This window comes from Hippopotamus amphibius, chromosome 6, assembly GCF_030028045.1.
Source record: "Hippopotamus amphibius kiboko isolate mHipAmp2 chromosome 6, mHipAmp2.hap2, whole genome shotgun sequence".
In the NCBI taxonomy this organism is placed as follows: Eukaryota; Metazoa; Chordata; class Mammalia; order Artiodactyla; family Hippopotamidae; genus Hippopotamus; species Hippopotamus amphibius.
This window is the reverse complement of record NC_080191.1, coordinates 57,298,176-58,451,608: the sequence shown is the minus strand read 5'-3', so window position 1 is coordinate 58,451,608 and position 1,153,433 is coordinate 57,298,176. Positions and strand designations below refer to the sequence as shown.

At 40.0% G+C, this 1,153,433-nt stretch overlaps 7 protein-coding genes and 2 pseudogenes across 18 annotated transcripts; 6 read left to right on the top strand and 3 right to left on the bottom strand.

Annotated features, from left to right (window-relative positions):
* The first annotated feature begins 238,369 nt into the window (after nucleotides 1-238,369).
* On the top strand, nucleotides 238,370-238,942 carry LOC130854900 (BTB/POZ domain-containing protein KCTD5-like; annotated as a pseudogene).
* Nucleotides 238,943-241,773: 2,831 nt separating this feature from the next.
* On the top strand, nucleotides 241,774-299,789 carry NOX3 (NADPH oxidase 3). Its single transcript, XM_057739548.1, has 13 exons — nucleotides 241,774-241,818; nucleotides 242,443-242,538; nucleotides 242,656-242,766; nucleotides 243,763-243,847; nucleotides 251,847-251,992; nucleotides 254,465-254,646; nucleotides 258,192-258,321; nucleotides 263,250-263,342; nucleotides 265,296-265,549; nucleotides 271,872-272,034; nucleotides 284,198-284,344; nucleotides 289,050-289,174; nucleotides 299,663-299,789. Exons 1-13 carry the CDS (start codon nucleotides 241,774-241,776, stop codon nucleotides 299,787-299,789), a joined length of 1,704 nt encoding a protein of 567 aa, XP_057595531.1.
* A 54,157-nt stretch (nucleotides 299,790-353,946) lies between these two features.
* On the top strand, nucleotides 353,947-417,906 carry TFB1M (transcription factor B1, mitochondrial). The gene is given in 8 exon segments (XM_057739338.1): nucleotides 353,947-354,129; nucleotides 357,496-357,647; nucleotides 372,854-372,962; nucleotides 374,351-374,502; nucleotides 382,356-382,475; nucleotides 414,392-414,519; nucleotides 417,542-417,727; nucleotides 417,729-417,906. Coding segments are annotated over 8 exon segments (1,026 nt in total). The 5' UTR covers nucleotides 353,947-353,996; the 3' UTR covers nucleotides 417,775-417,906.
* On the bottom strand, nucleotides 400,596-401,322 carry CLDN20 (claudin 20). Its single transcript, XM_057739339.1, has one exon. The coding sequence runs from the start codon at nucleotides 401,304-401,306 to the stop codon at nucleotides 400,647-400,649; it is 660 nt and encodes a 219-aa protein (XP_057595322.1). The 5' UTR covers nucleotides 401,307-401,322; the 3' UTR covers nucleotides 400,596-400,646.
* On the bottom strand, nucleotides 417,907-633,332 carry TIAM2 (TIAM Rac1 associated GEF 2). Its single transcript, XM_057739331.1, has 29 exons — nucleotides 633,277-633,332; nucleotides 571,396-571,469; nucleotides 554,766-554,859; nucleotides 527,460-527,566; nucleotides 525,094-526,257; nucleotides 519,243-519,678; nucleotides 512,766-512,938; nucleotides 510,217-510,441; nucleotides 498,929-499,114; nucleotides 498,093-498,239; nucleotides 495,600-495,671; nucleotides 487,650-487,811; nucleotides 486,180-486,284; nucleotides 485,916-485,994; nucleotides 483,735-483,827; nucleotides 482,539-482,802; nucleotides 458,477-458,580; nucleotides 433,085-433,264; nucleotides 430,432-430,500; nucleotides 429,762-429,887; nucleotides 428,797-428,905; nucleotides 426,547-426,726; nucleotides 424,734-424,852; nucleotides 423,577-423,685; nucleotides 422,918-422,976; nucleotides 422,246-422,351; nucleotides 421,212-421,299; nucleotides 420,680-420,834; nucleotides 417,907-419,017 (listed from the first exon to the last, which is right to left on the bottom strand). The coding sequence occupies exons 5-29, from the start codon at nucleotides 526,249-526,251 to the stop codon at nucleotides 418,422-418,424; spliced, it is 5,100 nt and encodes a 1,699-aa protein (XP_057595314.1). The 5' UTR covers nucleotides 526,252-526,257; nucleotides 527,460-527,566; nucleotides 554,766-554,859; nucleotides 571,396-571,469; nucleotides 633,277-633,332; the 3' UTR covers nucleotides 417,907-418,421.
* On the top strand, nucleotides 479,270-479,707 carry LOC130855493 (60S ribosomal protein L26-like). The gene has a single exon (XM_057739210.1). It carries the CDS (start codon nucleotides 479,270-479,272, stop codon nucleotides 479,705-479,707), a length of 438 nt encoding a protein of 145 aa, XP_057595193.1.
* Nucleotides 633,333-638,409: 5,077 nt separating the features above from the next.
* SCAF8 (SR-related CTD associated factor 8) lies at nucleotides 638,410-842,714 on the bottom strand. Of its 8 annotated transcripts, none has more exons than XR_009054339.1 (26): nucleotides 842,204-842,714; nucleotides 813,825-813,908; nucleotides 810,269-810,313; nucleotides 805,802-805,963; nucleotides 803,451-803,604; nucleotides 802,340-802,470; nucleotides 799,508-799,684; nucleotides 794,224-794,303; nucleotides 792,747-792,864; nucleotides 786,710-786,841; nucleotides 786,318-786,430; nucleotides 784,652-784,845; nucleotides 781,423-781,523; nucleotides 780,840-780,953; nucleotides 779,476-779,632; nucleotides 777,431-777,564; nucleotides 775,665-775,809; nucleotides 772,911-772,979; nucleotides 770,300-770,518; nucleotides 768,125-769,589; nucleotides 669,564-669,649; nucleotides 665,042-665,180; nucleotides 663,307-663,450; nucleotides 654,806-655,028; nucleotides 641,942-643,164; nucleotides 638,410-638,843 (listed from the first exon to the last, which is right to left on the bottom strand). XR_009054339.1 is itself a non-coding variant. In XM_057739336.1 (22 exons), the coding sequence occupies exons 1-22, from the start codon at nucleotides 842,696-842,698 to the stop codon at nucleotides 768,139-768,141; spliced, it is 4,014 nt and encodes a 1,337-aa protein (XP_057595319.1). In that variant the 3' UTR covers nucleotides 767,474-768,138. The 8 variants fall into 8 exon arrangements, 5 of the variants coding, with proteins under 5 accessions (XP_057595316.1, XP_057595319.1, XP_057595318.1 ...); XR_009054341.1 differs by having other exon boundaries at nucleotides 641,946-643,164; XR_009054340.1 differs by having other exon boundaries at nucleotides 669,564-669,644.
* Nucleotides 842,704-864,300, top strand: LOC130854899 (40S ribosomal protein S3a-like; annotated as a pseudogene).
* Nucleotides 864,301-1,006,563: 142,263 nt separating this feature from the next.
* Nucleotides 1,006,564-1,115,049, top strand: CNKSR3 (CNKSR family member 3). 5 transcript variants are annotated; one of them, XM_057739940.1, is made up of 13 exons: nucleotides 1,006,565-1,007,241; nucleotides 1,065,751-1,065,914; nucleotides 1,072,504-1,072,706; nucleotides 1,073,210-1,073,297; nucleotides 1,078,632-1,078,673; nucleotides 1,081,531-1,081,650; nucleotides 1,083,640-1,083,699; nucleotides 1,088,707-1,088,775; nucleotides 1,089,015-1,089,161; nucleotides 1,094,801-1,094,925; nucleotides 1,097,509-1,097,714; nucleotides 1,098,198-1,098,287; nucleotides 1,100,625-1,115,049. In XM_057739940.1, the coding sequence occupies exons 1-13, from the start codon at nucleotides 1,007,190-1,007,192 to the stop codon at nucleotides 1,100,921-1,100,923; spliced, it is 1,665 nt and encodes a 554-aa protein (XP_057595923.1). In that variant the 5' UTR covers nucleotides 1,006,565-1,007,189; the 3' UTR covers nucleotides 1,100,924-1,115,049. The 5 variants fall into 5 exon arrangements, with proteins under 5 accessions (XP_057595926.1, XP_057595923.1, XP_057595925.1 ...); XM_057739942.1 differs by lacking the exon at nucleotides 1,006,565-1,007,241 and adding an exon at nucleotides 1,031,180-1,031,289; XM_057739941.1 differs by lacking the exon at nucleotides 1,006,565-1,007,241 and adding an exon at nucleotides 1,051,284-1,051,359.
* Nucleotides 1,115,050-1,153,433: the final 38,384 nt, after the last annotated feature.

Here is a 1,153,433-nt window from a genome sequence, read left to right as displayed (position 1 = left end):
AGGTCTTTCTAGAGCCTTATGTCCTAATGGATTCAGTAATTGTGTGTCTTATACATGTATGTGTTTCCTAGACTTAGTATTTGTTTAACCCAATACTTGGACATTAGTCTGAGGCTTGGACAGTCTTCTATAAACACCTCTATCACCAGGACAAGCAACCCCAAAAGTTTGGACAACCATGAGGAAACAAAGAAACACCATGCAGGCAAAGAAGCAGGAAAAAAACCCACAAGACCAAATAAATGAGGAGGAAATAGGAAAAATGCCTGAAAAAGAATTTAGAGTCATGATAGTAAAATGATACAAAATCTCGATAACAAAATGGAGAAAGTACAAGAAACAGTTCATAAGAACTCAGAAAAACAAACAGCCATGGATAACAAAATAACTGAAATTAAAAATACTCTAGATGCTATAACCAGCAGAATGACTGAGGCAGAAGAATGAATAAGTGAGTTGGAAGATAGAATGGGGGAAATAACTGCCACAGAGCAGGAAAAAGAAAAAAGAATAAAAAGATTAGAAGACAGTCTCAGAGACCTCAGTGATAACCTTAAATGTACCAACATTCGAATTATAGGCATCCCAGAAGAAGAAGAAAACAAGAAAATGTCTGAGAAAATATTTGACGAGGTTCTAGTGGAAAACTTCCCCAACATGGGAAAGGAAATAATGAACCAAGTCCAAGAAGCACAGAGAGTCCCATACAGAATAAACCCAAGGAGAAATACACCAAGACACATATTAATCAAACTAACGACAATTAAACACAGAGAAAAAATATTAAAAGCAGCAAGAGAAAAGCAACAAACAACATATAAGGGAAAACCCATCAGGATAACAGCTGACCTTTCTACAGAAACTCTGCAGGCCAGAAGGGAATGGCAGGATATACTGAAAGTCCTGAAAGAGAGAAACCTACAGCCAAGAATACTCTACCCAGCAGAATCTCATTCAGATTGGAGGGAGAAATCAAAAGCTTTCCACACAAGCAAAAGTTAAGAGAATTCAGCACCACCAAACCAGCCTTACAACAAGTGCTAAAGGAACTTCTCTAAGGAGGAAACACAAGAGAAGGAAAACACCTACAAATACAAACCCAAAACAATTAAGAAAATGGTCATTGGAACACACATGTCAATAATCACTTTAAATGTCAATGGATTAAATGCTCCAACCAAAAGACACAGACTGGATGAATGGATACAAACACAAGACCCTTCTATATGCTGCCTACAAGAAACCCACTTCAGACCAAGGGATACATGTAGACTGAAAGTAAAGGGATGGAAAAAGATATTCCATGCAAATGGAAGCCAAAAGAAAGCTGGAGTAGCAATCCTCATATCAGACAAATTAGACCTTAAAGTAAAGACGATTAAAAGAGACAAGGAAGGACACTACATAATGATCAAGGGATCCATTCAAGAAGAACATATCACAATGGTAAATATCTATGCCCCCAATATAGGAGCACCTCAATACATAAGGCAAATGCTAACAGCCATAAAAGGGGACATCGACAGTAACACAATAATAGTGGGAGACTTGAACACCCCACTTACATCAATGGACAGATCATCCAAACAGAAAATAAATAAAGACACACAAGCTTTAAATGACACATTAGACCATCTCGACTTCATTGATATTTATAGGACATTCCATCCAAAAACAACAGAATACACCTTCTTCTCAAGTGCACATGGAACATTTTCCAGGATAGATCACATCTTGGGTCACAAATCAAACCTCAGCAAATTCAAGAAAATTGAAATCATATCAAGCATCTTCTCAGACCACAACGCCATGAGACTAGATATCAATTACAGGAAAAAAAACTGCAAAAAATACAAACACATGGAGGCTAAACAATTCACTCTTAAACAACCAAGGAATCACTACAGAAATCAAAGAGGAAATCAAAAAATATCTAAACAAACGACAATGAAAACACAGCAACCCAAAACCTACGGGACGCAACAAAAGCAGTTCTAAAAGGGAAGTTTATAGCAATACAGTCCTACCTTAAGAAACAAGAAAATGATCAAATAAACAACCTAACCTTACACCTAAAACAATTAGAAAAAGAAGAACAAAGAAACCCCAAAGTGAGCAGAAGGAAAGAAATCATAAAGATCAGAGCAGAAATAAATGAAAAAGAAAGGAAGGAAGCAATAGCAAAAATAAATAAAACTAAAAGCTGGTTCTTTGAGAAGATTAACAAAATTGATAAACCATTAGCCAGACTCATCAAGAAAAAAAGGGAGAAGATGCAAATCAACAGAATTAGAAATGAAAAAGGAGAAGTAACAAAGGCCACCTCAGAAATATAAAAGATCATGAGAGACTACTACAAGCAATTATATGCCAATAAATTGGATAACCTGGAAGAAGTGGATAAATTCTTAGAAAAATACAATCTTCCAAGACTGAACCAGGAAGAAATAGAAACCATGAACAGACCAATCACAAGTACGGAAATTGAGGCAGTGATTAAAAATCTCCCAACACACAAAAGCCCAGGACCAGATGGATTCACAGACGAATTCTATCAAACATTTCGAGAAGAGCTAACACCTATCCTTCTCAAACTCTTCCAAAATATTGCAGAAGGTGGAACACTCCCAAACTCATTCTACGAGGCCACCATCACCCTGATACCAAAACCAGGAAAAGATGTCACAAAAAAAGAAAACTACAGACCAATATCACTGATGAATATAGATGCAAAAATCCTCAACAAAATACTAGCTAACAGAATCCAACAGCACATTAAAAAAATCGTACACCATGATCAAGTGGGGTTTATCCCTGGGATGCAAGGATTCTTCAATATATGCAAATCAATCAATGTGATACATCATATCAACAACTTGAAGGATAAAAACCATATGATCATTGCAATAGATGCAGAAAAAGCTTTTGACAAAGTTCAACATCCATTTATGATAAAAGCTCTCCAGAAATTGGGCATAGAAGGAAATTACCTCAACATAATAAAAGCCATATATGAAAAACCAAAAGCCAACATCGTTCTCAATGGGGAAAAACTGAAAGAATTCCCTCGAAGAACAGGAACAAGACAAGCGTGTCCACTCTCACCACTATTATTCAACATAGTTTTGGAAGTGTTAGCCACAGCAATCAGAGAAGAAAAAGAAGTCAAAGGAATCCAAATTGGAAAAGAAGAATTAAAATTGTCACTCTTTGCAGATGACATGATATCATATATAGAAAACCCTAAAGACTCTACCAGAAAACTGCTAGCACTCATTGATGAGTTTAGAAAAGTAGCAGGATACAAAATTAATGCACAGAAATCTCTTGCATTCCTATACACTAACAACAGAAGAGCAGAAAGAGAAATTAAGGAAACTCTCCCATTCACCATTGCAACAGAAAGAATAAAATACCTAGGAATAAACCTGCCTAAGGAGGCAAAAGATCTGTATGCAGAAAACTTTAAGACAGTGATGAAAGAAATCAAAGATGACACAAACAGATGGAGGGACATACCATGTTCCTGGATTGGAAGAATCAACATAGTGAAAATGACTGTACTACCAAAAGCAATTTACAGATTCAATGCAATCCCAATCAAATTACCAATGGCATTTTTCACAGAACTAGAGCAAGAAATCTTACAATTTGTATGGAAACGCAAAAGACCCGGAATAGCCAAAGCAATCTTGAGAAGGAAAAATGGAGTTGGTGGAATCAGGCTTCCTGACTTCAAACTATACTACAAGGCCATAGTGATCAAGACAGTATGGTACTGGCACAAAAATAGAAAGGAAGATCAATGGAATAGAATAGAGAACTCAGAAGTAAGCCCAAACACATATGGGCACCTTATCTCTGACAAAGGAGGCAGGAACATACAATGGAAAAAAGACAGCCTCTTCAATAAGTGGTGCTGGGAAAATTGGACAGCAACATGTAAAAAATGAAATTAGAACACTTCCTAACACCATACACAAAAATAAACTCCAAATGGATTAAAGACCTACATGTAAGGCCAGACACTATCAAACTCCTAGAGGAAAACATAGGCAGAACACTCTATGACATACATCAAAGCAAGATTCTCTTGGACCCACCTCCTAGAATCATGGAAATAAAATCAAGAATAAACAAATGGGACCTCATGAAACTTAAAAGCTTTTGCATAGCGAAAGAAACCATAAACAAGACTAGAAGGCAACCCTCAGAATGGGAAAAAATAAATGCCTATGAAACAACTGACAAAGGGGTAATCTCCAAATTATACAAGCAGCTCATGCAGCTTAATACCAAAAAAGCAGATAACCCAATCCACAAATGGGCAGAAGACCTAAATAGACATTTCTCCAAAGAAGACATACAGATGGCCAACAAACACATGAAAAGATGCTCAACATCACTTATCATTAGAGAAATGCAAGTCAAAGCCACAATGAGGTATCACCTCACACCAATCAGAACGGCCATCATCACAAAATCTGGAAACCACAAATGTCGGAGAGGGTGTGGAGAAAAGGGAACTCTCCTGCACTGTTGGTGGGACTGTAAGTTGGTACAGCCACTATGGAAAACAATTTGGAGGTTCCTTAAAAAACTACAAATAGAACTACCATATGATCCAGTAATCCCACTCCTGGGCATATACCCAAAGAAAACCATAATCCCAAAAGAAACATGTACCATCATGTTTATTGCAGCACTATTTCCAATAGCCAGGACATGGAAGCAACCTAAATGCCCATCAACAAATGAATGGATAAAGAAGATGTGGTATATATATACAATGGAATATTACTCAGCTATAAAAAGGGATGAGATGGAGCTACATGTCATGAGGTGGATAGACCTAGAGTCTGTCATACAGAGTGAAGTAAGTCAGAAAGAGAAGGACAAATATTGTATGCTAACTCACATATACGGAATCTAAAAATGGTACTGATGAACTCAGTGACAAGAACAAGGAAGAAGATGCAGAGAATGGACTGGAGAACTCGAGGTTTGGGGGGGCGGGGGGTGAAGGGGAAGCTGAGACGAAGCGAGAGAGTAGCACAGACATATATATAGTACCAACTGTAAAATAGATAGTGAGTGGGAAGTTGTTGTATAACAAAGGGAGTCCAGCTCAAGGATAGACGATGCCTTAGAGGACTGGGACAGAGAGGGTGGGAGGGGGACTCGAGGGAGGGTGGGGGGGGAGTTGAGGGAGGGAGGGAATATGGGGATATGTGTATAAAAACAGATGATTGAACTTGGTGTACCCCCCAAAAAATAAAAAAAAAAAAGTTACAAGAGACAAGAAAGGACATTACATAAAGATCAAGGGATCCATCCAAGAAGAGGAGATAACAATTATAAATATATATGCACCCAATATAGGAGCACCTCAGTACATAAGGCAAATGCTAACAACTATGAAAGAGGAAATGCAAGGCAGAAATAGAGACACAGGTGTAGAGAACAAACACATGGACACCAAGTGGGGAAAGCGGGGAGGGTTGGCGGGGAATGAATTGGAAAATTGGGACACCAAATTGTACACTCTAAATATATGTTGTTTATTGTCTGTTAACTGTATCTCAATAAAAGTTCTTAAAAAAAAAAGATGTCTAGAGCACCCCCCTAGACACTGCAAACATAAAAGTTTGCATGCTATTTTAGGAGGTACACGGAATCCTCAAATCCTTCCATGGGTCAGAGTTTAAGAGAAAATGACCTTCTGAACAGACAAGGAATGAAGATGAAAACTGATTTGATTGACATCACCTACCTATTGTAAGATATTTCTGAAATTGGCCCCACTTCTCCCCACAGAAGAGAATTATAGTTCCCTTAATGGAAGAACAAGAATTTCAAAGCAGCAAACTTGACCCGTTTTGCTCTATTTTTGTAACATAAATCTATACACAGCACTATTAGAGGAAAATGTTTTGAATACTGTAAGTTTAGGAGGAAAGCTGATAAAAACATACCCAAAAATGTAAATGGCAGTTAAGAAATACAGATGCTTCTTCCCTCTTCCTATTCTTCCCTCTCTCAGGGCTTTTCAGTATTTTCAAGTTTTATATTTAATTTGGAGACCTCTGTGTTTAAAATGCTTGCTGCTGAAGCTGGGAAAATTAAAAGAAATTTTTTTCTACCAGATGTTACCAAACAGTAAGAACTACAATATGATACATTGTCAAAGCCAAAGGCATTCCAATAGAGGGGTAGCTTCTTTGGGTAGCTTCTTTTTAGATTTTAGGCTTCAAAACTAGTTGGATTTCATCTGGGACACCAAATAGAGTGTGATGAACACTGGAGTGTCAGCTGTTTATTTCTAGATCTTGCAGAATAAATCAGAGATAGTTAACTTAAGAGCTCTAGAAATAGTGAAGCTGTTGATATTAACTAACCTAATATGCACATATTATGCCCCGCCTTTGCTTAATGTTGTCTCCTTCAACTAGGATGCCATGAGAGTTCTAGGATGATGTGTTCTATTAACTGTGCATACACAGTGATGTCTTGCTGGATTCTTGCTTTTACCCTTAGAATGGGATGCATCATGCCTTGAAGTCAGATGACAGCAATCTGCACCCAACTAACTATGACTGAGAAAGAGAAGCAGCACTTTCGCCATAAAGCAGAGTTTCCAGACCCAAAAGCTCCCCAGAGCTGCTGTGAAGTCCAGCCAGTCATCATGAGAAAGGAAAAGAGCCCTTCATCCTCTTTCTGATGTTTCCTTCCAGTGCAGGAAAAGCTACCAGTTTAATACTCCTGGCCAATCCATGTCCAATCCCCTCCCCATCTGCAGGGGAAAGAGGAAGGGAGAAGGAAGAAGTAAGAAGAATTTAGGGCAATGGGGGAGGAGCAGGTCTCCCAAACACCGATCAGAAAATTTCCCTCCATATTTTTTCTCATTCTATGTTATGGACTTTGACCAAGAAAAAAATTTTAAAGATTCACTTCATATGCACAAAACACCATGTATTATTAAAACAAATTCTGGGATGACCAGAACCAATACGTTCTCCAACGTAGTATGTAACCTATTTTATGCATAATCTCAGTTGAATTGCCTCCCCTGCCCCAAATCATGTGCCTTATTCTTTTTTATTGTCACCATATCTGACTCTTCACTCTATTATAGACTATGTATGTTAATGGCCAGATTCCGAAGGCAAATAGCAACTTGTGAATATGTAAGATGATAGGAGCCTACTGGTGCTGATTCTGTAAATCAACAGCCGCTGCGTCTAAACAGCCTCTGCGCATCTCAGCATTACATTATTTCTGTCATGCAGAGATTAAGCCAAAAATGGCCAAAACCATTTGGAATAATTAGATATTGAAATAGTTGATATTGAAATAGTTGATATTCTAAGATGTTTAATAACAAAATAGAAGCTATTTGCTATTTTGCATGAAAAAATAGATATTACAAGATAGTGAACATTATGGCCATAGTCTGATTCGTCTTTATATGCTCTCCAATTTAGTATATTGATCTAAAAAGACTATACATTCAATAAATGTTCATTAAATTGATTTGTAGAGATGTTAAGAAATTGTAATGTGAGATGTTTTATAAAAATAATAGGTCAACATTGTAATAGTGGACCATAGCACAATCTACTCTTTTAAATCACATTTGCTGTCATTTTGTTGTTCTAATAAAAAATACAAGCTTAATTTATCAAAGTAGGAAAGCTATGCTAAAGGGTAATTTTCCAAAAAGGTAAAATCATGATTCTCTTACAAATATAAAATGAACACTTGTCAGATATTTTATTTAACCTATTAAGTGAGAGAACCAGGAAAAATGTTACAATCCTTCAGAGGAAAAGTTAAAGAAGCACACATTTATCTAGAGGAATGTTGAAATGAATTTACAACCGGATACCGAATTGGTTTTACCAACAGAAAGAAGGGATGGCAATTGAATCTCCACTGAACAGAATTATTTTTACGCCTAAAGAAAAAAAAAATTTTGCATTGCTCTCAGTTATCCACAATTAACAGAGTTGTAAAATAACTCAAAGCCAATGAAAGGTTAAAAATCAGATAACACAGAGAAGCATGCTCTAAACAATGCATCATTTTGCATTGTAGATACCCAATGGAATAGGGTATTTTGTTTATCTCAAATTTCCTCACAATACAGATTATGAAAAAGGAATCAAAAGATGGGAGGGAAGGAAGGATATAAAGAGGAGAGAAAGAAGAGAAATAAAGAAATTAAAAAATAAAAAAGCCCATCTGAAATGTTCTACACAGATAAAACCACTGTAACATTTTGGTATATTTTTTTTCAGAGATATATCTCACATCATAGTGTGATGACTTGCACAGCATCATACTATGTACTGTTCTATGGACTTCTTTTGATTCAAGATACTGTATAAATGTAGTGAATATCTTAGTATGTCCAGGACTCTTGTACAACCTGATTTTAACATAATACAGATGTACCACAGTTTGCTTAACTAATCCAAGATTACTGGGTATTTTTATGTTTCCTTACTATAAATAACTGCACAAGAAAAAGCTCTGAACAAATATTTTTATACACATCTCAGATACTTTCCTTAGGAATTCCTAGAAGTGGTGTTTCTGGGTCAGAAGCTAGGTGCATTTTAATATATTTTGACAGATGTTGCTAAATTGCTCCACAGACATGCTATACCAATTCCAAAATCCTGCCAGCTGTGTGTAATTATGCCCATTTCTCCACAACCTAGCCAACACAGAGCATTATCATTCTTCATAAGCTTTGCCAATCTGATGGGCTAAAACTGGTGTTTCTTTGTTGTTTTAAATCTCCTTTTTAAAAACTATTGAGGTTGAATTTTTGTATTGGCTAAAATAAACATTTTTTAAAACTTCATAGGAATATGGGTGGAAGGGATAAAAGATAAAATTATTTCTTCCCTCTTTTTTGTCTCTAGTTCGGAAGAGCTGAGGACCTTTGACAACCAAACGAACAGATATTCTCATTTTGAAAAGAACCAGACTACAAGTATGACATTTGCATGCCATATAAATTTGATTTCAAGAAATTAAAAAAAAATCAACCATACTCAATAAGTATCCATGAAAATAATTTCTAACTGGTGGAAGTGAAAAGTAGCATCAGCATTTAATAGGGAGTTGGGGGGATTTGGTTAATAATGAAGCTTTAGCACTTTTTATTGAATTCTGATTTAGTGAGATAAAAAGCATCTGTGTACTGAATTATACATAAAGGGAACAGTTTGTAGATTATTCTTGCCTGTGTCTACTTGTGGGTGCTGTATAATTTAGGCTTTAATATATTTGGAGTCCTTTTTCTTTCATTGTTCAGAAGCTGAATGAATACCTTCCTCCCGGTAGCATTTGGTCGATTTTATTTGTATGCGAAAACTGACCCATGGAGGGTTAGTTTCCAGTTTTATGTATATAAGAAAGACACATAAGTATTTTTCAGATCTGTCCCTGATGCTGTGCAGTTTCCAGGAAGACGAAGGAGAGTGATATGAAAATATATTATTTTATTTTAAAAGAGTGGAGAAAATCTCTAGACTAGATCCAAAGGGAACAGACTTTATTTCCATTACTTCTCTTGCCTCATATTATATTTTCCTTCCTTTTGGCCAAGCCAAGGGTCAGGATGAGGGATGAAAACCATAGGAGGTTCCAGCAGGTCCCTGGATAATTGGCAGAAGATAAAATTAAGGAGGTGATGAGCATGGCAGAGACCATGTCAGCTCAAGACTCATTCTGCCACCCAGATTTCATTCAACTGATATCTACTGGTGATCTTCTGCAACTCATTTAACTAGTCACAGTCCCCATTGCCTCTTCTGTAAAATGGAGTCCATAGCTACCATGTAAAGATGGCTACTGAGATAATGGACATACAAGTCTTTAGCAATTTAACATACTAATAAAACTCTAAATTATTATGAGATATCTGACACCTCTATATCAGTCAGGAATGGAGAAATTCCTCATTTAATTGTTGGAAACACAGTAATTTCTCTGTTCAAATAAAGAAAAATACAAACTGAGACGTGTTCTCAGTTTGAGAAGAAGTGCTCCTATTTAAGAATTAATCAAAACAGGCTGCAAATGTAAAAAGGAGGTTATAGAATTGTTTCATATAACAGTGAAAAAATAAATTCCTCATGATAAAAATAATCTCCTGAGAAAAAGAAAAAAAATTATGCCAAAAGGCTCTTAGTTGGAGGGATCTGATACCATTATCATTAATTTTATGGTAATAGGGTTTGTTAACTTAAGTTTCTACTATCACATATGCTTTGTGGATTTTTGAGTTGAGGGCTCAGCTCTGGCCTATGGACCCTAATTGGATATTGTCTAATTATTAATATTCATTTTTCCAGAGAGATTTGCTTCACGGAATTAAAAAAGTTGATGAGTCGACCGTAGCTCCTAGTCCCCTCTGATTTATGAGCATAAAAGAATATGCAATTCAAACATGACCCTCATAAACCACCCTGGTATCATTTTTATAAAACAAAGCTCAACGCTCTGCTTCTAGGCCTTACTTTTCAGAATATCAGGTAAAATAAGAATCACTGACTCAGTAAATCCCATAAATTCTTTTGGTAAGTGTGTGGCTTAAAGAGTTTCAACTATCTATCAGTAGACCTATGTTAAAGTTTTTCTGTATTAAAATTGGAGTGGGAAGAGAAGGAGCTATGTTTTTCTTCTCTTAATGGAAGAGGCAGTTCTATTGAAGAAAAATTATCCCTTCTTAACCAAAATACAAATGGGCAGTCCCCAGTGTTTTGAAGAAGAAATACTCCCTCTAAAAAGGCCAGCTCTATAGAAATCCACAGCCTTTTGTCAGAACTGATTTTTAAAAAGAAGGAAAAAATTGGTAGTCTGGGCAGAAGCCTTCAGACTTGACGTGAGAGAGAGAAATGAGAGGGAGAAAATCAACCGGGAGAAAATCAAAATTGTCACAATGAATGATGGACAATATATTAGCGAGAACTTTATCTGTGGAAAGGCAAATATACACGTCTCTATACATCTATATATCTCATTGTCCATGATCAAATACAGTGAAAGAAATAGAAAGAAAGATGACCCCCATGATAGAAATACTGTGCCTGGTTTTTATTTTCACATGGTTTAAGTAAAGGTCTGTGAATTTCTGAGATCAGTCACTTAGAGCAAGAAGGAGATGGCTTCATAAATTCTAGCCGATAAGATGAAAAGAAGACGTCTTTATAACTTTTCTGCAGTTGGTTTTAAAATGATTTTTAAATGACCTTTTAAAAAGCTAGAAATAATCTAATAATGATGGGGGAATCAATTTATATGCTATTTATAGAGAAAATATTGATGAGGCTTCCTATTAATACACATGTACCTTTTTCCATGAAGTATTTGCATCTCTGGGCATCTTCATTTCGCTATGGGGAGACTAACAGGTGTCAAGTTCAAATATATTTGCATTCATTCCTCAAATATGTACCAAGAGCTACCTGTGATCTGTGAGGGACCGGGATCAAGGGACACCAAACCTGGGATTTAGGGTCTGGGATTATGACTTTCTTACAATAAAGGGGCTGAAATTCCCTCGAAAATCTTAGAGAGTTGTTGTAAGTCTTTTAAGAACATGCCTATCAACTGTGTAGAAACACACCTCCAGATTTAAATATTTAAAGAGAACGTAATGTGTGTCTCATGGGACCCCAGACATGCACTTGTATGTGTGTCTGTAATCAGATTTTCCTAACTTCTTGATTTTCCTATTCTTCTGAATCATAAAAGTCTAAGAATAAAATAATCACCCTAGTAAGAAATTTCACCACTGAAAATTTAGATTTGATTTTCTATAGATAGAGCTGAATCTTCCCTTGGGCAGTTAGAAGAAACTCACCCCTCTTCACCCTCAAGGGTGCTTGGGGGTCAGTGGCTTGGTTTCTGTGTGCTCCCTAGCCCCAGCCCTGGTCACAGATTAATAGAGAGAAATGTGAATTTTCTTCCCACCTGATGAGGACACCTATAAATAGATTTACACCAACCCAAGGTTTGAACTCACAGAAAACAGTTTTCTATTTAATGGCTCCATTTGGCCTGACAGGAGGTAAGAACCAGCTCTTACTAAAAGGTTTAATATAATGGATTATTCATAATGAATTTTAAATCACTGGAGCTAGAACTTCTCATTCTTAGGTGTGTGAAGACCAATCTAGATGAACTGTGGCAAATGAGGTTCCATTTAATCTCTGAGTAATGCCCAATTTTTCTCACTTAGGCTGACCTTGAGGATGTCATATAGTGACTTTTTGCTACCATCGTGTTCTCTTTAAATATCAGTTCAAAAATAAAGAACCAAGCTTTAACATGACTGTAGTGTTTTCTTCTTAACACGAAACTTTAGAAGAAAGTATGTTATTATGTATATTGTCTCTGAGAACTTGTTTTGAAATTGTGTACTGCAGTATGAAATTGTAAAAACAATTATTAACTAATAAAGTAGTTATGTTTTACATTCTCAAATTACAGATTTAATTTTTAAAAAACCAAATGGCCATCATGCGTGTAACTCAATACATGTCAGCTAAATCCATCTGTAAATGTCTTGAGATATGCAAAAAGTCAAATATTTAAAAAATCATTTGACTTTTCAGAGAATTATTTTAAAAGCCTTTCCAGATTCAGAGATATTTGCTTATTACACCCTTTGGTTTAATTTGTATGTTTACTCCTAACACATCTACTCAACAGGCTGGTTTATTTACAGAGTTACATTTTTGATCCATGGCTATGTTCCATAGCCTCTTCTTTATCATAAATTCTTATTATTCAGATGAGATTATATATATATTTACAATACTGAAGCAAAGCTTTTCAGTATAACTTAATCCATCCTCTAGGAGTTCTCTCTGGCTGCTTATAAATAGTGCTTCAGGACATCCTTGTCCACGAGGATATAGCTGGTGTCCTCCATGGCCTAATTGGAAAGGTCCTGTACTTCTGTCTACTACTTACTTAGTGCAAAGATGCATAGCAAAGTGACTTAGAGCAAGAACTCTGGAGGTTCTCTGCAATTTCCTCACTGGTACAGTAGAGGTAATATAGAACCTGTCTGGGAGTATTGTTTCAAGGATTAAATGAGTTAGAATCAGAAGCGTTAGAGTGGTGTCTGGCAAATAGAAAGTACTTTATAAGTATTCACTACTCTATTTTCTAGTGGTAAAGGACCTGCAATTCCAGGTTGTATTTGCTTAAAAGCATCACATGTAATTATGAAGAGCCAGAACTCTGGAGCTGGACTGTGTTGATTCAAATGCCACTTCCTTTATGAGCTTTGTGGCCTTGGGGAAGTTATTTAACCTCTCTGAGCCTCAGTTTTCCCTGGTATTAAATGACACATTATAATATCTACTTTACAAAATTGCCATGGGGATTAAATGATTTATTACATTCAGTGTCCAAAACATATAATAAACTTGAGAAAAGATTACTTACTATCACTAGAAATATTAGCATTAGTTCTATCATTATTTTTAACTTTGAATAATGCTTCAGCTCTCATCCAAACTCTTTATTTTCTAGGGCAGCCTCCACTGACCACGCCCGCATTACTTGACTACTGTGTCTCCTTCTCTCCTTCTCTTGGTTATGATTCTACATTTCTGTCTATTGCCGGGATCAACTCGGCGACTCGAGGTGAGTGACGGGTGCTGCAAGCTTGAAGAAGACACAGACACAGACTGAAGAGAAAGATGGGACCGGAGGACTCAAGACCTCTAGGATCAAGAGCCTCGCTGATTGATCCCACGTTGCTTTTATTGAGTTCTCGGCATAGCCTAAGGGTCTGACACTCCCAGGTTAATCCCATAAACAATCAAAGGCCTCACATGACTGGGGGCAATGATCTTTGTTTGCCTCCTGGGTCCTGATTTGAGCAGGGTGTGGATTTGAGCTGGGTGTGGATTTGAGCTGGGTGTGGATTTGAGCTGGGCGTGGCATGGGTTTGAGCTGGGCGTGGAGAGCAAAGCAGCCCTGGGGGCAGGAGACCTCTCTCAGAAGGATTAAGGGTCTGTGCCCCACCCATGTTGGCCCCTCTGCGACTGTGCCTGTCTTAGGTTGTTCCTCCCTTGAGGAATCTTACCCGTCTCTGGCTAACCAGTCATCCTCCAGGGCCAAACACGGTGATATAAGGAAGGCTCTATGCACCACCCCTGTTGGCCCCTCTGCAGCTGTGCCTGTCTTAGGTTGTTCCTCCTCTGAGGAATCTTACCCGTCTTTGGCTAACCAGCCATCCCTCAGGACCAAACAGGGTGATATTAGTCTCCACGCCCCGCACCCTCAGCTCCTCCACTGCTCAAGCAGGACATTCTGAACCCCATCGCTCGGCCCACATACTTCAACATTTTCAATGTTTCAAAAAGGTTCCAGAATGTCTTCCCACAGTCTATGATACTTTGATGAACGTCTCTTTCACGGAGTTCCATGAAGGCAGGGGGTAGGTCTAGCCTTTGCTCTCCATTTTTTCCCAAACTCTTAGGTCATGGCACATGGTCAGGCCTCAATAAATCTTTGCAGAATGAATGAATAAATTGTATCAAAGGCTCTAATTTCTGCAGTTGGTCTTGTTAACTTGAACACAGATCTTGTAAGATAAGTAGGGTGGTGCCAACAAGGGCATGGGGGTTATGAAGTATGAATTTGCCCTGGGCTTGAAAATTTCACTGGTCATTATTTTCCAACGTGGTTGATCTTGGAACATCACAGGCCCTGAATGAGCCACAGCTAATGGCTTCTGTGCCCAGTTCAAAGAATATGAATCTTCCTACAAAAGCAGGATTCCCACACCCCCGTGGCCACATCATTTCCCCTCATGCTATAGATTCAGGTCATTCTAGGATCCAGGATCCAGAATCCATCCATCCTTTCTCATTACGCAGCTATGTGAGTTCTCACAGCTCCCGAGAGCTGCCCAGTTCTTAAGATCTCATTGCAGCCAGCAGAGGACGACTAGCAGATTAGAAAATCCAGCTTAATTGAAATTGTGAACCTTGTCAGATTCAAATAACAAGGCTTAGGCAGAAATGTGAGTCTCTTTCCACCCGGCCAAAGAAACCAAGGTTAAATAATTAAGCTAAAAGTTTTTTAAATAAAACCACAATAGAGAAGGGGAAGAAAATATTTATTGAAATATTGTTCAGCAGAGAAGCAAGGAGAACAGGCCTCTCATTTTCACGAGCATCAAAAGTGCAGTCGGCATAAAATCATACAGTTAAATTACAGAATACCAACACTTTAAATCCTGCATACATACATACAAACAAGATGTTTAAAAAATAAATGTAACCTTGTTCAAACCGTCAGGGCTTCCCTCCAGAATAAATTTAACAATTTAGTCCTTAAAACCTTGGCAGAGCTTCTATAAAAGTATAAGCAATTTTAGCCTCAATTGTCAGATGCTAAATATATAAACTATATTTAAAATGTCTATATTTTAAACATTAAAGTGTTTCTTACTCTCACAAATCAAATAAATGTGAAATTATAGCTCAGAACAGGCTATTTTGGGCCCATTGGTCATGCTTGTGTTGTTTGGCCAGATTTAACATCTCTGATATAGCCATTTTCTAAAGCTAAGTTTTTTTAAAAAAATCCAGAAAGCTTGAAATTATCTGCAGCAATCTTGCCAATTGAGCACACAAACTTGCTTTTGTCCAATTTTTCTAGGTGGTTTTATTTTTTATTTCCACAAATGTTTACTCTTGCTTCACTCCAACACATGATTTTTGTCATCTCCCATTGCTCTAAGCTATGGCTAATGATCTAGCTTAACATATCAGGAGGAGTAACCTGAGAGCTGTATGATAAATAACAGGTAAAGATAAAGTTCAAACTGATTACAACTCCTCTTCTTAACAATAATTAATTGAAATCGTTTAAACAGACACTGACATAGGAAAGGAAATGAATTCTGGAGTATGTGTTAAAAACATAGATTATTGACTTGGGAGAGCATAATGGGCCTTTCATTATCTTCAGGGGCTATTGTATGAAAACACTTTTGGAGAGTTTTTTAAAATGAATATTATTGACCTGATAGACCACAATAGTTCCAAAGAGAGCATTAGTATCCATCTTCAAGCAAGTATTTATATTATTTAAAACCTTTATTGGCATTTGTGCAAAGATCTCTTTCAACTTGAGTGCAGAGGCTGCATGAGAAAGTAGCCCAGTAATATCCATTTAGAAAAAAGCTAGACCTACTCTTCTTTACATCCTCAAGGCAAAGCAACTAGAGACTCTAAGAGATTTATTTCTCATTAAATTGGATTGAATGCTTTAGTTCCTTTGACTTAAATTATCTTTTAACGGAATCAAATGCCAAAAATAATGTAAAGTAGATTTTTTTGATAAGAAAATTAAATTTATCCACACATTAACTTGTTGAGTGGTTAGATTCAGTCTTTGTGGTAGCAGATTACATCTGCCATCAATTACTTAGAGCTCAAGGAGATCTAAGTCATTTTAGTGTTAGCCCTGACCATGGCTATGTGGATGAAGCCATCCTTGCTTTATGTTTTAACTGTGATACATCAACTCCCCTTAAGCAGCAGAGCAACTCAGAGTTACACTGCTGGGCTCCTACTGGGTAGTGAGTAAATGGAGACTGTGTGTGCTCGTGATATCTGACAAGTATGGAATGCTGGTGGCTTGAAAAATAGAGTGCTGAAGGGGACGTGACACCCACTGTCATTCAAAAGTATTCTGATCAAAAATCTAGCGTGTGGGGACTTCCTAGGCGGCGCAGTGGTAAGGAATCCGCCTGCCAATGCAGGGGACACGGGTTTGAGCCCTGCCCTGGGAAGATTCCACATGCCATGGAGCAACTAAGCCCGTGCACCACAACCGTTGAGCCTGTGCTCTAGAGCCCGTGAGCCACAACTACTGAGCCCGTGTGCCACAACTATTGAAGCCCAAGCACCTAGAGCCCGTGCTCTGCAACAAGAGAAGACACTACAATGAGGAGCCTGCGCACCACAATGAAGAGCAGCCCCTGCTCGCAGCAACTAGAGAAAGCCCGTGTGCAGCAACGAAGACACAACACAGCCAATAAATAAAATAAATAAATAAATTAATTAATTAATTAAAAAATCTAGCGTATGCTTACTGGACTATAACCTCAGATTTACGGTTTGTGTCTTTATTAACTTGGATTCTTTGACTGCAAGCATCAAAAATGAATTCTGGCTAAATTAAGGGGAGAAAGGAAGTCATTGGAAAAATAAGGTACTTACAGAAAGGACAAAAGAGAAGGCCGAAAGAGCAGATTTGCTAATAGGCAGGAAATAAGAAACACTGGAAGGTTTCAGAGACAGGAAATATGTAAAGACTGTCCCCTCTTTTTTTCCTGCCACCAACACTGGAATGAAGGGACCTGTTCTAACCAAATTTCTGTTGATGCGTTACTCTTCTCAAAGTTTATCATTCCAGGAGAGAGTGTGTGAGCAGCCAAGTTTAGGTCACATGTCAGCATATTGGATCCTCCAGGATAGTTTAAGGAAAGACATGGAGAGAGAATCCTTTGTGGAGTCCTTGGGCTTCTGTAGTGGAACAGGGATGATTAGATTTACCACCCAATCAAGGTTTCAAACAGTGGAGGGAACTTAATGTTCTCCCAAAGAAATCTGGGGGCTCTTCAAAGGGGAATGCTTGTTGGGTGGCTGGAAACATCCACGCATAGTTGACACTCAAGATCTATTTCTTAAAGAAATGAAAGAATACATGAGCAGGTAAGAGAAGAAGTGAATGGTTATGAAGAAGACATAGAATTCTTACTTCCTTCTATTTCTTTCCAATATGTCAGATAATGGCAATCACAGTTACAGCAGACTTTCAGTTATGTCTTGCCTTTGGTGCAGAGGCATTCCAATAGTTTTCAGTAAAGCAAATTTAGGCCAAGAAAAGTATCTTCTAATTCATTTTCATTATAAAATCAAAGAAAATGGACAGCTTATGACACTGATTCCTGGATATGTTAAAAATGAAACAGATTTATAATAATAATATATTTAAAAGAGACTATAACTTTTGTTTAAAATGTTAATATCACTCGCAATGTTGTGCATTATGCTTTTCCATCACATTCAAATAAAGTGAGCTAGTATTCTTCATTTCTTTTTTAAATAAAGATGGTAAAATGAGACTGGCATTTATTGGTAATGCTATTATTAAAATTATACTTATAGAAAATCACACCTTTTAAAATCTTTATATTTCTTTATTGCTGAAATGTCTTAAGTCATTTTCTTATCCTGATTGTGATACCTGGGTATGAGTTACAGAAGAAAAAATGGTGCCTATGTCATATAAGGAACTAGCAATTTTTCTCAAATCACTGTCCAACAAGTGAGGTGTGATTTAAATATTTAGAGTGTACAGTATCAGAAAGAAAATTTGCATCTTAATATATGAGGTACTTACCAATTTATTTAATAGAATTTCTACTGTGTGCTAAAGATTTGTTCAGGAAAACAGACGTAAGTTAAAATACAAATGAAAGAAAGAGAGAGAGAAATATGATAGGAAAACTGACAATACCCAGTGGGAAAGGAATGAACCAAACGTAGAGAGAACATCAGAATTTTACTGACTACCCGCCACATCCCCACAGGGGACACCACATAAATTGGGTAGGGTTCCCTATGCTTTAAGAACTTACTCTTCTGAGATTTTTTTGCCTCTTTCAATATGATGAAATTCTACTTTTGCTATACAATTGCATTGTGCTATCACATAAAGAGATTGGATATCATTGTCCATGCAGTTGCTCAAGTCATCTTAGATTTCACTGTGTCCCCACTGCTAAGCACTCCATTACCAATTTGGCTTCGTTTTGCATTTCTTAAAACGTTCATTTTTTCCACCCTTCTTCCCTAGTTCATGCTTCCTGCATCTCTCCCTGCTCTGCTGCATTATTTGCTTGTTTTCAATCTTGTTCTCTCAAGTTCATTCTCAAATATAAATTTGCTTATGTCATTCCTCTAGGGGTTTCCAGTACCCCTAGATTCAGGTTCAAGTTGCCTAGATGCCCAAGGCATGACTTTTTTCCACGATTTTTACCTTCAAAGTCTATTTCATACTCAGGACCCACTGAAGTACTTTCCAGAGCTCCCAACATTCATTCTTGACAATGATTCTTATGAGTGCTTTCCTTGTTGATTTTTATGGGATGGGAATTAGCTCAAATAGATTCTGTGACAAGACAAGAAAAAGCACTTAGTCAAACTCTTTGGGGTCAAGGAATTTGGATGATCTAGCTGATGAACTTAAGTTCAGTTATTCATTTGGCACTACATTGTTGGCATTGATTTGAGGATTGCAAAGTCCCTTCTGCTGGGTGCTCCATGAGGTGCTACTGATTCCCTAAATCCCAGAACCTAAATTAACATAAGTTATTAGTGGGGCCAACAGGCCACCAACTTGTGGCATTTTCTTTACATAGCAAGTTAAATCAGCAGTTGAGCAACAGTCTTAGATGTCGTGGGGAATAAAGGAGTGGACAAGGTAAGATCCATTATATTAAAGAGCTTAAGCCTCATTTATGGTACTACCTTGGAAGCACAGAAGTCTAGATTACTTCCTCCTGTAAATCTTTTAATTCTAACTGTAAGCAAACAGGTATGTAGGAAATAAAAGAAGTAAAATATCTAGACTCCACCAAGCAAAAGCATTTCTATATCTGTGCTCAGTGGCCATCTGTCTACTCCACTCCCATATGCAGATATTATGATGGTGAACTTAAGAAAACAATAATTTACAATATGAACATTTACTCCTTTGGTGGAGGACCTTGTTTATGTTTACTTCTAAACCAACAAGCTTTTCAGAAACAGAGAGAATGTAACTTCTGAGAAATTTTGCTGAACTTTCTGAGCTATATGCAAAAAAAACAACAAAAAAATCTGACAGATCTATTTGGGTTTAAAAAGGTAATAACAGCTCTTTGCTCAGATAAACTGTTAAAAGTCCTGATTGCTAGAACTTTCTTTCATGCTAAATAAGTGCATGCCTTTTCACAGATTTTCAGGTCTCTTTCCATAAAACTGCTTGAGAATCAGAAAATAGAGCTTCTTAGTTGTAGTTCAGAATTAATTGTTCACACTAGGTTTGAAATAATTTGCATGAATTTCTTTCAATTTTGGGCCAGTGTAGTTATTGTTCATTTCCTAAAAATAATATCTCACCATCATGGAAAACACAAAAACAGGTTCAATCAGAAACTTCAATTTTTAGAATAATCAGGGTCTTCATTGATTCATCTCCCCAGAACTGAGAAAAACAGTTCAGTGTTTTTTGTCAATGCAGCGAAGTGTGGATTTTGATTGGACATAGAGGGAACTGTTCTGTTTCAAGATCTCATTAAAAGCCACCTGCCGCCTTAATAATTATGGCATAATTAAAATGCTATTCCCCAAATTTGATATTGCTTAGACATTGTGGACAGAAAGAGAAAGCTGATTGAGACTACTTAATTTGAGACTAAGGTAGCAATTTGCAGAAGAGGTGTCCTGAATATGTTTGACAAAAGCAATGAGAAAATACCGAAGGTGCATTCAGAGAAATGAATCTAATTATCCAATGCATGAACCCAGAAGCTGGCATCACTCACCAAAGGGTCCTCACTTCCCCTGCTCTATCCTTCCTCTGGACAGGAGATTTATCCTGATTTTTAATTTTGAACTAAACCTACTAATGAATTTCTAGAAATGATTTTTCTTAGAAGAACTGAATTGGCAGTGTCCCAAGATAATTATTTCAATAACAAAGATGTGGAGTCATGAAACAGGAATTAATTAGGAATTAAGTAGGAGAATCATGGGAGAACTTGTCCCCAGTGAACAATTGCACTAAAACTTCAATGAAACCAACTTTTCTTCTGTATTAAAGTAGCAGACCAGATAAGCCAGAAGCCATAATCCATGGATTGCCAAATCAAATATTACAATATTTATTAAGTACATGGCACTGTTTTAAATGCCATGAGTATACAGAGATTACTTTTTCCCTCTATCTTGAAGCCTTACTGCCTTCCAGGTGATGTCTACAGGCACGTGGCTGACTCAGCACCATAGTCTGGAATTTTTCTGACCTCCTTGGCTCAACTAACTTGATCTCCTCTGCCAGCCAGCCACACAGCCCTCTCATTTATACTGTCTACTCACTTTGATTTCTTTGCTTCTGCCCATCAACACGATGAAGTTACTCCCAGAAAGATGCAAACAAACAAAGAAACCCAAACCATCCAGCCCCCAGTCAGCCTCCATGAGCTTTCTCCCTCTTCTTCTACTTCCTCATCACTTTATTCTTCAAATATAACTTGGCTTCTTAGACGACCATGACAGATTTCTTTGTTGTCCTTCTAACTAGCAACTCTAATGAACCTTTCTTAATCCTTAAGTTATAGGACCTCAGTGATGCATTTTAGCTAAGCCTTTTGCTTCTGAGACATCCCTCTGACCACTCATTCTTGGCTTCCTTTAAGAATTCCTCTTCAGATTTTCACATTTCAGAATTTCATCTTTCATCCATTACTCTTTGCCTGTCTCACATGTCCTAAACTTATGGCTCTAATTTTTACCTGTATAAACAAATGAGTGCTTAATTTCCCCACAGCCACAATACCACATTCTCAAATTATTTGGATAAGAGCTTTCTCCACTACTGTATTATAAACGTCACAAGAATCAACATGGTGTTACTCTTAACCTCTCCTCTATACCCAGAGAGTGTGGCACAAAGTAGATGCTCAATAAGTATTTTTACATGAATGACAAGTGAATTAAAACTGATGCATGCTCTATATTTTTACTTCAAATGCCTCAGTGTGTCTTCTCTTATTTGGATCATTGCAAAAGTTTCTCTGTTTCCTTGATCTTCCACCTTTCACGGAGCCAACCGCGTGATCAATCTGAAATTTTAATTCACCAGGTAAACCCTTCAAGTGTTCCTGATTATTTGCAGGATTAAATTCTCTGTGACCATACGGTCCTCCATGACCTGGCCTCTGCCCCCAATTTTGATCTCGTTTCCTGTCCCTGCCATCGTCAGACTTGAGGTTCTGGTGTTTACAGGTCTGCACTCCTTTGGACTCTGGAAAATAAAGTGCATCCTATTGGTCCCCTCCTATCCACTTCCTTCCACTTTGCCCAGGCTGTTTCCTCTGAGCGTCCCCCCTCCCTCTTCTTCCTCCTCTGGATAAAACTTTTGAAGTCTTCAAGACTCAACTCAGATGCTGTTATCATCTCTAGGGACTCCTTCCAGTTTGGGAATAGTGACTCTGCTTTGTACTCCCACAGAAATCTACACACAATTCTCTCATTATAGCTGATATTTATTAAAGGTTTATTATGTGCTGGACACTGTTCTAAGTGCTTTACATATGTTAACTCATTCAAGGAAATAGTAGTCTCATTTTAGAGAAGAGAAAATGGAGGTATAAAAATTCTAAGTAACTTACCTGAGGCTGCATAGTCAGAGTGACCCTTGAGCCTACCCTGTTAATGGCCAGACTACCCAAAACACATGGGTACATGTACCCTGAGTCTCTATGATTATGTGAGTCTCCTGCTCACTCTCTCCATCCATATTACAAGAAACTCCTTTAGGGCAGAGTCTGTGTCTAATATATCTTTGTATCTGTAGCACCTATGGAACAGTGCTAGGTCATAGTAGGTGCTTAATAAACATTTCTTGAACTTAATGGAAAACAAAGTCCCTAGATTCAAGCAAAAAGCAAGACATACATATGAAAGATGAAATAGTTATTATGTATTTAATTCTCAGTACACCTTTTCCTTTTCTCCTTTATGACAGGGTCACACATATGCTAACAAACTATGATCCAAACCTCATCCCAGGGAGACAGATGCCACATTGACTAGCCTTTGGCATTCCTGGAATATGCTCTTTGCTTTGGTCATCCACAGTCACTTTGCAGGTAACTGATGCTGAGTGGGGATGTGTTGGAGCAGAGGTGGTCTTAGCCATTTCAATCACTGTCAGAAGTGAAATTCAGGGAACTATATTCCGTATCAAGCAATAAATTCAGTGTTGTGAAAATTGATCTCTAAATGCTTTGACTTGGGATGAAAGGAGCTGTATATCATAAAAGCAGCCTTACAAATATCTTTTCAGGCAAAGGAAGTAACAATTTTCAATGGGCAAGTAGGGAAGAAAACTTATCTTTATTTTATGATCTTCGGCCATTGGAGTAGAAAGCAAGCTGGGGAAAGAGTTTTATTTATGTTATGATCATTCATTTATCTGGATTCCTTCTTTATCTTGTACATGTTTCTATGATTTCATTCATCAGCAGCTCACTCATGTACTCCCTTTCCAGATTTTAATGAGTCATGGGAACAGGGATGATGAGCAGGGAAGCCCTTGGCATAGAGTAGGTGTGTAATGCACACCTGGAAGGAAACTGATGGATCCGATATATCCTTAAATAATTGCCGGTTGCTTGGGAGCAGCCTGAAGAGCAGGCCTAGGGGTTCAGTTTTACTTTAGATAATAGAGTTTTTCTCAGCCCCTGAGATCATATTAGGGGAAGACATTGAATTGGGAGTGTTGTGATTTTTTTTACAAGTTTTTAATTGAAGTGTAGTGAATTTACAGTGGTGTGTTAGTTTCAGGTATACAGCAAAGTGATTCAGTTATATATATATATATATATATATATATATATATATATATATACACACATATATATATATTTCTATTTCTATTCTTTTTTCAGATTCTTTTCCATTATAGGTTATTGCTTGATACGGAATATAGTTCCCTGTACTATACAGGAGGTCCTTATGGTTTATCAATTTTATGTATAGTACTGTGTATCTGCTAATCCCAAACTCCTAATTTATCTCTTCCCCCAAGCCGCTCCCATTCCCTTTAGTAGCCATAAGTTTGTTTTCTATGTCTGTGAGTCTATTTCTGTTTTATACTTTCACTTATATCATTTTTTTAGATTCCACATATAAGTGATATCATATGCTGCTTGTCTTTCTCTGTCTATCTTCCTTCACTTAGTATGATCATCTCTAGGTCCACCCATGTTGCTGCAAATGGTGTTATTTCATTCTTTTTTGTGGCTGAGTAATATTCCATATAGAATTGAGAGTGTTGATAACAAGCCTGAAGCTTAGAATAAAATTCACATGCCTGGATCTTGGAGTTCATGCTAAACTGAATTTGGAAGGAGATGAAGCTGCATTTAATAAGCAGCTGTGCCACATGATGTTTAAATCCAAGAAGGCCTTTCCAATGACTGCGTTTAGAATGGATAGACAACAAGGTCCTACTGTGGAGCACGGGGAACTATATTCAATATCTTGGGATAAACCGCAATGGAAAAGAATATGAAAAAGAATGTATATGTGTATAATTGAGTCACTTTGCTATACAGCAGAAATTAACACAACATTGTAAATCAACTATACTTCAATAAAATAAGTAAATAAAAATAAAAAATAAGCACCTATCCCAGGGAAGACCTTGTGCTAAGGATTAATATCAAAGAAGAGTAAGACCTTGTCCCTCACACCACATTGACTCTGGCTGAGCTAGGCGAGGAACTATCCTTGGGACTCAATTTAAGGGGCCACCAAAAGCCCTCTCTAATCAGGATAAGTCAGACTTGAATGCAGTATTTTTAAAAATTCAAAGTTAATGCAAAAATCAATGATGGAAAAAACATCAACTTTTTCAATAAAGACAGAATCAGTAACAGGGTTGTACCAAGCCATATTGGAGCCTGAGGCAAAAAGGAAAACTCAGTAATGCAAATCCTGCATTTCTTTTAAAATGTTGATATTTTGCTTATCATAATTTTTTGCATGAGTTTTGATTTTTTTAAAACACTGCACTAAAATATTCTTTCTTTTGATTACGGGGGGGTTTGATGCCTCTTTAATGTTGCTCCCAAGGATGTTGCCTCACTCTCCTCACCCCAGCTCCTGAGACTCTCACAGTGAAGTTGGGAGCAGAGTGAACACCTGAAAGTAAGTGAATTTATTAAAATGGAATCTTCTTACAGAGGAGTCCTGGAGATGCTCCAGGTGCTCACAGCGCCTGGTCCATCAGGATTCAAGAAGAAAATGATAACTCTGGGGATTGTTAGTGAGTGAGGAAGAGTTAGCCCAGTGTATACACGAGATGATGGCTTGGTGGGTGGAAAGGAATGAACAAACCATGACAAGATAAGATGGGACATCATGGTATGCTCGGGGAAGCACCTGCAGGGTGGTGACATCAGAGGGGAGCCCGTGCAACAAGACAGCAGGGGTGGACAAGGCTGGAGGGGAAGGTGAGGCCAGCTCCTGGATGCCTATTTGCTACATGAAGGTGCTCAGACCATCCTTCTTCCTGTTATCTCTCATGGTGGCCCTGCTCCCTCATTGCCCTTTAGTGCCTTAGTGTTCCACCTGCAGGACCACTGGGCTGTAACCCAACAACTTCTATGGTCCACATTCAGAGATAGCCAACCCACCTGACAAATAGTCCCATGCTAAAGAATCCTATGTTTGGGCTAGCTCCATGTTCTTCCTTTCCACTAGAGAGGATATTTTCCCTGTGGCTTTCTAAAAATAATGCTTTAATCCAGAAATATGAATCTAGAAGTGGAAAATGTGCTTAATGTGGCAAACCTGAAGACAGGTGGGGACTGAGTATATCCATCAGAAGACATGGTCCAGAGAGCTATGCAAAGGCCCTGTGGCTGCATCCAATGTTCTGGAGGCAGTGGACACTTCAGAGTCAATTCCTGTAAACTACTACCTGCTGAAGGAAGAGTGTATACTCAATGCAGTCCAGGGTTGAGAGGAGAATAGGAAAGAAATGTAAAGTATAGAACACTCTCTTCCTTTTGGGAGATGTCAGGCACACTAATTGGATATTATGGTTTAAGTGATAAGGTTACTGATATGGATAATGAGGGCTACCGTATTTGAGGGATAGTTAAAAAAAAATTAGCAATGATAATTTATGCTTTTAAAACTCGCAGTGAATCACTCAAAGCCTTTTTCAAGTGGTTCCCAACCCCTCCTTACTAACCTCATTTCTTAAAATACCCTACAGTGCCACCTGCATCAGCTCCTCATGCTCCTCCCCTCTCCCCGCTTCCCACCTGGATCACCCATGACTTTGTTCATTCCCTTCCTTATGCTCGCAAAGCAATTCTCTGTTCTCCACAAGGGGAACTTTGCTTATCCTCCACGCCCACTGTCACTGGCCCTCTTTCGGGAAGGTTTCTAGTCACCTCCCCTCCAACGTGCCTACACTAACCACTCCGTGCTCTAGGGCAGTATTTTAGTATGATTTTTCATCTCAGGAATGTAGCTATTACAGACATTACATGCTATTACCCTTTGTTGTCTACATGACTCCTCCTTTTCTTATGCTTTTCATGTACTACATGCCTAGGATAGCACCAGACTTAATTAAAATAGTTTAGTGAAATTAATCTCTAGACCTTAGCAAAGAAAATAAAAACTGATTAATGTGTTACACAATGAAAAAATGAGAAGGGGTTACATTAGTGGGAATGGTTTCATCCAGAGAAGAGAAGGTTAACTAATTTACTAATAACTGTTTTCAGAATGTCAAGTGGAAAAACCATGACTGGTTTGGAATCTCTCACAAAACCAGCAAACTCTTCGTGGAGAATGCCACTTTCACAGTCCCAAGATAATTTCATAGAAAATATGTTAATATATATCCTAAAATTTATTTTCAACCATCCACCAAAATCATGAGAAAGCTCACAGTAGAAAAACAGGTTGTTAGGAATCTAATGGTATGAACACCAAAGCCAGGAAACAAAAACAACAAAACAGACAAGAAAGAGTTAACAGAATATAAAAACTACATTTTAGGTACTATCTTTCCCCCAAACATCACAAGCCAAGGGCAAAATGTGTCTTTATTTGAAATTTTCAGTCATTTGTCACTGTTTTAAATATTAGCATTATTTGAAACACTGATGTATTTTGGGGGCCATGAAAATGACTGTGTAAGTGCAGAAAGACCATGCATATGATTAGCATAATAATGGGAAACGGACACAAAGCTTTGGCTTGTCTTAACCTCTCTGACCTTCAGCACTTCAGCTGGAGTTAGAGATGGCGAAGGGTTTTTAGACTTAGTATGCAAAGGTGGGTAGAGATGGCATAATTTCTTAAAATCATTGCCCTCGGAGAGTGACAAGGTGTAAATTTCCAAAATGCTTGAGATTTCTGTCCACCGGTTCTGATGTGTTGCAATGCAGAGAGCCTGGCTCTAGTTAAGGATTTATCTCAGGCTCCGAAGCCCCAGGCCAATGAAAGCCGTGCGCACTGTGAAGGTGAAACGCACAGTCTCCAAAGCTAAAGAGCCATCCACATCAATTTGCAGCCCGCTAAGTGGCATCAGCGGTGGGAGAGCTATTTACACTCCCTTCTTGGCCGAGAATTATGGTGCTGTAACCAGGAGGAAAGCGATGGGAATTGAAGGGGCTGCTCAGAAATATAATGGTCATTTATGGCTAAAGTACCCCCATAACAGTAGGCCCCTAGCTCTCCTCTGCAGCAGACTTGAGGAATTTGCAACGAAATGCATGCACAAACCAAACACAGCCCCCTTGGAGACCTTCTGTGACATACCCAATCATATTGAAGCACAGGATGGCATTTGCTTTGCTTATCCATTTGGACAAAGCCAAGGGACCTTCCTGAATTCTGTCCTCACCCGACAGATGCCAATGGAGAGACCTTGACCCACCACTGACAACTGGACTCTTATCTAACCAGCAAAACAAATGAAGAAGGAGAGAATCAGGAGGAAAATAATTACACAATATTTATCATGCAATGGGTAGAACTACTGTATTTTGCAGCAATGTAAATTATAGTATTGCATTATCAAGATAACAATTTGTTTTTGTGACAAGAAATCACACCATGATGTGTTGCATCTGTATTATTTTTTAAATTAGGCTTTTTAATTACAGGGATAAATTATGTATGTAAGAATCCCACTTTGAAAATTTTACACAACACATCATCTTCTAGCCCGTTAAATGTTGGAGTCTGTTCCTCTCTTATTTAAATGTTCCCTGATAGTAAGAGTTTACTCTTTCCTAGGTGACCAGGGTGCCCTTCTGTGTACTCTCCCAGCCCCACAACCCTTTCAACCAGAGACAACTCTGTTCAGTTACAGGAACAATGACACCTCTGGGCCCATCCGGGTTCTGCTCCCAAATGCTGCCATTCTAACTGGCAAGGAGCTTGGTAGCACCCATTTGGCTTTATTGTGTATGTCCTGGGAGAAAGCTGCTTTTCTCTCCCAGTTATAACTGTGTGAAGGTTTACAGATGTCCCAGAGCTCAAAAAAAAAATGAATTCAGAGTGAAGTCAAGGTTATCAATATAAATGGCCCTCGTGGTCTAATGTGACATTTGGGAGCCCTGTCATACCTGCTTCAAATCCTAGCCGGGTAAATAACCTTCCCTGGGTCTCAGTTTCTTCATCTACATAAGAGGACAATAGTAATTCACATAAAGAATGGAAATTAAATGAAACCAAGTCTGTGAAGGGCCAGAGCAGGGCCTGGTACATAACTAGTGCTCATTACATGAGCGTACATATTTGTATCACATTCATATTCATTTTCTCTTTCAAAGCAATGATTTGAGACTGTTCAATCAGAAGCTTCTCTTTGGATTTCCATGATTTCCAAATGGCCCATATCATCACTTGATGCTATTTATCAACAAAGAATGAGATTCACATGGCTCCCCCTTTTGAGTCAAGCAAGAGAAAGAGGTAACTTGAGAAAAGGTGTAAGCTTAGCGGCCGGTGAGGCAACCTGAGCCATTCTGTCCTTCATTTATTATTTTACAGCAAAGGATATGCCAATTCCATCTACGTCTACCATCTAGTCACTGTTTATTTGTCTCTACAGCTGGGATATCAAAGCCCTGCAGTCAGCAAGGAATGGAACAAAGAAAAGATATCTCCTGGAAGATGACTCAAGTGGAGAGAGTAAGCCTGAAAAGAAAGACTGTGGATCTTCCAACACACTCTTGCCTAATTCCTCACGTGGATTATGGTTGACCCTGCACTTGAAATGTCTTCGTGGACTTTTCAAAATGCATGGTCCAGTTTGAAGACCATTGAAAAACTGGATAAATGAGATGGTAAAATGTAACTTCTACCCCTGCCAAATATTCTTCCAGTTAACAAAGGAATCTAATTTCTTTTTCAGTCATGTCTTTTCTAGTAAACATAATATGCCCCAAATTAGTAAAGCTAAGATGAATTGCATTGCTCGAAATAAGGAGCAAAAGAATAAGTTAAACTTGAGAAAAACATAAGCCAAGGAAAGTACACATGTTCAGAAATAGTTTCTTCAGGCCTGAGTAAGTCCCAAGATTTGGCATTCAAACAAATAAAAATGTAATTACACAAGGAAGTGAACAGGAGGTGAAAGGCAGAATGTCCAACAATTCTCATACTTGCTTTTCAAACAAGAAGAACAAAATCTGAAATAGTGATTTTGAAAGGAGAATAAGGGAGTGAGGATCTTTGTTTTGCTTCTCATGTTGGAAGTTCATTACTATGGAGGAAGGTAGACTGTGTCATCCTTAACAAGCAGATTGATTCTGATACAAGAACCAGAGTTAAAATGGAGCTCAGGTATCTAGGGAAAAGCCTTGACGTGCGGGGTCAGGCTTCACCACAGAATGACAAAAAGGAGAGGAAAATATGCTGAGTGAAGTGAGAAAACAGAGCTGATCAATGTATGCCTGAGGAGACGCCCCAATTCCAGAAGAACCATCACGCTAAGAAGTAAGTTTGTAATTAAGTTAATTTACTGTTAGAGGCTCATGGAGAAGGCATCAAACAAAATCTGTGTCAACACAAATGACCAGATACAGACTCAGGTCAATAGTCAAGGTGCAGTCCTGCAAACTTCTGTGGTTTGCTATATTTCTATCTCTTTCCCCACCCATCTCTCCCAGAGGTCTATAGCTCATGAGTCAAATCCAGCCTGCCATCTTTTTGTACTCCTTGAGAGTCAAGAAGAGTTTTTATATTTTAAATGTCTGGAAAAAAATCAAAACAAGAATAAGATTTTGTGACTCATGAAAATTATATGAAAATCAAATTTCAATGTCCATAAATCTAGTTTTATTGGAACACAGCCAGGTTCATTTACTATTGTCTATGACTGAGTTTGCATGACAGAGCAGAATGAAATAGTTGTGACAGAGACCATATGGCTCACGAAGCCTAAAATACTTACTATCTGATCCTTTCCAGAACGTTTGGCAACCCCTGACCTAGAAAAAAAGCACAGGCTGTAGAATCAGGGATATCAGATTCCATTTCCAGCTCCCTCACCTACTCTGCTGTTGTCTGATCTTGAGCAAATGAGCCTCTCTGAGCTTCAGTTGCCTAATCTGTAAACTGAGCATGGGAAGAACTGCCTCATAGGTTTGCTGTTTATGGAACCTGAGGCAGGCAGTTCTGGCTCTGGTCCACAGCAGGTTCTCAGGAAAGACGTTAAGCATTTCTCCCCATTGCCCTCGCCTCCAGATGAAGTCCTTCTTTCTACTCTCAAAATTAAGCATTCCTTAAACTTCTACAGTAACTCTCTGCCTATGATTGTTCCCTCAGGTTTTTCCTCATTTTTCTCACTTATAACTCTTTGTTGAGGCAGACGACTCCCATATCGATATGCTAGTTCTACTTCTGTAAGTTCTTTTCTGTTTGTTGTTTGTTTGTTATGTTTAAATTTTTTTATTTATTTATTTTTATCTCTTTGTTTTTTTGGTTGTGTTGGGTCTTCATTGCGGTGCATGGGCTTTCTTTAGTTGTGGCGAGTGGGGGCTACTCTTCATTGTGGTGCACAGGCTTCTCATTTTGGTGGCTTCTCTTGTTGTGGAGCATGGGCTCTAGGCACGTGGGCTTCAGTAGTTGCAGCACACAGGCTCAGTAGTTGTGGCTTTGGGGCCCTAGAGCACAGGCTCAGTAGTTGTGGCGCACGGGCTTAGCTGCTCTGTAGCATGTGGGATCTTCCCCCACCAGGGATCGAACCCATGTCCCTTGCATTGGCAGGAGGATTCTTAACCACTGCGCCACCAGGAAAGTCCCCACTTCTGTAAGTTCTGAGCAGAATTTTCCCACTGCCCTCAGGATATCTCCACTTAAGTGTCGGCTATAGACTGAACGTTTGCATCCCTGCAAAATTCATGTTAAATCCTAACCCCCAGTGTGGTGATACTTGGAGGTGGAGCCTTTGGGACATGATTAAGTCATGAGAATGCAGCTCCAATGAATGGGATTAGTGCCCTTATAAAAGAGACCCCAGAGATCTCCCTTGCCCTTTCCACCATGTGAGGACACAGCAAGAAGACCAGGAAGTGGGTTCTTACCAAACACCAAGTCAACTGGCACCCTGATCTTGAACTTCTAGCTTCCAGAACTGCGAAAAATAAATTTGTATTGTTTTTAAGCCCCTCAGTCTATTATGCTATCCTGTTATGGCAGCCACAAAGGACTAAGACAATGTCCTATGAACACCTCAACTTCATCTTCCACCAAACCCAATAAACATATCCTCCCTCTCTAAAACTTAAACAAACAAACAAACAAAACATATAAAAAGCCAAGATCTTGTCCTACTGATGTCATTATTTGTCTGTCATTAAATTCTTTCAGTCATTCAGATTCACAAATCTTAAAGGCACATTTCACTCCTCTCTCTCTCGTTCTATTGCATATCTGCCCTCACCTTTCCAGCTTTACTCCTTTGGATTAACCAATATGTCCCTGACCAAGTTGGCTCCTCTAGGCCATCATACCATTCCTAGATTAACCTGGCTAAAGCAAAGCTGTGATCATCCCATTCTCTGCTTGCAGGACGTTTGGTCTATCCAAAACATTGATAACACATTTGGTCCACACCAAAAAGTCTTTGATAGTTGGTTATATTTGGTCCTATCCAAAATGTCCATGGAGACATTTTGTCCATGACAAAAAGTCTTTGATATGTAGTCCTTGATATTTGGCATGTGCCAAGTATGCTCATGGAAATTTTGGATAAGACCAAATATCAAGAACTTTTGGCATGGACCAAATGTCTTATGGTCATTTTGCGGAGCACTGAATGTCTGCTAACCCATTTTCCTACTTGAAAACTTTCTAGAACTCTTGATTGTGTCTCAAATTAAGTACAAATTACTCAGCCAGAAATGGAAAGCTCCCAACAATTACAACCAACCTACTTTCTCAAACTCACCTCATACTACTCTCCTTAATATCCACTATACTCCTGCCAAATTTGATTATTCACTTTTTTAGAACATGTCTTTCCCTTCCCCTCAGTACCTTTTCCTCACGTAAGCTATCCCATCCACCTAGAATGATTTTTTACTCCAACATGGCTTAAATCTACCCATCCTTTAAATTTTTGATTAAATGCCACCACTGCAGTGAAATTCCCCTGATTATTTGGAGCCACAAGTAAATCTTTCCCTCCTCTGAAATCCCATCATAATTGATTCAATCATCTCATGACATTTATTATCTTCTTTCTTGGATTATAACCCTATGTCTGAGTGTTTTATATATAGACAAGAGCAATGTATTACAGTAATCTCATTCCTGCCACTCCCCAGTAGTAAGACCCTAGGCAAATTATTTAGCATCTCTCACCTCAGTTTCCCTACCTGTGAAATGGGAACAATCACGCCTAGCACATAAGACATAGAGGGGGTTAAATAAGGTAATACATATAAGGCACTTGGCACACAATCTGCTCAGTGGCTATTTTTATAGTGTACCTTTTTAATTCTATTTTTTTTCCATCTTTCTTAAAAGATGATGTGTCTTTACGTCGCTGACTGGAAATTCAAGCAACTGAGGGCAGGTCTTTGTTTTATTCATGGTGAAATCTTCCCTGAAAATGGCCTTAAAGTAGATACTCAAAAAACTGAAAAAAATTGTTCTAATGAACTAAAATAACAGTGAGATTATAATCAAATACAAAATGGTGTTTATATGAACTCTAAAGTACAAGTTGAAAATAAAATTAAATAGCTGTGGATATAGAACATTGAAAATCACTCAGGAGTATTGTGTGACTAAAGGTAAGGTATTAATTCTTTCTGATTTCATGAGCTCCCTAATTAACAAAGGAAGATACTAGACAGTAAATTAATGAAATACAATATGACCTTGGCAGAAAATTGACAATTAAATTGATCAAAACAGTTCTTCCTTGGTAGGATGCAAGTAGATCATTTGAGCTTCAAATGATTGTGTGGCACTTTAAAGATCAATGTGTTTCTCAGGTCCAATGGGGAATCTTGACAGATACTCTCAGGCACAAAGCACTTCATTCCTCAGCCAAAAGGGCTCCATCTTGCAGCATTGGGGTTACAGCTGGCATGTTTTCTTGGGCTTACTCTCCTTCTTTCCAGAAGACAGTGAGACTGATTGGAGAACTTGACACAGACTTATTAAGAAGCATTGTTTTTTAATTAAAAAGGCAGAGAGTTATTTATTTACTCAGAATTACATAAGAGCCTCACACCCAACATTAGCCTGAGGGGCTGTCTAAAGACTGTCAAAGAGCAAAACATATAATCCAGAGTCTTAAATATGCATTCAGTTGTGACTGTACCTTTTTCATAGTTGACCTTGTAAATTAAAATTCACACATCCAAGTTAGAATTTTCTGATATTTGGGTTTATGTTGAATATTCCATTGTCCAAGTTTTTAACTGTTTGCTGGCTAATATCCTGCCATTCACTTACCATTGATCGGTAAAGACAAGGAGCCTGAAGAGAATGGCATTATTACCTGTTGGGAAATCTGAAATGGACAGGAACTCCCAAGGGAATCTGGAATTGCTTAAACTTTTAAGATCTTAGCCCTAAGTGGTCTTTCGATGTCTAATGGGGAAAAGTTGATGTCTTTCAGTTTAGAAAGAAAAGAAGCATTGCTGTGTTTTGGACATAGTAAGAGCGGGAGTCAGGACAGCTGGGTGTACAGTCAACTCTGAGACTGCAAGGAAGATCCTGTTATGTCCCTCGGAGACCGATTAGATTGTATGGGAGAAATGTCATTGTTTTGAGGAGGATTTATTTTTTTTCATATTATATTTCTTCTTCAAAAACTTTTATTGAAATACAGTTGCTTAATGTTGTGTTAGTTTCAGGTGTACAGCAAAATGATTTGCTTACGTACATATAACTGTTCTTTTTTAGACTCTTTACCATTATAGGTTATTACAAGATATTGAGTATAGTTCCCTGTGCTATAGAGTAGGTCCTTGTTGTTTAACTATTTTAAAATATTTTATTTATTTATTTGATTGTATCGGGTCTTAGTTGCGGCAGGCAGGCTGCTTAGTTGTGGCATGCGAACTCTTAGTTGCAACATGCATATGGGATCTAGTTCCCTGACCAGGGATCGAACCCAGGCCCCCTGCATTAGGAGCGTGGAGTCTTAGCCACTGGACCACGAGGGACGTCCCTGTTTAACTATTTTATGTATAGTAGTGTGTATCTGTTAATCCCAAACTCCTAATTTATCCCTCCCCCTCGCTTTCCCCTTTGGTAACTGTAAGTTTGTTTTCTATGTCTGTGAGTCTGTTTTGTAAATAAGTTCATTTCTATCATTTTTTAAGATTCCACATACAAGTGATATCAGATGATATTTGTTTTTCTCTTTCTGGCTTACTTCACTTAGTATGATAATTTCTAGGTCCATCCATGTTGCTGCAAATATCATTATTTCATTCATTTTATGGCTGAGTAATATTCCATTGTGTATATGCACCACATCTTCTTTATCCATTCATCTTTGGTGGACACTTAGGTTGATTCCCTGTCTTGGCTATTGTAAATAATGCTGCTATGAATATTGGTTTGCATGTATCTTTTTGAATTATAGCTTTCTCCAGATATATGCCCAGGAGTGCGATCACTGGATCATATAGTAACTCTATTTTTAGTTTTTAAAGACATTTCCATGTGATTCTCCAAGGTTCTTGCTCCAATTCACATTCCCAGCAACAGTGTAGGAGGGTTTCAGGAGGACTTAAAAGCCAAAGTGCACTTGATTTAGAGGGGAAAACCCCACAAACATAAGAATAACTGATTTTTTATATTTTCTAGGAAGTTTCAGTGGTTCATTGTCCCAAGAAGTATGCCAAAAGGCTAAGAAATGTACTATAATAATGAAAAATGAGGTTGTTAAGCACTCACTAAGCCTGGCTCCAGGCTAAGTATTTTATATATAATGATCAGTTCATCCCCACAACTTGTAATGTAGCTCCATTTTACAGATGAAGCAACAGATGCTCGGAGGATTTATTTGCTTAAGGTCGCAGAGCTTCTAAGTGGCAAAGCATAGATTCATATCTAGATGTAATGGTCATACAATATCACCTTTTTTTGTAAGTGGATACATAACATTTATTAAACACAAGTGTATATTTAATTATGAAATAGAAAGGAAGAGGTCTTTTCTAATTACCAAAGCTGTCCATGCCCTAAGATTTTACAGGATGAAAGATGAATGTGATGAAAAAGAAAATTGTTCATATCTGAAGCTATATTTTCCTGAGAAATAAAAAGTCAAAAGTAGGGGACTGTTACCAGTTTTAAGCACAAAATATATTTTGGAGATTCAGCTTGTTTTTGTGTAACAAGAGGTATTATTCCGTTTATTTGGTTGTATAGAAACATAAAATAACAATACTCTTAAAATCACTCTCAACTCAAAGGAGAAAAGAGAAGGCAAGTGAAAGCGTAGTTTAAACTGGATGAAACCCCAGTATCATGGTGCTTAACAAACTCTGAAAGTCATCATGTACCGACTTTCATCTTAATCATGCATCCTTGTGTCTAAAAATACTTGAGGATGATTCTTAGGACTGTTAAAGATGCCTCTTGAAAGAATACTAAGGATGTTTATTAAGAATTCACATGTCTTAATCAATGCATACTCCATTAATAAATGAGACTCCTGTTTACAAAAATGGCCTTATGAGGATATAGATTCTATCCTTTTTCTTGTTAGAGGCTCTGAACACTTTCTTCTTCAGTATTTAAAAAGCAGACAAGCAAACGTTTTAAAAGCAGCTAAAGTGATCTCCCTTTCCACATTCTATGCCGATAACAATACCTTCATAATTAAAGCACTATTATTACTATTTAATTGTCTGTTTCATTGTTTAATGAATAGGAACTAGTTAATTATGGTGATGGGGAAAGACAAAGGACAGTTTTCTAGTGGGGGATGCAAAGCTCTAGTTTTTACAATGTGGGCTGCAAATTGCTTTATTTATACTTCTGAACATCAGAACCTAGATTCACACATCCTTGTCAAATTATGAATATCTTTCAACATGATTTGAAAATGTGTTTAACAATTTTGTCTAATTTTGCATATTTAAATGTTATTGCATTTATCTCTTGATAGATTAAAGTGGTTATTCTGGATTCATTCATCAAAGAATGCTGAGAGTCAAAGGGCCACAGCATCTTTTTAACCACTTCTCGTAAGGACAGTTTTCAGGTACACAAGGGCAAGGACTCAAAAAATACACTGAAAGAACAAAGTAAATCCAACACTATTAAAACACCCTGGCCGGCTGTCTACACTGTAGCTTAAACCTCACTGTTGCTTCCTAGCCCCTGAATAGAATTGGATCTTAATGCAAAGTTTGCCTTGCTGCCTCCACCATGAACACCACAGTTATACTCATGGGATTTCACATTGCAGGCTCCATATTGAATGACACCTCACATTTGTATAGTGCTTAGCAGTTTTCAAAAGCACTTTTATATCTATCACTTTATTTGATTGTTACAGCCTGTGAAGCATGCAGTTCAGGTATTATATACATCTCACAAATTAGGAAACAGAGTCAATGAGACTGAGCGACCTGCCTTGATCTTGTGGCTAGTAAGTGGTAGAGATGCTTCTCCGAAACCTCTAGAAAGATGGATAATTACATAAAGGTGTTGTCAGCATGACTTTGTTGACATTAACATTTTACCAAAACAACAAAGCAGAGAAGGAGCGGTCCCTGATCTGATGGAGTGCCTACTTCAGGAGCCTAATCATCTCTCAAAGAGGTGTCGAAAATTCTCTGTGTAGTGATAGACAAAAGTTTGCTGAAATTTGCAAACATATCTCAAGGCAAAACTGTTTTCTGATGGAGACTCAACCCAAAATAAATGAGCCTAAGCTGAATTTTTGATCTAACTTAATGTTCAGATACACAAGGCTACATGTGGCTAGGAGATGGGGAGACAAGGAGACATTTCTGAAAGATACTGAAGAAAAACAAGTATTAACTCTATTATTCAGGGGAGAAATATATCCTGTAGGATAAATAAAATTATGTTTCTCAACTTGTTTCCCTCAGTGACACATTAGAAATGTCACCAGTAAATATATGCATCCAAACCTGTCACCCTCCCTACTCTGTCTCTTAAAGCTGCCACCACTGCCAACTCACACCTTGTAGTCTTCCTATACCCAAGCTGAAAGTAACACAAGTCATACTCACCAGGTGTGTCTGCATCTCCGACATGAGCAAATGCCAAAAATGGGCAGAGAGAGTTTGGAACAAGCCCAACAGTACAACAGGCACATAAAGCTGGACTTTAATGAGGGAATCTTGCACATTGTCAATGTCACGAATATGAATTTCTTCATTTAGCAGCAATCTCACAAAGAAAATATGTGAAATTTTTGTCCCTATATCGATCTCCACAGGGTTTTCATCTGGCATTTTCTTTGGGTCCATATGTACTTGTGCTTAATATTGATTTTAATATGTTTCTTTGCTGCTAAAAAGTTTGGTATGTGTTTTTCTGTGTCACAGTAAGTATGAAACTGGAGGTTACATATTGATTGTGCTCCACTCCTGCCAAATACTATCTGTAGAAAGTGTATTTCTATCAATTTTTGCTCCCTCTGTACTGACCCCATCCTATTAAACAGTAAGAATTCAGAGATGCTGTTTCCAGAAATCCTTTAAGTCCTAGAAGAAGTGAAAAGTAGGTTGTATGGCTTTTTTTCGAGATTTAAGGAATAAAATATGATCGTGATGACTTACGGGCACATCATGACAACATGAAAATCAATTTTAATGGCATTATTATAACTTTTCTTACATTGTACAGTTTGCTGTATCCTACAAATAACTTAGGCAAATAAAACGAGTTAACATAGTGGAGATATATTAGGTTTATGGAGATGGTGGGCATTATTTGATTTTTTTGTTTAATGACACTATTATGTGTCAAAAATATATGTTCCCTAAAAATGGATGTTTCTAATTACAGTCATACTTTTAACATAGTCATATCACCCATTACCAGATGCAGTCGTATCTGTTGCCCAAAGCATTGGAATATTGACTCTGTCAACCCAAGATTTAAAAGCAGAGATAAAAGAGTTACCTGTCTCCAGTTATTGTAACTGCTGTATCTTTATTTAATTTCCTGACGATTCTAACAGTTTTAGTAACCAGCTTGGTGATAAGTGGTCTTTGATAAGCAACAGCCCACATGAATACTCTGCGAATCAAAGAAACAAGTAAACTCAGACAATAGATGAATATTGAGATGTGAAGTAAGCTATCAGGGGAGACCCAAAGTCCTAACAAAAGGTAAGGAAGACAGGCAGCTTCAGGGGGAAGCAACAACAAGAATCCATATGGATGAGACTCTCCCTAAGAAAAATGATGGGTAGCAGGCCATCTAGGTGCTGAGTCAGAGCCAGAGGCATGAGAAGAAAAGAAAGAATGAAAATACTTTAGTTGCTCAAATTAGCATGCAAAACAACACAGTAAAAGAGACTGAGAGAGAGGGTCTGCTTGGTGCTATGCAGGTGGAACACTGCTTAGAGCTCCACATATGCTAACATTGAAGTTCAGGATTGATCCTTGGGTTTGGCAAAGTGTAACACATGCAGTTGGGAGTGAGGTGATCCTAGAGGCTGCAGGAAGAGAAAGGCAGACAAATTGTTAGCACAGCGGATGAGTACCTGCTTTTATGAAGGCTCTTCCTCTTTTCCTTTAATGATTTTGTATTAAAAGAAAAGCATTGATTCACCTATCTGACCCTAGGGAACAAAGCCAAGACTAATGAAAGCCAGACTTTTGGAATAGAAGACATTTAGTCTGCTTTTAGTTTAAATTTCATGGATATTTATGACTGAGATACTTGCTGCCCCAAAGATCTTGTTGTTCTGAAGGGATGAAATTAAAAACAGAGTAGACAAGGGTTAGAAAAATAGGAACTGGGAACAGGGAAGAAGCAGAGGCAGCCTCCAGGAAGAAAGATCAAGTTAGCAAGCCAAACACGAGAACCATGCAATGTAAGACACACTCACAGCATGATCCAAAGTTTGGCAGAGATGAACCACCAATTAATCAGCAAATATTCCTTAAATGCTAACTTTATCCAGCATATTGTAAAGATCATGAAGGATATACAACTATAAAGACGTGGTCCCTAACTATAGAACCTTACAGTTTAGTTGTAAAGAAAGCATATGTGTATTCAATCCAATAGAGCTTAGGAAGGGCATCATTGTGGTATGAGCAATACGTAGTATGGCATTGGAAGAGGAGAGCGCATCCCCCAATCTGGAATGATGAAGATTTCCCAGATATGTATAAGGAAGGTAGCCATAAATACTTTGCAAGATGTTTTTCTACACTATCCTAATGCGATATTATCTTAGGGTACAGATTAATGTTGGGAGTGGAAAGAAAGAAAACTAAAAGAAGATAATGATGGAAGTTTTCTGGATAAAGGTGTAAGTGTTGCAATGAAAAAAGGATATTTTAAATTCCAATGCTTTTTGTAAACTATTTGGATAAAGCATAACTAGGGTTTTGATAAAGACCCAATAGTTCCCTCCCCCAAACCTCTTCATCTCTAAGTTGGTTCACTGCTCCAGAAGGTAACTAACTCGAACTAGTTAATGAGATAAAAACCTGGAGCTTAAAAGTAGTTTAAGATGCCCAGGGCTGATGATGCCCCAGATACCTTGCAAATACAAACACAAAGCCTATTGGAAGGAATGCCCCCTCCAGCCAAGCCTCAAATAATTCCCACAAATAAGGTTCTAATGAAAACAGTGTATTATTTTTAAAAATTACAACACACATCAAAGACAAAGGCACATAACCAAGAATCAGGAGAAACAACTCAACAGCATATTAAAATCTGAAGAGATGTCAGATATTGAAATTATCAGACATGGAACATGAAACACATATATAATATATTTTAAGAAATACAAGAGAGAATTTAAAATGTGAGAAAAGAAGAAATTATAAATTTAACAAATAAGATTTGAAAAATAACCAAATAACATTTTTTAGAAATAAAACATAAATAAAAATAATATAATAAAGCAGAAATATTATAAAATGAGTGAAAATGTGACATAAAATAACAATAAAAAGTATAATTTATGTATACTTCTCAATTTTATAGATATGAAAATTGAAATGAAAACATCCACTAATTTTTTTTTTTTTTTTTTTTTTTTACTGGAAGTTATCTTCCATTTTATTTTATTTTTTTTGGCACACGGGCTTCGTTGCTCCGTGGCATGTGGGATCTTCCTGGAGCTGGGATCGAACCCGTGACCTCTGCATTGTCAGGCAGATTCTTAACCACTGCGCCACCTAGGAAGCCCCCATCCACTAATTTTTAAACTATACTAGATCCTGCTGAAAAGATAACAGTGAGCTGGAAGACAGAGCCGAAGGAATTATTCAAGACACTACAGCATAGACAATCCAGATGGAAAATAGGAAAGAAAGAATAAAAGTCACAAAGAATGAGGGGAGTCTAAAATGTATACTCAGATTTAGAGAAAAAGGACAGAGAGAAAAAGAAGGGTAATAGTCAAAGAAAAATATTAATTAATTAATCTATAATTGATAAAACACAAATGTATTAGTCATTAAGCTCAATAAATATCAAGCAGGATAAATAAAAATAAATCTAGCCACTTTAAAGTAAAGTGGAAGAAGGCAAAAGGCAAAAAGAAGTTCTGAAGAATAGTCAGAAGAATAGATTGCATACAAAGTAATGACAAAGATCTTGTTTCTAAGCAGAAACAATGGAAACCATAAGGCAATAGAATAATAGCCTCAAAGCATAACAGAAAAATGACGGTCAACTTAGATTGCAAAAATTCCCTTAAAGAGCAAGTTTGAAATAAAAACAAATTTAGGCAACAAAGTAAAAGCTTTCTCTACAGAAACTTCTAAAGGAAGTAGGAAAAAGATCCCAGAAGGAAGGCGTGATATACAAAAGAATGGTAAGCAGACAGATTGACTAACATGTATGTGAAATGTGTCTAATTTGTGGAGTTATAAAAATAACACATAGCTATCTAATGGGAAACTAAATATAGTATTGGTGAGGTAGGAGAGTTAAAGCATTCTGAGCTTCATGTATTATTCTAGAGACAGGTAAAGTATTCTGATCAAGTTTGGATTTGTTAGCATAGGTATGGATTATAAAATTTTAAGAGTAATCATGAAATAATAGAAATTGAAACAAGGGTAATAATATGATTGATTACAAGAAACTCAACCAATGATGAATGAAGGAGAGAAAAGAAAGAAAAAAACAACTATAAAACACAAAATAACATTCTAGAAATAAATACAGCAATAATAATCAATGTAATGGGAGTTTGGTTGTTAGACACAAAAAGGTACAGAAATAGATGTAGCTATAAACATAGACATAGCTCTCTAGCTGTATCCTGTTTACAAGATGCACATGCAAAACATTAAAACACAGAAAAGGTGAAAATACAAGGATGGAAAAACTTATACAAAGCAAATACTATCAAAAGGAAATCATTAACAATGATTAATATTGAATAATGTTAATATTAACAATGTTAATATTGCACAAAATACACTTCAAAGCAGAAAATATTACTAGAGATGGAGAGAGGGCAATTACTTATTTACAAAACATATATCGCACTCAGACGTGATTCTAAGTATTTTACAAACAAAAGTACTTCAGTTCTCATTAGAACTTGGTGAAATACAGTCTTATCCCCACTTTGCAGTTAAGGAAACTGGGACACAGAAAATGTTCAATGAAAGTTCAATTCATTGAGGAGATATAATAATTTTGAACTTGTAGTAAACTAATAGAAGTTTAAAATTACAGAAAACAAAAATTAACAAAATTAGAAGTTAAAAATGTCACCCTTATTGTGACATTTTAATGTACATCTCTCATTGTCATTAAACTGAAACAAATATAAAAGATTTGAATGATATAAAAGCCAAATGGTATAAAGGATACATGTCAAATATCATATTTAAACAAGTTAAGAATAGACATTCTTTTCAAGCATACTTTAGCCGTTTATATAAATTAATCATAGGGCAAATTTCCACAAATTTCCAAGAATTGATATTTTTCAAGTTATATTTTCTGCCCACATACAATCAGGTTTGAAATGAACAATAAAACAGGTAACTAAAAACAACAAATGTTTGAAAACTATGTCTGTATATCCTAATGGACATTTTAAGACTCTGTTATCTAAATTATAATGAAAATGCTACATAGCATGAATAGCAAAATTTGTGGGATGCATCCATCAAATGACATGTGTAAGAATTTCTTACCAGTTTTATTCAAGATTGAAAAATCCTAGAAGAAAACAAATGCCCACTAACATTAGAATGTTAAACTAGAACATTAAATAAAGTATGATACATTCATACCAGTAAAAAATTATGAGTCTCTGATACCACAACAAGGATAAATATCACAAGCATTGTTTGGAGACAAAGAAGCCACACACGAAAAAGAAAACCTTGTGTCATTCCATAAGACAGTAAAGAAAGAGCAAAACTAATCCATGGGGATAGAAGTTGGTATAAGTGTTTATCTCGGGGTGGGATGTTATTGACTGGGTTGAGATATGAAGGAACCTTTGAGTGCTTGAAATGTTTCATACCTTGACCTTGGTGTAGTCACAGGTGTATGAACATAGAAATTCTTCTAAATATATGCTTAAGATCAGTGCATTTTATTTACTTCACTATATTTTTATTCTCAATGAAAACTAAAAAAAAAAAAACTTATTGGATGTAACTAATGGAGTTCTTAGAGGAATGTATAAATCCTCAGAAACATTACATTTAGAAAAGACAAAAGCTAAAAATTTGATGAGCGAAGTATACTACCTAAGAGGATGGAAAAAAGCAGGGGGCAAAAGGCAAAGTAGAAAGAAAGAGTTTTTAAAAATCAAAGCAAACATGTAATGAACCAGAAAAAGAAAATTAGCAGGGAAAATCAAGTTGAAAATAAAAAAAAAGATTGTTCTTTTAAAAACTGATGAAATTTATAAAGCTCTGGAAAGTTCGAACAAGTAAAAGGAAGATGGGACAAGTATTAGAAATAAAGAAGGGGCTATAACTCCAAATAGAGCAGACATATAAGAGCTAATAATAAGAGTAATGACAAGTAGCTAACATTTTTTTAATATCTGTTATGTATGAGGCTTGTTCTAAGTGCTTTGTACATTTATTACTTCATTTTAATCCTTGTGGCAATTCCTTGAAGTAGGTATTTTATTACAGCCATCTTTTAAAAGTAGATTTATGCCAATAAATTATTTATTTATTTATTTATTTATTTATTGGCTGCGTTGGGTCTTCCTTGCTGCACGCGGGTTTTCTCTAGTTTTGGTGAGCAGGGACTACTCTTCGTTGCGGTGCGCAGCCTTCTCAGCACAGTGGCTTCTTTTTTTATGGAGCACAGGCTCTAGGCATGGGGTCTTCAGTAGTTGTGGCACATGGGCTCAGTAGTTGTGGTGCATGGGCTTAGTTGCTCCACAGCTTGTGGGATCTACCCAGACCAGGGCTCGAACCCATGTCCCCTGCATTGGCAGGAGGATTCTTAACCACTGCACCACCAGGGAAGTCCCTTACACCAATAAATTTTAAAACCAAGACAAAATTAGTAAATTTGCAGTAAAAAATTATGTAGCAACACTGTCTCAAGAGAAATGAAAAAGTCTTAAAATATTATATAAGTTGAATAATTAGTTAAAATTCATCTACCATACAATCAAGAAGCAAGTCATTCCAGTTTTCAATAAACTCTTCCATATAATAAACAAAAATAAAACCTCTCCAACATTTTTTATTAAATAGCAAAAACATACAATATGAGAAAGAAAAACTAAAATCTAAATTAATTCATAAATAGGGCTGTAAAGATTCTAAACAAAATATAAGCAAAACAAATCTAACAATGTATAAAAAGATAATTCAACACGCCCAAACTGAACTCACACTAGGAATGAAGGTTTGAATTACTATGAGCATATCTATTGATTAGGGTCATCTACCACATTAATAGATTAAAGGTGAAAAAGCATAGTATTTAAATAAGTGCAGGAAAAGCGTGTCATTTATATCACTAATCTTACTAAAACCCATGAAAGATAGATATTATCCTCATTTTGTCAATAAGTTAATCAATAATAAGTAATAATAAAAACAGCCAACTTTATCAAGTGCTTGTTTTGTGCTAAGTAACTTGCAACTATTATTTTATCCCTCATAGCGAACCTAAAAGCTATATGCCGTTATCTGTATTTTACAGCCCCGTTATTTTTGCACTCAATTTTCACCAGCTTGAGTTTGAAGCAATATTGTTCTTGTACTTTCCCTGCCCAATTAGAATCACTTAATTAAAATAGTTTGCTTCAGTTATATCTAATACAGAGCAATGAACACCAAGATTTTTTTCATTAGCCATGGGTCTAATTTAAAACTTTTTTTAATTATGAAGAGAAGCTGAACATGTATATTTGTCACATGTGTGTATACTGTCTTACATTTAAAAGATGGAGTTTTTTTGCTATTCTTGTTATCTTTTAAGTATTTCTGCAGAGCAGGTTATTGATTTCCAAAAAAAAAAAAAAAGGGACGCTTTGAATGATGCACAAACAGAGGGATGAATTTCATCTCCCTACACTTGTATCCTATTATAATCTTTCAGTCCATAAAGTGAATGCTTTCAAATGCAGAATATAAAAGTATTTTACTTAGATTATTCCTTCAATAATATCCTAATGTGAATTACAAAGGATAAGAAATAAAACTAATATCCATAACATTTAGAGAATATAAGACCTTGAGGAATTTATCAATGTTTGAAATCGAAGATTTTATTTTAAAGCTACACCGTAAGGACGTTTCACATGCATAAAAAGTAATATGAACCTAGAAACAATGACCACACTGTATTTTTAGAAATACAACTTAAATAGCTATTTCCATATTTGATCATGTTCCCAGGTTGCAGAGAAATCTTGGCATTAAAAAACATTCTTTCAAGTGTTCTAGAGCTCACTTTTTTTTTTAAATGAAAGCAAACTTGAAACCTTTCTGAAATTGTTTCCTTTGTGTGTGTGTGCACGTGTATTTTCCAAAGTGGTGACTAATCTTAATGCATCTACTCTGCCTTCCGTGTCTGGTGAATGCTTTTATGCTTTTCTTGCTCCTGGGATGTTACCAAGCTTTCAAAATCTTACTCAGGTGATGTGAGGAATTAAAAAAAAAAGTTGTATATATATTTCATGGCTGCCCTTGTAATGTGCAACACAGAACATCACTTAGGATTTAAGGGCCCATAAAATAGAAAGCTTGCTTAACCCCTTGACTGCTCGGTGCGCATAAGTTGCTGCACCCTGTGAAATTGGAATTTTATGAGTGTTCAAAGCTGAGGTATTTCGAGCTTCAGTAGCATATATTCGTTCTGTTATAGTAACCGAGGTCAAAAGCAGCAACAGATTTTCTTCCCTGTATTTTCTTTGTCTTTGAAACTGTTCATGGAGTTTCCAATTTTGAAAATCAGAATGCCTGCAAACAGATAATAATCCAGTAAATCAGTTACAAGAAATAGAAAGTATATATTTTGTTTCATGGAACAAAATAAGAGTGAATTCATTTCCAAAGAAGTCAGAAGTATCAGAAATAGGGGCATATTTTTTTCTTAAAAATGGTATGAGCAGCATGTAATGTTTGGAACTTAAAAAGGAACAGAACTCAATCCCATTGTGTGCTTAGTGCTTTACAGTTCCAGCAGCGCAGCACTGGCTAGAAGAGAACCCAGATATGGGTACGCCAGAAACATCAGCACGTTCAGACAATGTGGGCTATTCTAAGAGGGAAGGAAAGCTGAAACTGGCTGACTGCGGAGATGGAATCATGAGAGAAGATGAAGCTGGGAACGAGAGCGGCTCCGGTAGCTGGGGCTCCTGAACTGCCCCTTGGAATGTGTTGGCCTCCTCTCTGAAGATACAACTTGATTACACAAAGGCCTACATGACCTGAATTTGTTTTGTTATTTTTAAATATAGTTATTTCCATTTAAAAAATCATTGCTCTGGGCTTCCTAGGTGGCGCAGTGGTTGAGAATCCGCCTGCCAGTGCAGGGGACATGGGTTCGAGCCCTGCTCTCAGAAGATCCCACATGCCATGGAGCAACGAAGCCCGTGCGCTACAACTACTGAGCCTGCGTTTTAGAGCCCCTGAGCCACAACTATTGAGCCCATGTGCCGCAACTACTGAAGCCCGCACACCTAGAGCCCCTGCTCTGCAACAAGAGAAGCCACGGCAATGAGGAGCCCGCGCACCACAACGAAGGGTAGCCCCCACTCACCACAACTAAAAGAAAGCCCGCACACAGCAAAAAAGACTCAACACAGCCAATAAAATAAATAAATTTATATAAAAAAAATCATTGCTCTATTCTACACAAACCCATAGTGCTAAGTGGTGTGTGTGTGTGTGTGTGTGTGTGTGTGTGTGTGCGTGCGCTATGAAAAAGAAACAGTGACTACCCCCAAGAAATTTGAGCACTCTGATGGGAGGGGTATGAAAACAATGGAAGCAATTACAATACAAGACAAAACTCAGACATAAAATATAGCAAGAGCTGCATTTGGACAATGATCATTTATGGTTTATGAAACGCTCCAACCTATATCATTTTATTTGTGCTTCATGACAATCCTGCATGTAGATTTAACGTCAGGGAGAACTGAAGTTCAGAGAGGTTGAGTGACCTTTACGAGATCACACAGTTTGTAAGCTGCAAAGCTGGAACTAAACACCATTCCTCTTATTTCAAGTCCAGTTTTCATTTAATTACACCAAGTGGCCAACATGTACCTATTACATATTTGGCACTTCACTTTCCTCACAACAAAAGCATGCCAGGCTGTGGAATGAGGGGGAGGGAGAGAGAATAAAAGAGAGAGAGAAAAGGTAAGTAGGGGAAAAGAGAGGGCATGGGGATGAGAAAAATGAATAATGAAATCTGCGCATAGAACAGGAAATGAGTTTCTCATTATACCCACCCTCCAAATTTCCTGGGACATCTCAGATTCTGTTAGATTTCTTATTCTATTTAATTTCATGTGTATTTCATCCTTGAAAAATTCTCCCCTGCCTAAAATTTCAAAATTTCTAGATGCATTCTTTGTCTAAATTTGTTTTTTGTCTTGGACTACCTGAGGGCTGGATGAGTCTTCCATCTTATCTAACTCTATTCACACACTGAGTGATTTTTATCCCCTAGACCAGGGATCCCCACCCCCCCAGCTGCAGACTGATGCTGGTCTGTGGTCTGTCTGGAACCAGGCTGCACAACAGGAGGTAAGTGGCAGGTGAGTGAGGGAAGCTTCCTCTGCCGCCTGCCTCAACCCTCCCCACCCCCACCCCCATCTTTGGAAAAATTGTCTTCCGTGAAACCGGTCCCTGGTGCCAAAAGTTTGAGGACCACTGCCCTTGCCCTGGAATTAAGTTGCTGAAGGAGACATATAAACTCTTCCAGACTTTTAAGCCTCCATATCCCTATTTTGAAATTAGAAAGCCTCATATTCTAACTTCCAAAGTTTTCAAAAGAGATGATTGTTAAAAAGTTATACTAGTCATGGCTTGTTTATAAGATCAGAAGCTTTGATCACATAAAGTAATTGATGGTTATGAAAACTGAGTAGTTTACTTTTATAAGCCTTTTATTTAATAAACCTATGACAAAATTAGAAACTACACAATATTAATGCTTGCAACTTTTAAAGATAATAAACAAAACACTGAAACCTCATTTTAATTCTTAAACAATTTAATGACAGCAATACACATGCCCCAGTTTTATTAAATAGATAACAAACGTGCTGTGAAAACTGGAATCCATATTATAGAAAGTGAACTAAATTCTGAGTGATGAATTCTCTTTCTAGAAAGTCTTTGACTTCAGGAGATTACGTGGTGCATGGAAGATGTTGTTTCAGAAGAATGGCTTTGGGTTAGGAATGTTCAGCCCTGACCTCAAGTTTAAGAGTTGTCTTTATGAATGATGTGTCACTGCTTGGAAGGCATTTACAGCTTCTTTATCGTGGGAAAATTCTTTGGTTCCTGGATTACCTTTTAATAAGAAATAGCTTACTTCTGATTGGAATCAATATCTCAACCAAAGAGATCAACAAGAGTTTAATTAGTCTTCATGGTTCCACTTCATGATTTCATAGCACAGGTCTCTGGAAGTCAAGTCAGTGGCTATCAGTTTACTGCTGGGTCAGCATTTTGTGACTTTCAGATCACATTTATCAACGACACTTCCAGAGCCACTCCGTAGTCACTACTCCTGAGAAAGCAGCATTGTTGGAATAGCAGTGCAGGACTGTGGTGGAAAGGCACATTCACAGAGGGAAGAAGAATATAAAACCGGAAGCCTCTTACCATAGCAGACCCTTGAAGACTGTGTCGCTTTGGCCAAGCCTTTCTTTTGCAAATAGTTAGTTGAGGCACATGCTCTGCACTTGACAGCTGAGCTAGAATAAGTGGAAACAAAGCCTTCATTTGTCCTTGTAAACAGAAGAGCAGGAAAATTCTCCTCCCTATATTTTCCTGTTGTTTTTGTTCACCTAGCATGCATGCCAAGCCACCACTGGAACACAATGGAACATTGTTCCACTGGATTGAAAATTGAACTGAAATTTATTTGAAATGATAATTTGTTGTCCCTCATGTCCAAGATACGGGAAGCTTTACAACTAAATTTGCATTTTTCAGTTTTTTCAGGAAATATGTCTGGATACAATACTCAATCTAGAGCAAGTCTGAACAATGATGTTACTAGACCAAGAATAGTTGTGTCCCTAAACAGGCAAATAAATTACTCAGAGCAAATCAATCAACATTAAGAAAAAAAAATAAAGAGGATGATTTAGAAGTAAGTTCCTTAACATGATTGTATAAATTGACCTGAAAGTAAAACCCTATGAATCAGTTACATTATAAGAGAAAACTGTTATAATTATTATTATTATTAATTTATGTGCCAAATAAAAAGAGATCGATTACTATTTCTTAAGATTCTGCCAATATAACTAACATCCTAAACCTTTGGGCAACACACCAAAAACAGACAAGCACAAAAGAAAACAGTCAAAGCGTCTGAGTGTTCATCAGGCAGATTTATTTTAAAACTCTGAAAAAATGATTGCACTTTTGAATCTTAAGAAATGTTTGACACCCTGTATTTGAAACCTTTGTCTCAGCCTTATTGCACGTGCTTGTGGCATGTTCCTTTTCAACTTGTACCTGCTATTTTCTGGATGGATGACTTGCAGAAGAGAGTATACATGTACTTTTACCTTTTAAATGTACTTTTACTTGATTACTAATGTTCTTGTGCCGAGACAATGTTACAAACCAGAGAAGTTTAAGTGCATCAGGTACTAATGCAGGCTTGCCGAGGTTGTGGCAGAGTAATACAGAACAAAGATCACCACGTCAGTCACACACTGCATTCTAAGTGATTGTATTATGCTGTATCAGAATATGTTTCTATGTTCTTAGGCTGTTAATAGTTAGCTACTATTTCAGCGACAAAGAAAAGCATGAAAGAAAAAGAGAGCAGCTAATTAAAATGTCAATACCATTAGCTTATGAATTTATTACATATGACATAGTAGAATATATTAGACATACCAGACTCCACATTCAGATATTTTGTCAATACTTTTTGGAATGTACATTAAAGAACATGGTACTGTTTGAGTGATTCAGTTTTTGCTTGATTTATCCAATATGTTCATTGGCTTGACAAGACTCCCAAATCAAAACTGTCCAGAGAGAATAGCAGAGTATCTATTGCCTCTACCATCTTAAAATTTGAGTTGTCAGATATCAAAAGGGTATAGGCAGTCCCTGCTGTTCTATATGGTTCATTTTCCCACTCAGCTCATTCAAAGTGTCTAATTAGCAGCCACTCTTATTTCTCATTGCCTTTAGCGCCTCAATCAAGGGTTTCTGCTCAAGAAACCCTGCTGCTGGTGCTAGAATTAAAAAAAAAATCATAAAACTCATATTCATGTAATCAGCCTATAACACCACCCCTTCATCACCAAGGGAAAAAGTGTGATTATCCTTTTTCTCTTCCACATGCACTACTAAGACTACCCTTATGTTACTTTCTCTTTTATGTCCCATCTTGGCAATTCTTGGGTCAGAATGAACATAGGGGAGAGCATAGAAAGAAGAAAAAATGGAAAATCTTTAGGGGTAAGTGAAGTTTCTATTAAGTCTGGAAATATGGGCAAATATCCATCTGTTCTCAAGGACATTTTCAGTCTGTAAAAGTACAAAATGTGTCCAAAACAAATTACCCTAAAAACTTAAAACTTTGAATGAACCAAGCAAAGTTATATCTGTTGGATATTTAATTGGTTATTTAAGCTTACACATTTAAAGAAATAGGGCAGATAGATTCATTTATTTAACAATAGTTAGGAGAGTCTGTGTGCCAGGTACTTTTCTAGGTGGTGGGGGTAAAGAAGTGAGCAGGACATGATCTTTACATTTAGAAGCTTATGAAAGAGACAGATGAGAAACAGGCAATTGAGAAATGTTTGTGAAAAGCACAAGGTATTCTGGAAGATCTAGGAGAGACACAAATCTTAAGAGCACATAGATATCCTAATAGAACTGACAGCTAACCTGTGTCCTAAATGATGAATAAATTTTAGTAAGGCAGAAAGAGAAGTCCTTCTGGAATGATAGAGCAACGACCTCTGAAAACCCACTTTTCCATTAAAACAAGAGGAACATTTGCAAAGATAGTCAAAACTTACATTTTTATAACTCTGGAAATTAACTAAAGGATTGCAACAATCTAAGGCACATTATTCAAGAAAAGTTGTTGAATCTTGGTAAGAACCACAGGTGTCGTGGTGTTTCAACCTGGCCTATCCCCATCCCCATCTCTGCAGCTCTGCAGCTCTGCAGCTCTGCAGCTCTGAAAACCAACAGCCTCACAACCACTACAGCTGTGAAAGCCAGCAGCCTAGCAGCTATTAGGTGGGGCTGAGTGGGTTTGCACTCAGAGCGCACTCTGTGCAAGTACTTGTAGAAAACAATCAGCAACAATTGTTGAACATCACAGCTGCCTGAGGCAGTGATTCCAGTTGGAGCTAACAAGAAGCTGACCAAAACATTTAAAAGAAACAAACGGGGGAGTAAGAAGTTCATAGAGGGCATTTAAAACTTCCAACATATTCCTGGAAATCTAGAAGGCCAGGCATAAGCATAGGATTGTGCACATGCTCAGGAAAGATGTGGAAGTATCCTGATCTCTCGTCTCTGATGGACCATGAGGCTCTGAGCAAGCTAAGGCAGTTGTCAGCTGCCTGCAAGAGCATTGTAGGTGTGCCTCAACACAAAGAAGGGACCACTCTGCAAAGCCTGAGAGACTTACTGGGTCTGACCACTAGGATAACCAAGCAGAAACATCGGTGGCCACAAATGACAAAGAATACAGATTATACAGAATTAGTCCAGGAAGGTCACAGAACAAAGAAACAGTCACCAAACAAACAATAAACAAACCAAAACACCTAATGGGGTGGGGAATAGATATGGGATTTCCAGATCCAATATCTGGATTATCATATTATATTATTTAAAATATTCAATTTTCAACCAAAAATTTCAAGATGAGCAAAGAAACAGGAAAATATGACACATAAACAGAAAAACAAAAGCAGTCAATGCAAAATGTCCCTGAGGAAGTCCAGATGTTAAACATATTAAGAAAAAGATTTTTAAATCAGCTATATAAAATACGGTAAAAGAATTAAAGGAATCCACGTGTAAAAAAATTAAAAGTAAGTGTGAGAATTCTGTCTTGCCAAATGGAGGATATTGTTAAACAGATATAAATTATAGAAGTAACCAAGTAAAAATTCTGGAGGTGAAAATTACAATAGCTATAAAAAATCACTAAAGGTGTTAGCAGCAGATTTGAAATGTCAGAAGAAAGAATTAGCCAATTTGACTATATTTTAATTGAGATTATACTGTCTGAGGAACATAAAGAAAAAAAATTAAGAAAAATGAACACAGCCTCAGAGACCTATGAGACAATATCAAATGTACCAATGCACATGTAATGAAAGCCCCACAAGCAGAGAGAAAAAAAGGCAGAAAGAATATTTGAAGAATTAAAGACCAATAACTTCCCAAATTTGATGAAAAACTTTAATCTGGACATCTGAAAATCTCAATATACACAAATCAGAATAAACTGAAACAGAGCCATACTTGTATCTCTCATAGTCGAATTGTCAAAAAACAAAGACAAAATCTTGAAAGCAGCAAGAGAAAAAAAGGTTCATCAAATTCAAGAGACATCTCATCAAAATCGTGGTGGCCAGAAGGCGGTGGTGAGGAAATGTTCAAAGTGCTGACTGTCAACCAAGCAGCACTGTCTTTTAAAAAGGAAGGAGATATTAAAATATTGTCAAGGTAATAAAAATGGAGAGAATTATTCATTAGCAGACCTACACTACAAGAAATACAGCCATTCAGGCTGAAATGGAAGAAAACACTGGACAGTAACAGAATCCACACAAAGAAATAGAGAGCCCTAATAAAGTAACTGCATAGTGAATACAAAGACAGTAAAAATGTACTTTTGGTTGTAATGCTTTCCATCTATCCGATTTAATAAAGCAGTACTCCCAAAACTGTGTTGATAGGTACATAATGTATAAAGATATAATCCTTTTGACAATAACCATACAAAGCAGGGGGGAGGGAACAGAACAAAGTCTCTATACACTATTGAAACAAAGTTTGTGTCAATCCAGATTAGATTGTTTGAAATTAAGAGGTTAATTGTAATCCTGAATAACAATTTAGAAAATAACCGAAGACAATATAGTAAAAGAAAAAAGAGAAGTTAAAATGGTACATAAAAATATCTCATTAACACAAAGTAGTAATAGAGAAATATCTGTATGTTTTCCAACCACATTGAAATGAATTTAGAAATAAATGCCGAAATGAATTTAGAAATAAATGCCAAAATGAAATTCTAGAAATATACAAATAGGAGAAAATGAACCAACATTCATGTCTCTGAGGGGAGAGCTGAGAACCCAGCCGGCAGAGCCATGATGCCAGAGAGCGGAGTCCTGATCCTCAGAGGATTATTTCCAACATTGAAACCTCATGAAGTTTGGCCAGTTTGGATTTCTAAATTGCCTGGGACCAGTGACATGAATTTCCTTCCATTTTCTCCTTCATTGAACCAGAATGTCTATAACTACCATCCTACACCCATTCTAGCGTTGTATTTTGAGAGCAGACAACTTTTCCTTTTTAGTTTCACAGGTCCACAGATAGAGAGAAATTGTGCTGCAGAATGGATTGCATCTAGAACCTTACCTACATTAAATTTAGGTGGTTTCTATGATTAGACTTGGGACTTTTAAGATGATGATACTTAGATGAGATTTTTGGACTTGTGTTGATATTGTAATGAGTTGAGACTTTCAGGGAGCTTGGGGTAAAGTTAATACATCTTGCATTTGGGATGCATGTGAATCTTTGGAGGTGGAGTGGGGGACTGAGGTAGCTAAAATAATAACCGCACAAAGTTTTCCATGCCCTAATCCCTATAACTTGTGGACATGCTATTTAACATGGCAAAAGAAACTATATTATTAAGAATATGGTATATGCTATACTGGCATTTCCTAGTAAGCTAAGTTTCTATGAAATGTAGAGCATCTGTATATCAATTTTGTAGGGCTTAGAGAATAATTTTGCTGATAATTGCTAATAAATTGAAGTCGCTAGTTTTTACACATTGACTTTTGTGTATTTTAACTAATTTCTGTAATTTCTTTGAGGCTGGATTCTTCATCAGGAGCACAACTAACTGTAAACTGCAGTGTTTGGGGAGAGATGAAGGGTTATCCCTTTGGTAAACATGGGATGATTCATGTATCTGCTGATTCAATTATCAGAGAACGATAGCTGAAAATCAGAGTCATTCTTTTCAGAACTGTTGCCTAAAACTTTTAAAAGTTAAAAGGTTTCTAGCATAAATATATCTCTTTTTTACTTACAGAAAAAAAAGGTAGGTAAACAGATGTCTATTCTTAGAGGGGTCAGTTGGCCCCAGCAAGATAGAATTCTGGGTTGTGTAAATAGGATGAACATTGCTTAACTACAAAGTCAGGAGACACAGCTCTACCAACAGGATGTGTGTCTTCACAATTTCTTTTCCTAAAGCCACACCACCAAGAACTTTGAAGGGTTTGAGATTTTATCCTATTTTCAAGCTAACAAGTTATCCTGACACAGACTCAGGATGCTGATGGAAGACAAAAATAATCCTGGGTCACAGGCAAAGGGCTTTATTCTTCACAGCAAGAACAGTAGCCAGAGTATCAGCCTTTGCATCACTTCCTAGAGTCCTAATTTCCACAGAGTGAGGCGGTGAAGTCCGGGTGATGCTTGCACACTGTGGGTTGCATTCCAGAAGAACCCAGAGTTTAGCCCATTACAAAAGAACCCATGGTTGCATTCCAGAAGAACCTAATTCTTCTCCAAAGGACAATAGGCATGCTTACCCTTTATTCCAAGGGAAATACGCTCTCTATCTTCCAAGGTCATAAAGAGACTTACTCTGCTCCAGCCTGGGACACTGGCTCTATCTTCTGAGACTGTTTGCTATACGAACATCATTGAAAAGACACTCTTAACAAAAGCAGTGAGTCCTTCATGACAAGCTATTCTCATTATGTGCACTGTGGGGAATCGTTTCCCAATGCACAGGAAGTGAAATTTTGTCTTGAATTTACATTTATTATTTTCACTCTAACACCTAGATATAGAACTTTCCTATAAAGTCTATCATTGCATGGTTTAGACTTAATTATAGAATAGTTTAACACCAGTAACTTCTGGCTTCTGCTGTGCCCTGCTTCAAAACACCACTGTAGAGCAAAGTATTGTTAAGCCTGGAGCAGTAATGTCAGGGGCCATTAACACTAGAGATGACTCCTTCGGGGTCTGCTTTATTTATTTATTTATTTATTTAATTTATTTACTTATTTCATTTATTTTATTTTTGGCTGCATTAGATCTTCGTTGCTGTGCATGGGCTTTCTCTAGTTGTGGCAAGCGGGGGCTACCCTTTCTTGCAGTGCGCAGGCTTCTCATTGCCGTGGCTTCTCTTGTTTCAGTGCATGGGCTCTAGGCACACGGACTTCAGTAGTTGTGGCTCGCAGGCTTAGTTGTCCCACAGCATGTGGGATCTTCCCGGACCAGAGCTTGAACCCGTGTCCCCTGCATTGGCAAGCAGATTCTTAACCACTGCACCACCAGGGAAGCCCCTTCAGGGTCTACGTTAAATGTTCCCTCACATGGAGATAATCAGGTATGTGTTAGCTCCAATTAATGTATTGCTTTATTCCTCCATTAGAGTGGCAAAAGACCACCTTGTCTAAGTATCTCTGAGGTGGTCAAATAACAGTATTAAGTCATTGTTACAAATGTATTTGAGTATATATTTCCACTTTTGATGAAGATATCTTCCCTAGAAACATGGCTAATCAGAAAATGATGATTATTTCCCCAATGTATTAGTTTCCTGTGGCTGCTGTAACAAACTATGACAAATCTTTTGGCTTAAATCAACATAAATTTATTCTTATTATTCTCATTTTTGGGGACATGAAAGTCCAAAATCGGTTTTATTGGGTTGAAATCAAATTCCTGGCAGGACTGGAGTCTCTAGTGAAGAACCCGTTCTTGCTTCTTCCAGATTTTTGTGGCTGCCGGCATTGCTTGGATTGTGGCCACATCACCAGACCATATCTGCCATCACTGGGGCCTCACAAAACCCTCCCTGATGTTTCAGTTTAAAAGAACCTTAAATTTCTGATTCTATACATTCTTAGCAGTTATCAAGTTTGAATCAGGCAATTACATAACCACATGTACCTTGACAGTGGAGTTGTCAACAAAATACACAGGATGACTTTTAACAATGGATTCCAACAATTAATCACTTAATAATTAAAATATAAGTAATCATTTTGCATATAGTATCTTTTGATGCAATATAAAAATTTTAATGATATGACTCCACCTGAAAAATTCTTTATTTTGTGAATAAAGAACTTCACAAAAGTCTCACCATCACAGAAATATCTACATCAGAAAGATATTTTGACACAAGACTACATATCAACATCAGTAGTAACAGTCTGCGCAGTGGTTCTTAAATTTTCATGACCACACAAATTACCTAGGCAACAGAGCTTGTTAAAATACAGATTCCTAGGCTTCCCAACAGATATTCTGGTCCAGTAGGTTAGGGACAAGAACGATGAATCTGTATTCTAAAAGGTACCCTGATGCAAGTGATCTGACCATGATGTGAAAATCACCAGTGAAGTGAGTCCTGATCCTAAGTGCGATTTCTCATTTACTAGAGATGATCCTCAGGGTGTAGATACTTGGGCGATAGCAGTACCAGGATTGCTCGTACTAGGATGGCCCACAGAGCAAGCTCTTACTTACAGTGCTATAAGACCCTGGCTACAACTCTGCTGCATTCCGCATGTAGTAGAAGAACAGGAAAATCATCAAAACCTCATTCTTGTATTCATCAGTCCTTCAGTATCATTTTCTACCATCAGTAGTTTGGGCTTTTGAAGCTACTAAGCAAATTTAACTTCGCAGATAAATGCAGCAAAACTACGCTCTGATGGTGAGGCTGGTTAGGTCAGAGTTTTATGCACCTCTGCTTAAGGACACAGCAAGAGACCCGACAGCTGGTGAGAGAACTCTCTTGGACTCCTTTGAGAAAATTCCAACTTCACAGGCTACGAACATCACTAAAAGCCACTCAGGCTACTGACAGGGGCCAGTCACGAGTGAAACTGTGAAGTGTCAGAAGATAGGTCAGAGTTTCCCTCTCTAGGTCTGCACCTTATCCTGTGCTCTCATGGGGCCAGGAATGCGCAGCACAGCTTTGGGGTTGCTTTGAAGTCTCCTTCAAATGACACTAGGGACACAATGCCTTGCGCTGCACCTCTGTGCCACACCAGTAACAGGGCTCTCCCCTGCTGAACGTCTGTCAGTTATTTTTCTACAGCGATTAAGTCTAAACACCATTGTCCTGGCTGACAAGACCCTGTAGAATCTGGTTCCTGCACCGTACTAATCTTTTTTTTTTCCTACTACCACACCAAAGCCCCATGTACAGCTCACAGACACAAATTTCCTGGCTCCATATTGACAGCTTTAGGGGCGTGGCAAACACCAAATTCTCCCACAAACCCAGTTTCCCTTATCCCTCGGCAGACTGAGTAGACTGTGCACTGAACATTCTTGGGAAGTGTCATTCACTCACCCTGCAATGTGAACGGTGTCCACTGGAGGTGGGCATTGTGGCTCTATGCTGTTTTTGCACTGATATAGGAGTCTTTCCTCAGGGGTCTCCAGCTCCCTGTTAGCTATTTTCTCTCTCCACCTGTTACACTGAACTGTAGTCCTCATCTTACTGGTCTATCTTCCTCCCTCAACTGTGACCTCTTGAGTACAAGCAAAATGCATGGCTCTATCATACAGTAAACGTTCAATAAACACTTGACAGATGGATGGATGAAAGAATGGGTCCATGGATGGATGAAGCAATCAATCAATCAATCACCAGGTTTCTAAACAGGTGCTTCCATATGCTGAGAACGGAGCCCTCAAGACATTTGAAATTAGTCAAAATATAGTATGAGACTAATAAACTAGCAGAAGACTTAAATCGTAATATCATGCCCCAGGGACGCTTTATCCTGAGCTAACTATCTTTGTTGGCAATGAGAATGAGAAAGCTGTCACTGGACTCCATTCCTGCCAATAACGAACAGAATTAACTTTCCAGCAGTTGGCAAGGTTGAGAACTGAGTGAACAAGCCTACCGTGTCCTTTAGGAGCCTGGCAGAGAGAGCGCAGCTGAGATGGCCCGGCTCAAGAAAGAGCTGCTGTCTGGTGGTGATGTCTTGTTTTCACTGTGGCCTTGACACACAGGTTTGTGGAGCAAACTCCGTTGTCAGTGTCTTTAAGCTGCTTGACATGAAGCTCCCAGCAGGGTCAGAGTACTTTGTCCTTGGACTCGCACCATCTAGCAGATGCAGGACCGCGTTTTTTTTGCAGGGCGGGGTAGTGGGGTGGGGGGTGGGGTGCAGATACTTTATTGGGTGGCTGTCAGGATGGCAGACAGCAATCCTAAGAGCTGCTCTGAAGCTCGTGCTGCGCTTTGCTAAAGGCAGGCTGAAAACTTCACCTACAAGAATTCCCTGCTGGCAGCACCGCTGGAAAGCATCCCCCTTTCCAAACAAAGGCTTGTGGGTTGTTCTACATGACTCCACCCTCTGTGCAGTCTTTGAAAAAGTGTAACTTAAACACACGCTCTTCTTCACCTCCAAGAAACTGTTACTGAACATTTTGTAAGAGAATTTAATAAAAAAAAAAAAAATCACTTCATCTTTCAGACTCTCTCTTTCTTCCATTTGACTTTAAAACATGCCAGAATATGCTCTGAAGTATTATATGTGAAAAGAGATGGCTTGAAAACAACATAGAAATGCACCGTTGAAAGCAGAAGGAGCTAATTAATAAGCTGCCTTCTTTTCTTCTTTTCTGCCTTTTCTTCCCACTGAGCAGCTCTAAATACTTGATGCGGAGTTGCGATTTTATTTTTATTTTTTAAATTATAGCCTATGCATCGTGCAGACCTCTCCCTGAGACATATTGGCCTGGTACATAAACAGCTGTGTGCTCCAGGGGCCGTATATATTTTACTCTGGATGGAACCCATGATAAGAAACTGAATTTAGAAAGCATTTTGTAGGCAACTAAAGTCAGCTACTGAATAAAATACAAAGAAAGGCCTTTAAAATGTGCTCTTATTCATTAGAATGTAATGCATCAAAAGTTATTTTATGTCTCAAGTGAGAAGGACAAGAGTAAAAGAATAGGCTTCACAAAACTAAATCCCCTAAAGACATTTATATTTTTCTTCCAGAATAAAGTAAATGCTAAGAGATAAATAATTTCACATGAAGGAAATGTACTGCGTGTTCAAAGAATAAACACAACGTGTTCCATTCTTGTTCTATCCAACCCACAGCAGTGTGTGTTTAGCCTCTTCTTGGAAATGGAGTCTTACAAAGTTTTATGTTGTGGAGGAAAATTGAACTTTAACTGATTGGAATTGCTGCTTTATTACACACTTTACCCTGTGGTCCCCTAACAAAGAATACATAGCCACATAAATGTCTAAGTAAATGTTACCTTTCCCAGACTTTAACTCCAGAGATCACAGCTTTCCACCCTGCCCAGCACCCTGGGTCTAAGCTGAATTATTACGTGAAGGTGAAGAGCAGGTTAATCAATAGAGTATAATCCATTATGAAAATATCTGCATGCTGCTTGTTGGTAAGGGAAAGGTGAGTGAGGAAAGGGGACATTTTCAACCAAGTCTAAACACCTTTCTGCTAAAACAAAACCCATGGAACAGCAGCACCAGCAGCACCTGGGAGTTTGCTCAAAATGCAGAATCCCAGGTCCCACCAGCTACTAACACAGAATCAGGATTTAGCAAGAGCCCCATGAAGAGCTTATACAAGTTAAGTTTGAGAAGCACTGATTGAGGACACAGTGTCTTCCCTAAAGGAGCTCAGAGACTCCTTGGGATTGCGAGGTACACAAGGCTAAAGTTAGAGGATGATACAAGATCTTAAAGAAGTGGTGAAGACCTTAGATGTTTTTGAAATTCATAGGAAAAGGAGATCACAGTCAAGGACAAGACATTGCAAAGGCCTACAGAGGTGAGGCTTAACATGGATAGGAAGGAGATGGGGCAAACCAGAGGTAAAGAGGAGAGGACATTGAAAGAGAAAAGTACACTGGCTTTCTGCATGGTGCACAACAGAAGCAAGGCCACAGAGGGGAACAGGTGAGACCTGATCAGGGAGCTGCTTGTCAGACAGAAGGGAGAATTCATGCTCTCGTTCACATGTTGGAGTCCTTGTAATGTCTTCTATGTGTTGGGATCGTACAGAGCTTCTCTCAATACACTTAGAGTCATGTAAACAAAGAGTGGATGTTAAAGACTGAATTGTGTCTCCCCAAAACTCATTGACACCCTAACTCCCAATATGACTATATTTAGACACCAGGCCTTTAAAGAGGTAATTAAGGTTAAATGAGGACATAAGGGTGGGGCCCTAATCCAATATGACTGGTGTCCTTATAGGACCAGGGAGAGAAACCAGGGATGTGCGAGCACAGAGAAAGGGCCATGTGAGGACAGGGTGAGAAGGTGGCCATCTGGAAACAAAGGAGAGACCTTAGTAGTAAACAACCCTACTGACACCTTGATCTTGATCTTGGACTTGTAGCCTCTAGAGCTGTGAGAAAATACATTTCTGTGGTTTAAGCCATTCAGTCTGTGGTATTTTGTTATGGCAGCCCTAGGAAATTAATACAGTGAACTTATAGGGTTGAAAAGCAACATTGATGCCTAAGTCAAGTTTGAACTTCAGCTTTTAATTTATAAATAATGTTTGGAGCTAATAATTTAAGTAGGATGGACTGAAGTAGGTAAGAAAAAAATTACCATCAAGTAATTGGGCATTGCTGTACCAGCCAGGTGGGAAAGGAATAAGGCAGGGAACCAGGAGCTGTTGCAGAGAAAGGCAGCTTAGAATTACTGAATTTTAGAGTAGGATGGGATGTCACCTTAGAGATCACATAAGTCAACCTCTTCAATCTAGCTGATAGGGATGCTTCCACCCAGGAAGATAAAATAAATAGCAAGGCTGGCATCATGGGCTTGTGACTTGTGAAGTCATACAGGGCCCCATGCTTAGACTGACCCCACCTTTGGTTTAATGCCCTGCTGTTGCACCCTAAAATTCTTAAGAATTTTTTAACAAGGAGTCCTGCGTCTTCATTTTACACTGGATCCCAGCAATCAAATAGCCGTTCCTGATCAACAGTATGGTGGCCGTCATACCCACAACCTTCATTATGAGAGCTCTACACAGCTAGCCTGACCTCTAGTCCATGCTTATCCTGTCTTCCCATGTGGCTTCAGAGGCTGCTTGACTAGAGAAGGGAGGAGCGGGGGAACCAAAAATCACTACCTCCATTAAGCTAAACAGCCTGAAGGAAGTACTGACAACAATATCAAAAATATGTTCACCCAAAGTAAAGAGACTCGTTTCAAAGTAAAAGTAACAAGTTCTTTAGAGTTGGGGGGGATTGTTTTATTTGTTTTTATTTTGCTCTGCCTTGGGTTTTTGTTTGCTCCTTTATTCTGTTTTCTGTTTTTGTTTTTGATTTGCTTTGGGAATAAAGATTGGCCCTTCAGGTAAAACAGTTCAACAAGAAGAAGCAAATTTGAATTGGGGATCGGGAGATATTGTAAAATACATATTTGTATTGATACCCAGAATGGTGGGTGAGCTGTAAAAAAATGAAGCCCTGGAAATGGGTGAAATCTCTCAGGAAAGAACTTAAAGAAGAGAAAAAGGGAGAGTATTAGTGTTAAGAAATTAATGGTATAAGGAGAAAAGGAAAAAGGAAAAGAAAATAAGCAGACTAAGAATTGAGAAGGAAATCAATGTAAAGTAATATGAAATTCAAGGGTAGAGAGTTTAAGAAGGAATGGTCGATGCTTGCCAATAACAAAGAAAAAGAGGAATGAGAAAAATATCAGAATTGGCAATTAGGAGGTTATTGGCAAACTTGACTCATATTCAATATTATCAGAAAGGTTAGACTAAATTGGGTAAGTTTAAGGTCAGAATTTAATGGTTCCAAAAAAAAAAAAGAAAAGAAAAAAAGCTAAGCTAGCTTATTTGGATCAGCTGGAGTAAAGCAGAAGAGTCAAGTAAAAAAAGAAAAAAGAAAAAACACAGTTCCTAAATGTGTGTATTTGAAGGAAGAGAAGAAACAAGCTATGAAAAAAGAGAGGTTAAAATATTAGAAGGAAAATGAAAAAGAAAGAGAGTGAGGGCTCAGAAGAGAGTGGATGCTGAGACCTGAATCACAGATAAGAGTGGTTGGCATAGGAAAGGTGAAATATTTGTTCTTTCTGTCTGAAAAGAAGTAGAAAAGCAAAAAAAGGTAGGTATATAAAATATAAAATGAGTCATTTTGAAGGAGATTGGGGAAGTTGATTCCTAAAAGTCATCATCCAAGTAAAATGGAAACGAAAGCCACTTGCTGAAGTGTTTTGTTATAATCTACAATTTAATAGTTTTCTACAAATGTTGGGGACTGGATGGGCAGTCTATCAGAGGCAGGTTATGAAAATGAAATTTTTAATCATCCCACATAAACTCCTCTCCTAGAAACAATGTTATGCAGCATACTTGCCAAGGGAGAATAAACAATCTGCTTATTCAGCAGTATGAAATATAGCATCTTTTGAATATTTCATAGCAAGGCTTCAGGTATAAAATTCCAGGAGTTGAAATCTGTAGAGTAATAAGAAACTGAAAAAAAATTATCAGCAAAAATATTGTGGAGGGGGGCCAAAGCGACTGAACTGACCAAATTACAGAAAGAGAATAGAATCATTTATTATGAGCCTTAGAGTTAGAGGCTCCAAGAACAACCACAATCACACACACACACACTCACACACACCGTCACTCTCACAACTTGACATTTATATTTCTACATAAAGTAACTAATAAAATGTGTTTATTTTGAGAAACACAGATAATCCAACATGATTAAAATCAGTCACTTGCTATTCTTATTGGATACTAATGAGTTCAACATATCCTATTAGAGATGGGCTTTAGGTTAAAAAGTTAGAAGTATGTTTCTAAGAATTTCTCATTCATTTATTTATTCATCCATAATGTTTACTCATTGAAGTGGAAAAAAAGGACATCTGCCTAGGAACTTTCTCTAACCTCTCTGCTGAAAGTGCATGGACTCATACAGCATCAAGCCCAAAGAAAAACCTATTGCCAGAATCTGGAGGAATTTCCAATGACAGTAAGACCAATGCGGCTGAATTAAGAAAAGTAATCAGTGACCTACATTTCACCACATGAAGAAAGACAAAATACATTTGTCCCTCATGCTTTTGACTCTCTGATACACAGGTCCCTGTTTCTGTATTAACCACATGTTGTCCTTTAGGGGGAGCATATGCCATCTCACTTCTCCTGCATGCTCCACCCCATTCGACAACTAAGCTCTTCACATCTAAGAAAGGGTAGATCTGACATGTGTCACTAGGATTTTGGGAAAACAAGGTGTGAGGACTTAGGTCTTTTAATAGAAGAAGTGTAGAGTTTGAAACTGTTTTCCTAAGCAGATCTCCTTTGCATTTTTCTCCTCCTGTTAAATTGCTTCAAGGTGTTTCCCTCCTTTCTCTCATGCCTGTACCACATCAAGGAACTTCCTGAAGGATCAATGACACCTGGGTGGAGCTCAAGAGAGAGAAGACACGGAGTGAGCACTGAAACCTGCTTTTATTTGTAGCCCTTTACATCTCAGCTGTGTACTTTTTATTTCTGAGAAAGCTTGTGGAATTCTCTCCTGACTTCCCACACAGCCTCTCCATAATTCCTCTTAACTCCCATTAGATTTATTTAAATTTAATGTAGTAACAATTTGATGATTACTTTTAAAAGCAAATAAATAGTAGCTTTTAAATGAATAATAATATATGTTCATAATATTACAAAAAACATATTTAGCTAATTTTTAGGAGATATATATGTTTTGTCATTTAAAAAGAATGTCACACAAAACTCTACACCTTAACTGCCTTGTTGTCTCCTTTCTATATCAAAGTCCAACGAATATATTTGGCATTAGTCAGAGAGGATATGTAGATATGGTCAGAGCGTAGATGCTTCTATAACACCAAACCAGGGAAAATGTGAGCAGTGGTAGCATGGTTGAGTTACCAGTTAGCAAGATAGTATAACATATCAATAACATTCTATCAAATTCTTTATGTTCCTCTCTCTTATAGTCTGTCCAATTAAAGAGAAATGAGTTCAATAGAGTCTAGAGAAGTGAGAAGTTGTAAGGTAGCTATCTGTAGAAAATATGACGTTTTATTATACAGGCAGATGTGACAGGCTCATAAATATTTTATTTTATTTGACCATGGAAGTTCGTCAGTATATATTTGACTATGTCCTCAACCAATACAACTACAAATGAGGTCCAGCAATGCCATTCCTGATTAAAATCATTGCATGATTTTAAGAAATTTATTCTGACGTGGTGCCTAGACATTTTCTCCCACAAATTAGCCCCACTCGTAAGAATCTAGCAAGGGAGAATATGGTCTTGACCATGGGCTCAAATGTCAGGCAGAGTTGGGTCTGAGGCTTCCTCATGCCATTTACTAGTTGTGTCATGTTGGAGAAGTGAACTGTCTGCCCTAATCCTCTAATGTGTCAAATGAGGCTAAGATTCATGCCTTTCTCATTATGTGGGCATAAGAATTGAATAGGATAATGAGTGCTTGGCCAGGACCTGTCACAGAGCTGGTTCTTGGTAAGTGTTGACCTTGACCTGTTGGCTCCTCTTTAGAAACATTTATGATGCAGACCCATTCACAAACCTCAGGCAGAAGAGTTGCCACGCTTGTCATGACATCCACAAAGACTAGAGCCCTGGTGAAAAAAAAAAAAAAAAAAGAAACGACTTCACAGAGAGGACAGGCAAATTCCGGAGGTTATGGAGAAATGGCACAGATTTGAGCTAGTTGAGAATCCGCGCCAAGAGAGAAATTTTGTTGTCCTTAAAATTGCAAAAGCAGTTGTTATTTTTGAGGTCATATTTCTATAAGAAAAATACCATTGTCCTGCACTGCTGATTGCTGAGGTGCTGTGGACAAAGCTACAACCAGCACTTACAATATTGATTATTGGGGCACTTATCTTCAAGAAACTATTATTATTCCTATCCAAATACTTTAATTGTGATCAACAAATATTAGTAAAAGAGCAGCTGTATATCAACTGTATAGCGTGACCTTAAAGGCTTTTGTACTTTTGAGGTTTCCTTCCAACCCAGCTGCAAACCATCTTTCCATATCCTTTAGCTACTCCCAGAAACAATAGAGTAAATGGGGGTGGTGGAGGGGAGTAAGTTATGAGTTATTGCAGGTTAGGTTATTTAGACCTTAAAAGTATATAAATTGGGTAAGTGGCAGAGGAATAAAGAGCTAGGAGGAACTCTGTGAGAAGAGCATTCAGTATGGTGTGGTTTTGCCTAGATTTCTTCAGTCCTGATTTTAGAGAAATGCAGAGATGTGAAAGGACATGGCTTTGAGGCACTGGAAGCAGAATACCTTATAAAAGGGAGCTCATGATGAAAACAAAGAAGGGTGAGCTGAGGAGGGATTCCTTGAAACGGAACAATGAGTAGGAATACAGTAAGACCCCCAAAATTCAACTGCATAAAATGTAGAGATATGTTATGACAAGGAAATCAAGCTGCACAATCCAAATCGATGCTGCTCTTGGCCACTGATTGGCACCAGCTGGTAAAGGCTATCCACTCCCCTTGGACAACAATAGGGACCACTCTGAGTCCTGTAGTTGGCTGTTTTCCAGTACAGTGGTGGCAATTCCAGGAGTTTCCTAGGTGGATGATACTTTTTTTATCTGCCCAATTCAGCAAAATTGAACTGAAGTAATCCTGAGAACAGGGTACCCTCTCTTCTTCCATACTTCCCAAGAAGCCCACTGTTTCTTTGTTGGCTTTGTCTTCCTGTCATCCCAAGAAGATAAGAACTTTGCTTCCAATTGAGAATTTGGCTACACTGAGGAAGAGATATGAAAATTAGCATTATTATGGAGTAAATTATTGTGGATTTACAATGTTTATATTCGAATTGGTGGCATTAAATAAAAAGATCAATCTACAGAAAACTGGATTAGTGATTTCGAATAAGTTCCAAAACTCTCCCAGATTAGAAACAGAGGCAAAAGACAAAGAAACCAGACCAAGGAGAGAAAAGATGATCAAAAAATTCATAGACAAAATTAGACAGGATCAAAATGAAATTTTCGAATTAGAGTTGTTTCTGAGGAATATAGAATAATTAGAATAAAAGAGAAATTCAAAGATATAATTAAAATATTTTTATTAGCCCAATGAACACATTTTCTCGTAGATTTAAAAAATTCACTGTACTCAAGACAGAATCAATGAATCCCAATCCTGAAGGAAAACTGGAAAAAAAATTGTAATTAGAATAAAAAAGTGGAAAAATATCCTATTGAATATCCTATTCAGCCATCAGATAAAATTCAGAAAGTTTATATATTATGCACAGATTATCTAAAATTAAGCATGTTTCAATCATCTCTGCAATACTACATTTTAGAAAAAAATGGAATAATAATTATAGACCTTTGAAAGAAAAATGTGGATACTCAAGAATGCTATGCCCAGTCAAGGTTTTGATTTTGGGTGTGTGCTCGTATGTGAAAGCGATAGAAATACATTTCAGGTATGTATGGCTCATAAAATATACCACTCACTTATCCCTCTAGGAAAAGAAGATACTTAAAAGTGTATTCCATCTGACCAAGATTCAACATAGAAAAATGGAAAATTTGTTGTATATAAAGATTGTCAGAAGAAAGTTGATAACCAGTTAAATATAGATTTGTGTCTAGGAAATCATAGCAAATTAATTGTAAAACTGAATTCACATGACAAGAATTATATTTGAGGAGAAATAATCTAGTAAAAAAATTGTAAAACTAAGTTTATAAATAAATTTAAAAAGTGCAAAAATTTGGGAAGAAAGAGCTTTTACACATACATGCAAAATTCCTATACAGAAAAGCAAGTCCAAAGATTCCAATTTATTCTTGAATTACAGACAAAAAAAATAGTATGAGGAAAAGTAAGAAGGTAACTCCTAGTAGAATTAAAAGCTGAAAAAGGTAACAGCATAAAAATAAAAGTTGGTACCTCAAAACATAGAAAACAAAGTTAATATTAAGGAAGTATAAAAAACAGAAAGTAGGAAACAAAATGACAGATGACTTAAGTTTTGAGAAAGTAAATACTTTAAGCTTCCTGTTAAACAGCAAAGACTGAGATTAGGCTATAGCAGAATGCAACAATATTATCCATGTTTTCCAATATATTCTAAATTCTAAAATTCTGAAATTTTAGAAAATTCTAAAAGCAGGCGAGTAAATCAGATTAATAATATGATTGTATCACTTTATAAGAAAAATGTAAACATGAAACAAGAAGGGTTGATAATATTATTTTCAGACTAGATGATATTCAAGTTTAAAAGATAAGTATGTAAAAGATAGTAAATTCATATTGATAAAATGTAAACATACAATGAGGATATAATAGTGAACATTATATACCAAAACCATTTCATTAAGCTGTTTGAAACAAAATTATTTGATGTATAGGGAGAAACTAACAGAGGCAAAACATAAAAAAATTTAATAAGACTCTAAAGAAGTTAAATAGTTTTATTAATAAACCTGAATTGAGACAGATATTAAAATATACTCCTTACAGAGCATATATCTTTTAAAATGTCTAAAAATGTAGATATATCAATAGATGTAGATTGTATAATGCACATCAGAGAGAAAAGGGAGAAACCACACTAGCCTCTGACACAATACAATGAATCAAAAGATTATAAACAAACTTTTTACATCTCCAAAAATGACTTTGTAATTGAAGCAGGAAAAAAAAATACAGACTATTTAGAAAGTATCTAAAGGATGTATATACATAACCTTTCTACATGTAGCTATAGATATGTATGTTTTACAGATAGAGAGATATGTATGTAATATATCTCTATCTCTATTAGATTGCTTATTCATTCATGGCTTACTTCATATTTGGAACATAGTATAATTAATGATATCCAATGAGTGAAATGATTAAAGAAAAGATCATCTTAAAATGTGTTTAAATTAAATTAGCATCTATTCCTAATTTAAATGAAATAAAAAAAGGAAAACAGACTTCTCAGAAAGTCCTTCTTAACATGGTCAAAAATAATTTTAACCAACAGCAGGCATTGCACCTAGTGGTAGGAATACTAGGTACATTCTTTTAAAACAAGAGGAAAAAGAAAGACATCTACTAGCATTATGATTATTTTTTTATCTGTCTCACCAATGCAATTGGATATAAGATAAAAGTAGGAGATACCTCATCAGAAAAAGATTAAAAAGAGTAATCATTATTTATACATTATATATATATTTTTTAACTTAGAAAATGCAAAAGATGCAAATGAAAACTATTAGAACGAACATAGGGACTTCACTGTTAGTGCAGTGGTTAAGACTCCATGCCTCCACTTTCAATTGGGCAGCGAGAAGAAAACAAATATACTTTTGTTCAATAACTGTCAGTAACAAGTCAGTAATTGTCCTATATGTTAATGTGTTAGAAATATAATGTTAAAATAGAGCTCATTTACAAAAGTAAATACACAGAAAACACATGCTATAATGAGGTGTGTCAACATTGCTGATGGACACGAGAATACTACTTAAATAAATGGGAAAATGATCTATATTCTTTTATTGGAAGCTGAATATTTTAAATCTATTCAAATATATTTACAGAATTTTTGCTCTTCAGTATCCTAATGGAATATTGAAGGAGGGGTGATAGTTCTAGTGTTCACCTAAAAAATTTGAATGTTAGGGATAACTGAAGAAATGTTTGAAAGAAAAACAGAGAATAAGGTAGAATGTGCCTTAAGATGTATTAAAAACTACATAATATAAAGCTGTGATAATGAAAATAAGACAGGAATAGACAGAGTAATATATTGATGCTTGAAAAAATAATAAAATGGAAATGATACTACAACCTAGAAATATCGTATCAATACATTATTCTGGAATAACCAATTAACTGAAAATTACAGGAAGTGAACTAAACCAAAATAAACCTCAGAAAGCTTATTTATAATAAAAAACCTAGAAGACATTATAGAGACACAGCTATCTGATCTTACTCAAAAGAAAATGAGATACATAACATAGGGAGAAAAATTAGTAGATTTTGCTATGAAAAACTAAAGCTTTTGTGTCTCAAACAATAACACCAGGCGTCGACTTCCAAAGGTAACGCTTTGGCTCATCTGGTTTTGAGCTTTGCATACATGGAATGATTCAGTGTGCATCTCCTAGCTGGGGCCTCTTTTGCACAACATTATGTCTATGAGATCAGCTGTGTTGTTGTGGACTATTGTAGTCACTTCTGCTGTATCACATCTCAGGGTGACTGGAAGGGGGTAGAAGGGGAGCATCTGCAGACCAGGGAATGGTCTGTACTGACAAGAATATGTTCACATTGTAAAACTGCATCATGAAGTATGCTTACAATTTGTGTACTTTTTGTATGCATATTACAATATTAAGATGCAAAAGTAAACTTTGCAAAGAACTCTTTGAAAGCAAGGTTAAGCTGTAATAAAGTAAGATAGACAACCGGAAGCCATAAATGATGAGTAAGAAAAATCCCTCCAGGATCTGGAGATGCTCTAAGAAATCTACCAATCCCTGGTGGCCTAGAGCCTGGATCTGAAAAGGTCACATTAGCATAGGGGACAAGAGACAAAGCCTGGGGCCCAAGCTGAGTGTGAGGTTTGGGTCATAAACTGTAAATCTAGCACTTCTGCAAAGTGACACTTTCAGAGGAGGAACCAGGGTAAAAACTAACCCTGGAAGTAGGCTTTCCAATTTCACCCTTAACTCAGAATAAAGGGAAAGAAAAGAATGCATGTCCCCAAGAATTCCTAGCTATAAGCTGTGTTTGGGGCTAGAATTCACACTACCTTTGTGGCCTGAAAAATCCAAACCAAACATTTATTTTCAAGTGGTCTCCAGGCACCAGACAGAGCAAATGTAAGTCATTTCTAATGTGCCACTCATTAAATTTCATTTCCAAAAAATTCTACAGATAAATTCCCAAGGACCATCATCTCAAAATCAAAAAGATACATAAACAAGGAAACAAATGACCATGATTTAAAATCAAGAGAAAAAACATCCTACAGAGTCAGATCCACACAGAGAGATGAAATTGGAATTATCAGAAACAGAATATGAGTATACTGACACATTCAAAGAAATAAAAGAGGGGCTTGACAGTATAGCTAAGGATAAAGAGACCACCAACCTTGACTAGGGAAATATAAAGAAAGAACAAAAATGTTTAGGAATAAAAAATATGATCATTAAAATTAGAAACTCAATGAATGAATTAAAAGGCACATTAGATTCAGATGATAAGAAAATTGATAAACTAGAAGAAGAATAAATATCTAGAATGCAGCGCAGAGTCAAAGTCTTAGAAAATAGTGTATGTGATATGGGTAGAATAAAAAAGTCAAAAACACTTTATTCTTTCCAAGAGGAAAAAATAAATAAAATAATGGAAAGGCAAAATTCAAGGAGATATAGGTGGTCAAGTATATTCCAAAACTGGTAAAAGACTACAACTCTCAAATTCAGAAATCTCAATGAAACACAAACAAAATGAATTTAAAAAAGCCACACCTTAGAAATATTTTCATGAAACAACACAATTCCAGAGACAAAGAGAAAAATATTAAACTATTACTGAATGCAAAAGAAATACAATTACCTTTGATACTATTTCTCATATGTCAGATTAGCAAAACCCAAATGTTTGACAAAATACTCTGTTGAAGAGGCTGTCCTCATACATTGCTGGTAAGATGCAAAATAATACAAACTTTGTGGAAGGGAATTTGGCCATATCAAACAAAATTATATATGCACATGTTCCTTGATCTAGCAACCTTACTCTAAGAGACAGCCCTCAGAGATACACTTGCAAAAATGTTAAAAGGTTTTACGCAGGCTACTCTTTAAAAATTAATTAATAGAAAATAAGAGAATTCAAATACCTACTCATAGGAAATTAATTACATAAGTGTGGTACATACACACAATGGAATGCGGTATAGCTGCTTAACACAATGAGGAGTATCCCTATGTGTGAATATAGAGTGGTCTCCAGGGTATTTTATTAAAAAAAAAAAAGCAAAGTGCTGAAAAATGAGTACAGTTTGTTATCATTTATCTAAGAATGTAAGAGAGATTCTTTTTTTTTATTAATTTTTTTGGGGGTACACCAAGTTCAATCATCTGTTTTTATACACATATCCCCATATTCCCTCCCTTCCTTGACTCCCCACCCCTCGAGTCCCCCCACCCTCCCCGCCCCAGTCCTCTAAGGCATCTTCCATCCTCGAGTTGGACTCCCTTTGTTATACAACAACTTCCCACTGACTATCTATTTTACAGTTGGTAGTATATATATGTCTGTGCTACTCTGTAAGAGAGATTCTTAAAAATAAAGATAAATTGAAAGCCATATATATGAACAGAAGAAGGATATTGATTTCTCTAAATATTTGTTTTGGAGATTTGACCTTGGACCCAGGTATATGTTTTAAACAATTATAAAACAAAAATTAAATTTAAAAGCAATTCTGAAAAATTGAAAGCATTATTTGTATATAGTATGATTATCTATGAAAAAGCTCCAAAATAACCCATATAATATAATTAATAAGAAAGTTTAGGAGATCAATAGAGAGAAGCAACAAACAGAAGCAGACATCTAAAGGTGATCAAATTTATAGCAGCAACGAAATAATATAAGCTACCAAGGTATAAATCTAACAAGAGATTCTTATGCAGAAAATAGAAAAATTCAAGAAAACATAAATAAATGGAAATACATTGCTCATGGATAAGAAAGTTATTATTGTAAGATTCAATTTTTCCTAAATTGACTCAGGCAATTCTAATTAAAATTCCTATGGGTTTGGGGCTTTTTTATTCTGTTTTTTGTTTAGTTTTCAAAACTTGACAAGATGATTTATAAATTTATATGGACGAGTGAAAAAGGCCAAGCCAAGAAAATGCAATTTGTCCTACAACACAGTAAGACTTATCATAGGTTTAAAATGTAAACCATATTGTTTTGGAAGAAGGAGGGACAAATAGACAACAGGAAGAGAACACAGCACCCAGAAGTAGAGACATATACATGCGGAAACACAAAATGGGGCAGAGATGGAAACGTAGATCAGTGGAGAGGCTACTTAATAATTTGTGCTGGAGCAAATGTTCATCACATAGAAATTTTTTAAATAAATCCCTTCCTCAAACCATACACAAAAATTAATTCTAGGTGGATAAAAGACTTAAATGTGAAGATTAAAACTATATTTTTAGAAGATGATATAGGAAGATATATTTATAAATTTGGGGTAAAGAAAGAATCCTTAAGCCAAACAACCAATACAAACCACAACAACCATAAGAGCAAAGATAGAAAGTCCCAACTACGTTAAAATTAAGATTTTTCTGGTCAGAGAAGGTACATAAAAACAAAAAGATGATATGTAAAGTAAAAAGAATAGCCATAAACTGGAAGAAGATTTTTAGACAAACCTTGTCAAATAAATATTATTCAGAATATGTAAAGATCTTATGTGAATTAATAAGGAAATGTACACAGTAGGAAACTATTCAAAAGACACGAACACAGAAGAGGAAACATGAATGACCAACATACACAAACTGAAATCACAAGAAAATACCAACTCAGATGCACCGCATTGGCAAAAGTTAAATAGTTGGATAATAACTATATAGCACAGATGTGGAACAGCTGAAATTCTTATACATTGCTAAAGGGAATATACATTGATATAATTAGTTTGAAAAGCAATTTGATATAACTAAATAAAACTGTACCAGAGCACATAGGGAAGCCCCAGCAATTCCATTTTTAGTTACAGCCCTAGAAAAGTCACTGGTTTTTTTACCAGATGAAAAACACTGGGGTGGCATGTGTTGACAGCATTGTTTATAAGAATATAACAATGTTAAGTATTCCAAATATGTGTCAATGAAGTAATGTAAAATAACAGAAGTGAATGAACTACAGCTTCGTGCATTAGCATGGATGAATCTCAAAAAAAAAAAAAAAAAAAAAAAGAAAGAAGAGTTGGGCAAAAGTAAATAACAAGCCACAGTACAGTACATACAGTATTATCTCATGCATATAAAATTAAACAATCCATGGTTAGTATGCAAATATTTCTAAATTATTAAAAAACAGAGGAACAGTTTACACAATTTCAAGTTAATGATTACCTTTGTGGTGGGGAGAGGGAAAAGTGATGATGAAGGAATGTAAACAGGGCCTTAATGTGCTAGTGACTTTTTATTTCTTAAGGCTGAGTTTGAGAATCATGGGTATTCATTTTATTACTTTTCTTTGAACTGCATATATCTACGCAGTTTTAAGTATAATATACGTAATAAAAAACATTTGTAATGTATATAACAATTTTTAATATCTTCACCATATTGAACCATAGAAATCACTATGAAAACCTTTAAAGTGCCCTTAGAAAAAGGTGAAAATAATTCATCTTTACTACCCTTCTAAAATGCAAATTAAAACAAATAATGAGGTAGCATGTTTCACATATGAAATTCAAGTTTTTGTTCTTTGTTTTTTTAATGAAACTGCCTATGGTGGTTGAGGGGGTTGTACAATAGGTTTTCTCACTATTCATGGGATAATAAATTGGTACAAACTTTCTGAAAATAGTATATTTCTGTGGTTATATTCATTTACTTCTGACTGTATTTGTATGTACAAGAATGTTTATTATAGCATTATGTATAACATTTATAAGAGTAAAATATTGGAAACAATGTAAGCCTGAAAATACGGAGAGGATTAAATAAATTATGTTATAGCAATGTGATGGAATAATGGATAACATAAAAGTCATAAATTTGTAGAATAAAGCAATGGCAAATTCTAAAGATATATTAAATTAGAAAAGTCAGATACCAAACTATTTTGCAGCAATATATAATTAAAAAATAATTCTTCAATACTTAAATGTGTTTGTATATATAATATACCCACAGAAAAAAATGATGAGAGGAAGTATCTATCATAAAATAATAACAGTAATTACCTCTGGGTGATTAGATCTTAGATAACTTTATTATCGTCCCCTCAAAATTTCTGTAATTTCTCTTTCTACAAGAGCAGGTATTATTTTTTTTAATCAAGAAAAAATTAATGTACTGTATTTTAAAGGTTCATGAGTGATTCCAATGTTCAAAGACTTAAAAAATGTGACGATGGCTATGAATATGTAGCAGGCTATCTCGAGAAGCCCACGGGCTAGATGTAAGGATAAAACTAGTGGAGAACATTCACAGTTTCAGGATAAACACACTGCATGCTGCAAGAGAGGCACACGTGGAAATCTTGGGAAAAGAGAAAACTCAACTGGTGGAGGAGGCTGAAGATAGGGTGGGAAGACTCTGCTTTGTAGACATTTAAGCATAAAGCATACATAGCTGGAGAAACACATGCATTAACACATTCTGTGCTGTGTCTGTGCACACCTGCGTGTGTGCATGTGTGTGTGTGTACACTCAAATAGGGAAGGAGGTTTCTTGGAAAAACTAAATAACGATACGAAAGAGTGTCCTTTCCATTATTTATGGGCCTCATTCCATACACCTAGCTTATTTGATTTTAAATTAATCCTTCAATCAGAACTCTGCATTTTTAAAAACTGAGAGCCAAAACAAAATTTTTCACCTTGGAAAAAAACTGCCTTCCACTTTGACAGCAATAGAGATTGCTACTTAAAGTTAAATATATTATACGCAATACTTTTGCATGTTAACTATAAACATCGTATAATAATTAAACGTCCTAATCAGTCTTGGTGGTTCTGAGAAATCTAATATATTTTCACTGTTTATGCTATAGGAAAAACAAAAACAAAAAAAAACAAAACAATGACTCTGAGGTAACAAATACCCTTAGGTTAAAAATAGAATCACCCTCTTGTAACTAATAAAAGAGGAGTCATGCTTATTTTTATGAATGTGATAGAATAATAAATAAATGGAAGGCAGCCCCTTAGTTTTTTACACAAACAATAATGTACATCAGTATATTGTTTATCAGTTGTAAGGTTGGTCCACAGCCAATTTTCATCCTTTGAATATTTATCAGTCTACTGTGTTAAACATGTTATGCTAGACCCTGAGGGTGGGGAAGGAGTTTGGGTCAGATGTTTCAGGTCTGGGGGTGGGGAAGGTCAGTTTCTCAGAATAGGATTCATGTGCATATGATTTGTTAAGAAAATACTCCCAGAAAAATAAAACTACAGTGATGAGAGGTCAGGGGAACAGGAATCTGAAGGAATGAGCAAACGCACATATCTGGCAGTCTCAGCGCAGGAGGGTGCAGCCTGACTCCTAGAAGGACTCTGGAAGGTAAAGAGCCATGCCCATCTGAGGCAAGAGTGTTGTCAATTATCCCCAGTGGACTTAAACTCCCTGACACCTCTTCTCACCTTCTTTCTTTGGGGCAAATCTGCTGCAGTAGCTTAAGACTATTGGAAAGAAGAAAGAAGAAGAAGATTCATAGAGGGTTGTTGGAAGCAAATAGGAAATAGAGCAGGGGTCTGGGTGGATGTCCAGCAGGGTCCAGTCCAGAAAGCACAAGGCAGAGAAGAGGGTGGGAACAGAGATTCAAACGCAGCTACATCCTCAGATTAATTTGTCAGAGGTGGTGGTGAGAGCAAGAAGGCAGCAGCTTAGAATGGAGATGATTCCAACTCAGGCAGAAGACCAAGATTCTGCTTCTGGGGCCTCAGTTCCAACTGTGAGCTTCCCTGAAATGTTCTTCCTCTTCTACCCAACAAGGACCACAAAGATATCTCCTTTACAGGTTAGTTTTGACCACTAATGAAGATAATGTACGTGTAAGTACTTTATAAGCTGTAAAATTCTATAGAAACAAGTAATTTAAATTATGATACATGATGGAATAAGGGAATTCCCTGGTGGTCCAACGGTTAGGACTCAGGGCTTTCACTACCGGGCACCCTGGGTTTGATCCCTGGTCAGGGAACTAGGATCCTGCAGGCCATGGGGCGTGGTAAAAAAAAAATAAATAAATAAAAATAAAAAAAGTTGGGGAGAGACTGGAAAAAGATGACAGAGGAGTAGGATGTGGCAATCACCTTCCTCCACACGAATACATCAAAAGCGCATCCACTTGGGAATGGCTCCTGGAGAACACCTCCCAAATGCCAGCAGGAGACCTCAGACCGCCAAAAAGGCAAGAGAAATTCCACATAATTGGGTAGCAGAAAGGAAAGAAGGGAAAAAAAGAGACAAAGAATTCTGAGGAGACAGCCTCTCTGGGAGGGAGCTGTGAGGGAGGAAGGCTCTCACACATGGGGGAGCCCCCTCACTGGCGGGGAAGAACAGGGGAGCCTCGGAGACCCCAGAAGAGAGAGCAACGGCAGGTCTGCTGAGGGCAGAGTGGAGAGAGCCCTGCACAGAAGAGTCAGGCAGCACTCCCCAAACAGAGAAGCTAATCTGCTCACCCGCGGCAGAGGTGGGGGCTGGGCACAGAGGCTTGGGCTTGGGATAACAGTCCCCAGGGAGAGACCTGGGCTGGCTTCATTAGAAAGGCCTCGGGGGCTGGTGCACCAGCAAGATAGGGAGTTTGGGGAAAAACCTGGGCCAGACGGAGAGGCAGGGAACTTTTGTTTCAGAGTGTTCAGGAGGAAAATCCCTCTCTGTGAACCCACAGGTGGCCAAGTGGTGCGACTCATGGCTGCTGGATCAAAAAGCCAGCAGTCCTGCACCCCCGCCCCATTCGCCACTGGGTCCTTCTGAACGCCCGCTCACCAGACTGCGCCCCCACCACCAGCCCATGGCCCACCCACCCACAGCCGCCAAGGGTCCTGCGTGTAAGGCAAGATATTGGCCACACCCTCCTGGCAGCAGGAGAAGCCCACCAACCCCAGGGTCCCACAGTCAGGACCAAGTTCACTGGGAGAACGCACAGCACACCTCAGGCTCACACTGACCTCTGCTGCTGCAAGTAATCCTGGAGATTTCAGTTAGACTGCCATATCCCTCCCTACCTCCAACCTGAAGTTGCAAGTGAGCCCCAACCACCCTCTTTCACCCTCTCTTGTCTGGGTGGGAAACCGATTCCTGAGGGCAACCCACATGCAAAGTAGGGACTAAAACCAAAACTGATCCCCAAGGTCTGCAGGACCAAAGAAGAGAAAGAGAAACAGTTGCAGGAGGAGCAGATTTAATGCCTACAATAGACTTGAAAGAACATGCATCTGTGGATCACCTGAATAGATGAGTGTTTCTGCACTAGAGACTGCAGACACAGGGGACAACTGGGGACTGTGGGGACAAATACACACAGGACTAATACCAGATCACAGTCTGAGCTCTCCACAGTCCTCTCCACAGCAGGGGCAGAGCCATACCTAGAAATATTAGAGGACTTTTTGGTATGCTTATCTTGTTTCTGGTTTTAGGTATTTGTTACTTAAACTTTTACTGTATATATGTGTATGTGCATTTGCTTGTAATTAGTATGAGTACTCTCTCCTTTCTCTTCTTTGCTCTCTCATTTCCTCTTCTCACTGGTTTCTTTTCCTCTTCTCTTTCTGTAAGTGCAAATGTGCGCATTTTCTTTTGTGATTTTGACTGATTAGAGCTGCTTTTACCACCAATCTTGAGGATCTGTCAGCCCTTTCCCTTTCTTCCCTTTTTTCTTCCTATTTCTCTTTGCTCTCCTTCTACGTCCTTTTTCTCCATGCCATGCAGCTTCCAGGGTCTTGGTGCCCTGGCCAGGGGCCAAACCTGGACCTCTGAGACAGCAGAGTGGAGTCTAGGACATTGGACCACCAGAGAACTCCTGACCCCATGGAATATTAATCAGCAAGTGCTCCCCCAGAGTTCTCATTCTCAACAACAATCTCCAAATCCAATCAAAGGCCAGCAAGCTCCAGTGCTTGACACCTCAAGCCAAATAGAAGAGAGATAAAAGGAATTTCTACCAAGTAGAATAGGGAAAGGAGACAGCAAATACAATAGATTAGACAAAATGAGAAAACAAAGAAACACCTTGCAGGCAAAGGAGCAAGAAAAAAATCCACAAGATCAAATAAATGAAGAAGAAATTGACAAATTGCCTGAAAAAGAATTCAGAGTAATGATAGTAAAGATGATCCAAAATGTCAAAAACAAAATAGAGAAAATACAAGAAACATTTAATAAGGACCTAGAAGAACTAAAGAGCAAACAAACAGTAATGAACAACACAATAACTGAAATTAAAAATGCTCTAGATGGTATAAACAGCAGAATAACTGAGGCAGAAGAATGAGTAAGTGAGTTGGAAGATAGAATGGGGGAAATGACTGCCACAGAGGAGGAAAAAGAAAAAAGAATAAAAAGAATGGAAGACAGTCTCAGAGACCTCAGGGATAGTATTAAGCATATCAACATTCAAATCATAGGCATCCCAGAAGAAGAAAAAAAGAAAGGGTCTGAGAAAATATTTGAGGAGATTATGGTGGTAAACTTCCCTCACATGGGAAAGGAAATAGCAAACCAAGTCCAAGAAGTGCAGAGAGTCCCATACAGATTAAACCCAAGGAGAAACACACTGAGGCACATATTAATCAAACTAATGACAATTAAACACAAAGAAAAAATATTAAAAGCAGCAAGAGAAAGGCAACAAATAACATATAAGGGAAAACCTATAATAATAACAGCTGATCTCTCTGCAGAAACTCTGCAGGCCAAAAGGGAGTAGCAAGAGATAATTAAAGTCTTGAAAGAGAAAAACCTACAGCCAAGAATACTCTACCCAGCAAGAATCTCATTCAGATTTGATGAAGAAATCAACAGCTTTACAGACAAGCAAAAGGTAAGAGAACTCAGCACCACAAAACCAGCCTTACAACAACTGCTAAAGGAACTCCTCTAGGCAATAACACAAGACAAGAATTAAGAAAATGGTAATAGGAATGTACATGTCAATAATTACCTTAAATGTAAATGGATTAAATGCTCCAGCCAAAAGACACAGACTGGATGAATGGATACAAAAACAAGATCCTTATTATGCTGTCTACAAGAAACCCACTTCAGACCTAGGGATACATACAGACTGAAAGTAAGGGGATGGAAAAAGATATTCCATGCAAATGGAAATCAAAAGAAAGCTGGAGTAGCAGTACTCATATCAGACAAATTAGACCTTAAAGTAAAAACTATTACAAGAGACAAAGAAGGACACTACATAATGATCAAGGGATCCATCCAAGAAGAACATATAACAATTGTAAATATCTATGCCCCCAGCATAGAAGCACCTCAATACATAAGGCAAATGCTAACAGCCATAAAAGGAGAAATTGATAGTAACACAATAATAGTAGGAGACTTTAACACCCCACTTTCACCAATGGACAGATCATCCAAACAGAAAATAAATAAGGAAACACAAACTCTAAATGAGACATTAGACCATCTTGACTTAATTCATATTTATAAGACATTCCATCCAAAAACTACAGAATACACTTTCTTCTCAAGTGCACATGGAACATTCTTCAGGATAGATCACATCTTGGGGCATAAATCAAGCCTCAGTAAATTCAAGAAAATTGAAATCATATCAAGCATCTTCTCTGACCACAATGCCATGAGACTGGATGGCAATTACAGGGAAAAAACTGTAAATAATACAAACACATGGAGGCTAAACAATATGCTATTAAACAACCAAGAAGTCACTGTGGAAATTAAAGAGGAAATCAAAAAATATCTAGGAACAAATGACAATGAAAATATGATGACCCAAAACCTATGGGATGCAGCAAAACCAGTTCTAAGAGAGAAGTTTATAACAATACAATCTTACCTCAAGAAACGAGAAAAATTTCGAATAAACAACCTAACCTTACACCTAAAACAATTAGAGAAAGAAGAACAAAAAAAAAACCCAAAGTGAGCAAAAGGAAAGAAATCATAAAGGTCAGAGCAGAAATAAGTGAGAAAAAAATGAAAGGAACAATAGCAAAGATAAATAAAACTAAAAGCTGGTTCTTTGAGAAGATAAATAAAATTGATAAACCATTAGCCAGACTCATCAGGAAAGAAAGGGAGAAGATGCAAATCAACAGAATTAGAAATGAAAAAGGAGAAGTAACAAAGGCCACCTCAGAAATATAAAAGATCATGAGAGACTACTACATGCAACTATATGCCAATAAATTGGTTAACCTGGAAGAAATGGATAAATTCTTAGAAAAGTACAATCTCCAAAACTCAACCAGAAAGAAATAGAAAATATGAACTGACCAATTACAAGCACTGAAATTGAGACTCTGATTAAAAATCTCCCAACAAACAAAATCTCAGGGCCAGATGGCTTCACAGGCGAATTCTGTCAAACATTTAGAGAAGAGCTAATACCTATCCTTCTCAAACTCTTCCAAAATATAGCAGAAACAGGAACACTCCCAAATTTACTCTACAAGGCTACCATCACCCTGATACCAAAACCAGACAAAGATGTCACACAAAAAAGAAAATTACAGACCAATATCACTGATGAATATAGATGCAAAAATCCTCAACAAAATACTAGCTAACAGAATCCAACAACACATTAAAAGGATCATATACCATGATCAAGTGGGGTTTAACCCTGGAGTGCAAGGATTCTTCACTATACACAAATCAATCCATGTGATACATCAATTAACAAATTGAAGGATAAAAAACATGTGATAATCTCAGTAGATGCAGAAAAAGCTTTTGACAAAATTCAACATCCATTTATGATAAAAATGCTCCAGAAAGTGGGCATAGAAGGAAACTACCTCAACATAATAAAAGCCATATATGACAAACCAACAGCCAACATCATTCTAAATGGTGGAAAACTGAAGGCATTCCCTCTAAGGACAGGGACAAGACAAGTGTGTCCATTCTCACCACTATTATTCAACACAGTTTTGGATATTTTAGTCACAGCAATCAGAAGAAAATGAAATAAAAGGAATACAAATTGGAGGAGAAGGAGTAAAACTGTCACTCTTTGCAGATGACATGATATTATACTTAGAAAACCCTAAAGATTCTACCAGAAAACTGCTAGCACTAATCGATGAATTTAGTAAAATGGCAGGATACAAAATTAATGCGCAGAAATCTCTTGCATTCCTGTACACTAACAATGAAAGAGCAGAAAAAGAAATTAAGGAATCTCTCCTATTCACCATTGCAACAAAAAGAATAAAATACCTAGGAATAAACCTGCCTAAGGAGGCAAAAGACCTGTATGCAGAAAACTATAAGATACTGATGAAGGAAATCAAACATGACACAGATGGAGGGACATACCATGTTCTTGGATTGGAAGAATCAACATTGTGAAAATGACTATCCTACCCAAAACAATTTACAGATTCAATGCAATCCCGATCAAATTACCAATGGCATTTTTCACAGAACTAGAACAAGAAATTTTACAATTTGTATGGAAACACGAAAGATCCTGAATAGCCAAAACAATCTTGAGAAGGAAAGACAGAGCAGGAGGAATCAGGCTCCCTGACTTCAAACTATACTACAAGGCTATAGTGATCAAGACAGTATGGTACAAAAAACAGAAATATAGATCAATGGGACACAACAGAGAGCTCAGAGATAAATCCATGCACATATGGGCTGCTTATCTTTGATAAAGGAGGCAAGAATATACAATGGAAAAAAGACAGCCTCTTCAATAAGTGGTGCTGGGAATATTGGACAGTTACACATAAAAGAATGAAATTAGAACACTTCCTAACACCATACACAAAAATAAAGTCAAAATGGATTAAAGACCTAAATGTAAGGCCAGACACTTTAAAACTCTTCGAGGAAAATATAGGCAGAACACTCTATGACATACATCAAAGCAAGATCCTTTTTGACACACCTCCTAGAATCATGGAAAAGAAATGAAGAATAAACAAATGGGACCTAATGAAACAATAGCTTTTGCACAGCAAAAGAAACCACAAGCAAGACAAGAGGACAACCCTCAGAATGGGAAAAAATAGTTGCCAATGAAGCAACTGACAAAGGGGTAATCTCCAAAATATACAAGTAGTTCAGGCAGCTTAATACCAAAAAAGCAAATAACCCAATCCACAAATGGGCAGAAGACCTAAATAGACATTTCTCCAAAGAAGACAGGAAGACAGCTAACAAACACATGAAAGGATGCTCAACATCACTAATCATTAGAGAAATGCAAGTCAAAGCCACAATGAGGTATCACCTCACACCAGTCAGAATGGCCATCATCAAAAAAACTAGAAACAGTAAATGTTGGAGAGGGTATGGAGAAAAGGGAACTCTCTTGCACTGTTGGTGGGAATGTAAATTTGCACAACCACTATGGAAAACAATTTGGAGTTTCCTTAAAAAACTAAAAATCGAACTGCCATATGACCCAGCAATCCCACTCCTGGGCATATACCCTGAGAAAACCATAATCGAAAAAGTAACATACCATAATTTTCACTGCAGTACTGTTTACAATAGCCAGGAAATGGAAGCAACCTAAATGCCCATCAACAGATGAATGGATAAAGAAGATGTGCCACATATATACAATGGAATATTACTCAGCCATAAAAAAGAATAAAATTGAGTTATTTGTAATGAGGTGGATAAACCTAGAGACTGTTGCACAGAGCAAAGTAAGCCAGAAAGAGAAAAACAAATACCGTATGCTAACTCATATATATGGAATCTAAAAAAAAAAAAAAAAAAATGGTACTGATGAACCCAGTGACAGGGCAAGAATAAAGATGCAGAAGTAGAGAATGGACTTGAGGACACCGGGGGCCAGAGGGGGTGAAGGGGAAGATGGGATGAAGGGAAAGAGTAGCATGGGCATATATACACTACCAAATGTAAAATAGATAGCTCGTGGGAAGTTCCTATATATCATAAAGAGATAAACTCAATGTTGGGTGATGTCTTAGAGGGCCAGGATAGGGAGGATGGGGATATGGGGATATATGTATAAATAGCTGATTCACTTTGGTGTACCTCAAAAACTGGTACAAGAGTGTAAAGCAATTATATTCCAATAAAGAGCTTTAAAAAAAAGACTCATGAGAAAAAAATACACCATTTAATTAAAAAAAAAAAAAGATACAAGAAAAATGTTGCACCATATATGTCCCAAAAACCCAGAGGAGGGCAGTGAGGACAGAATTTGAGTTGATTCTTAAAGGATGGATAACATTTTAAGAACAAATTAGGGGCAGAAGAGAGAATTCCAGGCGAAGAGAACATTATCAGAAAGACCTGGGATATGGAAACCCATTGCTTTGACTTTCCTTCGATGTTCTCATCTGCTTCATCCTGTGTGATGTGACCATGGCTCTGGTCCAACAATTTGTGCTTTTGATGGATACAACAATGACATTTTAGGTCTTTGTCCACCCACATTTCCCTTCCAGCTAAGAGCTGAGAATAGAGACCAGTTACCAGGTCAATTAAGAGATTAGGTCTATCATGCTGACTTTTCTTTGTCCCTTTGCTTACAGTGAAATCTTATTCCTTGTGATTTTGGATCTAATATCATCTAAACATATTAAATGTATAACTATGAAACATGTAAAAATATTTGTACCCTTAAATGTGAAACTTGATGACACCTCTCAAGTTAATGTAACTTGCATTTAACATAACCAGGTATATTTTAAAATCAATTTTTAAAATGTATGGTATATATAACACATATACTATTCAGGTATAACAGGAATTTATGATCCCAAATGACAGGTATTACAGAAATGTAACTAATATGGTACATAAAATTTTTCAATTATAAAGTTATTTAATTATGGTAATAACTGATAACTTGAATATCTGAATGGTGAACATTTGAATAGCACCTTACAAAAGGCCATTCTTATTACTTAATTCTCAATACTGCCCTAAAGGGAGTTATTAACATGAGGAAACTGAAGTTTAGAGCATTCAAGTATAGTACCAAAGGTTAGACAGCTAATACTTACCTAAATCAGAACATAAACCAAATCATCGGATCCCCAACCTGGGCTTCTTAGATTATGTCATATTGTGCCTTTTATAGTAATTACTTTAAAATATATATTCATCTTCCAGCAGTTTTATTAATAGTTCATAACCTAAAATGTGGAAGGCAAAGATCAGAGCAAAGTATGGGAAGCAGTAATTCTCCTTGTCCCCTACTATGTTAGAAGAGCGAATACTTTATTTTATGATATCCTTCATCTTCAACCATCTGCTTCAACATCTTTCATTAGACCAGTCATCTATTTCAGACCTAGGCCTGCTAAGCTTTTGTCATCAACTGCTCAGAGGATGACTTGAGATTGTCATTTATTTGTTCATTGCCCATTTGTCTAGAATTTATAACAACTGAGGGGGAGGTCTCATAAGTCTTCTTATTAAGCACTGTGGCTCCAGCTCTACCAACTATTAGCACCCGGACTCTAGATAAGAGAAAAATATCTCCTCTCATTCTCCACCTTCAAATAGGTAACAAATTCCAGGGTGAGGAAGGGGATGAATTAACAAATTCAGACAATTTCTGACAGTGATTGGTTATTAATCACTCCCTCTATGCCAGTAAGTATTCATTGTGTAACCTACATTATCTCATTTTAATCTTCAAAATAACTCTGTTTTAAGTTTATTACCTTCATTTTACAGCAGAGAGCACTTGTAACAGAGTTCTGAGACAAGACCTGTCTAACACCCATGATAATGACCTATCCTGTAGATTCTAGACTTGACTTTCAAGTTTAAAGTTGAAATGTTGTTCGTTTATCTCTTCCTCTATTCTTTGGTAAATATTATCATTGGTAAATGATGCCAGCACTGAAATTGTAATAGAGAACAATATTCACTCCTGAAGATTAAAAAATACATCAGAAAAAAATAAGTAGAGTCATCTTGAAATAGAATGAATATCAGATCTGTAAAACTTAATTTAATATGATTAAATATATTACCATATATTAAAAAGGTGTCAATCAAAAGGGGAGGTATCTGCAAAGTAAGCCTGACTAATATAATGTAATATATTATAACTCAATGTAATATCTGCGTCCCATCCAAGAAAGGGGGTGCTTGACCAAAACAAACATCTAGCATAATTCCAACCTCATAGGTGATAATATTCCTATTGCAGAGATGAATATGTCAACCTGTCTTAACCTTGTGCCATTAAACTTTTGAATTGTCTAATTCTTTGTCCTGATTTCTTGCTCACTAAGCTAAATTTTGATTATAATTTGGCCTCTTAAGTATATGTGCCTCTACGAAGGGAATGTGCTGGTCATTCCAATGCAAGTATTCAATTCCCATGATAGGTGTACTTCAGGTTCACAAGCTGGCATTCCCATTTAACTATTAATCTTATGAGCTTTGTTACTGTGGGTCTTATCTTGAAAGGCAGATGCCTCTCAAGGTGTTGACAAAATCAACTTTCTAAATCTCCTAGGGTAAAGATGAGACCATTGCCTGGGTGGGGTTGAATTTACCAAGATTGTCTATTGAAATAGTCTCTTGGCAAAACTCTAGAAGCCTACTATGATGACTAATTTTATTTGTCAATATAGCTAAGCTATGGTGCCCAGATATTTGGTCAAACACTAGTCTAGATGTTGCTAAGAAGGTATTTTTTTTTTAGATGGGATTAACATTTAAAGCTGATTACCCTGGTAATGAGTGGGGCTCATTCAATCAGCTGAAGGCCTTAAGAGTAAAGATCAGAGTTTCCTGAAGAAGGAGGGATTTGGCTTCTAGACTCCAACATCAACTCTAACCTGAATTTCCAGCCTGCCAGCTGACCTACATATTTCAGACTTGCCAGCCCCCATAACCACATGAGCCAATTCCTTAAAATTTCTCTTTCTCCTGTTGATCAGTTGATATATAGATGTAGACGTAGATATGAAAATTGACTTTGTTTCCCTGGGGAACCCTGACTAATATACTACCACTCTCCGTCTCCCAAGGCGGCCATCTATCTTTGCCATTGAAGATGTCTAAACAAGCGTATTTTTCTCTTAGTGGCTTCACTGAATCATAGAATTTAGGGGAAGAGCACACTTTCCACACAAGCAGACAGGGTGGTGGCTTTCCTTCAGTCAAACGTGGATATAATACATGTTTCTAGATTCTCAGTCTGGTACTCTTGTGATGACTTTCTTTTTAATCAGTTATCTCCAACCATACCTTTTTTGTTGTTCTTCAAACTGCTAATTCTTAGCTCTACATTTACAATGGTTTTAATGTTAACTCGTAGTTTGTGGTCTTGCTGTCAGTGGCCTTTGACTTTTGATTTGAACATGAAATCTTCTAATCTCAGCCTTAGGCAGAAATGTCCTGCTGGGGCATTTTTATTGAATAGTGCATCTTACCTTTAAAAGAAATGTAGGTGGCATTTTAAATTTTTTCTTAAATGCCTTCAGGGATGCTTCAGGAAGAAAGCTGCTGCTAAGCCACTGGTAATGCTCTTCAATAATTCTACATTACATGTGGAATCTTTATAAAAGTCCATTAATTTTTTGCATTTTTCAGGCAGTGGAGATTGTTAGCTAATCTGCTAATTGAATTGAATGAAAAAAAGAAAAAAGTTTGAAAGCCTTCTTTGGGTATTAAAGTCGTATTCTGTAATGGATTCCAATAGGGTTAGGATTTTCTCCAACCTCTTTGACATATCCAGAGTTGCACCTCCTTAATTAGACTGTTATCTTTTCTTTTTACATTAAACCAAATACAATGTAGCCTCATCTTCCTGCATATTTACTGCCATGGTTATGAGGTTGCTGCATCCACGTGGAGTCCAGACTTATAGCCCCTTGAGCACGACTCATGAGTCAAAACTGGACTTTGAAAGAATTTAATTGATTGGTGAGATCTTTCTTTGAAAAGGAATAGAAAAGAGAAATAGTGACTCTTACCTAGATCCAGAATCTCACTTATTTGCCAAGTCTGTGCCTGAATCCTGAATGTTCATTTCAGAAACAAAAACATCCTGCAAGCCAAATAAGCCCACTGTGGCCTGGGAGTCACACTGTTTACTTTCAATGGCTTTTTGGGGAACTTTTTGGCCTTTCCCTCAACTCTCATCAAATGTTCATCTACCAGCAAAAGTAGATTTTGTTTGAAACCTGATAATATTTATAAGAAATTTGAGCACTGGTAATGTATTTATTCATTTACTCATCAGGCCTTCAGTGGTCTGTGTGCTTTGGATGCAACTAACTTCATGGAACTAACAATCTATCTGATGATGCTGGTGACATTCTGTCTGAGAGACATAAAGGATGTCTTTTCAGTCACTAACAGACATTTTCATGTGAATGAAGATAAAACATCTAAAGCAGCAGAGGAAATTCAGAATAGATTATAGATTATAGTCTCCTGGCTATGTTCAGTGATGTCTGACCTAAACTCGATTCTCAATGAACAGACAATCTCTTGAAAACTACTACCCTGTGCTCAGTGGATATTTATGAGCTGTTAATCATGTGTTCAATTATTTTGGTATAATGCTTAGCATGTATTGATGCTAAGTATAATACGACTGTTTTCCCCCTCAAAAAAGCTAGCAATCAGAATCTTAGCATAGACCCCATTCATATAAGAAAGGACAAAAGATTGATTAAATGCATTCCCAGAAGCCATTTCTGAGTTATCATGTGATACAAGACAGTACAACCACAGAATTCCCTAATCACTTTCCCAGATTTAGCTGGGGCTGCTCTTAGAGTTTACAGGAATGTTAACCTGAATTCACAATTTCCTGTATGTCTCCTCTACCATGGCAAACTTGAGAGTTTTAGAGGTCAAGGCTTACCAATACAATTGGGGCTCATTAGAGCTGTTTGAAAAATGTTGGCTTGCACAAGAATCTTCACTCAGGTCTAATTCTAATCTATATGTTTAACAGCTGGTGAATCCAGACTGCTTGAGCCTCTTTTTCCCAATACAGGGAAAATCAACTTCTTGCCATGCAAATGTAAGTTGTTGGTAGTATTACAAGGAGGGCATAGGCAGGGACCTTTACCAGGAAAATTGGAAGTTTCACTAAAAAACAAAAAACCTTCCTAGAGATGTTGCCATAAGTGACTTTTCCTATCCCTGTAAGATGTAGAGACCTGGAAGACAGACCTTATCCCCTTAGGTGATCCCAGCTGAATTTTAAGATGTGGTAGCCAGCAGGGAAGATTAGGAAACCCCATTCTATATACTAATAAGCCAAATTAAAACATTATTTGGAAAATAAAAATAATGTTTCTCTTCAGAAAATATATAGGGAGCACTTGGTAAAACAATACCACATCTCAAAGTCAAATAGTAATACTGTTGAAATTATTTAATATGTATTGATCCAGCCAGAGTGTTTTCAGCACTACACAGGTAAAAGAGTGGCATCTTACCAATCTTCTATTAAAAAGTCAATTGCTGTGTTAATTGCTGTAAGAAGTTTCACTCACATTCCTCTTTATTGTGTCTTAGTGTTAGAAGGGAATGAAATAGCAATATATATATACCATTTCAAGTCATGTAAAACTCTCCTTTTATCTGGAACAAAGTGGATAAATACCAATGAGGCATCTTTCTTTTCCATTTGTACATTATATGGTGGGTAAGAGCCTTATTCTGAGTATAAATGGACAGAATTATCCCCTATACCTAGCAAAGTCTTTTAATTCTGTCTCTAGGAGGATCATATTCTCCTGGATAAAAAGGGAGTTTGTCATCTTTTACATTATTTATCTGGAAATAATTTAACTGCGGAATTTCTGATGAGACAATCACAATATTTTTGCTTATGACTGTGCAGGGTTATATAAAAAAATAATGACACAATGCAAGTTTTCAATCCAATATCATTGCAAAAACCCCCTCCAAAGGCTTTTGGAAATAACCCTTTTCCAGAATATTCTTTCATGATAAGAGGGTTAATCAAAAAGGTAGAGAATTTTAACTCACTAATATTTATCTCAGTGGTACGAATCTTAGTGACAAGTTGTCCCAGCAAACCTTAAAGTGTAAGTCATCAAAACAATGACTCCGATGAAGCCTGGTGCAGAGTTTCTGCACTGCAGGCATATAAATTGCTGTCACTGGGACAATAGGAAAGGTCTCTGGGGCAGGACAATCTTACTACGCCCTTGGAGAACACTAGAATGTTAACAAGATCACTATTGTCCTCTTTTCAATGAACATTCTGGTCTTTTGTGTGTAGGGTCCAGAAAATCCCATGACATTTTGTGAAGGTTGCAGGGTGTGTGTGTGTGTTTGTGTTCATTCACTGCTGATTTTATATAGACAGATGACCAGAGTGATCTGTAGGTGCTATTGACATATATTGAAATTGAGGAGAGCTATAACATAAAGAATGAATTTTACTGTATGTAAATTTTAAAATAAATTTTAAAATCAGGAGAACCAGTTTGACATTTGAATAACAATAGTTGTTCCCTTTCAAAGCATCTTCTGAATCTGATTGCTGTTGCTTGTATACACCCAGCTTCTCTCCATCAGTGTCTGTTTATTGAGCTTTTATTGGGCAATGACACTTTTTTCTCCATTCTCTTTCTTTGCTTCCTTGCTCTCCATAACTGCTGATGCATTTTATTTTTTGCTCAAAATATCTTCTTCATCCCATTGCCTGCTCTAGACTTCGATGTTCAACTTTTCACTCATTGGGTCTTGTTTGCATTATAGTTCCCCAAACACTTCTTCGGAGAAAAAAAAATCTATATTGCAAACATGACAGTGGCATTTGTTAAAGCTAGGGAAATTAAAATTATGTAAACCTTTTGATGATGAAGGAAACTGCAGTTCTTTGGAATTTTGCTTCTGGTTTAATATTTGTGTTTGAATTTTCACAAGATCAGCAATGAATTCATTCTAATCCTGTATCTCAGTCTGTCTATTGCCTGATGCAGAATAAGTAGGAGGCAAGAATACAACATAAAACTATTGCTATGGGAAGCTTTCATAAAGTTTAGAACTTTCTCTACTGATTATGGACTTTGAGCAGCAAGTGCCATTAAGAATCTATTTCATACATTATGCTACATTAGGTATGTTGTGGATTTCCATACCATAGGAAAGATGGATTTTTGGCCCTATGGAAATTGTTAACCTAAAGAAAACACTAGATAAACTGGTAAATATTTCCCATATATATTCATAAAATGGCTTTCTAAAGGGCTCTATAAAGGAATATTAAAACTTCTATGTAAGTATTTTTAAAAAAGAAAGGCTGATATGAATGTATATGGGAGAAAAGATGTGAGAGAGAGAGAGAGTGTGTGTGTGTGTGTGTGTGTGTGTGTGTAAATGAGCTTGGATTACTGGATATGAGAATTTCCTTCATTTCATAGTCAATTGTGCTGCAGTTACTTGAACACACTTTCAGTTTTGTAATTTTGTAGGTATGCTACAGTGGAATAATGTCTCATCAAGAATATCAATAAAGCCTGAGTCAACAGTGTAAAATATAGGGATTTTACTTTAAATTGGAAGAAAGGAGCATGAAAGCAAATTTGTGAAACTCCTTTGAACTATGGAAGCTCGGGTACTTCCTATGCATCTGAGAGGCAATGAAACATGTAACATCAGGACTGTCAAAATTCTGTCTTCTCTTCCCCAAATCTTCCCAATAAGCCACCTCACTTTCTCTAGGAACTTAGTACTTTAGTATGGAACTTGGCTTTGAGATTTGACGCCCAAGGCCATATGTATGGTCCACACAAAAGTCAATCTCTAGCCATCTTAGAAAATGAGAGCCATTGCTATTGTATTATAAATGTCAGTGTTACTCCCCCGCTGTGGGTTGGCCAATGCATTCCTCATTTTAGTTATTACTATTTCTCTAAACACTCAGGCTAGCAAGCTTCAGGTGAGATGACAAATACCAACTGCCCTTCTGGATACAGGCGAGGTATACCACTCTCTAATTAGGTGCCCGTCATCTGGAGTCAAATATATGCTTGCAAGTATATCTTGACATCCCTCCCCTGATTTGGACACAGCATCAGCTCTGTAGTCATCGTACTTGAAAAGGTTTCATCTCGTTTCACTCTGCATTTTCTCCTGTATTGGCTTGCTTTGCTCTCTTCTTTCTCACAGTGGAGAGTTAAACATTGTACTTTCCTAACAGATAACATATACAGCAACAATAGCATATGTAGGAATAAATATAACATAAGACCTTCATGGTGAAAGTTATGAAAATTTCTAGAAAGTCACAGTAGAAAATATAAATAAAAAGAAAAGTCAAGAATCAAGATTGTAACATTCCCCCAAGATTAACCTATAAATTAAATGAATTCCAATCAAAACTCTATTTGTGATCAAAATTGATAAACTGGTCCTAAATCTATATGAAAAAATAAAAGGCGAAGAATATTCAGGATAATTTCAAGAACAAAAATGGAGGATTTTCTATACTATATGTCAAGACCTAACTGTAAAGCAATAGTAATTAAAATGGAGAAATTAGTACAAAGATAGACAAATATTTCATTGGTACAAAAAAACACAACATAGAAACCAATCCACATATAAATGAGATCTTTCATATGTGGCAGAGACGGCATTATAAATCAGTGAAGAAAGCCACAGTCAATAAATGTCAATGAGACAACTGCTCGTACAGAAAAGGACAAAATTTAATCGCAACCTCATACCATATACTGAATTTTATCTCAGAAAGATTAAGACTGAAGGATGCATTGTGTTTTTAATAAGTACACACTTTAATAATACTTTTAATAAAAAGTAAAACTATAAAACATTCAGCATAGTTTAATGGCATTACAGTAGGCAATGATTTCTCAAGTAAAACATAAATGCATATCTAATGAAGAAAAATTCATTAAATAGGACTTCATTGAAATTAAAACCTTGATTTTGTAAAAGATAGCTATGGAAAGGAAAGCCATTTGTGAGAAAAGATATTTGTAACCAACATAACTAGTAGAGGATAAAAGAATACCTACAAGTCAATAAGAAAAATGCAAAGAACCTACAGGAAAATTAACAAAGGATATTAACAAGCAACCCACAGAGCTAGAAATCTGGATGAAAATTAAAAATACATTAGCAAAGTTTAAAGTGACAACACCAAATGCTGGTGAGAGTGTAAGACAGTGGGAGTTGCTGGTGGAAGTGTAAACCAATAAAACCTTTTTGAAGAAAATTTATCGATATTGAGTATACCTTAATTTAGAAATATTCTATTATCATGCAATTTTATTTCTAAATAACTATCTTGGAGAATGTATATCTGCAAAAGAAAACATACAAAAAGATGGTTATTGTCACACAATTTGTAAAAACAAATTTAGAAATAAACTGTCTTGTAGTAAAACATTCAATGGTTTACTCATACAATCAAGTACCATTTGGAAGTTTAAATGAACAAAAAAGATACATGAATATCAACACATATAATAAACCTAAAATGTTAATATTAAGTGAAAAAAACTATGCATAACAATGTTCACTTTATGAGAAACTTTCGGAAATTTAAGACACAAAACAACAGTACTTATTGATTTTTGATATATAAAATTATTAAAAATCATAGAATGATACACATCTATCCTATTAGCAAGAGAAAGGTGACAATAACTCATGAGCTTTGGCTTTATCTAGTTTCATTTTTTTAAAAAACTAAAACTGAAATGAAAATATGACAGAATTCTGGGATCTATTAGTACTTAATCTTTATTGTGAGCGTTAGATAAGCATGCCATTTTCACTATTTTTCCATACATGTGAACATTTCAAAACTTTAAAATTTGCATTATAAAGAGAAGAAAACAAGACAAGATTTTTTATTTAGAAATAAGTGACAATGAAAATTTTACCTCTCAGAACCCGTGGGATATTGACCAAGCGGTATTCAGAGAAAAATGATGTCAATGCATACTAAATTGACAAAATTAAATTTACTGATAGTAAATGAAATAAACATTCAACTCAAGATGATAGAAAATGAACAATAATTTAAATTCAAAGGAATTAAATAACCATAAAAGCAGAAAATTACATGGAAAGGCAAAGAATGAACAGCAGACTTACTAACAAAACTAATTATTTTTAAACTTCAAAATATCAGTACAATAAGCCAAACTCTAGCAAATCTAATCAGGAAAAAAAGAATAAATAACTGAGTTTAAAAAAAGAAAAAGAAACAATATGAGTAAAAAAGGAGATAAAATGAAGGATTTGGGGAATATTTTTTAAAATTTAAATTTCATTAAACAACTTTATATAAATCAGTTGTAAAATAATAAAATTGGGTCAAGAAAAAGTTAATTCCCACATTCCCATAGCATAGAAATGTGCAACATCATTAACTTATTCTACAAGCCCTTAGAACATAGAGTATAACCTTATTATCACAATTCACCATACACAAGAGTAAAACCAACCTCATTTGTCTTTATAGAATACAGAAATCAAAATCCTAAATAAAACATACACAAAATATATTCAGCAATGTATTGAAAGCCAGGAAAATTTATTTCCAGACATGAGAGTACAGATTATTTACCCTGTTACTCTCAGATACATTCCTACCCTTTCCTGTTCTGCTGTTTGAAAGCATTCTAAACCTTGCAAACTCCACCTCCTTGATTTGATGTTGTATTGGCTTCTGGTTAGGTTTGGCCCATGGAAGCTACTGGCAGAAAATTGGATGGCAGAAGTTGCAGAAAATCTGTGGTTAGTTCTCCAGACCCACCACTTCTGATGGTATCTCCAGCAGTTGCTGCCCCTCTTCTGAGGTCCCAGCTCCTGCTGGTCTGAGCTCCTGTGGCCTCAGAACTCTCTGCTTGTCTCTCCAGCCCCAGGGATGCATCGGTAGTGACTCCAATCATTGCAGCCTCTATGCAATTTACCATGCCCAGCCATCCCTTTCAGCTCTCCCAAAACCTTTGTAAATAACTAGTTCCCCAAGTTCAATTCATATTTTTGATCTGCCAGGAATAATATCCATTGTCCTGACTCTACCATGACTGATGCAAAAAAAAAAAGAAAAAGAAAAATGGTTTAATCAGGTCATCTCTATTAATTTATTTGCTAACTGAGTATGGGAGTAAGTCAAGATGATCTTAACAGAGGCTGAAGAAGTATTTGACAAAATATAATATTTGATAATGATGAAATAAAAATAAAACCCATAATCAGAAATGAAGTCTAAAGAAGAAAAAGGGATAACATTGTAAATATTTTAAGGTTATATGAGTGCCCTCTGCAGTAGTATAAATCAGTACTCTCACTGGCAATGAATATCAGATTAGATACTTTTTCAAACTTAGGTATTTTTTCCAATAGGAGAAAAAAGAACATTTTAATGTAGTTTAATTTCCATTTCCTTACTAAGGCTGAAACTGACTTCTTGTCGTATGTTGATAAGGGTTTTTTTTTTTGTAAACTGTCTTCTATATATTTTCCTTTTTTTCTGCTGATGAATGAGGGGTTTTTATAGATGCTCTTTGTCTAGTATATAAGATATGTGACTTTATCAATCTTTTCTGTTATAGCTTCTGAATTATGAGTTATGGTTAGAAAAACTTTTTCACTTCATTTTTAAGGACTTATTCCATGTTTTCTTCTAGAACTTTTATAGTTTTCTCACATTGTTTTTATTTAAAATTTACCCTAGTGAAAACTATGAAGTATGGGTTCAATTTTATTTTTTTTCAGGTGACCACTCAGAGGTCACAACGCCTTATGTTGAAGAACTTATTTGTACGCATTGCTTTGTGATGCCATTTTGTCTTATTTCTTACATTCACTATATATTTGGTGTCTATTTCTAGGCATTCTATTTTATTTCTCTTTCTACTTTATATTAATTACTGAGGAACATTTTTATGATTTCATAATTGTTGTCAAGTCTAGAATCAAATGTTATTATAGAAAAATCTGAAACCAGGGTAATACCTTCCCCTATAATCTGGTTGTAGATTTCTTTCCTCTCCTTTAAAAATCAAAACTTTGTTAGGCTACATCTCAATATTGACTATTCTGGTGTTCTTTCCTTTGGCATGCAGTGTGTCTTTAAGTATATTTTATGTATATATATATATATATATACACACACACACACACACACATATACATACATACATACATACATATATACATACATACTTTTATTTTAAAAAAATCTGTTTTAGGGACTTCCCTGGCAGCCCAGTGGTTAAGACTTCCCCTTCCAATGCAGGGGGTGCAGGTTCAATCCCTGGTCGGGAAGCTGAGATCCCACATGCCTCATGACCAAAAAACATAAAACAGAAGCAATATTGTAACAAATTCAATAAAGACTTTAAAAAATGGTCTGCATCAAAAAAAATTTTTTTAATCTGTTTTAATTATATCTTTAAATATTTGTTCTACTCCACTTTCTTGTTTTTCTTTTTTCAGACTCCAATTATGTATATGTTGCACCTCCTTTGCCTCATACTATATTTTGAATGTTCTCCCTAATCTTTTTATACTTTTCCGTTTTATTATGATCACTGTTCTTGGTCAAGCCTTTTAGGTCTCTGTCTGTAGCTATTACCCTCTATGTTCTCCTTTGAATTTCTCATTATTTCCTGTCTGTGTTTCTACCAGTAATTTTTATTCCATTGCATTTTTCCTAAGTTCTGCCAGGTCATGCTTCAACTCTCCCTATTTTCTCACCATCTTTTCTTTGAGTTATTGTGGTTTTGCTTTGTGGTATTTTTATTTTTCAGCCCCCTTTTAAAGCTTTTTTGTTAAATGGCAAAATCTGTTTTTTAATCTGGCCATGGCAACCTTTTCTAGTGAGTGTTCCTCAGGGGTTAGTTGTGCTATTCTTTCCAACCTACCTCCCTACAGTATCTGTGAGTCAATGCTACGACATCTCCTTTTTATAAATCTAGATGCAGCTTTATGCTAGTATTTTCTTAGACCCGCCACCTCATTATTCTCTGAACTTCCTCCCCCATGTACCTTCTGCTCCAACTCCCTGTGATTCTCTCCCAGTTATGCAGCTTTTGTTGTATGCAAGTGATATCAGCTTATTACTTTAGAGTGATTCCTCTTCCCACTTTTAGGAAATATATTTTTCCTGATTTTTCTTGAGGTCTGCCACCATTGGGTCATCTCAATTTTACTACTTCTAACATTATTTCAGAATCACTCTTGTGATTTCTGTACTAATTTTGATTACTTTTGGTAACCTTTGTGCATTTTAATAAACTCTCAATATATTATAGCACAATATAGTAAAATATAACATAATACAATATCCTATCTCCTAGTTTTGGTGAAGATGGAGCTTACAGAAGTTTTATTATTATTATTACTGTTATTGTTATACCTAATCTTTTGCTTTTGTATAATACTCATGACAGAAATTGGTGTGTTGAGCTGCCATACCCACACAGGAGATTATTCAGGACTCTGGATCCAGACTCCATGGATTGAATTCCAGTTCTGCCATTTATCAGCCGTGTGACTTTAAGCAAGTTACTGATTCTCTCTCTACCACAGCATCTTCCTTTGTAAAGTAGTGATAATAATGCTATGTACCATTGGAGTTTGTGATGTTACTATTTGCAGATAACAAAATCCACTGTAGCTGGTTTAAGCAGAGATGGATCAATTGGTCACAATTGTAACTCCCTTGTGCTAGGATGATATATCCACACATTTGCCATGGTCTCATACTTTTCTACCCCATGACTTTGGGCTTAGCCATTTGACTTGCTTCTGCAAATAAAAAGTTAGTGACATGACAGAAACAGAGGCTTGAAATGTGATTATACATATGGCCTTTCTCTACTGGGCTTCTTCCATTTCTATGAGAATATATATCAGGTAGCCAACATTCTTTCTACCTGAGCTTCAAGGTAAAGCATACCCAAATCAGACATGACACTTTCCTAGTCGACTTGCAGACTTGCAAGCCTAAAACAGAGTCCCCCAGCCAACTTAGAGAAAAAGATAAGATATGAATTTCTACTATTTTAGGTCCTCAGCCACAAAGATCACATATGGTAGATCAGGACTTGAGACATAGAATTTAGCATACCTTTCCTGTTGCTAAATTTCATGTACTTTATGATGAAAATTGAAGATCTATAACCCATGAAAAAGAATGTTCGTGTTTCAAGAGTAAGATTCATGATGAATTTGGAATAATTTAGAAACTCCTGTCAGTTAGTTCTGGTTTGTATTTAGAGATAAAATTAATCCATTTTCATGATTCTAGAGACTAAAAAATGAGTCAAAATGATAAATCAAAGGAAATTCTGTAAGATAAACTATGAAAGCTGACAAATTTACCCCAGAAGCATCTGAGTTTTTCATTCATCTATCCTAACCATAAAAAAAAAGGTAGGGAGCAATATTTGTGAAGGAATTGATAATATGAAGCAGTGAATAACTTACTTAGAACTGCTTGCTGACCACAGCTTGATTTGTCATCTAATTCCTTATCTCAATCTTTGGGAGATTAGAAAAGTATACAGAGAAAACATTTGTATCCTACAGTGACTTAGTAGAACCAGTCAGATGAATAAAAAGGTAATATAAAAGTATAGATTTTATTTAATAAGCTACCAAATTTTGGTTGCATTGTTTAGAAAATGGCAGCTTTTTCTTAAGGAAACCATAAGTGGATTATGTATCTGAAATTTTAAAATTCTAACACTGATCTCCAATGTACTGTACTATTGTGTCTATAAAAAGCAAAGTTTTATAGATACGCAGTTCAGGAAATCCCCTCGACATGCACATGGGCATTGTTAATTATCAATATCATTCACTTGGAATAAAAAAAGAACAATCTGTTTGACAAACAATCAAAATGGAAAAACATGCTTAAATGTTAGAAAGATTGCTATACTGTCAATATAAAATACCTATGCTGTATCTTGTTTTAAAAGAACAGTGACCAGTCATAATTCTTAGTCCCTACAAAGTAGACTTGCTTTATAGTACTTTTATTTTATGTAGCAAAACGCTCAGAAGTTCTGGTTAGGATCACATCCCGCCATCACACAGCAGCACGAAACTCATTGCCATCTGATGGAAGTTTCACATTTGGAACAATGGTAGATTTAAGACAATGCAAAGAGTGTAATATTCTTCCTATAAAAAGCACACAACCTCTTCCTGCCTGTCAGCGTTCAGGGCTACACTAAAGGTTATGTTTGCTGCTGCTCTCTGTTGTCCTTAACCACTGACATTTTAAAAAGTCCAAATGCCCTGTGTCTTGGGACTCCTTTGTAAAGGGGGCTTTATAAGTGTAAATGGTTGTTGGTACAACCTCTATTTGACTTCTGGCTATCACCTCCAGTTCCAAGTAGAACAAGTTTTGCTGCTTTTGCAGAGTCCTCAGCAGTCCTCACATTTCCTTGGGGAGTCCATATTCCATCTGGCAAAACCATCATTGTAATTTGTCAAAGTAAGAATTGTGCCCACAAAAGCACGTGTTCTAAAGAAATAGAGAGTATTGTCTGCCTGCCTTCTCTTGCATAAGCACATTCAAAAGCCTTCAGTATATGAATGATCAGCTGGACACAGACAATGGCTTGGGGTAAATATGAGCTTATGCTGTTATATTGCAGGAGGCTCCATTAGAATGGAAAATGGATGGGGCTTTTGCTATGCAAGAGGCATATTCCATGAAGTAACATTAGTGCAGGCGCTAGAGGATTGTTTTAATTTGGGGTGAAAATCTATGCTGCTAAAGAAAGGGTCAAAGAACGTGATCTGCATCACTAATTTGAACCTTTTCTTTATAATAATCACCTAAAAGGAACAGCCAAATAATGGTAACTCAATGTGTGTAAGTAAAACACTGTTCTGCGCATTTCCACACAGTTTTGATAGAATCCAGCAAGTTGACCTCTTTCCAAAGAGATAGGGTGTTTATCTCTTTTTGAAGTTGAGTATTTTCAATGACTACCTCAGGAGATAATATCTGAGGAAGTTCCAGGTAGCAATCCTCTGCCACTAACATCACTGCCAACTTCAGTGACAGATGAGCCCAGATATTAGTCCTGGTTCTGCCACTTACAGAAACTCTGAGCCTCGGGCAAGCTATGTATCCTTTCTAAGTCTACATCCCCCCAGACTGTGAAATATTATCTTCCTCATAGAACGGTAACACACGTCAACATTTAGCACTTAAACACTTAGCACTTAGTATGCTTAGTACGTCAGTGAATGTTAGGTTTATTGACACCCCTTGAAAGAATTGGAGACCTTTTGTAATGAAAAACAAATACATAATAAAAATAAAAGAGTAAAAAAAACTTATCAGACAGAAGTGGAAAAAATTATACCGGAAATATAGTAAAAACCATAGTTCCTGACAGCTAAGGGCAAAGCCAAGTGCGATAAGTTTATCAGGACTCCTGTACCTTATGACAGGACAGGAACGTTGTCTCAGCCACAGGGCTGCCCAGACACCCCCACCACTTCCTCCCTTCTTAGCTGTTGCCCCTTCCATTCCAGAAGTATTGCAGCTTCACAGTGTTTTGCCATTAATACTTCTCTAGACATCAAAAGATAAATGAATCACAAAGATCAAGAGGTTAGCACCAAAATGTCATTTTGTTTTTCTTAGAAAGTTTGCGAGAAAAACAATTCACCTTGTGTAAATAAAAAGATGTCAATCTTTTCCCTTGTATATACAGCCTACAAAAAAAAGGGAATCCAGAATTCTACCAGGAAAATTTCAATATAATTTTTATAGTTGGGCTGATATTCTGACTATAGAGAATTCTCAGTCTTTTTTTAATATAACTTCTCAAAACTCAAGCTTTAGAGTCTACTGCCTTCATGTAATAATAGCTGATTCTGGCCTGTTCTTGCCTTTTAGCCATTGAATGAAGACCTACAATTCCTGAGCTTAAGATTATGTAACTCTCCTTCAAGATGAGAAATAAGCCTATTATATCTGTGTAGAAAAGACTTCCCTCCATATGTGCTGAATAGGTGGAAGGGTTTATAGATAACCTGATAGATTCTAGAAGTAATCTTACCGCCAAAATTCTGCTCAATGATTACTTTTATACTGCACATATCTCTATCCACAGTGAACAGAATTTTCTGTCATTGAACATTCATTTATATAATTTCATACAAAGATAATAGATTAATTAAATGATCATGGAAGATAATAGATTGAAAGTTTATTTCATAAGATCAGTCATGTTAGACCATGCTCAGGAAGCATAAGATACATCACAACAAACGATTAAGTTCCAAGTCTAGAAACAATACATTTCTTATCTCTTCTCCCTGTATTATTAGTCTGCTTCTGCTTCCATAACAAAATGTCATAGACTGAGTGGCTTAAATAACAGAAATGGATTTTCCTGGAGTTCTGGAGACTGGGAGGTCTAAGATCAAGGTGCCAGCTGATTCGGTTCCTAGTGAGAGCCCTCTTCCTGGCTTGCAGACAGCCCCCTTCTTGCTGTGTCCTCATTTGGTGGGGTTGGGGAAGAGAGAGGTGCAATGGGGAGGGGGGAGGGGGAGGGGAAAAGAGAAAGAACAAGAGGAAAGAGAACCAGTGAATGCAAGTGCTCTGGTGTCTCTTCTTGTAACTATACTAATCCTTTTGGACCAGGGCCCCACCCTTCTGGCCTCATTTAAACTTAATTACCTCCTTATAGGCCCCATCTTCTAACAGAGTCACATACAAGCATAAAGCTCCAACATATGATTTTGAGGGAGACACAATTGCATCCACAGCACTCCCAGATGCAAAATAGAAAATGACCCCCTTGGGTCTGATCCCCTTTCATGGTAGGTAAGTAGGCCAGCTAAACTATGAGTTGACCCAGCCAGTCAATCTGGAGAATCCAGAGTTAGGAGTCTCTCCTCTGATGTTAAAGTGCCAGCCAGTCTTTATTAGATGGTACCCAAAATGAAATGCCTGGCTCGGGTGTCCATTATGCTTGGAGAAATCCAGGGACATTGGATATCTGGAAATACACATTTTCAGTCAAGTCAGAAGGTACAACAAAAGCCCAAGGCTCCTGAAAGAGGTATTGGGGTGGGGTTTAGGGCAGGGAACAGTACAAGCCTAACGGATAAAATAAAAAGTGATCTGAATGGATTCCAGAGACCAGGCAATGCCCTCAGGTAGAATTGCACATGCTTTTCTGTGTTAGAGCAGCTTAAGGGCACCAGATGTAAGCAGGCAAACAGATAGCTATATTTCCATCATTAAACTCCAGTACCAATCATCCTTGAAACATCTTAGGTAAATAAGAAGATCATATGCATTTTTAAGCAGAAGAAACCTCCTGATGTTTCTGTTTCGGTGAACAGTATATCAATGGGGTAACACACATTACCTTTCACATAGTTGGAGCAAAATAGTTCTGCACTGCATTAAATTGTAAATAAAACCCTCCAATGATAATGGTTGAAAGCAGTAACAAAGCATATTTATTTTGGCAAGATAAAATTTCCACAGCATTAATTATATCCTGATAAGATGGCATTTAACTTTCACCAAATTAAAGAATCCCAAGAGAGGGATTTCTAAGAAAAATAAAAATTAAAAAAGAAGCATTTCCCATCCTTTTGAGTCTCCATTTGTCATCTTAATGGTTTAATAAATGCATATTTATAGATGTAATAAAATCCCTTTCAAAAATTTTGGATAGTACATTTCTTCCCCATTCATTTTTTTCCCTCAAGTTTTCTGGATTCATTTTTATAAATATAAATATCAGGGTAAGACTTCTATACTAAGACTCTGCCTAAAATTTGTCAGTGCCACCGATGAAACTGCCACCTTTGGTGATTAATCAGATTTTGTCTAAATGGGATTAATTCAGGTGGATGGAAGAAAAAGATTGTCAGGGTGCATGTCCCTCTTCCTGTCTGTCCTCGGGTCTTTTTTTTCCCTTGCTGAATTGAAAATGAAGCTGAGCTATAATCTTGTGTGGCAGATACTGGATCCTTCCTTTGATAAACATCTAAAATGCTAATGAATGCAGGCTGCAGTTCTGAAGAAGCAAGCAAACGATTTGACAAGAATCTGGAGGGTAAAAAAACGAAGAACTTTCTGGCTTAAAAGAACTCTTTTTGTTCACATTCGGTATTGTTTCCTGCAGAAAAAATTTTGCTCCGTGGAAAAACAGAAAAAAATTCTGCTACATCAAAATGTGGAAGCATGAAAAACTGATGAGCTTTCAGATTGTCCTCTTTTGCATGCAAATCATATCAGAATTTCTCATTAGCATAAATGCATGAGCAACTCTAAATGCTTTTAATTTCCAATCTCAGCCAGCAGAGGAGTAATTTGTCACTGTCAGGGTGAAAATCTAAAAAGAAAAAAGGAGAGAGAGAAGGACTCCATGCTAAATTGGAATCATATAAATTTTTGATTTGCTAATTGACTGATGCTACAGTTCAATCAGCTGCCTTGAAGGTGTAAATAATTCAATGTACAGTCAGAAATAAAAGCATAATGTGCCTCTACTGAAGGTATATTAGTATTCAGTGCAGCGGGACATACCTGACCATATCTTTTTCACAGATACCCCCTTTAGTCGAATTATAAGTCTTCTGAAAGCAACTGCACTTATACAAACCAATAAAAACACCTCTCATATACCCCAAGCTTTGCAAGAAGAGACATTAAGACCAAGGAAACAGAACTCAGCAATCTTTTACCTGTAAGCATCCCAGCAGGTTACAACCAAGGCTTCATCAGTAGCTCACAAACACAATCATAAAGAGAAAGGAGAGAAGATACCAAATACAAATCTTATCTCTGCTCCTGCTCACTTTCAATCTTTCCTCTCCTTTAATCAACTGCTTTAAATGTCATATGCAAAATGTATTTATTGCAAAAATCTCTCATTAGTGCTGGCATGGTAGGGATATTTGAAAAGCTACTCCCCGTGGTTTATTTTTATCATGTGGTTCTAAAATATTGATATCCTTACCTTCAAATGTTATCATTTGCACCATCCAAAAGTTAGCTGATAGGGACTTCCCTGGCTGTCCAGTGATTAAGACTCTGTGCTTCCACTGCAGGGGGCATGGGTTCAGTCCCTGGTTGGGGAACTAAGATCCCACATGATGCACAGTATGGCCAAAAAATGATCATAATAATTAAAAAAAAATAAAGCAAAAGTTAGCTTATAAATATTTTGGGAAATATTGCTTAATTTAAAATCAAATGGAATAAACATGACTAAAGCTCCAACTTACTGGGACTATCATTTATCTGGTAACCTGTATTTTATTCAGTAATAATCTTAGAACAATGCAGGACATATGCTATAATCATGCTCTGGCACTTGCATTACAAAAAGTGAACCTGATGCTAAAATGAAAATGCCAGCGCCCTGTGAGAATTGCAAGTAGAAGTTAAGTTTAGACTAATCACCCTGATGAGAAATTACAGAGGGTGCATGTGTCAGCATTCAAGGAACTCATTGAACTACCTTTCAGTTTCAGGATACAGAAAGCAGCTTTCATCAGTATATGCACTCAAAGATCTATAACAAATACCACAAGCTGTAAGACAACTGACCTCTACATACTGACAAGTATGCCTGGAAAGAAGATACAAAACTGAGTTCAATACACGCAAGTCAGAAATTAATGTATAGCTTTTTAAAAAAAGCCAATCTTCTCTAACCCATTTATCACCAGGTTTCATTCTAGACTCTGATCCAATACCCTTGCTCTAAAAGTTTGTTCTTCAACAATCCTTTCAATCATTCGAGGTTTGTTTGGAAGTTCTATGGAGAGCAACTTAATATTACATAATTCAGATATAGTAAGTCCTATGTCATATGTGTTTGTGTTCCCAATTCCTTGTTATTGTCTCTGGGAAGACAGAATAAGAACCAAAACGTGCAATTCTTAGCTTTTGAATGTTGAGTCAAGTCTCAAGAATCTGAGCATCAAAATCATTAGCCCTTTACATTATAAAATTTGTGTTAGAAACAATAAACCTAAATGAATACGTGATCAATTAAAGACAGTTTTTTGGGTTTTTTTTTTTTTTTCTTTCTGCCCTCAGACCAGCAAAAACAGCTAGAGCTTAGAAAGGAAGAGATAATGAAAGGAAAGCAAAGTAAGAGACTGAATCTGAAGATACAAATGAACGAAGTCTGGGCCCTATATAAAAACAGAACTTTGACACACAAACTGCAGCTACCTGACCAGGAAACCAACACCTTATCTACAGTAAATGACCCAAGAAGCCAGTCTGTTTTAAGTCACACTTGCAGGAGGCCATGTAACCATCTTTAGTAATAATCCAGGAAGACAAAGAAAAACATCTGTAACTATTGGCCCCAAAAGGCCAGGGCTTGACTGATAATGAGAGCTTCCCTAATTTTTGTCTCCACTTCCAACTCAGGACCAACTACAGAAAGCCAAATGCACACCCCTAAGTGTCACATGGATCCCCTGCTCCTAGGCAGTTGTCTCCAGCATCTCTGTGCCCACAGCCTCCATCAGGGCACAGCCTAGCCTTCCCACCCCTCTGCCTGTCATTGGATCTCTGCCAATGGCTGACTCTCTTGCATAGCAAGCTCTAATTGACAGTCTTTGCTTTTCTCATTTAGGTGGGCTTTGTTTATTTCCACAAAGGGATAGGCTACCCAAGGGGAGCCACTTCCTCCTTGGAGGGTTGCAGTTCAACTTCTAGGTTCATTGTGAACCCCAAGAGCATGGAGAACTTCTGCCTTATTTCTTAATGTCTCCCAGAGCTGAGATGCTTTACAGAGAGTCTGCCCAGGATGCGGGGCAATCAGAATAACATCTATGACATTTTTGAGCACATTCTACCTGCCAATACAAAAGACCCTAACTAACTTCCACCCTGCCCTCCGGTAAACTTAGCCCCACAGCTCTTCCTCCTTCTTCCTCTTCATAAAACCTGAATTGCTCAGCTAACAGTGGCTAGTTCAAAAAAACAACTCCTTCCCCTCTGAGGACCCTTTTTCAGCACAGAGTCCCAAAACTAGCTGAACTTCTGCTGACCTCTCTTTGCTCAAGCTCTATAAAAATTCCACCCTTTTTCCGGAAGGCAGAACATTCCTTCAGCGCCTTCTCTGGCTCTGGCATTTTGAATAAAGTCTCACTCTTCACAGCGCTCTGCTAGATTTTCTTCCACACTGGTCTAAATTCTTTACATGTTTTATTTAATCTAATTTTCATAACAACTCTCAAGGTGGGTGCTATTACTATCCCCATTTTATAGAAGGAGAAACTCTGGCATGAAAAATTTACTTGGTGGTAATTTCTAGCAGGCATGAAATGCAGAGAAATATGCTGAATATGTTAATGTGACGCAGGGGTTTCCTAACCTCATCACTGTTGACATTTTGGGTGGATAATTTTTGTTGTGAGGGGGCCAAGAACTAGAAAGAGGGAGAGGATTAGCATTTCCTTTTTACATCCTTTTAGAATTTTGTTTTGATTTCACTTTTTAAACCAAGCATTTCTTAGTTTTGTAATTTGCAAAGCATCAAAGAAGGAAAATTTCAAGAGAAAAGAAAGATCACCTTTGTTTTCTCAGCAGCCAGACTGCATTATTGGTTTATATTGAGCTCATGATTAATTAAACTTTACAAGCCTTCTTTTATGTAAATCACTTTGTCTCCTCTAACCTGTACTCAAAAAATTGATTTTTCAAACAAAATTCAGAGCCTTATATTTAATCTGTGATAAATTTCACATTCTGTGTTCTGGTCTTTCATTGCGAGCTGGCAGTTGTTTAATTTTGACTCTTTCACTCAACGTCCAATCTCTCTTCCCAGTTATTTATCATCTGTAATTTTGGTCACTGCCTTTCAATGCTAAAAGAGTGCTGCTGAGACAGAACAAAAGAGTCCTGCATTACTTCACTAGAGATTTCTTGCCCAGAAGTGGAAATACATTCATAAACAGCAATGTAAATTGTTTTACCAGTGGACTGTCTCTGCACCTAATCATTCCACCTGCGGGGCCCCAGCATCCCATGACTAGTACACTATGAGGTTTTCACACCTTGCATGACCATAGATGGTGGCCCTGATCACCCAGTTCACGATCCTCCAAGTATACCCCACCAGAATCAGTACGTGCCATAAAGTGATTCTACTCAGAGACAAGAAACTCTGAACCTAGAAGTATCCTGCCTAGAGCCAGATGTGGGAGAAGGAGGAGACCCGGGACCTCTTCCATCTTCATGAACAATCCCACCTGTGAAATAGGCCTCTCTTTTATTTTGTAAGTGTCTGGTGCAAAAAGTATTAAATATATGAGTCAAACAGTTAAGATTTGAATAGGAGGACCAGTTATTCTGTATTTTGGAAAATCAACCTTTTAATCACTTCCAGTCGTCCAGAACCACTTCCAGTCACCATGGTTTCTCAAAACTTGCCGACAGTTGTTGTGTGGTCAATAGGCAGATTTCCTCAGGAGCCCATAATGTAATTTTTAGCTGATGAACATACATTGTCCTCTATCAGCAGCATCCTCTTCCAGCCCTACTCTTCACTTTTCCACCTTGTTAAATCCTTCTCATTTGGGAGGGGACTCTGAGAAGACCATGACCTAACATCCTCCCTTCTTCACACCAGGTTTGGCCTCCATTGAATCCTATACGTGCCCTAACGTGGTACATGGAACATCAGATGTACAAGGTATCCCAGTAAATTTCAGTTGCTTATTTCCACTAAAATGCAGGCACTGAGAATGACCACTTCTCCCTTGCTCAGCCCAGTGTATGAATGTGTTGGTGAACATTGGATGAATGAATGAACAAAGATGAAACTGAATTTTAATACATTTGAAACAGGTGCTTCATGACTTCTTCAGTTTCTTAGACTTTGATTTCTTTCAAAATATTTGTTCTCAAATATCTTCCCCATTGGAACACGATTTTCCTTGAAGGAACAGGCTGAGCAGAGCTGAAGCTGAAGGGCTGTGCTTTCCCTCTGTCATCTGTTAGCATCATGCCATCTGCTCCAGGCAGAGGGGCTCTCTATTTCTCTCTTGCTCCAAATGTAGCTTTAAAGAGTCTTTTTGTTGTCTTTGGCATTTTTTTTTTTTTTTTTACAAGCCTCAGTTTATTCCCTGGCAGTCCAGTAAGTCAACTACAAGTTGGCACTCACCATTGGCACTTGCCATCTATCCCTACAAAGATTAAATCATGTGTTGCTGCAGCTGTTGACTTTCAACACCCCCTGAAAGGAGTTCAGGGTGAAGAGCAGAAATGAGGCACTCTGTGCTCTGGGAAAAACTGGCAGAACAGGTCTTCAGGTAGTTAGATATTTTGAGGAGCTGATTTTATGAGCCCAATTCTTGTATCTCCTCATATCTAGAAAAGCTCTAAAATCCTTCATGGTGATCACTGCTCCTCATGACTAGCAGAAATCTTCTGCAAAAAAAAAAAAAGCTCCATTGCATGTACTCCCCTTCACCAAAATCACATGTATACTGACATTCCCCCCTACCACTTTGGAGCAGTTTCTTAGAGCTATCTGAAATGCTGTCTCCTGGGCTGCAGTCCTCATTCTGCCCCCGATAAAACTTAACTCACCACTCTTACATTGTGCTTTTTTTTTTAAGTTGACAAAGTTTGGTTAGGACTCCATGTTTCCACTGCAGGGGGCACAGGTTTGATCCCTGGTCAGGGAACTAAGATTCTGAAAGCCACACTGCATGGCCAAAGAGGACAATTTTTTTTAATTAAAAAAAAAAATTTAATTTAATTTAATTTTAATTTTAATTCTAATACTTAGAAAGTTCTATGACAAAAGGTAACATGTTCTTTCAAAAATGTGTACAAAACACTAATGCAAAATTTATTTTAGCATGAGATAAAAGCAAAACATTCTGTGGACTACACCAAGTATTGAGCATCACCTCCAGAAATCACTTTTATAAATGTACCTTATTCATCACCACTCAGGATCAATTCCCATCGTGTCTAGGGCGTGTCCTTGTCCAACATGAGCCCATCTGGAAACCCCTAAGGAGTCACACAGTCACATGAGGTTCAAACAATTCCCCTTCCCTTTTCATCAGTATCCTTTGCAATTATACTGTTAGAATTTTATTATAGAAAATCTGAGCTTTATTTACTTCCATATGGTCTCTGGCCATAATATAAATACCCATATTTTTAATAAATATTTAAAATTCCTTTCCTTAATCTATGACCAATGTTGTTGCTCTTGGCCTTTAACAGTTTTTTCTAAGTTTGTACCGTTTCTAGCCACCTAGCCAATTTTTTTCCTGATTTCAGAATTATTTGTAAAGTCAAGAAGACATGAGTTATAATCCAACTGACTACTTTTAAAAGATGTTTTACCCAAGTGATTTCTTACTCTGAGTGCCTCAGTTTCTTCATCTGTAAAACAGAGCAGACAATTGTAAATATCTATTTAAGTGCCGGCTCCCTCAGACAACTAGCTTCTCTTAAACACTATAGTTGTTTACCATAGGGGCTCTCAACCAGAACAATTTTGTGCCCCAGGGGACATTCGGCAACCTGGAGACATTTCTGATTTTCACACCTGGGGGGAGTTGCTACTGACATCTAGTGGACAGAGGCCAGGAATGCTGCTAAACATCCCACAGCGGGGAATCAGCCAGTCCAAAATGTCAAGAGTGGCAAGACTGAGAACCTCTGGAGATGTAAACCCTATGAAGACAAGAGACATGTCAGTCATAACTATGGTATCCCTGGCACCAAGCACCGCACCTGGCACATGGTGGGTGTGCAGTAAATACGGAATGAATAGTAGTGCAGAACAAAGGGCTGCAGACTGTCTAAATTCAAATCTCAGGATGAGAGTTACAAACAGTTAAATAAAATCATGGACAAGAGCACACATATTCATCAACCACAATTCAGTTCCCTGTGCATAGAAAGGTCCATCCAAAATATGAAAGAAGAAAAGCAACTAGGTAACTTCATACTCACCCAGACATGTGCTGGTAAAAGTGTAACAGTCAGCTCTCAAGCTGGTAGGGGTGAAGGGTAGAGGAAGCCCTGATTTGCAGTGTCTTCCAAATTCTGTCGTACAGATACTTTCACCATGGATGTTTCCAAGTAACCAATGTGATATCACTAAACTGAGATTTGGGAAAAGTTGCCCACAATCAGCTCATATAAGCAAGTTCAAGCTAGTTCCAATATACCACTATTTTTATCCTGAGCTTTCCCTCTATCCTCTGCCAGCATTGTATCATCACCTTTACACTATGACTTATAGCTTACCTTCAGCTGCTTTCATTACTCCCTCAGGTCCTCTGTAAATCTAATATTAAAGAATCCAAAATAACTCTGCCTCACCTATAGGTTTCTTGTGGGCACAGGAATTCCACAGCATTTTTCCATCCTGAGTTAGAAGAAAACCATCCTTTGTTCTGGGTTCATTGACATCCTGATGGCAAATTCCAAAAAAAAAAAAAAAAAAAAGGTTTTTTAACCAAGAACATCTTTAGACCATCCCTTAAAGTCATGTTAAACCTATACAAATCATTAAAAGTACAGTTACAGTAGTGGATTAGAAAACAAACAAGTACATACCCTAAAAGGACCAACATGGTTCATAAAACTCCTCCCTTTACTTTCTGTGGTGACTAGTTCAAGCTCACACAATGAGAGCATCTGACTTTGGGGTGGGAGAGGGATTCAAGGGAAAGATGAAGTTCACGTCTTGATGAATCACACAAATAGACATCCCCTTGCCATTCACATACATTATACCTAATCACATAAAACCTTGGTTATTCAACTCCATGAGAAATTAAATATTTTATTAAAATAAAGATTAATTCAGAGGATTATTTCAGTCAAGTATCTCTAAACTTGCAAGAGCTTTTAACTTTTAGAGCTAAAAAAAATTAGGAACTATCAAATTTCTCTATCCCCTAGATTTTATGAATATATTGCCCTTCTGAGGGAGTAGAATTTAACCAATAGAATATAGATGTGGTGGCTTTGCAGCCTGTGAACTTAGTGGAATGCTAAGAAATCTCTTCTCTTTATTGTTTGGGGTAAGAATTGACCACAAGAGAGATTTTTGTGAGATTTGGAAATCGGAAGATAGGTAGTGGCCACTTATTCCTGAAGGCTGATAACAGGGCACCAGGCCTGCACGTGTTTGCTGACCTTCCGGCCACATCATTGGTGGGATCCAGCAGTTGTGCCCACAGCAACCTGACCTGCTGCTGCATCTCCTCCTTTAGCTTCTCTAGTCTGGAGCCGGACTTGTGTACTGCTCTTCGGCAAAGAGCACCAGCTTCTTCTATGGGTCACCTTTGTTGTAGAGGTTGCAGGTGGTGACAGTTTCCCATTTGTCCTCACACCAACAGTGCCCTGTTCCATACAATGCCTAGCGGTTCTGTCTTCTTGATTGAGCCCTAATCCATCCAATGGATCTATAGGAGTATGAATTTGTAGGTGTTCTCTCTCCTTAATAGACAGCAATAGACACCTGTTGGTACCCTACCCACATCCCTTCACCCCAAGCCAGTGCTAACATGCACATAACTCTTTTATACACCATGGCTCCATGCATCTACTTCCCAGAATGATTTTGCTGGTGACAGGAGTGCACTTGGCTCACACCTGGGAGGGGCCAGAAATAAGATGTTAGCACCATAGAAGTAACTGTCAAACCAAGAGAGATAGGAATTGGTGGACAAACCTTCCAGCTTCCTCATCGTACACAGGAGAATTCGCAGGTGTGTTCCACAGTTTTTATGAAGGTCCCCATTGCACATGAGCCCCCATTGCCTACAGCCATGATGTGCTCCTTAAAATATATTTGATTGGCCCCATTCTATTACTACGTTACTTCTTCAGCACAAAGCAGCACTTTTGGGATCACTTTCCAAACTATTTATTCCCCAAAGCTTTCTTTCAGGATCTGCATTTGATGAAACTCCAACTAATACAACCTCTGAAAGTCTTTATATTCTACTTTAAAAAAGGACATTCCCGTGTGAAATGCAAAAAATGTAATAGCCATCTTACAGTATCTCAAGGTCGTCATTTTATTATAGCTCCTTGTAGAAAATTTAAGACAAGGTTCCCAACATTTCCCAAAGGAGAGCGAATTTTATTTCTCCCAAGGCTCATAGTCCATGTATTCCTCTCTTATAGCTGACTCTGGAGTTATAGGCAGTGAAAAAATAAGCACCTCACCTTCTTCCAGGTGGGAGATCATGTTACAGCCATCAGCTATGCCAGGACCTGACAAGGTAGGCATGAAAGTCGCCTAGAAAATGAAGCAATAGATGTCCAGATCTGCTACGTCATAACCAAATTTGTTCAAAAGCTAAGTAGACAAAATCAGCCTGAATATCTACTTTCCCATTAATAAACCCTATACAATGTTTTTACAAATACTTTTACTTGCTTTCTTTACCCATTTTTCTAAAAAAAAAAAGTCACCATGCGTCACAGAAATTTATGTTGGGTTTCCAAGTAACTAAGTTCTTATTGTTCCAAATATAGAACAAAAATTGGAATTATTTTAACCAGTTCTGTTGAATACAAACTAGTACCACACAGAGTATTACCACGCAGAAGTCTATGCTGAAGGCTAGGTTTGAGAGGAATATTTAACAAAAAATAAAGATCCATGCTGAAACTATTCTCTTATTAATTCTTTATTTTCTTCCTGGTTTCTCTTTTTGAGTCAATGACAATGCTAACAATTTTATGAAGCCAATAAAGGATGGCTGAAGGGGAAGCAGCCACAACGGCAGCTGATGATCCAGAAATTTGTGTGTGACAGGGGTGCTGGCCCAGTACCATAGAATCATGTTTTAAAGATCGTATAACATCCTGGCCCAAATGAGTCAACACTTCAACTTATACATGAAAAACTGAAGTCATCATTTACTTAACCACCACACACACCAAATAATTTCTTTGTAAATAGAAGGGAAATATTGTTTTTGCATTCACATTCCAACAGAGTCAATAGAAACTTTAGAATGGAAAGCAGAAATAGGTAATATGAATTGTCAATATGCTTATTTACTCTTTTTTTTTTAACTGATTGTAAAAGTTTGATTCTGTTTCCCAAGAGAGAGATTCTAACATTCCTTAAGCAAATTCCCCTGTGGGTGAATAATTCAGCAGAGAACTTCAGAAAAGTTCAGTTTTAATCATTAGAAGAAGGTGTGCCACATTAGCCATCCATGAAATTTAGAATAAGTCAACATGGGGTAAAAGTAATGGCAGAGAGGCATCCAAATGTATTTAGATTAAATGAACTGATACTTTTTTCTGTGGAGAGCTAAAACAGCTGTTTCACACCCCTCTGACTTCTTTTTAACAATGGCTATTACATCCTTCTCTTTCATGAAGTACAACTATACTTTCTAACCACAATAATAGGAATAATATAAATGTTATAATGAGTCTCGGTTTAAGTGCATCACTGGGAAATCATTTGAATGTAGAGAAAGAGAGCTTTGTATGATAAGAGAAATTCAGCTTTATTGTATTAGATTGTGTCATATTAGGAATATTCCGATTCTCTATTTTGCAAAAGACTTAGAGTCTTAATTCAAAAGCCCATTATAATCGAGCACATTAAAAATATTTTCTTTAATCTGGAGAGTAAAATTTGTTTTGCAAAACAAAAAAGATCTTTTAATACAACTAGAATGCACTGTACGGAGAATTATTTGTGGGATGTCTCCTTGTAATTGCACCAGTTTTAATTTATAGTATCCATTTATTATTTCCACTGTTTTGTTTTCTGATGAAAGTTTTATGCTCTGCAGAAATTCAGTGCAATGAGGCAGGTCTAGTATTTTTTGTGGTGTTGTGTTATATCCAATCTTTTTTATTTATGCTAAGCTATTGTTTTAGATGATTCTTAGTTTTTCTTTAGTGCTATGGCTCACTCTTGCAGAAATGTATACAAATTTTTTTATTTTGTGAACAATGAAAGGCAAAATCATGCATTATGCTGGTCTTGCAAAAAAAAGAATCATTAGCTCTTGCCAAAAGCAAAGCAGTTGATCTCTTGCCATGCTGTTGTATATGATTATTAATTTTCTATCAAGCATTGTCCTATGATAAACAAAATGGCCCATCATTGATGCCAAAAGGCAGACGATTCTTTGATAACTCAGCAACACTACCTCTAACTATTTCCCAAAAGGGTCTTTTCAAGGAAACCACATCTATGGCTTTTTCAGGAGCGCCAGGGATGTGAGCATTCCTTGGGCAGATTTAATTGCAACACTAATTAAATGATTCTCTCATTCATTAATTAATTATAGAATTATGGAATGATAGGGTTGAAAGGGACCTTGAGAGATCAAAAGAGTCAGCATCTACATCCTCTGTAGGGATCACATATAAACTATTCTAAACTCACGGAAAACAATCCAATTTTTCAAATCTTAGTAAAAAAACAAATTGTTTACAAGGTCTTTTCATGATCTACTCCAAGGATGAATGCATGCAGCATGAAAAAAATCCTTCCAGTACACCATTTAGTTGCCATCTTCAGAGTAGCCTGAGAACACACCTGGAGCCCATCCTCTGGGTCAGCCAGTATTGTTTCATTTCCCTCGGGGACTATTCCCTGTTCAGGCTAAACAAGCCCACTGCTTCTAACTTATACGCAGCACCTTCTTTTTCTCTTTTTCAGTTGTCATTTATTATTGTAATTTCTTTTCAAGTTTTCCACATTTTCCTTTATTTCTGGAACTTGTACTTGGAGAATGTAAAGATCTGACCAATGTAGAATGAAACAATACCCTCTGACAAAACCCACCCTAGACCAGATTATGCAACAAAAGAAATTTCCTTCGCTGGTCTCTTCTGCCCACCACGGACAGCAGGGGAGGCTGGCTCTACATACCAGTTCCATTTCAGAAGAAAAGAAAAAAAATGGGGCAGGAAAAAAAAAGTTTAAATTTAATATGGCCAAGCAGGTTATGTAAATGTTTTAAATTGATATATTCAAGAAGATCAGAAAATTCCCCAAAAAGGACAATTCAAAGAAAAAAAATGCCTATTCATATCAAAGTTCAAGCTACAAAACACCAAGGGTAAGGAGAAAAACTTGAAAGTAGTCAGAAGAAGAAAGATGCAGTACATACAGCGGAATCCCAGTGCAAATAGTCAGAAATCTCTCATTAGAAACCAGGGAAACTAGAGACAGTGGAAAAACATATTCAAAGTGCTGAAATTAAAAAAAAAAAAAAAAAAGTCGTCAATGCAAAATTCTATGCCAAGTGAAAAATATCTTTAGAAATGAAGGTGAAACGAAGAAATTTTAAGATAAAGAAAAACCAACAAAATATGTCACCAGCAAACCTTCACTATAAGAAATGCTTAATACATTTCTTTAGGCTAAAAGAAAAGTTCCCAGAGAAAAATTTGGATCTTCAGGAAAAAATAAAAAGCATTGGAAATGGTAAATATCTGACTATTTTTTCTCAATTTCCATAAAATACCTATGACTGTTTAAAATAAAAATTAAAACATTGTTTTCTTATGTTTTCAACGTTTGCAGTTGTAATATTTTACCACATATATACATTGTCATTGCATAAGTATTAAAGAGATCCACATGATTGCAAGTTTTCTAATGTTACATTAAATGATACCAACTAACTTTAAGTCATCTGAGAAAGATTAAGGATATACATTGTTGTCTCCAAAACAACCATTTAAAAAACTGCAATAAGGTACAGATAGAATGATGATGAGGTATAGCAATATATAAATTAAAATGGAATGCTTAAAAATATTCTAATGACCTAAAAAAAATTAGGAAAGGAAAGGGGGAACATAAAAACAATAAAAAAAAAAGGAATAAAAAAAAGTAAATGGGAGAAAAGATGGCGGCGAAGTAGAGAGACGTGGAGTGCATCCCTCTCCACAGATGCATTGGGAATGCACGGAAGGATGCAGTCATTCCCACAGAGAACCAGCTGAACACCAGCAGACGGCCTCGGACACCAGAAAGGGCTGCGGGGAGCCCGACATAGCTGGTAGGGAGGCATCTGCGAGGGCTCAAAGAGGGTGAAGCGGCGGAGCTGTGGCAGACGGGAGGGAGTGAGAAACATACGGAGGGTCCGCAGCGCAGCTCAGCGTTCCCGGACCGAGACATCAATCCGCGGCTGAACAGAGGGTCCAGGAGCGGGAGCGTGGGAACCGGAGAGCTGGTTCAGGGGGAGAAACATTGTTGCCGGTAGGGTGACGGACCGAGAGGACAGGAGGGAGGAGGTCCGCGGAGAGGAGTGCCGGTCCCTGAGAGCTGCCCGGCCATGATGGCGGCTGGAGGCTGCAGGCTCCCGGGCGGGGGGGGAGGAGCCGCGCGCATAGCCTCTCCCTCTCTTTCGGTGCCTCTGCAACAGGCAGTGGAGAGACGCCCTGCGGGCCACCTAAGGCGCTCAGGGATAACAAGCACCCTCAGGCACTCGGGCGGGGCTAGATTAAAACTCCCTGCAACGCCAGCAGCAGGGAGGCTGCCGAGAGGAAAAAAAAAAAAAAACCAGCATCAAAAAGAAAAAACCCCGAGAGAGGCCCAACTCTAAGACTTTCTGTGTACGCCTGAGCCACCAGCGCCCTCTGCAACAGGCACCTCCACGCCTGACTGAAACAACAGTGCGCCACTGCTCACTCACTCCCAGGAGAAGGAGCCACTATTGTACCCTCTCCCTCCCCACACACCTACGCTTACAGACGAACAATAAAGGAACCTCTGCTGGTCACAGAATAACGCAAAAAAAAAAACAAAAAACCCAAGGCAAGGAGAAGGACACTTACAGCTGAGACGCTAAGGACACAGAAATAGTAGTATCAATACCTATTGAACTGGTCCATTCTGGGATCAGTTCTGGATTTTTTTTTTTTTTTCTTTCTCTCTCTCTCTCTTTTTTTTTTTTTTTTTTTTTTTTTGATTTATTAAATACGATCTTAGCCCTAAGGGATCTACAAGTTTTATAACATAATTTTTTAATGATATTTTTTATTCTTTTTTTTTTTTTTTTTTTTGCCTTTTTATATACTTCAATATCTAGCTAAGTTTTTGGTAGTACGGACAAAATATCTCTCATACTTTCCTTTCATCCCTATCTTTTATACATTTCTATTCCTTTCTTTTTATTTGCATATTTCCAACCACATTACGCTCTTCTGTTCCCCTTTCTTCCAGCCTTTTTAAGTTTATTTTATCTTAATGTACTTATAAGCAACACTAGCGGTCTGCTCAGACTCCTTGCTCTATTCTCCAGATGACACACTGCCTTGGTATTTAATATTAGGCTTTTGTCTTTATCTTAGTTCTTAGTACAGTTGTCTAATTACATTCTGAGAATCTCCATTCTCTCTGGTGGTACTCCAGCTCTTTTCTATATTTGATCCTAGCTTACAAAATCTCCTTGGATTGATGTTTGTATGTGTAGGGTGTTATTTGTTGTTTGTTTGCTTTTGCTTTTGTCTCTGATTTGTTCTGTTTCAGTTGTCAATTTCTGCTGGGTTTCTCTTTGAATATCTGATAGCACACTGGGGTTCTGTCAGGTCTTTCTAGAGCCTTATGTCCTAATGGATTCAGTAATTGTGTGTCTTATAGATGTATGTGTTTCCTAGACTTAATATTCGTTTAATCCAATACTTGGACATTAGTCTGAGGCTTGGACAGTCTTCTATAAACACCTCTATCACCAGGACAAGCAACCCCAAAAGTTTGGACAACCATGAGGAAACAAAGAAACACCATGCAGGCAAAGGAGCAGGAAAAAAAAACCCACAAGACCAAATAAATGAGGAGGAAATAGGAAAAATGCCTGAAAAAGAATTTAGAGTAATGATAGTAAAAATGATACAAAATCTCGATAACAAAATGGAGAAAGTACAAGAAACAGTTCATAAGAACTCAGAAAAACAAACAGCAATGGATAACAAAATAACTGAAATTAAAAATACTCTAGATGCTATAACCAGCAGAATGACTGAGGCAGAAGAACGAATAAGTGAGTTGGAAGATAGAATGAGGGAAATAACTGCCACAGAGCAGGAAAAAGAAAAAAGAATAAAAAGATTAGAAGACAGTCTCAGAGACCTCAGTGATAACCTTAAACGTACCAACATTTGAATTATAGGCATCCCAGAAGAAGAAGAAAACAAGAAAGGGTCTGAGAAAATATTTGAAGAGGTTCTAGTGGAAAACTTCCCCAACATGGGAAAGGAAATAATGAACCAAGTCCAAGAAGCACAGAGAGTCCCATACAGAATAAACCCAAGGAGAAATACACCAAGACACATATTAATCAAACTAACGACAATTAAACACAGAGAAAAAATATTAAAAGCAGCAAGAGAAAAGCAACAAACAACATATAAGGGAAAACCCATTAGGATAACAGCTGACCTTTCTACAGAAACTCTGCAGGCCAGAAGGGAATGGCAGGATATACTGAAAGTCCTGAAAGAGAGAAACCTACAGCCAAGAATACTCTACCCAGCAGAATCTCATTCAGATTTGAGGGAGAAATCAAAAGCTTTCCACACAAGCAAAAGTTAAGAGAATTCAGCACCACCAACCAGCCTTACAACAAGCGCTAAAGGAACTTCTCTAAGTAGGAAACACAAGAAAAGCAAAACACCTACAAATACAAACCCAAAACAATTAAGAAAATGGTAATTGGAACACACATGTCAATAATCACTTTAAATGTCAATGGATTAAATGCTCCAACCAAAAGACACAGAGTGGCTGAATGGATACAAAAACAAGACCCTTCTATATGCTGCTTACAAGAAACCCACTTCAGACCAAGGGATACATATAGACTGAAAGTTAAGATATGGAAAAAGAGATTCCATGCAAATGGAAGTCAAAAGAAAGCTGGAGTAGCAATACTCATATCAGACAAATTAGACTTGAAAGTAAAGATGATTAAAAGAGACAAGGAAGGACACTACATAATGATCAAGGGATCCATTCAAGAAGAACATATCACAATGGTAAATATCTATGCCCCCAATATAGGAGCATCTCAATACATAAGGCAAATGCTAACAGCTATAAAAGGGGACATCAACAGTAACACAATAATAGTGGGAGACTTGAACACCCCACTTACATCAATGGACAGATCATCCAAACAGAAAATCAATAAAGACACACAAGCTTTAAATGACACATTAGACCATCTCGACTTCATTGATATTTATAGGACATTCCATCCAAAAATGACAGACTACACTTTCTTCTCCAGTGCACACGGAACATTTTCCAGGATAGATCACATCTTGGGTCACAAATCAAACCTCAGCAAATTCAAGAAAATTGAAATCATATCAAGCATCTTCTCAGACCACAACGCCATGAGACTAGATATCAATTACAGAAAAAAAACTGCAAAAAATACAAACACATGGAGGCTAAACAATTCACTCTTAAACAACCAAGGAATCACTACAGAAATCAAAGAGGAAATCAAAAAATATCTAGAAACAAACAACAACGAAAACACAACAACCCAAAACCTATGGGATGCAGCAAAAGCAGTTCTAAGAGGGAAGTTTATAGCAATACAGTCCTACCTTAAGAAACAAGAAAATGATCGAATAAACAACCTAACCTTACACCTCAAACAACTAGAGAAAGAAGAACAAAGAAACCCCAAAGTGAGCAGAAGGAAAGAAATCATAAAGATCAGAGCAGAAATAAATGAAAAAGAAAGGAAAGAAACCATAAGAAAAATAAATAAAACTAAAAGCTGGTTCTTTGAGAAGATTAACAAAATTGATAAACCATTAGCCAGACTCATCAAGAAAAAAAGGGAGAAGATGCAGATCAACAGAATTAGAAATGAAAAAGGAGAAGTCACAACGGACACCTCAGAAATACAAAACATCATGAGAGACTACTACAAGCAACTATATGCCAATCAATTGGATAACCTGGAAGAAATGGATACATTCTTAGAAAAATACAATCTTCTAAGACTGAACCAGGAAGAAATAGAAACCATGAACAGACCAATCACAAGTACGGAAATTGAGGCAGTGATTAAAAATCTCCCAACACACAAAAGCCCAGGACCAGATGGGTTCACGGACAAATTCTATCAAACATTTCGAGAAGAGTTAACACCTATCCTTCTCAAACTCTTCCAAAATATTGCAGAAGGCGGAGCACTCCCAAACTCATTCTACGAGGCTACCATCACCCTGGTACCAAAACCAGGCAAAGATGTCACAAAAAAAGAAAACTACAGACCAATATCACTGATGAATATAGATGCAAAAATCCTCAACAAAATACTAGCTAATAGACTGCAACAGCACATTAAAAAAATCATCCACCATGATTAAGTGGGGTTTATCCCTGGGATGCAAGGATTCTTCAATATACGCAAATCAATCAACATGATACATCATATCAACAAATTGAAGGATAAAAACCATATGATCATTTCAATAGATGCAGAAAAAGCTTTTGACAAAGTTCAACATCCATTTATGATAAAAGCTCTCCAGAAAATGGGCATAGAAGGAAATTACCTCAACATAATAAAAGCCATATATGAAAAACCAAAAGCCAACGTCATTCTCAATGGGGAAAAACTGGAAGAATTCCCTCTAAGAACAGGAACAAGACAAGGGTGTCCACTCTCACCACTATTATTCAACATAGTTTTGGAAGTTTTAGCCACAGCAATCAGAGAAGAAAAAGAAATAAAAGGAATCCAAATTGGAAAAGAAGAAGTAAAATTGTCACTCTTTGCAGTTGACATGATATTATATATAGAAAACCCTAAAGATGCTACCAGAAAACTGCTAGCACTAATTGATGAGTTTAGTAAAGTAGCAGGATACAAAATTAATGCACAGAAATCTCTTGCATTCCTATACACTAACAACGGAAGAGCAGAAAGAGAAATTAAGGAAACTCTCCCATTCACCATTGCAACCAAAAGAATAAAATACCTAGGAAGAAACTTGCCTAAGGAGGCAAAAGATCTGTATGCAGAAAACTTTAAGACAGTGATGAAAGAAATCAAAGACGACACAAACAGATGGAGGGACATACAATGTTCCTGGATTGGAAGAATCAACATCGTGAAAATGTCTGTACTACCCAAAGCAATTTACAGATTCAGTGCAATCCCGATCAAATTACCAATGGCATTTTTCACAGAACTAGAGCAAGAAATCTTACGATTTGTATGGAAACGCAAAAGACCCCGAAGAGCCAAAGCCATCTTGAGAAGGAAAAATGGAGTTGGTGGAATCAGGCTTCCTGACTTCAAACTATACTACAAGGCCATAGTGATCAAGACAGTATGGTACTGGCACAAAAAGAGAAAGGACGATCAATGGAATAGAATAGAGAACTCAGAAGTAAGCCCAAACACATATGGGCACCTTATCTTTGACAAAGGAGGCACGAGTATACAATGGAAAAAAGACAGCCTCTTCAATAAGTGGTGCTGGGAAAATTGGACAGCAACATGTAAAAGAATGAAATTAGAACACTTCCCAACACCATACACAAAAATAAACTCCAAATGGATTAAAGACCTACATGTAAGGCCAGACACTATCAAACTCCTAGAGGAAAACATAGGCAGAACACTCTATGACATACACCAAAGCAACATCCTTTTTGACCCACCTCCTAGAATCATGGAAATAAAATCAAGAATACACAAATGGGACCTCATGAAACTTAAAAGCTTTTGCACAGCAAAAGAAATCATAAACAAGACTAAAAGGCAACCCTCAGAATGGGAAAAAATAATTGCCTATGAAACAACGGACAAAGGATTAACCTCCAAAATATACAAGCAGCTCATGCAGCTTCATACCAAAAAAGCAAATAACCCAATCCACAAATGGGCAGAAGACCTAAATAGACATTTCTCCAAAGAAGACATACAGATGGCCAACAAGCACATGAAAAGATGCTCAACATCACTCATCATCAGAGAAATGCAAGTCAAAGCCACAATGAGGTATCACCTCACACCAATCAGAATGGCCATCATCACAAAGTCTGGAAACCACAAATGTTGGAGAGGGTGCGGAGAAAAGGGAACTCTCCTGCACTCTTGGTGGGGCTGTAAGTTGGTACAGCCACTATGGAAAACAATTTGGAGGTTCCTTAAAAAACTACAAATAGAACTACCATATGATCCAGTAATCCCACTCCTGGGCATATACCCAAAGAAAACCATAATCCCAAAAGAAACTTGTACCATAATGTTTATTGCAGCACTCTTTACAATAGCCAGGACATGGAAGCAACCTAAATGCCCATCAACAAATGAATGGATACAGAAGATGTGGCATATATATACAATGGAATATTACTCAGCTATAAAAAGGGATGAGATGGAGCTATATGTAATGAGGTGGATAGAACTACAATCTGTCATACATAGTGAAGTAAGTCAGAAAGAGAAGGACAAATATTGTATGCTAACTCACATATACGGAATCTAAAAATGGTACTGATGAACTCAGTGACAAGAACAAGGATGCAGATACAGAGAATGGACTGGAGAACTCGAGGTGTGGGAGGGGGCGGGGGGTGAAGGGGAAACTGAGACGAAGCGAGAGAGTAGCACAGACATATATATACTACCAAGTGTAAAATAGTCAGTGGGAAGTTGTTGTATAACAAAGGGAGTCCAACTCGAGGATGGAAGATGCCTTAGAGGACTGGGGCAGGGAGGGTGGGGGGGACTCGAGGGGGGAGAGTCAAGGAAGGGAGGGAATATGGGGATATGTGTATAAAAACAGATGATTGAACCTGGTGTACCCCCCCAAAAAAAAAAATGGAATGAAACAAATTGTATCAGAATACATCACTTGTTTTAAAGGTGAATATTGTTTGTAAAATTCTCTGTGTGTGCCTGTGTGCACATGTGCATGTGCATACTAGGTTTTGATATAAAATATATTTTTTAAAGGTGCTACATTAAAAAATTTGGAAATTCTGTATTATATCATGGTTTAAAATTTTGTTCTTCAAATTTACTATAGACTTACTAATTTTTTGCCTGCTTGATTTATTTGATTCTATCTGTCTGATAGAAGTGTTTGCAATTTTTGGAGTCTGATTATGAATTTATCCATTTCCCTGTAATTCGATTTTGCTCTATATATTTTGAAACTATACTTTTAGATGCATATAAATTCACAGTTTTTATATCTTCCTGGTAGATTGTTTCTGTTATTGCTATGTAATTCCCCTCTAAATTCCTATTAACTTTTTGCATTAAACATCACCTCACTAGTTTTATTTGGATATACAGTATCTTTTTCCAACTCTTTACTTTCAGTCCATTCAATCCAATATGTTAATCTTTGTTTTGTAATAAATGCATTTAATACAAAAAAAAAAGTAAATGGATGACATAATCCACCCATATAAATAATTACATTAAATGGTAATGATATAAACAGTCTAATTACAAGTCAGATGTTGCCAGAGTGGATTAAAAAGCAAAACCACCATAAAATACTTCCTATAAGAGATACATTTTAAGTATGAAAACACAGTTCAAAAAGAGAGAGAACCTAATTACTAATATCAGAATTTAAAAAAAGGGATTATCAATTCAGATCTTACAAATACTAAAAAGAGAATTTCTTAATGTCAATATATTTGACAATTTAGGTAAAAAGGACAAATACCTTGAAAAATACCATTCTAAGAATGACAAAAAACAAAACAGAAAAATTAAATATCCCTGTATCAATTAATAAATTGAATTTGTTATAAAAAAATTGCAACAATGACAAAACAACTAAAATAGTTTTACTGGTGAACTTTATTAAACATTCAGGAAAAAGATAATACCCACCTTATATATTTAAAAAAACAAAAGGAAGAAATACTGACAAACACTTTCTGGGGCTATAAACCCAAAATTCTGCAGAACATAGATGTAAAAATCCTTTGCAAAATATTAGCAAATAGAATCCAATAATATATTTAAAAATATATAATACATTATTACCAAGTATATTTTATCACAGAAATTCAAGGTTGGTTGAACATTTTTTTAAAATGTAATTTATTCTATTAAAATAACAAAGGGAAACTTCATATAATTGCAGTAGGTGCAGAAAAAGCAGCTGACAGAATTCAAAACATATTCACATTAAAATTTTTAACAAACTAGAAATAGGAAGATATTCATCAATATGACTTTACAAAAAAAACGTATATAGCTAATATCATAATTAATGGCAAAAAAAAAAAAAAATTCTCCCTAAAATCATCAAGGCAAGGATGCTCAAATTCACCACTTCTAGTCAACATTATAATTGAAGTCTTAGCCATTGCAGTAACACAAGAAACAGAAATACAAGCCATATCAATCAGAAAGGGAAAAATAAAACTGTTCCTATCTGTAAAAATCCTAATGAATCTACAAATCACTTGTAGACCTAAGTGGATAAATAGAACACATTCGTGGATTAGAAAACCCAAGATCAGTAAGATATTAGTTATAACAAAACTGATCTATGAATTTAACACAATTTCAATTAATGCTTTTTTTGTAGAAATTATCAAACTAATTTAAAAGTATACATATGAAAATAAAAGAACCTAGAATAGCCTAGGAAATTATAATATTTAAAAGAAGAACAAAGTTGGAGGACTTACTATGACACAAAAGCTTTTACAAAGCTAAATAATCAAGACAGCTTAGAATTAGTAAACATGTAAACAGATAATAAAATGCAATAAAGAATGCAAAAGTGTATCCATACATATAGTCAATTAATTTTTCATAAAGATTCCAAAGTAATTCAGTGGAGAAAGGAGAGTTCTTTTCATTAAATGGCACTTGAACGACTGGATAATCCATATCTTTAACATTAACATTGAACTTTACTTCCCACAATGCATAAAAATCAATTCAATATGGATCCTAGACCTAAATGTAAAACGTAATAGTATGAAGTTCTACAAGAAATATGGGAGAAGATATTTGTGACCTTGGGATAGGTAAAATTTCTTAGGTCACGAAATCCACAGTCCTTAAAAGATTTTTGAAAAATTCGCACTATTCAAAATTAAAAGCTTTTGATCTTTGAATAAATGATACTATCAAACAAACAAACAGGCAAGCCACAGTCTTGGAGAAACTATTTGGAAACCATGTAGAACAAATGACTTGTATTTAGAACACTATATATAAAGAGCACTTACATTCAATAATAAATTAAACAACTCAGTTTAAAAAAATGAGCAAAAGTTTTGAAAAAGAAGACATGTCCCCAAAAGGCAACATAGGAAGAGCCAAGAAACACACGAAAAGATATTCAACATTATTAGTCATCTGGAAAATATAAATTCAAATAAAAACATGATACCACCTAAAACTAAAAGTTAGCTGACAACGTAGATTGAAGGCAGGCAGAGGGAGCAACTGGAACTCGCACAATTAAAATACACATAGTTTATTGCATGTAAAACGAACCTTCACTCAAGTTGGAAAACACCTGTTATCTACGTGTCCCGAACAAAAAAGAGTCCAACATAACCAAGATAACAAACGTATATATTAAAGAGTCTGATAAAATAACCAAAACAAATCATCATGAAAGGGAAATAATCTAAATTTGCTCAGCTATACAAACAAAATAAAGCCACGTGGCTAAAAGATTCACATCAGTGGTTTACTGTCTTGGCTCAGCTTTTACTCAGAAGGTCCATTCAGTTTATATCTCCAACAGGAACACTGCAACCATGACTCATTTTGCAGTTAAAATCTTCAATGTGAGTGTGGCAAAGCTAAAGAACTTGGCATCATTTTCCTGCAGGAAAAAAAATCCCTGATAGAAACAACACTTCTATTTAGTGTCCAGATGTTAACTTTACTAAACTGAAAACATTCTCCTCCCTCTTCACATTTTGTGAGCAGTGCTTTGGCTCTAATAAATGGCCTATTTTACACTCACAGCCAGACAATTAAATATATCAAAATCCTGTAATAAAATAAAATTTTCAATGGTGAATTCCGGCTCCCTTTGGGTTTTTTAAAAGAATTTAAATTGTTTTTTCTTTTTGCTTCACAGATATACAGAGTTGTTTGTATAAACAAAATACATTTAGACAAATGTTATAATTTGTATTAATAAAGATAACGGGTCTCCCGAGAAAATAGTGGCTAAGGATCAAGCAACTTGAAATTTATTTTTATTTGCATTCTTCTGGAAAAGGCAGAAAAAACATTTCCATATCAGTTAAGATTCAGTATTCACTGGTCAGACAAACAAATTACCTTATATTGATATGCTAATTAAGTCCTTAGTGCATACTACTCATACCTAGGGTGATATATAAATCTTGTTAATGAAGAGAACAGAAAAAAAGCGTAAAGATTGAGAATAAAGTAACAAAAATATTGTGACAGTAAGCATATCATAGAATATATCATGGTGGATCTAAGGCTGTGAGCTGCTTTCCTACCTCTAATAGTCACCATTGACCTCCCAGGTATGGCTTAGATGTTATAATCTACCCTTGTAATTTGAGTAAACGCTGCATTACAGGAAGGGTGGAAATGGAGTCCAAGCATCAGACATCCCAGGCAGTGAGGGGAGCTGGGGTTATGCAAACCTGAGGTGGTGGCACAGGCAGGGAGAAGACAAATAGGAAAGGCCCTTACATCTTCCAAACCTGAAAATTGTGTCCACGGATGTAAGAAAATAAAGAGAAGGAAAAAAAAAAACAATTGGTCCAATAACTGAACATAACCCCATCCCTAAACGGCCTGAGAGGATGAGTCCTAAGATTCAGCTTCAAGTGTAACAATAATTCAGAACCAAGAATAAGGCAACTGACAGAAAATGCATTCTTCCAAATTAATGCCTGGACTTTCTTCAGCAGAACAGTAAGTTTTTATTCCACAGTTAGAAGTTTAATGCATATGGCAGAGACAGTTATTTATCCCCCAATATCTATTTGATTTTCTTCATTTTTCTGCTATAATGGAATCCCTGGTTTTTAGCTGGGAGCCTCCCTTTATTTTTTTTTTAAAGCTCTTTATTGGAATTTAATTGCTTTACACTATTGTGCCAGTTCTTGCTGTACAACAAAGTGAATCAGCTGTATTTATACACAGAGCCTCCCTTTAGATGTAGCCACTTGGTGAAGTTCTGGACAATGGGACACATGCAAAATGGGTGTGTAACTACAGGAAGGTCCGAAAAGAGAGGCTTGTCCTTCTCCTCCCCTTTCCTCTTTCCTGCTGACTGGAATGCATATATGACAGCTGGACTCGGAGCAGCTGTGTTGCACAGGATGTGCCCGTGGAAATGGCCACAAATAGCAGAGGAAGGAGAGAAAAGGAACCAGGGTGCCTGAGGTTTTCACGGAGCAGAGGCTTCGAAGCAGCCCTATGTGCCTACATCCAGTCTTTATAGCAAAAGAGGAATCAAAGAAGCTCAAATAAGATAGGAGCTTATTTGGGGGATTACTCTTATTTGCAGCCAAATCTAATTCTAAATAACAAAAAGCCTAGAAGTGCAATTACTTGGAAGGGTTAATAGACTGGTAGGTATGAGTTTCACAAAACAGCACAGTAGATATTTTTACTCTTTCAGGTGGTGGAGGGCAGGAGAAGAAAAGCTTTGGGCACTTTAATAAAAATTGGAAATGACAAGGAGAGAAAAGGAGGAGTGTAAAAGAAAAGATAAAAAACTCTAAAGACCAATTTCTGGGCTGTTGAAGCAGGAGTCCCCAGTCCCCTGGCCGCAGACCCTCAGCAGTCTGGAGCCCGTTAGGAACCAGGCGGAACAGCAGGAGCTGAGCAGCGCAGGAGGGAGCAGAGCTTCCTCTGCCACTCCCCGTCGCTCCCCATTGCTCGCATGACCCCCTTAGCCCTCCCCACCCCCCCTCCACCCCCGTGGAGAAATTGTCTTCCACGAAACCTATCCCTGGCGCCAAAATGGTTGGGGACTGCTGTGTATGTTGAGACAAAGAGTGGATATGAACAAAGGTCCTTTCCTCTGTCCCTTCCTTGTCTCCTGAGGGTCTTTAAGTGTCGTCTTCCCCTGAGGCTGTATTCAGACTGTTATTCCCAAGGTTGAATTCATTCAGTTTAGTTTCAATGATGGCCACAGACAGGCATGACTGTGGACCCTGTAAATACTCATAAGGTTATTGGCGTATATTATGGAGGCACCACGGTGCAGGAGTTAAAAAACAGAATCTGCAGTCAGACTGGCAGGGTTTGCATCATGCCTCCACCATGTACATCTGTGTGACCTTGGGCAAGTTTCCTAACCTCTCTGATCCTTGGTTTTCATTGTAAATGAGGTTAATAACAGTACCAACTATTTCCAACTAAATAAGACAAATACGCTGTTACACATAAAGCACTTTAGAAGTATTGGTATTAAGTGCTTTAAAATATCTCAACATTATTTGCTGATAATGATATTGAATTACCAATACATTTCGGAGCTCCAAGGGAAACTCATGGGATCCTATTTTCTGTCCTTAATCAAATATAACTTTTCTCCCTTCCATACCCCTCCATCCCCACCACAGCCATGTGGATACGGAGGACCCAGAGAAAGACTCAAGGCTCTGGGACTGGTGAGACATAGCATAGGAAGAACAAGGGCCTCTGAATGTCTGTGGAAGGCTGTCCTTCAGTCAAAGTCATTAGTATCTGCATGAGCAAGAAACAACTTTTCACTGTGTCTGTGCACTGAGATTTGGAGGCTCGTCTACTATACCATCTGACATTACCCACCCTAACTGTATGAGTTTGCTAGGACTGCTTTAACAGTCCCACAGTGGAGTGGCTTAACAGAAAATCTATTTTCTTACAGTTCTGGAGGCTATAAGTCTGAGATCAAGGTGCTGGCGGGGCCATGCTCCCTCTGACGAACTTAGAGAAGGGTCTGTTCCAGGCGTGCCTCCCAGCTTCTGGAAGTTCCTTGGCTTGTGGCTTCTGATCTTCACATGAACTCCTAGCTTCATGATGCCACGTGAAGATTGTGTGTTTGTAACTCGAAGTTTCTCTTTTTATAAAGACACTGATTATATTGGATTAGGGCCCACCTTCACGACCTCATTTTAATTTGACTACCTCTGTAAAGACTATCCCCAAATAAGGTCCCATTCTGAGGTACTGGGGGTTAGGACTCCAACCTTTCTTTTCTGGGGGACACAATTCCCTCAATAGCACTACTACAAATAGCTAACTTTTCATTCTCACTTGCACCTAATTCTTCCAGTCAGCAGGATGTGAGATGCCAGAAATGAAACCTATCGTATTCTTCTCTGGTTATTGTTAAACTAGAGAAAACTGCTGTTATCATAACTAGTTGTTTTCCTGTCAAAGTCATTATTTGGTTATATTTTATTCTCCATGTTAATACTTACCCATAGATTTCTCTTCACTACCCTTATATACATAATCCTATAAGCTTTTTGGTGTAATATGGACCTGCCATTTACCAGTCATTTCAATCTCAGAGAATTACGAATAAGACTTTGAGAAATAGTTCAGGAAATATTTTTATAACAATAATTAGGATTGCCTTTTATATCTGTTAGAGAAAAAGTCAGACAACTAGCAATTTCTATACACAAATAATAACAAGGGAATAGAGTTCTAATAAAATCACTTCAAGTCATAAGAATAAAACAGTATTAGAATGGGTAAAATATGACTAATATAATCACTCAAAATCACTTACAATTGCAGGTGGCATTGGAACACTCTTGCATCCATGCTGTGTGTTATATTTTACACACTTTGTAAGGAGAAAAAGAAAGTTTCTGGAGCGTAAGACACATGTGTTTGTTCACTTCATCTCCCTTGCTCCCACCAATAACTTTAGAGTCAACTTTTTTCTCCAGGGACTGATTTCCTTGCAATCTATTTACTCTTGAGGTAGTTCGTTGTTTAAATGTTCATTTTTAAAACATTTAGTACTCCCCCCAAAAGCTTTATCTTGTCTTTATCTTAACATTTAACAAAAATCATAAGAGCTCAGATGACTGCTTTACCTAGCAGCACACCAAAGAAGACGCTAACACACAACTTATTCCTATAAATTCACTTCAGAAAAGTCCAAGTGAAGAAAATTCAGGCCTTAGGCAGGCTATTGCATGCATCCATTGTATTTTAAGTCTAATAACCTTTTCAGAAGCACGGTAAAAGAACAGCAAACCATTTTTATTTAAATAAAATCTACTCCCACAAAACTCAGAATTACCAAACTACTTCAAAGGCCATTCACTGAATACCCCAAGGGTGGTTTTAAGTTAAAATTTTGCAAAGGACTTGAATCAATGGTTCAGAGAGAAAGGCAAAAAGAATTTTATTTACAATGGGAAACATGGTGAAGAAAGAAAAGGAAAAAAAATCACCTTACTTATTTCTAGAAAGGAGGTCAGAGAACCCAGCGTACCACACAGATTAGAACTTGCTAAATTTAGATCTTGAGGTTATAAAGGCACAAGTTCCAAAATTATCTCTTTGTTCCACAAATTTCTTAAGAGTAAATTAACTATGAACACCTTAAGGCGCAACTAATTAGTGTCTCTCTTGATGGAAGATCTGGGTTGGTTAACACGATGCTCACTCTGAATGGGGTTAGAAGATTGGAAAGAACAACAGGATGGAGGGACACCATCAGCATCAGAGCAAAGGGTGGACCACAGTGGAAGGAGAGGAAACATGGAAAGTGGCAAGAGCCCTGAGAAATCTCCCTTTCTGAACACAGGGACTCATTTTTCCATCCTTTCTATGATACTTTTTAGTTCCTAGAACTTATGAAAAAAGAAATTAGTTTGAGAATGAACACAGGATAATCCTACTACAAAAAACACCATGAGGTTAAAGAAAATATCAGTTGAAATTATGCCAAGCTCACTGATTCCGGGCAAGAGGGAAAACCATCTCACAAGCTGAACCGACATGGGTTGATTTGTTACAACGAAGGCAGCTGAAATAAAAGTGAGACCTGTTCAGATATTCTCATTTTCCACACAACACAAATAAGGACTGAAAAGGCAAAATTCTAAGTACATCAAACTGATTTTGTTTATAAGAACTATCTTTAGTTTCTCTCTATGTCCTGCCCCCTTTCCTTCTGTGGACTGTCATGTACACCTTTTCTAGTCTAAAAATTTCTTCCAGAGAATTCCCTGGTGGTCCAGTGGTTAGGACTCCATGCTTTCACTGACGAGGGCATGGGTTCAATCCCTGGTCGGGGAACTAAGATCTTGCAGGATGTGTCGCGTGGCCCAACATACATACATACATACGTACGTACGTACGTACATACCTACATACTTCTTCCCTTCTTGAGGAGATTCCCTTGGTTTTCAGTCTCTCACTTTGTGTTTATTAACATCATTTTCAAATGAAATGGTCACATTTGCTATTTTCACTTGCAGCTCGCCTAAGTCCTCCTTAACCCTTTGCAATCCAACATTTACCACCATTCTACTCTCAGGAGCCACAAAGACAGTTGCCATCCCAACAGCCTTTTCTCAGGAAACCCTCTCCTTGACCTTTTTGCAGCATTTCATGGTGTAGCTCTACTCCGCTTCATTTGTACCTTCTTCCTCTTCCCTTTCCTGGTTTTAAAATCCTGGTTCTCTCAATAGGTCTCTGATTATACTTTTTCACTGATATAGTTTCATCTCCTCATTCTCTAAACATAGACATTTCTTCCTAGCTCCCATACAGATCGTCTTCCAGTCTCTCCTAGATGACCACAAGCTTCCCCAAACCCATCTCTCTGCCTTCATTACTCAAGTTCTTCGTTACCAGCTGCTGGCTGCACACCCATCTCCATCTAAATATCCTACCAACCCTCAAATTTGATATGAAAGCAATATACCTCACTTAACTTCTGCCTTGCTAATACTTCTGTTTAGTCTTGTCATTCTCATGGATGATTTTTTCCCCAACCAGAAGATGCCAGCTTTGGCTCACCACTGTTTTCCTAGAGAAACATAACCTTTTGAAGCTCAGCTACTTCAGACAAGTCCTTGCTTTTTTTTTATTTTGGCTGTGCTGGGTCTTTGTTGCAGTGCTTGGGCTTCTCTCTAGCTGTGGCACGCAGACTTAGTTGCCCCACAGCATGTGGGATCTTAGTTCCCTGACCAGGGGTTGAACCCGCATCCCCTGCATTGGAAGGTGGATTCTTAACCACTGGACCACCAGGGAAGTCCCGACAGCTCCTTGCTTTATTTATTTATTTATTTAGCAGATATCTATGCAGTGTTTACTATGCACCAGATATTCCAAGCGTTGAAATTACAGTATTAAACATACCAGGTGTGATCCTTCTCATCACTTCTTTGTGATTGATTAAAAATAGATAAACACTTATAACTGTAGGCATATAATAAAGGATACGTATGTGACGCTGTTAGAATAATTAGGATATTTATGTAATCCAGAAAGTCCGGGAAGGCATTCCTGGCAAAGAAGACTGAAGCAAAAGGAGAGTCTAGGTAGGCTGGCTTCTCAGACCCCCAGAAACCTCAACTGTAACCGCTCCTCGGACAGTAACATTTAAGGTAAGAAGATTAGAATATTCCTTCATTTTTTCTTTCAGTTCTCTGAATTCTTACAACCAATAGGTTATTGTGATGGTTATTGTTTTGTGTCAACTTGACTGGGACATGAGGTATGTAGATACTTGGTCAAACATTATTCTGTGAGATTAACATTTAAATCAGTAGACAGAGTAAAGCACATTGTCCTCCCTAATGTAGGTCGGCCTCATTTAATTAGCTAAGGAGCTGCATTGAATAAAAAGGTTGACCACCCCCCACCACCCAACCCCTCATAAAAGAATTCTTACTGACATTCCTGACAGCCTTCAAACTGGGACATCAGATTACTCTTGCCTTCAGACTGGAACTGAAACACGAGCTCTTCCTGTGTCTCAAGGCTGCTGGCCTTGGGACCAGAACTACATCATCAGCTCTCCTGGTTCTCAGGCCTTCAGACTCAGACTGGACCTTACGTCATCATCTCCCCTGGGTTCCCAATGGGCCAACTCACCCTGTAGGTCTTGGAAATTTCCAGCCTCCAATCGTATGAGCCAATTCCTTATACATGCAGTATATGGTTCTATTTCTATGAAGAACGCTGACTAATACAGTTACAAAGATTTCTAATAAATTTTTCTAGTGCAGATTCTCATTCTGTTTTTATATTAACCCACTATGTAAAGAACAAGAAAAGTGAATTACTATACCAGCTCACACTGAGTACATTTTTAGGAAACATTCTGTATCTGTTTGGGAAAACATCTTAATGAATTTCTACAGGGAGAAAGTGAGACCCTATTGGAAAATACCAAGGTGACAAGGCATTGTGGGTAAATTGCTTTACATGAAAACAGGAGATTACTTTTGCTTCTGGGAGGGAATGTTGGAGAAGGAGAAGAGAAAGGAGAAGGAGGAAAGGGGAGTCAAGGATATCAGGGAAGGGAATCTGGGCACCTTGAGAAATAAAGGGACCAGAAGAAGACTCTGGTCTAGAAACTGGAAACTGGAATTGGCCAAGTTCAATACTAAGTATTTATGTGATTCTATGGCAGAATCCTAGGTATTCCCTTCTCTTCCCAACAGAGCCCCCTTCTGTTCATGTAACTGGTAGTCCTGCATTTCATGGGCCACTCCCAAGACTCAGGCAGGAAATGTTAATAATAAGCCCATCACCTTAATTATATTTCTTTGTTCCTGACTAGTTTAGATGTAAGAATAAGTGTGTGCAAGAATTATGGCTCCTGAACAAATGATTAATAAAGAAATGCTTAACAGAGGACTCACCACTTCTTGCCTACACATCGTTTGGATGTTGACAGATCTAAGGAAAATCTCACTGATCCTGCAACCATCTTACCATTAGGACTTCTTATATGAGAAAAGAATTTCTTTTCGTTTTTCATTTTTACTCAGATTTCCTGTTATTTGCGTCCAAAGGCAACATAACCGAAAGAGAGTGACTTGTCAGCAAACTGATGAAAGAAATATATAAGAACGAGTGAAAATAAACTCAATTAATATATTCTAGACTAAAAATTTTATGACTCATAAAACAATTTTTCCTAGCAATTCCCCCATGTTATCTATCAGACCATAATTTGTTAATCTATTTAAATATCCATTAGATAATAAAGCTGCAAGATACTTATGCATGTTTTTTAATGTTCCTGAAAAGTAAATAATGAATGGTATAAAAATCATTTTACATTGGCAACTTTATAATATTCTGTATGTTGGCAGCTAATAACATCTTCTGTATAATGACATGAACCTTGTCTTAACCCATTTTACTCCTAAAATTGAGTAGTTTGTAAGACTTCCCAGAATTCCCAAAGCATTCTGATTTAATCATTCTATACTTCTAAGTACTATTTCTCATTTTATTAGGAGCAAAGTGTTGTTCACATTCTACAAGCATTGTATATTTCCAAGTGTTATTAGGTCTTAGAAAGTAATAATAATTAGAAAAATAATAACATTACTGGGTTCTAAATACCGAGCTAAATAATTTGCTTATAGCATTTCATTTCAACCTCATATCTTCCAATTTTTCAGATGAGAACCCAAGCTTTAGATTTAGAGTAACTAATTCCAGGTCCTAAAAATATAACCCAGGTCTATCTATGTGAAAAATTATGAGTTACTAAAACAGCTAATCAATTAATTTTTTAAAGCCTCATAAACCCAGTGTTACTAGAGTTTTCTCCCAAATTGTTTTGTAAGAGAATTATAAAATTTTTTACCTTGGAAAAAAAAATTTAAAAAGATGCATATAACCTAGTCTCTTTGAAACATTTTACTAACATCGATTTGGTTGTGGAATAAATGTTGGACAAACATAATTCTAAAGTTTATTTAATATCAATTAAAATATAAAAACACTGCAGAACTAAGATGCAAGTTGTTATAGTTATAAAGCACTATCCAGCTCCTCTGAATATCAGGAAATTCCATAAGGTTCAAATTTGATGTCGTCTGCAGAAGTTCACTTAGATATTTGGTGCACTGTTCATTCAGAATAGTTTTTCAACATTTTCTTTGAAATCTCTGGACACTCAACTGTAATTCTCAAACAATAAGAGGATACTTATGTGGAAAGAATACAAAAAGAAAAACTCTCAGCCTTTGTGTGAATTCTTAAGAAGAGGTATTACTGTGAGCTGTTTTAATGAATGCCAACCCTATTGTCTTCCACTGAGATTTTTCTCTAATTATCAAATTGATTATGACAAAACTCAACTCTGTAGGAACATATTTATTGCAAAGTCACTTACATAAATGGGTCCTGAACTATTTGTGTTGATGACGTATAAATGTTCCGTATGCAAGAATGCTCTCTTCTTTCTGCAATAGTAAGAACGATTCTGTTCATCTGATTCAAAATAATTTTTGTGCTAAATGCATAGAATCCGAAGTTAAAATTGAGTTCCCAATTTTTTGTTTCAACATTTTTAATAAAAGGAGCAGTACAATTTTATCAGAAAAAGAAAATTTTGACATAGGTATAGGCCTGTCAAAAGAATCAAATAAAGTTGGTTAGATAGAAGTTGTATATAGCAAGTGTATGCTGGTTATTAGAGATCATTATTTCCTTGTCCAGGTTCTCACAATTAACCCCTTTACTCTGAATGTAAAATCTTGCTCATATTTAACCACCAACCAAAAAGATTACAAGAAACCACAAAATAATACAACATATAAATTCACAAAAATAAATTTGAAAATAGAGAGAAAACCTGATGATATCAAAGCAAATGATCATAGGCTAGAAAACCACACACATATTTTGAAATATGTCTGGGACCACATACTTTCATCTCTTCTCCCTCACAGAAACTCAATAAAATGACAGTTAAAGGCATAAAAAGCTATAAAACTACAAGAACCAAGAGAACAAGAGAAGACACAACAGTAAATAAAACTATCATTTGGAAGACAAAAAGTAGATGACTTAGTAAAATCTAGGGATCTATAACCTAAGAGCTTACAAAATAGAATATCAATGAGAAGTGTGCCAATATACCCCACAGGAACATGAAAAGCTCAGAGTCTGAAAGAACCAGGAAATGTACAGGGTAAAGATGATGATGCCTGTCTGTCAAAACTGGGGCACTAGTTAAAAGTGTATATATAGTATAGTTAGACCCCTAAGTATCCCCTCATTCAGGGACAGCCCCTTTCTGCATATGCACAAGGGAACAGAGGAAACTAAAATTCAACTAAACAAAATCAGAGGGTAACAGACTCCTGTATATCAGACATGGCAAAGAACAGTGTTGAGGAGTGGAGAGCAAAATAGAAGGACTAAGTGAAATTCTGAATATGGGACAGTAGAACTTAATCCCTGTCTTCCACACTGCTCTAAGAAATGGAATAAGACAACAAGAAAGAGCACTTGGAGACTGAAAATGTACTGAAAATAAATTCTCAATAGTAAGATAAAAACAAAGTTTTGGAAATCTGCCATAAAGGAAAACAAAAAGACATATGTAGACAATAAGACAGAAAAAGTGAAAATTAGATGATCACACTAAGGAATCCAAAATTTGACTGGTAGAATTCTAGAAATAAATAGAGAAAATGCATGGGAAGAAATTGTTAAAGAAGATACAAGAAATTTTCCTGCACAATTGAAATAACTTCCCAATATAAAGAAAAATGAAGCCCACACTAAAGGTACATAATAAAATTTTATAACACTGAAGGAAAAAGCAAATATTCTAAAAGTTTCTAGAGAGAGAAACAAAGACATACAAAGAACCAAGAACTTTAAAAGTCTGCACAAGAATCTTCATAGCATCTTTATTCATAAAAGTAAAAAACTGGAAATAATCCAAATGTCCATGATGTCACCAACAACAGCACTAAATCCAACAAATAGAAAAGTGAGTTACTGCTACATGCCACACGTACTGATACATGGATATGAGAAACATAATGCTGTGCATAGTAAGTCAAACACAGAAGACTATGTGCTATATGATTCCATTTATGTGATGTTTAAAAACAGGCAAAGTCAGAACAGCATTTAGGTTCAGGTGTCAACAATGATTTACTGTGAAGGACACAGGGAGCCTTCTGGCATGGCTGGAAATGTTCTGTGTAACCTTGATCTCAATAGATGGCTCTTTTCATATGTAAAACTCCATTTAGTTTTACATTTAACATGAGTGTACTTCATATAGTACATACCTCCATAAACTTGTTTTTAAAAGATGAACAACCTTATTTTTTTTAAATGAACAAAAACTAATAAGGGCATTGAAATTTGATACATCACTGAAAACTGGAAGGTGGACTAGTGTATTCAAAATGCTGAGGGAAAGAAATTTTCAATTTAGAATTCTATACCCATCAAAACTATCAATTAATATAAAACATGGAAAGCCTCAATATTACTTCCCATGTACCTTCACTTAGAAAAAATCAGGAGGATGTGCTTCACAAAAATTTAGTAATTAATCACAAAAGAGAGAGATTCAGAATCCAAGAAACAAGGTCAACATAGGAGAAAGTTGAGGAATTTCCCCAAATGACAGAAAAATAAAGTATTAGAATGAAAACTGTGTCACAGGTCTGGAAAATGCTATTGTCCTGATTGGAATGGGAGGCTAGGAGAAGTAGCCAGAGAAAGGACATGGAAGAGAGAATTGTTCTGATGTGTTGATCAAAGAGCATTGGAGAATAATTGGCAATAGGTAACCAAGCAAAAAAAAAAAGTTTTAATGAGGCAATAACATTCCTCTTTCTTCCTTACAAAAAGAACTTGGAAAGAAAAAGGCAAAAATACAGTATACAACCTGGATCAGAAGTAGAAAATACTAAATAGTCATAATATTAATATTAAACATTGATTTAGATGAAAAAAGATAACTGCATTAGTAAGGTAAGCAATGAGAAAATGAGTGTGAGAGTTAGATCTTCACCTACTTATTGATTATGGACAATCAATTGGTAGTAACTAAATAAATGAGTAAAAGTGGCAGTTTAAACATAATATTTTGAAATATTAAGATAAAAGCAACAGAAAAATTGAAAGTAGTTGCTTTGGGGAACATGCTTAAAGAATTATAGAAAAGAATTGTTGTTTTTGCTTATTAGCCTTTAAGTATTATTCAACTCTTAAAATATGCTTAGTTATCAGAAAATAAAAATAAAAATGAAAAAGTTAAAACTAATTTTGAAAGGGGTAAAGAAGGTTTTACCAGGTGGTTTTATGGGTGTTATATGTAATTCTGTTGGAACAAAGCCTTTTGTTATTTGAACTATTTCAACCATTATTTGAATTATTTCAAATACAGTAAGAAAATACAGTAAGCTTCCTAATTCATCCTGATAGCAAAACCTCCAAAAGAAAATTATAGAAAATTTCAATTATGAATATAGATACAAATTTAAAATAAAGTATTAAAAAATTAAGTCCAGAATTACATAGTAATAATGTTCTATAACTAGAAAGGATTTATTCTAAATAAGTCAGCTTCAGCATTTGATGTTTATTTCATTTAAAACTTAAAGGGAAAACTCATGTGATTATAACCCCATTAACAAAATGTATTAGGTAACAGCCCCTTCTTAATTAAAAAAAAAAAAAGTAAAATAAAAGTCAAAGAATACTTTCTAAACACAATAAGGAATATTTTCCAGAAACTAATAGCAAATGTTTTAAAAGAAATACATTGCTGTGAAATCAGAAATCAGAACAGGGATACCCATTAAGCAACCTGATTATTTAACATTGTTTTAGGGGTGCCAGTTAATTAACTGAGATGAGGGGGGGGAAAGTCCTATAAATATAGTAAAGCTAGAGGAAAGAATAATCACTATTTGCATCCAAGACAATATCTAGAAAATCTAACAGACTCAAACTCTATTACTGTTAATGATATGGTTAGTAAGGTGGTAATTGGGAGACAGGTCTTCATGGGTCTCATGTTTTTGCATGTCTTGCAAACAAAGGCTCTGATAGCTCTTGTTCCAGACTTTCTTTCCAAGGATGTGTGTATAGCAAACAGTCTTGGAAGACAGAGATGGTATTTCTCTGGCACAGAGAGCAGGTTTACTTACTGTCCAGTAAAATAAAAATAACATCTCTCTAGAGCGCAAAGGCCAAGTAGGTTTGCTTGCTGCTCACTAAAAAGATTTGAGTTCCCTAAGCTCAGACTTGCTCAGCTGTGATGTAAACCCACTGTGTGCAGCCTCCACCTGGGCCAATCCAGTTCTCCGCTGTGGGACTTGGGGAGAATAGAGAACTGATGTGCATAGGAAGCTCACGCTGCTTGCTGTGCTGTGAATAATAAGTCCTTTGCCTCTGATCCAGGAGCTCAAGTTGGAGAGACAACCAGTGTCCTCAGTAGTGGTGACACCTGGAAGAAACAGACCACTCATATCCAGGAGACTAACCATCAAAACACCAGCAAGGCATCTTTTCTCCCACTTTCTGAAGGTGTTTCAGCAAACCTAAGTCAGATAGACTGCCCTGCCTACCCAGCAGTGTGTGAAAACAGATAAAACAAGGGTCTGACAGGGAATCTCCAACTAAAAGCTGAGCAAGTAGCAAGAATCACCAAACAGTTTATAAAAACCAGCTCCATTACGGAAGACATCAATTTCAAGAAAATGAAAAAGTATACCCAAGAACACATTCTGTAAGGCAAACAGAACAGTCCTTTAGAACAAATATACTAAAGAGCCTCATATCTGTGAGACTATTTTTATTTATTTATTTTTAAAAAATCAAGTAAAGTGAGTTAAATTTGAAATTTGACCATGAAAAGAAAATTCAATTAGGCTCAATTGAGTTTGAAGACAGGGCCAATAAATTATTTTGAAATGCCAAATTAGAGAATTAAGAGAATAAAATTATAAAGTATGAGGCAAGGAACATGGAAAATAGGTCCAGAAGTTCTGATATCTATCTCACAGGAATTCTGAAAGGGAAGAATGGAAAGAATAGAGGATAAAAATTCTAAGAAATAATGGCGAACACTTTCCCAGTACCGAAGGAAAAAATATCCTCAGATTAAAGTAGTTTCTCTAGTCTTGAGTAGAAATTAAGAGCACACACACCTGCACATACCCTAGACATATCATTATTGAACTTCAGGTTATTATGAATGAACAGAAAAATCTTAAATTCTTTAAGAAAGACAAAAAAATTTTAAATCAGATTAACAATGTCTTCTCACCAGCAATGTAAGAAAACAAGAGAACAATTATCTTCAAACTCTTAGGAAAAATAACTTAGAACCCAGGGATCTACACCAAACAAGCTGTTAATCATGTGTGGATGAATTATTAAAGATAAAAATTTATGATATAGAAAAAAATAAAAATTGATCAATAAAGCCTAGATCTGTATGGAAGATATGATATTGGGAGTAGGTCTGTCTTTTGATCTCCCCAAACCACCACAAAAGCAGAGCAAAACTAAAAATGCATAAAGCTGGGTGATAAGTTATCCCATGAACTCCCCAAATTCAAGTGATAGGGACAAAACACTGACAACTAAGTGACTACAAATGCATCTGTGCAGGAAGAAGCGGTGGAAACATCACCAGGCTTCTTACAGGCCCCCAAAGCCAGGAAAGACTCACTGTAAAGCTCCCCAAGGTAACCTGAGAACAGCAGCAGAGACCAGAAGGTGATGCAATTCACAGGTGTGTGCAAAGAACCACGTCACCACTGTTCTGATGGTGTTGGGACCATTCAGACCTTAAAACTAGCAAATCAAAGCTCCACTTCAAGATAAAGCCTTGTATTGAAGAGAAATAGCTGGAAGTAAAATCCAAATTGAGCTAGGCAAGGAGATTCAAAACAAAGGAAAGTGAAGGGCCATAAACAGCTAGGAAGGAAAGCAGTGAAAGCAGATCTCAGAAATCACGAGGCAATTTTTCTTACCATTTTTTAAGAAGACAGATTTCCAGAGCTGTGAACTTAGAAAAAGACAAAAAAATTTTTTTTTATCTTTGCCCACATCCCCATTTCCCTTCTATAAGGAAAGAATACCCATGTTATATAATAAATGAGGAACAGAAAATAATCAGTCAAATGCAATAGAAAGTTACTATAAGCAAAATAAAGAAAAGGGACAGAGTAATACCTTAATAAGCAATACAAGCATGCTACAGATGAAACTGTTACCTCACATTTTAGCACAAGCTATGTCAGATGTTATGAAAGAACAATATAGGGCTTCCCTGGTGGCACAGTGATTAAGAATCCGCCTGCCAATGCAGGGGACACATGTTCAAGCCCTGGGCCGGGGAGACCCCACATGCCGAGGAGCAACTAAGCCCGTGTGCCACAGCTACTGAAGCCCACACGCCTAGAGCCCGTGCTCCACAACAAGGGAAGCCACTGCAATGAGCAGCCTGAGCACCACAACAGAGAGTAGCTCCTGCTCTCCACAACTAGAGAAAACCCATGCACAGCAACAAAGACCCAACACAGCCAAAAATAAAATAAATAAATAATAAAATACATCTTAAAAAAAAAGAACAATATAAATCCAAATTAGAAAAAAAACCAAAAAAGTCAGCAATGAAGATATTAAGGAAAATAGTGTTGTGAAGAGGTGACATAATTCAAGAAAGAATTTTTAAAATTTCTTTAAATCACATCAAAAATGAGTAAACTAAAAAGAACATAAAAGCTAGTGAACATAACAGATAATGTCTTAAGAAAAATAGATGGAAAAGAAGAAATTCTTCAAATGATGAGAGAGATAAATAGGCATTGAAAGAAATGGATGGATTTGGGCTATGCTTAAAGAAAAGCTAACATACATATGAGTCCCCAAAGACTAAAACTAACACTAAAACTACTGCAAGAAAAGTTTTCTGAAATAAAACATGACTTGAAACTGTGTATTATAGAGCCACCATATGTCTTTGAAGATTGGCCTAGAAAGGCCAACATCAAGACATGCTAGCAAAACTATCAAAAAGACAGAAAGACAGACAGACAGGCAGGAAAAAAACAGAAAGAAAAAGCTGTCTGTGCATCCAGACAAAAAGGCCAAATCACTTATATGAAAAGATATTAGACTTTTGACAATATCTACTTATCTGTAAAATTAAGGCTAAATAATGATTATAAGGAATATAGTTATATGCTGATTTAATTTCCTTTTTATATCTTTTTTTTTTAGTTTTGATTTTGAAACCAGGTAAGTATTTAAATTTTTACTTTAAAGTTATCGTTATAAACGCATGATGAATTTATTATAAAAAACATTTTCTAGCTCTTGCCCCTAAAGGGGCCTGGAAGTAACCACCAACTCAGTAGCAAAGAACATCTCTACCACCAAGACTGTGATCCCTACGTCTATTTCCCACTAAAAAGAACCAGGGTTCCCTGGACAAGTGGCTGATCCCAGGTAAAGGGCAGAAAATGTACGTGATGAGGATCCTTATGCTAGAAAGTAGAAAGCCATCAAAGACCACAAAGGTCATGTCAAGAGGATTTAGAATCCAGCCTGGATAAACTCCCTCTGGCAGGTTGGTTAGCACATCAACTAGGATAACAACTACAAACAATTGAAACACAAATATGTTTAAATCTATAAACTTATAAGGATATTTTTTAAAAACTCATTGTTCACATTCACAAATTCGTTATTTTGAAAACTGGTAAATAAAGAGAAAGCATCAAATATTTATCCTGCTTTTCCTCTTGGATCTAACCTCAGATCCTATGGGGATTAGATTGTATGGGATCACCAATCCAGATCAGCAGCTGATAACATCACAGAAAGAGATGAACCAGTACTGATGGGAGAGCGCACCACTTACCAAAGCTTAATAAATAAATAAAACTGAGCCTGATCAAGCTCTTAGATCTTACCTCGATCCACAGGATTTAAAGGGACAGAGAAGTGTGAAAAGGCAATGAAGTCTGCAAAATTCAAAATGTGAGAAACTCTATCGGAGAAATCGTATAGGTTGTTTAATGAACAAATTGCAGAGAAAGAAAGGGAGGGAGAGACTCTGTAGATTAAGATTTAAGATACAGTCAAACGATTGCAATGATAGATTTATTTGGATCCTAATTCAAACAGTGTGTGTGGATACGTGCATTCGAGATAATATGAAAACATGAACACAATATTTGATAGTAATAAATTCTTATCAATATTTAGGTGTGATAGTATTGTTGCTATGTATTTTTTAATGTAACCATTGCTTAGAGATATACACTGAAATATTTACATTAAATATTCATATTTGAAATCATATGATATCTAGAATTTGCTTAAAATAATCTGGGGCGTATGGTAAGGGGACATGGATAGAGGTGAGAACGAAGTAAGACAGCCCATGTTGATAATTGTTGAAGCTGGATGATAGATATATTGGACTATTAACCATTTTCTCTACATTTGTGTATATTTGACATTTGTCCCCAATAAAAATTTATTTTAAAAAAGGCCCTTTAAAAAGCTAGTAAGCACAATAAAGACTTTTTTTTTCTTCAAAACACAAAGAAAAGAAAGAATTAAAAGAGAACACTACATGAGGGAGATTTTTCAAACTATAAGAACAAATGTATACTAATAAATCTTTAAACAACTTAAAGTAATAAATTTCTCAAAAAAGGCTCAAGAATAAAATCTTTAGTAGACCATCTCTGTTGAAGGAATTAAAACCATAGGTAAATATACAACCCTGGAACTACTAGGCATGGATAGCTTTATGGTAGAATTCTAACAAATTTTCAAGCAACAAAAATTTCCCATCTTATATGAGGATGAGTCAAAAATTATCCACACTCTGGTTATATTAAAACATCTGTTGGCTGCATGGCAGAGTGCGGATAATTTTTGACTCACCCTTGTACTATCTTTTCTAAATCAAGGGAAAAACTGACAACTTCCCAAATCAATAAATTTCCTACCATAAATATGATATATCATAAAATATTAGGACTCCAATTAAATCAAAGACCAAAGTGCCCAGTCATTAGTACTATTCAGCAGTGTATTGAAGTTTCTACAAGTAAACAAACAAACAAAAAACCCTAAAGACATATATATCAGAAAGAACAAATGTCATGATTTGACAGTAATATAAAAATCTTATAAAGTCAACTGTCAAACAATTAGAATACAGAGTTCAGAAATATAGACAACTGAAAATCCACATAGCCAAATAACTACTTTGTCACTGAGGGCAAAATTGGAAAAGTGGGGGAGAAATAACTACTTTCAACAATTCAAATTGATTGAATCATTGCCTGAATATGTATTTCTTAATAATACAAAAAACTGATTTTTTATTCAAAAACAAAGCAATCAGTGATATCAAAAGTGAAAACTTAGAAGTCCAAAGCAGCAGAAAAAACACTTAGGTGACACTGATGCTAAGATCACTGGTGTATATTTATGGCAAGTACTTCTACCCCTTTCTGAAAATCAGAGCTGTGTTTAACCGTTTCTTCTTTTCTTCTACTCTTACCCATTCTCCTTCCTTCTTAAACTGGGCAAATAGCCAACTTTGCCTAAGCTGTGCCCACAGACTTTTGATAATTAACGTTCTCCTTTGTTCTCCATAAATAGTAATTTTCAAACTCTCCCACCGTGTCCAGTAACAGACAGCCAAGAGACTGATGGTAATGTTCTAAGGTTTTACCACAATAATAAAATATCTTTGAATCTCATATTTTATCTTCAAGTACATTCAAGTTTTGTATTATGAGACATACATCCATTTTATGAGTGAGTCAAAAATTATCTGCACTCTGGCAGTGCGGCCAACAGAAGTTTTAATATAACTGGAGTGTGGATCGTTTTTGACTCACCCTCGTAATACAAAATACCCCAACTACTTAGAAATTGTCTCCCCAAAAACTGTTACAAAGGACCACTGAGAAAACTTGCACCTCAATCCTGTAGCTTCCTGCACCCATTTTGCAAACTCCAGAGTCAGAACCCTTGCTTTTGTTTCCAGACCTGAACCTCTTATCAAAGAGCATATCCTGTTTTCTTCCAAAGTCTTTCTCTGTTCCTCTCTCCTCTTTCTAAATGTTTTTTAATTGGTCTTAAATAAACTTTTGTTGGATTTAATTTAGCAGAATTTCTTTTCCTTGCTTTTAGTGCTCCCAACAGACTGATTATCCCAGCCTGTAAGAAATTTAGTCTAATTTTTAATATTTTGGGTAGTTTTGGGTGTTTTTTACCCCCCAGAAACAGCCTCATCTGTAGCTAATTAAACAGTAAGTTGGGGCTAGAGTCCAGATCTCCTAACTTCCAATCCAGCGCTCTTTATACAACACTGAAAAACCTTCAAAATCGTTTTAATAGGTAGGGGGAAGCATAGCACAGAAGAGAAGGGCAGTTTGACCAGCTCTGGAAACTTTGAGCAAAAGAGGATTATTGAAAGGATATTAAGAGTTCACAGAATTGACAGGAAGTCTGAGGATCCAAGCTTGAAAACCAGAAGGGTGAAGGAAGGCCCTGGGGGCTGGAAGTGAGAACTGCAGGGCAGCTCCATCTCTGGGCTCCAATGGAGTAGCAGAATTGCTTTTGGTCAGCACATTCCAGAGAGGGAGCACAGCCATGTGTGGACTTGGAGGCGTGGACACGTGGAGGCGTGGCACATCTACTTGGCTAGCAGAGGGCCACCTACCTGATTCAGGGTCCTAACCCACAGCATCCAACAGAGGAGAGGGCAATTCCCCATAAGGAAATAAAAATGCAGGTAGCAAGATGGAGATTAAAAAGTGCGGTGAGGAAAAAAAAACCCACCCCACTGACCCCATTCATCTGACAGAATTTCTATGATTAGGTAATATATGTAAAAATGCTTTGTAAACTATGACAAGCTCTACAAAGGCATTTTGATTAAGTGTTACTTCTTCTTCAAGGTAACATTTTAACAACTCCTTTTAATACCTCTCTCTAAAGGTGAAATTTTCAGGCAGGTTAATGAAAGAAATGTTTTTCTCTGGAGAGGAAAATTCCATTTGACTCTTTTCAGATCATACCATGTAAATATTTTAACCCATGGTCATCTTACTGCTGAGGTAGAATCTTAATACCACCACCTTAAGGGCAGTTCCAAAAATAGTGTATTACAAATAGTGTTTTATGGGTGCAACTTCCATCAGAATGAGGTCTTACGAGTTTTAATTTACACATATCTTTCTATATGGTATTGAAAATTAACTTCAATTATAAGCCACATTTTGCTCTATAACAAAGTATATTAAAGCAAAGCTTGAATTAGTCACCCATGGAGTACTGTAAATTTCAGGATGGTGCCTGCAAGGCCCCACCCCAAAATGAGTTAATATTTCCCCTGTAAGAAGGAAAGAGTATAATAACCCTTGTTTGTCTTTGATATGTGTACTAGTATTCTATTGCTGCTTTAACAAGTTACCACAAATTTAGCAGCTTAAAATAACACCCATTTATTGTCTCACAGTTTTGCAGTCAGACATTCAGGTTGGTGTGACTGGTTTCTCTACGCCAGATTTCACAAGGCCAAAATCAAGGTGTCAGCTGGTGGGGATCTTATTGGGATGCCCTGGAAAATGATAATGCTTCCATGCTGATTCAGGAGTTGGGCAGAATCCAGTTCCTTGGGGTTGTAGGACTGAAGCTCCTGCTTCCTTGCTGGCTGTCAGCTGGGAGTCACTCTGATCTCCTAGAGGCCTCCTCCAGCCTTTGCACTTAGCTCCCTACATCTCAGAAGCAAAAACAAAAGGTAGAACCCTTCAAATGCTTGGAATCTCTCTGCTTTCCTCATCTGCCTTATCCCTCTGGTTCACTCTCTCTTCTACCTTCCTTTTCTGCTTTTAAAGGTTCATGTGATTACATTGGTCCCCTCTTGAGAATATAGGATCTTTTCTCTTAAGGTCAGCTAATAAGTAACCTTAATTCCATTAGAAAGTGCCTTCACAATAGCACCTGCTTAATGTTTGATTGAATAGCCAGAGGTGGGAATCTTGAGTGGACATCTTCAGAATTCCACCCACTACAGTATGTCTTTAGGGAGTAACTGGAAATTTTTAAAAAACGGGAGTGATGAAAGCCATGAAATTTTTATAAAACATCACAAATGAGTACCTCAGGGTGATTGTTTCATGAATAATTATCAGAATTAGCCCCAAATTGTTCACAATTTTCAAAGGCCATCATGTGACCAATATCATAAAGTCCCTTGCTGTATTAAAAAATGATGTGATCAGTGATGAAAATGTTCTAAATATTTCTTTATATTTCTGATATGTAAGATACTCCTTGAATTTTGAAAATGGACATATTCAGTCCCAACTAACACATTTTTTAGATACTAGTTTATCTCTAAATTCCCTTTCCATTGGATTTTATGAGATGTAGTTTCCAAGGATTTGAATATATTCCAAATTTTTTGTAACACAAATTCAATTATATTTTCATTCCAGTCAGAAACAACAATTAGCGTATGGAGAAGAATCTAGATGCTTCATTTTTCCCATGTGGAATCCTCAATACAGTTACAAACACATAGATTAATCACTAAATCAGCAAATATTTACTGAAGACCCATGGAGCAAACACTACCATTTCTAACCACACAGTATATAGAAATAGGGAAATTGTTCCTGTTCTAAAGGATTTTATAAGGCAGGAAAATATACGACCAACATGAATAGTGTGTTCAAATAAATATCATTTTTAAATGAATTAAGAAGAGTATTGGGGTGTTGGAGAATACTGCTGTAGATTGCAAAAGAAAAATATTTAATAGCAAGAAATTTCCTTGAGTAGCTAAATCCGCAAATGATTCTGATACAGATTAATGCTAGCACTGCTGATCTAAGGCTGTTTTTGTTTGTTGAGGACTTTGAAGAGGAGGAGAACCACGGAGAGGTAGTCCACCACAGCTGATTTATAACTCTCTGAGAGCTGGCTTGGAGAAGGAGCCTGTGTAATGGAAAACCTTCAAGGCTATTATTAGAAGACTATATTTGATTCAGAAGACAGTGGGACTCCCTGAAAGAGTTGGAAAGAACCAAGAGATATAATCAAGGCATCAGTCCTGAAATAGAGATTTATCACACAGTGCAAAATAACTTAAAAAACCTGGGCTCTGAAAGCAAGCAAGGAGGAAGATAGAATAATCTAGTAACAATTTACCAGTGGTCAAGAGAGTCTGTTCGGTGATAGTGGCAAATGATTTGATGGTTCCAAGTAGAAACAGTGAAAGTAGATAGAGAGGTGGAGATGGAATTAGAACACGATGCTAGAAAAATAGCCTGATTACCCTGTGGTTTCAGGAATGTTTACTTTGTAAGATGTTTAATAACTTTTACTAACTCTGAGACAAGTTCTATTTGTTCATTCAACAGGCCTAACATATAAAGAGAGCTTTTTTAGCACATTCTTTTTCATGTAGGATCCACACTTTAATGTTTTAAAAAACTACTTTCCATGAATAATTCACACTTTTCATATCTAATCCACAGGAAATCACACAAGTCTTTTCAAAGTAAATGACTTCTATACTGAGACTGAAGGATGGATAGGAGTCACCAGATCTGGGTTTTAGAATAATCCTCTGGACTGAATAGTGGACAGGAACGAGGAAGCCTGAATTTTCAGTTTGATGACCTATTAAGCAAAATCAAGGCAAAGACTGATAGCAACTTGAACTATGGTAGCAGGAGTGAGAATGGAGGGCAGAGATTGAATTGAGAGATATTCTGAGGAGAGAATAAAATAAATAAAACAATGACTGGCTGGAAATGGGGGACAGATGAGGAAGAGGGAACTTTCAAGAATAAACCCCCAGATTCTGGATTTTACTACTGAGGTCAGTTCTGTTGGAGAGGAAGTTTGGAGGATAAAATAATAAGCTTGAGAAATATTAAATTTGAGATGCCCATGAGACATGCAAAGGGAACTGTTTCAGTTGGATATATGGTGGGCAGTTGGCTGAATGGAGTGGGAATTCCAGATAGAGGCCCTGAGTCTTGAGCAGAGACTGTGATTGACACCAAAGGAGTTGCTATAACCACACAGGGAGACCATGGGGAGAAAGAAGAGATGAGACCCCAGACAGAATCCCAAGGGACTAGTACTTAACGATGCCATCTCTGTGCTGGACAAGAAAAGCAATAGGATAGGTAATGGGTATCTCAATGTGGGAATCACTGGCTTCTTCAGATGACATTTCGTGGGGTTTTCAGTAAACGAAGACAGAATTAGCACATTCATTCAACACATACTTTTGTTCCAGACACCATGCAAGGCCCTAAGAATAGTCTCAGAACCCCCGAACTGAAGATAAACTTCTAGAGTGTTGCCCTCAAGACCCATTTTATGAGGCTGTAGGTTAATCACATAGACACCCCAAATTGAAAGTTCTGTTTGGGACAGGTATTCTTAAAGTCCATTCTGAATAATGGGGGACCTCCACTTGGGGCATAAATTTGCAACGTACTTCAAGGTGTATTTTGCAGTTAATTGATCAGGAGGCAGTATTATTTAAAATTAACCATTCTATGGAGGGTTCTTTGTGGCTGAGGGAACTGATTGGTAATATTTTTTTCCTAACAATGTCTAGGCCACTTTGGCTTTTTCATATTTTGTGGTACTGAGCTCTGGAGTCTCCACTTAGTATTTTACTAGGAATTTTCCTTTCGGGAACATTTGAACCCTGAGAATAGGCACCCCTATGGTCTACCTGGGAGCAATTGAATTACCATTATTGTTGAAGGAAAATATGCATTAATCTCTTCCTAATTCATGCCAATTTTATTACCCACGTATTTAATATGATAAGCATATGGATATTGTTTCCCTCATAGTAACATCTCAGATGTGTGTCTTTACAAAACATGTACACATACAGAAGCTCTTTTAATCATCATGGTAACATCAATACTACCTCTATTTTACAGATGACAAAATTGAGACTCTAGAAAAGCCATTGCCAAGGCCACTGAGCTAGCATATGGCAAAGTAAGAGGCTGATTCTGGATATTTAGATCTCAAATCAATTATTTTTCTAACTAAACAAATATTTTAGGCACCCAACATATGGCACCCTGCAATTTCATTCTCCACAGTAACTATATTATTCTAATTTTGGTTATAGATTTTTTCCCTTCTTTTATGTGTTTCTAATCCTTCTTCCTGGCCTTTTAATTAATCTCTTATGTGGTTTAATTATGTTTGCTTTAAATCACTTTTTGAAAAAGGTGGGGTATCATAAATAAATAAATAAATTAATAAATAGACAGACAGATTATACATCTGAGGCTTGCTGATTCCCTTGGCAATAACAAAATTTAAATCCCATTTAGGTAACAAAGTAAAACAGCAAAAACTATCAATATGAACCAGATTTTTCACACATCTTCAATAAAGCACTTGTTCATTTCTGCTAATGAGGACAATTCCCCAATTAAAATTAATCCTAATCAAGAAAATAATCCTTACTGCTCCTGCTTATAACCCCAAGGGCAGATGATCCATCCATCTCCTCTCTCTATTTAGAAACACTTAAGCAAACTATTTAGAGGGTCTAGTGAATCTGTAATTTCAAAACAGAAGAAGGGAGGAAGCTATGATAGCAAAAGCTAGGTAGGGAATTGATCCAGAGCCTGCACTCCAGCTATGAACGAAACAAATTATTTACTTACTTGTCCAAAATCACTCGTCTTACTGATGCTGTATGTCCTGCTATACGTCCTTTCTCATTTCACTCATTTTCACTATCCAAATGTCTACCTCTAACAGATGATCAGTACTTATTAATACCTCTTTTTTATACATGCAAATATTTCTAGGATTCATTCATTCAACAATTTATTGATTGAAACCTACCAAATGCCAGGTGCTGTGCTAATAACTGGCAACATAGCAGCAAAAAAAAAAAAGACACATTTGGGGATGATGATACATGATCAGTCCTTTACAATTAGTAAAAATTATTTAAATTTATTTGATTTTTCTTAACTGGCATACATGTGAAATAATTTTCGATGAGGAAAAAGACTACTGGATATATAGGTAAGGAGGAAAGTAGATGGTTTAGGAATAAGAATGTCCTCCACTGATTAGAAATGGACTACTTATCAATATTGCCTCTTAGGTCCAAATTCACTCCTCACTACCTGCTCTGTGATAATGGACTAGACTCTAAGCGTTTCTCCTTCACAGTGAGTATGATGTGATGCTTTGTCAGTAGAGGCACCGCAGGGATATTGAAAGAAGGGGCTCCCTGTCCTGGTTCTGTGTGCTGTTTATTATTGTTATTGTTGTTGCTTCTACAGTGTTGTGGGTCTGTGTGACACATCTGGTGTAGCCCTGCCTCAGAGCTCACAGTCCCTTGGGGACCTCACAGCCCTGGCCTGGATCCAGTGACCACCTTCGTTTAGTCGTCCCAATGCAAACACCACACACTCTTGGGTGGTGCCCACAACAGCACTCTGACCCCCTCTGAATACCCACTGCCAATGGCAGCTCACTCACACCCCAGAGTCACAGAGCCCTTGAGTTGCCTAGACCTCCCACAAGGTTTCTTCCTGATTTCCTAGGACCTGGACCAGCTTTGGCCGGGGCAATCCAGTAAACTTCCACAACACCCAGTAGGTACAATCATACCTTCCCCAACAAGGTTGGAAACCCAGCCTGGAGTAGGGGGCACCCTCTTCTAAGTTTGTCCTTTCTTAGATACTCTCCTTCTATCTGTACCAGGGTACTTTTTTTTAAATTTCTGTTTACACCTTTATAATTACTTTCTTATCATAGCTTATTAATACTTTATAAACTTCAAGTCTTTAAATTACTGTGTGATTTCTGTCTCCTGACTGGACCTAGACTGATATAAAGGGCTTTGGGGACAAGATACCAGAAGAGTAGCCAATGGTGACAGAAGAAAATAAAAAGCTGCCAACAAAAATTTTGCCAATTGCAATAGTCTACACAGAGCTAAGTCCAACCCCAGGACATAAAAAGGGAACTCAACTCTTCTTTTCCTTTTCCCCATCTACTTTTTCCTACCCCAACTGGCCGCCTGATTTTAGGACCCCAACCTAGAGATTAGGAGGGGGACTCTAACCCCATTTTTGTATCCCATTTACTTTGCAAACCCTGCTTCAAGTTCCATACAATCAACTTATAAATAAACTTCTTAAGGAGAGGTGAGGGCATTAAAAGATGAATATTCCCCATAACAACATGTTGAAAATTGGATTTACATATTAAATTCTTAAAAAAAAATCAAAGCAAAATAAAATTAACAAGATAGTACGGGCCAGTAGAAGGAACACAGGCTTCTGCATCACATCAAAAGTCTTAAACCCTGATTCCCCTTCTTACCAGCTGGTGATCTTGAGCGCATTAACTAAGCCCTGGAAACCTCAGTTTCCTCAACTGTAAATGGGAAGAATAATGTCCACCTCATAGATTTGCCACAGAACTATGTATTACCATGTATGTGAAGCCTACCACACACCATAGGTGTTACTCAATAAACATTATTGTACTTTCCCTTGTATCTTATTTTTTAAATGAAATTTATTCTTTTCTGTCTGAAAGAGACTATCTCTTTTCCAAGAATCTACTGAAAGGCAGGGACTGCTTGTGGCAGTGTTTGCACCTTGCAAGTTTGCCCTGTGGGATTCAGTCTTGAAGAGCAGCAGGTTAAAGAGTGTGAGCTCCTCACTCACAGCCTGAGCCAGCTGGCTTTGCCATGCTGGTTCTCCAGCCTTGAAAAAGCTATGCAAGGAGGTCCTCTTCACACACAGGGCTTTAGGTCTGACATTATGTCAATGCTCTAATCACAGCATTATGCATATTTTCTTTAAGTGTTTTGAGTTTAATAAGATCTCTTTGGCATATAAGATTATATAATTCATGTGATAAAGAAGTTCAAGTCTTTCCTGCATGAAATCTGTTTAAGGCAGAACCCATTCTTCTTTTAGGGTAGAAAGGAAGGCTGGGAGGAGTTACAATGAAGTGGCAATAAAAAAAAATATGTCAGAAATGTTAGTCAAGAAATGCTAAGAGACCTGGCTAGGAGCCCAATTAGGATTGAACAAAGATATGTACATAACCTAGTTAAGCTAAAGAATCCTTAATTAAGCTACTGGAAAGCCAAGGGTTTTAAAGTTCAAAGAATATGTAGACCTCTGTCAAATTCCTTTCAGAGAAGGCGACAAGAGAACTTACTAGCAGTCATAGAGAGTGACAGACATAAATAAAATTCAGAAGGAAACTTTAACATAACTGAAGCAAAAAAAAGGTTTTGTATGATATTCTTTTATGTTTGTACATTGACTTATTTTTGTGCTGAAGGAGATTGCATTGAGTATTTCTTCTTTAAAAGCACATACAAATATCATTTATTAATAATTGTCTTTGAGCTTGAGAAGTTATAAATAATTACATTTCTCAATGACAATAGTCCACAATTGCTTTGAATTCTTTCAGGAAATCTGCATCCCTCAGAACACCCAATTCTCAAACTGCTCTGACATCATGACAGCTGCTCCTGGTACCAATTCACATATTCAGATTTGATTGGGCAGGGCTTTGTACCATTCTTAGAAATTTTTACTTTTTTACAATAAGTATGCAAATAGTAATAACAATAATAAAATAACCACCTCCTGTATCTATATGGTCACCAAGTTTTCTAGCTGCTGCCCTTTCTCCATTCTTAAGTCTAATCCCTTTTCATCTACAACAACTGACTTATTTCAGATGCTCATCCTTCAGCTCCCGGATGGTCTCAAAAGCTTCCTATAGTATTTCTTGCCCCCAGGCCCCTCGAAACCAGAGCCATTTTGCTAAAATACGAATCTATTTACATCATCTCCAGCTTATAGTCCATCAACGGCTATCCATTGCCTAGATTAAGTCCAGACTCTTGAGCATGTGTCTGAGGCCCTTCATCCTATGGACCCATCTGTTTCTCCATCATCACTTCCTGATACTCTTCCAGAAGTTTTCATGCTCCACATTGAAGTATTCTACCCCCCTTGCTTATGCACTCCTGCCAGAGGAGAACCATATAATGTTGATTCAAGGCAAGCTAGCAAGAGGGACTCTGTCAAATTAATAGTAATCTAGAGAAAAGACTGAAAGCATCGTGGGCTAAGAGCTCATCCAAATAACCATCTAGCAGTTAAGCAGACCTGTATCCCAGGAAGCCACTTAGTGACCATCTGTTGTTACATGAGCACAGCCCTTGGGAGTCCCCCTCCTCCACTCCAATCAGCTTTTCATCGCATTCCTCACAACTACAATCAGTGCTCTCACTGGGAGGAGCTCTAATAAATACAATTGCACCATCTTTTAATTGTCAAGTGATGTTTTAGCACCCCATATAAAGTGGCACCCTCAAAAGCTTCCCATCTGATCAGCCCCCTTGTCTACAATGACAATTCCCCACCCATCCTTCAAGATTCAATTAATACATCACCTCTGTGAAGATTTCCCTACCTAACCTCCAACTCTAGCAGAATTAATTAAACAGACACTTTCAGAACACATACTATTATAAGTGCTTTATGATTTCTATTCTAAGTGTTTTCCAAATATTATCTCACTTTTTTCCATACAATAACTCTACATGTTATGTGCTATTATTTGTGCCTCATTTATAGGTAGGAGATTGGTCATGTAGCTAGTAAACGGTAGAATTAAGATTCAAATCCTAATAGACTGGTTCCAGAGTCCTTGCCCCTAGCCAGTTTTCTTAGCTGTATGCTTACTTTTCCACTCCACAGCCAGTACCTCTTTTGTTTAACTCGATTACAGCTGGTATACAATCATATATTATTTGTTTACAGTAATGTTGGTTTTTCCTCTAGATTTTGAGATTCCTAAAAATAGGGCTTTTATCCATATGTATATCTCCAGGAACTTGCTTGGATTTAATACACAATAGGCATTCTCTAAATATTTGTTGAATCATTAACTAATCAATCAGTTTTCATAAGTAAAGCCTGTGTTTGGATATCTATGCTAAGAACCTAAGAACTAAACTTATGGCGATCATTTTGAAATGTATAGAAATATCAAATCACTGTTGTACCTACAATAGCATTGTAGGTCAATTATACTTTGAAAGCAAACCAACAAACTCATAGAAAAATATATCAGATTTGTGGTTACCAGAGGTGGGCAGTGGGTGGAGGGAGGATTGGATGAAGGTAGTGAAAGGTACAAACTTTCAGTTATGAGATAAATAAGTACTAGGGATGTAATTTACAACATAGTGAATATAATTAACACCACTGTACATTATATATGAAAGTGCTTAAGAGAGTAAATCCTAAGAGTTCTCATCACAAGGAAAAAGTTTATTTTTTTCTATTTCTTTAATTTTGTATTTACATAAGATAATGAATGTTCACTAAACTTTTTGCAGTAACCATTTCATCATGTAAGTCAAATCATTATGCTGTACACTCTAAACTTATACAGTCCTGTATGCCAATTATATCTCAATAGAACTGGAAGAAAAAAGGGGGGAAGATGATGTGCCTAACATAGGGGTGGCACATTCATTGTCTGAAACCCATGCTTCTATGTCCAGGTCATGTCATGGACTGTCTGTCAACTTTATCGTGTTCTCTGTTGCCCAGAAGTCGATGTGTGTGACTAAACTAAATGGTATATTTTTGATACTAAAAAAAAAAAAGAATCCAATAAGAGATACCCTACATATTCCAAAGGAGCTGCATTTCACGTGGTCATGGTCACATATTTCAAATACATGAGTATTTGGTCATTTATGTCTTCAAAATCAAAGCAAATGGCCAAATTATCCTTGCTAAAGTTAAATTCAATTACCAAGTTGCATGTGCACTAATAGGATCTTTTCAAAGCAACTTTAATAATATAACCTATAAAAGCATAGTAGTAAAAAATATTTTCAGTGTCATCAATATGATGAAAAAAATAAAGATGATTTTCTGATAATCACTTCTAAAATAATTACTACAACACTAGGATAATTAAGGACAACCAGGGAGATAAAAACCTTCAGATTCAAGATGTGAAGAAATGTCAGAGGAATGTCAGAGGGTGTGAAACAATTGTTTTAATTTTTTCTCATTTGTAAATTCATTTTATGCCTCCAAGTGCAATATAAATTATTTACCAAAATTAGCTGTAATCACTTACAGGGACAAGTACAAGCAGTTCACACATAAACCTGTATCGCTGCTTTATTTGCATGTAAACTGTGCAAATGTCTAATTAGAGAGGTAACTATAGAAGTAAACAATGCTTAATGTTGTAAAAAAAAATCCCTACTCCCTCCCTTCTTCTGATTTAAGGAAGAGGTAAGAAGAAAAGAGCCACTGGCCCAAGGGAAAAAAAATTCTTATTTGAAAACACCTTCAGAAACCATATTTCAAGATAGAATTCTGTATGACTTTTATCCAGTTTCTAATTCTCTGCCTCAATTGTCATTCGGGTTTATTAAATGTGCTAGAAATATTATTTTAGACTTGAAATACACAGTCTGTGAGACGTCTGACCACAGGCTCACACACTTGATCTTATGAGGTTGAGATCTTCCCTTTCCCTCTGCCTGAGCTACGGTCCCGTGTCTCTCCCCGGACATTAGTCATGCTCTCAGTCCTTATGTGATTCTCTTGGACAAGGACAAGGACAACTTGCTCACTTTTCGATAAGATAGTGAAAAGTGTCTTAAATTAACCAGCTGAGCACTACAATTCATAATTTACTAATTTATCTTTCTTGTTCTGATTTTGATGGACCTGCCCCCCTTTTCTAACCAAGGATCAGTAGGAACAGGACCCTGCCTGGGCCTGCCTAACCCTCTGCATTCCTTACTTAATTGTTAGTGCGTCTTTTATGTGAATATAAATGCAAGGGACTTGAAATGATGGATAGTTGTCCACACAGTGTTGGGAGGCAGACCTATAACAAGATGATCCTTTCTGAAATCAAACTGGCACCTAACCACATTGCTTCATGGCCACAACCATAAATGACACTGGACAACTGTGATCAAACCTTGGAAATCAATAACAACAACTACCTTGCCTGTTTCTCAGGGCAATGTCCTGCCACAAGGGAGTCAGTAAAGATGGCATTGGAGAGATTGCTAGCATATCCGGTGCACTTTTGCAGATGAGAAACTGAAAGTGCCCAGTGTGTTCCTGGCAAAGCCTAATTTCCATTCTCAGATGCAAATACAGAAATTTAACCCTTATTCCGCATCACAAATGCCTTCCACATACTGGAACTTGAAGGTTCTGTGTTAAATGAGTCAACAAAAAGAGTTACTATTATTCATATTTTTGCCCTTGGACATCCATTTTTCGTAGCCATTACATCTTTGTGTGTATGCGTGCGTACACACACACACAAACGCGTACTCGGAACAGGTATAAATGCATAGTTTATATTGGTGATTTGGGGGAAGTCTTTTGGTTGTTAAGCTCTTCCAGGTGAATATCATTCTCAGTATAACCTCAAGTTCAGGAAGCCACATGCAAGGATGGTAGACACTCCATGGAGCCAGTGGTAATAGCTAAGTCAATTTATAAGCATCGCCATGCCCACGTCTTTAACTTTGCCTGTAGCTGTAGGCGAGGCTGCATTTCAATCAGTTCGAGCTCAGCTGTCTGTTTTATTACACCCAGGCCAGTAACACTTTGGGGATTTTTAGTCCCTTCAATGACAAATGTATATTCAACCACTGCTGTGAGCAGCAGCCCACAGTGCAGGTCACCAAAGGACAACAAACTGAGCAGGCACGTGAGAGGAATGTTCAGAAAAATCTCTCTATAGGTGTCTGCAATTACCTCCACCTTCAATCTTTTCCATCTTTGAGAAGCATATAAAGTTGTTTTCTTCAAGTCATATATATTTTCAAAAATCTACATCTCTTAAAAAGAAATAGCTAGATTGCCTAAGACACGTCTAACGAAATTTTATACAAATTTAACTCATTCAGATGACAGACAGCGACAAGATTTTTACACTGCCTCATGTGGTGGTTGGTTGGGTGTAATGTTTTTTAACAGAGATCATGAAGTCTATTCACAGATGCTACTCCGAAATTCTTATTTCACAAAGCGAAAGTAACTGTCCTTAAATGGTACAATGCACCAGCTATGCTTAGCAAGAACCTGGGAGAAATCCTCCTCCACTGTGCTGTCACTCAGCCAACACAATTGAGAGAAAGGGAAAAAAAAAAAGCCTTCCTATGGGAAAAGTGTCAGCAGTGCTGATTCAGAACAGACACTGAAGTGGCCCTAATGTATTTTCACCTGGATGCCTGTGCTCAAGCTACACTGATGGACACGAATTATCTCTGTACAGTTCTTTTATTCTATAAAGGAGGTAAGAAATTTTCATCATCTCATCAATCAACTGAAAACTTTCTTTCTGCTGACCCTAGATCTGGCTCCATCTGTTATAAAATCCAATTAATTTGTGCAAGATGCAAATTTTATTTAACTGAAAGAAAGTCTGTGAAATTTTAATTGTTGGCTTTTACTTGTGGCTCTCCCACCACCGAATTCCACAACCTAAAATCTTATGAGAGGGTTGAGAGCAACAGTAACTTTATTTGCTTTTCTCAATTCTTATGCCTACACCACCAGGAGCTAATCACTTGACAATCAATACCAAAATATCAAGAAAAGAAATGTTTTTAATGACTGAAGTCTTTTTTTTTTTCACTAGCTTGTGAAAAAATATGACACTTTTTCCTGTCCTATACTATCTCCTGAGCCTAAGAAATAAAGCAGGGTATTTTCCACATCGAGGTTTACCTCTTCAACTGCTTGGCAAAAGCATGTAACCAGATTTGTCTTAATCAAACCCAGGTAAAAATCAGTCTCCTCAGAGAGGAAATATGGTCTGATTCTCTTATATAAAACTTGCAAAGAACAGTAAGATGATGTTCAAATCAATACTCATTTAATATCACATTTGTTCCCAGAAATAAACATTAAAAGGAAGCATTGAGTATTAATATGTCAGAGTCCAAAATGAGCATGTATATATTTGGAAGTGTTATAAATATGTATACTGTGTGTGTTTTGTTATTCAGTGTTTCCTTTTCATGTTCTTTTTGCCGGAACTTGGCAACACTTCAAATAATTAGGAAAAGAAAAAAAAATCTTTAGGGAATATCCTTCAATAATATTTTGTTTGAAGGTGCATCTATGTAGTGGCACGGTGTCCCTTCTTAAAACCTCGGCTGGACACAGCTCACCGAGCACCGATTCCAGTGGAAGATTTTGTCTCTGTTCACATAGAGCTATGTCATTTAAAATGTCTCTCTTTGTTGTGAAGTTAGTTAATTTAACAAAAATTAACCTGTGGATCTACTGCCTTAAAAGCATGATTAAACCTCTGAAAACTCCTTACCTTTCCATTTCAGGGTGGGATCCTCCCCAAAGCCTCTTAATTCTCATGAACCAGGCATGCAGAGGTTGAGTTATACTAGACTTTCGACTTCATTGCCGTGTATGTCCCCTTACTCCTATCCTGTCTCCCCCAAACCACCACCTTGTTCCTTAGAAAATTTCAGTCTTCCTCACCTGTCTCTTGTCATGAAAAAAGCAATCTAATAAATTAATTTGTCCATAAATTAGTGGTTAAGATTCACAACTGTCAAGGACATTTGCCTGGTCCATGTAGTTGCTCAACAAATATTACTGCAGTGCCCACTGGGCAGGGATTTTGCTGCTCATGGAAAACACAGCCTGGAGCAAGATACATAGGGTTTATCTTCCTCTGAAGCTGTGGTTATATGCCCTTTGTCATTCCTAATATTTTGGTTTTATTTTTTAATGCTTCTTTATTTTCTCTTGATCATCCTTACCCGGGGGGGGGGGGTCTTTTTTTTTTTATTTGAAGTATGATTGGTTTACAGTGTTCTGTTAGTTTCTGGTGTACAGCAGTGTGATTCAGTTATATATATACATATTCTTTTTCATATTCTTTTCCATTATAGATTATTACAAGTTATTGAACATGGTTTCCTGTGCTATACAGTAGGTCCTTGTCATTTATTTTATATATAGTAGTGTGTATCTATCAATCCCAAACTCCTAATTTATCCAACACCCCCCCCCCCTTTCCCCTTTGGTAATCATAAGTTTGCTTTCTTTGTGAGTCTATTTCTGTTTTATAACTAAGTTCATTTGTATCTTCTTTTTAGATTCCACATAGGGGTGGTATACGTTATTTGTCTTTCTCTGTCTAACTTACTTCACTTAGCATGGTAATCTCTAGGTCTATCCATGCTGCTGCAAATGGCATTATTTCATCCTTTTTAATGACTGAGTAATATTCCATTGTATACATATACCACATCTTCTTTATCCATTTATCTCTCTGTGGACATTTAGGTTGCTTCCATGTCTTGGCTACTGTAAATAGTGCTGCTATGAACAGGGCGTGCAAGCATCTTTTCAAATTAGAGTTTTCATCTTTTCTGGATACATGCCCAGGAGTGGGATTGCTGGATCATATGATACCTCTATTTTTAGTTTTTTAACAAACATTCATACTGCTCTCCATAGTGGCTGTACCAATTTACATTCCTACCAGTGTAGAAGGGTTCCCTTTTCTCCACACCCTCTCCAGCATTTATTGTTTGTAGACTTTTTGATGATGGCCATTCTGACTGGTGTGAGGTAATACCTCACGGTAGTTCTGATATGCATTTCTCTAATAATTAACGATGTTGAGCACACCTTTTTATGTGCCTGTTGGCCATCTGTATGTCTTTGGAGAAATGTCTATTTAGATCTTCTGCCCATTTTTTGATTATGTTGTTTGTTTTTTTTGATACTGAGCTGTATGAGTTGTTTATATATTTTGGAAATTAATCCCTTTTCATTGTATCATTTGCAAATACTTCCTCCCATTCCGTAGGTTGTCTATTTGTTGTGCTTATGGTTTCCTTTGCTGTGCAAAAGCTTTTAAATTTAATTAGGTCCCATTTGTTTATTTTTGCTTTTGTTTCCATTATTTAAGGAGATGGATCTAAAAAAATATTGCTGTGATTTATGTCTAAGAGTGTTGCACCTATGTTTCTCTGTAGGAGTCTTATAGTGTCTGGACTTACATTTAGGTCTTTAATACCAGGGGGGTTTCTATGTTGTTCATCTTTTAAAGGGAACAGTTTTTACCTCCATCAGTGCTATTCATTAAACCTTGTTTTCTATTTAATTAATTAATTTTTGGACTTTATTATTTTTTCCTTCTCCTTTCTTTGCACATACCCTACTGTTTCTTTTTCTAACTTCTTGAGTTGCCTGCTTGGTTCTTTAATTTTCAGGTTTTCTAATAGACATATTTGAAGGTTGTCCCTGTCCTTCTAAGAGCTGATTGATTTGCATTCCACAAGTTTTGATGTGTAACATTTTCATTATTTTTTTTATTTTTTGAGTTATTTAGAAAGGCATATTTTATTGTCTTGTCATCTTGATTCTGAGTCCCAATTTTATCAGTCAGGAAATGTGATCCCTTTCATACTGACTCTTTGGTTTTGATGATTCTGTTTTGTAGGCCAGTGAGTGATGTTTTCCCACATGTTCCATGTATGTTTGGAAGTACATCCTGTAACTGTGGGCTGCAAGGTTCCATACGTGCCCATTAGATGAAACTTGCCTGTTGTCTTTGTTTCAACTTCTATGGCTATATTAATTTTTTGCCTTACACATTAAAACATCCCAGATACATGCATGCCAGTATGTCTGTAGTTATGTAAGCTTGCCCTGGAAATTCTGAAAATTTTACATTATGAAATTTGAGGCTATGTAGCTAGATATGTACAATTCCAGAATCATGATATTTTGTACAAGATTTATTCCTCTTACCATTATTTAACAGTCCTCATTATTCCTAATAAAATTTTTGCCTTAAAGTCTGTATTGTTACATGAATACAGCCACTCTGCCTTTTTTTTTCTGGTTAGTGTTTTCCCTGCATGTATTTTCTAATCTCCTTTACTCTCATCCTTTGTAACAACATTTTAGATATACTGCTTGTAAACAGCATATTTGTGACTTTTTGAGAGAATCTCTGCACTCTGACAATTTTTGTCTATTTACATTTACTGTGATCATACAGGAAACGATATTGGTGGCTAAAGAACATAACTTTCATGTAACAATGTAGAAGTAGCACAACAAAGGGGGTAGAAAAGGAAAGAAGGTGAAAAGGTAAAATAAGTTTGCTAACAGCCTCGTATTGTTCACTCCAATGGCCTAGAAGGGTGGTTGCCACGGCAGTAATGAATTTTCTTATTGCTCAGATTCTCATCTTTAATAGAATTCATGACGAAAAGAAACAAGGGCCCCTGGGGAAATGGCTGAGTACAGGTCTGAATAAAGAAGGTAAAATGTAAGCCTGGAATATCTTGTCCTGCCAAAAAGCAAGAACATTTTCAGGATTAATGGTGTCTGTTAAAAGGACACAGGAGCCAACCTAATGGAGGTCTTCTATGGCCAGAATTATGTCAATTAGAGAATAAAAAAATAATGATTGTAATTGATTGAACCACTGTTCCATCTGTTTGAACCACTCAATCCATCTGTTTATAATGATACTAAAAAAAGAGAAAGCCAAAATTCATTTGTGGTCAATTGAGGCCACTCTTAAAGTAACTCCTTACTTCAAAAAAATGTTAAGTAAAGGGAAGAAGCTAAGGATTTATTCTGCCTTTCAAGCAAGAACTTTATTTTAGGATAACCAAATAGTCTCAGTTGATGAAACAAATCAAACTGATGAAAAAAAATAGTACTTTATAGAAAATGTAAGGTAATATATCTAGAAGAAATGATGGAATTACAAAATCATCACATTACAACCTTAATTTATTCAGGAGAAGATCATCAATTGTTGTTAACATTAAGTAAATGGTTATTGGACAGCTGAACATCTCTGATACCAAAGAAGCACCACACCTTCATAAGGAAATGGATTCTACTTGGGGATCCAGCCTTGAATTCTACTTAGGAAAAAATATCAGTTCTTAAGGATTTTTTGTACAAGTAAGCAAAATAAACATCAAGAGATATTAAGGAGTTATTACCATATGTGACAATGTTGTTTTGGATAGATAAGGAAATGTTCCCCATTTTAAGAAACAATTTGAAGTAGAAAAAATAATAATAAAATAATGGCTGTATAAACAAATGCATTTTATCCCTCATGACTTTATTTTTCTGTGATATCAATCTTCTCTATTATAGCAGGAGATCTAAATTTAGGTTAAAAAATGGTTATTGTAAGCAAATATATAAATATATAATACATACACATACAATATATTTCTTTTCTTTATTGTTAGCCCTTTATTTTTTTTAACCTCTTTATTGGAATATAATTGCTTTACACTGTTGTGCCAGTTTTTGCTGTACAACAAAGTGAATCAGCTGTATTTATACAAATATATACATATTTTAGTAGAGACAATAATATGTGTTAAATAAACATAATAAAGTCTAAAGTTGAATCAGTTTCCCTACATTCTTCACAAACAATATAAGAGAAAGCTTTAACACTCATTTTACTCCTTTTATCTTACATATTGTTGCTCTGCGTTGTAAATATCTGTTTATATCCAATCAGTTGTCATCGTGTCATCAACTTAATCATCGTCACCATCATCATCTTTAGATTTCCCACGTCTGCATTTTGCCGATTAGTCATTGCTTCTTGTATCCCATGCAAGATAAGCTCACAGTTCTTCTTCCTATACTTCAGTCTTTGATAGTTCTTTCAGTATTGTTCTGTGATTGGTAAAGTCTTTCAGTATTTTTTGTCTGAAAATGTCTTTAACTCCCATGCTTAAATCATAGTTAATCTGGGTATAGGAATCTAGTTGGAGATTATTTCTCAAAGCCTTTCAAATCTTATATGTTTGTTTACTGCTTGTTTTTGTTGCAGTTGGGAAGTGTAGAGACAATCTAATTGTTATTAATTTGTAGTTATTATTTTTTGGTGTTCTGCTTTTTTTACTAGATATTTTTTGATCTGAAATTTTCTTTATCCTGCCATGAATTCATTGTGCTCATTAAATCTAAAAATGCACGTCTTTCAAAAATTCTGAAAAATCTATTTCCTGATACCTTTGAATATCACTTCTCCTCCATCCTCACTAGTTTCTCTTTCTGCATCTGCTATTTACTATGTTGAAACGTCATTCTGTTCTTCATGTCTCTTAACTTCTCTTCATATTTTCCATCTATTTATGTCTCCATGATGAATGTTGCACAATTCCTTCAAATATATCTTATAGTTCACTAACTCTATTTTCAGTTGCTTAACCTGTCTACTAGATTTTTCATTTTGAAGACTGTATTTTTAATTTCATGAAAATCCATTAGTTCCCTTTTCTAACAGAATCAGTCTTTGTACCCAATACACCTATTTATTTTATATGTCATATTGCAATCCTGTCAAGTTTTTTATGTTTAATATTCCTGTTTATTTTTTATGCGGACTTTTACCCACGCTAGACTGTTTGATCTTGAGTTTTGAAATATTGTATTGTGAGCTTGTTATTTGGAAGATGGAGTCTTTATCAGTGAAACCTCTTCTGATTTGGGTTATAAAAGTATTCCTAGTGATTTTTCTTCTTCTAGGAGCACCAGGGCTATCAGTAGCCCAGGATAACTTGCTGTTACTCTCAGTTTAAATATTTCCAGACAAGTCAGAAAACATAACTTTAGTCCTCAAATTATGGTGAGGCTGTGCCTGTGCTTATCAACTGCCAGAACCCAGGCTGAGATACCCAATTATTTTTGTCATCTTCCCCCAGCTGATATGCAGAAATTTTCCAAGATTCCTTTTCACCGAGTATGTAGCCCTTTGAGAGTCCTGGCTTTATGAAGCTATAAGCCATATCAGTTCCTCCTCTCTTCCTTGCTAAGCCCCAATTTCTCTTATCTTTATGTGAGTGTTTCTATGACAATCAAACACTCCAGAGTTGTACAGTTTCAGCTCACACACTCACAACAGTGGCTTTCATTTCTCTCTTCCTTTTTGGCTCATATGTCATGCTCCCTTTGTAGTTCATTTCTATATTTCTAAGAATTTTTGTTATATTTTATCCTGCATTTCTAGATGTTAGTTGCAGGTGAATGTTCAGATTACCTAGTCTAACATATTGCCAGAAATGGACATATTAATTTTGTTTTTTTTCTTTTAAACTTATGTGATATAATTTTTTCTCATTGCCTTTGAACATTTTTACTTAAATTCCAGCAGAAGGAAAAATAATGTATGTATCCTAGCATTGGAGTCTTCTTTCATGAACATCTCCCAGGATAAGTTATGTTCCTCTGAATTTCCTGTATAAACCTTCAAAATCTGCTCCTGTTACTTCATTGACCTACATGTGGCCAATAAATTTATTGCTGAAAATGGAAATTAGGTAAAGGAAGTACTGTCTTCTTTCATTTGAAATGCTCCTGGTTTTCATATGTTCATCTTTATTATTGTCAGCTTTAATAGCCCTGATAGTGCTGTCTTTTTTATTCCTTGGGAATTATACTTGATTTGTCTTTGATTTCTTAGCTTCTTCTCTACCTGTATGTTCTCCTATTTTTACCTATTCCACCGAAAGATAAGCCTTCTATTCTCTTTTAAGTCAATGATCCAGGATGCTCTTTTCCTGTCCTTATTCCACTAGTTCACCTAAATGACCAGGTCTCTTATTACATCTTTAGCTACTCTTCCTAATCCAGCTCTACTGGATGTGCTGCCTTAGACTCAATATTTGTATCTTTTACAGCACACATTGTACTTTTTGTTTATCATGATATATTCAAAATCCTGCTACAGAATAGTATATTGTCTCCCTATCCCACTTTATGGCATCAAAAAATTCTTTTTTGGAGACAAAGGATCTTCTGATGCTTGAAGTCCTGATATCTCCATGCTCCCTAATCTCTTCTCTTCAGTCTCTGCCATGTGTATGTACCAATGGACATGATTATTATTCCCTCTATTAAATTTCCCGAACTCTGAATTCAAGATTTTCCATCTATTTCAACTTCTTCCTTTCCCTCTTTTTCCCTTCCCTTCAAATTCAGACTTATAAAACACCTGAATGTAATGGTCAATTTGATATTGCCAAATAAAAAAAAAATTTAAGCTAGTGTTTGGTACTTCATTTAAAAAGATGTCTCCAATACCAATCATCAGCTCCATTCCAGAGCCAAATGGGAAGGAATAAAACATGTGCAATCACCTCTTCTTTCCCACAGCCTATCATAATTAATATGCAGGGTTATTCCTCCTCATCCCCATCACATGTGCAAGATCATTTTTATTATCTTTTTACTCCATCAGAGAAGCACTGTCTAGAATAAAAGCGATATCTATATCCTTAGTTGTACCAAAGGAGTATCTGTGAGAGCCTTAGTAGAGGGGGATCGCAAGATAAATCAGTTAATAAATGTAAATTATTAATTAATATTTGACCAGCACCATGTTACCAAGGGCAGAATTCCTGCCTTAAAGGGTCCTACAATTCTTTTAATGAGAGGAATATGGAATGGGAAAAAGGAAAATGAATTACTACAGGGATATGTGTGCATGTGTGTGTGTTTGTATAAGTAAATAGACTGTGGATAACAATCAGAAACATTTTTAGAAATTTAAAATAGAAATGAACAGGATTTCCCAGGTGGCACAGTGGTTAAGAATCCACCTGCCAATGCAGGGGACATGGGTCCAATTCCTGGTCCAGGAATATCCCACATGCTGCAGAGAAACTAAGCCTGTGCACTGCAACTACTGAGCCCTTGAGCCACACCTACTGAAACCCGTGGGCTTAGAGCCCATGCTCTGCAACAAGAGAGGCCACCAGAATGAGAAGCCCATTCACCGCAATGAAGAATAGCCCTCGCTCACTGCAACTAGGGAAAGCCCGTGTGCAGCAACGAAGGCCCAACACAGCCAATAAATAAATAAATTAATTAATTAATTTTAAAAATTTTTAAATAAATAAAAAATAAAATAGAAATGAACATAGAAAGATATATAATTTCTTTTGATTCAAGAATCCTGAAAATTTCTAGCTATGTGATTGTATCTGCTTTTCCGTGATATTTAAAGAAGTAAAGTAAGACACTGGGTAAATTTTTTAAATGGTTTATTGCAGAAAGGAAGCAAAATAAAAGTCCGCACCTTTTTTATTCAAAATCTCACTGTTATGGAATTCAGATAGTTACCTGAACTCTATCAGTCATTCAAAGCTAAAAGATAGTTTTTCTAAAATCGATTTGTGTCATGTGGGTATTCTTTGAGGCCCTGTGACTATAATTCACACTACCACATTCAGAAGATTCAACTTAAAGTCTCTTGTGAGCACCGCCTCAGCCTTATAAGTCAGCTGCTCGGTGAAAACACATTCTTAGACTCTGCTGTCCCGGCACCCAGAATCCACAAGATGGCATTAGTGTTCACTTTTTTTTTTTTTTCCTTTTTAGGGAAGTTAATTTTACAACAGTCATTTAATTGTCTTTTTTTTTTTAAGAAAAAAATAAAGATTTTTCCTCTCCTGGGATATTTTTAATATGATTAACAGTGATTAACTTTATATTTCTGAAAATACTGCAATAAAAGAACAGCACTTGCCTACATCTTCTTTGCATCTGTGTTTCAAAAGCTGATCCCCTCATTCCTTGGGCTTCTATGTCTCTCTTCTGTGATAAGCTTCTGAGACTGTGCTGTCCAGTCATCAGTAGCCATGCGTATAATTTAAATTTTAATTAAATTAAGTTAAATAAAGCTCAAAATTCAGTTCTTCAATAGCCCCCTGAAGTTAATGGCTGCCATATTGCATAGAGCCATACAGAGCATTCTCATCAGCACAAGGAGTCTTACTGGACAGCACTGCCTGCAGGATAGTGACTCAAAGACCTGGATGTATTTCCAGGAACTGATATATAGAAATCACATCCCCATCAGTGTCTTTCACTGTGACACATACATTCTGAAATGGAAATAGAGGTGATAGAAGGTTGAAATGAAAATACAAGCTTTCACACACCTCTGTGTACAGTGTGTACACAGGAACGTTGCTGCATCCTGTAAAATATCCATGCATGGACTATGTGTTTAGAGTGTAGAATTTGGGACATCTTCAGAGCAGCCATTGTCATAATTATTTTTTTTAACTCTACTTATATTATTGAAACCCAACATGGTCATGGCTTCAGAAACACAAAAACAAAATAGTAGAGCTGAAAGGAAACCTGGAGATCATCTGATCCAGCCTCCTAGTGTGATTCCTTACGAGATAGAAACAAAGAATGAGGCAAACAATGTAACAGACAGTCTCTTAGCACAGGAGACCAGAAAAAAATTCTGTCTTGGGTAATCTTGGTTAAACTTTTCTGTACCTAACTTTAGTTACCTAGAAAAGAAAGGATTGAGAAAAGTTATATGGAAGTTTGCTTTCAGCTCTAAATTTATCTCTTGTATCACATTTAGTGTTAGGAATTCAAGGGATTACAAAGTCACAAGATAAAGGATAGTACATCCACCTTGAGTATTAATTTTATTCAAAGATGTCAGGAGGAAAAGTTAAGTACTTTGGCTAGAAGTGATTTTAAAATTATCCTTTTATCTTTAAAAATGCAGATGTGTTATGGAGGAGGTAAAACATGAAGCTACAAAGGAACATCATGCCTGTCATGGGCTATTTTAGATACACCCAAATCCCTTCAGGAGTTCTCATTCATTCTTTCTGCCTTTAAGGACAGTTTTTACACATTTGAGAAATGCTTCAATGGGCAACTGCACAAGAGTGAAAGGCTTCCAATGGCAAGTTTGGAGACTCGACCACGGTTCAAAGTGAGAGAGTAGCATAGACATATATACACTACCAACTGTAAAATAGATAGCTAGTGGGAAGTTGCTGTATAACAAAGGGAGATCAACTTGATGATTGGTGATGCCTTGGAGGGCTGGGACAGGGAGCGTGGGAGGGAGTCACGGGAGGGAGGGGATATGGGGATATGTGTATAAATACAGCTGATTTACTTTGGTGTACTCCATAAGCTGGTACAAGAATGTAAAGCAATTATATTCCAATAAAGAGCTAAGAAAAAAAAAAAAAGATCCCCAAGTCCAGAAATTTCATTTGGTTAAATACATAGTAAGGTTAAACTTAGTTCACAATAAAATACAAAGTAAAAATGTAATGGTTAATAGTGATGATGATGCTAATTATACCAGAAATCTGGGCTAAGTAATTACTAAATTGTATAAAAAGGTATACTCTGAGCTTACTGGAAGCTAAGTAAAAAGAAAATAGAATAACTGATAGCATTCTCATTTTATACTAAATGAAGGATAATATTGTAAAGGGGAGTAGACAAATATATCCAAATTCAGAAAAATCAGAGGGGTCAAATGCAGGTGTGTTTTTATAAGGAACATTAGGATTATATAATGAACATTGTATATAATAGCAATTTGATAAGGTATGGAGAAGTACCCTTTTTAAAGTCATTTCTTAGCTTGACCTTGGATAAAGGTGAAAATCATGTCACTGTATTAGAAATTTGTCAAATCACTTCTGCAGAAAGTTGAACACTAATGTGTTCCAGGCATGTAGCATTTCAGCAACTTAACTTGATTCAAGGGTACATCTTGGAGAAAATGGAGAAATGCCCATTCTTTTTCAAAGGTAAGTACTTAATTTTTTAATTTTGCATATTAAAATGCCACTAATTCCACAAGAAATCCATGTTATACTAAAAGGAGTAAGTTCAGACGTATCCTTAAATAGTAGTTGTTTAAAACAGAGACCATACAAGAGACATTTTGTATCCCTGAAAAGAAACAACCAACAAATATTCATCCAAGAGCCCTGGTAAACTGGCACTGGGAATACATTGTTAATTCTTCTCTTAAATTTTCAAACTGTGATGGTGATTAAATACTGATCTGTAGATGACTTTTTTCTTGATTTTTTTAATTGTCGTTAAAAAAACCACACACACATAACATTAAATTTACCTTCTTAACTATTTAAGTGTACAGTTCAATGGTGTTAAGTATATTCACATTTTTGTGTTACAGATCTCTAGAATTTTTTAAGCTTGCAAAACTGAAAAATTCTACTGATTAAGTGTTGATCCCCTCTCCCTCCTGCCCTTAACCTTTGGAAACCACCTTTCAACTTTTTGTTTCGAGTTTAGATTCTTCATATGAGTGGAATCTTACAGTATCTGTCCTTTTCTGACTGGCTTGTTTCATTTAGCATAAAATCCTCAAGGTTCATCCATGTTGTAGCATATGACAAGATTTCCTTCTTTTTTAAGACTGAATAATATTCCGTTATATGTATATACCACATTTTCTTAATCCATTTATCCAGCAGTGGACATTTGAGTTGCTTCCACCTCTTGGCTATTGTGGATAATACTGCAATGAACATGAACTTGCAAGTATCTCTCTAAAATCCTGCCTTGAATTCTTTTGAATATACACCCAGAAGTGGGATTGCTGGATCATTTGGTAATTCTATTTTTAATTTTTTGAGAAGCCTCCATACTGTTTGCCATAATGGCTGCAACATTTTATGTTCCCATCAATGGTGCAAAAGGGTTTCAGTCTCTCCATATCCTTGTCAAGACCCGGCATTTTCTTTTGTTAGTAGCCATCCTAACTTCCATGTTGCCAGATCAAATAGCAACTGTGCCAGCCAGTCTGTTGACAGGAATATTGTATAGCAAGCAATTCAAGATGGAGGTTGTTTGGATGCCCTGAATTACAGAATTGTAAGGGTTACAACAGTCTTAAATCGACACATTTAATTAATTCAAAATGGTGTAATGATGGTGGGTAGTCAAATAGTGGTGCCCACACTATACAGTAGTGGTCTTTGTTGATGCAGTAGTCTTCGGCGATGTGGTATAGTGTTGTCAGAAGAAGACAGCTTGAGTTTCGCAACCCGGCTCCTACCACTATCAAGTTATAGGATGTGGGGATATATTTAACCACTCTGAGCTCATTTCCCACATTTATGAATTGGGAATAATGATATCTAGTGCATTGCACATTGTTGGCATGAGGATTAAATGAAAGGATGTATGCAAAGTGTCTGGCACATAATATGCTATCAACAAATGTTAGCTTCTTTTTGCTTAATCCAAAATCCATTTCTCATGAAAGTTGATACATTGGGAGATTAAGACCTGAGTTTTTAATAAACGTCTGATAGAAAGTTTCAGGAGACATTCAACAGCTACTGTAATTTTAAGAAAGATTTTTTTTATAGCGGTCTACACCAGACACTCAACCTGAAGATATCCTACATAAGAAGGAGTCTGTCACCCAAAATAAGATTTAAGTAATGCTTTCTGGAGAAGAGTTTCCTTGTCTTTATCATTAATACAAGATGTTAAATCAAAAGGGTTTTCATGAGTGAGTTGTCTTAGGGTCTAGGAATCCATACTCACAGGCCTGGATGAACATGGAGAAGGCCTCACACTGACATCTTTGGTAGTTCACCAGTCCATTCTATTTAATAAATGCATCATAAATCTATTTTCATCAGATCAGCCAGAGGGATGTTCTTAAGTTATAAGCTAAATCCTGTCACACCTCCAATGGCTTCCTACTAGAAAGTTATTAAGCCATAGATGTCAGGTATCTTTGTCCATTTTGATCACTGCTATAAATTTAGTACATAGAATAGTGCCTAAAAGATAAGAGGCTCTTAATAACTACTTATTGAATAAATACATAAATGAGTAAAGTAATAAATGAAATAGTCAAATGGAAAGAATTCCCATACAGTATCCCCAGGTTCTTATTAAATCTCCTACTTATTTTTTGAGGCCTTCCTTGACTTCTAACCAAGGTCTCTGAAATGGAGTCAGGAAACCAGTCAATCCCTGGTGATGGAAGTGTCACTTCCTCTCTGATGTTTGAAATTACAGTTAGTACAGACATCTCTCCCTAAAGATTTCTGGGCCTGAACGTTGTAAATTATTTTTAGCTCCTCCCCTAATGGAGAGACCTCACTCCAGCTCAGGCTCCAAGTCAGCATAAAGACTCAGGGCATTAGAGTGTGGGGAGGAGCAAGTCTAGGGCACCATTACTACTTGCAATTCTACCTAAGATGTTCTTCTCACAGCTGTAGACAAACAAGGATATGATAAATAGTCAATTATCAATAATATTTTGCCCCTTCTATGTAAACAAGGTTACCCCAAGACTTATCTTTGTTTCACTTAACTATATTGAGTTGTAGTTGTAAGATTGATCCAACATTTCTCTTGCGGAATAGGATATCGTTGTAAGAATAATGGCCCATTGGGAAATAATTTTCTTAAGCCAGGTAATCTAGCAATAGAATTTTATTAGAACTGTTTCTATTCTTGACATTCGGACTCCTAAAATTACTGTGTAAAAAAAAAAGGTGCCTCAGACATATAATGTTTAACCAGCTCTTTCCTTGGGACCAGAAAACTGGACTTTCACAGGGCCACAGGCAGTGTGTGTTTATCACTGGTTTGCATTCAGGAAATTTAAGCATGATCTGACTGATATTAACTACACTCAATGTGACCAAGAAGTCCTGAGCTCAACCAAATGTATGTGGTTGGGTGATGTTCTGTCAAAAACACAGAAAGAAAGAAAACAAACAAACAAACAAACAAACAAAAACAAAAGGAGAGAAGAGGTTACTAGGTTAAAGTATCAACAAGTGAAATTTAGAAAAATGGACTTAAGGCTTTAGAATATGTTTCCAAATTGAAAGTGCACACATATTGCTCGAGGATCTTGTTAAAAGTGCAAGTTTTGGGCTTCCCTGGTGGTGCAGTGGTTAAGAATCTGCCTGCCAATGCAGGGCACAAGGGTTCAATCCCTGCCCCAGGAAGATCCCACATGCCACGGAGCAGCTAAGCCCATGCGCCGCAACTATTGAGCCTGCACTTTAGAGCCCATGAGCCACAACTATTGAGCCCACGTGCCCCAACTACTGAAGCCCACGCACCTAGAGCCCGTGCACCGCAACAAGAGAAGCCACGGCAATGAGGAGCCTGTGCATCACAAGGAAGAGTATTCCCTGCTCGCTGCAACTAGAGAAAGCCCACATGCAGCAACAAAGACCCAACACAGCCAATCAATCAATCAATCAATTTATTTAAAAAATGCAAGTTTTTGCACAGTGGACATGGGTTAGGACAAAGATTCTGCATTTCTAACGAGTCCCAGGTGATGCTGATGCTGCTGGTCCACGGATGGCACTTTGACTAACGATGTTTGCAGACATGCTAACCAAAGGCCTGATTCCCACAAGTGTGAAGGAAGCCATCCACGCAAGCTAGGTGGATGCCAAAAGTGATTTGAGAAGGCCCTTGAATCATTGTTAGCACATTGATAGCATGATTGCGTTATGGGAAGAAATCAGTATGTCATTAGTGTGTTATAGGTCAAGCTCCCTCCTGTCACATGCATGAATCACTGATGCTTAGTCTGGGGTTATTCTTGTGAGTCTTTATTGCTTGAATTCAAGAGCTACACAATGAGTCTTGTCTTTAGCACTATCCACATTTATAGGAAAAGGAAACAGAATCTTATGCAGCAGCACTGTATAAAATCAGTGATCAGAATGACTGACACCAATAGGGAGAAGCTGAGACCCACTGGGAGAGCAAAAGCTGTTAGACATTCATCTGTAGACACGATTTGCCCACTTAGCCTTGAACTGTATGAAAAATCTTTAAAGTCTGATGAGGCACATCAGGAAGGAAGGCCTAGGGAAGTTCTGGACCACTTTGGAGGCCTGCAGCTTGCTGCTGACTTGCCTTCTGGGGGCGCTGTGGTCCTCTGCCTTCTCTAAGCACCCGTGCCAAGCACCACATTGGGCCATTATGAACATTCCTGCCCCTCTCCGGCACATTCAGCATCAGAGGCTATGCATTAAACAACACAGAACAAAAGAAAGGAGACAATGATGTGAAAAACCTGGGTGGAAATACAAAATAAAACCACTCAAAAAAAGTTCTTCAACTTGCTAAAAATTCAGAACTGCAATAAAATTCTTTTACTTTTGAGCCTTCCCTACAGAATTCTCTGGTGTGCCCTGTTGTGCTGCACTGAGAAACAAAAAAAAGTCAGAGAGTTATTTTCCTAAGTGACTGATCAGAAATATAAGTTGAAGTAGATGAGGATATATTCGGAAACAGCAAAATCATCCGCCTACAGTAAAGAGAAGACTCATAGACCTTTGAATTTGGCAGTTTCAAGGTTTGACTTCCCTGTTCAGATAACAAAACATAATTTATGGGCCTTATATTATGATAGTTCTAGACAAAATGATTTTGGCTGTGACATATCAAATTGAATACTGAGGAGAAAAAATGACTTATTCTTTAACAGTTATCAGGGTCAGTGTGACTTGCTTGAATATTGAAGCACATGTTCTGTGGGTGGGTAGGACATTATAATAGGTTGAACCCTATGGCTATCAGAGTGAAATGGGTGGGAGACACTGAGGGCCTAAGGAATGTGTTATGAAAGAAAGTATAAAGAGAGACAGAGCCAAGGACTTAACTTCAGGGAAATTTTATTCTTAAAGATGGGAAGAGAGAGAAGAGCCATGAAAGGTCAATAAAAGGAGTAGTCAGACTTGAATGTATTAGCACCGAAGCCAGAGACAGTAGAATGACTTGGGAAAGGGATAGAGGTGCCTAATTGCATTAAATATTCAAGAAAACTCAAGAACTCTGAGCACTGACAAAAGTTATCGGATTTCACAAGTGGTTGGTCATCATTTTACCTTGAGTACATAGCTTAGAGTCAATGTAAATGACATTAGAAAGGGTTAAACTTAAAAGATGATGTGTTGACAGAGAATTGGAGAAGTTTAACCTTGTATGAAAGAAGATTAAGGGGGAATAACACGATGATGTGTGATGCCTTAGCGGGCTAGGACAGGGAGAGCGGGAGGGAGTCGCAGAAGGGAGGGGATGTGGGGATATATGTATAAATATAGCTGATTCACTTTGGTGTACCTCAAAAACTGGTACAAGAGTGCAAAGCAATTATATTCCAATAAAGAGCTTTAAAAAAAAAAGAATACAGAGAGACCAGCAAAACAATTTAAAAAAAGGGGGGGGGGAATAACAAAATTAGTAGATTTTGAGAACAGGATGGAGAAAACACATTTATGCCCATACAACACGGAGAGGATCCATGCCAGACAGCTTCAGTCTTCTAATCATAGTAGCTGGTGCCCTATCATTTCTGAGAGGAGTAAGTGGAATGGAGCTATAGCAATATAATGGGCTTTTTTCTGAAATCACAGGAAAATTAATATGAAAAGGTTACAAAGACAGCCGAGCAAAAACATAAATACATTTAAAGATGATATAATTTAGCGCTAAAATGATCTTAAAACTCACTTTATAAAAAACAGTGCTCATTTCTTTGATTTCTCAGAGTTAATAGTTTTATCCATTGGTAATAATACTATCCTTTGATAATAATTTTTATAGAAAAAGCTTTCTAAACAAATTTATTATATTCATATTTTCTGTGCACATCTCTGCTCAGTCAGAATCAGAGTAGTAAACATGGATATAAACATGGCAGAAAAGAGGCCTTGAGAATGTCCTGGTCCTGTCTGAGCCCTCTTTGTTGCCTCCCTGAGTGTACAATACTGTAATTATCACTCACAGTTGTTATCTACTGCCTTCCCTACTCTCCATTCTTCAGAGGAAGGAAAACACATAAAGGTTCTGTCATCCTCCTAGCATTACACAGCCAACTAGTAATAGACAAAAATTGCCAAATCTCTGTTTTAAGACCTGGTCCTCTGTCTGTACATCAGGCATATCTCCCTATTTAGCCAGAACTCTTAACCTCTTAACAGAGACCTTGAGTTCACTCAACATTTGATCTATTTGGTAATCAGTTGTCTTAATAGTAAAATCTAGGAGGATTCACTAAAGAAATGTGTTATCATTGAAAAATATTTGGTATATTCAATAACAGTCCTATACAAAATGACTCAAAACATTATTCTATTGATTATTTTATGAGACATAGTTATGACATACAGACTCTCCCTGATTGCCAATTCTCCATGCACTAATTCTTCACAAGTAACTTGTATGTGTTTATATTATCTGCATATAAAGATGTGTCCCTGCCCCATAGTTACCAAAATATGTATTTGTATGTGAGAGTCAATGTCGGTATCATTGGCCCTGGGGTACCCACACTCCTTTGCTTAGAATTCTTTGTGATGGAGTGTATATTCATGGAACGTTTGATCTGCTTAAGTATATCACCCAAATAAAACAGTCATTATTTCTTTTGTATAAATATGTGACCTATATGGAAACTAAGCCTACGAATTTGGACTCATTCACAGAATATTCAAACTGGCTTTGTTAACTTCCAGGAGGCATTATTACCCTGAAATACTTTTAGTTACAAATCAGAATACAACCTCTTGATAATATATCAGTATTTTTGGAAAGGGTAGTGCCCTAGGAAGATTTCAAAGATAAAGCAAGGAGACAGGATCAGGTACCACAACACAGGGAAAGACACAGGTACACACCAAACATGTACATAGGTAAACAACCAGAATCCTGGTCAACGAAGAGCTGAGGGTCAGAAGCCAACAGTTTAAGGTGATTTGTGCTGGTTGATCACTCAGAGTAAAGCAATGAGGAAATGCACAGGCAGGAAGGAAAGTCAATATGAGTTAAGAGAACCACATGGGCTCCACAGGAAGCAAGGGGAACCCATTGTGAGGTCAAGTTCTACCAGAGCCAGGAAGTTCTTCCCACAGAGAGAATCAGTTTTTGTTGCAAACAAACCACCTTAGAAATGAATGGTTTAAAAGTGTCCACTCTTACATATCATGGGTATATGGACCCACTGGCAGTTACTTCTGATGATGCGGGCCAGGCTCAGCTGATCTTGGCTGAGCTTCCTCACATGTCTGTGGTCAGCTGGGGTGTTGGCTGGGGCTGGCTGGTCTTGGAGGGCCTCACCTCAGAAGACTCAGCTCTTCTCCAGGTTAGCCTACGTGGATTCTCACAGTGAGGGTGCAAGAAAAGAGGTTATACAAGCACCTTCTCAAGCTTTTGCTCACATCTGGTTTGCTACCATCCCATAGGCCAAAGCAAGTTACATGGTTAAGCCTGGAGCCAGTGTGGAAGAACACAATCAAAGAAGATGGTATAAATTCGAACCTTTCATACAATCCATTTACCACACTAAGGAGCCAATATCAGGACATTGGTAGTTCGGAGCTAAATGATAAGGACAGGTAAGTGCACATACCTTCTGATGAAGAAGAGCCTGGGAACTGATGCAGCAGAGGCATTTTGCATGTAAATACTTGCTCAAAATTAACTAAAGGAAGAAAGGCCATTCAAATCCTGGCTGCACATTTCTACCTGCTAAGGTTTCAAAATGCAATGTAGGAGACTTAGGCTAGATGTAAAGAAAATCTTACTGACAATGAGAGTTGTTAAACACTGCAATGGATTACTAAAGGAAACTGTAATTTTCTTTTCTTTTAAAGTACTTAAAATCAGACTAGCTACCTAGTTATCTGGTATGTGCTCTTGGACAGAAGGAGAAAGATGAACTAATTGACCTTTCAGAGTAGCTGCAGACCTATTATTGTCACACTGAACCTATTCACACAGTGGAAGAAAGACTCTAACAGCCTGCCTTTTATTCCTACACTTAACACACATTTATTACAGACCCTCTCTGTGCTTGGCACTCTGCTTGGTGCTAGAGATATAATCTCAGCCTTTAAGGAGATCACAGGCTTTGGTCAAAAGGTGAAGCAAAAATGCTCCATCTACATAAGTGTTAACACATGGGGTGATAGAAGATGCTATTTAAAACAGTGAATGTCTTCAAAGGACAAAGGCTACTGTGAAGGGGAAGATCCTTTGCCCTGGGCATCTGCCTATCTTTTGAGCTGCCCAAGAGAGCAGAAGTCTCTTTTGTTCAACTGAGCCCATTGATGGGTTTGAGACAGACAAAGGGACTTAGAGCAGAGTTACAGGTTTGGGGCTGGAGAGAGCAGAGCTCTCTGCATAATTAAGTGAGAATTTGTGATTCACTGGAAAACCTAGGTGACAATGGGAACAGAATAAGGATGGAACAGGGAAGGCAAGAGTGCAAGCGTTGCATGGGGCAACATGGCCAGTGAGAAAGCCCTTGGTCTGCAGTGGCTAAAAGCAGATCTATGAACCAAACAATCTCACTTGAAAAAAGCTAACAAGAGAGATTTCTGTCCAAACAAGATAACTGGTATAGACTGATGTATCCTAACTTCTCCCTATTGAGGATAACAATAAACACTGGAAATAATGCAGGAGAAAATCAAAGATGCACTCTGAGAGGTGGTAGGCAGAAAGCAAACTGATTAAGGAGCCCAGGACCAAAGAAACAGCATTATGTCTGGGCATCTTATAGAAGGCCACCCTGTTGGCATTTCCCAACCCCCAAAACTAGACAGAAGGTGTCCAAGAAGTCCACAGGAGATGGATCGAGGCCCCAGTGAAAATAGGTTGCCCAGGGAAATGTTCTCCTTCCCAAAGGTCCCGGAACTCCTCTCTTCCACTCAGAGACACTGCTTGGTGGGTCACTGGACACCCACAAAGCAGATTCTGCCACAAGAACCCACCCAGGAGGTCTGTTCTGTCCTCACATGCCGGAGACCTCATTTTCTCACCATAGAACAGGTGACACGCCTGGTGACATGCCTTCCACCCCTTCAAGGAGCACCAGCAAAAACAGTTGGAGCGCTGTGGCTGGCCCTAAAGAATGGCTAAAGGAAGTTCTTTGAACAGAAATGAAATGAAAAAGATCTGCATGCCACGAAGAAGGAAGAAGAAAGAGCGAGAAAAGCAATGCAATAGACTGCCTTCTTCTCGTGAGTTTTCTGAAATATGTGCTATGATTGAAATTAAAATTATAATACCATCTAATACTTAAGACAATGATATCTAAAGTGGAGATAGTAAAGGGTAAATGGAAGTGAGGTTTCCACCTTTAACTGGAAGTGGCAAAATGCTGACACCAGTAGTCAGTGATGAAGAATGTATGTATATTATAATACCCAGCTCAGCCACTGAAAAAAATATACAAAGGCAAAATATTCAAAAGTACTAAAATTACATCAAGGTGGAATCTTTAAAACATGCTCAAGTAACTCACAGGAAGGCAAGGGGGGCGGCAGGTGGACAAAAAACAAGAAACAGAGGAAATAAACAGAAAACAATAAAATGTTAGATTTAAGCTCTAACACATCAGTAATTAACGCAACTGGAAGGCAGAAATTGGCATACTGGATTTTTTTCTTTAATGATCCAACTACATGCTGTTTACAAGAAATTTGCTTCAAATTCAATGGCATAGGTAAGTTGAAAGAAAAACGATGAAAAAAGATGTTATTTTGTTTATAAAAAGGGATTGAGATACATAAGCTTGTATATGTAAAAAATGTTACAGAAGACTACAAAAAAAAAACTCAACAGTAGTTAGTTCTGATGAGGGTAATCGGGAATCTGGTATGAGAATATTTTTCACTGTTACCCTTCCATGCACTTTAAAAAAATTAACACATGCACTGGTAATGTTTATGTAAGTGCATGTGAAAATAAACTGAAGAAAATAACTTTGGTTAATAAAAAGTAAGGACTATCTAATAAACAACGTTATGCTATTTACTATAGTAGTGGAATAATGGACCCCAATCAAGGCAAACCACAAACCATTAGTAAAAGGCCCACATTACGTGATTTATCTGCATTAATGTTGCTCTAGAGTTAAAGGAGAATCATGGAAAAGGATCCATGTTCCCTCTTTGTGTCAACACCAGGACTGAGATGTAGGAATAGCCACAAGCTGAAGAATGAAGAACAATGGCTCAGCAGAGGCCAGAGAGGGTCAAAGTTGCCCACTCACCCCCACCCACCAGAGAGCCACAGAAATCTTGATGAAGCTATTGAACTTTTAGATGCCATGTGTAGTTGTTCAAGCTAATTTCATTTTCATCTCAAAGAATAGAGATTTTTAGCTGACCATTAGTTGACAGTAACATAACCTATACCTTGGTCTAGGCCACTTGTGTCTACTTGTAGAAAGACAGTATTAAATGGTTTGACTAAAATCTATGCATCCACAGTTCTCAAAATTTTTCAGTGGTAATGCCCATTGACAAGATTTATTATTTCAATTATTTAAGTATTACTTCTAAATTATAACAAAAGAATCATGTTCCTTAGACACAAGCTACTTAAAGCATCTATGCCATGTTTGCAAGACACCTACATCCATTTTCAAATTCAGGAGGAAAAGGCCCCGTGAGCTGAACCCGATGACAAATTCTGTTCCCTCTCTCATGTCAGTAGTGGTGGGTGAGATAGATGACTCAGAGCTTTCATATATTAAGATTTTCCCCATTAGATATTTATAGGGGGATCTTTTAAAAATGTATATGCTTAAAAGTTTAAAGTGTGCTACTCAGGATGTTACATTGACAAATAGATGTGCTGTAGGTTCTTTTACTCCAGGCTAAATTTTATTGCCAAAGGAAACAGAAGATGCAGAACGGTTCAAGTTCCTGATCAAAACTCTTAAGTAAAAAGAGAATTTTTTCCTAGATAAAAAAATAATAGTATTCAAAAATCTTTAAATTTAAAAAACAAAAACAGGATTTTTTTCCCTAGGAAAAATACAACAGTACAAGACAATACACTTGTAAGATTGATTCAGACCTAGGAAACAGGTGATATTTGGAGGTACAAGAAGAGTGTTTAGATTCAATGGAAGAAATGACAAGAAAAACCCCCAAAGAGGAATTGGTCTTATGGACCCCATTATCTATCCTTGCACCTGTCTCTGCTGTCTAGTGGCCTTAGAAGTGGCACATTTCTAAGTGAAGAGATGAAGAAATTATTGTAATGGTCACCATATACTAGAATTCTATCTACCTTACTAATAAGTGGAGTTCATTTGATTCCTGTGGATAACTAAGGTGCATTAGTAGGCAAATTAAGATGGAGAAGTTTTTTTATATAATCAAATGATCTATTTAATTGAAAAATCATCTGCATGTCTTCTTTGGAGAAATGTCTGTTTAGGTCTTCCGCCCATTTGTGCATTGGGTTATTTGCTTTTTTTGGTATTAAGCTGCATGAGCTACTTGTATATTTTGGAGATTAACCCTTCGTCAGTTGCTTCACTGGCAAATATTTTCTCCCATTCTGAGGGTCATTTGTTTAACCTTTTTTTTTATAAATTTATTTATTTATTTATTTATTTATTGGTTGTTTTGGGTCTTCGTTACTGCACACGGGCTTTCTCTAGTTGTGGCGAGCGGGGGCTATTCTTTCTTGTGGTGCATGGGCTTCTCATTGCGGTGGCCTCTCCTGTTGCAGAGCATGGGCTCCAGGCGCATGGGCTTCAGTAGTTGCGGCACATGGACTCAATAGTTGTGGCTCACGGGCTCTGGAGCACAGGCTCAATAGTTGCGGTGCACAGGCTTAGGGGCTCTGCGGCATGTGATATCTTCCTGGGTCAGGGATCGAACCCGTGTTCCCTGCATTGGCAGGTGGATTCTTACCCACTGTGCCACCTAGGAAGTCCCCCATTTGTTTATTCTTGATTTTATTTCCATGATTCTAGGAGGGGGGTCAAAAAGGATCTTGCTTTGATGTATGTCATAGAGTGTTCTGCCTATGTTTTCCTCTAGGAGTTTTATAGTGTCTGGCCTTACATTTAGGTCTTTAATCCATTTTGAGTTTACTTTTGTGTATGGTGTTAGGAAGTGTTCTAATTTCATTCTTTTACACGTAGCTGTCCAATTTTCCCCACACCACTTATTGAAGAGGCTTTTTTCCATTGTATATTTTTGCCTGCTTTGTCAAAGATAGGGTGCCCATATGTGTGTGGGTTTACCTCTGGGTTCTCTATTCTGTTCCATTGATCTACCTTTCTATTTTTGTGCCAGTACCATACTGTCTTGATCACTGTGGCCTTGTAGTATAGTTTGAAGTCAGGAAGCCTAATTCCACCAACTCTGTCTTTCCTTCTCAAGACTGCTTTGGCTCTTCGGGGTATTTTGCGTTTCCATACAAATCATAAGATTTTTTGTTCTAGTTCTGAGAGATGCTGTTGTTAATTTGATAGGGATTGCGTTGAATCTGTAAATTGCTTTGGGTAGTGCAGTCATTTTCACAATATTGATTCTTCCAATCCAGGAACATGGTATGTCCCTCCATCTGTTTGTATCATCTTTGATTTCTTTCATCATGATTTCATCTTGAACAAACTACTTTTGGCCTATGCATGCCTAATAGTACAAAAAAAAGACAAAAACAGACCAGATCTTGCACTACCATTCACCAGTAGGCATCTTGGGATCCACTCAACTTCCTTAAAGCCAAGGATACAGTTTTCCACTTGACTTGCAACCAGAGACACCAAAACTCATTGCCTAATGTTGCAATTTATTTTGAGTGACAGCCCTCTTCTTATCCCATATTTAAATCCCAACATCAAAATAGATATAGAAGGCACTTGGGATTTCAACTCTTATGGATCATATTGTTTAAATCTAGAAGAACAAAATGCCCTAAACTTGTGCATGCAAAACATGTATAAGTATTTTGAAGATCCAAATCTTAAGTCAATGTATTATTCCCTTTCTGCTTCCACTACAGTAGTAGGCTGCATATGTGAAGGACATAGGCAAATCTGCAGAACCAAAGTCTGAAAGATTTTAGGAGAGTAGCACATAATAAAATTACTTTTAATTCAACAGAATTATTAGGAAAATCTAAAGTTCTGTACCAGCTTTTTAAAAAATATACAAAGCTTAATTCATCTGATTCCCCTAAATATTTCCCTGTATTCAAGGAATTTGTAACTGAACAGTGTAACCATCATAACGAATTGTTCAGTGATGCAAAGGATTATAAAGAGAAGAAGAGAGGAAAAAGAGAGAAGAAAAAAGAATCACCATTAGAGAAAGGAAGCAATAATTTACATGTAATATTTGGTATGGAATGTTTTACCTTTCAAGACTTACTGTGCACTCTAAAATCCTATTTAGAAACTATGGCACTATATTAAGGAGATTTAGCGTTATGAAAACAAATGGGGCACTAAGAGTAATAAAATGAAGTTTCTCATGTCGACTGACACTAAATGTGTGACCTTTAGCAAGTCACTTAACTTTGTTAGTCTTAATTTCTTCATCTATACAATGAAGGCCTTAAACTGAATTATTTCTGAGCTCTACACAATAGGAAATATGTTTTTAAGTCAAAATTTTAAAACATATACTTTGGAAGAAGTAATACGTTGACTAAATATTGTTTCCTTTGAAAAAAATTCTTACATTTGATATTTTGCAAAAATAATTTCTATTAAAAAAAGACATCTATGATGTCTTTCTCAAGAATTTTGCGTTATTAAAGGTTGGAAAGGTAGGTGGAACCTTAAATGTTTCTGAATAATAATTATCTCTAAAAAAATTTTTAATTATTCAGTCTTCAACCAAGTTGGTAATAGTTTATTTTTAAAATATCTTTGAGATATGAGTTAGAAGACATGATGTGAAAATCTTTTGTCAACTGAAAGGCAATACAAAATATAAATATCACTGTTATTATTGTTAGTGCTAGAAAATTCTACATATGCTGCTGAGTTCTTAAGTTTATGTCTTATTCCTTTACTTTTTAGTGTCAATAAAGTCCAGATGCTAAATTCTAAGCAAGTTTCTAAGATGAACAGCTCATTTGAATGTTCTTTTTCCTTAGCTTTTAGAATATTTGGTAAACCCAGATCCTATCTATGATTCTTCAACAATTTTATTCAAATACAGAACTAGTACTGATTTTAACTTAAGAAGCTATCTATTGTCACTCATGTAGCTCTGGATGAATGAGTTTTAATTTGACCCTCAAGAGTCAGTCTAGCCAAATAATAACAATGAAAATGCATGAGAACAGCAATTTCAACCTGGCTATTTCACAGACAAGCTTATTTTATGCATCAATAGCAAATAAATCAAGAAATTGGATGGACTTGCTGAATGTCTTTCACTGCTCTAAGTAAATCCATCTAGCTAGCGTAACAAGCAGTTCTGAAGATTGGAATGTAAGCAGAGAAGAAATATTGATTGATTGCTTTATTTAGAGTAGAACCGTAACACCACCTATGCAAGGCATTTAGCATATCAAGCTAGGCAGTACCATCTTGTTGCTATAAACGTAACTGCAAGACAGGTTAGACACTGGTGTGTGGAGCCTGGTCCTGTAACTTAGACCCATCTCTAATAGCAAAGCTGCTCCTACTAAAGGCATTAGCTTTGGGGAGACGCAAGTGACTGCTGGCTGGCACATTAGATTTCCATAATGCAACACTACAGGGTAGCTGAGCATCTGAGGGAATGTCAAAATTCACTTGTAGGAGTGAGTTGTTTCCAATCAACCTTGTAAACATTTTAAAAAGGAAGAATGCCAAATTCGTGCGCCATTTTGGATGTTAAGACATTCTTATGGACACATGACAACAAAGCACCCTCTAGAAAAACCTCTCCTTCCCTATCAGCAATTTTTAGTGTTACTGTAATTATTATTTCACAAATAGAAATAATACAGATAAGCCCTGACCCATCATCTGAGACCTAGTAGATGCCCTACTGGGCCTGAAAGAGCAAAAAAGAATTAAAAGAATGGGAAATATCTGCATTAGCAATATAACTGCCCTGGTAGAGCTGTATTTAAGTGCTCATTGTGTGATCAGCAGCATTGTAATAACAATGCCAAGCCTGAGAAAAACTGGGGAAAATATTTACCAATCTCATGGATTTCTAGCTAATCAGCAAGATTATCCAGATCACCCACATTTTCCAGTTGATGTTTCCCTGGAATTGACGCATCTATTTTGATCCCTCACTTGAACAGCTTCGGCCAAGGCTACAGTCATGGGCATTTGAAATGCTTGCCTATCTCTGGTGCCTGAGATTTCAGGGCACCCCTCATGCTCCAAGCTCCACTTCCCACTTGTACAGTGTTGATGCAGACACTCCTTGAGAAACTTAACACATGGGGGAAACAAACTTTAAAAGGAGACAACTAGAAATTCAATTAGTTACCCCATATCGAGAAACCTAATTGTCCTAATATAGTGACTCTTGACATTCAGGGAGAGCTAAATCCTAAGAGTTTTGTGCACTACAAATTAATACCCAATAACATAGCTTATAAATTCTTCTATACAATAAAGTTATATCTGAAAAACAAACTTGAATGATGTCTTCAATTGCTCCAAAGAGAGTTACTTTGAATATCATAACCAATAGAGAGAAACAAAGCAGTATTCAAATTTAGGGTGTTCAGTTAGACTTGCTCCCTAGCTACAGTACCAGCCCTGCAGAGGTAAGAATGCATGGAACCCCAGTGCATGGAACTCCGACTGCTTTTTCAGGAAAATGACAAATTGTTATAGATTCCAAGCCTTGAGGAGGGTCACTTATAAATGTGACTGCTCAAACTTAATTTATTACTGTGTAAAACCTTATAGGCATTTTTATCAGAAGAAAGATGTTTGTTCTCACAAATAATTTGATATGATCAGTTGTAATGTGATTCAGAAGGAAAATCATTGGTTATATTTGATATAAACATCAAGGGAAAGTGTTTAAATATATTTGTAGTGCAATCAAATGCACAGTAGTAGTTTGTTAACTTTAAGAGAACAACACGATTATCATTCTTTTCAAAGGCTTGGTTTACAAAGGTCTGGCCCAATAGCCTTCAGAGACCCTCCTGTGAAACGTGTTTGTCTATCTTTTACTCTACAGTTACAATACTCCAGCAAATCCATCACTGCAAGCCTTCTCTAAATACCACAGTTCCTACACTGGAGGATTGCAGAAATAGATGATACATTCTACTGAATTTTATAGCTTTCACTCTGTTGCAGTGATGTCACACAACGTGAGCATTATTTGTATGAAGATTCTGGAGCGACCTGACCTGGGCATCTCCGTGCTCATCTCTCCTCGGTGCTCCTGCAGTTCTCTTTACCTTGATCTTGGCGCATAACACACTGTATTGATATTAATCCAAATATCACATAAATAGACAATAAGCTCTACAAGAGTAGGAGCTTTCTATTATTCATCTTTGGGTCCCCAGCTTCAAGCAAATAGTGCATGCCACCCAAAAGTTCACATAACATGTGATTACTGGTTAAAGAGGCATTTGACTATGTCAGCTTTCTTTCTTCTGTGGGATTTGTGTGTGTGTGTGTGTGTGTGTGTGTGGAATCTTAAAAACATCATACATATGAACTTATTTACAAAACAGAAACAGACTCACAATCTTAAGGAATGAATTTATGGTTACCAGAGGAGGAAGGGAAGGACGAAAGGATGAATTGCAGGTTTAGGCTTGACATGTACGCACTGCTGTATCTAAACTAAAATGCCTTTCGATATGTCAGCTTTCTGTGTCTGATGACTGATACTTTCATCTGAGGCCCCAAGAAACATAACCAACGAACCTCCTGACAGCAGCTCAAAGAACTTTTTGGTCCTCCGGTGACAGAAGAGAAAGCCAAAACAGAAGGTTTTAGCAAACAAGCTAGTGTAGCTCTACACAGCAATGCCGAAGGCCAATCTAAGTGCATCTCTGTGAGATGAAGAAATGGGAATAGTTCATCACCTACTTTAAGTAGAAAAAAATGAGCATGTTTACTCTCTTTTCTTGTAGTACAGTATGAGAAAAACTTGCTTAAATATCTTTGATGCCAAAATCATTAGGTGCATTCTTGAAATGATTGTGTGAAAAGAGAGAGTTTCAGAAAAGCTTTTCCAAAATGAGCCTGTTTAAGCAACTTTTTTCTCAAGTCAAATTGCAAATTTTGATTTACAAAGTACAAGCAGTTGTGGAAGCACCTTTGAAAAGGCTACTTATACTCTTGCAGGTAGGAATCTGATAGTGCTAGTTGGTTATTTTTCTAGAGAAAATGCTGTCTTCCAATAAATTGGGCTTGCATCGTCACATAGGAAATTACCTTTCTCCCATCAGTGAGATCTCCCCACTGAAAAGAAAAGAGAATTCAGTTCTCCTGAGCCTTCCTTCTGCCATATCAGAGAAGAAATACCTGGAAGTTTGCACTTCCAGGTATTTCTTGCCAAGAGTTGAGCTGCAACAGCGTAAGAGGACTGGTAAACTCCCCACCCCTCCCTATGGGCACAGTGGTGTCAGCTTTTGACTCCTGTGGCGGGTGTCACACACTCTATCACAGAAGACAGACCCTCTGTATCTGTTCCAGATTTCTCTAGCAGTGATTTTATTGTTCCTGTTCCTATTTGAATTGCCCCTTCTCTTTCTTCACAAAACATATCACAGTTTCATTTTCAAGGCCAAGGGGGAGAGAATTTGTCTGTTTATATCCAAGGGTGATTTTGATTATTAGTCAATTTATCCCATTTCACATTTCCAATTTATTTCATGTATGTTCCAGTCCCAATAAAGGACCATATGAGCATTTTTATTTTTTTAACAATATTTTGTAAATGGAAAAATAAAAACAGTTTTAAAGTCTCCTCTAAAATTGTCAGGAACAAAATAGAATCCCTTTATAATACCAAAATCAACTTAAGGAAGACCAGATTAATAAGATTTCAGAAAACCTTTTTTTATTTCCTTAAACAGCTCCAGCTAAGAAAAATATAAATCCAACTCAACAGAAAATTATTTCATAAGAAATGATTAAGGTTTGGAGCATGAGGTTTAGGAAGGAAAGAAGGAGGTCATTCTTCCACAGTGGGGACTAATATCTAAGGTTAACATCATTCACTTACATACAAAAGTGTTCTGAAAATTTATGTGAACAACTTACTGTATCTACAGAGTAAGGAAACCATCATGAAAGATTTCACCCATGAAGGATTAACTGCTATGAAAATTGCCACACACCTATAAAACCAGACAATATATATAAAAACAAATGTTTTCAAACAGGACAACAGGCAATGTGGGTCAGTGTTTCCTAAGAGAAGGAGAAAATGAAGTAAGTTCTACAATTGCCCTTGCAGTAGCCTGGGGTCAGTTTCTAGGACCAAAACAGTGAGGCAGAAAATAAAGAGAGGCTAAAGTTCTCACTGAGTTGAAGAGATCAGTTTTGGAGTTTGACTGTCTAAGCCAGATTGTCTAAAATTTACAGAACAGAATAGCAGAGAAGAGGGAGCTGCACAGAGATAGCTCCAGAGATCTGCAAAAGTGTCCACTGAAATCACTGCCTAAATACTAACCTACACATGCATATGGTAAAACTCCTGAATGCTGGAGAAAGAACCAGAAAGCAGTAGGATGAAAAATTAATTGAAGACAAGACAGGAAAAGCAGGAGAAAACAACAACAAAAAAACCCCAGATGGGACAAATAGGTAACAAGTAGCAAGATGGTAGATTTAACCCAAAATATGGCAATAATTACCTTTAATATAAATGGTCTAAAAACTAATAAAGAGGCAGAAATTGTTAGATTTAATTATAAAAAGCAAAACCAGCTATACACTATCTTCAAGAAACCAATTTTAAATATAAATACTCAGATAAATTAAATGTAAAGGATATGGAAAAGATAAACCAAGAAAAATAACTTAAAGAAAGCCAGAGTGGCTATATTAACATCAGACAAACTAGATTTCAGAACAATAAATATTACCAGCAATTTAGAGGGAAACTTCATCACAATAAAGAAGTCAATCCATCACAGTCTTAAAGGTATACATACCTAATAACAGACCTTCAAAATATGTGAAGTAAATATTGATGGAACTGAAGGGAGACTTAGATAAATCCAAAATTATTGTTAAATATGTCAATAATGTTTTTTTCAGTAACTGAAAAAGTAGACAAGTAACTGACAAGTAGAGAGAAATTCATAAAGATATTGAAGACTTGGGGAACAACACTATCAATCAACTTGACCTAAATGATATTTATAGAAGACTTCACTCAAAAACAGAGGAATAAATATTCTTTTCAACTGTACATGAAACATTTACCAAGATAGACCATGTGCTGAGCCATGTCAGTAAATTTATTTATCCCAATAATTTAAATCATATAGAGTATATGCTTTGATCACAGCAGGATTAAACTAAAATATTAAAAGATATCTGGAAAAATCACCAATTATTTGGAAATTAAATAACACACTTTTAAATAATCCATGGGTCATAAAAATTGCAAGGAAAATGAGAAAGTATTTTCAACAAATGATAATGAAATTACAACATTCAATATTTCTGGAATGTAGGAAAAGCAGTGCTTAGAGGGAAATTCATAGCTTTAAATAGTTATATTAAGAAAGAAAAATGGTCTAAAACTAATTATCTAGGAAATTAAACCCAAAGTAAGCAGAAGAAAGGCAATAATAAGAAAAGGGACTATGAAATAGAAATGGGATAAACAATAGAGAAAAAAATCAGTGTAACCAAAAGCTGGTCATCTGAAAAAAAGAAAAAGAATATAAATTGCCTTTACCAAGACTAAAAGAAGTGACATCACTGCTGATTCTATAAAAATTACAAGAATAATAAGAAAATACTATGAACATATTTATACTAATAAATTTGACAGCTTAGATAAAATAGAAAAATTCCTTGAAAGAGAAAAAAACAAGTTCACTCAAGAAAAAATAATGGATCTTTATCCTATTCAAGAAATTGAATTTATAGTTTAAAAACCATCCCACAAAGAAATGTTCAGGCTTAAGTGACCTTATATGTAAATTGAACCAAACATGTAAGGAAGGAATAATGCCAATGCTTCCAGAAAACAGAAGAGAAAGAAGTATTTCCCTAAGACCAACACTATCCTGATTCCAAAACAAGATGAAAAAAAAAAAATTACAGGAAGAGAAAACTACAGTTGAAGATCTTTCATAAACATAGGTAAAAGCTTTTAACAAAATATTAAGAAAGCAAATCCAGCCATATATTAAAAAAAACAATGCACCACAACCTAGTAGGATCTATTTCAGGAATGCAACACTTAAAAATCAACCTAATTCATCATATTAAGATATTAAAAAAAGGAAAACTACATGATTATTTCAATAGATACAGAAAGAGCATTTGAAAAAGTTCAACACATACTCATAACAAAAACTGTCAATAAACTATGAAAAGAAAAAAATTTCCTCAACTTGATAAAGGACATCTACCAAAAAAAATCTACAAAATACACTGTAAAGAAGGTAAGCCACTCTTGGAGGAAATATTTTCAAAACATATATCTGATAAAGGGCTTGTACCCAGAATATCAAAATAATTCATAATTTGAAAGAAGATAATCCAATATAAAGACTGGGAAAAACATGTGAACACTTCTTTAAAGAAGATATACAAATGGCAAATAAGCACACAAATAGGTGCTCAACATCATTAGTCATTAAATAAATACAAATGCTACTAATGCTCACTAAATTGGCTAAAATTAAAGACTAACTCTACAAAATGTTATTGAAGATATGGATTAACTGAACTTTCATACATTGCTTCAATGTATAAATACAATGAAAATTGCTATAGCTACTATGCAAAACAGTTTGGCAGCTTCTTACAAGTACTGAAAGTGCATTTACTATACGACCCAGAAATCCCACTCCTCTATATTTACTTAAGAAAAATGAAAATATATGCCATCCAAAGGTATGTCTGAAGGTACATAGTAATTTTATTCATAATAGCTCCAAACTAGAAACAAACCAAATATGCCTCAAGTAATGAATGAATAAACAAATGGTATAAATATACAGGGGACTACTGCTTAGTCACTAAAAGAAATACTAATAGACTTGAAGCATAGATGTTTCTCAAATGAATAACGCAAGTGAAAGAAGCCAGACACAGAGAACCTACATGCTATGTGATGAAGACAAAACTAATGTCATAGAAAAATCATGAGTTTCCATGGTACAGAGCAAAGGAGAGACTGAATGCAAAGTGTCATAAGAGGATTTTAGGGATGATAAAAGTGCTCTATATTTTGATTATGGTGATATTTATTTAGCAGTATACATTTGTCAAAATTATACATTAAAATTGATTAATTTTATTGCTTAATTATTCATCAATAAAACTTATTCTTTAAAAATATTAGAAGGAAATAAAATAAAAAGAAGCCATCATCATTTATTTAAAATTCTACATGAAAATATATTGCTCTTTTTTTCCTACTATTGTGTGTCCTGAGGTGTGTTTTATCTTTTATTGAATGGGGGAAAAAATCAAGCTATTTAAATCTGAGATTAACTATGTGGAAAGAGCTTCAAGTGGTATAAGTATATTTATATTAAAATTAGAGCACTTTATAATAACTAATTGCTGGTTTTTAAGATATATTTCAGAAGTGCAAAGAATACACATGGATACTTATCTTTTTTAAATTAATTTTTATTAGAGTATAGTTGATTTACATTGTTGTGTTAGTTTCTGCTGTACAGCAAAGTGAATCAGCCATACGTATACATGTTGGGTGCTTATCTTCATTGTGATTTAATAAGTAGTTTGATGGATCTACTCAAATTTCAATATATACTACTTTCAGTGCTTCATTTGAATTACAGTATTATTTAGAGCATTATAATTTTTTTTCAAATTTGTGTTTTCATTTTCTTTTTTTCTTTAAGAACTTTTATTGAGATACAATTGATATACAATAAACTGCATATATTTAAAGTGTATAATTTGATTTTTTTTCTTATTGGTAATGTATATATGGCAATCCCAATCTCCAAATTCATTCCCTCCCAACCCCCTCTCCTCCCACTTTCCCCACTTGGTGTCCATATGTTTGTTCTCTACATCTGGGTCTCTATTTCTGCCTTGCAAATCGGTTGATTTGTACCATTTTTCTATAGTCCACATATATGTGTTAATATACAATATTTGTTTTTCTCTTTCAGACTCACTTCACTCTGTATGACAGTCTCTAAGTCCATCTATGTCTTATAAATGTCACAATTTCATTCCTTTCTACAGCTGAGTAATACTCCATTGTATATATTTACCTCATCTTCTTTATCCATTCATCTGTTGATGGACATTTAAGTTGCTTCCAGAAGGCTATTGTAAATAGTGCTGCAATGAACATTGGCGTACATGTGTCTTTTTTTTTTTTTAAGAACTTTTATTGAGATAGAGTTAACAGACAATAAACAGCATATATTTAGAGTGTACAATTTGGTATCCCAATCTCCCAATTCATTTCCCCCCAACCCTCCCTGCTTTCCCCACTTGGTGTCCATGTTTGTTCTCTACATCTGTGTCTCTATTTCTGCCTTGCATTTCCTCTTTCATAGTTGTTAGCATTTGCCTTATGTATTGAGGTGCTCCTATATTGGGTGCATATATATTTATAATTGTTATCTCTTCTTCTTGGATTGATTCCTTGATCTTTATATAATGTCCTTTCTTGTCTCTTGTAACATTTTTTATTTTAAAATCTATTTTATCTGATATGACTATTGTTACTCCAGCTTTCTTTTGATTTTCATTTGCATGGAATATCTTTTTCCATCCCCTCACTTTCAGTCTGTATGTGTCCCTAGGTCTGAAGTGGGTCTCATGGAGACAGCATATATATGGGTCTTGTTTTGGTATCCATTCAGCCAGTCTGTGTCTTTTGGTTGGTGCATTTAGTCCATTTCCATTCAAGGTAATTATCGATATGTATGTTCCTATTACCATTTTCTTAATTGTTTTGTTGTTGTTTTTGTAGGTCCTTTTCTTAAGTTTCCCTCTTAGAGAAGTTCCTTTAGCATTTGTTGTAGGGCTGGTTTTGTGGTGCTGAATTCTCTTAGCTGTTGTTTGTCTCAACTTTTGATTTCTCCTTCGAATCTGAATGAGATCCTTGCTGGGTAGAGTATTCTTGGTTGTGGGTTCTTCCTTTTCATCACTTTAAATATATCATGCCACTTCCTTCTGGTTTGCAGAGTTTCTGCTGAGAAATCAGCTGTTAACCTTATGGGAGTTCCCTTGTATGTTATTTGTCATTTTTCCCTTGTTGCTTTTAATAATTTTTCTTTGTCTTTAATTTTTGTCAGTTTGACTACTATGTGTCTTGGCATGTTTCTCCTTGGGTTTATCCTGCCTGGGACTCTCTGAGCTTCCTGGACTTGGGTAGCTATTTCCTTTCCCACATTAGGGATGTTTTCAACTATAATCTCTTCCAATATTTTCTCAGGTCCTTTCTCTCTCTCTTCTCCTTCTGGGTCCCCTATAATGCAAATGTTGGTGTGTTTAACATTGTCCCAGAGGTCTCTCAGGCTGTCTTCAGTTCTTTTCATTCTTTTTTCTTTAGTCTTTTCCACATCAGTGATTATCACCATTCTGTCCTCCAAGTCACTTATTTGCCCTTCTGCCTCAGTTAATCTGCTATTGTTTCCTGCTAGTGTATTTTTCACTTCAGTTATTGTGTTGCTTATCTCTATTTGTTCTTTAATTCTTCTAGGTCTTTGGTCAACTTTTCTTGCATCTTTTTGATCTTTGCATCCAGTCATTTTTCGAAGTCCTGGATCATCTTCACTATCATTACTCTGAATTCTTTTTCTGGAAGGTTGCCCATCTCTACTTCATTTAGTTGTTTTTCTGGAGTTTTATCTTGCCCCTTCATCTGGTACAAAGTGCTCCTGCTTTTTCATTTTCTCTGTCTTTCTGTGGCTGTGGTTTTCAGTTCCACAGAATGAAATACTGCTGATACTGCTTGATACTGCCTGTCTGCCCTCTTGTGGAGGAAGCTATCTAAGAGGCTTGTGTATGCTTCCTGATGGGAGGGACTGATGGTGGGTAGGGCTGGGTGGGTGGAGCTCAGTAGAAATTTAATCTGCTTTGGTAGGTGGAGCTCAATAAAACTTTAATCTGCTTGTCTGCCAATGGGTGTTGTGTTCCCACCCTGTTGGTTGTTTGGCCTGAGGCTACCCAGCACTGGAGCTTACAGGTTCTTTGGTGGGACTAATGGTGGAGGAGGGCTCACGCCAATGAGCACTTCACAGAACCCCTGCCACCAGTGTCCTTGTCCCCATAGTAAGCCACAGCTGCCCCCCACCACTGCAGGCAACCCTCCAACACCAACAGGTAGGTCTGGTTCAGTCTCCTATGGGGTCACTGCTCCTTCCCCCTGGGTTCTGGTGTGCACACTATTTTTTGTGTGCCCTCCAAGAGTGGAGTCTGTTCCCCCAGTCCTATAGAGGTCCTGCAATCAAATCCCGCTGGCTTGCAAAGTTTGATTCTCTGGGGATTCCTCCTCCCGCTGCTGGACCCCCAGGTTGGGAAGCCTGATGTGGGGCTCAGAACCCTCCCTTTAGTGGGTGGACTTCTGTGGTATAACTGTTCTCCAGTTTGTCAGTCACCCACCCAGTAGTTAAGGGATTTGATTTTATCGTGATTGCGCCCCTCCTACTGTCTCATTGCAGCTTCTCCCTTGTCTCTGGATGTGGGGTGTCTTTTTTGGTGAGTTCTGGTGTCTTTCTGTTGATGATTGTTCAGCAGTTGGTTGTAATTCCAGTGCTTCTGCAAAAGGGAGTGAGTGCGTGTCCTTCTACTCCATCATCTTGAACCGTCTCTCATTCTAATTTTTATAATCAATAAGTCATTGCTTCTCACATACAATTATAATGAAAATAGCATTGGGATAACATCATATTTACCCTTTTGCAGTTTCACTTCTAGACTATTTTTTAAAAATTTGAAAAACAAATTCATTGATGGGAATAGATTTCCTCTACTTGGTTTTCAAATTCATTTTAATCAATCCTGTAACATTAAGCACATTTCCTCATCAATATGAAAATTAAACTTCAGGGACTGACCTTATAAATAGACCAGAAAAAGCAGAAGGACACTGAGAATAAGTTAATGACATTTCCAGATAATCAAGCCCAATAAAAATGTAGTGTTTGAATGTGCAATGTGCAGAATAAATCAAATTCAAAGGTATGTTCCCAGACTTTAAAAAGCTTATGCTGAAAGAGAAAAGAGTAACCTGGTAAATCTTGATTGCTTTAAATTGGCAACACCTTGAGTGCACTGCAGAAGGTTTGTGTTGCACGCACACACACATGCACACACTATAAGTTTATTATCAAACCAATCGCAATAATGTAGAATTAAACAAAATAAAACCAAGTTTCTCATATCAGGACATCTCAGAACCTTTAATATGCTAATATACATCGGGATTCTTACTGGAGAAAGTTACACGTAACCCAAATTATTTGACTATGAAATCTTTTATCCAGGATCAGCTACTGGAGTTTGTTTTTGAAAAACAAACTTTGGGAAAGCTGGTTTAAAGTGGTGTTTATTTTCCCAGAGAAACTCTTACATATGTGAGCACAGTTCTCTAAACCACATCTCAGTTAATCTTTTAATAGGTGTGTTGTTTTATTTGTTCTGTTTGGTAAATGTCAGAAATAAATAATTATTTTATTGCTTTTTTTAAAAAATATTTATTTATTTATTTATTGGCTGTGTTGGGTCTTCACTGCTGTGCATGGGCTTTCTCTAGTTGCAGCGAGCAGGGGGCTACTCTTCATTGTGGTACGCGGGCTCATTGTGGTGGCTTCTCTTGTTGTGGAGCATAGGCTTTAGGCACGCAGCTTCAGTAGTTGTAGCATACAGGCTCAGTAATTGTGGCACACAGGCTTAGTTGTTCCACAGCATGTGGGATCTTCCTGGAGCAGCAATCGAACCCATGTCCCCTCCATTGGCAGGCAGATTCTTAACCACTGTGCCACCAAGGAAGTCCCCATTGCTTGTTTTTTAATAATCTCTTAGAAAGTGTTTATTTGTATACATTTTCAATAAGTAAGTAATTATAAAATGTATGTATATAATTTAGCTCGTTATGAATAGCTCTAACATTTTCTAAACCTAGGCAAAGCTAGTCTGCTTTATAGTAGATAGGCATACCCACTTATCTACAAAGGAACACTTTTTAAACAAGAGCAGTTGTTAGAAGACAATCCTCCATGGATCTCTTGCATTTCTGCATATCTTATGACCAGAGGCATTGACAGTTTTTTCAGTACTATATTTTGAAGGACATGGTCCAGCAAACAGTCTTGGAAGATATAGAGTCTCCCTCTGGGGCGCAAGACTCCAACCAGAGTTGGCTAGCAGTCCCCTTCAAAAGAGTGATTCCTTTAAAGTTTGGTCCCTGAGCTCCCTTTAAACACTCAGGGCTTTTCAGCCATGAGACGAACACGGTGCATTGGCATGTCCACCTGGGCTGCTGCACATCACACCCATGGTCCTCGTGGTGCAAGAGAAACACTGTGAACATGAAGTTCATGCTTCCTGCTATGCCATGAGTAATAATATCCTTTGTCTCTGACCCAGGAGTCTTGTATCTTTGCAAGCATCCATGAAACTGTGACAGGCTAACATTAGCTTTCAAATAGGATAAAAGCTCAGACTTTTTGTAGTTCTTGGCAGCTGTAACATTTACACCAAGGTGACAATTTCAGGTGAATATCTTCCCATATAACAGCAAGAAGAATTTGAAGATGTCAGTGGAGGATTGAACAGCACAAGATGGGGGAGGAGTAGGAGGCTTAGTCTTATCGAAAGAACCAAATACAAAGCATTGGTTCCCGGGGATGGTCAATGTAAGACACAATGACAAAGTCAGAAAGAAGATGACAGAGGCAGAATTTCAGAACACAGTAATTTTGTTTTCTTGGTCCACCGTACCTTCTACTCAGTTTATGGGGCTTACAAACAGAAAACACTGACAGGAAGCTAGAATCTGGGAGAATCAGGACAAGTATATTGCATAGGTCTTCAAGAAAAAAATCTGGAAAGCTAAAATAGTTGCATGTGTAAACTATAGTACATCTTATTTTGGTTGCCCTGGCATGACCAGAATACATACTTCATGTTTGCAATTCTAGAATGGAAGAAAGGATTTGAAAGGTAACTTAGAACAAGGACAAACTACAAAGCAGAACATTCCAGAAAAAGAAATGCTCTAGAATTAGAAAAATAAGATCCTACCATCTACATTCGTGGTTGGCAACTAACAATGTATTGCTATACCATTTTGTTCATTTTATTCTTTTAGGACCAAAAACCAAAAATCCCAAAGTTTTGGATGATGAAACTCTGGGTCTTCTTATTCAATGATGTGGTAGGCAGAATAATAACCCTATAAATATCCATGCCTAATCCTCTCAACTTGTAAATAAGTTGCAATACATGGCAGAAGAGACCTTTCAGATATAATCAAGGTTACAAACTTGAAAATGGGGAGATTATTCTGGATTATTTGAGTGGATCAACTTAATCACACAAACCCCTGAAGTGGAGAATTTTTTTCCAGCTAGAGGCAGGAAAGATGCAGGGAGATTTGAAACATGAGAGGGACTCGACCAGTTGCTGCTGTAGGGGCACCACATGGAATGCATGAAAAGGAATGTGGGCAGCCTCTAGAAGCAAAGATCAGCTAGGGGCATAGACCTTTGCTGATAGTCAGCAAAGAAATGGAGACCTCAGTCCTACAAGCACATGGAACTGAATTTGGCCAATGACCAGAATAAGCTTAGAAGTGGATTCATCCCAGAGCCTTCAGAAAGGAGTATAACTTCATCACATTGATTTCTGCCTTATGATCCTTTAAGCAGAAGACCCAGCTTAGCTAAGCTATACCCAGAAATTCTGACCTATAGAACTGTACAATAATAAATGGGTGTTAAGTGCTAAATTTGTGGTAATTTGTTATGGCAGAAATAGAAACTAATACAACACGAAACTCCCTCTGTAACCAACGATGGAAAATTTGTCTGAAGCTTTTACATTTGAGGATTCAAGCAATGATGGCCCGGTAAGCAAATCTATGGAGATCTTGCCAGTTTTTAATTCCAGTGTCATTTATTTGCCTACAGACATTTGTCTAGTAAATGAAATAACTTGATGAATAATTGAAAGTTTGCTATTTGATAACTTTTCCATTATTCAATAACAAAAGAGAATAACAGTATCATTCCCTGAGAGTTTAAATAAATATTTCTCTCCTGAATTTATTTAACTCTTACACTGTGACCACAATGTCAAGGCTATCAAGCTGACAGTGAATATTGGAAAACTTCCTTTGAATTACTCTTTCAGGCATGCATGTGAGCTTGCTGTAGGTTACTGAAGCACATAGGTTTGTATTTACATCTTGCCCAGTAAATGACCTAATCCTTCTAAAATGATCTTTCTTGTTCCTTTGAGCTAAGGAAGCTAACTTTTCTTTGAGAATAAAATTCTCTGACAATCTAAACAGCAGGATTGGAGTGTTATAACCTGTGCTTCAGGGAGATGATAAATATAACTGATCGTTGGTTAACTCACAGCAAGATTATTAATAACACAAGAATAGTACTAAAGAACTGCAAAGAGAGGTGGGGTCTCTCTAAGATACAGTGAGGGGTTTGGAAAGATCACAATTACTTATTTGTAACTCTGAGTCTGATACTCCAGAGGAATGAATGCTTTTCAGGATCATTAACAAGTCTTAACTCTTCACATGGCTTCTCCCCAAACTTTCATTTAATATTAAGGTACATTGGCTAACAATAACAAATTACCAATTACCTCCTTCCAAATGTAAATCTCCAAAGTAGAAGACTCTATTTTCTGTATTCTGACATCAACAACAACGAAAGTAGAACAGAAAAAGATGCTGGCACCTCCCTAGAAAATGTCCTGCACAGCAGAACTTTGTAGAGAGCATTGAACCCCTGCCAGGAGAACTTTCACTTTGATAATAAGAATACATGCTATCTCACTTACAATGTATGGTCTCCAATAAAGGAGTATCAGAAAAATTGAGGGAAAATTCTTCTAATTGAGTCAACATTTATTTTTTAAATTGTATCTGGACATTTGTAAAGGGCAAACTCAAAGTGGAGCTTAAGGACTAAATGTCATGTGATTTGTCCTCTTTTTAAGGACAATACCATCTCAAATGTATAAAAACTTTCCTGATTTGAAAATGTCCTCTAGAAAGAGCAGTTTCCCAGTGTCCTATGGCAACTCATATTGATATAGCATCTTTGGAACATTTATTGCCACATATAACTCAGCTGTTGAAGTCTGCTTCTTCTTGAAAAATCTTTCAGTCAATATTTATTAAGTACCTACCATGGTCTGATTCTTCCTGTCTCTTACTTTAACAAAGTTATTGAGCCATAATTCACAAACCAAAAATTCACCCATTTAAAAAGTTTTTAAGGTGGTTTTAGTATACTTAGAGTTATATAACCATCACTCACACTCTGTTTAGAACATTTTCATCACTCCAGAAAGAACCCCACTGAAAGTCTTTCCAGCATTCTTTATTCCCCCATCCTCTGGCAACCACTAATCTGCTTTCTGTATCTATAGACTTGCTTATTTTGGATATTTGATAAATATATGGAATCATATCTTTTATGGCTGTTTTATAGCACAATGTTTCAAGGTTCATCCACACTATGGTATGTATTAGTTCATCATTACTTTTTATGGCTGAATAATATTCTATTCTATGAATATATAACATTTTATTTATCCATTTACCAGTTGATGGATATTTGGGTTGTTTCCACCTTTTGGCCATTATGAATAATGCTGCTATAATCATTTGTCACACAAGTTTTGTGCTGTTGCATGTTTTCATTTCTCTTAGATATATACTAGCAGTGGAATGATGGATCATATTATGTTGTTAACATTTTGAGGGACCACCAAACTGTTTCCCAAAGTGGCTGCACAGGGTTACATTCCTACCAGCAACGTCTTCTATCTTACACATCCTGCCCACATTTGTGATTATTGTCTTTTTTCTTATAGCTATGCTTGTTGATACACAATCATTTTTTATGTGCTAATTAGCCATTTATATATCTTATCTGGATAACTGTCTATTCAAACACTTCGTCCATTTGTTAATCGGATTATTTATCTTTTCCGTTATTGAGTCGTAACGGTTCTTAATATATTCTGGATACAAATATGTTATCAGATACATGATTTTCAAGTATTTTTTCCCCTTCTGTGGGTTGTCTTTTCATTTTCTAGATGGTATTGTTTGTCGAAAAATTATTCTTTCTCTATTGAATTTTCTTGACACCCTTGTCAAAAACCATAAATGTATAGGTTTATTTCTCAATCCTGAATTCTATTTCATTGATCTGTATGTTTATTTTTTGCAAGTACCACACTGCCTTGATTGCTGTAGCTTTGTAGTAAGTTTCAAAATTGGGAAGTGTGAGTCAACTTTTTCTTTTTCAAGATTGTTTTTACTACCCTGGGCCCCTTTACATTCCATATGGATTTTAGAATCACTTTATCAATTTCTACAACAATAAAAGAAAAAGCAGCTAGGATTTTGATAGAGATTGTGTTGAATCAGAAGATCAATTGGGGAAGTATCGCTATTTTAACAATACTAAGTCTTCTGTTATGTGGTTTGCACTTACATGTTTTGCACTTCTTTTGTTAATTTGTTTTATAATCAGTCCCATGAATTAACTGTCACTGTGCCTATTGACCAGGCAGTTTGAATTGTTGTGTATAAAAGCTCTTTAAAGCTGTGAATTCTCTTTTCTATTGACTTTGAATCTCCCACAGTACCTGGTTAAAGTATAAGATACTCCACAGAAAGTTAATTTGTAAGCATTGAATAATAACTTTTACCAAAAGTTAATTTATTACATATTGTGGGATATAACTGATCAAATGATCGTGAATGTGGAAACGAAGACAATATGCCAAAAGATACTGGAGAAAGTCACCCCAAGAGTGGCTGCTGAGGACAAAATATGCAGTCCTTGAACTTACGAATGATCTTAGGCTTTATAGGAAATTCTGTGGCTTATCCATTTTTTTTTTCCACCTCCAGAAACCCAGACAACCATAAAGGCCAGGGGCTTAGGCACAAGCAGATTCTTCAGTCAACAGCAGTGGTCAAGAGTTTTTTTCTATAAAGGCTCAGATAGCAAATATGTCAGACTTTTTGGGCTATCTGTCCTCTGTTACAACTACTCAGTTCCACCATTGTAGCACAAAAGCAGACACAGAAGATACATAAACAAATGAGCATGCCTGTGTTCCAATAAAATTTTGTTTATAAAAACAAACAGCAGACCAGATTTGGGCAGCAAGCTGTACATAGTCAACTCCCGGTCTGTCATGATGTACCTCGAGCACAATGCTATCCTTTAGACCTGTTGAACTAAGCAGTATAGGCAGAGGGTGCTAGTTCAAGGAGAAATCTTTTTCATTATTACAGCCTAAAGTATTAGAAGCACATCTCCATCAGGCATTCAGCTGACCGAGAGGAAGACAGATTGCTGACTCTATACCTTCGGTGGTTACTGACACCTGAGGAGGGAACTGGGTTCATGCAGCCAGAGAATGGGGAGCTACAACAGCCCAAGACTTCTGGATTAGTTTGCCAGGGCTATTGCCACAGACTGGGAGGCTTAAATTTATTTTCTCACAGTTCTGGAGACTAGCTATCCAAGATCAAGGGCGTCAGTAAGGTTAGTTCTTTCTGAAGCCTCTCTCCTTGACTTATAGATGGTTGTTTTCTCCCCGCGTCTTTACATGATTTTCCCTTTGTGTCTGTGTCCAAATCTCCTCTTGTAAAAACACCAGTCATATTAGATTACAGCCCACCGTAATGACCTCAGTTTAATTTAATCATTTAAAGACCCTCTCTCCAACCAAATACAATCACATTCTGAGCTTAGGACTTCAACATATGAATTTGAATACTATTCAGTGCAGAATACCTCCTCTCAGAGACAACCCAGAAACACTTACGTGTAAAAGGAGCCCCTCTATTTTCCTTTTCCTTTGTTTTGCCTGTCTCAGGACCTGTACTGCCCACTTCCCTTTCCATGGCTATCACCAGCTATATAGGATCTGGACTTCTTCCTGTCCTAGTCTATCAAAGAACAGATAAAATCTCCCAGCTTCTTTCTTATTTCTCCAGCCCATAAAGCATGCTCATAGCCACCTGAAGATTTTTACAAGTTTAAAGTAGTATGTAATAAATATTCTTTCCCTTTTTCGGAACTTAAATCCTGTTAGGACAGACGTGGTTATACTAGAAGAAGTTGTTGTATATATAATGGAGAGAAGAAAGATTTTTCTATTTTACTGTTAATAACAGTAACTCACATTAACATTGAACTTTGCCACCAAAATATACATATACTACATATATTATCACTTTTGATTTCCATGGGAACCTGTGAGGAAAATAGGTCATCCTCAATTTACAAATGAAGAATCTGAGCTTTAAAGAGTTTCAGGGATTTTGCCTAAGATTATACAACTAGAAAAATCCCATGGCTCTGACAAAGACTTGGGGTTATTTTTTCCTGATATTACTCAGATTTTCAAAGCTAGTACCTACCTATTTGAAATGAAAAAGAAAGTTTGGCATTTCCATTAGAAAAAGAAGGTAAGGGTGGAGGGTAGATTTGCCCAGGGAGTGACGAGCAGATTCAGTCTTAGGAGAAAGAAAAGAAAAGAAGTAAGGTAAGTAGCTGCAATATTCAGGAAGTACAAACCCCAACTGAGAGGGGAAAAGGTGCGCTTCCCCTCCCCCACCTCTGCTAGGCTTATGTCCCCAGAAGAAAGTCTGAAGTGCTAGCTTAGGGGAAAGGTGAGAGGAAGCTAGACAGAGTTGCCTGGTCTTCCCGAAACCATTTTCCAAAAGGAAAGATGGCAGAAGGCTATCCCAAGAGGTAGCTGCTCCCATGACCACAAGGGAGCAGGTTTGCAGACCTGTTTCAGATGTTCCCTGCCAATGTTCCTTACTATGCAGCCTGTGTATGTCAGACACAAGTAAGCCTGGGTCTGCCTGAAGCCTGTTGACAGAAGAAATGGTCTGTGGGGAATAAACCTAAGGAGAAAGCCTCACATCGGAATACTTTGTGTTGAAAAGAAATTGCACAATCCTTCCCTCCCTGTCCGCCAGAAAAGGCTTTTTATTTTCTAAAGGGCATGATGCTTAAATCATTCCAACTAAGGCTGTGCAGACCTCTTCAAAGGGGCTTCTGTGGCTGCCCTTGGGAGACAGTGCCAAAACACATTAGATTTTGAAGCTCTAATTTGAAAATATGTTTCTAATTCAGCTCCTCCAGTTTTCTTTAGTAAATTTCACAGTATTATTTCTCGTTATACTTCCTCTTGGCACTATATATAATCCTACCCTTCTTCTTACCCTTCAGATGGCAGTCAGGAGTTATTGCATCTCTCCAATTCATCACTTAGCTAGGACGTATAAAGCATAGTGAGTTATTTTAGCCACCTTTCTCAGGCTTAAATCCTTAATATGATCTCTTTATCGTCTCCAGCACTTTTCTGGCAGAAGATCTCAAAATTGGGAGGAATTTTAAAGATCACCTTAGGCCAGCCATCTAATTGATATCTAAATCCCATTCACCCAGAAGACCAACAAAAAGAACCCCAAATGGCTACTCAGCCCTCAGGTAACTTAGTAACTTGTGAAGCAACTCTCTTTGGACAATGGAGATCGGTTTTTTGTGTGTTTTTTTGTTTTAGTGGGAAAAAAAAATAGTTGGAAGCCTCCAACTATTGTTCCATGCTCTAAGCACTAAACAAAAATCTGTTCTTTTCACATGCAGCCTATCAAGTATTGAAAACAAGTTTCAAGCTCTTTGAATATCCCCGAGACTCTAGCTAAGGTCAGGTAGTAAGGGCGTACATTAGATTTAACTATGAAGTAAGCAATTTGTTCAGCTGCTTACTCATCAGCTGGACCAGAAAAAAACATAAAGCATCCAAGTGCTCTTTCCCCAGTTTCCACCCTTCCCATGCCTTCTTTTTGTCAGTGTCCTGCTGGTTCTCCCTGGAGAGTCCTAACTCTATGTTTTTCCCCATCATTTACATATATTTTCCTTAAGTCCCTACTGGGTAATTGCTTAAAAATCTAACATGTGAATTTGAACTAATAAGTGAATGTGAAAGAATGATAGCCTTTTTTGATAACATCATTTTATGAAAGACCACCAATATTTAACACAAATCAGTACAGGATGTTGCAAACACCAGATGACCTAGTAGTTTGAAAGGAGTGAGACCCTGAGCTCTGGAAAGTAATTTTGATCCTTTTAAAAGTAAACTGTTTGTCTTGCCTAGGGCTCAGAGCTGGAGAATAATAGTAATGTGTTTTAGATTCTAGAATAAATTTCCATTTCAGCATTGAAAGAATTGCTTGTTATTTGTTTGGGGAGATGACTCAACACTTCTGGCATAAGCTGCAAATCAGCTCAACTGAATTTCATTTGCATCTAAGAAGTAAGAAGCTTACCATAAGCATTCTCCTGTGATTACTCATATATTCAAGGGAAGAAAAGTCTTGACTAAATCTTTACCCTCATTTCTAGAAATCCCTTCATTCTATAGATGGAGAGACCCATTAGCTCAGCTGTCTCTCTACCAAGGCAGAACTCCTGCACCTTGTCTGACTGATGAGAAGTTAGAGGTCTCCCAGGAAGGAGTGCCATCTGATCCTGTGGTTACCTTTGCCAGTGTGGCACTGAAGTACGCCCATATGTCCCCTGCTCCTCCCACCCTGATCCCAAACCCTCTGAATTTCCCTGCCTTTTGCTATTCCTCCCATGAAGTCATTTTCACTCTTCTGGCCCTGCCATATTAATCTTTGCCAGGCCAGCTCTGACCTCAAAGAACTCCAGTAGTTCCATTTTTTTGCAGAATAAAAGCCAAACTCAAAAAAAAAAAAGAAAAAGCCAATCTCTAACCAGGCATTGCAGTTTCTTTATGAGTCAGCCTCCTCCTACCTTTCTGGACTGACCTCCCACATTCCCTTCACAAATCCTCTGACTTAGGCAGAGCTAAAGATTGGGCCCACCTCCCATAAACACAGACACTTTCATACCAGCCCTTGATGGTCTTTCCGCCTGGAATGCCCTTTGCTATTTGTTTTCAAAGGGATATGTTCGCTGCCCTTCACAGTCTAACACTAATGCTTCCATCAAGGATTCTTTGATACTTCTCATAACTCTTCCTTCTAAACTCCCAGGGAATTGGCTTTATTACTTTTTTGTGGTACTTACAAGTAGCCTAACTTGCACTATATTATCATCTTCCTATCTGCCTATAATAATAATAATGTCTTACACCAGCACCTAGTACAGTGTTTGAATCCAGTGGCACTCAATAAGTGCTTATCAGAAGGCACCAAGCTTAAGCCAGTAACTTGAGATTAATCATAAACTCAAATTCCAATGAAAAGCAAATAAGAAAGAATAGATATATAAATGGCACATATACATGTTCATTTTAGGCCCAAGACCAACTTTTTAGAATATTGACCTTGGGCACTTGATCCAAGGCATTTTTGTGGTTGTATCACTGAGTCCTTTGTTATTTACATATTTTGCTATTAGAAAAAAAATGAAAAAAGCTCGTCACTTGCTCCCATCAAGTTTTAGTACTGATCAAGCACTCTGGAAACTCTTTTGCATTTCATTCAATGCTGGCTCCCTCACAACGCTGTATTCCAATGCTGTATTACATTGGTGCTCTTGCTTTCCTTTCAACATTTCTGTATTGTTCTCTTAACGTCCTTGGAGTTGGTCGCAGAATATCATTGTGACTTGCAATCACTAAGAAAAATGGAACAATTCAATTTCCCACCAACAAAACTCTGGGTAATCTTCCTTTGCTGTTAATTCTGGAAAAGACCAGAAAACACAAAAAAAATCAAAGTGCTATTTCCCAAAATAATTCCATTCTCCTCAATGCCTTCTCAAAAGCGACAGCAGAAGCAGAAGAAACAAAGTGCAGCTTCCAGACGCTACTGACAGTGCCACCATCCAGGACTGCAATAATTGAGTTTTAATGTCCTGAGCTGTTGCCGGTCATAAATCCTCTATATGTAAAACTTCAGCCTCTGCTAGGCAAGATGAATGGTTAGCAGTGTATATAATATTTATTAAACCTCTTTTTATGTTGCTTGGCAATCTGTGCTACCATCAACCAAGCTGAAATAATTGACATTTAGCACATCAACCTGCTTTTGACTGAGAAGCATGACATTCATGTAGATAGTAAACATTTGGCAATTGCTTTAAATGTCTCCAAATTTAACGTCATGACCTTTTCTCAGGTAAATGTTTTTGGATAAAATGTAAATAATGATTCACTGTATGTCAAATACCACAGTATGTCAAATACTGTGCAATGTCAAGTTTACTGTCTTGTTACCCTCCGGAGGTTCATAGATTGGTTGACCTGTTGCATCTTTCAGTGAGTTTTATATTAAAACTCACCATTATTTATTATAATTTATTGGCTTTCAAACTTTTTTCCCCACAATATTTCTGATTAAGAAGTGTGGTTTGGTTTCACTGTTTAATTAAATGAAACTTGGCATTTTAAAAATCCATACTCCAGCATGAAAAAATTAATTCTATTTCAGAGGCTTCTAAGCACAAGGATACACACATGCCTCAGAGTCTCTGGAAGTAGTGACTGCAAATTATCAAATAGAGAGTAAGACTAACGGATTCAAGGGGCCCATCTTTTTACCCTCCAGCATCTTTAGGCTCTTCTCCAATCAGAGAACAAATGCTAATGTTATGAAAGTATAATGTAACTGCATCTAATTGTGCTGCTTTATAAAAATTCATCCTCATTCATCACCGTGAAAAGGATCACTCTAGTTAATAGTTCATAGGTCCTTCCTTACTGCATTTAAGTCCTTTCCCTAAGAGGAATTCTATTTTTCAGATGGTGTTCTCTTTGTACACGCTAAGTGCACATGGAATTTTTTTCACGCATCTTCCATTCCTTTAGTTTAACAAAGTATTCTAGACACAGTATTTTGCAAGTGTTAAAGAGGTTCAATTAGACTATTTTAATGTAGCGATAGAAATAGATATGCATTGACATGCTAAGAATAAAATGAAATCTATTTAATTTTTTTTACTGGTGCTGAAAGATAAGATAAGCATTTTGGTCAAATTTCTAGAGAGATTGCTACAGAGGAACTCAGATAATCAGTTAAAGAAGAAATAGGTATGAATTCTTTTTTTAAATTGAAATTTAATTGATTTACAGTGTTTTAGATGTACAGCAAAGTGATTCAATTATATATATATAATACATATGTATTATATGTAAGTATGTATATATACACATATTCAAATATATATGTACATATTCCAAAAAAAGAATTAAAAAAAAAAAGAAATGGGTTTGAAGGTCCATAGTGTGCCTGATATTCATTTTCATTTTGAGCATCCTTTATTAAACAATTTTTTCAACAGAATTTTATTAAGCACCTACGCTGAGCAAAAAGTCACACTCTAGATGTTGTGACTTTCACTCTGGTTGAGGCATTGGGGTGCCTTCCTTCACAGAGCTTACACTCTGGGGGAAACTTTACATTACATGTACCCACCCTCTTTTTGTTGCCACAATACCAAGTCACAGTTAAAGCTGTTGAAACCTTAGAGATCACTTCTTCCAACACCTTCTTTTCCACATGGAGAGCTTTAGTTCCAGGATTTCTCTCTGCCTTGTCCAAAGTCACACCTTTCCAGCAGCAGAATGAACTGAGAATCGAGTTCTCCCACCTCTTAGGGGGCTCGTGATCCTCCCACTGTCCACCTAATTCATCCTCTAGTCCATTTAAAATTAAATTCAAAATGGCACCTCATACAAAAGTTTGGGGGAAATTATCTGATCCTTGTGCAATTGCCATTACGGGAAAACACAACAAACTCTGTGTAGATATTTAAATATCTCTTAGGAATACTGTCAGATTGTGGTTAAAAATAATAATTATGACGATAATAATATCAAACTCCGTTATCATGTCTCTTAGCTTCCAGATATACTTCTAAGCCCTTTACATGTATCACATTTAATCCTCCCAACACAATGAGGTGGTGCTATTATCCCCATTTTGCAGATGAAAAAAAAAACTGAGGCACAAAGAAGTAAAGAAACTAGCTCTTAAAATGCTCTTCATGTTAATGAGTCAGTGCAGCCATTAAAAAGAATAAGCTGACAATGTGTATTGATACTGTAAGATTTCCACAGTATATTGTTAAGTGAAAAAATACACATTTATGTATGTGTAGAAACACATATATGCATATATATACACATATGTACCTACATGTGTGTGTTGCTATTGTTTGTTTTCTTTTTTTTCTTTTCTTTTTTTTTGGCACACGGGCTTAGTTGCTCCGTGGCATGTGGGATCTTCCTGGAGCAGGGAACGAACCTGTGTCCCCTGCATTAGCAGGCGGATTCTCAACCACTGTGCCACCTAGGAAGCCCTGTTTGTTTTCTTTTAATCACCAGGGAACTTTGTCAAAAATATACTTTCCATACTACTCAGCCATAAAAAAGAATGAAATAATGCCACTTGCAGCAATGCGGATGAACTTAGAGATTATCATACCAAGTGAAATAAATCAGAGAGAGAAAGCAAATACCATATGGTATCACTTATATGTGGAATCCAAAATATGACACAAATGAACCTATCTATGAGACAGAAGCAGACTCACAGACATAGAGAACAGACTCATGGTTGCCAAGGGGAGCAGGGAGATGATTTGAGAGTTTGGGATTAGCAGATGCAAACTGTTACATGTAGGATGGAGAATCAACAAGGTCCTACTGTATAGCACAGGGAACTGTATCCAATATCCTGTGATAAACCATTATGGAAAAGAATATGAAAAAGAATGTATATACATCTATAACTGAATTACTTTGCTGTACAGTAGAAATTAACATATTGTAAAACAACTATACTTCAATAATGTAAATTAAAAATAATATATATGCATATATATTATTATATATTTATTTTATACATCTGCTTTCCAGTGTCATAACTTTAACCTATCAAATTAGAATATCTCTGGATGGGGTCTACACCAATGGATTCATAAATAGATGATTCATCTGAGCATTCTTGCTTAAGATTGCCTGCCCTAGTGCAACTGAACTCAGCAGGGAAACAGCATTCTAATTAACTGATTAGAATAAGTTATATTAAGTTATGAAATCCAATAATCTTAAAATTCTCAACACTTATTTACATACATATAAATATATCCCACATCGTGTACAAAGAAAGTACACATGAGCAGGAGCAAGAGCTTTCAGCCCATCGCTGACATTGGGCATCTGTGTAATCTTTCCTGTCACCAATATGCCAGAAAAGCAGGGTTCAGAATTTTAATTGTTAATCTCTGGTTTAGACCATTGAACTGCAATGCCCTTTAAGGCTAAACTAAATTTTAAATTCAATTCACTTGGAGGAGTTCATTGGTGACCTTTGAGAAATCAATTGCGTAGTATCCCCGGCAAAAAGATTATCTCACTTCCCTATAAATTGATGACCTTAAAAGACATGTGCCATCCCTACCAACCATATGGGGAACGCACTTTCATGGTTCAAGTTTGATGACAGCCTCTTATGTCCTGATGGGAAACTTTGAGTCTCCACAAAAAGAAGGATGAACACTGAGAGCCAGCTCTGAGTTTGGTTCTATGGAGAAATATTTAGCAATTTTTATAAACACTATTTTGGCCTTACTCACTCATTGTTTTGATTACTTAAAAATTAAAGTCACTCTTTGATTAAGATCTTTATTTTAAAAGTAATAAATGTTCTGTTTTGGAAAAAAAAAAGGTAAAAGTAGTTTGTCTCTAGACAAACTTTAGAGGTAGTCATGGAGACACAATTTTCAGTATGTAGATACAGAAAATGGTAGCTGTCACCACAAATTGTCAAAACGATCAAATGAGTCCACCTCCCACAAGTGGCCGTTGCCTCACCACATGCGTCTTCTCTCAGTGGCCCAAGATCCTTGAACATCCAGATTCAGGAGTTCCCTTCCTACGGCTGAACGTTGTTTCTGTTATATTCCATATCGAGACCAGTGTACTCCCTATATGATGTACAGCCTATTGCTGAAAGTCTCCCTCTCCAAGCATCCCTAGTCCCATGGAAACCCAAACCAGGCTCTGGTATGTTAGCCGGGGGTGGTGGCTGTCCCTTGAGATAAGTCCATGATTGACTACAACCACCAGTTCCTAATTTTAGTGGCATTTATTAGTCCACTAATGAGGTAAACAACTGAGTACAATGTTTAGACAAAACAAGGAGAGGATCCTTGTTTTGTGAGCTAGGCAGAAGCTTAGAGGAAAATTGAGAACTGGTCCAGAAGACAATGACAGAAGTGTTAAGATGCCCCACGTTTCATCTGTTTACAAGGAGTGTTTGTCAGCTCCCCTCTGACTCTCAGTAAACAATGGCTCAGGTCCCAGTTCTATCTGTCCAGCCAGCAGAGTTAAACACTGCTTCTCAGGACAGCCTTATATAAATAAGTTATGGACAATATATTGCCAGCTTCCACCACCTAATAACATCATGTATTTTTTATGTATTGTTGGGATTCATAAGTTGGAGGCATATCCATTGAGATGGATAATGGCTGTGCTCTTTTATTTTATGCACTTAGCCTTCTTATTGAGAACTGCATTAATCTTGTGTTTTATAATGGTGAATGCCAAAGAGGTGTCTCTCCTGCTCTGATAAAAAAAAAATCCTGTTTTGACTTCTAATGTACTTGCTACTTCTGTTCATCCCCTGCTTAGACATTTTCTGTTAGTATAATTGTTTTCAGAAGCAAAAACCAAAAGCTGGAATCTAAGGAGATCAGATTCCTATGGAGTAGATTTATGAGCCAATATGAGAAATTCTTGTTCTTTGAGATGCAGTCCCCAAAGTCAAGAAAGATTTGATGTCAGAATGTTTTTAAATCATTTCCTAGAAGAGATCTAATACAAGTGCCTGGAGATGCTAGGGCTCCAACGAATGGAGTTAAATTTCAGATTAATGTGCATTGATATCAAGGAGTATTAGGTGATTTAACCATCATTAGTTTCAAATTGTTATACAGATTAAGTAACTATTTTATCCTAAATGCAAACACAATGGCAAAACACAGAACTATTATTTAATTGTTTTAAATAGGCTGTGATTCTGAATATTTCTAGTATGAAAGATTTTCTCAACCGCTCTGAAATAAGCAATGCTGCAAATGTGTGAACAAAAATCTAAAGGGCTTTTAGACAAGTTTACAGATCATATACATGATTTAAATTTTCTGTCTTACTCAGTATTTGGATTTCTCAAATGTTGCATTAAAATACCATTTTTGGAAAGCAAAAAACAACAACAACAACAACAACAACAACAACAACAAAAAACCAGTTAATGAAAACACACTATTACACCATAGTAAAGAAAGCTTCCGCAGACACGGGCTTTCTCCAACTGCAGATCTACACGGACTTTCTAACAAATTTCTTAGCTTACAGGACATCAGAGATCAAAGGGACCATGAAAGGTAATCTAGTCTAGCACCCTTATTTTACACCAGACGTATCTGAGTAGTAAGTGGATTATCACACAGCTGTTTGGAGGAAGAGATTATGTAAGAATACAGTACTCTGTCTTCTACGACAATACTCTTTCCACCAGACCATCTCATGTCTACATGACCATAGAAAATCAAAGAGCAGTGTTTGTGTGAAATTATTTGCCATCCTTGAGTGACAATTTGAAGGACTCCATGATTTCTATAATATTTTAAAAAATAAAACTACATAAAAACCAAATTCTTCTTGTGTGTTATGTAAAATACCAACCACTTTTTTTTCTATTTTTGTTATTCTGTTTTCACTGGTGGTTCATGGATCCTATTTTTACTGTTTCTCTAACCTTGAAACTTCTAGAGGTGTTTTTTTCTAATCTTTGTTGTTTTCACTTAGGGTGCAGTAATTGTGAACACTTTGTTAAGATTTGAAAAGGAATATCTGAGGCATTGTGACAAAGATATTAAGAGCTATTACACCTATACCATCAAATCATTCTATTGAACATGCACATTTCCATACTAAGCCTAAGAATGTGATTAAGACCATCAGAATGAGCATCAAGAGGACAAATCTAATTGTTGTACTTATATCAGTATTAAAGATTGCACTGTTGCACTGTTGAAATGTTGCACTGTTAGTGGAAATGTAAATTGGTACAGCCACTATGAAAAACAGTGTGGAGCTTCTTCCAAAAATTAAAAATAGAACTACCACGTGATCCAGCAATTCTACTTCTGGGTATTTATCTGAAGGAAATAAAATCTTTATCTCAAAGAGATATTTGCATTCCCATGTTAATTTCTGCATTATGTACAATAGCCAAGACATGGGAACAACCTAAGAGGCCGCTGACAGACAAATGAATAAAGAAAATGCATATATATATATGCATTTATATGATGCATGAATATATATATATATATATATATATATATATATATATAATCAGCCATAAAAAGAAGGAAATTCTGCCATTTGTGATGACATGGATGGCCCTTGAAACATTATGCTATGTAAAATAAGACAGAGAAAGGCAAATCCTTGTATGATTTCACTTATATGTGGAATCTTTAAAAAAATTCAGAGATACAGAGAACAGATTAGCAGTTGCCAGAGGCAGGGATTCAGGGGTGGGCAAAATGGGTGAAGGTGGTCAAAGGTGCAAACTCCCAGTTATATGACAAGTCCTGATGATGCAGGGTACAGCATGATGACTATAGTTAACAATAGTGTATTGTATATTTGAAAGTTGCTAAGAGAGTAGATCTTAAAAGTTCTTACCATAAGAAAGAAAAAATTTGTAACTATGTCTAATGATGAATATTAACTAAAAATTATTGTGGTAATCATTTCCCAATATATACATATATAAAATCATTAGGTTGTTCATCTCAAACTAATCCAGTATTATGTCAATATCTCAATTTTTAAAAATTAAAATATATATATGTAGCAGTAGTTAAAATTTATTGAGTACCTATTGTGTGCCAGGCCCTCATGAAGGGCCTTATATTTTTTTTCTCCATTTAATTCTCAGCACAGAACTATAAGGTGGATAGCATTATTGCTCCAGTACACAGCTGAAGAAAGAGAAGGTCAAAGAGAATTTGGTCAAGATCATATTGCTAGGGAGCTCGAGGTTTTTGAGCATAAGCCGCCCATTCTCCTTGCTTGGCCCTGCAATAAACCTTTCTCTGCTCCAAAAATAATAATAATAAATGCCATATATACATTACTAATAAGAAAAAAATCAAATTGTACACTTTAAATATATGCAACTTATTGTATGTCAATTATATCTCAATAAAAGTTCTTTAAAAAAAAAAGATCATATTGCTAGCCAAAGATCAAAGTTCAGATCCTGGCAATCTGGTTCCAGAGCCTTTGCACTGAAGGAATCCAATGGAAACTTATTAAGAACTTCATTTGGAGCAGATTCAAGACCAGTCTATCTTCTACTATGCAGATAACTTCAGGAGATGCAAAAGCTTTTTTTCTAATAGTCTCATCAATTGCTTTCAATTCCTTATGCAAATGAATTTACAGATATGTAAATGCCAACTCACAGCAGAAATGCAAACCTGATAAATCTGCCATTAATGCAACCCTTATTAACAGTCTATGGTTCCAATGAGAAATCTTCTTGTAATTTACAGCAGTGGCATAATTATTCTATTTCCCCTAAATGCCTACCATAGTGATACCAAGTTTGTAGCTTGTTACATGGATGACAGCACAAGTCATATATAGCTGATTGTTTTTAACAAGTCAGATACATTGTGGGTATTCCCTAGCAATAACGTTATAAAACATATTTATGAATGTGTGGGGACATTTATTTAATGGCATAAATTAAAACATTAAATAAGAAGTAAATATGATAGACAATGAACTGCAGCATATAAATAAAATGTTGTTATACATTTTGTCATTTTTGCCTTGCTATCTCTATGTTTATCCATTTGTGACGTTTTTAGTTAATGTCTGAGTGACAAATGTTACCACAATTACCCCTCCAGTGAAGAGAACTATTTCTATCAATGTAGTTATGAAGGGAAGAATGATATCTGGAAATACTTTGGAGTCCTATTTCTCAAATATTGGTATTAAATACCAAAGAATGGCTTAATTATCTGATGTCATTATTTTACTTCAAAGTCTAAAATACTGATAATGAAGTAATTCATAGAGAGTGATAAAAATATCCTTCTACCTTTGTTATATTTTGAAACGTCACTTGGTTTTATGGACTTCTATGGGCACTTGTTTCAAGTAATTGCGTACTATGTATCAGTGAAAGCAGATGTATAATGTCAGAAGAGATAAAGATGCTCCAGCCTAATTTTACCCTATGTCTTCTAGACTGAAGGTCACAATGATGTGTTTTCACATTCACTTAGTATGCTCAAACAAGTAGATCTTGGATTTCTCCCAGATGACAAAATGGTTTAATGAATCTTCAGTTTGTGCTCCTCATGTTTGCCACATAACATTGTATTTTCTTCCATTTTATTGCTCTGCAATTGTCTATTTACTGGTGTATCTCCCCCCAAGTTATAAGCTCCTTAAGATGGTGACTGTATCTTCTTCCTCTTGGAATCTTCATGTCCTTCTTTGGATTTTCAGTACTGGCACAGTGCCTTGAACATGGTAGGCATGTGATATCCATTTGCAGAATGAAAAAAGGAAGAAAAAGAGGGAAAGAGGGAAAGAGTGATGGAAGGGAGGGAGAGAGGGAGGGGAGAAAGGAAAGAAGGAAGGAAAGAAGGAAGGAAGGGAGGGAAGGAGGGAAAGAGGAAGAGGAATGAATTCTGCTGCATCCTCTTTATAAACTTAAACTAAGAGACTCCACTTTTGTAGTCCTAGCAATGACATACATATGAAGGAAATGTGAATTCTAGATGAAGATATTCACACAGATACAGTTGATACCAAGAAAAGACAGCAGCACAATGTTCTGCTACTATGAAGCTTAGAGAAAATTCCTCTGGTTACAGTGTACTTGGAGTTCTATTTAATTAGGTTAATCAAGCATGAGATCGTACAGATCACTGTTTTTTAATAATAATTTTAAAATGCTCAAGTAGTGTTTATTAAGTGTCTAGCATGGGCCTGATATCATGCTATCCACTGAAAGAAAAGCAAAAGAAGTTGTGCAATCATCCATTCCTTCAGTGTATATTGAGTATTTAGTAATTTGCCAGATGTGTTGAGCACTTTCCCTGCCCTTGAAATAATTACATTGTTCCCAGTAAGCCAAAGCCTGTAAGTGTAAAATAGAACACTGAGAACACTGGGATAAATATAAGCATTTAATGATTAAGGTAGTATTAGCCAACATTCCGTAAGTGCTTACTACGTGTCAGTCAAGGTGCCAAGCATTATACATGCATTACTTTATTTAATGTTCACTGTACTTTATACTCATGTCATTGAAATACCCATTTGATAGCTGAGAAATCTCAGCCCAACACTGTTAAATAATTTGCCAAAGGCATCAGCAATTAATTTGAACCAACGGTCTTACTGGCTCCAAAATTCATGCACTTAAACATTATGCTCTACCGTCTCTGATCACCTGGTTAAATTTTTGGATGTAGATAATATACTCTAAGGAATCGAGATTCTGTTTTGGCTGAAATTAGTTTTTTAAGTTTCATGGAAAAGACAAAACTTGAAATACAGATCTTGAAGTGTGGGCATGATTTATATTATTTGAATAAACAGAGGAAAGAATTGGTAATATCTAAGTGAAGGTATGAGATGGTAAATCCAAAAATGCCAATACAAATTTATGTGAAATGATGAGATCTGTCTAGGAGCAGATAATTTAATGGGATGAACGCTTTTGGGCCATGAGTCTACCAAGACCAACGGATATGCTCAAGACAGAAACCTGGAGCTAAGGAACCACCATCCTTCCCTCCCCCATCAGCCCTTTCTTAATGACACCAAGTTCTGTTCCCTTAGCTTTTGAATTAGTTTTCTCCTTTCCACATCCATCACCAAAACTTTAGTTCCCAGCTATACAATCTCTTCCTTGGATTTGTGCTCCAACGTAACTTAGTTTGTGCTGCCATGCAAAGTATTAAATCTCTCTCTAATCCTCAGTTTTCTTATTAGAGAAGTGAACAGGAGAATAAAACCTATTTCAAGGCTAGTATGTGCATTGAATAAGACAATACATGTAAAGTACATAGCTCAGTACTATTTGCCTGGCACATAGTACGAACTCAATAAATATTGCCTTTGCCATTTTCTCATCTTATCATCTTTTTATAATGTTTCCTCTGTTATCTGTCTCCTAAAATATGGCTTGAGTTAATGTTTCCCAAAATGCACATCGCATCATTTCAGTTTGCTGCTTTAAAATTTTCCAAAGATTTCTTGTTGCATCAAGGATGAAATCCAAACCACTTCGTCTGGTACTAGCTTTGTGGGCCATTCATTCATTGGTAGATTAATTTTAAAGACAAGTAAGCCCCACCTATGTGCCAGGAACTATTCTAGATGTGCAACAAAACAATGACACACTTGGTAATTCAAAGCCTAGAGCTCAAGATAAAGTTCTGGTCTAGAAATAGTTTGGGGTTCATCATCATTAGAATGAAACCAAGGTCATGGTTGAGATTGTTGATGGAGAATATGAAGCTTGAGAAGAAAAAAGCTTCAAGAATAAAACCTTTGAGATCATCAGCACTCGGTGTTGATAGGGATGGACAAAGGAAGAAGAGTCCATGAAGGAAATCAGAAGGAACAACTGGGAGAAGTAGAATGAAAACAGATGAGGCTGCCATTAAAGTCAAGGAGGAGGAAGCAAGGAAGGAGGGAGTGGTCAACAACATAGGTAAGTAGACCCTGAAAAGAGCCGTCGGTAATGTGTGCCCTGGCAAGGATGGAAATCTAACTGTTACAGCTAGAAAAGAGAATGGCAGGTGAGAAAATGACAGCAGGATTGTGGGCTTTATTCTTAGGTGCTCCTTGGTGGAATGAAAGAGACACATCCCTCTACTCCCACCCCTTCATCTCCATGCAGAGCGCTGAATCTTTTTAAAGAGACTTCATTTGCCAGTGGCTTTCAACCCTGGCTGCAAATTCGAATCACTTCAAGATATTTTAAGAAATAATGACACCTGAGCCAAGTGCCAAAATTCTTATCCAGTTCATTTTGAAATAGATCTGACATTGATATTGTTTTAAAGCTTCAAAAGGGATTTGAATTTGCAGCCAGGTGTAAAGACCATTGTCATAGGCAGCAAGGAAGAAACCAAGTACAAGCCTCCTGGCTCTCTCATGAAAGAGATGGGGAGAATCCCATTGCATGGCAGGGACTTTGAGTAATAATAACTAATATGTTTTATGTGTTTATACTGCACTGTGCCCAGGAATTTATGTACACCATCTGAATGTATCCTTACAATCACCCAATGACCGTGATAATCATCCCCATTATATGACTGTGGAAACTGAGGCTCGGGAAGGTTAGGACTTTAGCCAACATTAGGCAGCTGGTAAGGGCAGAGCCAGGATTCATAGGAACTCAAGCTGTTGACTCCAGTTTACTGTATGCCTAACTCTGCTCAATCCCACAACAAAACATGGTGGCTAGCAACACAGAATAATCAAATAATTCATTCCTGTGACTACAAAACAGAAACAAAACACCAGAAGTGAAAATTTAAGACTAAAACCACAAACTAACTCTATCGTAGGTTCTACTAGAATATTCAGAAGTACCATGTTGTCAGTTTCCAAAGTTATCCCTACATCATTTACTTGGCTAACTCCATACCACAGAAATTTAATTAGCAGGTCCAAACACAATCTAGATAAACCACTAGACAGATAATTAATTTTGCTTAAACTAACCCTGAACCTGAATGGCACTTCTATTCTACCTTCCTAAGTGACCCAAAATCGAATGGATGCAATGACATAAACCTAAACAGTGATTTAGTAGAGCAATTACCAAACGTTTAAAATCTTCTTCTAAATGATCTGCATGATAGAGAGTCCTAAATTTGCATGTAAGTAAAAGTTTGTGAATTATTCAAGACAGGTGAGCAGAAGAGTATCCCCAGTTTCCCTAAACTGTAACTCATAGTGACTAAAATTCAGTTCATGGCACACACACATACTTCATGCCTGTCCTCAAGGAGTAGACATAAATACGTTAGCTTGTGTGTGCACGTGTGCAGTATTCATATGTTCCCTAACATGGAAGAGCTTAGGTCAATCACAGCATCAACAGTTGCACTGACAGCCACAGCATTTTAGGGGCTAAGTAAACAATGGATACTTTTTTAATTTGTAAGTGACAGGATGAAGAATATTGTGGCTCTTCCCCACCAGACTGTAACAATATTAAGGTAAATCAAATTTTGCACCTCATTTATTTAACAGTGTCGTTTTTCAGTTGCTATCAGGTGTCTTAGCTTCTCAGAACACAAGGCTGCACAAATTTCCCAGAACTTATTTTTGCAAAGAAAAAAAAATTGTTAGCTCTTGAACACTTAATTATAATTGGCTACGCTTCTTTTCTTTTATTAAGCGATAATTTATGAAAGACTACTTCAAGATCATCTAAAACGCTGCCTTTGGAAAGACTGAAGCAAGGGAATATGTAATCACTATGTAATGTAATCAGAATATGTAATTAATACATAATCATAAAAGAAGAAAATAGTCTTACAGCATCCGTGCCCCAAAGTCAACAACAGGACTGTATTTAAAAGGCTGTATATGCTTTTTAAAAATATTTTGAATGAAGATAATAAGGGTTTATAGAAAATATTTTCTCAATCATTTTTTTTTAAATTTCAAGCAGAAAATTTAAAACTTTGACCTAGAGCTTAGTACTGGAAGGATACTGCCTCTGGTTTTCAAATCGGTTCACACCACCCTCCATATTCCCCAGCTCCTGCCGAGCTCCCAATCATCCTCCATCCCAAAGGCTTCTCCAGTCATATCCTCCTCCACCTGCCCCATACATTTCTTCTTTCTCTTGAGTCTTTATTTGCTATTGAGGGCCATCCTCCAAAACCAAGGCTTTGTCATTTTTAATTTCTGGACAATTTTTTTCCTAGTTAAGGATCCATAAGAACATAGAGAAATGCAATCACAGAAAATCACAGAGGAGTGGGAGGCCACATAATTTTGGACCCCAAATCAATGACAAAACTCAGGGCAAGAGATGAATTTGATTAAGAGTGATAAAGGTAATACTCAGAATCATAGTAGCAAACATAGTTCAGAATCAAGAGCCTTTTATACATTCTCCTAGTTGTAGACATGGGGTGGTTTAAAATTTATCACATTTAAAAAAAAAAAACTGCAACAAAATTCTTGTACATATCTCTTTGGATACATGTGTGAGAGTTTCTTTAAGGCAGGTACCTAGCAGAGTTGCTAGGTGGCAGGGTGTACAAATATTCCAGACAGCTACGTACTACTCAATGGCTTTCCAGAGTGGTTTTAACAATTAAATGGTTGGGGGAATTCCTTTTCCTTAGTGCTTGCCAACTCAACAGGCTCTGGCATTTCCATTTTTGCCAATAAAATGAGTCAGAAAGGGTTCTTTGTTTTTTCAGTTTGTATTTCTCCAATTATTAATAAAGTTGTTTCCTTTTATAGGTGTGTTGACCAATTTGATTTCCGCTTCTCATTGCTGTCCAGTTTCATGGGTTTAGTTTTCTAGAGAGTCTTCTGTCTCTTATGAATTTCTAGAATTTCCTTCTATTTTCCTTATATTAAAGATATTAATTACATATCATTAATATATGTTGAGAATTTTTTCTCAGTTTTCACATTCCTTTAACTACATGTCATGTTTGTTATTGTATAAATTAAAGCTTTAATTTTGATGTGGTCAAATTTATAAATCTTCTTTTTGTACCTTGTTTAAGAAATCCTTTTTTATTGCCAGGTGATAAATCCATCTCCTATATTTTCTTCTAATAGTTTGAAATTTTTGGTTTTCATCTTTAGGCATTTAATCCACACAGAATTCATTTGTATAGATACAGTAAGAAAGGCAACCAATTCTATTTTTTCCATATTGAAAGCCATTTATCTCCTTATCACATATTAAATAGTCCATCTTCTGCCCAATGAGTTGTAATGGCACCTCTCATATAACATAAATTCCCACATAAGACAAATCCGCTACTAGACATTACATTCTGTACCATTCAGTAATTTATTCTTATTCCAAAACCACATCATTTTATATTGTTTTATATTGTATTATATTTTTAATTAAGCTTTATATTATCTTGGTATATAAAATTGTATTTTCTTTGTACTACTACCTTTGTTTAATTTTGGTTTTAGAATTATCTTAGATATTTTTCAATTTTTTTAATTTTTCCATTTTAATTTTTGAATCTCTTTCTCAAATTCCAAAAACTTAGTGATGAGATTTTAATGTTAATTGCATTGAATTTTAAATTGATTTGGTGGGGAAATGGCATCTTAACTATTGTGAGTCTTACTCATGAAAAATACAGTTTATTACTTTAAGCAGATTTCAATGTTCTGCAACAAAGTTTCATAATTTTTTCCCTAATAATCTTAGGTATCTTTTGCTACATTTGTTCCTGACTACCTCATAAATTTTATTGCTATTGTGAATAGGATTTTCTAATTGACTGTATTTTAGAAATAGAAAATCTATTAATTGTGTATGTTAGTCTTTTACATACTAACTTTCCTAAAATATTGTAGTCTCTATTATTTCTGTCAGTTGATTCTCTTGAATCATATATGTAGATAATCATTTGCAGTCTGCCTTTTTCTTTATAATTCTATAAACTGTAGTTCCATTTCTTGTATTATCTTGTTGGTTAGGTCCATGAGAACAAGGTTGGATGATTATAATGAACACCCTTGTTTTATAAAGTACATTAATGGAAATGCTTTTGAGTTTTATCATTAAGCATGAGGTTCATTATAACTTTTTGTTAGATGACCTTCTTTAGCTTAAGAACGCTATCTCGTCTTTGTAGTTTAATAAGAGGTTTAATCATAAATGAGTATTGACTTTTAGAGAATAATTTTCTCCAACCGTTAAGACAGTTATATTGATTTTGATCTGAATTTGTTAATACAGTGAATAATATTTAGAGATGTCTAATCTTCTTTTAAGACATTCTTGAATTCCTTAAATAAACAGTAATTGGTCCTAACAATTTTTTCTATATACCCTTATAGTCAATTTGCTAATATTTTACTTAGGAATTTTATATCAAGTTTCAAGATAAAATTTGTCTATAATTTTCTTTTCCCGTACTTTATCTAGATCGATTATCAGGATTATACTAGCATACAATTGTTTTTAAAAGAGAGAAATCTCTTGTAAAGATTCCATGAAATTTTCTTCTAAGACTTCCCAGGCCCTTTGTCCTGTCACTGCTTTGGGAAGAACAGGGTAGGATTTTGACTAATAATTAATTTCGTTAATAATTACTTTTCCACTCAGGTCTTCTATTTCTCCTTGAGTACATTGCACTAACATATATTTTTCTTGAAAGTCATATATTTTATCTATTTTTTAAAAATTGTATTGAGTTATTCATGGTATACTCTGATGCTTTAAAAGAATCTGTGTTGTTGGGTTCATTTCTTCAGTTTTGTCTTTATTTTTTTGTTTTACTTATCTTTCATCATTTCATGTAATTATTGAATGATCATCTTCCTCTCTTAACTCTTTATTTTAAACATTTATTTTAAAGTCTCTCTCACGTTTTTCTATTATTTCTATTTATAAACCATTTTTTACATTAACTTGTGGCTCTACGTTCTATTGCCTTTCAGAAAAAATTCAGGGTTCCAAATCTCAAGGCAATCATTTCCTCCCACAATAAGGTACAAACTCTTGTCTTCCAGGATTACAAGCAAAGATCTGTCACTTCTTATTGATAGACAGGATAGTGATGTCACAGCTTCTTCCTTTGGGCAGGGAGCCTGTACCATCTCTTGGGTGTGCATGGGGCATCTTTCCTGACCTGTAGGTCCTGAGGTGAGTTTCCACACTGGAACCCGCCTCTCACCACTACTTCTTTGCATACTGTGCCCTCTTCATTTGGCTACCTGAAGTTTTCTATTTTTCTCATAAACCTGGTTTCTTAATATTTAAAAATGAGTGGCATTTTGTGTATTTTAAGTAGTAGTGGAGTTCCCTGCATCTATGAACACCACAGCCTTGATCAGAAGTCACAGAAATCAACCTTGTGCAGATATGTTCACACAGTCCAGAAAATCCTGGTGAAACCTGGAAGCTTTCTTCATCCAGATACTTTGATATTTGTAAACATCTGAATGATTGAATTTTTACCTGTACACTTGAGTTCATGTAGGTATAATCCAGTTTATTTTCTGGTACTCATTTTAAACAGTTCTTAACCTTTTAATCTACATCCTGCAATAATTTGACCTTGAGCTTGATACTTAAGCTCTTAGTGATCAGTGGGGATGCTTCTGTGCCTTCTAGATCATGTGACCTTAACTGATGCACTGATGCACTATAGCCTAATAGATCCTACAAACTTGAAAGTTTTTTCTCTGGGTATGCACCTAGCACTGTTTAGGAGCACTATATTTTCCAGTTCATCATTTAGTCAATTGTTCTGAAGGAGACTTCATTTGCATTTGTTATTAAAAGTTTAATTTTTCAAAAGAGAATGAATCATATGTTTTCAGCACTTTCTTCTTCTATGTCTTAAACATATCTTAACACGATTTTTAGAAGTATTTTAAAATTAAATTTATCCCTTGGCAATTTGATTTGTAGGCTAAGAAGAGCAAAGTTTTACAAATGGAATACTTTTAAATAAATCATAATTAATTAACTATGCAAATATATCAAATAAATGTAGATACATAGATGACTAATTACCGTTCAGAAAGGTTAGAAATTGTAACACTATTTTTTAGCTTGGTTAATATAATATTATAATTGGGGTTGCTTTGATCATGGGGAATGTCAGAGACAATAATTTTTCAAGCTTGCCTGATTCTGAAATCATATGGTTATGAGTATTAGCAGCTTAATATAAAATGTGGTGCTGTCCACAAAGTTAAAAGAAAATTATTTTTGTCATAATAAGCTGTATTAATTTAATTAGTTTTGTATATGGCTATATTTTTCATTTGAAAATGAAAGCAGAATGGTTGTTGATAGATCTAGTACTTAAAAAAGAGAAAAAAGAATTCTTTGATATTTTAATTCTATAGGAAAAAATTTTCATTTCAGGTTTTATTATTTCACATGTCTTAGTTTCTTTAAATGCCTATTAATTCCTGTATCATTCAGTAAGTGTTCATCGGGGCTTAGTGATGCATGAGGGTTGCCACTCCTTGAGTTAGCTGAATGTGCTCTCTCCCAGCCTATTGCAATGACCTCTTACTTTGCCTTCTGGCTTTTAGGATCACTCCCTCTGATCCATCCTCCACCCTGACACCAAGATCATCCTCTGATGCAGTGATCTGGGGCCTGTAACTTGTGTTTCACACTTTTCCAGGGCTGATCATCCCCTGCAGTGACAGTCTTCAACCAAGGGTCCATGAGCCATTCCCAGACAACAGATTCGTTTCTTGGGGTCTCACTGTGATGTAAGTCTTGGTTTTGTTTTCATTTAAATTCATTTCCTTAAAATAAGGAGATTTTTATGTAAAATTCTAGAAATCTGACTTTTCTTCAAAAATCAAAAAGTTGTAATAATGTTGGCCCAGGTTCCTACAGGAGCACAGCAGCGGCGCTCCTCTCAGATGAGGTCGGTCACAGCAGGTACCTTGGGCCCCAACTCACTGACGTTAACCACCTGGAATCTTAATCTGTGGTCCCTGAAAGCAGGCTCAGATCCAAATCTGTTATTTTTCCTACAAGGCTGTAGTGGATTAAACTGTGGCCCCCAAAAGACAGGTCCACCTAGAATGTCAGAATATGACTTTATTTGGAATAAGGGTCTTGTAGATATAATAAAGGTAAGTATTTGAGATGAGATTATCCTGGATCAGGACAGGCCTTAAATATGATGATGGGCTGTCTTAACAGGAGACAGAAAAGAAGACACAGAGACATACGGAGAGGAGGGCAAGTGAAGGCGGAGGCAGAGATTGGAATTACCGAGCCCCAACCCAAGGAAAGCCAAGGGTGTCAGCAGCCACCAGCAGTGTAAGACCACAACTTTCTGTTGCTTTAAGCTTCCATCTCGTGATAATTTGCTACAGCAGCCCTAGGAAACTAACAACGCCCCTCTGTGTTCTGGCCCAGGCCTGCCTCTCCAGTCTCCATCCTCGTGTTCCTGTCTTTACCTTTACTCCTCTGCAGGTGCTTGCTGCTTCCTCACAGCCATGTGGTTTTGTGATTCTGTTTTTGCACCTGCTTCTCCCCCTGCCTGGACAACTCTTACATCTCTTTCTTCCCGTTGAATTTCGATTCACTGCTTAAGGCTCACATCAGAAGGCAAACTCCTCGGAGAACCCTTCCTCCTTAGCTGGGAAAATGAGCAGATTGCTGCCCCCTAGTGGCAATACTGTTCCTTGACCTACAACACCTTTTAGCACTAGACTGAACTATGCCAGGGTAGGAAAGCTTCCAGAGGCAGTCATCTAGGAACTAATCCTTGAAGGGGGTGAAGGTTACGAGGCATGTGATGGTTAATTTTATGTGTCAACTTGTCTAAGCTATGACTAAACTGTGACACAGTTGTTTGGTCAAGCACCAGTCGACATGCTGCTGTGAGGGTATTTTTTTTTAGATGTATTTAACATTTAAATCAGTAGATTTTGAGTGAAGCCAATTACCCTCCATGATGTGGGTGGGCCTCATCCAATCAGTTGAAAGCATTAAGAGCAAAGACTGAGGTTCCCCAAAGCAGAAGAAATTCTGCTCAAGACTGCAATGTTAAGAAACACTGCCTGGGTGTCCAGCCTGCTGCCTTGTGTATTTTGGACTCCAGACTACAACATCACCTCTTGCCTGGCTTTCCATCCTACACGACAAATTTCAAACTTGCCATTCCCCAAAACTGTGTGAGACAACTCCTTCAAATAAAGAAGAAGGGGTGTGTGTGTGTGTGTGTGTGTTTTCCATTGGTTCTGTTTCTCTGGAGAAACCTGATTAATACATAACAGAAAAGAGAAAGAAGAACATTCCAGAAAGCAGGAACAAAAATAATACAGATTTGCTGGTGGAGTCACGTGTGGCTGGATTGTGGGGTATACTGAAACATGGTAATAGACAAAGCTAGAGGGGAAGCTGGGGGCCAGCCTCTCGTGGGGGTCATTTCAGACACATAAGAAAGAATTAGGATGTGCTTCATTCTGTGCTTTAGAAAGGCAGCTACTTTGGTGGCAGCATTGGGACGGAAGCACAATAACTACAGGCAGATATATAAATTACGGACTGTTGCAAAAATGCACGTAAAATGTAGTAAAGGCATGTGGTGAGGGAACTGGAATAGTGGGGGTGGGGAGACAGATTAAGAATCAGAGGAAGAATCAAATGACACAAACTGATGCTGGCTTGCTGCATTGTAGTTTCTTGAAGTCAGCTTATGTCTTATTCCTCTTGGCACCCCAGGGCCCAGCACTCCTGGGACAGAGCACACAACAGTTTGTTAAATGAGGGATAAATGGAAGAATATGCAGGAGAAGAATGAAGAAAGGTTTAAAGACAGCCCTGATGCTTCTGCATCAGAATATCCATTTGTTTCCCTTTCGGCATCTTTTTAAAGCTCTACTTCTTGTCACCCACCCTCAAAATCTGTGTAGTCTAAAAGTAATCAGGAACGGTGTGGATTTAGCTTCACAAGAAACGTCTTCTTCCTTGAGCCTTACCTTTAACCTCCTCCTTTTTTCCTTCTTCCAGTTTGCCTTATATCATTTAGAGCCATGAATGTGTGAGATATGACCGATGGGTATGAGAGCATGGTGATCAGTGAGGGGATCTAGTTTAGTGAAACTGGAATCAAGGTTGGTTAGAAATACTGTTGTGTTAGCAAACTTAGGGGAAAATGTATAGGTAGTCAATGTGGAGGGGCAGAAAATTAGGAGGATGTCAATACCATTGGGTATTTTGCTGTCATCTGACAAAATCATCTGAACAGAGTCAGAAGGTGACCAAGTAGTTTTAAGAAAACCCAAATTGCGTTTTGCACCACCTTGGTCACCTTGACAACAAATCCTCTTTCTTAGGACAATAATATCATACCAAGAAAAGCAATTGCAAATTAAGTATTAATTATAGATGGAATATATATGGCTAAGCTAGCTCCACCTGGGGAAATAAGTGGGAAGGTTTCTGAAGGGAGTTTGTACCACTAACACAGGATGGGGTAAGGAGGGAAAATTGAAGTCATGTCATAAAAAGGATAAAGTACGAAGGACAGACGGGCTTATTCACAACCAGCATCAATCAATCAAATGACGTGCAGCCAGAATTTTGGACCCATTGGTCTCATCTTCCGAAGGGATTTTAAACTGAAAAATGGAACAGTTACAATAGGAGACGGTAGCGTTGTAGCACCTGCAGCTTCAACTGACACTTAAATCAGCTGGGATGATTGAGGCCACATAAAGAGGAAGAGAACCAGACGTCAAAAGCAACAATAGACCAATATACTGATTTTCAACATACTTACAGGAGTTCATTGTTCTTACTGAGGATTCATCTTCTAAAAAGCACTCTAACATGGATTCTGAATAATTATTTTGTTTTCCCCTCCTGGCCAAAAGTATTGCTAAAGATATCACAATGGGAAAAGTAAATTTTACTTTTAAATTATCTACAAGTAACAAAGTACTTCTTCAGGACTATTGTCCTATTAAGTCGTACTCTTCCCAGGAAAATTTAGGTTTTAATTATAAACTTTTAAACTTTCACATACAATATACACTCTCTCAAGAGCTATATTATCACTGAGGTAGCTCAGAGCAGCACTAGATGATGGACCTCATCTTTACATGTACCAAAAACACAGCTTAATGGCTCTAGTCAGTTTGAATAATATTTTTTCTTTATTGGTCAAGTTCATTAGCCAGACCATTGTAAAGTGCATCTAGCTCTAGACACCAATCAAACAGAAGCATCCATGCACATAGGGGAAGTTGTTATTGGTGATTTGGGAAGTGCATCTGTACATCTGTCTTTAAAGTAACATGGTCAGACAGGCAGACCACAGGACCAGGGGTCGGGCACTTGCATCTTAGCTATATATACTAACTAGGAGATATTAGGATGTTTTCTGAGCCTCTTTGCCTTGCTAGATCCTCCTCACTACGAAACATGCCTATATCATCCTCCTGAGTCTGCAGAATTAAGTATCATAATGTATGAAATGCCAGGCATTTGGGAGGCTCTCTGGAAAAATCCAGCCTCCAGGCTTCTGGAGAGTAAATAGACTCTCCCTATTAGCACTTCCAGGCCCCATTGTGTAGGATCCAGGTTTCTGAAATGAGCTCTTTGATGCTGTTTTTGCTAATTCTTTCACCTCTCTATATTCTAGACTGCAAAAATATGAAAACAGAGGTGTAGTGAGTGATGTAATGAAATAGGCAGTGAACTTGAACTCGTGGGCTCTAGTCCTGTTTTTCCACCAACCTGAGATATTACTTTAAGCTAGTCCCTTAAGCTCCCTGCCTCTATTTTCTCCTTTGTATAATTGCTCTACATGATCCCTAGGTTTCCCTCAGTTCTTGAGTATTATGATTCTAGGCAATTTTTATTATATAAGTTTTGGGTGTACAGCATTATAATATGACATCTGTATACACTACTAAGTGATCACCACCACAAGTCTAGTCACCATCCATCACCACACAGCTGACTCCCTCCACCCATTAGCCTGGCCCCAACACATTTCCCCTGTGGTAACCACTAGTCTGTTCTCTATATCTATGAGTTTGTTTATGTTTTATTTTGTTTGCTTGTTTATTTGATTGTTTTTAGATTCCATATATGAATGAAATCACAGTGTTTGTCTTTCTCTGTCTCATTTACTTGATTTAACCAAATACCTTTAAGGTCCATCCATGTTGTCACAAATGGCTGGATTTCATTGTTTTTTATGGTTGAGTAATATTCCATTATATACATATGCCACATCTTTATCTGTCAATGAACACTTAGGTTGTTTCCATATCGTGGCTATTGTACATAATGCTGCAATGAACATAGGGGTACATATAGTTTTTGTAATTAGTGTTTTCCTCTTCTTCAGATAAATACCCAGAAGTGGTACTACCTGGTCATATGGTAGTTCTATTCTTAATTTTTTGAGGAATCTCCATGCTGTTTTCCATGATGGCTGCACCAGTTTACAGTTCTACCAATAGGACAGGATTTCCTTTTCTCCACATTCTTTCCAACATTTGTTATTTTTGTCTTTTCAATAAGAGTCATTCCAACAGGCATAAGGAGGTATCTCACTGTGGTTTTGATCTGCATTCCCTAATAGTTAGTAATGTTGAACATCTTTTCATGTACCAGTAAGCCATCTATATGTCTTCTTTGGAAAAATATCTATTCAGTCCTCTGTCCATTTTTTAATCTGGTTGTTTGTTTTATAGTTGTTCACTTGTATGCATTTTTGTAAATATCTTCTTCCATTTCATAAGTTGCCTTTTCATTTTGATGGTGGTGCAGAAAGGTTTTAGTTTGATGTAGTTCCATTTGTTTATTTTTGCTTTTGTTTCCCTTGCCTTTGGATTCAGATCCCTAATAATATCTCTAAGACAGATGTCAGTGAGGTTACTGCCTATGTTTTCTTCTAGGAATTTTATGGTTTCAGGTCTTACATACAAGTTTGAAATCCATCTTGAGTTAATTTTTGTGTGTGGTGTAAGATAGGGGTCTAGTTTCATTCTTTTACATGTGGCTAACCAGTTTTCTCAACACCATTTTTTTTTTTTATAAAGTTATTTATTTATTTATTTTATTTATTTATTGGCTGTGCTGGGTCTTCGTTGCTGTACACGGGCTTTCTCTAGTTGCTGAGAGTGGGGGCTACTCTTCATTGTGGTGTGCAGGCTCCTCATTGTAGTGGCTTCTCTTGTTGTGGAGCATGGGCCCTAGGTGTGTGGGCTTCAATAGTTGCGGCACATGGGCTCAGTAGTTGTGGCTCACGGTCTCTACAGCACAGGCTCAATAGTTGTGGCGCACAGGCTTAGTTGCTCCGTGGCATGTGAAATCTTCCCAGAGCAGGGCTCGAACCCATGTCCCCTGCATTGGCAGGCAGATTCTTTACCACTGCACCACCTAGGAAGTCCCTCAACACCATTTATTGATACGACTGTCCTCTTTCTTTTGTATGTGCTTTGCTCCTTAGTTGTAAATTAATTGTTCATATATATGTGGATTTATTTTGGGGCTCTCAATTCTGTTCATTGATCTGTGTGTCTATTTTTATGCCAGTACCATATGGTTTTGATTACTATAGCTTTGTGACATAGTTTGAAATCAGCATGATATCTCCATCTGTTCTTTTGAATCTCTGCAGATTCTTTTGACTATTTGGGATCTTTTGTGGTTTCATACAAATTTTAGTATTATTTGTTCTAGTTCTATGAAATATGCCATTGACATTTTGATAACAACTATGTTGACTCTAGATTGCTTTGTGTAGTATGGGTATTTTAATATTAACTCTCCCAATCCATGAACATGGAATATCTTTCCATTTATTTGTGTCTTCTTCTATTTCTTTCATGAGTGTCATAGTTTTCCATATACAGGTTTTTCACATCCTTGGTTAAATTTATTCCTAGGTATTTTATTATTTTTGATGAAATTGTAAATGGAATTATTTTCTTAATTTCTCTTTCTGATAGTTTGTTATTAGTGCATAGAAATGCTACAGATTTCTGTATATTGATTTTGTATTCTGCAATATTGCTGAATTTGTTTATTAGTTCTAACAGTTTTTTGATGGAGTCTTCAGGGTTTTCTAAATGTAATATCCTGTCATCTGCAAATAGTGACAGTTCTACTTCTTCCTATCTGATTTGGATGCTCTTCATTTCTTTTTCTTGCCTAATTGCTGTGGCTAGGACTTCCAATACTATGTTGAATAGAAGTGATGAGAGTGGGCATACTTTTCTTTTTTCCTGATCTTAGAGGAAAAGCTTTCAGCTTTTTGCCCTTGAGTAGCTGTGTGTTTGTCATATATGACCTTTGTTATGTTGAGATACATTTATTTATTTGAATCCTCTCTTTTTTATTAAGAATTTTTATCTAAATAGATGTTGAATTTTGTCAAATGCTTTTCCTGCAACTATTGAGATGTTCATATAATTTTTATCCTTTATTTTGTAATGTGATGTATCACATTGGTTGATTTGCAGATGTTGAACCATCCTTGTAACCCTGGTATAAATCCCACTTGATCATGGTGTATGATCCTTTTACTGTATGTGGGAAGACATTCGGGAACCTTTCTGAAACCTTGAAAATGTTAAAGTATGTGGGCCGAGCGATGGGATTCAGAATGTCCTGCTTGAGCAGTGGAGGAACTGAGGGTGCGGGGCGTGGAGACTAATATCACCCTGTTTGGCCCTGAAGGACAGCTGGTTAGCCAAAGACAGGTAAGATTCCTCAGAGGAGGAACAACCTAAGACAGGCACAGCCATAGAGGGGCCAACAGGGGTGGTGCATAGAGCCTTCCTTATATCACCCTGTTTGGCCCTGGAGGATGACTGGTTAGCCAGAGACGGGTAAGATTCCTCAAGGGAGGAACAACCTAAGACAGGCACAGTCGCAGAGGGGCCAACAGGGGTGGGGCACAGACCCCCAATATCTGAGAGAGGTCTCCTGCCCCCAGGGCTGTTTTGCTCTCCACCCCCAGCTCAAATCCACACCTGCTCAACTCGGACCCAGGAAGCAAACAAAGATAATTGCCTCAGTCATGTGAAGCCTTTGATTGTTTATGGGTGTAACCTGAGAATGTTAGCCGAAGAACTCAATAAAAGCAACCTGGGATGAGTCAGCAGGGCTCTTGATCCAAGAGGTCTTGAGCTCCCCGGTTCCCACTTTTCTCTTCAGTCTGTGTCTGTGTCTTCTTCAAGCTTGCGGCACCCGTCACTCACCTCAAGTCGCCGAGCTGGTCTCGGCAACTGTATTGTTGGATCTGGTTTGCTAATATTTTGTTGAAGCTTTTGCATCTGTTTACAAGGATATTGGCCTGTAATTTCTTCTTTCATGGTATCCTTGTCTGATTTTGGTATTAGGGTAATACTGGTTTTGTAAAATATGTTTGGAAGGTTTCTCTCCTCTTCAATATTTTGGAAGAGTTTGATAAGGATAGGTATTAAATCTTCTTTGGATATTTTGTAGAATTTGCCAATGAAGCTGTCTGGTCCTGGGCTTTTCTTTCTTGGGAGATCTTTGATTACTGTTTCAATCTCCTTACTAGCAATTGGTCTATCCAAATTTTCTGATTCTTCGTGATACAATCTTGGAAGATTGTATGTCTCTAGGAACTTATCCATTTCTTTTATTTGTTGTCCAGTTTGTCAGTGTATAATTGTTCTTATAGTCTCTTATGATCCTTTGTATTTCTGTGGTATTTGTCATAACTTCTCTTCTTTCATTTCTGGTTTTATTTTGAGTCCTTTCTCCCTGCCCCGATTAGTCTAGCTAAGGTTTGTCAATTTCACTTATCTTTTCAAAGAATCAGCTCTTAATTTCATTGATTTTTTCTATTGTTTTTTTCAGTCTCTATATCATTTATTTCTGCTTCAATCTTTATTATTTCCTTCCTTCTACTAATTTAGGGCTTTGTTTGTTCTTCCTTTTCTACTTCCTCTTGGTGTAAAGTTAAATTGCTTATTTGAGATTTTTCTTATTTCTTGAGGTAGGCTGATATTGCTATGAACTGCTTTCTTAGAACCATTTTTGCTGCATCCCATAGGTTTTGGTATGTTTTATTTCTGTTTTCATTTGTCTCTAGGTATTTTTTAAATTCTTCTTTGATTTCTTTGATTACCCATTGGTTTTTTATGAGCACGTTGTTTAATCTCCATATTTTTGTGGCTTTTCCCATTTTTTTCTTGTGATTGATTTCTAGTTTCATGCCATTGTGATCAGAGAAGATGTCTGATATGATTTCAATCTTCTTGAATTTATTAAGACTTGTTTTGTGACCTAACATGGTATCTACCCTTTAGAATATTACATGTGAATTTGAGAAGAATGTATATTCTGCTGCTTTTGGATGGAATGTTCCATATTAAGTTCATCTGGTCTATGTGTTGTTTAAGTCCAATGTCTTCTTATTGATTTTCTGTCTGGATGATGTATCCATTGATTTAAGTGAGGTGTTAAAGTCCCCTGCTATTGTTGTATTGCTTTCAATTTCCCCGCTTAAGTCCATTAATATTTGCTTATATATCTTAGTGCTCATCTGTTGGATACACATACATTTATAAATGTTATATCTTCTTGCTGGATTGACCCCTTTGTCATTACTTAATGCCCTTCTTTGTCTTTTGTTGCAGACTGTTTCAAAGTCTGTTTTGTCTGATACAAATATAACTACTCCAGCTCTCCTCATTCCATTTGCATGAAATATTTCTTTCAACCCCCTCACTTTCAGTCTGTATGTGTCCTATCTACTAAAGTGAGTCTCTAGTAGGCAGTATATAGGTAGATATTTTTTAAAATCCATTTAGCCATTCTTTTTTTTGATTGGCAAATTTAGTTCATTTACTTTCAAAGTAACTATTAATATGTATGTATTTATTGCCATTTTTGCAAACTTTTTTAAAAAATTAATTCCAAGACTTTATCTTTTTACTCCCCCTTCCTCACATTTTATATTTTTGATGATACATAGGTGAGGCTAGCCCTGGACCAGCTGCAGGGCCTGACCATGGCTGCTATGGCATATTGGTGGACAAGGCTGGCCCCTTGAATGGCTACAGAACCTGACCACAGCTGCTGTGAGGTGCTGGTAGTGGGGCCAGTTGCCAGCTGAGTCTAGGTAGGTAATTTTGATTCTAAATATGAAGCTCTGCAAACCATCTTTTAAAAAGTATTACTTGGGGATTCTCTGGCAGTCCAGTGGTGAAGACTTCTCTCTTCCATTGCAGGGGGCACAGGTTCGATCCCTGGTCAGGGAAATAAGATCTCACATGCCGCAGGGCGCGGCCAAAAAAAAAAAAAAAGTATTACTACATCTTTTGTGTTTGCTATTGGATGATAGTTAGATGATGACTGTGGACAGGTTTGTCTCTTTTTGCCAGTTTCTAGTTTAGTGTTTATTGAATATTCACAGAAATTTTGTTAAGGTACCAAGCAAACATACCTCTTTTCTGTGCTTACAATTTTCTTCTATTTTCCATTAAAAAATTTTTTGTATTATTATGGTTCAGCTTCCTGAGTCCTTTGTCAACAAAATGAATCTTCAAAGTTGTAATAATACAAATATTGATAGTTGAGCAGAGTAATAGCAAATTGTACATAAGATGACAAATGAACAGCAGATTATTTCATCCTAGAAGAGAGATACCATTGAGCCTGTTGAGTGACATTGGCATCCTTTCGTACAAATGTACAATGCTTTCTCCAGTTGATACTTTCTTATCTGATGGCTTTATTTAAAAAAAAAAAATACTAAACCTTTGTTTGATCTTTCTGTTCTTTTCTGAACTCTGATCAAACAGTCCCACAGTTTGGCAAACTACCTCATAAGGTACTAGAGGGCTTAAAAGTAAACTTCCCAGCTGTGTAAATGGATCATGAAAACAGAATATTTCAATACATGTTCATTTGCTTTCTTATTTGCTACCAGAAAATTCATGACTGTTACAAAAAATATTTATTTATAGGAAGCTTGTTTTATGTTATTTCACCCCTCCCCCTGACTATTAAATCAAATGGATGTAATTCACTGCTTGATTCCTCAGAACCTTCCCCTGCAGCACACAAGGGATTAAGGAGGGTGTAGTGTGAAAGAGCAGCGGGAGAGATGGTTTGGAAGTGCTCTCCTCATCACAAATATGTGTCTTCAATATTTAGTTGTTGTGGCAGGAAAACAGCAACAAATACATGAACTGTAAACCATCTGGCTTGAAATATGTTCAAATATGAATGTTCATCTTGAAAAATGAAATCTATGGAATTCTGGCATCCACTTTGACTTTTGAGAGATGAACAGCTTGGATATGCAAAGAAGGGATTTCTAGACTAGCCTTCTAAACTTTAAATTTTCCTGAATTCAGAAGTTAAATAATTCACTACCTAGACAGGAAAACTTTCTTCTCACTTTTTAAACTTCAAGGAAAAATGCTGCTTGAAAATCGGCAACTGTATCTGCGTAGGGATTTGTACAGAATTGTCATGTTTTAAGAAGCAGAGAAATGAATGTGGTTCTGTGTTTATTATTTAACATTTATTAAGTTTTGATGTATGCTGGGCACAGTATAAAACACATAAAAAGCATGCTAATTCTGACTTTCACCAGATTCCTAAACCAAAAAGTTAAAACTGGCAACACAGGAGACTTTGAACTGTGCCACTTAGTTTGGTGGTAAGAAAGGCTGAGTTAGTCACTCTGCTCACTTTTGAACTATGATCCTGAGGCTACCTAGCATCACTGCCCTGTAAGAAGTAGCTCTCCAAATGACTCTCAGAAAGATTTTAGGTGACATCAATAAATGTAAAGATGAAACGTGCTGCAAACATATGTGAGCAATAGGAGAGATGAAGGCAAGAGAATGGGCACCAAACAAAGCACAAAGCCCTCTGGGCTTAGCAGACCGGATCAGAGGCAACCACAGGAAGAGGACGAGAAGCAGGAGCCATTTTTGCTTGCTGTGTGATGTTTTGGGAGCTTATCAAATTGACCCTTTGAAAGACATAGAAATTCAAACTTATTTCCCACCTTCTCTTCTTCACGCTATATAATTTTTGACAAAACCCAGCTTGATCCCCATCTAGAGAGAATTCTCTCTACAGTAAATCCTTCAGCTAGATCTCTTTGTGCTTCAGTGACCCTCAGGTGGACAATCTCTAACACTCCAGGATGTGCTCACCTTTAAATGATTCTTTAGTTGCTGCACATGTACCTGTCACTTCCCTGCTATATTGTAAGCTTCTAAACAGTGGAATCCAGACTCTAAGACCCTCAGTGCTTAGCATCATGTGATACGTGCAGTGGTCTTAGTAAGTATTCATTTGAAATTCTGAAACTTAGATAAATGAAAGAATTATGCGTAGGTGGGAAAAAAGGCTTGAACTGGATGTTCAGCAAGCTTGTGAAAAAAGCCATTTTTATATGATATTAATAGAGCACAATGTTTCCTAAAACAAAAACACAGTATACTTAATTCAGCAAAAGGTAGGGTATTGGTGATATATTTAATTAAATTTTATTTCAAAATCATAAATTTCAATGTATGGCATTTCTTAACTTTTTTCTTTTATTCTACTTTTTCTTTAAAAAGTTGAATTTATTCAACATATGATTTATCGAATAGAATTTCATAATTTTCACAACAAATGTTCCTCAAATAATAATGTAAAGACTTGAGATTATATGTGTTTGTACTTTTTAATTTATTTTTTTTATCTCTTTTCACTTTAATACTTACATGTTTATAAAAGGGGGCAAAAACATGTTTAATGCTTAGAAGAGAAAATTTGGCAATGCTATTTTTATGCTTTGTGAACTCTGCTGTATCTACAGGGAACTTAGATTTTAGTATGCAGCAGCAAAAGCTGCTAGATGATCAATCTTGCCCTTGAGGATCAAAGTGTTTCTTTGTTGAGTCAACTGTTCAACTAAGAAACTAAAAAGAACCAAAAATATAATGGAGCAAATCCAGTCCAGAAATGTAGTGTGGGCAGCATGGAGTTTGTGTCATATATACAAGCAATTAACCTGCCTTTGTAAACATATTTGTTTGGTTTCCATCCTACTTTTTCAATTATAACAAGTTTGTTATTGGTGATCTTTACAAGGGAAAAAACCCACATCTTTTGTAGTGAGCTGGAAGAACCATTTAATTTAAAAGATTGTATCTGCCTTAGAAACACACAATGCAAATTTCACTTCATTTGTTCTAAGAAAATTCTGGAAATGAAATGGGCACAACTTTTTAGCAATGGAAAACAACTAAGTGAGACTAAATCAAATTCTGAGCATTTATATCATTTTAGTAGATTTTGCACAACTTCCTCTCCTTAGATGCAACTCCATTCACTTGGCCCCAATTCTTGGGAAATGGTTCAGATAGTTTTGATTTAAATTCTGATCTGCACAGATTTCTTCACTGAAATAAAAACTGAGGCAGACATTTGGGGCATGATAGGCATCCTCAGACTTCACCAGGTAAATTAAAAATAAAGAGGGCAACCACAATATCTTGTTTATCAAAACTGAGAGCTTCTGAGGAGTCCAGAGGCTGAACTAAGTTGAATTTGGGTGTGTGATACAGGGTATGATATCATGCGTTTTACAAAATCTGATTTCAATACTGTAAACTAACCAGAGGTGTCAACAGATTATTCTTATATGTGAATATAGAAAAGTTGAGAAGAAAAGCGATGTCTGTCAATTGTACAAGTGTCAAGTTCTGAATGAATTGAATATAATTTGAAAGTCATATATTTTTTAATACTAGTAAACTAAATATCATGGCAAGTTCTACAAAAGATAAAATCTATAAAGAAAAATTCTGAGGTTGTCATTATTTATACTTTCATAATACAACTATGAACCATTTTTTACTCTATAAATGAATAATAGCTTCACTGTAACAAAGTATCTTTACATATTCAAAATGAGAAGCAAGCACATCACATTTTAGAAATAAGAATGGAGCATGCAAAGATGTGTTTTTAAACCTAAACCTTTAGATTTTATTTTTATTATAGCACTAGAAATAGTCTAAGCAACTAACAACAAAAAAATGTGACCACAAATTAATATTCAGCAATATATGCCTCTCATTTGTAACACTGTGTGAAGAATACAGAAGGCTAGAAAACCCCAACTCTTCCTCACACTCATTGAATCTAAAATAGACAAGATAGTATAAAATTCTGGAGGTAGTCTCTCTGAATTAATTTTTATAACCCAACTGAATAATGCCTCTAAGATATGTAAATCCTAAACACTTCAGAAATAACAAATCATTTCATCATGGAAGATTATTGGCTTAAAGAAGTGAATTTGAAGACTTTACATCTTTATATTTCTCACTGTTAAAAAAGCTACTGAGGATATTTCACTAACTGCACGCAGCTCAGGTTAATGCTGCCAAAATACGTGTACTTTTATATATTTCTAGAGGCGAAATTTCCTTTAAAAATGATATCTTTTTCTAAAGAGAAGCAAATTTGCTAATTTTTGTGGCAAATCTAAAACTTCTCCCAAAGAGACATCATCTCACATAAGTGTGAGTGTGTTGTAACCGTGTAGATGTATATGCTTTGGTTGGGGGGACTGAAGCTGGAGGAGGAATGAGATTGAATTTACTAGGTAGATATTACAATTAGCCTCATTAAGCAAATGTAAAACTGAGGCTCAGAAGAGGTAACACAGCCAGGTCTGGGTGACAGGTAGAAAGTTCATCCATCCATCAAAATCCTTAACTTATGATACCACAGTTCCAAATGGTTAGAAATATAGGTGTTTTAAAATGTACCTGGGATTTGTTCCAGCCAAGTATGGGAAGATGACAGACATGGAGACATCTGCCTTGAAAGCAGAGTTTATTACCTAGAGTTCCCAAGAGGAGGGGGCACGCGTACCACGCAGGGCCGCATAGGGGAGCACCAGTGTCAGTCAGGAGGCAGAGGAACCAGGGGGAGAGCGTGAGCCAGAGCCTTTATTGAGGTTTTTGTGGGAATGAATTGGTGAGACAGGGCAGGCAAGCTGAGCAAGCCTAGGATTGGGTAGTTTGAATAATTCCAGGAGGCTCTGGGCTGGAAAAGTGGTGTTTAGTTGTCCAGTACCTGGCCCTCAGGTGACTAAGGGAAAACAGAACATTAGACTGGAGTGTGGCAGTTTGATCCAGAAGGCATTTGGGGAATGGACTCGAGATTGGTTGGTTTGCATATCAAAGGCTGTTCTCTGCAAGGTGTTTTCTATCACTAGGAATTAACCAGTCCTGGAAGGTGCAGTTCCTCCCCTGAGTCTGCAAGTCTCCAACATGTCAAAGGCATCCTCCTATATACAAAATTTTTTTAATACATGATTAATACAATAGGATAACATATATTCCTTTCTCTATAATCAATTGGCATTATGTAGAAATAGATGACATACTTAATCACATATAAAACCTATAGTCAGCCCTCTGTACCTGCAGGCTCCACAAACATGGATTCAACAACCATCGATTAAAAAAAAAAATTTTTTTTTTCAATTTAAGAAAGTTCCAAAAAGCAAAACTAGAATTTGCCACATGCTGGCAACTATTTACTAGCATTTTCATTGTATTAGGTATTATGAATAATCTGGAAATGATGTAAAGTATACAGGGTGATGTGTGTAGGTTATATGCAAATACTACACCATTTTATATACGGGACTGGAGCATCCGCACATTTTGGTATCCCAGAAGGGTCCTGGAATCAATGCCCTGCAGATACTAAGGGACCTCTGTGTTTCTTCGCAGTTAGTTACTAATTAAATGAAATGAATTCCTATGACTTAAATATGTCCAGTTACAAGAATGCAATTGATACTGTATGTTAAGTGTGTCTGATGCACAAAGCCATTTATTAGTACTTCATAAAAGGAGATGTTTAGGGAGCTGTGGCAGGGCTTGCTGGGATCTTGGTGGATGTGGAGAATCACCGCGCGCTACTGGGATGGAGGGAGGGGCGCCAGGGCAGCAGGGGGGCAGAGCCTTGCAGCAGCACCCCCACCCCGTGTCCAGGTGGGTCTGGCTCAACCTCAGCGGCACCTTACTTCCTCACCACTCGGTAGGCATTGGGCTGGAATCTGAAATCCTTCCTGTACCCTTTGTGTCAGGCCGACCTGAACAAGGATGAAACAGGTGCCTATTGCATCAACAGAGACCCACCTAGTTTGGGCCCATGCTGAACTCCCTGAGACACAGAAAGCTGGTCATTCACAATAACCTTGCAGAGGAAGCAGACTTTTACGAATAAAAGTTGTGAAGGACAAAATTAGAGGAGGAGACAGCAGGACATCACAGGTGCCTGTGATGCACGTGAACGAGTGCTCCGGGGTCTGGAGGAGGCGCTCCCGCAGACTGGGTCCATCGCGGTGACGGCGGGAAGTCTGAGCAGCTGGTCAGCCGCACCGGCTCTTCCTACAGCGATGGGACTGAAGACCAGGCCGGGCTCCTCTGCAGGGTCTCCAAGGAGGTGCACAACAAGAAGGCCGAGAAGTTCCAAGAACCAGGTTCCAGGATGTGAGGAGCACCGTGCCAACAGCTTTAGAAACATTGTACCTTCTCCCAAGATACCACGATCCGCCATGGCGAGGAAGGTTGGCCATGAGGAGAAACCTGCTTTGGACAATTTCTCTATAGAGGTCTGAGTGTGACTCCATTTTGCCCTCGAGGTGGGGGGTTGAGAGACGGGACCAGCTCTCCAAGGCCAGGCGTCCCTACTCAAGATCCCTCCTGCCTGGGTGGGCATCCCCATGGGGACCTTCTCTTGGTTTTTGCAAGGGTCCACTCTGACCTGAGGCAGGATGCTTCTGACTGACCCCTTTAATCACCAAAGATCATTGAAAGCACAGCGTTCTTGGTGCTACATAAACAGTCTGTAACAGAGCCTGGGCCTCTCTTGTAGGAAGTGGCCACAGCACCATGGCCCTGGGCTCTGGGTGCTTGCTGGCCACCCTGGCAGCACCAGGCCTTGGAAATTGGTGCAGGGGGTCTGCTCTGCCTCCTAGATGTGATCGGTTGGTGGTTTCTCCCTGCCTTCACATGTTCAGTGCTTCCTGGACCTCCTTCTGACCCAGCCTGGAATGGTCAAGGCTTCTCCATTTGTCATTTCCAGGCAAGAGACCTGTACATCGTTTCATTCCCTGTGTGGACAGATCACCCAGTGCTTTCACCTCTTGGAAATGCCTAGAAGCACTGCTGCCTTTGTGGCTGATCTGTTATGTCATTTAAAGGGAGGTACAGTCTTTCCTCATCTGACCCACCCTGGGGCTCGGGGGCAGCTGGCGCCCATCCTTCGGATGCCTTGTTCTTCCTTCGGATGGAGGGCGGGGCGGGGTACTGTGTACCCGGCTTCTGGAGCCGAAACTCCAGGTCACAGTGCACTTTGGATGTTTGCAGCGCATCACAAACATCTCTTTCCAGCTGACTCTCTTGTTCTCTTGTGTAACTATGCCCATCTCTCTGGCATTTCTGGGGCTTTGGGGAAGCAGCCTGCTCGGGCCCTGCCCCCTGACATGACATTGGCATTACTAGGATTGTTTTGAAAACCACATCTGCAGGTTTTGAGAACACACCTTCCTGGGCTGGCCATGGGGCCTGTCAGTCTGGGGGGTCTGGCTTGGCGGGCACGTCTGCTTCTTGACCTTGGGCTTCTAGGCTGTTCAGGCTCCAAACGCTTCCAGAGGCTTCTCGCCTGTGCCCTCTTCTCCTTTGCCAATATTACCTGATGAACCAAGTTCTCCAGCACCTAGGACTTACCTCCTCCTTTCTGTAAGGTCTGTTATATGTTGCTAAATGTTAGGCTTAGCCCTGATGACCCATCATTCCTGTGGAGCCCGCAGTGGGGCGGCCCCTTCGTGGCCAGTGGGGCCCTGCTGTGAGCATGACATAATACATAGGCTTGTGGCTTTTTTTTTTTAATTTAAAGATGTCAAGACTTTATTCACTAAAATTTATTCTAAGGGGATATTTTTACTTTTGTATTTTTTTAAGTATCTATGTTTTATCAGCTTATGGTTTCATGCCTAAGTTTCCCCTGAAAAAAGTAAATAAATTGTGTATCTGTGAGGAAACAAGAAGGAGGTGTTTAGGGTAATGGTTAAAAATGAAGATGCTAAAATCAGAGAGAAATGGATTGAGGTCCCAGCTGCTCCTACCACAAGTTACTTCATTAGGCCTGTCTCCACTTTTGTGTAACGGTGCTTATGATACCTCCCTCACGGAGTGAGTCAATGTATGATTTCATTGGACACCATTGCAAAAGTCCTTAACCTGGTGCCTGGATTGCTTATTTAGGATTTAGAATTACTCTTATTATTTAGGTTAAGGAATACTCATAATTATTATTCTTGACAGGTTTTTTAAAAGCTTTAATTTTTTGAGGACAATTAAATAGATTCATCGTATAAAGATGCAGAAAGCTTAAGCAATTATTCAAATGATACAAATAGTCTCCCGTTTTCATCTTTATTGTCTGAAAATTTTAAATGAAATATTTGAGCCAAAACTAGCCAGAAAATTGCTTCAACTGGGCCAACTTTGCCTACCAGAGCAGTCATAGTCACTGTATTTAATAACTATAACTTACACAAAATCGAGAAAAGGACCAGGCCCATCCACAGCCACTCCTGGGATCACTAAGGTATGAAAGAATATTCTCACTGACCTCATGGGTGCACCAAGTGGGATTAGGGAAAAAAATAAGATTTATTCCATCAATTCCACAAAAATGTCTCCTTCATTCTTTATAGCAACATTTTAAATTTATGAAAGTTCTTCCATCTATGTTTTTTTAAGATCCTTTTCCTTTTTCTTCACCATCTTTTGAAAGATTGTTTAACTTATATTTATTTACCCATTGTTCTATGTCTTCTATAAAAAGTTTTTTTCAAAGAGGAAGGAAGGAAGTAAGGAAGATAAAATAAACAAAGTAGTGAAAACTCTATTAGAATGTTTTGCTGTATCCAGCCTTCAGCAGTTAGATTATTTTCCAAATTTACATAAGGACTTATTATCATCTTGACTGCAATCATGTAGAAAATGAATGGGGTATAAAGTACATGAGGCTAATTTAATAAAATGAGCTTTCTTTTCTTGTGAAATCTTTGAAGAAAGGAATCATTAGACAGAGACTTGCCTTGTTTTCACCCAGGTCATGAGGCATGTCAACTTGGAGATATGCCTTTGGCAAGAAGTCCTTAATTAGAAATTCCTCGAGAGCTTCTCCCAATAGGTGCTTCCTAAGACAAAAAGACAAAATAACTTAGCAGAAAAGCCCTTACTAAGGATACAACATCCAGGCTCAGGTGAATGAAAGAGAGAATTTGCCCACAGCAAAAGACCAAAGCTGTCAGGATGGGGTGCTGGATTTTGAATGAAAGTCTCTCCATCATGTTAGTAGTAAGTATCATTTTTGTTATTCAACTTTAAATATATACTTTGTATATCTCGATTCTTACTGTAACTTGTATAGGAATACTAAATAACTTGAAGTATTGCTTTGGTTAAAAGACTAAAACTTGTTACAGAACATTCAGTAGATACATTTAATTTACCCTTGCAGAATCATGTAAATCATTATTTTTAAAGTCAAGTAGTTTGCTTTTGCATCATGTATGAATGTTTCTCTAAATTGAATGAAGTCTTTGAATTTGACGGTGAAATTGGAATATTTCTAGAGTACTTTCCGAGTTGTTTTTAAGGATTTCCTCCTTCTTGACATCATTGACTTAAAACATTACAGCAATGTTGATTAGGATGGTTTTGTACTTTTCATTAAGCTCCTTAAAGTATACCCATGTGAGTTTAAAGTCTTTTTTTTTTTAATAAAGTTAACAATTTCTTACCATTATGATCACTGTTAAAAACTAATCTATGAGAAATAAGTGTATGGAATGATTCTGCTTGATACTGAGAAGCTCTTCATTTCACTTTAAAAGAAGAACCCCAAGAACCTCAAGTGATTTTGAATAGAAGAAAAAGTTGAAGGCAGTATTGATTGGTTCTTTTTTCATTCTGCTCTAGCTCTCATGGCTGGGAGTGAATTTATATCTGTTTATCGACACATTCTGTTGGTATGAAGAGGAAGAGTCTTTCCTTTATACACGAGTTATTCTGGGTGTAAGTAGATTTGGAGACTATTCATTAATTATCATTTCAGAAAAGAAAATGCGTTCAATTTTCCCTGCCTTCCTTGTTTTCACTGTATCTCTTTCTTGTGTGTTTATATATGAACAGTCAACACTGGCTTGGGCTCGAGCATCTGCAGTATGCCTGAATTTTAACTGCATGCTAATTCTATTACCAATCAGTCGAAACCTTATTTCATTCATGAGAGGGACAAGTATTGTAAGTACTAAATTCTTTGAAATAATTTCAGTTGTTATGATCTACAAGTGCCATTGAAAACAAAGTTGTACTTCAGTATGAAATTCCCAGTAATCCTGTTTAGATTGAGATTTGTTTCTTTGTGGTGAGAACACAATGACTAAAGCTGAACATCTGAAATTGGTGCGTCTGATTTGTCTTTTGCTTTTGCCGTTGACTCCCTACGTGACATTGGACTCACTGCTCAACCTTCCCCTAATGCACTTGCTTCATTGGAAAAGAAGAGCTAATAAGATTGACCTGACTTATGAAAATGGAAGTATCCTAACAGCTTGAACTATTACCATTTCTGATTAAAAGGAGATAAATAAGTAGATGGGCCAAATGCCACTAGAGAAACATCTCTCTGAGTTTTCAGCCCAGGAAAGCACAATCACTGTACATGGATTTTAGCATGTAAATTTTAACCCAAACCAGACACAATGGAGCATTTCCTAAGTAGATTTCACTGTGTTAGGTTCTTACCTTTGTTTCCTGACAAACAGAATAATGCACTGTATAGAATAATGAGACCTTCAATAGCCCTTCTATACTAAATAATTTATTGTATAATCATCTTCATAATTTTATGAATATTTAGATGTAGATGAATATAGAGCCTTTCTCAGTGTAATAAGGAATAATTTATAGACTATTGAAACCACATCACTGAGGCCATGGTCATCATCTTCATTTTCTAAATTAGCGGAGGCCTGATTATTAGCAGGTTTATTCTAGAGTTTTGACGTATAGCCAAGGAACTACTAACTCAATCACTTTTATTGAATTGAAATTTCAGCAAAGCCAGTAATAACCATTTGATTTTGCCTTTTTAATTAACGGCCACTAATTTTTGTATCATGTAGCCCCACCTTCAGTAATTTAGAGGCCGAGCCTGAGTCTTGCTCTCTTAACTCTCTTGACACTGTTATTGCTATGATTTTCCCTGAATAAGACTTTTAATTTTTGTTACTCTAGTGCTTCAGAGGACCATGGAGGAGGCAATTAGACAAAAATCTCAAATTCCACAAACTGGTTGCCTATGCAATAACCATTAATGCAAGTAAGTGCTTATTATTAATTGCCTGATTCATTTTATAATACCTCATGTTTACTTTATAGCTTTGTTTATTTCCTCCCTGCCAAAGACTCATCCTTAGGTAAGAGAAATCTTTGTCTTCTATCTGACCATGTAGAACCTTATATAAATGGATTTTTAAATATCTGATTTACATCCATGCAGTCTTTCCTACCAAGCCATCAATTTGTCAAGGAAAAGTTTATGAAACTTCATTTTCATTTGTGAATATAAGCTTGTTGATGATACCGTGGTAAAAAGCCACTTGAAGGATGAACACTTTGTTATGCAATGTAACTCACTTCGGAAATAAAATTGACCTATACTCAAAATCCCATTCAGCTGTAGGAAAATGACTATCAAATGGCATCATGGGCAATAAAAAGAAAAGCAAGATCATGTGAACAAGGTTCTCAATAGTATTGAGCTAGTGGATATAAAATGATCTTGAAAAGATATGAAGCTTTATAGGCATATAAACTGTTATCGCTATTTCTTGAATTCGAAAACAAGGGAATTCAAGATAAAGGCACTAGAAATTAGCATCCGAGGTCAAGGTTAAGCTCTGGAGAGCAAGAAAGGAAGAAGGGCAATAACCAACTGGCTTGAGGTTTTGTTGGACAACTAAGACCTTGAAATAAAAGTCTATCTGAGCAATAAAGAGTTATGATTCAGGGCTCTTTCCTTCAAACTAATTTAACTATAAAATGTTTTTCTCATTTGTTTTTATCCTCTCATGCATAAAAAATAGCAGAGTAAAAAGAACACTCAAAACAAATGTAGATTTAATTAAGCAACAAGACATGACAGACGGTGCCCCAGTGCCAATTAGCACAACTTTGGGTGTGTGTTGAGACAGGTGGGAGAGTTCCCCACGGGTTGTCTTCAATGCCAGATAAAACCAACTTGGGAAGGGTTTGCAAAAGGTCTTTGGAGTTTGTTAAGAATTAAGGGTAAAAATACATCATGTGCTAGAGAAAACCAGTGAAGGGATGGAGGAAAAAGAACAGGGCTAACTCATCTTTGTGTTCCAAGGCCTGCGATAGTGCAGAGTATATGTAGGTGCCAATACCCTTCGATGAATGAGTGAATGCAGGAAGGAATGAAGACTCTGGGAAGCAGTTTTCAGCTCAGAAATGGAAGTCTTTGCCAGCCCTTGAATATTATCTAAAATTAGAAGGAGGGTCCCCTGAGAGTGCAGAGTTCCCTGTCGGGGAGGTGTCTGAGTGGAATCCAGATTACTCCCTGGAAAGCACTTCAGATAAGGAATTCAAGCAATCTCTAGGCTCCCTCTAAATCTTAAGAATCTTTAATTCTGTATTAGAAGAGGAGATAAAACACAATGCAATAGCAGGAAGAATATGATCACTCTGCAATAGTTTTAGGGCAGAATTGGACTCTAAGAGAAAGTTATAAAGATATTACAGAGAAAAGGAACAAAAAACCCATAGCATTGAAACACATCAGAAAAGGAATCAAAGAATAAAGGAAAATATGTGTTATGCAATAGTTTTCTCCTTATACCTTTGGGTATGTATATTTCTTCATATGGAGTCATATATCAGTAGTATACTGCATCAGTGATATGTACTGAATGTCTCCCTCCCATGTGCAAGATACCCTGATAGGACCTATAACCTTCTGAAACTGGTATAGTCAGTAATGTTTTCAGGATGGAGTATAATTAATTCATAGGGACAGCAGTTGACTAGGATCAGATGACCAAGTTATTTTATACCCCTGCTACTGATGGGTTGCATAACCTCAGGTATGTTCCTTATGTCCTCCTCTGTAGAATTAAAAGAACAATAATCCAATCTCTTCATCCTTACGAGATGTGCAGACTAGTTGTCAGGAGTGGACCTCTTGGAAACCTACTGACTTCAAGGTCATTCACTGCTGCTAGTGCAAAGAGAATCAAATCCAAGTTTAGTATGGCAGGCAGGCCCCGCCCACTAGTGCTCCACCTAACCTCTCACCACACCCCCTTGCTTTTTCCCAGCTACTGGTGGTCCCTGAGCAGTCTGTGCTTTTGCTCTTGTTATTCCCTTTGTCCAAAATGCTTGTCCTCTGCTTCTTCATTGGGTGGTCGTTGCTGTATCCAGGATTCCGTGGCTGGCCAGCTTCCGCCTCAGCCACCAGATCTGGGCTGTTGGCCCTCCTCACCTGCGGGCCACAGCCACACCTCCTACCACATAGTACTATTTCTCAGACTCTGATCACCTTAAAATTTGAGATTGTGCCTTACATCTCTTGGCTTTCCTGGTACCAGCACAGAATAGGTCCTTAACAAATTTGGTCAAACCTGAGGATGAGTAGAGAAGTCAGCCAGCAGGCAAAAGAGATCAAGTGAATCAGTGGGGAAAGGTACAAGATGTGAGCGTGCAGGAGTTGCCAGGGAACCAGCAGTCATTTGGGGTGGACGAAAGATAGAATGTGGGCAGTGAAGAGATTCAAAATGATGCCAGTCATCTGAGATAATAAATTCACAGTCTGCTAGGACGGGACAAAGCAGGATGCTCTTTCTCCCTCTTTGCCTCACAAATCCCTGGAGAGAATCAAATATTCTCTCTGGCCCTCTTCTGCTTGAACCCCTACTGTTCGCCAGGCTCCCAAACCTCTCCCGGGGCTGTGCCAGCAGGGTCTGACTGCTTTTGAGCGCAGAGCGCTCCTCATCTCCCACCGCCATGGCAACCAGCAGTGCTGCGGTTGTTTCCATTCCAGGCAAAGGCAGGAGGGTGGGGAGAAAGCTCTCTGTTTCTCCCAAACCTTGACAAAGCAATTATTACATTTCACATTAACTAAGAAACGCAGCTGGCAACTGTGCTTTTAGAGAAAAAAAAAATGCTAAGCCCTGGTTTCATAGATATACCTTTGCTTTTCACATTTTGTCCTTCTGGTGTATTCGCTTGGGAGCAGCTGAAAATGTCCCTGTGCTTATTTTATTAGCATCGCCCATTATGCTGCTTTTCAAATAGCCGACTGGCTTAATAGAGGTGTGTAACCTTGGAAGAAGTGCATCCACATCAAAGTTTGCGTGCCAGCCTCTAATTTCTCATCCATTCCCCTATAAGTTGAACTGCAGGCTTTAATTGGTCAAATCATTAAAGGATGTAATTAGAGCTTGGTGAAAGTAGGCTGGGGAGGAGGAGGGGAGAGGCAGACAATGGTATCTATAATCAAGGGCATCACCGAAAATGCAGTGACAGGAACTCTTCTTTTTTTGGCTTCCTGCCTTCCTGCATGCCTGCCTATGATAAGAGCTGCCGGAACCTTCTTCAACCACTATTAAATCATTTTCAGAGCACTATAACCTCACTGGCATAAAAATCATAGTTTTGCAGCCTCTCCATTCTTATTAATGCAGATCTTTGTGGACTCTCTTGTCCACAGTAGACCTTGAGCCTTCCAACTGAGTAATAGTTCTTTGAGCCCAAGTTTCCTTCAAAGGGGCTTTGAATAGTGACCGAGGCAGCTCTCTCTGGCAAATTCAGCACCTTGCATCTGCTAGCTTCCAGGGATGGACAGTGACCCACCTGCAGTTCCTGATGAGTTGCTGATGAGTTTGTAAACCTCAAGAAACACAGCAGAGACAGGTTGAGAGAAGCGACCTCAGAATCAAGTTGCTCAGAAAAAATGATCCAGAGACCCCAGCACAGAGAACAGTCCCGGAGGCCCAAACTCTTCAGGACTTGATCCCAAAGGAATGGCTACTGATATAGTTCTGCCTGAGACACAGGGAGTTCCAAGGAGGCTCTCCCCCATCCTGCCTAACGTGATTTAATATGATTTACAAATGAGTGGCATGCACAGGGTGCCAGAGAACATGCGTATTCTTGCAGAAATTAGACCACACGTTTGAAAGTTCAGGGCAAGATTCTGGCTGCAAGAAACCTGGCCAGGATTTGTCCCAGGGTCCTTCTTTCTAAAGGCTGCTTAATTAGGAGGTGACTAACTCCAAAATGACTGTTATCGCTGACAGGCAGGCAGAAAGATAGCAAGAACTGACCATACTTCCAAGATTCTCCCTCAATTATACTCCCTTTTATCTCCTGAAAAAGAAAAAGAAGGAAAGAAAGAAGGAAAAGGAACTTTCTCAGGGCAACTGGCTCTAATTGCACCCTTATGATTTTTTTTGTTCACTCTTCAATAAAAGCTCCTTATTTGAACTCAGAAGTTCACACACCAATTAAATGTACATTGTAGTGTGTCCAAGATTGCGGCTCTCTTTTAACTGTAAAAGTACTTTGGTAAGAAAATAAAATGGTGGAAAGACCCAGTCATAGCATCTTCTAGTCTGGCTTTCGGGTGGGTTCTGAAATGTGTACCTCGGGCTCTTCCAAGGGCTTGACGGAAAGTCTCCAGAGGCACCATAAAGAGAGAACTCGTGTTGCTGGTGACACTGGATTTGCCGTAAGACTTAAGAAGCCCCTTTAAGACAGTGTAGATTTTGAAAACATATTAACACCTAAGTTTCATGTTTGTATTACTCTCATATTGGACTACAGCTCCGTTTTAGATGACAAATGTTCCCAGTTAATTTCAGATGGAGACACAGGGGCCAGACAGCTGGAAGGGAGCCTAGATATCACAGTTTAGTCCAATCCACCCATTTTACAGGTGAGAAAACAGGGACTGAAAGAAGTTAAGTAACTGAGAAATATCCTCTTCCTTATTCTCTCTCCTCCATGTTCATATCAAATCTAGTAACATGATATGATTTTGATGACTAAGAAAGACAAAAATAAAATCATATCACTATTTTATCACATACTTGAAGCAACTGTCACTGTAAACATAGCATGGCTATTCATATTAAAATAACGAAAATGTATAAAGGGAAGAATAGAAAATATGATGTCTGGAAAAGAACAAAATCAGTATCTCCCCTGGTATCTATCAAGGCCCAGCATCTTTGGATTTGGCAACTGAGATGCCTTTGGTTCCAAGCCAAGATCACAATAAAATTGGGGTCTGCTCTAAGAGGAAATAAAACATTTAGACAAATAAAATGGGCATAAGCAGTATTCTTTCTGAGAATTCCTGAGATAAGTAAAATAAGATATTCTACGTTTTATTTTCTACTTGTGAAAAGAAAACAAAATGGAGGTAGCTGGAGCAAAGGAACATTTAATACATGAATTTTAAAGTACACTAAAAAACTGGAAAGAATAGTTTTCAATATATTCCCTCAGGAGCTACCTCTTGAAAAGCATCTTAGGTTTTCTTATACTACTTCATTAATTTCTTCAGCTCTGTTATGGGAAACCTGGCAATAGGAATAAATAAAGAGTTCGATATCTTTGCTCATTCAATAAATGTACTTAAATTTAGCTTATCAGTGTCAAATTCTCATGTGGAAATCAATCTAAGAGCAAATAGATTGTGATCAACAACTCATTACAGGGGAGAAAGAAGTTATAGAATGTAAACTACAAAATACCTAGAATTTATTCTGTGTTCCCTTTCTGACCATCACGTGTGGATTATGTAACGGTAAATACATCACTTAATTTTTTGCTTGAAGCTTAGTATCTATTTCTGTAAAACGGGCACAGCTCATCTCTGTCTGGTGTGCTTTAGTTCACAAAGGGAGAATTGAAGAAAACTCAGAGCAGAGGAATGAGATAAAGGGATAAAATGTAAAAGGAATATTTACACCCACCTACAAAGAAGACTCCAAAGGTCATAAGTCGTCAAAGTCGTATAACTTAAGACTAAGTCATGTCTTAGGAGCTATTTGACTCTAGATTAAAGATGTGAGCTTTTCAAAGAGTCTAGCTAAGCCCTTAGGAGAAATTCATTTTCAGTAAACTGTAAGGTATAACAATTATCAATTTGTGAAAAGAAGCAATATAACTTAAAGGTCAAAAGATGGGGCCCTGGAATCAAGCAAACAGAGTTTTATCCTACCTTTGCCATTAATGGACGACAGGTCCCTCAACTTGTCATATACGGGTCTGTAAAATGGGAATGATATTAATACCTGAGGATTACATGAGATCACTTGCCTAAAGAATTTATAACAATGTTTACAGGATAATAAGTATTCAATATATGTCAGCTTTGAGAAGTATTACCTGTTTTTCTAAAACTTTAAGATACTTATCAGAAAATAGCAATTTAAAATACTGGACACGGTTTATGTTCAATTTAGCAAATTTTATATACAGCATATTGTAAGAGACTGCTGCCAGGTAAGCTTTTCTAGCCCTGTGGATGCTGAGGCCAAACAAGGCAGCCCCTTCATAGACATGGCCGCAGATATTGACAAATACAAGGAACACATGTGCAAAGACACTGCCTCTTGGGTGCTAACCTCACCAAAGCCGTAAGGAGACAGTCAACATCATCATAGACTCAGAAACACTATCATGTGCTTTGCCTTCTTAAGTGAGCTTCAACCAAAAGTATATTTGAAATAGTTTCTAACTAAAAGGCTATAGAAAAATGCGCAAAAGCAGGGAAAACACTACTCCAACAATGTTGCACACAGATGGACGCTCTGGCCCCTTCTCCCTCTCTGTAACCTCATGGTCCCTCGGTGAGTCAATGCTAAGTCCAGGCTGGTGTTATGCATGTTGCCAGGCATTGAGGTTTCAAAATGAAGGAGTCTTGAGGGGTCAAAATCCATCAAGAAACGTAGGTATAAATAAATACTCAGAACCATAATTTACCATATTATCTGGGACATGTCAGCAAGGTATCATCCATGCCTGTAGAATGGAAGAATCCTTGAGAAAACAACTTTTGAATTGGGTGTTAAAGCATGAGGACTGCTTTGCAAGGCAGCAAAGGGAATGGCTCTGTTAAAAGAAACTTAGGTGGCAGAGAAAAGCGACTAAATAGAAGACGGCATTTCTAAGTATATCTTCTACTAGGACCACAGGAGTCAAATGCCACCAATATTTACAGAAATTTCTGCTCTTCCTTCTTCTCTCAGCCCTCACGCTTCAGCCCACAATGTACAGCCATGCAGGACTCCAGAATTCACCCACGACTGTAGAGACTTATGATAGTAGTAGCCTCTGCTGTTTTTTACTGTGGGTGCAGAAAAAAATATATCAACTGGGAAATTATCTATATTCTGGGTAATGAATTCTCATTTCACACTTGAATCTGATCCCAATGGCAAGTATCAACTGGCCACCCAGCAGGGCTTCCATTGGCAGGAAAAGCCTCAGGATGTCTTCATCTGGATATTGTGACTGCTGGCTTCCCTGCAAATTTCAGAAGACAGGGAAGAGTAGCATCCGGCACAGACTCCTTAGGCTAGATAATGCTGTGATCTGAGCTTGTTCGCTTCATTTGGAATTTAGACATCACCAGTTCCCAGAATTAAAAAGCTGAATTGTCTTCTTAAGAATATACAGAGAGGTTTAGTTCCACAAATACTGACTTACTTCAGTCCGCTAGGAATAATACATGCAAGTATATGTGTGTACATGTACATGTAAGTGTATATATATATATACATATACACTAAAATGTATAAAGTAAGAATAAAAAATATAAAGTCTGAAAGAGAACAAAAACACTATCTCCCCCGGTATCTATAATATACATCATATGCATATATATCAACATGTATGATATACAGTATTCTAGAAAAATGCTTTCTGATTTCTTGGGAAAGAAGATGTGTGTGTGTGTGTGAGATCTTATATATATATATATATAGGATGGAATATATACATATATATTTAGCTTATATACCATAATATGTTTATAATTAAATTATGGTGAATTGAAATTTACTTTATGTCTTAATATAATTAAAATGAATGTGATGAATCATACAATATCTTTGGGAGTATTCAATTCACTTCATTCAAGACACTAGGAAAGATGCACAAATTACTCTTCCTTAGATATTACAAAAACCAGAACAGAGACACTTGATGAGATAGGCATTGAGTTTTTGAATAACTGCAAAGGAAGAAATCCACATGGCATGTGTCCCATGTTGTGCCCTGACCTGCAGCCATCCACATCGTGGCACATTTGTGTAACCTGGAGCGCTACCACTGGAGCCAGGCGCCGGAAGCAGAGGGACTTGTGGCTGCCCTTTCCAAACTTGATGACACCTCAAATGAGACCTACCTCAACCCCATCCGGACCTTCCACACAGTGAGTTCTCCTTGCATGCCACCTTGTTTCTCATCCCCCAGATTCTTCCTTTTCTGATCTCTTTATCAGGAATACTGTATTTCAAAAGCTTTTAATAAAAAAAAAAGCTAGAGAGATGTTTTTGCCAAATGCTAACATTAATTTCACCTTTTAAAAAAAAGTGTTTTTTTCCTGCCATCAATGTGGGTAAGAGGTTATGAGCAAGAAGAACAAACTGATGCCGCTTAATTAGTTTATAGCAAAAAATAATAAATACACCTAAACGAGAAATGCAATAACCTGTTAAAACCCTAACATTTACATTTTGTAAAGTAGCTCATGATCAGATATTTTTTGGCTGATATTTTAGAATCATAAAGTATGTGAAGTGCCATCTAAATTCAGGGATGATGAGTTGGATGTCTTCATTTTCAATTTGCAAATTGTTTTCTGGAGCCCTTCTCCTGTGTCATTTTTGGCACACAGGTGACTAGCTAGTTTGCCAAATCTGATGCTGAGCAGAGCAGCTAATTCCATAATGAGACCTGTGTGGCCAGTGACATCATTCATGCTAACTAGCTGTGTGCATATGTGGGAAACAAAAAGAAAACCCAAAGTGTAGGCGCAGAAATCCACCTGTAAGGATTGACATTTCTCATCCTCTATCTCCTTCTTCCTGATTGATCTAAACTTTTGCCGTGTACTACCTACTGTATTGGAATATGTATTCAGCATATTGACCAAGCTCACAAATCTCTATTGCCCAAGAAGAGCTTAAGACAATACTCTCTAAAATGGAAATTTCTCCATTACCATCTGGGCCGTCTCTTTAAGTGACCCTTTTGCCCACACAGCCTTATTTGAAGAAGAAAAATTCAAAGTCTCTTTTTGGGGAAATTCTTCCATATCATGTCCTCTACTCATCCTAAGATGATTTTGAAAATCAGCCCATTGATCAGGTAGAGATACATCTTCTTAGCTGACAACAATTAGAAGCTACAGATGCTCTAAGCCTCTGGGAATGGATTGCTTTTGCTGTACTCATTTGAGCTGTAGGATTTATCTGGGCACCTACTGGGGTTAACTCTTTTCCCCACTAAGGCTCTGGAAAATTCATTGCTATACATACCCGAGAATGAATCTCAACATTTTGAAGAGACTGTATAATAAATAGCATTTATTATAAATACTTTTAAAGCAATTTAACAAGATGATTTAGCTACTCCCCATATGGTTATTTCAAAATTTTAGAAGCAATATACCATGTAAGTACTAATTAAGTTCAGGAAAACCTCTAATTTAGGATATTTAGAGAAAGATGAGTATCAATAACACAATGTGTACATTACATTATAGAGTATTTCTAAAGAGACACAGTGAAATTGTTTTAGATGAACCATTGCAACCAAACCAGTCTATAAATATGTCACAACAGGAGGGAAGGGGGATTTGCTTTAATAAGCAAAGAAGAATGATTTGAAATTAGCACATCATATGATGTAAATGGATTTCTAAAATGCCTGAGTACACTTGAAAAAAAAGTCTTGTAAATGTTTTAGACATACCCCTTTCAATTTTATTTTCCCCGTTTGCCCTATGAAGAGAAAATAAACAAGAGAAGAGTCCCTGTCCAAATTACCTTGAGACCTCAAAGCAGCCAAAATTAATGAGATTTTACTGACAAAAGATGTCATGTGAGTTTATTGAGTTCATGGCTGTCTCAAAGATAGTAACACAATGTGTGAGTACTAATGACTTGGCCAGAATATGGGACACTCACAATAAAAACAAAATGCTTTGTGATTCATATTCTAAAAAGCTATTTAACCATCCTCTACCCTCGCAGGGCAGAATTCTGGCCTTTTGGCAGGGTCTATCTGATAAGAATAGCTGTATCTTTATTGATCACCTAGGATTTACAAAGCCTTGTTCCAAGCCTCCTGAGGTAGCTTGAAAGAAATGCAAGTCATGGTCCTTCCAATTAAAAAGCGAGAGCAAGGAATAACTGCCAGGGGAACAAGTGTGCAGCTGCTTTATTAGGAATGCCCCTGAGGGACCTCCCCAAAAAAGTGTTTATTAATGTTAAGATACAATTAAGCATGGCAATTCTCGGTTTTATTTTAAAAATTAAAAACTTGAAATTCGGCTTTATTTTGCAGTGTTGTATCTTAACATGCATTTTCGTATACTGTGCTAATCTCAACTGAACATAATAAATTTGACATGTCAATTGATTTATACAGATGGGAAAAAAATACAGTTAATGAAATGGCATTGGACAAAATTTGAGCATAGTGAATTTCCACCCTCAGGTGGAGCAGAGGGAAGGGCAAGCAAGTTCCCTTCTTGAAGTGCATGTGTACCCTTTTCAGGGCTAATGTGCTTCTGATTAGAACATTCTGAATTGCTCCCTGCTTGGACTCTCAAATATTGATCCTAAAATGCAAAAAAATAGGACTGAGACGTTAATGTTCTGGTGTTTGTGTCTTTCAGAACCTAATCACTGAGTTGCTAATGACAATCGCGGGCATTACTGGCCTGTTGATCTCTCTGGCTTTGATCTTGATCATGACCTCTTCCACCGAGTTCATCCGGCAGGCGTCCTATGAGTTGTTCTGGTACACACACCATGTTTTCATCATCTTCTTTATCGGTCTGGCTATCCACGGGGCAGGGTGAGTCTTTACAGCACTCAGTGTATAAGATTGTATCTCTGGGACCCTCAGAATAGTCTAAGAAAGTCTTTTGGATGGAGGAACGTAATATGCAGGACTAATGGACACACAGAACGTATGAAAAAGCACATTCACTATGCCAAACACCTTTTTAATAACGCTGAAAATAAGCAACATAGATGGTGAAGGACTATATTTTTCCTAGCTAACCCTGTTTGGGAGTCGTGACACGTGTATAAGAATTTTAATGAATGCTGGATAACAATAGATCTATGTTTCATTCAGAATCTATTTCCACAATCCAGTTTATATGGGATTAATTGGCATATATATTTTTGACATCCAGATTTGACTTCTGCTTAACCAAAATCATCCACTAGGAAACCCAGTGTGGGGGAGGGGACAGTGTGAGATGGCCATTCTGACCTAGGCTGTGCCACTAGTCATTAGCGTGACCACGTGCAAGCCTTTTCAATTCCCAAACCTCAGTTTTTCCATGCGACCTCTAGGATTCCTTTTTGCTCAAACATCCTATTAAATGCTGCTCTGGCATTCAACACCTGCCTGATAATCTTAATTCCTTCATCAGGAAGCTACAGCAGCAGCATCTGAAATACAGCAGCTTCAAAGATAATGTTGTCATCAAAATGGCTCTAGACCAATTAACCAATTGATGTCTGCAAATTAGTTTGTCCCATATTAATTATTTCATAAACTGATGCCTTTTTTCCCATGTTAAATTTTCAAACCACACTTATATATATGCATGATCAATTTGACCCCAACGACAGTCCTGTCCAATAGAGACGGTGCTGTTATCCCCATTTCATAGGGAAGGAAATAGATGTTCAGAGGGTTAAGAGATTCATTAAAATCCCAGGACAAATACATGGCAGAGTCAGACCCAAGACATCGATCTTCAGACAACCAAACTTTTTACTCGTTTGGTAAAGGGGCTTTACACAAGCCCCAAAGATCAGGCCTCTACTTTAGTGGATAAAATGTTCCTCGACACTTACAAGAATGTGGCTGGTGATACTGCAAAGCCCTGCGCGGCTTGCCAGCAGCTCTTCCTCTGCTTCCCACATTCAGAGGATACCTTGTCCTGTATCTGTTCTCCCACCATAGCAGCTGCTGAGGGCAGGGGGGCCTGGTCTCAGAGGTGGGCTCTGTTTCTGCCCAGACCTGGAAGGGCAAACACATGGCCCAAGAGACTGGATGGCCCAGCAAGTCACACACCACGTGGTGACTGTGGATCCCACGAGGGGCGCTCTGTCAGCTCTTCTCAATGTGCACCTCCCAGCAAGTCAATTGCCTCCTCCAACCTCCCTCCCTCCGACACTAGACGTGGCCCCCATCTCTGCCTTCCACTTCTTGAAGGGAATCCGCTTCTGCTGCAGCCACTGCCTCTGCCCGGTTAAGAGCTACCCCACCATCCGTCAGCTTGTCTGATACACAGATATTGTAGAAGGAAGAAGTACCCTGGGGGTATTTTACCCTAAAAAACTGGCCACCCCTCAGCTAATCTTTAGGAACCGAGTCAGTCAATGTTCACATAGATGCTGCTGCCTGGCTAAGGGCTTTCTAGTCTCTTTGAACTTTAAAATAACTGCAATTGACTCTTCTGAATGTGTCATCACCCACCCTGACTTTTTCTATTTGAGAAGTGGGGTGGATGGCAGGTAGCCCCCAAGCCTTCCACCCCAAAGACTGTGGGGCCTTCCTTTCTCTGTGGGTTCTTCTGCCGATGCCAGAGTGTTAACCCCTGGGGTTCATTGAAGAGGCTCTTCATAATCCACATGTGTCTAGAAGACCTCTTCACAAAAATTATGCATTCATCATCCTGCTCCTTCCTCCCCAGCATTCACACCCTGGTGCATTGTAGAAGCACAAGAAGATTTCAATGGGCAGTGTTTCATTGGAGATATTTTTTAATATCCAAATAACATTTCATAAGATGAAATTTTTTGAGTCATTTTAACTTAGTTGAAAGGCTTATTTTGGGATAAGGGCCTCATTTAATCTTCTCAGCTTGAAGTATTCTACAGCTACTGTTTACAGCAAAAAGTAATTTGCAAATTCTTTACAAAAATGCCAAGTAAAGTAGGATTATTGGAATGTGCTAAAGCCCACTAATCTTCTTATTATGGGATGGCGTAGATGAAGACATAAAAAGTTTAAAAATTTTTTAAAAGATAGTGCATTTGAGAACTGTTCTGTGGTTCCTTTAGATCAAGCAAGAAATGATGTGCAAGGCTTGAGAATGAAGGTGTTAAAATTTACAGAATCTATTCCTCTGGCTCCTGTTTTTTATTCACCCTTCCTATGTCTGGGCATCATTTGCTCATGGGAGATTCACAGATAGTTTTGCTTATCTAACTCAGAGGGATGTTATCAAGTTTGGATGACTTCCATAAAGCAGACTGGGACAAAGGCCAGGGTGGCAGTTCTTCAGGCTGCTTCCAAGGGCATTGCTGCGCCCTCCCCTCAGGCCCTATGATACAAAAGGGGATGTGTTACTCCACAGGCTACCCAGAACTTGAGCTGTATGATGCTAAACTTTCTCTGTGAGGACCATGTTCCTCGAAAATAAATCCATGTAATTTACTTACAAACGCCTAGGAATTGAGCAACACCTAGATTACGTAACCTTAGCATCGCATGCTCCGCAGCCTGGGCACCCGTGGGTAAGGGGAGGCATTTGTACCCAAGCAAATTGTCCAAGGTCAATGGGTACTGCATCTGTAACAAATATAATATAGCAGGGTCAGGACTTCCCTGGTGGTCCAGGGGTTAAGACTCCATGCTTCCACTATAGGGGGCATGGTTTTGATCCCTGGTTGGGGAACTAAGATCCCACATGCAGCCAAAAAAATGAAAAACAAATCATAATAATATAGTAGGATCACAGGACTCTTGATCCAGTGCTCCATTCATGAAGGCCAGCGTCCTTTTTCATTCTCCAATTCAGCAATATCATCTTGAAGGTACATTTCACACTAACCTATTTTGACCCTGTCAAATACTAAGCCCGCTATCCATCACTGGGGTGGGGGAGGAATACCATTATTCAGGACAATTCTTTTGACTTTTTCACTGGACAACTTCTAGGTGCTCAGAAACAAATCAGGAAGGTTAGACGTTCAATAAATTTTCAGAAGACCCAAATAGTACAAAGTTAGCCAATTAGCCCAAATCAGCAATCAGGACAAGATGTAACCTAATTAAATTCAACAGTCTACAAAAGGATGTGTTCAAATAATTTCCCTTCATTATGAATTCTCTAATATAGACACTTTCAATTTAACACAGGATACCACTGAGGGGCCCTTCGTTTCTGGGATCATCAAAGTTACTCGAAGCTTCTTAAATCCTATTTTTAAAAATGCTCAGGGAAATGCACCCCAGCCCAGATTTCAAGACTATTTCAAGTGTTATTGCAGAGTCCACCGTAGACTATGTATCCATGTTATCACACGACTGCACAAAATCAATTTCAAATTTGGGGGTTTTGTTTTGTTGTCTTTTTTTTTTTTAATGGCAAGTCGGATTGTTCGAGGCCAAACCCCTGAGAGTCTCCTGCTACACAACGTCACCTTCTGCAGAGACCACCTCACTGAGTGGCAGACAGCTGCCCCGTGTCCCGTGCCTCAATTTTCTGGCAAGGAGCCTTCGGTAAGAATGAGCCCAGGAGCTTTTAAAAATAGCTGTCGCCACAGTTAAAATAGCTGGAGCTTTTATATGCTTGAAAAAAGAACAGCCCATGTCACCACGAGACAAAGCCAACTCTTTATTAAGTGTGCTAATGGAGAACTCGAGTTATGGATAATTTTAAGAGAGATTTCCTGCCAAAAGCACTCTGTTCATTTTGAAATGTGTTCTTCCACTTACATTTAAATATGGATGTCTGAGAGGGTGGGAATTCAGAGCCCCGCCAGCACAGGCCTGTCTCTAGAGGAGTCAGGAAGCTGTTTGGCTCACCACCCTCTGCTCTCTGTACACTCAGCTCCCTGCCCTCCTGAGCAACTGCCTCCTCCATTCTAAGAATTAATAGCATCCCTTCCCAAACCAATGTTAGGCAATGACCCAGTGAGAATCACACCCTCTTTATAAGCATGCCTTCTCTCCTTCCACACTTTTCAAGATGGAAAAAAATTGAGTTTACATGCATTTACTTCCTGTTCTAATTAAGCATCTACTAAGGAAATAATGACAATAGTAGCCCAAAGTAGACAATCAGAGTAGATGAAAATGTCCATAAGGTCTCAAAGTAAGATTTCTTGGGTACGCTGTAAGCATGACAGTTGGTGGCAGAGAGAAATAAAAATAATAATTCTCTTTGGTCTCCTCACTTGTCTTAGAACAATGCAAACCTTGGGACAGCTGCGTAATTCATGAAAGAAAGTAAATGAAACCAGCATATTAAAATGAGGAGGAAAGAAGTGCCAAAATGTGGATCACAAAAAAATGGATAATAGTATATAGTACATAAATGGTGAGGATTCAGGAAATTAAGTCATCAGCATATGAAGAATGTAATGATTGACTTTTTTGAAAATCCTCAACTCTATTAAATTAAGCACTGGATTTTAACAGTGGAAACTGCTAGGAGAAATGTTTAAAACCGAGAGAAGTGGAATAGATGTGCCCATTAGACTGTGGTTCTTTTAATGGCCAGTATAGATTGTCTCTGTCTTAAACTCAACTATCGGGAGCCACTACCCAGCCTGCATATTAATGAGAAGCATGAATGCCTCTCTAAAATGTTCAGCTACAGTGTCTCCATAAAAAAATCAATACTCTCCCACACCTCATGAATACAGACTAGAGCCCGCTCCCAGCAGCGTATGCTGACATTAATTATCACGAAAGGGGGGAATGTACCCACCTCTCTGTTCACTCTCCCCTGCTATACCTCCTTGCACACCCAAACTCATGTTGTCACTCTTTCCCATTATTTTTAATGGATCCTGATTCAAAGCGTGTGTGGGCTGTGCAATTACCGCTTGGCTGAACTGTACAATATTCTCTCTGATGTCTTAGAGACACTGAATCCAAAAGGCATCCCAAGGACAAGGAAGAGTTCCTATGCTTCACTGCACCATACCTACCCCATCTTCGCAGGACTCCATCTCTCCCTCTTTGCCTGTCTTAACCAGGTGCATTTTCATGGTGTTCTTCTCAATAGAATATTTATCAGTTCACCTTTAGGGGTGAACTACTCCCATGGTAAGGTGAGGATGCTTTGTACATCACCTCATATAAACTAAACTGATGAAAGGAACCAATTATACTTTGAAATCCCCTTTTCCCCACTTGTCTCACTCCCCCCTTTCTGCTCAAACTCACAGACACATGCAAGACTCCAGACTCTAGAATTTTTCATGCAACCCATCTCAAAAGATACCTGGTCTTCCTTAGCCAAAGAAACACCTTATTTCATTTAACTGCAACATTAACAAATAATAATAATAAGATGGGCACTTTTTTAATTACTAGAGAATGATGTCAATGGAAAAAGCTTTAACTGAGGTAGAGTCAATTGAGCAAACTTTTGCCAAGTGGCTATTATATACTTGGCATCGCACTAGATGCAGGATTCAGGGATGTGGTTCCCTGGAAATCTTATTGTCTAGAAAAAGAGGCCATTTATAAATACGCACATAAAATAAAATCAAAGCCAGCATGTTCTTATTTTCTGGTAGGAATGAAAAACCTGGAATGAAAGTGGAGGAAACAAGTTTCATTACTGCAGCTTTTAAATCAACATGATTTTATTTCTATCATAAAATACTCACTGTATAGTGACTTTTTGAGTATTTTTAGAGAAGAAAAAATAAAGCTAAAAATGCACAGAGTCTTTTAACATTAAAGAAACTTAGATACTAAATAGCTCTAGCCCTTTATTTAATAGGTAGAGAAATTGAGGTCCAAGGCGTTTTCATTTCTTCGCTACGGTCACAAAGGGCATTCCAGGCAATATCCCATCAAAGGAGCCAGAGCTCCTAACTCTGTGGCCATGAACTTTCACCTCTGTATTCTTCAAGATTCATTCTGAATCTCTGGCCTCCTTCCACTCCTCATTTTGTTAGCTCTCCGCTGCTCTCTACAGGTATATGCCCCCAACATTGTATTTATTCTGTGAGTAAAGCTAAAACATTTAGGAGCTTGGAGGGAACCTAAATAATAACTCCCTCAAACCTCCCATTTTACAAAACAGAAAATTTGAACATAAAAAGACCCAAGATTTTCCTAAAGGCATAGGGTGAGCGATGGTAACCCCAAGACCAGAACCCAGGTCTTCTGAGACCCAAACCACGTTCTACCTCCCCACACATCCCTCCTGCTCTGGGCTGTGTCTCCTTGTTTTCTCTTGCTCTTGCCTATCCTGGTCATCACTGCTGGGATATATATCTTTGAATATTCATCTCTGGCCATCCTCTCCCTCCGTCCCTACCTTCCAGGGGCTCCAGGAGTATCACAGTGTAACTAAACTGGGCTTTCTCCTCCTGGAGCAATTTATATATTGGATAGAGATAGAGCCGAGGGCTAATAGCTTACATTCGCCTTCCTGACTAACCGTACAAAGAAAAATAATCCATTTCATTTTATCAACATGGAAAAAGCAGAGACCATGACTGACTTGACACCAACAAAATGAAGTGTGTGATGTCTCAAACTTTCTAAAATGGGCGTGGAAGATTATTTGTGAAAACACGTTGAGACTATGGGAGTGTTTTTGCAAATCTCTCTCTAAGCTCATATAGAAAGAATTGCATCCTTGCTATCATTTCTGTAAATATCCAAGCCAATTCCCAAAATACTTTCTGGTTCATTCATGCATAAGAGACCTAAGGATTCACTGCTTTGGTCCAACCCCATCCTTCATTTCTACCCCTTCCTGCCTTTTCCCTTACTCTGTCACCATCGCCGCCTCACCCACAGCATAGGTGGACAAAAGGTTTTATTCTCTCTGCTATTCTGAACATGTTGCTGAACCCCACTGAGGCAGAAAAGAATAAGTGGGTCAAATTGCTTTGTGTTACCTACATAAATTGAGCCTTTATCAGGCAAACAAGAGGCTCCCAGGGAAGAAGCACAGAAGGTTGATGTAGGTGAGAAAAGGTGCCATGCAAACAGACCCAGAAATAAACAAAAGAGATTTAGGAGAAACAAGAAAGATAACAAAAGCAAAAATAATGCTGAAGGGCTTGTGACCTGTCAACAGAAAAGGCAGAGAAAGATAGCGGGAAGGGGAGTAATGAGGGAGGAAGAGGGTATGTCAGTTGGTTAGGGTTTAGTGAATATCTGAGTTCAAGAGAAGGGGACGCCCTTCCTGCTCCTGAGATAGGATTCGAAGAGCAAGGTCCAGTGGAGTTAGAATTCCAAGGAGGGAAGTTGGGGAAATTAGGAGAAGGCCTTGGTTCTAGTCCTGGCTCTCTGTGACCTTACTCTGTCTCTCTAGGCAACACATACCCATTCCCAGAACGTTGTTTTTTCTTTTAAAAGAATGAGGCTAGATTTCCAAGAACGCTTGTCATCCTAAAATTCAATGAATTAATGAGTCTCCAATATTTTGTAAAAGAAGTATCCTTTCTAATGTCAGCACCAAACAGAAAGAAGCATGATTACATGGGAAGAGCACAGGCTGGGTGGTCAAGGCCGTCTGGGTTCATGTCTTCACTGTGCACCTTTTTTATCGCCTTTGTGACCCTGGACAGTTTGTTTCATCTTGCTGAGCCTTAGTGTCCTCTTCCGCAAAACTAAGAGAATATCATATGCCTCCGAAGGTTGTTGGATATCAAACCTAGTATAAATCTTCAAAATTTTTAAATTCTCCTTCCTTCCCTTTTAGGGGAAGCAGATGTCTAATGTTGTAACCCAACCCGTGGTACAAGAGTAGCCCGCTGGTAAACTGAGCCTCGATAAGGCAGGTTACACTCATACAAGGTTAACACAGAATGGAAATGTTCCCTGTGATGATTCTCCAGACAAGTGTTGAGGCTTCTGTTCTGATTCCGTAAACCTACATTTAAAGCGCTGAGAAACTAGCTTTGTTTTATTCCAGATAACACTGACAGTGCGCACACGTGTGTGGCTGTGTGTATGCGTTTGTGGGTGTGTGAGTTGCTTTAGGCAGGCTCCCCAAGTTGTGATGTATTGTTGGCCCTCGAAATTACTATTCAAAACGTTTCTTATTGAATTTCTCATGTCCTGCGTTGACTCGGTAATGTAGTTTGTAAGCCTTTGACTTTGGCTGAGTTTGGGAGCATTTATGACCCTATCATATATAACATAAACATCAATCTGCTTTCTATTTCTTTGCAAACTCAATTATTTCTAATTACATAAAGGCATCATTGATCAAGTAAGCATAAAAACCAATACAGAAGAGTTTAATCTCTTAAATAAGCTTGTAGACTTCAAGGAATAATTGAATGTTATTGTATTTAATACAAGGAGACATCTTTGTTGTTGATAACTGGCCCAAAGTTAAAGGAAAATGTCTAAACCCCATCTTGTTATATATTGATTAGTTCAAATTGAAAATATTTGGATTCTATTTTCATTTCCTTTTCCTCTCTCTCTGCTGCTCTCTGCAGGCTTGGAAATGGGTTTTAGGCCCTGTGGTCTTGTATGCGTGTGAAAGAATAATTAGGTTCTGGCGATTTCAGCAAGAAGTTGTCATCACCAAGGTATGCATGTAGGTTTATGTCTGAATAAAAACCTGAGTGTAGATGAAAATTTTTTATTAGCCCAAGTTTTTAATTTGCCATTTTTATTGCAGAACCATCTGTAACTTAGAGGCTCATCTTCTGTTCTAATAATTGCTTGTATCCTGTGCATCTTTTAGTGAGACTAATTTTACTGAAGACAGGGATCAGGGTTCCCGACTGGTACACAGAATTCTGATAAAGGTTACAGTACAGCCCTGGAATCATCAGTATTTCTCTTTATTTTGGTGCCCCACTGCGGGGAAGAGGCAGGAGGGCTGAGTATGCTTTACATGGATCATAGCAACTTAGAGTATAACCACTTGCTCCATCACATAAAAACATGGATGTTGCAAACACACAAATAATGTACATATATTTTCAAGTACACACACTCACACTTGGAACCACTAAGCAGAAGATGGGGGAACAGTCACCCTTAGGTTCAGAGGGAGAAAGGGCACTGGGGTGGGGGGTTCAAAATGGAGAGGAAGGGTGCACAAGGAGCCCTGCCCTAGTGAATGAAGGCGTGGTGGTAGTATTTTCCAATCTTGCCATCCTTCCTCACAGCTATCCAATTTTTACCTCCTTCTGGAGGAAGATCTCAGCAGGTAGATCAAGAATATATGCCTAGGAGGACCTTCCTGGGGGTCCAGTGGTTAAGACGCTGTGCTTCCACTGCAGGGAGCACAGGTTCAATCCCTGCTCAGGGAACTAAGTTCCCGCATGCCTTGCAGTGCAGCCAAAAAATTTTAAAAAAGAGAGAAAGAAAAAAGAAAAAGGATACATGGCTAGGAGAATGAAAAGTCACCCCGAACTCTCCCCCCAGTTGTTTAAATATCTTAGAAGAAATTCTCTGCTAACCAAACCCGTGCAGCTTTGCTAGTACAGTATTAACAGAATACTCTATCTCTTTAACTGTCTTCATAAGAGCAGATGCACAGAAATTGCTTCATATTTCTGTTTTAAGCTGCTTCTGTGTTGCTGTTTTTAAGTTAAGCACCAAAGGATATCAAGCTGTATCAAAAGACAGTAAAACTTCTGGAAATCTACTCGAGCTGTTACTAGGGAGACCATTTAACAGCAAAATCAGAACGAATATCAGTAGGGAGAAGAGAAACTAATGATTAAAATGCTGTGAAATTCTCTTCTGAATGGAAAAATACTGTCACAAGATCTAGACACTAGATTTTACTCCCTTATACCTCCTGCCACAAAAGAAGACCTGGGGACCTGGAAACAAGAAGGAAGTCTAAGAAAGGAAATTAGTTCTTTGTCTCTGATAAGTAGCGAGTTACAGAGCTCTCTTTAAAAAGCAATAGCCTTTGCATCATGCTTTCTTACATCTAAAACTCAGAGCCTAGCTAGGAGATTAGACAAGACTTGACTAAAACCAAACCAAACAAACAAAATGTTTCAGAGGGTGAAGATTGTTTTGTACTTAGAATAGAGAAATACCAGGGTTAGTTCACCAGGGAGCAAGAAAAGATGCACATCATTGAAAATGGTAACAAACTGGACCAACATTTTAAAACATGAAGTTAATTCTGTGGCTATTTTAATAACTAAGCATAATTAAGTGCTATGGATGATATGCTAGCTTATATTCTCTTGGGCCTGAAATTAACTGTGCTATCTAAATCATGGCCACTTAAGACAAACAGTCACATGCTGGACACCACTTTGCCCCTGGATGCAGCTACCCAGATTTCCAGCCTAGCACTCTGAAGGAGATCAATGCCGTTCTTGCTGGAGTTGCCAACCAGGACATGAAAGTGATGGCAACGATTCCTGGAAACTCATAACGAAAGGTCTACGTCGGTTATACCTCAAAGAAGTCGATATAAAAATTAAAAAACCTTTGATGGAATGAAGGCCATTGTCTTATTATTTAACATGAGTGAAAGAACCAACCACTCTCTTGCTGTGATTTAGGTGGTAAGCCATCCATCTAGAGTGCTGGAACTTCACATGAAAAAGCATGACTTCAAAATGGCGCCAGGGCAGTACATCTTGATCCAGTGCCCATCCATATCCTCGCTAGAGTGGCACCCCTTCACCCTCACCTCCGCTCCCCAGGAGGACTTCTTCAGTGTGCACATCCGGGCAGCAGGAGACTGGACAGAAGCTTTATGTAAGGCCTTTGGGGCAGAGGGACAGGCCCTGAAAGAGCCCTGGAGCCTGCCAAGGTGGGAGCCCATTTCTTTTTTATGTATATGTATAAGTTAGAACATTATAAAAAGTAAGGTCCTTTAGTGCATCAACACGCTAACAACTTCAGCAATATCTTTATTACATATAGATTGTCAATTTGAGTCCATATTTAAAATTTGACCATCTCTGTTTAAAAAGTGTAATTCGGTAGATTTCCAGCAGGAGCAAGTATGTTTCTTTAGAAACACAAACGTTCAACAAAGGCAGGTGATGATCCTGGGAGAGGAAACATTTTGCTTTCACAGGTCCAAAACATCACTCTGGGAAATTATAAGCAGCTTGTGATGAGTCAGGCAGCCTTGTGAACTTTTTGCTGTCACTGCCTGAGGTTTTTCAATTACATTTGCAAAGTGTGTTCTCCATAAGGAGGATGCTTTAATCTGGCAGGCCCCATACCCTGGAGAAAGAGCTAAGCCATTAGACTAAAGCTCAGAAAATGACAAAATAATCTGAGAATCAAGTAAGTTGGTGGTGGTGTGCATTCGCAGTCCCACGTGTGTGCAAAAAGTATTCATTAACCTCCACTGTGTGCCAGCAATACAGAGATGCAAAACAGTGCCTCCATTCTCTAGGACTTCAAGAGGTCTAGTGAAATCAAACTAATGTGTGTGCAAACTAATGCTTTAACTTTGTGACAAGGAAGATGGGTAGACCTGAGAAAGCTGGAAGAGTATTGATACCGTCCGCAGTTTCCTAGAATTGTCATAACAAAGTACCACTGGGGGGCTTAAAACAACAGAGATGTGTTCTCTCGCTGTTCTGGAGCCCACAGTTCTAAACCCTAGGTGTCAGCAGGGCCATGCTCCCTCTGAAAGCTGTAGGAAGGAAGGCTTCCTTGGCTCCTCCCAGCTCCTCTTGGTTTATGAGCCATCCTAGGTGTTCCTAGGCTGCAGCTGTGGCAGTTCAATCTCTTCCCCTGTCATCATGTGGTGTTCTCCCCTCTTGTGTCTGTGTCTCTGTGTTTCTGGGGTCCCTTCTTACAAAGATACCAGTCATACTGGATTAAGGGCCCGTCTTCCTGAATGACATCATCTTACCTTGATTACATCTGCAACAACCCTATTTCCAAATAAGGTCACATCCTAAGGTACTGAGGGTTAGGATTTCAACATATCAACTGGAGGACACAGTTCAGTCCAAAACAACATCCTATTCAGAAAAGCCCGGGCACGATACAGAAGTCCCAGCCTAAATAACCACACCTTAGTTCCTTTCAATAAGCAATGGCCTAAAGTCAATTTCCACTCTTGCTGTAGGATTACCCAGTAAGCACTCAAAGCCCACATTTAGGGCCCCAGAAAAAGGGATACACAAAAAAAAATGTTGAAAAAAACATTGTGAAAGAATTGATATTTCAAAAGAAGCATCAAGACATCCCCTCTTCTGCCATCCTTGGAGGGTATCAAGAACTGCTAAGCAGCGGCCACAGCTACAAGACATCGGGTGGTGAACACTGTAAGAACACACTTAGAATGGAACTTCCTAAGGGCGGGAGGTTGTCTGTCCTCCTCTGTACATCCTGTGCCTAGGACAATGTCTCACAAATAGTGGGTACAGAGGAAATATTTGATGAGGAATGAATACCTGGACCCAAAATGGATACTTCAGCTCATTTAACTTAACACATATTAACAGGTGGTAAACTAGACACCAGAACAAAGTTAAGGCACAGAATCTATTCAGCTTATTGTCCCTCCTTCTGTCTCCCCTTGGGACACTGAACTGTGACTACATAGCACTGGGCTGCTTGTGTTGAGTGGGTGGGAAGAGTCACAGCCTTCATTCCAAACACTGGTACTAAAGAGCAGTGTGATGACAAACCAAGTACAAACATCATCTGTTCAGACCAGAGTCCCAGGTCAGAGGACAGCATCTGACTATTCCATTAAGATCTAAACTTTTTATCATGGAAAGGAAGCTATGTAACAGAATTCTGAGGTTCAGAATGCAGTGTGAATACTTAAAATCAGGAATGAAAGTAGACACACACACACACACACACACACACACACACTGGTCCCAGCCCTCCCTCGGCATTGCCAAGGTGGATACTGTCATCCTATTTGCTAACCTGGTTTCTGTTCTGAGTGTATACAGTTAACCAGCCCATCAACCAATCTTCCCCTTCACAAACCAGCTTGCAATTCAGCCAGTTGCCCAACAAGAGCCCAGGATGTGTTTCTCTGTAGTCAGTATGCTTTCTTTTTTTTTTTTTTTATTGAAGTATAGTTGATTTATAATGTATTATTTTCGGGTATACAGAAAAGTGATTCAGTTATACATCTATACATATATCTATTTTTTTTCAGATTCTTTTCCCTTATAGATTATTACAAAATATTGAGTATAGTTCCCTGTGCTATACAGTAGGTCCTTGTTAGTTACCTATTTTATATATATAGTAGTATCTATTAACCCCAAACTCCTAATTTATCCACCCCCCACTTTCCGTTTTGGTAACCCCACATTTGTTTTCTATGTCTGTGGGTCTGCTTCTGTTTTGTATATAAGTTCATTTGTATCTTTTTTAAAGATTCTAGGTGTAAGTGGTATGGTATGATCTTTGGCATGCTTTCATCTCTGGAGCACATCTTCAGCTCCAGGCCTGGCATGATCTGCCGCCCAGGCCTCCCTGAGCACCCCTGCTCCACCTCCCACTCCCTCCCTGCACTCAGCCATTCTTCCACCTCTTTCTTCTCTCCCACACCGAGCACACTCTCCTCCGTGCCTTTGCCACTGCTGTTCCCTCTCCCCCGCACGCTCTTTCCCAAGTCTGTGCTCTCTGCTGCCTCACTGCCCTCAGGTCTCTGCTCCAACGTCTCCTAATGAGGCCTTCCCCCACCCCTCCTGTGACAGGACAACCCGGACGGACACTCCACACTCGGGGTCGCTCTGCCCTGTGCCTTACTTTCTTCCTCTCCACCTGACGCTAAATACCTGCTTGGTTATTTGTTTACCATTTATCTCTGCACACCAGAATGGGGACTTTATCTCTTTGATTCACTTTGTTATCCTCAGTGCCCAGAACAGGCCCTAACTCTCAGCTGGCATTCAATAAATATTTATCGAGTGAATAAAAATGAGTCGCTGTACACAGTGCGGCTTCCCTTCCTTTGTTAAATTCGTTTGACCTCTGCCTCTATATGTGTGTAGGCATACGTATTAGCAGTAAACCCCTCAAAAACCTAGATTTGTTTAAATCTTCAAAACATGAAGAATCAGAATTTTATTGAACTTCCTTTGATGATTTTGCCTCTCAACATTGTTTTAATCTTGGATTAAATGTAACACTTTAGGGAGAATACCATAATTTTCACTGCTTTGGACGGGAAAGGATTTAATCCAGCCCCAGGAAACTGTGAGACAAGCAGTGGCTGAGGAGCCCAAGAGGAGATGCAAAGCTTAGCGAAGAGCAGGGAAACTCTTCCTCTGAACTTGGGAAAAAGGGAGAAGGCAAGCTCTTTTAAAAGACTTCGCATTAACAGATACACATTACTAAGTATAAAATGGATGAACAACAAGGACCTACTGTATAGCACAGGAAACTGTATTCAATACCTTCTAATAACCTATAATGGAAAAGAATCTGAAAAAGAATAGATATGTATGTAGGTATCACTGAATCACTTTGCTGTACACCTGAAACAATGTAAATCAACTATACTTCAATAAAAATAAATAAAAGACCACCTTCTGAAGTAAAATGGAGGTATTTCTCAGAGTCAGTGTTAGAGTTTTCAGGGATTTAATCTACTGCCTAGAGCCAAGGGCTCCAGCGTCCGATAGCCTGGGTTCAAAATCCAATTTTGCATGTGATCTTGGAGGATGTGTGTAACACCTGCCTCAGTTTCCTCATCTGTAAGGTGAAGGTGATAATAATAGTGTGTAGGTTTTGTTCAGGATTAAATATGACAGTCCATATGAAGCCCTTAGCATGATTGCATAGTAAAAAATAAAAGTTAGCCACTATTGTTATTGGCAAAATCAGAAAGGTCACATACCACAGAGACGACAATGAAAGTGCTGATGAAACAGGGAGGACAGCATGGATGAATAAAGGTCATGGGTTCAGAGAAACAAGACGGGAGGTTGATGAGGAGGTAGGAGATGCTGCTGATGAGAAATGTCAAGGGCCAGTGTGATGTGGCTGCTGGAAAAGGAACTCGCTTCTAAGCTACTTTATTGGAAACTGTATCCACGTCAGACAGGAAGCAACTGAGTGAACCTGATAAACAAGAATCTGTGCAAAGGAAGGCAATTCAACATTGTGAGAAATGTAAATAGTTTGGTCCAAAAAAGAACAATTGGGGTGTCATGATAGCTAGATCAACTAGTTTAAGGCTTGAGAGACAGGAAAGGGAAAAGACCTGGTTTGTGTTTCTCAGGGAGACAAAAGGCATGAGTTGTCATGAGGCAGATCCCAGTGAGACAGGAGAGAAAACTGTCCAATACTTAGACCTGCCCCTCGAGGGAACAAGGGGCCCTGCAATTTCACATGGGAAAGTGATCAGCCTTCAGGGATGTGAAAGAAAGGATCTGTATCACCGGGCAGGTTGGACTCAATATTTCCTCCTGCTGCTTCCAGCTTAGAGTCTCAATTTTAATTATGTAGACATTTGTTTATTAGTCATTTCTATTATGCATTTCTAGAATTATATGACACAATTCTTCTTTGGGTTTAATTGTTACCTTTTAAAATCAGTGTCAAATAAATCCAAAATACAACTAATTATAAAAACGATTAACAATAAGACATTTTAATCATGGACAGTTTCATTTTTTCTCTCTTTCAATTCCCCTTATCTAATTATTTATAAAAGAATCTACCATGGGCTGAGATACTGACCCTTTCTGATTAATGACCTTTTATTTTTATTCTTCTATTTCCATACATCAATATGTAATAAAGCCTTATTAATTAAGATTAACTTGAGGAGAGTTAATTTGAATTGTTAGGAGGCCTGGCCTGTGGAATATTTTAAAATAAACCCAATTGAACTTTCATGAACACATAGTAAGCCCAAATGGGCCAACCTCGGGTGCCTTCAACAGACACTCCTTAGGGAATGGTTGTGAATAACTTAGAAGCGTTTTAATTAGCATATCTTTGTTCATATGTAAATGTGTGCTTTTGGAATAGTTGAGGTTATTTAACACATTCCGTTGACTGAACTATTTTAAACATTCCCTTTACAATTTATTCAATAAATTGTTATTGAACAACTCCACGTAATGTGCTAGGATGCAGCGGTGGGCAAAAACAGACGTGGCCCCTCTATCTGCAGACCTTACGATCTAGTGACCAAACAGTCAGTAATCAAGTCACAGACACACACACACACATACACACACACACACACCACTGAAAACAACTATAAATTACAACTGTGATGAGAACTACAGAGGAGAGATACATGGTGTTATAAATGATCTGAGAGGGGATTTAACCTAGTCTAAGAAATCCTTGAGGACTTCCCCACGGAAATGATAATTGGGATAAGATCTAATAGAAGGGTAACTATGTACCAAATAAGAGAATAGGCGAGAACTTGGGACAGAGTATTCCAAGCGATTAGTTGGATTATCAGTGCAAAATCCTCCTGGCTGAAGAGGGTCCTGTGTACTTTAGGAAATAAAAGAAAAGCCAGTGTGAAGAACTGGTCATGAGAGAGCAAAATCCAGGGATCAGTCCATTTAGAACCATGTTAAAGACAACTGCACTTACTCAATGAATATGCATTATCCTTATAAAGAAAAATTTGCTAAGCATAGACAAAACATCAGTGCCGCCCCTGGCCTAATTATCACAGATTTTTGAATTTGCATATTCTAAAATAATGAGTTTTAGAAATTCCACACAACTGACAAATTATTCCAAAATTGTTTATTCCAAATGAATGGCTTCCATTAGACTAAGATTATGTAAACATACTAAGAGGGGGGAATGCAAGAAATAAAAACAGGGAAGAATTATATTAGCAAAAGGACAGATAAGGCTTCTAAACCATCTTGATGACTCTGTTTTTTCCCTCTGATGGCAGCTGGGGGAAAAAAGGAAAAGAAAAGGCATCTTATGTCAATCTTCAGGATGCTTGAAGGCAAAATAGTCTTCTAAGAACTGTAAAAAGAGCCGTGCCCTGAGGCCAGCCACCAGATCGCTACACTAGGTTGTGTCCAAACAGGGCATGCTCTAGCACACTTTTGCCAACGCTTCCTGTACAGAGCACTGGTTTAGGATGGCTTTGTTTTCGAGAGCGGAGTGTTCTGAATGTCAAACTGCACACTTTGTGATTGCAGGCTGGCGGTGGATGGGCCGTTTGGAGCTGCACTAACAGATGTGTTTGACTATCCAGTGAGCATGTGCATCGCCGCGGGAGTAGGGGTCACTCCCTTTGCCGCTCTTCTGAAATCTATCTGGTACCAATGTTGTGAGCCACAAACCCAGCAGAAGCTGAGCAAGGTATGGAAAAAAATCATCAGCTCACTCTTCCATGAATTCAAAGGTGCAACGTCCTTCTATCTATCATCTGCCAATTCCTGGGGAGGGTTTTAATTAACTAGGAGGGATAAACTCAAGGATCCTTAACTACACTTACATTCTTAAAAATCTCCATTCGGTATTACATTTATGAGAAGGGTTATGTCTAATCTTGTTAAAGATGACAAGACAAATTTTATTGCTTCATTGCCATTACAGGACATGTAATTGCTCATGTCAGTAAAATATGGACAGCTGCAAACGGCTATGTGACTGGGCTGCAGTGAGTACTATTAACAGGCAGCCTCAGACTCTTGAGCTTGATACTATGTTTGTAAGCGTACAATTCAATATCTTCATCTCATGGACTCGGGGTCTTAATTGAGGAGCAAAAATGCCACAGTTGGGATTCATTTGTCATTTTGCTTGGTGTTGCCATCCAGCTCCAAATCTCCCTTTTGTCATTTCTCATATGTTCTCTGACTAGCTGCCTCCATGGTTACCTTTCTCCCTTTGTCCATCCGGTATTTTAACCCTCTTAGGACCAGCAACAGACACCAGAGCAGCTGGAGAAAGAGATGTCAAGTTGAATGGTGTCAACTCAGGAAAGCCAAGGACATTAGGTGAACCCGGTTCTAGTCCTGGTTCTGCCACTTCTCTGATTAACACTTTGGCTGCAGTGTTCTCATCTATCCAAGGAAGATGCTGGATTAGGTCAGCATGTCTACAGAATGTTAGTCATATGAGAGGGTCCACTAAAGAGAATTCTGTAGTTAAATGACTTCTCAAATGCTGTGAAAAGTCCCCCTTTAGAAGATCTTCTATTAGCCTATTAAATAAGTTCTGCAGAACCTAAGAACCTCATTTAGTTTCATTTCACCCACCCTTCCCAAGCATATTTAGCTGTGGAAACTTTCTTCATCTCTCAATCTTTAAGAAATGGCACTTTGTGAAGCACCGGGGCAAGCCCAGACTGAAAGATCCCTACAGGTGGGCTTTCTCAACTAAGAAGTTAGAGTAAAATGAGCTATCATTTCGTGAGTTTCCAAGTGACAGGTGCTTGACATATGTTTTCTTATTTTATTTTTATAATCTTCCCAACAACCTTAGAAAGTAGATGACACAAGCTCTGTGTTCCAAATAAGGATTCTGAAGCTTTAGAGAGACTAAAGTTACTTTCCTGAAAATACACTGTTAATGAAAGGCAAAAAAATCAGGATTCAAACTCAGGTCCATCTGGCTCTCTGGTTTGACATAACCAACACATGGTAGACATGACTCCCACATAGTGTATTGTAGGAAGACTGTGGGTCAGAGAATCTACCTTGGCCTCATTACACCCTCACTAGAAATATCACCCTGAGTGCATCAGTTCACCTCTCTGAGCCGGGTTTCTTCATCCACATAATGGAGAGATGGGTCTGTATTCAAGTTTTAATACCAAATAAAACAAATAAATAATGTAGAAACATTACTGTGTAAACATGTATAAGGTTATATTGTGTTCATTATAGCTGCCAAAGATGTAAATAGATTAGTAGTACCTCCATGAATATTCATAGCCTAGATTAATGAAGCATTGATTACCTAGAAAGCAGGGAGTTAGACATTTTACATATACCATCTCACATAATCTTTTTAAGGTACTTACCACTTTTATTCCCATTTTACAGATGAGAAAACTGAAGCTGGATCACAAAGCTAATGTGAATGATAGAGTCATATTATTGAATTGTTATAATACCTCTCTCAGATAAGTAGTATCCTCAGTGAGGAAACGGAAGCACAGAGAGCTAGTAAATATCAGAATAAGAGTTTGAATCCAGGTCCTTACTAAGCTAAATCCCATCTTCTTTCCTTTATACCACAATAAGTTTAACCAAGTATTTCAGTCTGCTTGGGCTGCTGTAACAAAATACCATAGATGGGGTGATTTATAAACAACAGAAATGTACTGGGTTGGCCAAAATTTCGCTCAGGTTTTTCGTTGCATCTTACAGAAAAACTCGAACAAACTTTTTGGCCAATAGAGTATTTCTTACAGTTCTGGAGGCTGGGAAGTCCAAGATCAATGCACTGGCAGACATGGTGTCTGATGAGAGCCCAGTGCTTGACTTATGGAGGGTCATCTTCTAGCTGTATCTTCCCAGTGCAGGAGGGAGGCAAGGGAACTTCTTGGACACTAATGGGCATGAATCCCATTCAAGAGGGCTCCACCTTTGTGACCTAATCACCTCCCACAGTCCCCACCTCCAAATACCATCACACGGGGGATTAGATTTCAACATATGCATTTGGGAGAGGGGGGACACAAACATTCAGTCTAGGGCACAAAGCAAGCAAAACAGACACTGTTTTATACATTTGGACCCCACTGCAAAGCTTTGTTATGGTTTGTGTAGATTCTCAGTCTCCTTAAGCTCTTCCCTCTTGCTGTCTACCCAGTCAACCCACTTCTAGAGGCGGCTCATTGCTTCATGGTTCTCGTTGTACTGAAGGTCACACTGTGCTTTGCGTGGAGATGGTGAGGGGATTACGTATCTCACTTTCATTCATTTATTCACTCGATGGGTATTTATTCAACAATCCTTTACCCCTGTGCTGTTCTCCTATATCATTTAACTTTCTTTTTTGTATTAAGGTTCACAAAGTACCTTATTTCCCTTAACAGATTCTGAGCTCCTTGAGCTTAGCTTCTGTGGATATCTTCGTAATTAGAGACATATATATATTTATACATGCACCATAAATTTTGAATAAATCAATGAGTGAATAAATGTCCGCATGCCCAAGAGAATTAACAAATGGCTTCTTCACAAATTTCTGTAAGAGTCTAGGTTACTAAGATTACTTCTTTTTTTATTTAAACAAAAAGACTATTAGTCCGGTAACTTTATAATTAAAATAATACATTTGAGTTATTTTATCGCAAATAGGAAAAATTCTTCTAAGAGCCCACAAAATCTTAAAGTCCATGTCGGAACCCACAAAATCTTAATACCACTTCCCCTCTCACCATTCCATTGTTATTCCTGGGCTCTGTTTATGGGTTTTCTCAGGGCTGTTTCAGTGGGAGGGCTAAGAAGTTACCACAAAACTATAAAACAGGGGCTTTGATCTCTAGTCCAAAAAACAGAAACCATAGAATTGGAAATAAAACACAATGGCTTTCATGACTTATAAAAGTTGGGAGAAATAATGAGACAACCCTCAACTGAAAATAAAGGTAGGAGTTACCGTACATGGGAGAAATGAAACTAAAAGCATAGATTCACAAAACTGAAGGGGCAGGACCTCCCAGTTTTGCATAGGACAATATTTAGAGTGGGAAGTGATTTGTCCAAAATCCCTACCAGGCTAGCCATTGAGCCAGCACAGGAGCCTGTGTTTCTGGTTTCAAAGATCTTTCATGAAAGAAGTGAGGTTTCATGCTATTGAAAGTTTAAGCTGAAAATCACACTTGAGATCCACTCCCTCAGCATCTGCATGCTTGAGAAAAAGTTTAGGAAATTTCTCTGTTTTAAAGCAATTTTGTGTTTATTTGAGTACAGCTATCATTAGGCTTATGTAACTAATATTTGTCAGGGCCACCCACATGCTTTTGAGATATAAATACTACTCCTTCCACTAAACTGTCAGCATCTCTATAATTTTTTAAGTGCAGCAGAGCAAAGCAGTACTTTCTTATCTAACAGCATCTTCACAATTATAGATCTGGGTTATAGTTTTCAGAGCGTCCTCTTCTATAACAAGGAAAGGGGAGAAAACAGCATAGGGGTTCAGATTTGGAATTTTAAGCTTAAATGGTTAAATGCAATCAGCTGGGACTTTCTCTCTCCTGTTTAAAACACCGGTTGGCATAAAGGCAGACATTTTTACATACAAGCCTTCTGTTGCAAGTCCACAGTCAAAAATTTGCACCAAAGTTTTCTTAGTGGTGACCACTGCAACTACATCTCTTTATCCTTCTCCTCAGCCACACTATTCTAGAACACTTCTTAGTAAAACGCAAGAGAATATCCAATAGGACTCCTGCCTCTTCTTTGGGGTCATATGAGACACTTTCTGTTTAAAGCTGGCATTTTCCAAATTTCTTTCTAGCTATGTTTTATCATTAAAGATAGTGGGGAGGAGGGGTAGAGGAAGAGAGAGAAGTGGTTAGGAGGAGACTTCCCAAGAAGGCAAAATAACAATAAATATAAAGATGCCCTGCTGTGAAGAAAATGGGAAAAAGTTGTAATATATTAAAGGGATTATTTTCAACCCAAGAGTCAGAGCCAAACTTCACTGAGTTGGAGGCAGATGGGAACACAGCGCTCCTTTGGAGTGAGGGAAGGGGTATGTGAGCGTCTGGGACGTCCCTGTGATACAATATGCCGGAAACCGAGGGTAAAAATGCCCTTTGGCGATGGACGTCCCCCAACTCCTGCCTTACGGGGATGATTAATTCTACATCACCCTCAATTTGTGAAAAGAGCCCTTGAAAAAGATTAGGACAGTTTGCTTGTGCAAACTGTCAAAATGATGAATGGAAATAGGTGTGTACAAACGGGTCGGATGGGGGCAGATTGCTGACATAAATGTATTGGCCTCCACATTTTAGTTCTCTAAATATCACAGCCGTGCAGTCAGAACCAAGAGAACGGCCAACTGGATGATTTGGTTCATTTTCTTAACTGCATATGTAATCTTCAGACGATAATAAAATAGATTCTAGAAAAACTGAGATAATCTAATTTCTTCATAAATTGTCTTCCTTCATCAGCTCAATAATACATAACCGTGATAATGGGTATTTATAGTGTGTCCCGTGCAAAATGGCCTTTGGGTTCTTAACCTAATATAATAAACAGATAATTCAAATAAAAAGACAGCATGGGCCAGTGGGAATGAGGCAAAGAGGCCAAGAAAGGCAAAAATCCATACTCTCCTTAAATATATTAATAAAACAAAGAAGGACCTGCTTTCTTTTCTAATGAATGAAAAATGCATTTAATTTAATCCGTTTAGTTTGAGAAATTATTTACTTTCACTTTCCCTCACCCTGGTGCTCTGGCTACTCCCGGAATTGATCATCTCTAGTAACCACTGAGAGTGTCCTGATAAATTGAACCTGGGCGCACGAGGCCAGCTTGCGTCTCCGGGAGACACACGTGCTTCTCATCTTTCACTAGGTGGCCTCAAAAGACTCCAGTTCCCCATGAGGCCTCCCCATTGCCCTGTGGGGAAGTGACCAGTATTAATATTTTTAATATCTTGGTTTATTAACCACACAAGCCATACATGACTACAGGGTCCTTGTAAAAGATTCAGATAAAACAGTCAAAAATCTCCCTTCGGAACAGACTTGTGGTTGCCAGGAGGGGGGTGGGGATTGACTGGAGTTTGTGGGTTGGCAGATGCAAACTATTACACTTAGAATACATAAACAACAAGATCCTAATGTATAGCACAGAGAACTATATTTAATATCTTAAGATAAACCATAATGGAAAAGAATCTGAAAAAGAATATATATGTATAACTGAATCACTTTGGTGTACATCAGAAATTAACACAACATTGTAAATCAACTATACTTCAATTAAAAAAAAAAAAGAATGTGTAAGCATGGCTTTACAGAGAGGAAAGTGCACTGTTCTGGGGACCCTTGTAATGAAACACAGCAAGACTTCATTTAGCTGTTTTTTTAAAACCTCATTTATGTTTAGAAATAAATTGATTTAGCAGTTTGGAAAAAAAAAGTCTCCCTTGATTCACCTTCCTTCCCACACTAACCACCACCACCACCACCACCACCACCTGGCCCTCCAGGCTTCTCACCTGAAACAGTTGAGCACATCCATTCCTTTCCTGCACATTTGTGTACACAGATGCACCTACACACACCTGCTTTTTATTTTACTTTATTTTATTTTTACATAAATAGGGATGTGGGATGGGGTGAGAGGGAAAGAAAGAAAGATGTGCAATTTGTGGTTTTGGTTTTCATTCTAACTTGAAGGCCTGGAGCTCCTTCCAGTGTTGATGCCTACTTACTGACTTTATTTTATTTAGCGCCTTCCATGAATTCTGTAGTGTGACTGTCTCACAATTGATGTAATCATTCTAGTGTTAATGAACAGTCCAGTTGTCCAATAATTATTATTAACTATAATTAGAACAAACTGAGGCACAATAAAGTTCAGGGCAAAGAAGCAGCATAGCTGTGATATAGTCAGCATTAGGGATAATGGCTTTAAGAAAACGTCTTACTGACCAAAAGTGATCGACAAAGGCTGGTCTTAGTCTTATGATGAACAGTGGGAAAAACAATTTTATAATTTTATTTCTGTAAAACTGGATGTGGAAGAAGCCATGTTAGGGAAGGTTCTCAATAAGAAGAACTAGTTGCTTCAAAATCTGTTCCTTATTGTCTCTATCCAGGATGACCTTGGCAAGAGCAACCACAAAATAAAAACCAGGACAATAATAGTTACCACTTATTGAGGAGGTATTATGTTTTCTAAATATCAGTCTCAGTCTTTATTTTTTTAAGAGAAAAATTCTCTTTTTGGAAAATAGTCACTATTCCCGTGGAAAGTCTCCATCACCAGCCCTGTTTGGGGCTTCTGTCAGTTCTGTTATCATGTTTTATAGGGAGTATGGAATCTTAGCTCAGGCTACTATGACAAAATACCAAGGCTAAGTGGTTTAAAACAACTAACATTTCTCAGAGGTCTGGAGGCTGAAAGTCTGAAATCAGGGTGCCAGGATGATTGGGTCCTGGGAAGGACTCTTCCTGACTTGCAGAAGGCTACCATCTTGCTGTGTCCTCACATGACACAGAGAGGGAGCTCTGGTCTCTTCCTCTTCCTATGAGGGCACTAATCCCATCATGGGGGCCCACCCACATGACCTCATCTAAATCTAACCACCTCTTAAAGGCCCCATCTCCAAAGCATCACATTGGAGGGTTAAGATTTCAACACATGAATTTAGAGGGGACCCATTCAGACCATAACCGTGGGGAACATAGGATGCTGCCCAGGAGGAGGCAAGGTCACAGTGAAAGTCCACTGGCCTCCTGGGGGGAGGTGTCAGTCAAGGTCAAGGTCAACCCTGGAACCTGTAAAACATCTGCATGTGGGTTTAGCACATGGAGCCTGGGGTACCTTTCACTAGTAAATGGGTTCCTTTTTCAGAACTACATCTTTATGATCAATGCTGAGGTTTTGAAACTGGTGCTAGAGATAAAATTTGGTTTCACCTCCTGTCGATGACCACCATCTCTATAATTCAGGAGTGATGATATGGACACAGACCTCCAAGTAAGGCAAGTAACTCCCTTTGCTCTCTAATATAAACATGTGGTATTTGTTCTGTAAGCTCCTCCAGATGACAATGAGGTAGTAGCAATAACCCAGCTAATATCTCAGAGCACTTAATGCATCTGTTAGACTTTGAGCTAAATGCTTCCACAAAGCCTATCTTTTCATCTTCAAAATAATCTCATGGGTTATTGTTCTGTGTTTTGGTTTTTGTTTGGGGTTTTTTTGCCATTCTAATATGTGACAATCTAGGCTCAAATTACATAACCTGCTCCCAGTTACACAGCTTGAAGGTGGTGAAGCCAGGAGACTAGGACAGATTGCAGGACTTCGGGGTTCACAATGTTTAATTACTATGTTATATTACATCTTCAACCTGCACCCTCACGTGCCACTTCCTTCCTTGGAAAGGAAAAACCCCCTTGGAGGGCTCTGGGAGATAATGATAGATAGATAGATAGATAGATAGATAGATAGATAGATAGATAGATAGATAGATGATAGATAGATAGATAGATAGATAGATGATAGATAGATGATAGATAGATAGATAGATAGATAGATAGATAGATAGATAGATGATAGATAGATGATAGATAGATAGATAGATAGATAGATAGATAGATAGATAGATGATAGATAGTAGATAAACAGATAATTTTTGTCCCCATTCCATCCTGAGGAAATTGATTTTGGGTCTAAAAAAATGCAGGTTGTATTTGAGGATGTGCCTTCCGTTGTGTTTGTGGGTACCAATCCAGGCCATGGCATGGAAACCTCTGATGGAAGAGTCTGGAGCTCTGGTAGTAAAATAGATAAGTAGCTTTTCTTATTTCATTTTCTGGAATTGCTATCCAAAAATAGCACAGGGACATTTCCTACTGGGCCCAGATGACCTGGTCCACACACTCTTAGGCTGCGGGAAAAGTGGGGATGAGCTGGAGCTGAGACCCAGGCCCCTCAAGATTGGCCATGGCTGAGTTTGTCTGGTGGTTCGTGCAGGCAACGATGTGACAGCAAAGTCCTGTGACAGGCCACATGCATATAGAAGTCCCTAACCCCATGACAACTTTCTGGAGTGGTCCCCTACAACATCTGGGGATCCGTTAGATCTACAAAAATGTGTGGGCTGAGTCCTGTAAAAGAAAGAACTTCATTACTACAAAAGTTCAGAACTTTCATCATTTTACTGAGGATGACTTTCTGTTTAACAAAACCTTTTAAAGTTACCTGAGGTATTTTAGGCCTCTGTCATCCACTATAGAATTCTGAAAGCCATGCTTTATACAGGTAACCGATTTTAGGGTGGTTTTATTTTTGGAGACTGAGGCGGGATGAGGGTTGGGAAGCACAGATCACAGATGGGTAGCCTATTGTTTGGGACATTTGTTCTACCATGGACCAGACCCTTCTTACTGGAGGAAATGCAGAGGTGGGAAGCCTCTGTCCCTTCACAGTGAGCGTCCCTCACCATTAGAAAGATGAAAGGGAGTCAAAGTAAATATGCTTTTTTCTCTGTTCAAAGTCCGTTTTCTTCTTTTTCTGCCTGAAGCACTTCTCTGGAGCCCATTCAGTGCCCCTCCATTGCCTCTTGCACCAAAGCTGCCCAGTGTCACCTATAAGTCAATTACAGAGGGAAAAACACACAAAGCCATTACAAGGAAGCAAAAAGTATAAAAGGCTTGGCGAACCCTCAGAACACTGACACACAGCTAAGCCACAAGAAAGTAAGGACAAGAATGATTTCTGTTTGAAAGAATAAGGGTCAGTAAGTGGAGGAAGCTAAGATGTGACTGTTTTTCAAGTAAGGGTGATTGGGACTGGATTTGAAATTGACAAGTTTAAAAAAAAAGTGATATTTGGTCAATTTTTCCTAGATGAATATATTTTTAGCATGTGTCTTAAAGAGTGAAAATAACAGAAAATAAGTCAATGACGTTTGTTTTGTACCAAATGCATTAATATACATTAATGTTCTTAGATAAACAAACCTATGGGGGGCGGGCAGAAAGGAGAGGGAGGAGCATAGGTGATAAGGGCATTAAATTCAGGCAGCTGGGTTTTTTTGTTTTTTTGTTTTTTAAAGCTCTTTATTGGAATATAATTGCTTTACACTGTTGTGCCAGTTTTTGCTGTACAACAAAGCGAGTCAGCTGTATTTATACATATACCCCCATATCCCCTCCCACCCGCATGACCCTCCCACCCTCCCTATCCCAGCCCTCTAAGTCATCACCCATCATCGAGTTGATCTCCCTGTGTTATGCAGCAGCTTCCCACTAGCTATCTATTTTGCATTTGGTAGTGTATGTATGTCAATGCTACTCTCTCACTTCGTCCCAGCTTCCCCTTCGCCACTCCCCGCCCCTGTCCTCAAGTCCATTCTCTACATCTGCATCTTTATTCTTGCCCTGTCACTAGGTTCATCAGTACCATTTTTTTTAGATTCCATATATATGTGTTAGCATATGGTATTTGTTTTCCTCTTTCTGGCTTACTTCACTCTGTATGACAGACTCTAGGTCCATCCACCTCACTACAAGTAACTCAATTTCATTCCTTTCTATGGCTGAGTAATATTCCATTGTATATATGTGCCACATCTTCTTTATCCATTCATCTGTTGATGGGCATTTAGGTTGCTTCCATGTGCTGGCAGACAGCTGGTTTTTATTTCCACAGGGAGCACAGTGAGTTAAAGGGAGGTCTAAGGTTTGGAAAGAGTAATTTAGATGAGGCACTACACAAGGTGGAAAGAAAGAGGATGGCAGTAATCATCACCCACATAGGATATACGAGGCTGAGTCAAAAGTTATCCGCACTCCGGTTATATTAAAACTTCTGTAAATTCTATAGCCAGAGTGCAGATAATTTTTGGCTCACCCCTGTAAAATCAGCCTCTGGCCTCCATTCTTCCTCCCTTCCCTTTCCCCTCTCCCATACACCTCCCCCCCCCCCCCCAGTCCACTTTCAAAATGCTGCCTAAGTGATCCATCCCCAGATCCTTTCTCAGATGATGTCATTGCCCTGCTAGGAACCCTGCAGTGTCTTCCCCCCTCACTCAAAGCAAAAGTCAAGGTGGCCCCACAGCCCCCATCTGCACCTCCCCACCTTGGCTTCCACTCAGACCTCACCTCTCACTGCTCCCCCTCCTCACTCTGCTCTGGCCACACCAGCTCCTGGCTCCTCGCTGACAGCTCCCACCCCAGGGCTCTCCCGTCTTGTTCCTCCCCTAACCATTCAACTCTCTCCACGTCTTGGCTTTAGTGTCCTCTTACCTTGACCATTTGACTTAATATTGTAGGACTTTCCAGCCTGCTTTATTTTTCTTCCCAGTACCAATCACCCTCTGACACAGTCTATATTTTACTTTGTAATTTATCATCTTTCTTCTCCCTCTAAAATGCAGACCCCATGAGGACGGGGAATTTTTGTCTCTTTGGTTTGTTCCTCTTGCCGAGGACAGCCTTGACAGAGTCAGTATTCAATACATTCCATACATTCAGGTCAATGCTTTGAATCAACCAGGATGAACAGGATCATGAGGAGGGTACCATTGACTCAGTTTCACAACTGGGAAGAAGCTCCTTTTGAGGTGGGAAAGGGAACACACCTAGGGATTGTTATTTGTCGTGAGGTTAATATTCCAAGTACCCCTGCAAGCAACAACTGTCCGACAAATATGTAGGCTCTAAGCTTGTGTTCTTCCTAACTGTTAATTTCATAAATTCCTGCACAAACCTGGAGAGAACAGGCAAGACACTTAGCCTTGAAACACATTCTGATTTTTTTTCCTCATGTATATGATCTGTTAATTAAATCTTGTCCGTGAGTTTCATTATGTGATGATGGTGAGCAGCCAGACTGGTGGGGGAGGGGAGGGTGAGAACACTGGCTATTGGAGGTGATACTTCCTGGTGGAGATCAAGGGTGGGCCCCTCCTCTATCTTGTCAAGCAGCGTCTCTTTAGGGAGGGGGTGCAGGAAAGAGCAGAGGGGAGTAAGGGGGTGGTAGTGTGAGAAAAATAGGAGAATTAATAGACCTATCTCTTGTGGTTTCTTCTGGATATAGTTATCTGAAATTCAAAGCACAAAATCTAAGCCTTTATTTTAGCAAACCCAAACTACTTCTTGTCACATGCCATTTGCTAAACACACAGAGAAAGAGAGAGAGAGAAAGACAGACAGAGAGAGGAAGGGAAGAAGGGAGGAAGGAAGAGAAAGAAAAAAGAAATGTTCCTCAATGTAATTTCATTATAGCACTTGACCCACGGCCACCACCACCACCCAGCAGCTTCCTGGGACACTGATACATCTGGCTGAGTGGAAACTTCTGGCCTGTGTTTCTTGATTCTGCAGTTTCCATCATCTCCACCCTCCGGAGGTCATGGCTGATGAAGTGGCTTAGTGCACAAGCCTTTGGGTCTCTGGGGAAGAAGTTTCAAATCCAGAGCTTAGGTCCTAAATAAAGATGAAGGGGTTGGCCTAACGGTATGCCCCTCTTTGGGAAGAGTGAAAGGCACACTAGTGGTGAGTGTTAACCTGGTTCGGAAGCAGCACAGCCAGGAACGGGGTACATGGAGCCTCAATCAGAGAGACTGGCAACAACCACAGGCCCCTGACTCTGAATTCATTCCGGGCCTTTTCAAACACGATGTGAATTTTTTTCAAAAGAAAGCACAGTGTGACTGTTTGTTCACTGGCCGAGAGAAGCATGTTATTTGGCAGAAGTGCCCATTTGGGCTCAAATAATTTAATGGAGATAAAGTAGTCCGCGATTATCAGCACATTATGAAAAGAGCGACAGATCCATTCTCTTGCCTTCTCTCTTGACAGGTGTATTTCTACTGGATTTGCCGGGATCCAGGAGCCTTTGAGTGGTTTGCAGATCTCTTACTCTCGCTGGAAACACGGATGAGTGAGCAAGGGAAAACTCACTTTCTGAGCTATCATATATTTCTTACCAGCTGGGATGAAAATCAGGTATTGTTAAGACTCTGAGAATGAGTAATGTTATATAACTTGTCTAATGATGGAGCAAAAAGAAGAGGGATAATTTCAATAATGAGCTATACGGTTATCTGGTAGCATGAAAGTATTATGTTTATGTTCTTTAAAAGAAAAAACAGAATCAAATAAAACCAGATTAGAAAGAGCTATTCAAATTGTAGCAATAAAAGAACCAACCATTAACTTGCTGAGGAATAGAAAGATTGGAAAAGAGGTTGGTTAAGGGGAGAAAACCCCAAGTTTGGAAACCCAAGAAAAATTATGTCACTAAAAGTTCCATTTGTCGTTTTAGTAACATCAGGTGAATATTATGGGTTGGCCATGTTGTCTCATTGAGCTTCCAACTGGTTCTAATTCTATGCTTTGAGTTGTTCAGAGTTAAACAGAAAAACTTCCCAGGTGTTGACATTCAGCATTATGTATTGTAAAGTATGTGCGCTCCTACCGAAAATAATTACTGTGAGTACATGATTTATCTAGAGATTTATTTTTCTTAAGGCAGTGTTAGAAATCGTGTGCATGTTATGATCTTCTGTTGGGGCAGGTGTTCTGCTGTGTCCTGTATTAATGACATATTAAGGTTGAGTTTACCGAAAATAATGAATATCAAATTATTGCACTGTGGTGGTACTTCAGTGTTATTAGTATTGAATGATAACTATTACATTTTAAATCTTTTTTAACTCCTCAAGTGTGGACTCTAACAATGCAGTGATTACTAGGTTATGACATTTATGTTCTAATCAGCACTTCTGTGACAGCTACTATATATATTTACTTTGAGGAAAGTATGTTGGAGCCAAAGAGATTTGCATTAGTCACTAAATTTACAAATGAATGAGCTCCTGGGCCCCCAGCTAGCTTGTCTCTCTCTCTCTCTCTCTCTCTCTCTCTGTCTCATGTTGGCTCTATAGAACATCACTGTAATTTGACTCTGTGCTTCTGCAATTGAATACAACTTTGCTTGAAATTCAGTAGCTAAACAATTTTTAGGGTCTTATTTGCAGTCGGCCTTAAATATTTAATCCTCTGGGATACTTTGAAATAGAGATTTCTTGGGAACTAGGCTCAAAACATCTTCATGAATTAAATAGTGTTAATTATATTTTCCAAACAAACTTTTTTTTCTTATTCAAATGGGATTTCTGACTAACGATCCATTTGGTGAAGGACAAACACAGCCTTTGTCTTCTGCTTTCAGGTCCTGTGCTTGCTCTTCTGCTTCTAAAGTGAATCAATCCTGAGTGTCCATTTAGGCAACCCCAGTCATATGGAAGTTGCCAGATGGAGGCTGTGTTTGATTTTGTAACAACACATCTCTGCCACTTCTAAAAGTACACTAGAAGAGATACTTTTCCTCTGAATACAAGTAAATTAAAATAGACATGTTCTTAAATTTCTGCCATGACATGTTGGAAATTCTTGAGACGCTTAAATTTCAGGACAAAATAATTGGTACATGCTGTCAGTCAGGAATCAAGAGGCTGTTTTAGAAACAGCCAATTGCTAAACTGAATTCAACAATCTCAAAGTGGCAGAATGACAAGAACAGAAGGGACAGATGGAAAAGGTACTATGAAGGGCAAATCAACAGGGTTTGGAGATTAATTGCATATTGGGCTGAGAAATATGGAGCAAATATAATTCCAAATGTTGGAACATCAGTGATTGGTAGCTGGACGGTACCACGGATGGAAGTGGGAAAGCTCTTTTTTCCATTGAATAATGCCCAAACTCCTTAGCAAATACTTCCAGGCCCCTCCTGACCTGACAGCAACCCACTTGCTCTGTAGAATTCCTGTCCTTTGCCTCTGGCACCAATGCCACCAAACGCATGCTCTCCAGTCACGCCAAGGACTCTCTTGCTTCCATCTCCCCTCATGCTGTTTCCTTTCCCTGACATGTCACTCAGTGCCCTCTGTCCCTCCTGCTACCTACTGCATGGAATCATCCTTTAAAGCCTAGTCCCCACTGAGGCCTTCCCCAGTCCTCTTAGGCAAAATTACTTGGGGTTTCACCAGAGCAATATGCTTACTTCTCCAGTGCACTTTGGGTGGTGGTCTGACTCTGGTCAAAGTAGTTGCACTCGTGGTCTGTCTCTCTCTCCAGTGACCAGCTCCTCACAGAGCAGAGACCTTCTCTCTTTCTTCTTTGTACAACTCCATTCATAGCACCCTGCCTGCCTATGGAAATCACTTAACAGTTGTATGTGGAAGTAACTTGAAGTCACAAATTATTTGGAAAGTGAGAAGATTCATTTTCAGCTATGATGGTCAATTTGAAGGAACAGAAAAAATTCTACATAAAAATATGTTCGGGGAGTTTGAGATGCAGAACTCTACTCAGACAGAAAGACGAGACCTTGGGAGAGAAAGTTTGAATCCACCTTTTTGTAGGTTATGTTAACTGGGTTGTGAAAATGGGAACTCTTTGGGGAGTAGTGGTCCGAAAGAGATGCAGAGAGCTGAGCTAGAGACTGAAGAGGCAGCTACATATCGAGGCAGGAGAATATGATAAGAAAATAGCAGCTACTGTTTCTTTCTTGAATCAGAAGAAGAACCAGAGAGAAGTAGAACTAGGATTTTGTAATGCAAATAGACTCAAGAAGAAGCAATGTTTAGCCACACGGTGGAGCAGCCGAGGAAAATAAGGCCTGAGTTGGCACTTAGAGGACTCCCCTGGTGGCGCAGTGGTTGAGAATCTGTCTGCTGATGCAGGGGACATGGGTTCCATCCCTGGTCCGGGAAGATACCACATGCCGAGGAGCAACTAAGTCCGTAGGCCACAACCACTGAGCCTGTGCGCTATGGCCTATGTGCTGCAGCTACTGAAGCCCGCGTGCCTAGAGCCTGTGCTCCGCAACAAGAGAAGCCACCACAATGAGAAGCCCACTCACCACAACTAGAGAAAGCCCCAATGAAGACCCAACGCAGCCAAAAAAAAAAAAAAAGACTTTTCACTTTTAGTCAAAAGGGAGTCGACTGTCTCTGCCTTCTTATTCCACCCACTGCTAGAACCAGCTTCCTCTAGGGCACCAGTCCATCCTACTGTTAAGCAAGAGAGCTCTGGGGGTGCAACACTGCCATTCTAATCTGGAGGCCAACGCAATTCTGACCTTGAGTCCCAGGTCCGATAAAAGGGCTTCTGCCAGTTTCCAAGGCTCAATCCTCAACTACCGTCTCCATTCTTATCCCTGAACTCCTGTCTCATATTTCGTGCTTTACTCTCTGTCTTGATAAACCTGCCTATAAAGAGGGTGCAACCCTCGTCCTGCCTGTCTTGCCTGGAGTCCTATTACCAAACTCAATTCCTGTAGTAGCCCTGCTACCTGGGTTCAGACTTGCCTGCTGGCAACTTCCTGCAGCCTGGATTTCTGCAACTCCACCAAAGTCTGCCACCATCTACTGGCCTGTTAGGGCCCAGCCTCCCTATCCCTGGCTGCTTTCCTAGACTGATAAGAAGCCCAGCCGGGAAAGCCAGGCTTGCAACACGATTGTGGGGTAAGAATTGGGCCCAGCAGGGTTGTTGCCCAAAATGGTCAGACAGTGTGAGCAAATGAAGCACCAAAGGGTAAAACCCATGAGCTCAAGCGCTGTGGAGGGATCTGAGCACAGCGGCCACACATCCCAGGAGGAAAGAAGCAAAAATCCTTCTTACCTACCAGAGTTCAGCAGAGGCTGAAACAAATGATAGCAACTTCAAAACTCATCACTGGGACTCCCTAAGTGGTGCAGTGGTTAAGAATCTGCCTGCCAATGCAGGGGACACGGGTTCGATCCCTGCTCCAGGAAGATTCCACATACCATGGAGCAACTAAGCCCATGCACCACAACTACCAAGCCTGCACTCTAGAGCCCGTGAACCACAACTATTGAGCCCATGTGCCACAGCTACTGAAGCCTTCGCGCCTAAAGCCCATGCTCTGCAACAAGAGAGGTCACAGCAATAAGGAGCCCCGGCACCACAGCGAAGAGTAGCTCCCGCTCACCGCAACTAGAGAAAGCCCATGTGGAGCAACGAAGATCCAACACAGCCAATAAATAAATACGTAAATAAATAAAATAACTCATCACTGGGCATGGCGCTGCCGCAGGCTCTTATTTCTTGACCACTCAGTGCCTGGGTGATTTCATGTAATTTGAAGGCAAACTGTTGGCCACAGAGCTCCAGCCATGTCCCTTACTAGGCTCTGGCCACCTCTGCCTGCCAGATTCAACATACTCCCAGCACTTGAACCTGGACACAGGCAGTTTCACTCAGTAGGCAGATCTGACTGTAAAATCCAGCTTCACCTTGGGCATTTTCTATCACTATATCAGGGCCCTTCCCGAATCCCCAAGGTTTACTATGCAGTGAATGGGGACAGGGCTAGAGACTACTTTTTTAGAAATTTGGCAGGAAAAAAAAAGGAAATAGCTTAGTGCTTGTTTTCCCTTACCCCTTTTTACTGTATAACTCGCATCCTTTCAAGAAAAGTCTTCTTTCCAGGCTTACGTTTCTGTACATCAACCACATAGAAGGCACTTTGTTTCAATAGTGCCCAAGGGCGAATACAAAGAGATTCCCATAAAAAGTTGTGTATTAAATCTACAAATGAGCATAATTATTTCATCCTTCATTTATTAGAGGTTCTTTTTTTTTTCTCTCTAAATGTCATCTAATACAATTCTTACTTTAGGCCTTTCACATAGCTTTACACTGGGATGAAAATACTGACGTGATTACGGGATTAAGGCAGAAAACCTTCTATGGAAGACCGAACTGGAATCACGAGTTCCAGCAGGTAGCCTACAGTCACCCCAGGTAAGGCAGCTCTCTCCTCCCCCTGCTGGGGGGAGCCTCCGTGGAGAGACACAGGCTCCATTGCTGCTGGAGTGGAAAGCTCTCGGATACAAACTGGTCAATCTGCAGCAGTGGGCAACTTGTTTAGAGATAAAACAGATACCTTAGAAAAGGTGGTCATGGGATATCTCAGGGACCACAAACCTCTGCTTGACCAGCTTATAACATCTGACAAGGATCAATTGCATTGAAAGTTTTCACACTTAAACTCAATTAAAGATGACATTCTTTTTTTTAAATTTTATTGAAGTATAGTTGATTTACAATGTTGTGTTAATTTCTGCTATACAGCAAAGTGTCTCAGTTATACATATATACATTCTTTTTCCTATTCTTTTCCATTATGGTGTATCACAGGATACTGAATATAGTTCCCTGTGCTATACAGTAGGGCCTTGTTGCTTCTCCATCCTCAATATAATATAATATAATATAATATAATATAATAATATAATATAATAGTTTGCATCTTCTAATCCCAAACTACCAATCCTTCCATTCCCCACCTGCCTCCTCTGAGTCTGTTTCTGTTTCTTAGACATGTTCATTTGTGTCATATTTTAGATTTCACGTATAAGTGATATCATATGGTATTTGTCTTTCTCTTTCTGACTTACTTTGCTTAGTATGATAATCTCTAGGTCCAGAAGGTAATCCTTAAACTCCCTATGCCTCCAAGAAATCTTGGGCGAGCACAATTGATCTCTAATTACTCGACTGGAGAATTCACTTACGGCAAACTGTAAACTGGATCTAGCATATCTAGCAAAGCAGGCAAAAATATTCTAAAACCAAGCAGAGATTTGGGATGGTAGTAAGGACCCAGGACCTGAAGTCTGAGTACTGGCTCTGCCATTAGCACCAGTTTACCTTGAACAGGTTGTTTAACCTGGCACTGACTTAGTCCCCCTCTCCGTAAATTGCAAATAGTAAAACTGTTTACCTCCTAGGCTTCTGTGAGGATTAAATGTGTGAATACTTAACAACATGCCTAAACAGTGCTTTGAGTTCAGTAAATGTTAGCTGTTATCATGAGTATTATTATGTTAATTATTACTATTATTATTATTATTATATGATAAACTTCAATGTAGAGGAAGAAGAGCATTTGTTCTGGGACTATAAGACAGGAGTGAAGGCTGTGCTTTCTGATTCTAGAAGATTCTGGTTATGTGACCTTAGACAAGAGTGTTTGTTTGAGCCTTTGGACCTCACTGTAAAACATGAATGACTCTATGCATCCACAGTGTTATTTTCATATTTTAAAAATGCGTAGGACATTGAAGAGCTTGGTAAAGTGCCAAGCACTAATACTAAGTTGTTGTTATTATATATCACTTAAATCAGTCTTAGTTTTGAAACCCCATCACCTAGAGCTGTTGAAAGTAGCATGTCCTAATATCGTCATTGTTAAAGAATAGTTTCCATATTTGAGGAACGTCCTAAAGGGGGCAAGGGAGTGTGCCACGTGGACAATTGGGAAAGAGCAAAGGGCAGCACATGCCAAGGCCCTTAGGCAGGAGACACTGTTCCTGGTGTGATCCAGGAGGCCAGTGAGGTTGGAACACAGGGGTTGAAAGGAAGAATAGCAGGAGAAGGCATTTAGGAGAGACAACTGGGGGACAGTTACAGATCATTTTATTTGGATTTTACTCTGAGAGGGAAGCTACTTGAAGAATTGAGCAGAAGAGTGAAATGATCCATCCATTTTATGTTTAATTGGATCCCTCTGGCTGCTGTAAGAGACAAGATTATAAGAGGCCTTGAGCGGAAATGGAGAGGCCAGTGAGGAGGTGGCCTGCATTGGGGGGGATGGCAGTGGAGGTGCTGAGAAGCCTTTGGATTTTGGATATTTTTTGAAGGTAGACCCGGCATGACTTGCTGATGGGTTGGCTGGGAGACACAGCCCAAGCTAGAATGGGGTTCCCACTGACTGAGACGAGGGTGACTGTGGGAGTGGTTGGTAGGCATTGGGTGTCAAGAGTCCAGTTTATCAACATGTCTAGCTTTAAGATGCCTGTTATGCATCCAGGCAGGCATGTCAAGTAGGCAGATGAATGTGAGTCAGAAGTTCAGGGGGGAAGTTCAGGCTGGAGATACATGCCTGGGAGGTGTCAGCAGATAAATTGTGTTTGGAGCCACGAAATTAAATGAGATGGATAAAGAAGCAAATATAGATCAACAAGAGTTCCAAGAACAACAATATTTGGAGGGTAGGGAAATACAGTCTCTACTTGCAGGTTATGGAGTTCAGTATATATCATTCATCACTATTTTATTAATCATGTCATTTAAGTCTTCTATAGGACACTTTTACTATCCACTGTATCAGTAATGAACCATTAAAAGTAAATAAAAATCTACTAAGATATTTCTGACTAATTCCCTATTTCCTGTGATTTCCCCATTCTCTTCACACCTTTCCCCCCAGTTCTGGCACTGCAGCTTTGTGCTCTTCCTTCTCAGAGGTTATTCCTTCATTAAACGTTTTATAGTTCCCTGGTATTTTTTCTGCTCCGTGGAATACTTCTCTGGTGGATATTATTCATCTTTTGGTCAATTTGACTGTTTTGTTTTATATTTTTTCTTATATTCTGTTTGTGCCAGGACTATTCCTTTGTTTTAAATTTATTGTCATTAAATATCTTAGACTTCCCTGGACCAGCTATTTGAAGGAGGTTTGGTGAAGAGGGAGGTATGGAGGAGGGACCAGGTAGCTGTCCAAGGTTCATAACCCATCCAATTTCAGTGGCCTCTTCTGTGCTCTGTGAGGCCCCCAGCCAACCCTCTCTGCACCCTGCACCCAGGCAGCCTTTGTGAGACACCCTGGACCCAAAACAATGTTTGTTGTGGAGGTGCCAGACCCTTGACCACATCATACCAGTGCCAGCCCAGGGAAGAGATAGTTAGGGGTGCTTGTGGGGGAGTTACTTCTGATCTTGAATTGTCCTGAGAGTAAAAGATTTCCAATAGAAAAGACCAAGAAAATTTTAACCTTTGGCTTCAGAGTTAAGGGCAGGAGCTAGTGGACCAGCTTCACTCTCTCTTCCCCACCTTGGGCTCAGCCTCAGATGCCCTATAAGAGCTGGCCAAGCCCCATGGAAAGTGGTTTTGGAACTCTGCAGGCATCACTCCTGAAACCCATTTACTTGCTTCATTTCACCTTTTGCCTTGACTCATGCTGATGCTTGGTCTAGAATCCAGTTCTCACCCTCCATCTGTCCAAATGTGCTGCTTTGAACCCATCCCAGCTTCTGGAGCCTCAGAATCCAGTTCCTCTGTGTCCCTTACTCAACACCCAGTCCCAGCTCCTAGATTCCCAGCCTCCTCTGAACCCTGAAAGTCACCTTTCTTCTCACACCCATCCAGTACTTCTTGTCCAGAGGCAGAGACTGGGTTATTTTATCTGCTGTTTCCTTAAAAAATTATAGATAGAGAACTAGCAAAGCATTACAAACTTCTATGTTACAATCACATTGCTATTTTATCATTTTGGAAAAAAGTCTATTCATCTGATGGATGTTTTACACTCAGTTTTCAATTATCATGGGATGAATGTTCCCAAGTTGCAGGCTGTTGACACGGACAAATATATCCAGGTTTTTAAGTTTTTGTAGATGTCGGCTCTTTGCTGTGACTGTCCCTTGTTGACGCCTCACGTTGTATTTATTTATTTGTGTTACACATGAAGTTTGCAGCCCACTGGGAAGGCCTTTCAGACCAAACCATTTAATTACCTCCCTTCCCTCAGAAAGGTGTGAGCCAGAAACACAGCATCAAGAGACCAAGAGTGGAACTGAGTTTGCACAAACTCTGCCTCCAAAATTATATTGTGTCGTGCTGAGAAGTGAGTTCATCTGATTTTGCAGGGAGTGAGGAGTAGAGAACAGTTTGAAGGTGGGGAAACTATATAGCTGTCACTTTTCTCATTGCCCTTGTGAGGATTGTGTTCATTCCTTTTCAGAAGCCATAATCAAATTGTAGTACATACATGTATTAAAGCCCAATTGAATTTTTCAGCAAAACAAACATGGAAACTCTCTCTTCCTAATGGATGACTTCATCTCTCCCAGAGTAGAAGAAATCCATCAAGGTTTGGATGTCACTGAATCAAGACTCTGTATCATGCTTCCTTGCCCCAAATTCTGAAAACAGTGTATTTATAATAGCCTTAGACTCTAGAACACCACAACTTATTATGTGGCTTCAACTATCAATGTAATTAATATTAGACACACGTAGGCAAAGATCAATTATCATTTTATCCATGGCATGCCAGATCCCTGGGAAAAGAGAAGTCACCAGTAAAAGGCTTAGCATTACTCTTCCAAAAGACTTTTTAAATGACCTCCTTAAAATAATTTTGTTTTCTGCTGTGTAAAAGAAGATTTATGTTTAATGAAGCTTTTAATGAAGAAATCTCAGAAAGAGAATGCCAATAGAATCTAATTTTTAAACAAGAAAATCTAATATTGAGAAGTATTTCAATATCCTGGCCTTTGTCCAGATATAAATAAAACACACAATTCAATTATTGTTCTGCACAAAGGACAAAGTCACATTAATTTTCCTCAAGATGGTTATTAAAGAGATAAACAGTATGTTTACCCCTGATTATGTCAAGGAGATGTTTGTTCCCAAGCCTTCTTGGCTACTCTTATAAGTCAGGTCTGTCCTGTCATTAGCTCATATCTTTTGGCAAAGATGGGCCAGAAAGAATTGGTGGATTTGTTCGTGGCCTCAGAAAAGATTCTTTGTTCTTGAGGGTCTTTGAAGTAGGCTCTCAACTATTTCTATTCATCAGCGCGAAGCCAAGGATTCTTAGGGCTTACTCTTTTAAAAACATTTACCTGTTCACTTAAAGCTGGAGTCTGTTCTTGTTCTAAGAAGAAGGAGTTAAATCAGAGGAATAAAGGGAAGAGGGGCAAAAATATTTTTTTATAGAACATGAAAAACAGCACCAAAAATAAAGCTTGAAGGGAAGCAGATCAAAGGGAACAGTGCAGGCTATAAAGGAAGCAGAAAATTGCAAAAATAACAGTAATAGAGAAGCAAATTGATGGGCATCAAAATGAATACAAATAAGGAAAGGGAAAGACAAAATTGAAAAGAGATCAAAGACCAAGAGTAGAAAATAGGAAAGTGTATTCTGTTGTTTTTATGTGCAATTAATTTTCATAATGGTATCAACTGTATTACAAAAATACAAGCATAGTTTTTGTTGTTGTTGTTATTTTTACAAGTATAGTTTTAAAAAGAAGATCAATTGATACGGCCAAACTCACATGCATGTGACAATTGTATTTTTTTTAAGTTAGACAAGCACAGAAAATTACTCTACACACACAAACAATGGAAATTATTGTCCTAATTAAAATATAGTAGGTTAATTATATACATACACTGATATCTATGTCTTATTAATCTTTAGAAATATGTATCTTATGTAAAAATGGAAGCTGTATTTAATTTTTTGTAGATGTTCTCAATATGCTGCCAAGTTTTAGGCAAATGTTCAGAAAATCAGGAATTTATTCCCAAGAAGGTAGACAGAATGAAAATAAATATATCTTTATCACATCTAGCTACTTTTTTGATAAACACACATTATGCATGTACCCAGCCTTCTCAATTTGTAGATCAGTTGTTTTTAATTAACTGAATAAAACAATATTCCATAAGACTTCAATCTTTGATCTTACGTTTCACATAATATTTATAGCTTGCCACTTTTGACTTATCTACTAACTTCACCATGCCTTGTAGGCATAAAACTTTATGTAATTAATTATCATAAAAACCTTGAAGATTTGGCCCTTTTTTTCCCATAATTTCACTAGAAGTGTTTCTTTTCCCTTGAAGGAAAAAATAAAGAATAGAAGAATACTACCATTTGTTAGAACAGCACAACCCAACCCAACAGTGAAGGAAGGTGCCGACTTCCCATATGACTGGGAACTTCTCATCCATGTTGCATGAATGTATTTTAGACCACCCCTTGTTTTCAGAAATGTAAAAATACCTTTGTACTAAATTGAGTAAATGTGTCCATCTGGAACCACATTTGCTTGTGTGCACACCCTCCGGTTCTCATTTGTACGTGCATATGTGCAAAATGTTTTCAAACGATATTTTTAAGAAATTAACATTCTGATTATAGCACACAAGTCTGCCTATCTAAAAGGATATCCTAAACATTCCTTATATGACTAAATTGTTCAGAAAATTCAAAGAAATAGACTTAAGTGGAAATCCCACACAGAATAAATTGTAGCTTCCTGAGAAAAAGAAAGCCACCATAAACTTATGACTGGGTATTGTTAGCATATAATACTTTTGCACCAGGGGACATCCAGCCCTCCAGTTATAATCAAGTGAAGATTCAACAAAAGTTACTGGCATTATTCCACTTGTGGTGGGTGAGATTAAGGAGATGGGTGTACACGAGGTGGATTTATCATTAATCTGCAAATTTTCTTTGGTGATATTATCTATTAAATTGTTACATATGGCAAAGATACTAGGATATTTCTGTGCGACATATTTCTGTGTGAAGGTGTATATTTTTTAGTGTTTTTTCAGAGGGGAGACGGGACAAGATTGGCAAAAAATGTCCCTACCATTCCCAGGGATCCAATACTATGAGTCACTGCTTTCATTTCTCTCCCCTATTTAACCATGATGCCCTCAAGAGCAGCAACTTTATCTGTGCTCTTCAGAACCAAGCACAATCACCAGCTTCAGCAAGTGAAGGGACCATGAGAAGGGTGAGGAAGCTGGGACAAGAGTGCTGACTCTCACCTAAGAAGGTGGAGCTGGTGGGACGAGCAAGAGAAGTGTCTCGGCCATAAGCAAGCATGGTTAGGGATGCCTGTAGCCCCTAATCGGCAACTGAGTAATTAGTACGCCAGAGAAAAGTAGCAGAACGGCCGGCTACAAATCAACTGGGAGATGGGTTTAAAAACAAAATGGCCAGCACAGTTAACAGCTGTGGTTACGAAAAAGAAGGTGTGTACAAAATATAATTCTGCGTTGAATCATTTGGAGGCATTTCTAATGAAAAACATTCTCCCGGAAAGATTAACCAGACATTGTGTCCACTGTCTGATACCAAGCTTGTAGCTCTCGTTGTCTTCTTCCTAAGCCTCCATAAATCCACGGAAAGCTTCTGTTTATCGATTGTATTTGTAGAATGCACTCAGGGCATACAGTAATTTGATTTTTTTTAAACGGGGTTTAGGGTCTGCCCCTACAGGGTTATAACTTACCAAGCATAAAAGCCAACACATAAAAACAAACATACAATTTAAAGAGAGCAGGGCTCAAAGCAGCAGAACCTGGGAAGCCAGCAAGATGGTGGGATTACTCCTGGGTGCACCCACTCTCCCATATATCTGCTGGGCGGAGATCTCCTGGGAGGTGACATTTTGACTGCCTTTCAGGCGTGGCATCGCTGAACTGTTCTGAAAAATGCATCAAGCCCACAGAAAGGAGCACAATAGTTGTTTAGCAAATAAGAGGGGGACAGGAGGCTTTTCTTTATTGTTTAATCAGAGCTAAAAATAATGCCGTTAATGTTAACCATCTTTGCATCTTGTGTAAAATTTGTCCTTTTGCCATCAAAGTCAGCAGCCCAGACTGATCAACGCCGCTCATGTTGTCCCTGATCCAACGCCTCCCGTGTGTGGAAACTGCAGCTTGCAGGCTGTAAACTGAAGAATAATGCCTTGCGTTTTTATACTTCTTTTACAGAGAATCTCTTCTTTTCATTCTGAGCAATCGTGGGTAATTAACTTTATAGAAGAATTTTTTCCTTACCAATCCCATTAGGATTCTGTTGCACTTGTCTGTTGCCTCATAAAGGAAAAAAAAATGCTGCTGCATCTGTGCCTTAACCACTTTGTGGGGCTTCTCGGCTCCATGCTTCACAGTAAGCCTTCGTGATGAGAAAGGTCCATACTTCAAGTCACAAACGCTGAAGCAGGGAAACAAGGCAAGGGAAAGAATGCCGTAATGCCCAGAGAGCTGGTGAAGGACTGGCCTTTCCGCCTCAGTGGAAGGTAGATGATGAATGGCCTTTGTGAGACTTTTTGGTGATTGTATAACCATGCCAGTTACATAAATACAGAAGCATGTGTGCTCAGCTGTGCGGTGTAAGCACCACAACTTCAAAAGAGGCCGGGTAGCTGTGAACTGCTGGGGACACCAGTGGTATACCTGGCAGCCGGCAATCAGAATCCTTTGAAATCGGGTCTTAAAGGCAGAGCATCAAAGAGCATCTTCGCCATCTGCAAACAGTCACCGTAGCTGTAAAGGAGAAGGGCAATCTTAGCCTATTGGGAATGGGCCAGTGGGCAATCTCTTTAGTGACACCTACACTAATGGAAAAATATCACCACCCATAACTGTGTCTTTGAACATAGATGCAAGAATACCTCTGAGCAGCAGACTCCTCACGGGGAAGAGTTTTGCCTGACCTATCATTCAAAATGTTGCAGTCCAGAGCTCAAAAAACCTGTGCAAGAGTGCTGACCCAGAGAATCTGTAATCAGTGCTGGCTTAACAGCCCACGTCACATCTTGTGGTCAGCTTTGCGGAGCAGACAGACATCATGAGGGTCATAACATAAGACAACCGTTCCCGAGAGCCCACCATGTGCTAAGTCTGCTTTAACCCCCACAAAGGCGCTAAGAGTTTGGTATAGAACTGTCCCCATGGATAAATAAGGAAAGGGGGGCTTTGAGGAAAGAATTAACAGGCCCTAAAGTGTGTTAATTCTTCATGTTTCCCAGCCACAAAGTAATGGAATCAACAGCACTCTTAATCATTGGCTGATATTTCCATAAACACCTTAAAATAGCTTCATTAAGTCATAAACTCACATTTCTTTCAGTGGGCAATATTTTCTGAAAAAATATTTTCTTAAATTTATCCATGGGAATGATGTCTTTAAAAATAATACTTATACATTTTAAACATATTGTCATTACAAATGAATCCACTTGATAAGTTCCTTTGAAGCTAGAATTTGAAATGTAATTGAACCATCAATTTCCAACATGGATATTATGGTCCTGGAACACATAATTAAATGTGGATTCAATACATGGCAAAGAATCATGTTAATATACAAGCTAAGAAGAATGAGGTTAGAGAGGCATTTCCCAACAAAAACCGTGTGAGGTGGTAAAAGTGGTGCACTGGGCTGGTCCCGGAGTCCGAGGAGTTTCTCTAACACAGTGTTTGTCAAAGTGTAGCTCGTAGGTCCATGTGCTTTAACATCACGTGGGGGCCTTGCTAAAAATGCATTTGCTGGATTCAAGCTTGCGACTCTCTGTTTTAATAATCTGCCTAGATAACTTTATGCACAGCAAAGTATGAGAACTTTTGATCCGGACTAGAGCAACTAATTAAGCTTGTGTCAGAGATTGCAAAAAAAACTACAAGGAACAGTACGATGCAAGATAAGGGGAAAACATGGTCTCTACAAGTCCCTGTAGAGACTGGCCCTCCCACTTTCCAGAGACACCCTGAATCCTGGTGCAGACTCACTGTTTACATATAAGGAGAGCCGGCAGTTGTGTTTACAAGGAATTAGAGCAATCCTGGGACAGTCACTATATGCAAAAACACCTCTTTAACACTGTTTTCAAAAAAGCCATAGTTAGAGATGACAACTTTGGGGTGACTTCATTTGCAGCAATGTGATTTTCCTTTCCAACTCTTCTTTTTGGCCTTCTTTGGAAACTAAAGTAATTCCAATGGGAGAAATAAACTAAGTTGCTAGGACTTTTGCATAAATGTTATTAACTGTGAAAAGGCAGGGTTGAATAATAGTAACAAATAACTTTTAAAACCTTTTGGAACGCATTTTCTCATTTTGCTTTGGAGAAAACCTACCTCGTAGTCACTATTATCTTGGCTTTACTCGTGAGGAGATTGAGGTTCAAAGTCTTACTCAAGACCAGGCAGATAATAATGAGCAGGGCCCTTTACATATTCCTCCAACAAACATGTATTGATTGGCTGCTGCGTGCTGGATGCTGTTCTCGGTGGTAGGGTTACAGTGATGGGTAAAACAGACCAGGTCCCTGCTCTCAGGGAGCTTACATGCTAATCACCAATCCAAGAGGATGCTAATCAAGGTCACCAGACGATATCACCTCTCTATCAAGACATCCTCGCCTGTCATCATGGCCCCTGCCAGCCTCAGTCTTCTTGGCATCACCTACCTGTGTGATGCAGGGCATAACAGGACTCTGGGAACCTGTGGGAGAACATGGTGCTGAAAGTAAGAGAAAAGAATCTAGGAAAAAAGAAAGTGGGTGGAGAAAAACAAACACATAAAGCCACAACAGCAGCTGCTCACTAACTGTATCATTCTGTCTTGGCTGCTGGCTGGCCTTGCCCGGTGTAACACGTTCTCTTCTTGTCTTATCTCCACTGCAGCAGCAGCATTGGAGTGTTCTTCTGTGGACCCAACACTCTCTCAAAGATAATTCAAAGAATGTGCCGCTTGTATTCATCAGCTGACCCCAGGGGAGTTCATTTTTATTACAACAGAGAAAGCTTCTAGACTTCGAAGAAAAAAAAATCCACGTGTCGTGTAAGTGGCTACAATCATATAGGTCAAGAGTCGGGCAACGTTTCCCATAAAAGGGCCGAGTAATAATTATTTTAGACTCTGTGGACTGTATGGTCTCAGTTGCAACTATTCAACTCTGCCATTGCAAGCACTACAGTAGCCCCAGATCCTCAACAAATGGGCGTGGCTGTGTTCCAGCCAAACTTTATTTAGGGACACCAAAATCAAATTTCATAGAATTTTCCTCTGTTATGAAATATTCTTCTTTTAATTTGTTTTCAACAATTTACAAGTGTAAAAGTCATTCTTAGTTCATGCGCTATCTGAAAAACGGGGAGTGGGCCAGATTTGGCCTCTAGGAGGTGGTTTGTTGAGCCCCGATTGTAGGTCATCTTTCCCAAGCTTGTGTTCACGCTTAGCAATGCTCCAAATGGAGACCAGAGCGGCCGCTTGGCTCGAAACCTCCTTTAGAAGTCAGTTCAAATTTCATCTCCCTGATGGCAGAGACGTCTGCGTTGTATCCAAACCTGATCTTTTCTGCTTTAAACTTAAGCTCTTTTGTGCTTTTTTTCATCCTCTATAGATCTGAGAAATCACCAATGGGGGTTATCTTTCACAAAAATCCTTTCTATACTTGAAAATGATAATAAAATCATCCTTTACCTATCCCTTTTCTAGTCCAAACAATACTGAACTCTCAACTTTTCAGCCTAGCACTTCAATCATTCTTGTTGCTCCTCTTCAAATCCATTTTCATTTCTTCACATCCTTTTAAAATGTGTTGACTAAAATCAGACAGAACATTCTAATCGAAGCATGACTAGTAGTGGGTAGAAGAGTGATTTTTTTGGAGCTTGTGTGACATATGCTTTTCAATACAATTAAATTCTATGTTTGCCTCTCTTTCTTTCCTTCCCTCTTTCCTTCCTTCCACATTTCTTTCTCACTCTCTTTTAACAAATACTTTTTATTACTATCATGTTTTGATCTATGATCATCTTGACACTTATACTCCAAGTCAACTTCTGCCCCACAAACATACTAGGAATTTTTTTTTAATTTTATACTCCCATTGAGCTAGTCTTTCCATGCCGTGCAGCTGTTTTACCCCCAAAATGTTCACAAAATAATCCTCATATCATAATTTTCTCTACTGGTATTGATTTTTTTTTTAGAATTTTTCTTTCTAATATTTCGAGATTGTTTTGAAGTCTAGCATCAGAGACTAATACTAGTATTTAGCTCAGTAGTATCTACAGATTTAATTAGTGATATCTCAGATCTCTTGTTTAGATGTTCAAGTTTAGATTCTTTTGTTTAGACTCAAGGTCTCAAATGCAAAGAATTCTATCAAGAATCCTTGTAACTGCCTGTTAACATGAGCACCCAGTTGGGAACATATTAATGACAACTAGCCATTGAGAATGACATCACCCCATACTTTCTTAGCTTAAAAATAGCATCATATACAATAAAACAAAAACGTTTATTGAAATTAAAATAGACTATATTTTACAAATGCTTCTTATCTTTGTAGATGGCCATTCTGCCATAGAACAGATTAAGTTGGTCTGACCTGATTTGTTTTTACAAAGTCAGGCAGCCGCTTAAGCTCTTTCAGGTATTTCTAAAATACAAATTGATCATTTCTTTTACTTTATCCTCAGATATTAATGTTGATTCTATAATTTCTGGGATACATACTTAGCCATATTCTAGGAAAAAAGTTGTACATGTTCCCTGATGTCTCAAAAGTATTTCTACTAATTCTGCATTGGAATTTATTAATATCTTTAAGTATTCCTTGGTGAATATCATTCAAACTCTACTAATTTTAATACACCCAATCTTTCTATTTATTTCCCCATTGAAATATGATTCAGCCTTTACAACTAGGAATTTCTGCAGTCAACTGTGTATATCTAATCTTTAGCAGGAAAATTAAATGTATTAAAAGATTTTCTCTTGATCATATTCAATTACTACTTTTATTTCCCTGTCTATTTGTAAATAAAATGCACCCTCGGGTCAACTAATTTCATCTAATAAATATACTTGTCATTAAAAATATATTTCAATCTCTGTACTTAAAATTTTGTTACAAACTTAAAACTGTTCAAAAAAATAAAGCTTTTTTTTCAAAAAAAAGATTTTGCTGCACTTTTTAAAATCTTTGCTATTTGCATTCCTTTTTCGTTTTGAACTTTAGGTTACTTCTCTACATACTGTGTAGAATCTGACCTATCTAGATTAAAAAAATAACAAAAAATCAGATTTCCTTTATGCAGCAATAATTAAATAGAAAATGTGGATTTTTAAAGAAAGGAAATAGTCTATTCAAAGTAGAAACAAAAATGTAGCAAAGATAAATTTAACAAGAATTATGCAAAATAATATGTTCCTAAATAGGAATGTTAAACATACTAAAAATATTGATTTGTTCCAAATTAATACCTTAAATAAAATTACAATTGAAATCTAATTCTCTTTAAAACTTTTTGAAATGGTAGATGTGCTAAAGCTGACCTAGGAGAATATATAAGCAGAGAGAAGCCAAAAAAAAAGTGAAAAAGAAAAGAGAGGAAACAAAGGGAAGAGGAGAGGAAGGAAAGAAAGAGGAAAAGAACAGAACAGAAAGGAAGGGAAGATAAGGAAAAGAAAATTCAACATCTAGAGCATCATCATAAAACAGAAGACCATAAAGTAACCAGAGAGAAAACTCTGTTACTTACAAATAAAGGAGAATACATTGGACAGCTGCCTTCTCAGAAGCATCAGTAGAAATCAGATGATAATGAAGCGGTATCCTCACAGTGCTGAAGGAAGGCAACTATCAACTGAGAATTTTGTGTTCAGTGAAATTATTGGTCAAAAGTGAAGGCAAAATACAGATATTTTCAAACAAAAGAAAATTCTGAAATTTATCTCCCTCACTGAAACAGCTATAAAAGGATAGTTTTAAGGAAGGAGGAAATTCAGTTAATGAGATACAAAAAGCAGCAATGAGCAAACACAGTGAGAAATACTTTGTCAAAATCTCTAAGCACTGGCTGTAAAAGAAATAAATGATATTTCAGAAGGAATAATTTTAAAAAGCAGAACTAAAATACTGGATGACAATCGTATGGAAAATGGGAAGATGACACTAGAATTGAGGGATCCTAAGGTCCGTATAGACTTGTTCAGGAGGATCAAAGAAATATTGATTAAATGTAGGCTTTTATTAAGTTTCATAAATAATTTTAAAAGGGATAACCTTAAATGGATTCCCTGCTCATTCCCATTCCTTGAAATATAATTTTTTTATTCTTGAGGTTTTTTTCAGCCTAAATGACTAATCTGTTGAATTAATTCTCAAGCCATATGTTTTAAGAAGGACCCATGAGTGTTACATTCCCTGACATAGTTCATATTTGAGAATGTCAGTCTGTTGCTTTCTCACTCAACTGATATTTGGCTGTATCTAGTGCTCTTAGACCATATTCTTTTCCCCACAGAACTTTGCAGCTACTACTCCAGTGTTTTCTGTCATCTAATATTGCTGTGGTGGAGTATAGGTCAGTTTCATTCTTTTCCCTTTGAAAATAAATTCCCTTTTTTGCCTGAATGTCTAAATAATTCTTCTTCATCTTTGAAGTTCATAACGTTCGGATATTGAATATTTCGTATTGATTTTTCCTATATTACAGTGTATTTTTTTGAACATTTTTCCTTCATCTCAGGAAAATTTTCTTGTATTAGGTCTTTAAATACACTTCTATTTGCTTTATCTTTTTATTTCAGAGACATCAATTATCCCTATAACTGGATCTTTTTTTCTTGTATATGAATTTTTCTAATTAATCTCAATATCTTTTTAATTTACTTGTAGCTTCTCCTATTTTATTACTGGTCCACAACTCTTTCTGAAATGCTTAGAGCCATATATGTTTTGGAACTCAAAATTATTTCATATTATAGAAAATAAATGTATATTTTATATATTGCATAAACTCCCAATAGAGTCAGGGGCAGCACCCAGTACTCAAAAGCTGTAACGTGTTTTCAATGAAAAGTATAAATATTAATATTTAAATTAAGTGGGGTAAATAAAGATTTATAAGTAACTTCATATCTGCTCAGGACAGATTATGCTGCCAAGTACATTACCAAGAAAAGCCTCTAAAATTCTTCATTTTTTAAATTTTGAAATTTCAGCTTAGGGAGAGATTATGGGCTTGGAATGCAGCTTTCAGTAGTAGATCTTACTGTTTACAATTTTTTAATTAGTTTCATAAAGATGTTATTCGGAGCCCTGATTCGTTACCTTAGACCAGCAGTATCTCTGTTGATCTCATTTTGTTGTTTTATGTTTGTCTTTTTTTTCTATCTTATTAAATTAATGTGTTCATCAAGTTCTCCATTATACGAAGGAATATTGAGGAATTACCTGAGTTATCATTTCTACTAGATTGGGTTAATTTCATTCTTATGGTTGTTTTCTCTCTTTTCCCGTAGTAACTCTGCACAGTTGCTATGCCCCTTGTATATTTTTTTACCTTGTTCATGTTAGTTGACTCTGTCCAAATGTTTTATTGATTCTTCCATATTATGAATACTTTCTTGGGTTTTTTTTTTCCCATACCATCTCTGAAACCACCTCTCTCTGTCTCTGTCTCTCTCTGTCTCTCTCTCTCTAGTATAACATCTTTATTGAGGTATAATTCACAGCCATAAAATTAACCCATTTAAAGTGTACTGTTCAGTTGTTTTGTATATTAACAGAGTTGGGCAAGCATTACCACAGTCAATTTTAGAGCAATTTTACCCTTACAAAAGAAAACCCATACCAATTAGTAATAACTGTTCAGAATGCATATTGTACATTCATGTATGTGTTTTTATGTGAATCATATTTTCTTCCCTAAAGCTTGGTTTAGCCTGAGTATTTCATGTTTTATCCACTTTTCCATCATCTGAGAGAACAGCAGCTGGGATAGAGCAGTGTATAAGAGAGGAGGGAAGCTCAGCTTGGGTGGTGTACAGACTATCTTAGATTTCCTGGGCTCCGTTTTATCTTCTGAGAGTATACTGACTGTCTTGTATCTTGGTTTACTCCAACTAATTGGGTGAGAGAGGGTGTAGTGTATTTCCACGAGGAGATACTTCCAGGCTTCTGATTCTTTCAAGAGAGGCAAGTGTGAAGCTTGGATCCAGCAGGAAAGTCAGCTCTGTTGATTTCTTTCCCTTCGCAGTCATAACTTCCTAGCGGAAGAAGAAAGAGAGAAGAATACCCTCTCTCTTCACTTCTTTCCAGAAGTAAGAGTATTAGTGACTCAGGAATGGAGCTGCAGAGGAGTAGAGTGAGGTAGAAGCCAAGTCATATCGTTGGTCTCCTTACTGCTCCAGAATCATCTGTGCCTTCTGCACAGTTTTTCAAATTTATTAGATTAGATTTGCCCTTTATTTTGTCTATCAGTGAATGTGTGTGTGTCCGTTGCAATATCAATCTACTCTCCGTGGTTGAATATCCACACCGTCTCTCTTAATGCACTCCAAGTGGATTGTTATCTCCACAACTATAATTGTTTTCAAGATACATACCTGCAGAATGTGAAATTCTGCTCCTTTTTATGGTGAGCAGCCACTGAAACAGTTGACTACTTCTCCCTTCTTTTGACTCTGGTGACATAGCAATCCCTTAGTTTCCTTCTCTGTCTAACTTTAAAATGTTGGAGTCTCCTGGGACTTGATCATAGTTTTTATCTGTCTACCCTCTCCCCTTCACAGATAGCATACATTGTCGTGGCTTTGAGCACTGTTTGTTTGCTGATGAGTTCCAGCATAGACTTCTCCTTCAAATTCCAGTATGATATATCCAACTGCCTACTCCCCCACTGGAAGTATAATAAGCATCTCAAATTTTATCCAAAACCAAACTCTTTATTTTTCTCCTCATAATCCTGCACTTCCTCCATGTTGTTGTCTCAGTTAATGCCACCATCATCTACCAAAATGCCTATGCTAAAAATGCTAAATACATCTGAGTCATCTTTAATTCTTCTCTTTTCCTCATCATGCCCTAGAATCCCTATCCCAAATCATTGTTTCATCATCTTATTTCTTCCATCTTTTCCTAAGAACATTTCAAGAAAGCCTATGTAGTGCTTTTGTGACCTTGAATATATACAAAAGAAATTTCCAGGTTAATGCTTATGGGTAGTCCAACTTCAGGCAATCTGTCCATACCTATAGGCAAAGCTGATCCACATATAGGCACAAAGAAAGGCCTGATCATCAGGTTAACTGGTCTTTCCCTTCACTAAGCGGTGAATGACATCCTAGTTGTGCATTTCATCTACGCAGTTCACCTCATTACCAAATAATCTAAAGTGTTTTCTTAAACAGCTACCAGCCATTATCATACTGGATTTTTTTTTTCTCTCTTCTCTTTTTCTTTTTTCTTGTCTTCCATTCTTAAATTGCTTTCCCTATCAATTTTCGTAAGAATTCTGCATCTCTCTAAGTTGTTTTTTCTCAGTTCTCTCCCTCAGATTGAATAGAAGAAAGGCTGCTTTAAGAATTCTTTTTCAATTCCAAACACCTTCAGATTATTACAAAACTTCCTGATTGATCTTAAAGAAAACAAACAGCTCAGTAATGATCCAGTCTTGATTTACTGATTCAATTAAGTAATCTGCTAACTAAGGAAAGGACAATCACTGTTACATTTTTTAAATGACAATCTTGTGCCACATCCTCCAAATCTCTAGCCAATTTACCTCAAAATTCAAATTTATTTTTTGATGTTTGGAAGTATAGGAAAAGCATCAATAATATGTGGCACCAATAAATAATTCTGGCAAAATATATGAAAACTTTACAAAGAAAATTATAAAACTCTATGAACCATATCTTCATCATACTAACATGAGCAGAGATGTTACTCTTTTGCTGCCCCAACTCCACCTTGAGGCTGTGTGGTGGGGACCTATCAACTATTCTTTTTTTGGGGGGGGGGGATTCTTTGGATCATACAGAGAAGTTTTTCCTTGTTTGTTTGTTTTGGGTTTTTCTTTTTTTCAGCTCTTTATTGGCATATAATTGCTTTACACTGTTGTGCTAGATTCTGCTGTACAACAAAGTGAATCAGCTGTATTTATACATATATCCCCATATGCCCTCCCTCCATGAGTCCTTCCCACCCTCCCTATCCCATCCCTCTAAGTCATCACCCATCATCAAGTTGATCTCCCTGTGCTGTGCAGTAGCTTCCCACTAGCTATCTATTTTACATTTGGTAGTGTACATATGTCTATGCTACTCTCTCACTTCATCCCAGCTTCCACTCCCCCCCACCCCTCCCTGTGTCCTCAAGTCCGTTCTCTACATCTGCATCTTTATTCTTGCCCTGTTACTCAGTTCATCAGTACCATTTTTTTAGATTCCATATATATGCATTACTATCAACTATTCTTGCCTGACCCTAAACAAATATCTAGAAAATGTTGAGAGGAAGGGCCTAGAGAGGGGGCGGGGGGGTGGGGGGTATTACAGAACTAAGATTGCTGAAGAAAAGGATTCTTAAATCTATGTATGAAGTCCTGGCCAAATTCCCAAGAGGCCAGCATGTAAAACCAACCAGAATCAACAGCAAATGATTTGAGACTCGACCTCTGGTGAGGAATATTATCCAGGTTTCGAATTGGCCTCTGGGTTGCACACAAGTGAAACATACCAGAATAGCATTGCAAAGGCTTTAAAAACTAAATTGATATTGGAACCACAAACCACAAAAGTGGGCCAGGATGTGTGTTTTGAACCCAAACCTGTTAACTGCCAGCTAAAATAGAAGATCTAAATAAGAACCAGAGTGTCATAACATTATACTTAAAATGTGCAGGATACAATCCAAAATTTTTGTCATACGAAGAACTAGGAAAATCTCAACTCAAATGAGAAAAGAAAATCAACAGATGCCAACACCAAGATGACACAAATGTTGGAATTATCTAACAAGAATTTTAAAGTAGCTATCATCAAATGTTCCAACAGGCAACTGCAATACTGTGAAATAAATGCAAAAGTAAATAGTCTCAGCAAAGACATAGGAGATACAAAAAGAACCCAACGCAAGTTTTAGAACTTAAAAATACAATAACCTAAGAAAAAACTCACTAGATGGCTTGTGGTAGGTAAGATAAGGCCACGAAGACGTGTCTATCCTAATCCCTAGAATTTGTGAGGTTCTTTGGCAAAGGGGAATTAAAATTCTGGATGAAATGGTGGTTGTTTTGAAATGATCCCCTTGAGATAGGAAGGTCATCCTAGATTGTCTGCATGGACTCAGTGTTATCATAAGGGACTTTAGAATTGGAAGAGGGAGGCAGAAAATTCAGAGTCAAGAAGCAGAAGTTGGAATGAAGTGATGGATGGCTTCAAAGGCGAAAGGGGCTATAAGCCAAAGGATGTGGACAACCTCTAGCAGCTGGGAGAGGCGAGGATACAGATTCTTCCCTAGACCTTTCAGAAGGGAACACAACCCTGCCAACACCCTGATTTTAATCCAGTGAGATTCATGTTGCGGTTTGACCTAAAAAAAATATAAGATAGCAAGATAGGGTTATGGAATGAAGAGATTCAAACTGTTATGTATTGATGTAAAATAGATAAACAACAAGAATATATTGTGTAGAACAGGGAAATATATCCATTATTTTGTAATAACTTTAAATGGAGTATAACTTAGAAAAATATTGAATCACTGGGACTTCCCTGTGGTTAAGACTCTGTGCTTCCACTGCAGGGGGCATGGGTTTGATATCTAGTTGGGGAACTAAAATCCCGCATGCCACGCAGCGCAGCCAAAAATCAACAAACAAATTGAATCACTAGGTTGTACACCTAAAACTAATATAATATTATAAATCAATTATAATTCCATTTTTTAAAATTAATTTAAAATATATATACACGAGATAATAAATGTGTGTTGTGTTGTTGCAAGGTGCTAAATTTGGGGTAATTTGTTATAGCAGCAATGGGTAGTGGATACAGATGGAAAGGTGCAATGTCATCAATGTGTCAATTCTCCTCAAAACAATCCACAAATCCTAAGTAACTTCGATCAGAATTCTGAAAAGGTTTTTTATGAATCTTGATAGGCTTATTGAAAAAAAATATTTAGAACACAGGCATAAGAATAACCCAGACAAAATTAAAGAACAAGAATTGTCAAACATTTTCCTGTATAGGGACAGAAAATAAATATTTTAAGCTTTATCCATCTCTGTCATGTCTACTACTTTGATTTGTTTATTATTCAATCCTTTACAGATGTAAAAACTATTCTGAGCTCAACGGGTTTATAAAAACAAACCACCAGCTAGATTTGGTCCAGGGGCCATAGTTTGCTGATGCCAGAATTAGAACATGAATAAGCCTCACAAGCATACTGAGGGAAAAAAAGTTGTAGAATAGATATAGTGTGGAACTACTTGAATAAGATTATAAAACACGCAAAACATTATTTACTCATACACACGCATAATCACATGCATGTAACTGTACAGAAATGCACAGAAATTAAATTACACACCCCAAATTCAGAACACTCTTTGTTTCTGATAAGAGGAAAAAGACAAAGGACCTCAGTAGTCTCAGTAATATTTATTTGTTAAGTTGGATTTTTTAATATGTATTACTTAAGCTATAATTTTGTATGCATCTGATATATTTCATAATTTTAAGACATTCTTGGCAGATTTTTTGGTCTTGTTCAGCAAGGGACGACTTCTTGACTTATCAAGGGACATATAGATTGTCCTCAGAGGATGGAGGTTTCCAGGTTCATCCTTCTTGAGGGTTTATGCACTTATCCCATATATTAAAAGTGAGGGTTTGAAAACACTTAGTTTTCTGGAACCCAGGCAAGCATATGCAATTCGTCATTGTGCCTGTGTCAAGGAAGCCTGGCTTGTCCCTCAACAGTAGATGTCTAGAAATTTTCCAAAAGTCTGTGACGAAAGAGACCCAGGCTGTCTTAGCCTCTCCCGCCACTGCCATCTCCCAACCCACATGATCACCCACTCAGTCGCTGTGAGATTTGGATGTTCAGGACGACAGGCCAAGATCCTCCAGTCCACAGAGATGTCCTTTTCTAACATTACCTGTCTTGCCCACCATCACACAGTACTTTCTTCAAAGCTTGGAGTGAGGGTCAGAATATGGTAAAAACACAACATGGAAAGAAAATATGAGAAGGGATCAGGCACAAACCTCCCAAACTACAGCAGTTTGGGGGCCGGGGGAGAGGCCCAGCCTACGTGCAAGAGCAGCTGGGCAGGAAGACAAAGTGTGGTGCCCAAAAGAGGGCTGTGAGTTAGGCAACAGTGGACATTAAGACTTACAAGAGATCGGCACATCCTGGGAAGGAAAGTAGACCAGGGTAGTGGAAATCCCAGATGGGTAGCGCATTGGATTGAGGATGGCAATTGTCATCAAGGGGAAGCTTCAAACCCGGGAATCAGGGCACGGGCTGCAGGACTGTGTGTCAGAGGCAGAGATGCCTGGACTTGATTGAGGATGGCAGGGTAGAGAGAACCAAAACAGAGCTCGCTTCTCAGCAGTGGAACACGCAGGATCCCCAGGGACATCACAGGGCTCTGGGGTCTGGGAGGCTGGCATATTCAATTCCGTGGAATGAAGCGATGGAGCTGTTTAAATTTTGCCCATCTGTTGTCTGAACCGGTCCAGGAACCAGGGCAGAGCTCAGCCTTGCGGTGTATGGCAAGACCCGGCCCAGCTCCTGCGACCTGGGGAAGGTCATGGGAAGAGAAAGGGAAGGGCAGCCGCCAGCTCCTCTTCTTTGTAAGCTTGTCAATTTCCTCCCACCTCTCCCTGCTGTCCCCACCCAGGTATTAATTATTTGTACTAACACCTGCAGCACATTTTCCAGATTCACTGCGGGTACAAAGAAAGTGTTACAAAATAAAGTCGTGTTATTGTATTTTTTTAAATGGTGCATCTTGGTTTGAAAAGTGCTTAAGTTTTGGAAATGTCTCTCCATCCAGCATGATTAATGTGATACATACAGGAAAGCAGCAGAGTGACTGGAGAATTAGAGTTGGTGCCAGTTCACCTCGAGGCATTTATCTTTGCTTTTTTTTTCCCCCTGGTGCCTGTGCTGAGCCTGAGGGTAAGCTGACACTTTTTTTTTCTTTTTTTACAAATTAAGCTTCATTTTCCTTTTTGCGTGTGTGTGAAGAACCTTGAAGGGAATGAGCAATGTCTGCAGCCTCCAATACCAGCTGCTGTGGCAGGAAAGAAAGAGGTGACAATTTCCTGCAGATTCAGAATGATTGTTTTAATGGGGCTGTGGCGGAGGTAACAAGCACGAAGATATTGTGCTGCCAGGAAAAAGCAGGTTCTCTCTTCCCCCAGCCTCGCGCTACATAATGTAACATTTAGCTTCTGGCTTAACGCGGCATCCCTTCCCTGCTTTGATTTATTCCCACTTTTGCAAATCACGGAGGTATGTTACAGGAGATGCATTTAGAGCTGTTGTTATAATTCATTGAGGAGCCAGGCTGTTATCCCCACCAGAGGAGAATCTCCTGCATAGCAGGGTGAGTGACCTAGAATAAAAGGAAAAAAGGAGAAAAAAAAGATACGGAGAGAGAGCAGGGATGTAGATGTTATGCTGGGATGAAATTGTATTTACCTTGATTGAAAACTCTTTTATTATGAACATAATTTAGATCAGAATGGAAAATAGAATGACTGGGCTCCTTGCCTGGCCAAGAGTGTTGCTGAGTACAGTAATGTAAGTGCATATGTGATGACTGTGTTATTGTGTTTATATACGAAAGCATTATGCTCCATCAAAGGAAATGAAAAATATCTCCATGGCTTTGCTCAGTCAGCGTCTTTAGCAGAAAATGCTTGGAGGTGTGGAATAGTAACAGTGGTCAAGATGCAGAGTCTCGAAGAACTACGCAGACTTCTGTGAAAGTCACTTATCCATCAGAAATAGTAAAATGCTGACCAGACCCTGGAATCCTCAGAGCAGTTAATCCTGTATTGAGATTTGGGCATAAGTGCTCCTTGAGCACAAATTATGCCCACAGCTGCTGAGTTGGGCAAAATGATGCATAAGACAGCAGTGCTGTCTGCAAGGAGCTTACAATCCAATCAGGCAGGCAAAACAAATAAAGATAGAGAGATAATTAGAATTGCAGGGTGGATTTCAAATGAATTGCTGAAACGATCCAAATTCTAAGGGAAATATTCTAGGAATTTAGCCACTCTCTCCAGAATGTCTGTGAGTATGTGTATTTATCTATATATTAACATTTTATTTACATGGATAGTATATATTTTTACCTTTTTTCCATAACACACTTAATTAGGAAGTCTCCGTTTCCTTATTTCTAAGACTTGGTCTCCATGTCAAAGCTACCCTCTGAATCACAGAACTGAGAGTGAAAGCATTTATGTTCACATCCCACTCCCAGCAAGTGTAGAGGAGCCTCTAGATGTTTTCCTTGTCAATTCAACTTGTAATTGACTTCCCCCCATCTCACCCCCTCCACTCCTACACTGTATGGACTAAGGCTAGTGCTAGACAGGGAGTACAGGTCAGAGGAGGGCAAAGAAAATAATCAGCTCCGAGCTTCACTCTATGCTAGAACCATGGAACAATGCTAAATGTTTCACCTGTTATCACATCTGATTCATGGAATTTCAACAAGAGCAGTATCCTTGTCTTATTGTATAATTAATACTGTATCACCTCTACCTAGAGCAGGGCTCGGCAGATAGAAGGTGCTCAGTAAATATCTGTTGAATGAATGAATCTTTATAGCAAAATCTGTGAATCATGTGTCATTACCCCATCTTACTGATGATGAAACTTCAACTCAAAGATTGACCCATCTGCATGTGGTCACACAACACATCGATACAATTACCCATATTCAAGACTAGTTAGGTCTGACTCCGAAGACCAGCTTCTTTCCACAGGAGCATTATGGCTGAAAGACAAAAGTTCCAAGCTCTGACCTCAAAGGGCTTACCATCAATTAGGGAAACAACACTTAGCATGTAAATGACAAGAACAAATGCCCCAAGGCAAGATGTGATTAAGAGAATGAGATGTTTGTGCAATGCTGAGCCCTCCTCACACACCCAGCCCCAGCACCCTTTCTCTGGCAGCAGCTATTAACCCACTCACTCCCACATCTATACCATGACCATGAGGGGGAAGGAAAGTAACTACAAACACACTTGGTTTTGTCTGCCCATGTTTGTCCAGGACAAAATAACCTAAGAGTAAGAAAGTAAACAAAAATTTTTAAGTTACAATAACAGTTTACACAAACATACTTTTTTTTTTATTTTGCTCTCATAAATTTCTATCAGATGGGTCTGGAATGCTCAGAATCGTTCTCTGTCATTTTACTCTCTTGCACCAGCTCACTGTGGTGACATCTACTAATTACAAAAGGTCAGCCATGACTCTGACCTGCTGATAGGAGGCAGGAGGAGAGAGGCTTAAGCACATAGAATCTGGGGTCTGATGCTGCAGACTAGATGCCAGTCAAATGTGTAAAATAACCACAGTTGTGAGGCTCAGATGATAAATGCCACCATAGGAAGATCAGACTGTTACCACTTTAATCCAGTGATAAATTTTAGTGTCACCAATGGTGTGACAACCAGAAGTTAGGTACCTTCCGATGTAATGTGAAATGAAATACACAGCAACTCCTGTGAAGTATTCTTGCCAGAATGTTTAACCTAAATCTAATTGGGCCTTTCAATATAGGTGATAGAGGAAAAGGGTAAGATGACATCACAGAAAATAATCAGACAAATGCAGAAGGAGGGACATTTTAAAGGATAACAGATCTGGTCTCTTCAAGCCAAACTCATGATTTAAAAAAAAAAAAAAAAAGTAAGGTAGTGCTATAAAAAAAAATGAAAGGGAGGATTTTTCTAGATCAAGAGATATTTAAAGAGACATAATAAATGTGACAATTTAATTCTGGTTTAAACAAATGAGCTATAAAGACATTTGTGGGGAAGAATTGGGGAAATTTGAATATACACTAGGTTTTAGACATTGGAGAATTGTCAAGGATGATAATAACGTTATGGTTATTTAGAAAATGTCCTTACATCTTGGCGGTGCATAATGAAACACTTAGGAGTGTAACATCGTGACATCGGTAACTTAAAGTACTTCCACCAAGATAAAAAAGACACAAATACAGAAAAGTATGAATAACTATTAACTGTAGATGATGGGTTTATGGGTAATTCTAATTCAGAGTCTCTAATTTAGCATGTAAATTTTCATAAAAAAGAAAATTTTAAAGGATGATATAGTGCATGTGAATTATTTAACAGAATTCCTGGCACTCCATAAATGATTATTAATATTGGCTTTTACAATGATTATTGTTTTTATTATTTCCAGCTGTCACTGCTGCTACTGATGCCTGCCAACATTACCATGAAGGCTGCTGTCCTCCAAAGGCCAGAGCACTAGTGTCAGTGTAGACTGCTGTTTCCAGTCCCTGTCTAAGCACAAAGGCCAGTGTTACTGAGGCCTGCGCGCTCAATAACCCCCATTTTTTTTTGTTTTTAAAATTTTGGTCATTCTTAATGCAGCCTGTTCCCTGGAAACTGGATCAGAGAAGAGTCCGTGTGGTAGGTGCTGGACTCGATTCAGAAATAGCTATGAAGGTATTGATGAGCCAGCTGTGTTGTAGGGGGTGCAGGTTGGAGGAGGGAAGGTGTACAGGACACATTATGTGCTATATCTTCCAGGTGCCAAGGCAAAGGCTCTGTGCCTACAGGGGGAGTCTATGCTGTTACCTGTGATTGGGTATATGTTTGTCCAGTTCTGAGATTCAAGATGGAAGTCCGCATTGCCGCTCCTAAGCCATGTTCTCCAGTATTATAAAACAACAAACAACAAAAAACCACCAAAAACACTACTGTTTTCTCCTCCTGCTCCTTATTCCACTTTATTGTTTGGTTTCAAAGCAGATGGAAGAGAAGAGGAGTATTATGTGTCCACTTCCTCAAACCCCAACATCCTGGGACAAACACTTGAGTTTCTAATTTTTCTACTGAGATAAATTCTTCCCCAGATCCTAGATACACATTCTACACTATAAGTCATGCAGATATGCCCAGTAATGCCTGAATATTAAGAAAACACAGTTAGGGCTTCCCTGGTGGCACAGTGGTTAAGAATTCGCCTGCCAATGCAGGGGACACAGGTTCGAGCCCTGGTCCAGGAAGATCCCACATGCCGTGGAGCAACTAAACCTGTGCAACACAACTACTGAGCCTGTGCTCTAGAGCCCGCAGCCACAACTATTGAGCCCACATGCCACAACTACTAAAGCCTGCACACCTAGAACCGGAGCTCCACAACAAGAGAAGCCACCGCAATAAGAAGCCCGAGCACTGCAATGAAGAGTAGCCCCTGCTCGCCACAGCTAGAGGAAGCCCGTGAAAAGCAACGAAGACCCAACGTAGCCAAAAATAAATTAATAAATAAATAAATTTATAAAATAAAAAAAGAAAAGAAAACAGTTGATTTGGGATTTCTGTTCTATGTGTTTCAACTAAGCTCAATATACTAGTGATTACTAGTTATCAAACTTGAAGAGCTGAGCAAATGGGTTTTATAAGAGTTATAAGAAATTTTCAAGTTGGAGAACATCCTGAGTGAAGCTGAGTGAAATATGAAATTGCTGTTAGTTCTCCAAGATATTTTAATATTTTAAATTAAAAATAGGAAGAGAACAAAGTTCCATATGCTCCGCACATGGAATTAGTAAGTTCTTCAGTAATTAATTTTTTCTATGGGTTTGGGAAAATGCTAAAGTTAATCTAGAAGTTGAAATGTCTGTGACATACTGGATGCCCTTCAGTAACCATCTCAACCTCTTCCTTGTCTAGTAATTTCAACTATCAGGAGATATATTTCCTAGGAGAATATGTCACCAAATTCATAAGGTAAAACAACTGATACAATGGACTTTGATAAGAGCAGAAAACACCTACACATAAGCCAAATAAACTAAAGACAATGATTTTTAATACATTTTTAACTGTGGTAAAATACACATAAGATGTATCCTCTTAGCTGTTTTTAAGGGTAGAGTTCAGGGTTATTAAGTACATTCACATTATTGTGCAACTATCACCACCATCCATCTCCAGAACACTTTTATCTTGCACAACTGAAACTCTGTACCCATTAAACGACTCCTTATTCCCTCCCCTCCCACCCCAACCCCCCCTCCACCCCCCCGCAACCATCATTCTACTTTCTGTCTTTCTGAATTTGACTATTCTAGGCATCTCCTATAGGTGGAGTCACACAGAATTTGTGTTTTTGTAACTAAAGAGAATTATTTTTAAGTGGCTTCTTTCCTATCCTCTGCCTATCACTTATGTAGGCTTTGGCATGGGTATTTGCTCACTAACCCACCCAGCAATTGCACCACATAAGCCAGGCAATTTTACATTCAGAAGACCGCCTCTTTCCATTTGATTTTTGCACCTAGCAGTCACCGTGTCAAATGAAGCCTCTGTACCATAGACTGTTTTCTTTGTTCAAAGTTAAATTTGTAAGATCAGAACACTCTCCAATTTGTCTGCACCAATCTCTGGAAGCCTCCCCAACGTGGTATCAGCCTGGGTCATGGGCAGCAGACACCAAACAGAGCAACCAAAGCCAGACTCAGAAAGCAAAAACAAGCAATCAGGAGTCTAGAGGCAAAGCCATTAACAAAAGATGAACGTCGGGACTTCCCTGGCAGTCCAGTGGTTAAGACTCCATGCTTCCACTGAAAGGGGTCCCAGTTCGATCTTTGGTCAGAGGACTATCCTGCATGCCGCATGGTAAATTTTCTTAATTAGAAAATAAAATAAAATAAAAATAAAACAAAAGATAAACATCAATAGGCAACATCACAAACAAAGAAGTCTCAACTGAAATGAGACTCCCTGTGCGTTTTCAGCAGCACCGTGGAGTACTGCAAGGTGCCACATGTGGCACAAGCTGCCCTCTACCAGCAAAATGTGTCCAGTGTATGAGTCATATTAAGAAAATATTCTATTGGGTTGGCCAAAATGTTCGTTTGGGTTTTTCCATAACATCTTATGGAAAAACCCAAACGAACATTTTGGCCAACCTCAATATATTCTCTACTTTTATTGTTTAATATAAAATAAACTAAATCATATTTCTTAATTATCTCATTTCTACCAACAGAGATACCAAATCCAAAAACTGAATGGAATCTTACTTAATTCAAGTGTTATTTCTTTTACAAAAACATCTTGCTTTATATTAAAAAAAAAAAACCTGAGTCTGAGGACCCAGAGGAAAGAGAGATCTTTTGTCCTAGAATAGTTGCTTCTCTTGTGAAAAGTGACCCTGAGAATAAGAAGTCAAAATCAATTTGAACTTTGGCCCTGAAATAGCATACATTGACTATCAGGAAACCATAATTAGAAATAGTATTCAGGAACTAATAATAATGTATTTTTTGAACTGATATTACTGTATATAAAACTTTGTAATTAATTCTGGGTCCTAGAAGAATTATTTCTCATTATGGGAAGAGTTTGCCTTTCTGTGCCTCAGATTCTTCATATACTTAGTCCAGGCAGTAATTTTCAAAATTCAAGTTTCAAAGTTCAAAGTTGAAATCCTGACAAACATAGTCATTTTCATAATCACTGAAAAAATCTTCCATTAAAGAATTAAGCAATTAAAACATAAGACCTTACTTCATATGAAAGAGTCATGGTCCTGAAAATCGCATCTCTAGATGCCAATTCTTATGTCACTTGGGCACATCATTGTTACTAGTATACAGTTCCTTGCAGGACCTCAGAATGTTGGAGAGAGTCTTGGAAGCCAACTACAACACATTCTTCATTTTTCAGTTGAGGAAACTTAGGCCCAGACTGGTTTAACTCAGTTACATTCAGGTAACTAGAATAAAAATTCCCATCTCTTGAATCTTATTGTCAATGCTGTTTTCATCACACCAAATAAAAATATCTAAATAGTGAGAAAAGAAATTGATCTTTAGTTAGAATCCAACTCCTAAGCAATTTCCAGAGTCATCTTGCCATGACCAAACTTCTCCAAGAGGAAGGATGCTAACTGAATAGATAGGAGCCAGTTTCATTAGTTGATTAGATAACTGGCTAAAAAATAGATTGTGCAAGCCATGATCCGTGTACTGAAATGCCCAACATAACACCTATGGTGCCCTTCGTAAAACAAGCTGCAATTTCTGGAGACGATAAACAATTTCCAATTTTAGGGACTCAATTTGAATCAGGCCTGGGTCAAATTTAAGCCAAACAGCTTCAGTCCAACCTCCTGAAGTAAGGTAGATTCTATGACGAATTTTCAGGAGAGAAGACTTCTAGAGTCTGAATAGATAGAGAAGATAATGGTAAAAGGAAGAGATTTATAGATTTACCAAGAACTAGGATATCTTTTGGAAAATTAGAGTCCATACAGGAAAAAAAAAAAAAGTAGGTTACCATCTGAGGTAAAATAGCACCAGACTGTTCAGGATTCTTTTCAATTTTCAGAAAGTTTAAAATTAAGAAATGGGAGGTGGGGGGAATGGCTGAAAACATAATATCTGAGTTATCCAAGATTCAAATAAAGCAATCAAGGAGGAAGTGGAGAACATATCTGAGAAAAATATGGATGATAAAATGAGGATGCTGTAATCTAAGAGCTAATGGATGGGAGAAGTGGTGAAAGACCAATTCAGTGTGCATAACTGCTTCAGATGAACATTAAAGACTTATCAGACCAAACAGCCAGATGGAAATACGTGATGACAAATGAGGGCTGTGACATTATTAGCAAGTAAGGAACCAGATAACCCCTTGCTGCCAAACAAAACCTCTGTACAGGAAGAATACGGATGTGACTTTGTATTTTAGGGCCTCTTAAACAACAAGTTGCAGAACTTTATGGGCAAAGGAAATATGCTAGAATCACTGGGGGTACAAAGTGTCACACTTAAATACCTAGATCAGAGTTTAGCAGATTACAGCTCTAGACCAAATCTAGCCCACAGCTTATTTCTGTATAATCTTATAAACTTCTGTGAAGTTTAGAAAGAAAACTTATTGTTTTAAAGGCATCATATTAAAAATAGGGACTTTCCTGGTGGTCCAGTGGTTAAGAATGACATCCAAAGCAGGGGACGTGGGTTCGATCCCTGGTGAGGCAATTAAGATCCACATGCAGTACGGCAGTTAAGCCCATGCACCACATCTGGAGAACCCGTGTGCCACAACTACTGAGCCTGTGAGCTCTGGAGTCCGCGCACGCTGCAACTAGAGAAGCCCGTACGCCACAACAAAAAGCCCCGGGAGCTGCAATGAAGACCCAGCAGAGCCAAAAAATTAAAATAAATGAATGCATCATATTAAAAATAAATATGCCTGAGTAGAAAAATATAAGTGATGTCATATATAGCAGAAAAGATGCAAATTAAAAACTTTTTAAGCTAAAAAAAATATCAGGGCACATATCTGAGGAACCAACCTCAGTATTAAAATACTTGTTAGAAACAGGAGAGCCAGGAAGATAGCAAGGGAATCAATGAGACCAATTGATTGATGATCACAACATAAAAAGTCCATGCAGGTCTGAAAAGGAGATAGCAGAATGAATCAGCTTATAAAGGAAAGCGTTAGTGACAGTCTCGCTCCTAAATTAACTTTTGAAGCAGATCAGTCACAGGTACAAAATCAAATAGCAATAAATAAACTAGATGTCTTGGCTGAATCAATAATGCATTTTGTCACAATTTTCTTTCCCAAACTTGAGTAATCACTGGAAATAAATGGGCTCTACCCAAGAGTTTAGAAGACGTTCAAGGATGAAATTTGGGATCCACTGAAACTTGTGTAGACAGATCAATTTAATGGAGGCCTGGCAAGCTGCTAATGGGACAAGCATTCATGAGTAAGGACCAAAGGATATGATTCCCTGTACATTTAAGAATTAGGTAACCTACAGAGTAAGGCAACATAGCTGCTGAAAGGGAGATTACACCTCCCTAACATTTTGAAGGAAGCATGCAATAAATGTCCTCTATTTAAATACTCAGTAGGCCTGAGTGGGATATGATTCCATGAGAAACTATGCATATTTAATAGTTCTAATTACAAAAGCAATATTTATTCTTTGTAGAAAATGTGGAAAATAGAAGGAAAATGAATTCAACTAAAATCATCCATAATCCAGCTAACCAGAGATAGCCACTGTTGATATTTTGCCATATATTATTTGGGACCAAACACAGAATTTAATTAACTGTTTTATCTTAGAAGAGAACTGACACTGCCTCCCGAAAAGGAGAGAAGGGAGAGGAAAAATATTTTTTAAATTGTGCCAACTCACAAATGAATGCTAAGATCTTAACAAGAGACTGTTTACAATAAAATCCTCAGGTTTGCACATGACACTAAGTTCTTTTTAATAATGAAATATTATGCCACTTATACAGAGGAAGCTGTGAAATTTTCACAAGACTGCATATGGGAGCAGAAAACTGGCAGATGAAATTCCTTATAGGCAAGTATGAGAGAATATATTCAGGGGACTATAAGACCAATTATCCTAGAAAAATGATAGATTCCAAGGTTTTAGTCACCATCTAGAACACAGAGCATGCCATCATTATAGACTATACCTTAAAGACAATGTACCGATTCAACTAAAAGATTAAAAATGATTTAGAAACCAATATTATACTCTTGAAAAGAACTGCATATCCACAGCTAGAGTACTCTGCGCATTTTCAGTCCTGCCTTAAGAAGGGCTGAAATAATTCAAAGAAATGATCAAAGCAAGATGAGGGTAGGGAATTAAGAGGTATATTCTACTAAGAATAAAATAAATAAGCTGCAATGATGTATTGTACAGCATGGGAATATGGCCACTATTTTATAATAACTATAAATGAAGTATAATCTATAAAAATTTTGAATCAGCACATTGTACACCTGAAACTAATACAGTACTATAAATCAACCATATGTCAATTTTTTAAAATGCTCAAAAAGGTCAAAAAAGTCAAGATACTTGCCTATGAGAGTCGGTGATTATAATAGGCCTTCTTCAATCTACAAAACCTAATTGTGATAGCTGAAATCTAAATGAAATGAAGTCTTTAGAATAGTGATATTTCTAAATTAGGTGATACTTCTTAACCTGAGGTGCATGGACTTTAGCATGGCATGCACATTTTTTCATATATATGTATTTACATATTTCTGTATATAAATATATATAAATAAAAATTGTATGTATTTATGATACATATATATTTCTTCTGTTGATTAGATTCTTAACAGTGGTCATAACCCCCAAGAACTAGTGGTCTAGATGGTAAGGGTGTGGATTCAGTCGCTAAGTCCTGGGAGTAGATCTTGAGGCTCGCATGAGAAAGCTTTAGAATAAATTAAGTTGTGTTTACCCCATAAAAAATAAAGATGAGGAACTCATTTCCCTGAGAAAGACTGCAGAAGAAGAAGACATAAAGTTATGAGAACTGTTTAAGGGAGATGTTTTAGGTAGATCTCTAAGTTTCTGTTATTGGGGCTCCATGAGGGCAAAGACTGACGTCTCTTTTCTTTGCTGCTCTATGCCTAGTACTTAGAACAGGGGCCTGGCACATTGTAAGCACTCACTACATACTGGATGATCACTCAAGAGCCAGAGGGGTCTTGGGACTTCCCTGGTGGCGAAGTGGTTAAGAATCCACCTGCCAATGCAGAGGACACAGATTCGATCCCTGGTCTGGGAGGATCCCACATGCCACGGAGAAACGAAGCCCGTGTGCCACAACTACTGAGCCTACCTGCCGCAACTACTGAAGCCCGCACACCTAGAGCCCATGCTCTGCAACAAGAGAAGCCACCACGATTAAAAGCCTTTGCACCACAACAAACAGTAGCCCCTGCTTGCCGCAACTAGAGAAAGCTTGCATGCAGCAATGAAGACCCAACGCAGCCAATAAATAAAATAATTAATTAATTTAAAAAAATCTAACCACTGAAAAAAAAGAGAGAGCTTGCAGGATCTTGGGGGCGCCATCAGAGGCAGCATTGCCTGAATGCAGGGTCTCTGGGTGGCATTTCTGATATTCACAAGGGTGAGACTCTTTCCCTCCTTCTCTCCTTCCCACATTCTCATCTCATTTTCTCATTTGATCATCTACTACCATGAGGGCATCTAGATTGTGGAAGAGGATGGGTTCCATGTCAATAAAGAACCTCACTAATTTGACCTTGGCAAAAGACAGGGAAAAAAACTTAGAAATGAAATATCAAAGAATTTATGAACATGAAACTTGTACCACTGTTAAATGGAACACTGTCAAGCAGATTAATTAGTTAACATTTGGAAAGTGCATTGAAGGTGAAAATTGCCAAACAAGGGCTCTGTATACTGAACGAGTTTCTCATTTGTTATAACTGGGTGGCATAAGAAAAAATTCTACTAATAGCTGAGACGAATACTATGCCCAAGACAGGCTATGGGAGGTCTTTGGCTCTCAGAAGACAGCCCAGCATAGCTCTGCTTTAGGATTTTGGGAAAGCATCTTCCTGGAGTGTCTACAAGGTTACAGCTCCAGAGCTCCTGTACCTGCAGTTCTCTGCTTTTGTTTGCCAATCCCCCTGCTACAGACCCCTTGCAGGAGGCCTCTTAAGGCCAAGTGAAGACTTTATAAATAGCTTTGTTAGAAGCTTCCAACCCAAATTTAGATTCTGTTAAAATGGGATTTTAGCCAGCCTTCCCTGGATGAATGGAATTCCATTCTTCTACAATATTGCGCTACTGAGCTATCCAGATATTCTTGAAACCCAGTAGGACAAGAGCCAGAGCTCAGTACCAAGGGCTTGTTCAGCTTGTGCAGTCAGAACAGATACTCTCCCTGGAAGCGGCTGTCATTGAAGAGAGAATCCCAAATCAGAAATCATCTGAACTGGGTAGCTAATAACACTTGAAATCAAATTCTTTCAGTATAATTTGTCTCTGAAAAAAAAGGGTTCTACCTGTTTGATGTAGTTTTATCTGTCTATTTGTACAGGATTTTTATTTTGACCAATATTTGTTTTGATTTACTTAAGTTTTAAGATGCCTCCTACTTCTAAAAAGAGCTGAGACAGCTTATAGATTAAAACAAAGTACAAAAAAACTAAAGCAGCCAGGGAGAAAATAGGACAGATAATGCATTCCTATGCTGGAATTCTTAGGACACAGTGTATATGCTTTATTAAAAAAAAAAAAAAGTATTGGAACTGAGGTTAAAAAAATCCTGGGCTCTAGCCATAACTCTGTCCCTAATGAACTGTGTGGTCTTATGCAATCATTATTCCATTGGCACAATAAAGTCTCTCGAAGTCCTTCAACATAATCTCTTTAAGTGTTTAAAGAATAATGTTCTGGCATTAGTAAGTCAGGCAAAATGAAGTGGGTGAGGTCGTATAGAGAACCGTTAAGAGACTGAATTGTAATCCAAGTCCAGCAGGGATTAACAGTAGAAATGGACAGAAAAAGAAGAAGAAAAAAAAAAGCTGTTTAAGGAAAACTTGACAGAACTTGGAAATTGACTGGATGTGAGAATGCACAAGATGACTCAAAGATGACTGTGAGCGTCTGTGGCTGGGCGTGTGATATCGCTGTGAATAGAGAGAGAGAAATCCTTCTAAGAGAGGAAGTGCAGCCAGGACTGAGCAGAGTGCGCGTGTCACGTGGAGTCTGTGATGACCAGAAACCATCCAAGGGAAATATCGTGGAGTGATGTCTGGTGCGAGCTGCATGCCTGGCAGGAGACACTCTCTCTGAAGTCATTAGTACTTTGTGCAGATGAGCACAAACAGGAAGTGTCCAGGGGAGTGGAGGGCTGAGGGCTGAGTCCTGAGTTAACCTGGTTGCTCAGAGCCGATCATTTCTTCCTGTCATTAAATAGTTTTAACTTTTTCTCTTCTCAGGTGTCTCTAGTCCCATTCAAAGAGAATGCCTGCTGGAGAAGACAAGCGGAGAGATGAGAAACTGAGTTTCTGATGGATGTTCATGTGGCCTGATTGTCTGAGCTGCACTTTTCTAACTTGCTTTCATCTTTTACTGGATGGCGTCACTTAGTCAGAGGTCCTCTTCTGAATGCCTGTCGACTCCAGGAAACCTGGGATTTCCTGAACTATGTAGGTAGACTCAGTGTGTCTCATCCAACTGCGTTTTATTATCACTTTCCCAGAACTGCCCGTGTGCATTCCAAGCTTCTGTGCTTCCAAGAGTCATCTTTTGTCCAGTATTCACTGCCAACCTTCTCCAGAAACCCTGAGCAAGTTAAATCATGAGTTAGTTAACGTCTCTTTCCTCCCATTTATCAAGGGCAAGTGCGCAGATCCTGTATTCAATCCCCGGGATCTCTTCCCCTACAATAGTACCCAATGTTGTTAATCCTCAGATGCAGGTAGATGGTTCTGGAGTTTTCCATTGCAGGATATATGCTACTACCCACATAATAAATTATAGAACAATCTTCTAAATTAACAGAATACTCATCATCAGAAAAGAAAAACATTTTTATTTTCCTTTTTGTCTTTCCCCTTCTAATCTTTGCATCAAACGTGTCATAGTGAAAAAGAGGTAAATGTGTTTTATGTTATAATAATGAGCTTCTCTGAATACAAATTGGATATGTTTTTCATATAACACACTTATAAGTAATATATATGCTAATATATTATTATCAATATATTATAATGGAGTATTTTCCTGCGGGGTAGGCTGTAATATATATGTCTTAGTAATTGTGAAACTTGATGTCACTCAAATCTGAAACATTTTTTCAATAACAGAGTTATAAATGATAATATCAATATAGTTGATGCTAACATTTGCTAAACCAGTTTTTCTAATGATATTATTTTATGACACAAACACAGCAATAAAACCAAATGTGGGAAGAAATAAAGTGTATAGTAGAAAAGAAAGGGACACCTAAGGATATAAATTTGACGTGATTTTGGCTTTCTTGAGAGTTGTCAATGGTAAAAGATTATGCCTGGTAGCTCTGGTGATCTAGGAAGGAGATTCTCCCCTCTGTGGCTCTCAGCTACTTATGAACTGAAGTCAGTCTCAGATTTAAACAAGCAAACGCTCAGGACAGCTGGAGAACAGAGCAGTCACGACAAACAGTTCTCCCTCTGCACACTCAGAGGGCAGAGTCAGATGTATGAGTCCAAGGGCAGAAGACAGAGGTACGGAACTCCACCCATGAGATAAAAGTAAAAGAGAGAACGTGTGTGTTTGAGACGAAAAAAGAACAGAGTTGTCAGAGTCTCCAATGGAGAAGTATTAACTTTAGGAAGAATGAGATCCCTGCATTTCCTACTGCTAAGAATTATTTGCACCATCTCGTCCCTGACATATCATCAAATATTTATTTTGAATGTAAGTGGAAAGCTCTAAAGGTATAACAGGAAAATTGCTAGAATTAGAACCAGAGGGTTCCTAGCTCTGTGGCATGAAGCAAGTTTAACCTCTCTGAGCCTGTTCTTCTAATCAGTAAAATGGAAATAATAATTACAATGTGTCCCTTACAAAGTTGTTGTTGGGATTCATAAGATAGCGCAGCTAAAAAGAGTTTTGTAACATTTTAGTGCTGTGCCAATGGCAGTTATTAGCAGTTCTCTAAGACCAGTGGCATATACTTATCTACGTGTGATTGAGATTGAGCTCAGTTCACTTGGGGTTGAGCAGGCTCACTCAGGCAGGTGTGGGGGTGACTGGGGAGGAGTCCTGCCCAGCATTTTGGGAGACAGGGTCTGTGGAAGAGAGCAGTGTGACTGCAGGAGCTGCACAAAGGCCATCAGCTCTGTAGAGAAAGTCTCTGTCTGACCCTGGATTCCACTGGCCTTCCAGAAGTTACAGTGGTAGGGGTTTGGTGCCTATAACAGATGAACCTCCGGGTCTTCCTTGCTGGAGAAAAGGGGGTGAGAACCTCACTGATAAAGCACCCCCCCCACCTCAACCTCACCCTAGCTGTCCCTGGGTGTCATTGTGAAGAATGACTGCTGGAGTCGTCCCACCCAGACCTCAGGTGTCCCTGAAGGTATGTGCACAGGGCTCCTTGGTCATCACTGGTTCAAAGGGCTGTAGACAAGAACGATGGGAACTTCATTCTGCTGACTCTGCCTCTCTCTCTCTCTCTTCTCTTTTTTTTAATCTTTCTTTCCTTGCTCCAGGCCTTTCTTCTCCATGTTTCTCCTTTTTGCAAACTCTCTTCCTTCCTTTGGACTTCCCTCCTTCTCTCACTCTTTTAAATCATTCCTCTCCCTTTCCCTTTAAATTTTCATTGTATTAAATCAAAACATTTCAATATCTCTTATGCAAAATAAATAAGCTTTTAAACTCTCTGTTCCTAAAACATATAAACAAATATAATTTACAAATCTCTCTTTAAAAAAAAATGAAATTAGGTTGATTTAATGTAATGATCTTTTTTTTTTTTAATGTCAGAGGCCCTTGGTAGGAGTTTGAACTTGAAGCAGTTTTAAGTGTAAAAAGCCCACAACTGTCACCACACAGAATTCCTGGAAAACTTCATCATAAAACATATCATTGTAAAGCAGATTGTATTGTCCCAAAGAAACCAGATTCTAACTAGGGTTGTGTTCTTGCTCAAGGACTTAAATTCAATAAATCATAGATAGGACCAACAATAAGTCATAAAGGAAAAGACACAACAATAAAATTTTATAGGCATTTAGAATAGTAAAATTAGGCCCCAGGTCTTATAAAATGAGCAAAATTAGAGCATGCACCATGACTATGAAAGGACCCTCACCTGCTATTAACTACTTTGATCACATAAAATTACAACTCTACCTTGTCATAAATTTGACTAAACATTAATATATATATATAATGGATATTAAACATTTAATTAACAATACCTTTATTTGCTGTCCTTGACTTTAGAAAAAGAAACTTTCTAGGAAGGCCTTGGGTGAGTTGAGCTTCCTTACAAGGCCAGCTGGTGAGAAGGGACTAGGGCAGAGCACGGTGTTGGCCTGGGATGGGGTTCTTTTTTACACTTTTACTGGTCACTGGGATAAGTGAACTGAGAGCATGCTAATTGAATTTGTAGGAGACGGTCCACACTTTAAGATCTTGGTTAACATTAACAAGGATCACAAGCTGGAAAAGTGGACAGACCTCAACAGAGTGCGATTCAGTAAGAATTTGCGATGAGATTGTCACCTCGGTGGGAGAAGAACAAACCGCATGTAATAATTATCAAAGAAATATTTCCTGATGTCTCATCAAGCTAGGGGAAATACAGCTGTGGTATCAAAAGGTTTCAAAGTAGTAAAAGGGCTGATTATCCTAAGTTAAAAGACAAAACTAAACATAAAATAGGCACATTTTGTTACGTATAACACATAGATATTAAACAGTCAATAAAAGAAATAACTGTAAGGGCTTGGGGGGTCCCCTAGCCCCTGTGCCTGCTGTAGCAGTATGTGCGCCGTGATGAGCACATCTGTGATGTCCCCGCCCCGAGCCACCCTCTTTTGAGTAACGTGCTTGTCTTCCTGCTCAGCTATGTGTTCCTCAGGTCCTCCAATTTTCTACCCATCTGACCTACAATAAGCACTCAATCAATGTTTGCTGAATAAAAGGACAAATTAATGCTCTGCTCTTCCATGAGAAGCACTTGAGTAGGAGTCCAAAGCCTTGAGTTCTAACCCCTCCCCCCCCAACCACTCACTGCAATGGATCTGGAATAAGTTCCAGTGAGGGGGTCCCTCACCTTTTGAACACAAAGGACCACATTTGTTACTCCTTCCCATATTGGGCTCATGCCACGAAAATGTTGACTGCCAAATCCTCTTCATTAGGGAATCCTTTATAGTTTTCCCTCGAGACAACCAGTGTTAACACACTAAGTCAATATGATTATTGCCAAGAGCTGAAAAATTACATTTTTATATTCCATACAATTTATCATTGGTAAATAGTCCCCTTTTTAAAGATGAAAACAGATCATTGCTACCCTTACATTACTATACTCAGAGTCTTCAAGGTGAAAGCAGTCTTGATCCTACATGTGGGCCCTTCTCATTCTAACCTTGAAATCTTAATCATTTGGGGTTAGGACCTAGAGAAGAAAAGGCTGGGAACTGTTAACAGTCTACACCCAAACATATGTAACTATGGATAATTATTTGTGAAATATAGGAAACGTGAAAACAGGGAAAGAAAATATGAAAGGAATTTTATTCTATTTAAATAGAAGTAAGAGGCATGTACCTTTGTTTTTAAATCTCAACAACAAGCATGTCCACACACAACACAGAATTACCCAAAGAGACATCGATGAATCACATGGTCCTCTAGAAGGGACTTGAAAAACACATGGTCCTCCCTCAGCAGCCAAAGGGTCAGGAATCCATTCCATGGTGTTTCTGACTAGAGGATGCCAGCCCAGAGATTGATTAGTGAGACCCCAAGGTAATGCCTCCCAATCCAAGTGTACAGATGGAAAACTACCTTAATCATTAGCTGTGTTCTCAGAGGATGAAACGTAGAGGGGAAGAGGAGCACAAGAGAAGAGGGGAAGCAAAGCCAGAAACACTGTCTCCTGGGAGAAGCGGGAGGAAGGACTGAAAATGCCCCCCTGGAATCTAGCGGGAAAGGCCTAGGACCACAGCACACTCCTCTATGTCAGCGGTTGCCAACCTTTTTGGCACCAGGGGTTGATTTCGTGGAAAACAATTTGTCCACAGACGGGGACAGAGGGAGTGAGGGGATGGTTTGGGGATGATTCAAGCACATTCCATTTATTGTGCACTTTATTTCTATTATTATTACATTGTAATGTATAATGAAATAATTATACAACTCACCATAATGCAGAATCAGTGGGAGCCCTGAGCTTGTTTTCACTTGCCTTTCACTGATAGGGTTTTGATATGAGTCGGCAAGCAATTGATTGATTATGGTCTCTGTGCAGCCAAACCTCTCTGCTAATGATAATCTGTATTTGCAGCTGCTCCCCAGGGCTAGCATCACCACCTCAGCTCCACCTCAGATCATCAGGCATTAGATTCTCATAAGGAGCACAACCCAGATCCCTCATATGAAGAGTCCACAGTAGGGTTCGCGCGCCTATGAGAATCTAATGCCGGCTGACCTGACAGGAGGCGGAGCTCAGGCAGTAATGCAGGCAGTGGGGAGCGGCTGTAAATACAGATGAAGCTTTGCTCACTTGCTTGCCGCTCACCTCCCGCTGTGCGGCCTGGCTTCTAACAGGTCACAGACCCACTACTGGTCCGTGACCCAGGGGTTGAGGACCCCTGCTCTAGGTTGTTCCCAGGTGCGACACAGCCGCTGCAAGACTGGGAGATCTCAGGAAACACACTCTTCCTTACACTGCCTCAGCTGCCCCAAGATGAAGATGGCCATCTTGCCTCATTCAACTGGGGTACAACGAGGTGCAGGTACTTTGAAAAGTTGAAAAAGTTGTTACGCTATAGTTTTTAAGAAAGGAATAAACAGCTCTGTATATCTGGGATGAAAGAGCACTTTTGCCTAAAGGCTGAGGTGTGGGCTCCTGGCTACTCTTCAGCCCTACGATGCTCTGATCACAGGACTGGGGAGAGCAGGTTCTCAAACCCATCACCTGCTATGTCATTGCTGTGCTTAGGGAGGCAGGCCCGGAAAGTGTACCCTTTCCTGACAATAGCTTTTAAAAAAAAAGAAAAAGAAAAAAAAAGTTTCCAAATTGTTCTTCCCTTTAAAGCACTAAGTAAGAATGAAAGAACTGAAAAAAGGAAGGAGGAAATAACATAAGAAAATAAAAAGATGAGGTTATACTGGAAAATTTGAAAAATGAGGAAAGAATAAGAAGGGGAGAGAGGAAAAGATCAGAGAGAAAAAAGAGATTTATTGAGAAGGGGAAAAAAAAGAGAGAAACTGAGAGCAGATAGAGGCCAACTTGAAAAGAATTGGAAGAATGTGTAAAAAAAAAAACTAACTTGACTGAGCACAGGAATAAAAAGCAATGCCAAATAAAAGGCAAAAGAAAAAAGCACTAAAATGAAAGAGCTATCAGAAAGGGAAAATGTCATGTAGAGATAAAAGAGATTTTTTTTTTAATGGGGGTAAAAAAATCCTCCAAGCATTTTTATCTAGTTAGTCAAGGAAGAATATGAATTCAAGAGGGTAGGGAGATAAGAAAAGGAATGACAAACAGTCATATAAGAAATTAAATGATATTAAAGAAAAGAACAAGGAAGGAAGGAGACAAATGATTTTGGCAAAAGAGAAACTCTTTTATAAGAAATTTCAGCAGCTAAATTAGGTTAAAAGCCCTTTGTAAACATCATCCTCAAAAAAAAGGCATGTATCGAACTCACTTTGAACCTGACAAATATAGGTAGGGAGAACACAGAGGCTCTTTAAAGAGGAAACCAGACAAACCAGAAAACAAAAGTAGTTAACCTGGAATAAAAAACTCCAGGGCACACAAATCAGGTTTTTATCCTGTCACCTGACACAGAGAAGGCATTCTAAAAGTATCTGTGGAATGAAAAAATGGGTGGATGGATGGATGGATGGATGGATGGCTAAATCTTCAGGAGCTTCCTGTGTGTCTATGACTCCTGATAACACAGAAAACATTCTCTGCTTCCCAATGTTATTCCCACTCCAATGTGGAAACTCCCCCTTCCCCCTTGTTCTGCCAGCAAAAAATGACAAAATCCCTGTGATTCATGGTCTACTCACCAGGGAGTCATCCCAGCCCCATTTCCCATTAGCGGGGGAGAAGGGAAATTGTGAAAGTTTTTAACTTTTCAAAGCATTTCTAGAACAGCTCATTTTTATCCCTGGCAAGTTGAGTGAGGCAACCTAATTATCTTTCATTAAAATCAACTTTGAGAAGTCTAATGGTCATTTTAACAACCCCAGAAAAAGGGAACAATACAGGTCATTGGATGAGAAGGGTTAAATTGTAAGGTCCCCTGACACCTGAGTGAGAGAGATTTCAGAACTACTGTGAATGGAGACAATTTAGCTTCACTCAGGATGCCTTTGAAAAAGTGAGATGTTAGCTTGGTTTTAAAATTTGAAACAAAACAGGGCTTGAGGACATCAGACTAGGAAATGGAAAACACGCACATGTGCACACACAATTATCCTAAACTTAGAGTCGAAATCAACACTGAGAATTCTAGTGCAATTTAAGTGACCTTGAAGGAGGACCCAAAAACTCTCTCCACTCACTTCAACTGTTTTCATAATAGAATTTACTTCCTACCTACCAAAGCCTATTACTAAATTTAGAGCATTTTTTTTTCCTTTAAGGGATACCCTTTATAAGACAAATACTGTGATAAACCTAGGGAGACACTAGACAATAATTTAAAATGATTAAATGTGTATCAATCTCAAACTTGAAATTATACAACTGCAAAAGATAGTTACAAATAGAGTTTGCATTGCAGCAAGTGATTTCCCGGTAAGACCTGGGGGATCTTTCATCATTTCCTTGAGTCAGAAAAGCAAGACCAGGAAGTATGGCCAAGCTTCAGAAGTGCACATCAGAGCTAGACAAATATGTTTTTATGTCATTCCAGAGATTTTCAAGTTGCATATTAAGTATGGCATACTTAAATAAATGTGTTTAAATTTATGGCATGGTAAGTCATGTTCATTTCAAATTGTCAAGAAATCCATTAGATAAATAGCATAGACTTGTTCTTCTAAAAAATATTCAATAGGGAAATAGTTGAAATAGTATTTTAAAGAGTTGCTCATATTAGTGGGATTAATTATTGGAGGTTGCCGTGTATACTATCAAGTTTCTTTTTTCTGAAAATAAATGGATTTCCTTTCATGTCTGCTTTCTTCAGATCTGAAGTAATCCAGGTGTTGAGAGAGCTAGTGGTATATTGTTACTACCCTAACTTTAAAACAAAAATCAAACATTAGTATCAATTTCTAAAGTGAATACAGTTATTTAAATTATGTAACATGACATTTTTAAGCTTATGCTACTGGAAATGGATATTATTATTCTCTTTAATTGAGCAGAGTTTAAATTCAGACTCACATATGAATCAGGGTCACAGAATCAGAAGTGAAGATGGTTTATACAAGAAGAGAATAATAGAATGTTCTTCGAATTGAAAGGAACATTGGCAATCATTGTAGGTTCTTAATAAATATGTCAATTGGAAAATGTCACCAATAATCAAAAAAACTGGATTTTGGAAAACGGTGCCAGTTATATATGAATCGATTCTAATTATTGGCTATTTTTAGCAATTCCTTTTTAAATGGTCAAACTCTTTTTTTGCAGTATAAGACAAAGAGGGACTGCGCAATAACATAACCATGAGTCTGAATGAAATTTTGCTGTTGAATTCATTGCTGGAAATCACTTGTTAGTGGCCATGGTCTCCTTGAGGAGCCTCTTAATGAGAGCTTGGAGGAAAAAAAAGATCAGAAGATGATAAAAAATGATACTGCAAATGGAATGCAGTTAGGCTGAAATGGACCAGAAACATTGATCTACTCACCTACCTGAAAGGTAAAACATTCCCTGCTACAAAGTGGACCTTTTCTCATCAACATTTTAAGAGCTCTTTAGGGCACCCTTTAGTACCACATAAAAAGTGTTTGCCAAAGGAACCCTGGTGTAAGGTTGTAAGTGCGGAGCTAATTCTCAGAAGAGATTTTGGCTATTGTACATCGCCATAGGACCAAGTGAAGAGTGCCACAGAACCTCAGAGCCCTTTTCCTGCTGAAATTTACTCATTCGCTCATTTGCCTTTATGATCATCCTATCATTTTTTTTCCATTAAAACAGAAATAAGTAAGTTGGAACATTCATCCCATACTGGGAAGCCAAACTATATTTATTTATATTATTTTATTATTCTTGGTCTAGTTGGCCATGTCTGCTTCCTGTTTGCGTAGTGATTGGAACATACTGACAGATGTGGAAGCATGATTCAAAACTCAACGGGGGCAATTTTTCCAAAAAATAATTGAAGCCTGTGTTCGAGCCTGGCATATACATAGACACCTGCTGTATTTGCATAGCCCAAGCTTGCAGGAAGTTTTAATCAATCATTTTCTGTGCGTAGAATTATCCAACTAGAAAACCATCACTTATTTCACCAGAAGAAAAAAAAGTTTGTTTTTCTTTGCTGCTGGATTAGTTACATCGCATTTCCCACTCACCTCCCTCCCTCCACCAGCAAAAAAAAAAAAAGTTTATATCAAAATATATGGATCGATGTCCCAGTTTACAAACAACCTTTGCTTATTTATAAATCTCCAAAAAAGTAGATTCTATCACTTCTTTTGCCAATATGCATAAAAATTCCATCTTCTGTCACATACCTCTTCATTATACGAGGGTGAGTCAAAAATCATCTGCACTCTGGCTGCAGAATTTATTTTAATTAACTTTCAGAAAAAACAAATACATCATTTTTCAACATAATCTCCTTGCTTTTCAATACACTTCATGCATCTGTCAACAAGCTTTCATATTCCCTCATTAAAAAATGTTTTAGGCTAAGCTGCATGCCATGAATGCACCACTATCTTCACTTCTTCATCGGAAGTGAATCTTTATCGTTGTAGGGCTGCTTTCAGGGGACGAAACAGGTGAAAGTCCAATGGAGCAAGATCAGGACTACAGGGAGGATACTTTAACACCTCAAAACAAAGTTTTCACAGAGTGTCGACAGTGTGGGCAGAAGTGTGTGGACTTGCACACCCTCAGACCACAAAAAAAACGAATCACTACACACTTCTTCTTTTGTGCAAATCACAAGTGGGGCATCCATTTTTGCTTGCACCACAGTTACAAATGAACTGAGGTCACACATTCACATCTGCACAGCAGTGACTGGGGAGACAGTAGCCTTAAATGGAAAGCGCTGATAAGACAGTGCAGCCAGCAGAAGTTTTAACATAACCGAAGTGCAGATAATTTTTGACTCACCCTCGTATTTACTGAGTGTTCCTCACTATGCCAGGTGCTAAGAAACTAGTAAACAAAAGGAGAGATGTTGATTAAATACTCAAAAAAGTATGAATTACAAAGCATGATGACTGAAGAAGGTGCTACATAAAAGGATAAAACAGGGGAACCTGATATAATTGTAGGACTTGGGTGGTGATGGGTCAAGAAAGAAGCAATATCTGAGTTGAGATTTTAGTAAATGGACATTAACCCAGCAGAATTTTGGAGGGAGGAGCAAGAAGGGGAGGAGAAATCTGCAGGCAAGAAAAACACAACACATGCAAAGGCTTTGGGCCAAGAGGGAGAGTGCACATTGAAGAAGTAAAAGACGTAAGAGAATGTAATACAGAAAAAGAATAAGAGGGTTGAATTAGCTGAGGCTGGAGGGAGCTGGACCCAAAGTATGTGAGTCTTTGCAGACCTCCTAAGGAGTTTAATCTTCAAAAGCAATAAGAAGCCATTCAAAGGTTTCCAGATTCACATTTTTAATAGCTCATCCTGGGTACAGTGTATTAGAGTGAGGAGGCCTTTCAGTCGACCTAAAGCAGTTGACAGTAGTACCTGCTATAAGGATACCAGTGAGTTGGAGAGGGGTGTATGCATTTTGGAGATACTTAGGAGGTAAAACCCACAGGATGTGGCTTTGTTAAATGAATACATGAATGTATTCGTAAATCAGTCCTCAAAACATTTCACATTTATTTATTCTTCCCACTTACCACACTGAATGGATTTTAGAAAAATTCTCTAAACAAATGGTAATTTTTTTAAAAAGATAGTATAAAGTACATCCAAGATTAATGTTTTATGAAAAAAAGGCATGAGTCCTTATATCTTATGGGCCTTATTTTAGGTTACAGACAGTGTTTTTTTTTTCAATTTTGAATATTTTTGCAAGAGATTTTCCCAGGTTTCTAATTTATTCCCTACATTTATTAATATGTAAATGTTAACAGCCTTCAATTTTAGAGCTAAGCTACAGATCGCTCTTTCCTGAAGTATGTTCCCCAGAACCAGCCTTTGTGGAGGTAATAGATATTACTTTAAAATATATAGTTTTTAGTAAAGAAACAATGGTTAAGCAATATTCAACGTTTCTTTACTGAAAGCCTTTTCAGAGCCTTTAATGTGCCAATATGCATTATGAATTTCCAAGAGAGAAATAGGTAACACATCCCAACTATGTGTCCATGGATTGCCTTCCACTGAGCATCTCAGGGATTACATAAGAGACTTTGGGTAAAGAGTCATACACATATTGACTAAGTTCTTTGAACAGGGTTTTGCATGAAACAGGTCTTTATAATTTGTTAAATGAATGAAGATGTAGCCTCTTACTACTCAGTTTCCAACCAACTTGGTGACATGAGATATTCCGTTTTTGGGGGGAAGCCAGAATTCTCTATTTCTGTATGAAGTTTCATATTTGAAAAAAATTTTAATGCCGCAGGTCAAACAGAACATAGAGGCAACCAGTTTTCAACTACAAAGGCATTTTAATACAGATAATATTTCTCTACTTTAAAACAAAATTACAACGAACAGTCAGGACAAATGGCTCTAATGGAGCAACCAAGAATCCTCCTGTGAAATCCGCAAGCGCTTTCCTCCCTTTTAAGGAACCCATGGTGTCCATTTGAGGAACATTAACTTCTTCATTGCCTGGAGGCATCATCAGAAGCCTGAAAATAGGTAACTCACAAAATGATATTGTCAGACCCTGAAAGAAAGAATTTCATTTAAATAAAAGCACATTTTCTCCCTGTTGAGGAAAGATCAGGTCATTCAGATATAAAGAGCAACAGAAGAGCAATCCCATTTGAGAAAGCGCGTTATTATACCAGAGGCAACACTTAGATACAGCAGCATACCCAGACCAGAGTTAAATTACAGGTGGGATTGTTTGTCTGTTTGGCCTAAAAAAAAAGTAATGTCACTACTTAAAAGATAGTCAACTCTCAGGTATTTAGGATCCGATTCATCATTTTATTGGTGACCCGACCCCAAATTTTGTCCTTTCTTGCTTAGAATACTTGTCCATTTCGATAGTAATATGTGCAGGCAAATGCAGACTTATCAAGTTTATATTTCTTAAATTGGCCCCAAAATATACACACATACACCATAAACACAGCATTAGGTATTCTAGGTAGGGGGGCAGGGAGGGGAGGAGTTCTTATTTGTGTTATTGCAGTAATGGGAGCTTTATTACTTGTCCATTGCTTAAAATTCTATTTGTATATCTTCATCAGTTAGCAGTCCAACATGAATAGTGGGGAAAAAATTATAGCACTAGCATGTTTCTATTTTGTAAAAATCAATTGTATTTTTAAATGAAGTGTTAACTTGAAAAAATGAGAATTTTTTTTAATGCTAATGGAACCATATATGTAATAACACCTCCCTAACTAGAGATAACTTGTTCCATGACCTCAACAATCTAAAGCATATCCAAGAAAATGAAATTGAACTAATAAGTCTGTGAGAGCCAAAACAGATGATAACAAAAAATAACACCACCACCTCATGTTGCCAGAGTGGGTTTTCTTTAAATCATTTTGAAACACCTTTGTAAATGTAATCTCATTTGGTTATTCTTAACAACATTGTAAGAAAGAAAGGGTTGGCAATATTATCCCCATTTTTCAGATGAGAAATGGAGGGTTACCATATAAGATTTCGTCCAAATCAGAACACTGATTAGGGCCCTATCAATAATGATGCCACAACAACAAACCTGAACTGGGATAATCCCAGGCAAACTGGAATATAGAGTCACCCTAGAAATATGGTGGCTTAAAGCCATGTCCTTATGCAGGCAAGCCCCTCAGTCCTTCTCTCAGAGCTTGTTTGTTCCTTGTAATAGCTGGTGTGACTCCCCTGCGAGGCAAGATGCTACCTGTAGTTGACAGGTGAGGGGTGCAGAGTCATCCTAGAAGGGCAGGGTGGGACAGGGAGTCTAACATAGATGAATTAAGCCAATGGTCCAAATCACAGACACCAGGGCACTTAATGAACCTGTGACTAATGTCCAATTCAAATGTCAAATCAGTCCTAAGGTCAAATGCAGTGCCCAGACTCTGAGTCAGGAAATGGAAGAGTTCTGATGTCAGGGCTTTGTTCCCCAGTATTTCCAGTGAGTAACTACTCTGTGTTTGGGCTACAGGGATTGATCAGGAGGGATAAGAAATGATGGAGGAAAAGACAGCAGAAGTCAAGAATGTAAGTCTGAGACAAGAGAGGTAAAATTCAAAAGCAGTCCCTAATAGCAACAGAGAGGAACAAAGCTTAACAATTAGGGATACAGATGGGACATGTAAGGTGGGAGCTGACAGTGAGCAGCAGCTCCTGGGGTTTCACCAGGGCTAGGGACCGGAGGACCAAATATCAGACTTAGAGCACGAATACTAAACCCAGAATGAGCTTTCTAATTTCTGCTAGGCTGGCAGCTAGGGGAAGTCTTCAGAAAGAAGAAGGGAAGAACAGAGGCTCATAGGAACCCCAGTTGTGACTAGTTCATCACCTGATCATCCTGGTTATCTACAGCAAGGAGAGAATGGGATGCTGCTGGACCCACGCATTCTCACCATCAGATACCTGCTGACCAACTGACATCTGGGAAAAGGCAGATGCCCTTGAATGAGTGAACAGAGACCTGTATGTTTTGAGCAGGAGTCTGAGTCCCAACAGTTCCTGAGAGCTATCTAATGGGCTTCTTAGCTCTAAAATTGGTTTTAAATGGTGAACCTTAATCTTCTTTTTCACAAAGGTTAAATTATATGCTGTTTAAAAAGGTGTGGCCATATGTAATAGATCTTAGAAAGATGATCTGACCAAAACAATTAACATGGAAAGACTTTTTGCTTCAAGAGCAAGACCCTCAAGTTACTCAGAGGTTTCAGAGTGAAGCGTTCAAACATGTCTGAGAGCCCAAATTCCAGCACAACTGAGTATTATTTTGCTTTAAAAGATTAGGATAACCTCCAAAATTAGCATATACCTAAACATTTCTTAGTCTCCATTTGAACTCCCTACTGCCGAGTTGTGATGCTTGGGGTAGCCTCCTGAGATGCTCTGGATCTCCTATTTTCATCTGGAAATGAGGGTATCAGACTCCTAAGGTCAGGGGTCAACATACTATAACCCACAGGCCAAATCCAGCCCAATATCTGCTTTTGTAAATAAAGTTTTATTGGAACAGAGACAACTTCAGCCTTCGACCTATTGTCCTTGGCTGCTTTAAGTCTACAATGGCGGAGCTGAGTAGTTACAACACACACTGTACAGCTCACAAAGCCTAAAATATTTATCATGTGGCAGAAAATTTACTATTCTGCAGGAAAATGTTTGCCCTTACCTGACTTAATCATTCTTGATTTTAAAAGTATAGACAGACAGATATACAAGTATGGAAATTCATATATATATATATATATATATATATATAATATAAAAAAATGTTCCTATTTTTGGTGATTTCACTTCCTCAGAGCTTAGGTTTCTCATGCCCACCCCCAACCTCCAACCCCACTTCTCTCTAGCAGTTTTCTTACTCATCACAGCAATCACCTTTCACCTTCCTTGAAAGAGTCTTCCTGTTGCTTCACTTTGTGTCTACTGTTCTCTCTCTCTTTAAAGCCCATATTTCTTAAAAATATGCTTGTCATTAACCCTAGGTAACTAACGATGCCTCCAATTGCTTTAAAAGGACAAAGGCCTTTGCAAATACTGTGACCTGGTCTTTAAAACAAAGTAACTTTTTAAAAACAAAGCAAGCAAAATGGAGGAACTCTGTCTCCCTTCAACTAGTTCTCTTTCCTTTCCACACCCCTTCCCAAATCCGCGCCCACCCACCTCAGCGTGTGGAAATGTCATGATTGCCTTGAGCAACTTGTTTCTGTGCTTTCACCTCATTCTTACGTCTCCAAACTTAAATTTCAGCTTTCAGTTTTCACATCTATCTGCTGCACTGCTTCCCAAACCAGTGTCCCTGACCTTTCCCACATCACTTCCTGCTGCTTCCTTTCCTCCACATTTTCATAGTCTCCTGATCATCATGGAAGTATTTTGTCTAAATCTTTTCTATCTGAAAATCTCTCCCATACCTTTGACTCTTTTTTTTCCTCCTAAATCATTTAAAATCACATCACAAAGTTCTATTTTTACATTTCCTTTAAATATAGTTACCTCTGAGCATTAAAGGACTCCCCCTTCTTTTCCTAGAATATCCCTGTATAGAATACTCCCTGGGGCTACTAGTTATTTATACTTTTGCAATCAGCATTGGGGCTCCTTTCCCAGCCTGCTGCCATTAGGAGAACTAAAGCAGAACATTGAAACAAACCACAATGTGAATTTTTCTCTGTAGTGAATCTGAGAACAAGCAATCAACTTCCACTGATAACAAAACACCACATATTCCATAATTATAATCATACCTGCTGTAATGTGGTGCTGGTGAAGGGAGGAGGTGGAGTCGACTTTGCTCAATTTAGTTGAGCATCACTCTTTAAACTGCTTTATCCACACTGACGATGTATATTCAGTACTTATCAAAAAAGAACTAAGGCTTGGGCAGGAACATTTTAATCCTGCAGCACCTCCAATATTGTGTAGGTTAAATAACTGAAAATAAAAAACTAACATTGACCACTCAGTGTTTGATAAGTTCCCATGAATGCTAAGTCCTTTCTAGAATTATCTCTTGTAATCCTGCCCCAAACCACTGCCTATGTGGTTTAGGTTGTACACTGCACAAACTTAGCAAATCTAAGGAGACTGTCACATCATAGCCATCTTATGATACTGTAATTTTGCTGTATTTTTATCATAACTTTGTTAACTTCAGAGATGAGTGAGCTATATATTTATTAAGGCAGTTTTGTGGCAGATGACTATAAAATGTCTTTTTCAGTAGGATTGGTGTGTTATCACTTTCTGATTGGACTTATAAAAGAATATGTTTGATTATTAAAATATTTTGATGATCTAACAACATTCAAAATAACCTATGTTTCTAAATAAGAAGCTACTTCTCTCACTGAAGTACTGATTAGCATCTTAACATTAAAAAAAAAATCTCTATCAGTGTCAATACACTGCAGTTCACGTACTCTGCCATGTGTTTTTTGTACCAAGTGGGATTGTAGAGTTCCTATTTTAAATACACAGGCACTGTCATTATGATACAAATAACTAGGTAGTAACTAATATTAATGTAGCATTAATAATATACAAAGTGAGTATTAAATTGACATAAATCAGAGATTACTACGTAATGATCTGCTAATTACATTAGAGCACTTGTTTATTTGTTGCTATGGAAATTTCATAATTAACTGCTATTAAAATTTTGGGCTTGTTACATAACTCTTTTTTTTAAATTTAATTTTCTAATTATTGTGATTAAAAATTTAAATCATGTTTAATTTGATTTCTATTATTTATTCAGAATTATTTTATGTTTAATAATTTGATTTCTATTATTTATTCAGAAATATTTTATGTTTGCATCAGTGTAATTAATGAGAGATATATAATATACTGGCTTCAAAAGGATGTTTTACTTGAGAATATAATTCATGCCAAGGCATCCTGTAAGCTAGCAGCAGCCTTGATTCCTCCACCAACCCTGTGATGGAGAAGATACTATTATTTTTCCCTCTTTACACATGAGGAAAAAGAAGCTTAGAAAGGTTAAATAATTTGCTCAGTTTCAGAGACAGCAAGTTATGAGGGCAAGAGTCAAACTCTGTAACACTTTGAGCCAGAGCCTTCCTGCCTAACTGCTGAGCTGCAAGGAAATGACAGGTTTCCCCTCTCAAAAAAGAGCCTCCCTTGCATTCCTGTCTGGATGGACACTTCTTTCACTGATGTCAATGACTGGACCACAAAGGCGAAGTGCATTCTTCCAGAAGGTGACACCGATGGCAGTGGAAGTTGATCACAAATAGCAAGCCAGAAATGCAGTTCAACACTGGATTTCCAAAAACACATGCATGTTGTGGGGACAGAGCATAATTTGATGAGAAGCAGATTTAGATTTCAATTCTGCATCTGTCACTTACTCAAGAACTTCTCTCAAACCTTGGTCCCCTCCAGTATTGCTCTCCAATCATTCACTTGTCCAAGTCAGGACCCTGGGAATCAGCCTGGACACCTGCCTTTCCCTCACCACCCCACCTCTTCCCACCCATCACAAGAACTGTGCACTTGACTTTCCAAATATCTCACAAACCAGCATGTTTACTAATCATCTCTACCACTGTCACCCTGGTCTCACCATCATCTCACACCAGAGTTACTATAAGCCCCTCTTACCCAGTTTCCCTTGTTTATACTCTGGCTCCTCTTCAACTTATTCTGCCCACTTTAATCTCATGAAGGCCACACATTTACTTAAAACCCTGAATACATATTGTTCCTAAACATCAGATTCTTCCCTAGCCTACAAGGTCCTTCAAGGTTGGGCCCCACCTCCTTTCCCAGTCAACTTCCTCACCTTGACAGGTCCCCCCTCTCCTGCCCAGCAAACCCGATTCAGACTCTCAGAGGCTCCCATCTCCGTCTCACATTAAGCCTCTGCAAGTGCTGTTCAAAGCATGTGTTTGACCTACTTAACACCCATTTACCTTTCAAAACTCACCTTAAACATCAGAGCCTCCAGGTATGCCTTCCTGACCTTGGCCTTTGCCCCATATCTGTCCCCACCCCCACTAGCAGCTAGCAGATCAGGTCACCCTGTGCTACTTTCTCCTATGTTACATGTTTTATTTTTCCTTCATAGACTTTACCACAGGTTGGAATTACCTGTTGATGCACAGGGATTAGCTGATTAGTGCCTGCCTCCGCAGTGAGTAGAAAGCCAAAACTAGGGAGTGACCATGTTTTGCTCACCATTTGGATCCCTGAGCTTAGCTCAAAGCATAGGTCACTAAATTCTTTTTAAATGGCTGAAAAAACCATGTGCCTTTGAGCAAATTACTTAAAGTTTCTCAGTCTCTCTTTCCTCAACTGTTTAATAAAAACAAGGATAATAACAATACCTGCCTCAAAGGCCATTGTGAGGCTTAAGTAAGAGTGGCATTGTAAAGAATTAAGCACTCAGGACATGTTAGCTATTCATGCCATTATTTCCTGCAATGGCTACGGGCTATAAGAATTAGTCCCTATTTTCAAAGTGCTTGTAGTCCTATTTAAAAAGGAAGACATTCACACAAATAATTAAAACTGCAGAATATGACTTTATCAGATTAGCCAATAGATGGCCAAGCCTAAGACCAAAAAAAAAGGAGGGGGAGACATAACCAACATTCAGGACACCTTATTTACATCCTCTTTCCCCTGGGGTCCCTCAGGATCCCTACTGCTTAAATAGCAGGCAATATGACGGTTGGCCGGAAGCACCTCCTCAGTGTAGTCCTTCCTCCCTCCACAAGGGGGGCTGTTCTTCCTCCTCCAGTGTCCTCCAGGAGGGTGTGTGGGGGTGTGTGTGTGTGTGTGTGTGTCCCTGCAGCACATTTGGCCCTGTGCAAAATGTCTGTAAGACATTTGGTCCATAAGACATTTAGTCTGCACCAAAGGTCCTTGAAATTTTTTCCTATCCAAAACATCCTTGAACATATTTGGTCCATGCCCAGAGGTTTTAGACAGGATCAAATATCAAGGACCTTTTGTCTCCATGGCCATTTTGGACAGAACCAAATGTCTGCAAACTGTGTGTGTGCGAAGGCAGGAATCATCTGAAGAGTCCGCTGTTGTTCATTTCCATTTTTCCTTCCCATCTCAACTACACTAAGTACCTGATTAAGGTTCATGAACGAATGAATGAATGAATGAAAGGGGAATGAAATTACATACCAAACAACAGAGATGCAGAAAAGACCAGTACACAAGAGGAACCACGGGGAGGCAGTACACAAGTCCAGAACATAATTCTGTTCAGAGGGTTTTCAAAAGATAGATGAAAGGAAGTAAAACCTCCACCAGGGGCAGCTCTGGTCTGTTTCGCCTTCGGCCACTTCATCAGTTACCTGCAGCCCCCACCGCTGGGTCTGCTTTGATGTGAGATCTTTAAATGTTGGGGGGAAATCACTTAACTGCTATCTGATTCTTAATCTGTAAAATAGAGCTAATGACACTGACCTTCCCCCTAGAGCTATTGTGTGGGATAATTAATTAATAATTGCAGAATCCTTTGAGAGTATAAAGTGCAACATAAATGCTAAGCATTATTTCCATACAGTCTCTGCTGGCTCTTCGAAAGTACATTCTGGTCTACGTGCCTTTGATCTGCTGTCTTCACCTGAAATAGAGCAAACAATGCCTTTGTATCATTAAGCAAATGCATAATGAATGCTGTTCATTGTTAAAGGTTACTTAGCGATATAACTTTTTTTTTCCGTTTGAATAGGGACATCCTCCTGTGAGAGGATTATGTAAGCTAATAGCTAATGTATCAAAGGAAACGGGAGAAAAGAAGCAGCCATGGCAACCGGAGCCAGGAGGCCCATGCTTCGGCCTTCAGAGGAAGCCTGTGTCCACCTCGCAGGAGGATAAGGGAGAAAACCAGAGGGGAAGGTGGGCAGAGGAGTCAGTGGTGGCAAATGGCGGGCCAGGGCCTGTGCCTCTTCCTCCCATCATCTCTTGGCTTGTTGTGTTGAATCCAAGATGCCATGTGCAATATTTGGGACGGTGAAGGACTCACACATGAGTCAACTTTCTCCATCGTTGCCCTCTTCCACAAGCCCCTCCTTGTTCACTGGTGCTTTACTGGGGTGATTGTTTTTCTTTTGAATACAACCTTTTCTAGAGACAGAGGTGGGCAGCGCTGTGATCGGAAAGCCTTTCCCCTCCCCTGCATTCCTACCGATGCTCGTTTATCTCCGCAGAAACGGACCTCGACTTGAAGCCCTGCAGGTATCAGTGCGGTTCATTTACTCCAGAAGCAATTATGCCAAGGTTTAAAAGGTAAGCTAGTTGGCCTGATAGAGACACATTCTCCTATAAATTGTGGGAAAGCTCAAAACTTGTAGATTGGCTCCTTTTATTTAATATTAAAATATTGGAACAGGATTATAATCCGCTTATGTTTCCTTCGGATTCAGACAGAAGAAAGAACATGTTCATTGATTTGCTTTAGATTTTGTAGGTTTAGACTTTTATGCTCCAGCAGAGTTTTAAGGCATTTGGTTATTTTACAAGTTAAATCTTTAAATGTGAGGGTTAACTTTTAAACCATGTTTTTCAAAAACTACATAAATTTACAATGTACTCCCCTCCCTCTATTCCTTTAAATAATACCCAAAACACAACTCTCACATCCCCCTCTATGTTTTATTGCCTTGACTACAGAGACTTTATGTCTCTTATTTGGTATTGCTGTTTATTGTCATTCCCCCATAATTCTGGGGGTTTTGCTGACCTGATTTTATTTCAGTACCCTTTGGAAAATCTATCTTCACTATGCTCAGTTAACGCAAACTCTGGCACTCTTGGAAAAAGCTAGAAAATCTTTCTTAATGTGGAACAAGATCACCACCAAGTGGCCAGGCTGGGCTTCCGTCTGTGCATTCTTCCAGATTTTTCCCCCACATTTTTTATTTTATTGGATTATAGAGAGCAGAGATATCCCTAAAGATAGCTAACCCTGCCCCTTGGTTCTTCAGATGAGAAAACTGAAGGTCAGAAAGGTGAATTTCTTTGATCAAGCCCACAATGCCTCACGACATGCTACAGACTTCATTTTTTCAATGACAGTAACTCAAACCTGGAACTGAACTTCAGGGTCAACCAATCCAACCCTCTATCATACAGATGTGGAAACTGAGGCACGGAGAAGAGAAACGGCTTCTCAAGGTTCACAGAGCTGATCAAATTTGGACAAGACCCCAGCTTTATTAACACTCAGCCTGGCGTTCATTCTCCCACTAGAGCAGCCCCATGTAAAATGTTTTCTTTTGATCCCTTGATTTATTATAACTCTAGTCTTACTAGGTGACCACAGTATCTGAGGATAAAGTGGTCAAGTTTTCCCTTCTTCAGAACGAGTAAGTCCACACCAGAGGAACCATCTGAAGGGCGAAATTCATTCTCTTGAACAAGTTGTTCCTTTGGACCGACAGAGAAATATTTCACCACTTTTGTGTATATTTAGGAGGTGATGGATTTAGGTGAAGGGAATTAGAAATTCCAACTATACCCTTTCAGTTTAAGGAACATACTTATCTCTAGCTCAGAATGTCTTGATTCTAAGTTGGATGGTGTGGATTAGAGAACTTTCTTTGGCAAGTTAGGATGGCTCCTCGTTGTCTGTGAACCCCCTTCCCTCTAACTTCAAAGTCATTGTGACAAAACAAGAAAGGATCACAACCCTGAAGATCCCTCATCACTCTGAATGACTCTGAGTTCCTTAGTTCTCAGGGGGAATAGGATTCGCATAGGGCAGCAGGTCCTGCAGGTTCTTGCCCCACCCCGTGTCCCTGTGTCCTCCTGAGTTTACCTGCAGCTGTGATTCCAGGCAGACTGACAGCTTCCCCCCTCCTCTGCTGTCCTCCATTCTCAGGGCTTTGGAGAGCCTCCCCAGCTTCCAGTGGGAAAACTCCGAGTTGGGTTTCACAAAGTTTTTCAACAGGTCCTCAGCAAGCTTGAGGCTTCGTTGTCCTAAAGTCCCAGCACTGAACTACTCTTTAACCACATTTAATTAACTTTTCTCCCTTTTCTACCACAAGTTTCCCATTGTCTCCTCTGTGTTTCCTGGGATCATCTTCCATATAAACTACCTGCATCCACATCCTTGCCTCAGGATCTGATGTTGAGGCAATACAAGCTATGATGCTCATACTGTAAAGAAGCCCCGGTTCTGCCTTGGTGACAGGACTGGTCCTCTAATAATGGTGTCTTCTGGAGGTGGTTCATCCTGACCCTCATTCCTGCACATGGGCAGGTGAACTGTGAAGCTTGGGAAGTTGAAGCAATAGGCCTTCACTTGAACAAGCCTCTTGCAAGGCTCTGGGAGGGTTCCTGGTAATAGGGTTGTATGTTTTTGTAAAATTTGCAAAAGTAGGGCATTTTAACCACAGGACCATTGTCTCTGTCTATGTGATATTCTGGTGGCAGAGACCACTTTGGAAGTCTGACGAAGATGAAAACGGAGTTAGGAATACAAATTCTAATTGAACTTTGGAAAAATATTTTAGAACATTTCAGTAAAACAAATGCAAAATTATAGACACCTGACTTGTATGAATATAGAGTACGCTTTCTGCTATTTTTAAATTTATGTATTTAAAGAACTGAGAGAAAATTTAGATTAAAAAATAATGGGTAAGAAACTAAAGCAGCAGAGTGACAAATGGAGCAATAAAGTCAATAGAAACTATTCTTATATGAAGAAGTGAATTGCAACCAAAAAATTCATTATATCAAATGCAGTAATTTATTAAGAGGAATAAATAAATTGAGTAGAAGTAATGAATAGGCTTACAGACTGTTTGATAACCTAATTAATAAAGAGAAGTGAATCATATGAAAACATTGGAAAAAATTAAATATCTTGATTCTTTGACACCAAATACTGACATTAATGACTCTAATACAAACTCATAATACATCACTACAATGAGGATGCCTATGACAAATTGGTTAATGAGTGTCATCAATTCAGAGTATTTAAAATTAGACACTGCACCAAAAAAACCCTGAAATGCCCTAAAAATTTACAGATAAGATATGCAAAAAGCTTAAAAGAGATTTTCCAAATTTGACAACAATTCTAGCAATTTATACGACACTGACAATAATGAGTTTGAAGTTGCAAGAAATGTTTCTAAACTGTCAAAAATAAAAACCAAATTTTAATTAACGAGTAGAGGAAACACCAAATTATCTTTCTAGTCTCTCTATGGAAAATATTCTCCAAACATCCTCATGTGAAAAAACAACCAAAGAGTTTGCTTCCAAAAATGTCGGGGAAAAATTATCAAAGGAGTTAATTAATAAAAACATTACATTACTTTTCCAGATGTTATGTGATGTTTGTCATGCCTTGTAATTTCTTTCCTTATTCCAAATAAATAATGACTCTCGTATCTAATTTTGTAACCATAATTTTGTATTCTTTTTCTTAAAGAAAGCCTCCCAAGTTGTGTAAGCTTCTCTGTCTTCCCAAGGCTTGCTCTAACAGTGAATGTGACATATCAGACCTTAATCCTGCAACAGAAAAGAAGCAAAATGCTCTGTCTTCCAGTTAATATACCAGGAATGGATATGTACCATGACACTTCCAAAATCAATACATGTATGAGAGTGAGAAAACAGTATATGATCTTTCTGATACAATATGAATCATTATATTTTACAATAAATTAAGTTGGGAGTATATATATTTATTCAAGAAAAGAATTAGCCACCTACTATATTTGATAGTGACTTAACCTGCTGGCCTTTCCAAAACTTAGAAAGAAAGAAAAATGTCACAGAGAGTGTCATCACAGGGGAATGAAGGAAAACTGACAAGAGACCTTGGAAGAGTAGAGCCCATTCCATTTGTTAGGCTTAGGGGCCAATAAGAAAATAAGACAGTGTGTTATAAATTGCAGGTCTGAATCCATTATTAAGCAGTAAAAATTAATATATTGTAACAATTATTTTTTTAGAAAAAAGACGATTAAAGAAAGAATAGTTTAGAAAATAGATTGGATCACATCTAGTTAGGTTAAGTGCGCTATGCAAATCTGTGTGTGAGGGTGTGTGTGTACAGGGTTACAACGTAAAAGGCATTTTTTACTGTGGATCGCAGTCTAAAAAGTTTGAAAAGTATATATAAGGAATATGGAGTGGCTGCAGATTTCAGCATAAGAGAGTAAGAATGACAGAAACAGCTACCAGAGTTCAGGTTGGCAATTTGTGGCAGATTATTTGTAAATTCACTGGAATTTGGGAGGCATTTTTAAACAGAAATAGTAGTTTAAGTCATGATTGGCTTCCTGAGTGAAGCCGCAAAAGCTTATTAACTCAAAATATAATACATAAATTATAGTATATGGTACAATGTGATAAAACATGATATGATTAATATAATGACATGATGAAATATAATGAACACAATACACTATAAATTAACGATTGTAGTTATTATGGCCCTAAGCCAGCACTCCCATTTCCCGCCCCACTGTCTCTCCCATTTGTAAGTCTCATGAGCAAACTGTTTAGATAGTCTACGATTACAGGATTTCAGTCACAATATTATGTGCATACATTTCAAAACATGATTTAACATTTTGTAATGATAATTTAATATTTTGTTTTGCACTGCCACTTGATTTGGTTTAATATAACTGTTACCTAAACCTTTCTGCCTAATTAGAACCACTCACCCTTCCTTGCTCTCACCTCCCCCAAAAGAACAAGAGAGGTATTGAGATAGGCTAAAAGGAATACTGTTTTTAAACCGGGTAATAGTAAGATCAAGTGACACATTTTGTTTTAAGGTGTAACATTTGTAATTCCAGCCTTAAGATAATCCTCTGATGTTAAAATTGTCAATGTCTCTAAATAATGAAGTAAAAGAATAAAAAGTCAATATGCAACAGCCAAGCTCAATAAAAATCTGCAGAAGGGAAAGTCATCTTTCATGAGAGCCACAGAATAATAAATGGGCAGGTAATCCTCCGAGCTTACTCTGTCATATGTTACAACAAGCATAAGGGAACTACATTCTAATGGTTATTTGAGTTCAGTACCATAAGAATACTAACAATTCACATGTTGATTACATATAGGTAGATACAGATCCTCTCGGTAAGTGTGTTCAGACAGGAAGAGAGAAGAAGAGTATTAACATTTATGAAGTATCTTCAATGTGTTGGGCACTATATTTGGTCCATTATGTGCATTATCTTATGAGGTAGAATGATACATAATATTTTATAATATTTTAATATCTCAAAAATTTTTTGTAACGCTATACATTATCTATTACTATCCTTGTGTTATAAAGAAACTGTATTAGTGTTCTGTAGCTACTGTAACAACTTACCATAAATTTGTTGGCTCAAAACATTTGTCTTCCAGTTCTGTAGTTCAGAAGGGTGAAATGGGTCTCACTGGCCTCAAATCAAGATGTCGCCAGGGCTGTGTTCCTTTCTGGAGGCTCTAGGGGATGACCCCGTTCCTTGCCTTTCCATCTTCTAGAAGCTCCTCACACCTGGAAGGTTTTACCCTCTCAGCTCTTGACCTTCTTCCTCCATCTTCAAAGTTAACAATATTCGACCACATGCTTCTCATGCTGCTTCCTCTCTGGTTTTCTTTCCATTCCTTCTTCCACTGTTCAAGGCCCTTGGGGTTACATTGGGCTCACCCAGATAATGCACGATTGGATGTTTGAGGGGAGGGGAAGTAGAGTAGGACAGAGGAGTATGGTAAATCCAGCAGCAGTCTGAAGGCACTGGGCTCCAGATGGGCCACAAGGGAAGAAAGAGGGTGCCAACAAACCTGCTCTGGCCCTCCTCCTCTGACCAAGCCTCCCCATCCTTTTTCCTCTGTCTTCACCAATCCCTCCTCAACTGGAGGAACAGGCAGCCAGTTGCTGTGAATAAATTACAACTCACTAACTAGTACCGACAAGAATGTGGATCCCAGGCCAAGTGTGTGCCCAGGAGCATGATGACCTCGGACTATACTCTTTGATCTTTGGGGCTTGAGCTAGAGACAGGCAAGGTGAGGGGACCTAGAAAAGAGAAAGAAGGAAGAGATGTGGCCTGAATGTCTGGTCCACTCCATAGTCCTTTTGCTGGGGAGGGACAGGGAACTGTCAACAAGATGCCCAGGGAGACCTGTTTACTTGTTGAACACAGAGTCTTCCCATTCACAGAGCAGTTTGTTCCCACGTAAATTTTTAAATGCATGGAAAAGCCTTAAACACAAATGTTTTCATATTCACAGTTTTATGTATTCTTAACCTTTTTTTCCCCCAGTTAAATGTTGAGACTTTAATAAACTATTGATATAATAAAGGTGAATTATTTTTACAATTCCTTTAGCATGTGTTGACTTTTTTCTTCATTCACAAAAAGATTTGTTTTATTCTGTAGGAACAATCCCTACCCCCAGCTCTGAGTCATTCTGAGTGGTAAGGGTTGCCTGTTCTCACCACCTCATTAGGATACTTGACGATAACGCACAGATCTTTGGGGATAATCAGCAGGCTCTCATATACTGCCTGGAGCAGTGATAAACACTATATTTAAAAATAACGTAACTCTTACATGGTTCCCTCAGACAACTAGCCTGTGTTGCTTGCCACCACTGCCCTACTTCCATCCTGAAAGAATAAGCATTTTGTCTGTCTGCTCAGAATATCATGTACTTCCTTCTTCCCTCTAGGTAGGTCACTAGATTCCTTTGTGAACAGCGGGCATCAGTCATAAAAAAACAAAAAACAAAAAAAACAAAAAAAACAAAAACCAACTAAAATAGTGCAAAATGTATCTCAATATTTCTCTAGAGCAGTGAGCCATATTACATGGAATTATAAAGTACTGTCAGAAAAGGGCACTTTACATACCATAATAGTTATTTTATAAAGTTCAATTTGGCAATTCCAAGCCACATTTAATTTTCTCTGAAAATTCCCACATGGCAGAAAGATATTACTCTTTGTGGCTTTCAAGTCTCTTTTGGGGAACTGTAAAATGACAACCTTTTAGAATTAGCAGTTTTTCTATAAATAGACACTAAATTACTTATACCAAATAAAGTCACCTATGCATTTCCATTAAAATAAATACTAAAATAATAAGTAAATTTCCTATATAACCATTCTGGGATTTATAAGGATTAGAATTCTGCATTTTAGTTTAGAACAAATCACTTGTAGTTCTTCATCTCCACTGATAGGTGGGGCTAGGAATTTCTGTATTAATTATAATATTTTAGCATATTAAAATTTATATCTAGATGAAGCAGATACTTCCAAGTTTCAAAACTGATGAAACTGCATACTTCTCTTTTAAGGAATAAAACTATTTGCATTAATATGTGACATACACTACTAAAACACCCCCTGCTGATTTCATAGGCTTTGCAGGGAGTTATGCATAATTTTCTGAAAATTAAAAGACTGAGGATCAGATATTCATGATGATAAAAATTACATCTCAAGAACTATTAAAAACTTGGAAGATTCTCTTAAGATGGAATTTTTAAATTCAGTTCAACAACTATTTAACACATACCAGAGGTGAAAGAGACTAGTAGAGTCAGAAGATTGGAGTCTGAGACTCAGCTGTGCCCTTGCTAGCACCGTAGCAGCGCACACTGAGTATCTCTGTAAACCACGGACTTGAAATGAGACTTAACTGAAGTACTGTTTGGGGAATAAAAGGTCATCACCTCTTCAATATTGATTATTGAAGATAGCATGGTATAAGACAATAATTCTCATGTTTAGATGTGGAAACAAATCTTTAGGAATCCACCAGTTCTCCACGTAAATGTGTTTTTGCCTTTCATATTTTTGTGTTGTTTTTATGTTGGTGTTAATCTTTTAAAAAGTTCACGGGAGCACACTGTGGATCATCTGAATACCCTCCTTCTAACTGCCATGTAACATGTTATTCATGAGAGTATTAGTGCCAAATAATTTGACTTCATTTGTTTCCAAGCTAATGAAAACAGACACGAGCTGACTTAACATGTAGCTTTCATGTTCCTCCAAGAGAAAGGCAAGTGACAATGGCAAAACTTCTGAACAAAGATTTGGTGGTAGTTTGGATCCAGAAAACTGATGAGAAGATTCAGTCATTACGCGGCACACTACAGCACTGATAAGCTGAACTTAACAACAAAGAATCCTGCCAGTCTGCATTAAGAGCAGTGATTTAGCATCGTGCATCATCTGCATTGGTTTTGTAGCTTTAAATACGTATTTATTGTAATTGTTTTAGTCATATGAGAACTATAAACGTAAGTTTATATTCAGATTCAGATTCTATACATTTAAATAAGATTATAGAAATTAAAATTAACATACATTAATTAAATAACTTTAAAATAATTTAATACTTGAGGGGTGTGGCCATGATCTTTAAAATAATTTAATACTTGAGGGGTGCGGCCATGACCAGAACTCAGAAAAGAAAGAACGGGTTAAATCTTCTAAGTCAAATAACCTCAACTCCTTCTATTTCTTCACAGTAAAGTAAGGATAATAATCTTATCCACACAGGACTGTTGTGAGGAATAAATGCAACAATGAATATAACTGTGAATGAATACCTTCCCAGACCTTATTGTAGAAAATAAGGCTCTGAATCAAGAGTCTAGACTTTCAACCTACATTTCTATGCCACCTTGGGTAAATCGCCTTACCTTTATGGGAGTCACTTCCCAATTTTCTAAAGCTAGGGAGGTAGATCAGATCAGATTATCTTACAGCTCCTTCTAATATAGCTATAACAGCAGGTGGTTGGGTTTTCCATTGGGATTTAAATGGACTCATTTCCAAATCATACTCACAGTTACTTGGTTTTCCATTAGTTTTATTTTAAACTTACTATTGTGAGAAATATAAAATGTTATGACTCACTTGTGACCAATGAGCAATTTGCAAAAAACAGGGTTAGAAAAGCTAAATTCTCCCACCTATCAGAGAGATTTTTAATATCTTTCTTTGCTTTGTTGTCTTCCAACGTGGGCAAGTCATATGACCTCTCCACTGCACTGCTTAAAAAGCAGGCTCTGGACACAGACTTGTGAATTTAAATCCTGACTCTACCACTTATTAGCTGTGCAGCCTAGGGCAAATTGCTGAACCTCTCTGAGCCTTTATCTTTTGTGGCAATTAATGAGATGATGGTTGTAAAGCACTCAGCTGTGAAGCCTAGTACTTCGGAAAAGCTCAAAGAATGTTAGCTATGATCAGTATTATCATGTTTATTTTCCTTCCCTTTCATCCTTAGCTTGCAGTTGCTACAAAGAGAGTCTTGGAGGATGAAGGGGCACTAAGAAAACTTTGGGAAGCTAAGCAAGAAGTGACAACCGATACTCAATGCATAGGCAGATTAGTAGGACAAGCAGCCTCCACACACTTCAGAAATCTTAGATTGGATCTGGGTTCCACAATTTTCTAGCTTTGTGAATTTCATTAAGGTATAGCACCTCCACTTTGTGTTTCCTCCACTCTAAGCAGAAGCTATTTACCTTATTTCACAATACTGCTAGTGAAAGCTTCAAAAACAAATGTTTGATATATACAAGAAAACACTTCCTAGCGCCTAAAGTACTAAACAAAGCGGCGTTTCTCACTGACTGATTACATTTTGAAGGGCTTCTACTCTGGCTCTCTCACTAACAAGCTGTGCTGATGTCGTTTAACCACTCTGGGCCGCATTCACGTGCCAGATAATTATAGCAGTAACGGCAAACTCTGATTGCGGGTTTACCACGTGACATGCATCTCACTACGTTCTGGATTTACACACCAGGTGACCTCTCTCACTGCCACAATTTTAAAGCAGACATTATGTTCACTTAACAGATTAAAAAAAATAACAGTAAGGCTAAGAGAAGTTAGAAACCTGCCATTCCGCACCTGCAGGGCGGACGTTCTAAAAACACGTAACCATAAGAGAATTATTAGCAATCAACAGTTCTGCCGCTAATAACCTGCCATCCTTCACCGGGGGCTTTAGGAACGCCCATTCTCCAGAAGAATTTCATCCACCAATCCTTGGCTCCGCCCCTCCCCGTTCCTGCCCAGGCCCCGCCTCGCCCCACCCCCTGGGCCGCTCCGGCCACCGCCCACCCACGAGAGATCCGGCCCCGTGGACTCCTCCACCGCCCTCACTTGAGGAAACCAGCTTGTACCCATCCCGCACCGCGCTGACCAGGGTGGCGCGCAGGCGCTCTGAGTGCGCCCGGATTTCCTGGTCGCGTCCCATCGCTTCCGGCGGGGTAGGTCTGACCAATGAGGTAGGCTCAGAGGCGGGCCATAGTGCTCCCAGGCTCCTCCCCCGCCCTTACTTGAGGAACAGCGGGGAAGGGCGCGTGTGAGGCCTCTACAGCCCGGCCGGGGCTCATGGCTGTCTCCAGGACGCTCGGCACTTTCCGTCTGCCGCCGTTGCCCACGATTCGAGAAATCATTAAGTTGTTTAGACTGCAAGCCGTGAAGCAGCTATCCCAGAACTTTCTCTTGGACTTGAGGCTGACAGGTGGATGGCTTAGCAGTGCTCCAGGATGTCTCCCCGCACGTCCCTGGCGGTGTGGGTCGAGGGGGCTCGTGGGGACCCTGCTCGCGGGTGAGGGGGGTCAGGCGTAGGTGTGCGGTGCACTTAAGTCAGGCCCTCCTGCCGCTTTGTACTGAAGGAACTCCGGAGTCCCGCCGCCCGGGAACGTGTGGAGTGCGTGGTTTGCTCAGGGGCGTTTGCCGCGGCCTCTTGAACGCAGGCTGTGCGGACGCCGAGCAAACACTGGAGGAGGGAGGGTTCGCGTGTCCTGCAAGGCAGTTGTGGCATTCGAATCTCGGTGTGTTAACAATACCTAATACACTGCTCGTGCTGACTAGATTGGCTTTTTATGCAGTTAAATTAGTGCAGGGATTTTATCAGTAACAGCGTCGAAGGAGTATCAGTTTCATGGGATTCGGTATTTCAACGTTTACCTGTTGAGTCTAAAATCCTCGCGGGTGCACATAGCCATTGCGTAAATACATATTGAACCAGCTCCTATGTGCTAGAGCTGGAGAGGGGAGATGGGAGTGAACAGGCAGAGTCTCCCTAGGGAGCTTACATCTTTGTTTACATTCCCACTCCTTAAGTCACGTTTTGTGAAGTAAAACTGACCTGTTTGAAGTGTACAGTTTGATAAGTTTTGACAAATGTATACTCGTTTAACCTCTACCACCGTTTCTTAGTGGTGGTCTTCCTAAAAGACGACACTGTAAGAAGAAGAGGTATTACAAATATGTCCACTAATTCACGATTGCAGTACTTAACGTTTCTGAGGTTTTGATATTTCATTGTTTGGCCCCTTTTTAGAAACTGAAAGGATCAGTAAATCACACCCCAAAAGTTCACTTTCTGTTATACGAAATACAGTCCACAAAGCACGGTTAGGTTGATTTATTTCTTGGACATAGAGTAGCAGTGTGGACAGGCCAGTATCAATATAACTCAGTAAAATAACCTGGTTTCAGTTTTCTCATCTTTTAATTGGAGGAGAGCTCTACTACCAGAGCTTTGAAAGCTTACCCACCTCTAAAATTCTTTGGTCCTGCTAGTAACCAGAACCAGCCTTTTCTATTAGTCATTAGCCGTATTCTAGGTATAAAGCACCATTTTCAGGACTGAAAATACAGGTCTGTATATATTTTTTAAAAATCCCTAGACATTTTCTCATGCGAGTCTTTATTCACCTTCAGGAATAAATTCTAGAATCTAGGTACTACTATCCCATCTTCTACGGGTACCAAAGTGAAGGGAAATAAAGGTACTCATGTGAGATAAGACACTCAGGTGGAGCAGAGCAAGATGGAAACCCAAGCTTCGTGAATTGACAGTGCTTCTTTGATATTCAATTGTATTTGAATTTTTTAAAAAGATTTATTATTTTTTGGGCTGTGTTGGTTCTTCGTTGCTGAGCACAACACTTTCTTTAGTTGTGGTGAGTGGGCCCTATTCATTGCAGTGCGCGGGCTTCTCATTTTGGTGGCTTCTCTTGTTGCAGAGCATGGACACTAGGTGTGCAGCTTTCAGTAGTTGTGGCACGTGGGCTCAGTAGATGTGGCTCTCAGGCTCTAGAGCGCAGGCTCAGTAGTTGTGGCACACCGGCTTAGTTGCTCCAAGGCATGTGGGATCTTCCCAGACCAGGGATTGAACCCGTTTCCCAGGCATTGGCAGGCGGACTGTTCACCACTGCACCACCAGGGAAGTCTTGTATTTGAATGTTTCTGAAAAGTGTAAGGTGGAACAACTGTCCTACCTACTGTCATAGCTTTCCACTAAAAAAAAAAGAAAGAATATTAAATTTACTCCATGATACTTGTGCTTGATGTAGCATCTCTGTTCCCTCTGAAAGGCATCAGTCTTTAGTCGAGGAAGGATTCGCTTTAGGATTTACACCTGAGGGCTTCCCTGGTGGTGCGGTGGTTAAGAATCCACCTGCTAATGCAGGGGACGTGGGTTCGATCCCTGGTCCAGAAAGATCCTACATGCCATGGAACAGCTAAGTCTGTGTGCTACAGCTGCTGAGTTCATGTGCCACAACTGCTGAACCCCACGTGCCTAGAGACCGTGCTCTGCAACAAGAGAAGCCACTGCAATGAGAAGCCCGCACACAACAAAGGATAGCCCCTGCTGTCCGCAACTAGAGAAAGCCCACGGGCAGCAACGAAGACCCAACACAGCCAATAAATAAATATTTTAAAAAAAAGGATTTACACCTGAGCTAGAGTCCCTTCTCTTCCCTTTGCTTTCTAGGTGACCTCAAAACAAGGATACAGGAAAGTTTAGAGAAGTTAAATTGGAGTAGTAGTTCTTAGTTAATGTGTTGTAAGGATTTGCTGTGAGGAAGCATGTAAAGCACCTGTAACAAATAGATGGTTCGTGGGTGCAAGTTTTCTCCTGGCATCCATTAAAGAGAAAACTGTTTTTGGATGATTGAGAGACTGTTTTTTCCTTTAAGCCTACAAAGGTAGGTTATCAATAACAGAAGCAAAAATGAGACTGTACAGTATCAGTGAGCAATGCAAAGAAGTGCTGATATATTTTCAGTGGCTAAATTTCCCTATCCCAAGAGGCCCAGTTGCTTGGATTTTAATCTCAATCAATAAGACCAGTCTGTTGTTTGTTTTTCCAGAAGTGATGGTTGATTGCGGTGAATCCTCAGTAATCTGCTTTTCTGTGATTTCTTAAGGTCTGCTAACTTAGAAAATTAAATTTTTAATTAACCTCATATTAAAATTTTAATTTTCTCATATCAGCTTGGGTGTTTGCAAAGCTTAAAAAACCTCCATTGCTAAATTTCACATTTTCCTGAAAATAACCAAGAATCCAAATTTTTGCAAGTCCTATGAGCTAGGAACTCGCCGCCATTGCCATATTGACCACCACCCAGATGTCTGTAGGTAAAAATAGAGACAGCCAGCACTTTTTGCTTCTGGATTTTTAACTAGCAACATTGGAAATTCTGAATGTGAAACTAGTCTTGCTTATTCAAATGTTCAGTGTTCAACAACTGTAGAGAAGTGTGCATGCTTATCCAGGCAACCCTTCTCAGGAATTGATTGGTTTCAAGGAGGAATAGGTAGAAAATACCATATTAGCTAAATTTAAATTAAGGAAATTTGTCATGATAATCTTATTTTTATTAAGGGTTTGGTACAACTCAAGTTATGTGGTAGAATATTGAATGGCCACTATATGTTGGTTTAGGTTGAGAGTTAAATCGGATAAATATTACATATAAAAGATTAGTTGATTGAGTAATGACTGATAAGAATTTGTGTAGATTATTTTTCTTTTTAAATTACATATTTTGAAATTTGCCAAGGTAATCGACTGACACTTTCTTTTCTCTAGATAAAATCGTAAGGAAAGCTGGCAATCTGACAAATGCTTATGTTTATGAAGTGGGCCCTGGGCCTGGGGGAATCACAAGATCCATTCTCAATGCTGGTATTGCTGAACTTCTGGTGGTTGAAAAGGATAGTCGATTTATTCCTGGATTGCAGGTGAAATACTTTGTGTCTTTTTTTTTTTTTTTTTAGGAGGCAAAAACTCAATTTAAATCTTCAGGCCACGATTCTTAAGCCCCAGGGTATCCAAGGATTCTATAGCTTGCTGTTCAAACTGCAGCTCTCCAGGCTTCATTCTAGAGATTCTGATTCCATAGTCTGGAGTGGTCTTGGAATCTGCATTTCTAACCAGCGTCCCCACGTGAACTGTTGGCCACAGCTTGAATAAACCTGCTTTATGCATTGATACTAAACAAACTAATTGCTTTGTGTGACCTTTTTTTATCTACTAATATCTGTGCAGGTCATGGCCCATTCTTTCAAAAATAAGTAAAACTAATGCGAATAATGACTCAGTTATTGGCATGACTCCTGAGAATCTCATTTAAATTCAGAAAATCATTTCTGCAAGCAAAGGATGAAGACATACGCCTCATTGAGAGAGACTAGTTGTTAAGCTTAGGCGTTCATATAAGGATTTTTTAAGTGAAGAGATTAAGTTGTACCATTGTACATATAGATTTAAGATGAGGTTTGAATGAAATGATACATGAATCTTTAAAATAGTAGACGATGTCATATGAGAAATGTTTGAAGGAACTGGGTGTGTTTCAGCTGGAGAAGAGAAGCCTTGAGTGAGGGGCTTCACAGCTGCCTATCAAAGGTTGTGGTGAGGGGGATCAGGTTGTTTTTGTCTTTAGAAGAGAGCTAAAATAGGTAAAAACTGATGGAGTCAGATGCGGATTTAAATTGAGGAGGGACTTAAATTTTTAAAACAGTGGAACAGATGGTATCAGGAATCTTGTAAAGGGAATTGTTCATGGGGGGCACTTAATGGCTTAAGGGCCTTTGTTTGATTCCTGCACAATTCTGAAACTTTAAAAGAGCCCTTACTTAGCCTTTGGTTCATATGAGTAGCAATTTATTAGGGGAGTCCAAAAGAATAAAATTATCTGCATTGTTTCTTTCATACAAGAGGACAAATTGGTTTAAAAGTAGTATATTCTGGTACTTTTGTATGTATTAATGGATAAATGTTTAATTTCTGCCAGAACAGATTGAGAAAATTTGTTTGAAAATCTAGGGCTTTGTGTTCATGCCTCTGAATTTTTTTTTTTGAAACCTAGTGATTTTTTTCTCAATATTTTGCTATATCCAGTTTTTATGCTTTAAAAAATATGTATTTAGTTTCATCTAATTTTGCCAGCCTTTATTGATAGAATTTGTTTCAGATTTATAACTGAGGATTATTTGGTGCATATTCCTTGATCAAATGTGGGGTTTAATAGTGGTTTTTGTTCTGAACCACTTACTTCTTTTAACTGTGTATCAGTGGGAGGTGGAAGTGGTAATATTGTTATTTTTGGTGAGAGCATAAGATGATAAAAAGAAACTGAATAACACCTAATTCCCTGCAGGTTTATTCATCTAGCCCTTTTGTGGGCAAAGAGAGGAAGACTCATCTGACTTTTTTCCCCTTAAAGGGACATCTTAACGCTAAATCTCACCCTCTATTATACGTAATTCTTTCTTATTAGGCAGGGAGGTGAATCACATTTCTCATTGCCAGCTTGATTTACATACTCTTCTCTTTTATCTCAACTGAAGATCTTTGAAGACAAACTAAAAGACAGCTGCACTCTTCTCACCTGCACCCCTTCCCTAAGTTCCTGCCTTGTTTTGTTTCTCTCATCAGATTTATCATCACCTGACACATTGTGTGTTCTTATTTGTTGTCAGTCTCACCCCTCTGGAATGTGAGGGCCATGAGGGTAGAGGTTTTTGTTTGTTGTGGTCCCTGCTGCATGTCTATAACATGAGTGCCTGGCACATAGCAGGTGTTCATTAATGTCTCACATGGGAGATAGAATGGTTGACTCTCTGTTTTTGTAGGTATCTATCTAATTAGCTGATTAAATGTGTCATTTAATGGTGAAAGTGAATAATTGTGTAGCATTGATTATCAGAAAAGTTTGGTGTTTCTTTTTCTAAATGTGAAGGTTGATTTCAAGGTAAATTATTGTGCGGGAAATGTATATTTGACTTCTTTTCTGTAGAAGAAGCAAAATTAATTTTTAGTGTCTTATATGCAGGAAAGGAATTTGCCTTAAAAAAGAAATGTTGGGTACTAAAATATCAAATAGACTTCTTTTTCCTGTAAAGAATGTTTCAATATGTAAAACCACTTTCTTCTAGAGGTACTGAATTAATCATAAAACTGAGTAAAGGCAGAAGGAGAGTGATCTATTTTAAGGATTCCATTTTAGTGTTATCTAAGCTAATGGAATTACTTTTTAAAGAAATTGTAATAATTTATAAAATGTCTGCTAGCTGAAAGTCTCATTTGTAGCTTAATTTGATTCTTAAAATATTATCACGCGGCAGCCTAGGGGAAGGAACATAGTGATAACATAGGTTTCACTATCAACATGTTGAAATGACTATGTTCAATGCTTTCACATATCTAATATGTGAAAGCATCATACTACGATTTTGTAGTGAAGAACAGACTCTTAGCATCAGATGGCCTGTGTTTGACTTCAGGCTCTACCACTTACTATTTATGTGACTTTGGGCAGGTAACTATCTCTCTGTGCCTCAGTTTGCTCATGGGATTGCTATGGATTGAATGAATGCCTTATCTTAGTGGGCACTCAATACAGTTTTTGATATAAGTAATCAATTAAATTATCATCCCCGTGCCTTGGGCACCGTTGATAATAAAGGATTGTTCAGGAGACTGCTCATCTGGAAAGAGGTGTAGGAGAAAAGTAATGTTATTGCTTTGGAGCACTAGAAAATCCCCAGTTCTGTGGAAACATTGGGACTTTCTCCAACTCATCAAACTAGCATTGAACATCTGGGGTTTCTTTCTCTTAATGTTGTAGCATTTTCTTGTGATTGTGCATTTCTAGGGTTTTTGTTTGTTATGTTTGGTTGTTTATTATTGTTATGGCTGGGTAGATTCTCATTGCCTTGGAGGGGAGTGAGATTTCCTGACACCTTGGGGAGCTTGAGGTCTTGATAATTTTTTCCCCAACATATGAATTGAAGATCACATCATTGTAAGTAATTTGTTCTGCTTCAGATAAGTAGTCTGGATTCTTCTTTTTTTTCTGTTTGTTTTAAAGATTTTTATATTCATAGCAATCATAACTAATATTTATCGAGAGTTTACTACACTAAGCGCTTTGTTTTACAGCTTTATTGAGGTATAATTGTTTCAGTAAACTGCACATATTGAAAGTGTACAAAATACTTTTTTTTGACAAATGTGTAATCACAAGAAACCATCACCACAATCAAGATAACAACCATCTATAACCTTCAAAATTCCTTATGTTCCTTTATGACCCACCCCTCCATCTTCCCCCTCCTCAGACAACTGTTGATCTGCTTTGTCACTATAGATTATTTTCCATTTTTTAGAATTTTATATAAATGAAATCATACAATACGTTTTTTTTTGTCTGATGTCTTTTACTGAGAATAATTCTTTTGAGTTTCACCTATGTTGAGGTGTTTTATGAGCTCTTTCTTATTGCTTGCCTAGTATTCCCTTGTAAGGCTTTACCAGATTTGTAAATTCATTCACCAGTTGATGGACTTTGGGTTGTTTCCATTTTTCGGCTATCACACATTAAGCTATTAGGAACGTTCACATGCAGGTCTTTGAGTATACTGATACATACTTTTCTGTCTCTTGAGTAAAGAACTAGATGTGGAATGTCTGAGTCCTGTGGTAGATGTATGTTAAACTTTTCATGAAACTACCAAACCATTTTACAAGGTGGCTGTATCATTTAAAGTACCCACTGGTCATGCGGGAATTCCAGTTGCTCCACATGCTTGCTCATATTTGGTATAGTTAGTCTTCTTAATTTTAGCCGTCCATGTGTGCATGTAGTGGTATTTCATTGTGGTTTTTATTTGCATTTCCCTAACAAATAATGATACTGGACATGTTTTCATGCGTTTGCGCAAATATTTTGAGCAGTTTTAAATTTTTTTGTCTTTTTATTGTTGTAAGATTTTTATACAGTGTAGACAGGTACTTTGTCAGATATGTTTTGCAGTGCTTTCTCCTCAGTTGTGACTTGTCTTCATTTTCTTAGGCATTTAACAGTGTCTTTTGAAGAGGAAAAACTTAGTTTTTATCATGTACAATTTATCAGTTTTTTTTAATTTGATGCTTTCTGCATCTTAGTTTTAAAATAATTGCCAAAAACAAAACTAAGAATTTCTCCAGCATTTTCTTCCAGATGTTTTATCTGGATGTGGAATGTAAAAAAAAAAGTGAACTCGTAGATACAGAGAACAGGTTGGTGACTGCCAGAGGCTGGGGTTGGGCATGAGTGAACTGGGTGAAGTTAGTCAAAAGATACAAACTTCCAGTTTTAAAATAAGTTAAGTCCTAGAGATGTGATGTATAGCATGCTGACTATAGTTGACAATACTGTATTGTACATTTCAGAGTTGCTAAGAGTGAATCTTAAAAATTCTCATCACAAGAAAGAAAAATTTGTGTGGTGATGGTTTCACAGCATATGTATATAGCTAATCGTTATATTGTGCCCCCTGAAACTAACATAATGTATATGTTAATTGTATCTCAGTTTTTTTTTAAGTTGAATGCTAATTGAGTTGACAGCTTATTTCCTGAATAATGTACAAATTCTTAGAATCATAAGCAACATAAGATCCAGTGGTTTTCAAAGTTCAGTTGACTGTTGAACAACATGGATTTGAACTGCATAGGTCCACTTACATGCAGATTTTTTTCAGTAAATATATGCAGTACTGCACGATCTGAGGTTAATTGACTCTGATGTTGAGCGGGTACAGAGGGCTGATTATGGGACTTGAGTATCTGTAAATTTAGGTATCCTCAGCAGGTGCTGGAACAAATCCCCTGCATATACCAAGGGGTGATTGTAAATGGGAAGGAGAAAAATAAAATCCCTCTCCAGTTTTCCAAGGGTCAGTTAAGTAGAGGCCTTAACTTGGTGGTTAGAGTGCCTCCTTGTTGGTCTGTTCCAGGTGAGCCAAATTATAAAACTGCCAGGACTTGCTCTCCTCTTGTTCTGAATATTCCATAGCAAAAGTAATAATAATGAGAGGCAGAAGTCTCATTTTGATATTTTTTGCACAATGAGAGGAACATGAACCTTGATAGAAATGTATAATTTGGAGTAAAATATTACAATTAATCCCTATAAATCACTAGGTAATATTAGTTCCTTACAATGAGCAGAAAAATTATGAAGGTATCTCTAAAATATTTTCAGTAAGGAGACTTATTTAGACACTGATCTTAGCGAGATCATTCTAACTCTGAAGTCTCAAAATGAAGTCAATATAATTTGCTTCCACCAAATAAGTGCATGAAATTTTAGCACTTAAATTTTGTGCAAGTTTCAGAGTCACAGTACTTTGAGAAATTTTAAAAATTGCCAAAACCCAAACTAAGAATTTCTCCTGTATCCTAGAAGTTTCATAGTTTTAACTTTTACATGTAGGCCTATTGACACATTTTGAGTTAACTTTTGTATATAGTGTGAGGTAAGGGTAAAGATTTGTGGCAGTTTTTTTGCACCATTTGTTGAGAATATTATCTTTTCCTCATTGAGTTGCCTTGTTACTGTTGTCAAAAATCAATTAACCTTATGTGTGTTTGTTCATATCTTGACTTCCAACTCTGTTTTATTGATCTGTAGGTCTGTCTTTTCACCAATACCAATTGATTCCTGTAGCTTTATAGTAAAACTTGAGAGCAGGTAATGTAGGTCTTCCAGCTTTGTTCTTTTTCAAAATTGTTTTTGCTATTCTAGATTCTTTGCATTTCCATATAGTTTTTTAAAAAATTTGTTTTATTTATTGGCTGCGTTAGGTCTTCATTGCTGCACATGGGCTTTCTGTAGTTGAAGAGAGCGGGGGCTACTCTTCATTGCAGTGTGCAGGCTTCTTTTGTTTTGGAGCACAGGCTCTAGGCATGCAGGCTTCAGTAGTTGTGGCATGTGGGCTCAGTAGTTGTGGCTTGCAGGCTCTAGAGTTCAAGCTCAGTAGTTGTGGCGCACGGGCTTAGTTGTTCCGAGGCATGTGGGATCTTCTCAGATCAGGGCTCGAACCTGTGTCCCCTAAATTGGCAGGCGGATTCTTAACCACCAGGGAAGCCCTCCATATAGTTTTAAAATCAGATTAGCAATTTCCACTTAAAAAAAAAAAAAAGCCTCATGTGATTGGGGTTGGATTAAAACTGTAAATCACTTTGGGGAGAATTGGCATCTTAATGGTATAGTCTTCTGATCGATGAACATGATATATTTCTCCACTTATTTAGGTTTTCTCTAATTTCTCATGGCCATGTTTTATAGTTCTTAGTAGACAAGTCTTGGCACATCTTTTGTTAAATTTACCCGTAACTGTTTCATATTCTTTGATACTGTTGTATATGGTATGTTTTTAATTTTAACTCCAAGTTGTTTGTTGTTATTAGGTAGAAATACCATTTAGTTTTAGATAGTGACTTTGTATCCTGCAACCTTGCTATACTCACTTATTAGTAGCTGTTTGGTAGATTTCGTATTAGTATTGTCTGCATATATTAATATTTCATCTGCAAATACAGTTTCACCTCCTCCATTTCAGTCTACTTGTCATTGTTTTTCTTCTTGCACTTTCTTTTGTTTCTCCAGTACAATGTTTAACAGAAGTGGTAAGAATAAAACATCCTTGTCTGTCCCTAGTCTTTGTGGGAAGGCATTCAGACTCTTACCATTGAGTATGATGTTAGTTGTGGGTTTTTCCTGTGTCTCCTTTTTCAGACTGAAGAAGGTCCCTTCTGTTCCTAGTTTGCTGAGAAGTTTGTTTTAAATAATGAATGGATGTTGGATTTGCAAGGATACTTTTTCTGAGTTTTGGCGATAATTATATGGTTTTCTTTTTTAATTTGTTGATATGGTGAATTATACTGATTTTTCTAATAGTAAATAAACCATCTGTAGAATCTGTAATGATGTCACCTCTCTCGTTCCTGATATTGATAATTGGCATCTCTCTCTTTACTGATCAGTCTGGCTACAGAGTAGTCAACTTTATTGATCTTAAACAAAAACGGCTTTGGAATCACTAATTTTTCTCTATTTTCTGTTTTCTTATTTCATAGATTTATGCCCTGAAAATTTTGTTCCTCTTGCTTTGGGTTTAATTTATTCTTTCTGTAGTTTAAGGTAGAAGCTAAAGTCATTGATTTGAAGCCTTTCTTATTTTCTTACAGGTGTTAGTACAATAAATTTCCCTCTCAGTACACCTTTAGCAGAATCCCACAAATTTTGATGTGTTGTTTCATTTTCATTCCATTCAGTATAGTTTCTGATTTCTTTTTTCTTTTTAGTATTTTTTGAGATATTAAAGACTTCCAAAAGAAGTTTCAAATTCGCACAACCTTTAGTTCCAATTTCCTTGTAATTTCTTATTTGACTTGTAGATTATTTAGAAGTGTATCATTTAGTTTGCAAATTTGGGGGCTTTTCTTATCACTTTCTGTTATTTCTAACTTAATTCCATTGTGATCAAAGTCATACGTTGCATGACTTGACTCAATTTTTTATTAATTCAGACTTGTTTATGGCATATGAAATATCTGTCTTGGTAAATGTTTCTTGAAAAGAATATACATCTGCTGTTGTTGGATGAAGCATAAATTTCAACTAGGTCAGTTGACATTACTCAAGTCGTCAATCTCAGTGATTTTCTATCTACTTGTTAGGTCATTTGTTGAGAGAAAGGTATTGAAATCTTGTACTCTAATTGCAGATTTGTCTGTCTCTCCTTGTAGTCCTGTCAGTTTTTGTTTAATCTATTGCAAAACACTGTTTTTGGTACATAAACATTTAGGATTGTTTTATCTTTGTTGTGGATTGGCTGCTTTATCATTTTGAAATCATCTTCATGATCCCTGGTGATATTCTTTCCTCTGGAATCTGCTGTGTCTGATATTAATATAGCCATTCCAGCTTTCTTTTGATTAGTGTTAGAATGGTATGTCATTTCCATCCCTTTTACCTATTTGTGTTTTTATATTTAAAGTATGTTTCTCACAGGCAAGTATGTAGGGGGCCTTGCATTTTTCCCACCTGTCTGGCCATCTCTGCCTTATGTATTAGTTTTCTATTGCTGCTGTAACAAATTACCACAAATTCAGTAGCTTAAAATGACACAAATTTTTCTCTTACAGTTCTGGGGGTTAGGAGGATAGAAGCAAGGTCAGCAGGGCTGCATTCTTCTGGAGGCTTCAGGGGAGAATCTGTTTCCTTGCCTTTCTCAGCTTCTAGAGGCCACCTGCAATCATTCGCTCGTGGACCTCTTGCTTCTACATCTATGCTGTTGACTCTGATCCTCCTGCCTGTCATCACCTTTGTGATTACATTGGGCCCACTTGCATAATTTAGGCTAATTTCTCCATCTTAAGATCTTTAATCACATCAGCCAAGTCCCTATTACCATGTAACATAACATAGTCACAGGTTCCAGGGAATAGGATGTGTACTTTTGTGGGACCAGTAGTCAGTCTACTCCAGTTTATTATCTATAACTCTTTATTATTTGAGTGGTTTATTGAAGGTGTATAGTATACATATGTATTTAACACATTCCAATCTATCTTCAAGTAATTACATATACCACTTCATGTATAGTGTACAAATCTTACAATAGTATACTTGCATCTCTCCCCACCAAGCCTTTGTGCTATTGTCATATTTCTCCAAATGTTATAAAGTTCACAGTGCAATGCTATTTTTGTTTTAAAAGTCAATTCTATATTAAAGAAACTTAAATAATAAGCAAAAATTCTTACATATTTACCCATGTGGTTACTATTTTGAGTGCTCTTCTTCCATATTTCTGTTCAGTATCATTTTCTTTCCTCCTGAAAGACTTTCTTTAGCATTTCTTGTAGTGTGGATCTCTTGGTAATAAATCTTTTTTAGTATGTCTGAAAAAGCTTTTTATTTTGCCTTTGTGTTTAAAAAACTGTCAGGTTTTTGATTTTTATTTTTCAGTGCTCTTAAGGTGATGCTCTGCTATCTTCTTGTGTTGTTTCTGACAAGAAATCTTCTGTTGTTCTTATCTTTGCTTCTGTCTTTTTTTCTCTGGCTGTTTTTAAGATTTTTTCTTTATCACTGGTTTTGAGCATTTTCATCATGATGTGCGTTGGTGTTATTTTCTTGCTGTTTCTTGCCCTTGGGGCAATGAGAGCTTCTTGGATCTGCAGGTTTTCTTGCACTTCCGGTTCTCCAGTGTCTGAATATTATTGCCTCAACTATTTTGTCCATTTCTTGTTTAAGGCAAAAGAGTGTATCTGGTCTCCTATATTTCATCTTCTCCAGAGTAAGAAGCTCTAGGATTCTTCCTAACCATTAAGTTATGTGTTTATTTCATTAAATTTTGGCAATAGTAAGGCATTGATTATTGTTAGTATTGTTAGCTGGGGTTTTATAATAGGTAAGCAGAGTGATTATTTCTTACTTGATAGACAAGGTGGAGAGTTCATGGGATTGAAAAAGAAATAGGCTGATGTTCAAGTATCATATATGGCACTTACTAGCTTTGTGACCCTGAGCTTGCCTTTGGATCCTTTTTAGCTTCAGCTTTCTCATCCGCAGTATGGAAATAATAGTTATTGTTTGTGGTTGTTACAAGGATAGATAGAAATTTATGTAAAGAGCCTGGCCTATTGCCAGTAGTCAATAAATGGTTGCTATTATAAGTATTCTCCTTCCCCATCATCTTGTAAAGGGACATATAAAGTAATCTAGTCATCCTGACAAGAGGAGCAGTTTTTAATCAGAGGTACAATTTTGAAATTCTTTCCTTGCTAGCAAATTTTAAATAAGGAGAACTTTCTGTTGTGATAATTACATACTTTAGATATGTAACTTAGTCGATATAGATATAATGATAGTTAATCATAAGATAGACAACACTCAACCAATTAGCAAAAGGTGACTTAAAGCCAAAGTGATTTCCTAGTCCACTGCAAGTCGTAAGGACAGAGATCAATGCTAGAAGCAGACCCACTGACAACAGCAAGAAGTAATAGTTACTACTATGGCAGAAAAGCTGTAAAAAGCAAACATAAAACTGAAAAAAAGCAGAGCAGTAAGGGATCATAGCCACTGAGGCCGTTGCTCTACAGACAACAGTAACCGAAGTCATCAAGGAAATGGTGAAATTGGGTTCATTGTTCTTGGCTTAGGAAGAGAATTGTGCAGTATAGTTTAGAAAGATTTCCATCTGTATGTTTCCTTTTAAGAAATCTTAACACTTAAAGGAGTTACATTGGTTGAATAGAAAATTGATTAAATCAAACATCTAATTCCTTGAGTCTGAGTGAGTTTCTACTATACATGTTCTGGTCCTGTTTAAAAAGCAAAGCACACTGACTTTTTGAAATCATGCTGTAATCTTCACCCTAAAAAAAGTCATTTGTAACATCTTAAATTCCCTTTGAATAATAGCATTAGTCTTTTCTGTGTATTCTATGTAAGAAAAAAACCTTTTTTTCACCTATTGTGTTCCATAGTGTAGATTCATCCTCATATAGTTTGCCTAACAGTTTTGTCCAGACCTTATTTCAGCAGCATCTGGGTTCCTACTTTGTGGCAGGTTAGAAAAAAGGTAATATCACTGGGCTGTGTAATTAATGCTTAGCCCACTGTGCAGTGTTGGCTGCCATGAGCCCCTCCCTAACCATGGGAAGGTGGCGTAAAACATACAAAATGGCTATTTGATATGGTTTTTTGCTCTCAAGGAATTTATAATTGGGTATAAGTTCCAAGAATTGCATAAGTTCTTTCCTCATCAAATTAGTCACCAGCAGACTAGTTAGACCATAACTACTTGCCCCTCGACAGAAAGCATTCACTAAGACCTTGACTTGTTAGAGGAGAAAGATATTTAGGTGACCTTGTGAAGAATACTTGTGCATTTGTTGTCTCACTTTTATTAAAGGCATTCTCTATTTGTTCCTTGTACCCTTTACAAAACTTAATATCAGAAAAACATAATCTCTTGGAAACTGGGTATAATTACTCCCAATACTGAGTGAAAATGACATAATTCAGTATGTCAGCTGTGAGATGTGACATCCCTAGGATTGTTATGATGTAAAGCTCTCACGGTATACATATATGCTTCTCTTACCATGGTTTGGTTTTCTTTCTCTTTTATAGCCTTATTTAAAATGAATGCTTTTTACTCAAACCTTACTCATGTCTCATTGTAGAAAAAATAGGGTTAGAAACTAAAATAAAAATGATAGAACAATTTGAGTGTCTGTAAAAATACTCATTTGGCTATAATCAAGTGCATGCATTCCTAGTCAGCTGTGCCTTTGAGCACATTATGAGGCAACACCACCAGAGTTCTGAAGTGTAAAAGGCACCAGTGTTACTGTTGAAGGGCTGTAATAGTGACCCTTCCCACCCCTTGGTCATTCCCCAAATATCATTATGATAATGAAAACATTTTCCTCTATTAGTGGTTGGTTGGAAGGTCTTTCTGTGTCATTGCTGAACATCATTAGGTGTTGAAATGGCTGCTGTCTGTAATCATACTATCATTTCACTTTGTATAGCATTTTTTTTTTTTTTTTTTGCCTCCATGATTGCTTCAGGGCCTTCACGTAAAACTGTGAACACCGGCATTCATTCCTTCTGCAGTGGGGATTGGGAAGGGGGAAAACAAAGCTACAGGGTAGTCCTGGAAAAGGTAGACCTTTTAAAGAACAGGAGGACTTGATGTGTCATTGACTGACACTTAAGCCTGAAAGGGAATCCAGAAAAAACCAAAAAAGCAACTTTAAACGTAGGAAAGGAAGGTAAATGTGTATTATATGAGGTTTCTGGTATGCAGCTGTGCGTGTCAGTATGGAAAAAATTAACATTGCAAACATGGTTGAGTTATCAGAGCATGTAAATTAATGCCAAAGAGCCAAATTTACATTGTTTTGTTTTAGTCTTAATTTCTAATTACTTCATTACTTTCTATATATTGACATTGTGAAACAGAAGCTTTTAGTTCTGCCTCTTTGTTTTTGGTATGCTTATTTGTTTTGTTTTAATTATGTGAAGCATAATTATAGAAAAAAAATTTAATGTTCTTCACCAATGGTAAATGCTATCATTAAATACACAGTTTTTATATAGTAAGAACCTGTCCCATAGAGAGCTATCTCCTTTTTTATTTTTATAGTACATTGAGGTTATTATATTTTCTAAGGTTAGTTGTCTGGAACTCATCAGATTAAGTTTTAGCAAATCATGGTAACTTAAAATAATCCATAAGTACATTAATATCAGAGGTACACAATTATTTTTGCTAAACTACCATAGCTAAATATATCAAATTAGATGATTCTCAGACTTAAAATGTTTAGCCTCTAATCAGTATATGCATTTCAGCTATGCATTTCTCAAATTCTAATTGATTTATCAGTGAAATCTTTGCAAGTTTCTGGACCCTACAAATTTTGGGAGCTCCAGATCTCTCAGGCTAGGAGAGGAGTTTCCCAGCTTCACAGAAAACCGAATGCCATTTGATCATTCACTTATTCACTTATCAAATACATATGAAGCGCCTACTATGCACTGCTGCAGCTGCGGTGGATATTAAGATAGATAAGAAACAGGTGCTCTTAAGGGGCCTACATCGTTACCGGGGAGAAAACCTATATGTATGCAGTTGTAATACGCAGTGCTATAAAGGAGCATGTGCGAGGCACATTGTTGACTCGAAGTGTTGAGTGATCTACAGCTGGGTGTCTTGGTCCATGTCTCCTCTCTGGCTTTTGTGATGGTGCTTTCATCCTTCCTCAGTTGCCTGAGTTAGTGAAAAGAAGAGTTAGGAGGGAGAATCAGCTTTAATTGTGCTAGAGAAGGTCCAAAGGATGCTCAGGGCAAAAGTTCCTTGAATTGGAGCCAAGGTTCTCTGAGCTCCCTGAGCTGAGATTGAATGTGAGAAGAGGGTATGCTCTTCCTTTGTGACTGACTTTAGATGTGCTTGTTTTCATTGATTTTACTCACTGCTGCATGTTGAGCTTTATAAGCTCAGGGATTGCATCTGGTTTTTGTTGTTGTTTTACTAAGGACTTCAAAAATCAAGTTTTGTGTTGGGTCCAGAGCACTTAACGCAATGCAGATTTATAGATGGCTTAGCTGTAAGGCTCTTTTTAGTTAGGTGCCAACAATTCAGTGCTGTGAGAGCATTTCTTAAGGTGTGATACTAAGGTGGATGAGCTAGAGGAAAAAAAAGATAAACGAAAGAGTACTTTTTTCCTTTTTTTTTTTTTCCTTTTTACTTAAAAACTGAAGGGAGAGGAAGAAAAGCAAATAGTGGAAAGCAGAAATAGGCGGGGAGGTAGCTTGTGTTAAAATGTGCAGGATAATTCATTAGGGTGAAAGTGCGTGTGAATCAGAAATACTTTAGAGGTGCCTGGTCAAGGGAGTGTTTCAGGTGCCATGTACAGCTTGGTAATGACACATGCCTTTCTGCTTGGTTGACTTGACTCGTAGATTAAATTAAAGATCTTGGTAATATGTAGAATCCTTTGTATATACTTAGGCTACAACGATTTAGTTGAATTAAATTCATCTTTCATATGATTTGCTCCTAATTAATTCTCAGTGTTTCATTATAATGTCCTTAGTCTCTATTTTTTATCAATATTTTTTAATTGAAGTATAGTTGGCTTACAACGTTGTGTGAATTTCTGCTGTACAGCAAAGTGATTCAGTTATACATATATATACATACATTATTTTTTATATTCTTTTCCATTATGGTTTATCATAGGATATTGAATATAGTTCTCTGTGCTACACAATAGGACCTTGTTGTTTATCCATCCTATATATAATAGTTTGCATCTGGTAATCCCAGACTCCCAGTCCTTCCATTCCCCATCCCCCTTGGTAACCACTAGTCTTTTCTCTGTGTCTGTGATTCTGTTTCTGTTTCAAGATAGGTTCATTGTGTCATATTTTAGATTCCACATGTAAGTGATATATGGTATTTATCTTTCTGACTTACTTCACTTACTATGATAATCTCTAGTTGCATCCATGTTGCTGCACTTGGCATTATTTTGTTCTTTTTTGAGGCTGAGTAGTATTCCATTGTATATATGTACCACATCTTCTTTATCAGTTGTCTGTCAGTGGACATTTAGATTGTTTACATGTCTTGGCTATTGTGAATAGTGCTGCTATGAACATTAAGGTGCATGTATAATTATAGTTTTGTCTGGATATATACCCAGGAGTGGGGTTGCTGGGTCATTATGGTAATTCTGTTTTTAGTTTTCTGTTCCATACTGTTTTCCATAGTGACTGCACCAACTTACATTCCCACCAACAGTGTAGGAGGGTTCCCTTTTCTCTACACCCTCTCCAACATATGTTATTTGTAGACTTTATGGCCATTCTGACCGATGTGAGGTGGTACCTCATTGTAGTTTTGATTTGCATTTCTCTAATGATTAGCAATGTTGAGCATGTTTTCATGTGCCTATTAGCCATCTATATGTCTTCTTTGGAGAAATGTCTGTTTAGGTCTTCTGCCCATTTTTTGATCGGGTTGTTTATTTTTTAGTTGTTGAGTTGTGTGAGCTATTTGTGTATTTTGAAAATTGAGCCCTTGTGGTTTGCAAATATTCCCAATCTGTGGTTTGCACATATTTTCTCCCATTCTGTAGGTTGTATTTTCGTTTTGTTTATAGTTTCCTTTGCTTTGCAAAAGCTTGTAAGTTTGATTAGGTCCCATTTGTTTGTTTTTGTTTTTATTTCTGTTGCCTTGGGAGACTGCTTCGTTTCTAATTTAAAAAGATAGGAGTTGAGTTTTTACTAAATCTATAAAAAATTCAAGTCATTCTGAGGGTCAAAATTATGTTAATGTATTATTTGTGATGTTATATGCTATTGTTATACTATTATCTGCCACTGTCCCCAGTCATTCTTATGTATTGAAAGTCAAACATCACAATTGTCTTTTGCAGTGGACACAGCATGCTATTAGTCATTAATGATTATTCTTAGTCTCTGACTTTTCAGATTGATTCAGTGATGTACAGACTTGAGGGGAAAAAAATTAGTTCCACTATTCTCCAGTGTGTATGAGCTCATTTTGACCTTTTTGTAAACTAGATGCTTTCTGATGCCGCACCTGGAAAACTGAGAATTGTCCATGGAGATGTCTTGACGTTTAAGATAGAAAGGGCTTTTCCAGAAAGTCTCAAAAGACAGTGGGAGGATGGTAAGTGACTTTGGGTTGGTTTTCTTATTTTCTTTTGTAATTATTTAGATTAAAAATATTTATATTATTTATTATACATCACAAATGTTTATTATATATTTATATTAAAAATTAGATGTACAGAATTAAATAGGTAATGTACATTCCAATTTTTTTCCTGCTTTTCCATTTCCTTCCAATGTAAGATAAAGTAATTTGATTTTATAATTCTAATTTATCTGATATTTTTCATATATCTTGGGTTCTTTTCAAATAAAGCTGCCATTTTTATGATGCCATATAAGGATAAGTGAACTATATAAAGTGTTACTTTTTCCAGATGGTGAGAAAAGAAGTATCTTAGTGAACCAAGCCATACTCACACCTTTCTTTTAACTTTATTTCCATTGTCTTTCATGTTCAATGACTAACCAAGGCGCTCTTCATTCACGGGTGGTGTTTATTGGTTACCTGCTATGTGCCAGCTCCTTGAAATACATAGATAAATGGGGTGTGTTTCTTGCCCATAAAACCCCTCAGAATGCCTGGAGGAGCGATTGTGGTGCGCCACCACAGCTGCCCCCCTTGTCCCTGGCCGCTCCATGCCAGGCTCCTTCAGAGATGCTGGCACTACCTGTCTCCCCCTTCCAGCCTGCTGTCCTCCTCAGCACCAGCCTTCAGGTTTCTGCCTGCCCAGCCCATCCGACACACGGATGAGTGACCGAACTGCCTGCTTCAAACCATCTCTAAGTTCCCTGGCATTAATCTGTTACTCTCTTCTAGAAGATTTCTCTGCTCCTGTCTTCCCTGATACCAGGCCCTCCTATTCTTTCTTTCACATCGCTGTGAGCTTTCTCTAACTATTCTTTGCTGGTGGTTATTTTTCCACCCACATCTTACATGTTGTTTCTGAGATTGGGGTGTAGGAGGGTACGGGGGTTGTTCTCAGGCAGCAGAGGTGCCTGGATTACTCCTCTCCTGTGGTTTCACTTACCACGCATATATTGCACACACTTAATCTTCATGTCCAGCCTGTATCCCCTTCCTGGATATCTGACAGCTTCATCTGGGTGCCCCATAGGAACTTTGACCTCATCATGTCCAAAGCAAATGATCTTTTCCCTCAAACCAATTCTTTTTCATATTTTTTCTAAGCCAAAACCTGAGGACTTTGACTGACTGACTGAATAGTAATTAGGTAGGATTTTTTTCCTTGATAATTCAAAGCTGGCTGTGAGAAAACATTGATTCTGAAGAGTAAATTCACTGAAAAATACTCAGCCATATCTTTTTGTATATTTTTGTTTGATGCTGTTAATATTCAGTTTGATTTTACTCTTAACTAAAATTGTATTCAAAATGTATTGATGAAATAATCATTCCAAGTTTTTTTTTCTTATGCCAACCAGATCCTCCAAATGTACATATTATTGGAAATCTGCCTTTTAGTGTATCAACTCCACTGATTATCAAATGGCTTGAAAATGTTTCTCATAGAAATGGACCTTTTGCTTATGGCAGAACCCAGATGACTTTGACTTTTCAAAAGGAAGTGGCAGAGGTAAGTTTGACCTTTTTCTGGCTATTTTATCAAATGATCAAATTACCAAGTAAAGCAAAAAGAAGGTGATAATCAGTTTGGAGTTGAGAAAGGGAAGGGAGTTCGGTGTCTCATTATTCAATACATAGACTGACTCAGCTAAGCCTGCTAGGCATTCCCATGGCTGGCGTGTTCCAAGTTTGTCTCTCTAGAAAATAAACCCTCAGGGCAGGTGAGAGCAGTTTTTGAAGTGCAGAGGTTTAAGGAGGGAATCTGCAGACTGTAAGCATTTTTTTTTAAATTGTATTATGACATGTAAATACAAAAGTGTATATAATGTATATGCATGGCTTTTGTGTATGTATGGCTTAATAAAAAGAACATCTGAATCCCCACCACCCAAGTCAACTTAGTAATTAAAATACACACATCTTTGACACCCTCTGTATACCTCATTCTGATTGCACCCCCTGTCCCCCACCTACTACCAGGATAGTCTATACTATGAGTTTGCAGTTTGTTATTCCCTGCATAGTTTACCACATAGATTCTTACCCATGTAATTAATATATTTTAGTTTTGGCCATTTTTAAACTTTATACAAACGGGTTCATGTAGTGTGTATTCTTTGTCTTCTTTTTATCCTGATCTGCTCATCTTCAAAGCTGTAGTTTATTTGTACAGCTGTTTACTACCCCCTTTGACTATTTATCTGTCAGATTTATCTGTTCATTTTCCTGATTTGGGACCCTGCATTAGTTTCAGTGTTTCGTTATCACAGACAGAACTATAACCTGTTTTGATGTCAACTGGTGCACATAGGCAAGATTTCTCTAGGGTATAAATCTGAAAGTGGCAATGCTGGACCATAAGGTCTGCAGCTTCAAATTTACCACTCTTTTCTGCAGTGTCTCATCTGCTGTTAATTTTCCTCAATTTATTTTTTATTTCATATATTGTATTTTTGTCTCTAGAAGTTTAATTTGATTATCATATCTTCCCTTTCTCATTATGTTCATCCTTTCCTTGGCATCCTTATACATATGTATAATGGTTACAGTAGCTATTTTAAGATCTTTGCCTACTAATTTCATTACCTCTCTCATTTCTGTACTGTTTTACCAGTTGATTTTTCCCACACTCTTTGCTTTGGGTCCCATTTTTCTGTTTCTTTGCAAGCCTGATAATTTTCGACAAGATATTGGATATTGTGAGGTTTTTGTTTTTTTAATGTTGGGGATGCTCCTGGCATCTAGTGGATAGAGGTTAGGAATGCTGGTAAACATCCTCCGGTGCACAGGATAGGCCCCCACAGCAGAGAATTACTCAGCATTAACCAGCCCCAAATGTCAATAATGCCAGAGTTGAAAAACTTTGTTTAGAGTATTTGGCCATAAAATCCATCACAAAAAATGTAGGACCCTTTTATATTCGTTAGAAACTCTAAGATGACATCCTCTTTTTCTTAAGGTCCCAGTCATCTCCTCCTCATGACTATTAATTCCCTTCTGTTGGTTTGAATTGAGGTCATGCTAATAGTTCTTTGTTTTCTTAACTTTTGGATTTGTCCTTGGATTTTTTTCTCAGCTGACAGGATTATTATTGTATTTCTGTTCTTCAATAACACAATAGAAATACAAAATACTATGTACTCTGATTCTTTGGGGGGAAGAGCAAAGAAACAGAGGCTGAAGGGGTGGAGTAACATTTTCAGTGACTCAGTGTCAGTTGTGCTTATTAATAATAGTGTTGCTTCCGCTTAACCATATGCAATTATTTTTCTTTAGCAAAAAGCTGATTTTAGTTAAATTTTAGTATGAATATTGAGGAGAGTTTATATTGAGTCCATAATTTATGGAATGCTTTAGAAGTGTAGATAACACTGGTCCTCTGACTGATTTTTACATTTTTGCAAGTGAAAGTTTCAATGGGAGACTGTATAGCAGCATTCTCTTATATACCCTGTTTGTTCTTGACAATGTCATATTTGTAATTTTGTATTTTAGCCATAGAAAACTTTTAAACATTTGCTTGGCTTGGCTTTGTGAGTTACAGAACAGAAATGAGCACGTTCCTCTTATTCCTTTCTCTCTAAGACTACAGGGTGTATAAAGGTAAGAATTCAGCTCATACACATTAAGGGGCGTGTAGACAATTTAAAGTTACAGCTCATAAAATAGAATCAGACTGTGTAGCAATAAATGAGACCTTAATGAATTTCATCTAACCTCGTTTTATAGATGATGAAACTGAGGCTCAAAGTTGTTTAATGTCTTCCTAAGGTCGTGGAGCTAGTTGCAGGGAAAGCTGAACTTGAACACAGGTCATATGTTTTCTGCTGAAGTCATGGTGTTCAAGTTCTCTGCATGACTGGACCTACGGTCTTTTCTTTATGGGTCCAGCATCAGCCTCTTCATCTCCTGCCATCTCCAGGGGACCCTGCCATCCTTGGCAGGGAGGGAATCGCCTCTCCATTAATTATCTAGTTCTCATTGTCCCTGATGTTTGGCTCTGCAGCTTCTCAAGTATAAGCCTAATTTTTCTACTAGTACTTAAAATTATTTTAGATGAATAGGAAAATAAAGAACACTGTCCTTGTGAATTCTTTGACCCCCTTGTTTTTCTTACACTCAATCAGAATTTTTTAAAAACTCAAGGGTTAGAGGTTTCCTTTTACTGAAAAATTACCTGGCTTGGTTCCCTGGGCTTTTGCTTTTCAAATCCATCTTGTAATGGAGTTTGAATTTTCATAGCTTTACCTGTAGTATATCTATCAAAGAAATATCAATTAATGTTTGAATGGTTGATCGACCATTTCACTCTTACGCTTGCATTTAATGAAGTCTTTTGCAGAGCTTTCTGGTCTGTGGCTTGAATTTTTCCTTAATAAATTAGGGACACGTATGCTGCTTTCTTCTAAGTTATAAGATAGGATTCACATGTTTTCATCTCCACAGCCTGTGTGTATTTTCTGCAAAGATTGGATGGGTTACATTAATGGGTCAGGACACCCCTTCCCCTGGCAGAACAAGATACATAGCACTCTAAGTGAAATATATTGTACTTAAATGTGTCTTTATAGCAAATAGCTTACCCACCATGCCTCCCTGGTTTGCTTTTTGGTTAAAGTGATTTTTAAAATCTCTTCCTTTCATCAGTGCAAACACACCTTTCAGTTGTAAAATAGTGGAAGAAAGTCCAGGATGAAATAATTTTTTAAGTTTGGGCATTTCTTTTGGTATGTTTTCTAATTTTGTGATTATGTTCATGCTAGATTTTAGTTTTACACAACTGCTTTGAATTGTGCCAGTTTGCACAATGCATTTTAAAAATGTTGAATTGTATGCCAGTGGTAAAATTAAGTTCCTTTTTTTTTCTTTATGAAGAACTAGAAATGTTTTTGACCATTTCATCCATAAGCTTTATTCTTTAACTTAAATCTATACTTCCATTATTTGTTTTTGATATTTGCTTGAGAATATGTACAGTTCTTGGTATTACATTTTAGGTAGAATTTATTTTGTTATATTTACTATAGCAACTCATCGCTTGTCTTGAACCTGACTTCCCAATAATTTTAACTGTCCAAATACAGACAAGAGCCAGGTAATCTAAAGTAAAAAGGGCTGAGATGAGGGATGGCTTCTGAGTAACAAAATATGCTACAAATCTACAGTTAAATTTGCCCATAGGAAATTTTCTCAGCATCTCACATTAAAGCATATTTTTAAGTCTTACTTAAGGCAAAGCTTTTATAAGCCAAATTATGTGGTTTTCATGCCCACAGCTGGTTAGAAGCAGCAAAGTAAAAGGGACTATTAGAGGTTGACATGTGACAGTGAAGCAGGAAAGAGAGCACCCAGCACAGTAAATATAACTCAGAAAGCGCTCTGTTTTGACTGTTCAGTAGTAAGACACAACCACGGGCATGGCTGCCTCAGGATTATTTCAGTAATCGTTGGTATTTGTAATGTTGACTCTGTATCATTCAAAAGAGGTTTAGAATGTCCGGGGAACTCTAAGAATGTAGAGAAGCAGAATACATTTTAGAAAAATAAATATGCCTAATTTTTTCATCCACCACTCAGCTTTGTCCAATCTTAATATATTGCCATATTTTTCATATTTTTTTCATCTTTATTGGCGTACAACTGCCTTACCATGTTGTTAGTTTCTGCTGTACAACAGAGTGAATCAGCTATATGTTTACGTACATCCCCATATCCCCTCCCTCCATCCCTGTCCCACTCCTCTAGGTCGTCACGAAGCACTGAGCTGATCTCCCTGTGCTCTGCAGCAGCTTCCCACTAGCTATCTATTTTATGTTTGGTAGTGTGTGTATGTCAGTGCTACTCTCTCACTTCATCCCAGCTTCCCACCCACCTCCCCACCACGTCCTCAAGTCCATTTCTATGTCTCCGTCTCTATTCATGCCCTGCCACTGGGTTCATCAGTACCATTTTTCTAGATTTCATATGTATGCGTTAGCATATGGTATTTGTTTTCCTCTTTCTGAGTTACTTCACTCTGTATGACAGACTCTAGGTCCATCCACCTCACTACAAATAACTCAATTTCGCTCCTTTTTATGGCTGAGTAATATTCCATTGTATATATGTGCCACATCTTTATCAATTCATCTGTCGATGGACATTTAGGTTGCTTCCATGTCCTGGCTATTGTAAATAATGCTGCAGTGAACATTGTGGTACATGTATGTTTTTGGATTATGGTTTTCTCAGGGTATTTGCCCAGGAGTGGGATTGCTGGGTCATATGGTAGTTCTATTTTTAGTTTTTTAAGGAAACTCCATACTTTTCTCCATAGTGGCTGTATTAGTTTACATTCCCACCAACAATGCAGGAGGGTTCTCTTTCTCCACACCCTCTCCACAGCATTTATTGTTTGTAGATTTTTTGATGATGGCCATTCTGACTGGTGTGAGGTGATACCTCACTGTGGTTTTGATTTGCATTTCTCTAATGATTAGTGATGTTGAGCATCTTTTCACGTGAAGGAGGCAAGAACGTACACTGAAGAAAAGACAGCCTCTTCAATAAGTAGTGCTGGGAAAACTGGACAGCTACATGTAAAAGAATGAAATTAGGATACTGCCTAACACCATACACAAAGATAAACTCAGAATGGATTAAAGACTTATGTGTAAGACTGGACACTAAAAAATATAAAACTCTTAGAGGAAAACATAGGCAGAACACTCCATGACATAAACCATAGCCAGATCCTTTTTGACCCCCCTCCCAGATTAATGAAAATAAAAACAAAAATAAACAAATGGGATGTAATGAAACCTAAAAGCTTTTGCACAGCAAAGGAAACCATAAACATGACGAAAAGACAACTCTCAGAATGGGAGAAAATGTTTGTAAATGAAGCAACTGATAAGGGATTAATCCCCCAAATATACAAGCAGTTCAAGTAGCTCAGTATCAAAAAAACAACCCAATCCAAAAATGGGCAGAAGACCTAAATGGACATTTCTCCAAGAAAGACGTACAGATTGCCAACAGACATATATCTTTTTTAGGAAATAAAATATTATAGATACGTTTGGAGCCCTCTTCTATCCCCCCTTTTTCCCTCCTATGAATTGAACTGTCTTGAAGTTGATATTCATTATTGCCATGAACGTATTTTGCCTGCTCTACAGATACAGATAGATGGATATACACACACACATAGAGAGTAAACAGTAAGAAATAATGAAAGTTTTTATATGACTGGAGTCATACTGTACATATTTTCTGTCAGTTATTGTTTATTTTGGAATTTATCTTGGTAACCCTTGTTATTCATTGTAACTGTTACTTAGTATTCCATTGTAAAAATTACCACAGTTTAGTTATTCATTCATCTATTGATGAACCTTTACGTTTTTCCCCCCTTTTTTGGATACTACATATAATGTTGCAATGAATATTCTTGTATGTATCTCCTTGTGAAGCAGGTCTCTAGGATATATTCCTAAAGGTAGACCTAAAGGATCACAAGGGTTTACTCAGCTTTAGCTTTACTCTACATATATTGCCAGATTATAGTCCAGAGTGCTTCTACCAATTTCCCCTCCCACTAGCAGCATATGAGAATTCCTGTTGGTCCGTATACTTGCCAGTACTAGGTTCTGTCAGGTTCTTCTCCTGTTGTTCACGTTTTGTTCATTTCAAGGATATGAAATTGTCTCATGTGGTTTTAATATGCATGTCCCTAATGTGTAATTTATTTGAGCGTAGTTTATGGTCCATTTGGGTTGCTCTTACCGTATTTCTCATGTTTTCTATTAGTTGTTTATCTTTTGATTATTGATCTATAGGAGTTTCTTCCATATCCTGAACAGTAATCCTTTGTCAGATAAGAGTTTCAAATACCTTCTCTCAGTCTGACTTATCTTTACAGTGTTTTTTTTAATAAATTTATTTATTTGTTTATTGGCTGCATTGGGTCTTTGTTGCTGCGTGTGAGGTTTCTCTAGTTGCTGAGAGCAGGGCTACTCTTTGTTGCAGTGTGTGGGCTTCTCATTACGGTGGCTTCTCTTGTTGCGGAGCATGGGCTCTAGGCACACAGGCTTCAGTAGTTGTGGCAAGTGGGCTCAATAGTTTTGGCTCATGGGCTCTAGAGCGCTGGCTTAGTAGCTGTGGCACATGGGCTTAGTAGCTCCTCGGCATGTGGAATCTTCCTGGACCAGGGTTCAAACCTGGGCAGGCAGATTCTTAACCACTGCACCACCAGGAAGCCCTGTAGTGTTTTTATTATATAGAAGTTTTTAATTTAAATGGAATAAAATATGTCAGTGTTTTATGACTGCTGTTTTTGCATTATTAAGAAATTCTTTCCTACCATGGGGGTCATAGATACTTATAAAAAACTTTTTAAGTTTTACTTTTCACTTACTGTTACTTCACTTGGAATTTATTTTTGGTTATGATATGAGATATGGAACTACATTTTCCTCATTGTAGATTACTACTTATACCAATATCGCTGAATGATCCATCCTTTTCCCACTAGCAGTCGCTACATCACATCTGTCACATTTCAAATGTCCACATGTGCTTGGGTCTCTTTCTAAGGTTTTTTGTTCCATTGGTCTATTCGTGCCTCTAGCAATACCATACTACCTTAGTTTTGATGTCTGGCAAGGTGAATCACCCCCACCTCATCTCCACACTGCACCCCCCACCCCCTGTCGTTGGTGTTCTTCAGGAATGTCCTGGGGATTCTTGGCCCTTTGCTTTTTCATATAAAATTTATATAGGAATTTAAAGTTCTGTTTAAAAATCCTTTTGGGATGTTGGTTGAAATTGTACTTATGAGTTAATTTGAATATACCTAGTTTTAAGATAAAAATGTTTGGGTGCTGAAAAAAATAAATTCTTAGTTTTTTGTAAAAATTAGTTGTCAAAAACAGCAGGTCTTAAAGAGTTCTGAATATTCAAGATTTTATTACATTTAAATAAAGAAAAGCACATCATTGAAAATGTTCATTCAGATATTGGGGTAGTTCCTAAAACTAAAGCATCTTTAGTTCTTCATTATTCTTGCTAATTTCTTCATTTATCAATATTTATAGATTACTTGTTTCATACAGTATCTTCTACATAATATAACAGTGGTTTGAAAATCCCAGCAGCCTGTGGTAGGAAAATTTTCTTATTTGATTTTCTGAGTGCATTATATACGATATAATTCACACTTTTCAGATTTGCCTCAGTTAGTGTTGGAGAAGAATGTTCTCCATGTTGACTGTATATCATGTCAGATAGCCTATACTTTTAAAATTCACCTCAGAAAATCTACCTAGTGTTCATAGATAATGAATTAATTATTTGCTAAAATTCCTTGTTGTCCTTCTACAGAGACTTACAGCCAGTACAGGAAGCAAACAGCGGAGTCGCCTTTCCATTATGGCCCAGTATCTCTGCGACGTTAAGCACATCTTGACAATTCCAGGTCAGGCTTTCATCCCCAAGCCAGAGGTGAGTTTCTGCTTATTTGTTTTAGTATACCAGAATTAGGATTTTAATAATAATCTTTGCTCTTGTGAGGATGTGTCATAGGAAATTATCTCTAGAATCTGATCTTATACACAAACTGTACCATAACTTTTTCTTTACCTCTCCTAAATAAGAACCATAAAAATCACAGTATGAATAATTAGTTCTTACTCTAATTTTTCTTCTCCTTTGATAGTATGACCAAATGTCTAGGTTTATCCATGTTGTCCTGGTGGTGGTATTATTATTATCCCCTTTTAACCTTAAAAGTATCCCAGTATAGAAGATGAGTTATTTGGTCACCCAGTCCTCAAAAAAAGAAATCGGTATTTGTTTGTGGTTTCTGATGGAGACTTGTAACTAAAGTTACTATTTATCTATTTATTTTTATTGAAATATATTTGACATTTAACATTGTATAAATTTAAGGTATACAACAACATGTTAATTTGATACATTTATATATTGTAATATAGTTGCCATTGTAGAAATAATTAGCACCTCTATTTTATTACATAATTATCCTTTCTGTTTAATAGCTGAAGTAAGTTCTAGTCTCTCAGCAAGTTTGATGATTATAATACAATATTATTTATATTCACTGTACTTATATTCACTGTACTGTGCATTATATCTCTAGGGTTTATTTACTACTCATTGTAAGTTTGTACCTTTAAACATCTTCCTGTCCCCCCCTCCCCTGGTAACCACCATTTACAAGTCTGGCTTTTTAAAATTCCACATGTAAGTGATAACATACAGCACTTGTCTTTCTGTCTGACTTATCTCCCTTAGCATAATGTGTTCAGTGTCCATCTATGTTGTCACAAATTGTTGTGTTGTCAGGGTGTCTTCCTCTCTCATGACTGAATAATATTCCGTTTTTTATATATATATATATTATATATATAAAATATACACCACATTTTCTTTATCCATTCATCTGTCGATGGACATTTAGGTTAATTTCCATATCTGGCTATTGTAAATAGTGCTGCAGTGAATACAGACATGCATGTATCTTTTTGAGTTAGTTTTCATTTTCTTCAGATAAATACCCAGAATTTGAATTGCTGGATCATATGGCAGATCTATTTTTAATTTTGGTGGGCAATTCCATACTATTTTCCATAGTGGCTGTACCAGTTTACATTCCCACAAAACAGTGCACAAGGAACTCTTTTCTCCACATCCTCACCAGCACTTACCTCTTGTCTTCTTGAGAGCATTCTGACAGGTGTGAGGTGATACCTCATTGTTGTTTTCATTAATATTTCCCTGATGATTAGTGACATTGAGCATTTTTTCATGTACCTGTTGGCCATTGGGTTATCTTCTTTGGAAAAAAGTCTCTTTAGTTTTTCCTGTCCATTTTTTAATCAGATTATTTGGGATTTTGTTGTTATTGAGTAGTGTGAGTTCTTTTTGCATTTTGGATATTAACTCCTTGTACAGTATATGATTTGTAAAAATTTTTTCTCATTCTGTAGGTTGCCTTTTCATTTTGTGAATTGTTACTTTTGCTGAGCAGAAGCCCTTAAGTTTGTGGTCCCTTTTGTTGATTTTTGCTTTTGTTCTTTGTGCTTTTCTTGTTATATCCAAAAAAATCATAGCCAGGACCAAGTGGAGGAGTTTATCCCCTACTTTTTCTTTCTAGGAGTTGTATAGTGTCAGGTCTTGTGTTTAAGTGTTTGATCCCAGAAAGGGATCCAGTTTCACTGCTCCACATGTGTTTATCCAGTTTTCCCAACACCATTCATTGAAGAAATTTTCCTTTCCCCGTTGGGTGTTCTTGGCTCCCTTGTCAAATATTAGTTGACCATATAAGCAAGGGTTTAATTCTGAGCTCTCTATCCTGTCCATTGATCTATGTGTCTATTTTTGTGCCAGTAATATACTGGGGGTTTTGGGTTTTTTGTGTTTTTGTGTTTTTTTTTTTAACTGTAGTTTTGTAGTATAGTTTGAAATCGGGGAGTGTTGATACCTCAGGAAGTATGATACCTCCAGCTTTGTTCTGTTTTCCTCAGTATTGCTTTGGCTATTCAGGGACTTCTTTGGTCCATACAAATTTTAGAATTCTTTTTTCTATTTCTGTGAAGAATGCCATTGGCTTTTTCATGGGGATTATGCTGAATCTATAGATGGCTTTGGGTAGTATGGATATTGTAATAAAAATAATTCTTTAAATCCATGAATATAGGATGTCTTTCCATTTGTGTTTTCTTCGATTTCTTTCAGCAAAGCCTTGTAGTTTTTACTGTACCAATCTTTCACTTCCTTGGTTAAATTTATTCCTATTTTATTGTTTTTGAGGCTATTGTGAATGGAGAGTTTTATTTCTTTTTCAGATGTTTCATCAGTATATAGAAATGCAGTTGATTTTGTATGTTGATTTTTGTGTCCTGCAACTTTACTGAAATTGTTGATTATTTCCAAGAGTTTTTTGCTTGAGTCTTTAGGATTTTCTATGTACAAAACCATATCATCTGCAAATAGTGACAGTCTTACTCCTTCTTTCCCAATTTGGATGCCTTTTATTTCTTTGTCTTGTCTAATCTAGCTAGGACTTCCAGTATCCTATTAAATAAGAGTGGTGATAGTGGGCATGCTTGTCTTATTCCTGATCTTAGTGGAGAAGCTTTCAGTTTTTCTCCGCTGAGTATAATGTTAGCTGTGCACTTGTGTTATGTGGTCTTTATTATGTGGAACTATGTTTCTTCTATACCCAATCTACTAAATGTTTTTATTAGGAAAGGATATTGTATTTTGTCAAATGGTTTTCCTGCATCTTGTGAGATGATCATGTGATTTTTTTGTCTTACATGTTATTAATATGATGTATTACATTTATTGATTTGCATATGTTGAACCATCCTTTACATCCCAGGGATAAATTCCACTTGGTCATGGTGCATAATCCTCTTTTATGTGTTCTTGAATTAGGTTTGCTAATATTTTGTTGAAAATTTTTGCACCTGTATTCATTAGGGGTATTGGTCTATAGTTTCCTTGTGGTATCCTTATCTGGCTTTGGTTTCAGGGTAATGCTGGCCTCATAAAAGGAATTTGTAAGTATTCCCTCCTTCTCTGTTTTTTGGAAGAGTTTGAGAAGGGTTGGTGTTAATTCTTCTTTGAATGGTAGAATTTTCCAGTGAAACCATCCAGTCCTGGGGTTTTCTGTTTTGGGAGATTTTTGACTACTGATTCAACCTCTTTGCTCACTATTGGTCTGTTCAGATTTTCTGTTCCTTCCTGATTCAGTCTTGGTGGGTTGTGTGTTTCTAAGAACTAAACCATTTCCTCTAGGTTATCTAATTTGTTGGCATATAAGTTTTCATAATAGTCTCATATGGTTCTATGTATTTAGTCTCAGTTGTAGCATATCCTTTTTCATTTCTAATTTTATTTATTTGAGCCGTCTCTTTTTTTCTTGGTCTGGCTAAAGGTTTGTCAATTTTGTTAATCTTTTCAAAGAACCAGCTTTTAGTTTCATTGATTCTTTCTATTGTTTTTCTGGTCTCCATTTCATTTATTTCCACTCTGATCTTTATTATTTCCTTTCTTCTGCTAATTTTGTTCTTTTTCTAATTCCTTGAGGTATAAAGCTAGGTTATTTTAGATCTTTCTAATTTCTTAATATATGCATTTATTGCTGTAAAATTCTAACTGATTTTGCTGCATTCCATAGGTTTTGATATGTTGTATTTTCATTTGTTATTTGAGATAATTTTTTACTTTTCTTTTGATTTCTTCTTTGACCCATTAGTTGTTCAGAAGTATGTTTAGTTTCCACATATTTTTAGATTTTCCAGCTTTCCTCTTGCTGATTTTTAGTCTCATACCATTGTGGTTGGAATAGATAGTTGGTGTGATTTCCATCTCTTTAATTTTCTGAGGTTTGTTTTGTGCCCTATCATGATCTATACTGCAAAATATTCCATGTGCACTCGAGAAGAATGTGTATTTTGCTACTGTTGTGTGGAATGTTCTTTATATGTTTAAGTCTGTTCTAGAGTATGGTTTCCAACATTTCGTTGTTGATATTCTGTCTGGATGATCTATCTGTTGCCAACAGTGGCGTATTGAAGTTCCTTACTATTATTGCATTGTTGTCTATGTCTCCTTTTGGATATGTTAGTACAGTAAGTCCCCTACGTACGAATGAGTTCCATTCCAAGAGTGTGTTCGTAAGTCCAGTTTTTTCATTAAGTGCAACAAAGTTAGCCTAGGTACCCAACTAACACAGTCAAGTATATAGTACTGTATTGTAATAGGTTTATAATACTTTTCACACAAATAATATATAAACAACCAAACACAAAAAATAAACATAACTTTTTTAATCTTATAGTACAGTACTTTGTTGTAGTACACTACAACAGCTGGCATACATGGGCGTGTTCACATCTTTGAATGTTTGCAACTTGAAGGTTTGTATGTAGGGGACTTACTCTATTTGCTTAATGTATTTCATTGCTCCACTGTTGAGTGTGTATATATTTACAATTATTATATCTTCAAGATGTATTGGTCCTTTTATCATTATATAACAACCTTGTTTGTCCCTTGTTACTTTTTGGCTTAAAGTCTGTTTTGTCTGATACAAGGGTGGTTGTACCCGCTTTCTTTTGTTTTCCACTTACATCCCTTCGTTTTGAGCCAATGGGTGTCTTTAGAGCTGAAGTGAGCTTCTTATGGGCAGCATATAGTTGGGTTTTGTTTTTTTTATCCATTGAGTCATTATGCGCCTTTTGATTGGTGAATTCAGTCCATTTATATTTAGAGTGATTATTGACATACAGGGATTTACCACTGCCATCTTGTGTTTGCCTTCTGGTTGTTTTGTATCACCATTGTTTCTTTTCCCTCTCTGTTTCCATTTACCTTTGTAACATGGTGGTTTTCCATAGTGATTTGCTCAGTCTTCTCTTTTTTATCTTTTGTGACTCTAGAGTTTGGCTTTGTTGTTACCATGTGGCTTACATAAAACATCTCAGAAATAAAACACTTCTTTTTATGCTGATGCACCTTATCTTTGTCTATAAAGGTTCCACCCTTTCACTCTTCCTCTTTTATATCTTTGATATCACAACTTACCTCCTTTTACTGCTGTCAATTCATTGAGAAATTGTAATAGCTTTAGTTATTTTAATATTCTTTTCTTTAAGCCTTTATGCTATAGTTAAGTGGTTAACACACCATTCTAATATAAAGTTTTCTAATTCTGTTTATTTTTCACCTTTGCAAGAGTATTGTGTACTTTCATTTGCTTTTATGTCGTTAATTAGTGTCTTTTTATTTTAGCTTGAAGAATTCCTTTCAGCGTTTCTTGCAAGGCAGGTCTAGTGGTGGATTCCCTCAGTTTTTGTTTGTCTGGGAAAGCCTTTACTTCTTCATCATACTTGAAGGATAACTTTGCCAGATAAAGTATTCTTAGCTGGCAGTTTTTATCTTTCAGCACTTGGAATGTCGTTCCATTCTCTCGTGGCCTGTAGTTAGTGTTTCTGCTGAGAAATCTGATAGCCTAGTGAGTGTTCCTTTGTAGGCTACTCCCCCTGCCCCCTGCCTTTAAGATTCTTTCTCTGTCATTGATTTTTGACAGTTTCATTATAATGTATCTTGGGTAAAGGCTTCTTGCATTGAGATGGTAGGGTGTTCTGTTAGCTTCTTGGACACGTATGCTTAAGTCTTTCCCCAGGTTTGAGAAGTTCTCAGCAATTATTTCTCTAAATACATTCTCTGCTCTCTTCTCCTTTAGGTAGACCAATTATTCTTATATTTGTTTTTTCTCATCATATCTGATAGCTCTCCTAGGGTTTCTTCATGTTTTAAAAATCTTAGTTCTCACTCCTGAGTCATTTCTAAATTCCTGTCTTCCAAGTTGCTAGTTCTTTCTTCAGTCTGATCTGCCCTATTTCTTAGGCTCTCTAATGTATTTTGCATATCATTCATTTAATTCTTCAGCTCCAGAATTTGGTTCTTTTTTTTTTAAATTTATTTATTTTATTGGCTGTGTTGGGTCTTTTTTTTGCTGTGCGCGGGCTTTCTTTTTAGTTGCGGTGAGTGGGAGCTAGTCTTCATTGCGGTGCGCGGGCTCCTCATTGCCACAGCTTCTCGTTGCGGAGCATGGGCTCTAGGCTCGTGGGCTTCAGCAGTTGCAGCACATGGGCTCAGTAGTTGTGGCTCACAGGCTCTAAAGTGCAGGCTCAATCGTGGTGCACGGGCTTAGTTGTTCCTCGGCATGTGGGATCTTCCTGGAGCAGGGATCGAACCCGTGTCCCCTGCATTGGCAGGCAGATTCTCAGCGACTGCACCACCTAGGAAGCCCTTTGGTTCTTTTTTAAAATTTCAATCTCTTTGGTAAAGAACTCCTTCAGTTCATTAATTTTATTCACGAGTTCATCAAATTGCCTGAGTTTACTTGTAGGTCATTGAATTTCATCATAACAGCTATTTTCAATTCTTTGTAAGTTAGATTACAATATTCTGTGCTCAAATTACTGGAGAACTGTCATTTTCTTTTTGTGATACCATATTACCAATCTTTCATCGTTTTGATGAAATGTGCCTCTGCCATCGCATTTGAAGTAGCACACTTAGTTGTTTACTTTGCTTAAGTTTAATAGACTGGCAAATAGAAACCCTTCTTTTGTTTTCCAGAAGGTTACTCTGTGGTTCAAGTTTTTGGTTTCTCTTTACCTGATTTAGCTTTGGGGCTGCACTCTGAAGGGGGTATTTAAAAAAAAAAAAAAGTGCTGTAGTAAAAATTGGTGGCAGAGTGGAGGGAGACTTGGGTTTAGCACCTGAGGCATTGAATGCTCACAACCCAGTAAGGACAAGTCCTTGAGTGGGTGTGCTCCCAGAGGTCCATGGCAGGCCTCCTGCTGAAACCCCAAGGCAGACCACAGGGAACAGTACCTTCCATACCCTCTGTTATTCTTGTCTGCCTCTTTCCCTTTCCTCTCCCTGCCCGCCCCCCCCCCCCCCCCCCCCCGCCAGTTGTGGAGGTCCCTCCTCAGAAATCCAGATGCTGCTGGAGAGAAGCAAGTCCCTGCAGTTGTGATCTGTGCTGCTGGGAGGTCAGTTACCCCTTTCTCTTTCCACCTCCTCTGTGAGGGAGGTCGCCACTGTCCTGCTGAAAGCCAGCACATTGCTCTGTGGCTCTAGGGAGGCAGGGGGACTAACTCCTGAGTTCCTCCTCCTCACCTCCAGGCTTTTCTTTATCCTGCTCCAGTGGCGTGCCTGGTTTTCCCTCTGTCTGGCTGGACCTCCACAAGTTCTCTATCTCCCTACGTGTCTGCCATGGTTTTCAATCTCCAGTTTCACTTCCCCACCCCCATCAAGGCATTGGGAGTGGGGCAGGCTCACCACCTTCCTTGGGTCCACAGCCCCCTCCAAGGTCCTGTCTGTCTACTCTCTGAAGCACAGGTGGGTGGCAATCTCCTGGTTGGTCCTGTGTAATGTGCGGAGGCACTTTTGTCTGGTTATGAATGACGAATTGTGTATAAGAGAGGAGAGAAAAAAGACGACTCATGCTGCCGAGATGCTGATGTCACTTTCAAAATCCAAACATTTTATATTTATCATGATTTTTTCCCTCACTTTTTTGATAGACCTCGTTTTGACAGTATTACTTGTGATCAGTCATCTGCGGAAAAATAGTTGGATATTAAACTAGCCTCTGACTATTATATGCTAATTACAGAAAAGTAAGTGCTAATTACAGAAACAAAGCTTTTCTGCCAAAAATACCAACACAAATCAATAAGCCAGTGTCTAGTTTAGCAAAGCCACTGCTGGATGAATTACTACAGGACACATGTACTATAAAAATTTATTTCTTCATTGAAGGCACACTGAGCCGCAACCACATGAAAAGCCCTAAGCTAGGCAGAGAGGGGGTGGCGACAGGAATGGGAGCCCAGTCAGACATCTACCTTCAGGGAGTTCACAGCTAGTGAGGAACAGATTTCTTCTTGCTGAAACACTCAAGTATAAAGTCTTGCAAAGTTTCCCTTCCATTATTTGACATTCACTAACATAAGTAGATATCATGGAAAAAATTGTATTATGTGGTTTTTAGATTTAGGTATAGACATAAGTTATAGGTTTAGAATAGAGCCCCTGACCAATAGCATTTGACCTGTTTGTACAAATTAACTGTGATCTGAGCCATCTCCATGACCTTTGCTGTCACCTTCCACGTCCTCTGTCACATTGTCGACCACAGTTAGCTACGCTTTCAGGTGACTTTAGGAATTCAGTCCATCCTCCACTTTTTATGACAGATTTAATTGTCAGCTTTTTCTAAATCAAGCTCAGTATTACCTCCCTTCAGCATCTCAAGCTTTCAGACATTGTAGATGACTTCTTCCAAAATAATAGATCCTATTAGATCCTAGACAGAATTTGGTAATTTGAGATATAGGTTGTGATCAGATTTAACACGGTGGTGCTCTTGGGGATTTTTTTATCCTAGAACAGATGGCCGTTGTAATAAAGAAAACCAAGTTACCATATAGCTTTCTCTCTTTTTGTAACGCGTATATATGTGTATATAACGTTTTCAATAGTATAAGACCCAGTTATATCTTTACTTTTAGGCTTTTGTAGTTATGGTGATTACCGTAATCCAAAATCTTCAGGCTATCTAAATTTTACGAAGGGTTTCTCAGGGTAGGTATTAGAATATTTTTAGTGGAAAGTTTCTGTTTTGTTTTAGTTACCTAGTTGAGAGTAATTGACGGTGTTTAGAGGTTATTGTCAACTTTATCTTTGATTTAAGGATAAGATCCACATGTAGTTTAGAAGTACTTTTCCTCTGCGATTAAGGTCTCATGAAACTATTATTTGTAAAAAAGCTAGCTTGTCTGATTCTCTATTTATTGAGGATGTTTGCTTTTTGGTAAATTAAACATACAGCAATTCTCTTTACATGCTTTTCATCATGTTGTATTGGGTTGGCCAAAAAGTAAGATGTTACAGAAAAACCCAAACATACTTTTTGGCCAACCCAGTAAATACTACATGTAGAGGATTTATTTGTAATCTAGGAAAGCAGTCATCAAGGAGGAAAGTGAATATATTATGATAAAACATAAATCAAATGATTAAATTTTAGTTGTATGAGATTACACTGTTGCTCTGAAGTAGTTTTACCATATTAGGGCAAATCAGAAATACTCTGAGGAAAGCCAGAAAATATTTGACTGATAGTTACATTAAGCATATTTTTAAAAATTCATTTTATTAAGTAAGAAAGGGGAAAAGCTTTTACAGAGATGATAAAAAAAACAGTATGAGGTTGTCCCTCTGGCTAAACCCTTCTAAATGCAAGAAGAGAAAGTCCCAAACAGAACACAGGTAAAATATGTTCAGTGTTAAAATATATAGAAATATAGGCAAATTCCTGAAAGAGCTGAGAAAGGGAGGTTAATTCTCTGTAGATGCTCAGAAAAGATTTTCTAAAGTTCAGTACTTATTCTCAACCAAAACTCTAAGAATAGGTATGGAGAATTTCCTTTGTGATATAAGAAGGGCTTATTTATAACCATCTTAGGATTTTTCCTGTGAAAATCGGTTAACCCTTCTAATTATCGATCTTTAACTTAATCAAGCTTTAATGGCAGAACTCTCACTGCTGTGGAGCTATTACAACTACACTCTGCTCCAACTAGTTGAGCTCAATTCTTGCCAAACTCTTCCCTCTCGTTATCTTCTCTAGTGCAGTCCCCGAAGTTTGAACCCCAAATTCTTTTCTGTTTACAGAAAACACAACCTCTTAGGTTCTTAAAATTAGACTAATTGGTCTACTCTAATGTTTCTTAAACTACTAGAGTTTGTAGTATATGGATTTTTAAGTTAAATTATTTTAATTTTGTATTTTTATTTCACTGTTGAGTTAAAATAATTTTACCAATTAGAAGACAAAATGTCTCTTTTGTAGTGCAGATTCACAGTTGAAAAATGCTTCCATGAGAACATAAGACTTGTTTCTTAAGTTTCTCAAGCTGGCATCTGAAGGCCCCTGAGAATCCATATATTTCCGGGGCTCCATAGTAATTTTTATTTCAGCTAGTCTGCACATTATAGTCAGCCCTCCATATCCACGGGTTCCACATTGGTGGATTCAACCAATACCCAGACTAAAAATAGTCAAGAAAAAAAATTCCAAAATATTCCAAGAAGCAAAACTTGAATTAGCTGTGTATTGGGGACTATTTACATAGCACTGACATTGTATTAGGTATTGTAAGTAATCTAGAGATGATTGAAAGTGTACGGCAGGATGTGTGTAGGTTCTGTGCCAGTGCTATGCCACATTATATAAGGGACTTCAGTGTCCTCTGATTTTGGTATCCATGGGGGTCCTGGAACCGATCCCCCACAGATACTGAGGGACAACTGTACTCAAGTGTGAGAAACCCTGAGCCATTAGCTAGTCCCTCACAATTATGTGTCATCTTTTTTCTTTTATAAATTGTGGTCATGGATCTGGTGATTTAACATCCTTCTGACACCACCATCCTCCAACCTGGTAGAAAAGTCACTTAGATACAATCTGAGAATTGCAACAGGCTCTTCTGATTGATACAACAGTGGCAGCACACACTAGTGGAAGAACTAGAAGTACTTTGAAGTCAGCTGGACCTCCTGGAATTCCAGCACTTCTAGTTATGAGAACTTGGTCATGTTAATATGCTGAGTTGTTTTTGTTTCTTTATAAATTTATTTTTATTTATTTTATTTATTGGCTGCCTTGGGTCTTTGCTGCACACGGGCTTTCTCTAGGTGTGGCGAGTGGGGGCTACTCTTAGTTGTGGTGTGCAGGCTCCTCATTGCGGTGGCTTCTCTTGTTGCGGAGCACGGGCTCTAGGCACATGGGCTTCAGTAGCTGTGGCACATGGGCTCAATATTTGTGGCTTGCAGGCTTTAAAGAGCAGACTCAGTAGTTGTGGTGCATGGGCTTAGTAGCTCTGCGGCATGTGGAATCTTCCTGGACCAGGGCTTGAACCCATGTCCCTGGCATCGGCGGGCGAAATCTTAACCACTGTGCCACCAGGGAAGTCCTAGGCTGAGTTTTAATACATCAAATTGGGGCAGTAATGCCACTCTTGAAGGATTGTTGGTGAGAAATAGAAACAATCATCATAAAATGCCTAACAGGAGTATCTCACACAGGAAGGCAGTCAGTGAAAGATAGATCTTACTGTTATGATTATAAGCAAATATTTATGGACTAAGTTGTAATATCCTGATATAATAATGTGGATTATAACTTTTAAGACATACATATAACTTATGTATAATTTTGCCTATTTAGAAGTATGGCATATGGAGCAAGTAACTCCCAAACATGGTACAGATTTAAAGCATATATTGTGTCAATACAATCTTAGATGAATTAATGATGCTACACCCATAACATAAAGAAAAGGTTAGCACTGTGGGGCATCCACACCTGACCTTTGAGAACAGCATTCTAGAGGCTTTCAGCTGGGCTTGCCCCCAGCAATTGACACCTTGACCTCTGGTGAAATAAGCTTAGTAAATGGATGGGTCCACATAAGAAACAGCCATTTTTCATACCTTTTTGTTTTTTGAAATCTGAGGTTGAGGCTGTTACTTCTGCTGAATATAACCCTGTATTTGAAAATCCTTTGGACATAAGGTCAGAAGAATAATATTCTTCTGCTTAATTAATCTTCTTTTGTATTTGGTCTGGCTTCCTAGAATCAGAGATTGGGATAAGGATTTTTGTGAAAATGATGTATTGAGGAGAGCTCTGAAGAGGAGTGAGGGAAGCATGCCAAGGCAGGGGAAAAAATGCTAAGCAAGGATATTGTTTTGTTTTTCTTTGAGGCTAGCTTCTGCTTGATCCCACAGGGGTCCTGGGATAGGGCTTGAAAGGGACCTCTGAGGCACAAATTGCCCCACAGGGTTAGCTCTCCCTTGAGGCAAGGGAGTGGTCTGTTGTACCCCTGTCAGTCAGTCTGGCTCCTGGCCACCACCAAGGAGCAGTGGTGCCCTAACCTTGCAGTAGAGGCAGCTCCAGATCTGTGAGCCATTAGCACCCAGCACTCACAATAGCTGGGGGAGTGGGGGAGGGGCTCTGGCACCAACAACAGCCTCTGTTGGTTTCTTCCAATAGATAAAGCTATCAGATTCCTTATGTGGCCTTCTCTGACTTGGTTGTGTGGGAAGTTCTAAACTAAATTTCATATTTAACTGCTTTAGCAACCTTCAACCAGGATTATTTAATGGCATTCTTTCTCACTTCCTTTTCTTTGTAATTTTAACCTTTCTTCTTTATCTTTTGATTTTGTATTTATCAGGCCAGCATTTTTATTTTAAGTTGCCTCAAATGCCTTTTGAAAGTGGATGAGTGTAAAAGAAAAATAAATATGTAAACTAAAAACCAGTTTTATAATTAGAGAAATACCTGAGTCATCCTCCTCAAAAATCAGGTAAAATAAGTGTTGAATAGAAATGAGAGTATTTACTATTATAATCTAATTTAACATTAGTTATGCTTTCATGTGTACTCAAGAATAAAATAAGCAATAAGTATTATAAATCCAAGGAAGAAAGAGTATTGCATTTTTGCAGATGACACTTTTTTATATGTATAAAGTGCAAGGAAATGAACAAAATTATTGGCGGTAACGAAGAGATATGCAACAGGGTTCTGCAAAATTATAGGCTATGATGGAAATCCTCAAAAGTCAATAAAGTTAGTATATTCTCAAGTCATATAGCTAAAAATATAGATGACATTTGTTTAGAAAATATTTTGATCACTCAAAAGAAATATATACTTTCATACACAACCTGTGAGCTGAGGTGTCAGTGCCATTTCTCACTAGGAACTCTTGGTCTTAAGTACCAGGTGTGAGGCTTCCATACATGGCACCCTGTGAGCAAGTGAGATTAGATTAAGCACAAAGGAAAGGATAAAAAGACTTCTCTGACCTTCTCTGAGAATGAAGCCTAGGTAGGTCAGAGATTGGTTCAAGATGGCAGAGTAGAAGGATGTGTGCTCACTCCCTCTTGCAAGAGCACCGGAATCACAACTAACTGCTGAACAGTCATCGACAGGAAGACACTGGAACTCACCAAAAAAGATATACCACATCCAAAGATAAAGGAGAAGCTGCAGTGAGATGGTAGGGGCGCAATTGTGATAAAATCAAATCCTGTAACCCGCTGGGTGGGTGACTCACAAACTGGAGAACAGTTACACCACAGAAGTCTACCCCAGGAGTGAAGGTTCTGAGCCCCATGTCAGGCTTCCCAACCTGGGAGTCTGGCAACAGGAGGAGGAATCCCTAGAGAATCAGACTTTGAAGGCCAGCAGGATTTGATTACAGGACTTCCACAGGACTGGGGGAAACAGAGACTCCACTCTTGGAGGGCACACACGAAGTAGTGTGTGCACCAGGATCCAGGGGGAAGGAGCAGTGACCCCATAGGAGACTGAACCAGACCTACCTGATGGTGTTGGAGGGTCTCCTGCAGATGCAGGGCATAGCTGTGGCCCACCGTGGTGACAAAGACACTGGCAGCAGAAGTTCTGGGAAGTACTCCTTGGCATGAGCCCTCCCAGAGTCCGCCATTAGCCTTGCCAAAGAGTCTGTAAGCTCCAGTGCTGGGTCACCTCAGGCCAGGTGAGGGAACTCAGCCCCACCCATCAGCAGACAAGTGAATTAAAGTTTTACTGAGCTCTGCCCACCACCAGTCCCTCCCATCAGGAAGCGTGCACAGGCGTCTTAGATAGCCTCATCCACCAGGGGGCAGACAGCAGTAGCAAGAGGAACTATAATCTTGCAGCCTGTGGGAAGAAAACCACAATGACAGAAAGACAGACAAAATGAAAAGGCAGAGGGGGGCTTCCCTGGTGGCACAGTGGTTAAGAATCCTCCTGCCAGTGCAGGGGACACAGGTTCAAGCCCTGGTCTGGGAAGATCCCACATGCTGTGGGGCAACTAAGCCCGTGTGCCACAACTACTGAGCCTGTGCTCTAGAGCCCACGTGCCGCAACTACTGAAGCCCACGCTCCTAGAGCTCATGCTCCGCAACAAGAGAAGCTACCTCAATGAGAAGCCCACATACTACAACTAGAGAAAGCCTGCGCAGCAGCAAAGACCCAATGCAGCCAATAAATAAATTTATTAAAAAATAAAAAAAGGCAGAGGACTTTGTACCAGATGAAGGAACAAGATAAAACCCCAGAACAACAACTAAATGAAGTAGAGATAGGCAGCCTTCCAGAAAAAGAATTCAGAATAATGATAGTGAAGATGATCCAGGACCTCGGAAAAAGACTGGGTGCAAAGATGAAAAAGATGCAAAAAAATGTTTACAAAAGACCTAGAAGAATTAAAGAACAGAGATAAGCAATCCAATAACAAATGAGAAATACGCTAGAAGGACTCCATAGCAGAACAACTGAAGCAGAAGAACAAATAAGTGATCTGGAAGATGGAATGGTGGAAATCACTGCTGCAGAACAGATTAAAGAAAAAAGAATGAAAAGAAATGAAGACAGCCTAAGAGACCTCTGGGACAACATTAAATGCACCAACATTCACATTATAGGGGCCCCAGAAGGAGAAGAGAAAGACAAAGGACCTGAGAAAATATTTGAAGAGATTATAGTTGAAAACTTCCCTAACATGGGAAAGGAAATAGCCACCCAAGTCCAGAAGGACAGAAAGTCCCAGACAGGATAAACCCAAGGAGAAACACGCCAAGACACATAATAATCAAACTGACAAAAATTAAAGACAAAGAAAAATTATTAAAAGCAACAAAGGAAAAACAACAAGTAACATACAAAGGAACTCCCATAAAGTTAACAGCTGATTTCTCAGCAGAAACTCTGCAGGCCAGGAGGGAGTGGCATGATATATTTAAAGTGATGGAAGGGAAAAACCTACCACCAAGAATACTCTACTCAGCAAGGATCTCATTCAGATTCAGTGGAGAAATCAAAAGCTTTACAGAGAAGCAACAGCTAAGAGAATTCAGCACCATCAAACCAGCCCAACAACAAGTGCTAAAGGAACTTCTGTAAGTGGGAAACACAAGAGAAGAAAAGGACTTACAAAAACAAACCCAAAATATTTAAGGAAATGGAAATAGGAACATACATATCAATAATTACCTTGAATGTAAATGGACTAAATGCACCAACCAAAAGACACAGACTGGCTGAACAAAAGCAAGACCCATGTATATGCTGTCTACAATAAACCCACTTCAGACCTAGGGACACATACAGACTGAAAGTGAGGGGATGGAAAAAGATATTCCATGCAAATGGAAATCAAAAGAAAGCTGGAGTGGAAATACTCATATCAGATAAAATAGACTTTAAAATAAAGAATGTTGCAAGAGACAAGAAAGGACACTAACTACATAATGATCAAGGGATCAATCCAGGAAGAAGATATAACAATTATAAATATATATGCACCCAACATAGGACCACCTCAATACATAAGGCAAATGCTAACAGCTGTAAAAGAGGAAACTCCCTAACACCATACACAAAAATAAACTCAAAATGAAGTAGTGACCTATATGTAAGGCCAGACACTATAAAACTCCTAGAGGAAAACATAGGAAGAACACTCTTTGACATAAATCACAGCAAGATCTTTTTTGACTCACCTCTTAGAGTAATGAAAATGAAAACAAAAATAAATAATGGAATAGATGATTGAACTTGGTGTACCCCCAAAAAAATAATAATAAAAATAAATAAATAAATAAATAATGGGACCTAATGAAACTTAACAGCTTTTACACAGCAAAGGAAACTACAAACATAGATGAGACAACAACCCTCAGAATGGGAGAAAATATTTGCAAACGAATCAAAAAAGGATTAATCGCCAAAATATATAAATAGTTCATGCAGCTCAATATCAGAAAAACAACCCAATCAAAAAATGAATGGAAGACCTTAATAGGCATTCTCCAAAGAAGATGTACAGATGGCCAAGAGGCATGTGAAAAGCTGTTCAACATCACTAATTATTAGAGAAATGCAAATCAAGACTACAATGAGGTATCACCTCACACTGGTTAGAATGGGCATCATCAGAAAATCTGCAAACAATAAATGCTGGAGAGGGTGTGGAGAAAAGGGAACCCTCCTGCATTGTTGGTGGGAATGTAAACTGATATAGCCACTACGGAGAACAGTATGGAGGTTCCTTAAAAAACTAAGAATTGACATATGACTCAGCAATCCCACTACTGGGCATATACCCAGAGAAAACCATAATTCCAAAAGACATATGCACCCCAATATTCATTGCAGCACTATTTACAATAGCCAGTTCATGGAAGCAACCTAAACCATCAGTAGACAAATGGATAAAGATGTGGTACATGTATACAATGGAATATTATTCAGCCATAAAAAATAACAAAACTGGGTCATTTGTAAGACATGGATGGGTGTAGAGACTATCATACAGAGTGAAGTGAGTCAGAAAAAGAAAAAAATATTGTATATTAATGCATATATGCGGAATCTAGAAAAATGGTACAGATCAACCGGTTTGCAAGGCAGAAATAGAGACACAGGTGTAGAGAACAAACATATGGACCCCAAGGGGGGAAAACAGGGTGTGTGGGGGGGTGGGGATAGATTGGGAGAGATTGGAATTGCCATATATACATTAATATATATATAATAGATGACTAGTAAGAAAAAAATATCAAATTGTACACTTTAAATATATGCAGTTTGTCGTATGTCAATTATATCTCAATAAAATTCTTTTTAAAAGGAATAAAAAGAAATACATACTTTAAATGTCTTCCAAATTCCCATGTGAAAGCGTAGGTATTCTATTAATATCTAACGATGATGATACAGAAGAGAATGATCTACAGAATAAAATAGGTATAAAATATTTGTACATCTATATGAACAATTCAAAATTATTTACTCACATAAAAGATAACTTCCCACTTCCTGAGTTATTAATGTTCAATGAAGTAGCCTTTTCCCCCTTTACCACTGTATTATGAACAACAAATAAGCTTAAATGAACAAATAAATTATTAGAAACAAGTGTGCAGTGTTTCCTTTGCACATTAGAAAATCCAATTTTCATTTTCTTGTTAAAGTATTTGAATTATATATCATAATTTAACATCTTTTAAAGCATCCTTTATTCTTTAAGAATTATTTCCACATCCATTAATTAATTGAAGCAGCTCATTTATAAAAACGTGTAACATTAATCAAACTTGAGAAAAAAATAACAACTTGAAAGTAACTTTTATCATCCAAATACTAAACCAATGCACTAAATGATAGGGGTAAATCAAAAATGACAAAGGTAAATGAACTTGATCTGGAGAATTCTCTTACTAGCAGCCAGAAGAGGGCAGTTCTTAAGCATTTTAAAACAAACTCTTCTTGTTTTCACTTAACTTGTGCTTAATGCTTTAAAAGTCCTAGAGATTTCAGTTTGGGTTTGGTTTAGTTTTGCTTTGCTGTGATAGCATGTACCGATTTCTTTATTTCTGCCTAATCTTTGAATGCCATATTATATGGAGATATTTTTCCTAAAACGTAAAAAGAGCCAGGAAGGTCACAGTAGGTGGGGACTTGGGGTGGCTGGTTTGGGCAGCCTCTGAAAGAAGTGGACAGCTCTTCTGTGCGTAAGGTGTAGTCACACAATAGGGCTTGAAGATAGAAGCAAGTGACTTGGGGTTGCCAAGCAGAGGTAACAAAAGCAGATGTTATCCTGGATCGACACCAGGACAAGCTGCTTTTTATACTTGGCAATTTAGTTCTTTTATAAAATCCAATTAAGTACCAGTTAGGAAGATGTATCAACAGTTTATCTTAAAAAGACAAAGCCATCAATTAATTGCCTTACTAATATAATCAGAACCTCTTTCCATTCTAAACCATTAGATAAAACATGGTAATGATAATGGAAAAATAGTCTAAAACAGATACAATTGTACATGAAGTTTGTTGGCATTTTGATCAACTTCATCATTCTTAAAGTATTTCACATTTCTTGCAGAGAAAGTTAAGCACAATTCTGGTATTTAATCTAAAATAAAGACAGAAGTCACAGCAGGCACCTAAAAGTTCCATGTGGATCACACAGTTATTCACACATAATCCTTCAGGTGGTATGCTGAATTGTCCTCTGGCTGTGTGGTAGAGACGTGCTGCTGCTTGGATGGGTGCAGCAAAGCTTCTGAATTCTTTTTTATACAGGGTGTGCAAAAAATCATGCCAGAGATAAACAGCAGCATGGCCGAAATGAATCCAATGTAGATGGCTCCTCCAGGTTCATGTTTGTTGCTTTCTGAAACTGTCAGATCCAGAAAGTTCGCTATGATCTCCTTCGTGTACCACACGGTCGGTATTAAACCAGAGATCCCCGCAGACATGAAACAGACTCCCCCTGCAAGACAAGCGTGACTCTTGGTTTCCCTGTCCCCTCCTAAGCGTGTACATTTCATCCCGACTATGGACGTGCTGATCCCCACGGCAGACAGGACACAGGCCAGGACCATGGTGGCCCGCGCAGCCTGCACGTGGGTGGGGAGGGCCAGGACGGAGTACTTCAGGGTGCAGCTGAACATCCCGGTGCTGTACCACGTGCAGTCCATCCACAGCCCTTGCAGCTGCACGATGGCCGTGATGATGTTGGAACCTGCATCCACATTCACCTTCCAGTTGGGCAGCAGGGTGGCCGTGAGTACTCCAGAGACCCCAGATAAGGCCAGGGTGAAAGCAAGGAGCTGCAGACCCGCTGAAGCCATGATGTCACTGTTTGTTCTCCTAGAAAATCCTGATGGCTGTTGGTCAGAATTGTAGCTATTTCTGTACGGCAGAGAACCAAGTAACAAAGGCTGGGGAAAGAAGACAAAATCAGGATTGAATGAAGGTACAAAACACACAAAGACGTCTGTGTACAGTGGGAGCTGAGAACACATCTGAATAGGCCCCAGCAGTGGCTGAGGACACGGCTTCCCAGGAGAGAAGCTCACACCAGGCCCGCAGAGGCTGCCATTGTCCTGAATGCTTCTGATTGTACGGTGCTTGATACATGGCATAAAGGAAAGAGCTGTCCACTTTGCTCTTGTATTTAAAATTTAAACTCTGCTGAAGTTGTCTGTGTACCTTGTTAGGAGATTTAGACATATTGTACTCCAGCTGTAGGATAGCTGATATAGAACTTTAATAGTATTACAGGTTTTAAAAACTTTATTTCTAATTTTCTATAAGTAATAAGGAAGAATAGTTTAAACCCACCTGTTAAAATTGATTTATAATATACACTAGAAAAGATTTAAGTATTCAAAACATTATTTTATTTTAAAAACTTACTCAACACTGTGCCACTTCACATGGCCCAGGTGAATTATTTAAGAAGAAGAAGAAAGTAGTAGAAATCAAAGTCACTGGCATGATTATCTCTAATTTCCAGTTTGCGAAATCCTTACTTAGGTGAGCAGTTGTTTCCTTTCAGGTACAAGTTACTCAAAACTGAAACAATTAAACCACTGTCTTTTGCTTAGTAGAATGTGAGATCCTTTCTAGTTGGACCAGAATCATTCCTGACCCAAATGAAGAAGTCTGCTGCAAAACCGGTTATTCAAAACAATTCAGAGGTAGTGACATAGAATCTTGAAAGTACATACCAGAAGTAACCACATCATTATTTGTATGAGAGTGTATCAAAAGTAATTTACACTTTTTTCCTTCTTCCCTTCCTTCCCTCCCTTCCCTCCCTTCCTTCCCTCCCTTCCTTCTGTTAAATAAGAGGGAAAGAGCATTTACTTTGTGACTTGGTATGTTTTAATCAGGAGATACCTGCTGCCTTCTTTGAAGAAAATATAATGGTTTCTGAAGTACAGCAATACTGACTTTTGTGTTTCCAAATTACTTTTTGAGTGATGTATTAGAATGCCTCTATCATGAATTATACATATTTCACAAAAGGCAGTATGAGCTCTGAATCTAAAGCACTTGGGTCATACATAGGCTTTCCAGAACCTCTCTGTGCATTAGTATCCTCTTCTGGAAAGTGGGGAGGATTATAGTATCTATATCATGGAGTTAAATACTTTCATAGATTTTAAAGGTTTAGAACAATATCTAACCTGAAGAAAGTACTCAGTAGATTACAATTGACATTGTTATTAGTATTTTTAAAATTTATTTTATTTTGTGACAGTTGATATTTAATGACATTTGGGTTTTTTTTTTTTTAATTCTCTTCCTTCCTTGGGCCAATTTATTTTCACAGGACATTAGAGCTGAAACCATAGATATAATCTTGGCCATCATTGTTTCAGATCAGGACACTTAGGTAGTGGATCACCCCAGGCCAAACAGGCCGCAGCAGCAGATCGGCAATGCCCACTTTGCCGCCTCTTCCCACCTCACTGCATCCTGCATCCTCATCCCCCTTTACACAGAAATCCTCCCGTGTGCTTCCCATGGGAAGCAGGGAGAATGCTACATCTAGAGGCAAAAAGCACCATTAACTATCAACTTCACCCACTCCCTTTCTCATCAAGAAAAAAAAAGACTCCAGAGGGAATTAATAGGACAAATGAGCAAATGGTTTAGCTTCAGAGACTCACCAAGGTGGTCGATGCCTGGCTTTTGTGAAATATCTGCAGTAATGAAAATCCATGCCTGTGTTACTTTTAATACAGTTGTATAGTTTCATATAGTTATAACATTGATTCCCTAAGAGGTTAAATCCTGGGCTGCCTGAATTCCATTGTTCTATTTTCATGATCTTAAAATGTAAATTCTTTAGTTTCAGGAGATTTCCCTGAGATTTTGAATTCTTAGTTTCACTATAAGCATCAGTGCCTAGGCTTTGCCTGTCATCCTACAGTTCATTCTTTTTCTGCTTTCCAAATTTCTTTTCATATCTGAGATGAAAATAGAACAAAAGTTAAAGTTCCTAGAAAAAAAATATGAAGCACATGTTTATAGTTTCATAATAGCTGTTTTCAGGTTTGGGTTTTAACATTTCAGACTCCAGCCAGCTTACTCAATTACTGCCTTCTCGGACCATTTTCAGCTTAAGGGATTTTTCAAGAGGGAGACTGCTGTTAGCATTCTCTATGAGCATCTCGTTTCTTTCTTTTTACTCTGGTTGAGTAACCTTTATGTGTTGATCAGTCTATGCTCAGCTTCCCAATTATAACTCTTTTCTTCCCATTAACCAATACATTTTATAAATTCCAGTGTAATTCAGACTTGCAGACAGCTTGTTCATCTTAATTAACAAGTGCTGGCAGTGATAAATTACAGATGACCAAAATCAGTGTAAACAATATGACATAGCATTCAGTTAGCATAGTGCTCACTTACTATTGAATATTGGACTTTAAGTGCTTTCCTCTCATAGGGAACTTATGCAGAAAGAGTTTGTTCTCCAAAATGAAGGTCATTCTTTTCCTTTTATAAAAATATACTGGCATCTTAGCTATATTGCTGTGAAATCTTTTTTTTTTTTTCCCTCTGCAGCCACAAGCATGGTACAGTTCGTGGCCTGTTCTCTCAAATTTCTGTCTTGTAGAGAATAAAGGCATACTTTGTTTCACTGGTTGTGGTGCTGGTAGTGGTGAAATACTGTGAAAGTAAGCAAAAGCAGAGGGGTCACATATAAAAACTTAGTTCTAAATAGAGAACTCTCTCATGCTTCCAGAATCTGTTGCATATAGAACAGAACCTCTAATGTTAAATTTATGAGCTATTTCCCAAAGAAATTCTAAACTGGATTTCATTAAAATGTAAAGTCAGTTTTCCAGACAAGATTATTTATATCAAATCTAGTATTTAAAAACAGATTTACAACTTACAGTTCAAACCAAGTTATACTTGAAGATCTATATTTAGGTCATGAAGCATTATGGAAGCTTCTCGTTTTCCATACCTTTTGTCAGTAGCCTTCAGTGTCTTAACTCTCTTCTGTCAGTTGTCTTCAAATGAACCCCAATAAGATATGATGACGAGAAACCACATACATGAGGCTCAGTTCACAGCTTCTGAATATTAGTGATAAAGCTGCAACAAGTTAACTTGCAAATAGCAAATAAAGAGCAACATATAAATCTGAGAGGTGAAAACTGCTGATGGTGCTAGAAGATAAATACCAGGTTCTCCATCTCATTTTTTGAGCTGTGGGAGAATTAAGAAAAGAGAGGCGGGGAAGGGAGGGAGTTGTTGTTACAACAGGATTTGTCGAAACCTGAAAGCTGAAAATGCTTTTGTGTCACTATATACAGAGGAGGAATTATTTGGGTGCTCACAAAAAGACTTTCTTTTAACATTATGTTTTAGTCCATAGTTATAACTTATTTTTGAATTTTTATCTGTTGGAAGATACAGTTTATTATTTTATGTCCCTAGTTAAAGAATATGGTCTGAAATATTTTTAACTAGACTGTGCTTTGCAAACGATAGTTACGTGAGACTATCTTTTTATTCTGATTCTTTTGACTTGTCTGAAATCAAGATTAACAAAATTGGTAACTTTCAGACTAAACATTCAAGAGAGTTTTTTACATATATTTTGATAAAAGTTAAAAGAAAACCCAACAACAGCTGCTAGCTAGAATCTGATCAGTAAACCTACAAGTATTTTTTGGGGGGAGGGGGGAATCCTGAATTTTCTTCTGTGAGTCTTTCCACTGAGAAAGATTTCTAAAGTATAACTTAATAAATTAGAGAGTTTAGAAAATGTTTTAAAGAAATTACACCAAAATCATGTGATGAAACAGATGAAACAAATCAAATATTTAGGTTCTAGACCATGAATAATGAAAGACATATTTCATCTTCATCTACTTTGGGTTCTTATTTTTTTCTACCTCAGTAATTTTAATTCTACAAGCTATACATTCGTAGCCACTATAGAGAAAGAAAGATAATTTTATGATTGGATGTTTAAAATTTTATAACTGCTAATAGCCATGTTAGATGTTAGCCATTTCTTAAAAAGCAATAAATTAAAAAAATGCATGTTTCAGTTATCTGGATTTCTCTAAATTTTTTGTTGTATTTTGTTCGCTTGTTTTAATCTTTTCTGAGTCTGGCATTTAGCAAGATACTGTTTTCTCCTCTTAGAAATCTAATGTCTGTGGATTTGTTTTTTAGCCATAGTGTTGTAATTTTGATATATAAACTTACTTTCTTCTTTTATTTCATGGAGATATATAAACAATTCTTTATATAAGTTCTGGATGAAGTAGAGTTGAATTTCAGGCACTAACACTACAGCATTGTTATTACTGCTGTATGAAGAAATCCACCAGACCCCTTCAGTGTCTTGGCTTGTTTTGCTCCTTGCCGTGGTTGTCGTGCAGACTCACCTCTGCTGATCCTGACTGGTGGCCGGTGGAGGGACCACGCTGTGCCCTGCTCTGACCTCCAGCATAGTGTAGCTTGCTGAGGATAAATGGGTTAAGCATGCTTTAATGCAGCGGTCCCCAACCTTTTTGGCACCAGGGACCAGTTTTGTGGAAGACAGTTTTTCCACGGATTGTGGTGGAGGGAGAGTGGTTCAGGCAGTAATGCAAGCGATGGGGGGCAGCAGATGAAGCTTCACTCGCTCACCACTCACCTCATGCTGTGTGGCTTAGTTCCTAACAGGCAACAGACAGACCTGTACCAGTCCGTGCCCGGGGGTTGGGGACCCCTGCTTTAATGTACATTGCTGTTTTCGAAACCTTTTTGATTATTTCTCTGCCTTGATGAGAACACTTATCCTCTAATATGTTACCTGCCTGTTTTAAAAAAAAGCAAACTTCTTTTGCAAATAACTTTCATTAACTATAGACCTTTAACCCAAGGCAGAATTTCTTGTATAAAAAAGGGGCTAGAGGAACTTCCCTGGTGGTCCAGAAGTTAGGACTGGCGCTTTCATTGACTCTGACCCGGTTCGATCCCTGGTGGGAGAACTAAGATCCTGCAAGCCACCTGGTATGGGCCCCCCCCCCCCAAAAAAAGGAGCTAGAAAGTAGAGGTGTATAGAGAAATATAATTCATTGACATTATTATCTATTTCCAATGTGGGTACTAAAGAGAATTAAATCTTTTAAGTCCAGAGCCTTCCCTAGATAAATCTTATCTTTATCTTTACCTTAGTTTATGTCTCTTCCCTGAACTCTGACCTTCCCCACACTAGTTCTCCCCAGTTTCCCAATGCCCATTAATGGCAAACTCATCCTTCCATTTGGCAGACCCTAGATCTTAAAAGCACCTTTGATTCCATGCTCAACATCCATTCAGTCAGCATATCCTTTTGTTTCTGAACTTCGGAATATTGGGTTGGCCAAAAAATTTGCTCGGGTTTTCCCTTAAGATGTTACAGAGAAACCCAAACGCACTTTTTGGCCAACCCAGTCAAGAATCCTACCATCTTGAGCCCCTCTACTGCTTACTCTGGCTTAAGACCTCCAGAGTGTAAACCTCACAAGAGCAAGGATTTCTCTGTCTTGTTAACTGCTGATTCTCCTGTGCCAGGAATGGTGCCTGGCTTATCGTAGAGACACAATAAATATTTGTTGAATGAATTCAGAAACTGATTTTGAGTATGTAAAATAATACATTACCTTTACATAATTAAAACTAATTTTGTCCTTTTTAAATGACTGTCATTTTAAGTAATTTTGCAACTCTTTAGTTTTATAATCTTGATGTAATAATAATGTTACCATTTATAAACTGCTTCCTATATGCTAAGTACTATTTGAGGTATTTAATTCTTTACTTTTAAATTAATTAATTTATTTATTTTTGGCTGTGTTGGGTCTTCGTTGCTGCGCACAGGCTTTCTCTAGGTGTGGTGAGCCAGGGGCTACTCTTTGTTGCAGTGCGTGGGCTTCTCATTGAGGTGGCTTCTCTTGTTGCAGAGCATGGGCTCTAGGTGCTTGGGCTTCAGTAGTTGTGGAGCTCAGGCTCAGTAGCTGTGGCACCCGGGCTTTAGTTGCCCCCCAGCATGTGGGATCTTCCCAGACCAGTCATTGAACCCATGTCCCCTGTATTGGCAGGCGGATTCTTAACCACTGTGCCACCAGAGAGGTCCCTGTTTGAGGTATTTAATTCTTAAAACAAGCCTATGAGATAACAGAAATCATCATTTTACAAGTGAGAAAACTAAGCTCCAGAGAAGTTAAATAACTTAATCAAGGTCCATAAAATGAGTAAGTAGCAGGAATGTGGGATTCAGGCCCAGAATATTGTGATTTTTGAAGCCCTTGCCCTGCCCACATTTAGAACCAAATGTGTTTTTAAGTCTCATTATGAGTCATTCCTTTCTGTGGTAGTCTGGATTAAGCTGTGGAAACAAATGACCTCTGACATCTCTGTAGCTTTACATATAAACACTTCTCACTCACGCCAAGTCCATGAGTGACTTTGCAGAGGAGCTGGCCAGTGACCCATCTCTTTGCTTTAACATTTTTTCATTTATCTGTTTTTAAGAAAAAATTACATGTGATTCTTAGTTTTTCTTAGTTGATGGTACTCTGGATAGTCAGACAGGCTTTTCTTTTCTTTCTCAAAGAATCTGTAGTTTGACTGAATATTTCAGAAATAATAAAGATACCAAACCTTTGTGGGAAGTAGTTCTCCAGATCTGTCTCTCTCACCCCTCCCCACACATGAGCATCATCTCCCTTTAGAAAAGCCCTGAGGCCCAGGTCCTGCCCAGTGGCTCTTAATTCAGTTGTCAGGGATGATGCCCAGTCATTGTATGCTTAAAATGCTGCCCACTTAATTCCAGTGAAAAGCTGAGTTTCTGATTTTTAAAAAAACAACACTGTCTCTCATTTGCTTTTTTCTCTTCAACCTTGAAAATAATTAAAGTTCAGAGTAAGATTAAGATAGTTACCTGTTCCGGTCCCACAAATTTAAAGTGATTGACTTAATCTTAAAATAATGTTTCTCTTCTGACTCAGTCATGGGAAATTAACAGTATCAGCTATGAGTACAATCAGTGCCTTATTTTCCCCATCTTTATGATTACTTTAGTTTTAAAATAATGCTTTAGGCTGCCCTGAAGACTTTATCTTTTAGAATTGGTAGTTTGTAGCCTAGCTGATTATAGTGAGGACTGTGTTAAAAACGAAGATGCCTGTTCTGTGGTTGATGTGTGTTCCCAGATGTCTGAGGAGGCCATCCTGGCTCCAGTGGCTCTGTACAGGTCGAGTATATGTTTCTGCATGTACGTTGCCCTGCCATTTGCTCTATTGTTATTACCTTATTTCTGCAGCATTCTGTTGCTCCTTTTTATGTCTTCATGTGAGAGGATCTTGAGAATTTGTTTTCTGTCTGTATCACATTATTTTAAAATATTGAGACTGTCTTTGGATTTTGTGGTGACACTTGCAAATCATCCTAGTTTTTTCAGTCTCATAAATAAGTATATATTTGTTGTGACCTTGCTGTTGCATACTCTTTGCACATTATTTTGAAGAGCAGGACATTTTTTAAAAAAACATTCTCACTTATTGGTAGTAGCTCAGATGTGGGCTGGACGCCCCTTGTATAGGCCTGGCTCTCAGCTCACCGCCCCTCCTCCTCTTCCCTTCTTCCTCTTTGCCTTCCTTCCCTGCGACTCTCCCTCCCTGCCCACTGGGTCTCCTACATTTCAGTCCCAGCCCACTCCAGGGTCCTGGGTGGGTTTGTGTGGACTTTGTGGTGTTGCCAAATTAGAGAGCTTGCATCAGTTTTAATCATTTCTTTTATTGTTATATCTCCAGTTACATACATAAGGGGTCCCCCAAACCTCCATGAGTTAAACTAGTGAAGTCAGCATGTAAAGGAAGAGATCCGGTGGCTACGGAATCCATCTTTAAAAAGACAGAATGTCTTTCAAGTCGGAAACAGGAAGAGCAGGACAGCATGAACACATTTAAAGAAAACCTCCGGAAATGGAGAAGCCGGTCTGGGTGCTGAGAGCACAGGGACTAGGAGAATCTGGTTCCCTGTACCTTGTGCTGATGAGTGGCCAGCGAGCATCACAGCACCATCTGTGTGCGCTTGCTCCCATTCCATGCCTCTGCACAGCCTTCTCCGCGTAGCAGAGCTTGCACTTTAGGTAGTTTTTATAGGAAGGGAATGTACTGACAAGTCAACTTTGAGTGTCTCTGGCAGTTATGACTCATTACAGATTAATATATTTGCATCCATATTCTTTTATCAGTCTTCATAATAGTAATAATGACATTTATAGCAGCAGCAGTTATTGAGTACCTGGTGAATTTGCTTAGACTTAGGCCATCCCTGAGAAGCTGATTAATTCTGAGGTGCGAGAGTTTCTCTGGACCCATGAAACGAAACCAGAGGTCAGGCCCTGGCTGTCACCTGCTCCGCTGCCACAGCACAGCCCCTCCCCTGGCAGGGACCTCCTCCACACCCACCCCCGCAGGGAGCGGGTGGTGGGCACAGGCCTGGCGCAGCTCATACAGGTGCCTCCAGGTGCCGCCCTTTCACAAACACCAAAGTTGTGGTTTGTGGGAAAGGTTGTGGGTTTAGAAAGGTGTTTCCCTGTCATCACTTGGAAACTCCAGGCAAAGAATAACAGAAAATCCTTATCTGATATTTGTGAGTTCTTGACTCTCTTGTACTTTGTTTAGGATTAAGTGTTCACCTCCCTGAAATTGTTTCCTTTCTTGCGACCAAGAGACCTTCAGTCATCTTGTTGTTGCTGCTAGTAGGGATAATTTACATACATACATATATTTACATAGATAATATACACAATAAAAAGCCCTCTCCATCCCCTCCCCTCACCCTGGGCACCTCTCAGGCTTATTTCTCACCGTGCTCTCAGCTCAGCCTGTCATTCTCTTATATGCTTGTGCTCTGAGAGGGAACACTGTGACTGTTTAAAATCTGTTCTTTTTGTATGATTCCAAAGAGGAAAAAGAGAAAAACCATTCAGACAAAAGGTGTGGTGGAACATCTGCAGAAATTAATATTGTTTCAATAACAAACACCAATTGTAAACTTTAAAGAAAGAACTACAGGACCTAACAGTATGTCAGTCTTCGTTGAATACCTTGGTTTGGAATACCTGGAATGTTGTTGGAGTGTTTCACTTGTAAAGTTTTACAGTGGAAATTCTGTCCTTAAATTGGGCTTAGGACAGAATTATGGGCAGAATAAAACAACTCTAGGAAATTTGATCTACATATTTATAATGTTTTTCTACAAGATGCACAAGTATAATATATGCAGTAATGACGTGTGACTGCAAGGCCCGGACGTTCTGATGGGGGCTGTCCCTAGCTTGGCATCGGAACCTGGGGAGCAGGCAGACACGTGCTCACCCTACCCTCGCTTCACCTGACACCGGACTTGACTCTCCCAGATCCTGACCCCATGTTCCCTCAGGTGGTGCCAACCACCTCGGAATCGCTAACCTTACCCATTTTTGCCTATACAAGTCTGTTGGAGACACCACCGCCTTGAACTCTGAATCCTCCTTGTGTTGTTCCTGGAGTCTTTCTGATTATTCCCCGCAGTCATTCTTTGTTCTCATCATTCCTGTGTCACCTCCCAGTTATGGTTCTATCTTGGCTAAGTAAATTAGAACTTTCTAATTGTTTTCCTCTCCATTGGCTTATCCTTTAATGGTCTTGAACACCATGGGAGCTATTGAAGACCTTTCCTTAGATAATGGCCAGTATTGTTTCTGTACCTTTTTGTATGGTAGTTACTGAGCTCTTGGGCGTATTATGACCATCTCCAAGTCAGAAACTGGGCTGTACTGTCTTTGGTGTTCCCAGTACCATGTTGATTCAAGATCTGGGTTAGCAGTATCTAGTATTTAAGATTTAGTAGCTTCTTACCCCAGTTCTCTTATGAGTCCACAGTGCTGCTCTGAGCTCATAACCAGTCACGTCCTAGACACCCTGGTCTGGGAAATGGGACATCCGTCTCCAGCTGCTGTCACCAAGGCTGCTGATGTTGAGAGGCATAACCTCAGCTTTGTGCAGCACTGACATTACAGTGGGTTGGAGAGGCAAATATTTAACGTCGTTATAAATGCTCTAATTTGAAATTTTAGTAGGTCATTTTGTTATACTGATAGGCCATGTTTGGAAAGGGGCTGGCAACATTTAAACTAGAATTTCCAAGTGCATTTAGTGTCTGTGTACTGATTTCTTTTTTGTAATCAAACCCTTTAATAGACTTAAAACTGAAGGAGGGAAAAATAATGGTTGTCATATTAAATAAGTATTCATTTATAAGTGAAAAGCATTTTTGTACCTGTTACCATAGTTACCAAGCAGCTTTCCTGTGGTGCGAGAGAAAATGGGCTCCATCATACAAAGTAATCCTGTGAAGTGCATTTGGAGGCCGGAGTAGAAAAGAGGGTGGTACAGGTTTCCTGGAGAAGCAGGACATGTTATAGGAAGAGCCTTTTTGACACTGAGTTTTATGTGGTTCTCCCCTAAATAGTAACTGTATTTGATTGTGATGGAAATTTTTTCTTATCTGAAATACACGACTAGCCAACTTAACTGGGTATCAAAATTATATTCAAAGTTTAGAAGTCTACTGCTACAGTTTATTTGGGGTGCTGCTATATTTATACAGGGTTTTAAAACTTTTTCAAATAAAAACATTAGACATTGCCTGTATTTGCAAACACCAACTGTATCTCAAAGGAATACGAACAGGCAAATAAAGATGAGGCCAAAATTTTAAAATCCAAGGATCCTGGGAGTGTCAGTTTCTGTACTGGAAGAAGAATGCATCTATCCCTGTTTTTGTGCCTTTGGTCTTAATAGTATTTGAACATTAGAGTTTTGATACTATTTCATGGGTTTAGGGTTGGGTAGGGTTTAATTTTATCTCATAATTTTTACTAAAAGATTATTTTCTCTGGAGTCTGGCAGGCTGCTGACTGTGGAAGAATCCTGCCAGAACTGACTTAACTGGGAAGGATTGGATTGAAAGTGTTGAAGGACCTGAGTCATAGAGGGTTGGCAGAATGAGAGGTGGGGACAGGAATGCCAGTGTGCGCAGATGGTGGAAAGGGGTGGGGTGAAGTCGAGAGAATGGTCTAGAACAGTTGAATTCACATCTGTTTTTCCTTCCACAGACGTGCTCTCAGGTGAAGCATGTCTCTTCCCTCTGTAGAATGGTGCTTTTTTCCACTTAATCCCTGAGTCACCTCCCCAGTCCCATATGCTTTCCAGGGACTCTCTTCTCTGTGTTGACCACAACCCTCTCTGGGACCCCTGGACCCTGTTCCATGGGGTTTTTGTGAAGGTCTAAGGAAAATCCCAGCCTTTTAACCAAAACAGTTTCCTACAGGAAGTACTTGTTAGTGAACTTTGAGGAACACATAGAACACAATTTGAAAAACTATTAAAATTTAATAAGAATGTTGAGGTAGGCACTCTCTGCAGTGGAATAACTGCTCTTCCACCAAAGGCATATAATCGTCACTAAAATAGTCTGAAGGCTGAGGAACATATCAGGGAGCATTTTCAGTTCGCAAGTCCTCTCCATTGGCAGTTCTCGCTTTACTGCTTAGAACATTCTCAGTGTTTGCCAGCGTCAGTGACTGACGAGGGGGAGGAGGTCTGGTGGGGCAGCTCGTGGTGAGGCAGCTCAGACCCCGCAGGAGAAGCGCCACTGATGCCTCTGGAAGCCCATCTGGGTTGGTCATCTTTGGTCTTTCTTGTCCACACAGTCTCATGTCATATGCAAGTCTTTTTCCTCCAACCTAAAAACAAAAACAAAACAACAACTTCCGCATCCTCATATATCACAGGCCTATTTTAAGGAGGTAGCCACAAGGATCTTTAGGAGCAAGTCATCCCAAGACAACATGACAGCCCCTAGGGAATTTTAAAATATAGAATTCCTTTTGAAAAGCAGTGGTACAACCCACACTTCAAAATTGCTGTACTTTCTTAGCCTTTGTAGAGTCTGTGTGATGTTCTAAGTGGCAAGTTTGGCAGTAACCCTTTAGAGACTAAAGCTTTTGTAAATTACAGATAGCCTTCCCATTTCCCAGACCATGGTCTCTGTCAGGCTTTTGTGTGGGCGATAACTGCTGACTCCATTTCTCCCTTCGTCTTTATTTTCAGTATTTTTCCATTGTTGTTTTGAATATATCCTTGTGAATTACCATGAGTCCATTTTTAGAATAGGGCAGGGTATACATTTCTTATCAGATATGCCTGAAAAGGTTTATTTTCTGATAAAGAATCTCAACAGCTCGTAGTAGCTTAACACTTAAACAGTAATATTGCTGATGGTTTCCATTCTGTTTGGATCCTGCCTGTGCCCCTTGGGACATTTAAAGTTGCTACCAGACAGTTACGTGGCCGTGCAGATGCCGAGCCTGAATTCAGTCCAGCTGAGGAGTCAGTGTCTGTGTCCCAAAGAAGCGCTGTCCTAAGTGATTCCCTTTCTAGGGAGTTTAGCGCTAAGTGTCTCTCTGTTTTGAAGTCTAGCCTTATAGTCAGAACTGCTGCTGCAGCTTACTTTTTACTCATTCAAAAGCTAAATAAAATATTCTAATGTTATCTGTTATCTGCCTGCTGACTTTGATTATTTGGATTGATCTTAAAAGGCCATTGTAAAGCTGCATTCTAAAATTAAGTGACCATCAAGCACAGGCCTCCTGGATGTCATCATAGAACAGATGCAGCCAGTGTGAGTTCTTTACGGCAGCTCAGATGCAAGTGTAGCATCTTACGTGTCTGGAGAAAAGGAAAGTGAAGTCCACGTAACGGGTTGTTTGTGAAAACCATGCTCTTGATGACCCATCCTCCTGTGTTCTACGAAGATAAATTGTTTAATATATTACACCAGGCAGTAAAATGATGTTTGTTTTCTGACAATGAAGGTGGACTCGGGGGTGGTGCACTTCACCCCTCTGACCCAGCCCAAGATAGAGCAGCCATTCAACCTGGTGGAGAAAGTCGTTCAGAATGTCTTTCAGTTCCGAAGGAAATACTGCCATCGAGGGCTTGGGTAAGAATGCCTTCTGTTCCTTTTCAATAGCACTCTTTACAAACTCCTCAGTCGCCTTCGAGGATTATGAACTTTGTTTTTATGATTGTTCTGCCTGCCTATAAATATTACTCTTAGTTCAGATCCTGCGATAAACAAAAACTTGATGGCCACTGAGAAGAAAGCAAAACGTTGATTTAACCTCTGATGCCACTGAGAGGTTTTGTTTGGTTTGATCATAAGTACAAACTAAAACTGACATCACACAGTTTACAGTGACCCTCTGCTGGGCAGGTCATGACCCCTCACTCAGGACTCAGACCACCTGAACGATTCTTACTCTCGACACTTCTGATAGTAAATGTGCGGTGTGTTTTCCAACACCAACAAATTCCCTAGTTCTCCGGGCAGCACTTGGGTGTCCTACAGTTTAATTCAAGTCTGATAACTCGCTACCTGGGGTTGGCTCAGCCCCTTCAGCTTATGGGCCCAGTGCTACAAGACTGTGCACACTTCAGACACCCATCATGGGTCCCAGGTTGCCACGTGTATTTCTGACTGACTGGCTATAAACTGGCAACTTCCATGATCCCGTCCATCTTCAGGTTCGATGATTTGCTAGAATGGCTCACAGAACTCTTTCACGTATCGATTTTAAAGGCTGTAACTGAGGAACTGCCAAGCGGGAGATGCACCGTGCTCCATGTGGGGGGCGGGGTGCACAGAGCTCCGTGTCCTCTCAAGAGTTCTCATCCTCCCAGTACCTCAGTGTGTTCACTGACCCCGAAGCTCTCTGAACCCCACCATTTGGGGGTTTTATGGAAGTTCCATTACCTAAGCAGGATTGATTAAATCATTGGTGATTGAGCTCAGTTTTCCAGCCCTTCTCCCCTCCAGAAGTGGAGCTGAGGGGGGCCATCCTTCAGTCACATGGTTGCTCCCTCTAGCGAGTGTTCCCCAGCCTTAAGCTTTCCAGGGGCCACCAAGAGTCACCTCATTAGCACACAGCTCAGTTGTGGTTGAAAGGGGGGCTTGTTATGAATAACAAAAGATGCTCCTATCACCTGTATCACTCAGGAAATTCCAAAGATTTTTAGAAGCTCTGTCTCGGGAACCTGGGACAAAGACCAAATATATATTTCCTGTCATCACGCTATCTAGTAGGTTTTTGAAATGCTTTCTTTTCATCAAGTTACTATATAGCTCTTGAAGATTTTTAGGACATACTTAGTACTAGGAAGCAAATATAACCTCTGAGTTAGCCAAAACGATGTCTTGAAGTATCCACGTGAGCATGTTTTATTTAACGGAGGGCCCCTGTGTTATGCCATGTGTGCTGTCTGCCTGGGCCCGTAGGCACCTCCAGAAACCCAGGCAGAGAAGGCAGTTTAGCGTCTGCATGCCTGATAAGCCCTTGAAGTCACCACAGTGATGTTTTATATCCAGTGACAGTCAGGAAAATGTGTAATTCATCCCAACTATAGTCTAAGAAGGCAGGAAAGTGTATGTGTATTTTTAAAAGATTTTCATCAAATATAGTCAACTTTTAACTGTTTAAATGGGTTCAGTTTTAGAGGCATGTATTTCTTATTCTCTAAGAATAGCTGCATTTCATTTCTTTCATTCTGGTTTTGTGATGGGTCCCTTTAGCACATGAGATTTCTTCAGGCACAGCTACACAGCTGTATCCTGAATCCACTGGAATCCACAAAGCGCACCCTTGAGGATTTGGAGGGCTGGCGGAAACCTCACCCTGCCGTTTGTTGACTGTAGCTAGGCCAGTGTTCATACTTCCCAGAGAGGTACTGCTTATCTAGTTAGTGACAGGGATGCCACTGCCTATCTTGGTGCTAATTAGAATGAAGGCACCCCTCTGGTACCTGCACTCCCCCACCCCCACACTCACCCTACACCCTGCCAGGATGCACTACTTGGCAACTGGAACACAAGCTGGATTTCACACAGGGTGTGACCCATAGAGTTGTACGTGATAGCCCTAACTCATAGAGGGAAAAAATTACAGAAAGTACATCCTACTTGTAGAAACTCTAGAATTGGCCTGAGCCCAGAGTGTTTCTAAGACAATCCCCAGCTAAGTGATGGGCCCCATTTACTTCACATCCACAGTCCCCTGTGCTGATATGGGCCAAATGCTGTGACCCACTTTGACCTTTTGGTGTCCATCGGTCCCACCACACCACAAATCAGTCCCAGGTCATAGTTAGAACTCATGATCGGACCCCTGCTTGCCATGAAACGGAACTCAGAGATCTCAGTCCACTCACCCTGAGAATGCAGGGACACACAGTTCCTGGTTGAGAGGACCATCAGCCTGTAAGACAGAGTCAGTCGCCTCCTGCCATGACGTCTTCCAAGCTGTTTGAGATGAGCTCTGTAGAGCCTCTGAGACTTGAGAGAAGAAAATAAAACCCAGGTGTAGCTTTGCAATATTTCAGTCACTTTCACTATTCATTTTTAAAACAATTATCTGATTTAGTTAGATGACAATTAAAATTTATACTTTGAATTTTAAAGATGCTTCAAATATCTTAAAGAGGAAACTATTTCTATTTTCACATGAACTGTTTTCTGACTTTTCAAAGAAAGGTCATTCTTTTGGGACGAAGATTTCCAAAGGCTGGTAAGTTCAAGTTCTAGGAATCAGAACTGCGCTAGAAATAATATGCAATTTTTATATTAAAATGTGAGGCACATCAAACATATTTAAGAATGCAACGAAGCATGTGATAAATTTACCTTAAAATTTACACCTTTTGGGTTAGCTTTTAGAAGCTCTTTTCTCACGTGGACATACCTTGCAGGTCAGATTAGCTCTGCCTTCAGTGGTTGTGCATACCTGTTGCCTGGTGGTATAAGCAAAGTCCTCCTCCCCTGGCTTGGGGTCCCGCAGGACTCTACAGAGGCACCTTTCCCACTCCCTAACGTTGTCAGTTGTCAGAACCATTCTGGTTTCAAATGAGGGTAGAAGGAAAGCATCATGATTTGCAGAATTTAAGGAAAAATTGATTTTTTTCTCTTTCAGAATGTTATTCCCTGAAGCTCAGCGGTTAGAAAGCACAGGGAAACTGTTACAGTTGGCAGACGTGGACCCTACTCTTCGACCCATCCAGCTCTCTGTGTCACATTTTAAGAGCCTCTGTGATGTATACCGAAAAATGTGTGATGAAGACCCACACCTCTTTGCTTACAATTTCAGAGAAGAACTCAAGCAAAAATCAGGAAAAGGGGGATGACAAGGAGAGTTACAGACTGTAGCTGCTACTTCAGGGGCTGGCAGCCTCCTGAATGCTGATTTTTACAATGTTGAACTTCTCATATGTGTGCTCACCACATGTGATTATTCCCCTTTTACAGCTTGGTAAAGAGAATAAATATCATCAAATAAGATACAGTTACAAGCTTTCTTTTAATATATATACTGCATAGATATGACAATGTGTAGTATAAACAGCATCTATTACAACCTTACAAAAATGAAATATCTGCACATTGTACCCCTAACCCACATTAGAATAATTTAAATATGCTTTAAATAAAGCAAAAGCTAATAGCTCAAAGAAAATGCCCAGAGGATTGGAAAAAAGACCTTTTAAAAGCTATTAATCACAACTTCCCCACCTTTTTCCACATAAATTAATTAGAATGCAGTTTTATTTTAAGGATTCTTAGTCATTTTGATACCTGCTCAAAAGGGATATAAACTAAGTAATTTACAAATCCTGACCAGTTTAATCTAGTTTTCTGATCCACAATAAATTAAAATAACTTAAATCTTTACAACTATTTGTGGGAAAATGTATACTGCACAAAACCCAAGAATGAATAGTTTTTCTGCAATTTCCATTTTACCACCAGTTTACAAGTGAATCCAGCAACTTCACCCACATCTGGGTTGAGCTGTCCTATGCCTTCCCATGGCTCTCTGCTTCGTAAAAACACTCCTCGTTCACAACTGACGTCAAGCTCTGGACGCTGAATTCTCGCCCGAGAACAGAGCTGAGGTCAAGGTTGGCATTTCCTGATGGACTGTCCAGGGACTGGTGACGCGTCTGCGCCTTCAGCAGAGTTCCCCGGTCCCTCTTGGTGCTGTTGGCCTTTCGTTTGATGGCGCAGAAGTGCCCGCGGACCAGCTTGGGCTGCCCGTCCTTGCCCGGCGGCTGTTCAGCCGGCTGAGCATCCGGGTCCTCGGAGATCCTCAGTCTCTGGAACTGAATCTCGATGTCTTTGGTGGGGCTGCCCTGCTTCCGAGTCTGGTGGTAGTCGTCCTCGTCATCGCTCAAAATGTCGCTCTCTTTGATGAGACTGTCGGAGAAGTCGGCCAGGCCTGCGTCGCGGTGTTTCTGGGCGTTCTGCCTGCTCCCGGCCGGGGGGCAGCCACTGCTCTGGGTGCCACTGCTCAGGCTGCCCTCGTCCGAGTCCAGCGAGCTGCCCTTGCCTGGCTCCCCAGGCCACTCACTGCTGGAGGAATTCTTAAGGACTTTTAAGGACCTGGATGAAGCTGCAATGAGAAAAGCACATTTTCCCTTATGATAGAGGAACCGATTCTATAATATGTAATTTTTGCCTGGTAGGCTATCAGATTTAACATCTTAATTAAAATTTTTTCACCTCATTTCAATTGCCGACTATCCTGGGACTTAGGTAAAAAAAAAAAAATGTACATACTGCAAATATGGACATTTTTTATTTATGTTTATTTGAAATGTTAAGTTGGGGAATTTGGCATTTTTAGATAACCAATTACCAGAGCTTAATTACTGACATAGGACAATAAGCTATAAACTATCATAAGAGCTAGGATTCTTATTTTGCTAAGGAATAAATTTAAAAGTTGCTAATATAGGGCTTCCTAGGTGGCACAGTGGTTGAGAATCCACCTGCCAATGCAGGGGACACGGGTTCGAGCCCTGTGCCGGGAAGATTCCACATGCTGCGGAGCAACTAAGCCCTTGCACCACAACGATTGAGCCTGCGCTTTAGAGCCCGTGAGCCACAACTATTGAGCCCATGTGCTGCAACTACTGAAGCCCACGCGCCTAGAGCCCGTGCTCCGCAACAAGAGAAGCCACGGCAATGAGGAACCCGTGCCCCACAATGAAGAGTAGCCCCCGTTCACCGCAACTAAAAAGAAAGCCCGCACACAGCAAAAAAGACCCAACACAGCCAATAAAATAAATAAATAAATTTTTTAAAAAAAAGTTGCTAATAAAATCTAGGTTCCTTTCTTTCATTAAAGTACTTTGGAGTTTGAGAACTAAGATTATACCATATTTCTCTGCCCACCTTCTCACCTGTTTATTTCCCTTGTTGCTCAGTCAAAAGTAGAAAAATGCTTTTTGTCTCTCATGAGAACTGTTTCTGCTAGAATTTCTAGCCAACTTTGAGATTTAATATGAATATTGAAGTGTGTGTGTGTAATTCCTTTCTCTTGGGTTGAAGGGAAAAGAGGGAGCTCAGCTGTGTTTCTGCAGACAGCAGCGTATTTTTGATGCCTGTAGCTTATTCTGCCAGTGGAGCTAAAAACAAAATATATGGGAAATTTGAGGAGGTCAAAATGACCAAAAAGAGATGCATTTTGTAAGGCTAAAAACTAGATCGATGATATTAAGAAAACAGTTAACAGAGAAAGAAGGTTCTAAAAACTTAAGCTGAAATTTTAAAAAGAGGCAGAAAGTCTAAGAATGGCATGATTTGGAATATTTACCTGTGGACTTACTAAGAATGAGTATATTAGGTTTCTTGACTTTAATTCACTAAGTATTGACCTCCTAGAGGTCTTGCATGTTCTGAGCACTGGGAATGAGGCAGTGAGCAGAACTAAGTCCCTTGACTCCTGTATGTCTCAATGGAAAAAAGACAGAAGACAGTAAGTGTAGACTGTGTCAACAGGTGGAAGATGAGGGATTTGGGGTTAGGGGTGGTTATGTTTTATAAAAGGAGGTCTGGGAGAGAGAGGCATGTTTAGGTTTCGTAAAAGCAACTAAAATTGCCACTACCTTCTCACGTCACCCTAAGTATTGAGTGTCTGGTTTAGAATTTACAAAGCTACTGCTAATAATTTACAAAGTGATGACTTGCTGTTCTATTCTGAGAGCATATATCCTTGCAGAGAAGCTCGTCATGTTTTCCTGAATAAACCCAAGGCTAGCAGAGTTCTCACCTAATTTGGCTGAGACAGGAATGCGATTCTTAAGGGGTACCAGGCGATCCTTACATGTTTTCTCCAGAGGTAACTCACACTTTATGTGACGCCTGAAGTTTTCCCTCAGGATAGATCGAATTACCTTGACGATGTTGGTTTTGCTTTCGTTGTCACTGGTGGGGAGAGAGGAAATATCAGTACTGTCTGCTGTCTCACCCTGCTTCCATTCCGTGTCCCCTGGTCCTCCAGTGGCATATGACTGCTCTCAGGACAGACTGACAGCAAGTCACCCAGGCTCTGTGTGCTTCAGTCTCCTGTCATTTACACAAGGAGTGAGAGTTGATAGTTCTTCAACTTCCTTCAGGCACTAAGATTTGGATGTATATTTAATCAATGTCTTATTCTACTAGAGCCTCGGTTGCCAGTTTGGAGGGTGGGTGTGATCCTGAAGTCATCAAAATTCAGGAGGGCGCTAAAAATACACCCATTTTTAAGAGAACATAATGCTATCTTATTCCCATTGGCTTTCATTTTTGGAAGTCAGTAATACCTGCAGCACAACTGAAAGATGGTTTCTGGCCGTCCTTCTATTTCTGACTTTGTGTGGATCAGCTCCCATAAGGAATTATTTTCCGTCCCTGTGTAAAAAGAAACAAGGGGTTGCAACTCTGCCAACGATGCTGTGCTAAAGGACACTCGCAAAGCTTAAAACCCATGATTTAGTTACTTTTTGAAGAGTTAAATATTCCCAATCCTGACTCAGCATTTTCTCCAGTGGCTCATTCTTTGTGCGACTTTCACAAATAGTTATGAAAAGTTAAATATGTTTTAGTTACTTTGTATATTTCCTGGTGACATTTCCCATCCATTTTAGTGCTTTCACCCTACCCCGTGATTCCATCTCTCTGGGAAAGAGGTTAAATGGATCCCATTTTTCAACCCCATTCTTTGGAAGGAACAGTAGGATGTGCTCAGGCGCTTGTGGTAAATGAGGCCAGCCCCAAATTCAGTCATGGTCCAGGAAATGGGAGCGCTTCTGACAAAAACTGAACAGGGACCCAGAACATCACTGTGGGCCTCAGCCTGTTGGTCCTTTCCTTCACCAAAACAGGGTTATTCTAGAAGGATTTTTGAACATTTTCCATGGTGGGAGATTTTTGTCTTTATTTACATCACCTGTAATACTGCTTTCTTAAGGAATTTTATGGTGTATCAAAATTTGTAAACATTTAAATTTGTGGACCTTTTTTCCTTTCACAAACTTTACAGATAGATATTATCCCTAAGATTATTAGGATAATTAGAAATATTAGCTATTAGGATATTAGAAAAATGCTGAAAACCATCAACAGTGAAAATAAGGAAACAAGAAGAGGTATTTGGCAAAGAAAAGCCATCCACTAGCATTGACTTTCTCCAAAATCTGTAAAGAAAGAACACAACAATCTCTCGACCTCATTTTCCTTGCCTATAAAATAAAATACCAAAAATTATTCCCAGGTTCTTTCCTACTTTTTCATTCCACAGTTTAAAAATTCCCTTAACATGTTTTTTCCTGGCATTTGTACAACACACAACAATTACCTGCTGTATTCCCCAGTCTGACCTGAAGCGCGGATATGGGAATCAACCAGCGAAACTTAAACGGGTCCAGGTCAGCAGAGCTGTGAGCAGGTCGGGAATTCGAGGGCTGTAAAGTGAAAGCCACCAAGAACCATGTTAGAGCCAGCTCGCTCCCGCGGGGCGCGTGCACGGCAGAAGCTGTGAGCTCTCCCTGGTGCAGACCTGCCGCTGTGTGGGCTCCGGGTGCAGCAGGGAATCAGGTCGGGTGTGCTCCCAGCTCTCAGGGAGCTCACTGGCCGAGAACAGGGCAGTGTCATGGTTTGGGGAGCAGAACGTTCTAGGTTTTTAAGCAAGAATGACAAGCAAGGCTTCCATGACCTCATGTTATCCCTAAAAAGAAACCAAAATTACATTGACTCTTACGTGTATGGAGCAAACATGGGCCATTTTTAGGGACAGAAAAGCTGGTTTTCTATGTAGGTCCCAGCATGGGTGTTTGTCTACATCTTCTTTTAAAACAGACGTCTTTGGTGGGGAGGATATGAAATACCTTGAGTATCTGATTCGTTAGTTACTGCAGGAATAAGTCACCTCGGTCAGCGAGGCCTTGGTCCTTAGCAGGCTTCCCAGTTCAACAAAAGGAAAATACAGTCATGAAAAGGTAGCTTTAATTAAAATTAATTCATGTCTTACCAATTTCTTTTTCAATTTGCAGTTTTCTTTATAAACCAATATGACAGCTCTCTTAAAAACTAAAGAAAGGAAAAGAAAGAAAAGTCTTTCATTATTTGATACAAACTCTCCCAAGGTTGAACTACAACTGAATATTTTAATAGAACAAAGCTCTTCAAGATCCCACGATGCTGACACGAGTGAATAAATGGTACTTCCTCCTGTTCATATCTGAATTATGCACAAGTACCTGCTAATTTAAAAGCTATTATCTAAAGGAGATCCTGGCATTTTGTTTTTTTGAATTCCTGTTTTGTTTTATTGAAAGCTGAGGACATGGCGTTCGTCTCAGTGAGAATACACGGTCTATACCCGCACTCCTGGATGTCGGGGAGCACTGACATTTTGAAGTGCAGCACAATACTAAGATAGCAGGTTTCCAAATAGCCTCGGGAGCTCTGTTCCTGCAACACGTGGTGCGATCCACTGAGCCAAGCAGCCCAAGGGAGAAGAACATGCAGGCCGAGCGTTCTAAAGAGCTGGAAGCTGGCCGTGTTAAGTCAAAGCCATGAGAGCATGATTCTAAGTCCTTCTGGAAAGCAGGAATTAGCCAGGCTTAGTAGGTTCTTCATTCTTCCCATCCTCTTTCAAGTTTACATTCTTTTGAATGGAATACTAACCAAATACTGTGAGCTCAAGGTCCTTTCTGGCTTTTCCTAGAGACAGAAATGGATTCAACCAGGACACTGTTGAGTGCATCAGAAGTTCCCCCATTGAAAGTTCTGTGACCTAAATGGCAAAAACAGGAGATCAAGAAGATGTGGAAACTCCGGGGGGAGGCTGTCTCGTGTGAGAGAAGGGTCGCACACACGTGGTCATTGCTAAAATGCAAGTATGTTCACTTCGATTTTTATGGTTCCTATAAACATGGGGCCTTAAGTAGTGGTGGTTTTGAAAATACGAGCTAAGCATCAAACTGAGAAACAACATAAATGTGAAGGCATTTGGTTCTGATGAACACATTATACATGGGTGAGACATGCCTCCTGACCTGGGAGATGGCACTCCTTGCACCTCAGTGTCAAGGTTCATCCCAAGTGCCTTTTGTTAACATTTCGCCCAGGACCTAGTACACGCACCACCTCTAATCTTGAAACTACACTAGGCCTGTTAATAAAAGAGGTACCAACATTGAAACTGACTGTAATAAAAAACACTACTCTCCAGCTGTTTTCTGTTCTTGCATTTTTCTACTTAAATTATATTGCTTCTTATATGTAGACTTTTTAAAGCTCAAGATTCTAAATTTAGGAATCCAGCCAGAGAAGAAAAATAGAGAAACTGTCAGATTCCACTTAAACTACTTTTATAAGTAAGGAGGTAGCCACCAATATCTGAGGTTAGAAAAGAAAAAAAATAAATAAATAAAAAGGAAAAGCCCTCAAATCTTTCCACATGCTGAGTCCCACTGCCTTTCTCCATCCTACCTCCACCAGCCCCAGCTCTCCACATATGTTCTAGCCTCTGGGATCTATCTTAACCTCATGCCCCCCAGGGGAAAGGAGGAAGAGGTAGGGATACGCGCTCAGTGATATTTCTTCTTTTTTTTGTACAATGTTAACAGGACATACAATTACATCTTTAAACCAATGTAATCAATTTCCTGTTACACTTATACCTAAATTGTGTGGCTTATTATAAGCATTAAGATCGAGAAGAAAATTTTAGGCCTTTTCTCCCGCAGGAAAGCCCTAACAAGGTGGCCTGGTCTGGAGCTCACCTCCAGACCCAGTGCTCACAGGCATTCAGCCTCTCAGAATCCAGAAGTCCTACTGACCTCCTTCTCTGTTCCGCTCTGCTCTGCTACCAGCTGGTCAAACACCGTCCCATAATCCTCATATATCTTCTGCATCTCATTGATGTGGGTTGCCACTTTTTCCATTGCCTTTAGTGCTTCTGCAAAATATACAATCATATTTATTTAATAATTTTGGTTTGTTTGAAATCCTACCCAAGAGCAATAATGAAAAAGCTCAAGATTCAAGCCAGAATTCAAGACCAGATGTTACTGAGAGCAGCAGCATCGAGGTATGGGTCAAATAGCCCCTGGTAATCTAGTTACTATAATGAAGAACAGTAGAGTTATCTTTCACCTCAGACTCGCTTTGAAATGAGGCAGAGTATAAGTAAAAAGTATCACTAATAATAACAGCTAGCATTTATTGAGCACTATTTGGCATGTTCTATTAGGTGATTTATGTGAAGCATCTCATTTAATCCCCACAAGAATGATGACTGTAGGACCTGTTATCAATCCCATTTTATAGATGAGAAAACTCAGGGGCAGAAGGGTTCAGCGTTTTGTCAGACTTCCAAAGACAGACATAAGGAGCGGAGCCAGAATTCATACCCGACGCCGACTGGCCACAGGATACCTGCCCTTGAACTTTGCCTCTCCTCTTGGACCACTTACCAGGATAAGGATCGACAACAATTTAACAAGAACTTACAGATGCTTCTGTAAATGCCCAACTGCCAAAGCAATTGTTTGCATCTATGCATGCGCATGGGAGGGACAAAACGATTTCATCAAAGGCAAAAAGCAAAATTTCAAGTTACCTCTAAATTCACTAGCTTTCATACTTTGTTCTTCTGATTCGGTATTTTAACTCAGTTTGGAGGGCCTTTTGGAAGGCAATTTTTTAACAGACCCCTTTTAAAGATCATCTCAATGCAAAGTGAACTATTCACACAGTATTTGAATGCTAATCATAATTTATATCATTTATGTATTGATATAAGCTTTAACTTTCATGCAAAAAAAAATGTATCCTTATTACTTATGATACAAAAGTATGCTTGTCACAGAAAAACAGCTAGTTTCATTTATACCATTCTTGGTGTTTGCTATTCAGTAATACTCATATTTATCAATACGTTTGTTTCCCTCTCCATGTGCTTTATTACATGTAGAGTAACTGACCTCCTAGTTTTGACACGTGGAGAACAAATCGCTCTTTCTCTCCAGATCCAAACAGCATCTCTTTAAGGGATACTCTACTCACTATCAAAGTGAGGGGCTTTGTGTATCTGACAAATTTGTATCTTAGGCCAATAATTTCTGAGGTTACAAAAGAAGGCACCTCCGCGTCAGCTGTAAATCGTCACCTGTCCTGGGGGTTTGGTTTCGGCCTCAGGCTCTGCTCAGAGCTCTCCACCAGGTGGAGCCTCACGCAACAGATGTGATCAGCAGCTCCTGGGCAGCCAACAACCCAGAACCTGACAAAGTTGTAGGAAAACAGGCTCGGTTTTTGGTCCTGTCAGCACTGTTTGTGAACCACGTGACCTGAAGTAACTTATTTCAACTCACTGAGCTTCAATTACCTTCTTTGAAAAATGAAAATGGAATCATCCCTCCAGAGGCTATTCCAGTGAGATCATTTTTGCCAAACTCTCTTGCCCATCTGTAGGGAGGGCCACACTGTCAATATCGAGTTATTGTCACATACTGAAATATCTCAGGGTAGCACTCACAGTACTGAGAAATGTTCCAGAACGTGAAACGCAGCAGGGGAAGAGGGGAGCTCGCAGGCCTGGGGTGGGGTCGGGGGCAGCCGTCACATCACCAGCCGGGCCCCCTCACTCCTCACCTGTCAGGTGATAGTGCTCTTCGCTTTCGTGGTCCGTCAGGGACACGAGCTCCTTGAGCAGCAGCGGGTATTTGAGCACCCTCTGAACCGGCTTGATGAGGTAAGACTCCAGCGTGGAAGAGTGCTGCTTGGTCGGGTTCCGGGCGTCCAGAAAAGCCTTGAAGGCTTTGTCGGTTTTAGCTACAAGCGGGTGGATTAAAAGACCCTTAGGAGAGCACAGCAGGATGAATTAAATTCTACTTCATTAAGGTTGTAATGGAATTACAGATGACCCACTTCTACCGTCCTCCTAATGACATCCTTCAAGAAAAATCCAAATCCTCCAGGGGGTCAAGCACCTGCTGTCAATGCAGATTCAGCCTCACCGCTCTATGATGAATCCCACAAGCAAAGGGAGCTTATGAGGCTTGCGGAAGAGTCCCAACCACACACGAAAGAGGAACCTTGAGTCCCAACGCAGGAGTGTCTGACTTCAAAGGCACGTTTACACGCAGACCCATGAGAGACTGATACAGTGGCCGAAAAAGTGAGTCTCAAACCAGTCATAAAGCCACAAAACAGTGTTATCCAAACCCTACACCATACCCCCCAAAAGATTCATAGAGTAAAACAAACCACTATTTTTTTCCACTGACCTAGCACAAATTGTTACTTATTCTATACACTGAAGGGCTATTTGTAAAGCAAGATTTTTTTTCCCTTTGAAAATAAGTTGACAGGCACACAGCATCCTTCATCTCCACAGCTCCGAGCAGTTTAAACCTTCTACCAGGTTCAGACCCCCCGGGCAGTGAAAACCACCTCTGTTACATGTCACGAAGCTACACAAGTGAGCCCAAGTGCATTTGGTTTTGAGAGTGCCAGTGGACATCCCAGCTGTTGTTTTGGATTCCACGTGCTGGTACTCGTTGACCAGCCATTCTGAATGAAGACAAATCTTTATTTGGGGTTTTGTACAAAAGCCAATACAACTTGTAGGAGATGCAGTACCATTTTGAATGTGGCTACCAAAAAAAGTGGGTGGTGCAATGATCCTTCATGTTTGTGGCAAAGAAGGAACTGAGCAAACTAGAGGTATTTTTTAATTTACTATAATGTCAACAAGAAGGTGTTCCTGGGAGGAAACTAGGTCTTCCTGGTTTAAAGAATTAGAGAAGACAGATTGGGCCAGGTCTTATTGACCTGAAGCACTCCAAGACTTCACTTTTCAACTCGAGCCTATTCTAGGATACTGTGACGTTCTAAATTTAAACCAAATGGCAGAACTGCATCAGTGGACCTGGCTAAACACTGTCTGTGTCTGGATGAAACCTGCACACCCTCTACGAGAGGACAGAGAGGCCGTTCCCCGGTTCCGAAAAAGAAACACATAAGGGCAAACTCCAGATTCTTTATGGCAATGCCACTGTGGAGATTTGATGAAGGAGAGAAGGGGCTTGGAACGTAGCTTGGCGGCTACTGCCCTGTGCACACAACTAAAACAGTTTCAATACAGGAGCCCTCAAACACTTGCCATCATCACAGAAGGCAGCCCTGATTCAGTGGCTTCATGAGAGGTGGCAGATCACAGTGCGAGTGAACTACACGAGGCCAACCTTGACTCTGAAGAAGGCAGTCACGTCCTGGGGAAGCCATGTTTTTATCCCAGGGGTTTATATCACAACATTTCAAGCTTCAGTAGGTTCAGGTCCTATTTCCGAGTACACTTGAGAGACTGCAGGTAGCCTGGTGACCATTCCTGGACACAGTTCAGATGGCCTTAAACAGGATTACACATATTTTCATAGGACACCTTCCAGTGTAGGACCCATGCAGAACGGGAGCAAACCCTGGGGACCTGTATTTGTTTGATGTTCTCCATGTAGACTGAATTACTGCTGCTCATGACCTTGAGCTTAAAGGTCTCCTCTCACTTCTGCCACCAGAAGTGAGAATTCCAAAGAATGGGATAGAAAAACATCTTCTGAGAGAGACAAATTTGAGAATTCTGGTCTCATACCTAAAGAGGTGTATGATGACTGAAAGGAGCCTTTGGTAATAACATGACCTCCTGAAAGCATTCCTGGCTGAGGGTATAATAAAAGACATGTTCACATCTTGAGGTCTGGGGAAGTCATTCTGGCTTATACACAAGTTAACTTGAATTTTATGCTAACTAAAACAGCCTGTTTGTGGTCTATCAAACATACACTGCACATCTGCTTTAATTATTAAAGAAAAGTCAAGCTATAAAAGGTATGAGCAACTTACCCCGCTCTAGAACCTTCTGTACTTTAATATGATTAGCACAGAATCCGCTATACAGTTTAAAGTGGTCCGCGTAATAAAGGAAAGAGCCTCCGAGGGAAAACAGTAGTTTCTAGAAGGCAAGCGGAAAAGTGACATCAAACGTGATTTAATCAATGTCTGCTGGCTCTGGCGTGGCGTCTGACCGCTTTGCTGTCTCCATGGCATCCGTCTTTCAGACACCAGAGCACTAGTGCCTCAGGGAAGGCACTGGCTGAAAGCAGCCCAGGGTGGCCCCATTTGCCCAGTAGATGGAGAACAGCCCAAGCATCCCCCAGCAGAGCGTCAGTGTGATTGAAAAGTTTCTGGCAGCAGAGCCTATCAACAGTGTACAATCAAGGACAAGAAAAAAATTTCTGTTAAAAAAATACATCTGACACAGTGGGATATAAATAATCTGAGAGGCTAATTAATAAAGCCAACTCTGCATTACTTGGGACAAATGATGCTCACTGCATACTTCCTTGGTCCCTTTCTACTGCTTTCCGCCTTTGCCTCCCTGGAAGGACCTCCTGCCAGTCACCAACGCCCACAATGGAGACAGGCCTCCCTAGAGGAGGAACAAGTGAAAACCTAGGCTTTCCTCTCAGCGTCACATTACCATGGAGATGCAGAATCAGATGCAGTAGGTGCGCTTGCCTCAGAAGCAATCGCCCTACAGATCCTTCTGTAGAGCTGAGTAAGGACCGTGGACGTGTCAACAGCAGGCAGACTCCATAAAAGCCATGCTGCCCAGATAAATGATTCCCAGAGCATTCACTCTAAGGGAGAAAGGGAGCCTTCTTTTACCACCTGCCAGAGGAAAACCATGCAATGAGAGCACTAAACCTATGTTTTCAATAGTCAAGGGACAACACATTCTCTTCCAAGGGAGACCTTTGCCCTGTCCCCACCTATTTTTTCTTTAAAGCTAAGTCTAAAATACTTACTCTAAACTGCGAGGGGGTTTCAAGCATGTTAAAGTCAGATGATGCTGAAATCCCATCTTCCAGAGTCTCCAGAAACACCTTTTGAAATTCAAGCATCTCTGGCAAACTTCCGAAAAGTGATTCCATCTACGTGAAGACCGGGATTTGAAAAGAGGTTGTTAGTGATGACCATTCTAACTCCCAGATTCACAAATAAATCACCAGTCATTCACCAAGATGGAGACAGAAGTAAATCCTTTAAAGGAGACAGCGTATTCATTAGGGGATATAGCTTAGACACAGAGAGTTTTATAGCTTTGGTCCCTGTAATTCTAAAATAAGTTTTTAAGTGGATGTCAAGTTCTCAGAATTCAAATTGGGGGGGGGGGGCAGGAATGGAAGTCAGTAGGAAAGAACTAATTACTGTGATTTAACATTAGAAAGTCACATATTAAAAAGTAATTTTGGTCACACCTTCTACTATAAAAGGGGCACAGTCGTTTATAACTCTTGCCACTGTGTTTCAATGGAGGCCACAGTGGCTTTGGAGGGGGCCACGCTTGGGTCCCTCTGAAAATCCTTAAGTCTCAAATGCTCTTTGGGGATCAATAGATAAAATCTAGGAGGTCTGCTGAAGGCCAAACCTAGACTAACCTATGGGTCAATACCCTGAGGGACGGTGAGTATTTACCTCATCCTGGGTGAGAAAGGTCTCGCTTTGAAGTGGCTCCAGGTATATGTCAAAGAGGCAGCTCAGATCCTGAAAGACACAAGAAAGTCTTTAACCCTTAAGCCTCCAAAATACCCAAATGTTTCCAGCAGCCCTGGCCACAGCTCAGAGTCGCATTAGGAATGATGAAGTTTATGTCTGGTTGAAGCACTCAGCCTTGTAAGCGGTGGTCCCTGCTCACCTAATTCAGAGAGGTTAACAACACAATACGACCAGCAGCTGGATTCCACATCCTTCTTTATAGCTCCATCACCTACTCTGTGTATTCGACTGTCTTATTGGAAGAACCAGGATCTTTCTTTCTGCTGCTGCAGCAGGAACACTCATTTCGCCCCAGAGAAGTGAGCTCTGGCCAGGCACCTCTGTCAGCTGTGGCCACATCTGCTGGCCGAGCTGGCTTTCTGCTCTGCTCAGGGAGCATGGCCACAGCTCCAGAGTGGACAGCAGAGCTGAGAGGGACAGGACAAGGCCTGGGGGGCTTTTCAGCTTTGGAGCAGAATTTCAAACTCCCATACTCAAATGCAAGAAAAAATTCCCAAAGATGAGCAGTCACAATGTCTACAACCTAGGTCATCGTTGAGCCTCCAGTAAACTCGGCTCCGACAGCACAGAATAGTGGAGTTGACTGTATTTACAAAACTCTTTAGATAAAGTTCAGTTTTTTTTTTTTAAATAATTTAAAGCCAAGACCAGGATACAATTTAGTAATAGAAAAGATTTCTTTTTCTTGTTTCATTTCTTCTGAAGAATTTTGAGTCCCAAAATACTAGAAGTAGGTGACTACTTCTGCCTCATTTTACAATGGAGAAATCCAGCTCTGAAGAGCTTGGTAAAGCCAGAAGCCTCTAGCACCTTGTGGTATAGGTCCTGAGAGCAATTGGACAGGCCCGTGGCACCAAGTGTTTCACAATCAAATCTGCCCCGGCCTTCCCAACCTCCCTGGACCTCACGGTGGCTGCTGCAGAGCCGGAAGATGTGAGAAGGTCCTGAACCATATCTCAGGGAACGTGTGAATGCTGAAAATGCTAAGTTGTATGAAGAGGTCCACGTGACAGAACAAGTAAAAGTCTATGTTCGATGTCAGCAACAAAAAGAAATTAAAAAATAAAAGTGGTGTGTGTGTATGTGTGTGTGCGCGAATCACAATAGGTACCAGGCTCTGGCTATTTGGTCAGAGGCAGAGGCGGGCTGTGGTCACTCCCCGTGCCGGTCATGGCCACCCAGGAGCAGTGACACACCGAGGGAGGCTGTGCTGAGCCACCGAGCCAGAGCTGCAACACTGGGGCCCTAAGGAGACAAAGGGCAGGACGCTCGCAGAGAGAAGGGAGAGCCGTCCTTCGTATCCGCTTCTCCCGTATCATCCATCTCAGTCCTAGACCGGTGTCACAATGCAGCGACCCTCCCGGACAAAGCGGACTAACAGTAAACTATAACAACAAGGACAGTAATAAAAAGGGACTTGGGTTCCACTCTCAACTATGCCCTCGACCCTGCGGGTGAGAGTTCCACGGCCATCACCCCGCTGCCACAGTGCACAGAGCTGCTGGGCAAGGTCACTGCTGGAAGCCCCTGAGAGTTCATCTCCCCACATGCGATGCAGGACAAGATGTAGTGAGAAGTGAAAGGAAACTGCCAACTCTGTGGCTTCTCTCTCCCCTACAGGACCAAAAGAAGGGGCTTTGGGCTGTTCTCCTGGGCCGCCCATGAATGAGGCTTTTGGCAAAGTTCAGATAAAACGACAGCGATGTTAAATGAAGGGGGAAGCTCAGATGTGTCTTGTGGAGAAAGAAGGTGAGAGCCGTGTGTGTGCGCACGCATGTGTGCCAAGGACTAATTCACCGACTCAGTGTGTTAGAGCTGCAACAAGAGCACCCCTGTCTCAGACCCCAGGCGAGGGGCTTGGAAGGGACCTCCCAAGGCCACACCGGCAGGTAGAGGCAAGGCCAGGCCTGGATTCTGTGCCCTCAACGCTACTGCCAGCAACTGGCTGATGAAGTGAGTTTAAAACCTTTCTAAAGCGTCAGCAAATAATTAAAGCAAAAGAACTCTGTCTTCCCAGGCACCTGAAACTTTTGCAAAATGCTTCTCAAACTACAAACTGAAGCCTCTGAGATAAATAAATGAACTCCCCGGGTAGTGGCAGGCTCGGCCGCTGCTCCGTGTGATGGCTGGGGACCACCTGTGTGATGCCCGGCGCCTCCACCACAAGGCTCTGTCCTGCACGGTGACCACCTGTGCTCCGGGGCCCGTACCAGCAGCGGCTTGCGAGCAAGCTGTTCCCTGGTTCCTCCTCACCTAAAGTGATCTCCGTCCCCCTTTCCCTAAACCAGTACAGGCTCCCTTCCCACAGATTGTAAATGACAAACCAGAACATCTGTTTCCATAGTGAAAGCTACCTTGGTAACAAAACGAACAGGGAATCTAATTTTTGCAAGGCCTCTCAGCTCTTCCACCCTCTCACCCTCCCCTGCAGCAACTCGCCACTTCGAGGAGCAGGCATCTCCCTCATGAGTGGCAGGGTCCTGGGAAGACACAACCTGGAGACCCCTGCCAACATATATACAACTGGCCATCACAAGAGGAGAGCAGGAAATTGTGACAACATCTTCATTACCTTCACATAGGACTTCTCTGTATCCATGAGCTCCTGGATGACTTTTCGGAGGCGATCTGCGTCAGAGAGGTGGCGTGCCAGCGGCCTCGGAGGCGGGTCCTGACTCTCCCTTGGTCCTTCCATGCCTTTGGTCTGGGTGTCGCTGTAACTCCTACACAGCTCAGCGATCTGCTCAGCACTCTGGGGAGAACAAGAGGCACAGGACTTTCTCCATTAATATCAACTGCCCACCAAGGACACAGGAACTCTCCCTTTGCCCAGAGCCCTCTCAGGAGTCTCACGGGGCATTTATCTAGGGCATCCGGCTTGATTCATCTCAAACCACGCTGGCTACCATTCAAGGTTCTGGTCGTGACGATATGAACTTACACTTGTTCAGCACCTACCCATGACGCTTTTTCACCTGCATGCTAGCTGTTCGACAGATGCTTCTTTAGTGCTGAGACTAGAGAATAAGGCACAGAGCAAACCCTCTGCCGTACAGTTGAGGTTGCTCTAAAATCAAGGTCATGGCTGTGAGCACACAAGGAGAGACAGACTCATGTGGTCCACTCTGTCCCCTCAATGGCTGGCCTAACAGAGCTTAGTCCCCACACTAAACAGCCCTGAGAGACTCAGGAACAGGGCAGCAGGGCAGCAGTTTTAGGATGACTTGACTGCAAGGGTCTTCGACCTGCCCCCAAATCCAGCGCTGGAGCTCTGCAGCCTCAGGCCAAGTAGCAGCATTAGGAGTGAGAGCTTGAGCAGCTGCATCAGCTAGGAATGGGAGTAGAGGTCGGGATGTGTAGGAAAGATAAGGTCCCCACCCTGAAGGGGTGCAGAGCCCAGCGGAGGGCACAGACAGGGAGCAGATGACACAGCAAAGCCTGGTGAGACTCTGTGGGAACCTTCATGGAGGAGGGAGCCTTGAGCAGGTTCTTAACAGGAAGCAGCCACGTGCCAGACCCAGGACATGAGGGAAGAGAGGGTTCTCATTCCAGGTAGTGGGAACAGAATCACATGGATTAAAGGACAAAAAGGAGCAGGAATGTCAGCGGGGACCAACAGCCTTCTGTGCAACTTTCTGCTTAGATTTAAGCACAGCGTGAAAAGCCTTCTCTGGGAGAACCCATTTGCACACTCCTGCCCAAGGCTGGTGGTCTAAAGTCTTAACTCTGTCTCCTCCTATATGCCTCCACCTGCCTGGAGCATCATCAGACTACACTCAAAGTATCTTTTTTATTTCTCTTCCTTGCCATCCCCCACCCCCGTCCCCCCTCCACACACACAAGTTCCAGCCCATCTTACCACCCACCGGCCTGTAAGCCAGTCAAGGGCAGGGCTCTGCCTTTCTTTGTCATTGCCCCCGAGTGCTCAGTGTTGAGCCCACATCTGTTGTACTGACATTATTATTGAATAACAAAGCAGCTTAGTCCCAATATGAACGACCAACATCCAACCATCTTTGGCAACTTTCTGTCCCTCAACTAAAACTCTCCTTTCTTCAGCTAGATGTCTCCATTCCTGATCTCCATCACTCTGTCTCAGATAGAAAGCTGAACTGGTCAGAAACACCTCTTCGTTCTCACTGAATTCATTTTCTTTGCTTGGATATTTCAGAAGGCTAACAACTCACACAAGCATGTTGGTCAACCTCAGTGGCCAACTTGTTATAAAAGCTGTCACCTAACACATAGAAGTGCCTCAAAGTAAAAGCAGGACAACTGCTCTCCCTTCTTCTCTCCTTCCCTCTTCTACCACCACCACTCCTGCCCCCACACACAGTGTCTTTATACGACGGAAATAGACAACACCGACCAAAAGGCGGCTTTCCTTCTCTTCCAGGACGTAAGCCTCACGAAAAAGCACATGGGAATATAACCAAACCACCCCCAATTCTCTCCTCCTCCTCCTGCTCCTCCTTTATGTGATGGAAATACACAAATAGAAGATCACAACTCAGCAGTGATCGCCTAACCAGACTTTCAATTCAATCCAGTGGGAACCAACTGAGGACCTGCTCTGTCTCCAAAGAAATAGAAACCAGCCTCTGAAAAAGGAGATTAGGCTTGCCGAGGTAAGAAACACCGAAGCGCAGCCTATGGCAGACTGGAAACCAACACGAGCTTGCGTGGAACAAATGAGAAATGTGACACACATTAAACGAATGGGAGCATCACGCTGGAACAGGTTGTCTGGAAGGCTTCAGTGAAGACTGGATTGTAAGTGGTCCTAGAAGGAGCGAGTTCCAAGGGAGTACCACGGAGTGAGCCAAAGATGGGGGGTAGGGAGGGAGGAATGAGCCCAGTAACATTAAGAGCCCAACTCAAGGCGGGGATGAAAGCAAGGCCCTCGCAGATGTCTACGATGAGAACTTCCAGACTACTGGCCTCTCATGTAATTGCTTCTCTTGTATTTTGACATTAATCTTGGTGCAAAAGTTAAATCAACCATGTAACAGATACTAAGCCTCCAACTAGACACACAGACACATCGGAAGTAATTTACTTCTAAAACAGTTAAAGCATGTGTAAGCACTAATGATCCTCCTTGGATATACCCGGCATCCTCTTGTTTTCATCCTTACCTATAACACTAGCATATTGCTGGTAATGCCTATCAGAAGACGGTCATTCAGGGTAAACTTTCAAAGAACTAGAAAACAGACATGGATCTTAAAGCAACAGTCAGAATGCAGCTTTCTCAAAATGTCTCCTATCATGTTTGAAACAACCACATCTCATGATTCGTTACTGAAGAAACTCTAAGTGGTTCGGTCACACACTAGAAACCTAATGACCCAGCAAAAGCCAAACAGAGCAGTGCAGCCAAAAGGCAGTTTTCCTTCTCTTCCAGGACATGAGCCTCATGAGGAAGTACAAGGGAATATAACCAAACCACCCCCAATTCTCTATTCCTCCTCCTGCTCCCCAGTGGACTTCAACCCCAGCTTTTTGAGGGGAGCTATTAAAAAAACACCCATGGCTGGACCAACTGAATCAGAATCTTTGGGGCCCCAGGTATGAGTATTTTTTAAAGGCTTCTCAAATGATGCTAATGTGTGACTCACATGAGAACTACTGGTCTACCCATCAGTAAAGCGCACATTCTGCTTACAGTTTCTGGGAGGATCACGCTGCCCCCAGGGTCTGCACTGAAGGATGGCCAGGTATGTGGACTGAGCTCACGAGATAAGAGGAAATAGACAGAATCACACCCATGACCCTGGTGTTCTGGGTCTGGCTCCACTAACAGCTAAACAGCCCAAGATAATAATACTGAGACTCTCAAACTCACTTATTAGAAATCTCTATACTGGTATTTGCACCACAAGCTCGGACAATACAATTCTGCAATCCTGAAAAATAACAGTTTCCAGGGCTGTAGAATCCAAATTAATAGCTCACATATACTGTATAAAATAAGATCTGACAAAATGCACCATAAGTGAAATAGCAGCTGGTGAGATTGCAGCTTTGCCTTGCTGGGATGTCAAAAATCACACCTAACAATGCAGCGTTAAACTAACAAGATTTTAAAAATAAAGTATCTTGCCATTTTAGAAAATCAGAATTCACTTTAACAATGCTTCTGGTAAGATTAACTTGGAAAAGTGAATGTTAGCTGAGAGTTTCATAGCAAAGGTAGTTTTGAAGGTACCACAATGGGTGCTCAAGTGCTACAAAGTCACCTAGGCTGTTATCTAGGGAAGGTTGTGAGGATTACCTGGGGTCAAAAGGAGGCAGAGCCACTAAAAGGAGAAGGGTAACCGTAACTGTGTTTTTAGATGGTATAGGAATGAGTCACTTGGTTGGTTATATTTCATTTCCTCCGTTCTTAGCGATGCTTAAAAAATTGAACTGTTAAAGGTGGAATTCTGTATCTGATAAGCAATTTCTGGGAACAGTGACTACTTCAGTTGGGGTATTTTCACACACACATGTGGTGATGGAGGTGAAAAGCACAGACAAGGCTGTGAGGAGCCAAGTTCGAGCCCTGGCTCTGCCCCCAGTCCTCCAGACGTACTGGGCAAGACTCAGTTCTGTGTCTTCAATTTCCTTACTGATGAGAGAGAAGTAGCGTTACCTAGCCCATCAAGTAATCCCTCAAATTGACATGTGGACCAAAGAGAAAAGGGAACTCGCATTTGTTGAGCACCTGCTGTATGCAGGACAGACCCGGGGGAGGTGTCCTCCCAAAACTAGTGGCATTAGGTCCTTACCATACAACCCGCTGAGACCACAGGTGAGGGTGGGAGGCAGCACCCTGAGGGCACAGGACCGCCTCCTCTCTTGCTATCTGCACAGAGCTGACCACTCCCAGAGAATCGGGCAGAGCACGGCCAAAACAGGCTTGCTCCTCAGGCGGCCTCTGCCCACCATGCAGTCAGGCATCTCCCGGCCCCAGGAGAATCCGAACACACCCCAGGCGTGCCCGGGATGCAGCCACCAGCCTCCAGAGGTCATCTCTGCTCAGAGAGGCAAATGCAGGCCCCCACATCTGCACACAGCTATGACTTCTGTTAGGCTGATCCATGCTCCCCTCTGTCCCCAGGAATGCTGCTTTTAAAGCAAGAGACAGATATTCACAAATCAGGGCTGGACGTGCGTGTGATTCAGTAGCCAGTGTGTGCCTGTGCAGAACAAAAACCGCTGGAACTTGAAACTCACAGACTATTTCTGTGAGTTTAAAAACACTCAAAAAACTCACTGGTATTTCCCAGTTCGTAGTGAGAACCTTGGGTTCTTTGGGGGCCTTGCCTTTTATAATAGAGCATAAAACAGATCTTTTCTTTATGAATTCATTTTAAAAATTTAATGAAAACAATTTCCCCTAAAAGTATGCTATATGAAAAAGTAGTGATATGGACCAAAAAAGAATTTTTTTTCCAGGTTAAGATTTCACTAAGGCTGATCCCTGCTTGAAAGTGATTTGATCTCATTTATAGATAAGGAACATCTCACTCAGGACCTCTGAATTAAGTCACCCGTGTTCTCACCAAGAACAAAAAAGTAACTGTGAAGTGATGGGTATGTTAATTAACTTGACTGTGATAATCATACAACATATATATATAAATATAAATCAAATCAAGCTGTACATCTTTAAAAAATACAATTTTTATAGTCTTTTTTTAAATAAATTTATTTATTTTATTGGCTGTGTTGGGTCTCTTTTGCTGTGCGTGGGCTTCCTTTTTAGTTGTGGTGAATGGGGGCTATTTGTGGTGCGCAGGCTCCTCATTGTAGTGGCTTCTCTTGTTGTGGAGCACAGGCTCTAGGCAAGTGGGCTTCAGTAGTTGCAGCACATGGGCTCAATAGTTGTGGCTCACAGGCTCTAAAGCGCAGGCTCAGTAGTTGTGGCGCACGGGCTTAGTTGCTCCGCGGCACGTGGGATCTTCCCGGAGCAGGGATCGAACCCGTGTCCGCTACATCGGCAGGCAGATTCTCAACCACTGCGCCACCTAGGAAGCCCATATACAATTTTTAACTGTCAAGTATACCTTGATAAAGCTGGGGGCAGAAGGCATCTAAAATAGAGTTATCTTTGTTTTGTGTCTTAAACGTGTGAATAAGGACACCTGCTTCCTCGTATTAGGGCCGTAATGCGTCTCTGTTTCAGCTCCATTTCTTGGGCGCAGCAATAAAACTGCTCGGGTTGACCAAGCACCTTGCTCCAGATTCTCTTTGGAGGACGGCAGGGGCTCAGCCTCTTTCTCAAACGAGCTTGGAATCCCATAGGTGACCCTTTTAACCTTGATTCGGCTTAATACTCTTCACCGGAAGCATCACGTAGCTCCTCCCACCTGGATTAGTTAAGATCTGCTGCCCTGAGCATAATCACCTGAGGCTTGCTTTGCTCTTATTTGAAGACATCCCTACCTGAGGCTTTTCAATTTCCCTGTGGGTTTTGGAACTTAAGTTGGAATAAGTACCGGTAAGTTATCTGTAACTATTCTGGGACGATGACTGAGGTTTCGTGGCTCCTCCGTAACATATCAGTGCCCACCAGGAGCCCTGTACCTCGTCAGCAGCTGAGCTTTGCCCCATCCTTCCGGGCTCAGTTTGTGATCCTGTCCTCATTTAGGGGCTTTGGGTACTGCAAACTCTTTCGCCCTCGGCATCTGTTTGTATGTCCTAGACTCTAAAACACTTCCAGCCGAAGAAAAAGGGTTTAAAAGTGCTTCATTATTTAGGGGAATAGTTCACAGGGAAATACTCCAAGGTAAATGATAGCATTTGCAGTGTGCTCTACTTTTCAATCCCTGGTTTAGAGGAAAAGGAGGTTAACTTAGGGGGGAAGTCAGTAATGGACTCAGGCAAGAAACGGACCTAAAAGGGAGGGGGACCTCATACTGGTTGGCTAACTGGTCGTACACAATATGTGATCAATTCAGCAGATTAATTCAGCTGCCACTCACATCCTCCTCTCCCTCCCCACGCAGACCAGCTCTATGCTGGGCCATTGATGTGGACCGAATCCCAGTCTGGGTCACGTCTGCAGTGTCTCATCCTACTGGGATACTAAGCAGAAGAACCAGGTTCTACTATTTCTACAGTCCCCTAGAAAGAATGTTGGAAAAAAGAAAAGCCGTAGGCCCTGAGCAAGTGGCCAGTGGTCCTCAGGGATAGTCTAGCCCTGGGAAGGTGTGGTTTACGTGGTATGTGCTCAACTACGCTCATACAGACACCACCCCCCACCCTCCTCCCGGTTCCCTGCAGCCATGAGTGGCTGCATTTATTAAATCATCTCGGAGTGCAGCTACGGAGTCAGCTGTCACATCCCAGCAAAGTAGTTAAGTCAGAAATGCTCTTTGGTTAAAAAACTATATATCTAAAAATCGTACAAAGGACTTTTTCTCAATTCACTCTGCAATCCGTTAAAGTCTCTAACTTACAAAAAGATCTGACATTATCCCCAAATGTTCCCAGCAGAGGGAATCCAGAAGGAGCACCAAGGGTTAACAGCTTCCCTGGGAAGGCTAATGGGCAGAGACAGACGATGGGCTGGATGCCAGGTGAGCTGGATCCCCCACGTACAGGTCCAACCACAGACACCCTGTGCCGCCCCATCTCTGCCACGTCAGGATTCCAGGGCCACACTCTGCTCTGTGCTCAGAGGCAGCTGGCAGGGCCCACAGGCTGGGTGAAGAGGACAGTCTGGTCTGTCTATCCCAGGGGGTTTCAGCAGAGGCGAAGGAGAAGGGAAGAGGATTGTATTCAGCACCTTGGCAGGGTGAAGTGGGGGTTACAACAGACCCAAGATGATTATATTTGGGGACAATCATTCATTTTACAGTGATACAGCTCTTGGATTAAAAACTCTAGAGAAATGGCCTGAGATTTTCTTATACTTATCAAAATGGTACAAAAAGGATGAAAAAATGCTCTTAATCTTTATTTTCTAGACCAGACAGTTCTACTTCCAAAGGCAGAATGGAAATAAGAGATGTAAAATTAAATGAAAACATGTCAGATGAGACTTCTTATTTTATATTGGAAGGCAAAGATTAACCAAAATCAATTATGATACAAAAAGGAAACGAAATCTATGTGGCAATTACCAATGATGGGAGAAATCGGCATCTGTTGACTAAAGAAGGACACGGTTTACTGGAAAGGGAAGAAGGTGGTTCTGCATTTTTTTAAAGTAATTTTTATGTATATCTACTACGGATAAACAGACATGCACAGGTTTTTTAATGGAATAATACATATCATAAATGCGGTGGTTAACACTGCATTTCAATTTATTTTAATTTTAATCTTTGGCTTATCTATATTTGCTCATTTTTTAAACTGGTTTAATTTTTAAAAGAAATTTCTTAATGGAATCCTTTCCTCGCGCTTTAAAAAAATGATTTGAGACAGAGGCAGCCTGAAAAGCATCCTATTTCTAGGGGGACATGGTGTGGACAAGATTGACACAGTCCCCGGGCTCACAGCACCCAGAGTTCGGCTGGGAAGACAAGCTGGGAGTGGGTCAGTCAAAGACAATCGGTGCCCAGAACAGCGTGGGGTCCTGGAAACAGAACAGAGCGACCTTCTCTGGTCGGAGCAAGGTCAGGGAAAGCCAAGGTGGAAGCTAGGATGGCCTCAAGGGAAACAGTTACCTACACTAAGCAAAGCCTGGGGCTGGAGAGGGTGCCAGGAACTCAAGGCCAGTCCAGCCATGGCCCACGGCCAAGTCAGGTCACACAGGGAGATGCAGCAGGAGACAGAGACGGGGCCTTGCTCTCGGGGGACCGGTGGGGCGGGGTACTGGCAGAGGAGACCCACCTGGAGTGTGTGCAGGGGTCCTGACATGGCTCTGCAGCCAACCCTGCCGCCCCTTGGGTACGCACCTTACGGCAGGTGGCAAGGTGAGTAGCTATGACAGCATTAAAGAGGGTGGGGCATGCACCCGTGTGGTACAGCCCATCATCTGAGCTCTGTCCTGTCACTACCCCCATGAGTGTGCAACTCACACCAAGGGCCTCAGTGCACGCTCTGGGCGAAGCTTTCTGAGACGGTTAACTTTTTCCAAGACAGGAGACTTAAACACACAGGCTCTGGAGTGACCACATGGCCACAGTGATCACCAACCATGACTCACTCCATCCTAACTGGGTTTGCTCACCTGCAAAGTGGGGATAATGTTTCATATGGTCATTGAGAGGATTCAATGAGTTGAAATACATAAAAAATACTTAGCACAGGGACTTCCCTGGTGGCGCAGTGATTAAGAATCCGCTTGCCAATGCAACAGACAAGGGTTCAATCCCTGGTCTGGAAAGATCCCACATGCCACGGAGCAACTAAGCCCATGTGCCACAACTACTGAGCCTATGCTATAAACCCATGAGTCACAACTATTGAGCCCACGTGCCACAACTACTGGAGCCCACGCGCCCAGAGCCCGTGCTCCGCAACAAGAGAAGCCACCACAATAAGAAGCCCGTGCACCACAATGAAGACCTAAGGCAGCCATAAATAAATAAATAAATAAACAAATAAAAATACTTAACACAGTGCAAGGGATCAACAGAGGCCAGGGGCCCCATACAAGTTATAATATGCACAGGGAGTTTAATTTTCCAAGCTCTGTTGTTTTAACAAATGTAGAAGGAGAAATTTCCTCTGAGTTCCCTGAAGGAAGGGCCAGAAAAATCAAATTCCATTTATTTTCTAACTTTGTATTGGGCCCCTCCTCCATGTCAGGCTCTGTTCTAGGTGCTGGAGATGAAGCTTGAACACAAAAGAGGAAAACCTTGACCTTCACGCAAGAGTATCATGTGGAGTGAGAGGAAGGGCAGGGAGAGGTAACATGGACACGGATGGGTGACAAAATGTGGAACCCACAGTATCTGGACAGAGGCATAGGGCTCGGGGGAAAACCCAAAGGGGAGAAGGTGATGAAGGGCCACTGGGACAGGCTGCAGCTTTACCAGGTGGGCAGAGGAGGAGACGAACTTTACCTTCAAAGACCTGGGTGGGGCAGGGCGGGGCGGCCGTCCAGAGGGAGAGCAGACTTTGAGAAGGTAGACAGCGTCTGTGTGGCACATGTGTACCAAGCAGTAAGTGCCCGTCCTCAGGTGGCACACTCTCAGGAAGGCAGGTCCGAGCTGTGTGCCCAGAGGCAGGGAAGCACCACGTGTGTGGCTCCATGGCTTCCAGGCCACAGTCATCCTCTCGGGGACGGAGCCACCCATCCGGAGCCAGTGCGAAACGGGCCTGCTGCCTGCCTTCTGCTCAGTTTCCTTATTTAACTGGAGTTTGATCTGAATTCAGGAATGAATGAGATATGCTCTCTCAGCCAAGGATGTTTCAAGGGCTAGGGCAGCGTTTCTACACAACTGGGCGCTTCTTTCACATAAAATGTCAGGTGTTTCAATATCACTCTTATGTAACCTACAAAAATCAGTTCATCCTGTCTAATAGATACAGGTACTGCTTTCTCGCTTTCCCATTTTTCACCCAGAAAGATACGGCTTACTTCTGATGTACGGTCAAACCTGCCCATCAATGAAGATGCACATGAGCCAGAATTTTTCCTTGACTTCTGAGTGCAAAACTGGCATAAAAGAGTCTTTAATGACCCCACTCTGAAACAAAGAGGTGAGCTAAGGGCAGATCATGAGGGCGAGGGTCAGCAAACCAGCTTTCAGGCCGAGCCCAGCCTGCTCACTGTCATTGTAGATAAAGTTTTATTAGAACTCATCCACGCTCATCCATCTGCCTACAGTCTAGGGCTGCTTCCACACTGACATGCAGAGCTAAGGGGTGGCCAGAGCCTAAAATACTGACTACCTGGCCCTTCACAGGAAAAGTCTGCCAGTCACTGACAGAGAGGTGAGCCCAACGCAAAAAGCTTCCTCTTTTGAAATTAAGTCTAAATTAAAACTCGAAATAATCTATTAAACTTTATTCTGATTTTTATCGTGAGTAAATTAAAGTGTATATTTAAAAAATGACTTCTATGTGTCAATTTCCTAAAGACGCCAAATAACATCTTAATTCCCATGAGATATAAACTGTTTTATGTAATATGCTTTCAACTGTGTCAAAAACCAAACAAAACAACACCTGCGTGCTCGCCTGGCTCAGATCCAGGGCTCAGATAAATGACTCAAATTCTCTTTTACTGTTTTTACTTTCTCTTGTGTTGCTTTTTGATGGATGGGAGAATTCAGTTCACTTTTCCCGTGACTTGGGGCATTAAGGCCTATATTTAATTTCTTTCTGTGATTATACCATTTAACATTCATTCTAACTGTGTTTATCAAGTTCAAGACGTCTCTAAACCAATGTCTTTCAACTCACTTTTTTGGAAGACACATACTTGCCTGTGACTTATCTGTCAATGCTACCCTCACCCACTTTCCCCTCCAGAGGTACTCATCTCAGGTCTTAGCTCCCTCTCAGTTCTCTTCCTTCGGTTTTCTTTCACAGCCTACTTTTGTTCTGAGAATCACATAAATTAGTTTAAACTTGGGTATTTACACTAACTCTCCCTTAAGTGGTCAACGTTTTCACTGAACCCTGTCGGTCTAGCTGGTTTTGTTTACTGCTGATTTTTCCAAATACAACATTTCTATTTAAGAGTTGTGTCTCTGACTTTATTCCTGGCCACGGATAATATATTATTGAGCAGTTTTTGCAACAAAGGTCTTCAAGTGCTACATATTCTGAGAATTTACTGAGCTGAGACTTCTATCTTTGTCACTGTATTTGAAGAGAAAATGTATCAATAACAACACCAACCGTAATCAAATCCTGGAGAGACTAGAGCTTTGACACATCTTTGCTAGCTTCCAATTTCCTGGGCAGGTAGAGTGTCCACTATATACAGAAGACTGAGGATGACACAGGTGAATCCTGGAAGGGGACCCCACACACGGAGGTTCGACAGCTCAGGCTGTGTCCCACTCTGCCGAGGACAGCTCTGCCCACCTACCTAAGCCTGGACTGTCCCCCAGCCGAATCTTCTCTCTTTGCTCTGGTACCCTGAGAAGTATATTTTCTATCCAGTTGTAATCCACATGGGTTCCTGGTTGCCTTACCTAGGAAAACAAAAAGCGGGGCAACACATGCTTCCTAGCTACAGACCAAGCCCTCACCCCTGGGGGCAGTTCTAAGATGCTCAGAAAACGATTAATACAATTCAGTTGCCCCTATCCCAGTTCCCTGATGATCCTCCTTGGGCATCTTAGATCAGCTTCCAGACCGTCACAGCGCTACATCCCTGCCGGCTCTAACTCGTTGGCTTGGTCTGTCTTCTTGTGGAACATAAGCCTGGGGCCTCTACACCCTCACAGACTCCTCTTATCCGTAGGGAAGTGGGGATGGTGGAGGCTTCACAGCAGCAAGGACTAGTACCGTCATCTTATTATCTGCCCTTCACTGCTCTTGACTCACGCAGCCCTACCCGTGTCCCAAGTAGTCTTTTTATTAAATATCATTACTGTTGCCATATTATAATTTTATCTTAGGAAATATTTTTGTAGGAACCCACAAGATAGACACTACTTGGACATCTTTACTGTTGTTAAAAGGTGCCCTTTTTTCCTACAGTGTTTCTCCCAATACCAAAGAAAGAGAGCAGGAAAAGCTGCAAATAAAAGCAGAAGTAAGCAAGTGTGTGAAAGTTTATTTACCAAAAAAACTATGTGATTTATTTTTAACCCTTTGGGGATGGATTTTTTTTTTGGGGGGGTCTACATAAAATCTACAAGGAGTGAGCTCCCATGGAAAACCAACATTAAAAGGTACGTTCAGATCAGGAAAGTTATAAATTGCCGGAGAAATGTTCTCCAGGCATTACTGACAAAAAATACAATTCAATATTACTAGACCCTCTTCTCTATGCAGATATACCCAGGGTGGGAACTCTCAGACACCAATATATTGAATATCCAGGAAGAAGCCATCCAACCAGCTCTGGGAGAGAAGAGCAGCTCTGTTCAAATATAAGTGGTCTTCTCCAGTGACACTGTACTTACATGTACCCTCAAAATATAATTTTAAATGTTTTTTTTAAGACCAGTATCTACTTTTTGCACTGTACTACTTTAATGTTAAGGTTATTATCTAGTGGCAGATTTTAAAAGATGGATTTTATCTATTAAAAAGCAAGTTGGAGGTGAAAATATTCACATATGGCATGCACCTAGTACAAAACTACACTCCAAATTATCAAACGAATTACTAGTCAGATGCAAATATCAGATATTAGCACTTGGTATTCTGGGACTTGAGAACTTTTCTGCAACAGATTTCAAATTTGTTGACATTAACAACTACAGAAATTCCATTATAGCTCTATGAAATATATTCTTTCAAAGCCAAAACAAAACAAACAAAAAAATCCCAAAACAACAGCAAAATAACACATTTACACTGCTTAATCATGTTTGTAAATTAAGCCAAAGAATCAAAAAGTTGTGTCCAAATGTCTAACATCCTACCTGCAATTGAACAAACAGAGTTGCTCTGCCCCTAAATCAAGTCCATGTCTCTGGTATTTACATGCACCATTGTTCATCTGGTTTTTCCCTTTCATCTATAATCAGCATCACATTCTCCTTACTGGTCAGATGGGTGTAGTGGAAAGAATGGGCTTTAGCATCCAACAGAACTGGCTGTGACTGCTGCCCTACCGCTGACCAGACTGTCAGTTACCATCTCCCATCTCAGTTCTCTCAGACTAACAGGGGCTCGGGACATCTACTCAACAGGGCCGCTGTGGAGAACACGGGTTTCCATGAGATGCTGTATATAAAATTCACAGTGCACGCTAAGAGCCCATATCACATGCGAAGGGTAGTTTGCAGAGCCATTTCACCTCCACAAAACTGTCGTGGAAATATAATACCATTCTTTTTCAGTGAGTGAGGATGTAAGGACTTGGGGTGAGGCGGTTTTCCTAAAGCCCGCTAACCAGTGAGAGCGCGTGAGGCCCTGGCACTCAGGGTCACTGCCTGCCTGGCCCAGCAAGTTAAGAGATAAACATCAACGCTTCAAATTGGTGCAGCGGAGGATGAAATCCTTCTGGTGAATCCTCGTTTGTCTCCTAACGTGAACTGCACATGTGCGGTTTGGAATAGCCTTTGCGTTGGGGACGATGAGAGTCAACCGAAGGTGACAGCAACACTCAGCCAAGGAAGGAGGCGCCAAACTGGCAGCGCGCTTGCCTCTGCCCCATAACCTTCTCCAGAAGAAACCAAGCTGTGGTTGCCCTGACTCTGACAGGTAGACAGGCACGCACTGTGATTTGGGGGAATGAAGGGAGCCATTTCCCTGCCTGGATTGGGTGCAAATTATGAATTCTTAAAGAACGTCTCTGGGCATTTCGAATTTACCATTTACAATCTTGCTGTCACTTAGAAGCAGAGCCATCATGGATGCAGAGAAACCAACATGGCCACCTAGACGGACCGGCACGTGTGGCCCCCGCTGCAGCTTCAGGAAGAGGGCAGCCCACCCTCCTCCCCGTCCCCTCTGGAGGCTGGTGCCTTTGTGACACTAACTTCCAATGATTACTGCTCCATGAGGTTTCCTGGACCGGGACACCCCACAGTCACGTATGAAGACTGTCACGGGGTTAGGGAGAAAGAGTCCAGGCGCTATGATTTTTTTTGAAACTCACCACATCCCCTTCATGAATAAAAAGTCCTGGATTTTCAGCTCTAATATTTGGCTGAAAATAAAGCTTGGAATCTGACTTCCAAAAAACTGCAGTTTTGGGGAGAAAAATCATAACAATATAAAAAAATCAAATTATTTGTTAAAATCCTGACAGCCTTAATTGGGAACGAGTATTGCCGAACACTATCTGCCTTGAGTGAGAACAGGTACAACCTGTGTGGCCCCTGACTTGCAGTTTTAGTTCCATGTTTTTTGCTGGATTTCAGCAGTGTGATAATCCAGTCTGCTGCGTTACTCTGGAATGCTTCTCATTAACAGGGTCTCAAAATAATCATCTCATGTGGAACGACGCCCACCTCACACACACATTTATCTGAGACTTTACCACCAACCTAGCTCTAAAATCTAACAATAATTAAATAATAGAAATGAAGTAATAACGTTTAAACTAGGACAACAACCATGTTCAATAAATGGTTTGGCAATTCTGATCAAGCTTCTAGAAAATAATGAACCCATACACACAACGTAACAGAAGCCATGCTTTCCTGGGGTGAGGAGAGCAGGTGATGACCTAGGGAAGGGGTGCACAGACAGACAGACCCTCCAGCAGAACCAAAAGGCAACAGAGACAACAGGACCATGACACAGTGTAAATTTAAAACTTCTTTGCATAATGGGGGACTTCTCCGGTGGTGCAGTGGTTAAGAATCCAACCACCAACGCAGGGGACACAGGTTCAATCCCTGGGCCAGGAAGATCCCACGTGCTGCAGAGCAACTAAGCCTGTGCACCACAAGTACTGAAGCCTGAGTGCCTAGAGCCCGTGCTCCGCAACAAGAGAAGCCTCCACAATGAGAAGCCCACATACTGCAATGAAGAGCAGCCCCTGCTCGCCGCAACTAGAGAAAGCCCGTGCACAGCAATGAACACCCAACACAGCCAAATAAATAAACAAACTTTTTTGCATAATGGAATCACTTTGATGTACACCTGAAACTAACATATTATGCTTCAATTAAAAAAAAAAAACTTTTAAAAGCCTCAGACATAGAAAATTGTTTTTAAAGCTCACCTGAGGTTACTGGCTTGATAATCAGCCTTTCTATCTTGAAAACTCACCTATAAAAGCATGACATTCAAGATCTTGTGAGGCTACTGAGAGGAGAGCAGTGCACATCCTGATGCCTGGAGTCCCTTATCATGGGGCCGGGGTTTCTCGTCTGACTATCCTTTATCTTGTGACTGTATTAACTGAGAAGGGAGTGGATTCTAGAAAACTCCACAGCCAGTTCAAAGCAGCCTGAGGGGTGGAAGACGGCAGCACTCCTCAAGCTTTGCGACACTTGTGGCCTCTAAGCAGTTAGAACGAAAACCCCAGCCTGTGCCAATGCGAGCCCAGGACTTCCTAGGTAATTGCACATTGAAGAGCTTCCTCATCTGACATCTGTTTTCTGAAAACACAAGAACTGAGGTGGCAGCCAAGGATCCGAGAGTGTGAGGGAAGGTGAGTCCCGGGGTTGAGGGAGGCATTGGAGGCTGAACCAACAAAATGAGGGAGAAGGAGGCAGCTATGAGTGCACAAATGAAGAAGAGGAAAGATGGAAAAAACTGGAGGCACTTGTAAAAACACACCTCCAGGTTTCTCCGGTCTCCCATATTAGGGACAAATACATTTTTTTGGACATTTAAAAAACATTTTTATTTTGAAATAATATGAGAGTTACAGAAGAGTTGTAAAGGACAGAGAGTTCCTGCATATCTCTCCATCATTTTCCCCTAATGGTAACGTCTTATATGACAAATACATTTTTTGTTGCCCTGTTCTTCATGCTATTATCAAGAACAGCTGGAGACTGATTTACAAAGCTAATAATGCCATCTTTACTCTCAGCAGTTAGAAGCTGGGATCTGCGTGAAAACACTAACACCTGCTTGTGTGAAGGGCTCCCAGGCAGAGTACCCCCCCTTCCCTCCCCCAGCTCCCCAGCCCCAAGGCGGGTGGCACAGAAATCTACTCAAAGAGGAGAGCACAGGGGAAATTGCCAAACTCAGAACAATTTCCCAGAACTTTTGTTTTTTTTTTTAAAGTGAAAGCAGTTACACTGTGGGGCTGGGACATTATCAAAAGGTGAGAATCTGCTACAATAATGAAAGGCACAAAAAAGCACTCAGACTCAAATACACCTTCACTCACCAGCACAATCAGAGGGTTCATTCAACTACCATCTCTACGTACACAGAACATTTACAGGACGATCTCAGAGCTCTCAACAATGGCTAATAGCTGAGAACGCCTTTGTGAAGGAGATTTTAGTAAAGGAATGAAGAAGCAGTGTGAGGCTACCCCCATTCTTGGCAGATTAAATAAAAGATGGAAAAAGATTCCTGGTACCCAAACAGTGGCCAGTCAGAGTTAGGTTACAACTGCGTCTGTTACTCCTTCAAAAGACAGGAAAGGAGTGAGCAGCAGCTAAGACCCAGCTCACCTGCTGACGTGGAAGCAGCCGGGGTGATGTGCTCAGAAGAGAAACACAGGAGCTGCCTAATTCGCCCCCAACTGAGCACATAAACCACACTCTCCTGGTCCCTCAGACAGCTGTTCATTTTACAAAAATGAGTTACACAGTTCTGCTTTGGGATCAAAATTTAAATTCATGTCCCCCCCAAATCACTTTTTTTCCCTAACTACAGAAAATAAAACTTTTTGAAACGCTCCGATACCAGCACACAATGCTACAGTTAGTGTTAACAATCTAGAGATGTCCACCCACCACCATCAATATGGCCTCCTTGTCTCAACCGAGCAGTGTTTTGCCACCTAGGGAGGGGTTGTTATTTATCTGACATTCCTTAATCTCTTAGCGCATTAAAAGAATAAAGCACCTGATAACCAACCCCACCCAACCAATCAGACCTAAAGATGAAAACAAAGTTCAGATGCCACTAGAGTGCATAAACACAGTGCTTTTCTTATTGTAGGTAGTTGGTAATTGTGTGATGTCCATAACATTAAGTCAAGGCAGAAGCTAGATGATCCAGATGGTCATTCCAAGTCAGAATTATGAACCCAGAGTTCATCAACTCCTAAGGGGAAATCCATGAATAAACGCCGTAAGATCAATGAGCTCCCTGGAATTGTGGGTGACTTTTTATGTACGTACCTGAGCAATTTTCTGAGGGTCCATAGTGTTTATCAAATTCTCAAACAGTCTACTCTAAATAATTTCCTAAACAAGGTAAGAGAGAGAGGAAGCCTAGAGCAGATATGGAAATAAACTCTCTAATCATCCCCCCTTCACTTACCATTACCTTAAATAAGGTCAATAACTGTGAGAAGGACAGGAATTACCCAATGTTCATTCTAACTGGGTTCTTCTAAAATTTATTTTTCTTTTAAGCAGCTTTTGCCTCCATGAGAAGAAAAGGCTGTCAAGCAAAAGACTGCTTTAGATCGTGTGTCTGGGCAGAAAGACAGACCAGGAGGGGTGTCAGGGAGTACAGATGCTCGGAGCCGGGACAGGCCACCAAGACAACCGACCCAACCCCCAGCTGCACAGATGCAGATATGTGATGACTTATCCAAGGACAAAGGGACTTCCGAGTGAGACCTGGGGCAAAATCCCAGGTGTCCTTCTTCTGAGACCACCTTAAGTCCAGGAAGCTTCCCCTGCGAATACACATGAGCCCGCAGAGGGTGTTTACTGTGGTTGGGGTTTGGCCTGAGAACCTCAGACTCCCTGCTTTCTTCTCCTCCGAAAAGCAAAGCTATACTCAAGTCTCCATAACTCTCTATGTCCAATCCGGGAAGCCAGAAAGAAAGTAAAGATGAAGAAATAGAGGTCTGAATGCCAAAGAGGAAGAGGATGGGAGATGGATACAGGCTATACTCTCTCCCCCGCGACTGTATCCAAAAGCACACGGCCCACTCCTCAACCAGCACGGAACTCGGGGAACTCCGCCCACCCCCTCCTTGACTAGTCCAGGCACCAGGACCAAAGGGGAGATATCAAGGAGCAGGCCGAGGCTCCTGTCCACCCCCGAAGTGCGGTGGCCGGCGGGCTACGCTTTGTCTGCCTTGGAAAGGGCCAACGCATCCCTCTGTGGTCTCATCTCAGAGAAGATGGGAGTGAAATCATGGCCCCTGCTGTTCCAAAGGGGAGGAAAAGGAAGGTGGTGTCTGCGCCAGAAATAAGTGTGGCAAGTCAGTCATCGGGTTAAGACCCGGCCCGTCCCTGCAGCATCTCTGTCGTCAGGGTCCACCCTGGGTGACCTCGGCTCTGGGGAGCCTCCAAGTCACTCTCCTGTGAGTCATCGCCCTGCAGCGTGGGGAAGGGGGTGTAATTAACCCGTCAGCATCAGCGAGTGGATCCTGAGCCACAGCTACCTGCCAGGCCCCGAGGGCACAGCTCGCCCGCCCTTGGGTGACTCACGCCGCTGCTGCTCCGGGCCTCCTCCTTTTCCTTCTCGTTGTGTGACTCTGCAGATGCCTCGCTGTAACAACTTTTTCCTTTTTTCCAGAAAAGATGAAAAGAGAAAGGCTGGAGGAGAGTGAGACAGCAGGGGACAGAGGCTGGGGAAGAAGAGGGCTGGGGACAATGAGGACAGAGCAAAGGAAGAGCTGGAGGGACACCGAGCCTGTGTGTTCATAGGAAAGCCCCCCGCCGCCAGGGCACACAGGGGAGGGTGCTGAGTGACCTCCCGAGCCCTTCCAGCCCCACTGAGGCTCAGGTGCTGGGGTCCCCACCTCACAGGTGGCGGGAGGGTGGGGGGGTGACGGCGCGGCAGCCCCAGGTCTCCCCAAGCCGAAACCCAAGACGTCGGGCTCCACACACCCTGCTGCCCGCACACGTGCACATCCCGCATGAGCACAAGGGCCCCAGCCTCGGGCCACACCCTCGGCCAGCTCACAGCATCCTGTGATCCCCGTGCCCCGGCCCCTTGGACAAGCCATCCCCACGTCAGAGCCTTAAGAGCCTCCCTGGCAGGGGCTCAGGCCCCTGGGTGCTCATCAGGCATCACCCAGCTGGGGGCTGATTCTGGGTCTCTGGCCCCAGGTGGCCCACAGCTCAGCCAGCAGGGACAGCCCCCTTCCACTGGCTGATGTGCTCCGTCCAGGGACACTCCTGGCCTAACACAGACCCCTTTAGGACTCAAGCCCACAGCCATGAGGACCGGGGCAGGTTGGGGGGCGGGGAGGAGGTTGTGAGAGGAAGTGGAGGGGACGGCCAGCACGAGTGAGATGTCTTCCCCCTGCCTTCTGCCTTCCCGTCAGCTCCACCGTGTCCCCTCCTCCGCTGGACACGCCCTCCTGTCCCAGACTGTGGCCGGGCAGCCACCTGCTCAGCGTGTTCCCTCCCGGGGGTGTGATGCCACCCCACACCTCAGCTCACCGAGGGCCACCCCACACCCGGCACGGAGATTTGGTTTTCTTTCTTTCTTTCCTTCTCTCATTTGACACTGTGGGTGGCAGCGAACCCCATGGGACAGTGTGTGTAAGTGATCCTTGGCCACAAAGAGGGCAGCGATGTCCCTTCCTGCCACTCCAGCAAGGACTTGGCATCTCCCCAACATATCAGCCCTAGTGATCAAGGACAGACCAAGAAGAGCAGGGGCCTGATAGCCTGAAGCTAGGAAAATGGGAAATTTTTTTAAAAAAATAAAACCAACAAACGACAAAGAGATCAAATGGCCTTTCAGACACCAATGAAAATGAATCCCAGTCATTTCAAACAAGTTCACCAACTTGCCACCAAGTCCCTGCCGAAAGGAAGCAGAGTGTTAGAAATGCAGAACGGTACATGTGAGCGCGGATGGGAAACTCAGCTCAACTCTGATCCCTCCCAGCCTGCGTCCTTCTGTGTCCTTGGTGCTTCTCTCTGCCCTGAAGTGATGCCTCTCTTCCAAAAGGCAGAAAGTCTGCAAGCCCTCCTAAGCACCGCCCCCTTACAGCCCACTCCTGCGAAGGATAAAGTCAAACCTAACACACACTGCTTTTATTGTCATTTGAACGGCCCTTTAGAAAAGGTCATCAATTCACGAGACTCCACCTAAGAAAAATAAGCTAAAAAGTGGGGGGGGCTTTGTCTCCATGCAGATGACAAAGAGCTAAGAGGACTCAACGGCCAAGGCCCTTGGTTTTCCACTCTTTTTTACCTCAGGGGACAGCTCAGCAGTATTTGACCACAGACACCAATTTCAAGACGACTCAGTAGGCAGCCCGGTGGCTGAGTCGCGCGTGAGTTAAGCAGAGTGGGAAAGCACTCAAAACATGCAGGTGTGTGAACCACACTGGGAAGGGGGCCGCTCCCCTAATAATCGCTCATGTCTGGGCTTCCAGTCGTCCCTGATCCTCTCCACTACGTGGGCTTGCAGCTACTGCTATTTTTACGTACAGATGAGGACACAGAACCTCCGAAAGGCTATGTACCTTGCCCCAGGGCACACCGTTGTAAGGTCTGGTGGTCCAGGATACAGATTCAGGTTTCCAACCATGAGATCAGGTTTCCAACCGTGAGATTATACCACTGCCTATAAGAAAAGGCTACCTGGAACTGATTCACTGTGAAAGATTATTGTATCACTACTGGGGAACATCAGACCCCAAATCATTTTTCAGGGACAATGGGTTTGCTTTGAGGATGCAACCTCTCTGCTCATTCCTATAGGAACTGTCAGATAATGTGCACTTAGAAATAGGTATGTCTAGTTTTTGAAAAAGGATCATGATTATACTAATCTATTGAATAGCAGCCATGTAGAAAAACTGCTATTTATAAATAAATTCTATTTTCACTTCACTTTTTAACAAAAGCATCTTACAACCAAGAGATCCTGAAATAAGGCAGACACTCAAAGAAAGGTAAGAAAGATATATAATTTAAAATGCTAGAAAATAAATCATGTGACCCACGAATCTTTCTCTCTTCCTTTAGCTTCTTAGAGATGCAAGCTCTTAGAAGCAATCCGCGTGAAAAACTCAAAAGGTTAAGCTAAGTGGGTGAGTAGGCATTAAATATTAAATGCAAGTTATGTTCATGCTGGGTACCAAAACCGAGTCATCAGTTCATGTCCTTTTTTCCTACCTTGAAAAAATAAACAGGACAAAATACATTCAAAACATGATTAAATTGCAAAGAGCACAACACCAGTTGTCAAGGCTATACATCTCCAGATTCTCAACGCTCTCTGTTCTATCAACACAACGCCTACAAACTGCAAAAATAATCACTGCCGAAGCTGCCTGAGGTGATTACATAAAATTCCTCTAAAAAGCTGAAAAAAATTAATCAGTAATAACTAAAGTAAAATGCTGCTTACCTTGTAGAAGACGGGTTTCACTCTTGTGGATTTTCTTTTACAGCATTAAGCCCAGTACAAGTATGTACAACACTCCAAGCAAATTTGAGAAAGCATGAAATTATTTACTGTCTTCAAATTATCCTTCTGTCTTTTCAAACATATGTTACAGAGTAAACGTTTGAAATTTCCCTAGGACTTCCTGATATCTTTACATTTCAAAAGGACAAAACTATTTCAGAGATCTGTTTAGAGAGCTATGCATCCTTGGAATGAGAAAGGAAAAGTTGACAATGCCACCGAAAAACTAGTATCTGAGAGAAATTCTCTTATCCTGAGCTATAAAGAGTGCTTGAAGATTACTGCCAGGATCGCTTCTGGAAAGAAAGGCTTATCTTCTCTGCACAACAATCTTTAGACATTTTAGAGTAAAATCAACTTTCAAGACAGAGAAAAGATGCAAGCACGCCTACATTTGGATCAGAATCCACATTCCTGAGAATCAAAGCCCTCGTTTACTTACATGCTGTACATAGAAAGGAAAAGTTCAAAGAAACCTGCACCCTCTGGGAGAAATGATTCCATGTAAGTCGGCTGTTGGGAAATGAGTAAGACACACGTTCTCTCTCTCTCTCATCCCCAGGCAGTGAAAAAAAATCCCAAACTGTTCTTTCAAGTCACATTCACAAGGGCGTCCTAGCGCCACCACGCTCTTCCTCCAAGCAGCCCGGGGGTGGGGGAAGGCACACCCCCTTGCTCTGGATTTCCACCCCAAGCTCCGTGCCTGCCTCTCTGGGAAGCTGCCAGGTTAGGGCACACAGGGAGATGGCAGAACCCCGAAGTGCCACATCTTCAGAGCCAGCCCAGAGGGCAGCAAACAACACAAGCAGCACTTCCGTGGGGACAGCCTTACACACCTCAAGTTCCCGGAACAAACCAGAAACTCCTTCAACCCCCTCACCCCCCAAAAGAAACTGTTTATTTCTTTCATACTCCAAACTATTACAATAGTGCGAGCTAATTGCCAACAATACTGGGGAAAAAAAAAAATCCCCCACACAGGAGAGGTTGACAGGGGCACACAAAGAGCTGTGACAGTAATAGGCACCCTTGAGCAGAAAGAAGGCAATCAATTATGAACCATCTGCAGAAATTGTGGGGCTGTCACAAGCCCTACTTACAGCTGTGCTTCATCCAGCCGGGCTGCATTCAGTTTTCAAGGGAAATTAGTTCTTATTCTCAAGTCTAGAATATTGTTAGTAAAATATCCCAAACAGCCCAGGTTCAACCGGGGTCTTATCGGAAAAGAAGTTTATGACCTCTGAGAAGGCGGATGGGCCAGCACGGGAAGTCTGGAAACCAGAGGCAAGACTCCCCTTTGGGGAGTGACCACCTCCTGTGGGCACCATGGGACAGCGCCAGGGCCATCCCGAAAGACCCAGGACCAGCACCTGAGGGACACGCATCCTAAAACTCCCAAATCACCATTTGGAAAACAGAAAAGCATGGCTTTTAGATATAACCTGCTATTTCTAAGAGGCTAAAAATAATAACAGAAGAGAAATTTTATTTTTTAATTCTTCAGTTCAAAGCTTTCTTTTCACTAATATCCATCACAATGATCACTTTTGATGATCACAGATTCTTCTTTGCCAAGAAATAAAAATATGTAAACTGAGTAGCTGCTAGGCATTTGCTAGGTTTTTTAAAAAAGTACTGAAATCCATTATTATCGATAGATATCTTCAAATTTGAAAAAGGTGAGATGATAACTACTCAATTTGAGAGGAACTTGATAGCAAATGCTTAACATGCTAATATTTTTTTAATAATTTTTTCTTCTGTGTTCCTTGGTATTTATTTGCATTCTCCTTTAATCATTTTAGCAATGAAAATTAGAGCTCAGAGAGCTCCAATTTCAAGCTGAATTGCAGCTTTCACTCCTCTTCTAAATGTCTAACTGATGCTCCAACGTTCATCTTATAAACCTTTGTTTACTTATGATAGGCAGTGTTAAGTAATAGAAATGGAAATAGCCCCAACATGGTAACTTTCTGCAGATTTATGTGACTGAAACTTAACATAAAATAAAACTTGGAAAAGAATTTAATTTCCTTCTTACGAACTTTAATGTGGAACTCAAACAGATTATAATAGAGAGGAAACTATTATCCCTAATGGCATTAATGATTTCCCCAAACCTTCCACCCTGCACCCCGCCCCATGGGCACACTGACCTTAAATAGAGAGCCCAGCTTCTTGACTGTTTCCCTAGCATTTGCCTTTTTTAAAAAAGTTAAGACAAAGAAACCCACACATCTATTTGATGCTCTAAAATCCACTGCTTCCAAAAAAAAAAACAAAAGCGTGAATTTGAGCTACAATATTGGGTTCCCAAAAGCAAATAACCCATCAGAGATAGAAAAGTGACAAAGACTAACAATGCTGGTGATTCTAGTTTAGTAAAAGAAATTGATTCCTGGCGGCATAACCAGACCAATTGAATATTTGGTTTGTATGAGGAACTGGGAAGAAAGAGAAGGGAGATTTGGAAGGAGGTGAACAGGCAATAGGGAGGATAAACTTAGGGGGTAAGAGAGGACAGCACAGAGGAGAGGCCACTTGAATCTGCTCCAAAACTGGCAGGCTCTAACCCGATCCACCCACCCCACAATGAACAGCGCTAGTCACTGGAGGCTGTGCCACGTGGCCACTCACCTAGAGACCAGTTCCTGGCAGTATTAGTTTAAACCCAACTGGGGTGTAGTCCTGCTGTAAGTTTTATTTAAATACCTGTTATAGTTGATATCTCCTCCATCCTTGTTTTGTATTTAAGACAAAAGCAAAAAATATAAAAGAGAGTTATAATCTCAAAGTCAGTTAAAACTGGACTGTACTTAAAAAGATCATGTCAGACCATTTCTGAAAAGAGAGCTGGGAACAGTTAACAATGTAGGAAAGGAATGGAATGTGACCAGGGCTGGTGAGGATGTGGAGAAATTGGAGCCCTCATACACTGCTGGTGGGAATGTAAAATGGTGCAGTGCTGTCTGTGCAAAACAGTTGGGCTGTTCCTCAAAAAGCTAAACATAGAATTACCATGTGACCCCACAATTGCACTCTGAGTGGCATACCAAAAAGAAGTGAAAACAAGGTTTTAAACAGATACGTGGATGCCAGGGTCACTGCAGCGTTACTCACAACAGCCAAATGATGGAAACAACCCAAGTGTCCATCAGCAGATGAACAGATAAACAAATGCAGTATATACATACAATGGAATACCATTCAGCCATAAAAGGAGCTACCACATGGATGAACCTTGAAAACACTATGCAGAAACAAAAGGACAAATATTACAGGTCATACTTATATGAGGTAACTAGAATAGGCAAATGAGAGAGAAAGTATAATAGGGGTTTCCAGGGGACTAGGGGGTGGGATGAATGGGTAGTTACTATCTAATGGGTACCAAGTTTCTATATGTCAGGATGAAGAAGTTCTGGAAATGGACAGTGGCAACGTTTTGCACAATATTGTGAATGTATTTAATGCCACAAAGTGTACACTTAAAAATAGTGGAAATGGCAAATTTTATGTTTTATATATTTTACAAGAAAAGGACCACATTCCAAAAATAATTTATCTTTGGCCAAAAAAAAAAATGTAGTAAAGGAATAGAATAGTAATTTTATGTGACCTTCAGAATACATGAACTCAGATTTTCCTGGTCAAACCATCCTAATGTATGAACGGGCATGTTTGCAGCATCTCTGGTGGCATGCAGGAGGTTGGGCCAGAGTCAAGGCTTCCTGCTAGTAACTTTACTTCAAATGAAAAAGAAAACTATTTTCTTTAAAAAAAAAAATGTTTGTATTGACTGTTGAACCTAGGGATAGGATAACGCCATCTTTTCCTCCCCACCTCAGGTAGGAATTAACACTTGCCTGCCGGGTCCTTGTTTGAGATTTGTGGGACAGCATCTTACCCTGAATGTCTGCTCCTTCTTCTCCCTGTGGGAAACCTGGTCCAGCGTGCCATCAGTCTGACTCCTTTTCAGGCCAGTTGTGATGTCAGGGACGTTGCTAAAATCTGCATGAAAAGTGACAAAAACATAGATGAGTTTGGCCACCTGCAAAGAATAGTCGCAACTGGCTTAAAGGCTCAGATCGAGAAAGAGAGGAAAGAAAAAATTAACTAATAACCTAGAAGGCAGGACAAAATGGTCTTTAATGATACTGAAGTTACCATATGCATAGCTGGTCTCCTGAAACAGACTTGGGCTCTGGCTATTTGAAGAAGCAGCATCTGTCTGTTTTGATCAAAGGAGGCCAATGACCAATCAAAACAATGACTTAAATGCCTGGCCACTCTTGTTACTGCTGTGCAAACTTCACTAAATACACTGTTACACAATGTTGGTACTTCCCTTCCTTTATTTTTGGCTAAGTGAGGGCAAAATCACCAGGGATATCCAGGAAAACCAATGGTATAACACAGTAGATTCTTATTACAACCCACAACTTGCTCATTTGCAAGCATAATTCTTCTTTTTCTGGCCTCAACCACAATTGCATCCTAAATTGAAAGTCCCAAGAGGAACAGCAAACCTTTGTTAACTTCCAGAGTAAGGGTTAAGAAACAATATAAAAGGTAAGTAGAGCATGTGGTTTTCCAACCTACACTTATACACATATGCCATTCTCAACAGTTCTTTCCAGTGGTTCTCAAATTAACAAATTCAAGGAAGTTGGAAAGACCAGCCGCTATCATTCTAATTTTTGTATTTCATAGACTATCCTCTCAATGCGGTGAAACCAGATGGCTTCTGATCCCAGTCAGCTACAACAAGAAGTCATCAATCTCATACCTGTCTGAGTTGATCTAGGGAGAAAAGGCACAGACAGACAGTGGCAAACCATCCAGCATGATGGAGGCAAGGACAGTGGTCTCCAGGAGATCTTTAGAAGTTATGGGAGCCCTAGGAGGTTAAAGGAGCTCATCGACCACAATGCTGGTCCATGATCCAGGCTGATATCACCAATCACCACACAAGAGGAGACCTAAAGAAAGTGTCTTAGTGGTCTACAGAATCCTGGAGCTCCAATTTCTTCTTCCTTTACTTCTTCCAACATCCTAATCCTGCCCAGAAAAGGACCACGCTGCCTATTTCACATAAAAACATACAGACAATGGAGGCTTTTATGTCTTAGGTAACTGGGTAGATGGGAACAGGATGGGCTGGGAGTGGGAGTCACAAGCTCAGCTTCGGCAAAGCTGAGTTTGAGATGCACGTGGGCCATGCAATGCAACCCACCCAGGAGTTCAGGAGCGCAAGAAGGGTCTGCACAGGGATATGGCTTTGCAGCCATCATCATATACCTGGCAGTGAAGCCACAGGGATGGATGGTGCCCCCGGGGAGAATGTGCAGAGCGGGGCACAAAGAGGACCAGGGAGAGAACCTTGGAACTGCCAAGGTACAGTGTGCAGGGGAGGAGGTACTTTTGTCTTTAGAGAGAACTAACAGAGAAGTACAAGGAAATTAAGAGAGAGCAATGTCACAGATGCCATGCAACATGCAAGTACATTACCTAGGCAACAGTCAAATTTGCATTATTGCTGCCTTTACCTTATAAATAAAAAGCTTCAATATTTCCAGAGAGTTGTATTTACAGGAAATACGACACAATCGATGCACTTATTCATGATGACGATTTCTACAGTGCCTGCTCTGTGTGTGGTATGTACTAAGTTCTGAGGATAAAAAGATGAAAGCGACCTCAAGTTCCCTGAAGATCTCAGAGACAGCACGGCCACAAGGAGCCTTGGAGCCCGGAGGCTCCAGATGGATGCTGGAGAAAATAACACGGCTGATGTCAAAAGCGGGTGCCAAGTGGATTCTGAGTCATCTCTTCAATATATTCACAAAACTTTGGGACTTCTTTAAATGCTGAAAACTCCCAGGACCAAAACCACCTTTTACCTCTTACAAAGGCAAAGTGTCTACCTGCTAACAGATCATTTGATGCCCTTCTTCTCAAAACCCCACCCACCCCTGGACAAAAGGCTTTACTATGAATCAGCAAGGCTCCGCAGCCACCTTTGGAGCCCCTTAACTTCAGGGAGCCCCCTTGGTGCAGCGTGGGTCCTCTCTGAAGCCAGACTTGGACAGGAAGGATCACTGGATCCAGTTTCCACCAAGGCTGGCCCCAGAGATCCAAGAGGAAGCAGCTCTGCCGGAACAGGAAGTCTCGGAGCTGTTTCGCCACCCAAATTTCAAGAGGTTGACTGGTATTTGGGCATCAACAGAGTCTCTGGGGTGACTGACTCCCTTTCCAACCCCACCAGCAGTGCACCAGAGCTGTCCTGGAGATGACAAAGCATGAGGAAGCCTTTAGCTTGACAGCATCCACAGCTGTGGACCCAGGTCCAGAAGCCTCAGATTTCAATTGGACCTGCATTCCTGTCTATAAAAAGCAGTGTGCCCTTAGTGTTCTTCTAGAGGAGAAATGAGAACAAAGTAGGTTCTAGAAGAAGAGCAGACTGGCAAAAAAAAAAAAAAAAAAAAGGCTATGGCAGTAAAATTCAAATGCTTATTTACAAAGCTGTTTTAAACAGGCACCGTACTGACATCCTGCCCTGGGTGCCAAATGCCTATATATAGCCCCATTTACACTCTGCCCACGTCTTGAGCACCAGCCACTAAACTGATTAAATATATCCTTCCCCTCCCAGCCGAAAACTGGCTTCCCACCTTGGGAGAGCCTCCGTGCAGCCCTGTTCACTTGACACGTGTTGGGGCACTGGATCCCCTATCAAGGAACACCAGGCATGTGTTTCCAGGGTGGTAACACTGCCCACCCAGGCTCAGCTGCTGCAGGACAGATGTTCAGATGAGCTCCAGAAGAGTCTTTAGCCAATGTGATTGTAAATAATGAAAAATAACAAAATTACAAATTCAAGTCAGGACATCTGTTTATAACTGGTAAATATACTCTTGCCTTTCTCATCTTACTCCTTGTGAAAGTTAACAAAGTGGGGTATGGTCTAGCAATTTGAAACACCTAGTATCCAACTCAGCTGACATGAGTTTCTACTCAGCAGGTGAGTGAGCAGAGCTGAGGCTTTCCAAGTCGCAGGCTCTGTTCCTCCAGGTGGATCACTCATTCCATTTATTTATTCCCTGGTCAGATGGGCACTGAGCACTACAGACCCACAGGGTACCAGGTCCTATGTCAGAGGCCGCATATAAGACCAGCCTCAGACATCTTTCTCCTTTAATACAAACATTTTTGGAGAGTGAAAACATGTTGGGCAGGTTATCCCGGAAGGTGACTGCCCCCTGCTCCCCTGCACACCCTACAGTTCCCCACAGACGACAAGGGAAACAGGGGCCTTCAGGTGGGAGATGCCTAGTAACTCAGTGTCTTCCTGTTCTAAGCATCAGCACAGACCCCACAGGTATCACAGTCGGCCAAGGAACTGGCAACTTCAAACCCTTTATAATTAAAGGGCAAAACCTGTGCTCAAGTAACATCCTGGGTATCAACTTAAAAATGGAAACGTTAGGATAAATGCTAAAGTTAAGGTCACTTCACCCACACAGCTCGTAACGTGAATTCAACGTTTACATTTACGTCACTTCAAATCCAGTTTAGTACAGTTAACATGAAGGAGTGTGGGCTTTACCGTTTATTTTCGCGGGGCCTGTAAGCAGCAGCAGGCTGTCTGGGTGCTAACTCTGATGTGTACAAAGGGGACTCTCAGCAAACAGGTGTCACTGGGGGTCAGGAAGAGAGCTTGGGTGGTGAGACAGGAGATAGATGGGCCCCTGGGCTGGACAGCTGGGGTTTGTCAAGTGGAGTCAAACTGAAGCTCTGTTCTCACCACACACTCCAAGGACAAAGCTAGTGGCAGAAGCTGAGCTCTGCTGAAGTAAAGAGATAAGGCGCCCATTCCTGAGGTCAAGAAAGACTTCCCTGTCTGCACATGCGCAGGAAGGCTCCTTGGGGGTCGAAAAGGGAGGGGGCACCACCGCATAGTAAGTGTGGATATGCACCCACAGGCCTCTACGGTGGGGCCCATCTTAGCAAGAAGTTGTGCACGCATCTTGGGGAGGGTCCTAGGACCAGCCAGGTGTGAAAAAAGAAACAAGGTAATTGGCCAAAGGTAAACAAAGACCCAGAAGGACCGTCCTATATAAGTGATTTAAACCACCTCTTCACTGTGCTCCCTGTCCAGGATGCCTGCACTCCTTCCGCTGTGTGTCTCAGCCTAGTTTCTGACTTACTGCCCTCCTCCTCATCAGAGAGGACGCCCATACCCTTTCCCTCTGGGTGTGTATCTCTGCCTTGCTTCTGTCTTAAAGAAACAAACTGTTTCTCGGTGTGCTCTCCCATACATTGTGCTGTCTCTAAAAATAAACTTCGCATCTGTTTTTACAGTTTTTGTTTCCTTGAAACGTTCTTGCTTTCAAACAGGGGAAAGAGCTAGGGCCACTTTGCTTCTAGCCTCTAGTCCCTGGTAGACTAGCGGCGAGAAGTTTTCCTGGTTTCTATTCAGGCTACCCGGGTTCAATTCCTGGGCAGGGAACTAAGATCTCTCTTCAGGACTGCTCACTGCTGTCTCTGAGATCAGTGGCGTCCTGCCATATCTCCTGCCCGCTGCTTAGGAACCTTCACTCTGCTCAGCAGGCAGCTAGGATGCTGGGCTCGTCTGCCTGATGCCATCCCATCACCTCATCTTGCTGGCTGCCTCCTCCTTACTCAACCAGGCAGCAAGGGCAGAGGCAACAAGCTCTTCCCAGTCCCTGACACCCACCCAGGTGGCCGCCAGCAGCGCCCAGAGACACCAGGCAGCTTCTGGTTGTAGGAGGGTGGGTGAGGTGCTTTCCCCGGGTGGCAGTCAGACAGCTGGTCCCCAGAAAAGAGAGATGCAGAAAGTCTGAGCATGCCTCCTGCATTGTCAGGAACAGCAACTGTGAGAGAAACTGAGTTAAAACCTCAAGATGATATCAATCCCAAGGCCAAAACCAAGAAATTAACATTAGAGAGCATTTGTTTTCGCCTATTTAATATAATAAGACTTTTTTAAGAAATAACTTATAGTAGTCATAGCATCAGGAAAAGCTCTGCTTCAATTTGTGGGTTGAGGAGTCATTTGAAGGAGACAGAAAGGATAGGCAATGAGGATGGGAATTATTTGGAAACTACGTTTTTTGTGCTTCAAAGCGTATTGTACGCTGATTCTCAATACTCTAAGCTCCAAAGCCCCACTTTTGATAATATATACTTTTACTCTCCTGAAATGAAATTCTTTCTTAACATAATCTACCTCCATACATAATTTCACAAAAAAAAATATATGCCTTAATAGTAACACAAGAAGAAAAATAAATGGAAAGTAACAAAAGAAATTTTAAATACGTATTTCAAACTGTAAATGCTTGGGTGCAACTACTCTAACAACCGTGAGGAAGCTGTGCAAAGCCTGCCCCACCGAGAATCACGGAGGATGTCTCGGCTTCATCACAGACCAATGCCAGGGTGTCTTGGTGGAGATTTAAATGCCAACGGGGCACTGGCATCAGGGACATGATTTTCCAAACAGGCAAAAATGCTTGACAAAGTTCTGAACAAAACAAAGGTCAAACTTCCATTGATTTACTGGATTGATGCACTCCTAGAAAATTCAAAGTACCCTCTAGCTGAGGGGAACAAATAATTTGTGTTCATTTGTAAAATAGAGCTGGTTCTTGGCTCAAGTAATTACGCCATGGTTTTCACCTACATGAATGTCCAGGAGGACAGTTCTGCAGTGTAAAGGACTGACCTGAAAACATTCAGGACATCCAGCATCACGGCCCTAAACAGTAAATGCCACCTTCCCCCAGTTCATTATGAAAACCAAAAACACACCCGTAAACTTCCAAAATGTCACTGGTGGGCAGTGCTTCGGCTGCTGAGAACTGTCTCTGCCTCTTTGCGTGGCCAGGACTTCAACTTCACCTCTGGGAGGGTCAGTGACATCAGAGGACACCAAATGCACCAAAAAGCACACAGCCCAGAGCAGATACAAAGAGAATATTAGCTCCCTCACTTCCTGAAGACAGGGGAAATACGCTCACTAGAGCAATTTAAAAGATGGCATTGCAATAAATAATATAGCATATTTCACTGGGACTCTCATCTTGGGATCAAAAATGCTTTATTTGATTCATCATTAGCCCTCAGACCCCCTCTGAGGTAAAAACTACAGAACGATAATCTTCTATGAAGATGACTGAAAAAAAAATCTAAGATATAATATCAAAGAAGTTACAAGTAAATAATAAATGGTTTAATTAAGTTTTCAACCACATAATCCCCTATGGCATTAAAGCTATGACATTTAACAGTTTTATATCTACAGTCATCCCTCGGTATCCTTAGGGGGACTGGTTCTAGGACCCACAGGGAAACCAAATCCGAGATGCTCAAGTCCTTTACAGCACAGAATAGTATTTTCCATCTACAGGTGATTAAATCCAAGGATGCAGAACCTGAGGACCAAGTGTACTTATATTCAGATAACACAGTTTGGTCTACAGCCATACCACCCAGAATGTGCCTGACCTCATCAGATACACAGTTTGTGTGAATTGTTTTCTTAATATACTCTATTTATTCAATTTCTCCGAATTTCTACTATGTAATTCCATAAATGAACAGCTTGTAAAGAATCAATGAATTTTACATCTGAAAAGAATCTTAGAAAGTATCCAATTCAATTCCTTCATCCTATGTATCTTTTGTTTATTTTAAAAAGTGTGAATGCAGTTTTAAGAAAAAGGTAAATATTTTGGAAAACCAAGGCCATCAGTAGAAGAAGACAGCATTTTGTACAATTTTTTTCAGTTCTCCAAGCTTCACCCACTATATAAAAGTCTGTGTTAATGCTTTCGACACAGTTTCTCTTGGCGTCAAGAGCATTGAGTGTTGAGTTCATTTGCACAGAAAAGCTTAAAAATCTCTCAATTTTTAAATTTCAATTTGCAAACTTTGCATAGCATTGATTATTCTTAATTAACTTAGATTTCCCTGAACTTTACTCATGCTTTTACTTAAAAATGCAATGGTTTGTGACCTCTTTCATTAATGACACTTGCTGTGTTCTGTTATCCAGGCAAATATGAATCATCATCGGTCAGTGAAAGAGAATGAAAATCAAACCATTTAAATGAAATAACAGAATGACGATTCAAGTGAGAGAAAAAAATAACCACATTTGTCAACCACATTCAAAGGCACCATTAACAAACAGGTCACCATTATTTTATGCTCTTCTGATATAGATAAAAAATTAATCTACTTTTCAGAAGATATCTGGGACACTATTGTTATTATTCTAGTGTCAAAGGAAATTCAAGGTAGCAGTTTGAATGTCATTGTTAAGCTTTCAGAGAAGTAAATTCTATCATCATAACATAAATGCCATGCCAGAAAAACATAATTCATAAATCTTCTAAGTGCACTTGACCTGAGGTCACATTCCAGTTGGTGATGTTCTCAACAATACAAGGTCTCTGGTGATAAACACAAAGAAGTAAATACTGGTAGTAAATGTATTTTAATACCAGGCTGTCATAATTTGATTCAATTATCTCATGATAAATTTTCTCAGCATCTGAAAGAACATTTAGAGGAACAGGAACATGGCAGGTGTTTTCAGGGTAGGTATGTGCTGCAGGCCACCTCCATGGTCATTATAATGCAGGGTTGGAAAAGGCCTTCCTGGAAGAGGGGGAGGGGAATACAGGTGCCCCCCCGCCCCCCAACCCCGCTCCAGGAGGCTGTGGCTGTGGAGCGGGCCTCCCGTGGTACCTAATCTGGATCCCTGATGGAAAGTACAAAGTCAGTGGCAACAGGATCTTCAGCCAAGGTTTCGGTTCCACAAGAAACTGATCCCTGAAGAGCTGCAAGGACCACGCAGATGTTACACTTAGTTACATTCAGCAGCATAACAGACACCGCTGTCTTCCTGACACGTGACTTTGATAAACAAGAATTTAAATCCAAAACTCTGACAAACCACTTGGTTGGAATTCTATTTAAAGACCCTGAGGGAGGTCTCTGGTGGTCCAGTGATTCAGACTCTGGGTTTCCATCACAGGTGGCATGGGTTTAATCCCTGGTCGGGGAACTAAGATCCCACATGCCATGCAGTGCAGCAAAAAAAAAAAAAAATAATAATAATAATAAAACAAAAACATTAAAAAAAATTGAAGTCCCTGAGAAGAGCCCTAAAAACAAATTATTCGCAAGTTTCTATTGGGAGATGTGCTATAAGAAAAAGGAAACCTGAGGACCACCTCCTTTCAGGAAGTGCTATGGTCCTGTGGGGTTAAAAGAGGGTTAAAAAAGAATATTATTCAGCCATAAAAAGGATGAATGAATAAAATACTGATTCATGCAACAACATGGATAAAGCTAGAAAACACCATGGTAAACAAAAGAAGGCAGACACAACAGGCTACATATTGTACACTTCCGTTTCTATGAAATAGCAGAATAGGCAAATTCACAGAAACAGAAAGCAGATGAGTGGCTGTCAGGGGCTGGGGGGAGCGGAGAAGGAGTGACTGCTGACGGGCACAAGGGTTTCTTTTCTTTTTTTTGCAGTGATAAAAATGTTCTGGACTTAGAGAGTAGCAATGGTTGCGCAACTTTAGGAATGTACAAAAAACCACTGATATGTACACTTTTAGAGTACAAATGGTATGTGGGTTATACTTAACTCTTTTAAAAGAAGGTAAGGATGTCAGTGCAGATCTTACAGGAGAGAAACTAGAGTTACAGTAAAATTCCACCATAAGTGGGTTCCAAAGAACCAAATCACACGAAACATACGGTTGCATTACTATAAGGTTAATGAAAATCAGTGTTCATTATCTAAATAAATAAAAGCAAAAGAGCACTATTTACAACAGCCAGGACACGGCAGCAACCTAAATGTCCATCAACAGAGGAACAGATAAAGAAGATGTGGTACATATATACAATGGAATATTACTCAGCTGTAGAAAGGAACAAAATTGGGGCACTTATAGAGACATGGATGGACCTAGAGACTGTCATACAGAGTGAAGTGAGTCAGAAAGAGAAAAACATATCATATATTAACACATATATTCGGAATATAGAAAAAAGGTACAAATCAACCGGTTTGCAAGGCAGAAGTAGAGACACAGATGTAGAGAACCAACATATGGACACCAAGTGGGGAAAGCAGGGTGGGTTGGCGTGGGATGAATTGGGAGATTGGGATTGCCATATATACATTACTAATAAGAAAAAAAAATATCAAATTGTACACTTTAAATACATGCAGTTTATTGTATGCCAAATGTATTTCAATAAAAGTTCATTAAAATAACCCTACCAAAAAAATAGTTATAAAATTTTAGCTAAAAAAATAAAGGCAAAAGAATAAAGATAGAAAAACTATTACTAAACAATCAATCTTTCCCTGCATTGAGCAAGCCCCAAAGGATCTCAAGGCAGTTAGTCCCTAACTGCCATCCCCAGCCCCCAGATAAGAACCCAGATAAGACAAAGGCCATTATCAATCCAGTTACATCTAAATTTGCTTTACTGCAGGACACATTATTATTGGATTTTACTCTATGTACGTTAACAGAGGAATATTTTAAAGCAAAAAAATTGGTTGAAATCCAGTTTCCCTACCTGGAGGGAAAAACAAGAAGATATAGTTTGCTCCCTGTCTACAACTGACCATGACCTTGTCCAGGTTACTAGCAACTTAATGTGTCTCTGTGCCTTGATTTACCCAGCTGTGAAAGTAAAATGATAATAACACATCTCTGCTCCACAGGGTGATGTACAGGATAATTAATGCTTTTAAGGTTCTTGGTGATCTCTGTATTTGAGACAGCCTGCTATTATGACGAAGCCTTAACCAACACCTTCTCTCCAGCAGTCAAGACCTGATTCTATTTAAAGAGGTAATGAGATTTGTTCCAAAACCAAATGGAATGCTTGATCCATTACTCTTCTTTTTTCACCTCATAAACTTCTGTAAAATAAATGCACATGCCTATAGTTGTTTAACTTGGTGCTTTAATCATAATAACCAAATTTTAGAAAAAGAAAAAATGCTAAACTCTTTTATCCAATTCTTCATTTAAAGAAGATTTAGAAAAGGAGGAGTTAGAATAACCTGCCCAAGGTCAAGCATGAGGCCTGGAGCTAGAATGCAGGTCCCAGACCCATTGTCTTTTATAAATATTAGTACCCCAAAATTAAACTTAAAACACATCTATCGGCATTGACCTTTAGTGGGCATACAGATGTTACTGTTCTTTCTTAGCTGTGGTTTTGGTTTATCAGCCAAAATAAACCCTATGCCATGGGCACCAATCAACGCATTAAAGTTGCAGAGCAGTGCAGATGTGGGTCTTGAGCTGGGCTCCGTAGATCTGCCGTCAGACTCTTTGGAGCCGGGGTGCCATCCCAGAGTCCCTTAGGCATGTGTGCAAGAAAGCAGAGCCTTCAGCTCTGAGAAAGTCTCAGCATAATTCCCTTGCAATCAGATTTATAAAAAGAAACCTGAGAAGCTTCAAAGTACACGCCAAGGATGCTTTTTAATCCCCCAGGACCCACTCTTGGGATGCTGCCTTTCCTTGATAGAGATTCCTATCAACCTGCCTTTCACTTAACAGATAGTTGAGTGAAATACCTGCTATTCACCAAGAAGTGTGCTCGCTGCCATGTCTGAAACATCTCTGTGTTCCTCAAAGTCCTTGTTTTTCAAGGGACTTTCAATCTCTTGAAAATAGTAGGTAAATTGCGACAAACACACAGTGTGACACTGCGAGGCAATATATCCTAACTTCCACATCAGGTATACAGACAAAATGCTTTCAGAGTTCAAAAGAGGAAGAGCCAAGATGACATGCAGGCACCTCCCCTACTTCTTATAGAATACAATCCTAAAAATAGGAAAATGCAGTTTATAGGTTCTGTGAAGACTTCTATTCCTGGGGATCTAAACAAATTATAATATTCCTGTTTATACCTTGGCTTTTAACACACCTGATGCTATCTTAACCTCCTCCTCCTCCTCCTCCCCCAGGGAAGGCATGTGACCTGTTGAAGATCAAAGAACATTCCCACAGGGCTACAGGCTCACCAGCCCAAACACAGCTGCTGACTGGCATTTTGGGGTCATAGGTATTAAGCTATGAAACTAAAGCTTCTTATCGACATTTTTCAGGTTCCTTTTTCCCTCACTTTTATAAAATAACAACAACAAATTCAATAAACATTAAAATAATTTTGCTAATACTATTATGCAAAGCTGCCTGAACCTCACAGAAAGGTGATGTGGTTCTTCATTCACTGAAACATGAAAGTCAGAATTAGATTCACAAATAGCAATTTAGGAGTAAATAGTTAGTGCTGGAAAGGTAAAGGCAGAAAAGTTGACAACAGCATGTCCTTCTGTTTAGAAGCTTCAAAGTGCTTCACTGGGAATTCCGGATTCCCTCAGGAGCCCATTTGGAGACTTGGGCGGGGGGTGGGTAGGGCAGCAGCTCGGGAAGGGACATTTTAGAAACTGTTCCAGGTGGCACAGCATCTGCCCCCCTCCCAGGGTAGCTGGTCACAGCCTCTTACAAAAGAGGCAAAATAATTTTGCTAACAATTACACATACCTCTTTGCAAATACGTTTTCCCAGATCTACTAACGAGTAACAAAACTGGATAATTTGAACTTTGTCACATTTTTCCATAACATGTTAAAGTGGTTAATGGCATAAATACATAAACAAATAAAAGATAAAGGGATTTGCATGGGAATGGACAATTTATAAAAAGAGAATCAGAGCTGAGTCCCATAGGATCAGAAATAAATTTATAAGAGGCAACAAATCGTAACTGAATTCTTTGAAATGAAAGGAATTAATTCTCAGCATATGAATTTCAAGCTCAATTGTTTTCTCCTACAAACAACCGTGTGTTTGCCTTACACTATGAGTGAAAATCTCTAAAGTCAGCAAGCTGTCATTCAAATCTCCTTTTCCCTTTACGTTGTTACCTTTGGTGAGTTGTGGAATTTTATTTTGGTATAAGCCATTAAAACCATTTGGAAACAGGTGGAATAGTCACTATAAATACAGAGGCTTAACACAAGGTGTTCCACAAGGTGTTCCTCGTCCTCCCCCAAAACCGCTCCACAGACAGCTTCCCCATCTTAAGGCAACTTCATCCTTTCCGCTGCACAGGCAAACCCAGGAATCCTCCTTGGCCTCCTTTCCTTCCCTCACACCCTACAGCCATCTCTGAATGAGTTCTGTTGGCTCCACCTCCACCGCGACTACCGAGAACAAAGCCACCATCACCTCCAGCCTGGTCACTGCAAAAGCCTCTGTCCCACCCTGGGCTCTTAGGTCCATTCATTCTCAACAGTCACTGATCGTTTTAAAACACTGGTCAGACCATGCCACTTCTCTGCTCAGATTCGTGGGTTGGCCCTGCGTGTTCCCCAGAGTCAACGTCAGACACCAGGAACACAATTAGGAAGTATCCAAACGGCTCTTCTGCAATGGTTGTTTTGAAAAAAAAGCACTTATATAGTGTTGCAAGCTGAACTAGCTGCTTTTTCTTACAAAACCCAATTTTTACTCAAGAAAATAACGACAGAAAATGTATTCTTTTAATGAACAAAACGAGCCTGTCATTTCCAAGGGGGAAAAAAAGACAGTGTTTGTAGATATAATTCAAATTTTCCAGCAAAATTCGAATCTTGGAAAACTTGTGTTCACCACCATGAGCTTGACAGCATCCCGATACTACAAGACTTTTCCAATGAGACTGGAGGTGATATTCATGAATGTGATTTTTAATGCTATATAATGAAATGTCCATATTTGAAATCTCTGCATAACCTAGTGACCTAATATTTTCCAAATAACCACTGCATGTTAAAAATCATACATGAGTAAAAGATCCATTCAAAGTGAAAGATAGGCCAATGGATTTTTGTTGTCGTTGTTAGGAAAAAATCTCAATCTTTAATGCTTCTGAGAGTGCAAGGAGATAGGTACTCTCATAACTGCTGGTGAAATCAATACAAATTGAAAACAATTTGACATAATGTAACAAATCTTTAAAATGTTTATATACCTCGATCAACCCATTTGGAGGGCTAGGGAAATATTCCAAAGTTCAGAGAAAGTTCTGGGCACTAGGTACTCCTCCCAGGGTTATTTTTTTGTCTGTTTTTGTTTTTTTTTAAGGACTTTTATTGAGATATAATTTAAATAAACTGCATATATTTAAAGTATACTACTTGATATTTTTCTTATTAGTAATGTACATATGGCAATCCCAATCTCCCAATTCATCCTACTCCAACAATTCCCTCCCCCCCACCACTGCTTTCTCCCCTTGATATCCATGTGTTTGTTCTCTACATCTGTGTCTCTATTTCTGCCTTGCAAACTGGTTGATCTGTACCATTTTTCTAGACTCCACATATATGCTTTAATATACGATATTTGTTTTTCTCTTTGACTTACTTCTCTCTGTATGACAGTCTCTAGGTCCATCCATGCCTTTACAAATGTCCCAATTTCATTCATTTTCATGGCTGAGTAATATTCCTTTGTATATATGTACCAGATCTTCTTTATCCATTCATCTGTTGATGGACCTTGAGGTTGCTTCCATGTCCTGGCTATTGTAAATAGTGCTGCAATGAACACTGGGGTGCATGCGTCTTTTCGAATTACAGTTTTTCTCTGGGTATATGCCCAGGAGTGGGACTGCTGGGTCATATGGTGATTCCATTTTCAGTTTTTTAAGGAACCTCATACTGTTTTCCATAGTGACTATATCAATTTACATTCCCACCAACAGTGCAAGAGAGCTGCCTTTTCTCCACACCCTCTCCAGCATTTATTGTTTGTAGATTTTCTGACGATGCCCATTCTAACCGGTGTGAGGTGAAGGCCAATGGGTTTTAATGTGACCAAGTAGGAAAGTCCACCAATAATGTTTCAGATTCCACGTTGCAACTAACCTTGAAGGAACTAGCTCTTGTTGAGCTTACACAACTATCTGAAAGGATTATTAAAATACTCCTCCCTTTTCCAACTACAAATCTATGTGAGGTTGAGTTTTCTTCAAATCACTTCCACCAAAATAATGCACTGCAGGACTTCCTCGGCAGCACAGCGGTTAAGAATCTGCCTGCCAATGCAGGAGACACGGGTTCGATCCCAGGAAGATCCCACGTGCCTCGGAGGAACTAAGCCCATGTGCCATAACTACTGATCCTGCATGCTGCAACTACTGGAGCCCACGTGCCTAGAGCCCGTGCTCCACAACTAGAGAAGCTATCACAATGAGAAGCCAGTGCACCACAATGAAGAGTAGCCCCTGCTCACCACAACTAGAGAAAGCCCGTGTGCAGCAACAAAAACCCAATGCAGCCAAAAAATCATAAAGTTTTCTTTAAAAACAAAATACACTGCAACAGACTGAATGCAGAAGTTGATATAAAAATCCAGCTGTCTTCTATTAAGACACACATTAAAGAAATTTGCACAAAAGTAAAACATATCACTCTTCTCATGATATATACATGATTTTGGTTTAGAGAACTAGTTCATTTTCTAAAATATGCTTCTTGTGTTAACATAAGGTGGATTCATTGTTGTTACATTAAAATAAACTTTAATAGCTTTTTTAAAATTTCTCAGTTTAAATTTCTAATATAGTAAATATCGATGGATAGTAATACAACTAAGCTCTCTGGGGTCCCTGATAACTTTTTACAGTGAAGGATCTAGAGACCAACAAGTTTAGCAACTGCAGAATCAGAGCAATTATGATGGTGGACTAACAGTTGTCTGTTCACACATCTGCCCCCACACTCTGCCCACCCCAAAAGTGGGGACTGTGGTTCTTTATTTTTGTATGTCTGCCATCAAACACAGTGCTTGACACATGAACACAAATTTATTATCTTACTGGTTCTGGAAGTCAGAAAACTAAACTTGGTCAGCAGGGCTGTATTCTATCTGGATGCTCAAGGAGAGACTCTGTTTCCAGACCTTCTCCAGCTTCCAGAAGCTGCCTACATTCCTTGGCTCACAGGCCTGCATCACTCCAATCTCTGCTTATGTTATCACATCATCTCTGATTCTGACTCTCGAGCCTCTCTCCTACAAAGACCTGTGATTACATGAGGCCCATCCAGATAACCTAAGATAATCTCCCAGTCTCAAGATCCTTAATTTAATCACATTTTGAAGTCCCTTTTGCCAGGTAAGTTCCTTTTGCCATATTCATAGGTTCCGGGGATTAGGATACAGACATTCCTGGGAGGCCATGACTCTGCCTACCACAAGCCATGTAAGAAGATAATGAAGTAAAAGCTAAGGAGAACATTACCTACCATTTCCCCCAACACTTAAAAGAGTCTCCAGGCCAGGATGAGAAAGAAACCAAGAACAATGATTACCTCTGGGAGAGAAACTGGGTGGCCTAGAACAGGGTGGGAGAAATTTATCTCTTTCATTTAATTAATACTTACATGGCCTTTACTATATGCCAGACACACTTTAGTTCTTTCCAGCTATTAGTTCATTGATCCCATAAAAATCCTAGACTATTTTACAGTTGCAAAAACTCAGCATAGGGAACTTCCTTGGTGGCTCAGTGGTTAGGAGTCCGCCTGCCAATGCAAGAGACACGGGTACAACCCCTGGTCCAGGAGGATCCCACATGCCATGGAGCATCTAAGCCCATGTGCCACAACTACTGAGCCTGTGCTCTAGAGCCCACAAGCCACAACAATTAAGCCCGAGTGCCACAACTGCTGAGGCCCGAGCACCTGGAGCCCATGCTCCACAACAAGAGAAGCCACCACAATGAGAAGCCTGTGTACCGCAATGAAGAGTAGTCCTAGTGGACTTCCTAGGTGGCACAGTGGTTAAGAATCCACCTACCTATGCAGGGTACCTAGGAGCAACTAAGCCCGTGCACCACGACCATTGAGCCTGCACTCTAGAGCCTGTGTGCCACAACTACTGAGCACATGTGCTACAACTACTGAAGCCCACGCACCTAGAGCCCGTGCTCCACAACAGGAGAGGCCACCACAATGAGAAGTCCACGCACCGCAACAAAGAATAGCCCCCACTTGCCGCAACTACGGAAAAGCTCGTTTGCAACAACAAAGACCTAACACAGCCAATAAATATATATAAATAAGTAAATAAATTTATTTTAGAAAAGTAGCCCTAGCCCCCACTCACTGAAACCAGAGAAAGCCCATGCATGCAGCAATGAAGACCCAACACAGCCAAAAATAAATAATTAAAAAAAAAAAAAAACCTCAGCATACAGAGCGTAAGTGACTTGCCCAACCAAGGCCACACAGCCAGTAAGTGGCGAGCCTGGAGCCAAGACTTGTGCCCAGGTTGCTTGGCTAGAGTTCGTGCTCTTAACTACTTGACTATATAGCTTAGAGGGAGTTATCTGTCACAGTTTAACCTTTCATACTGCTGGAATTTCGTACCATGTCCATGTATCATCGGTCCAAAAAGGTTAAAGATACAACCACATACAGCTGATTCTAGAAGTGAGAGCTAAAAAGGAGATGTCCAGGGACTTCCCTGGTGGTCCAGTGGGTAAGACTCTGCACTGCCAATGCAGGGGGCACAGGTTCGATCCCCAGTCAGGGAACTAGATCCCACATGCATGCCTCAACTAAGACCCAATGCAGTATGTACATATGTATGTATAAATAAATAAATAAATAAATAAATAAATAAATAAATAAATATTAAAAAAATAAAATAAAAATGAGATGTCCATACTTGGTCCTTCCTGAGTCTCAGTTCCTTCATAGAGAGCAATGAAGTCAGAAACCTAACTCATTTACAAAAGAAGGGGAACAAAAATGGAAACACAGACAAACATTATTTGGCAATCCGTACTCAAAACATCCACAGGAAGAGTCACCTTTTTTTTCCTTTTATGTAACAGGCTATGTAACATTTCCTCTTTACAAAATAGCTACAGTTTCACAGAACTACTACCTCATAGAGACCTGGCTCAATTTGCATGCACATTAGATTTGATCCAATCATCCCAAACTTTCAAATGGTTATTAAACGTTACATATCCAACAGAAATTGCACGCTGTGTTCTTCAAAGAATTCTGTAGATTTTAAACCTGAAGGATGAATTTGCATCTTATGTTAGGACAGAGAATACAGGATTGGTTTTACCCAAAATGCTGGCAAATTTTATTCACCTGCTTCTCCCTCAGCTCCAACATTGCCTCATCCATGGTGCGAGGGGGCCCTTCTCACCACCAGCTGTCCCTACCCCAGGTCAGCCATGTCCCTAAAGGAGACCTGCGAGGACCATGCTGTTAGTGGACACAATGCATCACAAGGCTAAGGAGCACTCTGTTTTTATAGGACACCGACAGCAATTCATTTATTCATTCCTTCCCAAAAAAGCATGTATTTGAGTCTCTATTTTACAAGTGACTTCTGATCATGCAAAACAACAATACTGTAAGGGCCAAAGGAATGAAGCTCTAATAGTGGAATAATAAAGCCAATATGCAGAAGGTAGAGTATCTACCCTGGAAGGATTTCAAGCTACACTTTAGTGCTCCTTAAGTGACCAAACAAATCCTCTGTATTTTCTATAAGGCCGGGGAAAGTAAGGCAATATCCACTAGTTTCTTCAGCTACCTGCCATGATATATTTGTTATAAATTCCAGGAATTCAGGGTTTTAATACAATCTGGCCCCAACAGATTTTCCAAAGTTATTTTCCATTCACACAGAGCCAGGTGAACTCTGCTTTGGGCCTGTGTCGCAGGTTACATGCTCTCTATGAAATGCCCCCGGCCTCTACCGCACACCTCCCAATCAACAACCTGCCCACCTGCCACGCTCAGATCAAACACTAACCTTTCTTCAATCCTTGCGCCTCTCTTTTGGAACTGCTTTGCTCAAAATAAACAGGAAAATCAGTGGGAAATCTACCTTTAAGCTGGATGTCTAACTCTCTTCATTGACAAGCATTTTTTTTTCCAGACGTGAATTATTTACAAGTGTTTTACTTTTCCTACTCAACTATATGCTAGTTGAGGGTAAAAAATAACGTCTAACTCATTTTTATAGACCTGCAATGTTTAGCAAAAAGTTATTGTTTATTTCTAAATAAACAAATGAATAAGTGAATGGATAAACATAGGAAAAAGGAAAATACATTCCCCAAGAGCAATACTAAGTTTTATAAGGGAATGAGCACCCAAGGACCGTAGTCACTGCTAACAGAAAGCCACACTGCTCACTTCTGCTGATGAAATTGATAACTACCTTCAGTACCATCATAAGAAACTACAAACTCGGAAACCAAAGTCCTCTGTGTCCTGGTAAAATCAGTATTTCCCACCCAGCTTTTTAAAAAAATTTTTACACGCACCAACCATTTTAGGAACTTGAGTATGTTCTGACATCTGGGGATCTAAGGTGTCAGCCAGACAGACTCAGTAAAAGCAGTTTCACACACAAACAGGGCATTTTCTGAGCTCAGCGCTGTTAGTCATCCTAAACCAGGCTATGGAAGCTGAAATGCCCTCACTCTCATAAACAGGAAATAAGTGAGTTTGCCACATCAGAGCTGGCTCTATAATTCCTCCCCAGGTGAAAAGCTGTATAATGGACACACACATTCCCAGGAACGATTCATCCCAAAGAGCAAATCTGCATCTAAGTGGCTTCTGGTAGATTGAGATGCTACACTACTCACACAGCAATTTAAAAAGAGTGATTCAAAGTGGGGTGGGGAATTAAAAAAAGAACCTCAGGCTGCAATTACCTTCATCATCCAGTCAGAAGCATTTGCTGGGTTGACATTATTTAAATGGAAGCAGGAACATAGGTCTTTTCTATTTTGTCTCCTGTTAAATATACCCCAAGCCTAAGGAGGCCGTATGAACAGCTATTTATAGATGGAGAATACATTAATGCCACATCAAGTTCAATGTTTACATAAAGACTTTGTTCAGGAAGTCTATGCCCAATGAGACTCTCTTGAAAGCTGCTGGAATTTTTCAAAAGATGGCATACACCGGAAAAGGGATTTTCAATATAAATCAAAAACAGCACTAACAGGAAGCCAGTATCAACAGGACTGGCATGTCTGATTCCTTCAATGGTGGCCTTGTTTGCTCAAAAACAACACTGGCTTCTCTGGGGAATGCCAGTGGTAAAACTAAGTCTCTCTATAAAAAGTCTTCACAGATGACATTTCCACTCAAGTCAAATATAGCCTCTAGACATTTCTTCTTTCTCTCTCTACTGTGGAGAACAATAGGCAGGAATCAAATGGTCATTCATTTCTAAGGATACAAAGGAACTTAGCACTGAACATTCATCACTTCTAGGTGCATCCCTGCCCGTTTCTCTCCTCAGAGCACAATGGGAATATCACAGCAAAACCGGTGACTCTTGGAAGTTCTTTTCTTCTCAGTGTATCAGTCTGCTGAATGGGCTGAAATCCATTGAGGAGAACAAGTCAGCCTGCTGCCTCCTGAGTGCCCTGAAGATAGGGGTGGGGGCTGGGGGCACGGGGTCCCTGATTGATAGAGTAACAACATGCAGGCACAATCGCTGTCATTTGCTGAGAATTTTACACATATTATCTCAGTGAATCCTCAAAACCTTGGCACAGAAGGGTACAGGAAAGGGTAGGTCCTACTGCTAAGAATCAGACCATCTCCTTCAGACCCCTGGCCTTGGCAGTGTGAGCAAGCCCTGGTCCACAAAGGAGCTGGCACCACCCTAAGACCACCTGAAGGGCGCTCTCTGACCTCAGGGCCCAGGAATCTGCAATTTCACAAGCTCAATGGGGTGAGCACTATGAAGTCTGAGAACCATTTCCCCAAACAGTATACATACCCATGAGTCTTAAATGCCACTAGGATGCTTCTTTTCTAGAAAAGCATGGAACCTGACCAGCAGCTCAATAGTTGCCTGAGTTCCACAGGACTTGCCACTATTACCAACGTTTCTTCCACTCACATATATATATAATAAACGGGGTTTTTTTCCCAGCTCAAACATGATCAAGAGGCTAAAGCTAACAAACATAAATTTCTGGATACCTGACTAAAACCAAAAGTCCTGAACTCACATCGCTTACCCCAAGGTCTTGCATATTTTAAGCACCCAATAAGGCTCAGTAAATATTCAGCCCAGTCAAGATACGCCCAAAACAGCTGCTGAGGGCTTCTTCTTTCACCTTCTGATGTTCTTACACTTTCTATTAAAAAACAACAACAACAACAACAACAAAAGAACAAAAAACAAACACACAAACAAAAAACAGGTCGTCCTTTCCAGAGAGCCAGCTGTGTGGTTTTTATTAACAGGCAAAGGATTAGCTTCTCAGGAAAACAGAACAGGAAAAGCTTCTTTGCAAGTACCAGGCTGCCTTTGGTAACACTGAGAGCACGTGAAATTTAGGGAAAGGCAGACTCTGAAATGCCCACTGCCAAGTATTATTCAAAGCTGTACAAAAAATTGTTTTTCAAAAATTATTTAAATTATTTTGTGAATTAAAAAAATTTTTTTAGCATGAAAGTGGGACTACTGTTTCCTAATTCATCACCAAAGCACGTCAAGGTAACCTTTAATGAGACAGTGACCCCTTCTGCAGGCATTGCTGGAGCCCCCGTGCCAAGATGAAGGTCAATCCCTTTGTGGCTTCTGATCGAAGCAAGAACCGGAAAAGGCATTTCAGTGTGTCTTCCCACATTCACAGGAAGATTATGTCTTCCCATCTTTCTAAAGAGCTGAGACAGAAGCACAATGTCCAATCCATGCCCATCCGAAAGGATGATGAAGTTCAGGTCGTACGAGGGCACTACAAAGGGAAGCAAACTGGCAAAGTCGTCCAGGTCTGCAGGAAGAAATATGCCATTTACACCGAGCGAGTGCAGTGGGAGAAGGCTATCGGCACAGCTGTCCATGCTGGCATTCACCCCGGCAAGGTAGTGATCACCAGACTAAAACTGGACAAGACCACAAAAAGATCCTTGAACGTAAAGGCAAATCTCGCCAAGCAGGAAAAAGAAAAGGTCAAATATAAAGAAGAAACAATTGAGAAGATGCAGGGATAAATTAATCTTGCATACAACATTCATTAAAAATTGTTCAAAAATTTTTAAATTAAAAAAAAGGACAGAGAGAGAGACAGTGAGCTCATGGGAGGCGGGGGAGGGGAGAGGAGCATCCCAAGTTCAGATTTGCTGCCGCGTAGGAGCCGGGCTGGACCCTAGCAAACACCAACTTGCTCAAGCTCAAGGCAGCCTGCTGGGCAGGGATGCAAGCCTTGTCTTCCAGATGAGGAATCAAGGCTCGGTGTCCTCATCTGGGCTCCCGCAGAAGCAGAGTCTGAGCCACGGTCGTGGGTACAGAAGTTTACCTAGAAGGTGATCGCAAGAAGCCCAAGCGAGGGAGTGAGGCCAGTGGGACGAGAGGGCAGAAAGCCCGCAGAAGTGTGAAATGAGGTTCCATGTGCCACAGGAATCAACTCTGAAGAGCTGTGGGGTGCAGCCCAGAACTGTCTCGGCAGGGGCTATGGCAGCTGGGGCGACATCCACTGATGCCCTCTCCTCCCTGGCTGAGTGCCGCCCCCAAGGTCATATAAGCTGTAAAGGGCAGGCCCGGACTCAAGCCCAGGTGGGACTGAAAGCCTCCGTGCCTGTCACCATTCCAGCCACCTCCTCACTTCCACAAACACGGGCTTCTCACGCCATCACGATGTTAGGCTCAGCTGAGAGGTACCCTCTTTCCTCTTTCCCCTCCCGTATCTTCTTTCTTCCCAACCTTAAAAACAATCAGGCTTCCTTCTGAGATGTTCACTCACAGGCATTTCACTTCCTTCACAAGCTACACAACCACTTAAAAAGCAAATAAACAAAGGGGTAGGGGGTGGGGGAGGAATGGATGGGAGTTTGGGATTAGCAGATGCAAACTATCATATACAGAATGGATAAGCAACAAGGTCCCTACACAGCACAGGGAACTATATTCAATATCCCAATAAACCATAATGGAAAAGCATATGAAAAACAATGTATATATACATGTATAACTCAATCACTTAGTTGTACAGCAGAAATTAACACAACACTGTAAATCAACTATACTTCAATTTAAAATAAAAAAACAACAGAAATTGATAGAGGAAAATAAAAAGAAAGAAAATAAATAAATTCCATATTTGTCAAGCATTTAGGAAAGCAGTCCATTGTAGCTGTCTTGTTTCCAACACAAGCACATTACTCTGGAGCAGTGGAGGAGACAGACAGCAAATCCCTGGGGAGACGATGCTTCTCCCCCACAGAACACAGTCTCACCAGGAAACCAGGGTGGTGATAAACCGTCCAGGGAAGGATGAGCAGAGGTATACACTGCAGGTGTGGAGGTACCTGTGGCAAGATCAGTATGGAAAAGCACTCCCACAGGCTAAGCTAAGCCACGTGCACACACAGACATGGGCATCCTTAGGTAAGTTACAAAGCTGTAACTCATAAGAATGAGCCCCTAGGATGAGTACTGTAACAGTCATCTGACATATCCAGGCGCTCCTCTTATGCTGCTTCCTTGCCCAAAAAAAAAAAAAAAAGTGAAAAACAAGATTAACCGACCTGCTTGATCCTTAACTGTTTGGGAAAAACAAAAAAAGGTAAGTATGCCTTTTTTGCTGCTTTCTATAGAAATTCGTTCCTGCAAGGACCAAAAGTGTTATGGACTCTACAGTGATTTCTTATTATGATAAAATACATAGAGATATAACAGGCATTGAATGTATCCGTCAAGAATAATGAATCCAACAAATGGACACATGTCTTATGTGGAATACTCAGGCCTGTAGGAGCAGCCCAGGGTGGCTGAATGATGGTCCTAATACAACCCAGTAATTAATTAGTTCCATCATAATTTAGGTTTTATGACACTCACTTTTATATGCCAGTAGTCGATGTAATGGCATTTTAAATTGGAAGGAAACCTCAAGAGAGGAGGAAAAGGCAGTATATACCTTACTGAATCACAAATCTTACAATCTGATTTTTTAATTCCAAAAATGACCTAATAAACTTGCTTTATAATTAAATCGATCCTAACAACTTCTCTTTTTGTTTTTCATTCATTTTTGGTACTCACGCAGAGATTTCCATTGGTCTATTTATCATTAAGTATAAAAATTACTTTGTGTGCTCGTAACATAAGACCTCATGCTTGGTCTCCTGTGGGGGCTTGGCCAGCTCGCTCCAGAGGGAAACCACAGGTTTTCAGTGTGAGCTAGAGCCCCTAATTTACTTGACTACAAAATATGAAATACGCACGAATAATAAGCTCAGAAAGTCAAACCTTCAGATGACTGCTTCATATGGAAATCTCACCTTTATAAAAATAAGCTGGCATACAGTTTTTCATTTTTAGGCCTTTACAAAATTTTAGAATTCATGACCTGCATGAAAAGTGTGCAGTTTATTGAGAAAGTAGGACTCAACAAAAGAGGGAAAGAACCGAATTGCATCAACTCTTCTTAGAACTCAACAAATTATTGCAAAATGCTTTTGCCTTACACTCAACTGAACAGAAAAATCAACTTTGGCATTTATGTTGGTGTTTGTCTGCTTCAATAACAAAGTAACTACAAAACTAAACATCATGGGTGATTTTTTTTTTAGACTGCAATTTTAAAACATGTCCTTTTGTGCAAAATATTATTTTCTATTTTCACTGAGAGAGTTATAATTACTAAAATGCATGGAATTTTGTATCAAATCTATTTGGTTGGCATCTATGTTCTCCTCCTAAGAAATGAAAAAACATCCTTTGAACAGCTTAAATAGTCTCAGTTTGCAAGCAAAATCACACAGCCTAAAAATATTAGCTGGTGATACTAGCAGGAAAGAAGGAAGAGAGAACAAAATCTTACCATTTGCCGTATTCTTTTTAAAGTTATCCAGGAATTCCTCCAGAAGTTGGGACTGGTTCGGAGGGGGCAGCAGACCCTTCTGGTCCCTTGAGAACAGGTCACTGTCTGACCAGGAAGAACACAGAGTTGCTCTTGTGTCCAGTGGCCTGGCAATCAGAGTGAGCCCGACACTCTTCTCAGAAAACAGGGCCTCCATCTGCTTAAGGTCAAGATCAGACACGGCTTCCCCATTTAAGGTCATGATTTCATTGCCCTTTCTCAGCCCTGAGAAGGAGGAAGGGGACACAGTGGAAGAAGAGAGAGAGAGATTACGGAGAGAAATATCTTAAGATGAAAGACAGTTGGTAACAAATCGTCTAGTGTTCTCAGGGACTGTTCTGTTGCTACCTTCAAAGAAAGCGTTCGATCGTGTAGTATTTGGATTCCACTCTCTCAAGACTAGTATTAGAAGAAATAGTTTGAGAGTCACTCAAATTAATTATTCCTCTACATGATGTTCAATGCCCTGGGAAATAACATTCGCCTGTGTCTGTCTGCCTGGCTGGCTCTCACCACCTCTTTCCCCCACCGTCTGTACGTGTGCACATGTACTCTGTGTGTGTATATCTTCTCTCTTTCTTTCAAAGCCACACACACACAGGGACTTCCCTGGTGGCACAGTGGCTAAGAATCTGCCTGCCAATGCAGGGGTCACAGGTTAGATCCCTGGTCCAGGAAGATCCCACATGCCTCGGAGCAACTAAGCCTGTGCACCACAACTACTGAGCCTGTGCTCTAGAGCCCACAAGTCAGAACTACTAAGCCCATATGCTGCAATTACTGAAGCCCACACTCCTAGAGCCTGTGCTCCACAGCAAGAGAAGCCACTGCAATGAGAAGCCTGCACACCGCAACGAAGAGTAGCCCCCGCTCACCACAACTAGAGAAAGCCCATAGGCAGCAATGAAGACCCAACACAGTCAAAAAAAAAAAAAAAACCAAAAACCACCAACGTCCACACACAAATTCTTTCTCTAGATATACATACATGTGTGTGTATATGTACATGCATGTGTACTTTCAATTAAACTATGAAGTTCACCCTCTTTAAAATTCTAGGAGAAACTGTTTTCTGACAAAATCATAAGAAAACTTCACTAGGCAGCCTGCACTGCACAGAATTAAGAGAGAACAGAGACACCGTGTGCTGCACGGACCTTCCCCATATGCCAGGCCGTCGGGGAGAACATCGCTTATAAAAATGCGGCTGAGATGCTGATGCTTGTCCACCTGCGCGGTCACTGCAAACCCTTGGAATGAAAATAAAAGGAAAAAACAAGTCAACATTCATCACGCTAAATCAATGGGCAGTATTTCCTTGGTCATCTATTCTCACACGCACGGTATGTGTAGAAAGTCTACAGTACACCTATTTTGAAAGCACAGGTATCCAGCAGGAGCAGAAAAGCGGGAGGGTGTCAGATCTAAAGGTGTAAGAAAAATGAGTGCACAGGCTTATTCAAAAGTTGAGACACTTTATCCATGTTCAGAATAGCATTATTCACAACAGCCAAAAGGCGGAAACAGCCCCACTACCCACGGAGAGAGGAACAGAAAAACAGAATGTGGTACAGACATACAATGGAACATCATTCACTCAGAGAAAGGAGAATTCTGACACACGCTACGACATGGACAACCTTTGAGGACATTACACTATGTAAAATAAGCCAGCCACAAAAGAACACATACTGTATGATTCCGCTTATATGAGGTACCAGAGCAGTCAAATTTATAGAGGCAGAAAACAGAAGGCTGGTTGCCAGGTGCTGGGGGAAGAAGGAATGGGAAGTTACTGTTTAACAGAGTCCCATTTCTGCAAGATAAAAACAGTTCTGGAGATAGGTGGCATTAATAGTTACACAATATGAGTGTATTTAATGTCACTGAACTGTCATTTTAACCAGTCTTAAATGTTACGAAGGTAAACTCTGTTATGAAGTTTACCACAATTTTAAATTTTTTGAATTTTTTTAAAACGTTGAGACCAAAAAATAGTCATTAAAATAAGTTCACTTCAATACAAAATATTGGTTACAAAACAACTCTATATGAGGCTAGGCACTTTAAGGAGGTGGAAAATGCTTGAGTGGATACAGTGCTTGCCCTAAATAGCACTACATGGGACACCCAGAGGAGATGGCCCGTCTCTGAATGCATCTCCCTCCGTACTCCGTGCCCTCGTCTGTGATTCCATGGTGGGAACATATGTTTCCATGTCTTGGTCCCATAATGCTGGGAGTTCCTTGACAACAGGAAGAAAGGCATGTCCCCTGTTTCTTCTGCGCTCAGGCAGATCCTGGAAAATTGCGGTCACCAAAAAATATCTTTTCAAGTTATCTTCCTTCAGTTATTCAAAGCAAAGAAGATTCACCAATGGGGACTGTGCAGAGTGGACTGAAGGCCAACAGAAACATAAACAAGATGCTCAGTGGACTTCAGAGGAAAAACCAACATAACATATGGGGCCAAAAAAGGTGACGTAAAATTAAGAAACAAAGAACATGTCAATTTTATCAAATAAAAAAAGGACAAATCATAAAAAGGCAATCTTAACATATTATAATTTCTAGAATTAGCTTGAGTCATTTTAAGGAAAATAATTATATCAATACCTCTAACAAGAAATTGTTTTCTTATGGAGATATGTATTGATCATTATGTAGTTATCAAGTTCCTATGGTAAAAGGCAAAAACAAAAGATAGGCGAGAACACACAAGACATGAGCATGTCCATAAAGAGCTCAAAGCCAAGTTTAAACACAGACAAACAGAAAGGCAAAAATTAAATACTATGAAGTGATTTGGGTAATAGTGACCCTTAACTGTTAAACTGAAGGCAAAGCAATCAGAAAAGGCTTCTTCGAGAAAGTGAGACTTTTAGCTAGTTCTTGAAGGACAGGTGGGATTTACACACAGAGAGAGGAGGGAACAGGGGAGGGGGAAATGAGGCTCGTGGTCCAGGCAGGTGAAAAGCTAAGAGCCAAGGCAATGAGACGCAAAGAGCTGTTACACGAATCACACGTTAATCAGCTTAGAGCCGCCTCCGGCACACAATAAATCCATGGTGGTGTTCTTATCACCATCATTTCAAATTTCTCTTCTAGTTTTATATTCATCCCTTTTAATTACTTTGGCATTTTCCCCTAATAGTAATACCTATCTTTTTAGCCTGCTAATATAAATAAATAGAAATGAAGGAAGAGAAAGGAAGTTCAGAAACTATTATCATAGTTTCTGAAAATGTAAAGAAAAAAATATTAGGTCCAAAGGTACTGAGGCAAACTAGGCAAGGATGGACCAAACGGTTCTCTGACGAGGGTGTTCCTTATCCTTACCAAAGTCAGACACAGCCCCGGTCTTTGTGAGCTGCACATCATAAACATTTAGCGGAAAGACTTCTATTTCATCATAAACCTACAAAAGGTAAAACCACAGAATCAGAGGACTTGATGTCATGATATCTTGGAAATTCATTTTCATTGTTTCCAAACGAGATGCCAATTTAAACAGAATGATGTGCCCCCCAAATTACATATTTTAAAATTAAAGGGCCATGGATGGGGTTCAGATGTCCCTTGCTGAAGCCAAAGCACACTCACCTGCTCCTGCATATATTCATATGGGGCAGGAATACAGTATTCAACATTTTCATCCACTAATTTTCGAAGCTGTAGGCCATAGTGGCTGGGTTCCAACTGCCTCATCTGCAAAGAAAAAGATAAGTATTCCGATGTTAAATGTTCTTTCTAAGCACATCACTGTTCATTAAAAATCAAAGCGGAAATTTCTAAATGAAATATATAATTTGCTGAGTTTAAATCTACACAAGAGCTCAAATTTAACTATGCAAAAGAGAAAAAAGGGACAAATAATTATTTTTAAGAAGCTTTTCTCTAAATGATACCGCTTATCACTAAAAGCAAGAGATGTATTTTGAAGAAGTTATGGCCATAGAAGGATTTATCTCACCATCAGGAAGTGCTCTCTTTTTATAGATTGAGTGTACCTAATGTGAAGTTGTTTCCTGTTACTAAAGTAGAGAAATTTGTGAAATGTCAACCATCTCATATTCTACAGGCTTCAGAATTAGGAATTTCCTATTCTAACCACTTTCACAAGGAAAAGGTGTATATACACACACATTCTCTCTCAGACACATTTTCAACGATGAGAAATCATCTCAGGCCCATCTTCTAACTGGATCGAATTCACCCACAACTTCTGACCTCCTCTATCAGAATATTTACCAAATTAATAAGTGATATCATTGCTTTCGAATAATACTGTTGGCTGTCTGAATAAACACCTGACATAATGGAGTAAAAGGAAATTAAATTCATAAGAGGATAAGCTGCGCATATGAATGCTTGGACTCCTAAGGCTTAAGTCAAAGTGACAAAGGAGGGCTAAAATGAAAGATGATCTAGTAAGCGTTCGTGGTAAAGAGCTACCAAACTCTACATGACTTACCATTTCATATATTTGCATTTTCTCTGAAGACTTAAAAATATTTCAGCTCTACTATGCCATCTGGTGGTCTGAAAGCATCTGATCTGATTCTATCTCTGAGGGCTCTCCTGAAAATGTATCATAAACTTCCTTTTCAGAAATAAAACCCAGTTTGAATAATGAATAAAACACCATCTCATAACAATCTCCACGAAGCAATTGTGACTCATTTTATCTGGAGAAACCTGATAAAACGAGTTAGGATTAACTCAAACTACTTCAACATTTACACCACTTTCTCATAGAGCACCATCTCTAAGTGCCCTAAACAACAAGAGACTTCACAATTATCCTGGATATAAAGGTATGTATAGAATTCCAGTAAGATAGCTCAGGTTCTTCATGAAGGCCAGGGGTCATGACCTAACTCATTCTTCTAAGACAGGAAGGTAGAGAATGCTAATAATTAATACGTTAATTAACAAATTTGTTCATTTGTTCTTTCATGCAGAACGTGAGTTCCTTCGTGCAGAAACACCACACAAATTTAGAAGGCACACGAGGGCAACGTTAATGATTATTTCCACTCAGAGGTATATTTCCACCGCAAAATCCACTACCTTGCATGCCAAAGTGAGAATATCTTCTACTCTGTGTTCCGGCTTGATCATCACCGTCACGGCTTGATGATCCTGAAAGCGAACGTCAGCCTGGCTCTCCCATGAGCCGTCTCGGGGAACACCATCCACCGCTGAGCCGTACACATGCAGCAGGTCCTCCACCTGTTTTAGATCCCCAAAGAGAAGGTGGACAGACTTGATAAGCAGATGAGGGAAACTACTAGAAAAATGCCCCCTTCATTTACAGTAAGCCCTTTCACACTCCTCACAACTCAGGCTTCTCACCACCCCCTGGGGCAGACGAGCCTGGGGTTTCCTCGTTTGTTTAACCCACATGCAACTGAAGCCCTGGGAGGTTGAGTGAAGTCAATCAACTCCTCCTCCCCTGTTCTAGCCACTTTGCCTCTTGGCCTGAGTTAGAACGCTGTAGTCGATGAAGGGCTGCTTAGTATCCACTCTTACTGTTCTAGAAATTGCCGGCTCACCAGGGGCACAGTGAAATCTGCATCTAAGCCAGTGAATTTCAGATACACTCTCGTCCATGACCACTGACACCTACCTGCATTCTAACTATGAACTGCATCTAACTTAATTCAAGCACGTTTCTCTTCTCTCTTATTTCTACTTGTTTTTAAAAATTAACCCCTGGGGGGCTTCCTAGGTGGCGCAGTGGTTGAGAATCCACCTGCCAATGCAGGGGACACAGGTTCGATCCCTGCTCCAGGAAGATCCCACATACCGTGGAGCAATTAAGCCCATGCACCACAGCTACTGAGCCTGCGCTTTAGAGCCCGTGAGCCACAACTACTGAGCCCATGTGCTGCAACTACTGAAGCCCACGCGCCTAGAGCCCGTGCTGCGCAACAAGAGAAGCCACAGCAATGAGGAGCCCGCGCACCACAACACAGTAGCCCCCGCTCACTACAACTAAAAAGAAAGCCCGTGCACAGCAAAAAAGACCCAACACAGCCAATAAAATAAATAAATAAATAAATAAGTAAGTAAGTAAGTAACTAAACAAATAAAAAATAAACCCCTGGGACTTCCCAGGTGGCGCAATGGTTAAGAATCCACCTGCCAATGCAGGTGACACAGGTTCGCTCCCTGCTCCAGGAAGATCCCACATGCCAAGGAGCAACTAAGCCTGTGAGCCACAACCACTGAGCCTGTGCTCTACAGCCCATAAGCCACAACTATTGAGCCTGTATGCCACAACTACTGAAGTCCGAGTGCCTAGAGCCCACGGTCCACAACAAGAGAAGCCACTGCAATGAGGAGCCCACACACCACAATGAAGAGTAGCCCCCCCTCACCGCAACTAGAGAAAGCCCATGTGCAACATCAAAGACCCAACACAGCCAATAAATAAATAAATAAATTTATTTTTTAAATCTTTTTTAAAATAAAATTAAATTAACCCCTAATCCTGAGCTAAATGTTTTTCCATCCTTCAGCTATTTCACATCTAGACACACTTCTAGAAATCGTCCCCAAACATACCATCTTTCAAAAGCTTTTCCCAAGTAAGTTTTGTTTCCTAAATTTCACCATCACAGTCATTCCATGACCTCATGCTGATATGTTCTGCTATGATGTGTAAACAAAAATAGTTAACATTTATTAAGCAACTCAGAAATGTCTCCCTCTGCTTAGGTTCTCACATTAGTCTGCTGTAAAGACAAGACTTGAGGATTTGAAATCAAAAGACTGATGTTCATGTCACAAACTCTACCACTTAACCAGCAGTAGGACAGGACACTTCCTTGCTGAACCTCATCTCCTACTTTGGAAAAGGGGATGCTATTAACATAATGCAATTGCTTCAGTTTATTAATTAACAACACAAATTTTGTGAGTAAAGGAGATCATATATGTGAAAACACCTTACACACCAGAGAATGTTACATACACATCCAACACTATCACATTATTATATCCCACCCATCATACATGAAAATTGTCACTGATGGGTGATTTTACTTTGAATTTCATGCATTTAAAACACACACACACACACACACACACACACAAAGATCCTCCTATATAGGATTAAAATACTAGAAAACATACAGTAAAGAAATTTAAAAAAACAGGTTTTGGCAAAGAAAGGGAAGAATAAATCTCCTGTGCTGTCTTTTTAAATGTGATGCTCATCTTGGAAATGACATTTCTGGATCTGTCATGGATTTGTCACTTTCTATACATTTTCCTGGAAAGATGATCACAGCCCAGAATGAACATGAACCTCATGTGCAAAAGGAAAAAAAAAAGAGAGACAGACAGAGTGACAGAGGAGCAGATGCCCAGAGCCAAGGACGCAGGAAACCAGCACGGACACCAGTTTCCCCGAAAGGTCCCATCTCACACGGGTTACACTTTCTTCTCTGGTTAAACCTCTGGGCACTTCTGCTCATCTGAGCAGTGATTTCAACCAGGTGTATCAGCAACAAGCAGGTTCTGCCTTAAAGGCACAGACCCTGTGTCTCAAACTATGCTTGCTCAGAATCAAAGGAAAACTCCAGTAGAGGTCACTGTGGAGTAAGAAACCACAAAGAGCCAGGCCAAGAGGAAGTCAAACTGTTCTGACTGCTGCTGCAAAGCAATTCAGGTCTGCACTTTCAGGGCAGAACAGGAAAGACATGATAGAGGATGGACAGGCTGCGGACGGGACAGAGGGAATACAAATGCATATCTACCCTCCCCCACTGCCCTCCTGTTCCCGTCCCTCCTGTCCATCCCAGAGAGACCATACTACACACTGCCAGTTCACTCAGCATTCACAACCCTCTGAGGTAGGCACCGTCCCACCCTCTATTTACCAGGTGAGAACAATGAGGCTCAGAAAATTCTAGAAACTTGCCCACGCTCCCACAGTGAGCTGTGACTGTGGTACTCCGGGCACCTGAATCCCGGAACCCAGGCTTGAGCCTGTGCTCTCCACCACTGTGCTACAGAAATATCAGCCTGGCAGTTAGTTACCTCTCGTCAGATGGACACGAGCCAACTTCCTGGACTCCTTTCTGTTATTCTACGACGCCCGCCATGTTCTGGGTACCCTGAGACTCCCCACAAAGCAGCAGCACTCTCCTGCCTCCAGACGCCTGGTTACCTCCACTTTCTCCGCCTGCTTTACCCTCCTCACAGCTTTTTTGCTGAAACCACGTCCTTCAAACCACATGTATTTCAAATGCTACCCCTTCTCTTGTGAAGTCTCTCCTGCTCCTCCCCCAACTCCCCAACCCCAATTCCACTCAGTTAGACACGTCTACACTCCAGTGTCCCTGCGCGGTACATAGCAAAGCCCAGCCCGCTTGACAGTCATTTCTAGGCGGCTCCCAGGCCCCCAAGTGCCAAGATGAATGACAGCAGAGGCTCCGTCTTTCTCACTCTCAGTTTCCTTAGTGGGTCCTGCACCCAGAACACACCCAAGCCATGGGCGTTATGTTGGATGCAAGGAGATATTCACAGGTACACAGAGGCTTGGGGGGTAAATGCTGTCCATTTCCAGTATCTTATCTGAATCTATTTACACAGAGTCAAGTTCTTTATCCTCCCTAAAGTTTCAAGAAGAAAAACTAACAGCAGATTACTGCAAGGGAAGAAGTTCTAGGCAAATGAGCAGATGTGAAGAAGGACAAAAGAAATTGTTCATATTCTATTCGATTAAATAAGGTTTTGTGCCTACAAGTGCTCTGAGGAAGTATTTCCTGAGTCAACACTGTTGACCTAAGATCAACTGAATGATAAGTAAGAAGATGCCTATTAAAGCCAAGGCCATGCAAGCTTCAGATTCTCTCAAGAGAGCCTACGGGAAATTTACGTATAATTTTTTCCTGTGCGTAACACATACACACACCCTAGAAGTGTGTGCAATTAAAGAAGAGTAAAATCTGGCTATTCAAAGGAAGCACCAAGGATGTAGAATTGATTCACTAATTAGAACTAGAAAAAGAAACGGCTTCTTGGTGCTTACAGATCTCCTAGGCTGTTGGAAGCCTTGCCCACTTGGAGAAAAAATTGGACTGATACCCTCAAGGGTCAATGTTATCCACGCTGAAATCACATGCTTTATTTTCAATAAGCTAGATAAGATATTCTCCTACATTCTTTTTCATAAAAGGAACAAAGAACCATGAAAATAAGCCCCCAAAGTTGATGTATCTGGAAAACTCTTTTCTCCACTTACCCTTAAAGGTGCTACATTAATCTTTTCACCACCCACCCAGAAGTCCCCAGTTGGCTACCCTCCCACCCACACCATCTCTCCCTACCCCCAAAATTAGTTTCCACTCAGCCTGTTCAAGGTTTCCAGTTTCTGGAGAAGACAAATGAAACAGCAAAAATGTAATAAACAGACAATCAGGGTCAAATCCCAGCCATGTCAGGCTGGTTATCTCATGTCTCTAGGCTTCAATTTCTTCACTTGTACCAGGGGCTAAAGCATGGCAGCCTCATGGAGAAATCAGGAGACTGGTGTGAGGAATGGCATCTGAAAGTACTACAAAAACGGTAAAGAGCCATAAACAATGTAAAAGATCTGTTTTGAAGTTCAGTGTGGATTGTGGAATTATACTACAGTAGGCTTGACCGCCGTAATTCAACACAGCCACTATAAATAACTGCATGAGAATCACCCCTTGTTTCAAAACCCAGAGGAACTGTGGTGACGTGGTGCCCAGACCACAGAATGGTCCAGCACTGAGTGGCCATCCACGAAATGCAACACCATTGAACTGTAGCCACGACCACTGCGGTCACTACAGTTAAGGTTTGCAAATCACTTCCACCCTCCGGGTAGGGCACCTTCTACAGAAGCATTTCTTATTACTATCATATTAATGGTCCTGAAAGCACATGTCAAATTACTTCTGCTTAGTGTGCCTCAAGGAGAGAAAATTGAAACTCCGTGGGTCCTCACAGCAGATGCTTTTGGATCAAATGGCTCGTAATTACTACTTGGATCACTGAAGGGAAGTGAGTAGCAAAAACACAATCTGGCTGTCACAAATGGGCCCACACCACAGTTGCTGATAAAAGGAAGGTCTATTAGCAAGTGAGATGAGGAGGGAACACAAAAGGAGTTACGTGCTCTTGGCTGTCTTAACAACAGCAAAATGTCACAGAGGAGGAGGTGTTTATTTCCTTCTTGGGCTAATGCCTAAACATCAGTTGATATGAAAGGGAAACAAAGACCTATCTATGTACTATCCATCTGTGCACACATGGATGTTATGTACAGTTCCAGACTGAATGTTCTATTTAAACAGACCGGAGTCATGGTCAAGACTAAGCGGTTTCATTCATAGTTTCCATTTTAAAAAAACCAACATTAGCATATTTTTTTTTCCAGTTTGGAGCTAACGACTAATGTGACAATACTTCATTCACTCGCTGCCACAGAAAGTTGGGACACCCCAAGCCAATTTTCCAGAGGAGAGAGCCAAGGCCCCGGGCTCCACGGTATCTGCAGTGAAGCTTCTGGGGTAGCTGCCCTCCAGAGCCTCACCGGGGAACTTGTTGTCAAAATCTCCATAACAAACACCTCCCTTCAAACACCGATTGAGACTCACTATTACTCACCAAGACGTACCCTATGAAAAGCTTTCGTTTTGGGCTAGCCAAAGTGTCCTTTAAAAAAGGCTCAAATAAGACTGGCCTGATTCCAACCTTAACAGATTTCAAATTAGGGTGACTCACTGTTGGACTGTTACATGATGCACCGATTAAAATGGAATATTTTTAAATACCCATGACCCCTCCTCCCTCCCAACACTCAGGAATGACTGCCTTTCTGTGTGATGCTCATGGACATAATATAAACTGTTTACAAACAGACGGTTTGTGCAAGTTATAAATATTCTCCAAGAACGATTAGCAGAGGAAAACTAGTGGAATGCAATATTATTCAACCAGCTACAGGCAGAATTTTAAGTCCCAAAGATATAAAAATCCAAACACCTTTCATTCTATGTGCAACCCAATTTAAACCTAGTTATCTGAGTACTACAGTACAGAAATGATAAACACACTGTTAAAATAACCCTACATGTCAAAGGAATTTCTTCAGTGTTGCTCTACCAGAAGCATTGTTTCATTAAAACAAATAGGGATAAATGTTTAAATAGCAATACAAATGCTTTAAAAAAAAAAGATGCAATAATACTTTCCTCACACATTACAGCGCCAATGGGACTTGTCGATTAAATCACAAGATGATTTGGTAATTTGAGCCCAATTTAAATAAGCACTACGCGCAATTCTGACCATTAGTGGTTATTTTAGCAAAATTCATTGTCAAACTCCAACATAAGTTCTGTTAATAGAAGGTGTTTTGATGATACAATTTCTAAACTCTCAAGGTAGGAATTTTAAATTGTTATTTAATGCTGGAAGAGATGTGACCTTAAAATTATATGTTTTTATTGCAGATCAAACAGCTCTTCTCAGCCATTAAAGGGCTACATCTAACATAGACAATTAATGGGCAAATTTATTAGCAGTGAGCCATGGATTGAGAACACACACATTACCAAGGGTCCCAGTTACATGCTTGCTTGGGACACATGACACATACTCTTGGTGAGATAGTAAGAACCAAGCAGATAACAGTGATAAAATTTTTTTTAATCCAGTAAAATTCCTGGTAAACGGTGTGATTTGATCTCATTTTGAAATAAGCTCTGCATGTATACAGAAATAAAGGGGCAGGGAATGGAAATTATTTATTATGAAAAGTCTGCCGTTTGGATGGTATGATTTATGAAAAAAGGAAGGTTTGGATTTGGCTTCTTCAGGGCCCTGTTTGGTAAATATCTGGCAAAAGGAGGGCACGGAGACCAGCCAGGAGCAGTGCCAGCGACACAGCCTCATGGCACGGCCACTCCATCTCATGACCTGCCCTCCGGCAGCCCCTGACCTCTGAGAATGGGAGGTGAAGGTAGGATTTTGAGCAGAGCTTCTCTACCCCATTTCGGGACACCTCAGGCAGAGCTGTAAGCCCTCTTCCCCCGGAGCAGTCCCAACATAACCGCGGAACTGAGCCCGTGCTCAGCACCCACGTGCAGGCCAACCCCCCGTGGACGCAGAAGAGGTGGCTGTCTACGGTGTGTATCTTAGGATCACAAGAAAGTTCCTCACTCACCTCCCCTCGAACCCATCACAGGGTCTAACACTCCACCATTCCTCAGATTTTTCAAACTATTGCCAAGTCACTGAATTATCCCAATTAATTGGTTATATAATCCTGCCTACTTCTGCGAAAGCACATTGTTTGCCCAAGCCCTTAAAATCAGGTTGCAACCTCCACAAATACTTCAGAGGTTTACTGGAGATAAAAACCCAGGGTAAAATGATTTGGTGAAGAAAAGAGAAATAGATCGCAACATGACATGAAACACAGCTTTAAGGTGTGGTGTGGATCTGAAAAAGACACAAAGAAGAGGCATGAGCTCACCCAGACCACCTTCACCCTACTCCAGAATTCCATCCAGAAATGGTTCCGAGGATCTGCTCAGTCAGAAGCTGCCCTGGGGACTAGATGGGGCCCCTGTACTCAGCTCCACTGAGGGCACCAAAGGCTGCTGATACACAGCGTGATGTACTATGTGTGTGAAGACCCCTGACACGCTGAGAGGAAAATGCAAGTTTGGATTCATTAAACTCTCAAATGACGGTAAGTACTGCTGAGGAATAGGGACGGATAAATGAAAGTTGCTATTTTGACTCTGGTCTAGCTACACCACTTTGAAGATGGAGTTATCATGAGTTTAGATACCTTCAAAAATACTTGGCATTCTGAAAACACCTTTTACCTACTCGGGACCATCTGAGTTCTAACTTTACACTATTTTCAACAGATTCAAGTGAAGACTCAGAACTAGCATCACCCGCTTAGCTTAGCACGTGTACATCCAAGTAGAATAAGAAGGCCACCATCTACAGGAACATTACCTCACTGGAGTTATTGGAGCTCTGAGGTAGCTGAGCTCCCGAAAATCCATGGCTGCCGCTTGAATCAAATATCTGATAGGAGGGAAAAAAGACTGATGAGATGGCTCTGCAGTAGCCGTTTGGCAGCTACCTTTTCTCAGTATTGAAAAATTTAAGTTCTGTAACATCTGCTATGATCTTCATATCGCAATGTGTACTATTTACTGCTCTACTACATGTAAAGGTCTAACTTTAAAAGTTGCTTTTTTTTTTCTTCCCATATGGTTACATATTTCACTTTTCTATGCTCTATATTATTCAAGTCATCCAGGATCTTCTTGATGTTGCTTTTACCAAGAAGTACATGTTTCTGAAGATGTAGAAATCAAAGTTGGCACAGCCACGAAAATCAACTTTATAACTATTTTTTAAATGCGCATAAATATTGGGAAGAAATAAAGCTAAATATTAAAAGTGGTTCTGTTTGGGTAGAGGGACTAGGAATAATTTCCTTTACTTTTTCCAATTTTTATCTTCTAGATTTTGTAGTAGAATACTAAACATTGAAGAATAGGCCATTTACACATTTATGGATACCTACTACGTCAACTGCATTCAGTTACATAAATATCAGCACTATGACTACTGTCATATCTTCTTAAAATAAAAATGTTCCACCAAATGCTTTTATTTCTCAAGAAATGTTACATTAAGGACATTTACTACATATAAGAGGGGTAAAGACCCTATTAGGCTCATATCTAATTAGTTAAATGTCCACATTTTATAAGTAAATTTAATTATAGAGAATTGGCTATCATTTAATTACATAGAATTCACTATCTTGATTAAAATCAGAATTTGCCTCAACGATATTATTTAAACTTCATAGAAGTCGAATTCAAAAACATAAGGCCAGCACTAGCCAATGGTTTATAGTTAACTATAATCTATAATGAATAGATGTTTCCATTTATAACCAACAAATGATTACTTTCACAATTAAAGTACAAATAGAACCACAATTTTTAAACACGATATTCTTGCCAGTTGTGAATATACAAAAACAGTGGCCACGTAAAAGGGGTTGCATGTATTTTTGCTATCTTTCAATCAACCAACCCACTCCCCATCACCTCCACCTTTATTGCTTTAGGGTTATAGACAGGTCAAAGAAGTTGATTCTATCCCTGTTATTCACCTATTTCACAAAACTGTTACACAAAATCAAATGCGCATATCCATATAAAATTAGAAAATCAAGCTTCATAAAATGTGACCCTCTCTGTTAGCATATTCAGAATAACAGCAACCTGTCAGAAGTGAAACAAGAACTTCCTTGGGCTTCATCACAAACATTTTCCCAAATTACTTTAATGATCAGATCATTTTTTGATAACTCACCTTTTCAGTAGTCTTTCAAAAAACAATAAACATATCAGCAATATAAAAGTCATTATCATATACTGTATTAACAACATTAGGAAATACTTCAGATATGAGTATTCGAAATGTTCTGAAAACAATTCACTCTGTCCATAGGCCACATTTCAACAATAAATGCTCACACTATTTTTACTTGACAAAATGTTGAAAGAGCCGCCCTTCCTCTAGAAAACTAAGCAGCAGCCATGGCCCAGTGCTGCAGGATCCAGGTAGACCAAGTCCCAGCCCTGCCCCTTGGCGTCTGCATGAACAGGAGAAAGGAAGTGACTTAACCTCTCCCGGGTCTCGCGCTCCTCATCTGTAAAATGTGATGACAAAAAGCCTACTTTGTATCATAAAGATGAAGTGGGACATTTCTAGACATAGATGGACCTAGAGACTGTCATACAGAGTGAAGTGAGTCAGAAAGAGAGAAACAAATATCGTATATTAGCACATATATGCGGAATATAGAAAAATGGTACAAATCAACTGGTTTGCAAGGCACAAATAGACACAGATGTAGAGAACAAACATATGGACACCAAGTGGGGAAAGTGGGGAGGGCTGGGGGGGGATGAATTGGGAGATTGGGATTGCCATATATACATTACTAATAAGAAAAAAAATACCAAATTGTACACTCTAAATATATGCAGTTTATTGTATGTTAACTGTATCTCAATAAAAGTTCTTAAAAAAAAAAAAAATGAAGTCAGCAAAGCATCTGGCACCATCAATAGAATTCAGTGGCTGTTACTCCATTATTAATTTCACATGTTGGTTTGAATATAAAATCTATGACAATTACTTCTAAAGGCAATGACAAGTGTGGATTCTCTTCTGATGATTCTTATTTGTGTGTCCCCATGCACTACAGATGTGAGCAAGGTGTGAATACCTCTTTGGGAGTGCCAAATATAGATTGAGCAACTTGTGTGTTCTCATTTGGGAAAAAAGTCCATGCTAAGACTGCATCCCTTTGAAGAAACTTGTATCTCATTCTGAAGGATGATGAACATCTATGATTTACAGCACATGAAGGATTTTCCGCTAGGTCTGCTGTCCCTCCCGTGCTGCGTAACTCACCTGAGTTACAGACGGTCTTTTTTCCTTCCCTTTCCTTGCAAGTGTGTCCAGCCCTTTTAATGAAGAAAATAAGCCCTTCTTGTGTCCTCCTCGCTGGGTCAGTGAGAGCGTTCTCTTCCGGAGAGCAGAGTCATCTCTAGAACATACCTAATTTAAAATAATTTAGAAAAATGTTAAAGCTCACTGTTTGGATGACAGAGAACTAACTGTGGCCCTAATAGGAGTAAGCCCTGCTTGCTATAAATGTGTTCTGATCAGCCCCCAAGCTGCTGCAGCTCTGAGGCATCCACCATAGAGATACCTCTTATCTGGATAACACACGTCTAGTTACAACATTCACATCCCTCCAGGGTGGGCAGCTGGGTCAGCAGAACAACCCTCGGACCGCCCTCCCACCCCCTTCCCAGGCTGAGCTAGTACTACCCACAGAAAACACCCACAGAGCAGCGATTTCAGAAAGCCCAGTGGGGCTCTCTGCAGAACAGATCAAACGGCCTGCCACCAGCCCTTCAGCTCTTCACAACCTTTGCGGCTACTCCTCAGGGATTCCACCTTGCCCACTGTATGAAGGTGGAACGGCCAGAAGGGCAGATGCAGATGTGCATGTTTAATAACTGTGTACTAGTAGTTGGATTCCAAGAATGAGCAGCAGAGACAGAGAAGCTGGGACTCTACAGCAGGACGCCAACCCTCCCTCCCCCAGCGCCCAGCCCTTGGGTGGCCCCGGTCAGTTACTGGGTTAAGTCACAGCAAAGCCGAATGTCAACAAGCTGGAGAAAGGTGAGCGTCGGCAGTGCTCCCTTCACGCCACAGAGCAGCCTTCCTTGGAAACTCACCAGAGCGTGGAAAGAGGAAACTGACAAGACGCCCAACCGGCCCAAGGCCAGCTTGGAGGGGCGGCTGGCGGCAGCAAGGAGGCTCTTGGGGTTCGGCAGCTCCCCGCCTTGCAGGCTGGCCAGATAGCAGCGCATCCTGAACAAATCCATGTGAAATTTCTCCAGGTTCTGCTCCCACTGCTGGATCTGTTTAAGCAAGAATAGGACTAATTTAAACAAAAATGAGAAGTTTTCATGGGCCAAGTTGAAAATGAGATCTCTTTCACAAACTTTAAGGAAAAAAATCATTTCAGCTGGTGTTGCACGGTTGAAATGAGCCTTCCCTGCTCACCCCATCTCAAGCCTTCCCTCCAAAACACACGGGGTCATACAGCACTGTACTTCATCAGGAGGGCCAAAGACAAAACGAAGCCGGTGGTCCCCATCCAGTGTGCGGCCCTGAGCTTTGGAGAACTCCAGCACTAAAAACCATTCTGACTTATGGCAGGGTGCACAACTGGAAGTCAGTTATTTTACTTTGTTTCATTTACATTTACAGCCTCTTTTTTTAAACCAGATTAACTGAATTGCACACAAACAGATGCTGGATGAATGGAGGCAGTGGCTATACATTTCTGTACATTCTGAGACTGACTTGAAATGATAAGAAGCAGATGAACTTCAGGCATCAGGACAAAGCTTTTACTCCTATTTTAGGTTGTATTAGAGAAGAATCACCAACTATATGTTTTTATTAAGACACAATTATTTACACAACAGAGATTTCTCACATATTCTTCAAAACTGAAGTCATGACTTGCTAAAGAAATAGAAACTCTGGGGGCCACTTTTCCTCCTTCTTCCAAGGATGTCAGAGTATGTTATGTATAAGAATTACCTTCACTTAAAAACATAAATGAATAGGTGAAGAAAGGCTCTAGTAAGTTGCCAACACAGGGATTCAGAACAGAACAGAAAGCTGGGCTGCAAACGATGTTCAGAGCAATCTCGAAATTCAAGAAAAAGTCTGTAGTCAGGCCTTACAATGATTCTATACAAGAATGGTGTCATTCCATTTGCAACAACTGCACCCCTAGTTTTGCAACGTTTCACACCCAAACAGATCCTAACCTTTCACAGCACACTTTCCAGGTCAATCCCAGATCCGGGATAAATTACATTTTGAAGAATCTCTGAGATTTAACACTATATTCCCCTCAGTCTCTCCCCAGAGGAAAGCAGTACAAGTTCTGGGTGCCCCCATACCCCCTCCAAGTTCTCCATAGCCACCTCTCAGGAAGGTCACTGCACAACTTCTCTACATGAAAGAAATATGATGGCTACAAGGTCCAAACAAATAATGTGCTGAATCATCAGTTTGTCGGCAAAAAAAAAACAACGTCCCAGAGTACACTGAAAAATCTCAATCTCCAATGTAACTTCATTTAAGATGCCATTATGACCTTGCTAGCGATGTAACAGCCCACTGGTGTCAGCCTTGAATCAATACCAGAATGACCTGTTGGCTTTTAAGTGAAAATGCCCAGGTCCTCCACCTGATGAGTCTACTCATTAGTTTTGAGGCCCAGGAAAGCTGACATTTCAAAAGCACCTCCAGCAATTCCAGGGCCCAACCTGAGCGAGGACCACTGTTCTAGACTAACAGGGCAGTTCAGATTGAACTGCAAATCTCTTCATGGTCTTGCCATACTAGAGAGTTCCAGATTCCAAAAGTAATGGATGGGTATGATGTAACCATAAACTACACCTCCCAGGAGCTAGAAGCCCCAGCAAAACTATATTCCCAGTTCTGTCTCACAGATATCTTCACTAGCTGATACCTGAACATCCACAGTTATGGACACATTCTTTTGCCTTCTAATAATATGCAGATATTTCTAGGTTGGGTAGTGTATTAAAGCTTATCCTTCATTTATAACTCCATGTAAACAGCTTATGAGATGCTTTCTAGGGGCTCTGGAGAGGGGGAGGGGGGGTATGGAAGGAAAGAGAACCAATGAGTCATCGGATACCAGGCAATAAAAGAGCCCATGCCATCCACAGAGGATTAAATAGACAAACTATGGAATGAAACAAAACCCAATCACTATAGATCAGGGAAGATGACAATCTCACGTTTTCACTGACTTCTGCAGTTTACAAAGATTTTTAAAGGCATCATTTAATGTAGCTATATGACTACACATCAAAGCACCACTGGAAAGAAAAAACAGTTACATCCTAAACAATACAAAGGGAATCTTCACATTTTGTCAGAAACGCTTTGATAATCTTCACCTAGTTCTCGCCACCCAAAACTTGGGACAAAATACAGGTAAGTTCATGGGAAGAAAATGGATTCAGGCACTTAGGTTTATTGAAAGAAAGAAGGGGCTGGGAGACCCCAAGAGCCCAAAGCAGACCTTAACAAACAAGAAGTTTGTTAATATATGTGATCATGTTTCAAAAGAACTAGTATCTCAATCAATACCGCACATTGTAGAGTAAACTTTTACTCTGAACTGAGTAGAAAATGCAAATGAGAAGGGACTTATGACTTTCCATTTCAATGATGTTTCCTATGCTGATCTTGACTGAGCCTTTGTGATTGTTAATTCTGTGTGTCAACTTGACTGGACCACGCGGGGAGTGCCAGGTGTGTGGTCAAACACTAATCTGGGTGTTTCTATGAGAGTGTTTGGGATGAGATTACCATTTAAATGGGTAGAGTGAGTAAAGCACACTGCTCTCCCTCATGTGGGTGGGCCTTGTCCAACCAGTTGAAAGCTTGGCTAGAACAAATGCTCTGACCCTCCCCAAGCAGGATTCCTCCTGCCTGATGGCATTCAAACTGGGATACTGGCTTTTTTGCTGCCTTTGGACTAGAACTGAAATATTGGCTCATCCTGGTCTCCAGCCTGCCAGTCTTCAGATGGAAACCACACCATCCACTCTCCTGGGTCTGCAGCTGGCTGACTCACTGCAGATCTTGGGACCTGCCCATCTCCATAATCACATGAGCCAATTTCTTATAATAAATCTCTTTACAAATGTATTTTTCACACATGGTCCTGTTTCTCTGGAGAACCCTGACTAATACATCCTTCATCCCCACAGAGCTCTGTGGCAGAGTAAAGCCATCATTAGTCACACAGCTAGTCCATATTGAAGGATAATATTTATCTTGCTTTTAAGGGCATGGTTCTTTATGGAGAGAATTGAAGACAGTGTTCAAATGAGGATCTGTGGTTGGATAAGAAACAATCAAATATTGGATATTTCTATCCATGGACTCACCGAAGTTGTAGAGTAGGATGTGGAAGAATATGCAGGTAAGAGTCCAGTAAAGACATAGATTCAGGTGCTTGGGTTACTTGGAGGGAGGAGAGAAGTACACAGGCCACACTCACAAGCTCAGTACAGACCTCATAATACTGGAAAAGTCTGTGGACACAGGCAATGAGCTTGCAAGGCAGTTAGGGTCACCAGACCTTCATTTCTCAGCAGAGGAGACTGAGGCCCAGGAGGGAAGTGACTAGACCAGGGTCACACAATAAGCTGGCCCCTCCAGGCTGGCCAAGGCCCCAGGCTGATCCTGATGGGAACAACACGTGGGAACAAGCTTCCATGGAGAACTTAGAACGCAGCCCTGAGCCCCACGTCCTCTCGCTCATAAGGTGGGTATCATGCACTAACCAGAAATTACTCAGCAACTTTCATTTTAATTTTCATCTAATTGTCAACTGTATTTCTCGCCACAAATCCCCAGATGTCCTATAGAGAAGGCATCCGCACTCTCACTAGGGTGAACATCTTGCCTCCCAATTTCCTAACCAGCCTTGATATTCAACTTCAGCCCAAATTTAATGTAAACTAAAAGGAAAAAACATTTTATTTTTATCCCTTTATCCCGCAAAAGATGAGATAAGGATACTTTTTTTAAATGAAAGGGAGAAGTAGAAGACAGTTTTTTATCCATGATACATACAACTGCAGTAAATTTCAATCAGCAGCAGCAAAATAGTAATATTATCCAATCTCGCATTTATCAGGGAATTTTTGGAGATTTTTCCTAACATGATCAAAACTGAAAATGCTCCAAATCAATTCCTTTAAACCAAAACTGTCTCTTCCCCCCTCTCTTCTACATTCCGTAAATACTGATAACTGCCTCTAGACGTTAATTTCATCAGAACGTGAAAATCAAAACTCAACTTCTATGCAGTTTGAGCTTTCATTTCTTTAGCATCTGTGCAGAAAACACAAAAATAACACGAATGAAGAAAACTCACGCAAAGGAAGTTTTCATTACCTTTCCTTTGTAAAAGAAAAATTATTAACAAAACATTAAGGTGGAAAACACCCATTTTTTAAGCACTGACACAAATGCAAAGCAAAAGTTTCCTCTTTATTGCTAATAGAGTTATATTTATTTAATGAGCTCAGAAAGGCTATGATCTGCTCTAGAAAGTGGGAGGGGAGGAGATGAAGGTTAATGCTAAAAATAACAGATGAATAAGTGACATAAAAAAGATGACAAGTACATTCCTGCCACACCCAACACTCCTAGAAAAATATTTGCTACAGTTTAGTCATTTGATCACAGTATTTGGTCATTTGTCCATTTCTAGGTTGCTCCTAAAAGATAGTTAGTTTTTCCTTTTTGGCAGAGTAAGTTGAAAAACTCCCATGCAAAATTTTCCAAGCACTAAAACCTACCTCCTCAGAAGAACCCAGCTAGTGACACAGAAGACACTGAAGTCAACTGGTAGTTAGAACCAGCTACTGGTTTAGAAAATCAGTTTGTTTTGTTTGTCCCTTTGAGATATAATTCACACGCCATAAAATTCACTTGCCGAGTGCATTCATAATAAACACATTTCCCATCAAATCAAGCTGAAAAATCCACGTTATGAAAACAAGTACATTAAGGATCAATTTCTACCTTACACAAAACCATTCACCACATGGTTCTTTAGCAAGCGAAGCACAATCTGATTCACAAAAGTCTTATTGAGAGGCTTGATTTGGTTAGGAGTGCAGATTCGTCTTGAAGCTCCGCCCCTTGACAGCTGTGTGACATCAGACCGTTTCCAGCACTTCTCCCAGAGCCTACCCTCTCATCCATCAGGTGAGTGATACAGACAACCTGACCACAGGGGGTTACTGTAGAATCATACAGGATCCTGGCCTGAGACAGGAGCCGTAAGAAGGAGACTTGGAAACCATGAGGATGGAGAGTGAGGCAGAGGAGAGGATGTCCCTTGGGAAATGAAAGAGTGAAGTCTGAAGGAAAGAAGCCAGGAGCTGGTGAGGGGCTGGGGTGGGCACCACCCCAGGGAAGAGGAAAGGAGACACATGTGTGTCCACTTGTTACCTTGAGCTAAGTACCAGGGAAACAGATGGTGGGAAAGTTACCCATCCTTTGGGAGCTCTTATTTCATACTAGGAGCCACCTCACACACAAAGGGATCATTACAAAACAGTGTGAGAGAGACTCCGAGACTTATGGGTGTATAGAAGGGTCCCTGATGGAGGGGTGGGGGAGGAGATCAAGGAGGAGCTGAACCCTTCATCACAGATGAGCAGGAGTGAGTCTGATGACGGGGGAGGGGGCATGTGGGTGTGTGGTCTGCGTGGGTCCTCTCCACCTGAGGGAAAACGCAAAGACAGACGTGGAACCTACAGGAAGTTGTGTTGTAGCTAAAGGTCAAGGTGGGGAGAGGCTGTCAGGGACTTTCTCTTGTAAGCAGTGGGGAGCCACTGAGGGATCTCTATGGGCAGATTTGCTTTTTACATGCAGACCACTCTGGCTTTGTGTGGCAGAGGCTTCTGAGGAAAGAGAAGGGCAGAACTGGCAGCCTCTGCAGCCCTACAGGGAAGAGAGAAGACAGTCCCCCAGTCCCGCTTACCCCTCTGCTCTAACCAACTGCACGTCGTGTGCTGAACATTCAAACTGCCAGGGTGACTGCCGCATTTCGGAGCGCTCTGCCTGGGCTCATGCCAACCTGGACTTCCCTTCGACATTCCTCTACTGGTAAACTCCTCATTCTTCCAGAAGCAATGCAGGCATCCCTCCACCAGGAAGTCCTCCATGACTACACAGGAGGCTAAACTTCCACAGTGTGTCTTCCACACCACTCTGGAATATCACCTGCTCTGAATTCATTCTATTATGTTGAAAGTATACGCTCAGCTGCCTGTCATGCTGCTAGACCACAAGCACCCTGAGGACCTAGAGAGCATCTTCTTCAAATTCTCAGTGTGCGTGCTCGCCTGGCCCAGAGTCTGCACTTAGTAAACGTTCACTGAACTAGACTGAATGTCAACCTCCCGCCCTCAGCACTTCCACCATGTCCCGGTGGCCTGCTGAAGGAAGCCTTGTCCTGGCCCAGCCCCTCGTAATCTGGCCTTGTCTCCCTCAAACCCCCTTTACAAATACCCTCTGATGCTTTATCCCCCAAATTGCTTCCCCCAACACCCCCCAGATCATATTTTCCTCAAGGCTTTGTTCACTTTGTTGTCTTCACCGCAGTCTCCAATGGTCTGAGTTCAATCCATCCTCTTTATATTTTAAAACTTTAATATTGAAAATGACGCCCATGGTTCACAAAACCCAGCGCAGTCCAAAGTCCACTGGCTGACAGCTTGCTCCTCCCATGACATCACCTCCCTGCTCCCCTGCTTCCTCCCTCCCAGCCTAACTAACCCTGGGAAGTGAGAAAGGCCCAGAGAGAGTCAAGATCGGGAGGGGTAGCCGTCTGGGAGGAGGCCAAGACCGCCTAAGGGTGGGGAGGTTTTGTCCTTGTTTACTTGTTTAAAATAATAAACGGAAAGGAAAATAAAGTACAAACTGGACTTAATTTACAGCTCTTCCTCCCTCAGAACTTCAAAGGATCTGACATGTGGACGGTCTGTTCCACATTGGACACGGCCAAATGCAAGCTGCGTCATCCTGCCCCAGAGTCCCCGAAAGGCCTGGGGACAAGACCATACGATGGTCTCCTTTAAGCAAAGCATGTCCCCACACAACGGTATGAAATTCAGCCGTTTTTACTGTGATCGTGTCTTGTTATCCGGAAAGGGCACTGACAATGATCTCCTCCACCAAAGCCTTCAAAGAAAACCTGCTGTAGAGGCTTTATGTCCTATGATGTAACGTGCACTCTCAGTTCAGCTATTATTAGGCTATAAATGACTTTATCTGAGGTTCTTGGGATCTCTGGGGGAAAGTGCTACGTAAATAAATATCTTTTTTTAAGTAAAATAAAATATAGTGAAGTTGAGATTTTTAAATGGTAACTAGATAAAGCACTGCTCTTTTAAAGAAGTTTTTAAAAGGCACTTTAGAGAAAACTATATGCTTTGGGGACATTTAGGAGATCATGTTCTTATAGATCTTGATTTGTAAATACCTTTGCCTTTGTGGCGTCACAGAACATTCTCTAGTCCAAAACCATCTCATAAAAGTAATTCTAAGCATGTGCTTGTTTCCCTCCTTAATGCTTCACACTCTTGTGTCTGCAAGTAAAGAACAAATAGCTCTCTTTACAACCATCTGGCAAATGAGTTAAGGACAGTGGGTACAGCAAATGCAACTCATGTTACCCACCACAAAGCCTTCTGGGAAAACATGAATAAATTACAACCTTAACAATTGCCGATATGGTCAGGAGAATATTTTTAGGTGGAATGTCTAAAGATCAACCCAAGTTGTTTCTTACCAGAAATTCAGAAGCGTAATATGAGAAGGTGAATGTGTGCAGGGGAGGGGAGTGGGGGAAGGGTGTTCGGGGATGGGGTGAGAGCGAGGGGGTGGGGGAGGGGAGAAATGAAGTGAAAATCAGCAGTATTAGGACAGTGTGCTTAAAATGACTGACGTAATGATTCTGTCAAAGAATGCATAATAGGCCACAAGTGATAATTACCCCAATTCTTTAAAAGAGCTTCTCTTCAGGCCAACTGACCACCCTAGAGCCTTGGATTTGTGTAGGGGTCTATGTGAAAGTAATTCCCCCCTCCCAAGAGAGAACAGCACCACTTTTGACATCATAAATTAAGCATTTACCAATGAGAAAACAAATAAAGCTACATTTAATAAAAATTTAAATTTTTAAAAATGTTTGCTTGGACTTCTTGTGGCCATAAAGAGCGAAAGAAAAAGAAGGGGGAAAAAAAGGCCAGGACTTTCTCAATGTTGCCCAGTTTCCCTTTTCTCTCCCTGGACCTACGCATTTGACAACATACAAGGACCTGAAAACTCCAAGTTGGGCATCTCCTCACTGGACTAAAGCATGACTTTGAATTTAAATTTTAGAGAGCCAGTCAAAGTTAAAACTATACCTTTTCCCACTAATATCAGTATGAGATTTTTAATTGGGGCACTTGAATCCATGAGTGGCATCTCTGATGACAGACTATTGTGGCTTTCGGATCCTGGAAATTATGGGCCCCAGGGGAGACATGGTATGGAGAAAATGTGGGGAAAACCACTTCTCCTTCTCCTCAAGCTTTTTGATCTGTCGTGTAAATGTAACACAGCATCACATCCCTACATGTCTCAGACAGAAAGCTGGGCTGTCAGGACCCGCCTCCGGACCAGAACTCTTCCCAGACACGAGCAGCGTGAGGCTTCTGGGCAGAAGCAGGCCAAGGGCAGAGCGGTGTCTCTCCCCAGAAGCTGCTCCTTATCAAAAGCCTCCAAACCCTTCCACTCCCTTCATTCTCCTTGGCAGTTTCAGCTTCCTTTTCAGTTCCTTGGAAACACTATTTTGTAGTTCATAGTTTGCTAGCTGGCACTCCTGACATAAATAGCATATTCTGTTTGAGGAAGGAACGTTTCAATTCATAGGAAGCATAGGAACCTATCTTTAACATTCTACAAAATTATAGAGAATGATGTAACATTTTCCATATAAATTGTTAAACTTCTGCCGTGCTACTCTTGACCAGGCCTTCATAACTGCACATCCAGATCAGGACCATCCCACCACTCAATACCTTTCTCCACTTCCATCTGCCACCGCCCCCCCACCCCCAAGCCACTGCCAGATTAATCTTCCAAAGATAATGCATCCATCACAGTTTTCGCCCCAACTTAAAAACCTATATTCCTCCCTGAGATCTAGATGCTATAATAAACTTTACATCCCAGGGTTATTTTTAAGACCCTGAGACAGCTGCACCAGTACCTGTCCCACCAAACTGCCAGCTGTTCATCCCTTCCTAGCCCACACCTCTACTCCCGTGTGCCCAGGAGCCCCAAGCCACCACTCTGTTACTGCTTCAGTTGACCCCTGAACAACAAGCATTTGAACTGCATGGGTCCACTTACATGCAGATTTTTTTTTTTTTTTTCCTAAATACTCTAGTAGCACACGATCATGGTTGGTTGAATAGAGAGGGCCAGCTGTAAGTTATACATGGGTTTTAGACTGCTGGAGGGTTGGAGCCCCTAATCCTCGTGCTATTCAAGGGCCAGCTGTACCTCCGCATTGTCCTACTATGCGCCCCGCCCTCCTCCCAGCCTGAATCAGCTTTCATACCAACACAACTCTTACCAATTTTCTAAGGCCATATTCTTCCAGGAAGTTTCCTCCACCTCCTCTAGATCACGGCACAGCTCAATCCCTGGTCCCTCACAGCATCTGATGACTATGTCAGTTGGTACTAACGTATACCATTCTAGAATACTCTTTCGTTTCATGTTTATGAGGCCTCCCTTCTAACTAAATGATGCATTTCTTAGAAATGGGGTCCCTATTTTATAATTACTTTTATTTTTTGAAGCTATAGGCATCTGCTAGGTATGTCAATAACTGAAGACAGACAAAAAGCGAGAGGGAGGAACCCAGAAGGGAGAAAGACAACACAGGATATCAGAAAACGAGAAGCAAAAGTGGATCCAGGTATCATCAGAAGATCTGTCTCAACTGCACCATCATTTAGAAATACTTGATGAGGGGGGCAAGAGATGGGAATTACTTGCTTATTTTACTATTGCCAATTGATAAATTCTAAATTCTTAGTGTATCACAAACATATCATTTGAATGCATGCCTTTCGTCAGTTTCTTACTTACATCCAGAAATTTCTTTCTACACATTCTAAGTTCTTCATATACATGCAGACAGAAAAAAAATTCTGAGCAAGGTTAAACATTCAAACACAAATAGAGGATTGATAATGTGTTATTTAACTTGTGGTTTTAGTCAAATGCTACAGGGAAAATTCTTTTCAAATGGGGAGTCCAAATTGTTGTATTGCCATGGAATTTTTTTTAAAGAACCTGGTCTCTCTATAATAATTTACAGAGTAAAAAGGATGAAAAACTCAGCAACACACCAACCCATCTTCCCCCTACCCCTCTTCAGGTTCTCAAATCATCTGACACTGATTTTGAAGGGACTGTTGTACATTGCCAGATCCCTCTTTCAAGACAGAGGCATTCTTAGCTGCTCATGGCACAAGAACAGGTCCCTCTCTGGGAACCCGCCTCCTCTGAAGGTAGCTGCCTTGACCAGTAGACACGGCATGCCTCAGTGGAAGCAGGCAACTCTGAATGGCCACCCCAGCTCCCGAGATCCCTGTAGGATGAGCTCAGCACAATTCAACGAGTCCCTCCTTAATCCTGCTCCCTTACTCCTGAGAGCATTCCTAATAAAAGTCCCCACATGCAAATCTCTATCTCAGTCTGTTTCCCAAGCCGAATGAAGAGAAGGGAGCTAGAAATTTCACTGACATTTGTCTAAGTGTCCAGGTTGTCTGAGTAAAGGAAAATAGAAACCAAACTGCTTTCCCTCCTCTAAAATACAAACAGCATAGGGAGTAGCTGTTTAATTATTATATGAATGTGGAAACAGGCCAAAGAAAGCATTTGCCTTAGCACCTTATCTGCTATAAACAGAAAAAACAAACAAAATAGTGGTTTTTTTTTTCCAAATCCACAGACACAGGGATGGCTGTGTTAAACCAAACCACTCTTTCCGAAGCCATCCTTTGTATCAGAATCTTACCTGTCCGATCTTCCAATAGTTTTATTATACAAATCTTGTTCCGAAAGTGCAAATGTATGAGAGAATCAGCTAGGTAAGAAGGAGCTACTCAATACCAGGAAACAAGACTTGGTCACAGAATGTTCCACTATACATACACAGCCACCAAAGGTGTGCAAAGCACATCACATCCCCCATAGGACAGAAGTGCAGCCATTAAGTACTTGAACCAAAAAGCTAGAGAAACCACTCCCCCTCTGAGTGTGCTGTGAGTGACATCAGCAATGGGAGGAGACACGCGTAAATAATCTGTACCTGGTTCTCTATGGCTTTCCTGTTCTTCGGGTCGTTCACCACGGACAGCTGTAACTCCGCCATCTTCTTCATCTTGCTGTCCATATCTATCTTCTGAACCAGGCTTCTGGTCTGGTTCTTCAGCAGCCGAACTGTGTCCTCTTTGCCGTGCTTCTTAGCGAAAAGGGATGCACAGGCCGAGTGGATGGCAGTGACCCAGTTCTCAAGATCTGTCTGGCTGGTGGCCTACACACAGGGGGAGGAAACAATCTGGAATTGTTTCACCACAAAAGTGTTCTCCAAAGTGGCAGGCTGAGCTTGGATGTGTAAAATCCCAGAATATCCTCACTTCATAAAAACGGTTTAATTTTAAAAACATACACAACCACTCAACTCAGGTCCTCAGGCTTCCTTGACTCCAGAGGGCCTGTGAGAACATCGAGGGTGGCATGTGGCTCCAGAGATGATGGGAAGACAAACTAGAATCAAGCTGTACACCAACAGGGGAGTAATAAGAAAACCAGGGTACATCCACGCAGTGTACATCACGACGCTCTCTAAAAATCTCCATGGACTTACGGGCAAGTATGAAATGAGTATCTAATTTAGTGACTCAGGAAAAATACCCTTAGTTTTAAAGAAATTTTCCCAATAGTTCCCACTGTATGATCCCAGAGGTCACTGGAGGATTAACCTCGCGGTGTGAACGTGTGTGCATGTTCTGGGCATTAGGGGAAACCGAACGTGCACTTCAGCCTGCCTAGAATCATACATTTTTGCCCATTCTGCTTTGTTCAGACTTTCTTTACTATTTTTAAAATAAATTATTCTTATATGAAAATACTATAGGGTTTATCTTCATAATTTTAATAGGATAAGAAAATATTCGGACTAAAATGTTACATTTTGAAGTCTGGATATGAAATTTCATCTATGGTATGGACTCAATGATGAAAAATAAGAATAAAAGAACATTTCGGGGAGGACACAATAATAATAAAATAGTTGTCTGTGAGTATCGGGAATGTGGATAGCGGTTTTCTTTTTCTGTCCTTCAGTACCTTCAGGCACAATGACCATACAGTATTTTCATATAAGAATAATTTATTTTAAAAATAGTAAAGAAAGTCTGAACAAAGCAGAACGGGCAAAAATGTATGATGCTAGGCAGGCTGAAACGCACGTTCAGTTTCCCCTAATGCCCAGAACAGGCACACACGTTCACACCACCAGGTTAATCCTCCAGTGGCCTCTGGGATCATACAGTGGGACCTATTGGGAAAATTTCTTCAAAACTAGGAGAAATTTTCCTGAATCACAAAATAAAATACTCATTTCATACTTGCCCCTAAGTCCGTGGAGATTTAATCCAACGTACTTACCTTCCCTACAATTCAGATGAACACCAGTTCGTTACTTTGCTTTAAAGCATCACAGAAAGTTTAAGAAAATCTTTCTGTTAAGAGAAGTAAAATCACATCTCAGGCCCTGACTCTTGTCAGTCAGGTCAGGTTGAGGACAGCAGTAAGGCTAGGGCCCAGGGCACTTACCAGGTTCGTGCTAGGAAATCCTATTGCCGAGAACACTGGAGAACTCTAGTTTCCAAAGGCAGCCCCAAACAACTCTATTGTTCTGCAGGGGCCCTGGAGGCTGCCGGAACCAAGTTTATCAGAAACCTGAATCCAGGACGGAGGAGGTTTTCCATGAAGCTTCCGGCCAGATAGAATCTATAGCTCATGTTGTGTCTACATGCAGTACTGGGTTTGGAATCGGAGGCATTTCAGAAGCACACTACATTTCCTGTCTATCACCCCCTACACTTCTTTGGAGTTAATTAATAATAATAACAGTAACAATAGTTAGAATTTCTTTAGCACTTAACACATACATATTATATTGTTTACCCTTAAGGCAATCCTAGAAGTTACTATTATCCTACTGATTGAAGGGTCCGAAGCTCAGAGAAGCTTGGTAAGTATTCCAAGATGACGTGCAGACTCAACAAGAACACCAGGAGCCACACCTCAGCCTGACCTTTTGCTAGAAAGACTCTAAGAATCATAACAGTAGATAACTTGAATCTTGTCATCCTAAGACCACTTCCACAGGGTAATGAGACCTTATAGTACTTGTCAATGAGGGTTTTCCTGAAAAGCTTCTTCACTTCCATTCGGATTCTTGGAAAGAACTTAAGCCTCTACTGTCCATATTCTCTGGGTTTTCATTTACAAAGCCTTCACTCTGGGAATTTCAGATCTTGCACTCACTAGGTCACAAGCTGCTCCAGAACAGAATTTTTCTTTGTATCCTGAAGAGCAGCCCAGGGGCTACAGCCTGGCTCTTCACAGGTGGACACCCAAGAAATGCTTGCTGGGTGAATGACTGCATTTGCAATGGCCCTGCACCGTGCCTCACAGTTAGCAGAGGCCAATTCTCTTGCTTAAACCTTAATCCAAAGTCTAACAGCTTTTAATCTATTTCATCACTAAGTTATGCCTTTTAATTCTGGTCCTTCTCACGCTAACAGGACACAAGCCTCTACACCCTATGTTTAGAAAGCTTGGCAGTACCTGGAAAAGGTAGACGTCTCCAAAGGAGTTGCTGAGGCAGAAGACATTTTCCTTCTTGGGATGTTCTGGGACGGCCTGCACTATGCTGTCTTCAGCAAACAGGGCACACCGAGGGGCACTACTCTGATCCATGGAATTCTTCCCATAGGTCTCGTAAAACAGCAGCGTGCATCCTGTGAAAAAGAGAAGCACAGCACTGTCCCTGTCACACGTTCTGAGGGTCTATCTAGGGAAGGAATGAGAAGTTAGGGATATATCTTTAAAAAAAAAAGGGGAAGGAAGGAAAGGAGGAAGGGAGGAAAAGGGAAGAAAGAAAGAGGAAGGGAAAGAGGGAGAGAGGAAGAAAGAGAGAGAGAGAGGAAGGAAGGAACGAAAGAAAGGAAGGAAGGAAGGAAGGAAGGAAGGAAGGAAGGAAGGAAGGAAGGAAGGAAGAAAGAAAGAAAGAAAGAAAGAAAGAAAGAAAGAAAGAAAGAAAGAAAGAAAGAAGAAAGAAAGAAAGAAAGAAAGAAAGAAAGAAAGAAAGAAAGAAAGAAAGAAAGAAAGAAAGAAAGAAAGAAAAAGAGAGAAAGGGACTGAATGAGACTAATACAAAAGGAAATCTGGTATCCAAAGCATGTCTAGTTGTGTTATCATCAATTAGGAGGAAAACGAGATTTTTTTGTAAATGTGGTATTGGTAATAACAATACCAAGCATTTATACTTCCTTACTCTGTGTCGGGAAATCCTCTAAGTACTTCACATGCACTGGTTCATTTGGTCCCCAAAGCAGCCTTAGAAGACAGGTGTGGTTATTAGTCCCATTTTACAGACCTCTCAGGTTTTCCATCTGTAAAACCTTTGTAGGTCCCATAGCTGGACTGCGGTGGAACAGGATCTGAACCCAGGCACCCTGGCTGCAGAGCCCTCCTTCTTAACCGCAAGACCACACTTCTTAGATCTAATGTGGAAGACAGAAGAAAACCCCATATTCATTAACTAAGCGAGCATCTACATTGACAGTGTGTGGTCACAAGAACTGAGTTTACCTGGGGAACGTTGCCATTTGTGAGAATGGCAGTTTATTCTCCAAATGCCATGCAGAATAACCTAATTTTAATATATTCTCTTATCTCATAGCGATAGGAAATATTACTATAATTTACTAATTTAGATTAAGAGAGGAAAATGAAACTACATGTCCCTGTATTTTAAAATATTACCCTAAAGTGCTGCTTGCAGGTACATGGCCTTGCTCTGATAAGCTAATAAAATAGTGTAGGTAGAAATTACTAAAGGTCTGCTTTGATAATTCAATAGGAATGCTTTCTAATGAGAGGTGACTTTTAAGCAAAATCTAAAGTGCTCACAAGTATGTTCACTTGTTGAATATCCCTTAAAAGCTTCAGCCAATCAATATCTTCAAGCACTTCTCATGTGCTAATGAATGATAAGGTCACCATGATGATATGGTCACCATCCCCTGCTTTGCAAATACCTTTAACGCTGACAGTTAACGAAGCGCCAGCCGGCACTGTAAATGGTTGGGGCCCACTCATGACGGCTCTACCCTACAATGTTCTGAGTCTTCATTCATAAAAGTTTACACGTTTTGAAAACTCTCTCACTCATACCAGTTTCATTTCTTCCTTTAAAAGCAGATCTTAGGGGAGGCTGGGATGTAGTGAGAGAGAGAGCAGCACTGACATGCATATACTATCAAGTGTAAAATAGATAGCTAGTGGGAAGCCGCTGCGTGGCACAGGGAGATCAGCCCGGTGCTTTGTGATGACCTAGTGGGGTGGGATAGGGAGGGTGGAAGGGAGGCTCAAGAGGGAGGGGACATGGGGATATATGTACACATACAGCTGATTCACTTTGCTGTACAGCAGACACTAACACAACATTGAAAGCAATTATAATCCAATAAAGATGTATAAAAATAAATATATAAATAAATAAAATAAAAATAAAAACAGATTTTAATATGGATGAACAAGTTTATATAATGGAATCCAGCATAGTACTGGAGGAAAAAAATGCAGGACCCTAGCTCTGTCCCAGAAACAGCATCCCTGAGACAGCACTTTCTTCCTCCATGGTACTTTCTGATCTCAATAAGCACTGAGCAATCTCTCCTCCCACAATCAAAACTCACCCAGGGACTTCCTAGGTGGCACAGTGGTTAAGAATCTGCCTGCCAATGCAGGGGACACAGGTTCGATCCCTGGTCTGGGAAGATTCCACATGCTGTGGAGCAACTGAGTCCATGAGCCACAAGTACTGAGCCTGCTCTCTAGAGCCCTTGAGCTACAACTATTGAACCCATGTGCTGCAACTACTGAAGCCCACATGCCTAGAGCCCGTGCTCCACAACAAGAGAAGCCACCGCAATGAGGAGCTCATGCACCACAGTGGAGAGTAGCCCCCGCTCGCCACAACTAGAAAAAGCCCATGTGCAGCAACGAAGACTCAACACAACCAAAAATAAATACATAAATTTATAAAACAAACAAACAAACAAAAAAACCCAACTCATCCAAACTCAGAGTCTGTGAAAGCCTCTCAGAACAAGGGAAAGGAGCGAGAGGTTTATGACCAGAGCTGCTGCTTCAGGTCGGAGCCAGTCTCTTCTTTCAGCCACTGATACACTTCGAAACAACCCCCCAGTCTTTCCATTAGGAAAAGGTTGTCTGACACCACTGCTGCACATGCAACATCCCATGACCTGGGGCCCCGAGGACCAGGGTAAAGGTGCCAGAGTAGCACCAGCTCCACCCAAGTCCAAATTCTCTCCAGTGGGTTAATGTTCACTTCCCAGCACCCCTAACATTGAGCTCCCAGTGGCAGGGGTTTGAATCACTCCATCTAGAGGAAATGAACACAATCCTGGACAGATGCCAAGATGCTGTCCACCCTAACATTCCCCTGATGACAGAATGCAGCTCTACCGTGGAAGCGTGAAACCAAAACAGGACATTTGTTTTAGAACCAGGTCAGGATGTCAAACAATATGCAGAATTTTTGTTGCAATCAAATTCAAAGAACAGGAAATCAATCGTAAATCTATTACATCAGGTTTAACTTAACCTGCAGCTCTGATGAGGGGGCCATAAGGCTGATGGAAAGGGGCTGCACCCATGTCAGTGCCCCCCAAGTGCTGTGGCTGTCAGCCCTGCCCAGCCCCTGCCTTGGAGCTGCTGTTGGCCTGGACGGTTGTGAGGGGAAGCAGAAAGAGAAAACAGATCAGAATGGCAGTGGAGGCACAAGATGAGAAGAGGTGGTATTAGTAGAAATATCACCAGTGAAAGGAGAGAAATTAGTCTTGGTCTCCCTTCAAATCCACCTTCTCATCGTCACCATCTCACCCACACTTATCCCTCCTTCCCTGTCACAGGCAGAATGACCAGCATCTTAAACTTCCTTTACAAACCCCCCGCCTGACATCGGTCATGTATTGTGCATTCTGAGGGATAGCTTTATCCCCCTTGCCAACTATTCTGCCCAGGAAGTCCCCCGTGAACTGCACAAAAATCCACTCATTGGAAAAGACAGATGGAAAGCAGAATTCCCCTTGCTAAAAATTTATTACATCCGCCAAATCCTAAAAAACATTTGCGCTCTTAGCATACCTATACATTCGATGTAGGTGGGCAACCAGATGGCTGGCTGATAGCTGCTCTCTCTGAAAAACACTGTTTCTACTTTATTTACATAGAGACTTCAAGGATAATTTAAAAATTCTGCTTAAATGTACGTGTGTGTGTATATATATATACACACACGCACGCACACATATATGTTTTTAACTACAATTAAACCAAATAGTTAAATCCAAACATTACAATTGGATTCTAAGCCAAGAAAGTTGAACTCAACATACTGAATTCCCAGAGGAAAGAGGTGTAGAAAACCACATGGAAAAGGTTATGCTGGGGAAAAAAAACATCTTTATCCCATGCCTTTATCCTATGCCTTTTCTTGGCTGCAAAGGAAACAAAGGGATGTGTGCTTTGTAACATTTACAACTACAAAGCACCCTTTATCCATGGATCTTCAAGTGTTTAACCAGCAAGGGCCCAGGCAGGATTGTGGATCTTGCAGTGGTCAGAGACAAGTCAGGACCATCTCTGCCCCTGAAGTCAGCAGCCAGAAGTTCCCAGGATAGCTGCCAGGACAGGGTCCTGGAGATACCCTCTTCCAATCTGAAGTAATACCTGCCTGAACTTCCCCCAGGAAGCCTCCAGCAATCTGGTGCTGCACAAACGTCTCCAGTAGCAGGGAACTCAGGAAGGCAGTGGGTTGGTTTTTTATTTTTTCTGCTGTATTTTTACATTAATTCACGATCAGCTTGTCTTCCACCTATTAGCCCTGTCCCAACCTCTGATGAGCCAGAATAAATTCAGTGTCTCTCCTACAGACCGTTATACGGTCACCCCAGTTCTCATTCCTCCAGGTTAAATGCTGCTAGATCCTTATGTCATCCTCCACGTGGCATGGCTCTAAATCCTTTTGGTGTCACCTATGGCCCTGCTTCTTAAAGTAGAATATGAACACACATACACCCACCACCACTAGTTCCCCCTACCACCATGGGCTGTACACTGGGGGTTTTCAAAGCCATAAGACAGGCAGGGAACAATGTCCCAAAACATCAATTTTAATAAACAAATTTTATGTTAATAAAAGATGGAGACTTCCCTGGTGGCTCAGTGGTTAAGACTCCAAGCTCACAATGCAGGGGGCGCAGCTTCGAGCCCTAGTCAGGGAACTAGATCCCACATGCATGCCGAAACTGAGAGTTCACATGCCACAACTAAGGAGCCTGCCTGCTGCCATTAAGATCCGGCACAACCAAATAAATAAATAATTTTTTTTTAAATGCATGATATACTCTAGAGTACAGTGCATCCATTCTAAATACTACATGAAAAGCATGCGGCTTCAGATTGTAAGTCACAAACAATTCCAGACATTCACTCCCCTGAGGGGACATTTTCACTCCCCTCTTCAGCTGGAGCTTTTTCAAGACCCATTGTATCATTTATGAATAAGTCTCCTGCAACATCCTGCCCCTAAGGAGAGAAACGGCCGGCTCTGACCAGGGCAGAGGCAGCAGGGAATGACGGCACTGCAGACCACATGACACCTCTAATGATGTAGCCAACGACCACGTGTGCTCTTTAAGTCACATTTATTTTCATTTTAGCCTCATCACAGCAGAAGCTCATTCTGAATGGCCTGCAAATCAAATCCCCGAATCTTTTTTTCTTGTGATACTCTGCAGCTATATCTCCCTATCCTGTACCTGGGTCGGTATTTGATTATTAAACCTTAAAGCATCACTTATCCCTTCAAAATGTTATCTTGCTGGATTCAACCCATTATTCCAATTCTCTCCAGTCATCCAGCAGAAGACCTCAACTCCCCAGTACACCCAAACTGGGTAAGCTCTTTGCCTTCCTCGCCCACAAGGTGTCACAGGGATCCAAATATGGAACTGGGAAAGAGGACTGCATCCGTGTGGGATGCTGGGTCTTGGGTTTTATAAACCCTCCAGTTTGCTAGGGAAAGGAGATGAGGTGCCTTTGCAGGTGCACCTTTCCCAGAGGCGCTTCTGGGTAATTATCAATTGAGGCCAGCTCCCCAGGGCTCACAGTCTCTAAATAAGGGGAGCACTCAGGACGGCTCCAGGCCTTTCACACGCACTCTGTGCAGATTCTCGTTTCTGCTTTCTCCCGTGACCAGGAAGGGTGGCAGTCGCTAATGAGGTATGACTTCGCACACCACACCAGGTTCCTCTGACAAAGAGTCACAAGACAGCTGTGCAGAAATGCCAGAGGCTGTGGGGCTGCTTTGTGTTCACATCTGTATAAATCAACATGATGCTGACTCAGAGCCTTAAATCACTTAGAATAATCTACCCATCCACAGTGAGCATGGCAACTGTAATTTTTAAATGGCAATGCCTGTGAGAAACCTTTATCGTTTTAACAAAGCAAATGCTCTTACTTCCTTTGCATCAAAAAAAAAAAAAAAGCATGTGTCTGTGATGACAATTAGAATCTCTCAGTTCATAAAAGTGGGGTGACACAAATCAAATAATGCACATGAAATTCTTAGTTGTGGAGTCCTGAACATGTGCAGAATTTATGATCTATATTCCAAATAACTAAACTACATTTGGTTACTTATTTGGGGCTCCTCTGGCACCCCCCAGATGCAGGAAAAGTATTAAAGAATGCTATAGAAACACCTATAACATAATAAGCAATAGTTATTAAATTCAATCATTACCTATTTGAATGAATAATGTATATGAATGTTAAATGAGCCATATTACACAGGTTTGAGACAGTATTTGTAGGAAAGCAGGCTGATAGATTCTGGATCAGATGCCTTCACATAAACTCAGGTCAACATTGGACTAACATTTCCTAGCAAAGAGGACAGCGGAGGAAAGGACTCCAGGGGCCCTCTGGGTGGTGATGATCACTTACCTTTAAGTGTTACCCAGTACTGTTTCCACTTCCTCCGAGCCACCAGCTCCAGCTTCCTTTCCTTCTGCAGGGTGACAAGGGGTTTGAAGAAGAGCCACCCGGCTTTGCGGACCACTCCTTGTTCCTTCTCAAAGAGCAGGTCCAGTTGCTCCAAAGAGCTGAGCGACTCGCTGCTGGACTCGGCAGTCTCTGTGGACGTTTCAAGGTTCTCTGTGTTGGTCCTGCTCATCTCCAGCTCTCGCATGAAATTCTCATAAATGTTCTGCTGGAGGGGATCGCTGCCGATTGCGTGAGCGGATTCGCTTCTGTGGGACAGGATCTGAGCCGAGCCCCCTGACCACAGAGACGCAGACGCCTGGCAGGGCCCCTGCATGTCCACATTCAGTCCATCTGAGCGGCTGTCAAAGTAGTCACTGCCCTCTTTGGACCTCGGCTCCTGTGAGCAACGCAGATGACCACCCATCAGAGGTCACGTACAGCCAAAGCACCCCTTCCCCAGCACGGCATGTGTGTAATAGTGTGGCTTACTAATACTGCTGCCGCAAAGCAAGATTCTTTTTTTTTTTTAAGATGCATCTTTAATCATCAAGTCTGCAAACCAGAAAGAATTATAGAAACAGTATTGCCCAACCCAATGTACAGCCAGTGGAGTCAATGTTTAAAAAATGTAAACCAAATACCCCCAACTATCCTAATTCTAACCTACGCTTAGTATCAAAAAATGAACTAGTATATTCAAAACACACTAGTGAAGATTTCTGGACTGATATTTCTTTGCTAATTGTGAATCTGTATCTTTTGGGAAAGAATTCATGTTCTTGCCATCTTGTTTTCCCTCTGGATCAGTTTAAAGCTAAATTAGAAAAGCACTAGTGCCAGAGTCAAGGAGGGTGCTGTTTTCTACAAACTTTTCTTCCTGTCCCCACAGTGAATAGTCTCAGTTTCTTGCCCCCTGCCCGGGTCTAGACGTGGAGCTCTCTAGCATCATATTTTTCTCCCTGGATAGTGAAAACCATGCACCTGGGGGTTCCTTATCTACAAAGGGTAGTGGCCAGTAACTAGCTTTTATTTTGTAACTAATTTTTTTACTTAACTTGGGAATTCTTTCCTGAAAGGAATATACTATTTATTCATTCACATTGTTTTATTTGAACACCTACTTTATTCTAAGCACTGGGAACACCAAAGCATGATTGTTTAATATTTACTCTGACACAAAATCAGACACAGGCAGCTCTGAATAAAATTATATTTACCTAAGAACCACTGCCCCCCTTAGGACACCATGCACTGAACATTAGTGAACCGGCCGTGCACAGAGCTGAAAACACAAAGGTTTCCTCTAACATCTAGAAGTCTAGTCATTCAAGAAGAATAACTTGCATAGAGGCCATTCATTGGTCAACAGCAGGAAAGAAATTTTTCAGCAAAAAGTGAGCTTAATTTATGACTTAAAAGACACTGACATTCCAAATTTACAGCTTAGATTAAGGTAGCTCTGAAGAGAGACTCTAGCACACTCATCCATTCAGAGGCTAGTGGGTTTTCCTTCTCCATTCAAATAAAAAGGAGGGAAAGTAGGGTCAAGGACCATTGACCAAACCTTATTTTGAATATCCCCCTGTGTGGAGGGGTTTTCTTTTCAGAAATTTCATCCGGAAATCAAGTTGCAATTACTTGCAATCTTTTGTAGGAAAATCAACAGAAGAGTGCTTCTAAATACCCAAGGGTTATAAAAAACTAAGCCCCAAACATAGCTATTACTAATGCAAATATTATCTTCCGCTATGTTTACACTATGTCCCATAGTCAGATTTATTTATACTCTGATGCTTATGCAAGAACAGAGCAAATAAGCCAGCTGCGGTGAGTCACTTGGACAGGAAACTTTCAAAATAGTTTAAGGGTTTTTTTTTTTTTTCCAATTGTCACTTGGTTGCTCTTCAAAAGTTCCTAGGAGGTGAAGGAAAACTTTTCATTTAGCTAGTATTGACATTATTCCACTGCCCCAAAACACTGGAACTGCCTCTGATACCCAGCAAGAGCTATAACGGGGTGTTTCGAACCAAGCGGAGCCCTGCCAGAGAAAGGCATCAAGTGTCAGACTGAAGCGTAACCTGTTAGCACTCCTGACACTGTTTCTCATAAGAGCGAGATTTTAACTTTTTTTATTTTTTTTTTGGCACACGGGCTTAGTTGCTCCGTGGCATGTGGGATCTTCCTGGGGCAGGGATCGAACCTGTGTCCCCTGCATTGGCAGGCGGATTCTTAACCACTGCGCCATCTAGGAAGTCCGATTTTAACTTTTCAATGCCAACTGGAGCAAAACAAGACAAATTTTTCTCCTTGACAAATGGAGAAAGATTGCATTTTAGCATTCCTAACTGATTCTTATACACAGACATGAACTTCCCTGGTCCCTAATAAATTTGTAACGCTTTCTATCTAGAATCCTAATAGCTAGTGATTAATTTTCAGGCTAGAAGGAAGGAAGGAAGGAAGGAAGGAGAAAGGAAGGAAGATCCCTAAATAGTCTCAGCTGAATTTCGTGATCACTGTGTTATGGGTGTGAAACTAAGGTGCTATATTAGACACGTACATAAAGGAGTCTGATTTCTATTTCTACCTCCATTGGATAAGCGTAAATGACAGACGACATAACTTGATGGCGAGAGCACTATAGCAAAGAGTAGAGAGAAATTCAAAAGATGTCACCAAATTCCTTGGGAGCTAAAGGAAAACTCTTATACCTTCTAGGAAAATTCACTGTGTCATTCTTCACATGCCATTGTCTTTTTTTTCATAATAAGGACCACTAGTCCTCTGCAGAAATTCCCTGTGACTCTGTAGCCCTCAAAGGGCAGTGAAAATCTAAAATTAAGAGGTTCAGAAAGCTGGAGCCTCTGTGTCCTGAATCTCCTCTGTAAGAAACTCCGCTGCAGTGGTCAGTGCTACCCCTCAGATATATCTGGTCCTCCCTTGTGGACATGGCAGGACCATTCCCTACTCCCCACTCCCCTCCCTTGGAGTCAGGTGTGGCCATGTGACTTGATTTGGCCAACAGACACAAACAGAAGTGAAATGCGTCACCCCTGAGTGGGAGCTTCAAAAGCCAACTCACGGTTCCTTCTCCCTCTGCCACAGAGGCTTGCGGTGTCCCAGATGGTAACTGCTCTGTGGACCTGGGGTCCCAGAAAGGAACAATGTAGACCAGAGTTACAGCTTGAATGAGACATAGACTTTGTGCTACACCTCAGAGAATTGAGGGATTTTTGTTACCTCAGCATAACTTAGCCCACCCTGACTGACAGAAAGTTTACCCAGGACAAGAGCAAGGCCTCCCAGGTCTCAGCATAGCTGCACTAATACAAATAGTTTACTAGCATCAAACACATTCTCTTCTCCAGCACGTGTCCCCTCCCTCTCCCCCTAGCTTTAAATAGTATGATATTCTTTTTCAGCTATGCATTTCCACTGATTAATCTGCTTTCAGGCTCTCACTCGCCAGAGTGGTTCAAAGCCCTATAAAACAAACAAACAAAAGGATTGTTCTTTTTATATCACTTTTTTAAAAAAGTCAAAACAAGTGTGTCTACCTATCATGGGAAGATTTTCTGGGCCTAAGCCCTGCTGGCATACTGAAGCCTGTGTGTGCAAGAGGATAAGCATTTGGTGCCTTAGTATGGTGTATTGTCACAAACTTTGCTCCTATGCACTGATTACTTTTTTAAGGATCCAAACTTTGTCTTCATCTTCAATTGTAAGAGAAAAACAAAGGCCAGAGTTTCCTGATGGCTCGGGTTCAATCCCTGGTCAGGGAATTGAGATCCCAGAAGGTGTGCAGTACAGCCAAATAATAAAAAATTAAAAATAGAAAAAAATAAAGGTGTAACCAATGGAAGTGGTATGTTTACCAGAAAAGTACATTTTGTTCACCTTTATAAATTATCAAACTTTGACACAAGCAAAACTCAAAAGCTGCTTTCATAGGCCACTTTTTAAAAGTAGGAGATAGTTTATTATCTTAATATTCAGTAACCCCAAAGTAATTACTAGTGGCTACCAACAGTACCTTGGCCATGTGGCTAAGTGGAAAAGTCACACGTGTTAGTTTTAGCAGGAGTGGTTTTGGCCCTGGCTTCTCCCCTAACCAGCCATGTGTTTTCAAACTCCTTGAACCTTAGTTTCTTCATTTTAAAATGAGGGGGAGTCCTTTCTAGCTTTCAACTTTGGATTCTCTGTTTGCAACCAGTCCGTTCTTAACTCCACTGGCTTACAAATCATCCAGTTAAGTCTTTGGATGACACAGATTTGAAGGAAGTTCCCTTCCTGGGGGTGGCTGGGCAACGACACCCTGCATGGGACAGAACGTGGTCAACTCACAGTGGCATTGGGTCTGCTTTGGACCTGAATGGAAACTGAGATGCAGCAGAGCCGGGTGTAGGCCAGGCCACACTCACAGATGAGAAACATGCTCTATGCAAAAGAGACATGGAGGAACAGACTTAGGGGCCACGGCAGATGAGAGCTGAACACAAGTGGACAACACAACACTTGCATCAAAAAGACGGGAAAGCTGTCTCCATGGGACTGCAGCTCCCCGGAAAGTAGCAGCTCTCTCTTCCATCACGCTTGACTGCTGTCAGTTGGCAAATGGCGGCTGAGAGGAAAAGGCCAAAAAAATCTCCACCACAGTACTTAGTGGTTTAGCCTAAAGAAGTAACGAGTAAGGAGGAAGCAAATTATTACATTCAGGGGTATGAAGAGTCCTGTAATAGGACAATGATCATCTATCCTTTGTCTCTGTATAGAGGAGGAGAAAAGGGCACAAGGTACACTATTGGGACCTTATACATAAGAAGGAAATAACTAACGGTAAATTTTATAGATCTGAAACAATCTGCTCAGGGAAGTTATATATTTTCTACTCCTAAAGCTCTATACAATTTTGTAATTATATATCTATCTAGGATGGTTTAAAAGCAATTCTACTAGAGACAAACGAGTCACTCAATTTCCTTCAACAATATGACTTATATTGAGTTTAAAAAACAAAACACTTTCTCCCCTCTATAAATAATTAAAAGTAAAAATAAAAAAGAACAAGCAACTGAAAACCTAACAATTGCCACTCGTTACCTAAGAAGGCAAATTAGTTTCCTTCCTGGTGTCATTTCCCCCATTCAAACTTCATGCGCCCACTAAAAGTATTACTGCCATCATCATATCCTTATTCTATCAACATCATCACATTTTTTGCTACTCCATGTACTTATGTGAAGATGTTTTCAAAACTGTTAGCTATCCCCATGAGGAGGTGGTGAGATTATACATAGAGATAGAGCACCCACATTTTTCTTTCCCGACGTACCAACTGAACAATAGGAATTTTAATTTCCCCAAAGTAATATCGAGCTCAGCAAGGCTACTCATCCAAAAATGACAACAATCTCTGTCTCTTCCTTTCTGTTTAGGCTTTAAGAATGAGTTCGAGCAAAGTGCTCAGATAACCAATTCATTGGGGAAGTCTCTCCAACACCGTCCTTTTTAAGAACAGTTTGGCCTGGTCTTGTGGGCTTCATTCCAGAAACAGAGTCCAGAAGGCAAGACTGGACAGAATCAGAGAGATTCAAGTCAAGGGTTAAGAGTGAAAATGCACATCTGAAGGAAAAGGAAAACACACACACATGCACCTGCAAACAAGACATGCCAGGTCTTAGGTTAACTCTTCACTCTCGGGAGCTCATTTAAGCCTCAGGACACGCTCGGCAGTAGTTTCTGCTCACTTCCCCCTTTCGCAGGTAGGAAAACGAAGGGCATCTTTCTCCCCCCCGTTCCAAGTGTGACTCACCTGGAGTCTCCTTTTCTTTCTGGAGAGGCTTCCCGTCCAGTCGCTGATGCGGCGCATCCTGGCTTTCAGGGTGTCCTTCTTGGAGGGCTCCTCGCTCAGGGCCCTGGACTTGCGGCAGGGGAGGGTGAAGGACGCGAACTGCCCGGGCTCCCCGCGCTCCACGCGGGCCGGCACGTCCATGTCCGAGGCGAAGGAGACGCGGGCGCTGAGGCTGGCGCGCGTGCCCATGTAGTCATCAGAGAGCCGCAGGGCTGCGGGGGCCAGGCTCCCCAGCGGGGCGTCCAGGTAGGGTTCCCGGAGGGACGAGAGGGAGGCGCTTTGGCTGAAGGGCTTTGGAGCATCTCTGGGCGGGAAGCCCGTGTGGAGGCCGGGCTCAGGGTCAGGGTCGGGGTCGGGCGTGCCGGGCACCGCGAAGGAGCCTTCGGCCTCGCTGGCCTCGCCAGCTGGGCCCCAGGGCGAGTCGTACCAGGAGGACTCGGAGCTGAGCGAGCTGCCCTTGCTGGAGCGCGGGCGCGCGGCGGCGGGGGAGGCGCGCGGGCTGGGCGGGGAGCCGGCCGAGTAGCGGAGCAGCTGCACCGGGCCGCCCGAGGCCCCCGGGGGCGCGGCGCCCTGCGGGCCGCCGCTGTGGAACTCCACCCGGAGGCACCCGTCCAGCTTGCCCAGCGTCTTGATGAGCACCCTGGGGCTCTTGCGGTCCTCGCCCGGCGGCGTGGACGCCACGCTCTCGTTCCTGCCGTAGCAGTTGAGCAGGTGCCCGTTGCAGTCCCTCGAGGCCACGTGGTTCTCTGCTGGTGGGTGCGCGACATAGTGGAAGCTGTTCTCGGGGGAGAAAGCAGCATCGTTGCCCTGGAAATCCGACCCTGAGGCACTTGTCCTGTGCTTGGAGTAGGCACTGCCTTTGGAGACTTTGCACGTGGGGCCACCTGGTCGGGAGGCATAAGGCTGATTGCTCTTAAAGTGAGAAAGGCAGCTTCGAGCCAGCGACCTGGACTTGTACCCAGCTCCGCTGCTTCCGTGACCCCATCCGTGCAATGACTTGTCATCCTTTGCATGAAGGCCACGGATTTTCAGGGGGCAAGGCTTTTGCTTAGCACCAGTAATCGTATTGCTATGATTTTTAGATCCTTGAAGGGTGTACTGACTCTCGGAGTTCCCCATTTTAACCTAAAGTAAGAACAGCAGCATCAGCAAGAGCCACAACCTAAATTACCTTCCGCTGTGGAAGAACAGTCTACAAAATATGCTCTTCACATGACAAAGGCACCAAGCAACTTCCTTCTGGACCTGACACAACTCAGAGACGTAGGGACAAGAGTGACTTATGGAACTGGTTCTCCTTTTGCAATGCCGGTCATCACCCAGAGAGACAGTACTGCCTGCTCCTGTGCTAGTGATTTTAAGCACATCATCTGTTGTCTGATGTTAGTTCAGAAACTGAACAGGCATTAACTCGGAAACTGAACAGGCATAGGAATCAGCTTAAGACAGGGACCTCCTACAGGCTTGGCATTGGGAGGTTTTGAACAATAATTCTTGAAGAGAAAAATGAGGGGAAAATATCTTTACTCTGTCACTGCAATATATTGATTTTTCAGTGACCACAGAGATATATTTTCATTATACATAAACTACTGGAAGAGCTCATACTACAGCCCATATAAGTGATTACTGCTGAAAAACAACCACATCGGTAATAACATGGCTCCAGGTACCGCACTGTGCTGGAGCTTTCATATATCACAGAGTAGCATACCTCAAAAGATAAGGACTAGAAGTTCACAAAAACCAGACTGAGATGAAAAAAAGTGGGAGGAAAATACAAGCTCTCATTTGGGACAGAAAAATATTTTAAGGAAACATCTCTAGAGCTTTTCTAAAGACTTTAAGGGTACTCACTTTAGAACCTGATGAGAGAAGGAAGGCTGAAGCTGACTTGTTAGAATGTATGTACAGAGAAAGAAAAAAAAACCAAAAACTGTTAGATTCTTTCAATTGCCTTTAAAACCCCAATTTGCTTAAGGAGTCAGTTAAGCCAAATTCAAGGTGAAACTTGATCCAAACCTTCCCCCACCCCTACACCCCGCCCTCAGTTTTTTAATTCTGACCAATATATCACTGTTTGAGGCAGGTTGGAGGCGATGCTTTCAGTTGTTTCCAAACATATGTAGTAGGTTTTTAACTTTAATTCTTTTATACCTAAGAAGGTACAGCCACAAAAGTCAAAAGGGCTGATGTTTATTTGGCAGCAATTATTAAACACCGTTTAAAACACAAATAACCGGAACAAATAAATAAAACTTTACTAATCCCCTAAATCACAGTCATGCCACTAGACATGAACCACAGCTCCCATGAACAGGATTTACCTGTAGTCTGGTTTGTGTGCTGAGATTAATGGTCAGTCGACTTGACAGGGGCCTGGGAGCAAGGCAGCATGGTTAGCAAGTGTGGGCAGTGAGTCCATGAAATGATTCTGAAAAACAGAAACAGGAGAAAACTCTGTCAAGCCTTTTATATCCATTAAACGAAGGTTTAATGTAAATTACCCGCAGAAACAACAGGTGTCCAGCATCCCTGTCAAAATAATAAACGGGGGCTCCCCTGGTGGCACAGTGGTTAAGAATCTGCCTGCCAATGCTAGGGACACGGGTACAAGCTCTGGTCTGGGAAGATCCCACATGCCGTGGAGCAACTAAGCCCGTGCGCCCCAACTACTGAGCCTGTGCTCTAGAGCCACAACTACTGAAGCACAGGCCTATAGCCTATGCTCCACAAGAGAAACCACTGCACTGAGAAACCTGCGCACTGCAAAGAAGAGTAGCCCCCGCTCACCACAAGTAGAGAAAGCCTGCCTGCATCAACAAAGACCCAACACAGCCAAAAAATAAATTTATAAAAATAATAATAAACAATGTCTGTGAGCTGCGTGATTCATCGGGATTGTTTGGAAGATGTAAAGGAAGCCAGCACCGCCCACTGGACCTTGCGAAGGCCTTTCACTCCGCACAGTTTGCAGTCAAATGCTTGCCTTTGTTTCAGGGGAAAGCAGGTGAAAGTGCTGCCCTGAGTCATGGCTCATCTGTCACCACCGCTAGGAAAACAACTCCCAGACCCTCAGCCTGGGCCAGATCATGGAAGCACCATCCTAACACAGCAAGAACAGGTCACTGTCCCCCATTTGACGAAGCAGCAAAAACAAAACCCAAATGTAGTCACAGGGAAACAGTTCTTGGCTAAAATAATGTGTGCCAGAGTGGCTGACCCTATTGATGAGATGAAAAAGGTTTCCTCCAGCACATGCTTGGGTTTGCTGCATGAGGCTGGAAGCAGGAAGCCCACCTTTGAGGGGAAGAGGGCGGGCTGAGGAGGCTGCCATCTGGCTGTGCTCACTGCTGAGACACAAAGCCTTTATTTTCTCTGCAGAGAAAGCAGAGCAGTGAGGGTTCAATAGTGACTTTTTCCTCTTAAAAAAATTTTTTATTTGTAATTGTGGTACAATACATGTAACATTTACCATCTGAACCAATTTCAGGTGTACAGACGGTAATGTGAAGTACGTTCATATTGTTATGCAATCCGTCTCCCAAATGCTTTTCATTTTGCAAAACTAAATCTCTATACATTAAATAACAACTCCCCACCTCACCCTCTCCCCCACCTCCCCAGCCCCTGGTAAAAACCATTCTATTTTCCATCTACCAATTTGACTGCTCTAGGTACATTATGTTAAGTGGAATCATACAGAATTTGTTGTTTGTGACTGGCTTATTTCATTTAGCATAATGCCTTCAAGGCTCATCTGTGTTGTAGCATGTGTCAGAATTTCCTTCCTTTTTAAGGCTGAATAATATTCCATTGTATGTGCACACAATTTGTTTATCCGTTCATCTGTAAATGGACATCAAGGGACTGCTTTCCACCTCTTGGCCACTGGGAATAACGCTGTTATGAACATAGGTATACAAATAACTCTTCAATACTCTGCTTTTAATTCCTTCGGTTACACACCCAGAAGTGGGATTGCTGGATCATGAGATAATCCTATTTTTAATTTTTTGAGGAGCCACCATACTGTTTCCCATAGCAGCTGCACCATTTTACATTCCCACCAACAGTTCACAGGGTTCTAATTTCTTTACATCTTCACCAAAACTTGCAATTTTCTATCTGTTTGTTTTATATAGTGGCCATCCTACGGTATGAGATGATATCTTACTGTGGTTTTGATTTGCATGTCCCTGATGATTAGTGATGTTGAAGCCACTTGTGTAGCTTCTTTGGAGGGTTCGATGGTGACTTTTAAAGTTCGTGAAGCACTGGCACGGGACCTAAGTATCTCCAATAAAGGCCAAAGACACCAGTCTACCTGGGATGATCCACACACATATATTCTAAATTGGAAAAAAAAATGTCAAAAAGATTTCCCACTTAGGCATCAGAAGGAGATCTAACAGTCTCTATGAAGTTCGCCAGCAGCTAACTAACAAGGTCTGAAATGGTACCTACGACATTACTGACCACACTTTTCTGTGGGCAGCTCTCCTAAATATTTAAAAGGCAGAAGAGCCACTGGTTGAGTTGCCACTAAAAAGTGGCCCCCCGTGACACCTCTGACACAGGAGCTGAAACACAAGAATCCCATCTTTTGAAACTTCAAAACCTGAGTTGTCTGTCTTTTCTCAGCTACACTTTTTTTTTTAATAAATTTATTTATTTGTTTATTTGTTGGTTACACTAGGTCTTTGTTACTGTGCCCGGGCTTTCTCTAGCTGGGGTGAGCGGGAGCTACTCTTCATTGTTGTGTGCAGGCTTCTCAGTGCTGTGGCTTCTCTTGTTGCAGAGCACAGGTTCTAGGTGCGTGGGCTACAGTAGCTGTGGCTTGCAGGTTCAGTAGTTGTGGCTCGTGGGCTCTAGAGCTCAGGCTCAGTAGTTGTGGTGCACGGGCTTAGCTGCTCCATGGCATGTGGGATCTTCCCAGACCAGGGATCAAACTCATGTCCCTTGCATTGGCAGGCAGATTCTTAGCCACTGCGCCACCAGGGAAGTCCTCAGCTACACTTTTTAACGTAGGAACTAAAAGTGGCCAGAGAAGCTCCCAGGAAGCACTGCTGAGACCTCACACAATGAGCTGATGGGAGTGACGGTCCTGCTGCGTCAGCCACTCAAGGACACTCAAAGACGGGGATTCGGAGGTACAGAATGGCTCAGGGTGGAAAGCTTATGTCCCAGCAGCAGATTGTAACCTCAAATTATCTTACTCCTTTTGAAGTTAAAAAGCTTCATTTTAAATTTCATGTCCTGGGACTTCCCTGGTGGCCCAGCGGTTAAGAATCCACCTGCCAATGTAGGGGACACAGGTTGGATCCCTGGTCTGGGAAGATCCTACATGCCGCGGAGCAACTAAGCCCGTGTGCCACAACTGCTGAAGCCCATGCACCCAGAGCCCATGCTCCAGAACTAGAGAAGCCACCACAATGAGAAGCCCTTGCACTGCAATGAAGAGTAGCCCCCGCTCGCCACAACTAGAGAAAGCCCGCACGCAGCAACAAAGACCCAACACAACCAGTAAATAAATGAATTTATTTAAAAAATAAATTTCATGTCCTATTTCAAAACGCAAAGCCCTGGACCCTGTCCTTTCTGAGGTGCTGTTCAATAAGGCCTGCAACTTTGGGACTCACAGAAGCATTTAATAAACACCTGTTGAATTGAATTGAATGAAAGCAACTTCACATGTTAGAAGGTTAATTTGGGCACAGACTAAGCAGGAATCATCCCAATAGGATGTGGCTGAAAGACTGATGTATTAATCCCTGAGGCAACGTCTCAATAAGTAACACAGTACTGCCAGGAGAAAAGCCAAAAGGCGGCTAAAACGTGCACTGTGACACGTGGGTGACGCTGACCAGCTATTCAACATCTCTAGTCAGTCAATCCCACAGAAGGAAAACAGCCCTAAACTGTAGCAAGAGGACTTTATCTAATGTTTATGAGGAATTTATTGACGGGGAAGGGTAATCTTCGAGGGAAACTTCAGAACCGTCTCAGAGGAGTTTGGCAAATTGAATAGATATTTATCTGTCATGCTTCAGTTGTAATTTTTGTCTGAAAACAAGAGAATAAATAGGTCAGGTTTTCTGCAACCCTGACCCCCTGAACTCCTTTACTAAGGGAATTTTATGGTATTCAAGTTAAAAAAAAATTTTTATTGATAGAAAGCAGGCTAATGATATCAAAATGACAGATTTCCAGTGAAACTTTTAAAAAAGAAAAGAAATACTTAAAATCTCCCTGTAGAAAAAAACATGCACATTGGGTACACACACCTGTAGTACCCCACATCAGGTACACTAATGTACAACAAGGCCCACAGCTGACCAAGAGAAAATTTAAGTGAAGTTACTCAGGAATAAATGAAAGGTGCTAAGACTGTGTGTACTTCACAAATATTCTATGCTAGGTATACACTTTTTTAATAAGTATTTATTGGATAATTATAATAAAACATTGGAATTTTTAAAAACTGACAAGTCTGAATCTAAAAACAACCCTTGTCTTTTGTTTTCTACCTTCTTTTCCAATTCCCCAATCTTACGAATGTGCTATGTAGCTTTTTAAGCTAAAATCACAAACAAGCATGGAAGTCTTTTTTCTTTTTTTTTTTAAATTGAAGTATAGTTGATTTACAATGGTGTGTTAGTTTCAGGTGTATGGCAAAGTGATTCATGTACATATGATTCAGTTATTTATGTATATATATACTTCACATACCTGTACATACGATTCAGTTATTTATGTAGGTATATATTTCACATATACATTCTTTTCCAGCTTCTTTTCCCTGATAGGTTATTATAAAATACTGAGTATAGTTTCCTGTTGCTATACAGTAGGTCCTTGTTGGTTATTTATTTTGTATATAGTAGTGTGTATATGTTAATCCCAAACTCCTAATTTAAACTCTTTTTAAAATTGCAATCAATTACCACCCCAGAAATGTCCAGCAACGTGGAGGAATTTTACAAATACGTCATCAGAATCCCAGCAGCCACTGTGATCTACTGAATCCCACAGCAAAACATCTTTTAGGAGGAAATTCAAGATTTACCTTTTCTTCACTTGCCTTGAGCTTGGGCTTGAACTGACGTGTCAGATTGCCAAAGCCTCCGTTTCCACGTAGTATAGAGTTTAGAGCAAAGGAAACTAAAATCCTCCAACTCTGCTTGGTCTCTGCCTGCGCCAGCTGCCCAGATTGAGTGACCACAGGGAAATCAGAGGCAACCCCAGCGGACCAGATGGTGCTGTGAGGAGGGCTGGGGGCTGACTCGTGATGGCGAGCAGAACGGAGGCGTGGGGAAATCGAACAAAAGCCAGATTTACGGCTGGGCGAGGCAGTTAAGGAGAGCTCAAGTTCTCCCAACCACGAGATATCAACAAGGCTTCTCACATAATTTTAGAAAGATTTTTATACTGCAAGAGGAGCCTCATCATTGGATAAGGCAAACATTTCAGATAGTGATAAGAGCTGGAAAAAAAGATAAGAAAAGGACTAACCATTAACCATAACAATATCTACTTGGTTCCCTTTACTTAGGGGAGGGAGGCTGGGGGGAGCTTCAATCATTAAGGAGACAAATCTCAGAATCCTAGTCTGGTTTGTGTCACAGAACTTGGGTTTAAGACCTGCTTCCAGCTCTTAAACAGCAGGCGAGTTTTAGGGCGAATTACTTATGCTTTCTGAATCTTATTTTCTCCATCTGCAACTTGAGGATAAAAATATCTGTCCTACCTACTTCAGGAATAAAGAATCCAGTGTGGAAATATATGTGAAACCACCTAAAAAACTGTGAAATGCAACACAAATATACCATACTATTATTAATTTTTAGTGATAAATTTAACTTGGTGTACTCTGACATTATATCTTATTATAAGTCTGCTGTTTCAGACATTTTATAAACTATTAATTAGTACATTATTATATATGTTTATAGACATAAATTTGGACTTTTCCAAGTTCCATTGTTAGCACTTGTCTGATTTTGATCAATGTCCCCCCAAATTATAGCATATAAAACTAATTTGCCAGACATGTGTCAAATGTCAATAGAAACAATGACACAAGCCATGTACTTATATTATTACCTGTTAGAAAATGTAGAAATGTAACCTAAGTGCTCACTGAACAACTGGCGAATCTCAACCACAGCAATTTTGGTCCCCAGGGAACATTTGGCAATTTCTAGAAACATTTTTGGTTGTCATGCTGGGTCACTGGCATCTAAGTGCGCAGAGCTCAGAGATGCTGCTAAACCTCTTACAACACACAGGACAGTCCCCACAACAAATAATTATGTGGCTCCATAGGACACTAGTGTTGAGGTTGAAAAACCCTGCCTTAAAATTTTATTGCCTGTCTCATTAAAAACACTAAAATACAAGAATATCCTTAAAAATCTAAAACCAAAGCATTCAAACTCTGTCAAGAACCCAAACTTACTAACAAACTCTGTAAATATGGCCCCAACCTGCTTCTCCCATCTTGTGTCAATGCAGTGTGCTGTGAATGCACGGACACCCAGACTCGAAGGAGCTCACGTCTAATCATAAGCAAACCTGAACCCAATTTGTATGAAGAGGCAGGAGAAAGGAACATCTGGTCTCCACAGGAATAGTGCTGAGGGAGTGTAATCCTTATAAATAAAGTGGGCAGAAAGGGGGCTGCTGCTAAGGGCCTCCGAAGCTAAGCATCCATTGTGGAGCCCCATTGGATCTGTTTCAATTCAGCAGGACTCCTTCCAAATGCATATTAACAGATGAAAAGACAAACCAATCTGCAGCAAGGGATGCCCAGAACAGGACGACAAGCATGGCTGAGATTCAGCAGCGGAAAAGCCATAAATTCCACAGAGACAATAGCCCAGCTTTCTGCACAGTTCACCACCTTAGTAAGCAGGGTGTCAGCACTCACACCTGTTTTTATTAAAAAATTTAACATCTGCAGCATTGCTTACAGAAGTGTTTGTCCACGGGTTCGTGACCCATTGTTGGCTCATGAAATTCATGATTTAGTACCAGTATTTTTGAAGGAATAGAATAGAATTAATAGAGTAGAGTAGAGTAGAGTAGAGTAGAGTAGAGTAGGGTAGGATAGGATAGGATAGGATAGGATAGGATAGGATAGGATAGGATAGGATAGGATAGAATAGAATAGAATAGAATAGAATAGAATAGAATAGAAGTAGAACAGAATAGAACCAATGGAGCAGAGAATAAAATAGAAAATAGAGAATTGTATCCCAATAAGGGTAAAATTTATTCTATGACACTACATTTTTTTGTGTGTTTTTATGTTTGCCTGTATAGTGCGTTGTGAAGTAAAATTATATGTCCTTGAGTAAGGGTCTGAAAAAAGCACTTGAAAACAATGATTTGTAAAACTGCAAGGGGTGGTTTTGTCAGGATGGCACATCCATTCTAATAAGACCCGAGGAAAACCCAAGTCTAGAGAGTCTCGAAACATCTGAAAAATCATTGTCCAAGGCAAACACTTGCACTAGAGAGAAGAGGAGAGAGAGAGAAAAGGGCTCTCCATCACTGATGCACAGTTCTGGGTACCACATGTGAGGTTCTCACCCTTCTGCAGGCTACAAATTAAGAGAAATTTTCATTGGACATTCAAATCCTTCCTATGAAAGTTAAAAGTGACCCCATAAAAAAAAGTCAGCCGAAGAACTGAGTCTTGAGAATGTGTTGGGATTCTGCTAGACGAAGAAAGAAAAGGACATTCTAAGGAGTAGAAAACGGTGCGTCCAAAGACATGGGCACTCCCAGACCATTTGCTGAATCGGTATGGGACTGAATCAACACGTGAACTGAGCAGAGACAGCCCCCGGCTTGTTCAGGAAAGGTGACAAGGGCAGCAGGGGCTGAGCACAAGTGTCAGGGACGACCCTGAGACAGATGAGGAGGAAGAGCTAAGAGGGGGAGGCGGATAAGGGCGAGGAGGCTGGGGGAGACCTTGCCAGTCCCTGCCTGCCACCCTCACGCCCCCCCCCCCCCCCACTGTCCCCAGGAGCACCACAGGTGAGCCATCTCCTAGGGACACTTTGGGACACCATCTGGGAAGGAGTCCACAGTGATCAACAGCTCAAAGATTAGTGTGGGAGGCAGCGCTGGCAAAAGAAGAAAATGTGCTTAGTGTTGGCGGAAACTTGGGGAACTGAAGTGAAATAAGAGTTCCCCTCACCAACGCAACATGAATTTTTGCAGACCCGCCTATACGCGCACCCGTGTGCTGGGCACTGGAGAGAAACAAGAGCGATTTATGATCTGATCCCTTCCCCAGAGAGGCTTATCAGCTGCTGTAGGAAGGCGGAGCAGTGATTCACGTGAAACATTTGCAGAATCAATAAGCGAGTTTACAACTTTAACAGAATTGAGTTTATGAGAGACGTGGTGAGACCAACAGTCCCACAAATATTACTGGTATGTTTCTGGAATGTCAGTGAGTTGAGAGGCCCAGCTGTATCTGAGCCATCACAGAAACTGAAAATATTTCAGGGGGTTTTAAAAAATCCCCTTTTCAATACAAATTATGGAACTAATATAGTCTAAAATAAAACGATCCATGTAAAGACAAAACTTTTCTTATTTTTCTTTCAGAAATTATCAAAATGCATCTCATCCATTCCAACCCTGCTCGGTAGCATAGATTTTTTCTTTTTTTTTTAAATATCAAATGTTGAGTCCCGCTCTGCATTTTCTCCCAAGTGTACTTCATGTCTCAGCCACAATTTGGCCAACAGTCTGGTCTCTACAGACCTCATACTGACAGCTAGAACCAAAAACGCACAAGATTCAAAATGGTTAGCACGACTTTTAAATAACCTTCTCTTGTAACTTTTATGAACATGGGATTCAAAATGGTTTGCATGACTTTTAAATAACCTCTCTTTTTTAACTTTTAGGAACATGAGCCATTCCACAGCAAGCGAGTTCAGACAGGGGTAGGCACCTCCCAAGCTTCACACCAAGATGAAAACAGAAGACCCTGCATCAGAACCCCAGGCTGTAACTACACGGCTTCTCACTGACTCGGAGACCTGTCTGCAAGGCACATGCTTCAGTAAATCAGAAGCAGGCATCACACTCCTGAACCTCAGTCATGTTCTGTGACCAAATTATACCGTGGTTATTGTACCAGGTTATTCTTGGCAAAGTATTTCTTCATTATATACTGTTCCATTTAAGTTAAAAAAATGAACAGGCATAAACTACACATTTTTCCCCTCATCTAAACAGGGGCTTTCCTCACCCTCATAAATGTGTAACTATTTTCTTTCCACTTAGCTTGTAGCCTAATTGAAGCCTTCATTTCTGTAAGTCTGTGTCTTAAAGCCACAATATAAGTTGTTCTTGGGCCTGAAGGTAAAATTAAACCAATCATTGCTGAACTTTCCCATAAATCATATATCATTCAAAACAAACCTGATAAGATCTTAGCTAGTAACTTTACAGAAACTTTCAGGGGAAAAAAATAGCATTAGTACGTATAAATTTCATAATTTATAGGAATTGAAAAGTTTTGATACCTCAAGTAGATGGGCATGCAGAGAGATGGGGAAGGGTTTAATATGTCCTGAGATGCTGGGTACCAGGGCTACCCAGGGCACAAGAACCCCAAAAGCTTAGATAATCATCCCTGTTTTATATGAAAGGGAATGTTAGCCTCCAGGGATTAAATACTTTGATCAAGATCCCTAAGGGGCAAAGGTGGAAAATCCAATCTGGATTTCTTTAATTAAAAAAAAAAAATGTATTTATGTCGATACAATGTTAGATTTTCCTGTTCTTTTTAAACCTGAAAACATGCCATATCTTTTTTTTGAAAAGTACAGTTTAACTTTCAGGCTCCTCCTTTAGAAGAGCAATTGTGATCCCTGCCCTTTCATAAATACCTTCCACTAGTGGTACGCGTTCTCCAGGCAGCAAAGGCTTCCACAGCTGGGCATGGGGACATGAGGATGAAATGAAAAACTGCACTTTTAAGTTAACTAAGGAGCCGGAAGGTTAAAATGTAGTCATTCTATTCTGCTTTGCAAAGAACATTGCACAAACAAAAATTTTCCTTTCTGGATCGTTTAAGCTGCATGTTTATTATTCTAAATATCAATTATAACTTAGAATCTGCCTCCCAAAGGCTGTGGGGGTGGGACATGGTGACCAAGACCAAATTTGTACGTTGTGGGGGGAGGGGCTCAAAGCCTCAGAATAACTGAGGGGACCCTTCCCGAGGTTTCCATTTCATCCTGACACTAAGTGATTTAAATACTGCTGTCATAATAAACACGTATCATGAAGTAAAATATAAAATTTGCATTGAGATAAAACACAGGAGTTCAGTAATATTTAGCATTTACATTAGGTGGCTTTAGCTATATCATTGGGTGTCCTAAGTAGGATATGTTTCCATTGCATAATGTGAAAAATGTTTCCTGAGCAGCTAGTCTGTTCCAGATCTGTTCTAGGCCCTGGAATAAATACACTTCTTCCCTCCACCCCCCAAAAAAAAGGCTTCCATGGAGTTTATATTATAGTGGGGGGACCAAACAATAAACCAGGAAAGTAAGTAAATTATATATTCAAAAGTGAGTAAGTCCTTTAGCAAAAATACAAAGGGCAAGGGGAAATAGGCCCCTGTGGGGGAGGGGAGCTATAGGTTTAGAAAGGGGAGCAGAGATGGTCTCGTGACGGGTGACATTTAAGCAAGGACTTGCTGGAGGGGAGACCATGCAGATCCTGGGGACAGAAAGAGCATTCAAAGCAGAGAACAGAATGTGCAAATGCCCAGATTGGTGGACAGGCAGGAGGCCAGCACGGGCGAGAGCAGGAGGGGTCAGAGAGGGGACAAGGAGCCAGAGGGCACCCGAAGGGACACTGCAAGGACTCTGGCTTTCACACTGAGATGGGAAGTCACAATTAGGGGCTGTGAATTAGAGACGGCTCGTCATGGGGTATATTTCAAGAGGACCCCTGTGGCTACTCTGCGGATCTGGACTGCCCGGGCCTGTCAGGCTGCCAGGGTAATTCAGGTAAGAGGTGATGTGCGTCGGACCCAGGTGGGAGGGGTGGGGGGTCTGGAGACAGGTGAAGGGAGAGCCAACAGCACTTCCAGGTGGATGGAAGTGAGCAGTGACAGGTCAAGGACAATACCGCGAGAATGGGAAGGCAGAGCAGAGTGGGCTTGGAAGGAAGATGAGGAGGTAGGGTCTGCGTTTGTCAGGTGGGAGATGCCCGTTGGACATTAAAGTGGCAACACTGAGTAGACACTAGGATTTAGGAGCCCAGTGTTCCAGGGAGAGATGGGGCTGAGGTCAAGCTTTCTATCACCCATGTGAAGATGGCATTTAAAACACACACTTGGGGAGGGTGGGGGGGGACTCGAGGGAGGGTGGGGGGGGAGTCAAGGGAGGGAGGGAATATGGGGATATGTGTATAAAAACAGATGATTGAACTTGGTGTACCCCCAAAAAAATAATAAATAAATAAAATTTAAAACACACACACACACACACACACACACACTGGATGAGCTCCCTCAGGGAATGAGTAAAGAAAGGGAAGAGAAGAGACCCAAAGAGGCCCAGGAGTGCGCCAACACCAAGAGGCCAAGAAATGAGGAGAGACAGGAGTGGTCAGTGAATCCAATCAAGGAGAAACCAAGAAAATATGTTGCCCGCAAAGCCCCCTGAAAAAAGCCTTTTCAGGGAGGAGATCATGAGCAGGTACCAAATGCTTCTGATAGTTCATATAACAAGGACTGAGCACAGAGCCCGGATTCAGCAACGTGGAGGCTATTGGTGAACTTGACCAGAGCCGAGTCCAAGTGAAGAAAGTTGAGTTGGAGTGAGTCTGAGGGTGCGGTGGTCCATGAAGTTGAAGATGGTGAATAGAGATGGCTCGTCAAGGAGTTTTACTGTAAATAACAGAGAATCACGTGGTAGCTAGGAATCTAAAAAAAGGGCTGGGGTGTGTGTGTGTGTGTGTGTGTGTGTGTGAGTGTGAGTGAGAGTGAGAGAGAGAGAGAGAGAGAGAGAGAGAGAGAGAGAGAGAGAGAGAGATCAATCTGGAGAAATCCCAGCATGTGAATGGGGATGACTGGAGAGAATGGGATGTGGCAGGAGAAAGAAGGCAAACTCTTGCTGTCCTTCATTAGCCCAAGGGGAAGGAGGCTTCCTCCCCAGGCTGCTCATGTACCAGAGGGGGATCTGGCCCTAGAGCCATGACCCTCTGCTATCAGAGAAACTTCAGGAAAACATCTGAGAACAACTAATTATACATGCGTGTGGTAAGGCACCGGTACAAGAGTATCAACTCCAGCAAGGAACTCTTTGGCAAATTACTTATCACTGTGTCTTCTTAAAATTTCCAGATTTTTTTCCCCATAGGTCACATATGGGGGGCAGGGGGAGGGGGAGGCGAGGTGGAAAGTAAGTAATGGCTTTTGCTAGGTTCCAGTTACTTCTGGGTTTTGGGGTTGTTGTTCTGTATTTAACTTTTGATTCATCTGTGGTCATCCTATCAATTGTCAGTGCAATATATATGTCGATACACATATGTGACTGTGTGTGTGTGTTCCATGAATCTATGTTCACTTTTCATGAAGCTCTTTACTCTCTATTACCTCTTGACATCATGGGTTTTCCTGGCTTATGTCTGTCTGTGAACAGTGCTTCCTTTCACTTGTCACTCCACCTTCCGTGAGTGGCTACAGATGACTTGAAAACAAGTCTATTTTCATTCTCTCCACTCAGAGTCTCTTTTCATTGGCTCTAATGGTATGGATTTTTAGCTTTTGTCTTTCCCAGGCCACACACGCCACATGTCTTTAGCCCTTCACATCTCACCAATCCTACTGTAACAGTTCTGCAACTAGCGATGTCTCAAGGTTAAGCACAAAAACAGGATGAAGATTATTATCGCTTTCCAGTGTTGTCCTAAAGATATCCAGGATTTCTGAACCTTTATTTAGGTTTTAGGAATACTCTAGACCAACTTCTTCCTGACACTATCTGCAGCACGTATCACATCCCTTTCCTAGAACAAAATGATTACTTAGTCTATCACTTTATATGTAAAGTTTATTTTTCCAAAAGGGCCCTACATTACCTTGGCACCAAAGCTAAAGTCCACCTGCTGTCTTCTGTTCCCTTCCAGAGCCTCTTTTGTCAAGCACAGGACTAACGAAAAAGTGTTCTATTGGAATGGGATCATGGAAAAAAACCTCTTAATCTTAAGGCCGCAAGAGGGACAGATTGACAGATGAAGTCTAGCCAAAGCTGCCTTATCATATAGGTTAACACCTAAATTTCTCTTTGGCAACAGTCAACGGGAACGATGACTACCGACTGAGTGTACGGCTTGGAACTTCATTAGGATCCAAGAAAAACAGAAGTCTTTGTCTTATCTCTGACTAGAGCTTTAAGCCTTTCTGGTTTGGTAAGTAAGTAAGTATGCAAGTCAACGAAAGAAAGGAAGGGAGGGAGGGCATCGGGTACATATGTGTCAATTTATAAAGATATGTTGGGATCAGCCAAAGTATTCCCAATTAAACAGGTAGTGTAGGGAAAGACCAACAAGATAACTGGTAGCGCATCCCAGCTTGGCAACTAACCGTCTCAGTAACTTCGGACAAGCCAGTTCAGTTCTGTAGGTTTTTAGTTTTCCCATTTGAAAAATTGCCTAAGGTCCCTTTTCAACTCTACGATACCAGACTATAAATAACTGACAACATAACATATGATATATTCCGGGGATACTGACATTAACACCTCCTAGCATTTGTGAGTCCATCTGAGATAGAACTGAATAATCAAGACACTCAACCCACCATTACTAAAATTCAAACCACTGTAAACACGTTTACTGTGTCAACAGTCAGAAATTCAGGTTTATCTACTATTACTATTTCTTCTCCCTGTCTCTAATATTATTGCTATTTCTTTTGAGATACGTTTATCTTTTTTTTTTTAGTTTTCCTAGCAAAGCCATTTTACCTTGTTCCTTAAGAAACATTTAATTTTAAATGACAAACACAATTTCTTGTTTATTTATACTTATTATTAATTACTCTCCTTTTAAGGGATCTCACTAATGTAGTTTATTATCTTTATGTAAATGAATCTTACAAAGTGGGCTAAACCTGGAGGCACAGACAGACACAGAAAAGTGCCCCATCAGATATCTAAGGAGTGTGAGCTTTTCCCCTCTAGGCTTCTCTCTGTGCTGTTTCCACATTCATTCAATAGCTGTTGAACAGGAAGAGGTTGTAGGGACCCTACACTAACTTTAAATTTATGAAAAAGGGAATATGGCTCTTCTCAAACACAATCTTGGACCACCAAGACAGAATCATCTGTCCTACTTAGCGGTTAAGTGAAGGACCACTTCAGGAGGATAATCTCTTGGCAAGGAGCCCAGCCCTTATCTTGCACTTCCAGGCATCCTAGATCAGGCCTGGGGTAAGGAGAAGGCTTTGCAAGTCACTCCCTCTGCACTAAAGTATTGAAAGAAAGGTGTTATCTACTTGCATTCAAAACACCATGTCGGTAAAGATTGGAGTCAGAAGGTTCTTCAACAGACTTCAGTTTCTGTCTACAAGCTCTGGGGAAAATCAATGTAGTTGACAAGTGTTAATCTGACTACACAAGAAGGCAGGCGGGGCTTGCTCTTTCCCTGCTCTAAATGGTTACCTGCTCTGTCAGAGCAGCACTTTCTACATTCAAAGGAAGAGTAATAAATAAAACACGACCAACATTTCTATTCATTCTAACCTACCTGGCCAGCACTCACATTCCTCCATCCCTAAAAGACATTCCTGTAAAGGAAGACACACACTGAAGGGGCACACCCCTTGCCCGCCCTGAAATAACTCGTGACTTCATTCTACTGAAAGTAAGTATAAAACTTTAGAATCCCTAAGTGTGATGGAGGGCCACAGTGAAACGCTGCAACGTGTTAGGGAAAACTCTAGCAGCTGTTCTACAGTACACTTACGTACCAGAAATTCTATAAATAATCTTCCAAGTTACAATGGCTTCAAGAAAGCTTCCTACTTCTGTCTCTCCACCTACCAATTTTCTGAGAATTACACGCTTGGCCAAATTAACGTAAAGCTGAGGGAAGCATTTTTCAGAGAGCCGGGTCCCTCAAGCCCTGCTGATAAACTCAGTGTTGAGATAAATGGCTACTGAATGAGCCGCCTTTCAGGGATTATGACATGAATCAATCATTCGACTTCAATAAAGCACCGCCCTCAACACACACACACACAGATTACAAGGGATTCCCTTTCTTTTTCAGAAAGTTGGAGACTAAAGTTAAAGATGAACGTGGCTGAAGAGTGAGCATCAAATTACAAGTCTGAAAAGAAACTTTTTTTATTCATTTAATATTGTGAAAATTTCGAACATATACAGAAGTAGGAAAAAAATAGTATAATGAACGCCCATGTGCCCATTACTTGGCTTCAAGAACTATCAACATCTGGCTAATTGTGTATCTTCTATACCATACTCCAACCTTGAAAAGAAACTCTTAAACCAAGGCACTCACTCAGCTCAAAAGGAAGGTCTGATGAAGTTACATAATAAGCAGGAAACTATAAAATATAATCTCTACGTGCGTTTTCATTTCCCTTCGTGCCCTGGAAGAATTAACTGGTAAAGATAAGGTCATAGTCATTCGTGCTTTCACATGGTCAGACGGAGAAATGGTACTTTCTTGAGATAGCAGGAAAAGTAAATCCGTCCAACATATACCATCAGCTTTGGGAGAGTTAATTAGTAAAACAGGATGTGCAGCTGTAAGAACTCACCAAGAGGTGTGTGAAAGCACACAGACACTCAACTTGAAAGACACTATTCCCTATGCACACCAACATGGGCAGCCCAAGCACAAAATAATGTAAAACAAAAGTCAGCACATGGTGAAATGTTACCAAAAGGAACATTTCAAGAAACACTGATATTTCACATATAACGGGAGGGAGTAAGTATTTAGAACCTTACCTTTGCCAGAACTTCGGATGTAACCAGTTCCTCTCAGGCTCTTTTAATGAGTCCACCAAGTTTCCCAAAGTGAGGGTCTATAGACACATCCCCGGACTCCCTCTTCTTTCTGCCCATGGTAAGGCAGGAAGCAATGTCTAACACTTCCAATGCTCAGCCGTTAAGAGCTAAAAACAGATCCTGTGCAATGCTGGATATATTTTTGTCTGCTAGCTACACACCCTCATCATGTTCAATTCTTTCCATTGGTGGAAGAGTATGATGCAGACTTAACCAGAAAGTGGTTTTCCACGGGCTGCCGGCAGTGATTAGGCAGGCCAGCCTGCCATCAGGCCTCCGAGCCGCCTGGCTCGCCCACGACTGCGCTGCTGTTGGCCCCGCGTTCCAGAATTACCACCAAAGTTCCATAAGGAACGCGGCTCCAGACTTTGCTGAATAAAGGTTTACTCACTTGAAGGGAGCCTCAGCTGCTTTTTTTAAGCCTTTTTAGCAGGAAGAATACACACCTACCATCCTTGTGTTTAGAGCGGTAGTAAACATTCTGCCTCCAAAACCACAGCTGGAATGTGACGGTCATAAAAACCCTGCCTCAAGAGCAGCCCTTCAAAATAATTTTCTGATTTGCAAAATAGTGGGTGTATACCTACTCTATGTGCCTTGCTGTAGTGACTTTGCTTTTCAGTGAGCTGAACAACAGTGTCCTACATTGGAAGTTCCTGTTATCCCAAAAGGTCGCTGTTTTTTCAAAAATATGCTGTGAATTGCCTTTAAAAAAAATGATAGACCAGAGGTTTTTAAGTCTTGCTGAACCTTTTGATGAAAGACCTTCCATTTAAAGGATGCCCCCAACATAAAGCAACATTTTCAGGTCATTTTATATTAGCTATTGGGGAGGGAGTGCTGAATGAGAAAACAAGGTTACATTTGTGTAGTAAAACTTCCAATTTTAATTTCAATTTCAATTTTTGAAATTATAGTCCAGAGGAGAAAACAGTTTAAGGAGAAGTTTCCAAGTTATCCCGGACAAACACACGGCAAGATTTTTTAAGAAAATATTTTCCATAAAAAAATATGAATGGATGCACACATGCAACAGACAAGATTCTCAGGTAACAGTAAAGACAAGATTCTACTTTAGACAAACAAGCTTTTAATTCCCTATTTTGCATGAAAAAAGAACATTTATGTATACACACATACATCTACACATACAGGTACACACACACACGTGTGTGCAAACAGAATTTTGTTTCCATATAGTTTCTATGTAGTTAATACATGCTTGAAGATACACTTTCTAATCTTAGTTGACAAATAATAAGAGCTATTACATAAGCTCATCAGCCCAATAGTTATAAAAAGTAGTCTAACCTCCACAAAAATTCAAAGCAGTGCAGACAGAACCAAGGAATTTTTAGTGCTAGTGGAGAAGAGCTGAAAAATTCCCTGCTCCAAGCCCCTCACTTAATAGATCAGAAATGGGGCTTTAAGTGACTGGCTCTAGGTCGGCAGCAGAGTCAGAACCTGCCACCCAAGTAACCACAACCCTTGGGACTGAAGTCAGAAGGTTTCCACGGAGCCCAAGTCACATAACAAAAAACATGGGAATTCCCAAAATGTTCATTTGACGTGTGTCTGTATTAAAAAACACTCTGAGTAAATACCGAAGAAGAAAGGGTGCTGTTTAAGTCACTGAGCTCCTTACTCCTTCAGATCCAACGCCATCATTTCTGTTTCCAAAAAAAAATTAAGTAAAATAAAATAGCCACCAGCATAAAACAAGCATATTTCTTCCAAACAACATTGAGACAGAACTGCTCCTTGAGGTGAAGGAGAGGAGGGGAATTATGTCAGAAAGAAGGAAGTTTAAAGAGATTATGTTTCTGAGGGCGGAGAAAGTATCAGAAGAACAATTAATTGCGTAGAAACATTTGCGCATCCCTATTCTTAAGACAGTTCTGACCTTTTGACACATTTTACACGTAATCGTGCTAAGCCAGAACTACCCAAAAGACTCGCTGATCTCCGACATTCCTCAGACACTTCCAATGGGTTTGCATTGTCTGGTTCCATTTTTTCTCACTGAGGTCACCCAAATAACTTTAGTTCTACAAATTTATAGAGTCACTTGGGGTTTCAAACCATGTCATATTTTTTAAGTTCTTTAGACTTTGTCCAGCTATAGCAAAATATTCTCAATTTAGTACTCCATCCTAAAATTACAAAACCCAGCATATTTCCACATCATAAAACCTAGGCTTTATCTTTCTAATGCTTCATTCTGACATAATAATGTAACAGAACATATGCGTGAACAGGCATCTAAAACTGAACTCCTTGGCAAAGATCTCTGAGCATTATGTAAATTACTACTTAAGAAGTATCTGATCCTCAAACACACAATGGAAAATGACACAAGTAAAAGCAAATATAGCAAAATGTTAACAGTTACAGAATTCAAGTGGTGGGTTTATTGTTCACTGTACGATTCTTTGGACTTTTCTGTATTTTTGCAATTTTTCTTTTTTTTTTTTAATTTTTTATTTTTTTTTGCAATTTTTCTTAATAAAAGGTTGAGGGGGTCACACACTCACACACACAAAGTCACAGAAACAGAGAGTAGAAAAGTGGTTGCAGGGTAGGGGTGGGGGAAATAGGGAGAGGTTGGAAAAAGGAAACAAAGTTTGAGCTAATAAAAAATGGGCCATTGGGCTTCCCTAGGTGGTGCAGTGCTTAAGAATCCACCTGCCAGAAATAGAAACACAGATGTAGAGAACAAACATATGGACACTAAGTGGGGAAAATGCGTTGGGGGGGAGGGGGGCAGGGGGGCCGTGTTGGGAGGAATGAATTGGGAGACTGGGATTGTCATATATGCGTTACTAATAAGAAAAAAATCAAATTGTACACTTTAAATATATGCAGTTTATTGTATGTCAATTGTATATCAATAAAAGTTCTTAAAGGAAAAAAAAAAGAAAAAAAGAATCCTCCTGCCAATGCAAGGGACACGGGTTCGATCCATGTCCCAGGAAGATCCCACATGCCGTGGAACAACTAAGCCCGTGAGCCACGACTGTTGAGCCTGCACTTTAGAGCCCATAAGCCACAACTATTGAGCCTGTGTGCTGCAACTACTGAAGCCCATGCGCCTAGAGCCCGTGCTCTGCAACAAGAGAAGCCATGTCAATGAGGAGCCCATGCATCACAACAGAGTAGTCCTCACTTGCCGCAAGTAGAGAAAGCCTGCGTGCAGCAACAAAGACCCAACACAGCCAATAAATAAAATAAATTTTAAAAAGAGGGGGCGTAAAACGTAGTGGCAATATCTCAGGCTTCACAGCGGACATGAGTTAGCAATTCATCTCTTAGTGACTTAGAAACCTTCTGAATTCCATTACCCTCCTCATAAAATGGGATGGATAATAATACTGTCTCTCTCGAATGAAAATATAAATAAGGATATACTAACTTATAAATAGTTCTAAGAAAAACAGACATTAAAAGTACAATTTTAAAACAGTATGAACTCTCAGAAATAACTTCTCTGCTTAAAAATCAAGAATCTCAACTCAAGCCATATTCTTCACTGCTGAGGTCAGACACACAATGATACAGAAAGAATTTCGCATCAAACATCATTCTTTACTGATAATCTACAGTCAGTTTTAAGGACTTCATCTGTATACACACACACACATATATAAAATATAATAGTAATAATAAATAAAGGCTAAAAACATAAACTACTTTTACCCAACCAGGATTCCAAAAGATCAAATAATCTCTCACAAATATAAAATTTTGCTCATTTGTGTAATTTCCACCTTTGAGGAAATTACACAAATGAGCAAATAACTCCACAATACTCTCATGTGCTGAAAGAACTTTTAGTCTGCTGCTTCTGATGGAAAAGCAATACTTCAAATAACGTGGGCTGAAAAAACATGGAACTTGAGTAAGGCCATTGGAAAAATATCACAGAGGAAGGCAATACCAGAAGAAAATGAAACATGCAAAATATTCATGTGAAAACCCTAAGATCTGAAGGGCGAGGTGACTTTTCTCCCCATTTCATCAAAAAGCTCAAATCTAACAAGTCTGTTCCTAAAACCAAATGCTTCCGAATTAGCCCAAAGACAAGTGAAACGGTGCATGGTTGGCCTTCATATCCAAACTACCGTGGTTTGAAGGTTTTACCTCCCATGTGTGACACTGAAAATTGACACAAATGTACAGCTGACACATGCAATTCATCTGCTACCCAGTCATTGCTCCCCAGGGGCCAGCAAAACAGCTCAGGGCCCAGGCATTAGGGTCCCTCTCCCCTGAGCTCAGACCCCACTGTGTGATATTGGACACATCATTTAACTTAGCTTCTCAGTCTACAAAATGGGGATAATACTACCTACCTGACAGGGTTGCTATAAGGATTAGGTAAAATAATACATGTAGATTGCTGAACACAAGGCCTGCCCGAGAATGCAAACTCCATAAAGCAGAGATCTTGTTAAAAGTGTCTACTGTTAAGTCTAGTACTTTAAAAAGTGACTGGCACTTGGTGAATATCCAATAAATATCCATTGAGTCAGTAAACGAATGAATGGGAGATGATGGTGATGATGGCAGTGGTGGTGAACATGCAAAGAAAAGAGCATCTGTGACTTCCCTGGTGGTCCAGTGGTTAGGACTCTGAGCTTTCACTGCCGAGGGCCTGGTTGGGGAACTAAGATCCTGCAAGCCGCACAGTGCAGTCAAATAAATAAATAAAATTATTAACCAAAAAAAAGAAAGAAAGAAAATAGCATCTCGTGCAGTCTACATCTTTATGTCAGAAGCCTCTAAAACCCCTTTATTTAAAATAAGTCACCCACACATTATCAGTGCCCACCAAGCACAACTTTCACAAGAGTTTCCACTTGAAACTCCCCAGCTGTTCTCCTGCAGTGTTTTACATTCTAGAATGTTTCAGCCTCAAGAAGATGCCTGAACAGCCCACAGCCGTGCATCTTTAAAATCAACAGTCAACTTTAAGATAACTCAAAATGCAATGCTAGCATGGTACATGTTGCTTTAAACCCACAGCTTCCCCAGTGTTGATTGAGAAGAAAACAGAGCGCCCCCATAGAATCATGAAAAACTCAGTATTTATTGGAACAAAATAAAGAGCAAAATTAATTTTTAACTTTTTAAAAAGCAAACTGGAGGTGCCTACAAAATCAATAGTCAAGTTTAAGATGGTTCAAAGTGCAATAAGCATGGTATGTATTGCTTGAAAACCACAACAAATCTAAATTTCATGATATCATCTTTTTCTAAGGGTTTTAAAGACATCAAATGTCCAAAAAAATTTTAATGGAGACAATTATCATGAAAATGAGAGATTTTATGGTGTAAATATTTATACAGTCCAGGTGGTACCTTACATTCCATAACAAGCAAGCCCTAATAATTTAACCAAATGACCAGTTAATTACTTTTGTAAGAATGAGCAAATATTAAGTGACGTAAAAATTAAGATTTAAAACAAATTCTTAAAAAAAGTTTTCCGTTAAAAGGACTTTTTTCTGTAAGTTCTTATATTCAAATTAAATACACTGAAAATTAACAGTTACTGACAATGTGAAAAATCATGAATTCTGAAATAGAATTTAAGTAATATTTTTATAAAAATGACAAAACAGGTAATATTATTATATAAATGACAAAATCTGTATTAATAATCATGCTACCAAAAATAAAACTATAGGGACTTCCCTGGTGGCTCAGTGGTTAAGAATCCGCCTGCCAGTGCAGAGGACACGGGTTTGAGCCCTGGTCTGGGAAGATCCCACATGCAGCGAAGCAACTAAGTGCATGCACCATAACTACTGAGCCTGCCTCTAAAGCCCGAGAGCCAGTGCCCCTAGAGCCCGTGCGCCTAGAGCCCGTGCCCCGGAACAAGAGAAGCCACTGCACTGAGAAGCCTGAGCACCGCCACAAAGAGTAGCCCCTACTCTCCACTAGAGAAAGGCCGCATGCAGCAACAAAGACCCAACGCAGCCAATAAATAAATAAATAAATAAATTTTTAAAAAGATAAATAAAAATAAAACTACAAAATGATTTTCAGCTAAGGTAAAATAAAAAATTTTAGTAGAAGAAAATCATTTAGGAGCGGTGCTTGTAAAATCCTGGCTTATAAATACACTAGACACATCTGTTTACAATACTTTTGAAGGCTTATATCAGAATATTTAAGAAAAGTACAAGTAATCTGCCCAGAACTAAATGTAATTAAGAAGAGTTACATTCTGCCTCTCATTCCACTCACAATGTTTTCTTTTTAGAGACTGAAGTGAAACTGTTTTAGCTGAAAGGTTTCTAATCAGTTTAATTCAGAGAATAATTGAATCTGAGTTTTTCAAGAGACCATGCAGGTCATCTACAGAGCCTGGTCTTGCTTCTAATTTGAGAACCACCTCCAGTATCCTGACAGATGGGCCCTTCTCTTCTCCCTAAATACCTGGAGTGATGGGAAGTTCACAGCTCTATTAGGGAGCACATTCCACTGTTAAGTAACGGATTGATAGATGAGAACTCCTTCCCCAGCCTTTAGATCAGTTATTGTAAACATTCCACTAATTAAGTTCAGTCTTTCCGTCATTATCCACACTCGTCCTGCACCCCTCTTCCACCCAATCACCCTACAAACAACAGAGGTCAATGTGCACGCTTCTTCCCTGCTCTCTCTCTCCCTTTTAGTTTACCTTCACAATGAAGCCAGAACCACCTTGTAATATAGAACAGACAACACCAGATTATGTTTTCCACTAAAAATTAAATGCACATGGTGGAGAATCCCAAGCCTTTAGTCTATGCCTGAGGAAGCCCAGAGCACAACTCTCGTGGTCACCCCACTTAGAATAAACCAGGCTACAGGCCCTCTTTGGTGCCACACAGTCTATTGGGACACCAGTGGAGAAGGCAGAGAGGAACCTAGTTCCAGAGTCCCCATGCGTGTGCAAATTACACATTGTTCCAGGGCCACCGAGCCAGGAGACCTAAGAATTGATCTTACGGAAGGCAAGGGAGTTTGCTGCTGAAAGAGAAGAAATGACCTAAAATAAAAGCAAAAGAACGCTGTCTGAACACAGAAGGAAAATTTTACTGTCCAGAGGAGGCATCAGTCTCATACCTTCTGCGCTGTTTAAACTGTATGCGTGAAGCAGGCCTGGGTGCTGCATTCTCAAGAAACAGAAACCATTTGTTTGCAAATGAAACACAAGAATTCTTCAGTACACACACGAAAATGCTCTGTTCTACTTTTCTTAAAATATGAAACTCTACGGAAATATCTTTCATTTTTCCACTACAGATTCAGAAGTAGATTCAACTTTTTCACTTTTCTCCTAATTCTACTAGAAGAAAAATGACTTAAGTAAATGAGAAATGGCAACTGACACTCAGTGTCAGGGAGACTGCTGTGGGAGGGACTGTGGTAAACCGGCCCATGATGACCTGTCCCGAAGGGCCGGCAGCTGCCCTGGGCCAGCTCTTCATTGCCCCCTGGGAATGCTGCCAGCTGAACCACCTTTTTAAGAAACACTGGAAATGCTGCTTTTATGTAAAATTTGCCATTTTTAAAGGTAGGCAACTAATTTAAACATCCTGAAAACACTTGTCAGGGGCACATTTTGCAGGCCCATCTAAGCTTATCCGCAGCCTGGAACCAGCCAGAAACCCACCAGTTCGCAACCTCAGATGCAAATCATTTTAAACCACAAACAGGAAAATTTCAAATCCTGAAAAATAGTCAAAAAAAAAAAAAAAAACCACACATACACAACAACAACAACAACAAAACCACAACAGACTCAACTCCCTGACTTGGGAAGGCTAAAACCTGGGTCGCCATCTCTCTCTGCGCAACCAACTTGGCTGAGACACCCAGATGCACGGGCCTGATTTTGCAGAGGGGGCCATGTATACAGAAGGGGCATCATAAAGGACCATATAGGACCCGGCCCCCACCTTCCTGGTGAATGGAGGAATCCTTTCAGCAGAACACTTGATCTGCAGCCAACTAGCCTCTGGACACCACATTCGCCCGGGGAAGTTCATTACCACCCAGGGTCATCCCTCCCATTTTCCCACAGCCCCTAAGAAAGTCCTTCCTTACGTGAAACCCAAAGTGGCTTCCTTCTGCTACTCCCTGGTCCTAGAGCTTCCTCAGAAGCTGATCAAGTGTGCCCCATCGTCCCTGCTCTCCTTACACATCAAAGGTGGGTAGCACGTTCCCTACTAAGCTTACTACTTTCAACACGAAATATCCTGTTCTCTTCTTCATGAGCAACAGGACACTTTCCAAACATGTCTAACCACAATCACTCTCCTCTGGACATCAACAGCCTTCTTAAATCCCAGGTCTGGAAGGCAAGGAAAAAGGAAACCAAGGATTAGGCAGCACTCTGCAAAGCATTACCTATATTTTAATATTTTATATTTGATTCTCACAGCCGTCCTCTTTCATTTGTATTATTATCACTACTTGGCAGGTGAAGAAACTAAGTCAAGTAATTTGCTGAAGGCGACAAAACTAGTACAACTGAAAAACTCAAACCAAGTCTATCTGATACCAGAGAGACAAGAGCATTGCTATACTTATGGAGAATGGCATATCTACAATGTTTTCTCTTATAACATATTAAAATGATAATTATAAGCAAGTCTATACTTTCTGGTGACCTCAGGAATGGACTGCTGTTTTCATCCATGTTAATGCAAAAACAAATTCTTAAAGTTGTGTCACCACTTGATAAACAGTATCCAAACACATTATTTTTAAAGCCTAGTTAATATATTTCGTATATAAAATTCCAAATATATACTAAATAAAATAGAAATTCACATAATACATGTATGAACGTACTTAATCACAATCACTGGATGAGAAAAATGCTTTTCTTACTCCCATTTTACAGAAGAAGAAACTGAAGGGACTTCCCTGGGGGCACAGTTGTTAAGAAGCTTCCTGCCAATGCAGGGGATGTGGGTTCGATCCCTGGGCCGGGAAGATCCCACATGCTGTGGAGCAACTAAGCCTATATGCCACAACTACCGAGCCTGCATTCCAGAGCCCGAGAGCCACAACTACTGAAGCCCATGCACCTAGAGCCCCATGCTCTGCAACAAGAGAAGCCACCGCAATGAGAAGCCTGCACACTGCAATGAAGAGCAGTCCCCGCTCACCACAACTAGAGAGAGCCCGCACACAGCAACAAAGACCCAATGCAGACAATAAATAAACAAATAAAAATTCTGCCATAACACAACACTGTAAAGCAATTATACTCCAATGAAAAAAAATTAAAAGGAAAAAAAAAGAAAAGAAAGAAAGAAACTGAGCCAGGAAATGTCAGAAACAGGAGTCAAAGAACTCAGGCAGTCGACTCCCCAAAAACCTAGACTTCAGACGTTTCAAACAGGTGTCTTTCAGTCATGGTTTTTGAACTTCATGGAAACATAAACAAAACATCTCTCCAAGACTACCTGGATATTCCTTCTGAATATTCTAATATAGATAAAGGCCGGTCAACATGAAGGTTACCAACTATCATCAAAATCTGTGACTTCAATGGGTTCTATATTTACACATAAACCCAGAAACGTTAGAAAACTTCCTGTTTACAGGGAACATGACGTGAAACATGACAATTCTGTGAGGCAACAATTCACATTTTTAAAACAGTAACTAGACAAAGTGAATGTGCAAAGTCTCCTCCAGAGCGAACAAATTCCTCACCACACGACACTGACAACTTACACGGTGAGCATCACTTAACTGCTGAACTCATTATATGTTCAGTCAGTATCTGTGGGGCATCAGACACCACTCTGTCTGTGGAGCCACATGAGGAACAAGACAGACACGTGTCCTGAGCTCTCGGAACTTCGGCTCCAGTGACAGTGGGCTGGACAACAAGCCAATAAACAAGTACACAAAACAGAAAACTGTCAGGTAGGGACAAGCACTTTGCAGACAATTAAAAGAGAGCGATGTCTGTTGGTGGGGGTCTAAGTTGGTGCAGCCACGACGGAGAACAGTATGGAAGCTCCTTAAAAAACTAAAAACAGACCTACCATACGATCCAGCAATCCCACCCCTGGGCGTATGTCTGGAAAAGATGAAAGCTCTAATTTGAATAGATTGCATGCACCCCAGTGTTCATAGCAGCACTGTTTATTTACAATAGCCATGACAGGGAAACACCCTAAGTATCCAGTGACAGATGAATGGATAATGAAGACATGGGGTGCACACACACACACGAATATTACTCAGCCAGAAAAAAGGAAATAACACCATCTGCAGCAACATGAATGGCCCAGAGATTATCATACTTAAGTGAAGTCAGACAGAGAAGGGTAAATGTCATATGATATCACTTATTTGTGGAATCTTAAAAAAATTGATATAAATGAACTTATTTACAAAATAGAAACAGACTCACAGGCACAGAAAACAACCTTATGGTTACCAAAGGGCAAAGTGGGGGGAGGGATAAATTAGGAATTTGGGAATAGCAGATACATACTACTATACATAAAATAAATAAGGACCTACTGTACAGCACAGGGAACCATATTCAATATATTATAATAACCTATAATGAAAAAGAATCTTAAAAAGTATACACGTAAAAATAACTGAATCACTCTACTATATATCTGAAACTAACAGAACACTGTAAATCAACTATATCTCAATTTTTAAAAATGTTTTAAATAAAAATAAAAGTAAAATAAAATAGAGTGATAGTGTAGCGGATGGCTGTGTGGCCATCTCAGACTGGGTCTCAGAGACAGTCTCTGGAGGCAGTACCCTGCATTGAGACCCAAAGCACACAAAGCGGCCCAGGAAAGATGAGACAGACGGCAGCCTGGAGAGCTTCCGCCTGTGTGTGCGCTTCAGCAAAACAAGCATGAGCTGCAGACACTGCAAACATTTCCAGGGAATTACTTGCAACCCTTCCAAACACTGCCTTGGGAACTGCTCAGCTTTCCTTTGTAGTACTTACCCTGCAACAACCAACACATCTACTAGCCAGATGCCCCAGTCAGCATGAAACAGCCTTAACATCCAAGGTGGAACCTTACCTCTCCTGGGTGGTTTCCTAGTGTCCGAGCCTCCTGAGCTGTCCTGATCTTACAACTGCAGCTAGAAACGATACACTCTAGTCTATTCTTCAGCAGGCGGTCCTAGTTGGTTTGGAGTTCAAGTACATGCTTCTCAGTATTCGACATCTAAAGAAAAGGAAATGAACACTTCCCAGGCTGCAACTTCTCTACCTGAGCTCCCACAGAAGATGGGAGCGTGCTTTCCCACGTAGAGAGGACCAGCCGGCATATAAAATTAAAGTGCATTTGTAATAAGCCACTCAGGTCGGACACCCGCTGCCGGGAGGAACCTCAGTCACCAGCACCTGAGGAACCCACACTGCCTTTCCCCACTTGGGCCCGCATACCAAGAGCAGTTAACAGAGCTACATGGGAAACAGACACATGAATACAATCTACCGGACATTATCGCCTTTGAGACGTACAAGTGCTTCAAACTTACCCCCAGAGGAAGTGTGGACCACACTTAGCATCATCATTCATTCATCAGGAATGAGCTGGCTGAAGAGGTGTCTTTGTAATTCAAGCACAAAGCCCTGGAAACAGAAAACAAAAACACAGAGGTGGTGAGAAACAAGTTTTCAAAAATCAGCTACAAAAATTGTGCAATTAAAGCTAATTTCTCAGCATTGTGCCCTATCTTGGCCTTGATACAAAAAAGGAACATCTAAGAGAAAAATTAAGTGCTAAGTGATTAACTATAAAGGAAATGGGAAGGTCTTCCCACATCCTAATAGGAGAAGCAGATTTACTGCTTCGTCCTGTAACTTTATACGGCCAAGTCATTTTATAGATAGATATATGGAGGGAGGGAAGGAGGAAGGGAAGGGAAAGAGGGAAGGAGAGAAAAATGAGGGGGGGAGGGAGGAAGAGGAAGGGAAGCTGGGGGAGATACATAAATAGAGGGATGGATGGTTAAACAGATCGAGCCTACTGCTTGTTATCAAGCCACTACTCCACACGCTGAGAAGAGAGCAGTTAAGTAAGAGCGAAAGTCTCTGCTCTCATTGAGCTTTATTCAAATGGGAGGAAGCAAACAGGTAAATAAATAAGAAAAATATCCTAGAGTGACAACTGCAATGCAGAGACATAAAACAGGATGATGAGCTCATGAGTGACAAGTGTTTAAATTGGAAAATCAAGAAATGGCGCTCTGAGGCGACAACCAGGCTGAGACCTGAATGCTATTTCGAAATTACGGAAATGATCCCCCAGACAGAGGCACCAGCCAAGAACTCAGTAAGAACCAGTGCGTCAAGAGCAATTATTATGGATTATGGGGCAGAATCCGCATGCAAGGGAGTGGAGCCAAAGGTTCAGAGTTTTGTTATTTATTAAGCAGGTGGCTTCGTGGTCCTCGCGGTTATGGAGAATAATACTTTCCTATGTTTGATATGCTGCCCAGTGACATATTAAAACGCATGGCCCTGTTGGTCAACATACCAAAAAGTACCTCTGTTTTCATTCATGATTTAAAATGTTACACAGGGTCTTCCCTGGTGGTGCAGTGGTTAAGAATCCGCCTGCCAACACAGGGGACACGGGTTCGATCCCTACTCCAGGAGGATCCTACATGCCACAGAGCGGCTGGGCCCGTGTGCCACAGCTACTGAGCTCTGATCTCCTCCTTTCCTCCTGCCAAGACATTACGTGTTATACCCCCTCCTCCACCTCACTGCTCTGATACGGGCAGTTGCACTGCAACCATTTCTTTCTAACCAGCGTATTTCTAGAGTAGATGTTGATTGCTTTGAAAGTAAAGGGCTTGTCTTATCTTTGTTTTCTTGATGTCAAGCACAGAGCCTTACACATGGTTGCTTAATGATTGTATGACAAATGAATGAATGGAAGAATTGATGCATTAAATTGCTAAGACAACATGATTTAATTTTAGACTAGCCTTCTTTTCCCATCCCATCACCATGACTTAAATTACACATAAAGAGTTTACAGCTTAACTACTGTGATAGTTAACGTTATGTGTCAACTCAGCTAGGCTACGGTGCCCAGATGTTTGGTCAAATACCAGTCTAGATGTTGCTGTAAAGGCCTTTTTTAGGTGGAATTAACACTGAGATCAGTAGACTTTGAGTAAAGCAGATTATCCTCCCTAAGGTAGGTGGGCCTCAGCAATCAGCTGAAGACATTGAAGCGAAGACTGACGTTTCCTGAAGAAGGAATTCCGCCTCCAGACTGAAACATAAAACCCTGCCTGGGTTTCTGGCCTCCTGTCAAGTAGAACTTGGACTCAAGGTTGCAACATCAACTTTTGCCTGAATTTCCAGACTGCAGGCCTGCCCTATGGATTTTAGACTTGCTAGCTCTCCCAATTATGGGAAATAATTCCTTAAAATTTCTTGATAGATAGACGGATGGACGGATGGGTAGATAGGCTCCTGTTGGTTCTGTTTCTCTGGATATCCTGATTAATATAATTACTAATCATTTTGGACTGAAATGATTTTAGGCAGGATTATAGAATGTTTAAGTTTAGAGTACATCAGTTTAAACCGTGTTTGCTTTGCAGATGAAGAAAGGCAGGCCTAGAAAGGATAAATCACACCTGTCACACAGAGAGTGGATAAGAACTCGGACTAGAACTCGGAACACCAAACGACTACATCAGCTTTGGTCCCAGGACGGATGACAATGGTTTTGTCACAGTGACAAACGAGCCGCTGCCAACGTGCTCTTCCTTGGATCCCAGGGTCCCCTTTCTGACCTTTCCCCCATTTCTGTATGTATTCCAGGGCCACACAAACAGTTCACTTTCATCTAGTTGGATGGACTGCAACCCACCTTTAATAAGCGGATAATCTCTCAACAGTGTAGACTGGATTTAGCTGCCATTTAGTGCCGTGTTTTAAGGTGAGTCAAAAACGGGCAGGTACTGCAATCTCCTGTGACTCCAGAAAGGTCTCAGAGGCCCTGTGGGTAAAGTCTATGCGGTTGAAGGCAGTGCTGGGTAAACTACCTCTACTGTAAAACGCCAGTGATTCTACAGTATCGGTTACACAGGGTGTGCTTCTATCTGCAAGAGCACGCAGGTAGCCTGTGTGGACAGAGGCATCCATCCGCAGAGTTCACTCGGGCTCTTTTCAGCCTGGAAACCTGCCATCCCAGGGCCCCTGAGCTGCCTGCTTGTCACCATGACATCATTTTAACTTCACATGAATATAGCTTACATTTTTCTCTTGAGTTTTGTGATGAAAAGCTGCCCCCAAGCCTTCCCTAAAGGCTGAATGTAGTTAAACCTTCCACTACATCACAGTTTAAAAAAAAAAAAGCCACACCTAAAGAAAGCCTACAACATCCATCAGTCAAAAAGCCTGTGGTCAAGCCCTGGCCTAAGTTCCCGGTGTCCGGTGTTTATAAAACTTTCACTGCCAGGCCAACCAGGTCAAGGAGAAAGTGCGGGGGAAGAGAAGATAAATTACTACTTCACCATGCCCTGAAAAAAGGCTGCCCACTACCCAACTAGGTAAGAAGAATGCATTTCCCGCTGAGAAATTTCCCTCTAAAATTCACGCCTTCTTCAAATCAAATCCCCTTTGTAACCACCATCTCTCTGACTAAAAACACGTCTTCAAGTTTCTGGGTTTCCTTTAGCCTTGCTATCTACCAGCAGGGCAGCTCATCAATTCAGAGACTCAACCCCGCGTCTGTAGTAAAACAATACAGCAAGTGGGAGGTTTCCCAGGAGCTAGAAAGGGGCTGGGAATGAATGGAACTCCCGTCTCCATGAACCCAGGTCTGCGCCACCTGACCGAGCCTGCCAGCATCTCCATCCACAGGTGGGTCATTCCTTACCTCCGTCTCTCAGGCCCGTGGAGATTTCAGAGACGTAATGAACAACCCCCTCTGTGACTCCTGCTCCCAGGAGGGAGGAGTCACATGCTGGCTGCCTTTATTAAATGACAGTTTCCACCAGCTTCTCACACGGACACTAACACACTGTTCCCGCACAAAGAACGCATGGAATCAGATGCCACCCTTAACAACAGACGACAGGACAGCCACCCAGGAGACTATAGCATGTTAGAGAATCCGTCCTCCTGACAAAGGGATGACTGATTACAATGAAAATAGGAAGTTTCGGTCTGTCCTCCCCAAAAGGCAGACTTCTGTACCCACGGAGCATAGCGTTTACTACTTACTATGAACCAAGTCACAGCAAGTCCCTTGTCATTTGTAAAACAGCTCATGGGAAACACAAAAAAACAAAGCAAAAACAAAACAAACAAAAACAACAGCTGGAAGCAGGACCACCGTATTCCCTGGGCTTGTGCTCCCGTCAGCCAATCCGGCCTCTGTTTAGAGTCTGTGTTCCCTGGGATTCCCACCGAGTTCACGTATCCAAGGACAAAATTCAAGGAGGCAAAAGTTGGCACATTATACCTTGAGCGCCTACGCGCAGGGCATTTATTCGTTACCTCAATACAATTCAGGAAGCAACTGTTGAACAGCTATTGTGTTCAAGGTAGTGTGCTTAGCGTTAGGAATACGATGGTGATCAAAAGCCTGCGGACAGTCTCACCAGCCTGTAAACAAACAGCCATCCGTCGCATGCGGCGTGGAGATGATTATGGTCCAGAGGGGCAGCGCCATGGAAGCAAACAGGGGTGGCTCATGAGAAGACACTGCTAAGTATCCCAGCCCATCCCTCGCCAAGACTAAAGACACTGATTTAGCCTCCGTGTCTTCAAGCCACCACTGAATTTTGGCTTTCTTGACGAAGAGATGACCCTCATCCGGTTGACGGACAGTCACTCAGGAAGGGACTTTCTTCATGAGAGAGATGCAGTATTAGATGACTGCCGTATTGGGAACTGCAGATTAGTTCCTAATCCATTCCAAAACCACAACATCCATGCACCACGAATTACACAAATTCAGCATCAGGGCAGGCTCGCAAACCATTTATGACACAGCCCTAAGCCTGCAGGAAACAAAGATGAGTCAGGCAGTCACTTCAGACATAAGAAACTTAAAACGGTGTGGGCAGAAGACCTCACCTGCGTGACTGTGGCAGGAAACACCTACTTCCCTCTTCCTCTCTCCTGAGAAATAATTGTCCTGCCCACCTCTACTTCTTCCAGCGCTATCAACACTCAGAACCATCCTATCATCATTCCAGCACCTCTTCAAGAAGAGAGAAGGAAGAGGATGACTCATAAACAAACAAAACAGAATGCTTGTATGCAGAGGTGTGTGGGGGTGGGGGTGTCCAAAAAGCAGCAGAGCCTCAATTACCCATCTTTCTACATCCCTCTCATCCATCATATTCTCCCAACTACTTAGTTACCAACACAAGCTCTAAGCATAATAAGGCTCCACCTTAATAACAGGAAAAATATCCCATTTAACAGCTAAAGGAATGACTGAAGGAAAGGATATGCATTCCTCCATTATAGGATCAGCTTACGTTTGTACAATATCATCATTTCCTTTATCCCATCCTTAGACTGGGTTCCTTTCCAGTAACTGAAGCAGCACAGGGATGAAAGAAGGAAATAAATGAGATCAAATGAGGCACTGCTGAATAACTATTAAATTAACAAATCAACACAACATAATAGCTTATAAAAGGTGGTGTGATCACAGATATAGAGAACTAGTGGTTACCCGTGGGAGAGGCAATACAGGGCTGAGGCAGTGGGAGGAACAAACTATTGGGTCTAAGACAGGCTACAAGGACGTATCGTACAACAGGGGGAATATAGCCAAATTTTGTAATAACTAAATGAAGCGTCACTTCCAAAAATTGGATTTTAAGAAAAGGTGGCATGAGCAACAGAACAAAACACACGGAGACGTTACCCTGCAATATGGATTTATTTTTTAAGAACTTTTATTGAGATATAATTGACATACAATAAACTGCATATATTTAAAGCATACAATTTGATTTTTTTTCTTATTAGTAATGTATATACGGCAATCCCAATCTCCCAGTTCATCCCACCTCAACCCCCTCCCCCTGTACAATATGGATTTAAATGTTCCTTTAGTGAAAGGGAGGAAAAAAGTGAAAGGGTCTTTTGAACTTAAAATAGGAAATAAATATTTGTACATCACTTGAAAGGGCTGGAACCTGAAAATGGCACACAGTGGCAGGTGATTCAAGAATCCCTGAATTTGAGTACAGAAAGATCTGTCCTTGTATGCTCTAATACCACAGACTGCCACCAAGTGATGATTAAAACAGTTCGGCCTTCCAAACTTTTCAAATCTGCCACACTTTTCCTTCCTGGAAACAGAACACAAGCTAATGCTTCAATGGGCAATGGAGTATTTTCTGACTGGCCCCATCCCTGTGGACCACCAGGAAATAACGATCTCAGAGTCATGAGCTTAGCTGAGAAAGTTCATGCTCTAGAAGCCATCAGAAAAGCACTAAGTTCATCCCAAGCAAGGCTCATTTTAAGACAGCTTTAGTCGTTCTCCTGCCCTAGGTGACGTCTCACAAGTTTGTCCTCAAGGCTGAGGATATTGTTCAGGGTGTGAAACATTATCTCAGATGCTATTTGACAGCAACACATTACAGAGCATGTTAATGTCACTATAATCTAAAAGATGCCATACATGACACTTGAAGAAGCCATGTTGTTCTTCCCTAAACTCCTGTTTAAAGTCAAATATTTAGGAAAAAGAAAACCTATGTCTATACACTCCTTGCCCACAAAAATGTATACTTTTACTTCCAGAAATAAAGAAGGTTTTACAGTAAATTCTCTTTTGAACACCTTTCATAAATGTTTTAATGTCCTCCCACTGACAAACAGTACATGTGAAATACAAAGGTACCGGCTCACTGAGAAGACTCTAGTGATTTTGTGTCACTGGTATGGAAATAGGAGATAAGGCTTTGAACCATGCGAACAAATACAAAAAAAAAAAAGGTTGCCACAGTAAAGACGATGAAGCCTTTCTGAAAGGTGAGAGAAACACCTGGCGGAAGGCTGCTTTACTTTTTGATCCATCAATTAATTTTGCAAAAAGGAGCACACGTGAGAGTCCCCAGTGGTCCAATGGTTCCATTCCACTATTACAGGGCAAGTCAAAATGACCCAAGAAGTAAACCAACATCAGGAACTTTTTGAACAAAGCAAACACTAGGATCCACTAAAATGCAGCCTACGGTTTCACACACACTACGTATATCTGAATCTGCAGCTGTACTGACTATAGCTAATAAATAACTCATTTTAATTTAGTAACACTGAAGTCCCAATTAACAGCAAAGTGTCATGCTGGGCACCATGAATGAACCAAAGATGAATCAGACCCAGCACCACTTATTCAAGGGCCTGGAGTTAGTTGGGGAGAAAAGACAGCAAAGGCATTATACGTAATATAAAGAGGCAGAATACACTGGCCATCTGGAGCGGGAGCAAGATGGTGCAGTGAAGAGTGCCAGAAACTTCCCTTGGTTTAAAAAGAAAAAAAGAAAAGAAAAGAAAAGAAAAACCACCAAAAAAAACAAAACAAAATCCATTAAATCTATCCCAAACAGGCATTCTCAGCAGCAACACCACTCAGATCATCAAGCCAAACTAGAAGGAGAGTTTGAGTCCAGCTTAAAAGGAGAAGAAAACAAAACACACCTTTAAAAAAAAAAATTAACCTCTACAATGAAACAAACTACCAACTTAAAAAAAAAATAATAACTTTGGAGGTCACAGGGCATCTGTTTCCAAAGGTAAAAGCAGACTCTGCATCCACAGATGAGAGCAGGCTGGGATCAAGAAAGCCCAGAACTTCCTAGGTGGCGCAGTGGTTAAGAATCTGCCTGCCAATTCAGGGGACATGGGATTGATCCCTGCTCAGGGAAGACCCCACATGCCACGGAGCAACTAAGCCCATGCGCCACAACTATTGAGCCCGTGCGCCGCAACTACTGAAGCCCAAGTGCCTAGCATCCATGCTTTGCAACGAGAAGCCACACCACAATGAGGAGCCTGCTCCACAATGAAGAGTAGTGCCCACTCACTGCAACTAGAGAAAGCCCATGCACAGCAACAAAGACCCAATGCAGCCAATAAAAAAATAAATAATAATAATAATAATAAAATTAAAAAAGAAAAGAAAAGAAAGCCCAGGAGTTACGCCCACTCAGAGCACCACTGGATGCCACCAGCGAGCAGCTCGGACTAAGAGGACATGATGCCTGGCTGGGCAGAGCAGGACAGCCTTGCCTGTGGACCTGGCCTTGAACTGTCCGATTTGGATGTGGAACCAGGGAGGCCCTGCATTGTCGTAAGCACGGATGAAGGACAGAGAGACCAGGAAGGCTGAGACCCACACAAGACACAGAGAAGCATCAGGTGTGATGAAGCATGGCGTGGAGTGAAGGTGGAGAGAGAAGCAGGTGAGGATGGAGACCCTCCAGCCCAGGCAGCCTCCTGCGCTTAATCATGAGATGGTGACTGCAAAAGCAGACGTCACAAGCCAGCAATCCGTGAGCCCCTCCCACTGGCACTAGCCCAGCGCCATCCATCAATATGGAATGAAAATTAACTGTGGTTCATAAGGATGAACATAAACCGGGAAATCCTAAAGTGTGTTTGCAAAACAGAAGAGAGCTCATTCATAAGAAGGCTGGAGTGTGCAGTGACGAGTTAGGAGCAAACCCCTTCACAATCCCTGACTTTGGGTCCTTTATCTACCTCTCTAAACTTGATTTCCCTCCATGCAAAATGGAAATGATGACACCCACCTCCTGAGACTGTTGTGAAAACAAAATGAGAAAATATCTTTAAATCACCTGACATGGGGCTTAGTCCAAGTCAATAAATGTTAAATAATAGATATTAATTCTCTCTTCTTGTCCTGGTTTCTGGGATGCAGAAAAAAACGTGGGCTTTCTTCCACAGGGAGTAGCACAAAGAAAAACTTTGCATTATTTTTAACAAGCGCAAGGCTAGCAAGATGATTCAGTAATACCAAGGCCAGGCCTCAATGTCTGTTACTAACAAATACTGTAAAATAATTTAAAAAAAAGTAGTTCTCTAGGAACTGAGTGAGCAGGTAAATTAAAAATTAAAAGGAAAATGTCAATTGAGAAACTGGCACAGTTTGACTTGGAGATTATTGTGTTTCAATACCTATAGTAATATTCTGAAACTATTCTCATAGTATTCTAAAATCAAGAGTAATTAAATTAATTAGTGCACTGAGTCCTCCTCCAACCCCAAACCAGCAAGGAAGCCTTCTGAACGGGCAGGTAATTGTAGGTCTGTTTCTGAGTTTAGTGTAAGGCTGAGCCCTGTAGGATTGCTGTTCTTTAGAAAAAATTACCCATCACTACAAAAGGTGCTCAGGATATATTAGGCGTTTGTAGAATAAACAGCTTCTGGTCCTTTGGGCCCAATGTAAACTACAGGAATTGTTGAGAAATGAGCATAAATTACGGCAAGTTTGATAAATGTGAACTCTGTATATGCAAAATCAAAAGGATCTGGGAGAAAGGATATAAATCTCAAATTCTCAGGAGGTGGATGTGACTGAGGGTGTTGCTATGCTGTTTTCCTAATTTTGCTCTTCCTATGGCCAACCATTCAGCCATCAGTGTCCACCTTCTCTCGGGACCAAATCCGAGAGTCCAATTAGCATCAAATTACAGCTACTGGATCTAAACGATTTGTACATCCCTAAACAACTATAATCACAGAATTTCCTTAGACGGAAAGTACTTCAGACATTTAATTTTAATTACTTCAGCATGGAATCGGCAACATATTTCCCATAGGTATTTTATTACCTGTTCTTTCATGAGGGTGAATAACTAAAATGTCAATTAGAAAATGGCTGTAAGTGGAGAGGGGGTGGGGGGAGGACAGTGACATATATGTTCATTGATTCCTATAATGTGAAATACATTTACAGGGACACAGTCTAGGAATATAACTTGAGTCAAAATTTCAGGGCCCATAAGGAATGTTCCATTCCCTTTCTACCTCTTAGACCACCCACAGGAACTCTACCGCCCATGCCTCAGACCTCAACCCCACCGCTATTAATAACTCCTTCCGCCTCAACCTAAACTGCTGGCTGCCCTCCAGCCCTGCCCACCACCTCACTCCTGGTGCCTAAGGCGTCCTGTCTGCCCTGCCCCTGCTAACTCTACCGCTGCCACTCAGATTTTCTCCTTCGTCATTATTCTACACTAATTCCTCTGTCAAGTCTTGCTCTCACTTCATTCAAAACCCTAACGATTCCCAAGGGACATGAGGCAAAGAAAGAAGAGGGAGAGTCATTATTTCCTCAACCCCCAAGGAAATGAAAATAGATAAACATGAAGATTTTCCAACTGGTTTGCAAGGCAGAAATAGAGACACAGATGGAGAGACCAAACATATGGACACCAAGTGGGGAAAGTGGGGAAGGTGGGGGCGGGGGGGGTGGGGGTGGGGAGATGAACTGGGAGACTGGGATTGCCATAGATACATTACTAATAAGAAAAACAATATCAACTTGTACACTTTACATATATGCAGTTGATTGTATGTCAATTGTATCTCAATGGAAGTCTTTAAAGAAAAAGAAAGATGAAGATATTCTTCAGCAGTTGGTTGCTGGATTTTTTTTTTTTTTTTCCATTGTAGTGACACAAAAGAGCCAATATTCTGTTTAAGCTTACCTTTCATTTTTTTCCCACCCCTCCCCCTCTCTACCTTTCATCTTTTTGCTATAAAAGAACATAACTTCATTAAAAAATATTTCTATGGTATTAGGCGTGCTCTTGAAAATCTTCTGTATGAATTACCAGAGGGTTTTTTAACTTTATACAACTTGAATGTTTAATCCAGCCCAGTCTCCCATTTCTACCTTATACCTACTCCCTCCCCACAGCAGCAGCAGAGAGCAATCTGGAGGAGCTGGAATCACACTCCCAATCCAGTGTTCTCTGGCTCCATATCCCCCCCATACCCCACTGTCCTTGTCCAGAACTGCACCTGCTCTAGCAGCCTTATCTAGCGCTGCTCTGAGACCTAATTCTTCTCTACCGATTTACCAGCCACCCACTCCAACCTCCAAGTCCCCAAGGCCCTGGTCATGAGATGAACATTAGCGGTCCATCTTCAGCTCTACTGACAATTCTCTGAGATTCTAATCATATTTTAAATAGCACTGGGCTCTGTTCTCAAGACAGAAAGTGCATCAATCACAGTTTAAGAACTAACAGTCCCTTAGTCCCTTAGGAAGAACTTAATAAACATACCAGAAAAGATGGACTGGTACCAACAAGGACATACTGTGTAGCACAGGGAACTACAGTATACGCAACATCTTGAAATAACCTATAATGGATAAAAATCTAAAAAATCTAAAATAGATACATATATGTGTATAACTGAAACACTTGGCTGTACACCTGAAACTAACACATTGTAAATCACTAAATTTCAATAAAAATTAATACTTTTTAAGGGCATATTGATAATAACTTGAAAAACATGTTAAACTTATCAATGCATTCAATTTATAAGACTAATATGCTTAAACCTTATCCAGATATTTTTAAGATACATTCACTATTTTACAAAAGACTAACTTTAGAAGTAAATCAACTCTGGTATAGAGAGGAGCTCATGACTAAGTTCATCATTAGGCCTTGTCTTTTGCTTAGAATCCTTGTATCCACATCAGCAAATCAATAACAATATCAGCTGTTAATCAGGCATGAATTAATATGCTCTATGTAGAACCTGGTATCATGATGGCATCCTCAATACAGGATTGCACCTGCAGTGAGTCTTCTTTCAGATGGTAAAATCGGTATTTTGGTTCTAAGTAGATCTAACTAACGAGTCACTTTGGGAAAAGCATCCTTAAGGTCTCTACTCTGTCCAGACTCACTTGGCATTTTCCATCTACCAGCCTCAAAGGATTTCGTGGGGATTACTGATGACTGAAAATCTTTCATCTCTGGGGATGAAAGGTGCTAATGAGTATTTGTTGGGAAGGACCCCCACACTGCCCTGTGGGAAGATACAGAATTCTTCTAAGGGTGTTTACTGCAGGTACAAAAATGTTATGTTTGAGACAGAAATTACAATGGACTTTTAATCATGGGGAGGTAGGGCTGCTCACTGCTGAGCAGAGATGAGGGACCCTTCAATTCTAATTTTTCCTCACCTGCTACACTGGGTGTAACCTTGAGCCTCACCCTCTCGCTCTGGGAATCCAGGTTAAATACACAGAGTCCCCAGAGAAGCCAAACCGAAGTGAAAACATTTGTATAATACCACAATCACAAAGAGTGGGACTTGGCTGTAGTCTCAGGTCCTTCTATAAAAGAACTTAGTCAATCTGAAACAGGAAAAGTACCACTTACAACTAAAAATAGATAATAATACAATCTAATACAGGGTCTTTCTAAAGTCTTTTAATTTCTAAACTTTAATAACAGATTTTAGGCATAACAAATATCAACTTATGAGTAGCATCTAAATGATTTAGTTCCTAATAGGAATCTGATTTAGTTCCTAACAGGATTTTAATTTTGCTGACTATATAGTTTCCCCTCAGTGAACACGGTTCATTTATCACGGGATCTATAAGAAATACTCTGCAAGCAACTTTTTTTTTCTTAATGTTTATGTATTTTATTGGTTGCACTGGGTCTTCGTTGCTGTGCACGGGCTTTCTCTAGTTGCAGAGAGTGGGGGGGGGGTCTATTCTTTGTTGCGGTGCATGGACTTTTCATTGCGTTGACTTCTCTTGTTGCAGAGCACAGGCTCTAGGCGCGCGGGCTTCAGTGGTTGTGGCAGGCGGGCTCAATAGTTGTGGTTCCCAGGCTCTAGAGTGCAAGGCTCAGTAGTTGTGGCGCACAGGCTTAGCTGCTCTGAGGCATGTGGGATCTTCCCGGCCCAGGGATCGAACCCATGTCCCCTGCATTGGCAGGCAGACTCTTAACCACTGTATGCAACTTCTTCACCCTCCATCCTCCGCTGGATTCCTTGACTCCCATCCCTCTCAATTCTCTGCCTCCTTCTTGAGCTCCTCCACCTCCACCCACCTCCTTGGATGTTCCTCGGTCCCAGGGTTGGTCCTTGTCTCATCACTTTCGATACTCTCTTTCTGGTGACCTCGTGACTTCCACTCTTACTGATGGCAATCAAGTCTGCTTCTCAAGCTTACATGGAAGAGATGGCTCTTCTCAGCTCCACATGCATTTAGGGACCTACTGGATGTGCCAGCTCGAAATGAGGGTGACCCAAACTAAAGTTATTCGTTATTGCAACCCTACCTTGCACCCAAGTAACCCGGATCTGGGTACCCAAGCCAGGATAATGGCCCCTCCAGCAGGCCAGTCTCACAAGATGCAGCCCCATCAGTTACACTGGGCTTGCTTGGCCTTTCCCTCAGTTTGCACGTCCGGGTGTCTGTAAACCTCCTGCTTCCGCTCCCTCAGTGTCTCTTTCATGTGACTCCCTCCTCTCTGCTGCACTGCATTCATGCCTACCCCAGGTGACCCCCGTTTCCTATGGGAATACCCCCAGGTAATCCTCCATCCACAAATCTCTTCTCCAGCAGCCAGAAGAAAATGCTAAAGCAGAAATCAGATCCTGGGACACTCCATCTCTTACAACTAGAAGTCCCAAACTTGTTTTCAGGACACACAAAACTCAACTAACCCTTCTAGCGCCTGTCTGGCCAGCCTCCAATGCAAACTCCTTATAGCCCATGGCACCCTGTGTTCTCCAGTGCCTACGTGGCTTTCGTGCAGCTAGAATGCTCCCCTCTGCTTCGACTGCCCAGCAACAACTTATGTGGTTCTTCTGAGATGTCTTCCCTAACATCCCGGAAGACATCTTATTTCCAGATATATCACTGAACCTTGTACAAATCTCTGAGCACATATCACACTGCACCAATTCTCTGCTCACACACCCATTTGTTTTACTAGGGCACAAACTCTGTGCTGTTAGTCTGTTCTCATTTCAGCATTGCCTGACGCAGGGCATGATAAAGACTATATGAGCACAGGGACTTCCCTGGTGGCGCAGTGGTTAAGAATCCACCTGCCAATGCAGGGGACACGGGTTCAATCCCTGGTTCTGGGACGATCCCACATGCCACGGAGCAACTAAGCCCAGTGCTCCCCAGCTACCGAGCCTGAACTCTAGAGCCCACGAGCCACTATTACTGAAGCCCCCACGCCTGGAGCCCATGCTTTGCAACAAAGAAGCCACCGCAATGAGAAGCCTGCGCACCGCAACGAAAAGTAGCCCCTGCTCACCACAACCAGAGAAAGCCCACGCACAGCAACGAAGACCCAATGCAGCCAAAAATAAATAAATAAATAAATATTTTTTTAAAAAAATTCTCCTTTCCATTGAGGGGATTGATAAAGGAAGGAAAAAAGAAAAGCAGAAATTTCAAATCCTCTCCCAGGTCTTCCATGCATATAAAAGGTGAGTAGAGAGTCCTTTGTCTTCTTTATTTTTAATTGAAGTATAGTTGATTTACAAAGTCATATTAGTTTCAGATTCTTTTCCATTACAGGTTATTACAAGATATTAATATAGTGACCTGTGCTCTACAGTAGGTCCTTGTGGGTTATCTATTTTAGAGAGTCCTTTGTGTTTAGCAGTTAATGGAGGGGGCTCCAGAAAGGATGAAAGCCAGGAGACCCACACCAACGGTTAAGGAAGAGAGAGACCAAGCAAAATGGCCTGGGAGCTTTGGGCACCTGTGGCTGTGAAATCTCAGTGGTGGGATGGCCAGAGGTCTCCTCGAAGAACTGACAGTGTGACCTTCAACATTAAGATGTTACACTGCTGCCAGTGAATGAGGTAGAAACTAATGTCCTCTGTGCCAAGGCTAGAGTGAGTTCCCAGAGCCCAGCTGGGTTTTCCATTGGCCCTGCTAACAGGGGTCCTACGATGTGGTGGCCACACCCTAAGACACTGTAGGGGTCCTTTTCTGAGAACCCTGCAGCTCCAGCAGGTTGGGAAGATCATAATGGAAATACTGGTAAAGAACTAACCAAAAAAATTTTTACTTCAATGTAACCGTTAGGCCTCAGGAAGGTATGCAAAGAAGAATTTTGCCAAATACTTTTTTTAAAGTTTATTGTTAAAATCTGGGCTTGCTTCCCATTTCTGAAATCAGAGTCTATTACAAAGGATAAAAACTAAAGGAAAACCAGGGCCAAACAGGAAAGACACACTAGAAATATGATGCAGAAGTCCCATAAAATATGGAAGCCCACGCATGAAAGCATCCCTGGTGGAACCCCTCTGAAAATCTGCACACACACACCTACAACCTCCTCACCCGGGAAGAAACTCTTCCAGGCTGTGGCAGGGCACCAGCAGAGCCGCACAGATTTAATATCTGCCCATGCTCCAGGCCTTCAGGGTCTCATGTGTGATGTGATGTGATCAATGAACAACAAATATCAACAACATGTGGTTAAATGAGAATCTGACAGAGGCTCAAAATTAGAAACTGTGAGACGTCTTCATGGTGAGGCTAAAAGTGGTGGTGGGGGCGGAGGCTGGGAAGGGGGGCCGTGGGGGGAGGGCACAGTCCCAGAACTGCTCCGGATGGCACGCGAGAGCTCATTACTCGGGAACCGCTTCAGAGAGCAGCTGGGTTTTCCAACGTTCGATGCTACCCAGTCTAAAGGAGAGCAGCAGGACTCTCAGACACAGACCCAATACCTTGTCTACAAATTATCAATACTGGGGTGGCCTTAGAGGCCGGGTTATGAACACAAATTAGCAGCACGACCGGTTGCCAAATCCGCTTAGTGCCTGTTCCTGCCCAGACTTCAAGCCAGAGTCACCACGTCAGAAAAGAAGCTGTTCCTCATTTGCACTAGATCGTTATTTGAATTCAAATACAAATTTGCACTGGAAAGCATGAAAGGGAAATTATCCTTTTGTATTACAAAACCAAACCAAAAAAAAAAAGGTATTTTCATTTAAAAATAAGAAGGTCATATAAGGGCAAGAGAAAGAAATGCACAATTATTTGCACATTGTTAGAAAATAGGAAAAACTAGAAAGAAATGCTTTAATAGTGTGTATATGTGAACAAAATTAATTTTACCAGTATCCTACCCTGGACAGGGTAGGGGATGAGGAAGAAGAGTAAGGGGAGACAAGGAGGTGAGGAATGAAGGGGAGAGGAGGAAGACAGGGGAAGGGAGGAAAGATGAAATGAGATGTTTATCTACACCACAGTAGGAACCAGAACTGGGGATAAATACATAACCTAAAAGAGGGATGCCTTGTTTACTTTCAATACACTTGCACACAAGTTATTAATTACACTGGCCATGAAGTATAATTATGTAAACCAGTTTTAATGTTCGAAGTCTGTCAAGCCTCCACCTGGAGTTACTCAAAAGCATTTAGCCCCCATTGAGAAACAAAGAAACAAAGTCTCCTGACACAGTAATAAAATTCCAGAACTAGAGCTTCCCTACAGCATCTGCCAGCTCTTGTAATACATTTGGTTCTGGGCCAAACCGAAAGTTCTGAGGAGGTCAGCTCTTCAAATCCCAGCCCAAAATATAGTCACAGTTCGCAATTAAAGCACAGGCAAGCCAGAAACATAAACTTATCAGGGTTTTACGTTTTAGCAATGTTCATGAGACGACACGCTTTTCTATGAGTTACGAGATTTTCATGTCCTAAGGCTGTAAAAGCTAGATGACAAGTTTCAGGTTTAGTTCTTTTTGTTTGTTTTTAGCTCTTTATTGGAATATAATTGCTTTACACTCTTGTACCAGTTTTTGAGGTACACCAAAGTGAATTAGCTGTATTTATACATATATCCCCATATCGCCTCCCTCCCACAACTCCCTTCCACCCTAGCGACAGGGCAAGAATAAAGATGCAGATGCAGAGAATGGACTTGAGGACACGGGGTTGGGGGCCAGGGTGCGAAGGGGAAGCTGAGACAAAGTGAGAGAGTAGCATAGACATATATACACTACGAACTGTAAAACAGATAGCTAGTGGGAAGTTGCTGTATAACAAAGGGAGATCAACTCAGGTTTAGTTCTTAAAATAAGGCACCCGTATCTCACATTCCTTGATTCTACTCACCGACAACATCGACATTCCCACACTGGCAAAGGAAGTCTTTTAGGAATTACCAAATCAGCACAGCATCAAAGAAGCTTTAAAAAAAATGTACAGGTAAATCTGTAGGTTATTAATAAAACCCTATAATCAAGACACTAGGCTACATACTCATTCATAGTTATCAAGAGAAAAGGATACATTTTCCAAGCTGTAGGATATCTAGCCTTTATGCACGAGGCATATACCAATCTATTATTTTCCTTCTAAGCTCCTCTGTATGTTTCACAGGACAACTGTGTGGGATTCCAGATAAATATTTTTACCATACGTATTCATACATCATTTCTACATGATTTCAACTTTTTTCTCTGTTACTTTTATCCAAGGCTTCACCACCTTATATCCACATATACATTGTTTATTTTTTATTCAGTTATAACAGACATGCAATAAAGAGCAGAAATTCTAACTGCACCTTTCCATAACTTTTACATATGTATGTACTCATGTAACTATCACCCAGATCAAGATATACTGCAGGAAAAATACAAATAATTGTCCATGTCCATAACCACACACACACACACACACACACACACACACACACACACACACTCCATCCCTAGGATCACATTAAAGCTGTGGTATAAACAAACAGGAAAGAGGTCAACCGCAATATGATCAACTGCTAAAACAATGCTTTTTAGTTGATTGTGGAAAAATAAAGTATGTAAAGTATCATTTACAATTTGATGCAGAGATCTTGTTACTGCATTTCTACATCTTGAATCCTTATCCCTTTTATTAAATCATGTTCCCTTGCCACTAAATCTGAACCAGTTATTTTCTTTAAAATAAAAACGTTACAAGTCTTCGAATGGGAGAAAATATTTGCAAATCACATATCCAATAAAAGACCTGTCTCCAAAATATATACAAAAAAATGTCAAAGTCCAACAATAAGAAAACAACTCAGTTTTTTAAATGAGCAAAAGACCTGAACAGACACTTCACCGAAGAAGATATATGAATGGCAAATAAGCACATGAAAAGAAACTCAACATTATTAGTTATTCTCAAAATACAAATTAAAACCACAAGGAGATATCACTATACACTATGAGAATGGCTAAAATTTTTAAAAAGTAAAACAAACTGTTAACACCAAAAGCTGGTGAGGATGTGGAGCCACAGGATGTAGGATGCAAAATGACAGCCACTTTGGAAAACAGTTTCACAGGTCCTTATAAAGCTAAACACACATCTACCATATAACTCAGCAATTCCACTCCAAGGAATTTACCCATTAAATTAAAAACTTATACTCACACAAAAATCTGTATACAAATGCTAATTCATTATCTCCAAATATTACAACCATAATATCCTTCAACAATCAAATGATTAACAGTGGTACCTCCATACAATGGAATACTACACAGCAATAAAAAGGGACAATATTGATTCACCAATAACTTACGAAAATGCATGTGTGAATCTCACATGCATTTTCGTAAGTTAAAGCAGCCAGAACCCACTCCCCCAAAAAAAAGCTGTATATTTTATAATGCCATTCATATGACATTCAGGAAAAAGCAAAATTCTAGGGAGAGAATCAGTGGTTGCCAGGGAACAGGGGACCACACAAAGAATTTTAGGATGATGGAACTGTTCATTATGACTCTAGGATGGTGGATACATGACCCTATGCCTTTGTCAAAACTCACATAACTATACACCACAAAGAATGAACTAAACTCTTCTGCAATATTTTTTTTAACAATCAACCAGTGGGGGGCTTCCCTAGTAGCACAGTAGTTAAGAATCCGCCTGCCAATGCAGGGGACACGGGTTCAATCCCTGGTCCGGGAAGATTCCACATGCCACCGAGCAACTAAGCCCGTCCGCAACTACCAAAGCCCACATACCTAGAGCCTGTGCTCTGCAACAAAAGAAGCCTGCGCACCATAACAAAGAGTAGCCCCTGCTCTCCGCACCTGGAGAAAGCCTGTGTGCAGCAACAAGGACCCAACACAGTTAACAAATTAAAAAAAGAAAAAAAAAATTAAGCAGGGTGTCAGGGGCTCTCAGGATGGAACGCAGACCATAGGAAAGGAATGTAACAAATGGTTGACATAACTTCCCTACAGTGGGTGGAGAAAAGAAGCTAACAGAAATAACTTTGGAGCCCAGCACGGCAGCTGACACTCTAAGCTAATGACAAGACAAAAAGCGTAAACACTAAACACTGTACTGTGATTGGCAAATCTGTTCCCTCAAAAGTACCAGCTGGCAATTCTGAAACTGCTTTACCTAGAAACCAGGATTGAACGAATTCGCAAATAAATTGTAGATAACGGAAGCCAAGATTTTCAGTCATAAAAAGAAGCTACAAAGAAGAAAAAGGGAAAGAATAAAATGAACCTTGGGTTTCTGGACAATATATATAAACAGGTAAATAAATATAAAAATAAATATAGATATGGGTGTAGGTTCTGTGGTATCAGCATGAACTCATGTTTATTTCAATACATACACAGATACAGAAATATAGGTGTACATGTAAAGTCAGAGATACCAGTGTGAATTCACATTTAAGACAGAGAAAGAAATAGGTATGCGTATACACAGGTCAGTATATACACAAGTATTTCCTAGCTCTGTTCGCTGAGAGTGCCTAGGAGAAGCAGCAACGAGCACACCCAGTACCCAGGTGCTGGTTTTCTAAATACCATTCTCAACTAAAGGATAATTCTAGAGCTGGAAGAGGGAAACACTGAAGATGAACCTGGCACATCCTGCAGTGCCAGAAGGCCAAAAGGAAAAAGGAGCTAACCTGAAAGGGTTTTTAATCACCATATTTGGAACAATTTGAGCAACATAATAATGACAGTATTGGGTTATAACGCAAAGAATAAAATAAATGACCATAAGCCCCTAATGATATATGATAAATAAATAACTGGATAAACAAAGAGAGGAGAAGGAACAAATCTTTGTGACAAAAGAATTGTAACAATGATGGATATAGAAAATCGTCATTAGAACAGCACAGACACAGGACTTCCCTGGTGATCCAGTGGTTAAGACTCTGCACTTCCACTGCAGGGGGAGCAGGTTCTACCCCTGGTCAGGAAGTAAGATCCTACATGCCTCTCAGCCCTCCCCACAAAAAAAAAAAAAAAAAAAAAAAAAAGAACAGCATAGTCACATTGCTCAGGCTGGATAAATACTAAAAGCAGTGGATGGACAGTGGGTGAAGCTATAGAGAAATAGCATTTTTTGCAATGCCTCAAAGTATATCACTCCAAATTTATTGAACACTGTGCTAGTTTTCAGATATGACCACAAATTATTTGATACTCCTCCTTCCAGAAGGCAGAGCTAAATCTCCTCCCCTTGACAGGGGCTAGACTTGGTGACTTGCTTCTAACAGAATATAGAAAGTAAAAAAAAAAAAAAAAAAAAATAGTTACTACACTATGGAGAAAGCTGGCTGACACCACTTTAACCAAGTGATCAAAGTATAAGTCATGTTGACACCATGTGTCCCTAATATGATGCAAAGCAAAGGGCACATCACCTTTATGATATTCTGCCCCAAATCCATAACCTCAGTCTAATATGAAAAAAAATATCAGGCCAACACAAATGTCTCATGGACATTCCATGAGATTCCTGATCATTACTCACCAAAAATGTTAAAGTCATAAAACAACAAGGAAAAACCAAGAAATAGTTACAGACTGGAGATATGACAACCAAATGGAACATACAATCATGAACTGGATCTTGGAACAGAAAACATACATTAGTAGAAAAACTGGGGAAAGTCTGTAGTTTAGTTAATAGTATTGTATCAGTGTTAATCTCCTAGCACAGCTGCCTGAAATATCGTCTTCCTCTCCGCGTTGCACAGTCAGATCCTAACAATGTTTCAAAACACAAGTCAGATGCCCTCTCTCCCAGAAAGCCTTCCGTGATCACACCCACTCTCTCTCTCTGGTTTGTCAGATACCACTCCTCTATGCTTCTATCATAACCCTTTATCACTCACTATTGTACTGTTTTTTCTTGATTAACATCCTACAGGGGCTTATAGAATAAAATGTAACACATTCGAATATAATTATCTATTCGTTCCTCCACCCAAACCTGGAATCCCTGAGGAAGACAGGATTGTGGGTGGCTGTGATGAGCTTTGTAGACCAGCCAGATCTCAGGTCAAAACCCAGCTCCATAACTTTCCATGTAATCTTAAGTAAGCCATTGAAATCTTTCAGAGCCTCAATTTTGCACGTTGGTAAAATAGAACTAAGACAAAGAGTTAAGGACTTAATGAAATAATATACATAAGGTGATTAGCTTAGTGCTTGAATGTAGTATGTTTTCAGTAATGTTATCAATTGTTGCCAATCATTTTTATCAATGTCAAGGACTAAGTCTTTTATTCCAGTGATTTGTATAGTGCCTGGCAGGTGATATGGACTCAGTAATTTTTTTCTAAGTAAATAATTATTAACGTTAACACTAACAAACATTTATCCAATAACTACTTCACATATTAGCAGTGTTTATCTTCAAGGGTTTTACAGACTAGTATTGCTTCACTGACTGCTCATTAAAATCACCTGGGAATTTTAACAATATACTAATACCCAAGCCCCACGTTCAGAAATTCTGTCTTAACTAATCTGAAATGGGGCAGGTTGAGAAACTAATCTAGTTGGAGGAACAGGAAATATACATTAAAACACATAAAGAAGTAATAGCACCCCAGTAGCAATACACACACTTAGCACCCAGATCTTGGTTTCTAATAACCAAGAAACCAGGGCTCCTTGGAGGAAAGGGTGACTCTAGGACTGGGGCAGGAAAAACCCACCATGATGAGGGTATGTCAAAGGGATACAAAAGCCAACTAAAAGAGTTCCCAAAGGTCAGAGCTGGAACAATTTAAGCAACAAAATAGAGTAGTACTGGATTATATAACCTAAAGTTTAAAATAAATACCCATGAATCCATACTGAAAGAAATGAATAAAAAAAGAAAAAAAAAAAAAGGAAATGTGGGAAAACAGACAACTCTCCCTTGCAGAATTAAAAGCACTTATGTAGGTCTTTTGACCTCAAGGAAGTGGAGCAGAACTCCCATGCTTTAAGTGAGGGCTGTATATAATGACTTTCTTCCAAAGAGTACAGTATGGAAAGAGAGAGAAAAAAAGAGTAACTTTACATTGGAGAAAACTGCCAACTATTACTTCAAGCCAGATGGTCAAGGTTAACATAAAGAGTGAAAAGTCATAGTGATAGTATGTACCCTTGATATCATGTGATGATTATGGCCCTTTACCTCTGTAATCTTCTTCTCCAAAATACATTAGCCTGGTCTAACCAGAAAATTTAAAAACATTTTACAAAGCATCTGACCAATACTCCTCAAAACTGTCAAGGCCATCCAAAACAAGAGAAGTCAGAAAAACTGTCACAGCTAAGGGGAGGTGAGTGAGACATGATGACAAAATACAATGCGGTATCCTGGATGGATCCTCAAATAGAAAGAGGACATTAGGGAAAAACAGAAATTCCAAATAGAGTAGGGGGTGGGGGGTTAGTTAATAATAATGCATCAATATTGTTTCTTTAGTTATAAAAAATGCACCAGGGCTTCCTAGGTGGCGCAGTGGTTAAGAATCTGCCTGTCAATGCAGGGGACACGGGTTTGATCCCTGCTCCGGGAAGATCCCACATGCCTCGGAGCAACTAAGCCCGTGAGCCACAACTATTGAGCCCATGTGCCACAACTACTGAAGCCCATGCGCCTAGAGCCCATGCTCCACAACAAGAGAAGCCACAGCAATGAGGAGCCGATGCACTACAACGAAGAGTAGCCCCTGCTCGCCGCAACTAGAGAAAGCCTATGTGCAGCAACAAAGACCCAACACAGCCAATAAATAAATAAATAAATTTATTTTTTAAAAAAATGCACCACAGTAATGAAAGATGTTAATAATAGAGGAAACTGGGTGTGAGGTATACAGGAACCCTCTATACTATCTTTGCAATAATTCTGTAAATCTAAAACTGTTCTACAACAAAAAAGTTTATTAAAAGAAAAAGTTGACCAAAAGATAAATGGATGATATCTTGACATTGTCTTTGGTCACAGTGGAAAGAAACTGCTGAAGAGTCATGAAAATTTTCAGAAAAGAGGAGGACTGAGATATGAGAAAAAGGCAGGTGTGAACAAAATTTCTGAAGTCCCAGGACCCAAGAAAGCAGTAACAAGGAGATCCATTAGAACCAGTTAGGCAGGAGCACAGAGCATACAAGAAACACTAAAAGATTGCTTGAACAAAGAATGTGTGAAATAAAAAGACACTGGAAGAACATAGTTAATTTTGATTGGTTTTTATGGCCATAGAGGCGCAATTCTCTACCATTCTCTCTCTAACATGTTCATTCATTAACAACCCAAAATTTTCTCTCTCCTTGTACAATAAAAGATTTTTTCAAATTAAATATGTGTATTAAGAGAGTAGGCAAGAAAATCTCATGTATGGAATCCAAAGCTGTTTCAGATTTCAGAAGATGGACCCCCGAACTTGAGTTGAAAACAATTTTACTGATTTTATTTTCATCACTGCAGATATAACATGATACTAAGACATATTAATTCAATCTTATTTAACCTTGCTTCCTACAGCTGATCCCTTGGGGACTTCACAGATAATCAGCATGTCCTTATGAGTTTTCTTTGGAAAACTTGCGCACGGAAATATGATACTTCTGACACATGAGAGGAACTTGGACTTTTAAGCTGCTGTTAAAGTCCAGGACTTCAAGTTCAGCGTGTGCCACAAACGGAATAAGTCAAAGCTTAGAAAATACACAGACCAGAAAGACACGTTTTGTTCTGGAATGGTCAGTGATTCAGACAAATCTCTTCTAACACAAAACACACCCAAACAATGACTGCCCGGGTGGAGGGAATGCCTTCACGTGGTCACTCCACAGCCAACAATCCTGTTCCAGAGCTGCCTGCAACCACAGGATGTTCTCGTCCACCTCACACACAAACTACAAAAAATAACGCTCTAAATTACTTCCTCACCGTGAACACACACCACAGCTACTAAACCAACGTCTCTAAATTCTAGGCTTTGAGATGTACATACCGTTCTCTTCCACAAATGTCATGAATGCTAACATGAAATGGCGCTTTATGACAAATACACAGTCTTAACACCACAGCAAATCCTTTCTCTCAATTCCAACATTGTATTTTTAAATCTTTTTTATGATTTAGAATAGAAATCACTTTAATACCTATGGACACATCTGGTATGCCACTACCAAATTATTTCTCAAGTTCCTTTTCTCCCCTCAGCTAACTTCTGAAACTTCTGAGATAGTCTCCAAGCATTATTTTGCACCAAGTGACAATAATAGCTTTTAAAAAATGCAAAACATAAGAATAATGAATTTGAATTCGTAGACTGTTACAGCTGAAAGGGACTCTAGAGACCCTCTAGTCCAGGATTGGCAGGTATGAAGCATCCCTGTACTATGCCCAGGTAGACATCAATAATCAGTTATTACGGGGATATGTGTATAAAAACAGATGATTGAACTTGGTGTACCCCCCAAAAAATAAAAAAATAAATCAGTTATGATTCTTTCCCACTGTATAGTATTTTAATTGCCAAGGTACATAAATCTGATGTAAAAATCCGCATCCATACATAAGATGAATTAGAGTGATTGCTCACATTACAGCTGAATGTATACAGTACTTTCAAACAACAAATTTTCATTGGGTGATACATTTTAAATGATACTTGCTTTTAATACTGATTTACAAAAACTACCTTGAGGCCATATACAACAAATTCACTTAGTGTAACTGTTATACTTACCAGTCCGCAGAAAAAAAACTTGGAAAGGCAGTATTTTCAAAGTTTTTATACATTTATTTTACTTCATATCTAAAGATGATCAGTACATTTATCCTCCTGTAAACAGTACATGGACGTTAAAACACTTTAGCTCCAGTACCTTGGTTCCCATCTTCCATGCTATTGTTGTCTAGTATTTAGATGAACCTGTTTCAATCATCTCAAGATCAGTCAATTAATTAATTAATTATTTATTTTTACAATCAGATGCTTATAAAAATGTACACGTTTCCCAAAGTCTTTGTTCATCATGGCTTCTGACACTCCATTTCTTCCTTCCTTTTGATTTCAATTCTTTCCTTTAGGTCTGTGGGTAGTAATCCCCCTCTTCCTCCGTGAGTCTGAAAACATCTTGCCTTCAACTCCTGAGTGACGATTTAAATGGGTATAGATACTGACGTGATCGTCTGCCCTGTCTTACCGCTAATGAGAAGTCTATCCGTCAGTAGAACAGCTATGTCTTTGTAGATAATCTCTCTTTTCTACCCAGCTCTCTTAGGACGTTTCTCTTCAACTCTGGAGTTCTACACTTTCGTGTAACTTACACGTGGATCTGATTTTGTATTTCCTGCCCATGGTTCAGTGTGATTCTCCCAAGATAAAGCTGTGTCCTTTGTTGGTTCTGAAAAGATTATCTGCTATTATGTTTTTGAAAACTGGCTCTTTCCAATTTTATTCTCTCCTAGACTCCTATTAGTCACAATGGACCTTCTCATTCTATCCCACATGTCTTGGGAATTCCCTTGTGGTCCAGTGGTTGGGACGCCACGCTTCCAGTGCAGGGGGCATGAGTTCAGTTCTTGGTCAGGGAGCTAAGATCATGCATACTTGGCCAAAAAAAGAAAAAAAGAAAAGAAAGAAAACAAAAGAAAAGGAAAGAAAGAAAGAAAGAAAAATATCCTGCATGTCTCTAAATCCCTTGCACATTTCCACCTCTTTACTGTTCTCTGCTACATTTGGGGTAATCAGCTCTGATCTCTCTTTACATTCTCTAGTTCTCTCTTCAGCTTTGCCTACTGAGTTTTTAATTGCACTAAGTTCATTGTAATTCTACAAGTTCCATTTGGTTGCTTTTCAAATACGCCCATTCTTATTTCATTTTTACTCTTAACCTTAATTTTAGTTCTAACGTACTTATTTCATAATTCCTTTCAGACTTTTTTAGTATCTTAAGTTCTTCCCAATGGTTGTTTCTCGTGCCTCTTCAGAGCGGATTCTTTCATCACATCTTGTAATTTATGACCATCTGCTCCTCTTCAGAGAAAATTGCTTTCCTGTGTGAATCTCATGTTGTGTCTGCTGTCTGTCCCTGCGACTTCACCTGTCCAAGGCCTGTTTTTAAGTTAATTTATTAGCTTCCTACTATCCACAGACTGCATGGTAGCTGATGAAAAGAGAGAAACGGGTGCATTTGAATACTATCTACATTCATGACTCAGCTTCTAATTCTTTTTTTCCCCCTTGAGTGTTCAGTCTTGGTTGTATTAGTCAAAAGGAATAGACGGGCAATAAAATCAGAATATCATCAGGGAAGGTCAACTGGCTTTGGCCCAGAGACCTCCCTGGATCCCATCATCTTAGTGAATTCCCCACAGAGAGAGGATGGCTGTAGCTTAGAAGGCGAGAAGGATCAGAGGACAAATCCCGGCAGTACACGGAGAGCAGGAGTGCCGCCCAGGGGAGGACCCTCCTAACCAAGCTCAAAGAGATGGTCAGCCTTTTAGCTGATGATGGAGAACGTAACTCTCCAGCACTCCAGGGCGCCTGCACCAGCAGGATTTGCCCAGCCGATAAACACAGGATAAGTCACAATCAGGAGGGTTTGCTGAACTTAGACACAAAAGAAGGGGGGTTAGCTGGATAAAAATGAAAATTTAATGCCATCAGGCTAAAAGACTAGATATATTCAACCTCTCCAAGAATTCCTGGCCAAGGAAACAGAAACGTGCAAAGTTCATTAGATGTATGGGCAGTGTCAGGTTATACACCCAGACCTTACAGGCCTCTCCGTCTCTATCAGGTAACTCTGCACTTCTCTGCTCTGATCCATCATGAACTGGTTCCTAGTTCAGCTCTCAAAGAGAAAGGAATTCCCCTTGTTTCCCAGTCACTGAGAAAAAGGATAATCATTTTTTATCTGTAAACACTGTCACACTTGTGTTTCACTAGTGACAATATATATGTTTTCATAGTAATTATTTTGAAATAGTATCAAGCCTACATAAAAGTTGTACAAATAGTTTAAAGAACACCCACACACCCCTCCTCTGGATTTCCACTTTCTCCAATATCACCATCTTAGCATATTTGTGTTCTCCCCCTCTTTGTGCACAAGCTTCAGATTAATAACTTGATAAATATATTGTATTATTCTCACCTGAACTTTCTAAACATAAATATTCCCTTAATGTGTCAATGCTTTGGATGCCCAGTGTCATGATAACAACCCATTTTTATCCTATCACAAAAGGAATTGAAGATTGAGATGAATTTGCAGTAATATCAGAATATACTCTGTTATATTCTGTTAGATGCTAAATCTACAGCTGTCAACCAATGTGATCCCGCCTTTATGGAATCAACAGAATATTTTATAAGATTTACTTTTATCAAAGAATTTATGGCTAGTCAGATCGTGGCGAATGAAGATATTCCTGTGTTGTATACCACAATTGATTCCATAATCCTTCAAAAATTTAGTGTTCCTTAAGCAGATTCAGGAGATAGAGTATTTAAAAGTTCTATCTATGACTAATCAATAAATCATTGCACATGGCATGTTAATGTGAAATATCTTGCCATCTGTAATATAAATCAATCACTGGTATTATTATTTTTAATGGTACAAGTAAGATAATACAAGTAAAATCACCATAATAGACAGAGGGGTTTAAATCAGACGCATTTTTTGCATCTTAATTTATCCCGCAGAGGAGCACTGACTAGTTAACCACATTCTTCTCCCATGCCCCTCCTCCTCTCTTCCCACATACCTTTCCTCCCTCCCCACACAAACCACAGGGAACAAGTTAAAAAAGGAAATCCACTTTCCATGGTGGCAACTGCTAAGTGAGCTCAGGGAACTACACCTTTAAAGAGAACAGTATGGGGGAAACTGCTACTTGGTTTTAAAATCAGTTTGCTGAAGTCTCTGAAAGAGGTAAGATTTTAGAAAACATTTGAGAGAAAAGACCCATAGCTGAAGAGAGAGAATTGTATGCCAAGAATATCTTGCCAGTAGACATCCAGGAAACACAATGGCTTAGTGAGAAGAACGCGTGCTCTGGAACCAGGTGGACTCGGGTCTCTGTCCTGGCTTACTTGTTCTTAATAATGCATTTTTGCCCTTGGGCAAGTTACTAAGATTCTTTCCTTCTCAAAGTAAAATAAATGGGGAGAATAAAACCTAACTTGAAAGGGAGGGAGGGATATATGTATGAATACAGCCGATTCAATACTAACTTGAATTGGTAAAAGGATTAAAAATAACAAAGCAGCACATAACATGTACCCCATCACCAGCACCGATGGAGCGGTCTAAATGGGATCTCCTCCCCAGGGCCTCTAGAAAGCTCTCCCTCCACGCTGTGTACCTGTACCCTAGTTGCGCTCTTCTGTCCAGACTTCGTCTTTGGCATCCAGAATCTCCTGTCTTCTTAGTTTCCACTGGACACCATTTGCTTCAATTACAGAGAGAGGGTAAGTGATGCAATGGGCAAGTGCGATTGCTAAAACTACAAAAACTACTCCACTCTTACCTAAATAAAACACTCATCATAGGCTTATTTCTCTTGTCATGATATATATTTAAAACACATATTTTCCTACAACTACCACATAATTTTCTGACAAACCAGATTTTTTTTTTTGTAATTTAAAAAAGAAAACTTGAAAGTATCTTGTTTGCCCTGAAGTCAATCATTCAAATTTCCTTTGCAAACAAATGTTTATACCAAATTTTTTTTAATTCATGCTCCTTAAGGACTGCTATTACTTCAAATTAGAACTGTTCTGATCAGTGCACCAACGATAAAACTGGAGGTTAGGACAGGCCGTTAAAACTACACTCAGAACAAGGTTAGCTGCTGCTAATGCAACAGACATGCCGAGACTTAGCTCCAAGTAAAGTCAGGTGAACTTTCCAGCCACAGCCAAGTCTAACAATAATTACAGCACTAATGACCCATCACTAATGAGCAAACCTGGCACCTAAGTAGGCATAAATTAGGAAAACACAGAGACTAAACAAAGTCATATTCCATTATCTGTCTTTTTTTTTTTTTTTAAGATTTCAACAAAGTCTAGCTATGAAATGAACTCCCTGCAGAAGCAGCGTTTTGTGAAAACTCCCTCCCTCCCAGGCTCCATCCTAGAAACCACCAATGGGTTCCCTCGCCCAGGACGATGCACTCCTGGATTCCACGGCTGGCATCTCCAAGGTCAAGGCGACGAAAGGCCTTGTGCTGAGTTCGCAGGTGCACCTGGCACCACGTCAGCATAATCACGCAGCCTCTGGTTTTGGGCTCAAACAAGGCACCGTGGGCTCCTTCCGTAAGCACATGGAGGATTTCAAGAGCGCTTTCTGTTCAAACACACCCCGAGTTTGTTTGTTTGTTGCAGCATTTACCACGCTATAAAATAGTCTGGAGCAATTCAGTCAAAACTCTCCCACAGTCCTTATGCTACCTTCCCAGAGACATCAGGGCCTCCTGAGCCCGTCTTGCCAGCAGCGGCTCCCACATCCTCCCGCCTCCAGCCCTGCCACGCTGGGCTATTTTCTGACTCCTTCATCCCAAACACACCTGCCCTCACATCCTCCCTTCTCTTACTTCTTCCTCGTCCTTTCCCAGCCATGCTTTTCTCCTTGTTCATTCCTTTGCTCTTTTCTTCTCCGTGTGTGCTCTGCTCCAAATACTCTCTCTCACTACAAAGGACAGCAGCAAGTCGCAAAATCAGAATTTTTGAATCATCCCAGCTTAGCCAGCCTGACGCCAGTGTCTGCCACTCAGTTCTATGTGACTCAGTCATTAGCACTCAGTTTGTACTGACTTGCAACGTGTGTCGCTTTTGTTTTGCTCGCGACAGAATGGAGAGAAAGCACTGGGGGAGAATGTGTGTCCTTACACAGCTCTTCTACTTTGCCTTGGAAGGGAAAGTGCTTTCATTCACTAACCACTCTCTTTATACCACATGATTCCCATCTCACGGGCTTCTCTAGGAGGTTGTGAAAAGACAGAAGAAAAGGAGGAGGAGCACGAGGTGGTGTGGCATTAGGACTTTTTTTCCTCACTAAGCTCCGGTTGGGGGGCAGAAAGACCTTTGGGGGATGGACAACCAGCGCCTGCTGCCTCCTGGGCAAATCTGGGACAAGGAATTGCTGAGAGGGACAAACGGCATGGGGAAGAAGCAGATGGACTGAAAAAGGAGAGATGTGTATTCCAAACCCAGACCAAATTGGAAACTCAGCATCCCCTCCACTCTTTCCATCTCCCGTCCTTACTCCAAACACACGTCTTCACAGATCTGACTAAAACATCTCTTTCTAGATGCATTTCACAGATCCCTACAAGTCCTGCTGCCATTGCTAGCTCACACTGAGGTGCGAACAAGAAAAAGCCACAGTAACAAATCCATATCCCAGTGGCAGTGGCAATGGGGGTGGAGGAGAGGGGGGGTGACGGCCACAGAGAAGAGGGGACTGTCCTGCAAAGAGTCACAGTCCGTGCACCCTCCACCCCGCAGAGAGGCACAGGGTACCCAGGCGAAGCTCCCAGAGAAGAGGACACACTTGAGAGCATTGCATGGGCAGATCCTTCGCACTCACATTCTCCAGGTCTGTCCGCCTTGCAGCTCTAGACGCAGACCGGGCGTAGAGGCTGTCCCCCTCACAGGCTAGGGCTAGAACAACAGGGGAAACATTCTTTTAAAGACTAGAAACAGCAAAGCGGGAAACAGGAAAAGAAGCCAGCTGTGCTTCTGGAGGTGAGAGCTTTCCATCCAAGGGACAGGGTTGGGGGCGGGGAGGGGGAGGAGTGAGCTGCAGTCAAGGATAAGGGGCAGGAGTGGGCACAGGGGAGAAGAATGAAGAACTAAATGCAGAAGCACCGAGCCCTCCAGGCCCTTCCCCAGCCATCTCCCTCCCTTCTTCTCTCCCACAAAAACAGAACCTTTAAGGCTGGGAGCCACAGCAGAGGGTTGGACCCATTGGCTAAAACCAAGGAAGTGGGCACTGAACCTGGGAGAAATCCCAGTGTGCGTGATGAAGAGGAGCTCGGGGTAGTCTGGAATCTCCACACCAGGAAAGGCAGCCCCCGAAGGGGTCAGACGCACTTAGAGGCACCACCCTCTCTTCTTTGACAGTTACAGAGGGAAGGAGAGGGTCGCTGGCTACTGACAAAAGGCGTATTTTGAAAGCTGTCTCTGCAACTGCAGAGAAGATCAAAGCCAACCCTCCCAGCTCATCAATGGAGGCCTTCATTCCTTAAAGCAAACCAAGAAGCGAGGATCCGAAGTTATTTGAGAAGAACTCGGAAAATGAAATAAAAGGGCCATAAGGAACACACACAACAACCGGCCCCAGGGAAAGCATAATTTGTGGGACAGAAGAAAACTTAAAAAAAAAAAAATTCTAATTAGTATCTTAAGAGAGATTTGAAATAATATAGTGTCCTAAAGCAAGACCAGGATGCTATAAAAAAGCAGCAATCTGAGAAAAAGAGCTCTCAAGAAAAGAGAGAAAAATAAATTTAAAATGATTGGTGTAAAGAAACGTCAATGGATTTGAGAAATAAAACAAATCACACTAATACCAAGGCCGCTGGCTGGAAGATAACATCAAAAAACATCACAGAGCAAGACAAAAAGTGAAGAGACAGGGGTTATACATTCAAAGGTCTGATGCCCATTCAAGATGAGTTTCAGAAGCAGCTAAGCACGAAAATGAGGCTGGGGGAGGGGCACAGGATGAGAGCACAAAGAAAGTCTCGCCCAGCTGACCAAAGACTTGAGCCACTGCGCTGAAAGGGCCCTCAAGCATTATTTCCAGGAGATGAATGAAAAACAGCCCTCTTCTGTGAATCTAGCATCACCCACACTCCTTTTCGCACCCAAGGGGCTCAGCAACATGGCCGTATCGTGGACTTTAGAAAACAAAGATGATCGTTTAGTTCAGTTGCAAGAGAACCAAACCATGAATGAGAACTTCCTGTAGGAACAACTTGTGTGATTGTGCAGGAATTGTAACTCCTGTATGTCTTTTCCGGAAAACAGAGATAGTCACAGACCCACCTTCTCACAACTCTCCCTGGCTATGTTGCTGATACTACACATGCAAACAATCTAGCAAACAGGAAGGGTCATACAAACCTAAACTGTTCCTGGCAACATCATACTTATGTGCATGTACAGGGATTGTTATGGACTGAATGTTTGTGCCCCCCGCCCCCCCAAAAAAACATGCTGAATCCCTACCCCACCCCCAATGTGATGGTATTAGGAGGTGGAGCCTTTGAGAGATGATTAGGTCATGAGGGTGGGGTTCCTATGATGGGTACAGTGCTCTTATAAGAAGAGACCAGAGCGCTTGTTCTCCCTCTTTCTACCATGTGAGGACACAAAAAGAAGGCAGCTGTCTGTGAACCAGGAAGTGGGCTGGCACCAGACACCAGATCTGCTGGCACCTTGACCTTGGACTTGCAGCCTTCAGAGCTATGTGAAATAAATGTTTGTCATAACGCCACCCAGTCTATGGTATTCTGTTATAGGAGGTAGAACTAAGAGAGATAATTTAAGGTATGCTTCCCATTTACTGTTACATAGTAACATTTCAGCTGTTATTCACAAGATGCTATTACAACCAACTGATTTTCTGTAATCCTTCAAAAGCAAGCCATGCCCCTCAAGTACACAGTGGCATGCACCCTCTAGGTCAAGAAGCCTCTCACATGATGTTTCTTGTAACCCAGATTCTATTGTCAGGATTCAGAATGAGAACAACAAGAAGAGACCAAGGAGGTCAGAAATTCTAGGGTCAAGTCCTATCTTAGAACTACTGAACCTGTGCTCTAGAGCCACAACTACTGAGCCCATGTGTAACAACTACTGAAGCCCGTGGGCCTAGAGCCTGTGCTCTGCAACAAGAGAAGCCACCACAATGAGCAGCCTATGCACCACAACAAAGAGTAGCCCCCGCTCTCCACAACTAGAGAAAGCCCGTGAGCAGCAAGGAAGACCCTACGCAGCCAATAAATAAATAAATAATTTTATTTAAAAAGAAAGATGGACTTGCCTGGTGGCGCAGTGGTTAAGAATCCATCTGCCAACGTAGGGGACTCAAGTTCAATCCCTGGGCCGGGAAGATCCCACATGCCTCAGAGCAACTAAGCCTGTGTGCCACAACTACTGAGCCTGTGCTCTAGAGCCCAAGAGCCACAACTATTGAGACCATGCACTGCAACTACTGAAGCCCGCATGCCTAGAGCCCGTGCTCTACAACAAGAGAAGCCACCGTTATGTGAAGCCCACGCACAGCAACAAAGAGTAGCCCCGGCTCACCACAACTACAGAAAGCCAGCATGCAGCAAAAAGACCCAACGCAGCCAATAAATAAATAAATTTATTTTTAAAAAAAGAGAGAGAGAGACCTGAACACAGACAGGCAGAGGGAAGATGATGTGAAGACACAGGGAGAAGGCAGCCATCTGCAAGCAAAGGAGAGAGGCCTCAGAGGAAACCAACCCTGCCAGCACCTTGACCTTGGACTTCGAGCATCCATTACAGTGAGAAAATAAACTTCTGTTGTTTAAGCCAAAAAAAAAAAAAAAAACGAACAAACAAACAAAAAAACATAATTAGCTGACTAGCCTAGAAGAAACAGCTGGGCTTCAGATTTCTCTGAAGGCTGAGGGAGCTGAACTAGAGCAGTGACAGCCTGCCTGCTAGCTGCACAGCAGAATCACCCCAGGAGCTCCTGAACTCACCTCCAGAGACTGCAACTACCCGGCCGGGGATGAGACCAATGGTGTCTCCATTTTAAATTGTCCAGGTGACTCTGATGCGCAGCCAGTGCTGAGACCACTGGAGGAGTGGGTCTCTAAAAGCCCTTCTAGCTCTACGGAAGGCAGCAGAGGGCGTGGGGAGAGCAGTCAGCAAAACCTGGTTTTAAATCCACTTTCTGCCCCTTCCCATCCACATGACTCTGAGTAAGCCTCTCTCCTGCCACAGTCATGCCTTTCTCACTTGTATAATGTAGATAACAATGTTTCCCCTGTAACGTTATGAGACAGAAATAAAATCATACAGGTGAAGAACCCGGATACAGCCACTGGCACTTAGCAGGGAATCACAAAATGTAATTATTACTATTACAACTCTAATTAAAGTAACTACTGGATAAGCGAGCTAAAAAGGTCATTGACATCCTCAGGTTCCCCGCTAACCAGCGGGATCCTGCCTGCAATTTAACCCTGCTAAGGAGGCAGCTGCTAAGGGATGAGCTGGGGAGTCAGTCCCACGTGCCAAGTGGACCAAGCCCTGGACGGGCAGGGGGCGGGGCAGCCGCCTGCAACAGGACGGGTGGGGGAAGCCACACCCACTGGGAAGTGGCAGGAAAAGGCTTTCCTCTCCCTAAGTGAACAAACACTGCAGATAAAAAGTCTAGGAAAAAGCAGAATAAAGCTGTAACACTGGCTTCTGGCCAGGCGCCAGGGTGAGGGAACAAATTCCCATACGAAACTGTTTCAACTATTTGTTAATTTATTTGAAAGCAAACTGGTGCCAGCACACCACTTATTTTCCTCTCATGCTAAAAATAAAAGTTTCTAAACTGCCCTAATTGGGACTACCATCACACAGGCAATATGGATAGCTCAGATGAAGAAGGGAAAAGTGTGAAGTTAATTTTAAAATGAATCTTATTGTTCGTGTTTTCACTGAAGTGTTAAAAGAATTTAGATGAGAGATGCCTATATACCAAGTATTTGCTAGTAATGAAGTTTATACATTGTAGACACTCATATGAAAACAGTCATGACCAAATTAAAGCTGTGAAATGAACATGCAAACTACTTTTCAGCTGGCATTATTCCTTTTTAAAAATTCTTCCTTCTTCCACTGATCACATTAAAACTCAGAACATTACAAAATTCCTCCCTGTTTTACAAATTCTCAATATCATTTTTTCAACCACACCCTTCTCTCTGGAGTACACTATGGAGCCAAAAATAATCTGGCTACATTCAAACCCATGGAAAGGACTGCCACTCTTAACAGATTTTGAACTCCTTTTCTGTGCATCTTTCCAGAGACTAAAATAAGCAAAGCAGCCATAAACATGAACAAGTTTTATAAAGTTTCCCCCAAGTCTGAGGGTGGGGGAATTTTTGAACCGTTTTTCTATTATTCAAATCGCCAGAAATAGTATAAAAGCCCTACTTGAATGATAAGCGGGTTTAATTGGTTTAGACCAATTTGTTTTTCACCTTTAATTTTGGATTCAAATTCCAGCTCTGTCCAAGAAGTGAAAATGCATTTGGCAAATATATCCCAGCGCTCAATTGGCCTTTTTGAACAATGGGCAATCTGGACACTGAAATCTACATCTGAAAACGAGGGATCTGGCCGAGTTGAGAAGCCTGAATGGTGGCCGAATTTCTCCCCCGTTCCGCGTCACAAGGCATGTGCCCCCTCAGGACGATGAGTCTTGCCACAAGAGAGTGGAGCACGCTCTGATTTTTTGTTTTCATTTTCATTTTCATGATATGAAATAAACGCATATTGCTTTAATTCTGAAAGTTCCATTTCTCCTATTTAAAAGAAGAAAGTATGCTACTGTTGAAGGTAAATACAACGCAACACGAAGAAACCCAGGACCCCACTCTCGCGTCCTCCGCACGTTTAAGCCTCATTAAATGTCTTCTCCCCCGACACTGTGCAAGTTACTTCCAATGAGTCCATCTGGTCACTAAACTATGTTTTCAATGACAAAGGCTCCCTAACAGCTCCATTAAAGGCCTGAGTGGCACTGAGGAATTCCCATAGGTAATGAGATTATTCTAATCTCTGATTGATGAAGTATTCATCTAAGGACGGAACAGATATGAAGACTAATCAGAGTGGAGGGGGAAGATGAGAAAGTAATTACCAGACAAAGAAGAGAAGATTATGCATCTTCTTTGACACAAGAATACCACAAGGTCATAATTACCATGGAAATTTTATACAATTCCTCAGAAAGTGCCTCTAAAATTTTATCAGGCAACAGTCTAGGCGAGAAATTCAAAGTTAATTGGTTTTGGTCAAAGGTCACTTTGTGATACTAAATTACAGTACAAATGGTCGTCAAATTGAAGTTTGGGAAAATGGTTCAATTAAATGTGGACCGGTGGGAGCTAGGCTCAAGAGGGAGGGGACATGGGGATATACGTATACACGTAGCTGGCTCACTTTGTTGTACGGCAGAAACTAACACAGCATTGTAAAGCAATTATACTCCAATAAAGATGTATTAAAAAAAAAAAAAACAACGTGGACTGGAGTGAGTTTAAACTGTATAAACCGTTTTCCGTCCCTAGGGACTTCCCAGCTACGTGTCCGTCTTCTGGATGTAACACATCTTTCTAAATCGTTGCTTCTGAGAATAAAGCTCAGGGAAGGAAAGCAGTTTTCTCCTGGCACTCCCTACTCTATTCTGGAACAAAGACAAGTTACATTAAACTAATGATGCTTAAGCGTCAGGGCTCCTTCTAAAACCCTGGGAAGGGCCCCAAAACATGTTCACAAGTATTCCTGTAGAAGTTACAGAAGAAAGATTTTTTTGTATTCTTTTTCTTAAGGAGAATCTCAGATAGTATGAGCTTGAGATCCAATAAAACCTGAATCCCCTGGACGTACAGCCCTCTCCTCACAGTCTTTACCTTGTCATCCAACAGCTTCTGCAAATGTCAAGGGAGACACAAAAAGTAGCACACTCCTCAGGACACGACCATGGCCATCAAGGACTTTGTCTTCCAGACATGGCCCAGGTAACACTTCAAGGACTATCTTACTTCTCAGGTTGCGGGGAGGGCAGAGAAAAGAGAGGAATTTGATGATTGCTAAAGTGGATGAAAACACACTTCTGGTGACAGCAACCTTCTCACAGGACTGACCACAACACTACTCTTAAACTGAAAACTCAGTATATGTCGATGTAACTCCCCACAGTAAATAGTGCACAGGGGGACGTGGCTTCTTTTTTGTGATTTTTTAAAATTGTGGTAAATTATACATAACATAAAAATTGCCATTTTAACCATTATTAAGCACACAAGGACTTCCCTGGTGGAAGAATCCTCCCACCAACGGAGGGGACACGGGTTCGAGCCCTGGTCGGGGAAGATCCCACACGCTGTGGAGCAACGAAGCCCGTGTGCCACGACTACTGAGCCTGCACACCTAGAGCCCGTGCTCCACAACAAGAGAGTAGCCCCCGCTCACGGCAACTAGAGAAAGCTCCCTGCGCAGCAATGAAGGCCCAACACAGCCAATAAATAAATAAATAAAATTTTTAACTTAAAAAAAAAGCATACAGCTCAGTGGCATTAAGCGCACGCACCCTGTTGAACAATCACCACCACCATCCATCTCTAGAGCTCATTTCATCCAAAACTCTGTGCCTGATAGATAATAGCTCCCATTCCTCCCAGCCCCAGCCAACCATGCTTCTAACTTCTGTCTCTATGAATCTGACTACTCCAGGTACCTCATATGAGTGACAGCATTCGTCTTCTTGTGACGGGCTTATTTCACTGAGCACGATGTCTTCAAGGTTCATCCATGTTGTAACAAATGTCAGAATTTCTGTCTTTTTAAGGCTGAATAAAAATCCATTGTCTGTATATACCACATTTTGTTTACCCACTTATCTGTCCATGGATATTGGATTGCTTCTGAATGTGGGCACACAAATACCTGTTTGAATCCCTGCTTTCAGTTCTCTGGGGGTATATATATACCCAGAAGAGGAGTCGCTGGATTATACAGTAATTCTGCTCCACAGTGATGCTGCTCCATGGCAACTGCACCGTTTTATGTTCCCAACCACTGTGTACAAGGATTCCAAATTCTCCACATCTTTGTCAGCACTTGCTATTTTCTGGTTTTGTTTTGGGGGAAATTTTTTGGTAATAGCTATCCTGATGAGTGTGAAATGGTACCTCACTGTCGTTTTGATTTGCATTTCCCTAATGACTAGTGATGTTGAGCATCTTCCTATGTGCTTATTGGCCATTTGTACATCTTCAAGCCCTTTGTCCAGAGGGACATAATCTTCTGCTCAATCTTTTGGACCTTCTTCCCCCACCCTTCCACCGCCACCCGCCAAGACCAAGACAGAAAGCTTCCATCTTCTTAGAGACTACTTAAGTCATCACAAAGAGAATGCTGGTAGAAATATGAATGGTAAAAGTCATTCTGATGTGATCTCAGAAGGAAATGAGGACAAGACGATCCTTATTATAAAAGGACAAAGAACTCGGTTGAATTGTGTTTATGTTTTTGTCTTGTGGAAGGTTGAACTTGTGAACGACAAAAGTGGACATGTTAGCTGAAACAATTTCCAAGCAGAGTTGAAGATGCATCTTGGCTCCTCCTGACAGCTTACAGTAAAATGCAAGAAGGGAGAAAGGACTTAAATATGGAATCATTAAGCAAAAAGGAAGCAGCACTTAGAGATCTGGGAAATTCTCAGCCTATCCATATTGCAAAAAGTGAGAACACTGAGGGAGTGGCCAAGTTACCCTTTGATAAGGAGATTCTAGGATCAACACTCTCAAGATAGTGGGAGCACAACCTCAAAGGCAAATCAGAGGTCATCAGGACTACCACTCCCCACACAGGCCCTAAGTGCAGAGGCCCAAGGTGGGGGATGAAAACATGGCCTCCTTCACCTACATATCAAAGGACAGGGGGTGGGGGCAGGCCGTTATCTCAGCCCAGGAGAGCCTTAGGGCCCCAGCAGAGAGGCACTGCAGAGCCATCTTGCCAAGCCATTGGGGTGACATTACCACCCCAAAAACCTGGAAGGCAGAGCATCAAGTCAAAGAGGATTACTCTCCAGCCTTAAGGTTTGTGTTTTTTGTTTCTTAACTTTTGTTTATTATGATTATTTTGGCTGCGTTTTTTTGGTTCTTCGTTGCTGTGCATAGGCTTTTTTCTCTAGTTGAGGTGAGCGGGGTGGAGGGGGTATTCTTCGTTGTGGTAGGCAGGCTTCTCATTGCGGTAGCTTCTCTTATTGTGGAGCACAGACTCTAGGCGTGCGGGCATCAGTAGTTGCAGCACGTGGGCTCAGTAGTTGTGGCTCATGGGCTCTAGAGCGCAGGCTCAGTAGCTGTGGTGCACGGGCTTAGTTGCTCCGAGGCATGCAGGATCTTCCTGGACCAGGGATTGAACCCGTGTCCCCTGCATTGGCAGGTGGATTCTTAACCACTGCACCACGAGGGAAGTCCTCTCCAGCCTTGAGGCTGAATGTTGTTTGCCCTGCTGGATGACATGGGATTTGTTACCCTTTCACCTTTCCTATTTCTTGCTTTGGAATGGGAATGTCTACCCTTTGCCTGTCCCATCATTACATCTGGGAAGCACATAACTTGTTTGGTTTCATAGGCTCACAGCTGAAGAGGAATTTGCCTCGGCATGAATGGTACCTTGAGTCTCACTCATATCTAATTTACATGCTATTTAGATGAGATTTGGACTTAGATTTTAAAGTTGATGCTGGAATGAGTTAAAACTGGAACTGTTGGGATGAATGAATGTATTATACAGGTGAGAAGGACATGAATTTTGGGGAGCCAGTGCAAATTTATGAATGCATGAATGTCTGAGGACCCCCAATTCATATGTTGAAATCCCAGCCCCCAGTGTGATGGAATTAGGAGGCTGGGCCTTTGGCAGGTGGATAGGTCTTGAGGATGGAGCCCTCATGAATGGAATTAGTGCTCTTATAAAAGAGGTTCCAGAGAACTCTCACCCTCACATGAGGACACAGTGAGAAAATCGCCATCTATGGACCAGGAAACAGGCTCTCGCCAGACTCAGAATCTGCTAGAGCTTTGATCTTGGACTTCCCTACCTTCAGAACTGTGTGAAATAGATATTGTTTAAGCCACCCAGTTATGGAATTTCGGTTACAGCCCAAACTAAGACATCACCTACTATGGCTCCCTATAGCTGTTCACCTCATTCTTTCCAAACATTTCTCTGATGAACTGGACTGTCCTGAGCTCCACACCCAAACTGGACAACCTTTACCTTGGCTCACAGACTGTTGGAAGAGCCCAAGAATCACCATTAGACCCATTAAGGAGCAGCATGAGGGATTTTCCAGAAAACAGAAGGAAACCTTCAAAACAATAAAGCAAGATAGCTCAGTCACCAAAATCAAGGCTTTTTCACAGAGGGAAAAACTACACAAACTACAGAAGTACCAATAACGGTGCTCCGTTCCAATCTCATGACAGTCCGTGGAAAGAGGCACCCCTAGTGACGTGAAGGGCACTGTACAGAGCTCAGCAGGAGGTCCTCACCTCAAGAACCAGCCCCCAGGAGGGAACTGCAGCTGGAGATGACACAACAGAAAAGAATGTTCCTGTCACCTCACACAGCATGCCCACTTCATGCACTCTAATCCTTCTGCGCGGGGGTGAGGGGCAGTTCAGGAGAAGCAAATGCGAGCAGTGCCCCGGAGGCGTGCCACGTGGAGGCCCTGGACTCAGAGATGTGGTGACTCGGGGTACGTGGTGGCCTGACCACTCCTGACCACTTCTAGGCCCAGGAGAGCCTGCATCCCATTACCCCCAGTTACCTACACCTGAGAAATACAATGCTCATCCCCCAAATCAACTACAATCAAATTTCTAAGTGTTCACTGAGAAATAACCATGAATCTTAACTTACTGCTCTGGGCACTACGTGGTATGAAAGAGACTTATGACATCTGCTTCTCATGAGCTTATACTTCAGATTGGAAGGTTATGCATATATATAATAGAAGATGATAAACATCATGTATACATAGATTATATATAATAGGTTTTATATTCTATACAACAGATTACATATATAGGAGAAATAGATAACATTATATACTACATAATGGAAGATTATATATATAATTGAAGAAAATTACATATGTACTATATAATAGAAGGTTATGTATGGTCAATACATAATTAAGATTGTATATATTATACATGATAGATTATATGTATTACATATATAAGAGAAGATTTTATATATATCCTTGTAAATGAAACCTGTGGATGTGTAGTATGACAGGATGTGAAACTGGGCCTTGTGTAGTGAGTGCATGAGAAAAGAGGAGAGAAACAGCCTCACCCTGCATGACTGGCACCATCTTTCCAGAGAAGTGCAGTTTGAGAACCCATGCTCTGAATTCTACCTATCAAAATGAGTTAGTTTTTGGGGACTTCCCTGGCGGTCCAGTGGTTAAGACTCTGCACTCCTAATGCAGGGGGCATGCGTTCAATCCCTGATAGGGGAACTAAGACCCCGCGTGGCGCACTGCGTGGCCAGGGAAAAAAAGTCCATTTTTTCAAATATTTAATGTAACAAGTACAAAATGCTTAGGGGGAATTCCCTGCAGTCCAGTGGTTAGGACTCTGCACTTTCACTGCCCAGAGCCCGAGTTCAAGCCCTGGTCGGGTAACTAAGATCCCACAAGCTGGGAAGCGTAGCCAAATAAAAAAAAAAAAATGCTTAGGAATCAACATAATTTATTCAGTTAAAAAATGCTATGGTACAATGAAGGCTATAATTACATGAGAGTAAGTAGTTGGGAACATAGTTTTTCCTTCTCATTGGCTTCAACAAGAGCAGAACTAAAACCATATCTTTTTTTTTTACGTACACCCATATACCTCAATAAAGTGGTTTTTTAAAGTACAGCCATTTTTGAACAAATCCCAATATCAAACTGCAATTTACATAAAATTATAAATGAGTATCCACTTTACATCAGAATTTCTAAATGGAGACAGATTTCCTACATCATTTAAAATATGATTCTAATTGCCAGCAACCATGTGAGTGAATTTGGAAGCGGGTCCTCCCCCAGTTGAGCTCTGAGATGACAGCATCTCTGACCAACAGACTTGAACCACAGGCTCCCAGCAAAGCTGGCTGTGATTCCAGATCCACAGAAACTGTGAGAAAATAACTAGTAATATGTTACACAGCAATAGATAACTAATATAGTTACCCTTTTAAAAATTATCTTAAGATACCATGCTTATATTTCTTTCAGTTTTTAAATTTCCATTTCAGACTTTGAAATACTCTTCATTATATTATACAGAACTGAACAGTTATTTATGTTGTATGAATGCTCTTGACAATGAACTGAATTTAGTAGAATTTGATTCAAAGGAAAAAATAAAGAAAAGAAAGAAGAGCTCAGGACACACACGAGAGACCCCAGGCTGCACCGGTGCAGAGGGATGACCACGTGAGGAGTGAGCCGGAGGGCGGCCATCTGCCAGCCAAGGTGAGAGCCTCAGATGAAGCCAGCCCTGCCAGCACTTGGATCTTGGACTTCCAGCCTCTAGAACACAGAGAAAATACATCTATGTTGCTAATACCAACAAGCAAAACAAAATATGATTCTATGATAGGCCACACGTTGAGATACAAAATAAGTTCCCTGAAAACAAATCTTGATCATCGAGCCAAGGCAGAAGCAACTTGTTTTGGCATCAAGACAAAGATCACAAGCTATGCCGCCAGGAGACAAATGGCCAAAGGAGGCCCCACAGCTCCAAGGTCGGGCCTCCTGAAGATGGGGCCAAGTTGGGAACAGAGACCCACACCACCTCTCGCCTCACAGCAGGAAGTGAAGCAGGGTCACAGGAGCTGGAGCCGGCCATCCCATTCCTGGAGCCATCACCCTCACGGCAGAGACAAGTGTGCTGCTGGCCCGTTTTAAGGCAGGGCCCTGGCCGTGCAGGCACTGAGAGGATGGTGGCCTTTTCCACCTTTCGTAAGGAAGTCAGGGTGTTGTTTGGTGAAGGAGTGGCACAGGGCTCAGCCTGCCCCGCTGCCCTGTACCAGGGCAGTTTGAGAATCCACGATTTTTTTTTTTAATGCAACATACAAATTTTATTTAACAAAAGTAACAGGTCAAGTCAAATAGGCACTTAAGAGAAAAAAATGACCAGAGGATATTGTATCTTAAACACGTTCCAGGAACCTACTTGCAGCTACACCTCCCCAAGCTCTGCTGCTGTGAAGAATACAACTCACACACAGGCATGGATGAAACATTTGCACATTTTTCAAGTAGTCACAGAACGCAACTTTATAAACACATATACATTAAATTTGAAAAAGATTTTATTGACGCACTCCACACCTACATGATCCTGATGCCTGTTTATGTTTCCCAGATTTTTCACCTCTAGCCTCCTTTTCTAAAGCTATAGTTTTCCCCAAAACTTCCTTACTCTCCAATAATGCAAAACCTCCTCAGCTCTCAGAGCTCCCCCTTCATCTCAACCAGCATTACCTTCCAGGGGGACGGCACTGAAAACTAGAACAAACAGCAGAACCCTAAAGCAATCCTTCTACCCCAGCGCCCAAGCAACACTAGAGACAAGGAGATCTGGAAGGCAAAAAGTAGAAAAGATGTGAGGTCAACACACAGGTGGAAATTCTACCAGAAGTCTAACAGCTTACTATAGTATACGACACTATGCAACTGATAAAGTCCTTCATATATATTACCTCCGAAGTCTTCCCATCAATCCTTTATTTGAGGTCCTGCAACTACTAAGTAGTGAAACTGGGATGTAAATTCATACCTCTAATCTAAAAATATTTAGCACATCACTTGTGAAAAATCTCCCATTCGTAGTAGGATGCCTGAATACTCCATTTCTTCTCATTAAATGAATAGCAGTAAAAAGTCCCGGCATCTTTGATCATATTTAGGAAACTACATAATAATGAAAGAAAGAGAATGAGAGGAAGGTCAACTCCAACCTTTGACGGTGGCTGCTGTAAACACACACCCCCATATACCCAGGAGATAGCTAAAAAAAAAAAAAAAACTCAGCAGCTCGTACATTCCAATACATATGTCAAAGCCCCTCCCACAGGAAGTTCTCCATCATGTAACCTAAATCTCTGTGCCGAATTTAAGTCCACTTCCTTCTGATCTCTGCTCTACAGACCATATAACCCTCCTCCCACCATTCATAACGCTCTCATTTACTTTTCATTTTTAAAAGTCTAAGTTGAGGTGTTTAATCTTAATCATAAACACTTTATTTTCACTCTAGCTTCTTTCTTTAGCACGGCTGTGTTACTCATTACCTGCAACACTCTGTTGAATAGAGAGAAGTAAGCAAAGGAAACATGCAGTCAGCCTGGGTTTCACTCGGCACCGTCTCTGCCTTCTGCATCCCATCCCCAGCTGGCCACGAGGGAAGACTGTTTAATAAGTGGAAATATGGCATTCTCTCTCTCCCTGGCTGCTATCTACTCAAATGCAGGTGGGATTAAAAACAGAGAGCCTGTCTCTTTAACCTCAAACTTCCCATCTCAGGGACCAGAGCGGGAGCGCAGCGCAGGCAAATCCGATCCACACAGAACCAGTTGGCAGACAGTGGGTCAGAGGGCACCAGGGGGCTGAAAGGCTTCTCACAACAGGTGGGTAACCTGAAGGATGACGAGGGAAAGAAGCCTTAACGAAGCCCGGAGCAGTCAGAGACTTCTCTTAAGTTTCCGGGGATCCTTATGACATGGGCATGTTCACCTTGGGAAGATTCACCAAGATCCCCACTATGATTTATGCCCTTTATATTTTAAGAAAAAGGTTTTTTAACTGCTCCTCACTTAGTAATTCATCAAGGGAGAAAATTCTCCAAATCAAGCTCTCTTTTCTCCCATGACTGCAGGAAAAGTTTGCCTCTTTTGTTCCTACAAGTAAAAATGGAGAAACAAAGAATTCCTTAGGGCCAGCTAGGTATTGTAAAAACAGGATAGAGAACAAAGACCCACCCAGCCACAGCTTCAGATAAAGATGCCGAACAGCAATGGATACAGAAGTAAGGACTCAGAAACAAACCCTGAAGGGTACAGAGAAAACTGTTCATGCTGACCTACAACATTAGGGGAAAAGAATATTTAGCTGTGGGTAACAGGAGTGGGCTGGAGTTTTTTTTTCCCCAGAACAATAGAGACCGAGAGAAAATTTAAAGTCTTAATCATTGGAAAAAGATAATTGCAGAGTTATGTGATGAAGGGGAAAGGAAAGATGGTAATATCCAGTTTACTTAGGACCCAATAGACGCCAGGGATGGTGCCAAGCTCTTCGTATCATTTAAGGCTCATGCTTCAATTTGAGGTATGTATTTTATTGCTCCCATTTTACAGATGAGAAAATTGAGACTCTCATAGGCTCTCATGAAGCACAAGCTCCATGAAAAGAAGGAACTCTGAGGCAAAATGGCTTTTTTCGTTTTTTTGATGCACTGAGTTGCAGTAGTGTAGCAAACACCCAAATGAAGATATCCAGCTGGAAGCTAAAATCACTGGACCCCGAAGAGAGCTCCCAGCTAGAGGTGGATAAACTGGGCAGTAATGGACATGTAAAAATGGTAGTTGAAGTCAGGCAAAAATATGATTATCCACTGAAGAGGACCCAGGTGGCTCCCTAGGGAGAACAGCAATTTGATAGTGAAAAGAGGAAGGAGACTCTGAAGGAAGCAGGAAAGGAGTGTTGAGCAAAGAAAGAAGAAAGCCAAGAGAAAGGGGCTGGCCCAGAAGCCAATGGCGGAAGATGTTTCAGGGAGGAAAGAGACAAGAGTGTTCAAGGGAGCAGACAGAGCTGCTCTGAGAAAGATGCCTGAGAACAATCTCCTGTACAAAATTTCCTGTTCTGAGTATAACACATCTGGTTCAGTTCTTTCTTAAATAAGAAGCTAAGGCTTTCCACTCTTTAACTTCTTTGTTATCTATAAACTTGAAACACTTGCTGGGCTTCTATTCTGGATTTCAGAACCAGGCGGCTACATCAATTACAAGATTAGGGAATATCATCAAGGGGATATTTTAAGCCACAGATATTACAGACCACAGATAATGTTGCTTAAAAGCATAAGGCTATATTTTATCTTTTTATATCTCCCCTTGGAGAGAGAAGTCAGCTGCCCTGAGGGAGTTAGGTAGTATAAAACTTAGCCACAGCTCCTTTAAGACTACACAAGTGGTACAGCAGTAACAACACAATGTTTGGTCTTTTGGGGCTGCATTCAAGTAGGGCTTAGGCAGTACTGCAAGGTCCTGAAGCCACCACTGAGGCAGTGAATACACATGTACTCAAAATGGGACCGAGCCTGTTCCCAATGTCTAGTAAGGAAACCAAAAGACCTGGGGACAAGGAAAATCAAAACCAGTTTGACCAAATGTGTGTTTAAGATACACTGTAACAGTCACACGTGCAAGAGTGCCAACGTGGTCAACACAGAGAGGAAAAGCAAATGAACTCCAGTCCCAGAATTTCAAACTACAATAACTTAACATACAGCTTTTTTAAATATAAAGACAGAGAATATTAGGGGAAATGATTCTTTTATGTGCCCCAAATTCCTTTAGTCTATATACAACACAGATATTAAAAATAAAGAAAATCTCCTGCATCCCGAAGAAATGAAGAAATGCAGAGATAAAGAAAAAAACATCCTCATTCTCAAAGGATTCTCCCTAAATTATTTCAGCAGATGCCTCAGTTCTCCACATACTCTCATTTGTGTGTAAACAGAGATTTAACGATGAATGACACACATGACATAGATTACTGTCAGCATCTGTATTTTTCAAATGGAAACTCACTCAGTGGTCCACACAGTGAGTGGGTGGTGGAGAAAGGATCACAACATAATCTTTCCAAGCTTTACTTTCTGTCCACAGAAAAGCAGGTTCACACAGGCTTAAGACACATGTATACAAGGAGAAAACACACAGGGACAGTTAGGAAAACATGTTGGCAAAGGATTAGATTGTTCTACCTAAACATGATTTCCTTTCTCACATTAGCGAAACCTCACTGAATCACAGGTATTTTCCCCCACAGATCTTCTATTCTATAGGCTATTAAGTAGATTCTATAGTCTATAAAATATATTCTATATTTTGAGAGACTCTTCTGTATTCTGCAGTATTTACAAGAGCCATGACTTTTCTACCTTGATTAATATAGCCCCTGGTCTACCCCTACACACCTTCAAAATTCAAATTAAAATAACTTTTCATAGATTCCTCAAATTAAATATATAATATCGGTTCCCAGGAATTTTCCTTCTCTCATCTCCACCCAAAAGTAAGAAAAGTGAATGAGATAATTCAAATTAATATTGTGTTTTGATTTTTAAGTCTTTGACACAGAAATCTGATACTCAATTTGTTTTTATTTAAATATATGCTCTGCAGTTTCTTAATTTTAAGAGGCCAGAAAGTCACAACATATCCAGATGAACCATCTCTTCATTTTCAAAAACAAAATCTCTTTTGTAATTTGAGACAACTAATTTTTTTAAAAGCTAGAGATAAATTATAAGATAGAAAAAAATTACTTAAAATAGCAACACTGAATTATTTACAAAGATGCAGTTGGATGTGACGACTAATTCTAATACATACCTAACATGCAGACACACATACATATTTAGCCTTTTAAAAATGACGCAATCAACAGATGAAGTAACACCTTTAATCAGCTTTGTTCACAATGGGAAGTATTCATGAAAGTGCATTTTCACACTGGAATTCCCAGCACACCGCCAGAAGCTTTCAATATGTTAGAAGGTGTCCCGTGAATACCAGTTGTTTGGCATTTCATGAAAACTCTTAGCCATGTATGACAAAGGGAAATAACTATAGTCGGGGAGGACCAGGACCCTCAGGGGAGCTCACTTTCCCCAAACCATGAATGCAGTCTCAAATTTAAATCTTACAGCAGTCTATCAGACATCACTACCACACCACAGACTTCTGATTATTTCTCAGGTCTTCTAACAAGAGACAGCACAGATTTTGATCTCAGTACAGCATACTCACTAAAATGAGAGGTGTGATCTCATTACTTGGAACCATGGAATCTCCCTGGTTGAACCATAAGCCCAGGGCCACACGTATCCAAAACATTCATCCTGAACAGCGGAATCCAAAATCTAATGTCCACCCTCATAGACGAATAGCTTTCTTCCAAGACTTGTACGTGACTATTATTCCACAGAACTGAGGGCAAATGAGCTAAAACATTCATCCACAGTCATGTGATGAATCTGATGAAATCATGCCTTGGCGAGCATTCCCACTGCGTCCACCGACAGCCCCTGAGCTGTGGATGGACAGTACCAGGAGACCTTTTTCCATCACCAGCAAAAATTACTAAATAACTGGAGATTAGTGAGAATGCATAACATCAATGATAAAAACCTATTAAAATTTTACTAAAGGGCATAATGACGATTAAAAACTTCTGAGACAATCTAGGTTCCTTGGTAGGAAGATTCAAATCACAGGAGGTCAGTTCTCTTAAATTACTATATATTCAGTGCAATCGCAAATAGATTTTTTAAATGATATCACAGTCTGATTCTAAAGCTCATCTGGATGCCTCACTTTGTTGAGAATACCAAGAAAAATATTTTTAGGAAAAAAAAGAATAACATGGGAGCATTTGCCCTATCAGAGCAAAATATTCTATAAATTTACAATGTTTTATAATTTTTTTTTATTTTTTTGGTTGTGCCTAGTGGGCTCCTTAGTTGTGGCTTTCAAACTCGTAGTTGCAGCATGTGGAATCAAGTTCCTCGACCAAGGATCGAACCTGGGTCCCCTACATTGGGAGCACAGAGTCTTAACCACTGCGCCACCAAGGAAGTCCCAAATTTACAATAATTATAATAGCTTGCTACCAGATAGAAATATTCAAAGTCCAGAAATAGGTACAAAGTTATACGGAGATTTAGTAAATGATAGAGGTGGCATTTCAGGTAAATAAAGAAAAAATGGGAACTTCCTAGGTGGCGCAGTGGTTAAGAATCCGCCTGCCAACGCAGGGGACACGGGTTCGATCCCTGCTCCAGGAAGATCCCACATGCCACAGAGCTAATAAGCCTGTGTGCTTTAAAGAGAAAAAAAAGAAAAAAGAAAAAATGGGGACTTCCCTGGTGGTCCAGTGGTTAAGAGTCTGCGCTTCCAATGCAGGGGGCATGTGTTCGATCCCTGGTTCGGGGAACTAAGATCCCAAATGGCCAAAAAAAAAAGAATCTTCCTCTTTGGCTGTTCTGAGGATGAAGAACATTGAGCATTAACTCAATGTTAGAACAACTAAGTTTTTTCTTCCCAACCCTTTGCTCTGTTGTACAGTTTCACCCATGTGTAAAACCAGCAGCACACCCATCTCTCCCAAATCATATATGGTACCAAAGCCCAAAGGTGTGTATGAGCTTATTATACCTTCTCACCAAGTCCCTAACCAGGGGTGAGTCCACACTTAAACCAAGCCAGAATCAAAGCTGTACATTTTAACCTTTAAGTTCTCATGGGAGCAGCCAAGGTACTGCCTCTCCACTTTCAGAGACGGGCACACGGGCCAAGGGGCCACACAAGCTGCCATCTGAGTCATGACTGAGTCCGTCCCGCCAAGCCCGCCAGCCCCTGCTTGGATGCCTGCACCTCCAGCGTGCAGCCTCTTTGTTACAAAAACACTTCCACTCCTTCCTCAGCAGTGGTCTGTTCCCTTCGGAATGTGACAGTTAACCACAGTGAATTCTGCAAAGAAAAGGCACATTATACTCCTGGGGTGAGAAAAAGAAAAAAAGGGAAAAAAAAGTGAGAGACACTCAATTCTCATCGCAAAAGAATGATTCTTAATGGGAACCTTGGGAAAAACTTGGGGAAAGCAGGTTAGAAATGATGCCAAGATCATCTGTATTTGCTGAGGAATAAATAAAAGTTTTTATCATCTGAAATTCTGAACGTGCCCCTGAGGGGAAGGCTGTTTCGCACTTTGTGATGGGACAGCTTACCCAGGTCTTAAATAATCCTCTCGTTAGAGGCTCTTTTTTATCTAGTACCTAGCCAAAGCCATGCAGCACTGTCAGAGGACAAAGCAAAATGCCTGGATATGAGCTATTTTATGTTTCCACGTGGACATCCAACCTATCATTATCAGAGCTCCAGCAGGGCTGCAAGGTGCCTCTGAGCAGGAAGTGCTATAAAAGAAGCCGATTATATTTCTGAGATGGGGTCCCTGAGAAGGTATAGACCAGTTAATGCTCAATGTTCTTCACCCTCAGAACAGCCAAAGAGGCTTCCTTCCAGCCACTCAATAGCAGAAGGTCCAATTACCTTTCAGAAGGCTCCCAAGGTTTTCCTTCCTTTTTTTCCCTTTGGGGGTGGGGGTGGGAAAGGGGGACTGAAGGGGGTCACATGCATTTGTGTACATGCATTGAAAATAGATTTTTAAATGTGGTTGGCAAAACTGGCAGGTACTAGTCTAGCTTGAGTGGTCAAAGATGCATACAGTTTTGAGGAAAGTAACTGATGAACAAATGTTACAATATGGGCACACATTAAATTTAAAAAATAACCTTTAAAACAAAAAAAAGATTCTATGGGATGCTTGATAACTAAAATGACATTTAACAAAGTACAAGCTGAATATGTGAGCACTTCACCCTTTCAAATATGTCTCTTAATCTACAGGGCAAGTGCCAACAAGGAAGCGCTCCAAAGTTCAGCCACCCATAAATGTCTAAGATCCTAATTTTCAAACGTTTGTATTCCCCACTCTGCCCCTGAAGGACCCAAAAGGGAAAAGAAAGTCAGGGCCATTGGCTTAGTAAAATGAAATCCTGTCTTGGCTCTCCTATGATTTCACTTACTTTTTATAGCTTGGCTTTCAAACGTAGTAATTGCTTTCTTTTTTTAAAGACATGGATTTACACCACATTTAATTTGAGTGTCCCTATATATAGATTTTGGTCTACTATAATAGCAAATTCATAAGATCCCACCCCTGAAGACCTAAATATAACAGCAATTTAGGGATAGGATTTTTTCCTATAAGGCAAAAATATTAAAGTGATTAAACATAACGTGTCCATCTGCTACCTAAAGACAATTCCTAAACCCAGCTTTTATGACACTCTCAAAAAAAAAAAAAAAAATGCACAACTTCTTCCAGGAACTTTGTGGTCTGAAAATTCTATGAGATTAAAAAAATTATATCATGTTGTTTCATGTCTGTGAGCTCTTATATTGTCTGGTTCAGATATTGGTATTAAATCTTACAGTTAAAAAAGCAGTTATTCTAGACTGCTCTCAATTCTCAGAAAACAGATATATAGAATCCCTTTTCTCCTTCAATTACTTGTCTCTTACCAGAGAAAAGTGGCAGTAAGTCCTTTTCCCAGAATCATGAAGCTGTAGGTAACAAGAGCATGGCGCAGTCCAAAGATCACATGCTCTAGAATTAGCCTGAGTGGAAACCCAGCCCTGCTGCTAAATCCCTCACCCTCTCCAAGCCCACGTCCTCCCCTGTGGGCTGGGAGGGAACACACTCTGGGGAACTGAGGAGTTAAATGAGATGATGGCATCACAGACTCACACAAAGTCAACAAGATGAGGATGTTGCTGATGATGAAGCAGAGTCTTGGAAATACTTTCTCTAATCCCTTCACTCAGATAAAGTGAGGACCAGAGAAATTACCGCACAAGCCAACAATCTGCATGTCAGTAAGTGGTTTATGGAGCAGGGCAGTCTAAGGCATCAGTTAGGACTTCCAGATGTGATAAGCAAAAGCACAAAACTATTCATGTGCAGGAGGGGTTCCGTCTCCAAGGCAGGCTGGCCAAATCTCACGACTGCTGAGTGTGTACAGAAATAAGAACTTTCCCAAGACAAGGCCTCCAAAGTCTGATGGGTAACATCTGCCTTTTTTCAACTTTAAATATCTCTTCATCTTTGCTTGGCCACTTAAGACCATTCACTTCCAGCTGGTTTCAGGCCAGGAAGCCGCCCAACACATCATGGCTGCCAACGCAGCAAAGGACACACAGACATGGTACGGTTCCCACCTGCACTTGATCCCACGCACAGACCAGGCAGACCTGGACAGAAGTAGCTAAAAAGGACAGAGGTTCATTATGGAAAAACAAACTCCCAGCTGCTCAACTGCAAATTTTCGTAAGAACTCTTTCACTTCTAATCTTGAAGCCCCTCACACTGACCCGTCCACAATCAGCACCTCAGCCGAGTGTCACACTTCCAGTCTCACTCCAGGATGAGACCTGGCTTCAAGAAAGCCAGGTGCCAGGTACAGACATCATCTCTAACTCAGAGTCCACCCTCACCCCCGCCCTGGGCTCAGATTTTCCTTCAAAGTCCGTTTCCTGAAGTAGCTGCAAGTAAATCCAAGTCAAATTCAGACATCTTGAACAAAGAGGAAAGGAATGCAGATCTCAAAATAAATTCACATGCCAGGAAAAACTAGAGCAAAAACTGGGTTCTTCCTTCTCTCTCACTGCCCTTGTTTGAAAAACCACTTCTTCAAAACAGAAGCCAGAAATGAGGAAACCGAAGATGGATATGAAAATGAATCCACTTTATACACATCCACAGCTGCAAAGCCAAAGCCAAACCCAGAACATGACACAAGTAAGCCCAGTAATGCCTTACTAAAAACCATCATCAGTTCCAATGGTCATGAAGGGGAGCTTATACTTAAGTAGTACTCTACCAGCAGAGTAAGCTTTAACTTCTCATAACTCAAGGACTTTAACAACCAAAGACATTGTATCGCTTCTGTAAGATAGCCCCAGGCGGTTTTCCCTATGAGGTGAGAGCTGCACTAACACAGCTTGGGGCTTTGTGGTTGTTTATGTCTCTCCTCAGCGTTAAACACATCAGAGATGAGGTCGATGAGCTCTTCAAAAACCGGCCAGGCAACACGTGGCCACACAGCACACCCAGTGATGTTCAGTCATCTTTAAATACAGTAAGCTTTCCACAACTCTTAGGAGACAGCTCACCACATCTGTACCTTTCCCTTTTCTTTATCTCATTTATATTTCCTTCTCAAATGATCCTGTGGCAAATTATCAAGTTTTGAGAGCTACACCAAGACTAGCAAGTTCCTTTTCATAAGCTCCTTTGGACCGATAATACAATAGGGGAGGAAAGCAAAAGCAAGAGTTATCACGTGTGAGTCTGCAGATTCTATCAGCTGGTCTGTAAACTGACAGCAAGGCCATGCTGAGTAGCTGTGGGTACAGCAGCAGCAGCAGGAGGGATGGGAGATCAGGGACCGGTCTTCATCTGAACCATCTTTGTCAACTCCTGCAACTCACACAGTACTGATATGTGTGTTGTGTGTTGAATAAAGAAAGAAATGAATGACCAGACTGCACCTTCATGCAACAATGAGAGAGGGGAGACTGGAATTTTAGCTCTGTCTTTGACTGTGAACAGCTGTATGACGACGCATGTGGTCAAGTCATTCAACCTCTGAGGAACGGTTATCTATTTCAATGAGGCACTTGGACAGATGATATCAAAAGATCCTTATCGTTCTTAGATCCAATAAATTTTTATTTACAGTCTGGGTACATAACCACCTCATATCTATTAGCATAGCTACTATTTTTTTTTTTTTTTTTTTTTTTTTTTTTGGCACATGGGCTTAGTTGCTCCGCAGCATGTGGGATCTTCCTGGAGCTGGGATCGAACCCGTGACCTTTGCATTGGCAGGCGGATTCTTAACCACTGCGCCACCTAGGAAGCCCCATAGCTACTATTTTTTTAAAAAATGAATAAGTGTTGCAAAGAAATTGGAACCCTTGTGCACTGTTGGTGGGAATGTCATATAGTGCAGCCATTGTGGAAAACAATATGGCAACTCTTTAAAAAATTAAAAACAGAATTACCATATGATCCAACAATTCCAGTTCTGGGGAAAAAAAAAAATGAAAGCAGTGTCTTAAAGAGAGATGTACACCCATGTTCATGGCAACATTATTCACAATAGCCAAAGGATGGGTAAATAGACATTTCTCCAAAGAAGATGTACAAACGGCCAGCAAACACATGAAAAGATGCTCGACATCACTAATTACCAGAAAAATGCAAATCCAAACTATCACCTCATACCAGTCAGAATGGCTATCATTAAAAAATCTACAAACAATAAAGGCTGGAGAGGGTGTGGAGAAAAGGGAACCCTCTTGCACTGCTGGTGGGAATGTAAACTGATACAGCCACTACGGAAAATAGTATGGAGGTTCCTTAAAAAACTAAAAATGGAATTATCATATGACCCAGCAAATCCTACTACTGGGCACATACCCAGAAAAAAACTGTAATTCAAAAAGACACATGCACCCCAATGTTCATAGCAGCACTATTTACAATAGCCAGGACATGGAGGCAACCTAAATGTCCATCAACAGAGGAATGGATAAAGAAGATGTGGTACATATCTACAATGGAATATTACTTAGCCATAAAAAGGAACGAAAATGGGTCATTTGTAGAAATGTGGATGGACCCAGAGAGTGTCACACAGAGTGAAGTCAGAAAAACAAATATCATATACTAACACATACATGTGGAATCTAGAAAAATGGTATAGATGATCTTATTTGCAAAGCAGAAATAGAGACACAGAGGTACAGAACATATGTATGGATACCAGGGGGAGGAACTGGGAGGTTGGGATTGACACATATACACTACTGATACTATGTATAAAATAGATAACCAATGAGAGCATACTGTATAGCACAGGGAACTCTACTTAATTCACTGTGGTGACCTAAATGGGAAGGAAATCCAAAAAAGAGGGGATGTGTATGTGTATAGCTGATTCATTTTGCTGCACAGTAGAAACTAACATTGTGAATGTGCTTAATGCCACTGAACTGTACACTTAATAATGGTTAACGTGGGAAATTTTATGTTACATATACTTTATCAAAATTTAATTTTTTAAGTTTAAAAAAAAAGGATGGTGTTTATGGCACATAAATTATACCTCAATAGGCCTGATTTTAAAATAAAAATATGTTTTAAAGTTCCCTTGACAGTTACCCTTTCATTCTTCAACTCAACAAATGTTTACCAATCACCCACTGATGTGCAGCTGATTTCAATGGGCTTCTTCAGAGGTTCTTCTGGCAGGAACAGGGAACACCCTTTCACTCCCACTCTATGATAAGTGTGGAAGGAGTTAAGGAACTGGGGCAAAGCTGCTCAGTTGGGAAGTGGTACAGCCAGCACCGAAGACACAGGCTGACTCCAAGCCCACCCGGCTTTCTTTTTTATTTATTTATTTATTTATTTATTTATTTATTTATTTATTTATTTGTGTATTGGCTGTGTTGGGTCTTCGTTGCTGCATGTGGGCTTTCTCGAATTGTGGTGAGTGGGGGCTACTTTTTGTTGTGGTGCGGGGGCTCCTCATTGCTGTGGATTCTCTTGTTGTGGAGCATGGGCTCTAGGTGCATGGGCTTCAGTAGTTGTGGCACAGGTGCTCAATAGTCTTGGCTTGTGGGCTCAAGAACGCAGGCTCAATAGTTGCGGTGCATGGGCTTAGTTGCTCTGCGGCATGTGGGATCTTCCTGCAGCAGGGATTGAACACATGTCCCCTGCATTGGCAGGCGGATTCTTAACTACTGCACCACCTAGGAAGTCTGCCCTGCTATCTTTTCTAATCTGCCTGCCCTGCTCTGCAAACGAGGAAGCAGAGATTCAGAAAGATGAAGTCGGGTCAACCAGTTATCAGTCTAGTGTTCTCCCCAACATACCTGAGGAAACCACATTTGGGGAGAAAACATACCGCTGGGGTCCCATGGCCATTTCCAAGGCAGTCCACCCCCACCATTTTCAACCTTCTTCCCATGAAGGACTTTCATTTAATCATTTCCCATTTAATTTTGTTTACTTAATTTCTAATTTCATTTAAGTCACTTCCCTTCTTGTTCTCTCAATCATTCAACAAATCATTTATAAGAACTTAGTTTTTCTTAAAAAAAAAAAAATATATATATATATATATATCCTCTAGACACACACTCTCCCTGATAGCTACCCATTCATTACTCAATCAGTAGATATTTATTTAGTCACCTACTAATTTGGATGCTATCAACATGTGTTTCTTCCAGGACTTTTCCAGCAGAGACAGAAGGCTCCTCAACACTGCCACTATTCAGAACTGTCACAAAGCAAACAAAAACCATCAGAACACAGCCAAGGGCCAAAATGCATGGTACCATCAGTAAGTTTCCCAGCTCAGGAGGAGAAAGTACATGTGAATTCACCAGCAGATAGTAACTGGGACCCCTTGTGCATTTACACAGCATGTGGGCTTTTCTCAAAGCAAGTCTGTGAGATAAAGTATCAGTATCTCAATTACAAAGGATGTGAACGTGCAAAGAAGTCAATAACCTTGCCGAGGTCACAGAGCAAAAATGATCATTCTAGACTCAATCCCGGGTCTATCTGAAAGTTAGTGATGCCTAGGAAATAGAAAACATACAGGTGACTCACTTGGATTTAAAAAGGGCATTTGTTAAGACTAGTGGAAATGCAAATATATCATCTATTTACTCATTCAGCAAACCTTTGAGCTTCTGACAGGGACAGAGCCCAAAAATGGAGACATAGCCAGAAGCCAAGAAAAAACTACTTACGCATATTTTATCAGTCCTGCTTGCAAGGAGATTACCATCTAGGAAAGGCAATGCCAATCTTATCTTCTAGGAAGTGAGATAAGAAATACTTGCAAGCAGATTTCAAATAAAGATACAAAACAGGAAACCTGGGACATTCCCAGCCTAAGCTAGGAATAAGTGATAAGAGGCCAGACAGACAGTAAGTGTCACAGACTAGGGAAGAGAGACTGACGTTACCCTTGAGATACAGAGAAGTGGGTGGCAAGGTATCCAATAGAGGGAAACCACACCCACTCAGGTCTAGAGCTGGGAGACCCCACAGAAATTAAATGTCAGCTGCGCACGTAATTATATTTTCTAGCAACTATTTTGAAAAAAGCAAAAAGACACAGGTGAGATTGATGTAAATAATATATTTGAATCCAATGTACCCAAATTATTATCATGTTAACATGAAAGCAACACACAAAATTATTAAGGAGAGTTCATATTTGGGTCCCCCCCCCCCCAATGAAGTTCTCAAGACCCGGTAGGTGTGGATGGGCTTCCCTGGTGGCGCAGTGGTTAAGAATCCACCTGCCAATGCAGGGGACACAGGTTTGATCCCTGCTCCGGGAAGATCCCACATGCCATGGAGCAACGAAGCCCATGCACCACAACTATTGAGCCCATGTGCCACAACTACTGAAGCCCACATGCCTAGAGCCCTGTGTACTGCAACGCAGAGTAACCCCCACTCAACTGCAACTAGAGAAAGCCTATGCGCAGCAACGAAGACCCAACACAGCCAATAAATAAATAAATGAGTAAACATTTAAAAAAGAAAAAAAACCTGGTAGGTGTGGATTTTGCACTTAGGAGCACACTTTAGTTGCACTGGCCACACGTCAAGTGCTCAACAGCCACATGTGCCTACTGATGAGGATACGCAAGTCTAGAGGCAAATCAGCCAGGAGTGGGTTTGGGGTTTTTTTGTTCCTTGTATTTAGCTTTTGGAGGGCAGTGACTAAACCAATTAGGTCAAGGCAAGGACTTCAAGAGAAACCCTAAAGAGAGGGCTTAAAAAGTCAGGCTGGGTTTGGACTTCATCTGTTCAGGAATGAAAGGAAGTCGGTGATGTTCTAGAACAGACGACATGAAGTAAGGTCTTGGACCCAACACTGAAGCTACTGCTGCACCCCCAAGATCTCAGACTCAGGGGCTGCTGCTCCCTGGATTCCCCTCCATCTGCCCCTCCGCCTCCCGCATCAGGTCCCTGCTCCCTCAGCCCCTTTCTGAGGGACGCTGCTGAACCACCTGTCTCCTGGTATCACTTGGAACTATCCATTCCGTCATTTCCCTGATGACGTCATCACCAACTGGAAGATGCTTGGTCCCTTAATCTTCTTAGATAAGCCTTACTATTCCCTACCAGAAGTAAATGCCAGAGCCCATTTTTCCACCCCTGCTCCAGGACTGGCTGGCGCCCCTGCAGGTTGCCTTTAAGTGTTACTGCATTTGGGGTGGGGCTACCTCGGAAGTCGAATTCTCTAACTTTACTGCGGCCCCTCTGCAGCTTCCCATTCTTCTTACTGACATGGTACAAATTTTCTAGCACCTCCTACAGAGGCTCTTCCAAACTTTCGCATCTACCAAGGTATCCAAAGCCACCCTAAAAGCCCCCAATGCTCAGCCAGTAACTCTGCCTCCTATATTATTTTGAAAACGCTCTTCCTCAACTTCCCTTCCCCAGATTTGTCTGTTCACCTGGCCTGCCTGCGGCCAGCCCCAGAAGCCACGCTCTCGCTGCCCAGGCCATCCTCCTGCGCTCCTGACCCAGGTGAACCACTGTCCACACCCCATGGGCATCTTCAGTTCAGTTTCCAGTTTCCAATGCGGCTGCTTCCAGACTCGCCCACATGTCCCCTGCACTGAACAAGCCTCTCTCAGACCTGTCACCCTCTCAAGTCACCATTTTCCTTTTTTGCCACCAAAGATTTTTCCCTAAAAATTTCTTTTTTTAAAAAAAAGCATGCCCTCACTATCTCTACTTTGTCACTACTCCTCACACCAAGAAATGGGGCTTCCTTTCCCAAATATCTCCACACCCTGAGATACTCACCTGTAACATTCTGGTTACCATCCTTCTCCCGTGTGTCTATACATATACACACAACTGATTTTTCACGATGTTTTTTCTTAGATATTTTGTAAGCAGTCTTGTATTTTATTTACCTCCTGCCTACCTCCTCCCATAGTACTAATCTCTATCTTTCCAAGCAGCATTAACATACATACAAGATTTTTTTTAAATCCTTTTCTATCCTATACAATCAGGATCCTATTTTACGTGGTTCTTTGCCTCTCCTTTTCTCGTGGGAATCCTTCCAAGTCAGGTGGTACAGAAACCCAAGGCAGGGATGTGCCACATCTTATCCAACCATGCCCCTGCTGAAAGCATCCACTTAGTTTCCAGTTCTTTGCCACTACAAACAATGCTGTAATAAATATTCTTGTACAAACAAATTACATACAGCTGCTTTTATTTCTATGGGATAGAGTCCCAGGGGAGGCATTGCTGGGTCAAAGGCTATGCACGTTTTAAATTTTAATAGACTCTGCCAGAACTCTTTCCACAGTGGCTATTCCCACCAGCAATGCTGGAAGACTGCCTTTCCCCAGCATTCCTGCCAGCAGGAGATAGTGTCACTTTAAAACTGTTTGCCAGTCTGATGATCTGCTATACGTAAGGTTGAAAAACTCTCTCTTACCACCCACCCTGCTCCAGGCATTCAGGAAATTAACTCCCTTCGCTAGCAGCCCTTTCTGAGCCACCTCCTCAGTTTCCTGGTCTTTTTACTTGCAAAAACGAAACACAAAACAAGGCTACACCTCTGCCCTTTTCTCCTCTCCTCACATGCCCTTCTTTGACAATCTCATTCTTTTCTTTAAAAAAATTATTATTTATTTTATTTTTGACTGCACTGGGTCTTCGTTGCTTTGCATGGGCTTTCTCTAGTTGTGGCAAGAGTTGCGGTGGGCAGATTTCTCATTGTGGTGGCTTCTCTTATTGTGGAGCATGGGCTCTAGGCGAGAGGGCTTCAGTAGTTGTAGCACACAGGCTCAGTAGCTGTGGCGCACAGGCTTAGCTGCTCTATGGCATGTGGGTTCTCCCCAGCCCAGGGATTGAATCCACATCCCCTGCATTGGCAGGTGGACTCTTAACCACTGCACCACCTGGGAAGGCCAACAATCTCATTCTTGCATAGGGTTTAGCCATCATTTCTAGGAGCTGAATCTAGAGCTACAAATCCAGTGAAGACATCTCTCTTGAGCTCCAGATTTCTATCTCTTCAGGGGACATTTCTAACTGTTCATGGGACACAGTGCCTACTGATACCTCAAAAATCAAGAGGATCATCTCCAAACTCTCCTTGACTTGCTCCAAACCTATTCCTCCCCCGTGCTCTCAGCAGCACCACCTTTATCACAGGTACCCAGACTTGAACATCATATTTTACTCTTCCCAACACTTTGCCCCCATAAGCAGCCAGTTGCCCAGTCTGGGCGGTTCTCTGTTCTCTTATTCAAGGGGTGCAGACTCTCAAGATCACCAGGACATCTGCAACAGTCCGGCTCACAACCCCCAGCTCCAGCACACTCCCCCGGCTCTGCCAATCCAACCCTCTGACACCTCCCCAGCTGCTCACCAAGTTGAGCCCAACCTAACCACACTCACACCACCTTCTAAGCTCTGTCCCAACCTACTGTCCAGCCTTTCCACCAACAACCCCTTATACTCCAAACTCAACAGGAGCAAGTCTAGTAGCCTCGAGAGAGATCCTTTTCTGATAGGAGAAGAATTTGTGGAGAAGCAACAGAAAAAGGAAACAGATGCCTACTGGAATTCACTCTGCCACCCTGGCACTGCCAAGGAAATGTCTTTCTCTCAGCTTTTAAAAAGAAAAAAATATTAAAAGAAACTGAATGAAAGAAATTGGTGAAAGAAATTGGATGAGTAAATGAAATGTATTATATAAACTGACAGAAACTATGATAAGATGTACATGTACACTCCAAAATGCTGAAAAACTAAAGACAGAAGAACAGGAAAACCATCCGCTATAGTCAAGAGCATCCTACATTTATACAAATGCCAGAGAATCATTTTACAATCACATCTGTCTCATGATAGAGTTTCATGAATCAGATATTCATAAATGGCTGGTAATAAAACTCAGCAAGAGAGCAGAGTTCTATTATATTACACTATAGTGGAAAAAAAAATCCACTAGGGTGAACTAAACAAAACTTGCTAAGTGAAATTTGAAGAGACAAAACTCAAAAACTATTTGGCATAATAATTCACGTTTAAACCAGTCATTTGAAAATGAAACAATGAAAATGACTACTTAATAAACCTTCAGTTGCTGCCTATGAGTTAAACTTTGTCCTGAATAATTGAGGAAATATAATAAAAAATTAAGAGATTAACTCAGTGACCTCAGAGAGTACAAATACTAACTAGGAGGATGAAACGTACACCTAGGAAGTGAGATAAAGGGTAAAGACATATATTATGAAGGGCAAAAAATTGATACAAATGGAATATGAATATGAATAGCATGAGATGAGTTAAAACAGATTTTGTGAACTCTGGTATGTGAAAAAGTCCCCACATTCTTTGCGTCAAAGCAAACAGAATAATGATCCACTCCACCTAAGTTGTTTAAAAAAAAAAAAAAAAAGCCTGCCTAACAGTATCTTCAATGTTTTATAGCCCAGCAAGAACGATTAGAATCCAAGTTTCAATCATACTCAGCACTTGGGAAAGACTGTGAGTGCTGCCCTAGTGACCAGGACTCCAGCCTCTTCTGATGGGAACTGTCAACAATCAATCACACACGCTAGTGTCGGATGCAGTGTCACAGATCATTTAAACAGCTGTCAGAGCTGAGCGCGGAGCTTCAGGATTCCATATGGCTTGTAAAACGCACATGTGCTCTTCACCCTGCCCCCTCTCAAGAAAGAAGCAGGAGAAAAGGTATGAAGTCAGGCAGACTGGGACCCGATCCCAGCTCTGTGCCTCCTTGTCCTCATCTACAACATGGATTTCCAATAGCCTTTTCACTGACTCGTGGGCAGCATGAATTTTAAAAGGCCTAGCGTAGTGCCTGACACAAGGGACCCAGCAAATGTCAGTAACCAGGCCTTTCTTCTCTTCCCGTAGCGCCTCAATCTCTCACAGCATGCCATTTGCAAAATACAGAGCTCTTGAGAATTCCCTGGCAGGCCAGTGTTTAGGACTCCGCGCTTCCAATGCAGCAGGCACGGGTTCGATCCCAGGCCAGGGAACTAAGACCCTGCAAGCCATGCAGCAGAGCAAAAAAAAAAAAGGGGGTGGGGGGGGGCGGTGAGGGGGCAAACCTTTTCTTAAAGCTAAAGAGAGAAAACTCTTTGCCAAACTCTGAATATGGGGAATTTGTAGAGGTACTTTATGAGCTGCTTTGTGGATTACCTACGGCACACGCACCCTTCGTGGCACAAACCAGCTCAACTGACTGCCTACCCCAAACCCCAGCTGCCCTCAGGGCATGTGAGGGCTGCCTTCTGCACAGAGAAAGCCCGGGGCCTCCAGCCCAAGGCAGGGGCAGCACCATGGTGTGAGGAACGAGAGATGAGACGAGGGGAAACTGAGAAACCCTCGCTGCTGCGGACACTCACCAGGTGGGAGAAGCCAGGCAAGTAGCTTAACTTCTCTCCCCTCTGCCCTCTTGAGGGAGTCAGCACTCACTCGACGGTCGCTCCTGGCCTTTTAAGATTCAAGTAGATCAGGGACTCCAAGGCTGCAGTGGGAGATTTTAAGGTGGGGATGTGTGTCCTCTTTCTATGACAGCATCGCAAACTGCCATGTGGTGAATTCTGTGAAATATCATTTTGTTTATTACAGAATCATGATGTAGAGGGCTTTGCTTGGTGAATCTGCTTTTGTTCTTAACATCCCCACCCACCCAACACAGAGGCAGAAAAAAATACGTTGATTTTTTTTTTTTAAGTCTATATTCAGTCTAAAGCTCAAAGGGGGAAAAAAAATCAAAATACCTAAGGATTATCTTTCTCTTCCTTCTCTGTGATCTTCCTCTTCCTCAGTGAATTCTCACAGTAAAGAACAGGATGAAAAGTGTGGCCCTCAGGTGAAAAGATCTGTAGAGTATAAAATGAACAGGATAATATGGGGCGGGGTGGGACGCGGAGGAGGGAGAAACAGAACTTTAACATAAAACACATTTGTAATAAACTAACCAGCGGAAAAGATCGCTTTGAATTTGCAGGCTCTACTCAAACACTATATGTTATTTATTAACCACTCCTTTTTTTTCTTTCTATAAAGAAATTCAGTACAGTATCAGCTTTGATATATTTATAATACTCCTCTTGGAGAAAGTCCAGAGTCTACATTTGGTTTTAAAAGAAGGTTCTTCCTGCATGGAAGCTATCTCAAAAAGCCAAAACACACATTCAGAAAAGCTGAGCCTCCTGTTAACATTTTCCAAGCACACAGTAGCTATGCACCATTTGGTACCCACCAGAACCCCTCCAAAAGTATCACGAGGCTGCCAATTTCTCCATGCATTTATAAGAATAATCCTGAAAAAGTGTCTGTTTGTAGAATTTCATTTTTACTGGTATGCCCATCAAAAATTTACTGTCTCCCCAAGGAGAGTTCATTGGTTTTAGTGACTTGGCTGAATATCAAAATAGCTGTAATTAAATGGATTTCTGAGAGCCAGATAAGGTATAAAAACTGAGGGTGATCCCAAAGGAACTAAAATTATGCTTAGCACATGTTTAAATTATACACTAGTCATAAGGCGAACCATTGTCAGACACACCTCTGAGGGGAAAGATGGATCAAGTGACCCAAGGAAGTATGCTCTGAAGATAGGCCGTTTCAGTCCAGTGCTGGGAGGGACTGATGACCATCTACATTTTTCAAAATAAATATTTCACACCCAATCATTTTAATATAAGAAAATCTGAAAAGCCACACAGTCTCAATTCAGTTCATTCGAATCTTCAGTTGAGACATTCAGAACACAGCAGCTCTACGGTCAGGTCCAAGAGAGAGAGCTTCTAATTCAGCAGATGAAGCACACACTAAATGATCACCCGTCCAAAGGTTTTTTTTTTACTAATGTCAATTCCACAATGACACTCTCGTCCCTTAATGACAATTATGTCTTACAAAGTGAGTGGCTACCTGCAATATCTGAGGATGTCATGAAGTGCTCAACCAACATAAACACGGCCTGAAAATAACTGCTCCCAAATTTTTTTTTTAACCTTCTTCCCAGGCTTAAGAAAATGAAAAACCTTCTGGTTTATGTATATAACAATATCTCCCAGATCCTCCAAGCCCCATCTCTAGGGAAACTCCACCCAGAACAAAGCTGGTCACCTGTGACTCAAAGGGTATGTCTATAACATTTCAAAAGATTTGTTACAATTATAATAACATAATTGTAAAATTTTAAAGATGGTCATGGGAATCCCAGGAGTATAGGGCACAGGCTGACAGAAACCATAGGCCTTATCGTCACATACACAGCTGACCCTTGAACAACTTGAGGGTTAGGGGTGCCAAACCCCACGCAGTCAAAACTCCCTGTATAACTTTACAACCAGCCCTCCATCTGCAGTCCTGCATCCATAGATTCAACCAATCACAGAGAGTGTAGTACTGCATTACATGCTGATTGAAATAAATCTTCATCGAAATGGACCTGTGTAGTTCAAACCCACGTTATTCAAAGGTCAACCGTATTTTTAGTCACTTAGCAGGAACATCAACATCTGGGTAAAGTGTGGAGGCTTAGGAAAGCATCACTTGTTTCTATATGGTTAAGAGCAAAGCAAACACCAGAGTATCTATCAACTTCCGGGAGCATCCAGTACCACGTCTGGCTAGCCAAGCTCCTGAGATCTCAGGGACCTCAGCCCAGAGCCCCTAAGAGCTCATCATCTCCCACCTGCTGATTGACGCCTAGAAGTCCGCTCTCAGCATGGCAGTCTTATCTTTGCTTTAATCCAACAAACTTTTTCAAAAACCAGTTTGCTACTTCCCATCTCCCCTCCCCCTCACACCTTTTTAAAATTCATTCTTAAAGGAGAAGCAGCAAAGGGTTGCCGCACAGACACACACATTTTAGATAAACTCCCCAGGTGATGAAGAAGACCCTTCTCCCTAGCCTGAAAACCTCTGCTTCAGCTAAATGTTTCTGCTTCAGAGATATTCCAGGGGTAGCTAGCTAATTAGGCATCCATCCGTCCATATCTATCCATCTTATCTATCTACCAACCTTTCTAGGGATATCGAGAGAGACAGAAAGACACACGGAGAGAGATCCCTAGAATGGATATACACGTGTGTGCGTGCATGTGTGTGTGTGTAAAGAGAGAGAGATCCCTATACACACAGGGATATTTATCCATAGCTAGCTAGCTAGCTAGCTAGCTAGCTAGCTAGCTAAATGGATGGATGTGTGCATGTATAATTTTGACAGTTAAGACATATTTTGCCTTGTGATTTAGTATACCTTTATGTGATGGTTAATTTTATTTGTCAGCTTGGACAGAGCTTGGGAATGAGATTAACATTTAAATCGGTGAACTGGTGAATAAAACAAATTACTTTTCGTAATGTAGGTGGGCCTCACCCCATCAGTTGAAGGCCTGATTAGAACAAAAAGACCAGCTGAACAAGACGGAATTCTCCAGCAGACTGCCTTCAGACTTCATCTGAACCATCAGCTCTCCTAACCCTCCAGGCTGTCTGCCCACACTGAGATTTTGGATTTGCTGCCTCCATAATCACATGGAGCCAATTCCTTATTACAAAACTCTTTCTGGGACTTCCTAGGTGGTGCAGCGGTTAAGAATCCACCTGCCAATGCAGGGGATACGGGTTCGATCCCTGCTCCAGAAAGATACCGCATGCCACAGAGCAACTAAGCCCGTGTCCCACAACAAGAAAAGCCACCACAGTGAAGAGCCCATGCACCACAATGAAGAGTCGCCCCCTGCTCACCGCAACTAGAGAAAGCCTGCACGCAGCAACGAAGACCCAACATAACCAATAAATAAATAGATGAATTAATTTAAAAAAACTCTTTCTGTATATATACATATCCTATTAATTCTGTTCTTTGAAGAACTTTGACTAATACTATATATCTACCTATCTATATCATATATATATCCCTATATATACCTGTATATTTGTGGATATATATATAGACACACACACACACACAGATATACATTAAACTAAAACAAAAGTTTCAAGAAACAATATCCTGGGACTTCCCTGGTGGTGCAGTGGTTAAGCATACGCCTGCTAAAGCAGGGTACACGTGTTCAAACCCTGGGCTAAGAAGATCCCACATGCCATGGAGCAACTAAGCCTACGAGCCACAACTACTGAGCCCATGTGCCACAACTACTGAAGCCCGCATGCCTAGAGCCCTGTGCTCCACAAGAGAAGCACCACAATGAGAAACCCGCGCACCACAACAAAGAGTAGACCCCACTCACCACAACTAGAAAAAGCCCGTGTGCAGCAACGAAGACCCAACGCAGCCAAAAATAAATTTAAAAAATGAGTAAATACATTTTTAAAAAAGAAACAATATCTTTATTATATGCAATATATTTAGATACTTTCTATTCAATATCATGCTACGTCATTCCATCTCATGTGTGTCTTAATACCGGTCTTAATCAAAAAAAAAATATCAGAAAGTTATTGGAATTTTTTTAAAAGTCTATCACTAGAATTAAAAACAAAACCAACCACCTGGACCTGGATTTCTCACTTAATAAACCACAGAGATTTTTCCATACTTATGAATATTTAGTTTCTTTCTATTTAGCTCTTTCCCTATAAGGAGAATGGGCCAAAGAGGAAGAGTGAAAAGAAAGGTTGCAAGAAACTCAGCACGGAGATTCACTGAGTACCAAAGTCAAGTTTAAACTAATTCACAATTTCCCTTAAGGCTGGTTTTGGGATCACCATAAACTGGTTGACGAAAGCAACCAAAAGCAATAGGCAGACATCGTCTCTGGACATTTATGACATCTGAGATATTTCATTCCTTTTATTAAAATGTTGGTACTGCTGTTCTCCTTCTTATCTATTTTCCAGTAAAGAATCCATAAAGATTAGCAAATCCAATTTTAGTCTTGACCATCAGGCTTACAAGAACAGACTTTCAACTGAATTACACACACCTGCTGAATCCAAAGGCAAGAAGGCACATCCCCGTAACCCAAGTCATCCCCCCACCCTCTGCCCATTTCCTTTCTGACTAGAATTTCCCCATTTCTCACCTGAAATGAGCTGTAAATCTTTTATATTACCATGAAAGTCTCAAACTCACTTCCTGCCTATTTATATGCCTAAACACAGTTTCCTATATAAAAAAAGCACAACCTTAGAGTTAAGTCTCTTGGTCAGATTTGCTCAACTCTTTAAGTGATAGTCTACAGTTTCAAGAGTATGCAGAATCAAAGGGAAAAAGACAAATGCCAGAAGTCTTAGAAATCATCTCTTCCATTGGATTTATCACCGTTTTAGGTTCTTCAGAGAGATGCCAGGGAGGTCCTCCACCTCCACTCCAAGGGAATAAGACAAAAAGATACACAAGAGACAAATTATTTTATCCACCACCTCTGCATAATTCCAGTTTCTCTCTTTTGTATTTTGGAGTTTCATACAATATATAGTTTGGAACAAAAGATTCCTCTAATTTCAAACACCTGAAAACCACTAATATTGTACCATTTCACAGATAGGAACACAGCCCCAGAGAAGTGGACTGGTATCCATGGAGCTACATCCCCATTCACCAAACCTCCAGGGCAGCAGTGCTCCAAATGTGGTCCAGGATCAACAGAAACATCATCCCCTGGAAACTTCTTAGAAATGAAAATTCTCAGGCTGATCCCAGATTTACCAACCCAGAAACTGTGAAGGGGTGCCCAGCAAATTAACAAGCCCTCCAGGGGGACTTCGATGCTCTAAAGTTTGAGAACCTTTATTCTGGAACAATCCCAATGTTTTCCCATTATTTTATGCCTCTTCTTATTCTAGTCTCACATCTCTACTGCAGTACACATTCAGCAAATGCCCCATAAATACTGAGCCTAACTAGAAAGTCACCTACTGAAAAAGTCAAGATATCATAAAAAGGTATTTAGTCACTGCTAGTACAGTCGATATATTTCTTTTCTCACCATAAGAAAATTCACAACCAAAGAGTCAAATAAAAGTTTCAGTGTTTTCAAAGAATAATTCAAGGGCAGAATTTACTAGTATTTCAGAGATTAAACCTCAAAAGGGCTGAGCAATGCTAAGAGACTTACTTCTAGAAAACCAGTATCATGGTACCCTGGACTGTCAGTGACCAAAACCCACTGAAAAAAGGACCAAAGAGACAAAGGGATGAAACATGGGAAAACAAACTATGAGATAGCTCTTTCCAGGAAAACCTGGTTCGCATACCTTAGAATAAGTAGGAAGATAATTATTGCTTGCCCCAGGCTTTAATAATCAATTTTGCTGTACCTCACACTCTGTGTGGTTGGCAGCATAAGTCAGCCATCTACACAGGTGAACTTGCTGACCTTCTGCAAAATAACCATGGAAGAGGCACCATGCAGGCTAGCTGTCAGTTACAAGCCACATCTCAATTTCGTGCCATTTTAACAACTTTTGAGAATGCCAAGTGAGAAATTACATGAAGCTTCAACATCAAAAACTATGAGCATTACAGTGAGAATCAACCTATTCAAACCTGTTACTCACTTTTCCTTTATGAAGTAAAATCTTTTCAACTAGTCCTTATCAAGCACTCACTAGATGAACCTTCATTTTGAAAAGTAGGGATACACTAAAGTGGAGAGGCTTGCATGATGGGGGCAGGGGGAGGTGTACATGAGGGAGAAGAAGCTTTTTAGCTAATTTCCTACTGAATAATATGAGTAGCGTGATTGGCTAACAAAGAACATAAACACTGCCACAGCCTTTGCTCATTTACTTGGGATAACGGAATACCTTGCAATAGTGATGCTTTAATAGGTAGCGCCTTCTTCATCTCTTAGCAGCGTCTCCCTAACCCCACCCCACCTAAGCTCCTACCTGTTTGCATGTACCTGCAAAAACCTACACGCTACTTCAGCAAAGACACAGAGTTGAAAACCAGACTTCAGACCACAATGTAAGCATAATTTCTATTTGACTAAACAGTAAGTTTTCTTTTCTTGGATGCTGTCATTGCAAGGCTGCAGATACCTGCCCTTACAATCGATGGTGCATTTGGGAGCACAGTACACTGTCTTCCAACAAAAAGGCAGTCGCAGGCCGCAAACTACCATTTTTATAGACACATTACTAACCTCTTCCATTAGTTTGGATGCAATCAAACCCAAAGTGTATTTTGAATTTCGTGGACATCTGCTTTATAATTATTTTGTCTATAATACAAGTTGATATATTTTAAAGATGTTAGTTGTTTCATTTTAAAACTATTATTAACAAAAACATCACAGTTATTTATAACATAAAGGCAGGATGATGCTATGTCTCCTCTTATACAAAATAAAGGGGTGAACTAGATTGCTTCCAAGATTCCTTTCAGCTCAAATAATGTATACGGTACCCTCGAATCTCCCACTCACACCTAATTAGGAAAAGGCCTATTTATCTTTGTACAGATGACACAATCTGTTGTAACCCACATAATAAGCTCCAGTTGTAGGCCATTCTCTCCATGTAAAGTTGTACATTCCTCTGGGCGGGTTCTAAAGTATACAAGCTACAAAGTTGTTACTGCCTTTGCTAATTCCAAAAACTCATAGGTTTAGTTTCTTTTCTCATAGAAAATCTAAAACATTTCCTGGCTTTTTGATGCAGTCCTCTCAATGGGTCCCCCTAATTTTTAAGCACAGAGAAAAAAAGTCTAGAGAATTCTGGGATATAGGCCTCACTCTGCTTACCACTAACTTCTTACAGTGGGGAACTGAAGCAGGTCATTTAACTTTCCCAAAACGTCAAGTTTCTCTTCTGAAAAATGGATTGAATTAGATGATTTCTAAAGGTTATCCTGTCCTAGAATGCTTAGTGATATTTAGCAACTATTAAAGGAATATAGCACAGTTTGTGACCTGGGACCACAACATTTTGAATGTGCATATGTGACTATAAACCCTCATGTCTGTGGTATCACTATTTACATATTTTTTTAGTTTGTCATCTCTTCTCCTGCACACAAATATAAATGTACTTCTACATTTTGAAATTATTCAAGAATTTTTAATGCACTCTACAAATGTTTAAAGCTTCTCCTGTAGACAACAGGACACTCATATGAGGTGTTATTTAATGTTGACAATAAAATATGGATGTGCCCATCCATTTTCAGAACTACCCATTGATTGATTTGCTTAAAATTCCAAATGCTGGCTGCCAGCTCTCTATATACCATTCAAGTTTTAGTGAATTTCCTAACTAATGAGATTTATCAAGCCATCAAAATTTAGCTTCTGTGACAGATAGGTTTTCAGAAAATGCCATACTGCAATGACATTCTTCTCTCAACCCACACCAAGACTCCAGCAACGTCAACCACCCTTCTGGACTCAGTCTCATCACACATTTAGACTAATGACCGAGGTGGAACTTATTGCAGTTGGATTTAGTGACATCTCTAAAGACAAGTCATTTTAAAATTCCAATTACATGGAAAGCTGAAACACAACTAAGCAAAACACTGCCTGTTAGTATTTCTTAGGAAATGACTGGCTGAAGAGATAGAAATGCTTCCTCACTCACAGCCACTACAAAATAGATGTTTCTATGTACAATGAAATTTTCCCTACTTTTCACTATTAATATGGTTATAATTAATACACACTTTTTTTTTCTTTAGGGACTGATGTTTCTTTTTCAAAACAGAGCCTGTCAAACCACAAATCATAGGTCAGTCTGAAATAAGGAACACTGCACTGCATTTCTCTGTGGATAACCTCCAAATCGCTTGCCCATCCCTGACACGTTAATTAATGAAAGATGTGGGAAAGAAGATCTGGGTTTGGCTCTGCACTCTTCCTCTCCAAGCTGAGTGTCCTAAGAGGGCAAGTCTCATCTGAAGGACAGAGTTTGTCAATGTACAATCAAAGAGCTACCAGCCACACCTAGTGTGCTTGGATAAATGCACCCAGAACCTCCAGAATCATCATCTCAGGGTGATTTTCAGGAACCTGCATTTTAAGATATACAAATTCAAGTTTGAGAACTCTCATCACTGGCTTCATTTTCTCCATCTGTAAGAGAAGGTAACAAGACTTGACCATTATCTCTAAATTCTCTTCTGGCCCCCCTTCGCAACCTGTCATATTAAGACTCAGCAGTGCCATCATTTTACCAACATTCTCATATAGGTTTACCTTGGGCCCAATGGGGCCACTTTCCTCTATACAGTCTACACTGCTACTTTGTTCTACATATATTCAGGTGGCTACTCTGTTTATATCTATTCTGTGTGGCTACTTTACATATATCCTATTACACGGCTACTTTGTTTAATATATTCTATGTGGCTACTTTGTTTACACATATTCTATATGGCTACTTTACTCTACATAGTCTATAGAGCTACTTTGTTCTATAGCTGTTCTATATAGCTACTCTGTTTACATATATTCTATACGGCTACTTTGTGCTACATATATTCTACATGGTTACTTGGTTTACCTATATTCTACATGGTTACTTTGTTTACCTATATTCTACATGGCTACTCTGTTTATATATCTTCTACATGGCTTTTTTAAAAAATAAATTTATTTACTTATTTATTTATTGGCTGTTTGGTCTTCGTTGCTGTGCGCGGGCTTTCTTTGGTTGCAGTGAGTGGGGGCTACTCTTTGTTGTGGTGTGTGGGCTTCTCATTGCCATGGCTTCTCTTGTTGCAGATCACGGGCTCTAGGTGTGTGGGCTTCAGTAGTTGCGGCACATGGGCTCAATAGTTGTGGCACAAGGGCTCAGCTGCTCCACGGCATGTGGGATCTTCCTGGAGCAAGGATCGAACCTGTGTCCCCTGCACTGGCAGGCGGATTCTTAACCACTGTGCCACCTAGGAAGCCCGATGGCTGCTTTGTTTACATATATCCTATGCCTGCCCTACTCTCCATATCTTTACCTTCACCACCTCCATTACAGCACTGATGGTCCTTCAGTTTCTTCCCCAGTCATCCTTCTATTTCAACACTGAATTCCCCTCCACCCAGTTCCAGAGGCCTTGAAATCCATATTATCCACAGCCCCCAAGATTATAGGTAATTACCCCCTGGCAATGTACAATCACACATTCTGGATTTACCAAGACCCTCCAGGTTCACCAGCCTTGCCCTCCTTGCTAGTGTTGGGTGATGGTTACCTATCATCTACTAAGGCTCAAATGCCAGTGAGCATAATAGCATATTATAAATACACTACTTCTAAATTTTTATAAATTTTTCTTTTGCTTTCTTATATCCTAAAGCTGTACAGAATCATTGAGTTTTGTAGCTGAAAGGATCCCTAAAAGTCATTTAATCCAATGTGACTCTCCTGACCACCAAAGTTCAAATTAAAAAATGGAAACCCAAAGAGGGTGGCATGTTTTGTTCAAGATCACACAGCTATTTTTGGCAAAACCACCCAAAACGCAGAGCTCTTAAATGTATACAAAACCCAGAAGTCCACTTTTTGTTGTTGTTTTGTTTTGCAAAATGATATCCTAAGTACTTGGATTATTACCTCTGACTGGACAAATACCAAGAATAATTCAATCACATACAAGTATCTTTCAAATAGTTAATTTCTTGTTGCCTATCAGAATGGAAAAAAGTAAAGGCACTGATAAAAGTCATATGTGTCCCAATACACCACAAAAGAGCAAACCCTATGGAATGATCACTTTTATATAGTTAATAAGGAATCCAACTGGGGGCAGTGGGGAGGATGCAGACACACACACAACCACGGTGTGGGCAACACAGCCATTCAGAAGATGAAGCCCAAGAATGGTGAGGACAGAGTGCTACACTGCAAGAAAAAAGTGAGGGGGTAGGAAAAGATCAAGTAGAGCTTCAGAAGGATGACATTTGAGATGAGCCTAGCAGGGTGAGGAAACCAGTGCTCTCTAGCTATAATAACGAAATTCTGATATAGAAAACTTTTTTTTTCTAAGTGGCCTGCTAGCAGGGGTTGGGTGTATATATAATGAACAGCTCCACTCTGTGGTATTTCTCATTTTCTTTTACATCTTATGTGAAATGAAGTTATTTGCCCACATGATGTGCTGTGCACTTCCCAATGAGAAGTTCAACAGACAGTTGTGAAGGGAGAGTTATTACAGATGACTATGGTTTCACAGAATGATTAGGATCTTCCAGAGGGAAAATTCAAAATGGACCCGTGGGTAAATATTTTGGTTTCTGATTTGGCTAACATTCATCAAGGTTTCATGCCTTCCTATGGTAGGTACTGATCCCACAAGTTTCAAATGCCAAAAGCACACATGATAATTTAATTCATTTCACTGTATTCCAGATGTGTTCTTCCTTGGTTTCTGTTGATGTGTATAAATGCTCTCTTATGAAAGTATAATAAAATCCATTCTAAACCAGCCTCATGGTTATCCAGAGTGGTAAGGGTAAATGTGACTATTATTCTATCAACCACCACCCTAGCATGAGGCCTGAAGAGGAAAGTTAATGTGAAGTATTTGATGCTTTGGCTTCCAGAAGACATTGGGAACCATTAGAAAACAATTTTATTTTCTCCCCAAAGACTCTAAAGCCCTCAAATGTTTAGCCAAGTAGCAAAATATGTAAAATGTGTATTCCAGAGCAAAGTCTAGATTAATAACAGTATAATGATATTGCTACTACTCCACACTCAAGATGGAGAAAACTTTATTTTTTAGCACTTTATTATTGATAAAGTCCACTTCAAGAGTCAAATACTTGGCAAAGGGTCACTCAACTCCATAATAATGAAACAATTTCAAACATGTAGAAATTTTAAAACAATTTCAATGAACACATCATGCATTTTATCAAACCACCATTTAAGAAGAGCCACTAAGGCACCATGCTGACCCTGGAAGAGGTACAAAAAGAAAATAATCAAAGCACTCCCTGTGTGATGAAGTGTCCACAACTAAATATCCCACGACGAATGCCACAACTGATACAGACCACATACGGACAAAGTGCCTGGAAGCACAAGAAAGAGTGCTTCACACTCAGAGGAAAGGCTTCGCTGAGTCTCAATAAATGATGATGACTAGTTGAATCATCAAAGGGAAGGACAGAGGAAACAGTGCAAAGCAATGGAAAAGGAATGGAGTACGGCCTCTACTTGTCAGCCCAGCTCCCAGTTCCATCCTGCTCACCATCCTTATTTTACATAATTTGATGAAACTAGATCTCATCTACAGGGAGGAGGAACTAACACTTCCTGAACTCTCATCCTGACAGACAGGGTTTTAAGCACATTATGTGAATTAATTCATTAATTTCTCAATTTTGCAAATAATTTTCTATGAGGAAAGCACCGCTGTCACCCTCCTTTTAGATGTAAATCCTGAGGCACAGAACACTCTTTGCAAGATAGAGAGCTATTTTGAATTTAAGAAATGATTACAAAATATCACACCAAAATTCATCACTATATTTTAAAGGCAATCTAAAGGATATTGGGAGTCCTGAACTTTTACCAGTTTGAGATTTCCAAGCTTGTTTACTATGCCATTTCCCAAACTACTAATGACAAAATTCTAGTTTTCCATCCTATTCCCAATGCAAAGGAATCAGTAATGGGAACTCTTGAAGAACCATGTCCAAGAGACACATTCAGAAATCTAATCGTGAGTTTAAAAGAAACCTTGTTATCCAATACCACGAAAACACAATGAAAGCTGCAGTCCAGATTCTGTTACTCAATTTGCAAACCTCTTAAATGGAAACAAAGCAGACCCATTTCCAGCTGGATGGAATGCCTGGAAAGGAGTGGGCTGGATCCCAGGCCAGACTGAATCCAAGATAGGAAATATATTACACGCTCCTGGCAAGGAACCTTCTGGGGCACCAGCCTATGTCTACTGACCTCAGTCTGTGGGAGGGCTTCAGATCGGGCACTTTTTGTTCTTTCTTAAAATTCTGAACTCATAAAAGCTTTCATTCTACATTGTTTTTATTAAAATCCTCGATTCATTTGCAATTATACACATGCTAACAGTTGAGACAGGATGGAAGAGAGGAAGGAACATGCAATCAGAGAGACCTGGGTGAAATCTCAGCTCTGCAACTTCCTAATTGTGTGAACTTGGGTGAAGGACCCTGCAGATCCCTAGCCTTTTCCTTCTGCACTGCTGAGGTCTGTGACCTTCCTTAACAGCATCCCCCCACCCTCTTCTCTCTTACTTGCCAAATCCATCCCACCTCCTTCAGATCTCAGGACTCTGTCCCCTTGTGTGTTCCCACCGCAGGATCCAGCTGCCTTTGACCATTTGCACGATAACAACTGACCATCCTTCCGCTGGTCTTGTTTTCTTAAATTCACTCACCACACTCTAGAGGAGGACTGGTCTAAAATGCAAATGGCTCCTCTGCCTAAAACCAAAGTGACTTGTTTTTATGTCACTTGCCTTTCTTCTCCACTTGAAGAAAGGTCTCTTACTGAAGTTCAGAGACTCAAGATACTTAATACACATTGGGGTTGGGGGGTGGGGGGGGCGGTGTCACCAAAGACCTGTTCTGAGAGGAGGAACAGTTGTTTAGGCTTCAGTATCCTCCTCATTCCACGAGAGCCTTGCTGCTCTACTCAGAAGAATAAATGGGGTGATGTATACAGAAAGCCAGTACAATGCCTGGGAGCACTTCCCGCCACAGATTCCGCCACAGATTCTATCTCTTGTTACTCTTCAGTGCTCTAAAGTTTGCAAAGTGCTTTCACACTTGTGAGCTCATTCAATCCTTCTGATGACTCTGAGATCCAGGAGGATACAGGAAGAAACTGAGGCTGGTGATGTTGAAAGCTTGCAGAATCAAGGCTAGTTTGTGGAGACAGACCTACTGATTCCAAATCCTGAGTTTTTCTACTGATGCCTCTGTCAGGAGTTCTGGCTTCCTTTTTTTTTTTTTTTATACTTTATTTTATTTTTTGGCTGCTTAGGGTCTTCATTGATGCACATGGGCTTTCCCTAGTTGCAGCAAGTGGGGCTACTCTTTGTTGCGGAGCACGGGCTCTAGGCTCTCGGGTTTCAGTAGTTGCAGCACATGGGCTCAGTAGTTGTGGCTCACGGGCTCTAGAGCACAGGCTCAATAGTTGTGGTGCAGAGGCTTAGCTCCTCCATGGCATGTGGTATTTTCCTGGGGCAGGCATTGAACCTGTGTCCCCTGCATTGGCAGGCGGATTCTTAACCACTGAGCCACCAGGGAAGCCCTCTGGTTTCTTTTACAGAAAACAATCCTACCCAACTCCTCCACCAAGTTTATCTAACACTTTTATTGCATTTAACGAATACAAACACACAGGCCAAATTCCACTATAATGGACTGCAAGAACTTTGGTTTGTGCTACATCAAATAATTACTTTAAATAAGTAAGCTTTCAACTAGCTCGTTCATTCACTCCTCCATTCAGCAAACACTTATCACCTGCCTACTTCACACAAGGCATTGTGTTCGGTGCTGGGAATCTTTCCTTTCCCTGAGATATAATTAGTCCATACCTTCAGGATTTCCCAACTGAAGCCAGCAATGGAACATATAGAAGCTTGAATAAATAAGAGCACTTGAGTAAATAAAGCAATGAACTAAGAGCCAGGAAATCTGAGCATTCATCTTGGCTGTGCTCCTACCTAAGCTCTGTGACCTTGGGCAGGTTCCTGGTACTAACTTTCCTTGCCTATAAAATGGGAAAACTGGTCCAAATTATCTTTAAAGTTATTCTATGCTATGAATTTTAGAGATTCCAGGATTCCATACATTGTCAAGTACTTGACATGTAATGGCATATGATTTTATACCACGATTTTATAAATTTTGGTTAGATGATCCACATATTGACTTTAGCTTGAAAAAAATACCTCCAGACTGCCCACAAATTAAGTTTTTAACTACATACAAATTTGGAGCATTTTTAAGAAGCTTACAGCCAACTGAGCTTGTAAATTGCCCACCACATAAAACTGCATTTTTTCATGTGTAAATTGCAATCTTAAATGCTGATCTCATGTGGAGAACCTAAATAAATCAGATTCAAAGCCTTCTTTTCTGACTTGCTTCTTTTAATTTCGCAATATGTCACTTTAGGATGACCGTAGTGCTTGTGTACAGAATGACACTTTATGAGTGTATTAACACATGTTCGTGTGAGCAAAGCTCTTTATGGCCTTACTCTTAAGAGTCTTCTACCCTTATTTCTCTCAGCAAATCATGATTAGATGGATAAACCTTAGCGCCCTGAAAGGCAGTCAGCTGAGGGGGCCCACCACGTGCCGGCATGCATCTCTCATGCCCACCTATGAATTTACATCCCCAGATTCTTCCCTGCAATCAAGGAGAAGACATCTAAGAATCACTTAAACAGCCAGACATAAGAGCAAACCAAAGCACATTCCTATATCCTGACTTATGTGAGAAATCTGCCCCCAAATTCCTGCTTCTTTCTAGATGTCTGCAGAGAGGATGCTTTCTTTCATTCAAGCAATCTTAATTGAGCTCCTGCTTCGTCGGTGGGTGCTGTGTTGGGTAAATCAGAAAAGGTGGCCCCTTCCAGCAGAGAGGCGGGCACTAGGGGCTTGGCGAGTGGAGTGTAAATTGGAATTCAGCCTCCACTTACCCATGGACAGGATGACCTTGTGCAGTGAACAACTCACACAGTTTTACAAGGTGGCATGGCCAGAGGTGTTTTAAAAAATCGTGTTCTAGTAAAGACGCTGACTACTTGAGAAGAAAGAGCTTAACTGCCAAGCGATAATGAGGAAGGAGAGCCTGCTCGAGGAGGTATCTGACTGACACATGAAGGACGTGTGGGTAATCAACAGATGGATGAGCAGAGCGAGAACAGTATAAACAGAATGTTCACTCATTCCAGACAGGGGTCTGGAAATGACAACTTGGAAGGAGTCTGATGAGTCTGGCTGTGCATGGGGGGGATGAGGGTGCGCGCGTGTAAGGGGGAGGGGGAGGGGAGGCCTGGGGAAGAGTCAGGACAGGAGGCTGCAAAGGCAGGCAGCACTAGATGATGAAGCATTTTACATGGCAGGTTAAGGTGTTGAAATCTGATTCAGAGATCATTAGGGGCTCGTTTTGCCACTGCAAATAATAAAAGTCTTCTTCAATTATACCTTACCCTGTTTTTTTTGTTTTGTTTTGTTTTTTAACATTTGCCAATCACGAGGTAATTAGGGACTCTGATTCCCTAAAGCAACAAGTCTTACCCTACAAACTGAGCAGGTAAAATCCAATGGAAAAGAAGTTTGTTTTTAGAACAGCCCCAATCTTGATACTACATTCTTAGAACATAAAAACCTTAAAGAATACCAGAAAACGCGTTTCGGTGTGTACGTACACAAGTTATGTTGGGTATGCTCAAATGATAAGACCAGAAATTGGCACTTTTTATTCAGAGCCTAGGCCTGAAATATTTATAGCATATGGTCTGCACCTGTAAGAAACTTGGAAGATTTTAAAAACTTTTATTAGAGACCCTCCAGCTTAAATCTATCGGAGAGGAATGGGAGATAACCAGGTGCTGTCCGTTAAAATAACTGTTAGTTGCATGTGAGGAACGGGTGGTAGGACGGGGAATACGCTTGAGACGAGAACCCCAGGACCTTGGCCACAGAATGAACAAAGGTCTTATCGCGACCCAAGGCTGCCTAGATTACAACTGTCAGCAGGCAGCCTCGTACAGGGCCCCCGCAGAGGCAACGCGAAGGGAATTATCTTCAGGACCCAGCAGCCTCCCCTCCCCCCAATTAAGTAAAGTTACCCTATTTTGCTATTTCAAAAAGGAAGAAGCATGGAAGCTCATCATATTAAGTTTCATCGTTTCTTAAAGAGAAACGACCCAGCGCAATCGTTACCCCCCACCCCCACCCCCGCCGTACCTTTAATCGTTGGAAGAATGGCCTCTTTTCTTTCTAAACTGTTTTTGGTAAATATGATCCGTTTGCGACACGACGTGACGGCTTTCCCAGACACTTGGCACCTGGGCCCCTCGGAGCAGAGCCGGGGGGCGGGGCGGGGAGCGGCGGGACTCCTGCCCCTCCGGCCCCGCGGCCCCGCGCGTGCGGGAGCCCTGAGCTCGGCAATCCGAGCCACGGGCGCCAGTCCGCGCCCCCACGAAGTCCCCGGGCGCTGGGCCACCGCACCCACGAGGCCGGGTTCAGGGCGCGGGCGCACAAACGCCGGGGTCGGGCTGGCACCGGGGCACCGCGAGGGCCGGTGGTCTGGAGAGTGTTTCCTCCGCCCGGCCAGGCTGCGCGGGGGTCCGGGACGCGCCGGGGCGCTGCCGCCGTGCGCCGGGCTGTGCCGGCTGGACGATCGCGGCCGCGACCCTCGGCTCACCGCCCGGGGTACCCGGAGGAGGGCGCGGGGAACAAAGCCGAAAAGGTGGGCCGCCCGCCCCGATCCCCGGGCCGGGGTCTGGCCTCGCTCCCCCCACCCCCCCACCCCCGAACCGCTCCCCTTACCTGGATGGAGCGCCCGGCACCCACCCGGGCCCCCGGCCGGCGACAAGGCCGTGCCCGCGGGGTCCCGGGGGCACGCGGGGCGGTGCCGGTCGACTTGGAGAAGCTGCCAGGGGCACTTCGTCCCCCGCGGGCGCTGAGCCTCCGGCGGCCGCGACTGCCCCTCGCCCCCCGCGCAACGCCTGTGGCAGCGGGAGCGGCCGCACCTTCCTGGCGGCCGCTGGGCCCGCCTCCTCCCCGCCCCCGCCGCCCAGCCCGGCCCAGCCCGGCCCAGCCCACCCCCACCGTCCCCCATTCTCCCATCCCCCCGCCAGCAGTCCCCCACCCCCGCGCCGGCCCGCGCCCATCCCCCGCCGCGCCCACTGAGCCAGGCCCCGGACCCCGGGGCGGCCCGCGCTCCTGCCCGCGTCCCCCGCCGTCGCCTCCTGCGCTGTCTTTCTAGGACGTCCCAAATAACCAGCACCTGGAACTCTAGGAACTTCGAGGAAGCGCCTACCATAAACTCGGCGCTCTGCCTGCCATCGTGGATAGGACGCGTAAGATACAGTTCCTTCCCCAAAGAGCTGAGAGTGGGAAGACGCCAACTCGGGTACCACTAAGGACAGAAGCAGGCGGAATCTGAAGGCTCGTGCAGGCAAGAGAGACTGCTAGTCTCCTGAGAAGAGATGGAGGCGACGGAGGGTCCAGGAGAATTCGGACTTCCCAGGTGGAAGCTGCAGGGTTTATTAGAGAAACCTGAGGAATCCAGCTGACCCGGATGATGGGGAGGGGGAGGACGTTCAGGAGAAGCAGGAATGAAGGCTGTGTCCCCACGATCGCTGTGCCTGCCTTTATAAAGGCTCTCTGGTGGAGAGGAGCTGGAAGGGGGAAGATGTAGTCTGCGTGCTAGTGTGGGTCCTGCAAGGAGCAGACGCCAAGACAGGACTAGATACAGAAAGATATTCTTAGGGGAAAAAGCTGTGGGATTAAATGCGAGGGGATCCTGGAGAATCAGGCTTCCTGCAAGTCTGACCCCAGTGCAAGAGAGGGAAGCAACCATCCCAACCTCCCTGCAGCCTCAGGAAGATCATGGGTGAGTCCTACACGCAAATTTACCGGTCACAGGGGGCCCAGTTCTCCTTGGCACCCACCTGCCTGAGCAGCCGTGTCTCTACCAGTCCTTAGCTGGGAGCAGCCAGATGAGAAGTGTGGGCTTGGGCACAAGCCCACAGATGAATTTCAGAGCACAACAGCCAGGGCCCTTCCTCAGCTAAACTCCCAGAAAGCTGGAGATGGTTGGAGGTCTTTGAGGAAGAGTCCCACAGCTGGCCACAGTTTAAAAGACACATGGAATCAACTTTCCCACACACCCCTACAGTTTTTAAATGACGCCCCAAGGATTTGCTGTGTTCAGACAGACCTGGCTCTCCACTTTCTACTGCCACAGGCTCTGTCCACAGCGACCCCTCTCCCTGGTCCCCTCTCTGCGGGCACACGTGGCTCTGCCTCTGCAAATGCCTCCCAAACCACTCACTCTCCAGTTCCCAACTCAAGCATCACCTCCTCTAAGGAGCTTTTTCCCCTTAGCACAGACCTACCACCCTGGGATCTTCTTTATATGTTTTCCACCCTTGCTTCTTGTATCGTGTTTTTTCACACTATTTAAAAAAAATTTTTTTTTCTGATTATACAAGTAACGTGTTCATTGCACAAACTTGGGAAGGTACATATAACCCAAATGTCTCCAACTCCCCCAGTCTTCAAGGGACACCTTCCCTTGATAAGTAATCAGAGTCTGAGCCCCATCCCATGTGTATCAGTCTGGATCCAATCAGGAGAGAGAAACCGCACAGCAATTAAGAAGTAAAAGTTTAACATAAAGAATTATTAACTATGACAGGATTGGGAGCAATGAGGAATTGACTGGTTAGAAGTAAAGAGAATGCAAAAGAAAACAGGAAGAGCAGTTATAAAAAATATATATGTATATAAGATTTTTAGAGCAGCTGTTACCCCTGGGGCTGAGATAGAGCCCCCAAGGATGAGCCTTACCCTACCCCAGACTGAGACCCAGACCCTGTTGGGGAGGACATGGCTATGGTTCACCAAGTGCCAGGGAAGTGCCTGTGGTATCACGCCAGTGGAACTTGCTGGAAATCTACCCTCTGAAATTTACTGATAATCTACCCTTTAGGGTGGGGGAAAGTTGTTCCAAGGGTGATCTCTCATGGAAGCTCTTTACTGCAAAACCACCCAAAGAGCGAGATGCCAGAAGAAGTCACTTGTCACTGGCCACTGGGTGCTGCCCTGCACTGCAGGATCCTGGTGCTGGGGAAACTGCTCAAAATGCAGGAGCCAGCAGTGCACGAGCACGACAACCACCAGGCAGAGCTCTGCCCTCCTGCGAGGTCTCCCCCACACCCTGTACTGACAAAGCTAACAATAAGGCAGCTGGCAAAGGAAATTACATAAAAGGCCCAGATCCCTTTTTACAGAGAAGGCAAGAAGGATGAATGTGGAGCTGACAGGCAATGAGTCAGTGACTGGCACACTGTAACCTCAGAAAGTCCAGGCGTTGTCCAGTTGTTCCTCCCAAATGTGCCTGCATATTCCAGGTGAACACTGTCATCTCTACAAATCTCACCCCGCTGGCCCTTCTTCCTTCTGCTGGCCATTTTTTTCCTGACTCCCTCTCCCTCTGCTGCAACTTGTCTCTTAGCATTTTCTCCTATGGCTTTGCCCCAAGGGGGAGGCATGCCATCTTTCTCACACCACAGCTATGACCAAGTTGTGAGGGTCAACAAAATTGAACAGACATCTTGGGGAAACAGAAGGGAATTACAGAAGGTGAAAACAAAAAAGCTAAAAGCAAATAATGGTCCCGAAGATGTGAAGCCATCCAGAGCACCTGTCTCCTTAGTCCAAGCCCCAAACAGGGCACCAGCGTGCATCCCCCACCAGAGTCCAGGTTGTAATGCCATCAGGGCCTAGCAAGAGAGAGAAAAATTTTCTCCACACCCTCAATCTTAGTCCCACTCCATTAAATAAAAAATAATCTGCGGAGATGAAGCTCAGTCTACAGTAAAGTTGAACATCCGTATCATTAGGAAGAGAAATTTCGCCCCCCATTAGTGAAACTCACTCAGTTATTAATCTGTTTATGGAGCCTTTACTCAGGACCCAACACTGTACCAGGCAGTAGGGATAAAAGCTGAGTCATCATTACAATCTGAAGGAGACAGTAACAAATCATTTTACAGATAGTTCTTTTTATGTCTCTGCTACAGATGCAGACCATGTAATAATAAGACTTAACCTAGCTCTAAGGGATTAGAGGGGGCCCAGCTGAACTCTGAAGAATGATTGAGTCACATCGACCATCCCAGGTAGAGGGAATGGTGAATTCGAAGCTCTGAGGTGGGACAGAGCTGGGCCCATCAGAAAGAAAGGGAGTAAGGACAGAGCAACCAGAGATGAGGTCAAAGAAACAAAGAAGAGCCAGTCACGCATGCTTTTGTAGGCATGATAAGAATTTTGGATTTTATCCTTTGAACAATAAGGACCTTCTGAAAGGGTTTAAGCACCAGTGTGACTGGGGGCTGGCGCGGGGGGCGGGTCGTGAGTGAAGAAGAGGCTGGAGGGTATGTTTGGAAAGGGTATGCAGAGAATACGAGACTAGTGTTCAGGACAGAGTTTGGACCTGGAGATGAAGCCAGAGAAGTAACTGGCCTGGAGTAATAAGCTCTAACCGAGGACCTGGCTGAGATGCCTGCGGGAAAGACTGGGAACGAGACAGAACTCTGGCTAGATAGGATTGGATCAACAAAGAAAACTGAGGGGGAAGAGCTGGGGGACCATCAGGAAGTTATGCTTGGTCATCTTCATTATAAAGCAGGACCACTTCCTGTAGAATAATCAAAGGCCCAATTAAAGCAAATCAACTCCCAAAGATAAATTCAAATCTCCACCCATGGCAAAGACCAGAATAGCCTAGTTTTAAAAGAGGCAGCCCCAGTGTCCTTACCATCCACTTACTTCATAGCCACCAAAAGTCTTCAGCTACTATATCCTAGTATTTACTAAAAAGTTAAAAAATACTATTAGCTGTAACCCTACTCCCTAGAAATAGCTATTTTGTCGTATTCTCTTGCAGGCTCTTCATATTTAAATTACTCAAATCTAAATTCCTTGAAGTAAGGGATCAGTCCAATTCATCTTTTTATTCCCAGTAACTTCATACATTTTCTGGTAACTTTGAGGGTGTCTAGCAATGTTAGCAGAATTGAAATTTCTTTCCAAAATCTTTCCATTACTGGGCAGCATTTCGTTGGACTTTCCGGTAGTAGGACACTGAGTTGATGGCTTCAACAAAGTCATCCTTCCTCTCTTCTATGTCAAAAAGAGTTTTCTTAAAACACCTCTCTAGTTTTTGGAAGTTTTTTGTTTGTTTCTTCTGGAAGTTGTGTTTTTTTGTTCTCTTTTTTTTCTCTTTCCCAGAACCTGAGGGAAGAGAATCTTCTTGCCAAGTAAACTCTCTGCCTCAGCCTGTGCCCTGCCGGTTATAGAAATGACATTAGACACACACGCACACGCACCCAATGGCAATACCGGTCAAGAATGACTGTGTTTAATACCAATCTTCACGGAGCTCAAATTCACTTTTAAAGCTTGTTTGTGGGCAAGAAGGAGGATTCCAGTGATAGTTACCACCAAGTGCTTTTCTATTACTTCATGCCCCGAGCTAACAGGCTCCATGCAGCCTCCCTCCCAGCACCCCAGGATCCAGTAAACAAAGACCACACTGACTCCACCCCAGCGTCTGCCCAGCACAGGCAGGCAGCTAGCTCTGCCAGTGGGTCAGGCTAACTCTGGAGAAGTCAGAGGACAGCCTCTTCAAGGGAGGCTGCATCTCTCCTTTCTGAAGATCACTGGTCGAATACAAACTGTTGTTCCAGCTGGCTGTTTTGGGAGCTTGCACGAGCTTCTTCACCGCACTTTTCAAACTCCTGAAAGAAAGAAGGTAGCGGGTCTGATTACAATTCCAAAAGGCTGCATTTAACCCAGCAATTTGGATCCGCCCTGCATTGCGTGCAAACCATTTGCATGTGTGTATGATGTGTAGTGGGAGGCGGGGCAGTACACCTGCCCACATGGGTGACGCATCTTTCTTTCTCTTGGATTCATTTGACCCGTTTTTTCCTTCCTGCTGACAAGTTACTAGAGTCTAATTGATATATTTCTGAAAGAAAAATGAAAAACAAAAGGCCAGATCACTACCCCATGATAAAAGGTCTATGTTTGTCTAGAAGATTGCTCAAGATTACAGGTTTAAAAAAATCTCGTTTAATCACACAGACACTCTCTCTTGGCTAGGGCTGATCCTGTCTCTACTCCATCCCTGAGCTGGAAAGCATCTGCCCACATATCCAAAGAGAAGACAGGTCCTCAGTGCTCTCCAGAATGCATGCTACTCTTGCATTTGTGAGTGAGCTTTGAGCCCAAGCTACCGATGCACTGGTCTGGCTCCTGTGTAACGCGTATGCAGACACCCTCCAAGACCCAGTGAAAGACTTTTAACCTTGGGCTTCACCCTCAAAAGACATATCCTTGAAAAAAAAAGCCCGTGACATTGATTGTTCTAAGTTGATAAAACTCATGTTATTTTAAGTTTGTTTCATTTTTCATAATTTACAAATAAACTAAGTCTGATAAACATATCTGAAAATGTAAAAGCGAATATTTTCTGAATCAAAATAAAGTACCAATTGTAATGTTTATATTCCTTAAAGATGTCCAGTCAACTCTTGCTTGCCAGCTGGTTATGATGTAGCCAGTCTATTTTCACTGGAGCTCACTCACAAATGTAAGAGTAGCATGCATTCTGGAGCCTAGGAAATGTGTTTGCTGAACCCATAAGCTTTCCATAAAATGCAAAACGTACAAAATGTGAGCACGCCTTTTTTCTCGAGTTTCCCTTTATGGCCCTGAGTTCCACTTTTTCAATTCCCTCATCCCATTAAACTTGTTCTCAGACTTCGTCACAGGTTGTCTGGTTGGACTCTTCCTGAATTTCTTGTACTTTCTCCCAGCCCTGTTCACTCTGTTGGGTCACTTCCATTCACCCCTCAACAGCACAGTCTTCCTAACTTTCTGTTATTTAACTGCTATGCTTATTATTATTGTTATTATTATTATTATTATTGAAAGTATTGGGGTTTGGGGTATGGATATCACGGTTCTAAGTGGGTCGGAAGGGAGGAAAAACAAATCAACTTCTGCTCATGGACAAAGATAATTTAAGCCACATCTGAAGTTGAGGGTTGTTGGCGTGCAGCCATCTGATGTATGGACAAGATCTTCCCAAGGGAAGTGAGTTTTCAACCTAAACTACCTAGAGAATGGACTTCCACCAGGATATTAGAACTAGCATTTTCCTCACAGGTAGAGAGAACTACTTTATTACGTGAACTAGCTTTTTCCTCGTAAGTAGAGCTATGAAATCCGTTTAGGTATACTGGTGTGTGGTGAGACTACATCACATTAACTATTATGTACCTCCTCTAAAAGTTATAACTTGGTGATGATATGTAATTTGTGGTTTCAGTTTCAAAACTGGGGTATTAAATGAGCTAAAACCTGACCTTGAGCTCAGATTTACATGCTTGCCCATTTCTCCTTGGTCCAATATATCTCATAAGAAAGGAAAAGAAAGTCTTAGGATAGCCTATAACAATTATAGTAAATAGTCATCAAATGCATCCTATACATCACAAACTTACTATATATGAAATGAACATATTTGCATGTCAATACATATACACTTGATTAACAGCTTCATTCTACTGCATTTTTTTAAAGAAATTTACAAACTTTATTGATAGAATGGGGAAATCATATGCAGAAAAAAAATCTGCTTTTTAAACTTTGTGTCTAGCATATTATATACATACTTATTGAATTAACAGATACATAAATTAATAAATCTTTATTGTCTTAAGTTAGAGTAATAATACCTTGACCTTGTGGCTACTGTTTGCTTTTTCACTCAAACTTTCTCATCAGAAGCTTTAAATAAGCCACAAGCTTTAAAATCCATACTCCAGGCTTTTAAATTAGATATAATTTTTGATAGGACTATATATAACCTTTCTATAAGAGGTTAGGTTTGTATCTTTACACTGTAAAGAACAAGTTTCCATAAAATTTTTTAAAAAATTGTTTTGGCATTGAAATGTTCTCTTCTAGATTTTAAAACTACCATCAACATCTGCAGTGGTTCCCCAAAGTTACAGGATTGAGGAAATCTCCCTGCCCACAATTTTTCCCTGCTATTGTATGAAGAGTTTTTAAATTATTTCTATTTTACCATTTTTTAAAGGAAAAGACAGAAAAAAACATAGTTGTCTACTCTTCATGCTTCTGGAATAATCTGCAACCTTCCTCACCCCTACCTTCCACCCCTCCTTCCAAGAAGGGATGGGGAACTCTGTTTGCATATTTTATTATTATTCCATGTCATTGGAATGAAAGTCTCAGCAAACACACTTTCCCTTGTGGAATTCCCTAATAAAAACAGACAGCCTGTTTTAAACAAGCAGCCCCGAGAACAGGAGTCGAAGCAGAAGCTGGGTGCAGGGAGCTGCTTTGCTTTTTTTTCTCTGGCCTCACTGATTGTCTTTGGCATCTGCGAATATATACTTCTGGCCCATGGGGCCATAAGAGAATTTTTCCTTTCTTTCCTTTTTTTTTTTTTTGGCTGCACCACACAGCTTGGGGGATCTCAGTTCCCCTACCTACCAGGGGTCCCTGGACCAGGGATTGAACTCCTTACAGTGGAAGCACAGAGTCCTAACACTGGACCACCAGGGAATTCCCCATAAGAGAATTTATAAGGCAATTTTGGATCCTTTGAAATAGAGGGACCCAATTCGTCACATATTTTTGACAATTTCTTTGTTCAAGTACAATTTCCTACAACGAGAGGATGTTATCAATTTGTGCAGAGTCCTACCTGGACCTGAAATTTAACTGAGAAAGGCACCCACCCCTGATGACTTGTTAATTTTACCCACTCACACAGAAACTGGGAACCCTCCAAGTTTACCTACTGCAAGAGGAAGTGGTTGAGAAATCCATCTTCTTCTTCACTGTGATGAGATCATGAGAAACAAGCTGTCCTGAGGAAGTGCTAGAGGTGCTTCTGTGTCTCGCCAGCATCATGCCAAGGGCAAGCTGAACAGAAGGGTGACTGATGGGCAGTGGTGGAGACCTGCCGTTAGCTCATCCCCTACCATCTCCTGTGAAAATAAGCCAACGAGCAAGCAATACGTCTAATGAGAGTCACCCAAGTGGTGCACAGCTTCATGGTCCCACCACCCCTCAGCCTCTTCTCTGCCTGTTACCCCCACAGAAGGTTATATTTTGTCCCTGTTTCGTTTTCAATCTAACACAATTCCATCAATTAAAAAATACATACTAGTGGGGGAAGATCCCCCCCCACCAAAAAAAAAAAAGAATCCAGAAAGAGTGATTCCGCGCTACCCTGACTCCCACGGCCCTGGAGGGGTGGCCTTCATCCACACCTACCTCGCCACTGTGATGCCTCCCCAGACTTCCTTCCCCTCCATCCCACCTCCTCCCTCAGTCAGTAGCATCCCTATTTCCCAAGCTGCTGGAGCCGTCTTTGACCTCTCCTGACTTTCACTCCCACAACCGTTTGGTCTCCAGTCTTCGCCTTGTTACCTCCTAGAATGTTCCCAAACCTTTCTTCCTCTCCACCACCATGCCCATCAGCTCTGCCCAAACAGCTGCAGCAAACTCCTGGTGCCGCTCTTACGCTTCAGGACCCAGCAAAAATAGCATCTACCTGAGCATCTTCAAGGAGCCGTCTGGGTGGAACCAACTCTATGCTTCCGGAACATTAGCACTCTTGTTCCCTCACCACTGCTCCCTCCCCAACAGGACAGCGCACCTTGATGGGGGAGGGCCGGTCAGGGGTGTCCCTGTAACTGGCTGGGGGCTTGGAACATCAAGGCACTTCGGGGTCTCGCTCCGCAAGTGGGTTATCTGTTTCCTCGGCGGAGCTGGGTTCAACTCTTACTGTGCTCACACATTTTGCAAAGCCCCATTCAGCGACGTGGCAACTGAATGCTTTGCTCTCGGGGGCAGGAATCTCCTCTTTTTTTCTTTTGTCATGTTAGATTCCTCTGTTACCATGTCTAACATAACTGCGTTCTGAAAATCTGCTTTTTCTCCTCCTCTCCTCTGTCATCTGGGAGCTGGCGACTGGTAACTTCCTCACAGTCTCAGCCTGCTCGGCTTCTTCCTCTGAGGGTGGAGATAAGGAAGGCTATCAGAACTCTTCAAAGATGCCAACTCCTGCCCTCACCCTCTGCCACCCAGAAGATGTTACACATAGAGGCTCCTCTTTCTTAAAAACTCAATCCCCTTCCTTTTTTGGCCATAATAGCCTCTATCATCCCAGATGTGGTCACACTAAGAAATGTCTATAAATCTCTCATCGGCACACATTTTCAAGGAAAGTGGACAGAGACATAATGGAAGGAGAAGCGTGTGTGCACGCATGCAATGCTCACAGCACAGCGTAATAGCCCTACTGGAGTCAGAGTGTCTGGTTTAACTCCTGGCTCCCCTTCTTACACTAGCCTTGCGACCTCAGGAAATGACTTACCCCTGGTGTCTCCGTTGGCTCCTGTGTAAAATGCGGATAGTAATAGATTTTATCTGATGGACTCATATGGGGATTAAACGAGTTTGTATTTGTAAAGCACACAGTAAGTGGTATCTAAGTGTTTTACAAGCTAAGAACAATTGCGGGATTTCTTTTATCCTAATGCTTTCTTTTATTTCATCATATTTTCGAACATGAAAAATACATAATAAGTGACACAGTGGGGATACTGCCCAACATGAGGGGTCTTTACTGCTCTTTGATGGACTGATGTCTGAATTCACATTAATACAGCCCTAGACACTCTGTGGAACAACAAGATGATTTTGGCACAAAACCAGCACAGACGATGTGAAGAAACCCAACCACGCACTAACCTGGGGGGAGAGAAGTCACGGATTGATGATGTACTAACATTTCTTGAGCATTTACTCTGTGCCAAGCACTGGGATCAGGGCTTTAGATAATTTATTTTGCTTGCATCTTGTAACCACCTAATGAGGTAGGTAACATTATTAGCCCATTTCACAGATGAAGCATAACCTGGGGTTTCAAAAGGATAAGCAGCCTTCCATGGTCACAGAGCTGGCGGCCAGTTGACCCAGAGTGGATGGGCCGCACCACCAATCACATGGGGAACACAGGACTCTTTGTTTTATTAATGAACTCCTTCCTATTTTGAAAATATAGTTCATGCTCTCTAAGTTAACTGTCATTACTACAACAGGCATGCTCATTGAATACTGGCTGTTGACAATTACCATGACCTTGCCCTCGGCCACATTGGGAAGCTGGCCATGGCTTCCTTGTTCCATCCTCATCTCTTCCTTCATCCCAGGACAGAAATCACACAATAAGCAACTGTCAGCTGTCACTAAGAGTTTAAGCTGTGAACTTTCTTGGGAGATATTTGTGCTTTAATTGTAAAATGGATGATGCCTTCGGGAAGCAAAGGAGTGATGCCACAGGATGGATCTCAGATACTTGCAGAAGCAACGAGGCAATGGGGCTGAGGAGGCCTCCCCGGAGCCCTTCAGTCACCTCAACAGATTGACCTTAATGGTGCACTGTTTGTATGAGGAAACACTGTAACTGTCACTGATTCCCTTCCTGGTGAGACCTTGACCTGAGCTGGGTTTTGGTTTTTACTGCAAAGTACACTTGGTTGTAAACTGTATCTATTTGCTCAGTTGGTGTGAATTCTGACTCAAGCCAGTTCAGGCTAGTTTAATGAAACAAGAACCAGGAAAGCAAAAGCCTCCCGCAGTTGTGTGTATATTGATGTTGGGAAGGCAATTGATACAATGGAAACTCGAGGTGTTCCTACAGGGAGAGAAGCAGATCAGGGTCCCCCAGATCCAAAGGTGACATGAAAGGTTACCTTTGTAAGCAGTATAATATGAGCTCAATGCCTGAGTTTCATATAAAATGTGGGGACAGGTACAGAAATCTGTTTTTCCTTTTCCATAACTGGACTCAACCGAGTTTACCAGCCCCCATTTCCAGTTTGTAAGTGTACTCGTTTGCTAGGGCTGCCCTAAAAGATGTCCACTCGCTGGGTGGCTTTAAACAATAGAAACTTATTGCCTTGTAGTTCTTCTGGAGTCCTATACCAAAGTCACAAGACAAGATTCCAGAGTTAACCCGACCCTCATAGCAACCAAATTCTGGAGTTATCTTGACCCCCATAGCAACCTTTGGCTCATGGCTTGGTCCAGCCAAAAACCAGACCCCATATTAGGAAAGGTATTCACCATATAGGACCCTAGCCTATCACCTAACGACACCTGTCGCCTTTGGCGCACTGACCAATCGATTAGCGCCATTTTCTTAGCAGGAATTTTCCTTGTCTTGGCGTTATAAAAGTTGGCTGCGAGCCCACCACAGGGTCAGCTCTCCCTGGTCTGCCAGGAAGTTGTTCTGCTGTATTTACAGCATCCCTTCTTTCTAATAAACTCTCTCTTCCTTACATTCTGCCTTGTGTCTGGAAATTCTTTTCCAACCCACGCTTGGACCATGACATTTTGGTGGCCCATACAGGGATGCCTCCTGGGGGGATCTCTTCCCTCCACCTCCTCTCCTCATTCCCTGGGACCCTCTGCAAACAAACGAGTAGCTGTGGAATGTGGAATCAACGAAGGAACTCTGGCCAGGGCCACACCCTGGTGTGTTCTGAAGGCCCCACAGGTCACTTCGCCCCAGTAACGGCTGCCCAGAATGGGTGAGGGTCCCTCTGTCTTCCTTCTAACTGAGGACTAGGGCAATTGACATTGTGCGGGCAGAGGTCAGGCATTTAAAAGCCATTAGGGCGCCTGCCGCTTGAAGACTCCCATGAGAGGATGAGGGCATCACGGAACAGACCAGGCTGTTAGAGCGTCTGCCCCCAGCAAGACAACTTCGGCGCACCATGAGGCACACATTGATACAAGTAAAACACTGAGCCCCCTTCCCTTGGCCGCGCCTTCCCAACAGGATTACAAGGCAGATTCCTCAGCCTGTCTTCTCTGCTACTTTCACCTTTTTTCCCCTCTGTCCAGATTGAATTACAGGAGCCTAAGTGTTGCCTCTGAGTCATCCCAAGCGTGCCTTCTCAAGTCTCAGGGAATCACCAAATGGTGAGTCACCTGGTGGGTCCCAGGAATCTCTCTCTTTTCTTTCTTTCCCTGCCCGAGTTGCATGGTGCCTTAAGTCACATGGTTCAGTCGCACACTCAGGGGTAACCTCTCACAGTTGGACGCAATGGTTGGGGTCAGCCCACTTCGTGCCTAGTCACACGGAGAGATAACCTGGACAAAAAGGGACACCTTTCTGTGGCCGGTGACTCTCAGTACCCCCATTCTACGGCATACAGGCGAAGGATGGGTTCTGGTATGTCTTGGGAGCCTCCTTCAGACTCATCCCTTGGCTATACTCTCGGGAACTGGGAAAAATTTGATCCTGACAATCTGTAACACAGCCTAGCCCCAATATAAACTGGGGTACCGAGAACAACGGCAGTCACATGGTTTGTGCTCCAACTTGATCTCTTTTGTGGAAAGCAAGGAAAGGACTCAGAGGTTCCTTGTGTTCAGACCTTTATGGCCCTTAGAATCCGGATCTGAGGGATTCATGCCACATGTCTTTCTTTTGCTGCCTTATCCCCCCGATCCCCTCTGTCTCCCTCTTCATCAGATCTCCTAGATGACCCTCTACTTGACCTTTCCTGTTAGTTTTATATTGTGATATCTGATTCATGACTATGTTTGGAAAATGAAGCTATGAGATCTCTTGTTGTGTCTGTCTGGATATACGTATGTCTCAGTATGTGTCTTTGTCTTTGGATAAGGTTGCTGGAGTTAATTTGTAAATGAGCTCTATTTAATTGGCTTAAAGAAAAGTATGTGCTTATAAATTCTAAGTATAAGAAAAATTAAGCTAAATGAATTTCAGGTTCACTTATGCTAGGAAATGTTCAGTATCAAATTAATATCTGATATTAATGTTTGTTGATCTAATGAATATAGACATGTGGCTCCAGAAATAACCCAAAGCCTACCAAAAGGGAAACAAAGTCATCCTGGGAGGAACTTGCTTGTACCCTTGAGATGCAAATGTCCCATCTGGTCTTCTCAGGAACTCTTATCTCTGCCATCTTTTTAATGCAAATTTAAAAAAAAAAGAAGAGGGTAAATTAATTTAGAACTTGACTTGTCAAGGATAAATAGAAATCCTAAGTGGCTTTTCTGTAAACACCAGTAAAAAGGGTTTAGCCATCTAGATAGGTGACCTTGATTTCTTCTTCTAGAAGCCCGATTTGAATCCAACCCCTGTAAATGATGGTTTTTATGTTGTACCTGCCTCAGGACTGAAATTTTGGAATGGGAACAATGTGGCCTCTGTGTGTTCACATCAGCAAGCTAAGTGACACACCCACCAGAGCCATGACAATTCTGAGGCTGACCATCAAAGATCAAAAAGTGGGCAGTGGCGGGCAAGGTGAAGAAACTTTTAAGGAAAGAAAATGTAAATGAGATAACACCTTTTAGATAAACTCTATTAAGAATGATTATGCTTTACAAATGTCTATCTAAAATAGTCTCTCCAGATTCTGATAACTTGAAATCCTAGAGTTGCACTAAATTAAGTGGTGGAAGTTGATTGATTAGCTAGGTCATTCCCAAAGAAAATGAGATACTGAAAAAGTCTAAAGGCTCCTCTATGTTGGGAACAATTAAATCATACTAAGGATACTAAGGATAATCAGTCTAGCAACATTAGGCTATTAAGCTGGGTGCCTTATGGACAATGCCAATATATAATTTCCCTTAAAGATAAAAAATTGGTAGACCAGACTAAGCCAGACAACCTGGGAATATACTGGACTGCACCTATAAAAGTTCTTAAATCCTTACTTATGACCTTACTGATACCGCTGGTTATATTATTGCTTTTTTCGCCTGTTTTACAAAATTGTTATTTCTTACATTACCAAATGCGACTGAGCCTCTGATAAAATGGTATATAGTCCCATATGAGATCAGTGATCATAATGGTGTAACTCTAGATATGGGAAGAAGCAACAAGAGGGAATATTTTCCCGGACATTAAGAGACTAGGCAGGTGGCCCAGAGGCTTTTGGCTACTCACAAGGCCTAGTCCAGTAATAGCACATTGACCGAACTATCAGTGACTCTTTGCCAGATCTGGGAATGAGCATTCCTAGCACTGTGGGACAAAATGGTCCCCCAAACCATGGTCAAATTTATGGCCATGAAGGGGTCCTGCCGACTGGAAACTGGCACTTGCTGTCTGCCTCAGCAAAAATTTAAATCAGGAGCTGCTGCAACTGCTGACCTTCAACAGCCCCTGAAAGGAGTTCAGGGTGGAAATCAGAAATACAGCACTCTGTGCCCTGGGAAAAAATTGGCAGAACAGGCCTTCAAATAGATATTTTCAGGTAAGGATTTTTATGAGCCCTAATTCTTGCCTCTTCTTATACCTAAAGAAACACTAAGATCATTAACAATGACAATTGCTTTTGTTTACGTGTTAATACCATATCAAAAGTTAAACCCTATTGGACAAAACTAGACAACTGGCTATCTGGCTACAGGTCTCCTCAAAGTGCCATGTCTAGATTGGGATTCAGCCCTATTGTCTTGAGAAAAAAAAAATTTTTTTTTTGAGATTTTGTCCATTAAAGTTCAGGTTGTTACTCCTCCAACCACTTCCAACTGGGTCTGTCACACTGACGTCAATCACACTGGGCTAATAAAAAGGACACCAAAAATATATATGACCACACCAAATGGCTCCACTCCTTTGGACAGGTTAGCCCAACGCTGACTCTGTGTGGACCAGGATCAAAAATTGTTACCAAACATAACTTGGTTCTTACTCCTGCTTTGGCCCCTGCTTGCTGATCTTTGGCCCCCACCTTTTTAAAACTACTTGTTAAGTTTGCCTCTTTCAGTTGGCAATAGCTTCACATCAAGATAATGGTGATACAGAAATTCCAGCTTCCTCTCCTCTGTGGGGATCCAGATACAGACATAACGATTCCACTTGTTGGGACCATCAATCATGATAGCCTTGGTTTTGTTGCTTGACCCCTGCATTATTAACACATTATCTAAGTTCACCTCCTAACGGGTTTAAAAGATTCCGTTCCAGATGGTGCTACAACAAGGATACCAGCCAGGTGCCACACGGACTACGTTGGAACAAGCTGCCTTATCATTCCATAGGCTCCCTTCTCCCTCCATAAATACACCCTGACAGAGAGCAGGCATTGGGACCCAGGACCCCACGACACCCCTACCAGCAGGAAGAAGCTAAGAGCCCTTGATGCCCCAATGACCTGAGTTCCTATGGCCTGAGATGGGGATAGGTAGATAGTGAGTCATGAGCAGGGTGTAAAGGGGTCAAAGATTTGGCCCATAAATAAAAAGAGGGGGGAAAGTGGAGTCCTATACCAAAGTCACAAGACAAGATTCCAGAGTTAACCCGACTCTCATAGCAACAAAATTCTGGAGTTATCTCGACCCCCATAGCAACCTTTGACTCATGACTTGGGCCAGCCGAAAACCGGACCCCATATTAGGGAAGGTATTCACCATATAGGACCCTAGCCTATCACTTAATGACACCTGTTGCCTTTGGTGCACTGACCAATCGATTAGCGCCATTTTCTTAGCAGGAATGTTCCTTGTCTGGGGTTAAAGTTGGCTGCAAGCCCACCAGAGGGTCGGCTCTCCCTGGCCTGCCAGGAAGTCATCCCACTGTCTTTACAGTGTCCCTTTGTAATAAACTACCTTCCTTAAATCCTGCCTTGTGTCTGGAAATTCTTTTCCAACCCATACTCGGACCATGACAGTTCTGGAGGCCAAAAGTCTGAAATCAGAGTGTCCGCAGGGTCATTGTCTCTGTGAAGGCTCGAGGGAAGAATCTGTTCCATGGCGCTCTCGTAGCTTCTGGTGGTCACCCCAAATCCTTGGAGTTCCTTGGCTTGTAGGAGTGTCACTCCCGTCTCTGCCTCTGTCGTCACATGGTGTCTCCCATTGGGTCTCTGTCTGAGTCTCTTTTCTCCTTCTCCTCTTCCTCCTCCTTATGATTTGGGGGTTTCTTTTGTTTGCTTTTTTTTTTTGCTGTACCACGCAGCTTGTGGGATCTTAGTTCCCCAACCAGGGACTGAACCCACACCCCCTGCAGTGGAAGCACGGAGTCCTAAGCACTGGACCACCAGGGAAGGCCCTCTTCTCTTCTTAAAGGAACACAAGTCGTATTGGATTAGGGCCCTAATGACTTCATCTCAACTTGATTACCTCTGCAAAGACCCTCTTTCCAATAAGGTCACATTCACAGGTATCAGGCCTTCAACATATCTTTTGAGGAGACATGATTCAATCCAGAACAGTCGTGCAAAAAGAAATCTCACCCCTTAAGAAATTCAGTCCCTTCCAGTTTAAAAATCTGATCTCTTTCTGATATTTAGTTTGTTAATTCCAGGTTTTCCTCAATTCCCGGTCCCTTTTCTTCTTCTCTCCGGACGTAAAGCAAGTTCCAGGAGGAGGCTGGATGTGGGTCGGGCCAGGTGTTCTCAGGGAGCAGGGCCAAGCCAGCCTGGGTGAGGGACGCACTTGGCATACTTGCCCCAGTCCTCCCTGAGTCCCTCTTGCCTGGACCTGGGCATCAACTTTGGTCTACGTAGCAAACACTGAGATCACCTGTCCCACCATGGACTTCCATCGGTAGGACTCTGCAGGCTGTGTCCTCCTCCTCTCAGCTGAGAGGCAGGCCTCCTCCTGTCTGCCGGGCCATTTTCAGCCTAGCTCTCTGCCTTGCTCTGAGGAACAGACAGGTTTTGGAAGTCCCCTCCCACGGCACTTGGGGCCCTTGGGCACAGAGGACTTGAGAGCCATCCTCTGGCTGTCAGTCTAGCACTGGCTTTTTTTTTAGTTCACTGCTCCACTGGAGGGGGGCTTCCCAAAGTTTCTATGGGCTAACCTGAAGGCACACACTTTTTGGATTCCCAAGCTTTTCTCTGGTTTATTTTGTGCCCATCCCCAGGGACAAGGCCTGAGGCTCAGAGAGCAGAACCCCACACAGTGTTTCTCCTCTTCATCCCAGCTCTACGCCACCTCAGCCCCAGGCCAGGAAAGCTGTTTCTCTGCTCCGTGTGTGGGGATGGGCCTTGAGATATCAGACATGCTTCTCTATTCCTTGGAAATGCCCCAAACCAACAGTCTCAGTATTTTTATTTTTATTTTATTTACTTTTTTTTTTTTTTAATTTCTTGGCCATGCCCTGTGGCATATGGGATCTTAGTTCCCAGAACAGGGATCGAACCCATGCCCCCTGCAGTGGAAGTGCAGAGTCTTAATCACTAGACCACCAAGGAAGTCCACTCCCCATTTTTTTTTTTTTTTTTTACTTTTTTTCTTAACCAACCATCTCATTCTTGATATTATGCTTATGGTTCTGGAGATAAAGGAACAGTTTATATTAGACTAGCCCTTCTGATGCAAAAAACTAGCAGGAAATCCGGATGAGCACACACTCACATGCTTGGGAGTCATCAAAGAGCTGCCCAGACACTGAAGTCTTAGACCAAAATCCCTGAGGAAAGGGAATTTTGGAGAGAGGAACCCAACGTTTAGATTCCTTTTCCCCTTGGGGCATTCTCCAATCACTAAGCCGCCAAGACAGCCAGAGAGAAGGTATCTGTGATAATGGATCCCATAAAGGTCTGGTATCCAGAATATCTATAAATGTTGGCAAATCAATTAATTTAAAAAATGTCATTGCAATTAAAAAATAGGCAAAAGATTGGACATTTACTATACAAAAGAAGATGTTCAAATGGCTAATAAACATTTGAAAAGATGCTCCACCTCAGTCATCAGGGACATAAAAATGAAGGCCACAAAGAGACTCCACCACACACCCTCCAAATGGCTGAAACTAAGAAGATGAAACCATCATGTCAGCAAGGATGTGCAGGAGTCACATAAATTGCCAGTGGGAGTATAAATTCATACAGTCATTTTGGAAAAACTTTTTGACAGTAACCACAAAAGTCGCATAGATGCTATGGCCCAGAAATTCTTCCCCTGTGTATGTACACACCCAACAGAAATGCACCTGGATGTGCACAGTGTAGGTATAAGAATGTTTGTAGCATCATTCCCTGAAATAGCCCAAACGAGAAACAACTCAAATGTCCCTCGACAGTAGCACGGATAAATCAAGTGTAGCATATTTGTATTATGGGATGCTCTCCAGCATAGTAAATGAATCAACTCCTGTAAGAATCTTGTGAGATTCTTAAAACAATGTTGTCAGAAAGAAGAAAGGCATAAGTTATTAGGTACTAGGTGGTTCCATTTATATAAAGTTCAAAAATAGGTGAAACTAATTTATGGTGTAGGAGTCTGGATAGTGGTTACCTCTGGTGACTGTGAGGGGCAGGGAGAAGGGAGGAGTTCTGGTAATGTTCTATTTCCTAAACTGGACTGTGGTTACACAGGTGTGTTTGAGTAAATCCCCAAAACTGTAAATTATGTCCAGTGCATTTTTCTGTATTTTATGCAATTGTAATAAAAATATTGTTAAAACGAACATTTCTCAAATAGACTCTTGACTTTGAAATTTAGAGCTATGGCTCCTAGAACATCTTCTCTTTGTGTAAAATAGGATAGAAGCATCATTAAGACCGGAATTGCTTTTTAGGTCTAATAATTAGACTGGGTAATATTTGCCTTCAGGCAAGATCTACTCAAGGTGATCATCTTTAAGTTGAAGGTCTTGAGGTGGGATTCATAAATCACCCCACGTTCTTGAGCTCACCTCAAGATTTTGCTTGTTTTAATTAGGTGTGAATGTTCTTTAATTCCTCCCAGAGCCGATCAACAAAGGAATTATTCTTCCCTGAAAAACAGATTTTTTTCAACATGGAGAATACAAAGACAGCAATTTTTCAAAAAAAATATTTATTTATTCATTTGGCTGCACCGGGTCTTAGCTGCGGCATGTGGGATCTTTTAGCTGCAGGATTTTTAGCTGCCGCATGAGGGATCTGGTTCCCTGACCAGGGATGGAACCTGGGCCTCCTGCATTGGGAGTGTGGAGTCTTAACCACCGGACCACAAGGGAAGTCCCCAAAGATTGCAAATTTTTATTCAAGGTCTTGTTTAAAGCCAAGGACCATCACTCCCAGACCCAACTCCTCCAGCCACCTAGATTTTTCTTGTCTCTTAACCTTACTTTCCTTTGTACCATTCATTACCACTTAGAATCCTTGTGGCATTGTCAGCTGCCTTTGAATACTATATTCCATCTTGGCCACAGTGACTGCAGTGCCCTGAAAGGCAGAGCCCGAGACTCACACTCCATTTCAAATGCCACCAGCCTTGGGGTGGTATCTTGTGCAAAGTCATTGCCCAGAATTATTAGCTGTCAGATGGATAACAACACATTTTTCCTTCTTGATCTTTGGAGGGGTAAGGAAGGCAGCAGAGGAGTAGCCTTAGCTTAGCTGAATATTTTTAATATAAGAACTTGTCACACTCCATGAAAGTAACAAGTGTCCATCAACAGATAAATGAATAAAGAAGATGCGGAATACTACTCAGCTATAAAGAAAGAATGAAACAATGTAATTTGCAACAACATGGATGGACCTAGAGATTATCACACTAAGTGAAGTAAGTCAAAGACACATATCATATGCTATCACTCATATGTGGAAAATAACTAAAAGAAAAATGATATAAATTAATTTATTTACAAAACAGAAATAGACTCACAGATTTCAAAAACAAACTTACGGTTACCAAAGGGGAAATGTGGAGGGTGGTGATAAATTAGGAGCTTGGGATTCACACACACACACTACTATATATAAAATAAATAACAAACGAAGACCAACTGTATAGCACAGGGAACTCTACTTAATATTCTGTAATAAACTATATGCGAAAGGAATCTGAAAAAGAATGAAGAGAGATATATGTATAACTGAATCACTTTGCTGGACACCTGAAACTAACACAATATTGTAAATCAACTATACTTCAATTTAATAAACAAACAAACAAATGAATAAATAGGAACTTCCCTGGTGGTCGAGTGGTTAAGACTCTGGGCTTCCACTGCCGGGGGCACAGGTGCAATCCCTGGTTGGGAAACTAAGATCCTGCATGCCATACCACACGTGGAATGGCCAAAAATAAATTGTCACACTCAAGTGACTCCAGGCTTCATGACGCAAACCTGTGGCACTGACTCCCTGACAAGCAAAAGTGGCTGGGGGGGGGGGGTGGCCGGTGATGCTCCAGCTGGGCTGCAGTCCCGAAGCAGGTGGGGTGCTGGGAGAAGGACTGTCAGAGATGGGCTGAGAGCAGACAGTCATAGTTCCTCCCTGATGAGGGAAGATCCCGGACCAAGTCTTGGTTCTCCTCCAGAGTACCATTATGAAGGACCCATGATACTTATCGGCTGTTACAATGTGCCAGGCATCACCAGAAGCATGTCACACATGCTATCTCATCTAATCTTCAAAGCAACTCACGGAGGTAGAAATGTCATTCTCCCTATTTTGCAGAAGAAACAATTAAAGCTTAAGGAAGGGAAACAGCTTGTCCAAGTTTTCATGGCAGTAGAAATAGTAAAGCTAGCATTCAAATCCAAGTCTCCTGACCTCCAAAGCAGGGCCTAAGGAAAATGTGTACAAAGAACTAGTAGATAGTTAAAGCAATCTAAGATGTAATAAGATGTGCACAGAAATATCTATCTTACCAGGCAGACGGTGGTAAGTGCCAGGCGGAAGAGAACAAGCAAAGTGTAATGACCATTTCTGGCTGCAGGAGATTCCACCAGCAGTTAAGGTGAATAGGGACATTTCATCTCCACGTTACAACATGATGAAAGTCAGATTGAATGTTCTTCCATAACGATGTGATAGAGCTGGGCTGAGAGCAGACACTTCAGAATTTCTCCTTGGAGAGGAAAGATCTTGGCTCTGGACATAAATAGGATAAAATCTAAAAGTCAGAGCTGGCTCTCATAAGGCTCCCATGGACACACCTCCACCTGACCCCTCCAGGCCCTGTGGGCAAGACCTGGAAAAGACCATCAGGACCCCCGGGAGGCACAGTGCTGTGAGTGCTCTGAAAATACCCTATGGGCCATGGTGTTTTCATGAATGTTTATTGCAATACAGTGTCCAGTGTGTAAAGATCCATCACACCACCTACCTGTTTGAAAGAAAAGCAACACGGGAAAAGCTACTTTGATAAATGATTATGGGGTGTGTTATTATCTATAGAAAACAGTAATTATATTTTTAAACAAAAAATGGTTTCAATGTCATTACCATATGTTTACTGTCATGCATCCTTTGTTGAAGCTGCTACAAGTTGTCCTAATAAACTTTGAAATTTACATTCAGGAATTTACATTTATACTTAGGGACAGTGGTTTACCTAATTTGGCACACACCCCAGCATGACTTCTGTTTGGGGCCCCAAATTTCAGAGCAAGGGCTATAGACTTAGGGCCAGCTTAAAGTACCAAGAATTTGGTAATGGGGCAAACACAAAGAAGACTCCTATTCAAGCAACATTTTCAATTCATTTGTGCAGAGAAATCTTTCTTGGAAATCATCTAAATTTCCAACTCTTTTGTTGAATTATTTTATCGTTCGAAAGCCTGGCCCATGAGTTTCCAACATACAAACTGAAACATCCTTCTATGGTAACATTTTCACAAAAACAGGGTGATATTGAGAGCCAGAAGCCATCAAATCTTCCATTTACTTGAACAGCATCCACTCATTTATTTATGCCTTGAGCCATCAACTACTCCAGGCACAGTGCACGTCCCTGGAAATGTAATGACATGGTTCCTGCCTTAGAGGAAGTTCCAGTCTAGAGTGTGATGGGTGTGAGGCTGATCCTATTCCAGACCACTTTGGGGGATGCAGGAGAGAGGCAGCTAAACCCAAAACTGAGCATCCTATTATTCTCCGAAAGGAAAGCAAACAAGCCCAGCTTAGGGGTTCAGAGTCATCCCTTCTCCATCAGCCTGGTGGCTTTCATACAGCTAAGCCTCTGCTTGATGCCCAAGTGGTGTGTCTCTATCTGAAGGTGTGTTTGAGTCACCATTAAAAAGGACTTTGTAAAACATCACCTTACATCAGAGCCTCAGTCAAAGGGGAAACTGGAAATTATGTCACATTTCCAAGCCTAATTCTGCAATACAATCTCTAACTGAATATGTTTTTTATGTAGCTTTCTTTTCTTTCCTTTTCTTTTTCTTTTCTTTTCCTTTTTTTTTTTTTTTTTTGGCTGTGTTGAGTCTTCATTGCGGTGCGAAGGCTTCTCATTGTGGTGACTTCTCATTGCAGAGCACAGGCTGTAGGCACAAGGGTTTCAGTAGTTGTGGCATGCGGGCTCAGTAGTTGTGGCGCACGGGCTTAGTTGCTCCGCAGCATGTGGGATGTTCCCGGACCAGGGATTGAACCTGTGTCCCCTGCATTGGCAGGCAGATTCTCAACCACTACGCCACCAGTGAAGTCCTGTAGCTTTGTTTTCTGATTACTCCAAAACAAATAGACACTATTTAAAGGAAAGGGACACAAGTGGCTATTGATTCAGTGGTCATGAAAAGAGATGGACAAGAAAATGAGACACGAAGTAAAGAATACTCCAGATAATAAGAGGACAAGCAAATTGCACGCACTTAGCCTCTCTGCTCCCATCCTTGCTAAGGAAATGCAGATGCATTTGGACCTGATACCATAAATGCTTGTCAAAATAAATACATGCAAGCTGTCCTCACTTTCATGAGTCAATCATTAACTAGAGTAGCTGTTTATATCACTTACACTGAGGCCATACAGCATAAACTTTCTGAGATTATGAGCTCTGGAGTCAAATGGAGCTGACGGCAATCCTGCTTCCGTTGCTTCCTAGCTGCTTGGCTCTGGGTGAATTACTTCCTCTTTCCTCATGTGAAAAATGGGGATAGTCCTAATTCATTGGGTTGTTGTGAAGAGTCATGTGGGTGGTGTTTGGCACACTCCCTGCCTGTGGGAGGTACACATTTTAAAATTTTTAAATTATTATTATTTTTTGGCCATGGCACTCAGCCTGTGGGATCTTAATTCCCCAACCACGGATCAAACCCATGCCCCCTGCAGTAGAAGCGCCCAGTCTTAACCACTGGACCTCCAGGAAAGTCCCTAGATGTACATATTTTTTAAAATATTAAGATCATTAGTGTTAAATATCAAATTTTCCAAAAGGAGAACTGGTGTTGTATGTAATTCATGATATAGCGAGAGTAAGTCCAAATTTATCTGCCCTCTGGCTGCAGAATTTACAGAAGTTTTAATATAACTGGAGTGCGGATAATTTTTGACTCACCCTCATCGAGACGGACTTTTGAGAATTCTCAAGGGTTTTAAAGGAGGTGATTTTTCAATGTAGAAAGAACCTGGCCTGCACCAGCTTTTGAAAGTTGCGCGGCACAGGGCTGTGTGCTGGGGCTTCTCTGCTGCCCCGTGGTGTGTGAGGCCTTCGCAGTCACCCAGTGCAGCTGGGCCTAAATGCTAATCTGTCTCCCGCACATGTGTTTTTATACTTTCTCCAGCAGCCCAGTTTTAGTCCCTTTGGGAAAAGCTTCCTCAATGAAATGAAATTAGCTCTTTATCATGTAGTAAGAATGCACTAGAAAAGACCAGTCAGGATTTCCACCTCACAGGAAATTTTCTGAAAGGCCTGAAATCAGAAACAGGAAGTCTGTGTAATACCGGGCGCCATGAGCACCACGGCCCGCGTGCTGCCTGCCCAGCGTCTAGAGGCCCAGCGAGGCTAAATGCTGCGCTATTTCTTCCTCACAGACACAGCAGTTTATCTTCTGAAGTAATTATTAGTTCACATTTCTGCTGACCTTCCAGCGAAAATGCTACAGAAGACTTCCCCTCCCTCTCACAGCCTTAGTGCACCCTTAAACTCTCACTGCAAGTTCATAGGGGTGTTACTTTATGTAAACAATAAAGTAAAAACAATTCTTCACGTTGCTTTAATTTAGTCATCACGACAGATGAGTATCTCTGTGATGGGGAAGTCTAGAAGGATCTTCTTAAATCGAGGAGGAAGAATGGCAGGCAATGCCCCTCTGAGACCCGGGGTTAGGGGAGGGGACCTTCCAAAACTCACTGACAGCCTCTTCACACAACACACGGGCAGGATCCTTCGATGGCTTCTCCAGAGGGGAGAAACGTTTGCGTCATTTTTATGGTGACTCACCTGTAAACCTTAATTAAAAATCTGTTCATAACACAACAATGTCAATCAACACTACTTGAATAAAATAAATTTTTTAAAAATCTGTTCAAACTGTGTGAAATAAACAATAGTTCAGGAAAGCAACCTCATGACAGTGTCCTCTCCTGAATATAAAATCAATGATGAAGATAAATCTAAATACCCCTTTCCCCCTTAAATCCAAGACTTGGATGGAAGCTCGTAAATCCAGGTACTGTCTTAGTTTAAAACATTTAAGTCATATCGACAGAGCAAGGAGAATTTTTGAAATCCAATGACCCTTTTATGAACTTTGCATTAAAAATCTTCCAATATAATTAGGGGAAAACTAGTTTGAAATGGTCTTTTTAAAGGAAGTCTCCTCATCTATCATCCTCTGAAGATTTACTGCCATTCTCTGAAAGCTACTTACAAAAATAGAAAATGAATCAGTATACACTTATTATCTGGGGTATATCCTGGGTGTTATAAAATGAGCATAAGCATCTCTGAAATTAGATATTCAAAAACTTTAAAAATTCCACCTGTCTTACCTTCTCCCCAGGGAACATTACTATGGACGATGGGAAAGGCACATACGATGACACAACTGTGTGTTTTATTTGTTTACTCATGTGGACAAGAGTAATGTGTGATTGCATAGGGTTTATCTTTCAAAAATTTAGGTTTGAAATTTAAGCAATTAGCTATAGCTCAAAGAAAAAAACTAGTCTTTTTTTGGACATTATCTTTGTAAAATATTTTCTATACTATCCTTTCAGGAGAATGAGCCTAGAATTGAAAAGGGTGTCAATGGATGGACTATTTTGGATAAAATGTACTGATTTTAGTAGAGGGAAAACCCTATGAGGTCAAACTATTTGTTCATGTCCGCATCCTCAACACACAGCCCTGTCCTGGGATATACTGGACATTCCGAAGTGTTCCATAAAGGAATGAATGACTTGAAGATGCTGAACTCAACCACTGTATAACAGAAGGAAGAAGAACATTATTCAGTAGAAGAAGGAAGACAAGAGAAAATAGAGTTAGAGTCTGACGGCACAATTTATTTGACATATTTCTGCTGTGCTAATCCTATTCTTTCTCTCTGCCTTTAATCTCCAGGTGGCCAACATCTGTGTCGCATGTGGGAGGGTGGCGAGGACAGGAAAGGGTAGAAGCACTGGCCACCACTGCAGGTACCTGCTCAGTGTGTTGATATGGATTAAAAAGTGCTTGAAGGTCATTAAGCCCAACCCCTCACTTTGCAGATGAGGAAAGTAAGAAATCCAATGACTTGACTAAGGTCACTGGTGTAAGGAGTATCACATCATTATTTATCGATTTGGGGAGGAGGGGCTATATGATGATAAAAAAAAAACTTATCATAGACCTGCCTGATATCAGCCCCCCAATCCCAAACTCCGGATCCAGTTTGTGTGGTTTGACCAACTGACTGATTGCTTTTACATTGATTCTGACAAAAATTTTACTTTGCAAAAATTGACTGGGGATGTGCCTATTACAAATGCATCTTTCTGGGACTTCCCTGGGGGTCCAGTGGTAAACAATCCATCCTGCAATGCAGGGGACGCGAGTTCCATCCCTGGTTGGGGAACTAATATCCCACATGCCACTGGGCAACTAAGCCTGCGCGCCTCAACTAGAGAATAGAAAACCCGAGCATTACAACTAGAGAAGAGAAAACCCAAGTGCCACAACTAGAGAGAAGCCCACATGCAGCAAAGAAGGCCCGATGCAGCCATAAATTAATTAATTATGTAAAAAAAGAAAGAAATGCATCTTTCTGACCCCCAGCTCCTGAGATTCTAATTCTGTGGGTCTGGAGTGAGGCTACAGAACCTGAATTTTCACAAACACATCCAGGTGACTTGGATGCAGAAGCTGTACGTTGAGAAACACTGCTCTCAGGAGCCTGAGGTCAGCCAAGACCCGCCTCCCGGCAACACACGTGGAAAGCTCCACTGACAGATTTACAGAGCTGCTGAAATGAAGCTTGACATGTGGGAGAAATGTGTGTAAATCGTGCTTTGAAGAATACTGCTACATCATCACTACTAGAGACATATATTCAATTACACACAATTGTATGTTGGCTGTGTTCAAAATCATTTATTTTTCTTAACTACTTGACACTTTGTGAACCTCACGTTCACTTCTCAAAACCAAGATAAATGCCATGCTCTTAACATGGAAAGACCAAGAGGCACCAAAAGATTTAAGAAGCTTCATGAGAAACAGGGCCAGGCTGGTCTCATTTTGCCCATAATTGCACCTCTTGCCCCCCTCATTTGCTTTGCACACAGTAGGTGTATGATAAATACATGTTTATAAATTAACCCAGGAGAAGGGAATATGAAATAGTGTGCACACTTGGATAATGCCTCTGTGTAAGTAAATACCAAATACTTGTGATTATAAAACTGATTAATCCTTTACTAGCAAAATAATTCCCATGTTTAAGAAGGCATCAACTGCAAGTCTGGGAGGAAACAGAAGGCAAGAAATGCAAGGCTTGAGCAAAAATCAGACCTTTCTTCCTTGGATCCGTCTCTGTTTACGATTCCCTATATTTTCCATTACTTTAAACCACAAGTTTCTGCAAGGCTCAGTGTGTTTTAATTAAACCCCAACGATGAACACAGACTTTCCGAACTCCGTCCTGGTTTGCAGCCTCATGCTTCAAAAGCAGGGTTGAAAGAAAACAGGGAGAAGGCCTGATGCTCCGTAAGGCCTTAGGAGTGTGCGTTCCCCTCACACAGAACAGGACCGCAGAATAATGGGCGGAGAATTAGCCTAAGTGCATATAATGCCACTCGATGATCATTTCCATGCCTTCTGGGATTGGCATCTTGTTCTTCATTTGCCTGGTTTGTGTTCACAGAGGAAAGCTCTGCCTGTGTGACTCAGGCCATGAAAATGCTTGACTTGGCAACCCACGTGGGTATTCCCCACACGGGCCTCAGCCGAGGGCCTGGGGAAGTAAGAAGGCCGGCCTCTCATCTCTCTCTGGTGGCATCTGTAATGTCCCCATGGCCCCTGCCAACAGCCACAGTGGAGGGAGGCTTCAAGGGGAAGCTGTGTCCTGAGTTAAACTCTGCTCGGAGAGGCGGGTTCACAAAACCACACGGGATCCACAGGGAGACTTTCTTTCTTTCCCGTCTTCCTTCCTTCCTTTCCTTTCATTCTTTTTCTTTCTTTTCTTCTTTTCTTGAGCCCTCCTTCCCTCTCCCCATCTTCCCCCCCCCCACCCCCCCACCTTCCTTCTTTCCTTTCCTTCTTTCTCTGTGGCTCTCTCTCTAATTTTTTTTTAGCCTCACTGCATGGCTTTCGGGATCTTAGTTCCCCCGACCTGGGATCGAACCTGCGCCCCCGGCAGTGGAAGCGCAGAGTCCTAACCACTGGACTGCCAGGGAATTCCCTCTCTGTGGGTCTCTTGTGAAAATGAAAGGATCAAAAATCTCAAAGAAATAGTCAACTAGCAGACATTTCTGTGTGTCCACTGGCCTTTCCCAGGTCCGTCACTCTCTCCAACTCAGCCCTTTGCTTTCCATGTAAGAGACACAGGTGGCTCTTATGCAAAAGTATGAAGAAACCAAGAGAAAATTCAACAACTAACTGTTGTAGGCTCATTGCAATTACACATTAATCTGACAAACATGACCTGAGGGTCACCTGCGTCGTCTCTGCAGATTACGTGGGTGTCACCCACAGGGCCAGTTAGTATCCTTGGCTACTGTGTAACACTCAAAGAGGTTAGTGAGATCATCTTGGTTCAGGACAAGATTGAAACATATATTATGAAATGACTTTTGGACTCTGACCCAATTATAACCTTCACTGAGTCTGTCGAGTTTACCATGTAGATAGGGGAAAAATATGTAGTTTAAATATTGAACAATTCAATTTGGGAGGCAATCCCAAACCAAGACACTAATGTGCTGCCTGCACACATTCACTCTGCAGAGCAGAGTGGGTTTCAGCTAACAGGTCTCCAAGGCCATTCATCCCAGTAACGGTATGGTCCCCGCACACACATCTGGGAAGTGGATGGATGAATTGCACCCACAGGGCCATAAAGATAAAGTTCAGGAAGTGACTTGGTATACTCAATTTAGTCCACTGGTTTGAAATTCTCAGGTCAGCATTAGCTGGTGAGTTTTAAAGGGGAACTGAAGACTTGGAAGTAGCTCCAAGCTTGCTGCCTTTTTGGTGCTCCAAATTATCCTCTTCCTGAGTGTTCTTCAACTCACATCATCCTCAGCATCCCAGCTCTGCTATCTGTGAATAGGTACACTATTGATAGGTGACTTGTGGTAGGTGAATAGCAAGTGCTCAGCCCAGGAAATTGTTATCAGAATGACTTACATGCATGTCCTGAGCCCTACCGGGCACCAAAGAGACGGATGCTTTGCTAATAAATCTTGCAATCGTCAACATTAATTTAAGGGAATCTGAGTCAGCAGTCAAGAGTACACTTTTCAATAAGCAGCCAACTTTTCTTCTATAAAATTTTCTGGAGAATATATTACCAAATTCTGGGAAATACCGTTGGCAAGAAGCTGAACTGGAATAAGTTTAGGAACTCAGCCGTGTTAAGCTGCCCGGCCCCAAACACCTCCAGGCCATGCGTGCACAGCAAGTCAGATGGTGTCACTGCTTCCAAGGCCTCCACAGTGGCCTCTGCTCAACTACAACCACTGGAAGGAGGACAGAAAATCACTGCAGGGACAAAGGACAAGCTCAGAGCTGTGCTCAGAGGAGGATGTGAAATGAAGAAGAAAGCTGGACCATGAGCTTTTGGAGACCATAATCCAGTTGAGGAGGAAAGAAGGCACCCAAAAAGTAGGAGGAACACTGCTGAGTGGCCTGAACTAAAAGATGGGACAGAGCTTCAAGGAGGGAGAGACGAACATGTGGAGTGAAGAGGGAAGGTGGTGAGAACGTGAACTACAGGCTCCCGACCTGAGAGGAGGAAGGGGGTCCCGCAGGAGGCATCAGGAGGCACAAGGACTTGAAGCAGCAGTCATGTTGGTGCCTGGAGGGCCTTGAAGGTCAAGCTTGCAGTTTGTGTGGCCTCTCCTGGGCAACCCAGAGCATCATCGTTTTCTGAGGGAGGGGGAAGAAGAAACCAAGGTTTTATAAAGTCTGACACAGAGGCTGAGCTGCATGGGAAGACGACGTGAAAGCCCGGCAGCGGACACAGCTGTTAGGACACTGCAGTCACTGCCCAGGTCTGCGGTTTTGAACAATGGGTGTATATCCCATTGTTATGTCGCGGTGATGCCCTGGGATGTGGGGAGAAAATATCAGAATTCTAATTTGTACTTACTTTTAAAATTCTCATCCTTTTGGGGTCTATTTTATGTATTTTAAATGAACATACCAGTTTAATAGAAAATACATATATTATAGACTGACATGCACCCCCCAAATTCATATATTGAAGCCCTAACCCCCAATGTGATAGCTTTAGAGATGGGGCCTTAAGGAGGTAATAAAGGTTAAATAGGGTCCTAAATGTGCAGCCTTATTTTGATAGGACCCTTATGAAAAGAGGAAGAGGCACCAGCCCTCACACACACACACACACACACAGAGAAGAGACCATGTGAGGACACAGGGAGGTGGCTGTCTACAAGCCAGGAGAGTCTCATCAGAAACCAACCCTGATGGCACCTTGATCTCGGACTTCTGGCCTCCAGAATTGTGAGAAAATAAAATTCTGTTCTTTAAGCCTCCCAGTCTGTGGCAGCCCTCGCAGACCAGTACATAATACATAAACACTCAAATACCGGAAGAGTGAGTTGTACAAACAAGTTGTGTTAGTGAGCGTGATCACCAGAGTTTTGGGGACAGTGCGCCGGGTGCCAGGGGGCCACACTGAGAAGGCAGTGGGTGCTAAGAGCTACTTCAGAGGAAAAATAGGAGCTCCGTGGGCCTCTGGAGATAGAAAATGAGAGGAAGAGAAGAATGAACGTGATCTCTGTGTTTTCAGTCTGGGAGGGGGAGGGGGGCTATCTCCATCCCGTGGGAGAAAAGGATGGCAAGAGTTGATCCCACAGGAGGGTCAGAGAAGCTCAAGGACCACAGGACTGATGGATGTCCTCGAACGAGAGAGAAATGGCCAAAGAGGGAAAAGGAAAATATGGATTTCAGGGCCACAGAAGTCAAGGGAAAAGAGACTCTGGAGGAGGGTAGGGTGGGCAACAGGGCTGGGGAGGTCAAGTGGAACGACCCCAAGAAATGCCTGTGGAATTCCACGAGGAATTCACTGAAGATTTTGAAAAGTGACTCCAGTAGTGGGGAGAGGACGCAAGCGGGTCTGTAGGGGGTTAAGGAGGGACAGATGGAGAGGAAATGAAGGCATCGGGTTATGTTTAGATTTTAACTATTAAAACGTGTCAAAGTCAGAACTGCAGGAGGTGGGAGTTAAGCTTTCCCTTCATCTCCAACCCCAGAGGAATTCCCTGTTACTAAACAGTGTTAAGTGGTAACTGGGGCTGGAGAGGTGGGACCTGGGGTGGGGGTGGTGAGGCAACAATAAAGCGCTCAGTCCTGTCCCAGAACATTCCAGGCAGCTCTGGCTTGTGTGTGAGTTTGTGTGGGGGACAGAATACAAGACGAAGCCAGACAGGATACACAATTCTCAAACCCATACGCTGATGAGAAGTCCGGAAACTTCTCCCAAACTTCATACCTTATTTGATAGTTGAATGTCTGAAGATCTGATGTAAAGGGTGGGAATACACAGCGGGAAGAGGCTGGAGTTCATTTGGGCATCCCGGCCACCAGCAATCAGACACGCAGGAGACACCATCTCAGTATTCTGGCTTTGCCTGGGTGTAAAACGGTTTACTATCCATTTCATAAGTGTGCAGACAAATTCAAAGTCACATCTGAGAACTAATGAAGGCGTACAAAATTCTTTGGGATCCACAGATGAAAGGGGCTGTTTAAGTGCAGAGTATTATCAGCTAACGATGGGGCACATTGAATGAATAGGATTCTCCCAGAGAATACACTATGTCCTGGGGATAAATTCAGCAATTGTGGAAACTGCATTAAACATTTCAGGCGAAAAGCAATAATTACTGATAACTCTTCAGCAGGCAATCTTTCCGATTCTAGAACTATCTTACTAGTTCACACCCTGGGACATTTGTGGACCTCATACAGAATTTCAACATCTGTTTCAGAGGCTGGAGGAGTCACCTGATCCAGACACCCCTTTGCTCATTCAATGCCCTCTGTGATATCTACAAAAAATAGCAGCCCAACCTACGCTCGATTTCTCCAGCCTGACACATGTTAGCCCCCATTCTCACTTTCTTCTGTCTAGAGACAGTTTTAAAAGTCCTTTCTACCATCTTTTGCATCTTTGCAAGCCAAGGTTCATTTAAGGCTTCTGCTGTCCTAAATCTCTTCTCATGTTCATCCTTGGTTATTCACTCTTCTCTATGTTTTTGCACATCTTTCAAAAATCTGATCCCACTGGCGAGGCCCCGGATTTTCAGCAATAATGACTTAAAATATTTTGTGCAAATGTGCACACACTCACCCCATGGTTTTTGTGCACAGTGACTTACCTAAACTTGAAAAATAAAACCTGACATGACTGCAGGGTCACATGGTTCGTATATATTCTCAGAGAGTGATTCAACTGGTCACTTCATATTAGGCTAAAGAGGGCTTCTTGAGATTAATGGAACTGATGTTACAGTATCAGTCTCTGGCTCAGGCCAATAACGAACTGTTTGTACCAGTGAGCACAACTGGTTCGGATAAAGTAATGATGGGACTCGGGGCTGGCTCCCCACCCAGACCCAAGCTCTTCTGCCAGTGCCATTGGTCATGAGAGGGTGGGACAGAGTATGAATGGCTCAGAACAATCACAGCACAGGCCTCTGGACCAACAGATCACAGTAGCATCCCTACAGGGAGACCTCAGGCTGCAGCTCTGCCAGGGAGAAAAGACAATACCAGAAAGAAATATGTCTTGGCTAAGGGAGGGGAGGAAGGGTGATGTACAAAGAAAAAACAGAGGAACATTCAAAAATTACTCAAAGTGTGCTTTTGGGCAGTCTCTTTCCAAATTGGGACCCCCATGTGGACATCCTGTGTGTGTGTGTGTGTGTGTGTGTGTGTGTGTGTGTGTAATACTTATTTATTTATTTATTTATTTATTTATGTATTTATTTATTTGGCTTCACCGGTCTTAGCTGCGGCATGTGGGATCTTCATTGCCAAGTGCAGGATCTTCGTTGTGGCATGTGGGATCTTTAGTTGCAGAAGACAGACTCCTAGTAGTGGCATGCATGGGATGGGATGGGATCTAGTTCCCTGACCAGGGATCAAACCCAAGCCATCTGCATTGGGAGCGCGACGTCTTAACCACTGGACCACCAGGGAAGTCCCCACCCAGGGCATGTTTAAGGAGAGCCTTTTGCAAACCTTTAGCTATGTGTATTATGCCTGGGGCGGGGAGATCGCAGGCATGGATGTGCACATATGCATGTGCATGTTTGTGTGCGTGCACCTGTGTGTGGAAGATGGGGCTGCCTAGAGGGCCGGGTGGGGGTGGCACGTGCTGGCTTATTCCCCCTTGGCTGAGAGGTTCAGGTAGGAGAAAAGTACAGGCGGGGCTAGTGTAGGGTATGCACTCATAGCAAAGGCACAGATCTACCCCTTAGGTGCACTCTCGGGAAATCTCATTCAGAGTTCAAAGAGCTAGCAAAGGGGGTGTGTGTGTGCCCCCACAGTGTGAGTCTGACACACATGAAAATTGTTGCCCCAATGTTTACCCTCTAGAATTTTAGTGGAAACCAGGAGGCAGCTCCTAATAATGTGGCAATAAAGTAGTAAATGCTGGAGCAGCAGGCATGGGGAAATGGTTGATTTTGGATCCACGAGCAGCTGTGAACACAATGAAGCAGTCATAGAGGAGGAACCATCCAAACTCGAAGCCTCAAGTTCACGGAGAATTTTTCTTCTTATTCCGACACAACAGACTCTCAGGAGTGCCAGACCGTGAGCACAGGTTGTGAAATTCCAGAGAATGGAATTCTTTCCACATGAGACCTTCATGTGGGAGCCTCAGTTCACTGAGGTTTTCACCCCAAATTTATCTGTGGAGGGAGTGGCTGAGGGGAGCTCTTGAAATCTGAGCTCTTCACAGAAGGAGTATAGAACCGACCAGGAATCTCAGCTCATCTGAACCCTGTCCTTTTCCATGTATTTGACAAAAAGAGCTAACTCTCTAAGAAAACCATTTTCATATTAGCCAAGTATCTCACTTTAATGTTCATATAACAATTCAATGGGGTATTTACCACTAACAAGAAATTTTAAAAGAGCGCTTTCAAAAATAGGAATTCAGACAAAACGCTGCTCCCTAAATGGGTGAAAAGGAGGCCACAGTCTTCTCAATTTACCTCAAAAATCACCCTGTTTGGGAAGAAGGAGTTATATATATTTTTTCTAATCAAAATACTTATTTTAGGACTTCCCTGGTGGCGCAGTGGTTAAGAATCCTCCTGCCAACACAGGGGACACAGGTTCAATCCCTGGTCCAGGAAGATCCCACATGCCGCGGAGCAACTAAGCCGGTGTGCCACAACTCCTGAGCCTGCGCTCTAGAGCCCACGAGCCACAACTCCTGAAGCCCACGTGCCTAGAGCCCGTGCTCTGCAATGAGGGAAGCCACGGCACTGAGAAGCCCACACGCCCCAGTGAAGAGTAGTTCCTGCTTGCCACAACTAGAGAAAGCCCATGTGCAGCAACAAAGACCCAATGTAGCCAATAAATAAATAAATAAATAAATAAATAAATAAAAATACTCATTTTAAAGAATCTGATATGGTTTCACAAAATTGGCTGGATCTGTTGTTAACAAAATGGCTCAGGAAATGCTGTCATGTTTCAAGAGAAAAGTAAAACTGTTATATGGACATGGTGTGGCGAGTGTAGGAATGGAAGTGTGTGCAGGGATGATGGGTGCATGGGGGAGGTTGCTGCCCGGTGCTGGGGAGGGGCGGGGGTGGGGGGCAGTCTGGAAAGGCTGCCCAGAGGGGCTGACACATGAGTGAGGCTTGCAATGCAGGCAGGGGAGGATGGGGCTGGAGAGGATGCCAGACAGAGAACAGCAAGAGCAAAGACACAGAGGGAACCAAGAGATGATGGGCCCAGGAACGAGGAAGGGGCATCAGGAGATGAGGCTGAGGACGGGGGTGGGGCTGGGCCATGAAGCCCTTGGAGGCCAGGCTGGGAGGCTGGATTTAATCCTGAGGGAGGTAGGGGCCTTCCCAAGGGAGTGATGTGGTTGAACACGCATCTAATTTTAGGTGGAAGGTGGTAAAACTAGAGCCGGACGTGGATATTGATCAGAAGGTTAACATAATCAGTCAAACATCAGCAACGGAGAGCGAGTCAGAAAAAGACCGTTTCTGACACCAACTTCTTTTTCTCTCTGTATAGGAACCGATGTGACACCATCCTCTGTGCCCTGTGGAAGCTGACTCTATGTTCATTTTGAAACTAACAAAGGTAAGGGAGTCCTTTTTGACATTTTTGGCTTAACATTTCAAGCTGAACCACTTATTATCTGATTTTCTTTTCTATCAGCATCTTGCAGGGGCAGGAAGGGGCAGTGCCAAGGAGGAGCAAATGAGAAGCTCTGTATTAGGGAGCTGGTGGCACAGAACTGCGCTGCTAACCTCCCCGCATCACGCGTTTTACTTCCTTGGACATCTGAGAGAATCTGGACTTTCATACCAATGTAGGTGAGGAGTTCCCAACCGCCCTGCTAACTTCAGGACAGCCTGCTCATTAAGAACCCAGGAAAGGGACTTCCCTGGTTGTGCAGTGGTTAAGAATCCGCCTGCCAATGCAGGGGACACAGGTTTGATCCCTGGGCCAGGAAGATCCCACATGCTGTGGAGCAACTAAGCCTGAGAGCCACAACTACTGAGCCCGTGTATTGCAACTACTGAAGTCTGCATGCCTAGAGCCTGTGCTCCGCAACAAGAGAAGCCACTGCATAAGAGGCCCGTGCATGACAGCAAAGAGGAGCCCCAGATCACCTCAACTAGAGGAAGCCTGCTTGCAGCAACAAACACCCTGCATAGCCAAAAAAATAAATAAATAAAATACATATATATATTTATAGGAAGCCAGGGAAGAGGGCAGGTACTAACTGGTAGCAAACGGAATTCACTACTGACCTTGCATTTAAACCAGATCGATGAAGAAGAATGACTTCATATTCTGCTAGACTTCGAAGCTCCATCGTCTTCCTAGTCATTCTGTCCTGGAAGAAAACAACAAGCGAGCTTGTTAAACTACTCATATGTGAATGATCAATTCACACAGCATTAAACAAAGAGCTTACATTTCATGGACACGATGAAATACAGTTCAGAATGAATTACTACTGCAACGATGCAAGCAAAAGCCTGATTTTTTAAGTCTCATTTATGCAGATAACAGATAACTTGACTCTCCATTTTGGTGATCAGGTCAGCTAAAGCATCATTTAGTATTGATTCATGAGAGTAGCAAGAAATGGTTATAAAGAGAAAAGGTTGCAGGCACTGCATTTGATTCAGACTCTACAGCTGAGATACATTTTCAGTGAAATGTTATCTCCTCGTTGGTTAATATGCTCCAGCGAATGTCAAATGAAGGGCTTTAAAGTTCATATTTGTGATCACAGAATTTTGGGAATGGGTAGGATTCTCCTTTCATAGATGAAGAAATAAGATCCAGAGACACTGTCCTAGCTACAATCTAGTGGCCAGTTACTGATCGAACCAGTTCTTCGACCAGTGCTCTTTCTGCTAGGTCAAACTTCATTTAGGTGTCGGCATTCTGAAATACTACCTCTTATGAGAACTTGTGAGTCACAAAATGCTCTAAACTTCACGCTGATCTTAAACCTATTTTATAGTCTTTTACAATGTGGTAGTCATTGTCATTTTTGCAAAGAAATTCTAATAATGAGCTCGTCTCCAGTCATTATGGAGAAATGAGTGCCACTAGGGTATGACAAAACCGAAAATCTCAGAGTGCTTGAGCAGCTGGAGGCCTCAGGCTAATGAAGTTCAAACTTCTCATTAAAGAAAGTGCAGTGCAGCTCAAATGGTCAATTAAAGGGAGAGCCAGTTCTAGAGAACCAGAAAGAAACATGTGTTTATTGAACATCTGTTGGTACTAGGCTCTGTGTTCTCTGCTTTAAATACACGATCTCATTCTGTTCTCACAATTGCCCCACAGGTATGCCTCGGCACCTCTCCATTTTACAAATTTTACAAATGAGGCCAAGTTCTTTGGTTCAACTAGTATTTACCTGAGCATCTGCTACCTGCCAGGCACTAAGGTGGGTGCTCAGTATACAAAGGAGAAATGGACAAGCTTTGCCTCCTGCCCACAGTGAGGTCACAATTCGGTAGGGATGGGGCAGGAGGGAGCATCAGGTACATTAATCAGAACTGTGTTGTTCCAGGAACTTCTCTGATGGCACAGTGATTAAGAATCCGCCTGCCAATGCAGGGGACACAGGTTTGATTTCTGGTCTGGGATGATCCCACATGCCAAGGAGCAACTAAGCCCGTGTGCCACAACTACAGAGCCTGTGCTCTAGAGCCCTCGAGCCACAACTACTGAGCCCAAGTGCCACAACGACTGAAACCCGCATGCCCGAGAGCCCGTGCTCCACAACAAGAGATGCCACTACAACAAGAAGCCCGCACACTGCAACAGAGTAGCCCCTGCTTGCTGCAACTAGAGAAAGCCTGCATGCAGCAATGAAGACCCAACACAGCCAATAAAAATAAATACATAAAATAAGTTTATAAAAAAAAAAGAACTTGGGCAGCTTGTGATCCAATTGGACAGAAGACCATGAAACCAGTTTCGTGGGTCTTGATCAGCACTCTAAATAAATGAACAAATGAAGTAGAACAGAATAGCACAGGCTGAAAAATATCAGAGCGCATGCAGTAAAGGTAAGGCAACTCATATGGATAAATATCTATATCTCTGTATCAATCATGTATATACATCCATGTGTACTGGCTTGCAATGGAAAATATATTTTCTTTTGTAGGTGATGGTGGGGAAAAAGTATGAAAGCTCCCAAGTTATAGAGCAAAGTGATAAGTGCTCTATTAGAAAGTAATACAAAATGGTGAGCGTGAACAGGAGGGAGTGTCTACCTGCAGATTAATTTGCACTTAGCTCCAGAGTAAGCTGGGGACAATTTTGGTTCCACCAAAGACAAGTCTCTTAAGGATGGGATGCCCACATCTAATGCTCAGAGCTAGGGAGAGTTTGAGAGGGACTGGTGTGAAGTTTCCAGGACTAGAGAGGAAAACAGAATGGGGCCCTTTCTCCCATCGTCTAGAAAGAGGGTGGCACCCATGAAGCCACAAAAGGCACAATGACACCAGTGGAGCCAAAGTCCGTAATAGGGAGACTCAAGGAGATGGGACCCATATCTAGCCTGAATTACTAGAACTGTGGGAGCTGCTGGAACTTCTCCTAATTTCCAGCATCCCACTGTGAAGAAAGTGTAGGAGAGCATCTGGAGTTTGGAAGGTGAAAGCCAGGGAGCCAGATCTGGGTTCCTTTAAATGATCTTGATCTCGAGAACAGCGCCTCCTTTGGGATGACAGGTTACTGTGACCTTCCTTATGAGGATAAAACAGTTACTCAATTTTCTTTTCCTTTAATATAACTTCCTTCCGACATATTCTAGATACCAAGCTTACAGGTTGAGGATTTGTAGCAATCCACTGGATGGCCACATGGAGATACTTTTTCAGGCATCTGAGTGTGGACTCCAGACGAGAAGAAAAAGATCTTCCTTGTGCAGTAACCTGAGTTACATTAGAAACCTCTCCAATATGGGTTTAAATGACTATGCAGTAAGACATAGCTCAGGGCAGCAGCTAAATTCATTGTGTCGTTTTGGTGACTTGGTTATTGCATGTTTATTTTTTAATAAGCAATGACATGAGATAATGTCAAGATTAATTATCTTATCCATTATTTAACCCATATTTTTTCATGGTACAGACTTATGTACTGATGACAAGAATTGGGCTCTATATACAGCCTCAGAAATGTATAGAAAAATAAAAACTAGATGTTTATGTTTTATGTTTCTTCACCCATCACCTGTGTCTTTAATAAGTTCCTCTTCACTACTGGCTGAGGAGAGAACACTGTCACATGTTGAAAGCAGGAGAAATAATTAGGGTAGCATTTTTTATTCTATTAAAATACAGATAGTTCATGTGAAAGCATTTCATGAACTAAAGGTTGTTCTGCAAGTATTCGCCATTTTAGTTATTATCAACGATAATAAGGGACTTCCCTGGTGGTGCACTGGTAAAGAATCTGCCTGCCAATGCAGGAGACACGGGTTCTATCCCTGGTCTGGGAAGATCCCACATGCCACGGAGCAACTAAGCCTGTGCACCACAACTACTGAGCCTGTGCTCTAGAGCCCATGAACCACAACTACTGAGGCCCTTGCACCTAGAGCCTGTGCTCTGCAGCAACAGAAGCCCGCACAATGAGAACCCCGCACACCACAACAAAGAGTAGCCCCCACTCCCACAACTAGAGAAATGCATGCAGCAACGAAGACCCAACGCAGCCAATAAATAAATAAATTAAAAAAATGATAGTAAGCTATTATCGGATAAAATGTTAGTACCCACAAGTAAATAAAATTATATTTGATAGATTCAGAGTTTGCTGTTTTCTACACCTTTTTATTTGTACACCAAGGACTCAGATTTAACTAACATTTTTCAAGAATCAAGATTAATAACAAGGCAGAGTTTAATAAAAAATAAATCTTCATAACAAAAGTATGGATGGGCTTTGATTAATAAACATGAGCTTCACCGTACAGATGGAGAAGCAGCAGCAGAGAAGCTGATGCCTCACGCAGCACCACGTGGTGGCAGAACCAGAGTGGAAAGGCAGACCCATCACACCAGAGCCCTTGCACTTTAACTTCTAGGCTTACCGGTGATTTTGGTTTTGGGTTTGCTTTTTCTTACAGAGCCATAGCTGATTTCTGTTCTTTGTCCAGAATAGAGAGAGCATACATAATATAATGATTATATATGTCATAAGCACACACATGACAAAATCGATGGTATCAGAGAACAAAAATCTCTCCTTGAACATCAGCCAGACAACTTCACCCTTTCAACTGCTAGTCTAGATTTAAAAGAAGATTTTTGGCTTCTTAGCCTTTTACATTATGTCTATTTTTAGGTTTTACCATGTCTTAATTAAAATTAGGTGTTACCACTATGTTTGCCAAAAAAAAAAAAAGTCTCAAAATTATAGCTAACATGAAGAAACTAAAGTGAGAGTGTTGCTGGTAGAATTTAATTAAATACTTTAAGTCCTACTTAAAAGTCATTCAATAGATACAATTATAAGGAGTTGAAGGAAGCATCTATAGTTTTTAAAAGTATCAAAAGGTATATTAAATATTTTTAAATGGGCAAGATTAAACTTTTGACCCTAGAGACGAAGCACAATAGAGTGATAACACTATTAAAAGTTAAACACAGGAAAGTGGTTACCATAGACGTTCAGAAGAGAGGAATTTCTTACTCCTGGGGGAGAAGAGGGTCTAAGGTGGGGAGGGACACACAGAAAGGGCTGGGGGGGGGCAGTAGTACAGTTTGATTTCTTAGCTTTGGTGGTGTCCCCTCAGAGTAACTCATTAAGCCATACACTTGATCTGTGTGGCTTTCTGTAACCCTGGAGGTTTTTTTTTGGGGGGGGGGGGTTGGGGGGAAGAGGGCTCTGATGGCACCAGCCCCCCCAATGGCGAGAAAGTCTCTCCACCAGTTGGGAAAGTCTTTCTGTTTGTTTGTTTTGTTGTTGTTGTTTGGGCCGCACGCTTGCAGGATCTTCGTTCCCCAACCAGAGATGGAACCCAGGCCCCTGCAGTGAAAGCACTGAGTCCAAACCACTAGACAACCAGGGAATTCCCTTTCTTCTCTTTTAAACATAAAGAAATCATTTGCTTGAAATAGGGAACCAACAGAATAAGAATCAACTGTTATTTCCAGTTCTAGTAGGACCAAAAGCCTATGTTCCCTTCATTTGTTACACAGAAGGCCAGGTATCGAGGGGCTCTGGTGCAGTGTACCTGTGTCAATCACTGAGTGGTCTTAGGTAGTATCTGGCTCCTTCTAATAATGTGTTTCAATGATTTCGATGGCAAATAAATCTAATTGATTGTACCAACAGCTGGCCGTTTTATTAGCTTTGGAACAAAATTTTAAAATATATGCACAAGTTCTTCAGCTTTATTTCTTGCTTTCAGGTTTTAATCAAGTTCAGAGCAGCTCCAAATTTCCTCCCCCAACAGGAATAGTCAAGACAAGCCCCAGGTAACTTCTAGCAAACAACAAACTAGGGCCGGCGGTCCTGTTTACTGCCGAACACCTGGGTCTGGGCTCCCAGCCAGCGCTGGCCAGGGCCTCTACGGTGCGTCCCGGCCTGGCTCCGCGAGTAAGGAAAATGCACCCTGCAGAGGACACAAGCCGTGCTGATCCCCTCCCAGTTCTCCAGGCTCTCCTTTTTCTGTAGCTGAATAAAATGCTTCGCCCTTTTGTTTATTTGCACAGAGGGCTGTTTAACCCAGGAGCACAAAGAGTGGGGTGAAAGCCTCAACCACATGGCCGAGAATGATTTCCAATCACAATAAACACGCCCAAAGAGGGAGGAAGATGGTAAGCGATCTATTTCCTTTCTAACATTCTTTAAAATAAATGCAGGGCCCTGGAGGAGGCAGCCTGACACGTTTCCACTAGATGAATAAGTGTGGGGAAGCACAGATCTTTGTACACTACCTGAGCTGTGCTCAGGCCCCGGTCCAGACCGCAGTTCGGCAACTGAGTCCCCAGGGCCAGAGTATCTGGAGATTGCCTACAAGGCAGTCGTCTGGGTTGCTTTCCCTTCTGTGAGCCCTTGGCGGTCTGACCTGTAAGAAGATGCTCTTCTCTGACACGTTCTGCAGAGCCTCCCGCATCCCCCAAACTGAGTCTTGGGCTACTGAGAAGCACTGTAATGGTTTAGAAACCACAGCCATGGCAGGCCAGGCCGCAGTGGAGAGCATGCCTAACCTACATTCTGGTCCATTGCCTTTGGAAGTTATTTCCCCTGAAGCATGTGAGCAAAATCCACATCAATTTTAAAGAAATATGATTGTTGTGAAAGAATATAAGGGACTGTATTCTCTTCATCTGCTTCTGTGAGTCCATCCCTTCTAAAGTCCGTGAGTAGACAGCCTCTTCAATAAGTGGTGCTGGGAAAACTGGACAGCTACATGTAAAAGAATGAAATTAGAACACTTCCTAACACCATACACAAAACTAAACTCAAAATGGATAAAAGACCTAAATGTAAGGCCAGACACCATAAAACTCCTAGAGGAAAACATAGGAAGAACACTCTTCGACGTAAATAACAGCAAGATCTTTTTTGATCCACCCCCTAGAATAATGGAAATAAAAACAAAAATAAATAAGTGGGACCTAATGAAACTTCAAAGCTTCTGCACAGCAAAGGAAACTATAAGTAAGACGAAAAGACAACCCTCAGAATGGGAAAAAATATTTGCAAACGAATCAACAGACAAAGGATTAATCTCCAAAATATATAAAGTTTATCCAGCTCAATATTAAAAAAACAAACAACCCAATCAAAAAATAGGCAGAAGACCTAAATAGGCATTTCTCCAAAGAAGATATACGGATGGCCAAGAGGCACATGAAAAGCTGCTCAACATCACTCATTATTAGAGAAATGCAAATCAAAACGACAATGAGGTATCACCTCACACCGGTTAGAATGGGCATCATCAGAAAATCTACAAACAGTAAATGCTGGAGAGGGTGTGGAGAAAAAGGAAAGCTCTTGTATTGCTGGTGGGAATGTAAATTGATACAGCCACTATGGAAAACAGTATGGAGGTTCCTTGCAAAACTAAAAATAGAACTACCATATGACCCAGCAATCCCACTCCTGGGCATATACCCAGAGAACACCATAATTCAAAAAGACACATGCACTCCAATGTTCATTACAGCACTATTTACAATAGCCAGGACATGGAGGCAATCTAAATGTCCATCAACAGATGAATGGATAAAGAAGATGTGGTACATACATACAATGGAATATTACTCAGCTGTAAAAAGCAATGAAACTGGGACATTTTTAGAGACATGGATGGACCTAGAGACTGTCATACAGAGTGAAGTGAGTCAGAAAGAGAAAAACAAATATTGTATGTTAACACATATATGTGGACTATAGAAAAATGGTACACATCAACCAGTTTGCAAGGCAGAAATAGAGACCCAGATGTAGAGAACAAACATATGGACACAAAGTGGGGAAAGCGGGTAGGGTTGGGGGGGGGAATGAATTGGGAGATTGGGATACCAAATTGTACACTCTAAATATATGCAGTTTATTGTAAAAAATAAAAAGCTAAAAAAAAAAAAGAAACCAATGAAGGGGAAAGCTTATCTTCCTCCTACAATTTCTGAAGAAAAACAAGTCTTTAAAAAAATCACAGATTACATATTCACTGTTTTTAATTTATTAATAAGTATTCTAAAGTAATGGGCTTTGGTTCCTATAGCTCTGGTTTCGTTTTCTAGATAGTGGTGAACAGTGTTAGAGCAAGTATCATTTCTGTGGTGTACGAACACAGCAGCCTAACCTTGGAGAGCCTACTTTATCTCATAGAAAAAGCTCTGGATGGGCAGAAGGCACAGAGTATGGGAATATTTAGTGATGGAAATAGCAGAGAAATCAATTTACTCCAAGGTAAGACTGGGGATTGGAAAGAACAATCTACTTTGCCCTGATGTACTGTTTGTCCACATGTATGGCCTTCAGAATACTTTTTAAAAAATTTATTTATTTACTTAAAAAAAAAAAGTCGGTGAGTCCGTCCTTTCTAAATGCTGAATCCACATGTCTTTCTGAATTACTCACTCTGAATAAGACGCAGACACGCCGAGCACGGCGATGTGGGACACATTACACACTAACAGGACTTAAAACATCACCTAACGAAAAGCTGGATTCTCCCATTGCTGTCAGGAGGCAGAATAAGAGCATAATCTAAGTTCTGTAAAATTCCTTTAAAAGTCCTTTAAGAGGAGAAAAACTTCTCTTATTTTCAACACACATCTAACACTAATGACCTTGCTATAGAAGGGCTCCCATCAGATGCTTACACCTTGCAAGTATAGCAAGTTCCCAACCTAAACACCTTCCTTTGTGGCTAAAAGCAACAGTCTGTGAATGTGTTGAGCTGAAGGCCAAGAGGGACATACAGTGGCTTTACGGGGTGACCTATTGCTATGACTAGTGCCCTTCTAGATTTGTGCAGTGCACAAACTGTGAGGCCACATGTGGCAGCCCTGATTATACTTATGATGTCAGAACACACTCTTTACTTGTCTATTTGCATATTATGTATATTACAAAACCAGTATGTATATTACATATTCTATATAAATCAGTTCCTTCTATCATATGTCACGTAAATCTTATTGGTTAGTCAATCAGTTTCATTGTTCTAAACCAACATCAATAAATTAATTATGTTTGGTGCCCAAGTGTTAGGAACTCTTTTCCTTTTCATCTTTGAGTATAAACCCACTTGAAAGTCAGATTTAGTTTAACTTGAGTCAAAAATGATCTTTGATTCCTGTGCCCACCCCCCCCCCCATTTCATTCGTCACCAAAAATTGGGGCTAGATGTTAATGCTACCTTATAAATATTTCTCAGGTCTCCACCCTCTCGGGCCATCTAATATTTCCTCCAAATTGTTACAGTAGTTTTCTAACTGGCCTTCCAACTTCCAATCTCTTTCAATGAATCTGTCACATTATAGCCAGAATTACTTCCTCAGACACAGATAGGTTTAGATCATTGCTGTTTAATGGCTCAAATATTCCCCATGAAGTAAAGTCCAAACAAATTGCTGTGATATATCACCAGTTTATAGTCCAATCAGCTCATCAATCTGCGCTAAAATCACTTTCAATATCACGCAACATCCATTCATGCACCCATTCAATGAAAATTCATTGGGCCCTCTTTGGAACGAAATTGGGACATTTGTAGAGACATGGATGGACCTAGAGACTGTCATACAGAGTGAAGTGAGTCAGAAAGAGAAAAACAAATATTGTATAGTGACATATATATGTGGAATATAGAAAAATGGTACACATCAACTGGTTTGCAAGACAGGAATAGAGACCCAGATGTAGAGAACAAACATATGGACACCAAGTGGGGAAAGCGGGAGGTGGGGGTGGGGTCGGGGGGGAATGAATTGGGAGATTGGGATTGCCATATATACATTACTAATAAGAAAAAAAATCAAATTTTATATTTTAAATATATGCCGTTTATTGTATGTCAATTGTATCTCAATAAAATTTAAAAAAAAAGATAGAAAAAAAAGAAAATTCATTGGGCCCTCTTAAAAACACAATGAGATTCAGGAAGACTGAAGAAAGCCAGTAAGTCTACGGCCATACCACCCTGAACATGCCCAATCTCGTCTGAAGAAAGTCAGTAAAACCTATTCCCTGGCCTTGGGGTGCAGACACTTGGACAGGAGATACAAACATACAAATAAATAATTATAATCGACCATTGTGACTGCAGTTTGGCCCCAATCTGGGGAACCAGTCTCATATCCAGTGAATTCCCACTCACCCATTTTTCCTGTATTTCAACCATGTTGAATCTTTTGCTACTTAGAAATGTGCCAGGTTCTTTGATATCTGCATATCCTTATTTCATCTCCAGTGTTTGGAATTCCCTTGCTGAGTCTCTGCCCAGTGAATCCCTATTCATCCTTCAAGACCCTGCCAAATATCCCACCTCTGTAAGGCCTTCCCTGATACCCAGGCATAACTATTAGCTTCTTTTTAGGGCTGCCTCTTGGTTTATACCTCTACTCTAGCAAATTCTTACATTGTGCTGCAACCATTGTTTACATATCTGTGCTTTTACTACATTGACGGCAACCCCTATATTTTAAGGAGCTGTGGCTCTTCTAGCTCCTCACTTACTATGTGGTACACAAGTGGATCAGGAACTAAATGCAGAGCTGCAGAGGTCAGTCAGGGAAAATCAGTCCCCAGAGTAAAGGGCCTGAGGCAAACCCCACCTAAAGCAGTCACCCCTTTTGTGCTACCCAAGCACCTGCCTCACTCCTCTGAGCCTGTCTCCGTCCTAGCGTGGGGGAGGATGGTATCTTTGTGGCTGAGCTCATCCCAGGCCACAAAGGGCTGTGGTCTCAACAGGGGATGGAGTAGGGTAGCAACTGGGAAAGGACTGCATCACTCTGTGAACAAGGTTGCTTCTTTGGGCTGCTGTGCACAGCAAAGATCCCCTGCAGCTGACACTAGTATCTTTTGCTACTTTTGATTTTGGTAACAAGAATCTGGGCTCCATGGAAATGGCTTCTAGAAGTGGTAAACTTTGCCTGGAGAAAATATATTAAGGCCTCTGGAGTAAACATGAAGAGGGAATGAGGAATCCGTACTTGAAATTAAGTAAAAATGACCTTCCTTCTTCCCTCCCCACCTCCCTCCTTTCGTTCTTTCCTAAACGTGGAAAAACTAACTCGTGTGACTGGTAGGTGTTATTTTTATATATCTCAACACATTATTAAACAGTCCATTAAAAAAATCCATTTCAACTAAGTGAAATTAATTAATTTTAGAGTCATTCATTTGGTCTTCATTTATCCCACAAAAGAGGGTAAGATGTGAAACCTGCCCTCAAGAAATTCACAGTCTGGAGGCCATGTTTAGTGCATTGATAGCCCTGCCTTTTCCCCCAGAGTGAGACACTTCAATGCATAGATAGTTATTACAGAGGAGCTTTAATTAGTCGATTAATTAATTAGCCCACCATTCCCTCTAAGCTAACATTGGTGACTTTCCCAAGAAAAGTTACTGAATCAAAGCCCAAACAATAGAAAACTAGACTAGAGTGTGTATGTCTGCAGGTCAGCGTCCATAAAACAAATGTTCATAAATACAAAGAGAAGCGGCTGGACACGACCTAGACGTTTCCCGCTGCTGTGGGCGCCATCCAGATCCGCCGCGGGGCCGGGGGACAGGTGGAAATCACTGCTGCTCGCCCAGCCAGAGGCAGTGTTGGGGAGCGTGGTTTCCTCCCCAGCTCCTGGAACCCCGTCGTTCTTCCCCCCAGGACCCCCCATGGGTCTGCTCATGACCTAGGGGTTCCCTTCGCTGTCTCTCCTATGGATACTGGGGGAGAAGAACCTTCCATGCCTGATCCCGACCTCAACCTGCTCCTTCAATAGGTTTGTTAGGGAACCATTGACCAAAACGGCCCTCCTTGGCCAGGCATGGTGATAACCACTTGCATGAGTTGTTTCATAACAGGAGGTCCCGATAAGGAGCACGGTGCTGCTGCCAAAAACTAACCAGGAGAATTTGGGAGGGGCCGGGAGGAGGGAGGGGACGCCAGCTCATAATAGATCTTATAAAACTGACCAGGGGAATTCAGGAGGGGCCAAAAGGATGGAGGGGATGCCAGCCCATAATAGATCTTATAAAAGTAACCGGGAGAATTCAGGAGGGGCCGAAACGAGGGAGGGGACACCAGCCCGCAATGTATCCATCTCGGCTGAGAGATGCACGGGCCACCAGGAAGGACCCTGAGTCAGACCAAACACGGACCAAGCAAGATGACTGGCCAGAGACAACCGGGAAACTAACCCCATTACCATGAAACTGAGACCGCAATCCACGTGGCAGAGCAGTTCTCCTGGGTTCTCTTACCCTGCTGCTCTCCACCTGGGCACCCTTTCCCAATAAACTCTTCTGCTTTGTGGGTACGTGTGTCTCCTCGGACAATTCATTTCCAGGTGTTAGACAAGAGGCCCCTCTCAGGCCCTGGAAGGGTCCCCCGTCCTGCAACAGGCCCATCTCATGAGCAAAGGCACAGAATACGGGCTTGCCCCCTCCTTGAAATGGTCTAATGTGATCCTAAGAGGCGCCAAAAAGTCGGGTGTCATTTCTACTCCTTGTTACATTAACACCGTCTTCTCTCCTCTGGGAGGTCACAGCCGCCCTGTGCGCAGGGTCTGTAATGGGCCAGGTTTTGGGTCCCGAAGCCTCAGTAAGTGAAGCCTGGGGGTGTAGCTTCATTTCACAGAAGAGAAGCTGCAGTTCAGAGTGGCTCACCCAAAAGATATTCAGCAAGTCAAAGCCATTCTGCTAAGTTATGAGGAAAACCAAAGCTATGCTGTTAACGTTTAAGAAAAGCACATTCCAGAGCCGTGGTTTTTCCCTCTGCACAGCCAAGGCCCAGATAAAGCAAAATTTGCCTCCTGCTTCTTTTCCTGAATGAAGTAAACAGCACCACTTTTGAATTCATTATGTCAAATTAACTTCAGAGAAATAGGAACACAGCCTAACAAAGTGCCCTTAGGGGGAAAAAGAGTTTCAAAACTACCGATCTGCTGTGTCCAACCCCACAGTCTTTCAAATTGAAGGCGGTGTTTGCCCAGAGAGCAATTTTGTCTTGCAGAGACAACCCTGTCCCGGGGCAGGAAGCACGTGAGTAAGAAGGCACAAGCATCAGTGTAACTCCCAACTTCAAAAGGAGTATAATCACCGTTTCTGGAAACTCTCTCCTTCCAGATCAACCGGGTCCCCAGGTTGAAGATGAGTCACGTCCCATCCCCAGAGCTTCCCCCAAACCACACATTCCTCTCATCGTCCTCAGCAGTCATTTGCATACATTCTAACCTAAACTGGGGCCATTTATAAAAGGGCTTGTGTTTAACTTTTTATTCAATTCCAGTGCTTTTTTCCAGCTACCCAATCTGTATGTAATTAAAATCATATTGTGGCAAACGTTGAATGGTATGAAAAGTTTTACCATATGTATACAATTGACTAGCTGTAGAATTTGGCATGTCTGCAGTGATCCCATTAAGAGGGGCGAGCCTGGCTTATTTTGGAGGATACGTTATATGTTTTGGATCGGTCCTGTTTTTTTTACTTCTCCTAAGGCTGTCTGTGATGCTTAACCCTTTGTCAACAGTCACCACGATGTGCTCCTGCATTGCAACGATGGGGACCGCTGCACCCTGGCTCAAAACTTATTTGGCTCCTGGAGGTAGGCTCCTTTGAAAATGTTCCACTTTCTGAACCCAAATTAGCTTCCTCAGTCTTGACAACAAAGGCTGAGCAGATACCATCGAAGCCTCTAGGATCAGGCTGAATTGAAGGGAGAAAATGCAGATGGAATCATCGCTTCCAAATCCTAAAGGCAGAGGGCACTCCTTAAAGTCTGAAAGAGGTAATTTTAGGACAAAAAGAGGAAGTACTGTGCTACTGTAGATAATAAAAATATGAAACGTCCCGGGAGATAGCAGATAAAATATAAAGGGATTCAAGAAGGAGTTAGCAAAGGTCATGCTGACAGATCCACCTTTGAAGAACATTCCAGGCATTCTGTGACTGAGTCCAGAGATGGTCTTTCCACCTTATCACATGCCTCACTTCACTCACCCTCCTGCACAACAATAAAAAGCTTGAGGCCTTTGTTGAGGAAGAATTCTAGCTGGATGGGCCTCTGGTCTGATTCTCTGGCTGGCTGTACTTAGAATTGATATAATTTGTAGTTAATATAGCTGTAAAGTTGCAATTTTGCTTTAAGATATCCTTCAATATAGATTTCAGAATGAATTAAAGTCTCTCTTAACATGTGACATGAAGAAACACATGTTCTTAATCTGTGGGTTTAAAATTGTTTTAGAATTACATCAATGAGACATAGCCTCAAAAGAAGAATCAGGCCGCCAACCCTCAAACACTAGAGTATAAGAGCAGTGTAGGATAACACTACTTTCCAGAACGTCTTACAACAAATCAGGTGTTAACATTCTTTCAAAAGGAAACTTCATCTGGAGCTAAAAGCAAAATAAAACAAACAAAAAACCATCAAAAGAAGGAGCTTTGGAATCCATTGGGTGTTAGTTTACTGCTAGAGGCAGAAGTCTTGCCTAGGTGCTCTGAGGATGGAGTGAAGTCAGAGGTACCCAGCGCCCCCAGGTAAGGGAGGGGAGGAAAGAAGTGTCCTCAAGTCATTAGTCAAGTTACCAAACCAGAAAGCAACTCCTGGGTTCTCAGTACCAAGTGCAAACCTACAGAATATTGAGACTAGAAAACTGCAGAATAAATGTGGAGAATTCAATCTTTTTTTTTTTTTTTTTGGGGGGGGGGGGGCGGGCCCACACCATGCATCGTGCAGGATTTTAGTTCCCCAACCAGAGACTGAACCTGGGCCCCCTACAGTGGAAGCATGGAGTCTTAGCCACTGAACTGCCAGGGAAGTCCTGAGAAGTCATCCCTTAAAACAGGAAGGTGAAAGGAAGGTTATTGTGAAAAGTTTAAAGATAGTTTTGGAGACAAAAATTTCATATTTAAAGCTTAGTTACACTAAAACACTAATTTAAAAGATATATACACCTCAAAGTTCATAGCAGCATTATTTACAATGGCCAAGATATGGAAGCAACCTAAGTGTCCATCAACAGATGAATGGATAGAGAAGATGCAAGATATATACACACACTCTCTCTCTCTCACACACATACACACACACACACACACACACACACACACACGCACACACAATGGAATACTACTCAGCCACAAAAAAGAACGACATTTTGCCATTTGCAACAACATGGATGGACTTGGAGGATATTACGCTAGGTGAAATAAATCAGACAGAGAAAGACAAATATAGTATGATATCACTTATATGTGAGATCTAAAAAGTAAAACAAACTAGTGAATATAATAAAAAAGGGACAGACTCATAGATATAAAGAACAATCTAGTGGTTACCAGTGAGGAGAGGGAAGAGGGGAGGGGAATACAGGGGTAGGGCAGTAGGTGGTACAAAATACTATGTATAAAATAAATAAGGTACAAGGATATAGTGTACAACATGGGGAACATAGTTGATATTTTATAATAACTACAGCTGGAATGCGACCTTTAAAAATTGTGAATCACTATGCTTTACACCTGGAACTTAAATAATATTGTAATTCAACTATATTTCAATTAAAAAAAATAACAATAAAATGAAGCTTGGTTACATGATAAATAATGAAAAACATGACAGCTGATTTGCCAAGTGAATGAGCAAATAGCAAAAAGGAAAGTAGGAAGAGGCCATAGTAAGAATACTGGTCTGAAATTAGGGCAAAGAAAAGCTAGCAATGAGGGACTTCCCTGGTGGCACAGTGGTTAAGAATCTGCCTGCCACTGGGGGAGAATGAACTGGGAGATTGGGATTGCCCTATATACATTACTAATAAGAAAAAAAATACTAAATTGTACACTTTAAATATATGCAGTTTATTGTATGTCAATTGTATCTCAATAAAAGTTCTTAAAGAAAACAAAAACAAAAACGTGCTTAGGTAAATACGTGCCTTCATCGATAATTTCTCAAAACATTTCAGGAAATTTCCAGGCAGCTCCCATAGCTGCACTTGCTGCCTCACCACTTACTTTTATGTTGTGAAGGTTGGCACTAGCTTTGAACTGATGAAACCAGCCATGGCTGGCATTAAGAGAAGAAGAAGAAGAAGAAGAATCTGCCTGCCAATGCAGGGGACATGGGTTCGATCCCTGGTCCAGGAAGATCGCACATGCTGAGGAGCAACTAAGCCTGTGTGCCACAACTACTGAGCTTGAGCTCTAGAACCCACGAGCCACAACTACTGAGCCCGCATGCCTAGAGCCCATGTTCTGCAACAAGAGAAGCCACTGCAATGAGAAGCCTGTGCACTGCAACGAAGAGTAGCCCCTGCTCACAACCAGAGAAAGCCCACATGCAGCAAACCAGTGCAGCCAAAAATAAGTAAATTAATTAATTAAAAAAAAAAGATACATCATAGTCAAACTTCTGAAAAAAAAAGAAAGAAAGAAAAACTAGCAATGAGAAGGGATAACTAAGTGGAAAGAAAAGTTTCAGATTATAACAAAAACTTGTAAATAAGGATCACGTATGAGGCCTCTCACTGTATTAGCCTCTCCCCCGCAGTGTGTTCTCCTCACACAACTTCAAGAGGCAAACAGGAAAGAACAGAAACCCCCAGTCTACAGACAAGGAGACAGGCTCAGAACAGACATGCATGCCCAAGGGCACAAAATTAATAACTAGTGACCTACTTGACTTGAGTCCTATGCTCTTTTTCCATTAAAGCGCTCAAAGGAAAAAGTAGAAAGAGTGTGTCAAATTTTCCCCCTTTCCTACATCTATTACATAAAAATAAATGGGCTCCAAATGTCTTTCTTCCCTTTGGAAGATGTAATTAAACCATTAGAAGAAAAGCAACGAATTTAGATGATTTATCAGAATATTTCTGAAACAATACCATTAACACCCCCCTTTATTATCTAAATAGTAATAAAAGTTAGGAGGAAATGGTAGGGCCATTTAGGAGGCTGAAGCGAAAAGTCTTTCATGTTCTGTTTCTTTCACTAAAGATGATGGAAAAATGCCATATGCTATTTGGGGACCCACCTCTGGGACCAGCAAGGATTGAAGGGGCACACAAAGGCTTTCTTTGGCATCAGGTAGAGTTACTGACCTATCTGAGGAAACCAGATGGAAAGAACAATAGATGCCAAATGTACTGTACAAAAGAAACAAATATTGCATTTATCACAATCTTGATTCTAAAAATAAAAGAACGGACTTGGGAACCCCAGTGTCTCAGGGCAGAAGGGATTGAATGATTCATAGACTGGCTCCAGTGCTCAGTCTTATCTCTTTTCCATGGATTAGTCTCTAATGTTTTTCTGACTTTCTCCTGCTCTGGGTGGGATTTTATGTAATGTATGTTATTGGTCTATAGATGAATACTCATAGGAAACCAGCTCCCCATTTACTAAATACATTTTAGAACTACTTCCCTTTGCATGACAAAGTTTTGATCTAGGATATTCTCTCCCTACTTCCAAACATGTGCATTTTCTCTAACTTGGCTTCTTGGTTCAACTTGAGGTTAAATGCACTTATTGCCACCATAGAGTTGGATAATAGCAGATCTTCTACTTTCTAACTGCCCTTAACTTAGAAAATAAGGAAATAAAGCTTAAATTGAACTCAAAAAAATTAAATTCAAAATAAGAATTACTTTCACACCAGTCCAGGGAGTCTAGTCTCTACTACCACACATATCTTAAGTGATCCAGGAGCATAAGATGCTTTAACCTAAACAACTGCCCTGTATCATCCTGATTGCATGTCCACAATTCCCAATCCATTATTTCTGTAGGCTGGAAAAACTGTTAGTTCCAATCACTGCAGGAAATTGAAAAATGCTCTTCTTAGGAGATGGTTACGCTGAGAACTGGTAAGTGACAGGGTGAGAGGGGGATCTGCCTGGAGCTCCTTATCCTGCAATAATGCTATTAACCAGCTCCTGGCACAACACAATCTGGGCTTGAAGTGGCTGTGAGATAATGAATGAGTCTTTAAGTGTCATTTAGCTGCAGAGGTAAAACCCCAATCCCAAACTCAAGGGCTCATCAGCATACTCAAACACTGAACACGAGGACCCTTGAAGGAGCCCACTTTCCTGAGAGCTTGGTGCTCTAGTAGTTACAAAACGCTCCTTGGAGAAAGTGGCTTCACCTTATTTGGGCAGAAGCAATTTACCCTGTTCACTAGAAACTCATCCTGTCTAGACTACGGGGTTGATCTCAAGTGTGCATACAAGTGATGAGGAAACCCTCCGCAGCTCACTTGCCAAGGTAAAGACGTCAGGTTCACTCTCACAGCAATTATAATCAATCTCAAGACGTCCTCTGGGCAATAGAGGATGCAGAGAGAGCTGCTTCTTCATTAGCCAAGGAAATTAAATAAAAATCTATCGTGAGCAGAGCACCCATTGGCTGACACCAGCTCAGTCCCTGGTGGATGGCCAATCTAGATGAATGGAAATGCTTTTTTGGTCTAGTTGTTCTACCAATTATGGACAGAGGGATGTTAAAACCTCTAACTGTGATTGTAGATTTGTCTATTACTCCCTAAATTCTGTCACTATTTGCTTCACATATTGTAAGCTCTATTACGAGACATTTACAGATTTATGATTGTTATGTGTTCCAGGAGAACTGGCCCTTTTACCTCAGGCAATATCCATCATCCTGAAGTCTATTTTATTTTAGATTAATATGGCCACTCCAGCTTTCAAAAGCACACTGTTTGTAAGACATAGTTACTCCATCTTTTTACTTTTGATTTACCTGTATTTATATCTAAAAGCAGCACATCATTGGGTCTTTCTTTTTCTCCAGTTTAATAATAATCTCTGCCTTTAAATTAGGGGGTTTAAGTCCATTTACTTTTAATGTTAATTACAGATATGGTTGGATTTAAGTCTGCTACCCTGATTTGTTTTCTGTTGGTCCCATTTGGGTTTTTTAAAACTCCTCTGCTCCTCCTTTCTTACTTTTTGCTGGAATAATATTTTTTTTATAAATTTATTTATTTATTTATTTAATTGGCTGTGTTGGGTCTTCGTTGCTGCACACGGGCTTTCTCTAGTTGCTGCAAGGAGGGGCTACTCTTTGTTGTGGTGTGAAGACTTCTCATTGCAGTGGTCTTTCTTGTTGCAGAGCGCGGGCTCTAGGTGCATGGGCTTCAGTAGTTGCGGCACATGGGCTCAATAGTTGTGGCTCATGGGCTCTAGAGCACAGGCTCAATAGCTGTGGCACACAGGCTTAGTTGCTCCACGGCATGTGGTATCTTCCTGGGGCAGGGCTTGAACCCGTGTCCCCTGCATTGGCAGGCGGATTCTTACCCACTGCACCACCTAGGAAGTCCCTTGCTGGAATAATTAAATATTTTTTAGATTTCCATTCTCATTTCGTTTCTGTCTTTTAACTGTGCCTCACTGTATTTTCTTCAGAAGAGCTAATACAACTTTATAGAGAACAAAAACAAACTCCCTGCTGCCCTCTGCCTCAGAATACTGTATCAGTACATGAAACTATGTAATTGGTTACTGAGGAGAGTTGAGAAACCTGCCCCTCACCTTCCTACCCACCACCAAAGCCTTATCAATGGGGAAGGACAATTCTTCCTGTCTTCTCAAGAGCCCTTCTAGTGTTATGATTCTACACACTAAAAGATTGTAGAAGTTTTTCTTTAAGTTCTCTTGATAACACTTTTTATAAAATTTAAATCCTGGATCTTCATGGCCACCCACCTAAGAATTCAAATTCCTAAACTTCTGTTTCTGTTTCCTTGAGCCTCTGTTGTGAACTTCCTCTCTTCTCATACAAGACTGCAATGTGTTCTCTGAAAATATGTTTTATAATCAAGCTTCAGGCCTGAGAGAACTGAATGAATCTAAGGCTTGCAAGGAGCGCCCTCTTGAGGTAGCCTTTATAAAGGTGTTGAAACCTTTGCATTTGTATGAGTTGGTTGTTACAGGTTCAGCTTCAGGAGCTAAAAAAAATTAATCCAGAAGATATGTTGGCTAAATTATGGAAGTGAATATCTTCTTATTACAAGTAATTCTAACTCCCAAAAGACCACATAACCTCCGACAGAAAAATAAACACAGTGCCTCACTAAATGCACGCCCTAAATATAAAATACACTAACAACCAGAAAGATAAATGTGGTTCCAGAGTTCTGGTTTTAGATATTGCTCCTTATTTTGCAGAAAGGCAAGCTTTCTCCAGAGAGAGGTGCTGGGCGTGGCTTTGGGTGTGTCTTCTGAGTCAGAAGGACAAGGGAATGGAGATTGACTCTGCCACTCTGCAGCTGTGTGAGTCTGGGGAAGTTTTTAAATCCCCTTAAGCCATCTGAAATTTGCTTAAGTGAATCCACTTCAGGGGTGTGAAGAGAATTAAGCTGTAGGATTCAGGAGGGCCCTTAGCACAGGGCCAATGCACAGGAAGTGCTTGGGTGGTAAGCGCCCTTATTACCTACGTTTATAAGACTCTTGGATGAAGGGCGGGACACTCTCTTATTTATTTTTTATTTTTTTATTTTATTTTTTGGCTGCAACAGGCAGCACGTGGGATCTTAGTTCCCTGACCAGGGATCAAACCCGTGCCCCCCTCGCCCTGGAAGCTCAGAGTCTTAACAACTGGACCACCAGGGACGTCCCAGGCAGGACACCATTTTAAAAAAGTCACCAGGATGTTTTTTGAATTCCTGACTATTGCACTCTCCCTACTTAAGCTAAAAAAAAAAAAAAAACAAACTCATAGGTTTTTAAAAAAATCATCACTTGGGGCATCATCTGCTAAATTCAAACAATAATGACTGAACTCCAGTCCATTCTCTGTATCTCCAGTCCATTCTATGACTGAACTTCTTTAAGGCAGTGTACATAGGATACTTGGATAAGCACAGTCAGTTCAGTGGATGAGTCAGTTAAGTCACTTGCCTGAGTTCATGGTTCAACTAAACCTATCGACACAGGCATTGTGCCATTTCCTCCTGAAGCTATTACAAGCTTTCTCACAAGATGCTTGCGAAGGAGGAGGAACAGACTCTATTTGGAATTTATGATGTTGTTCCTCTAACCTCCCAGCGTGACATCAGAATAGAGGTGACACACAATCTTTTGCAAATGTAACCACCAATGGGATACTGTTGGGAACTTCTTTCTCAGTCTCCTATTTATTTTTGTTTGTCTACTTGTCTGTTTTTGGTCTCCACCTCTGCCCATATATTCAAACAGCAAATAAAGCTGGGAAACTGGCAGGGAAGTCTGTAAGATTTGAATAGTCTTGGGAAAACAAGAAGGAAAAGGAGACAGGAAGATAATGATCTCGGTTTCCAACAGATTAAATGATGAGTGCTGGGAAAACAACTGCTGGAGAAAGACTGAGGGATTAAACAAGATCCGGGGACAGTACAGTAACAACTCTGCAAGCAGCCCGGCGTTTCCACAGGCCAGGCCCCACCACCAGAAGGCTTGGGGCCACAGCTCAACAAGTGCAAACCAGGGACATCAGGGTACGCCGAGCTTTAGGACAAGCACTAAACGCTCAACTACAACCTCAATTTTATTTAAAGACCAAGGGGAGGGGTAGTCGGAGAGTTAGATAGTTTGACATAGTACAAACCATGACTTGTTTACTAAATCAAACCTACATGTTGGAATAAAGTGCAAAGTTTGCACATGTTTTTATGATCACACAGGAGTTCTGTGATTAAAAAAAAAGCTATTTCAATGCATGTGACAACCACTGCTGTGCCCTTGGCCTCAGGAGGATAGGGATTTACTTTTTCCCCTTTGCCATTAAGTAGATGGGGAAAATGTGGCTTGCGGCCCTAAGAACGTCAGGAAAATGCCCCCATTCCAGGTAGGGTTTTGTGAAACCTCTTTTCAGGCTCACCCTGCTGGCCTCTCAAAGTGTCTCCAACATGCAAGTCTTTGCTTGGGGAGCAGGCATGCAAGGAGGATGCTCAGAACCTTCCAGGGGCAACAGATGTTGCCCACTTGAGGCACCCTGACTCCCCCGATGTCCCTTCCTACAGAGCAGGTACCAAACCCCTGGCCCCACCTGGTTCCGCAGGCTTTAAAGCTGAGAGACTTCCAGGTGTGTCGGGGGAGCAGGGACCCAGGGGCAGGCTGGGCTTCCTGTCGTGTGAAGGATGGGCAGCAACAGAGGGCAGGCAGTGTACTTTCCCCCCTGCCTCCTGGGACCCAGGAAGGCCTGGGAAGTTCCCCAAAGTACAAACAGAAGCCACACATCACATTTCCCAACTGTCCCACCATGACATCTTTTCAAATCTTGATTTGCCCTTCTCGATGGAAAATTTAGAAAAGAAGGTGATAAGCGGGCAGCTTTTAAAATGAGGAACACACTACTTAAAGCTTGAGGCTCTGGCCTTTGTTTCTGCGAGGTCATGCCACCGTGAGCTGTTTTCTTTAGCATGGCCAGTGATCTTGTGGAGATATGGGCAGTCTTGTGAAAAGGGATGAGAGTGTGTGTGTGTGGACACATGTGTCTGTTAAAACAGCCTGTGTTTAAAAGCACCCACTGGGAATTCTCAAGTGCTGGTTTTTAAAAACATTAGCTTTCAATAATTACAGCTCATACCCTATGAAATAGGTAAATAGAATTACCCCCACTTTCTGATAAGAAGACAGGCACTACGGATTCCTAATATCAGTGTTTTTTCCAATGATGTCTGACTCCCCAGAGCTTATTCAGGTCAGACATCTGTTTAAAGTCAGTGGAAATTTAGTTTGAGAGTAAGGACTTCAGATCAAGGTGCCCTTTCCATTTATAAGTTTGAAACAGGGAAAATTTAAAACTGAGTGTATTTTTTTGGTAGAGAAAGAATCGGGATCTCAGAAAAACATTTGGTCCCAGGTTCTCATCTGCTTATCATGTCACCGTGTTGTGTCCTCAGCACATCGTGACTGAGTGGATGGACCAGACTGACACCTGTGGGGAGGTGAGGGGGATCAGTGAGAAAGAGGAACAGCAGAAGCCACAGGGGCTGGAGGATAAACACGAGGGAGGGGACTTGCTGCTGCGGAGGGGGCAGCTCTGCGATCAGGACAGCAGAGGCTTCGCCCACGCCTTGACCTGAGGACCCATGACCCTCCCAGGGCTGACCTATGGCTGTGCCCGTCCTGCCTGCAGGTTTTCAGGGCTGGAAACCCTCTGGCCCTGACACCATTCTCTGGGTTTCCCTTGATGACCCTAAGAGGACAAACAGCAAGTACAGGGTGTCCCCAGCCTTGCCCTGTAGGCCTCCCTCCTGTCCTTTCCTGTCCTGCCCATCCTGTCCTGGCTCCTACAAGGGATCTGGCCTTTTCTAGTGAAATGACAGCTCCCATTTACGGGAGTCATCGCAATGCTCCCAGCGCTGTGCTGACGGCTTTATCTCACGTACCGCTTTTGATTAACCCTCACACCAACTTCCATCCCTGCTTCTCACCTGCATCACCCCGACCAGTGGGCCCGGAGTGCTCCCCGCCCACTCATCCTCCTGCTCTCCGAGACCCCCTACAGCCACCGCAGTGCCCCTTTGTTTAGGTGGCTACTTTCTCCATCTAGAAAAATGGTGCCACGTCTATGCAGACGGAAATCTTTTGACTCCTCCACACATACACACACGCACACTCATTCCCAGCCCACCAGGAAGAAATCCTACTGAATCTCTCTCCAAAAATATGCATCCTCTTCTCTTATTTCTCCTTCCCTCATCTTCCTGTAGCCCCCCCTGACCTCAGGGAGAGCCCTGGGGTTGGTCTCCCAGTGTCCACACTGGGCCCTCTTCCATCTTTTCCTCGCAGGGCAGCAGACGTGGTTGGCAAGTACTTTATACGCCCTCTTACCTCCCCTCCAATTCTCATTCAGACTCTGGCTTTCATCATTGTACTTATTACAACTGAAATTATTTTAGCCACTTCTTTCTGGCTTTCTTAGAACGTACAGACCATGCACGTGGCTCATGCGTCAGAACCTACTTCCGATGTAGGAAGGGTGCTTGTTTGCTCACGACTGTATCCCAGGGCCGCGATAAATATTTGTTAAAGGTTGAATAAACAACCCATAGGGTACTCAAATTTTGTCCTGCCCCTTCCCTCCTCCCCACCTACCTCATACAACTCTTAACTTTTCATCTCTCTTGGGTTTAGTGAAACACTCCCCCCAACAACCTTCCTGCCAGAGGAAGATCAGACGTCCCATTAGAGACCTTTGGTTCCTGGTTCCCACCTCTCTGAGCATCTCCCTCAAGAACTGCCACATCTAAAGCTGGAGGTAGAATTCCTGGGCTACATTTCTGTCTGGCCAAGGCGGCTTCAAGATGCAAGACATGTTACCAGCAATCCTGAAATAGGAGGCCCCAGAATGATAAAGAGCTTCCTATAATTCACTGGATTTGAACTTCTTTTTTTCTTTTCTTTTCTTTTTTTCTTCCCAACAACACAGTCTTCATTTTCTTTACGAGACTGCTGAAATATACGGCCGAACTATCTCAGGAGAGGAAGTAGGTTCATCCTGGCTGGGAACTCATCCGAGTGTATGAAAGCCCTGCTCCCCTTCGCCAGGCTCCTTGGGCTCTGCGCAGGGAACCAAACACCTCCATGTATTTACCATCCTTCTTTCAGTCTCTGTCTGGGTGATCTTGGGTAGGTCGATAGCTAGGGAGACACACATGGGATTCAGCTCCAGCCCCAGCAGCTGTGACATTAAGCGAGTTACTCTACCTTCCTAAATGCCGTCACACACAGAGAACACTTGCTAGATGTGCTGTGAGAATTAAGGGAGAAAATGTATCTAAAGGGCTTGGTGTGGAGCCTGGCATGTAGGAAGTATTCCACAAACAAGAGTTGTTCCTCGTGCGTGTGTGTGTGTCACTAGCCAGGTGTGTGTGAGGGGCGGAAGGGTGTGCGTGCATGCCTTCACAGGAACACCCCGACACTTTTGACCTCCATCTCCGAGCCTGTGTCTGCAGGCAGCGGCTAGTCTCTATCGGGGTCCGTCACCCCAAAGCGTCCCATAGCCCCTTCTGGATGGCCACTGCGGTGGGGGAGGGGGGAATAGTGTTTCAATGTGACAAACCACCTGGCATTATCCCAAGGAATTTCATTCCAGTTTTGTGGGAACATTGTATAAACTCGTTGAGGTCATCTAGATTTTTACTGAGATCTTCTGAAGGATCTCACTGAGTCAGGGTCCCTGTGAATTTGGTGAGCGTGCCTTAGTCGCTGTTCCCAGGTCACTGAGAAAGATGTGGAAGGGGACAGGGTGGTGGGGGGTGGGCGGGACAGCTTTTGCTTGCGTGACCTCTCAAGCAGTTTGTCGCCATAAAAATACTAACAGTGAATCACTGTGGGTCTTTATTTACATTCTGTTACTAGAAACTGCACCAGGCTTCCCCACACCAGCATGCTGATTCTCTAGAGATGGTGAAACGCCTTAAATCAAAGTTGTCAGGAGGCAAATGCATGACGGCGGAGTGACCCCGAAAAGAAAACGCCACGCAGCCTAGCGGCTGCTTACAGGCCAACTCTGGTTATTTAAAGACTACGTGCGAAGGTCACTTACATCCATCCCCCTCTCTCGTCTCACCTCCCGCTTCCCAAACATTTCTCCACGTACTGGGGTGAGTAGATGAAAATATGAAACCTAAATCAGTAAAAAATTTTTTGATGTTGACTAAAAGCAAGGTTCTCAACCTCCTCTAAGGATTACAGACACCTGTGTTTTCCCTCAGTCCCTACATACTAAGGGGCTTTGTTCCGGGAAAGGACAGGAATGACCCTGGCTTTTCCGGATAAGAGCAGCTGCGGCTCCTCAGGTACATACTGCACGCGCATTCACGTCCTATCCCTCGTGCTGAAAAACGGAAGTGCGCTGCACTGCACGAATGGCAAGAAAAAGCCAAAGAGCTGCCTTCACTCAACATTGCATATAAGCATTCTGATGGCTGGTTCACAAGCAAGCACTGCTTCTCCCACGTAAATCTGAGTCTTGTCATGGTCCTGGTAACATACGACCGTGATGGACCTGGCTTGAATGAAAAGATCATGGCTCCTCTTGGCTGGCCTGACCCTAACGATGGTGTGGAATAGTCACTCTGAATCCCTCGACTGTCCACTAGAGGCGCTCTTGGGGCCTGGCCTGTCTGTGCCATCAGGTCTCGCTCCCCATCCTGCTTCAGGCTGGGGGCGCAGGGTCCTGGTAACACTAGGCAGCATCTGTCCCCTGACGTCCATTGCCCCTGAGTTGGGCCCAGGGGCTTTTAAAATCATCATGATAAAGCACGGGGAGCTTCCATGACACCCTCACTCACCCAAGGATCTCAAAGTGCCTTTTATGTGGATGTTTAAAAACCATCAAAGGGGAGATTGATGTTGGTGGTTCTGCCTCAAAGATTCCCAACCAGGCCAGTGGCGGGGGCTGGGGACTGCAGGCCGTGAAGTAGAAACAGGCAGTGTGTCTCTTGCCTCCTGCTTCTGCCACTTGGTATATTTTGGTCAACGATGCTAGGGACTTCGTGCTGGACGTGTTTTAACATTAAAATCCAGAGCTATTATTTTTAAAAAATTGATTATCCTTGATTCTTACTTCCTTTCAATGCCACTCTATTATAAAAATGGAATTTGAAAGTGATGTTGAAAATTATTCAGGGAAACAGACTTGATAAAAAAGAAATTCACTTCCTGAGATTTTGATGACATTTTCCTCTATTGGAGAACTTTCTCCACTGTGGCAGTTTTTTGGTTACAGTCAATAATTCACTTCTCCATCTGATAGTTATTTAGCTCTTACTGTGTGTCAAGAGCACTGCATGGAACACAAAGATCAGGCTCATATTCTGTCCTTGTGAGGACCCCAGGCTGCTCAAGGAAAGAGGCCATTTCATGGGGAAATAAGCAACTTCAGAACCAAACACAACCAGGACAACCGATGCTTTGAGAACTACCCTCACAGGACAATTACCAACATTTATTGAAAACATCTTTCATCACAGCTGAGTGTTTCATATGTATAGATTTATTTATCTCCATTTTCGAGGAACAGGCTCAAAAAGGTTAAATCACGCGTCCATGGTCACAGAGCTAGTCAGTGGTAGAGATGAAACAGACCACATCTGGATGACTCCAAAGCTAGAACTCTTACCACTTACAGACAAACACTCAGGACAGCAAAAGGCTTACCAGAGACGCACATAACTCATAACTATTTCCCTTCTTCCAAAGCTGATATATTTAGTATAAGATGTTCTTGGAGCAATAGGAAAAGAAAATCATAAACCATGGAAACTGACTCGATCATATCAAACAGCCAACTTAACCCATTTTTCCAGTAATTTTTTCTGATTAGTCAACCATGGCTTACTTCCTACATCTTTCTGATCTCAGACAAATGTCACCTCATCAGGGAGGTCTTCCCTGAGCACTACATGTCAAGTGTCCGCCATGGTCCCCCTCTCTGCCGCACCCCTTTTCTATTCTTTCCTCCTTACCCCACTTCGTTCTCTGCGTAGCACCTGAAACAACCCAAGGCGTTATATTAACGTTGCCCATCTATTCCCACTAGATTAAAAGAGCTATGAAACCAGGGACTTTGTTCCAGACATTGTTGTAGTTCTGGTCCTAGGCAGAGCCTAGTCCATATTAGATGTGATCTATTAAACGTTTGAATACATTTGTTGAAATCTTAAAATGAACACAATGCTGCCCTACAAGCACAGAAGACGGAAGATGTGGAGCTCCCAGTTGCCTGGTGCAGCGTTTCTGCCGCTCCATGTTCAGACCATAGGCTCCTATAACACCTGTGCACAGACTCCACCCTCCACCCTGAGCTACTTACTGCTTTTGCTCTGGGGTTTCCTTACCTCGGAATCCATCCCACCCCTATCCATAGCCAAAGCTCAGCTTAGATGCCAGATCTTCCTTAAATCCCTCTCCGTCCCTGTCCTCCGCCCTCAGGAGAATCACTCTCCTCTGTAGCACAGCCATTCTTGTTCCTCTCTTCAATCACTGAGTTCATCTTGCCTTCAGAAGCTTTATGTTGGTCCTCCCAACCATCTCCAGGACAAGATTTCTGTGCCTTATTCAGCTTTTTATTCTCTTACATGGCAAGCAGAGTTCTTTGATTAGTAGAAACTTAAATGAGAAACAGAGAGCACATGAGACCAGCTTCCACAAGGGGAGGACCAGTGAGTCGGGTTCAGAGGGACGGGCAGATGCTCTTAGTGGAACACTCAGCATTCGATGAGATGAAATGGTTACTTAACCAAGTCACTTTCAAATCTTGGCTTTTTTTCTAAAAACAGTGAAAATGAGCAGTCAGTTTGGCCTCTTATTGAACAGTGTTTTATGGGATTAGAGTCCAGATTACAAACTGGAAGCTCGGCTGGCTTTCCCAGGCTCCTGGCATTTATTTGGGCCACACAGAGGCCAAGGTACCAAGTGACATGTGTACATGTGGGACTAAATATCAGGCACTCTCTGAGTAAACCGACATTCCCATGATCTCCGTACTAACTGCCCGACAGCAACGCCAGCTGCAAAGGACTAAACACTCGCCGTGTTCCAGGCCCAGACCTAAGTCCTTTGCAGACAACACACGGCTCGTGGCTCACAAGTCATTATGTAGACGGCGTGTTCCTTGCATTGCCTGCCTCACAGGATTTCTCACATGGCAAAGGAGACACCCCTGTGGACCACAGAGAATTCTGTAAAACAGCGAGCCCTGTGCCTTGGGGTACAGGATGACGACGAGATGACAGCAGTGACGAAATCTGCTATGGTCAGGGATGTGTGCTGTCACTGAGGACGGTTCATGTCCGGGCTGTTGAGGCTGGACAAATCTCTAGATCACACATTTCCCTGATTTGGACTTCAAACTGTGTGCTCTGAGGATCACTTTAAGTCACTAGAGACAATAAGGAATAACGCTAGATTCTGTTCTAATATAACAAAAGGGCAAGAGAGATGCTTAGATTATCAGTTTGGGCACGTGAGGAGAAGAACGCTAACAATTCTTTGAGTCGCCACCATTTGAGGTAGGTGCTGGGTGGGACAGGGACCAGCCTGTCATGGCCTTTGAACTGTGGCACTTACAGTCTGTTGTGCTAGAGAGAAATTCTGAACAGCTGGTCACACAGCTAGTCCTGAAACTGAAGTCTGAGATGTGCTCTGCAGGAAAGTGACTCCGTGCTACGAGATGATGTGACAGGAGGAGCTGACCCACTAGGAGGGTCAGCAAGCTCTCCAGGGGGAGTTTACATTTGAGGCAAGAGCTGAGGACCGAGCAGAAGTTGGCCAGGCAAGGCGGGGAGAGGTGGGGGTGTTAGAGAAAGGTGTGAGCCCTGAAAAAAATATACTGCCCCCCAAATATGAAAGGAAAACTGCAAAGTTGACATTACTGTTTAACAAGATGCAAATAAAACAACACACGCTATCCACTGTCTTAGGGCCTAGTAGTCATAAATCTTTCACTGTATTTGGGAGAAATGTGTAGGTTTAGACTCTCACTTGCTCAGACTCCTCAAGCATGTGGAAGAAGGCTGAAGAGAGCACAGGCATTCCAATTAAAGCAGTCACAGTCCAATCATTTCACAATTATCTGAAATACAAAAACCTTTAAACTATTATTTGCACCAAAAAATATTTCATGTGGCACGTGGGTGCATTTGAATGTTTGATATATGAGCTGAGAGCCCTCAAAATAAAAATATGGGCCTTCAGGCCTGGACACAGTCCTCAGGGCACAGCATCTTTGCAGGATGGAGGACACTAGTACAGCTCAAGCTCAGGGCAGGGTGGGGGTGGGAGGCAGGCAGGGTTGGGGCAGGTCATCGCAGGCCAGGGCAAGGCACATTAAGGATCCGGGTCTTATTCTTAAGAGCAATAGGAATGGGTGTTTGTGTGTGTGTGTGTGGGGGGGGGGGTCCTCCGTGTGTGATGTGTGTGTGTTTGCACAATCAGAATGGCTATGGCCGTTTGCAGCCAAAGTCACGATCCTAGGGGACAGGGCAGGGAATGAGGGGACTTAGAATGAGGAGGGGAGCAGAGCCTGGCTGCAGGAAGAACATGAGAAGGCAGTTAGTAGGGAGGGCACAGAGAGTGCGAATGTCCCCCACAAAGCCCTGGAGAAGCTTAAAGGTGATGCTCTCCAGATTCTGAAAAGGAAGTTCTTAACCTTTCCATCTCCCCAGCACCATCTCTCCATCTCCCCAACACTGTCTCTCCTATCCCGCATCCCTCCAAAACCTGGGCCTAAGTGAGAGGATCCTGCTCCTTGGTTCTATCCTTGCTCTCCCTGACTGGGGGGGAATGACTGAATTCCTGCATCTGTCCCAGGGCTGCTGAGTACAGTTGCATGTGTTGCACACTGCACAAGAGCACTTGTGAAGGGGTGAGCAAGGGCTGAAACCAAGGTTTTTTCCTCTCACCATGCTGTGTACCCTTGGGGCACAGGGGCCTCCTTCTGTAATCTGCACAAGGCACAGGCCGTGCTGGCAGTGGCCCTGCCCTCTCTGGGGTCAGCCTGGCCTTGGTCCCCAGCACAACCTTAGAGGGCACCTACTGGTCTCCAGCAACATAGCACCAAATTCTCTGCCTCCGTGAGGACTCTCTGTCCCCCAGAGGAGACTGCATCTCCCCTCTCCTTCCTTTCACGTCCCCACATGGGGCACGGGTCTTCCTTTCTTGCCAAAGTCCACCTTCTATGCACAACAGCATTAGAGCAGCTATGAAACTTTCTAAAGCAGGAAACAATCCTGTCAAAATACTATTTCCTGGAGTGCAAAACTCCTCAAACAAGAAAACCATGATATGAGGCTAGGTCAGTAGGCGTGTGTAAAAATAATGCACATCAAAGACATTTTCTAGGCTTTTCCACACAGAAGGCTGGGCCAGACCAATTCACCTAGAAAGTTTATTAGCAGCTGTTTTAGAAAAATATGGACTAGTCGTCTTTGATTCTACAAACGTCTGCACTTATTAGAATCATTTATAACAAGAATGTATTCTTTCCTGACTTGGGAAAACAAAAAACAAATCAAGAAAAGTTTGAGGTCACATTTGACACAGCAGTTAATACAGGTAAACAGGAGGTGGTCATTCAAGATTCCCTTATTTTCATCATCAACCTAGAACTTGATTAGGCCTGATTCCTTCCTCGTGCAGTTAAAACATTCATTTTTTAAAATAATATGAAAGTGACATTATGATTTCACAATGCAGAACACATTCAATAGAATACATTGATGGGATCCATCAGACCCAGAACCCATTTTCAATCATTTTCCCATTTTGTCCTCAAAACAGTCCTGTTAAGTAGGCACGGTTGTCCCCATTTGACAGATGGGAAGCAAAGGCTTAGAGGAAGATGAGGTTAAACACTAGCGTGTGTCCAAGCTGGGATTTTCAATGCAGGCAAAATTGACTCTGGAGCCTGAATTGCTAACCACTAGATTGCACTCTGTCCTGGGGGGGATGGGGGTCCCCCCAAAGCCTTTCCCACAAGGCACTTTCCATGGATGCCACAAAATCCTTCCACCTACAGCTCAGAGCACAACAAGGGAGACCTGTGTGCTAACATTTAATTATAGTTTTACAACAATTAGGTGGTCCTGTTGGTGACAGGGTCTAACAGAGTCCCGCAGACAGTTGTCAAGTCCCTTCATCCTGCCAAACCTGTCTGGCTAACGAGCTCTCAAAACAAAACTACACTAAAGAAATAAAGAGAAAATACAAAGCATCCTTTTTTTCACAGGCCTTTGTCTACTGTTATTGACCACGTGTTCGAGTTCCCCCAGAATTCATAAATTGAAAACGTAATCCCCAATGTGATGGAGGCCTTTGGGAGGTGATTAGGTTGTGAGAGCAGAGCCTCTACGAATGAGACTATACAAGAGACCCCAGGGAGCTGCCTCCCATGAGGGCTCAGCGAGAAGATGGCTCTTACGAGACACCAAATCTGCCGGCGCCTTGATCTTGGGCTTCCCAGACTCCTGCACAGTGAGAAATAAGTGTCTGTTGTTTAGAAGCCCCCTGGTCAATGGTATTGTTATAGCAGCCGGATGGACTAGGACACCTACTTTCCCCAATTTGTAGCCTGAATTCTTTTAGGCCTGCTTCCTGCTAAGACGCTGAGCCCAACTGAATCGTCACTGCAGGTTAAAAGAAGGAGGATTTTCAGCAGCTGCAAGAAGGCCCTGCCTTCTTCCTAGTGCCTTCAGGACACAACGTCCCTGGTTAGAGGAAAGAGGGAACCTCATTCTGTATGGCGTTAGCACTGACTCGGGCTGTGATAAATGGGGAATTAGCAGAACCTGCGGCTTAAGCGGCCCCCACCCACCCGTGATGCTTAACACCTGCTGGGAAACCTGGGGCGTGGAGCTGGGAGAAAAGTGCAGCCACCTAAGTTCTGTCCCCACCGTCACTGCCTATGTGCTTTGAACAGTTTCCTTTGTTTCCGTTCCCTTATTATTAAAGTTGGTTCGTACTGGAGGGTTACCAAGCTCTTTGCAGATCTGCTGAAAAGGCCATGGCCCCCAACAAAGAAACATCTCCATCTGCCTAAGATGTTGCATATACTTTCAGAGTGTCCCCAGTTAGGAACCCCTGGGGTTCAGGCGATTGTTCAGGTTCCTTTGGGCTCTGACACTCGATCTTCCTCTGATTCTATCACGAGGGAAAGCACACCACTCACCTCCCCTCTTCCCTCCACAAAAGACCACCGCCCCAGGGCTACACGAGGCAAAATGAGAGACGCTTTCTGTCCCCGCCCCCACCCAGCCCCTGAGTCTGTGTGCAGGAACCATGTCCATCCCAATAAGCATTGTGTTTGTGGTTCTCCCTTTCTTTCTTAGTGAAGTTAATTTTTGTTTATTTGAGATGAATGCAAAACAAGAAATGAAGACTGGAGGAGTGGAAGAGAGATTTCTTAGATTAAATACTATAATCAGGTGTCAGATTCTAATGTGATGAGGACCTAGGAGGTGACAGGCACAGTGTGGAGAGACAGTGACAGCCTCACCCCCTCACTTCCCATCACATCTGTCCCCAGGAGTGTGCCTGGGTCCGGGGCCAGCTGTGATCAGTGAATGTGCCCACCGAACCCATGGAGTCAAAGTGGCCTTTTCAGAAGCAACCACTTCTCAGTTTTTCTTGGATTGATCTGCCAGCCAGATCCTGTTCACAAAGCCCTGGGTAGACTCACCCCATCCTGGGAAAACAGATCAACACAATAGCCTTATCTCTGAGTGTAAGGTTGTATCATTCTTTCCAACAAGCTAGCAATAGATGAACAACTCAATTGTCGGGGGGGGGGTAAAAAAAGGCATCCCACATGGCAGTGAGCCTGGTTGTCATCCTACCTATTTTCACTTTCATTAAGCCGACATCACTTAATTATCCGCAGTACATTGCCTTGTCTTTGGAATGGATTAAATGTTATTGCACCCTCGGGAGAGATCACAGCAGCCACCATTTCCTATGCCAAACACATCACATGCGCTGTCACTGATCATGTAATGTACATGATATTTTCACTATACAGATGAGAAAATTGCCAGCATGATTATCTCCATGCTACAGAGAAGGAAATCAGGGCTCAGAGAGGTTAAGTAACTTACCCTAAATCACACAACAAACAGGAGGCATGGCTAGGATTCCGGCTCAGGCTCACCAAATCTTTCCTTTCTTCCCTCCAGCACAGCAGTTCCCAAAGCTGTCTGCATAGCAGGATCCCCTGGAGAGCTTTGAAAACTCCCAACACCCAGGGCACACCCTAGAAATCACAATCTCGCGGGAAAGGACGCAAGCATAGGTAGTTTTTTGAAGCTGCCCAGGTGATTCTAATGTGCAGACGAGTTTGGGAACCACCTCGTTAGCGGCTGGAAGCATCTTCAGCTGCAAGTATTTGCCAGATAAGCCAAGAACAAATCAAGCAAAGAATAAAATGGAGCAAACTGAAGACTGAGCTAAAAATAGCTGAAGTGACACACCTGAATAAGGGAATCTTTTTCTCTACAGGCAATGGAAGAAATTTGATAAGAGAAAGAACTTCCTTAAACCAAGCACACATAAATCCAATGGGATGCTGGGTTTTAGTGACTCCATGTTTAAGGGCTGAACAAAAATGCACTAAGTAAATCTCTTCTTTTAAGTGGGGCTCCTTTTTGCTCTGCTTTTGGGAGGAAAGTGACCGTTTAGTTCATGTTTATTTATGTTAGAAGCTGGTCTTTTGTACACTAGGCTTTGTGGCTTGCACTGCCATGGCTTCCAAACCAGGAAGGTGAGCCTTTTGCAGCAGCAGAGACAGTAGGGTTATAGCCAGTAGGGCATTTGCATTAGTGCATTTGAGAAATATATTCAAATTCCTTAAAAACAGGAGGTTCATTGGAAAAGCCTCAATCCCCCACTATGCTAGGAAATAAGAGTGTATTGTGATGGCATCTTGCAGAACCTATTTGAAACATTTGATGGTCCACTTAAGCATCCTGAGGAATTACTGCTTTTAGTTGGACTGTAAACAGAATTTTAGTTGAATGAAACTTTACTGCTTGTGTCTTGGCTGAAGTTCAAGAAAGGATAATTAGCAAATGATTTGGCAGTGGTCACCCTTATACTTAATACTTTAAGTAACACGTACTGCCTGCATGGGTCTCTTTATAGTGTTCATCACTAAATGGAAATCCTTGTATTTTCAAAACAAACCTACACATTGCAAGTTTTACACTCCAGCTAAGTAAATTCCCACACTTAGATCTGATGCAGCCTCTACCTCAGGTAAAGATGGGACATAATGATGAGTGAAACCCACAATTCACTGGTTTTCTATTGGGTTTATTTTCCTCTTTTGTATTTAACAGTGATAGCCTCCTAAGCACGCTATAACGAGACCAGAAACGCTGAGTCTACCTCCTTCTATGCATCTGTTTACTGTGACAAGGATTTGGGAAAACCAGCCTTGTTGTTTGCATACTGCTAAGATGGCCTCAGGAAAATCAAAGCCACTTCAGGAAAAATGTGGACGAAGAATAACTTTCTATGTATTCCATACACCCTCTCACTATAGTCTGTCCTTGTTTCATTAAATATACATATACTTTGGAAATGAGAGAGATCTCTCAAGGAACTCTGAATTTGAATGGTTTAATAGTAGAAATAGTGTCTCATATTCTACTTTTACTTATCCAAAGTCATTTTGTAAAGTCCATTTTGTCACTTTGTAAAGCCAAAGTCACTGTGCCTGAGAGTAGTTTGAGTTTTTCTGTACACCCACCTACAGCTGAAACTTGTTACTACTTGTGTTGAATTTAATGACCCCATTCATGGACAGTGGTACTTGTTTCTTCGCTAACGTTTAAGGATTTCAAAAAAGAGTGGTCCTGTTCAGGATCTGTTGTGAGGAATGTCCAATCGGAGAACCTATTTGTGAAATCTCTATCCAGGGAACTTGCTGCCAGGCCACGGAAATCAGGTAAGTCCTTAGAAATATTATACTTTCAACTAGGAATGGTTCACTGTTAAATATAATTCCAAGATTCTCAAAACTAAATACACAATACACTTATCACTGGCTAGAAAACAGAAAAAAGATAAGCTGTAAGAACTCTTTTTTTTCTACAGTGGAAAGTTGAGCTAATAAAAAAACAGTCATTTTTAGGGAAACTCTTGGTTGGTACCTGCCCACATGAGCCTCCTTGGTGTTTAGTTCTGTTTTACACAACACACCCCTGTCTTCCTTTCTAAGGTGCAGATCCCAGTGGTGACCACGAGCATCATTTTCATTCCCTGCTTCACCTCTGATCTCAAACCAGTCCTGTGCATTTTGTAAGCACTAAATTAATACACATAGGACGCACAACAGAGTATTGGTGTTTGGAGACAAATGTATAACATTCTAGCAAAAAGCCAAACTTGTGGGCTGGAGCCACAGAGTGTGAAGGAGACGGGGTTTCAGCTGCCGTCAGGTGAGGTGCGGGTCTCCATCTCTGGAGCTGGTGGTCCCTTTCTGGGGAGGCAGCTCTGCACCAGCTCTAGTGGCAGGACCCCAGCTTGTCCACCCCTTGCCCGGGGCCTCCTGGCAGCCCCCGCCAGGCCTTGTCCTGGGAAGCTTTGCTTCTGTGACCTATGTGGATCTGGGCCTCTCTGTCAGGGCCTCTAGGCCTCTGAAGTGTGTGCGTGTGCTTATGTTTACACAGGCAAAGTAAGACTCTTGATACCTTGGGCATTTCTGACTTCCTTTTCCTCCTTAGCTTTTTTCTTTTTCCTGTCAGTAACGAAAGGATAGGCATGTTGCAGTGAGGAGGAGGGCCCACTAAGTGTCTGTTTGCTGTGGCTCTTCATTTGTTTGATGTTGTGCGGGGGACTTTTAAAATTAACGCAGCTCTTTGTGAAGGATCCTTTAAGATGACATAAAATGAGAATTTGGCTCCGTCTTCATTCAGTTTTTTTTTTTAATCTTTGGAATAGCAATTGCTTCTACTAAAGAACAGTCTTCTCACCAATGATCATCCAGGCAAAATTATAAAAGGTGTATCAAGTTCTTTCCCAGCCGTGCAAGCTGTTAGTCTCAGCCAGTTGAAAGCCACATTTATTTCTAAGCTGCGGACCCTTTGGTGGATTTTAAAATTTGTATTAATATTATGAATGTTATCTTTTTTAGAAAATGCAATTGACTATTGTACTTGGGCTTGCATATAAAGAGTTTAGATAATAAAATGTATATATATATTTTTTTTTCTAGTTCACAATTTTCTTTCCTAAACTGTCTATATATGATTTGTTTGTATATTTTTGGATTAAAAAATAATTTTTGCAATAACACAAGAATGTGAAAATAAGCTTCATTTTATTTCTTTTTTTTTTTTCCTTTTTTCCTTTTTCAGCCGCACCTTGAGATTTGTGGCATCTTAGTTCCTCAACCAGGGATCGAACCCTCACCCTCAGTAGTAAAAGCCCTGAGTCCTAACCACTGGACCGTCAGGGAATTCCCTCATCTTATTTCCTGATAGCCCATGGGCAGAGTCTTTTTCTATGATATTCAAAAAAAATGTTTTGGAAGAGATGTATACCTCAGAAGAAATAAGAGAAGTAAACATAACATTTCTCACAGATGCTAAAACGTGCAGTAACTATTTATAAAACAATAAATATGCCCCAGTCTAAACACTGCGCTAGGCTCCTCTCCTGATAATCCTCAAGTAGTCCCCTGAGGGAAAGCCCAGTCATAAAAATGATGTGATTTGATGCCATCTGTAGTAGTGTGGAATATTCCCCAATTTTAATAAATGGATGCAGAAACAGCAGATTTAGGAAAATTACTAAAATGATCAGAAAGAGGTTTTCTTCTAAAGCATCACTCAACCATTTTCTTAACTACTTGTGTTCTTTCATCATTTAAAACACAAATTGCTTTGAATATAAGTAATCATCTATGTGTAATTCCTATGCGGGGACCATTCTGAAACAGATGTTTGGGTTTTTTTTTTTTCCTTCTCTGAAGAATTTATTAACCACAAAGACATTGCTTAAGACCACCCATCTCATCTGTATGAGACCTCAATTTTAGAATTCACGTGAGAAGCCAGTGTTTACTTATAAAACCAAATACCCTACATCAAGGATTCTTTCTAATTGTGTAAATACCTAATAGCTTCCGTTTGTCAATATGTTTTAAGTGCCTAGAGGATGGTGACTTTTGAAAGCTTTCCTTTGCTGTAGACTGAAGGCCAGGGATGCAGTGTGGACTATTAAATATTCATGCTGATTCACACAGAGAGCTTGTCCAGATGCTCAGGCAGAGAGAGGCTTTGGAAAAGGGAACTCACCCAGGGAACAAAAGCATCAACCTCTGCCCTTATCATAGTGCCTTGGGATTTTGAAAAGGCTACTCTTCTAACAGATGGGCTCTGCATGGACACCTGATCACAGAAATGCACCTCCAGCTAAGTGCAAACACTGTACACAACTCAGTCTAAATGAATGACCCTATTTTTAAGTCTGTTCACTATTCTACTCTTTCTCCTGCCACACCCCCTGAAAAGAACCCAGAACCTCCTGGTAGGTTTTCTTTCCCCTAACTGAAGAGTTCTAAAGTCATTTGCTCATATATGCACTAGAATGCCCATGTTGATCCCCAAATCCATGCTGTTCCTTTTTTGGGGGATGCTGGTGGGGTGGGAGCAGGTGGGGTGGGAGCTGGGAGCTGGATGAGTGGTGTATCCGCCAATTGCAGGTTTAGTTACAAAAGAATAAAGGAACGGGATCTTTTCTTATTTCCATATCAAATGCAGTACAAGTGCCAAGCAAGGTCTACGTTTCCTATACAGGCTCACGTGTTTGGGTTTCTTTGGAGTTTTTTAATTGCTTGCTACAATATTGTGGAATACATAAAAATATATTCCAAGGCACAACACATGGGGTGGAATCAAACAAAAAAGATGTGATTGAACAGCCTATAGCTGGAGCCAGATTGCCCACAGCCTTCTCCAATTTTCTACATTTTTAATAGAGAATGTAAAAATATATTATAATGATACTATAATGAATTTAATTAGAAAATACGGTATAATCAGAAAGTGAAGAAAGCTAAGGCAGAATCCTCAAGAATTATCTTTAATCCGTATTGTAGAATGCACAATTGAAAAGCCCCTGGCATTCAAAAATATCTCAGCCTTTCAACAAATAAAGAGTGGCTGTTAAAATATATAAAACGACAGTGAGGCACTGTGAAAGGCCTTAACTATGTACGTATCTCTATGTCTAGATATACAGCCATACAAATCACTTGGCTGATAGGCAAAGATGAACCACAAAAGATGTGCTAAGCTACAAAGCAAAATAAATGACTACCAACCAAAATTCATTTCAATTTTTATTATGAATGTCCAAAGTGACAGCATACTGTGAAAGTGTTAGGTTCTCATTGATTAAATGTCAAGAGACCACAGACTACAGCATTCCAAGCACTTTAATTTGTGACAGAGCCAAAACAAATAAAAGAATGATAAAAATATTCTTTTAAGTGTAAAGAGTGCTCATATTCGAGTTTGTTTCTTTTTCCCTGCAAGTATTGTGAACACTGATAATTTCTGAAACACAAATCCTGGTCTGGATACTTGCAACAAACTTTTATAATCTCTGCCTGAATAAGAAGCAAATAAGAAACGTACTTATAAAGTATGTTCACGATACAATGTGATATGCCCACTCATTGTCCCTTCCTTCCTCTCCCGCTAGGCTTCTCATCTGCCACCAGGTGCCTGCTGTTTGTAAGATCAGGACACGAAGGCTGCACTTCTTTTTGCATTTCTTTTTTTTAATGAAAGCTGAGGCTTTCAATGTTTGAGAACGTCCAAAGGAGATGACTGATAACGATGCATTAAAGCCACCAGTCAAGAACTACAGTTTATGCATGTCGTGTTCAAGGAAAAAAAGCCTTGATTTGCTAAAGCTATGGTTCTAGTAATCTGTAGTTCCAATACAACATGACATTTTCCCCCTGAATGGTTTCCTTGCAATCTGTCCTTTTCATCACTGGTACAGGATGATACTACAGCTGGAGTTTGTTGCCATTTATACGCCAAAAAAATTCTGTTCCTGTGGTAGTGCATATCGCTTACAGATGCAATACTGTTCATCTGAGTGGATCCTCAAAAAGAACAATTATGGACTAGAAACTCATAGAGTTTGTGTTTAAAATTTATAAAATTAAACCTGCTCCAACAGGTAATACAGGGAGGCATGCTTGCAACCTCTGGATTCAATCAGAAACAATGCCTGAGAGCACAGAGCCTTCAATAGGTAACGGTGGGTTCCTTTTAACGCTTCCTTAAACAAGATCCGATGTGATGCACATTGGAACTCTGAAGCACGTCTCACTTATGTCTACAAGGCCTGGGACACAGGAAGCTGCCAGAACTTCATTCATCACCTTGCCTGTTGACAAAAGGAACAATAACTGGTCATCACTGATCAACGGAATAACTTTTCCTAGTTTTTTATTTTTTTCCCCCAAGATAATTCCTAAAGAAGAGGTGATGTGAACACCACAGCACATGTTTCAGTGTTTGATGAATTTCTGTGCTCTAAAATGCCATGTCTTCCTCCAGCGGAACAGGAAGAACCAGAGTGTTCATCTCTCTCCTCGTGGGGGTATGGTTCAGGAGTGACCCCTGTCTTGGAGGTCAGTGTGCCCAAGCTCCAGATGTGATTCCGCCAGTAACTACCAATGTCACCTAACCTTGCTGGGCCTTGGTTTCTTCATGTATAGACTAAGAGGACTTCAGTGGATGAGGTCTAAAAAGAAAGCCACCAACTAACTTTTAGCGGGTTCACGCGGTCCTGCCTTCACAGCGCCTTAGCCCAACCAGGTAGAACCATCTCAGTCTCTTCAAAACACCTATGCCCGGGATGCCTACTATCCTAGTTTAGATTGGTGATGAGAACCAGATGAACTACCAAAGAACTTGCAACATATCTATTAGCATCTGAAGTCAATAAAAATCTTCTTCAATGATGATGTGATAGGTGTAAAATCCTGAAAATAGACATTTCCACATCTTTTACTGCCTTAAGATCTAAGAGGTGTCTGGGTTTTATTCATTTTTGGGTAACTACTGGTTTTCTTAAATAATTACATAAAAGTTGAAAAGTACATTAAGTATAACAACATGGATGCATTCTGTAAGAGCATGGTACCTAGCCCTAAAATCCAACTAGTTGGACTAGTTTAAGTAATTACGTCAAATAACTTTACAAAGACACACACACTGGTAAGCAGAGGTGGGACCTAAACGCAGGAGGTCTGGCCCTAACGCAGGAGGTCTGGCCCTAAAACTGATGCTTTTAATCACCATGCAAACTACCTCACCATGCCTTGTTAAAACGATAATGAATGGGGGCTGGAAAGTTTACTGTGACTTTCAACAGCTGTCATAGGTACAACCAGGAATTAGGTTCAATACCTGGAAGTTTAGGGCCAGTTCCCATAAGCAACAACATGATAAGCTTCAGGAATTGAAAAACTGTATTCAAAAATTTTAATTTGATCTTTATGCCTCTGTGGCTGGGAAAACTTAGATGATGCCGAAACAAACGATTTATTATTTATATCATATCACACTAATATATCATTATTATATTACATATAAATGTATACAAATATATTAAGGCATCATGGCTGGCATGGGTGACAGACAAATAGCTGAATCATTGTTTTTCTCTTTCTACTGTGGCTTTGGCACAAGGGGAGACACAACTGTGTGAAATGTGTGAATGAGTCACACAAAACAAAACTGGCACTAAGATATCATTTATTACTGGGATGATTCCAAGTGTTTTGCTAATGAGTTTATCCTCCAAACGCTGACTTAAAAACTACTCAAGAAAGAAAAGGATAATGGAAATAAGCTACAATGCTAAAGGGACAGAACCGTTTTCTTAAATCTGGATAAGATTTGACAGGCTGTCACGTGATAGGGTTGTTGTCCAGAGCAAATCGGCATTTGTGGGATAAAAGGCACAGAGACCACAATGGGGAATAAAAGGGAAAGGACACACGTTTACTCAAATCGTGGGGTGGGAACCCACGCGTATGATCTAGTAACACACGTACGTATATCAACACATTAAATTTCTGGGTTTCTCTGTCGCCAAGTAAGAGAAATAAATATTTCTGTCTTGACAAATGAACTTGAAATAAACAATCAGTAAATAAAATTTATTATGGAATTCTGGCAAGTGTTTTTACGACCGTGGATTTCTGGGCTGTGTTAGCACGTATCCTAAGTGCCTGATGGAATCGTTACAAGAGCATGTAAAACGATCCATCACTGGAGAAGGTGGACATTAAAAAGGAAACACCAAGTTCTCCTTGTGCAAGTAACAATACAGAGAGCCGGAGATGACGGTCACACAGCTCACGCTTGGAAAGCACTTGAGTTTTCAAAGTGCCTTCATGTGTATGAACTCTCTGGCATGAACTTCTTATAAAGGGGACCCTGTGACACAAGAGGCAGCTAAGGTTTCAGGGTTAGGGGATCTGCCCCAGTGTTACACGGGCACGCGGGTCACCAAGTCACTGGGCAGAGGGAGGACCAGCTCTTTCTCCCCTATGTGCCGCCTCTGGCTGGTACCACTGAATACCGATGAATCCACTATTTACTATGATTCATCTCTTCCGCATCGTTTTGTTCCTCTTATTACCCCTCATATATTGAGTGTCTCATAAAGAATACCCTGCAAACTAGATCCAGCCGCCTCCACAAAGAAGCTGGGTTGGGAGAAGCACCTTGCCCAGTGTAACAAGGCATCCATCAAAGCCACTGCAGCTGCGGTTCCCCAGCTCCTGCACACTTTCCGGCTACGCCGCTGTGGTGCACACTGGACCACGGGGCAGAAGTGTCCACACGTGCTGTGGGGCCTCATCTTTACGTGTCGAATCCAACACGAGCCTCTGCGTCTAAAGTTTAGTCACAAAGACAGACACTGCACTCCCGAGATCTGCCGCTGAGTGACACTGTAGGCAGGCGGGCTTATTCCTAACTCCTTAAATAGAGTTTCTGTGAAGAGCATGCTCACTCCTTCAGGGATCCCTCTTTGTTAGCAGTTACCGGTGCGCTGCACGGTCACCGGTAATACTGGCTATAATTTCATAGTAAACGAAGAGTAGGGGGCCAAACATCCCACTTTTCAAGGAGAACGTGGCGCAAGGCTTTTCTAAAAAAGTAAACTGAGAGGTAGCAGTGTTTGGAGGTAGAAGGAATACTTGGAAGGTAATTGTAAAAGTTCTAGAACTAGTTTTCTGCAGCTCAAGATGTCATAAATGATACATTGGCTGCAACTATCCTTAATTTTGAAATGCTGTTATTCTTTCATAAAATGGGTACCACGAAGGTGAATTGACTTGGGCCCCTCATCTAGCTGTCACTCACTGGGGGTCCCACTGGTTCCAGGTCCCTGACACACATCTCACTTAATCTACACAAACAGCCCTGTCAAGTAGACAGATTCATCAATCCCACGTTGCATATGAGAAAATAAGGTTCAGAGAGGTGAAGTAACCTGGCAAAGACAACACAGCGAGAAAGTGGCCGAGACTAGCTTTCCAGTTGAGTGTGCCTCGCCCCCAAATTATCCAGCTTTCCTTTCACAGGCTGATTCTCCCACATCCCTGAGCTACACACACGCGAATGGTCACCCTGTACTGGGACCCGTCGGTCACACAGCTGCTGAGGGGCCACCAGGGACCAGCACTGCAGGGGGAGGCTCAGCTGCTTCCAAAGCAGCCACACCCTTTCTTACTCGTGGAAACCCGCCTCTAGAACTAGCGGCCAGGCTTCCATGAGTGCAGGGCCGCAGAAGGAGGAGGGGTAAGGACCAGCAGGAATGACCACAGGTGAACCAACAGCACAGAGAAACAGGAATTAGGTGAACTTCAGCCACAGCGTAGAGGCGTCTGTGGTCTACTTCTCGTTTTTCCTCCTTATGTAGTAAATGTGATCTGATTTCCAAATGACCTACTGGCAGGCTGAAAGCTGCTTACAGCCTGAAGAATCACTTATAAATTACAGTTGAGAAAGAGACAGAATTTACAGAGAGGCTCTGACCCCTCTGTAATTAATCTCTTTCACTTCTTCCCCCAGTAAAACTCTCATCAGAGCAGCCAGGGATGGGCCAAGCTGATGGACTGGAATTCACCGTCCTGTCTCCTATTCTCCACAAAAGGAGGAGGCGTGTGATTGTGAGGCCAGGGGACAGAAAACCTATCCAGGGTGTGATTTGTTCCGGCACTGATGCTATTGGATTAACCACCAGTGGGCTAAATGAGGAGGAGATGGAGCAATACCAAGAAAGCCAGGTCCTTTCAAAAGGCTTTCAGATTCAAGCCTCAGCCAGCCTGCCCTGCCAGGTCGAAGGGAAGGTGCCAGAGTTATTCACGGATGCCAGCCCCCATCTGCCTCGTCCAGCTGATCCACTTGGTCAGCCCATATGGGAGCAGGATGGCTGGCACACATCTGAGAGTAGCAGTGTGTGCAGACATGTTCTAACATACTGTGCTAAATGTTTTATTGTTCCGTAGTTAAAAACCTACTTAAAATGTGTGGAGCCATGTCCTATTAGATTAGAACAGTATGAAGTCAGGTCTTCCCAAGAACCAAGTGTAAGAATAATTAAAAGAAAGGGAATTATTTCCTATTACGGAAGTTCATTTCTACAACTGGGGATACCCGGGGCTCCTCTATTAAACTGAGATCATGTTTTGTTTCCTGTGTCATGCCCACACACGTACAGTGCATACAATTTTTTGGATTCCCCAAAGAAGCTACTTAATTCCAACATAACAGAAAGAAGGGTCATATATATTAGCACTGAAACAGACCTTGGAAATTGCAGGGCACAAAATTCTCATCTTAAACATTAGAAATCTGAAGCTCAGAGGTTTCACACTTGCCCATGGGTGCACAAAGGTTGGGAGTCTAGCTAATGCTCATATTTCTTGTCCTACCATGCACTGTATGCCCTACAATGTCCCTTATTCACTTAATTCAAATCTCTTAGATACTAAATCCTGCAAAATTATGCCACTTGGTATGAATGAGCCAAATACAACATAGACTTCTGAGTGATCCAAATATAACAGAGCCTTCTGGACCACGACAGACTGAGCTGTTGCCAGAGGCACTGAAATCCAACGTCATGTGAGCTGGCGGGCTGGAGGCACGGGGTCCTCGGGCACAGGGTCTTGGGGTCCCGCACAACCCTCCAGCGAGCTCATTTATGGCAAAGCGGTTCAGCATTCTGGTTAAAAGTGTGCCCTTTGGAATCTGACACGTCAGTGGCCTTGCAGCTCCGAACTTGCTCTTTACTGGATATGCAGTCCTTGGGCAAGTTCCTTAGCTACTGTGTTTCCTCAACTGTAAAATGGAGATTACTACCCACCACTGAGGCTAACTGTGGGGAGTAGGTGAGAGGCTGCGTGGTGGGAAGTGCCCATCACAGAGGAGGCAGAAAGGGTATGAAGACTCCCCTTTGCCAGCCCGTTCTCAGGAGCCCTGGCAACACAAGGAGAGAACAGAGATGGTGACTGATGCTTGGGTTTTAGGAGCGAGGCTGACGTCTGGCATTCCCTCTGTGTGCGATGCTCTTCCCTCTCTTCTCTACCTGACAGTGCTTAGTCAGCCATTGAAAATACTCTACTTGATGGCCGCCTCCTTGCAAGGCCTTCTCCAGTAGCCGAGGCCCCGTTCCCAGCCCTCCCTGGTCCACACACCCGGTAACACTGTGTCCTCATCATCATCTCCCTCCTTCCCTGGACTCTGAGCGCCTCCATGACTGATTGGAAAAGTACACGAAAGAGGCCCACAACCCCTCACCTTGCTTGTGAAGGCGTCAGTGATGCTGACGGACCACACACTCCACACCACTCTGGTCAGGACCCTTCCCTTCTCCTCTCTGCTCCCAACAGCCAAACTAGCCTCCACCTCCCTCCTCCCCCTCCCAACCTTTCTCTCTCTCTCTGGGCCACTCCTACTCGGAGGAGAGAATCGCCACAAGCAACAAGGAATCGGTACTTCCATATATTTTTTTAAAGTCAAAGCTTGTGCCCTTGCTGAAGTACAAGAAAAACAAAAACAGTTTCTGTTGACAACTCACATGTGACCTGACAAGTCTGCACTTTGACACCGTCACAGCCCGCACTCTGGGGCAGGGGTAGGAGAGATGACTAGCAGCAGAATGAGAAGAAGAAAAGAGTGGGTTATCAAAGGCACCGTTCTAGAACCTGAAGCCACGCTGCCAGGTGTACGGGCTGGGCAGACCAGCCGGCACGCTCCAGGAGAGCAAGGCCAAGGCCTGCCTTTGCTGCTGTGAGATGCCAACTCCTTGGCACAGGGCTTCTCAATGGACATTCAATGTTGAATGAAGGTCTGCATGAATGAGAGTGAAGTAATCCTACACAGTCAGCCAGGAAGTATAAAGTCTACCAGCTAAACCCTTAATCACGCTAGACAACTCGTGTAAAACAGCCTACGACACTCACGCCCATGCATGAACACAGGGGAATCACCTCGAGTCTCGGAGGCCCTTAGGCTGGGAGCTGATGCTACGTGCTCATGAGTTTTACATGAGAGCTGGCTTGAGGCAGCGCTCCTTCTAGCTTCAAGGTTAAAATGTTTGACTTTGGGTTTCCCGGGATAGATCCTGTACGATTAATGAGTGGCAGGTCACATGACGCACTGCCCTCATTTTTAACTTTGTCACGTTCAAGCTATCCGTAGTAGGATGTATTCTCTCCCTTCCCCAGGCAGAGCCAAAAATTAACATGTATGTATTCATTAAAATTGAACCCATCAGATAACTTTACTAATTGAAAAAGTTCATTTTAAAAGACTTTCAACATTTTTTAACCACATGCCACCTTTATGCATAAAGTAAGCTCTAGAAGCATGGAAGCTTAATTACATCTTATTTTTAGAGTACTGGAAGAAGTTGGTGTTTAAAGAAATCCTCCTGTTCATCTTTTTCGTAGGGTAAAGGAGCTTTTGAAAAGTGAACAATCATCCACTTTAAAAATTTTCAATTTTCACATATCCAGTTTGCTTAAAGCAAATTCAATCTGGTGTCCTCAGCTGTCTTCACAATTGGAAGAGACTAGATGGCCACCCAGTTGAGCAGATGCTCTTTTCTTTTTTCTTTTTTTTAATTTGCAAACTGGATTAGTGGCAGAGAATTGACATGACTTAGTCAAGGAAATGACGAGGCACTCACTTTCCTTGGGGGCCAGAACATACGACCCCAGGAAAGGTAACCACGGGAATCCTCAGGACAGGCACACCCACTCCCAGCCCCGAGGGACAGCAAGCTGTGGGAGCAGTGAGGCCTTGGGGTTGTAGGGCATAGGCAGCAGGGGAGAACAAGCCCGGGACCCCGCCCGGCCTCCTGCACCCATGCCCCTCCACGGGGGCTCAGCTGTGCCTCGGCCAGATCTTTATTCTGTGTGCACACGCTTCACCTCCTTACCTAGAATAAGCGTTTGAAATCGGGAATTGGCTGTTTCAAAGCACCACCAGGAAGGGAAGTGAACGAAATTAAAGAAAGAAAAAAAGACAGAGTATTACTCCTCAAGTGCATTTGGAGGGCTTTAGCTAGAAAATGGTTTCATGTCTGTTTTGGTAAGTTATCTGAGTTACGTCCATCTGTCTTCATTTCAGTCTTTCTCCCGTGAGCTCTTACAATGACTAAGACAGGAAGTGGGGCTCCATGTCCACAGAGGAGGCAGGATCAGTAAATGCAACAACCGGGTCCTAGTTACACTTAAAACCACAGAGCAGAGAGGACGCACTAACGCTCCTACCAGCTTCTCCATACCTAATCGAGGTCCCCTCAGCATCTTAAGTCATAAAACCTTGATGTCAGAGAGAAACACCGCACGTGAAGTGCACATCCTTTTCTTTTTTTCTTTCTTTCTTTCTTTCTTTTAACAGAGTAGCAGTTTTCAGGAAGGCACAGTGTCTTATTTTAACAAGCTCACGGAAATTTCCAAACATGAGCCAAGTTAATGAACCACTAATAGGCATTCTTTTTTCTACAAATGCAGCACAGTCTCAGGGACGTCTGTCTTGGCTTGCGCATATCTGAAGCACAGAATAGAAAGGGAGGTGATTTTTAATAGGTGGCTTTCCATAATCATTCCTTAGAAGTCCAGGAGGTGGGATAAGAAAGTCCCTTCACCTGCAGTGTCTGAGAGCTGCCGTACCACCTCGGGACCTCGCACGCGCTCACGAGGGGTGTGACATGGACCCTCCCAGGACCCGTCTCATAATCCCCAGCCCATGGCACCCACATTCCATCCCACTGTCCAGAGTCCTGGGCCTTTTCACACAAGACTTAGATATTTGTGAGGGCACCTCTCAGATATCCGCAAGCCTCCAAATGACAAATCCCATTATAGTATGTAATTTCTCCCTAAAGCAGGTCTGCAGTGATGCGTAGCATAAGGCCAAGCAGAGACACGGTGACCGCAGTCCCCAGGGCCCACTCCCCACCTGAGACACACTGCCCCCCACCTGCCCTGCAGTCAAGGCTATTCACATCTGTGCCTTAGTAAAACTACAGACTATCACACGCTGTGAGTCGTGTTGGAACAGCCAAAACCAGACACGTTAGAGCTACGAATGCCAAGGAACGCCAGTATTAGCTCGTAACTCATCTCCTGTTTTTCAAGCTGTGCGGATCCGTCCTGTGAGACACGGGAATGCCAAGTAGAAGCGGGTTTTTGCTATCCCTGAGGGGCCCCTGCAGGCTCCTGCCTCACAGACAGAGTCTGAAAAGCCACAGACCTAATGGATACGACTTTTGTTTGGAAAGCTTTGTTCTGAAGTGATTTTAGGCGCTATCAATGAATCAGGTCAAATGAGGGGTGCTCCAAATACCGCCTGCCCCTGATCCACACGAGAGCTCCTGAAGACTCCCTAGGATGAACCTCTCTTCCTGTCAACTCAGGGGCCATCTTCTCGACGGACATCTAAGGCCCTTCGAGACTTCTTGAGGCCTTTTCACAGCCAGTTCCTTGTTAACTTCAAGCATCACATTTTGGGAGATGGAAATGTTTCCCTGGGAATGAATCCTTCCCTGAAATTACAACGGGTATTAAAAGAAAGCTCGATCTGCTCTACAAATAATAATTCAAGACGAAATAACCTCTTCCACTCAGTGTTAGTCGTTATGCAAATATTAGGAATCCTAAATAATCTCCTTCTCTTTACGTCTCTCCCTCCTTTCCCCCAATCACATGCACACTGAGAAACAGGCCACAGAAAATTTCCAAGTTGTAGGTACGTTTATCATTTGCGTACAACTGGTAAGGAAACTATTGCAGCCCCCGAGGAAGGATGGCACTTACCCAACACTGTTTACAACGACGGGTACAAAAAGGAGTAAATCTGATCGAAAGTGAGGACAGGGCCAGGTGTCCTTGGCATAAGTGGCCTGGCTGGGAGGCAGGAGAACTAAAAACAAAATTCTAACAGGTCCCAGGACAACCCGAGCAGAGCCCTGACTATCAACTATTTACAGGAAAGCGTTACACAACAAGAAAATGTCTGTTTTGAGACAGCCAATTTTGCTGTCAAGACAGCCAAGTTCGCAATTCAGTTGTCTCTTTCCATCTTCGAAAGAAACTGCTGCTTACTTTTCAAACCACCTGCCACTAAACACATCAAATACCTGTGTCCTCTCTGGCAATTTCCAAGAAAATACTCCTGCCTCTTTGGACAACCTTGCCTTTAACTAGTTATCCTTTTGCTTCAATGGCTGCTTGAACTTAGCGAGCCTTTGTAAACCCTGGCAAGAAAGCCAAAATGGGCTTGTAAACCCTTCTCATTGCAGTGCAGAGGAGGGGAAACAAGGGTTTGTGTCACCTGTGCCAGGTACCAAGTGTGAGGCAGGGGCTGGACCTTGGTCCTTCTCCCGACCTTCAAGCAGCTGTCACGAACCGAACGAGCAGCTCCTGGAGGCTGTCACCTCCTCAGCTCTTACTGCTACTGCGAGGTGAGGCCCACACTTGAAACCAAAGTCCATTCTCTTCCCTGTGATGTTGCCTCCACAGAGGACCACATTTCAACGCAACAGGGGTCTGCAGCTGGGTGGTGGTAGATGCTTTAGGTGTGGGTGGAGTGCCAGGAAACTTCTGTCAGGCTGTAAGACGAACCCCGCCCACAAAGTGCTTCTCTGCATCGACGACCTATGGCTGGGTTTGGGATGCCAGCAACGCACATGTGAGCAAATCATCTCGGGAAGATCTACTCGCCAAAAATTTTGTCAAAATTTCTGGCTTTCTTTCTCTCTGGAATTATGACAAACTACAAATTTAATTTTTTTTTTTAAACTTTCTATGGCTTACTCTTTGGAACATCTCCCAGGATGCTTAAAAGAGTGTCACTCTACAGAAGTGGTCCAAGGTTTACACAGTAGGAGCTGGACTTACACCAACATGTCAGAACAGGGCACAGAGTCACGACACAGCAGAGAAGGCAGCCTACGATGAGGGGTTTTAATCACATAAAACTAGCAGGTGCCAGGCGACAGGAAGATGGGCATTCACATGCCACTCTTTTGTTTGCATTATACTCAAAATAACCATGCTTCAGGGATCTCAAAAGTGCTAACGATAGATAGATACTTGACTGCAATCAAAGGACCCAAATAAATATGTCTATTCACTTATTTCTTATTAAAGAAAAAGAAATGAAACTCAAGCTATAATTTGGTAGTTTGTGGTAGTGTATTAGGGTTTCTCTTTTAAAAAAATTATATCAATACTCAATTACATTTTGAAGCAATATTTAAAAATTACCTCAGTGGATACTATGGAATATTCTTTATTTTTGATTTATTCCAACTGTGCCTCAGGCCTCTGATAAATCTCTGATTTAAACTGCCTAGGCAATTTTGACAGTTAAGTAACAGGTAAACATTTGGTGGTGACTATAAACTGAAAAAGATGTTCTCACTTCTCACTTATATGGCCCTCTGTGTTCTCAAAAAGCTTGTCGTTCAACTCTTTCAATGGCCCTGCCAGTGGGGTTAGAAGGATTCCTATTTTGTCTTGTTACATGTAAAAATGAAAGTGTCAACTCACTGTCAATGACCTCCATCCTAGCAGTTACATAAGCTTTTACTGAGCCATCTCTAGCTCTTCAGAAAGGTCCTCTTTGAGTCCAAGACATTTTTTTCCCTTTCAAAGAAGTAAAATGAAATCCACAATCCTCACTTAATACTAAATCTAGCCCACCCATCTTCAATCTCAAAGTAAATCTGTAGTCAGCTAAGAAAGGTATCTCAAGTCATTTCTTAGATTTAGTTACAATAATAAAGTTCAAATTTGCAAATTACTTGTTTTGCAAATTACTTGTTTTAAATAATAAATCAGAAAGGATTCAAGGTTATCCCTATAACAGTCCTTATCACTTATATTCAATATGTTTTGTTGAGCGGGAGAAAAAGAGAAGTTGGGGGCGGGGGTTTGCATACATAAATATCACTCATCAGACATATTTCGGTCAAAGAAAAGTTCTGAATGAACCATGGCTCCACCAGTGGTGCCAGACACTGGGGGCAAGGCTGACATAGAGCTGATTTCTTTTAGGAAAACTGTAAAGAACACGAAAACATCCTAATTCATGGCAAGTCAATATATATCAGGGAATGACAGGGTAGGGTTGTCAAGCCTAGCTAATGAAAATACACAAGAAGTAATTTTTAGTATAAGTACATCCCAAATATTGCACAGTGCATATTTATACTAAAATTTCTTGTGTACCTGAAATTCAGTTTAATTGGACATCCTGTATCTTTCCTAGCCCCCTACCAGGGAGTGGAGTGGGTAGGTACCTCAGAGGTTGTGTTCATGTCCACAGCAAGAGGGGCAATCTAGAACTGAAGATGCTGTCAGGACTGTGAGAACACTCCCGTTACAAACGTTCTCTCCTTTGCCTCCCTCAGATAATTACTGAGAGCTTCTCATATGCCTTGGAATGCTTTAGAAGCTGGAGACGAGGAGGTGATTAAAGCACCGCCTGTCTTCAGGGAGCTTGCATGCCCGGAGAGAGAGAAATAGACAAGTGAACAGACGTGCGCTGCTAAAGCAAACAGGGTAGGAAAAAAGAGAGTCACGGGGCCTTGGGACGGGCACTGTTTCAGACAGGTGCTCTCTAGGCTGTCTCTAAATGAGGACAGAGAGAATGTGTGAGAGAGAGGATGACGGGTGTGGAAAAGTGAGAGAGGGGGTGTGTGGCAGGGGTAGAGGAGGAAGACCATGGAGGAGTGGTCACCTGACATTCCCAGAGCAAAGCACTCTGCAGCCACTTAGTGTAGAAAAGCAAGAGCCTTCAGGTCAATCCTACAGCACCTGAAACCAGCATCCTAGGTGATGGAGACGCACTGCATTTAAGAACACCTGGCCATCTACAGTGTATTTGGGGGAAGTCAATAGTTAACCTTGTTTATGAACTGCATTAAGAAGGTACATCCGTGACCAGGAAAACAATTCCTTCCATTTCTGAAGGGCGTGTCCCTTTTGGGTCAGGAGAAATGTGTGACCAGGAAGCAGGTGTGGTGCTAAGGGACCAACACTCCCCATCAGAGCAACTGGTGGCTTCTTGTTTCCACGTGGGAACATGCTGGAAGCAAAGTTCCCATGGCTTCTGAATCCCTTCCCCTGTTCAAAAGGACAAGGACAAATATCTGATCTTAGGTCAGAGCAGCACTGACCAGAACCAGGAACTTGGCCATCATTTATCAGTTATAGTTAATGATACTGGGCTTTTGGCTCGCACCCAAAGTTCTAAGGAAGGACTTCCTTTTACATTTACAAAAAATAAATATATTTAAAAAAAATTCAAAATATATTAAAATGTCTCTCCTTAATAACTTGCCTATATGATTTTTATTTTCAAGAATTAAGGGAAAAAAACACATCTCGCTTTAACCTGTAAGAATTGCTCTGCTCTCTGGCATCGAGAAGCGTAGATATGCAGATTAGGCCCTGCAGTTTCACTGTGCCTCCCTCTACCTTTCCATCAAGTTCCTCCCTGAAGGGTGATAACGGGTCTCATGAAATGAACCAGGTTGAAACTGATGCCCTTTTCACACAAGGTAACCCAAACTTTTCAGTTTTGAGTCACAGTCTTAAGTAAAAGGAGACAACCTCAAATAGCATATATTTTACAGCAACAATTTGGAACTGACACATGATGCACTGGGTAACCACAACTACAGAAAAGTATAAAAGAACTAGAAGTACAGAATCGCAAAGCCCATAGGGGCTTACATGTCATCAGACGGACGCCTGCTTGGATCCCTGAGTTGTCTGAGTTCCCTGAAAGTGGCCTGTGTCCAACAGCCTCCTCAGTGGCAGGGCCTCTCTCCTGAGGTTTCCACTTCTACTAGGACATCTCCAAGGGGAGGAAACCCAGATCTGTGCTTCCGGGTGTTACAAGGGATAGTACGGTCAATCCTTCAACTGTGCCTCACTTAAGCCAGTAGCCATAAAACTGCTCAAATGGTCTCCAAGACAAACACATTCACTCTCATCTGACATATACAGTCCCCCCTGAATCTAGGTCATTCTCCAAGGGACACATTCAAAATGTGTTCCTCAATGTATGGAAACTTCAGATGTGGTGAGATTTGTGTGGGGCAGGATGGCACTGCCCAGGGTGATCACGTATCTTAGCCTGAACCGCATCCTGCTGTTGCGGAGGCCGCTTCCTTCCACCACCACGGGTCCAGGGAGTCTATCCTGATGCTCCCACTTTGAGGTGACTGGCAGATGTGTCCAGGAGTGGAATCTAACTCCCAAAGACCCTCTGTTTACTTCCCCTACCCTATTCAACTTCTACATGGGAGCAAATACGATAATGCCCGTGGGTATAGAGTGGATCTGAGCCCCTATGCCCGAGTAACCTCATGAACTAATGCAAATACTTGGGAATTTTCCTAAATATAGTCTAATAACATAGATTGATTATACATGCATTATACTAATCTTAAGTGCCCAAACTGGAAATATGGACTTAAAGGAATCTTGAAATTTCTTAGGCATGCTAAGAAACCTATCCAAGGTTACACAGTTACAGACAGAGTCAAGGACTATAACCTAAATTCTAACTTTTAAAAACTGAATTTAATCTAAGCTATTTTTAGATCAACTCCTGAATTAATTTAAATAGCTTAATTCTAGTGAAGCCAAGGCGGTCTGGAAATCAGATTTTTTCAGTATATAGTATAAAGCGGAACACTTTTTCTCAGCTAAACAGTTATGGAGGTTTACAGCCATATTTCATAGTTTAAGAAAGTTATATAGATCAATGGTTTGGCAGCTGGCTGAAATAATTCCATATTTTAAAACTCTGTAGGGTGCATCTGTTAGCAGTTTTGAGTTTCTACCACAGACTAACAATTTGGTGATAGCAAGCTGTCTTCCAACTAATGTTCCAGAAAACATTTTATTTCAAGATTTTTAGAACCAGAGCCAAGATTTTCTGGGACTTGGTAATACGAAGCATCACTGTAGTTTTTGCCTTTTATAAATCTTTCACATCTAAGGTTAATAAACAGCATGTCTTAAATAATGTTTTGTGTCCTTGCGAAAAAAGCTTAACCGAGACTCTTTATTGGTGACCTGCCTTTAATCGTTCCCAACCTACTGGATAAAGTCATAAAAACACTTAAAACCACATCACATTCTATTTACATCATTCCCTTTCTCAGCACTATGCCATTTCCCCTGTGTTCTGCCCTTAGCAAACTTGGAATCAGACTTTACAAAACAGTCAACCTCCCAAAGAGGTTCATTTGGTTTTCTTAGGCTGGCTTCCCCGTCCCCCAGCCATCCATCTGTCTGTACAATCACAGCCCCTACCATCTTTAGAACTCACGAGACGAACCGTCTTTATGACACCTTTCAGGTAAATCCCTCTTTGCCACCAGACCTGAGTCCCTTGGAGTCACATGCAACACAGTGGGTACACATTTGGTTTCTGTCCTTTCCTGCCTTCTGTTGCCACTATACTCAGAGCCTCTAACTAGACAACATGCCTGCAGTAAACAAAGTCTTAAGCCAAACTGATGACCAATATGTACTCATTCTTTATAGTTAACAATGTCTCCTTTTTCTATACTATTTTGAACAATGACATAGAACATTCCAAAATCTATACAAATGCTTTTTTTTTTTTCATTTGAAAACTGAAAATATAGTTAAAAAAAAAAGTCTCACACTGTGGCACTGACTTTCTACCTTGTCCTACAGCTTTTGGTTTAGAAACCATCAGCTCTATGAGATTCTGAGTTTGGCAGATATGGGACTAATGTCTTATTCAACCTTGTGTCAACTATAAAGCCAGTATAGTGTCATGCACAGGGTCCCAATAAATATTTGGGGGAATGCCTAGAAGGCTGGGCAGGACATTCTCTGCTTTCCTTGGATGGGAAAGAGAACAAAGAAGCAGATAAAGAGAATATGTGTACACAAGAGACTATTACTAGAATTAGCACAAGTACAAGCAGTGAAATACAGAGGAAATGGGAAGCATGGTGTGTGTATTAACCTCTTGGAAAGAAAAAACAGAACGTGAAGTGTCCTTTTTATCCGTTGATCCAGGCCCCACGCAGGCCCCCATGGACAGCACCGCAGCTTTAGGGAGCAGTGGGTGGGGGACATGTTGTAGGTAACTGGTCATCTGGTCTTCAGGACAATCAACGGTCAGATGCCTGCAGCTCTCAGGGCACAAAACTGCTACTGTATGAAGCCAAACTGCTATTACATGAAGCCTGTTTGTAACAGGCAGTTAAAACCCGTCGTCATTTTTGCCAATTTTGCTGCTGCTGAGGTTGTTTTCTAACACCATCTGCAGCAGCGCAGGAGAGGCATGAGGTCATATTCAGTTTTTTTGAACTCCAAGTTGGGATGTGCATTTTTATCATTACGGGAGAACCAGAACCTGTGTCTACTGAAATGCCTGTAACAGCTACTCAGTGCTGAATGAATGGTTTTGTACTAAGTCCTTAACACTAGGGATGCTCTAGGGCTACTGCAGGTGGCCATGAGGGACGTCTTCCTACACTCTGAGGCCAGATGCTCTGTCCTTGTAACACTGATTATACAAAGCACAGGTTTAATGCTGACACGCTGGCTACATGGAAGAACCTGGGTGATGATGGTCTCATCATAGATGACGTCACTGATAGAACGTTCACAGAGCATATGCTAGGCCTGTCCTGTTAGCCTCACATTTTTATAAGACAGGTGTTAAGGCCGCCTCATGGATGAGCACCGTCTCAGGTGTGATAATTGTGGAAGGCAGGTGTCAGAGCCAGGATTCAAACCCCAGCTTCCAACACTCTTTTCACTCTGTCTGTCCCAGTTACCTGTCAAAGTCCATCTGCCCACCTTCGATTGGTAGGAAACAAAGTTATACACTATCTCCTTGCTCCAAACTAGAGGGATCATGGCTAAAGTACTGTCTTTTGAAAATCAGGCAGGCAGATTAATAAGAATTCCCAGCCCATTCACCACCTCCCTCCCAATGAGTGGCTCTTTCCCTCTAGAGAAACAGAAAGATAACACTGCCACATATAAATCTGTCGGCTGACATTACACAAGTCCATAGCCTGGGCCCCTCATTCTTCCAGCCCTCACGCTCGAGGCTTATTGTACCGTGCGCTCCCCACGACCTCCTGACGGACACAGCCGCCCACTGCGGCTCGGCCCTCACACCCCTGGGGGTGTCTTCCAGCGGCAGCCCTCCCTGGACACGCTCATGGCTCCGCCTACATCGCCTGCGCGGGCATCCGTCGCTCTCATCACCTCCCGCCGCACCTCGCGCCCTGCTCCACCCGGCCCTGTGTCTGCGTTCCACAGGTAGGCGTAAGAGAGAGAGAACTTCCCACCCCAAACACAAACGTGCACAATCCTACCAGTGTCTCCTTTCCACAGTCGAGTGGAAGGGAGGAGTCTGTTTACCTAGTGCTCCCTTACACTTCATAAATACAGGCAAGGCTAAGTTTTAATGTATATAAACACTCAACCTAATTGAGCACTTACGAGGATATGGGATGAATATTTTCAGCTGAGTATAATGAATAGCGGTCATTTTAAACAGAATTTCCTTGGAGAATGTCAGGAATGTTCAGGACTTTCCAAAAAAGTGTCTTTTATAAACTGCTTTCTGCCAAGTGTTTTCCCCATTAGGGGAACGCGGCTCAGCGGCACAGCAGGGCAGCGCTGATCACCAAGAGTCTGCTTGGGGCACCAGAGATATTTGGACTTTGGAAACAAGTCAGCATGCAACCCACACCCACTTCCCGTTTAGATTCTTGAAGAACCATCAAATCCAATAAATACAAGATGCCTTCTGTTCGCTCCTCAGACAGAAATACATACAACATATGCATACACAGCATAAGGCTGACATGAAATGAAAAATGAATATCCACCCAAATAATTGTTAGCCAAGAGTTCTGTGAGACCTAAGCAGGGGGCGGGGCGGGGCGGGGCGGGGTGGGGAATGATTGCTTCCAGATACGGTCACCGATGGTCAGAAGTGATTTTTTAGGGAAAACTAAAGTTTGCTATGGTGTTTTTTATCCGACAGAGTAAAAACCAAGCTCTTTTCCTTTACTATCGAACATACGTTTTCCCTACCACCCACTGATCTCTCCCGAACATTCCTTTCCCTGTGGGCCAGACCCCCATGTCCAAGGGCATCACAGTGATCCTCTGCCTCCCGTCCTCCCTCGAGTCAGGGCCAGCTTGTGGCTCGGCAACAGCAGTGGATTCCGGCAGGCGCACTGCCTGCCACTTACAGGGATTTTCAAGCCTATGTAAGCATACAGGAGCCTTCAAAAGAAACATCTAAATAAAATAATAACAATCATGAGTACTCAAGTACATGCCAGGCACTGTGCTAAGACTGGATCGATGTTATCTCATGCAATCCCCTAAGAGCTCTCCAAGGAAGGTACCGTGACTAGCACGCCTGTTCCACATGAGGGGACTGAGGCTTGGACAATTCACGTGCGGATACCGGATTTGAAGCAGATCAACCTCAAAGGCCCATGCTTTTTACATGACTTAATACTGCAAGCTTTACGTGGAACAACCTTTGCACTCAGTTTCAAGTAAAACAGACTTGCTACTGTTTTTATTCAACAAAATTAAACTTTCTTAATTATACGGGAAGAACTTCAGCGTTTTCAAATGAAAAAGACAATTAAGCAGCATACATTCAGAAAGCCATTTGGTGTTAGAGGAAAAAGAATGGACCTCAATGTTCTACATATGCAAGAAAAAGTCAGGGCCACAGCCGTATCCCTCTCAAATGCCTAAAATTAAAATCCAAAAGTTGGTCCCTTGAAAATCAACCAGGAAAAATAAAACAACGACAAAACCAAAAGCCTCCCAGACTTCAATGTGCCTCTCTGGTTGTATTTAGACATAAGAGCTAACTTGGAAAGAAAACAGATGACTTGTCTACAATAAACACTAAATCTCAGTTATCTACAATGTGGAGAAACGAGCTATTCAAAAAGATATTTTTTCAGAACTATAATTGCGCATGCAACGTAAATTCAGCTCAGTCTGCAGTGGCATATTTGGACACAGTGCATGGCCTTTGGCTGGTTTTTGCTCTTTATTAAGCGTTTTCTGTCTTATCTCACAATGTAAAGCTACCAGCTGTCACTGCTGCTATCAGCTCTACACTAGACACTAGTCTCGTTGCTGGACTATGGTGGAATTTCCTGATCTATCAGGACACCTGTCAGTCCCATCTATGTAATTATTCTGGAGCAGAAAATCAGATGCTCAAGATTCTTAGAGCCATTTATGAGATATGAACCTGAATTCATTCTCTGATGCCACACGTGGACTTCACAGGAAACCTGTCTGCACTCAAGCAGACCAGGGGTGGTCTGGACCCGCAGGCCCAGACCTTCAACCTGCCTTACAAACACACCCCACCAACTTGCAGGTGGCCTGATGCCCCCTAATGATAAGCCTTGCTGGACCACATCCACCTCGACCGCCTGCCCTGGCCACGCCTCCTGGCCTGCCCAAGCCACAGATACTGGCCTAGCCCTTCCAGGTCTATGTAATCCTCCAAAACAGACCTCGTCACAACAGCCTGGGCTGTTCGGGAGCCCCTGGTCCTCACTTCCCAGTTTTTAGCAGTTGTGTTTAGGAACAATGGCAGGTCCTGCATAACTAACTTTTAGTAAGTCAGGATGTTTTAGAAGTACTTAATTTGAATGGTTTTGGAAGTAAATCATCAGTTTGTTTTGCTCTCAAGTGTTTATCACAATGGACATTCTGGCAGTCTCTCTGAAGGAACTGCTATGATACTAGTACAAGGGGTGTCAGGCCCTACAGGTGCATAACTGATTCAGAGAATCCTGAGTTTGTACAAGGGTTTCTTCACATAGAAACACCGCACTGAATGCAGATCCAATAAAGCGGCATGCTGAGGCTACGAGGTTGGAAAATCATTTAGTCTGCAGACTACAAACATACAGCCTACATCTTTGGTTTACAAAGTGAAAGAGAAGTTCTGCAGTGACCTGTTTATGTGGGTTGGACAGGGCCTAGTTGGGCAATTCCTGGCAGCATCGTGAGGATAAGGCCAGCTCTCTGTCACATCCCCGTGGCTCCCTGTGGCCCCGGGCACACAGCAGGGACTCAACAAATGTTTGTTGAGAGGAATGTCTAACTCAAGATTAGAAGCCACTCTGGGGCATCAGCTATCTAGCATCAATGCTCCTCAAATACATCGGAAAGTTGCCGCTTCTTCCACTTCAGACTCAGGAGATTAACCTGCCAAGTCCTGCCGAGTCCCACTCTCCTTTGTAGATCATTCCGATGTCACGTGTTGCTGTGTGACTTGTGATGACCGTATTGTATTCACCTGAGACTGCAGTTAAAAGCATGATGCACTTATAATTTATTATCCACGGAAAAGTGAAAAGCAGCACTATTAATAATTACACTGGGACAACAGGCATGAACTGAGGTTCTCTGGGGCAAACCCGGATGTACAGTCACATTAATTTTAAGTAAGGTGACAGAGAATCTTAGCTTGGCCAAAATGAATCCCAACTACATATCCTGGACCTAAAGCAAATAAGACTGGAGCAATTTTGAGGAAAAGTTAACCATGACAAGGGCAGAGTGGTGGCCCTGTTCTATTTCAGGTTATACCATCGGAGGCAAAAATGCTACAAGGTAGGAAAACTGGAAGATTGCTTAAAAATAAAACGATTTGCTTAAAAATAAAACAATCTGCATTTGATTAGAAGTGCAAAATATTTTTTAGAGAATTAAATTACAAGATTCTCTCCCCCTACCCTCACCTCTCATAATTTTATATTTTTCTCAGTAACCAGGCAAGATTCATGGGCCAGAACCTTTTAGTCCAGAATTTCCCTATATAGTCCCCTCACTGAAGTTCAATTATTAGGAAGATTAAAAAGTCAGGAGAACTGAACTCAAGATACAAAATTTTTGAGTAGAAACACGTTCTAAAATGCTTTTCTATTTATACACAGTGGGCCTATTCTTTCAGTCAGTTACTTTGCTTTATATGCATAACTCTTGGCAGAATAAATTCTAGCAAAAACCATTATGCCTCAAATTTTTACTTATTTTTTTACTAATTTATTTCAATTAAAAAAGTGGGATTTCTCATATTGGAAAAACACCATGAAATAAGTAGAATACAGTGGACAACTTTGCAAGATGACTTTTAGCTAATATTTGGGTGAACAAAGTTATATTATTACTGTCCCAAAGTTTTACTGTTATGCCACTGGGCACAAGGTGCAACTTATATGCCCTAGAATAGAGATGTTAACCTTTATGGTATCCAAAAATAACACCTGAAGGAAAGTTTGAATACAAAGCTAATGCTATTCTATGATTCTTGCTTTTAGGAGCAATCTTTTTTTTTTTTAAACTGAGGTACAGTTGATATAGAAGAGCAAACTTTTAATGACAGGAAGTTTTGGCTTCTGGGCAGAATATTTCTCATTGTACTAGGTAAACCTACCTAGAGAATTCTATCATACTTGTTTCAGGAAACCAGAAAAAAATGGGGGAAAATGCGTAAACAATGCAAAAGATGCTGATAAAAACAAACGTGTAAATAGATATGACATCTTCATATATGTCTATTTTATCAATGTCCCTTGTATCATTTTCTCACTTCTATAGGTGTATTTGTATAAAGAGGTGAGTATATTTATATGTCTTTTGAGAAAAAAAACCTCTTTACTTACAAATAATTTTATTAATATTTCTAAAAACGTTACCTGTCTTGGTCGTTCACTGACATATTTTAGAACCTCAAATTTTCTATTTCCATCTTCCTTAACAATAAGAGGAATATGTAAAGTGAAATGAATAAAGGATCTTTTTATTTTCCTGCTAAAAATAATCAATATGAACACCACAACCAGGCCATTTAATTTCAATTCAACAAATATTTACTGAGAGCTAGGCATGGTCTGGCATTTTGCTAACCATCAGAGATAGTTTCTTATGTTTCAATAAAATTAGCTCATGCATATCAATAACCAAACTGGACAAAGCTGGCTCCAGTTTCTCAGATTGATGATACAGCAATCATTAGAAATTACCTCGCAAATACTCAGTGGATCGAGATTACCCAGCACAGTAATTACGAGCAAATACCTCTGACTATGACAAATGCTATGACTAAAAATTATTGACATATTCATACGGTGGAATTTCTACACTTGCTCTACCGTAAATATTTTGCAAAAACTCTCTCCCGATCATGTCTGTCACAAATAATTATTATTTAACATAATTCTACTTAAGAACTCACATATAAATGGGTACTGCAAAGGTGATATCAAATATTTATCTTGACTTTACTAACTAGATTTCAAAATTTAGCAAACTCAAATTTACAGCTATTAATGGTTATAGTATGTGAGGGTTTTTTTGTTTTTGGTTTTGGTCGCACCCCGTGGCTTGCGGACTCTTAGTTCCCTGACCAGGGATCGAACCTCTGCCCCCAGCAGTAGAAGACCGAGGCCTAATCACTGGACAGCCAAGGAATTCCCTGTAGTTAGAGTTTATACTGGTGTACCATATTGAACTGCATTTGAGTATTTTCCATGCCCGTTGGTCCAAAATGCTATTGAAAGATACTTAACAAAACTGGACCCTTTTTTGTCACTGTTCATTCACTTAATTCCTGATTTAAAAGATATTGAATGTAAATGCCTTCACCTTAAAATTTTCAGAAGATGTGGTTTTCTCAGACTTCCCTGGAGGTGCAGTGGTTAAGAATTCACCTTCCAATGCAGGAGACACGGGTTCAATCCTTGGTCTGGGAACATCCCACATGCCACAGAGCAACTAAGCCCGTGCGCCAAAACTACTGAGTCTCCTCACCTAGAGCCTGTGCTCTGCAAGAGGAGAAGCCTGCGCACCACAATGAAGAGTAGCCCCCACTCGCCAGAACTAGAGAAGCCCGGGCGCAGCAACAAAGACCCAATGCAGCCCCAAAAAACAAAAGTAAAAAAAATAAGATGTGGTTTTCTTATACACTTCAAAAGGTTAATAGCACCCAAATGCAATTAGGAAAGCAAGTTCCCAAATGTCATATGCAGCTGTCAAAAACAGCTTAAAAAAATGAGAAAGATGACAAAGACAAGGCCTTACAGGACACAGCATACACACAGCCCTCAGGAGCTTTTAACTGGGCCAAAGAGACAAAATATCCAGGGAAAAGTGGGCCCACATGGTGAAAGCTGGTCAGGGTGCACGTTTTATTCCTCTAACTAAAATCTCCTTACAAATTCACTTACATCAAAACTTGATCTTTATTTTTATTTATTTATTTATTTATTTTTTGCACACGGGCTTAGTTGCCCCACGGCATGTGGGATCTTCCTGGAGCAGGGATCGAACTCATGTCCTCTGCATTGGCAGGCAGTTTCCCAACCACTGTGCCACCTAGGAAGCCCAAGACTTGATCTTTAATCACTAGAAAAATGGAATATTTTCTAGACTAGAAGAACTCACTGGGCAGGTACTGATCGTATAAATGAATAGAACATGACATTCCTTTAGTCTGTCAAACTTAAATCAATGATCTTGAATAAAAATAGATTCTACATTTCATAGTCAACCAACTGTCATCTTTCTAAAATCTCTGTAGCTAAGAACATGGCAGAAGTGAAATCAGATGGAGAAGAGGGTTGTGTGTGAGAGCTGAAAGAAAATAAAAATAACTTTAAGCACAATTTGATTGATAAAATATTTTCCAACAATGGATTTCCATTCTGTAACTGGATGTAACTCACGTAAAAGCTGTGTATAGTGAATAGACGAATGCTGACCACAGACCCACATGATTCTGCAGGCCCCTGGATGCCTTTCTCCAGGTCGTTACATGCAATGCCTGCCGTGAATTCATCTATCTCATGCTGAACTCTACAGATGTCAGAGGACCTAAATACTTCTGCAGGGATCAAAGTGTGCTATTTCAATTAGCAAGATAAAATATCATTTTAGACAAAGTGAACAAAGTCTAAATCTGAAAAGGAAAATAACAGAGCATAGAATTAGAACACACAGGACACGGTCCTGAAGAGAAATTCACATAATAGACAGTGAAGGAAAAGAAGAAAAGCTCTCAGTAACTTTCTGTCATAGATTTGGCTACAAATCACTCTGACCCAAAACATGCAGAGTGGATGTTAAGAACACAGGATTTATCATCAGATCCCCCTGGGTTAGAACCCACTTTTTGCCCGAATTAGCTGTATAACCTGGGCTAACCTGCTTGTTTGATCTGTAAAGTGAAATAATATTCTCACAGAAAAATTAATTTATGTAAAAGGTCTAGAATAGCAGGTTTTCACTATAGAATAATCCTTATTGCTATTCTACAATAACACTGACAACCATACTTGGCTAATGAGCTCAAAGTGTTTATTCCAATGCTCCCCAGTTCTGGGGAGGAGGAAGGAGGAAGAAGAATGGGAGTGAGACATCGTTTCTAGGAATCTAGAAAAGTCCAAGGATACCAAGGCCACCAGTGAAACCCCTACACATTCTAGGACATCGAGCCTTCAGCCAGTATCTTGGCTCTCCTATGATTCTGCGTTTCTAATTAATCAGGGATGCAAGACAAAATACAGGCTGCCTAGTGGTTTGAATTTCAGACATACTGTACCTACACTAAAAAAACCATTGTTTATCTGAAATTCAAATTCAACTGGGCTTCCTGTATTTTTATTTGTGAAACCTGGTAACTCTATTTCTACTGTCTCTTTTCTCTTCACTTAATTCACTTAAAGGGAGCCTCAGGGAATTCTACTTTATCTTCAATTCCACAAGACTGATAAGGGGGTTTCTACCAGTGCGACGTACTGGTAGCATCATTCATTTACCCAAGTTTTTCCAAGTTTCCTCAAACTTCCAAGGGATTTTTACCGCAGTGTCATTTGATGCTCATTCTAACTCGCTGGTACGTGCACTCCTGCTTTACAGACGAGGAAACCATGGCAGAGAGACGGCTGTCATGCTCGCGCAGCTGCTGCTAACCCAAGCCCACTGCAATCCTTTGCACATGACCAGATTCCACATATCTTTCCTCAATCGGGAGGATCTGAAAACATTTTACGTTGCATTAATGCAACAAAGCATGTTAAACAAGGCTTTTCAAACTCCCTCCTATTCTCCCCAATTTGACATGGCCAAATTCTCATTCATGGACTAGATAATTTCTCAAGTGCCTTCCAGCTTTAATTTTCTCTCAACTATGACCCGTGAAGTTGCTAAGTCCCAAAGCCCATTTGTTCAACAATCTCACATAGAACTTGTACCTCCAGATGCGGCACCCTCCAGCCTGACTCTACTACACTGCAGGACAAACTCTACTACACGGAAGGAATGCGGAGTCCCATGGAGCTTGTCAAGGCCTGTCACTACAACCATGCAGCTTGTCACCCGAGATACCTCACTGCAGTCAGCATCAGACTCCAGGTGACCTGTGGGAGCAGGGGCAGTGCTGGCTCATCACTTCCTTCCCCATCACCTGCCTCACTAGAGCCGGTTCTCTGAAGGCCATTTGGCTTTTCCTCTGCACAAGGCACCCTCCCTTTCCTCTGCAGACCCTTGTCTCTACCTCTGCCTTTTCAGGTGGAATAAAAAGAGTGCACAGGAGACAGGATTAAGATGGCGGAGTAGGAGGACGTGTGCTCACTCCCTCTTGCAAGAACACTGGAACTCACCAAAAAAGACACCCCACATCCAGAGACAAAGCAGAAGCCACAATGAGACAGTAGGAGGGGCGCAATTGCGTTAAAATCAAATCCCATAAATGCTGGGTGGGTGACTCATAAACTGGAGAACAGTTATAATGCAGAAGTCCACCCACTAAAGTGAGGGTTCTGAGCCCCAGGTCAGGCTTCCCAACCTGGGAATCCAGCAACGGGAGGAGGAATCCCCAGAGAATCAGACTCTGAAAGCCAGCGGGATTTGATTGCAGGACCTCCACAGGACTGGGAGAAACAGAGACTCCACTCTTGGAGCGCACACAAAAAAATGTGCTCACCAGGACCCAGGGGGAAGGAGCAGTGACCCCATAGGAGACTCAACCAGACCTACCTACTGGTGTTGGAGGGTTGCCTGAAGAGGTGGGAGGCAGCTGTGGCTCACCAAGGAGACAGGGGCACTGGCAGCAGGGGTTGTGGGAAGTGCTCATTGGTGTGAGCCCTCCCAGAGTCCACCATTAGCCCCACCAAAGAGCCTGTGGGCTCCAGTGCTAGGTGGCCTCAGGCCAAACAACCAACAAGGTGTGAACACAGCCCCACCCATTAGCAGACAAGCAAATTAAAGTTTTACTGAGCTCCACCCACCAAATCAGATTAAAGCCTTACTGAGCTCCACCCACCCAGCCCTACCCACCATCAGTCCCTCCCATCAGGAAGCACACACGAGCCTCCTAGATAGCTTCCTCCACAAGAGGGCAGACAGCAGTATCAAGCAGTATCAGCAGTATTTCGCCTTGCGGAACTGAAAACCACAGCCACAGAAAGAGAGAGAAAATGAAAAAGCAGAGGACTTTGTACCAGATGAAGGGACAGGATAAAACCCCAGAAAAACAACTAAATGAAGAGGAGATAGGCACCCTTACAGGAAAAGAATTCAGAATAATGATAGTGAAGATGATCCAGGACTTTGAAAAAAGACTGGATGCAAAGATTGAAAAGTTTACCAAAGACCTAGAAGAATTAAAGAGCAAACAAACAGAGATATGCAACACAATAACTGAAATGAAAAATACACTAGAAGGAACCAATAGCAGATTAACTGAGGTAGAAGGGCGAATAAGTGACCTGGAAGACAGAATGGTGAAAATCACTGATGCAGAAAAGAATAAGGAAAAAAGAATGAAAAGAACTGAAGACAGCCTAAGAGACCTCTGGGGCAACGTTAAACGCACCAACATTCACATTGTAGGGGTCCGAGAAGGAGCAGAGAGAGAGAAAGGACCTGAGAAAATATTGGAAGAGATTATAGTTGAAAACTTCCCTAACATGGGAAAGGAAACAGCCACCCAAGTCCAGGAAGCGCAGAGAGTCCCAGGCAGGATAAACCCAAGGAGAAACACACCAAGACATACAGTAGTCAAACTGACAAAAATTGAAGACAGAGAAATGTTATTAAAAGCAACAAGGGAAAAATGACAAATAACATACAAGGGAACTCCCATAAGGTTAACAGCTGATTTCTCAGCAGAAACTCTGCAAGCCAGAAGGAAGTGGCATGATATAGTTCAAGTGATGAAAGGGAAGAACCTACAACCAAGAATACTCTACCCAGCAAGGATCTCATTCAGATTCGACAGAGACATCAAAAGCTTCACAGACAAGCAACAGCTAAGAGAATTCAGCACCACCAAACCAGCCCTACAACAAATGCTAAAGGGACTTCTCTAAGTGGGAAACATAAGAGAAGAAAACGACCTACAAAAACAAAAACAAAACAATTAGGAAAATGGTAATAGGAACATACATATCGATAATTACCTTGAATGGAAATGGACTAAATGCACCAACCAAAAGACACAGACTGGCTGAATGGATACAAATACAAGACCCATATGTATGCTGTCTACAAGAGACCCACTTCAGACCTAGGAACACACACAGACTGAAAGTAAGGGGATGGAAAAAGACATTCCATGCAAATGAAAATCAATAGAAAGCTGGAGTAGCAATAGTCATATCAGATAAAATAGACTTTAAAATGAAAAATGTTACAAGAGACAAGAAAGGACATTACATAAAGATCAAGGGATCCATCCAAGAAGAGGAGATAACAATTATAAATATATATGCACCCAATATAGAAGCACCTCAATACATAAGGCAAATGCTAACAACTATGAAAGAGGAAATGCAAGGCAGAAATAGAGACACAGATGTAGAGAACAAACACATGGACACCAAGTGGGGAAAGCAGGGAGGGTTGGAGGGGAATGAATTGGGAAATTGGGATACCAAATTGTACACTCTAAATATATGCTGTTTATTGTCTGTTAACTCTCTCAATAAAAGTTCTTTAAAAAAAAAGAGTGCACAAACTGTGAGGGTAATACTCTTAAGGAATGTTCTAAGGAATGTTCTATGATATTCCATACTGCTATGTCCCTTTAGTTCTGGTTGCCGGGTTATTTCTTGAATGGCTGCCTTTTATCTCTCTAGTTTCCTACATGTTTATGAACAATAACGCTACCTGGTTTTGAATAAATAAGACGAGGTGCCAGAGGCTACAGCTTTTATTGCCTTTATCCCACATCCAGCACATGATCACACACGAAAAATGTACGCTTTTCTGAAAGCCAAGCACTGCTAAAAAGAGAGGGAGACTTTAAAGATACCCCCATTCCATTTCCATACGTTCTACAGGAAACTTTCTCTTAAGAATGAATATTAACAGAGGGCCTGTTACTCCTAATATCTGCAGTTTTAAAATCTTTTTCTCTAGAATCCAGATAATAATGAAGATAATAATCGCTATCATAAATTCAGCACTTAACAGGTGCCAGTCCTACTTGAAATGCCATGTACACTATTAAGTGCCATCATAAACCCTCTGACACAGATGAAGAAACAGAGTAACTGGGTAACTGGCCCAATGTCCTATGACTCAGGAGAGACAGAGGAGTTTGCTCCAGACTTATGTTCTTCACCCATACAATGTCCTGATGCCCTAATTTAAAATTCTTTAGCTAAAATTTCACATGGAGAATAAGTCTGGATAAAAGGAAGAGGGTATGGTGAGAAAAAAAATACTGAAAAGTGACCTCAATAGTATTCTTGGCTATTTCCTGAGTCTCCAAAAAAGAATTACACTGTATTGACAAAACCTATCTTGACACAATGTCATTCTGGAAAACTAAAATAATTAAGAAACTGACATTTTAACTGTAATAGTCTTATTTATTAAACTTAATCAAATGCATGGAAAACACTAAAAAGTAATGACTACTTTTACTTAAAAAAAAAAAAAAAGCCTTGTGACTTAGATTTATGAAATAGATCATAATATCTTCCAGTAAAAGTTTCCTCTGTCTTCTAGCCATTAGGCTTTCGGTATAAATTAAATTAATTCAACATGCTGAATTCATCACACATAACAGATGCTAACATCACTGGGAGAAATGAACAGAAAGAAGGCTGCCTCCTTCTCCAATGGCTGACTTATAGAACAGTTAAAATACAGTTGCATGTAGGAAATAGCTGGTATCATACTGTAGTATGTAATGTTCTCTTATCAGGATGTTTCACGTGGGAGGGGGGGTGTGCACAGGGAAGGGGCAGCCACACATGGTGACTAGTTTAAAACTCTGAGTGCAGTCTTTCAGGGAATATCTCAGTTGACATGATTTTTAACACCCTTTGCCTAAGAAACACATGGCTCTTAGGTTTAATGTAGAGGACAGTCTAGTTATGGCCTTCCATCTATTCTAGGGACTCCCTTCCACTCCTCCCCTACAGAAATGCCAGATGTTTATTTAAAAATTGAAAGTATTTACTGGTCTCACCTTTTAAGACCAAAGATCCATACCTATAAAAATATGTCTATAAACTTATGTGCTAGATATTGGTTTCCTCACTTGGAATTGATTATGTGGGTATTACATTTTTATTATATAGAATTTGAAAGTTAATAGAGAGAACTTTTAGATAAATGGCCAATTACTGTTCTAAATTTTTTACTGAGTTGACTGAATAAAATGCCTTATAAATGACATAATGGACTTTGATTTTTAAAAATGCTATAAAAATCTGAATGTCATAGAGAAATCCTGTTAAAAAAACGTACGTCTTGTGATTTTCAGGAAACTAGGACATTTAAATATTTTAAAAGTGTCGATATGAATCATTAAAACAGCAACTGAAATGTGATTATGTACTCCACAAGAAAAATTCCAGAGCAAAATACTGGATCAGAAGAAGGAAACTCATTGAATTAATATGAGAACTTTAAAAAAAAAAGTGTAAATCATTAAAAATTATATACACATCTGGTTCCTTGATATAGACGTCATTAATTGAGGGTTAATTAGAGAAAACACAGAATCAACTCTATTTTGATCCTTAGGGAGTAGCTGAGAACAGAATAAGGTCCAAGAATTCAGCTATCATGTCACAGCATGGGTTCTCCCAGGAAAAAAATAAGGGCCTGTAATAATAGCACTTTTATATTTACTATGTTCTGGGTACATGCTATTCTAAGTACTTTACATCAATTAACGTAATTACTACATACTGCAGGTGCTATTATCAACCCCACTATACAGAGGAGGAAACTGAGGTGCAGAGAGGGTAACTACAAGATAACCTGAGAACTAGAAAGTGGCAGAGCCAGGATTCAAATCCAGGTAAGGAAATCACCCTCCAGGATCCGTGCTGTTAGCCCCTGCAGTATACACTGATTACTGACAACCAGAATGTTAACACTAAAGAACCTGTAAAAGCATCTAGACCGATATTCTCACATCCTATAAACTGAGGCCCAATCACACTGGCCTATAGAAGTCGTCCTTGATTCCCAGCTGCCCCCTCTTTTCACAACATTCCTTATCACTTTTTACAATCATCTTAAAAGTGACTTGGATCATTAGGCTACAGATTTTGACTATCTGGTAACCAGTATGTGTTTAATTTTTGAATATTCCCCTGTTATTATGAGCAGACACATCTGTGGAGATTACTTTAAAAACAATATTCTCCTATGAAATAATCTGTTTATATACTCAGAGAATGAAACACTATGTAATATGAACACCATAATGGTGTAAATGTGTAAAGCAATTTTAATAAGTAAAATTCCATACTACTGACTAGCAGATGACTGTACTGAAAAGAATTGCTTTGAGACTACTTTCGACTAGCAAATTAAATGTTAAAATAGATGCTGAGTCTAATGAATATTAAAGTTCCTTCAAACTCAGAGAGTCTATGATTTTGTGAAATCATAATTTCTGGTGCTTTAGTGGATGCATCTAAGCATCCGATGGGAAGGTGTGTCATGATTCCACTAAATATCATCAGGATATGCTTTTAGGTGGAAAAACGAGTGGCTATCTCTTAAATAACAGGCAAGTGACTTTAAGGGGAGAGGAGGAACGTGGTCAGTTTCCCAGAAATACCAAAGATGAATATTGATTCTAGGATAACCAGTTCATCACCAGAAGACAGCACTAGGTTTCCTTTCATAGGCGCACAGCGACCTCTACTGGTGTAAATGTGGAATCTTGAAATTTTCTCCACAGTGAATTTTTAAAGGAACAATTAAGAATATTTATTCTTTTGGAACCTTTTAAAATTTTTAATGAAAAAATAAATTTCTTCCTCTACTAGTATTAAACATTCCAATTAAAACAGACCACATATATAATATCACAGAATGGAAAGAACTAAACAGCATTTCATTAAAAAATTAATCCTGCTGGTGACAGCAGTAAATACAGTAAAATGTCAGGGGATCAAAGCTGTTATTTAAAAAAAATAACCTTTTTGGAAATACGTCTAATACACCCCAAGAGTTATCAAAGGCACCAACTACAGAACAAGAATTTGAACCTTGTAGTTGTCAAATATTATGTGGCCCACATTCTCATGAATATTTTGCTTTCTTGTTTCCAAACTAATACTTAAAGCTTTGGTTTTTTTCCTTTAAAATCTCAAAGGTTATCAGAAATAAATTAATTATAGATAGGTTAAGTTTATAAAAACCTTCAATGAGCAAATTTTACTATTCAATATGTGTGAAAAAATGTCAAATAATATAGTTGACCCTTGAACAACACAGGTTTGAATTGCGCAGGTCCACTTACACACGGAATTTTCACGGATTTTTTTTCCAGAGTAAATACTACAGTACTAAACGACCTGAGGAATAGATAGGCTGAGTCCCTGGATATGGAACCACGGCTACCGAGGAACCTAGTATGTGGAGGCCAACTAGAAACAACTGTAAGTTACACGTGGGGAGGGTAGGCACCCCCAACTCCCATGTTGTTCAGGGGTCAACTGGACCTGACCTTAAAGACAGCCTTAATATGCTTTGTTACATAACAGTCACACACATGCAATTATGATGGAAATATGGTACACAATTTCACAGGAAAGTATGAATTTTAAAAAACCAATTAGGAACATTGTAATTCTTGTAGGCTAAAATAACTTCCTTGAAACTTCATTTCCATAAATTTCCACTGCAGAAACTGAGCAGGAAAAATTCCAAACTGACACTTTTCAGTGATGAATACTCAAACCAAATTTTATTCCAATGGTGGGGAAATATAGCTTCTCTGATCTTGCTCATAGTCTTTCTTTTTAACCAAGCATAATAAAAATAGTTGAGGATTGGTTAATTGGATTTTGCACATAATATACATACAGATTAAATGCAGAGCTATTTTTCAAGAAATTTTATTTTAAATAAGAGTAATGGATTAGGAAAAATGAAGACATTTCTACTTAACTTTGACAACTAGGATTTAAATATTTCTATTCCATGTTTCCTTTTCATTATTTCTACTTATTAATTGATCAGTCAGTATTTGCTGAACTACATGTAAGGCACAATCAGGAATAAAAGGGTGAATAAGGTGCTATTCTTGCTTTGAGGAACTAGCAGCTAGTAGGGAAAACAGGATTGCTATACAAACAATTATAAGAATACATTTTAAATAATTTAGCCTTAAAATATGAAGTTTTTCCTAAAAAGCTATCTAAGATTTTTGTACAGCTCTTTACCCCCACCACATATAGCAGTATCTGCAGCCATGTGAAAGGGCTGCTTCTGCAGACCAGCCAGCGTCTCCTCTCTCTCCTCTCTTTTATCAGGAATGGGATGGGGGAAATTATGCTTCTGGCCCAAGATCTATCCATGTACACAGACAGCTGTTAAAGCAATTACCACCACACAGATCTCCGCCTATTCAACCAATCATATCCATAAAATATGCCCTGGAATCAAACACTGAATGGATGCCTGGAGTCACTCACTGAACGGGCAGGCAGTCTTTACCAGAGAAAAACTAATTGAGAAGTGAAAACCCCATCGTGAGGCCATCAGTCTCTACTCTCAGCCCAGAATAACATATGACACTACAAAAGCAATTTCCTAAAAGTTAACTCTAATTCACTGAAAGAATTAATGATTTTCAAAATTATAAACATTATGTCACAAAATTCTATGTAAACACTGAAGTCTTGACAGTACTCTAAAACAGCATGTCCAAAAAAGGAATAACGTCATTTAAAACTCTACCAAGATGGGTGTAAGAGAGAAAAACAGGAAATAACTGAAATATTCCTCAGTACAGGACTGAAACATCATTTAAAACTCAGCTGAGACTAAGTATGATAGAAAAACAGATGATGGCTGCAACGTTCCTCAGAAGACTGGTTAACTAAATTACAGGTAAACTGAAATATTATGGATGTATTAGAGAATGATATGCTTTTACGCACTGAAGTGTCTGGAAGGATAAATACATGGGGAACTGATAAGAGTGGTTGCCTCTGCAGGACAACTGGCGGGCTGGTTAATTTAGAATTTTTTATTTCATACTCTTTAGTACTTGTTGAACTTTTCATGATAAACATGTATTTAAAAAATAAAACAGAAAAACCGTCATAAAATAAGTGCTATTTTGAATGACAAAAACCCAACCACTCTTCTGTGGAGAGTGGAATGAAAACAGGATTGTGAGAGATTTTCACAAGAAAAAAATAAATGACATATAGTACGTAACTTTTTTTTTTTGTCAAATGAATACTCTGATAAATTCAATTGTCAAAATTAACCAATGTCAATTTGAAAAAAATAAACAATGACCAAATTTGGTAAAGTGCCAGTATTCCTAAAAGGAAATAAAACTTTACATGAGAGTTACTCAGTGTGGGTGTATTATAATGCTGTACAAAATACTATTTCCACAGTTTTCCTCACAAGTTTTCATATTTGCTTTACTCAAGACTTTGCTCCAAATGTTAATACTCCAAGAATTAGCTGTGAGCAACATTTCATTCTCCTTACTGTGGAAGCTTTTGCTGCTCGCACCTCAAAAGCACAAAAAAATGCAGTAACAGCGTGAAGGATTTGTACAACTCCTGGTGATAGTTGGATGACAAATTCTGTGCCCAGGACAGAACTCTCTATGGGGGCTAAGAAGGCAGTAAAAGGCTTCCTAGGTGGTGCAGTGGTTGAGAATCCGCCTGCCAATGCAGGGGACATGGGTTTGATCCCTGTTCCAGGAAGATCCCACGTGCCGTGGAGCAACTAAGCCCGTGTGCCACAACTACTGAGCCTGCGCTTTAGAGCCCGTGAGCCACAACTATTAAGCCCATGTGCTGCAACTACTGAAGCCCACGTGCCTAGAGCCCGTGCTCCGCAACAAGAGAAGCCACAGCAATGAGGAGCCCGCACACCACAAAGAAGAGTAGCCCCCACTCACTGCAACTAAAAAGAGAGCCCATGCACAGCAAAAAAGACCCAACACAGCCAGTAAAATAAATTAATTAATTTAAAAAAAAGGCAGTAAAAAACGGTTTTGAAAACCAGCACAATTCAGAAACATGTAACACTGCTTTTACATGTAGATCATATTTTAAGGCTCCAAAATGCTATAATTAAGAGATCCTTTTCTCCTTCACGTTTTGAAAATCATGTAGGGAAAAAAACCCCAGATAACAACAGAAGCAACTATGTTGTCTAGGATGAAATTCCACAATATAAATTTTCAATTTACTAACTAGTATAGATAGAGATTAAGTGGAAACAGCAATCAGGAGGAAGAAAGCAAAAGCAGGGTGGAGCTGTGGCCTGTGTGAGCGGGGTAGAGAATGAAGCAGTCTGCGGTGGAGGAACATCCGGAATGCAGTCTGGGCGTGTGAACTGCTGATCATTTATTAGTCATTCATTTCAGTTAAGGGGAGATTTGCTCTGTATAAACCCGCTGGTTGTGATAGTGACAGTTCACTGGGCGGGGGGGGGGGGGGGGGGGGGGGGAGGGGTGAAGAATAACTTTTTTTTTAAATTCCTGAAAGGTTCAGGGCTACTTTAATTTAAAGATGGATATAGGAAAGCAAAAAAGGAAAGCTAGGAAAAGGCAAACGTCACTTATTTTACAGTATCACCTGAGGCTAACTATGTCTTTTACAAATTAAATTCCCAAAGTATCTGTGTGTGTGTGTGTGTGTGTGTGTGTGTGTGTGTGTGCCTGCACTTTACAAGTTGTATGCAAATCATGTATGTAGAGAGCAAAAAAGCAAACCTTTCACTGAGTCCTGAGTGACCTTAAAAAAAATAATCAATTTTGTCAGCAATGAGAATAATTTTACTATGCAGATTGTTTTTGGCTATAGTTTTGAAAGGCACTTCACTTGTCCACTTCCAGATTTATTATCTTGGGAGACTAAAACAGTAACACCCTACATCTTCTGGCAAAGCCGATCATCAAATGGTTTAAAAAATCTGCCCCTCATGAGTATTTATTAGAGTCAAAATCCTACACCAGTTAAATCATCTGGCAATGGCAAAATTCTGCTGGAGCTTACAAAATGAGAGGTTGAATGTTAGTAACTCTTCGAACTAAGTCCTTTAAAATTAAAAAACAAACCAAAAAAACCCACCAAAAAACCAACTTTAAATTAAAAACTATACTATACTCCAAAGGGGGTACACTCAAGCACCACATAAATGATCAAATGAACTGACAGTCTTGAAGAAATGAAGACTTATCCTTAAAAGAGTTTAAAATATTTTACATTCAGCTAAAAGCTTTCATGCTTCTAAGACAAAATTGAAATGGAAACACCATTTCTGAGTTTCATAGCAGAGACTTTAGGTCCTCTATTTTAATAACTAACAGCACAATGTAACCTTACAGCGGATTTAAAATCAAAAGATCTTTGGAAAAACTGAAAATTATTTTTTGCTACGGCTAAATAAGTTTTTTTTTTTTTTTTTTTTTTTTACTGTATAGTAATGCTGTGTCATGAGCACTTTCTTTTTTTGACAACTAATTGGAATTTCAAAATTCTAGTTTCTGGTTGGAAACTGGCTGATTAGGCCTTGAATGGAGGAGAGACTCTAACACTCACCTTAGTGAATCTAGTTAGCTACTTGTTCCTCATTTAAATATACAACTAAGCTGCAAACTAAAACACTGTATAGTCTACATTAAACTATGCTATATAGTTTGATGTACAGTGAATCTACACTATGATGGACTCTGGAAATACTGTTAACTACAAAATCCTTTTCCTTGCCTTTAAAAAAACACACATTTTTAGGCTAGTAGAAAACAATCCAAACTAAAAATTAACACAGGACATATATAGAAAAAAAAGGGGAGAGGGGTTCAGGGACAAATCTGACTTGTTAAAATGCTCTTCGCTGGAAAAAAGAATGCACTCTTGCATCTTAGATGATAACTTATTCATCCAAAATGCAAAGTGCATTATTGCCGCTTATTTGTATCTCCTTAAATACTGCTCTTGGGCTTTACAGGCTAGAGTAGTGATCAATAAACTGCTTCCTTCCTGCTGTTGCTCTTATCACACTACAAATAAGAGGTTCTAGTATAAGGAGGACTATCAGCCTGGACACCTTAGAAAGAAATAGTTTCAATGTTACCAGGAAACAACCAGAAAGAAAAGTAGCATGCTATATGTTACGGCCATGGCGAACAAACACTTCTGGTTCCATACCGAAACCCATCTAAAATGAATATAAAGAAACCCATTTATCTCAGTGGTATTTCTTAAGTATTTGATTTGCTTCTCAGTCAAGTAAGTGATAAAGTGGTAACAGTTTAAATTTATTCATATTTATACTAAACAAAGGTCAATATAGGTGAAGGGGAGCCAGGTGCAACATAAAGGCAGCTATAAGGGCAACTGTTTGAATTTTTACCCAGAAACTCCCTCTGTCCACCTCCCCAGATAAGCTAATTTCAGTTACTCCTCTAATTTCTGAGCCAGTGTTTGGGGATTCCTGTTTTAACTTTTTTTATTTTTTTTTTAACTTTGGCAATTTAAGTTAGTAGAATTTAGAAATACATGTTCAATGGTTCATAAAACACACTCTTAAGTTGGAGCCTAATCATTACAGGGGATTTGAAGTAAACAGTCCAACAGGTAGAATAGGAATCATTCAACTCCAGACACTGGTAACACTGACATTATTATAGAAAAGGAACTTGATTTAATCAGATTTGACAAACCAAACACAGACAACACCGGATGCACTGCTTATACAGAGAGCAGTCAACCCTTCCAAGGCGGAACTGTTTGCTTTACTATACAACAAGAAATCGCCTGCACTCTAGGAAAAACTGCAAAACTGGGCCCCAAACACCAGTAGATTATTTAATGTTCTTTTAGCTTCCACCTGAGAGTAAGATGCCACACATAACTTGGTCTACTGGGAAATGCTCCACTAAGAAAAAAACTAGTATGAAGGAAGTGAAACCTAAGAAGACTACCTGCTAGAATAACTCTACAGAAAATTACAATTCCTTAATCAGTTTTCTCAAAATTTAGTTATGGCTTTAGTATACCTGATTGCTGGTTAGAGGCAGGCTTCCCCCACCTACTCCCAAAACTTTCAGCTCCACTAGGTCTTGGGAGGGGCTCAGTCTGCATTTTAAACCCTTTGGGTATTCTAATTCAGATTACCCTAGGTCCATGCTTTGAGAAACAATGATCTTAAAAAGTGAGATATCCTTACAGGTGGTTGCTTCTATAGTGTGATTCTACTGGGCAGTGTGCCCTGTTCAAAAGTATGAATTCTCTACCATTTTATCATTAACCTCCAATGAAAATCTGAGGTCACAAAATTCACTTATTAACGTGCATTTTAAAAAAACCACTAACAATGAATAACAGCTAACTGTCATGAAAGGAAAAAGTGAAAAAAAAGAAAGGTAACAACCTACTTAAAATTCTGCCTAGGACCAGACAGACTATATGTCACATGAAAGTGTACATTACCCCACTGGTCTCTCCACAACCATTCGCCTATGCTACATAAAACTACCAAATTAACCTCTCCTAGAACACCAATTCATCAAACTATTTTTCAGTTTGAGAACCTATACTAAGTGGTTCCCCACAACCTAAATGATGAAATATGAACCTCTTAGCTCTTGATGCCTAAGAGTCTGTGCAAACCATCTCACTTAACCAACCAAAACATATGTCACCTTACTCCTAGAGTGATCTTGCCAGCTCTGGTCAGATGGGTCTTACATCTCATCAACCTCTAAAGGGATGACTATCATAGCTGTGGTCTCCACTTCATCCCCTATCTGATTAGCTGCAGCATTTTACACCTTCACCAAATACTGAAGCACTTGAGTATTTTCAACCTCGTGTTTTATTACAACTGTACTGTAGTATTCCACACCCTTCCCTCCTCTAATAACTTCCCAAGTTCCCTGAAGGCAGTAACACTGAAAGAATTTCTCACTATCTCCATCCCAGCCCCCTCAACTCCCACTCAAACCGCATGTCATATAGAATCCGCTTTATAATAGCTACAATTTAAGTATCTATTATCAAATTATATCTGAATGAATACCTGCAAATTAATTTATTAAGCAAATATCTGCGTAACCATTATACATCAGCCACTATTCCTAGGCACTGGGGACTTTGCTTAGTAAATTGCTTTTGTACTCAATTCTCTCTCAGGTGAGTCCTTAAAACAAAAACAGATTTTTTCCCCCTGCTACCAGCATTACAGTATTACATGAAGCCCAATAATACCTCTTTATTATAGACTCTGACAGAGAGTTTTCTACTTGTATACTGACATTGATATTACAACTAAGATGAGAAGCTAAGGCATCATTTCCCCCCCGTCCCCACCCAAGACCAAAAAGCACTGAATTTTTAATTTTATCATACTAGCAGCTTGAGATGAATTTAAGGTATGGAGTTTATTTCCTGTGTGCTCTTATCAGTACCTGGTATGTATGATCATGAGATTTTAGTTGCTAATAATTTTGATTTTAAAAATTCCAAACTGAGGATACATATCATCTGTCATCATTAAAGATTTCTATCTCTGATTATCTTTTTCTGAATTAATAAAAAGAACAGGTATATATATAAACATGGCAAGTGGAGACTACCTAAGGATAAACAACTCTCTTTAGACTGGTATTTATTTACCATCTTTCAAATGGTGGTAAAATATACATAACATAAAATTTTACCATTTTAATGGTATTTATTTTTATATTAAGAAAACTGTTGAAATAATATTGTAATACTGACTAAAACATGGGATTCTTTCCTGCAAAATAAAATTGCTATAGTTAACATCTGAATTTGGAAACTAGTGCTAGCAAATACCTTTTTCTCATACATACTGCTATTGCTGACAAAAAAAATTAAAATATGCTATTAATGGTTAATATATAATACCTATATATGAAGAAAATGCAGAAAATCTAGGAACTGTAGTATTTAGCATTTTATTTTACTACCTATAAGTAGTAAAATAAAATACTAAATACTACACTTCCTAGATTTCCTGCATTTTCTTCAAATTCACAAATGGTTTCTAATAACGGTAGCAGATAATCTTTATAGAGATTTTATAATATTTCAGGTACCTGCTAATAATAAGTGCTCTTTATATGCGTTACAAGTTTTTGTTTTCTTATTGAGGCATAATTCACATACTATAAAATTCACCCTTTTCAAGTGTACAATTTGGTAGTCAAGCATATTCACAAAGTTGTGTAACCATCACTACTATCTAATTTCAGAACATTTTCATCATTCCAGAAAGAAACTGTGTACCCATTAGCAGTCACCCCCCATTCCCCCTTCCCTCTCAGCCACCACTAATCCACTTTGTTTCCATTGTTTTGCCTATTCTGGCAAAATCATACAATGTGTGGTCTTTTGTGTCTGGCTTCTTTTACTTAAGCATAATATTTTCCAGGTTCAACCATGTTGTAGCCTGTATTAGTACCATGCCTTGCTTTTTAAGACCTCAAAGTAAACACGTGAGCTAGATACAATAATTGGCTCTACATAAAAATCCTAAGATTGAGAGATGAAGTAACTTGCCCTCTTTGAGTCACTTTGAACTCAACTTAGTTCACTGCATTTCTATGGAGAAGTAGAAAATATAAACACTATGTGAATTATATACAAACTTATTTTATAGAATAAACAAGAATTGACCCTTGCCCTGCCTGGGCCTACTTACACTAGAATTTTTTTCAATAGTAGACACTACAGGACTAAGTGATCTGAGGTTTGTTGATTTGGGACTTTGCATAAGGAGGGCCAATGATAAGTTACACGCAAATTTTTGACTGTACGGAATCCCCCTGTTGTTCAAGGGTCAACTACACATATTTTTTAAAAAACTGCCACCTACGTTTGGCTACCATGAGTAAAAGTCATAATTTCTCTAAATTTTGTCGTGTTTAAAAATACAGCCAATGATCTCCCTGGTGCTTTCAAGCTCTAAATTCAAGTTGCTCTCAAAAACATTAAGGGGTTACTTACTTTCACTTCAACACATATCTGATTCCTAACCTTTCAGAATAATTCCTAGTGGTTACATTTACTAACTATAATAGATATCTCTCTATATTGTAGAGAATATGGCTTCAATATCATAAAGTACACAGTAAAAGGAACAGGGCAACAATACTAATAATGTATTTCATATTATAAAAATAAACTCGGTATTTACTTACATATCTATAAATCCAATTTGTTTTTATTGAAACAAATCAGAAAATTAGGAACATCAGTTTTGGGGATTATAGAATTTTTTTTAAAAAGGTCACTCTGGGAAGATCCTGATAGGCACACATGTGGACTTTTCTGGGATGAATTTTAGGCAGGTTCTTGGCAAACCAACCTGGAACGCTTGTAAAATGGAACACTTCTACTCACTGTAACTTTGCCAGCAGTCAGCAGAGAAACTTTTTAGCCTGTTTGTTATTTTTGCTGATTTATTCAAAATTACCTGTCAGCATATTTGTTAGTACATCTGCCATAGCAATAATGTAGACGTAAATGGCCACTGCAGTATGAAAACCCTAAATGTGTACTGTCTGTATTTGGAAGATACATACTGAGTTGCTCAGAAAAAACAAATGGCAAATACAAGTTATAAAAGACCAAAGAAGAAAGGGATTAAAGCAGTCTGCTGAATATATTTAATCAGTCAGAATATATTCAAGCAGTCTATTGAATATATTTAATACATTTAATGAAATTAATTAAATATTGTTATCTTTCATCAGAAACAGCATTTTAAAGATGTCTAAAAATGTTGTTTTTAAACTTTAAAATTGTTCAAGCATTATAACGCTAATGGAAAATAACCAAAGCTGACAGGTGTTTTCTGTTTTTTTGTTTTAATATCAGTGGGGAGAGGATTTTGAATCATAAAATTTCTCTGGTAAACAGCCCACTTTCTGGGCCCTATATGATGAGCAATCGCTGTTCTAGAATAGCGCTACAAGATAGAACCCTCTGCAAGTGTTCTGCATCTGTGCTGTCCAATTTGGGAGCCAGAACCACACGTGGCTACTGAGCATCTTTAAGTGTGGGTAGTGTCACTGAGAAACAGAATTTTGAATTTTTAACAATTTAAATAGCCACACGTGACCAAGCAGTTCCTTACTGAACTGTGCAGATGTTGAATGAGAAGCAACACATCATAAAGGAGTCACACCACTAATGTTCTGGAAACTTTAAGAAGTGAGAGACACTGGGATTATTCATATTGAAGGAGGAGGAGGACAATAAGGGAAAATAAACTTCCAAAGAAATTTAAATTTGACTTCCAAGATTTTAGAGAGCCTCCTTCAAACCCACTCACGAGGGCTCTCTGAATATAAAAAGAAAGGAAGAAGGGACGCAGAATTCCTATACTGCCACTTAGTCGTAATAGCTAACATTTATTAAGCAATCGGTCTATTTTAGATATCATACTAAGCACTGTACGTGTATTCATTTAATCCTCAAAACAAGTCTTCCAGACAGATATATTTATTATCATTTTGTGGATAAGGATACTGAGACCTAGGGCGTTAATTTGCTGAAGTAAAAATGCATCTTCTAACTGAAATCCAGCAAGGAGGGCCCTTTCTGTATGTTTCAGCTGCATCCCATATATATCCTTCTGTTACTACAGTTCGCACATCATGGTGAAATGTAGTTTACTGCCTGTTTCCCACTTAAAAGGTAAATTCCTTGAAGGCAGGGACTGCGTTCTGTCAACACCTTACTATCATTCTTAACCACCTGCTACCACCAACTTTTATCTATCAAAGCACTTGAAATATATATATATATTCTTCAATAAGTATTTGCTGAATTTACTATGCATTTGTTTCTCTATTCCAATGATAAACCCACGTGGTAATATGCTTTCTCCATCTCTTATGCCTCAAGCATTTTTATTTGAAATTAGAATCAAATTTAAATCTTAGCATTTAAAATAGTTTTGTAAACAGTTTCAAAGAATCTGGCAAAAAAATTGAAACTTTAAATGTCTGATCAAAACATTTAACTTGGAGCTGTCATTTCCCCCCCGACTCATTAATCAAAAAAAATCATATTTCCCATATTTTTGGAAATTGTTATAAAAATTTTAGTACTACAACTGAAATCATACATTACACAAAAATTGTGTCATATAACACCACTCACCCTCGTATGTTCACCTTAAAGCAGAGCTGAGTGAGTCATACTGCTTACAGTAACTTTAAATAATGCTTTGATAGTTTCCAATATTTTCATCTCATTTATCAATGACCTTTTTGTTTTCAGCCTTTCATACTTTATTAAGTTATATTCACTCTTTATGGGCACACTGCCAGTATCTACGGGGTAAAGTGAGGCCAAGATAAACTTTGGGACCTCCCCCTTCCCAGTCAGGAAGGGCCAAAAGAAATCTAGGAATTCGTGCCCTCAATCCAAGTCCAGAGTCCCACCCCCATCCCAAGAATTAATGAAATTCAATTTATAGTTGAAACAGGAATAGTCACATGAGAAATGTACTCAAGGCTCTTGTTTACAAACATTATCAGAGACGGTATCAAATAAAACTCTTAGATACACCAAGAAGCACTTCTAGTTAAAAAATGATCTCTTCCTTTCCAGAAACGAGTATCACACAGAGCCTCTGCTGTTGTCTTATGAGAAATATAATTTTGAAGAATATGTAACATTGTCAAATTTACCCTTGCCTTAAATTTCCATTTTACTTTTTTTTTTACCATTAAGCCTATTTATAAAAAGTAGCTAGTCTTTAAAAACATCAAAAATGTGTGTATATATGTATATATATGCATATGTGTCTGTAAATAAATACATATTCCATTTGAACATATGAAAACCCACATTTATTGGGGAAAAAATGAAGTAGAATCCTATTTCTCAAACTTTATCATTCCCACAAATCATCCGAGGACCTTTTGTTTGTTTGTTTGTTTTTTTGGGCACACGGGCTTAGTTGCTCCGTGGCATGTGGGATCTTCCTGGAGCAGGGATTGAACCTGTGTCCCCTGCATTGGAAGGTGGATTCTTAACCACTGCGCCACCTAGGAAGCCCATGAGGACCTTTTTAAAATGCAGATACTGACTCAGTAGGTCTGGGATTGAACCTGGGATTCTGAGTTCTTATCACGTTTCCACGTATGAAACTGAAGTTGCTGGTCTAAGGCTTTGTGTAGCTAAGAACTAATTTCTCCAAAGCTCAGTGATTTTTTTGGACTCTCCTAACTTCTTTTTAATGTTCACTTATTCTTTCAACAAATTTTTACTAAAGGTGTATTATGAGGCAGGCATTTCACTAGGAGCATAACTAAGATCTGATCTCAGCCCTCAAGGAAGAAAATGGGCACTCTCCCAGGGGGAGCTTCTAGAAAAGGCTAAAGATGTGGCTCTTGCACCGAGTCTTAGAGATAAAGAGGAGTCCACAAATAAGGAAGAGGAAGATTCCATTTCAGGCAGAAGAGACAGCAAGACCGGCAGTAAAGCACTCTGGAGGAACTGCAGATTACATCATACTGCTGAAACACATGGTGTTTATGGTAGAGAACAGATAGGTGACTGGCGAAAGGTAAACAGTTTCATCAAGGATTCCAGCCTGCCACTGGTGACTTCAGAAAAAGCAATTTTAGTGGATTGGTGAAGTCAAAAGCAGACTACAGTGCATTGAGAATAAAAGGAAGAAGAAATTGAGACAAATGAAAACACACTTTCCAAAGATTTTGCTATAAAGAAATTAAAGAGACCAGTAACTGAAAAAGAATGAAAAGTCAAGGGCAAGTTTTTATTGTTTTTTATTAGTGTGATGACACTTGAGCACATTAAACAGGAAAACTTGGGGTCAATGAAGAGAGAGAGTTTGAAAACACAGGAAAGAGATACTTGACGAAGAGGTGTCCTAAGTAAAATAGGACAAAGAGAATACCAAGAAATTAGCTTTGGACCTAAGGAGTGACACTTCCTCCTAAAGCTAGAGAGTAAGGTTTCTCAGTCCCAGCACTTCTGAATTTGGAGGGAGATTCTTAGTCATTGGAGCAGATGGGGGCACTGCCCTATGCACCGTAGGACTTTTAGCAGCATCCCTGCCCCTAATACTCATTGAATACCCGTAGTAATACCAACCACATCCCTGTTGTGACAACCAAAAATGTCTCCAGACATCCCTAAATGTCCCCTGGGGGAAGAAGGAAGCAAAAACCTCCCTGATTCAGAACTACTGGTTTAGAGGCACAGACTAGATAATTTTAAGAAAGCTTAGAGGGATGCTGAAACAAAGTGGTTCCCATCGACCAGTTTGTACAAGGAGGGGCCTCTGCTCAAACCAGGGGAAAAGTATGCATTGTGATGGGTGGAAAAAAATCTGGAATGATTTTGTGGAGAATGAGAGAGGCACATAAGTAGGGAAACAAAATCACCTGGGTATAAGAAATATGTTCTACTCTCCTAGGCCTAAAAAGCAAGTATATTTCCCTTTAGGGGCTCTCAGTAAACAATACACAAAAGGACCTGAGCTTGAATAATGTACTGAAGGATCTTTATCAAATTATTCTTAAAAATTTGAGGAAGTGAATCATTCTGAAACACGTCCTGACCCTTAGAAAAACCATCTTCTTGTTTACCAGAATAGAGATTTAGGGGTAAAAATTGAATTGATCTTTTTTTCCGAATATACAACCTTAACAAAGCTTTGTAAAGTCTTCAACAGGGAAGTCTCCTGTTTTATTTTCCCCACTCCTATCCATTCCATCTGATACAAAAGTAAAACAATCCAAGATTTTAAATTATGCATCACCTTTGAAAAACTGTCATATTAACTTCCACATGCTGCCTATGTGGGTATTAGTCCACATTAATATTTGTGCTTAGTGTAGAGAAAAATTTAACACATATCTAGGTCCCAAAATCTTAATTACTGCACACTTACAAAGTGACTAGTCAGAAGATGTTGTAACTAGCTAGCTACCTCTCCTAAACTTATCTTCTAAATACAGTCTTTATGACTTGAAAATCTGGTTTACATTTTAACAACCTTATTTTCTGAAAATGTTGGAAGTATACTTGTTCACAATACAGATTAGGCAGTTGCCCTTATACAAGTGAAAACAGGCCAGGTGTATGATAATACCTCCAGTGTTTGTCAACATTATTGCCAAGGAAAGTAATCTGCAAAAATTTATCTCACTTAAAAATTTCCCAAAAATATGTATTTTAAAAAATATGGGCCTTTGCCCCAGAAATTTTTCTCTTTTCCTTTACCTGGATCCATAAACTTACTGAAGTACCTTCATGTGCAGCTAACAGAACTGCAAATCTTCCTCAAGAGATTGAATGCAGCTCAACACAAATATCTAGCACATTAAAATATGCTCAAACAATAATTCCAGACGTAACAGGCAAAGACTCTCATCTGTGCTAAAATAAACCTCAGCATAAGCATGTGTTCAGAAGTACGACTTTTTTCAGCTAGAGAGAAGCCACAGTGGTGGTTATAATGTCACTATGGTTAGCCTCAATGCCTCAATGGAACTCCTCTCGGCTCCACAACCATCTGAAGTTGGTCTGAATATTGAAAGATAAATGCTTTGGATATGTTACCACTTTTCTTTCAAAGAAAGAAAATTCAAGTTGGGTTCATTTTCAGATCTGCTATATGTACTGATCAAAGAACAAAAAATTAAGTGGCGATTCCACATTCTAAAGCCCAACGTGAACAACATCATTCAACTGTATTTCTAATTTGCAACATGATCTGCACACTTGAGGCCTCTACATGATGAGCTTTGATAATGGGCATTATTATCAGGAAACGCCCATGCACTTCACCCAAAACCTGACTACAAAATGGTGCGCAGGTCTACAGCCAAGTGAGAAAGAATTTACTCAAGGCAAACATGTTCATAAAGCAATCAGGGTTATCTCTAAAGCTGTCAGGTTATGTCTTTATTCCTCTCAAAGGAAATGAAAACTGCTCATGATTTGGAAACATGCTAAGAGGTATAAAAACTGAGAAAGGGAATGTAAGTATAAAGAACAACCTAGATATAAATAATTCAATTATACTTAACAAATCGAAGGATTTCAATACCTGGCCCACCTTTTAAGCTACTGATAAAAAAAACAACTCTTGTTTTCTATTTACTATTGCAAGTTACTAAATCAAATTACTTTAAAATCAACATTAAACAAATAAAATTTCACTAGACACTTCAATCAATTCAAAGTACTGAGTTCAGTCAAATTCCAAAGTGGACAAACTTTTGAGACTTATTTTTCTTAACATAAACAAAATGGATCCAATGTTTGAGGGTACTCAATACTAAAAAGTCAACAAGGCCATAAGTACTGATTTCCATGATGACTCATAATCTTAAAATATTTTCTTCTAACATATTTGGATTACATAAACATGAAACGTTGATGCAAAAGTTAATTTTTTCATTTCAAAAAGAAATCTGGGTATGTTTAGGTGCTAAACAATGCTTGCTCTTTACTTAAACTATGTTGGCCTCTCACTGGTTTTATTTCCTTTGGGAAATAATGCAAGTATGCTAGCCCTAATTCTATTCTCTTTTTCTGAGTTCTTTTCAATTCTGTTTCCTTATAAAATTTCCTCCTCCAATGTAATTTAATTTTAAAAAAGTTGTCCTCTTAACATTTAAAAAAAAGTTTTAATATCAGAAACAAAAATTAACTGGTTCAAAGGTCATGCTTTAGCATGTTCCTAACAATTACTGAAAATAACGTTATTGACAAAGTTACAGTAAACCCAAAATGAATGGCAAAGGATGTAATTATTCCCTTTAACATCTTCATTAAGGATTCTTTCCCCTAAAAAGTTGAAAATAAAGCCAAAATACAATTGGGACATTATGATACATATAAAATTGAGTCAATAAATAAAATCTTAACTATATTACTATTTTTTGTTTTAAAATACTTAAAAGAATTCAGGAACAGAACACACAATTGACTAAATTATGCAAGATGTGACTGCATCTCAAGTGAGGCACAGACAGAACCATACTAATTGTGAACAGTGTTTATCCATGGAAAGTAACATCACGTAAGGTCACCTTAGAATAAAACACTGTTCACTGAAAACTGAGAGGACGCTGGAATAACTGTTTAAGAAAGGCATACAATTTTAAATGGTAAAATGCTTCAGGGCCAGAATGAAGAGGTTTCCATTCTAATGCTAATAACTGTGACTAGTAGTGGCCTCCTTAGTGGCCGCCTAGAGAAATGCAGAAAACTTGTGGCTTAGCAGGAAGGAGACCCTGGATAGACTGATGGTACCTATCATAGGTGGACCTGTAAAGTATATGCATCTTTTGAAGGAAGAAGGAAAATGATGGTACATCTTCCATATTTTTTAACCTTTCTCTAGATAAAAATTAGAGTGCTCGTACAAGGTAACAAATTCTGTTACTGATCCATATTACAAAGCTAACGTCCCCCAGACCCAGGGTTCTTTCTATTGTGCAAGTTATAGGAAAAAAGGCACTCTAAAATATGAGTCCCTCTCCTGGGCCTTCAAAGATTTTTAATTAAAGATGAAAGCTGTGCAAGATCAGAAGAATATGAGAAAGCCAGAAGCAAGAAGGGTGCTAGGGCCTCAGCAGTCCTATTAACAGAAGTGAATTCCAGATTATTTGACACAAAGGCATTGAGAACGCTATTAATTCTCATTTACCAGGATAAACTGTAATATTAAAGAGGGCCCAGGGGTGTACATCAGACTGTCTGTGCAGGAGCAAGCATGAGGTTTTCTTTCCTGGGCGAAATTCCAAGGCCGTATCAACGTCTGGGTTCTTTGCTTATCATCATCCCAAGAGATCTACTGCTTGGGTGTCAAAGATGCACTCTAAATACATGATGAGTCAAACATACTATCTTTATTCCTAACAATCCATTGTACGTATAATGGCTCAATGAAATCATGTACTTCACTTTGAATTTATCGGTTTGATAAAAAGGAGTTTAGAATGGTGGTTCGCAAATTAGAACATCCAAGAGGACACCCATAAAACAGCCTTCAAACAATTCACAAAAACGAAAAATAAAAGAAGAAAGGTTTCTTTTTGGTAGAACACTGAATAAGAAACAAGTCAAAAGGCCAAAAAGGGGCACATGTCTGCCTGCTGCTGTATCCCTCTCACTCATCTCACACCTCTGTCTTCTCTCTGAAGTCTTTCTTATTCAGTCTCAATTAACTTCTGGCGTCTTTGGAACCAGCTGGTCCAAAGAAAGAAGCTGAAGAAAATTCAAAGTGAATCTTAGTACTGATGCTACTGAGAGAACTGGATAATAATTTTAGACAGTACTATTAGGTTATAATAAATCAGAAGATGAATCATAACTCAAAAATCATTTAAAGCTACTATTTTTTAGCCAGCCATCAGAAATAATACTGCTTTAAAAATTAAAGGCGGCTCTCTTGCTCTCATTCTCTGAGAATACATTTAATATTGAGTACACATTACTATTACTTTCCAGTTACTGGGGTATTTAAAGGAGTCATTTCTCTAATGAAGATTGAGTCGGCCCTGATGAGAATATATCAGCCTTTAAAGATCTAATTCTTAGGAACTATGCATATTTGATAAGCATGTGTGAGACTCAAAGCAGAGAAAGAAAAGATTGGTTCTGTCTGATTCCTAAGAGAATACTCAAATACCATCATAAAAAGATCAAAAGGCTTACAAGGCTTGATAAAGGTTTTTTTGAGGAAAAGCTGTCTGATATATACACATATGCATCTGCGTGTATATGTGTGTGTTGTATTAAATTATAAGTTGTATTAGACTATTAGAAACCATTTTGAAATGTTAAATTAAAAATGTAAACTGTCAAGAGAGAAACAACAGCAAAGTACTTATTGAGCAACAGAAAAAATATTTACCATTAAAAATCAACCTGGCTCAACTACCTCCAGCCAGAAGAGATGCTTTGTTCAAGGTGCCAAAGTAGGTATCTGACAACAAACCCAACAAAAGGCAGTAGGTAATCAACAGTGACTTTCTTTTTCCACCAACCCAGTAACCACTGGAGTTACAAAAAAGGACAGAGAGCTGTCTAAACTGCTAAGAACAAAGGGGAAAGTAGCAAAGTATTGAGAAAATCACAGCTTGAAAGGACTTAATGACTAATCACAAAGTGTCAACACTTATTCAACTCTCTGGACTTAGATGTCATCCTGTTTCCAAGACCTGGTTTTACTATTCCTATATGCTCTTAAAATCTTTTCCATCTGATATTTAGTGCTTTTTAGGAAAGAATGAAGGCCATACCCTCGTCTACAATCCTTGGATAGTTAGAATAATCACACAGCCAGAGGCTCATGAGATCCAAAGGCTAGTTAGTTAGTGCCTTTATTTTCATAGTTGCTCAAGTGAATCCTCCATCAGAATCTTTCCTTCATCCATAAACATTCCCAACATTTCCTACTTTTACTATCAGTTAAACGAAAATGCTGGTGTGAGGGAAGCCCTTTTTTGGCCCTTTGAAAACTGATACTAATTTAGAAATCACTCTTTGTCTGCCATTAACTAAAATGTACACTGCTGATTTTATTTGCTCAGAATATGAGAGTCATGTTATGAAGAAAACTTTTAACACACAGCTCAAATTAAAACAAAAGCTCTGAATTGTGAATCTGGATACAGGTACTATTTACACTTAGACCTCTTCATTTAAAGTCCTACATCTATATAGCATGCGGCAAAGAAAAAATACAGCTGTAACACAGTTGAAGGGAGTGCTGCATTCCAAATTTAGCTTTTTACATCAAGGTAACAATTAAATTTTACATTATCCCTTGAAGAGTCTAGCTATTATTTTTTTTAAAGCTCTGATGAGAAATTAAATTACTGCTTTACATCTGGAAGTACAGATAACTACGGTTATTGTGGCATTTCATTATTTCCAGTGGAACCAAGATCCCTACCTACTATGTCATTCTAAACGGGCTATGAATGACTAGATACTCCAGAACAGACAGTAATTAACTTATTTCACTTCTCTGTCTCAGAGAGATAATCTCTTTTGAGATCTCCAATTTTATTTGATAGCCTGAATTTGGGGTAACTCTAAATATGCTTTTCAAATTCTCAGTATCATGTAGAGAGATCTAATAAAAATTTTTTAAATGTGGTTTCCATACAACGTATTGAGTTGGACACAACTTTTAAAAAGTAATTTGTTTATTTCAATGACTAACAACTTTTTTTTTTTTTTTTTGGCCACATGGCTGCATGGCGTGGCTTGTGGGATCTTAGTTCCCCAACTAGCGATCAAACCTGCGTCCTCGGCAATGACAGCACGGAGTCCTAAGCACTGGACAACCAGGGAATTCCCAACAACTTTCTTTTTAGTATGAATATATTTATGGGAAAACTGTAAATCTTCTCTCATTTAATTCAATCAGCCTTTTTCAAGTCCCATGGAAAAATATCCTCTCTTAAAACTTGAGTTCCTATTTCACTGAATAAGAAAATCAGGAATACTATTTTTAACCACTAAATTGTTACTATCTGGACATATTTAGACAATTAAAAGGAAGGAAGGCTTCTAAATTGATCTTTCTGAAATTGGATCACAGCCATCTCTTCATGACCAGCAAGCCAGGTGCGCCAACAGGCTTGCCACTAGCCTAACAAATCAGACTTCTTATGTTTAAAGATTGGCACTGAGGACCAGAAACACAAATATAGCTCAAAAAACTAAGTATCAAGCTTTAGAGGTAGAAAAGCTTCAGAGCTTTAAAAGCTGCAAGAAGGTATAACTCCATCCCATCCCCTCTCCCTATCCCCTGATGTGGGGTTATAATATTCAAATCTGCATAAATTATCCCTTAATTATTTGCAATTAATATACAACACTGATTTGCATGCCCCCAAAGTCTCTATTAGCCATTTTGGATAATTATAAAATAGTGAACACCTATATATACTACATGCCATGCAGTGTTCTAAATGCTCTGCTGCTCTTCAATGAAAATCAGAATTCTCCATTCATATTTCTACAGGTTATAGGGGGCCTTGTTACAACACCTATTTAGTAATGACCTATATATGCATACAACTTGGATTCAGTCAGCTACAAAGCCATTTTTCACTCAAAGATTCTGCTGGATAATTGAAAAAATAGAAATATTTTTTCAATAAAAATTGAAATATATTAAGGTTATGCTACTAGATAAAAATAGTGAACAAATTGTTAATTTATTTGGTAGACGAAAATTATTTCTAACAAACAACTGAAACAGCAAAATGATAGTCATATCACTTGCTTTTAACAGGAAATTTTTAATGAGCAGACAACAAAAAATGCTAATATACTATAAAAAAGAAACAACAGAAATGAAATGGAAAGACTGCATATTTTCAGTGTAGCTATATTTAATGAAGTCTAAAAAACCTTCACTTTTAAAAGTCAGCATGAATTAAGTGCAAGAATAACTTGCAGTAAATAGATTCTTTGCTATGTGATGCTAATATTACTGGATTTTCTTTGCCGATTTGTTAAGTATTACTAAAAAACATAAAAGTATTGGCATTACAAATTCATCTTAAAAGCAAGGCAGTGGCTATTGTATTTAACTATTTGCAATGCTTGTGTGAAGGCTTTAAATCTGTTTTGTAATTTACAAATGGAATTCTACAAAGATGTGTTTCATCACTCTAAAATGTGTCTATCTTTCCTCCTGTATGTGTGTTCAAGGTCTATTTACTTAGATCTTAGTTACAGATTTCAGTCATAGGTTATTATGGAATGTGTCCTGCAAAAATGTATGTTTAAGTCCCACTTCCAGTACCTCAGAATGTGACCTTGTTTGGAAATAGGCTCATTATAAATATAATTAGTTAAGATGAGGTCATGCTGGAGTAGAGTGGGCCCCTAATCCAATGTAACTGGTATGCTTTTAAGAAGAAAATTTAGATACAGACATGCATAGAAGGAAGATGATGAGAAGACACATGATGGAAGACAGCCACGTGACGACACAGGCAGAGGCTGAAGTGATGTATCTACATGCCAAGACCAAGGATTACTGAGAACTTCCATAAGCTGGGAAAAGGCAAGGAAGGCTCCTCCTCTAGAGCCTTCAGAGAGTGCATGGCCCTGCCAACACCTTGATTTCAGACTTCTAGCCTCTAGGACAATGAGAGATTAAGTTTCTGTTGTTCTGGGCCACCCAATTTCTGGTATGTTGTTACAGCAGCTCTAAGAAATTAATTATACAGACCATATATTAAAATCAGAATCTACCTGTCCAAAAGAGCATCTTTTAAAGTAAAGCATAGCTCTGAAGTCAGCAAACCCTGGGTTCAAACACCTACGCAAATCAAAGGCTGTGTGACCATGGACTTGAGTTTGCCTATTTGTAAAGAAGGGAAAGTGAATCCTACCAGAAAGTATATTTCTGAAGATAAATTATATAGAATGTCCATGACACAGAGGTTAAAAATGTTCTCTCTCCACTCTCAAATCCCTTTCCCTGTAATGAGAATGTATTTTAACATACGGTCGAGACTATTTGGCTAACAATTCAGAAAGCAATATGGTAAAAAGAGGGCTGTAATCCAAATACTAAATAAATTTTATAAAAAACACTGTCCTAAATGAAGCCCTGATGGCTTTACTACTTAGAAATCTCTAAATCTTTATCCTGGGTATGACCACAGTGCTATGTGATGTGATGTTTTTCAGAATCTTCTAAGAAGGTAACTTCTACTCTCTCCAATCTAAAAGTCTCGAAGTAGTTTCAATCACCAGGAGGAAAGACCAATTCTTAAACAAGTTATCTTTTATACTTTCAAAGATTATTTTATTTATTTAATACAAGTCTTCTGATTTTACTAATATTCTTACTAATGTGTAAACTGACCCGAGTTCAGTAATAAACACAAGACTCATGTCATTAAAAAGTGATTGTTCCAATGCAAGAACTTTTTATTTCATTGTAATAATCATAACATAAGCAAATAATAACTTCAGCAAGATTAGTAGAAATAGAAGTATAACTCACAAATATGATAAGCATGTTTCCCCTGATATGTGGATTAGGCAGTAATATGGCCATCAATGTTTAGAATCATCTGTCTACAAGACTCTGGAAAAGGTGATCAAAGGCCAGCACCAAGACATGCTGTGGATTAAACCTCACGTGAATCTAAGTTTAGTGACTTGAAGAAATCCTAGAATCAGGTTATATATTCTAATAAAGTAAAATAACTACAAATTATCCACTACTACCAAAGACAACAGCTAACCTCTAAGACTACTTGAATTCAAGTGGTGAATAAAGACTAACATTGAATGCTTATTATGTGTAAAAATAATTTTACATATTTTATTTATTTCAAGCCACAGAATATTCCTAATATAGGAGTTTTATACATAAGAAAACTGAGTACTAAGTTTTGGCTAAATATACAGTGTATAACCGCCACATTCTAGGAAGGAGCTGCCAAAGCCACAAAAATATAAATTTGCAAGCTCTCACTAGCTCTGCTTTACATGTATTAAAATGTTTTAAAGAATAAAAAAAGTTTTGAAATTTTATTTAATCTGTGGGGAAAGGTGTTTTCAAAACGAAATCTTATTTAATATCAATGCAACACAAACCTGCCTCCGAAGTAGCAAGTTATTTAGAAAGTTAACAATGTTATGCTATGGTATCACTGTAAGATAAAAACAAATCCTGAAATTAGAATCTAAGAAAATGAAGCTGAAGTGAATGTTCAGCCCCAAATACACTTGTTAACAATGAAAACACAAATTTAATGTTTCACTGCAGCCTTACCCTATAAGAATAAGCCTGGTAGGGCTGTTACATTTTTCTGCACAAATTTCTTTGCCTTTTCTAAAAAGAAGAAGAACTTATAGTTGGTGAGCCTCTGACATGTGTGTCTGGCACTTTATTAAGTGACATGATAATTTTTAAATAACAGACCTGGGTTTCAAATCTTTGCTCAAATATTTACAAGCTGTGAGATGTTAGGATATTAAATCTGTGACTTAGTAAGAGGCATTAAAGTAACAATTACCTCACAGGACTGTCATTGAGGATTATATTATGCAGATAAGAGAATCATCCCAGTTCTTGTCACATAGTATATGTCTATTAAATATTAGCTAATATTAAAAAAAAACCAAAAAACCAGCCCTGCAGGCCAGCTCTTAAGAAATGATGCTTAGAGCTACAGTAACTTGTCCAAAGACATACATTTAGAAATGTTAAAGCTAGTTTTGAAAACTCAAAGGCAATAAAATCTGTACTGTCTTAAAAAGTGTTTCAGTATTGTTAGCCTTTCCCTCTGTTCCTCCTGCTTCCTCAGCTGGTCTTTTACAGAAGAGAGAACTTATTTCATTGACTCAAGGTATTTATATGCTGGAAACATTAGAAATCACTAAGCAAAGGAGTAGCAAATTGCTTTCAAGAGACTAATCCAACTGATAGTCTCTGACTGGAATGATAGGTCAAAAAGGAGACTGGGAGGTGCTATGAAGAGAAGGATGAGAATTCTGAGAAGAGCAGAAAAATAAGACAACACAGTGACAACTGCCCATGGGGAGAGTGGTAGTGGTGGGAGGCGGGAGGACAGACAACACAGGTCAAGCAAGTGCTACACTCTGCCACTGCTGGGCAAGTTTAACACGCTCATTAAACTAACTCATCTCCTTCTCACTGAACTCAGAGCTCAAGGTCACAAGTACCAGGTGCACTCTCTACCACTTATTGGGCTCTGCACACGCATGCCCCAGTTTCCTTCACTACAGGTCACCCTGCTATGCGAAGCGCCTCACGTTTCTCATACAATGTAAAGTTAGCCCATTAGCACCTTTCGCCCCCTTCATACACTACACGTATTTTACAAATTGCTTGGAATCCTTGTTTTGTATTGTGACTAGAACAAGGCAGAGTAATTCTAAGTAGGTATGAGGTGAAGAGCCCCCTGAAACAAGAAACCTAAGTAGAGGGGAAGAAAAATGTCTGAGCAAAAGCTCATGCCAAAATAAACCACTGACTTGCATTAGTTTTTGATGTGCAACCTACAAAGTAGTCCTCCTAATAACATTACTCCTAGTTCCTGATACATTTAATGCTTGCAGTTTTGGTCCCAAAGGGCCTCTTTCTATAATCAAAGAGTTTAATTACACAATATATCAAGTAAATTTTTCTTTGAGGTATCCTATAACAAAGTTTCAATTGAGTCAAAAATACTTCCAACAAAACTATCTCATATGCTTCCTTCCATCCCTTTCTTGCTGTAATAATTCATTTTCAGATTAACACTTGAATTTAAAACATGAGTGATGATGGACTTCTCTGTTTTTTATTCATCCTCCAATACCAATTACCACAATTAAGTATACACTTTACTGAAACATTAAAAATAATTTTGTATCACTATTTTACTTTAAAAAAAAACCTTTTTAAAAATCGCAAGTGTAGGGTACATTAAATATTTACATATTCTAGCATATCTAAAGTGGTGATATATGAAAGGTGTGTGTTTGTGTATGAATATAAACATGTTATCTCCGCAGGAGATTCTGTACTAGTATGTCTGTGGTGACCATCCCCCTCACATTTTCAAAGAGCTCTACAGGTGATTCTGTCACATATCTCCTGGCTGAGAACCACAGGGAAAGTGTATTTCAAACAGCTTTCAATACACATGCCATCATTTAAAGTATGGCCCCCAAAGAAAACAATTTGGGCGATTAATTTTAAATTCTAGTTCCAGAAAGTTTTGCTGGATCAAGGTCTCTTGTTCTTAAATCTCCCATTAAAAAAGTGTAGTAAACTTTTTTTCAGAAGTAGAAAATAACATTTTTAGAGCCTACAACTTAATTTACAGCTGTTTGCTATAAAACCACAGCATCATCAATTAAGGAAACAATCCTCTGCCACACTGTAATATTTACGATTACTTACGTAATTTTATTTTACCTATCTTAAAAATGAATATACTTGCTCTCCTCTTCTACATTATGTAAAATAGTTAAAGAGTAAAATGTTAAGCTTTTTTCCTTTGAAAGAGTTAAAAGCCCTTAAAACGTTTTAATATAGCACCCAATAATAATGGTGAAGGCACATAAGGTATAACAAAAGTTAATTTTTTCATTAAATGTTGTGCCCATCTAAAATATATACAATGACCCCCCCAAAAATCAAAATTTTTCTAAATCACTAAGGCAATATATATATGAAATATATATATACCCCCCCCCAAAGAAATACCATATTTCTTTGATTCTTTGACACGTTTTACATGTTGACATTTCTGAATTGCGAACGCATCTTATAATCACTTGTATGTCATATTGGAAGCATTTTTAAATTTTTGAATGGCGCTTCTTACAATCAATGGCATCTTAGATCTGATGAACTAGTGTTTATAAAAAAATACGTTTTCAAATTAAAAGAGGTAACTTTTTCTTTTTAAATGTTAACAAAACTGTCCCATTACCAAAACAACCCCAAATGTGTGAAAAATGGCCAATAAATTTGGTCAAGCAACTAAATTATCAAAACAAAAGAAACTGCTCTGGTAAGAATGTAACAGCTTAAATAATAAACAAATTGTATTAACTGAATATTATATGAAGTCATTTCCAGAGTTTTAAACAAATAACTTTATACTAATCCTCCTTCCAATGCTTTCTAAGTATTTTGTCCACCCTATACACTGAAATAAAATTAAAGGAACAATCCACCTATGATACGCTATAAAGACTACTTTGCTTTAAAATAAATTTCTACCTACAATATAAATGATCAAAGTACAGCATACGCATTCATGCTAAGAACAGAAGCCAATGTTTAATGAAATGTCTCAAGACATAAAAAAATTAAAAAATTTATGTCTATTAACGCTGCACTCTACTAATACCACAGAAAGTCCTATCATTCTCTCTCTAATGTATCACAAATCAAAACACTACGTGATCTTGTGTCTAATGTAATTACTGCCTGCAGCACTTCAAACTGGATTAAAATATTTAGGTTACTCCTTGCTTATTTCTAATTGCTAGCATTCTAGTGACAGCAGTAATATGATCAAAAGCGTCAAAAATGTGAAAAGTCATATCAAACTTAGCCAAGGAAGACAATTAACTTTTCTCTCCATCATTAAAAAAAAAAGTGAATGTAAATATCAATTTTGGAAATTCAGTATGAGGATGAACAAATACCCTTTCACTCAAACATTACACAACAATACAAGGATAAAGTGAGCCTAACTATACATGATTATTTTTCAGCTGTTTTAAGAGCGTAACACATTTCCAAGATGCGTTTCTAGTATACAGTACTGACAACTGATTAAGTAACTTCCATCAGAATCTTTAAATCAGTGTAATACTTGTACACATTTTGTTTTCAAGTTTGCACATGAAGGGCCAAGGGTGATAAAAAGCTTGGGATCAAAAGTCACTGAAAAGTCTCAGTTTTTTTTTTATTGCTACTTATTCCAAGTGAATGTCACTTAATTTTAATAATGATAAATGTAAGTAAAGTTTGAGAGAAATCCCAGTTAATAAAATTTCCTTAAGGACAAGGCTAATCTTTCCAGAACCTTAAAACTTTGTACCAATGTCAGTTTTTTCCAATAGCCCAAGGAAATGATCTGAAACCAACTCAAATTATTGGACTGAATTCAATTACCTTAAACATCAAACTTCCACTCTCATCCACTTTTCCAAAATCCAAAATAAATAACATACTATTTCTATTTCAGGACCTATAAGAAGAAAAGACTTTATTTTTGGCGAGGATCCTTAAAGATCTGTAGATCATCAGAGGTAAGCAAAAACAACCCAATTTTAAATGGCTAGTGTACGCTATCACTGGGGGGGGGGGGGGGGGGACCAAAAGTAACTTAAGAATTTTAGATAAATAGAACAAATGATGCATTATTGGAATAGGAAACAAAATGACTATTCACAGGACCAAATGAAAGCCTTCATTAGAAATGAAAAAACACCAATGGTTTTATATATATGTGTATAAATGTAAAACCCAAAGGAGAAACAAACAGCAAATAAATGAAAAGCAAAAGCAAAAGAATACTAATAATAAATAAAACAGGAAACTAATCCCAAAGTTTTCTACTACGCAGTTTACCTTGGAGGCTAATCTGAATAGTGTTATGCAGAGCCTACAAAATACATGATGGACACATTGTTTCTGGTATACAAATTAATGTTTTTAAATCCACCAATACCACTCTACATTTTGTGCAATTAAGAAATTCACTTCAGGCAAGTGACCAGTAAGTACTTTAGTACAAGCACTATCTATGCAGAATAGCAAATATAGTGTAAACAAAGCAATGCAAGCATTTACGTGGAATTCGGCTCTATGCTAAATCTGGCTTTATGCTTAACTGTTATTAGAAAAGAACTGCCAAACTGCCAATGTATTTCTTTACAATATTTCTTATTTTACCATCATAAAGGCTAAGAGCTGTAACTATGAGCAATGTCAATTAGCCAAATTTCTCTAATTTTCTATCCAGTTTTAAAGCATATTTTATTATCTAAACTATCAAACTTTCTATTTTTCTCTGTATGTGCATGAAAATAGATGTACAGAGAAACAGAAAAATCTACATATGACTTACACAATAAATATACACAGACATTACATACATACTAATGAGACTGCATGATTTTTATATCAAAGTACATGCTTTTTCCACCACATGGTTCTTTGTTCTTGTTATTAAGAGTAATAGAAAAATTTTGCAACAACTAAGCACATGCTGCTAAATGATCCGTGGTTTTAAGAATCTGTAGGTTAAAAAAATACAATTCCTAGAACACTGTTATCAAACAAATAAGTTTTATTGGCATCTAAAAACAAAATTCACCCAACATTGAAACGTACTTTAATATTTATGTTGTTTTCTTTTTTTCTTTTTTCTTTTTTACTCACTGCAGTATGAGGAACAAATCACAAACACTTACTTTGGAGAAACAGAGACCATAGTGTAGATTTTACAAAATCACTTTTTAAAATCTCTGTATTGTGCTCCTCAAATTTCTAGAGCCAGTCTTTGCATAAAATATCACAGCTTTGTCTATTACCTTAAAATCCTGCAGCAGCCTAAAGATACGGATAAGATATACCACCACTTGCTATTTTGAAATATGTCTATTACCATATCCAACCTAATGGTAGTATCTAAAAAATTCTTTCTTCCATAGGAAGTCTCTGACAAGCTGTTATTCATTTCCTTGAAGTTAAAAGAATCTGGGGGCAACATTAATATTTTATCAGAAAAATAAAAAAATGTTTACCTACCATGTTCATATTAAGAACAATGTCTATACAAGTCAGTTGTACAATTATTTTAAGAGAAAGGTGAACATGAACATCAGATTAACTTAATTCTGGCAGACATAAGTGAACAACTATGGTCCAGTCAGCCATTAATCTATTACAGAGAGATGACAACTTTACAAAATGTATCTTTTACCTACTGAGTGATGATTATGTCCCCTCAGTTTCTGTGCTTTCTACCACTGGTTCACTCTCTATATCAGCAACTGTGTCACTCTTCTCCTTGTTTATTTCACTTGAAGATGTCAGTTTTTCATAAAGTTCAGGATCACTCTGTGCTGGTAAGGGTGGTGGCTGAGCATGTCTCTCGGTATTTTCACCATTAACCTGAGGCACATTATCACCTTTTCGTTGCGAAGTGGCCCCTTCAAAAAAATCAAAAACCCGAGCATGAGGAGGGGGGACCCAGGTGTTTTGAATTCTATCTCGTCCGAGACGATTTCCATTAATTTCTCTGCAGAAATCAAAATCTCTGTCATCTCTATCCCTTTGCCTCTCCCAGGGTCTTCTGCGGTCATCAAAATCTCTGTGAACTTCTTGTCCAAATCCTCTGTTCCAAGGACCACTTCTAGGATCAAACCGATAGTTTCCAGATCGAAATCTACCTCTTTCTTCATGTAAGCCTTTGGGACCACCATAGACAGGCAGAACTCGATGCTCTCTCTCATCAAAATCTCTATGCCCCCAGGGCTTTTCTGGATTAAAGCCAAAGTGGTCTCTCCGACCAAGATGATCTATGCCTGGCCTCACAAGATTCTCTCTAATATCTACAGGAGGTCTTCCAAAGTGATCTCTACCATCTAACGGAGGCCTTCCAGGACCTTCTCTTGGATCTACAGGCCGTCCAACCACATCCCTAACGTCCACCGGGGGAGGTCTACTAATAGCTTCCCTGGTTTCTATGGGAGGAAACCGGTAATCTCTATCTCCTTCCTGTTGCATGTTATCACTCCCAAGTGGTATCCTTTTTTCTGGATTAGCAACATTGTCTACACTTTGTCTTCCAGGAACTAGAAAAGGTCTTTCAGGTGGACTAAAAATATCTCCTGGAGGAAAAGGACCACGGGGTGGTGGATGAAGAGCTGAATCAAGCACTGCTGGGGGAGGGAGTCCCCGTTGGGGTGGAATTCCAGGCTGCATTAAAGGGAATCTTGGTCCAGGCGTCTGTGGTATTAGTCCTGGACGAATGTCTAACATTGGCATTGCAGGCATCCTTTGATTAGGAAGATTTAAAGGCGGTAAATTTTGAGGCCCAGCTGGTGGCTGTGTTCCCAAAAGTCCAGAAGTATTTGGAACACTGGGTGGTTGTACTCCTATAAGTCCGGAATTGTTAGGTATGTTTGGGGGTAGCACGCCCAGAAGTCCAGAACTACTCGACACACTCGGTGGCTGTATTCCCAAAATTCCAGAGTTATTTAGAATATTTGGTGGCTGGCCTCCAATCATCCCAGCACTATTGGAAATATTAGATGGCCGGACTCCAAGAATTTCATTATTACTTGATACATTTGGTCTTTGGACTCCCAGAATCCCAGAACTGTTCGTCACACTTGGAGGCTGTCCTAAAATTGCAGAGCCACTTGAGATATCATTTGGAATCACTAAAATGGAAAGAAGAAAAATAATACAATCAATCATTCTGGTGTGAAAAAGAAACTATATAGTTATTAATGCTATAATTTCCAGTAGTTAGCTTAATCAGCTACTGGTATCCCCCCAAGAACCAAGGTATACTAGATATTAAATAAAAATTAAAGCTAAAGTTACTAATACCGTATGTAGTGAAATATAAATATTAAAACATAAGTGGGGCTGCTACCTAAAATCTTTACATGAAATGTTTTTTAAGTTAAACAAAAATGTCAGGTTTTATACTGATTCCCCATCTTTACTTCTTAAGTACAAACAAGTCTTAATATACTGACAGTGGTGCCATAAAAAAAGGACCTGCTGCTTTCAAACAGCACACGTATCTCCTGGACCCAGCGGAGTATCTGGCAGAAGTTATTTACAACTAATACTTGGTTTTTTTTAAAATCTTTCCATAAGTATACATATTTTGTGCGATCTTATTTTGATAACACATTAAAACAGTCCCAATAGGCCAAAAAAAGGAGGAGGAGGAGTCAATGGAAAGGTGTCAAAATCTATACTATCCTGAACAAAATGCCAAATTTGTTTTTAACAGGAATTTTCGGAGATAAATTTTTTACACATGCATGGCACTTAAGAATTAAACACCGATATAAAGAAGTAGTACTTATAATTTAACTATGTATTTCTGGGGATTTCTTTTCTTTCTTTCTTTTACCTGATCTGGTGTTTTCACCAGAAGAAATCTGGTGGTCTATAAGATGAGGTACTTTTTCTTCAGGCTCTGCTTGTTTAGTTGGAGGATTAAAAACATTTCCAGCTGGCAGAGCGGAAGTAGCAAGACTGCTGGCAACAGAACCACCTGGTAAAACAAGGCTACCAAATCCAACATCTTTCACAGTTTCTGGAGTCATAGATAATGGCGGCTGCACTAAAGCTGTTTAAAGAAGGAGAATATATATTTCAGATTTAATTAGCTAATCAATTCATGTGTTAAGTTAAAATATTAAGTATGACCAACACTGGTCTTCTCAAAGTTTTAAATGACTTCCTATTCTATTTCCCCAATTATCTTGGTTAAGACTGCTCAGTTAACATGACATATGTGAATTCTCTTCTGGTCCCTGTATTTCATTTTTAATGAAAACTAACTTCTGGCAGCTTGTTTCATTTAATGGCATCTCTGTATTACCTACCACACTGTATAATAACTGATGCTCCAAATGACAAATGAGTCATCATGAAGAGGCTAAATTATATTTAGAAAGCTTTGTTTTTAAAAAATAGGGAAAAACAATTTTTAGAAATATTTTCAAGAGAAATGTTTAGTATAAATAAGGATCCATACATAAGAAGAAAATCCCAGAAAAAAAAAAAAATCATAATTTTTCAAGGATGCCAGTACAGGAGTATCTAAATATACATAAATAATTGCTGTAGACCAACAAATATGTGAAAATCTGCCCAATCCCCTTGAAATTATAAGTACTAGGCTCTTTACATTCACTACACTTTGTCAAATGAGATTAGAAACTCATCAGATGACCACCACAAATAAAAAGGTATAAACATTTCATTTTAAAGAATGGGTAGAAAAACCCTTGTCTGTATGTCACCTATTTGTTAAAAAACTAAGCTAGAGGAATATAAAAAATCACAATTAAACAATTAGACTTCCTAGTCAAATTTATGTCACAACACTACTAAATCATGGACTTTGGAATTTTAGAAACTTTTCTCCTCACATTTAACTCCGGACTACCTAGACAAACTGTTAGCACAGAACAGAGCTGTAAAATAGGGATAAAACCACCCAGGGTCATGTATGGGAATTATGAGAATTAAATGAGACAGTGTGAACAATTAGGTGAGTACCTGGCACACAGTGGTATTTCTCTTTCTCCTTTAACTGATCCCAGATTTTCCAAAATGAATAAAGTAAGGAGAAATAATTGGGATGCAGGCTCTAAGTAAGATGAGTCTCTGTGAATGGTGAATTCAAAAATGGCTTCTGAACACTTTTCTAATTTTCAGAAAGAACAAACAATTCTTCCTAATTAACCAACAGTAACACAAAAAGGATCCTAATGTTGTCTAAACACTGAATGAGAGAAAAAAGTTTAAAAATATAAGAAGAATGGGTTATAATATCAAAAGGTAAGCTCTGTATCATATACACTCTCTTTACAATAAAGCCCTTTGGTCCAATCCTAGGCCAAAAAGCTAATTAAAAAGCTCTCAAAAACTGATGCAGTCATCTCAAAATGACAGAGAAGTAACATGAAAGGTCACTTATTGTCCAAAGATGAACAAACTGAACTTCAAAAAGAAAAGTGAATGCAACCACTTGGTAGTAAAAATCCATTAATCCATAAACATTATTAAAAATGAAGGAGAAAAAAGTAGAGGGAAGGGAATGGAGAAGGAAAAATAAGAGAAATCCTCCCCTACCTCAGTCACTGGGTATCACAGGTAATAGCCATAAACCTCATTACTCTGAAAAACTGCACTTACAGGAAAGAATTCAGGATTTACCCTGCGTCTCTTGTCTCCTGTACAACTGTACTTCAAGGTAACTAAATACTATTAATTGATAAGAGAAAGTTTTTCTTTACAGAAAAAAATTATTGCTAAGAAATGTGGAAGGAATTATAAAATTCAGAAGCTCACCACTCTACAACTAATAAAAAGTAGATTCAGCAATAATAATCAAAGGATGAAACCATCAGATGAAAATTTGAAGGGCAACTTTTTAAAATGACCATGTCCCACTATGTGAATGCTCTGATCCATTATGGCATCATTAAAAGTGGGACAAGAAGGCACTGCATGGCTTCTGATGTGATGTAATATCAAGTCCATAGCACCCCACTTATTAAGTATTCTTGTCAAAAAGGCTGAAGCATATTCTAAACAAGCCTATGGTATTAAAAACTTTCTATCTGCAGGAGATTCAAAGAAGACAGAGGAACAAACTCGATATCACAAAGAAGCAAAAAAACCCAAACATGTTATTTGGGATCTTGCATAAAGGAGTGAACTGCTTTTCAACAAGTGAAAGACATGCAGGGTTTTTTAAAAAGGGGGATGTGGTGGGGCTGCTCTAGATTAAGACCTTTTATACATAAAACAAAAAACAAATTTGATACAACAGGGCAAACCTGAATATGGACTGTCATATGATACTGTTAATTTGTTAGAAATCATTTAACCAAAAAAATGTGTCTGAAAACTTCCATAATAAAAAAATTAAAAATAATTCACAAAAACGAGAACCAACACATTAACACTATCATAAATAAAGAAAATTCTTAAAGTAGAAAACTCACATGTTGGTACTACTGGTGGAATAGTAGGTGGGGGTACAACAGGTGGTGGAACTGGAGGTGGCATGAAACCTACATGGAAAAAAAAAAGACCAAAAATAAAAGTCACTTTCTTCTAAATCAAAGATTTCAATAGCTATAAATGAAATTCTATTTTCTTAAAAGTTATTACTACAACCTCATATTTATGAATATATTTTCCATTTAAAAAATTACTTTTATATACACTACCTTATTTGACCCTTAGTAATAAGCTAAGTGAAACACAGAGGTCCCTATCACGAGCATATCCTATTTATTTACTCATTTGTTGAAATCCTGTGGCACACTCTATGATGCTGTAAAATCAAAGATTAAAGTCAGGCCAGGCAACCTGTTAATATGTTAGTGTGGTGACTGCATGGGGAGTTAACAGTGTATTTCAAGCTGCTGATAATATTATATGCAATAAATGTCATCTGTAAAATGTGCTATTGCACTTCTTTGTTATATATGCTGTTTACCCACTATATCAGAATACTTTAACCTTGGATGTTACTATATTTTGTTTTGAGCACTGAAACAAATCTTAATAAAAATAAGTAAGAAATAAATAAAATACATTTAATATTGGCTGTTTTATGATTTTAAATATCAGATGATCAAACTATAAATCTGCTTCCCTGCATTTTTAAAATATAGAGTTACCATTAAATTCCACTAGAATTTAGTGGCTAAAAATAATGGGGAAATGGTTTAGGAAAACTGGTTGGTGAACAGCTGGGGCCCTCACAGTTTCTAAATGATGTGACTACTTTGTCCCGACTAAATTTATTTGATGTACCTCAACTATATTGAAAGCTGTAGATAGGATGGCCATTATTAAAACAAACTTAGAGCAGCCCAAATCATCACTACTAGCTGGAACAATTTTCTAGTAGATTGAATTTCCAAATACATGCTCATGTTTAAATTTTCAGAGTATATTCCTGCTGTCCCTTCTCTTCAATACAGATTAATATAAAAGAATCAGACCCTGATTAAGTGGTAGAGGGAGGAAGGTAAAATGCAACTGAAAGGGAGGGGTAAAAAGTAGGCAGAAGCTGGCCTAAGAATGTGACTCTGAATAGGACACAGGATTCTGGCAGTCCTTGAAGCACATCCACTGGAGTAGAGCCATCAAGTTTTACAAAAATAATTATGCTAAATTAAAAAGAAATTAGATATTGGATCTGAGACTAGGACTGCCATAACACACTTCACTGATTCATATACCAGATGTTCTGCCAGTGAACTACTGTCTGGGCAATGGAAGGAGTTAGGTTTTTTTGTGATATTCTCCTGGATTAGTCAAGGATCTTATGTATATAAAATAGTCTTGTTTGGGCTTATCATCATTGCCCAAAGTTTGCTGAGCTTTTTACCAACCACACGGCACTGGCCTCCTATTTCCACTTTTTTCCCCTTTTATGAGATAGACTTGGAAGTGACTTCAGAATTCATAAATTATCGTTAAGTCTATTCAGTGCCTTTCCTCAATGGAGCTTAAAGCACAGCACATAAATTTTCTTATTTAGCCCTGGAGCATCACTAAGAAGCAACCAGGAACTATGGCTTGCCACACAGGTTATGCTTGTGCCAGAGCAGTGGAGAGGTTTGAAATTGCTTCTCAAGTATCCCAGAGTCAGGAAAGGATTTTTTTTCCATTAAAAAAAAAGGGGGTGGGGGGTGGGGGGACTATAAAATCCATCTGGTACAGTTTTTGAAATAATCATTTGAAAATATCTTCTGAGAAAAAATTTTACTTTTCAATCACAAATACAGAAGATATTTGATGAGTAACTTTCCAACATTTAAAATATAAAAAGATAAAGTTCTTGTTAAAATTTGCATCAATTACATATTAAACTGTAATTAAAAATTTTATGTTACATGACAAATTACAATCATTTTCAGACAATGAGTTTACTTTGGGGCCTTGTTGACAGTTTTTAGGAACTCTATTCATGGCTATGAACTTAAATTACAGAAATCAATTCAGTAATTTTTTTCTATAGTATGCAAATAATTAGTTCAAAAAAACAGAAATAGTTTTGAAAAAAGATATATCATTTCATCCCTTGTATTCTCTCTCCTTTATTCTTTTAAACCTCCCATGATCCAATACTAAAAGCTCTCTCTCTAAGCTATGTAAGCAACTATTTATATTTAATTGACATGTGTTAAGTAATCTATAGTTTTTACCTAGAAACAATGATTCAAGAAACTTTTGTTTAGCAATAATTTATTAGGTCAAAAAAAGTATTACAAATTCAAATAGCATTTTAAGATATACTATAATTTCTAATGTCAAAATGGAAACCTAATGGTTTTTTAGGAGGACTAATCCATATAATTCAATGCACACTTTCTGATGAATGGGTGATAACTAGAGAACTTTTATATAAAAACTTCAACATAAATTTTAAATTATTTTAAGGCATTTCAATGATTTTAAAGGAGTCCATTTCTTTTCTGTCAGTGCTTCTTAAAGGTGGTCCACCAACAATATGCATCAGCTGGGAACTTGTCAGAAATGCAATTGTCTTGCCCTACCTCAGTTCCACTGACTCAAAAGGAGGCTGGACCCAGCAACGTGTGCTTTAACACACCCTCCAAGCTACTTGGCTGTAAAGCTATGGTTTGAGAATCACTGCTCTACAGCATTTAAACCTGGGAAAAGAATAATTTAAACGATACTATAAATACAGTTCAAATGATAAGATGAAAATTTCTTACCAGGAGGTGGTTGTGAAGGGTTAAAACTTGCTCGGAGAAAAGGAGGTGGAGGAATTGGACTGAATCCAGGAGGAGGAACTGGCATTGACACAGGAAATGCTGGTGGGACTAAACTAACTGTAGGCACTGCTGGAGCTACAGGAATCTTTTGTGGACAGAAAATAAAAAGTCCATGTATCATTTTATCCATCTGCAACGGTTACATCTTAGGACAACCAAAGGTAAATTATTTGTTTCTTTTAAAAGGAAGGTAACAAATATCCTATATTAAGTTCTTTTGTTTTGTTTTGTTTTTACAAGTGAACCTACTTGAGATAAAAGCAAGACAGTATTTTTCAACAAACAGTGTACGTGGAGATTGTGAAATCTACCTTATAGTCAAGTGATGTAAAAATGTGGGCATCTCCTTCAATAGTGAATATCATGCTCAATTTTAAACTGCCACCTCCCACTAAGTTTATAATACCTAGCTATGTTATACAATCTAATCACCCTTAGGAAGCATGTCACTAACAGCTTTTAAATGGCTCAAATTTCTCAACTGTTTTCTACTCCTAACCATAAATTCTTTTACTCATCCTGGGTACAATTCCCAAATATTCTTCTGCATTATGGCATGGCTGTATCTCTCTCCTGAAGTCCACATTGTATCAATGGTCTATTCAACATCTCAACTTTGTTGTCTAGAAAGACACTTCAAACTTTACAGAGACAAAACTGAACTCCCAACTGTCCTTCCCAAAACCACGCTTCCACAGTCTTTCTCATTCTCAGATAATGGTAACTCCATCTTTCCAATTTCTCAGACCAAAAACGTTGCCTCTGCTCTTTCTCACAACTCAAAACTAGTCACACCCACCGGTCATACCATGACAATACACCTAGTACCTGACAATTTCTTGTTGCCTTCACTGCCATCAGTCTAGCCTGAGCCACCATCATCTCTCACCTGGATTGCTGCAACTGTCTTTTAACTGGTCTCTTTGCTTTTATCAATGCCCACTATTCTATTTTCAAAATAGCTGCCAGTGTAATCCTATAAAACTCTAAGCCAGATCGAGTCACTCTTTTCTTCAAAACCTCTCATGGCGCCCCATCTCAGAGTAAAAACCAAAGTCCCCCTAGAGGTCTCACTTCCACTAAGCTGCCTCTCACTCACTTGATTCTTGCCCACTTATTACTCCTGGAACACACGAAGCACCCTCCTGGCTGTGGGCCTTTGCACTGGTTGTTCCCTCTGCCCCTAGTGCTTTCTTTAGATAGCCACATGACTAACTGCCTCAGCAACTTTAGGTTGTAGCTCAAATGTCATGTTCTCAAGTTTACCCTGACCATTTTATTTACAATCTTAAACACCTACCTACACACTCCTGATGATCCTTATACTACCTTCTCCCTTCCACAGTATCTTATAAACTTATTAATTTTATATTTTCTGTCTCCCCTATTGAGAACATACGCTCCATAAGGGCAGGAATTTGTGTTTGTTTTTTTTTCCACTGATGTACCCCTATCCCAGGTGCCTAGAACACTGAATGTCACACAGCAGGCAATCAATAAATATTTGTTCAATAAATAAATATCTAAATATGAATTATACCTTTCTAAAAGAAAAATTTTTTAAATGCTTATATTTAATATTAATCTATTTTGGACAATTTCTTCCAAATTTTATAAAGTAAAAACATCAGTGAAAACAAAAATGTAAAACACCACATTAAACAATTTAAAAAAAAAACAAAAAAAAAACCACACCCAGCACTAACCTGTAACATAGCAACAGGTGGAGGGAAAACCTCTGCCTGGGTTGTGACCACTGTCTCCTTTTCAACCGGAGGTGGGCTCTGAGTTGTCTGGACCGTCTCTTTAACGGGTTCTGAGCTTTTCACAGTTTCCCACTCTAAACAAAATATTTGAAATTGATTTTCCTCTGGATAGGTGCAGTTTTTCATTTTCCTTCTATGTATACATTTATTTCATGTCTGAATAGTCCTTCATCTACCTTGGTGCATCTTTAAGATGTGTCTACAACTGTAGGTGTCAGCCTATTTGGTTCTGCTGAGATAAATCTGATTAGGATGCTAAGGAGTTCAAAGCAGCATGACATGAGGCACAAATCAAAGACACTAAAATATTTAGTTTAAAGAAAACACTTAAAAGGGATAGAATAGATACACCTCTCAAAGGCTGTCTGATTTAGGACGAACCAAGTTTATTCTGTTTTGTCACAAGGTACAAGGGGAAAACAACAAGGAAAGTATTAACCGAATACAGAAAAATCTTTCTGAAAATACAGAAAAATGCAAAAATAGAACAAAGAAGCTCCAATGGTTCCTCTGAAGGTTCATCTCCCTTAGAGGAAAGATCAAAGTCATCAGAGTGACTAGTAAGACTACATGACTTTGCCCCTCTCTGTACCTCTGACTTCATCTCCTTCTATCACTCCTTATGATACTCAAGCTATACTGGTCTCACAACTTTTTCATAGACTTTGCACTTGCTGTTCTCTCCACATGAAACACTCTTAGTTGCACATCTCACACCTCTGAATACCACCTTCTCCGTTAGACCCTCTTCAACCACTTAACACTGCAATAGCTCCACACTCATACTGCCTATCCCCCTTCCCTGTTTTTCCTTCTGAGAACTTACCAACACCGAAATACTATCTAGTTTATCTATTTTATTTATTATCTATTTTTTTCCCATTAGAACACAGGTTGGCAAACTCTTCCTCCTGTGAGTTTTTTAGTTTGTGCAGGCTGTGTGTTCTCTGTTACAATAACTCAACTGTTGTTGAATTTTAAAAAGTCACATACAATAGGTAAACACAACTCGGCATGGCTATAAAAATTTTCTTTATAGAAAAGGCTGTCAGTAAGATTTGGCCCATGGGCTATTAAGTTGCCAACCTCTGTATTACAATGCGCACTCCATGAAAGGAAGGAGTTTTGTCTATTTGTCTCACTGCTATAATCCCAGTTCCTAAAATTAAGCCTGGCACGCAGTAGGAACTAAAATATTTTTTGAATGAATCAATGTTCTGGAGGAACATCCATCCAAAAAAGAAAGACAGAAAGAGAGAGAGAGAGCAAGAGTGAGCAAGAGAGAATGACAAGAAGAAAACAAATGAAAAAGTGTTTGAAAATATGTGTGTGCATTGGCCTGTGAACGAAAATGCTATTCTGAAAATTAGCTAATACCGGTAGAAGAGCTAAGACATCAAGAAATAAGGTATAACGTATTTCAGTTCTTTCCCAAGTATTCATTACTCTGAATTTGTAACTAAAATTTTTTAAAATAAAAAGACAAATTTAAAAAAAAAGAATGGGCCTGATTATCATTTGGTTATAAGCTTTCTAGAGCCACCTGAATCTGAACTATAGCTCTCTAAGATTCTATTCCTGCCATTCTCAACATAGATACTAATCAAAATAATCTAGGAAGTTTTTTAAAGAAACTTCTTAAATCCTCAGTTCTCATTTAAACTCAAGTAAATGAAAAAATTAAGTCTAAAGAAGCCTCCATATATACAACTCTCTCAAAGACTGAAACTTTTTAAAAGACATATAGCATAAAAAATGCTACATTTAGAGTTCTAGAACACTATCTATACCCTGACACTTATGAAACAGATCCCATTAAGGATACCACTGAACAGGGTAATGTCTCACTTGTTCCCCACTTTTGCGAAAGGGGGAAGAATCCACGAAATAAAATAAACACAATTCACCCCATCATGCAAGACTCTAATTAATTACAACCCTTTAAGCATGTTTTTTAACAATAAAACTACCCGTAGGGTTCTTACCAGTATTTACTGTTTCCTGATCAATCATGCCTCCTTCTGCAAAACCTTCCAAGTCATCCACTTTAACTTTTTCCCATGGTATATATGTAACTCCAAGATCCACATCCCAGAACTGTTTGTATTCTGTTTTTACACCTTTGTTTAAAGCCCAAGCAATCTATTAGGAATGAGGAGAGGGAAAAAGAAAGCTCATGTATACTGTAAAAACAAGGCAAAACATATAAAATTATATGCTAACAATGTAAATACAAATAAATGTTAAAAATCAGCTGGACAGGCAAAGCATCAGTGCTAGAATAACAGTAGCCGAGGAAATTTTTTCCATGTATTTTCTGATTTTGTTTGTAAAATAAAACCTCTATTAGATAGCAGTGGTGTTTATAATATGGGATTTATTTCCACTTCTTACTATGACCTTAAAACAACACATTACCAGAAATAATTCAAATCTACTTTGCACCATAAAAATGTCAACCTATATTAGTGATAATTGGAATAGGTAAACAAAATCTTGGTACTCCAAGAGAACAAGGACACTTTAGCTGACATAAACTGACAAAGCATGGGCATATTAACTCCTTTGAAAGTACTTTTTTTTTTTAAAGCTCTTTATTGGAATATAATTGCTTTACACTCTTGTGCCAGCTTTTGAGGTACCCCAAAGTGAATCAGCTGTATTTATACATATATCCCCATATCCCCTCCCTCCTGCGACTCCTTCCCTCCTTCCCCAACCCATCGCTCTAAGTCATCACCCATCATCCAGTTTATCTCCCTATGTTATGCAGCAACTTCCACTAGCTACTTATTTTACATTTGGTAGTCCTTGAAAGTACTTTTGAATTTTCAAATTCAGTTGCTGAAACTGATGGAATAAATTATCTCCAAATAACAGAAATAAAATGCAAATTAGTTACAAGAAATAAAAATGGAAAAATACACAATAAATACTCAGTTTAAAGACTAAGAGAAAACAAATATATATAAATAAATCCTTCACAAGGGCCAGGGTTGTATAAGACAAGATATTAAAAAGCAGACATTAGTAATATAATTAAGGGGTAGGATTAGGAAGCACTGGGAAGGAGTGAATGAAAAACAAACTTGTAAAAAATAAAAAGTTCTTATCATAAAATGGTGCGTCGGTTGACTAACAGTACTGCACGTGTGATTTCAAAGAACTGTTTAAATAAGGTTTTGCTTATTGTTTTACCTATAGCCAATTCTATAATTCAACAATACTAAAATAATAAATTTCTGTCAGGGTTTGCTGATAACATTAAAAAAGAAGGTGAATTAAATACAGGAAATGTTCTAACAATCCAATAAAATAAGAGCATGTTCTCCCCTACCCCCAATCTCACCTTAATGACCTTGGACCCAATTTTATATGACCCGGAACTAAGTTTCTGAAGAGCCCGAAATGCGTCTTGTCGATGAACCATGCAGACATAAGCACAGCCCCTGGGAGGAATCATCTATTAAAAAAATTTTTTTTCTTTAGAAAAGGTGTAAAGGAGGGCAAGTCATTTCTGGCATTTTATAGTTTCAGTGGTACAGAACATTGATTACTATTATTGAATCATTCCCCTTTTTCTTCCTCCAGCTGTTTACTGGTACAATTCATGCACAATCAATCACAGTTTAAAAAAAAAAATTCAGAAGCTAGTTGGGTCTCATTCTAAGCCATGATATATGTGAAATCTTGAATATCACATGTCAATTAAAGTTTTAATGAAGAACTATTAAAACAAAACAAGGTATAAAGACATGGATATAATACCACCAAGATAAAAGGAAAACAATCTTGTATGGCCAACATTTTTGAAGGCATACAATTTATTTACAGTAGTATTTAAATTTTTCCAAATGTTATGTTGAGGAATGTGAGAAAACTCTGTATTTTTTTTTTAAACCTTAAACTATTATTTAAGAACTGATACTTACATTAATGGATTCAATCTGTCCAAACTCTTCAAAGAGGTTGGTTAAATCTTGCTGTGTTGCCTTCTTGTCTACCTGACCAACCCACAGAGTAGTACTACATACTGTCAAGATATAAGAGACAATGACCCAAATCACATAGACAGTTACTTCTTTCAAGTAGCTGAGGAAAAAGCACTAGTAACAATAATCAACTGAAGTTTAAGATAGTCATATTTTAAATACTTGTTAACTGACATTTTTATCTCTTATGTTTAAAATCAACTAAAATACCAGGTCCCCATTCACATCTATGCCAAGTTAACTCTGTGCGTTATCACCTGTTCTCAAGCGTGGCAGCACACACCAGTCACCTGTGGATATCTGGGATCCACTCTTACAGATGATGGAAAGTATGGGGTATGACAGATGGGGAAGTGGGAGTTTGAAAATTCTGCAGGTGATTCTAACAAAGTTTCAAAACCACTTCTCACTGCAATCCTGTGTACCTTTTAAATATCTTTCTTTGCTGGAATGATTAAGTGGATGTTTCTCCTTAATCAACAGTTAAATCTGAAAACAGTATCTTATCCTTAAGTAAAGAATAATTACATACAAAAATAACACAAAAAAAAGCTGATTCAGAACTCTGTGACTTGTTATCATGAAAGACTCAGGGACACTTAAGCACTGGAAGCCACTTCCCTTTAATAAATAAATAAATGCTACACATGAGACGTTTTGTCTCTATGAACACCTCCTTTTCCTGAAAACACTTACTTTAAAAATATTTACAGCTGATATATTTGCAGTTTTAATATACTTGGATTTATGTCAATGTCATTAAAAAAAAAAAGTCTCCACCTTTTGGGTTATCTTTTATCTGTAACAGAGCCTAAAACAGATTTTACTCTAGAGCTAATTCAGCCCCACATTAAGTCGTGACCATTGCAAGCTCTCTACTGAATGTGGGTTTCAATCAGGTCTCTCTCCTCTGGCTGGTTAAAACTTGAACATATTCCAGACCTGGGTGAGCTTTAAAAATCGTTCAGCTAACAGATCCCTGGAAATTGTTCTTTCCCTGCTCTTTGTTCTTTGCCTCATGCAGTCTCACCCTGTGCATACATAACTTAATATTCAACCAAAGTCTCAAAGGGCAGTGCATTAGTTTTCTTTTGCTGCTGTAACAAAACACCAAAAACTTAGTACCTTAAAACAGAAAAACATATTTTCTTACAGCTCTGGAAGTCTAAAATGAGCCAACAAGGTGGCATTCTTTCTGGAGGCCCTAGGAGAGAATTTGTTTCTAGCTTCGACAAGCTATCTGCATTCCTCAGCTCATGATCCCAACCTCCACCTTCAAAGCCAACAGTGTAGCATTTACCAATCTGTCTCTTTCCACATTCATGCCACTTTTTCTCTCTGACTCTCGTTTCCCTCTTTTAAGGACCCTTGGATTACACTGAACCCTTCTGGATAACCCAAATTAATCTCCCCATCTCAAGATCCTTATTAATCAGATCTACAAATGTAACATATTTACAAGCTACAGTGATTTGGACATGGACATCTCTGGGTGACCATTATTCACCTACTGCAAACACATAGCAAGTTTCTGAACCTCTTTCACTGAATAGTTCCTACCTCTTCATTATTCTGTTCTATATCTTACTGCTGACTTAATCTCCTCGATATCTGTTCCGTGTTTCCCCTACTGTTTCAGTATTGTCTCTCTACAAATTTTTCCCATGGACAACTCCATTCCCCCCCTCAGAAAGTAATATGAATTTTCTCCATCTCATGAGAAGGAGACACCTGATTCCTAGAATGTTACTGGTTTGTTGATGTCTCACATCCTCCGGACTACTTATGAAAACTCTTCTGTTCTAAGGATTAATGTCAGGGAAACACTACCATATGTGTCTAAAGTATGCTGGGACCACATCAAACTATTATTGCTTCTCAGTAAAGAGAATTTTGAGGTAAAAGATAAGACATATTTTCACTGTACTTTCTTATGTACTTCCTAAAGTTTTTAATTATGTGTTTTACCCATAAAATAAAACAGCAACAGAAAATACATTCCACGGTCAATAACTACATAAATGGTGGCAGCAAAACAAGACAAGTTAGGTGAGGAACTAAATGAAAGAGACTCCACATAAAAGCCCCATCCTAAAATTGGTGATTCTGAATGTCCTAATGGTAATCAATGAGGAGGCATAGTTGAGATTTTATGATCAGACCTTTGGCATTATTTATCAGACAGCACTAAAATGTTTGAATTTTGTCCCTCACCCTAAGGGATAAATAGAAATTTTCAGAGTTAGGAATGTCAACATTATTAAATTAACACTGGCTCTCATAATCAGGTAAGATTCGAAAAGATAGCCAAAGCTTGTTCAAATTGCTAGAATTTAGTAAGAAGGTGGCTGTCACCTTTAATTATAAGGCTGGATTTCCAGGATGCATCAGCACTGTAAGTTATACAAATTATTTATCTATCCCCAAGGCAGAAAGAGTTTTATTTGGAGACTTTCAGAAATTAGATAACCTGATCAGTGTTTAACTCTTGGCAAAGAATGACAATTTGCTCCATTTTATGTACTTTGCCCTTCTGCAGTCATGCTGGTTCACCTTCAAAGTCATAACCCACTAAGAATCATTTAGGCAGAATTTGGCACTAATTGCAACTTCTCGTCCTGTACCTCACACGCCTACCAAGTCAACTCTTTCATAGCACTCTCCCAAAACAAACCCCACTACCACCAAATCTGTACTAATTATACATTATAGATTAGCCTATAAAAGGAGGGAAACTTTTTACAACAGACATCTCCCCTTCGGTATTGATCTAGTAAGTTTATAATTAGCTTTAAAATTTGCATGCTTCCTATAATAATTACTCCTACGCACCCAGTGTCTACAGTTGGTTAGGACACTGTGCACAGAAGTCACAGTGTCCATGAAACAGACACGAGGCCTAGTCTACTTTACAAATCATTAGTCAAGTCATATTTTCTAACTAGCATTAAAAAAAAATTCAACTCTCAATAACTTTAGTATTTGAGTAGAACCTGCTATTCCTTTTTCTTTTCTCCTTTATCACATTACAAAAACCAAAAATATAATTACTCATATACCAAACCAGTTTTCAACCTCTTAGTCTGAAAAAAAGGTTGAGAGACATTGTAGCAGATAACCATTTTCTCAATGTTCCTAAATCCAAAGCTTGTAAAAGTACCTCACTTACCACTTAATGTTTTAGATCTAATTGGAGGTAATCCCTTCTTCTGTCGTTCTTTCTCCCTTTCTCTAGCTCTTCTTTCACTTGAGTATGAACGCGATGATTTCCTTTTTCTTTCTCTAGAGCGGGAGCGTGATCGCTTTCTGTGTTTACGCTTTCGAGAACCAGATCGTGACCTGGACCTTCGTTTTCTTGGTGATCTACCAAAAAAAAAAAAAAATCATATTTTACTTCTAATGACAATGTTACTTTTCTAACAAATTTCTCACTTCCAGGTGAGGGGTGGATAAAGACTGCCTTATATTTAGCTACCTCTTAAAACACATTTAAGCATAATCAATTTTCAAACACGCATTTTCTCAAATCTCTATACTTCTTAGGTCCACACTAGTCACAGAGATTTGTTTCCAATGATTCTTACTGACGCTGGGTGATCATTCACAACCAGGAAGAAGAAGAGAAACAGATTCTGTAGTAAGGGCCTCACTTTCTCTTAGTGTCTTCCAACTCATTTTTCAAATAATAGTCAAGAACAGGGATGAAAGACGGAAGAAAACAAAAAGATTCTTTAGGTGGCAAAGATGTTACATTCTTAAAATTAGGAAACAATGTTTTCAACAGAACATTAGGCCACACTATACAATTCTGTTTACAAGTTTTCAACCTCTAAAACCTCATGGTGCTTGACTTTACGATATAATGTGATACGGAAATACTGTTTCTTTTCTCCTGTCAATCATATGCCATTGAACTCTCTTCAAAATACTTAGTAAGGAGGTGTTGCTAAGACAAAGAAGTTGCTAAGACAAAGAAGTTATGGCACTAACACTAATTCATTGAAGAGAGGTCAGTTTAGAGAAAGATGAACTGACAGGCTCTCATTTGAAAAAGGTAAGTATAAGTAAGTTCTTGAAACATACAAGAAATGACTGAAAAAGTCATCAAAGATACTGCCTCTCTTCCAGCATTTACAGTTCAGATTTTATGGGATATTTGTGTGCAGAAAAGAGGGTATAAAAATATTAAAGATTAATGACTAAGTTTGAAGATAGTTTATAGCAAAAACAACATATATGTGCTACAAGAAGATTTACCATGTTAAGAACAAGGCATCTTCAACTCAACTTTGAATAAGCATGTACATTAGTGAGCCTTCGCCATGTTGAAAAGCCTACAAAAAAAACCATTTCTAGGATATGTTTTGTAACAGTCTGATATGCTTAATGTTTATAAAAATAATTTTTGTAGCTTTATTTTTAAAATCATTTTTGGTATTATGAGGTGAAATGGAACGTGAGAAATACAATGGAATTTCTCATACTATATTCCTCTACAGCTTGATTTAACCGTTGTTCAGAGGCAATAATATTCTAAGCTGACTATCATATATTAACTACAACCAGATTTATAACCCCCAGTTCAAGTCTCATGATACTGCTGTGACTCATACAGATTATTCAAATAAATGGCCATAGCCACACCCAATTAAAAACAGAACAAATATTTTGTTTTTGAAGTTCTGAATTACTTCCTCCTGAAAGAACATAAGATGTCATTCTCAAAAAAATATTTTCTTTAATCTTGATGCAAAGAAATAAAGGATGCGAAAAAAAAAATAAAGCCAACATTTTAAATGTTCACACACAGCTATTCTTAAATAGTACTGTAGAACCTTGAACGAGATCGTGAATGTGTTCTTGATCTTGAGCGAACAGCCACTTTCTTTGCTTCCTGTTCAAAGATCTCCTCTTCCACTCCATCTTGCCCTTCATCTATATCCATATCCTTGAAAGTCAAAAGAATAACAAACAAAATGCCTGGTTGAGATTCAGTGGATATTAATAACTCTGCCTTACAAAATATTCACTATAGTAGCATTAATGCCTAATAGTAAAATGGTTAGAATGTGGAGCTTAATGCGGAGGAAAAAATCATTTGGGTTTACATTAATTTATATAAAATAAAAATTACTTTACATAAAATAAAAATTATTACCATATTTTAAGAGTTTTTTCTGTAATTAATTTTAGGAATTCATGACCCAGAAAAACATTTACTTTTTACCTGCTGCTGAATATCTATGGAATCATCCAAATTTGCTTCAGGTTCAAGGAAATGCTGCTGACTGCTGCCTTGTGATGGTGATGCGGAATGCTCTGACCCAAATGTTCCTTCTTGACTATCCTGAGGAGTTGCCTATTGAGAATGTACGCAAACATACAAACATTGGGAAATAATGAATATTATTACAAATGAAAATTTAAACACCCAAACATCACAAATTTTTAAAAAGGAGTCCAATACCTAAAGAAATCTGTTACATCTTTTATGATCAATGTAAAATGGCACTTTTGTATAAATCCAAGTTTACTTAAAAGCACAGAATACCTCCATAAAAGGGGGATACTATAACACTAGAAAAGAATGGAAAGATCAAGTAGGTCTCCGAACAAATTTTCCACTGTGGAAAATATAAACTATCAAAAATAAAGGGACTGTATCATGAATGATATATAAAGAATTACGTCACCCACTGCACGTGCAGAAGCAAAACAAAGCTCAAACTCCAATATCAAAATCATTGATCCAGCAAAATCAGTTCTCAACTTGGGTCTTTTTCAACCTCCACCTCTAGGAATTCACAAAATAATATTAGCAAGTACTCAGATATGTAAAACATTTCAGAAAGATTAATGAAAGTCAGGCAATGAAGCCTAATTATAGGAAAAACTAAAATTTAAGCCCCCATCCTTCCCGACTAGGACACTGCTTACATGATGCTATTCAGTATTAACCTGATTAGCAATTACATATACTATGCTGTTAACTAAAATTAAGAAACTTATCATTATGAAGAAATGACTCCCTAGTTAAACATTCCTAAAACATGATCTCACAGGTGTTGAGGATTAATAAAAAGAGCTCCTGGTGGAACACAAGTTGGGAACTATTACAATAATTAACAGAAAAGAGCAACTCAAAACTACTGTTCCTCGCTACAAATTCTGTGATTGTGGACAAAGTTACTCTAACTCTGAATTTGTCTCCCTATGGGTAAAAGGAATACAGGCACAGTGATTACAGAGAATACTGTATCATAAATTTCAAAGTTGCTAAGAGACTAAATCTTAATGGTTGTCACCACGAAAAAGAAATAATTATCTGACATGATGGAAGTGTTAGCTAACACTACAGAGGCAATCATATCCCAATATATAATCTTATCAATTCAGTATGTTGTATACTTTAAACTTACATGATGTTATATATCTCAATAAAATTAAAAAAAAAATTACTCTAATGACATTTAAACTGAATGAAAAGACAGCAGCATAAAAATTAAGAGCCAAAAAGAGCATTAAGGAACTGTTCCAAGGGTCTTAATTTATGAAGGAACAGGCTCCCCAAAGACAAGTGACATTTTCAAGGTTTAGAAATAAATTGAAGCTACAATTAGAATTAGGAAAGAGTTCTATTAGTTTTTATTCCACAGAATTGATCTGCTTTATTCCAGAGAATTAATCAAAAAGTTGGTAAATAAGTACATGTTTGAGAACAAATCAAAATGTTTTTTAAGCACAGTCCTGGCTTATGCCTTTAAAATGGGACAATAAAAATAAAACAACACAGCAAGATAATTTTCAACTTTATCCTGAGCCTGATTCAGTACTCGCACATCCTTCACATCATTTATTTCTTACCTCACCATTCATCTTGAGAATCCTATCTACCATCCACCCCACCTGTTTTTCACCTTTGATTTTCTATTTAATAGTCAACCCTTGGTATAATCAGCAGAATGCACTGCAACCAATGTTAGTTTCTGAGGTTCTTTTTTGAGCAGTTTTTACCTATTTGAAAAGGTTGTGACTCATGACTTTTATTCTTTCTTAGAGATCTTATAAAGAACAAAGAGAAAATTTACTTTTAATAGTCTACTAAACTTTACCTTATGATCTCACAATTAGCATTAGGTCCACTGGACCCATAGCTATATCTAAGATAAGTTATGGGATCTTAGCAGTCTTATTTTCCTATATACTGAAACATTTTGCCATTTCATCATCCTAAGAATTATTCCATTATTACTCATCAATTACTCTCAATTGTATTGAAAAAAACTAAAATAATAACAACAACAAAAAAGGAATTGCTGAGAAGGGTGATTCAACAGTGAAATAAACTGTCATCATTCAGTTTTACTGCATTGCCAAAAATACTGCATTATATTTCAAGAAGGTATAAATAAGACTGGAGACATATCTGCAGTCTCTTAGCTTTCCTTAGACAATGGATATTTATTTATTTATTTATTTTGACAATGGATATTTAGATGTTTCATTTTCTGTCCACAGTGGCAAAAAGAAAACTGACAGAGAAACATATTTCACAAAAAAAAATTTTTTTTTGGGCGGCACAGCTTGCGGGATCTTAGCTCCCCCCCCCCCCCCCCCCCCCCGACCAAGGATTAAACCTGTGCCCCTGACAGTGAAAGCACAGAGTCCTAACCATTGGACCACCAGAGAATTCCCAATATTTCACAATTCTTAAAAAATATATGATGAATACAAAGAAAAAGCAGCATTCTAGACTCTAATGGTAACAGTGAAATTAAATGTTTAAGTGAAATATCAGATGGTGAGTTTTCAAATGACTGCATCCTAAATGTATTTCTCAAACTCAAGAACTGATGAACGAAAAATGTATCTTTAAGGACAAAGATCTCTAAGGGTATTTTCATCCAATTAGTCATTCAACAAGAAGGACTTCATCTTATAGTATTTTAGAACAAGAACCTGGACTGTTCTGTTTAGTTAGAGGAACATGTGACATTTGAATTTGACATAAAAAGGTTTGCTATATTTCAACTATATTAAAATTCCTAATTAGGTTTTCTCCCCCATTCCTTTAGTCTCACTTTTAAATTATTTGTAAGATGACTAAAAAATACTAAAAAAAACCCAGAAAGACTACATAGGACCCAGGTGGCAAATGACTTTTTTTCCTGATATACTGATACATGTTCTTAGTATACATCTTGGTATATTCATCTTTAGTTTCTTCAACAATGTCTTCATGCATAGCATCAATAACATTGCAAAAAACAGAAGACAAGGGTAACAGCAGCTAGCAGAGACTTTCTTCGAGGCTGGGTTAACATTCATTAAGTATCACATTTTCATCAGTTACAAATCTACTTTCCTCTACTTTTTTCTGTGTAAGTGGCAGGAAAGACTTTGCCAAAAACCTTACTGAAATCTACACATGCTATGCTACGCCTGTAGCATTTTCCTAATTTATGAGTCTAATAACCTTACATCAACCTCAGTACCCTGAAATGCAACTCAAGTCTCTTAATGTATCACCCATCTTATGTTTTATCAGGTTCAGTTCTATTCTTTCCATTATATCCTCCTTTATAAAAAAACTACTGAAGCAAAATAAATTACATATTTTTGACATCCCACTGACAGCTCTTTAATATCAAGTGGCTGAATTGTCTATAATCTTTTTATGCCTAACATTCTTTTTAAAGACCCTTTATTAGTCTTATCACTTTCATCATCAGCATTTCATTCTGAGTTATAACTCTGATATCTTTTAGATATCCTGATAAAACAATTATCAAAATCACAATTCCAACTTACTCAAGGCAACAGAAATCATTCCTCTTATGATTGTTAGTCCCTTCACAATTTGATCATTCTCAGAAAGTGCTGCCATTTTCTATTGGTTTTCCATCATTAGATAAAAAACCTCAACCCATACCCAAGTGCGGTCAGTGCTGCAAGGAACAGAGTGGCACTAGCAATCCTATTTTTTTCTCTAAGACACTATAATAACTTTTAGGCAGCCACATTGTGCTTACTTGTAAACAAAAATGCTTAATTTTTTTGCATATTTCACCCCATCTTAAATACACTAAAGGTTTAGTAGAGCCAACTACACAACTTACTAAATTTGTTACTCTGTTGATATTTACTTTTCAATTTTAAATTTGTGATAGGTTTTAAACACTATTCACTTTATGCATTAGAAAAGCCGTTTTTTTCCTTCACTACTCCCTTTTCTTCACTGCTCATTTTTCAATAAGGAAGCTTTTAAGAATATTTACTCCTTTCAAAGAGAGATTACCATACCTTCGAAAATTCTGGAGCTGGTATTGTGCAAACAACTAAGACCAGAGTTCTTTTTTGTATTTTTGGTTGGTGAGATTCTTAAAATCACTCTCAAGTTTTTAGTAACTTTCACTTCAGTAACTGTGTTAATTACAAGCTGGTCAAGAGTACTATACCTTTATTGTTTCTGCTAAACCTTCATTTTACTGCTTCTGCTAAAGCTAAAATGAAACTGGAACTAAGGCAATTCAAAAATGTCACATTTACAGCTGAACAAGTCTGTTTAGATAAACTCTTCCATTACTACTACCTCTTGCCTCTGTAACAGCTCTGAGGTTTCCTATATCACTGACAACCTGTTTCTTTTCCTTGAGTCACAACTTGTGTTTTTCTCTGAATAACATCCAAATGGTTTTTTTGGCCATGGTATGCAGCATGTGGGATCTTAGTTCCCTGATCAGGGTTCGAACCTTCACCCCCTACACTGGGAGCACGATGTCTTAACCACTGGACCACCAGGGAAGGCCCCAAATGTTCTTTACTGTGTTCTGTCTTCAAATTTCTGAATTCTCAGGCAGATATATTTTATTTTCTTGATATAAAATAATGAATCTACTCGAACTACTTCTATCAGAATTATTTCTTCAAAACAAAGTAAGGAATTTCATTCTCATAATTCCAGGAACAAGTTCCAACACACAAATATCATCAAAATCCATTTTATATTTACTATTTGCGTTAAAAGGACAAGTTCAGGGACTTCCCTGGTGTTCCAGTGGTTAAGACTCTGGGCTTCCACTGCAGGGGGTACAGGTTCAATCCCTAGTCGGGGAACTAAGATCCCATATACCATGCAACACAGCCAAAAAATAAACAAATAAAATTTAAAAATAATAACTAAATAAAAGGACAAGTTCAGACCCCAGCAGTATCTGAGGTTTGCTATCCCTTCTAAAGTAATCTTTCCCTCTTCCATATTCCTATAGTCTTCACATATAGCTCTATTACAGAAACCAAGATACTGCCTTGTGTTCATACAGATACACACACTCCATTAAAGAAGAGCTTACTTGAGGCCAGATGCTTCTCTGTTCATCTTTGTATGAATCATCTGCATAACAACACTCATACTTTAAAACAAATATTTGTGGCATTGTAGTAAATTCACGAGCATCAAAAAGGTTTGATTATGAAGAAGTGTCGGTGGGGGCAATTTGTGGAAACTTGTATCTAAACAGTTTTACATTCATAAGTATTCCTCATATAGAGCAAAAACAGGATTTGTAATGGATTTTAACCCTAGCTTCACAACAATCTGACATTATTTGATCAATTCTAAGGGATGTTTTTCTTCACATTTTATCATCCCTGGAATTTAGAAGATTCTTAAAACTCCAAGGGATGTTATACATACTTTACAAGTATTTAAGAATTCTTAGCTATACAAAAAATAATGGTAGGTCTTAACACTCATGATACATGATACTAGCAGTGTACTTTAACAGTGGATGTTTCATTTCACTAAGCTTCATTTTCCTACAATGTAAATGAGACTCAAAATACCTATCTCATAAGCATTAACTGTAATCATGCCTAATAAAGCTCTTGCCACATACTAACAGTCTAATTAAAGATAGCAATCAATTTTGTCATTATCACCATCAACAACAGCAAAATCATCACTACCGTGCTTGACAGGGAACTGAGAGGAAAGGAAAGTTTTTAGCTGTAATACTGAAACACCATCTCTATCTTCTGTTCTCTAATTACAGTATACTGAAATTAATTTTTATAATGTTCTCAATGGATACATAACTTGCCAGACACATTATGATTACCAAAAAACCAAAATGAAACAAACAAACAAAAACTGGTCCTGAAAACACTGATCTTCCTAGTAATAAATAGCTAAAGAAAAAAAACACCAAATGACAGACTATAGACAGCAATAACTCTAAAGACCACAAGATGGGGTAATAAACCTTTTGAGGCTGTTGCTGTTCCAGGAGTTGCTGTCTCAGATGTTCAAGATTTTGCTGCTGTAGTTGTTCTGCTATCTGATGAAAGATGGAATTGTTCACAGATTCTGAAACATGAGAACTAAAAGGAAAAATAAGCGAAAGTACACTTTAAAATCCAATAAAGATAATATGAAAATAACTGAATATTCAAAAAGAACACCCCAAAATGCCAATTAAATGGACCATACTCTACTACAATGTTTACTTTTGAAATATTAATACAGAAAATAGAAAATGTCAGAATATTAACAAGTTAAAATAAAGATACACTCTTCGGTAGTGTTTCAACAGATGGATCACATTAGAGATACTCTGATGAAGAGCTGATATTATTGTCTCATACTACTAAAATACATATAAATTAGTACTTTTTACATTAGAGCATTTTAAGAAAATCTCAATAAAACACTTACAAAAAGAGTTAAAAGTATTTAAACACTGTCACTCTAACTCCTTTTTTTCCCCCCCATAAATACTTTTAATTTTTTTTTAACTCCTTCTTTAAACTATGAGACAGTGGGAAAATGTTCCATCAATCAATGTATGTGAAATCTACAATCATAATTGATCATACACTTTACAAAACTAATCTGCTTTCTTTAGAAAAGCATTCACATTAATTAGGTATGTTAACAGAAATACAATGCTTCTTATAAGTTTATAATTTATAATGTATAACATTAGTTTTTAATTTTTTCAAGTAGAATCTCTATCATAAGCATATAATTGCATTTTTATATAAGTATATTTTTAACATATTATCACAATATAGAAAACTAAATAACCACCGAAATAAGATAATTCACAGGTTTTCCCCACTCATCATCTCTTTCCTATTCTCCCAACTTTCTACCCCTACTCTTCAACATCCGCCTTCCAAATGGTCCTCTCACGAACCCTCACAGAACCTAGGGCTCTGCAGAACTGTTTGGGGGGGTAAGGGGGGGAATCACTGACTTACGTAAAAACATACAATCCATTTCTTTAACAAACAAAATCCCTACAGTCCTATTCCTTACTTCTGATTAGTCTGATATAACTCCCAGAATTTAGTATACTTCCCAGAAGTGGCCACTGGCACTAGAAGCAAACCTCTTTCCTATTATTTCAAATATCCTTAGAAAAGAATTAAATGACTTAAAGCCTCATGTAGACAACAGAAAATATCACAACTGGATTTATCAACACATCAATTTTCCAGTAAAGAATTCTGATATACCCCAACTATTTGCAAAGTTCTCAGAAGGATTCAAAATTACATAGGGAGGCAACAAGCAGCAATTCCAGCATCTTCCTGTGATGTGAGAGCTCAAGAGCCTGACATAATAACTTGACTCACTCAAAGTACACTTAGTAGCTCAGACGGCAATGTCCCAACCAATGTTAATAAAGACAACAAAAAAAATTTATGGTTTATAAAGAAAAACATAACTCTTACAGTTGAGAAGCTGGAATTTCCTTTTTGGGTTCTTCACTATGCTCAGAATCTTCCCCAAAATCAAACCTATCCATCAACTTCTAAGTGGGGGGGAAAAAAGAGAGAGAAACAGACAGATTTAAAAGTGCTTCACACAAATAAAAGTTGCAAATGCTATTTTGAAGGTCAATGACATCTCATTAATATATCTCTATTGCTTAAAATGTAAATGTTTCATATCATTTTATTGTTATACTCTAATAAAACAGTTTATTTGAGTGAATCTTGACTTTTCTTCAAAGCATTTTGACAGACATTGCCTTATGAAGCAAAACAATCATGTCACACAGGATAAATACCAGTACTCTAACTTTATAGAAGAGACTAGGATTAAAATAATTAAGTGGCTTGTCAACAATAACATAGCTTGATTAAAAAAACATCTAGAAATGCTAACAGCCATTAAAGGGGAAATCGACAGTAACACAATAATAGTAGGAGACTTCAACACCCCACTTACACCAATGGACAGATCATCCAAACAGAAAATAAACAAGGAAACACAAGCTTTAAATGACACATTAGACCATCTCGACCTCACTGATATTTATAGGACATTCCATCCAAAAACTACAGAATACACTTTCTTCTCAAGTGCACACGGAACATTCTCCAGGACAGATCACCTCTTGGGTCACAAATCAAGCCTCGGTAAATTCAAGAAAACTGAAATCGTATCAAGTATCTTCTCCAACCACAATGCCATGAGACTAGATATGAATTACAGGAAAAAAACTGTAAAAAATACAAACACATGGAGGCTAAACAATATGTTATTAAACAACAAAGAAATCACTAAAGAAATCAAAAAGGAAGTCAAAAAATACCTAGAAACAAATGACAATGAAAACACAATGACCCAAAACCTGTGGGATGCAGAAAAAGCAGTTCTAAGAGGGAAGTTTATAGCAATACAGTCCTACCTCAAGAAACAAGAAAAAAATCTCCAATAAACAACCTAATCTTATATCTAAAACAATTAGAGAAAGAACAAAAAAACCTCAAAGTGAGCAGAAGGAAACAAATCATAAAGAGCAGATCACAAATAAATGAAAAAGAAAGGAAAGAAACAATAGCAAAGATAAATAAAAGCTGGTTCTTTGAGAACATAAACAAAACTGATAAACCATTAGCCAGACTCGTCAGGAAAAAAAAGGGAGAAGACACAAATCAAGAGAATTATAAATGAAAAAGGAGAGGTAACAACAGACACCGCAGAAATACAAAAGATCATGAGAGACTACTACAAGCAGCTATATGCCAGTAAATTGGATAACCTGGAAGAAATGGGTAAATTCTTAGAAAAGTACAATCTTCCAAGACTGAACCAGGAAGAAATAGAAAATATGAACAGATCAGTCACAAGTACGGAAATTGAGACTGTGATTAAAAATCTCCCAACAAACAAAAGCCCAGGGCCAGGTGGCTTCACAGGTGAATTCTATCAAACATTTAGAGAAGAGTTAACACCTATCCTTCTCAAACTCTTCCAAAATGTAGCAGAAGGAGGTACACCCCAAACTCATTCTATGAGGCCACCATCACCCTGATACCAAAACCAGGCAAAGATGTCACAAAAAAAGAAAATTACAGGCCAATATCACTGATAAATATAGATGCAAAAATCCTCAAACTACTAGCAAACAGAATCCAAAAGCACATTAAAAAGATCATACACCATGATCAAGTGGGGTTTATCCCTGGAATGCAAGGATTCCTCAATATACACAAATCAATCAATGTGATACATCATATTAACAAATTGAAGGATAAAAACCATACGATCATCTCAACAGATGCAGAAAACACTTTTGACAAAATTCAACATCCATTTATAGAAAAACTCTCCAGAAAATGGGCACAGAAGGAAGTTACCTCAACATAGTAAGAGCCATATATGACAAACCAACAGCCAACATCATGGTAAATGGTGAGAACCTGAATGCATTCCCTCTAAGAACAAGAACAAACAAGGGTGCCCACTCTCATCACTATTAGTCAACACAGCAATCAGAGAAGAAAACAAAATAAAAGGAATCCAAATTGGAAAAGAAAAAATAAATTGTCACTCTTGGCAGATGACATGATATTATACACAGAAAACCCTAAAGATGCTACCAGAAAACTGCTACTAGCACTAATCGATGAATTTAGTAAAGTAGCAGGATACAAAATTAATGCACAGAAATCTCTTGCATTCCTATACACTAACAACGGAAGAGCAGAAAGAGAAATTAAGGAAACACTCCCATTTACCATTGCAACAAAAAGAATAAAATATCTAGGAATAAATATGCCTAAGGAGGCAAAAGACCTGTATGCAGAAAACTACAAGACACTGATGAAAGAAATGAAAGACGGTACAAACAAATGGAGGGACATATCATGTTCCTGGATTGGAAGAATCAACACTGTGAAAATGACTATGCTACCCAAAGCAATTTACAGATTCAGTGCAATCCCTATCCAACTACCAATGGCATTTTTCACAAAACTAGAACAAGAAATTTTATGATCTGTATGGAAATGCAAAAGACCCCGAATAGGCAAAGTAATCTTGAGAAGGAAAGATGGAGCTGGTGGAATCAGGCTCCCTGACTTCAAACTATATATACTACAAGGCCACAGTGATCAAGATAGTATGGTACTGGCACAAAAACAGAAATATAGATCAATGGAACACATCAGAGAGCCCAGAGATAAACCCATGCACATACGGGCACCTTATCTTTGACAAAGGAGGCAAGAATATACAATGGAAAAAAGACAGCCTCTTCAATAAGTGGTGCTGGGGAAATTGGACAGCTGCATGTAAAAGAATGAAATTAGAACACTTCCTAGCACCATATATAAAAATAAACTCAAAATGGATTGAAGACCTAAATGTAAGGTCAGACACTATAAAACTCCTAGAGGAAAACAAAGGCAGAACACTCTATGACACAAATCAAAGCAAGATCCTTTTTGACCCACCTCCTAGAATAATGGAAATAAAATCAAGAATAAACAAATGGGACCTAATGGAACTTAAAAGCTCTTGCACAGCAAAAGAAACCATAAACAAGATACGAAGACAACCCTCAGAATGGGAGAAAATATTTGCCAACAAAGCAATGGACAAAGGATTAATGTCCAAAATATACCAGCAGCTCATGCAGCTTAATACCAAAAAAAGCAAACAACCCAATCCAAAAATGGGCAGAAGACCTAAACAGACATTTCTCCAAGGAAGACATGCAGATGGCTAGCAAACACATGAAAAGATGCTCAACATCACTAATCATTAAAGAAATGTAAGGCAAAGCCACAATGAGGTATCACCTCACACCAGTCAGAATGGCCATCAAAAAATCTAGAAACAAAAAATGCTGGGACTTCCTAGGTGGCGCAGTGGTAAAGAATCCGCCTGCCAATGCAGGAGACACGGGTTCGAGCCCTGCCCTGGGAAGATTCCACATGCCATGGAGCAACTAAGCCCATGAGCCACAACTACTGAGCCTGTGCTCTAGAGCCCGTGAGTCACAACTACTGAGCCCATGTGTCGCAACTATTGACGCTCACGCACCTAGGGCCCGTGCTCCACAGCAAGAGAACCCACTACAATGAGGAGCCTGCACACCGCAATGAAGAGTAGCCCCCGCTCTCAGCAACTAGAGAAAGCCTGTGTGCAGCAATGAAGACCCAGCCCAGGGAATAAATAAATAAAATAAAGAAATAAATTTATAACAAAAAATGCTGGAGAGGGTGCAGAGAAAAGGGAACCCTCCTACACTGTTGGTAGGAATGTAAATTGGTACAGCCACTATGGAAAACAGTATGGAAGTTCCTTAAAAATCTAAAAATGGAACTACCATATGACCCAGCAATCCCACTACTGGGCATATACCCTAAGAAAATCATAATCCCAAAAGAAACATGCAACACAATGTTCACTGCAGCACTATTTACAACAGCCAGCACATGGAAGCAACCTGAATGCCCATCAACAGATGAATGGATAAAAGAAGATGTGGCACATATATACAATGGAATATTACTCAGCCATAAAAAGGAATGAAATTGAGTTATTTGTAGTGAGGTAGATGGACCTAGAGTCTGTCATAGAGTGAAGTAAGCCAGAAAGAGAAAAGCAAATACCGTATGCTAACTCATATTTATGGAATCTAAAAAAATGGTACAGATGACACCGGTGACAGCGCAAGAATAAAGAACGGACTTAAGGACAAGAGGCTGGGAGGGCCCGACTAGGATGAAGTGAGAGAGTAGCACTGACATATATACACTACCAAATGTAAAACAGATACCTAGTGGGAAGCTGCTGCATAACACAGGGAGATCAACTGGATGATGGGTGATGACTTAGAGGGCTGGGATAGGGAGGGTAGGAGGGAGTCATGGGAGGGAGGGGCTATGGGGATATATGTAAAAATACAGCTGATTCACTTTGGTGTACAGCAAAAACTGGCACAATAGTGTGAAGCAATTATATTCCAATAAAGAGCTTAAAAAATCTAGAACTATAATCAATTTATACTATACTATACAGATTTATTACTAACACAGTTCTTTCCGAATGCTCCTGTCTTCTAAACCAGCAACTTAGAGGCTTTTTGGAAACTGGAGACTAAAAAAGTCTAATTAATTATCTAATAAATCAACATTTATATTCCTATGAAAATAACAGTAGCAGAAATAAAAATAATATGGATAACACTTCCAAGGTATTATAATATTCTCATAATTAACAAGAATACTAAGGACATCACACAAGTTAAACATAAAAGATTTTCAAGTTTAAAAACACTATTCTTTAGTTAGATCTCAATCTATCATAGCACAGTAACAACCTGTAAAAAAGCTTTCCTTTGATCTTTCACATACTTAATAATTTTAATTTCAGCAGGTTAAATTATAGGACACCATAATTAATATATTTGTAACATCCATAAAAAAATTAGAAAGTTCAAAAAGTAATCACTTGCCTCAATAGTGAATACAGAATTTTACTGACCAGTTATCATTAGTCAAAAGAAAATATTCTAAATGTTTCAAATGGAATTACAAAATTAATTAAATTCTTCCTGAAATTTGAACCTTTTGTAAAATTTATATCTTACACAGTACGATGGACATTAAAATATACAATAGTTTTATAGTAAAATGTAATTTACAGAATTGGAATCTACATGATAGTATAGAAAATTTAGTTCTTCACATAGAACAGATCTGTTATCTTAATTTCTACCTTGTTAAAAGACACTCCCTGTTCTAAGGGATTAAGGGTGTTGGCTGCTGCAGCTGCTGCTGTAAGTTGTGCTGTAAGAGCCTGCAGCTGAACGACAAGACCAGCATCCAGGGCTTGCAGGATGGAAGGCTGAGGCTTCTGCTGCTGTATCTGTAAAGTTTGTATTAACTGCTGAAGCTAAAGGGGGAAAAAAAAGAAAATTATTACAAACAGGTGTTGGGTTTTATCCATAACAATGCTCATCTAAAACTTTCAGTCAATAAAATTTATAGTTCTACAGTCTAGAGACCAAGAAAAAATACATACTAACTCAAAACAATTTTTTTTTAAAAAAGATTTTGTGTGTGTGCCATATGTAATACAGTCCTTAATAAGTTTGTTTTGCTTCTGGAAAGTCAGGGAACTTCAAACAAAATAAAATGATCATACCATGACAAACAGATTAAAAAACTCATCACAAGAAGACTAATTTTTTTCACCCAAGCTTTTCATCCCTTCTTCAATTAACTCAATCTCTGTAAAAGGACAAGCACTTACAACTGCTTTGCTATCGTTCAACTTCACCATCTGATAACATTCCTGAAAGCAGGAAAGAAAATAAGAAATCTGTCCCTTGGAGCAGTCTGAAACTAAGGGAATTAAAGGTGAACAGTGTCAACAAGAGTTGAAAGCAACACCTGCTCCCCCATTCACCATCCTTCTTAAAAAACAGAAACAACAGTAAGATCCTGAAGATATTTCAGTTAAGTAAACCCTATATCTATATATCCTAGAAGTAATTCATACTTTCCTACTCAAGATCTAAACCCAAGTTAAATCTGAAAATTATCAGTTTAGAACAGAAAAATAAAAATAGAAAAGCAATTGCTAAACAAGACCTATGTACTCTTAAAGTTCAATTTACAGTGGGAGAAGGTACAAACATGCATGATTACAGTAAATAATTTCGTCCCTATCTAAAATAGCAACATTAAGAAACAAACTGGAGTCTTTACCTATCAAATCAACAATTACTACAAACTACTAATGTGATAAGAAAAAACATACAAAAATATATGATAGCTGAGCTACTGCACTGAGGAAGCTCCAAGACAGGGTGGATGAATAAAAGGAGGGAGGGAGAGAGGGAGGAAAGAAGGAAGTAAATGTCACATTTCTCCTTTACATTTTAAATACTCCTTTTGACATCTCCATTTTCCCCCCATAGCACTGTTATTCTTTCAGTCACCTAGGTTCAAACACTGCAGCAACCTACTTCTTCCTCTACTCTGACTTTGTATCTTATAGATTACTGTGTCTTCTTGACTCCTTGTACTATTCTTCTGGAAAATCCATTCTTCTGCCAAAAGTATTTTTTTAATAGATGTCTTTTAAAATGACATTTGTTTTATGAATTATTTTCAAAATATTATCACAAAAAGTTAGTAATTCTATAATTTACTCTAATATCCAACTTGGTTTCCCAACTGTCCCAAAAATGTAGAAACTGAATCCAATAATTGAATTTTTTTTTACATTTTTAAATCACTACAATGGTTCCATATATTTTTTTTTGAGATTGTCTTTTTAAAGAGCCCACAACTGTATTTTTCACATATTCAAGACTTCCTTTCCATTATCACTGTTACCAAAACAAAAATACTCGTTATCCCTAGATTTCACTCCTCTCCCATCCATTCAAGTACTATTCAGATCATATGACTTCAACATAAAAATCTCTGGCAATTCCCCATAACTTAGTATATGAATCCTTTATTTCTCAGCCCAGGTCCCACACTTAGGCCTACCATTTCAACTTTGTCACTAATAACTTACATGCACAGGCCACCCTAACCTCCAGACAATTCAATTCTAAAATATCTTTTCTATACCCAACACTGTTATGCCTCTATATATCCCATTCATTCCACAAAAAATATACTGAATATCTGCTATAACCTAGGCAGTGGAAATGTAGCAGTGAGCAAAACAAAAATCCTTGCCCTTTTATACTATACTTTCCAGTGGGAAGAGACAGAGAATAAACAACATAAATAAGGAAGTTATATAAGGTATAAGTGCTATGGAAGGAAATAAGGCAGGTGACAGAGAAAGGGAGCAGATGGGATAAAAGGTAGAATTCAGTTTTAAAATAGCTGTTTGAAGGCCTTGCTGAGGTAACATTTAAACAAAGACAGGAGGCTGAAATGTGTTGAATATGTGGAGAAAGACAGCTCAGGGAGTTTTACTGTACAGACCACAATTAATCTGGTTTTTAAAGGATAAGATTAAAAAAAAAAAAAAAAAACAGATGCTAAGGAAAGACTATCCTCATATCCTGCCATGACTAGTTTCATTTAAAGTCTCAATTCGAATGCCACTTTGTCAAAGATACCTTCTCCTGGCTACCCTAATTCTGACCCCTTCCCCCAAACCTAGTCACTCTCAAGATTTACCCTGTTTTAAGTCATATCACTATCTAAATAGTGTTTTATACTTCTTTATTGTCTGTCTCCCCTAAGATAGAAGATATCTTCTCCAAGGCAGAAGGCTTCCCTGTCTTGTTACTGGAATAACAATAGCACCTAATAACGTTTGGCATGATGAACTATATGCTAAATCAATTATTTTGGTGTAGAATGAATTATGTGTAAAATAATCTTTACTGACTTAAAAGTGTTCATGATGCATTACTAAATAGAAAAAAAAGCAAGTTACACAGTACTATATACAGTGTGGTCATTTTTTAAAAATAAAAAAATACATACTCTTTAGGTGGTACATAATGAAACAATGCCTTAGAAAAATAATGAGTTCTAAATCATTCTTGACATAATAAAAAAAGCTGCTCACCTGCTGGCCTTGAGGACTTTGTAAGATCTGAGCTACAGCTGCAAGTGTATCTGTATTTGTTATCTGAGACACCCATGGATCAGGTAAACCTTGGACCACATTGGCTGGAGTAACAGGTGTCACAGGAGTTCCTTTTAAAAAAGACATCAAAAACATTCCCCAATAATATGTAAGTATACAAATAAGACTTGGAAAACTAGAGAGATTTGTTCTGTCACTTCTATTTTTTAAAAAACCAAAAAACTGACCTAAAAGAGCTATCCATACTTGTTCTCAATTAACTAAACTACTACTTTAAAGGAAGCTACAGGGATTTCCCTGGCAGTCCAGTGGTTAAGACTCTGCTCTCCCAATGCAGGGGACATGGGTTCAATCCCTAGTAAGGGAACTAAGAGCTCACACACCCCACAGCAGGGTCAAAAATAAGAAATAAATTTAAAAAACACTAAAATAAAAAAATAAAGGAGCCTACAACACTTGGAAGTCATTAAAAATCTTACTAAAGAAGAAAATTCAATGACATAAGAAAATATTCAAAATGCAATCTTTAATGAAAAAATTATAAAATAGTGTGCACAACATAAAACTATTTTTGTTCCAAAACGTGTATGTATCACACATACACACCAAAAACTATATACCAAAATGTTAACAAATGTAATTCTTGGACTATGATAAAATGTCATTTAAACACCTCAAAAAAAAAAAACCCATGATTTGAGATTATTACTAAACATTCTTCAATCCATTAAATAAATATATAAAAAGAACAGTGAAAAAATTAAATGCTCTTAGTTCACTGTGAATATCAAGTTTATATATACGTACAACTTTAAAAGACTACAGTCTAAATCAGGAAAAACTTAACTGACACACCAATTTCCAAAGCTGATTATGTATTTAGGGATTTTAAAAACTTAGTTTTTGAATTTTTAGACAAGAATTACACACAAGTATAATTTCTGATTTTATTTTCCATTCAAATTACATTTCCTTTCATATACCTAATGCCAGACAAACTCTCCTGCACTGTGACATTATTATTTCATACATGAATAATCACCTGAAGAGCATGAGTAGAATATTCAGAAAATCTATCACAGCAGCATACCTGGGGTGTTGCTCATAGCAGCAGTAGTGCTGGCCAACACAGGTGTGACAACAGGAGGAGGGATCCCCGCAGCCATATCCAAAAGAGGCTGAATAATCTCACTCTTAAATACATTATTCTTCTGCCATAAATTCAATACTCTCACTATCTTACTCTAGAGGAAAAAAGAAAAATATTTTGATTTTTTTGCTTTCAAACCTTAGCACAGTCATATCCATGCAGGCTACCCAGGCAGTGAACAGGAAGCATGGATTAAAATACTTCCATGATACTTCCAGCCCTGAAATTATGTTTCTACGATTTTGCATTTACTAACTTTAACTCACTTGAAAAAACATGTTCATTCTGATGGATATACAAGTTAATGAAAGCTATACTTGGCAGAAAGAAGAAAGGAATGGTAGCCAGGTTTCACCTTCTACATGAACTCTAATGAGATGGTTACAGTTAGCTGGAAAACTGTGTTAAGGATTTTGAGGCAGAGCCAGGATTCATCTTAGCACTAAAGTTATCTTTACAGTTGATTTTATCTTTTCAAAAAAGTAACTTCAAGACAAAAACCCCTATCTTATGTTACTTAAACGAAATTTCATTTTAAAACTATCTAAGAACAAGAAAGGGTATTTCCTCACATAAGAATTTAACCAAATTTACTTTCTGCCACAACTCTTCAGCATATAAAAGTTCTGTAAACAGCAGGAAGTATTAGTTACTGGCTACTGTAATGCTACTTAACTCCATTAGGAGAATAATTTAAATGACAGAGACAAATTAAGTACTAAAAAGTACCTTTGTTAAATTATCTATATTGTAATAGTCAAATAAGGAATTTTTAAGGATATTGTGGTTCACCTTTAAATCACTCATAATATTATATCAACATTTTCAAATTATGTCCAAGCTAAATTAACATGCAAATTTTTATATTTTAAATGAAGCATAAGTAACACAAAAAATGCTTCATTTCTGATTTAACTATTTCTCCTAAGATGTGGGCACTAAGATTTGTATTTTTTTGCTTTATATACTCATCAAGCACTTCACCAAGTAGTCCCCATCTGATAAATATCACTCTGTGTATCCACCTGCACACACACAAATAATGTCTCTCCTTTATGGAGTTTATGCACAGAGATTACAGTATCAATGTTATCTTTCCTACTATGGTTATAAAAAAAATCCTATATGCTAAACATTATTATAAATGAGAAACATTATTATTATGAAGTCTACAAATTCAAGACTGACTTGTTTATTGCAAGTGACAGAAATCCAAGTCTGAACTAGTGAAATTCCTAAATCAAAGTGTTTAAGTTACTTCAAAAAATGTTTATATTAAAATTTCAAATGAATTATTTTAGGTGGGATTCTAAGGCATCTATTTTAAGTCTCAATTGTGAGGGATCACTTAAAAACTAGAAACATTCTTTCTGTCTGCACAGAATTACCAACATACCAAAGTTAATTAAAAGAAAAAAATCTGTCTCAGGAAGCATATCCAAGAACAGTTTACAAAGAATGATACAATAATAAATTTAACTCCATATCTATCCATTATAACAAGACTTTTTTCTGTTTCAAAACTGTATAATAGTTCTTAAAAATAAAAACTATCTAATCTTGTTGTACCTAAGAGGAGGTAAAAGATTTGTGGTGAGCTTTTAAGTTTTGTGGTTCTTCCTTAGAGTAACAGTCTTCACCTGTTCATTGCTTTTCCTAAAAAATCAATATTGCAAATAACTGCCAGAAAAAAAGACACTAAATTTCCAAATCAGCATCCACGATATGTAACCTTCTATCTTTGAACACTTAGGAGGATAAACAGCCCTTTTTATTTTATTCTCCCTCAGGTTCCAAAGCTTTTGTTTTATGTGGGATATTTATTCATTCAGATCGAGCAGACCTAGTAGTGTGGTTTCTAGCACTAACAAAACTCTACCATAACAAAAGAATTTTGATATGCAGTTACCTTCTAGTAATTACTTGGTAACTCCATTTTTCACAGACACTAAATAGGTATCAGCTCATGTCAAATAATCAAAATACTGAATTGGTTGTGCATGTAAATAAATAAGTTTTTAGGATAATTCCAAATGCTTATTAGAGCTACTTTCTTTAACACCAATGGCTTCAATAAATTAAAAAGTAGCGAAATCAACTACATCTTTCCACTCTAAGAAAAGTCTAATAATAAAAAGGAACATGGATAGTGGAATAATTAAATATTCAAATTCAGAATAATAAAGAGTAAATAATAACATAAAATGATAAAATTAAGATAATGTAGAGTCTCATTAAGACCAAAAAGGTAATTACTGTGGTAACTTAAAAAAAAAAAAAGGGCAGCATACCTTGTCATCTCCAGGGCAACGATATAAATTCTGGAAAGTGCTAATGATGTTATTACTAAATCTGGGTGCGAACACATCCTTTTCTTGACCAAACTGATGTCGAGATTGTCGTACAATAGAGTCAATAACATAAAGTCCAGGTACCTTGTATTCTGGTTTGCACTGATGAAAAAAAGAGTGGGAAGGGATGCAAATGAGAAGGTTAAAATTCTCCACAGACAAGTGTCACCATGAACCCTATACAAACAAAACAACACTGCTCATGTTGAGGTGATGAACAGTCAGGGGTTGACTATTCCACACCATCTGTCTCTGGAATGGCATTTGAAAGAATCTACTTTGGCTACTCTACATACTCAGTTCAACTGCCAATCACCTAAGTTCCAAAATAGCACTGTGTAACAGGCTTGAACAATAAAAAACAAAAGGTAAGGTACTGTTATAATAAAAAAAAAAAAACTGTTTAATGATTTTGAAAAGCCAAATAAGAGGAAACAGCAAATTCAGGAAAGAAAAGTACTGGTAAAAGCATTGCCAACATGCCTTAGGCGTCACCTGAACCACATAGCGAAAGGATTTCTGTACTAATGAAGGAACAAATCAAACAGCAAATTATAACATTCTAAATACAACGAACCAAAAGTTTCAAAACTTTTCTCAATATACCACACCTATGCGAAAGATAAGACCGTTATGATTTTAGGAATCTATCCTACAAAAACATACTTTAGCTACTCCACTGATCAATGTTTCTCAATCTTCTTATCCATTACCCAATTTGGAGAATATGAAAGTCTCCTACTTTCCTGAGCACAATGAAGAATCCTTTCACTATCAAGTTCACTGCTTCAATTTCTTTGATATCCAGAAGCATAAGAACACCCACCTCCCAAATGTATACTGATTAAAATGAAATTATGGCTGCAAAAAGCAGGTTTTTATTTTGGGTGTAATTAGGTATTTCACCCAAAGTAATTTCACAGAAATCATTTATGGCACTAAATCAAAACTGCATTCTTGGAAACCCAAGGAGCAGTGAGTAAACAAACCTCAATCCACCTCCAACACACACATACATGTTTCTAAATAGGATTTTCAGTCAAGACAATGAGTGATTTCATTCTGCAAAAAGACAAGATGATCCTTCATTTGTTCCCTGAAATCCCTTTTAAGAACCTTCTCCTTCCTTAAGGTCATTATTAAGAAAATGAAGAGACCCTTAGCACCAATTCACAAGTATCAACTGCAAGGTTCTGGCTGTTTAGTACTTGAAATATTTAATAAAAGGGCAGTAATGTTGGTGTTTGGACATTAAAGTTTTAGGTTTAACCTACCTTAAGGTTCAAAACTATCTGCTCTGTTGAAAGTTATTGTTTTAAAAGTCTGAAATAGTTTTCACTCATGGTTCCCCCAAATCTAGCCTATTTGTCCCTCAGTTCATATACTGGCCAAGGCTATTTTCCTTTCACTACTATACATTCAAAGAAATAGCTACCTAGCCAGGCAAATAATACATCCACTAAAGAAAAGAAAAATTATAAAGCTTAGTGAAAAGCAAGACATCTCTCTGTTAAAAATCATCTAAAAAAAAAAAAAATCACCTATTCTCCAATGTCAAAAACACAGATAAAATAATCTGATATATAATGTATTATGTTATAGAAATGATTATCTTAAGGGTAAGGCTAAATAAAATTTATAAGTTGCTGGTAAGAGTTTTTAAAATTAATCCTGAATGGTAAGTAATAAAAGCAATTAATGCAGTTGAGTTTTTTAAAACAAATACACTTGTTTCTTTGATTTATAACAAAAAGTCTTGATTATAAACGCACAATACATAAGAATCATGAGTACACAACACAATAAATGGGCCTTTCTCGCCTACTGTGAAGATTCCAAAACTTCAAAAATGTTAGCAGTTTTAGTATTAAGCTATAAAGATAAACAATTCTTCCACAATAGCTTTAGAAACACTATATTAAGATGTATGGTACAGAATTTCCTTCACTGATAAACTAGGCATTTTTACATGTCTGCCACACAACATAGCAAAAAAAAAAAAAAGGTATGATTTAAACGTTGTAGAGGGCTTCCCAGGTGGCACAGTGGTTAAGAATACGCCTGCCAATGCACAGGACACAGGTTCCATCCCTGGCCCGGGATGGAGCAATTAAGCCCACACGCCACAACTACTGAGCCTGTGCTCTAGAGCCCATAAGCCACAACTACTGAGCCCACGTGCCACAACTATTGAAGCCCATGTGCCTAGAGCCCGTGCTCCGCAACAAGAGAAGCCACAGCAATGAGAAGCCCACGCACCACAATGAAGAGTGGCCCCCGCTCGTCGTAACTAGAGAAAAGCCCAAGCACAGCAATGAAGACCTAACCCAGCCAATAAATAAAAAATTTAAAAAAAAAATTGTAGAAGTTTCAAAATAACAATATTTAATAAACTTGGCTAAGTCACCAACTAGAAACTTGAGAGAAGAATTAAGACCAAAAACTCTGAAATAATTTTCAATCTCTCCTTCAAGTTCTATCAGTACTGAAAACACAAGAATTCCTAAGACTCCAATGTCGTGAGGTATTTTTTACACTTTGAATAACAATTGTGGCTGTACTTACAAAGCTAAATGATGCTGACAGTAGCATGTAAGAAAAGAGGACTGTCTCAGGAAACAGTTATACCTGGTATCAAACGATTTCTCACAGTGAACAGTGCACACTTCCAACAGAAGGAGGGGAAAAGGAACCATTCTGAGACAGCCAGAGCATTCAGTTCCTTACAAGGAGTTTCTCTCAGGACAAACTTTTTAACCAGAGCCTGACTTGATGAGGTTTCATCAGAGCCTAACTGGCCCACACTTAGGGTATCAGAATCTGCATTTCAACAAGATCTCTAGGTAATTCCTATGCACAAGAATACTTTAAGAAGTACTGTTTAGACATTTTGAACCTTTTAAAAATGATTTTTAAAAACTTAGAACAGAGAAGTTTTCCAATCACCAACATTTTTATTCTATAGTTGGATTTACCTAAAACATAGCATACTTGTTACTTTACCCCATGCCTTAAATTAAGCCTCAATTCACTAGTTGTTCATCTCAAAATATGTTTTACCAATAGTTTAAGTTTTGAGGGAACAAGACTTTAAGAGAAAAAAAGCTGAATCACATAAATGTTAACTGATTTATTCAAGATTACCTAGCTAGTTTAGTGACAGAGTAATATCACTTTGATTCATGCTCCAGTCAACTATTTTCGTTCAAGAAACACACTGCAACCTTGCAGAGTCCTTAATGCCATTTATTTACCTCTGATTCTTAAACTGGTTCTACTTACATCTAGGTACAGATGGGCAGAATACAAAACCTACATTCAATTACAGATTTCCTACAGTACAATTTTACAAGCTATAAGTCTTATGTTCTCTTGCCAAAAAACATGGCACAAATACAGCACTGATCACAAAGAAGGGGCAAAGAAATATAATCTAGTCACCTCGGGCCCTGGTTACAAAAAAACATTACTAAATGTATGCAAAACAGCTGTTTTCAACTTCAACTCCCTCTGCTTACCCTGGAATATGGGACTTCAGGTCTATATAATAAGATGTAGAGATATGTAATGCCCTAATGGATGAGACAAAATGAATCAGCAGAAGAAAACTGGCTGGTATTTTTACTATATTTTACTACATCTGATCTGAAAGGAAGAATGCTCTCTAGGTATTCAGCTTGAAATGACAGAGAATTTCTTTAAAGGCTATAAAAAGTAATGAAACTATAATTTCATTAAAAATCAATCATGGGACTTCCTAGGTTGCACAGTGGTTAAGAATCTGCTGGCCAATGCAGGGGACATGGGTTCGAGCCCTGCCCCAGGAAGATACCACATGCCACGGAACACCTAAGCCCATGAGCCATAACTATTAAGCCTGCACTCTAGAGCCCATGAGCCACAACTATTGAGCCCATGTGCCACAACTACTGAAGCTCACGCACCTAGAGCCCATGCTCTGCAACAAGAGAAGCCACTGCAATGAGGAGCCCGTGCACCACAATGAAGAGCAGCCCCCGCTCGCAGCAACTAGAGAAAGCCCATGTGCAGCAACGAAGACCCAACAAAGCCAATAAAAAAATAAATCCAATAAATAAATAAATAAATAAATATTTTAAAAAATCATTATTCCTATTAAAAAAATCAATCATATTGAAACATTTTCTTCAAGAGATGGATGCTCACTATGGCAATGCAAATTAACGAAAACATCTGAAAGTTTTTGTTTTTAGAATTACCCCCAAAGCACTTTCGTTTTATTTCTTAATTAGAAATTAAAATAAATGGAATCACTTTTGTCCATCAAAACAATTTAAACTTGGGTACGTGATTTAAAAGAGAATAGCCCAGGTCATTAATCAATAGTTATAGAACATTTAGCATATACATAGGAAATTATATACTTACTTTCTGAATGAATTTCTCAACACTCTGTACCACATGTTTATAGAACTAAAAGAAAAAAAAGAAATGTGGTTTTAAATGTTTGATTAGAACTTTCCTGCTAAACATATGGCTAACATAGCTTCAAAGGTCTATTAAAGCAATGAATTTTAATCATGAATTTTGAGATAAAAATAAACAAAAACAAACATGAGCTATGATTAGCAAAGGGATTCTTCAAGTAGATATATAGTCAGTAAACAGATACAAAAGAATGCAACCACAGTCTTTAAGAAAGCCAATTTTCACAAATAGGTTGACAGCAAAATACTGGTGGTAAGACACTGGTAGATGTACATTCTTCCTTCCTGGAAGGAAAAGTAAAGATCTCCTACAGTATCATTCTTTTGGCTAAATTAGGTTAGTACTAGAAAAATCAAATAACTGAAAATAAAGAGCACTGATAAATGTATGGAAAGGAGTTGTTTTCAACTTCATTATCACCTTCTGCTTCTCCTGGAAAAATGGAACTGCAAATATATATAACAAAATATAGAGACGTATAATGTTCTAATGGATCAGCCAAAATGAATCAGCAGGAGAGAAGTGAAAACATAGATTAGAAATCAGAAATGGGCTTCTATCAATTACGAGAAAACTTAGATTTAAATTTTATAAAACAACACTATAAATAAACCTGAAAATGAACAAAATGAAAATTACAAGTTAAACAAAAAGTATCTGGAATTTGTACCTAGTTTAATTTTAATAGTTCAATGGCAACTGCATGATCAACATATTTTTGTTTGAAAAACTATCCTGAATTGCTCTTCTATTTATATTTCTGATCGCATGAATTATGCTCTTAAGGGACATCCCTTAGACTGAAGAGACATAAGAACGTTCAACTGAACTGCAACAAGAAATCCAACATTTATAGTCAAAAATAAAGGAAAACCTCGTTACTAATATCACCAAATCAAAATCTACAATAAAGTTTCCTTACTACAAAGTAACAGTTTACTCAACAGTTTAAGTTACTTAAGTAAAAAAAAGCCAAACAACTACTTAAAAGTTATTAGGCACTTTATAAGTAACTAAACATTTAAAATCAATATACAAAATAGTAATTACACAGAGTGGTTTTTATTAAATAGCAATTCTTCTGGAAAACATCCTGGCAGTGCTTCTTGCTTCTAGTTACTTCATGTACTATATGTAATTCAGAGTAAAACAGTTTACTAAATGTTAATTCAAAAATTCTCAATTCACATAGGCCTTCTTCCATGACAGGTTATTAGAGGTTTTGTTGACAGTGTGCAATGTTAACAAGCACCCATCAAAATAATCATGTCTCTGAACACTGATTAAAAAGCCAATGACTGGAGACTTCACTGGTGCCCAGTGGTTAAGACTCCCCGCTCCCAATGCAGGGGGCCTGGGTTCCATTCCTGGTCACGGAACTAGATCCCACATGCATGCCACAACTAAGGAGCAGGCGAGCTACAACTAAGGAGCCCACCTGACGCAACTAAGACCTGGCACAACCAACCAAACAAATAAATAAAATAGTTTTTTTAAAAAAGCCAATGACTTTACCTTAATACAAAACACAATGTCATCTAAATCTGACTTAAAAGGCAGTTCAAATATCAACTAATATATGTATCAAATGCAGTACTACAAAACAGTTGGTCTGAACTCTTCAAAAATGTCAGTATCATGAAAAACAAAGCAAAAAGGCTGGGTGACAGGACAAATAAATGACAAGATCTTCACTGGATCCTGAAAATGTACGGGTGCAGGTGCTAAAGTTAATACTGAGACAACTGGTAAGTGAAAGTATAGATTATATATTAGATAATATTATATCAAAGTGAAATTTCTTACATGTGATGTATATTCGGTCATGTGCTATTCTGAATGAACACTGAAATGAACTCTCAAATGATTCAGCAAAAAATACCTGAAAAAGCATGCGTGTGTGCACGTGTGTGCTTCAGTGTGTGTGCGCGCGCATGTGTAGAAATAAACCGATGATAACATTTGGCTAATCTAACAGCCTATGTGTTGCTCATTATATTTTGCAACATGTCTGTATTTTTTCAAAATTAAAAAAATTAAGACAGTACCAATAAATCAAAATAGTACAGTGTACCATGTTTAGACTCTTGATTGAGAGAAAATCAAAATCTAAATGTTTTTATTCTGACTTCCAAATTACTTCTCTTAGACCCTTCAAAGGGTATAATAAATGCATCCATTATTAATTTTCACAGAAGAAAAATGATAATAATATACATAAACAGGATCTCTCAGGATCATAAAAATCAGATCACAATGAAGAAGAGTATAAAGCAAGCACAAGAGACTAACATTCTATATTGAGTCTATCAGATACACTGAAAAATCACTTCTCCGAAGAATTCTCTAGCTTAAGTTTGTTTACTGGTCACTGTCCTTATCCCCTCTTTGATATTCTGCATATAAATATAGGGATTTGAACTATAATACTGTTAGATACTAATTACAATTTGAAAACTAAGTTTCGGCCATTAGAACACTGCAAAATTAACCATCTAAATTTTCTCCTACTGGCGATTCTCTGTAAAGAATTTGTTAAATCTAATAGATAATGCTATTATTCAAAGAGAACTTATTGAGGGAATCCCCTGGCGGTTCAGTGATTAGGACTTAGCACTTTCACTGCCCTGGTCTGGGTATGATCCCTGGTCAAGGAACTAAAACACCACAAGCTACACAGCATGGCCAAAAACAAACAAAAAACAAAGACAACTTATTTAAATAACAGTGCCTCTGATTATGGCTAATGTTCTTAGAGTAGGATAACATATCACCAAATATCTATAGGTTAATACCTACTCAATTAAAAATAAGCACTCACTCATTCTCAATTTTAACAATCCTACCAGAGCTGGGAGCCTCAGCTATGGGGACAAGAACCTTTTGGAGAGGGGTCTATGGTTGAGCTTCAAAAGGTCCCTAAAGCCGAGAAGTTTTATGCAAAACTTTGTCCATATGTGGATCCTCTAGAGAGGATCCAATCTTTTCCTGAGATTTTCAGAAGTATCTATAAGTCAAAACCACTGTATGAGAACAATGGCTTGGTTTAAATGTCCCATGTACAATGAAGCCCAATTATTTTCCATAATGGCCCATTTTCAAGTCTATAATTAAAAAAAAAAAACCAATACATTTTGGTTTTTTTAAAGAAATCTTTCCTTAACTCGTATTTCAAGATTTTGTAAAGTCAGTGAGACAAATAACAGTGTTAAACACATTCTCCACAAAGTGGCTTTGTCTAAAATCTTATCTAAGAAAAATAAGGGAAAATGATTGCTTCAAAGTTTATGGAAGAATATTTATCAAGATATTAAGTGTCTATGTCTAGCGGGGAGAGTTTGCAGGTGACAGATTTTCATTTTTGTGTTTTTCCCCTTGAACATGTACTAACTCTGTAAAGAGGAAGAAAATATATAATCTGTAAAAATTATCCCTCCTCCAAAATATTAGTGTAGTATTTCCTTTCGAAAACACAACAGTAAAATGTGTTACTCACCTTAATAGCTTTGATGGCTGCCTTAGTAATTTGGGTCATTTTTGCTTTAGAAATGGGTGGTTTGTAGTCATTCAGGGAATACAACTGATGAAAAAGAAGAACAAGTTTTACACAGAGCAAAACTAATGGTCTCTACTCAATTACATGAAATTATCATTTTTATTTTTATATTTCCAATGAAATTAAAGTGCTGCTTTTCTTTTAAAACTCAAGCTCAACATCATTAGCCATCAAGCAAATACAAATCAAAACCACAATGAGATTATCACTTTATACTTACTTGCTTATAATCAAAAAGACAGACAAGTGTTAGCAAGGATGTAGAGAAACTGGAACCCTTACACATTACTAATGGGAATGTAAAATGGTGCAGCAGCTTTGGAAAAGTTTGGCGATTCTTCAAAAAATGAAACATAACAATATGTAATATGACCCAGCAATTCTACTCTCAGGTATATACCCAACAGAGGTGAAAATAAAAAGTTGTACACAAATGGTCACTGCATAAAACTCCCTTAAAAAGTGGAAACCACCTAAATGTCCACAGCTGAGGAATGGATAAACAAAATGTACTTTACCCATTCAATGAAATATTAGCCACAAGGTACTGAATGAGGTACTGATACATGCTACAAGATGGATGAACCTTGAAAACATGCTCAGTTGAAAAAGCCATATTTCAAAGACCATGTTATTGATGCCTAATGCAGATACCCAAAGCACAGTGGAGGGGGGGGGTCAAAGAGCAGAGAAAGAAATTTTTTTTAATGTTTAAACTTTTCTTGTCTTGCCATTAAATGTGAACTTTATTTCACAAAAAAATAAAATAAAATAAAATAAAATAAAATAAAATAAAATAAAATAAAATAAAAATAAAATACGATGTTACAGAACTGCATTTATATGAAATGTCCACAAAAGGCAAATCTATTGGTGACTGTCTACAGCTGGGGGGGTTGAGGAGAAATGAGAAGTGATAACTAATGAGTACAGCATTTCTTTTTTAGGTGATGAAAATATTCTAAAATTGACAGTGGTGATGACTGCACAACCACACTAAAAACCACTGAATTATACACTTTCAATTGGTTAATTGCATGGCATGTGAATTATATCTCAATATGGTTGTTTTCAGACGTCAAGAAATCTAATGTTCAGCAATAATTCCCTCCCCCCCCCCCCAATTTTGTTTTAAAATTTCTCATATACGCAAAGGATAATAATACTGCTTAGAGAGAAAACGGTTAAAGACAAGGTGGGGGAATCAAACAAAGACAAACAGCTAAGCTTAAATGAATGAAAACTGATACTAGGTGATGGTAGGAATTTAACTACAATACTACAAGATATTAACTAGAAGCCTGGAAACTAAGCTTTGGCCTTCAGAACTACAAAAACAACTTGAACAGACTTTCAAAGCAACTTGAAATAGCATTAGCTGGTTAATGAACTAGGAAGTCCTCTATAGCCTTTGCTCCAGCACCCCTGATAACCTATTTATCACTGAATTCTATTGATTTTTACCCAGTTTTCCCCCTATTTGTCTCCTCTTCTTCCTCCAACCACCACTCTCTCTCACATGGAGATGGCATGTCTATCTTTTCAAAAACTAATCTGATCAGGTGACTGATACCCACTTCCTCTACCACCTTAAAAAGTTCAATGACTTCCCACTCTTTGGAGAAACAAAAATCTACATATACAAGGCCCTTGCCTGGTCTAATTCCTGTCTACCTTTCCAGTCTCTTCTTATACCATGCTCCTCTCCCAGCTCTCTGCCCTGGGCACAATGGTCTTTTTGCAGTTCCCTGCCACAGAGCCTTTAAAAATGGGCTTGTTTCCTCTATTTGGAATAGAACCAGGGACTCCCTACAGTTAATGCATACTCATTCATCTTAAAGCATCACCTAATGAAGAAAGACTTCCCTACATCTCCTCAACCAGACTATACCTCCTCTTACACCCTCATTGTACTGTCATTCACTTTTAAGCATTCATCACAGTAATTTAACACTTACTTGTATGATTATCTAATAATTTGATTTTTAAAAGGACTGTCACAAAGGGTGACAAAGACTGATATCCATGAGATGAAGAATGTAGGTTCCTTTAATGCAGTTTAAGCAGTAAGACGTTAACTGAACACCAAGAGCTGTCCAAGCTGAAATCAACCCTGGGAAAAGTATAAATATCCTTCCCTTTAAGTTCACACAGAGGTATCCACTTGTTGACGATACTGCCCAATCAGGGTTAGGATCCGATCAGATCCTTTCAGAAGCTACCTCTGTCAAACTCAGAGATTTTAATACACTCATGGCCTCCATTTCTACCTGCCTGTTTTAAAAAATCTAACTGTATGCCAATCACCTCACCAGGTGCAAAATAACATCAACACATTCTATCTAGTGTTTACAGCAAGCTGTATAAAACAAAGGTCAATTTCCCAGAAGTTCTTAGCAGGCCCAGACTGCAGCCCATGTGAGATCCAGACTTGCCCTCTCCTACTAGAGAATAAGCTCTAAGCACAGAAACCCTGCCTTTTTGCTTAGATTTTTCTTCCCTTTGTCCAAACTGTATCCTCAGTGTCTGGCAGAGAATAAAAATTGTTAAGAATAAATCAAAATGAACAAATACATATAAAACACAGCACTGTACAAGCTTTGCACAGAAAGACCTGGATATGAATTCCAACTATGTTATCTCCTTACAAGTTGCTAAACCTCTGAACATCAGTTTTCTCATTTATAAAACAGAAGCAATACTCATTTTACAGAAACATCATGTATAAAGCTTTTAGAACACACAAGTCACTCAACAGGGTTAGCCATTATTAAATTAATATCCTCCTCTTTGGAGGCACTCTCCATTTATATGAATAATATTTAAGTATGCATCAAACATTTATTCATTCAGGTACCTAAAGGTATATTCCATAGTAATTTATATCACTAGGGCAATGAAGAAGCATCAGGGTCTTCCTATAGTTGACAATACATTACTCCTTTCATTTTGTGTGGTAAAGCCCTAAAGTTTCTATCAAGCACTAGTCCATATTCTAACAGATTAAAAGCTTTACTTTCTTTCTTCCTTTTTTTAGGGGGAAGGGGTGGTAGGGGATTGGGAGGTTGGGAGAATGAGGTAGGAGAGATATAATTTAGACTGGTAAAACATTTCAACAGCTGGAAAGTCAGCTCTTAGCAAAGACTCTCTTTTAAAAAATGTACCTACTGCAGAAACTTAAGGTACTACTTAGAAAAATGCTAAGAAATTAGATACTTTTCAAATGCTCACTTAATACATACGCTTCCAGCTAACCATTTTCTAGATTCTCTAAAATCTGAACACCAGAAAAGACGCATAGATCATTTCATCTAATTCTTCACAGAATGCCTTTACTAAAATTTAATGAAGTCCCAGTCCTGACCTGCCCTTCCTTTGGCTACTCAAGACTTACGGATTCAAAGGAAAGATACTAAACAACAGCCTGGGTTTTCAGTCTAATTCACTCATTCTTTTTTCAATTCCCTTCAGTTACACTGAAGAATGCTCTCCTAATCAGTAACATGTAAATTTTCTATTCTATCACTTGCAGGTACCACATGAAATGCATATTTTTAGACCTGAAAACAACTTACTCAAATCAAATCAGTTTCTAATGACTTTAAGGGTTGAGGAATCTTTAACCTAAACTGAGATTTCTTAGTGGCTGCTGGCTGCTCCACCAAAAAACTTATTTCTAATACAGATTTTTTAAGTTGTCCATTACTGATTAGGCCAGGGGTCAGCACAGTAAATATTTTAGACTTTGGAGGCTACACAGTGCTATCACACAACAGGCATATTTCATTTTATTGTGCTTTGCAGACAGTGTATTTTTAACACAATGAAGTTGTGGCAACCCTGCATTAGTGAAGGAGGCATGCTGACATGCCTCTTGCACCCAACAGTCAAGTTGTGAATGTAAAGGAAAAGTTCTTAAAGGAAACTACAAGTGCTATTCCAATGAATACATGAAAGATGAGCCAGCAAAGCAGCCTTATTGCTCATATGGAGAAAGTTTTAGTGGTCTGGATAGAAGATTAAATAAACCAGACACCACATTCCCTTAAGCCAAAGCCAAATCCAGAGCAAGTCCCTTTCTTCAATACTCTGAAGGCTGAGAGAAGCAAGTTGCAGAAGAAAAGTGTGAAGCTAGCAGAGGTTGGTTCATTAGATTTAAAGAGAGACTTCATCTCCATCACATAAAAGTGCAGAGTGAAGCAGCAAGTGCTGATGCAGAAGCTGCAGCAAGTTATCCAGAAAGATCTAGCTCAGATAATCAATAAAGAAGCTACATTAAACAACAAATTTTCAATGTAGACAAAACAGCCTTATGTTGGAAGAAGATGCCATGTAGGACATTCATAGCTACAGAGGAGAAGCCAATGCCTGTCTTCAAAGTTTCAAAGGACATGCTGACTCTCTTGTTAGAAGCTAACGCAGCTGATGACTAGTTGAAGCCATTACTCATTTACCATTGTGAAAATTCTACTGCCTCAGAAAATTATGCTCAATCTACTATCCTGGGCTCTCTAAATGGAACAACAAAACCCGTATGACAGCACATCTATTTACAAAACAGCTTACTGAATATTTTAAGCCACTGTTGAGTCCTACTGCTCAGAAAAAAAAAAATTCCTTTCAAAATATTACTGCTGACAACACACCTGGTCACCCACCCAGAACTCTGATAGAGATGTACAATGAGATTAATGTTTTCATGCCTGCTAAATACAACATCCATTCTGCAGCCCACAGATCAAGAAGTCATTTCAACTTTCAAGTCTTACTAATTCAGAAACATATTTCGTAAGGTTATAGCTACAATAGACAGTGATTCTTCTGATGGATCCAGGCAAAGTTAACTGAAAACTTTCTGGAAAGGATTCACCATTCTTGACGCCATTGAGAATATTCACGATTCATGGGAAGGGGTCAAAATATCAATTTTTTAAAATAAATTTATTTATTTTATTTATTTGTTTATTTTATTGGCTGTGTTGGGTCTTTGTTGCTGTGCGCAGGCTTTCTTTTAGTTGCAGTGAGTGGGGGCTACTCCTCGTGGTGGTGTGCTGGATCCTCATTGCTGTGGCTTCTCTTGCTGCAGAGCACGGGCTTTAGGTGTGTGGGCTTCAGTAGTTGCAGCACATGGGCTCAACAGTTGTGGCTCACGGGCTCTAAAGCGCAGGCTCAATAGTTGTGGCACACGGGCTTAGCTGCTCCGCGGCATGTGGGATCTTCCTGGGGCAGGGATCAAACCCGTGTCCCCTGCATTGGCAGGTGGATTCTTAACCACTGCGCCACCTAGGAAGCCCCAAAATATCAATGTTAACAGGAGTTTGGAAGAAGTTGATCCCAATCCTCACAACTGACTTTGAGGGGTTCAAGACTTCATGGAGGAAGTAACTGCAGATGTGGTGGAAATAGCAAGAGAACTAGAATTAGAAGTGGAGCCTGAAGATGTAACTGAATTGCTGCCATCTCATGACAAAATTTTAATGGATGAGGAGTTGCTTCCTATGGATGAGCAAAGAAAGTGGTTTCTTGAGATAGAATTCTATCCCGAAGAAGATGCTGTGAAGACTGTTGAAATGACAACAAAGGATATAGAATTTTACATAAACGTGGTTGATAAGGCAGGATTTGAGAGGACTGACTCCAATTTTGAAAGTTCTACTATGGAAAAATGCTATCAAACAGCACTGCATTCTACATAGAAATGTCTGTAAAAGGAAGAATCAATCCATGCAGCAAACTTCACTGTTGTCTTCTTTTAAGAAATTGCCACAGCCACTCCAACCTTCAGGAACCACCACTCTGATCAGTCAGCAGCCATCAACACCAAGGCAAGACCCTCCACCAACAAAATGATTACAAGTTGCCTAAGGTTATGGTTAGCATTTTTTAGCAACAAATTTTTAAAATTAAGGTAGCAAATTTTTTAGACCAAATGCTACCGCACACCTAATAGACTACAGTACAGTGTAAACATAACTTTTATATGCACTGGGAAAGCAAAAAATTCATGTGACTCACTTTACTGCGATATCTGCTTTATTGTGGTGGTCTGGAACCAAACCCAAAATATCTGAGGTATGCCTGTACTTAGCACTACCCTTGTATCAAGAAAGCAGCCACAGACAATTCGTATAGGAATGGGCAGAATGTGTGCCAACATAACTTCTTTTACAAAAGCAGGGCACCCCCTGATTTGGGACGATTTTATTTCTCAATCCTACAAACATGCAGTTTTGTTTACTTGTTTGTTTTTGGGTAAACATGATAATCTCACATCCTGCAAAATGTATTCAGGCCCTTCCTCATCTATGCACTGAGTAAGGCTCATTACCCAAAATTTAACAAAATGTTGTACTTCATGCTTGTTATTTCAAGCAAACTCCTCACTTCAAAAATTTTAGTGCCTTTCCCAATTTAAGCAATATTAAGTGAATTCTACTATGACCCTAGAAGAGTGCAACAAAAAACTTATGACCTGACAAACCCAAGAGAACCATCAAATTGGGGTAAAATCTTACTCACTCACAGGTTAAAGTGTGAACCTAAAATAGTAATCAACCCAATCCATTTTTCTCAACCATGGTCCTCTAGGGCCTTGAGAGTACGGGTTAGGATCCTTCAAATCTCCTAAGAAATCAGAAAATCAGAAATCACCAAAGTTCCTGGAACCAACATAATCTTAATACTTTCAAGATAGCGTGCTGACCACCTTTTCTTTTCTTTCTCCTATTGGCAGGACAAAAAGGGAATAATTTTTAAAGGAATTTAAAACTCACAATAAAAAATAGAATGGGAAGGGGAAAAGAATAAGCAGACAAGATGTCACACATTTCCAGAAAATAGAAATGTGGTAAGAGGATTGGTTAACTGATGAAACAAAGAGGAAACCACAAGCCACAATACACACAAAAGATACAGCCAGAGGGAAATAATTTGCCCTGCAAAAATCCAGTCTCACCATTCAAAATCAAGGTATTCAGAGGGCAATAGCAGCACAAGTGAACTAATGCCTCATCTACTGTTGCAAAATGTCAATAAATAACGTCTAAAATTGACCTTTAAAAAAACACATATAAAATTATTACTTAGTGATATGAAGGTTATCATCTGAAGAACGGAAGTATTATGAATTAAAACACCGTTTGGGGGATCCAGCATATGGTGAAAAGGAAGAGCTTCCAATAAAATCTGTTTTGTACTCAAAGAACTACATGCGTAAGTTATTTTGAAAAATATAACAATTATATTTTAATATAATCTTGTTCTAACTCCACCTGCCAACCCTGGCCTTCTACAGTATATCTCTCCCCCAAAATTCATACGTTGAAGTCCTGATCCCTAATGTGACTGTGCAGTGGCCACTTGTGAACGCAAGAGTAAGAGGTGACGATCCTCCACATAGTCAAAAATCCACATATGACTTATAATCAGCCCTCCATATCTATGGTTCTCCATCCGTGGATTCAACCAATCACGGGTTGTGTGGTATTGTAGTATTTACCACTGAAAAAATTCCACATACAAATGAAACTTCACAGTTCAAACCCGTGTTGTTCAACAGTCAGCTGTATTTGAAAATTGGGCCTTTAAAGAGGTACTGTATTTAAGGTTAAATGAGGTCATAAGAGTGAAGTCCTTATCCAATAGAATTACTGTCCTTCTAAGAAGAGACACTAGCAAACTAGCTCCCTCTCACAACCGTGTGAAGACACACATGAGAAGGCTACAAGGCAAGTAAGACCTGAGGGTGGCCACTAGGAACTCAGAGAGACCCCCAGCCCACAGCAAGCAAATAAAACGGAGACCTCAGTCCTACAACGGCAAGGAACTATATAAAGCCAACAATTTAAATGAGCTGGGAAGATGATCACAAATTTCAAGTAGAGCACAGCCTGGCTGGCGCTTTGATTTCAGCCTGGTAAGAACAGCAGCAGAGGACCCAGCTAACCAGTGCCTGATCCTGACCCACAGAAATTGTGAAAAAAGTACATCGTGCTTAACCCTCAAGCTAAATTTGTGGCAATGTGTTACACAGCAACAGAGAAAGAATAAAGTAGAAGAAAGCCGTGAATGATTTATCTTCATTTTCTAACCTGACTATATAGATTTTTCACTTCTCATAAATACTTTTGCAAAAATTACTTTTATAATTCAAAGTATTCAACAGAAATTAAAATTTCAAAATAAAACACTTCTGTCTTTTCCTAAATAACTTCAAAAAACTGAAATTCAGTATTCTGCATATAGGAATAAAAAGCAAACCAGAGACTTGTTTCACTGATAAAGTCATTTCAAAGAGCATAATATTCACCAACTTTAATACCTGAAAACCAATACACTTCATTACAAATTTTACCTCAACAAGTCAAAAACTAGGTATTCTCTATATCCAAAATTTCTCACTTCCTAACATGAGCTGTTCTTTCTTTATACAACACAGTCTTGCATATTACTTTTGGTTTGGAATATACCATAAACTATTTGATAATATAAGCATGTAACAAAGTGACATATAAAATCAGATGCACAAGACATAACAAAATGTGACCAAAGAACATTAACATTAGACTAACAGTAGTAGGTTCAACATTAAGAAAAGCACATTCCAAAAACAATAATGTGACCAATATTGATTTTTTCCTAAGGTTTTAAAAGTAAATTTCTCTGTTAAAAGTATGTGAAACATACTTTTCTCTATAAACTTGGGTTAACTTCTACTGAAGTAGCAATATACCTGAGCAATCAGAATGTTTTAAAGAGCAAAGGCTAAATAAAAGATGTATCACAGATATTCAGTGAGGACCACCAGATCAGGCTTTTAACGAAGGCAGAACCCCCAATTTTATACTAAATATTGTGCCAGTATGAAAACTTGAGAACGAAGTTTCAAATGTATCTTTGGGAGGAAAAAAAAGCCACAAAGAACTGCAAACACCAAAGCACAAAACCTGAAATGTTACATAATACCTAAAAACAAGTGAGAGACCATAAGAAATAATCATCTTAAAAATAACAAAAACAAAACTTATAACCTTTTTTCTGGCTATAAAAATATTTTAGTACCGAAAAATGGGAAAATGCAAAAAAAGCATGAAGATAGCAGAAAACACAAACCATTCATAATTCAACAACTCATCACTCATTCCAAATATACTCAATTAGTGCCAGGCACTATGCATTCAATAGAACAGGTAGACAGTCTCTGTCCCCCATTCAACTGATGGGCTGCTTTTTGATATGGACAATATTCTAATAAACAAATAGACACAATTTGCAGAGTATAGTTAAGTACATACCAAAAGTAATAATGTAATATGGTGAAAAGTATGCAAAACTATACATCTTTCTCAGAATCTCATATCCAGAATCTCTTTTTAAAAAAATAAGACATATGTAAAAGGAAATGATGCCTATTTTTTTAAAATTATAAACCTGAATTATGCAAACATCTGTCCAGTATTTTTTGAGGGGTGGGGTTAGAAATCCTCTAGTTAAAAAAAAAAAAAGGAAAAAAGCCAGAATTTGATATATTAAAGGTACTAACAAGATTATTATGACAAATACAAATGTTTATATCCTTCATAAATAATTATCTTTTGCTACTGGCTATAAGCAGTTTCACATAAATAATTAACCTTTTATATTATTAAGCAGGATATCCCATTTCTCAAGAATGGCAGACCTCTAAAGTTAATATTATAGTTTTAAATACTATCAAAAAGGAAGCTATTTTAGAATCTAAGTTATAGCTTAAAACTGTTAGTAACAAAGAAAAACTATCAACTCTCCCCCCCCCAAAAAAAATCACCATTTAAAGAACTAAATTTAGGCCTCAAGAACTTATTTATATGGCCCTTTAATTCAACATCCAAATTTATACAACCTTTCCAAGTCCCTGGAATAAAGGGGGTTAAAAAATACTCTTAAAGAAAGTACATATGAGTTACACTCAGCCAAGATGGAGTAAGGAACTGTAGCCTCTCTCCCCCACTAATTACAAGTAAACCCTACTGACTACATATAAAAAGCAACTACCTGAGAACTCTGAAAGAGAGAACACCAAGCCCATTGGAGTCAAACTTGAACACTGACCAGTTACAGCAGGGAAGCGAGCTGTGTGTGGTTATTAAGGTAAATTTCGCAGTGTTTTGTGTTCCTGTGTTATCTCCAGGCTTTGATCCCAGAGGCGGCATTATCAAATGGTGCAGCCAATACAGAATCAAAAAATATAATACTAGGGGAAACCCTCTTCATCCAGCCAGAAAACTAGGTAAAAAGAATCTTCCACGCTACTGGGGAGGTGGGCGTGAGGAAAAAAACTCCTCCTCCCCCTTCTCTTCCCAGGCCCTGCTAAAGGTTAAAGGGCAGCCACTGTTGCCACCCCAGCACCAAAAACCACAAGAGAAAAGCCATCTCCAGACAGAAAAAGGGTCCCTACTAACCAAAAAATACCATTTTCCTCTCTCTCTTGCCACTTCACTGAAGGCTAAACCTGGAGAGAAACTTGACCTTTTGGCTAGAGAAAAGGAAAAAAGAGGCCCTAGAATCTGGAGAGTACGGGAACCCCAGAGAGAGCTGGAAGAGAGGAGCCCCTAATTCTGTGCATCAACTAACTTAAGTCCTGGGCTCATGGGTCTGTGTGAAACAGACCCAAAGAAGCCCAGTAAAGACTCTGAGAACTAACATCTATGTAAACCATTACCCAATACCTAGACAACTGAGTGGCACATATGCTGGGCACACCTAAACAGCAAAAGAAATGCTCTGAAAACTGAACTGACAGTGGAACCACCCAAAAAGGCAAGACAGAACTTGCATCCTGAACCAAACCAAGCTGAATGCCTGCTAAACAAAAATCAACATTCTTCAAAGGGTTTTAATAAAGTACTACAGTACAATATTGCAAATATCCAGTATACAAGCCAAACTTACTTGACATACCAAAACACACCACACACACACTCTCTCTCTCTCTTTCTCTCTCTCTCTTCTGGAAAATCTGTCCACACTGATCAAGGGGAAAAAATAATCAATAGATGCAAACCCCAAGATGCTGCTGCTGCTGGAATTATCAGTCAAGGACTTCAAAGAAGTTATAATCATTCTAACTAAGGTAAAGGAGAAAACTCTTGAAATAAATGCAAAACATAGAAGTTTTCAGCACTGAATGTGAAACTACAAAAAAGAACCAAATGTAAATCTTATAACTGAAAAAGAGAGTATAGAGAGTATGGCACTATATATAAGAGCTATAAAATTTTACCAGTGACTTACATATTTTAAAGAAGCAGAAGTCCATAATCATGATTATTTTTGCATCAACATTTTATATACATGACAGGTTAAAAAAAAAATGTCCAAAAAGAGAGATTCAGTAAGATACACAAAGAGATAGAAAGTTAACTTGATATACACATTATTAATGCAGAAATATGGAAATGTCTAATATGGTACATAACAAATAAAATATGTGCAATAACTGCAACTTTATAAATACAAGAATTAAATGCCAAAACTTCCTTGCACATATTATTCAAATATAAGCTGATTTAACTTTGATAGATTAGCTTACTAGGTTCCAAAGATAATCAGGTAACCAAATACAGGTGAGAAAAATAAATGTATCCAGCTTCTTCATATCTAAATTCATCTGAATGCATTAGATCTACTTTGCTCAGAGTGGAATGCCAAAGCCAGAGTCATGACATACATTTCTTTACTCCCCGTCCCCCCGAACTTTACTTTTAATAATCTTTGCAATCCTGTATCTATAATCCTATGCCAATATTCATGGAAATAAAGAACTACTTCAAAGCAGCAGAATGTCTCACTCTGAAATAATCTCTAATATAATTTACAATTAATGTACAACAATCACCCTTGTATACTTACTTTCAAATTTACTTTGAGAGTTAATCATAAGCACTCACACAATAATCTTACTCAGCTCAATCAAGTTTTATTTTCAAGGTAAAACCAACTAAAAACAAAGAGCTGGGAAATACAAATCCAACTTGAACTGATTTTTAGGTCAAAGCTAATCAGTGACTTAAACCAACATCCACTGATTAGCTACTGTAGATATGCATAATATATTAGGCCCTTCAGGGGATAAAAGATAACATGAAGACCTTCACCTCAGCTATGGGGCATAATTTAGTGCCAAAATAAAAAACGCTACTGGGGAAGGTATTCAGACAAATGAAATGTAGTTAGAAACAATAAATAAAAGGTTTAATAAAGAAAATGGAAGTGAAATGAACTAACTGGGAAAAGAATGTTCCTGTTACAGCTGTGATTCTCTTCTATACTATTTACTTATATAGCATACTCATCAATGAATCTCTTGACAAGCAGTAATTTCCACAAAGGATTGGAGAAGTGGCTATTTCCTAATAGGAATGCATTAATATCTCAACAGGCTGCAGTGCTTTCCTACTGAAGTATCACTAAGTACCAAAAACAAGACACAAAGATGGGAATACATAGTGCATAGCTTTGCATATAGTAAATCTTCCCATTTCATAGCATGTGCAAATATGCAATACATATGACAAGCATATTATATATTTACATATGAATATTTATAAATAACTTATTTATAAAATAGTCTTATAAAAAGCCTTAAATTCACAGTTAAGAAATCTACACAGGGACTTCCCTGGTGGCACAGTGGTAAAGAATCTGCCTACCAATGCAGGGGACATGGGTTCGATCCCTGGGCTGGGAAGATCCCACATGCCACAGAACAACTAAGCCAGTGAGCCACAACTACTGAAGCCCACGTGCCTAAAGCCTGTGCTCCACAACAAGAGAAGCCACCTCACTGAGAAGCCTAAGCACCGCAATGAAGAGTAGAGCCTGCTCACCGCAACTAGAGAAAAAAGCCTGTGTGCAGCAATGAAAACCCAATGCAGCCAATAAATAAATTAATTAAAAAAAAAAGAAATCTACACAGTTGAAAGCAAAGGAATCTGAAAGGTTTTTAAAGCACAAAGTGATTCAAACAAAACAATTGTTTGAAGAAATTAATCTAGTAAAAATTAACCTAGTATTCTTTAAAAAATGTAGTGCTACTCTATGAATGAGAGAACACAGAATAATAAATTAAAAGCCAATTAAAAACTGACTATATCAGTGGGAAGTTGTTGTATAACAAAGGGAGTCCAACTCGAGGATGGAAGATGCCTTAGAGGACTGGGGCAGGGAGGGTGGGGGGGACTCGAGGGTTGGGGGAGTCAAGGAAGGGAGGGAATACGGGGATATGTGTATAAAAACAGATGATTGAACTTGATGTACCCCCCCAAAAATAATAAATAAATAAATAAAATTAAAAAAAATGACTATAACAAAATGGGGAGTGATGAGGACATGGACCAGTGCAATCACAAAGTATTAAGTATTTGTACTAAGAATAAAAAAGAAGAGAAGATGCAAAACGTATTTTTTAAAGTAATTCATTGGATTTCATGACTGAAAAGATACAAATAAGAGAGAGGCACCTATGAAAAATCCAAGTTTTCAGGTCTGAGTGTTCAGCAGCACATTTTTACTACTGACATAAAGAGGAAGTCTAAAAGTCTGTAGAAGAAAGAGAAATTTAGATTGGGGTGATAACAATACCATTTTATGTACACATAATACCTAGAAGATATTGGACTGAATCCCCAAAAAGAAAATCAAAAATACAGTCTTTCCTGAAGAGCCAAGAGTTGAAGAGACAAAGAATAAACACTGAAGACTAAATATCAGAGAGAAGCAGCAGACCAAAAGGCTAGCAGGCCTTAGGGTGAAATCATTCCAGAAATGTGAGCAACAAATACAAAGACTGAAAAAAGAGGCAGTAGCACATTAAGAAAGAAGATAATATTACTTTTCATCTCTACAGCACTCTGTCAACTATTAAGCACTATCATATTATACATGCTATATCAATTTTACCTTCAGAATGGCCCAGTGAGATTAGTATTCATTATTCTCATTTTATAGATACATAAACTTAGGGTAAACGACCTAACTAAATTCAAACTGATACTAAGCTACAGAACCATGTCTCAAACCCAGTTCTTCTGGCTACCCTGACATTCGGTTTCCAAAAACAAAGTCCACCATGTAGCATCCAACTAAACATACACAACTGGGCACTAAGTAAGATGGTAGATGACTGTGGCGACAACCATGTAATAGCATCAACCTAATAACCAAGAAGATTTAAGGACAACAGATTATGAAGCCTGTATGTCTAGTGATCAAGTTTTAAGTCTTCCAACTGTTAACAAGGGAGCTCATTTTCTCTAAAGGATGTAATTCAAATAACATTAAAACAGACAATCTTTCTCCCCAAAGCTAAGACATATAATATTTTGGATTTGAGAGAAATATTACAAAACATTAATATGGTAATAAATGCTGACTGAAAAATTCAGAACACTGAAAACTCTCATTCACTGCACCCTATCCACCTACTTCTCTCTTAAGAAATAACCACTGCTAAAAGGCTGGTAGGCTACCTTTCAGCATCTTTTATATGCATCTATATGTGTGTTTGTGCATGTATATATACACAAATGTATATATGTGACATACAAACTATAAACACAATCCGGTGCAAAATTATACTCCTCATAACTATTTAAAATTAATTCTCGTAAAAGCCTTGCTGGATTTAGTAGAACACTGAAATTCTTACACATGATGGCCAACAATAATACTGGTCCAAAATTCATCATGGTCTGTATTTTGTTACTGTCTGATATTCAAAACTTTTGTTAAACTAAACATTTCTCCAACTTTAAAAATACGTTGAATGTAATCTAGCACTTTCCTTATAGCTCATATTCTCCAAAACTTTTATCCATTATTAAAATGTTACAACATGAAAATACTTTCCAGGGCAACAGAGACATCCACAATGACAGTAAATGCTCCCAGTTGCAGCTTTAAAAAACACTTTTCCTAGTACTCTTTAGTTTTCTCTAGAAACCAAGAATGTTAGAACTAGTATTCTCTAGCTTTCCAAGTACTTTATAAAATTATTTTACAATCTTATATATTAAAAGCAACTTCTTCAAATATTTAAAATTTTATTTATACCAATTTTTTTTAATATCTCAAAACCACCCAATATTTTAAATATTTAAACCAATTCTGGAAGGTAGTCAGGGAAGGTATATTATCCCTATTTTAAAAATGAGTAAACTGAAGCTAAGAAAAATTAATTAGAAAACTTATTCACTAGGGCTAATATTTAAGAGATCCTAAAAGTTATCTTGTCTAATCACATTTTACAAATGGTAAAACAACCATCTCCTTCCTTGCCAACTGTAATCTATCACATCTTACTTTGAAAGCAACTATATTAATTTTGCAGCATTGTTGTGTGTTAAAATACCTGTACCAGGAACTTTCTAAACAGTAGTCTGTGAAAATTTAAAGAAAGAAGTTACAGAGTAGCCACCATTACTAAAAGGAAAATTAGAAACATGCTAAGGATACAGGCTTATACAGTAACTGTATCCCTCCCTACAAAGAAGGTATAAGATATAATACTCAAAGGCTTTTTTAAAATTTCTGCAGAGGGCTGGGTTGCTAGAACACTGCTGGTCAGTGGGTGCTATTGTACAATACCTCTTTGCCAAGGCATGCATGTTTTCCTATGGCACCCTATTTTATGAGCAGGAAAGTAGCAGCCCAGAAGTTTGTTCCTCATTGTGGTCCAGGGTTAGCATAAAGTGATAATAATTTACTAAGAATCACCAATTCCCACTCCTCTTCCACCTACAACATACATAAACACTACCAAAATCTCGCTCAAAAAATTATACTGAAAAAGTGAAAAGAATGAACAAAGACACAGAGAACAGAAATTTCTCCTAATTTGGTTGCTATGTGCCTCTCATAAGCTGTAATTCTTAAACAAGTTTCATCATCTTTTGGTCTTGATTCTTCATCTGTCTGTTAAATGATATACTATCACACGTGTTTCAGGTCTAAAATTTGTAATTTCTGGAAATCAAGTTTAACCATTAACAAGGAAGTAAACAAGGAACCCAATTAGAACCTATAACTACAAATGCATAGCATGCGTGTAATGGTCTTTAGCTACCCCATTCTAAAATCAAAGAGAACAGAAATGATTCTCCATGGGAGAAATCAAAATGTATAAATATAAACAAAAACATACATATACAAAAATAAATCTTCAGTTTAAATTTTCTCTGGAATCCAAACAATCCACCTTCCTTTAATTTCAGTTCTTTACTATGTTTTTTGTAACATTAAAATAAAAAGATGTGAATTTTACCTCCTCTTAATTTTAGAAGTACTAAATAATTTATAAGTATTTTAGTAACAGTGAAATGGCCAAAATGAGAACAAGAGAAAGAATAATTCATTTGTAAATCCTTTTCATTACAAACCATATTAGCTGGAATTTCTCAAATAAATATGGGTTCTATTTCTAATAATATGGTGTTTAAATTCACTACAATTCCATATTCACAATAAATTCGTTACTGCAGACAGGGTAAAGATAAGAAACTATGTGACCAAGAGGAGCTAATGAAACACTCAACGATATGAGTAGGCTCAAGTTAAGGAATTCTAACAAAATTTCATTAAATAAAATTTAAATCTTTAATTTTATTCATAGACTATGCAATTTACTACTTAACTTTTAATTGCATATAAGAACATGTGGTTGTAGAAACAGAATTTAAAATCAAGTAAATTCCAAGCAGAGTTGCTTCAAAATGTCTTTATATTCACAAATACAGTATGATGGAAAGGGTCAAGCCTTATCTAAAAAAAAAAAAAGGGAAAAAAAAAAGAAAAACTAAGATAAAAGATTCTAGAAGATTTTGCCCTAAGCCTTTTACTCTTCTTTCTCACATCATCTCCCCCTAATCTCCATCTCTAGCCTATTCTCTAAGTGTTTGAATGATATCTAGCTGGTTATCTCCACCTTGTCCCACAGACACCAAATCTTCAAGATGCCTGAAACTACTACTGTATTCAACAAACTAGTCACATTGTCTTTGGGTGGTTGAGATATGGGTGATTTCAATCCTCCTTCCATACTCTTTTATTCTAGGTGGAAAAAATGATCCCCTATCCAACCCACCAAATTATCTTTCTCAAGTATTTTCTTCCTCCTGATTTGCCCTATTAGTGATTGGTACCATCCCATTTTATCCACCTTGTCACTCAGCCAAAGCCCTGGACACCACCCTCTTCCTTATATCCAGCTCCCTATTATTACTGAATTTATTTTGCATTCATCTAGTTGTCTTCTCCCCATTATCAACGTAGCTGAGCTCATCTTCTCTATACTAATTTAACCTTCCTTCCTTCAATCTCATCCCTCCACTGACCTGCCCTGTTCCACAAAGATATTAATCATCATTCTAAAACAGATATAACACTTGTGCTTCTATTTAAAACCCTTCAGAATCTCCATTCCCTTTTGATTAAAAATGGTCTTATGTACAGTATACAAAGACCCTTCATCAGAAGATCCTTGCCTAGTCCTCCAACAGTCCTCCCAACCCCATCCCCTACCCAAAAGCTGCCATTTCCTTGAAAATGATCTTTAGCCTTTGCCTTACACGTCTCCTCCCTCATACTGTGTTTACATGATATACACAGAAGAGTATACACATACTATTTATAAATTATCTACACCACTACTCTTTGTACCACAGTATTCATATTACATTTCTTTTTTACCCTTTGTGGTAATCCACTCCCAACCCCATCCGTATTAAAATACGAGCTGTCTGAGAAAAAGGATGTAGGTATCTAATTAACCTGGTAACCACTCTGCAGAATGAAATGTACCATGACTGGAGATGGGCAGAAATGAACCAAGCTTCTAAAAGTTTGCCCCTTTGCTGCATTTTTTATCAAGTTTTCACAAAAGAATGCTCGCTCTGCAATTAATATGAAAAAAACTTAAGTCGATCAAAAGTCACTAAATGAAGAAAAATAAGAAACATGCATTTCCAGTACACACCCACACACAAAAACTGAATGTAAATTCCAGGAGGACAGAGGCTTTTTTTTTTTTTTGGTCTGTTTTGTACACTTACATCTCCAGAGCCTAGAATAGTGTTTGTACATCTGCACATGGTAGTAGATGCTCAAAAAACATGTTGAATAAATATTTTCACTAAGGCAGCTTTTTAAGTTATTTTGTTTTTGGTTTTGATGTTAAAATAAGGCTTATAAAGCCTATAAGGAATATATCTTCCTACTCAACTATAATTCTGATTTACAAGTAGCATGCTATTAACCAAGTTCTTAGGTTTCAGAGTATAGCAAGGCCATAAAAGTATGGCCTATGGTCTATTTTTGTAGGCCCTAAAACCAAGAATGGTTTTAACATTGCAAAAGAATTGTGAAAAACCAACAAGATTGTGCAAAAGAGACCTTAAGAGGCCCACAAAACCTAATATTTACCATCTGGCCCTCTACAGAAAGTCTACTGACCCCTGTGAATGGAGATTTCATTCAAAAGAGAATGAAAGTTTTTTGAATACATACTTTCACCTATGAATTGAATCTCTACTACTAAAAACATATCTTTTACCTAAGACCTTTTCCACATCTAAACCTCTACATTTTGGCTTATTTGATTTGGCTTATTTAAAGAAATAGTTTTTCTTTTTCTTTTTTTTCACCAGAGTGTAAGTGGCTATAATGCTGAAGCTAATAAGTAAAGGAGGATTAAAGTTAATTTATGTTTAATATTTTACATACTAAAAACATAAAAATGGGTGGAGGAAAAACAAAATTGAATACAAACAGAAAAAAAAAGACAAAAAACCCAAGCCAAATTATATTTCAAAGTAATAGCAAGACTACACTAAGGGGGAAAAAAACCAAGCAACGTTTGAACACGGCATTTTGACTATATACCCTCAGGCTAAAAAAGATGAACTATTAACAAATATTGAATTCTAGTTAATAGGTTTGTTTTCAGACATATGGTTTAGCAATTCTGAAACTACTTTCTGTGTAGTTTAGGATTGATAAAACAATAAATAATTTTAGGATTGATAAAACAATAAGTAAATATATTGTGGATAATGGGAACTAGTTTTCTCACTGTCAGAGAAAGGAACTAGAGATTTGCAAAGGGGAAAGGCTAGAATAAGCCCTACAGTGTTGGACTGTGGAGACAGCATGAATTCATGGCTTTTTACATAGGCAGATGGATAAAAAATAACTTTGTGTACATATACATATAAGAATATTCAGACATATACACAATTTCTAGCTCAATCTGTTAATAGATAACCACTTGAAAAAACTAGTGTTCCTCAGAGAAATGGCTGATTCCAGAGTTGGGGTGGGAATATCTTATTATACAAGAAAGTGAGTACTCAAAAATAATGAGTACATGTCAAAAGGACACAGGAGCCAGCCTGAAGGAGCTCTGACATCAAAAGATCTCAATGAATAAAAGAGAATCCCGGAGTTTATACCAATATGCATAAATACATATATGGGGAGAAGGAAAAGCTCTTATAGAATGCCAATAATAAATAAACGATATAAAATTACCATCTGACAACCACCTTAGTACTAACTGCTTCAGGCAACAATAACTGAATGCTTAAAAAAAAAAAAAAAAGAGTGAAAGTTTGATGAGTAACAAGCTATTTGCATAGTTTTAAAAATATCTTCCCATAAGATATTTGTTACAGGAACCCATGGTGGTCCAGTGGTTAGAACTCTGAGCTTCCACTGCAGGGGGCATGGGTTCGATCCCTGGTTGGGGAATTAACATCCCACAACCTGCATGGCGCAGCCAAAAATAAATTTAAAGAAAAGATATTTGTCACAAAGGGAAAAACAGTAATTTTACAATGGAGAAAAGAAACCTCGCAGAAAAAAGTTAACATTCCTGTTAATGGGATAAATAAACATCATGAGCTTCCTGAGGACACAATATCACTTCTGGGTTATTCCTGCCAAAAATCCATAACCTGAAATTAATCATGAAGCAACAGCAGACAAATCCATAGTGAGGGAATTCTAAAAATAACTGGCCTAGTCTCATCAATCATCAAAGGTCATAAAAGACAAAGAAAAAGTAACAACCAATTGCTCCAGATTAAAGGACACTAGACAGACAAGACAAGTGAATACAAGGTGTGATGTAGGATTTAGATTTACTCTTTCTATTCAGGACATTACTGATACAATCAGTACCAATAATGAAGGAGGTCTGCAGACAATTGGATTATGTCAATTTCCTGATTATCATAATTGTACTATGGTTACATAAGAGAATGTCCTTGTTTTCAGAAAATACTTTTAGAAGTAAAAGGCATTAATTGCAATTTACCCTCCAAATGCTCAGAAAAAAAGTTTACGTGCCATTCATGTGTGTGCAAAGAGAAAGAGAATAAGAAAGCAAATATGATTAAATTAGCTAGACAGAGGAGTCAGGATGAAGTGTACATAATCTTTTAACATTCTTGCAATTTTTGTGTAAATCTGAAGTTGTAAAAATAAAGTTTAAAAAGTGGGGAAAACAATTAATTTATATTTGCACATTATATCAGCAAAAAGAATTGTGAAAAACTGAGTGATGGTTCTCCTTTACACAGATGGTTCTCCTTTACATCTCAGCCAGGAGTTGAGACCCAATTCTTCTAGGCTTAGCTCTAATACTTACAAAGCTGCATTTCCTGAGTAAAATCACAACAGTAGGCCTCAGTTTCCTTGTTTGTAAAATGAAGACAGCACCTATCCTACATTTCTCACAAGTTTATCCTAAAGATCCACCAAAACATAATAATGGTTGGGAAAAATAGGTACGTAAAACACTATATATTATAAAGTGGCTCACTTTTAACAATGTTTGGTAAATAAAAAGTATTTCAAAATTACACAAGGCAGGCATTTTTTTCACCGTAACAAGCAGCTGTTTTAGAAACTAGACATTTGCTTTGTGTTTTGGTTTGGAAAAATTTTAACTTAGTCAATATACTTTTTACCATTTCAATAAATTCAAATACTTATCTTTTTTTAACCATAAAATTTTATAGTATCAAAAACATTACTAAACACAGTCATTAACCAGGACTTTGTCAACCTTTTTTAAAAAACTTAACATACAGTTGACATACAACTTGTACTGGTCAATCTTTCAGATACTGTGACCCAGAATAAAAAGATCATATATCATTTCCCTAGTTCCCAAGATCATAAAATACATGATCCAAACTCTTCATCCTTCATTCACAAGCTACTCAAATGCACCCTGAGGAATCAAATCAAATTCAGAAAATTAGTGTTTATAGTAGAGAGAGAAAGAGAAACACCAAATTTTTTTTCATGTACTGAAATCAAGGAAAAGTTTTTTTTAAATAAAAATATTTATTAGTTTATCCTTCCAAATTCATAAGGGTTTAGTCACCACTTAAAAGTATTTTTTAATCATTTGCATGTGGAGACTAATAACTCACTGACAAAAGTTCTCTAAAAAGTTTTGATTCCAAAATGCCAAATGGAGATTTAATATGATAGACAATTTAATATAAAATAAAACAATGTAGCTTGTCTTATTTCCCCATTGCTGAAAATATAAGATCACATTCTTATTTAAGAAGTCTACTTGCTCAATCTCTATTTTGAACAGCAAACAAGCAACCTAGACTTGGTAAAAGCAAAATGTTGAGTAGACCAGGCAGAACTGAGCCTGGAGAGAAGTGCTGCAACCAACCCAGTACCTAGCAAAGAAGCAAACCCAGAGTCGGTAATACCTGCCCAGCCTCACTAGCTCTGCAGCAAGGTCACTGCACACAAAGCTGATGAGGTGAAAGAAAAAGGATTACAAGAACATAAGCTCCAGGAGGGTATGCTTTTTGCTTGTGTTGTTTACAACTGTACCCCAGCATACAAAAAATGTCTGGTATATGGTAAGCACTCATTAAGTATTGGTTAAATGAATAAACAAAGGACTGCAATCCTAGGTCTTTGGAGCCAGCCTATATAAAATATACTAAGTTGCAGAATTATTTTAGAAATGAATTCGGCATATATTAAATTAATAGCCACAAACTCTCTTTTAAAAACATTAACAAATAATCTATATTCCCCATTCTGATTAAATGCAGTAGTGTCAAGGTTCCTAATGTATTTCCTGACCTACAGTAGCTACCATATTTACATACCCTTCCTTGAGTTTAAAATACGGTGTATCAGAAACTGGTAAAGCACAATTAAAAAGACAAAATAAATGCATAAAATCAAAATCAGAAAGACCAAATGCATCGTGTTTACCATCAAACTAAAGAAAGAACTCAGACAAAGAATCAGGCTATAGAAACATTTCTCACCAGCACTTATTTTTCATAAGAGTAACTCTAATAAAATGTGCTCCTCTATAATTAGAAAATCAGAAATTTAGTTCAGCCTTGTTTCTCCTTTACTACAGAATATCTGTCAATGATCTGTTGTCATCTTATAGTTTGAAGAACTTCTTCAAAATACAAGATGTATTTTACTTCCAACGCCCAAATTCAGAGATTTGCCAACTTACTCATATTATACACATGAGCAATATTTCTTTTACAAAAAATTACATGGAGCAGAATACAAGTAAATGCACCAGAGCTCAGATACGATTTATGCTCACTACTAAGTACAGTAACTTTTTTTTCACTTAACCTATTTTTTGTGAGGAAATTCAACTTATTCCCTACATGTTCTCTTTAAGATTATTAATATATTCTAAGTGACAAACTTTATGCTGCTTTCCAAGTACTTCCCATATAATCAAGACATCATTTCACTACCAAATTAAACCTAATTATTTTCCAAAAGGCCTGCCTTATGTGGGTTATAATCATCTTACTATGCTTCTTGTGTCCATGCTGCTGGAAAAGCAGTCTGTACAAGCAGGAGTAGAGAGGCACAATCCTGAGAGAGAGGAGTAGAGAAAGATGTTGAGAAAACAAAACCAGATAAAATGAGCTCACTTAAGAGTTCAGGAGTTCAGCCAGTGTTCAAGGTCAAGCTTGATTACATTCTCTCATACCATTATAAGTTAGAAGTTGTCCAATAACAGGAAAACTGGCCCTAGAAATAAATACCTAAAATTCCATGTACAAGTAGCAATATTAGCACTAATTCTAAGCCAACTACACTTCTAAAAAAAAGGAGTAAGCGATCATAAAATATGACTATTTAGAAGACTGAGGAATACAGACGTCCGTAAATGCCAAATCAAAATTACTGTACCAAACTCAATGCTGGCCTCACATAAAATGACTGAAGTGTATGTGTATCTCTCTCTCTCTCTCTCATGAGTTTCAATACTGCCAAAAAATTTTTATATTTAGTCCTGAATGTCTAAGACACTCTCAAATCATACAGAGTCCCCAAAATCATTATTATCAGTCTCAATTATCCCAGCATTCTAAATTTTTTAAATCAGTTAAGAAAACAAGTTTTATCATATGTTGTTTTAAAATGAAAAACAAAGCAAAAAGGATTTGAAACTAGCCTAATTACAATATAAAACTTAGGATGGACTTAATATAACTGAACTTTCAATGGAACAGTCCCGTCTTAGTAAGAAATGAAAACCATAACAAATCATTTTGATTTAAAATTTTCCATCTACTCCTATATGCCTACAATGCCATAAAATGACCTTCAAAATATTGCTTATACATACTAAGTCCTCCAAAATATTGATTTCATATTTAGTCAAAGAATCTTCCAGCTAATAGGGAACCTAAAAATCTCAAATCAGTCATTTATTTTTACAGAGGAGAAAACCAAATGTCCAGAAATGTTAACTGCCTTGGTCCAGTCATTCAGCTACCTACTATCATCAATCCATCCAATCGAGAAATCTTTATTTAGCATATATTATGTACTTAGGCTCTATGCTATGTACCAATGATATGAAGCAATGAAGATTTGTGGTCCCTGTCCTCATGGAACTTATAATCCGGTGGGAAAGATTACTGCTAATTACTTAAAAGTGCAGTTATCACTGGAAGGAAAAGCAGGGTGTTTTAAGACAGTATAAAAGGGGACCTAAACCAGTGATTTTCAACTACGGTCAATTTTGCCCCCTCCCCCAATGGACACTTGATAATATCTAGAGACATTTCTGGTTATCAAAACAGGGGCATCTAGTGGGTAGAAGCCAGGGTTGCTGTTAAACATCCTGTAATGCACAGGACAGCTCCTTGCAACAAATAATTATCCAGCCCAAAATATCAATAGGGCCCAGGTTGAGGAACCCTCATCTAAATCACTGGGGGCAGGGAGGGGTTAGTGAAGGCTTCCTTTCTTTATAACACTAAGATTGCTGCATCTTTAAGGGATTTTCACAAGGTAGAAACAAAAAAGGTAGCCTAATTGTTACAGTTAACCAAAACTCCCAATGGAAAGTCAAAACAGGAGAGAAAAAGGAGAGACAGATTCCCTGTTACACAAAAATGAAAGGAAAAGGCAATGTTTTATAGCTGCTTCACACAAATTCCCTTTCCTGAACCACAGGGGAAAGTACAAAAACAAATTTCACATGCTTTTATTATTCCCACTACCTTTCCCACTGTTCTCTACCAAGCCATGCCTACTACTAGATACTAGTGGAAAGACTGTACTAAAAATCCTATAGTTAGGTAAATGAACACTCTGAATACAAACTTGGAAATGAAATAAAATGAAGATGGGATTTCACTACTGATGTGAAAGACAAGGCAGAGAAGAGGAAAATGTACTGAGAAGAGGAAAATATAGTGGGTGTTAAAGTGACTCTGGAAAAGTCTACATTCTGAAACAGTTTAAAGAGCAAGCTACCTGACTAACCAAAGGATCCCAAGAACAAAAGACACTAAGAATTTAGATATCCTAAAGATGAGTAAAGAATATAAGAATCAAGGTAGATCCAAAAATTACACTGCACTAATTTTTCTGACACATGCATAACAGATTCTTATATTTTTCACATATTTTAAGAGTTCCTATATTACTAAAATGTCCTCTCCCATTAAGTTATAATTTTCTAAGGAAAAGGTCATGTATTGCTATTTTTTTCCCTCTTTTCAAAAGCAAAAACCCTACCATAATAACCTCCATACAGTGGCATTCTTAAGGGCCAGGTAGAGATATGCTGCTCACATGAAACTGCTATATTCCAGTAATCAACTATGGTCCCAAAGTAATCCACAGTTATAAACAGATGAGTGAGACCCTTTAGACTGAGATGAGAACTCTACACCATCGTAACAAGTAAACACCACCATCTTTGAGCAGCAGCAACTACAATACCTCATAATGACAGTAATTCTTCTGGAATTAACTGCTCAGGTCAAGCACCGACAAGGAATCTTATATTCCAGCGTGGACAAATTTTCTTTCATCATTTCAGAATTGACATTAGCGGTCACAGGATAAACATTCATCACAATGATGATGCTCAACTGGAAATTAAACTTTTCCCACAAAACTAGCACAGTGGGCACTTAAATATCAATTAAATATCAATTCTTGAGCCTCAATCTCATGAAACTCATGATAATTAAGAGGAATTTACCACATAAAGGATCTTCTGAAAGTGCATTTGAACATGGGGTGGGGAGGCCACAAAGCCCCTTTTTGGGGGAGGTGGGGGGGAGGCAGGCAGGCAGACATGCCAATCATGACTTGTCCATATCCTGTATAAGATCATGCATTTTTCAGACTGAAACTTACCCACAATTTGCAGATTAAAAACCTATATTCTTAACTTTAAAATCTCTGGCACGTTCCTGTCTTAGAGCCAATGTTTGTTTGTTTGTCTTGTTTTTTTAAATCTTGAAAAATCTGAGAATTAGCAAGGTATAAAGCTAAGCATTTCTTATTTTAAATATTATGCTTAGAGCTAAATTGGGGTGCCTTATAAAGCAAATGGCATTTCTTGACAATTCAGTGCTTCAAAGATACCTTTAAATTTGCCAGAAAAAGTTCTGCTGGGCTCAGCACAAGGATATTTGCCCCTAAAAAGCCAAATTCATTGTAAGTAAACATTCTAAAACATCCTTTTCAGATTCCTATTTTAATTTTGCACTTTGCAACACATAATTTAATGGATAAACATCATTACTGAACTATTTTCCCCTAGACTTACTTGCAACCACCAATTTTTACTACATCAGCAAGCATTATACATATTCACAAAAACTATATTCAGAAATCAGAAAATGTATTTTGAGTTTAAACAAACAAAAGTATATTCTTCTGAATTTTCTTCAAAATGTATTTCCCTTCTTCAATTCTATGATTCTGTATTGCTACAATTTTTAAGCCAACCCCATTTTCAAACACGGTGAAGTGTGAGCACACTAGTAAATAAGGGAGTTAAAAGATGTTTTAACATAAGGGGAAAGGAAAGAGTGCTACATAAACTAAAATGGGTATACGACTACAAATCTCAAGTTCTTATAAAGATTACAGGAGAAAAGAGTTGAAACATCAAGCTAGCCATGTAAATGTTAGGCTCCTTATCCTTAATATCAATAAAAATGCAAAGCCAACTGTAACATTCTACTCCACCATGCTCTATCATGACCAACCATAGTGTACTAACCACTTGTTTACATCTATCACGTGGCAGGGAGGGCTGGGAATGGAGGAGGGTACATATTAGGAACCCACAAGATAAACGAGAGATACGCATCAAAAAGGCGTAGCGTAAATCAAATAACTGCAAAGAAATAAAAGATTTTTTTAATAATTAAAAAAAAAACCACTTTAACATTCTTAATGCTGTAGCACTTTATGTAGCAAACAAAAGGCTAGATAGACCTGTTTTTTTCCCCCTGCAGAGCCATGAAACTATTAGCAATAAACTGGAACACAGAGTATCCTTATTTTATATTCCAGATTTTAAGGACAAGAGTATTGTGGGGTGGAACCATATTTTATAATTTGATCCAAATTAGCAGCTATAAATTCATAAATAAAATGGAAAAGACTCCCAAGTCTAATGCTTTTATACCAAGAAGCGGTAAAAAAAGAAAAGAAAATCCAGTATTCAAAAAGAAAATCCTTTCCAAAAAAATGCTTGCTTTCATATAACTGAGTCACTGCTACCTACTCTAATATGGAGAGTCTAATTCACACGTTATCTAACTTTTAGCCTCTATGCTAAGCTTCCAAAATGTCAATCCTTGAATGGAAGGAAGGCAGGAAGGAAGGGCGGGAGGAAGAGGGACGATGGGAGGGAGGAAGGAAGGAGTTTTTTCCTCTTGGAAAACAAAATTGTAAACCCGCTTTTTAAGGTATTGCCCTGTTCAGAATATCGTTATTATACTACTGAATAGAGTATTAACACTTCCACATGAAAAGTTCATAAAACGTAGGTGAATTTGGTTAACATCACATTAAAATATTTTTATATAAGGCATATGGGTAAGCATAACTCTGGTTGTGCAGATAGGTACTTGTTAAATGCTTGTTCACTGTTCGCATTAAGGTCTATTCAAATCGGAGTTTTAAAAGATTTTAATATATTTTATCGAAACTTGTCTCCTTTCAGACTAGTAAATTCAAAGTGAAAACTGGACACCTGCTTGTTAAAAGTCAAGCCTTATATATGACACGTGAAGGAGCTCGTGGGAAATGCTTCTCCAACATCTTCCCTCTCTACATGCACAGCTCTCCCCGTCTTTACGTCGTGAGGATGAGAAGAGGGGGGAGTAAGAGTAGGAGAAATTGCAGAATAATCTCGCCTGGCGATCAACCATGCCCTTAGCTTAAGTCCCTAGTTGGCAGGTTACCTGGCCAACAATATCTTAATTATAAACAAACACTACTTGCAATGTGACCATAGATCATCACCCCTGTAGGTGCTCTTCCTGTACTACCCCCAATCAGTGCCTGCCTCATTAAGGACCAGGGAAAAGTCTGGGCGGTGATGCCCTACCGCCAGTTAAAATCCCGCAGGCCCCGGAAAGAGGTGGGCGGGCCGGGCCTCGGCGGAACTGACCCGGAGAGACCTGCCGGTAGCCTCCGGGGGAGGGCCCAGCCGGGCCTTCCCTCCAGTCCCGCAGCCATTCAGTAGGGTGCAGGAGACACCGGAACCTCCCTCCGCCCCGGGGCGGCCCTCTCCCAGCCCTCCCCCTGGAGGCGGGGGAGGGGCGCCGGGGCAGAGAAACACCCCTCCCCCACGGACCCAGCTAGGCCGCCACTCGCCCCACCCAGAAAAGCTCTGCGGGCCCGCGCCCACCCTCCCGCGGTGGCCTCTTCTCGGGTGGGGGGGGGGGAGCGTGGGCGGGAGAGGAGGCTAGATAGACTACAATACCAACCTCGCTATTGAAGGTTTTCACAGCCTCCATGTTGTCGGTGCGGAGGCCCGGAGCCCGGCGGCGGAAGAGGCGGCGGCCACTGCACTGGGTGGGGAGAGTGAGACGGGGGGTGGGGGGGTGGGGGCCGGCGGGAGGCCGGGCCGCTGCGACCCCGGGCAGAAGGGGACGGGCAAGCACTGGCGGGGAAGGGCTCCCTTAGGGGCGGCGAGGCCCCGGCATGGTCGCTAGGGCGGGCGGAGCGCCGGTCCGGGGAACAGAGGCACTGCCGGGGCGGGTCGGCAGCGGCGGGGGAGGGGCCGGGCCGCGGCGCCTTCTCTTCTCCGCCCCGCTCGGTCTCGGGCTTCCACCCCCTAGCCCGGTCCCCTACACTCTCCACCCCCTTCTTCCTCTTCCTCCGACAGTCTCCTGTTTCACCTCCCCGCCGCTCGGGCCGTAGGAACCAGCAGCGCACGGCGAAGACGGAGGAGGAAGCGCTGGCAGCAGCGGCTGCGGCATCCAATATGGCGGACACGAGTCGGGCCGCGCAACTCGGAGATCCGCGGCGCCGGCCAGCGCGCCCCCTGGCGACGGGACTGCGCGGGCCCGGGCTGCCGCGCGGAACCATCGAGCGCGCGCGGGCCAGAGCGTCGCCGCCGGAGGCCAGGCTCCTCTCGGCCCCAGGGGCCCCCTGCTCCTCACCCTCCCACCCCACCTCTTCACCGCGGCGGGGGAGAGTGCTGCTGCCCCTTGAAGCGCCCTTGCGGGCCACTGCAAAGCATCGCTCTAAAAATCCAATATGTTCCCCCCTCCCCCCGGCAAGTTTGGGCAATAATATCCACGTTTCCGTTGTTTCCATGTGAATTGGCCGCCTTACACGAGGTTTAGTTGCTTGTCATAACTTTACTGGACGTTGGCCTAAAGGTTAACAGCCGGAGAAGTTCCTAGTCAGTCACTTATTTAGTAACGAGGTGCCCAGGCCTTTTACTAGCTTCGGGAGAACATGTTAGAAACAAAAGCTTTGGATCCGGGCGGGGGCAGGGGACGAGGGAAGCACGCCTGCTGCTCCGTGCAGGAAATGCACGGTGCATAAAATCCGGGGGGACCGGCGTGGTACAGACAATGAGTGCATTTGTCTGTGCGGCGGGAAGCGGTGCCCGGAATGCACAAGATTCCCGTGGGCGAAGGGGAACCCATCTTTTATAAAAGATGAATTATTCTAAAGGAATTTTGCCCTAGGTTTTTAGAGTCGATGAATACAGTATTCCTAAATGAAATAGGAGATGCTGCTAGCAAAATACCTACTCTCTCACTTCGTGCAATGTAAGGTAACCGATACCAAGTTAAAAGAGAGCATTTGAATTAAAAGTTAGGGGTGTATCACTGAACCCCAGACACCACCGTCGTCTTGCTGGGAGTCGTTTTTCAGCAATCTCTTCTCCCAAGTTCACTCAAAGGAAAGGGAAAAAGATGATGGCAGAATTTTTCTCTAGAGGATTGTTGGAATCAAGGTACTTCTGTCAGAGCTGAGCCCAGAGCCGTATGAAACTGAAGAAGGCAGGACCTTCTTGGCTTTTTAGGGTCTGTTTCAATAACAGCTTTACTATGGCCACTGGCTACTTAGAAGGTACATGAATACCTTCTTCCTAAAAGCTTATATTTCCACCTTCAAAATCTCAAATGCGTCACAAAGTTCTCCGTCTCCTTTTGCCTCCCATCCTCATAGGCAAGCCATTATGACCTCTTGCCAACAATTGCAGTAGCTTCCTAACTAACTGGTCCCTATCATTCATTCTCCAGACTCTAGCCAGAGGGGAATTTTTTTAGGGCACAAATCACATCAGCTCACTCCCTTGTTTAAATCTTTTTAAGACTTTCCCATTGCACTCTTATTATGGGCTGAAGGTCCTACTTATCTCATCTCACACTCCTTTCCCCCTGCTCTGTTTACTCTGGCCACACTGGTCTCCTTTGTTCCTTAACAACACTGAGCACTTTCCTACGGAGGACACTTGTGTGCCTCTGCCCTCTGGGGTTCTGTTGCTCTTGTTCTGTCCTAGCTGACTCCTCATCCTCTTTCCTCCTGCCACAGGTTTCTCCTAATCAGTTCATCTAGGGTAGCATGCGGTGACTTGTGGAAGTACGCACTCAGTTCTGGTTATGCCAGATTCTAACGTTCAACATTCGCTGCTCTGGCCTATGAGGGATTATTTATTCAGTCATTCATGAATGAATGTTGACTGAATTACTTAGGCCTGAGAGATTAAGTTACAATACAAGCTAAAGAATTAAATTTTTAAGAAACAATTAAATCTGTTGTTAACATATTACAGGACTTGAGTTCGTACAACTTCCACACCCAGAAGGATTGCAGAAGGCATACTTGGATCAAGGGAAGGGAAAGAAAAAGAAAAAAAAAAAGCAGAGGACAACCTAAGCACACTCTTTTAGTGAGAAGGAAGTAAAGCAAGAGGAAAATGAGAGAAAGGTTAGAGGAGGGTAAATGGGTGTCCAGAGGCCCAGTGAGATGACTAAGTGAAAGTTTGTGCACAGCTACACACACCTCTACACTGTGAAAATGTCGATGCCCATGTCTGTAGTTTCTGTACGCATGTATATTAGGATTCTGATTCCCAACAAACCAATTCGAGCTAGCTTAAGCATTGAAGAACTCACTATGAAGGTGGTTTTTGGGAGATACTAGTCTGCCATCTTCTTGGTGGCTTTCTGAATAAAGTCATATTCCTTGCCTCAGCACCTCGTCTCCAATTCATTGGCCTGTCGGGTGGCGAGCAGAGCGAGGTTGGTAACAAATTTGGCTTAGCCAGCCAGAAGCCTTGCTGCTTGTGGCTAGCTGGCCCCGGTCAGGGAATATTGGGGCAAGGCCCTAGCAGCTGCCAGGACCATTTGTCCTGAGGTTCTTCCCTTCAAAATCCCCTGAAGCAACACTGGCTACCCCAGAACTTGGCAGCTGAAGCAAGGAACCAACAAAAAAAATAAATTACTTAAAAAAAAAAAAAAAAAAAAAAGAATTCACTATTAGGGCGCAGATTTTTCTCCTGTAACACAAAATCAGGAATGCAGATGGGCCTAGGGAATGTACCTAACCCAGAATTTAGAAAACCTAAAGCAGCCTAATCTCTGCTTACCTGCTTGAGTTTTCTTTATGTTGCTTTATCCAACTCTCTGTTTTACATAGTGGGATATGACTATTGCTCCTGGTTTTATAATTCTAAACACCTAGAGGACCTGACCAACAGCCTCTTCCTCCCAGTTCCAAATTCCTTAAGGGAAAAGTAAGGAATTGGATGGACCCAGCTTGGATTAGGTGACCATCACCAAGAAACTTAAGATGAATAATCCATATTCTGAAGAAGATTGACATGGAAAATAGTGGGCAGGAGTATTCCAGCCACTGGAAGAGATATTTCCAGTTGTGAATTATGAAACTCACATTCCAGGGTTTATGGCATTCTCTTCCAAATGTGGTTATCATTGGCCTTTCCTCTAGGACTTAATCATCTTGGGGAGTAACTCATAGGCTCTAATTCAGCTGTAAAAAAAGTGGTCAGAGTCAAAAACACTCTGGAGCAGCAATCACCATAGAGCTTCCTGAGATTGTTGGAACTATTCTATATCCATGATGCCCAACTCAGTAGCACTGGCTCCGTGTGACTATCATGCACATGAAATATGGCATGCACAACTGAGGAAATGAATTTTTAATCTTATTTCACTCTAATTGACTCAAGTTTAAATATATGCTAGTGGCCACCACATTGGAAAGCAGAAATCTACCTAGAGAAGGGTTACTCCCATTGATAGGGCACATCCTGGATAAAGGGAATTATTGTGAGGTGGCAGTAAGCAAAAAAACAATTATCAGGTATCAGAGGTAGTAATATATGTAGATGAGTTATTTTTAAACTGGGGCAAAAAACCTGGAACATTGTCTAAACCAGAACCAATTTCCATCTGATGGAAAAAATGAAACCTTGATACTCCTCGGTTTAGTTCTGGAATGGTTTAGTATTTGGGGCATAGGAATAAAATGAAGTATTATACAGCCAATTAAAATGATTAGACTGCGAGAAACCATGGAATTGTTCCTCAAAAATCAAATAGAATTAGGGCTTCCCTGGTGATGCAGTGGTTAAGAATCCGCCTGCCAATGCAGGGAACGTGGGTCCGAGTCCTGGTCTGGGAAGATCCCACATGCTGTGGAGCAGCTAAGCCCATATGCCACAACTACTGAGCCTGCACTCTAGAGCCTGCAAGCCACAACTACTGAGCCCATGTGCTGCAACTACTGAAGCCTGCACACCTAGAGCTCGTGTTCCGCAACAAAAGAAGCCACCACAGTGAGACACCCGTGCACCTCAACAAAGAGTAGCCGCCACTCTCCACAACTACAGAAAGCCTGTGCGCAGCAATGAAGACCCCATGCAGCCAAAAAATTTTAAAAAAATGAATAAATAATAAAATAAATCATTTAAAAAATCAAATAGAATTAGCATATGATCTAGCTATTCCACTTCTGGTATTCACCCAAAGGAAGTGAAAGCAGAGACTTGAACAGATATCTGTGTATCCCTGTTTATAGCAGCACTTTCACAATAACTAAAAGGTGGCAGCAACCCAAGTGTCCATTGATCAGATAAATGGACAAACAAAACAGAATGGGGTATATGCATACAATGAAACGTTATTCAGCCTTAAAATGGAAGGAAATTCTGAAATACGCTACAATGTGGATGAAACTTGAAGACATTATACTAAGTGAAATAAACCAGTCACAAAAAGACAAATATTGTATGATTCCACTTATATGGGGTACCTAGAATAGTCAAATTCATAAAGACAGAAAATAGAATGATGGTTGCCAAGGGAGGAGGAGGGGGGAGTGGCGAGTTAGTGTTTGATGGGCATAGAATTCATTTTGGGAAGATGAAAAAGTTCTGGAAATGAATGGTGACGATGGTTGCACAAGAGCGTGGAGGTACTTAGTGTCACAGAACTGTACACGTAAAAATAGTTAAAATGGTAAATATGTTATGTCTAATTATAATTTTTAAAACATTTTTTAATGGTTAGAATAAGACTAGAAATACAGAAAAGGGAAAATGCATGTGTTAGACTATAAAATACGAAGAAATACAAAACAGACTATTAATGTACTGATATTTTAGTTTTAAGAGTATATATGCAAAGGTTGAAAAATTATATAAAAAAAGATAATGGTATTAGGGTGTTGGAATTGCGAGGTTTTTGAAAAAAAATATTTTTGCCCCATTTCAATAATTTGATAATTTTGTATCTTATTTTGTTTTATTTTATTTTATTCTTTTTGGCCCCACCACATGACTTGAAGGATCTTAGTTCCCCAACCAGGGATTGAGCCCAGGCCCACGGCAGTGAAAGCACCTAGTCCTAACCACTGGACTGCCAGGGAATTCCCAATCTTATTATTTTAAATGGGCACAGTACTAGTCACCAAACTTGATACTGAAATCAAGTATATTTCCTGAGAGAATCATAAGAAGTTAAAGGTACGAAGTAAATATTTTACTTCTACCGGGTTTACTTTAAGTAGGAATTTTGAGTTTAGCAGATGTGTTTTGTTGTCTGTTAAAGAAGTGGTTCTTCAAATAGCTGAAGATAAAACAGCACACATTACCAGTAGTAGTGGTCAAAGATTTAAAAAAAAAAAAAAATCTCTGAGTTTCCAGGCTTTGTAGTTTGAATCTAAGCTTAACACTTACCCCTCAATGAGTAAACCAACATATCTGTGTCTTTCTCCTTCACAGTGACTCTTTCCTTACTTCTTACACACACACTCCTGACCCAAAGTATTTGCCCAATCCATAGTCACAACATTCAGTTGTTCCCCAGACTTTCCAAATGGACTCGACTTCAAGTTGCTGGTGAGAAGGAGCTGATTTGCCTGATAATATTTTATGCAGCTATTGTGAAATGACAGAGGAATTTTCTGACTATAGGAATTTTCATTAATTTCAGGTCACTGAAAAAGACACCAAATTATTTTGTTGCTATAGAATGAGAGAAGACTCGGGATGTGAAGAAAGAGGTTATATCAGCCAAAAGGCATTTCCTTAAATCCCTAGACTCAGTCTAACTTTCTGCTACAAATAGCTGTTATAAATTTACAGTACTGTGATATGTGGCATCAAGGTGGCTGTCCAATAAGGCTCACATGGTGACAATACATTGTGACCATTGTATCCCTCATACATCGATGGATTAGTAACTCAATTTAATTCATCCAGAGTAGATCAGAGCCTCATGGACAAACCAATAATAATCAAAAGCAAGACACTGACATATGCCCCCCAGAATGCAAGTGTATTAATTTGATATATGATATATCTCATTCAAGTGACTGGAATTCTCACATCTACCATTCAAGTCAAAGTTTTCTACACCAAGGTACCTGGGAAATTAATACTCTGACAGTTGCTTTAAATTTTTAAATTGTATAAAGAAACTTTTAGTGACTGGAACTTTTATATCCTTCCCCCTGACGTATACCAAGGAATTTTCCTTTTTCCTGCACTGTATTGAATAAACACTGCAAACATCTCTCTGATACCTATTTTGTTTTTATGATAATACCTTTGGGCTAAATTTGAAGCCTATAATAGGACTAGCAAAATCATGGCTTTCTGAAGATTTAATTTTATCCTTTATATGTTAATTTGTATAATTTTAATCTAAATCCAAAGGTTTCAAGGCATTTTTTTTTTTTCCCGCACTGCACAGCATGTGGAATCTTAGTAACCCAACCACGGATTAAACCTGCATTGGAAGCACAGAATCTTAACCACTGGACCACCAGGGAAGTCCTGCGAGGCACTTTTTAAAAATCAGTTTTGGGTGGCATTATAGTCTGAATTGTGTCTGCCAGAATTCATATCTTGGAAGTCCAAACCCCAATACTTCAGAATGTGACTATATTTGGAAATAGGGTCTTCTCTGCACCACAACTTAATTGAGATGTAATTGACAAATTAAAATTGTATATGTTTAAAGTGTACAAGGTGATGTTTAGATGTATATTGTGAAATGCATACCCAAATCAAGCTAACATATCCATCACTTCCCACAGTTGCCACATTTTTGGGAAATGAAAACACTTGAGATCTACTCTTTTAGCAAATTTCAAGCATATATTACATTATTATTAACCATAGTCATCATGCTATTGCCAGAACTTATTCATTCTTATAACTAAAAGTTTGCACCCCTTGATCAGTATCTCCCCTCTCCCCTCACCCTCAGCCTCTGGTAAGAACCATTCTACTCTCTGTTACTAAGAGTTTAACTTTTTTTTTTTTTAACTTCCACAGATAAGTAAGATTATGCAATACTTATCTTTCTGTGTCTGGCTTATTTCACTTATCATAATGTCCCCCAAGTTCATCCATGTTGTTGCAAATGACAGCATTTTCTTCTTTTTATTTTATTTTGTTATTTTCAGCACTCTTTGTTTATATATTTTTTAACTGAGGTATAGTTGATTTACAATATCATATTACTTTCAAATGTACAACATAGTGACCCATTGGTTATTCAGTAGCATTTTGTTTAATCTCCACATACTTGTGAATTTTCCAGTTTTCTTTGCACAATTAATTTCTAGTTTCATGCCATCATGATTGGAAAAGAATCTTGAGATGATTTCAATCTTCTTAAATTTATTAAGACTTGTTTTGTGGCCTAACCTAGGATCTCTCCTGGAAAATGTCCCATGTACACTGGAGAAGAATGCATATTCTGTTGCTTTTGGAAGGGATATTCTGTATTTATCCTTAAGTCCATCAGATACAAAGTGTCATTTAAGGATGTTGTTTCCTTATTGCTTTTCTATCTGGATGATCTATTCATTGATGTAAGTGGAGCATTAAAATTCCCTACTATTATTGTTCTGCTATCTATTTCTCCCTTTATGTCTATTAATTTTTGCTTTATATAATTAGTTGTTCCTATGTTGGGTGCATTAACATTTACAAATGTTATAGCCTCTTGTTGGATTGAACTCTTTATTATTATGTAATGCCCATCTTTGTCTGAGAACCCCTGGGTTAAGATTTTGTTTTATTATTTTGGCCTGCTTTTAATAAGAACAGATAAGAGAACTATGCAAAGTTCAAAAAATTCTTAAAAATTGTATGCCTGTCATGTTATTTTGACTTCCTTTACATAAAATGCTTGTGGAGAAGAATGGGTTAGTAATCAAGAAGAGTTATAAAAGAGAATTGAGTATGGAGGTAGAAAGAATTAGCATTCGAGGCATAAAATGGTGGTAAAATGGAATCTAATCTTATCCTCCCAAACAGGGAGGACTTCCTGGAGGTCAGGACACCATACTGCCTAGTTTAAGAACTACAGCCCCTTAGCCCCTTAAATTTCAGCAGACAGTTAACGCTTTAAAATGATGAATTTCTGGAAGGATGACAGAGCAGATCCTAAACTCCTGTATTGCATACCAACTACCAATACTCGTTAAAATATTAAAATTTTCCTTTTAAATGCATTGCTGAGTTGATATAAAATAAAAGTAGTCCTCAGAAGCCAAAACAAGTAGAAGTAGAAATCTAGAGAAATAGGAAGCACTGTAATGGCAGGATCTGCCAATCCCTAGTGTCGCTAAGCTTTCATTTTGAGAGCTATACAAGATATGTACACAGGACATGAGATGGCCAATTTATGGAGTCTTTTTAATTTAAATAATTAAATAAATAACATTCTATTAGTTTCAGGTGTACAAGATAATTATTCGATATTTGTATATATTGCAAAATGAGCACCACCATAAGTCTAGTTAACACCAATCACCATATACATAGTTATAAAATTTTGTTTTTTCTTGTGATGAGAACTTTTAAGATCTGCCCTCGTAGTCTTACAAGAGAACTTCGCAGAATGCTTAATGTCAAGGATGGGGAGCCATCAGTAAAGTGGTCGAAGTGTAAAGGGAAGAATACAACAAAAACAGAAGGTGTTGGGGGGTGAAGGAGGAGGGAGCAGCACAGAAATTCTTGTGTCAATATTAGAACTGAGTAAAGAGAAGGAAAAAATTCCCCCGAGAATGTGTAACCACAGGTCAGACCTCATGCATGTTTGTGGTAAAATTCATAATACCTGGATGATGTGAAAAACCTCAAGCAAAGGAATTGTTTTAAATTGGTACTGGGTTGGCACGCCTCCAGGCAACTGAAATCACAACTGCAATTTTTTCTAGGAGAAAGTGACTTCAACCTCACCTTCAAAGAAGTTTGACAAATAAAGATCTGTTGAAAATAAGATTATAATTATACAAACAAATAAATGAACAGGAAAACAAAGCATCGTGAGTGGGAGCCAACAGAAACACAAGACAGTAAAATCAGATCATCCAAAAATTTAGATGGTGAAATTGACAGATTCAGAAGACAACATTTTTCATAGGTTCCCAGAAATATGTTGGACTAGGTTATTCAGATCAGTTCCATTACTGCAAACCACAACAAGTGCTGGCTAAAAGAAAGAAAAATGTGAAAAGCTTTGAAAGCACTAAAAACAGGGCAGAACTTAAAGAGAGTGAGAACCAGAGAGAACTTGAAATTGCTTTTGCCTTGGGTGCATTTTTCATTCGACAAACTTGAACTTTGGGTTTTGACAGCCTTCTAGAGTAAAAGGGAAAGAAATCAAGGCCTGGGGACCTCTAAGTTGGGAAGTCTAACAGAAGGGTCTCTTTACACTTAGCTAGACCCACAAAGGGTTACAACTCAGGATTAAAGTGAAACAGAAGTAAACTCACATCTCTCTCCACCCAGGGGACTCAGAGAAAAATTTCCCTGTCTAACAGAGTAAGAAGAGAGGGGAATAGTGAAAAGTATAACACAGGCTAGCCTTTACATGGATTTGCAGCTCAAAATCACGTTACCCATAATGTAGTTCAAAGGGTTCCTGGGCTAGTAGTGCTCCTAGATAACTAGGAGAAGGAAATACAAGTCCTCTCTGCAAGATTGATCCTTCCTTTAAGGCCTTAAGGAAATCCTGCAAATGAATGCTTAAGAAAAATGAGTGTATTTGTTTCCCATTGCTGCTATGACAAGTTACCACAAACCTGGTGGCTTAAAACAACACAAATTTATTGTCTTACAGTTCTGGAGGTCAGGAGTCCACAATGGGTCTCACTGTGCTCAAATCAAACTGTCAGCAGGCCTGCATTTATTCTGGCTGGAGGCTCCAGTGGCAACAGTCAGAGATTATGTACCATGAATGAGAATCAGCAGCAAAGATGAATGAAACATACATGCACACACATATATATCATGAACTAGCTGGGTTTCTCACAGGAATGTAGGGTTGGTTTAATGTTAGAAAAACTCATTTATGTAACTCACATTTTAAGAGATTAAAATAGAAAAACTATATGATTGTTTCAGTGGATGCAAAAAATGCACTTGATGTGATTCAATATCACAACTAAATAAAAATAGTAGTAGATTCCAAGGGCTGCCATAACAAATTACCATGAATTTGGTGGCTTAAAAAAATAATCGTCTCACAGTTCTGAAGACTAGAAATAAAAAAATTTAGGTGTTGGCAGGATTAGGCTCCCCTCAGAGGCTCTAGGGGGGGTTCTTGCCTCTCACAGCTTCTCCTACTGTTTTCTGACTGATGGAGACTGTTTTCTGACCTCTCCCTCAGTCCTCACATGGATCTCTCCTCTGTGTCTGTCTGAATAAAATCTCCCTCTGCCTCTCTCTTCTAAGGATACATGTGATTGCATTTAGGGCCAACCCTGATTATTCAAGATAAATTCCTCTCAAGATCCTTAATTTAATCACAACTTTTGCCATATAAATTAATTTTCACTCTTGCTGTACAAGGTGATAGTCACAGGGTCTAGAGATTAGGAAGTAAATATAACTTGGGAGGAGGGGACATTTTTTGCAGCATACCGCAAAACAAATCACAAAGGAATTATGAAAGACAACTTCCTTAGCTTTTCATTTTAATCAGGATCTAAAAAAAATAGCTACAGCTAATATCAAACATTCTTTTTAAAACCAGGAATAAGAGTGGATACCCATTATTACCAGTTCTAGTCTACATTATCCCGGAAGCCCAAACCAATGCAGCAAGACAAGGAAATAAAAATTCTAAGAACTGAAAAGAAAAACATACAAAAATATTATTTTAACATAACTATTTGAATAGAAAACTTTAAAAACATCTATAGATAAGTTGCAGAATTAATAATAGTTTAAGACAACTGTACTTTTTTTTTTTGGCTGTCCCACACAGCTGGTGGGATTTTAGTTCCCCACCCTGGGATTGAACCCAGGCCCTCGGCAGTGAGAGCTCAGACACCTAACCACTGGATTGCCAGGGAATTCCCACAATTGCATTTCTACATGCCCATATATGGAAATTATATTAGCAACTGTAAGCAATATTTCTGTAAGAAATATATACCATGTAATAAAGCCACCAAAATAGTAGAGAGTGCTGTGCTTCCTGCTGCGATGGAATACTGGTAGCACACTTGGCCTTTTATAGTAACAACTAGAGAATGTATAAGCAACAATTGTTTTCAGACATTGGGCAAGAGACAGAGAAGGATAATAAAAACGTTATCCCAACAATCCCTCTACTTTCTTCCTGGTGGCTCTTTCTGGACCACAATGTGGGCAGGAGGAACCCAAATAGAGCACGAGATTCTTACTGAGTTGAGGAGACAGAGATCAGATTTTGGAAAGGTGGTTGGAATTTGGCAGATAGGATAGTAGAGTGGAGAGAGCTATGTGGAGAAAGGGCTCCAGAAATCGTCATAGAGGTCACCTTGAGTTTTGGCTGAATACAAAGCAGCACATGCCTAGAGAAAACACTACAAGGTCAGGCAAAGAAAAGCAAAGCTGAACAATTCCCAGAACTAGTAGATATTGAGTTCTCATCAGCCAGAGTGGAGAAACCTCACTGAACATCTGGGAAAAGCTATAGACACACGTACACAGACACATGCACACACAATGATGGTGTGTATCAAAGCAACACAGGAACCAACTGAAAGAGCTCCTGGTGCCAAAGCAGAAACAATTAGAACAAAATAAAATAGTATTGAATTATAATCTAAGCAAGACTGATAACCACATTCATGGAGTGAAGACAATGTTGTTAAGATGTCAGTTCTTCTAAAAATGTTTTTAAATGTTTAGAGCAATTTTTTAAAAAGCAGGGTTTTTTTTCTCCCCTAGAAATACACAAGCTGATTCCAAATATTATATGAAAATGAAAATAGTTTAGAATACCTAAGACAATTTTAAGGAAAATTGGAAGGACTTCTATTACGGGATCAAAAAAAAAAAAAAAAAGTGAGTTCTCTGGTGGTCCAGCGGTTAGGACTTGGCACTTTCACTGCTGTGGCCAGGTTCAATCCCTGGTCAGGGAATTAAGATCCCACAAGCAGCATAGTACAGCCTAAATAAATAAATAATAAGTAATTATTATAAGCCACAGCTTCAAACAATGTGGTAGTAGAGTATGAATAAACCTATATATTGGGACTTCCCTGGTGGCACAGTGGTTAAGAATCCACCTGACAATGCGGCACATGGGTGTGATCCCTGATCCAGGAAGATCCCACATGCTGTGGAGCAACTAAGCCTGTGTGCCGCAACTACTGAAGCCCAAGTACCTAGAGCCTGTGCTCTGCAATAAGAGACGCTACTGCAATGAGAAGCCTGTGTACTGCAACGAAGAGTAGCCCCCGCTTGCCACAACTAGAGAAAGCCCACGTGCAGCAGCGAAGACCCAATGCAACCAAAAAGTAAAAATTAATTAATTAAAAAACCCCTATATATCAAAATATCAATAGAGGAGATTAGAAAATCCAGAAATAGACAATCATATGTATATATATATACATATGATGTATGCATATGTATGTATGTATCTATTCCCACACACAGGTAATTTATTCATCTTCAACAAAGGTACCAAGGTAATTCATAGCCTTTCTAATAAATGGCAGTGGAAGGGAGATACGTGTAGGGAAAAATGTACCTCAGTGTTAAAATAGGTAAAAATTAGGAGAAAGAGCAGTACCTGGAGGGAGGATGGGGTTGAGGGGAAATGGAAAGACCTTTTCACGGAGATCACAACTACGGCTACTTCTGATTACTTCTCCAGTTTTACCATTTCCTCTGATTTGTCTGTCCATAATTTCACTTCTTTGAATGAGATATTCTGTGGTTTGATTCTAGACATTGCCACGCTGTTTCATTTTACTGGAATGCTTTCTACACAATTACGTCTCATCTTTATTTGGGTAACTCCTATTCGTGTCTCCTTTTATTTTCCTTTTCATTAATTGGTAAATACATATAATATTTATAATGTATGAAATTTATAAATTTAAACACATAAATTTTTAAAATTAACTAATTAATTAATTTTTATTTATTTATTGGCTGCATTGGATCTTCATTGCTGTAGATGGGCTTTCTCTAGCTGCCGTAAGTGGGGGCTACTCTTCATTGTGGTGCACGGGCTCCTCATTGTGGTGGCTTGTCTTGTTGTGGAGCACGGGCTCCAGGTGCGTGGGCTTCAGTAGTTGTGGCACATGGACTCAATAGTTGTGGCTCACAGGCTCAATAGTTGTGTCACATGGGCTTAGTTGCTCCGTGGCATGTGCGATCTTCCTGGAGCAGGGATGGAATCCGTGTCCCCTGGGTTGGCAGGTGGATTCTTAACCACTGCACCACCTAGGAAGTCTGGAAAGATGTAAAATTTTTTGAAAGAACACCTGTATAGCCCTCACTGAAAGGGTTTTCTAAAACTGACACTGGTGTTGATATTAGCTAGGAAGACTCACAGTCTCAGACTATGGTCATATTCACAGTATGATTTATTACAGTGAAAGAATACAAAACAAAATTAGCAAAGGGAAAAGGCACAAGGAAATCAGGTGCAAGCTTCTAAGAGTCCTCTCCCAGAGGAGTCGTATAGGATGTGTTTAACTCTTCCAGCAATGAGTTGTGACAACACGTGTGAAATTGTTGCCTATCTGGGAAGCTCATTAGGGACTCATGGCCAAGGGTTTTCCCCCGGAAACTGGACATGCAGCTCCCTCTGCCTGGCACGTACCAAAATTCAAGGCTTCCGGATGGAAAGCAGGTGTTTGGCATAAATCACATTGTTTAGGCACAGTGAGCCACTCTTAACAGGCAACGGTGGGAACCCTCCCAAGATGACATCTAAGCTCCCAGACACTAGCCAAGATCTAAACTTGCAAGCAGGTCTTTCTAAGGATAGCATCTCAGGCCTGCTATTTATTCTGGCACCCACTTCCTGTTTATGCCCGTCCCAAACCCTGAACCTCCTGCCCAAACACTCCCCCTCCATCCATCAAGTAACCACCATATTAATGAATATTTACTGTGCGCTTGCTTTTTTTCTTACTGATTTCTTTCATATGTATGTATGCTTATACAATTTATTTTTGGTTTTGCAATGTTTTGAACTTCATCTAAGTAGAATAAGGTATTTTTCAATTTTTCATTACTATAATGCTTGTGATGTTTATCCATGTTAATATCTGCATTTCCTAGTGTGTGTATATATGCATATATACACACGCACTTTATTGTTTAAATTTAATTATATGTATGTATGTGTTGTGTGTGTATGTATACATATACTCATTTGTGGAAGATTATATAGCCTGCAACTCAATAAAGCAGTCTTTAAATTTGCTTATTGATACATTATTTATATTTGTGAAAACAACTCAAATTTCAACAGAATAATGAATAATTGTAATAAGGCAGAAGATAATTTAAAGATAACATTTTACTGAATTGAAGATTATATTCTTTTTAAAAAAATTTTATTGGCGTATAGTTGATTTACAATGTTGTGTTAGTTTCAGGTATACAGCAAAGTGAATCAATTACACATATAAATACATCCACTCTTTTTTTCGGTTCTTTTCCCATATAGGCCACTGCAGAGTATTGAGAGTTCCCAGTGTTATACAGTAGATCCTTTCTAGTTATCTATTTTATATATAGTAGTGTGTATATGTCAAACCCAATCTCCCAATTTATCCCTCCCCCACCCACTTCCCCTCCCCTCCAGTAACCATGAGTTTGTTTTTAGATCTGTGACTCTATTTCTGTTTTGTAAATAAGTTCATTTGTACCATTTTTTAAGATTTCACATATAAGCGATATCATAGGATATTTATCTTTGTCTGACTAACTTCACTCTGTATAACAATCTCTAGGGCCATCTATGTTACTGCAAATGGCAATAATTCATTCTCTTTCATGGCTAAGTAATATTCCCTTGTATATACGTACCATATCTTATTTGTCCATTCCTCTGTTTATAGACCTTTAGGTTACTTCCACATCCTGGCTGCTGTAAACAGTGGATATATGCCTAGGAGTGGGATTGCTGGATCATATGGTAGCTCTACTTTTAGTTTTCATCTTTTGGGATTCTCATTAAATTTACATATTGCTTTGAATTTAACTCATTTTTTCCCAAATGGCTACTGAATTTTTTCCAAATCATAGTTTATATTTTTCTCAATGGCTTGAGATACAACCTTTCTCATAAGTTAAATTCCTACATGTTGTTCTAGTCTATCTGTTTATCTATTAATATTTCTCTACAATACTATTCTAATATTTTAAGCTTTTATAATATATTCTATTACTTGGCATGGTTGGTTCCACCTTATTGTTCTTCTGTTTCAAAGATTTCCAGTCTTATTTCTTGATTCTTTTTCTATATGAAATTAGAATTCACTTGCCTACTCACATACATAGACTTAGATATTTTTATTGGGATTCTACTAAATTTATGAATAAATTAGAAAGGACTGACATTTTAAATAATTAATTAATTAATTTGTTGTTTATGTTGGGTCTTCGTTGCTGCCAGCGGGCTTTCTCTAGTTGCTGTGAGAGCGGGGGCTACTCTTCATTGAGGTGTTCGGGCTTCTCATTGTATGGCTTCTCTTGTGAGCACAGGCTTTAGGTGGGCGTCGGCTTCAGTAGTTGCAGCATGTGGGCTTAGTAGTTGTGGCTCTTGGGCTCTAGAGCACGGGCTTGGTAATTGTGGCACGCAGGCTCAGCTGCTCTGTGGCACACGGGATCTTCCTGAACCAGAGATCGAACCCGGGTCCTCTGCATTGGCAGGCGGATTCTTAACCACTGCACCACCAGGGAAGTCCATGAAAGGACTGACATCTTTTTTGAAATTGAGTCTTCTGTGGAGAGACAGACAATAATTAAAATAAGCAAGCTAAATATATGATGTATCTTCTGATGGTAAGTGCTAAATAAAGCAGGGAAGGAGACCGGAAGGTGGGGGTGGAGGTTGCTATTTTAAATAGGAGAAACTCACTGATATTTTAGGATAGACTCTAATGAAGTGAGGGAGGGAGTTCATGTTCCAGACAGAGGGAGTGGCAAGTTCAAAGGCCCTCAAGGATTGGCCTTGGCTAGGAGCACAAATAGCTCAGGCATAGAAACAGGAGATCAGGCACAGGGTCCCGCCAAGATGCAGTTTGATGGGTAGATGTGGTGGTAAGCTGAGACAGATAGTCTCTTGTTTTCTCAGGGAAATAGGAAGCTGTGCAGAGTGAGGATCTGGAAGGCAGTGTTAAGAAGAGAAGGTGGTGTTAATAGCAGGCAGCATTAAGGGCCTATTCAAAATAATGACTGTGACTTCACAGTGTGAACTGTCAACATGACTGGGCGTGGTTCTGTAGCCGTGTGGGTAGAGGCTCAAAGGAGGCAAGAGTCCGACTTACTCAGGGTTCTGATTTAACCAAGAAAGAATCACAAGGCAAGAGAAGGGCAAGGAAACTGAGGATGAAGTGTTTGGTGATAAAAACAGTGAATGTGGATTTTCCACCAGATAAGGAGAGACGTGAAGACAAGAGGGCATGAGGGACTGTAACCTTTCTTGGGTCTTTTAAACTAGCACATCAGAATTATTTTGTAATATTTATTGTAAAACTAGCTTTTTAGGAGATTATCCTTTAAACTACAAATCCGTGAAGAGATCACTTAATTATTTTAATAAATTAAAGGACTTAATTGTTAGTACTTTCACGAACCTGAACATTTTTCTATCCCCAGAAGTTATATAACCAAGAATGTAACAATAGTTAAAGACTGTCTTATTAAACTTCAACATCAATCATAAAAGAAATTTGACTCTTGTAGCTTCAAATAATTCTTGATAATGTATGACATTAAATAGACATAGAATAACTAATTAAAATTCACAGAAAATGGGAAAGTTTTGGATAACTGAAGATAATTGTTCCATTGGAAGCCTAAGCCTCTTCAATTTTTGATACACCAGAACAGCAAATCTAATTAATCACCATTTTATATTTTCTTTCTTCCCTTGAAAGGGATCTAAGAAGTAAAATGGTAGGCTATAGGATAAATTCTAGGCCTTGCTAAAAACAAGGCCATGATTTGTAAAGTACAGATTAATTGTTCAGAAATAGCTAAGTTGACTTTCTTTTGTTTCTAATTCAATAAGCATCAAACCTATATTTTCCTCCCCCTCACTCATTTTTCATAAAATCTCAAAGTTGAAAAGAATGTAAACATACACTAGTGCTTAGCTCCTATGTGGATTTTTGACAAGGGGTCACACAGTTTCTGCTTTTGTGGTGCCAGTGATAGGGAAGCCAAATTTATCATCCAATTGACTTCAGCTCTGTTTACTATAAAGTTCTATCTCAAACTGAGCCCAAATACGCCATCACAGAACTTTCACCCACTTATCTCAGGCCTGTACCCAAAGTCACACTACGTAGATATGACTTCTCTCCCACAATATAATCTTTCAAAGAAGATTTTAAAAAACTGTCATGATGGAACTTCCCTGGTGGTGTAATGGTTAAGAATCTGCCTGCCAATGCAGGGGACACAGGTTCAAGCCCTGGTCTGGGAAGATCCCTCATGCCATGGAGCAACTAAGTCTGTGTGCCACAACTACTGAGCCCAAGTGCCGCAACTACTGAAGCCTGCGTGTTTAGAGCTGGTGCTCTGCAACAAGAGAAGCCATGGCAATGAGAAGCCTGCACACCACAATTAAGTGTAGCCTCTACTCTCTGTAACCAGAGGAAGCCCACGCACAGCAACAAAGACCCAATGCAGCCAAAAATAAACAAAATAAATAAATAGTATTGTAAAAAACTGTCATGTTTTTTACTTGACATAAACAGCTATACTTTTTTCCACTACTTTTAGTCATTCTTCATATGATCTCACCAGCCAAATCATTGTCTTCAGATCTGCTCCAGAGTATTGTTTTCCTCCTAAGTAGTGGCTCCCAATACAAATACTACAAAAAAGGACAGCCCAACTCAGAGAGGACCTGACCTATGAAGGCCTCTATTATACCTTTGTTTGGATAACTTAAGATTCCATTTGCTATTTTTAGTATCTATATCACATCACATTTGTTGCTCTTAAGCTGTACTCCTGTGTGGTTGGTTTCCTGGGCCAAGTTGCAGCCATTACATTTGTCTATATTAAACTTTGTTCTCCTAGATTAAGCCCATCATTTCAACCTACTACCTTTTTGATTGTGATTTTGACAAATCTATTAGCCTTCTAGTTTTACCTCATCTAAAGATTTAGTCAGTGTACTCTCGATGTCATTATATCTATAACTATAAAAAAAGTCTGATTACTAAGGAGTCTGTTCTTTAGTTTTAAAGCCCTTTCCCAGCTTGACGTCAAACAGCACTGTTTCAGTCTTTTCAGATTGCTTTATTGAATACAAATCCACCCACGTTACATCATCTTTTCTACAAAAGCATCATGCAACGCTTGACATTCCTTCTAAATGCTGTAGTATTCGTTTCATAAATCATCTTTAAGTACAACTCCATGGTGGGTATCATAGCTTTACACCTACAGTTAAAGACCACACTTTTATGATTTAAATAGAGCATCACAAAAATGCTTTAGAGGCCTCTGGCTCAAGATAATGGACTGAACACAAGTATTTTCCTCGTGTTCCTTCTGAGACTCCACTGATATTATGCTATGGAATTATAAAAAGTTATATAAACACTGGAAGAGGGAAGATAATGAGGGGATTTATCTGCAGATAAGAAATTTCAAACAAATCTGAAAGACAAAATGGGCCAGAAGTGTGTTAATGGGTGAGATGGAGCTCAAACTGCTGTTCATTGTGATAGCAGTGTAGCTAGGAGACCAGCCAGAATCTGCAAATCAGAGAGTAGGAATGCAGAGTTGGGATGACTATATAGAAGAGCTGTGCCAATCTAATCCCAACTTTCCTGCCTCACCTACTAGAGGCTGCATTACAGGAGAGAAAAAATTCTCATTTCTAAGGAAATTAAACAGTTTGAAGGCCTATGTTTTCCAAGGTGATTACTGGGTTTGACTCCCTAATGATGAAGTATAGCATCTGCACTAAATGTCCCTCCAACATATAACAATTTCCCATTTAGCAAAAGAGGCTTATCAGGAGGCAGTAAATGGAGGAACCCACACCAACTACATGAAATAATCCATCACATCTTTTATTCTTAAATATAAAGGAACTAACAAGGATCAGCAGATGTATCAGGAAAAAAAAAGCTATGTGAAAGAGCTAGGCCAAGATACACAAGAAAAAAATAATCCCAGGGGAAACAGATAATTCAAGAAACAAAAGAGGACTTGAAATAAAATAATTAGTCTCAAGACAATATCATAAACATAAAACAAAATAAAAGTAACAGTATAAAAACAAGCTACTATAAACTAATAATATAAATGTGACAATAAAAATATTTCAATAGAACTAGAAGATAAAGTTGAAAAATGTCCCTTGTTACCTCTCAAGATTTAACATGCATAAGAATCCCCCTGGGGATCTTATTAGTGAAGAGTGTAGTTCAGTAGCTTTGAGGTGAGGCCTGAAATTCTACATTTCTAACAAGCTCCCAGGTGAGGCTGGTGCTGCTGGGCCATGGACACAAGTTGAGTAGAAAGGCCATAGAAATAGAAGTTAAAAAAGAGAGTCCAAAATTATAAAACAAGAAAGAGGAGTGAGAGACAACCTAGGAGAGTCAACATAGGCAACTAATTGGAGTCACAAGAAGAGAAAATGGATAGAATATGTCAAAAAGAAACAATAGAAGAAAACTTCTAGAATTAGAAAGGGACTCAAGCCTTCAGATTAAAAGGGCTCATTGAGTGCTGAACAGGATGCTTTTTAAAAAGACCCACTTCTAGACACACTCACATGCAATTTCAGAGCACAGGAAAAAAAATATAAAGATCCTAAAAACTTCTAGAGAGTAGAAATTAGGACAACTACAAAGGAGTTTGGAAGAGACGGATACAAAACCTGTCTTAGATGGATTGGATGCTACCAGGCAATGCCTTTGAAATTCTGAGTGTAAAAACTTGGGAATTTTTAGGTCCCGTTGCTCTTATCATTCAAGTTAGGAGAAAACAGTGACATAACCAAGATGTGATGGACACCAAAGGTTAGCTGACCTGTTTCCATTCCCAATATCCTTCTCCCCTGCCTGTGTCTCTCTTTGTGCAGCTAGGAGTGGCCATTAGACACCAGTCTGGTCAGTGAGATGTAGGCAAAAGTCTGCTGAAAGTGTTTCTGGGGAATTTTGGTACAAGTTTCATGTATGCTCCAAAAGAACTTTTGTTCGTTGGTTCGTTATATAGTTATTTATGTGAATTTATTAATCATGTTACTTAAAGAATCCATATTTTCACTTACTTTTAGTATGCTTTTCTCATTAAATTTCTGAGAGGGGCTGTTGAAATCTCCAGCTACATTTATCAATTTATCAATCTCCCCCTGTAACTCTACCAGTTATTGCTATATATCTTTTAAGGCATTAGAAATTGTTTCTTAGGTCCTTTAGGCTCTCTGAGCAGCACCACAGCAGTTGGCGAGAACAAGCGTCTTATGAAAGGTGACAAAATGGGAGCCAAGAAGAAAGTGGCTGGCTTATTTTCTAAGAAAGATTGGTATGATGTGAAAGCACCAGTTCAATATAGGAAATATTGGGATAACGCTAGTCACGAGAACTCAAGGAACAAAACTGCATCTGATGGCCTCAAGGGCCCTGTTTTTGAAGTGAACCTTGCTGATCTGCAGAATGATAAAGTCGCATTTAGAAAATTCAAGCTAATTACAAGGATGTTCAGGGCAAAAACTGCTTGATTACTTTCCATGGCACGGATCTCACCTGTGACGAAATGTGCTGCATGGTCAAAAAATGGCAGACCATCATTGAAGCTCACGTTGATGTCAAGACTATCGATGGTTATTTGCCTCATCTATTCTGTGTGGGTTTTACTAAAAAATGCAACAATCAGATTCAGAAGACCTCTTAGCCCAGCACCAACAGGTCTGCCAAGGAATTCCCTGGTGGCACAGTGGTTAAGAATCTGCCTGCCAATGCAGGGGACATGGGTTCGATCCCTAGTCCAGGAAGATTCCGTATGCCGCACAGCAACTAAGCCTGTATGCCACAACCACTGCACCTGTGCTCTAGAGCCTGTGAGCCACAACTGCTGAAGCCCTTGAGCCTAGAGCCTGTGCTCCACAACAAAAGAAGCCACTGAAGTGAGAAGCCCGCGTACTGCAAGGAAGAGTAGTCCCTGCTCGCTGCAACTAGAGAAAGTCTGTGCACAGTAATGAAAATCGAATGCAGCCAATAAATTAATTAATTAATCAATTTAAAAAAGAAAAACAAAAAAACAGGTCTGCCAAATCTGCAAGACAGGGATGGAAATCATGACCCGAGAGGTGCAGACACATGACTTGGAAAAGGTGGTCAATAAATTGATTTCAGACAGCATTGGAAAAGACATAGAAAGGCTTGCCAGTCTATTTATCCGCTTTATGATGTCTTTGTTAGAAAAGTAAAAATGCTGAAGAAGCCCAAGCTTGAACTGGGGAAACTCATGGAGCTACATGGTGAATGAGGTAGTAGTTCTAGAAAAGTTACTGAGGATGAGACAGATGCTAAAGCTGAACGAGCTGATGGATATGAGTCACCAGTCCAAGAATCGGCTTAAAATTCAGACTTTTAATGGTGACAAAAGATATGTGATAAAGAAAGAAAGAAAGAAATTGTTTCTTGGAAATTCCCTCAGGAATTCCCAGAGGTTAGGACACAGCGCTTGCACTGCTGGGGGCTGGGTTCGATCCCTGGTCCGGGAACTAAAATCCCACAAGATGAGGGGCATGGCCAAAAAAACCAAAATTGTCTTGATTTTATATATATATATATATATATATATATATATATATATATATATAGTTAGTCTTAATGCTCCATTTTCCTTTAGAGCTGAGCTTGCAGCCTGAGTTGCTTGCTATCACTTCCGGAACTGAGAAGTTGGCCTATACCATGAGAGTCTCTTTATGGCCTAAGATAGAACATTTTATAAATATTCTAAATACACTTAAAATTTGCTGATGTAGGGTACTTGCTCTTTTAAATTCATTTATAATACTTTTTTCAGGTCTCTGACCATTGACCATTATTTTTTTTCAAAAGCAGTTTTAATCAATACTTCTATAATGGTCAACGTCAATAGTGAGACAAAATCTTTTGAATCTCTTTCATATTTGGCAAGCAGTTTTAGTGTAAGTTGTTCAGTCTTCCCCTCCACCTCCTTCTTCCTTTTCTTCTTGTTCTAATATAATCTTAAATTAATTCATGCCTTTAATAATAAAATAATTAATAAAAGTAATAAAATAAAACATACTTTTAACATTAGCTAATCTCATTTTGAGGGTAATCTTTAATATTTGTTTTGTTTTATAATAAAGTCTGTATTTTTGCATATTTTAACTTGTTTCAGTTCTCACCACTCATTATTGCACCCTGTAGTCTGCTTTGTCTGGGCATGAAGCAAAAAACAACTTTAAATCTTACTAAAATATGAGGGAAAGTAATGACTACAGGCTAAGATCAAAGGGATCTGACCTAGCTTTGTGTGTTTCATATGTATTCCGCTTTGACCCCAATTAATGAAGAACAAAATTAGGAGCTTCCCCTCAACAACCCTTGGGTATTTTTAAGCCCTTACCATTGAAGATAGCATTCACTGGCTACAGTGCTAATTTTATTTGCAATCTCTGGCAAAGCACTCCAAGTGACTTCAACTGTAGAGGCTATAATTTCTGATTCAACATAGCTGAAAATGTTGGGGGGGAGAAAAGTTCTTGAGTCCCAACTTAGGGTCCATGCAATGATTTGTATTGTGCTGGTGCTGAAAAATCCTTGATGTGCCCCCTTTCCATTTAATTAAAAATAAAAAAAAGAATCCTAAACTATAGAATAGTATTGGAAAACCCAGTACAATTCTGTCATTTCTCACACTGACTTCAGTGTTTTAACAACATAAAGATTTCAAAAACAATTCTCATGTATTGGGGTCCTGTTTTCCGAGCACCTTAAACACAGACATAGCTGGCTTATTGGGTTAATGAGCACAAGTCATATTTCCCCCCAGAAACCCACTGGGTCAGAGTGGCAAAAATCAAATGCCTGTAGGGGCCAGGAGGTAAAACAAAATGACTGAAGCATTGTGCATAAGCTCATAAAGAATATTGGCAATTATGAGAAAATACCCCTTCTAAGAGGGATGTGGCTTTCCAGCCCCAGGCAGTTGTGGCCAGCAATTCTTGCCAAATATTGCCAGATCTTTCCAAATACAAATTTTACAACAATGCTTCCTGTACTAATTCTGGCAACTACTTAGAAACTTTTTAGTAGTTACAAATTTTATTTATTTACAATATCTATACTTGGTTGGCCGATAGAACACACCAACGCGCTAAATCCAGGCCAGTGGGCACCAGTCTGCAACCTCTGTTATGTATGTACATGACTTTAATACCTTCGGACACTGACCAGGGAAGATAATTCAGATTAAATTTCCCGTCATTTGGTGGGATGGGGTTTTCAGGAAGAGATTTAAGCTGACTGAAAGAAAATGGAGAAATTTGCTAGTTTTAACAGGTTGTAATGTGTAATATTCACTGTAACTCATAACGCAAATAATACTTTCATATCTGATGGTGCCTCTTTTTACTGAGTTCAAAAGTTCTGCAGTGAGGTATGTGACATTTACCAAGCTCCATCCCACAGGCCAAGGCTCCAACCAGAATGTGATTAACCAGACTTCTAAACTTGAATCTTTTTCAGTAATTATTGTTATGTATACTGATTGATTCCTCTCCGTTCTGATAAGTGCATTACATTAAACCAGTGTCCTTAACTGTTCTCTGTGTTTCAAGATCTGGCTACCAGTCAATATGGCTTTAATTGTTTTTTTTTTTTTTTCTCGGAGTCTTTTAAGTATATTTTGGATGGAACAAAATTGTTTTTCATCTCACTTACAGAGTAGTTTTCTAACAACGACATAGAACATTTTAATTGCAAATGCGGCCACTCCAAATAGCTAGGCAAATTAGCATAAATACAGAACCGAAAGCTGCTAGGATGGTCCTAAATTAAGTCAGGCTACAAGAAGAAATCTGAGTGAAAAAAGAAGGATTAAACATAGAGAACTCAGAATTTGGTGTAAGCACCAAAAGGCCGTTGGTGCTTACAGCTGTGCAAACTTCCCGCTTAGTACAGGGCATTTCACATAGTTTGGTTGTTCAGTATATACTTGCTAAGCGAATGAATAAATGAGTAGGCTAGGTCTCCTGGCTTTCACCACGCATTTGTCTTAAAATGCTCTGTTGCATTAATATTGTTAAAAAACTGATTTCATCGTGTCATTCCTTAGCTCAAATACCTTGCATTATCTACAAAGTAAAAATTTTCTTGGCCTAAATAAAATCTCATTTTAATTTTAATTCTTGCTACTTCTAAAATGAGCCCTCTTGCCCCAGCCAACCACATCATTTAGCACACTTCTTAAAATACACACAAACACAACCTCGTTCCACCTCTCAAAACTAATTAAATCCTCTCCATCCTGCTAGCTTCCGTTGGGTGCTTATTTTCTTAATAAAATACCCTTTGGGCACACCAGCGTACTTTGCTTTTGCTTTTATCGTGATAATAATAACATCTGGCTCATAAATTCAGATGCCTTGGCTCTTCCCCAGACCTAATCAATAAGCTCCCTGGAGGAAGAATCTGGAAGTTTCCTCCAGGAGGTAATACTTTTGATAGGAAAGTACAGGAAACTGACATATCACGCTTACTTTTGTCATGGAATCATCGATAGCCTTTTACTGTTACCTGTCTATTTCCTCTGTATTTCTCCTCAGTAAGATAATATGCTCAATGTGTAACGATTATGTTTATATTCATTCTTCCATGCCTAACATGCTAATAATAGATGCTTTACCAATTCTGCTACATGAATGGGTCATCTGGTAAACATTTTGCCTAGGCAAGCCTTTTTTAAAAATGTGATTTACAACATTGGTCACTAATAGTATTTGTGAAGAAAGAACATTTTCTAGCTTAAAATGTTCCTTTTTATTTCGTTAGGAAAGGAATAGAAAAATATATTACACAACTTCAATGTTAAAAATGAAAAAGGGCATATGGGATTGTTTAGGAGTAAACTCTGGTGAAACACTTACTCATCAGAAATTCTATATTTAAGCACTGATGTTGGAACAAATTCAAGAATTAAAAAAAATCTTTCCTGAATATTTAAGTAAGACAGAAATGTGAAATGAAAAAGTGAGGCCTTTGAAATTGGAGCCAAACATCTTAAATACCATTATCACTTTTGATTTTTAAAAACAAGTTTAGTCGATGGGACATTGGTTTAATACTAAAGTGTCTTCTTCAGTCTGAGTTGTACTAGTACTTCATTTTATTTTGAAAGTTTTTACTATTTGATGTCTTTTCATGAATTTGTTAATCTTCAGAATCCACATGTTCCTTGTATAAGATGAGAATATAGAAGGTACATCTGGTTTCTTAAGATGTGAAAGGCACAAATAACTCCTATTTTCCAACTTAAAATAGAATAAAGTGTTCTGTTCAACTACTCTGTATGCCATTGATCTGACTGAAATGATACAGTAAATGGCTGTTAATAGAGTTTTATAGGGAAACATCCATGACTGTCTGATAAAGGATGGATGTATGAGAAGTTAGTTTTAGCTTCAACGTATTTCCTAAGTGAAGGAGAAAACTCCATTTCTAGAGGAAGAAAACCTGACCAAAATGATTTGTTAGAAGAAGCTAAGAGATAATCTAATGAGATTTTAAAGAAGCTGAAATATGAGTTTGGCATAGAAGGAAAAGTTTCTATACTATTTTCAAAGTATTTTTACACATTTGATAACAATCTTCTTTATGAATATTTCTGTGACACTAGTGATCTGTGTCACACCAATTTGCATTTGCTATATGTGGTGCCAAATAGAATCTTCTCTTGTTACACTTCATGCTCCAGAAATATCAAGCCACTTCTAAGTCTCCAAGTGTACCATGCTTGCTGAACACTTTGTGTTTCTCCAGGGCTGTTTGGAATGTCCTTCCCAGCTTACACGTTACAGATTCCTGCTCTTCTAAGTCTAGGTTGAAACATCACTGCTTCTACAATCATTTCCTTATCTCAAGATAAACTTAAGAGCTCCTCCTTCATGGTCCCATGAGGCCTCTTGAGGTAAATGTATCTATTTATTTCTCCATTTCACCATGAGACTATAAACAATTCCAGGTGCAGAGAGTGAGGGTTTTTTTCTTGTGTTTTGTTGGTCTTGCTCTTTTCAGTACCTAGAGCAGTTGTACTTGCCATATAGTAGGAAGACATCAATGAATAGATTATGAAAGAAGGGAAATTAGGCAACCAACCGTGATCAATAAATCCTCTGGTAATGGAGAGCCCTATAATATTTTCAAAATTAAAAAAAGGATACTTCCAAAGTCACGTGAAACTAATTTTTCCTAGGTGTGGCATTTTTATAGGATTGAAAAACAGTGAGGCCAAATCTAAGTAAGGTTGTTTGACAGTTTGTCTGTCTTCTTTCCAACCCTGATTTTCTGAGCAGTTCCCCTCCTTAAGGGACTACTCTCCTTTCATTTTCTAATACTCTTCTCCACATAAAATCAGAAAAAGTTTAGATGCTATTTCTTTGTGCTCATTATACGATGGATTATAAATTAGGAAGTTCCAATATGTTACCTTAATTATGTGTAAATTATGTAGTCTAGTTCACTAGTTTGGGGTACAAATTTCCTTTTAATAATCAAATTAATTTTGAGATTTGTGGTTCAAATGGATGAACTGAGATAATGCTTTTTTTTTTTTTTTTTTTACTTTTCCTTCTTGCACTCCTATGAAAACTTACAATGATGGAAAATATAAAATCATCACAACAAAGAGAAGGAAAGATGGACAAGGAGTCTAACTTGGGTAAGATGTAAAACAGATGAAACAATAACTAATATTGCAGCATAGGTGATCTATAACCTAGAAACAATGTATAGAGGGGTGCTGTCAAAAGAGAGCCAATTTGCCATGCAGAACCTTGCAGAGACTCAAAATCTGTAGACACCACACACAGTAGGTGATGCGACAGGCAGAGAAAGCAATGTGCGGAACAATGGATGGCTTTTTTTCCTGAAGACATTAAATAAAGTGGACACAATCTGGAGAGTTAAGATGGAGCATCTGGGCAAAATCCAGGCTGCTTTGGCATTGTGGAATATGGGGATTCCTCCCTGTCCATGCTTTCGAAAGCAACATCTGCCAGTTGACAAACTCACCCATAGATTCAGAACTTCCCTTAAGCTTTTCCAGTTCTCCAGTCTTCAATATGGTGACCAAAGATCCTGGAAATGAACGAGGAAGAACAAGATAGTAAGCAGGAAAATTGACCTGAGAGGAAACAGATGACTCAGGAAACATGAGAACATTTTATTTTTCTCTAATGAATAGCCTCTAGAAAGAAATTTTCTAAACAAAAATGCTACGGAACACTTGGTGGGGGGAGCTGAAGAGAAATCTCAGGAAGCTGAGTAAAAACAGATGGAAAAAAATAAGGTGAGGATCACTGCAGTGGCTCCAACAACAGGTGAGTTGTTTGTCACTGTGTAGGCTGTGCAGTCCACAGCTTGTACAGACATATAAGGAGGACCCGGAAAGAGAGATTAGAAACAAAGGGAAAGAGCAAATGAGAACTTTCCAGAGTTGAAAGATATGCATCTTCAGAGGTAAAGGAGTGGTTGGAGGCCCAACAAAATGAATGTAAAAGCCAACACTTAAACAGAGCATTGAAAACTTTCAGAATATTGAGGCTAAAGAGATTACTTTTCATTTCTATTGTTCAGCTAATGTATTTTGCATCCCAAACACAAAAGTCTAAAGATACAAGTGAGGGTGTGAGGAGGTGAGAACTGTGATACACTGTTGGTGGAAGTGTTAACTGGAGCAGTTACTTTGAAGAGCATTCGGTCAATATCTAGCGAAGCTGAAGATGCATACATGTAATGGAGCAGGACCCTATGGGACCTTCCTGGGACAGACCCCCCAGGCCTCCACCATGTCCTCTGCCTGCCTCTTGTTTGTAGATAATCTTTGGCCAAAGAATAAATTTAATCAGAGAAGTGAGAATGCAGAAGCAAAGAAAAGCAGTCAAACAGAAAAAAATAGTAATAGTCTAGTCATTAAACAAAGTCAAGGAACTTAATTACTCCTCAAGAGCTATAGATAATATTCTGAGCCTTTGAGATGTTTTACAGATACTGACACCCCCACCAGGTGAAGACGTTAACTACATGATGACCAGGCTGTAGCCATGACACAAGCTGCTCCATCTTACACAATTCCAAGAATTGGCCTCGTGGAAGCAGGAACAAACCAACCCTGGAATTGAAGACTAACTGTACTTAATCAAAATGATGCTGATCAGACCACCACATGACCAATTTCAAGATGAATGTCAGAGCTATCTGTGCTGTTCTGCACATAGCCCCTCCCCCCAGCCCCTGCCTGTGCACCTCTGAAATTCCCCTTTAAAAACTCTTGCCCCCTGATTGGCAATGGGTGTCAGTTCTTTGGGACATGAGTCCACCTTCTCTCCAGGATTGCTGGCTTCCTCAATAAAGCTATCTTTCCTTTTGCCCAACATTGTCTTTCAGTATTGCTTTCTTGAGTGATGAACAGCGGAAGGAAGTTAGGTAACACACAGACTATGACTCAATACTTCTACTTAAAGATAAATACCCTGGAGAAACTGCTACCTTCCCTTAAGGAAGCATAGGCAAAAATATTCTTTGCAACATTGTTTATAATAGAAAAAACAGACTGTTGTGTAATAGTTAAAATTACTATGTATCAACATAGATAATTCTCAAAAACCTGATGTTGAGGAAAAAAGAGCAGGTTGCAAAGTGATATTCAGATATATATTTACAATTGTATGTTGTATTTAAAAATAAAAAAATAGTTCTATAAATTTTTTAATAGTGAAAGTAGATAAAAAATTTCCAGAGATTAAAAAATCATAAAAACAATCTAGGTCATCCAGAAAGAACATGAATCAGACTGGCAAAGTCTTCTCATAGCAATACTGAATGCTATAAAATATGGGCTGATACATTAAAAATTCTGAAGCAATATGATTTTGAAAACAGCTTTACGGAGGCATAATTTATGTACAGTAAAATTCACCCATCTCAAGTGAAAAGGTCAATGATTTTTAATAAACTTGCCATTCTATTTATTTTATATAAATGGAATCATACAATAGGTAGTCTTTTGCATCTAGCTTCTTTCACTTAGCTTAATATGTTTGAGGTTAATTGACATTGTAGCACAAATCAGGATCAAGTTCCTTTTTATGTTTCTGTTTAAATTTTAAAGAAACTTCCAAACCGCTTTCCAAAGTTGCTGTACCATTTAACATTTTCACCAGCAATATACTAGGGTTCCAGTTTTTCTACTTCCTCACCAACACTTGTTATTGTGTCTTTTTTTAAAAATATATAAATTTATTTATTTATTGGCTGCATTGTGTCTTTGTTGCTGCACATGGCTTTCTCTAGTTGCAGTGAGCAGAAGCTACTCTTCGTTGTGGTGCATGGGCTTGTCATTGCTGTGGCTTCTCTTGTTGCGGAGCACAGGCTCTAGACGCATGGACTTCAGTAGTTGCGGCACATGGGCTCAATAGTTGTGGCTCACGGGCTCTAGAGTGCAGGCTCAATAGTTGTGACATAAGGGCTTAGTTTCTCCGTGGCATGTGGGATCTTCCTGGGGCAGGGATCGAACCTGTGTGTCCCCTGCATTGGCAGGTGGATTCTTACCCACTGTGCCACCTAGGAAGTCCGTATTGTGTCTTTTTGATTGTAGTTATGCGAAATGGTATCTCCCTGTGGTTTTAGTTGCGTTTTCCTCATGACTAACGAGGTTGCATATCTTTTCATTTGTTTATTAGCCATTCCTATAGCTTCTTTGATAGAATATTTAATAAAAGGATTGGTCCATTTTTAAACTGGGTTGTTTGTCTTCTTATGATTGAGTTGTGTCTTTTATCTATTATGGATACTAGTTCTTTAGCAGATACATGATTTACTAAGGATAAGGATTTCAACAGAAAAATCTGGGGTAAGCGCGGGAGACACAATTCAACCCATAATGAAACAGAAGGACACAGCATGGGTCCAGTGGTCTAATTTTTCAGTTGTCTCTCTTCACAGCAAGAAACCCTATGGAAATTTCCCTCCTCCCCCAAGTATGGCCGTGATCACTTACATTGCGATGGATGGTAGTGGTAGACAACTCTCTCCCAAGTCTCTTAGCCAGAGGCTCTACACTTTACAAGAGTATGTCCCCGTTATAGCTTCATGGGGATACAGCTCTGTCGGTTCCCAACTATATGTCTTGATGTTCCCTATGGCATGGCAGTGGCATCAATGGTACTCAGTTTGAAGAGATTAAATCAGTTGATTTCAGTGTCAAGTCAACAATAGGCAGTGTAAAGATCACGTAGAATGGGATGTGCATGCTCTCTCTAAAGGAACAGCCACTTCTCACTTCAGACAACTTTTGCAACATGAGTATGCAGACACACTGTTGCTGAATCTATTTTCAGTGGAAGCTGCTAATTTGGAATTTTATGTGATATTTTCCAAATTCTAAACATGATCGACAAATTCAGGGACTTCCCTGACAGTCCAGTGGTTAAGACTCAATGCTTCCAATGCAGGGGGTGCGGGTTCGGTCCCTGGTCAGGGAATTAAGATCCTACATGCAGTGTGGTGTGCACAAAAAATTTAAAAACAAAATTTCAAGTACAAAACACTGTGGAACCAGTGTTTTCTGAGCCAAACTAAACATCTCTGTAGGTGGAATTTGGCCAGTTGGTAATCTTGGTGCTGACTTTAACTGGCCCTCCCCCTAAATATTGTAAACATTTCATCACTGTCAAATTCTAGGAAGGTCATCAGGGATGAAGCCACCATTATATTGAAGCACAAAGAGAGGGCTGGTTTAGTTAAGGTTACAGAGCTATTTAAGGTCACAGGTCTAGTTAGTGGAGAGCCTGGTCTAGAAAACAGGTGTTCTGTTTGGACACATCTCTTCCCTACATATTCTATCATTTTCCAGTTGACTTTTGACAAATCAATCTACACCTGCTCCTTAATTTTTTCCTTTTCCCTTAATCACTCAATTTGTATCAGCATCTTCTCTTTTTGTGAGTTTAGGTGCTTCCGAGACTGTGTCTAATCAGTCCAGTAGGCAGCCACATATGGCCCTGAAATGGAAACTTCTTGATTTTCAACTTGATAAATCATAGCGATTTCATGAAACTTTCAGCTTCTTTGACAACTTCACTGTCATTGATAACCTGTGGGAAAAATACAGTGATTTGCTTAAGAATTGGTTATTCAAAATGTTATTGTATTGTTAGGTTATTAAAATGTGATTATGTAAAAAGAGAATTTTTTGATTGAAATCTAATTAAAAAATAAAGTCACACAAATAAGTTAGATTTCCTTTCTGAAACATAAACTATTTTGTTTAAGTAAAACTTCAGCTCCTGCCATGAGAAGAAAATAAAGCTATTTCAGATGATGCCTAGAAATTTATACAGTTATAAATCTACAACTTGCATTTATTAAATGCTCAATATTATATAATTCTTAAAATTTATTCTTCTTCTGTAAAAGGACTATGTAAAATAGAATTCTGCCTTGCTTGAATGCAAAACATTAAATTATAGCAATTCAAATTATTTTCAGTAAGCCATGCTCCATGAATATATTTGGACAACCTTTCTTGGAAGGTAGTTTTTGAAGTCCTCTCTATAATATCAAGCCTATCAGGGTAATTTTTAGTCAATGTAAGCATATACCCTGGCCGCTGTAGCCCCCTTTCTGCCACAGCTGTAACTATTGAACCTTCTTCACAAGCTCATATCACTACCTTTAGGACCAATCCTATCTTTAAGCAGGATATATTAAAGCATATTTGGCAATCTGTCTAGAATTCAGCAGAACCTTCTTCACTAATGCCAATGATCCAGCTTTAACCTTATCTTTACTTCTAATATTTAGAAATTACCTTTTCTTTGGAACCTTTTTTTTATGACACACACAGTATGACGTGTACAGAAAAGTGCACAAATCATAAGTGCTCAGTTGCTTATCTCAGCTGCACACACACATTACCAACACCTGGTTAAGAAACAGAACATTAACAGGACCCCAGAAACCCTCTCTGTGTTCCCCACCAATCACTATCTGCCCCCTTCTGCCTAAAGTTTAAACGTTCTGTCTCCTAGTGCCTGTTTTTGAATTTTAGGTACAGAAAGGTGTATGCTATATATTCTCTTGTGACTGGTTTCTGGCACTCCACATTGTGTTTGTGGTATCCAGCTAAGCTGTTACATATAGAAGTAGTTCATTCTTCTTCACTGCTGTGTAGAATTCCATTGTACAAATATACTGTGATTTATTTACCTAATCTACCCCCAGATTTTGGTGCTTTATGCGTAACGCTGTTCTGGACATTCTTTTTTTCTTTTAATTAATTAACTAATTAATTAATTAATTAATTTTTGGCTGCGTTGGGTCTTCATTGGTGTACGTGGGCTTTCTCTAGTTGCGGCAAGTGGGGGCTACTCTTGGTTGCGGTGTGCGGGCTTCTCATTGCAGTGGCTTCTCTTGTTGTGGAGCACAGGTTCTAGGCACTCAGGCTTCAGTAGTTGCCGTGCATGCCGGCTTCAGTAGTTGCAGTGCACAGGCTCAGTAGTTGTGGCTCCTGGGCTCTAGAGCTCAGGCTCAGCAGTTGTGACACATGGGCTCAGTTGCTTTGTGGCATGTGGGATCTTCCCAGATCAGGGCTCGAACCCGTGTCCCCTGCATTGGCAGGTAGATTCTTAACCACTGAGCCAGCAAGGATGTCCCTGGACATTCTTGTATATGTCTTTTGAGGTACGTGAGCATTCATTTCTGTTGGGTATGTGTGGATATATATATATATATACGTATTCACCTTTAGTAGATGGTGCCAATGTTTTCCAGCATACTTGTACCAGTTTATACTGACTTACGGTGTAAGAGATTTCTCATTTGTTCTTAGCCTCACCAAAAATCTGTCTTTTAAATTTTATTTCTTGGGCAGCTTATTTTATCTCATTGCCCTTATAATTTGCACTGCTCTGGTGACTAATGAATTTTCAAATGTTTACTGGTCATTAAATTATCCTCTTATATGGTATCTGTTCAAGACTCTTGTCCACTTTTCTATTAGGTTGTCTGTTTTTACTAATTTGTAAGAGTTTATGTATTATGGATACAAGTCTTTAGTCAATTATATCAATTGCAAATATCCTCTCCTACTCTGGTTTGCATTTTCATGACTTCAATGGTGTTTTGTTGAAAAGCAGAAAGTTAATAAAGTATAATTTTTGTATCAATTTTTTTCAATTAAAAGTGCTTTCTGTATCCTGTTTAAGAAAGATTTTCCCATCCCAAGGTAATGAATCTTTTCCTCTGCTATCTTCTAGTAACTTTATTGCTTTATATTTCATAGTTAGATCTATAATCCACCTGGAATTAATTTTTGTGAATGGCGTGAGGTATGGAAAAAGTTTTATTGTCCTAACTGACCTAGCACCATTTATTGCAAAGACTGAGGTTTCCCCACTGCTGCCTCTGTGTGTGTGTGTGTGTGTGTGTTTAAAGACTACTATTGTAGGTAAACATGTTTTCTTTTGAGATGTTCTGTGACTTGATTATTATAAGTCGTCACCAGTAAATGCAAATGCTTTTAAAGTTTTATTTGTAAATTATAATTGTCATATATGAAAAATCAGAGGGAAAAGGAGAGGCAGATAGGTTAGGGAAGTTAGAAATGGGAGAAGGCAGAAACATCTACATAAGGGATTCCAACAATGAGGAGGTGGGTCAGAGCCCCCTAGATATGCTCTCAGATAATTAAAATGAGAATATATGGTCTACATGAAAGCCTAGATCATGGCCACAGGAAGGATTGACCAAGTTTGAATGCACCCAGATCTCAAGATTGGGGAGCTGAGTGGCAGTGATTTAAGTTACAATTTAAACCTGAGACTAAGCGAAGAACCATAGGTAGCTAGAAGAGACTAGGTGGGGGCTTCCTCAAGTTGTAAGTTACATAAGGAAGTGAGGACAGCAGTGCCTAATGAGGATGCTTTAGGTTTGAATAAAATGATTCATTGCCAAGTAATTGTATTGTGCACTCTCTACTCCTTACTCCGAAATTCTTCCCCATAATAACTTAATAGAAATCGTACCTGTCAGAGATTCCTAGATTCCAGTAGCTAACACTTAGGAGGAAAACAGAAAGACACTAAAGAGTGAAACTATCAAGAGTTTCACTTGATACTTTTCAGTTTCCAAAGGGGAAGTCTCAGTTTCTGCCTCTGGCTGGTGATTGTGTAGAAAGAATGAAGAAGTTTGCAAGAAGGCATACATCGGAGGGAGCAGAGGGGTGATTCAGGGCTCAGGATTAAGAGTGAAAGAGCTTGGACCTTTATTTCACTGCAGACAGTAAATAATGTGACAGCTCCACATCAGTTTATTAGGAATAATCTTTCACTCAGTTCATCTAGAGTCATCTGATTTACTCACAAAGATCAGTTGGTTGGCATAAACATAACCAGCTATTAATGCAGCTTTCAGGGGAGGGTGGAAAAAACTTTATCATCTTTGGTGTTCCTGGTGTTCCTACTGAAATGTGTTTCCAGGTTTGGAATAAATGGTATTTGATTTGAGACACTCTGAAATTCTCTCAGTGTTAAGCCAAAGAAGTTGCAATGTAAGCACAAAGTACTGAATATATTATCTCAATCTGTTCACACTCTGGTAACTAGTTGAACCATTTTTGTAGTTGAATTATTTGGAATTAGGAACCACTTGAGAGCGTGTATCATGTATGTAATCCAGTCTCTGAAGTATCTGGTACAGTGCTCTGAGCATACGGGTACTTAATAAATGGTTTTTGATCGATTATAAGAAAATCTTTAGCAAAATTCTATAACACTCACTAAAATTGAGCTCTGTGAAATTGGGGATAGTCAGGTGAAAGAACACTCAAAAATAACAAAGTGCTTCAAAATGCTGCCTTCATTGTGTTTACAGTAATCATTTCAAAGCAGATACACAAAAAGAAGAGGACCTAATGAAAGCTTCGAATTTCAGCAATCAAGCCTTTATCTTTTCAGTCTGCACAATTCCCAGCATCTAGCTTTTTTGAAGTAGTGTATAAACTCCTCCATGATTCCCTCATAGTTCTAACATCTTCTAAATTATTGAGGGAAAACTCCAGGTTATTTTGTTTTCAACTCCTAAAATTCATGTCCTTTATCTTTCCTTAAGCTTTTTTAAAAATAAATTTATTTATTTTTGGCTGCATTGGATCTTTGCTGCTGTGCACAGGCTTTCTCTAGTTGCGGAGAGCAGGGGCTACTCTTTATTGTGGTGCACAGGCTTCCCATTGAGGTGCCTTCTCTTGTTGTAGAGCACGGGCTCCAGGTTCGCGGGCTTCAATAGTTGTGGCTCGAGGACCCTAGAGCACAGGCTCAGTACTTGTGGTGCATGGGCTTAGTTGCTCCACGGCAAGTGGGATCTTCCTGGACCAGGGTTCGAATCCGTGTCCCCTGCATTGGCAGGTGGATTCTTAACCACTGCGCCACCAAGGAAGTCCCATATCTTTCCTTTATCTTTGGTAGTTCGGCATTTTCCTGCAGTTAGTTTTATTAGCCGTTGTATGTCTTGGTGTAATACATTTTGCTTATTCAGAGCATGGCCAATCCTGCTGGAAGAATCAGGAAATGAGTAGTAAATAGTTATAGAGACTGGACAGTAGTCTTTAATATGCTGAAGCCCTCCAAATGAGGGGTTAACTTAACCTTACAATTAGTAAGTAGTTTGTAAATAGTTTTAGAGACTGGACAGTAGTTATAGAGACTAAACAGTAGTCTTTAATATTCTGAAGCCCTCCAAATGAGCGGTTAACTTAACCTTACAATTGCTGACATTCTATTGGTATGAATTCTGGGTTCGGTATGAATTTTCAGTGCAGAAAACCTTGCAGCTGATCAATGTTTTTCCTCCACTGTTTATTCTCCAAATGTCCTTAATGTATTCTGGTAAGCCTTCCACTCCTGGGTACATTGGTGTAATCTTGGGAAATAGTTACATCTAAAAAGTCTTAAGAGGTGCTTTGAGGATATACTTTGATTTGATGTCCTTCTGGGTCTTCTCACATCAGTTCAGTTCAACAAACATGATTAAATTCTCCCATGCATGCAACATTAACCCAAGTGATGGGGATGCAAAATGAGTAGTTCTTGCTGTCAATGGTAACCATCTAATGCAACGTCCCCAACTCTGGTGCATGCAGCTCACTTGGGAAGCCTGAAAACATGTCAATACCTGAGCAGCCACAACCAGAATCTTTTAAAATAGGTCTTGGGTGGAGTCTGGGCATCAGTAGTTTTTAAAAATCTCTGCAGGTGATTCTAACACACAGTGAAACCAATCAATCTAATAGGTAAGCGAATATAAGTTAACATTTATTGAGGACTGCTTTATGCAGGCACTATTCTTTTCTCATACTTTATATCATTTTATTCTTCCAATAACCCCATAAGAAAAATACATTGCAACTTCCATTCACGAATGGTCGAATGAGCCAGGGCGAAGTTGAACGACGTATCCAAGGCCCCAGAGTTAGTGCGTGGGGGAAGCAAGCACCAACACCGGAGTCCGCTGTGGAGCCCGTGCGCCTCACCGCGGCACACACTGCCTCACCTTCCTGCCTGGCAGTGATTTAATTCAGTAAGTCTTTCATGATGGCAGTTTGTAAAATACACTGAGGGACGAGAGATCAGAGTTGTTGATTTTAACCATGATTGAGGAGGTTCAAGAATATTTTACAACGGAGGAACTATTTGAACTTAACTTTAAATGATGAATAGGATTTATAGATAGAGAGGACAGTTCAAACAGAGGAGATATCCTCTTAAAAAGGCACTTAAAAGCTAGTCAAGGAATATTCTAAAAATGTGTTGTCTTTTGGGTGAGTTCTCGGGTCCCTTTAAACCCTTTACCTGTGAACAATCTATTCTCAGTATCCCAGCCTGCCTAAAAAGTACATGTTTTCCTCAGTGCTTTCAACTCTCTCATCTTATATTTCAAGATATATAGATATATATTTTAATATACTTGACATTTTTAAAACTAAAATGAGTAAAAGTACAAACAGAAGCTCTTGTTGGTGTCTTGGTCATGTCTTTCTCAGTGCTTGGTTCATCTAAGCAGCAGTGTTGATAATAAAGTGGGGTAGATGTTCCCTCAGGTGAAAGAATCTTCATAACTGGAATTATGTTTTAACTACTTCAGCCGTCATAATAATAAAAAAGATGTGAATAATTATCTCCATAGCCATCCTTACTGGATAGCCTTTTGCCCTTGCAATGTTGTGTTTATGAAATGGGCAGTAAATAGAATAGGATGAAATATACCAGATCTGAGGGTTGTTGACAAGAGACCTCCATGAATATTTCATATAGGCTGCATCTGCCTATGAAGTGATAAACTGAGATAGCTTTCCAGATAAACCAAGTAAAGCCCAAGGGGTAAGATGTGGGCGGGGCTTCTGTAGGTATGCTGATGGCACAGGAACAAGAACCCTGAAGTAAGCAATTGGTGCAGCAATACATTCCTTATAAGGTAATACGGTTGATCCTTCCAGGCTGATGTGGCCTCCTTTATATACTGCATAAAAAGCCATGAACATTTGTTCTGGGTTCCTCTGACACAGCCAAGCCCTCACTTAACCTGGGCTGCACTGACCACATCTGTTGACCATTAGACTTGGTGCTATGAACTGAACTGAGTCCACTCCAAATTGATATGTTGAAGCCCTAACCCCATGTGATCGTATTTGGAGACAGGGCCTTTAGGAGATAATTAGGTTTAGATGAGGTTATGAGGGTGGGGCCCTCAGGATGGGTTAGTGCCCTAGTAAGAGGAGATACCAGAGAGTTTGCTTCCTCTCTCTCTCCTGTGTGAGAACACATCAAGAAGTTAGCTGTCTGCAAGCCAGAAAGACTCCTCACCAGGGAGCTGAATTGGCTGGCACCTTGATCTTGGACTTCCCAGTATCCAGAACTGTAAGAAATATATTCCTGCAGTTTAAGCCCCCCAGTCTATGGTATTTGGTTATGGCAGCCCAAGCTGAACTTGGGAGCACCTTGATGAGGGAACAAGGGAAACACTGGAAGCACTCATTCATATCTGTGATCTCAGGTGTAGTGTGGTTTTTGGTGAAAGCCATTGAGAAAACAGCCTTGAACCCAGTCTGAGCTGTCATTCCCATCAATTAACCCTCTTATCTTTCCATCAGTTACCTTGTTATTTCAAGCAAGATATCTTATTTTGTTTTGTGTTCCCAGAAGATAAGTGAGCTGTGTTTGAATGTTGAGTAGACTGTCTTGACAACCAAGTAGTGCTATATTTTAAATTTTATTAAAATAATAAACTTAGCAGGGATTTCCCTGGCAGAGTGGTTAAGATTCTGAGATGCTAATTCAGGGGGCGCAGGTTCAATCCCTGGTTAGGGAACTAAGATCCCACATGCTTCGTGGTGAGGCCAAAAAAATAAAAAATAATTAAAGATGTTAAAAAAAAAAAAGAATAAACTTAGCATAACCTGGCTTGACAGAAGTGAGATGCTTATGTCAGTGAAGTGTAGTTGGTGAAAAAAAATCAACCTCAGGATCTGTGGGACTCTAGTGACACCTGCTGGACACATCACATGGTAGCCACCGTTTGTTGGCTAACTCTGGCTGTGACAAAAGACAACCAGACTCTACAGTTAGGAGAGTGACCTCTAGCGAAAGAGCCTTGGAAATTTTCTTTTCAATTGAATTTTTAAAGGCTCAGAATACCATTTAGACAATATATAATTAGGGAGAAGAAAGGTAAGAGTGTAAGTATTGAGTGAATTCAAACTCATCAATGATGTTCATTTCTTTGCCCTGTGAAGAGAAATCTCCTAGATGTACCAGAATTAAATTTTGATGATTATAGTCTATGTTATGGATTCATCATTTTGCGTTCATGTGTTGCTTTAAACTGGAAGGCTGTATAATTTAGTTGTTTAGAGCAAAGGCTCTGGAGTCAGGGTTGGGGTTAAAACACAGAATTTGTCACTTACTAAATTTTTGCCCTGAGTAGGTTATTCACCTTTCCTGTGTCTCAGTTTCCTTGACTTAAAATGGGGACAATTGTACCTATATCACAGAGATGAGAGCATTGCCTGACATGAAGTAAAACACTCAACAACTGTTAGCTATTTTTATTACAAGAAAATAAACAAAATCCCTGTAGTTTCCATCATTCTGTGATACAATTAGTTTCTTAGCTGTCTCTTTGTTGGGAGTAAGCTGAGGACAAATGACTCATCCCAAGGATGGGGGAGAGATTCTACAAAAGGGAGGATTCACATTTGTGCACGTGGACTCATATAACCTAGATGGGGAATCCACAGAGACAAAGCTATTCTAGCAGTGTGAAGGGGGGTGGCTGTGGCTGTCACAGGAAGTCCAGTTTTTGTGAGCGGATGTGCAGTCACAGGATGGCATTGGATTAATGACTTTGTATGGCTTTGGGGGTGAGGGGGTTGGAAGCTCGCTGATGAAATGCCATGAAGTCATTGGACGTTGGTGAGGGCTGGTCAACTTGGTTCTAAGAGTGGACGCGTGCTCTGTAGGTCCTCAGATATTGTCATTGTTTTCCCTGAGCAGCCAGGCAGAATTACACATGGGGTATGTACAAAGAACAAGACTCCAGCAAACCAGTGCGGGAGCGGAGGGCATGGAGGCAGAAGCTGGACACAGAGCTTGATGAACCCTGGCGTGGTTAGCATTTTTGCAAAGCTGGTGGAGCTGCTGCTGTGGCCTTGGTGTAGCAAGGAGTCAGTTGCTTCCATCGTCTGATGGAAATACATATTCCAGCCAGGGAAGTCAAATCAGAGTTGGGATGCTGTGAAGGGGTTTTAGGTTACTTTTTATTTTTAATTTGTTATCAGAGTAATACAGGCAAAACATTAAAAAACTAAAGTAGTATATAGACTAATACAAACTGTATTTCGAAGACAACCACTTGTAACTCTTTTAGCTCTTTTATTCCCTTAGTTACCTTCACAGGTCTAAACAATGTACTAAAATTACTGTTTGTATATGTATCAATTTAAGAAACTGTTTACTGACTTTCTGCTCTGATTACAAGGTTTTGGTCTGTCTGCCCTTCTATGCACTTGCATTTGTGATCACCGATTGCTTTATTTGCTGTCCTTATAACTGTAAGCTATATACTAGTAATAGAATGTGAAAATAGGATGCTTTTAGTCTTCATTTTGACTGAAGTGCTAATAGGATGTATACCATAATGGGTGTGAAATAAACTCCCACAAGCAGAATTATAAAGGAAACGGTCAAGAACCTGTTTATTGACACTTGAGCTGCTCTTTACCCACTATTACTTGGAGAATATAAAAATGTTGAAGTGGAGAGGAAGAGAGAGCATTTTGTGAGGAAGACTTCCCTGGAGAAGGTTCTGCTGTGAACATTGTCCACATTTCCCACCAAGGGGTTGAACAGAGGTTACTCGTCTCATCACCTCAAACTGAGTATGGGGGGCTTTACCTGGACCAAATGCGGTGTCCAATATGTACCCCTAGGATTTGGAATACAGAGTGGACTGGTATCTAATTCCCATCCTAGGAAATCTGGAGAACAAAAAGTTCAGACTGCTGGCCAGTGAGCAGCTTAGATGATGGAGTACAAGGGGATTGCTCTTGTGATGAGCGAATAACTTCACTCCTGTCCAACAGCTGGTAAAATGGGACATGAATATTTCCAGTGGACCAAAGAGCGTGGAATGCTCTAGAGCCATTAAAAACCCTGCCTATGAGGACAAACTGGGAGTGGTCATGGGATGCATGTGGCCAATAGCCTTATCAGCTGGATTGGATTGGGTTGTGGGGGAGAGGACAAGGGAAAGTGAAGCATCATCTGTGTCACAAGTACTTCATCCAGAGGGACCCAGCAGGTAAGCCTCTGCAAGTGCCCATGAGACAGACAGACAGAGAGAGAGAGAGAGAGGGAGTTTTAGACATCTATCAGGCCAGAGAGTATGCAGCTAACATAATATCATCAGTTCAAGTCGCAACCTCCCTGCCCCCTTTCTCCTCCCTTCTGTGTTCCAACTCTGGAGAGGCAAGAAGCTCCAGCTTCCGGAGGAAGAGTAGCCAGAGAAAGGCATGTATCCCTTTCCTTCTGCAACACTCAGCCCACAGTGGTCTGGCAAGTGCAGAGAAGAAGATCTGATGTGAAATCAATCTGAAATTTTGACTTTTGAGGACTGGATATTAATTTCTGATTTCAGACTCTGCAATTTAAAGTAACAGAGGTAGGTCTACTACCTGTCAGTGAGCAGAAATGTCATGAGATCTGTTCAAGATTTCATCCAGGGACAGGGGAAAAGGTGAACATCACTGAATACATTTGTGAGAAGCCATGGAAAAGTTTAGTTTTCCATGGCTTCTCACACATCATGAGTTGTGTTGATTTACTGTAAATTTCTTATATCTTTATTTTTGGAACCATCACAGATCACAACAAAAAACAAAGCTATTAGCACCTTTATCCTTTCCTTCAATATTCCTCTCTTCCTCCTGGCTGCTGGAGTCTCCACCTAACTCCTGAAATGCCAATGTTAAAAACATAACTTCTATAAACATTACTATGTTTTTAATATGCTATGCTTTAATGAACAGATTTCTGGTTTCAGCAAGAAGGGTATAGCTTGTCGTAGACCAATGCTCCCATCAAGAAAATCTAGAAAAGCCCAATACCAAAAACATGTTTGAAGGCATCTGAGGTAACATGAACTTGAGAGTCCAATATATTGGACAGAAGGGCATGTCTCAGAGGTGAGTCCCATGTTCTGCATGCAGTTTGGTCCCTGGGCCATCTGCCAGTCCTTGGCATGGGGACAAGGCTGCGAAATTGGTAGAAGGTGAATGCTAAGATGTATCAAACCAGTGGAACCTTCAGAATCTCACAAGGCTGAGGAGATGAACTTTGGAGTTTGAGGACTGCCAAGGCAGCCAAGACTTGAGGGGCTGAAATCCTGGGCAGAGAAAGGGAGCGCAGAGAAAGAAGCCCGATACTTGACACCAGTTTTCTCCTCAGGACACTTATTGATTCTCAAGCTGAGCAAGATGAGAGGTGGAAGAACTGGGCTGAAAATGGTTGGAAAGCAGAATGGAAGTTTTTGGCAGCGTCGCTGTCCCAAAGAAAGAGATAAAAATTGGAGCCGTGGAGGAGGTGCTCTAGTAAACACCCCATCTTTGTTTGGAGGGCAAGAACCTGGGAGGGGGTGCACTTTAGAGGAAGGTTAGACATTAAAAAGATTCAAAGGCAGCCTCAAATCTAAATGCTCTGAGTGTGTTGAGGTCATCTATGCCCATGTCTGCTGACTGCCAGAGAATAAGGTAAGTCCTCTCTGATGGAGGATAAAATCACCCAGAGTCTCTGCAGGTTTTCATAGACAATGTCCAGCATTCAATAAAAAGTTACTGCTTATTTCAGTATAGAGAGAATAGATCTGCAAGTGACTCGAATGTCAGGATTATCAGACACAGACTTTAAATTATTCAGATTTTCTGATGTTCATAAACTAATTTTGGTAAGGTTTATTTTTCTGGAATTTTTTCCATTTTACCTAAATTTTCAACTTCACTGGCATAAAGTTACTCATAAAATTCTTTTATTATGGTTTTAATGTTGTTAGAACCTGTAGTTATGGCTTCCTTTCATTCTTTGCATTGATCCTTTATGCCTTCTTTATCTTTCCCTTAATCAGTTTCACCCAGTGTTTTATTAATTTTCTTAACCTTTCCAAAAAACAACATTTTGGTTCTCTTGATTCTCTTTATTATATATTATTTATCAGGCTTTTGTTTTTATTATTAACTTTCTTTTAACTTTTCTTTGTGTTTATTTCCTGTTCTTTTCCACTTTCTTCAGATGGTTACTCAGCTCATTGCTTTTGAACTTAATTCCTTTGTAATACAAAAAGTGTGCTTTAATTACTATATGATTTTGATATAGATTTTGATATGCTTTTATTACACAGTTAAAAATATTTTCTAATTTCCTTTATAATTTCTTCTTTGAGTCATTGGTTTTTTGAAGTTTTTTGTATTTCTTCATTTTTAAATAGATGGCAATCTTTTACGTATGGCTTATTCATTTTCATCTCAATTTCATTTTGGTCAGAAAATGTAGTCTGTACGATTTCAGTCCTTTGAAATGTATTGAGACTTGTTTTAGGGCCAGAAGATAACCCTTCTTTTGTTGATAAGTATTTTATACATGCTGGATGATTTGTTGGTTAGACCCACGCATGAATACAGCACCGCCACTTGCAGTGGGTTTCACTGATGCAGTGACGTTCATGGCTAGGCTTTACTATGAAGAACTTGGAAGTTCTTCAAGTCTTGGAAGTATCGTGTGATCCCTCTGTGATTTTGCTTCCTGGTCAGCCAGTGTGGCAGCCTGACTCCATCATCTCCAACCACCAGACTCTATAACCTATGGACTATATTGTTCTAGTTTTTCATAAACCTATATGTATCCAGCAGGCAAAAAAGTGACTAAAAAGTGATTAAACCCACCAATGTTCATGGCAGCACTATTCACAACAGCTGAAAGGTGGAAGCAATCCATTTGTCCATGACGAGTGAATGGGTAAATAAAGTGTGGTACATGAATGCAGTGAAATAATTATTCACCCTCAGAAAGGAAGGGCATTCTGATGCATGCTACAACATGGCTGAACCTTGAGGACGTTATTAAGTGAAATAAGCCAGTCACAAAAGGACAAATACTGTGTGATTCCACTCACCTGAGGTACTGAGAGTAGCCAAATCCATAGAGACGGAAAGGAGAAGGGTGGTTGTCAGGGCTATAGGAGGGGAATGGAGAGTTAGTGGTTAACGGGTGTGGAGTTTCAGTTGGGGAAGAGGAAAATGTTCTGGAGATGATGGTGGTAGTGGTTGCACAACTATGTGAATGTCCTTAACACTACTGAACTGCACTGAAAGTAATTAAAATGGTAAATGTTATGTTATGTGTATTGTACCACAATAAAATAAAGAAGGAATTATTTGAGTGAAGGGCTGCTTAATAATCAGGAGTGGAAAAAAATAAAAAATGAGTAGTACAGTGGGGGTTTTTGTTTTTTGTTTAATATTTATTTATTTATTTGGCTGCTCCAGTTCTTAGTTGCAGCACATAGGATCTTTTAGTTGCAGCATGTGGGATCTAGTTCCCTGACCAGGGATTGAACCCACGCCCCCTGCATTGGGAGCACAGAGTCTTAGCCACTGGACCACCAGGGAAGTCCCAGTAGTACGACTTTTAATAGAGAGTCAATGAATATAATAAGATCTTACCATATTACAATCATGTTTTCAACATACTTCCATGATCTAGATTTTTATCATCTCCAACAATCTGAATCCATTCTTGAATACACTGACATGAAGAGGTAGTGGTCACAGAGAAAAATTTGGGGTCAGGAAAGTTTCCTCATATCACCCTGCAAGGAGGGGGAGGAAGGAGGAAGGGTAACATTTAAGGGACCCCTACCGCCTTCCCCAGGAACTCCACCTTTGACAGGAGGTTATTATCAATCCCCACACATGGATGAGGCCAGCAGAGGTTTGGTATTGCCCCAAGGCACATGGCATGTAATTAAGCTCTAAAAGGAAAGACACGCTCTATTGTATTTTATATTTTTAGTGTTTGGCATGTGGCAGGTGCTTGGTGAATAATTATTAAGTTAATAAATAAAATAGGATATGAACCCAGATTAATCTAACTTCCAAGTCCGTGCTCCTCCAAGAACCTATACTGTTACTATTAGGTCCCTAGAACCGAATTAGAGGCTGGACCCCCCTGACACTGGGTAGGAATTCTTTATGCTGAGTCCTGGTTAAAGCTTCACAAAGAGGGGCAACCAGGCACCATAGATTTTATTTCCTGGGAGAACCAGAGGGACATCAAGACCCCAGGACTTCTAATTTGCTGTATCTCCCACTTCATTTCCTCTTATTTTCCCCCTTCCTTCTTTGATGAGAATTTTGTTTCAGTCCCAGACTATTGGGAGCAAAAATCATTTAATCTGGGAAATGTCAAATCTTTTGGGAGCAGCTGGTAGATTTATGCTGCCTCTCCTCTCCATCTCCTGCCCTCCACGCAGGAAATAACCGAGGGTGTAGGAGTTTGGGAGCAAGTTTAGGCCACGAATATGTGGTTTTAGAAATTTAGGTTTGGTGTGTCTCTTATTTTGGATTTTTTATAGCTGAAATAAAAGGCATACTGTTTCTTCACGTCTTCAATCCTTTTGAAGTATAATAAAATGATCTCTAATATTCCTGTGAACAATGCCCTTATTTTAAAAAACCTTGGATTTTATACCACATGCAGCATGTTTCCAAAATTTCATTTTCTTTTCTGGCAAGTTTATTGCATGTTCTCACTCTCATTTTTTTTTTTTTTCTATCAACCTTTGCCAAATCTCTACCTTCACTCCTACCTCTTACAAAAGTTCATCTAAATGTAATCTTAATGAAGTAAAAAATGTATCTGCAAAGGAGAAAAACTAATTTTCAGAAAAGTTTAAATCATAATACAACAATTTCATTGTATTCAAGTATTCAATTCATATATATTTTACATATATATATATCCCATAAATAATTATTAACATTAGTCACAGGTCAGAATCCTGAGTCACATGAACAAAACCTTTCATATATTATACTATTAATATGTCTGTGAAGGGTCATCCTTTTCTTGTTTTTTTTTTTAATTATAATTTTTTTATTATATATTTATTTATTTAATTGGCTGTGTTGGGTCTTTTTTGCTGTGCGCGGGCTTTCTTTTAGTTGCGATGAGTGGGGGCTACTCTTTGTTGTGGTGCATGGGCTCCTCATTGCAGAGGCTTCTCTTGTTGCAGAGCACCAGCTCTAGGTGCATGGGCTTCAGTAGTTGCAGCACATGGGCTCAATGGTCGTGACTCACCGGCTCTAAAGTGCAGGCTCAATAGTTGTGGCGCATGGGCTTAGTTGCTCCACGGCATGAGGGATCTTCCTGGAGCAGGGATGGAACCCGTGTCCCCTGCATTGGCAGGCAGATTCTTAACCACTGCACCACCTAGGAAGCCTCATTCTTTTCTTTTAAACAAGAACCCCAGCTCCTTTTCTTCAAATTACTACCAGTGCTGAAGCATGTACTGTATCATTCCCAGGGCCACCTCACTCGGCTGCCCAGGTTGTGCACTGAACAACCCTTGAAGACATCTTTCACATAAAATATATGTGAATGGTCCTCTCTTGCAGTTGAGCAGGTGCAATGTGTACAAATGTGTGCTGTAGTCCTATTTTGCTGTTCCCTCCTCCTCCTTTCCTAAAATGTACATTTTGCATGCTTCATCCTTTTGGTTTTCTTCCAGACTCTGGAATCCTTTTTTCCATTCAATTTTTTCATTAAATTCCATTTAGTTTCTTCAGGATTCTCATATAACTTCTCTCCACTATTGTATTGTGGGACACTTAAGGGACTGTAGTTACAGCCAAGTGGAGCAGTCAGGAGACAGCAGCATAGCTTAGGGGGAGAGAATGGGCTTAAGAATCAGATAGGCCAGCTCTGTCTCTTATCAGCAGGATGGAATTGAGCAAGTTAGTTAACCTTTCTGTCTGATGTACAGAGATAATACTAGTAACTACCTCACATTCCACTGAAAAGGTTAAATGAAATAATGCTTAAGATAGTAATTGACAGAAATTTCTTAATAAATGGTAGTTTATAAAAAGATGGAAATGCTGGGGGTGTACAGAAGGAACTGTGGTTATGGATAACTAAGCCATCTGGTATGCCAACAAAAAATGAAACACAAGAATACTAAGGCCATATGCATCTCCCTATTTATCCTCACCTATCCCACTCCAAGCCACCCATTAAGCTAAAGTTAAGGAGGTGAGATTGAACCGTTCTCTAGTAGCTTCAAATCTGTTCCTAATTTTTATTTTAACCTGGCTTCATCTCTGTGAATTCAGATGGGGATGGGGTTGTAAGTGGGTAAGGGAAGCATCCTTTATAGTGAGATTTTTTTTTTTTTTCCTGGACCCCAACACTCTTAGGAACATGTGGTCTCTAGAGTTTCATTCTTGCAGCATTCAGGGCAAAAGAGTTCCTTGGGAAATTTTAGGTGACAATTTATACCCAGGCAATTCCTTTAATGACACAAGGAAGGAAGCCCAAAGATGAGAATTTGAAGACTCTTATCAAGATATGTGTGGAAGCCAGAGTTGTGTAGTTGTGTAGTGGCTACAAATTGGACCCCAGGGTAGTGTCTAGACATCTGGGTGGTGAGTCAAGTCACTACCGAGTGTCACCACTGGACGTATCTTCATTTGGTCTCTCTCAGATGTTCAATAGAATAAAAAGGAACTCAAAAGAGGATTGTCCCAACATTGACAACTCCCAACAAAGAAGCTGCTTGGAGGAGCTGAGAGACTTTATTACACCAATGTCACCAAAATTTTAAGTTTTCTCAGGTGCAATTAGAGATTTTAGGACACAGGACTCATGGTGATTGCAGAAAAATGGTAAATACTGTGCAAAGAGCCTTTCTTATAAGACTTTTTTGTTATTTATTTATTTATTTATTTATTTATGGCTACACTGGGTCTTCATTGTTGTCCACAGGCTTTCCCTAGTTGTGGAGAGCGGGGGCTACCCTTTGTTTCCGTGAGCAGGCTTCTGATTGCAGTGGATTCTCTTGTTGTGCAGCATGGGCTCTAGGCACTCGGGCTTCAGTAGTTGTAGCATACAGGCTCAGTAGTTGTGGCACATGGGCTTAGTTGCTCTGTGGCATGTGGAATCTTCCTGGCCCAGGGATTGAACATGTGTTCCCTGCATTGGCAGGTGGATTCTTAACTACTGCGCCACCAGGGAAGTCCCTCAAGACTTTTTCAGATAACGTATTTTTTTGCTAGTTACAGCAAAATCAATACATATTTCCTACTAAGTATTTAAGAAGTATAGAAATCCGTAAAAACACTTGAACTTTTTTGTTCTTTTTACTTATGTTGCGAGCTGGCTAAGGGATGGTGGGAATGATCTAGGTTATTTGGAATCCTAGTCCCGAGGCCATGGAGGCAGAATATGCCTAGAAAAAAAAGCTGTACTGGCCTGCAAGGTGTTCCTGTCAGAGGCATGTGAGTTCTGGAGAGGTCTGGGGCAGAAAGAGGCCCCATTGTGCTCTGACTCTGCTGTTACATCTGCCACAACATTTTCTGCTATTACAGGTCTCAGTGACTATATTTGTTTCTTAGAGTCGCTGTAACAAAGTACCATAAATGCTTGACTTGAAACAATAGAAATTTAATGTCTCACAGTTCTGGAGACTAAAAGTCTGAAATCAAGGTGTCAGCAGGGCCAGGTGGACTGTAAAATCAGTAGGTGAGGATCCTTCCTTGCCTCTTCCTAGTTTCTGGTGGCTCCCAGCCATCCTTGGTGTTCTTGCCTCGTAGCTGCATCACTCTAATCTCTGCCTCCCTCTTCACATGGTCTTCTCCCGGTGTGTGTCCCTGTCTCCCAATTTCCCTTTTCTTATAAGACACCAGTCATATTGGGTTAGGGCTCATCTGAATCCAGGATGACTTCATCTTAACTTGATTAGACCTTCTAAGACCCTATTTCTAAGTAAGGTCAAGTTCATGGGTACTGGGAGTTGGGACTTCAACATATCTTTTTTTGGGACACAATTCAGTCCATAACAGGGACATTGATATTCTGAGTTGATACAGAGGTGTCCAAACAAATAGGGTAAAATTCTCTCCAAAATGCAAAGCACATAGCAATTGCCTGCACAACCACTCTTAAACGCATGACCTTGTGATTTAAAGTCCATCCTTGAACTCTCATCCCTGACTAACAATTATCAAATTATTTTAATTTAATCCTTTCTTCCTTAATACAGATTTTGGACCTCTTCTGTCTCCCTTCCACACAAATGGACAGGCAGCAGCTACTTACCTCCCTCCAGATTTCCTTTCAACTTTCACACAGCCATCTCTTTCATTCTCTCTTCAGCATCTTTATTAATTTAGCTTTTCACACGACTCACAGAAGGTTGTCAATAAACCAATAAATTAAAATTGTTACTTAAGCCCTAACATTTTTCTTTAAAATGTCATAAGCAAAAATAATCCTCGGTGGGTGGTATCATTTTTGCAGTGTTGAGAAGACACCTTTCTGTCCATGATTATTTCTTCAATTTTCTCCCATTTCCTTGATATCTAAAATTGATTTGAGGTAGTAAATCTTGTTTTGCAGTTACAGGAAAAGCAAATACTCTTGGCAGGGGTGGTACATAGATTTAAATTTATTCCGAGTATAAATGACGCGTATGCAGTGCTCTCCAGAGAACAAGGTTGACGGTGTGAGGAGTGAACACCACAGCGCTGGAATTCTGAAGTGAGAGAAAAGGTCGTGGGAAGGACACAATTGTAATATAGAATATAAACTCTCTTTATTGGAAAACTTGCTCTGCAGCATTATTATTTATTCACTTGCTTAAAATTACCCACAGAGTGAAAGGAATTCAAGTCTGTGTATAAAGACACACACAATTTAGCAAGATCAACTAAAAATAAGAAAAAGTAGGTAAAGAGATAATGTGGGCAGGAAAAAAAGTGGGGCCAGGAGTGATGTTGGTGGACAACGCACACGTGATGCTGGCACGTGATGGAGGTGCACTCCAGACCCAGCCCAAGTGTCCTGATGGCCCCTGCGGCAAAGAAACGCGTGTCCACTCACAGGAATTATAGTGAACTAGAACCTCGGAGGGTGGGCCCCAGACATACATTTTAAATAGCTCTTCATGTTATCCTGATGTGCCAAGTCCCCAAAGGCTTACACTTCCCCTTATTCTCATCTGGCCCCTCTTGTCAGTGTTGCCTGCCGGTCAGTCATTCCCACATTGGTGTTGAGGCAACATCACGATATATATTCCAGATAAAGTACAGGAAAGTCATTTTGCAGTAAAATAAAATGTTATAGGAAATTGCTTTCTTTGATAGCAATCAGCTGACTAAAGTGATATAAAGGAAGAAGAAAATGCTTTGAGAGTGCAGGATAGAATAATACTATCTCCCCTTATTTCTAAAAGTTGAAACATTTAAACTTAAAAAGTTTCAAATACATATAAATGAGAAATCTATGAATTTCAACAGTCAAATAATGAAATGATTCTTTAATATTGCAAAGTTCTCGGCGCTTAAGGAAAAAGTGTTTGACTTGTTAATTATTTAGGACAAATCTCGGTGAAGTCATTCCCATAGGATTTAAGGAATGCTAATTTGTTGACTTGCATTTCCTAGTTGCTTAATGAAGTCGGCTGTTTCCTTCCCTAGACTACATGTACCTACTGGTGCTCCTTGAGTGTAACATTTTTAAAGAAAATGAGATCAGGGCATAGACATTCTTTTTCCCTGTGTGTGTGCCTGTGCGTATCATTTCTGAGTGTGTCTGAGCATGAAGTACGCATTGATTTTCATACATTGATTCACATTAATAAGAAAGCATTTGAATTTATAGTAAATGCTTTGGCCACTGTCTCTGATGTTACTGTAACTGAAGTAGCTCAAAAGCCCAAAGGTCATGTCAGGCATTTATGTAAAATTTATTAGCACTGTTTGTAAAGGCACCTTGTGTACTATTGCTTTGTTCGAACACTTTACAGGAAATCCTGTCATTCTACCATTTCCTTCCATCTTTCAACTGTTTCTCATTATAAATAAAAGCCTTTTTTGCTAATGACCACTGAACCACAAGATGGGGGGCGTGGACCTCTGTGAAGTCTCACTCACTCTTCAGAAGGATAGGCTCACTCAAGCTTGCCTATGGGAAGTGGGGGCTGAATTTCACATTCACTGTATTACTGGGTCCAACTGTAAGGTGTCATCAATAGACAACCTTCCAAAGGAAGGAGTTTACACACTGAGTCACAAATATATTCACTCACCCACTGTTAGTCTGCCTTCTCCCTGGTTACCAAATCCAACTCTAACCCTGAGACAATGGCCATTTTTATAGGGATTTTTTACATAGACTTTTAATAAAGGTCACATAACAATTACCCAGAAATATCTGGCTTCCATCCTCTTTTTCGTCCTCATTGCTCCCTTCGCCTCCTGGAAAATGCAGAATTGTTTGTAGAAGCATCCATAGGAGACACCTTGAAACCACCCATTTGTATAGAATGTGTATGTTCTTGACACGTCCCTTGGAAGAGAGCCATGTGACCGGCATTAGAGTATGTCGTGAGTGAGAAATAAACTTCTGGTGCTTCAAAGTCCCCAGACTTCAGAGCTTGTTTCCACTGAGTAGTCTATTCAATCCTGCCTCTCAGCACTTGAGTTTGAAAGTGAAGTGGTGGTCACAGAGGGAGTCAGAATTCCAGTTCCTGCACGTAGAGCAGATCTGTAAGACAGCCATGTTTAAACGATGACCACGTCTGTTGTTACTGATGTGAAGTGGAGATAAAGATCATTCTGATGACAGGTGGGAGGCTCTTTTCTTGTTTTGGGAAGTCACATCTGACTGTGGGAGTTATCCTTGGAAATAAAATGACGCTTTGGCACTCAGCTTAGTGCACACCTCAGCCTGCATGGATGCACTGGTACCTGCGGGTACCCCAGGGGCAGCGGGAAAGCTCCTGAAGCCTGAGAAATACCCCGAATGCTCCCTTCAGGCGCTCATGCCATCCCCAGTGAGGCTGGATTTGTATTAAAATAAGTCACACCTCTTCCGTACTTAGTGTAGTCAAGATGTTGAAAACAGGTGTGGCTTAGAAAGCAGGTGTGGCTTAAAAGCCTTCCTAAGATCAGCAGCAAAATAGTTGCAAAAGTTGCCAAAGTCATTTTAAGAAAAGGGCATTTCCTAAGCTTATTCCACGATATCACCGTCATCATCACCAGCAGCAGCAGCAGCACGTGTAACCCTGCAGGTGGCTGGAGGAGAGAAGGGGAGTTGAAGGAATAATGTGTCTACTCTCTAAAGCAGCAGCAGCAATTCTCATTCTGGATAAAATTATACACTAGGCAAAAAATTGTTTCGTTTTGGGGACCTTCTCATCTTCCTCTTCTTAGTCCTGGTATACTTCCTCCTTTAACTAATATTGCCTCTCTTTTACTTTTTTCCCTAGAAATTAGTTTCATACATTTATTCATTCATCCAACAGACATTTATTGAGTACCTTCTACGCCGTGTGCCAGGAACACAGGAATGAATAAGATATAGACCTTGGTCTGCAGGATGGTCTAATGAAGTGAGAAGATTATGAGAATAAGGGGAAAAAAATCACCAGAGAGGAATCTTTGCCAAATGTATTACATACATCCTTGAGTGGTTAGAGTACCAATATTCTGGATAACAGCTGAAGGTGGTAATTAATTTCCCTACGGACACATCCAATTTGTCAGAACATAAGAGCTTAGGATATTGTTCAGCTCTGGAGTATTTACGTTACTAGTCTTGGAAAAGGAAGGAAGGAAAATAGTCTGTGCCAAGTTCCTACGTCTCACCATTTTCACATACATTATCCCCAGGTAACAGATGTGGAAATAAGGGTTCACAGAAGAACTGACCTGCTAAAGGTCCATGGTATGCAGAGGAGCTGAGATTGGAGCTCAGGTCTGCTTGAAATTGAAGTCCAAGCTCTCCCTATCACACTGCCTATAAAGGAAGAAAGCTCTAATTATAGAACCTCAGATGCTGTAATAGATGAGGGACCAATATTTGGGGGCAGGGAGCCCTCCCAGATTCCGTATTGTCATCCAGGAAGGCAAATGCATGTGAAATTGGCTCTTCGTAGTGATAGCTGAACTATCATACCCTTCTCTGCTGAGAAAACAAACCGGAGGACCAGCAGGCAGAGTGGATGTGCTTGGTCTGGCTCTGGGTAGACTGATCATTCAATGGGGGCTACAGAATGCAGGTCAGGCCCAATGCCTTTCACTGTGGTTCTCCGCCCCAACCTCACATCGCAGTTCTCAGATCCCACACTTCCCAGAAGGGCCTCCAAAAGCTATTTCAGGGCAGGGGACATGCCTTGAATTAATTTTGTACCCCCTTTTTTGCCCGACATAAGATTCAAAACTTCTTCAAAAATCTTTTTGGCAAACTCTGGACATAATATTCTTCCAGAATGTTGCTTGGCTCTATTAAAGAGTTGAAAATTGGTATTTCATGACTAAGACAGGTTTTCTCATGAACTCCACCCTGAATGCACTGTTGACTCGGACAGGAAGTGCTGCTGTGATCACAAAGAAATACATGATTCACGGGAAAGCCTGCCTTGATTCCTCAGCTGCCGCTGCCTCCAAGGTCATGTGGTTTGAGATGCTTGAACATTCAGGGAGTTTCCAGTCTTGTTTTGATTCTTTTTCCGTGAACCTCCCTCCTATCCAGGCTCTCCTCCCTGAAAATGGCACGTTTTCCACGTCGTTAAAAACAAAACAAAACAAAACACAACCCAACAGGACAACACATCACAAAACCAGAAATTCGTAACCAGCCCATAGTGATCATTTAAAAATCAAACACACATGCACACACCCCTCACCCCTTTGACACTTTGCAGCTCAAGGCCAGCAACATAAACTCTAGAAGTTTCCTTTGGCGGGCAGACACCAAATATATACTTTCCATCCTTTATAGAAAAGAAACAAGAAACACTCTTTTCTTTTGCTTTCTCAGGGTCGCCGGGGTTATTCTTTTTGAACTTGACCCCTGCCTGCTTCCTGATTCTGACCCAGGCTTGCATGTCATGCCTCACATTGGCTCGGCCAGTGTCCCCCGTTTATGGGCTGTGAACACAGTGGTTTTCAGAATGTGATTCAAGTTCCACTTTCTCAGAATACTGCTCTCCCTTTCCATCTGTTCTCAAGCCTGAACCACAGGTGGGGGCAGAAGGCCATCCAAGAGGCAGGAGAGGCTTCATTAGCGCACGTGATTCAGGTCAGCTGACCAGCACGTGGGTAAATACAGAAAGCCACATCCTGAGGCGTAAAGACAACGGACAGACAGAAGAAACGACAAACTTCAGGTGACTGTACTCACCTGAAATCGAATCAAAGCAAAGGAAGGCACCCAGAGGAAGAGGGAGATGGCCGGGGTTGAGATCTTGAAGATATCCGTTTTGCCTTGACCTGGCCTCTCCTGTTTGAGGGATAATCTAGTGTGTCTAGTTCTGTACACGGAGATGAAAAAAATTAGAAAGGAGAAAGAAAAAATTAGAAACCATAGAGCAGTGTCAGAAGCAGTTTGATTAAAAATGTTGTGAGAAGACAGTAAATCTGTGTTGATACATTGTAAATATCCACAACTAGATGATCTTTCCAATAATGTAACTCAACTGTTCAATTGTTTTCAGATATACTGTCTCTTTAGAAGCTGACACGCTTCAAAGTGAGGCAAGGACACTATTATGAGTGCCCTTTTCAGGTGACGAAATGGGCTGACAAAAGTTAAGAGTCTTGCGCAATCACACAGCTGGTTAGTGACAGAGCTCTGACCTGAGTCACACAGGTCCTGAGTTCAGTCCTCATCCTCTGCGCAGTGCTGCCTCCTGTGTCTCAGTGAGACTCTGGGGAAAAGCCTAGTACAGATCTCTTCCTTCCTATTCTACTGGGATGAAAAAAATATAGTGACTTAGGATGAAAATAAAACAGGATGAGAATATATTTGGACACTAATCCCCTGTGAAATATAGATGGATTTTTGGGGAAGGAATCGATTACATCAGATTAATTCTCTTTTCACCAAAAGTGCCATTAAGGAAAAATTGGAAGAATAACCGGTTCTGCAAACCTTACCTGCTCTCATCTCGACACACGAGGTCTCCAGGTTGCAAATTCCAAGTCGGGATCAAACAGGACAGTTTCCTACATTTGTGCTCTCTGAGCAGACCAATTTGGCACTTGATACCAAAGACTCCCCTTTGAAATTTCAAAGGGAGAAACTCCCTTTTCAAAACTATAGGAATAGGTAGGACCAACTTGTCTCTTTGGGGATTTATTAACAGAGAACCTCCTGTCGTTTTTATATTAAGGCTGGGCCTCTTGCAACATACAATAGCTTATTAACCAAAACTTTGATTTATGACTTGTTGGGTTTTGAGTGGAATTTCACGTATCTCTCAAGCTGTCACAGGGCCAGGCCAGATCGTGCTCTGGTAACAATCAACTCTCAAATCTCAGTGGCTGAAAATAAGAAAGGTTTCTTACTCACTCATGCTACATATTCTAGCAGGTTGGTAGAGGGGCTTTGCTTACAGTGGTCCTTCAAATATTCAGGCTGATGGAGAAGGTCGCCATGATGGAGGGAGAAAAGAGAGAACCCAGGAAATCTCACATTGAAAATCAAATGCTCCAGAATAGATGTGACGTTGCTCATAGTCCACTGGGCAGATCAGTCGTATGGCCCCACCCCTAATGGGAACAGGAAGTCCAGTCCTACTTTGTGCCCAGAAGGCAGAGAACTGGAAATACTGGAAAATAGCACCAATGGCTCTCACACTCCATACACAAATAGATGAGATAAAATTCTGTAAATCAAATCTTTTTTCCTAGTGATGTTGATGATACAATTATCTAAAAAATGGACTATTTTAAGATGCTTGTTCATAGCTATAGTCGCTAAATGAGAAGTGTGGTTCAAGGTTGGGAGAAAAGAGGGATTTTAATGTCATTATTATATATTTGTCATGAGATTAGGCAGAAGGAAGCTTTACTTTTTTGATTAGGAAGTAAAGTAGTAAGTCAAGATTTTTGGTTTTTTATTTGTGTGTGAGGAAGATGATGAAGTATATTAGAGAGATTCTAGAGTAGTGATGGCAATTTGATTTTATCTTCTATTAAAAGTTCCAATTTATTGGTTATGGCACCTTAAAATAGCAAACTCCAAATTTCTTTGACTTCTCACTCCTATTGGTAAAGCATACAAGTTATTTACTTTTATCTCCCCTCATATATGTATTTATTTAATTATAAATTACTACTTCTTATTGCATATACTGAAAAACATTGACAAAAATAGAAGTTAAAACTAGAAATAGGCAGTCTGATATTTTCTTCCTACCCCACAAAGAACTGTCTTATCTGTCCACTTTGGAAACAACTGTTCTTTAGCACTTGTTGAACTGGATTTTGGGGCCAGATTAAGTCTCAGTTCTTACCGAGTAGCAATGTCTGCCAAGCAAAGGGAGAAGGATGCTATATGCTCCAGGTGGTTGACATCTCTGATCGGAGTTAGGATTTTCTCACAAGGATTGGCTACTCTACATTCATTTTTGCATCTTTCCTATTGTCACAAGACATCCCAACACAGGTGTCCATTTTTAGATCATGGTATGTTACACCCCTTGACAACTCTTCCTTGAATCAAGTGGGTTCTTCCTAAGCTGGATCAAGTGGATAATTGCACAGAGGAATCAACAAGCATCTGAAAGTTCACAACTGTAAGCAGTTAGAAATTGTTAGCAAGTTGGATCCAGAAACTATAAATAGCATCTATAAGATTTCATATGGTATGTTTCTATAACATGAAAGGTGCTTGAATTTTTTTTGTAGTAAATGGACTTTGACTCATCTATAACATTTTATATCAACACTAATAACAAATTTGGGAATCACAAATTTGAAGGACAGGAACTACTATGTGCTAGACAGATTTTTAAACATATATTTTGTGTGTAATAGCTGATATCATCCAGAAAAGGACTGAAGAAATTTCTGTGCCCATGGATGGAACTACCCATGTTTTATTTATTTTTTTATCACAGAAAGTGATTTTAGAAGCACTGAGTTTTTAAGAAACTTGAAAAGTTGAGGAAAGAATTTGGATCTAAAAGATTGACTTCTAGGTCATTGTAACTAGTGATAGTGCATTTTCTTCCCTTCCTGTACTTACTGAACTCAAGTAGGAAGACCAGGTACTCTGGTGTTTAGGTGTTTATGCATTGTAACTGGCCAGAAATTTTGTTCAAAATAGAAAATAAACATATCATCTTTCCTAAGGATTGGTATTGCAACGGGAATGTCTATTTATGTTTTAATTTATTTGTTCTGGAAAGAGGGTTTTAATGTAGCGTGCGAAATGTATTAACCACCTCTTCAAATCTGGCAGTGGTTTGTAGGAGTATAATATATAATTATCAAAATCAGAAATTTTCAAGAAGTCAGAGGAATAGATTCTACATGACAAGTGTAGTTGTTTCAGAGTTTAAAGAAGCGGAAGGAAGTAAAGGTGATGACATTTCAGATATCTACAGGGCTACAACAATTAATAAAGATTTTTATATATTATAGATAAATAATACATAAATTATGTATAATTACATGTTATATATAAAATAATTTAGACTTTGTGTTTAACAGACCAGCCTACACAAATAGACTGTTTCCATGGGAGATGTGATATATAAACACAATTTGGTACTTGTTCCATTGAACTTGTGGCTTCTAATCCTAATATTTATCAAGCACTTTGGAAAGACAAACATTCTTCTCATATATCAAAAATGCTTAACTGGTGATTGACATCGCTTCTTTCCAACAGATGGTGCTATCTTACTGCTGACAGTTCCAGCGCAAACCCTTCAGACAAATAAAATAAATCCCTTTCTCCACTTCTCAGCCGCTGGTTCAGGTACATCTGCCCCATGAGCCAATCTAGTACCATAATAGCTAAGAACAAAGTCTCTTAAAGACTCTCTAATAATACATGGGTTTAATTCCTCAGTAATATTCCTTTACTAGCTTCCCTCTTCTATTTATTGGAAGTCAGACATCTAATGGAAGCATAGCATTTCTATTGACTTGGCCATCAATAGATTAAAGAAAGGAATTTATTAACACAGCTGGATTGTGTTGACCTAAAATACCAAAGGGATTTTGAATAACTCTTCTATGCACATCTCTAAATATTTAAAAAGAAAAAGATAGCTTTATTGTGTGAGACCTTTGCAGAAGCAGAGGTCGTCTGATGACTTCTCTAAGACTCTTAAGCTTTATGATTTCTTGACATCATGATTTTTGAGTTGTATTAAGCAAATTAAGGTTGCTGGATGCAGTATGTAAATACAGATCTAGCTAACACGTCAGTCGTTTGCATCTCCTTGGCCACGTTTCTGTTGAATATTCCCATATTTTATGGAATTCCCTGAAAAATAAATGTAGGTATAACAATTGAGTTATATTGAATACTTAATAGAGTATGTCTTTGTAAAGCAATTTTAATGTAATCTTTCATTACCTTTTCTAAGTTTTCACTGAGAAAAATTTCAAACATATGTAAAAGTAGAAGGAATAGCATAATAAAACACCATTACCCATCATCCAGCTTCAATAATTATTAATATTCTGCCAAACTTGTTTTTCTGTATGCTCCTACCTCTGTTCCCTTGTTGGATTTTTCTTTTCTTTTTTTTTTTTTACAGTTTTATTGAGGTATAAGTTTGCATACCATAAAAGTCACCCATTGTAAGCAAATGTACACTTACATTGAATTGTAATACAATGTTCTTTTAACTGAGGTATAGTTGATGTACAATGTTATATGTTTCAGATGTACGATAATACTGATTTACAATTTTTAAAGGTTATACTTAATTTATAGTTATTATAAAACACTGGCTATGTTCCCTGTGCTGTACAATAAATCCTTGTAGCTTATCTATTTTATACATAGTAGTTTGTACCTCTTAGTCCCCTGCCCCGGAATTGCTCCTCTCCCTTTCTCTTGCCCTATGGGTAACCACTACTTTGTTCTCTATATCTGCCAGCCTGTTTCTTTTTTGTTATATTCACTAATTTGTTTTATTTCTTAGATTCCACATATAACTTATATCACACAGTGTTTGTCTTTCTCTGTCTGACTAAGCATAATACCCTCCAAGTCCATCCATGTTGCAAATGGAAAAATTTCATTCTTTTCGTATGGCTGAGTAGTATTCCATTGTACATTTATATCACGTCTTCTTTATCCATTCAGCTGTTGATGAACACGTAGGTTGCTTCCGTATCTTGGCTATTGTGAATAGTGCTGCTATGCACTGGGAGCTGGAAACTCTCCAAATGTCCAGCAACAGTAGGATGAATACATAAATTGCGGCATATTCATGCAATGGAGTACTAGACAGCAGTGAGAATGAAGGAACTACTACTATTACTACGTGTAACCACATGGATGCATCTCCCAAATGTTACACAGAGCAAAAGCATCCAGACACACATAGCACACACAGTCCGATTCCACTTACACAAAGCTCAAAATTAGGCAAAATTAGTGTATGATGTTAGAAGCCAGAATAGCGGTGCCTTTGGGGATGGTAGTGAACAGGGGGAGGCCTGGGAAGCTTTGGCAGTGTTGGTGATGCTCTAGATCTTGATTTGGGGCTGGTTACACAGGTGTGTTCATTCTAAAACATTCAACAGGGGACTTCCCTGGTGGCGCAGTGGTTAGGAAACCGTCTGCCAACGCAGGGGACACGAGTTCGATCCCTGGTCTAGGAAGATCCCACATGCCGCGGAGCAGCTAAGCCCAAGCACTGCAACTACTGAGCCTGTGCTCTAGAGCCCAAGAGCCACAACTATTGAGCCGATGTGCCACAACTACTGAATCCCACATGTCTAGAGCCCATGCTCCGCCGTAAGAGAAGCCACCACAATGAGAAGCCTGAGCACCACAAGGAAGAATAGGCCCTGCTCTCCGCAACTAGAGAAAGCCTGTGTGCAGCAACGAAGACCCAACTCAGCCAATAAATAAATAAATTAATTAATTTAAAAAAAGGAAATAAAACATTCAACAAGCTCCCATGTCTTGTGCACTTTCCTACATGTATGCTATATTTCAGTAAAATGAAGTTAACGTACAAAATAAGTAAATAAATATGGATGGAGTCTTTTTGAGAAATCTTGGAAGGGGAAGCAAGTCATTATCTGTTAACTTTTCCCTTTCCCACCCCGCCCTGAAGTTTTTTACTTGAAGAAAAAATTTGTTTCCTTTTCAGCATCCTCACACTCTCCAGTTGAAGGCTGGGTCCAATTTTAAGTTAGCAGAGTAGCTGGAAAGTTGAGAATATCCTTTCAGGAAATGGGTCTTGAATTGTTTGAATGTGTTTCACAGGTTACAAAAACAGGCTTGGTGGGAATTTCAGTTTCAGTATTTAATCTATTGCCAACGACACTTGACATAGACACTCCAGTGACTCATCATCTCAGGTTGTAACAATGAGATTAAGATGAGTTTGGAAGTTCAGGCACAGAGGGGATCAGTTACTAGCAAGCCAGTTTCTCCTTGTTTTGTCTTTTCAATAATGCAGATATTCTCAGCAGCTTTCAACCCTCTGTATGACTGAAGATGTCCTTTAAGTATAAGATTCCATACAGTCTTTAAAGTTTCTTTTTATTTCAATGAAATTGTTTGCTCGTTTACTAATTTATAAACTTGCTTAAAGAAACCATGTAGTGAAAGATAGGAAAGGAAGGCCACATTTCTTTCCTTTGGAATCACAGAATCTCGATTTACAGAGCACTTAAGGATCATTCAGTCAACCATGTGTCCAGAGAATTGAGGGGACTATATTTCTGAATCTTCATATTTCCATAAAAGGGAATGTCCACTCTAGTTCCTTAGAGGGAACCTTAGGAGAATAACTTCTGCTCTTCTGTCACCCACCTCCTCTTGTTTACTTACCTGTTTGATGAGACTGGAGAGAACCCTGAGCCCTAAGTGGCTTGGCTCCCTGTCTCTTTCAGAGCTGTGTGTCCTGAAGCTGTTGTCTTTATCTCTTACCCAATGGAGCACTTCCTGGAGACGGTGCTGTCTTTGCAGTGGATGGGCTTGTGGGCCTGTAAGCTGAACTCATGGCCATAGGTACTAGGAGGTTGCTTGTGGCTACAGGTCCAAGCTGCCTCCTTCAATATGCCTTTATTAGCAATAAATCTTATGATTTGATCTCTTTTCTCTCTGACTCTGTGTCTCTTTCTTGATTGGGCTCATTCCACTTTGACTTCAGGTGGTCACGATTCTTAGTCTGTTCAGGCTGCTATAATGAAATGCCAAACTGGGTGGCTTATAAACAACAGAAATTTATTTTTCACAGTTCTGGAGGCTGGGAAGTCTGAGGTCAAGTGTCCAGCAGATTTGGTGTCTGGTAATAGCTGTTCTTTCACATGGTGGAAAGGGCAAGGTAACTTTCTGGGGGTCTCTGCTCTAAGAGCACTAATCCCATTCATGAGGGCTCTGCGCTCATGACCTAATCACCTCTGGAAGTTCCCACTTCCAAATACCATCACACTGGGAGCTAGAATTTAACATATGAATTTTGAAAAATACAAACTTTCAGTCTATAGCACCACACAATTCCAGAAGTATGTTGTTCTTCCCGCAAGTCTCAGAAAGCATGGCCATATCGCCCTGCACAGTTGAACAGATTAGATTGTTAGAAAGAAAAGAAAGCTTTGCTAGGTTTTAAGGAGAGATCAAAAGAGGAAAGCAAGAAATACACAAAGGCATACTGGTGATATCACTTATATGTGGAATCTAAAAATACAACAAACTGGTGAATATAAAAAAAAAAAAGGAAGCAGACTCACAGATAGGATAAACTCGTGGTCATCAGTTGGAGGTGGGGAGGCAACAAAGCAGTTGGGGTGGGTGGACGGCACAAACCATTGGGTGTAAGGCTGCAAGGATATATTATACTACATCGGGAATATAGCCAATACTTTGTAATGACTGTAAATGAAGTGTAACCTTTAAAATGTATAAAGAATAAAAAAGAAATATACCAAGAAAAACAAGAATAATAAAATAGTTAAACATTGAAAACTAGGTAAATGCTGGAATCAGGAATTTGGATGCCTCAGGTCTCTTTCCTTGAGATTGGTTCATTAGTAGTTCAGCTGCTCCAAAAGCCAACAAGGAAACTGACGCTATTATTTTTCTAATTATATAGGTAATACTAATGTGGAAAACTCTAGCAACAGAACAGCATAAAGAAGAAAGCTGAAACTCACCTAAAACTCCTCCAGTAGGGTACAAACTCAACGTTTTGGGAAACATTTTTCAGAGAAGGGGCCTGTGGGAGGCTTTTGGAGTCCCGGAAATGTGGTTGGTAGTCACATGGTTATATACAGAATAAAAATTCATCAAAGTGTAAAAGATTTGTGAACTTAACTGTATATGTTTTATATATCAATTTTAAAATCTTCCAGATATTTCTCTCTTTCTGTGCAATTTTACAGAAACAGAATTTTACTGTCTATGCTGTTTTGATGTCACTCCTCGAGGAGTCACTCCTTATCTTTCCATAGCAATATACTTTCTTATACATCTTTGTCTCAGGCAAAGAATGTTTGGTGGCAAGATTTAGAATCTTATGAAAGTTTGTTTAAGAAAATGAGGTTTTAGAGAAAGAAAATAATAGGCCTTCTCACAGCATCGCAGACCAGTTATGTTTTATTTTAAAATGTCTTGATTACCTTTCAGCCATTCTTCTGAGCCTTCTCTAATTTTCTTACTTGCTATTAATTTGGGAATCTTAGAATTTCATCGTAACCTCAGAGAGTAGTGTCATGATTTCCATCAGACAGTTTTCTTGCTGAAAGTTCCCTTAATAAAGTCTAGAGGAATCTCTGGACTCCACTGTGTTCATATTCTGTGCTACCCAATGTAGCTATGCTCACAAAGCAGAAAAGTAAATATCAGGGATGGTAACCAACAAATCAAAATCATTAGTTCAACTACATGGGCAAATGGCAGAAATATCTTTTGTTATTATGTTATAAATTCGTTCAGTGGGAATTTTTTGGTTGAGAATCTAATAGGTGCAACATTGTGTTGAATGCTGGGGATATAATAATGAAAGTGACGTTTATACTGGACCCCAGTGAACACAGATTTCCGTGTAAAGATGAGTATAAAGTGCTCCTTTCCTGATTCCCTGAGTGCCCAAGGGTGAGAGCTGCACGTGAATGCCAAAAATGAAGGAAATATGTAGTTAGAAAGAATAAAGGAGGGACTTCCCTGGTGGTCTGCTTTGCAATGCAGGGGACTCTGGTCCGATCCCTGGTTGGGGAACTCAGATCCCACATGCCCTGGGGCAACTGTGCCTGCGCACCACAACTACTGAGCTCGCAAGCCTCAACTAGAGAGCCTGCGAGCCACACACTACAGAACCCACACGCCCTGGAGCTTGCACACTAGAGAAGAGAAAACCCACATGCCACAACTAGAGAGAAGCCCACATGCCACAACAAAAGATCCCGCATCCTGTAACTGAGACCCGATGGAGCCCCCCCCCGCCAAAAAAAAAAAAGAGTAGAGGAAAGCAGAGATCCAAAAAGGCATTTGGAGGCTGGTAAAAAACCAAAGCAAGTCATTGGAAGATAAGGAGGCGAGGTTTCGAAACCAGAAATTTGAGACCTGAGCAACAAAAAGAAATGAATCTAGAGTAGAAGGGGATGGGGAACTAACGTCCTAAAAGAAAGTAAGAAGGGTAAAACAAGCCACAGGTGACTGCTGGCATTGGAGCTTTTATATTGGGAATGAGTACACTGGGCTAGGTGGCCAGGGGAACAAAAGAGAACAGGCACTCAAGATGAAAAAATACATGTGCAGGAAATGTGATATAACTTTGGAACCCACAAAGGTGGTTTAGGTCTACTTCATCTTAACTGCAAGCTGAGATAAACTCCACTTGATTCCATTTTAAGTACCATCTTTATTGAAAAGAAGATAAAAGTTTTAATTGCCTGGTAGAGGATGCATAAACAATGTTGGTCATACCCTCCCCTGCCAAGAGCACATTACATCTTCTGTTATTTTCTTAGATTCCTACTCCTGTCCACTCAGGTTACATGTTGAATAGAAACAACAAGAAACTTGAGTCTTTGCATTAACAGAATATAAATTCTACTGAAGATGGATTAAAAACAACATAAAATACAACAAAATATTACCAGTTGGCAGTTGGTGGGTGGTCTGGTTTGCTAATTGTTCTAGAATAAGCCTCTTACTGTCAAACTGGAAAAATGTAAGAACCAAACAAAAATTATGGCCCAAGATAGGATACTTAACTCTGATCATTAAAAATGAGAAAGGGCATTTGAAGAAGGAAAACACAAGTTAATTGAATGTGAATAAATGTCCATGTTTAATATAATGGCTAATGGACTCACCTCTGCTAACCCCTAACCTGACATCTAAGCCAAATACTTAGCATGAAAGAAATGCTAATCAGCTTTGTGGAGTTTGATCCCAGTGGAAATTTCGTTTCTATTGTTTCTCAGAAAAAGTAGATTTATCTTGGCTCCCATTGTTTAAGGAAATGCTTTGATTCCTGCCTTCTTTCCAGCCAAGGGCAAGGGAAGACTTCCAAAGTAGGAAGCAAGCTGTGCGTGTGTGTCTCTGTTGCAGACGTGGACAGTTATTAGGAATTTTCAATTCAGAATTGATGTGGGAAGATGGAATAAATCTTATGATGAAAAAAAATCAACTATGAACCCAACGTTCTGTCCTTGTAACCTGCTGAATCAGGGCCATGATACTGAAGTTTTCACTTTGTTGCTTTCACTCTTGCGTATACAAAATACGTGCATTTTAATTAAATTTCTCATTCACAATAGCTTATCAGAGGGAGAGAGAGAGAGAGAGCAAAACCGGAAGAGAGAGAAGCTTCTATTGTACTTCGGTTGCTGTGAGTGTAAATTTGGTGTTATTAAATATGGACACTTCCTAATATTTGCCTTTTAATCAATTTGTTTTGTATATATGTGATATACATCATATATATATCTATTAGTATATATGTTAGTATTTATTACCAAATTCTTGGCATGAGCAGGCTGACCCCCACATGTTTGTGCTAGTGCCGTGGCTTGGAATATTGACTCTTCCATGACAGCACAGATGTTTTCCCTGAGTCTTTCTGCCTCTAGATCCTCTGCATGTCACTTGCTTTTATGAGTAAGGTCAAGTGGGAATTCCATGGCAGTCCAGTGGTTAGGACTCTGTACTCTCATTGCCAAGGGCCAGGGCTCGATCCCTGGTCAGGGAACTAGGATCCCACAAGCCATGCAGCAGGGCCACCCACCCCCTTGCCACCAAAAAAAAAAAGACAAGTAAGGCCAAGTAGTTTAATATATAATGGTTCTCTAATATATCATATCTGCTAGCTTTCTCTTTCTGATACGTTGTATCTTCATAAGAAATCCTCCCTGTGTGTCACAGTGCCTGGTGGTCCTCAAACAGGAGGGAAGCGGGCAGGACACAAGAATGACACAGCCCTTGAGGATACGACATAAACTGGTTGGAAACAACTAGGTCCAAGGTGATGGAAGATTCAACTTCCAGTGGAAGCTATACGCTCATTGTAATGCATTAACTAAATGACACCCCCACCAGCTCCATGACAGTCCCGAGGTCGACCATAAAAGGCCAAAAAGTGGTCAGTAGCCAAATTCCTGGAAATCTCCTCCTCTTCACCAAAATAGTTGGAATAACCCTCACACTCATTAGCCTCTGAAATTACTCAGCCCATAAAAACGAACCACCCCGTATGTCAGGGCCTCTCGCCTCTGAGATGGCCGGCACTGTGGAGTGTGTGTCTCTCTTGACCACTCTTACTTTCTGAGATGACTTCACGCCCTGGGGCTGCTCTCGCCTTTTGAGACAAACTGCATTCTGTTTATGAATGTGTATCTAAATAAATCCACTTCTTACCTATCACTTTGTCTCTCACTGAACTCTTTCTGCAACAAGGCATCAAGAACCTGAACTTCCTTAAGTCCTGAGACCAGGTGTGTGATCTCAAAATTAGAAGACAGTGGGTTCAGGTCCCCTCTGAGTTGTGTGGTGTCAGTACTACAGAAGCAGTAAGTACTCACTGATTCACAGCGTTTGCAAAGTTACACTCTGTGCTCTTCCCCATCCACCTAGTTCCCCTCTTCAGAGGGGATTATTACCAGTTTCTTGGATGTCCTTCCAGTGACAATCCCTGCATATGCCAATAGGTACATGTATGCTTCCCCCACCCCCATTTTTACCCAAATGATATTCTGCATTTTGCTTTTTTTAAATATGAACATATACCTTGATTTTTGTTGCACATTAGAGTATAAGTGGCTTCCTCATCCTATCTTTAAATAGCTCTTTGGCATTCCATTCCAACATAAGAAGTGTCATAATTTTTCAAATCAGCGAACTCTTGACTGACTTTTATGGGACTCCTGCTATTTTGCTACTTAATATTCTACCATAATTAATGAACAGCCTTAAAATATATCATCTTACAGAGGTGTAAATATATATGTATGGTGTGTGTGTGTGATTGGCTAGGTTAAAAGATATGCATATTTTATTTTTTATTTTTTATAATTAATTTTTATGGGAATATGGTTGATTTACAATGTTGTGTTAGTTTCTGTTGCACAGCAAAGTGAATCAGTTATACATATACATATATCCACTCTTTTTTAGATTCTATTCCCATATAGGTCACTACAGAGTATTGAGTAGAGTTTCCTGTGCTATACAGGAAGTATGCAAATTTTAAATGTTAGTAATTATTACCAAGTTCCCTCCATGGAGGTGTCAAGTGCAACCCAGTCAGTAATGTCCAAGGATGCACTAACACTACCTCATTAAATTTTTCATCTTCAAGAATCTGACCATTGGAAAAAAATAATTCAGTAAAATCTGAATTAGCATTTCCTTGATTTCAAGTGAGGTAGACAATCATTTCATGTGTTAAAAAGCTATTGGTATTTCCCTTTCTGTGATCTGTCTGGTAATATCTTTTACCTATTTTTCTACCTTTTTTAAAAAAATTAATTAATTAATTTATTTATTTTGGCTGTGCTGGCTCTTAGTTGTGGCATGTGGGATCTTTAGTTGCAGCATGTGGACTCTTAGTTGTGGCATGTGAACTCTTAGTTGCGGCATGCGTGCAGGATCTAGTTCCCCGACCAGGGATCAAACCCGGGCCCCCTGCATTGGGAGCTCAGAGTCTTAACCACTGGACCACCAGGGAAGTTCCTGTTGTTTTTTTTCTTAACAATTCTGGGATATATTTTTATATTAAGGAAATGAGCTCTTTGTCAGTGATAAGGATTGCAAGTATTTTCCAGATTAATATTACTTTTATGTTGCCAAGATTACCAACTCTTTATTTAATGGTGTCTATATTTTGAGTAATATTTAAAAAGGCCTTCACAGTGAGTTTTGTAAGGCTTTCTCTCTTTTTTCTCTTCATTTACATTTAATTCTTTGATCCACCTGAAATTTATTTTGGTATGATTTGTAAGATCCTTTCATTTAAATTTGTTACAGTATCAGATGATTGCTTTGCCATTGATATGCCCGCTCTCATAAAGCTAGTTACCACATCAGTGTTGTTTATAGAACTGACAATGGCTCTTAGAAGGAACAAAACTTAAATCTAATAAGAAATAAATCAGTGTTCCCATGAAGGTTGTGAAACATTTAAAGCACTACCTAGTAGATTGTTAACTGTATAAACTTTGTTTTCTATAGTACAAGGTCTCCATTATATTATTAAAAAATATCTTAATATTATGGATTGAAAAATGTATTTTGTGTCATTTGAGGCTGAACTTAATTGCACCTCTCAAAAATAAACATTTCTTGCAAAAGACTCAGTGTCTAATATATTGGGTAAAGTAATTCTTATTGATGTATTTTAGGATGTTTTTCTGTGTGAAAGAGGTCATTTTGTAAGCCCAGACCATACAGAAGTTTTTGTAAATTTTAACTTCGTTAACATGGACGTGTTGAAGGGATCCCACAGCAGAAAGATAGGAAATTTCAATATACAGATTTCAGGGCCAAAGGCAGAAGAAAAATTAACTTTCTCTGTCATTTTGCTAACTTTTACTGAACCTAATTAAGGAATTTGAAGTAAAAACCGGTAATTCAGCTAAGTAAAACACTGGATTTATGTCTACTTAAGAGTGACCTTGGTTGGCACATACTCTGTTTTTGTTGAAGTGTAGTGCCAGCTAAAGAAGGCAGCTTGCCACCACCCAGTTCTACAAGAATTCAGTCATTAGCCACCTCAGTCACGGACCCTCAACACACCCTGAAAGGAATTCAGGGCAGAGATCAGGAATGAGGCACTCCACACTGCGGGAAAACTGGCAGAACGGGCTGTCAGATAGATAGATATTTTCAGTAGAAACTGTTTATGAACCTGGATTCTTGAGTCTTCCCAGCGTTAGAAAAGCACTAAAACCATTAATGAAGATATCTCTTCCTCGTGACCAGCAGCAGCCTTCTACCAAAATGTGTGCTTGATTGCATGTACCCTTTGCCAAAATCGCGTATATGCTGACCTCCCCGCTTACCTTTTCGGAAGTTTCTCAGAAGGTAAAATGTGTTGCCTGGTACAGAAAATACTTGAAATAAAGTTTCAAATATCAGAAAAAGATTTAGGGAAAGCTTAATTAAGTCATTTTAGGACAAACAGGAATGATTTCTCTGGGACTTCCCTGGCGGTCCCGTGGTAAAGGCTCCATGCTTCCAATGCAGGGGGGGTGGGTTTGATCACTGGTCAGAGAACTAAGATCCCACGTGCCACACAGCGCGGGGCGGGGGGGAGATTTTTCTATGTGAAGAGCAAGTTCATGGAGCATATTTTCTCAGAAAGCACTCCCTTTTAAACTACAAAGAGATTAAATTTATGGATGATTATAATTATTAAGAAAGACGAGTTTTTTCTGAGTACCTTTAAAAAAATTTTTTAATTAAAAAAATGTTTTTGGCTGTATGGGGTCTTTGTTGCTGCGCGGGGACTTTCTCTAGTGCAGCAAGTGGGGGCTGCTCTCCGCTGTTGTGCTGGCTTCTCATTGTGGTGGCATCTCTTGTTGAGGAGCACAGGCTGTAAGTGAGGGGGCTTCAGTAGTTGCGGCGCTTGGGCTTAGTTGCTCCGTGGCATGTGTGATCTTCCTGGACCAGGGATGGAACCTGTGTCCCCTGCACTGGCAGGCGGATTCTTAACCACTGCACCACCAGGGAAGTCCCTGAGTACATTTTTGACCTTTTGAGTTTAACTTCGTGGACGGCAACCATGGCTTTTCAGAATATATCCCTGTCAGGAATAGGATAATAGGCTGGTTTAACTCAGTAGGAAGTTTTCTTAATGAAAGTCAGTTTAAATAGAAATAACATTATGTCTCTCCCAGGCACCAAAAACTTCCTTTCAGAATATTTATCCTTACAAATGAAAAACAAATGTTAGGAACAGTCAGAAATAAATGAGATTCCTTTGCCCTAACTGCGCATGTTATTAGAAAAACAATAAAGTCAATTGCCCATTTTGGCTACTGGAAAGCCATCAAGAAGCAAATTCAGGGAAATTCATCTTTGTGGAATTATAAAAGAAATGAAGTTTTGAAAGCCAGAATCCTGTGGTGAGAATTAAAATCTCTGGAAATATTTAAATGCAACAGGCTTTATGTTTAGAATTTGCCACAAATTCTTATCATTCATGCTGGCTGTTTTTCTCCTAAAAAGAAAACAGGAAACTTCTCGAAAAGTCATTGGCTCTAGGCTTAAAATGAAAATGACCTTTAGAGCTAAATGTAGGGTTTTAAGAAAATCAAATGAAGATTATTGTGTCACTGATTTCAAGACAAACTTTCTTTATCAGTTGTTTATTAAGTGGAGAGTGATGACATTTCAGGAAATTCAGGATAGATTGTCTGCAAAATGTGAAAAAGGAAATAGAGCAGAATTCTTCTCTGAGATGTGTTCCTAGTTTTTTTCTCTTGTTCCTAACTTAGCTAAGCAGCTCCTGTGGCACGTGTCCTTTTAAGTTCACATTTTGGATTTTACCAAGCTAGGCTTTCTTTTTTTTTTCTCCCCAGGCTTTGTTCTGTAAGAAAAATACTGAGTACTTACATACTTTAGATATTTATTTATATACCTCTATCAAAGAAGACATTAGCATTTTCTTCAAAATTTTGTTCTTATAATTTATTCTTATGACTTGGAATAGGGCTTCATTTCTAAAGAGTTTAAAATTTCCCTTGAACTCTTTTGAATTCCTTATCTCTGCTATCAAAATACATCAATATTATATATGTTGTAATGTATATTGGATACATAAATCCAATAAGTAATTTGGGAATAACGTAATTTCTTTTTCTCTATATTTGGGAACAAATAGGGTTGATCTATGTGAACATTGACAATTTGTGTCTTTTCTCTGCTACTATTAGAATATAAACCGAAATAGTCCACAGATTCAGGGCAAAATGCTAAGGGGAGAGACAAAGGCAAGGCCTGGTCACAATTATTTAACTAGAAAGAAAAGATGGCCTCAATTTGGCCGGTTTAACTTTGCATCCATAAAATGGTCATTTTTTCCTTCTACTCCATAGCCAAAGATATAAAAATATAAGATTCTTTTGGTTGGTTTTCCTTCTTTTGTATTCAATAAAACCATTTCTGAGTTCATGCTTGCATATATGATTTTTTGAAAATCATTTAGATATTTGGGAAGTAGGGTAGAATAAGGACGTTTTTATTTTCATCTATTTGAACAAACTAGATAGCTATCTTTTGCCAGAATTGTTTGGCACAATTTAAAGAAAGAGAAAAGGGAAAATGTATTACATGACTTTAATTTGTCTCCCATAGACAACAACAAAATATTGAGGTATTCCTAAGCTGAAACAAACATTCAGAATATAGCTGATTATAGAAAATTACACTCTGAGAATAATTAGGATATTTCTTCCCAAGTTTGGATCTTTCACATATTTTACTTCCTACACATCTCTCTCTATAGACTTTGGAGTGATGTTTGTAAATTCTTCCTTGCCAGCATTTGACCTCCCTTCCCACGTTGGAACATCAGCCACATTTAAGTTTTGGAAGCCAAAAAGTCATGTATGTGCTTCTCTGACTCCTAGCTGTTGGGATACAGGTCATTGGCTCAGGAATTCAGTGGCTGCTACTTTGAGAGGCAGATGAAGTGGTAGAGCTGGCCTGCCTGAGTCTGAGGACCTTAGGCAAGGTGCTCGGTCTCTGGGTGCCTCAGTATCCTCACCTGTAAAATGGGACAATCACTTTCTTCTGGGTGTTATCAGGAGCATCGGATGAGATGGCGTTAACTTGCTTAGAACAGACTCCACGGAGTGTAAAGTCACAGTAGATGTGAACTCTTACTGTGAAGGGGACAACAAGGCAACCAAACAAAGACAATTTAGAATCCATCTGGCAGTGGTTGTGTCTTGTACCTGGAGTCTGGTGGGGGCTTAGCAACCACGCAGTTCCTTTTACGTGACCCAGGTTGTGGGTTCCTTTGGTTTTGTCCCGTTTTCCAAATATAGTCCTCCAGCCTTCCAATCAACTTTGTGAGCCACTCAAAAACTCTCCAGAAAATTCTTTTTCCTGCTTTAAGTTTGCCAGAATCCATACCCAGATAGATATTGTTGGTGACAATCAAATGAATGTCTGACTACTGTGTCAGACTGTTTTACTTTGATTTCATTTATATGAGCGTTTTCCTGATAAACTTTTGAACTACAAAGACCCTACCTTGGTTTTTGTTTGTATCAGTCACAGAGCCCTGCGTGGTATTGGATCCGGGACCAGCAGGTGCCACCTTCTCCTGGCCCATGAGCTGGCACAGAGGAGGCCAAGGAAATATGTAAAGACATGTTGGATAAAAGAACGAATGAATTCAATAGATGTTGTCGACTCCGGGCTGTGACATGCTTGAGCTGTGCTATCAACCCTTTAACAGACTTCTAGTTAAACGAAACAGAAATTCTTATATTGTTTGTTATTTTTGATTGGGTATTCTGTAATAGATAGAGCCTGACATTAAGATTAAATATTTTTTTCCCCTAGACTCCAACCCTTTTTTTTCTTGTTATCCAGTTACTGCCAAAGAGGTACTTCTTGCCATTTTTTTGAGAAGTGATTTATAATTGCTCTCTACAAAGTTCCGTTGGAAACAAATGTTACTTTGAACAGATTTTGTATGGTTCATTGAAACCAGCACCTCTTCTCTCTTTAATTCAAGAGAATATCTTTCTGTGTGTTTGGTAGAACAACAGAACAGATGGAATAAGAGCAGATGAAATATAAGATTGAGGCAAATGCTTTTATTTCAGAATGGAGCTTTTTGTAAAGTTTTTGCATGGTTTGGCATATTTTGCATTAATTTGTCATTAAGGGATAATAAAGTTATTTGGATTATACATGTTCCAAAAATTTTTTTTTAAAAAATTTCTATTTTATTCTGAACTGCCTCCATAACCTGTTTTTACAGAGGTATTTTGTAAAGCAGCTTGAGTCAACAGAGAACAAGGAATCTGAGTGTGCACAACAAATCCTTGGAAAGAATTCTAACAGAGCTTTCATCTGGCCACCAATCTGAAATGCTGATCACACACAAGCCAGAAAATCTCTCCATGTTGCTCCACGTTGTCTCTCTTCAAGAGACAACGTAGAGAGATTGAAATGCAGTCATTATGAAAAAACAAGTCAGATTTTAATAATATCCAGTCTTAGATGCCATCAGCAAGATGACATTTCCTGGAAAGAACTATGTGATTACAGTATTATTATTTGTAATGATTTGCTTGATACGATCAACAAAGGAAAAGTAAATGATCCAAATGGGACTTCTGGCAGGGAACTGCATTCTCATTAAGAGAGGTATTTGTGGGCCAAAAACATTTGAGTAAACACGAAATAGGAACTTGATGTTAGAAAAGGGGAGGTGTTTGTGGAGACCACAGGAATTTATAAGGTCAAGGAATTCCGGTTTCACCCACTTAGGGTGAAACCGGGCTGAACTTTGTCAGACCTCTTGGCAGCCTGAGGCAGGATTTATATTTAAGGAAAACTTAAAAGTCAAAATTACATAGTTTACATGATGTCTTGTGCTTTATCCTTTCCATCTTTTAGATACACAGACATAATGGCATAAACCCTAGCACTCAGGCATCTCAGAAAAATACCAGGAAGAGTGGGGGTGGTGGAGAAGACTTCAAATTCTTTGCCACGAGGTCACTAAACTTGAGAGATAATCCAAAAATCAGAGCTGACAGGCTGTGAACATGATACTGACTCAGTTTGCCAATGAGAAAAATGTGATGCAAAAACCCGAACAATGACATCGATGGGTTAGTTATAAAAATGACTAGAGACAATTTAACCAAATATATTTATTTCAATCTTCTGTACAGTTGTCTTTTAAAAATACATAAGATCAAAAAAAAAAAAAAAAAAAAACAAGGAAAATTTGAGTTGGGTAAATGGTGATCAGTCTCCTGATAGATGCCTGCCAATTCCTGCCATAATAAACGCCAATCTTATTTTCTAAAAATCCCTGTATAAATATAAGATCTCCAAGTCCCAGATGTTCAGTGATCTAATTCAAGTAACATTAGATCCAAATCAGAAATGGAAGACATTAAACAGTGTAGAATGACTTGTAATAGGGTAAGAGCAATACTATTATTAAATAACTATGAAAGTACGGAAACATAACTAATTGTTCTACAAAGAAGCTGTTTTTCAGTGATTAAAAATAAAATACTTTTTTTTACCCTAATTTGAAAAATGATAAGAAATTGTGCTGCTGATCAGCTTCCAGGTTTTATACTAAGAAATGAACCAGTCTTGAATGATACTCCACTCGTCTGCAAAACAGCAGTATGTTCATTCGGAGGCTTGCTCAAAAGATTAAACTTTATGCAGAAATGTTTCCAAACCAGCTGGGGAGATCCAGCTGGATCCAAAAGTCACATTCTTATCTGGAGAATGTGGTACGCATTTACAAATGGGACAGTCATAGGGGAAGAGTAAGATACAAAGAAGCTTGGGACCACTTTCCAGTTTCTTACTAATTTGTGATTTATGGATTACAAAGGATTACCAGAAGTCAGGCTTCCCTACACTTCCGTGCACAGATTTTTAGGGCTGTCTAAGGCACTAGGAAAACTGGACTGTTTACAGACGTAAAGCTCCCTCTCCCTGCCTTCCCCCTCCCCTTCTCCCTCGCCTCCTTCCCCATTCAAGTTCCCTTCACTCCCTGCACAGAATGAAGTTCCAGGTGGATGCCAAATCTGAGTCACTTTCTCATCCCTAGGACCAAATACTCTGCACCTGGCCCCATTTTTAAAACAATACCCTGCATGTAGTCCAGATTCTTTGATTAATATTTGTTGAATTGGAATACGGAAAGAATTGGTTACAAAGGGGATCTGGGCCTTTGGGGCCTCCTGACCCATTTGCGTTCATTAATGCTATTTGCAGGGTCTCTGGTACCATTAGAGGAAGACCAGCCAGCCCAGGTGACAGTAATTATGGTTGCAGTTCAAACCTGGAGCTACCAGAAACCCAAAGGGCAACTTGGAAAGAGAAGCTGGAGAGCTCTTCCCTCTTGGGTGGCTGCTTTGTTTTTAACGGGAACAATGTACTCTTTCTGTAGATGGAAAAATAGTTCTGAACTTCAGAATTCACTTGGGTAGTTTTTAACACCTGCAGTAGGAACTGTTTAGGCTCACTCAAAATTTTCCTCATTCCTCTGCATTTTCTTCACCTCATATAAATCATAGTCTTCCCTTGGGGGCTTTCCTCTCCTCGCTGCTGAAGTCAAAGCTCAGCTGTTACCTTTGCAACTGCATCTTGGGAAGGTTTCCCTTTCCAGGGTTGGGGCTCCACTTAGAGTGTTTCAACAGAAGAATCCACTGAGGCTAGCCAGCTAGATGCCCTCTTCTAAACCTCTGTTATTACCTCACTGATTCTAAGGCACGCAGTTTTTCATGTTAATATTTCTGGAATAGAGATGCTTGTTTCAATCTGTGGCATCTTATGTTCAATAAAATACAGAGTAGAGACGAACACTTTTTTTTAAAATTAATTAATTTACTTATTTATTGGCTGCGTTGAGTCTTTGTTGCTGCACGCGGGCTTTCTCTAGTTGCAGAGAGCTGGGGCTTCTCTTCATTGTGGTGCATGGGCTCCTCATTGTGGTGGCTTCTCTTGTTGTGGAGCACGGGCTCTAGGCACTCGGGCTTCAGTAGTTGTGGCACATGGGCTCAATAGTTGTGGCACAGGCTTAGCTGCTCTGAGGCATGTGGGATCACCCTGGAGCAGGGATTGAACTCATGTCCCCTGCACTGGCAGGTGGATTAACCACTGCACCACCTAGGAAGTCCCAAGACCAGGACTTTCTGTTAACAGCCATAATGGCATATCTTTGGACGTTTCTAAAGTTACACTGTGACCTATAGTTATGGCATCTAACGTGCCTCCCTCTCAACAGCTCTCTGTGTCCTATATATTCAGAGTCCTGTGATTTACTGTATGGCTTTTGATCCTCTTAAGGTCCTTTGACTTGGATCAGGAGTATATAGTGTTTGAATCAATAAAGAGTTGGTTTTTCAGTTTTTTGTTTTTGAAGGCTAGCTTCTCATTCTTTGCCTTTTACAACTATCACACAAAATAATGATAGCTAATATTTATTTAGCGTTGACTTTGCAGCAGGCACTTTCTAAGCACTGGAACTATATTAAGTCACTTAATCTGCACAAAAGCAACATAAGGAAAGTACAATTATTAACTCCATTTAACAGAGGATGAAGTGGAAGCCGAGAGAAGCAATTGGCATTTATATTAAGTATTGGAACAGGGATTTCAACCTGGGGTCCATGTTTTTATCATACATCCAGGCCACATAAAGATTTATGGTAATGGAATTGATAAGCTCATTGGCTGCAAGGAGTAAAACTCCAATCTAATATCATGGAAAGGTTTCTGCTGAGCGTGTTATTAGCATTTTATATGATTCAAGTTATGTCCTGAGATCTGAACTTCATGGTTATATGGAAAACTCAACAGATTTTAACGTCCAGCTGAAAAAAAAACCCAAAACACCACGGAAACATGCAGAGATAGACCACAGGGCCAGGTTGTGGAAGGCCAGGATATAGCAACCACCTTTCTTTTAACTTCTCCTATACCTGAATATTCTTGTAAATTACCACACATTGGTAATTGTCTGAACTATCCTACCCTATTATTCAGTTTTCCTCAGGCTTGTCTGAAAGTAGGTGTTGCCTGTTTTTGGAGGTCAAATTCAACCCCAAAAAGGTAAAAATTTTTTACCACTAAAAAATTTCAAAAGAATATGCTATAGTCTGCGAAGGTAATTCTAAAAGAAGCTTGCCTAAGTTGCTTAAATAATGGTAACCTCATTGGAAAAAGTATATATTCTCCTGGACTGACTCCTGTAAATGTACACAGGCTCTTTAGATGTTAAAGCTATAGTATTTATTTTAAAATATGATTTGTTTTATAGTTAGAGCTCATAGAGCACTAAAATGGAATAAATGACATTTCTATCATTTGCTTGCATTCTTCACGGAAAATGATGCAATATATTTTCCTTTTGGTTTTCAGCATCATGGCTCTGAATCCACAGTTGGTAAGGATATAATTGGTTTTTCTATTCTAAAGTCCTATTTATATGTAATTATTCTGGATCAAGATTCTGGAAAATAGATTCTCCTGAAAAAAGGGAAAATTCCAACTTACCCTATGAATAAAAAGTAGTTTCTATTTGAATAAATGACCAACATGCCAGCATTTTCTCTTTATTTCTTGTTTTACTTTATTAATCTATCAACTAAGATTTCAAAGAGCTCAGTTAAAGGTTAATACGTTTTTGTGTATTTAAAAAATTATTTTATATAGCTGTTAGTCCTGTTCTCATTCTCAAGGTGCTTTTAGGATTCTCTTGGGACCCAGACAGGGTCAATTCTTTCCGCTGGACAGGAAGGGGAATTGGGATCATACTGGACTCTGCAATGGCTAGTCGAACATTGGAGTGTGGCCCAAACTCCCTTCCTTTTTCTTCTTCTTTTTTTATACTTATTTATTTGGCTACATTGGGTCTTGGTTGCGGCACATGGGATCTTCATTGAGGTATGCAGGATCTTTTGGTGTGGCACGCAGTCTTCTCCTGTTGTGGTGCTCGGGTTTTTCTCTCTCTAGTTGTGGCGTGCCGGTTCCAGGGTGTGTGAGTTCTGTAGTTTGCAGCACGTGGGCTCTCTGATTGAGGCATGCAAGCTCACTTGTTGTGGCCCACGGGCTTAGTTGCCCCACGGCATGTGGGATCTTAGTTCCCCGACCAGGAATCGAATCCTGGTCTCCTTCACTGGAAGGTGGATTCTTTATCACTGGACAACCAGGGAAGTCCCAAACTCCCTTCTCTCTATTCCCCAAATGGATTTAGTTACCCCTACATGTTGAGTGGGTATTCTGGGATCCAAAGAATTATAAAGAAGTCTTAAAAACATTTTTAGAAACTTTCAGTTATCAGTCACTTTCATTCTTGAATCGGGCATAATTTCCAATCAAGTAAATATGGGCAAAAAAATTTCTCCAGTTGTTAAATGTGTATGAAACACCCACCATGTCTGCCAGGCACCATGACTGCATTTTGTCCTGATTTCTCTGCTTTGGAGCACTGGCTCTTGCTGTTAATCTAAACAACATTTTGGATTTTGCCATACCCACATATGCGGGTTGGTGAATTGTTTCTTTGTAATACTTTGTAAATTTAAAAAATATTTAGGTTTCAATCAACTATAAATTCTATGACATTTATGTGAAATTGTATAACTATATGAATTATATAAATTTATATATCAACTATAAATGCATGTATGATTATATAAATGTCCCTCATTAGGATCTCCAAAGACAGTCTTGGGCCTGAAAGGAGAGTGATTTTCTTATCTAGGGCAAGTGATTTATTTATTTTTCTTTATTTTTTTTAGGCTGCGCCGGCATGCGGGATCTTAGTTCCCCGACCAGGATTAGACCCAGTGTCACCTGTATTGGGAGCACAAAGTCTTAACTACTGGACCACCAGGGAAGTCCCAAGTGATTTCATGTTGAGGGAGAAACCTATAAGTAAGTGAGAAATGACAAGAAAATAAGCAAAGACATGGCTTTAGATGAAACCCAAGGGTAGCTTTGCAGCATGGAGCGAAGGGACTGTGCTTTTTAGCTCAGCCAGTGGTGTGCCCTGCCCTGGCAGGGAGGGGTGGGAGGCCCATAACCTTCTGAGTAGTTCTTGGTGAGGACAGTTCTCCTGGGAAGGGGGTAGCTGTGAACCACAGCCGACACTCACCGGAGCTGGGTGGGGTGCGGAGGTGGGGCTACTCGCCTGATAAAGGGACAGGGCGAGGCACCCACCCCAGGGAAGCTGGACAGGGAGCAGTCAACAGTCATCGCAAAGAAATGAGAAACTTGGATTTGGCTGCCCTTGGACATTTGGAATGATTTTCAATCTTAATCATTTATTAAGTGACTTCTGATCAGGGAAAGTGAATCTGCACATAGTTATGTCTATAACTCAAAAGAAAAGGGTGAACTGAGGGACTTCCCTGGTGGTCCAGTGGGTAAGACTCCATGCTCCCAGTGCAGGGGGCCAGGTTCCATCTCTGGTTGGGGAACTAGATCCCATATGCATGCCGCAACTAAAGATCCCACGTGCCGCAGTGAAGGTCCAGCATGATGCAACTAAGACCAGGTGCAGCCAAAGTAAACAAATAAATATTAAAAAAATTAACGAATAAATATTTTTTTAAAAAGGAGAACTGAATTGTCTTACCATCAGATTTTTGAGAACTTGAAGTTTACTGCTAATTTAACATTTATAGAAAGAGACTGTCGTTCTTGTCTCTTCCTGTTCTGAATCAGCCTGAACACATAAAACATGAAGCACCTAAAGCTTTCCTTTCTATTTTTTATGATAAAAGTGATTACTTTTGTAAAAAAGTAGACATATGACGACATACTGTGGCCCTGGTTCAGTGAGCACCCCTTGTGCTTAGCTCTGCTTTAAAATGATTAAAAAGTCAAAATTCCACACATAGAGACCCAGAGGTGAAAGTTACAGGATATCATATCTGGTCGAGAAGGAAATGTGGCCCTTGGTCAGGGTGAGACAACCAAAATAGCTTCATTGGGAGGTTGATGACCTTGACCATAACGTCAGGCCTTAGAGTTGTAAACTCTTCAAGAATATTTTGGAGTCACTTTGGCAGAGAGCTAAAGTTTTTTATTTTTATGTTCTGGACTATATCCTTGGGAGGTAATCTGTTGTTTTTCCTTATGATTCTATGTAGAGACAGCATAAACATTTCCCTTCTTGAAAACAAGCTGGTGTTTTACGTTAGTAGATGTTACCCTAGGTCCCAGAGTTAAGGAACTGTTTAGAACTGAAAGGGGGCCACACAGTTATGGCCTACACCGTCTGGGACATCCAGCATAAGGGATTTACCCTGATCTACACAGCAGGTTCTGGTAGGTGTCAGTCTTCTAATGGCTGGACCAATCTTTTGAATTTATGCTGTGCTGCACTCACATTTAGTCCCTTTTTACTGATGAGGAAATTGAGGCTCAGAGAGTTACATCCCTTGCCAAGGTCACGTACTTAGTGTATGATAGAGCCTACCTTTGACTCTAGGTTTGTTTAACTCCAAATGCCATGTGTTCTCCATGGCATCACACTGACTCCCACAGTCCTGTACCAGAATTTTACCAGCTGGTGGGAATTGCAAGTATTTTTCCAACATGACAAAATCTCTACCAGATGTAGTGGCTGAGAGCACAACAGGTGAGCAAAGACTGAGATGGGAATGGTGAAGAGGATTACAGATCCAGAGACTTGGACTCCAGGGCAGCTCTGTGGTTTTAGGTGAGTCACTTAACCTAACTGGGCTCAGTCTCCCATTTGTCAATCTAGAGTGTGAGCAATGGAAGTAGAAGATCCAGTGCTAACATTTTCTGATTCTGATCAAGGAAGTTTGGAAGGAACAACCATATGAACTTGGTGTTGAAGGGAGTAGTGAAGGAATGATGGAGGGACAGACAGTTCACATTAGGGGAGTAACTTAAACTCCTAGATGAGTTCAGACAAGCTGTATTCTTAGGGTCAGTAATAGACCTCATAAGTTCATTTACAAAGCAAAGTACAGTACAGTTCAGACAGACAGTGAAAGTAATGCTAATGTAGAAAGGATTTGGAGGTCCACGCTTAGCCCACTCATTCTGGATTTCATATCATCTGTTTTGCCTCTACTTAAGATTTCTTATTCTTCACTCTGAGATGGTGAATTGGAAATTTAATAATTCTTAAAATATAATGACATGTATGGGACTACCTGCTAAATGTTACAGAGAAGCTTTTTCTTACTGAAGAGGAAAGAGATCAAATGCTGAGTAGAGATTTGGGGAAACTCCCACACATGTGCTGAGTAATGAGGTTTGCATTTATCTTCTCTTCTCTTTCCTGGGTGTTCAGTGCTATCCAAGCAGCAATTCTGAAGAGCTGATTATACACATGATGCTATGGACAAAAGCAGCCCACAGCCAAATAAGTCACAGGGTGAGGGACAGTGAAACTGCTAGAGAAGAGCTATTGGAGCCATGGGAAGTGAGTCATTAAACCAGGCCAGAGGGACTAGAAAAGGCTTCCTAGAGGAAGGGACAATTGAACTGTACCTTGAAGGAAAAGGAAGAAGAGGGAGGGGAAAACAAACGAGATGAAGGGAACAGCATGAGGAAAGGCGCAGAAGCAAGTCTTGCCTAAACTGATCGGAAAATGACAAGACCCCAGGGACATGGCAGGAGCGGTCCATGGAGAGCTGCAGAAGGACACAGATGAATGTGAGCTAAGGTCTCATAATGGCTCTGCACATTCTGAGCAAAAAGTTTCTGAATTACTATACCATATCACAAGACATAGTATGAGATTCTGGGAGTGTATCTGGGTTTGTTGGAACATTACAGCAGCAGGAGAGAAAAAATGGAATAAAGTGGCTGATTGAAATCAAATGCCAACCTGGTGTACCCCCAAAAAAATAAAAAATAAAAAATAAAAATGTTAAAAAAAAAAAAAAAAAAAAGAAATCAAATGCCAAACCAAATACACTTACTGAGGTTAACAGGCTAAAAGAGGGGTGGGGAACTGAATATGGAGAAGATTAACTGAATATGGGCTTCATAAAGACTCTAGTATAAAATTGTATTTTAAATTTATTGTATAGCACAAAGAACTGTATTCAATATCTTGTAATAAACTATAATGGAAAAGAATAGAAAAAAAAAAGAATATACATATGTACATATATGTGTATAACCAAATCATTTTGCTCTACACTTGAAACTAAGACAATATTGTAAATCAACTGTACTTCAATTAAAAAGGTTATATTTTAAAAAATGAGTTCAGGTTCAGTCAGAATCATCAGAGATTGATTTCAGTAGTTCAGGAAATAAAAAGTTGACTTTTATCTTGTTGTTCTATGTTGAAACTTTTTAAATTGGACTTTAAATTAAAACTAAATGAACATACCCTACTTAAAGAAAAGCACAGTTAAGTGATGGGTTAAGAGTAAGGTTGGTTTATTACTATTGTTCTTGGACTGGCAGCATTGAAGGCTGTCCCCTTATGAAAATAATTTCAATAAATATTTAAAACATGATTCGTTGCTTAAGATTGGACATTTGCACTTTATGTTTTTCATCTGGGGGCTCAGAAAATTACTTAATTGACTCAATTAGTTTAGTTAATGCCCATTCATTCATCAAACATTTATATTTGTTAGTCTTTACTATACTTGGTACTATGTGAGTAGGCAGAAGATATTTACAGACTCTCCATAGGTAGAATGTCATGATTTGCTTAAGAATCTCAATAGGAAGATTTTAAAAAATTAAGGAACACTTTTGAAGTATTATGTAAGTATATACAAATTTTTAAACTTAATTTTATTTATTGTATTTTATCTATTGATTATTAAATGTGAAAGGGTGGAGAGAAAGACTCACCATCAACACAGGATTCCAAGATAAAAATCTGAGCTATTCTTAGCCTTTTTTCTCTCCTTCATTTGCTCTCAAATGAAGCCCCAGTCAACCTCACTGCTAATTCAATCTGTCACCAAGCCCACTGACTCTACCTCTGAAGTGTAATCTATCAGTGCTTTTTTCTTTCCTGCTGCCTGTGCCTTGGGCCTATTACCTACTCAGTGGTTCTCAAAGTATGTTCTCGAGATTCCTGGCATCCCTGAAACCCTTGCAGGAGAGCTGTGAGATCAAAATATTTTTATAGTAATAGTGAAACATTAATTTCTTTTTCTCCCTCATTCTTTAGGGAATAGAAAGTGGAGCATTTCAGAAGCTACAGAAACTATAATGATATCACGTCTCTGATGGCAAATGGAATGTGTATTCATGCATTCTTGTATTTCAGATTCTCTTACATTAAATTTATAATACAGTAATATATAGATAGAGATAACTCACATAAATGAAAGCTCTTTGGGGTCTCCAATAATTTTTAAGACAGTAAAGGGGTCTTGAGACCACTACAGTGGGAATTGCTGGCCTCGATGAATGCCTTTACTTCTCATGCTTCCGCAGGCTCGTCCCCACCCTGATCACTCTCCATGTAAACAACGGAGTCTTCTTTCTGAGACATAGGTCTGGTAGTTGCCTTGAGCTTAGAAATTTACAGTGGGTTCATATTTTTTTTTTTTTCAGAATGACACCATAGACTAGCTTTGAAAGATTGTGACAGTCTGGCCTAAATCCTCCTTTCTAGTTCCATCTCCTATCACATACCACATCACCTACACCCTAGGCATCCAGAGCTAAAGATGGCTGAAGATGACAATTCACTGAGTACGTTTTGTTAATATCCTCCCAATCAAAATGAACTATTCTCATGTTCATTGCAGCACTACCCACAATAGCCAAGATGTGGAAACAACCTAAATGTCCATTGATAGATGAATGGATAAAGAAAATCTGGTATAAATACAGTGGAATCCTAGTCAGGCCTAGATCACCAAGGTCTCATTTTTTCCCACTTTGACTTGATCCTGCAAGTGCTGAAAGATTGCAAATGAAGAATTCTAAAATTATTTGGAGTAATAACAGCAGGGTTGATTTAGCTGTGTGCCTGTTAATGGTACTACTTTGGAGGGATCACATCATTTGAGTATCTAAGTTTTAGTATATTTATTTTGAAAGATCAACTACAGCATTTTAAATCTTATTTAATATTATAGATGTTTTTTTAAAGGGTAGTTTCTTACCTTAAGGCCTTCATTTATTTTACAAATAATTGTTGAGCTCTTATCAGACACTTTGTTATGAACTCGGGAAACATCAGTGAATAAAACAAAGATCCCTGTCCTCATGCACAGTGTTTTCTAGCTTTTTTTTTTTTTCTTTTAAGAAAGTCATTTATTAATTACATGGAAATAAAGGATATATGCTATTTTAATTTAGCATCTTTTAGTTTAGTTTCCTTAATGTATAGCCCCATCCTGAGGGTTTGTGTGAACAAACTACACAAATATTTGAGTGGGAAAGGGACTCTGGTGAAGATAAAGCACAGAAACTCCTCTTCCGTTTTTCCCTAAGGACACTCCTTCCTGAGAAGTGGGTGTGATGGGTGAAGAAGACGCAGTGTGACCCACCAGCATGTCAATGGGCAACAACAGAAAACATTTGCTTTTTCTCCTGGCTCCTTCATCAGTGATTAAAAGAAGTCTTTAATTTTTAGAGTGGGTTGACATTTACAGAAAAATTGAGAAGCTAGCATAGGGAGTTCTCACATGTCCTTACCCAGTTCCCTGTATCATTAACAACTTACATTATTAGATGGTGCATTTGTTTAGATTATCAAGCCAATAGCAATACCATTACTATTTTTTTAATTGATTTATTTATTTTTGGCTGTGCCAGGTCTTAGTTGTGGCATGCGGGATCTTTCATTGCTTGGTACATGGGCTTCTCTCTAGTCGTGGTGCCCGGGCTCCAGGACATGTAGGCTCTGTAGTTTGTGGCACATGGGCTCAGCAGTTGTGGTGCATGGGCTTAGTTGCTCCGCAGCACATGGGATCTTCCTGCACCAGGGACTGAACCCTTCTTCTCTGTATTGGCAGGTGGATTCTTAACCATTGCGCCACCTAGGAAGTCCGAAAGGCAGATTCTTTACCACTGGACCACCAGGGAAATCCCAATACTATTACTATTAACTAAAACTTTCACTTTATTCAGATCTTACTCATTTTTACCTAATGTCTTTTAGAAAAAATTTAAAAAAAAATTTTTAGCCACACAGTGCAGCTTGCAGGATCTCAGTTCCCCAACCAGGGACTGAACGCGGGCCATGGCAGTTAAAGCACCAAATCCTAACTACTAGACCACCAGGGAACTCCCTACCTAATGTCTTTGTTCTGCCCCAGGACTCCATCCAGAAGACCATATGACAATCATCTGTCACATCTCTTAGGCTCCTCTTGACGGTGACAGTTTCTCAGACTTTCCTAGTTTGGGGGAGTTTTGAGGAGTGCTAGTACGGTATTTTGTAGAATGTCTTTCAGTTAGGATTTACCTTATGTTTTTATCATGGTTAGACTGGAGTATGGTTTTTTGGAAGGAAGAGCACAGACAGGAAGTACCCTTCTCATGACATCAAATCCAAGGAAACTGCTACCAACCTGACTTATCACTGTGGATGTTGACCTTGATCTCCTGGCTGAGGCCATGTTTGTGAGTTTCTTCTCCAGCTTTTCGTGATAGGGAATTATGCTCCACCTCCTTGGGGATGGAATTTCTATGTAAATTACTAGGAATTTTTCTGCATAAGAGATTTTTCTCCTTTATCCCATTTATTGATTTATCACCAGTGATTTTTTTTTTATAATTACCATGAATCATGTACTCAATAAACTGATATTTATTGAAGGCCTATTAAATGCAAGGCATTCACAACACATTTTTACTGAACAACATTTTGGTTTTCTAAGAAACAACTTGCTTAAAAATGAAATCACGGGACTTCCCTGGTGGCGCAGTGGTTAAGAATCTGCCTGCCAATGCAGGGAACAAGGGTTCAGTCCCTGATGAAGGAAGATCCCACATGCTGCAGAGCAACTAAGCCTGTTTGCCACAACTAGTGAGCCCTTGTGCTGCAGCTACTGAAGCCTGTGTGCCTAAAGCCCATGCTCCGCAACAAGAGAAGCCACTGCAATGAGAAGCCCGTGCACCACAATGAAGAGTAGCTCCACTCACCACAACTAGAGAAAGCCCATGCACAGCAATGAAGACCCAATGCAGCCAATAAATAAATAAATTAAAGAAAGAAAAAAGAAAAAATCTTGGCATTCCCTGGCAAGCCAGTGGTTAGGACTCTGTGCTTTCACTGCTGAGGGCCTGGGTTCAATCCCTGGTTGGGGAACTAAGATCCCATGAGCCAAGGAGCAGCAAAAAAAAAAAAAAAAGAAAAGAAAATCTTGAAATCTGCCTAATCTGCCTTCCTGCCTTGCCTCTGACATCACCTTGCTAAGAGCCTACAGGCAGGTAATTTCACATCCAAGTGCCAGTGTCCTCTTTTGGAAAATTAGGGAGCAGAAGAGGATTAATTCTAACTTTTTTGCAGGTTCAAAATTGCAGCATTTTACAATATATTCATAGAAATAGGCTTCAAATAGTCTGCAAAAGGGGATAATTAATATCTGCAGTAGTCTGGCCCAACCCAATGAAATCTCTGTTGAAAATCTTCTTTGTCATCTGCCGCGGGGAATGTATCTTTTGTTGGCTATATTATTTTCTTGTGACTCAGAGCTAAAATATATATACCCAATGAAAATAGCAAGCAGATGATGTTAACTTTGTTAGTGCAAGATATTTTATGGCAAAGGAAAAGATGCCAGACCATCTGCAAATGACTGATTTATGGATTTAATAGGAACCACTACCTATGGAAGAAGTAACATGGGATAAAAACAGAGCAGAGGACTCTATTATAACACCAGACTGAGGTGGTACAGTCTGTCAAGGGAAGATTCATGTGGATGCTTCCTCACCATTTTCTTTCTAGGAAAAAGAAATACAAGAAAAAGTGAGAAAAGCTGATAGAACTGGAGGATAAAAAACCCTGTTTAGGTTTGAGAGAAAAACGAACTTGCTTCTTACATTGCTCCTCTTCGGCCAAAAGGAGGGAGGCCTCTGGGAGGTCTCAGTGTGGAGTGCCAGTTGGCTCTTGGCTTCATTTTAGAGAAAAGGCAAAGCAACTTTTTTCTACTCCTGCCCTTTGCAAACTTTGTCAGGCTTTTCTGGGCAGCTGGAGCCTCTCTTTTCTCTGATGAATGTCTTGTAATGCATTTCTTGCAAATGCTATTATGGATGTTCTTTCCAGTGTTTTCTGGGAAGGTTTATTCCTGTAAACTCAATAGTTGTCAAGGCAAATTGTAGCTTGAGAAGTCCCTGGCGGTCCAGTGGTTAGGACTCTGTGCTTTCACTGCTGAGGGCGCTGGTTCCATCCCTGGTTGGGAAATAAGATCCGACAAGCCGTGAGGCGTGGCAGCAGATCCAAAGCCGTGAAGATCAGGACTGAGGGGATGCAGTCTGTGCCAAGATATCATGCAGTGTGCTGGAAAAGCAAAATGCTGTACTAAGCTTTATTGAGGAGAGGTAAGTAAAATAGGGTCCTCAGGAATTTACAACTTTGTAAGAGAAACAGAAATGTGAAAACAACTGTAATTCAAAGTGGCCTAGCTGAGGGCTTTAGCAAGAGGACAAGCGCTGGAAGAGGGGATTCTGCCCCTTCCCTGTGGCCCCAGCTGCTCTGCTCTGGCTGAAAGTGGGGAGGGACGGGTTGGGGGAGGAGGGATATTGGAAGGAGCGTATTTTTCCATTTGGCAATGGTTATGGGGACCCAGAAAGGTAACCCAGAAAGCATAGGCCCTCTTTGGCTTTGTTTTTCTGTCCTGCGGCCTCCAGCCTCAGAACTGGCAGCTGCAGGAGGAAGAGTGAGGATAAGGGCCTCACCTCTGAGGCAGGGCCTGGATTCTCTCTAGGTAGTGTAGATGAGGCAAAGGGGAGGCAACTGGCTCAGGGCTAGGTAATTTACACGGCAACAAATTTATTTAACCTGCATGAGATTATGCTTAAACTTGAGGGATGCTTAAAACAATCCTCTCACTCCAGAAAAGGGGAGGCTACTAGGGGGGTTTCTTCTATCTACTTAATGTGAAGTAGAAATTCCATTATTTGACTTTTTTTCTAAGGTTAATAAGAACAATGTCTCTTCTACTAGCCCCTGTTTAAAATGCAAAGGCCCCCAAGGGAACAAAATGTCAATATATGTTCACTTACTTTATTGAGTATCAGACATCTCCTCCTGCCTCTGCCCCCAACTAGTGTCAAGAACTGTGATGGATCTGAGGTTTTACCCTTCCTACAAGTTAATAAGTTAGCCTGTTATAGTTTTGTAGGTAATGGCAGAAGACATGAAATTCCAGGATCAGAGACAAAGGACTGTATTACTCATGACGCGGTGAACAGCATAAGCATTGGCGTGCTCGTGTCAGCTCCTTTGTCTCCCAAATCCCACAGGGGCAACACGGAAGGTCCAGGTAGACACTGCACAGGCTGAGGGCTTGCATCACAAGTGAGGAGTATTGAGCTTAAGGAACCACCACTTTATAGCAAGCAGGAAGCAAGGCTGCTCTTTTACCTAGAGGGAGACACAACCTCACCCCTCAAGCCTGATCACTGAAAATATGACTCTGAGAAATGATCTTGTTAGGGGAACCAGTGACTGAAACAGCCCTCCCTGGCCAGGCACCATAGGAACCACTTGCATGAGTTATCTTACAACAGGAAGTCCTGGTAAGGAACACGGAACTAACAAGCTACCACCAACTAGAATAATTTGGGAAAGGTCAAAAGGAGAGAGGAGACTTCAGCCCATATGTCCTACCAATCTCCCAGAATCCTTCTTGCTGGAATCCACCTTGGCTGAGTGATGCACGCATCACCAGGAAGGATCCTCAGTCAGAATGATTGGCCAGAGACAACCCGGAAACTAACTCCATTATCATAAAACCCAAGACTGCGAGCCACGTGGCAGAGCAGTTCTCCTGCCTTCCTTTACCCTTCTGCTCTCTGCCTGGATGTGCCTTCCCAACAAAGTCTTTTGCTTTGTCAGCATGTGTGTCTCTTTGGACAATTCATTTTCAAGTATTAGACAAGAGCCCACTCTTGGGCCCTGGAATGGGTCCCCCTTCCTGCAATAATCTGAGTAAAGAGAAGTCAGGGTCTTGCATTCTTGGCATTCTCATGGCCATGAAATCAGTGCTTTCCATCCCAGTAGCTTCTGCATCATCATTTTTGTTGTGTGTCCAGTCTACGATGGTGGACACATTGCCATGTCCAGCACAAGGATGGATCCAAGTGGCAGTGGTAGCAATATGAAGGGTGCAGTCTTTTTTTTTTTTTGGTGTCCAGGAGTTCTATTTTTTTTAATTTATTTTTTAAACATGTTATTTATTTATTTATTTTTGGCTGAGTTGGATTTTCATTGCTGCGTGTGGGCTTTCTCTAGTTGTGGAGAGTGGGGGCTACTCTTCATTGTGGTGTGCAGGCTTCTCATTGCAGTAGCTTCTCTTGTAGTGGAACACAGGCTGTAGGTGCACAGGCTTCAGTAGTTGTGGCTTGCAGGCTCTACAGTGCAGACTCAGTGGTTGTGGTGCACAGGTTTAGTTGCTCCTAGACATGTGGACTCTTCCCAGACCATGGATCAAACCTGTGTCCCCTGCACTGGCAGGTGGATTCTTAACCACTGTAAAAAGGGTGCAGTCTTGACTGGTAACTTGATCCAGTTGGTCTTGAAACTGAGCAGGACCCTGTGGAGTCCTTTTGAGTACAAGTCCTTTCCATGTCCCCCCATTTCTTTTTTGTAGGAAAAAGGCTTCAATCTCCTAGACCTTCCCTGAGTTCCAAAGGGCAGATTCAGACAGTTGCTAATCATGGAAGAGAGGGAATGCAGAAGCAAAGGAGGAGCAGTCAAGAAACTATAGTGCAGCTTTGGGGCAGGGTCCCGGTTTCTCCTAAAGGAATATATGTAACAATGTCTTTGAGCTCTTCTTCAAGAACAAAGGCCCCCAGCCAGGTGGAGGATGGTAACTGCAGGATGAGTACAAGATTCCTGGAACACCACCCTGTTAACCTCACCACCAACCAATCAGAAGGAAGTCACACACCCTGCAGGCCTCACCCCAAATTTTGCCTATTAAAAACTTCTGCTCAAAAATCATTGGGGAGTTTGGGTTTTTTTGGAGCACAAGCCACCTGTTCTCCTTGCTTGATCCTGCACTAAACCTTTCTCTGCACCAAACTCCTATGTTTTGGTATGTTTGCCCTCACTGTGTGTCAGGCACGTAAACTTGTGTAACAGTCTCATCAGCAAATGGGCCCATGTCATGGAAATCTACGGGAGTGACAACCATGACTTGTCTTCAAGGTTAATAGCCCCAAAGAGGGATGTCTTTAATCTACCAGTCTCTAGTTTTCCAAGTGACAGACTAGATAACTAGGCCATTGGCAACTGCTAAGAGTCAGTAAAAATACAGCACATTTCACGAAGAGGACTGTGGCCAGGACTGTGAGGACTCCCTTGGGTTCTGCCCAAGGAATGGAGCAACCTTGTCTCTTTTCAGTTCTGCATACCTGCGTTTGAACAGGCGCAGCAGCCCAGGGGACACCACTGGGTTTCAGCTCAGCCAAACCATCAGCAAACCACACCTAGATATTTAGGTAGTTAGAGGAACCTCTGTAAATTGAGGGCTCCACAGAGCCAGTGGCTTTAGTCCAAGTGCCAGGGTGGGGGATAAAATTTTCCTCAAAGGATAGCTGCCACTTTGTTGTGTAACCCAAGATGCCACTGGAGCTAAGGTGACTGCATTTTTGAAAATTTCATTGCCATTTAATAAGTGAAGCTGGTTGGGCCCTTCCCATTTTTTTGGTCATTGAATCTGAGTTGACCCAACTCCAAATGGGAGTGTCACAAGACTTCAGTTTCAACAAGAGCTCAGCAGGTGGCTAATAGGTGCCTTTTTGTTTTTAAAGGGGTGTATGGAGTGGCTGCCTCTGAGCCAACCTGAGGGCTTGGGGGAGTGGGTCGGAGGGTGGGGGGTGGCCTCTTTCTCTCCCAAGACTCCTTGGCTGAGTGTGGGTACTGCTTCCTCCTCCGACCACATCCTGCATTTGATGGGTGCCTGGGCCCACCGACCACATTTCCCGCCCCTGCCTGTGCATGTTGGCAGGGTCCTCAGTGCCTTTGCCCGCCCTTGCACTCAGGACCCCATCCCATCTCTGGCCAAGCTGGGCTGCGGCAAGGCCAAGCACACGAGCAAGACTAGATTTGTCCTACTGGACAAGGCTATGCATCCGTTTCTGTTTATGAGAAGTTGCCTGCTTCTGGCTCAGAAGAAACAAACTTGCAATGTTATTGATTCATCTAAAGCTCTGTAATGAACAACAAGGCCTTTACTGCTAACATCATTTTTTTTTTTCAGCTTTGGAGATTTGACTCAGCAGCCACAACTGAATTGCCTTTAGCCATGGGCTTGCTGCCCCCTTGTCATAATAGCATCTCTTCCCCTACCTTCCTGGAGGAGAGTGAGTGAGAAACAGCCAAGGGGGCATTTGGGGGCCTTGTTTCAATCCTACTTGTTTCAACTTCATTAGCATGTAGGATAACGGGGATCCTTAGTCCCTCACTTGCCTCCTACTTGGGAGCATTCACTACTACCCTGAGGTCTTCTAACATCACTGAATCCAGCCCACTGTCCCTTTCCCTCTTCTAGCAAGTCATGTCTCTGTCAGCATCCCGTCCTCATCGCCATCTAATTGTAACTGAGGCAGTGGGTCAATGCAGGGTATTGATGGGAAAACTAAAGAGAAGAAAACAACTTAGGAAGGTCAGGTAGCAGGGAGGTGGTAAAAGTGTCAGCCCTAACTTTGAGCTGCACAAATACAAGGATGTAAAAGCATAGACTTGATGTCCTGCAGAGGGAGATGAGAATCATGAGTAGTCATTTTGTCCAAGCATGATTCTCTTTCATCCTCTCTTGATCAAAACTGGCCTTTTAGGACTTCCTAGGTGGCATAGTGATTAAGAATCCGCCTGCTAACGCAGGGGAAACAGGTTCAATCCCTGCTCCAGGAAGATCCCACATGCCTCAGAGCAACTAAGCCTGTGCACCACAACTATTGAGCCCATGTGCTGCAACTACTGAAGCCCACATGCCTAGAGCCCATGCTCTGCAACAAGAGAAGCCACCACAATGAGGAACCCATGCACCGCAAGGAAGTGTAGCCCCTGCTTGCCGCAACTAGAGAGAACAGCAACGAAGATCCAATGAAGTAAATAAATAAATACATACATACATACATTTACAAACAAACAAACAAACAAAAAACCTGGCCTTTTCCTTCTTGGAGGCCGACCTAAATTAATTACTGTATTGTGTTCCTTCAATGTGTTACCAACATAACTTTTTGGCAAACACAGCAAATGGTAGAAGAGCCATTTGGGGATAATTTATTGAATCATTTAACCAAAAATTCCAGGATCCTATTAGGTATCAGGCATTATGGCAGACGCTGGCCATAATAAGGGGGCAGACCCTCCCCTCAAGGCATTTAGAGTCCATGAGGAGAGAGAAGTGTGTAAAGATACAGGGATGACTTGGGCCATCGCAGTCTCCACCAACACCCAATCTGTACTCTTGGAAAATGGCTGGAGACAGACCAACCTCTGGGATGGGGATGGGATGGAATTGGAGTGTTAGGCAAATAATCATTCTCTTAATCACATCTTATTTCACTTAGGATGTATTACACAGTGTTTACAGTGAGCTTTAAAATATAGATCATTATAATGAAATTTGTTAGAGTCATTATTATTTATCTTCTTACTCAGGAAGTCCAGGAAGTCAAAGGAAATGTTTACTGTTTGGAAAAACAGGGCAGTATCTATAACCACAGCCCAAATGAGGAGCAATTATAAAAATTCTGTGCTTATGAAATAAAAACATTCCACAACAACATTGTTTCCTCCTCCACGCTGAGAAATTAAGTTTGAAAACTGACGTAAATGTTGGTAATGCTGCTTTGATGAGCCTGAATTCCTCACAGTGAGGTTAATGAGTTAGAGGCAGTGACGAAAAATAAACATATTTAAGCTGACAGCAAAGGGAGGGTGACAGAATTCCTTTGGCTGACCATGCATATGAGTTCGCAAACTCAAGATTCGTCACGGAGGACGAGATGGTATATTTGGTCCAGAGTAATAACTTGCACAAGGAACCAGGAAGTGTAGGGACGAATTGAGATGAAATGCAGTCTTTTACCTTATCCTTTGTTCAGCTACACTGGTCTACTTGCTGAACCTTAATTAGTCCTCCTCGGAGGCTCCAAATATGCAGTTCCTACACCCGAGTGTCCTCTCACCCAATCACAAGTCCTTCCTGGTAAGTGACTCTTCATCTTTCTATATTTAATTAAAGTTTCATCTCCTTGGTGAAGCCATGGCCTAATACTCTACGTATCAGATTTATGAGTCAAATACAACTAGGTGAAAATCCTGGTTCTGCTACTTGCTGGCTCTGTGACTCTGAACAAATACTCCTCAAAATTTCCTTTTTGAAGCTTGGAAAATGTATATAATGATATCTATTTCATTATAAGAGTGAATGAAATACCCTTGGAAAAGCACCTTGCACAGGGCAGGCCCTCAGTAAAAGTGGGTTCCTATCCTCTGTGTGGTCGCAGTAGTTTCTCTGTATCTCTATTTTAGCATAGATCCCACTCTACAGTGATTTTTGATTGTCTTTCTCCCCTATTGATTGCAGTCTCCTTGAAGATAAGGAATGCATGTTCATTTTATCTTAGACTCTTCCACACTATCTAGAAATATACTTGGCAGGAGAAGGGACTCAATAACTGTTTAGTGAGTGAAGAAACAATACATGAATAAATTAATAAATAAGTAATTATTTTTATTTGTTTGTTTGTTTATGGTTGCATTGGTCTTTGTTGCAGTGCTTGGGCTTCTCATTGCCATGGCTTCTTCTGTTCCTGAGCACAGGTTCTAGGCACACGAGCTTCAGTAGTTGTGGCACTTGGGCTCAGTAGTTGTGGCTCACGGGCTCTAGAGCACAGGCTCAGTAATTGTGGCACGTGGACTTAGTTGCTCTGCAGCATGTGGGATCTTCCTGGACCAGGGCTCAAACCCGTGTCGCCTGCATTGGCATTCTTAATCACTGTGCCACCAGGGAAGTCCGAATAAGTGAATAATTAACTGGTATCCCCTAATTCATAGTCTTTAAGCTGTTGTTTTTTCAGAGAAGTGTTTCATGATTGCCTTCAGGAGCTACACTGGGGTGTGTGTATGTGTGTGTACACATGTGTGTACATGTGTGCATGAATGCACATGTACACACATGTGTACTGAAGATTGAACCTTTCGTTGATGAGGCCAATGGCTGTTGTCTATGTCAAGGTATAAATTGGACTGGAAGCTAATTTTCACCAGTGATACAGATGTAAGGAGAGGTGCATGTGTTTTTACGGTTGGGCTGGGGCCCTTGGGGGGGTGGCGATGGTTATCAATCTGATTTTTATGGCCTGTGTTTGTTATTGAGAGGTGTTGGGTTATCACAAGTATTGTCAGAGTGATCTATGATGATTAACCCAGGCTTTCTATGACTAAAATTTTATCACCCTGTATGCTAAGTAGTAATGCCTTTGCCTGTTAATGTCTGCCATGGGTTGATGACTGGATGGTCTTCTATTTAATTGTTTATAGTACTAGACGTAGATCATCTGGGGGCATTTGGTCTTACATGACTCCATGGCTATTTCACACTCACCTCTATTTAATGATGAACCCATCCCTCCCGTACTCGTTGCCTGGAGAACTTGGTAGTGAGTAACATATGTGACAATAACCTACTCCTTCAGCCTAGTAGAGAGGAAGCCCATGTTTCTCAGCCTAGAGAGGGTCTGGTATGTGGGCAAGCATCCATTCACCAGTTCATTCATTCTCGTTCATTCAAGGAATATTTATTGAGTCTCCTATGTGTCGGGCTTTGTTTTAGGTACTGAGCATACTATGGTGGACAAGGTAGCTAAGTTTAGAGTTAAATATATTATTACTGAGGACCTCCTAGTTTCCAGGCACTATGCTGCGCTCTGGAGATACACCAAGAAAAAATGAGAGTTCTGGCTACTCAAGAAATACATGAATGATGGAACATATTCACAGATGGGGAGAATGTGAATACCTATAAAGGCGGTTTTCTGCTTCTTTGAGTGTTAACACTTAGGAATCACTGCCCAGCCTTGTATGGTTACTTTAAGTCTCCCCTTTTATCCCTAAATCATGCCCCAGGCACCACAATAAAGAGTTTCAGCAGAATTTTCCAGCTGTTGAACAGCTTTAATTTTGAAACAGTTGCCTTGAACTATTCAATAGATGACATTCTTTCCTCTCTTTGATTTTCCTTTTTCCAGATTAACCTTGAATCTTGAACTTGGTGTTCAGACCCTGGGTTACCATGGACCACAGTCAGAGCTTTCCCTCCATCTACACTTGCTCAGACTGCTCTGACTTAACTCCTGTCCCAGTTCAGCCAGGCACAGGCTGGAGGATGTTCCAGCGGACCGACATTTTATGAGGCCATCCCAGATCCAAGAGTAGGAGTTGAACAAACCCAATTTATTTCAGACCTTGTTTCTCAAAATCTTTCTCAAATATATGTATCCATTTCTGCCTTATGCCTGTACAATACATTGACTTGAATCTTTCTTTGATGCTTGAGGGTCTCGTATTGCTTTGCAGTTCATCAGCTTAAACCTTTGTCCTTAAACATTACAATAACCTATATAAAAAGTTTGTTATACTTGGAAACCAGCCTATATTTCATTAATATTCTAATCCAATTGATCAAAATGAATTTTTAAAAATTGAATTATAGTCAATTTACAATATTGTGTTATTTTCTGGTAAACAGTAAAGTGATTAAATTATAATATACATATTCTTTTTCATATTCTTTTCCATTATGGTTTGTTACAGGATATTGAATATAGTTCCCTGTGGTATACAATACGACCTTGTTGTTTATGCCTCTACTGTCCCCTCTACTGTCCCTCCTTCCCCTTGGCAACCACAAATCTGTTCTCTATGTCTGCGAGTCTGTTTCTGTTTCATTGATAAGTTCATTTGTGTCATATTTTAAATTCCACATATAAGTGATGTCATATGCTAAGATGAATTTACTAAGCACTAATTATGTTTATGTCACTGCATTAAGAGGGCTGGATGCTGAGAGATATCAGAGTCCCAGAGAAATGAAATAGAGTGAGAAAGCTGACTTCATTGAAAGTCAGCAACATGATAGATACCAAATTCGCAGCATGGGTAGCGAGCATTATCAGAATTCAGAGCTGTGAGAAAATCACTGCTGAATGGGGTGGAACCTGAGCTGGACCTTGAAGAAGAGCTGGGATTTCAATAGCAAGAGAGGAGGGGCAAAATCACAGGCAGGATTGGTGGCATGAACAAAGACGGAGGGGTGGGGAGGTACCTGCCTCTGGATAACATCAAAGAGCTTCAGTTTTATTGATCTGGCCAAAGCCTCCATGGCTTTCAGGTGGTCATTGTGTTACAGGAAAGTTTGAGTTCCCAGATAAGAATGACTGGCAGCTTTCTGAAGGCTTCCCTTGGAAAGCAGAAAGAGAAATGATGGTCCTGGGAGACAGTTAGTTTTAACTCTATAAATCTGAAATCCCTTTTGATACTGCTCAGGAAAGCCATTCCCTTCATCAGTAACTGGACTTCTTAGGTTAGCTTCTCTACCAGGGGAAAAAAAATCTCTTTGGTTGCTTAACTCAGGTCATTAGAGGGCTTCTCTGGAGAATAACTCTTTGTGGATAATTTCACTCACCGCCCAGTCAGATTAAAACCTTCAACTGCAGATAATGGCATTTTCCCTGGACAGTTGTTTCTGTGAACTCCATTGTGACAGCTTATATTTAAGAGGTGAATTTGTGTAAACAATGTGTCTGATGGGATTTTTAAGTTTGGTATGAAAAGTGTTCAGTACAGCTGTGACTCAGAGGGTTTTGATTCTCTACCATTTTGCAGGAATGAATTTCCGGTATTAGCCAAATGATTTCCGGTTTTGTGCCTAGGGAAGAGTGGAGTCTGAGGCGAATTGGTACCTGTCTGCTGGTCTGAATCACACTGGAGGAATACACTTCCATTAGGGAGGGGCAGGAAAGGATTGCTATTGATCAGGGGGTCTGTAGAGGGTGTTCAGAAGAGAGTACCTGGTTTGAAATCCAATTGTAGATATTGAGATGCCAAGGGTGTATCCAGAAGGATAGCGCTTGGTGTTAAATCTAAGGGTGGAAATAGGATATGTTTGAAAAGTTAGAAGTTTGAGGATTGTGGAAATTCCCTGGCAATCCAGTGGTTAAGACTCCACGCTCTCACTGCTGAGGGTCTGGGTTCAATCCCTCATCAGAGAACCAAGATCCCATAAGCTCTGCATCATGGTCAAAAAAATAAAAAATAAAAAAGTTTGAGGATTGAAAGCAGGACAGAGTGCAATGTGAGGAATGGTTGTTATAGGCAGTTCTTCGAGAAGGGGCTGATGCCACGATACCTGGTGTGTGATGCAACCGGGCCCAGCGGAACCATACTAAGACTGGACTCCATTCCTTCCTGGTGGTCGGAGTGGGGGAGGGGGGAAGGGTGCGGTTATTGGACGGATGAGAGGGGGAGCTCTGTGCCAGGTCCTCTGTGTAGAGGAATAGATGGTGTTTCAGGGAAAGTCAGGGTTGGAAGGTGGGCACCCCAGCCATCCTATGACCAAAAGTCATGGGGCCAAATATCCTCAGAGCAACATGGTTCATGCATTCCACATAGAATGGATGTGGAACCTGAGTGGCAGACATTGGGCACATTGCTTTGTATAAATGCCATCTTGAGCAGCAGCTTTGACCCACAGAGACTTCTAATTAGCTTTCTTTGGGCTTCAAGCTGGACACGTTCAAATGTGCTCAGGTGAAATTATGTGTTTGTTTTTGTCTTTGTCTGTGTGTGCGTGTGTGCACACGTACGCAAGCATGTGTGATGTTATAGATATCCCATTGACTCCAAGCACAGGAAGGAAATTTTAATTTCAGTGGAACTGCAGTTATTTCACTCAGACTGAAGCCTGAAAAGCCAGTTAGAACCTGAAACTGCTCCTCCACTTTCTCGTGGGAAACATGATTTCTTACCTGTTTCTCTCTGAGCATTGCCTGAAATGTCCCCACCCGCAGACTTTCTCTGCTTTTTCATGGGCCAGCTTGGTTGCCAGCCCTAATGCTACATCAGACCATCACTGGCCGGTGCTATCTGTTAGTTCACATTTTTTCCAAGGGAGAAATTGCTTGGATGCTGGGAAGTCCATGGACTGGCTGGCCTGGGATCACATGTGCAGCCTCAATCCAGTCACCTATGGCTGGAGCGACAAAGATGTCGCACTGACCCTTCAGAAGCTGGAGTACACTGTAGCTGGAGGAGCAGCATAGTCCTGAATCCCTCCATCTGCTGTGCTGCAGTAGGTTAGGCTGTGGTCTGACCATCCCCCTCAGAAGCAGAGTGACAGAGCCTGGCGCCCAAATGGCTGGTCTGATCAAGAGGAGAACACCGTGATGGCTGTGGGATGAGGAAGGGGCTCGTGCCGAAGTCTGTGATTGTAGGATCCCAGGTAGGAGAAACCCTGCTGCCTCTTGCGGCAACCCAGTGCCTCCTTGGTCCTGCCTAAGCCCTTCCCATGTTTTTGTACTTCAAGGTACAGTCCAGCACTGGGGACAGCCCTCCCAGAGCAATGCACCCTGGCCTGCTAGGAGATGCAGCTGGGGTCAGTGACACGGGGAGGCTTGAACTCCGTCAGCTGAGGTGTGGGGTGGCTCAGTCTCCAGATGATTTGCCAGTTCTGAATGGGGCTAACAAACTCCAAGTTCTGGAAGAAGGGAGGGTGAAAGGCCATGCTTTGAGGGCGTGGCAATGACCTGGCAGACTTGACTTCTGAGTAAGTGTGGTAGATGCAAGGTCTGGGAGAAGAACACAGCTAGAGGCCCTCCACCTGCCACCCAGTGCCTTCACTCATCCTCCCCTCGTCCCCCCCCCCCCCCCGCCGACCCCAACCCCTTGCTCCATCCTTCACTTCAAGGGTCTGACTCAGGAGTGCAGACCCTGCAGCCCACCTGTCCAGTGATACACGCTCTCCTCACACACAGTCACCCAAGGGCCATCCTCCAGTGCTGAGGGCGTGTATCCCAACAGCACGATGTTGGCTCCCTTAGGAAAAGGCCTGCTTTGGCCCCACATGAAGTGAGCTCAGGGTCATGTGGGCAGGAAATTCTGGGTCTTGGATGCCCAGAGCAGAGTCTAGAAGGGTGAGCGGTGCACGCTCAGAGTGGGGACATCAGGTGAGGCTCAGAGTGGTCCCCCGGTCACTTCATCTGAACAGGAGGGGAGTGGCCAGAGAAGGGCCAGAACAGGACCCTCTAAAGCAGGGGCTCCAGAACCTGGGTCTTGGGCCATTCCATATAGTTTGCAGCTTGGAATTATAACCTTGGGAGTACGGGCTCACTAAATCCAGGGTTGCTATTTTGAGTAGCTCCAGGGAGGCAGACAGATCTCATGATCATGAGGTATTAGGCCCTTTTGAAATCATGTCTCTAAGCCCAAGTAGGGTGCCTCCGGTCATAACGCACCATGGGTCTTGGCAAGGTCCGTTGAAATAGATATATGTACATGATAGGTTTTTGGCAACACTTCCCTTCCCCTCCTCTCCCCTCCACTGCCTGCATCTGTTTGAGGAATTCCTCATTTGTGGGAACCTGCCCTTTATTATAGAAATAAAAGATGAAAATTGATACTTGCTTTCCCAGCCTCCTTTGCAGCTAGGGAATATGGCCTGGGCTCAACCAAGTAGACACACCTACCTAGGGCAGAGGTTCTCAACCAGTGTGCTGTGGCTAAGTGGTAGACCATGAATAGGTCATAGGAAGTCTAAGATAGGGAGTTCTTCAGTCCTTGGAAATGTCTGGTAGGGCCTGGGGTAGTCAAAGCTCCTGGACGTGTCACCTCTGACGGCAACATCCTCCTGTACCCCAGTGTATTGCAAAAATACAATTTTCTGGGGGAACGTCCCTGGCAATCCAGTGGTTAAGACTTCGAACTTCCAATGCCGGGAGCATGAGTTTGACCCCTGATTGGGGAACTAGGATCCCACATATTGCACTGACAACCCCGCCCCCCCCCCCCCCCAAAAAAAACACCAAAAATCCCCAACAATTTTCTGTAGTGCTGTGGCATGAAAAAGGCTGGGAGGCACTGGACTAGGAAACTGAACTGGGAGCTGGTGACACAGTTATGGAGACCTTGGAAGGTTCTCTCAGTGGCGCAATTGTTGCTGCAAGATGCTGTGTCGTGGGCTGCCCTGGGCTAAGTGTTTTCTCCTGGGACCACTTCTGTGACATAGCTCTCCATTCCTTCAGTTAATTTAAAATTTTTTTTAATAGATTCATTTTTGGTTTCAATCAGTCAGGGTTCTGTAATGGCTATATAATAATAGCTATTGCAACAGTTACAACACAGAAGAAACTCTGGGAGGGGAAACTGGTTATGAGAGCAAATACTTCTCTTCTTCCCATTTCAGGGTAAATCTGAGCCAGCTGAGCCCTTTGCTGGACAAAGATATTCCTGAAAATGTCACACACTATAAAATTTAGAGCTTGAAGAGACTTTGAAGATTCTTTTAGTTCAATCCTCTCATTATATCAGTATTGCTACGAAGCCAAAGTGAAAGGGCTTGCAGGCTCACATAGCTAATGGAAGAATCTCTAGAAATTCAGAATCGTGTTTTCCCAAAGTTTCCCATCATTAAAAAGAAAAGGTTTTTGTTGTTGTTGTTTAGTTTTTTTTTCCCCAGAGCAAATGCCATCCAAACCAAGAATAAACTTTGGGCACTTTATTTTTTCAAAGTTAAAGTTTCCAGTTAGTTTGTTCTATAAAGTATTGATGAAGAAATTGCTCAATAATCAACACCTCCATGGAAACAGAAGGCACTCCACTCAGGTGAAATCTGGTTTATTTCTATTATCTGAGTGGGTATTTCATTTAGCAATGCCATCTCTTGCTTTTTAATAAAAACTTGGACCATTTCAGTGCCTAGCTGTTCCTGGCATTCCCTTTTCCATAGGAAAGAATGCTTTTAATGGATTTAAGCTAAAGCAAATATTTCTTTTCCTGTTGCTTGCTAAACAAGCCAAATATGTTCTTTGCTCCCTTGGAATTTTCTTGTATTTTATTTATTTATTTTTTAACATGAGAAGTGTGCCAGACCACTAAGCAGGTTGCTGTGTAAGTTTCACATGGCTTAGCAAGAAGCCTTAGAGTTTCAGAACGCTTAAATTAAGCAATCAAAAGAGTATTTGCAAAGAATCACTTTTTAAAAGTTTTTTGGTTGTTTTGTTTTGTTTTTAAGCGAAATGAAAGATGCCTGGGGATGGGAGCTGGGGAGTGGGAGGGGGTGATGGGAGGAATTACCAAGGAGTGAGAGGAAACTTTTGGGGGGTATGAGATGTTCATCTTCTTGATAGGAGCAAATATGCCTCAAAACTAATTAAATTGTACACTTTAAGTATGTGCAGTCTGTTTTATGTCAATTACAGCTCAACAAGGTTGTTTATAAAAAATGAAATGAAACAACAGTTCAAAAAAAAAGACTGTGTAAAAAGTTAGGGGAGGAGAGAGCCAAAGGATCAGAAACTGCTGACCATGCTGTTCCAAATGGCCAGAGAGGATGTGCAAAGCATTATTTTGAAAAATCTGCCCACTCAGCTTGCAGGTGATTCTCAGATGGGAAGACCACACCACAGCCAAACACCAACTCTCTATGAATGGCATTTCCAATGACCTCCTCCCAGGTCTGCTTTCTCGAAATGCTTTGCCTAAGTTTTCTGAGTCCCTTGATCATCTCTGCTTAAGGTGGGAGATTGGCCTGCCTTGTGTTTTAAAAAATTTTGTATTTTTTTTTTCAGAGAATCCCAGCAAGGATTTATGTATATTAAATGTAATCTTATAATTGATCTGAAGGTTCCTGGAATGTGTAAATTATAGATCAAACTCTTAGTCATAGGCCCTAAGGCACTGTTCAAATTATTCTGTTTCACCAGAATTCACTGGAATTTCATCCTATCAGCTGCCTTGTGGAACAAATGGCAGAGAAGCTCAGAAGCATAAGACACTTTTGAGAGTAGAAAAAGTGACTACTGATTGGTATTCATGTTGACAGCATAGATATAAACTAGGACTGTGCCTGGTAAAATAGGACATCTGGTCACCCTCATTAGAAGACTTTTGACTTTATAAAAGTAGAAACTGATGAGCCCGGGTCACCATTTCTGTGTGCTAGGGAGCAAAGCAATGTTCGCACAGACAAAGGGGGGGGTTAGAAGGGGTGGGAGAAGGAAGGCAGGGATTACTCATAGGGATCTCAAGGACCTGAGTCAGCCCCTGGGGACAAGGACTGTTACTCCTTAGGAGGCCTTTGGGTGAATATTTCTTTATTTCTTGCCCTGAGAAACATCAGAGCTATATATAAGCAAATTTTTGCCTGATGGCAACATTTTCAGCCTCTCGTATTTGAAGAAAATGTTTGGTTAAGACCAATATGACTTGTTTTCAATTAAACTTCCTAAATCTATTATGATCTTTGCAGCTCAGAAAGCAAAATTTAAGCAGACTCTTTTGTTTATTTGTTTTGCTTTTTTAAAAAAATTGCAATTTTTTTAGTAGTTTGTGCTTTCTTTTCCTACACTTTTAAAGAACTGCCATTAGCCCTAAGTAGCTAGAATTTGAAAATGAAAGAGTAGATGGCAACATCACAGAGATGAGAATTACAAAGGTTTTCAATATGAAAATATCTTTAATATCCTGCCTGGGTATTAAAGTGACAGGATGTGTCTTGGGTAAGCTTTCACGAATCCACAATAATTAGTTTTTATTACATTGTATTGAACAGCTTTTCCTAACATGTAAGCTTTTCTGAACACGGTGGTGTGCAAGGCTCTATATGATTGTATACTTGCTTATCTTTCTAGCCTCATCTCTCAATCCTTGCTTGACTCACACTTTAAATTCTAGCAATATTAAACTTCTTGTAGTACCCCTGTGCCCCACACAGAAGACTTTAGACACTTTGAACAGCTTTCTCTCAGTCCTTTTCATTGCTATGTTCTTTGTTGAGAATGTATTCCCTTCTATTTCATTCCTCCTCTTTTTTAAACATTCAGTGGTCACTGCTTTCAGGAAGCCCTCTCTAACTCCTTTCCTTACTTCCCCCCCAGCTGCTTTAGGATTCCTTTTTTTTTTTTTTTTTTTTTGCTTCCTTAATATGTATGCAAGTCTCTATTACTATGTGTTACGTGATCTTATAGTTATGTAATAGGGAAGAATAAATTTGACTCCATGTTGGATCTGTTTCTTTTACTTTAACCTTTGTATTCTATTGCTTTCCCTACAAGTTAAGAATGTTGCCTATAGCCTGAAATATACAGGATAGCCCATTCTCAAGATTCTGACCTTTAAAGGTATAACACTTTCCTATTCATTCAGAGATTAAAAAGTTGCAGAACAGAGAATAACCTTTGTCTTATTGGGGGTTTATGAGAACATTGTGACCAGACTGACATGGACAGCTGCAAGAACAAAAGATTCTAGCACCAAGAGGTTTTCAGCAGCCAACTACACCCCCTCTACTTTTAGTAAAAAGTAGCCTGAGTTCTAACTCGGGGAAGATGTTTCTTTGGGACACTAGTCCACCATCTTCTCTGGCTGCTGAATTTCTGAATAAAGTTGCTATTGCTTGCCCCAACAACTTGTCTCTTGATTTATTGGCCTGTTGGTCCTGTGGGGAGCAGTATGATCTTGGACACAGTAACAGTTACAAGTTTTTATATTTGCGTCTGACATACATTGAACAAGCACCTAGAAAACCAAATCTAGTATAGAATGTTCTCTCCCCCCACCCTCTGTCTTTCTCTCTAATGGCCAGCACAGTTGACCCAGAGTAGGTGTTTCCAAAGCCTAATGAAATTGTATGTGAACCTGAGGAAACAACCAGTTGACACATTTCCAAGAAAGACAGGTGTGCAAATGATTCCAGCTGAGAGTAGGTGCAATGCTGTTTACTTTACTGCTCTTGAACCAGCGTTGCTTTCTCATTTCCTCAGAGTAAATATGTGTACATATTAGATAGAAGCAGATGCATAGACTTTAAGTGCAGTGGTGCTATCATCAGATCAAAATAACACAGGCTTTGTTGACCCTACAATATTGGATTCATTTTTAGCTCTTAGTTTATTTCATGTCAGTGTCCATTTCTTTCTTGGAATTGAGACATACCACATATTTAACTGCACACTTGTAAGGAAAATGATGATAACATAACTAATAGAAAGTGTTACTTTCAAACTACTATTATTGTGCATGCAAGGTTTCTTTTTCCAATGTCCTTTTTGACTGGGCAAATACTGAATATTCTTGGACAGCATCTTTATTTTTGAAGAAGCACATTACCCCAATTAGTAGGGATCTGAAAAGACTGAGGGAGAAAATGATTAGAAAAGTTCAAATTTATTTATTTTTTTAACTTTCTGAAATCTTAGTGATTATTGTATGTTTAAATGGTAAACTTAAAAAAATGTATTATTCCAAAAGCTGGGAATTAGGACTTGAAGTTTGTATAGTATGTTCCCCAAATTAATGTCAGTAGAAAGTTAGCAAAAAGCAGGGTAATCTAACCTTTGGTTTCTGAATGCAGAAGAGATGATTAAGCAGTCTGGTTGTTACCAAACCCAAGTTCATGTGCCTGATGCACAGTGAGGCCAAACAAACCAAAACATCAGAGTTTGGAGCAGAGAAAGGTTTATTTCAGGGCCAAGCAAGGAGAATGGGTGGCTCATGCTAAAAAAAAAACCCCAAACTCCCTGATGGTTTTTGGGGAGAAGTTTTTATTAGACAAAATTTAGGGTGAGGGCTGCAGAGTGTGTGACTTTCTTCTGATTGGTTGGTAGTGTGGCAATAGGGTGGTGTTCCAGGACTCTGCTGCTCAGCCTGAAGTTACCATCCTCCGCTTGGGTGGGAGCCTTAGTTCTTGCAGAAGATATTGTTATGTGTATTCCTTGAGGAGGAACCAGGACCCTGCCCCAAGGCTGCACTATAGTTTCTGGACTGCTCCTCCTTTGTTTCTGCATTCCCTTCCTTCTTTGATTAGCAACTGTTTGAATCTGTCCTTTGGAACTCAGGGGACATCAGGGATGTTGAATGAAGCCTATTTCTTACAGACTAAAAACAGGGGACACAGAAAGTCTTTTGTGCCCAGGAAGGCCTCACAGGGTCCTGCTTGGTTTCATGAGCAACATATTAAGTGCACATGAGTATAATCATTTTTAACTATACAGATAAACCAATGGAATTTGGGATGGCCAGAGTATTCAGACCAAAATTCCTGGTCAATTATTCAAAACACAAATGGCTAACTAGACAAAGGAAGGTGGCTCTGGATATTTCACTCAAAGTACAGCAGGGTTGAGTTTCATCAAAGCTTTCCTCTGCAGAAGCCCAAAGCTTAGGAATTACCAGTTCAGTGTGCAACAAGAGGAGGCATTGGGCTTCTGTGAGATCCCTTTCTTAACTAATCAAGGCTGAGGCACCTGTGTCTTCTGATTTTACATATACCAGGCAGGTTAAATTACAATGCCAACTGCCATGAGTTTTTTGTTTTCTGTTGTTGTTTCGGCCACAGCCTCTTGCTTAGGGATGCAGTATCTGATAATAGTTGTGCAGGGCTTGCCTCTGATATGGGATCAGCGATGAGCACCCAAACCAGGGATAGATATGAAAGGTTTTGCTCTGTGGGGGAGTAGTAATTAGCTAAACCAACTAGACTAGTTCCCTCCAAAATTGTTTTTGGGGAATGCAGAGTAGATTCACAGAAAGGTGAGGTAGACACATACATCAGAGCAATGGCATTTTGAAAGAAAGACTATACGGGCTATCGTTAGGGGAACCACTGGCTGAAACTGCCCTTCCTAGTCAGGCACGATAGTAACCACTTGCATGAGTTATCCCACAAAGGAGGTACTGATAAGGAACACGGAACTAACAAGCTATCACCAACTACAAGAATTCAAGAAGGTCAAAAGAAGAGAGGAGATGCCTGTCCATATGTCCTACCAACTTCCAAGAATCCTTCTCTCTGGAATCCATCTTTGCTGAGCGTGCACCACCAGGAAGGACCCTGAGTCAGAATGATTGGCCAGAGACAACTCACAAACTAATCCTATTTACCATAAATCCTGAAACTGCAAACCACGTGGCAGGGCATTCCTTCTGGTTTCCCCTACCCGGCTGTTCTCTGCCCAAGCGCCCCTTCCCAATAAAGTCTCCTGCTTTGTCAGCACGTGTGTCTCTTCAGACAATTCATTTCCAAGTGTTAGATAAGAGCCCACTCTTGGGACCTGGAAGGAGTCCCCCTTTCTGCAACTCTATGAGAGAGGTGGAGCAGAGAGTTTTCTCAAGACCTGCCTAATATTCTCAGAGCTACTAAGCTCTGACACCCATGTATCTTTATATGTCCTCACTTTTCTTAAAGTGGCCTGAGAGAATCTCTGTTCCTGATACTCAAGGGTCTAATGACTGAACCCAAGGGACAAAAGATGGCTGCATAAAACCCTGCAGCTAACAACGAGAGAGTTGCTATTCAGAGACTCTTAACAGAAGGAGAAGGGGAGGAAAAAAGGACACAAGTTGCAAAGCACTAACTCATTTAAAGCTCCAAACAAATGCCAGAGACTCCTTCCTAAGCCAATCCTACAGGGCCCCATGCAAAAATGACCACAAAGATCAACTGAAATTGTTGAAGAGAGTATGGCTAAGATAAAGAAATAGAAGTTCTAGGACTTCCCTGGTGGCGCAGCGGTAAAGAATCTGCCTGCCAATGCAGGGGACATGGGTTCAAGCCCTGCCCTGGGAAGATTCCATGTGCCATGGAGCAACTAAGCCCATGTGCCACAACTACCGAGCCCATGTGCTGCAACTATTGAAGCCCACACGCCTAGGGCCCGTGCTCCACAACAAGGGAAGCCACTACAATGAGGAGCCTGCACACCACAATGAAGTGTTGCCCCCGCTCGCAGCAACTAGAGAAAGCCCATGTGCAGCAATGAAGACCCAACGCAGCCAATAAATTAAATAAATAAATAAATTTATTTAAAAAAAAAAAGAAATAGAAGTTCTAGTATTTATTTAATCCTCTTATATTGTTAGGAAGTCAACTTTTGGCCAGAAGATAGGAAGTGCCTTCCTATCATATAAAGATGGTCAAAAAGCTTTTGGTTTCCTGGAATTGCTATTTAAAATTCCAAATATCTGAATATAAATTATAGGCCTTAAAGGTTTGGCTAGTATTGACAAGTTCAGGCAGATTATTAATATATATTCCACGTAAGGTATTATTTTCTGGAGGGCAGTAAATATACATTTGTGAAGCTTTTCTTTATGAAACATACAGAGAATTATTTAACCGACTGCCTTACGTGATAGTTGTTGTGGTGGTGGTTGAAGATTGCATTGAGAGGGCAGATAATTATGAAGAACATAGTTTCTCTTTTTTAAGTAGAGAACAAATTTGGCTCTCTTAACTAGTGCTATTGCATAATCAGTCAAAGCAAGAGCCATTCTGGCAAGGAGATGGATTTATTAAGGGTGGCAGAGACGTGTACGAATCTACAAATGCCCTTTAGAAATAGGCTTCTAGATTTCACATAACTTAGAGTAGTGTAGCATTGTAAAAAGAGATCCAAAAGTTCACACAGAACTACTTGTGTACAGATTTGTAGACTATACAGTAAGGCTACGCACTTCAATTACATTGGCAAAGTCAATTACATACAATGGCAATTCTAGCTGATGTGCTTGCACAATTTAAATTTTACTAACACTTTACTACATGGGGCAAGTTTCAGAACATGGCAATACTTTTAAAGTAAATCTCTAATTGTATTATACAATAAAAAATTTTAAATTACTTTTATATTTTGATAAAACTTTACCCACTTCCAAACAGGAAACATGTTCAACTATCCTTATAATCCACATATCTGGAAAATTTTCTCTGAAGTCAAACTGAAACAGCGTATTTAATCACCAATAAGTCATATGTCAAGATGCAATACCAGGGACTTTCCTGGTGGTTCAGTGGTTAAGAATCCACCTGCCAATGCAGGGGACACGGGTTCAATCTCTGGTCTGGGAAGATCCTACATGCTGCAGGGCAACTAAGCCCATGTACTGCAACTACTGAAGCCTGAGAACCTAGAGCCCGTGCTCCGCAACAAGAGAAGACACTGCAATGAGAAGCCCCTGCAATGAGAAGCCCATGCACCGCAACCAAGAGTAGCTCCCACTTGCTACAATTAGGGAAAGCCTGTGCACAGCAATAAAGACCCAATGAAACCACAGCCAATAAATACATAAATTAAAAACAAAAAGATGCAATACTAGCTTAGGTTTTCAAAACTCAGTTCCTATAAACCTCTTTGTTCAACACAGTTTTATTAGCTCTTCTAATTTATGAATATGATAAAAACATACAAACGAGTGTAAGTACCCAGACATGACATACAATATACAAAATATCTTATTTTAAAATATTTATGTTTTATAAATATTTTAAATATTTAACTTTATATTTTAATATATTAATTTTTTAATTGGAATATAATTGCTTTACACTCTTGCACCAGTTTTTGAGGTACACCAAAGTCAATCAGCTGTATTTATACATATATGCCCATATTCCCTCCCTCCCTCAACTTCCCCCCAACCCTCCCCGTCCCAGCCCTCTAAGACATCATCCTTCATCGAGTTGATCTCCCTTTGTTATACAGCAACTTCCCACTGGCTATCTATTTTACAGTTGGTAGTATATATATGTCTATGCTACTCTCTCACTTCATCCCAGCTTCCTCTTTACCCCCTGCCCCCTCCAACCTCGTGTCCTCCAGTCCATTCTCTGCATCTGCATCATTATTCTTGTCTTGTCACTGGGTTCATCAATACCTTTTTTTTTTTTTTTTAGATTCCATATATATGAGCTAGCATGCAGTACTTGTTTTTCTCTTTCTGGCTTACTTCACTCTGTATGACAGACTCTATGTCTATCCACTTCATTACATATAGCTCCATCTTATTCCTTTTTATAGCTGAGTAATATTCCATTGTATATATATGCCACATCTTCTTTATCCATTCATCTGTTGATGGGCATTTAGGTTACTTCCATGTCCTGGCTATTGTAAATAGTGCTGCAATAAACATTATGGTACAGGTTTCTTTTTGGATTATGGTTTTCTCTGGGTATATGCCCAGTAGTGGGATTACTGGATCAATATATTAATATTTTATCTTCATTTTAAAAATTCTTGTTTTCTTATATATAACTTGGGTTCCTTTTGGCCAGGTTTGAAATGAATCCCTTTAGACCCGGGACCTGCTACATCCGTGGTCTCATGAACCTCCATCATCACAGATTCTAGTCTAGTTGGCTTCACTACTCACTAGCTGTCTGACCTTGGACAGCTGAATCTCTTGGCCTCTGTATCTCTTTATCTCAGTTCCTTATCTGTAAATTGAGGGGCTGAGTAGATCAATAGTTTTCAAACTGTGCATTATAAAGCCTTGATGTGACTGTGGATACCCCTAGGGACCTCTAGGTGGATGGGGCAGTGGGCACAAGCTGCTGGGACTCTGGGATCCCATGGTACCTACTCAAATGGAGCAGTTTTACTTACATCTACTGGATTTATTGGAGTTCTATGTGAGCTTTCATTTGATGAAAGAGATGTAAGAAAAACAAAAAGGATTTGCAAATCACTAGACTAGATAAAAATTAAGGTTACTGTTTTGTTCTAGAATTAAATTGTTCTACTCCAAGCACATAAGTGGGTCTGGCTTGAAATGGCTCTCAAGAAATATCTGTTGAATGAATGGCATTCCTGCCCTTAGGGAATTTTATAACCAGATGAAAAATCTTCCTTAGAAAATACTGTAGTTAAAATAATGCTTCTTTTATCCTATTGCCATTACACTTTCAGTTGAATTTTGTAAGCAGCAAAAGAGTGTGTCTATTCTTTGTCTTCAAATGTGCCCACACTAAAAATCATCCCATTCAGATGACTATCAGATGACAAATTGCAGGCTATGATTGTTAGAAGTTTCATCATTAATTTGTATAGCACTTGTAATAGAGGTAGGCTAGAAACACTGACCTTATTGTACAAACATGGGACATATTGGTAGGATTAATGGAAATCTTTTTTTTTTTTTTTTTCCTGGCTGTGCTGTGTGGCATGTGGAATTTTAGTTACCTGACCAGGGATTGAACCCTCACCCCCTACATTAGAAAGGCAGAGATTTAACCACTGGACCTCTGTGGAAGTCCCTGGAAAATCTTTGTTTATAGAGAGAAAGTTCTTCCAATAGTGTGTGCATGAGTAAGTAAATTTTCTAAAGAATTTCTTGAGGAAATCTTTCAGTGAGTCCACATCATAACAAGCGTAGAAAACCATGGAGTTGAAACAATGTTACAGTCAATGAAAGTATGGGATCTTCAATAATTGATTTTTTTTTAACTCTTTGTACATCTGCAAACTCTAGCCTTTCACAATATAACATTCTCAAAGATATCCTGGCAGTTCACATCTAAATCTATTGCAACCACTTAGAATGCCCTTCCCACTTTTTCCATCTCTGTCCATCTTATTTAACCTTCAAAATGTCACATAAGCATCACCTGCTCCAGGTTCACTTCCAAAGTCAACCATTTTTATTTAGGTTTTCCTGCTTCATACCCCAAATCCTACCCAAAGATCTAATTTAGCCTATATCCAATGACTGTAACCACGTATTTACTTTTCTTTCTCTCTGGTCACACTGAAATTTCTTTTAGGAAAGAGATTATATCTTACTTATTTGACTTTGTGTTTCCAGTGCCTAACAAAGTGCCCGGCATGTTGCAATCGTCCAACGAATTATGATTTTTTAATGAAAAACTGGTGGCTTTGAGAATGTTGCTCTGTAGTCTATATCAATCAGAGTCCAAATGGAAAAGCAGAGACCACTCTGGGTATTTCAGGTAGAGCAAACAATACAGGGAGCTGGTTTCAAATGGACCAGAAGAGCTGGAGGAGCGAAAGAATGAAGAGGGGAACCCAAAGAGCAACAAGGAGTAAGGGTGATACCCAAAGACCGGATGCTGAAAATGCCCCAGGGCTGAAAGAAGCCCAGGATCCTGAGTCTTCGCCTGCTATTACACTGATGCTTCCGGATCTACTGAAGAGGTAGGTACCATTAATGAAGTGGGCACTTCCTGGGCTGATGAGGTAGCTTCCCATCCAACTGCCATCTTACCAACTGCTGAAAACTGCCAGCAGCTACCGCTGAACCAAAGGCTTCTCTCTGCCTCAGATAAGTGCTTCTTCTTGACAGAATCTAGCAATTAGAGAGCTGACAAGAGAGTGTGGAGAATGTGGTTTGCAGATCTCCAGCCTTGGTGTGTCAGTGAGCTGGATGTAGAGCTGGGAGACAACAGTTACTAAGAGACTTCTGCTTCTGGGAAGCCCCCATTTTGGAATCCATAATGTTAAATATATTGGGGCTTTTCAGCAGAACAGTAACTGATTGATTAAAAAGCATGAATGTGAATATGTCAGACATTTCACCTCCTGCCCAAAGATATGCTAATCAAATTTATTCCTGATACAAAAATGGGGGATAGGAGGCACCTTTATGAAATTCATCAGAATTAATATTCAAAATTATTACAATAGACTAGAACTATCATTCTTAAGTCAATGAAGGAAAATCTAAAGGAAAAGAAGGAAGGAAATTCTGACATATGCTACAGCATGGATGAACCTGGAGAACATTATGTTAAGTGAAATAAGCCTATTGCAAGTACTGTATAATTCTACCTACATGAAGTACCTAGAATAGTCCAATTCATAAAGAAATACATACCAATTTTTCCATCCTTTTGCTTTCAGTTCTTCTGTTTCTTTGCATTTAAAGTGCTTTTCTCATGACAGCACTATAGCTGGGTCTTGCTATTTTTTTACATGACAACCTCTGTCTTTTAACTGGAGTGTTTAGATTACTTGACTTTAATGTAAATATTGATATGGCTGGGATTAAATCTACCATATAGCTATTTTTTTCTATTTATCCAATTTAGACTTTTTTCCTCTTTTTTCTTGCTTCCTGCTTCCTTTTGGATTAATCAGGTGTTTTTTGCTGTTGTCATTGCTTTTTGTTTGTTTTTTTTGTAAATAATTTCATTTTTTTCTCACTAATCGATGATACATTTTGTTTTATTTTTAAGTGGTTGCTCTGAGGTTTACAATATATACCTTTAACTTATCACAATCCATCTTCAAATAATATTATATGACTACACATATGATGTAAGGCCCTTACAACAGCATACCTTCATTTTCTTCTTTTGGCCCTTTGCACTGTTGTTTCTTACATGCGTTATCATACATCGCACAGTTTTTGTCATATGCGCCCCACAGTATATGCTATTATTGTGGCTTTAAATAATCATTTTTCTTTTAAAGAGATTTAAAATGAGAAAAAAGGGTCTTTTAATATGTTCCCACATATTTATCATTTCCACGCTCTTCATTCCTTTGTGCAGATCCAAATTTTCATTTGGCATTATTTTCCTTCTGTCTGAAAAACTTCTGTTCACATTGCTGTATTACATCTTTCTGGTGATGAATTCTTTCAGCTTTTGTATGCCTGAAGTAGTCTTTATTTTGCTTTCATTTTTGAAAGTTATTTTCTCTGGGTGTAGAATTCTAGATAGAACACTTTTTCTTCAGTACTCTAGAGATGTCACTCCATTGTCTTCCAGCCTGCAAAGTTTCTGATGAGAAGTCTGCTGTCATTTTTAATCTTTGTTCCTCCATATGTAATGTGTCCCTTTAAGTCTCCCTCTAGAGCTTTTAAGATTTTCTCTGTCATTGATTTTATGATGTTTCTTAGCTTTGTTCTTCTTTGAGTTCCTTGAGAATCCTAAATCTGAAAGTTTATAGCTTTCATCAAATTTGACAATTCCAGCCACTGTTTAATTTTTCTATTCCACCTATTCTAGCTGGTACTCCATTTATACATGTTTTAGACCACTTGATGTTGTTCCATGTGTCACTGGTCCTCTTATTTTATTTTATTTTTTTAAATCTTTCTTCTCTTTGTGTTTCATTTTGGAGAGATACTCTTGCTTCAAGTTTACTGATCCTTTTTGCTGCGTGTTTAATCTGCTATTAATCCCATCTAGATTTTTTTTCCCTATCAGGTATCTTTTTTTTTTTTTTTTTTTTTTTTTGGCCTCACTGCATGCCTTGCAGGATCTCAGTTCTGGGAACAGGCATTGAACCCGGGCCACAGCAGTGAAAGCTTGGGATCCTAACCACTAGGCAACCAGGGAATTCCTTCAGGTATCATATTTATCATCAGTGTTTAGTCAAAAATTTGAGACAATCTTTTTCCATATCTCAGGATATCTCTCTGTGTGTAGCTACCTTCTTGCCAATACTCTGCTTCACAAATTCCAGCCACTCTGGCTTTCTTAACTCTGATCTCTGTCTTCTCAACTCAGTGAGCCTCATGGGCTGTGTGCCGTGGTTTGGAAACTGCTTCTAGGCAGAAAGTTGGAGCAACCATAGCAGTCACTTCATTAGATCTCTTCTTTCAGGGATCACAGTCTGGCTGGTGCTTTGTCCAAAATCTGAAAACAGTTGTTTCATGCAGTTTTCAATTCGTGCCTGGTAGGAAGATAATTACTGTAGCCATTAATACTTAATAATCTGTAGGTGAAAGCCTAAATAAGTAAATTTGAATGTTTCTTTAGTATCACTGTGAATGCAACAGTTACAAAACAAACTGACATAGGTGCTTTGTTATTGGTGCCTCCAATACTGGGAGCAATTGTTGATGGTGTTTTTCTACAATGGTTAATTACTTTTGGTAAATTTCCAAACAAAACAGGTCTCAAATTTTCCCTCAAGTTACATGATACTTGCATTCCTAGAGAATTTTGTATATATTAAAATGAAAATACTTTGTGTTTAGATGTAAGATGGAATTAGATTCTGGGCTCAGATAATATAAATGGGTTTTTCTTTTACAGAAAAGTCACATAGGATATGGGACCACAGTCCCCTGTGTGACTGTGATGTGGCATCCTTTGCCCTTGTTGGAAACCATTGTCTACATAATGAATGCCTTTCATACTCCATGTATTTTACATGTTGAATGCATAATGATGTGGTAATTTAGAAGCCTACATGGTATTGGAAAGGCAATAAGTAAGTTGTATCTTAGCTGGGAATTCCCTGGTTGTCCAGTGGTTAGGACTTCATGCTTCCTAGGACTCCACTCTTCCACTGAAGGGTGCACAGGTTTGATCCCTGGTTGGGGAACTAAGATCCCCCATGCTGCAGCATGGCCAAAAAGTTATATCTTAGCTGAAGCTACTGTTATCAGGAAAGGAGGAGATACTTAATGTTGTTTTACCAAAGGTAATCATGATACTTTATAATGAAGGAATCTATTTTTAGTTCACCTTCCAAACAGGACACTCTTTCTGCCGAAAGTCAGTATAAAATGTCCCACATTGTCACAATTCATTCATTCAACGACTTTTTATTGTGCTTCCATATGTGCCAGGTGTTGAGGATATATGAGTGATCCAAACAGACAAGAATCTCTGCCCTCATGGAGCTCACATGTTTACTAAGATTCAGGACAGAGAAACTGTGGCCAGCAAAGGGAACACCCACACATCCCTCAAATATAAAGACAGAGTTTCCACACCACACATTTCCATTAACTAGTAAAACAGGTTATGAGAATTTTAGCATTTACAAAATGGAAGTAAAAGTTTCTTTCCAAATCTTTTGGTAAAGATTCCATTTTTTTAAAACATCTTTAAAAACATTGATCTGAAGAAGTGCATAACCAAAGTTGAAGACATGACCACTGAATCAAATTTGGATGATTTGCTTCAATTCTACTAATAGGTTCAAAAGGGATCTTCAAATAATCCTGCTAAACCCACACTTCATGCTTTCCTGTAAAAGAGGAACTCTCATAGAACTCAGGTGCCCTGGATCACCTTGGCTTTTGAAGAATTATTGGTTTGGTTGGGATCTGACTTTCAGAATGTACTTCCTTAGATCCGGCAACTTGAATTCTGGATTGATGACCACTTGGCTTGTTTGAACTGATTCTCTGGTTCATTCTCTGATGTGGCCTTAGGTACCATGCACATTGTCCCCCTCCCCCCAGACAGCTACAATACCACCATGGGGCTGCAGTGGGAAATTTGAGATCTGCAACTCTATGAAATGTGCAGCCACAAAAATAAAACTTGGCGTTTGAAGTCCTAGGTCCCAATCCCTGACATGAGATCTATTTCATACGGATCCTAGGGTGAACCAATTAACTTTTTTCCAAGCTCAGTGACTCCAGCTCTAAAACGAGGACAATAATCACTTTGTTCATGGGTTGCTATAAGGATTATAATGAAATCATGCATGTCAGAATGAGCTGTAAGCCACGCAGCACCATATACACTTGTGCATACATACATCATACATGTATGCATTGCTGTTGCTGGGAGCAATGATGAGTAGGGTGGGGGGCCTGTTGAAAGGTTCCAAGGCCTGAAAAGTCTGTAGCCCACTGGCCTGTACATCTGAATGTACTGTATGTTTTCCTGCTTTTCCTGATCAGATAACAATAAGCTTTTGCTCTCCATACTCTTTCCAGTTTTCACTTCCCTTTTGGATTGATAGTCATTGCTTGAAGTCTAGTCTAAATGTGATTAAGTTTGATGCCCAAGAGACAGTGAAGTAGGTGCACATGGTACCCAGCTTCCCATCCCTTAGTGTGGGAGCTTCTGCCCAGGGCTGACCTCCTTCTCTGGGTTGGGGGAGGTCCCCATGAGCTGCTTCAAACTGGTGACCTTAAGCAGATCTAGACACACCTGTGAATTCCTTACCTTGTAGGGTGGTGCCAGTCCTGGGGCTAAGAAGGCTTGCTTACTCCTGTGATCTCTGAGGCCCGGTAAAAGATGATTATGGCTCTGCTTGCTCTGTGGGAGTCGGTGATGTGATGACCCTCCTTTGACAGATGGCAGGCACGTGTTCTTGTGCTAACAAGAATTTCTTCCTGGATCATCAGAAGACATTTCCCTTTTGGGGACTGGACCTTGTAGAATCTTACTCCTAGGTCTGAGGCTTCAGCATCTGTGTTTTATCATCAGTCTGATGTCCTCAAACAAGAGATCTGGAAAAGAAACGCTTTTCCAGAAATCATCCACAAGCTGTTGACTTTTTACTTTCTACTGTATCCCTTCCTCACTACCCACAGTAATTTCCCACGAATACTAAATATGTGTCTTGGGCTAAGTGGACTAAACTAGTCTGTCAGATCTATTTACAAGCTCCTTTTAGTTTGTTTGTTTACTTAGCTTCAATTCTGTGTGAGCTATTTTAATGCTTTTTTGGTTTAGATTAAAAAAAATACAAATCACAGTGTTTCCATCATGTGATCAATATGGAAATAACAATAATCCCTTTCCAGACTCTATTAGGAATCAGATGTTTTATACACACGATCTGATTTAATCCCCATAATGTTCCCAAGTAGGCATTATAATCTCCCTTTTACCCACCAGGCTTAGAGGGTACAATAATTTGCTTAAAGCTACATAGTTAGTAATTACCAGAGCTGGAATTGGAATTTAGGTAGGTTTAAATCCAAGTCTACGTTCTTTTCACCACACCATACTGGCTCTTGAATCTTTAGTTACTCTCTGGTATGGCATTGGGAATCAGTACTATCTTTGAGTTTAAGCTCAGATTCCCTTTAGTTTTTCTGTGCAGGGCTGGAGGATAGGGTACAAGTGGTTCCAAATTTTACAAACCAACTTATTTCTAGAAAGCTTACTATGAAGCAGATTGTCATGAATTACACTAAGCATCTAGACCTATGTCCAGATTATTGATAGTGAGAAGGCAAGCATAACACCATGAACAGTGTCAAATGGTAGATGGACCCCAAGTTTGGACTCCCTTCAAACCTCCTTTCAGTAGCCAGACTAATCATTTGAACACACAAATATGATTATGCCTTTACCACAATGTATAAATTTGTTTTCATCTGTATGATGGTTCTTAAGTTAATGGCAGTATCCCCCAGTAGATGCTAAGCTTTACATGGGCAAGGAGCATCTTTATTTGGCCCTGGATCCCATACTTAATGGTCCCTAATCCTCTAACACACCACAGTTGGTCCTGATTCCAGACATTTGTGCTGATTGTTTCCTCAGCTTGGAAAGCCACCGCCCTTCCCCCGACGCCTGCATGTCCCCTCCCATTTCATGCAAGGTTCTCTTCAAACGGTCCCTCATCCAAGAGCCCTCCCTGACCACCCTTTCTAAAATGACACTCCCTGCCCCTACCCCACGTCCATCACCTCTGAATCCTTTGCTTTTTGTAATTAAAAAATATTGTCTTCCTAGCACAAATCACTGACAGATGTTATATTATTGCTTATTAAAAAATCTATCTTCCTCCACTAGATTGTAAGCTTATCGAGGGCAGGGACTTATGTTATTTACTGCTGCATCCTCAGCCCTTAAAACAATGCCCGGAGGTAGGTGCTGAGTAAATATTTGATGATCTAATCAATACATAATTTAGTAAAGACTTACGGAATTCATGAACAATCCCAAAATGTGCCCCTCAATCCTGTCTGTACCAGAGGCCACTGGTGCCCTGTGCCACTGCCCCTCTGTCCAGCTCCGCCTGCCACTGTGGGGGAGGGGGGGAAGGGGTGGTGGAATCTTTGTGCACGTCATTGACACTGGTTCACGTCACCTGCAGGTTGAGTCCCCTGCTTCTCTGCATCAGGCTTTCTCAGAAGTTGTCTGGGAAGTTGCCTCACATCCTGGAAGTGCCGGGGAGTTATAGCCTCAGGGGCAGCCCTCTATCACTAGAGGAAGGGAGTCAGGGGGAAAGTACCAGGATGCCCTCCTTCAGAGGGATGGTTGTGTACCTTCTACAGAGTTGCTCCGAGTCTCCAGCAGGGCTGTGTCCACACTGTTGAGTAACTTAGGAAGCCCTCTTCATGGCCTTCCCTCCTCCCTCCTCACTTGCCCCTTTGCTCTGGCTTCCTTGGGTCATATCTTAAACTATCTGCCTCCAAGTCTTTGCATCTGGAGAACCCAAACCAAGGCACTGTCCTTTACAACACTATTACCAGTGATTCAGATGTGACTATTTGTCCAATTTGCGTGAATATATTAGTAATATTTTATGTTTACATTAGGTTTTATAGTTACCAAATGCTTTTACTCAGGTTGATTAGCAAATTACCTAACAGAATCATGCTCCAAATAAAATACTAAAGTATTCTGAAAAATGAATTCAATTCAAGACATGAAATATATGAAAGACAAGGCTTAGGCTTAAAAACCAAACCAAAACAAAACCCCACATACACACATGTATAGAATGGAAAGAAATAACCCAACCCTCACTCTGGTGTTTTTTCTTCAGCAGGCGCTTTGGTATTCCAGCTCTAAGACAGTGATTCCCATGTCCTAAGTGGCCCTTGATGCCTTACGCAGTTTTGCTGCCGCTGTCTCCACAGCCGCACTGTGAGCAACATGTTTCCTACGGCATCAGCTTTACAGAGGAGGCCTAGAACCAGTGATGTGCCTGTGAATGTTCAACAGCCAGCTCTCTGGATTTCCGTGGTGTAACTACTTCCACCGTGATTGATTCCAAGCTCCTGATGTGATGCACTGGGTGTGGCAGCTGGGAAGAGAAATTTACATGCTTGGCTTTCCTGAGCTGGTGGTGGGGCCCAGCTCCAGCACGCCCCTGCTGACGACAGCATTTTAGACATGGAGAGGCTCATTTTAGTTGCTTATCAAGTGCTCCTCCAGATTTTCAAGCAGTTGGACGATCACACTGGAAAATTTTCATCAGTTAATTCAAGTAACAGCTAGCAACATCTATAAATGTAAAGAATATCTAGTAAGTATTGGTCTCTAGTTGTGAAGATTTGCCTTCTGGCTATAGGAACAGTAGTCTTTGTACTTTTCCTTTTCTCTAAAATCCTTGGTCTCATAAGATAATATAACCTAGATCTTAAAAAATAGTGGATTTCACTTGTTAGTCCAATACCTAAAGGCCAGGTCTAGGCAAACAAAGACCCAAACAAGAAAAGACTCTCATTATTTCTCACACAGGAGTTCCACAGAAGTGAGAGATCTCAATGGAAAGCTAACACTCTGATTAGTTAGACTTTTCCAAAGTGCACATCCCTCAAAGGACCTGAGTTCATTTTAGGAAGAGCAACCAGCACTACAACATTGCCGAAGTACTGAGGACTCTGTCCTAGCAACAAGCTAGCCTCTTATCACTAACAGACACTTTGTTTGGCACCTCTGGGGGTATTTCCCCTTGGACCACATCACGGTGTGTTCTCTGCTCATGAGCACGAGTGTCCCCCTGAGGATACAGCTGTGGATGTCCCTGGACACGTGTGCATGGGCTGGTCCCCCCTGGGGAGTTATCTGCACGCACCCAGGCCCGCCGTGCCCTGTAGTGAACTGCCTCTCAGTGATGAAAACCCCAAAGACAGATGTTTCCTACCGAACACAGCGTGCTATAGAAAGTTCCGCGAGAAATGTAAATAAGCGGATTTTGAAACAATATTCAATTTCTGAAAGGTTTCTGTAGAATAATAGCATCTCATTATTAAAACCAGAGTAGGAAAGAAGGACAAGTGTTGTAGCAAACATTCTGATTTAGAAATTTCCCCCACTTACTCCAGATTGAGAACAAGAGATGACATAAAACAACAAAAGCAGCCCTTAGAAAGACCACCCAAATATTGAGTCAGTGATTAAAAAGAGCTTCAGGAAGAAGCCTGTGAATATTCTTAATTATTATCAGTTCTCGAGGACTTTGTGTACTTTTATTGAACTTGACAGTGAACAAAAAGCTGATTGTTTGAGATACAGAGCTCTCCTGACAAAGTTAATGTTGACTTTCCCCTCTTTTCTTTTTTTTTCTTTTTTTCTTTTTTTTTTTGTTACAAACCCTTGTGTCGAGGGCTGACTTTCAATAGATCGCAGCGAGGGAGCTGCTCTGCTACGTAGGAAACCCTGACCCAGAAGCAGGTCGTCTACGAATGGTTTAGCACCAGGTTCCCCACGAACGTGCGGTGCGTGACGGGCGTCTCCTCTTTTAATAGGATACTTTTCTTCAAATTTGAAAACCGTGACTCTCCCTCAACACCTTGTTTGATTTTTTTTCCTGAAAAAATAATCCCCTAATACAAAGCCCGTTAGTAAAGGCAATAATAATAATAACTCTTAACATGTCCTGAGTGCTTGCCTTATGGGTTATTATCTCATTTAACGCTCACGCTCACACACACACACACACATAGATACACACCCTCACACACACACACCCTCACACACACGCACACACCCTCACACACACACAGACACACACCTGTCTGAGATGAGTATTATCATGTGCAGACTCCTGTTTATAGATGAGGAGAGTGGGGACTTCCCTGGTGGTGCCGTGGTTGAGAATCCACCGACCAATACAGGGGACACGGGTTCGATCCCTGGGCTGGGAAGATCCCACATGCAGCAGAGCAACTAAGCTGATACGCCACAGCGACTGAGCCTCCGCTCTAGAGCCCACGAGCCACAACTGCTGAAGCCCACGCGCCTAAGCTGTGCTCCGCAACAAGAGAAGCTGCTGCAGTGAGAAGCCCGAGCCCTCCAGTGAAGAGTAGCCCCCACTCGCCGCGGCTAGAGAAAGCCCGTGCACAGCAACGAAAACCCAACGCAGCCAAATAAATAAATAATAAGAAAAAACCATATAGATGAGGAAAGTGAAGCTTGGAGGACTTCAGTGACTTGCTCATAAGCATCTGAATTATGAGTGGGAATGGGGAAGGTGGGATTCGAATCCATTCGGACTTTTTCTAAACGACTCTACAACGTCTTCTGAAGAAGGAATCCCCAAATAACACTCGGTAAGAAATCCCTTGTCCCTGTTTCTGACATTTTTACCTTGTTGAAATCTTGTTCAAATCAAAGATAGCAGTAGCGGGAAGGGGGCAGGGAGAAGGCAATGGCAGCCTGAGTTGTGACGGTGGAGGAGTTAGAGTTAGTATTCAGACAAATCTATTTGTTATTAACATTTTACCATAGTGATTTTGTCACCTTCTTCTGATCTCCTTCTCACCCCCGCTCCCACGTTGAACTTGGGCTGCTGGATTTTCCCAGGAGGGCACAGGTCTTTTACATCAAGGGAACTCTGAGGGTCTCCCTGATGCCTGTATCCCACTAACCATCTACAGTTGGACTAACTCACCCATGACTCCTGTAACACATATGGAATATAATGATGCCATCATTTCACCTATTTCCTAATGCATGTTATCAAGGGGCCAATTTGATCAATTAAATAATTCCCCTACTGTTGAAGGTATTCGCTTTTAGTTAGTAAAAGACAAATGAGAATTCAATACAGTTCTTGCTTGATTGTGATTGTAATTGATGAAGCAAGTGTTTCCTGTGTCTCTGCAAAATTCGGGATCAGTCATCTAGTGCCTAATCTGCAACTGGGTAGCCATGTGACCTAAGCCTGCGCAGCCCCTCCCTTGATATCCTGCCCGCCACGCCCGCTGCTGACTCAAGCAACCTTTCCTCATGTGGCTGCGGTACCTAACATCTCAGCAGATGGGAATCCCCTCAGTTCCTCAGAGGGTATACAGTGTGGTCAGTGCCAGGCTGTTCAGAACTGGGTAAATAAAATAACATTCTACAGCATTTTCTGTAAGTTGACTTGCTTGTTGCAGCCGTGGGTGAAATATCTCTAAAAGATTCGTGTTTTTTGTGTGGACTATGAGGCAACCTGCATTTGGGGAGCCGCTTTAGTGCATGTGTCTGACACAGTATGAGAGAATCAGTGGCAATAGACGTTTAAAAGAAAGCAGGGGGACTTCCCTGGTGGCGCAGTGGTTAAGAATATGCCTGCCAGTGCAGGGGACACGGGTTCAATCCCTGGCCCGAGAAGATCCCACATGCCGTGGAGCAACTAAGCCCGTGCATCACAACTACTGAGCCTACGCTATAGAGCCTGTGAGCCACAGCTATTGAGCCCACATGCCACAATTACTGAAGCCCACGTGCCTAGAGCCCGTGCTCCGCAACAAGCGAAGCTACCGCAATGAGAAGCCCGTGCACTGCAACGAAGAGTGGCCCCTACACTCTGCAACTAAAGAAAGCCCATACCCAGCAACGAAGACCCAATGCAGCCAATAAATAAATAAATAAATAAATAAATTTAAAAGAAAGCAGGCATCAAGAGTTTTCCTAGGAAATACTGTCCACGTATGCATTTTACCTTAAAATTGTTAGAATTAGAGGTGAGAATTTTTTTATTGGGCAGGTCCCACTTATTTCTCCCCCCCTTTTTTTTTCTGCACATCATATCCCTGTCCACTTAAAATGATAATTCACATTTCTAATACTGTGTCGTTGATAGATCACATTCACAGACATTATCTTCTAGCTCCTTGCCCTCACCCTGTGAGCCAGGCTGGCTGGATTGTACCCATTTAACAAGGGAGGAAACTCAAGGTCAGAGCTCCTGTGACCACATTAAGCTCACATCTGTGTCGAATGTGCCACCGGCTGGAGGCCAGGTCATGTGAGTCTCTCGCAGTTCGTTTCCACTAGACTCGGGCCAGCTGGCCTGTTTAATGCTGGCTTTGGGGGATTCTGTTTTGTTTCTTGGGGGATGAGGTTTTGGCCCACAAAGTAAGAATGTATTATCAGCTAGTCATAAAAACACAAACCAAAAAATAAATATCACTTTCCAGGATGTTAGGAGAGCAAATGTTCCACGCCACCCAGAATAATTCTGTGTCCAACCCCGTTTGGCACTTCAATGGAAACCTATTTTAAAATGATACCCTCATCCATCTCGTGACACTAAAACTGACCAGGTCCAGAGTAATACGTTTGGACCACTCCAGATGTTATTCTTCTAGTGGGCCATTTCCCCTCATTATATTCACAAAATGGTCACTGAAACACAAAGCTGTCCCTGTAGACTTCTGCTACCTGATTGAAATTTTCCTGGACGCTCTTCTACTTCCTGGCAGCAATTTAATTGATGCAGAAATAGGAACTGAACTTGCCTTCTGGTTTTGACATGTCCTCAAATTACAAGATGCTTTTCCCCCCAAACCTAACAGCTGGCATATACAGAAAGATCTGAAAATATCATTCAATAAAGTTTATTGGAAAAAGTGTCCACCCCAAAATGCTATTTTGACAGCTGTTTAAGACACAGGCAGCTGATGTGAACCCATTCAAGTACTCTCAATTTTATATCTTTACATTGATGGATTGAATTGCCTCACTCAATTTCATTTATTGCTTCAGTTCATATTTTGGAACCTAAGTATGTGTCTTGTATTACAAACACAAAAGTCTATAGAAATGCTAAATTGTGCTTTTCTTAGGAGTTATGATGGGTTTTAGAAAAGATTTTGAATTACAATTTCTTTTCTTGCACATTCATTAATCTACCCACTCATCCATGATCCGTGTTTGAACTTGGTGTATACAGCTTTGCTTCTTGGTATTGTTAAGGACTTCAGGTGCATGGGAAGTCTTTCATTTTTAAAAATTTATTTATTTATTTAGTGGCGCATGGGCTAGTGCTCCTTGGCAAGTGGGATCTTCCCGGACCAGGGTTCGAACCTGTGTCCCCTGCATTGTCAGGCGGACTCCCAACCACTGCACCACCTAGGAAATCCCCTATTTTTATTTTTTATTTTTTGTTTTGGCTGCACCATGCAGCATGTGGGATCTTAGTTCCCAGACCAGGGATGGAACCCATGCTCCCTGTGGTGAAAACATGGAGTCCTAACCACTGGACCACCAGGGAATTCCCCATTTTTGTTTTTTAAATATAACAGCTTTATAGATATATAATTTAAATACCATACAATTCACTTGTCTGCAGTATAACATTCAATGGTTTGTAGTATGTTTACAGAGTTGTGCCACCATAACCACAATCAATTTTAGAGTATTTCATCATCCCCAGAAGAAACCCCACACTCAGTAGCAGTGCATGGACAATCTTTTGTATGTGATTATAACCCTGTAAACCCAGAAGATTGATACATGTGTTTCATGTGTTTATCCCTGCTTTTTCTCAAAGCCCCACTAAAATAATAGTAAAGAAAAAAAATTTTTAAAGAAAAAAACCATGGACAGAAAAAAGGAAGGAAGTAACAGCAAGTGATTCTAAGTGATTTTGGAACCTGAACTGTGAAATGGACAAGTTGTAACTGACTCAGACTAGAGAACCCTGAAAGCTAAGTACCTGCCAGGGTGGCGGGTGGCAGCCGCCCAGCAACACGCTAGCTCTCACTGCAGGACCCCAGACAGGCTCAGAAACCCGAGGCATCTGCAAGCTGAAAGCAGAGGTGCTGAATGAGGCTGCCATTAGACTCTGATTATTGGGAAGCTGGCTGAAACACTTTTAAAGGAAAGGTAATGTTTCAGTTTGAGGCTGAAGACTTCATGACAGAAAAAAACAAAAACAAAAAAATAACCCCCCAAAAACAATGACCCCCTTGAAAGCAGTCAGGCAGGAGAAATGCCCTCTTATGCGAGGCAAGGTCAGTGTTTTTGTTCTACGCAGGCCTTCAACCAATTGGGTGAGGCCCACCCACATTAGGGAGGGCAGTCTGCTTTACTCAGTCCACCCATTTAAATGTTAATCACATCCCAAAACAGCTTTACGAAACACCCAGAATAATGCTTGACCAAATATCCGGGCACCTCATGGCCCAGCCAAGCTGATATATAAAATTAACCATCACAGTCACCCTGTCTGGAAGTCCAACAACACTCTTTCAAGCTGCGTTTGAGTGTTTTATGTCTGAATATGAACAGAGAGCCAGGGGTGGCCAGGCACCTGAGGATAGCCTCTAAGATGCAGGAGTGATCCCAAATAAAGGCAACTTGGAAGAAAACAGAAGGAAACATCAAATTTCTCATAAAAATGAGAAGAACTTAAAAAAAGAAAGGTAACATTCAGAGAATAAGAAAAGAGCCTGATGGATATTAAAATGAAGATGGCATAACTAAACAATTAAATAGAAGTTAAGAGAAATGAAGTTGAGAAAGATCTTCCCTAAAGTAAAAAAAGACACTCAGAAAACGGAAGCAAAAACAAAAAAAAAAGTAAGAAAGGAAAGTAAATTAGAGAACCGATCAATAGTTATACTAACTATTGAGAACAGCGAACACAAAGGATGGGGTGGGATTGAAGGAGGGATGTGAATTATTTAGAAAGCTGAGGGCTCAGCAGTAAATGCAGAGAGATATGTGACCCAAGCCAGAGAGTTTCTATGCAGGATACACATTAGGACCAAGAGAAGAAGTTGGCTTTCCCCGTGAAGTTGGCGGGATGCACGGTCAGTGTTTCTGGAGGTTGTTTCTGTTTCCCTTAACATTTGGAGAGAGCCACCTGCTTTATCCAGGCCAGAGATAAGAGATGGGGGAGAGAGAGAAATAGATAGAGGGTGGGGTGGGGGGGTGGAGAGAAAGAAATCCAGTGTTAGAACCTTTTGTTTCAGCCACTTGTGAGACGAGACTCATCTTCCAGTTTTTCTCCTCTAGGATGATGGGAAGCAATCAGTTCTTTTCCCAACAAGGTTTCGAGAATTCTGTTTCCACCACTTTCAACGTGGGGGGCTTAGGGGGTCTTGACCCACAGGCTCCTGGTGCTCGTCAGTGTTCTAGCCACCCTCATACCCACTCACGCACACACGTACACGTGCCACACACGTGTCGTCTGCAAACTGCAGTTCACAAGAAAGAACTTCATCTGATCACTCATGAAAGCAAGTATTCTTAAACGCTTACCACATGGTAGGCGCTGTGCTGAGCACCAGAGATACAGTGAATGAGAGTCAGGCCATGTTATTTAAGGAGCTTTTTGTCAAAAGGCAGAAAGACATGCAGTTTCATATGGTGGATCTGTGAAGCACAGAGCACTAAAGGAAGATGTAGGAGGAACGTCCTGCCTGGCTTGGTGGCAGAGGCAGTTCTCTGCTATATCAGAGTCGGGTCTTACCGAGTAAGTAAGGATTCCCTGGGGGACAGGAAGGGGAGGGGGAGGGTCTTTGGGAATTCGCAAGCAGTGCAGTGTGCCCAGAGCAAGAGCTGCGCTTGGGGAGGTACACAGGAGCTAGGTCATGAAGGAATGAATAACTGCACACATCAGTGCAGTGAAGCTAGTAAATACGCAAATGTGAAAAGGATGAACCCACGCTCCTTACATGAGTTCCTGGTACTTGGCTGCAGTTCGTGGTGGTGACTATGGGAACTGGGTATGACTTTTGGCTTTACACTTGTCCCAATATTTCAAAGTGCCTCTCCTCCACAGCTGACAATTTGAGTTTTTGGGTCATTTCCACCATCGCTGTTTGCTGGGTTGCAGCTAGACCCTGAGCGCAGGAGAATGCAGGGAGCCCGGGTGAATCTGGGAGACTCCTGCCCTCCCCCGATTTCCACTGAAGGATCTGGATGGTTGTGGCACTCTCTCGGATACCCCGTTTGGCTATGCCAGGTGTGGTCAGGGTGGTGTCTTCAAAGGAGGAATCGAGTGAGGAGGACAAGCTCACGAAACCCAGTCAGCCCCTGAAACACACTCACTGCCAGCCACCCAAGGGCCTGTCCATTCGTAACCTACCAGTCTGGGGGCACTTTCCTCCACAAGCTCCTAAAAGTTCTAACGGGGCACGAAGATGTAATTTTCTGGACAGTTATTCTGGATGGCTGATAATCTGCTTTGCATACTGGGAATTGTTTTCCCCTCACATTTTTTTAAAGTGAATTAATTAATTGGCTGTGTTGGGTCTTCGATGCTGCACACGGGCCTTCTCTAGTTGCAGAGAGTGGGCTCCTCATTGCAGTGGCTTCTCTTGTTGTGGAGCATAGGCTCTAGGCTGGCGGGCTTCAGTAGTTGAGGCACACAGGCTCAATAGTTGCGGTGCATGGGCTTGGTTGCTCCGTGGCATGTGGGATCTTCCTGGAACAGGGATCAAACCTGTTTTAACCACTGCACTACCTAGGAACTCCCTGTTTTCCCCTCACATTAACTGTGCTTTTAAATGTGGGAAATGTGTTATATTTTACCCATCCTCTATGGAATCATTACATAGTAGTAAAATAGAAAATACTTCACTCAGAGCAATATACCCAATTTTTTACTCTGATTTGCTAACCCTATACATGGTCAGAATATTTGTAGAGCTTTTTTTGCCCACGTGAGAGAAAGGAAAAAACTTTTCCCCAGAAAATAAGTAGTGAGAGTTATAAGAACTGTTGCCAGTTTAAACCCTAGAAGAAATGTCTTAAGGATACTTGTCTCCTCTCTTGTGTCAGAAAAACCCTTTTGGTGTTGTGCCAGGCCTAGGATGGAATGGGTTTCCCAGGACATTCCAGCTGTAGCTGAAGAATTCAGGAGTGTTAGGTGTCCTGTTACCAAAACACTAACTCCTCACTTCAGCCTGTTAGGATGGGTGACCTCTGACCCCTCTGATTTCTCACCCCCACAGTAACAAAACGGAGTTCATGCTTGCTTGCCAGGCGGGGTGTTACTGTGCTCTAGGTTTACACATTCATCCAGACCATGTAATTACCTGGAAACTTAGTTCCCTTAATTGTGCTGAGGTATCTAAGGAATTCGACAGTGCTGGTGCTAAGCTTGGCATTTGTTTATACCAACAACATACATCATTAAGCAGCTTAAGTTGGCATAAATTTAAAGCATTAGAAATGTCATGGTTCAAAAGTGAAATCATATCACCAAGCATATCTTAACCCAGGTGCAAAACTGTGACTTTTTATCATGAGTAAAAGGAGTCATTCCCTTGGGCTAGGTCATGGTTAAGCTGAACATAGAAATGACATCATCCTGACTTGGGGTGTTTGGCCACATGTGTAATGTATGTTGCATCCTTTCATAAAGGGGTGAGTTATCTTGTGTCTTTCACTAGAAAAAAGGAAAGACATCAGGTTTAAATCAAATTAAATGCAAATCATTTTCAAAGTCTTAAGACTGGGCTTCCTGCAATTGGACTCAAAGAAGCAGTATGTGAACTGGTTCAGGGAAAATCTGAAGTTGTCCACCTGGCCCCATTCTTTATACCTGCCAATGATACGCTGGACACTACTACATGGGAGATTCTGAAGCCTAGAACCCCAACGTCTCTGCAGAGAGAGTCGGCCTGGTGATGTGATACCAGTAGGGAGAGTCTAGAGATGTGTGTGTGGCTGTGGGTTAAACTTGAGCCTCCATGGGTCACAAACAAAACTGTCTCATTTTTTCCAATGTGCGTTTTGCTTAGGAAGGAAAAGGCATGGGGCCGGGACAGAAACTTGAAGGGCGGGCAGAACCCTGGGTCTTATACCAGCTCACTTTTAACTGTCTCTATGACTTTACACATAAAATGGAAGCATTTTGGAAGTGGCAAAAGATACATAGATTTCCAACTTTTAAAAATAAATTATGTTGGATAGGAGGACAATGACTTGTTCCGGCAACAGAGAAGTCAAGTCTGAATCTTGGCTTGGGGACTGAATTTCTGTAAATTGTCCAGGCAAATTACCCTTGGAATATCTCAAGGATTCCACTCCTTCTTAAATAAAAACAACTACCTCATAGAGTTACCTGTGAATTAATGCCACAATATCTGTTGTGCAACTAGGTCATTGCCTAAAAACTAGGAGGTGCTCAGTAAACAGTAAGAATTCTTATTATCTGTAAAATGGGCAGGTTGGGTCACGTAATCTCTTCGGTCTGCGTTATCAGCAACTCCTCTGCCCCATAGTAATACCTGCCTTAGCTCAGACTTTGCAAGAATCCCAACATTTTCTGCAACTGCTTTGGAAACTCCTTTCAATCTCCATGAATTGGGACCCCCTCTTATCCAGCTGTTCAATGAAACACAAAGCCCTTCTTCCATCTACTTAGCAACCCTCAGATCCACTCATTTCCCCCACATGCGCTACCACAGAGAACTGCTGTTTAGATAATTCTCTCTCTCTCTCTTTTTTTCTTTCCTCATCATCTCCACTAATCCTGTCACTTGCTACCTAATATCCTAGCATCACATGCTGTTAGAAGCCATTTTGGTGTATGACCTATTAAATTTCATTTAGAAATCTAAGTTTCTCTTCCGACTCTTTCATCCACTTATGAGAGTATTAAATTTCCTGTTGGTTTTACTTTGAGAACTGTCCTAAAACTTAGACAAATTATCTTTTGCATGAATTGTTGCAATTGCCTTTTTTTTTTTTAAATTGAAGCATAGTCGATTTACAATCACAGCAAAGTGATTCAGATATCTCTATCTATCTATCTATCTATCTATCTATCTATCATCTATCTATTCTTTTCCATTATAGTTTATTACAAGATATTGAATATAGTTCCCTGTGCTATATAGTAAGAACTTGTTGTTTATTTTTTAAATAGTAGTTTGTATCTGCTAACCCCAAACTTCTAATTTATCCCTCTCCCCCTTTCCCTTTTGGTAAGTAAGTTTGTTTTCCATGTCTGTGAGTCTGTTTCAGTTTTGCAAATGAGTTCATCTGTATCACTTTTTTTTAGATTCCACATGTTTGATATCATATGGTATTTGTCTATCTCTGACTTCCTTCACTTAGTATGATAAAATCTCTAGGTCCATCCATGTTGGGGCAAATGGCATTATTTCATTCTCTTTTTATGGCTGAGTAATATTCCATTGTATATATGTGCCACATCTTCTTTATCCATTCATCTGTCTGTCAGTGGACATTTAGGTTGCTTCCATGTCTTGGCTGTTGTCAGTAGTGCTGCTATGAATATAGCGGTGCACATATTTTTGAATTAGAGTCTTCTCAGGATACATGCCCAGGAGTGGGATTGCTGGATCATATGGCAATTGCCTTTTAACTGGCTTCCTGCCTTCTAGACTTGTACTTCCTACTTTATCAATGTGTAACCATGAATGGACTCTAGGTGTGTTCATTCCCTCAGCCCTCATGCCAGGGCCTGGGGCTACCTCTTTCTGTTTGTTCATTGTGCCTTACAATAATACCCTTTTCCACAAGTGTCATGGGTGCAGAATCTGGGAAGCACTAGCATCTAATGCACTCACTACACTGTAGCCAAAGTGACCTTTGAAAGAAAATACATCATGTTTGTAACAGTCAGTGGCTCTTCGTATTGCCTTTAGGATCGGTCAAAACTCCTTTAGCCTGCCCAATTAAGTTCACTTCATCAGCTTTAATTTATGTCAGGCTTTCCAGGCTATCTTGAGAAAATATTTTCCAAATTCTTTTAATTCCTTTTTTAGCATACCAACAACTAAGCTTGGAGAAGAGAGCTTACAGAATTCTCCCACAGTGTAGAGGAGAGACTCCCGCCCTCAACTGTGGATGGAGTTAGGAAGAGGAGGACAGGATGGGGGTGAAGTACAAGAAAAGTCCACCTGTTTCCTGGCCCTGGGGAGGGTAGGGAAAGGAAGGGAGACTGAGAGTGTTTGTGTGAAGGGTAAGGAGAGGGAGGAGAGACAAATGTCAGTCCTAAGTCTCTGAGAGGGTGGGGACCCATTAAATGAGTGGGTTACCCCAAGGGCAAGTTGGGGAGCTAATGCGACATCCACCCTAGGGTGCAGCCTTGGAAAAATACAGCAGCATGGATACTTTCTGAGGTTCAGACTTAGTTTCTGTGTGACAACGAAGCTAAGTCAGCCTGGGGCCTGCTGAGGAACGGCAAGGCGACTTGAGGCAGGGCTTGGAGCCCAGGGCACTCGGGTCAAGGAAGAGAGCTGGTGGGAGCCCAAGTGAAGTGGGGGCAGCCACAGGGCCCTTCTGGTCCTGACCAAGCCCAGAGGACCTTGATCACAGCTCCCAACAACACCTAGGATACCAAGGAACTCTGGATGATGCTGTTTGGATCTGAGAACTGTAGCATCTCCCCCAAACCTCAGAGACACATCCATCCCATACTTCTGCCTCTGTACACCCACAAACACTTCAAAAAAGAAACAGATGGCGAGCAGGCCTCTTAAGCACTTTTTTCCAAAGAGAGATTTGGCATTCCCTACATGTGCTATTTCAATTACTGGACAGAGCTACGCTTTTAACAGATGCAAACATTAACTGAATTTGTTTTTCTATTAACTAGACTTATGAAAAAGACCAACCTAAAGAAATTACATTTTTCTGCACAACTTAGCTGAAATGTGTGAAACATCCTGCCCACCACTGTTGTCTGTGAACTTGAAGAAGAGTGTGGTATAAAGTAGGACACAATTCTCAGTTCCCCTTTCCCATTTTCCTCCTTTCTTCTGCTTCAAATGCTTCACAAAGTTGGTAGAGAACAGAGGGCAATGTTTTGAGGCTCCAATTTTGGGTGACTGATTGAATGAGGCTGCTGCTGACACATGAGATTGGAATAGATTGGGAACGGGGGACGTGATTATGACTACAGTTCGGACAAGTTTAACTTAATGTAGTTATGCAGGATCAACATCAAGATATAGTTTGGAAGCTGAGGGTATCTACTTGGAGCTTAAGCAAGAGCTTGGGGCAGGAGGTACAGATCAGAGCATCTTCAATAGATGAGTGATAAGTGAAGCTATGGGGCTGGATAAGGTCTCCCTTGGTGAATATTAAGAAGAACATGGATCAATGGTGGAGGAAAAGCCCAGTAAAAAAGACTGAGAAAGAAGAATGTTGTTCATAAATTGGCCAAATGGGAAAAAGCAAGACAATGTCATGGAAGGCAAAGAAGAGAGAGTTTCAGGAAGGCGTCTGTGATAATCTGGGTCAGGTTAGTTAATTAATTATTAATCATTCAACAACTATTAAGTACTCGTCTTGTGCCCATTGAGGAATTATGCTCTGGGGATACAAAGATGAAAAGACAAAAGCTGCAGCGTTGTTGGGAGCATGTGAATTTGGAAGAGGCCACTGGATTTTGCCACCAGGAAGGCACAATGTAGTTTTAATAAAGTGATGGGATCAGAGGTAAAGCTGCAGCAGCTGAGGCGTGGCTGGAGGGGAGGAGGCTCTTTCAAGGCAATTTGGGGTGATATGCAGGAAAGCAATGGGACCCCATGGAATGCATATTGGGAAGAAGAGTGTCTCAGGGAGAGTAACCAGAGCATGTGCGTAAACTGAGAGGAATAAGCTAGTGTTAGTCCATATGTTCTTTCAGCAAGTATTTATGGAATAGCTCTTCTGTGTCAGACACTGCTACTGGGGGAGGGGGCGTGAAACAGTGAATAAAACCCTGTCCTCAGGGGCCCCATTCTACTCAGGGAGACAGACATAAAACTCTGAACATATATGAACATTTTCAGATGTTGGCAAATGTTATAAACAACATACAAGGCAGGAGAGATGATGTGGGGGAGGGGCCCTTGTCCAGAGGCCAGGACCCATCAGGGGTGCATGCTGGTGCTGAGGCCTGAGTGAGGGGGAGGTGGCAGCGCCAGGCACCCAGGTGAGCTGTCCCGGGATTGGGGAGGGGTGGGGATGAGGGAGTGGGTGGGAGGGAAGGACAGGCGGGAGCAGGGTTGCAGGAAGGGAGGCTGGAAACCCAGGCAGTGGCAGTTCAGCCGTTTGGCGCTTTTTTTTTTTTTTTTTTTTAACGCTCTTTATTGGAATATAAAGAATTTGTATTGGAATTTTTATTGGAATCTTTATTGGAATTACACTGTTGTGCCAGTTCACTGCAGCACTGTTTACAAGAGCCAGGACATGGAAGCAACCTAAATGCCCATCAATAGGTGAATGGGTAAAGAAGATTGGCTTTTGTTTTAATCGCGGTGGGAAAACAGCTGGAGGTTTTAAATGGTGGCTGATTTTTTTTCCTTGAGGAATGTTGGCTATTAATGGAGAGAGTCCATTGGGACAAGAGCCACAGCAAGGAGAACGGTCGGGAGGCCTGGGTGGTAAGCGAGGCCAGAGCGCTGGGTCTGGAACAGGCTTAGGTATTTGGCAGCAAGGATGTTGCCAAGTGGTGGCATGTATGACAGTTTTTGCCTGTAATGCCATCAGGAGACCCAGGAAAGTCAGTGGTGTGGTTCAGTCCCAACCCACAGGCCTGAGAACTTTGTCTTAAGGCAGAAGAACCAGCAGGGCTGATGTGCCAAGGGCAGCAGAGGATGGACGTCCCGCTGCAGAAGATACAGGATTTGCCCTTCCTTCTGCTTTCTGTTCCATACAGCCCCCAAGAGACTGATGGTGTGCCCTCACAGGGAATGTGGAGCTCTTTACTCTTCACTGAGATTCAAATGCTGATGGAGAAACAGCCTCACAGACACGCCCAGGAGTAACTAACGTTTTACCAGCTATCTGGTCATCCCTCAGCCCAGTCAAGTTGGCCCATAAAATTAATCATCACAAGACTTAAAGGAAAGACTGGATTAGAAAAAAGGGAGTTGCAGGAGGATGGAGTAATTGATAAAGTCCTCAGAAGAGGTAGAGGCAAGGGTGTGTGTGCACAGGTGGTGTGTGTGTGCGTGCACACATAAGATTTGGTAGGGATGCTTCATTTATTTTATCTTATTTTTTATTTTTACCCAGCTTTATTGAGGTATAATTGACAAACACAGTTGTAAGATACTTAAAGTGTACAATGTGATGATTTTATATATGTACATTGTGAAGGATTTGCCCCCATGGACTTACATCCATCACCTCACATATTTAACTTTTTTTTTCTTTTTTTTTCTGGTGAGAGCATTTAGATCTACTCTCTTAGCAAATTTCAATTATGCAACACAGTGTTATCAACCTGGGAAGCTTCTTTTTAGACTTAGAGAAGGAATACATAAATGAAGAAACTCTGGTAAATTCCTGAACCTCTCTGAGCCTTTTTTTAAACCCTTTTAAAAATTTAATTAATTGATTAATTAATTTATTGGCTGTGTTGGGTCTTTGTTGCTGTGCACAGGCTTTCTCTAGTTGCGGCAAGTGGGGTCTACTCTTCCTTGCAGTGCATGGACCTCATTGTGGTGGCTTCTCTTGTTGTGGAGCACGGGCTCTAGGTGCTCAGACTTTAGTAGCTGTGGCACTCAGTCTCAGTAGTTGTGGCTTGTGGGCTCTAGAGCACAGGTTTAGTGGTTGTGGCACATGGGCTTTGTTGCTCCACGGCATGTGGGATCTTCCCGGACCAGGGCTTGAACCCATGTCCCCTGCATTGGCAGACAGATTCTTACCCACTATGCCACCAGGGAAGTCCTCTGAGCCTTTTTTTGTAAAGCAGAGAATCATCCTTGGGATTAAAATGGCTCACACATAATAGTCTTTATTTTAAAGTCTATTTGTATGGAAAAACAAAAGACCCCAAAGAGCCAAAGCAATCTTGAGAAAGAAAAATGCAGCTGGAGGAATCAGGCTCCCTGACATCAGACTATACTACAAAGCTACAATAATCAAGACAACATGGTACTGACACAAAAATGGAAGTAGAGATCAATGGAAAAAGATAGAAAACCCAGAGATAAACCCACGCACCTATGGTCAACTAATCTATGACAAAGGAGGTGAAAATATACAATAGAGAAAAGACAGCCTCTTCAATAAGAGGTGCTGGGAAAACTGGACAGCTACATGTAGAAGAATGAAATTAGAACACTTCCTAACACCACACAGAAAAATAAACTCAAAATGGATTAAAGACCTAAATGTAAGGTCAGACACTATAAAACACTTAGGGGAAAACATAGGCAGAACACTCCTTGACATAAATCTTTTTTGACCCACCTTCTAGAGTAATGAAAATAAAAACAAAAATAAACAAATAGGACCTAATTAAACCTAAAAGCTTTTGCACAGCAAAGGAAACCATAAGTAAGATGAAAAGACAACTCTCAGAATGGGAGAAAATATTTGCAAATGAAGCAATTGACAAAGGGTTGATCTCTAAAATATACAAACAGCTCATGCAGCTCAATATCAAAAAACAAACAACTCAATCAAAAGATGGTCAGAAGACCTAAATAAACATTTCTCCAAAGAAGACATACAGATGGCCAAGAGGCACATGAAAAGCTGCTCAACCTCACTAATTATTAGAGAAATGCAAATCAAAACTACAATGAGATATTACCTCACACTGGTCAGAATGGCCATCATCAAAAAATCTACAAACAATAAATCCTGGAGATGGTGTGGAGAAAAGGGAACCTTCTTACACTGTTGGTGGAAATGTAAATTGATACAGCCACTGTGGAGAACAATATGGAGGTTCCTTATAAAACTAAAATTAGAACTACCATATAACCCAGCAGTCCAACTACTGGGAATATACTCAGAGAAAACCATAATTCAAAAAGACACACACACCCCACTGTTCATAGTAGCACTATTTATAATAGCCAGGACATGGAAGCGACTGAAATGTTCATCAACAGAGGAACAGATAAAGAAGATGTGGTACATATACACAATGGAATATTACTCAGCTATAGAAAGGAATGACACTGGGTCATTTGTAGAGACATGGATGGACCTAGAGAGTGTCATACAGAGTGAAATAAATCAGAAAGAGAAAAACAAATTTTGTATATTAAAGCATATACGTGGACTCTAGAAAAATGGTATTGATGACCTTATTTGCCAAGCAGAAATAGAGACACAGATGTAGAGAACAAATGTATGAATACCAAAGGGGAAAGGGGTGGGGTGGGAAGAATTGGAGATTGGGATTGACACATATACGCTATTGATACTATGTGTAAAATAGACAACTGGTGAGAACATTCTGCACAGGGAACTCTACTTAATGCGTTGTGATGTCCTAAATGGGATGGAAATGCAAAAGAAAGGGGATATCTGCTTATGTATGGCTGATTCATTTTGCTGTACAATAGAAGCTAACAGAACGCTGTAAAGCAACTATACGGCAATAAAAATTAAAAAAAAATCAGCACACATGTCCTGAGGGCCTGGCTTAATGCCTGGCACCATAGCAGGTAGGTAGCCAGTAGACGGTACACATGGGGAAAGAGAAAGATTTTGAAATACGGGCACAGGGAACTGAAGGGATTCTTACCTTATGAACCGTATTGTCTTGGAGAACTACTTGAGGAACTTCTCCGAGAGCAAGGGCCTGGGGGTAGGAGCAGGATGGGGCCAGGAGGAGAGGGATCACATTTAGAAGCTGCCCAGGAGGAGGCTGAAGGGGATAAGGAACTCCTAAAACTTCTAAGGTTTTTGTGACTCTGTAGTTCAGTGATATTTTTTCCCCCCCCGAAGTATTTTTTTAAGCCAACGGTTTTAACCTAAACTGAAGTCTCTCTGTACTGGGCCCAAGAACAACAGAAGTCATATTACAATAAGACTTGACAGGAAAACAGTATCCAAGAGAGCTGTCCTGGGATATGCTTGGGAGGGGAGCTCCCTCCCCCTCCCCCTCACTGCCCTGACTCTGGTCCAGCCTGAAGACTCTTACCTTTGAAAAGGGACCTTACCTTGGAAAGGGGTGGCAGTGGTGATGGTGATGGTGGCTATGCCACCACATGTGGGGTTTCTTTAGTCAGAGCTATGAGATTTGGTTACATCCATTAACGGACTGAGGAACAGGCAATGATGTATGTGTTGATATGCAACTTACATGGCACAAGATCCAATTAGGGTGTATTTTGATGGATGTAAATACCCAGTTCATTTTTTTTCCATTTAAAAACATATATATATATGTTCTCCATTTCCATTTAAATGTTTTCCATTAAAAAATGTGTGTATAATTATATACTTTTTTTTTTTTTTTTTTTGCAATGCCATGTGGCTTGCGGAATCCTAGTTCCCCGACCAGGGCTGGAACCTGGGCCTTTGTCAGTGAAAGCGCTGAGTTCTAATCACTGGACCTCCAGAAAATTCCCTAAACACATATTTTGAAAGCATATATTATGCATGTAATACTCCTATCCTATAAAATTACTTAAAATTTGTGCTATTTTTCTTTGTAACTAGTTTTCCTTGCTCAGCAAATACAAGTATTGCCATTAAAATATTGTGCTTTTATTTTTTTAATGGCCACTATCTTTGAAGTCATTAGATGAATTAAACTTCTTTTGTATGTCTTGTTTTCTTTATAAAAAAATAAAATGCACAAGTATTTTCATGTAGCTATTAATAAAAGAAGTTAATGTAATCCTTTGTGATACTGATTTCACAATGTTTCTTTTCTATAAATTGCTGTTGCTTGTTTTAATGAAACAACTTGTGAAATTTCCTGAAGTACTGTTATTTTTCCTTCTCTTCCTTTTTCTCACATCCTTTCAAATTTAATTTGGAAGTTTGCAGCATCTTTATTTTGGTACCTAACTGTTAAGTTTCTTATCCTTAAAAAAGCTTTCTTACACAGAAATTAAAAATCCAGAATAAATGTATGGCTTTAGACTTGTGTTTAGTTAGAATTATCTATTGCCAATGGATAAGAAAAAGATCTTCACCCATGCAGCTCTCTTTGACCTTTCTTGGAAACTGACCTTTTCCTGTTAAATGGCAATTAGTAGGAGAATCATGAGAAGAGATGGAAAGACACTGCATGGGGTTTATTAATGATGCTATCTCCCTGATACTAAGTCTAAGAAATACATCAGCACTTCATGATACAGATGCTTGGTTTGAAAATATGATCAGAGTTCAATGTAATTGCAGTCCTTGACCATCTAGCCCCCTCCTCTGGTGCTGTGACTCTTTTTGGCAGTCCAGGTGGTTCCACTTTCTGGACTATTCTTCTTTAGTTTAACTGAAGTTGTAAGTTTTGTGTAGCTGTATAATGGCATCTACATATTGAATACCATGTCTGTAAACATAAACAAACTGAAAAGCTGTTGAGTTTGCCAATTACCAATGCTTTAACCTATATTATAACACTATTTGCTTTAAGTATTTTTTAAATTTTCTTGCTATTTTTGGACAGTGATCAAATCCACAAAGGAAATAATGCAAATATTAATTCAGACTTCTATGCATGTTAAATTCCACTCTTGGGAAAGTTAAAATATCCCCTTTGTCAGTCTTTTTCTCTTGATTGGTTTATGATTCATGCTTTAAATTCTGCTTTAACGATCACAACAAAATATAGTTTGACATTTGAGCAATGACAGCACATTAGCTACTTTTTGTGTGTGTGTGTGTGGCCACAGCGCACAGCTTGTGGGAGTTCCCCGACCAGGGGTTGAACCTGGGCCCCTGGCAGTGAAAGCGCCAAGTCCTAACCACTGGACAACCAGGGAATTCCCTAGTATGTTAGCTATTTTAAAGAATATAGGCTTAGGATGGAGTGAAAGTGTGAAATAAAAGCATTGGGAATATAGATTTTCTGATCACCAGGGAATGGATTTTTTTCCATCTGGCGTGGTGACAATGAGAAAATTTGCTTAGAAGTCAGGGTTAGAGAATCACAAAATTTCTGAGGGATGGAGAATCTTTAATTCTAATATGATTGAATACAACTCTCTTATTTTTATAAAGATGAAGGCAGAAGAGAAAGGAGGTGATTTGTCTGAGGGTATTTAGCTGTTGGTGGTAGAGACGGAGCTAGGACTGAATTCTAGCGTCCAAATTCCACGCTCTGCTTACTGTCCAACAAATCGTGTGAGTGGAGGTAGGGGGAATAAGGGGGGTTGGAGCAGGATTTTGAAAACAGTTATCACTGGGTTCTCTTTGCTGAGGCAGCCTTTCGGGAACCCATAACTCTGGACCAGACGGAGCTGACCAACCAGTGTCAAGGGGAAAGCAGGTGAGATTTGCCTTGATGAGTTTCACACCTTGAAGCCTGCAAGAGATTTGGAATCAAATCCCAATTTTGACATTTATGATTTTAGGCTTAGATGCCTCAGTTGTTGAAAAAAAAATGTGTTGGCCTAAATCAGTGATTTTCAGACTTTACCAGGCATGTTCTATACTAGTTGTCCAGGTCCAATCCCCAAGTTTCTGGTTCAATAGATTCAGGTTGGGTGTGAGAGTTTGCATTTCTGATAAGTTTGCAGGTTGTCTGAGGACCACATTTTGAGAACTAGTGGCTTAGAGATCATTTTAAAGGTCTTTTTCTGCACAAAAGAATTATTTAAAAAAAATCAGCTTGGGACTTCCTTGATGTTCCAGTGGTTAAAAATCCGCCTTCCAATGCAGGGAACACAGGTTCAACCGCTGATCAGGGAACTAAGATCCCACATGCTGCAGGGCAACTAAGCCCATGCGCCACAACTAAAGAAGCCTGCGCACTGCAGTGAAAGATTCCACATGCCACAATGAAGACCTGACATGGCCAAATAAATAAATAAATATTTTTTAAAAAAGAAAAAGAAAACAAATGAAGGATTAAGAAAATCAACTTTATTGAGGTATAATTTACATGCAATGAAATGCATGAATCTTAAGGAAATACTGAGCTGTGACAAATGTATTCATGTGTGTAACCACCACCACAAGCAAGATGTTAAGACTTTTCCATCCAGACAGAAAGGTCCCCAATGCCCTGCTAAAGTCAGTCTCATTTTTTTTTTCTTTTCTTTCTTTTTTTTAACCATTTTTTAAATTGAAGTATAGTTAATTTACAATGTTGTGTTAGTTTCAAGTATACAGCAAAGTGATTCAATTATACATACACACACACACACATACATATATATAGTTTTTCAGATTCCTTTCCATTATAGGTCCTTCATGAAGAAATCTTAACCTTCTTACCTTAACCTTCTCAACAAACAAAAGTTTACATGTTCATGGCACTTGGAAAGCATGGGCAGGGAGTTGTTTTATTCATATGAGAAACCAAGTTGTGTGAGGTCTTCAAATGAAAGATACGAGTTATTTTAAGTATGATTTTAATATACTATTATGTTGAAAGTCACAAATGTAGTAGCAAAGGAATGCGAGATAGTCTACGTAACTGGCTAAAGAAAATTGTGGAAGGACTGTGCTGTATATACTGCGTGCAGCAAAGACTTCTCAGTCGAGACTTCCCTTGGAAGCCAATCTCAAAACAAACCTTATTTATTTAAATTGGAATCAGTGTGAGTTCCCGACAAGAAAAATAGTTGTAAGATCAAAGCACTAAGTGAAAAACCAGGAAACAAGAATTTTATGTAACTACTATCTAAAGAATTCTTAAGGTAAGAATTTTCAGTTACAATTTATTGATGTTCTTTCAGAGTTAAAAGAGCATGAAGCCATGGTCTGAATCCCACTTCACTCCTTTCTTAACCTTTAGTACAAATATGCTTGGTTATTTTATTGAGCTTGGCAGTTCTTTAATCATAACAGAGAGAAATGGGGAGGTCCAAATGTATAGTCAGTTCTTGTGCCTATTACAAATCCACAGTTTTCTGTAGCATTTTCTTGCAGAAATATATGTTGGCTGAAGTTGCTAAGCTGGGGTTTTAGATATTACAGTTACATTTTGTACAATATGTAATGCAATTGCAAAATGGATGCATTGTTTAAACACTGTTTCAGGCCAGGTTTTAAAATATTCCTAGCTGGAACATGTCTTTCAAAAAGTAAAAAATTGCACTTTAGATGTAAAAATATATCCCCAGTATAGAAGAATTTATTTTGTATTTCTTTAAAAAATACCCCAAGTCTGACGTAAGCCACTTAATATGGAGGCGATGTTCTTTTTCTGGTAAAGATCTAATGCACTGGTGATCTACTGTTGTCATAATGAGATAGGACCCTTGTAAAATGCAAATGTATAGGAAAGGAAGAAAGTGAACCCATATTTCTCAGGTGGCTTTCTGTTGCCTGTATAACAGAGTCAGCGTTTTACCTGGTTTTTTCACTGGTGCAGCAGGGAGGAAGATGTGTGAGAAAGGGGCTTGTGCTGAAAAGTAGCCTGATTGATCATTTAAAGAGCATCTGGGAAACTTGCCTCCAAATAGCTGGTGGGTGTCCTGGACACCGAGTACTGGGCACTGTCGTTCCACCCAGCACGGAGAAGCTCTGCGGCCCGTGTTGGGCTTAATTAGGGCTTGGAAATGTAAGACTTTCTTTTTTTCCTAATCTGGGTGATTTGTGAAATTACTCCTAGTTTTGCTTTAGAAGTAATGATATCAGGTTAAAAATGAGGTTCATTATGGATATTTATTTTTAAAAGTCAGATAACAAAAGTTGGTGGGGAGGTAGAGAAGTTGGAACCCACATACTTAGTTGATAAGATGCAAAATGGTGCAGCTGATTTGGAAAACAGTCTGGCACTTCTTTAAGTGGTTAAACATAGAGTTCCTGTACTGCTGGGCAATTCCCTTCCTCTTTCTCTCTCCCTACTCCTTCTCCCTATATTCTTTCAAACTCTCCACACTAGAGTGTAAGTGCCAGGAGAGCCCAGGCCTGGTCTGGCTGGTTGCTGCTCTGTCTCTAACATCTGGAACAGAGTTTGGCACATGGCAGGCACTCAGTGTATTTTTAAGTGAGCAAACCAGTAGGAAATAATAGGCATACACTAAATAGCAAAGCCTCTGGAGTTACCCTGCCTCACTCTAAGTGATGGCCCAACTCCTCCTGTGGGAAATTTTTTTTTTAATAGGGGTATAGTTGCTTTACAATGTTGTGTTAGTTTTTGCTGTACAATAAAGTGAGCCAGCTATATGTATACATATATATCCCCTCCTTCTTGGACGTCCCTCCCTTCCAGCTCCACCCCCACCCTGTCATCGCACCCATCTAGCTCATCACAGAGCACTGTGCTGAACTACAGCAGGTTCCCACTAGCTATCTGTTTTACACATGGTAGTATATATATATGTCAATCCCCATCTCCCAATTCATCCCACTCCCCCTTCTCCCCACTACCCCGTGTCCACACATCCATTCTCTATGTCCATGTCTCTATTCCTGCCCTGCAAATAGGTTCATCTGTGCCATTTTTCTAGATTCCACATATATTCATAAATATATGATATTTGTTTTTCTCTTGCTGACTTACTTCACTCTGTATGACAGACTCTAGGTCTATCCACGTCTCTACAAATGACCTAATTTCATTTCTTTTTATGGCTGAGTAATATTCCATTGTATATATGTGCCACATCTTTATCCATTCATCTGTCGGGCATTTAGGTTGCTTCCATGTCCTGGCTATTGTAAATAGTGCTGTAATGAACATTGGGGTGCATGTGCCTTTTTGAATTATGGTTTTCTTAGGGTATATGCCCAGTAGTGGGATTACTGGGTCATATGGTAGTTCTGTTTTTAGTTTTCTAAGGATTCCTGTGGGACCTTGATTTTATTACTCAGCCTTTTTGAGCCTCAGTTTCCTCATCTGCCAAGTGGGATAGTAACAGCACATAAAATTTTTGAGTGACAAGCTCTCAAAAAGTCTATTAATAATAAAGAAAATTCATTTTTAAAACTTACTAGATATAAAGAGAATTCATTTAATAAAAAGTTGATTGCATAACACTTCATACCATGTAATATGGGCATCATCTCTGTAGATGAATAAGATGTGGTCCCTGGCCTCAAGAACATAGGCAAGTGTCACCCTGGTAGGAAAGAGGTTCCTAAATGCCAAGAAAGAGGGCTAAGTCTGTGGAGGACACGCTAAAGGGAATGCACCACCTTAATCAAATGCATTAGGAATCATGGATTAGCCAAACTTTGTTCCTAGTTTTTAGCATTAAGGAGGCAAGTCATTTTGAAGTCAATTTATTTCTCCAAAATATTATATGTGAAAATATTAATTCCTATGTATTTTAAGCAGACACAATTTAGCTATCATGAGAAAATTTAATTTTATGCCTGGCCAATTTACTTCATTTAAAAGCAAAGAAGGGAATTCCCTGGTGGTCCAGTGATTGGGACTCTGCGCTTTCACTGCTAAGGGCCTGGGTTCGATCCCTGGTCTGGGAACTAATATCCCACAAGCTTCATGGCAAGGCCAAAAACAAAAATAAAAAATAAAAACAATGAAAATAAGTACATTGAGCACAGGATATATTCCAAACCACAGCTTTGTTTTTATCTTCTTTAAAATGCATTCAGTGGGAGCATTTTCCCCAGCCCCCTGACCCTAACTTGGGCAGGTCCCTCGACTCGGGCTTGCTCAGGGATCATGGTAGTTCTGCTAGTTTCGATCATAGTAGCAGGTTGTGCCTTTCTTCACTTAAAACTCCCCCTAGACCTAAGTTTCAGAAAATATGAAAGAATTCACAGTTCAAAAACATAATGCTTTATGGGAAGACAAAACAGAGATGGGAGACTGGGCCACAATCCAATAGATTCTATCCTTAGATTTACCAACTCTAATGACAATCAAATTTGTAAGATTAATCAGCCTCAAAGCAGCCCAAACTTCTGCAGGTGTTGTAAGATCACTTATAGTTGGAGAACTATAGTGAGGACATTTTGCAAAGTTTCTCAGAAGATTATGATGCTATACAGATGTTTTCGAATGTGGGGGCAAACGGAGCCATTGCAAGGTCTGCCCACCTGGCTGTTTAAACACCAAGAAGACGTGTCTTGCTGACATCCTTAAAAGAAAGGAGGCTCTCTGGGAGGAAAGGATGGCAGCTGGGAGGATGCACATTCTAATTCTCACCAGACCAACATTAGGAACTTTTGTAAGGAAATCATGGCTTGGTTTTTTTTTTTTTTTTAATTATTTAAAAAAAAATTTTTTTTAAATTTATTTTTGGCTGTGTTGGGTCTTTGTTGCTGCACAGAGGCTTTCTCTAGTTGTGGTAAGTGGGGGCTACTCTTCGTTGTGGTGCTCTGGCTTCTCATTACAGTGGCTTCTCTTGTTACAGAGCCTGGGATCTAGGCGCGCAGGCTTCAGTAGTTGTGGCTCAAGGGCTCTAGAGTGCAGGCCTAGCGGTTGTGGCACATGGCTTGGTTGCTCTGTGGCACGGGGATCTCCTTGGACCAGTGCTTGAAGCTGTGTTCCCTGCATTGGCAGGCAAATCCTTAAGCACTGCACCACCAGGGAAGTCCTCATGGCTGGGTTTTTACCAACATATTTTTTTAAAAATGCATTGTAGGAAATATTTAAAATAAAAGTTGGTTATCATTAAGAAAAGTACTAGAACCATAGGATGTCTAACTGATGGTTGACAGTTGTTACTATCATACGTAAAAAATATTATATGTGTATGTACACATATATATGGGATGTATCTTTTTAAAAAAGTTTATTTTTAGATAACTTTTTAATGGTTTATGTATTTATTTTAAATTTCAGCTGCGTTGGGTCTTCATTGCTGCATGGGCTTTCCCTAGTTGTAGCAAGTGGGCGGTGGCTTCTCTTGTTGTGGAGCACAGGCTTCGGTAGTTGCAGCAAGTGGGCTCAGTAGTTGTGGCACATGGGTTTAGTTGCTCTGTGGCATGTGGGATCTTCCTGGACCAGGATCGAACCCCTGTCCCCTGCATTGGCAGGTGGATTCTTAACCACTGCGCCACTAGGGAAGTTCCATGAGTATCTTTTTATAGTCCTCATACTTGGCGAAAAGAGCCAAGTATTAACATTCTGCTTTCAATTTAAATAGCAGAGGCATTTTCACCACTATTCTGTTAATACTGGAATGTCAGTGCTTGCCATCTCTATAGGAGAGGCCCAGAGTGGCTTTTCTGTGTAAAGCAAAACTAATTCCGTACAGAGCAGACAAAGATCCAAGTAACAATCTTTATGTGATGAAAATTTATGTAGTCTTTACCAAGTCGCTTGTGCATATTTTTATGTTTAATAAAAGAAAAGAGTACACTAAATTAAAATGCTTTTGGTGGCATCTTACACATGTTAAACTAATAATAACGAGTAAGGGACCATTCCTTGCCATATACTGTAGCTAGAAGCTTTCTTTCTCTCTTCCTCTTCTAAGATCTTCAATAAATTCATTTTACTCTATAACAAAATAGGTCCTAAGAGTAGTTTTTCCCCTTTCTGGTCCTCCATCCACAGATTCAGAGCCTCTTCTGGCTTAACCCTCCAGAGCTGTTAATGCCAGTCTCTGGGGTCCCAGTATGATCCCAGGAGGTGCAGACCTGAATAATTGCAATGGGGAAAATTTGGAGAAACTTTTACTTAAGCTATTTGATATAGTTAAGCATTTCTCAGTTTCCCAAATCCCCGTCCTCACTTCTACCAGGACACAAGGTTATACAGTCTTAGCTCTGCCCATAGTCACTTCTTGCCAATGTGCCTGAATCTCTCTGGCTCCTCTAACTATTCTGAGTCTCAGGTTTGTGTTCCCATAAACTCTCACATGATGTTCCTGGTCTGTACTGGACTTGATCACAAAAACCTCAGTTTCTGCTTCACCTAATTTTTTCTGTTCTTAACTCACAGTACCTGATTTTCTAATTATTTCAAAAAGAATATTTTATAATTCATGTGTACTGCATCAGTCTTTGCTGTGATCTAAATACTATATAAAAGTGAAGTCATTTACCTGAAAATGGAATCAGGGAATGCGTGGTTGGGAAAGGAATTCAGTATTTAAAAACTAAAAGCAAATTGACAAATAGACACACACACAAAACAAAAATATCTCTCATTTCACTGACAGGTTTCTTAATATAGGATGTGCTACTTTAAAAAAAATATTATTGATAATTGCTAAATCTGTTCAGCAGATTTTGATAATGTATTGTAGTATAAGCATTTTTTGCCCTCCTTTTCTTCTTTTTTAACCTAAAACTTTAATGAAAATATGAGACTTTTTATTCTGCAGTTTCCTAATGCATTGCTAAGTAGGAAAAGGCCATAACATCTCCTTATCTCACAGTTATGGTATCCACTTACAGTATCCACAACTGTCTGACTCTGTACTATGTTGTAATGCTTCTGAAATCAGGGGTGGGTTTTAATTATTTTTGCATTTTCCCCTGGCTCTCTTGTCAAATAAATTATCAGGGGAAAAATCTATCTTATCACTGCTTTTTCTCTTCCTGGTAGATGATTTACAAAAAGTAATAAGGTCATTGTCAGCATATCCACTCCAAAAAGAAATAAAATTTAATTTGTGCCAATCAGACATTTATTTCAATAGCATGAAAGACTGTGAAAAAAATAAAGGATGTAAAATCAGGACAGTGTCTCCAGATTCTTTTGTAGCTAAAAAAATCACACAAGGACCTTTTCTGTTTGAATGCTTTAGTTTGCTGCTACCATTGGAAGAACTCTTAAATCACTACTCCAGACGCAAGTTCCTGTGGGCAAGTCTTCAAGGCTCGTCAACATTTTCTCTTTGTCAAACTAAACAGGTCAATAAAAAGGAGAGATGGAAGGCATGGAGAAGGAGGAACACACACACACACACACACACACACACACACACACACAAAGGGCTGCCTCTGTGACTGCCCTGCAGGCTCATCTGGTGTTTTATGGCCTTTATTGTGTTGCTCAGGACAAGGAACTGATGACCACACACCATGGTGACCCCGTGAACACCCAGATGCAGCTGTGTGCTGCTGTTGTCACAGAAAACAATACAGGTGAGCTCACAACATGTTTAGTAATGAACATAATCGTCACAGAGATGCGTGGTAATTAAGTAGAAATGTTTAGCATTTTATATAAATTGCTATAATAATTATCATATTTTTACAAAAAACACAGGTCTTTAATTTCTTGCTTGAGTGTATTTATAATCAGTCCAGAATATTCCCTGTAAAACCTACCTTTCCTTTCTGTCATCCTCATCACCATATCCAACCACATTTACTCACAGAATACCTGGGACTCCTTGCCTCCTACAGCGTCCCTCCCGTAATCCCACGTCAACGTCCTGCCTGTGCACGTGGACCCTCTCCCGGTCTTCTCCAGCTTCCCACGCTACCTATACCAATGGGGCCCTTACACCACGCTCCCTGCCCCCAGAACCAAGGGGCTGAGCATGAGGTCACAGGGCTGTGGACTTCACAGTGGCTGAGTGAGAAGATAATAATCCAATGTAAAAGGATGAGTGAGACGGCAACAATCTGACTTAAAAGGGATGCGAAGCCAAAGTTCAGGGACAGTCATGTTGGAATAAGAAGATCCATCGAGATTAAGGGCGGACGCCTCTGAACCCGTGACCTGTCATCACGTGTGTTCACGGAGAGGCATCAGGAAGAACGAAGGGGGCCTGTCTCAAGCAACTTACTAACTCTGTGCACAGCGTCACTCCCCACCCCGACCCGAAGCCACAGAGTTCTACCCTGGCTCCCCTTCAGGACTCACAGGGTGTCTCTGACACCCCCACCTAGTAAGTATGGGGTCTGCCTAGTGTGAAAATTCCACATGGATGTGAATTTTAGGGGGTTGATAATGATACCACGCTAATTGTGTTCGGAGCTATATAATTTTGAAAGCGTGTTCTCATTTTACTCCGATAACCCTGTGTGGTAGGCATTATTATCATCCCCATAATTTTTAAATTTCAGCTTCATTGAGTTATAATTGACATATAAAATTGTAAGATACTTAAAGGGTACATCACGGTAATTTGATACACGTATACATTATGAAAGGATTCCCTCTATTTGTTAATTAACACATCTATCACCTCACTTATTTATCTTTTTTTTTCCTCCTTGGTGAGAACATTTAAAATGTACTCTCTTAGCAGATTTCAATTAGACCCATTTTTAAACAAGTCAGTTGAAGCTCGGAGAGGAGCCATCCCATAGCTAGCTGGTGGTCAAGCCAGAACCCTGACTTATGAAGCAGGGAACTCAGAGGAGATGCTGCGAAGGTGAAGGGAAAGAAAAGGGAAGATGGGGGCCTGAGAAGAGAAATTAGTGTCTCCCCATCCCCATATTGTTGGGCTGGCCTCAATTTATTTTCATCTCTGTGCAGTCAGTGAAGAACTGGTGACTTCCCTGGTGGTGTAATGGTTAAGATTCTGTGCTCCCAATGCAGGAGGCCTGGGTTCCACCCCTGGTCAGGGAACTAGATCCCACATGCATGCAACTAAGGAGTCGGCCAGCTGCAGCTAAGACCCCGTGCAACCAAATTAATTAATTAATTAATTGGGGGAAACAAAAACTGTCACAAAGAGGAATTGGGCCCTTGGAGGGTCTACTTTGTCATCTCAGCAAGAATTATTAGCTGCAATTTTGAAAACCTGAAAAAAAAAACTATCCAATTTTTGGAAATTGCTTCCTACAGTTTTCATTCTAGTCATATTATCCCACTCTGTTTATAATGAATTTGAAGGAACATAAAAATCCTTCAACTGTGCTGACATCTGGCATCAGATGCTGCTTCTATGAGACATCTTAGGAAGCTTTCTTTCTCTTGGAATAGCTAAGTTCTGTTGTTTTAATGCCACCTATAAAATATTCTACCATAGATTATTAAATATTGAACTGCTTCCCTGCTAATCCTACTCTTTTCTAATTTTAAAATAAGCAAAGAGGTTCATTTAATTTTTAAATGAAATAAAAAATTCTGTTGTTTTTGCCAAAAATTCTGTTGGCAAAGTATTCTCAGCCCACTCTTCGCAGCTGGTGAACAGTTGCTCTTACGGACTTTTCTCTTGCTTTTTACTCTTTTCCTCTGAATTCCATGTTCAGATCATTTTTCTGTAAGTAGAGACAGGTTTATGTTACTTATAATGTACTAGCAGGTCTCTAAATGACCAAATCAGTGGTTCTCACACTTTTTAGACTTAGGATCTTTTTATACTCAAGAATTTTCAAAGAACCCCAGAGGGTTCTTATGTGGGTTTTTCTGGGGTATATCTACCAAAATTTACAAATAATAGAAACTAAAACTAAGAAAATTGTGAAAAATGTATTTATAATTCATTTAAAATAGCAATAATAATCTTAACTGAAATAACATTTTTTTAATAAAAAAAATACCAAACCAAAAGAATTTATGAGAAAGGCATTGTTTACATTTTTGCAAATGTCTTCAATATCTGCTTTAATAGAAGACAGCTGAATTCTCATATCTGTTTCTGCTTCAGTCTGTTGCAGTATCACACATCATGTAGCCTCTGGAAAAATCTACTGCGAAAAAGACAAATAACTTTGTTTTATTATGAAGATAATTTTGACTTTGTGGCGCACCTGAGACGGTCTTAGGGCCCATGATGGGTGCCCAAACCACATTTTGATAACCACTACACTCAACCACCAAAAGGCTTAAAAGCACCTAAACGGCTACAGTCACACTTAAACCCCTCCAAAGTGTTGGCTATCCACTCGTGTGCTTGTAGAGTACTTTTCCATGACTATGCTACCAGCGTTTACTGTGTTTTGTTGTTGTTGTTGTTGTTGTTTTGGGGGGAGGGAGTGAATTCCATCATTTACATACCATCAGAAGAGCTTAATGTTTGGAAATAAACAATACAACATAATGGTTAAGAAAAATTACTTTACAAGGTGAGGAATACTATGTGCTACTATTTGTATTAAAAATAAGAAGAGTGAGCAAGAAATGCTTTTATAGACTTTCTAGAAGAATATATAAAAAACTAATAACAGTGGTTCTTTTTGGCAAGACGTCTGGGGAGCAGAATATTGGAGTAGAAAAGAATGGCGACCTCTTATTTATGGTTCATGATTTATGTCTTAATCAGGTGCACATATTAGTTTCTCACTTAAAATATGTAGTTCGTAACAAAAAGAAAAAACAACAAAACCTCTAGAATCAGAAAGCTTTAGCTTAGAATCTCTGTCACTTACTACCTACATAACCTTGGCCTAATTACTTGATCTGTTTCCTACCCATTTTTTAAGCCTGTAAATTGAAGTTATTGCTAGTATCTACCTCATAAGATTACTGTGAGTATTAAAGGAGAAAGTAAAATACTATCTTGTTCTTGGCCCATAGAAGCATATGTTTTACTTATTATTGTTAAGTATAATTACCCTCATTTTATGAATCAAAGCCTCATTTTGAAAGTCACTAATCATCCTTTAATTTTCCTTTTATTGGGTGAATCTGAAGTGTCATTAGACAAATATGGTAAAGCCATTGCCATTATGATCTGCTCATTGACGGGTCGCTAAGAAGTCTAGATTATTCTACCAGTTTTTGACTGCACCTTCTTATCTTTTTGCCCAGCATTGCTTGTGCACACCCATACATCTTGTGCCTCACACCTGTCTTTGGTCAGACTTCACTTGGGCCTGCTCATAAGTCCATGGTTCCTTTGCTCTACACCAGAATCCCTAGCTCTAGGCCAGCCAGTCTGAACTGGCCTTTTGCCCTTTTTATGCCTGAATGTGCTTCATTCTGCCCTTTCTTATATTGGATTTGGAATTATCTATTGTTAGTAAACTTCTTATTTTTTGATTATTCTGCTCAGTGAGGATGGATTTGTAAGTTCCGGCTCCTCTGGTTTTGATTCTGTGTACGTTCCTGTTCTGAATGCATTACTCACTTCCTGCTTAACTTAACATCCATATGGTTACTTACTGTATGCATCCCATCCTATTGTTCAGATGTGATCCTTGATGGTCACTTCACAGGTGTCTGAGCTTCATCTGCTAATGCTTGGTACCTCACAAATCTAAACCCTCCTATCTCAGTAACGTAAAAGTTTGTATGAGAAGGGACTTACTTGGCTTGATGAACAGTGGAGGACATAGAAATATCACTCTCTGATACATGCAACGTACACGGTGAACTCTAGCAGAGATGGGTCTGGTTGAGATAGCGTTCTATAAAGGGTTCTGTTTATTAGATTTTGCCAGAATCTTGGTAGCAATTGTCATGCGTTCACCTCATCCAGATATCTGTATAAAATAATAGCTATGAAATTATCAGGAAGACAGAAGGATTTACTGAGTATGAAATGAGAAATATATACTTTTTCTATAGACCTATCCTAAATAAGTTTTTATGGACTTATAGTAGGTTCAAATATTATTCTTTAGGTCCTTTTCAGTAAAGAGTTGGTGATAAACTTAAGAAAATAGTCTCTATTTTATTTCTAATTCAGTTTCTCAGCCTAGACACCATTGACATTTTGAGTGGACAGTTCTGTGTGGTCAGGGGCTGTCCTGGGCATTGTCAGATGTTCAGCAGCTTCCCTGGCCCAACCTGCTAGATGCCAGTTGCACCCCCTTAGCCACAACGATCACAGATATCTCCAGACTTTGCCAAATGCCCTCTGGGGGTGAAAATCACCTCCTGTTGAGAACTGCTGATCTAGTCTTTGTAAATTTATGACAGTATAGTCTAACTTGATTTTTTAGCAAAAGGGTACAAGAATATTGGACTTAATTTCTGCCTTTCATTTTTTCATTTTGTGGAAATATTTTTTTATTGTAACTTTTTGTTTTCTTTAATTTTTTTCCCTTACTAGAATATTAAATTATTATATTTGCTACATGTTCTTGTGAAATTATTTTATTGTTATCATGATTACTATTATTATTAATCACCATCTGTTTTCCCCAGTAGCTTCTAAGCACCACATGGAAAAAATCATTTTCTAGACCAGAGTATGTCCTTGTCTCTATTAATGGCTGTCAATCGGTAGGTGCTTAATAAATATTTGTGAAGTGAGTGAGTGAATGAATTCTTATGCTTGAATTGGGAGGCAGAATGTTCACACAGGACTAGAAAAAGAGTCAGAAGTTCTGGGTACACTGTGGGATCTTTGGCAAATCTTTTCATTTCATTGGCTTTCTATTTCCTCATAGGTAAAACGATGACCCATGAAAGATCTTGTGTTAGTTTCCTAGGGCTTCTGTAACAAAGTACCAAGTACTGGGTAGCTTAAAACAGGAATTTATCCTTACTCTTAGACTGCAAGTCTGAAATCAAAGTGTCTGCAAGACCATGCTCTCTCTCAAACCTGTAGGGGAGAATCCTTCCTTGCTTCTTCTAATTTCTGTTGTTTGCTGGCAATCCTTGGAGTTCCTTAGCTTCTAGATGCATCACTCTAATCTCTACGTCCACTTACATGATCTTCTTCCTGGTGTATGTCTCTGTCTCTGTGGCTCTTCTTACCTTTTAAGGACACTGCACGTATTGAATTAGAATCCACTCTAATGACCTCATCTTAACTTCATTACATCTGCAAAGACCTTGTTCCCAAATAAGGTCACATTCAAAGGTAGCAGGGGTTAGGACTTCAACATATTTTTGGGGGGGTGGGGGACACATTTCAACCCATAACAGATCCTATTTAGTCTGAATGCTGCTGTTATGGTCTTTGCCTTTGTCCATTGCTCTTAAATCGTAATTAATTTTGAGAACAGAATTATAATTATAATTTCATGGTCCCTTGGAAGGAAATAGCTGAAATCTAACAGCGCTAGAGGAATTGCTGAGGGTTGGTTTTGTTTCACTGTCACCTACACGCGAATGCTGTGAGCATGTGGATACCCAAGCTTCATCTCCACCCGCCTTCACATAGCCACACCTTAGAACTTGGGAGGGCACACTGGCAGCCTGTCCACACTTGGGAAGTTGGACTTGAGGAAGAGCACTGACCACAGAGTTAGGTCTATTTGGGCAGTATTATTTTGCTAAACTAAGGGCTGCCATAACAAGGTGCCACAACTGGGTGGCTTAAGCAACACAAATTTATTGCCTCACAGTTCTGGAGGCTGGAAGTCTGAATCAAGATTTCAACAGAATTGGTTCCTTCTGAGGGCTGGGAGGCCTTTCCTCTTGGCTTGTAGATGGCCATCGCTTCCCTGGGTGTCTTCACATCATCTTCCTTCTACCTGTGTTTGCCTATGTGATCAAGTTTCCTTTTTTTCCCTTTTTTTTTTTTAAAATAAGGATGCTAGTCATAACAGAGTAGGGCCCAATCTAACATCATTTTAATGTATCTTTGTAAAGATCCAGTCTCCAAATGAGATCACATTCTGAGGTACTGGAGGTTAGGGCTCCAACATAATTTTAGTTGGAGGATACAATTCTACCCTTACCAGGCAGGAATTCTGGGATTTCATGGAGCGTGGTTCAGAAGGGTTCCACAGGTTCCATGTGGCCAGGTCCTCTTAGCTCCATGTCCTCTATACAGAGGAAGACCACAGGGGCTCAGTTGGTAGTGTGCCTGTGAGCAATGTACTCTATAATGTAGCATATATAATTACAAACTGTACCAAATTCTGCCCCACCCTGTCCTCCAGCCTTTGCCATTTCAGAGCAAAGTGAGTCTGTGACCTACTGCCAGCATCTACATTTCTTTGCCTGAATGCTTTCTCTGGCTAAAGAAGCCTGCTCTGCGTCAGGGAATTAACACACCCCTGGGAGTATGGCTGAGGACGGCTGAGACACAGATGCGTCAGCTCTGTAGCTCCTTGGGAAGGATGATTCTGTGGAAAGGGAACATATGTAGGTCAATATCAAAGACTTTCCCCACCTCGTTTTAAAATTTCATTAGAAGATATTCGCTTAATGTGAAAAAAATTAACATTGAATTGTCATATATAGACATATTTTTTTCCTTCTGTATTTTATTTACTGTCTATTTCCTCCACATTAAAACTGCAAGCTCCGAGACCACAGGGATTTTTTTTTTTTCCTGTGTGGTTGATTGCTGGATGCCCAAGCCAGCACAGGGCCTGGCACACGAGCGGGTGAGCAGTGCCTCCTGGGGATGTGGACAATGGCAGAGTGAGAATGACAGCACTCTTGGGGGCGGGGAGGAAAGCGAGGAGGCCAAGTTCAGATGACTTTTTCTTTTAAATTTTTATTGGAGTATAGTTTGTTTACAATGTTGTGTTAGTTTCTGCTGTACAGCAAAGTGAATCAGTTATACATATACATAAATCCACTCTATTTTAGGACCTTTTCCCATATCGGTCACTACAGAGCATTGAGTAGAGTTCCCTGTGCTATACAGTAGGTCCTTATTAGTTATCTATTTTATATGTAGTAGTGTGTATATGTCAGATTACTTATGATGTTGCGTTTTATCATCTTATTTTGTTTTTACCATGATTTTCCTTCCCTCTAATGTTATGATTATTTGAGAGCTGTTTCTACCTGGCTCATGATGTTTATTGGTATTTACATTTCCAAATTAACTGACCAGGGGAGAGATATGGTTGTGCCTGATGGGTGCATCCTAGGAACCACTCGGGTTACATACACACCCCTCAACCTCCCCCCTGCTCTCTCTTCTTCTGAACATTCGATCATATAACAATTTTATTTCTTTCTCCTGGCACCAATAATTCGTAAAGAATCAATTGTCATTTTTCTAAGGAGGAGTCTCACTATTTAGTCAGTTTTTATGTAACTAATTGACTTGTGCACTATTTTTCTCTGTCCGTTCTCTTTTTCTTTTTTTATTTCCTAAGATTGTTTTCTTCAAGATGTGTAAGCCAATTTGGTTTTAGCTCAAACAATCCATATAAGACCTGGCATTAAAGTTTTCTTCTTCTGAAATATTGGTCTATTTCTGATTTCACTGAACTACCATAGTTTCCATTTCTGTGACACAATTCAGCCAGGAAACAGATTTAATTAATATACAATTTCCCCAGATGCCTAACATAAGACTAATGTGATGATCTTGTCTATTATAGTAACATTCTGGGGGTGGGTGGGTTATATTTCCTTTTAGAAAAGATTACCTAATTAAAAAAATCTTATTTCATGTACATCACCTAGAACAGTAGGGGCTGGTGGAAGATACCCAACTCCTTTTGAATTGATAAGATAAGCACAGACTTTTTAAAACTGTCTTAGACCTGAATGGTAAAATATAGCACAGTCATTTACTAAGCATTTCTTTTATGTCCAGTGAGTACAAAGAAAGTAAAATGACACAATGAGTGCCACGGAAGAGCACAGAGGAATTGAGCAACTTTAATAAAGAGTTAATTTTAATAGGGAAAGATTTAGCTGGACATGAGTGGAAAATAATTAGATTGACTAGATGGGTCTTTAGATGCAAATAGGAAAGCTGCTGAAATGGAGAAAACCAATGGACCTATCCGACTCTGTAGTAAACACAGGAAAGCAACAGCTTTCTAAGTGTTGAAAATGAACACTCTACTATTTATTTTGGTCCTGAGAAGACTTACCACATTGTACTTATGTTACAGCCCTGCAGCATTTTCGAGTTACCAGTAGAGTTAATCACATGATTTAGAGAACTTTTAGTCCATTCTCCCACACTGGATTCTGGGATGGGGTGTGTGTGTGTTTGTGTGTGTGTGTATGTGTTATTTTGATTTTTTTTTTAATGAACTCTTTTCTCATACTTGTTTGTTGGCTAACACTAGGTGGAGAGATTATAAAATTTATCTCCGGTTGAGCCTGTTCCTTTTGTCAACAAACAGATTTCACAGATACTGTATCTATACAGTACCTTAACATTAGAAAGGCTATTCCACCTTTACTGTAGATATTGTTGCCATTTAGCCCCTTAGCTGAATTTTATTTAGTTTACTACTGATGAAACAGTAGATGAAAAGATTTTTTTATCCTGCATGCTTCATCTGATAGAGATTATGACAAATTCATCAAAGGAGTCACACACTCAAGAAATGTTTATTGAGTACCTGCTCTGTACCAGGTTCTGTTTGAACAGCACAAATGGCACAAAACAGAAATTTTCTGCTTTCATGCAGCTTACATTCTATTGAGATGGGTTTGGTGATGGATAAATTGATAACGTTTAAGATGGTGACATGTATATTTATGTGAAAGAAGTCAGTGTAGAAATGGTTCAAATATTCTATATTAGTTACCTACTGCTGCACAGATTAACCCCAAATTTAGCTGCTAAATAAATGCCTAATATCTCACCCACTTTCTATGAGTCAGGGATCAAGGATCGGCTTAGCTAATGGTTCAATCCAGGGTCTCTCATCAAGTCACAATCAACATGTCGGCCAAGGCTGGGGTTCTCTGAAGGTGGACTGCGGTTGAAGGATTGCTTCCAAAGAAGCTGACTCCCAGGGCTGGCAAGTTAGTGCTGGTTTTAGCAGGAGGCCTCAGTTCCTCCCCATGTGGACCTCTCTGCAGGGCTGCTTGGGGTCCTCACAACATGGAGGCTGGCTTCCCCCACAAAGGGTGATCCAAGAGGAAAAGGCAGAGCCACATGTCCTTTAAGCTGTGGTCTCAAAATCACATATCTTCCCCTCTGCCATATCTGTTAGAAGAGAGGCACTCACTCAAGGGGAGGAGAATTAGAGTCTACCTCTTGAAGGGATGATATCAAAGAACTTCCACATTTTAAAAAAACTACCATAATTACTTAGATACATTTAAGAGCAAATTAAGCAAATTAAATGGTATGTTTCAGGGATATTTCACAATGAATTATGCATTGTTTTATACTCATTGTTTGTTCGTATATAGTGCCTTGTTATGCCTTATTTTGCAGCTGTGTTTTTTTTTTAACTGTTTTCAGTGTAATTTTTGGACAAAGAATCACTGAAAATTTAGGTTTCTTCTTACTCTTTTCTTCCTGTTTTGGTTGCTTTGCTACTGTGCTGTCAACACTGTTTAGGGTTCCACAGATGAAAATATTTGAGATTTTTTTTAAATTTCTGGGATTAGTTGATGAATTTAAGATTATTTATATTACTTCACATTTGTATTGAACATGATTTGTCTAAATGACAGGGAGACTGGAATTATATGGCCTGGGGTAAAATAAAATCCCCTTTGGTTCCCAAATGTGTTACTTTTGGTGGGGCACCTAAAGTCTACGGAAGCAGCTCCTGTGTGGAATTCACTTGAGCTTATCTGCAGGTAAATGTTGTACAATGGGATGGCCATTTAAAATTACGGTCAGCTACACGTCAGCTTAGAAACCTGGTGAGAGATGGTGCATGGTTGTTCAGAGGATATAAATAACACATAGAGATATGTGGGTGAAGGGGTAATTCTTCGGCTACTTGGCTATAGTTTTTGTATATTTGACTAGAATAGATGAGAGGCGCCCCTTTGTGGCCCATGTGTGATGATAGTACCAGGACTTATCTCTTAATGACTGAAATGATGAATTTGGAATTCATCAAGCTTAACTTTTCTCCATGACTGGACTTCCCCTTTGGGCAGACTTCCATGGGAAGCCTTTAGTGAGTCTTTAAAAGTACGGCAGCTCTAGTGGAGATTGACAATGATTTAGCCTTTGGACCTTTAAAGACAAAGGACTCTTGTCAATTGTATAAGGCCTCCTCTTCTCAGAAGGGAAGAATGCTTTTAAGTTCCTTAGTGGATTAATTAGTAACTGAAAATAACACCATTCTTTGAATTGTTCCCACTTTTACAACAAATAACGGTGGAAACAAGTGCTGTCAGAAGGAGAAATACGAAAAAAATATAAAAGATGATCAAATTTCAGACCTTGTCATTTATGTGGAGATTTCATCCCTACTCCTAGAACCTGCCCTAAATAGAAGAAGCTATTTGTTGATGGAGTCAGGTATTAAAGAGGAAAGGGGAAGCAGGAGAGGTACTTTTCCTCCCCCTGCACTGGTGGGAGTTTACCATCTTAAATATCTGAGACATTTCTAGTTGTCCAGAGAAGGATGGAAGCTCATTGTCTCAGAAAGACATACTATTTTACACAATGAATGTAAAATGAAGAATAAAAAAGAGAATTCAAGTGCTAATTAAAGCCATACTTAGATTCAGGAATTCTGTTGGGTAGGCGGAGGTAATCCTCGGATGTATTGATGTTGATTTTTAATCAATGTTAGGCAGTGTTGCAATGGTTAAATTTATGATGACACAAAGCTAGGAGAGACTTTGTAGATGGTTTCGTTTTGACCCCAGAGAGATGAAATGATTTGATGAATCATTACTTGGTGAAGGGATGTGGTCAGAGTAAGTTCTAGAAACTTCCAGTATATTTTTTTCTGGAAAAACCGAACCACTGGTTTTGGATTTTTACTCTTTGTAAAATAGTAATTTAATTAGAGGTTACTTTGTGGATATGTTTTCATCTGAGGGGGAGGAAAGAAAGGAACAAGAGCCACAGAATTAAATAGAATAGGAATTGTAAAAAAAAAAAAATCCATTGAAATCATAATTCAAACAATGTTTGCCTGTGAGACCTCCTGGGCTGGAAAGAAGGCAGGGTGAAGGGGCGGGACGTGAGACAGTGGTTTGGGTCCTAAATGGAATTGGGGCACCTCCTTTTATACCAAGTGACAGTTCTTTCTTGGGAAGCCAGACCCTCAAGGAGGAGTCAGAGTTGGCATCTGATGACTAGCAAAAGGAATAAGTACTTCTCTGTGCATTTAATATTTTTATTTATTTTACTTTGATATGGACAGAAGTGAGACCCTCTCTTTGGCAACCAAAGTATGATTTGCTATCATTATATTATTGATAGCTTCTCACAAGCTTGATTCTGACAAATTGCATTATCTCCGCTGTGTTAAAATCTATAAACAATATACAGCATACTGAATCGGCTCCATTTTCTCCTCTTATCACTATTCTGCATCTTATTTTCAAAGCCAATGTCAGCAACTCAGTTTACACAACCATGGTGAGTCCCGCAGATTTACAGAAGCCAGGAAGGAATGGGTCAGGACCCTCATGCAAAAAGACCTCCCCGCCCATCTGCACTCATCAACTGAAATTGCAGCATTAAAAAAGAGAATTTTGAAGCTAGAAGGATCCTCAAAATTCCTTTAGACCTAAAGCCTCAATATATAGGCCCAAAGAGGGTGGCTTTTTCAAGGTTACAAGGCTGGTTATAGACTGCTTCAGGACTGGGAAAAAAAATCAATTGGGATCTCAAAGAGTTTCCCTTCAAGACTTGAACTCTCCGAGAAAAGGACCATCCTAGGCCAGCACCTTAGTAGAGATGAAGTTATCTAACCACAGGATGTGGGCACAAAGGAGGAGGAGGGGGCCCTGGAAGCAGAGGTGATACAGGAGGCAAACCTGGCCTCCTCGACCGTGTTGCCTGGGTCCTAGCAGTTGAGGCCAGCATTGTATTTCTCCTGCTCTTATCTCCTGCTCCACCTGGCTGGTCCCTGCGTGGCATTCACTGGGGACATTATTGGGAGCAGGACAGAGGTGAGGCCTGCTGGTTTGCTTCCCTGGTGTTATGCAGGTCCCCCCTTTGTTTCTTTTCTCCCAGCACCAAGGATTTCCCAGGACCCAGGTATCATGAGCTCAACCAACAAAGGGCTTTCTTTTGGCTCCTAAACTGAGATTCCTCTAGCTCCTGGAATCCCCCCGCTCTCACCCCACAGCTGTTTCACTGGGACTAAGCCCAGGAGGAGGAAAATAATGTGGAAAAGAATGGATACAATCCCATTCCTCTGTAACTCAAAGCAAAACTTAAATAGAACTCCAATGGAAAAAGAGATTTGATCTGGGGAGTTTTTTTTTTTTTTCCCAGAGTGGAATGCATACTGTAAAACAATTATTGTAAAACAATTACTGTTGCTAGCATTTGTGAGCTGCTGTGGGTTTTTAACAACCATTTTGCTGACTTTTTGGCAGCAGGTGTGAGTTTTCCTGTTCAATCAGACCTTCGGGAATGCTCTTAAAATCCTATGGAATCATCTGACTCCCTCCAGGAAAACACTGATTGGTGTTAACTTTCATCCTTTCCCTTTTGAAGCCGAAGTAGACTGAAACACTTCCTGCTTTTCTAATATGTTCTTTTTCTTTCCACCTTTCTCCCATCCCCAATGATTATAGTATTTCCAAATACAAGGGACTAGTTGTGGAAAATTAAGGAGTGGGTTTCTGTTACAGGCTCACATGTCTGAGGATCCCAAATGGGAGGCATAAATGTGCTTTTAGTAAAAATTTGGGTGTGTTGAATAGCAGGGGCTGCAGAATTTAAATACCCTTGATAGGTTACAACTAGAAGAAAGTTTCCTCTTCTGTGTGCCATTGTTACCACGTAATGAAAGAGCAAACATCTCTTAGACTGAACTCAAAGTTCATTAAACCTGCTTAATTATACTCTGGAGCACTTGGATTTATATTTCTTTCTTTTTTAAAAAAATATTTATTTATTTATTTGGCTGCGGTGGGTCTCTGGTTGCAGCACGTGGGATCTTCGTTATGGTGTGTGGAATCTTTAGTTGCGGCATTTGAACTCTTAGCTGTGGCATGTGCGATCCAGTTCCTTGACCAGGAATTGAACCCCGGCCCCCTGCATTGGGAGTGCAGAGTCTTAGCCACTGAACCACTAGAGAAGTCCCTGGATTTATATTTCTATTTGATCTGAAGTGGCATTATAAAATTTCTCTATTATGCTAAAGTCAAATTAGGAAAATACAAAATAGGAAACAAATTATTTTTATGTTCTTTTTGTTAACACTTTAGAGAATTTTGTAAAATTGTGGCTTAGTGTGTTTATGACACTCAAATCTGTGTTTTATTTCTAATGTTAAAAAGTTGCACATAAAGAAGCTCAAGTTTTTTCCTGGGTATGGCCTCATATAACAACTCTTCAAAAATACAACTATAAATCCTGGAAAAGAGGATTTACCGGTGTCAAATACTTTTCTTTTGTGCTGGAAAAGTGTCATCAACTTCTCCAAGTCTGATTTAAAATAGGTGAGGTTTTTGAACATTTATCCAATCAACATTGATCTCCGAGTTACAGATAGGGCTCAGTAAAAGAAAGCCAAATATCAGCTTTCCTACTGTAGGGGGACTTATTTAAGGTAACTGATCAGAAAAATTTGAATAAGTAAGGCAGCCCTTGTGAGACTGGAAAAAACAAAAAAATGTTGGAGGACTTTCCCAGCTGAGTTATCTGATAGGGAAGCCTGTATATTTAGGAAGATAGCTACATGACTATGGTGTGAAGAATTCAGACCAAATGGAATTGAATGAAAGACAAGATCATCAACAGCCTGGGTAATTGACTTACCAATGATTTTGCGGTGAGGTAATGTCATAGATAAGAATGCTTGACACAAACCGAGTAGGATATTTCTCAGGCAGCATTTTGAAGACTTGTTTGGGATCTCTCAAGATAAAACATAACACAAGAGATATACATGAGACAATTATATGTGCAGAGAATATTAAGGAATTTTGAACATTCTGAAAAGAGTCAAAATGCAATGTGATGGGAAAAAATGCTAATTGAGAGAAAGATCATAGGTTGTGGGATAAAGTAGATTATTTGAAGCAGCTCGCTTTCTTTTCATTTTTTCCTCTCATTCTGGAAAACAATGTTTTGGATTGGAGAAGTAGTCTGGGTCTTTACAGATTAATTTGTTTAAAAGTTTACTTATTTTGCTCCTCTTGTGTTTATCAAATAAATTATGGTAATAACTGCTAATCCAAAATGCTCCATCCCTAACTCTCAAAAAATTAATAAAATATGGACTGGCTCAAAAATGTTAATATCACGTCAATCCTTAGAACTCATTGACTGCGTCTAGCAGGGTACTTTCCTCTGATTAAAGACTAGGAAAGAAAATCCCCCGTCTGAAAATCACATGATATCTTTGATCTACAAAGGCTACTTGGCATTTGTTTCTGAGTCCTTCCTGTGCCAAGTTTAGTGCCTTACAAGTACAGAATAAATCTCATTGACTGAATAAATGACCTAAATGTGTAAGGAGACCCCAAGTCAGAAAAATAAAGGTGCTGAAAAGAGAAATCTAGGGAGCATTGGCTCTAGGATCAGTTCTACACATTTAATTCAATTAAAAAAAGGATTTATTCAGCTCTTTGTTCTATGTCAGGGATTGTGGTAAACATCAATCTGTGGATTAAGAAATCTGCTTCTCAAGAGATGGCCTGGCTGTTGACTGGTAATGTGCATGCATATGCAATGCTAAAGGATGGTGAAGATTGCAGTGAGCAGAGAAGAAAAACTAGCACATTTATAAATGATCATTTTCTATCCACTTTAACTTCCAAAGCTGTTTACATAAGATTCTGCCTTTATTAGCTGCCATTAGTGACATTGGATGTCATCAAGTTTGCATTTCAGACAGGAAGGCCTCCCTCAAACTTTCACATGCTAACAACTATAATTAAGGTAGAAGGCCTTATTTAAATAGTAATTAGCCTTCAGGACTTGAAGTGTAAACAGAATGCTAGTTCATGTAGATAGTTAATTGGTCTTCCGGGTTAGAGATCTTAGCTTGGGCTTCCTCTTTAGTGATGATGTAGTTATCATCAGCTCACAGATAGTGTATTGACTCATTGTGATGAAATTTTGCAAACTCTTGTTTGACTCCCAGAGTTTTAGCTTTTAACTCTCTGGTAATGACGAATGGAAGTGAATTTGAAAACACTGTGAAAACATCAAGTAAAATTCTATGGCAAAATCATTAACACTTGACTTTTTCTCCATAATTACAGGAACCATATGGCTCAGTTTACTCATATTATTCCAGTGTAAGTATTGATAAATCCCCTTTAAGATTCAGGAATATCTTGGTTTGGAGATAAATTATGTGGTCACACTAATCATGATTAAAGATGACACAAAATACAGTGATTGCTGTAACTAATCTGGGTAAGATTGGTTACAGTTTTCAGTGAATCCAATGACAAATGTTAACATCCTCCTTACTTGCTGCCATAAAGAAAAGATGGTCAACAATTGATGTTATTAAGTTTATTTTATTTATTTTTAATTAATTAACTAATTAATTTTTATTTATTTACATTGATTTTGGCTGCATTGGGTCTCTGTTGCTGCACACGGGCTTTCTCTAGTTGCTGAAAGCCGGGGCTACTCTTCGTTGTGGTGCACGGGCTTCTCACTGCAGTGGCTTCTCTTGTGGCAGAGCACAGGCTCTAGGCGTGCAGGCTTCAGTAGTTGTGGCTCTCGGGCTTAGTTACTCTACAGCATCTTCCCGGACCTGTGACTGAACCTGTGTCCCCTGCATTGGCAGGTAGATTCTTAACCGCTGCGCCACCAGGGAAGTACTGATGTTATTGTTTAAAAAGTCATTTTTTTTGAAGGACAACTACTCCATCTGGATTTATGTCATTGCCTTTACCAGGTTTCCTGGTCTACCAATAACTTTTGCTCAAACAACAAAAAATTATCGTATCTGATAACCGCATATCTCTGTGTTGTTGTGGCTTCTTTATCCTATCCTGCATGGAAGGTGGCTCTTACGTTTCACTTTTTAAAATAGGTTTCATCTTCTTGGGTACTCTAGCTCATGACTCTGTACAACAGATGCTTAGGCCTTCTGCTAGCCATCCTTCCAACATGTGCATCTGTGTTGACCTGTATAAATAGCACATATCACACTAATTCAACAAATATTTCACGAATGCAGTGGCCGGCACACAGGAGGCATCCACAGACATATATTAAATGAATGAATAAATGCCAGCCACACCTTTGACTCCCTGCTAGGTGCTACCAGCTAGGTGATAGGAAGAGGGAGAGGAGAAAATCTCTGTATAATATCAGGTAAGTTCTACCTCCCAGGATTTAACAGCTTCCAAGGAGAAGGTGTACATAAATAATGCAATTGAAGGTAAGAATCTCTAAGTGCCAAAGAATCTCAGCTCACTGGGGCTGCGGAGGCGGTGCAGTGGGACTTGAAGGAGGAAAGGGAAATATTCAAATTTGGGATTTTCCCCCCAGTTCGGGGTTAAGCTGGCCTCAGATTGAGTCCCTGAAAGTAAAAGGGCCCTTCTGTCAGTTGCTGAAACTGTGCTCATGCTTTTTTTTTTTTTTTAGAACTGGGTAACAACTTACCTTCACTATTCAAATGAGCTTTAGCTCACTTTGCAAATATGAATGTTAAAATACGGCAATATAGAACGCTAAAAGCTACCAGTTTATTATGATTCATTTTAGTTGCGAAGTTGAAATATTGCAGAGGCATTAAAAGAGAAGTGAGTTACAGACATATACAGCAGACTTGTGGTTGCAAGGGGGGGAAGGGATGGATTGGGAGTTGGGATTAGCAGAAGCAAATTATTACATACAGAATGGATAAACAAGGTCCTACTATATAGCACAGGGAATTATATTCAATATCCTGTGGCAAACCATAATGGAAAAGAACATTAAAAAGAATGTGTGTATATGTATAACTGAATCACTTTGCTGTACAGCAGAAATTAATACAACCCGTGAGTTAAATTGAGAAGTGAGTTGAATTGTCACAGTCATCCAAAATATAAATAAAATAAAACACTTTTCCCTTAAACTTAAAAGGAGGGCTTGATCACAGAGCAATGTTGATACAAAGCACTTTAAAGGAACAGAACATGCAGATCGCACTTTATTTTTTATTTTATTTATTTATTTTTTTTAGTGTACTTGCTCACAGCGAGACAGACTGTACTGCTACCAATAGGACCCGGGCCTCACCGAAGCCAACTGGCTCTGCAGGATGCACGCACATCTACAACCCGCCCCCTGAAAAGGAAAGTCCGGCGGGGGCCTCTGCGGGTGTGTGGAGACCTGCTTCGAGAGGGAAAGTAACCGGAGTCGGCTTTGGGGCGGCTCCGCCCCCCCCCCCACGAGTTTCGCAGGGTGTCCGGCCCCGCCCCCTCTTTTATTCTGAGCGCGCCGCCGGGAGCTGGAACTTTGTAACCCGAGCGCTCTGTCTCTGCGCTCCTCCCCGCCCCGGTGCAGGCCGCGAGGGAGGCGCAGGAGGTGGGACCTGCGGGCGGGAAGACTCGGGACGCCGGCGCGTGAGGAGCTGGGACCCCGGCAAGCTAGCCGCCCAGAGGAGGAGCTGGTGGGGTAGCGGAGCGCGCGGCCCGAGAACCGGAGGCAGCGGTCCCGGCCGGAGGGGCAGAGGGGCGGCGGGGGAGCAGCCGGGTCGGGAGAGTCCCGTTCGGAGCCGAGGCCGGGGGATCTGGGCTCACAGCGCCGCGTGCCCATAGCTGCCGTCGCCCAGGAGCGGCAGCTGTGCCCGGGGACCCGGCGGCAGCGGCCGCGGGAGGAGGAGGAGGAGCTGCAGCTGGACGGTGGCAGCTGGAGGAAGAGCCGCGCCGCTGTCCCGTGCGCCGGGCAGAGGGCGCGCCGACCGGGCTGAGCAGCTCTGGGATGCCCCGCTGAGGGCGGCAGCCATGCAGCCTTGACGGGGCGCTCGGGCGCGGGGACCGGCCGCGGGACGCGCCCTCCCGGGAAGGGGCAGCGGGCGCGGGCAACAGGACTTTATCACCGACTCCAGCCCCGCAGGGTGCCCAGCCGTCCACTATGGAACCAGTGACCAAGTGGAGCCCCAAACAAGTGGTGGACTGGACTAGAGGTGAGCGGGCCTGGGGGTGGGGGGTGGGGGTGCTTGACGTCTCCAGCCCCGGGGATCGGACGGGCGGGGAGCTGGGGTCGGGGTTGCTCAGCCCCTCCTGGAGAGAAGCAAGAGAGAAGCGTTGAGAGCGCAGCGCGGTGACAATGCAGACTTCTTCCGAGTGGTCTGTGCGCCCCTAACTCTTGTGTCAGCTTTCGGGGGTGCGGGTTGTGGCAAGCCGAGGAGAGCCTCATCTTTAAACCGGCGGAGGGGGTGGGGGCGGTGGGGGATAGGAGTGGCTTCTGAATGGAGGGTGAGGGTTGGGGGTGCGGATCTCGGATGGGGGGCGCCCTCCCTGCCCTGCCCGGGTGCGGAGCCCGGCGCCCCGGCTACCCGTCCCGGAGCGCAGAGGCACAAGGCGCCTTTGTGTGGGTGACTTCCCTTGGACCTCGTAAACGCCGCCTGCCCAGAGCAGTTCGCAGGCGTGACGAGGCGGTTGGACAGGTAAAGGGAGAGAACGGCGGCTCGGCGAGCCTCTCTGTTTTTTTTGGAGCGGGAGAGAGGGCAGTACGCGAGCCAGCACTGAGGCATTCGCGCCGGCGAGAAGCCTTGAGCCAGACTCCCCGGGACCCGATGACTTTTGCTCCGGGAAGGCGCCAGTACCCCCGGTGGTGCCGCTTTTTTAGGCCACCTTTAAACCCTGGGAAGAAGTCTAACTGTTTGGATCCTGAGTTATGCCGTCATTTGGGATGAGAAAAAGCAGTGGGTTGAACAGGCAGCGGGTGGTGGAAGCCTGGACTCTGAGCTGTCACGCTTACCTTCCCAAAATTTCGAGGGAAAAGTGATTGAGGTTCCTCAAGCCTCTTTGTACCCTTTCAAGAGAACAAGTCTGCCAAGAACAACCAATGTTTTCGTGGCCTCCTCACCCCCTTCCCAGCTCAGCATCTCTGTTTCAAGTTACTATTTTTTTTTTCTTTCTTCTGTCTGCTCTTCCAGGTGAGGAATGGTGTCCTTTCTCAATAATAACTAGAATTGTATAGCGCTTTACAGTTTGCTAAGAGCTCTCTCTCTGTTATTGCCCTTGGTCACCTGTAAGCCTGAGAGGTAGGTAACACTGGTAAAATCAGGTCATCTTTCTAACCGTCTCACCCATGGCTGCAGCATCACAAACACTGGTCATCTCTGCATCTCATTTCTCATGGCTGCCTGGTACACACAGACCACGTGGAATGGGATGTCCCAGAGGCAGGGGAGGTATGGCATGTGTCAGGAGGGTATGTCTGACCGTTTCCTGCTTCTCTGGGAGAAGGCACAGGATATACTCTCTCCTGAAAAGAGATTTGTCCAGGGACCAAAATTTCCTGGGCTGTTACTTAAAACGAAGATGAAAACACCAAATACTTGTGCATTGAGTAATGTGTAAACAGCAATGTCAGTGCTTGATATGAGACATGAACTTAAAAGCTATAAAGACCCAGATCTTATTTTGAAATGGGGTGTCTTCCCGCATTCGAGATACTACTAAGTCCCCTGTCTAGCGACTTTTCCAGTCCGAGTTGGTTGATCTATTTTACCAGTATACCTATCATAGAAGCAACCTCAGAAACTGATGACTTCAACAGTTTTTGGCCTCGAGAGCTGCTCTGTCATTACCGGTAGGCAGTAAGCACATGTGGCTCTTGGGCCCTTGAAACATGGCTGGTCAGAATTGCGATGTGCTGTGTTAAATACACACTCGTGTGAAAAACAGCATATAAACCAGTTGTGAGTTTTTTATACTTACTGCATGTTGAAATGGTAGTATTTAGACCTATTGGGGTAAGTAAAGTTTATTACTAAAATTAACTTCACCTGTTTATTTTTACCTTCTGAAAGGTGGCTTCTAAAATTTTTGAAATTGCGCAGGCGGCTGACCTTTGCAGCTTATGTTATATTTCTACTGGACAGGACTGCTCCTGAGTAAAAGAAAGGGTTACAAGTTCTCTCTCTTTGGCTTTCCTGAGCTGCTGCCGCCAGCCTTCTTGATAATGTACAACCAGAAAAACGGTAACAGGCACACAGGGAGATTATGGAGTGAGATCTTCACACCCTCAAGATTTGTGTCTTTTTTTTTTTTTTTTGGTCCCTCTTGGGATTGGGAGAGAAGAAGTGTAAATTCATATCCTGTTATGTTTGTTTAGCATTTAAAAGGTAGAGCAGATGAAAGTGTTTTTGGTATCCTGCCACCTTGACGTTGTGACTTAGTTGAGATTGCTTTCACCCGGGAGAGTTTCCTACTGACCTGAAAGAGCAATTATGGGTGGTTCAGTATCTTGGTGTCTGGAGCATTGGATGCTGATTAGGTTACATACCTAATACCTGTGTTACATACCTGTGGCTGGTACATGACAACTTTATACAAAATGCTTGTGCCCTTTTGGACCCTTAAGTACAGCCTCACAGAATGACCTGGATACTTGCTGTGTTAGAATCTAGAAAAGATAAAAGGAGCAAGTGTGTAGCAAACTCTCGGACAAGAGGCTACATTCTCCCAAATTGCGTGACACACTGCTTGAATATTTCTCATAGTCATGATGTGAAAATATTGACTTCTAATGAACTATTGGCTTATGCAAACTTGTTTGCTTATAGGACTATTTTTAGCTGTCTTTGCTAACCTCCCTACCCAGCCCCCATTTTATAAATACATCCTACTGATAAGCAGCTCTTCGTGTAGACTTTGCCACTCTTGGCATTGCGTGAGTGTGGTAGTGGTGATCGTGAGCATTGGACAGAGCCTTAGATTTAAAACTGCCTAATTCGGCTACAACCTTCAGCTTGCTCTCATGTTGATGTTGTCAGGCAGATGCACACATTAGGAAAAAGGCTGAGGTCTACAGAATGAAGTAATTCATCAGGCTTTTAATATTACTACTATTTTATTATTATTATAATTTTTATTTGTATTAATCTCTAGTTCTAGCAACAGCAGTGTTATCATAATATTAGTAGAATCAGTGAATGTTAGTGCAGCTCTAAGCATTGTACAAGTGTTAGCTCATTTAAATGTGCAAACACCCTTTGAGGTAGGAATCGTCATTTCCATTTTGCAGTTGAGGACACCAAGGCACAGGAAGGTTGAATACTGTGACCAGTGTCACACAGCCGGGAAGTGACAGAGCAGCGTTTGACCCCAGACAGTTTGTCTTCATTTTCTTCCATCTTCTCGGGAGGTTCTTCCCAGGGTCACTCTCAGAGTAATCTCAGCATCTTCACCACATTGATGAATAGATCTTCAGGATCCCCGTGATGAGTTACATGTCATATATTGGTGGAGGAGAGTCATCAGCTATATGTGTGTCTTACTCTGCCTATTCCGTAGATGTCAGGAAAGTTATTTGTGTATCAAATTAATTCATAGTTTCATGGCATTTTGCCTTCCAAATGATTTGGTAAAGCCTTTTGCAAAGCAAATGAGCTTTTACAACGCACATGGGAAAAGAATAGGGTCAGCTGCATATAACAGACTAACCACGTGGAGTTTTGATTTTTCCTTGTAAAAGAAGTCTGGAAATAGGGAGTTCAGGATTACGTGGGTGCTCCTTCTGTCATCCTGTTCAGCCATTCTTAGCGGGCTGAACCCTTTGTACCGAACACCTCAGTGCAGGATGGCTGCCCCATGGCCAGGATCACATTCCTATTCCAGGTGGGAGAAAGGACCCAAAGGGGACAAAAGACTGGTGGTAGCCACGTCTTCCCCTTCAGAGTACTCTCTTAGAGGTCCCATCAAGAGACTTGGCTTACACCGTAGTTGCTACAACTGTCATGTGACTACCTCATGCTACAGGGGAGGCTGGTCACTAGTTTTTTTAAAAGTTGGGTACACTGTGGCCTGGGAAAAAATTCATCTGCCTTCATCTGCCAGACATCAAGTTTTTTCCTAATGTTTATGCATTACTGAAGGTCCTATGTATTCTTCCTGTGATGAAGGTTGAGAATGAACGCTATGAAAATGGGCGAAAGCGTCTCAAAGCATACCTGAGGAACACTTTGACAGACCAAAGGTCAAGTAACTTGGCTTTGCTTAACATAAATTTTGATATAAAACATGATTTGGATTTAATGGTGGATACATATATCAAACTCTATACAAGTAAGTCAGAGCTTCCTACAGATAATTCAGAAACCATTGAAAATATCTAAGAGACTTTTAAAATAGGCTTTCTCTTATATTTGATATTTGAAAAAACTCTATAAGAAATTTGAAAATAACTTATGGAAAAGTTGTAAGGTGTATGTAGGCCACTTAATCACTGAATATCTTGACCTGTAGGCCTCTCATTGAGTACCTTAGTCATTGATAATCTGCCTGTTTAAATGGCCCATTTGAACTCCCATGCTTTGGAGACCTTACTGTTCTTCCAGCAGATAGCATTAAAAGTACCATGTTACACTTCTGTGTGATCTCTGCTAATGGCACTTTGGAACTGTTTTAGTTAAGTCATTTTAGACATAACATTTATTACTGTGGATCTAATTATCGGGTATTGAGTTATCAGTTCTTTGAAGAAATACTTTCAAGGAGGTATGGGAGGAAGGAATACATTTTATAAAATGTTACAGTGAAGCTCATGACTGACCTTTGAATAGTAGGAGTTTTAAGTATGCTGTTAAAAATCTGTAAGGGACAGTTAAGAAAATTAAAGAGAAATGTGTAAGCTCTCCAAACAAGGGTTTCAGTGTAGATTTTGTCTTTATCAAATGAAGTTAAAGGAACAAGTTAAAATTTGAATGGAAGAGCCTGCCATTGTTGTTCCACATCTGGTTGTTACTGTTTACATTCCTTTATTGAGCCTACATCTTCATAAGCTTTTTGGCAGGTATCAGTGTATGTTGAACACATCTGTTTCATGGTCAAGACAGGATCAGAGGCCATGGATACTGACAACTGATCTGTCTGTTTTCTTCTGTCTTCTTCTATGACTGTATCTACTGCCTCATCTTGATTTACAAGCAAAACCTAGAAAACCTACAAAAATCAGTGGTTTGTGGTTTATCTAGGGATAATACAGAAAATATTGCTGTTATTTTTGGTGAAGAAAATCAATTTTGTATAGTTTATGTCAACCTAAATAAAATGTGAATTTTGTTTAAAAAAAAAAAAAAAAAGTTGGGTACACTGTGGCCTGGGAAAAAATTGGAGTTTATTCAGTAAGGAGGAGGGGAGGATAGATACTAGTAGGCAGCCAGTGGTGTCTGACACACAGTAATTTTCATGTCCTGATACTCACAGATCAGCTCTCAAAGTAGGACATGTGTCACAATTTCCCACTTCCCTCAAGCCCATGTGTCCCCCTTGTTTTAGAAACAGTGTTGTATTTTCATCCCTGTTAAATTTCCTCAGGTCAGAATCTTAGCTGATTATGAGGTCTTTGTCTCTAAGCCTGATTTTTTTTTCTTGTTGTATTTAATATGCTCATTTCATTTACAAAGATATTTCATTGAAAAGGGTTAATTGCAACTTTATGGTAAAGAATTAAATTTAAAAATTCACATCTGGGGTTTCTTGTTAACAATGGGAAAGGTCGGAAAGTTGCTGGCTTAAAGCCAAATCAGTCTAAGCTTGATTTAAATATTAGAAGCTGCATTGTAAAATGCAGCGTCCCAAGTTGCGTTTCTGCTTTCAGGCCACCTGGAGAGTGTCTTCAACAAGGAGAAGGGGTCACTGGTTTGTCCCAAGAGCCCTGTCCATCCAGCCCTTGGTTATTGATTGGTCTGGAACCGGTAGTCTCGCGATGTGTGTTGTTGAGTGAGCACATCTATAAAACCAGCTTCAGTCCCAGAACAGAAGTCTCTCTGGCCAGCTTCTGGTGCTGCCAGTGTGGGTAATGTTTCCCCATCACCAACTAAAAGGAAAGGGGGCTTTTTTGTTTGAGATCTGAGCATGTGCTCAGGACATCTGCCCATTCTCTGTCTCTGGCTGTGGGCACTGCTTTTTTCCTGATGTGTCTGTTCAAAATGTGGCAGGTCAGCAGTTTTATAAAAGTGCCTCACTATCTGGTCACAGGGGCTGCAGTTCCCGTGTTAACTGCAGAGATCTGGTTCGTGGCTGGTCAAAGACCAGTTCTTTTTGTCATCCTGATTCCAATTAGGTTGTCCTTCTTCCTTTAGCCTCTAGGGTCGCTGAAAAAGGGAGGTCCTTTCTTATGGCGGTTGTTGGTCCACTGGTTGGCTATAGGTCAAGAACACTTTTCTTTATTCCAATCTCTTGCCAGTTCTATCTCCTGGACTCCAGCCATAGAGTTTTCTTAATCATAATAATAGAAGAGCATTCACTGAAGTATTATGTATCAGACAATGAGCTAAGTGCTTTATTTAGACTCCCTCACTTCATCCCCAGAAAACCCAGTGAGGTGTACAAACAATTATTAGCCCATATTAAAGACGAAGAAACTAAAGCAGAGAGAGGGAATGTTTGGTCCCATGTTGATAGGTGGTGGTGCTCTAAAGCCTTCCCTCTCCTCCATCACTTCATCACTTCCATGGCTTGTACCAGGCATTGGAACTTAGAGGTGAGAGTATGGGCTCCAGATCAGGCTCAGGGTTTGCATCCTGGTACCACCTCTGCCTGTGTGATCTTACGTAAGCTCTCGATAAATTACTACTCCTGGTTTTTACTGCTTCCTCTCCTCTTTTATCCTATAGCTCCAGGCCTTAAATTATTCTCTCCAAGCAACCTGGTCCGTCATGAGGTTGATTCTTACCATCCAGGGACACCGGTCAGTGCCATGGAGATTTCCCTGCCACTTGCCAACCACTCAGAGGACCTGGGGTGGGACTTGCAGTTGGTCAGGAAGATTCTTGCTTTTTGTTTTTTGTTTTTTTCCTGTGTTGATATTTTACTAAATTCTTTACACTTTATACTCACAACAATACTATTGCAACCTATGTGCAAAGTAAATTTTAGGTGTGTCTAGAGCTTAATTATGAAGAGCAAACTTAAAAATATTAGAAAAAGTATATGAAGGACTCAATTTATCTTAGGCAGATTTCTTTTAAAAATACTCAGAAGCAGAAATATGAGGGTGAGTCAAAAATTATCTGCACTCCAGTTATATTAAAACTTCTGTAAATTCTACAGTCAGGGTGCGGATAATTTTTGACTCACACTTGTAATAAAAAATGACGAGAGACATACAGATGCCCAACAAGTATATGAAAAGATGCTCAACATCACTAATGGGGGAGGGTTCTTGATTAGCTGAGTGATAGATGTCTCTTGCCAATATCATGAGCCCTCTGTGGGTAAATAAGTTCAAACCATATTTTCTCAACTGTTTTCTTATAGTAACTGGACTTCTGATGACCACGGTGTTAGCACTGGCTCTTGCTTTGGACTGTTGACCCCTGTCTGGCACCTGGTCCATGACTAGCAGCACCCACCTCACCCGGGAGCTTGTTAGAGATGCAGAAGCACGAGCTAGCTGATTCAGAATCTGCATTCTGACAAGACCCCCTGGTGATCCATGTGCTCGTTGCAGCTTGAGAAGCTCTGCTCTAGTAGCCACTGCAAACACGTTTTCACACTTAGCTGGTGGGTCCTGCTGTCTGATCTGACATGGGCTCCATCTATTTTATTTAACTTGAGGGTGCTTGACTTGGCCACTAATTAAGGCAGAAAAGCAATCCTAGGGTGTATGTTTATATTTATAAGCATTGCCTAGCAACAGCATCAGGTGATTCTCAGCAAACTGAATGAGACATTTTTCCCTTGAGCTTTCTTCCATATTTCTTGGGACTTAACAGTTCTCATAACAACCTTTTTTTTTTTTTTTTTTTTCTTTAAAGACAGGTAGCAAAAAGGGAGTTGTGGGGTGGTCCAGTGGTTGTGTGGCTGAAGTGTGTTCTCAGGATCCTTAGGTTGGACTTTGGAGGATGAGATGTGCTTTTGGCCGGTCACATGGTCCTGTAGTCTGTGAACACACCAGGTTTACCAAACTTAGAAGATTTTGAGGGGAGGTTTCATTGTTGCTAGAAAATGATACTGAATGTCATTTCAGGGCTGTTATCAAAATTTGGAATTACGTGCTGTGCTGAGGCCAGGTGTCTGCGTTCTGTGTTGGTGGAGATTGGGAGGCAACCTCGCCTTGTTCAGGCCTTATCTGCACGCCTGTCTTTTGCATTCACATCATTGTGGAGAGCTGTGGGCCCCTCGCTTTTCTGTGTCACCGCCTCAGTGTTTGTTCATTCCTAGCCTGTTCTGTTCTAGCTCCGGGACATCTGTGTTCTCACCTCCTTTTCCTCTTTGCTCACGTTTTGTGAGGGTTCTGGAGTTTTCACCGCCGGCATAGCCATCAGCTAGGCTTTAAAGCAAGTTTTATTTACCCAAGCGCTTCCATGTTTGTTCTTATCTGATATTTTCACAAGCCCGAGAAGTGCACAGTGAAGGCACAGTGAGGATGGAGGCTTTTGGACATGAAAGGAGTTGTCTAAGGTCAGAAGGCCAGGAGTTGGGACCAGACTCCACAGGCTTCTGTTCTCTTGTTCTGTACAGCTCCTGGTTCCTCCTCTGGGCAAGGTGGTGCTTTTCATTCTCTCTTCATCGACAAGTGTCGGGAGGGGCAGCTTCAAAGAACTTTTGACTTTTGTGTTTCCTGATTATCCCTTCAGAATTTACACTCACGGGATGCATTCCTTTTCTTTCTCCGTCTTTTTTTCTTTCTTTCTTCCTTCCTTCCCCTCTCTCTCCCTCCCTGCCTCCCTCTCTCCTTCCCTCCCTTCCCCCCCGCCTCTCCTTTTCCCTTTTCCTTTCCTTCTCTCTCTCTTCCTTCCTTCCTTCCTTTCCCCCTTCCTTCCTTCCTTCCTTCCTTCCTTCCTTCCTTCCTCCCTCCCTCCCTCCCTCCCTCCCTCCCTCCCTCCCTCCCTCCCTCCCTCCCTCTCTCTCTCTCTCTCTCTTTCTTTCTTTCTTTCTTTCTTTCTTTCTTTCTTTCTTTCTTTCTTTCTTTCTTTCTTTCCTTCCTTCTATTACACAGCTTAGGCATGACCCTACATACTTTGGGCCTGATCTTTTAGCATTTGAGACACTTCTTGCCAGTTATTTATTTTTATTGTAGTTTGTTGACTGTGTTGTATTGTTTCATAATGCAGCTCAGTAATGGAGTAAATCATTTCTCTTTTTGACTCTCAATCTAATTTTTATTTTATTTTGAGTGTCATATGGCAAGTTTTTTGTCTGATACAGTTAACATTTCTATTGAGTGGAATCACATCCATCCATCTATCCACCCACCCATACATACATACATACATACATACATACATTTAACTTTCTTAAACAACACCTGAGAGTTTTAAGACCTCATTTCCTGCTTGCCTTTGATTCTTCACAGTGTTTTCATTTTAACTGCTGTGAGAGAGATCAGGCATGGTGAATAATACACAGGCTTTGGAATAAAATAGAGCTGGATTCAGATTCTGTATTTGACACTCACTGGTTGGAAAACTTGGGTAAGTATCCTATTTTCCCAAACCTTGCCTTAGTTTTCTCATCTGTGAAATGGGACTGATAATTAACTCACAGTGTTTGTGTTAGAATTAAAAGAGGTAACGTGGGGAAAGCATTTTGCATAATGTATGGCATATAAATGTTCACAAACTCATTATTGATAAAATTATAAGGACTCCAAGTTAATATGTGGTATAATTGGGTTATTGTTGCTTAAATAGTTAATGCTGTTGTGGCTGATAGTCACCTTTCCCAGGTTTACTAATAATTTATGACAATTCCATCCTCCTCTGTATTGGTAGATAGGTAGTGAGTTAAATTAACTCCATTTTCTGTCTTCTCCTCATTGTTTCCTTGGAAACTTTCCCCTCACTTCCTTTGAGGACCTTGTATGTCCTAGAGGAAGGTGGTTTCATGGAAAGGTTTAATAGTAGCTGTCTTGGAGAGAGCTTACGAGCACCACTTTCCTTGATGACAAATTCCATCCTGTAGTGAAAAGAAAATTTCGTTCATTCCACCAGTAATTAGTGAGGACATACTAAGCTCTGGATATTGTTCCAGGTGCTGGAAATCTAGCCGTGTTCTAGGTGCAGGGGGTCCCTGGTTTAATATGTGGGGATGACATATTTAGATGTGAGGATGACAAACAGCAGTAACAAAACCACACTGCAACAAAGCAGATGGACAAGAAAATATTCACTGGTGATATGCAGAGAGGTGAAGGAGAGTGACTGGGTGGGAGACTTCTTTGGATGGTATTGTCAGGGAAGCCTCTCTGAGAAGATGACACTTGGGTATGAATGACAAGAAGGAACCAACTGTTGGAAAACTAGGGGGAAGAGCATTGTAGGCAGCAGGAACAGCTTGTGCAAAGGCCCTGAGGTGCAAATGAGCTTGGGGTGTTTGACGAAAGGAAGCACCATGGAGTCACGAGGAGCAAGGACAGTGGGGTTGCAGTGGGTGGGGATGGGGTGGGACAGGGAGACAGCGGTCAGATCATGGAGGGTCTTTTAAGTCTTGGACAGGCATTTGCAATATTTTCTAGTTATTCTGGAAAGCAAGGGAGTGATGTGATCTGATGTAGATTCTTGGGGCAGAGATGAGCTTAGGGAGCCCAGCTGGAAGGCCCTGTGATATTCTGGAGGTGATGGTGTCTTGAACAAAGGTACTGATGATTCCAGCATTTGAGAAGCCAAGTGTTAGGTGGAGTCGGTTTACTTAGCTTCATATCTGAATAATTTAAAGATTAGATTTGAAGTTGGGATGTGGATTCATGGTTTTCTTTCTCAGCCAGGGTTAAGAGCCCTCCTTGCCCTCCCCTCATCCTGGTTACTCTCTTGTCATTTAGAAGGGAGAGCACGAGCTGTCTTTCTGCGTCATTCACACGCTTTGTTCACGTCATTGTTCTCTTCTGGCACATTCTGCTGGGAGCTGCAGTTTCTGAAGCTGTTTATTCATCTATGAATAGGGTTTTTGTGCAAGTGGACTTAGCCTAGTTTGTTTTCTTTGACATCAAATGGCTGATGGAACAGTTTTTAACCTGGGATCAGAAGGGCAGATGCAGTTGTGTTTACTAGAGCAAAACAGTTCCTTAGAATGCACATCCTTAGTTGTCAAAATTAGAAAGTTTTTTTATGAAAACAAAAAATAGTTGAGTCAGATATTTTGACCAGAAACTGGTCAATAGATCTAATTTAAAATATTTTGCTCCACTGATAGACTGTCTTAATTTTACTTTGGAAAATAGTCACCATGTTTTTAATTGAATAGATGGTATTTTGAGAAATTTGCAATAGGTAAGAGTTGAACACATTAAAAAAATATTTAATGCATCACTTATCAACAGGGAAGGAGTGAGTGGGAGAGAACTGAAGGTCATCAGGCTTATATTAGAATAACCTAGAAGCTTTATTACACACACCTAATGTCACCCGCCCACCCGTTTCTACCCCTTTAAGGAGAGTTTCAGACCTGTTAGAGGAAAACCCCTACGTGTCATCGATTAGAAAAGGCAGTGATTGTGATCACCTGAATCATGCTTTCCTGAGGAAAACCTTTTAGTGAAAGGAAACATTCTATTTCCTATTTTCAGAGATATTCAGCAGAAGGGAAATTCAGTGCTTTTGGGTTTAGGAGTGGATACGGGGGTGTGTGTGTGTGTGTGTGTGTGTGTGTATTTCTGTGTTTCTAACTTTACTTTAACCTGTGTTATTTGAACAGATTTTCACGTTCTCAGAGTAATTTTATATTACCATGTCTTAGAGAGAATCAAGTCAAAAGTCTACCTGGAATATGACCTTTGAAACAGGAAAACTAGCTTAATGTGTAGAGTGGAGCAGACTTCAGGAAGCACCATTGATGTTGTCAGCACCATCTTAACATGGATTCCAACTGGAGTCTTAAACTAACCATGAGCAGATGACAGAGCTGTGAGTAGCGCTTATGAAAACGGCTGTCTATGCTAAAGCCTAAAATTGTTGGTAATAAGTGTTAAATAAGAAACACAAATACTGCTCGTTAGTAAGACATCGAAAGACAGATGGTATGAAGTGGTTTGGTTACAGGCATCCAAGTTGAAGAATCTCATCTAAAACTGATCTGTAAAGAAAGACTGGTTTTGGAGGTGGAGAAGCTCTTCATTCTTATTTGCTGCCATCTAATTGGGATACATAATGAGCACGTGTAAGTCTATGACAATTGTCCCTGACTCCTGACATTTTTATACTAAGATTTTCAAGAAACTGTTTCCCAGCCACATACATGTGGCTCAACATCTTGTCACTGTTGTTCTTGAATTTCCTTTTATTTTTTAGTGTTTGCAAGATGTAATCTATTTTGTTTTAAACAAATATACATGTTTAAAAACTAGATCCTGTTTTAAGTGTAAGATTTAAAAATATTTTATTGAAGTATAGTTGACTTACAATGTTGTGTTTAATTTCTGCTCTTCAGCAAAGTGACTCAGTTATATGTATATGTATTCTTTTTCATATTCTTTTCTGTTACAGTTTATCACAAGATATTGAATATATTTCCCTGCGCTGTGCAGTAGGATCTCCTTATTTATCCAATCAACTTCCTTTTTCAGCATGGGAACTTAGATATGTAAATCCTCAGGCCCCATGGCCTGGGAATCAGAGCCACAGAATCAGAAACCCTGGGGGTGGGATTTAGGAAGCTGTGGATTAACAGTGAAGCTGTGTCCCTCAGTGATTTTGGTGCTGGTAAAATTTGAGAACCACTGGTCTGTACCACTCACGTGGAGCCTAGAGAAATAAATGATGTATGTTAGACCATCCCCCATAACTCTTGTCTGCAGCTGGATTTCAGCTAACGTGTAATGATTGATTAGGAAGGAGAATTTTCCAGTAGGGACAGCTGTTAGAGATTTCAGTAGGGGCATTAATGCACCGAGCTCTGTAAGTGTCTTTTTCACACAGTGGGCAGGGAAGAGTTAAAGCCTTTGTCCCCATGGGCTCCCAGCCAGCTGCGCCACCCCAGGCCCAGGGGACCCTTTTGTTGTGTACCTCTGTGAGTGTTCAGCCCCAGGAAAACACAGAATGAGGGGAATGTTTCACCATCTGAAGGGACCTGTTTAGGTTTTGTGTGGAATTTCCAGGCTCCGCTCTCATAGAGGAGCAGAATGTGACACCCCTCCCCCATCCCATTTTAGGGGAGAGTGGATAGTTATTTTCCTTCACTTAGCACTCACATTTTGGCTTTGAACAGTGCATGCAGATGCAAAGGGAAATGAGAGAAAGAAAAAGCAGAAAAGAGAAATACTCGGAGTGGCAAATATGTTGCAGTCCAAGGTGAAAAGCTCTTTTGGTTTAGTCCATGGACATTGAGTCCGTGCAGATGGAGTTTGAGAACATCCTCATCCCCAGTCCCCGCCTCCCCCCCCCCCCCGCCCTGCCCCTTGGGCACAGTTGACAAGGGCCAAGAGAGCCCAAAATCAAAAAGCTGCTCCAGAAGTCAACACTGAGGACCAGCAATGGCCGCTGAGACTTGCAACAAGAGTTGCAAACTTAGATGCCTACAGGGGCCCGGAGGCAATGTCAGAAACTGAGATGTAGGGGCACGCGAGACAGTAGGGGGTGGTGAAGGCTGTAGCAAACCCAAAGATACATGTACTGCTCCCTTTCTGCTGACTGTGGACCTACAGTTTCCAGAATCTTCTGCTCCTTTTGTTGTTGTTCTTGTTTTCAAATGAAGTTGGATATCTGGATTTCTATGTGACATTTTCCAGTTTTTAGAAATCTGTCAACAGGTTTTTGTTTTTTGTTTTTTTTTTGGAGTATGGGCTGAACATAACATATCTGTGGGCTAGGGTGTTGATTCCCCCCGTGGACAGCTGTGGTCAGGTGTTAATTGTCTTAGTGAGGAACAGACATGTAAGATATGAATACACCCTTACATAGCAATTCATTAATTATTTAGTAAATCTGTTTGTTACCTTTAATTTCATTTTTGCTATTAACTAATTCCCTTATTTCTAAGATTATAATACATAATTCCCTACAGGTATTATTAAGCCAGAAATACCAACACCGTGATGACCCAGCCAACCATTGAGTAGTGACTCTTCAGTGTGAGAACAAGAATTTGGCTTCTTTTGACTGAGTTTACTTTGCCACTGGCTGTGTGGTATTGGTCCCTGATGGGAACTATTTCTGTTTGCACAGAAAGATTGTATGTATAAAATAAAGCATATATCTTGAAATAAGGTATTTGCTCCTAACTTCTGTGCTGTTTTGTGGGGTCCTGGTTGAAATAGTAGGTTATCAGTTTAAAGTCTTTCTATCTTCCTGGTGCTCTGAGTTGGGAGACAAAATAAACAGGGAAAACACTAGTTTTAGAACTTAAAACTGGGGTGACACTGACCCCAAAATACAATCTACAAAACTTCTCAATAAAAATTTCAGAATGTTTTAACTTTTCAGCTTGCTCTGTAAGTGAACAGTCCGTGTGTGTATACACACACACACACATATATAGACTATATTTACATATATCTGTACATACATATATTCATTATCTATGATCTTCTGTTAAACCTTCATTAGGTGTTTATTCCAACCATTTATTCCCTTTAAAAACTTAAAATGAAAAAATATATAGATTTCCTTTTTGGTACCAGTTCCTCTGCTTCATGCTAGGAACAAAAAGATGAATTAGCATAAGCGAAGCCTGTCGTGGAGACGCTTATGGTTTGTTGGGGAGGCAGCAGTTCACAGGTGACATTTACAGAGATTTCCTGTGGGCTCCGCCCTTGCTGTGGCTTTTCGTGAATTATCTCGCTTAGTCCTCACAACGGCAGCGCTTTCATCATCTTCATTTTAGAGTTAAGGAAACCAGGCCCTGACCTCTCTGAGGATGTGTAACCAGTAGATGGGGTTTGTGTCAAGAAACGTTTGATTCTAGAACCTGACCTCTTACCTGGCTGCTCTTGGGTAGGTACCAGCGTGAGTTTGCCCTGGTAATAAGTTTTAAGGGCAAGTGGAAAACATTGATGTTATTAATAGTGTGGTCTGAACTGACCTACTTAAATTTAACCTGTAATTTTACCACTCGATAAAAATAGTTGTAGGGAATACTGTATTTATATCTTTTTTCTTTTTAATGTTTGATAGGGCTACTGTAAATGGAAAAAGATGTATTTTAAAATATATTTAATAGGGATTATGTACTTTTGGATAGTCAATGTTTTTAAATTCTAGTTTTGCATAAGTTAAATTTCCGAGATTGTTCGAGTGTATATTTACAAAGAGCAGAAGGAAATATATTACAGTGCCAGCATTGGTTTTCTATGGATGGTGGAATTTGAGGTGGATTTTGTTCTCTTGTTTGTACATTCTAGGGTAATCAGATGATTTATCTCCTGTGTTCAGAGCCAGGGCTCCTTTCTGCTTGGCCTCATCCTTAGGCTGCTGGGGACTCAGAAAAGCTGTAAGGGGCCACATGGGAGAGAATGTGGGACTCACTTTCCTGTCTTTCTTGCCAGGATCTTGAACCCTTAAACCTGGCAGCCTTAGCGGCTCTCTCTTACCTTCAAATTGCTAGCCCATCTTTTAAACGATTTCTCTTTTAGTCTTATGGGTTGGTTTGATACACGATAATCCAGCACAGCAGATGTGTCCAGCCATGTTGCTTGAATGCAAGACTTAGGGTGTTGGCACTCAGATTTTAGTGGACCCGAGAGTCACTCACTAATAAGGACCAAATGATTCCCGGCCCTAAATCCCCAGAGCCTGCTGCTGTAGATGTGAGTGTAGGTGAGGCCCTGTTTGCTGGGTGCTTAAGCAGGCAGCCCATGAATCTTTTTGAGGTGGTCTGTGGACCACAGTTTGAGAGCCACTGACTTTTAGAAAGTTTGTTCTTAATTCAGTGGATAGTGGAGAAATAATACAGGGGTTGGAAAGGAGGGGTATTGCTGGCAGAACTGTGGGATGTGGGGAGGCTTTGGAGGGAGGAGTGGTTGGAATCTGGAAGGCATTTGGGGTGGTCTCTTGGGAGAGTTGAAGAGGCATGAATAAGAGCAGGAGCCTTGGCGGGGGTGGGGTGGGGGTGGGGGGTGACTGCCGAGAGAGGCACGGCCTATGAGCGGTCCAGACGCCTTGGCAGACTCTGCGTGTAGGAGTGGAGAGAGGGGGACTTTCATGTCCACGATTTATGCCTCAGTGCCTTAGCATGGCAGCACTATTGAAGTGTGTTGAATTTCTGGGAGGAGCTGCTTTGCAGGTTTGCGAGTGAGCACACCTTAAGGGTAGCAGCCTCAGAAGCCTCTCTGGTTCATAGGGGAAGGTCTTGCATGGCACCAGCATCTTGCATGATTCAGATACTTCAGAGAACACCGTGCCCTCTCTCACTGCAGCACTCTGATTGTCTCATGTTTTAATGAGGTGTAAATATCATGCAGCTTGGCACACGGAATGTGTTAAAACTGGAGAGTGTTAGCTGAAATTTAGGCCCTCCAACTTGAGTGTGAAATGATGCAATATACGTGAATATGACACCCTGAATTATTTCTGTACATCACAGTCTAAGACATAGAACACAAAGTGAAGTAGAGACGGTTAGGGTCCTACAGGACAGCATGTCAGTGGAGATGTAAAATCAGTGGTGATAAATGCTAAATGCATCGCAGTAATCCCTGCAGTCTTGTCCAGTGCTTCGTGAGATCAGCAGTTCTGGCTGCAGTTGCTGTGTAGGTTGGGGAGCCAGTTCCCTGAGATTAGTGCCTCCTTTGGGTTGCACTGCCTGGAAGACAGCCATGGGTATGTGCGGCTCTTCCAGGGCCTGGCACTCAAGGGGGTGGCAGATCCATCTTCCACAGGCATGACGGGGCCCGTTTTCTTGTTCGTCATTGGCCCAACCAACCCTTAGATTTCTTCTGTGAGTTTCAGGTGAAGTTAACAGATTCTTTACTTAATAGAATCAGCATAAAACAATAGGTGATTTTTCTTATAACATCTCCCTGGTATTCTGCACGGCTGATGTTTCCCATTAAAATTTGCTCATTTCTGGGACATCCCTGGCGGTCCAGTGGTTAAGACTCCTCGCTTCCACTGCAGGGAGCACGGATTCTGTCCCTGGTCGGGGAACTAAAATCTTGCATGTCGCACAGTGTGGCCCGCCCCCCCCCCCCCCCAAAAATTGCTCATTTCTCATCTCTGATTTTTAAATTAATACTAACTGCACAACCTGGTGTTCTGACATGATGCTGCTTGTCTTTCACGTTAATTTGGGAAATGAAATTTTGGATAAAGTACTGTCACTAGGCCACGTTAGGAGGAACAGAACTAACTCTTTGCATTTAACTTTTTGTCCGTTAACTAGAGTGCCCTGTTAACCAGCATTTCCACTAAATTAGGTGAAAGTAGCTAGTCACCAGGCATTCAGTCAACAGTATTTACTGAGTGCCTACCCAGTACCAGACTCTATTCCACGCGCTGAGGAAACAGCAGTGAATAGAAGAGACAGTAAGCAGTTCCTGTCTTCCCGGAGCTGACATTCTGGTGGGGCTTGACACACAATACGTAAAACTCGTAGCACATGGATGTGGTCCATGCTGCAAGACAAGGGCCGTAGGTAGATGCAGGAGAGAAGCGGGGATGCAGTGTTAACTGGGGTGGCTGGGGTAAAGCTTTCAGTGAGCACTCGGCTAACAGGTAGAAGAATGTTCTCGACAGAGGGAACAGCACGTGCAAATGCCCTGAGACAGCCCAGAGCCTGACATGTGGAGGGAGCAGGGAGGCCAGCGAGGCAGGAACAGAGGGAGCCAAGGGCGGAGCAGCAGGAGAGGAGATCAGGGGAGGGGGTAGGGCAGATAGCGCAGAGCCTTAGGGATTGTTATGTATGTTTTGGCTTTAATTTGGTGTTTGGGGAGCCATTGGAGGGTTTGGAGCCAAGGAGTGATATCAGATTTACATTTTAAGATTACAGTGGTTGCTGTGTTGAGTAGGCAGAAGTGAGCAAGGGCTGAATCGGGGAGCCAGTTAACCATCTAAAAGATGATGCTTGGACCAGGTGGCAGCTGTGGTCACCACTGTGAGAGGTAGCCACGTTCTGTGTGTTCTGAAAGGCCCAGGATTTACCACGAGATCGGGTGGTGGTGTGAGAGGATACCCTTGACGTTTATGGTCTGGGGAGTTGGAATAATAGAGTTGCCACCCATGGAAAGGTGGAAGAGTGTGGGAGGAGATGGTTAAGGGAATATTTGGATTTGTGGTGTCCGTGCTTGTTCGTTCACCAAGTGAAGCAGATATGTGTGTCTGCATGAATGGGGGAGCTTGGAACTAGATAGAAATTTGGTGGCCACTAAGGTATATACATGGTATTAAATCTCTGAGAATGGATGATATCACTCAATGAGTGGGCAGAGGAATAGAAGGGCAGAGGAGAAATCTGGGATGTTCCCACCTTTACAAGTCTGGGAGTTGAACAACCAGCACATTGCTGCCAGGAAGTGCAGGAAACCTTGGGAAGGGTGGTGTCCTGGGGCCAGTGAGGAAAGTGCCCCCAGAAGGAAAGAGTGGTCCTCTGGGCCCAGTACTGCTGGTGGGCCAATGAGGGGAGACTGAGAATTGACCAGTGTATTTAGTGTGTAGAGGACACTGGTGAACTTGAAAGTTAGTTTTGGTGGGTTGATGGGTACAGAAGTCTGAGTAAATTCAGGAGCAAATGGGAGAAGAGGCATTGACGTCCTGAGAGACCACGCAGTGTTAAAGCATCTTCCTTAATGAATGCAGCATTGTTTTAGTCTCAGTATGACTTAAGCACTGAATGCATTTTATTTTAATTCTTTAAAATCTGTAACCATCTTTTGGAATAGACGACTGTTTGGTAACTAGATATTTGATGAACTGGGACATGTTCTGCCCTCCCTGAACTGGGTAACAGAACACCATAGATTATGCAGTCTCTTACTTTAATACTAACAAAGCTATTCACTCACTGAGTGACTATGTACTAGTGGCTTCTATAGAGGAGAGTTATTCCACAGAAACTCTCTGTCTCTCTACTCCATTCTTCCCCACAATTTTTTTTTCTTTTGGAAATGAAAATTTGGAAATGAGAGTAAATGGCTCTCTACTTGGGTTCTGTATTATTCTGTAGTTTACCTATTTATGTAGAAAAGATTTGTTATGGATGGACCCAAAACCTTGGAAGAATCCCTTGTTACTTTTGATTTACCTTTACATATTGTAAGATTTATCTGAAATATTCTAAATGCTGTGAACTCATGTATAAATAGTGTCTGTTACAGCCCAGAGGTGGAAGCCATTTGTTAGCAGGAAAATTGGTGCAAATAGAGATAAACTTTAAAGATATATACATCATCGAACATATATACAGCATCTGTCATTTGTAATGTCTTTACGAGATGCAGTGAACTGGACGGGGTTCCTGTGTCTTTGGGACCTTCCATTGAGTGAAGTAGACAGACAAACCCACAGGCATGTCAGCTACAGGGCACCCTAAGAGTGCAGAGGAATAATTCACTCAGAGTTTGAATGGGCACAGCATGGAGGGCTTCTTGGAGGAAGCTACATCCAAATCCAGACCTATAGGATGAGCAGGGGGTAGCCAGGCCTAGAGGAGGGGAAGGAAAAGATTTGGGAGAAAACTGGCAGGCAAGAGAAAGATGGCATTTACTCCCAACTGAAAGAACTTGATCGTGCTGGGTCTGTTTCAAGGTGGGTGGAGAGAGATGAGCCTGGAGGGGTGGTGTGTGGGGAGGGGGCTATATCACCAGGGCCCCGTTTACGTCTCTGAGCAGGTGGAAGCCAATGGAGGACTTTATGTCTTTGAGTGGCCTTCCTTTGTGGAGGAAGTGTGTGTGTGTGTGTGTGTACATATGTAATACATGTATAGATATCTATGTCCATCTATCCTCACACACATATACAGAACTCTATATATATGTGTATGTATTTTTTTTCAGGCTCCTAAATGTTATTTGATTCAGAACTCTATCAGGGAAGCACTTGCCTCTCTGTTAAGGAGCATGGCATTCTACTGGGTTTTAGACCTGGAGTGAACTGGTCCCTCTACTGTAGGGGAAGCCCCTGAATCTCAAGGAGAAATACTAGTTAAAGGCTCTGTGCAAAAATTAACTTGACTTCCTGGGTATTTATTTCCTTTGATCTGTGAAATGTGAAATTGACTGGACTTTTATAGCGTAAGGGAGCATAAAAACTCTTAGTTAGAAAAAAGGAAAGGAATTACTAAAATATTGACTTGAGTGAAAAAAGAAGTAGGAGTTTGGGCTGCCAGGCAGTGGAAGAGGGGAGAAGGCAGTGAGGATTGGAGAGGAAAGGAGTCTGCAGAGGAGGCGGTGGGAGTGCAGAGGAAGTGAGGGCTGAGGGGGTATGGCCTGGAGGTTACACCTTGAGCTGTGGGTGTTCGGTGTTTTATCACCTGCAATCTGCTGCCCGTGGCTGATTAATGATTAACCATCGGTTCTAGCTCCGCATATAATGTAGTCTTTGTATGTTCAGTCTTCACCCTAGTGGGCTGAGCATTTGTAGGAATGTTCGCTCTAGAAGTGGTCAGCAATAGCATGCAAGCATTTGGGTTTTTTTTGTTTGTTTTTTTGGCCGCCCCAGTGTGTGGGATCTTAGTTCCCTGACCAGGGATCGAACCCTTGCACCCTGCAGTGAATGCCCAGAGTCCTAATCACTGGGCCACAATGCAAGCGTTTGGAAGTTTCCCTCCTCTTGCAACCCCAGGATGCTGGAGCATGTAAGAAACACTGCCCCCTCCTCCCATTTCCACTTTTAGCTTCGTGCACTTTATACCAAAATCTTACAAATACATACTATGAACATTTCAGACCCAGGCCCAGATGAATCATACTGGCTCTGCCAGATCCAGAAGCAGCTGCATGGGTATTCATTTCTGAGGTCCTGAACTCTGGAAGAACACACAGATTATACTTAAAACTAATGGGGCTTGATTATGGTAGGATGAAAAAAAACAAATGAGGACCCACCTCTGCAGGGTGTGGCTGCCCTTACTCTGGCTCTGCATTGTTTCCCAGAGTGTTGTGGGTGGCTGACATTGCCATGTCATTCCCAGGGTTAAACACATACTCAGTTCTGGGAAAGCGTCCATCCTCCACCATCCACAATGATCATTTCGGTGGAATGTGGTTTTAAAAATAATTTAACAAGGTAAAATTTTAGTTTTTAATCGTTACCACTTAAAAAAAAACAGCCATTTCTCTGCTTCTATTTCCCCTCCCTCCTTCCCCATGATTTCTGAGTATGTGATCCCTTGGAGGATATTTATAACTATTACTTTAATCAATTTAACGTCTTTCTTTGTATATTTTAGCAATTCGAAATTCTGTTTTGTAACTTCTTTTTGCATCACTGACAGTGTTTCTGTTTCTCTTTCTTTTTTTTAAAAAAAGCCCTAGAATGGATTTTATTAACTACTGTATAGCACAGGAACTCTGCTCAATATTCTGTAATAATCTAAATGGGAAAAGAATTTGAAAAAGAGTAGATACTTGTATTTGTATAACTGAATCACTTTGCTGTACACCTAAAACTAACACAAGTTGTTAATCAACTCTACCCCAACATAAAATAAAAATTAAAAAAGTGTTTTATTAAGGTAGCATGCATATTGGAATCTTTTTCCTATTTTCTGATTTAAAAACTAACTTAACTTGAGATAATATGTAATGTTCCAGCTCTGCTGTAGAAATTCCATCTCCTAAAATCATATTCTAGTGAATCAAGGAGAAAAGAAACATTTAAGACTAACTAATAACAAAAGAAAAGTATGAATGCCTAGAAGCAACCATAGGAATTCAGGGAGAATGCTGAGGATCTAAGAAAAAGCTGTCTTATTAAGTGTAGTTGTGGTAGACTTCCTGGAAGTGATAAATGTGGTGAAATCAATTTTTTATAATGACTTAATTGTCATCAGAAGATCTAAAAAACAGTTTTGTGGGTTAAGGTAGGTAATTATCATCCTTGGTGGTAACTATAATGACTATAATGTTATAAAAACATTACAAGACTATTTTTCTTATAAGAACAGACTCTGTACTATAGATCTTGTTATAATTGTTGGTTTTGTTCTTTTTTTATAGATCCAAAGGTATAATGAAAGTGAAATATCGTTGCAGTGAGATGTAAGGAATGAAGTTGTTTTGTCTTGTTTTTCTTTTGTTCCATGAAGTTAACATTCTTTTTCTCTTAAAAAAGAAAAAAACAAAAAACCAAACATTTCCATTCCAAAGCCCAATGACAAGATTAACATTTGCACTTGAAATGGTCAGGGAGGTGTCTGTTTATCTACTTAAATTAGGGCTCCTGCAATAAAGGCCTTTGGTCAACAGTTGATGGGGGAGAAGGTATAACCTGGAAGTCTCTCTGACAAAGCTGGAATGAGCTTTTAAAAATCCTGGCTCTCAATGGAATGTGTCTACTTTGGATGCCTGTCGTTAATTGCCCGCAACAGAGGAATAACCGTTTTACTCTTAAGGATTGTGCCTTGAGAGAAAATGTATTCGTGTATTCATTCATAGTCTCTCTCTTTTCTGTCTGTTATGGTTGTCTAAGTTTGTGTGTTTGTGTTTGGGCCATTCCTCATTCTAAAAACATTTGTGGCTGCTACAGTAGCATATGGTGGTTAAGACCAGGGCTGGCTGCTTACCAGTCACTTTTACCAGTCACTTACTAGATGTGTGATGTTGGCCAATTTCTATGCATTGTTAAGTCAGCCAGCTTATTTTTAAATTTGGGGTCATGCTGTTACTAAACTTTGAGGGTTTGTGTTGAGGATTCAGTGAGCTAATGCAGGTGAAGCATTTACCACAATAAATGGTAAAATAAACTATATGGCGTATAGTAACTGCTTAAAAAAAACCCTAGCCGTCGTTTTGTTGCATACATTACAGGGATGTCCTGGGGAAATTTTTTCACATTTCCAACAAAATACAGTAGTCTCAAATTGAACACATACTTTGCTTTTTGCAAATGGTAAATTACAACTCAGTGAGAAGAATGGTGAAGTGAAAGATTGAATCATACCCTTTGGGGGGTCTGTGGACATCAGATGGCATTGAAAAGGGGAGATGCCAATTATACCTCTTAAACTGCAAGATATGGACTATTTCTTAAATCTCTGTCTCTGGTTATTCCCTAACGTAGTGTTCTGAGGCTTGATATATACTAATATCGATCTGTAGAATACAGTCACTAAAAGTCAGAGGGAGGGGACTTCCCTGGTGGTGCAGGGGTTAAGAATCCACCTGCCAATGCTGGGGACACGGATTTGATCCCTCATCTGGGAAGATCCGACATGTCTCAGAGCAACTAAGCCCATGTGCCACATCTGCTGAGCTTGTGCTCTAGAGCCCTCGGGCCACAACTACTGATCCCACGTGCCACAACTACTGAAGCCCACTCTCCAAGAGCCTGTGCTTCGCAACAAGAGAAGCCACCGCAATGAGAAGCCCGTGCACTGTAACAAAAAGTAGTCCCCACTCACCACAACTAGAGAAAGCCTGTGCGCAGCAACAAATACCCAACATAGCCGGAACTAACTAACTAACTAAATAATAAATCTTAAAAATAAAAAAAGTCAGAGAGAAGGTTGTTGCCAAAGTCGGGCCCTTCGAGATTGTATTTCCTCTTTTATCACAATTAATGTCCATGGTTTATTCCATTTCCTGCTTTGCTGTGGCACTTGATAACCAGTGGGTGTGACAGTAATCCTTGGGTGTGTCCCTGGTGTAGTGTGTGTTCCACTGAGTAATCATCTTCTGTCATCAACTGGCCCATTAGCCCCGCATGGAAGGCGCTCCGTCTCGCCAAGCACAATTAAGGAAACCAGCTCGGTTTCTTCTTGGGAGCCAAGAAGTTATTTCGTAAGATGTGCTCCTGTAAGCACTGTGGGAATAGCTGTCAGAATGGTGATTACGTCTGTTCTTTAGTCACCAGAGTTGATCCCCTCAGTTTCAAGACCACAGAAAGTTGCAGACTTCCCAAAGGACTTTTAGGGTTGCACGTGCAAAGGGAGAAAGGATGGTCCCCACAGGTCTCAAAGAGGCACCTTTGCAGGTAGGCACCTGAGTGATGTGGAGCCTGCCGTTAGTGCTAGAGCAGACCCGGGCTTATGAGCAAGACTCATCCCTGATGCTTGTTTGGGAGGTGCAGGGGATTAAAGAAAGAGCTTCAGAGTTGACCTGACTTGTTTATCTATGGATGAAGTCCTTTTTGTAAGCCGTCTTTGAGCCGAGGGAATAAGTGTTTTTATATTTTAGTCTATGTGTACCTGCTTCTGGAACAGGATTTCAGCAGTGATGAACGTAAACACATTGTCATAAAGTTTGGATAAATGGATAGATCTCTATCAGCCAGAGAAAGCCCTTTCCCCCTTGAGAAACTGGCACGTAATTTCTTCTGGATCAGTTTCCAACTTAATATATTTGTGTATTTTATATTCACTATTACTTTAAGAATATGTGTTTGTAAGCTGCCTATACCACCTCCCCCTCCCTCCCCCATTACAGCCTCAGAACTCTGTGTAGGGAGATGCAATCCTTCATTAATGAATTACTGCACAGCATGTTTTAGATGCTATCAATTTTCAAACTTTTAAAAAATTTATTTAATTTTTAAAATTAAAGTATAGTTGATTTACCATGTTGTATTAGTTTCAGGTGTATAGCAAAGTGATTCAGTTATATATATGTATATATTCTTTTTCAGATTCTTTTTCCTTATAGGTTATTACAAAATATTGAGTATAGTTCCCTGTGCTATACAGTGTGCACTGAATTTAAAAACTGAAAAAAATCCACCGAAAATCCTGTAAAGAGAGAGTTAATATCCATGTTAATCAGCTGCTTTGTCTTCAGGGGAGCTGCAGTTTTGCTCTCGAAGAAAGCAGGGGTGATGACTCATGCTAGAAATCCCCCGTCCAGGGGCCTGAAACAGTGAGGCTGGGAGCAGTCGCCAGGCCTAGGTGGCTATGTCACCATCTGTTTACAAGCCTTAAAGACCCAGGGTTCACTGTCAGCGTCCTTTGCTGCTTAAAATTACAACAGAGGACTTTGCCGCAATTAAGATATTAGCAATTTACTTTTATTTTCATATTTTTTCCTTCATTTTATTTGGAGTAAGGGGTAGGGGGAAATCATATTAGGGTTGATATCAGGGAGACCAGGAGGATCTTTCTAGTGAAGAACTGTTATGTGTTTGGAAATGCTAAGATGCTCATCCTGTTACCGTTTGTGAACTGGAAGATGGCCTGTGTATTGGGAAAATTGGAGTGTTTCTTTACTTCTACTGGGAATATAAAGGAAAGGGCATTTTTCCCAGGGCTGTAGTTCCAGCACTCTGATTTCCATGTGTTTTCCCCCTCACGGACTATCCAATCTTGAGGGTTGGTGATAACTGTAGGTCATGCAGTCCAGATGTGTTCTTTTGAGTGAATAAATTTCTTCATTTTAAAGCTAAAGAGACTGTGGCCCAGAGAGTTCCACGGCTAAGTTGTAATGGCAGGACCTAGACTAGAACGAATTCTTCAGACTCCCAGTTCAGGATGTTTCTCATTATACTATTTTCCCAACCTTACTTTAATTGCCCTCTACCCCCAAATCCTATAAAATTTATGGCCTTGTAGGTCCCACCCACCACCAGTAGTGTAGAGCATCACTAGAGCATGTGTACTGCCATTGAGGCCATGAGCGTGGTTAACCATCTGTGATACAGACTCAGCGACGGCTTATGGGGGTCCAGCGGGGAGGAGCTTTGCGTCTAGCAGGGAGGTGGCAACACTGATTATTATACCATACAGTGTGGTGCATTCAATGATGGACATGTTTACAGGTTTAGGAGCTGTTCAGAGGAGCATACAATGCAGTGTGTGTGTGTATGTGTGTAGGGGACAGTTGTTTGCGGAGGGCTTTAAAGGATAAAGGGGAATTTGCCAGGCAGGTTGGGGTCGAGGGTGGAGCCTTCCAGGTGAAGAAATTTGGGAAACTAAACACCAGTCCATTGGCCGTGCTGCAGGGTGAACTTGGTGGTGGGATCATGGCCGCCTGCAGACATCTATAGGTTGTACTCACATTGTTCACCTTCTCCCACCTGTTTCAGAATGGAGAGAGGTGCTGAAAGTTCATCAGTGAACTTTGAATAGGATGGCTGGTGTGACAGAGAGGCAGGGACGAGTGTGGACTGCCAGGTGCCTGGAGGCTCTGTGACTCAGGTGTGTTCAGGGAAGAAGGTCCAGGGATAGTGCTTTGCTTTGGACTCAGAAGCACAAAGGCAGCAGGCTCTGTCCACAGCCGTCCTGCCTTTCCTCCAAGATGCCATTGGGGTGAAGGTGTGGATGCAGGTTTACACGTTCAGCTTCTGGAACAAGACACAACTGCCTTTCAGTTTTCATGGCCTTGGAGGAAACAGATAACGAATGATAGGAAACAGCTGCTCCTAACGTGGCAGCCAGAAATGCAGCCTCATGGAGCAACGTGGTAATCACGAGAATATTAATGGAAAGTCCTCTCTGATTAAACACTGGGAGCTGTGGAATGTGGTTTGTTGTCATATGTTTACCCCTCCCCCGCCATTGTCTTTCTGCTGCCTGCAGCTTTTATTTTTATTTGTCCAATCATACAGAAATACTTCCTTTAAAGAAATGCAAGCGATATAACTCTCCATAATTAAAAAAAAAATCTAATTTCCCCCTTCTTGCTAAAAACCCTTCTCCTTTTTCAGAGTTGGGTGTGAGCACCTTCCAGAATCCTTCCTAGACATTTGCATACATGTTTATACAGATTCATGTATAATTATTTTCATTTATATAAGTGGATTCACATGTAGTTTGAATCTGAGCCATAGTTTTTTTTTTTTTTAAGATTTATTTTATTATTTGTTTTGGCTGCATTAGGTCTTTCTTGCTGCATGTGGGCTTTCTGTAGTTGTGGTGCATGGACTTCTTATTGTGGTGGCTTCTCTTGTTGAGGAGCACAGGCTCTAGGCGCACGGGCTTCGGTAGTTTTGGCACGTGCGCTCAGTAGTTGTGGCTCGCAGGCTCTAGAGCACAGGCTCAGTAGTTGTGGCTCACGGGCTCAGTACTTGTGGCGCATGGGCTTAGCTGCTCCGTGGCATGTGGGATCTTCCCAGCCCAGGTATCGAACCCGTGTTCCCTGCATTGGCAGGCAGATTCTTAACCACTGTGCCATCAGGGAAGTCCCATAGTTTCTTTTTACGTTTCATGCTGAATTAAAGGTCTTTCCACATCCCTCTATTTAGATAATCCTCAACCATTTTAGAAGTAATTTTTTAATACAATCAAACAATTAACTTTGTCAGGAATTTAGGAATGGCTGTGTGGAAATCTGGGTGCCTCTTAGGGACAGGAAGGTGTGATGACTTACCCACGTTGGTGCCGAGCGAGGATTCAGGACGCTTTATGGCAGGCTGCCTGGCACCTGGTGAAATATCTTGGGTCAGCCTGACAAGGGAGAACCAGTCTCTTGCTATGAGAGTTTATTACTGTGACATCAGCTCTGCTTCAAGCACACCTTTAGTCTTTTCTTGCCAGAATCATATTAAAGCGAGAGGTGGCTGATATATAATCTTTGAAATCTCCGACTAAGACATCAGCAGAAGGTGGCACTTGAATCTTTCTCCAAAAGTTTGCTTCATAAATTTGCAAAGCTTGTTTAAGAGCAGTTGACCCAAAGGCCAAGTGGACTTTGAATTTTAACCCAGAGAAATGGGACCCAGAAGTGATGAGGAGAACCGCTTTGGGAGGGGAAATGGGATAGGTCATTGTTTTGATACATTCGTGGGCTGCTGATATCATGGGAAGCAGGTTTTGACATCTTGCTCAAATTGTACATTTGAACTTGCCAAACCCAAACAGACCATGGGCATTTGTGCCTGTTCCCAAAGTGCAACAGCAATTGTCCCAGGAGCTGTTGGAATGCTGTCGTTATGACCTCAGTACACATTGTTTAGACAGAGGGGGATGATGCCTTCTTGGCTTGACAATTTTCCAGCCACCTGCTGTCATTCTTTTTCTTCAGTTTTTTGCAAGTGACCAGAATATGGTCATCAAGTTCTTAAAAATAACAATGCAGGCATGTATAAAATCACACAATCTGAGACTTCCCTGATGGCACAGTGGTTAAGAATCCACCTATCAATGCAGGGGACATGGGTTCGATCCCTGGTCCGGGAAGATCCCACATGCCTCAGAGCAACTAAGCCCCTGCACCACAGCAAGAGAAGCCACCGCATTGAGAAGCCTGTGCACCAAAATGAAGAGTAGTCCCCACTCACAGCAACTAGAGAAAGACCGCTGCAACGAAGACTCAACACAGGGCTTCCTAGGTGGTGCAGTGGTTAAGAATCCGCCTGCCAATGCAGGGGACACGGGTTCAATCCCTGCTCCAGGAAGATCCCACATGCTGTGGAGCAACTAAGCCTGCGTGCCACAACTATTGAGCCTGCGCTTTAGAGCCCATGAGCCACAACTATTGAGCCCTTGTGTTACAACTACTGAAGCCCATGCGCCTAGAGCCCGTGCTCCGCAACAAGAGAAGCCATGACAATGAGGAGCCTGCGCACGACAAGGAAGAGTAGCCCCCACTCACTGCAACTAAAAGAAAGCCCACGCACAGCAAAAAAGACCCGACACAGCCAAAAAAAAAAAAAAAAAAAAAGACCCAATGCAGCCAAAAATAAATAAATAAATAGTAAAAAATGAAGTCACAAAATCCATAAAGCTGATGTCATTATAGAGGACACTTGGCAATCGGTGCCTGTTTTTTTGAAGGCGTCAGGTCTCATGTTTCATGTGGCTGGTTGCTGCCCTAAAGGAGGGAATCTAGAGGAGAGATGGACTTTCATGGGAAAGTTCCTCAGATCTTTTATTAGAACAAACTGTTATCAAATAAGCATCAGAATGACCTGTGAATTTCTTGACGATGTGGGGCCATGTCATAGCTTTATAAAGAAATTGCAATCTCTAGGTATAATGGCACACACGCAGTTAACTGTTCTAATCCGGCTTTCAAAGAAATTGGGGTTTGTGGGAGATTAAGAGGTTAGGAACATAGTATTTCTTCTGTTGGCTGTGAAATTGCTCTTTACAGCTCTTTGGTGTCATCTCTCAGTGGACAATAGGAACAGGCTTGCACATTTTTATTTTTTAACCCACTGCCTTCCTTTACTTAATTAAGCATCAGCCAGTTTGATCACAGAGAGGACCAGTCAGGGAGACAGCTCTGCTTCCCTCTATCCATCCTGCTCTTGAGACCCTCCCACGTTCGAGGACATTTCTTGCTCAGGGAGGTCATGCTGCAGAAAGGGAGCTTCACGTGCTGTCACCTGCTATACGGAGAAGGCAGAGCCAGCCTGGGGTGGAGCAGAAAACCCTGCGTGGAGTTTTCTTTTTTTAATAAATTTATTTATTTATTTATTGGCTGCATTGGGTCGTCATGCTGCACGCGGGCCTCCTCTAGGTGCGGTGAATGGGGGCTACTCTTCATTATGGTGTGCTGGCTTCTCATTACAGTGGCTTCTCTTGTTGCGGAGCACGGGCTCTAGGTGCATGGGCTTCAGTAGTTGCGGTACACAGGCTCAATAGTTGTGGCGCACGGGCTTAGTTGCTCCGCAGCATGTGGGATCTTCCTGGAGCAGGGATCGAACCCGTGTCCCCTGCATTGGCTGGCGGATTCTTAACCACTGCACCACCTAGGAAGTCCCCTGCGTGGAGTTCTCACTCCATTGCTGCCTCTGGTGGGATAACCTTGCACATTCAGCCATTCAGAGCTTGCTTCCTCATCTGCAAAATGGGGATAATAAAACATCATGTAGTTCTTCTGAGAATTAGTCAGACCCTGGGAGTGACTGCCCAGCTCATGTCAGGGAATCCAGAAGGACTCAGGAAATGGTACTTGTGATTTCTTTCTTTCTTTTTCTCTCGCATTCCTCTGTCCTTAAATAAGATGCCGAGGACATTCTGGCGCCTGGTTCTCATTCACCAAGGATAACTTTCTGTTGCTGACAGTCGACAAAGAGAAAGTTGATTTCTCCAAAAATTTCACTTCTGGAGTTGCAGCCATTCTGCCTCGTGTTTGCCCCTGTGCCTCCCCCACCCCGCTTCCCAACCACTGCCGTGCAGTAAGCCCCAGATCCGTTCAAGGGCAGGACTCACTTTAACCAGTGTGAAGGGGTCTGGGGGCTGGGGGAACCACGGATATAGAGTTACAGTAAGTTGAAAGCACAAAATCTCAAATTACTTTGGCACAGATTTTACACGTGAAGGTCTCTTCCAGGTGCTTCCTCTAGACCGAAGAAGTTAGAATTCCTCAGAAAAGGACACTGCAGTTTTTAAAAAGCCATTTATTTTGAAATGCGTAAATGCAAACGTTTCACCACAGGGGTGGTCGTCGGTGTAGTTGTGGGCTGCACATCTTCGTGTTCATCTTTAGCAGGGGGCTTGATTTGTGTGGTGATCACTGCCAGCCCTGGTTTGACTCATGCGTTCCTCGCTGCCGCAGTAAGATCTGTGTTTATGTGAAATATGGAAACGGTTTCTTCCCCCTCTTTCTTTTGTGCTTGAGTTGGGGTGAGCCGCTGAGTTGTTTTCCTTTGTTATTTGTAAAGGGTCTTCCCTTTCAGAACTCCACTCTGGGCTTGAGCAGGACAGCTGGCCGTGCGGCTTAGGCTGGCCCTCGTGAGATCTGGCTTTTTTCTTTTTTCTTTTTTTTTTTTTTTTTTGATATCTGGCTTTGAATCCAGCATCTTTACACTGGAATAGGAGGTTCTTATTTCTAAGACTTGGATTTGCCCAACATTGAAAATAAAATGGAAACTAAGTGGTAGAGGAATTTGCACTAATGGAAGAATTTTTTCACCCTGAATTTGTCGTCTTTACTGAGACCCATACATCTTATGTCTTGGTCTCTGCCTTTTTTTTCTTCTCCTCCAGCCGCTTGGGCCCCATGAAGGTGGGTGTAGGTGCAGGCCGAATCGTTAAAGGTCAGGCGTTTAGTTGTACAAAAAGAAAAGCCGAAAAAGAGTGTGTATTCCTCTCCATTTTTGAACACTTTATCCTCCTAAAAAAGAAAGCTTTGCGAGAAGGATCCCAGGCTCTAAGAGAGGATTAGCTGCTTTCATTGGGTCCAACATCGCATTCTCATTGCATCGTTAGCAATCCTTGTAAAGTGTCTTGGCAGACAGGGGCTCTTCCTTCACAGTGTAATGTTTTTCCAACTGCAGAGTTATAGCTGCTTCATGTGCCACGATGCATGGCTAGGTGTCAAGATCATTTTATGGGAGGAAAAACCCCAAAAGACTTTAAAAATATGCAGCTTTCAGTTTTACAAAGTTTTAACTAAAAGGGCATTCATGGGTTTATGCTTTCCTCACGGGCATATGTTTTCAAAGATAGCGTTATGAATAGAGGACATACATTTCTTTCATTCATTAACTGAGTCCTTAAGGTACAGCTGTCTTGAAGGACCAGGTGCTGGGGATACAGGGATGAGTTTCATCCTCTGGCCTTTAAGTAGCTCCCTTTTACTCAGGAGTCAGAGACATGAGTCAGAATACCTGGTCCAGATGGCAGGAAGGAGGGATGATGAACTTTGCCAGGATGGGAGGTGCTGGTGTCCAGAGATGGCCTCAGAAAGGAAGAGAAGCTTCTCTTGAATCTCGAAAGATCAGGAGACATTTGCCAGATGAGATAAGAGTGTGGGAGGCACTGTAGGCAGAAGAAGAGCAAATGCAAAGGCTTGAACGTATGAAGCAGCAGGGTGTTAGGAGAAGGAATCCCACCAGCTCAGGGTGTCCGGAGTTGTCGGATGCTTGAGGGAGAAAGCAGGGAAGGAGCTTGGTTAGGAAGCCTGAGGCCAACTTCTAGAGGCCTTCTCGGGTCATAGGGTCATGCCATTGCCTTCAGGACTTTGCTCCCCTCACATGAGAGGCCTTCTCTGACTCATCTCATTCTTTTTTTTTTTTTTTTAACAAATTTATTTATTTATTTATTTTATTGGCTGTGTTGGGTCTTTTTTTTGCTGTGCGCGGGCTTTCTTTTTAGTTGTGGTGAGTGGGGGCTACTCTTCGTTGTGGTGCGCAGGCTTCTCATTGCCGTGACTTCTCTTGTTGCGGAGCACGGGCTCTAGGTGCGTGGGCTTCAGTAGTTGCAGCACATGGGCTCAATAGTTGTGGCTCACGGGCTCTAAAGCGCAGGCTCAGTAGTTGTGGCGCACAGGCTTAGTTGCTCTGCGGCATGTGGGATCTTCCTGGAGCAGGAATCGAACCCGTGTCCCCTGCGTTGGCAGGAGGATTCTCAACCACTGCGCCACCTAGGAAGCCCCTGACTCATCTCATTCTTATTTCCTTTCCCTGCTTTAGCCTTCTTCCTAGCACTTACCCTTGACCTGCTTTGGCTTGTATGTTTGTTGCCTCTGCCCCATTGTTAGAATGGAGACCTCAGGAGAGCAGGGACTTTCCTCTGGGTGGATGGCTGTGTCCCCAGCACCTGGGATCAGTGATTTTATAGAGTTTGGATTTCATCCTCTGAGTGTTGGAGAACCATTGAAGGTGCTAGATGGGGTGGGGGTGGGGTCCCATGAGTATATTTGGGTGTTAGGAAGAGCAGTGTGAATGTCACATATAGCTGACGTCAGGTCTTTAGGAAGGAAGCTCCTTGGTGCGTACAGAGGGCACGGGAAGGAAGGAAGTTACTGATCCTAGTCCTCAGCTACCTCGGATGGGGCCCAGCTTTGCCAACCTGGTTAATTATCAATAGCCAGTATCAATCTCATTCTATGGCAGATGTTTTGAAATTTTGCTAAACATTAAAGAGAAGCCCTAAGAATTTTTTTCCCCTACTCTACAGACCCAGTAGCTGCTCACGTAGTCCAATAGATGTCATGATGTCATAACATGATAATCATTTTCTTCGTTTATTGATAGTTCCATGAGAGAGTTGAGAAATCTTAATGAATTATCTTTCTTTGAAATGCATTGAATGCTTTGATATAAAATGGATTCTTTATGTGAAAATAGGTTTGATAGTTTCAGGATAGCTGACCTCATAGCTGTTCCTGTCTTGCAGTTAGGTTGTGTGGAAAGTTTAAAAAAAAAAAAAAAGGTAAGGAAGTAGACAGTCTGCAGTTCTGAGAGAATTGATATGCTGTGTCATCCTGTCAACTGGCCTTGACGAGGGAATGAATAGTTCCCCATATATAGCTTTCTTATAAATAATTATTTTATTTGAAAGAAAGAAGTTAGGCAGAACAATAATACATGCACGGAATATATGCTTCTCTATATATACACATACATATGGGTGTATATATATATATATATATATATATATATATATATATACACACACATACATACATACACACACATATATATGTATGTATATATCCCCATATATAACTTTTCCTGATAACTGAACTTCATCACTTTAAGACCTGGACATTTTTTATTTTTCCTCTTCAATTTTGGATGGAAATCTTTCTAAAATTACTCACTTTCTTGTGCTCATAAACAGAGTGCTTTCAACATTCCTTTCTTGGGAAAGAAAGAATTTTGCACACTGATTGAAGCAGGTGATTACTGTAGTGATGATGTATTGGCACTTGTGACTGTACTGCCAAGTGACCCCAGGATACCACGTTTTCAAAGTTCCTGCCCTTAGTTTTTAGGTAGTGGGTGCTTCTAGCAGCATGTGTGCCTTTCTTGAATTTACTCAGCTTGTCTCTTGAAGCCTGGAATACAAGATAGCTTACTCACTTTGTAAAATGAGAGTGAATAGGCCTTGGGTGAGGCTGTGTCTGAGAAGGCGTGTGTAAGTCAAGTGGATGCGCTTTATTGCACAGGCTTCATCATATCTTTAACATTTCAGAGAAAGAGGACTCATTTTGTATTTTTCAAGCCTTCCTAACATTAAACAATCTGTATCTGAAAAAAAAAAAGGATTACAGTAGTTTGCAAAGTGAAAGAAAAATCCCCGAGCCTCTTACAGTGTTTGTCCAGAGGCCTCCTCGCTTCCCTTTTGGTCCAAGCTGTGTGAGGTGGAGGTGTTCCTGTATTAAAGGTTGCTTGTTATCATCTTTGATTACTTACCGGGCATCTATCACACTTAAGGCACAACACAGGAAGTGCCTTCTTCCTAGAAATTTAAATGCTAATTTGGAAGAAGAAGTCATGGAGGAGAAACAACCACAGTACTTGGACTCTGTCAGAGAATGCAGCAGTATAGCACCCGGGAAAGCCTAGGGCTGAACAAGAGTCCTCTCTCCAGAAGATTGACCTTTGTTCTTTTCTCTTTTTTTTTTTTGTCCACACTGCGAGGCATATGGGGTCTTAGTCCCTAGACCAGGGATTGAACCCACGCCCCTGCATTGGAAGTGCAGAGTCCTAACCACTGGACCGCCAGGGAAGTCCCAGAAGGTTGACCTTTGACTGAGAATACAGACAACTCAGATGGAGCCGAGGGGAAGGAAGCAGCCCCAGGGGAGGCCCAGCAGCAGAATCAGCTGTGTCCCTCCGTGGGGTGGCACGTGGTGGCCAGATCAACATACCTAAGTTCAAGCTTGTCTGCACACGCCAGGAGGGTGGGTGGACGGCCGGGGCTATGGTAGTCGGCGGGGGGCCGGGGGGCGAGGGGAGTTAGTGATCACGTCCATGTGGGGAGGAGGGTGGTTCACGAAAACTGCATGGAGTGAAAGGGTTACTGTTGGATCTCGATGAATGAGTACAATTGCTGAATTACGGAAGGGGAGGAAGGGCTGGCCAGGAGGAGAAGAATGCCTGGGATGAGGGTGGTGATGGTGCTGCCCGAGGGCCAGGTGTGTGTTATGACTCTGTTCTGCTCTCTTCCCAAGAAGGCTTCTCTCTCTGAGCCTTCCAGTGGGAGGACAATGGGTTCTGGAATTGGATGAACTGGTCTCAAGACCAGTTCTGCCACTTTCTAGTTGTGTCATCCTCATCAGCTTTCTTCGTCCCTGTAACATCAGCTTCCTCCTAAAAGGAAGGGAGATGGTAAGACTGATCTGTGGACTCCTCAGGTGAATACATGAGACTTATATTTGACCGTGCACTATATAAACATAGCCTGTGCCCAGTCATTGATAATTTCCTTGGGCCAGCCCTTCCTCAGGGCCCTCAGCTGTGGCCTCCCAATGCCCCCAGGCTGTGTCCACTTACTGACTCAGAGGTGCAGTCAACTCAGCAGGTGCAGGAGGAAATGCATTACCTCATCTTCTCCTACACTTCTCTCCCTTTTCAGATCTTAATTGTTCGCCCTGTCCTGTTGCAGTTTCTGTCTGGTTAGAGTTTGAATTCTTACAGTTAACCCAGCTCAAACCCTTGGTGTTGTCTTTGGTTAATTTTTGCGTTTCATGTGACATTTCCAGTCCATCATTTGATCTTGTCCATTTCCTTCTCTTATGAAGTTATCATCTCATCTGTGCTGGGCTCACACGTTGTGGATGGATTGCTCAGAAGCTTTCTGACTGTGGTCAGCCCTGTTTAGCTTGCACATTCTTTAGATACCACTAAACACCTCTCTCCTTCCATAGTCCTTTGACTTGGCTGTACCTTTTGCATCTAACCTTGCTTGTCATTAGTTCTTAGAGTAAAAATATCTCACATTTATTTATGATGCTTGTGTGCCAGGTATGTGTTAAGGACTTTATTTGTATTAGACCATTTTCCTTACTTCAGCCCCCTAGTGTTGCATAGCTAATCAGTGTTTGAACCCAGGCAGTCTGGCTCCAGACCCTACACTCTTTTATTTTTTGTTTTATATTGTTTTTGGCCGCACCACGCGGCAGGCGGGATCTTAATTCCCTGACCAGGGATCGAACCCAAGTCCCCTGCAGTGGAAGCTCGGAGTCTTAACCACTGGACCCCCAGGCAAGTCACCAGACCCTACACTTTTAAAACCTGCTTGTCTTCATTGTCTTCCTTCCATATAAACTCCGAGAGAGCAGGATCCACGTGATTCATCTCTGCTTACTGTGCTCTGTGCCTTGTTCTGACATGTAGTAGACACCACTGGATGCATTCATTGCATAACTGCCTCATTCCTCCTCTGGGCCCTGGTTCACGCCGTTCTCTCCCAGCATCATGGCGGGAGGTGCAGGAAGGGGTCAGTGCTCTGCTGTGAACTCATACAACCTGGGTTCAGATCTCAGGCATTTACCCACTATCTCACTTTGGTTGGGTCATTTCTCTGAAGCCACAGTTCTACTCTACAAAATGGGGATAATAGTATTGCCACTTCGTAAAGTTTATATGAGGAATCAATGAAGTAATGTGTGTCAGATGCTTTAGTCCTGTGCCTGGCACGTAGAAAAGGGTCCCTAAACATTAGCTGTTGTAAGCAGTTGTGTTCAAATGCCCTCCCCTGCCTCCTTCATCACTTTTGTCTGTTCTTTTAGGTCTATTTCAGCTTGCATCATCTATCTGGCACTTGTGTAACTTCTTCAGCTTACAAAGAACCAGACACTTGCTTCTTTTTGACCATTTATCAGCTGTGTGACTTTGAGCAAGTTACTACATTTTACAAGGCTCAGTTGTATCATGGTGATAAAAAAGTTTTTTTTTTTTTTTGCAGAGTAAAGAAGGAGTATGTAATGCATTGTAGGCACTCAGTAAATTTTAGTTTTCTTGCCTTTTTTTCCCTCCCTGGTCACCACCTCCTCCTCTACTGACCCCAGGCCCCTATAAAGGCTCATTGATAGACTCAAGTCCTAACTTCGTTGTTTGGAGGTTACATGGAAAAAGGGAGGCTTCTATTGTATGGAAGGGACTGGGTTGTGGTCCAGGAGTAGCAAACTCTCAGAAGTTGAAGAACCCTGGCCCTGTGCCCTTTTGTCTTTTTGAAATGTACTCTTGGTATATTATAAACATAGTCAAGTCTTATACTGCAGAACAAAATTCTGACATCCTTTGAACTCATTCATTCGACAAATAATTCTTGAATACCTACTCTGTGCCCAGAACCATCCTCGCTGTCGAGGGTACAATGATGGACAAAACCAGCCTGATTCTTGTCTTCACGGAGCTTGTCCTGTTGGGGTGACAGATGCCAGCCATGCAGATATCACATTATAAAGCCGGATGTGTTATGAGGGGAAAGCAAAGGTGCTAGGAGATACATACTAAGGGGATTTAGTGTTGAGGGCCAGGGAAGTATTGCTGTTGGAAGGGATGTTTGAGCTGGGATCTGAGGGCTGAGTTGGAGTGCCCAAGGAAAGAAGCAAGGGAAGACTTCCAAGTTTAATACTCACTCTTTTTCTCTTAATGTAAGGTGCTACTTAGTGTTCTGTGAAGCTTGGATGATGATAGATGATAATTAGTTTTCAAACCTGGAGGTGCCTAAATATGCTGTCACTGACTGTTTTTATCTCACTTATGCATAAATAGTGCGTGTGTTGGGCTGGGAGAGGGAGGCTGAATGCCCTGAAACACAATCAGGCGTTTTGTGTTTCTGTTACACTTGGGGCCAGTGCTGTCAGTCAGGCTCATCCAGGCACTTTGTCACGTTCCAGGTCACGTTGTCTGGGCTTGTCTGCCCAAGGGCAGGTGCTCTTTATTTTAATTTGTGTTACATATGTTTGCTCTGAAAGTTGTTTTTGTTGGAACTTGGAGAGCCAGGTGCTTGTAGCTAGAGTATGGCCCACCTTATTGGAAATTTGAATGACGTTTGTTAACACAAAGAAGGGACACCCCTGAGCCAAGTGTAACGGGCTTAGCAGCGTGGGACCGTTGTTAGGGAACAGTTCTTTAACCTCCCCCCACCCCCCCGAATAACCATCACGATGGAGCCCATTTTCCGACCTCTTTCAAGAAAGGTGTTTCCTGAAACATTACAACAGAGTTTCCCAAAGTGAGGAGCCCATGATAGTATTGATATTGGGGATGATTTTAGACTGTCTGTCTAGGTCAAGGGAAGACTGTGTTTGTAGCTGGCCCTTCTTCAACACCCGTCACTTGCGATTTCCCTTTTGTCATGAAGAATCAGGCCCTAGGAGATTAAGCTCATTTTGCTTGGTTTTCATTATATTTATGTTTATGTTACTTTCTGTTTATGGCAGGTGATACTAATTTATAGCAGTGATTTACAGACTTTTTCAAAAATGATGTTAAAAATGAATTGGTTAAAAAAAAATAAAGTACATAATAGTAGAAATGGCACTCAGTTGACAGAATCATTAAGGTGGTTCTTGAATGACTGAAGTTGGGAACGCTGCCTTGGTGTAATCTGGACTTTCCCCCTGCTCTCTGGCATTTGTATTCTAGTTCTGAGGGCCTATAAAAATTTGGATGTTAAAATCTGATCACACAATAAACTATTAAGTCACACTCACTAGCATGGCTCTAATCAAAAAGGTGGATAATAGTACGTGTTGGTGAGAATATGGAGAAGTTGGAACCCTTATAAATTGAGAGTAGGAATGAAAAATGGTGCAATTTCTTTGGGAAACATTTTGGCAATTCCTCAAAAATTTAAAACATAGAGTTACTGTATGACCCAACAATTCCACTCCTAGGTATATACTCAAGAGAATTGAAAATATATGTTCAGGTAAACACCTCGACCTGAATTCTCGTTGCAGCATTATTCACAATGGCCAAAGAGTATAAACAGTGCATGCGTCCATCAACTGATGAATGGATTAAAATGTACAATATATCCATACAATGGGATATTATTCAGCCATAAAAAGGAATGAAGTATTGAGGCATGCTGCCACATGGATAAACCTTGGAAACATTTTGCTGAGTGAAATAAGCCAGACACAAAAGGTTACCTCTTGTCAAGTTCCATTTCTAGGAAATGTCCAGAACAGGCATATCCATAGAGGTAGAGTGTAGATTAGTGATGGTGGGTTTTGGGTGGAGAGGGAAAGGAGAGTGGCTGCCATTGTGTATGGGATTTCCTTTTTGGGTGATGGAAATGTTCTCAAATTAAATGGTGGTTATATAACCTTTTTTTGTAATAAACAGCTGAAATTTATTTCTCACAATTTTGAGGTCAAGGTGCCAGCATAGGTGGATGAGGGTCCTCTTCTGAGTTGCACACTTTTCTTTGTTTCCTCACAAAGTGGAGGTACAACCTTTTGAATATACTAAAAAAATCACTGAATTGTACACTTTCTAAAGTTGAGATACACTGCATGGACCATACATTTTATGGTATGTGGATTGTATCTTAATGAAAAAATTGGGCAGCATCAAAACACGTAGCTGGTCATATGAAGACTTTATGTGGAGGTGTTGTCTACTACTGCTCTCAGTAGAATGACACGGCCCCTCTGTTATTAGGGTCATGCTTTTCCCAATGGTGCTCATGCATGTGGCCTTTGGAGCCAGAATCCTAACACAGACCGACATGGAAAAGTTCTAACCTGTTGTGCAGGGTGTAGCATTGCATTTCCATCTTTACGGTAGTACTCTGAGATCTGTGGGCTATTCATGTGTATGTCTGTGTGTGTTTATGTATTGCTGAATATATATATGAATGTATGAATACATATATTACTCACATGTAATAAGGGGAGATGAGACTAAAAAAAGTTGGGTGGTAGAGTAGGGCTTTGAACCCAGGTCTTTGTGCTGTACTTTCTACTATAATTTGTAAACAACTTGTCGCACACTTGAGAGGTAACAGCCAAGGTCAGAGTTGCAAAATGGGGCTGAAGATGATAAAGTTCACTCTTGCCAGATTAACTTACTTATTTAAGGATGTATTCTCGTAAACTTGTTCATTGATGCCACTATAAATATTGACTGAAGATGTCTTTAATAGCAATAATAGAATACTTCATAATTTACAAATCACTCTGAAACACAATACTTCATGTTATCTTAGATTAAAGCTAAGGAAACTGAAGTCTAAAAGTTAAGTGACTGGCCCTAGACACATAACAAAGTCAGAAGTCAAGCTAGTTTTTAAGCCAGGTTGTCTGACTTCATCCCTTTTGTGTTTTTGTTCTTTCCTCTTGCCCTCCCGTTGTTTTTACTTTTTTTAAAAAAATTTAATTAATTAATTAATTTTTGGCTGTGTTGAGTCTTCATTGCTGCACACCAGTTTTCCCTAGTTGCAGAGAATGGGGGCTACTTTTCGCAGGCTTCTCATTGTGGTGGCTTCTCTTGTTGTGGAGCAGGGGCTCTAGAACACAGGCTCAGTAGTTGTGGCGCATGGGCTTAGTTGCTCATCGGCATGTAGGAGCTTCCCAGACCAGGGCTCGAACCTGTGTCCCCTGCATTGGCAGGCAGATTCTTAACCATTGCACCACCGGGGAGTCCCTCTCTGGTTGTTTTGTTTGGAGCGTGTGGGTCCATTCATTCTTCATTCGTTCGACAGTTATTTACTGAGTGCCTCGTAGGAGTAAGAATCTGTTCTCGGAGCTGGGGCCGTGTAGGTGATAAGATAGATGAGGACACTGACTCTTGTGTTGCAGATGGTTTAGAGGGAGGAGCCCAACAGGAGACCATAGCCTAATAGAGCCAGGTAATTTCAAAGAGTGATGGCTTAAGAAGTAAATAAGGACTTCCTAGGTGGCACAGTGGGTGAGAATCTGCCTGCCAATGCAGGGGACACGGGTTCGATCCCTGCCCCAGGAAGATAGAACGTGCCACAGAACAACTAAGCCCGTGCGCCACAATGATTGAGCCTGTGCTCTAAAGCCCATGAGCCACAATTGTTGAGCCCATGTGCCGCAACTACTGAAGCCCACGCGCCTAGAGCCCGTGCTTTGCAACAAGAGAGGCCACCGCAATGAGAAGCCCATGCACCACAAGGAAGAGTAGCCCCCACTCGCCGCAACTAGAGAAAGCCCGTGAGCAGCAATGAAGACCCAACACAGCCAATAAAATAAATAAATAAATAATTAAAAAAAAAGAAGTAAATAAGAAGATGGTGTGATAGAAGTGACTGGGACAAGGCAATGGACTTTTTTAGATTGGATAGTCAGGGAGCACCTCTCTGAAAGGTGACATTTGAGTTAACACCAGAAGGACCAGAGGAAGTCAGCAAGGCAAAGATCTGGCAGAATACTTTTCTAGAAAGATGAACATCTAGTGTAGTGCACACCCTCAGCATTTCCTGTGCTCCTTCTAGGAATCAAATTCTGAGGCCTGAACTTAAACCACTGTTCTGGTCTTCTGTATACACATCTGTCATTTTCTGCTTTCTGGCCATGTGTGTGTATGTGTGTGTGTGTGTATGTGTGTGTGTATACCTAGATATATAACGTAGCCCGTGTATGTATATTTATCTATCTATATATATCTATAGATATACACACATGATGTATTATATATCACATAAATAAATAATAAACAATTATAAAAATTAATTTCCGATTAAATGCTTCTTTTTCAATAGAAAAATATCATTCTAGAGGTGTGATCTTCCTATCAGCCATAAGCCTTTTGTGAAATCACTTTGAGTGGTTCCCTCTTAGGAATCTGACCTGTGGTTTTTGCTTGGGTGACTAAACAGTTGTGATGACCATGAGAAGAAGATGGCATCTCCAGTTGTTGGCCCTCCTCAGGACCACCTGTTGACCATATATTTCATGAGACACCCCTGAAGGCATCTGCAAACCCTACACACAAGACTGCTGTCGGGCGGTGTCTAGTTGATGCTAAATAAATAGATCTAAGTTGGCTCAGATGGAATGAACTCTTTGTTCTGGGGAAAATGTCATACTTTCAGAACTTCCAAGCAGAACTAGCTTTTGTTTTGTGGTAGTGCTCTGCTTTTCTAAAATAAGAAACAGGCTGATGAAGGGATAGAGGTGATTTGAGTCAAATGCTATGAGCTTTGGGGCAGGGAAGTGGGTGGTGGTGGTGGTGGTGGTGGTGGTGGTGGCTGCGATGGCGTTTGGGAAGGATGCTGGAGGAGGTTCCCCTGAAAAAAATTTCAGTAGGTGTTGTTTCCCTGAAGGTCTGGTCTCGGTGATGATTGTCACAGGTAAGGAGCCCACCTGCTACAAATTAAAAAAAAAAATTTAAAAATAAAGGGCTCTTTGGGGCTCTCAGGGGACACAGTAGCCATGGAATACGCGTTGCTCTTGCTTAAAGCTTCACCTCCCTGCTTGGTTTCCAGTACCTGCCTCCTGCCTCCCTATCCTCCTTGCTCTCTCTGCAGTTAACTCTTTTTCATAGACCAGCCCTCCCACTTTGTCTTCCCCTTGTAAAAAAAACACAAGTGGAGGACAACAGCTCAGGACATCTCCGCACCGCCCCCCGCCCCCACTCCCCCTCCGCTGCCCAGAGGTTTCTCCATTCTTCCCTAAGAGCAGAGCCTGGGTCCCAGACTGTGGTAGAGCCTTCCAGTTTTATGGTATTTCCCAGTTTTTGTAGCATCCTTGCTCATTTCATGCTTTTGCGTGTGCTTCTGGAGGGCAGGTGCTTCTTTTTTTTTTTTGTTTGTGTGGTAGTTGCAAGTCAGTACAGGAGCCCAGAGAACAGAGGTGTTCTCTGCTTAGAAAGCATACCACACACAGGGTTTTGTTTCTTTTTTTTCCTCTGGTTGACTTGGCTGATTTTTTTTTTATGTGAAGTATAGTTGATTTACAATGTTGTGTTAGTTTCAGATGTGCAGCAGAGTGATCCAGTTATATATATATATAACTAAATATATATATCTCTCTCTTTCAAGATATATATATATACACTTCAAGATATGTATATATACACATATCTCGCCCTCTATTCTTCTTCGGATTCTTTTCCATTACAGGTTGTTACAAGGTATTGAATATAGTTGCCTGTTCTATACAGTAGGTCCTCATTATCTATTTTATATATAGTAGTGTTTATCTGCTAATCCCAAACTCCTAATTTATCCCTCCCTACCTGCCTCTCCCCTTTGGTAACCATAAGTTTGTTTTCTGTGTCTGTGAGTCTGTATCTGTTTTGTAAATAAGTTCATTTGTATCACTTTTTTAGATTCCACATATAAGTGATATCATAGGGTATTTGTCTATCTCTCTCTAACTTACTTCACTCAGTATGATACTCTCTAGGTCCATCTATGTTGCTGCGAATGGCATTATTTCATTCTTTTCTATGGCTGAGTAATAGTCCATTGTATACATGTACCACATTTTCTTTATCCATTCATCTGTTGATGGTCCCTTAGGTTGCTTCCATGTCCTGGCTATTGTAAATAGTGCTGCTATGAACTCTGGGGTGCATGTCTTTTTTTTTTTTTTTTCCTTCTGTAGCCCTCAGGATGTACAAGTAAGTGTTGACCTGCACTGACAGCTACTTCTCATTCTCTCTCTCTCTCTCTCTTTTTTTTAAGCATTCTCTCTCTGCCTTTGCCTTTTTCTGGGATGCTAATGGCATGCAGAAAAATTGAAGTATACCACCTAATCTTCCCTATATTTATTTGATCCCAGAAAGATAGCTTGCCTTTTTCTAAATTCAAGGTTTTTAAAAATTACTCTGGGAAATATAGGAATGTAGAGAATTTTATGAATTCTGCAGATATTTATTCCTTTAAAGGCAGTCATTTCTATTGGTGTATCACTACCCTCTTATGGTCACCGCTGGCATAAAAGGCTGGTTTCTAGAGTCACATTCAAAAGTGAAAGAACTAGAAAAGAATTCAATTAAGATTTCCTACAAAAAAAATAGAATCCATCTCACCTGTATTTTAGTGTGTTGTTAAGAAACTTGGGACATCAACTCAAGGTGTTATCAACAACTAGTCTTAGGAGTTAGTGTCCGAAGTTCCTTCATTTTCTCATCTGACCCATCAAGGTGGGAGAGCCATTTATATTTACATTGCCATACAATTTCTGATGGTAGTCATAGACAGTAAACTAAGTCAGCTTCAATGACTTGAATAATTTCCTGTTACATAACACTGTACTTTCTTTAGATCAGTTAAAGGGACCTCTATGAACCTGCTGCATTGGAGGATGGAGAGGCAGTATATGGTGGTGAAGAGCAGAGACCCCGGCACCAGCCCCCTGGGTGTCAGCCCTGGCTCTGTGTGGCTTTGGGCAAGTCACCTGCCTTCTCTGTGCCTCAGCTCTTCAACTCCAAAGTGGGACGCTTATAATACACAATCATGGAGGCATTGGGAGGACTAAAATTTGGAAAGGTACCTGCCATGTAGTAAGTGACATTTAACTGTTTGTAATTTTATATATTTATTTCCCCCAATTCTAAGAAGTTTCTTCTTCTTAATTTTATATCACAGGAAACTTGCTATCTTCTAAGCCATAGTATTTGGTGAGATAAGTCAACCCTATTTTATTTTGCATTGAAGACTTTAGAATGTGTTTAAAGCCATCAGTTTTTCAGGCCTTAAGACTGAAACTCTTCTGTTTATTCACCAAATACAGACCTCCTGGAGGGTTTTCACCCTCATTTTCTCCTGTACCCTGATGCCACGCTTGAGAGGATGCTGGGAACTTAGACTCTATGGCTTATTCTGGCTCTTGACTTTCTTTAACGTACTCTTTTTTTTTTTTTAATTTTTAATTTATTTTATTTATTGGCTGCATTGGCTCTTCATTGCTGCATGTGGGCTTTCTCTAGTTGTGGCGAGTGGGGGCTACTCTTCGTTGTGGTGCATGTGTTTTAGAGTGGGAGAGAGGCAAATGCAGGCTAATGAACAGATAAATACTCACGAGCTTGCTAAGTCCTACGAAAGAAGCAGACGGGACACATGGGGAGAACAGCGATTAGGGGGCTCCTTTACATCTCAGGCTCCACAGGAGCCTCCCTGCGATGTAATGTGTGAGCTGAGACTGAGCGGTGAGGAGTCACGAACATTCTAGGTAAAAGGAGCATCACAGGGACATGCCTGGAGGTAGAAAGGACCAGATATCCTCAGTGTCCAGCATGGTGGTCTGGGGAGAATGTGGCAGGAGATGAAGTTGTTGAGGCAGGCAGGACCCAGGCAGACCAGCCTGGACTTTACTGGCTGATTTTGTCCTACGTGCTGTGAGCCAGCAGAGCTTGGAGCAAGGGAGCAACATTTAAACTGTGTGTTGAGAAGGTTTTAATGAGTCTTGAGAACGTTAATCTACGTGAAAGACGCCGATCACCAAAGGCCATATATTGTATGACTCGATTTATGTGCGATGTCAGGAATCCATTATGTGAAGTAGCCAGGCAAACCCGGAGAGACAGAGAATAGATTAGCACTGGCCCCGTGGTGGGGGTGGGGTGGGTGAAATGGGGAGTGGCTGCTTCATGAGCCCAGGATTTTTTTGGGGGGAGGGGAGGAGTGTTGAAAATGTTGCAAAATTGGTTGTGGTTATGGTTGCATGAATATACCAGAACTCATTGAATTGTACACTCTGTATAGGTGAATTGTAGGGTATGTACATTATATTTCAATAAAGCTGTTATTAAAAAAATAAAAAAAGACTAAGGCTGCCTGAAAACCTGCTCCATTGTCCTAGGCAGCTGTCCCCAGTATAGCAGCTGTGTGGGCCTTTCTCTGCCCTCCTTGTATGGGAGCATCCCTTTCTTCCCCCTTCTGGCGACCTCAGCAAGTAAAAGGCATCAGCTGTTGATTGTGTCAGCTTCTTGCATCAAACCTCCATGTCTCCTGACCCCATACAGGCTTCTGTGCTGTCCTTTCACAATGCTCAGAAATGGTTTTAAATCCTGACTCTGCATCTTGCTGGTTGTGTGATTTTAGGCCAGTTACTCGATAGCTCCCTGAGCCCCAGTTTCATTTCTTTTTTCTAAACTTTAAATTTGTATTTTCACAAATACTTAACTAGAACCTACTATGTACCTATCATTAATATCTGTAAGTACTTTAAGAATATTAACTTATTTACAAATTTTAACACATTTACTCATCCAGATAACCCCATGAGGTAGGTAGCCTCTCCATTTTGTGGGTGAAAAAACTGCAGCACAGAGAAGTTAAGTTACTTGTGTGAGGTCACACAGCTGGGAAGTAGCAGAACTTAATCCAGAAGTCTGGATCCAGAAGCCCTGCTCCCAAACAGGGCCTCCATGCTCACAGGTACTCTCCTGGCATGTAAAATGGGCTTAATATAAGCCTCTTCCTTGCTTTGTTTATAATCATTTGATCTTCAATGACTACATCTTATACTATTTCTGCAATGCTCAGCATGGTGCCTGAAGCATAGTCTGTAAATTAATGTACTTAAGTCACTTTCCATCCATTTCTTCATCGATGACCTCAGACCCCGCAAGGACTGGGGTGCCCGGTTGATGTCTGGGCTCTGCCTTAGCTCTGCCTTTTACTGCCGTGATGTCCCAGGGAAGGCACGTCTCTGCATTTGAGTTTCCTCATCAGTAAAGTGGAGATAATAACGACCTGGCCAGCATCCTCCCCTGGCTCCTCGCAGGGATCAATGAGACATCATTGCACGGGCAGGTACCCCGTGAACCGTGCAGCCTCCTGTTAACACAGGAGTTTAATTTCTCATGCAGCCCAGCTGTTTGGACTGTGCACTTTGAAAGGATGATGGCAGTGTTGGTAGAGGGTTGGGTAGATGGCAATTTTTCCACGGAAACCCTGATGGACTCAGACGGATTGGAGGTGATTGCTGTGTTGCATGTTCACCTCCTCAGGGTGGAACTTGCCCCTGGGCAGTACTGACACCCAACCTGAGCAAAGCTGAAACTTCCAGGTTTGCTGCCATGGCCACTGCCTGGTCCACACTCTGAGTTGATTGTCTGCAGTTCTGTGAACTTAAACTTGCTGTGTGTCCAGGGAACTAGTTAATTCTTCCCTCAGTTCATGGTAAGCACACCAGTGACAATAGTTGTAGCCAATGTTTGCTTTTTAGACCAAATCTAATTTATAGTTTTGGAAAAATAAACTGTGCTGGGGGTGGTAGAGAGTATGATTTACTGGGTGAAGGACATTCTTTTCTCCTCTTTCACATGTTGTCCCCCTACCTCCTTGGTCCAAGTGTTCCAGAATTGGATACAATGGTTTGGTTACTGAATTACAACAACCAACCTTGGAAAGTACACATTTCTTTTAACCCAGAATATTGTGGCATGCTTTGTGTTCATCTTCACAATTTTGTTTTTGTTTTTAGAATCTGAAAATTTGGTTTGCAGTTTTAGTTTAATAACAACTGTGATATATACATGTATGGACGTCTGTGCAAACACAGGCACACAGACACAGACACACACACAGACACACACATAAAACCTCAGACCTCTATGGCAATATTGAATTTCTTCCCTGCCCTCGGTGTTATCTTTCAATTTCATAATTTTTGAGACTGGGGGCAAGGGAAGAGGAGCTTGATGCTGAACATTCAGGGCTGTCATTATAGTCTGAATTCTGATCATCTCTTTAGACTGTCAGTTCTTTGTTTGATTCTGATTTGCATGTCAGTTCTTTTTCAGTGATTTAGATCAGCATAAATATCTACCCTAAAGATGATTTCAGACAACACTAACTTCTGTCCTTTCCCGTGTCCCCACTCTGGGCACTTCTCCCCTTGCTGGCTGGACTCAGGATGCTTGGGGCGTGGCAGGCTGGATCCTTTTCACAGCATCGGAAGTTGTGCAGAGTCTGGGTGGGGAGGGGAATAGTGGGGGGTTGCGGGGGAGGGGGTGCCAGACCTTCAACTTGGAAGCCAGAGTTCCCTGGTTAAAGTCTTCAGCTGGGATGCATTCCTTCCCAGTTCAGAAACCTCAAATGAGGGCAGTGCATCTGACTGTTGTTTTCTGGGTAACTTGAATCCTTGAACTCCTATTTTCACTTCCTTAAATTATCCTGGCATGGACATATTTGCTATTTCCAAGTTTTATTTCAGTAATAAATCCTCTACTTATGTAGTAAAACCCAAAGAGTGGCTGTTTTTTGGTTACATCTTCTGATGTCTTCAGAGTGAAGTAAGTCTTAGAAGAAAGTCTTGGAAGACATTGGTTACTAGCAAGAAAGCTGAGTTTGCTTTAGAAACAAAGTATTGTTTTTTTGTTGCTTCTTACAAGAACTCGAAGCTTGGATTTGTTGATACATTCTTTTGCAGCTCTTCCATAATGCGTGCACCAGCTTTCCCCAAATGTTGAAAAGCAGATACTTTTATTTTGTCGTCAGCATTTCTGTTCTTTCCGCTTGGTGCCCTCCCCCTCCCCCAAACGTGGAGCAGTGCGTTCCTCCGCCTCAAAATCAGTGGCCTCCATCCCGTAAACACAGCGAAGGGGCTTTGTTGGTTCTTCATTGGGCTTCTAGGGTCCTCCTGGCTGGATGTGTGGGTATGTTTGGATTTCATGCAGCTTCTGCTTTGAAGGCAGCAGGGGCCTCAGCTATGACTTCCTATGCTCACAGCTCTAATCAGGGCAGAAAACCTGACAGAGTTTTTCTCAAGACCAAGTTCATTCATTTGGTGATTGCTTTTGGCTCTGAGGGAGGTTTGGGATTTAAGTTTCTGGGCAGTTTATTTCCTTCTTCATACTCTGCAGTTGTAAGTACAGGTAACATACTAAGTGGAGGAGTGTAGACCTTTCGATCTGAACAGTAGGAGAGTTTTTAATCTGCTTTTCAGACATTGTATTTAGTTGTTGTCCCCTTTCTTCAAATTATATTTGAGGAGAAGCCTGGCAGGATGACTGAGAAAATCAGAGCAGCGAGTAGCTGTGTGTGTGGGTGTCCGTTGTTTTTTTTTCTCTCCCTTTCTTTTTTTTTGGTGCACGGGCTTAGTTGCTCTGCAGCATGTGGGATCTTCCTGGAGCAGGGATCGAGCCTGTGTCCTCTGCATTGGCAGGCAGATTCTTAACCACTGTGCCACATAGGAAGCCCTGGGTGTCAGTTTTAACGGAAGCCTGTTAGTTCACAAAAGGGTCCGGGAACCGGAAGTAAGTGGTTTAGCCAGCCTTGTGCATGGCGGGGCGTGGACTAAAGCCAAGCTAAGAAATCAAGTTCCCTTCATTAGAAAGCAGGTCTTGGCTGCCAGGAGCCGTGGGAAAAGAACTGACACGGCAAAAAGGCACAAGGGAACTCTTAGGGGTGATAGAAATGTTCATATCATGATTATGGTGTGGTTACATGGCTGCATGTATTAGTCAAAATTCATCGACTTGTACACTGAAAGTTGGTGAGTTTTATTGTATTCAAAGTGGATAGGGACTTCCCTGGTGGCGCAGTGGATAGGACTCCGTGCTCCCAATGCAGGGGGGCCGGGTTCAGTCCTTGATGGGGAACTAGATCCCACGTGCATGCTGCAACTAAGGAGACCGTCTGCTGCAACTAAGACCTGGTGCAACCAACCAACCAAACAAACAAACATTAAAGTGGATAAAAAGTTGTAAGGGGCCTCCAAAAACATGTTCAGGACTTTTTTGGGGAGGGAGGGAGGAAGAAAACATTTTCTTTGCTTTTTAATTCAATGTAATTGTATTAAATGATTCTTCCAAAATGAAAAGGAAAGAATCAGATTCACTTCATTCGCAGTCCAGTCTGTTTTTCCAGTCAGCAGATTTACTGTCATCACTCTGTACTCCTTGCTGCTGTTGGTTATACCAGGGCTTGGCACACCTTTTCTGTAGAGGGCCAGATAATAAATATTTTAGGCCTTGTGGACATTTGGTCTCTGTCTCAATTACTCAGTTCTGTTATTGTATCTCAAAACAGCCAGAGACAATATGTAAACTAAAGAGCGTGGCTGTGTTCCTATAAAACTTTACCTCCAAAACCAGGCAGTGGGATGGATTTGGCCTGTGAGCTGTATTTGCCAATCTGTGAGTTACACCTTTGTTTCTTTTGGAGAAACTTAGCAAAATAGGCGCTTTCTACATCCTCACCGGAAGGATAAATGCTATAGAAGAGCAGGACTGCAGAGGTATTTGGAAGAGGACAAATCCTCAAGGGCTTGGAATGCCAGGCTAAGCTCACAGATTTGGATCTGTCAAGGAGAGGATGGTTTTGGTCAGGTGTAATTGTGGGGGATGAAGTAAGAGGAAGAAGGGACTGAGCATGGTAACCAGTTTCTAGATGATTTTAGAAACCCGGGCAGCTGTGACAGTAAGACAAGACGGAGGGGGGTCTAGTGGAGGGATACTCAGCATTAATCAAAGACCTGAAGACTTGAAGTCCTGGGGATGAAGAATCTGGAAGAGGGGGAGGATGGCTCCCTCCTTCTGGCTGGGCAATTCTGTAAGCCTTGGGGTCATTGACCAAAATAAGGAAAATGGGGCAGAGGCAGGTTTGATGAGAAAGAAGAGGAATTTAAGTTTGAGATGTATTCAGTTTTAGACAAGAGAGCGGAATTTAGAAGGCATCACTGAATAGCTCTGTAGCCTTTAGATTTTTGATCGTGCTTTTCCAGAAGTAATTTGTGGGCACACACTGACGGTACGCAGACATTTATCTCTAAGTAATACACACATTCTATTGGACTATAGTGCATATTATAAAACCTAACTTAAGAAATAGGCATTTCCATATTTTTTAAAAAATCACAAGGCAAGTATATGTTTAATGTGTGATTCTTCATTAATGTTAGATGTGATACCATATTTCTAGTAGTTCTCTTAGATCTGGTCATCGTTTGATTAGAAACATCAATTCACTGTTTTTGATAGTGAGCTTGGGCTTGTGTTACCTTCAGTGTGCAGTTCATTTTGCTTTTCTTGCTGCTTCTTGTCCTTTTGAGATCAGTGGGGGGAGACAGAGGGTCCTGAGCCGAAGAAGGGAGGCCATGGCTGCAGTTTCTCCCCTCAGAGCGGATACAGGATGTTCTGACAGGGGAGAAAGGATGACTTGTGAGGAAATTGGGCCTTCCTACATTCAGAGGGAGGAACTGTGCTTCCATCGGGGCCTCAGCAGGTGCAGAGGCAGCTACACAGCTGGCTGTATCCTTTAGCCTCAGGCTGCTCCTGGGGCTGAGACAGGCTGGAACCTGGGACCCTTTGTTGCAGTGCTTGCACCTGGACAAACGTCTCCTCAAGAAACAAAATACAAAGAAACTATAAGGGACTAAAAATAACCCTGTGCATGTGCAGTTGGGGCAAATTATGGACAATAAGATACAAAAAGATCAAAACCCTAACTGCCACTTCTGAAGAGCCCGGAGCAAAAACAGGGTGTCAGGAGCAAAAGCAGGGTACTATGCATGCCACCTGCACTCAGCACCACCAGAGGGGTGGCCAAACCACCCAAGCCACCCCTCGGCCCAACCCCTGGACCCACCTCCACCCTCACTCCCTGTATGGAACCAGTCTGCCCCCCTCAGGAGCAAGCAAAGGAACTTGTTACTTGTTTTTCTCCCCCTCCTGCAGCAGGGATCCCAATAAAGTCGTGCTTAAATTTCTTGTCTGGCTTCTTATTTTGATTGAGGAGGCCAAGAACCCTGGTTGGTAACAGACTCTCCCCTCGCACTCCTTCCTAGAGACACTGGTTGTAGTTTTGACTCATTAGGAAAGGCCAGTGGGTCAGGGGCCCGTCTGACCAGGCAAAAAGAATTCTTCAATCCTTTAACGTATTAGAGCTAAAAGTGAGTATACCTAGTGTTTCAAATATGGTGTTACTGCCTGAATTCATGCTGCTGTATTTAAACCAGTTTTATCAAATACTTTTTTTTTTATTAGTATTTACTTATTTATTTATTTGGCTGCACTGGGTCTTAGTTGTGGTGTGCAGGATCTTTTAGTTGCGGCATTTGAATTCTTAGTTGTGGCATGTGAGATCAAGTTCCCTGATTAGGTTTGGAACCCTGGCTCCCTGCATTGGGAAAGCAGAGTTTTAGCCACTGGACCACCAGGGAAGTCACCTATCAGCTAGTTTTAAAATTAAGGCCTACAGACTTCAACAGAACAGGATGACAAAGAAAGTCATTTTAGGGTAGAGTTGGGTGGCTTACTACACAGAAAGAAACTTGGAGGTCCAAACAGTACACCACCCTTCTGAATTTTGGGGAGATGTTATATAATACATTCGATCAGGAGTATCAGTAAGTTGAGAAGGCCGAGGAGCTTTGATGTCAGGTCCTTACCATTTAATGTTTTTAGAAGTGTTGGGAATTCCAAGAATATTGTAATTTAGGTGTAAATGTTCCACCAAAGACTTGCTTCCTTCCCTTTGGTTCAGATCATCAGGAACGAATCTCCTCTCTAAGTCCTCATCTCCTTTGCACTGGAGCTTCATCTCCAGTATAGTGCCTTGTACGTGGTTGTTGCTCCATAATTGTTGTTGAATTAAATTGAGCTTGTGTGATCTGTGATTGATTCTCCTAGTTGAAGAACACAGTATACCCAAACCCTGTTTGCATCGTCTGTCACTTGGTGGCCCTTTTAGGGCACCTGGATGAGAGGTGATTCTACAAACTTGAGTTAGATCGATTTCCGAATCAACACATTTCCTTAAAAACGTAGCATAACAAAATCCTCTGGTTAAAAATACTTTAATGATCAAAGTACTTGATGTGAAATGTTGTCAGAAGAACTCTGGGCTGCCTGTCTTTGTGGAATTTGAGCTTTTGCTGACTTGAGCCTCTAGGTTGAGAGCATAGCTTTGGAAAGTCTTTCCAGTGGGCTGCACCTGCCAGGACAGAGGCTGATCTAGTCAACAATCTGATTTCAGTCTCGTACAGAAAGAGAATAGCTCTAGTTTTTTGCATTGGGGCATTTACTCTTGCTTCTTAATCTTCATGTACACAATGCTTTCCACAGTTTGGAGAGATTAATTAATTAATAAAAACTAATCTTTAGTACAGGGCAAGTATCTTGTCAAAGATAGGAATTTTGTTGGGGTTTTATTTCGTTTATAATATTTCTCAATATGGAAATGACCTCCTTTAATCTTTTTTTAAAAATTAATTAATTAATTAATTAATTTTGGGGGCTGCATCGGGTCTTTGTTGCTGTGCATAGGCTTTCTCTAGTTTTGGTGAGCAGGGGCTACTCTTTGTTGAGGTGTGTGGGCTTCTCATTGGGGTGGCTTCTCTTGTTGCGGAACACAGGCTCTAGGCACATGGGCTTCAGTAGTTGTGGCACATGGGCTTAGTTGCTCCACCGCATGTGGGATCTTCCCAGACCAGGAATCAAACCTGTGTCCTTTGCATTGGCAGGCAGATTCTTAACCACTGCACCACCAGGGAAGTCCCATCCTTTAATCTTGAAACATGCAGTACCTTGGTATCATAATCAATAGTTCTGTTATCTTTAGTCACTCTCTTGCATGGAAAAATAAAATCAGATAACTTGTGCATTGGTATGACATTAATATTTAGGTGAAGTTCTTTGTCTTTCTTATACATTGTTATTATTTCATAAACATTGTGCACCAGCAATGTTCTAGATGCTGGGGAATAGCAACGAGTAAAAAGAAGCCTCTATTTTCATGGTGCTTATGTTCTGATATAAATCCTAAAACATTTTTAGATGGGATCAATGATAATGGCAACTCCCAAATTTGGGAATATATTCTAGGGAAGCTAATAACAAGGGCTGCTGAGATTTTATTTTATCTCCAATTTACTCTGCTCTAGAGGGGCTACCTAAGCATTTGGGAGTTTGTGTGTCTGTCTAGCAACTTTTGTTCCGAACACTTAGCGGATTGAGGACCTGAATAAATCACTTTTTAAATCGAACGAAATACCTAAGTATTTGCTTCGCAGTGTTCTAAGCTCTTTATAACTGTTAACACTTAATTTTCATCACAGTAGTATTATTATCTCTGTTTTACAAATGAGCCAACTGGGTAACTTGGTCCATGTACCCAGTTAGCAAGAAGTAGGATTGAGATTAGAACTCAGGTTCTTAACCACTGCCCTGTTGCTGTCTGATATAAATCATAAAATAGTATTTTTAAAAATCATAAGATTTTTTTTTTTTCCTTTTTGCCTTTGGGATTTCTCTGAAAGTGTAGGATTATTTACAGGTTTGGGGACAGAGGAGGAAGTCTGGGCGTCTCTCCCTGCGGCTTCCATTCTGTGGGAACTCCCTCTCCTTTGCCGTCATGATTCTTTTCACATTGAATTCTGTGTTTAATTTAATTTGTGTAAACGGAATGTGTTTAATCTAATTTTATTTAATTATGTGCTTCTCTCTGTCCTGCTAGACTTTTTGTAAGTTCCTTGAAGCAAAGAACTGGTAAATAGATACATTTGACAAATAGGTTAAAGTGTACAATGTATTACAAATTCTAAAACCAGTTTATTTGAAATTGGGCATTTTCCCCTCTTTTGTGGGACTGCATAATAGTTTGATTTGTCTGTTTATAAATGCTTAATTGTATTCTAAACAATAGGATAACTGAACAATAGGTCATCATGTATTGGAATAATAGAACTGGAGACAATACTATTTAAAACTTAGCATATTCAATATATGTGCCCCTTGAGGGGAAAGTCTTCTTTTAAAAATTTTTTTATTGAAGTGTAGTTGATTTACAATGTTGTGTTAGTTTCATATGTTTAGCAAAGTGATTAAGTTATACATTTACATATATTTCTATTCCTTTCCAGAGTCTTTTCCATTTTAGGTTATTACAAGATAATGAATATAGTTTCCTGTACTATACAACAAGTCCTTGTTGGTTATCTATTTTATGTATAGTAGTATTTATCTGCTAATCCCAAACTCCTACTTTAGCCCACCCTACCCCTTCCTCTTTTGTAGTCATGTTTGTTTTCTTTGTCTGTGAGTCTGCTTTTGTTTTGTAAGTAAGTTCATTTGTATCATTTTTTTAGATTCCACATTTAAGTGATATCTTATGATATTTGTCTTTGTCTGATATACTTTGCTTAGAATGATAATCTCTGGGTCCATCCATGTTGCTGCAAAGGGCATTAGTTCATTCTTTTTTACGGCTAATATGCCATTGTATATATATATGTACCACATCTTCTTTATGCATTCGTCTGTTTATGGGCATTTAGGTTGTTTCTGTACGGGAGAGTCTTTAAGTCACTCTAGATTCTGTATTTGGGTAGATAGCAACATGGTGTTTCTACTTAGCAATTCTCCTACATCTCGGGGATCTTTTGATTAGTTGAAGTCAGACCATTTATATTCCTCAGAATCCTCAAGGAGATTCTGGCCCTTTCTCAAGCAAATGTTCTGCAGTTTTCTTCAGTTCTCTCTCATCCTATCCAGAAACCTCATTAGACCTCCCATCTCAAACCTTTTTCTCTGTGTCCAAAATATTTCCTTAATGCCTTGAAGCTATTTCTGAAATCCTATTTCTTCAGTGAAGCTTTTCACAGTTAGAGAAATCTGGCCTCATCTTTATTTCTACTTATTATTCAGGGATGAAGTTTTATGAACATCCATGGTGCATGTTTCCCTCACTTTATTTTATTTTTTTAATAAATGTATTTATTTATTTATTTATTTATTTTATTTTATTGGGTGTGTTGGGTCTTTGTTGCGGCACACGGGCTTACTCTAGTTGCAGTGAGTGGGGGCTACTCTTCATTGTGTTGCGCGGGCTTTTTATTGCGGTGGCCTCTCTTGTTGCAGAGCATGGGCTCTAGGTGCGTGGGCTTCAGTAGTTGCAGCACATGGGCTCAACAGTTGTGGCTCACGGGCTGTAAAGCGCAGGCTCAATAGTTGCGGCGCACGGGCTTAGTTGCTCCGCGGCATGTGGTATCTCCCTGGGGCAGGGATCGAACCCGTGTCCCCTGCACTGGCAGGCGGATTCTTACCCACTGCGCCACCTAGGAAGTCCTCCCTCACTTTAAATTTAATGGGCTCGTTTATTCTGCACCTGAAAACTAATATGAGTTTTATTCTTGTATTTTGAGCAAAGAACTTGTTTGGCACAGTAAACATGAATTGCAATTATGTTGGTCATTGGGCCTTGTTTATTTTAGGAAAGAGTTTATCACATGTGGATGAACATGAAATAAAGTGTTATTAGGTTTGTGTTGGTTTGTTAGGGCTGATATAATAAAGTACCACAGACTGGGTGGCTGAAACAACAGGAATTTATTTTATCAAAATTCTGGAGGCCAGAAGTCTGAGATCATAGTGTTTGCAGAGATGGTTTCTTCTGAGGCCTCTCTCCTTGGTTTGTAGATACCTTCTTCTCCCTGTGTCTTTACATGTTCTTCTCTGTGTAGTGTGTCTCCTCTTCCTATAAGGACATCAGTCATATTGGGTTTGGACTTACCCATATGACCTCATTTTACTTAATCACCTCTTATAAAGACACTATCTCCAATACAGTGGTGTTCTGAGGTACTGCTGATTAGAACTTCAACATATGAATCTTGGAAAGACCAGTTCAGCTATAACAGCGTTTAAATGTATAATATAGTTGTCAAACTTTTTATGACAAGTTAAAACATAAATTCCTTTTAAAGCTTAAAAGCAGGCAAAGGAAGAAAACATTCTAAAGGAGAGGAGATTGTAGGCTGTTGGTTTGATCTGGCTTAAAACTTGCTGAGTCATTTGGGGTAAAATTCATAGTAATTAGTCTTTTGTCCATACTTTCCCAATATTTTGGATTCAATAAAATGTGAAGTATCTTCTAAGTACCTCTAGGTTTCCATGATTCTATTTTAATAATAACGGTTTTGTAATTAATTATTATTAAACTGCTTATTTAGGAAGGTGTTTGGAGAGGAATTTTTCTAATCTCGTGTTTGCTGGTAGAACACAGAAGGGTCAGGGCTTGTGTCAACAAACCTTGATTTGAATCTGAGCTCTTTTCGTCTGTATCAAGCTGAAGAAAACGGCTAACAAAATCCTTCTCTTGGCATCTTACCAGCTGTGTGACTGTGGACACAGTCCAAATTTAGTCATCTGTGAAATGGGAACAGAGTTGTAAGGAGGTTCTCCTCGGCTCCTCGCCCTTGTCTCTGCTGCCTCCTGCAGACAGGTTCTGTGCAGACGGCCCTGGGTGCCCGGTGCCATCACCCTCCATGCCTGCTGACTTGTGTGGCCTCTGTTGCTGCTCCACTCACATGTCAGGGAGGCCACTTGTGGCTCGAGGTCATCAAAGTGGAGCTGGGCTCATATCAGTGTCACCAGTCTTGCTGCTGTGTGACAGAGCCCCTTTGCTGGACAGATGTCACTTCAGGGAGGATGGGTTGGTTCTGACTAGTTATCATAAAATTAATTTTTTCTTAACCTACTCTTCCTGTATTTGATAGTCCCAAACGGTTATCAGGACATTGTTCCTCTTTCTACATCTTATCAGGAGGTGAAAGCTTTTGCCACTTTCAAAACTTTCAAAAAAGTGGGGCACATAAATAAATAAAATTAAAAAAAAAAAAGTGGGGCAGAGATATTGTTAGCCTAGCGCATCAGATTTTGAGATACATAGACTTTAGTATTGCCAAAAGTGAGTGCTGGGTCTACACCTACTTTTCCTAGTTTGGAGTACCCACGTAGAGAGCTTTCGTGAGGGGTAAATGAAGTGTGTGTGTGTGTGTGTGTGTGTGTGTGTGTGGACAGCAGCATGCCTTCCATATACTTTTTTTAGTTAAATTGAGTTTTCATCCTTTGTGTTAGGATTGAATTTATATAAATCTAGTCTTTTAAGACACTAAGGTGGCTTTTTATATTTAGGCTTAAATAGATCAACTGATTTAGTGTAAAAATTTCCAGTAAAAACCATTAAAAGGGGTTGACCAGAGAATTTTCTATATAGGAATAAAGAATCCCAAGTTATATTAGGCTTACCTATTTTAATCATTATGTAAGAACATTAAAATACAACACCATTGGCAGTTATGTTTGACCTGGAAAAATTCCCATAAGCTAACCCATTTAACATTGTCTTTCTTTGGTACCACTGCGGGTACCTTCTCCTCGGGATCAGAGGAGACAGTTGCAAGGGACAGAAACTCAACACAGATAAGCTTAAGCTAAGAAGGGAATTTATTTTGATTGAAGTAAAACATTCTGGAGTTAGAAGTATCCCTAAGCAGGGTTAGATCCAGGAACATGTTTGATATTACTAGGGCATCTTTGTCTCAGATAGATTTATTTTTTCAAACTGATCAGAAAGATGACTGCCAGCATCCCCAAGGTTGTATCTTTATGACATCTAACTGAAAAGGAAGAAGGGGACTATGTCTTCCTATGTTCACATATCAAATATTGGGGAAGATTTTGATTGGGTCTGCTTGAGTCACATGGTCATCCCTGAACCTATGATTGGCTGGTAGGTAGAATAGAGTGGCCAATCACTGCTGCAGATCACCTTGATTGGCAAGTCCATTGGGATCACACGGGCTGAGAGAGGGGTGGTGTTCCTGAGGAAGACTGCTCAGCAAACAGACAAACATATGTCTCCCGCAGATAACTAGCATTTCAAGGCAGCAGGGCTTAATGTTCGGTTCTTTTAGCTGAAAGGGAATGGGAAGATAATTGTCAAAATTGTGTGGGATCCGTTTGAAAATTTAAGCTGTGCATTACATTTAAAATCTGTTTAAGAAGAGGAGTCACTTGAAAGGTGTCCTTCAGGTGGGATACACACTGTATAGACAATCAAGTAGTGGAGTATAATTGGCTATTCCTGAGGATGATTTAAATGTGAGCATTGTTTTGAGTAAAGGAACAAAATGACAATAATGGACTCTTCTGCTTTTTTGGTAGGGTTAGATGATTGCCTGCAGCAGTATGTCCACAAGTTTGAACGGGAGAAGATAAATGGAGAACAGCTGCTGCAGATTTCCCATCAGGATCTTGAGGAGCTGGGTGTCACACGAATTGGACACCAGGAACTTGTGTTGGAGGCTGTCGACCTTCTCTGTGCACTGGTTAGTTCAGGAAAAGGTGATCTGTACTGCAATGACGTACATTTAAGAATCTCACCTTATAAATCTCCACGGTTTTGTGCTTTAGGTTATTTTCTTAATGATCCATTGAAGTAAAGCATGAGCTGAAGATAATATCAGAAGGGAAGAAAGGAAATCATTTGCTAGGTAGAGTTGGCAAACGATGGCCTGCAAGTTAAATCTGGCCCGCTGTCTCGTTTTGTAAATAAAGTTTTATTGGAACACAGCCATTCCCTGATTGTTTAAGTATTATCCATGGCTGTTTTTGTGCTACCGTGGCAGAGTTTGGGTACTTATAACAGGGAACGTGTGGCCCCTCAAAGCCTAAAATATTTGCTGTCTTGGCCTTTACAGAAAGAGCTTGCCTTCTATGGAAAAAATTCTGTATTCATCTTATTTTCTTATCCTTTATAAAGAATAAAAAGATGAAGATGGCCCTGAATGAACGTCATCTTCTACATTGAAATGACAAATAGGTTCTGATTTCCGTGTCTGTTTTTGTTACTATAGAAAGCATTTTTATGTTTCACAGATATTTGTGATATTTCAATAACTGATGCTGGTGCTTGAAATAATCACCCTGTGAAATGGCAGCTAGATGGGAAAGAATGTGAACTCAGTTACATTTTGCAGATGACTGAGTTTTGGCTTGAACATGAGTGAGTTAAATCCTGCCAGGTTCTGACTCTTCATTACATCTGTGGCCGAGTGGGTGATAGCTCTTTTAGGTGTGGGCCAAAACCACCTCCAAGGGCACTGAGTTTATAAACTGGTTGCCATAGGATGGGGTCCATGTCAGTCTGCCGTGGTGCCACGCGAAGGATGCTGTTTCCTTAACCGTCAGGATTTGGACAAACTCGGCAGCATCCAGGCTGGTTTAGTTATGCTGTGAACCTGAGCCAGGGGTATATACAATTACATCACTGAGAATGGTGGGAAAAAATGTGCTGCCGATTATTTTGCCGTGGCTGGTCTGCGTTCCGTTGATTATATAACACTTGCTGCGTGGTGCGTGTTCTTCTTCTTAAAATGGACAGAGCCTTGTCTTCTGCTCCGAGATGCGCTGCTCTTGTTTAGGAAAGTAATGGGGAAATTATTTGTGGTTGATAAATGAGCTGCCACCAGGGAGACGCTGTGGCCAAGTGGTGTGAGTGCTGGCCTGGGAGGCAGACTTTTGCATTTTAATCCAGGCTGCACACTCCTGGCTCTGTGACCTCCAGGGAGATGGTGGTGTCTGTTTTCCTCATTTGTACAGTGACGCTCCCCTAGACGTGGCTGTGTACTAACATGTTAAGTGTTTTGCACTGCCCAGGAGATGTCCTGTTTATGATTAAAACTGTATGTTTTTATACAGTAAGCCATGTTTTAGTTTAGTCTTATATACTTTCTGGGAATGTTCCTTTTTGGCTTTTTCTGCTATTTCAGATCCTCTCTTTCACTTGGAGGGACTTGGAGGGCAGGTAAATTACTTTGAAATCCACAGTATGGGAGGCGGGGAGGCAGGATGGATTGGAGGCACCTTGTGAACTCAAGTGGGATAATTAACATAACAGCTGCCTCTCTGCTTTCCCCCTTCCCTACCTCTTAAAATATTAGACTAAAGTGAACAAAGCTGGACAAATGCCAGAACCTAAAGCTGTGTTTTATCTCCTACGATTTCCTTCTAATTTCCTCTGTAGACAAAGTTTTGACCTCAGACTCATTTGCAACATGTTTTGTGTAGCAGAGTGCCAGTGAATGCATTGACAGGAGGGTCATGGAGGGTTCTTAAATGAGTGTGCCTTTTCTGGGTTGGGGAGGGTTTTAGAGCATTTCACTAGAATATCTTTAGCCTTGCTATAATCTCCTTTTAAAATATTCTTATCATAATGCATCTATTAATTATACTGTTTTTAATCCATTTGCACCATATAGATCTTTGTGTATATAAATTAGGTGGTAATTTTTTGCCTTGAACTGTCCATCCCCTGGACAGTTAATATGTGTTTGCTGTTGTCCCTGGCACTACAGAAGACATTTTTATGTAAACGGTTTAGTGGATGTTGATTTTATGATGGACAGGAAATGAGTAGAATTAGAAGTAAGAGAGGGGGAGGAAAAAACAAAACCACTGGAAAGTTTTGGAAAGGAAAGGGCCGATAGGATCTTTAGAAACATAAAATAGGGAACAACTATTGATTAAGATTCCAAAATCAGTGAGCAGATGGGCCACAAAGAGCTGGTTCTGGATAGGCAGCAAGAAGAAGAACTCCCTCTTGTGAACACTGACCTTGGTTGGCTGGAGTGGCTTAGGAGAGTGACTGGTTTCCTGAGGCAGAACCAGGACCACTTCCAAGGATTGAGTTCAAAGTTGGAGCCCAATTTTTTCCCCTCTATCTGGGGCGGAGGGTCACTGGGACAGGCTGTAGAGCTGCTTTTTCCAGTAGCTATTAGCCATATGTGACTATTTAAATTAAAATTAATTAAAATGGCATAATAAAATTCAGTTCCTTAGTCACACAGCTACGTTCCAAGAGCTCAGTAGCTACTTGTGGCCAGTGGCTACCGTATTTGGACAGTACAGATAGAGAACATTTTCATCATTGCAGAAAGTTCTGTTGGATAGCATTAGTCTCTAGGGTGGGATTGAGGATAAAAAATTATAATTGTAAAACCCATTTTCTTTGGCCGATAAACCAGACCCTAGTTTCCTGAAGACCAAGGCAGGGACAGATGTGCTTTTAAGGTTGAAGTAGGCTGAGAAAGTGAACAAAGTTGGAATCCATACAGATATGAAGTGATGCCATCTTCGTGTCTGCTTAAATGAAATACCTGTAATGTATCTACCTGCCCAGCGTGCCTCTGTGCACTTGCATACCCCTGAGATGACTTACTGTTCATCGTTTACCCAGCCATGCCAACAATTAACAATTGTCATCCTTTTTGTTATGGGGAGAAATTGTGCAGGAAGTGCAATCTTTGCTGGCAATTTGTATTTAAGTTGATCTTGCATATGAAGGTATTAAACTGTGAAGTATACTTCTTAGGTTAACTCAGTTGACCCAAGTCAGCAAAGAGGATTTGATTGTGTGTCTGTGACACTCCTTAATCACCACGTGTTAGATCACAGAGCTAGTAGGAATGGGAAAAGAAAGTGGTGGGAGAAGTTGTATAAGGTTTGTCCTTAGCTAAAATATGTACAATTTATGACACCAGAAGAGTGAGAATCTGCCTGTTTCCTTTTCTCCTGTCTCATGTGTCATTTCTTTAGCCAGACCAGGAAATGATCCCTGATGGCTAACTTCTAATGGGGTGAGATCTCGGTGGAAGGTTTTTAGTACGTGGCTAGATTTTTGGAGATTCATTTCTTAGTTTGTACCTTCTTGATATCTTAAATTAAGCAATTTCTGAAGGAGACCGATATTAGGGAAAAGATTAGTGAGAATAATCAAATCTGGTCCGAGAAATTATTCATTGACCCTCTCTCATTGTGGGGCACTTAAGTCAATAATCCTTTCCTGATTATGTTTCTACAGTAGAGGTTCTTTGGAGCTAATATAATCAGTTTCTTGTTCTCTTCTTATTATGGAATGGGGTGGAAGGGGAAGGAATTTTCCTTCCTTACTTTATTCCTTCTTTACTGCTTTTAAAAATTATAATCTATTATAGCTATGTCTGTCCATCCTTCTAGTCCCATGATTTGTTTGGGAGGAAAAAAAAAGAATCAACGAAACTGAGTGGAAGTGAAAAGAACCAGTTAACAAGCTACACTACTCCTATATTTTAATATTAAAAGTGCTAGGTTTGTAGAAGATTGAGGTTTAAAATTTCCTGTAACACTAAAATGCATTGAATCCTCTTTGAGTTCAGGAAATAAATGTTGTGTACCGTAATAAAAGTTCTGAGTAATTGATGGTGACACTGGCTATAGAAAGCCGAGTTTCCTGCTTGTAGTTCAGAAGTCTTGCTATAAGTAGGCAGTCTGAAAAATTAACTGAATAAGGGGACAGTTCCCTTTAATCATAGTCACAAGTCCTTTGAAACCAACTGTGTCATGTGGTTCTTTATCCAGTCAGTTGTGAGTCTTTGATTCTCTGATTTAAAAAGCCATGGTGAAAATCCATCTTCTTATTTTTGTCTTCTCTGTTGAAAGACTGCCATATTTTGGTTTCCAGAAAATGACAGTGGAAAAAAAAATGAAATGAATATGAGGTTAATGCGGAAGACTCGTTTTTGTTATGAAATTTACATTTTAAAAAAAAGTCAATTCTTTTTTTAAAAATTAATTAATTAATTTATTTTATTGGCTGTGTTGGGTCTTTTTTGTTGTGTAGGGGCTTTCTTTTAGTTGTGGTGAGTGGGGGCTACTCTTTGTTGTGGCGTGTGGGCTCCTCATTGCCATGGCTTCTCTTGTTGCGGAGCATGGGCTCTAGGCGCGTGGGCTTCAGTAGTTGCAGCACATGGGCTCAGTAGTTGTGGCTCATGGGCTCTAAAGCGCAGGCTCAATAGTTGTGGCGCACGGGCTTAGTTGCTCTGTGGCATGTGGGATCTTCCTCGAGCAGGGATCAAACCCGTGTCCCCTGCATGGGCAGGTGGATTCTTAATCACTGCGCCACCTAGGAAGTCCTACATTTTTTTTTTAAAGCTTGCAAAGACAGTTTTCAGTTAATACATCCGAAGAGTTTTTTTTCTTTATAATTGTTAACTCTTTTCTATCTAGAGTTTAAAAAAATTATTTTTTATTTTATTAAGAAGCAATATGCCACATAAATTTAAATTTCACATAAAATCTAATTAAAGTTAGAAATGTTTTCATTCAGGGTATTGTCTTTTGTTGTTATTGTTCCTACTTACCATTGTTCATCTCGCTAAAAGAAAAAAGTTCTCACAGACTCCCTGGTATATTTAGGCTTTATGTATCTTGATTTGGGGACATGGCTCACCCCTCCCTGAGGCATTAGAAATGGGGCTGAAACAAAGGAGGGGCCAAGGGACAGGCTAGACGCAGTGGGGACAAAAACAGTGATCAGATTCAAGAGCTGGCCTCTCAGGAGAGTGAGGTCTGGGTTGGCTGCAGCCAGCTGAAAGAAGCTTCTAACACATCAGAGGGGATGAGCCAGGGTGGGATAGAATTTAGGGGGGTTCAGCAGCTTGTTAGTTTGTGCTAGCTCCAGGATGACTGGCCTCTTCTCTGTTTTCTTGTCCAGTGTCCATCCTGTTTTCTGTCCCATCACTTTGCCCATTCCTGGACAGGGAGTATGGAAGTGGGTGTATAAGGTATCGTGACCCAAAATTTGTACCCTCGATGTAGATTGCCTTGGTTAGAATCCCACCCCCTCCACCAATTAGCTGTGTGACTTTGGAGAATTTATTAAATGTCTCTGTGCCTCAGTTTCCTCACCTGCAGAATAGAGATAATATCACTTCCAACTTCATAAGCTGTCTACCTGAGATAATATTTGCTGAGCACTTAGCCCAGTTTCTGGCATAAAGTGTTCAATAGTGTTGGCCATATATTATAACCAGTTTTTAAATGGTACCACATTCTTGCTTTGGGATGCTATTGACATAGTTTAATATACCCCAGAAATATTTTCACTTTTTTGTTAAAAAATAATGGAACACCAATTTAGGACATGTACATGCAATTGAATACTGAAATTCATCCTCCCCTCAAAGTCATGTCAGATTTATGTGTTGTTTCTTGTCATTTCTTGGGATTTGTTCTCTATCTGAAAGAGAGTCGTCTAGGGCAGCATTGTCACATGAGATGGATTTTTTTAAAAGCGCCCAAGTAAGTCGAACATTGTTCAGAAAGAACAGAGGTTAGAAGCTCACGAGACAGAAATGACCTTTCAGGTGAATTGATGTTTAGTTAGTGCTGCTCTGTTTCTGTGTGAGTCTCATCTGATGGAAATTCTTCCATTCAATGACTGCTTTACGTCATTTGCTGTCCTGGAAATGCAGTCGTGAGTAATGTACACCAGCTCCTGCAGACCTTGTGTCTGAGTGAGGAAGACAGCAGTGAACAAGGTGGTTCAGAGGTGATAGAGGTGAGGGCTAGAGAGTGACCTCAGGAGTACTTGGCAGTGTATGGAGACATTTTTGTTTGTCACAGCTGGGGACGGGGGATGCTACTGATGTCTAATGAGTTAGAAGCCAGCTAACATTCTACAATCTATAAGAATTCTACCCCCAACCCAAACAAAGAATTGTTAGGCTTTAAATGTCACTACGGCCCCAGTTGAGAAACTGTTCTAGATGATCCTGGAAGCCTTGAAGAGGAGGGAATATTTGGGCTAATTAGGATGTAAGTAATAAGAAAGAGCTGTCCTTCCAAAATTTGTGAGAGGAGCATTTTGGGAAGAGAAACTAGGAAGAACAAAGTCCCTGAGTCAAGAGTAGGCTATGGGAGGAACAGCGGGAAGGCTGGCGTGGCCCACGTGGGTGAGATCAACACTGTAGGTAAATCATGTAGGGTTTTGTGGCTGACATAGGAGTTATTCAGGTGACTTGGTAGGCTTCTGAGTTATTATGTGAGTTCGGACATTGTTGATTGTTTTGAATTTTTCCCTTTCATTTTGTTTTCCAGAATTATGGCCTGGAAACCGATAATATGAAGAACTTGGTTTTGAAACTGCGAGCATCTTCCCACAATTTACAGAATTACATAAGTAGCCGGAGGAAAAGTCCAGCTTATGATGGGAACACGTCCCACAAGCCCCCCAATGAGTTCCTGACTTCTGTGGTGGAGCTCATAGGTGCTGCCAAAGCCTTGTTAGCTTGGCTAGACCGGTGAGTGATGGGTGTGCTTTACTGTCCTATAAGAGGAGGGTCTGAGATGCACAGAAGTCTGTACTTTGCCTGAGGAAGAGGAACTGTTGCCCCTTTCTTGCCCTCACCATTGGACATGTCCAGGAGTTCAGGGTCAGTTGTCCATTTTAGGGTCCTTTTGGAAGTTCCTGAGAAGGTGAATAGCAGGAACAAATTAACCTTAGCTTAGAGAAGAATTAAAGTGAGTTTTACTGAGGTTAAACATGATTGATTGGTTGTATGAAGGCTGTTAGTTGACTTTTGAAGGGATGTTCATTCTCTTGGCTCATTTTTGGATGTGTTTTTATCTACAACTTCTCTGTCTCTTTTCTATTCAGATTCCTATTTTGTGTGTTACTTGAAACAGTTACATGACAAATTAAACCAGCCTGTTGTGTAGCTGTGCTTGTTAACACACAGTGTGGGATCCCAGTGGGTTCATCCTCTCTACTTTTTTTTTAAAGAGAATTTTCATTGCTTTCTAGGGCTCCATTTACAGGGATCACTGATTTCTCAGTAACAAAGAATAAAATCATTCAGCTCTGCTTGGACCTGACCACTACCGTCCAGAAGGTCAGTACATCACTGTTGTTTTCTAAAAGTTTTTTCCCTTTTCCTTTTCTTCAAAGGGTTTACATGCAGGTATGAAGTACCTTTCTTTCTTTTTTCCCCCCGTCAGAGCTGGGGCGAGGTGAAGGGCTTTAAGTTAGATGCATTATACAGGTAGTTTCTGTGAAAAATGACCAGTGGCCTTTACAGCAAAGACTACCTTCTTTCGCTTTAAAATAGGTGCACCAGTAGTCCCATTCTCTCTCTAAAATGTTAGTGCACTTCATTTTTTTTAAATAGAAATTCTGGAGTAACTACATTTCACCATAATCTTTGTTCTGAGTATGTTACTGTATCTGCTTGTTGATGTTCTTTTCATTTTGACCTCTGGTGGTTGAGTTTACCCGTCAGTCAAGAGGAGCTCGGTGATGATGCAAGAACAGCCCCCAAACCTCAGCAATTTATTCCTGGATTGTCTACATCCAAATGGGTCAGCTGCGGGATCTGCTTCCGCTTGCTTCACTTTGGGTCGTAGGCTGACAGAACAACCAGTGTCTTATGTTGTTTGTCCCTGTGGCAGAGGGACAGAGAACCTGGGTGATTCTCACACTGACAAATGTTCTGGTTTGGAAGTCTCACGTCAATTTCACACACAGCTCATGGGCCAGCCTTTTGCATCTTAGTGAAGGCCAGGAAGATATTAACTGGCACATAGCAGACGCTTGTAAAATTAGTTTTGAATTGTGTTGAGGCCGTAAAATGTAAGGAAGAACTTGTTCTTTTTCACATCCCACTTGGTTCGAAAATTCTGCGATTGCACGTTTGTTTCCACTGCTGATTTGGCAAAAAGTAAAGAACATCCTTTCCTCAGTTCTAACCATGCCATAAAATAGATGCAGTTCTGAAAAGCCATGTGTTTTCTGTCTGTTCCCGGAACATGAAGAGTGAAGTTTGGCTGTTGTTTAAGGTCTAGTCCTGAGCAGCCCTTGAACTTGAGGCACGTGTGACTTCATCTTGTGCTTTTAAGGCCACGTTCTTAGGAAAGCATTCCAAGCAATAAAATGACTCTTAGTTTCTTTCTTTTTTACGGTGTGTAAAATAATTTTGACAGGAAGCGTCTGATACCAGTCGTGGTGCATTCATCATGTAGCCACCAAGTCCTGGCATTGGTGGTGGAGGGTACCCAGGGGTACAGATCCTGCTCAGAAGGGTGCCCCCTGGACATCCTTATCACACTTACCCCTGCTCACTGGGGCTGCATGACGCCTGGCCTATGATTCGTGGTACTTTTTAAATGTGTGTTTAAATGAATGAGATAATGCTTTTGACAAATAAGCTGATGAGAATTTGTCTCTTGTCAGGAAACATTTAACCTAAACTTAAGAGACACAAGAGGTACTGTTTTTGCTTGTGTTTATTTTTTGTTTTTGTTTTCCCTTTGGTGCTCATTGAGCATATGCTTCAGAGACAGACAGCTAAGGGTTCAAATCCTAACTCTACCATTAATTAGCCCTGAGACATTGAACAAGTCACTTCAAACATATGAGCCTCAATTTTCTCATCTGTAAAATGGGAATACCAACAGATAACCTTACCAGGTGATTTGCTGGAATTTCTACAATTATTGTAGAGTAAGAAAAAAAGGGGAAAAAAGGCCTAATATGAAGATAAATGGTGACCAAAAATTTTCAAAATGTATGTATGTATGTGTTTGTAATATGCAGTGCATCTGAAAACCTGTATACAAAGGAATATATAAATATAGCGGGCAGTTTGGAAGAAAAGTTGGGTTTACTTTGGCAGGGAGAAAAGTGGGGAGAGAATATGGGAGCCAAGCCAAAGAAAAGAAAACACTTTTTCATTTACCAAAAGCATGGATGTGACCACATTTATTTATTCATGTAAAATTAGAGCTAGAGAAGTAATATAAAATATTTAGAAAATTATAATACCTACCTCAAAAGATTATAAACATTAAATAAGATACATGTAGAGCACAGTGCCTACCTAAGAAATCATAGCTTATAGTAGGAAATAGAAAAATCTCTTCTGGTACTGGTTTTCTGGAACCAAACTTCATGGTTTAAGAAGGAGACGAAGTTAACAAACATGTTGGTATTTCTGGTATTTTTTGGTTGATTTAAATTTGAACAATTTTTAAGGATTAAGACTGGCAATGTGTAAACATGTGTGGGAATGTCATTTTATGAACTTAGATTGAAAAAACGTGTTTAGCTCTTGACGAACATGTGTTTTCTATAGTAACTGGAGAGCATAGGTGCTTTGGTAAGTGGTAAAATTTGTGTGCACAGTTGAAGGATGCGTGGAATGTCTTTTTCCGTGTGCAGTGTCGTGGCAGCAGCGAGGCTGAATTTGCCAGGGTTTTCACACCCTCTCAAAACTGTGGGAAGTGCATTTCTCTCCACACTCCTTGGCAGAAGATCTTTTGACTTTTTAAGAAGAAACCTGCCTTTTCCATTTCTTGCTTTTTTCTGGGGAATTGAAGGGATAAAAGCTGTGTCTATTTCTACTGACAAGGAACATGTTCTTCTAGAGTATTTATTCTCCGTGTTCCTGCCTGTGAAAAAGAAGCATTTGTTTGTCACTTTTCTTTTTTCTCTGGTCCACATACTGCCACTCTCCCCTCCTCTTTCTTGTACTTCTTCTGCCTCCTTCCCTCTGATGACAATATGTACCTCTCCTGATTGGAAGGATAAAGAGTTGCTGCTTTTTCCCCTTGTGAGGAAATGGCACACGTTTTTTTTTGTTTGTTTGCACTAATTAACTTTGTTTTTGTTTTTAATTGAAGTGTAGTTGATTTACCATGTTATGTTAGTTTCAGGTGTATAGCAAAGCGATTCATGTATATTGCACACTTCTCTTAAGCGTGCTTGGGCTGTAGTCCCACTCTGAGTCCATGGGATGGACCTTCCATCCAGTTTTCAGGCTATGATTTCAGGTGAAGTCTCCTGCGGCGGGAAGGGATTCTGATCTCTGTCTTCAGTCTGTCCTCTTGAAGTTGCGAGGATGTGAAAACTGAAACCATGATGGTGAGAGACAGGATGACAGTGGCAGGTACGGGGTTCCAGTATAGGAAGAAATGGGGGAAATGAGCACTAGCGAGCCCAGAAAGGCTGAATGGAAAGAACGAGTACCATCCAAAAAAAAAAAAAGGTTACCATCCAGTAGAGGAGGGGACGTCACGAGACCATGTTTTGGGCGCTGGTGGGGTCTCAGGTGTGGACTGTCTGCTTAACATGCCATCACGTTTAATTCTCAACAGTTCTCTGAGACAGGTTTTATCATCCTTGCTTTACAGAGAAGGAAACTGAGGCGTGGAGAGGTTAACCCCTCTCCCGAGGCTCCTCCGTTAGTAGGAAGGTAGAGTAAGGAAGAGCAGCAGAGGGAAGGGGCAGCTGGCAGCTGCCCTGGCTGGGCCTCTGCCAGGTTGGCTGGCCTGAGTTTGCTGACCCAGGTGACCGAGGACTGTGACAGAGTTCAGGCCTGCTGTCGGAATCATGAGGGGCTGACTTAGTTCCAGCACTTCTTTTTTCCATTCTGTTGCCTTCACGCCAAACAGCATGAAGTCAGGCCTGCAGCTGCTTCCTCCCAGTAGGAATGGGTGTGGGAACCCACGTTCACGGGGGGCGGAAGATAAAAAGCAGGCCCTTTCACACGCTGCCTTGGACAGTTTGGGCGGGCAGGAGACGTCCTCAGCCGCTGGCTCCGTCCCCACCAGGAGCCCATTTTCTTGGTGGCTCCTCGGATCCGTCAAGGAGTCAAGTACGAGGAACCATGCACCTTGACGCCTGGGCCCTGGTGTATGGAGAGGAGCTCTCTGCCTGTGGGTTATTACCTCACGAGGGTGGTAGCCCTCGTATCATTGGGGGATTTGTCATGAAAAAATCATAAACACAGATCATTAGTTTTATTTCTAGCACGAGACTGTATACATATTCTGTTTTGCTGAAGTTGCGTTTATTTAAGAGTTCTGTCCTTTAGGTGGTGTGAGTAGGGGAGGGGCCATCATGGAGGTTGATGGTTTAGTTCCACGTACAAGATGGAGGAGGAAAAGTATGTTTTTGAGCCGTAATCTTCTGTATTTTACTGAAGTTGCTCCTGAGTTTGAATTTACATCAGATTCACACATGCAAAAATACATTCCTAAATTTCTTTTCTTAAGTGTTTTCTCACTAGGTTGCTCTTTTCCTGAGAGTCAGGATGAGTTTGGGGAGCAGTAGAGTGCTATTATTTCCCACATTTTTACATAGTAGAGAAAATTTTAAAACTTTTTAAGAAAAAGGCACCGAAAATCTGATTATAAAATCACATAGGGTAGAATGTCATACATTTGTACCCCTATCCCCAGTGGCAGTAAAAAATGACCTAAAATGACATTTTGATTGAAGTGAACATCTTTGTCTCATTAATCCAACAGAGTCCATCAGTATCCTTCCTTTACACAAAAGAATTCACATTTTCCTTCGGGGGCCCCAGTTTGGGATTATACATAACGGTGCCAAATTAACCCACAAGAACCTCGCTGGTCTCCCTCTTCTTCTGCACTCACTCTGCCGTGTAGATTGAAATCTGCTGCTGTAGATACGTTCTAGAAGGTTAACTGAGAGTTTCACATTGGCAGTTTCACTTTGGCTGCTTTTCCACAGGACAATGGTGATTCCTATAATCAGCTAACTGGGTTCATAAGGTTCCGAGTCTTTTGTTCTTAAGCTGAGTAAACAATGCTTTGCATTCCAGCCCATTATTTAATGTCATCAATAGCATACCACAGGAACCACTTTTTTGGCAGCATCTTAATGAACGTTTTGTTGAACCTTTTCATCTATTAAGGACTGAAATATCTGATTTAATCTCAGTGGTGCTTAAAATAAACTATGTGGCTAAGTTTACTCAAGCCCTTATTTGAAAGCTATTCTTATGGGCAGGCCCAGTGCTAGCTCAGCCTGTGGCCACATTTGAGAGCCACTGTCAACTTTCTTGGATGCTGATTTCTGGCTTCCTACTCTCTGTACAGTCTGGACAGTAGGTGGGTTTCAGTTAGGTGATTTTTGTAGGCTTTCCGATTAAATAATTGGTCACGTGGATTTCTTGGGTGATTAGTATCTTGGGTGAGGTGAGATGGAAACCTTAGGAGGAGTCGAATGTCAGCTCCTTCCCTGCTCTGCCCTCTTCTCCAGTCCAGGTCTCTCCTCCGGAGGGTCCAGGACTGCCCAGGCTGCAGGGTGAGAGGTGTGTCAGCAACCTCCTTGGACCCCAGGAAATATCTAGTCAGCTGAGCCAACAGTTTCTGCAAGTTTTTAGCTCTAATAGTTTTCATTTTCTTCTTTCTTCCTTTAGGATTGCCTTGTGGCAGAAATGGAGGATAAAGTTTTGGCTGTAGTAAGTATACTTTCTAAGAGTTACTCTAAAATTCCTTTTCCCAAAACAGTGGGAATCATGTGAATTAAGGTAAATGTACTGAGGCTAATTAATTCAGGATATGCTTCGAAATATTGGCTTTTGGGATATGAGTCTATTAATTTATGTGGAGAGGGAAGCATAAAAGTTATTTAACAACAAGACCAACTACTATGAAAATTCCTGGGCTAAAATTAGGTATAGTGGGGTCTCTGCTTTACTTTTTCCCCACTGTGACTTCTTCATCACGGCACAGTTATACTTCAGTTGCTAAATAGCCTGTTAATCAGGGTTAAAATGATGTGCAAATTTCACTTTAGGACCATTTTGATAAAAAAAAAAAACTTGGCAAAAACCTTATGATGAAGGGGGATACGCTGTGACTGTTTAAAGAGCATTTTGTAACAATTCATCATCGCTTCCTCCTTTTGACATAAGCCAGCCTGTGCTCTTTTGATAAGGCCTTCCTCCTACTGATGTTGAGGAATTTAGCAATGAAACTGCTATAAATATATTTTCCATAAATAGGGAGGCAAAACACATTGGAGGAATGTAAAAAGTGTCCCTTCTTGGATTCTCCCCCTTGGAAAAAAAAAAATCACTCCTTGGAATTTCCTGATTTCTTTGGTTGTTTAATTTTGAAAGGTTGGATGAATCTGATTGGGAGAAATAGCTACATGTAGCCACTGTAATTTCTACACGGAGACCACTTAATAGGGATCCTCACGTCTCTACAGTTTTACCTTATCAGTGTTTGGCCTTCAGAGGATGCGAGCCATTGCTAAAAAGATCATAGACCTAAAGGTGAAACGTAAAACTATAAAATACCTGGAAATAACAGGAGAAGATCTTGGTGCCCTCGGGTTTGGCGATGAGTTTTTTAGATACAACACTACAAGCGTGATCCCTGAGAGAAAATGGATAAGGTAGACTGTATTAAAATGAAAACCACTGCTCCATCAATGCACTGAAGAGGAAGAGACAAGCAAGCCACTGGCTGAGAGAAACTGTTTTCAAAACACATATCAGATCAAGGACTTGTATCCAAAATACACAGAGAACTCTTAACACTCAATAATAAGAAAACAAACAGTTTAATTAAAAAGTGGGCAAAAGATCCAAGCAGACATCTCGTTAAAAAGATATACAGCTGGCAGATCAGTCTATGAAGAGATGTTCAACATCATGTTTCATGAAGGAATTGCAAATGAAAGTAACAACGAGGTACCACTATGCACCTGTTAGGCTAACTATAAGCCAACACGTGACAGCACCAAATGTGGAGCGGTAGGAGCTCTTGTTCATTGCTGGTGGGAATGCAAAATGGTACAGCCACACTGGAAGACACTGTGACAGTTTTTTACAAAACTAAATATACTTTTACCCTACCATCCAGCAGTTGTACACCTGGGTATTTACCCAAATGAAAGAAACTTATATCCACAAAAACCTGCGCAGAATGTTATTGGAATCTTTAATCATAACTGCCAAAACTTGGAAATAGCCAAGATGTCCTTCAGGAGGTGACTGGATAAACAAAGTGGTACATGCAGACAGTGGGATGTTATTCAGCAATACAATGAGCTATTAAGCCATGAAAAGATATGGAGGAACCTTAAATGCATATGACTAAGTGAGAGAAGCCAATCTGAAAAGGCTACATACTGTATGATTCCAACTGTATGGGATTCTCAAAAAGGCAATACTCTAGAGACCATGAGAAGATGGTGATTGCCAGGGGTTCATAGTTGTGGGGGGTGGGGGTGGTGACACACACGTAGGCGTAGCAGAAGGAATTTTTAGGGTAGTGAAACTATTCTCTGTGATACTGTGATGGTGAGTATATGACATTCTGCATTTGTCAAAACCCATAGAACTGTACACCACAAAGAGTGAACGCTAATGTAAACCACAGACCTTAGTTCACAATAGTGTATCACTGTTGGTTGATCAGTTGTAACAAATGTACCACCAATGCAAGATGTTAATAAAGTTTTGTCATTATTGATGGTTATAATAATATAACTGTGGAACTTCCCTGGTGGCACAGTGGTTAAGAATCTGCCTGCCAGTGCAGGGGACATGAGTTCGATCCCAGTCTGGGAAGATCCCACATGCCCTGGAGCAACTAAGCCCGTGTACCACAACTACTGACGCCCGTGCTGCAACCACTGAAGCCTGCGTGCCTAGAACCCACAATGGGAAGCCCGCACACTGCAGCGAAGAGTAGCCCCCACTCGCCACAGCTAGAGAAAGCCTGTGTGCAGCAATGAAGACCCAATGCAGCTAAAAAATAAATAAATAAAAAATAAAACATAAAAAACATAGAATAGCAAACATACAATTATTTAAATAAAGTAATGTAACTGTGTTGAAAACTGTTGGGGTAGGGAAGGAAATATATAGAACCCTAATTTCTGCTCAGTTTTTTTCTAAAATTAAAACTTTAAAATATAAAATCTATTAAAAAAAGGTGCAGGAAAAAGTATGTTTTTTTTACCTTGTCAGTATTTGGTATGCAGAGAATATGAGCGATCCCTAAAAAACCACACAGATGGCTGGGAATACACGATTCTCTTTAACTTTTGAAATGGGTTTTCCTCCCAGCCTGTGCACTTCAGTGGTCGTAAATGAGTTAATATAAAAGGTACACTTTTTAAGCAAAGCTGGCACCGTTCCCACACGTTGCAAATATGGAACCCAAGTGCCGTGTGTTCACTGAGCGGTATTATCACGACCAGAGCTCAAGATGATAGGTGACGTGTATTTTTAAAAAAATTCAGCTGGAGATAAACTTGGTTAATGATTGAACCTTCCCTGTTTGCCTCTCCAATTCTAGGTCAAGGTTTTAAATGGCATCTGTGACAAAACAATTCGATCTACCACGGATCCTGTTATGAGCCAGTGTGCATGTCTGGAAGAAGTTCACTTACCAAACATTAAGCCTGGGGAAGGCTTGGTAAGAATTCTAACAACACTTGTTTATTTTCAAATAGCATCATCATTTATTAAAGTTGCTGGGTTTTTTTCTTTAAATTCCTTATTGGTTTCACTATAATTCTAAATAGTACAATTCAATTAGACAGTCTTCCATTGTATAGTTCTGAATTTGCCATCTTGAACTGTTGATATGTTTTATATCTTCAAACTATAAAGATAGTTATAAAACTATATACTCATATCTTGAAGAAATTTTCTTAGTTTTATTTTTAGGTCTTAGCAATGCCAGGAGATAGAAAACATTTCCACAAAGGAAAGATGGTCTCTGGGTACAAAACAACATCTGCTCTGAAGTCTCTATTAGCACTTAGGATGAATGTGAGAAGAGACTGGTTGAAAGAAATGATTCTTAAAAAAAAGTTCAGAAATGTTTTAGAAGTAATGTATGAGCTCTATAATAACAGGCCTTGAGACTACATACAGGTAGATACCTAGATCAGCACCTGGGTACCTACATCTCCCAGTACCTAGCATGCAGCCAGTATGGGTTAATCTGCTGAAATTTAAGTGAGGAAACTGTGAGGCCCATTGATGAACTTAGAGGCTTTGAGTCAGAGAGAGTGAGATTTAAATCCCAGCTGTCAAGTGACTTAACCTCTTTACCTGTCAATTTCCTCATCTGTCAAAAGTGAATAATAATAATGAGAGTAACCCTCATGGGCTTGTTGAATGTATTAAATTAGATGATGCACGCTGAGCGCCAGATGCTGGACGCATAGTATGTGTGCAGTAATTGGTGGCTGCAGCTACTGTGGCTGGTACTGATGAGGAGGAGGTTGGGGAGAGAGAGTGCCTAGTGTGTAGGTAACTGTGGGAAGATATGAAGTCTCTGCTCTCAGATAGGAAAATAAAAATCCAGCAGATGTTGACAAGCCCACATTCTTGGTAAGGAGAAACGTGCATACTAAGACTGCTCGGTTTCAAAGTGAATGATGGCAACACGGAAGATTTCCTGGAGGTGGGTTTATTCACACATGGAGGCGCAGAACTGCCCCGAGTGGGCAGAAATGAAGTTGCCGTTTCAGAAGGTCAAGTTATATAAGCAGAGGTCTTGGAAGAGGAGTACCACGTGGAGGGAGAAGCTGGTCACTCTGCCAATGAACGTGTTGGGAAAGAAGAGGACGGGCAGAACCCTGAAGGTGTTAGAATTGGATGAGATGCTCATTCCAGAGTGCTGCTGTAGGTTGCTGAACAGGGCAAGTTCACGGTCAAAATGACTTCTGGGGAGGATCCATGTTATTATCAATACAGTATTGGTACCAGGGTGAGCAACTGTAACCACTCTTTGCTCTGTCTACTTTTTGCTCCTTCCCCATCTCATCAAACTTTAATAAACCTTCTTTTATACATGCTGTGTCAAGCTACAGAGATATTTCCTCCATGCTAGCATTCACCTCTGAGTTTGCCTATCAGGCTTTTGAGGAAAGAGTGTATTAATCTTTATGCCTCCCTCAAAATGCAAGAGTGCCTGTTTTTAATTTATTTCTTATGTTGTGTTACTTAACAGTCTTTGCTCATGCATCTGGTCTGGTTGTTAGTGGCTTGAATAAGTCACCGTGCAGAGACTGCTGAGACCACATTAACTGAGTATATTGCGTCACTACACAGAGAGATGGTCGGGAGAGGACTAGCCTTGTTTGAACTGCTTCATTCATTCAGCAAGTCTGAGAACATTCCCTCTGAGTCCCCAGAGTTAGAGTAAAATTCTGTGCCCCTGGTACCCAAATTATAATATCAAAGAGATCTCATTTCTGATTTCTTTCACTAGTATTTTGACTTCGTTCCCTCTCACTGCTCTTTGGATCTTGTTTGACAGTGTTTCAGGAGGCTGAAAAATGAGTCATGTTCTGAAGGGACTGCCTTTAATGTTTTATAAGTTTAAGTCTCACTTGAGGCTGTATTTTTAAATGTTGCAGTGATGAGTTAATATGTTTGTGACTTACACTAGGGCATGTACATCAAATCAACCTATGATGGACTGCACGTGATTACCGGAACCACAGAAAATGTAAGTGCATATTTGCTCAACGGAAAAGCTGCTTTATGCTCAAACAGATTTGACAGAGTCCCCGTACTTTTCATTTAAATGTGTGCATGCTGTTCTATTGTGCTGTCTGTCTTTGGAGCATGGGTGCCTGCTTTGTTTATTTCTGCTGCTAGTGTGCCGTTTGTCACCAGCTGTCATCAATGTATTATTTAAATCCCCCTTTATCGCTCTCGTTCACACACCTTGCCCAGTTTTTGCCCCCACCCTTGTGTTTGTTATTATTATTATTATTATTATTTTGCACCCTGGAAGTGTTAACCCATAAATACAAAAACAGTGCTCTCTTTGTTGTTGAGAATCCGTCTTAGAAGAGCTGGAATTGGTGACCATATGTGTGAAATATAGTTGTTTTTTTTTTTTAATGGAATTTATATGTGTCACCAGAGCAACTATTTTGGGATTTTTGCATGACTAAGGTTCTTTTTTATAGAGCTGTATTTCATAATTATTTGCATGATATTGAAATTTAGTTTTTTTCTCCCCTAATCCTTTGAATAGACAAAGCAGGACTGTTTCTACTGTAAGGGACTTTGTACTCTGTTATCTTCCTTTTGAAAATTCTGCTATCTGAAAGGTTTTTCTTTACCCCCTCAAACATTTTGAATTTGTGAAAAATGGAGCTAATTGAATGCTTTCTTTATGCAGCCTCCACTATGACTAGCTTTTGAATGATGTTGACCTGAAGCTAGAAATGTCTGAAAAGCTTCCCGGCATCTGTGTAAAAGAAGCATGTGTCTATAGAATTAATTACTATTTAATCAATTAAGGCAAGAGGAAGTTATTCAAGAAACAAGAAACTTGGTAACTGCTCTTCTAGTCTGGTGGATATATATACTGGAGTTTAAACTTCAGCTGCTAGGTCTGTTGATAAAAGAAAATGGCACGCTTTTTGATGAGGGTTTGTGACGCACGATTTTTGTAATAAGAAAAAAATGGCATTGCTTAAGGCAGTCAGTGAATTATAAATTAATTGTGCAGTTCTGGGAGACGAATGAATAGAAGATGGCAGCGTCTTTAAGCATTCTTTGTTGAGCTACGTTAAGAATACGCTGAGACCACTGGGAATTTTTATACCACATCACCTGATAGGCAATAATGGCACAGGACGTTCTCCTTATAGGCTGGGGATGGTACAAAAGAAAAAAAATCACAACAAATGCTCCTCCCTTATCCTTGTCAGAGACTTTATACATTTTAGCTGAACCACAAGAACATACTCATGTACTACTCAGTACATTTTGGGGGGTTGGAGTTGGATAGAGTCAGAATAATGGTGAATGTCGTTTCAGTTTTTATGAGTTCAAGTTTTGTGTCTAGCATTTGGTGATTGCATTAACAACCAGACTTGTGCAGGTCTAGACTCAGTCAGGTCTTTGAATCAATTTCAACCTTGGATAAACATGTAGAACACTCCACTATTACCAGAAGGCACGTAGATTTCTTCCTTTCACTGTCTACCCCACCACACCCTGACCCCGCCGTCCCTTTCAAAGATGAGAGAACTAAACAAAACTGCCCTTGAGTCAAATGAAATGTCAAATGATACATCCCGTGGAATTCCTCCCAGACTCATAGGACTGGGCGAGAGATTCAGGGTTTACCTGGATGTGGTCGATCTAGTGCTTCCATATAGGATGGTAAATCAGTCATCCTAGAGAGAGGTGGTTTCCATCTTGTTAAAGATCAAAAAAGGGAAAATTTGTCTTATTCCATGTGATAATCCACTTGAAAATGTCCCTTATTCTTTCAGTCAATCACCTTATGTTCTTTGAGTGTATGGAATATGCCAGATTCTTTCTAATTCTTGTCCATGAGAGTGGGAAGTTAGGTAAGAGCCCACTTCTCAAGGGCTTGGTCTGGATGTTTTACACTTAATGCTGGACATTTTACACTTAAATGGCAGTAGAAAATGCCAGTTCCTGGGCAGCTTTCTGGCTATCACTTAGGGTCGCTCTGACTTCAGAGCCAGAATGTTTTCACGGAAGCCTAGTGTGGTGGATGGTAGTGGGCAGACTTCACCAACTGTATTCCTAGGCACAATGTCTCCGCATTCCTCTATCTTGGACTCTAGGTGGAAGCAATGCCAGTAGGTCATCTCAGGCCTCCTGTCCAATTTTTCTTTTTTTTGGAAATTACCTGAGAAGTCAGGATCACTCCAAGGTCAGACTAAAAGGATCTAGTGATTCTCTATCTACTTTTTTGATGTTGTTCAAGACCTTGACAGAAGTCTTGACCCCATGCCATCCCTCCTCCCCTTCCCCACCCCCGACATGAGTTGGGAAGTAGGTGAGCCTCTAAAGAATGGAGGCATTCTTCTCCGGGTCATCACTCTTCTGCAGCAAACCAGAATAAGCATCATTTTTCAATAGTCTGGCACATGGTGAAGATAGGCAAGAGCTGTTACCCTAGGGAGAAGTTTGGTTATCAGGCTCTCTCTTTACCAGTGTTCTGCCAAGCACAACTCTTAATCACTTGGTAGGACATTTTAGAAAGGAACACGTGAGGATCCTTAGGAAGGGAAGTCAGTTCAGGACACCGGGGCTTGTTTTTTAAGATTGCATATCTATAAACAGGGACTTCCTGGCCTCGGGACCACCTTTTAGAAAGTGAAGCTTACCTTAGATGAATCCCCAGCCCAGGAAGATTAACTGGACTGGAATGATTAGGATCAGACTTACTAAAGTTGACCTGTAACCATGGGTTAGGCATCTGACACCAGGGGCAAAAAGGAGCATGGATACATTTGTTTGTTTAAGAAGCGCTTCAAGAGAAAGGGATTTGAGACAGGCCATCTCCCTGTGGTACCCACGATGCTAGTCTCTCAGGTGAGGCACTGCTGGTTGTTATGGTGGCAGGTTAAATGTTTTCAGAAATAACTGTCATAGTTACCTTTGCCTAGCGTTGGCCCTAGTAAATCAAGGGACTATTTCTGCAGTTTAATGCTACTTGCTTCTTTCCCTTTCTTTCTTTCTTTCTTTCTTTCTCTTTCTTTCTTTCTTTCTTTCTTTCTTTCTTTCTTTCTTTCTTTCTTTCTTTCTTTCTTTCTTTCTCTCTCTCTCTCTCTCTCTCTCTCTCTCTCTCTCCTTCCTTCCTTCCTTCCTTCCTTCCTTCCTTCCTTCCTTCCTTCCTTCCTCTCTCTCTCTCATTCTTTCTTTCCTTTCTTTCTTTCCTTTTCTTTCCCCCCCCCTCTCTATCTCCCTTCCTTCTTTCCTTTCCTTCCTTCCTTCCTTCTTTTCTTTCCTCATTTCTTTGTTGAGCCTATCACAACAGCTGAGTGAGAAAATTCAGCGCGGGTGTCTTGAGTTTAGTTGCTACCTCCATCATTGTGTTCAAAGGTGCTATTTTAAAAGGATGATTGTAAATTGTTTGAAGACTCAGTCAGTTATATGTCACAAAATAAAACTCTGGCTTAGATAACATTTGATTATAATTTGAAAGCAAAGTTTGATCCTTTCCTTCTCTTTTGATCATATGAAATATCTTTTTTTTTACATAGTTCTGTTTTATTTTATTCCATGCATTTATTGTTTTTGCAGTTAGATAATAATAAAAAACTTATACTTCTAGCAAGGGTTAGACATTACACTTATTCTAAAATATTTTTCAAATTTCATGTACAACTAAATGTCAAAATGTTTAAGTCTGAAAAATATGTTAGTGAGAGAAAAAAATTTGAGAAGAAATTATGGCACAGATTCCTTTTAAGGTGAAATAACTACTTCAATGTATAATTTAACAGGGGAAAATTTTTAAGGTATTACTTTAATTTTAAAAACCATGTAATAAGCATAAAGTCATATTCTGCATCTTTCACTTACTGTGTCCGTAAGTGAATTATTTACCACTGAATCTCAGTGTTCTCAAAACTCTATAAAGTAAGCCTAACGATATCTGTAAAGGTTGTTGGCAGAATTTTTTTTAAACATTTTAAAAAATCATATAAAATATCTTAAAGAGTTATAGTTTGATTAAATGAATAAGAAACTATGGGAAAATATTTGACAAATAGGTTACATCTACTTATCTGTCTGTATACACATATGTGGATGTATATATATCTGTACAGATATTTACAAATTTGTTGCAAACTATTATTTGAGGAATACAAAGTCTGGACTTTGTTTTGATACTGTGAAAACACTCATTTAGAATTCAGCCTGAAAATGAAAAAAATTTAAATTTTCTCTGAAGAAATATTTTATTTTTTTTTTTTAAGCTCTTTATTGGAGTATAATTGCCTTACACTGTTGTGCCAGTTTCTGCTATACAACAAAGTAAATTGGCTTATTTATACGTATATCCCCATATCCCCTCCCTCCCACAACTCCTTCCCACCCTCCCTATCCCAGCCCTCTAAGTCATCACGCATCATCCAGTTGATCTCCCTGTGTTATGCAGCAGCTTCCTGCTAGCTATCTATTTTGCATTTGGTAGTGTATAAATGTCAATGCTACTCTCTCACTTCATCCCAGCTTCCCCTATATTTTCTATTGTCACTGTCTTTCTATTTTAATAGCATTATGATAACATGTAAAACAAGTTTGAATAAAAGTAAGATTTAGTTTTAATAATTGCTTGAAAGGAAATGGTATGACAGAGTTACAATGATGATCTTTACATGGTAAGCAGTTGGTCGGCTTTTACAATGAACCAATGACTTTGATCAGCCCGTTATGTGGACAGTGCGTCCCGCTCTTCACAATAGGTTAGATGAACCACGGCTGTTCCAACTGATAGACTATCTGTTATAACAAACTACTAACAAAATAGATAACCCCAGTATTCACACGCCTTGTTCTGCGGGCTGTGTAGTCTCAGGGAACCCAAGTACACTGTGTAACATTTCTTGAGAAAATTATATTTCCATTACTCGTTTTCTGTAGGAGAAAGAAGGGAGAATAAATAGAAGCAGAAAGAAGTAGGAGATTTAAAAAATAAGACAGGTCTCTCTCTGCTTGTTTCTAATAGTCTCCTGCCGACAGATCTCAGAAGATTCATGCTGGTGATGAAGTCATTCAGGTTAACCAGCAAACGGTGGTGAGTTTGTTCATTGCGATTTCAGACTTCACATTCCCCTCTAGAACTTTTAAACCATTTTGCATGCATTTAAAAAATTTGCAGTTTATATCTAATTCTCCATAATTTTAAGCAGTGCTAGGATGAACAGATTTGTATCTACCTATTTGCTCATAGTTGATTTCCTTGAGATTAACTCATAGGTTTGAGTTTTCATTATTCATGAGCAAGTCCCCTCTCCTCATTTTCTTTCTTTGAAGGTCGGATGGCAGCTAAAAAATCTGGTGAGAAAGTTGAGAGAGAATCCTACAGGAGTTGTGTTACTGCTTAAGAAGCGCCCCACGAGTTCCTTCAACTTCACTCCCGCCCCCCTGAAAAACCTACGATGGAAGCCGCCTCTGGTCCAGGTACTATCATTGGTTGAAAGCCTTCCTCTGGCATCCGTGCAAGAATAATGTCCAATATCTCATTTGTCTCCAGAAAGAAAGACTACAGTTTGGTTGGTTTCAGGAGCTTGTGTATGGATAATTATCCTGTAATCCTACTTGTATGAAAATAGACATGCTGGATTTGCGTTGAACAGTACAGCAGCCACTAGCCACCGGTGACTATTTCAATCATTAAAATGAGAGCTTCAATTCCTTGGTCTCACGGGCCACATTTCAGGTGCTTGATAGCCACTTGTGGCAAGTGGCTGTCATCACTGCAGAAAGTTCCTTCTAGTCCTTTTCCTCTCTCGTTTCAAACACATGCTTACATAGAGGAATCCAGTTTGAACACTGATCTTAGACCACATGGGGTTGACTCCAACAGTGGTTCGTCAAGGCAGGGGTGGGGACTTCAAGAACAACCCACCCAGCGGGGAGCTGTATCACTCCTTTTAGATTTGGCATCTTGGGTGACCAAAAAAAGCAGACCAGCCTTTAGTGAGTTTTATTATTTAAATTCTCTATGAACAGTACACTCCTTACTGCCTACACCTGAGTGGACCACGCACCCTCACCAGCCCTCTCATATCATCGGTTCTTAGTGTTTAACTTCTAAACCATGAACGAAAAGCAATCACATTTTAATGCCCTCTTATAAGATTGAGATTACCATTTATATGTATGTAACTGTCTGTGATTTTATTGTGTACCTTCAAATGGAAGGAACAGCAGTGGTCTCAAGCCATCAATTTGGACACTTCGTGATGCATAGAACACTGGAAATACATCTGTGTGTGTACCTTAGGGTGTACCTAGGGGTGTACCTAGGGGTGTGGGGGGCAGGTGAAAATAAAGAACAGGATGTGGAGGGTGGAGCTGGGAGGGGCACATAATTCAATTCACTTTTTAAATAATAGTGGAACTTATCAGTCACATGCCAGCTGCTTCTGTTTGCATCACTCAGCATAAGGGGCCCCATCCTGTTCAGTGGTTTTGGAATTCTCAGAATGTGTTACTTAACATCATAGAGGTCTTACTTCGTCATTGATAGATGATGGAGTGCTTGCCGCAGGCCAGATCTGCCAGCTCCTTGGTTGCAGGGGTCGTAAATGTTGGGTTCTGAACGAGAGGCAGTGGGTATGGACAGGTAGGTGAAGGTGCCTCTTCATGAGGAGGTGGGAGCACTTTGGAGCCTGGAAAACTAGGTGGGATTTGGTAGGCAGATGGGAGGCTGTTTGGTGGTGGAGGAGATGAACGTGTGTGTGTTCTTTCGACACACACCCCCCAACCGAGGATATGCTGCCGTCGGGGAAGGGCGGTGCCCAGACAAGGTTTCCTAGAGGCAGAGTGTGTGGCAGACATTCTCGTGAAAGTGTTTAGGGCGTGTGCTTCAGGTCACACTTGTCAGGGATAGAGAGAGGCCGAATAAGGAGGGGAAGCCAGCAAGATGCTGTGTCAGGTAGAGTCTAGTCTTGGCATGTTACCCAGGTGTAACCACACGGCACGGGCTCTGCTAGCTGTACTCAAGGGTGACAGCTGTCCACTGAGGGCAGTTCTCCGGAGAAGGGGGCAGCTGTGAGCTTTTAGCAATAGATACTCACAGCAGCTGGCTTCACTGGCTGACGGAGGGGCTCTGGGTAGACACCACAGCCCTCCTGCAAGAATAAGTAGGCCAGATTCTCTGGGGCAGAGGGTGGGAGAGAAAGGAGCTGGACGGTGGGTGTAGAGTCTTGGGCTAAGGAGCATGGACTACATCCCACAGGTTCACAGTTGATTTTTACACTAATATCTGCATTAGTTTGCTATGACAGCCTTAACAAAGTACCAACGACTGGATGACTGATACAAAAGTTGATTCCTTCAAAAGTCTGGAGGCTGGAAGTCTGAGATCAAGGTTGGCTTCTGAGGTCTCTCTCCTTGGCTTACAGATGGCCGTCTTCCCCTTGTGTCTTCACATGGTCTTTCCTCTGTGTGTCTGTGTCCTGATTCTTCTCATAGAGATGCCGGTCAGACTGGATTAGGGCCCACCCATATGACATCATTTTATTTTTCTTTAATTTTTAAAATTAATTAGTTAATTAGTTCATTTGGGGTGGGGGCGTGCTACGAGGCATGTGGGATCTTAGTTACCTGACCAGGGATTGAACCTGTGCCCCCTGCAGTTGAAGTGAGGAGTTTTAACCACTGGATTGCCAGGGAAGTCCCGTATAACCTCATTTTAAATTAAACATGTCTTTAAAGACCCTGTCTCCAAGTACAGTCACACTCTGAGCTACTGGGGGTTTGGGGGACACAGTTTAGCCCATGATGCTATCTAAACACAAGAAACGCCAGGTGGGAGGTGTTCCATGTCTAGGTGACAGGCGATGTGGCTCTGGGCGAGGCTGGGACGGGGGATTCTAGTGAAAGACTAATGCAGGAGGCTGTTTGGAAGAAGCCTCAAGAGGACTCACAAAGCAGCACAGCATCGTGGACAGGAAGCGGCTCTGGAGTTGAACTTGAGTTCAGATCCCGCCTCTGTGCCGTCTTAGCTGTGGGACCTCAGACAAGTAGTATTTAGTATTTCTAAATCTCGCTCCTAATTCTTCATGTTGACGGTTGGCAAAGCCTTTGGGGTCGGGGTGAGGAGGCAGGGGAGGCAAGGGAGAAGCAGATGTGAAATGTGTCAGTGAACCAGCCACAGAAATTAGAAAGTCGGCAAAGAGCCATCTGGGAGGCAGAGACGACAGGTCTCCTGAGAGTCACTGAGTTTGAAGTGACAGAGGAAAATCCAGGTGGATGTGTTCAGAAGGGAGGTGAAACTTATTTCTAAGTATAGGCAGAGTTAGTGCCTTGACCTCTGGAAATTCACTTAAGAAGGGATGTGCTTCCTTTTTCTCCAGTTTTGTCTAACTACCTGCCAAGTTCCACTAACTGTGCAGTTTAGGGGAAGAGGTAGGTGAGGACTGAGACGCCTAGCTTTGCTTCCGACCAAGGGAGGGAAAACCATCAAAATGCAGAGGCCATTTTACAGCTCAGCTGTTAGGTGTCTTGGTGATGCATCTGGGATACTTTCAGAACATGAACCCTGGTAGACCAGTACTCTGTACACTTTCTCAGCTCCAGCCCTGCCCCTTGGCTTGTGTGTCATTCTCCAGGGGTCTATATGTCTGGGTGCCCACCTCTGCTGGGAGGGAGCATCTTTAGTTCTTGTCAGCATCCTTCGTGTTGTCATGTTCGCTCTGCTTTTAGGCCACGGTCCTGGTAAACAAGGATTATTGATTTAGAAGTAACCATTGGTGTTGGAGTTTTCAGAAAATGCCTGTGCTGTGGAAATGCTTCCGTTTTCTTCTCTTTCTGTTTCTTGAGGGCCTGGGGCCTGGCCCCGTGTTTTCAGACATCGTTCAAGATTGTCAGACTGAGATGTGGATGGATTACGTAGTGTGCAGAGTTGACAGACTGTACTTTAGGATGATGCTCTGGCAGACTGTTTCCCTGTGCCTCAGTGTCTCTCTGCGAAATGGGGCTGCACTTGTAAGCACTGGCTGTTCCCATCCTCCCAACCCTTAGACTCTAAGGGTTCGCACTCTCACTTCCGGGAGATACGGGGTTTTCCATCCATCACCACCTGGGCTGTATGGGGTGTTGGTGTCCTTTTATGTCTCCCTGGGGTGTAGCACAGTCCTCATGTGGTCCCTCCCCCTGGCCTTCACCCAACATTTTCATCTTCATGCCTTGACTCAGATTTCCTTGCTGTTCTTTTACCAACCAGAAAAGACTGATCATTGCTGTTAGATTGTAAAAGAGATAGGATTGAAAGTCTTACACAGGATTTTAAAATATTTTTAAAAAGCTGTGTGGATTTTAAATTTTAAAAATTAACTTGTGTGTATGTGTATAATACTAAATTAAACAGCATAAGGTTGTGTGCTTACTACGAAATGAGCCATGTGCTAAGCTCGTTACGTGTATTACGTTACTCACTTCTCACAGCTACCCTGTGTTGCTACTGTCCTTGTCCACACTTATTCCCATTGTGTAGATGAGGCACAGAGAAGCTGAGTGATTTGCCCGGAGACACACAGCTAATCAGAGGTATAACCAGGATTGCACCCAGGTAGTCCGAATTCCAAGCCCACCCTCCTAGTCAGGGGTAATGTTGTTAGTGATTAGTGTGAACTAACTCATTCTGTCCTCACTGCAGCCCTATGTGAGAGGCACTGTCGGTATGGCTGTTTTTCAGAGTAGGAAACAGGCTTGGGAGTTTAAGTGATTTGCTCAGAGCTAGAATTCTAACCTGTCTGGCACCTGGCTGCTGGCCTCTGCTTCTCATTAAGCATCTAGGCTTTCAAAATTCTTGGTAAATGGTTTATATATATAACAGAATACTATTCAGCCATAAAGAAGAATGAAATAATGCCATTTGCAGCAACATGGGTGGACCTAGGGATTATCATACTAAGTGAAGGAAGTCAGATAAAGACATATACCGTATGCTATCACGTATTATGTGGATCTAAAAAATGATACAAATGAACTTATTTACAAAACAGAAACAGACTCACAGACAGAAAACAAACTTATGGTTACCAGAGGGGGAAGGGAGGGAGAGATACATTAGGAGTATGAGATTAATATATATACACTACTACTATATATAAAATAGATAAACAACAAAGATCTACTGTACAGCACAAGGAGAACTATATTCAGTGTCTTTTTGTTTTTCAGATCTTTATTGGAGTGCAATTGCTTTACAATATTGTGTTAATTTCTGCTGTACAGCAGAGTGAATCAGCTATATGTATACATATATTCCCATATCCCCTCCCTCTTGAACCTTCCTTCCACCCTCCATATCCCAGCCCTCTAGGTCGTCACCAGACATCGAGTTGATCTCCCTGTGTCATGCAGCAGCTTCCCACTAGCTATCTGTTTTACATTTGGTAGAGTATTTATGTCAGTGCTACTCTATTAACTTCGTCCCAGCTTCCCCTTCCATGTCTTTATTCTTGCCCTGCCACTAGGTTCATCAGTACTGTGTTTTTTTTGTTTTTAAGATTCCATATATATGCATTAGCATATGGTATTTGTTTTTCTCCTTCTGACTTACTTCACTCTGTATGACAGACGCTAGGTCCATCCACCTCGCTACAAATAACTCAATTTTGTTTCTTTTTATGGCTGAGTAATATTCCATTGTATATATGTGCCACATCTTCTTTATCCATTCATGTGTCGATGGACATTTAGGTTGCTTCCATGTCCTGGCTATTGTACATAGTGCTGCAGTGAACATTGTGGTACATGTATCTTTTTGTATATTCAGTATTTTGTAATAAACTGTAATGGAAAAGAATCTGAAAATGAATATATATATATGTGTGTGTATATATATATATATATATATATATATATATATATATATAACTGAATCAATTTGCTGTACATCTGAAGCTAACATAACATTGTAAATCAACCATACTTAAAAAAACTCAGTAAATTTTGAGTGTCTCAAAGAATAATACACTTTGAGTGTTGCTAGTAGCTGGGCCCCAGTTTACGCAGGGGCTGGTGTTGGCTTTGGGGAGAATGGTCTCTGAGTTAACTTCCATGCTTTTACCCTTGCTCCCATTCAGACCTCACCTCCGCCCACGACCACCCAGTCCCCAGACAGCACGATGGATGCCTCACTGAAGAAGGAGAAGCCAGCCATCCTGGATCTTTATATTCCTCCTCCACCAACCGTTCCCTACTCGCCCCGGTATGTTGGTGCCCATTTTTGTGGTGTGCAGGTCTCCTCTGTGTAGAGATGCTCGTGGTGGTGGGAGGACCACGATCATCTCTAGAGGAGACGCTGCTGAAGCTCCAGTGTGTTGGGGTTGAGTCTTGAATCCACTGTCAAAAGGTATCGTCCTGGGTGTGGGGGTCACAGAATGGGCGCAGGGGTCAGAAAGGACAGACTTCCAGTTACAAGCTGAGTCCTGGGGATGTAATGTACAGTGTGGTGACTGTTGTAAACAATATTGTGTATTTTTCAAAGTTGCTGAGAGAGTAGATCTTAAAAGTTCTTATCACGAGAAGGAAAGAATTAGTAACTATGTGTGGTGATTGTTTTGCAGTACATACATAAATCATTGTGTGGTACATCTGAAATGAATATAATGTTGTATGTCAGTTATATCTCAGTAAAACCAGAGGAGGGGAAAGTATGATCCTTTAGGGGGAAGTGTAGGGACAGATCCAGTTTTATGGGCCTTGAAGCTGGCCATTGTGGTGGGGGAGGGGGCTCATTAAAGCATGTGCTCTTGAGGTTGCGTTGTTTTAATTCTTCACTGGGCATCTGAATGAGCTGTTTGGGGGTCCCTGAAGCTGAAGTTTCATTAACTACATCGGAAATTCATCTCTGGGGTGGAAGATAATAAATATTTCTGTGAGATTAATTAAAGTTACAGTTTTATTTTGCTGAGAGAGATGTGTTCTTCATAGGACTTAAAAAATGTGAAAATAGGTGTGGATGGGCTGTATTTGCATGCCCATGTGTGTTTATGTGTGTGTGTTTATTATAAATTCTTAAAGATCATTACTTTCTTAATGGCTATCTTAAATGTTTATGGTAAAACGAGGATGGTCATGTTATTATATACAGCGTGGTGTGTACAGGGGATGATTCTTACATATTTACATATGCTGGTAAAACTAGGGAATCTGGCTCATTTATTAAACATACACTTACTGAGAGTTGGGCCTGATTTACCATCTTATGCAAAACAGATGTAGTTCTTGCCCCCAGAGAACTGCCAATATCTTAGTCGACTGTTCAAGACTAAATTGAGAAATATGAAATCATGCCGTAATATTTCATAAGACAAAGTTTGGACTGAACTTACACTGATGTTTCACTTTATATTGGAGTTTTTCATTTGTTTTTATTTTAAGCTGAGCTCTTTGCTTCTACTGCGTTTCTTTCCTGGGCACAAAGAAGAATTAACGTCGTTTTCCTCTTCCTTGAGTCTTGGTTTGCCTAGAACTTATAGTATGTAGAGCAGTGGCCTCAGTGATCAGGGACATTCTCGTTGGTAGACAGGACTCTTCCCTGTATTCACAGATCAGAGTCCTATGGTTGAGGGATCGTAAGTGTGTTTAAAACTACAAGGAGTTGTTGCTTCTGCACATGGAGAGCAGAGGGTTTCACTGATAGAACAGACCAGTGTATGAACTGTTCTGTCAGACACTGTAGGGAAGATTGCCCTGACTCCTGTAATCCTGAATATTCTTGCCTGGGTCTCAGTGAGGGGGAGGGTCACAGGAGCTGTGGCAAGAAAAAGGGTATGTACATAGTAAGGGTGAAAGGGAACTGGGGCTTTTGATCTGTTTGGGGGAGACACCTGTGGACACACCCACACTCACACCCACACAGACACACACATATAGATACACACACCATTAATGAAGGATATTTTATTAGCAATGAAATATGCAAATGATCACAGAGAACAGGTGATGAGTCATGAAAGCTTCGTGAGTGGACAACTTATATGCCAGGTTTAAAAGTGTGGAAGGAGATAGATTCATGGTGGGGAAAGGGTATGCAGGCAGCAGGCTCATGGGAAGGAATATCAGTAGGCAAGACTGATCTTTAGATTGTTTTTGGACTCAGTGGATTCTGTATTTATCTAGTAGTTTGGCAGTGGTCCCCTAAAATGGAATTTCCTCAGTGCAAAAATTTAACCAACTGGTAACTTGGACTCAACTAAAATTAATTTTAAGTTTTTTATTATAAGCTGACATTTAGAAAGAATTGAGTTGCAAGCGGTGGTCCAGTTTTTGCTAGTTTCTGTACTCCGTTCAGAAAATAGACACTTTCCATTGGTCACTATAAAGGCCCCTTTGTATTCTTTGACATCATTTTCAAATCTAGCAACTGCCATCGCACACGAAGTGTCTTCTTTGCTGGATCTTGGCAGAGATACTACTCTTGGCATGAGAAAAAAGGTTTGATAGGTCGTACCTTCACTTGTGGAGTCTGTAGTAAGGAGGGGGTTCAATTATAGGACAGATGTACAGGGAAACCAGAGCTAGCTTTTCAAGATATATTTGTATCACTCAAACATATATGAAAAAAATCTCATTTTCTCTTATTTAGTAGGATCATGGTCTTTACTCTTATTTAATAGGATCTTTACGTATTTGAGAAGTAACTGTGATTGAAAAAGTGTTGCTTTTCCTCCATAGGAAAAGGAAGAGTTAGGTTTTCTTCTGTGTGTCAGAAGTAGTGTATCTCCTATAATTCTTTAGTGTGAGAGGATCTTTGTAAGCAGCTTAATTACTGCCCTCTATCCTGCAGGGAAGAGAATGGGAGTTCTGTTTATGGATTCAGTAAATGTAAACAGCCACAGCCTGGTCCTAAGGGTTCCGAGTCCCCCAATTCCTTCCTGGACCAGGAAAGCCGGAGACGGAGATTTACCATCGCTGATTCTGATCAGTTGCCCGGGTATTCCGTGGAAACCAATATTCTGCCCACAAAAATGAGAGAGAAGACACCATCTTATGGTACGTGGCTGAGTGTTTGTTTTGTTTCTCTTCCCCTCCCCCTTCCTTATTTGGAACTGTTGGGTGAATTTGGCAGACTCAAAGGGTAATCTGAGGAGAACATAAACCTCAATGAAATTCTAAGTATGAGACCTTTATTCATCTCTCTAAGGCGAAGGCTTGTTGAGTCATTACACTGCCTGGCATCAAAGCCCAGCCCGGTGAGATCATGTTACAGTTTTAACTTTCAGTGCCTGCATTTGAGCTTGGAGTTGCTCTGCTCTGTGGACCCACAGACTTAAGTTCAGCATGCCTCTGTCCTAATGGTTTGCTGTGGAAATACAGTGCTTTAAAATACTTTCCTTCTTTTAAACTATGTTATTGCTTATGCTGAAGTGCGTGTGGTATTGGGCTGGGGGAGGGTCTGGTTCTAAATAAAGGGAAGGATTCTTGAAAGTCCAAAAGCTCTGTCAACTTTTCCTTTTCCTTCGCCTCCCTCTGCAGGCAAGCCCCGGCCCTTGTCCATGCCTGCGGATGCAAGCTGGATGGGCATTGTGGACCCTTTTGCTAGACCTCGAAGTCATGGGAGGAAAAGTAAGTTTAATTTAAGCAGACTGAAAAACACCAAACCTGGAGTCCAAAGCCCAGGCTCTCGTTTCATCCCTATGCCCACTTGTGCAATCATGACTACAAAATCATTCTCTCATCTACAAAATCAGGGGTGCCGAAGGCCTCTAGGTTTCTATCTATGTCTAGAATGGCAGAATTATATAATACTAGTTAGTGATTGTAAATCTCCTAATTAGTACTGTGTGCTTTAAAAAGGCTGTAGACATTGATGGTCCAATTTCTAAACAAGTAGAAATACGTTATTCATTAAACAATCTCGTCATCAGTTTTATGATTGTTATTATTGGAGTCTGTTAGATTTTTGACAAATAGACATGGCTTTTTTTGGTCTCCCCAATCCTTCCTGTGTTGGAGAGTAACTACTATTGGAAAAGAAACTTGTATTTAATTTATCCTGTAATCAGAGTTACTGGTATGACACTCGTCTTGAGGGAGATGTTTGATAAATACTTTTATTTTTGGCCAGATTATATTCGATTCTCAGGACATGGTAACGTTATGTTTGCAGTGCTGAAACAAAGAGCTAGTGAGAAGTTAGAGAACAGTAGGCCTTAGATAGTAAAAGGAAGAAGAAAAAAGTTGTAGAGGCCCAAATTCCAAAGTGATCAACCCCTGACATTTCCCTGGGACTTGGTAAAGCTTGTCACCTAAGTACCGGAATCACCTGGATTACACTGAATTGGAAAAGGGAAAAGACCCTAAGGTCCAGGATACCCGTAGTTGGCATGAAACATCTGTGGAGCAGACAGCAGGGGGCAGAGCAGTCCTTTGTTCAGATTTAGAAATGTCCATAACTTCATTGCCATTCTTTTTAGTCTTCAAAGCCCCAGTTTAGCCTTGTATTTCCTCTAATGTTGAGCTATGAGGTGTGGAAGTGGGGAGTGTGAGGTCGGGAAAGTGTAAAGATACTTGACCCTCATCCCACCTTCCACGTTTTTCTGGTATGATCACTTTAGAAAGAAAGGTATCTGCATAAAATAATGGGCACTTTAAAAAAAAAATCACCTTTTTTGAGAGACAACTCACATACCATAAAGCTCACCCTGTTGAAATGTACAATCCAGTGGTTTTTAGTATATTCATAGAGTTGTGCTAATTCCAGAATATTCTATCACCTCGAAAAGAAACTCCCTGTAAGGAGTCATTCCTCATTCCCTCCACCTTCAGCTCCTGGCAACCAGGAGCTGGATGTACCTATTCTAGACATTTCATATAAATAGACTCCTACAAAACGTGGCTTTTTGACAATGGGCACTTTATAAAAGTAACTTTTCCCCCTTTCATTACAAAAGCAAAACAAATATGTTGAAAAACATCTAGAAGGTACAAGAAAACTTATCTGTAATTTGCTTCCCCAACCTGGAAATAATCACTCTGAATATTCTGTGTATCTTCTAGTTGTTCCTACATTTACATGTTATACACTTAGAAAAACTGCGAAATGCAATAGATAGACGTTCAGTAATGCTGTATAAGGGGAATGTTACTTAGGGAATGTGTATTTTGGTAATAGCTGCATCAGTCATCTGACTTACGGTGATAGCACCTTTTTATTCAGCTGCTGTCAGTTGGGCATTTAGGTTATCTCTGTGTTTTCTCCCCAGTTGTAAATAATGCTTCAGTAAGCAGCTTGTACATAGTTCTGGGTACATTTTTAAAAGTGGAATTTCTGGGTCAAAAGAATGCTACATGTTGCTAGGGTGCCCTGCATTTTATGCTTCTGTTTGTTCTTCCCCCCACTGCCCCATCCCAGGGGGTCTACTGGCTTTTAGAGTGGGATTATTCTTCCTTCTCCAGAAATGTCCCAAGCCTTGAAGAGCATTAAAATCTTTGAACCCCATCCATTAAAGGTGAAGACCGAGTGCCCTGCATTCAGGGTGACAGAGGCATCCCACCTCTTAAATGCTCCTTAGGGATGCTCTGGAATAAGAACCCCTGTTCCAGGGGCACGTGCTCTGGGCTGTAGGCATTGAGCAAGGACAGATGTGGAAGGAGTGATAGAATTAGAAGATTTTCTCTCATTTTTTTGGTCTCAAGTGAAATTATGAAAATTCTACACTGACTAAAAAGTGCGGTCTTTCTGATTCTGCTCTGCCCGTGTTACCTCTCAAATGGGAGAGCAGCCTGAAGTTTTACTTCTGTTTCTGCTTTCTGAACACGCAGTGGGGTGGGCCTGGCCGCCTGGGGGGCCTACTAGCCCATCCCCGGGAGGAGGGCAGGGTGTGATGTCACCTTCAGAGGCAGCGCCATGCAGAGGATGGATATTTTAATGGACTACTTGTGGGCTTTGTCTGAAAACAGGTGAGGATGCCCTTTGCCGGTATTTCAGTAACGAGCGGATCCCTCCGACCATCGAAGAAAGCTCATCTGCCCCATACCGTTTCTCAAGGCCCACTATGGAGAGGCAGCTGGTCCGAGGCGCAGACTACATCCGAGGCAGCAGGTGCTACATCAATTCAGATCTCCACAGCAGCGCTACGATTCCATTTCCGGAGGAAGGGACCAAAAAGAAAGCCGGCTCCTCGGCTGCCAAGTCCTCTTCTCCAGAACCGTCCCTGCTGGTCAGCTGGTTTACCCGCCTGAAACTGTTGACTCACTGAGCCCTGCGCTCCAGGGACCCTCCCTGTCTCCTGCGACTAAGTGCCTTGCTTCCTCAGTCGGCAGTCTGTTCTGATTTTCATCCACAGTATTACGTAGTCATCTTAAGCAATGTCGTGGGTTTTTCCCTTTTTTTGTTGTTGTTGTTGTTGGAAAGTTGTATATTGCACTTCTTGGAATTTTGAAGTCAGTGGATGGAAACAAATCTAGAGCATCTTAGATCCTGGCTTATGGAGGCCAAAGGAGAGAAATGGGGAGAGTCTGCTTTCTTTTGCTTTCTGAAGAGTCAAAACACGGAGACACAGTCTCTAAACCGGCGCCTCTGCCAGAGATGTTAGGGTCATTGTGAGGGGCTGGGCCATCGTTTGTTTTGGGGGTGGGATTACAGTTGGTGGCCACTGTCACACAGATGTGTTGGCTTTTGGCCCAACTTCTTTACCTGAAAAAAGCCAATGGAGAAAACAGTTTTGTTTTGATTCTTCAGGCTACGTACCACATGTGTAAGTGTAGCAGCTTTGACTTTGAAATGACAGGTGGCAAGCATCTTATGCTTTGTCAAAGCAGAGGTTTGGGTGTAAGCCCATTACACCTGGTTAATGCCCTTTTTGTAACAATCTCAGTGTATGCCAGTTAATACAGAAACACATGAAAATGTTTAGTTAGAGCTTACTACACACAAAGAAGCTCATGGTTATTTGTGAGGGGTGTCATCATTGTTGATGTTGTATATTATTGTCTTTAAGGGAAAAGAAGCTATGATATGCTGACAGCCAAAGTATCATTCAGAAAAATGAGGCAATCTTACTTAGGTTTATCAGAGAGACATCAGTTTGCATTTTGAGCTGTTCAATGACCATCTTCCAGAAAAGAATGGACGGTTCTTCAAAATTGTACACATTTTGCTAATTAGAAATCTCTTGGAAAATCTCACGGTCACTCATTTTCAACTAGCATCAGGTATTTTGGAAAAGTGTGTCTGGATATTAACTCTTGTTTAAACTGAATGTATGATATTTTGTTAGAATGGAAAAGTACTATCTTGTTAATTTAAGTGTTTTAAATATAGTTGTATATTTTTCTTACTCTTAGTCACATGTAATTGATATATTTCTGTTTTGTGTCCTACATGAAGCTAACGAAAAAGTGTTCAAGATGTTTTCAGGTTTACCAGTGACCACCATGGCTGTTGCCACTGTGGGTGCTATTGTTAAAAAAAAAAATAAACCCTCCCAACCATTTTAGGATTCTATGGATTAGAAATGGGGGTGATAAGGGAGTGTGTATAAAGTTACATTCGGAGAATTCTCTGAGCTATATCCCTGGGCAAAGCTGGTATCTCCTCAAAAATATTCTTGGGATTTTCTAGGTGGTGCAGTGGTTAAGAATCTGCCTGCCAATGCAGGGGACACAGGTTCGATCCTTGTCCCAGGAAGATCCCACATGCCGTGGAGCAACTAAGCCCGTGCGCCACAACTATTGAGCCTGCGCTCTAGAGCCTGTGAGCCACTATTGAGCCCATGTGCCACAACTACTGAAGCCCATGCATCTAGAGCCCATGCTCAGCAACAAGAGAGGGCACCACAATGAGGAGCCCGCGCACCACAGCAACGAGTAGTCCCTGCTCACCGCAACTAGAGAAAGCCGGTGTGCAGCAACAAAGACCAAACATAGCCAATAAAAAGAAAGAAAGAGAGAAAGAAAGAAAGAAAGAGAGAGAGAGAGAGAGAGAGAAAGAGAGAGAGAGAGAGAGTGAGAGAAAGAAAGAAAAGAAAGAAAAGAAAGATTAAAAAAATATTTATATATTCTCCCTCACAACTTGAATTGTCTCCTTTGCTGAACTGCCTGAAATTGGAGATTCCTTGGAGTTCATAAACATCTTCCTTTTAAAATGCCTCTGGTGGAGGGACTTCCCTGGCTGTCAAGTGGTTAAGACTCTAAGCTTCCAATGCAGGGGGTACAGGCTCGATCCCTGGTCGGGGAACTAAGGTCCCACATGGCGTGTGGTGTGGCCAAAAAATTAAAAAAAAAAAAAATGCCTCTGGTGGGGTTAAGGGAGCTGGTGGGGTTAAGGGAACTGGAAACCACTTGTGTATTAGTGTGAATGAATCCAGTCAGGCTGTTTTCCTGTCAGCCAACCCCCAAGGGAACTGCAGTGAAGATACAGTGTTTTCATGGGGGATGAGAAGGGCTTTGGCCAGTGGAGGAAAGAAGAGGCTTGAAATGCATGATTTCTTGGGGGCTTGGCAATACAGTGTAAGAGTAGAGCGGAGTGGGGAGGGCTGGTTGACAGGGCACTGAGGACTAGGAGGGACTGTGGAAAAGGGGGAATGCCAGCCCTGGCCTTTTTACTGTTAGCTTGGCTGCTTTAAGCCCATAAAATGGCATGGCAGCTTTTCCTCTCATTCCCCAGATTTAGGGACCTTTACATCCCCCGAGTAAGGAGTTTAGTGGTCTTGGAGGTCTCTTAGCTGGAGGTCAGCCCCTTTTCTGTGGAGTAAATGTCCTTTGTGATCAAATGACCATCCTCAAATGAATTTTCAGTGTCCAACTCAAGTACAATTACTGTACCAGGTCGGTGTTTTTCAAACTGTTTCCTGAAGCCCTGAGGGGAAGCCACAAAAGTTTCTGGATTCTCTACCTTCAATCAGCCTCCACAGCTTCATTTTTATTTTTATTTGGAGTTTTCTTCTGAAATGTGTTTGAGAAATAGACTGCTGCTTAAAGGAGTTTCTATATATCTTTACTGTTGACATATATAATAGTTTAATACTAATTTCTTAGAAATTAATGGAAACTGCCTGCCTCAGTAGTCATCTAGGTTTAATGGTGGACACGTGTGAACATATGAAGATATAGAATGACAGTTTTTGACATGATCCTTTAAAACAGTGATTTTTGATTACTACCAGACCCAATTCAACACCAACTCCTTTTCATAGTAAGTATTTTATCACATCACTACAATCATCAAATGAAATTCATGGATGTTAAAACCTTCTTTCATACATAACAACATCATCCCCATTTGCTATTCCAAAATGAAATGAACAGGTAATGAAACTGACCTCTGTACATCCCCATCAATAAAATGTCCTAACTGAATATAAACAAATATACGTAGATAAATATTTTGTAATGAAATCATTAGTTTCATATGTAAATGCTGTAGCCCGATTATATTACAAGATGTGTGAAATAGTGTAACAAAGCACATACTTGTACCCATATATGAAATCACCATGCCCCCCAGCAGCTACATAGGCCTGCTGTGGTGGCAGCTCAACACCAGAAATGGGATTGAGGTCAGCAATGCAGTTTTCTGAAATGTGGCCAATTCTTTTTTTCTTTTTAAGTGAATGAACAATTCTTTAAATTCTATAGTGCTTTACAATTTTTAAAAGTTTCACACACGATTTCATATAATCCTGTAATGTTTTTTCCCCCAACCCTTATACTGCCCCTTCTCCCTTCCTTCTCCCCACTGATAACTACTAGTTTGTCCTCTATATCTGTGAGTCTGCTTCTTTTTTGTTTTATTCACTAGTTTTGGTATTTTTTTAGATTCCACATATACATGATATCATACAGTATTTGTCTTTCTCTCTCTTACTTATTTCACTTAGCATAAAGCCTTCCAAGTCCGTCCATGTTGCCACAAATGGCAAAATTTCATTCTTTTTGATGGCTGAGTAGTATTCCATTATGTTTGACATCTTTATCCATTCATCTGTTGGTGGATGCTCAGGTTGCTTCTGTACCTTGGCAATTGTAAATAATGCTGCTGTGAACATTGGGGAGCTTGTATCTTTTTGAATTAGTGTTTACAGGGGTTTTTTGTTTGTTTGTTTGTTTGTTTTTCTGATATATAAACCCAGGAGTGGAATTGCTGGATCATATGGTAGTTCTATTCTTTGTTTTTTGAGAAACCTCCATACTGTTTTCCACAGTGATTGCATCAATTCATATTCCCACCAACAGTATACAAGGTTTCCCTTTTCTTCAAATGTGGCCAATTCTTGATAAGGTTCTAGACAAAACAGAATTCTATAATAGTTACATCCGTATAATGTTTACTGGGTGCCTGGCATTGTTGTAAATGCTTATCTAACAACTTTATGAGGTGGGTGCCACTGTTATTTCCATCTTACATATGAGGTTACAGCGCTGATAAGGGCAGAGCTGGGATTAAAATCAAAGCAGTCTAGTTCTGGCAACCTTGTTCATCATCACTTTGTTGTACACTTTCCCTCAGTTTATAGAATAATTGCATTCCTGAAAAAATCCAATGTATATTGAAACTGAGCTAGAGATTACCTGTATGTTTATATATAAAACAAAATTATAATTTTAAACTAATGTCAGATAATTCTAAACTGGCTTTCCATCTACGTGAGTATTTGGTGGGACAATTGACTGTTGTGCTGATGGGGGACAGTTCTTTGCTGGGAGGAGTCTAACCTGTAAGGCTTACATTTCCAAAACTGCCTCTAGGGGGCAGTACCATCCCTTTGAGAACAGGTGATTTAAAAGAAATCCTGTTTCATCACTGAGTAGAATTCCAGTCTTCATGTTATATATTTGTTTATTTTCTGTCTCTACGTCTCTCTTCTCAGTTCTCTCCCCACCACACTGGAAGTTTTAGAATCTGTTTTGTAGGGATTGTTTTTGTTTGTTTTTCCCCCCGAAAGTCAAGCAGTTGTTGCTTCCTGGCCCAAAGACCATCGGTATTCCCAAATTTCAGTTTATTAGCCCTCAGAAAATTCGAAGAGTTATGTACACTTAACTCTCGCTTAACTCCTTCCCCTAAGGAGCTTGTGTAAGTAAATCTCTTTGACATGAGTGTTGCTGTTTTGCCACCATAGGCATAAATGGGATGGCCATGCAGGCCTCATTTGGATGTTTCCATCTATTGAATCTGCGGTTAGTCCTTGCAGAGAAGTAGGTCATATTTTGCTCCCGGTTTTATGAAGAGAATCACTGCATCATTTCCTTTGAGATGGGACTTCTGCCTGCTACTTCCTTGGAGATGGTATGGAAGGTGGGCACCTTGAAAAGGAAGAAACTCCTTTCGGTATGGCCACTCTTTGGGCTGGCCAACAACATTTGATTTTATTCATCTTTGCAATCATCCTGCTTATGTATTTTTTTTTAATATATTCATGCTAATCATCCTGGAAGGTGAGTAATTAAAAATCTGTTGATTTAAAAACTGGCTTAAAGAGGATACAAAGCTGATCTTTCTGACGTTTCTTCAAATATGTGGAAGACCTTGTAAGATAAATCAAGTCCAGTAGTACCATACTATGTGTTTGCTGATACCTAAAGGGGCTTAAAAAAATAGATTTTATAAACTATAGGGCATGGGATTAGAAAAATATTAATCTTCTTATTGCAAAACTTACCTTATAATTTTCTGGAAATTTCTCAATTGCTAAGTTTTGCCTTAGGAATTTTGTTTATTTTTGACCAGAATTATTGCTAGAAGTGTGCTGGTTTCACAAAGGTTTGAGAAACGTAAGTAAAGGAAAAGGTGATTACATCAGATTCGGATTTACCAGAGGGTCAGGTTTTTCTCTAATTTTAAGGACGTGAGGCCTGTCCCAAAGTGCGTGTGTGTGTGTGTGTGTGTAAGAGAATTTTTTCTTTTTTCTTATTTCTTTTAAGAGAATTTTTTCCTACTGCAAAAGTCTTTCTGAAACAATGCCCTATGACCTATTGATTTTGGAAAGAGAGGAGGTAAGATTTTTGTCTATAAGCAACAAAATAATGTCACTCAGCCAACAGGCTGTCTCACACAGTATTTCAGAACCTTTGGGGCTCCGCTTATAGAAAGGCACCTGGTGTTGGGTTTTGAAGGACTGGATTCTGGTTGTAGGCTGCTCCTCCCTCTTCTGAATCGAACATTTGCTGTTCTTATATTGCCTATTTACAACAGACCTTAGGGATTAAAACATGTGAGGAGACAATTGAAGAAGGCAGTGTTAATCTTCGTTCGGGCCTGGATCCGACTGCCCTGGAGTCCATGTACAGAGGAACACAGTTCCCAGCCCCAGCTTTCATGTCATGCTTGCAGCTGAATATTACACATGTTCTCCTTTCCCAAGCTTCTTGTTTCTCTGAAAAGTTGTGAAACTGAAGCTGTAGGAGAAAATTAAGAAATAAACCTCAGAGGTATTTTTAAAAAAAAGAAGGGCTACATCGCCCCTCAAGTGCAGGGATATTGATATCTCACCATTTTCTCTCCCCTTGCTCGGAGCATTGTAAACACTCAGATGTTTGTGAAGGAATGATTTAAAAGGAGAGAAAACATTAGGGAAAAAAGCAAAACATTTTTTTCCTTGTTCTTCCATTGACTAGACCCATTAAAAGGATTTCCCGTTTAACTTTGTGTTTAGGGTGACAGAGACTGAATTTTAAGATGATCCTTCAACGTTTTGGCATATTTCAGTCTGAACATTTTATTTTATTTTAAACAGGAAAGACTGTAAAAACGAAGTTTAATATAAAGTAATATTGTGTCTGAAGTAAGAAATTTTGTGGGTGTGGGGTTCTGTTTTCTTACTCATATACACCTCTCTGTCATTCCAGCTGAGGCCGTGTTAGGGTAAAAATGGAGGGATTTCAGGAATGAGTACTAATTTAGAAGTCTTTGACTTTTGGAAATGCATCCAGTAGTTAGAAGCAGTTGAGGGCTCAGCTTTTGAAGTGAGATAATCCAGCTGTCTCACAAGCTCTGCGACTTGACACAAGTTACTTATCTCTCTGCTCCCTGGTTATCTATGAAATGGGGATAATAATAGAATCTTATTCACAGGCTTATGAGGATTAAACGAGATAATGTTTGTAAGGCCTGTAGGGTAGCTCAGCACCCAGCACTTCGGAGATGTTGACCTTTGTTGGAACACTCTAGTAGCAGTGTTTGCGCCGTCTTAACGTTGGTAAACAAGGCATTCAGAGACAGTAGGCTTTTGTCCATAACCTGCAAAATAATGCCATGGGCATGCTGTCAGGAGGCTGCTGAGTAGTCCATAGCCTGGAGATGTGGCTTTTACTGGTACAAATCTGAGTTACTCAGAAGTTTTGGCTGAGTCAGAACTCCAAACACGACACACTCAGATTGGACACACTCAGAAAAATAGAGCATTATTTTAATATTGGCTTGATTTATCAGTTGCATATTTTTTCTCTTTAATCCCCCCCAACTTTCAACAGAATAAGGTATGAAAACAAAGGAAATCTGAGCATTTCCCCATCTCCTAGTTGGCTGAATGACTTTTGCCTACCATCCCTGGCTTAAAGTGGTACCCACAAATTTATTTCTGTGTTTCACATGATTAGGAAAAGAAAGGAATCCTGTGGACTGGTTTCTGTGCTGGAAATTCTCATGAAAAGGAACCCTTTCATGCATATAAAACTAATAGATTGTATGACCTTTGCAGAAGCTGAAAAGGATTGTCCTCAGATGCTACTCCCAACTAATACTTTGGTAGGTCCAGGGAGAAATAGGGAAAGAAATTCTATGAGAGGGACAGAGGGAACTAGAAAATGGTTGTCAGGCTTGGCTTTCATTTGGCTTATTGCGTTTTGCCTGACTTTCAACCTCTGGACACCCGCAGGGTATCAGTGAGCACACAGACCAAGAGATGCTTAGCTAATACAGACACAGCAGCTCCATCCCTTTTCTAGCTCTTGGGTTTGTCTCTCTCATCTGTTAAGCAGAATCATATGAATTTGTGAATATTAGGCCATATTAAAATAAAAACCTACATAGTCAGCAGTCAGTATGATTCAACCTGGTAGATTACAAATGCCCCAAGGACAGAGATTATGTTTATTTCTTCTTTTTACTTTCTAGCAAAACTCAATTCTGTTCTGTGCTCTGTGTCACAGTTATGTTTTGTAATAACCATCTGCCTCTGTGGATCTCTCACTCCCACTACTCTGAACATCTAAAGATGACCCTCAAATTTGATCTTACTCATCTGTTTGTTTACTAGGAAACAATCTGTTTAATTCCTAGGAAAAAGGGAAGACAATCATGAGTGAATGACTAAATTGGCATTTTTACATTATAATGCTCATGGCAATGCCAAAGATACACAGGGGTTGGCCATGGGTGTTTAGCTCAGATGAGCGATTCAAAAACAAACAAACAAAAAAGCCCACAAAACGAAGCACAACAAAACCCCTAGAACCTGATTTTTGGAGAACAAAAGGAATTAACCCCGACCTTTAATATTCGCTTCTCCTTTTGGCTCTTATGACAATTGAATAAATGGAAAAATATTTAAGCCAGTCTTGTTTAGAATACTGCATTTTACTTGCAAGTGCTACTGATTTTTTTCCAGATTTCTCCTCCTCAGGGAAGGAATGTCATTGAAACCACCGCCCTCCGCCGTGAGGGTATTCAAGGATGTTAACTGAATTATACTCTTTAGACAACATAAAATACAAATGATCAGGGTGTAAGGTTTGGTCTGTGTGTTAGTTCTGATTAACTAAATTAACTAACAACTAGTTAATTTTAGCTAATGCTCTTCTGTAAGCCCCTGACTTAGCACTTAGCTCTGGATTCTTAACCTGAGGATGGATTCATCCTTCTAGGTCCAGTCACCAAGGTGACTCCCAAGGTCATCCCTATGAGGCCCTCCTTGACCTTCTACTGGACAAAATTTATTAGTCTCTGCTGTTTTTCTATAGCACTGATTCATCCTGTTAGATGTTTGGCTCTTCAGCTTGGATTATGAACTTTTCTAAAGCAGGATTTGTATAACTCACATGGTAGGTAGAGTCAATATTACTGAAGTAACTAGACAGTAAAATTAATGACTGTGCAGTCAGAAAAAAATCGAAAAAAATTTTAAAGTTTTATGTGAGAAAAAAATATATATTAAGGTTTTCTGCAGACTACTACATATAGAATTTCATTACACTGGCTCTCATTCTAAAGAAAAACATTATACCAGGTGTCAGAACTCAGTCATATTTATAGGAAGAATAAACCTTGACCGTCAACAATAGCTTCTTTGGTCACAGGATTATAGTAACTGCTGAGAGTGTAAGCACTTTGCAAAGGACTCATTTAAGAATCACACAGGTAGTTTCAAATTAGCCGTAGGAAAATTAATAGTGAGGAGTCGGGGCAAAAGGTTGTTACTATAAATTTAGGCAAGTTGGAGGACAGTTCCAGTTGTATGACATTTGGCTGAAGGAAAAGTAATTTGGACCTGAGAAAACCAAGTGTGTAAATATTAAAGCTGTTGACTAGACAGTGAAATATTATTGAGAACCTTCATCCAAATGAAGGAACTACTGAGAATATTGTTGCTGTGTTTTATTTACTTATTTATACAATTTCTTTTTATTTTTTATATTTTTTGGCTGCATTAGGTCTTCATTGCTGCATGAGGGCTTTCTCTAGTTGCGGTGAGCGGGGGCTACTCTTCGTTGTGGTGCGTGGGCTTCTCATTCTGGTGATTTCTCTTGTTGTGGAGCATGGGATCTAGGTGCATGGACTCAGTAGCTGTGGAGCACAGGCTTAGTTGCTCCACGGCGGGTGGGATCTTCCTGGAACAGGGCTCAAACCTGTGTCCCCTGCATTGGCAGGCAGATTCTTAACCACTGCGCCACCAGGAAAGTCCTGTGGCTGTGTTTTAGAGACAACAAGCAATGCTGCTGATACTGTGTGAGACATAAAAGTCTAATTTTAAAATAATGTCCTTTGCTTGAGGCTACATTGAGCTCACCTGAGTGTGGAATTCTACTTTGTTGATGTATGAAAACAAGCAGAAAATCTGCTCCCCGGGAATCTGACTCTCCAAAAAGATGGCAGGTAGCAGGAGACATTCGACTAGGATGTAGTTCAGCAATCAATAAAAAGATTAAAATGAAGAAATATCAGATGATTAAATAAACTGCAAATTGAAGTTAATGATGATGATTACTGGGTCTTTGTAGGGCTGCTTTTTCCATTAAATAGAGCTATGTATTGCACTTTTATCAAAAGTGCTCTTGTAGAATTAGCTGAAAATGTGGGAAATAGGATTGGATCCTCTTCTTGGCAGTGGAGAATACTTAGTGCATCCAAATGACAATACCTACTCTGCCTGTGTCTTCTCTCCTTGCAGGGGAGCCCTTGCCCTGAGTGATCCTAGAAACCCTGCTTCCTGCTCTGCTTGCTTTCTTCCTCTTGCCCTTTTTCACCTTCACTCTCTGACTTTTGGCCTCTTGCTCTGCTGTTTTGCTTTTGTGTTTTCCTGATGCCACTCAAACCCCAGTCACTCCAGTTCGCCAGATTTGCTCTCTGCACTCAGTCCATCTCCAACCTTTTGCTTCCCCGTTGAGAAAATACCACACATTTATTTGGCAATTGGAAGAATAAGAAACAAATAATGCAGCTCATTCAGCTTCATGTATGTCAGCATTCACTGTGTTCTTTTGAGCAGTGTGAGAGATGAAAACACATTTGACAAGGAGACCAAGACCAGAGATGGGCAGTTACCTGATGGCTTTTCTAAGGCTAAGGAAAGAACAGCTGTCCCTCTGTTGAGTCTGCTGCTTCTTTGTCTCCCATTTCATTGATCTTTGCTCTTTTATTTTCTCCTTCCTCCTATTTTCTTTGGGTTTATTCTGTTGTTGTTGTTTTTTTTTTTTTGGGGGGGGTTTCTTTTAACTTCTTGTTTTAGATTCATGTTGTAACAACCCCAGTATCTCAGTGACTTAACACAAAAAGAGTTTACATTTTCTGCATGCAAAGTCCACTGTGGGTATTCTAGGATGGACAACACTGTATGATGGCCCTGCTCCATCCAGTGACTCAGGGACCCAGGTCACACTACCGTCTCTAGTTTCTCCAACTTAGGCTTCAAGCTTACCCTGGCATTGTCCATCTGGTAGATTGGGGTGTGAGATGAGAAAGTGAAACTGAGTAGTTAACCAGCTTGGCCTGGAAATGATGATCATGGCCACCTTAACTGTAAGGGAGGTTGGGAAAGGGATATTGGTGAGGACTAATGTTCTCTGCCATGTTCCCTTAGTTGGATATTTAGTTAGTTAATTTTTCTTGTCTAATATTAACACTTAAGGCTATGAACTTCCCCCTAAACATTACTTTTGCTATATTTCACAAGGTTTGGTGTCTACTGTAGTATTTTCATTATCATTCAATTCCAACTAATTTTTAATTTCCATGATGACTTATTCTTGGTCCATGCTTCATTTTGAGGTTTATATATTTTTATGATATTGGAATAGGGAAGGATTTCTTATAGAAGATAATAAAAAGGCCAACTGTAAAAGATAAGTTTGATAAATTCAATTACATTAAAGCTAAGAACTGTTCATCAAAACACCCTGTAAAAGTAAAAGGAAGGCTACAAATTGAGGGAGGATAACAAATCTTAAAGATAAGCATTAAGAATATAAAACTAATCCTTACAAATTTGTTAAAGAAAGAGAAATCAGTACAAAAATGAGCAAAAAGTATTTCACACAAAAAACCACAAATGGTCCATATTCACATGAAAAGCTACTCATTAGTCATCAGGGAAATCAAAGTCAAAGCCACAGGGAGATATTCTTCCATGTCTAACTGATCACCAGAAATGAAGTAACTGGAAAACACTAGGGGGATGTACTCAGAGGATTGGTGGCACCTCACGTGCTTTGCTGGTGTGAGGTTAAATGAGCACTGAATATTCATACCTTATGACCCAGCAATTTCACTCTGGGAATATAGTCTGGAGAATAAAATGGTAACTACCTGAGATGTCAATGCTATGATGTCCCCTATAAGTTGTTATCCCAGTACAGGAGTTGGGCTCCTGTAGAGTTCCATGGAAACTGGCTATGACCCATCATTTAGGACAATGAAATCTGATCAAATGCGAGGCTTAGAACCTACCTTCCTGATGCTACCCATCATGGATGCTAAGGAAGTAAGTCCTGCTGCTGGTTGGCAGTGCCAGTTGGCTGCAATCATGACCCCTGATCACCCCAGGGAAGGGCCTGCTTCTTCCTTAATGATGCAGCTTGAAAGCCCCACGGGTCTAGCAATTCTGTCCCAGAGTCTGAGGTTGGGCTCTATTGGCCCTTCATATACTGCCCTTAATGAAACTGACAACAGGACCCGCATTCCTTCTGCTGCTTTTTCTGAGGGTCCCCAGCATGTGGTCTCTGAAAGGCCTGTTTGCTTGGCCATCTGCCTTAGTTGGCACAACACAACCTAATGTCCTTCAACAAAATAAGGTTTATACTGTGGTTTATTCTTAAAATGGAATAATCTGCAGCCAGTGAAAAATGAATGAATTATAGCTATTCACATCAAACAGATGAATTTTATTAATGTCATGCTGAACAGAAAAAGTAAGCTCCAGAATGCAGCATATAGTGTAACACTCTTTCTAACATTCTAAAACAGGTAAAAATCGGAGAAAATATTATTTAGACACAACATGTAAGTGAAAAAGGAAAAGAAAGGGGGTGAAAACCCCTAGTTCAGGATGTGGGTTACCTCTGGTGGGGTGTCAAGAGCATAGCAAAGGAAGGAATCCACAGGTGAGTGATGCAATGAATTCTCGTATTAGCCCAATTCTCACCAGAGTCAGGGATAAAAGTATTGATGCTTTATTTGCAAATTAAAACCCGAGGCAACTAGGGTGAGAAAAAAGGGACTTAAGGCAGAAAATGTGAAGTGATAAAAAGTGTTACAGGCTGAATTGTGGCCCCCCCAAATTCACGTGTCAAAGTCCTAACCCCGGTATCTCAGAATGTAACCATATTTGGAGATAAGATAGTCAAAGAAATAATGGGGTCTTTAGGATGGGCCCTAATTCAATATGGTGTCCTTACAAGAGGGAATTTGGACACAAACATGTGTGTGCACAGAGGAAGGACCATGTGAAGACATAGGAAGGAGACGGCTGTCTACAAGCCAAAGAGAGAGACCTCAGTAAAAAACAACCCTGCTGACACCCTGATCTCAAACTGCTAGTCTCCAGAACTGCGAGACAATAAATTTCTGCTGTTTAAGCCACCCAGTCTATGGGATTTTGTTACAGCAGCCTGAGCAGACTAGGACACGAAGAGATGCACGGCCTTATCCACTGTCACTTCTGAGAAGAGCCAGGCAGACACACAGCAGCTCTCTGGGCAACTGTGTTCCACTCAGTGGGGCTCCTCTGGAAGCTCTAAGGAGGGAGGATAAATGAGGGATTTATCTTCCCGGTCAGAGCAGCCCATGAGAAGTTAAAGTCCCTGTACTTTTTTGGTGTGTCATCTAGCCTCTTTGGTGGCTGCTCAAAATGCCAACACCCATGCCATGCAGTGTAGCTTTTCACCTGAGTCCATGAAGGGCAGGAGGAGCTGGACTTTCAGGGGGCAGGGCCGGCTGCATGGTTGATGGTCCGGGAGATGCCCTGTGCTGATCTGCCCTGGACAGGTGACCCTGGAGGCCAGCTGAGTTTAATTTGTGACTTGTCAGTGATGTTCCAATCCTTGGTTAGAATAGTGGGTCTGTATGTATTCACTTTATTATTTTTTAAATGAAATAAAAAGTAAAAGAAGGACAAGCATGGACCAATGATGGTAATGATGATGTATAAAGAATCAAAGACTAAATTGTGATTAATTCAGTTCTGCTTTCCTGAGTGTTTGTTTTTCTGTACAATAGAGAATAGCAGCTGCTTTTAAATTCTGAGAACCCCTAGTTTTCCTTACATTTAGGAAATTAGATGGTTATTTTGAAAAGCTAATTTAAACCTATTTTGAAGACGGAAGGAATCAAATTTCCAGTAAAAACTCAACTATTAAGTCTTTGACCGGTTTTATTCATAAGCTATTATTTCAAAAGTTAAAAAATAATGTACAATACATTTGATTATAGAAAAACTTTCTCATTAAATAAAGCCTAATAAATAATTGAATACATATGTTTCTAACTTCCAAGGTTTGCCAGTTTGTTATGTTTTGTTAGAAGTGGAAGCATTTTTGTATATGTGTGTTCACGTCCATTGTGAATTACTCACGTGACTGCAACAGGCAGCAATCTACCCTTATCAGGGACCTTGAACTTGACAAACATTCCTGCTTTTCTGAACATTCCTTCCCTATTGCCTCGATTAAATAATGTACACAGTAAAACAGCTTTCTTTAATTTTCTTTGCAGCAATGCCTAAATTATTTCATTAATTACGTAAAGTTGTGCACCTTGTGGTGGGCTTATTCTTTTCTTTTCTAATTTATTCTCATTTGGAAAAGAGTGGAATGCTTGATGTATTGACACAAAGGCTAAAAAGGTCAGTCATGCACAGTATTGGTCATGGTCATTGCAGGAAACAGATGGCACCCTCAAAGGGGGTCATGGATGAGAGTCTCATGAATAGGTTATTTACAAAAGTGTCAGCAGACGCAGAGATTCCACAAGGGGTGGTGAAGCATTCCAGGATCAGCAAGAAGGATGGATGGTTAGGAAAGGGAGCGGTCCCTGCAACCCAGGGAGAAAGTGGCAGTCGCAGGGGGGAGGGGATGCCCATGAGGAGCCATGACCTTTGGTAGAAAGTCACTGCCAACACAGGGGAGGTGTGGGGCAGGAAGGAGAGGGGAGACAGAGAGGGAGGAGAATATGTATCCTGACCTTTCTCTCCTTCTGTGAGTACCTGCCAATTGGCATGACCCAACCAGAAGCCAGAGGGCTGAAGAGGCCCGTTGATGGAGTGGTCCATGGAGGGCAGCATCCTTGGCCCAAAGCAAGGGGAGGGGAGGGGAGGCGGGAGGTTCAAAGGAGTGAAGGGTAGCTCTGACGGGACAAACAGAAGCATCTGACACACGCACAGGGCAATCCTAAAGTGGTAAACACATTCTAAAATAATTCAATAAAGTACCTTACTCTCCATGTTTTGATAATTGCCATATTTGTTGAGACTTTTTTTTCCCCTTTTAAATTTGAGGTTTTAATGACTTAGTCTGATTTCAAATGCGAAGCACTCCATGGTGGAAACTTGCGTTTGGACTTCGGGGGACGGCTGTTATCATTTTTGATCCTGGAGACAGGTGGAAGAATGGTGTCGGAAACACGTGCTCTTTGTTAGGGAGGAGGGACACAGGAGGGCAGATTGCTAATAATTTCATATGAATCTTTGTATTTATGTTCCATATGTGCTTTAAAATTACTTTAAATGGAAAGTTTTAGGATTGTTAGTTTGTGATGTAGAAAGTTATCTTTCACAAATACCGTATGATCTCACTTATAAGTGGAATCTTAAAAAAAACAACAACAAAACCTTCATAGATTCAGAGAACAGATTGGTGGTTTCCAGATGTGGAGGGGGAGGGGTGAGCAGAGTCAAAAGGTACAAATTTCCAGTTATAAGTCCTGGAGTGTAATATACATCATGGTGGCTATAGTTAATCATACTATATTGCATATTTAAAACTTGCTAAGAAAGTAGATCTTAAAAGTTCTTGAGACAACAGAAAAAAATGTTGTAACTATGTGTGGTAATGAGTGTTAACTAGACTTGTGGTGATGACTTCAAAATACATACAAATAGCGACTGTTTATGTTGTACACCTGAAACTAATATAAGGGTATATGTTAATTATATCTTAGGAAAGGAAGATGTTGTCTTAAGAAAGGAAGATGTTGTCTTAAGAAAGTTAGATATTTCAAGATGGAAAAGATGCAGGGCTCTACTCCAGAAACTTAACTGCTTTTGCATTGTGCCTTTTTCTTTTCAAAGAATTCTGAGAGATAGATAAGAAAAAGGAAGTTGATGCATATAAATAGGATTATGCATTTGAGTGAGTATTTAGTTTGGATGGGTAGGATTACTTTTTCTTCCTCAAGAAAAGAAGAAAGTTCCTAGGATGTATGTAAGCTCTAAAGAGTCTATTTGAACAAGATATTGCTTTTGCCACTCCTACTCTCCTTTCCTTGGAAGGTTGTCATTCTCTGTCACTTGCACAGTGTTCCTTGCAGTCAAGGCTTTGGGGGCACACTGGACCCACACATCCTGTGTAAATCACCAGGGGCGGAGATTTGCTTCTGGATGCTATTATATCATAAAACCACAGCATGGCAGGATGAAAAGTCTAAAATCTGAAAGCAGTGCCTGGGCAGGCTCACAATCCATGTTGAGTAGATTTGGGGAAGAGTGAAGCAGAATGAAATTCCAAACATCTAAAATTTGGAGGGGACTTCTCTGGTGGTGCAGTGGTTAAGAATTTGCCTGCCAATGCAAGGAACATGGGTTTGATCCCTGGTCTGGGAAGATACCACATGCCATGGAGTAACTAAGCCCATGCGCCACAGCTTCTGAGCCGGCACTCTAGAGCCCTCGAGCCACAACTACTAGCCTGTGCACCACAACTAATGAAGCCCACACGCATAGAGCCCGTGCTCCACAACGAAGAGTAGCCCCCACTCGCCGCAACTAGAGAAAGCCTATGAGCAGCACCGAAGACCCAACACAGCAAAATAATAATAATAATAATAATAATAATAGTAATAATAATAAAATAAAATAAAAAATAGGAAAGGCATTCCTAGAGCCAGGTGCCTGCCCTCTCCAGATGTGCTGTTCCCAGGAAAATTGAGGGGTGTTGGGGGGGGGGAGGTAGAAGGAAAAGAGTAAGGCAAAGGCCTCCTCCTTGAATTTCTGTATCACCAGATTTTGTGTCTTCTTGCAAGTTGATAATGGGGAGGGGACATCCTGAAAATCCACCATGAGGTCAAAGAAGTTTCCCACACTGAGCAGCGGCGATGCGCTAGCTCCTGGAGGGCAGGATCTTAGCTTTCTTATTATTACCTGGAAGTCCAGAAAAATGTCTGGCACATTCTGGTGGTAGATTCTCTCATAAACATCTCTTGAATTTGATTATTCAGGAGGAGGAGGAGGAGGCTTAGAAGATATTACTTGGTGATGTTGGTGCGCCTTGTGGAAAGATCTGCTGGTTCTTCAGAGGTTTGGCAATTAAACAAAGTTACATATAAATATTTTATAATCACTGCTTTGTTGAATTTTGTCAGATTTCTGGCTTGCTAACTTAGCAGTGACAAGGCTAACATTGTTTTAGAATTAGACTTATGGCTTCCCACCTCCTTAGAAGATTGCAAGGAAATTCCCAAAATTCTGCAGGTGCTATCGAATCAAACATTCCCAAAGCAGAGCAAAACAAAAAAATGGAATCTACCATTATTCTGTGATGACAGTTACTGTCAGAAGTAGAAAGGCAAGACATTTTTTTTTCATTGAATGGAGCTTATTATTCTGCGGAAAAATAACTAACCCAAAAGACTCTCAAGAGACATACTTAGGAAAATCCAATAACAGCTTTCTGCCACGACCCCATTGTTTCTATCAACTTGGCTGCTTCTCAGTCTTTAGTCATGAAATGTAATTTCATCTTTGGAATCTCAAAAAAGATGTAGGTGATAAGCCCCAGAGCGATGAGATTTCTTGCAAAAATGTGAAATCATCATCTTCTGTGCAGGAAATGTAAAAGTTTACTTTCTGCTCTTTATTAGCATATTGGAGTAGTTTACAAGCTATTAAGCTTCAGGCTTTGGGGATCTTTGGCTTTATACCCCTTTCCAAGGACAAATATTTGCCAGGATTAGTAGGCAGCCTAAGGAAGACCTCCAGTGATCTCCATCATCAAGTGTTGAACCCCTGTGTAATTTCCTCCCACACTGACTAGAGAGGACCTGTGATACCAATCATGATTCTGTGGAAAGGACAGCATGTGACTTTTGAGGTAGGTCATGGGAGATGTGGAGGCTTCCATCTTGTTCTCTCTTGGATGTCTCAACCTGGGGGAAGCCAGCCTCCATGTTGTAAGGACACTCAAGCTGTCCTATTATGGAGAGGACCACGTGCTGAGAAACTGTGGTTCCCTGCAGCACTCAGCACTGCTCACTAGCCATGTGTGTGAGCCAACTTGGAGGTGGGTCCACTGTCCAGCCATGTCTTCAGATGACCGGAACCCCAGCCAACACTATGACAGTAACCCCATACGAGATCCAGAGTCTCTCAACTGATCATCCCTGAACTTCTGACTAACATAAACAGGGTGAGAAAATAAATGTTTATTTTTTATTTTAAATTTATTTTTTATTTATTATTTTTTGGCCACACTGAGTGAGGGATGTGAAATCTTTGTTCCCCAACCAGGGATCAAATCTGTGTCCCCTGCATTGGAAGCACAGAGTCTTAACCACTGGACCACCAGGGAAGTCCCAAAATAAATGTTTATTGCTTTTCCAAACTGTTAAATTTTAGAGGATTTGTTACACAGCAATAGAAAACAGATACCAAGTGATGATTATTAACTAAGAATTAGGATTAGTCACTAAGAATGATCAGAATAAGACCTGAGATGAGGCACAAGTTCAGATAAAAAGTGTTTCTTGGTTGCATAATTTTTACTAGGATTTTAAAAATCAAGGACCTTGAGTTTGAGGAGGCTGCTTTGCAAGCAGCGCATGAGTTACAGCAGGGCTTGAATGAGTGAAGGGTGAGATAAGAAATGGGGTAGGGAGAGAAGATGTTTGTTTTTTAAATTCCTACAATCTTATTAACAACTAGGACTCTGAAGGTAGGTCTAGGTAACCAAGGACTAATCCTTGAAGAGTGAAATACCAAGAAATAAACATTCATCTGAAAAAATGCAGAGGTTGGATCTCGGGCTGTCATGGCTAAAGTTTTGTTAGGCTGTCACTCATCGCATGCCTACTCACTGTAGAAATTAAGCATGCATTCCTGAAGAGTTTAGAAAAAAAATCTCAACTCCTTCAAGATAGGATTTCAGGTAACCGCTACTAACTATCTGAAACTGTTGTAAATAACAAAACTCTTAAAGGGTAGTAGCATTTGAAATAGGATTTGTTGTAATCCTTCCTTAGACTATAGCAAGGAAGGGAGACACTATTGCAAGACCAGAGGCTAGAATTATGAAACCACAGACTTCCACTCATAGTAGTTTGGGCTACTAGCTACTACTAAGAACCCTTCTGCTATACTACAAATAAATCTTGCATTCATCACTGTGGAGATATTTTATAAGGCATTGCTGGATTTGTAAGAACGCACGGGACCTCCACCACGGAGCTCAAAATGATGAGAATGGATAGGAAAGTGTCCCTCAGTGCAAACTCTTATATCAGTCCTGGGATGTGGAGCCTAAGCCTTGTCCATATAACACAAAGTTTCACCTAATAGGACTCAAAGCAGGCAAAAGTGGCCCAAGTAGTCACCCAACTCTCAGCAGATGCAAACACACATCCTCTTTGGCAGAGGTTTGAAGGAAAGAAAGGAGATAGGCTCAAGTAAGAACACACAGGTAGCTTCAAGGATATTGTGATAGTCTAGTTCTTAAATTGCAACATGGACTGTGTTGGTATTTGCATCACTAGTCATATAGAGTTCGCATATATATGTAGCATTTTTCTTTAAACCAAATATAAGAAAATAAATAAATAAACAAAACGCAATCTGCCTTCTTTACCTGGCTCCACAAACAAAGAACCCAGAAGATAGATTTAGGAGTTTGGTAGAGTGAGGTCAGGTGTAGGAGTCCAGCCATGCGGTTCAAATTGCTAAGCTTTAAAGTGCTGCTGCCCTGACAATGTCTCCTTCAAGGAAAATGAGGACTCCAGGGTCTGGGAGGAGCAGGGATGAGGATGACAGGGCTCCCTAATTGAGGGTGAAGGTCTTGAAAACTTCTGGGGCAGAAGACACTTATAGTTGTGAGATTTGCTTGATGGAAAAGTGGAGTTGGGGAACAGGGGAACGTTGGGTTAGTAATTATGGGTGATGCTTATTAATTCCTTCCGCTGGCTCTCACTGGATAGATGCCCACTTTCAGGGCAGGTTGGGTATTTGTTTTGTTCTGTTGCAGGACAAAGGGTAGTCATAAGCCTTGTTTATTCTTCTGTACCTTGTTATCCGTTTAAATAAACCTTCTGATTTTATGATTCAACCTCCATAGCTCTGACTTCCCAGGGCTTTACAGTTTTTAACTCTGCCTTCTCTCATGGATTCTGCTAGAGTATGGTTCTGAGACCAGAATTTTTACATCACCTTTAAAAAACATTTCTATAAGTCGCCTTCCAGTCTTGTACATTGTTAACGTGAGTGCAACATGACACAACCCCTATGGTTGCTATATTGGGCATAATCACTCTTTGGTTCAGCAATCGCACTTCTAAGAATTTATTCCAAAGTTACGATGAGTAAAAATACAAAACACAGCAAATAGGCACCGTGCCATTCATTGCAGCATTATTTGTGATAGCAGATAACGGAAGTAGAAATAGCATTAATGCCCGTCAGCAGGGGGCTGGTGGAACAAACTACAGTGTATCCACACAATGGAGTGCTCCCAAGCTGTAAGAAGTGACGAGATTCTCTCTCCGCCACTCGGGTGTCATCTCCTGAAGTGTTGTCTCCTGATATATTAAGTTTATGAAAACAAAGTTTGCCTTGCCCCCTTTCCTCTGCACCTTTCTTTGGTGGGTTGATTCTTACTCATCCTTAAGAAGTACAAGCAATTGCCTTCTCAGGGAAAAAACCTTTCCTTCTCATTCATTCTCAAGATGGATTAGGTGCCTCTCCCTCTGCTTTCAAAATACACTGTGCACACCTCTGCCACTGCACTCCCTGAGTTGTACCATAATGATCTGTTTATGTATCTGTAAGCTAGTCCAAGCAGCTGACTCTGAGAAGAGCTCCCTTAACCTGTAACACATCCAACAATTGATACATCCTTGTTGAGTGAAGGAATGAAATGAAGAATGTCAACTAAGGAGTTTGAACTTTATCTGAGATATTGAGGACACAGGAGAGTTTTTTGTTTGCTTGCTTTTAAAGAAGAAAGATGATTTCAACTTACTTTTGAAAGATAACAAAGTGTGGATGAGAACAAAGATGCGATACGGAAGTACGAGCTGCAGGGGTGAGAGGGCTGGTTCATGGTCCACTTGGTGGAGAAGGGGAAGAATTCTCAGAGGAGGTGTTGTCCGAGGTGAGACTTGAGGATTCAGTTATTCAAAACTGATTTTACTGGGCACCTACTATTTCATAGGCTGTGGCTGAGACAAAGGCTATAAAGATAAACAGGTCTCTGAGTTAGGCAATCAGACAGTGGGGGCGGGGCAGGCTTTCTAGAGGGGAAATGACTCTGTGACTATCGGGCCACCAGAGAACGAGGCTCTCGAGTGAGTAGCTGGCAATTCAGCATAGAAGTAGAAAATGTGCAGAATATAATATGTGAGACTAGACTGAGGGGAGAAACACCTGCGTATCCCTTATTTTGAGACTGAAAATTGGCGTGAAGGTGGCAAATGCACTCCAGGTATATTCAGCTTTTTATGGGGAAAGATGCTTGCTGTGGGGAACATCCAAAGTTTTAGAAATCTGTCTTTGAATTGCAGATAATCACCAAGGGGTGGTTACTGAAATAGTTTTCTTTTTATGTGAAATAAGAATGATGATCTCTGAAAAAAAGCATTGATTTTCAGTTTAATAGTGTGTATGTTAATCTGGAGGAAGGGTGACGATGCTGACCGTTTATTTTTTCTTTTGGGGGGGACACATGGCAATGCAAGGTAAGCAGGAGGGGATGTTGCCTTGGGAATTCTCATCAAGAGCATACATATCAGTGTCTTGAGTAAAAAGAGGACTTTATGTTCCCATTAAAAATAGAATAGACAGTTCTTGCTTTGCACAATAGTGCTGGACCATAAGTAGGATCGCGGAAGCCAACACCTTGCAGAGTGATTTTAATAATCAACGGACAAAGTTTCAATTCTTCTGTGACCTTTAAACCTTTATCAAAACAGCAAATGCTCCTTTTCTATCAGGTATAAATGTATAGGGAAATGAAAAAATAGTAAAACTGATATATATATATATATATATACTTAGTACCTGAAATTTAGTAATTTTAAATGTTATAAAGACTGAGAATGAGAGCATTTTATTTCTTTGTGAAAGACTTATCAAGACTAGTTTGTACAGTGCTTGCCTTCTTCGGATCTTTTCTACATCTTGGAGAATTGTCATTCACCTTTCTAAATTTGAATTGGCTTCCAACATTTTATCCTTTGTGTTTTAATGAAGAACATCTCTCAGACTCCATTAATGTGATGTTGTTTGTTTTCCCACCTCACTTCCTTTGGGATGTCTTCATGTTTTATGTCACAGCCGCATCCCTCACGTACGTGGCTAACTTCACCTTCATTAATTCCTCTGGCTGCATGTCTGGAGGCTTAGGAACCAGGGCAGGGTCCACATTCCTACGATCAGCTGTTTCTTTTCTAACCCAATTACATTTGGTTGGCAATTGACTTCCTGCGTTATTACTTTTTATTTCTTTGCTGCACTTTTGCTGTTACACATTTGTCCATTTTTGTACACACTTTGCTGGCTCTGTGTGACCTGAATAACAGACCCACAGTGACCCTCACTGATAGACTGTGGAAGAAGTGTGGTGATTGGTCACCAATCTTGATGTGCACCCGCTATTTATGTAGTGATTAGGGGACTGAAAGGCTAGCTGCAAAGTTTATACTTTATGCAATTGCTCACAGTTAACACACTTCAGTAACTGCCATTTGCACCACGTTATTGCATGTCTGGAGTTGTTTAAACGGTAGTAACTGAAATTCATGCATATTGGAACTATGCAAAGTGTGGACTACCTGTATATAAGATTGCAATATCTGGATGTGTTTTATTTCTTAATTTTTGATAAGGATAATCATACAATAAATCACCTGTATTATCATCCTAATATAAGATTTTATTTGCAAAATGCTATTATTGCTAATAAGTTAATTAATCTCTGACACCATTTCTCTCCAAGCTTCTTCTTTCTCTGGGTCAAAAATTATCCCAATGGCATTTTTTCTCCAATACTCTTAATTTCAAAACCTGAGGTGAGACTTACAGATGTGATCTTGAATTCTACATTCAACTTCATGTTGACTTATCCCTAAATGCACTTTGCTGCCAGTCACAGCCTTTTAGTTATAATCTTAGTTTGGTCTCAGTCTTTCAAACAGAGCCTGGGTTTTCAGGCTTTGCTTTCCCTCTCCCAGTGCCTGCAAGGGTTTCTTTGTAAACTCCCATCAGGAGCAAGACATACAGATCTAGTGAGAGATGCTTGGACCACCCTGCAGGCAGGCCGTTTACTGTTGGCCTCATAGATCTGGGGAGACTTTGGTGGGAACAGGAGTTGTCTGTTGCTCAGTGGTGATGCTTGGGGTGTGTTTTGTGAGCTCAAGCATGCGTCTGGTTCCTTCTCCCTCCCTTCTTTCTCTCTGGAAGGATGTCAGAGTAGCACAGCCCAGGGGTCATGCAAGGCTAAGAGCAGAAAGCCTTCAGGAAGATCCTCTGGATTCTTCTCTCCTTGAAATGCAGAGTTTAGGGCCACAGTCAACTCTGTAGGAAAACAGGGTTAGACCTGTCCCATAGCAAGGAGGTTGATGATAAATGGAGGAACTTTTCTATGGGAGATTTCGTTATAGAAATTGCTGACAATTGACTTGAGAGTTGAATGACGTTAAGTCCTGTTGTTTTTTCTTTTTCTTTTTTGTCCATCTTGTAAGGGAAATAGCCTTTCCAGCGTCCAGACTTTTTGGGGTTTCTCCTGCTTCTCTGCTTTCTGGCTGGTGCAGGCTTGGCCCTAAATCTTACTGGTTTGGCTCTGATGTTCAATTTTTTCCCCCTGATTATTATCAACATGTGAAAATCTTCTCCCCTTTAGTTGGGTCTGCAAAAATTTAAATCAGAAATACCACTCCAAAAACTCAGCTATATTTTAGCTTATTTCAATTTTTGCAGCTACCTAGATATCCTGGCTGCTTGATCAATTTAGGACATATTTGAGGCAGTAACAGCATAATCATTGAGAGGTCATAGGTGCATATTTGGGGCTTCAGAAATTTCCTGAAATTTCCTGAGTTACTAACTATGTCTCAAATAAAATTGAGGGCTGGCATTTTACCAAGAATTATAATCTAAATATACCATGACATTATTGTAAATATTTAAAAAATCTCTAAGTAGACTCAAACAACAGAAATGCAAAAGACAAAAGATAATGGACAGTGCCTGCATAAAAGGGAAAATGAACCATGTTGCAATTCTAGTACTAGGGCCCTTTAATACACTATTAGCAGCTCTTTGAATCAGATACTTCCAACTAGCTTAGAGAGGCTATTCCAGAACTATTTTTTGTTAAGAATCACATTTTCCATCCTGTAATTTTAAATGTTAGAAGAAGTATTTGATGTAAACTAGGAATTAGAATATGGAATCAGAATTACTTTAAATTTTCTAAACAGGATACGTAACCATAGCTTAAGAAACATTTGGCACATCAATTTTATAGGTGAAAACATAATAAGAGCAATTTGTTTACATTTAGCATAATTAGAGATAATTTAGCTCCAAAGACTGTTGTTAAGAGTGCATGTCGGTGACTACAACCAATGAGAAACAGAAAAGAAATGATCAGAAATCCTCACATCAAGTACAGATCTTGTTTTTTAGTTCCTCATCCCTGCCTTGTTAATTAATGACTGCAAATCTCAGCTCATATATTCAGAGCACAGGAATAGATTCTAGGAGACCTGGCTACTAGTTTGGCTCTGCCACTAATTCTGTGAATTTAGTTAAGATGCTGCTGCTGCTGCTGTTTCATCTTCTTCTTCTTCTTCTTTTTTTTTTTTAGCCGCTTTTTTTTTTTTTTGCAGCTTGTGGGATCTCAGTTCCTAGACCAGGGATTGAACCCTGGCCACAGCAGTGAAAGCCCAGAATCCTAACCACTAAGTCACTAGGGAACTCCTGAGATGCTTCTTCTTTATTTGCATTTCCCCATCTGTTAATAATGCACCGTCTTTATCAACTCCTTGCTTGCACCAGTCACATTTCAATAATCATGGTGTGGCTAGTGGCTGCCATATTGGAGAGTGTGAATCAGGAAACATTTCTATCTTTGGAGGAAGTTCTGTTGGACAGTGCTGGGTCTAGAGGTAGACTTTTCTTCAAGTATAGCTGAATTTGGGTGTTTGAACAAAGCCTTTGGGACTCTTGCTTCCTTCTACTTTTCAACTATTTTTTTCTATTGTGTTGGCTCCATTCTCAGTCCAGCAAGATGGCCATAGCAGCTGTACTCTCACCTCTTGACAAATTAAAGTGGAGCATGAAAGAGATTCTCTTCCCAAGAGATCCTGTACAAATGCTGGAATGGGGCTTGTTGGACCAGCTCTGATCACAAGGAAGTCTCTGATTGGCTTAGGCCTAGTCACGTGCTCCAGCCCTGGAACCTGTAACATCAATGAAACACAAAAGAGCAGAGAGCATGAAACAAACTGACAGAAGAGCAGATACAGCAGTTTTGAGAAACACAAGCAGATAAAAGTCTTAAAGTATGTTTCTACAAAGTACCAAACAATATACTACAAACAACAAAAAACACCCAAAATTACTTAGAGGTGTAAGAAAAAAAAAAAAAAAAAAGGGCACCGGGTAGGTTTCAGTCAGAGTCACTATGGCGGCTGGTGCTGGCAAGGTCGGAAAGTTTCCTGCCTCGTCGGGCACAGCCTGAGGGTGTCCCACCGACCGCGAGTGGTGGAGGCTGCGGCGGACCCAGTCCGGGGCCTCCAGGCCTCTCCCCCAACCTCCGGGCCGGCCTCCCTCCCCCACCTCCTCGTCCGCCCGGAGCTTCGGCTGCCGCCCCTGAGATGCGACCCTCGCGGGGGCGACCCTGAGAGGAGGCGGCCGGTGCGCTGAGCAGCAGCCAGGAGCCCGGGCGTCCAGGGACCAACTTCCTGCGGGCCGAGACCCCGGAGCCTCCCCCAGGTCGCGCCTCGCTTGGTCCGCACCCGCCCGCGGAGCCGGATCCCCGCCCTGGTCGCGGGGACGCCCGCCAGGTGCCCCGGAGTCCCGCCTTGGCCGCGGCCCGCGCCCCCGCCGGTCCCCGCTCCTCGCGCCTCGGCCCACGGCGATCCGGGGACCCCGTGCCACCTCCCGGCGGGCCTCCGCGCAGCAGGGGCGATGCAGACTGTCCCGCTGGCCGTCTAGACCCCTTGGCCGCCCCCATCGCCTCTCGTCCCTGCACTCCCGAGGCCCTCGAGGACGGGCGGTGGCTGCCCAGGGGTACTCGGCTACACCTTTCTTCCGCCCGAAAGGACCTTTCTGGCCGCACCGACCCTTCCTTCATGCTGCAGTGCTGCAACATTTCCGCCACCGAGGGGGGAAAGCAGCCGCAATCCCAAACAAAACACAAGAATTGGTGTGTGACTCATCTGGTTGGATACCTCCAGTCCCCAAACTGTCTTCCAGGAGTTTTCTTGGCCGAAGCTGTCCGATGTTTGAGGCTTTTCTTCCCAGGGAAGAAGATGGACTGAAAGCTGCCAGTTGGGGACTTCTCGTGATCAGGGCGCTGCTGGGTTTTACAGGCGGTGATGGGGCTTGCGCTGGCTTGTCTTCCCACCCAAGTGAAGAGTTGCTGATGTTCACTGGTTATGCTTAGACAATGTGCAGTTTGCTTTAATTTAAAATTTTGGGGGGGATAGGGGTATAGGCTTGTGAAGGGCATTCCGGATCCGGTGGAACTCCTCTTTGTCCTTGGTAGGAGAGACACCCCAAGTCTGTCCTCGATGCCGTCAGCCTTGGCCATCTTCACTTGCCGCCCGAACTCACACCCATTTCAGGAGCGTCATGTCTACCTGGACGAACCTATTAAAATCGCCCGCTCGGTGGCCCGCTGTCGACCAGCGCAGAATAATGCTACCTTTGATTGCAAAGTGCTGTCAAGGAACCATGCTCTCGTCTGGTTTGATCACAAGACGGGCAAGGTTCCTGGCTCCCAACTCCTAAAACTTTTGGAATCTCCCAAGCTGTAAGAGTGTCTCGTATGCTAATAAGATGACTGGTGGCTGGGAGCCCCTGGATAGCTTCAGGATGGCACTGGTCTCCAGCAGCACAACTGAATGATGGTTGGAACTTTGAGGCCTGCTTACCAATCTCTGGGAAGAGGAGGGGTAGCAGGCCAAAGATGGAGTTATATAAAAACTCTTGAACAGTGAGATTCAGGGCGCTTTTGGTTTGATGATCACATGGAGGTGCTAGGAGGGTGGCTCACCGGAGAAGACATGGAAACTCCTAGCCCTTTTCCCCATATCTTGTCCTTTGCAGTTCTTTCATTTGGCCATTCCTAAATTGTATCCTTGTTGGAAGTATCAGTGACAACCTGGGACTTTTGACTGGCATTAGAAGTGGAGGCATTGTTGTGGGACTGAGCCCTTAACTTTTGGGATCTGGCATTAACTCCAGGTAGATAGTGTCAGAATTGAATTGAATTGTAGGACACTCGGCTTCTGTTAGAATATTGAAGAAGTAGTGTTGGAAAAGACAGCCACATATTTGGTATCAGAAGTGTTGTGAGTAAAAGCAGTTCAAATAGTCTTCTAATTAATATCCATTATCCAGTACTACCAAATTTATATGGTTTCCCTGTTAAAAGGAAGAAAAATCATTAGCATACTTGACCTAGCTTACTTGAAGCTGTAGAATTAAAGGAGCTGAGTAAGTTATATGATGAGAATCTAGTTAATCAGTCAGGAAACATGTAAAAGAGTGTGTGTGCTATAATAGGCAACATGGGGCATAATGAAAATATTAATATGTCACTTCAGTCTTCGAGGAGCTTATAGTTTAATTGGGAAGCCAGAGCTAACCTTCATAAACAACTGGGGAAGAATTAAGTTCTAACTGGAATTGAGCTCTATGTGATTAAGGCTTGAATTGGACCCTGAAGATTTAGTGTAGAAAATAACAGGTGTCACTCCCTAACACCATACACAAAAATAAACTCAAAATGGATTAAAGACCTAAATGTAAGGCCAGACACTATAAAACTGCTAGAGGAAAACATAGGAAGAACACTCTTTGACGTAAATAACAGCAAGATCTTTTTTGATATACCCCCTAGAATAATGGAAATAAAAAAAATAAATAAGTAGGACCTAATGAAACTTCAAAGCTTCTGCACAGCAAAGGAAACTATAAGCAAGACGAGAAGACAACCCTCAGAATGGGAGAAAATATTTGCAAACAAATCAACAGACAAAGGACCAATCTCCAAAATATATAAACAGTTCATCCAGCTCAATATCAAAAAAACAAACAACCCAATCAAAAAATGGGCAGAAGACCTAAATAGGCATTTCTCCAAAGAAGACATACGGATGGCCAAGAGGCACATGAAAAGCTGCTCAGCATCACTAATTCTTAGAGAAATGCAAATCAATACGACAATGAGGTATCACCTCACACCGGTCAGAATGGGCATCATCAGAAAATCGATAAACAGTAAATGCTGGAGAGGGTGTGGAGAAAAGGGAATGCTCTTGCACTGTTGGTGGGAATGTAAATTGATACAGCCACTATGGAGAACAGTATGGAGGTTCCTTGCAAAACTAAAAGTAAAGTTACCATATGACCCAGCAATCCCACTCCTGGGCATATACCCAGAGAACACCATAATTCAGAAAGACACATGCACTCCAGTGTTCATTGCAGCGCCATTTACAATAGCCAGGACATGGAAGCAACCTAAATGTCCATCAACAGATGAATGGATAAAGAAGATGTGGTACATATATGCAATGAAATATTACTCAGCTGTAAAAAGCAAGGAAACTGGGACATTTGTAGAGACATGGATGGACCTAGAGACTGTCATACAGAGTGAAGTGAGTCAGAAAGAGAAAAACAAATATCGTATATTAACACATACATGTGGACTATAGAAAAATGGTACAAATCAACCGGTTTGCAAGGCGGAAATAGAGACACAGATGTAGAGAACAAACATATGGACACCAAGTGGGGAAAGCGGGGAGGGTTGGGGGGGAATGAATTGGGAGATTGGGATACCAAATTGTATGCTCTAAATATATGCAGGTTATTGTATGTTAACTGTATCTCAATAAAAGTTCTAAAAAAAAAAAAAAAAAAGGGCAAAGATCAGTCATGCAGACAAAAGAAAAGGAAGAGGCAATATTATTTCAGATAAGGTAAATTTCAAGGCAAAAGCATTTGATAAGACAGAGTGTCATTTTAGATAAAAGATACAATCTACAAGGAAGATGTAGTAGTCAAAAACTTGTATAAGTCCAAGTACATGAACATAAAACATATAAAACAACTCCTACTGGAAATATGAGGAGAAACTTACAAATATCCAAATGTCATAGAAGTTAATAAACCTCCTTCAGTCTTTGACAGATCAAGTAGGCAAAGTAAATAAAGATTTAAAGAGCAGCGACATAATTTGAAAGTTGAATTAATAGATATAAATTATTTACAATACAGAGAATTGACCTTTTTAAAAAAGTGTTCATTGAACAAATACCGTAATTAATCATATAGTTGGACAATAAGAATATGCAAACTTATTTTACAAAGCATAAATTATACACCTTACATTCTCTTAATTTATTTTGTAATAGAACTAGAAACGAACAGCAAAACTTTAAGCAATGATAGAAAAAAAACAACCAAATGCTCCAAACTCAGAAACAAACATAAAAAACCAATCAAAACATCACCCTTAATGACTTTCGGGTTTAATAGTATTTTTAGCTCATTCTTTTGCTCTCAAAGAACAGAGACTCATGTAATTTATCTCAGGAAAAGGGGAGCATGTTGCTAAGCTACAGGAACTAGAATAGGGGCAGAAATGCCACTAGAACCCAGCTCCCCGCTTCTCTCTCTTAGGGGGCATCTATGTCTCCTCCGCCTCTTTCCTCCTGCCCTTGACCCCAATCCCTGTTACAGGTACAGAAGAGAGTAATCAGGTTAATGTCAAAATAGAGTGTGTTGCATTTCCTATCTCAAATGAATACATAAATCTGCTCTTAGGTCTTTGTGTGTGACTTGGTCAGGGTAAGTCAACATCCTTGTGTCCAGGAAATCCCAAGGCAGGAACAAAATGGAGTTTCTGTGCCGTCAAGCATGGACTTGACCCGGACAGCAGTAAGTTTACACTGTGACACAGCAGGAGCCAGCCCTCTAGGCAGTGACTGGCCTTTCACGGCTACACCAAGGGAAACAGGCACACCGTGTTGTTCTAACTTCTATCACAGTGAAGTTAGAACATCATAGATGGTTAAATTGTAAAAATAAGTTTCAATTCTTAAAGACGTAGGCTTGAGTTACCTTGAAAGTAACCTTCCAGATTGTCATATTCCCTTCAAAGTCAAGTAAATGAGGTATTACTCTCTTTTGCAAGGTTGAATGCGGAAAGTAGAGGGAAAAAGTCACTGATTTCTATGGTGACGCTCTCGAGAGTTTTTACCTCTTTTTTCCTGTTGTGATATAAAAATCCTGCAAATTGCTGGTGTAAGTCCCAGCTTATTACTGGGCAAATGAAAGTCTGAGATATATTTCATGGCCTTTCTTATGCATCCAAGGCTTAATGGGAGGACTGAAAGAAGCTGCTGTGTCTGGGCGCCCTCATTCCAATGACAGCATTTGCCACTGGGTGGCAGTGATCAGTGTACACCTGTGAAGTTGATCACAAACTCCTGTGATTTATCTTCTGGATCTTGGAAATCTAATGTTATAAATATGCAGTATCCACTTGTGTGAATTACACAAGAACTAGTGGACCAGTAATGGGCTTTCTTACAAAAGTGAGACATGTGAAATGCAATCAAAATAATCCCTCACAAATAAGGAAGCAGCAGATCCTAGATTATAGGACCTGGTTAACAACTTTTTCCAAATCAATATCTATTATCACCAGTTGTATTCAATAACTATTTCAGCAAATATTTCTTGAGGGGTTATGTGCAGCTCCTGAGGTGTGACAGATTTGTGTGCTTGAGGGATTACTTGGAATCACGGAGGATGACTTGGCGAGATCTACTGGAAGCGAGGGGACTGGTCGGAAAGGTATTGCAACTCTGCTGAGGATGACACCTGCAGTGTCACCTGGAGTGACACCTGGAGTGTGGTGGCAGCAGGGTTGGAAGAAGGTTAAAATGATAAAATTTGGTGTTTACTCGTGAGGGTAGATAGGGATCTGGAAAAAACCTAATGTCTCTCCTGCTTCAGCTTAGTTGGTTTCATTAAGAGAGCTAGGACTTGGGAGGAAATTGTAATAGCTCACATTCTATGTGAGATCTAGCCACTTATGGACTACACAAGCAGTGTATTATAAACTGTTAGAATTAAGTGAGGGAGAACATCTACCCCAGTAGACTGTTGGTTGGCTGAATAGTGGTCCCCCAATGATGTCCATGTTCTGATTCCCAGAATCTATCATTTCACATGGCAAAGGGACATTGCAGAGGTAATTGAGGATCTTGAGATTGAGAGATTGTTTTGGATTATCCTAGTGGGTCTGGTGCAATCGCAGTGTCCTTATAAGAGGGCGTCAGAAGGTCAGAATAAGAGAAGGTGATGTGATAACAGAAGCAGAGGTTGGAGTGATGTGGAAAATGGGCCGAACAATTCAGGCAGACTTTAGAGGCTGGGAAAAGCATAGAAGTGGTTCTCCCTTGGAGCCTCCAGAAGGAATACAGCCCTGACAACCCATTTTGAACTTCTGACCTTCAGAACTGTAAGATAATAAATCTGTGATGCTTTAAGCCACCACGTTTGTGGTGACTTGTTACAAGAGCAATGGGAAATGAACACACCCACTTACATTGTTTCTCTACTTCTTCCACCTTTCCTTCACTTTTTCAACAAATATTGATGGAGTGCCTACTATGTGCTAAGCATTGTGAGATATATCAGTGAACAAGACACTGGCCCTGGCTTCTAGGAATTTACAGTGTAGAGGGAATTATAATCATAGAAGTACTTCAGTTTACAGTACCATGAATTTCTGGACCTGTAGATATTGAAGAAACTATCAGTAAGTCCTTACTTCTAGATGAATCCTTGTTCTACAACACTTCTGTCTTCATTCTATGCTGACTGTAGTTGCTAGTAACATCTTGACAATTCAACAAACAGAGTAAGTCCCCTCATACAAATGAGTTCTGTTCCAAGATCGCGTTCGTAAGTCCAATTTATTTGTAAGTCCAACACAATTGGCTATACAGTAGTGTACTGTAATAGGTTTTTAATACTTTTCACACAAATAATACATTTAAAAAAGCACAAAAAATAAAGAAAATATTTTTAATCTTACAGTACAGTACCTTGAAAAGTACAGTAGAACAGTATAACAGCCGGCATACAGGGGCTCGCATTGAGGGAACAGACAAGAAGAGTTACCATCTGGAGGAAGGAGAGGAGGTGGGAGATGGTAGAGCTGAAGGATGGTCAGCAATAGGAGATGGAGGGCAAGCTGCAATGTCACTCACGCCTGACGTGGATGGAACGCACGTTCCCGTCTTTGCAATTTCCCAATTTGAATGTTCACATGTAGGGGACACACTGTAATGTATACTAGAAATCTTATTGCAGATACATATTTAAAAATATTTCCAGCACCTACCCCCTTACTTGTGTGTCCAATTCTTTGATCATCTACTTTGTGAGAGTCTCTTATTTTGCCTCCACCGCGATCCATCTTTGCAGGCTCCAGAGTGTCTCCTGATGGATGGAGCATATAGATGGAGGGCATGGAAGACCCAGTGGAGCTGAGCCTCTGTCTGGGTCAGGGCCATGGATACAGTCATGGCTGGAAATGCAGGAGATGGAGAAAGAGTGCTCAAGAGTGTGAGGAGAAGTACTTTGGGAGAAGCCTTTGTGGCCAAGAGACACTCACTTGTCAAAGGCCTGTTTTGCTAACCAGCTAGAGTCTGGCTGGGGGCTCACCTGTCTTGGGTAGGCCCTGGCCTCACCTACAGAATGTTAGCTTAGTCCTGTCCTCAGGACTGAGTGAGGCACGTATAGCTGAGATGTTTTGACCCACCTGGGTGTGGTCTCCCGATTATGATTGCTTAAGGCTTGATTCAGAGATGGTAAAACAAGGTTCTCAACCAAAAGCATTGCAGACTCCATGGGATTTGTCAGCAGGTTGCTATTAAGAAGCAATCCAGGCTAAAATTGCCCCAGTTACTAACTCATTTACTGAAACAGTAATGTTAGCTTATTTTAAACTTTGTAATTCTCAGGCATAGGAGTTTCTGATAAAATAACCCATGAGGTGACACTAATATGGGGATTTTTGCTTGTTAAGAGGAAGACCCCAAAGGTATCAGGTTGGAGCTGTTGATTTTCCTATTAAGCAAGTGACTGAGGATTGGAGGGGAGAGAGAGAGAGAAGAGAGCACGCGAGAGAGAGAGGACAAGCACCAAGCTTTTACATTCTAATCTTTAATATTGGAAAATGTAATTAATTCAACCTACATTACTTAACCATCAGATGCCAGACATTGTACTTTGAAGTTTACAGTTAAAAAAAAACCCCTGCCATTGAAAATCTTGCTTCTTTTAACAAGGGGTAAGATTTCTGCATAGAAAAATGATAGAATGTTAAGAAACTACATTATATCCAGGATGCTTTTTATTTAAGGAGGCTGGGATCCTTCTATACAACTCATTCCATACTCCTTGGCTTGATAGGTGAGATGTGCCCAGTCCCAGCCTTAGCCATTCTTTCACTTTTATTTCTCGTTACTTCTCCCTCCCGGCAGCTTCAATTCTCAGCTATGCCTCAGTCCTTATCTGACTCAATGCTTCCCTTTTCTTGATAAAATATATATTGAAATGCCTTCTTTACTATCTTGACATGAGAGTCACAAATAATATAACCTACTTATAAATAAGAAAACGCTGTTTATTTTTAAAAAATTATTTATTTATTTATTTTTGGCTGCGTTGCGTCTTTGTTGCTGCACACAGGCTTTCTCTAGTTGTGGTGAGTGGGGGCTGCTCTTCGTTGCAGTTCCCTGGCTTCTGGTTGCGGTGGCTTCTTTTGTTGCAGAGCATGGGCTCTAGGTGTGTGGGCTTCAGTAGTTGTGGCACATGGGCTCAGTAGTTGTGGCTTGTGGGCTCTAGAGCACAGGCTCAGTAGCTATGGCGCATGGGCTTGGTTGCTCCGAGGCATGTGGGATCTTCCTGGACCAGGGCTTGAACCCGTGTCCCCTGAATTGGCAGGTGGATTCTTAACCACTGCGCCACCAGGGAAGTCCCCCTACTTACTTTTAAACTTAAAAACAACAACAACAACAACATATAATAAGTACAGTAATTTGGCTAAGGGCCTGAGACTTGGAGCCAGCTTGCCCAGGTTTGAATTCAGGCTCTGCCATGGGACCTTGGGCAAGTTACTTGACTTCTCTGTGCCTTAGTTTCTTATCTCTGACATGGGAGTAAGAATACCTGTCTTAAGGAGTTATTGTGAGGATTGAGTGAGTCATGTATAGCTCTTAGAATATGTCTGGCACACAACAAGCTCTCTATTAACTCCTCATGTCCTAAATGAGATACAAGGAAGGGATAAAAGTGGTTTACAATAAAATAATGTGTATTTTAATATATAAATGCTTAGGCATTATCACACTAAGGAAAACAAATGGAATAGTTAGACCCTTGCTCCAATTTATAAGGGATACGTTTTGATTTAAGTTAAGTAAGATGATACTAAATATTGTTGATACTTTAAAAAATATTTGGCTTTTGAAGAACACATTAACTAAGCATATTCACTTATATATGTCAAGTCACTGTGAATGTGACAGCTACTAATACAGGTGGATACAAGACTGATTCCATAAGCAGGCCTTCCAGTGCTTTGTAGTTTTCTGAAATGGTGACTGGTTCTTCATAAACTTCCAAAAAAAAAAAAAAAAAAAAAAACAAATTTACAAGATAAATTGGAAGTGATGATATTTTAATGTATATTAAAGCTAGTAAAAAATACTTTGCTTCTAGACTCAGGTAGCTAAAATTTATTTACTATTCATATTTATGGGTATCTGGCAAGACACTTGAAGTTGGGTGGGACATAGGATATTTCTTTGCTATAAGGGCTGCCCTTTGTTTTGTTTTTTAAATTTATTTATTTATTTATTTATTTATTTATTTATTTATTGGCTGTGTTGGGTCTTTGTTGCTGCACACAGGCTTTCTCTGGTTGTGGTGAGCAGGGGCTACTCTTCATTGCAGTGTGTGGGCTTCTCCTTGTGGTGGCTTCTCTTGTTGTGGAGCATGGGCTCTAGATGCGCATGCTTCAGTAGTTGTGGGGCATGAGCTCAATAGCTGTGGCTTGCAGGCTCTAGAGTGCAGGCTCAGTAGTTGTGGTGCATGGGCTTAGTTGCTCCACAGCATGTGGGATCTTCCCGGACAAGGGATTGAACCTGGGTCCCCAGCATTGGCAGGCAGATTCTTAACCACTGTGCCACCAGGGAAGTCCCCTGCCCAAGAGCAGCATCAAGCTCTTGCCATGAAACCTGCCCCCAGCCCAACTCGATGCCAGAAGCAACTCTCAATCCCTGTAACAAACAGAAGCCTTTATAAGTCTCCAAAACGTCCCTCAGAGGAGCTGTACCAGCTCAGTGAGAACCACCACGCTGGTCGTCAACCTGCCCATCTCCTGAACCTTCTCTCCCTACATAGAGGGTCCTCCTCTGCCCCATCTCCCCTGTCGACACTTCATCTGTGCCTCAAGGATCCACACATATGCTGTCTCCTCCATGAGGTTGGCTCAAGTAGATCCAACCAGGTTCTTTTCCTTTGTCTTTGACCTTTCATAGTCCTTCTATTTGGCCTCGGTCCTATGCTGTCTCCTGTCCTCCTTTTCCTCCTAGGTCTCTGAGCTCTTCTCTTGCCCAGGCTACAGAGCCCTCATGGTCTAGCACTCAAGAAACATATTCCATAAATACACAGAATAGTATTTAATATTAATAATAGTAATAAATAGTAAATAAGGTGAAGGTTATTATATTAATTAGTGGAAGAGGTTGAAAAAACTGTTTCAGGTCAGGCAAAACCTAGAGATGATGTCATATGTTTTGGACATAGGTATATTTTTTTTAAAAAATCTCGAGTATTGATATATTTTCACGTATAACACTAACATTTTCACTTCACTGATTTGCAATGGTTGAGACTCAAGAAGTCAAGTTATTTGTATACATGTTTTACCAACATTGTCCCAAATCAGTAACACAGCTGTGTGTTGTGTTCAAAGTGTCAACTTGAAATGATTCGCTTGCTTTTGGGATAGGGTTGGTTCTGTCTGAACTGAAGGGATCTGACAGACTTATATTGGTAAAGGTTCAGTAGTGAAGCTTAAAGTCTATCTCTCTCAGAGGGATTGACAGTGTAAGAGAAGGAAACACCTTAACAAGAAAGGAGTAAAATTGTAATTATGGCAATTTAGGCATCAGAGAAAGAATCAGAGATGCTTTATGGACGGTGTTAGGGTGACTCCGGGCATAGTACAAATCATAGTTTTCTTGAAAGATGGGTTTTGTTCTTGGATCTTAGAGTGTGAAATTAGCCCTCACAAGTAAAATATATGTAAATTATCAGTTAGGCAAACGGTGATTTACCGAGGGCCCTATACTTGTTTATGGGGATACAAATTTAAAAAACAATCACCCCTGCTTTCAAAGAGCTGACAGTCCAGTTAGGAGCCAAACTTCCAAACAGGCAGCTGCATAATTTGCAGGTCCCAGTTCAAAATGAAGATAGGGAATCCTTGTCCATGGATTATTAGGAAGTTTGAAAGTGTGATATTGAGCATTAAACTAAGTTCAGGGCCTTTCTAAGGACAGGGATGTGAGAAGGTACTTGTCACACAACAAAATTATAATAAAATATAATTTGAGATTTTGTACAGAATACTGTGCGAGCAAAGAGGAGGGAATAGCTCAGTCCGAAGGATGGGGAATGCTTCCCCAAGAAAGTGACTCATGGGCTGAACCTTGGAGGATAGACATGTGGGGGTCGCTGGGGTGGTCCAGGCAAGGGGAGCTGAGGGAAAAGCATCTTCTGGCTGCTGCATCTTTTTCACTCCAAGCTGATCACAGGCTTCCCACTTAGCTCTTCTGTTTTTAACCTTTCCTGTGATTTCTTTACACTGTATTCCTGGTCTTTTTTTGTCAATTTCAAACATTATCTACTGACCTCAGAGAATAAGAGGTGAGGGTTCAGCTCACTTGAGAACACCATCATCATCTCTTTCTTCCTCCCATTATAAATGTCTATTTTTAGTGCTTCTGTCTGTTACTTGGGTGACTTTCTGAACAATATGCTTACACTTTGTTTCTTGCCTGTACAGCATCTCCGGACTCCTCACATAGTCAGTTAGCACCTCAAACTGCCCTGGTCCCAACCCCATCCACTTCCCAAATTCTCCAGTGCTCTTCAGTGGAACTTTCTGCATTAGTAGAGATGTTGCATATCCAATATGGCAGCCACTGGACACAAGTGGTCTTGAGCATTTGAAACGCAGCTAGTGTGACTGAGGAACTGGAGTTTTAAATTTCATTTCATCTAATTAACTAAAATTTAAATTTCAGTGGTTAGTGACTATCATATTTTACAGCTCAGAATATTTTAACTTTTATATCGTCAAGGCTTATTTACAGTCTTTTCTAATTTTATATTTTCTCTATACCTTGATTCTTCTTTTTTTTCTCTTCAGAGAAACAAATTGGGTCACGTTAAGGTTCTGTTTCCAGATCCTATACTTTGATTCTTAAAGTTGAAAATCAGTTGTGAGTATTGAATGGTCATGACTCTATAAGTATTACTTACTTTATAGCCAAATAATATAGGGTAATTGAGTTTTAGTTCTTTTACTGTTTTTATTTTTATTTTTGGTATATTCTAATTACTTTCCAGTTTTTTTTTTTAAAGATTTTTTGTTTTTTTGATGCGGACCATTTTTAAAGTCTTTTTTTTTTTTTTTTTTAGGTTGCATTTTTTTTTTTATTATTATATTTTTTTTGGGGGGGTACACCAAGTTCAATCATCTGTTTTTATACACATATCCCCGTATTCCCTCCCTTCCTTGACTCCCCCCACCTCGAGTCCCCCCACCCTCCCCGCCCCAGTCCTCTAAGGCATCTTGCATCCTCGAGTTGGACTCCCTTTGTTATACAACAACTTCCCACTGGCAATCTATTTTACAGTTGGTAGTATATATATGTCTGTGCTACTCTCTCACTTTGTCTCAGTTTCCCCTTCACCCCCCGCCTCCTCCCATACCTCAAGTTCTCCAGTCCATTCTCTGTATCTGCGTCCTTGTTCTTGTCACTGAGTTCATCAGTACCATTTTTAGATTCCGTATATGTGAGTTAGCATACAATATTTGTCCTTCTCTTTCTGACTTACTTCACTCTGTGTGACAGATTGTAGTTCTATCCACCTCATTACATATAGCCCCATCTCATCCCTTTTTATAGCTGAGTAATATTCCATTGTATATATATGCCACATCTTCTGTATCCATTCATTTGTTGATGGGCATTTCGGTTGCTTCCATGTCCTGGCTATTGTAAATAGTGCTGCAATAAACATGATGGTACAAGTTTCTTTTGGGATTATGGTTTTCTTTGGGTATATGCCCAGTAGTGGGATTACTGGATTATATGGTAGTTCTATTTGTAGTTTTTTAAGGAACCTGCAAATTGTTTTCCATAGTGGCTGTACCAACTTACAGTCCCACCAACAGTGCAGGAGAGTTCCCTTTTCTCCACACCCTCTCCAACATTTGTTGTTTCCAGATTTTGTGATGATGGCCATTCTGATCCATGTGAGGTGATACTTCATTGTGGCTTTGACTTGCATTTCTCTGATGATTAGTGATGTTGAGCATCTTTTCATGTGTTTGTTGGCCATCTGTATGTCTTCTTTGGAGAAATGTCTATTTAGGTCTTCTGCCCATTTGTGGATTGGGTTATTTGCTTTTTTGGTATGAAGCTGCATGAGCTGTCTGTATATTTTGGAGGTTAATCCTTTGTCCGTTGTTTCATAGGCAATTATTTTTTCCCATTCTGAGGGTTGCCTTTTAGTCTTGTTTATGGTTTCTTTTGCTGTGCAAAAGCTTTGAAGTTTCATGAGGTCCCATTTGTTTATTCTTGATTTTATTTCCATGATTCTAGGAGGTGGGTCCAAAAGGATCTTGCTTTGATGTATGTCATAGAGTGTTCTGCCTATGTTTTCCTCTAGGAGTTTGATAGTGTCTGGCCTTACATGTAGGTCTTTAATCCATTTGGAGTTTATTTTTGTGTATGGTGTTAGGAAGTGTTCTAATTTCATTCTTTTACAAGTAATTGTCCAATTTAAAGTCTTTCTTGAATTTGTTACAATATTGCTTCTCTTTGTGTTTTGGTTTTTTGGCCCCAAGGCATGTGGGATCTTTGCTCCCTGACCGACCAGGGACTGAACCCACACCTCTTGCATTGGAAGGTGAAATCTGAACCAGTGGACCGCCAGGGAAGTCCCTCAGTTTGCTTTTTTAATTCTCTACTGACTCTTAGCTTACTCCATGTTTTCAAGGATAGTACCGCACTCTACGATCCCGTGTTTCTCCCCCAAACTTTGCTTTTGGAGCTATTTCCCCTCAGGCGTCGGTCTGCTGCATTGCTATCTATGCCAGCTGCTTTACTGCATTTTTCACTCCATTCCTAAGCTGGGTCTTCTCTTTCCTGGATTCCACCTCCTTCGATATCTGGTTTACTCCCTTATTTGCAAGTAAGTTCCTCAGAAAGGGTGTATGGGAGGTCATCCTTCTGAGTCAGCTCTTCTGTGTCTGAAAATAGGCAGGTTCTGCCTTCATACTTAATTGATAGCTTAGTTCAGGATCAACAAGCTGCTGCCCACAGGCCAAATCTGCCTGCTGCCTGTTTTCTGTACAGGTCACAAGTTAAGATCGTTTTGAGATTTTTAAATGGATGAAAAAAAAAAAATCAGAAGAAGAATATTTTGTGACACACAGAAATTAAATGCAATTCAAATTCTGGTGACCATAAATAGTTTTATTGGAACACAGTCTTGTTAATTCATTGACATTATCTATGGCTGCTTTCAGGTTGCAACAGCGGAGGTGAATAGCTGATCTGTGACTATTTATTACTTAAATATTTACTATCTAACCCTTTACAGAAAAATCTTGGTGGCTTCTGGTTTAGGTGGTCAGAGTCAAAACCCAGGTTCTATGACCCCACATGACCAAACCATAACTCTGTATGGCTTCCCTTTGCCTTCCTGAATGCTTCTCCTCTGCTTTGGCCAGCCCCGCCTCCCTGCTGTTCCTCCAGCCTACCAGTCAGGCTCTGCAGCCTCCAGACTTTTGCATTTGCTGTTTCCTCTTCTGGTCACGCTCTCAGCTTAGATGTCTGCTGGCTCACTCCTGTCAGATCTTTACTTGGAGGTCATCTTCTTTGTGAGTCCTTCCCTGGACATCTCATTTTTAACCTAATTTTCTTTCTATACTCTGTGTATTTCTTACCCTGCTTTATTTTTCCCTCCTTAGCACTTACTACTACCTAGCACATTAGCTGTTGCTTATTTTGTATAGGGAGTGCACCGTCCTGATTGGAGCAAGAACAGAAGGCTCCTGAGGGCAGGGTTTGCCTTATAGTTCTTTCCCTGCTGTATCCCCAGTGCCTGGAATGGTGCTCCAAGATGTTGGCTGAATGAATGAAAATCGTACTCCAGTGTGAAATTAATGTTCTGAAGAACTTTGGAGGTTCTGTTTACTTGCCTCCTAACCCTCAATTCTGCTTCCAGAGAAATCTGGAATCCTCCAGTTTCTTGTTTCTGTGGAAGTGACTTGTTTTTTCTATTTGGGAGATTTTAGGATTTTGTCTTTGTCTTTGGTGTTTGGGGATTTAACCATAACTTGAAATTCTTTCTCTCTCTTTGACCATAATTTGAAAGTCTTTCTACTCAGTGAGGCTTTTAAACTCAAATACTCTTGAATCTTACTTAAGGGAGATCTTTCATGTTATTTCTTTGATGAGGTCATTGAGTAACATTTCCTGAGAGATTTACTTGAATTTATCATCCAAGCCCTTCCATTAAAATCTTTATTTGGCAATCATATGTATAATATTAATATCTAAGGGTTCTTTCTTGTTCTCAGATTATTTATCTTCCTTAGCACCCTGATTTTTTTTTTATGGATACAATATCTTCATAAACATCTGTAAGGACACTGATTAGAAGGTCATTTTTACCCCTTTTCTGCATTTCATGTTTACCCAACGAGGAGATGGTGTCATGCCCCAGCATGTGCTGAGTGACGCTCATACATCAGAATGTGGAGTTCTCACTCTGAAGTACCCATATGCACATATGTTTCCTGTATTCTCAGTATAATTTCAAAGTTTTTAGAGAAGAATCCCCCTAACATTGCTTGGGGTGGGGTGAAATGGCTGCCTGCAGGATTGTGTGTGTAAAGGCTGGGCTGATACAGATGTTTGACAGAGGGGGATGGGAAAAAGGCTAGGTTCTTACAAACTTCAATGAATCTTCCAATTTTCAGCCCCCTCATTTATTTAGATCTTCTAGCTTCTCTTGCCTTTTTGAGTCCTGATCCTCTTGGAGATTCCACATCACAGATGGCCCATTTCTCCACCATCGTGTCCTTCTTACTGATGGGATGCTGTCATTCCCCTGCCCTCCTTCATCACTTATCCTTCCTCTGTCATCCCATCTTCCAGAAATCTGTTGAGATGTCTCAAGCTCTACTGCTCTTCTTCCATTTTTACTTCTGCAGAAGTAGTATTGTGGGTTTATATAATTTTTATACTTTCCCCATCATTTTAATTAGTCTTAGGAGGGAGGGAAAGGGGCAAACAAACATCTTTGATCAGCCCATCTTGAACTGGAAAGGACTTGAGGAAGATTCCACTTCTATAAATCAGGTGATTATGCTTGGAGAATTAAGTGGCTCCAATCCTGGCCCCATAATTGTAAATTACATGCCCTTTGAGGATGTCTTTGAAGACGGCATCTAAAAGCCTGATGAGAAACGAGACCGTGCTATTGACATCACTAATTACTTTTCATATCATCTATTATTTTGGGGGCTACCTAACACAAACCACTAGAGGACAACTCAACACGGGGTTAAGATGAAGCAGAACTGCCCCCAAACAGAAGTTTCTACAAATAAGAAGCCACTGGGAGAACTTTCATTTTATCCCTGGTCAAAATGTACAGCATCTTCTTATAATTCTGTCACTTCTCCACAGATTTGATTTAATTTTTATCTTCTCATGAAATTAACATAAAGCAATAAAAGATGTCTGAGACCAGAAACTGAACTAGTTTTCAAACGACAATTTATTCCCCAAAGACAAAGCTTTGACGAGATAGTAACTTTGTTATGTATTCTCTTTCCTTGTTCCCTCAAGTTATTTATTTTTACCACAGTTTTTATTGACATTTGGATTGTGAGATATGGGGGATGTTGGGATGTAGACTATGTTTAATCTATAAATTCAAAAACTTCTAAAAAAGCAGAAACACAAACCATGCCTTACAGAGGTTTTCCACTTTGCTTTTGAAAATGTTGCCTTTAATCTATTGCCAGTTAAACTGCAAATCGAGTGACACTGGTTTCTGTCAGCTGTTATCAGCACCTCTTCAAAGCAAGAAGATCTAAAGTCAATTTAGACCTTAGAATTGTTTACTTCTCCACCCAGAATGACCCTTCTCTCCTTATCCCCAGTGGTTGTGGGCTGGGAAACAGACCTTCTATGTGCTTTGGTCTAAACAGTTCATGCTTGGAAAGGAAGAGAGAAGGAGTGATTGCTTTTGTACTTGATGGGGCTGGTGGGGATTCCATGCAGTAAAGCTCTGCCTTGTCTTCCTTAGGAAGGAGCAGATTCATTGACCATTAAGAGGAGAAAGACCAGGTGTCAGGGAGTTTTGATCCTAATGGGATAAATGATGAAGGTGACTATGTAAACCTAAATACACTTATTGCAAAGTCCAGCTCTGGGCTTGCTTTGAGGTTTTCTCATGCCTATGGCTGGGTGAAAAGTTATTCTTTATATTGAAATTGCTTCAGCCACCTTCCAGATTCTAGGCTACTTTTATAGTGTCACATAGGCTTTTGCTTGTGTGCTATTTTGTTACTCGGCGAGGCAATGGTGAGCATCACTAGGTTTTCAGGTGTGAGCAGGGTGATCTTGGTAATGACTAGAGTGGGCTGCAGGCTCAGTTGTTGGCTGGATGAAAGTCTCAGATCTTCCCTCAGTGCTCTGACTGTATTGGTGAATTTATCCTTAGATGAGTCTTCCTTTTTGTTAATATTTGGATGAACAGGGGCAACTTCAGTTAGGATAAAATTTTAATCTGCTTTACCTAAATACATGTGTAGGATAGCCCCCTATGCTCCCCACCTCCCGGAATGCACACTTTGTAGAGTTCTCCCTTCTGGAGTGTAGACTGGACAAAGTAGCTCACTTCTAATAAATAGAATGTAGCGGAAGAGTTAGGATATCAGGTCTGAGCATAGGTTACAAAAGATTGTGACGTCTGTCTTGCTCACACTCTCTGTCAGGAGGTCAGCTGAGCTGGGCAGGGGAGAGCTGAGCTGTTGGCTGTTGGAGTAGCCGATTAAAGCAACAAGCCAGAAATGAAAGACCACTTAGGGTGAGGGCACAGGCCAGACTACGGCTGGAGGAAGGGCCGACTCCCCCGTCCCCTTTTCCCCAGGGAGAGGCGCATTGTGGAGGGTCAGGACTGATATGGGGATCACCCCACAGTTGAGGGAACCCCAAATAAAAGATTCCAGCAGTTTTATGGCCCCTGAGGTGTGTTGTAGGCATGTGGGAGGAGGGCCAGGAATAGACTAGTCCTGACTTAGTAGTGGGAGTTCCCCTGCCTCCCTTTATAAGGAAGCTTCAGCAGAGGCACCGGAAGAGGACTTTGGCCCAAGGTCTCAGATGAAATGACTCTGGAATATAAATATGCAAAAGGGCAAGACTGACCGGGGTGGGGGGGGGGAGGGCCTGGGACCTTGACTGCACCTCCCCTCAGATGCTGCAGTGCCCTGCTTTCACCAAGTCTGGGGTGGGGAGGGCGGTGTCCCTGTGGGACCTGGCAGGGAAAGCTTTCATAATTATCTATGATCAGGCCTGAAAGATAGCACATGGGAGTTTAACCAGGAGCTGGACTCCTCCCTCTCGTTTCTTTCACTCTCATTTATTTGCTCTGATGAGACCAGCTGCCATGTCGTGAGCTGCCTGAGGGGAGACCCATGAGGCGAGGAACAGAGAGTGGCTTCCGGGCGACAGCTAGCATTGAACTGAGGCTCTCGGTCCCATAGCTCTTGAGAAACTGAATTCTGCCAAGGACTATGCGGGTGAGCTTGGAGGAGTTTCCTTTCCCAGCTGGGCCTTGAGATGGTTACAGTCTCCGCTGACACCTTGGCTGTGACCTTGTGAGAGAACCCACTGGGCCCAGATTCCTGACACTCAGAAACTGAGAAGTAATAGGTGTTTGTTGTTTTCAGCCTCTAAGTGCTGGGGTCATCTGTTTTGCAGCGATAAGACAACTAATACACGTGCCAATGACCTAGCGACCACATTTTGGGAACCTGCATGATCACGAGCCTGTTTATAATGATTTGATTCCTTTTCTTTGAAAGTGGAGTATAAGATAGTAGTGAGATTATGTTCTTTCCCCAACAAGGTATAAGGAAACAGGTATTGAAAATGAGAAGTGGGGGGGAGGGGGGCAGGAGTTTATTGGTGATGAGTTTGAATCTCACTTTTCCCTGCAATTTTCCTTTTCTAGTGTGTGAAGGTTTTTTTTTTTTTAGACATTTTAAATATGAGCTTTATTTTAAATTTAAAGAAAACTGAAAATAAACACTTTTTGCAAATGATATCAAACACTTAAAACTTAATCTAGGACTGTTAAACAATAATTCTTAATTCAAAGTAATAATATTCAGAGAATACATCTTGGTGCTAGCCAATATGGAGTTTACTTAAATCTAGTATTTTATATAAGCTCAACCATTAATGTGAAGGAGAAGTTTTGAATTTAGTCTGTTAGGTATGCTACAGAAGAATGGCAGGCTAAGACTTGGTTTTATCCTAAGATACTTTTTACAAAATTTATCTGTGCCCTCTATTTGTAAGTAATATGAACTATTGAGAGGAGAAAGAAGGGAAATGTGAAAGAATGTTGAGCCTAAAAGAGTTTGATGATAAAAAAAAGCAGCACTTCAGCTAAACACACAGGGAACAGCTCTGCAAGTCACCTCACACCCCATGCCTGCAAATAAACATCTTTGCCTCTAAAACAGGAAAGCAAAACCATGTAATGTTTCACACGTGTCCCAGAAATGAACACACTGAATAGTGTTTAGTGATTAGTGGAGTCAGACAGATGAGATGTGACTGATTTGCATGAATTGTGTCCTGGGTTTTGGAATCGAGGAAGGGTTCATTAAACAGTAAGAAGGAAGAACAATGCAATTGGGGAAGTAGAGATGACACTTCCTCTTCTTTCGAAAGTGCCTTACCCTCTGGTCAGCTGCTAATGGTCGTCCTGTGTAGCCTGAGCCTCCCGAGCTGTGGCCATTTACAGTGGAATCCTCAACCTTGGCCTCAGAGTATTATGAATTTTCTGAATTAAGGGATAAAGAGCCAGTGCTTGGATTTACTCTCTTTTTATTGCATGTAAGTAAAACCACTTCTTGGCTGATGTATGAAGTCATTGCTTTGCATCTCAAGATGGTAAAGCATTGGCTACCCTAGCACTCTTTTTTAAAATAGTGAGTTGTAACTAAGATGTGACTCTTGGGATGTAATGTTTGCTCAGCTCTTATAAACTTGCTGCTGTGAAGTTCAGGGCTAAAGACACTCTGTAATTCTGTTAGAGCTTTGAAGGGGAGAGCTGTGTACTCACTCTACTTTCCTCTGATTCTGAAATGGATGTTGTATTGATAGCTGCCAGGACGACAGACCACGGGTTTGAGTCAGAAAAGCATGTGTGTGTGGGTCCTGCGGAGTTCATTTGGGGAAACACTCTGTGGCCACCTTCTTTTGAGAAGGTGTGTTCTTGTGGAGAATCCCCCCTTTTATGCAGGCAGCTGGAGGGGATTTTACTTTTAGATAAAAGTCACAGGCTTGACAAGCTATCTCTGTATGAAAATGAGAACTTAGGTGATGTTGGTACAGAGGTTTTTACCCAGGGCAACTGGAATATTTGGTTTTCTTTGTTTGTGTATGTGTGAAAGACATTTAATTGTAAGAGACAGGGTTATGACCCACCAAGGCATCTTTGGCTGTAGTAGTGGAATTTATTAGTCTGTAGGGGCCTGTGTGCTCTTAGTACTGCCCTAGGCATTGTATAGTCATACACAGAGTCTGATTCCTCTACAGCTAATTAAAATTTTGTATGGAAATAGAAACATAAAGAACACAGCTTTCTTTCTGATAACATCATGCAAGTGAGAAGAAAAAGGACTTTGGTTTGTTTATTTGTTGATGTACTTGTTCTTTAGTTTTTAAATGTCCTTTTCCTCTCTTTATATATCAAGTGTCTTTTCTGGAGAGAGTCCGTGTGTGAACGCCTGCAAGCTGCATTAAGCAAATACACATCATCTGAGTATGGAAATAGGAAGTTCTTTCCTGCGGTAGCTTGCTGTGGCAATAAAAGATAAGAAATTACTTCATGGCTATTGCCTGAGACTTTCCTTTTTACTCTCGTATCCTTCTAAACAGCTCACTTCTGCTTTCCATGTGGCATGGAGGCCAGGCAGTGTGAGCTGGGAACCCAAGCACAGGTCGATAACTTGCAAGCAGGTTTCATAGGCTAAATGGTATGTGAGAGTGAAGACAATCCTTAAAAATAAGCTTTTTGGTATTGAAGAAAGTCCTACAAATGGGGGAATTATTGGACTCTCAGTACTCAGAACAGTGCCTGCCACATAATACGCTCTCAGTCAGTGTTCGTTGAATGAATGAATGATTGGGATTGTTCATAAATGAGTGTGGAAAGGTGGCCTTTGCCTTATCTCTATTACCCAGGCACATAAGGAAGTGCAGGTTGGAAAAGTCAGAGTGAAGCAGGAGAGGTGGAGAATATGAGGGTGGGAAGAGAAGAAATGGTGTGTAGAAAAGAGATGATAAGAAGTCTTAAGGGTGGCAATATGGTGGTGAAGGTGAAGGTGGAGGAGTGGTAGAAGAGGTGGTGATGAAGGTGGTGGTGATGGAGGTGATGGTGGAGGTGGTGCTGGAGTTGGTGGTGGAGGTGATAGTGGTGTAACAGAGGTGGTGATAGAGGTGACGGTGGAGGTGTTGGTGGAGGTGGTGGTGGAGGTGATGGTGGAGGTGATAGTGGTGTAATGAAGGTGGTGGTGGAGATACTGGAGGTGGGGGTGGAGGCGATGGTGGAGGAGGTGGTGGAGGTAGTGATGGAAATGGCACTGGAAGTGGTGATGATAGAAGTGGTGGTGGAGATGGTGGAGGTGGTGGTGGAAGAAGTGGTGGTGAGGTGGAGGTGATGATGGAGTGACAGCGTGACCTAGTCGGGAGACACAGTTTTGGGATTAGATACCGCTCTTCAAAATCCGTATCCACCACTGACTAGCTCTATAACCTCTGAACCTGCAAAGTGGAGATTATAATAAACTGACCTTTTTGTGTTGTTGTACAAGGTTTAGAAATATGGCTGCGTGGTGCCTGCTACATCATGGATCTTCACCAAATGGCAGTTACCAATACATTTTCTTCAGTTTCTAAATTGCGATAGCCACACTTACAAATTTAACCACTAATTTATCATTTCTTCACTTTTGCTGTTTTCTAAATTTCATAAAATGGGCATGACTCTTTTAAAGAACTGTTTATTAAAAATAAATGTTATATGCCTAGTAATCAAGATGATTAAGCACATGGTGGTATATCTACATAAAAATACTATCAATAAAATGATGTTTATGGAAAAATTGTTATGTATTAAGGCTAAGTTTAAAAAAAAGCAGAAACAACTTCCACGTGTGTAAAAAAACTGCAGAGAAGCAAGACTGAGGTAAATACATTAAAATGTGAACATATAATTAAGTTGGTTTTTAGCTGACAGTTATATTTGTCTTCATGCTTTTCTTTTTTCTTTTTTTTCAAAATTTTCATTAGTGGTGCTTATTGAGACTACCTTAGTAATCTGAAAACAAAATAAATGTTGAATTAAAATAAATCAACAAAATTTTAACTCAATCTTCTACCAAAAATGAAACAAAAGTAGTTTTTTAGTTATAGTGTGCTGAAGTGTGTGGTTCATTGCAATTGATGAAATGACACGATTTATGTTATTTAATCTTCATGGGGGATCCCCTTTGAAATTAAGACTGGTGCAGGATTATGTGATAGATCTAAAGTGAGAACAGTGAAAAAGGTCCCCTCTGGGGCTGACTGGTCTACTTAGTTCCTAGAATTATATGAAAAAGGTCTGTTTTCTCTAGATGATTTGTAACTGCCTCCAAACCTGTACTGGGTGACTTTCTAGCAAGTTCAACAGTCAATTTGATAGTTCTAAATGAAGTTTAGAATTGCCACCATGAGAGCAGTTAGTTGTTAAGGGAATGCTGACTTGTCTTTTTCTTCTTGGTATAGCTGGGGAGAGATCAGAAAAATATTTTTGTGGAGTAAGAAATATTTCTTGTTAGATCTTGGCCATCCCATCTCACAGTGCTGGCCTGTCTCTGTGGAGGAGGCTCTTATCAGAGACCTAACCGAAATCAAGTGTTTTGCCTTGTAGGTATAGAAACAAATCTCCTGTCTTTGTCTTAGAAATGATCAAGAGAGAGGGACTTCCCTGCCTGTCCAGTGGTTAAGACTCCATGCTTCCACTGCAGGGGTGTGGGTTCCATCCCTGATCGGGGAACTAAGATCCCACATGTGGAAAAAAAAAAAAAAAAAAAAGAGAGAGAGAGATAATTGGCAGACAAGCAAAAAAAAAATGAACAAATGTGAGCAAAACACAGGTCTCCTAAACTGACACAGGTGTTGAAATAGAAGGCGTTGAAAGGTGAAAAGTTAGCCAATTTAAACTCATCCCCAAATTACTAGAGTGTGGATGAACTCTTTAAAAAATCTGAATAAAAAAATGACCAGATCTTCAGTGAAAACTGAAATTTAGATTAGAGATGAAAGAATTAATCAAACAGACAACAAACCTTATGCCCAGTTGTAAAAACCAGATAACCCAGTATGGAATATGAATTGAACTAGAAGTAGCAGCATGGTAGACTTTGGAACAGCTGGTCCATGGCATTTACTGAATATTTCATGTGGGGAGCATTGAATACCTACCAATGATATTGTTGAACACTGGCTATGTTTAGGGCACTGTAATCAACACTTTTATTTTTACATGAACAATTATCAAAGCAATCACTTTCAAAACAATCCTGGGAAATGGTACTGCTGTCACCTCCACGAAGCTGAAGTTCCAAGAGGTAAAGTTTCCTAAAACCACTCCACTAGGCAGGGGCAGAGACAGGATTTAAATCCAGATCTTTGTGTGTCTCTGAACCTGTGGCCTAACTACCATTTGTACACGCACTACATCAATTTTGTTTGCGTTAAAGATTTTCTTATACAGAATAGTGATCTGAGGCCAAGAATTGGGAGACCAAAGGGGCATATCAGCAGATTCACTTTCTACTTTGAAATCTCTTTAAGTGACATTCCTTTCTATTTCTTGATTGAAGAGGTAGCGGAAAGGAATTTTTCTTTTCTTTTTTTTTCAGGGAACTACCTGTGACTTGACATAACTGCACATATGTGGTTGTTAATGTAGCTACTTCTTAGGCAGCCCTGAAGTATTATGTAGGGAGTGCTTCTCAACCAGCAGGAACCAAAAGGGTCTGGAGAGCCAGAGGGGTTCATGGCTTTCAGAACCGTCCTTGGATAATCCTCAACCTTAGGCAAGATACATAACATTCTACTGTCACAGGGTCTCTCCTGTTGCCCTTTTATAACAACATCCTGTTTAATTTGAAAACATCCAACTTCTTTGAGTGTCACTGCGCCCATAGTGCTGCTGCTACATATTAGGCTATATTTACCAGTGGGAGCAGCACAGATGGAGAGGTTAGGAGGCCTGAGCGGCGTGTAAAGTTTGTTACTACCTGTAACTTCTCCACACTTCAGTGTCTCATCCATAAAAGCTGAGATAAAAATACCTAACCAGTCTGTTTTGTGGCATGGACCAAATGCAATTAAGTAGAAACGCTCTGAAGAAAGTAAAAACATTATAAATGGGGCCTTCTGTCTTTGTTGGGATTTTATTTTCTCACCATGTAGAGACTCAGTTGGCATACAAGAGCTTTACTGGCAGAAGAGGATTAAATGAAAGGTAGTAGGGGGTGTTACGGGTTAAGCTGTGCCTCCTCCCCGCCCCCCCCCCCCCCCCAAATATGCTGAAGTCCTAATCCCTAGTACTTCAGAGTATGACAGTGTTTGGAAGTAGAGGCATTGTGGATGTGATTAAATTAAGAAGGTCATAATGGAGAGGGCCCTGATCCAAGGAGACTGATGTCCTTATAAGAAGAAAGCCCTGTGAAGGCAGAAATACCCAGGAAGAAGGCCATGTGATGAGGAAGACAGAGATTGGAGTGACGCAGCTGCAAACCGATGGACACCAAGGAACTGCTGGTTCTCTAGACACATGGGAAAAGGCAAGGAGGGATTCTCTCCCATGGGTTTCAGGGGGAGCATGGCCCTGACAACACCATTTCAGACTTCTGGTCTCCAGAGTTATGAGAGAGTACATCTCCGTTGTTTTAAGCCACTCAGCTTGTGGTCTTTTGTTACTGTAGCCCTAGGAAACCAATACAGGGACTAAAGCATAAAAGCCATTTTAAATGCTAGTAATAAATTCATCTAATTGCTGGCAAGCACTTCTAGGGACCAAACCAATATGACTCATTTTTCTGACTTTAACCTGTGGCATTGGGCCTCAAACAGTAGATTCACTACATCACTGAATGGGAGTGAATATAGACACTGAACAATGGGACACATTTACAAAATGGAAATCAGGCTATTGTGAAATCTATAAAAGGGCATCCTTTCATAAGTTGAGTCTAGCTGGGGTTTCCAGATTATTATACCAATGTGGTCATTTACTAGATATGGAACATTCATGTCTGTTTGGGAGGATATTTACTTCCCCAAGTTGTGTAATGAAAGAAAAGTTCAAATATTCTGAATTGGAAAATGATGCAATGTGATGGCACTTTGGTCCAAATATAAAACCTAAGGCTCCAATCTAAACATATAGCAAATGGAAACTCCCCAATTAATGGATGTTGGGTCATTTTAGAGATTTCATCTGTAATTGTTGATCCCTTTGATATATAAAGTTAGTTTGGTATCTGCACGGCTATTTTAATGACAGCATAACCAGCCGGGATTTCAAGCATGTTCTCTGCAACATAAGAATCCCTTACTTTCTCTTTTCAGTTATAACAACTTTGCTCTTTCCACCTGTTTAAATTACCCTAATTCCTATTACCATAATTATCCCTAGCAAAGCAACATTCTTTCAGCATGAAAACATTATTGTAGGAGGTGAATTCATTTAATCTACTCAAAATTAAAAATATCTTTTTGCTCCTTCCCTTAATTGATTTATATTTAATTTTCTTTAGACTTGTTATTAATTTTATATAATCTTTTCAAAATGCTCAATGAAAATTTGTGACTGGTTAGATTCTTTCACATTTGAACAAGGTAGAATTTCTTTTTTTCCCCCTGACTTTCATGACGGGAAATACTTCTTTAGGAGTCTTGTGTACTAATCTCTAATATCACATAGGAATAGAACATTTAACCATTTATAGACAAATTTATATATTGACACCAAACACTGGTCTAAAATAGGAAAATACAAGACCTCTCAGAAAAAAGGAAAGAAAGAGAGCTGACTCCAGATTCTTCCCAGGAGTCTCAATTTAACATTATCCACTCCTACAGGGTGTAATTCGGTGTGAGGTGACAGAACTCACCCAGAAGACATTTGGCTGCACTTATACTAAGTCACGTTTTAAGGAAGAAACCTTTAATTCTTTTCAAAAGCCGAGGAAATGGCTGGAAACGTGCAAATCATACTTTTTAGGCTACTCGTTTAAAATTATTCTGTTTGGATGGCTCAGAGTATAACACAATATGGGGGAAGTCTGTGCTAATTTTTCTGGTCTGATGACCATATGTTATTAATTTCTTGAACATGTTTGAAGATTCTGCTAGTTTAGCAAACTAATGGTTGCAACAGGAATATTTTATTAATTCCAACCTCTCTTACGATCCTGACAAAACAGGCAAAGAATTGTTCTCATTCGTGAGAGTAAATATTAATCATACAATATGATGAATGCCCATTTTTGAACATTTAATATTCACCAAGTGCCTATTGGATACCTCATGTTTTCCAGGTGTTTTATTGCAAAAGAACAGACAAGATCGCCTTTTAAGTTCCCTTATAATCGTGCGAATTAACACTACCTTTTCTAGGTTAGATTCAGTTACAGCCATTCTGTCAAAGA

What these genes read in the sequence shown, in the direction of transcription:
- NOX3 (XM_057739548.1), top strand. Translation starts at nt 241,774, where the DNA reads ATGGGGTGCTGGATTTTGAATGAAAGTCTCTCCATCATGTTAGTA. An exon ending in TGCAATAACCATTAATGCAA is followed by an intron (nt 243,848 to 251,846) that starts GTAAGTGCTTAT and finishes CCTGACCTGCAG; the next exon opens with CCATCCACATCGTGGCACAT. An exon ending in CCCAGCAGAAGCTGAGCAAG is followed by an intron (nt 272,035 to 284,197) that starts GTATGGAAAAAA and finishes CTCTCTTGACAG; the next exon opens with GTGTATTTCTACTGGATTTG.
- CLDN20 (XM_057739339.1), bottom strand. Translation starts at nt 401,306, where the DNA reads ATGGCTTCAGCGGGTCTGCAGCTCCTTGCTTTCACCCTGGCCTTATCT.
- LOC130855493 (XM_057739210.1), top strand. Translation starts at nt 479,270, where the DNA reads ATGAAGGTCAATCCCTTTGTGGCTTCTGATCGAAGCAAGAACCGGAAA.
- TIAM2 (XM_057739331.1), bottom strand. Translation starts at nt 526,251, where the DNA reads ATGGGGAACTCCGAGAGTCAGTACACCCTTCAAGGATCTAAAAATCAT. An exon ending in GAAAGAAAAGGAGACTCCAG is followed by an intron (nt 519,679 to 525,093) that starts GTGAGTCACACT and finishes CGTTGCTCACAG; the next exon opens with GAGCCGAGGTCCAAAGAGGG. An exon ending in GAGACGTCTACCTTTTCCAG is followed by an intron (nt 510,442 to 512,765) that starts GTACTGCCAAGC and finishes CCCTGTGTGTAG; the next exon opens with GCCACCAGCCAGACAGATCT.
- SCAF8 (XM_057739336.1), bottom strand. Translation starts at nt 842,698, where the DNA reads ATGCCGCAGCCGCTGCTGCCAGCGCTTCCTCCTCCGTCTTCGCCGTGC. An exon ending in AACCTTCAATAGCGAGGTTG is followed by an intron (nt 836,817 to 842,199) that starts GTATTGTAGTCT and finishes CCTCTCTCTCAG; the next exon opens with GATTGTGCCTCTCTACTCCT. An exon ending in GAAATTCCAGCTTCTCAACT is followed by an intron (nt 792,865 to 794,223) that starts GTAAGAGTTATG and finishes TTTTCCTTTTAG; the next exon opens with TTCTCATGTTTCAGAATCTG.
- CNKSR3 (XM_057739940.1), top strand. Translation starts at nt 1,007,190, where the DNA reads ATGGAACCAGTGACCAAGTGGAGCCCCAAACAAGTGGTGGACTGGACT. An exon ending in TCGACCTTCTCTGTGCACTG is followed by an intron (nt 1,065,915 to 1,072,503) that starts GTTAGTTCAGGA and finishes TTTGTTTTCCAG; the next exon opens with AATTATGGCCTGGAAACCGA. An exon ending in AGGATAAAGTTTTGGCTGTA is followed by an intron (nt 1,078,674 to 1,081,530) that starts GTAAGTATACTT and finishes CTCCAATTCTAG; the next exon opens with GTCAAGGTTTTAAATGGCAT.